This window comes from Dermacentor variabilis, chromosome 4 (assembly GCF_050947875.1).
Source record: "Dermacentor variabilis isolate Ectoservices chromosome 4, ASM5094787v1, whole genome shotgun sequence".
Taxonomy (NCBI): Eukaryota; Metazoa; Arthropoda; class Arachnida; order Ixodida; family Ixodidae; genus Dermacentor; species Dermacentor variabilis.
Genome location: NC_134571.1, coordinates 90035120 through 91029146, shown reverse-complemented (window position 1 = coordinate 91029146; position 994027 = coordinate 90035120). Strand labels below are relative to the sequence as shown.

The following is a 994027-nucleotide window of genomic DNA, read 5'->3' as shown; positions in this document are numbered from 1 at the left end:
TGAAAAAAAAAAACGGAAATTCGACATGAAAACATCTTGCACGCATAATGAATTGAAACGGTCTTACACTCGTGGTTGTCGTCACTGCTGCAAAGGTCGCTGCCTTCAATATCAGGAGGAATTGCTCGGCCATAAAAGCGTCTGGGAGCCATTTTACTGTTCCGAAGAAAATAAACCATGCACACGTTGTTGCATTTACGCAACGTAGCAACGTTCCATCGGCAGGAACGAACTATTCCGAGATAACAATGTTATTTTTTAGGCAGTGACTACAGTGACGGGGCCCGGTACTTTAACATCTGCACTACAGTGACGGGGCCCGGTACTTTAATATCTGCACTACAGTGACGGGGCCCGGTACTTTAACATCCGCACTACAGTGACGGAGCCCGGCACTTTAACGTCTACACTACAGTGACGGGGCCCGGCCCCTTAACCACAGTGACGCTGTAGCGACGTCAGTGGCCGCACTTCTTTCAAACATTTTGTGCAAACAACTTCGAGCACTTCACGGCAGGCACTGAACTTTATTAAGGTCCTGAGGAGCGACTCCGAAACCCCCTTATGAAGGAGGGGGCCGCCACGAGCCGCTCCCACGTTGGGACGGGCAGGCCGTGCCTGACCGCCTTCTCCCACTCTTCTTCCGTGGTGAGGTGATCGTAGTCCCGTAACGAGGGGCACCGCAAGAGCATGTGTTCTAAAGTGCAGAATGGATCTCCGCACTCCGGACAATCGGGCTTGAACGAGTCCTGGCGTGGTGCGGGGAATAGACCCTCCTGTCGATAGTGCTTTGTAATCTCGTTCAACGTGAGGAGCGACTTATTGTGGAGCCCTGCGTCCGCGCCTGCGAGCGGCGTTTCCCCGGCGCGGTGCGTGAGTTTGGGCGCGCGGGCGTGTGCCAGCTCGTTGGCGTTGGCAACGACAGGGTAGACCCGAGGCTGCCCATGTGGGCCGGGAACCAAGTGATGACGTGGGGGGCAACGTGCCTCCCTCGAGACCGAACCCGCGGCGAAGGCCCTGACCGCCGCCCGGGAATCCGTGTAGACCTGCAGTCTGCTTTCGTCCCGGAGGGCGAGGGCCACCGCAATCTGTTCCGCCAGTGCCGGGGACGAGCCCCGCACGGACGCTGTGATCCACCCGGCCGCCGCGAATCGGTCGGACTAACCGTATTGGGCGACGTCGACGAACGCGACTGATCATGCATCGCCGGCGACGGATCCGAGAAGCGCGGCCTACATTGTGTTGCGGGTGCATGTTGCGTGGGAACGGCGAGACCTTGCCGCCCTGCCGCGACCCCGCGTCGAGCGCGCAGCGCCTTTCCCTGACGGCAGTGGGTTAAAGTCCAGCGCCTCCAGGATCCGCCTCCCCGCAGGCGAGGAAGCGAGCCTGATAACCTGGACTGACTTGTGTGACTCGACAACCTCATCGAAGGTGTTGTGGACCCCCAGTTGCATGAGCTTCTCCGTGCTGGAGCCTATGGGGATGCCGATCACTTCACGGACCGCGAGATTTTAGTCCATGTGAATTTCACGATGTCAGCAACTTCCGTGCAGTAACGGAATGCATTGATTATTATTATGATGATTATTATGGCCCTGTAATACGGCCGTGGCAACTGCCACAAAGTGTGTGGAAAGGTGGAGGAACAAAGAAAGAACGAAAGAAAAAACGACTGACTAACGACACATGTGCAGTCACAGATTGCTCTTCTGACTGGCGAAACACGTGTAGGGATGAGGTGTCCGTTGTGACTGGCGAAGCACGTGCTCGGAAAAGGCCCCTCACTATATATTAGGGGCGAGCTCCACCCCTGGGAGAGCTGGCGCCGCCGTCGGCTCGTGACGTGGTATGAAGCATCACGTGGACACAGTGGCCGCGTCGACTGCTTTGGATGCGCCGAAGCGAGCTGAAAACGAAAGTTTAAAGTCTCCACTTGCGGCTGCGGTTCTGATTTAGTGGGGAGGTTTTCCCGCTTCAGGTGTGTTCTTGACAACACTTGAAAATACTATAATAGGTAGTGGCTGCCTTTCAAGGCGCCCAACATGGTAGGCTACTGCTCGGTGCCGCAGTGCTGGACGTACACAACGGAGCCCGGTGTCAGCCTTGTCAGACACACCCGCAGGACAAAAATTGGAGGACGCTTAAGCTTCGCCTTCAAGAGTGGAACGCGACAGCGTTCCCGTCGACCCGCCAAGGGGTGTAAGACAATGGGCTACGGCGCAGCGACTACGCGCCCCGCATCGGACGCGGTGAGCGTCGAGCAACGCAGCGTTCGGCGCGACAACGAAATGTGCGCCTGAGCAAGCGACGCACGCCTGAGCCTTAAACAGCTCGTTTCTAAGGCAACACCGCGTTCACTAGAGGCGCTTTTGTACCGCTTTGAAGCATCGAACTCGTGGCTCAGTGGTAACGTCTCCGTCTCACACTCCGGAGACCCTGGTTCGATTCCCACCCAGCCCATTTTGGAAGTTGCTTTTTATTTATGAAGTGCCTGCCGTGATTTATCGCTTTCGACCAACGCCGCGGACGCCGACGCCGACGCCGACGACACCGGCTTTTCTGCGACACGAGCTCCTTAACGCTATCGCGTTAAAAAGCTGCGTGAAGCTTGGATCGCGAAACTTAGAACCGGCAAGCAGCCATTGGCTACAACTCGTTTGTGCAGCAAGCACTTCCCCGAGGAAGATTTGTGATACGGCGTCGGGCTGCGATGTTCGATGAGTAGCAGAAAGTGCGCACTGAGACGCTCGCCCGCGCGCACTGCCCGACTGTCATGAAGCTTTGTTCTATGAACAGATTGATGGCAGATACTGTATGATAACGTCCACGCAACAATAGTTGCTTGTGTACTGTCAAATGCTCGTATGCTGCGGCATAAAGTTCAGGGCACGGTGCGAAAACGCGCTCGCAGCGAAAGCGGAACGCGGGCATGCATGCAGACGCGCAGTCGGTCACCGCGAACCCGTGCGATCGCTGCATTGAAGCTTCATTCTCTTATGCTCCATTTGGTTGCATACAAAAGTGGGCATTAAGAATAATGGCGCACTCAAGCACCGTTACACACAGCAGACCACTGTTCAATCAACTAAACCTATTGTCATTCGATTTTATGCGTGGACGTAAAATAGCTATCTATTATGTAAACAATATTGTGAAACGCAATCATCCTTTCCGTGCGTCCATATTTCTTTTCACGTTCTACCAGAAGTACTGCCGCTAGAAATGTCAACCTGCCTCCTGTACATAATGTATGCGGAAAAAGACTACTTGAATTTGTTTGAGTTAAGGCATTGAACAACTTACCCACCAAAATAAAAGAAACACAAAATTTCGGCAGAGCACTGAAATCGTATTTATTAGCTACAAACCACTGATTTGGTGCCTGTATTCATGCTTGGCGCTCTGTTCTTTGCGGTTTGATAATTTATGTAACTGGTGATAATTTTTATGTATGCTGTAATAAAAAAATCTTTTTTTTCTGTTAATGTGCTAATGTGTTGCTTTCATTCTGTGTATTGATCCTCCTATGCTTGTACCGCATGTCTATTACATTTCGCATCCGGACCCATCCACTAGCTAGCGGCTATTGGTTCCAACAATCTTTTGCGTATGCACTGTAATACCTATGATGATTATAATAAAGAAAGAGAAAGAAAGTTAACTGTAATGGAAGGAGAACGGTAAAAAACATTAAGAAAGGCATGGCATATCTTCATGCTTGTGTAGCACTAGACAATGAATATTGTACTGGATTAAGAAAGAGAAGCAGCGGGTAATTACTCGCTTAGACGACCGATAAACATGCAGTTCGATGAAATTTGAGAAATGATGATATTGAAGCTTCCAAGACTTAGAAGAAAAGAAAAAGACTGAATCATCGCGACGGCACATCACAAGTCGCCGTGATGCTCGTATGCTGCGGCATAAAGCTCACGGCACGATGCGAAAACGCGCTCGAAGCGAAAGCGAAACATTGTGCGAGGACATGCATGCAGACGGTCACCGCGAACCCGTGCGATCGCTGCATTGAAGGTTCATTCTGTTATGCTACATTTGGTTACACAGACAGCCAGCCCACTATAAGAACATATTTCACATAGTTTTCTCTCGGCGATTCCCTACGTTTCACGCAAAACGGTTCGGGGGAATCGATCGCGGCGACCACGCACAGTGTCCCAGCTTACCGTACGTAGTAGGTAAAGAGATAGCATCTGTAAACCATTGTGTGCTTTCTGTTTGTCCAACATTATTATTATTTCTTTTGCCACGTAAAACCTCATAATTTTTTTAACATTATTATTTTAAAGGTAAAATACTTGTGTCATTTCGAGAGTACTTGCAAAAATGATCAGGAGGGCTGCCGCGTAGTATCTTTATTTAGCGCCGATAGCCAAACCTATGCGGAGCGCACCGAGTTATCCCCCAGACTACGCGTACGCATGTAAGGCGCTTCCGACAGAGGGCGACTCGGTAAGTGTCCTCGCCCCCGATACCAACATCATAGTACAGTGGCTAGTGTAATCTAAAGCCCCTGCATCTACGCGCCACCGCGGAAACGTGTATGAAGGGGCTTTAGTGTAATCATAGTGACGGCCCCGTCGCTTCAGTGTTGCTGTTAAAGTGACGGGCCCCGTCACTGTAGTGCGGATGTTAAAGTACCGGGCCCCGTCACTGTAGTGCAGATGTTAAAGTACCGGGCCCCGTCACTTTAGTGCAGATGTTAAAGTACCGGGCCCCGTCACTGTAGTGCAGATGTTAAAGTACCGGGCCCCGTCACTGTAGTCACTGCCTATTTTTTAATCTACAGAGTCAGGAGGATGTGGAGCTTAGTGTAAGAATTTCTTTTGCGCTTTGTCTTACGGAGAAATACATTTACAATTGGCAAAACTTGCCTGTATCACTGCTTGCGGGAGCGTGCAGCACCCGCCACGTTTGTTTTGCAACGAGATGTGAAGGATGGCCACAGAGGGCAGCACAAGGCGGGGCGTTTTTTAAACGGATGTTGCGGAAATGCAACAACTTGTATAGGCAATTCTAAACGGACTTTGCTTCCGTTTTTAACGCCCTTCATCGGAACGTTGCGTAAACGCAACAAGGTGCAGTAAAGGGTTAAAAAAAAACGCAGAAAAATGTGGAACAGCGAACCACGCGGTGCAACAATGAGCCCCGGGAGATCTTGTCTTTCTTCAATGTCAACTGCTGTCGACTCACTTTTCTTTTTTTGCCGTGGCTACGATGCGCATATCGCTACTTCTGGCATCTCGCTAATTACCTGTTATAGTAGCAGCAAGGAGTCATCGTTACAGATAGCCACATGCTAAAAAGGCAACTTTTTGTGTCGAGCAAGTTTATGCAAATAATTTTAGGCGCTTTCGTATCCTCTAGTTTTTCTTTATTATATTACTGCTGAGCCCACAGCAAACGCACTCTTCAGCGCTATGTTGCCGTCCAAGGACATCTGAAATTTATTCAGGCAAAGTAAGGCCGTTATTATGTAGCGATTCGTTCCGCTTGATTCTAGGTCCTTTTTATCATCCGCTGTTCTGAGCTGGCGTCGCTCTCACCATGTGCTAACGAAGCTCGACGTGGAATTACCGTTGGCATAGAATCATCGCGGCCAAGGACTCCCAAGCAGAATTTTTCGGTAGAAACGCGGTTTACATTCCTGTGAGAAATCAGGATCCACGTAAAATTGCGCACAAAACCTCAAACTGCTGCTCTTCAAATATCTACGCAAGCATGCGCGATACGGAAACCACCTCACGCATCTATATCTCACCATCGAGGTGTTTCTGTGCGCATAAAAACCTCACTCTTTTTCGTTCAGTTGCCGACGCTTTAATCAGCAGTAGCCAATACAGAGTGGCACATCCGCATCGCACATAATCACTTGGAACTACACAATTTCCTTGGAAACACAGAGTTTCAGAAAACGTGCATGGTTTAGGGCCGGAATGCGGGTGCACTAAAAATTGTTTGTAAGTGAATATTTGCGTATCGAAAGCGCGTGTTTCTTTGTGTCTGCGAGAGCGGGCACGTGCCGTCTTGTCATTGTGTCTTCACGCGCGTGCATACGTGCGTTCTTGCTAGGCGCAACTTTTTCTTTCATCTACTTCGTCTGCAGTTGCCCGTCTCTTGAATCGCGAGTCAGAAGTTGCCAACGACGCGATGAAATGCTGCGCCTGCACGCGTTTCCCATACGAGCAGCCAGAATTACGCGTATTGTGCCGCTTCCTCGGGCACTGCACGGTCACTGATTGCTCTGGCTTCGCGTACAAGAAAACACAAATCTCCTTGCTTTTCTTGTTTTCTTTTTTGACGCCTCAAGAAAGACAGCTGTAAATGCAAATGGCAAGAAATTGTACTACATTTCGTGCTGCGCATCTACATGGCGGAGTAGGCTATAACTTTGCACCTCCTCTCATTTACATTTCTTCGACTCTTATTCTTACTGCACTCTGCGCGCAAAACAATTTCACCTAGGAACAACGAATGGAAAAGAAAGAAGAAAAGATAGAGCGGAATGAAGCAAAGCCGCCCTACTTCGCTTCGGTGCATTTGCAGACGGCCGCGTCGAGGTAGGATTCCAAGTAGACCTTGGCACAGCCGAGTGTGAACTCAATTTTCTCCCGGTGCAAATCTTCTTGCCGAGTTACCGCGCCAGTACTGTAGCACGGCCACTGCCAGCGCGCCTGGCAAGCTCGCGGCAGCCGAAGCCAGTGGAGGATGATAGCGGCTGCTATTTCTTCTCCCTTTAAGAAGAGCTCAGCACACAAGATCAACCGGAGCTTTGGCGGCTGAGACGTATCCCCCCCCCCTCCTTCTCCTCCTCCTCCTCGTCTTTCTAGCTGTCCTTACTGCTGCTGCTTCTTCTTCTACATGGTGTAGACTACTAGCTCGCAAAGAGGCCTCGCTGGTGGAGAACAAAGAAATCTCGCGCAACAGCCGAGCGAAAGAGACAACGGCAACGCCAATAAAGAACAAAGAAAGGCGATGCCGCGAGGAAAATAATGAGGGCGAGTGAACAACGGTTTGCCCGGGCCGACAGCGGCGGCGCCTGGTGCCGCGCAGCGTGAGACGCAAGGCGCCGGCATCGCGTCGCGTATAGCGCACTCGTCCTCGTCGTCATCGTCGCTTCGCCGCCGTCCGTCTCTCGTTCCGTATACACATCAGCCGTCAACTCTGCCTACAAGATCGCCCCGGTCCCGATCGGCGCGCGAACGAGTATACGAGCGAGCAGACCGTGCCGTCATTTTTTGTCTGTTTTTGTGTGTGTTTGTGTGTTTTTTTATCCCGCCTACGCCGCCGAGGCGCAGCCGCGTCAACGCCGTCCAAAATCATCATGATTGATGATAAGGCGGGCGCGCGTATTTGAAGTGGGGGCGGCTCGCGAGCTCGAGTGCGGGCGCTCGCACGCGCTCGCTTGAGTGTCGTAGAAAGGCATGGAAGAGAGCATGACGGCGGAGAGGGAGAGAGAGAGAGAGTAGGAAGAACACATCAGGAAAGAAGGAAGGACCGACAATGATGCTTCAGGCGCTATCGCTGATTTATTTACCTACTTTTTGTATCTTTCGCGCCTCCGGGGAGGGTGTAAGGTGCGAAGAAGATCACGGACTAAGAGCGGAGGGGAGTTACACGGGACGACGGCTGGGCTGGGACGTGGGGTGGGGGGGGGGGGGGGGTCGGAAGGGAAGGTGCGAATTTTGAATATTTCACACGGTCCAAAAACGAAGCGACGCGCGCGTCTGCGCGCGTGCTACGAGATGCCGCGCGCCTTTGCTGAGAAACGCTTACGGCCACGAAGCGCGCGCGTCGTGAATTTCCCACGCCTTTGAACGCAGCGTCTCTCTTCTTCGCCCGTCTCCTCTCTTACAGGAGGATAGACGCATCTTCGCGTAGAAGAGCCATCGCTCACTGAATTCAGACTAGCAGGTACAGGCCGAGGGTGAAGAATAAAAACGAGATGCGACGACGGTTCTCCGAGAGATCGGTTCGGGGGTGCCTAGATATAAGGTTACGCAAAAAGAAAAAAGAAATCCAGCAAGGCCTGAACATGTCGGCTTTTTCGCGAGGCGAAGTGTAGTTCCCCCGCGTTTTGTGATGTGCAGAGCGATATATCACGGCGCGCATATGAAAAAGATATGGGCATGAAATATAAGGCTGTTGGTAACATCGTATAATTTCAAAGAAGTAGTGCCCTGAGGAAAAAATAAAGCGAGGGTATCGTCATTCTGCGATATAAAGAGTAATGCGCTTTAACTCGATGCACTTGGCATGGCAAGAATGCGCCACAGCCGAGCGCTCCGACACTCCATGCCAAGCCTGTTCACTTGTCCCATGACCGGAGTTTCATTTACGCTATCTAGTCAGGCCTAATTCATCAGGCCTCAGAGAAAAAAGAGAAAGGTTTAGTGTATAGGGGACTGCCTGGGAGGGGGAAAACAAACACTTATGCAAATCACACCCACAGTGCAAATCAGTGTTATGCGAAGCATCTTGCAGACGTAACGCGTTATCTAGCATTGTTTTCTGTTCCACATAAGCGTTACCGGTTGAAAAAAAAAAAAACGAGCCTGTCACTGTGAGGTGAGCAACTATGGGTTCAACGGAAGCCTGTGTGTGACGACAACGGCAAGGTTAGGGCACGACGACGACTGCAGTACGGTGACGTTGACTGCAATAGTACGACTTCCTTGAAATTTGTGCAAATAAGTTGTGAACTCGATTTTAGTCTGCACTTAATATTCGAGCCTGAAAACGATAATTATTCAGGGTTTGCTTTCCAATCCTTCGCACCAGTATACAGGATGTCCCACCTAAGTTTAGCCAGAGTTTAAAGATATGCGACTGGCTCGTAGCTGGACAAAACCAAGGTAATGCTGTTTGCAGTCGCTTGGAGATACTCAGATTATTTTTTCATTTCGCCTAAGTAGATAATTAGTGCAAATTAATTCATAAGTTTCACAAATATTATAGTCAGATGAAAAGTGTGCATAAGAAAATTGTAGTGCGGCATGAAAAAAGTGCCGATACAGCTTTCTGTTGCTCAATACGTGCCACATAAAGCTGTTTTTCTGAATGTGAAAGAAGCGTGTGAATACACGCAAAGTGCCTTGAGCGGCCAGTCGTGCGGATATCTTGCGCACATTTGCGGTTATCTAGTTAGACGGAATGAAAAAAAAAATAATCTGAAATTCTCCAGTCGACGGTAAACAAGAATGCTTTGGTTCTGTCCACCTACGTAACATTCGCATATTTTTAAACTGTGGCTAAAGTTAGCTGTGACACCCTGCATATGCCCTTTCAGTTGCCCGATAAGATCAAGTGACGTCATAGTGATGCGTCTCACATTTTCATGAAGTGTGCTTCATAAACTTAGCCGTCATTTTCGTTCCTTGCGAGAGGTGGTCATGTTCCTGAGTCTCGTTATCTGCCCTGAGGTATACCTGTAAAATGAGAGGTATACTTAGGAGTAAAATGGTCTTTGATTTTTAACACGTCGTATAAATGCGTATGTGAATTTCCGACATATTAAATGTTCCACGCACTCACACAAGTTGAACTCTGTATTCAACCTGTTCGAATGCACATTCCTATAGACAAGGCCACCTTCTCCTCCCCCCCCTCCACCTTTTCCCCTCCAGGAAAAGTGATATTTCAAGCACAGTCTTAATAGGACGTTTGTTGAGGAGAAAATGCATCCGAGATTAAATGAGGACGTTTGAAGGCGCGCACAGACATGAATGTCCTTAAAAGAGTTGTGGTCGTGCAGTTGGATTTGTTCTTCGCAGCGCAGCAGCGTCCTTGTATATTTGTGATTTTGAAAAAAAAACACTGTCTGTGACATACGGCACAAATCTAACCATTTATCTAAATTACTCGATGAGTCGGCCATTATTTTTGTGAGAAATCAAAATGTTTAATTGAATAACTAAGATAATTAAGCTAATTAACTGTTTAATTAACACCCTTAAGGCACACATTTCAATATACGAATTGTAGCTAGTGAATTAGTAAGGCGTATCCACTTAGAACGAATGGTCAGGGCTACCCCAGTTTCTAGATATTAATTTTCAAGGAGTCCGAGGAAATGCATTGATGTTGCAGCTAATTTTGTGTTTCACTGCATAAAAAAGCGTTTTTCTATGAAAAAATAAAAGTAACGGGAGCCTTCTGAAAGTAAGTGAAATTCGTTCAAGTGGATAGGCTTTGTGAACTCACCGGCTATAATTAGTAGATTGAAATAAGTGCCGTAAAGTGCTTAATTACAAAGATAATCAGGTAAACTATAATTAGTATACTAATTATTCAATTAGCAATTATGCTTTTTTTTTTGTAGAAGGGCACCTCACCGAGCAATTTAGATCTAGGGTTAATATTTGCCTATATTCAACAGGCAACACTTAGAAATCTGATGCAGCTAAAGAAAAAAAAGCACCCTATATATATATCGCTCACTAAGCCAAGGTACCAGTAAATACGTTTTGTTTTGTGAACAGGCAGTTGCATAAAACGTTAGGCTAGCACGCAGGTACATGGGCTTAGTTCCGAAAGAATAGCGGACACGGAGAAAACTGTGTGTGTGCTTCTTGACTACACAAAAAAAAAACGAAAAAGTACGCGTGTTTTTTTGCTCTTATTTCTTTGCCGCTGTTTCCACTTCAAATAAGGTCCGTTTAATCAATGTCTAATCCACTAATAGAATTGACAAGCTCTCCCACTCTCTACTGGCACTAATTGACGGCACATCTCATTCACGCGCTCGTTATACAGAAATACGCCTACGGGAGTGGTACCTATATACTTAACGTGAAAATATGCCGCATTCTATCGTTCTTCTTGGCCTTCCATCAGTTGCGCATGTTTTAAGTTACAAAATCAGTAAAACGTTCTTGGAGCGTTAGTTTCATGAACCATATTCAGAGCATCATGGCAAGTGCCTACGCTAAATATAATCATATCATATAGAGAAGGGAGTTCAAATAATAATGTCTACTTGAAAAGGCGGGAAAAAGACGAAGTGTTTCTCTTTTGGAGCACATCTCGGCCGTCTCTTTGCTTTTCTGGACTTCTCACTGCACTTGTGGGGTCTACCGCCCCCTACATCGCGGTGATAGATGTACAGCACTCCGAGAACCCTCCCGGTTCCCGTTCACCCACGGACATCGCTTCGAGGAAGCGAGGAAAGAGATCGAGTGATAGCGAGGACACAGGGCTGTACTCCGCATCAGGTGACGAGTCCTCGGAAGAAAGCTTTCGACTTGTCCAGTACAGCAAAGCTAAACTAAGAATTCTGAACGCATCTTCGCGTGGCAAATTCGACCACCATGAAAACTGCGCCTCAACGATCGCCTCGATCCATACTGTCTGTGCCACAGAACTCGACTGACAACCTTCGCGTCCTCAACAGGCAAGCACTCTCCATGTATCTAGAAAACACCGTGCCGAACAAGGTCAAGGATGTCAGGATAAACACTAGGAGAAACAACCTGGCAATCGATGTGATGAACCATAGCGCGCGGAACATGCTACAACATGTAACGCAGCTGGCTAACATCAAGGTCCGATCCATCGTGCCAGCGAATGGTGCCACAATAACAGGAGTAATCTATGACATTGACAATGAAATACGTAACGCAGACCTCCGAGTTCTCATAAATCCAGCAAGTGAACACAACGTCATTGTGCACATTGGTCGTCTCGGTAAAACACGTTGTGTGAGGATAACGTTCAAAGGTGACTGTCTTCGCTCGTACATGAAGGTTGGCCACTTTCGCCACCAGGTTCGACCATTTATTCGAAGACCAATGCAATGTTTCAACTGTCAGAAGATTGGTCATGTGAAGGGTGTTTGAAGAAATTCCGCAGTGTACCCTCGATGCACCGAACCCCACTCAGAAGACAACAGCAGCGTAACCACGTTGAAGTGTCCTAACTGTCAAGGTGATCACTGCGCCTCTTCCAAAGACTGTCCCCAAACCAAGAAAGAGATCACCATTCTTAAACAAATGGTGAAAGACAGCTCTACCCACAAAGACGCCACTGTGAAAGTCCGGCGCGGACGACGTCACTGTCGAAGGTCCTCACGATGGAAAATATCAACTTTTCAAGAAAAGTTGACTCGTCAAGCAGCACCGTAAGCGAAAGTTTCCAGCACCCCAAACACTGATGTTGGAAGGGAGAAAACTGCCAGATCTCTTTCTACAAAGGAATGGCCGCCACTTACGTGTACACGACCGGCAGAAGAGCCAAAGCAGAAGCCACCTTCAGTACAGCAATGTGCTGCATCCGAGGAGTCGCGGAAAACAGATGAGCAAGTGATTACTCTTCTTACGCCTTTGATGAATGCTATTCGCGTGTTCCTAAACAATAGGCACACGCCGTCTGCCAGAAATACGCTTCAAGTACTGGACACTCTGAGTCCGGTGCTGGCAACCCTTGAGTAGATCATCGCTCCCCATCCACTGTCTTTCAGGCATGACGTCCGACAAGCAGCTATCTTGCAGTGGAATGCCCGCGGACTCAGAGTGCGCATTTCGGATTTCCCTCGCTTTGTGTATGCCCATATGTTTTCCATTCTCGTCATTTGCGAGCCGAACTTATCGAACACGATCAGGCCTTCTGGATACGAATGATTTATGTCTTCAACTGTTGGTGAAAACAGTAAAGTTTTGGCGTTTATTCACCGTGACCTCATTTACATTCGTCAGCCTGTGCCATCTTATGACGATAATTAATATATATGCCTTACAGTAAAGGAAAATCTACGTCAAGTCGATTTGGTCACAAAAGATTACGAAACATCCTTTCCTCAACTCCCCATTCCGGGGTCATTATTTGAGACTTCAACGCCCATCATACACTCTCTGGAAGTTGGAAGATCGACGCGAGAGGCAGAGCTCTGGTATCTATCTTTTCCAGTAATGAACTTTGGCTGTTGAATGATGGAAGCCCTAGATTTCTACGGGTATTCACATACAGCAGCTGTCTACGTGACTTCACATACAGCAGCTGCCATCACAAGTCCCTTGACAGGGACTTGTTATGGAGCCTTCAGGCATCATACGGGGAAAACAGTTGACAGGCATCTGCCACCTGTTCAAGTTACTCACTAGCAAGTCTTGGGGAATGTCGACAAGTGCTATGTTACAACTGCACAGGGTGCTCTTTCTAGGCTTTCTCCGATAAAGCTTGGAAGCAATAACCAACACAGGCAAAACGAATCTACGCACAATACAAAGTGTTCAGGCTCAAGCGCTACGGATCTGTCTAGGCCTGCCTCAGAGTGCATCAACAGTGGCTACTATTGAAATCGCTAGAGACCACCTTGCCAAGACCCACATTTAAATTGAAGTGCTGAGGACCCATATAAGGTATCTTGTCAGGACTCCTCACCACCACCTAGCCTCTCTACCAGCGGACGGACCACGCACATCTTTCAGCCAAACGATAACCGCACATGGTGAATAATTGCCAGCTTGTTTCACTCTGGCTGCGAGACCTTCGATTCCTCCATGGTGCTTCGCTCAGCCAAAAATCAAGCTCACAATACCTGGCATCACGAAAAAAGCTGATCTATCATCATCATCCCTTAAACATCTCACGAGAACTACCGTGACTCTACGTATATCTACACTGATGTATCTGTCCTGCCAAGCATCTCCGCTGCGGCAGTCGTTATACCAGCAAAAGTTACAATCATCAAATTTAAGACCACTCAAGCGACAACATTGACGGCAGCAGAGCCCGCAGCTCTCTTTACCGCCATCCATTACATTGGTGATAACCGCCCCACAAGTGGACGATATTCTGCGATTCAAAGGCGGCACTGCAGTCTCTACTGTCACCTTTACGACGCGGACCGCACGAATAGTTGGTATTTCTGATTACAGAGACGATGCACAATATAAGTAATGCAGGCCATGAAGTAACTTTCCAATGCACTGCGGGATTATCGGCAATGAACAGGCCAATCAAGCAGCCCGTTCAGCCCATACAGAGGACCAGCGCGTACCATTACCACTTTCTAGAACTCATGCAGCACGGAAGCTCCGCCTACTTGCTCGCCAGTGCACCACGTCGCAATGGAATGAGCCACATTTCGGAAATTCCCGACTATACTTCCTAGATCCCACATTAAGCCTTCGAGTATCATCAAAGCTTCGCCATGGAGACGCCACGCTTTTGTCTCGACTCTGGTTAGGCTTTGTTTTTACCAAAACCTATGCGTTCCTCACAGGGATGACCGACACCGCAACTTGTGACCACTGCGGCTATGAGGAAACGATTGGCCATATTTTGTGCGCCTGCCCACCGTACAGTCCGCAGAGGGAAGCCCTTCGCCATGAACTCGACCAGTTTGCCGATCAACCACTTTCGGAAGAAAGAATTCTAGACAATCGACAGGAGCTAACGTCATGGAAGGCCATGCAAGCGCTACTGCGCTTCTTGCGATCTACCGGCCTTTGTGTGCGTCTCTGTGTGTGTTTCTTTTTCTTTTTTTAAGACTTCCCTCTCTGTCCTCTTTCTAACCCCTATCTCCCAACCTTAGTGTAGGGTAGCAAACCGGAGCCTGATATCTGGTTAACCTTCCTGCCTTTCCCCCTCATCTCTCTCTCTCTCTCTCTCTCTGCTTGAAAATATTCAGGTCCTTAGCTAAGTCCTAGCGCATGCCAGAAGAAAATGGCACCTGAAAGCTAGCAGGATCATACCCTTCTTTACAGAACAAGAATAGAGGAAAAGCAAATGAATAGAAAGTAAACTCTGTTAATCACCTTGAACCAAAAGTACGCATTTGATGCTCCGTTCAGTATATTGACATATTGCTATTAGATTTATGTAGCAATGCCGCACACTTTAATCTCTTATTAGAGTAATGCGCGAAATGTGATAAAAGAGATCTAGAAGAAAATTCTGATGTTATTGCTAGTAAGTTAAAAGGCGAGCGTTGAAGGCGCATTATGGTTTTTTTTTTTTTTTTTTCAGTGTTGCAATTCTTCCACCCCAGATATTCCGTAATACAGCTGTCGAAACGCTGATTGGCTAAATCAATTAAAATATGTATCACTGAATGCTGTAAATTCATAAGACGGGCATCCAAGTATGGGACATATAAGTGTCATACGGATTGTGTTCACACGCTGTCTGCAACTCGAAGCAGAGGCAATTGTGTGTCGAACTTTTAAAGATTGCACTATGAACTGCCTTGCGCAAGGTGTACGTGCATGTCATCCGCGCATTATGTCAGGTCATCTACGAGCCAATTTGATGTAGCGTGCTTGTTCTTTTTCGCTCAGAAACATTCTAGCCTGTAAACTAGGCAAGCATCTCGATGGCTCAAAAAACTCTCCCGTTTCACTGATGATCTGGCTTCATTGGAGCAATTTCATAGAATTCAGAAATGCTAACCAAACAACATTACTGCGCTAAAAATATTTTTTAGTCATATTGGCTCGGGCAAGTCTCAAGATATCACCAAGAAAAAAAAAATGAAGCTGCGAGAAACTGGCTCCTATGACCTACACTGCTTTCGCGACAAAGAATCCACTATTAATAAACCATGGCAGCCGTCACAGCCACGAATAGAAAGGTAATCGGGAAAATGGGAACCCGAATCGTTTTCAGCGTCGTGCTGTTTTCCTTCTCCTACCCCGGCTACGCGCCCGACCCTATTGAGTGTCTCGTTCCTAAAGCAGCCCTTAGGCGAATGCTCAGAAAACGAAGCCGCAGATGTATATAAGAAACATTCTTTGCATTTACGTCAAGGCCTTTCATTCTGCTTTCCCGAAAACCAGCCACAAAGAAAGCTTTTATGTTGAGGCACAGTTTTGCAGTAATCAGCATCATAGGCTTACTTCAACTCCGAGCATATTCCTACCTGATGCGCCTAATGGAGCTCAATTTCCATTTTGAACGGTTTCCTTTCGTTCAAATAAGGAGCCGACGGCCCTGTTCACATACAGCTTACGTAAGGCGAGGTAGAGTTTTTCTTTTCGTAGTTAGCTTAATCGGAGAGCTGCAGAGTACCGTTACCTGGCAACGTACTATAACAATACAAAGAGAACATGGATGCAAGCGAAAGGGGGTGTCAGATAGAAGTAGAGGATATCGCAAGCTTAGGCACGTAATGATGTCAGGGAAACACTTTTCATAAAAAAATATCGAGATTTCCCGATAAAGTTGCAGGCAGCACGAATGTCAAGTTCGACTCAAGGTACGCATTTCTGCACTACGCATCCACCGAAGCATGGCTGCAGTCGCTTGCCTGTTCGGCTCTGTGATATATAAAGCTGCTGATTATAAAGACAAAATATTACTGATGGTTATTGATCGCTAATAAATATTTCAGTAAAAAACTTAACAAAAATACACAATTGCAAGAGTTCGAACTTTTCCATGTTATCACGCGTACATTGCCTTGCCTTTCTTTTTTTCTTGACGATGACGCTTACCATTTTTCTCTGTCACATTAACGTGACAATATTTTACTGAACAAGAAGTTAGAGAATTGCATTGTCTTCGTTACCCTTGGGTAAATCCACAAACTGTTTCATTCGTTGCAGCTAGCCATTAACTAGCTGTATAAGCTAATATTGTGTCCAACGTCGCAATTCACCAGTGATTATGGAGAGCAATTCTAAAGAAGGACTATTTTTTGTTATTACAGGCCCTCATGGTCAAAAAACGCACACGCCTCCTTCCGGACCATAATAAAATCGGAAGTCTGAATCAGCAGAAATGTAATGCAAGCATAATAGAAATATAAAGAATAACTCACGCTATTAGCAACAGTATGAGCACTAGAACCATTTCTTTGCATAGCATAGACATGCGAATGTACGCGTAAACTTGCATATTCTTTTAAAAACATGTGTGCTTACAGCGTCTCTTACTCAGTTGTTTTAGCCGAACTAAAACTTAAAAACATCACCATCACATTTTCTATACAGCCTAACACTCTCTTCTGCCAATGTGGAAACCGGACCTTCACATTGTACCTGCCATCTTGTTATCAAGAAAGAGAGAATATCCAGGACAGAAGTATTTATGGAGGAGACTTTAAAATATGCTGAAGCAATCAAGCAATCAATTACGGCAAGAAGATACAAACAGTGCACGAATTATCTTTTTTATTGTTTCTCATAACACAGCATGAAGCCAAAACGGGAAGTCCTCGATGCATAGAGTACCGCAAGAAATTTAGCTGAGAAACCTAAGGTCACAAAGTGTTTAGTTAGGAGAACTATGAAAGCCTTCGAAACTGACGCGCAAGTTTTTTCTGCCTACCATTGTCTATAGACTTTCAAGCGACTTTGTTAAAAAGTTCTGATTAACAATCAGTCAAAATAATAAAAAGAATAGCTTTCTTAATTTAGGAAAGGTAGCTTCTATACTTTATATAGACAAAAGAATAAGTCTAAAAAAATTAAGCCATGTGTTGGCGGACAAGCTGTCGTAATTTAGACTTTAATTTTTAGGAAAGTTTAATTAAAAGCTTGCGGATTTCTCCGTATTATGCATCCAGCTCTCTCCCTGCGATTGTGTCGAGTTTAACGTACTTCGGAGCGATGTCTGACTTGATACCACATCAATAAAAGTCTGAAAAAGAACTTGTAGATATTTTGCCATAACGAAACAAAAAGCAGGATAAATTACTTGAGGCGCTATAAGGTAAAGTTAGTCCAAACTTTTCTATTCCGATTCTGCAATCAGCCCTCGACGATTGAAGAAGAACAACTTTATTGAAGAATAAAACGCTCAATGGATGGAGCCCGTAGACAAGGGCTCCATTGGCTCCCGTGCGCCGTCTTGCTTGTCGGATGATGGCCCTTTGGACCTCTTCCTGTGAACTGGACAGCGCAGCCTCCCATTGTGTATGCTCCGTGATTTCTGTGTTTGTCTTTCGTGTATATGCCGTGAAAGCCCATGAGATGTGGCCTAAGGTTGGCGTCGACGATTGAGGAAAAAATTTTCGAGCCACCCCCACTTCGCCTGTCTGGCACCTGGCATTCTGAAAACCGCCATAACTCCTTATCTGATGTTATATGTACATAGTGCCCTAAGCATCATTAGATTGAACAATAACAAGAAATACCTATTTCTGATTCGATGGCTTTTCGCCATTAGCCCTCTGCTATTGGACAAGCGTTTTTGGGCTGTGCGCACTTTGCCTGTCCGTCACGCGACGTCTCTAGACCACGAAAACTCCGCGCGTAAAAGTGACGTGTACGCGTTAAAGATGCATTAATATGCCGAACAAAACTGAATTTTTTTAATGAATAGCCGGATGCTTTCTCGTTCCGAAAAAAAATAGAAGATGGCTGCCCACCGATTGTACAGGCACTGGCTACTCGCACCTGCCTGAAAGCATGGATTTATTTGCGTATACTAAAACATTTAGCGCGGCAGTATAACGCTATTGAGCCCTTTCGGCACGTATACGACATCGGTCTGCCAGCTCTTCTTTGCTGAGGATCCGCTTTAGCAGCATTCTTAACCTTCCGTCGCACGCCGCTGTGATATTTAACGAGCCACCACAAGCTAAGTAAGAGGAAGCGGACCAATCGCAGACGCCTGCACCACCCTCCTCATCCGGTTACCTACTTTCACTGCATTGGCTTGGCCCCATAAAATGGCTTTCCACTTGAGCATGCTCCTCGCCTCTTGTCAGCCAATTGGACAAGAGAAATTGCTCAATGTAGGCAATGTTATTAGTTTTTACAGCAAACGAAAGTGACCTCCTATGAACGAAGAGAACGTTTGATTGGGCTGTTCAGATAACACTGCGGTTCATCGCCCTATGCTTACGTCAGCGTATGTGTAAACTTGAGATGCGGAGATTGGAATAAAAAACAGAAGGGGATAGTGATATATAGCGCATATGTATTGTCAGTAACTGCTTTGGTGCTATTTTCTTTTTTGGCAGCGTGGAAGAAGCCGCATTGCCATGAATCTACTTCTCTTTTGCGAGCGTAAAGCGTGCGCAACCGAAAGCTCATTCTCCAAGGTCAACTGTTCGACGCGCTCAGAATATAAGATCGGAGAACAGAATAATATATATGGAATTCGTTTTCCTTTAGGAGACTTCCTTAGTTATTTTTACGAAAAATTGGTTTTGCAAACACTTCTTAACGAAAATAAAATTCACAAATAGGCCTTTGAAACATTCAACCAGCCGTTGAAGAAACTTGTTTTCAACATCCATGTGCGTTATGTCTCCGCCATTACGTGCGCGGAATACTGCCCATGAATGTCGCAACGACCAAGGGGAGTAACAGCCATACCAAGCGTGCGAAGATATAAAATAAGAAATCGCGAACAATTTTCCTCTGTTTCTTATACTTCCCATTCTGTCAGGGCGGCTGATCCAGCGAAGAGCTGCTGTATTGTTCATTCCGCTGCCAGGAAGTACGAACACAAAGAGCAAAGGGGCGACAATACCAAAAACTTGCGGCTCGATAAAAAAGAACTTGCGTGTGTAGAAGATAATTGTATTGAATCAACGCCATCGCTCTCCCACGAGAATAGACAATCTCGTGACGTCAAGAATACCATGGAAGAATATCCAGCAATTGTTTGCGTTATCAAAAGCAAGAAACAGAGACTCCGGGCTTACGTATAAAATTTCAGCTGAAAGGAATTGCGACAGCAAGTTCACGTGTCTTTCTTGCACAAGCTGCCGTTATCCTACGTTTTCTTGCTCATCAATCTCTGTGTCAGCTGCCCGTTGACTAGCTTTTGCCATAAAAGCGAAGACGCCACGTGCTTCATTAAAGATTACGTGTTCGATGCGGTGATGCACTGTGGCGCCATCTAGAATGCGCACTGCGAATGACATCTGTTGCCTCCGAGATGTTAGTGCCCACCTTTAAGCCTATTTTTTTCGCCTTTTATTGTGTGGCTATATCTATGACCCACGCGATGTTTCGGACAAGGCGAAACGAACAAGAACACTAATTAGAGAACGCAACCGCTTGTGATATTTTGCGTCACTATCATGTCGGAGGTGCATATGAAACGGAAAAGGCTTCAGACAAAACTTCACTTACCAGTGCAAGCACAAAGTGTACTTATATTTTAGGCATGTGCAGAGTGCAAGAAAGCACAAAGTTTTCGTACACCAACACAGTACACCAGAAGTACGCCTTCTTGAAGAGAAGGACTATAATTTATTTTATTTTTATTTCGGAAGTGTGCTCGTTAGTTTCGATATCGAAATAACAACAGTAAAGTATATTTTGCCAGCTGGTAAAGAACCTGAAAAGGGTAACGCAAGAGTGTAAGCTGGCGGTCAGTTAATTCCATCCGGGGTTTTGAAGATAAATCACTTCGCATTATTATAACGTCAAGGGCGAGGAGGTTACGCTGCAGTGCGCTCTTACGAAGCTTGTCGTACTTTTCCTCATTTGTTCTTCTTTTTTTATCACTATTTCCCTCCTGGCTTTCAGGGTAACCAAGTTTCTTCATGTGTTCGTTTCCTGCCCGTTGTTCTATTCCCGCTGCAATACTTACTGGTGCGGCTGGAGTACCCTCGTGGAAACAACAAACTAAGATTTTTACATATCCCTGTACGTTTTTCATTTTCTCTTGTTACGGTTACGCCTCACTTACCGACAGCTTTTCAGTGCGATGAGTATTCTTTCTGCTCAAAAAAAAAGCATTTTTTAAAATTGTTTTGCAATTGCCAGTAGAAACAAATGTGGGTATTTTGTTAAATTAAGTGGCTTATTGCGCGAGGATCTCATAGCTAGAAATAATGCTTTTTCCAACCTAGAGTACGCTTGAATATTTGACTCGCTGATAACTTTTTATTCGCAAGCTCGAAATTGTTTTTTTTTTAACAATAACTTCAGCCAGTCAATAGTGTCTCCTGAAATGCATCCTTGAATTCTAAAAGAAAAAGAAATAAGCTATGTCTGTATTAACATATGACACGGCCTCAAGTGCACAGGTGCACACGCCAGCCCTTTTTCACCTCACCCTTCAGCTTCCAAGCATGTCGTGCGGCTAAGCAAAACAGCCAGATCAAAACAGAAAACTCACGGTCAAGTTCCATCCGAGATCAAAAGGGGAGTCCTGGCGGTGCTAAAGACCATTTGCCCCTGGGGCCCTCCACGCTGTAACAACCTGAATGCCTTATCGAGTCCCTCGGGAAACAAGATGAAAGACAGGGAAGGAACGGCTGCATGAGTGATTGCGTGGCAAGCAATGCTAAAGCACAAAACAACGGGAAGAAAAAAAATCGACGAGCGCGAACGCTCCGAAGAAAACGAAAGCTTGGCGGAGGAGTCGAAAAAAAAAAAAAAAGAAAACGCGCGGTACGTACATAGAAGATGCTAAAATGAGCGAGAAACAGGCAGCAAGCACTATCTCTGGCAGACGGGCGGACTCAGCAAGCCGCTTATCTCCGGCAACTTTGATACCCCATAAAACGCGCGAGGCTGGAAAGGCGGCGAATGGCGGCGGCACGGCGGCAGCGCACTTGGCTCGCCGCTCGCAGACCCCGCGTGTACGCGCCCCGTCTCTGCTCCGACTTGCCCGGGTACGTTCTGGTCGCCCTACTCCCGTGCCTCCGGTTAAGCAAGAACGCGCGCGCGCGATCCGATAGCCAACCTCGAGAGCCGTAAAATGAAAAGGGCCGCGAGGGCAAGAGGCGGCGAGGGCAGCGACCTTACGCAGTATGTTCTCTCGGACCAGACGTCAGCGACGTCGGCCGACAGAGCCCCAGTGCCTGCGGAATCCTACACAACCCCTTCTACGGCCCCTCCTCTGCCTCTGTGTTCTTACACCATGCCAACTTTCGGCGGTGATGTTCGGTCGATCCACATCCAACTCTCTGCCTGCTCCATGGCAAGGTAGCGCGTTATCTCGTCCCTGGTGGCGTCTCCGGGGCCCGTCCAATGAGTCGTTGGCCGCAATCTGTGGCAACGGTGACTTCGAAAGCCGGGGCAACTGGGAGAGGGAGCGGAGGGCCGCGGGTAGCGTACTGTGTGTATCGTCGCGTATACACCGATGCCCCTGCGGTGCTGCTGCCGGAGGGGAACCGCTCGTTCAGGCGCAACGCCAGAAAACAAGAGCGAAGACTGTTGCCACGCGCTGTCGCTCTCCCTGTGGGACGCGTAGCAGGTCGTTGTAATGACACTGCCTGTTTTGTTCGCCGGTTCCCTCAAGGAGCGCCTGCAGCCAAGAACCCCGCAGCACAGCTGACGTGAAGACGCGGAGTGTTAGTTATCCGCTGATTAGAAGCGCTGGAGGACGACGCCTAAGTGTCAGTTTTGTTCTTCCTTGGATTTGACCGTGTGGTGCCTTTTGTCTCTGCAACCGAGGCTGTAAAAATTCAGCTAACGAGGTTTAAGGCAGTGCTGCGATGTTAAAGGGATGAACGCGCATTATGCGCGAATCTGATTGTCTTAAAATGTATATTGCTGGCAGTGCCCGCTTCAGTCGCTGCGTGCTGACGTATGTCAATGACAGGTTTATTTATAAGCCGAAGCTCTAGCGTGAGACAAAAAAGAAAAATAACGAAACCGCAAGTTCGCTCGTGGTGTGCGCCACGTGGAATCCATCTTGCTATAATAAATGAACAATAACAAGTGCCCCATATCTGATCACCTAAGATGTTGCCAAAACGAACGATCCAATTCGATCCGACGTGACATGTACAAAGGCAATCAAGATATTCGTTGTGTCCGCGTACGCAGTTTCAGCACGTGGCACTACGTCTAGTATAAAAACTTCATTAGAGCTGCTTAACAATAAAATGACAGTTATAAAGAAGTCATATCGCGAAGATGTCGCGGCGAATAATCAATAAGAGATCAGCAAAGCGTTCGCCGGCATGCTGTTCCACTCCACCGTTTCTCCACGAGCGTGACAGAGTGGTCAGCGCTTGCTGATGTATTGATGTTCGTGCAGAGTATTTTAGTCCCCGGGACTTACAGGGAGAAAAACATTTGACTGCACAACTTCCATAGCGAAATGATACAGGATATTAATGGGCAGAAGAGAAAAAAAATCTGATAAAATTTAAAAAAAAAACGGCGCTCACAATTCGAAGCTGACACTGTTGTGCACTTCTGCTGAATGTCAAACCCCGACGCGCCAGTGGCGGTGCCTGTTGATTCCTTTTTATTGGCCTCCGCCCGCGCGCTTCCAGGGGAATATTATTCCCCGAAACCGCAGAAGCGGGCGCGAGAGGGTGCGAGGGCCCGCAACACGTCAGTCGAAAAGCGGCTCGCTCCACCGCAGCTCGCACGCCGACTGGCAGAGTGACGGAAAGCGAAACCGTATACACCGGCACGAAGGGAAGCCACAGCGCCAGGGTCTGCCGGCAGTATCGGTGGGTGCGAAAGGCAAGGGCTTGGAGGGGGAAGAGAATAGGGGGAAGCCGATGCTTCTCTTGGTCGGCCGGAAGAGCGGGAAGGGGAAGTCGCGGTGCTTCACAGCAGAGTCGCCTCGGCGTGGCGCCAACCAGCAGACCGAGTGTATTTGTAAAGCGAACCGAGAGCTACAAAGAAAACAGCACGCCACGTCGATGGCGGAGCGCGCGTGTGCGCGGCGCGGGGGAATCTGAGCAGCCGCAGCAGAGCAAGAATGCTGGAGCCATCGGGCGCAGCTGTTTCCTGGTGACGATGGCGGCGAGACCACGGGCACCAGGCACAAACGCACGAGCGCGCGTATGGGCACTCGGGCTTGCTTGCGCACCGTTTGCTCTGCGGCGTGAAGGGAGGTCGGAGCGCGCCTGAGGGCTAGGGCACAAGAAATACTCCAGGGAGAGAAAGAGGTGGGGGGCGGGGGGACTTGAGAAATGGCGGGGAAAGAAGGAAGTTCGTCGAATCAACGCCACCCCTAGGTGCCGTTCTTTGGAATCATCTCCGGCGGCTGTTCTCTCCGTCAGTAACTACAGGTGGATGAGACAAGAGGGGCGCACAATCACTTAACGCGCAAAACACACACGCAGTCGTGCACGCTGACGCGGGCTCTCATTACGCGCGTGGCTTAAGTAGTGAGAGGGCATAACAGGAAAACAGTACGAACAAGGAGGAACAGAAACTAGACCCACAATAAAGGGGGGGGGGGGGAGGAGGGCGATTTTTAATGGTAAGCAGAGGCGTCCCCTACAATGGGTTTTAGCCCACTTAGGCGCCGGCAACTACTCGACAAGACACCTGTTTCATTTTTAATTTTGTTGTCGTTTTTAAACACCGTCGAGATTCCCCATTACATCAGATTAAATGCGTACTTTCGCGATGCGGCCGTTACGACACGAAGAGAGCACTCGCTTGCCGCAACCCGAAACCAATTTGTTGCGTCCTATAGAGGGAGCGCGCTAGGTGTCACGTGGTGCCCTCCGACAGCGGTTGGGTGAGGTGCTAATGAGAACTTGAATTAGGCAGATGTGTTTGTCAAAATATTGTTAGCTCGCATTCCACGTAAAATTTAAAGAGTGGTGAAAAATAAAAGCAACAACGAGACTGAACACGCTTACAGACGACACCCATCAGTAAGCTTGTTCTTCTGAGGCTTTGTCCCACCGACTTGTGGCGTATATGAGGAGCCAGCTCCGATCACACGCAGATCACAAAACAGATATCGGCGAGGTCTACATGCTGCTCGTATGCGACTACGACTAAAGATATTTAGCTCTGATGGATAATTGAGCGTAAACGGAGAGTAAGCTGTTCGCGTTCGGCTAAGAATATTGAAGTCACTGTCGCATTTATAACGTTTTGACACGAAATTCAGAAATGCTATTAGGGGTGCAACAAATGACCAAATGACTATTATTTGCAAGCCGGCTCTTTATGCACAGATAAATCACTGTTACGCTCGGAGTGTCTTTAAGAAGACAGCAAACGATGATACTGTCAGGCAGTAGTGACGGTGAAGAAAGCAGCAAAACTGGGAATGACGAAACTAGCGTCTTATTAGGCGAACTTGTGCCCTCAATGAGAGGCTACACTCAAAGAACGGCGACAGCGGCGAACACAGTCGGCGATCGTCAAAAATGTGATCTGCGGGTCAAGCGCGTCGGCTTTTATACACGAGTCATCGAAGGTTCCAGAGTAATCGGTGGTTGCCGCGTGTCTTCCCGAAAGTTCTACACCATTCGTGTCGCACATGCAATCAAATTAGACGAGCTTCGGTGACAACAGAATCATCGATAACATTCGAGAAACTTCCGATACATGCGGGTGCGTCCCGCGCTGAGAGATAACATTCGTTAGACGATGAAAAGCGCTCACCCGTAAAAGATGAGAGTCCACGTGTCAATGCCCCCGTCTCAAAAATCATCGTCACGATGCTACAAAAAGGAGAGCGAAACATAAAAAGATGCTTACTAAACAAAAGTAACAAAACAACAAAGAAACAATTTTCAATGTAACACAGTCCGAAAAAAGAATGTTTGAAGTTCCGCTGTGCAAAGTGCAAGTTCGTTAGCGCTGGAGAACGGCTTAAGTCGCACAACATGGATTATTTCAGGTCGTGAGCGGCGCCGCTGTGATAGCGAAATGCCGTCTGGCACGACCTCATAGTTGAGTGCGCCAATGCGTCGGATGATTTTGTAGGGTCCGAAATAGCAGCGTAAAAGCTTCTGGCTAAGTCCTCGTCGGCGTATTGGGGTCTAAACCCAAACATGGTCACCGGGCTGCTACTCTACGCAGCGTCGTCGAATGCTGTAGTGTGGGCTGTCGGTCCTCTGCTTGTTCTTCATCTGCAGGCGGACGAGCTGTCGGGCTTCTTCGGCGCGCTGGAGATAGGTGGCGACGTCAAGATTCTCTTCATCGGTGACGTGCGGCAGCATAGCGTGAGAGTCGTCGTCGGATTCCTAACATAAATCAGCTTGAACGGCTTTGTCTTTGTTGTTTCTTGCACCGCCGTGCTGTAAGCGAAGGTTACGTACGGCAGGATGCCATCCCAGGTCTTGTGTTCGACGTCGATACATTGCCAGCATGTTGGCAAGGGTCTTATCCAGGCGCTCCGTAAAACCACTCGTCTGCGGGTGGTAGGCAGTTGTCCTCCTGTGGTTTTCTGGCTGTATTGCAGAATGGTTTGGGTGAGCTCCAATTAAAGGCCGTTCACCTGTCGGTGATGAAGACTTCTGCGGCGCCATGTCACAGCAGGATCTTCTCCACGAAGAATTTCGCCACTTTAGCAGCACAACCTTTCGGCAGAGCTTTCGTTTCAGCGAAGCGGGTGAGGTAGTCCGTCGCCACGACGACCCACTTGTTTCCGGATGTTGACGTCGGGAAGGGTCCAAGAGAAATCCATCCCGATCTGCTGAAATTATCGGTAAGGAGGCTCCATCGGCTGTAGTAATCCTGCTGGCATTGACGGTGGTGTCTTGCGTCGCTGACAGTCTCATGGTTGCTGTTGGAGGGTAACGAAGGTGGTAGGGTAGGTCCGGTCATGAACGGTAATTCTTACCGTGCAGATTCCAGTCGGCGTTATTAGGTGTCCTCCAGCTGTCCGGATTTGAGGACCTTCCCATGCAGTCTTAACTTTCTTGAACTGGGTGGCAAGGGGTCCCCTCATCATGGAGCAGTGGGCTCCTGTGTCCACTAAGGTGGTGACTGCATGGCCATCGAGAAGCACGTCGAGGTCGGTGGTTCTTTGTCTTGCCTTGCAGGTCTCGGCGTCGGATCACGGCTGCGTCGTGTTGACGTGTGGCTGGAACGTCGTGTTGTCAGGTCTTCTTTTGCGCGCGTATTCTTTGCTTCTAGGCTTCGTCGGAATGGCAGCATCTCGTTGATATATCGTCGAGATAGTCTCTTCGGCATCTTTGTCGGCGGCGGAGTATCTTTGTCAGTTCGACGAACAGCAACCGCACCTCCATCGGTTGCAGCTTTTAGTTTTCTGGATATGGGCTCGCAGACCGGCCCCTGGCTGGGTCAGTGTATGGTCGTCGTTGCGGCGACATGCAGCGGCTTGGTGACGCTGAACGGGAAGGTCGTCGAGAACTCTACTGAGTGGCGGCGAGGTAGTCGGCGATGTCACGAGGGCGCTCTCAAAGCTGTGAACGCGGCACGTTGACGGCGAACTCTCGCAGTTCAAAACAGTGGTATGGGCATCGGTGATACACATGGCCGGCTTCCTCGCAATGGTAGCAGAGCGGGCGGTGGTCGGGAGCGCGCCATACGTCTGTCTCCCTCGAGGCGTTTCGCTGGGTTGGCGGCGGTAGCGGTGGCGGCGTCTGGCAATGGAATCGCGGTGTCATGGTGCCCTGGCACGGGCACGGTGGGGGAATCTGACGGCGTGCGACAATGTCATCGCTTCCGGTTGGGGTTGTGGCGATGGCGGTTGCACTTCAGTAACCCCAAGTGATCGCTGAACCTATTCGTTGAAGATATGGGCGATTGAGGCCACTTTAGGCGGCGACCCTGGGAAGAGCTGCTGCAGTTTCTCGCGAACGACCGCTCTGATGGTCTCTGATGGCATACCCTCACTGCCGAGTACTTGATCATGTATTTATTTATTTATTTATTTATTTATTTATTTTGTTTATTTACTTATTCACTTATTTAGCATACCCTCAGGGTAATTACGAGATTATAGAGGGGAGTGGTTACAAGCAAAACAGGTAAATTCAACAAACAGGAGGTAATAAAGCTGAAAGAATGTATATACAAACACAAATAATAAATGGCGCCTATATATACAAAGATAGCTACTGCGTTCGTGAGTACAGGTTGAACAACATGATGAAAAGGGTTCCTAGTTATACAGTTCTAGCTAGGACGTTCTTGAATAATTTGTTATCTGTGATGGTGGCCATCGAGGCGGGAAGGCGATTCCACTCATTGGAAGTTCGTTGTACAAATGACTGCAAGAAAGCGTCGGATCTGCATAATGGAATGCCGACCTTATGAATGTGATCTAGTCTAGGCGATACATACGGAGGCGGAGAAATAAGTTTGTTGCGCAACATTGGGTCATGAAATAACTTATGAAAGAGGCACAGGCGGAACATTTTGCGACGTAATGACAAGGACGGTAACTTATTGATCTAGATTTCATGGCACTGATACTCGCGGTTCTGTTATAGTTAAAGAACGAGACGAGTAGAGTCATTCTGAACCATTTCCAGTGAGTGCGTTAGGTTTATTTGATCTGGATCCCAGATTGAAGCAGTACACTCAAGTTTGCTCAACTACACCAACGCTGGCGTAGTTTCGGCGGTTATATTGCCCTGTCAGCATATCGAGAGTCTTCTTAGTGGTTGTTGCTTCGGAGACAAATTTAGCAAGTCCTGTGCGGGTTGCGTATGAATGCGGCGAAGAGCTCTTGTTTTAGCCCACGCATGGGGAACGGAATTTTCTTCTTTTCAGGCACATCCGGGTAGGTGTGGCGGAACAGACGCGTCATCTCCTCGGTGAAGATTGCTATGTCCTCGTTGGCTAGTTGTACTAGGGCTTCCAGCACAGCTTCGGCCTTGCGCACGACGTTCGTAAAGGTCCGCAGGAAGCCGCTACGGAACAGGGCCCACGTTGTCAGGGTTGACTCCCGGTTCTCAAAGCACGTTCTTGCGGCGTCTTCTAAGGCGAACTATACATGCCGCAGCTTGTCGTCGGAGTCCCAGTTGTTAAAAGTCGCGATTCGTTCATAGCTCTCCAGCCAGGTCTCTGGGCCTTCAGACGACGATCCGTGGAAGGTTGGTGGCTTCCGAGGTTATTGTAGCTGAATGGGGTACGCTGGGGAAGCCATTTGGGTTGCTGACTTGGGCTTGATCCCTCTGGCCTTCTCGAAAAGACGTCCATATTCCGGTAGTAGTCCTTGCTGCCTATGGCTAGCTCGCTGCTCCTTGGAGACGTTGGTGTTGTCCTCGGGTTTCGGGCTCAGGTAAAGGTCCTTCCAAATAGGTAGCGAAGCTTCGGGTGAAGAGCGGTTCAGAACAAGTTGTCACCGACACCAGACAGGGTGGTTATGGGATGTTGGAATCTCAGCGCTGACGCCCGTTGTTGCACCTGGGTCGCAAGCCCCAAGGGTAGCGTTGGCCTGGCGGCCTGGGGCACAACTGGAAGCATCCGAAGGTCCCGGCAAAGCATGAGTCGACTGGTAACAGAACAACTTGTTCATTCTAACATCGCAAAAGAGTGGGCGGTCAGGTCGACCGAAGTAGAGAGACGAGAGTGCACGTTACTCAACAGAAGAAATCGGAGCCTCTCTCTTGGCGTCCGGGCGCAGCTGCTTTTATACTCTCGCAGTTGAGGGCAAGAAGGAACGCCTCTATAGACGCGCACGTGACTGTGCCGCTCGGCACGTTGGGATGAGTACGTGGCGCATCCGCCCGGCCGGCGCCGCTCGGGCACGTTGGGAAGAGTAGGTGACGCATCCGCCGGGCCGGCGCCGCTCGGTGAGACCTCCTCGCCTCACAGTTGGGGAGCTCCTCTCCCCGGCTGCCGCGCTTTGACAAGCGTGGGCACCAACATGCACACACACACACACGCACACCGAAGACACGTGGCATTGGAACATGCCTGGACGCGCTTGGCGGGGAGGCGTAGCAGCGGCGCCGAACGGGCCAAAATGTCTGCCGCTTTGAACGAAGCCCCAGCGTCCGTTGCATCCGCGCCGGCTATACCGCGCGTCGTAGGCGAAGCGTAACAGACCGCCCCGCCGGGGGAAGGAGATCCCGATGGTCAGGGGACTGCATCCGCTGTCCGGAGGGATGTCGCTCGATGATGCTCATAACCGAAGTCGGGCGTCCCTCGACGTTTCTTGAGCGCAGCGCACAGAGAAAGCCTCGTTCTCTCGTTCAGGTTCACACAGGACACTGCAAAGTGACTTCTAGAGAGTTCACATTTTTGTTCTCGTTCCCGGCAAGCGTTAGAACTACGCCGAAACTCAACCGCTCAGTCAGCAAGCACGGCACAACCCTCACTAAGCCCTGCCAGGCTCTTTCCCCTTCTGTACCACTGCCTAGTTCCTTACAGTAGTCTAGCAGCACTCAGAACGCGTCCACAAATTGGAAAATTGCACTAGAAAGCACATCATCACTTTGAAACACTACACAAAAGCAATATGTTAAACATCCTGCCTCAGGAAGAAAAACATCAGTAACAAACAATTTTGAGGCTGATTCCTACGTTAGGGGCTTCGACTTAAGCCATCGGCGTTACCGTTGAGACTCCCCTTTTTGTAACGCACCTCAAAGGAATATTGTTGCAAAGCGAGGCTCCAGCGCAGGAGGCGGCCATTTTTGGGAGAGATGGTCTGCAGCCATTGGAGAGGGCAGTGATCCGTCTCAATGATAAACCTCGAGCCGGCTAGATAGCATGACAATTTCTGAACGGCCCACACGAGACACGCACACTCTTTCTCGGTGGCGCTGTACGCCTGCTCACGAATGGTCAGCTTACGACTAGCATACAGGACGGGGTGTTCCACTTCTCCATTTTCCCGTTGGCACAGTACAACGCCCATGCCTCGCTCACTAGCATCGCACAGAACAACGAACGCTTTCGTATAGTCTGGCGATCGTAGCACAGGCTGGCTTGTTAGGGCGCTCTTTAGGGCGCTAAAAGCTCTTTCCTTTGTCTCGTCCCAGACGACTGTTTGGGGCTCTGTTTTTCTTAGAGCATCCGTCAGGGGAGCCGCGATATCAGAGTACCTGGGGATGTACCTCTGATAGTAGCCGGCGACACCTAAGAACGACCGAATATCGGTCTTCGTGCGCGGTTGCGGGAAGTCTCGCACAGCGGCCACCTTTATTTCAGAGGGGCGGCGACGACCCTGACCAACCACGTGACCGAGGTAGACAACCTCGGCCTGTGCTAACTGGCACTTAGGAGCCTTGACTGTCAAGCCCGCTTCGCGCAGGCGGGTTAGCACTGCCCGCAAGTGTGCCACATGCTCAGACAGGATGCGGAGAATATCGCTACGTCGTCTAGATACGGTAAAGCGAATTCTTGCTGTCCCCGCAACACTTTATCCATGAGGCTTGAAAAGCAGTATGGCGCGTTCTTCAAACCAAAATTCAACACTTTAGGACGGAATGTTCCCATTGGTGAAATGAACGCCGCATACCTACTAGCCTCTTCTGTAAGTGGAACCTGCCAATAACCCCTGACAAGATCTAGGGTGGAAATAAACTGAGCGCTACTAACTTTCTCAAGGCGCTCCTCGATGTTAGGGATCGGATAAATTTGATCCTTAGTGATGGAATTAAGCCTGCGGTAGTCGACGCAAGGACGAGGTTCCTTGCCCGGTACCTCAACTAAAATCAAAGGGGAGGTATAATCACTCTCACCCGCCTCAATAACTCCGAGCTGTAGCATTTTCTTTACCTCAGCCTCCATAATATCGCTCTGGCGGGGTGACACCCGATACGCCTTGGATCGTACTGGCTCTGGGGAGGTAAGTTCTATGTCATGAGTAAGGCCAGAAGTCCTACCAGGCCTCTCAGAGAACAGACCTTGAAACTCTTGTAAGAGCTGGTGTAGTTCGGTTTTCTGCTCAGGCGACAGCGGTGCTTTACTGATAAGGTCACTAATGACTTGACCGGTGTCTTCCCTGTTCGTCACTGAGCCTAGTCCCGGAAGCTCGACCGGAAGCTCTTCAGGAACGTTTACCATCATGCACACCACTGCTTCCCTTTGTCTATAAGGTTTGAGCAGATTACAGTGGTAAACTTGCTGTGCTTTCCGCTTTCCTGGCAGACTTAGCACGTAGTTAACGTCCGACAGTTTCTGAACAATCCGTGCTGGGCCCTCCCACTGCACGTCGAGTTTGTTTTTTAGCGATGTGCGCAATATCATGACCTCATCTCCCACCTCAAAACGACGGGCCCTGGCTGTCCGATCATAATAAACCTTGGCCCTCTGCTGGGCCTTTGCCATTGCTTCACCTGACAACTCCTGTGCCCTTCTTAAGCGTTCGAGGAGCTTAAGCACGTACTCCACCACGACTGGGTCGTCGCCCCTGCCTTCCCACGATTCTCGAAGCATGCGAAGCGGAGACCGCAGCGAGCGACCGTACACCAGCTCAGCTGGCGAAAACCCCGTAGCCGCATGCGGCGCGGTCCGTAATGCAAACACCACCCCAGGCAAACACAGCTCCCAGTCAGTTTGATGTTCAAAGCACAATGCTCTCAACACGCGCTTCATGACGGAGTGGAGCTTCTCAACGGAATTCGATTGTGGGTGGTACACTGAGCTGTGTAACAGCTTTACCCCACACCTTTCGAGAAAAGTTGTCGTCAAAGCGCTAGTAAACACTGTGCCCTGATCTGATTGGATTTCCGCAGGAAAACCAACTCGCGCAAATATGGACAGTAGTGCATTGACTATTTCAACTAAGCTGAGTTCTTTAAGCGGCACTGCTTCAGGGAACTTTGTCGCTGGGCAGATCACAGTCAAAATGTGTCTGTACCCCGTGGCTGTTACCGGCAGAGGTCCCACTGTATCAATAACGAGCCGTCTAAAAGGCTCCGTAATGATAGGTACTAATCTCAACGGCGCCCTCGATTTGTCTCCTGGTTTGCCCACCCGCTGACAGGTGTCACATGTCTTCACAAAGTGGTCTGCGTCCCGAAAACACCCTGGCCAATAGTACTCTTGCAAGAGACAGTCCTTAGTTTTCTTAACTCCTAGGTGTCCGGACCACGAACCCCCATGCGACAAGCGCAACAGATCCTGACGATAGCATTGAGGCACGATCAGCTGATCGAACTCCACTCCCCTGCGGTCTAGATACTTCCGGTACAGGACCCCACCTCTTTCCACAAAGCGAGCATTTTTCCGGGCGATACCTTCCTTGACAATGCAGCGTATGTCTTCTAGGCTGCCATCCTTCTTTTGCTCGGCTATCAAAGCCGACCGGCTGACTTTTAGCAACCTATTAAGTCCGTCTGACGTAGGCGCGATGAGCAAATCTGCAGATAGCTCTTCTAATTTTCCCGTGTCGGGCATTTCCTCTCCAGTATCTGGTGCCTTTAACGCTACAGACTCAATTTTATTCAGTTCGGGCGTGCTCTGAATATCAGCTTGCTGCGCCTCTGACCCTTTTTCATTTTTCGACAACGTCGGCCCCGCAACTACCGCCTTTGCAGCGAGCTCCCGAACCTTCGATCTGGTTAAGGCCTGAACGCTAGCCTCACCAAACAAAAGCCCCTTCTCGCGCAGGAGGTGATCGGACCTGTTCGAAAATAGGTACGGGTACTGGGGGGGCAGCATAGATGACACTGCAGCCTCCGTCTCAAGCGCTCCGAAAGGTCCTTCAATAAGCACTTTTGCTACGGGCAGACACACGCTATGAGCTTCCACGGCTTGCTTGATCCTGGCGCACTCGCCCGTGAACATATCGGGTTCTACGTAGGAGGGGTGAACTACATCCATCGTAGCTGCGGAATCGCGAAGCACGCGGCACTCTTTCCCGTTCACGAGGAGGTCTCGCATGTAAGGCTCGAGAAGCTTCATGTTCTCGTCAGTGCTTCATATTGACAAAAACACAACTTTTGTTTTTGTTTCCGGACACTGCGCCGAAAAGTGACCCGGCTTCTGGCACGTATAACACACGCGCGCTTGCCTCGTCTCGAACCGCTTTCTGCGTTCGGCTTCGACTGCCGCCGTCTCCTTACGTTCGGTCGGACTGCTTTCACTCGCATCCGCACTACGTGTGTCGCCCCTTGCTCTCATGGGTGTGAACTTTGGCCTCTCAAACTTGGAGCCAAATTCACCCTGTTGACCGTCCTTAGCTCCGCGAGCCCGACGCGTCACAAACTCCTCGGCTAGCTCAGCGGCTTTAGCCACCGTACAAACGTCTGGCCTATCCAAGACCCAGTACCGCACGTTCTCAGGTAACCGACTATAAAACTGTTCCAGCCCGAAGCACTGCAGAACTTTATCGTGGTCACCAAACGCTTTCTCTTCTTTGAGCCACTCCTGCATGTTTGACATAAGCCTGTAGGCAAACTCTGTATATGACTCACTTTTGCCTTTCTCATTTTCCCTAAACTTCCGACGGAACGCCTCCGCTGACAGCCTGTACTTTTTTAGCAGACTCGATTTCACTTTGTCGAAATCCTCTGCCTCCTCTCTATTCAAGCGAGCGACTACGTCGGCCGCCTCGCCGGGTAACAAAGTGAGCAAGCGCTGTGGCCACGTTTCTCGAGAGAACCCCTGCTTGTCGCACGTTCGCTCAAAGTTAACCAGGAACAAACCAATGTCCTCTCCAAGCTTAAACGGCCGCATCAGGTCAGTCATTTTGAACAATACTCGTTCTCCTGCACCGTGTGCCTGACTTCCATTACGAGCGCGTTCGATCTCTATCTCGAGACGCTTCATTTCCAAAGCGTTTTTACGGTCGCGCTCTTGTTGCTCTCGCTCTTTCTTTTCTTTAAGTTCGCGCTCCTGTCTTTTTGCCGTCTCCCTCTCCTCAATGGTCTCAAGGCATTCCGACAGCTCGTCATCCTCAGCTTCTAACTCAAGAATAGCCCTTAACAGTTCTGGTTTTCTGAGTTTGTCTGAGAAATCCAGACCCAACTCTCTTGCAAGCTCCAGCAATTTAGGTTTGCGCAACGACTTCAAATCCATGGCTGCTCTGAATGCTGCTTTCTCTACTGCCTACTATTGTCTTGCCGCAAACTAACCCGGCAGCAACGACAACCACAATTACCAGCTCTGTTTCTGACACTAACAAAAGCCTGGCAAAACTCAGAAGAAGAAAGTCCCGCACTCACCAAACCTCGCAGCCAAGAATTCAGCGCAGTCGTTCCGCTGCAGGCAACCAGTCATCACACAGGGCTCGTTGCACTGCTCCCGGATGGTGGTTGAGCTGCTCAGCATACAGTCAACTGCATATCTTCGCTGCTGGCCTCCGTTGTCGCGATCCCACCGCTGGCAGACAGTTGTTGGAATCTCAGCGCTGACGCCCGTTGTTGCACCTGGGTCGCAAGCCCCAAGGGTAGCGTTGGCCTGGCGGCCTGGGGCACAACTGGAAGCATCCGAAGGTCCCGGCAAAGCATGAGTCGACTGGTAACAGAACAACTTGTTTATTCTAACATCGCAAAAGAGTGGGCGGTCAGGTCGACCGAAGTAGAGAGACGGGAGTGCACGTTACTCAACAGAAGAAATCGGAGCCTCTCTCTTGGCGTCCGGGGGCAGCTGCTTTTATACTCTCGCAGTTGAGGGCAAGAAGGAACGCCTCTATAGACGTGCACGTGACTGTGCCGCTCGGGCACGTTGGGATGAGTAGGTGGCGCATCCGCCGGGCCGGCGCCGCTCGGGAACGTTGGGAAGAGTAGGTGACGCATCCGCCGGGCCGGCGCCGCTCGTGCAGACCTCCTCGCCTCACAGTTGGGGGAGCTCCTCTCCCCGGCTGCCGCGCTTTGACAAGCGTGGGCACCAACATGCACACACACACACACGCACACCGAAGACACGTGGCATTGGAACATGCCTGGACGCGCTTGGCGGGGAGGCGTAGCAGCGGCGCCGAACGGGCCAAAATGTCTGCCGCTTTGAACGAAGCCCCAGCGTCCGTTGCATCCGCGCCGGCTATACCGCGCGTCGTAGGAGAAACGTAACAGGGAGCAGCGATTGAAGCGCGACTATGTTTGGAGAGAACAAACATTGGTGAAAGAAAAAAAAAGGTTTTTTTAATTAAAGCGGGACACAGAATAATTCAACGAAAATAAAATTCCTTATGAATTTTATAATTTTATGTATGCCTGACAAGTAAAGAAAAGACAACTCTCTTTTATTTTATCAGTATCAATAAATACCTTTTGTCAGCACCCATTGTTCATGCCGCTATCGGTTACAAAGCAATGCAGCTCTTGAAGTGTTAAGAAAGGCGCGCTCGTAAAGTTCACCTATTACAATACGCCCCCCTCACACGTTGTGATCTTTTGCTTGTCGACGTTTGTCTGAATTTGGTTGCGCGGGTTCCTCGTTTCTCAACCTGTTCGGTCAAAAGTAGTGAGTTGCGACCGCCAGATAATTGCTTGCTTTAGTTGTTTTCGTGCGACTGCAGAGGTCAACGGGCTTGGCGTCCGACGACAAAACCAGCACTCTACACCTAAAGCTTTCGCCGGCCTGCAAAGAAAGTATGTTCTGTCCAGGGGTGCAATTTCGACACCCGCACGGCTGACCTTTTCTTGCATTGCTTTCCGCGCTGTAAGCTCGAAACGCCCATCAAGTCGAAAGGCGGGGCATTTAAATATACAGCTCTGATGGAAGACCACCAAAACGAATTTCGCGCCTTTGACAACAAAATGCCATCAATTTTGCTTTTTAACGGATATAGCGTCACATGGAAATAAAGGTGATGGAAATAAATCATTATATATTATAGTCTTTTCTTGCGCCAGAAGTGTTCCCTCCTTGTACAGATGACGCTAAGACCCATGAACTACCGATGAACCGCCATGTGTTGAGCGTATGGGCTTCTATGAAAGCTTCGCTACCAGGTATATTTACCTTGCTTGGATCGCGGCTTTGTGGGGGCGTTCGGTACGTGAACGCACTAGCACCTTCACCAGATGTGACGTGGTAGTGAAGAAAGCAGCAAAACTGGGAATGACGAAACTAGCGTTTTATTGGGCGAACTTATGCCCTCAAAAACAGGCTACACTCAAAGAACGGCGACAGCGGCGGCGAACACAGTGGGCGAACGCCGAAAATCTGCCCCTTAAGCGCGTCGGCTTTTATACACGAGTCATCGAAAGTTCCAGAGTAATCGGTGGCGGCCGCGTGTCTTCTCTAAAGATCTGCACAGTTCGCGTCGCACATGCAATCAGATTGCAAACGCTTCGGTGGCAACCAGACAGCAGAAAGAACCATCGATAACATTCGACAAACTTCCGATACATGCGGGTGCGTCCCGCGCTGAGCGATAACATTTGTTCGACGGTGAAAAGCGCTCCCTCGCAAACGATAAACAAGTCAACGTGCCAATACCAGAGTTGTATTCTTTGTTTCCTTTCCTTTTACATGTCGCTAACTAACTATGTGAGGGTTAGATCGCATCCGTTCAATTTTGGAGCCAGAGTAAATGCAACTACAGCGAGAGATTGTTTCAAGATAATAAAGGCTACCATCGACTAGCAAATAAAAAAGTGCACATATGCAGTTCCTGCGCAAATCGACTGAACAAACTAATGAATTGCTTTGGCCCTCGACGACCAAATAGGCCCAACGCGACATACTTTTATGCCTCGGTCTTCGACGCAAACGCGCTTCGTTCGGAGCGTGTTCTCGCGATATCTCACATCTGTGCTCGGGCGTTCCACGCACATGCACCGCTACGAACGCAAATGTATCAGGCGCTTCATGCTTCTTTGGGAATCTGGATCGGGCCGGGAGAGCCATCAGGTGCTTACCGACTCACCAGTCTTGTAAACCAACAAGGGCTGCGCCGAAATCCAGCTTCATCGCTGAAGAGCCAAGAGCCACCATGTAGGCAGGGAGCAGCACGTGTGGGACTGCGTATTATTTTTTGTTTCTCTTTGCGTTTGCTCGCAATGGAGAAGCGGCCAAATACAGGTACTTACGTTACTAACGCTGCTAGTAGAGGCCCGCCGCCATGTTCCGTGGCAGCAATCATCATTTAGGCTTAGATCATTTGGAGCCGAAGAAGCAGCTTTTCTATGCTACGCGAATCGAAGGCGCTAATCGATGCTGGCGTATGTTGCCGTTCGCTCGCGTTGACAAATGAACCGAGTTTTCGAGACAGATTACCTAACGGATAGTGCCCGATCGCGCACGTGCTGGGACCGGCATAAAGGCGCCCCTATTCCTTGCTCTTTATGTCTGTATGTGCACATTGCAAGTAGAGAACGGCTCAACGTGAGTCGTTTTACTGCAATATGTATCACCTCGTTAGCCACCCGAAACCTCACTCGCCCGAGCGAAAGTCGCCGCCAACGCAGCTTTGAGCAATCTCAGGCAGAAAAGTATTCAAGGAGAACTGAATCAACCTTTCGTCCCAGTTGCATAGAACGCAGGCGTACTCTGCTACGGCAAAATAGTTGTACCTTGAACACATTCTAAACCAATGTAAATCATGAATATAAAGATAAGCCTTTCTTTTCAACCTGAGTTTTTGCTTATCTCATTGTATAGAGTTTATTCCTATTTCACTCATGACGTAGCCGCTTTTATGGCCTCTAGTCACGTCTCACCTGTCCGACACAAATTCTGAAACCATAGCGAGAGGAACTCCAGAAGTGCACTAAAGCGATCTTTCAAAGCTGTCCTCAAACGTAGTCACAAATCAAGTTTGCGAACGTTCTTGTCGGCCGATACTAGCATAAGATGCTGTAGAACGACACCGCGTCCCAACAGGCTACCGCAATGCGCTGCTGCGGTCGGCGCGTGCACATGACTCTTAAAAACGTTCGCCTTATCAGACATAATTTCGCTGCTGCATATCCCAGCAATGTATAGCGCGTCGCGAAGCGCTTTTTTTTTATCTCAGTCACATGATTCTTCTGCAGGGAGACGAGGGATTAGTGAGGGAACGTGGCTAAATACTAAACGCATTAAAGCATTCTCATATAATCATTCACAAAACGCCGTGCATGGCATGGCGCTCTCTCGCCGTGGCTTGGTTAGATCGTAATTTCTCAAGCGCACGCGCTACAAATTGCACATCTATTGAAGTTCAAGTGAGATTCACCCGTCAAACAGTACACGGAAACTAAGTTATCAATAAGTGCTTCGCTAGTTTATGTAAAGTGAACTACTCACCCGTAGCATTTCTTCATGCCTCTGATTGAACAGCTTATCTTCTTATCATGTGAGCATGATCCACCAAGATACCTACTCATATAGTCACGGCATACTATCAGAAGTTTCTACATCTAAATAGAAAATACACAAAACACGATCCCAGGACATAAGTAACAGAACAATTAGTTTTTCTTGGCAACCACTGCACCAAATTTGACTAGGTTTGTTGAATTTAAAAACAAAACTTAAGACCAAGTGACTGTTGGTTTCGAATTTTTGATTTAGGTTGTCAATTTTTATTAAAAGTGGCAAAAATAGAACATTTTCAGAAAACGCAACTATTAGGTTCACAACTCTGTAACTCAGCAATGAAAAATGATATCACAGCTATGTGAATTGTATTTAAGAGTACATCTAAAGCGGAAAGAAATGATATGTTACGCATGAATGTCAAAAAAAAAATCTTAATACGGAAATACACCTTTTGCAGAATCCTTGTACACAACATAACGAATTCACGTAAAATATAAAATAACATACTGTGTGTGTCCGCTTCGAATGGTCTAATGGACACCGTTTACAGAACCGCGATATGTGTTCTTGATGCAGAGCTATTAATTTGTAAACTTGGTGCTTCTATTTTTTTTTCAAACTTTCGAATTTTCGAGAAGTCATTTAAAAAAATTCAGACCCTAAATAGAAATTCCGCTCCCAGCAGGCACTAGAATTTACCTTTCTCTCTCAAATGCAACAAATTTCATAAAAATTGGTCTAGGGCATATCTCAGAAAAGCGTTTTTGCGTTTTACGTGTATTTGAATATAGGCCGCGTCGGAGTTGGGCCCGGGCTAATGCTTCCTCTTAAGCCGTCCCTTGCTTCCTCAAAGGGACCCTGAACCACTACTTATCGAAATTGAGAAATGTATTTGAAGTTAACTTAGACTATTTCGGGAATACCTTGCCACAAAAAGTACATCAGTGCGTTCAGCAGAAGCGGTGTTATTGACATTCAAGCAATCCTGCTAGCCCTGCTTCCGTTCCTTCTTCAATGGCTTGCACTGCAAAGGCTACGGCGGAGCGGGGCGGGCCCACGATGCTGCGCCTCTGCTGAATGTCACCATGGCACGCAGTTCACATTTGGTTTTTGATGTTCATGCAACGCCCCCATTTCCAATTCTGGCGCCTTCGTGGTTCCAAACGCGGTTGTCTTCAGCGAGCTACAGTGCGCTTAGCCATTGGTCTCGTCGTAGCAATCCGCGGCGGCCGCGGTGTCTACGCTACGTAGCAGACCGCAGCTACGTGCAACTGCCGTGCGTATGCGCATCGTTAGCTTTGCGCACGACCGGGCGTGAGTGGCCGCGCGTGTTCATATGAGCCAATATGGCCGTGCTACGAGGTGCGGATAGGCCGTGTGCTGCACCATCCGGAACGACGGGTAGAAGCGACATCCAACTTGCGCATTTGAATCGCTATGAATAGTTCAGTGCGAAGCAAACTCTACCAAGGCGGACAACCAGGAGCGGCCAGAAGTGAGCACGCGCTGTCAAGCGTGCGTTGGGCCTGGCCTTAAATTTTGCGCGGTACGAGGCTAGTTTAGTGTTCAAAACTAGTCAAAGATAGCGAAACCCGACGAATGTGACAACGATAAGCATGGTGGCCAGAGAGGGAAAAAGAGAGAGAGAGAGAGAAAGGCAAAGGAAAGACAGGGAGTTAACCAGAGATTATCTCCGGTTGACTACTCTGTACTGTAGGAGGAGCAAGGGGATGCGATAGGTGAGAGAGAGGGATTATAAAAAAAAAAAGAAAAGAGAAACCACACAGACCTGCACGTACACACAAACAGTTTCTGTGGGCACTGTCACGCAGCCCGCAAAGGCGTTCCTAGTGTTATGCAGTATCACCGTGCAATCCTGCGTCACACAGTGAAGCCACAATCTGTCAGAAAGTCCAGTGTCGTTTAAATACCGCAGCAGCGCCTTCATAACCGATCGCGCTGATGTTCACGTAGGCCAGTTTCCAAGGATCTTGTTTTCTGTCATTGGGCTCTTGTCCAGTTTGTCTAGGGTGGCCGAGAGGAATGCTCTTTGCGGGTTGAAACGAGAGCACTGACAAAGAAGGTGCGCGGTTGTTTCATTGCACCCGCAGAAGTCACAAAGTGGGCTGTTGGACATTCCGATAAGAAAAGAGTACGCATTTGAAAATGCTACTCCAAGCCATAGACGAACTAGAAGGGTGGAGTCGCGTCGCGGAAGCTTGGGCGGAACACGGAGCTGTAAATTAGGGTCCAGGGTATGAAGGCGTGCACTTGTTAAATCGGATGAATTCCACTGAGCTAATGTCAGGTCATGTGCAAGTACGGCAAGTTTTCTTTCGCTGCGTCCGCTCTCGCAAGAGGAATGGCAACGCAGTCGACGCCGTCATGGGCAGATCCGGCAGCTGCGTCTGCTCGATGATTGCCATGCATGCCACAGTGACTAGGCAACCACTGATATATGATATCGTGTCCTTCGTCAACTATGCGATGGTGTACTTCTCTTATCTCTGCGACGAGCTGTTCATGTGATCCGTGGCGCAGTGCTGAGAGTACACTCTGTAGGGCTGCCTTGGAATCACAGAAGACTAACTATGCATGGGGTGGTTCCTCCTGCATGAAATGAAGAGCCGCACGCAAGGCTACCAGTTCAGCAGCTGTCGTTGATGATACATATGATGTTTTCAGTTGTATTTTGACGGATCTTGTTGGTATCACCACAGCAGCAGCTGAACTTGCAGATGTGACTGAGCCATCGATGTAAACGTGTACGCGCCCACTGTGCACCTCATGTAAAAGTTCTAATGTGGCCTGCTTCAGGGCAAACGACGGCATGTTAGCCTTCTTCATGATTCCTGGGATGGTGAGGCGTATTTCAGGTCTGTGCAGGCACTATAAAGGTGAAAATGGTCTTGATGCGTGCATGTAGTTCGATGGCAATGAGGTACGATTGGCATCAATTATACGACTGAAAGTTGTGTGTGGCCTTTCTGCGGCTAGAGCGGCAAGATCGTGAGAAGGTAGTCGGGTAACGTGTCGAATATGCGCCCTGAGAGCGTCGGTTATCAAGTACGTTGATATTGGGTGATCTCAAACTATGACAATCGTTGCCGCTGTAGACGCACACCTCGGAAGACCGAGACACATCCTTAGCGCTTGAGCTTGTAGTCCCTGAAGTACACGCAGGTTTGTTTTGCAGGTACTACCAAGTACAGAGAGGCTGTATCTTTCGAAACCGAGGAACAAGGCGTTATAAAGCTGCAGCATTGATCGCACGGATGTGCCCCATGACTTTTCGCCGAGAAATTTGAGGGGATGTATTATTGTCATCAACCTCCTCTTTAGGTATGAAACGTGCGGGCTCCATGATAGGTCGCGGTCGATAATTACCCCTAAAAAGCGGTGCTTCTGTTCATTTGCCACTGCATGTCCGTTGACACTTACAGAGTAACGCTTCATTGCCTTCCGAGTGAAAGTAACAAGACAGCATTTCTCTGAAGACAGCAATAAGTTCTGTTTTCGCAAGTACAGTGATGTCAAGGTAGCTGCCTTTTGTAGCCGAGCTCATACCTGCAGTCGTGTTACAGTAGACTCCCAAATGCAGATGTCGTCGGCATAGATTAATACTTGAAATGTGTTGGGCAAGCATCTGACTAGGTCAACGAGAGGTAGGTTGAATGGCGTCGGGCTCAACACTTCATCTTGCGGTACTCCACGGAATGTTTGGTGTTGAGTCGTTGCGCCATCCTCGGTCATCACGAAGAAAAGCCTCTCGGTCAAATAACTACACAGCCACTAAAAAGTGCGGCCACCAATTCCGGCTTCAATCAGAGCCTCTATAATGGCATAATGTGCTATATTATTATAGGAGCCTTTTATGTCAAGGAATAATGCCGCAGTGAGTCGTTTCAGACGTGTTTGGTGTTGAACAAACGTGATCAAATCGATGGCATTACCTATGGATGAGCGCGCACGCCGGAAGCCAGCCATAGCATCTGAGTACACGTTGTAATTTTCCAGGTACCATTCCAGGCGAGTCAAAATCATTCTTTCCATTATTTTCCCTATGCAACTGGCCAGCAGGGTGGCCAAAGTTTAATTGCCACGCGGGCGGTAGCGGCCAAGCGTGAGCAAACGCTGCTCAGCTTCTTCCGGAATTACGCCATTATTATCGAATTTCAAATGAAGATTTTTGCTTTTTCAAGCGTGTTTATTAAACAGCGTGAATAACTATACACTGTAACAGTAGGAAGAAGCGCACTCATCCAAACACCCTTCTTTGATTGATGTCAGCTATTGGCCAATAGCAGCCGGGTATGGGAATCCGCTGTATTGCAATATTAAGCGTTCAGAAAAAAGTGAGGAAGAGACTTTTGTTGAAAAGACAGAATTTGGGAGAGAGAGAGAAAAAATAGAGAAAAGGTGACCTAACGTTCCGCTTGCGAGCTCCACGCATGCACGACAGAAATATTTGGCTGCGCTGTTCACAGCAGTGTTTGCAATCCGCGGACCATGTTTTTTCACCAATCCCAAGGCGTGGTTCAGGGCCCCTTTAAGCAAATAAACGTAGTTGTTTGCCCATAACGTAAGATTAATCAGCGAAGTTCAGCATTTTCGTTGTTCTTCCTTCGTTCTTGTCCGCACTAGTGTTTATGCTTAAGCATGCGTTCAGCAGTGCATTGTGCAGAAGGTGACATAATGGCTTTCGTACCGGCAAATAAATATTATTGTTGGAAGTTAGCCTCATGCTCGTCTGTTCACGCATTCTTCTAACGCCTAATCTTGTTCGTTCTACGGTAGCGTTCAAAGCAACAGCGACAGTGTATGCCAAGACTAGAAAGATTGTTTCAACGGGAAAATACGGCATGCTTGCATGCAGGTCAGACATGCAAGGGAAAATGGCACGACATTTTGTGCGCTGGCTTTTCGTACCGGCTGCGCATTTTTAATGGGCGCAGAATAGGAAAGGGAAAGCAAACAAAACATAAATCTTGTCCGCTTCCACGGCAAGGTTGAGGATCTTTTTGATTCCTTACGATAAACTACGAAAAGGGTACTTTGCTGCATGAGCTTTATGAATGTGGGAAAGCTAGCTTTTCAAGTTGGTGGCTAGCACAAGCACAGCAGTGTACGAACCAAGATTGCCAACATTTATTGCGACAGCAATTATATGGACACTCCAGGCGCATTCATGCCAACGCCGTCGGCGTCGCCGTGAGATTCCGTATTAAGTCCAAGGGCCGCCTAGCGCCGTATGCTGTGTGTGAGAGTGAAAGCGTGCGAACATGAGCCGGCGATCGCGGTTCAATCTTGCGCACGCAAGGGAGGGAAGTGGGGAGGAAGCGCGTCGTCTTCCATTGCGCGCATGGCTCCGGGGGAGGGTATGAGGGGGGGGGGGCGTTCTACTCCGGGTGACCCGGGCTGCGGTGCGCGCCCACCCGGGCCACTTTATCGTGAAAGCCATCGGCGACGGGGAAAGAGTCCGCCGCGCGATGTGTTTCCGCGGCTTAGTTCGCGTTGATGCTAAGCGCAGCACAAAGGTCAGTTTGCTCGCTGCTACTGCCGCGCTTCCTCACTCCAGCATTTTGACAGCGAGTTTCCGCGGCTATCAAGCGAGATGTCTTCATGTTTGCATATGCACGCCGGACACCATGCTTGTTAATTTAGTTAGTGTGGCTATGCTTGCAAGCTTATAGGGCCGGTAAAGTTACTATCTTTAGTTCGGATAGCTGTCCACTATTTATTTATTTATTTATTTATTTATTTATTTATTTAAGATACTTTAAAGGCCCGAAGGCATTACAGAAAGTAGTGGGTGAACATAGCAAAAAAATTGTGCGAGATACGAAGGCATATTGAACGTGGCGTTTCATGAATGCTGGTTTTGAAGCTGTCGGTATCCAGCATGGCTGCAACGGTGGCAAGAAGGTCGTTCCAATCTTTTCTTGTGTTAGGGATGGATGCAGTGCTACAAACTTTAGTACGTGAAGATGGCACACCAACTTTGAAAGTGCGGTCAGAGCGAGATTATATGTATGACGGTTGGGTGATAAGCTGTTCTTTCAACAAAGGGTTGTGGTGGTATATTTTATGGAAGAGCGAAAGGCGGAAGCATCTACGACGGAAAGAATGTCCTGGCAAGTTAAGTGCATTGAGGTAACGGGTCTGGCATTGAGGTCAACGGCATTGGCATTGGCAACGAGGTCTGGCATTGAGGTAACGCTAGCATATCAGGAGTAGTTTGATAGGATGAAACGAGCTGTACAATTTTGAATGGCTTTTATGCTGTTTACGAGTGTAGTGTTAGCCGGTTCCCAAATGGCGCATGCGTATTCTAGTTTGGAGCTAACTAACGTTTTGTAGAGAGTGAGTTTCAGTGACGATAGTGCAGATGAGAATTTTCGGCGCAAATAGCCCTACATGCGATTGGCATCTCTACATATAAAGTCTACATGCATGTGCCAGGAAAGGTTGCTCGTATGTTCAGTCCAATGTATTTGTACGATAAGACAACTGAGTGAGGGCTATTATTGAGGAAATATGTATGCAGTTTAGTAGACTATTTTGTTATTGCAATCAATCATTCGCCTTTTGGGCGAAACTGCGACTTTTTTTTGTGCGTGTCGCTAAACTGAGACCAAGAAGTCCCTAAACTATCGCTAAATATTGCTGCAAAATTACTAAAATTTCCACAAACTCCCTTGTTAGCGTCAAATAATGTTGGTTGTTTGAAACGTTATATTATCGGCTAATGAGAAGAGGTTAACGTGGCGGAAAGCATTTGTCGAAACTTTACACGTTCCACCAGTGTACGTGCAGGCGACGAATAAACAGGGATACTTAGGGTTTACAATTTCTTTAATTTACTAATATATTTGCAAATGAATGGGTGATTACAGCTGAAATATTTCATTTCCCTTCAGATTGTAAGGTCACAATTAAAAAAGAGTCGAGTAATTGTTTTTTCTCAGTACGGAAACCCACTTGGTCCAGGGCGCTCCTCCGAATTTTGCGATATTTGGTGCCCATGCAAGAAAAGGAGGGGGGGGGAGTGAATCTAAATTCTACATCACGTGCTCAGTCATGTTGTTAACACGGCGATGACAATTAGGTTCCGCACCGTACATCCGATAGTTTCCGCCTAAGGCTTGCTTTTGAATGATAATGCGCATTCTATAGGAAGCCGCTTTCTAAATAACTTAATAAACAAGAAAGTTTCTAAATGACCGACAAAATGTTCTATCATGATGCTAAAAAATGTCGTTCATTGCTAACTAGAAAACCTAGAAAGACCTCACGCTGCAGTCTCCTGGTCTCCTAGTCCCCTGGTTAGACGAAACGGTAGAGCGATCATCCAGAAAAGGCATAGTGCCCCGGGTTCCAATCCCCGGACCAGGACAAATTTTTCCTCAACTGCGAAGCCTTTCTTCTGAGGAATCCGTATGGGTTTCCTTTGTAGCATCGGGCTACTTTCAAGTGGATGAAAATTCCCCTTTCCATGGCACTTCCTCCACCTTGCGGGATTCCACAGAACTGTTTTGCCAATGAAAAAAGAAAAATCCGACTCCACTCAACCCTGTGAAAGTGAATGTACAGCGAAGCAGATGGGGACGTTACACAAGCACCACCATCACAAGCAACGTATGTCACGCGAACGCGCACGCGTTTGGAAGTACAGCATCCATCCTTATTGTTTTAGGCGGTCCGCCGAGCGCTAGTGCCTTACTGAACTAAATCAATGTTTCTAAGTAAATTGCATTCATAAAATGCATAAAATACGAGTTGCACACAAACTACAGACGTGATAGGTTCGGGTTCTTATTCGAATATACGAGAACACATAAATCTGTTACGTGGAAACTGAAAGACAAAGTCCTTTTCCAGGTCTGTCTGGGTGGCTGCGGCCGCTAGGCGTCGGTACCGTTAGCACCGCCCACATTTTCATTTTAGCTGGCCTTCCACCTAGTGCAAGTGCGTTGTGGAACTAATTGAATTTCTTGAAGTAAAATGTGCCGGGCAGTTCGTAAAGTATGGCTTAAAAACAACTTACAGACATTACAGCAACAGATAGTAATTCGAATACACGAGAAAACTTAATTCTCTCTCGCGGAAACTCAAACACAGAACCCTATTCCCGCTGCCGATTTTTGAGGGAGCCCACCAAGACGATCCCCGACCAACTGTAGGTTAAAATCTTCGCTGTTAAACTTTTACACACACTGATGAAAAAGGTCTCTAAGCCTACACAATATTGCTACCGTGCCAACATGGGCACCAGCGCAGGCAATAACTGAGCTGACGTTAGTTGAAGATTTAAAAAAAATTAATTGTGCACACCAAGCGCTGAAATCTAAGCAGTGAAATCAGGATCATTTTATCAGGAAACTTAATGTGCCAGGGTTGAGACGCGTTCGGCGACGGCCCATATGAGTGCGGGGCTTCATCGGTATACGCATATATCTGCTGTCTTTGATATAGCTTTGCGACAGCGTTATGAAGATTTCAACTTTGGAACAACTTCCTCAAATTTTCACTCCCGCTACTCCAGCGGGCTGAAAGTGATGTCTGTAAGATTAACAAGGTCATTGGAGTAATCCAATCGACAACCTAGTTTTATGCAGATTTTGTTTCACTACTCAGAAACGCCTATAAATTTAGACTGTTTTTATAGGCTCTCATACCTTGAAACGTCACGAGTAGAATCGGAACGGGTTTTTGGCCTTGAAAGACACTATCTCTCAAATGGAACGTTGGCTAAGTGAGAAAACTCTATCTCCTATGAATATTTAAAGATATATATACTTTGTGGCAAATCGTTCGCAAAACGCGACCCTTCCCACAAAAACAGATACTGTTTCCAGCTCGTGGCCACAGAGGGCACTGGCTGATGTCCTGACTCTCGGTCTTCCTACTGCAGAAAAAATTTTAAGTTGTTGATGATGATCGTGATGTTTGGCTTCACGCTTGTTATTCCTGTACTGTGCGTTCCTTGGCATGTTAGTTGATACTAATCCTGCAGGGCCTGTCGAGCGTCATATGACTCTCTGACTCCTTTTTCACCGTGTCATGTGCTAACAAGAGAGATATCCCATAATTCTTCACAAGCACCCTTAAACTACGCAGCGGCGTTATTAGAAAACGAAAAACAAATTTAAGCCCTATCAAGTGTACAGTGAAATATTAGTACAGTAAATACATAATATCAACAAGTTCGGTTTCTAGCCACGGCACCTGCATTCGTTCAAAGCCAAAGTTAAAATGCTTCTTTATTGACGTAGTGTAGCCACAGGCACTCAAAATTGTTTCGGAACCCGCCATCATGGTCTTTCTCGTATTCGTAGCCTTTGCGCTCATTTGTGACTAAATGAATAAATATATAAACAAACAAACAAATAAATAAATAAATAAGTTCACCAATAAACTTCATCAATAACTTAATCAATCGATTTCAAATCTACAGCTCAAAGCCATACAATTAGGATATGAGAAATGCGAGAAGTGGTTCTTGTGGGAAAGGAGGAAAGGCTGGCACTATCTTTTGTAACCCATGTGGGATCACGGCTCAGCGTCAGCAGGGTGGGGGAGATGGGATTAAAAGAAAGAGAGTGTAGGAGGGAGAAAGGTGGAGGGTCATCCCAGCAGCATCAGAGCAGCCCGGCCGGGAGGGCCCAGTGCGTTCGACCGGAGGAGCAAGCTGGAGGTAGACCATATAGCAGGTGGCCCAGTAGAAGTGAAGTAGTGGCCGTCACCAACGGGTGCGCATTTTTTAAACCTTCTCAGTCCTTTTCATAAAATTGTACCCGTATCTCACTGCATGGATTCTCCTGCATACAGGTTCTCCTGAAGTTTGACGACAGCTGCTACCAGTCGAATCCATTGGGTTTTTTTCATTTTTTAACAGCAAGACAACGCTTCCACCGCGAATTAACCGTGATGGGCTCATATTGAAGTGCCGCGATTGGGACATGCTATGCCCGAAATCTCGTGCTTTGATTGCGGTTTAACCTGAATGGCGCACATCGCTTTCGAACCACACTTTGTCAAGACATCGTTAGTTTCCGCAATACAGCTTCAACTCCTAATTATAGTTACCCCGACTAGCGGGGCTCTGTGCCCTCCTATATAACAATGTTGCTTCTTGTGGCAAATTTTTTCTATATCACTTTTTTTTCTATTGAGGTTAGAATTCCTTTTCGGTAATCGCTTTTCTAAATATACGTGTCATTATTTTAGCGCACGGTAGTTACCATGCGCATGATTTTCGAAGGACACTTTTTTACTGGGACAAAAAACAAACAAGCAAGGAAACTAATGTTATTCCACAGTCGAGTCATTTTCCACGCGCAAGTGGTTACAAACCGCAAAACTGAAAGGCAATTTTCCAGAGCAGGTAAATGCAACTTTATTTTTTCAATCTCTGTTCTCAACCAAAAGAACCTTTTCACGAACATCAAGGTTGTTCAAGCAATAACCCGTACTTGGCGTTCGTCTTAGCGAGGCGCTGTCTTGTTCTTAAGCCCTTTTAACAAGGAAGCTGCAATGGCATTTTGCGTATTTTAACTACGCAATATTTTGCATACGGCACGTTTCCATGAAGCTTTAGTTTAAAAAGTTCTTACGCGCATGCGTAATCAATGGTGAAGCACACTCTCAACTATATATAATAAATATATACTAAAAAAGAAGCAATGCGAGAAACCAGGCAAGCCTTCTCTTTTAAATGAACCTTGAGCTAGGAACGATGAGTGTTTTATTGAACGAAATTAAATGACAATTTTAATTATAGCTACTGATGAAACTGATAAAACGCACGACTACGCGTTCCACGCTCAGAAAATACTGGTCCGCATAAGTGGAATGTCTGCTTATGGTAAACGGACACCCCAAACTTTGCAAGCGCATTTAAAAGCATAAGTCATCAAAACGAGTAAACAAAATGAAGCGAAGCGAAAGAAAATCAGTGCAACAAGCAAATGTCCCAGTAGATTCAGTTTGCTTCAAGTTCTAAGAAGGTTATGTTTTCTTTTTAATCCACACTTGTGTACTTATTCTTGGTTTACTGGAAGTGCACTTTGAGATTTTTCACGATCCAATTGAAGAGGTAAGAAAGCAAGCAGGGACGTGTGAATGGGGCAGAAAGGGCCCAGGACAGATAAGTTTGCTGCTGTCTGCTTCAACGAATCAGTGGACCCGCGAATTTTCTTTATACATATCTCCTGGATAGAGTGGCTAAGAGGCAGCCGAAGCAGGTCATGGGTGGGATGTACGCTCTAGGTATAGCACCAGTACTACGAAGAGACTGTTATATATAGATGTGAAGATGCAAGATCAAAGCTTAGTGTCGAGAGAAACGGGAAAAATATATATACAGTATATATAAACGGCCGGCGATGCCTGAGTGCTCAGCGCCGAGCTCTCGTTTCGATCTCCCTAATTTCGTGTTCGAGGTGCAAGAAGGGCACGTTGCCTGCTGTACATACAATATCTCTGTAGTTGCTGACGCCTGCTAGCAGGCTGCAGGCGGCAGCCTGCAGTACAACCTGCGTGCTCGTCTTTGCCGCTCTACTTCGGAACGAAGGGAGCGGGTTGACTGCGCAGGGGGTTGGGAGGAGGGTGGACGTTCCCGCGTATGCCCAAATTAACGACACGCACGCACTGTCGATAGAGGATCTTGGCTCGCACCCAAGATATCTGCGTCGCCGAGCGGAAAATCGCGGCAGCAGTGTCTGCCTCCCCCCCATCCCCTCTCCCCGTATTCGCCGTGCTTGCGTAGCAAGCAAGCGCGCACTCTCCGGGACAACGGAAAAGAGAAGGGGAGCAACACGTTTTGCCGATCAGGCGTGTTGGTCCGCCAGCCGCCTGTCTAGTGTTCCCCCTTGCTATCCACCCCCATCTTTGCCCTTCTCCTCCTCTCACAACGCCTTTCCGCAACACCTTCTCTCACTCCACTCCACTCCTCGCTTTCTCGTTGCCGCCTTCCCGCCTTCCTTTTGTCTTTCGTCGGTCTTCCACTTGCCATCTCTGTCACGCTCCTCGTATCAACGGCTCTCTCTTGCCAACTTCCGCTCCCTACCTCACTCTCGGCAAGCCTGCGCCTCTAGCTCTCACCCTTCTCCATCTCTTGCCACCTTTGTCTAGCACGCTACGCCTGTCTCGATCTTCCTCATATCCTGTGCTCGAGCGCCGTTGTCCCCTTCCCGACGTCCCTATTTTTTTTTTTTCTCTGTCTCTTTTCTCGTTCTTGCCGTCATTTTCCTTCCTCTTTCCGTTTCTTCTTCTTTTTCGCCCTTCCGTTCGCTCGGTTGATCCTCTCCAGGAGAATTAATCAAGGGCCGCCATGTTCGTTTCGGACCGCGAGCGCGCTCACGGCAACAAGGCAAATGAAGCCCCCTCCCCCCCCCCCCCCCCCGCCCCGCGCTGCTTGCGAACGACAAAGCAATTGACGGTGACGGGCGCTCAACGCGCACTGCGCTTCATCGAAACCGACATCAGCGAGCATGACACGCTCACGGTGGACAGCTTGCTCACTTGGCAAGAGTGCCTCCCTTTGAGCTTTTCTTCTCGCTTATGTGTCAGGGTAGAAGAGCGGGCCGAAAGAGGACCACGAATCAGCTCTCGTGATTAGGTTGAGAAGGTTATAGGCCCCGTGCTTCGCCATTGTTATTTTGCGTATTTTCTTAGTAGAATAGAGTTTTTCCTTTCGTTTTTCTTATTCTTCTTCCAACACGTGGATCTGGCGATCATGTCGATTGTGTTTTCGGCGTCAATAAAAGGGTAAACTAATTTCTGTCAGCTTTGTGGTCTCTCTGTATCTGCTAACGCGTGCACGTGCGCGTGTGCCTGTGTGTGTGTCTGTCCATGATTCGAGAGCTCGTAGGTGCCGGGAAATGTTGTTGAGTCTTGCACCGCGTAAGAACAAATAGTCACAAGTAGATGAAAACACAAACAAAAACAGCAACAATAAAGTCATTGAACGCATGGTAGCTGCGGCAGGAAAAAAACAAAAAGAAAAGCTGATACCTCGGAATGCATACAGCTCTTCTTCGAAGTTGTACGTGGTCCTCATGACATTTTCTTGGGCAATGTATTCGAGAAATTTCTGTGGCAGTGTTTGTCATCCGCGCATATGCAATCAGGCTTGTCCTCCGTCAAACTAAACCCATACGTAATCACTCAATTCTAAATTCCTTAAGATATTAAATAATTTTGCTTTCCGTCAGACCTAATTTGCGCTGAACATCCGCAACATGTTTCTTTCTTTTTCGCGAGTTGCAGATCTCTTGTCGTCGCAGTAATTCGAGCTATTTTGTTTCTGTTCTTTTTCTCTAGTGGATCAGCACGAGGTGCGTTACTAGGTAGAGTAGAAAAAAATAGACACCAGAAACATAAGGTTCGCGCTAAAAAATGTTCGTGCTCTGGCTAAAGGGCTTCGCAGTCAGAAAAAAAAAATCGCACGTTGAAATACTCAAAGGAGTATAAGGAGGCCAAGTAGCATAAGGAATTTTATTTATTGCATTATAAATCTGACCATTCCAAAAACGGGTGTTTAAAGTAAAAGTAACCTACGCCTTAACTCTCAGAAAGGGCACATTATGTATTTTAATAGCCCAAAAGTACCCGCCGTGGTTGCTTAGTGGCTATGGTGTTGGGCTGCTGAGCACAAGGTCACGGGATCGAATCCCGGCCACGGCGGCCGCATTTCAATGGGGGCGAAATTCGAAAGCCCTCGTGTGCTTAGCTTTAGGTGCACGTTAAAGAACCCCAGGTGGTCGAAATTTCCGTAGCCCTCCACTACGGCGTGCCTCATAATCAGAAAGTGGCTTTGGCTCGTAAAACGCCCCCTATAAAAAAAAACAGCCCAAAAGTGAAATCCAAGTATGAAAACGCTTTAAAGTAATCGGCAATGCTGTAGCATTCTTCCCTTCTCTCAATAGACTTAAGCAATCAGTTGGCAATCAGCGTACGACGAAACGCACGCGGTGACAGATTCTGGACCCGTGTCAAAAAAAAAAAGGACGATGCGCTTCGCCGTCATCGTCGCTTAGTCAAGCGTGGCCGCGTTGCTGTTGCTTTCACTCGCGACATCTGGCCTGTACTGCTTCCTTCTTTCAATCTCGCATATTTCTACGCAGAGTGACACCACAGCCTCTTGCTGCACATCCTAAGGGTCTTTGAAGGCACGGTGAGCTCTTGTGCAGGCGTGGGCATCGCTTTCTACTCATTTGCCTTTTTCCTTCCTACACTTTTCCCTCTCCCCTTTATCCTCCCACGGTCTAGGTTAGCAAGCCATGTGCAACCTGGCTAAGTTCTCCACATTTGCTTTCTTTTTTTCTGGCTCTCCTTCTCCCTCGCATGCGTCGGTCGGATTCGACGCGATCATGTCACATATTGTACATGAAATACTAGGCGTAGATGGCTATAGCTTCAACACTCTGTTACTACTATCTGAGTGATTTTTCTCGCTTCATCCTCGTTCGAAAGGCATTTGAGCTCGGCCTTACACTTACGTATGTAAAAAGGCAATAAATCGCTTTAAGCGTGTGCTTTAAAAAAAACATTCCCATTCAAACTGTGAGCTGCAGGGACGTTCGCTTCTCTCTTGAGACCCCTTTCGCAAGAACACTCTAGGAGCTAACAGCCCAAAAAGTACCCCCGGTTAGAGCTAACATGGTAACAAACCGGTAAACTAATTACGACTGGGGAGGCCGAGGAATATAGTGTTATGCTCTGCAATCTGTTCGAAGAGGAATACCTTTTGTCCCAAAGTACGAGGCTATATAACACTTCCAACGGCAGCAAAAGCAAAAACAAAAGTGAATAATAAGAAAACAAACCTTGAAGTTATAGCGTTGTTCTAACGCGTGTTAGCTGAGACAACAACAATGGTCAGTTTTGGTTTATTGTGCCTTTGATGCAGAATTGCACAGCAAAACGAGGGACTGTTTCACAGTCCTCTACTGTTTGCTGTTATTAAAACAATACTATTTTAGTAAAACGGCTCTTTGTGGGTACGTCCACGGTGCATGGCGGTAGCATGAGCGTCGGAGGGCTCTGCTGCTAGCGTTACCACAGCCGCATCTGTGACGTTTCGGCACGTAGAAAGCCTTCGAGCTCGTTTGGCATGTGGTAATCTCGCTTTTTTAAATGATGCAAGAAACTTGGAAAAAATACTTTTTTATATGACCGCCGCAGCGATGACATAACTTTGTTGAGTACAACCTCGCAAGTACGAATGTTAGCTCCACAGGCGCATCAATAAAAATTAAATTCTTGGGTATTGCATGCCAGAGCCATGATCTGATTATGAGTCACGCCGTAGTGGGAGGTTCAGCACAAATTTTGATCACAAAAAGGGGGGGGGGGGGACATTTAGCTGGCATATTTCTCACTTCACGCCAATGCCACCTGCCGTCACTGTCACCAGTTCAAAGCACCCGGCTCAACGTAACGCGAACCAACTCTATCGTTCCCTTGAAGTCCCAAGTCATCCTTCGATAGCGGTGGTTTGATCCCAAAAAACTCTCGGTGTTCTTCAAAGCTCTATACATCCACTGAGCCAAAGCGAAACTCCCATTTTCTGAGTAATAACAGTTTTCTCTTCCCGCCAAGAAGGCTGAGCGCAGAAGATCTAGCTGTGGATAAAAATATAAGGTGAGGAAAAGGGGAAAAAAGACAAGAAAGGGGGCCGGCTACCTTCCGCATCAAGTAACACGCCCAACCTCCGCACACATTTTATTCCTCGCTTTCCCCAGTGTCGATACTCTCGATCCTCCAGAGATCCTGTATTGCTTCTGCTTTCCTCTCTTCCCTGTCGCCCCTCCGCCTCCACCGCTGCTCCTGCACCCCCCCCCCACCTCCCGCCTTTTCACCAGCTGAGACCTGATGCGCATGCGCTCGCCCGCGTCCTTAGCCTCGACGCCAGGATCGATTGGAGCACGCGGACCCGTTCGGGGTCTCCCCCCAAAACCCAGCCGCACCAGAAATGTGCAGCTTGTCGCAAGCCGGCCGCGCAGCTTTCCCCGAGGTTCTTCGCCCCTGCCTCACCGCGCTCCGTCCGCGCCGCGGGAAAGCGTGGTTTCGGCGAGCGTGCTCGCGTCGAGCGCCGGCGTCCGTGGAGCCACACCTCGGTGCACACCGGCGTGCGGAAAAGCCACGATGCTGACCTGCATGTTTTCCTGTGCGGTTTCCGCCGCCCTCGTTTGGGAGGTTAAACCGGGTGCTTGTTAAGGCGAACACGGCGTCGGAGTGGTTTCCCACTGGTACCACCGCGCGAGTATGCGTTTGCAGTGACTATAGCGAGGGAAACGATTGTTGTTACTTGCGACAGACTCCCAGCCGGTGGATGGCGGTGCGTGCGGGCGACGAAGTCCTCCTGCCGGACACTGTCAGTGATGACACCAATGCACTTGTGGGATAAGAGCTCGGTTTCTTGCTTCAGCGTATACGGAGACAGCCGCGGACACTACGGGACTAAAACGTGGTCGTTGGCATTTCAGTGAAACGGAAGGTCGCATGCTTGTTGCACAGTGCCGTCACCGCAGCGACCTGTCGTATGCTTGGGCGCCGCGAGCGCCGATGACGAAACGCGGGAACACAGACGACGTCTACGGTGAAATCGTCGATAAGGACATGGTGCTAGTTCCCATCGGGACACGCCTTCTCCCAACCATGTTCAGGATAACAATGCTTCAGCTGTCGCTGCGTTTCGTGTTCACGCTTGTACTGCTGTCTTCGACGATGGCATCGTGTTCTGCGAATGGTAAGGTGCCTCGGCTACATTTACGCACTTTAATAAATTACTTGTGACGGTTAGTTCGCGCACATCTCGACTAACTTAAACGCACAGTAAATAATGTATTATAATACCTTTTTAAGCGCTTATTAATGCTCGCAAACACTCTCGGTGCGCGTGACAATACATTTCAGGATGATACATTCAGGGACACGCTTCAAGAGGACTTTTTAATGCAACACGTAGTCTCATCGGTTGCATAAAAAGAAAGAAAACCATAAATCTTGTTGTTAAGGTTGTACGTTCTTGCCCAGCTGAGCACAGCTCAGAGAATGTAAAGGCTTTGTTAAAATGACTTCTCGTGCTGAGTATGAACACTTAAAAGAAAAAGTTGTGTGCTTTTCATGTATGATTCTTCCCTCATCTGAACTAGTTCAGATAAAAGTGCCCCGCGTTCAAAATTATGGTCAATGGATTCCTCGCCATTGGGTTCATTTCTAAACAAGCGTGATGCTCCAATAATGTGAAACAAATCATGTACAAATTCCCATTGCCCTGTGAATATAAAAGCACTGTTCAGGGCTGTCGCTCATGCTTCCGTTCAATTCTTTAGGAAGAGTCTTTGAATATGGCAGTGAAGTTTTATTAAGCGGTCGTTGTCGGCATAATATCAACACAATTTCTTTAAAAAATCCCGATTTCATAGAGCTTTTAGTACCTGCGACCAGCAAACGTGATCAGCACAGATAACATAACAAAACTAGTAACATACGGAAAATTGCAGATCCACCTATACCTATTCTAATAGTATCTTCTGTTGACGAAGTTACACTGTCTATCTTGGGCTCAAGAAGTTTAGTTTAGATGCCTAAAAAGTCAATATAGAACTCATCTGGCTGAAACGATTGAGATAAAAATTTTGGCCGCCGTTTGAACATGGGAACTAGGATTATATAAATTTAAAGCTAGCACTCGGCATGTGAAACACCACTTAAGAAACGAACGTTCAGGTGAGAACGTTCATTCCGATCTTAGGTTCCTAAACGAATTTTGTTTGATTTTTCACCCACTGTCGATGCATTCTTTTTGTTACGCTCAGAGGAGGAGTCAACGTTTCATATCATAACGAAATAATCATAACTAGGCCCTGCCATCTGCTGGCCGCCTGGTTAGCTCAGATGGTAGAGCGGCTGCCCCGGAAAGGCGGTGGTCCCGGGTTCAAGTCCGTAACCAGGACACATTTTCCTTCAACCGCGAACTTTTCTTTCGAGGAATCTGTATGGGTTTCCTTTGTAGCAATTGCTGCGATTAGGCAGACGTCTCATATATATAAATGTGCACTTTTGTCTTTCTTTTCGGGTTTTTGCCCACTTTCTTAATTTTTATGCGCAGGGTAGTCAGCCGGGCTCGGCCTGTTCAAGCTTCCAGTGCCTTCCCTTCTCACTTCTTCCTCTCCACTGTTATATATTTGTAGAAGTTTGGCCACTTGGCTAGCACACCTTAATATGCCGCACAGAAACCAGAGAACGACGAAAGATGAAATAGCGGGATGGCGCTGTCTATCAACTTACAGTTTTATTGCACTGAAGCCGCCATAGATGCATCAAGGACCAACACATGCTGAAAAGGCCGAACCACGTAATGGAAACATGTTAGCGACACCAGTCAAACTAATAACCTTGACTTGACAGCAGCATAAATGATAGTTGGGCGTGTTGGTTCGAATTCGCAGTAAAATATTTAGCGCGCACATCTGACAAGGACACAGTGAAGGGGGACATACACGCGCTTACTCACAACTATTTTATTTTCGGAAAGATACAGAACATATATACCCCAGCTATCAGCGCTGATCATGTGCAACAAGAGTCGTTTTAAATACTGGTTGAACCTTCTTAATCTGTCTTTAATCTGTTTCTGTTTTGCTGACGACTCTTGTTGTACATGCTCAGCGCTGATAGCTGCGGTATATATGTTCTGTATCTTTCCGAAAATAAAATAGTTGGGAGTAAGGGCTCGTGTGTCCCCCTTCACTGTGTCCTTGTAAATTGTGCGCGCTAAATACCTAACTATGAACTTGACATGATAAGTCAGGCCAACCATCAGTATATACGCTATAGAAGAAAAAAGTCTAATACATAAGCAAATTTCCAACTATACAGAGCAGGCGCACGATTTTCGATATTCAGCTTCAAGGCAAGACCATTGTCTTTGCCATTAATCAAACAAGGGCAACGTCACACAGGAGCCATTTTTTTTTGCAATGTGATGAACTTCAACCAGCTCCCTTTCTTTTAGGTTACGATGGGGAAAAGACATGAAGTCTTCCTAGGCATTGGACGACAATTGCACTCTTCACAATTATCCCCGAGATGCGTCATCGCTGATTTTTTTTTCAAACCACAGTCATACTTGCCTAACCGCTTGTTAACACAACTACTTTTCCCGGTGTAACATTTGCCACACACACAGAAAAAGGTACACGATATGCAGTGCCTATCTGATGACTCATAAACTTCTCTCTGTGAATGATTGAAGACATTGCTCCCTTGGCCATTCCCTTATTTTCAATTTAGGAAATCGTTTCTCCAACCTGATGGTACTCTAGAGCAGATAATACCTAATCATCTCCTCCCGCACTATGCGTACACGTACGATTACAAAGTTATTGAAAATAGAAGAATAAAATGATACAAACTATGAAAAAAGGGCCTTGCGCAGCGGGAGCGTGGGTTCGAACAAATTTTCCGGAGTAAGCAGTTCATTGTGTTTTAAAGTTTCTTTATCCCATTAGCTCGCTGAGTTATTCTGCTCTGTCGTGTCACCGAACGCATTACAGCAGATAAGAAATTGTTCGACCTTTTGATGGCAGCTACTCACGGAAAGTAAAAGTTAGTGGCGGAAGAGTGTGGCCCTAAATTTGTAACAACCTGGTTGTGGATGACAAACCACTTTATGAGTATGTTTTCTTTTTCTTCCTCGGCTTCTGTAATAAAGTGTCATCCACTTGCACCTGTAGACTTTCAGGGCGCTTGGTGCGCTCATGCTGAAAGCAGGCAAGCTGCAACATTAGTAGTAAATTCCTAACTCACTATTGCCCAGTAACGTAAACAAACGCATACGTCCGTGAGGATAATTCAGTGATCGTAATACTGTAAGTAATGTTTTTTTTTTCTTGTTCAAGGTCGTAAACCATTTTCCCTGGGCGTCGTCATTATCCGTTTCAACTCATTCACTGTTTAGCAACAACAGCGCTAACGACGTGCCTCCCATCCGTTGTAAACCTGCCTCGGAGGCAGCCTGGCCGCATGTCAGCACTGCGTGTGCAGAAATGATGAGTTCGCTGCATAAAACATTATTTCGCTAATAAACGCTAAAAGGTTTGCCGTGTACCCGTGTTCACGTGCAACAATTACGGGGCGCTGCATTCGTTTATGTCCTGGGTTACAGCGTCAACCGTATCTAAGGCGCGACGCAAGAACAAAGCACAGCGCCATCGTCGTAACTGTATACGACCATTGTGACCCATCTGCAAAATACTTTCACGAAGTGCTGGAACACCAGCTGTTGCCATATTATAAAAAGCTGTTTGCGGCGGGTGCCTTTTCTTGTTTCTAATTTCTTGGAAGTCTTGCTGCCGTACATGTTCAAACTTAGATGAACGTATGTAGAGAGACAGAGCTCATCTTTCTTGCACTCCTTGTCAGCCGACAAGTTGGCTGCCTGATAATGACATGCATAAAAAAATGAAGTTGTGCATGTGGCACAGCATGAACTTTGAGACGCGACGCAATTTCCATGATAATATGCACTGCGGTTTACCACCTTTGCGTAGGGCGTCGAGGTCACCGGGTCCCGGGAGAAATTCATGATCAATTTGCGTGCATGCGCATACATTAAAATACTTTACTTTTTTCAATAAGTCAATAAGGTATGCTTTCGTTGCATAAGTTTCCCTGCGTGCGCAAAAGCCTATATAGACTTGTCTACGCGGCTGTAGGATTGACTCTGTAGACGAGAAATGATCAGCATATAACTTTGAGAGCCAAGCTTGTTTTGAAGTCGTACTGCGGTGCTGTAAACGCACTGACAAGAGAATGTGGTTCCACCGGTTGCCATTATTGTCATAACGTCAAATAATTTGTTTGTAACCTTTTGCCACTCGAATGCTCATGTTCAGTTCCTTAAGCTTACCATGAAAAGAAACGAATGGAGGCTATTTCTTCTTAGGATGGCACTAACAATATTATAGGGCTAGTTTTAACTGCAACCCTTTGCACGCGCGCATCCAGCGGAAGGTGGGCCGACCTGAACCAGATATGATATTTAAAAAAAAATATTATATTAAAGACAGCCAACCGGCCAGATGTATGCAGAGGAAATGATTCCTGTTCTAGTGTTGTAACCTGGTCCCTCGTTTCTTTTTTTTTCATGTCTTTATGAAAAAGATTTTGTTTTGTTTTCGGAGCAAAAACCAGAAGTGGATATGGCGTGGTTGTGAAACAAATAAATTCACTTTTTTTTGTCTTTGTTAAATATATATATAAGGTTGCCTGCAAACAAAGAGTGTCGGCACTACTAAGAGAAGAAAGCCCGTTTGCGTGTCGCCATGGGCTGTGTTTTATGATCGGCGTAAAACTTTTATGGTACGTGCGATGACAAATAAACAGCGTCTCACATACTAGCTCAACAGCCTCCGCGTCGTCGACCCCGTAGCGGCACGAAGCCGTTTTGCAAATTTAGAGAACGTTAGAAAGAGAAAAAGAAAAAAAAAGAAGAAGGAAGAAGCCCCCCACCCCTCCCCCCTACATTCCCACTTCCATCCTCTCGCCTTTTCCTTCGAGCCTCTCCTTCCTTCTATACATCGCTACCGTTCCTCACTCCCCCATATGTCGGCTGATACTTCGCTCAGACACTGGAGACACGGAAGCACACAGAAAGGTTGTGTCATCGCACACGAAGAAAGAAAAAGGAGTTGAAACGGGGTACAAACAAGTAAAATGAAAACTGCGCGAACACTGACAGAGCGACTCGGGCAACGCATGTCCCGACGACTCGGCGATGTCACGGACGTAAAGAACACAGAGGAACGCCCGGAGGGTGCGCATGGCGTCGAGGCAGAAGCAACCGGCACCAACAACAGCAGCAGCAGCAGCAGCAGCAGCAGCAATACCGGCGTCAGCAGAAACGCTGCTTCGATCTGTTTGTTGTTGCCGACAGTGCGAAATAAGTAATGAGTCGGAAGCGTCTATAAATTACGCCTCCCTTCAGGGACGCCGGCCGGACCAAGCTCATGCTGTTTTCCAGGCTGGGAGCCCGCTTAACCCTCTCCGCTTTCCTAAGCGTGCCCACTTTACATTTCACTCGCGTCAGCCGCTCGTTTATGACGCGTTCGCCTTGCGCTCCCACCGTGTTAACTCGGCATTTACGATTCATTTTAACTGCGCCGCGGAATCAGCCGCGCCATATGAAATGGCTGTTAATCATAGCGGCCCATAAACTCTGCCTGCCACGTCTGCAGAAAGAGATGGGGAAGGGACAACCAGTGATTCTCAATTTTATTTCCTCTCTTCATTTATTATTATTATTATTATTATTATTATTATTATTATTATTATTATTATTATTATTATTATTATTATTATTATTATTATTATTATTATTATTATTATTATTATTATTTTAGCTCCAGTAGAGGCAGGCTTGGAGCGCGCGTTTGTCTGCTGTGTCGGAAGACATCCCTGTGCTGTAGCCCCGCCATCGTAATGCGATTTCCGAAGGTGCCGTCGTGTTTGCCCATACCACTCTCGCGAGAAATGGGTACGATGCCGCGGCCGTTCCGTGCGGAAAAGAAGCGTCTGTAAATGAAGGATGATCACAAGCACAGATGAGAGAACAAGCAGTACTGTTACGTCCTCCACAGACACCCGAAAGCAGCGTGCCAGCCTTAATTAACTGGTTCTTGTTTTTCGGCCCCGCTAGGGAGGTGGGGGTCTTTTTGAGTGCAGAGGAAATGAAATATGATGTTTTTTGCCGGTTGCGATAACCACAAGTAAACGTACAATCAGGTTCTACGTAGCTTTCTTCTTTTTTTTTTTTTGCGGCCTCAACATCTCCACACGTAGTTTCTTTGTCTGCTCTTCTGTTCTTGCTTTATTTTATGATGATTTCTTTCTTACCTATAACCATTAGTATGCTGCTCTTCACACCAATATTTCGTAGCGCATTACACGCCGCAATAAGCGAGCGCAAATTACTTGAGTTCTAAGTTTCCATGAATATGATCGAAATCTCCTTCTTTATGTCAACGAATATCTATTCCTTATATATACACACGCCTATATCTTGCTCCTAAGAAGCTGCATTAAGAGAACAATCTAAAGAGTCTAGGAGCACTGTAATACGCGTGGAATCACCAGAATTTGAGTTGTAGTCGCCCCCATACGATGACATTATAGCTTCGTGAGCATAAACTAGACGCAGGAGGGTGGAGTCAGTAGTCGAGCTGACGCAACAAAACTCGACCACGTTTATATGCACCTTTTCATGCCGGATTGGTGAGCCAACCCAGTCTTTGTACGAGGGTTGACAGAACCCCCCCCCCCCTCGACTCTCGTTCTGCCCCACCCGGTAAAGCCTTTATATGAACACGATGACCGGGTTTTAACCCGACAAGCCTATATGACTCTTGTTTAACGAATTAATGTAAACGTAGCTTAGCATATGCTTGTAACCAAGGATGAATGAAAATAGATTACAGAGCACTAGCACTACCCACCTTCTTTTTACCTTGTAATGTCCACGCATGACCTGTTTATTCAGTGATGGACGACGTTCTGGTGAGGAAAACGCTTTTCCAGAGATTAAAATATGCACCTTTCTAATGAACTACGTACACGAAAAGCGTCTGCAGTCGCTTCAATGTTCATATTTTGCTTCTGATATATGAAAAGAACTCAAGAAAAACACAGAAATATCAATGCATTCTTTTTGAAATTGAGCAGAAGTAAACTCCGCACGAGACACGACTAGTAGAGGAAAGCTGAGATGTAAGAAGACAGCAATGAAAAAGTGTGACTTTTTTTATTGCGATAGTGATTATTTGGACACTCCAGGCGCATTTATGCCGTCGTCGTCGTCGTCGCTGTGATGTTGCGCATGAAGTCTAAGGCCGATAACATCATTGCCGCATGACATGTATATGTTATGTGCAAGTAAAAGCATGCGAGAGCGAGTCGACGATCTCCATCTCAATCTTTCGCGCGCAAGGCAGGAAAGCGGGTAGAAAGCGCGCCGTCTTCCATCGTGCGCGAGACATCGAGGAGAGGGGAGGCAGGAGGGGCGCGTTCTACTCGGGCGGCTGCTACTTATGGCGCGTCCACGCGGGTCTTGAAAGTGATCTTCGGTCGCGCGGGAGACGCCAGCGGGGAGGCGTTCTACTACGGCGGCTGCTGCGTACGGCGTGGTCGCACGGGCCCTATCTTGAAAGCGAGCTGCTATGAGTACAGAGTCTAGGTGCGCGGATCGCTCAAAGCTCCGTGTGCACTGTGTTCTCGACGCTTAGACCGCGTTAAAAGCGAGACGAGCACGAAGGTCAATTTGCTTCCTGCTGCTGCCGCGCCTTCTCACTCTAGCGTTTTGGGAGCGAGTTTCCGCGGTCATCGAGTAAGATGTGTTCACGTTCGCGTGTGCGCGTGACACCATACTTCCTAATTAAGTTAGCAAGCGAATGGTTAGACGTTTATACGACCGATTAAGCTGCTATCCTTATTTCGTGTAGCTGCCTACTAATTTGCTATCAGGATTGATGCTTTGTCTTTCGGTCAAAACTGCAACATTTTTTTTTAGAATATGAAGAATTATCGTTGCAAGTGAGTTCATTAAGCGAGCTTAAACAGAACGCACTGCAAATCACCTCGTCGCTAATCAGAGTCAGGTGTAACTAGATTGTGCGTGGGAGAGTTGCAATGCGGTTACGGAAACGGTGGCAGCACGTTTTATTTATTATGCTTAGCGCCATGGAACGGCCATTCACACACTGTTGACGCATAATTTGTAATCCCATAATGTCCCAGCGATTATCGAAGTGCAATTCAGTAGTCCAGAGGATCACCAGTAGCCAAACGTATAGGAATGGGTTATGCTTCTCACACTGGTAGGCACGCTAATTGCAGTTTTTCAGTGGACTTAGTGGAAGGCTCGCCAAATATGCATCGAGATACCTTTAGCACTTGCATGCAAATTTTATTCTTACTCAGTCAGCTTCTAACTTGTCTAGTGCCGTATACCTTACTATAGCGTTTGACGCTTTCCAACACAAGCGCTACCCGCCGTGGTTGCTCAGTGGCTATGGTGTTGGGCTGCTGAGCACGAGGTCGCGGGATCGAATCCCGGCCACGGCGGCCGCATTTCGATGGGGGCGAAATGCGAAAACACCCGTGTGCTTAGATTTAGGTGCACGTTAAAGAACCCCAGGTGGTCAAAATTTCCGGAGTCCTCCACTACGGCGTGCCTCATAATCAGAAAGTGGTTTTGGCACGTAAAACCCCAAATATTATTATTATTATTAACACAAGCGCTTAAGTACAGCGTATGTCTGTCCATTCGCTAGAAACCACGACGCCTTACCGACCCGTTTGCTTTCATTTTTCGGCGTGCCAGCAGGCAAGCGAAGCCCTGAATGAGGCCTCGAGTGCATGTGCCGTGACACAAAAAGACAAACGGTGTCTGCAAGTAACTGAGGGAAGATCCCATGAGCAAGCCGAACGCGTTAAGCGGCGGCTTGGGACGAGTCTTTTGTAAGCGAACCGCCCACGTTTTACCTTTAATCTTTCAGCTATATGTACACAGATCGTTCCTGAAAATTTTAATTCCGGGCAGGTCCTTTCATCTCGATGACTCGAACACTTTGAGTCGCATCGAATTGCTACATCGAGGGTGGTCTCTTTCAGTGAGCTTTGCGAAGCTAATTATAGAGCAGCTTGATTAGGTCGCAACCTCTGGCGGCGCGAGCGGAACAGCGCGAGTTCTTTTGCAAGTAGGCATCAATTAACTGCAGGAGAGCTCAGTTTTCTTGATCAGCGCTGCATGAAATGAGAGAGACGCTGAGGTTAACGAAAGCTGGAGAACCTTTGACACTAAAACTGCGTAATACAGGGGCGCTATAACGTAAAGCCACTTCAAACTTTTCTGTTCCAGTTCTGCAATCAGCCCTCCGCGATTGGTCAAAAACTTTTTTGGACCGCCCCAACTTCGCCTGCCTTTCACGCGATGTCACGAAAACCGCGATAGCACCCCATCTCATATGATGTGTACACACTGATTATGCATGACATGACCGAACAAAAGAAAAAGGGTTATTTTTCATTCGACGCCTTTTCTCCATTAGCGCTCGGCTATTGGTCAAAAGTTTTCGGGCTGCACCCACTTCATATGCCTGTCACGCGACGTCTCAAAACCGCGAAAACTAACCGCGTCAAAGTGGCGTGTACGTGTTAAAGATGCATTAATATACCGAACAAACAGATGCTTTTTCACTAGGGTTGCAATGTGGGCTTGTTGTGCATGCATATTCAAGGGAAGTATGGTAGCGCGATTCAAAGACGGGACAAAAGAAGACACAAAGGGACACACACAGCACTGTGTGTGTGCCTTTGTGTCTTCTTTTGTCCCGTCTTTGAATCGCGCTACCAAACTCTCCTTGAAGTTTTTTTCTCTGAATAGCCGCAGGTTGCCTCGTTCAGAAAGTAATAAAAGATGACTGCCGCCGATCCCTCAGGCACTGGCTACTCGCACCTGCTGGAGAGCATGGGCTTATTTGTGTATAATAAGCTTTCTGCGTGGCCCTGTAACATTTTCTGGCACTTTCTGCACGTTTACGAACTCGCTCTGCCAACTCTTCCTTGCTGAGGATCCGTTTAGTGGCATTGTTAACCTTCCGTTGCACGCCGCCGCGAATTTACACAAGCCACCGGAAGCTAAGTAAGCGAAAGCGGACCAATCGCAGACGCCGGCACCACCCTCTTCATCCGGTTATCTATTTTCAGTGTCGCTGTTTCGGCCCCATCAAAACGCTCTCTATTTGAGCATGCTCCTCGCCTCCTGGCAGCTAATTACCAACGAGAAACCACTCAGTGTAGGCAATGTTATTCGTTCTGAAAGCAAAGAAAAGTGATCTCTTATAAACTAAGAGAGCGTTTGATTGGGCTGTTGAGGCAACGCTGCGGGTCATCGCCTGATGCTTGCGTCGGCGGTTACGCAAATCTGACATCAGGAGATTGAAGCATTAGGGCAATTCTTTTTTTGAAATGCCAGTAAGCCTCAAATTAGCAGTGCTCGGTAAGCATTCGACACGATCTGTCGGATGCTCCATTTGTCAGAGGGAGGAAACTTTTTTTTTATATGCAATTCTACGTAAACGGTTTTACGGGTTTGAATTTTTGTAGTCTTATTATCTGGAATCACGTTGTTCCCTTCGTTATACAGTAAAGTCTCACTGATTGCATTCATACAAGAGACAACGCGTATGACAGTGGGACACGAAAAATGTGGGGCATAGGCAAAGCGTTCATCGTTACAGAGAGTATCCTCGGACCACGCCTTGCATTATGCATTTATAAGTTTCATTAGTTTTGGTCAGAGTTTCATTTTCGCATGTGCAAGCAGCTGAGGGTGCAGACGTGAGAGTCGGGCGTTGATAAAAGAAAGAAACAACTTGAACTGCAATTTATGGTGACTGTAACCTGTGTTTAGCCTGCAGTTAGTGCCGCGTGTTTATCGTAGAGATGAAAGGCCGAAGTCGCAAGTGCGAACGAGAGAACAGCAGAAAGATCAAACGCTCTGGTCGATCTTGCTTATATTCGTTCCCTTTTTTCTTGCCTCCGTTCAACGGCTTCAGCTGGACCCCTGTGCTTTCTGGAGGACAAAGCAACTCGGCAAAGGCCTTGCGCGGCCAAAGTAACACGTTCGAGCGTTGCTGCAAATTTCCCACGGTGGCGCTCTTATTCGGGCTTGATGCGAGAACAGGAATGTGTTGCGCGTCGCATAAATCACCGATTCGGCGCGCGAAGAATAAGGACGCGAAGGAGAATAAGAAGGAGATAGAAAGTACGGTGGCCCGTTGCTTTTCCTTCCCTTCGATTGATATTTCAGGCTGAGGCCGACAACGCTCGAGCCTTGGAATCGATTGTCTGCCAGTGCTCACCGACCGCGTGCAACACAACAAACGTCCAGCCAGCGTCCACAGAAGGACAGCACAGGAACCATTGATTTGCTTCGTGTGGAGAAAACGCTTTCAAAGAGAGAACAGCAGAAGAAAAAAAATTCAACAGCAAAACTAAATAGAGAGAGAGGGGGGACAACGAGTGAAAAACAGAAGTGGGGCGACGCGAAATTTTGAAATTCCGCAGCTTATTCCGGCCAAGGAAACGAAAACCGCTGACGCGCGGTAAACACTCTGGACGCGCGGACCTCAGTGGCTATGCAAAGTGCTCTCTCCAAGGCAAGGGCACGCGGCTCAATGCAAGCTGGCGAGACCGCGTTTTATGTCGTACAGCACGCGCACTTTTGTGCGATAAAAGTGTGGAAGTCAGGAAGACAGCCCAACAACAGGCCTTCGGCTCAGAAAAGGACACAGTCCAAACTCCAGAATATTAACGTCGCTTGGTCCCTTACTCTTTCTTTCTGTGTGTGCGCATGAGAGAGAAAGAGAAAGAAAGAAACCACCACCAGGTTTTCTTTCCAATGTTTCAATGCAATGATGTGTTGTGCATAAGCGATGCATAGCCGTTGCCCCTGGTTTTGTTCACGAAGGTAGCATTAGTATTCCTGCGCGCGGAACGCTAGACAGTTGAGGTGGTTTGACTTCAATTTGTTTTTATGTGCACAAGAAATACCCCGCGTGGCGCGCAAGTCCACAGTTGGGACGCCTTTGACGGATAGTATACCAAATAGTACAAGGCCAGTAGTATAAGGTTAGAATAATGCAAGGTCACATAATAGGAGAATATCCACCTGACGCCGCACGCTGCGACGCCAGCACTGTTCACGCTTTTGATGCTTGGCATGAATCTTGGTTTAAATAGAAAACGCGTCAGATATCTCCGTGTGCTTTCAATATGACATTAGGATCACACTGACACTCTGCAATTAGTGCTCGTACACAAATCGTGATGACTACACCTTTAAAATTGCGCATAGCATTCGCTTAAGCAGCAAGTCAAAGTTATTAGTTTTAATACTGACGTATTTTTTACATAGATACCATGTAGAGAGAAAGAAAAGCTGGTCAGGTATTCTCTTTTTAAACGGGCACACCGTACATCCACTTGAAGTGGATGAAAAACAAAGATGAAGAGAAAACGAAGGCACATCACAACGCATGCACGTCGATCACAGAGCATGTAAGTCTCACGAAATGACCTATCTTGTAGAAAAGGTGTGTCCGCATCTGTATTCTCCCATATCCGAAGCCAGGAGAACGGCTAAAGTGTCGAAATAGAGGCTTCCAGTGAGAAAAATACGGTACGCCATAGATCGTTTAGAGCGGCGGTGAAAGGAGGTGGCTTTGCAATGCCAAAATCGCGCATTCACAAGAGCGGAGAGGCCGAAGACGGTGAACAAGGCGGCAAAGTGGAGTGTTGGAGCGGTGACAGAGATGGCCCAGAAAAAAAAAAAGAAAGCTTATGTAAAACAAAAAAAAAGGTACGGAGGCATGTTTGATAGAAGAAACGGGAGTGGTTTGCAAAACACGCGCCTCCATGTTCCGCTTTGAAAACTCGAGACTTCCGTGCTCGCGGTTGGCCTTCAGATCTCAAGAGGCGGGTAGCTGTGAGAGCCGAACCGGCTCTGCCAAGAAGGCTTCAGATTTTTTTTATTGTGATTATTGTTTTCAATACGCTTACGAAGGGGAACTCTTGTGGTCCTTTTCAGGAACGTACACAAAGCGACGGTGCCTTTCATCTGCAGTTTTATTTGTACGTCTGTTGAAGTTCCGTGCGCGAGAAGTCCTGGCACTGTTTAGAGCGGCAGGAAAGAAACACGAACATAAACATACTAAATGTGTGACTGCCCACTGAAATGTGAGCAGTATATTTATATGTGTATATGTTATTTAGTTTGAACGTGGACTGTGACAGGGTCAATTGAAGCTCAACGGAGTGGTACGCCAACGTTTCGACGGGTACGCACACCTCACTGAGGCAGAATGCACGTTCATCATTGGGAACGACGGCAAATGTATGAGCCTCCCTCATTTACTAGACATGCTTTTTTTTTTCTCAGACAAGCCCACATCTACTAGCCTCCGCTAACTCCCCTGTCTGATACGGAGCAATTATGTTGACGGGGGAGTACAAATGAAAAAAAAAAAACAATAAAAGACGCCATGATTGCAGAACTGCTAAATGAAAGGCCGGCTTCCACGAAGAACTTGACTTCCATTACCGATAATTGCTCTCCAATTCTCACCTAACGCGTGTTGGTGAGCCGACTATAGCGCCTCCTGACCAATATTGCTAACTTTTTTTTCGAGCGTGTCGCTAACGAAGACAAAGAAGTTGCGGCTGTTAACTTATCGCTTAATCTTGCGCCAAATTCGCTAAATTTGTTACTAAAACTGTGGTGTATATCTTTTACGATGTAGGTGTTTTTCTTTAACTAAATATTATAGACTGATATGGCATAACGCATCAACAAATAACGGTTCATGTTCGCCTAGGGTGCGTGCAGGCAATAAACAAACTCTGCACTTACCAGCATTGTGCACATGAAGTTTATTTCACTAATGTATTTGAAAGACCCGCATAGTGACAGCAAAAATTAGGCGTTTATCTTCAACTTTCAAGATTACAACTTCAAAAGAACACCGTTCACTTGATATTCTTACCACAAAGACGCACTTCGACCCCTGTATTCCTGCAGTTTTCTTAGTTTTCAGCGCTGGTAAAAGAACTACTAAATTATGTGACACAATCTTGGTCATGTTGATAACATGGCAATGGCAAACACGTAAACTTTATACAGTTACAACACTCTGTTGCCGCCCTTAACTAACCCGTGCAGTATTGACTTGACGTAAAGCCTTGAGAAACACAAGCGGTGCGCTCAGATTAAGGTGAACGAGCCATGACGCTACAATATACACCTTCCTAGAGTTGATTTGTCCTATTATTCACCTGTTGCGGTATACACCTGACCATAAAATTTATTACAAGATGTTTTGGCAACCGAATTTACTGTTACGCTTGCGAGCGTCAATCAATCCGATGTACTTTGTGAAACTGCTGCACACGGCAGCCTTAACCTAATGCGCTTTAAAAGGAATGAAAAAAAAAAAACATGCATTATGCGAGCACAATGTGAAGCCTGTTCCCCTGGGCGCAAATAACCGCAATGCGTGGCCTCCGTGAGTGCTGGTCACCGTTCATTCATTATGGCCACAAAGCCCACGTGCCTCATACAGCCAATCACGGCCGGCCTTCCTTCCCTTGTCTATTCCTTTTCCTGTCAAAAATGTAACTCTTGACCTTCGTAACGGTGCACTACAGAAGAACGGAAGAGTCGACCGTTCTTGCGGAACACTTCCGAGATGACTACGCAAAGTACTGCAGAGTGAACAAGATGGCGTAGTATAGCAGTAAGTGAAGTTGGTTTTTCTGGTGGAAGCTTCGCGGTGTGTACTAGACATCCACGATTAATACCTTAGAACTGACGTGTGTGTCAATGAGTCAGCGATCTCAGCTCTATCACTTCTGAAGTGGCACAATCTTATTGTGCAACTCGGATCGGGAAGTTCAGCCGCTTTCCAGAGAAGACGCTACCGTCAAATATTGCCGTGGCTTGAGCAAATACACAATGTCAATGTCTCTAACGCCGATCATATCTATACACAATCTCTCCCCTTTCACCTCTAATTCTCTTTTTGTGTCCCTGGACTCCCTCACATCGTGTAGTGTAAGCATCCGCAGCTGCCTCTGGTTAACCTCCCTGCCTTACTTTGCATCCTTTCTTTATACGTACATAATAAAGTTATAAAAGTAATGATAAACGTGTAAATATATCAAGTACCCTTAAAAATAACGGGGATATCACATCCATATCTAGGACTATTGATGTGCCGCATGCCAGTGTGAAATAAACAAAAAACTCATAGCACTTCCACTCTGTGAAGACGGTTGACCAGATAAGCTTTGCATGTGGGCCCATTAATGGCGGACTGCAGCTCCACCGCGGGTCGGCCCACGTATGGGGAGTGCTTAAAGGGGCTGACAAATGGCCAAAATGTGTTGCCATACGTTGATGGCAATGAAATTGCCATGATCTATACTGATAGAATCCAGCACACTGTTCGCGATTTAAGTGGGAATTCTAATTTTAAATTGGCAAAGAAAGTCTCAAAAACCAGTAAGTGGTGAGACCTGGCGGTGAAATCATGGTACGTCGGATGCATTCTATGAGAATAATGTACGTAGGTCGACTGTCATTAAGTACTGCATAATTATTGCTTAAACTTGCATTTGGTATATTATCAAACACTCGGGCATTATTCTATGCTTCGGAAACGAAAAACGCATGCGTGGCTACGGCAACACGCTGAACTCCATATCACGTGTAAAAGCGCCGTTTCGTTTTCCATCCGATTGGTTTCGTTTTGACTGGTTAAATACCAAAGCAGTTGGCCAGGCAACCACGAAAACACGTAGCTATTACCGAAGAAATTATTTAACAATTCGGAAAACATGAATCGCAGGAACACCGACTTGATAAATAAAAATCATACTTCGTTACAGCTACGGCCACACTTGTCATCTGCCTCCCACTAATGCCGGCGTATAATCGCTATCGCGCTCACCTGTCACCGTTTTCAGCATGCTTCCACGGAACAACTACATCCTCACTACAGATAAAAAAAATTCTCACAAAAAACTTTCCACGGCGTTTTGCGTATTAGCACTACGTGATTCGACACTCTAGCCGGTAATCTTTCCATTGCACTAAAAAAAGAGAAAAGGCACCATGAAAATTGGTTGTCAGTCCCTTTAATGCCTACTTAACCTCGCCGCGGGTCGGCCCGGCATTGCCCTATCTTTGGGATTTTGTTTCAACACACAGAAACAATCCTGGGGGAACTAGCCCTTAAGAGCTTCACTGTAAAACCTTAACTTTACATTTACTTCGGCCGGGATACGAACTGCGTAATTCTCAGTTCCGACACGTACGCTCAACAGGTTGACTCCTGAGTCATTTATTTCTTTTTCTTTTTTCTTGTACACTATTTATTGCAGTGAGTGGAATATTATGCGTGAGAACTCGGCTATACAATTGAATATTAACCAACTGCGCTGCACATGGATGACATTCTCTGCTCTATAAATTCATTGAGTGGATCATGATGCTATAATTATTTCCATGCGAGTGTGTTCGGTTTAGCTTTTCGCCGTGTCTCTCGTCATGTGCAATATGATTGTTGTATATAAGCAGCTAACAAAACTGATTCATAAAAGAAAATCGGCAGAAAGAGTATTGATGGTGGCCAATGTATGCGGTTTAGTACGCGCATTCTGGTTAGCACTGAAGATATCACTGCTGTCTCTCTCTCTTGAAGCGTAGTTCAGGTGCAGAGAGAAGCGACCAACCCTATTACGCGTGCTACAAGCGTTGCGCTAATGCACATTAAGATTATGCGCGTTGCCTAATCCTTACGCAAGCAAAGTACGGTTTTTGGGAAGTACAGAAAAGTCATAGGCAACCAGGCAAATACCTTCTTTCTGTCCAGTCAGAAATCTTGAGGTAGAAAAGCGCGAATACTTCTCTTGTGAAAGAGGCCCCAGTCGTCAAAGACTGCAAAGAAGGTAAACTCACACTGGTGCTGCCCACATTTTCGGCAAGAAAACATGGATGCAAGCAAACATGGATGCTAGTCAAATTGTAATTATGCTGAAAAGGGGTGGAACGCCGTAACAGTTAACATTGACATCGGCAGTCGCAAAGCGTAGCTGAGAAAGCTAGTCACTGGCAATGGAAGTAAAGAGCGTTAAACTGAATGTGTGTTTCTATATATCAAGTACACCGCCATGGGTTGTGATAGTGAGAGGAGGCGAGGATCCTAATATGAATAACGTCTAAAGCTGACCCACGCTCGGTGAAGAGGCGCAACGTACGTTGCAACAGAGGCACCTGGTGGAGAACTTGAGTGCACAAGAAACCATAGCATGTAGGCAAAGGCATTATGCAGAAAAGCCAAAAGTTACCGGTTTCACTTCAATCAGGGATGCAACGTCAGCTCATGCATAGATGAGCAACACACTGCGGCCGCAGCAGTTTCTGATACATCAAAGGCGATTCTAGGAAATCTACCAGTAATCTGGAAATGACGCAGAGTATGCGACTGGTCGTGAGCTTTTTTATCATTTTTTTTCAGCAGCAGGACAACGAAGGACAATCGAAGCTGCAGCTAAACCGCCCTGCTTGTAAATTCGAGAACAAAATAAAACAATGTGTGAGTAATAAAAATCTGAGCCAAACAAGCGACCTCAATCGGCTTTCTGTAAATCATTCTTTTTTACTCCCTTTTTTTTTACTGTCAAGCGCAGCAAGAGCCGTGCACGACTTAGAAAGACAAGGCAACAAAGCAATACAGTCGGCGATCACGTGGTTGCACTGCGTCTCACTCGTCACACAGCGATGCAGTCTGGCCGCGCTCTATCCCGGAGTGCTCAGGGAAAAGGTTTTATGTTGCACGCTGTTGATTCCGAATTCCGCTCGCGTCGTCCGCTGCCCTCCTTCGCCCCTTCTCTCTTACCGCGCCATTCCAGCGCGCCCTTCTCATTTTCTCCCGATACACGCTCACTTTCCTGCGTCTTTTCTTCTTTTGTTCTCCACTGCACTGGTAGCCTCGGCGGCCTTTGTGCTATTTCTCCGCCCCAGCTTCGTCTTCGCTACTGTTTAGAAATCGTCGGCGCGGCCCTTTACTTTTTACGCGTTGCACGCGCGCGCAAGCTCGAAGAGAGAATGTAGCACATCGGCAGCAAAGTCAGTGCGAAAGCGAAAGGAGTGAAAAGCAAAGAAAGAATGGATGACATGCGTGCTTTCTAGCAATGCACGCAAGCAGTGCGGAAGAGTGGCTCAGGTGAGCCGGATGGCATCGTATGGGGAACCGAGAGAAGACACCGGCATTCGGTGGGGCACAGAAAGGTTGTAGAGGAGGGAGCGACGGCACGCGGGAGTTTGGGCTGAGGAAGGGTTTACTGCCTCCCTGGAGGTTCCGATTGAAATGAAGGCCTCGAGTGTGTCGAGCTCTGCGTGAGCGTTGAAAAATAAGACGCACTAGCTCCCCGCCCCTCCCCGCCTCTATTCTTCGTGCTCCTCCTTTTTACTGTTTTATTCCAGCCCGCTCGAAAGCAGCTGGAGAGCCGTGCCATGCGTGCTATAGCGTCCGCAGGAGGCTGTTGTTACGCGCCGACAGAACGCATCGAGTGCGCCGGCTCGCGAGCGGCTGCGTGGGGTAACGAAATGAAGTTTCCGTGTCGCCGTGAGGGCCCGTGCTTCCGCCTCGTGGCGTTGCCGAAGATGGCGGGCGACTCTCGAAAGGAAAGTAGAAAGAAGCGCAGGATCGCGATTAAATTTTAAGGTCGATGGGATGACAAGCGAGGGAGATGGCAGAAGAATATATATATATATATATATATATATATTATATATATATATATAATATATATGTGTGTGTATATATATATATTCATAAATATCGCCACGCGCGCAAGTTTGCTTCTTAGGGCGGCCATTTCTCATTATCTTTCGATCAAAGTGCATGCGGAGATCCTAAAGGCATTTCCACGATATTTGCGTCGGCTCAGGTCTCAAAATTGAGCCAAGCCTACAACAAGCTCCCACGTAAGGTATCCTAATTTCAAGAAAGTTCCGGAAATTGACCGTTTCATAACGCCATAAAACATCAGATTGATGGCGACATCGAGTGCAAGGGCACCTCTGTGCGCCTCGAAACTCATCGCGGTATAAAATGACAGATCGGATTTTTTTTTCTTGGGGGGGGGGGGGGGGGGTGAGGGGAGGCTGGTCGCCGGTGATTGCTTCCCGAATCCATTTCGCCATCCACTTGGTGAATTCTCATCCCAAGCGGACGCCCACGCGAGGGTGGTAATTAGCGCGGTAGAAGTAACAATAAGAATTGAAATATTACGCATTCAAAATGGGATAATCAACCACGACCAGCGTGTACAAAGGGGTAGAAACTCGCATATACGCAGCCAGAGCCTATCATCTTATTCGGCCCACATAAATGTAGAAATCTACAGCACCGCGGTAATGCAGCGAATATACCGCACCGCGTGTAAAATGCACCAAATACACTATGCCGTACAAAATACAACGAAGCCAGTATATGGCATATGCAAAATAAGCATAGAAGGAAGAGGGACTTTCCTTACTATTGGAAAATATTCACATTCCTTTCTTGGAATGTTCGATATCGTATATTATGACATGTTATTGTTTTACGAACTTTACGATATATATATATATATATATATATATATATATATATATATATATATATATATATATATATATATATATATATATATATATATATATATATATATATATATACAGGGTGTTTCATCAGCGAACACATTCAAACATCTTTAAAGGTTGCCTGTGCCAGATATCACAATTCTAGTTCATGAGCTGTTGTACTACTCGAAGCGGCGGATAATATTTGCACAAAGAATTGAGATCCAAAGACGACTAAACAATGAACATTCAGTAATTAAGTTCTTAACTAATTACAGTATGGCCCATATTGCAATTTACAAGTTCTAGCCGCGGAGGTCGCTTGGAGGATCCACTTGGAACGAATTTTCAAGATGACCCCAGTTTCGAGATATAAATTCCCGAACTTTGAGGAAAAATGCATTGGCGTTCCAGTTAATTTGTTAACAAAAGGTCGTTTAATGCACTGAAGCACAGAAGTAACTGGACAGCCAATGCATTTCTCCTCAAAGTTCGGCAATTTATACCTTGAAACTGGTGTCCTCCTGGGAATTCGTTCCAAGTGTATCCGCCATGCCAAATCCAGCGCTAGAATTTGTAAATTCCAATATGGGTAATAAGATAATTATATAAAATTTAAGAAGTGAATTCTTGTTAATTAGTAAATTTTGCATTTCAATTTTTTGTGCAAGTAGTATCCACCGCTTCGAGTAGACCGGCTGCTAAACTAGAATTGAGCAATCTGCCACAGGCAACCTTTAAAAAATTTGGAAAGTGTTCGGTGAAACACCGTATATATATATATATATATATATATATATATATATATATATATATATATATATATATATATATATATATACAACATAGGGGAAATTACTTGTGCTTAATAAATGCAATAGGGAAACGATAAATTAATGGAAATTAAAGTCGATGGAAAAACAACTTGCCGCAGGCGGAAACGGAACCCATATATATATATATATATATATATATATATATGTATATATATATATATACTTATTTATCTATTTAGTTGCACTGCAGTGTAGCTGTATGGGTGAGTGTGAGTACACGAATCGCAGTGCCCTAAGGAGGTCTACAGCTCGCCATTTGCCTGCATTTAATAAAATAACAACAGCAAAAAACAGAAGGCAGTTGATAGAGTCTATGTCACATGCGTCTCCCTCTTTCTTTGAAGAGTACGGAGGATTACAGAAATACGAAACCTTGAAGTTACCAGCACGGGTCGAAAGCGGAATGTCCCTGGAACATTTGGTAAGCCACGTTATCGAAACGTTCGCTCTAGTGACACCTCTTGTGCGACCGCAGCCTGCGTGGCGGAATGCGCGAAAAATGTTTTCTGCTTGGACCGTGTTTTTTGCAACACCAATAAACTGAATGAAGGTATAGAGTGTGTATCCTGCAACAAATTTGCGCCTTTACAATAGAAAAACGCGATGATTTGTAATTGCGTGAAACATGGCAAATGCGCAGTAGCGTGGAGGTGCAGGAGTAAATAAAGATAGAGGGCAGGTATGCTAACCAGGAATGCACCTGGTTGGCTATCTTACTCTGGGGGACGAGAGAGAGGGAGTAGAAAGGTGAGATAGAGAGAGGGAGGGAGGAGAGAGAGAGGAAAGCCGCGGGAAGCCCGAGTGCGTGCGCGAGCACATCACGGCGTTCCTCCCCCTCCCCTCCCCCTCCATGTTGTGTTTAGCGTGGAGGTAAATGCAAAATAGTGGTAGTGGATTCCCCTTGATAAGTATTCCAGGTGAACTGTCGGTTGATTTGTGCACGAACGACAGATGAAATATATGGCAGGTAGTTTTGGTAACAAAAGATTAGGATGCGTGGTTTTATTAGAAAAAAAGCTTACTTTTTTTTTTTCAGCTCCCGCAGAGAAAGTGGAGGTTAATGGAACACTGTGCCAGTCGAGCTCGCTACTGCCGACTGAAACTTCAGTTCCAAACTAAATCAACACGCATTGTGGAAATCGAGCTGTCCGTTCAGGTTTAGCCCTTTCTTTACGCTGTTTGTGTATGTACACCTCATCGAAATTGTAGCCATTCATATTTGCCATTCCAGTTAGAAATCACAGGATTGCCTTGTTATGAACAAATTGCTATTGGTTGGTTTTTGAGCATTAACTAAGAGATGCTTCCAATTACACGCTTCGTCGATTCAGTGCCTACTCATGTAAGAAGACAGGACAGAAGGCTCAGGTGGGCTATAAAATAAAAGTCCCCCTCGTCCGATATTTTCTTCTTGGTGGCTGGTGTGTCGGCGCTAATAAAGGTTTAGGATTTCGATACTTATTTCACTTTCGAAGATTTCTGCGAACGCAGAGGCTGCCACAAGGCGCCAACTTAAACAAGGCCTATGAACGACAACAAAAATAGAAAGCAAACGAAAGTTAGCTGCCAAATTCGTCGTGTCGCAAAGGCCGGCAGCGCTGGCAATTAATTTTTAGCTCCAGGGCGCGCGCCTTCGTCAAACAACCGTGTCAGCAGCGTTCGTCGCCCACCGTCGTTTGCGCTCACTCAGCGGCGGTCGACTCGCAGTTCCCACCGTATCACCCATTAACCGAGAACCGTGACTACGAGTTAAAATTCCAAAGCGCGATAATAATTAAAAAGGAAAGCAAAGCTGCGGCAACAATACCAGGAAAACACACCCACACGAGCCACCATCACCGGCGGCGTTCGAGCTCCATGCATGAATCCTACGCGAAAGTCGGCTCGAGCTCGCGTCTGAAACTTCGGCCCGCCGCGTCCATCCGTCGTCCTCCGCTCGGTGGGTTCGCTCTTATCTGGCCGGGAGCCGCTTCCCGAGCAATTAGTTCCGCTCTTTTATCCCAGTCATACACGCCACGCACTCCGCGCCGGCTGGCCCGCGATTGCGCTTCTCGAAGCAAACACGGATTGGTGGGTGGGTGGGCGGCCGAGGCGGAAGGGACGCGGCGAAATACAAGCGCGTAACACTGGCGCCTGTCCGGACACGCGCTCGAGCACAAAACACGCACGCACGCAGGAAGGCTCGAACCAAAACAAAAGCAAATGATCCGGGCAAAGAAAGGGGTGGTGTCCCGGGAACAAGCCAAGCGGCAGTGGATCTAAATCTAGCGAGAAGAGGGGGGAGGAGGGGGGGGGGGAGCACAGTGGGAGGAAATTGAGCACGAGGGCCTTGGTGGCGAGGCTCGGAGGCGCGCAAGCAAAGCCATGCTCCGTGTTCGCTTCTTGTGTTTTCCACTACGCGCCGTGTCATAACCAGCTCCGGCGCATCCCGTCGAGAGGCCGGTGGCGGCGGCGGTGGCGGAGGACTGATTTATCAGGGGAGCTCGCGAAGCGGCCGGCGGCAGATTCGGCTCGCAGCCGCGTGCGGGAGGGCGGGCGCCTTCCGAGCGTCCCACGCAAACAACGGGCATCGGGGGAAAAGTCCGGCCGCGGCTGTACCATAGACGCAGAAACAACAGAAAGGACGAAACAAATAAAGGCAAGGCTAGCGGCTGTAGTTCCCCTGCTGCCCCTGTTTGGGATGGCGAGAGGCAAAAGAAAAAAGGTGGGCAGGGAGCTAGGGCAAGAGCTGGAGGAAAAGGACGAACGGACGGAGGGACTCTATCCCGAGGAGGAGACACAGACAGACATGGCGAAGCTTCTTTGGCACGTCTTTATTATTACAGGGAAAGGAGATAGCTTCCCTCGACTAGGGGTCCAACAGTCCCGGCGGCAGCCAATTGCTGTCGGCCTGTTTTTGTTTCCACATTTCCTTTTTCTTTCTTTTTTTCGCGCCCTTGGTTTCCTTCTGGTATACGAATGCCATGACTCGCTGTCACTGCTTCTGCTCTCTCCGTATATATCGTTTCCCTGTATAGCTCTGCGGAGGTTCCGCAGCAATTACCCTTGGCACGTAGCACTGCAGAATGATCACGTCTCTTACGCTTGTACGCGCGATTCCTTCCACATAATTTATGCCCGAAATGTTAACTTGGCTTTACCGTTTTCCTGCTTCAGAAGGATTAACTGTTGCGCCAGGTGGTCCGACATGCTGGCTGGAAAGCTAAGCGCGAATAATTTACACAGAGACACGCAGAACAGACGAAGCCAAGCGCTGTGGTTCCTTGGTGTAGCGAGGAAATAGTTCTTGATTACTGGTGTTCGCGCGTTCCCTGTGCTGTTTTGTCACTGGTTTATGTAACAAATATGCTAAACAAGATCCTGAAACGAAAGGATAGGAACGCGTGACTTGATAAGTGCAATAAGGAGCAGCTATGTTCCTGTTTTTGTCTCTATATTTAATTTATGTGTGCGTGTGCGTGCGTGTGTGCGTGTGCGTGCGTGCGTGCGTGCGTGTGTGTGTGTCTGTGTGTGTGTGTGTGTGTGTGTGTGTGTGTGTGTGTGTGTGTGTGTGTGTGTGTGTGTGTGTGTGTGTGTGTGTGTGTGTGTGTGTGTGTGTGTGTGTGTGTGTGTGTGTGTGTGTGTGTGTGTGTGTGTGTGTGTGTGTGTGTGTGTGTGTGTGTGTGTGTGTGTGTGTGTGTGTGTGTGTGTGTGTGCTTAAAAATAATTTAAGTTATGGGGTTTTACGTGCCAAAACCACATGCTGATTATGAGGCACGCCGTAGTGGAGGACTCCGGAAATTTCGACCTCCTGGGGTTCTTTAACGTGCACCTAAATCTAAGTACACGGGTGCTTTCGCATTTCGCCCCCATCGAAATGCGGCCGCCGTGGCCGGGATTCGATCCCGCGACCTCGTGCTCAGCAGCCCAACACCATAGCCACTGAGCAACCACGGCGGGTTGTGCGTGCGTGCGTGCGTGCGTGCGTGCGCGTGTGTGTGCGTGTGTGCGTGTACGTGCGTGCGTGTGTGTGTGTGTGTGCGTGCGTGTGCGTGTGTGCGTGTACGTGCGTGCGTGCGTGCGTGTGTGTGTGTGTGCGTGTGCGTGCGTGTGCGTGTGTGTGTGTGTGTGTGTGTGTGTGTGTGTGTGTGTGTGTGTGTGTGTGTGTGTGTGTGTGTGTGTGTGTGTGTGTGTGTGTGTGTGTGTGTGTGTGTGTGTGTGTAATTTAAGTCCACCTCTGCGACAAAAATGAAATACGCAGCCGTCTTTCTTGCTCAAGGTTCCCGTGTGCTGGTGACGACGCTGCTCGTCTCGATCACATTAACGACATGGCAGAAATTTAAACTGATCTGGTCGCCCATCTCCCGCTCACTGCAGATCTATATTGCTTTACGTTCGCATATTTTAAAACCTACGTGACTAGTTGAAAGGAAAGTGACAGACTTCGCACAAAAAAAGATCTCATCAACCAGTACGAGCATCAATTAAGGCGGAATTTTAGCATTCACCTGCCCTGGGGTGACAGCACGCCAGAACCTACTTGTGGTAATAACCGTAAGCTCTATAAAAGACCTCGGCATCGTTCTTTCGAATTCAATTTTCTGCAAAAGAACGCCTGCACAAAGCCGATATTCAGCTAAAGTAACCTGCGAGGCACTACGTTCTAGGTCTTATGTGTGCCACGCTAACCACGTGGCGACTCTCGGCCGTGGTGCGACCGTGACGGGTGATATTGTTGCGCGTATTCGACATGTATGGCGCGCGGTGTTCCGGCGACAACGTGTGCTCAGGGCCGCAAAGCTCCTCCTGGCGCCCGCCTCTGCCTTCTTCCTGGCGCCCGCCTCTGCCCGGTGTTACCCGGCTGGCCAGGGTGCACCGCTCTCGATCGAGTTTGCCTCGGCTGGTTTCCGCTTTGGTGGCGGCGACCGTACGGCTCGTTCCGCTGGCGCTTCGTTACACCCTCCCCTTCCTGCAACCCCCTCGCCCCACCCCAACTATCTGCACGCCTCCAATAGCTGCTGGAACCTACGCGCGTCGGCAGCGGCTCTATCGCGTTCGCGTCCCTGTCGGCAACCGGCGCAGCTTGATTAATTCTGTTCGGATTAGGGACCCGAGCAGGCCGGCCCTAATCTAAGTTACTGAGGCGCGAGGCTCAGCAACAATTAATGGAGGGCCGGACCAATCAATTCCGGATCCTCGGCGAAAGGGAAGGATGCAAGAGAGAGAGAGAGAGAAAGAGGAACGTGGGCCCTCAAGATCTTCTGGAGGGGACACAGTGCGAGGAATAAGAGAGAAAGACAAGGGCTAGCGTTTTTCGTTTGTTTCGTTCCCTTGTTAAGCTGTATACGTTCAACGCTGCCCTGTCAATACCACCTGCCCTCTTTGATGCATCTCTATATGCCAACTGGACTCCGCCGAAGCGAGGCGACTCTGCTTTATCGCTTATGGTTAGGGGTGGCTTTCACGAAATCTTACTCATTCCGCATTGGAATGGCCGACAACGCTCTCTGCAATGCCTGTCTTTGCGAGGAGACGCTGCAACACATTCTGTGCGACTGTCCTGAATATAATGTTCAGCGACAGTCCCTGGCATCCGTTCTCGCGCACCTTGACACTAGACCATTGTCCCTCGACACGATTTTCACATGCCGCCGACAGAAGACATCGCAGGTGAAGGCGACGAAGGGACTACTTCAGTTTTTGAAAGAGACGGGATTGGACAAGCGGCTCTGACAGTGTTATCACGTACAATGCCAGATTGATAGACTCTACTGGACGATGTTTGTGTGCTGTACTATGTGCTCTCTCTCTCTCTCCCCCTTCCCCATCTTTCATCGCACCCATCCCTCTCCCATGTGTAGGGTAGCAAACCGGTTACGCTAAACTGGTTAACCTCCCTGCCTTTCCTTCTCTACTTTTTCCTTCCTTCCTTCCTTCCTGTTTCGCAACTATGCAGCCGCGAATACTCGCTGTTCACGCTTACACTCCCATGAGTTTTTTCTGTTTTCTTTTTCTTTTTGACTTTTTTTTTAGTTTCACGTCTTGCAATTCCTCGCCTGTCTGCCGAAACCTTCCCTGCCGGATTACCGCCCGCACATTCACGGTTTGCAAGACCCCTGGCATAGGATGAACAAGTAATGCAAGCTAGGGGTTGCGTCTCAATAGGAACTATACATATATAATGAACGCAGAGGTCACAGGCGTGAATATGCATAAGGGTAAGCTCAGCGTTACGAACAAGAGTGCCGTAGGAGAGGACGCGCTCTTATTTATAGCACGACTCGGACACTAGTCAAGTGTGATAGTTCACTTATTAGGAGATAAGGCGGTAGGCCAATGGCTGTTACTTCTTAAGAAGGAAATACTTTCTGATTTCCGTCGAGATACTTTATTCCTGCTCACTGACGCTGGCCATTTAGTATCATCATTTGATGATACCTTCGAAAAGTGCGAACTGTATCTAAAGAAGTGAGGATACCTTTGTTTCTTGACCATAACCGGCGATAGCTTCTAGAACTAAAGAACATCAACCAGGCAACACTACGCCAATGTTTTTGCGAATTCTTTTCTTTTTTTCCTTTTTTTTTTTACATCGAAGCTGTATAAAGCTAGGGCGTTTACGTCGTCCGCGAACAACCTATGAACACTGCTCACGTGTTCGTCGTCGTCGTCTCCTTCCACAGCTGGCTTGTCGGCCGCTCATCATTCCAACGTAGGATTTCGTTTCTCTTCTGCCGTCGTAATGGGGAGGCCGCTTTAAAACTTGTTTTTTATTTACGGTGGTATGAAGTATTGCTTAAACGTGTATGATTCATTGATTGTATTACGTGATGGGCTCATCTAATAAGAGAGGTGGTACGAGAATGTGTGTGCGTACCTATCGTGACGACGACCACCGATCAGGACAATAAATGTGTTCGTACCTTTATTCAAAATTCTATGTCACCTCTGTGTCTGTGCTAAACAGCTTCGCTGGTAATCCACCTTCCCAGAGCGGAATGACTCATGCCATTCTTTAATTAAGCAATGATGGTGGTGGTGGCGGTGAAAACTTTCATTCGTCAACAGAAAAAGGATTTGTGAGATTACATGTGGGCTTCTTGATGTCTTCGTGAAGTGGCCGTGAGGCCGTGTCTTACGGCCCGCAGTTGAACCGCAGGTTGAGATCGGGTCACCGCAGCCTCCCACCACTGAAAAAATTACACTACTGTCCGAAAGGCGAATCGTTGATAGTGATACCAAAGCATTAGACAACAACGCAGAGTAACGTTCACAGTTATATCGGCCGCCTAAAATGCAGTAAACATTCGGTTACCAATCAAATTAACAAGCATGGTATCACGCACGTAGAAGCAAACATGAGAGGACCGTGTCCGATGACCATGAACACTCACTGTCGCAACGCAGTGTGATTAACAGAGCCCCAGCGTCAAGGGTTTGAGCAAACAAAGAATTGCCGTGGAAGAGGGGGAGAAAAACTACAGCCAAGAAACCCAGAAGGGTAAACGTTATCAAACCCGATATGCAATGTGACGCGGTGCGCGTACGAATGCGGTAACTATATGCACGCGCGCGCTCAGGAAAATTGATAAACAAATTCTAATTTGACACATTTTGCGAATATTGTGAAGATTACGTGACCTAGAACTATAGGCGCGCAGAAATACAGCTCACGAAGCTACCATTTATCTCGCCTGGATCAGTCTTTGCACCTGCCATAGAATACCGCCAAGGTAAGGTGCACAGTCATAGCCGGGCTCGAGGAGGAGATGCCTGCTTACCCCTCCCCCACCCCCCAACCTTCCTTTAGCTTGCTTGATCACGTGTCTTTCAGAATTAAACGCGCGGAGAGCGACCATATCGTGTTTGGACTATATACGGAACATTACCGCGACAGTAAGGTTTCGCTTGCAGCGACCATATAATTGCTATGGCAATAAATACTAATATACTGGGAACAGGGAATCAGTATTCCTGTGTAAACAGGCGAAGCGCGGCAAGTTGTTTTCCCATGTATTTTGCTTTCCCTATTGATATTTACGGTTGCGCTTCGTTTGTTACGCACACTGATCATGCTAAAGAAAGGGTATACCCTAAGCAACATAGTTAATGAGATCTGATACGGTTTATTTCGTGCAATAATTGCTTTCAGACTGTAACAACATCTAGCCGGTATGTTCGGTAAGCGATTAGAGACGCAGGAAAACATAAGTGGTCTGAAGTTAGCGTACGAATTTGGTTTATCGTTCTCCAAGCGCAAACTTATTCTTTCCAATTAGCTTTCAGAGAAAGCAAACGCATTGAGTTGAAAATTGTACATAGTGGCCGTAACAGGAAACATATCGCAAGCAATCAACTATTGGAACAGACATGCTTAAAATACGAAAGACAGCAAATCCCCAAAGAGGCCGTCATTTCTGCAGAAAAGAAAATAACTTGCACCGTGCCCCCCCCCTCCCCGCCCCCCTCCATCATTTAACTCTATTTGCACTCTGTTGCTCGTCATGCAAGCTTCATCGCCCTTCACTTGGAAGAAGAAACAAAATGCTCATTCTCGCATATGCACTTGCGTCTGTGTTTGTTCGCTTGCTTGCTACCCTTTGATCCTCGCACTAATATAATCTTATCACGCCCGGTACCTCTTTTGGGCCGCTTATCCGCCAACGGCGAGGGAGCATCCGAGCAAAACCCGCATCTCCCAGATCGGCCGTTCGAACAAAGCAGTCACGCCCGAACGCGCATTTGCGGGACCAGAGGCGCGGGCGATTGCAACCCGGGGGAGAACTGGGGGCACACAAAGGCGCGCGCACCCTAAATAACGTTGAGTGGAGGGAAAGGGAGTCTGAAGCACAGGAAGAGAGGGGACCCAGAGGAGAGAAGCCACAGAGATTGATGCACGCACTCACACGCACACGCGGACATACGAAAACAAAAATCGGATAACAAGAACGAACGGATACAAAGACAAAATAAAAATAAGAAAAAAAAAACACGACGACACACGGAAGCACTGGCTGTGAGCAGCGTGCTTTTACACGCAGCGTTTACCACGGAGGAAAATTCCTGACCCGTCTTTGTGCAGGCATGTGCTCCAGGCAGAAGCGTATCGGCCTGGCGAGCTCTTCATGCGACAGCGCACGCCATAGGCTCGTAGGCGTTTTATTGTGCGCTGCTGTCGTCGTTTTTTCGTTAATTCATTGTTTTAGTTTACGTTGCTTTTTCTATCTGCTCAGCGGCTGCTCTAAGCAGAAAGAAATACTTTTCCCACTTCGGAAGTTCTACGTACTGTACCACGGCCCGTCACTGAACTTGACGCTTGATAAAATAACCAAAAACTGAAACAAATAAATAGCGCGCGCGGAGCAGCCCATACGGCCTTGGACAGAAGCCGTGTTGAACAGTGCGTCGCGGGACTTTGCTTTTCCGATAGCTTTAAGGGAGCGAAGTAATTTAAACAAGAAGCGATAAAAAGCGCACCGTCTTGCGCTTCTGGAACAAGCCGCCTTCCGCACAGTTTCGGGGCAAGCTGTTGGGCGTTTTTCGTCGCGTCTGTTTTTTCTACTCGATTTTTGTGCGTCCGAACACACCAACGAGTGGCGAAAGTACAGCTTCGAGGCGGCAACGGGCGGACGACGGCAGCAGACTGAGCTCCGGTCCTCTCGGGCGGCGTAATTCGTTTAGAAGCTGTCAGTGGCAGTTTCCCTCCGATCGCGAGACTGACAGGAATGTAAGCACACCCCGATTCTTCCTCCGCCACCGGCTGTTGCCTGTCGCTTCTACATCCTTCCTTCACAACGCCCTCTCCTTCTCGCTTCCATGTGCTGTCTTCACGTGCTGGAAAGGCAAACGCTTGAATCAAAAGACCGCAGAAAAGTAAAAAAGAAAAACTGACACAATAACGCACAATGCCGTAGCCGATGCACCGGATCGCTACATTTCGGTATAGTGTCGGCGATGGCGAGATAGGAATCCCGACAAGCGTTTGCTACCGTGTTGTGTTGGCGCCGGCAGAGGGGTGTCTGTGTGTGTGTTGCGGCATGCACTGAAGAGCTGAAGATGCGCACCGAGATTATCCGTGCAAGGAAAGCGGAGTGGAACCGATGAAACAACGTGCTATAGAATAACCGGAAGAAAGGTGACTGCAACGCTGCAGCAAAAGAGGAATTATAAACAGAAAGAGCGCACGTAAAAAAAAAAGTGGACGATGAGAAAAACAAAACTAGAGAGGAAACAAAGCGGGATCAGAAAGGGAAAAAAGAAAGACAGAGAAAGGAGGGTTAAAGGTTGGAGGGGGGGGGGAAGAAGCCAGCTCAGAAACAAGCATCGGCGCATGCGAAACTGCTGCTGGGGCATATAGCATGTCACAGTCTCCTCTTTACGCTTTGTTTTTAATCTTTTGTACTCATCGTGCTCAGTGTTCCACTTAGTACGGCCCCAAAAGTACGTGACAGACAACTCTCCATTGTCAGCCACAACATCAGTGAAAAAACGACCCCCCCCCCCCCCCCGTCACGTGGGGATGAATGAACATAGATAAGTACCACGCGCGGTTCCATCCACCGATATATGTGGGGACGGACTGACTGCGACAGACATGTTTGCGTACGGTCGGCGAGCATTGTTTCATTGCGGGGTTGGAAAGAGCATGAGAACACGTCAAAGCTTTGAGCAAACACAGAATGCCACAGAAGAGGGGGAGATGAACAACAGCAAGGGAACCCGGAAGGGAGATCGTTATTAAACCCGATATGCGAAGCGGCGGGCGAACGAATGCGTTAACGATATGCACTCGCGCTCAGAAAAACTGATTATGCATATTCTCATTTGTTGTCTTTTGCGAAAGACAGTAGTGACCAAGCTGCCCTAAGCGGTAGCTTAGGGCATATGACGTTGAGCTGCTGAACTCAAGGTAGCGGGCCGGCGGAGGCGGCCTCACTTTGATGGGTTCGAAATGCAAAAAACACTTTGGCACCGTGTTTCGATGCGCATCAAAGAACCCCGGGTTGTCAAAATTAATCCGCAGTCAACCCCGTTAGGGCGTGCCTTCAAATCGTATTCTGATTTTGGGACGTAAAACTCCAGAATTTAAATTATGTAGTTATCATGTTACTTTCAGGACTATACAGCATTCCTAGCCACTTTCCGGCCGCGGTTATTGCGACATCGTCGCTGTAGTAGCTTCCTGGCAATCATCATGCCTTCATGCGAACGTTACAATAAAATATAAGTAAAAAAAACCAAATGAGCGAAGCTGCCTCATCTTTTAATCGAGTCTGCCGACCTTTCTATCTGAAGAGTATCGTTTAAGTGCGCCTCCATGAACGTAGGAGCTTTGGGAGCCACAATGCTTCACGAAGTGAATGTTTGAGCTCAGGCGTATCTTCACAATATATTAGAAACCAGCACTGCGGTTAAATATCAAATATGCTAAATGAAACCAGGAGCATGCGGCAAGGAGAGAGAGAAATAGATAACAAATAAAGGAGAGAGGGGAGGAGCTTAACGAGAATTGACAAACCAGGCTTCCTTACGCTGGCCTTACGGTGGCCACACGGGAGTGAGAGGCTGACAGAAAGGAAGTAGGTATAGACGGAGCATTTACAATAATCTGAGCCGGTGAACATCAGGTTTGCAACATAGACTTGTTGGTTCATCATTTCAGGGCAAACTTCTATTGCAAAAACAACAACAACAACAACAAAAATGAAGGGCACCAGGAAACACACACAGCGTGTGCGCTTCTTGTATTCGTCTCCTATATATTTGGCTCTTTCTAGCTCTAAAGCTAGCATTGGTCGCGACAAAGGGTCTCGACATTATATTTTAGTCTGCCTTACGTGACCAATATTGTGAATTTATTCAAGCATTTTTGTAAGCTGACACGTCTTCGGTTCGTTACGTGGGATCTTTGTCGCGAGCAGGTTCCTTGTACGATCACGTCAGCTAATCTTAAACATGACGAAATAAAACGACATACCAAGAAAATTCGTTCCCGCGGTAAGCAGGCGGAAAGGAAATATAGCGGCGGAATAGAGCACCGAAAGCGGAGTTCATCGTAGCCTCTTCGTTATTTTAGGACGTTAAACACAATCTAAGAATCAATCAATTCGGCATGCTCGCAAAAAGTCGTCGAGCAAATGGCCGTCATGGACATTTGATCGGCTGTATGTTAGGAACGAGTGAGATTGGACAGGGATTCGCACTTTTCCCGCACACCGACATATACTAATAGTTTCCTGTTGCGTCCGCTAAGCCATTAGACGCACTTTAGGGCGACCGCGTAAGCTCTAAAGCTAGCATTGATCTCAACAAAGGGTCTCGACATTATATTTTAGTCTGCCTTACGTGACCAATATTGTGAATTTATTCCAGCATATTTGTAAGCTGACACGTTTTCGGTGCGTTACGTGGGATTTTTGTCGCGAGGAGGTTCTTTGTACGATCACGTCCGCGAACAACTGTTCGCAGCCCGGTTGCTTCCGCGTTGTATCGCCTTACTGTATGAATTTTCTGGTTTCCATTTTTTTCCTCTACTTCTTCCTTCTCCTTTTATTCCCTTTACCCCTTTCCCCAGCACAAGGTAGCCAGCCGGTACTTACACTGACTAACCTCCCTGTCTTTCCTCCCGTTTATCTCCTCCTACCTATGGCGACACGCCGCGACAATGCACAGAGGCGCTGACGATGACTAACGTCGAAGTTGCCTTTGAAAATACGTTCCATGTCATAGCTGCTTAGAGCACAAACCCTGTTTGAGCTAAAAAAAAATACCAAGTAAAGTGTCAAGACGGCGCTTCCGAAGTTCGCTGTCGGCTTCAGCTTGTCAGTTGCCAGTGGAACCAAAATAAGGTGACAGTATCACCTTGATGAACGCCGGTATAACTTGGCTTCGACCGTTCTAAATGACGGCCTCTGTATGGTTGACTTAAATGCAAAGAATAGCGTATGGTGCCATGCCGCCGTGCTTGCACCTGGCCCTGGCTTCCTTTCGAGTGCTTCTCTTTCCATTACATGATGATAATCTGGAGAAGACGAAGCATATCCTCCTTAGCTTTTTGAGCTTTAGGAATTGACGCAATGTGCTTGGAGAAGTGGTGAGCGATAAGCAGCGGCATGAAGAGGTGAGGATTTGCATTCTTCTTTTGCAAGGTTTAAGTCAGCAGCTCTCGTTAATCAGAGTATCTACAAGATGACGACTACTAAATTTGGTTGCAAGCATGAGGAACATGTCGCTCTATCATGCCCGGTCGTGCAACATAGAAAAAAAAGCATGCAGTGAAGGTGAACCTCTAATGCGCGAAGAAGCCGAAATTGTGCGGGCAGTTTTTAGTTAGTTCGGACATAGCTCGTCCTCTGCAGATAGAAATTTCAACGAGGAACTTTGTTTGTTCTCAGTAGGGAAAGGCTTTAAAAAAAATTGAATTGCGCACCCGTTGGTGGAATGAAACCTCAGTCCCCCAGCACAGCAGCCCAGTGTTATAACTAGTAGGCCACAATCACATGCAAACTTCTACCGTCCCAACACCGACTGGCTCTTTGAGTTGATCACTGCATGGGCCGCATTCTGTAGCACGGGTGCTCAAGAGCACGCACATGCGCGCTCGTTTCCTTTACTTACGTCAAAGATGCAGGAGAGAAATGGGCAAACTTGTAGCATTTGATTAACCACTTCACGAAGTCCTTCCTCCGCATAAATTTCAAGATGTGCGCTAGATCTGTATATCTGTCTTTTTTTATATTAGTGCGCCTTGATATAGGTGAAAAGAACATTTTGTGATTTTGCACGGCATAACCACGATCTGGGGCCCTATAACGTAAAACTATTCCAATATGTTTCTATTCCAATTTCCTGACGTCAAATTTGCGTATACCACCGACGAAAGCACCGGGCGGTCACCCGCAGGGTTGTCTGAACATACCAATCAAACGCTCTCCTCGTTCATAGGAGGTCACTTTTGTTTGCTTGAAAAACGAATAACACTGCCTACACTGAGCGGCTTGTCTTATCTAATTGGCTGACAAGAGGCGAGGAGAACGCTCAAGTGGAGAGGGATTCACTGGGGCAGAGCCAGTGCACTGAAAATCGATAACCGGATGAAAAGGGTGGTGCCTGCGTCTGCGATTCGTCGGCTTTCCCTTACTTAGATTGTGGTGGCTGGTCGAAAATCGCGGCGGCATGCAACGGAAGCTTAAGAATGACGCTAAAACTGACCCTCAGCAAAAAAGAGTTGGCAGAATGATGTGGTAAACGTGCCGAAAGTGCTTGAAAGCGTTACACGGTCACGCAAGAAGTTTTATTATACGCAAATACACCCATGCTCTCTGGCAGGTGTGAGTAGCCAGGGTCTCAGCGATCGGCGGCAGCCACCTTTTATTCTTTTCGGAACGGGGCAGCCTGCGGCTATACCGAAAAAAAAAAATCAGTTTTGTTCGGCGTATTAATGCATGTTTATCGCGTACACGTCAGTTTGACGCGGTGAGCTCGTGCGGTTTTTTGCCGTCACGTGACAGGCAGGTGAAGTGGGTGCAGCCCAAAAACTTTTTACCAATAGCCGAGGGCTAATGGCGAAAAGGGGTCGAATCAAAAATAACTGTTTTTCTTTTTTCTGTCAAATCATGGATAATCAGTGTGTACACATCATATCAGATGGGGATCTATTGCGGTTTTCGTGACGTCGCGTGACAGACAGGTGAAGTGGGGGGCGGTCGAAAAAAGTTTTTGACCAATCGGGGAGGGCTGATAGCAGAATTGGAATAGAAAAGTTTGGAATAGTTTTACGTTATAGCGCCCCTGGTTAGGAGACACGCCGTTGTGGGGGATGTCAGAATAAGTTTGACCCCCTGAGAGTTTTTACTGTGCACCCAAAAGCCCGGTACTTGAGCGTTGTTGCATTCCGCAACCATAGAAACTCGGCCGAAGCGGAATGGATTTGAATCCGCGACCTCGTTTCTCAGCAGCGCTACGCCGTAAGCACCGATCCAGCGCGACGGGTTCGACGGAAGCGGCTGCAGCGCCGCAATGCACGTTGGAGGAAACGATGACGGACAGGGAGCTCACTCAGCGCCGAATGGCTATGAACAACGAACAGATATTTCACGTTATTTGTAGTTTTAGGGAATGACGAGCACTTACTGGGGACAAACCAGCCCAGTCGTTCGCAGTGTCGGGAAACGACACCGTAATGACAGACATTTATGTCGATGGGATTTCGCAAGCCGCGAAGCCATCAACGTACACCCAAGTAAGACGTATGTCCAAAATATTTGTGCCACATGTACAAAGAACCTCGAAGTAAAAAATAAAGATTTCCAGTATAGAGACGACGATGTCTACAAGTTTGTTCAGAACGTGACGCATGGACTAGCTAGTGAAAATTGTTATTTTTTTTCAACAAAGGTAACCGATAACAAATGACAAGTGCTATTCTCAGAAAACATAAGAAATGAAAAGAAAGAAAGAAATAGGGATAAAAGAAGAGCAAAGGGATGTTATAGAACTAAATGTTAAGAATATAGAAGCCAGTTGCTCGCAAGATCCAAAAAGAAACAACGCAGAGGTAGAACCGGCAGTGAGCGAGCACTCTGAATCCAAGAGTGAAAGCTTCAAAACAGCACCGAAAGCGAGCGAGTGAGCAGAAACTCGAGCAAAAACGCACAGGCGGCATTTCCAGAGGTGCGTGCGGCAACTGGGAATCTAGGGAAGGGGAGGGGGGGGGCGCAGTAGATTTATGGGTGCCGTCGGCGAAACAGAATACCGCGGCGACTAATCTCAGCGCCTTCGGTTGTAAGAATAGTAAGAAAAGGAAGAACAAGAACCATAAAGGACCCGCTCAAAGACCACACGAGGTAGGCAGAAGGAACGGGGAACAGGAAGGGATGGTTCTCAAAAAAGAAGTAAATAAAAGAGAACAAAAAAAGCACTTCGAGGAGCGTCCGAAAAGCGCGAAAAAAATAAGGAGATCTTAGAGTGAAACTAGGAGAGGTGAAGTTTTGTTCTGTGCGCCAGGCGTTTCTTCTTTCTTTTTTTAAAATTTTCTCAGCGAAATGGCATTGATAAATTAGACGGTAAGAAGTCGTCCCGCAAGAACAGCGAACAAAATTCCTCCTCCATTGCGGTTAACGGTGACGATCGTTTGTTAACATTTATTTATTACGCGTCTCCATTACGTGCTCTTATGCTGCGGCGGACGTGGCTTTGCCCAGTCACCATCTCGCCTAATGGAGCGTATAGAAGACGTGCAAGGTCTGCGCACTCAGCCTGTGACAGCGGGGGCGCAGCTTGAGATGGAGATCTTGGCGCAAGAAGTGACGCCGTCGCGCGACACCGGAGCGAGTGTGGTAGCTGTAAGGTCACACGCCGAGATTTATTGAATCCGTTCATCATTTTACCGTCTATGCAGAAATGGGCTTCTTCCGCGTCACACTTCTCGTTGATTTAGAGGGAATTCGCATTCGTAATACTCGTGGCTGCGCAAAACTTCCATTTCCTTACTCGCTGTACGCTGTGTCATTCTTTATTTTTTTTCCGGATTAATTTGCTACAGCAGGAAACTCTAGATTGCAAATCGTTCAGGTTTAACTAGTAAATTATCAAATTTATTTGAAGTCAATTGCCATTGTTTTTACAGGTGACTGGCTGGTCGTGCGAGCGCATGTTTTCTAATCGCAGGTTCCTATTTTACTATTCGATTACTGGTCTAAGGAGACATATGTACATTGCTGTTGTTGCCTGTTTGTCTAAATCGCTGATTCACTTGGCGCCCATAATGCGACATATTCTAATCGCTAAGCGACGATTCTAGGCGTGCAAGCCGAAAATACGCATACCTTTGATACCTGCCACAAAAAGCAAGCTTTGCGGTACCAGAGAGGGCACAGCGCAGAACATGCCAGTCGCATTATGAGTCCCATTATTTCTCTTACTAATTTTTCCACGATAAAATAAAGGACGTTTAACGCTGTCACACGACACAGTACACCATAAGAGACGCAATTGTAAGAGGGCTGCAGGATGATATCGAAATTCCCCAGTTTCTTTTTTTTTTCATTGCGCAGACAAATTGTACAAACATTAGAAGGAAAGTTACAGAAGCATAAAAATTGGTTGCAGTGCATACGGCAGACATTACCAAATCCTGAATAGGAGCGCAAGACAGGAGTAACTAGAGATCGCAGGGAGAGCTCATTCGTCCTGCAGTGGACATAAAAATAGGCTTATGATGATGATGGTGGAAAATTGCGCGCACTAAGAATTAATGCCCCTAACATTGAAAAGAAAGGTGTACAATCATGCTATCAGTGGTAACATATGGGGTAAAAATTTGTAGGCTAACAAAGAACTGGAGAACAAGTTAGGGACCGTGGAAGCAGTGATGCAACGAAAAATGTTAGGCGTAACATGAAGAGACAAAAAGAGAGCGGTGGTGTATCAGAAAGCAAACGGGGATAGCCGATATTCTTGTGGACATCAAGAGGAAAAATGGAGCTGGACAGATCATAATCGTTGTACCATTATATCTACAGAATGGGTGCCTAGGTAAGGGAAGCGCAGTCCAGCACGGCGGATATCTAGGTGGAGTGATGACCACCGTGGTGGCCTAGTGACTTTGGTGTTGCGCTGCTGAGCACGAGGTCGCGGGATCAAATCCCCGCCACGGCGGCCGCATTTCGATGGGGGCGAAATTCAAGAACACCCGTGTACGTAGATTTAGGCGCACGTTAAAGAACCCCAGGTGGTCAAAATTAATCCGGATAATCAGATCGTGGTTCTGGCACTTAAAACACCATAATTTCAATAATTTAAATTTTAATTAATCCAGGTGGCGGGATCAAATAAGGAAATTTGCGGCACAAGTTGAAATTAGCCAGCGCAAGACAGGAGTAACTGGAGACCGCAGGGAGAGGTCATGCGTCCTGCAGTGGGCGTAAATATAGGCTTATGATGATGTTGATGAAAAATTGCATGCACTAGGAATTAAGACCCCTAGCGGGCAACTGGTTATCAAGATTATCTGGCAACAAGATTATCTATGACGTTTGTATAGATACATCAGACAGTAAACTAGAATTTAGCAGACAAAGTGCATTCCACACGTTTAGCTGCAAATCCGGTATTTGAACATTACGTGTTGGTTTGAGAATGCTTTGGAAATGCCTTGATTTATATGCGTGAAATTTCTTGAATATAACTGCGAAGAGCAACGAGAAAAGTTGAGAGCCATCTTAGCATACGTTAGCAAAGAGGATGAAGGCGGAAGACTAGACATTGATTACATTACTTGACATTTTCATCCTAATGAGGTGTTATTCCCTGTTTTCTCCCACCAAAAGCCGTGGGTTCGGGTACCCACTTGAATGAGGACTGGGAGGGCGAACAAGGGCTGAGAAGACGGCCGACAAACACAATTTTTTTGTTTTTGTTTTTTGTACAGTGGGAGGGGGGGGGGGCATATGCCCGGTTTGCTACCCCCTGGCTGCACCACGGCGCCCAGCGCTATATGGTCAACACACAATGACAGTTGTAATTGAACAATTTATGGACCACACGTTGCTCCTTCAAGGACAACCCATCGAAATGTGTGGAAGTGTTGAGCTAACCAAGCAGTTCAACTCCACGTCGTCTGGAGCCAGGTTCAAAGAATTCTGCTTCGAACGGTTTTCAAACTAGTCGAGTTTGCAGCTGAATATTTTGCGCATTGAAACGACGAAAACTGCACCGAGGGAGCACTATTGTCCCTTTGCACCGGCAAACTTCACTTTCTGGACTTTTGGCCTTTCCGATGAGTACTCCAAGCCCTAAGTGGCCAATGAGAGTTACCTCCCGTCGTGGTAAGCCATGTGGAAGGAGGAGCTTCCTATGAGGATCCAGGGAACAGAGGCGCTGGATTTAAAAGCGCGAGTGTTCATTTTAAAAGAAACGGGACTCATAAAAAAACTATAGAGCGTTCGAACTGATGCGTTCCTTTTTTAAAATATCTTCTCTTGTTTTCTTATCTATTCTGCCCATACCTAACGCCCCCCTGTTCAGATAACCAACGGGCATTTAAATCGGTTTAACCTTCCCGCCTTTAACCTCTTGTTTCCCTCTCTCTTCAGCTAACCACACACGGTAAATCTTTAATGCCTGTTTGGGATGGTACCCCTGCTTTCGCAAAGGCCTTGCTGCATGCGGCTTTGAAATAACCATCAATCGCTCCAGCTATGGCGCAATTATAGCAGCAGCTCAAGGTTTTCTGAACGGGTTACGCCCCCGTTTAGATATCAGTGGTGTGCATGCAGAAAACTTGGAAGTCATGGTAACTTATTTTTCTATTAAGAAAAGAAGAAGATATCCTTACTCATTTTAAACGCGATGAACAATCTTGGTGTTGACCGCACTTCCAGACACGCCCCTTGTCGGTTTCGACAAGTCATAGTCGTCACTAAAGTCGGGTTGTATCCACATACAAAAGTGAAGACAAATGCGGGATAGAGAATGTCGCCGCTGGCATGAGTTGCCCTATCAAGAAAAGTTTAAGAAGCCGTACAAAACAGTGTCTTTACGTAGGCATCCTACAATACGGGAAGTCATCACAGTCCAATTCTTTGGTGAATGTGGGTAGTAGGTTCGCACGATGCAGAAACAACCAAATTAATAAAAAAAAGCCTCAGCCGGCATTTTCTTGCCTAAATTGTAACACCCAACTTCCGGGGCGAGGAATCGTCTGGCGAAGCACTCCCAACGGAAAACTCTGTTTTCCCTGAGTGGCCTGTGCTTCTCCCCACCGCACTCGCCCGTTGCAGCACGGGATTTCGCCGGTCGGCGTGCTCGACTATGCGTCAAATGCTTGCTGACGTAAGCCATTCTCTACTTTGTTGCGACGTGCTGTCTGCTTCACAATGCGCTTTCAGCCTCAACTACATGGTGGCATTGCTGCCACCATGCATGTGAGTGTGGCACCGCACATACTGGTGCCACACGTTATTCTGTAGGTGTTCTTGGTGCTGCTGCAATCAGTGACATATGGGGCGTTACCTTTGCTTGTTGAAGGTATAGACATGTTGTTTCCAGGAGTATAGTTTGATGTGTACCTTTAGCCGTCTGTGTCCTCATGTGGAGGTAAAATAATGCTTAGTAGGCGCCAGGTGCACTATGTATCTGCCCACCGTCAGCTGCTACAGGATGATGCGTTCTTTAAATAAAATATGACAAGTTGGAAGAAAGAAATGTGCGTCATCGTTCGTTGTCGTGGTCAGTTTATTTGAAAACCCTACATAAAGATGCAGTTTCCAGGTGTTCAGAACAAAGATTCACTGATGATACTCCCTAATGCCAAATTTGGGCGCACCTTTACACGTGCTTTCATTTCGCCATATATTGGCTGGCGCTGACAATCTGCCTCGTGCGGTAAGTTGCAAATGTAGCGAAGTGCAGCTCGATGCCTCGCTAATCGTGACGCGTGGGCACGATTCACAGCAGCCACCGCAGACAGACCTTCGCTCATCAAGCGCTTTGTTTCCATAGAGACAACGCGCGCTACTCTGTGGCCATCTCGTAGGCATCGTCACCGCAAAGCCTGTCGTGCGTGGCACTACGCCTTTCTTCTCCTGCTCTCGCCATACTCTCCTCCTCCGCTTTCCTCCTCGCGCTCTCTTCTCTCTCCCGGTCTTTCACCCGCACTCCGCGTTCGCTAGTTCATCCTTTTGTTGTGTTCGTTTACTCGGTTGCGAGGACGCCGAGGGACGACGCCGACACTCATCGCAGGAACGGGCACGTAAGAGTTGGGCTCTAAAAGCCCAAAATAGTCTCGATGGGGTCTGTACCACCTAAACGAAGAATTCACATATCCAACATGACGCTAGCATCATTTACAGAATGGCTACGTATCAGAAAGCTTGTACGTCATATCAGAAAAAAAAAGAGAGATAGAAAACGCAACAAAACAATACTAGCTATTTATTTAGATGTAATCGCGATTTCTGGCGGATGATTTGGCCAATGTTGTAAAAACATTCGTGTGTTTATGAGTACTTGAAGCCTGTGCCTGAGAAAAGGATGCATTGCGTTAATGTAAACAGCATTGTCTAGATGCTGTAAAGCAGTGATTTGGGCTTGTTGGTAAGACATCGTGAGGCTTATAGTGCGTGAAAAAGACAAGGACGAAAGGGAGACGTGACACACACAGGCCCTAACTTGCAACAATATTTATTTCGAGTAAGGGACCCATACATATATACAACTTTTTCGTGTACATCATACATGCGCAAACAGTGCATGTACTATGTACGCGAAAAAGATGTGCTCGAAATAAATATTGTTGCAAGTTAGCGCATGTGTGTGTCCCGTCTGCCATTCGTCCTTGTGTTTTTCACGCGCTATAAGCCTCACGATTGTCTAGATGTTGCTATCAGCCGCGGCTCATTGTAGCGTGTGTGTTGAACACGGAAGACTCACAACCGTCTGCGCGTTTTGCCACAACCAGCTTTCGTCTCATTCATTCCATTCTCTCGCGTCAAATGTAAGGAAGCTGAACACGTCGACGACGCTCACAAACATGACATAGCTCTCTCCTACAGGTAATATTTAATGACACGTGCCGTTCTGCTACTTCCTGATATATGAAAGTCTGATTTCTACCTTTAAACTACCAAATAAGAAATATTCCACGGGAAAATTCGTAGAACACTTAGTTTCTGCACCATATACCGGGGATGAATTACGTTCCACTCGAGCGCATGAGAAAGTGCACGCGCTTTGAGCGACGAGTACGACAAGAAGCCCACGTCGCATTGTGCCGCGGTCTTTCTGCGAATCCCTCTTCGGGAAACCTCGCGAACGAGAAACGCACACTCCCCCATATTCCTTTTGTTGCTTAAGAAGGCACAAATGGCAAAATCTGAATAAAAAGCCGCAACGCCCTCGTCAAGCAAAATTTTCCGGAAACACGCACACGCCGTAACGCACCCCCCCCCCACCTCCCCTCCTCTCAAAGTCACTTTCATAAGAAAGAAAGAAAGAAAGAAAGAAAGAAAGAAAGAAAGAAAGAAGGAAAGAAAACAAAAGGGCAGATTCAGCAGCAGTACAGTATACTGGAGTGTCTCGGTCCCATCCCTCTTTCGGAGCTTCAAAGTGCGTACGTAATAAAGACGGGCTACTCCGCCTGTTCTCGTTCTTATATCGGAAAGGGAGCAACTCATTAGGGAGCTTCCCTCTTCAATGAGGCGTGCTCTACTTTGTATTGTGTGTTGCGCGAGTGCGCTCTGAACAACTCGGGACTGCCGCTCTTGTTACTCATTCTTCTCGTCCTCTTTCTTCTTTCTTGTCTCGTTCACTGTACAAGTAACCGACCCAATAAGATAAATATTATAAGCAGCGTAGCCAAGGAAAAGAAGGCCAGAAGGTTGAATGCAGAGGAACAAGAAAGAAGTGCAAGGTGTGACAGAAGGTAAAAAATATGCGCTTCTCTCTCTTTCAATGTACGAAGAACATTGTCCTTCATGGTAAGAAAGAAAGAAAGCCATGCAAGGAGTACGACCCTACGAAGTGTTTTCGGAAATGCGAACAGGCCACCGAAGAGTAGAGCCGGGAACAAGAGCACCAGTGCAGGAAATAACTATACATTCATTAGAAACAGGAATGAAAAGAAAAGAAGCACTAAAATAAACTTCAACGACGAGATATGAAATTGGAGCAAGACGCAGATCTTTACTTTAGGCTTTCGATATAACTCGTAATTCGAAGGCAGGCTTAAAAAGAGAGACAGAATGCGCTGTGGCTGAGGAAACGAGCAACATTGGGACGCCGCGGAGAGGATCGGGAGAATGTACTCGTGATCAGAGCTGGATGCTTGAACAGGGGCTGGAGGTTGCGCTTGGGAGGACGGTTAGAAGAGATGGGTGGGCTTCGTCTAATGAGCAACCCAGGTGTGTCTACGTCATTAATCTACTTGGTGGTCCGTGGAGAGAGCACAGTGTGGAGAGAAGAGGAAGGAGGATGAGAAAAAAGAGATCCTACGGAGTCGCGTCTGTCTCCTGGCTCTCTCTCTCTCTCTCTTTCTCTCTCTAAATGCGGGCCGGATAACGAGATTGCCGAGGGAGCGGCTCGCAATCTCTCTATCATTCTTTGGTTGCTCGACATGCGAGAAGGTTTACTTTGTCTCTCCCTCTCTCTCTCTCTTTCTTTCTCAGCTCAGCGCATTGTTCCTCCTTCCTTCCCCTGCAAGGCCTTCTGCGCAACCTGATGTGTTTTCAAGTGATCTTTAACAATGGTTTCCCCTTTCTTTTAACTCGGCAAAACGGCGTCGGGTTTCTTTCGCGATGAAACTCGAGCAGGTTGAAGAGAGAAAATGAAAAAAAAAAGGATACGAGATGCGTGGATAGAGGATCTTCCGGCGCTAATGATGCGGCACCCAATCTTCTACATGCGCATCTTGGATTGCGGCTGTTGTTGCTCCTTTAAATCGCGCTATCATTAACTGCCGAGAAATCGGAACTGGCGCTGATTCAATATTAAGGAGCAGAGGCGAACGCACTATAGTTTGAGAGCAGACAGCGCAAGTACTTGGCCCACTTCAGCCACAAAGCGTAAAAGATAAGAAAGAGAGAGAGAGAGAGAGAGAGAGAGAGAGAGACGGGAAGCCGCATGCGAAGTCAGGCGAATAACACCAGCTACCTCCGCGTTTGCGTGTTCAAGCCTTAAAAAATAAAGAAAAAAGCTGGCATAAAAACAACAGGTGATGCACGGCTGCATCACCAATGGCATTAGGCCACGAGTCTGGTTGAGCCTCACCATTGATTACACATGATTACATTAGTGATCATGCTGAGCCAGACTCATGACATCAAGTAAAATTACATAAGCAAAATAAACAAGACTGAAGAGCGCTTGTGGAGTTCAGTCTTGTCCGTGTTATGTTTTCTTTGAGCTCTCTTATTTTACGTACGCTATACCACGAACGAACTAGCTCAGCAACAGGCCTTGTCCAGCCTCATGAATATTGATTACACATGTTGGTCTGAACCCTTTAATTTCTTGTGTGTGAACAGCACCTTCGACAAGTTAAAACATTGCTCTAAGCTACTCAATAGAGAAGACAAGCATGAAAGTTTACGCCGAATAAACTGCGTATACCCCACTCATTTAAACTCACCTCACACCTAACACGATCATAACTGTGGTAAGAAAGCTACAAATTACATTTTGCTTGACATACTCTTCCTCGCACAGAATGCCAAATAATGCTATAAAGCTGCGTCGGCTTACTGAAAGACTTTTTTTCCGTGTCTCGGACCACGTCTTCGTAGTACTACGACTCCCCTTTCCGAGAATCTGCGGCCAAGAACGTAATACTTAAAAGCAACGCTGCGCCAACAAAGTAAAAAAAAAAAAAAAAAAGATTCGCGCATACCAACTCTCATCATTCGGAAGAGTTCGCATCTGTCTCTAAACGCCACATTCCCGTGTCGTTCTATTTTTGTCTGCTCTCTTTAACGTCAAATTAATGAAATATACCATGAAAAGAATCCGCACGTCTCAGTATGGTCCTTCTAAATTTCTTCGAGCACGCTTGAAGTCTCACGGAAGCTTAGGATGCCAGCGAATTAAAAAAGAAGAAAAAAAAAAAAAAGGAAAACCAGCAGGGACCCTCTGTGGCAGTTCGCGCAGAAGAACGTTCCTCCTTCGGCCGAACAACAATACTCAGTGGCTGTGACCGCCGGGCAGGGATTCCAGCGCGGATAATACGTTGCGATGGCGCCGCACGTCGGCCGGACGCAGCGTTCCAAGATGCTTTCAACGAACGAAAGCGCTAGAAACTCTCAAGTTCCCCACTTTCACTTTGCTATACACTCCGAGTCCTTCCAGGGCAATGTAAAGAGAACAAAAGCCACACACAGAGAGAAAAAAAGCCCACTATCTTTCCTTATCCTCCTCTAGCTCTTTTTGTAACATTTACGAGCCCGTGCAAAAAAAAAAAAAAAAAAACCCTCCTCGTCAAGCTTTTGTAGCAAAGAACTTCCTTCTCGTTACTGACGCGAGACGCGTGCTATTTTGATCATAGTCAAACTCATGCTGAGGGCCGTGAGAACTTGAGCGGTGACCTTCTATATTAATGTGTGTCATTTGTCGCTGTAGATGGGGATGACGCAAAGAAAGCGCGTAGCTTCAAAACCCAGGAATGTCAACGGCTCTTATTCGGTGCTTCACTGGTCAGCGAAGAGAGCGAGGTGGTATAAAATTTTTTTCTTTATACGGAAAGCCTCGCGTTGGAGAATCTGACATCGATTTCCACCGCGCTTTTTGGGTGCTTGCATGCAGGTTGCAATTGAATAACGCTGAATGATAAAAAAGGAAGAATAGTTTTTGTATAGACAGCGTCGTGTTCTGACATGTCTTGTCAAGGCACGGGTTGGAGGAACTCGTTTACAGACGTAAGTAAAAATGTAATTTGCCGTTGAATTGATAAATTATTTTGATAAGTATTTCAAACAGGGACCTTCTTTAGACGCAGATGCGTGAACAAATAGCCCTGGCCTTTTTAGAAACGGTTCAATATCCGATTTGCTGCTCGGCTACTGGGGGCACTTTCTGGCCGAACTTGACTGAGTTTATCGTACGAAGCTCACACATGGGGGTGCTGCCAAATTACAAATCTGATCCTTTATCGTCTTCATTTCAAATGCCGTAAGAAACAGTTGGTTTCGTCTTTCGCTTGCTTTAATGCTGCACCGTCTGCACAAGTCTGCACCGACACGATGAAATGCTTGATACGGCAGTTACTTAGCCTCCTCCGCATATTACATTTTCAACTGTCATCATTACTACTTTTACACAACAAATATTCGAACAATCTTTGTACAGCGACTTCAGGCATGTTAGAATCCTGCAAATAATCTTACCTTCCTAATGGAGACGCCGCTCTGAAGATCGGCCTATATTCAGAAAACAGTCGGTGCGTTAGAGCTGATCTGAAAGCAGGAGCCTGCGAACCAAGGTAATGAATATATTATCAGCGAAAACAGCTTCCAAACGCGAAAGAGCTTTTAAGTACGAAATGTCTTGCCAATTCAGCCCCCAGCGGTTTATGCAGGACTGATCAACTGTCATCCAATGTCTACTGTATAGGAAAGCGCTCAGCAAACTTTTATGAGCGCAAATAAATGTGGTGGTTCTGTAATGATGAAGATCCTTCACCGACGCACTCATCAAATACAAATTAAGCACGGCAATAAAAGCGTAGTAGTTCCTCGGAGGTAAAGAACGAACATGGCTACTAATAAGCAGGGATCTGAGAGCCTGTTTTCATTATGACTACTTTCGCTGAAGTTTTGGTTAAAATATAGCGTTCTAATTAAGGAACTGCCTTATTCACGCCAGAAAACCGGGGCCAAGATCAAAGGAACGCATTAATGAACTGCATTCGTGCGATTGCAATGAGAAAAAGCACATTGCAAAAATAAGCAGATGAAAAAAGAATTCATAAACAGGCCACTCGTGCAAGCAGTTCGCATGCAACGACCAAGTCACTCTCGCATTTAGGCTATGAATATTTAGGCTCGGTTTTGTATGACCTATTGAATAAATAATACGGATGACTTTTATTTCGCGAGATGATGAAGCGCTGCGAGTGAGGCTTTTCAAGAACACACTTGTTCAAATCGAGACCGTAAGACAGTACAGGTCCTCTTCATCATTATATACATTTGTCGCAGATATCATAGCAATAATAATATCTTGCAACATGTTGGAGTTGCTCATGTGAACTCAGATATTTATATCACCAGTGCGCAGTGTAAACGTAAAATCCAACAAATTCTGTGCAGTTACGAGTACGAGTGATTGGTAAGCAGGCCCGGGATAATGCTGCGATTCTATTCCAATGATATTTCTTTTCCCGCTTTGTCACTGGCCTCAGTGGCGCTTCGCTTACATTATCAGATGGGTTGGAAATGAATAGAGCAGAAATGAATAGAAGTGGCTTATAAAGCGCACTTATAAAGAGGCTTTCCTTTGACGTGTTTACAGATGTCGACAGTGGGGTCTTTCTTGACCTAATATTAACACGACGCAGGTATCTAGCCCACAAAGAATTTCACTTATACATTCGTTATTCTAGTCGACTCAGACATATTATGCAGCAAAAATAATTAACAGACGGGAATACTCTTTCTAAATTCTTCAAGACACCCTTCAGCAAGCCCTTTCACCTTCATCGGCTCGAGCACATTTTAGACCTAGCTCAAAAGAAAAAAAAAATGAAGAAAAAATGAAGAAAACAAACTTGAAGCGCTTCGCCGAAGCTAACCTCATTATGATGCAGCAGCACCACCAGCAGCAGAAGGCTGCCATAGAACAAAGCCGTCTTATCCCGCATATTGCCCGTGGTAGCCTCGGAAATACATGCGCAAACACCACCACTCTAGGAATACCCGTGACGCACAAAACCGCGAACAAATTGTAAAACGTGAAAGTGGCGTTATAACTCCGCGATAAGCGGGCGCCACCCTGAATTGCACATCGCAGTATAGAGGCACGAGCGCAATCCGCACTAGCGGTGATGTGGAAAACTTTGTGTTCCTGCAGTTGTTCATCATGCGACTTAATTACAAAAATCACGCTGGAACACGGCAAATAAAGTTGCGAACAATCAACTGCTGTCACAGCAAAATTCACTAGATGAAAAAGAAGAGAAAAAAAAAACAAAGCGGGCACATTGTTCAGTACTTTCATGTATTTTGGAAGCGACAGCATAAAAGTTCGAATGGCCAACTAGCCCTTACGTCTGCGTTAGTTGTTCAGTAACCTGACGCGCTGACCATTGCCAGTGTTATACGTTAGAACTCCATCGCAACGACCACATCTCGTGCGATGTTAGTGACACACATTTGCCGCCGGCGCGAAGCGCTGGGCGACCGTTGAACTGGAACCTGCAGACCGATTCGAAAATCGGTGGAAGAGGGCGAAATACGAAAATATCGCAGGGAACGCAGGCGTGGCAGGAGCGCCACACCAACTTTTACTTCTTTTGTTCTTGTTTTATTACTAGGGCCTCCGGGTCGGCGCACCACGCGGTTCGAGCCACGGTCCCAAACGCCTTGAAGCGCCTCTGCACACGCCACGGGGCGGGAAACCTGCCACCGGGAGCACGGCAAATCAATTACAAGAGTCCAGAGAGTAGCACTGCTTCCCCCGTCGTTTTCAACCGGTCCAGAGAGAACACGCTGCCGGTGGAGCCACGCGCGGGCGTGGAGAATCGTAAAGTGCGTGGAGCGAGCGCGCCCCGCCAGAGGGGATGAAGTCGGGAGCTTGGAGAAGATAAGCTGCAAATCAGCAGCAATGAAAAGCAAGCGAAGCGCACGAACACCGAGTGGCACGCACTTGTTCGCTGCCTCTTTAAATCGGTGCACCTCTCTCCGAATGTTTGAGCGATAGCGTCGACAACTCGCGAAGGCCATCTCAAAGAGCTCCGTTTCGCGTACGTGTACAACAAACGGCTCGGCATTAGCCGACGTCCTGACAACTTCATCTTTGGCCTTCTCGATTGGCCTGAAGGATAAGCATTTCAAATGTTAGGCCGCAACTGCCGCGTGCCCTTCGCGACCTAAGACAGCTAAGCGCGCGCTTAGCTCACGCTACTTCCTTAACTCTCAACCACGCTGCAGCGATTTCGGTGAGGCGAGAGTGTAGCGGGCATTGCTATGCGCGTCGCGTCGTGCACGCTTCCGCTGCGATGCACTGTATACACGCGAGGAGTATAGGGAAGCGTTCGCGGCTGCCTCCCCGCGCCGCGCGAACGGCGGCGTCTTGTCAGCGGTCGCGTCGAGAGACAACTTTTGTTTGAATAATTAACTGTTTTTGCTTTGTTTTTGTTAGTCGACGCCACTTTCTCGCTGGACACAGACGGACGCATTTGTACACGCGCGTGAAGCGTTGGCATTTCAACATGCTCCGCCGAACTCCTTTTGGTGCTTCGGGCCGGCCAGTTCCTGTTCCCTCGTCCCACAGGCGGGCTAGGAGAATCTGCCACCGGGAATGCTCAAGAAAGAATTTTCGAGTCAGAGTTGGGCTCTACCCGCGAGGGAAGTGGGCCTTTTACAGTGTCCGGAAGCTGCCTGACTGCGCATCTTCCTTGTCATCTTTCTTCTTCTTCTTACTCCCCTCCTTGAGTGGACGCGAACCACCCTGTACGAGCGAGAGCTCGTCGCGAGACGTGCCAACACCCCGGGTCACGTCTCGCGGCGTAGGCCGAGCGAGAAACTGCCTGGCTTTGTGTCGACGGGGCGCCGCTGCTCTTGCTGTTCGTGACGGTGAGGATCTGCTGCGAAGCGTGTTCAATCGGGAACGTATTGAACAAGGCGGAAAGCGTGTTGCTGACGTGTCCTCGGGGTACAGTTGAAGAAAAAAATAAATATTGTAGAAAAAGGGGCGGCACGGCATGTAGCTTCTTGTCCAACTTATTGAGATTCATCGCGAGGGGAAGGCCGAGCAATCTGTTGATGTGGTGCGCATTGGCTTGGCTGTCTCCTCAGGGTGGTGTGATGGATGGTCATGTAGAAAAGGGAAGGCTATGCTTGAGGTTCACGCGGACATTAATCGCAACTAGAACGGAGACTTCAAGCTAGTCATGTTATCAATTCGTGTGTTTTATCGCACCCCACTTTTTTTCCCAGCTGTTCCGACTAGTTGGCATTCCGCTCGGATGGCAAATAAACCGAGCCGCAGAGTGTGAACTTTCTTTCTACGTTCCCCGTTGGAATGCGCGACGCTGCGAGAGTGGGATCGTACGAGCAAGCCACTCGGTGAAACATGCTTAGGAATGAATGGAGTCAAACAAATTATATACAGATATAGTATACTCACACCACACTTGTCATTTTGCTCGCCTACGCTGTGCCCATAGACACACATACCCACGCGCAGGCGCACGCAAGCAAGCACCTAAAACCTGTCTCATGGCTCCCCTCTATAAGATTAATTTAATTATCGGGTTTTACGTGCCAAAACCACTTTCTGATTATGAGGCATGCCGTAGTGGAGGACTCCGGAAATTTTGACCACCTGTGGTTCTTCAACGCGCACTTAAATCTAAGTACACGGGTGTTTTCGCAATCCGCTCCCATCGAAATGCGGCCGCCGCGGCCGGGATGCGATCCCGCGACCTCGTGCTCAGCAGCCCAACACCATAGCCACTGAGCAATCATGGCAGGTTCCCCTTTATACGAAAACAAAGGTATCTCAAGGGTAAAACCTACTGAACTGCTTTTATGAATAATATAATGCAATTATGTCACTTGTAGGCAATTTACTAAATACTGATGCGGGTCATCTCTCCCTCTATCTCTAACCAGCCTGTGAGCGCTGTCATAATATGCTCGTTATGAATAGATTTGTTGGAATATTTTCTTGAGTGTGCATTGCTTACAGCTCAAGTGTTCATTCGCTGATAAATTTCATAAGCCAGCAACTCTAAAGCGGTATAAAGAACGTTGAGCAGACAGCAGACTCAAAAGTACATTACAAAGTCATTATTACAATCTGCAAGTTTGGCTAGAAGAAGCCACGTGTCGTAAACCACATCTTACAGTGACTTGCTGTTGCAAGGCCCCGTCCTGCACCTCCTGCCAAAACCATGACTGTTTAGATGGAGCACATTATTCTAATCTTTGAGCAGCCTATGCGCTGGTATAATAGCGTAGTAAATCAGGCTAGAGCCATATTTATGCATGAAAGATCGCGGCTGTTGTTAGAGCATTGGTTTGATTTTCTTTGTTTTATAGTTAACTACGAAGGCCTTCAAGCACAAGCAGGGTGGAAAGCCGAAAGAGAGATAGAGAGAAAGAGCGAGAGATACGTAATGCGCTAAGATGAAGCATTTTTAAATACCATCGATACTTTTGAGACAGGACTCCGGGCGAGACCCCATGCATAATGAAGATATGGAGTGTTCTTCGGGCATATTTTCTCATCTCGTTCCAAGCGGCACTGCGCAAAGATGGAGCTGCGTTGCGGTGAAAGCAAAGTTTTAGAAAAGCGGAGAACGCACCGGGGATCAAGATCGGAGACATGGTCGTCTCCGAGGCGTAGCGAGGCCCGGGACGATCAACCGAAATGAGTCCATTATGCAAAGCCGAAAAGAAGCCTGCTCGGCGACTGCGTTGCTCCCGAAGGCTCCACTGCAAGTATAAAAGCGCATAGGGAAGAAACAGCGGGTAAGGAGCAAGAAAGAGTACCAAGGATGGGTGCGTTAGGAACTTAAGAGCCCTGAAACAAAAGAAGGAAAGTGGGCTATTATTTGGGGCCATTTGTTTCATTTACTTTTGCGTCGTTGCGAACAATATACATACCACGGCAAATACCACGTTAACGACGAAGTGCAATCGTTAAGAAAAGCGTACAAGAAGATTTCGAGGAAACAATAAGCGGGTGAGTTGCATCAGGACCCCCCAAAAAAAAGATAAGTGGGCAGATTAGGACTGAGGCGGGATGTTCAAACGTTTCCTGATTCTAGTGCTGCGTTCTACGAAGAAACAATGTCATGAAAGAGGCCGTTTGCGGGAATTAGCATCTTTTAGACTGCCCACAGGCTGCGCTCCTGATATCGCTCATATAAGAGACAGTCGCCTTTGGAATAGCTGTTCATAAAGCGCAGATACGGGCAGTCTAGTAAAGAGAGCAGTCTTAGAAATGATCTCCGAGAGATTAGGAGTGCCTGAGCAACTATCCTCTCTTGCTAATTAGCCTACAAAATAATGAGCTTAACGTTGTTATGGTGTTCTGCGCTGCCTGGAAACACGACAGAGCTGGTCCATTGTAAAGATGCTTTTTATTTTGTCCCTCTAACGTCGCCCGGCATTAAACTTAGCGTTTGATCCTTATTAGTTCAGCTAGGACTTCAACAGATGTTTTGTCCGTGAGATTTTGCCAAGTTTCAGTTTTTGAGCTGCTCATCAAGTTCGCTCAATGTGGAGTTTGATCTTCGCTTGACGAAGCGAACAACATGATCACATAAGCAGCAGCGCTCACGCCGTCTGGAACCAGGGTAAACTAAAACAAAATTAAAAGGCTTATAGGCTAATTTATTGCCGCACACTTGAGTCACGACGTTCACGTCTCACAGACATTAAATACATCGAGTGAATCTTCATTCAGAAATGTGGTTTCTTTCTGCAATACAGAAATGACTGCCCCGTGCTGAAATACCGGTGATTTACATGAGTTCATATGCCCGCACCATCAAGTACCGATGAGAATGAGTAGTCCTATTTCTTGAAAAACGGCATCGAAGGCATCAGTATTGAAAACTAGAAGTGTAAGGGACGCGTAGAGCTTGAAGGACCACAGGGAAATTTTGGCGTTCATTATTATTGTACTAATTTTTACGCCGACAATGTTTTATGCGGGGCCCCTACGAAAAAAACTGTCCGGTGTGCGTACGCCAGGCCGCCATAATCAAGCAAATACGCGAGATGGCGATTCCGTGCCTACCTAATGGTTAAGATAGCAGCTACACAAGGGTTACAAAGGTTTGTTTTATTAAATGAACTGTTCGCTTCAGGAGCCCTATAACGTAAAACTATTCCAACATGTTCTTATTCCAATCTGCTGACGTCAAATTTGCGTAACCGCCGACGCAAACATTGGGCGGGGACCCGCAGGGTTGTCTGAGCATACCGATCAAACGCTCTTCTCGATCATAGGAGGTCACTTTTGTTTGCTTGAAAAACGAATAAGATTGTTTGCACTGAGCGGCTTGTCTTATCTAATTGGCTGACAAGAGACGAGGAGCACACTCAAGAGGAGAGGGATTCGATGGGGCCGAGCCAGTGCACTGAAAATCATTAACCGGATGAAGAGGGTGGTCCCGGCGTCTGCAATTGGTCTGGTTCCCCTTACTTAGCTTGCGGTGGCTGGTCAAAAACCGCGGCGGCAGGCAACGGAAGGTTAAGAATGCTGCTAAAACGGATCCTCAGCAAAGAAGCGTTGGTAGAACGAGGCTGCAAACGTGCCTAAAGGGCTCGACAACGTTACATGGCCACGCAGAACGCTTCATTATACGCAAATAAATCCATGCTCTCCGGCAGGTGCGAGTAGCCAGTGCCTGAGCGATTGGTGGCAGCCATCTTTTATTCCTTTCGGAACGAGGCAGCCTGCGGTTATTCAGAAAAAAAAATTCAGTTTGTTCGGCATATTAATGCATCTTTAATGCGTACACGTCACTTTCATGCAGTGAGTTTTTGCGGTTTTGTGGCATCGCGTGACAGGCAGGTGAAGTGAGTGCAGCCCGAAAAATTTTGACCAATAGCCGTGGGCTAATGGCGAAAACGCGTCGAATCCGAAATAACTATTTTTCTTTTTTCACCAGCCGGTTGCTTCCCAGTCTCTGACTGTGGTCTGTTACGGCACCGTTCGGCAGTGCGACCCTCTTTTCTTCAGTGGAGCCGACGACCATTGCGTGGAGGATTGGCTTATATCATACGACTGGGTAAGCGAGCACAACCAATGGGACGACACGCATAAGCTCAACGATGTTATATTTTACTTGACTAACGTTGCCAATCAGTGGTTCCGCAACCGCGAGGCTGACCTTACCTCCTGGTTGGCCGTCAGAACGAAACTTGTGGAGCTTTTCAGTCGTCCCGCCGTTCTCGCTAATTGTGTACCGAGCAGCGCTTGCTCGGCCGCGCTCAACAACGTGGCTACACCTGCACAAGCTACACTGAAGATGTGGTCGGCCTTTGCAAGCGTGTCAACCCATTAATTACAGATGCCGACGTGATCAAACACATATTCAAAAGTGTCAATGACGATGCATTTCAGATGCTTGTCGCCAAGAACCCGCAAACGGTAGCCGTCGTTATACAACTGTTACAACCAAATAACTGTGGTTTTGCATCGACACCTCAGGATCCTCTGTATGGTCCTTGTGCTGACTCCTTCCCTTCGAATCGCCAAACCTTCAACGCACGCCGGTCGTTTTCATCACGTCGCGGTTCCCTTTCACCCGTGGTGCGGCGCCCTCAGCCTGTCCCTGAGGATAACTAGAAGCCGCAATTCCGGGTGCAAGAACTGCACAGCTTTCGAACTCTTCAAGACATCATTTATACCCTTCCAATGTTGTTGCCGCCTGCGTCGGAAGTATGCTTGTTGTAGCCCTTGTTGACACGGGAGCCGCAATGTCTGAAATGAGTGAAAAACTTTGCCGTAAAATCCGAAAAGTAATGACGCCACTTTCTGACTTTGCATTGAGCACTGCGAGCTCACAATGAATCCGACCTTTAGCGCCATGCACAGGACGCGTCGTCAGTCAAGATGTTTTGTACACCGTCGAGTTTGTTGTGCTTTCGCAATGCTCCCACGATGTAAGGCTGGGCTGGGACTTTCTTTCTGCTCACCATGCCGTCATAGACTGTGCTCGCGCCGAAGTCAAGTTTTCGCTGTTGTGTGAGCTCGCTTTCGTCGACTCGCCGCCTTTGCCTGCAAAAGTGTTTGTTGCTGCTGACACTGCGATAGCCCCTTTCTCATTCACTCTGGTATCTCTTTCTTGGGACGTCCCTTCTGGCTCAACTGCGCTTTCTACTCCTTCTGGAACCTCTGTCCGTCGGAAGTGCTTTCTGATTTCCTTCGCCGTACTGAGAAGTAACGATACTTCTTCCGCCATCTATGTTTCCCATCAGTTTCCCTCCTCCTCCGATTTACTGCGGGGCGAGTGGCTTGGCAGTGTTGACGAACTCAATCCCTTTTCTACATACGTCGTTCCTGACCCACCGTCTTCTCTTCAGGTTGGCGCCATTACTGCTTCTGTTCTACCCTCTCCACCATCCTTTACTGACACCCTTTTTCGATGCTCGACGCCCATCTTACGCAAGCAGCAACGTACAAAGCTCATCGCCTTACTTGAACGTTTTCGCGCCAGCTTCGATTACTTAAAACATTCTTTGGGCCGTATTACAACCACAGCTCACCACATCGGCACTGGTATCCAAGCTCCTTTACGTCAGCACCCATATTGTGTGTCAGCCTCGGAGCGCCCTATCATCGCAGAACAAGTTGCTGACATGCTTCAGCGCGGTGTCATACAGCCCTCAAATAGCCCATGGGTCTCACCGGTTGTTCTCGTAAAAAAAAAAAAGGACGGCTCAATAAGGTTCTGCCTTGGCTAACAGCAGTTGAACAACATAACGCGCAAGGACGTATATCCACTGCCTCGCATAGATGACGCTTTGGACTGCTTACAAGGAGCCGAATTCTTTTCTTCGTTAGACCTATGCTCCGGCTACAGGTAAGTCCCGATGGCTGAAGCTGACCACCCTAAAACAGTACTTGTTACTTGTTACTCCCGATGGCTTATATGAATTCAATGTGATGTCATTCGGGCTCTGCAACATGCCTGTCACTTTTGATCGCATGATCGATAGCATCCTCCGCGGCCTCAAGTGGCAGACGTGCCTATGTTACCTGGACGATACTGTGATCTTTTCGCATGATTTCAAGACGCACTTCGAACATCTAGAAGCTGCCGTTACTTGCCTCAGTTCCACTGTCCTACAACTAAATTTAAAGAAATGTTGCTTTGGTGCTCGGAGAGCTCTGCGCACTCCCGCAATCTTCAAGAACCCTGCTGCTGCATTGTGCATAGCAAATCGCCAGTCACCAAAAGGTCTATCGGAGGCATTTGCAGACCTTTTCGTCGCTCCTATCTCCAGTGAGACCAGAAATGGTGACCTTCCTTCTTTTACAAGTCAGAGTATAATAAAGGCTTCCTATGGTCTTGCCTGAAAGATGGACGAGTCAGGCTTTACTCTCGAGGAGCTTGGACTTCTCCAAACGCCGCACCGGCCCAGGTGAAGACGTTGTGACGCACCAACCATTATGGTACAGTGATAAGGGTTTTCATGGTCGTATATTGGATGACTTTATTGAACTATAGAGAACCTATGTAATCCCTGCTTAATGGAAATTGTCCTTAGCAATAGCGATACTAAATCCCGGGCGCCCTGCAACACACCTCAAGTCCTACCGCCCAATATTCCTAACTTCAAATGTCATCAAGTTAAGGCAGAGAATGGTCCTGTTTCGCCTAGATGTCAGGCTAGAGAAGCTGAATTTCCCCTCCGATGTTATGAGTGCTTTTCGTCGCCGCCGTTAAGCTCTGGACAGCATTTTAGACCTTGTCTCAGGGCTTGAATTTACTGAAGGAATCAACGACTCCGCCTACATGGTCATCCTAGGCATACAGAACGTTTTCGAATCAGTTCCGCATAATGATATTATTTTCGCTATTGAAACCGCGGGAATTTCGGTTCGAATGCTCTGCTTTATGCACAATCTTCTATCGAACCGGCGGATGTTAGTGCGTGCCAGAGAAACAGCAAATGAATCTTGCAATGTGACGTGTGCGGTGCCCCACAGGGCAGCAGTGTACCACCGCTTCTGTTGAACACCATACTCACCGCGCTTCCAAGTCACTTGACAGTGAAATTCCCTGTGGGCGTATCTATCTATCTAGATGATATTGCTCTCTGTATACGCGGGCTTTGGAACCTTGGTGCGCGGCTCCGCGCAAGCTTGCAAAGAGCTCTGAACGTGACTTCGGAGTACTTCGGTGAAGTTGGCCTGCAGATATCACCCGCTAAGTCGGCTGCACGAACAAATCATCCTAAACAACACGGTCGTCGAACAATGAGCCGACTGTACCTTAACGAGACGGCGATAAGCTGCGTGCGACAATACCGTTATTTGGGCCTAATTGCGGATGATCGCATTTCTTGGCGTATGACCCTTAGATATGTACGACGCAAACGCAATCCTTCCTTAAGTATGTGACCGGCTTGACTGCTAGAGGTACAGGTTACGACCAAGCAACAGCTCTGTATGTGCACGCGTTATCCGTACTTTCAGGCATCATGTATGTGTAACCAGTCCTAAATGTTCCACCTAGTTCGATGGCCCAACTGGAACGAGATTATCGCGTTACCCTCCGACTTATGTTTGGATTACTTTCTGAGGCACAGTCTGTTGCATTACTCACTGAAGCGCATCAGTCACCCTTGAGTCTGCAAGCAGACCTGACAGTTCTATATTATATTGAGCGTCTGCACCGAGCATCGAATGGTCAATGGTATGATAGATGTTCGTGGGCCCGGGGGCTCAGCACGCAGAGAGAAAGGCATGGAGAACACTGTTTATATCCCTTCTATACCAGGGTGCACAGAGCATTTACATACACACAAAACACAAGAATACATGCAACAGTTACACAAGTGTAGAACAGGCTTCGCGGTTCTGTTTTAGTCGTCCATGTCTGCGTGGTAATGTTCGGTGTCTTGAAGCGTCCGCTCTCACCAGACGGGTGACTAACTACGGCGGTGTCCCACGGTGGTGTCCCATGGCGGTACCACGGCGGTGTCCTTACCGTACTGCGAATGACCGCGCCCGTGTCATCTAGTGAAGCTGCCACGCGCCGGCACCGGGAAAGAGGGCGAAGAAGGCGGTCACCGCTCTGGGCTTGAGGAGCATGACAGGCCCGTTGGGGGCGAGCTCCGTTGGCTCCTGCCAGCCTAACAGGGCCGGAAACACTGCTGGTGACGACGTGAACTACAGCGCTGTTCGGTTTCAGCGGCGGCTTTCAGGTGGGGCCACAGGCACGGCATCCAGTGCGGACCGTTAGGCGGCGGAGTCGTTCCCTGGTCCCCGCGAGCCTCCGATGGTTGCCCGAGTGGACCGTTAGCCGCTCGTGCTTGGGCTGATCCGGCTGTGCAATCGAGACGGACCGGTAGCCGTCTTGATCGCTTCCGGAACACGTCCCACCAGGTCCTCGCCGTCCCGTGATCGTTCAGCCGAGCCGTCCAATTCCAAACCACAGCGCGCGCTCTCCTCGCATGCCGCGCCACTGCGCACGACCACGCACGATCACCCGTCCTTCATCTTCGTCCACTGTGTCCGTCTACTAGACTCGTCTCCACTCGTCACAATGGCGCCTTGATCGTTTGATTCACCGCCCGTCTTCTAGCAAGGCAAAAATGGCCGCAATATTTATAAACATAGCTGGCAGTTCTGAACATGCTACTTCAGTTATGCTTCCGCCTCCAAAAGGTATCAACAGATATGTATTCCCCATTTATTTCACAATTCCGGACATAAACAAAAAGTCTGATAAGCCTGTTTCGGCAATATTATGATTGGCTCAGTCACACAAGCTCGAAGATTTACAGATTGTCTTCAAGTATTCACAGATGCATCTGTACACAGCGGTGGTCAAGGCGCCTTTGCAGCTTTTTTTCGGCCGTTCGACTCAAGTACGACGCATACTTCAAATACCCCATCCAGCCTCGTGAACAACTGAGGACTTGGCAGCGATTAATGTTGCACTGAAATACGTGCAAGGGGAGTTAACCACATCAAAGAGTGTCATCTTCACGGAATCTCGCACTGCCCTTACTATATTACAACGCGGTCACATTGATTGTCCAGTTGCGCGCAGCATTTATGACTCGGCCAACAGCGATCGCCGGAAATGAACAGGCTGATCGGCTGGCCTCAGGTTGAGCTCATAACAACGGCGTCTGCCCTCAAATTATGTGCAAGCTTGACGACGCTTGTCCGCTGGTTGTGCGCCGCTTACTCCAGCAACATCCAGACCAGCGCATCGTAAATGGAACGTTCCGGCCTCGAGGTCGCGGTAGAGGCTTGCCTCGTCGCACTACAGCACAACTACTCAAACTACCTTGACTTTGGGAACATGTGTGAACGTTTACACCGGCAAGGACATGTGGCATGTACATCGTGTACGTCATGCGGTTGCTGCGGACACGCCAGCACCTGATATAGAAGTGTGCCGATTTCATTGCGCAGAGCACGTAGCTAGTGAGGGACTATCATCTCCATGGTCGGCGGTGTACGACACTTGACCAGTGTTTGTGCCCCAACTTATGGGTCTCGACGCGATCTGGCACATCGCACTTTCTTTACTTTTCTAGAAGTAACTAAGGTTCGCGAGACTTCAGGCCTCAGTACATCAGACCACAAGACCTAAGGCACTATGGCTTCTATTCGAACTATTCATGACCTGCAGTGACCGGCCCTATTGTGTGACCAATACTATGTGTGTTCTGCTTTATTCATCGAGATCTGTCATCATCCCCTTTCTTTCCTCTTTCCTCGGCTCCTTCCTATCTCCCACTTCTATGTTTCTGTCTACTCCTTCCTGAAGAGTAGGTAGGCGTTGTGCCCCTTCCGGCGCGAGTTGCGGGTCTGCTCCTCGCGTTCCCTTTCCTGTCAAGTGCATACATGTTTTCAAAACAAATAATAAGCACTGACATCAGTGATTAGACAGTCGCTCTTGATTTGCTATACATCACCGACCTTGAGCAGAGTGCTTGCTGTAGCGCAAAGGAAATGCGCCTTTGTTAATCCCGAAGGTTTATTAAACGACGACTTGGTAAGCTGCCGGATCCTCGGTACGCAGTAGCTGCTTGCGTTCAGCTGCACGAGCCTGTTCTTGTGGCCGGGATTATTCGCGATACTTCTTTACCTACTTTCCACTGTCGTGGAACGTATCCGCGAGGCCGCTCATTTAGGTCAGGCGGAAATTTAAATTCGCAAATTAATCTTCATATCATTCTTCTTTTTTCTTTGAAAATACATCAAATTTGTTTGTCAAATGTCGGTGGCCAGCAACAGCCGAAGCAAGTGGCTTTTCTTTCAACTTCGTATCGCGTTATTTCTTTTTTTCTCGCACAAGAAAAAAATTTTCACTGGCCCTATTTTTGTCGTTGTAAAAGAAGAGCTCTTCGCGACACCAAATTTTGAAGAAGGCAACAAACCAATAGTAAGTGTGACAACGCGGTTCTCGGGGCATATTAAATCCGAGCTTCGAAATATTGCACATAAACGTCTACCACTGCACTCAAAGTCTACCACTGCAGAATGGTCAAAGAAAACTACGTCAAGATCCCGAAGTATAGCTCGTTTCAAGCGGAAAGGAAAGAAAAAGTATGTACATAAAAAGATGAATTCAAGTTTGACGCTGGAGGCGTTACGGACGGAATGAAAGCACTCTGAAAGAGAATTATGGGAGAAAGCAATTTCGCGACAAAACGGCCGAAGGAGGCGCCACAAGCTTCAACCGCTCGCGTCCGTAAGAAAATGGGCGGATGGCAATTTAATTTGGAGCGCCGACACACATACCCGCACAGAAGCCGAATTGTCCGCGAGCAACAAGCGCAATAAAGACGAAAAACACCTTCCGTTTTTATTTTTGTTTCTTTATTTTATTTAACTTTCTCAAAACCCGAAGCGAAACGTAAGCGGTGAAAGCGAGCGCTCAAAACAATAGACGGGGAATTACGAAGAGAAAGGGACTCGCGCTCCTGGGAAACAAAAACTAACAATAATGGTAGTGGTAGAAGCAACAAGACGGAACAGACGCTCCGCGCTTTCAAGCTGGATAAATTATGGACAGTAGCGCAACAGAAGCCCCACCATCATTCGTTATTACATAAAAAAAAACTAACACACCCACACCGGGACACACACAAACAGAAAAAAACAACGAATAAGCAAGGAAACCATCCAAGCCAGAGCTGGGGTTACGGAGAAAGCGTGTGAGGAGCGGAACAATGGTTGAAGCCTGAATAAAACATATCTTGCCTCTGATTCCACTTGTTTATTATTATTTCTTTTTCCTCTCTCTAAAGCGCCCACTCCGGTACACGCGGTTCTTGCCTAGGGAAAAAGCTTTGTGTGCGCGCTCACAAAGAAATCGCAGGCTGCTTGCCCCTGCAGACGAGCTCCTAGAAAAGCAAGCAACAGAGCCGAGCGGGTTTTAAGAATTGCAGGCAGGGAGCAGAAGGCCTTCGCGGGCAGAAGGTTGCGGTGGAAGACTGCGACCGTGGACCGCCACCACCGCTTCAATATATTGCCATGGGAGTCACGCGGGGGGGATGTGTGGCTTTCCTGTTCCCCCCCCCTCCCACCGTCACCTCCCAAGCTCTCATGATTCCGCTTCCGCGAGCGAGGATTTCAGAGGCAAAGCCTTCAAAACGGAGCGGCGTACTTGTTTGCCCGGGCGGCTCGCGAGAGTTTTATTGCCGGCTGAGCCGCAATATTAATAGGCTTCGCTGTTTACACCGCTACCCGGTGCAGCTCGCTGGCGAAGCTCACGACCGGCGGTGTGCTGGGGGCGTCTCAGTAAAGCTTTGTGCTTCTTCCACAGCAGCAAAAGAACAAAGGCATGCCGGAAGCCGTCTCTGTTATGTTGCGTCAAATACAGTAGTACGAGTTTATTAACGTCCGCACCGATATCCTTCTAGAAGAAATAACAGAGCATGCTACTTTGTTATTTTTCTCATTGACCATAAAAGATGGGCTGGGGTCGGGGACTGCCCCGCTATCCCATAAGTCCCCGAAAATAGGGAATAATTGTTGAACGTCGTCGCCAAGTATGACCTGCGTGTTATACAAACGCCTTCAAGCAAGCTCCGCAACACGCTCGTCAACGTGAATCAACTCTTAGGCGAAAATTTTCCAGTGCTTCTCTACGAAACATCCTGCATGAAATGCAGCTACTGCTACCTCTCCAGACGACTCTCGAGACGACTGAAAAAGCTTACGCTTGACGTCCATAAGAACAATCATCTGTACAAAGCAGTGGCGGACCATGCTTGCAATTGCAACCACGTCGTTGGCTGGGACAATGCAGCAGCGTTGAACGGAGAAAAAAGCACGTCGAAGAGATTATGACTCGAATCTTTGCTGATGCAGTACCGAATGAACGGCACTCTGCCCTAAGTTCATTCCCAATCATCACGTCACGCGCTGCGTACTTAAACTAACGACAGCCTTATGTCTACTGCACGGTGAACAAGGGAGCCGCGTGAGTTTCGAAAAGGCGATTAATTTGACGACTTTGAAGTCGATTAAGCTAACGTGGTGACTCTTCGTTGGGAAATAGAACCGGAAAATTAGGAGGAGCATGCTTGATGATCAAAGAGACGGAGCACATGCCGACCTTCGCTCGGGTTATTGCAGACCGCCACCTCGATAGTCTGGCGTTATCTACGCTAGTTACTCGGGACCATCTGCACGGGCTGTGAACCTAGCTTTCAGGTCATGGCACCTTTACTTCCTCCGGAAAGTAGCGCGGTCTTAGACTGCAGGCTTTGTGCGGAGCCACTCGGCATATTGGCCCGTGCCCACAAAAATAAGCAATAAAAGATAATTTCCTATGGTGCAATTGTTCATAAAAGGAAATTCCAGATAATCTGGACTCTGGACGAGTGGATGCGTCCAACCAATCGCAAAGAGCGCTTGCGAAAGAAAAACCTTTACAAATAATGGTATCTGCTTCGCAAGTTCGTAGTCGGATACGCATTTTATGCCGCCTGAAGGATACGTGATATCGCACAATTAATTGTAGCGAGTCTTGCCGCGCTATGTACATACGTTGAGATTAACTTCGGTGAAAAGTCGAACGCTCGCCGCGAGTCGCTGTTAGCCTCCGCATAACGTCTAACAAGAGTAAAGGTGTTACATTGATCTCGTTTGCAGTCTTACCCAGCTCGTCATTTCTATGGGGAAAATTAAGCGCTATGGTGTGTGTTGGCAAAAGAATGAAAAGATAAACAAACTTATTTTAAGAATTGATTCAGTACTGATTCTATAAGAACGCTTTCTGTGGGAGAAATACGCTGCCTGTGTCGGAATCGCAGCCATTTGAACTATTTGCAGTAAATATGCTCCTTGATGGTGGTATTGCCAAACTAAGAGTGTATTTTTTCGGACAAGACACATAGCGTACGTTAAAACCCGCAACGACACACCCACATATGGGCAACGACGTGTTTCGCCATTTCTTGATGCTTTCTTTTATTTCACTCATGAGGAAGCTTTAGCACGGGTCCAACTCCGATGCCGCCTATTCAAATGTATGTGCAAAACGTGGAAACGCTTTTCTCAGATAACCACTCGGTCCATTTTAATGAAACTTGAAGTATTTGAAAGAGACAGTGAAATTCTAGTGACTGTTGCAAGCAGAATTCTGATTTGGGGTCTGTATATTTAAAGGGAATTTTCAAAAATTTGTGTGCTTTAATAAATAAGGAGCACGAAGTTTGCAAATTCCTAGCTATGCACAAAGAACAGATATCGCAGTTCTGTAAAATGCATTCGTTAGAACATCCAAAGTAGATGAACTTTATTTATCAATTTATATCTTACGCGAGTTTGTTACACTGTTTACAAATGTTTTGCAAAAGTTTTGATCACACATCAGTGGTCTACTTGCGAGTCAGGTATAATATTTCTTTTAACTTATTCCTTTTTTTTTTGCACCTTTCTCCTTCTCGCTTTGTTTCCCCAATTCCATTTGTCACGCAGGGAAGCATGTCAGCGATGTCTATACTCCGGCTGAAATCTCTGCCTGTCATTAAACGACTCTCTCTCTCTCTCTCTTCACGTATAATACAGCATTCCTGTGGCCAGACATTATTAGATGAAATATACATCATTGCGATATCGTTTTCTTATTGCTGAGTTAAAGAGTTCTAAGCTTGATAGTTTTGTTTTCTGGAAGTTTGCAATTTTCAGCAATCTTATTATAAAGTTGCTGACCTAAATAAAAGTTTCGCTACGAACAGCCACTACATTTTAAAGTATTCTTTTCAATGCAACACGCCTAATCAAATTTGGTGCAGTGGTGGCCGAGAAAAGGATTTATTCTTCACCATGTATTTAGTTAGGAGCCGCCGAGATAAAGCTCCCTCTTAACGCCGGTAGTTAAGCTTGCGCTCTGCATATTTTCTTTGACTGTGGAAACGCGGTGCAGTTAACAAGCTACGCCGCATGTATCCCGTTCATGCCGTGTGCTCGTGAGCTAAATGATGCAGAGAGAGAGAGACAAGGTTCCGTCGAATTAAATTTGGTTTTTGTTTAAATATACGCATATAATAAAATATATAGAAAAAGCAGACTATCTTGTAAGCGTTTACGCTTCGATACCAGTAGTAAACTTTCAAAATTGGTTTAACAAATTTATTATAGTGTAACAGACACCTATATCTTCAAGCGTTAAATAACTTCATGTGTTATTACAATTTTGCTTTTGTTAAGTGAATAATTTTCGCCGTATCCATACGATAAAAAGCCAGAATTACGATATACACTACCATGGTACAAACAATCCGGAAGTACGGCGACGAGCAATGCTGCTTGCAATGGGTTCATTTTGTGATCATTGCGACGAAATATAGCACATCCCGTGTTGGATGACAACGCGCAATATATCTGAACGAGCAACTGTCATACTCGACCGCACGTGTAGAATGATGTGGTCGGGCAGTTACGCGGTATCTTCAAACACGTGCATAGACAGAGTGCGCGCTCCAAATGCTCTGGACAGGTGCTATACATCATCAAGAAAGCATACGTTTCCTGTCACTAACATCCCGTTAAACTTCACTGCTGGAATAGCGTGAGTTATGATGGCGAAGAAGCGCAGGGATCATAAGGATTTACACCATGATGTGAGAACCCTCCCTCCCCCAAAGAACGGAAAGGGAAGAAGCCAAGGGGAGAATGAGGCGGCAGACGGCAACAGCTTTTTCGACGAAATCCCGTTCTTTATTTCTCGTTTTTTGGTCCTCTTTTCATCGCTCCTGAGGTCACCTCGCTATCATAAATCTCCGGGTGGCTAAACTCTAGCGCGCCCACGCGTAATCCCATTGCTCGGCGCGCCGCACATGCGACTCGCAATTCCGGCGCATTAGCATGGCCAACTATCGCATTTGCTTCCCCCCCCCCCCCCCGCGCGCCGCTCGCTGCAGACGCTTACTCGTTCGGCAGGGCGTTAGAGTGGGGCGTACAGAAAGAGGAGGGCGAAGTCGAAGGCGAACGCGCGGCTGCTGCAAACCGCGACGATCAGCGAGGAAGCGGCCTCCGCCCCTGCTTCCCTGGACGAGCGAGGCGGAAGCGGTTGCGAAACGACGACTAGTGCAACGGCGACGGCAACGGCGACGAGGCTCCACTTTGGCCGCCAGATGAAAACTAATGCAACCGTCGCAGCGGCGATGTTTGTCTAGATCAGCGCATCGCACTGCTTTCCTTCCTCTCTCTCTCTCTTCGCCGTGTTGTCCGTGCCGCCCTGAAGCCTCTCGCACCGCATCTCTCTTGTCACCCCTTTTCCTCTATTCCTGCGTATTTTCCCCCTCTGCCGTTCCCGGTTTCGCGCTGCAATCCTCTCCCCTTCCCTACGCACTTGAGTTGTGACGCTTCTTCTGTATTCTAATTTACTACGTGCGTCCATCCCTGCGCGAAATACTGATACCGTTTTTCACGTTCTCCCTAAGGGAACCACGCCCTCCTTCTCGCTTCAGTGTGCTCTTAAGTGGCAACGTCTTTCCCGTTTCACGTCGCCCCTTTTTGCTTGCCATTTTCCTTTCCCCACTACCGCGCCATCCTGCAGCGCTACTAAGTTCCTCGCGTGGCCGTCTTTCCAAGAACTTTGCGAGAATTCTTGGCTGCGACGATGCGCGCCCTCGATGTCGCACGCGGCTTGTTGGTCGTGAGCTACTCGCGCTTCCGTGTGAGCTCGCGCCTATAGTCAGGACTCGGTGAAGGTGCTGCATGCGCAAACGTGCCACTGTAGGAAAAGAAGCCTGATTTCGGGAGTTAATTCGTTGTTTCTCCGCATTATTTCGTCGGATAATGTTCTTGATTTAGGCGCACACTTCCGCATGCATAGTGGCTGATTTATTGTGAATTAAGGCTCTCGCCCATGAGACATGAACATTTCCAAACTGAACATGGGACTTTCGCGCAGCACCCGAAAGTCTTTTCCTTTGCGATTATCGTTCGCTCGTTCTTGCATGTTGTAATAGCGAAAGAGGAACGTGGCGTCATATACCCCCCCCCTCCTCTTTTTTTTTTTTCACTGTGCACGGGGAATGAAAGTATTGAGGCACAGTGTTTGCGCGGTTCACAAGGCAAGAGGCTTATATACTGAGTTTCTTTTTTTAGAAGTTCTGAATTCTAAGGAACCTGATCCTCTAAAACGCAACATTTTAAATGATCTTCTGAACTCTTGTGACGTAGGCGTGTAGCTATTACCTGCTTTTCTTCAGTGAAACGTCACACACGCGTCTCCAGTGTCCCATTATGCATTTCGTCAGTCGTTGGTTCCGAACGCGGTCGTGTGGGTCCGTTCTCGTTGGGCCCCCCACACACAAAAACAAGGTAACAAGAAAATCGCTTAGTTGGCCTCTTCTCAATCTTGAAAAATTCACGCTCGCCGTAGAAATGCTATTGAGGACGCGTAAGTGAACTACTTGGTGAACAGCCGAGCACATCGAGACTGAGAATTCGTCGCTCAAAGGAATGGCACCGTTTTGGCTGAGTGGCTTGCGCACAGTCGCTATGCTTCGCGATCTATAAAACCTAGACTGGCACTCTCGCCGCCAGGGTCGCCTCGAAAACATCATCAATACTGCACGCGGCAATTCGGTTTGTCTACTCGTCTAACTGCCGCGACAAAAAAGAATCCCGTAAGGACGTTAAAGGCGCTGTTGGCGTCGCCCGGGAAACTTTCTCCGAGCCATAAATATTTAGACATGAGGCGTCCCCAGGCGAGAGAGAGCGCCTTATTTCGAGGAGGAACAAAAGAGGCGCGACATTTACTATGCACATAAACAACTTCATTTCGGCGTATACCGAAAGCAATCGTCTTTGCTTCGACTTGGGGAACGGCGTCTTTTTCTTCGTTTCCGGCTTTTACGATCCTCGTGCACTCAGTGTGGTTCCAGTCGTCCACATACGTCACTTATCAAAATGTAATGAGCGACTAAAATTAAGGAGTTCCGAAGGGCTGAATATTGCACTGGTCATAACCACTCTATGCAACAAAAAAGGAACCCGGAGAAAGAATATAGGGGAAGGTTACAGTTATCTTTAATAGACAATGTGAATGTAATAAGGTGGAGGGAAATGAAAGTCGGCGAAAAGATAACTCGGCGCAAGTTTGGAGCCGAACACATATCTTCCGCATGACGCGCACGTTGTTTCACAAATAAAGCGCGGAATTGCTGGCGCAGCTAGTAAAGCAAAATTTGCGAAATCAAAAACTGTGATAATCGCAAATGGTCGGTGGTAACAACCGTCATAATGTGGACTGTAACGTAAATAAATATCTTCTTCCACAGATATTACCACGATGCTAAGTTTGGTAGAAAGGCCGCGGCAATGACGTTTTGTCGTTTTTTGCTCACTCAAACACAAGAACGAAAAAATAATAAAACAACAGTTTACCCCCCCCCCCCCCCAATGTTCATATTTTTTCTTTGAATAAATAAAAAAAAACATGCTGCGCTAAGCAAGTGCAACACCTACATGATAGCGCTGAATTGTAATTTCAATGTACGAGAAAACGTAATTCTGCTACGGTAAAACTCAAATACAAACCCCATTGCCGGCTGCCATTTGCGGTCTGTCTGAAAGTAGGAGCGGCGCGGCCCGCTCGGTTCCTTCAAACACCATCAATAGAGAACCACAAAGCTCGCCTTAGTGCTTAGCGCTTGCCGCGAGCGTTTCCAGGAATACATTACGGTTACATGGGCTGCAGTTGCCAGGAAGCGTCAGGAGCAGTCAGCTATCTTTGACTGCTATCGCTTTCGACATTTAAAGGTAAAGCTTAAGCGTCCTTTCAAATGTAAATGTGCGCGCGTACCTTTTGTCACGATGACCTCCGATCAAGACACTAAATGTGTTCGTACCTTTTTTGAAAATTCTGTGTCACATCTGTGTCGTGGGCTAAACAGCTTCGCTGGACGTCAGCCTTCACAGAGTAGAATGGCTCAACATATTTATAGAGCACAATCTTCGGGACCGGCCCACGAGAACGATGAGATAGTCGTCGCAGTAAACTTGGTTGAACTCGCCAAGCATGCCGCGCATTGAAAACAGGCCTGTCGAACTGCACGCAAGTAACCCACACACACGTGAATATCCGGCATGTAACCAGAACATGCCTCTCAGTCCAAAGCTAGCACTAAATCGTGGCTACCCTTATCCTTAATGCACAACGGACAATACTTCATATCTTTTCAGGGAGCGAAGGCTGCGTTCGACATGCACATATTTTTTCTATAGACCGTTATCGTGTATTCATACACATGTACCAAAATAGAGCGTTGCTACATGCTCCTCAGCTCGCCGTTAAAAATTGAATTAGGGGCTTTTACGTACTAAAACCACTATCTGATTATGAGACACGCCGTAGTACGGGACTCCGGAAATTTGGACCACCTTGAGTTCTTTAAAGGGGCGGAGACATCAAAATTTTCGTTCATGCGTTTGTTAATTCAAACGTTGCGTCATGCTTCAGGGAGCACGATACACACAGCGGGATTCATATATATCCGATAAATAATTTAATAATAGCATTATTCTACCGAGTGATTTCGGTTTCGGTTTATGGGCTCCGGGGGATGCTATGACGTCACAGAGGAGGAAATGCAACATGGCTTGCTCACGTGGGCCACAAAAAATAGTGACGTAGAACTATGCTGCGTCGTCTGCTCGCGCATATGCGTGCTCTGCCAGCAGAGGTCAACAACTGGCGATTCGAAGTGCATGCCGCGATTATTATAATTATTGCGAAGAGCGACAACAACGGTAAGAAAATATTGCGGCTTGTGAGAGTCGGTGATTCATTCCGAAGCGCCGTAAGCTTTAGCTTTGAAGTGAACCGGGAAAGGCCTAGCGACGATATCGGCGGCGTCGAACGATCAGAGGCGGTCAAGCTGCCGTCGGTGCCAGAGTGACCACTCCTCGGTCGCTGATTGGCCGCTTCGCCGTACGGCTGCCGCACAAATGGGTCCCGGGCCCGTCCTCTTAAGGAAATCTCGCTGTTCGCGAGCAAAACCGCCGTCGCACGGGGGCCGGCGAACGGCGTGCAGCGAGTTTCCGTGCCGGTAACGTGGGCGGGCCCTCACATTGAGAAAGGCCAAGCGAACGAGAGACCGCTCCGAGCTGCGGAACTGTGCGACTATGCGAGGAGAGAAGCAGACAACACGAACGCCGCATATCCTGGTCCCTTTCGGAGTCGGCCGGCTAGTGTTACACTCAAACGCGTCCGCACAGCAACTCGCCGCTCGCAGTTTGCCGTTCGCGGGCCGCCGTGCGGCGTTCGTGTTGTCTACTTCTCTCCTCTTGTGTCCATGTCTGCACGCCTTACCCCTTCTTTGCATTAAGAAAGGATTTATATGTACCTGTATCTCGGTCATAGTGGAGGCTATGCTCGGTCGCTCGGCTCAGCAGGCTCCTTAATCGGCATTTCATCGCTACTCATCATGCGTCACGTTTTTGTGCTAGTGTGCCATGACGTCAATATTTTCGTTCCTCCTCTGTGACGCAGTAACTGCCGCGCTAGCGATGAGTCTCGACTACGAGAAGGAGTTTTTAATGACTTTTTGGAGCTGAATTAAAATTATTTTGAAATGTTTGCAGCGTCCAATACCTCGTTCTGGGTGTCCTTGCATACGGAAGCAGCCTTGCTTCAACATGCTTTTTATAGCCTCGAAATTTGGTGTCCCAACCATTTAACGCGCACCTAAATCTAAGCACACGGGTGTTTTCGCATTTCACCCCCATTGAAATGCGGGTGCAGGAGCCGGGATTCAATCCCGCAATCTCGTGCTTAGCAGCCCAACACCATAGCCACTAAGCAACCACGGCGGGTATCCGCTCGCTGTTCTAGGATAACGCTAGGACTCTAATATATAAAACCACTTAAGTTTTCCCCTTGCAGCAAGCATCACAGTTCAGACGAATTTTATTTGGCTTGTTTCTAGTGGCTATCACTATTTTCAAAAATTAAATGAAACTCTGGGGTATTACGTGCCAAAAACACTATCTGATTATGAAGCGTACCGTGGTGGGGGACTACGAGCTAATTTTGGCTACCTGGGGTTCTTTAACGTACATACCACGCATGGCACATGAGCGTTTTCGCATGTCGCCCACGTCAAAATGAGTAGCGATGGCAGGGATATGATGCCGCGACACCGTGCTTAGCAGCACACCGCTACGCAACCATGGCGGTCTACACAATCTAATGAATTAAGATGATATATATATATATATATATATATATATATATATATATATATATATATATATATCGCTCACAACTGTGACCCTATGTAATGCTCGCAAGACGTTAAATTTTCGCGCTGCCAAGCAACTGACACAAAAGTGACGCCAGAAATTCCGTCGACCAAGTTGCTTTCCTTTGTCCTCAATTTGAAGATGGTAATTCAACAAGATGAAAACATAACGGTAGACCACACAAGCTTAGCATCACGTGGTTTTCATGATAGAACTTGGAAGACGCGTAACAAGCAGAAAAAGAAGAGTAGCGAAATAATAAAAGAGTCAAAAGACGTCGGCGCCAATCGCAAGATAGTTCATGAGATAAGCCGTAGAGGCTACAAATGATTACATGCGCGGTAATCCACCGCGCCTTAAAACTTAGCTGGTGATATGCGTTTTTCTTTTTTTTTTCCTTAGGTGAAGCGAGTAGCCGGACAAGCTTTCATCCACTTTTCAATAAAGTGCCGGTACATAAGTGATGGTAACTTCGCAGTTATTACAAGAGTATCATCGTTAATGCTTGTACGTATCCACACCTGAAGTCGTGTCTGCACAAAGTGCAGTGCTCCACAGAAAAGAAAAAAAAAGTCGGTGGAGGGGGATGGGGGATGGCTACAGACACAAATGCCTGCTATAAAATGAGGGACTGTTTATTCCTTAATAACTAGTTGGATAGTGTAGTTTTACTAAAGCATCACATTTCGTTTGCTTACTTACATTACTTCTCATTAGATAAAAATGTATCCACACTGCCTCGTACTTTCGGTGAAATGGTGCGATGCATTGCCTGAACGCCGGTTTTAAATGTGATATCCAGTAAGGGCCACGGCGGTGCTACTCCCTCACCGCTTGCTTGCTCTCAGCAGGCGCAAACGTCACTAAAGCGCCATTGTTGTCCCGTCGTAGAAACATACGAGACTATTTAGATGCTACAAAAGTTGCTCGCCCCTCTCGATCTCTGATTTCAGTAAATCACGCACGGCATCCCATTGTTAGTGCTTTACAGAGCGTGCTAACCCCCTACAGCGCTCCCGCTTGGCTTCGTGACAAGGGGGCTGCGAAGGCTTAGTAATTAGTAAGCCAGTAACCAACAGGGTTTGCGGAGCCTTGTATGCTGCTGGATAGCCGCATTCCGTGCGCGCCTTTCCGTGTGGCATCGCAAATAAATGCATTCGCTATGCAGTTAAACGTGCTGCCCTTGCAAGCTCGCATTAAGTTTATGCGCCGCGCTGCGTCGTTAACAGATGCCGATTTTTGTGGCAGCTACCCGAACAACTATACTTATCACAGGTTTTGGTGAATATATTGCAAATTAGTTGGAACATAGGCTAGCAGGGGGGAGATGGATGGTGTGAGGTAGTGGCAAAGAAAGGATGTGGGATTGCGTGGATCAACAGCCAAGGTGTGTTGATGGGTGAATACCCATAAACGTTCTCCGTGGAGGAGAGGAAACACAGATAATGTGATGCGTTTACTGCGTCTTGAAGCTACATCTTCGCCTAAGGTTTTCCAGCTAAAGAAAAACAACAACAAAGAAGAAAGGGTGCCGAATAGAAGCTAAGGCTGCTGTTTGTAGGAAACTATACAGTAATAGAAATCCAATGTCAAGAAGGGGACCGACAGACGGAGTAGCACATCGTGGAATAGAAGATACAAATAGGGATAAGGTGCCGCAGAAGGGCTGGCCGCTCACATTTTGACAGGTGGGCGCATTAATAGGTGGGCCTAGCAATAATAGAGTATGATGGGAGGCATTCGGAATATATGGTTTTAAACGCACCAATTTACGCATATAGAACAGCCGAAGCAATTTGGCCACCCAACAAAGAGTCAATACACGAATCTAATTCTCGTCGTATATAATGAGAAGCAAGAGGCTGCGATGCGCGCAAGCGTATTTAAGTTTTTTGTCATGTCTATTTATCGATCTGCTTTGGATGCGCGGTGTCATGGTTGTTCCTTAAATTCCCTTAAGTTTTTTTTTCCTTTTTTTGTATATATTGTAAACGGGCGTTTCCAGTGTTTGCCAGGTGTATTACAGGTGTAGCACATTGTATGTAGCGCATAAATGAGTCTCTACGATTCGGAACTATGGCAAGTTCTGCTCGCCATTGAACACGAACATTGACTTAAACTTTTGGCATGGCACTATGCAGACCATGTAGCCATGCTGCTCTGCCATTTGTCCAGTCATCATGTGAAAGTATAGTTGGGCGATCTTGAGTTGTAAACTGGCCTTTAAAGCGGGAATAAGTATATTCAAATAAGGAATATGAAAGAAGCATGAATGACAGACGAGGGCACTGCGTCTGTCTATTCTTTCTTCTTATTTCCAGTGTATTCCGTGGAGCCTTTAAAATATTTTTAACTTACTTGTGTCCACCCAACGGACAAACAGCTGGTCTTCTTAAGCTTGAGGCATAAACACACACACACACACACACAAACACACACACACACACACACACACACACACACACACACACACACACACACACACACACACACACACACACACACACACACACACACACACACACACACACACACACACACACACACACACACACACACACACACACACACACACACACACACACACACACACACACACACACACACACACACACACACACACACACACACACACACACACACACACACACACACACACACACACACACACACACACACACACACACACACACACACACACACACACACACACACACACACACACACACACACACACACACACACACACACACACACACACACACACACACACACACACACACACACACACACACACACACACACACACACACACACACACACACACACACACACACACACACACACACACACACACACACACACACACACACACACACACACACACACACACACACACACACACACACACACACACACACACACACACACACACACACACACACACACACACACACACACACACACACACACACACACACACACACACACACACACACACACACACACACACACACACACACACACACACACACACACACACACACACACACACACACACACACACACACACACACACACACACACACACACACACACACACACACACACACACACACACACACACACACACACACACACACACACACACACACACACACACACACACACACACACACACACACACACACACACACACACACACACACACACACACACACACACACACACACACACACACACACACACACACACACACACACACACACACACACACACACACACACACACACACACACACACACACACACACACACACACACACACACACACACACACACACACACACACACACACACACACACACACACACACACACACACACACACACACACACACACACACACACACACACACACACACACACACACACACACACACACACACACACACACACACACACACACACACACACACACACACACACACACACACACACACACACACACACACACACACACACACACACACACACACACACACACACACACACACACACACACACACACACACACACACACACACACACACACACGCCCGCATGCACGCATGCACGGGTCCGCAAAGTAGCCATTCCGTCTCGGCTCGCACTGAAGTACGGCGACGACGCCAAGGGCTACGGTGCGGGACGGACAGAAGAGAGAGGGCAGCGAGTGGGCGAGAGTGGTGAAAAGCACCCGCGGGCTTTCCCCTGGCTCGTAGAAGATCGATATTAATAACACCTCCTATCCTAACCGCCCTGGCCCCGCTCTTCCTGCGGCACGTGAGGGGTGGCAGGGGGAGTACACGAGGCGGGGGTGTTGGTGAGACGAGACCGGGGCCGAGGCAGGCTCGTTAGCGGCCAGACTGTCGGCCAGGCGCTCCGTCGCTGCCCTGCGTAGCTGTCCCCCTAACGCGGTCGCGGCGAAAGTGCCCTCACTCCGCAGGCAGCAACAACGGCCACGACGAGATCGGCCCTTCTCCCGCAGCGTGCTGCACCCGACCAGTAGCGTGCAGTAACGCAGCAGCTTCGCTGCATCGCAGCATTGCGTCTCGAAATGGGTATATGTCACATATGTACACTTTTGCGGTTCTGGTAATTCTTGTGCCAACTTGCCTGTGGCCAGATAATACCACACCCCTCAGTAGCACACGAACTATAAAATACAGTCTGTGGAATCCTTCGAGGTGGAGACGAACTTCTGAAAGGAAAACTCGTAAGCAATCGGATAGTGGCAAGAAACCACGAAGCAAACCCTTACGGGTTGCACAAAAACTAGTAAAATTTTTCCCTGCGGCATTTCGCTACATTCAGGTGATTGCGAACTTCCCCAATCATGAACTAGTCAACAAAGAAAACAAATAAATGTTTCAATAATTCACGTTAGAGTGCTCTATTATGCACAGACATGTGCTTCCATCTGTACTAGCGGAGAATTAGCTCCCTCTTGACGAGATTCGGGTTGCCTCCGCCTAATTCAGCTCAGTTTAAGTCTTTTCTTATTCCTTCTGACATTAGTAATTAACAAATTGTAAGATGAGTGCTTCCAATGAGTATGAGAGCCGCCGTTGCGGTTCAGACAGCATTCGCATGCGCCTTATCTCTAGAACACGTTTGATCTCTCATCCAGCTATATTCGATAGCCTTATGTATTGAACTACTACCCAATATTTGAATTTGTGATGATCTTTTGACTAATATAGAGAGTAGAGAACCGATACGTGTAACCAATGTACTGACAATTAAGCACCAGAACAAGGAGGCCTAGCTTTGCTACCAGTTGGTGCATTAGTTTTGTTTGTTTTTTGCTTATGTAGTACGTATCCTTGCGATGGTAACGAGTTCGGTCACACGCTTACGCTATACACTGCAATACAGGCTCTTGTCGATGAAAAGCTACAAGAACAGAGCGCCGCCTCTCCTCAGCAAGTCTACTGGCGTGGACAAGCCAGCCCCGACAATTCTTTTTTAACAAGCGATGTCGACACCTGCAGAGAAGACGCGTGCGCTTCGAGTTCGTGTAGCCATATGGAAACAGTCGTGCTACAGGTCGTCTGCATCCTGAAACGAAATGGCGGAGATGACCGTCGCGAATTACGTCACGGGTCTGAGGGAAAAGCCATTATGTATTCGAGGTGTTCACTACGAGTACGCTGATGAATCGCCAGCTTTTGACACACGCCACTAGTATCTGGGATTGACCTCTACAGATTACTATACCTCAAGAAAATCTAGGATGTGGTGCTGGTATCTGGACAATGTCGCGAAGCGCCTCCACAAACTACAGCAACGCGCAATGCACTGAACCGACAGTTATGCGTGCAAATCTGACTCCGTCTTGAGAAATACAGCGTCAACGGAGACACTTCTTTCGTTGTTATCTTTATCATTGTTGGTCTTTTTTCCATCACGATGGAGATACAGTTCACAAAGTACTCCATCTCGGCTTCCGTGTGCGGCTGAGATGGCGTACTTTTTGAAAGCACCCGCTTGTGGCTCTAAATGCTGACCTGATTATTTGGATATTTTCTCATTGTTAGGCCTACTGATGCTAAATAGATGCATCCATACAGAGCTTTACCACGAAGATGTTGACCGCGGATTATTTTACAGCTTGCAGATCACTCACAAAACATTCTTTTCTGAATGACAAGCTGGAAAATTAGCATCATAACGCCAATAAGGTGTTATGCGAAGTAACTACACTCTTACTAACCGCTCTTCCACTCTTAATACAGTTCCAGATAATTTCACTGAGTGGAACATTCCAGTCTCGTACAACATAGATTCTATCAACTCGGTGGGACATACTCGCGAAAATGTTCAACTTACTTACTTAGAACTTAAGTGGAACGAGATTATGTGTGAAGAATAGTCGTCGTTGTAGCGACGCTGCACGCAACTAGCACCTTCCGTGCCTGAATGCAGAAGCCGTGCGCCATACGAGCCGCGCGTCGTCCTCACCGTCTCTTACATCCTTCTCCTGAGCTCGTTTTCTTAGCGCCTCCCACTCTCTCCTCATTGCCGACAAGAGTCCGAGTGCTTCGCGCGACTGCTGTCGCCACGCGCTGAGGATCCGTGCTCGCCCGCTATTGCCTCTGCTGAGAAAACGACAAAAGAAAAACGGTGATACGAGCTGGCCATTTCGAGGATTGCGGAGAGCTCTTAAAAGATGGAGAAGATGTGCGCGAGAAAGCAGTAGTGGCCGCTCGTGGCCAATGGACGTGTCTGCGCATATGCTTTCGGCGAATGTCTTCGCTACGTGTTTCATCAAGGATAACTCTGTTGTACGATTCGAGGGACGCAATCGGCCTTTCTCTCTAATGTTTCTGACGAGAACACGTGTGCTATAAATACTAAACTGAACAACGTTGAATAGTACTTTATTCATGTCATTTAAGGCTCTGAAATAGTATAAAACAGCCTGATATTGCTCCTTTCGGCGTGGTTGCATATGCAGACGGACGCACGTAAGCAGCTGTAAGCAGTTACTTGTGTAAGCAGTCGACGCTGGTTGCTTTAATGGTAATTTCGATTTTACAGGTTGCGAATGCGGAACGATCATGAATGTGAAACATCACAAACGTGATCGATGTGGAACAATAAAGTATATCGGCCATGGGGCACTTCCGTGACGCTCAGCCCGTGAGCAATCGCGCATGCAATTTATCAGGGCACTTAGGCATGCCTGTCGACAAATTGCGTGACGAATGGCGCATCAGTGAGCGAGAGGCATCAAGAAAGATGGTTGGTTGATCAGTGGGCTTGTGTCGGTCGTCCGGGTTGGATGAGTCGGTTCAGGGGGCCTGTCAGTTGGTTAGTCGGTCTGTCGGATGGGGTATGATTGACCAGTCGGCCGGTCGGTCGGTCGGTCGGTCGGTCGGTCGGTCGGTCGGTCGGTCGGTCGGTCGGTCGGTCGGTCGGTCGGTCGGTCGGTCGGTCGGTCGGTCGGTCGGTCGGTCGGTCGGTCGGTCGGTCATGTCGGTCTTTGGGGCAAAGAACTGCACTTCAGTCATTTCTTACTATTAATGCGTGGATAAAATGTCGGATAGTTGGGTTCTGCTGAATCCTTTTGTTGGAGAAGGTGGCGTAGCATGCAAAAATGTTATGGGAGGGCCGAAAAGAGGCTCGAAGCGATGAGAAGATTCTGGAGCACTAAAGGCAGCGAGTTCAGCCATGGTGCGGAGGGAGGGCTGCGTGTGAGCTTGTTGGTGAGGTGGTACATAAGCGGCACGACAACAAGGTACTGCAGTAACAGCCCCCCTCCCCGCCCCCAAGGCTGGTTTTGTCGCGCCCACATTAGAAGACATTAGAAGACTTTGGAATGGTGTCCAAGGCACAGAAAATGAGATCACGCAACGCTTCGTTGGTGGTTCAAGTGGAGTATCACACAGCGCATTTATAGTTCATGTAAGATGTGGCAGATGCTAAGCAAAATGGACTTTTGCCCCCAACGTGTGTGCATTTGTTACAGAATATGTCAGCATCATTTGTTCTAATGCGCGCAGGACTTACACGATGTCTTTTTATCACTTGCAATATTCTACCTGTTCTGAGTGATTACGGCATTTTATATCCAATGAGTGGTGCCGCATAACTATCGATTTATCCTGTCCTATGCTGGGTTACACGCTCAGTCTCTTTGATGCATTTTGAAGAAATCTTTTTTTCTCAAGGGTCGCCAATTCAAGCTATAGAATTCACTAAAGTGATATAAGGAAGACCGACTGCTTTATGTGCGCTTTTTCTGATTGACAAGGTCTGCAGTAATACACTTCGCCTGGTATACAACCTTGAAGTAGCTGCCTTTAAAAGAGCGTAGCGTGTTCCTTGCCTTAGTGCACATTCAGACTAATATGATTATTCCCTTTAAAAGAAGGTGTCACATATTTGATGCTAACTATTTATGACATCTGCCCTGCTTTCAGAAGCCTTTAAACACGTGCGGCAATTTTCCTCCTTTTTTTTACCAATATCGAAAAAAGTGACCGGCTTCATTGTCTTTCTTAACATCTTTCAATGACATAAATTTCGAGAACTAACGCCAATATAAAGACCTGAGATGACAAAGAAAAAATGCGCATGAGTCAAACTCGATATATGTCTGGTTCAGTCCTCCTCCAAAGTAACCGGCCCTTCGCAGAGGGGGAGCCGACGACACGAAAACGAAGTCCACGCAGATCAATACCAAAATGCTAAAAAAAAAAAAATAAAGTGAAATAACACAGAAGATTTCCTAGCTACGCGAAGCTAGGGAAGTGTAGTATGGGTGTTTTGCTTCTTTCCTGCCATATTTATTGGAGTTCTCTCGTTGGGGCTAGCCCGTGGAGAAAAGCGGATTACTGCAGGCGCGCTTGCGAAGCAGAAGATCCGCCATCTCGAAACTACCTTTGAAGCGACACTTTATCGGATGGAATCGCAGCGGAAGAGTGCTCCCCTTCTTGCGTCTCGTCGAAGAAGTTGGAGGGCCCCGCTCGGGCTCTTCCTTCCGTCCTAGCAGCACTTCATGGCTTTTCTCTTCTCTTCAATTAAAGATCCCGGAGAGTGTAGGGGCAGACAACGTGCTTTTGAGCGTGCCTCGGAGCAAAACCCCTGCGCAGCCACACTGGTACGCCTCACTCGTTTCGTTGTCGAGATATAGAAAACAAAGAACAAAAACAAACAAAAATATGGAAGGACCAGTAAGGACTATTTCTGAAGTGCTCGGTCGACGGTCTTGCCTACTGGAGCGACAGGGAAGCTCTGCGACGCAACCTAGCTATCACTTCTTGCGATGTAGAGCTGAGCCCTTCTCGGCGGAGCGTTCGTATACTGCCTTTTTCTCCCGCGGAAAATTTTTCTTTTTGTATTGTAAGACATTGCTCCGTCTCCCTATAGTGGCGTAAAGGAAAATAAAAGGGGGCGGGACGAGGAGGGGGGGGAGGGTTGAGTATTTTTCCTAGGATGATGAGCAGCCTAGTTTTGCTGTCTGGATCTTCCACGATGTCAACCTGAGCTGTTTCAAATATATGAAGTCGAGAAAATCTTGCCGCTTAGACTGTTGACGAAGATATTTTCTGCGCCGAGAGAAAACAGGTTGAAGGAACTTTCTTACGGACGCAATTACTGTTCGTACTGGAGGACAACCTGGAAATAAGCCTGATCTGGGAGAGGGCCGCGTGTCGTTTGCTACTCACCAGAGTCAGATCTGTTTGAAGAAAGATTTCGCTGAGTGGTGGGCGACGTACGAGTATTTCCGCAATGAAATGTATTCACGTGGGTCGACAGGGTTAAACTGGTCGTTACGAACTCAAGTCAAAGAGTCGTAAGGGTACAGCGGTGAATTTTGAAGCACTCGTTAAGCTCTTGTTAGAAAACTGCTTTAGCGAACCACTTCAGCACGCGCATAATTACGGCATGCGCAGATGTGAACGCGCACCATGCCTGAAGTAAGCCGTGGCTTGCGTTATGGCGCTGCTCACTACGTTCATCACCAGGATTACAATTTCGTCTGGATGTTTTCTTAATATTGAGGGGGTGTAGCTCGATGCCGCAAAGGGAACCCTTTAGGAACCACGAAGTTTTTGTCTTCTTTTTTATTTAAAGAACGAGAGAGAAAAACGGCAGCTCAAACATATTTTTTTTCATTCATATGTGTGTTTCATAATTTGTCAAAATAAAGTGTTAGTGCACCGTTTCTTGTTTCTGTAGTCACGTCCACCAAATAAGTTTACAACTAATAGAATAATCACAATTTTTTTCTAGAGAACCAGAGTCATGCTAGTAGATAATTCATCCGGTGATTTAATGGCGTCCGCGCAATTTTTGTGACCAATATTCTTCGAATAATGTTCTAAGGCAGAATTCACACAGCTTTTCGTTCGTAAGAGGTACTTGCCATTGGCAGGCCACCTTCACTAATAAAATGCTCAGCATCAGGATTAGCTGTAGTTTTCTCTTACCAACGTTTCAAGTATGAGAGCTTTTTTTGTGTGAATGAGGACCACGATTTGTAATGCACATACCATCCGTCATATTATTCTTGCAGTTGAACGTGGCAAATTAAAGTTCCGAAGACCGCTACCAAATTCTATCTTAGCGCCTGCCTCAGATGTTTAAGCTCAGGACCACACGCTGAAACATATCTCCTCAAGTAGTTTTTTTGGCACTAGGATTATAGTAAAAAACAGTTGACAGAGCTACACAAAGCGCCGGCCAGGTGATCCGATGCGCGAGGAAATCGTGCCTCGCGATTCATTAGGACGCGACCTCCTCCACCGCGCGCGCGTGCAGCCGACGACACTTGTGAAGAGCGTCGAGATAAAACCTAAGCGGCGCTTATGCATATCAGGAGCCTCCAAATATCGGACTCAAGACGGATTACGAGCCCCGACTGCGACGATGGAGACGACACCGGCGAAGAGCGGAGGGAGGAGCCGTATACTGTATACATCTCGGGCGCTAGAGAAACCGGCCATGTTCTTATCGTCATCCCTCGGACCATGCACGAACACAAACACTCACAAACACACCCACGCACACGCAGATGCTGGACACCGAATGCGGCGGCGAAATAGATCGCCGCTCCCCCGTGCTCGCTAGCCCCACTCATAATGTGGGCCGCGCTCTTCTGCTCTGCGGGGGGAGGGGTTGGTGGGCGGAGGGGGGGAGTCGGCCAGCATCGCATATCGTCCATGACGCGAGCGCACTCTTGACGGCCTAGCCCGAAGAAGGCGCGCGCGCGGAGCGCCATCCATTTTCGCATGCACACCACCTGATAAGCCCGCTCATTGAAAACGGCAGGCCTCGCTCCTTCGAACTCGCCTCCTTTCCTCTCGGCCCCGCGCCTACATCACACCGTCGTCGGCGCGCTTATAGGGCCCGTATATGCAAGCGCCGGAGAGGCGCCATGCACTTCCCCTGGATCGCGCCACTGCCTCGCGCTCGCTTCCTGTTTCGCGCGGCGGATGGACGAGCGCCTACGCGTGAGTTCTGATTCCGTGCCGGTGTATATACAGTATAGTATGCAGGCCGGTGCAGTCAGTCAGCGCGGAAGGTTTGAACGGGACCCCGTCGGATGGGACTGAGGAGGAAATAAGGCGAGGGAGTGAATTAGATGAGCTCGTTCCGTTCGCGCGAATGCGAAAGCAGCCATGACCCTAATGGGAGAGTGCCGCCTCATCCTCCGCCCTACGGCTGCCTCTGAGATTGGATCGTGGATCATGCCGAAAAGGAGCTGGGGCGGGTGCGTGGATGCGGCGTTCTTTGCGCGGCTTCCTCGAGAACGGGTCGCACTGACCAGACGAAAAGTGGAGGAGTCGGATAGAGTGCGTGTGAGTATACCTGGAGGCTAGTTTGAGCTATTCTTTTTGGTACGGCTTTAAATGATCGTGGAAGACGGAGTAAGCATATCACGTCTCATGCACTATCGGTAACTCGGTCGCTTAGGTTTTATCAGAAAGTGAGCCCGTGTATCTGCCAGTCTTGCCCAAAGGCTGTTAAGAGATCGGCGGGATAATTCGACGTGACTATTATCGTGAGAGAGGTGGCTCAATATGTCTGCCTTCTAGGGCTATACTACTCGAGAATTATAAAAACGGAACTACTGCGCACTATTTGAGGTGTTTGACATTCTTTAAATAAACTAGGGACGTTGTGCCGGATGCCCCGAGTTTCTCGCTCGCCTGAGTTTGCTCGAAAGGCAGTCAGGGAAAAAGAAAAAAAAAAAGAAAGATAGCGCGGATCACGTGAAAGTAGCTAACAAGATAGTGTCAAGATAAAGTCACGTATGCCAACATGAGCGCAGCCTGCGTACGCCGCTTCCTCGTTTCATGCAGGGAAGACGGGGCAATATGTTAGCCGCCGGCGCCGCTTGTCTTTATCTGCACAGTATCGCAATATCGCAATGCCGTGACTGTCCCACTACGTCTCTACGCACTAGGCGCAAGCTGCTTCCCACGCATTTCTGGAGCACATCACCAGCGTGCGCGTTTTTCCGGACACTATCTGCCTATCCGCTGCTCCCTCGTTCTACAATGCAACGTGTAATATAGTTGCGAGGTATTCTAAGGCAAACACAGTGCATGTCTTGAGAGAGAGAGAGAGAAAGGCAAAGGAAAAACAGGGAGGTTAACCAGAGATTATCTCCAGTTGGCTACCCTGTACTGGAGGAGGGGCAAGGGGATGCGATAGGTATGGTATGGTATGAATAACTTTATTTAGGTCCTGAGGGATCAGTCTGGGACTGATGCGGGCCGCTCCCACGTCGGTACGGAGAGGCCGAGCCCCTCTGCCGTCACACGGGCCCTCTGGACAGCCCTGAGTTGGTCCGCCAGCACTTCACTGTGCAGCATCCGCTGCCACCACTGTTCACCTCGAGAACCATCACCGGCCAACGCCAAGCAGCGCCAAAGCATGTGTTCGACATCGAGCAAACCCCCACACTTACTACAATAGAGTGAAACCCCGCAGTCCGGATTAATTTTGTTCATGATGACCGGGTTAGGGTACGTACGTGTCTGCAGAAGCCTTGATGTAACCGCCTGTGGCCTATTTAATTTAGAATGTGGCAGGGGGAGTGCCCTGCGCCCCCTGAAAAAAAAAAACCTACACACATTTAGAAATGCTTATGAACTAACAGAAAGCGCGTAACAAGAATACATCAGGAAATGTATTTTTCTATAACTAACTTGCACAGGTAGAACGATATACAAATGAAAGGAGGTGCCGAGGGTTTGACCACGCGACTCCTCTTTCTTATCGGAGTGAGTCTAGATAAGCCAATGAAATAAAGGCATGCCGAGGGTTGAATTTTATCGCTTGAAATAATTAGCTGACTCGTTTGAGGACATCCATAATTCTCGCGGAGATCCCGAATTCTGCCAAACTTGGGCCTACTTGCGTCTCACCCCAGCACCGGTATAGTGAAACTAATCTAATTATTTTCCTTTTCGGTCTTCCTAAATAGATTCAGAATGGCGACCCGATTAAATCATCAGGACTGGCCAGATTTTAGTGCCGAATGATTACAGATAAATAAAATCCAGCAAAAGGAATCGCTACAGTTTACTATTTTTGTATTCTTATATGTTAAAAGTGGCACTAGCTCTTTTGAAAATCTTGTATACAGACTAACTACTGCACCACGGGAACGTACAAAGAAAGCTTTACATTTAGTGCAACGTGCAAACATCTACGGTAAGTAATCTGTAACGTTGCGTATAGTATTTAATTTCGCGATCAAAGGCATTCGACAACTTCATTAAATCAGCAATTCTTTAGACTATTTTCACTGTTTCAACTGAATAGGTATAGGAAATAACCTAGGCAACCTCCTTTGCTCATTTTTACGTCTTTTTGAAGATCTCATTTATTATGACTTCATACATCGTAAACATCTTAATAAGAATCCTATTTCGCAGAAGAGTGAATGAGCATATTAAGTTTCCCTTTCATCTCTACACGCACCTAGAAACACCCCTGATTTAGGTACAGGCGAATTAATGCGCAAGAAAAGATTCTTAGTTCGTTACAATGTTATATGTCGAGATATTGTGGTACATAGCTTGAAGTCCGCAGCCGTAATTCTAACCCTAATTAGGGAAGAAATAATAGTAAAGGTTTTTCCGAATCTGCGCATTTACCCTTGCGAGGACGAACAGCATGCTATCTGCCACTAAACACTCAAAATTTCAACCTTTCGTGTTGTTCATTTAAACGGTCAGGCGTCGATCGTTTTTCCTTCGATGTTAATTCTCTCATGCTTATAGGTCTGCGCTGACCTACTGTACCGCGTACAATGCAAGTCTGATTTTATATAAACAATGCGAGATCTTCATTATCTGCTCGTATACCATGCAGTTATTTCAAACCTTTATTTGTGTTATAAAATAATCACTTAGTGACAGCCACACTACTATTACAGTATAGTCCTTTATTCATTGTTGTGTCCTCAGGTTGTTTTCTTTGTATATCTGTGTCTCCAAGTAATTTTGAGAGAAGAAATTTATGTGACGTTGCCTATGTTTCTACGTTATAGCAATGATCACCACAAGCTCTTCCGCAATAAGTATAGAGAACAGAAATCGACATACATGATTTCATCGCAGCATCGTAGCCCATGAGGACCTTTATATAGTGCGCGACACAAATGAGCTAGCATCAGATGAGTGATTCTCCATGACCCTGCCGAGAAGTAAGCAACAAAAAGTACACCTCCGTTCGTGCAATAAAAAAAAAAGAAGATTGCCTATAATAAAGCCGATAGACCAATCGTACCGGCAATAAAGGAGGCACTATGAAGCCTACTCCTGGTTTCATCCTTTCCTTGTTTCCTCATACAGAAACTAATCACGTCACGTAATGGGGACTGTCGAAGGCCTTGCTTCGAACAACTTGCTTCGCTGCGTCGAACGAACAGCGTTGAATGAACGATACGGCTGATGGACCTGACTGCGCACATCTTTCTTATCTTCGCGATTAAGTGCATGGTCCACGGGATAGAAAGAAAAAAAAAGAAAACAATAACAACATTTCAAACTTTTGATGCGCCAACAGCATGAACCAGATTACTCACTGCAACATAAATATTGAAAGAAAGGGAAAAAAAGTGGTCGAACAGTTTTCACGCCTCCAGAGCATCGTCTTCGCTGTAAATTTTCTCCCTTCTGTTGCTTCCAAGCTCCGATATTTATTTATTTCACTATTTCCTTTTTCTGGAGAACGGAAGAGGGAGACAGAACTTCTCACAACACCTCCTCAGTCGTTGTGTCTGCTTCGTTGTTTAGTTTTGCTGTCTTGATTGTTCTTTTATTGTAGCGACTGTAACTGGAACACGACACGGGCATCTCACAGCGGCAGTTTACAAAGCTACACTCGGAAGCCAAAAGCACCAGTGAAGTAAAACAAACGTCGCCACATACTCGATTATAGGTAGTACAAAACCTCCCAATAATAATGTATTTCAAGCGAGCCGCGAAGTTTGCGCCAAGCCTTACCATTCCCTTCGTCCTACCTCGTCGTCGACGCGTTTCCTACTCTGTTCGCCCTCCTCGCCTTCACCTTTCGCCAGTGGCCTCTGCTAACTGGAAACTAGCTTCAATTGTACTTCAGCTTTTCTTTCCCGCTTCTTTCCTTTTCTCAAAGGCTGCGTTGCGTTCGTTTGTTGTTTACTAACAATTTCTTTTGTGATAATGTTTCGAACTTTCTCACTAAACGTTTATGTCATCCCTTGCTTTTCACGCGAGCCCGGTGTCTTTCCCTCTTTCTAGCTTCTGTCGCGCAATCTGCTCGCCTCTCAAAAAACCATCGTATGTGGCAGTAGAAGCTTTAATGTTCGATATTGCCTACCACCTCCCTTCTGCACTTTCCTTAACCCTGTCGCCTTCCGGGCACGTCTCTCCTTTTTTTTTATTTCCGTTTCGTTTCTCCACGCCCTGTTTCCTTCTTTATATCTTTCTTCTCGCCCGGTCTATCGTTTGATTCCCATTGCTTGCGCACGTCCTCCCCAAATTTGTTGCCGCTTCTCCACATCAAGGCCCTCCTTCTCCCTGGTCCTTTCACATATTGAGAACCAAGGTGCTTTCCAGCTATCTTGTCCGAGGATGCTGTCCTGTTCTTTGTCAGCGAACGAAGTGAAGGCAAAACGCCGCGCAGCCTTTTTTTTTCCATTTCATTGGATTCTCAATGAAATCGATTTAGTGCGAGACAGCCGAGTTTCTGCGTGCCTGTAGTAGTCTATCGCTTTCTACCCGCACATTTTGGACACCGAAAAAAAAAAAAGAACAAAAGAAGCCTTTCCGTGATGCTACTTTTAATCTTTCCTGTGTTGGAGAAGCAGAGCGTCTGGGACTGTTGCTTTCTTGTTTTCTTTCTCGTGCTTATATATATATTCGTATTAGCAGACGCGATACAGTACGAACGGTTTATTACGGGCTCTCGACTGCGGGACAAGCTTTTGCCGTTTGGTGAAAGAACTCGATTGGTCCGTTGTGATTACTGTCGCTTTTCGCAGAGCGAGAGTGACACGCCGAGCGGACAATGGCAAAAACGCGAAAGGTTGGAAGGGCGAAGAAGGAAAGAAAGAAAGAAACAAACAAACAATGGCAGCGAAAAGACAACTTGGCCATGTCGCGCAGCAACCTTAATTTGAGAGTTGCCTGACAGTTGCTGGCACCGACGTGTACGACAGGAACACGCAATACCCAAGCGTTTGAAAGTACCCGTGCCTTACTACCTTTTTTCTTTTCATTTTAGATTTTCTTTTCTCACTTTGACGCTGCAGTTAGCGTCGGGCTTCTTGCGTTAACGCTGACCCGACGACAACGCTTGTACGCTACGAGCCTACGTCAACCGATCTCTCCCCCCGCCCCCTCATTCATATTTCCCCATTAAAGAAAACAACAACAAACTTTAACTGAGCTGCCATGTTGTAGGAGGTTAAGGAAGTTGAAATGTACTGACTGCGTTATTTACTCGGTACATGCAGTGTAACTTGAGAACTTGAAAAGTTCGTGGTGCACGAGGAAAATAACTTCAGAGATGCTGTTATGGCGCTTTGTTTGGTACTGATTTTATAAGCGCTTGTGAATCAACAATCAAATGGTACTATTTTGTCAGGGGCAGGAGACAAATCCCCTAGCTATTGCGAACGATGACAAACTCGAGCAAGTTCTATGGTTGATAGCTCTGCGCTGTTGTTAATGAAACAAACAACTATCGTCAACGCACAAGAACGCGCGAAAGCGACTGAGCAATTTTCTTTTATTTTAATATTTTTTTGGAATATCACGTCGATCACAGTCCCACGATGACCGAAAGATACAACCCATAAAATGCTGTCTTCAATAGGGCTGACCTACTGCGTCAAAGTTCCCTAGCTCTGGCGAGCCATTAAAAAAGAAAGCTTTATTAAAGTTTCGTTTACCTGACAGTAAGTCAAGCGCGCACCCCCTTGCTGAGCATTATTAATGTCTACATGGTGTTTCAGTGGCGTTCGGTGGCATTTTTAGTCGCTTATTATTCGGCCTTTACACTTCCCATCAGGGGATGCATTTTGACTTTTGCCATAGCTGCGCTTTTTAGCATTTCACTTTAAATAAATTCTGTTGCAGAAGAACGTCTTTACATCTTTTTCCTCTTTGTCAACACGTTTCTTTAGTTCATGCGTTTCCTGTGCTATAGGTCACCGACGTACATTCCAAGCAGCCCGCATTCAAGTCCTGTTATGAGGAATTTACTGAACTTATATTATGGCAATAACTGGCAAAAGCAGATGAAGTAGCGCTTATGCGCAAACGTCTTTTAGCGGAAAGATAAATTTAGATCTACATAAATTCCTAGAGTGCGAATAATATTCTCAATACTGTACACCACCCTGAATAGGGGTCATTAAAGAAGAAAGTAAGAAAAAATGCCAAACATTGCTATAGTCTGGTACAACTTTATAAAAAAAAATGGGAGTTTACTCCTCCAAGGCGGATGCACGTGAGCCTCCACCAATGGGCGTGCTTTATAGACCACCAATGGGCGTCCGGCTATAGACTGACGTCATGAGCCGGACGGCCGGTTTGCCCGCCGATGGAGAATATGGCCGCCCGCGCTTCGAACTGGGCCGATTCGCATCAGTCGTGTGGGTCTGGCCCTCGTCAGAGTGGATTCTCAAACTATTTGTGGTGGTCTATCATGCTGGAAATATTATTGCGAGCCTACAACGCACCATTTGCGCCGTGTGCGTTTATTCTGAGCCGTGATCCGGTGACAAAGGACTGCAGCGAGCATCGCTGACACTACGCTATATATACGCTTCATGTGAAAACAGGATCCAGCGGCGACACACTGCTGCAAACAAACATCCTGCGTGTTTGTTCCATAGTGTTTCATTTTGCTCCAAAGTTACGACAAGAAAAATTTGCGAATGTCTGGTGCCTCATGTTAGCGGCGGGTGTGTTCGTGTGCAGTGTCACTGTACAAAAAAAAAAGAGAAAACACGTGAAAGGGAACGAAACAAAAAACATATCACATTCTTGAAAATGAGCGTGTGAAATGACAAAATCAAAAATACAAATTTTATGCTATTTGGAACCAAGAACGTTTATTTAAAACGATGAATAAAGCATTTTCGTACCTTTCCTCCCTCGATCGTCTTGTCGCCCCACGTTTGTAATGCTAGCGATAAATGCATTGGTTTTTTTTAAGTACTTGTTAAATAGCAACTGATTCATTTTAAGCTCGGAAATGTGCCGTGTACATGTACACCAGCGGAAAAGTCATGCAGAGCTGCCTTTTCTACTTTTAAGGCGTAAGCCTTTAGTGGCTCATGAGGGTCAGGGCGCACTCCGTGGTGGACGCAGGAAAGCGGCGATCACCGCCGAGGGAAGCAAGGAGAGGAGGCGCCATGCCAGTAGCGCAGTACGAGTCGGGGTGCGCGCACATGGGCGACAAACCTTGCAGCCATATGCCTGTGATTGCATCCCAGGCTCGCGGCCACGGCGGCGTCCGTTCGCATAACAGTTCAGACAACAGCAACAGAGGCAGTCATAGACAGGCTTTCGCCTATCGCAGTTTAGCTCAGCAAAGTGCCCATATATTTTGTCCCTTGCGACGAAGCCACAAAGCAGAGGACGCGCAGTGTTGTAAAAGGCACGGGGTTATTTTTCTCTCGCGATCCCGCATTTGCTGTAGCATTTAAATCACGAGAGCTTTACCAAATTAGTCATCAGCATACAAGAGTCTTTATTTATACCGAGAATTACGCGTTTTAGAAGCACGGTTTTTTGAGCGGGACTATTTTAGTCGCGAAGGCGATCGGGTGTCGCGCTTCGGTCATCTGGGCGGGGCCTCCCCTCTTTTCTAAATGTGTACCCGACCATAGGCACGCTTACACGTTTGCGCTTCGCATTGGACAATACGCGCGCTCACCTTTCGTGGAGCTAGAAGGCGAGAAAGTTGTGCCTGTATAGTGACAAAGAAAAGAACAGACCTTCCCTTCTTATAACATTTAACTGCACTAACGCTAACGAGTCCTTCACTAAGGCGTCATATCCTAAAACTGTCGCTTTATTATCCAACCACCTCAGCACAGAAACGCGAATGTTTTGCGAAACACCATTGAGCACAAAGCATGCATAATTCCCTCGGAGTCGATGTGCACGCATCTCGGGGAATCCTGACGCAAAGCACTTTCACAAAGCTTTTTCCAGCTTTCGCAGCACCGCAGAAATCTTCAGGAATTAGCACTCCGCGTGTACGAGTTCCTAGCGCGCGAAGATGTAATCGCGTGACTCGAACTGCACTTCCTCGTCCGGAAAACTACCCCGACTCTTTAGACTAACTGGGCGCAGCCAAGCTGCGTCTACACGTCGGGCAGTGCTTGCGCCACTCGAATCTCCAAAACCGCACTGCCCGCGGCGGGCCCGCATTTGCTTGCGCACCTCTTGTCTGCGACGCATTAACGCCGCCCCGGCACAAACGACAGCCCGTGCGGCGCAGACACCGCTTGCGTGGCGAAGCACCCGCACGATTCCGCCTTTCCGGCGGAAGCTCTGATGCGAGCGCAATCGCAAGACTGCAAACTGAGCTCTGTCTGTGTAAACGAGACCGCGCGAGGGAGGACGACCGTGTACAGGCCGTGTTAAATTCGCGCACAATAACTATCAGGCGCAAGAACAGTAAGAGAGGAAGAGACAACAAGGACTCTATAGGAGAGGGGAGGGGGGACGGAGACTATAACAGTCGCTGTTACAAGCGGGAGTGTGGGTATCGCTCGCGAGACTCCCCTGTCTCGCTCACAGTGCAGCGGCAGATCAAGAGCCCCGGGCACTTTGAAGACACGCGTGTTCCCTCTCGCCCCCCCCCCCTCCCACTCTCGCAGCCCACAGCACGCTCCTTTGCCGAGGATACTGTGCCTGCACCATTCCCCGGGGCCAAAGCACGCCCTCTGCAAACATGGGCAAGTACGACGATCGCGGCCTAAAGAACGCCAGCGCGGAGTGGAGGGCGGCCCGGAGACCTGTTCCCAGCAGCGTCTTGTTTGAAGAGAGCCGCCGTGGAATCGCGCAAGCGCTATGGGCGCATCCCGATCCGGGTCTCGGTCGCGCGGTGATGCCTTACTCGGGGGGGGGGGGGGGGGAGGGGGGGCTGGTTTGTGTGCGCGGGCGACTCAGCGAGGAAGTCTTTGCAGACGGCTTTCGGAGCGTGTTTATACTCTCTGTCTTTCTAGCTCTTTTCAGGTGCGTTTGAGCAACTCGTAGGAGTTGTCGTCCGAAAGCGGGCGTGGTGCGGTGTAGCTTTTGCGCTGACGGGCGTGGCGTGTTGCGAAACCTGGTGCGAGGTAGCTTTTAAAACTGCCGCCGCCGTAGTGGGAGAGCGCGGCTACCTAAAATGCTCAGGAATAAAATTTCATGAGTGGGTAATGGGAAGTGGTGGGGCTCTTTGAAAGCCTGTTGCGTTTTGGTGCGCCGAGGAACACTTTAGCTTCTCTATAAGATGAAGAAAACGTTCGAAAAAAATAACGCTACCAAGTAGTGCATGGAGTAAAGAACTGTCTTATCACTTGCCATTTGTGGCCACCGAGCGCATATATTTACAAGGTATGGGCATACAGGCACATATTTGTCATTCATTATATACACCTGAAGGAGAGCAAGACAAACGGTGAACAAGGCATGCTCAGGTGCGATTTATGTGATCAACCCGGGTCTTATTAGCATTTCCGTACGCCACACTGTGATCCGGCTAGAAGCCGGTTTACCGTTTCCACTCTCCAACGAGTCCGTTACTCCTGGGAAACGTTCGCACGCAGCGACACTGATGATACAGACAATGCTGCAGCATGAAAGCTAGGCTGGTAAGGAGAGCTGCAGCTTGCGACGTTCTCCAGAGGCGGCGTCCGCATCGACGTGATATGGGCGTCGGACTCGATTCCAATTGGTGGACATGGAGCACGCAAGGTGACATCAAGAGGCGGCAGGTGTTCCGTTGCGGTGACACCGACGACAACGCCAAATGGGGCGTCGTCGAACTCTTGCACTCCTGTCTGGTCAACAATAACAAAACAAACATGTATCCTCTGCTTTCGAGGCGGGAGTGAGATTGGACCTGGTGACGCCGAGAGGCACCCTTTGCGTTAACTTCGTGAGAAAGGCCTAGCGCTTCATGCTGCTGAGACTGGAGGGATGAAATGATTTCAAAAGCACCGCACATGACCTCTAGAACTAATAGAAGGAAGGTAAAAAAGAAAGGGGGGGGGGGCAAACATTTAAAAACTGCGTTTAATAAATCGGCTTACATTTTTAGAATAAAAAACAGGAACAGCGCAACACCGGACGAGCGAGTAAAGAGCACAGGACAGATCGCTGTCCAGTTTACATGTCTTACATGCACAGTTTCAACATGTCCAGCTTACATGTCCAGTTTCAAGGTCGTCGAGGATGTTCCGATGAGTGTGTCGAATGAATATGTTAAGTCGGTGAGCCGTTTAGAAGACGTGAAGAGGTAGTCGTTAGCCTGTGACTGAGAAGGAACTACGTGGTGCGCGGGTGTTACATGAAGGTGGCAGAAGACTCGTCTATCGAACGCACTTAAGTTGTGGCGACAAAACTTGGGCCACTTACCGCGGTATTCGACTGTTGGTTGCCACGAGTGAGTCGCTTTTATTTTCTATGCGCTCACCTTGACTTTTTGTACAAAGAAAAGATGTATTACATTACACCATGTCGGCCGTTTGTAATTTCATTAATTCGTCTACGTAGCTCTTTTACTAGGCACATATTTGTTCATCTGCGGCCACAAGAACTAATGTATTCCCGTTCATAGCTACAAACCGTTATTTTGACAAAGCTACTGCTGTGTTAGATACATGAAAATCACTACCTCTTTCTTGACAATAGTTTGTCCTGAAAATGCTTTACTTTAATACCTAGTGCTAATACATTTCGGCAGCTTACCTGTACGTTTATTTATATATATTGGCAACATGGGGGGGGGGGGGGGAACTGAGTTAAATGGAATTGTGGCGTGCCAAAGCCACTATTTGGTTATGAGACACGCCATAGTGTGGGACTCCCGATTAATTTTGACTGGCAGGGGACCTTTAAAGGGACACTAAAGGTTAACATTAAGTCAACGTGGACTGTTGAAATACCATCCCAGAAACCTCGAAACGCTTGTTTAGTGCGAAGAAGAGACTTATTTCAAGAGAAAATGCGTTCTGAAGCGTCCGCGTACCTCTAGCGCAGTTCAAATCACCCGCCCTCCGATCGAGGCGTATTGACGCCATGGTCTCATAGTGACGTTGCGCCGTCGGTGAGTAAATCGGCTCCCGCAGACGGCGCTACGGCTTTTCTGCGCAAAACGCAAACGCGCGGCCAGAAAGAGCCAAGACAGAGCCGACAGCAGTGCGAAAGCGGAACTATGGTGGCTAGCGGAAGGGTAAGCGCACGACGATAAGCTGGTTTTTATTTTATGACGCCAACTTCGACGCTCGTTGCAATGAATGACCCTGACAACGACGCATTAGCTCGTGATGCTGGGCTCGAGTTCAGCGATTTAAGTACTGATGAACGTGACTTGCTGTTGAGGGCTCGCACTGCTGAGTCATTGCGTACTACTACGACGGCGACCTGCTTTGAAAGGCACTCCACGCGACTTCAGTAAGTCGGCGTTGAACTCGTAATCCTCTGGACGAAAGTGCAGCGAGCACGCTACGTGATTTTTCGGCTCTTTGCCAGCGCGCTGTAGCAGAGGTACGGCAGTTAACCACTTCGAACGGAGAGGTTCACTCGTTGGCACACAGTGATAAGGAACGTTGGATTCGCCGCTGCAACTGCCCTTGGCCAAGTTCCGCGGACCGTTCGCGCATCACACGACATCACGTGGGCGTGGCACTCTCGCTGCTTGTTCCAAATGCAAGTTTCGCGAGCCAGCAGGACCACCGCAGCACGACGCGATAAAGAAACAACTGAAACTGCAAAGCGCTCGCGGAGCAAAGTCGAGCGAAAACGAAACCTTTCGATCACCCATACTACTCAAGGGTAACGTCAAAATGTTATTTTTTTTTCTTAGAATCGAATAGAAGTAGACAAGTAGCACTTTCCTCCGTCTTATAATCTAATGAAATGTTCTTTCTAATACGAGTAGTTGAGTACTAGTGACATAAATTATGATGAGGAGTGCTTTCGTCATCGGGCTAGTACCGGAACGTCGCTGGGGGGTCTCAAATCGTGTCGTGCATTTACCTCAATTTCTCGGTTACTAAAGCTCTGTTCGCGATTATATTGACGCCTTAGGCGTTCTAGAGCATTGCTTTATCGCTTCAACTTGACTTTCTGGTAACCTTTAGTGTCCCTTTAACATGACCGCCAATGTACGGGACGCGGCCGTTTTTCCATTTGGCACCCAACGAAATGCGGCCGCCGCGACAGGGATTTATGGCGCGATCTCGTGCTCAGCAGCGCAGCACCATAGCCCCAAATCCACCGCGGCGGGTGCAGCATATGACTAAGCTCTGTTCATAACTGATAAGCACATTTAAGATTGAAGAACTATCACAAAGAGCACTTATAAAATTATATCCTATGATAATTCAGCAATTTCTACCGATGCGTTTTCATTTTCCCTTTAATCCTTGCACGGCTTCTGAATAATTTGAAACAGATGTCAGAGTTTGCAGCATTCATCGCGCTGGAGATGTCAGCCACTTATGCAGGCATTATTTGAAATCATTTTTAAAAACAGTTGATTTTCTCTTCATAGCACGACTACCTGGCGCGCTTTATCTAGCAAATATCTACTTTATGAAAGAGATACATAAGAGCCATACGATATTCTACAATATCAGCTATATTAGTGAAGTTCTCTCAGTGAATTTTGAAAATGCACCGGAAGCAACTTGGCCCAACTTAGATTTAGCTTTATATAGGGTTTTTCCCACTTTTTATGCAGCTAGATGAAAAGGAGAGACCAATGCGAAATGCAATTTAGGCACAAACGAACAAAAAACAAAGCAAAATGTAGTGCATTGGAGAGTAACTTACAGCCTTCCTGAATTTTAGACGTCGATTACTTGAGCTGCCGTATTCCAAATTTCATATTCCAGTATTTCATATAAATTCCAAAAAAGCACGTTTTCTTCGCATCGAAGGCAGTACACTATCATTTCAACTGCATAACAGAAGAAATTAAAACTCAATTTACATTAAAAAAAATATGCGGCTGCTTTTTGAGGTACGATATCGCACGCCTAAATTATCATACCGCTACTGAAGAAGCTTTTGTTCGCTTATTGCTTGCGAAAAACATTACGTGTCGGCCTTTATTACGAACTTCCTATGGGCATGCCAACTAGTAAAATAGAAAGAGATGAAGGGACAGTCAAGAGAAAAAGTTCAGCAAATCTTCTGCGCCCACTTTTTCTAACATTGAAAAGGACAGAAACATGCTATGATGGAGCAAGGGCATAGTGGATAGTAACTAAACTAGAGTGAATAGAGAAAACATATTCAGTCGAATTGCACATACGATGCTGGGTATTTCATCATGACCTTTCTTTACTTTTTAAATGCAAATAATTTCCTTGCCTAGTCTGCGCGTGACCTTGCCGTGACCTTGCCGTGAGCCAAGGTCACGGCAAGGTCACGCGCAAGGATGCGCTAACTTTATCTCCGAAAAAATGTGTGGCCGATCCCAGGAATAGCGCAACTCGAAAAGCCGCCGAACATTGTGCAAAAAAAAAGCACGTGATATAGTCTAAATTAAGGCGGCCATATTTGCCAGTGCCAGACATACCACAAACAGACACCGGATATAATGCTAATTAAGGCGGCCCGCTGCATCCGGCGATGCACGTGAGCACATACGTGAGCGCCGATAGCAACGGACTGTTGTCGTCGTGCTCTCGTCGTCGTGCTTTCGTCGTCATGACATCGTCGTCGTTCCATTGTTTTCACACCTAAGGTGTCAATCTTTCGTTGCCATGTCATGGTCATTTCTCAGCCGTTTCTTACTCTTTTTTTTTTTGCCGTCAATGCATTGTCATATCGTCATCGTGCCGGCGTATTCGAGCCATCGTCGGCATACCGCTGTCATCATTTCGCCATCTTCTTGCCACCGTCGGCATCGCGTCGTCGTTCTATTGTAGGGATTGCGCTGTTGTCAACCCATTCTCGTTGTCTCGCCGTCGTTCTTATGCTCCACTTTCGTCATGCCTTTGTCGTTGTCCTCTGGCCGACCCGTCGTATTCGTCATACCACAGCCGGAATGCCGTCGTCGTGGTGCCATTATAATCATTTGAACATCGCCATCTTTTCGACATCACTCTATGGTCGGATACAACTTAAGTCTGCGGTGAAGCCCCACCCATGCCCTCATAAACGCTGGCCACGGTTCCTCCGTGGGGCTGGAAATAGATCGAACTTGAAACTTTCGCTGTTAGAGAAATAAGCCAGTAACCACGAAAATAAAATTATAAGCGCGTAATTGTATACGTTTTCGCTCGTCCATTATAGTGGAACGGTGAAAGTTTAACTTTTTACTGAACTGAAATAGAACGTTTGCTTTGCTGCAACTATTTACTGTCAAGTTTCACTTCAGTTGGCAGTGAAGTTTCACGAGTAAAACGGTGCCAGCAGTGAAATGAACTGTACCGTGGACTTCTGAAGAGTGAAATGCTCAGACTCCATACACTTTGTCCATGTCTACTGCACATCTCGTCGCTTCCGCCGATGAAAAGACCCTTCTCGAACAGCAGACGCTCCGGAGGTATCGAGTACGACGATATTTTGAAAACGTCGTATGACGGCGACTTCCTTTGCTTCTATGATTGGCTAGTGGAGTAACACAACCCCGCGCGGTCCGTGTGCCTTGGTTGCCAACTGCTGTTCTCTTTTAAGTTGTATCCTACTATAGCGTCGGCACCACGTCTTCGTCCCCCAGTTCTTGTCCTCACATGATCGTCATGCAGTAGTCGTGATAACATCGTCGTCATACCATCGATGCCACTCTTTGCACAAATTGTCGTCGTCTGTATTTTTTTATAAATACTTCGCATTGCATAGATAATCATCAATGATGCTTGCTACCTTCATTTTCTACAAGCGAAGCGTCTTTATCGAACCCTCCCGGGCTTTCCTGAACATGGCTGCGGCTGCTGCACTCCTGCCGGAAAGCAAAAAAAAAAAAAAAAATACCTACGTGCTCAATTTTGGGATCGAAGCTCGACACCCGGGCACAGAAGCCCGATGCTCTAACCATGAGTCCCTTTAGACGCCATAAGGCCAAATGCGCGCGTCTACTCTTATGACACACTCGCCAGCCAGCTCTTTGAGATAATCGTTGCGTGTTGATGATGATGCTAATTTTCGTACAATGGCACAAGGTCATAACGGCGGGATTAGCAAAAACGTCGGTGGTATACATGGTGCCAACGTCAACCAACACTCTGAAATGATAGCAGCCTACTGATGATGATGGTGATTATTATAATAATAATAATAATAATAATAATAATAATAATAATAATTATTATTATTATTATTATTATTATTATTATTATTATTATTATTATTATTATTATTATTATTATTATTATTATTATTATTATTATTATTATTATTATTATTATTATTATACGATGGCACAAAATTAATACCCACAACGGCGGATTAGCCAGTACGCGGGCGGTACATTTGAAATGGTCCAGAATAAATGCAAGCCAACAACAGTCGTACTGCGTATCACGGGTGCGCGAATGCACATCCGCGCGCGCTGGTTTCCTTTACGTCAATGACGCCGGAATGAAATGGGCTAATGTATAGCATTTATTTACCCGCTTCACACAGATTCAAAAGGCGCGTTGGATCTGCACACATATATACATATTGCGAGTAAGCTGGATTCACACGAGGGATCGGATATTCGCCGACGATCATGGCGCGTCTCAGTGCCGCCTGAGCAAGCCTCGCACAAGGACGCTGCAGATGAGCGGCTGGAGCTACGATTCGCGGCTTTGCGATCCGGCCATTTGTGCCAATCCAGCGTTACCACACACAACGTCCGTGAATTGCGTGCTAAATCAGTCTGTCGAATCTTATTCCATAAATAGGAGAACAATCGCCACAGACGATTGCACAAATACTACATCCTGTCACGAGCTTTTGCGTAAGTAAAGCCCGAGTCCCAGCGAAACTGATGACGTTCTTTTGAACTTATGGCGGTGGGGCGCTTGCGTAACAGAAGTGCTGATGTATGGAATTAGTTGTGTAAAGAATTATTCTGCCCAAGAATATACCGTGCGAAAGAGTCATTACGTGGCAAGCTGAGAAATATGCATCCGTTGTAAGAGCCAGAAAATATACTTCCAAAAGAAACCGCATTGCGGCGGAAAAAACTTTTCTCGGCCCATTTCTTTCGTAATACGTATGTTAGGAAAGCAATTATTGTAATTTATTACGGCACATAGGCAGGACATTATAGGGCGGTTGTAGCTGAAAAAAGAATATCTGAGGGTTATCTAAGCGTTGCGTTCTATGTATAGCGCTCCGGAAAGATGGGCCCCGAAACAAAGCTTTGGGCTCTACTGCATGAAGATTGCCTTAAGGCGTAAGGATTTGCGACACGTTTCAACTTCTAATCTTTCTTTAATGTCCGTCTGATCAAGCATTATATATGCATGAACTAGTTCTTTTTTATTTGCTTGTTTGCTCGTTTGTTTCTTTGTTTGTTTTCTTGTTTCTTGTTTTGCTGTCAACATGGGAGTGATGGCTTCTCCTGAAAAAGGATACTGCCAGAAAAGTCTGCAAGGTCATGGGAGGCGCCCTGGTTATTTCGCGCAACTGCGCAGATGTGGTGCGCAGATGTGGTGCGCAGACGTGGATTACGTACGAAGTAATAATGGTGCTTGTTCGTCGTCACGCCCATAGTCAGACTTCACTGACCATCCTCATTTTGTAGCGTTGAACCTTAATGTCCGTGGGTGTCCTCGTGTCGTCATACCATCCACGAAGTAATAAGAATTTCGCCACGCAGGCGTCATTCCTGTGCCAAGGTAGACGTACCGCATAGCCATAGTGTACGATGATTACATTAAAATAATTTTCTTTACCTGGAAGACAGGCGGTGGCTTAAGATCGGGGAAGGTATTCCTTTCTACGTGATAAGTGCGTGTTTGTTGATCCGGTTTGCTACCCTACACTGGGGTAATGAGACAGGGGTTAGAAAGAGGACAGAGAGGAAAGCGTAAAAAAAAAAACACGCACACACGGAGGCACACATGCGCAAAAGGCAGTGACGCTTTCACCATACTACATAGTTTTGTTTCCGATGCGATAACTCTTTGTGCATAGTGGGCAGTAAAGCGTGCTTCTTTTGGCATGAGATAGATGTTTCTTTAACATGTTTCTTTTTTTTATAAAGGCGGTAGGATATAATGTTTAGCAAGTGAAAAACACTTCAAGGCATTTAGGTTTTGAAAGAGAGAAAGGTGTACTGGCGATAACCAATAGGCAACTACGTTTTCTTTGCCAAAATTTTCGGTAGAAATCATCACAGGATGACTGTCGACGCCAATACGAATAACGTTTGAGGAATGTAATGACACACCTACGTAGCGTCACCCAGACGCTAGCGGTCTCGCGATTGGCGAGGCGGTGGCGCCACACGTCGCTCCGTTTGTAACGTGCCGCACGAGACAGATTGTCCGCGCCAGGCAATAAATCGCGAAATGAAAACACGTATACAGCCGCGCTGAAATTTTGCGTTAGGGAGTATCGTAATTGTCGGTGAGAGATAGATAGATAGATAGATAGATAGATAGATAGATAGATAGATAGATAGATAGATAGATAGATAGATAGATAGATAGATAGATAGATAGATAGATAGATAGATAGATAGATAGATAGATAGATAGATAGACAGACAGACAGACAGACAGACAGACAGACAGACAGACAGACAGACAGATAGATAGATAGATAGATAGATAGATAGATAGATAGATAGATAGATAGATAGATAGATAGATAGATAGATAGATAGATAGATAGATAGATAGATAGATAGATAGATAGAGAGGTAAGTCATAAGGTAAAGGCTGGCAGGTTATCCATGCTGAGCCCGGTAGGCTGCCCTGCATTGGGGAAGCGGGAGAGGGCATTGAAAGAGGAGAAGGAAGAAAAGAAGGTCACAGACTCCACTTTTACGCACGCAAGTGTACACCAGTGAGTCAGTCACAGGCGGTAATACGGGCTGCTGCATTTCAAGAAACACACCAGCGCCTTTGTGGCCTTGCACACAGAAGACGCACGACGCCACGGGCACAAGATCTACTTTGTGAACGGACGGTCATCTAAGTGCTCCAAAGCTGTACGAAGGGCACACCTCTCGTCTACGTATGTAGGGCAGTCACACATGATATGTTTGGTCGTTTCTTCGACAGCACATCTGCTGCAATTGGGACTGTCCGCCATTCCAATTAGGAATGAGTAGGCGTTCTTGAAAAAAAAAAAAAAAAACATCTACTCGCTAGCGGCACAGTAGCGTTCCCGTGATTGCCCGCTAAATTTTTCTTTATGTGTACAGCAGATGTAAAATAACTGCGTGATGACCGTTAAATCATGTTCAAGAAAGAATCCTCAGCAAAAATGATGCGAAGTCTGCTTAGCAACCGGAGCAGCTGCTAAATACTGACAATGTGCTTCCACAGCCGCTGTCATTTCAGCACCGTCTAACACGCCGTGCTAATGCGAGTTTTGGATATCTCACAGTGAAACTCATTTTTTTTAGGCCACCAACAAAACAGCCCCTCGAGGCACACAACCGCACACAAAGAGAGAGAGAGAGAGAGAGAGAGAGAGAGAGAGAGAGAGAGCGAATGGGAAGGGAAGTTGTACTCTCTACTACACCTCTCGTGATGTGCCTCGCACTATACGCTGTACACAATACGTCAAGACCCCAATAAAGAAGCCATTCTCTCAACGACGACAGCTTATTAGCATGTGACTAATTGCTACAAGAAGGCTATCATTGCTTCTGCAAGCAAGGAACCACAACACGTTCGGTAAGGACGCGGCGTTACATGAAGCGCTTAGAGGACAACGTCAAGAAAAATAAATGCAAGGAGACAGCATGAAACGACGGCGTATTATGCACGAAGACTAAAGTGTTGCGACTAATGACGGACCAGGATTAAAATTGCGAACGGTGAGTAGTTATTAAAGATGTCGCCGGCACGCCGGATCTTCCTCCTTCGGCGGCGGCTTTAGAGACGCGCCAGTGCTCGGACAAATCCGCTCCAATCCCGCTCCCCGGAGAGCTTTGACGCCTCGCTGAGCGCGGCGTGGCCACCCTAATCCCTAGCAAATTTATATCTCCAGCTTTCCGCCACGGCCTCTGTTGCTCGGTGACGAAGGATGGCTGCCATGGGAGCACACGAGGAAGTTCCTTGCGTTTGTTGTGTTTCTTTTACTTCTTTTGGACGGGCTCTAAATCGCCTGTCTTGTGGGCGTTGTAAAGAACGTTTAAAGGTGTGTCCCCAGCGGCGATCATAAACCAGACATTCCCAAGCTGAAGCAATGAAAGTACGGAGAAATGTGAAAGCGTGAACACTGTAAATTTACGTTTTTGCGAAACTGAAATTTAGGATAGGTGGGGTTACGTGGTGAAATGGCCTTTAAATATGTCCTTCGTTGTGCCAGCATTCTCGTTTACACGGGCTGTGGCAGTGAAGCCCCAGGGTTTGCGCTCTATATTTTTTCGTGTCTCAAAACGTGTAGTGGCATGGCATCTTTCAGAGGAGCGAAATGAAATGTGGCCGGTTCTCTGCGAACAACGAATATTTCTGAATAAAGTAGAAATAAATGACAGTTACGGCATTTATAGATACATTGCTGCCCCTGAAAAATAATATGCGTTCAAAGTGCCGTTCGAATGTAATATACGCGTCCCTAAATCTTGGGAGCGTCAGCGTTGGCTCCTGCGGACGGGAACATTGGCGCTTACTTTCTTGAAGTTCGCTCTCTGTCGGTGTGTTTCGCATGCTTCGAAAGTGCCATATTTGGCGCACGGAAAATCGCGGTAATGATATTTTATTAAAATGAGCATGTTTCCTAACACGTTGTTTTTCTGAGCCATGCACAAGCTTGTTGCGTATGCAGCGGTAGCATGGCAAAAACGCATTGTAAGAATTTGCAGCGCCTTCGTAAAACTTTTTTATGGTATGTTTAGTACTGCGAAAGAAGGGAGAACTGCAAGGAAGTGTTTTATATAGATGCTGTGAAGATCGACGCCCCAGCGACAGCTTCCTCCGAGTAGCAGAAACCAATCTAAGATGGCTATGCTTTTGAAGCCAGCAAACGCATAGCCTGATGCAATTGCAGAGGGAGGAAAGGCGTCATAGGTGCCATGTTTTGAACACCACCTGCTCGGCGATTTGTCTTGCCCTGCTTAGATTTATACTGTGAGGAAGTTGTGCTATTCAACGGAAATCATTCGTATTTTTTATCTTCCCTGCAAACAATGCTGTATTTGCCATACGACTGCCGTCTTTTTGAAGGTGAAGCGCCTGGTATCCTGGAGGCGCGGATTTCAAAGCCAGTCCGTTAGACAGCCACCGGCTTCGGAATGGAAAGGGCGTCCGCCAATCTGCTACTAGGCAGCTCATTATGGTTGGCCTCTAGAATGGGCACCCCATTTGGATACTGTCATGTGTTCTTTTTTTTTTTTTTTTGCACCTTTCTCTAACCACAAACGCAGAATTCGCGACAGCCTTTGTAGGCAGACTGCAGATGCAGTCAGAAGCCTACCAGTCAGTTTCCTGGCCATGACTGAACCAAACATTTTGGAAAGCCAAAGCTTAACCAAGGGGCTCGAAATTTTAAAACTCAGCAGGGCCCGCAAAGGCTCTGCGTTTTAGTATCGATTCTTTATTGTTGGAAGTATAAAAAAAATATTCTGTGGAATGTAGCTCGTGCTAGTGGGTCCATAGATCAACCAAGACAAACCCTTCACAAAATGCGAATGATTAACACAAAATTCAGACGCGATTTAGCAGTAATTGCGAAATGAAATAACAGTACGTGACACCTCTCTCAAGTTCCGGATCCAGGACTGAAACCGCATTCCCCACATTGTAAAATGTTGCTCTGGAGCTCACTACACACGTCCTGCCTCATATATATATATATATATATATATATATATATATATATATATATATAATGGTACAAATTGTGTTAAATTTGTACAAAAGACATGGCGAATGCTTCTGAACGTGAAAGGTCCGTGAAAAAGAGACTTTGCCAAAGTAAAATATAGCCAATAGAATAACAAAGCGAGCGGGATAATATTTCTCTATAACAAAACAGTATGTTAGGGGTAGCAGCACGATAACAAAAGGAAACTAAAAAAATAATACGTTAGGTTATGTAAAGCTCGAAAAATGCATTGTTAGAAGATGCTGGAATTTTTCTTGGTCACTCTCATAAGCGATTGTGTTAGGAAAGGTGTTTCAAAGGTGAATGGATCTTGGAAGAGCGTAGTAGGTAAATGAATTAGACTTTCCGTAAATGCGCATGAAAGTGAACTGATTGTACAGCCGGTGTGACCTGTAATGAGGTGTTTTAGGAGGCAGAACTGGTGGTGCTGTATTATGGACATATTTACGAAATAATGATAGCAGGGCTACATCACGACGATCATGCTAGGGCTGTAGTGAGAGGTGAAGTTTAATTTGTGTTATGCTTTTGTCATAGTCAGAACAGCGTGAAATAAAACGCGCCGCCATATTGTGAATAGATTCGTGTTTTTCTATCGAATATTTCTGATGGGGAGACCAGACGGATGCGGCGTATTCAAGCTGAGGTTGAACAAATGGTAGATAAGCTAGTTTAAAAATGCCTTTAGTAGAAATATGCGACTTGCGTCTTATGTGCCCTAATGATTTCGAAGCATTGGTGCACGTGTATGCAATGTGCGTGGACCACGAAAGAGTCGAAGTTAGGTTAACCCCAAGATATTTATATTGAGTATCATGTAAAATAGTCATGCAAATAGTGAATATATATATATATATATATATATATATATATATATATATATATATATATATATTACATGACCGGCTTCCCAGACTCACTTCAACTTTGATATGGCTAAGGCTAACGCACTAGAAAATGCGTTAGCAAAAGCAGAGCTTGTTAGCTAAGTCATAAATTTTCGTTTGCAAAGGCAGGACTCGCAACTAACCAGGGCACATTTTTAATTTTTTTTTGTGAAAACTAGCGACATATTGTGTACCACGTTGGGAATAAACAGCCGGAAGCGTACAAACCACCAAGTGGAGAGAAGTGAGAACAAAGCCGTAAGAACAGCTATCACTCTGATAATGTTCTTCTTTGGAACGTGCTGTATTTATCCTTCGAAGAGATTTATCCTTCTAATTCCGTGTGTGGGGTTGTACAGATGTGGAGTAAAAGGTTTAACGTGTAGAAAACTACGTTCTTTATACCACGCGACGTTAAAGATTGCGACATTTTTCGACTCGATAACGCGATTCTTGCACCTTGTCTCAGTTAAGATTTCTTGTCTCTGAAAAGCAATTGTAATAATAATAATAATATTTGGAGTTTTACGTGCCAAAACCACTTTCTGATTATGAGGCACGCCGTAGTGAAGGACTCCGGAAATTTTGACCACCTGGGGTTCTTTAACGTGCACCTAAATCAAAGCACACGGGTGTTTTCGCATTTCGCCCCCATCGAAATGCGGCCGCCGTGGAAAAGCAATTGTGTTGGAAAAGCAGTCGCAGTTCTGCAGTGTGGAATCATGTTTACGCGTAATATAGAGATATAAGTGAAAATTAAAAACTTTTGAGGACCCGTTTTGCGGCTGTCCTCATCTGAGCACACGCAGCTGGCTTATCTACTGCAGTGGAGTCGTCGCACTTTCCCACTAGCCTGGTGCACCGTTCATGTACACCGGGAGCATCTCAGATAGTAGATCTAATTAGGGATAAATGCCATAAATATGTTCCCCGGACTAGTCTTAGAGAACTTGGTGCACGCGCTGTCACGTGCTTGCCACCTCAAGGCATCCGTAGTAGGAATACGGATGCAGAAGCCCTGAAAGCTCAAGCTAAACCTATGTCATGGCTAAATAGAGGCAGAAAAGACAAAATATGAGTCACTGTTATTTAGTGCAACGAGAATGATGAGCTCAGAATTCAATATGAGTGTGATCTTTATTTTATTAATACAATAAGACACATCGTTGGAATTACCGTACATGGCTCTTAAAATAGGCTCAATGGTCTCACTTAAAATAAAACAATGCAACGTGTTTTTGCAGTACTAGATTTAGAAGTCATAGGTGGGTATTCTATGAAATTTTCGTAAGTATCGGCGGTGTTTATTGTTTTAAACACCTCAAAATGTCCTACGTGTCCCTATTGTTGCAATTTTGGTATTTTTGGATTTTATAACGAAAGAAATATGTGGAGTAGTTGCGTACTTGATTTCTTTAATTTACTAGAAACTTTTGAGTATTTGTCGGAAATGTATTTTGGCTTGATCGCCTTAGTTAAATAGCTCAAGAAGAAACCCTGATTTCGGAGTCAGTCAGAGGCAGTTGCTCAAAAACCAAAGTTTGGAAATTTTTCAAACATTCTTTGGGCGACATCACCTTAACTTTTAGTGGGCCTGGGCAGTAGTACTAGTGTTGTTAATTTACCAAAAAATATTTGGCAGGATACAATGGGTTAATTTTAGAGTGATAGGCCCTCGAATTTCAAATGTCTGCAAGTACTTAAGACTTTATATATGCGTACTCTCTTAAGCAAAATACACCCTTTTGCTACACAACGATAATCGTCATCTGTCTCGTCCGCATTTCCTTTCTTTAACGTAGCGAGCCCGGTACTTCTCAGCAACGAACGGCATGCACGTTATCAGCATGACATAGCATTCCCGGCAGGAAAGTAGCGGGTGTTGCTTTTTCATGAAAGGAAACACAAGCAAGGCAGATGACAATTATCGTTGTGTGACAGAGATACACCTCAAAGGGTGTAACTTTGCCTAAGAGTGTATGTGTACTGAACTCATGCACAAAACTTTGCGATTCAATTACTGTTGGACTGTATATTTTTTATTCATGCAGTGTTCTACTTAGCGTCATATTTTGTGTCACTATTCTCCCTTTTTACGCAAATTTGTTTCCTTGCCAAGTGACAAGGAGTAGCCGGTGCCACCATAAAGGCGCCAACCTCTCCTAATATTCATTTCGATAAAAAAAAACGCTATTTTCCACCTTTTGTAAAATAATTTTTTTTCAAAACATCCATACTTAGTTTCGCGAAACGAATGCGTGTCTACAGAGACACGCATCCCTCTCTACAGAGACGTTTTTCCACCTCATATATTTCGCTAAAACCTGAAAATAGTCGGGATCCCCCCCACCCCCCCTTAGTCTGCCCTTGACTGAACACATCCTAGTGTCGAATTCAAGCAAACGCTGCAACAAAATGTATAACGTCTAACTATATAGGCGTCAAAGTAAACCACTGACATATTTACATAGGTAGTAAAAGATGTTGGAAGTGATGCATTTATGCTCTGTGACTGTATTCATGCCTCAGGGCGAGAACAGCGAAACTGCCTTTTTTTCGTGTGCACAGTAAACAAAGCAAAAATGAATTAAGGCACTGGCCTGTATCGGGAACACCTTTGCTATGAAATCGAATTTGTGTGAGAGAGAGAAAGAGCAAGGACAGGAAATGCAGGGAGGTCAACCAGACTAGCACCCGACTTCCTACTCTACACTGGGGGTGGGGAAAAGGGGAAGAGAAAGAGAAAAAAGGGAGAAAGTAAGCACGGAGTGCGTGTGGAAGGATGCACAGTGACACTATAAATGGTCTCTTAAGCCGGTGCACTTCAAGTACTGTACTAGTGCCCGAATCGCTTTTCGTGCCGGTGACGGGTGTGGCCACGGTCCGAGTATCTTTGACTCGGAGAACGGCCTTGAGTCCAGTCGGTTTAAAGTTGCCTGCAGAGAGAGGCCTTGTACATCGTAGCAAGGGCAGGTACACAATAGGTACTCGATGGTTTTCTTGCACCCACAGGAGCCGCACACCGGGTTCTCGGCCATTCCCACACGAGAGGAGTAGGCGTTCATCAACGCAACTCCCAAACACAAGCTGCACAGCAAGGTTGTTTTGCCACGGGGAAGGCTAGATGGCAGTTGTAGCCGTAGCGTGAAAGCACCAAGTAAACAAGCGAAATTATATGCGCATGCCAAATACCCGCGCGAAGCATGCTCAATAACGTTCCGCGCGGAGGCACTAGACGCTCGCTTACATTTACGTTTCTCTACAATCATACTGAAAACGATGCAGTTCCCGTGCACTTTGGGGCTCGATGTTAAGCAAATAAATGTGCAGGTAGCTGGCTATCCTGCATCGGTTGTGCGTCTACAAAAAATTTAGCGTGTCTAACGCAAGCGTGTCTGGGACAATGAAAACGAAACGACGACGGCCGTATGTGGTAGCGGTGATATCATGACCTATTTACGTGAGTGACTGTGTGCTGTGTGTGAAATGTATATCTGTACGTGTGTGTGTGTGTGTGTGTGTGTGTGTGTGTGTGTGTGTGTGTGTGTGTGTGTGTGTGTGTGTGTGTGTGTGTGTGTGTGTGTGTGTGTGTGTGTGTGTGTGTGTGTGTGTGTGTGTGTGTGTGTGTGTGTGTGTGTGTGTGTGTGTGTGTGTGTGTGTGTGTGTGTGTGTGTGTGTGTGTGTGTAACAGTGATGAAGCACAGAAGAAGAAGTAGTGTATCTGTTTGGTAGCTGTCCTTGTGCGGTGCTCTGATTTTTCTGGGTTCTTTTTTGGACAATTACGGTCGTTGCTATGGATTTCTGAATTTTTATCAGGTCGCAAAATATTTGTTTAGACGGATGAAGGAAAGAGTGCTGAACATGTTGCCAAGCAGAGAGTGCCCCAGGGAAACGTACTCCGCCCTTTCCTTTTTAACTGTGCCATGGCTGATTTAACAAGACTGCCATCCCAGTTAAGGTTTTTCCTGTATGCAGATCATGTGTGTATTTGGACATCTGGATCTAATGCTCAATTACTTCAGATAGCACATCAAGAGGGCATAAATATCATTAACCAATTTTTGAGAGAGAGAGAGAGAGAGAGAGAGAGAGAGAGAGAGAGAGAGAGAGTGAGAGAGAGAGAGAGAGAGAGAGAGAGAGAGAGAGAGAGAGAGAGAGAGAGAGAGAGAGAGAGAGAGAGAGAGAGAGAGAGAGAGAGAGAGAGAGAGAGAGAGAGAGAGAGAGGTGGTTCTATCACACGCAAAGACAGCTGTATTGCCCTTCACTAGGCGGCAGTTAATGATTGTCACAGAGCATCGATTACTTGACATAATACTTGTTAGGCAGCTATCCTGGGCACTTCACATTAAAAAACTCGAAAACAAGGTCAATGCGATAGTGACTGTATTCCGCAGACTTGCAGGCACATCATGGGGCGGATAAGTATCGTCCATGCTGACTGTTTACAATTCATTAATGCGAGAAAAAATTGCGCATACGCGCCCATCTTGAACGGACTTTCCCACACGCCAGAAGAGTGACTTCAAAGACTTTTAGCTAGAGGACTACGCATATGTCTAGGAGTTCCACGAGCGACTTCTAGCTATATTGTAATAGCTGAGGCTCACAAATCACCGTTTCCAGTTATGAAAACTACAGAAACATGCCGACATTATTTCTGTCTTCAAACACAGTCTAAGAACCAACCATCGGCTGTAGGCATAATGAAACGAGATAGAATATCTTCATATATTGGCGAGAAATAAATTTTGGAACTCACACGTCGAATATCCCCCATGGCTGCTTACACTTCCAAAAATCAAATTGTCAGTAGATGGGGTATTCAGAACAAGAGACGTGTTCGTTCAAGCTGCTCAACTACTGGCACTTTGCTAGATATGTATGTGGTATTTCGGATACAGACACGTCTATACAGATTGCTCTAGTACAGCAACTACTTCAACTTCCGAATTCATTATACCACACCTCAACAAACAAGAATCATTTATGTTATCCCGTGCGACTTCGTCCACAACGGCTGAATTGTCCGCAATCCTATGTGCGATAAACTTTATATTGTCAGTAAAAGATGCCCAAAAATGAGTACTTTTCAGCGATTCACAAGCGGCTCTAACATCACTCTGCAGCACAAAAGGAAAAACAATCAGTGATAGTATAATATACGAAACACTTCAAGACCTCACAAAGGCAAGCCAACAAACGTGAAATAGCATTCCAGTTGATACCAGGGCATTGCAACATTCCTGGCAACACAGCAGCCGATGAAGCAGCACGACAAGCACACCTCAAAGATGGTGTGGTTCCGCTCCCAATGCCAAGGAACGAATTACGCTGCATTATAAGGACAACGTCTTTAAATATGTGTAGAAATACAACGAGACGGCCAACTCGGCCGCGCGAGGACTAACCAACCGCGCATCTGCAAGCATGGCTGACTCGGAGTGTTGGTCACGGTGCAGTGCCAAGGACAAGATGACCGCCTTCAACGAAATAGTGAAGTGGTACAGACTGAACAGACAGACTATGCCGCCACCTCACCCGGGGTTTACCCGGAAGGAGGCAGTGTTATACAGACAGTTACAGACGGGGTCACTGCTCACCCCGGTGCTAGCTAAGCACGTGTGTCCGAGTGCGTACGCGAGTGACGTGTGTAGACTGTGCGTGAAGGAGAGAGCCACCGCGGCTCACATCCTTTGGGACTGTAGCGTAAATCCGCGAGAAGCCAGCGAGAAGACGACGATCCCGCCGCAGCTGGAGGCTGCAACGAGGAGCTATGATCAAGAGACACAACTCAAGGCCGTCCAGCAGGTCTCGGCAGCTCTAGAGAGGCAGCGGCTGCGCGAAACCGAGGAGAATGGGGGCAGCACCCCCAGGAAGGGGGCGACGGCCCTATCGGACCCGCGGAAGTAGTGAGGGACCAAGACCTCGAGGAGCACAATGCACGAGACTGAAGTAGTGGCCGCGTCGCGGTAAAAGCTTGTCCTCCCTGCGTGGAGGGAGCCTAACCGATTCTGCAGGCATTTTCAATAAAGTTGTTCTCTCTCTCTCTCTCTCTTTAGAAATGCGTTGTCTGACCAGAATTCTAAAAGCTCGAATTTGTAGCGTACTGATCCGCTTAATAAATTCAAATTTTCATTGTCATTACACTGAAATAGGTAAGCTCTTATTCATAGATTAAAACTAGGAACTGCCTAGACAAAACATTTCTTACACATAAGTGACCATGCGGAAATCCCCAAATGTACTTGTGGATTTGTGGACGAAGATATACATCACCTCCTTATAAATTGCCCACATCACGGCACACTAAGACGCCGACTTAAATCAGCCCTAATTACATTAGACTGCATACCTTTCACTTGAAAGAAACCTTTGGGTCCTTGGCCAACAACGTCCTTGCAGAAGAGCGCTTTAAAAGCACTAAAGACTTTTCTTGAAGACAGTGGCATTAATGGCCATTATTAACGCTTTTATTGCGCCTTTCATTTCAATGTCGCTCTATATATGTGTGTGTTTGTGGATTATGTTATGTTGACTGTTCTGTTGTGACTATATGTGGTAATACATTGACACGATGTACCTATCACCCGCTGATTAGAGACCGTGTTATTAGGCGACAATATCATTTGTATTTGTGATACGTTTTTCTACAGAACTATTTAGTCATTTAACTTGTACATGGTATGTACCATGCGTTTCATACGTCATAGTGTTGCTGTGAAAACTTTGCTTGAAAAGTCCTGGTGCTTGTAGGGTAAGCTTATTTGATATGTAATATTGAACCCTGTATGTTGTAAGCTAAACCTATTCAAGAGCTGAGGAGTAGCCGGCGCCTTAAATTGTGCGTCAACATCTGCTTATATCATATCAATAAAGAAACAGCCGTGACATGTATCTACCTTGATTGATTCGGAAAGACTGTTGAACTAGCCACGCAGCGTGTCATTAAGGCTAGTATGTCCTTCGTAGAAGAATTACTAGGCATATCAACCATAAAAGAGGCCAGACACTCCCTATATATAAGGGAAACGCGCACATCCCCAAGGACTGAAGTGAAACAGCCTGTATTAAAGCCATACTACTTTTGCGTAAAAAGCTCAGGAAGAGATTCATAAAATCGTCTTTCATTTTAAAAGAACAATGGAAGGAGAATGCAGCTTCAAGGAACTAAATAGGTTTGTCTATGAAACGTCTCATTACTTTGGTGGTGGTCAAGCGACATTTCTTAGATACCTGAATATAGCGAACAGCATGCAGGTCGACAAATACATAAACGGAACAAAGACAGCGCTCGTTTCGACCCATGCACGTCTTCGTCCACCTATGCAGTGCGAATCATCGAGATGAATAACCAACTAGCCAAATCAGCCAAGCTCCTAGACAGCGGGACTCAGCATTCCAGGCTACGGCGTCACTCGGGAAGGCGAGAGTGGTTAGTTGCAGTGGGGAATGGGGACGACGCTTACAATGCTTATCCTTTTTTGCGGCCGACGTGGTAGCTCAAAGCATGTAGCCATATTGTTTTGAAGGCGTTTCTCATCATCAGTAACACTGACGGGGCTTGAATAGGCTGCTCTGCGAGCGTGACAACTGCGCTCGAAAGAACGCACGCAGCGGTGCACTTAGCAGTTTAATGCCGTCTGTGTAATTGGCATTTCTACAGCTCTGACTATAGTTTATTCGCTTTACGCCATTTCCCCAGCACAGGGTAGCCAGCCGGTCCGAGAACTGGCCAAGCTCGCTGTCCTTGCGTCTATCCCTGCTTCCTTCCTTCCCTTACAGCTTCAACAACTAGTAAGTTCGTTACGGTGACTGTAACTGTTACGTTGTAGAAACTGCGGAACGCTGCGTGACAAGCTTATTTGCTTAGGCGCCCCAGCATCATGTTGACACGTGTACTTCTGTATCTTCCCCCAGTGACCACTTTTCACCGGCTATCAAATATTAAACATTACCGCTCGCACACTCCAGATTTGTCGGTTCGCAACGACCCGGTTTGGCCTGGGGAGCATCAATCTCAAAGCTACAATTTTACTATGTATGTTTCTTTTGTTTATCGAGACACGTTTTTAATTGGCAGAGAACACCAAGTTAGCAATCCTGGAAGAATAGGACAATATCACTTCGGCAACCGCGTCAAGAGTCCCGATGCCCAGCGATCATTTGAATTACTCTAACGTGTTTTTTTTTTAAACGCAATGAATCAATTTACGAATTCAATGAGTTCCAGCATAGACATCTCTAAATATATTTATGCTCAGCAAAGTTCTTTTTTTTTCAGAGAATTTTGTGAATTAACTTTTATTCACACGTTCTTGCGTGGTATTCGATGGAGGGAGGCGGCCGACGCTTTCTGCCGCCAGCCATGTGATTTGAAACGACAGTCCCTGCACAAGTCTTAACAAATACAAGGGCGAACGCTGCTGTTCAGCAACGAAGCTCGTGTGCGAGTTGGACGAATATGTGCGAATATGCAATTTCGTTCTCTCTACCTGGCATGCTACGCCATATATGTACCGTACAAAAACAGATGCAGACATTTATCTTGCGTTTTCTTACCTTTATTTTTCTTGTTGTTGTAGTTTGCGAACGTTCTTTCATCTATGAATTTTGTTTGCCTGTCTGTTTCTTTATCGTATGCACGAGGCCTGAGACGTACTAGAGGCGAGAAAAGTAGGGTCGCTTCCTTTGTTCTTTCCACGAAGAACCTGCTGAATATTTCATGCGCTATCGTACGACCGCTCGTGCGATTCACCAGACAACCGAGAATCGTTATCGCTTTGTGCCCAGTGAGGTGAATTCATCACCCAAGATCGAGATGATGACGACACTTTCCTCGGTTAGAGGCGCAGTGCCCGGAATATACTGAAGTAAAAGAGAGAAAAAAAAATGCTGGTACCGATGCATTTTCACATTGCCCTTCTTACGGCTTACCACAACGCGAAAGAGAAATAAACGGGTATAGAAAAATGAAAAGTGTGACTCTTACGCAAGTAGCATGCGCTTTTTGGCTTCGGGCCAATAGAAGCAGGTAAAAACATCGAATGTATTCAGAAAGAAAGTAACTCACGTGCTCCATCGCGCTTGCCAAGCTACTTTAAGGCAAGCTGGTGCGCCCGTATGTCTTGCAGTTTTTCGTGCCACATACCTCTTTCTTTGTATTCTTTGCGATATAACACGGGTATATATCCGATTGACTTAGCCGTTTATATTCTTAACGGTCGCAGGTGTTCTCTCTTTATCCGGTGGTCGCTTCCAGCATTGTGCGTGTGGAATTCTCTTCCGTAGTGACACTGTGCATTTTAGAGTTTTGTAAAATGGCGTGCACGACTGCTACGCGGACGTAGTCATACGCGAGGCATCCACTGCCTGGAGCTGTGTGCATTATTGACAAATCAATATTCTAAGCAGTCACTATCAGCAAGCGAAGTTGCGTGAGAAGATGACAGTGTATTTTTCACTCACCAAATCGTGCAATACTAATATTCAAGGAGCTGCTCTTGTAACGATCACAGTTAACTTACTTTTCTTTCATTACTTCACGATTGGTTCAGACGCCGGCGCGCTGACGTTATGACTGGACAGAACACTCGGTTTTTCAGCATTTTTATTTTCAACGACTGGCATCTCAACAATTCGAATAAAGACACATTTAACTCCACCGTCGCTTTCCTTCACTTCTTTGTCCGTTTGCTTTTTTGCGGACGGAACATTTATCCCCTCTGATTCCCGATTCTCCTGGCTCCGTTCGGTTGTCAAGACATTGTAGATATGCAGTATAGCAAAATCTTCGCTTTATATGGTGAGTAGTCCCACGCCTTTGCGATAAAATAAAGAACAGTGTTTGCCTTACTCAAGCTACACAAAGCTAGCGCAGCTGGAAGGAGCTGAAGCAGGTTGCTTTTCACATGGCACGATGCGCTGCAGTTGGACGCATTCCATATGGAATATGTTCGTTATGTGGCGTGCACGTTGTAGTGACTATGTTCATAGAGTTTCGGTCGCTGAATAATGCCCACAATTTGTTTGGTTACGCCTCCTCAACGCCTCTTCTTGTAGTAGCTGATTCCGTTTGAAACAATATAGCTTTGAACAACGACACGCTATACCCCGTAGTCGATAGCTGTTCGTGCGCATTTCACGGTAGTACTATGCGCTGGAGTCTGCGTAGAAGGAAGAGCGTGGACATTTGAGTAGTGAGACCGAGATATTTTCACTACAAAAAGTATACATGAATTCAATATACACTTCTAAGCAGGAACTTGCGCCACTTAGATTAGAGCAGATTAGAGTTATAACTGAGTGGTACACTTTCTATTAGTTGTGTCGTAATTGAAATGCAGGCATATCTATAATGAATAGAGCTTTGTAGGGGTGGCGACATTCAAAAGAAAGAAACGCCGCACAGTGATAATTACTGGCTCGAATCTTTTTACCTTCATTGCTGATTACTCTCCTCCTCTACACAGCATAAATTTTTCTTTTCTTTTTTTTATTCGACAAATTACCCCATTGTTAACACGACTTAACCACCACACGTGCCTACCTACCACAAGACTCGCTTAGAATGCGCGGTGGTGTAATTTCTCAGCCTCGAACAATGTTGACTTGGCAGGACGTTGCTCGTGCATTGACGAAAATATGACGGGAAGAAAGGCATTAATCTTTTCCTCTCATAAATTTGCAATACTAAAGAAAAGAAATAACAAAGGAAACACCAACGAAACCGAGACGTACAACGGTGTCGCCAATAGAACGATGTTTCAGAGGACAATAAGGTTCGGAAGGCGATAACGCCTCCCCCCCCCCTCCTATTCTCTCCCAACGCTCCGCTTTGTGAGAAGAACCTTGCAGGATGTTTCACGAAAAATCCCGGCCATTCTTCCTTCTACTCCTCCTCCTCCTCACTCAGGCTCCTTATAAAAGCATGTAATGGCCCCGGCAGGCCAACCACCGCTTGGGCTGCAGGAAATTAAAGACAGGCGGGGCCGTACCCTCCGCTTCCTTAAGGGCAACGCTATGTAGTCTGCGAGACTGAAGGTGCACAGAGAAGAGAAGGAGGTAAGGCGGGGGGGAGAGAGTTACAGAGGGATAGATCAGCCCTGCGTTACGCAGCACTTACGTCGAGAGAAAGAGAGAAGTACGGCAATAGCGTCGCGAAAAAGCGCGGAAAGAAAACAGCGAACTAAGGTAAAAAAAAACAAAAAAAAACGGACGGCAGAAGAGCCGACACTGTTCTGAAAGCGGTGGGGCACGAGCAGCAAATATAAACGAGTCGTTTCTTAGGGTCCTCGCGTCGCCAAAGTCGCCATCAAAGCCTCGTAATTTGTCAAGGGTCGATCCTAGCCACGGCCGCGACGATCTTTCTTTATGGGCCGGGTCGAGGCCTTATAGGCACCCTGTGGAAAGGGTAGAAAAAGAAGGAGAGCTATATAGAGAGAGAAAGAGGGAGAGAGATGGTGCGGCGGTTGAGGCTGGCGAAGCCGGGTCTTGCGTCCGAAATGACTCCACATAAAAAAAAAATAAAGAGAGGGACAGACCTCGAACCGTACAGAAAGCACTGCTGAGGTCGAGGATAGTGGGTGGAGTAGAGCGGACAAAAATGAACAAGAGCAACAAACTAAAGCGTGCTGCAGCAACGGAATGAAGCTTATCGGGTGCAGGAGGCGGAGTCTTTATTCTTATTCCCCGTAACGAAGAGGGTATAATAAGTTCGAAATAAGAAAAAAAAAATGAAGAAGAAAGCAGGAGACAAACAGTGCTGGTAGTTGGCTGTAGGGACAGAGGGCGCGTCTATTTACGCAGGGTGGTTCGTTACGTCAAGCTATGAGCACCAATTGATGGAGAGAAAACTCAGGCACATGTCCACGCCCAATTGCAGAGGTGGAACGTCCTTGTTAAGCCTACGCGAGCCGGTTTAGGGTGCAGCGTAAAATACTGAGATACAGTTATATGTGGAGTGTAAGTATTCTAACAAATGCGTGCAACTTGTTTTCAAACTTACAAGAGGCTTAAATTTGCGAAATGTGTTTCGGTTTTACTGTGCTTACCCTTCTTGTCTCCTCTCCTTCTTTTTCAGAAAACGCAGCAATTCGTCAAATTTTTTGGCGACTGATTCACTGTGAACTGCTTTCATTTTTGCAATATCAGCCGTTCACTTGTTTTTTCTTTCTGTTATCTTCTACTTCCAATAACTTGTCCATGTATTTGAGTTGCACGTGGACAAGGCCAAAGAAACTGTGTACAGGAAGCGCGACATTTCTTGCAACTGAGGTAAGGGGCGTTTTGCTATCTTCGATGCTACGCGTTAGTGCTGGTGCGGGAGGGGGGGGGGGGGGGCGGACAGAAATCGCAGAGGCGCCGGCGGCGAAGCGTTTACGTCCAGCCGCGCCCACTCCGATAGAGCTCACCAGAAGTTCTGAATCTTTCTCCGAATTGTTAGCGCTAAGTTGAAGCTTGGAAGACAACTCGCTAGTGCTTTCCAGTTGTAATTGCTTGCATGAGGTAAAGAAATGTCCCGAAATACCGTGGGTTCCAGAACAAACGGTGCCCGCCGTCGCTGCAGGTCTCCTCCCTCCATGCCACCGTTCTTTAAGCCCATCGAAGCCAGACTACCGCTTCGTTCCCGGCAACTAGGCCTTGACAATATTAGTTTTCTTAGAAAGCTGATGCCACTTAACAGCGCCGCATTCACACCAAAATAATGAAACCACTGCCCCTTGTCCGTAGCACCCAGTAGACAAAAGCAAGTGCCTGGACGACTAAGACTCGTCACTGGCATATTTTAGAAGCAACGCCTGTACTAGTGAGACTTGTCCTTGGCACGAATAGAAGGTGAAATTCATAACACACACACATGCACACACACACACACACACACACACACACACACACACACACACACACACACACACACACACACACACACACACACACACATGTATGTATGCATGTATGTATGTATGTATGTATGTATGTATGTATGTATGTATGTATGTATGTATGTATGTATGTATGTATGTATGTATGTATGTATGTACGTACGTACGTACGTACGTATGTATGTATGTATGTATGTATGTATGTATGTATGTATGTATGTATGTATGTATGTATGTATGTATGTATGTATGTATGTATGTATGTATGTATGTATGTATGTATGTATGTATGTGCGCTTTAAACCACGGCTCTGCAAATTTTGCTTCAGAAACTTTCCTTTCCTCCTTCTGCTCCCTTAAACTGGCTCTCTTAACTACTACACACAGAGCTAAGCAACAGCGCTCGCATTCGATCCCATAGATGAGATGAACATATATATATATATATATATATATATATATATATATATATATATATATATATATATATATAAAATTATCAGTCATAGCACTCGTAGTACAGCCCTCTGGGCCGCTCTCTTTTTCGAAAGTACTTCTATTAGGGTTATTATAATTACACGAAGCTATTTCGCCCTCGTCAGCAGCAGTCCTTGAGATAGTTACTCTGGCTAGCTTCCCACGCTATGCGTGCCGCGCTCGCCTAGCACGTGATCAAGCTTTTCCTAGTCCCTGAAGCCGCTCGAGTTCGCCCTTCTCCACGGGCGGCCATTTTTCCAAGAAAGTATGCCTTCCAACCACTCGGGACAACATCAGTCCCTTTCCACGTAAGTATGAGGCTCGGAGCAGGAGCTATGGCGCTTCAATATAACCTGGAGCCTGACGAACCAACCAACTGAGCTATCTTTCCGGGCAACATCCAAGGGTCACGAGTTCAAATCACCTGTTCTCTTCCTTTTTTTCCCCTGTTTCCCCCATTTCCCCCCACTTTTTAATGTCTTATCTTCTAGTTTATCACTGTACGGGAACCCTCCTAAAAAATTATATATATCCTCATTTATGTATGGCCACACATGTGCAGGTCATAAATACCAGGTTCTCTAGCCGATTGCCATCCGTGCGGTATAACCGAGCTCAGATTGGTCCACCTTGACTGATCAAATAAGGCACCACTGTAGGTTAAATGAGGCGTACAACTCCTGCGAGAACCGCCGTGGTTGCTTAGTGGATATGGTGTTAGACTGCTGAGCACGAGGTCGCGGGATCGAATCCCTGCCACGGCGGCCGCATTTCGATGGGGGCGAAATGCGAAAACACCCGTGTACTTAGATTTAGGCGCACGCTAAAGAACCCCAGGTGGTCGAAATTTCCGAAGTCCTCCACTACGGCGTACCTCATAATCAGAAAGTGGTTTTGGCACGTAAAACCCCATTATGTAATTTTTAATTTAACTCCTGCGTTGGCGGTAGAGTATCCGCCTCCCGTGCAAGACGATCGTGGTTCAAATCCCGGTGCCGCGCAATTCTCCACCGGAAAACAAAAAAAAAACCGTGTGTTGAGAAAAATGCACAAACAGGCCTGCAGTGCGGCCTGATCCCGGTGACCAGAACCGGTAACGCACTCTCAGAGCAGGATTGGCCACCCTGGTGCAGCACTTGGCCACAACCTCCTATATGAATGCAAAAATCAAACCCCGGCCCTCAGTCTCCAGCAGCCGCGAAGCAACTGACTACGGCCGCGGTCAGATCTGTGACGCTGCAGAGGGTGCGAAGAATACCTGGCTCCGGACAGGCCGCCATTGGAATCTGAACCTGGCAACGTTTATCGTTAGAACGTTATCTAGTGAGGCGAGTCTAGCAGTGTTATTGGAGGAATTAGAGGGTAGTAAACGGGATATAATAGGGCTCAGTGAGGTTAGGAGGACAAAAGAAGCATATAGAGTACTAAAAAGCGGGCACGTACTGTGCTACCGGGGCTTAGCGGAGAGACGAGAACTAGGAGTCGGATTCCTGATTAATAAGTAAATAGCTGGTAACATACAGGAATTCTATAGCATTAACGAGAGGGTGGCAGGTCTTGTTGTGAAACTTAATAAGAGGTACAAATTGAAGGTGGTACAAGTCTACGCCCCTACATCCAGTCATGATGACCAGGAAGTCGAAAGCTTTTATGAATAAATCGTCACTTACAGCGCATACATAGACGGAGGAGAAAAAAGGACGACGTAGACAAGCGCTTGTCATCAGCGTTTTTTTACGCCGTCCTTTCTTGTCCTCCGTCTATGTATGCGCTGTAAGTGACGATTGAACCATGGAATACCAACTCGCCAGTACTCAAACCTTGCTTTTATGAAGACGTGGAATCGGCGATGGGTAAAGTCAAAACAAAATACACTATGCTGATGGGCGACTTCAATGCCAGGGTAGGCAAGAAGCAGGCTGGAGACAAGTCAGTGGGGGAATATGGCATAGGCTCTAGGAATAGCAGAGGAGAGTTATTAGTAGAGTTTGCAGAACAGAATAATATGCGGATAATGAATACCTTTTTCCGCAAGCGGGTTAGCCGAAATTGGACGTGGAGGAGCCCGAATAGCGAGACTAGAAATGAAATCGACTTCATACTCTGCGCGAACCCTGGCATCATACAAGATGTAGACGTGCTCGGCAAGGTGCGCTGCAGTGACCATAGGATGGTAAGAACTCGAATTAGCCTTGACTTGAGGAGGGAACGGAAGAAACTGGTACATAGGAAGCCAATCAATGAGTTAGCGGTAAGAGGGAAACTAGAGGAATTCCGTATCAAGCTACAGAACAGGTATTCGGCTTTACCTCAGGAACAGGACCTTAGTGTTGAAGCAATGAAGGACAATCTTATGGGCATCATTAAGGAGTGCACAATAGAAGTCGGTGGTAACGCCGTTAGACAGTAAACCAGTAAGCTATCGCAGGAGACGAAAGATCTGATCAAGAAACGCCAATGTATGAAAGCCTCTAACCCTACAGCTAGAATAGAACTGGTAGAACTTTCTAAGTTAATCAACAAGCGTAAGACAGCTGACATAAGGAACTGTAATATGGATAGAATTGAACAGGCTCTCAGGAACGGAGGAAGCATAAAAGCAGTGAAGAAGAAACTAGGAATAAGCAAGAATCAGATGCGTGCGTTAAGAGACAAAGCCGGCAATATCGTTACTAATATGGATGAGATAGTTCAAGTGGCTGAGGAGTTCTATAGAGATTTATACAGTACCAGTAACACCCACGACGATAAGGTGAGAGAGAATAGCCTAGAGGAACTTGAAATCCCAGAAGTAACGCCGGAAGAGGTAAAGAACGCCTTGGGAGCTATGCAAAGGGGGAAGGCAGCTGGGGAGGATCAGGTAATAGCAGATTTGTTGAAGGATGGTGGGAACACTGTCCTAGAAAGACTGGCCACCCTATATACACAATGCCTCATGACCTCAAACGTAAGGGAATCTTGGAAGAAGGCTAACATAATCCTCATCCATAAGAAAGGAGACGCCAAATACTTGAAAAATTATAGACCGATCAGCTTACTGTCCGTTGCCTACAATGTATTTACTAAGGTAATCGCAAATAGAATCAGGAATACCTTAGACTTCTGTCAACCAAAGGACCAGGCAGGATTCCGTAAAGGCTACTCAACAACAGACCATATTCACACTATCAATCAGGTGATAGAGAAATGTGCGGAATATAACCAACCCTTATATATAGCCTTCATTGATTACGAAAAAGCGTTTGATTCAGTCGAAACCTCAGCAGTCATGAAGGCATTACGAAATCAGGGTGTAGATGAGCCATATGTAAAAATACTGGAAGATATCTATAGCGGCTCCAGAGCCAACGTAGTCCTCCACAAAGAAAGCAACAAAATCCCAATAAAGAAAGGCGTCAGACAGGGAGATACGATCTCTCCAATGTTATTCACAACATGTTTACAGGAGGTATTCAGAGACCTGGAGGGGGAAGAATTGGGGATAAAAGTTGCTGGAGAATACCTTAGCAACTTGCGATTCCCTGATGATATTGCCTTGCTTAGTAACTGAGGAGACAAATTGCAATGCATGCTCACTGACCTGGAGATGCAGAGCAGAAGGGTGGGTCTAAAAATTAATTTGCAGAAAACTAAAGTAATGTTTAACAGTCTCGGAAGAGAACAGCAGTTTACGATAGGTAGTGAGGCACTAGAAGTGGTAAGGGAATACATCTACTTAGGACAGGTAGTGACTGCGGATCCGGATCATGAGACTGAAATAATCAGAAGAATTAGAATGGGCTGGGGCGCGTTTGGCAGGCATTCTTAGATCATGAACAGCAGGTTGCCACTATACCTCAAGAGGAAAGTGTATAACAGCTGTGTGACCAGAACTCACGTATGGGGCAGAAACCTGGAGGCTTACGAAAAGGGTTCTGATGAAATTGTGGACGACGCAAAGAGCTATGGAAATAAGAACGATGGGTGTAACGTTAAGGGATAAGAAAAGAGCAGATTGGGTGTGGGAACAAACGCAGGTAAATGACATGCTAGTTGAAATCAAGAAAAAGAAATGGGCATGGGCCTGACATGTAATGAGGAGGGAAAGAGAGAGAGAGAGAGAGAGGAGAGTTCAGGAAAGGCAGGGATGTTAACCAGTCAGTAGTCTGGTTGGCTACCCTACACTGGGGGATGAGAGAAGGGGAAGAGAAAGAAGGGAGAGAGAAGGTGTAGATACGTGTACGGACAGCACTTCAGTTAGAGTCGCTCGAGCAAACCAGAAGTTCTGAGAAAACACAAAAGTGCCTTCACTGCCTTCTGAGCCGATGATCGGTCGGGACGGTGCTCTAATATGGTCTGTTCACTAAGAGGACGACCATCTAGTTTCCTCAATGTGTTGGACAAAGACTGTCTTTGTGCTTGGAAGATAACCGGTGGTCATTAAGGGTTACGAACTGGATTCCAAGGGAAGGGAAGCGTAGCAGGGGGCAGCAGAAAGTTAGGTGGGCGGATGACATTAAGACGTTTGCAGGGACAACATGGCCACAATTAGTACATGACCGGGGTACTTGGAGAAGTATGGGAGAGGCCTTTGCCCTGCAGTGGGCGTAACTAGGCTGATGATGATGATGATGAAGTATGTATGTATGTATGTATGTATGTATGTATGTATGTATGTATGTATGTATGTATGTATGTATGTATGTATGTATGTATGTATGTATGTATGTATGTATGTATGTATGTATGTATGTATGTATGTATGTTATTACGTGGTCAATGAAAACAGTTCCTTAAGCGAGAGTTCTGTGCAATTTACTACGAGATATCCGTGTAGCTGTCCTTCCGGGCTATTTGATTTTGTTGATCGCCACAATTTTCTAGGTTTGAGAATCGTTTTATGACCTTTCATAGTTGTAATGGCATTTGTCTGATATTTTGAAGACACGGACATCATTTTGCTGTGTTCTTGACGAGACAATAAAATTATATTTCTTTTTTCCACTTTGGCAGTCATCTCTTAACACTCTAAATGGCAGTGGCCTTTTGTCTTAGTTTGAAGTATCATGCAACTGCGCACTGTCCCATTGACCTACCTCTACACGAAGCCAATTTTTGTAAGCATATATATATTAGCTCATTAGTGCGCTTCGGCCATAAAGAATATCGACCTGTTTTGTGCTTTGCTAGTTGTTTAGCCGAAATCGTCGTTTCGCAGCGCCATCGCCTAGACGACTAGGCATGGCCATCGACTAGGGATGGTACGAGTGTTTACAGAAACCTAAGGTTTCAGCTTATTATAGACACCAGATAACTAGACAATCTTGCCTGTTTCTTCACCGCTGGTCGCGTCTACTCTTATTGTCCTCGTCCTACTGATCGATCGTGTTGCATATTGGCGTGTGTTTTTCATTGATTCACGTCCACTGTTCATGTTCGTTGATGTACCTAATGCACGCAAACAAGTCGATACAACCCAATAGATGCAATATGCACTAAGGAGACAACTAATCAGGTTCACAAGAGACAAATTAGGCTGCCCGTGTTCAATTGATGTTCATCGAAGAACATAATGCACGCGATTAGATAAACAACATTTACATTCAATGTGCACTAGGGAAACAACTCGTCGCGTTTATAAGCCACCACTGGCCGTGTTCATTTGGGGTCAGAATTGAACGCGCCAAAATCACAGCGTCTGGATACCGACGCATATTCTGTGCTTCTCCATTACGCCCAGCTAGGCATATAAATGAAGGCTTCAATAACGGTAGCGGGTTTACGCCTCAAGATCCTAGAGCAATTTGCAGCGTCCAGTCGGTCGCATTTGCGCGGTCGCGGTGGTCGAGAAGCAGAGTCATCGAGAACTGCCACCTGCGTATAAATTGCTCGACTTAACCATTACTAAAGTTGCTCGTACATTTGACGTCGTTGAAGGACCCGCTCTGGGGAAAGCGAAATGCTAAGGAGTCTGAGGTCGAGCAAACTGCCCGGGAAGGCAAACGTATCGTTAGAGCAAACACTCGAGACCGCGCGCGTGGCGGCTGGGGTAGATGTAGTCGTGTCTAGTAGTCAGTGTAGAAGCGAGATTTCGACGGAACGAACTGTCGTGTTTAAGTTTGAAGATTTTAGGTATTCACCTTGCAAACCTTTATGCGGATATCTTGACCTTCTGTGTGCAATAATGTAATGGTAAAAGAAGATAAACAACTTGGAATGGTTTAATTTTAAGCACCTGCAAAGTTCTTTTCTCACGTCGTTTTGATTCGGCGTACAGGGAACCACCCCAGCTAGAAAGGGGGCTAACTGAACTAGACACAGCCGCGATGTGGTGGCGCGTAATATTGGGGAGTCTTTTGAACAGGTATTTTTTTCGTTTTGTCCCCACACGCTATGTATGTATGTATATCTCTAAGTTACGCCCCTTTAGCTTCCTAAAATATGGGGAACGAAAGCAGTATCGACATCTCACTACAACCAGTCACAAGCGCAAGAAAGCAAAAGTAGTATAGGATATATTTTCTTCTTCTAACGCTTCACTGAAGAGCTTTCAAGAGGACGTACCAGCTTGTTTTCAAAGTAAACTTTAAGTAACCTCAAGCACTTAATTACTCGAGGATGAAGCAAAGTTAGCTAAGAAAAAGGAAACCTGAGAAATTAACGATATTGGAGGCCTACATATCGCAAACATTCCTGCATACGCTTGCCTATTCACACTGGAACAAATACTCCCTCACATACACGTAGTAGTACAGTCATCGCACCGTTCAAGAAGATGAAATCTGCGCTAAGACTCGTAAGTACCCTCTCCGTACTGCTCAAACTTCTCGGATGCGTATTCGCACGTCGACATGGCGCGCACATATATATATATATATATATATATATATATATATATATATATATATATATATATATATATATATATATATATATATATATATATATACATGCACCTGTGCAAGAACAAGAAAGAAAGGGACAAATAAAAAAGAACCAACTCGAGAGTTTGCAGGAAAGCCAGACACTCGGCAAAATGTGGAGCCAGCCCGAGTAAGACCGATTGAAACGGGGCTTTAGTCCCGGCCGACGGGTCTTCAATCTTTGCGTCTCGGCTCGCGACGTCGTATATATACAGAGGGTGCCGTGTCTGACGGAGACCAAACAACTCCGAAGCTTCGACGACGGAGACGCCGCTTTGAGAGATGCCAAGAGCGCGAAGCCAGCTGCCGAGGAGGAGGCGACGTTCCTTCGGCACTGTGGCGAAAGCAGGCCCCGGAGCAGCGTGTTCGCTGATTTGTTTGCACCAGCGCCGGCTGTCGTTTGGGGGCGAACCACGCGCGGGCGACGGCCTGGACAGAAGCGTGTGAGGGCAGGGAGGAGGGGGAGGTTGCACGGGCTGGCGAAGAAGGGTAGGGGGATTCGCTTGATTGATGATGTGACGGCACGCCACGCAAAATGCCCGAAAGTTTACCTCAGTCACTGGCGCTGCGCCGAAGCGCCGTATTTAGTCGGAGGGATTCCGATAGATTCTGCGCGGCTTTGGCTCAATTCGGATGGATTTTGCGAAAGAACGTGTCAGGAGGGTCGGCATGAATGCCTCTTGGCAAGGTGGAGGTTAAAGTGCGAGGAAGTTTAGGTGCTTTGGAAGTGTTATGGTGATGTGCATGCGAAGGTTGAGGAAATGGCATGCCAAGTGCGAAAAGTGATCTTATGTGATTCGCCCTCTTGGGTAACAGCTGGTGATCGGGCAGCGTTTTCAACAGCTGAATAATGAATAGGCAGGCAGGTCGATACAATCATATTCAAAAATCTGAAAAGTAAATTCGTTGAACTCGAGTTGATGAAATTATGTAAAACTGCTGATTCACTCATATGCCTGTATAAAAAACCACCAAGGCATCATTTCTTATTTCAAGTCTTTCGTTACTACTAATAAAGTGAAAATCAAAGCGAACAACATTTGACCATCAATTACGCTTTCCTAATATTGAGTGTCATTCATACGACTTCATATATAAGCGGTTTACATATCTGTGTTACCTATTCAAAAGTTTGTCTTCAAAAACGAAATAGGTGAAAACATTCAACGCTCTTAAATGATGTCTTGAGTTTTGAATTTCAGGCCCCTTGTCTGTGCTGCACCACTACGTTCCACACATTTTAATTTAACATGGCTCCCTGTATTATGACATCAGGCAGTCGGTGGCTGATACAGCAAGCGCGTCTAAAAATTTAACCGTCGAGTAGGTGATCAATATCAGTCTTTGTTGTGACACAATATAGCTTTCACTGCACGGACGTTGACGTTGCGTAATTTTAGCAGCATACTTGCACTAGCGCAGCCGCAGCACCGGGCTAACCTACTGAACACACCCGAGAGTGCAGTCAGCTTTCAAACATCTTTCATCAATCGTATGTGCCTCCCTTTCCAGCCAACCTTCGTGCGCATTCAGCTGTCTCTTCCCCCCTTCCCTCTCCGCTGCACAGCACGCCACCCCAGGCACTCGGGCCTGCTCTAACGCCGGCAGCTCACAGCTAATCAGGCAGAGGGCCTATTTTCTTCCTCGTTCGTCCCTCTCCCAATCCACGAAGCTCGAAACGTCCCAACAGAAAGAAACTGCGAGCGTCTACACTTTATGGGAGCAACTTCATGGCCTGCACAATGGCCGAAACCAGTTCCGCCACTTTCTCATTCAGCACAAGCAGCCCGCAGAAGCGCATGCGGGGGAGTGAGGGTGTGCGGCGAGCGGCTGAAGCGCGGGGGGCAGGCAGTTCAGAGAACTCTACTCCCACTCGGCGCCGTTGTTTGCGCGTTTATTTCAGGGCGCATTCGGATGCGCCGCTCTGTTTTGTCGCCGCTGCTCTGCTATTGTTGTGGAGAGGGGCCGGGCAGGGACGCGGCGCCGGCTTGCCTTGTAATTAATTCCGATCGAAGTGAGAATAAACGGCTCGGCCGCCGCCGGGCACCGGTGTGAGGGACTCGCGCCTGGATGGCCCTCGGGGGAATAATTAAGCAGCGCTGTTGCGGCGGCCGCTTCCTGTGTCGCAGAGCGAGCGCCGCTGCCTCGTGGCGCGGAGCCCAGTCAGCCGCGTTTTGGTGAGCCATCGACTACTCGGCCGGCTCTCCAACATCCTTCTCTCCGCTCGCACGACTTCGCCCCCCCCCCACCCGCGCCTCCGTTTTGCTAATTCAACGTTAGGAGGAGGCAACTTTGGGATACCGCATCCTCTCGCCGCTTGTCAGGTTCGATGCTGCCGGACTTACTAACACAGTGCACGGCTAACAAAGCTGGCCCTCGCGAGAAGCGTTCGCAGCGATTCGCACTCCTAGTAGCTCTTGCCGTTTCAGTAGCTATAGTGGAAGCTGATTCAGCTTCGATGCCGACTTTCGAACATTCCGTGACACTAAAAAGGGAGAAAGAAATACGCTGACTTTCGGGATAAGTATCCGATGACACAATTTGCGAGGAGAGTGCACAATTTGGGATCTCGACTTTTTTTATTTGCCACACTCGTATACGTTTCGTCCGTCTTTCCCCACAGTTTTTTCTGCCCTCCAAGTGCGTGCTAGACCAGCAGCCCTTGCATGTTTTGAATTTATTGTGCACGCCACGATTGGTTTTCTTTTGCTACTGTGTTGTGTTAATTCTAATAACCACCAACGTCCCTACTGTAAATACTGTCACCCTGACTGCCGATGCGATCGTCAAAGCCTTTTGTTTCTTGAGCAAATACCAATACTATGGTGACTTGTCATCCATGCAAGAGCCGCCTGTACGCTTCCGCCGAAAAGAAGAGAAGGGAAAAAAAGCGTTCTGCACCACTCTCAATTGAAATGTGAGCGTAAAGCAAAGTTGTAATACCTATAGTCGAGTTACAGTTGCGTGCACGCCAACAAGCGTCGTATAGAGCATGTTTCAACGAATCTAAGTAATATTTAAAATAACTGTTTTGAAATAAAAGGACGGCTGCTTCGGAGAGATGCCGTGAGCGCAGGTGACCATGAAATAACGGTTTATACTTGGTAATCAGTCTCTAATTAACAAGAATCGAATAATTAACTTTCGGTATTTTAGTCTCAACGGGCTCATCGTCATTGGGAAATTGAAGCGTGCTCTCTGTACGTGCCATATCAACTTTGCTTCTGGAAAAGTGCGGTTAACCGAGGAACTGTTGCACGATGAATTTCGGCCATCAGTGTGCGCGAAACTGAAATTAGGAGCTTGACCACATATTGTATCGTGAAGACGCGATCACAAAAAGGCACACAGACACACGTCACAGGCGTGTGTCGGTGCGTCCGTGCCCGCTGCTGAGTGACGTAAGCAGAACGTCGCCCCAAAGGGCGCGACCTCTGCTATCCCGCAAGCCTCCCTGCTTCGCTTTCACGCGCTCTGAAAGCCGAAATTCGTGTTGTCCCAGTTCCCCGGATAATCACAGCTTTTTATTTTTCTTTTCAGATCCAAAAGTTCATGAAATTTCCGTTAACTTTCCCAATTACGATGAGTCAGGTGAAACTAAAAGTTTCCGCGGTAATGAATTTATTTTTATTAATTAGTGGCCAATTACTCCGTATCACCCGTCATGCCGTAGTCGCCACTACTGACGACAAGTCTCCGAAGGAACCATTCTTTTATTTCAAAACGGCTATATTTAAATATCGTTTAACGTCTTCGTAGAAATACCCTGTATAAACAAGCTTGCTGAAATATCCACCTGTAAATTAGTGACTGCAATGAAGTGCCCATTGTTGCGTTTCGCCTGCGACACGTGGTTTTGCCGGCGCGACTGCGGCGGGGCGGCAGACATTTTGGCCCGATCGTCGTCGCCGCAACACTCATCGCCAGGTGTTTCCAGGCGCGTCTGCGGCGATGCGACCGCCTAGGGATCTCGTTCCAGTCATTGTGCCCGAAACAGGCGATGCCAAAGCAGGGATCTCATTCCAGTTATTGGGCCCGAAACAGGCGATGCCAAAGCAGGGATCTCGTTCCAGTCATTGTGCCCGAAACAGGCGATGCCAAAGCAGGGACCATCTTCTCGTTACAGTCATTGTGTCCGACCGGCAGCGCCACGACAGGGTGCTACGAGATCGTGCGCAGCGCCACGACGGGGTGCTACGAGATCGTGCGCAGCGCCACGACAGGGTGCTACGAGATCGTGCGCAGCGCCACGACAGTGTGCGTCACCATTAGCCCATTGTACATTCACGTGCTCGTCTTTTGAGGGGTTCCTTCTTGCCCTCAACTGCGAGAGTATAAAAACAGCTGCCCCCGGACGCCAAAAGGAGGGCTCCGATTTCTTCAGTTGAGTGAAGTGCTCTCCCGTCTCTCTACTTCGGTCAAACCTGACCGCCAACTCTTTGCGATGTTAAAATAAACAAGTTGTTTCGTTGTTACCAGTCGACTCATGCTTTGCCGGGACCTTCGGATGCTTCGAGTTGTACCCCAGGCCGCCAGGCCAACGCTACCCTTGGGGCTTGCGACCCAGGTACAACCACGGGCGTCAGCGCCGAGTTCCCATCCGATCGCTCCTGTGTCGCGATTCGAAACATCTGGTTGGCAGCGGTGAGATCGCCTACGACTTCAAACAACGGTCTGCCAGCGGCGAGATCGCGACAACGGAGGCCAGCAGCAAAGAGATGCAGTTGACAGTATGCTGAGCAGCTCAACGACGATCCGGGAGCAGTGCAACGAGCCCTGTGTGACGACTGGTTGCCTGCAGCGGAACGACTGCGCGGAATTCCTGCCTGCGAGGTTTGGTGAGTGCGGGACTTTCTTCTTCTGAGCTTTGCCAGGTTTTTGTTAGTGTCAGAAACAGAGCTGGTAATTGTGGTTGTCGTTGCTGCCGGGTTAGTTTGCGGCAAGACAATAGTAAGCAGTAGAGAAAGCAGCATTCAGAGCAGCCATGGATTTGAAGTCGTTGCGCAAACCAAAATTGTTGGAGCTTGCAAGAGAGTTGGGTCTGGATGTCTCAGACAAACTAAGAAAACCTGAACTGCTAAAGGCTATTCTTGAGTTAGAGGCTGAGGATGACGAGCTGTCGGAATGCCTTGAGACTATTGAAGAGAGGGAGACAGAAAAAGAAGAGCGTGAACGTAAAGAACAGAAAAAGCGAGTGCAACAAGAGAAAAAAGAAGAGCGCGAACACGCTTTGGAAATGAAGCGTCTCGAGGTAGAGATGGAACGCGCTCGTAATGGAAGTCAGGCACACGGTGCAGGAGAACGCGTATTGTTCAAAATGACGGACCTGATGCGGCCGTTTAAGCTTGGAGAGGACATTGGTTTGTTCCTGGTTAACTTTGAGCGAACGTGCGAGAAGCAGGGGTTCTCTCGGGAAACGTGGCCACAGCGCTTGCTCACTTTGTTACCCGGCGAGGCGGCCGACGTAGTCGCTCGCTTGGATAGAGAGGAGGCAGAGGATTTCGACACAGTGAAATCGAGTCTTCTAAAAAAGTACCGGCTGTCTGCGGAGGCGTTCCGTCGGAAGTTTCGGGAAAATGAGAAAGGCAGAAGTGAGTCATATACAGAGTTTGCGTATAGGCTTATGTCGAACATGCAGGAGTGGCTCAAAGAAGAGAAAGCGTTTGGTGACCACGATAAAGTTCTGCAGTGTTTCGGGCTAGAACAGTTTTATAGTCGGTTACCGGAGAACGTGCGATACTGGGTCTTGGATAGGCCAGACGTGAGTACGGTGGCTAGAGCCGCTGAGCTAGCCGAGGAGTTTGTGACGCGTCGAGCTCGCGGAGCTAAGGACGGTCAAAAGGGTGAATTTGGCTCCAAGTCTGAGAGGCCAAGGTTCACGCCCATGAGATTTAAGGGGGACACGCGTAGTGAGGATGCGAGTGAAAGCAATCCGACCAAACGTAAAGAGACGGCAGCCGAAGCCGAACGCAGAAAGCGGTTCGAGATGAGGCGAGCGGGCGTTTGTTATACGTGCCAGAAGCCGGGTCACTTTTCGGCGCAGTGTCCGGAAACAACACCAAAAGTTGTGTTTTTTTCAATAGGCAGCACGGACGAGAACATGAAGCTTCTCGAGCCTTACATGCGAGACCTCCTCGTGAACGGGAAAGAGTGCCGAGTGCTTCGCGATTCCGCAGCAACGATGGATGTAGTTCACCCGTCTTACGTAGAACCCCATATGTTCACGGGCGAGTGCGCATGGATCAAGCAAGCCGTGGAAGCTCATAGCGTGTGTCTGCCGGTAGCAAAGGTGCTTATTGAAGGACCTTTCGGAGCGCTTGAGACAGAGGCGGCAGTGTCATCTATGCTGCCACCCCAGTACCCGTACCTATTTTCAAACAGGTCCGATCACCTCCTGCGCGAGAAGGGGCTTTTGTTTGGTGAAGCTAGTGTTCAGGCCTTAACCAGATCGAAGGTTCGGGAGCTCGCTGCAAAGGCGGTAGTTGCGGGGCCGACGTTATCAAACAACGAAAAAGGGTCAGAGGCGCAGCAAGCTGATATTCAGAGCACGCCCGAACTGAATAGACTTGAGTCTGTAACGTTAAAGGCGCCAGATACTGGAGAGGAAACGCCCGACGCGGGAAAGTTAGAAGAGCTATCTACTGATTTGCTCATCGCGCCTACGTCAGACGGACTTGATAGGTTGCTAAAAGTCAGCCGGTCGGCTTTGATAGCCGAGCAAAAAAAGGATGGCAGCCTGGAAAACGTGCGCTGCAATGTCAAAGAAGGTATCGCCAGGAAAACTGCGCGTTTTGTGGAAAGAGGTGGAGTCCTGTACCGGAAGTATCTAGACCGCCGAGGAGTGGAGTTCGATCAGCTGGTCGTGCCTCAATGCTATCGTCAGGATCTGTTGCGCTTGTCACATGGGGGTTCGTGGTCCGGACACCTAGGAGTTAAGAAAACTAAGGACCGTCTCTTGCAAGAGTACTATTGGCCAGGGTGTTTTCGGGACGCAGACCATTTCGTGAGGACATGTGACACTTGTCAGCGGGTGGGCAAACCAGGGGACAAATCGAGGGCGCCGTTGAAATTGGTACCTATCATAACGGAGCCTTTTAGACGGCTCGTTATTGATACAGTGGGACCTCTGCCGGTAACAGCCACGGGGTACAGACACATTTTGACTGTGATCTGCCCAGCGACAAAGTTCCCTGAAGCAGTGCCGCTTAAAGAACTCAGCTCAGTTGAGATAGTTAATGCACTACTGTCCATATTTGCGCGAGTTGGTTTCCCTGCGGAAATCCAATCAGATCAGGGCACAGTGTTTACTAGCGCTTTGACGACAACTTTTCTCGAAAGGTGTGGGGTAAAGCTGTTACACAGCTCAGTGTACCACCCACAGTCGAATTCCGTTGAGAAGCTCCACTCCGTCATGAAGCGCGTGTTGAGAGCGTTGTGTTTTGAACATCGAACTGACTGGGAGCTGTGTCTGCCTGGGGTGATGTTTGCTTTAAGGACCGCGCCGCATGCGGCTACGGGGTTTTCGCCAGCTGAACTGGTGTACGGTCGCTCGCTTCGATCTCCGCTTCGCATGCTTCGAGAATCATGGGAAGGTAGGGGCGACGACCCAGTCGTGGTGGAGTACGTACTTAAGCTCCTCGAACGCTTAAGAAGGGCACAGGAGTTGTCAGGTGAAGCAATGACAAAGGCCCAGCAGAGGGCCAAGGTTTATTATGATCGGACAGCCAGGGCCCGTCGTTTTGAGGTGGGCGATGAGGTCATGATATTGCGCACATCGCTAAACAACAAACTAGACGTGCAGTGGGAGGGCCCAGCACGAATTGTTCAGAAACTGTCGGACGTTAACTACGTGGTAAGTCTGCCAGGAAAGCGGAAAGCACAGCAAGTTTACCACTGTAATCTGCTCAAACCTTATAGACAAAGGGAAGCAGTGGTGTGCATGATGGTAAACGTTCCTGAAGAGCTTCCAGTCGAGCTTCCGGGACTAGGCTCAGTGACGAACAGGGAAGACACCGGTCAAGTCATTAGTGACCTTATCAGTAAAGCACCGCTGTCGCCTGAGCAGAAAACCGAACTACACCAGCTATTACGAGAGTTTCAAGGTCTGTTCTCTGAGAGGCCTGGTAGGACTTCTGTACTTACTCATGATATTGAACTTACCTCCCCAGAGCCAGTACGATCCAAGGCGTATCGGGTGTCACCCCGCCAGAGCGATATTATGGAGGCTGAGGTAAAGAAAATGCTACAGCTCGGTGTTATTGAGGCAGGTGAGAGTGATTATACCTCCCCTTTGATTTTAGTTGAGGTACCGGGCAAGGAACCTCGTCCTTGCGTCGACTACCGCAGGCTTAATTCCATCACTAAGGATCAAATTTATCCGATCCCTAACATCGAGGAGCGCCTTGAGAAAGTTAGTAGCGCTCAGTTTATTTCCACCCTAGATCTTGTCAGGGGTTATTGGCAGGTTCCACTTACAGAAGAGGCTAGTAGGTATGCGGCGTTCATTTCACCAATGGGAACATTCCGTCCTAAAGTGTTGAGTTTTGGTTTGAAGAACGCGCCATACTGTTTTTCAAGCCTCATGGATAAAGTGTTGCGGGGACAGCAAGAATTCGCTTTACCGTATCTAGACGACGTAGCGATATTCTCCGCATCCTGGTCTGAGCATATGACACACTTGCGGGCAGTGCTAACCCGCCTGCGCGAAGCGGGCTTGACAGTAAAGGCTCCTAAGTGCCAGTTAGCACAGGCCGAGGTTGTCTACCTCGGTCACGTGATTGGTCAGGGTCGTCGCCGCCCCTCTGAAATAAAAGTGGCCGCTGTGCGAGACTTTCCGCAACCGCGCACCAAGACCGATATTCGGTCGTTCTTGGGTGTCGCCGGCTACTATCAGAGGTACATCCCTAGGTACTCTGATATCGCGGCTCCCCTGACGGATGCTCTAAGAAAGACAGAGCCTCAAACAGTCGTCTGGGACGAGACAAAGGAAAGAGCTTTTAGCGCCCTAAAGAGTGCCCTAACAAGCCAGCCTGTGCTACGATCGCCAGACTATACAAAAGGGTTCATTGTTCAGTGCGATGCTAGTGAGCGAGGCATGGGCGTTGTACTGTGCCAACGGGAAAATGGAGAAGTAGAACACCCCGTCCTGTATGCTAGTCGTAAGCTGACCAGTCGTGAGCAGGCGTATAGCGCCACCGAGAAAGAGTGTGCATGTCTCGTGTGGGCCGTTCAGAAATTGTCATGCTATCTAGCCGGCTCGAGGTTTATCATTGAGACGGATCACTGCCCTCTCCAATGGCTGCAGACCATCTCTCCCAAAAATGGCCGCCTCCTGCGCTGGAGCCTCGCTTTACAACAATATTCCTTTGAGGTGCGTTACAAAAAGGGGAGTCTCAACGGTAACGCCGATGGTTTAAGTCGAAGCCCCTAACGTAGGAATCAGCCTCAAAATTGTTTGTTACTGATGTTTTCTTCCTGAGGCAGGATTTTTTTTTTAACATATTGCTTTTGTTTAGTGTTTCAAAGTGATGATATGCTTTCTAGTGCAATTTTTCAATTTGTGGACGCGTTCTGAGTGATGCTAGACTACTGTAAGGAACTAGGCAGTGGTATAAAAAGGGGAAAGAGCCTGGCAGGGCTTAGTGAGGGTTGTGCCGTGCTTGCTGACTGAGCGGTTGAGTTTTCAGCGTAGTTCTAACGCTTGCCGGGAACGAGAACAAAAATGTGAACTCTCCCGAAGTCACTTTGCAGTGCCCCGTGCGAACCTGAACAAGAGAACGAGGCTTTCTCTGTGCGCTGCGCTCAAGAAACGTCGAGGGACGCCCGACTTCGGTTATGAGCATCATCGAGCGACATCCCTCCGGACAGCGGATGCAGTCCCCTGTCCATCGGGATCTCCTTCCCCCGGCGGGGCGGTCTGTTGCGTTTCGCCTGCGACACGTGGTTTTGCCGGCGCGACTGCGGCGGGGCGGCAGACATTTTGGCCCGATCGTCGTCGCCGCAACACTCATCGCCAGGTGTTTCCAGGCGCGTCTGCGGCGATGCGACCGCCTAGGGATCTCGTTCCAGTCATTGTGCCCGAAACAGGCGATGCCAAAGCAGGGATCTCATTCCAGTTATTGGGCCCGAAACAGGCGATGCCAAAGCAGGGATCTCGTTCCAGTCATTGTGCCCGAAACAGGCGATGCCAAAGCAGGGACCATCTTCTCGTTACAGTCATTGTGTCCGACCGGCAGCGCCACGACAGGGTGCTACGAGATCGTGCGCAGCGCCACGACGGGGTGCTACGAGATCGTGCGCAGCGCCACGACAGGGTGCTACGAGATCGTGCGCAGCGCCACGACAGTGTGCGTCACCATTAGCCCATTGTACATTCACGTGCTCGTCTTTTGAGGGGTTCCTTCTTGCCCTCAACTGCGAGAGTATAAAAACAGCTGCCCCCGGACGCCAAAAGGAGGGCTCCGATTTCTTCAGTTGAGTGAAGTGCTCTCCCGTCTCTCTACTTCGGTCAAACCTGACCGCCAACTCTTTGCGATGTTAAAATAAACAAGTTGTTTCGTTGTTACCAGTCGACTCATGCTTTGCCGGGACCTTCGGATGCTTCGAGTTGTACCCCAGGCCGCCAGGCCAACGCTACCCTTGGGGCTTGCGACCCAGGTACAACCACGGGCGTCAGCGCCGAGTTCCCATCCGATCGCTCCTGTGTCGCGATCCGAAACACCATATGCGTTGCCGACCCAATGCTATGTCATAATATTACGCATAAGAAACCAGTGTAAGAAAGCGTGGATAGAGACCAAGAAGAGGGGAACAACACTAAGAAAACACTAAGTAGGCTTAGTATGAGGAGATGGAAAACTATTCCTCCCATCTTCGAAAAAATGTGACGAGCCGTTACCTGAGCGCTGAATTTGCATTTTGCATTTCTCGCATGTTCCAGTGATTTACAGTGCTCTTGCTTGTAGCGAGCTTTTCTTTCTCTGCCTAGTAATAACAGTTATCTTTTGCGTCTCATAAGCCCTGTCCCCCATTTCATATGCGTACCCCTCATTATTTTCTGCAAAGCATTCTCTAATTCAGCAGTGCACCGTTTCCGATGGGCCATAACCTATTAACTATGGAATCAGCGACATTGTATTCTGTGGTGCTCTGCAAATCATCAAGGTAAAGTGGTTTAGCACAGTGTTAGATTATGGCTAAGGATGTTTTATTTATTTATTTGTCTGTATGTTTGTTTATTTATTTCTGTCAGTTGGTAACGGCCACATACATACTTCTACCATGATGTTCTTCAAAAGTGCCCTGTAAAGCGTGCTCCGCCTCAATAAGATGCTACTTGCGGCAGAGCTGCAAACGATGAACTCCGTGTGTCGTGTCTTGGGAATGATGTCAGGCGTTATATAAAGCCTGCATTGAACCTGAAAATAAATTGTTCAAAAACCTTTCAATATCTTCAAAATGCACATATCTCACAAGTGTTTTCTTTTACTTTTTTTAATGTAGGCGAACTGCGAACCATGACGTAAGCATCGCGTAGCCTTGGATACGTATATAAGATATTTATCAACGATCCTTTTAAGACTTTTATCAGCTGGTACGGTCCTCGGCTTTGTTCCCTGCAAAGATCCGTGGGAGGTTACACGGAATGAGAAACACTTGTAACCGATTTGTAACCGACAAAAGTAATATGGACTCATGTACGGCTTTAGAAATTGCAGCTAAGCATTCTAACCACAAATTTTGACGGCATTTCAAGAAGCCGTAGGGATGTTAGATGCCGCGAGATGATTGCACATGCATTCTGAGAGTAAATGCATACGTACTGCAGCCACTATTCCTTTACAGCGGACTTGACACATTCACCCTAAATACTACAGTAATGGGACAATCCGCAATGAGACACGAGACATGATATTCGAAAGCCATACGTTATTTCTGTCAGCAACTATGTAGTCGAAATTCTTTAAGAATGTGGTATTCTTTAAGGATATTGAAGCGGAACAAAGGATTAAGTATAGTTACGTTTCTCACAGTGAGCTCTTGCTAAACATTAGAGAAAAAAAAAACCACGAAGCTTTGAATGTTGCAAAAATCGCAAGGTCGCGTTGCAGAGAAATCTTATTTTCCGCGTGTCCATGCAAGCAGAGCAATTAAAAACAATATAGCTTGCTGTGCCAGCTACCGGATAGACGTTCTACGGGTGATATCTTCTTAAACATAGGTCCCACGGGAAGTTCTGTTTTAGAATGGGACATATTACGACACTCTGTTGACTCAGCAATCGCCACTTTTTCGCAAGCATGGCAGTTAGAGAGAGCAGTAAGGGCGCTTTAACAAAAAATGGTAATTAGAGTCCCAGTTCAGAGTACTGCAAGAACTGGCATGCGAACAAAACTCCCAGCGCATAAAATAGCAGCACTGCGGATTTCTTTTGGTGTTCAATTTGATGATCGAGAATAACAGATCCAGAACTCAGGGAAGCAAGACCTTATAAAAAGAAGAGATTGTTTTGTTGTTGTGGCAGCAAGTGCACATATTCTCTTAATTCGAAACGTGGCTCTCTTTCAGCGCACGCGAAGTAACTTACCTTCTCTTACTAGGCAGCCACGTATTATATAGCTGGGAACTACTGTTTTACGCTACCGGGCTTCCCTGCATTTACTACCTACTTACTTGAGACATCACTATTATGGAACGTAATTTCGACTAGCACTTGTGGCGATTCCTATCGCACCGCCATCCAGCAGTGGCAGGCCGTTATAACTTCTTTGTTTTATACTAAGAGATGTAAGACGCCTAATTTCTACTATATCCGGTGCTTCTATTCGCTATTGCGATATGAATTATATGAACACTCCCCTCACGTTCACTCCATCGCCGTCACGGTACACTCCGGGAAGCGACGGTGTGCAGGAGCTCCCCGTGCGTCAAGTGTCGTAAGTCATATTCTCTGTTGCTAGTTTAAGGCGATAGCGGTTTCATGCCAGGGCTAACAGTTAGGGCTGATACGATCTCGACCGGTTGAGGTGGGTCTTGACCGCAAGAATAAGGAAACGATGACGAAGCCGGGCATCGAGATGATGAAAAAAGTAGAAAATGTTGTATTAGTTTCATTGTTACGTGCTTACGACTCTTATATGTGCCTCGAGCGATTCTGATTAACACGGGGGCCAGGACGCCCTAATTACCCGTGGCGGTCTTGAGGTCGTCGATGTCTTCTTGGGGAGCCGGTGGAAGTATTAGTGCATTCGCCAGGTTGTGCCATCGACAGCCTCCTGCCCATCGGTTTTTCTTCTCTTCATCCTTCCCTTTGTGTCAGCTCAGGGAATAAAAGGGATGACGCTGTTTTGGGGAAGAAGGCAGTAATGTCGACATGGGGACGCCTGCTTGAACGCTTCTCACCCTTCACAGTTGATCATAACAGAGCGAGAAGGCTGGTGAATTTGTTTCATGGGCGCGTTGAAATTCTTCAGAGACACGAGTTACACCTGCAGATAGTTCGTTTTGCTATAAAGCAATAATCCACGTGGACGCACGGTGAGGCTCCGCTCAATCAGCTCGGTAACAGAGTCATGGTGGTGTTTTTTGTCTCTTCCGCTGCTTGCATGAACATTGTCCGCACGCGCATTGACCTTCCTGCTGAGCAGCTACATGCACTCACTGGTTGGGGCTAAACAGGCGGCAACCATCCAGGTACAAAATAATCTAATGCTTTCTTTGGTTGCAATGAAAAGTGACGGTTTCAAATCCATTTCATTTACCGCACACTAGGGAGCATTCATACTGGCGCCTACGTTTCAACATGTGTATGTATGAAATCTCTCTATTCCCTATGCCGTGCACCATCGAGGCGTAACGCACGGAATACCACCGGCGGCACTTCTCATGACGCCAGAGTCACGAGACTCCTGATAGCCTAAGGGCGCAGCAGCAGTTGCCTCGCGTAACTTGTCAGCTCACTGTTAGAATACCGACCGAGGAGCTTGAGCCCTAAAGTTGAACCTTGCTATCATTGTCAATGCTTTGCCCTTCGGGCAAAACCAGTAATTTTTCATGTAAGTTCAAGATGTTGCTTTCGTGCGCAAGATTATTGAAAAATGCATCTACGAGCCGAACATTGTGTCACATAAACAACATGTCACCGCACTTATTGTTTACTAAAAGAAGTATCGAAAGAGCATACAAGCTGAAAGCAAGAATCATTGAACTTTCCAGCCGAATATCGGGCGTGATGTCACTCCGCAAATTTGATACTCAATCAGAGTGAAAGAAAATGTGGCGGCCATTTCGCTGCCCTCCGTTTTCGACGTTATTGGGTCCAGGTGTCTTCACTTATTTATCGATTTTTACATCCGTTAGAGCTGTTGTAGTTATGGATGTCAGCCAAGGCGCCTGAAATTCTTGATGTAGTGTTGTTAACGTCATACACCTGTGCGCGCATTTTCGATATTCTATCACCAACGTTATCCAAACAATCTTCCCGGCGCATTACCTCGCACGGAGTAAATGAGTATTTAAGCGCGCTGAATTATTTGGAGCAAACGCCACAAACTCACAGTCAAAAACGAAACGGCGTTTCTTTGTTGCGCCTCATTCCAACGAGCGTGCGCTTTGCTTTGCTCTAAGTTATAAGCGAGATGACGACAACGACACGTGCGCTTAGCGGACTGAAATCGAAACGATAACTCTCAGAGAACACCGGCCGCACCTTTGCTGAAGCACGAAAAGAAATAAGTCTCGGAACTCATTGCGGGTGTGCAACTGCAATAATAACAACGGAGTAATACACGAACACTTCGAGGGAGTCTCAGCGACGCGAGCCGTTTCAGTCAGAAGCTACCGTTGATGGAAATAAAGACAAATCTACCGGCGCCTCACAATGTGCCGTCAAACGACACGGTTTGAAATTGACAGTGGAATGAAGGGGCGTTGGGTAGAAGAGTGCGAGGGGGAATAGAATTTGAGATTGTGATAAGTAGGAACGAAAATAAAAATGGGATAAAAATGAAATGAAGCTGTGCTAGGTGGGACGAGATAGGTTAGTGCGTGAAAAGAAAGCCAAAGAGACATTTATCTTGCAGAACTGTAGCTGCCTTTCGCACTCATTTCGCGTTATTCTTTCATTCCTCGTGTCGCGGCTCGTGGCACTCCGTCTGCAGGTGCGCCGTGCCGGCCGCCGTCTTTAGAAAGACTAGTCGTCGCGTGCACGCCTTGCGCGGCAGAGAGAAAGCGACGTCGACGACGAAGGAGCTGGCGAGCGAGCGAGCGAGCGGTCATCAAACTGCACTTACCCGGCACTGCCAAGCTAATGTCTCCCGAGACGCGTATGAAAATATGTACGAGCGCGAGAACAGCGTCTCACACAAAACGATGAGCGAGAGATAGAGAGAGAAAGGATGAGAACAAATTGAACCACAGAAGAAAAGAAACCCGGTAAGCGATAACACGCGCTCCGCTTCACTCAGTCGAGCCCCTGAGTCGAGCAGCTCCGCGGGGCACCATCTATCGCTCGCGAGGGAGGAAAGAAAGGTAGCCGTGTGCGAGAGATAGGAGCGGAGAGGTGGTCGCACACTACTGCCGCCAGCCACCCCCTCCCCGCCATCAGCAGCGCTTCAAGTTCAGTAAGGCGGCGCGCATGCAGATGCACCGCCATTTGCGACGCCATCATTCTCGGATCAGCAGCCTCGACGTTACACGGCTTTCCTTCTTGCTTTTTCAACAAAACGACCTGCGGCGCGTGCTGTCGAGAGAGCGGAGGGGGTGATGTGGCCAGGCAGCGCAGTGCTGCCGGACGTACGGAACGCGTCCATCACCGCCATCTCCGCGCGCACCGAGTGCTGCTGAGGCTGGAGCGGCGGCGCGGTGCCCGCTGGTGCGCGTCGTTATCGGAATTTGCAGATGACGTTCTTGATCTGGTCGCGGCGCGATAATTAGCGCGAGAAGCCCCCGTGGCGACGACGACGACGACGACGACTGAACCCTTTCTCCCCAAGCACCGCGCATGCTGGAAATATATAGGGCTTTTGTGGCAACTACGTGGTTCGTTAGGGATGAGGGAAGGGGCGAGGGAGTAAGGGTGCGACGGCAAGGCGGCTACGCTGTTGGAGCTTCGACGTATGTGAACGCTGGCGGCGGGGCTCCGTCGCTTGAGTGGAACAGACTGCGACACTGATCGAGTGCTCGGCTCAAATCATTAGGCTGCTGCCCGTTCTCACCAGTACATTCTATTTGTTGTTATTTTATCGTCCTTGGGTATAGAAGGCGCTGCTCTCACTCGTGGGACGCAGTGTGATGGCGCTACCTGCATATTCCGAATTTAAACGTACTTATAAATTTTCTTTTCTTCGTAATTTACGGATGAGACGTACCAATGGCAGCTGTATGCAGTGTAATAGAAGCCGCTTTATTAACGCAGTTTTTCTATGCGTAAAATCTAAAATTTGAACAATGGTATTTTACGTCTGGATATGGAGGCACGCCGTACTAAGGGACTGCGGCATAATTTTTACCGCGTGGTGTTATTTAACCTTAACCTATAAGTACACGAGTGTTTATGCAATCGCCTACATGGAAATGCGGCCACTTCAATCGAGAGTGAACGTGCGACCTCGAGACCAGCAGTACAGCGCTATAGACACTGGTGAACCGTGGAGGGCGCAATAAATATGTAAATAAAAGTTTTTAGGAACACTTTTAACACTACAGTAGCCAATGAAGTAAAGATGACGACGAGGGAGAGTTTGTCGCAAGGTGCATGATGAAAAAAGAATAACGAGCAACAACGCTAAAAACCTTTACTGTCAAGCCCGCCTAGCGGACAAATTTCATTCAATATGTTGATATATCTATAGTAATGGGCAGCAAGTGCAAGCGATCACTTACGCAATTTTTTTTATCTATCTCTGACTGGTATACACACCACCTATTTTGCGTGCTGTACGAAGGCTTAATTAGTACCCACGGGGATAGAGAAAATTTTTTCGCACTCTGTATATAAATTGACTAAACTTACGATAGAACTCTGAAGGAGGTTTCAGACTACGTGATGTTATAATAAGATTGACGGAGCAGCAGCCACATGGCTTAGTAAACTCCTGTAGCAATTTCACGGTAAGTCAGTCGTATCGAAATAAATGGGTGTGTCTATTATATTGCTCCCCCATGATCGAACCATCCGTATATCTTTCTATCTTTAAAGAAAACGCGAGAGATATCTTCAAAAATGCGCTCTTGCTTAAAAAGTAATGGGTAGGAGAGAGAAAAAGAATGCTTTGTTGAATAATGAGAGTTTAGTAAGTGACTATCAAACATCACGATCCAGTACTCAATGGACGCTCGCATCATTGGCTATTCCGTGTAAGCGAGTGCAGCATGAGAAAGTCACTCGGTCATTAGAGTGGGTTTGGCTTTGGGCAGCAGTAACGTTCGCAGTAACGTTTTGGGGAGCAGTAACGGGGTTCACACTCTCGTCTACCGTCGGCTGAGTTTCGTGCTCATTATAGGAATCACATCAGGGTAAGATGACGTCTTTATTCAAGCCTAGACTTAAATAATGCGTGACGAAACAGGTCATGGAGATTAGATAGATAGATAGATAGATAGATAGATAGATAGATAGATAGATAGATAGATAGATAGATAGATAGATAGATAGATAGATAGATAGATAGATAGATAGATAGATAGATAGATAGATAGATAGATAGATAGATAGATAGATAGATAGATAGATAGATAGATAGATCTTTAAAGTAACCGGGAGAGGTATGCCTTGCGGCAACTCCAGATGAACGTAATGACATATAAAATGATGCACAGAGATGTAAGACACTTAGCGCACACATATACAGCGTCGAGAGCAGTGTCACTTAGAAAAGTTAAGAGCATCTCGCGTGAACCAAGAAGTACATTCAATGCCATCATTAGGATGGTACACTGGAGTGCAAAGATGTTGCAATTGGAGATTAAGCCTGTTGTGTCGCCAAGTACATCGCGCGCTAAGTGCTGTGGCGATACTAGCTGCTTAATCTTAAATAAGGTACGAGTTCGAATAAATGACAAGTATACTCGTGGGACTGCTGGAGCGAACAATAAATGTAAAGGAGAAGCGAGCTCTTACTTAAGTTTGCCGTACTTGTCCCGCAGGGAATGGTGGTGAACTGGCATGCGGCTGACGAAGAGGACCACGTAGACACTATATTCTGAAAGCATCGAGTCTTCTGACGCTTCTGACGAGAAAATGATCTTGCATTAAACACAATCGATATATATATATATATATATATATATATATATATATATATATGTATATATAATCTTCCCAGTGGCATTAGTATATTGCCTGCCGGCTAGCGCTCGATGCGCGCCGAGCGTCCGCAACTGGTCCGGAGCGGCGGCGCCATGTTGACACGACCCAGAACCACGCACGGATGACCTCGCGGCGCGCGAAAACACGGTCTCCATAACAAAGGCACGGCTAATTTGCAGCCATTGCAGCGGCAGCGCGGCAGCTTTGGCTCGTGCCGGCGCACGCAACAGTGCGCGACTCTCGACGGATATAGGGGAAAAGGGAGCACATGGCATTCTCACCAAAGGGCACAGCCTGTCACTGCGCGCGCGCTGGAGCGCAAAAATGCCGCTATACCGGCGTCAGCCCATGCCCGCTGCACGGTTCACCATTTCGACAAGACTGCCCCCGCGCCGCACGCGTGCACTGTACGAGAGAGGTGGTCTCCAAAACCGGTGCTCCCTGCGTTCTCTGTGTCGCGAGCAAGCTCACGTGCGCTCAGTAGACGGGAAAATTACAATGGAAAAGCAAGATGGGAAAGAAAGTACAATGCCAGAAATGCGTGAGCGAAGAGAGGTCCGTTGCTTGGAAACTGGCGACCCGGCACGGCAACCTTTCACAGCTAAACAAAATGCAGGCTTCGGCCTGCGCGTCCAGCTCGGACTTCGAACAAGCAAAGGAAGAAAAGCGAACACTGGAAAACTGTACGTATAAGTATACTAGGAAAAAAGAAAGCTGAACAGAAGTTGATCTTGCGAAGTCGTTCCCTGTTGATTTACAGTGGTCCTACGACACAAGCCTGCGAATAAGAAAAGAATACACTGCAAGGAGGGCGGCAACCAGATATGCGAAGAGGGTGTGAGCAAGGGAGTCGGAACCATCTGTTGGCCTGCACTGCTCGTTCCACAACTCCAAGTCCAAGGGGTGCTTTCCTGTGTACATATCGCGCTCCTAACAGGAGTAGCACCGCAGCAGCAGCAGCAATAGGGGCCGTCGTTTCGGCGACAAACGCCGCCTCGTTCTCGCGGTGGCCGCCGGTGCCGTCGGTCCGTGCATATTCCAGCCGCTCATACGCACGCAGTACAACTTGGCGCAGCAGTGCAGACCCACGCGGGTCGGCTGCGTTTCCTTTGCCTCCGCCTCTCGCTATCTGCCTCTCCCTGAGAGCGCCGTCGTTTCTGCAGCGTTAACGACCCGTCCGATTCACGGCGTGCTGCACACGGTTGGAAAAGCGCTGCTCCGGAGCCGCGAACGGATCTTACGAAGGTGAAAAAAATTGCGAGAAGGAAAACGAGCTTCGCGAACAGGACGACGATAGACAAACGACAACAACAAGAAAGAAAGCAAGAAGTGAAACGCAAGAATAATAAGCAGTAGGCACCACAACCAATACTGCAGCCGCGCGCTGCGGATGTCGACATCGTCGTCGTAGCCTCCGCTTCCGTCGCTGGCAGCGCATGCACGCACACGCGCGCTTACGCCAACCTTCGCAAGGCAGCGTGCTACCCGTCGCCCCTTCTCGCCACCTCGCGCGTTTCGCGAAAATATATCGCCGAATTACAATCTGCTAATGCGCCGGAATGAACTCCCCGCCGCAGCCAACGAGCCAGCCGACAGCCTCGTACTTACATCTCCCTGCATTTCTTTTTTTTTTTCTTTCCTTTCGTCTTACTTTATTTTGTTTTTCATTCGCTCTGCTAGCACACGCGTGTAGACAGACATCCGCCCTCGTGTACATCTGCGCAAGCACGAGCCACTCGGGTATTCCAGCTCTCTCTCGTGCCAGCGGCCGTGCCTCTTTACGCGTGCGTGCCATCCGAGCAGAACTGCCGCTTCCTTTCCCGGACCGCCCCTCGTATAAACACTCGGCTACTTCCTCCGCTCTCCTCATTTGCCGCTCGCTCATTTGCGCGTGCTGCCTATCCGCCGCAACAGTCATCGTGCCGCACTTTTTTTTTTTTTGCCTGTCCCTCCCTTACTGTTGCTCTTACATGCCTTTCCTTTTCCTGCCTAAATGCGAATGCGACTTCTGTCTGGCTTCTATTATTTTCCTTTTTCCTCTGCGGTCAAAGCGACGCACCCGTGTACGCTGGTCTATCGTGGTAAACGCGTACTGCCTCGTGCCTTTCAACGTCGCTTTCAGTATATCACATTACTTGCAATGACGTTCGTTTTTGTTTTGCTTTTCATGCTTCTTTCTAAACCTTCTCAAGACATATTTCCTTTCTGTTGATATTTTATGCGCTAACTAATTTTGTTGTCCTTATAATAAATTATTATTTACTTCTTTTTGATGTTCTAATTACTGCCCCTCCAGCTTACAGCCATTCCAGGGGCCCACAACACGTTGCAAATAAAAAAAAAAGAAAGACCATAATAACGCCTTATTCCGTAATCCTTTATTCTTTTACTTTTGTGGCTACACATTTCACTTGCATGCATTTATTTTTGGTCATTTCTATCCAGCTCTTTACGTCGTTTTTTGCACACGGATGGGCGCTACGAGACTCGGAGGCAACCATTCCAGTGCTTGCGCGATTCTTGCGCGCTCAGACGCGTTAGTAGGAAGAAATAACAAGGGGTGTTTCGGCTAATCTACTTTGACGTGCAGCGAGCGCCGCGTTCGCCGTTCTAGGCCACGTTCAAGATAAACAGAATACACGCAATGAAGAAAAGTCTTGGCGACAGAGACGAGTACGTGAGCGTTAAGAAGAAAACGTTAGAAAAGCATGTTAGGTGACGCGTATTTTTTAGGGAATACTCCGGGGAAAACGTCACAGGCCACATTCAGCGGTAGAAGCGGCAGTTATCCGCCTGCACTTGCAAAGCCGTAGAGGCGTGAGGACAGAACGACGTCTAAGGAAAAAATTAAAAAAAAAAGCGATTATCGTGGGGGAACGAAACAGTATAAGAAAGCTAAATACGAGGACGTGCGCGAGTATATGTATTTGTTCTTCTTCGAGGCATCGTTTATCCCGGTACGCTCCCTTTATTTCTTTTGTTACTTGCGGATTTTTCTGTAGCGAGCCTACCTGAGTGTTCTATCTGCCTTTTTCTGGACATTAGCTATAGGGCCTTCCGGAAGATCACGAGAATGTTCTCACTGGCGCTAATCGCGCGAGCTTTCGTTCCTTATCTCATTTTCTTTCTTCCTTTCTTACTTTCGTTCGTTCTTCCTTTCTTTCATTTTCTCTTTCTCTCTTTCCTTCCTTATTTCTGTCTTCTTTTTTTTCTTTTCATCATTTCGGCTTCGCTCGTTCTCCCACATGCTGCATGCACTCTCTTGTAGGTTTGTGAACACTCCCTCTGCGTTTTTCGCTGTAAGGACAAAATAAATAAAATAGAATACCTTTATTCGCACTATTTATTGTGTTTAGTATTCTTGTCACATTTGTTCACTTTTGAAGCTCTGAGCATCGCGTTTTTCTCCCCTGTACGTGCGCCCATTATGTTCCTCGTGAGTCAGCTTGCCATCCGTTGGCTTCCCTTTCAGTCTGTCTCCCCTAGACTGGAAACCGCAATTACTGCTACGTCGCCGAGGAAAACTCCTCGCTTGCTCACCCACTGGTGCGAAATTGTAGCCGGCCGACCAGCAACGTTAGAATTAAAACGAAAGAAAAACAGATAATGAAAGAAGAGAAATCCCATTGCGAGCAAGAGCAACGGAAAAGAAGAAAATGGAAGCAGCCACCTCAGAGAAGCCATGGTCTCATATGGCGATGAGAATTACGTCAAGAGAGAAGCGAGAAGAACGAGGAATAGCAAAAGATGGAATGGGGAATCATTTGCATCGCCGCCAGCGCCTAGCGCATCTAGTTTGCTGATTTTGTACCCGTCGTAATTCCTATTCTTCTAACCATTTCCCGTATTTGTGAAGCGTCTTTATTACTTCTCTGGCCTTGGCAGTGACCAGCACCTGGTGCTTTTGGTGTTGCGCTTTGGTTTTGAATGGGAAGGCTGTCTTAATGTAGTCATATCATGATGCTGTCTGGTGCATAAAACGGGATGTGGCGGAACGCAAGAAATCGGGAAAGCAAAAAGACATTCAGCGGTAGTGGAAGAATCATCATCAGCAGCATCCTTTTTTATGTCCACTGCAGGATTAAGGCCTCTCCCTGCGATATCCATTTATGCCTGTCCTGCGCCAACCGATTCCAACTTGCGCCTGGAAATTTCCTAATTTCATCACCCTACCTTGTTTTCTGCCGTCCTCGGCTGCGTTTCCCTACTTTGATCCCTTCTTTGGACATCGAAAGAAGGGATTCTGATCGACATCGCTCTCTGCCTATCTCTTAACGTTACGACTAACATTCTTCGTTCCATCACTCTCTGCGCGGTCCTTAACTTGTTTTTGAGCTTCTTTGTCAGTCTCCAAGTTCTTTCCCCATATGTTAGCCCCGGTAGAAAGAACTGATTGTACACCTTTCTTTTCATTGATAATGGTAAACTTCTAGTCAGGATCTGATGATGTCTGCCGTATGAGCTCCAACACATTTTTAGTCTTCTGTAAATTTCCTTTTCATGATCAGGGCCCCCTATGAGTTATTGACATAAGTACATGTAATCCTTCACAGACTCTAGTGGCTGACTGGTGATCCTGAACTCTCCTACCCATGCCAGGCTGGTGATAATTATCTTTGCCTTCTGTATATTTATCCTCAACCCCGCTCTTACACTTTCTTTTTAAGGTCCTCAATGCACAATCAGATGAATAGGAAAAAAACTAAATAATGAAAGTTGCACAAAGGCACGCTTGCTTCTAACACCTTTCATTCTCTTCTATACCAGCAAGCTCACCGGTACATATATATATATATATATATATATATATATATATATGTATATATATACATATATATATAGCTAGAAGTAAGTCATAGAGCATGTGTAGCAGCCAGATATACTAAGAGAACAAACAGGAAAACTTACAAAAATGCGCGAAAGCTTTCTTGCTTCGTTGAAAAAATAGACTTACTAATGAGTATGTCACCGTTCTTGTGGACGTATGCATAGGAGGAGCGGAAGCTTCTCAACTGCAGGTGAACCTCACTTCGCTACCGGCTACCAACTACTCCGTCCGACGGGTTGGTTTTCATGTGAATTCACTTAATGCAGAATGCCAATACTGAATGCAGTGAGCGGGTCGATATTTACTCATTTTTGCCAAAAATAACAGTATCTTAACAGTCATGTCAGAATTAAAATAATGTAAGTGATTATGCATGCACGCATAGCCATTTTACTCCTAGACGTCTCTGTCCTGTTAGTTTCACGCCTAGTTCCCTTTTGATGGTATATAAGTAAGTCAACATCGGAAAGCGCACAGACTGTGGCCGTACAAGTAAAGTTGTAGACTATATTACTCTTTCCATTTGAGAAGCTGTCATATTAGAAACTGAGTTCTCAGCAGAAGCACGATCTGAGTTCTATGCACCGTCGCCCTAAGTAACCATTGCACAGGGCCCTAAGGCACACATTTACGACTATTACACTGTTTGCTGGCTGGTATACACGTTCCACGTTTTATCACGCGTGGCAGTTCAAGCGAATAAAAGCAACTGGACGGAAAATATCCATGGGCGTTATAACGTAAAGCTACCCCAAACTTTCCTATTCAATTTCTGCAATCAGCTCTCCATGCTTGGTCAAAAAATTTTCGGGCCACCTCCACTTCGGCTGCCTCTCACACGATGTCACAAAAACCATGAAAATGCCTCATCTGATGTGATGTATGCAGACTGACAATGCATGATTAGATCGAACGCCTTTTTTGCCATATATAATAATCTGCCATTGATCGAACGTTTGCGGGCTACGCCCACTTCGCCTGTCTATCACGCGACGTCACAAAACCACGAAAACGCCGGCACCCTGGCCTCCAGCAAGATCTCGGTAACATAAGTATATCGCGCCGTCCTTACCACGTGAATTCGTGGTGAGTATCAGCTATGAGGCGCATGGGCTGGCAGAGGGCACGATCGCTGCTCTGAAGGTTCTATAGAGTATTACCAGCTACAGTGACGCCAACGTAAGGACTTGCCAGTCTTCTAAGCATGCACGAAGGCTCAGAGGTGGGCGCTGATGCATGTTTCGCTGATGCATACGTAGATGCGTATTATGTCTCTTGTGCCTCAATCTCGACAGAAATACACAATGCCGATCAACGAGTCGGGAATCTACGTACATAGAAAATGAAATCACTTTTTTAGTATGCATTCGTGAAGCGGGAACGCAGTAACAGCGCTTCATGCAGGCTCAAACAAGTGCATAGTGAGCTTACCTTGAGTAGATTCTTTTTGCAGGTTAGTGACTCATCATGAATAACATTTCAGCGCTCCTTAGCTCGTCCGTTCACGAAGTGACGCACTTGTCGCGAACCGAGTTGCACTAAGTTGCATTGAGGGCAGTTGCGCTCTCTCCGAAATGACACTTGCGAGATATGACTGTAGTGATGAACGCGCAAATAATTGCCGCGCTATGATGCGGCCGAAATCGCAGTAAGTGAAATGATAAAGTCGTTGATATTAAGAGACTATTGGTTGTCTCATTTAAGTAATTAAACGCACAAGCCTAAGTGCCCTACAAGAAATGCCTCTCAGAGACATAGTGGCCGTAGGAACTAATAGTTGAACGAACGAGCAAGCAAAAGAATAAACGAGCGTGCCAACGACTAACCGAACGAGCCAAAGTTGACTAAACTAACCAGTGAATGAGCGAGCGACCGCATGTTTTCTTTGCGATTGCTCCACGACCGCATCTTAAACTTCACGGACTTCAAAGCTCACGCGAATTAGCACATACGTCTCAGAGACCTATGATGCTGTCGTTCGGCGACAAAAACGCCCTGTCGCTCAATTTCGGTAGAAGTCGCACGTACTGCAAGTTCATCGGGCGACCGCCAACGACGAACACGAACAAAGGAGACAAACAAAGCTATTCGCTCTAAATAAGGTTCGTAAGCAACCACAAAAGGCAGAGATTTGCTTTAATGAGATGAGTTTTCACGCTCGAGCCTCAAAGTCTGTGAAAGGGACTGTGCTGAATCCTAATAAGTTTCGTAATCACGTTTTCACAGTCAGGTTCGCGTTCCCGCGAATTCAAGCCTGCTGCCGTACAAAACGATTATAAGCGCACCAAATGCTACCACGTACTACTTATATAAACAAAGTATAGGTCAGTTAGTCGCTTAAGAATCGTGTTAAAGCGTGCAGGCAACTGCCAACATGCTCAGTGAACTGTGCAATAAGTTCATCATCCGAATTCGATGAATCCATGCCTTTCTTGGCCCGTCGCGCTTACCGGACGGTATCGAAAAGAGCTTCTCGCCTTTGCTAAAACTATTTGGGCATACGAAGGTGCAGCAGGTCATGGTGATGGAAAATGCCGTGAAGCGGCGTCGCAATTGCCCTAAAACATAGTTGAAGGCGTTCGCAAACCAAAACCACACAGATCAGCAAAGCTCCTCGCCAGTGAGTAGATGCTTCCCAAGCGAAAAAAGCGGTGGAGCGCGACTGTAAACAAACGAAGCCGGCGCGAGGACCCACGTGATGTCATTAGGCCAATAGCGACGTGGCGTCGGCCTCGGCCAGGGCGCGCGAGGAGGAGGCGGCACTCTTTAAAGTGTGTCGCTACTTTACGAAGTTGGAGGGGCTTCGCGTGGAAGTGGTTGAATTCCACAAAACGATTGTACAATCGCATCTGATGGAGTGAGGTGTACCTGCTCCATCTGTTCATGCGAGTGGAATTAGCACATATGTGCCTCTGAAGAATTGGCAGATTGATAGGGCAACAAAATACACAATGAAGCGAAGTTCGAAAAAAGTAAACCGGCTGCTCTCTTGACTTGAGGTGATATTTCTCTGCTGAGCTTGTAAAATGAACATCGAGAAAAACGGAAGGTGCGCCCTAATTTATTGCTAATTATCAACCTTAAAATATTTATGACGATGAGCAAAACGAGAAGGTGAAAGCACGAGCCAAAGTTTTAACAAGTTGTCTTGTCTTCTTGAAGGCGAAGAAGAAGTTTGAAGTCTGAAGTTGAAGACGACAAGTGCACTTGCCGAAATGTTGGCTCCTGCTTTCGCCTTGTCGTTTTGCTCATCGTCCTGAATTTTCATTTTATCCCGCCTTCCCCATGTTTTCCCTTGAAATATTTATGCAACGTCCTAGATTGCCTGAACAAACAATTTAAGAAGAAAGTGGTTTGTATAGAAATGGGCGTTTTCCTGTTTATCTTTCAAGATATCAAGACATATCCAAAAGTACGTCCTCGAAATCGCGAGTTTCTTGCCAGGACTGGTCGTCCTAGAATCTCAAAGAGGGCATATTTCTTCCTCATATTCAAGCAGCACCTAGAAGATGGCCGAGTAGCAATAATATCCCGTTATTGCTTCGCAAACTGCGAGAAATTGCGCGACAATTTGGAACCATAGAACGAAAGACTTGAGTAAACAGTGATAAGGGCCCCGCCGCTTCGCTATATTGACGCGGGGCTTGTTTCATTCCAGTCTTGGCTTTGTCGCCTTTTGTCAGAAGTAAACTGGAGTGACTTATGTTTGCGTGTAGATGCATGGGATAAGTCTATGCAAACATGCTTTGTGGAGTAGAAAAGGATTTTGCCTTTGTAAATAGGTTTTATTTTATTTTTCCTACGCTTATTTTTTGTTTTTCTTTTTTTTTCACAGTATTGGCATTTGTTTTTGTTTTTTTTGCACTCTTGGTGAGTCTCATGTTCTTTGCCGTTCGCTGAGCATTGAACGAAATACGAAGCGGAATTTTTGTTTCAACCACGGAGTCCATTGGTAAGGAGAATGTACTTGCACGAGATACTAAGCAGCACTATATCGTTTGGCCAGCAAAATGCTTGCCTTTAAGCTGAGATATGTCTACCAGCTTTGCCGCAAATGACGAAAACCAAGGATGTTTAAAGTAGCGCTTTTCTAAATTTTGTATCTCCAGAAACTTAAATAAAATGACATTACTCGCAGGAGAGCGCGCGGTGTGTAACTATAGTCTATCAAAAATGTTCTGGGAAGGAAGAGTTAAGCGGACACCCTCTGCGAATACGGTTGCTATTTGAACGTGAATTCTTGAAGAATTCATTTTCCTATATCTTGCATTCGCAGCACAGAAAAATTGCGTTGTCTCGTCATTGTCATTTTTTGTATACCTTGATGCTCATAAATGATGAAAAATCGTGCGGGTGCATTTCAGTTACTATTATTATTAATATTATTATAATTAGAAGTAGTATCATTATTATTATTCATAGCCAGTAGTAACAGTAGTTGTTATGTTGTTGTAGTAGTTGTAGAAGTGGTAGAATAGCACATGGTACACAGACGCAGGAGGAGCACTGCAGATGTAGAGCCGAGCGTCATGGTTGAAAAGAATTCCGCAGCAGCTTCATTGGCGACCAACGAAATCGAAACGCGGCCTTTGAGAATAAGAGTTCAGTGAGCGAATATTGCGAAAGGCCACAGTGACTAAGCGGTACAGAGCGACGGTTTCTGAATGTTATGAATCGTAAAGTGTCGTAGAATTTCGATGCAGCTTCCACAAACGGCTCTCCTAGCTTAAGCGGTGGTTGTCTACCTTCGGAAGGTAGACCTTACGATTGGACCTCAATTGGACATAACGCAAACATTGATCAATGGGAAAGCTCTACATCACTTAGTTTTGTTAATAGCTTTTCTGTCCGACGCTAACCTTGTGATATTAGTGGACAGTAAAACAAAGTGAACGTTGCGTTGGTTTTGGCCTCCCATTTGAATTGATGACATAAACATGATTGACTTTTTGTCAAAGCAGGGCATTCCAATATATGTCAGCAAGCTTGAATAATGGAAGACAGAAAGTGAAAAACAACAAAGAAAAAAACAGAAAAGATCATACGCATCTCAGTATTTCGAGGTTTGCGCGAGATATTGCTAAAAAGTAAAATCCCCCAACTAATTGTCGCTTGCTTGAGGTTGTCCGGTCTGATGCCGACTCTACTGATGTCCTTCAAGTGCGAGGAAACAATGAAGTAAAAGTCAGCTGCAATACATTTGTAGGACTTACGTGTATACTCCCTTTTATTTATGATTCCGGCAAAAAAAAAAAGATATAGACTGCTATGAACGAAGAACTTACCCTTTTCTACCCGAGCGGCTATGAAGGTGTCAAATTTATCAGTTGTCTCCAAACGTCGAACACTGCTCCCTCTTCTCCCATGCCCCGTTTTTTTTATTATTTAACACTTGCTTCTGCTCGATTACGACACTTCGGAATTCGTTCACTAGTGTTTCTTAACCTCCACGGATGGGCTTAGGTGAAGACTTGGCAACAAAAAGCGATGGTGCTCGCAGATAAGGCAACGAACGGCGTGTTTTTGCGAGTGCACATTAGTTTCGCAACGCACTGAGGTCTCGACAACGAGCACTGCTGAATCCAGATCGTATGAAGATTGGACGCGTTACACTGCTTACAAGACGCAATAGATCGCGGCCCGTGCTTCTACTGGGAAGTTCAGCCGTCAGACCTGGTGAGAGAAACTGCAAAGTGAGAAAAAAATGAAAGAGAGAAAAAAACAGCGAACGCATGCACGACATAGACAGCCACTCCCTTTTCTTTCTCATGAAAGATCTCTTGTCAGATGGAGCGTGTGTTGCAAGGAAAGCAGCTATACGTCACCGGAGAAAGAATAAATCCTGTAGTGCTCTTGCACCAGGACAAATCAAAGAAAGAGGAAGCGAATGAGAATTACATCGTGTCATTCAGGATTGAGCTTGCTTTCGCAAACTACAAGTTCACTCAAGGTTGTCAGCAGCAGTACAGTCTTTGGCTTCGTTTCAAGAGGAGCCTGACTTGATGCACTCTTTTTAAAATTCATAAACTCGAGAGTTCCGCGACGATCAAGCTTCTTCTGCGTTTAGCGGAGCGTTAGCGCTGTGGGGCTCTTTTAAGAAACAATGATTTCTTTGTTTTCTTCATCAGTGTGAGCAACGCCGCCGAAACCTTATATTCATTTTTTTATTACTTGCGCTGACAGGTGAAAGTAGTCGTTAGAAATGAAAATAAAATATAACTGTGTGGCACCAGACATTAGTCGTTGCTAGCGACAAAGCTAAAAAAATGACCAGGTTAGTTTTCTCAATTAGTAAGTACGCTTCACCCGAAAAGCGAGCGTGGTTGGTCTATGTCTCAAGAAGTGTCTGCTATGGTTGGTAAAGTCGCCTGGAGTTTGCGCAAACCGTCTAGCCTGGTTTGCTTCTTTCGATTCACAGCTTTGTTTATACCTTCTTGTTTTGTAACTGATAAGAGCTAACTTGCTGTTGTTTTCCTCCGTCCACACTTTCTTCTCCATTCGTCTATAATGGTGTACTTTTAGGGGAGAGGAGATGCTCCCTCTGCAAACAAGAAACCGGCATTTTGTTATACTGCGCTCATCTTTCGCAATCTCAGTCGTCTGGCTACCACGAAGTTACTTTGTCTGCTGGTGCGTTGACCTTTACTCAACTTTGTGCTTGCTTTTATATTCCACAGAGGGAAACACGAGATCACTTTGTTCGGGAACATAGCTGTCGCGAGAAACATGACGACGCGGGTTTAAGGGGAAGTCATAAGCAGGCTAGACAAAATTTTACGCTTGTAATCATCAAAGTAGGTCCTTTATTGAGGCGTAGTGTCAGGTGATCTACCACAGAATGAACAACGTTTGAAATGTATACTTTAAGGATACCGTGTCCTCAGTACCACTGAAGAATAAAGAAGCGTGCAGGCTTGGCACAAGTTAAGAAAAACCCAGTGGTAATTTCTGCACGATGTTACATCCTCGACGGGTGCTTTATGAAACCCGAAGAGGTCTTGTTAAGCTAAAAGTTCACATTTAACAAACGGGCCAACGTTTCTAGAAGAAAAAAAATGCGGATCAAGTGCACATATTGCAATATATATGAAGTGAAGCTTTATTCAAGCGGTATGCATTATATGCTATAAAACTAACGGCGATATGTAGGTTTGTGTTTATTTTCATTTTATGGAGCGTGTACATAGCACACGCTATGCCAAAATTCAAACACCGGACCAGCCAGGTGCACTGTCTGAGATGTCTACGCATCACTCTCATGACGTCATAGATAGCGCTATGTATTAGGCTTTTCCAAGGACGAATGTTGATGATGGGTGTATTCAAGATGAAATACGACACATATCTACCTGCGTTCAAGGATTATGTACCTTTTCTCTTACACTGACACGTTCTGGATGGCTAAATAAAAAAAATGAGGTAAATGAACTAATCCGGTAACTATATACTACGCTATTCCACTAGAGGTTGGTGTACTTTAGAGCTGCTTATGAGCCGACCTTCTGTGCTAGGTTTCTTGTAGAACATTTTTGTTCTCATTGCGCGGCACGTAGGTGCGCTTACTGGCACTAAGTTATCGGTTAGCATAGAGGGTTTATATAATATCGTTTATCAGCACTTGCCACACAGCGCACTTGTAACCTTCATATATATGTGTACAAACATATCTGCCGAGATACCAACCGGTCCAGCAGGAACAACACCAGAAACAGCAGCAGCGGTCATGCCAAACATGGCAGGGTATAGGCAAAAGGTTAAATTTATGTCAATACGACACACTGCGGCGACCGGTGGACGCAAGAATTCTCGACGGCTTTCACCACACTGTCGATGCCGAGGCGCTGTTGGTCTCACGCTGCAGGCACAAATGCATGTACGGGTGTATATGCTGAGAAGTCTGAAAAGTGAAGCTCGACGTTTAACGCACATACAAACATCGAAACGACACGACCACTTGATCTTCCCAATCGAGACGTTGGTAAATGTCCTGGAAGGTCGCACTTAACTACACGAAAACCATTTGTGACGTCGGAGTTTTCCTTCGCCATTTGCTAAATATTTAATGTGGAAGGTAGGCCAGTTAAAACAAGCTATTTTTCCCAAAAATATGAAGCAATATGTGTCTCGCTCAATAGATACCTCGCAAACTTTTTACAGTATATCAAAAAGTGACAGTAAAGCTTAGTTACGTTGTTCTTATGTTTTAAGATAATGATCCTGCAAGATGGTTAAAATTGTTCTAATTGTAGAGCGCGAATCAAAGCGATATAACTAATAACCCTTAATGTATTTAGATCAGCCTTAGGCCATAGCCCTCTGCAAGAACTTAATTTTCTGTGAAGTGCAGTCATTCAAAGCCAGCTTGTCCCTATCTTATCACTGTAACAAAATTTTCGTAACAGGATAATGAACCAACACTTGTTACTTCAAGTGCCCTTTTAACTGCAATATCAAATACATTCCTTAATCATATTCTTAATATTATGTGATGGGCTGCTCATTATATTCGTCTAACCTTGAATAAAATATTATCTCCTTGCCTTTGACGTCTCACTCTTACTACTAACTTTTATCTCATTTGCACTAATAGGGAAATCTTACAGAAGAACCGCGTACACAACGACAAAGTAAGAGATAGAAAAAAGAAAAGGCAAGTATAGAAAGGAGGCGGAGGTCGACCAGAAGAGCGTCTGGTTTGCTACCCTTCACTGGGGACAAAGTAAAGGGGGCTCAAAGAAGAAAAGAGGAAGTAAGTGAAGTCTAAAAGTCACAACGGCACTAAAAGTGATATACATTAGGATTTACATAAATTTCACTGCCCGCGCAGAGACAAAAACATCAGCCTGATTACTTTCAACATAAGTGGTCCTATACCGTTGTCATGTAGTTTTCATATGAACATTATGTGTTCTTCCATAACGTAGTGTACATTTGTTTTCTGTTTTGATCGATGTTGAATATAAGTGTTCCTGACACATTCCACACAAATTACGGCTTCGCGCAGAGGTTAGATTGACTGACTGCCTCCAGTTTCGTGGCATAAATTGTAAATTTGAGTCAGACAAAAATTTGCGATTAGGAGGCACGAGCGGCTGAATAGCACTTGGGCTTAGAATTGTGGTGCTTCTCGAGAGACCAAATCGCTGCTAAAGAAGAAGGCGTTTGATTTTTACACCATAGTCACTTTGCTAGAACACGATACGGCCATAGAGGCACACAGAAGATCAGGAGCTCAGAGGACAACATCATCATCATCATCATCATCAGCCTAGTTACGCCCACTGCAGGGCAAAGGCCTCTCCCATACTTCTCCAACTACCTCGGTCATGTACTAATTGTGGCCATGTTGTCCCTGCAAACGTCTTAATGTCATCCGCCCACCTAACTTTCTGCCGCCCCCTGCTACGCTTCCCTTCCCTTGGAATCCAGTCCGTAACCCTTAATGACCATCGGTTATCTTGCCTCCTCATTACATGTCCGGCCCATGCCCATTTCTTTTTCTTGATTTCAACTAAGATGTCATTTACCCGCGTTTGTTGCCTCACCCAATCTGCTCTTTTCTTATCCCTTAACTTTACACCTATCATTCTTCTTTCCATAGCTCGTTGCGTCGTCCTCAATTTGAGTAGAACCCTTTTCGTAAGCCTCCAGGTTTCTGCCCCATATGTTAGTACTGGTAACACACAGCTGTTATACACTTTCCTTTTGAGGGATAGTGGCAACCTGTTGTTCATGATTTGAGAATGCCTGCCAAACGCACCCCAGCCCATTCTTATTCTTCTGGTTATTTCAGTCTCATGATCCGGATCCGTGGTCACTACCTGCCCTAAGTAGATGTATTCCCTTACCACTTCCAGTGCCTCGCTACCTATCGTAAACTGCTGTTCTCTTCCGAGACAGTTAAACATTACTTTAGTTTTCTGCAGATTAATTTTCAGACCCACCCTTCTGCTTTGCCTCTCCAGGTCAGTGAGCATGCATTGCAATTGGTCTCCTGAGTTACTAAGCAAGGCAATATCATCAGCGAATCGCAAGTTGCTAAGGTATTCACCATCAACTTTTATCCCCAATTCTTCCCACTCCAGGTCTCTGAGTAACTCCTGTAAACATGCTGTGAATAGCATTGGAGAGATCGTACCTCCCTGTCTGATGCCTTTCTTTATTGGGATTTTGTTGCTTTCTTTGTAGGGGACTACGGTGGCTGTGGAGCCGCTATAGATATCTTCCAGTATTTTTACATATGGCTTACCTACACCCTGATTCCTTATTGACTCCATGACTGCTGAGGTTTCGACTGAATCAAACGCTTTCTCGTAATCAATGAAAGCTATATATAAGGGTTGGTTATATTCTGCACATTTCTCTATCACTTGATTGATAGTGTGAATATGGTCTATTGTTGAGTAGCCTTTACGGAATCCTGCCTGCTCCTTTGGTTGACAGAAGTCTAAGGTGTTCCTGATTCTATTTGCGATTGTCTTAGTAAATACTTTGTAGGCAACGGACAGTCAGCTGATCGGTCTATAATTTTTCAAGTCTTTGGCGTCCCCTTTCTTATGGATTAGGATTATGTTAGCGTTCTTCCAAGATTCCGGTACGCTCGAGGTTATGAGGCTTTGCGTATACAGGGTGGCCAGTTTCTCTAGAACAATCTGACCACCATCCCTCAACAGATGTGCTGTTACCTGATCCTCCCCAGCTGCCTTCCCCCTTTGCATAGCTCCTAAGGCTTTCTTTACTTCTTCTGGTGTTAACTGTGGGATTTCGAATTCTTCTAGGCTATTCTCTCTTCCACTATCGTCGTGGGTGCCACTGGTACTGTATAAATTTCTAGAGAACTCCTCAGTCACTTGAACTATCTCATCCATATTAGTAACGATATTGCCGGCTTTGTCTCCTAACGCACACATCAGATTCTTGCCTATTCCTAGTTTCTTCTTCACTGTTTTTAGGCTTCCTCCGTTCTTGAGAGCCTGTTCAATTCTATCCATATTATAGTTCCTGATGTCCGCTGTCTTACGCTTGTTGATTAACTGAGAAAGTTCTGCCAGTTCTATTCTAGCTGTAGGGTTAGAGGCTTTCATACATTGGCGTTTCTTGATCAGATCTTTCGTCTCCTGCGATAGCTTACTGGTTTCCTGTCTAACGGCGTTACCACCGACTTCTATTGCGCACTCCTTAATGATGCCCATGAGATTGTCGTTCATTTCTTCAACACTAAGGTCCTCTTCCTGAGTTAAAGCCGAATACCTGTTCTGTAGCTTGATCCGGAATTCCTCTAGTTTCCCTCTTACCGCTAACTCATTGATTGACTTCTTGTGTACCAGTTTCTTCCATTCCCTCCTCAAGTCTAGGCTAATTGGAGTTCTTACCATCCTATGGTCACTGCAGCGTACCTTGCCGAGCACGTCTACATCTTGTATGATGCCAGGGTTCGCGCAGAGTATGAAGTCTATTTCATTTCTAGTCTCACCATTCGGGCTCCTCCACGTCCACTTTCGACTAACCCGCTTGCGGAAAAAGGTATTCATTATCCGCATATTATTCTGTTCTGCAAACTCTACTAATAATTCTCCTCTGCTATTCCTAGAGCCTATGCCATATTCCCCCACTGACTTGTCTCCAGCCTGCTTCTTGCCTACCCTGGCATTGAAGTCGCCCATCAGTATAGTGTATTTTGTTTTGACTTTACCCATCGCCGATTCCACGTCTTCATAAAAGCTTTCGACTTCCTGGTCATCATGACTGCATGTAGGGGCATAGACTTGTACCACCTTCAATTTGTACCTCTTATTAAGTTTCACAACAAGACCTGCCACCCTCTCGTTAATGCTGTAGAATTCCTGTATGTTACCAGCTGTTTCCTTATTAATCAGGAATCCGACTCCTAGTTCTCGTCTCTCCGCTGAGCCCCGGTAGCACAGTACGTGCCCGCTTTTTACCACGGCATATGCTTCTTTTGTCCTCCTAACCTCACTGAGCCGTATTATATCCCTTTTACTACCCTCTAATTCCTCCAATAACACTGCTAGACTCGCCTCACTAGATAACGTTCTAATGTTAAACGTTGCCAGGTTCAGATTCCAATGGCGGCCTGTCAATCCAAGCCAAAAGAAATGACCCATATGCACCCGCTAGGTGTGTCTGCTCTTCCTTTAGCTGAACGGGTTTCCTGCTTGCTCAAGTATGTCAACTTCACAGGAGATAGCACGCTGACACCACTTTTTGATGTTAAAGCTCTAGGAATGCTGGAGGCTTAGTTTGTGATATTACGCTGTAAATAATCTTTACCAGACATATGTTGCCCTAGCGAGAGTACTCACCACTCAGATAAGTTCTTCTTTTTCAATAGTGGTGAGTACGTGTTATGCGTATTAAACATGTATATGTTGTCCTCTCTCCGGACAGGCCACCAGAGGACAACATATACATGTTGTCCATATAGAAGGCAACGTATGTCTGGTAAAGATTATTTACAGCGTAATATCACAAACTAAGCCTCCAGCATTCCTAGAGCTTTATCATCAAAAAGTGGTGTCAGCGTGCTATCTCCTGTGAAGTTGACATACTTGAGCAAGCAGGAAACCCGATCAGCTAAAGGAAGAGCAGACACACCTAGCGGGTGCATATGGGTCATTTCATTTGGCTTGGATGGATTTTGTCGTGTTTATATTCACTTCCTTGAAGAAGTAGTACGTTTATGCGTTCGTGGTACGTGTGTGCACATCTATAGAAAACATAGGTTGTTATAATATCTCAACTGTTTATTAGGATAGCCGGCTACAATGTAGTCTTCGGTCCCATTTGTGGGCTGCTGTTAAATAATGACATAAAAGAAATGACGACCAAATTCAATAAACTGTGACTACGACAGCTAGCAGCACTCGATTTAATTACGTTGCATGACGCTGGTTAAAAAATACTGTCTTGTCCTGAAAGTGCCCATGAATTTGCTCGGTTATATCAACGGAAGTTGGCAGAAAGCCTCGTATGCTTTACACGGCAGATAAAGATATTTGGCTTGGTAAAGTGTTCCACAAAATATCTTATCGACAATAATTACGGTATTGTACCGTGACACAACGCACCGTATCCTCGGCTTGCGACGTTGGCAACCTACTTCCTTCCCATGTTATTGCAGTCATGAATGTCTCAAAACAAAACGTGGCATTTTATCTTGTTTGAAAATTTTGGTAACTGATGTGATACTTTAATGACGAAAATTACCAACACCAGTTACTTTGGGTTTTTGTTGTTGTTGTTATTTCAATGAGCGATTCAACCCTTTGCAGAAATTGGAGGCAGTACGATTCAAATTTATTCTTCTCGCTTTTTCTGCTCGAGTGAACAAACAAAAAGAAAAGCAATGGTGTTTACAGTATAAGCAAGATTCATCAACTAAACCTGATAAAAAAGAACACGCGCTACAAGTGTGCTGTTACAAAGACAAGAAAGGATATTCAAGAAATGCTGCCCTAATGAGAAGCTTATGATGGTGGCTTTGCTGATCGCCTAGTACATCACTCCTCGTGCTTGATGATAATTATGGTATACATAGTTATCCCACAAGCGTATAAACGGTACGTTCACCCACAAGCGCGATTGATTTTATAGGGGTCTGTATAGAAAGCATTCTTTGCACTAAGAGACCACTGGGAACGCCAAGCTACTGCGCATACCAGAATCACCATGATTTACTCGAGAGCGATATCCGGATCAATTCTGTCGAAGTGATGTGTGCAGCTGTAATAACAATCTAATTGGGCGTGTACTAATTGTTCGCGTGCTCCCAGTATGTGCAACTAGACTTGAGCAATGATGCATTTAAAGAAGCATGTTGCTTCACACATATATATAGCGAAACACAAGATATCGAGCGAAATGAACTTTCACTTCAAAATGTAATTTTTGTCACGATTTGCTGTGAGCAGTGTACTAGCTTAGGGATTGTTAAAATATGAATCTTAGGCTAACACATTCCCCGTTAAAGAAGCTAACTAAACAACCAGCCTCTCTCGGCAATCTCAGGTACATGTATTCAGCGGAGTCTGAGCTCTACCATGAGACAAGAATTTATTTACTCTCTAGTGAGCGTAAATGAAAATTTTATGTAATTCGTGCCTAGAGCATGTGTAAAAACTTCAGACACGTTCGTTAACAACGTGCCTACCCGACATGTTTCAAAATATGGCCACACTGTATATATAACCGCATCCTGCAGTGATTCAAGCTCACATCAATTGCTTACATAAGCAATTTTATATTTCGCTTCGTAAAATCTTTTGCCCGAAGTTTTGCCTTGTTTCAACGTGACCACCACAGTTCTGGACACTTCAATATACGTTCTTTTTTTTTTCATCTTGATTTCTTATAAGCACCAGAGTTTAAGAAACTCTGGCGCAGGTTGTGTGGAAGTATTCAGTCAATCAATCTATCGTTTACTTTCTCTTTGTAGAAAGGAAAAAAGCAGCCACATGGAAGCGAGAGAGAGAAAGGTAGGGAGGTTAACCAAGGACGTGCCGAAACTGCGCTGAGCAGTCTGACGGTGCGAATGCCCCACTGATTTGACACCAATGGACAAGAAAAACAGCGCGCTTCATATTGCTCTGTGCCGGCATTTAAACAATATAAGCGAATGCATACGATATCCCTAGATGAAAGATAAAACTGTAAAGAAGTCCTCTAAGGTCGGTAAATTGTCTGTTCTGGCAGGACAACTCAAACGTTCAGCAATCCAGCTGGAATTCTTGACAGCGCTAGTAAAATGTACGCGCACATCCATGCGCTTCTCCGCGAAGGCCCAACATCGCCCGGAAAGTGGCAAAGAAGCGACGGGGATATGGAGACGATGAGGTGCTCAACGCGCGCAGAAGGTTACAGGAGCCAGAGCGGTCTTCCTCTCCACCTTCTCGCAACATTCTTCCAAGGCAGCGACCCACTCTCCCCGGCATCGCCCTGAGCGGCGGCTGTGGTAGCGTGGCGCGAGAAAAAAGCGGACCGCCGGGAACCTATCGCGATCGACGGCGACAACTCTTTCATCGATCCGCTTCTACTAATCTAGGAGATGGTTCCCGAAAGCAGGACAGAAAAAGTGGAGAAGAAAAGAAGAAGAAGGAAATAAAGAAGGCGCCCTGCCATCCAACCACCCACGCCAGCGCAACCACCGACGGAGCGAGTGAGCGAGCGAGAATTCGGGCGACGGCTCGCCCACCCGTTTTCTGCCGCGCCACGATGAAAGAGGGCGAGAAAGGAAGGGGAAGACATCGAGGCCGCTTCAAAACACGGTGCTGGTGGTGGCGGCGGCAGCGACGACGGGCTTGCTCGCCGATCTCAGTCAGTCGATCATTCCGCTGGGCTAGATAAACACCCCTGGCACCTCTTCTCTCCCGCCTCTCCTCTCTTACCTCCAGTCATTCCCTACGGACCACCGAAACGCTGCATTCCCCAATCCCTTCTTGCTGCGTGCATGATGCCACTCGGCCAGCTGGCGGGGCGCCGGCTGTGAGCGAGTTACGGCTGCATTCTGGTCAGCTCTTTTGCTCCCCGACGCTAAATTGATTCTCGTCTCCCCCCCCCCTCCTTCCCTCCATCCACTGTGTAGGGGTGGTGCTGCTCCCTTCGCCTCTCGCTCCTTCTGATGGTGCTACTTCTTCTGGACGCCGGGTATCGTGATGCAAACGCCGTCCGTCGTGCCTGTATACTATACTATATAATATTCTATACTATAGAAGGACGTGGTGGCGCGGTCAGTGAGTTTTGCTTGTCGTGTTATTAACTTTCCTCCATTTTTCCCGCGTTCATCAGCAGGAATGGCTGGTTTTATTGGCCGTTCATTTTGTGGAGCTGACACATAAATTAATTATCAGCTGATGCAAGTGCCAACGTAAAGCTGGTGCTCGGACTTCTTTCAGTAACGCTGTTTAATGCGCTGACGTATGTTTCCGCAGTAATTTTTTATTCCCAAGCCACCTATCGAGAAAGTCGATTGATAATACTGCATCTGAATAGTGAGCTACGTGGCAACAGTTCGTTAGGTGCCTTTATTGCATGGCTTCATTACGCAAGGTTACGTACATGTAAGGTCCACGTACCAGGCGAAAATGTGATCTATTGCTTTGATGCCATTGAAACCACGTTTTTTTTTTCTAGTACACTTTAGCTTACACCCAACGAAGGTAACTTAACATACGGACACTTTCCATAAGTATGAAAACAATTTGATAGAGCCTGTTTGCGCACAACAAAAAATGTATTTCAAAAAACTGTCTCTTGTGCCCCTGTAACATATCTGCTGATGAAAGAATGGTTCTAGTTCACTCGAACAGCTCAAGTGTAAGAGGCGGAGGATTTAGCAATTACTTACAAAGTTTTCTGTTCGCATGTACGTAACGTCAATATAAGCTTGCAGTGAAAGAAAATTGTGAGTTCTATTGGCAACCCACTCATGGCGTCGATATGAAAAGTTAACCCCACCTGCACACTACACACAAACTTATTCAGCACCAAAAGGTTTCAGGCCAAATTTTCACTTGCCTCACAGTTTCTTTACGGTATATCGTCCGTTTCTGTAGAATCGCATTTTTACACTCATTGGACGATGCTTGGTATTATCAGCATGCTATTTATCTCCTTTGTTTCGTAAATCATACTTCCATTGAAAAATCCGTAAGATGCGTGATGCGTTCATGCATCACCTGGAATGAGGTCACAACAGCAAAGGCAACAAGTGTAGCACATCTGCAATGTATAATAAAATGAACGCCAATAACTCTAAAAATTATATTGTGAGGCTCAGTGCCACATGTTCAGGCTCATTGTCACATGTTTAAACACGAAAATGGACCCAAGAAGATGGCTCAATGACACAATATATGACAGGGCTAGGTGCAGAATTTGTCATCGTCACCCTGTCTTTACGTCAACTTCATATCTACTGTTGTGAAGTAGAGTAAAAAAAAAAAGCCGCGCATGTGACTTGACGGGAGCTATACATCACAGATTTGACTGTCGCAATTGAATTTTGAGCAAGCACAGTCTAGTAAGTCATAAGTCACAGTGTAGTAAGTAACACACAATCTACGCGTAGGTGCCTATATACACACTCGACAGTCTGCTCTGGAAAACATAATACTGTAACGCATAGGCAGTTTATAAGTACTGATGTTACTGGAGCTCAAAAATTAACTAAACAAGTAACCGATGCACATGAAACTTACGGGCACTACTTTAAAATGCAACCTTTTCAAACATAGGCACACATTAGAAACAAAAAAAAAACTAATACGCCACTTGACCACCTTCTTCAAAAGTAGTTCTAGACCTACAAATTTCTGACGTATAACACAGGTTCATCTAATTTTTCTCCGGGAAAAGGCAGGCAATCGGGAACATGCCCAGAGCTCGCACACTGCCTGCCCGTACTGGCTTTTCGTTCGCTGCCCTTGCGCACGTCTCGCTCAAGCCAACGGTTCTTCCGAAGCGGCATCGACTGCCGTTGACAGCACACCTCACACCGAGAAGGCGATTCTTGCATGCCTTCGACGAGAGGTTCACAGTTATTTGTTTTTCTCTTGGTTCCTTCACACATTTCATTCATCTTAGCTCGACTTCTCGTGGGGCACGCCACCCGCAGCCAATTCAACCTCGAACACGCACGAAGAAATAACTGCCCAACCGCGGAGAGCACCGGCCCCGTGCACAAGTGCAGAAGTGACTGATCAAAGCCGGGCACCGCCTCAGCCTTAAGCAAGTGCCGACACGCGAAATAATATTTAGCCAGGCGCGTTCGCAGCCCCAGAACTGCCGGCGGCACGCAACAAGAAGAGGCACGCAATCGAACAAGATCGGCGGCACGAAATGGCCTGCCAGAAATGGTAGGTTTCCACCAGATGAATATGCATCTCAAAGGGATATTCGCGGACGCGTTGTGCAACCAGAAGCCACCATTAATTAGACTTCGCGTTTTGCAATAGGCGTCAGACCTCCGCTGCAAAAGAAATAGCGCGTTGGTGATGCAAAGCGGGATCGTTGGTCTTTTTTTTTTTCCAGTTTTCCAGGAGCAGTTCATTTCGTGAAACAACGCACTTGTCGATTGTAACATGAGTAGGCAGCAGTCATATAATCGAAATTTATGTCAATATTTTTTTTATGTACAGTGATATTTCTAACAGCCCACCCTTGCGAATATAGTGAATAAACTGTACGCACATATTTAGGCTTGCTTCGGTTGTATACAATGGTAACTGTAACTGCTGAAATGTTAGTGCTGAGGCTAGTTGCAAACAAATTCTCTGCTCACTGCTTATCCTACACATTCATGAAAAAAAGTTGCTGCGATGATAATAAAATGGTGCTGACGAGCTCTGCGTTCAGTGGACATCTCTAGAGCATCCACAGCTTATAGACACGTTACTCTGTCGTGGTGATGTGGGCGTATAGTGGCACCTGTTAATGAAGAAATGGAGAATGTTGTAAAAAAACGGCTAACAATCATGGTAACATGAGTCCAAGTGACAATCGATTGGCCACGACTAGGATCACACAAAAATAAAGATGGAAGACTTAGAAATATGATTTTACATGACTCGCGAATCAGCAGAAACCAATGCTGCCATATATTCTTATGTGATTAGCATTCTTTGCTTACTTTAGGCATTTTAACCCCGTATTCTAGAACGTTTCTCCCTTCAACGCCCACCTCGGTTCAAGAAAATAGATAGCAATGCCATACCTCAACACAAGCAGTCACTGCGCTTCATGATAATCCAGGGCAACTCATGTGAAGTGTAGTGTCTTGTTTTTGGGGCCCTATGCTCAACTCGCTGGTGTAGAGAAAGTGCTTCGAGTCGAGCATCTACTGAGAATACGGCTGTAAGACTATTCATATATAGTCTCTTACGCCGACGCAGTGCCCTAAGTTGTTTACTAGCTCCGGTCACTATATATGTTTATTGTCGTGATGGCGTCGTTACGAGCACTTTGTCATCATGCAATTGTCGTCATGCTGCCGTCGTACCAAAAATTAAATTAATTTGTGTGGTTTTACGTGCCCAAAACCACGATTTGATTATGAGGCACGCTGTAATGGGGGACTCCGTAAATTTAGACCACCTGAGGTTCTTCAATGTGCACCTAAATCCCTGGTGTTTTTGCATTTCGACCCCATCAATATGCGGCCGCCGTGGCCGGGATCCGATCCCGCGACCGATCCCGTGGTTGCTTAGCAGCACTAAGCAACCACGGCGGGTGTCGTCGTACCATCTTCATCATTTCAGGAACGCTATCCCATTGTCGTCTTGCCGTCCCGTCATAGTTCCTCCTTGATCTTTCTGTTGACTTCATCTCTCCTTCATTACATCGTAATCACGCTGTCGTCATTCAGTCGTGATTATGACGTCATTGTCATGCCGTTGTCTTCACTGCGTCATTAAACAGTCGTTTTCGCGCATGTTTTGTCATACCGTCGTCGTGATGCTATCGTGGTCGTTCCATCATCGTCACTCCAGGTTCGTCATCCAATTATCATCATACCGTCGTCGTCACGCTAACGCTGTCATATAGATGTCATACAGTCGTAGTCACGCGATCGCTGTCATACCATTGTCCTCGTGCTGTAGTTAGGCTGTAGTCACTATATCATAGTCCTCATTTCAGAAACTTAATAACATTGTTGTCATGCCATCGTCGTTATACAGGCTTCGTCGTTTTATCGACGTCATTTCTTCTTCATCACAGTGATGCCACCCTGTCGACGTCATATAATCGTCGTCTTGCAGTCATGGTCATGGCCGACTGTGGTGAGCGAGTGTCATAGCAAAGTGGGGCGATCCCGGAGCCAGTGCATGTTCATATACCTGAAGGAATGGACTTTTCAGAATGTCGACTACAGATTATAAATAAAGACCTGTGCATTTCATCGATATGGTGTATCACGATATTGCTTGAGCACTAATCGCAGCAACGTCGACACTCATCGTGGGAATTGTCCTGTTGGAATGTTTCTTGTGTGTGTCTATTTTTCTGCATTCACCTAATTCAAGACTACGTGATATATGTTGCGTTTGATTCAGACTTCGGATTGTTCAGGGTTTTTGTGTAGTAGTGGGCAGCGAAGACAGGGCTTTTATGTTGAGACACCTTAAGGAAGGGCAATTGAGACCATTAGCGCTAATAATAGGACACACCTGAAAGCTAGTTTTGTACAGTTGCCCCAGCGTGCCAAGTATAGATGTTCAAGAGATAACACCGAATGTAGGATTGCGTGAGTCAAACGCCAGTGTTGTAGCGAGCTTTTCCCACGTGCCAACCAGAGAGAGAGAGAGAGAGGAATACAGGAAGGCAGGGATGTTAACCAGTCAATAGTCTAGACCCTACGCTGGGGGATGGGAGAAGGGGAAGAGAGAGAAGGGAGAGAGGTGTAGATACATGTACGGACAGCACTTGAGTTAAAGCCGCTCGCGCAAACCAGAAGTTCTGAGAAAACACAAAAGTGCCTTCACTACCTTCTGAGCCGATGATCGGTCGGGACGGTGCTCTAGTACTGTCTGTTCACACAGAGGACGATCATTTAGTCTCCTCAATGTGTTGGACAAAGATTGTTCTTGCGCTTGAAATTGAGGACAATGGCACAATAAGTGGTCAATGTTCTCCTCGCATGCGCAAACAGAGTTTCTGATTAGCAAAGCGAGCAACTCACTTCCACTGCGCCACTGTTACAGTAGAAGCGATAGTTCTGCATACCAACAAAACAAAACAAAAACAAAACAAGAGGAAGTAGAGGAGATCGCGTTATTACTTAATGAAATAGCTCCGAGTCGGATCAAAATTAGAAGTGTTAGCATCTGGCGTTCGTCGTCTTTACTGCCGCTGCCACTGCCGCTGCCACTACCACCCATGATTTTCATCTAAATTTTCAGTTTATCGCAGTAGCCGCACTCTCTAAAAGAATATGGCACCGAAGACACGAGGTTTTCTTTGAGACGCGAACGCTACTCGCAAATCTGTTAGGCGCAGTAGTTTAATTTTGAGCACGCTCCGCACTATCTCAGTGTGGCCGTGCTAGCGCGCCGTTTCACGACCCTCTCCGCACTCTGACACACTACGAACCTTGTTCGGCCAGGACAAGGCGAGGGAAAGGCAGCCACGGAGACGAAGCGCTGCAGCCATCCTCAGCGCCAGCGGGCTGGCAGGCAAGCTGGGAGGAAGAGATAAATGGGGTATAATTTGTTCCGCTGACCTGCACGGACAGGAAGCAGCGAGGGGGTGAGGTCGTATCGCAAACCCCGTACCCACCCTCACGGCTCCAACCCTTTTATTCTGTCGGCCTTGTAACCTCCTCTCCATTTCCTCCCCCCTCCTTGCGCCCATTCAACCCCCTTCCTGTTCTTCTACCCTGTGTCTGCATCTTTTCCGCTCGCCTTTTCTGCTATGTGGTGCAGCCTGCCTCCGGAGACACCCAACTAGAGAGAAGGGAAGAGGATGGTGCGCGATGTACGCTAGTTGGCTATTCACGGTGCTTCCTCGTTACCACCAGCGACGTCTTTTCTCCTTTCGATTACTTTTGTCTTTGCGTTTGTGTGAATTGCCTGTTACAACGTAGATATCCTTCTCTCTTTTTTTTTTGCTGCCTTCGTTCTACACCGTATTCTTTTTCTCACGCTTCATTTATTTTGAGAACCGTAATGGGAAGTATGCTAACGTGACTTACAGCTAAATAATTGTGTTTTCTATCTATTCTTAGTTTTTATTGCACTAAATTCTTTCTTTTCAGAATGGCCGGGTCCCACGTGGACAGCGATAATTTTGCAGTCCTGTCGAGGGTCCGTTTCCTTCGAGTGTAAACAAATTGCTGAGCTGCTGTGCGAAAAACAAAATAATAAATATAAGTTGAAAAGAAGGAATGAAAAAAGAGTCAAGTGAAGCAAGATAGAAAAACTGCAAGAAAGAAACGATGATGAAGCCGCGAAGGTTTGCAAGGAAGCCTCAAGATAAGATCAATATTTAAAACTTAATTCTTTTTATTTCTATTTATCGGCCGACTATCGCTAAATATCAGAAAGATAAGACAGGTCCCTTCTCATTGGAATGTAACTTTGAATATGTTATACTTAACACTGTGAATTATTCATTAAAATTGTTTATCCTTATTCGCAATGTATTAGTAAAACACAAGTCGTCGTAAACGAGTGACTGCCACAGATGTGCCTAGAAACTTGGCAACTATTTAGTAGTTGCCTTCTGCACAAGTTATTTTTGATGCGCAAAAACTATACAGGTCCAATGTACACGTTGCACACCGTGTGAGGCGCTTAAGTCAAGCGGTGTGAATTACATCGTATGCAATTGCGGCGATGCCTACAAATGTGAATTCTTCCATCCTATGAAACGTGCAACCTGGTCCAACGTGCATTTTTATCCAGCACAATAGTCAACTTTAGTCGCACGCAATTTCGTATGTTATTCACTACACCGCGGACAAGCTATGAAAAAATACAAATAGTAGATCGGGCGGATGCACAATGCGAAACGTGAAATCAGCGACATCACGCGGACGAAGGCTAGGTGGGATGCTTGTCCTGGGAATATATATATATATATATATATATATATATATATATATATATATATATATATATATATATATATATATATATATATATATATATATATATATATATATATATATATATATATATATATATATATTCTCTCTTTCTTCAAATAAGTGCAGGCGCATGTAGGAAACCCAACATTTGATCTCGACGTTTCGGTTGATGTCCGGCCGTCATCAAGAGTGAGATTGCAAGCACCCACAACTCAATCTATACATTTTCTTTCTAAGAATGGAGAAAAAGAAACGTACCAAAGCGCGCATCTTCGCTTAAAAAAAAAACCGTGGGTAGCCTATGAAAACAAACACGTATACATTCAGTGGTATCCAGAAGGCGTGGGAAATATAACATGGCAAAACGCAGCCAGCAGAATGTACTACGCAGGGGCCATATGTTAGCACAGAGCAGGTGAATGGTACGAGCTGCCAGAATAGTGTTTGTCTTGTTCTTTGTTTGGAGTTACTGCAACTTTTGGGAGACCACGAAGACGGTGAATACACCCTTACTATGACCTCCAATAACCTCGGAGTTCCACGAATCGCATCCTATTGCAGTGCTTGCACAGGTGGCGTCTTTTGTGTTGCGGGCAAAGTGTTCTTGATGCAAAGTCTATCGGTGCATAAAAAATAAAATAAGTGAAAAATAATACGACAAAGTGAAGTAACAGGCATCAACATACCAGAAGGGCGAGAAGACTATCCATGTGATGCGCAAATATACATTTAGATCGATAAGCTTGCTATACATTATATATCATATATATAACCTCTAGTAAATACATGAAACAGACAAAAAATATTCATTGGTGCATCAAACACGTCAGCGACCGCGGAAACATGTTTCTTCCTAGTTTGGAATGCATGTCAACCTACATATGCTTTCATTAATTCCTTTAGAAAGTATGCAGAATTCGCGTATTAGAAATGACTCGTAAGCTTCTCTGCCGTAATGCATGGAGTATCCTGATTTCAATATAGTGGCCTTAATTTTTCGAGATTAACGGTCGCCTAGTGTGTTCACATGTTTCATGAAGGAGAGCTGCTGTATAATTTTCACGTGCGATCTGTGATTATTAAAGCGTAGCCTAATAGCAGTTTCCGTTCGTCGGGTGTATTGTGTGCGGCAAATGGTACATTCGAGGAGATACACAACGTTACAAGTGTTGCAGTTGTAATCCCCTCGAATTTTGAATGAAAATGAAATTGCGGTGGCAACATTAGCGTTATTCATCATGGGGCAGAGTATGCATCGAACCTTTCCGCATAGTGAGCAGCCTATGACGTTACCTGAGTTAATTTTGAAAGACTTGACAACATCTCCGAGATTCGTGGCTCGCCTGTACACCAGCCGCGGAGGTTCAGGAACAATTTGGCGCATTTTGTCACTCTGTGAGAATATGGTATGATGTTTGTGGGGGATATGATTTGTGTTAAGGGCTGGTGCTGAATACCTGAGGATGAGGTTAGTCCGTGAATCTGCGAGAGATAGTTTGCTATTGATGAGCGCATGGCGATCAAGATCGTCTGCTTTTTGAATCGCGTCGCTGGTAACAGAGTGAGGATAAAGCTGGGGCAGTGTTGGGCAGTGTCAAAGATAGATGTATCTTACAGACTATCGTAGATACTCTTTGGATATCTTATATATGTATCATAGTACGCCTGGAAAGACGTGTATCAGTATCGGTTTTTCCGATACATGAAAGAATGTATCGTGTACCTTAGGATACAAGATACTAACAGTCGCGACATCAGCGTGCTAGACTATAAACGTTGGCTGAACTCCACTTCTCAAGCCGTTACTTCTTCCACTAAGCCGCCGGAATAAAATTCGCGTGCACAAGCCATATAGCGCATACGATACATATCGTAAACGCGTTGGTCCCGAGTTCGTTTTCCAGAGCAGGTAAAAAAAACATTTTTTTATGAAGTGTAGCTCTCCTTCTGAGATCCCCGTACGCATTTTGGGTAGTTCTTTTGTGCCACTATCGGGAGGAATGTTCTTTTCTTCTTCCATGTGCCCTTGCGGCTCTCCTAGACAACCGAGATCAGCAAAGTACGAAAACCTCATTTGCTACAGCTTTGTGAGTAGATCACGGGAAAACGTCACCAAGGAGCACATATCGCGATGGTAGCATGCTATCGAATAGTGATGTGCGGAAAACCACAGTGGCCTCTCCACTTCTCGGGACAAAAGTGAATACGCGGCTGATGCCTGCCAACTATACAGAACATACGTGTATGCATGCCTGAAATATGAGCGTTTGCTCTTGCTTTATATGTCAGCGTTAAAAGTAAGCGCCACCTCCCACCGCTTAACATATAATGTATAAAATTGAAAAGACTGGTACATAATTCCTTTATTTCTTCAACGCGGCGTGATGACTTAACTCATTTATTCAGAAATAGCGAAGCCGAATGACATTTTCCATACCAATACCTACCATGCTCTCAACATACTCAAAAAGATGAAAAAAAAAGAACTAGAGGAAAAAGTCGAAAACGGAAAACAAACTTGTCCTCCGGCAAGTATGACCTTCGCTGTAACGATAGAACTTTTTCATTGTCGGAAAAGCGTTAGAACCGATGCTCTGTTTGTGTGCGTCTCTTTTTGCTCCCTCGATTCCCGTTTAGTAACGCTCTGTGCACAGTCAAGTCACTGGCTGTGTTTTCGCAGAGTCGGGGGGGGTGTCCTCGACTGATAAAAAGCGGCCCGACAGTTGGCCCGACACAGATCATTAATCACGCCCGCACTACTAGCTTCAAGGCCCCTTCTTTAGTTTCAGCGCACAATTTCTTTTCTGCCATTCGTTCGCTACCTTTATGCTATCTTCCGCGCGAGCCCTTTATTTCCACGTCCTGAAATTCGCTTCGACCCTTTTGTGCTCCAATTTGCTTTAAAGCGCCCATGTAGGTTACGCGCCTTAAAGACGCTTTGTTGCGCTTTCCAATTTCAGTCATTCCAGCCTTTTTTTTTGTACTCATCTACTCATACTTTGGTGAAGGGGTTTTGAGAATGCTTTAGTTTACTACGATCGCGGCACATTTCGGCATTTTCTTTTTCTATGTAAAGGAAAGAGGGGTCTGGGAGTGGGGGTTCTATTTGGCTCGTCTTGTTGACCGAAAACGTAACGGAAGTTGCTGCCTTGGTTTTGTGTCTTCGGGCTCTGTGTGTTTTGGCTTTGTGTTGAGTCCTTTTTTTTTGTACTTGTATTATGCCTTCCTTATGAACAACCTTAAGCGCCGATCAAAATTTTGTAAGCTCGAGGGTAGGCGTGAAAGAGAAAAAGTTAGCAGTGGTGCCGTGGGCGTTAGTAATAAAGTTTTCATTTTACGGTGCCCACCACCGGTTCGCCGATGTTCCCTGGAGAGGAGGATAAACTCGCGTCGAACAAAAGAAGACACACTGCTTCCAAACAGACTGATGGCTCCCTTTGCTTATATATCAACTGCAGGTGGATTTTGCCTTGAACGCGATGGAGACCATTCTATGTCCAACCACTGCTTTTTATTTATATGTCTCATGCACTGTTCATGCGAATGAGACCTCTCCAGCTTCATTCTTCGTTGTGAAGGACTGTCGCGCACGATCCATAGCGCGTTTCTTTCATCTTTCTTTCGGCCTAACGTAAACTTCGATTCGATATCTGAAGCAGAAGCTCCGGACTGGTGGGGTAAACATATTATTTAATAGCGGGTGACGTCTCTTGAAATGTGGCCTTTCGCGGTGGTTTAGATCCTCCTTGAGCTCTGGCAAGCTCTCAATATGCAGCTAGTCATCCACATTGATTTGCCTAACAGACATGTTTCCCATTGTAATAATAATAATATTTGGGGTTTTACGTGCCAAAACCACTTTCTGATTATGAGGCACGCCGTAGTGGAGGACTCCGGAAATTTTGACCACCTGGGGTTCTTTAACGTGCACCTAAATCTAAGCACACGGGTGTTTTCGCAATTCGCCCCCATCGAAATGCGGCCGCCGTGGCCGGGATTCGATCCCGCGACCTCGTGCTCAGCAGCCCAACACCATAGCCACTGAGCAACCACGGCGGGTATGTTTCCCATTGTGTTCCATAATGACATTAAAACTGAAACTCGCTGACTGCTTAGTAATGCCCGATGTTGCTTGAGTTGGTACATAGGTAGAACGGTAGACATCGGCACATATATAACTGGGACGAGTAAGGACACAGGACAGGTGCCACGGACAGGTTAGCGCCTGTTCTGTGTCCTTACTCGCCCCTGTTAATTTTCAGTTTGTTCCGCTCACTGTGACTACATTGCCGAATCCTAATTTCACTGCATCCTGCGTCGTTTTTCTCAACAATTAGGCAGTACAAGAATGTCTCTGCCAGTAATATCTAGCTGACATCAAAGTGTGGCAAGAGCGTCTAATAAAAAAATTACTCATTACGTTCCTTCTGAACTTTCTGTAAAATTGAGGTGCCGCCTCATCGAATCCCGGCTACGGTGGCCGCATTTCGATGGAGGCGAAATGCGAAAACACCCGTGTACAAAGATTTGGGTGCACGTTAAAGAACCCTAGGTGGTCGAAATTTCCGGAGTCCTCCACGACGGCGTGTCTCATAATCAGAAAGTGGTTTTGGCACGTAAAACCCCATAATTAAAGAAAAGGTGTCGTCTCTAAAGGCATTAGGACTTTTGATATTGATAAAAACATTTATTCTGATTAATATCGTGGACGTGAGCAGGCCTCCCCGATATTTATGTAATTAATGAACAACATTCAAGGTACCTTCAAGGTATCCAAGGTAATTCAAGGTACAAGAACATCAAGGTACCTGCTCGGCCGAATGAAAGTTGACCATGCCTTCACATCCACATTTAAGGTGCAGGACCATGTATCCTATTTGAAACTGGCCTAGCGGTAGCTCCTCAAAATGAGTGCGTAGAAGCGTGCTAAGAATCGTTCGCCACTTTTTTTTTTGTCGGACGAACGCGAGATACGTTCTTTTGTGCTTTTTATGTCAAACGGATTTCGTACGTACGTTCAACGCACAATAAGCATTGTTCAGGAGTGAGCCCATTTACTCTTAGTGAAGGCCACAATACTTTTACGGATATTTTCGCAACCTTATCAACTCACATATATATATATATATGTATATATATATATATATATATATATATTGTTACATACTCATAATGTACTGACGCTCCTCAATCTTCCTTTATTGTGCACCGCCATGTACTGCTTCTTATCAAAAGTTTCCCAGTCGAAACACAAAGCTGACAAAAACAAGAAAGCATAAGCGCCTTCCACTTACTGGTATAACTTCTGTTCATATTACCCGAGGCGTAATATAAGCTTTTTTTTATTTCAGAAAACGAGGACACGCTTTCACTCAAAAAAGCTCCAACGTTTCATAATTTAGAAACAGTCAGTGTGTTGATCTCAAAATTGAAGGCGCGCTCTTCCACTTCAACGGCTGGCCCGGCCGTCGGCGTGGAGTTGTATGAGGAATCGCGTTTGCACAGCTGCCGCTCTGAGAGCATCGGAGGCGTCTCGAGTTCAGTAGTGGAACTGAGAATGAAGGTTTTTTACCACGCCGTGTGAGCCTGAAGGATGCTGGGGCTGGCAGCGCCGCTACGATAAATAATGAAACAACGAAGGATTCACAGAATTATTGGGTCATTGTGCAGGCGCTGTCGGATGTCCCCGCGCGCAATGAAGTTCTAATAGCTCCATAACAAAAGTAATTTCGAACAGTTCCGGAAACGTTATGATTCATTGCTTGTGTCCCGTCGAACGCTCATATGTTGTCAGCTAAAGCCCGGCGCAAATACGTGTATTACCGCACGTTCATGATCACGTAAAATCGGCGTAACGGTATGAGAAAATGGAAGAAGGAATTGCGCTTTGTCCGGCCAGGTCGTTACTTTGCCGCTTTTGTCGCTAATTTTCTGGCAATAAGTTGTGCCTGTGATAGCAAACTCTATCTCGTTTGAAATATGTGATTCGTTATGTACCCATCTTTAGATAATGTAGTTCTTTTACTGCCATTGAAAGCGCAATTCAGACTTGATCTCCATATTTATTATCTGAAAATTCAGACATAATTCTAACAATAGATTGCAATGTACAGGGAGCTAATTCATAGTGTTGGCTGACTTAGCCTCTTTAATTATTCAATGTTAACCGTAACAGGGAAGTCTTGTCCATCTAGTTGAAGTCCTGAGACTAGCCTAACTTGTATCACATCTATTACCGAAATGTGGTACGAAATACATTGGAGTTCCTGTTAACAGATTTTAGAAAAAAAATTGGGGAACAAAGACGTCGCAAATGATGCTAGTTTCAGGATTTCTGCTAAGCAGATATGATTGCAACAGCACTAGGTTGAAAGTCTAGAATTTTGATGAGCGAATATTATTAAAAATTTATTAGTGAAGCATTTTAGTTAACTACATAGAAATTCCAATTTGTCGTGGGAATAACGTACGGTTCTTCATTTACTGCACGTGAACAGGTCGATTTGCGGTGTCTTTCGCAGGTGATCTTCAAAAAAATTTGTTCGAAGCAACAAAAAACGAGAAAATAGAAAGAAGCATACAAACACATAGCCAATGCCGACAGCAGCGAAATCTAAACGTCGCGCCAAGCCTTGCATAAACGGAAACGTGCAGTTGCTCTCGGCGAGTTCATGGGATCGCGGCACTGAGTCGCCATTCGCTTCGGTTATAGAGTCAGCGCACAACACGAATTTATTTCCCGTGTCATCCTCTCAACAGTTGCTTTTGTCTCGCAAGAAGCCGGTTCGGTGGGCGACGTTGCGAGATACGCACAAGTGACCGTTTGTTGTATATTGCGGAGAGACAGCGCCTGAAAATCCTTCTGGGCCTTCATCTGGCCTCAAAAGCATTAATTTGATTGTGAATAGCGTCCCTTAGTTTGAAAATGCTGGCAGAAATGTGCAGAAGGGTGCCTTCGCGGTGCTTCAATCGAACGCCGGCAGCCAATCTATCCGTAGTGCACCGTATTATCCCTCATACCAGGTTAGCGAAGTGCTTCCGGTAGATGGCGCCATCGTATGTCTTCACCGCCAATATTCGGGCACGCTATCGTAGTCCGAACACACGACCAGTGTTTGCTGATGTGCTCGATTTGCCTTTAGCAAGGTATCTGCCCCCAGCGCACCTTCTTCTTACTACCGCAATTAGGCTCAATAAATCAAAATCAAGTTTTCTATTATCACCACCACGAGCCAACGCGAAACAGGTCCACTGAACTGTCGGAGGCTTAACGAACCGTTCCATCAAAACGAAAGCAAGACTATATATATATAGGAACGATGGCAGTTCCATTTAGGTCAAAGGCCTGCCATCCAACTTTACGCGTTAGGACAAAATATACAGTAAAAAAAGGGAGATCTCACATTCTATCTCGCCAACTTGCAATTTTCCGGAACTTTCATCGCCATGGTGCGATCTTGTGGAAGTGTCCCCGTGGGAATAATTCTCACGCATGAACGACGTCAGGGAGGTTATTCTCAAGGAATCCAACGGATAACTCCGGGGCTCGGCATCGTAGTGCGCAACTGTTTAAAATTTCATCTTAGCGACGCGTACGGAGCCCGACTCCCCTTTCATAACTTAAGGAGGAGGTACCAACGATACATTAATGTGGGCGCGAGTAAGCTGCAGGGCAGTTTGCGGAGACCGTTACTGAAAAAGTAAATAGTAGCTGCAGCCATAAGATATGTTGCACGAAAATACTGAAATCGTTCCTCCTTTCATGTTCAGCAACGCCATACCTCACCCAAATTTTTTCTGACGGCCTTCACTTCTTTGGTGCTTTCTTTATTAAACACAAAGAACCAAACGAGACCCTTTGAGAAGCAACGGATCCCTGATCAATAAGAAAGGGACAAGTGGCAGGAAAAGAGAAAATAGAGGTTAAGCTTCAACCTTCCCTCGTATTATTTCCCACATGCAAGGTCCACAGTGCTGTACGCGCTTATTTCGGCGGCGAAACTGGACAAAGTGAAAACAGGCGAAACCATCTGAGGGCGGACAAAATAATAGTAATAATAATAATAATGATAATAATAATAATAACGAGAAGAAGCAACTGCGTTGGCAAATTACGTCGACGTTTATTGCAGCATCTACGCCGGTTTGGGGCCACTTTCGCAACGCCTTAGTAGCAGAGACTGTGCGACTTATTTTGCCGCTAGCCGCTAATCCGCTGATTATGACAACACAGACAACATCGCCATTCTGACAGAACAATCCACTGAACCATCCAAAAACAATGCAAACCTGAACGTCGTAGGCCCCTTCAGGGAAATTGGGTACAGGATGATTGCAATGAATGCGTTGTCCTGGCAGTGATATTGCTATTTTACGCAATTAGGCTAATTTATAGATTTGCACATTGCCAAGCGGAACAAAGGGCACTGTTCATTTTTCTTCTTGGCATGCTTCACCACTGAAGGCTTATGTTAGATGCTACCGAGTAACACGAACATTACGTCTAGGTTAGCGTAAATCACTTAGACCGAAATGCCAGTAGTGGTCGAGGTTATGTTGTTTCTATTACAGTGCTCTCTAATTCCTTATCTGCTACTGAGTGCAAGGTTGCGGATTTGCTTGTCGTCCGTGGTAGCCGCGTACCGACAACCTCCCTTTGTAATAACGCTGATGTACCTCGCTCTAGTTGCATTTTATGGATGACTTGGTGGTCCCAGGTAATCTGTAGTCATTTACTACGGTGTCTTTCATTAACAGATGTTGCTTTCTAACGTTAAACCCTAACATTCATTATGAGATAAACCTACTTAGATTTGTAAAATTTTGCAATGCCTGGAAGAAAAAGAGGACATCATTTGATTGGAGAGAGAGATAGAGAGAGAAGAAAGACAGGGAGGTCAACCAGACTAGCGTCCGCTTTTCTACCTTACACTGGGGGAAGGGAAAGAGGGAACAGAAGGAGGAAATCATTTTATTAGCTTTAACAAAAAAGAGGTGTGGACAAATTGAAGAATGGCATTGCTCAATACTGTAGAATAACATGAAACCTTTGTGCGCTTACAAGGAAACTGTAAGTCTGATCGTTCGAACCAGACAACATCAATCACTATGCGACATTGGTCACGATCAACCAGTAGTTTTTTGTTCAGTACGGTGCAAGTACACCCCCATTGCTGAAATTAGAATATTGGCCAAGTTGATTTTTGGAGCTTTTATAGTACAACGCAAAACTTTGTAAATGCGCGGAAACCTCGCTAGAATTCAGGAATGTGATGAAATCATAACATGAAAGGTTAACACATATAAAGGTATTGATTAAAAGACTGCAGTACAATATATTATAGCGAAACCTATCAAAAACAGTCAACCCATTTTAGCCAATGGCTGTGCTCTGTCAATCTATCAATCACATTCAGTCATTTACTGAGCTATGAAGTTCCTCTACAATGCACCACTTCACAGGACCTAGCATCCTCAGCCATAGAACCGAACGAATGTTTATATGAGCAACGCTCAATATTGGTCTTAAGCGCCACTGTGCGCTCTTGTCGCTTTGTGCCCCTGCAAGTGGGTACATTCATCAAGTTTCCGTTTCCGAGGCTTCGAGCGCGTTGCTACAAGCCACCGCGTCGTTACAATGAACTGTGATGTTACAAGCAGTCGTCATGTTACAAGTAACCATGATGTTACAAGCAGCCGTCATACTACAAGAAACCGTGACTTTACTATTAACCATGGTGTCAAAAGAATATCCCAATGTTTCCGCTCATCAGTGTGTTTAACGCAGTAATGATGGTGACATGTATTGTTTGCTTTGCCTTAAACGCATATTCTCTACAGGTACAGCCCGCTTTACAGGAGCCTTAAGTTCATGTTTTGTGTCCACACGTTGGGGAGGAGGGCAAGAGAAATGTAATGTTAATTGCCGCGTAATATTGATTCTCTTTTCACGGAGCTGTAGTTGCGCTTACGTCGCGCTATTCAATGTGAGGACATACCATGGCGCTGTCTACAGTTATCGCCTGAGTCACATCCGCACATGATCCAACTTTACATATCAAAACGCAGGCACCGGCCTCTACGTTTGCCATCGTATCGGCGCAACAAGATTTTGGGCCGTTCTAGGAATTATTAATATGCGAGTCCGCTTTTTTCTGTTGATTCGACCATTTTGCGTGTTATACAAAAATCCAGAGTTTTACCATGCCCATTCATCATACTTTGCCGTCTATTACTGCTTGCATGGCACTTACTATGTGAAAATGGGCGGGCGGGCCAGTTTGTACGGTATCTCAGCGTTCGCTAAAAGCTTATTGCTTGATTTTAAAGCAAATATATATGGGTACAGGATCAAGGGACTCGTTCCACATTTAGCGGGTCATTTCGAAAAGGGGTTAGGGATCACGTAACTGTCAGGTGCAGCCAGTAGCGTGCGTGGTATCGCAACCTATATTTAGTTTAAGTGTTTAGCTGGCTTCAACACAAGAGAGATTCCTTCCGGCACTGTTCGAGAGCTATCTCTTGGCATAGTTTTTCGCTGACCACATGAGCACACTTTAACTGCTTACTCCGTATGTACGAACTGATCACCTTTGTATGCCCGTGTAATACCGTCGCATGCTGCTACTAGCTGCATAAATGTGCGATGTAAGCGCCTAGCGCCATTCCCACGCAACTCTTAGCCGCTGCATGGTTAGTGTAAAAGTATTTCAAAAAGATTTCGTCAGGTCACTATAGTGCAAAGTTGTGTTAGCCTATCAGATGAGTGTCTTAACTTTCTTTCGGATAAGCAGCGCACGGCAATAGGTGATAGTGAGTTGTCCCTGTTTCTCAGCACTGACACATATGACGAAACACAATGTAGTTCTGCCTTTTAGTACAGCGAGTGTAAAGAAAGGAAATAAAACATCGTGACACTCTCATACGTGCGTTGTCGTAATTATTTTCTTTTTTGCATTGCCCTAAATATCCCCTAATCACATGCGATGTTGGTTCCACAACGTCATAAGCGTCACCTATCTTATTTGAAAAAAAAAAGTAAAAGAAGACATCTAAAGGCTTGCCCCACCCCCCTTTTTTTGATAAAGGCAAACACAATTGAGAACATCCATCCAACTTTTTGCCTGCTAATGTGATGGAAAGCGATGGTTGACGAGAGATAACGTTCATGAATAAAAAGAATAGTGAAATATGTCTCCTAAATTACGTGATTAGTCGGCACTGCAAGCGTGAGAGCTACCGAGGTGAAGCGGAAACACACACACACACACACACACACACACACACACACACACACACACACACACACACACACACACACACACACACACACACACACACACACACACACACACACACACACACACACACACACACACACACACACACACACACACACACACACACACACGCCGCTTGCTTCGCCCCTTGCGTACGTGCTTTACAGAGAAAGCACGCTTTACAGGCGTTGTGCTCCCCTGTTGTGACAGGTTGCGCAAGCAAGATTATTTTGCATTGCAACATCTATTCTCCTATCATGGTGGTTTGCGCTGCGTCTATTTAATAGCATGTTTTTTTTTATGAAAAAAGGGACTGCATACAGTTTTTGTAATGCTAGTATAAAGGAGTAATGTTTTTACTTGTACTGTTTTTTATTTCTAGTTCTCACGCTAGAGCGCTGTAAATGTTACTTTGAAAATTCCATTGATATTCTTTATCTGTTTTGTTTGCATTAATAAACCGCAGTTCTGTGTACGATTTTCTTTGTTTCTTTTTCATTTAACAACGTCGCTTTTGCGCAACAATGTTTCCAAACGGACGCGTACCTACCGGCTCCGTTATCCGCTTTTCAGAAGAAAAAAACGGCGTGCCTCAAATTTCTGCGAACGCCACCACGGAACAGCCCGTTACCGCGGAGTTCATAGAGACGTTAATGCTTAAAGTTACGTAGTTGCCTTCCATCTAGCACGAATGGCCATTTCCGCCATAACCGTGTATGGAGGAAGCTGCAGGTGCTGTTTGCAGGTAGCGAAAAGATATGGCCGGTACATTACACAGCGATGGCGTTTCCTGCTTAGCTCTCATTTTTCAGATGGCTTAGAGTCAAGGAAGCCATCGTAGTACTCATATTATGCGTGCGATGTTATTACAGCTTTACAGTGGGATTTGTTCAGAAGTCGGAGTAAGTGCAACGGTGCAGTGATGTGGAGCGGCTGCTGTAGGCTGGGTCGAAATGGCTTGCATGATTTCGTGAGAATTTGCCTCATATAGCACAGATATCGCTGATCATCGGCGAAAGATATACGATATTGTCGCGTTGTCATGAAAGAACACACTAGCAAGACTATTAATGGCAAAACTAACTCTTTTTGGGCGAATTTGTGCCCAGAAAAACGGGCTACACTCAAAGCATAACGATAACGGCGAACACAATTTGCGGGTCGAGCGCGTCGGCTTTTATACGTTAGTCATCGAAGGCTGCAGAGTAATCGCTGATGCCTGCAGGTCTTCCAGAAAGTACTACAGTATTCCCGTCGCACATACAGTCAAATTACAGAAGGAACAGTGACAACAGACAACGTATATAGAAGCATCGCTAACATTCGAGAAACTTCCGACGCATGCAGGCTCGTCCTACGCTGAGTGACAGCGTTTAAAATCAGTTAGCCAGTAAAGAGTGACCACAGAACAGTAAACAAGCGCACGTGGCGATATTCATGGATCAAATATTATCTAGAGCGGTGCATGTGTGGTCAATGGCGTAGGGAACAAAGAAGGCGTAACGTCACCTGTTGCTGCCCGTCTGACTTGCACATGTAATGAATTACATGGGAGCAATTATATTTATTTGTATTCTTATGATTTAATACTGACTTTGTTAACTCGATAGTGCTTACTGCAATTCAATATTTCCTTCTGTTTATGTAACTAGTTACCTTATTGACGAGAAAGCTGTAACAGGTGAGAATCAGCCTTGAAAACTTAAATTTGGCGAGATATACAGTAGAACGCCCGAGATGGCACACGCAGAACTCTCGCGAATGCGCATTTTCACACAGGTAATCACGGGCGTTGAGTGTTAGTTTCTTAATTGAACCGGTGTTCGTACGCTTCGATAGTGAAGGCCACTTAGCATGTTAATGCCAGGAAAACACATATGGACGCTTTTTTCAGCTTTTCATTGACACACTAGGAAGCGTTTTTCTTCTTCAAGTCCCAGCAACAATGAAGCTCCGCGCTGCGTAGAAGACCCACACGCTGAGTAACCGCGAACTTGTACACAAGAACCGTATTCGGTTCAGCATCGCCCTACGCCCCAGCACGCACATTGACTGGCTAATCTCCCTGTCTTTCTCTCGCTTTTTCATCAACCAGCGAGCTTTCAGCGTAAATGAGGGGAGGCTATTCTGTAAGCGTCACTCTAGTGGACATGCCCATTTCGTCTGCTGCTGAAGGACTGATTGACTGAAGGCGCCTGTCGCCTTTTGACACGTACCCCAACTCAGCCAATCATAACTTCAGCAGCAGACGAAACGGGCATGTCCACTAGGTGGACACTTACAGAAGACCCCCTCAGATGGCATTACAACAAAAACAAGAGACGATGACCAACGAAATTTTGTTACTTCAGGTTGCTTATGCATTTCCAGTGCTCAGGAATAAACAGAAAGATTCTTAGAGTAAAAGAGAACAACACAAGGGAATGCTGATTTTCAATCTTTTTACTGTAATTACTCTCTGAATGTTTCATTTTTTTTAAGCAGTGGAAATGCGTCAGTTATCAGAAATGCAGCTAGGCCAGCTTTTTTCTATAAGCTCCTGACCAGCCGTGCTGCCGATAAGTAATATATAAAGGGCTACAGAGGATGCACTGAAAGTGCCAGGCCCGCGCGGTTCTGTTTCGTCATTATGTAAATAAAGGTTTGGAGCAAAATAGCCTATAAGTAATCAATTACTTTTGAGTTATTCCTCAACTAATATTGTGGTGAAGTAATGTGTAACTGTAATCAATTAAATTGTCGAATGAAGATTTGTAATTGAAATTAGTTGCTTTTTTGAGCAATACGTATAACTCTGCCGCCCGTGCACTGACTGCAACAACTTTTCACCGAAGTGATCGGCCTTACTCTTACTCGAAGTTTTGCAGACGTTAAGGCCAGGTGCCAGAAAGAGAATCATCGCTAATAACGAGCAGGGAACTTTGGGACAGTTATAGATAAATGTTTATAAAAAGTGCGAGGCATCACCGCATGCCTCTACGCACAAAAATTTGGATGGTGCGTATATCGGTCGGACTCGTCAATCTAACGGAGTACCACTTCACTGAGCTTGGTGGGCGTCCAACTACTAAGCTCAACGACTTAAAAGTGTCCTAATAACCTTAATAGTGTCCTAATAACCTTAACGTATTACCGCAGGCATGCAGCGTAGTGGTTGGTCGTGAAGCCATGGAATAATCTTCAGTGACAGAGAAAAATACATCCTGTTTGAAGAAATGAAACTAAATTCACAAAACAGAGCAAAATGGAACCTGTTACAACCGAAGCTGTAAGGATAACGTGTGGAACTGTGATCAAAAATTTATGTTTGTAGGCTCAACTCGCAACTTAGCATTGAAATCCGCCACCATCTTGAATACATGCTGTGTACTATTGTATGAAAAAGCTCAGAATGGGAACAAGAAAGATCATTATAGTGAACTCATTAATTTCAACAGTCTTGGTTCAGGATTTACCTAATAAAAGTGTTTATTCGCTCTCTCTGTATTAAGCTGATTTTCTGTATGAGCATTGTTATCAAATGCCTATCGAAAAGATACATTTGACAAAACTGCAACATATAATCAATGTAAAACCTTAATCGTAAACAAACATGTGTACAAAGTAAACAATAAAAATTTTTCGTTTACAGAAGTAGGCCCGTTATCAAGTAATAATCTGTTACATAGTTGTGTGCAGTTCCTGTTATTGCAATTGGAAATAGTTTCACCATATAAACACAAACAATAAAACAGAAGGCTGTTGAAGAAACACACTTGCTGCTATTAGAGACTATAGACGGCACGTAAAGAACTATTTCCCTCAACCATGAAGAATAATGCTCGAAATCGATGCACTATCGACAAAATATTTCGTCAGCTGTTGCTTTAAGCAACCTTTTCTCTTTGGCACTGATTGCCACATGGTGGGAGGTCTTTTCTCGCGTTTGGCAAGCTGCAACCACTAAGATTAGCTTGACCATAAAGGGGATTGTATAGCTAATCTGAACTCACAGAAGCTGGTTAGAATTACGCGACAGCGGCGTCTGCCTTTTAGTTTTGGCTCCCGGAATGGCTGTGCGCCCATGGGCTTCATCGACACAGAAGCACGGCATCTCATCGCTGCCGTTGCATGCGGAATGCGGCCATTAGTGGTGCCACCGCGTATGCGAGATAGGAAGGAGGAGAAAAGGCGGGAGTGGGCTGCTTGATGGGGACAGGAGCGACTGCACACCGAGCCTGTCAGCGCGGCTCATTTCTCATCCGCGCCTCCGAGCTCTCCTCCGGACATGACTAATTTCTCCGGGCAGACGAGTGCGGCAAGGCTTATCTCGCTCGCGAGCCAGAACGTCGTCCGAGAATTCATCTGCATGGTGTGATGTCTTCGGAGTAGAGAGTCATTACCGCTTGACTAAAGCGTGACGCCTTGCGTGCTGGCTTGGAAAAACGGGGCTCCGCTCTTTCTCCTTACTCGCGAGCCGGAGCTGATTGATTTGGAGTGACTCGCCATGACGACTTCGAGATGCCCGAAACGTCGACAAATATTTAGAAGCGCATAACTCATTGAAAACCGATTCAATAACGGTGTGGTAGCTCGTGCGAGTATGTGCTGCAGCATCTTTATTTTTATTTATTCTTTAATATTTGTAAAATACCTTACAAGGCCTCTACACGCGGCATTGAGTAAAGGGGGCATAGAATCAAGTAAGCAGGTACAGTCTGCTGTGCTGAAAGCTTCATACTGAACTGGGTATGTGAGACTTCGAGGGTTTACGTGAGTCCAGAGGAGCACTCAGACTGATGTATAAGCAGTAAGAAAGCAGATTTCCTTGTAATCGATACAGGAAATTTAGTAAATACCCTCCGGCGTAAGCAAGAGTGTGGCCAAACGGCTGCAACGAGAGGAAGACACGAATAGAAAGAAAGCTAAGTTGCATACCCCGATCTTACCACATGGACAAGCATAACATGCCGGGTTTATATTTAATGAAGGTTTATACATAACAAAATTGCACAGTTAGAAGGTTCCTCTGAACTAATTCAAACTAATGTCATACTCCCACCATGAGCACGGAGGCAAAAAAAAAAAAAAAAAAATTAGGCTAGAATTTCTCTGACAACTTTACTATGACAAACGAGCTCTAGATCCATCGCCATATTTATCACCTTTAAGTAGTAGGCTCGCCCGACAACACCAACAAAACGCACTAAAGATAAATTTTTCGTGCACCGACACGTTGAAGTTTACTTTCTTTTTTTCGGAGGATGATACACCAATGGAATTCGTACACTGAAATAGATGGTCAGACGGCAAGACAACATTATTGTAATACATCGCGGTCTCTTTTGTTGTGCATCGGTTACATTGTATATTGCCCGCCTTTGGACTTTGAGCCGGCAGTGTATAATAATAATAATAATAATAATAATAATAATAATAATAATAATAATAATAATAATAATAATAATACCCACCTATTGTATGTAACTTGGAGAGGATTCTAGATGAGGAGTGCGCACCAATAGGTGAATGCAAAAAAGAAAAAAAAATCTGGAGGGCGCTTAAGCTTCGCCTTTAAGAGTGGAACGCGATAGCAAAGATCCCTGACTGCTTCTCACGCTTCCAGGCAACTGCAGCTTATGAAACCGTAATGTTTACCTAGAAACGGTGGCGGCGAACGCTATGCACGAAGGCGAGCTTTCTGGAGGAAACGCGGCATCTAGCGTGGGCCGCGACGCGGCGGAGGCGAGCGCCATCTGTAGGTGTAGCAAGGAACCGGACATCACGCTTCGTGGCGTCCGAGATTTGCGCGCGCCGGCGCACGCAAATCTCGGACGCTACGTCTATGAATGCCAGAAACGCTGGAAAAGTTTTTTTTTTTAGTATCCGAGAACCAGAATTATGTTTTCACGTATGTTCAAATTACAATCCAATGCTACTATATATGTAGCTTAGGTGTAAGTCGTACTTTACGATTTTTCTGACGTATGTTAGTTTGAAATATTAAATTATTTCATTGACTTCTTTGCGCTACATGGAGGGTCTGCGTGGTTAGGTATCCGTGGTTGGATCTGCGTGGTCTGCCGAAACGATAGTCGACGCTGGACGCGGGACGCCAATACCGAATTTTTTTTTTTTTTTTTTGACATGGGGCCCTTAACGGTATGGCGCTAATATCTTAGAGGGTATGAGCAACAATAAAAAAATTATGGTCAAACTTCTTAAATTAAGCCTTCAAAACCCCAAATAAACGATTGAAGTATTCTGTGAGATCTCATTTGAATCGGCATTGGCATCGCTTTACCAGAAGGCTAACCTAATAATAATAAAATCCTTATGAAAACATGACAGAAGAAAGGGAGCACCAAGCGGTAGTCTCAGAAAAAAAAGAACAAATAATCAGTAGGGAAGAGAGAAGAAAAGGGAACAATGGGAGCCAAAAGGCAAGGCCATAACGGGTCTATTCTCTCCGTCACATCGGACGCATCTGTATGTTAACGAAGGACGTACATTCTGACATGGCAGGGTGTCTCATTAGAAGACTTCGATCTCAAGTTACATTATTAGTGTCGCATTTACATCACTTGATCAGAACCAGTAGAAGTACGGGAAACTTGGTGGATTCCTGCGGTCTCACAATTTACGAGCAAGAGCAGACTGTCGTGACATTTCTTAATGGAAGCAGCAACGAGGATGTTGCGTAAGCAATCCTTACAGTATCGTGTTACTTTGACGTTGACAGACTCGTGTCGCGCCTTATATTGAGACAACAGCCGATGAGGAGTTGACGATGTACATTTATAGATGTAGCACCTAGAGTAGCATTTTTTCACCTTAATTCGTTGAATGCTAATGACCTTATATACGATAGATCATATTATAAAGGTTTTCTACAGAGCAAGACTGAATAAATTGAGAGTGGGAAAGTATTCTTTTAAGATTACTTTCATTATTTTTGCGGAATACCCTTCCTCACTGGCCAGGAAAACAATTGCCAGCGCTACCGATCAAGAATTTGACGCCCAAACAATATCCCTCCCACATGAGTGTCACGTGGTGAATTTCAACATATTTTTGCGTGTTTGGGAGGTTCTGAGCTCAAAGAGCTTTCTGTGTTTGAGATTTTCAGTCATATCTATCTCGGCGAGCTACTGCTCTCTATAATATTGGTTTTTGCATACCCAAAATGTAATTCATCAATCGAATACAACTAATTCTTCATATTAAAATTTGTGTTTAAGCTATTTTCCTCACAACATACGCATGTAAAGGCACAGGCAACACGACATAGCGTTAAGTTCTCTGTAACCAATTGTCTTACAGTGTCGTTTTTAAGCCGCTATGAGGCCCGACACTGCGAATTGCCATTCACCGAATTCTAAATGTACGAAACGAGCTTTTATACGCCTTCAAGCGGGCATGAGTCGCTTGTCCAATCGGCCAATGCTTTTCCATATGCTACCTAACTAAGCGCACCGAATTGAATGGAATCGTTTATGCGTGCTGGGCCTAAAGTTGCGGCATAACTACAAGAAGACAACCAAAAATAATTTCTCGCCGTTGTTGCTGCAGAACGAAGTGTGTGCTTATAGCGCGGTACAGATCACTTGTCATTGTCCTTATCGTGCTGCACCTTGATTTCTCACACCGGAATCATTCTTGTTTTTTTTTTTTTTTTTTTACCGACAGAGCTGGCACGACCGGTGTTCCTCGTGGAGCCTCCAAACCGCGTGGTGTTCAGCAACGCCACCGGCGCCCACGTTCCTTGCTCAGTGTCCGGTTCGCCGCGACTCCAGGTCACGTGGCACACGCACCAAGGTCACGCTATTGACTCTCCGAGTGGTGCCGCGGTCGCGAAGGGCACCGCCGCCACCGCCTCGGGCACGGGCGGCCCGGAGGACGTCCTGGTCGCCTCGGCTACTCCGAACGGATTACGCCGCGTGCTGCAGGACGGCACACTCGTGTTCCGGGCGTTCGGAGAGCGCGAGTACGCGGCCGACGTGCACCATGCCACGTACCGTTGCTCGGCAACCAACGGGGTCGGCACCATCGTCAGCAGGGACGTCAAGGTCCGAGCAGGTGCGCCCCAATTTTTATCTGTCGTTTCCGAGTGGCGGAGCACGTGTGAACAGCATGATTTTGTTCACATGCTCACAGAATGTCGTTTGTTGTTGCTGTTTAGTAACTGCACGCAAATGGGAGGGTAGGCTACACTAAAACCGGCTGCCCGATTACACGGTCGAAAGGTATAACTAACACTGTATGTGTAATTATGCGCGCACGTACCCCAAACACACAAACATACTAAGTGTACAAAAAAAAATGTAAGCGCGAACATAACCAGAAAAAAAAAAAAACAGAAGCGACTTATGTGCACCCGTGTCAAGCGAAACAAAGTCACGTCTACTGTGCAACAAAAACACTATTATTTGCGTAACACAAGAATGTCGTTCTAGACGTAGCACTGACACCAAGCGCTCCACATGCATGTTCACTCTGTTTTCTACAAATATTACCTCTAGAGGGTACAGCCAGCATGGAAAAGCTTGGTGCACGGATTTACCGGATTTACTTAAACAATCTTGTGGCTTTGTGAATTTACCATTTTGAACACCAACCTTTTTTTTTTTGTTACGAACGACAATAATGCCCATTCATTGTGCACATGCACAGAGACGTATTACCGGGTTGAGTTTTAAAAAAGAAAGTGCGATTGCTAGGAAGTTTAGCGATATAAGGCGTAATATGTAACGCCGCAAGTTCGTCCTAAGTAACAAGCACGAAAGTTGTACAAATGAATGTGCCTCCCGCCATTCCCATGACAGCTCAACTACCACAGTGGCAGAGTTTCCTCTGGTAATTTTTGCATGAAACTGCACGCACATGCTAAACGATAACGTAACCACAGAATCATGCATGTGCAGAACGCGATCGCATCTAGAGGTAATAGGGGGATTCAATCGTTCCCTTCGCCGTCGAACTGCCATTCGAGGTGAGCGTCGCTACTGAACGCACTAGCGTAGCTACCGTTTCTGCGTGAAAATTTGCATCACGTGGCAACACTCGACCGTCACAGCGAGGTCAGCTGGCATTTATCGGTCATCTACTCGCCAATTGCATAACGAGCGCCGATTTGACAGCCTACCGCGTAGATGGCAGGCTGAAAAACTTATGCAGAAAAATAAAATCAACACTTGACAATGGCTTTGTCCAAATAGGAAAGAGAACCATCGCCAAATTTCTTTGCAACTGCTTCGCGCTGATGAGGTTGAGGCTTATCTACGAAGACAATTTCGGGGCCACGAGCTCCGCATATGCAAAGTACGTCTTCTTTTTATGTTATTAGAACTTGCATTTGTAACTGCTTGTGCTATGCAAGAGGGTTTTTAATTCGTGGCTGCCTTAGCGAGCCAGCTCGCGATGAGGTAACGCAGTCGTGAGAGGCAGTCGTGAAATGGGAAGCTTTCTGTTCTTTGCAAGCGCATTAAAAGACGTATTGATTGCTTTGTCATAATAAATTCCACAAGGAAGAGCACTCAACAGAAATAATTCTAAAGCACGATATCGCTCACATTCAGGACGACTAGCTGCACTGCGTATTAAAAAACAACATACATGTACACCGTAACCATATCATTGATACACCAAAACTACTTCTTTTTAATTCAGTTATACACTTCTTCATAATAAACTCGTACACTTTCGCAACTACAGATATATCATTTGGCCTCACTGTCCGTAATATGAGCAGTTGTAAGTCAGGTACTATAATTGAAAATAAAATGAAATGGCGTTTCTACTGCAATAACCTTTTGTTTCCCTTGCCACGCCATTTAACTCTTTCGTTACCGCAGGAAAACGGTCGTTTTTATTGGTCTCAGAGAAAACTCTTTGCCACTAGAAATAATATTCCGGCACACATTGCAGCACAGCAAATTGCACACTATGAAGTGCTCTTTACAAAAACATACGTTGCAAAGCAAAAATTATTTTGCAAGAATTCTAGAAAACTCAATTTTTATGGCCAGTTGATAAAAGCAAAAATATAAGAACATATCTACAAAAGTATAATTATGAAAGGAAATTCAGAATATATATTTCAAACATATATCACCCAGGAATAATGTCTGATAAAATAAATGCTCAGTACTGTGCCGTTCTTCAGATAAAAGAAAGAAATGAAGACTTTCTCCATTGCCTCTGCCATGCGGGGAAGCCGTTCCTGGTTTGTGAAGCGTAGATGCATTTCGCACTTTTCCATAATACGTTGTTGTGTTTTTTTTTTCAACTTGGCGATCCTCGTAAGACATTTTGCAGTCTTGCCTTTTCGGTTACTTCTGAGGATGGTCTGATGAGAAGTCCAATAAACCTCACCAGTGCTCCTGGAGTGGCCTTTTTCCAGGACCAATCTCTCACAGCGTTGCAGGGCAACCCCACCATATGCATCTAAGCATATGCGCTTGTATATGTACAGGTCGTTTTTATCATCTCGGAGGCGAAGAACAGCAGAAATCCCGCGCAGTTGTAAAATGTATTGCACTGCTCCGTAGTGCTAAGCCAAGTTGTGCTCCGGGCGGCCTCCTGGGCGAGAACTGATTTTTTTTTTTTTTTTTGCTGCCGCTGGCAGCACATCCTGACCAAGCAAAGCACGTACTATGCAGATAATCAGTATAGCACAAACGTCGGCAGATGAGCGCGCACTAGGAAGGAGACCGCTTAAGGTCGTAAACGAATCTCGCTGCTGAACAGGAAATCAATGCGTAGTTGACAGCACCACGTGTAATCCCAGCCGCGGCGATAAGCGCGCCGACACAGCACGGTGGTCACGGAGGTCGGTCCGTTCACCTTCTTGCGGACAGGAGCGGTGCGTGCTTGCGGGAGTGGTCAGAGCGTTATCGGCGAGCTTTCCCTCTAATCACCGCTTATATTCGGAGGGAGCTGCGATGCTTTCGTTCTCGCGAGTGGCCACCGTGTCCAGTGACCCAGTTCCGGCGCCGCCTCATGTGGGGGGGAACAGCTGCGGATGGTCCTCGGCTTACTTTAAACGTCGCCACAGTCAGAGCTTAAATCTGGTTTGCTGTCACCTCCGGACTCGTAGCTCGAGTCCTCATCACTAAGTTCCAATTCGGGTCTAGCACAGTTCTGAGCGGGACGCTTTTCTCGCGGTGCAATCGCACGGGGCGCCGCCACCATGTGAGCGACTGCGATAAATGCGTAGTAACAGTGGCAACGCCACTCGCCGGGATTTCGCATCAGAAACGAAAGCGAAACTCTTGTAAACTGTCTTAAAATGCCAGGTCGAGCTTTTGGACTGGCGGCGGAACTTCAGAAATGAGACTTCGTGGAATAACACTCCTTGGACTCCAAACCAAAGCTCACTGGTGAACAGATGGCGTCATTTTCGTGTATAATTATCGTCGCTCAGCACTGTCAGATGGCAAAGCCGACGATATGATATGATTCCTGTCTCACTGGGACTATTTTTCACAAAATCTTGATGTTATTGTGGCGTAATCACGAGCCGCGCGCTTTTTTTTTTTTCGAACCCGGCAAAGGATGACAGCCACGCCCGTTTTCGCTACAACACACGCACATTAGTTCTCAAGGAAGTGTGTCACAAATCACTACTTCGCCACAACGAGAAGATTTAAACTGGTTCTACAAGTGCAGTGCCTGTAATAATAACTGCGTGGCGCTAAGTACCTAAGAAATGACTCTAAGATGTCGAAATCGGCGATTTATAGCATCGATAAGCGATGATCGATATGAATAGGCGTGGTAACCAGAGTAGAACATCTGCAACGATAAATGCTTAACATAAGGGGAAATTAACGCTCATCTAAAGAAGACACGACTGGCAGCATGCATTCATAAAAACAAACATGTACACAGAACTGAAACGGTTCCTCTCAAGCGTATCTCTACGTTGGCTCTACAGTTCCTCTCAGGCACAAATAAATAGCCTATTGTGCGGAACTCACGGTGAGTCTACGGTCAAAATACCTTTAGTGAATGGTTAGCAGACATTTTAGAAACATATTTTTAATGTAAAATGAGGACACAGCAAGCAACATTTATCAGCGTCTAGACAATAAATCGAGGTGAGGTAGTCACGCACACCTGTAATGAATTTGTCGGAACATTATATATCTGCTTCCTCAGCTTGGAACAGTACTGACACAACGCACCAACTTCTGCCTAGCTGCTACACAAATTCGAGCTCTCGTTAGACTTGTAGCGATTGCAAGAACTACCCTGCTTACCTCACCTGTTGGAAAGCACAATGCGACGCGGCTGCTGTTGAGCGTGCTGGGAACCGCGAAACTTCTCTTGTAATGTCTTCGCACAATTTCTTTAGCTGCGGCCTCCCCTAGAAGCGACAACATTCTCGAAAACATTGCAAGTGATGCTGTTCAATGGACTAGTTGGCTGCTAGATTCTTGTCTCATATTACCAGCAGAATTGAATTGATACAGACAGAATTTTTAAGGCGCTTTCCGAATTACTGAAATGTATGCACCCGTCATTTTAAATCGCGTGAAGTGTTTGTAGCCGAGTCTGTAGAAACACCTGTAGAAGAAGACTTGTACTACAATTGAAAAGACTAAGCAATGTGGTAAACGTTGTTGAGACATATGCATTTTCGCCGCCAGAGTAAATGCTTTCTTCTATGACCTTCCTTTAAAAGAGTAAAAAGAGCGCGAATGACATGTAGCTATTCGCCTGGGCAAAGCCCGTAAGGTGAGACTAAACTCATCAGATCAAACTGTTTAAATATCCCGCTATTCCTGATGGCCGATTGTAGCGTGAGATGTAAACATGGTGTAGTTCTTATGATCTGAATCCTTGTTCATAGCTACTGAAGTCCTAATGCGGAAATGAGAAAGGGTTTGAACAATTAATTGCGTCCTTCCCATCGTCCCTTCTTTTCCTTGGAAACGCAAGGACGTTACACAACTTAAGCAACTCTGTTGAGATGCTGTGAGTTGCCCTCTGGACCTATAGTCCCCTATGGTGCGTCTTTTAAACCATAATCGCATGTAAGTGTGCAGGAATAGTACTCGCGACACAGACCGTGAGTCAGCAGTGTTATAAAGTTGTCGTTATTTGAAATCAGCATGCAGGTTTGGCTAGGTGCCAATGACACCTAACCCTGAAAAACGTGTACCCTTCTAGAAGAGTAGGGTCGCTATAACCTAAAGCTATTCCAAACTGTTTTTATTCCAATTCTACAGTCAGCCCTTCACAATTAGTCCAAGAATTTTTTTGCCCCCCCCCCCCACTTTGCCTGTCTGTCACATGACGACACGGGAACAGTGAACACTCCGTATGTGATATGACGTGTACACATTGATTATACATGATTAGACCGAACAAAATAAAAACACGTATTTCTGATTCAACGCCTTTTTCCCAATTAGCCGTCTGCTCTTGGTCAAAAGCTTCCCGCTGCGCGCATTCAGCCTATCTTGTCCCGCGACGGTACAAAACTGCAAGAACTCACCGCGTGAAAGTGACGTTTACGCGTTATAGATGCATTAATATGCCGGAGGAAACTGATTTTTTTTTCTGAATAGCAGCAGACTCCCCCGTTCTGAAAGGAATAGAAGATAGCTGGCACTGGCATCTCGGAACTGCTGGGGAGCATGGATTTATTTGCGTATAACAAAACGTTTTGCGCGGCAGTATAAGCTTGTCGAGCCCTATCGACACGTACACGACATCACTCTGCCAACTAGTCTTCGCTGAGGGTCCGTTTTAGTGGCATTTTTAACTTTCCATTGCACGCCGACGCGAGTTTGACCATCTACGGCGAGCTAACAGGAAGCGGACCAATTGCAAGCGCCGCCACCGCCCTCCTCATCCGGTTATCTATTTTCACTGCGCTGGCTAGGCCACAGTGAAGCTACACGTCAACGTGTTCCTCGCGTCTTCTCTTCCAATGGGATAAGAAAAATACTCAATATAGACAATTCTATTTGCGTTGAAAGGAAACAAGAGTGACCCCCTATAAAGAAGAAGAGCATTTTATTGGGGTACGCTAGCGGCTTACCACCCGACGCTTGCGTCGGTGGTTACGTCAATTTGACGTTCAGAGATAGGAATAAAATCAGATTGGTTTCTGGTATATGTTTTGTTTTTTTCTACAGTCTCTATGATCATCCGAATACAATACGTCAATAATTTATTAAGTTTGCAGTTGTTATCGAACCTTATGCTAAGCCTTTATGCTAAGTTCCTGTAATGAAAAATGCGTCAGGATCAGATGGAAGGCCGCGTCATCACCTTGTGTACGACACAATTTCGCACTACGACATTTAGGCAAGTGCAAGAAGCACAGATCAGTCGCTAAACAAAATTCGGCCGACGCATTTGATCATACGCATAAAACACGTCATTATATCAGTTGAGTGAACTTTCTTCCACGCCATCTACGCATCCTTGTCACAATCTACGACGCCATTAAGGCACCGTTGCATCAGTAACGGCCCTACTTATCCAGAGCACTGATGCTGCAAACGACTTGGTCGCATCGAAGCGACAATGTTGTAATCAACGCCAACGAGATGAGCGGTATCAGGGGGCGATATCCAAAGGTGAGGCCACGTGAGGAAATTCTTCTGCCGACAGAAATTATAACCAAAAATTTGAGAGTCGCGAACTGATCAACAAACTCGCTCACGCTACCGCTTAAGAAAGCTTGTTCCGCGGCAACGACCATTCCCCCCTCGAGCTTAGCGCGACACGCATTGGGTCCGCTATATTACAGGCGCAATGTTTAAGCACGGAGCAGCCTGCGAGCACGCTAGACGATTTCCTTCCTCCCGCCAGAGTAGAAAACCGACGAGATGAACAACGGTGGTGACAATGGAGAGGAGAGAGAGGTATCTGCATAACGACACCGGTCCCCCTAATCACCCAAGTTCAGGACTGCGCAGCTCGCCCGCTAGCTGCGCGCGCCTCGGGGAAAGAAATATTGGAGACCGGTTGGCTCTTGTCATTAAGAAAGCATTAAACAGCAGCCGGTCATTAGGAGCCGGTCGATTAAACTGGAACAACCGGGCGGGGATCTCTCTTGGCCGATTACTGGCACCGACGCGGTGTGATAGCAGTGCTGCGTGCGCGTTCGACTCGGCAGCAAAAAGGAAATATTTATGAAGTGAGCGCGGCGGGCCTGCCGTGTGCTTCATGAATGCCCACTCTCCTTTTTTTTTTTTTATCGAGAGTGCTTGAAGCGATAAGCGCGCTTCCTTGTTGAGCTACCGTCCGTGTTTATAATTAAAATGAACAGACAAATGGGAACACAGGTACTGTATTCAGCCTCCACTTCAGTCACCAATATAGCGCAGCTGGTTGTTCTCGTTTTAACTATACAGCGAGCGTGTTCCAGCCGTGTGCCGGCGCTTCAGTAACAACAGGGTGCCCGATGCTGCGCCAAGCGCGTGTTATGAATCGGTGCCGCCTTTATTTTGTACGGCTACGTCTGGTTGGGATTCCGGCCGTGTTTGTTTGGTCGCGTAAGGAAGGCCGCTGGGCCGAGCTCACTATTTGCGTATGAACGTTCACGGCATCGTTTGTTATGCGTAATGAGCCAACAAATGAAGATCAGGTACGGTAATGCGAGCTGACAACGGCACGCTGGACGCAAATGACATGGCTGTCCTTCTAAGGAAGTGCATTTGCTGGAAGGAGGCGTGGAGAAGCATTTATACGAGAGCTTCAACGTTTCAGATCTAAACAAATATTTCATTCCTATAGTGCAACGCCGCGGAGTTAACCAGTTTATTGTTGACTAATTTCAGTTAAAAGGCCTTATTTACGAGCTGAAGAAGAAGTGTGCTTTGAAACGCCCTTGTTATCGCGCGAGACAGAACTAACTTTGCAAACAATACGACTTACCGAAATTGCTTCGAAGACCGCGGAGAAAACGTTTGTACTTTTCGTTAGAAATATTTCTTCTGTATTTGAAACAGCTTTGTGCAGCAACGTGTAAAACTGTGACTCGAAAAAGTTCATACAGGATAGAAAGGACACAAGGACACACGATTTCAATCCAAGGTAAACAGGACGCGAACCCGTACAAAAGTAGGAACACAAGGAAAAAGGTGACCGAAAACAATCAGGTCCCTTTTGCTAGCACGCGAGTTGCCAAGCAAACAGACAAATACGAGAACCGCTGGACATGGCAAAATCTAATAAGCGCTTGGCAGCTGGTGATTACATGCTTTAGCTGTCGACTTTTCCTTACAAAGACTGTTACGCTGTGACAGCCGGGAGACATTCGTTGAGAAACGTGGCCAGCTACGGAGTTATCAGTGCAAAGCCAAAGAGCGTTCGCAGTGAGACCGGCAGCAAATGGAGGAAACAAGGCGGCAAGGAGGGCGGGTGGTGGGGGCAGTACAAAGGAAAGAAACAGGAAAATGTGGCAAGAGCTGTCAGGATTTAGTGTGCTTTAGACATGATTACGTCCCCGACGGCGGCGGACGGCGGACAGCGCAAACAGAGCGGCGACGACTGACCAACCGACCAGCCCACCGAGCGGCCGACGTAAACTGGCACCGCGTCCGACTCGTCGCGAAGCGAAGACCGCCAGAAGAGGTGGCTGGAAAAGGACGTACAGAAAACCGAATATAGAAAGCGAAGACAGACACGAAAGGAAAAGAGAAAGCTGAGCGGATGAAACGCGGACGCAGAGGGACAGCAACAGTCGCGAACAAAGCGTCGCGGATTACCGAACCCGCGCGCCCGTGGCGACACGCTGCACAAAGGCACTGCTGGTCGCCCTGACACTGCTTGTGCGCCGGCTGACCGGGGGCGTCGGATGAACGTGGCGAAATGCGGGCGTCGGATTTCTTTCTCCTCCTTCCCCTCCCGCCAGGCCCGAGTCGAGCGACGGCGCACTAACGCAAGCAGTAAGCTGGAGCATTCTAACATCGCCTGCCGCCTCCTCGCCTCCCTTTCTTCTTCGCAAGAGGGGATGCTAGATCGAGCGAAGCAGGCGGGAAAGTCAGCGCGGCATCAGCACAGCGGCAGCGGCGAAGCGCAGCCTCTTGCGCTGCCTCCGCCACTGCCAGGCAGCGGTCACTCATTCGGCAGAAAGACGGTAGTGGAGCCGGTGCTGAGGGATGGGGGAGGAAGGGTGCGGCTGCGAGGAGGAAGGCAAAGATGCTCTCTTCTTTTCTCCTGATGGATGCTGACAGCAGAGGTGCCGCCGCTGGCAACACCGTTAGTAAGAACCGGCGCGTGCGCGGACCACCTCGGGGGAATTGTGCAAGGCGCTACAGTTTGGAGAAAGAAGCGCGAGACGCAAGGCGCTGGCAAGAAAAAAAAAAAACGATGAGCCTGCTGGGAAGGGACAGTACGAGAGAGCGAAAAAAAGGAAAAAGAAAAACGAAATGATGGCAGACAAGGATAAAAAAAAAAGACAGCCTAAAAGAAACGCTCAGACATGTGTTTTGTTGCTTTCCGTACTTCTCCAGTCTCCTTTTTATTCATACTTTAATCTCTTTTTCCCCTCTGTATGTTCTAAGTTTACGTTTACTTAGAGGAAATGCCAAGGAAGCGAACTCTAATGAAACCTTCTTTGTTCTCGCGTACTCGCTACGCCGTTTTCTTCATAGCAGAAAAAGAAACGGTGATGAGATTCTCCTCTCCCTTTGCATTTATCGCTCACGCTCACTGTTTTGCCTTCTATTTTCGAGAAAGATTTTTTTATTAGTCTCTTCGCAGGGATTCTAGAACCATGAGAGCTGGGATAGTCCGCCCATACGCTCTGGAAATGTGTTTCATGCTTTTCAGGCGCTGAGATGAGTGGCTCGCCTCTAATTCACCGCGCTTTTATTTCTTTTTCTCTCTTTCTTTTTTCTTTCCTTTTTTGTGAAGGCTCTACGAAAGTTTCCTCCCTAACGTCGTGATGTAGAAGATGAGCCTAAAATTTAATAACCGCCTTATTCGCACTGCTGGATGCGAAGGGGAGACTCTCACCCAGCGGATAGAAGAAAATAAACGCGGATATCAAGAGTGGGCGTCCTTAAGGCCAGCCCTAACTAACACTGCTCAGCAACCGTGAACTCAAGCAGAATTCTGCCTACGGCATTCTTTTGCCGTTACGAAAGAACTAAAGGTAATGAACACCATATCCATAAGAGCCAGACCTTCACTGTGATGAGAAACTTCTTGAGCATCATTACGACAACGTGCACATGTTTACCAACATCTTCACGTGCAGGGCAATTTGTTTATTTTATCTTGTAACAGGTGCACTTGACGAAATGTTTGTAAGGGTCACGTTAAGACTCAACGAAAGGTCGGATCACATTCGCCGGCCTCTAGAGCTATAGATCAGCAAAATAAGGCACGGTATACTCGTGAAACTTGCATTATCCGTGTCTGGCGACGACTTGAGAACGCCACAATGAAACCCGCAGGAACCCGCAGTTCTTCGAAATCGAAAAGCTAAATCCCTTCTAACACGCATTCACCTTCGGTGAGTGTACTGAAAATCCTCAAGGGAGCACCGACGACAGACGAACCGGTCTGAAGAACTACCGCGAAAAAGGCAGAAACTTCGAGAAATAATAATAAACCGACCACGCCTTTCAGGTTGAAATTCCCTCGTGGGCTTCCTATGACTTGTCTCGGCTTTTTTTTTTTTTCTCACAAAATATTTCTTTAGTTTTTGCTCACCTAAGACACCCTTTGATGAAACAGATTCGTCTACAACGCCTCGAGACACACTGACGAAGTCACAAAAGGGGAGTGAGCGAGGATGAGTTGGAGGTGAAAAGGGGAGGAAACTAAATCGAAGACGAGGACCCCACATGCGCGAGCTGGAAAGGGGGCAGGGTGGTGGGAGAAAGAATCGTGGGGGAAGGGGGGACATTCCCACTTTTGAGTCGGACTTCTATTAGCGCGCCCAGGAAAGCGGAAAAGGGTGCCGCGGTGAGGACCGAGGAAGAAGCCGGAAAAACCGCCGCCGACGCCCGAAAGAAGTTACCCCGTTATAAATGGGCTGGATTTGATGAGGATTGAGAGCTGAGCCACGTGCGGGATAAAAGGCGCGCCGCGCACTTTATAGCCCGAAGGGGCGGTGAGTAGACGGCAGAGGGAGCAGCGCAACCGCGGCGCCATCTGCAGCGTGCCCTGGCTTCGCGTTCTTTTCGTCGCCGCCGCGTGCGCACGCAGTATTCATTACTTCCCTGATGAGGTGCCGGATGTTGTGCTGCCGCATTTCGTTTCATCCTGCTTGTTTTTTTTTCCTTGTTTATCTTTCTTTTTTCGCAGCCAGCGCTGTTACACCTTCCTGTGGCAGTATGTCGCATGCTGTCGCCGTAGCCGGGTGTCCTATAGTGGGCCTATTTGGTAAGAAGGATCGAATAAAGAGAAACTGCATCAGCCGATGTGAAACCTAAAATATTATAAGGATACTAAATTGGAGTAATACGCAAATCTTTTTTGCGCTTACGCAACTGTAGAATGGTGATTGTGACCGTGAAGAGAGACTTGGTTGGCAGAAACTGTAATAATGAAAGAGGGATTACTTCGAGCACGAACCACTTTAGTCGATTCGAAATTTCGTTTACAAATAAAAAAAGTAAAAAAATTGTGGACATTACTTTATCTCTGATTATACATAGGTTACCACAGAAGCTGCGGCCGCTGAATGCCTTATAGAAGCAGTGAACAAACACTACATGCCAGAAATAGGTTTACGAGTGTATTGCTTTGAAATGTGTATTAGCGCATGGCCACCGGTTTGCATAGTTTGAGTCACTAGCCCGTTCCCAGCGTTCCCTAGCCTGCTTGAAAGATCATACTGGATTGTCAGCCACGCACTTTCTCTGCCGTTGTAGTCTAGAGCGCTCCGTTGAATTCTTTGCAGGTGATGGAGCCAACGCTCCTGAAGGAGCTATGCAGGGCTGTAACACTCACACTGAAGCGCAAAGTTTAGCCACGAGAAGCTCACGCCTGTAGGATGCCCCAAAATTTCACGAAATATTTTACGTGTTCAAGCGTTTGTGCGCGACCGAGGGGAGCATATACTCTGGCGTGTGTTGCTTTAGGCATCGCAAGTTAATGACAAGTACGTGTCGACTCAACACATAGCAATTTATCACCAATGAAACAGTGGCGCCATCTGTCCCCGCGAAGCGCGTCCTACCATGTTCTTTAATGTGATTAGCGTTCTTTGTAAACTTGTCCCAGTTTGTGGTATGTATGTTCGTATCTAACGTCTTTCATGCCAATTTGGGTCGTTGGGTATGCGACATTGGGTACGCACCCCTTTTCAATGGCAAAAAGACTATTAAGAACATCTTCGCTGGGGAGCGAAATCGAACCTGTCTGATATAAAGGCTGTCCAAACGATCACGCACCGAGATTTTAAAAATATGCGAACCCCACGCACTTGAACGGAACCCAGGTAACGTTGTTTGCCATCACTTGAAGATACTCAGATTATTTTGTAGAATCCGCATAATTACATATTTACCCTTATTAATTAATCAACGTCTCAAATATTGTAATTAGATGAAAAATGACAATGAAAAATTGTAGAACAACATAAAATGCTCTCCCGATACAGCTTTCTGTTGCTCAATACATGCAACATAAAAGCGTTTTTCCGAGCGTGAAATAAGCCCGCGAATGCACGCAAAGTCCCTCGAGCGGCCAGTCGCACGGCAATTTTTTGTGTATTCGCAAAATGGCCCACCAACTTCTCCACCATACTAGGTGACCTTAGAATCCAAGACTGGTGATAATTACAGGCACAATGAAAGTACTCACAGGAGGTGTGGTTTTTAGATTATTTGTTTATTGATACAGCCTGCGTAACTAGCGCGCCTCCAGATAGCGCCCGTCTACGTAGGCAGTGCTCCTTTATGTCCTGTCCATTTGCGCTGAGCATACTCAGTCCGCTGCCTCTTTGCCCTTGATGCTGCGTTCTTTTTTACGGCGGATCCGCGGCAATTTGTAACGAAACACCGCTATACCTGGTGCCATCCTGCTGATTCGAAATCGGAATTCAAAACTGAAAAGGTGTGATTTAGCCCTTATTTTAGCTCCCCCCGCCCCCCCCCCTTTTCCCACAGTTGATAGATAACGAGAAAGACTTATAGAAGTGCACTGACACATTCGTGTCACAGACAGAATGTCCATGTCAGAATACTAATGAACATCTCAGCCACCGCGAGACGCGCTCCTACGCGCAAACAAACCTTGAAAGGGTTACGATTATGTGGTTGATGTCTGCTGCATTAGGCATTTTGAAACAGTACTGAGATCTCGGCATTACCTAGTAAATACCTACAACCCGTAAAATGACGCGAAGGACATAAAGACGCACAGAATGCATACACCACAAGTACCTTCAATGGTTGTTGTGCGCACGCGCTTTATTTTGAAGAAGGCGGGTTGAAGGAGGGCATGTGTCAACACGTGCTCATTTACTTCGCTACATTCATCGCGTTTATTAAAATGAGCGTTTTGACGGATTCGCACGTTCTGGTACGTCAATGAGCCTTTCTATACACTTCAATTATGAAGGTCTGGCAATCAAGAAGGCTAGCTGCTATTTGTGACCCCCCCCCCCCTCCAATTTCAAAGGGGATGCGATTGAATAACCGTCATCATAATCATCATATCCTATCATCAGGGGCTACCACGAACGAAGATGTGTGCCCGCTGCCTCAAGTCACGCTAATAAAAGTGAGTGGCAAAGCGAGCCACATGTCCGTTACCAGAGCTAAGCTTTCATGCCCAGATATCGAGAACTAATCTCAACAAGACTGGTGAGATAACGATGAAACTTTACTGCCGAGTTGTAGTACAGAGTAGCAAAAGTCAACGACATTCATTTCCCGCGAAGACAGAAAATAAGTGAGAACTAGCTACCCTTTTGGCTCGAAGTGGGAAGGTTTTGCTGTCTCATGAAAAACCATGACGTCGCTTTCATTCCATTCATTTGGCAGAACATTGCCGGAAGCCTCGCCATAAATTGTTTTTGCGGTGAAATACCGAACCGAGAAGCTCGGAGAAAACCTGCGCAGTGTAAGCATAGAAACTGTCGAAACTGTCGGCAACTTAAAGAACATGACGGTCAAGCATTCTACTAATCTACTTCAGCAGATTAGATGTCATAGTGCCCATGGTTCATAACATCCGCAATGCCTTGCTGTAGAAGCATCATAAATTTTGCCTTCCATCTATGTCAACACGGCTAAAGATTCCAAAACCTCCGGTATTTGTTTACTCGTATGCAACAATATAAGCCGTGAGATTGCACGCCTACATGGCGGGAGATGATGTTTTACAACGACAACAAAACACTGGCCTTTAAGAAGCTACTACTTTTACTGTGATTATGATAAAGCTACGTAATATGCTACTACGGCACGGAACAAAGCGAAATAATTCAGGCATCTTCAGGTCATCCTACAAACTTTGCTCTCTCATGATGAGATCTGCACGCATCGTCACCATACACACAACCCGAATGTAATTCTACTTCTGCAGAGTACGAGCTGCAAGCACACTGACGTCAAACGCAACGCGGAAGCATCCAGTGTTCTCCTGTTGTCTCCTTGGCAGCGGAGCGAGGCAAAACAAAACGCGAGCCTCTTGCTTCTATCGCATCCGTTTACTGAAACGCCTTCATGGCTTACGTAAGACCGACTTGTTCCATTGTTGAAAAACACTTCTGTAACTCACTGCTCAGTGTGCAAGAGCAAATATTACTGTTTATCCTGTAACCTGTCGCATTCGGGCTCAACAGGCAGCAGTAAGCTGCCTCTCACAGAATCTGTTACGGTGACTTCTCTGTAAGCAGCTTGTGCTTCAATGGCAAATATGAGGCTTTAAAAAAATCGCAGCCACCCACTTTGTAAATGTGGGCTTCCAATGGAGCGGTAAAAAAGAAATAGCACACCACTGAGTGTAAACATTTCCTTATTTTGGGGCTTTTCCCTTTCGCGTCTGCATAAACTTCACCTTTAAGACCATTACGACAAGTCCATTACTCTGAGGATAGCGAGGGCTAGACGTAATGTGCTTGGAGCCGTAGTCTTGAGCGAGAAGTGATAACTCAGTCAACGGAAACTGCTGACCATTGTCGTAAACCCCTTCCTCACGAATTTCGTGACGTGAAAAAATGACTTGCAGTTAGTGACTACAGCTGCGGACGTGAGCTTCTGCAGCCGACCCAGCTCAGGGTGTCCTTAGTAAAAATCTGTAGCTATTAACCCCCGCTAGCTCCTAAAGTAAGACAAGTCTATTTCAATGCGTTGCCATGGGTTTTCTAGAAATTCGGAGCTCAGTTGTGGCATTTTCATGTTAACTCTTGTTTCGACGCACTGCTGACATTGTTTCACCAGATTCGTGACGTCAGCTTCTATAGTGGGCCCCTAGAAACAACATCTGGCTCGAGCAAGCATCTGTGTTATGTCGAAGTGTGCTTCATGTGAGAGTCGTAGGACTTGCTTTTTAGTTAAAGAGAAGGAAAACTCCAATCAAAATATATTTTAGAACTCGATATTTAAGAGCCCGACCGGCTCCTTCTGCAGGGGGCGAGATGTCGTGAGGCGTAGCAGAGCTTATATTCGTTTTTGGCGCTTCGACAAGTGCTTTGACAGGCAAGCAGACACATTTCCTAGACCTTGAGAGTGCACGACGGGAAGTGTTGCTGACGAACGATTTATGTTACCAGGCGTCTTCTGGATGTGCCAGGATTCCAAAAGGAACCATGGCCGGTGGTTGTTTTCTCTCTCCAAGACGACAGCACCGTCAGGGATAATATTGTGATAAAAAAAAAAACTCGCAGTGTTTTGCCACAGCACAACGTTCTCTATTTAGGTGGCAATGGTCATTGTTGTGTTGAATTCTTTGCGGGAGGTACGTACTCTTGCCAACATACGACGCGGGGCATTCGGTGCAGGTAATCTTGTACACAGAATTTTACGGAATTTAAGTCATCTATCTTCGACGAAAGCCTAGGTCAGGATAATAGTTTCTGTCTATTTGGGAAGCAGATAAATAAGGTGGCTTCATTGTTATGCCGCAAGGCATGTTTGAAGATGAAGCCCGACCAGCTATTCTAAAGCACTTCAAACCTCTGAATTTTCGTGCCAAGTTTCAAAAAAAAAAAAAAAAAGAACAAGCCATCAAGACGCTGAGGAAAAGGAATCTTGACGCCGTCGCAACTTCTGTCTCTAAAGCAAACAGAGACTCTTTACAAATCTTCTTTACTGGCAAAACACAAAAGGTTGATTGTCCGCTCCTCGCGATTGTTTTAGAGAGGGACAGCTGGCAGCATGCTGTGGGTTCGTTTCTGAAGCAACACCTCGACCAGATTAAGACTCATGATCCGTATCTCATTCGCAGTTCTAAGGACCTTGTGCAAGCCCTAGAAAAAGGAATGCCCCTCGCTACTACGGCCCTATCTGTTGATGTAGAAAACCTTTTCTATTCTATTCCCCACGAGGGATTGTATAAGGCTATCAGGGAAAGTTTTGAAGAGCATGGCGAGGTAGCTTTTCAGCACGCAGCCGGCGTTAGTACACCGTATTTTATAAAGCTGCTAGTTTTATCTAAGCACCATAGCCACCTTTCATGACGGTCGCTTTTATGTACAAAAATCTGGTATATGTATTGGTTTCTCGGTTGCGCCTGTGCTGTGTGATACTTCTATGACCTTTTTTGATAGACGCCTGGAGAAAGAACTTTGTAATATTCCAGTGTTACATGTGTTTCGCTATGTCGACGACTTTTTAGTGATTGTAGATCCTTCTTACAATTAAGACCGGAGCAGTGTTGTCACTAATATTCTTAACTCCTTCTCCTCTGTGGCGCAAGGTTTAAATTACAGCCGTGAATTGACTAAGGACAAGCACATCCAGTTTCTTCACCTTAAATTGCAGTTCACTGGTGCCTATGTTCTTGGTCGTATAATCCAAAGTCTAACAAAAGTCTTTTTACCATACAAGAGCGCACATTCGAAACTTGTGAAACGGGGCATCATCATGTCTAGTTGCATCTCTGCCCTACAGAAATCTTGTGCACACGCGGTATCATCCAGTTTCAAATGTCAAGTTGAGTGTCTGCTGTCCGCTGCCTACACTCATCACTTAATTTGCAGCACATCCGAGAGCCTACTTCAAAAATGAAAATCTCCAGGAAGGAAAGAGCAACTCTTCAACCAAAAACCACCTTTTGTCATACCATCTTTGAATTGTCTATCACTTATCATTAAGAAGGTTGCATAAAGACATGGGATTTGCATAGTTTTTTCAGTGCCTTGCAAACTGCGCACTAATGAACAATGCAAAAAAGTAGTATAGCTCATGCAAGAAGAATCATCTGAACAAGTTCACTAAATACATCTCGAATGTTACCTGCGAGATACCTCTATCGTGCGGCCGATCCTATGTAGGTCAAACTGGCCTCTGTTTCAATGAGCGTGCACAGGAACACGAGTGATTCATGCGAACCGGCATGAGCAGTAATATTCCCTTGCAGTGCAAGAGATGCGACAGCAAAAGCTGTTTGCCGTATCTGGAACACACTGAATTCCTTTCAAAGGCAAAATCAAGAACAGAAAGAGACGTTATCGAGGCATTCCATATCGCTAAAAGGGGTGACAACTCCATTAGCTCAGCTTCTATATCACTATCAACGAAGGAAATTGAATTCTCAGATGGGCATATTAAGACTCTCCCATGCGCTTAGAGCACACGTGGCAGTGCTATTTCTCATCACTGCCTCGTGCATAATTTCATCACGATTGTTTGTACCTTGTTTATCTATTTTGTAGCACCTTATAAATTTTCTGCCTTCACGAAATAAAGTCAGTGCTGCGTTTTGTGCGTGCCTCTATGTTTCTGTTCATGTCCCGTTTTCTTCGCGCAGTTTAAAATTTTGCTATATTCAATAACCAGTTGGCTTTCATCGCAGCCACAAAGTACAAAAACTGAGCCGCCCTCATAAAGGTTTCAAATCAGCCTGATGCAGGCAAGCGCTGGCGTACAGACACTATGAAACACACACACACTCACACGCACGTGCACATACTTACGCACATACCCGCACAGACACGCACGCACACGCACACACGTACACACGTACACACGGATACGCACATACACGCACGCAAGCATGCACACGTACACAGACATGCGCTATACGAGCGCGAGCGCGCACACACACACACGCACATGGAACTTTCGGAGCGAACAGTATAAGCCATAGATCTCGAAATCAGGGCACGAGACCAGTGATTATTCTGGCTCATGGCGATACCAAGCTTATGCAGAACATTAAACAAGGAACTCTCCTTAAGGTTACTGTTTCGTGGCAGCTCTTGATACAGTACAAAACAATCAGGATTCTTGCTTGTTTTAGAGAACTGAAGGGCACTGCTTCGAGTAACGTCCTTGGGGCCAACAAGAACTTTAAAAACAACTTCATGACAAGGAAAAGCACTGTAGGCTATAAGCCGAGGATCCTCAGCTGACGCATGTTGCACTCAGCTGTTTGAGGATGGCAGTTTTTAATGAAATGATAAATATAAATGCCACAAAATAAGTTATTGTTTATATTATAATGCCATGTTGCATTTAATGTTGATGAGAATGTTTATCTTAGAACATACAAACCAAGGTAGGACATCAGACCGTGTTCATATAATGCTGAGCTTTTCTTGAGGTATCCATGGCGTTTTCTTCGTGAATGTTACTTTTTAAGTGATAGTATAAACGTAGTTATAAATGTAGCTAAAGTGCCATTCGCAACATACTACGCAGATATCTTGCTTAAAAGCAATAATTTTTATGCAGAACTACAGCGGCATCTTGTAGCAGAACTTATAGATTAATATTCTCAAAGTGTTGGCACGATTATCCGGTTACTATTAGAACAGAATAGAATTTATTGATAGGAAAGATAGAGAGGTCGACCTGAGCTAGTGCGCTCTAGTCTGCTACTCTACACTGGGGAAGAGGGAAGGGGAGTGAAAGTACTAGGATGGATGATGATGATAAGAGAAGTGGTGAGTGCTTATGTACATGAGACAGTTGTCTTGCTAGAGCCGCTCGTCGAGCTTGGTGTCCTGCAGAAACTTCAGCAATACTTTTGTTGCCCGCATTGAAATTGCAGTGTCAGGCCATGGGCCGAGGATAGCTTCCTCCGACATTGGTTGCCTGCCAACGCTGGCTAGGAAACTTTCTAACGTCCTTCGCTCCAGCATGTATGTTGGGCAGTCGCACAGTACGTGTTGCAGTGTTTCAGGCATCTGGCAATGTTCACAATCAGGGCTGTTCGATTGGCCGATGAGGTGTGCGTAGCGACGGGTGAAAGCGACGCCAAGCCGAATCCTGTGTAGCAATGACGTTTTGCTTCGTGTAAGCTTCGGGGGCAAGCAGAATTTACCGACTGCGTCGATCATATGTAGACGTCTGTGAATATTGTCATAGTGGGCTCTGTAAGCCTTTGTAAAGTCCTGCATGAGTGCTTTGATCATGGAGTTGGTGTCAGGTTGCGAGTAGGCAATCCGTATTTCATCAGAGGAAGGGGAGGCCGATCTTGCCTCACTGTCAGCGAGTTCATTGCCAAACACACCGCAGTGACTAGGCACCCATTGAAAGGTGATCACGTGGCCACTTAACTCAGCACTGTGATGAAGTTCGACAATTTCCAGCACGAGAAGGTAGTATGGTCCTTTCTTTAAAAAGAATTTTAGCGCATGTAGCGCTGATTTGGCATCGCATAATATCGTCCACTTATGAGGTGTCTGCGTTTTCATAAAACGGACAGCCTCCCGTATTCCCGCAAGTTCTGCAGCCGTAGATGTCGATTTGTGATCTAATCGAAATCGTCGAGTAATTCCAAGTTGTGGGATGACAAATGCGGCCGTTGTGGCAGATGGCGTGACCGAACCATCGGTGTTTACTTGTACAGTCCCACAGTATAATGTAAATATATGGGACAGGGTAAGCTGTTTCAAGCCAATGGAGGAAACGTGAGATTTCTTCATAATTCCGGGTATCTGAAGCCTCACTAGTGGTCTTGGCAATGTCCATGGAGGTGTCGTGGGGTTGTCGGTGGCCTGTTACTAAATTTATATATGAAGTTATAGCATTGGACTACAGTTAATATAATTAAAACGTTTATTTTGGTGCTCTGCATTGAAAGGCATTATCGGCGATGTTCGCGCGAATTTCTATGCATACTAGCGTTAATATCGTGCTCATGAAAATGATATCTTGATGTTTATTACACTCGTTTTAGGAATAAATCTACGTTTTTGTTGATACATCTGGTACATCCGCGCGCACAGCGATCTTGTTATTCTATCGTGTAAGAACTACGCCCCAAACCTCGAGTGCTTACCTATCTCACAACGAGTACACTCAAAGCAAGTGTTTGTTTAAAACTGGGGTCTCTGCAACGTTAGTGAGATCGGTGGGTATTGGTTCGATGGAATTTACAAAAAAGAGAAAGAAACGTTGTTGGCGACCCGCACTATAAGTGAAAACGTAAATGTCGAGATGCGGATATATGGGGATACGCATAAAATATTAGAAAGGAAAAAAAGAGCCATGCAACTCGTAACGTTTCTTTCCCTTTTTCTTTTTGCACTGGCAATTTCGTCGGTAAAAGAAAGTTGCGAACTGAAAGCCAAGCAGCTCGTTTGTTAAAGGGGGCGCGCTCTCCTCCAAGTGGGCCGAGCATAATCGAACTCCATCGTTTACAACGGCGACGACTTTCGCAAACGCTCCCGCTACGTGACTCTTTTCCCAATTACGGGAGAAACGGCAGCGGCAGGAATTGTCACGCCATCTGAATAACGGCTCCGCGTTTTCCCTTCCGCCCTCTCTCCACCTTTAAACGCCTCGCCCCTTCACTCCGCTTTCGATTCCCGTTCCGCGAGCTTGGCTCGTTCCCAAAGTCCTCTCCTTTTCCTCTCACTTCCAAATAAGTTCATTCATTAGCGCCGCTTCCAGTCGTACCACACTGACGACGACAGAGAACATGTTCCAACGAACGAACGAGCGAACACACACACACCGAGCAAATGTCGTCGTCTTCTCCGATTGGTTACACCGCCCTCCTCTCCTGCTTTCCCGCGCGCCGCAGAGGTGCCGGGTGACATGCGCGCGACCAGACTCGGAAAACACTGCGGTGGCAGTGGTGTACACTGACACCTTGGTTCAAGGGGCAATATGGAGAGACATCGGAACGCTGAGAAAGGGAGGAAAAAAAGAAAACAAAAAGTAACGAAAGCTAGCCGAAGGAAAGTGGGTGACTTGAGAGAATGTTTTTCGAAACCAAATTAACGGGGCGCGCTGAAACAAAAACGTCCACCTCTCGCCAGACAGACGGGCGGGGCGGGACAAAAATGGGCGCTACAATGAAACGCGGAGGTGGCGGCGAGCGCGTGCGCGCAATGGGCCAATTTGTGCGCTCTCTCGGAATCCAATTATGCGCATTTACGCCGCTGGCGCCGGCGGACCGTTGCGGGATATCCATTTTGTCTCACGTGCTGAGTGAGGGGCGTTCTGTCTTGCATCACGGAATGAGCTCGCTTGGAAGCCAACAACGGCAGTGACGTTGGAGGCGAGAACCCGGGTGTTATAAAATACGCACGCACGCACGCGAGCGCACACACACACAGATGCACACACGCGCGCGCACACACACACACACACACACACACACACACACACACACACACACACACACACACACACACACACACACACACACACACACACACACACACACACACACACACACACACACACACACACACACACACACACACACGCACGCACGCACGCACAAAGCAATGCGACGGGCAACTGAATCCTATATAGGTAAAGAGACACTCCTTAATGTACTTTCTCGGTCGTATGTGCACGACTTTCAAGTACTGTTGTCCTCGCGTTTCACTGCCTCGCGCGTAAGTGTACAGGAGAAACAAATTAGCGTTGTTTGTCACCAAATGGCACGAAGCGTCACCTCGTGGCGCCATATTGCGTTAGATGAGACGGCGGAAAAGCAGAAACACAAATCAGGAGTGTATAAATCGGGGCAGCTGGGCTGCTGCTAATGCTGTTCCGAGGTCGCCTTCGTAATGAATGAACCCTTCGAGAGAAAACAGCAGCGTACCCAAGAAGAGCACCGCGGGGATGAAAAGGCGAGAAAGAAGCAAACGCGACACAAAATGTTGTCGTGTCAGGGCCGACGCAAGCCCCCACCCCCCTTTTCCCGCCCCCTCCCCCTAAATCTCCGAATGAACGCAATTAGTAGGGCGACGCGCAGCACTCCCAATTTCCGAAGCCGTTTGTTTTCCGAGCTGAGCTGGCACGACCAGCAGAATCTGGTTTTCGCTCCCGCGAACAACAAAAGGCCTTATTTTGTGGCGCCGCAGGCAGAGGAATAAAAAAAGAGCGGCCAATACATAATACGCGGGAAAATGCGGAGTTGTTGAGCGAAACAACGATGGTAATTCTTACTATACCAACACACGTAACATATGGGGGGATAGGAAGAAAACTGAGAAATAGTGGAAACCTTTTACATAAGAAAGCTGAGAAAACGGGTGAATAAAGGGAAAATCACACATCCACCCGTTCGTAGAAATTTCTACAAAGGAAGCCCATAAGGTTCCTCGAAAGAAAAGCCTCACAGTTGAAGAAAAATTCGTCCTGGTTCGGGACTCGAACCCGGGACCACCGCCGTTGCCGGGCAGCCGCTCTACCAGCTGAGCTAACCAGGCGGCTAGCAGATGGCAGAGCGAAGTCGAATTTGTCGGCAACACGAAGCAAAGGCAAGTGTTTGACTTAGTAGTTCTGCGAAAACCCGCAAGGTGGAGAGAAGTAATGAATAAAGGGAAAATCAGACATCCACCTGTTCGTAGCAATGGCTACAAAGGAAACCTACGGGTGCGTTACTGAGCCGGCTATTTTGTTAAACGAATAAGTATTAAACATGAAATGCTTTTACTCCCGCTTTCGGCGACCTTGAGCCAAAAGCCAGAGCCGCGCACTCAAACGAGAACATTCAGCAGAATTGCGAGATGTTTCGAAAAATCTTAGTTAAACAAGAGGCGATACGAGCACTGAGTCGCAATCACGGCACAATTCCACCAAGACGATAACATATATACAAGAAACGAAGGATTGCATACACGGCACGTTCTCAACTTATTGTCCGAACAAAGCGAGATCATGCGGGCAACCAGTCAAAACTTCAGAACATGTGGTCTCTGTCCCCCAGCCCTTTGTACAGGACCACATTACATACGCTAGTTACTGGCCAAACAAGTTACAAAATATACTGCTTCAGAGTTCTCCCTAGTGTTTGTTCGCACTATCACTCAAGCTTTAACTACTAGTACGATGAAGTTTTCTTTCTCATTTCCAAATGGGGGGGGGGGGGGTGACATTCAAAAGGCAGATACAGGTACTATACACTGCATTGTCATGCTTCGGCGCTGAGACAGGGTTGCCTGTTCAACGCCAGCGGTCCATGAGTTCTCTAGCGCGGGTTTTGAGCTGCCTCGAGAGATGGCACCACGCTGCGTGGGGCCTTTTTCAAGCGCTTTTCTTCTAGCTAGGCAGTGCAGTCTCTCTGGCGTCTTTCGTTGCCTGTCGTGTCGCCTTCAGCCGGTTTTCTTTTTCTATCTGGACAGCGTTTATACGGACCAGTACACAGTATGGCGCAGCGCGGTATGGTGTGGTGGGGTGCGCTGTTGCGAACATGCAGTACGCCCATTTTAAGATTGTGACTAGTATCATCTCCAACCAATCTGCTTTGCCGGTTGCTTTTTCATGCTTACATTTACTATCAATTACGGGAAAGCCAGCAATTTTCTTTTTTTTCTGTGCAACATATGTCTCGGAATTGAGAGAAAAAGGCACATGATAATTTGGTTCACTTCAGTGGACGTTTAATTATGCTTTATTTCTTTCTTTAACAACTAGGTGGGGCTTGAATAGCTTGAACAGTGACCACTGGCCTGAAGACCTTATTTTACACATACTTGAATGCCTTACCTGTTGCGTCAAGCAATTCAAAATTTTTGAGGGCACTTGTAATACATGTTACAAGCTTCTCCACCATACGTATTCCCTAAGGTTTTGTATTATACGTGTATTATCAAAGTCGTGATTTTTTTTAGCATCTTAAACTATTTCGCGTCCTGTTGAGCGATCAAATACGGTGTGTTTCTTCTCGTCGAGATTTTCAGAAGTGCTCACTGAATCGAAAGAATAGTCATCAACATTTCACCATAGTCCCTTTCGGTCTAGTTGCGCTGGAAGGAGGCCGCAGCGAATGTCGTTAAGATGACAACGTCTGTATCGAGCACGGAATCTCTGTCGTCAGGTTGAATATTTCAGCCAAACGGCGTTTTTCTTGTTTTCCGATTTGCAGATTTTCGAGGTAAACTCAGCTGTCATTTCCCACGCATTTCATGCTACATTAAGTGCAAATTGTGTACTTTAAAAAAAAAGGGAAAAAAAAGACGAAAAATAAACCGCACCAGACATTCATTTCCTATTCGCCGTTTGCGGGGCGCCGCACTGTGCACCCAGTACTCCGCGCAGACTTCGAGTCGATCGAGAAACCATAACCATTACGTCGTCAGTCGTTGTGAGTCCAAGAGAAAAGGGGAAGAAGGGGGAGAGACAGGGACGCGGGCGCCACATTTTGTTCCTCAAAAGAAGCCGCTGAATAACTGGCCACCAAAAAGTTCAATAATTGCTCGCAGCGCCACGTGAAAAGGAATATGCTCGCGCGATAAAGATCGCGGACCGATGTCGAGCGTACATAACGGGACTACACGCAAAAACGATCCAGTACGCTCCGCATTCAACCCCATACCCCTCGATTCTTTCTTTGTTTTTCACCGGAAAGTGCCTCCTTGGAACGAGGGAGAGGGCAGTCTCTAAAGGATGCATGTAATAAGAAAATAAAATTAAAGCAAGTGCGAAGATCTAAGAACGTCGGCAGATTTGTTTCACAATCAAAGAAGAGCGGAGCCGATTGCCGCGGTGATAGCGCTTTCTGGCGGCAAAGAGTGCAGTGGGCGGCGCCTTTTCATTTGCCCCGTCATAAAACACGCAGATGGAGCGAGTAGGAAGATCGGGGGGCTGCGAAACTGGCTTTATTTTCCTGCTCATTTGGAAAACAAAAATTGCGAGCGCGACCAGAAACAAAAACTAAACAATGATAATAATATAGGCAAGAGCAGAATGCGGGCGAACGAGGGGAGTAGAACGATTTAAAATGAAGCAGACTCCGTCGCGACCCGTCTCCTAATGACCCCGCTTTGGAACGCATCAATGGCATGTCCGCTTCGCTTGATGGATTTTCTTAAAACAGCCATTCTGCACTGCGCCGCAACCGGGGGGGGGGGGGGGGGAGGGGGGCATTTCAATTCTACTCGTCGCTTATGCCTGCGCGCTGCCAAGAGCATGCAACTAAAAACTCCGATCGCTGATGCAGCTTATGAAGCTGCTGTTGCGGCGTGGAAGAGTTAGAGGCGGGCGACCCGAAGAGGGTAGGGAGGTGGTGAGCGCCAGGCATAGCAGTCGACGGCGTGGGTTGGTGGGTGTGGATGGGGGTGGGGGCTGTATGCTACTATAGAATGAACAAAATTGCTCGAAACAGTCAAGAACCACGAATGAAGCTTGAAGAATCGCGACGCGCCGCTGTTGGGGAGTGAGTGTACGAGGCTTGTCTCCGTTATCGTTCGCGCCGGTCTGTCTGCGTTTCCGTTTATGCCTCCGCTGACAATTCATTTTGCTGCATCCCTCCTTCACTGCCGCGACCCCGTATTGCATTTTTCTCGCTCGATTATTTTCGCCCTTTCATCCACTTGTGTACTCAACAGATTTCGCGAAAGTTGTTGTCCTTTCTGCTTTCCCCCTCCCCTTTCTTTTTCTCTTTAAGGCAGCGCGGGTGCTGCTGGCGTTGAAAGGAGAAAGCGAACCGTATTGCTGCACTTACGCGCGGCACAAACCAACAGCCTGAATAGCGCGGCCATTGTGAAGGAAGGAAAAAGGAAGTGAAGCCTCTTTGTAATACATACTGCTCCGTAGAAACCAAACAATATTTTCGCGCTCGGCTGCGTTGCCCTCGCCAAAAATAAACACAGAGTGAGGGCGGCGCTGGAAGCGGTTTCCACTCGCTTGCACCACGAACAGAGAAGATAGTGAAGAGGCAAATAAATAAATGAAAAAAAAAGAGCTGCAGCAAAAGAAGCGATAGCGATCATGCTGTCTTTTTCCTTGGCATTTCTATAGAAGTTATGGTGATTGTGGAGCGTTACAAGAAAACGACAATGGGCCATAGCAAGGCAGTCTCCTTACACTCCCATAAATATGCGCACTCCGCAATTACACATAGAAAGTGCGTACAGAAGTACGCCTTCACGTGCACGCTAGACGGAAGCCGATGTTGCGTTGTACGTTTTTCACCAGCGCTGCATGGTTAGCTTCTTGCATATTTCTAGCAGTGACACTTTTTTTCTAATAACTTATTTCTCACGCCATAGCATACTTTATTTCAAACTTTATTTATCTGCGTGTGTCGGAGGTGTTTCCGGGGAGACAATCAAAGCACCTTTTCGTGCACTTGGCAGCAAAAGTAAACACTCCAGTTACCTGCTCTTCCCTATAGTGCATTTTCGTTCACGCTAAGCTTTCTCTCTAAAGTTGCCTGTCCATGAAGCTTATCTCGCGCGGCCATCGGCAGTCGACGGAGTTCACATATAAATGGCAGATGGAGCTTGGCATGGAGGAGATGAAAAGCAGGGAACTGTCACTCCTTGTGCCTGACTTAAAAAAGCGATTGATCCTTTGGGGGTGTCGCGACGCAGGCGCCGGATTGAACGCCAGGTATAGATAGATACGCTGCTGGTTTTAATACCGGGCTCCCAGATGATGTTTGCCAGAAAAAAAAATCACTTCAATTCACAAATTAGCAGACTAGAAAGAGTTATTCTTCGGCTTGAGACCTAATCACTGCGTTAACAACAGGCTCTCGCAGCGGGACACTTGAGCCCCAATTTAAGACAAACTACTTCTTTTGATGCACACGTCGTCCGGAGACACGAAAAGGGACATTCTATCTATGTATTAACAATTTGTAGGTGCTTGTGCGTTATTATTATGTCGCAGCATTCTGTGTGAATTATATATTGATTTCGGTGCTGTTTTCTTTTCTGTACTGACTGTTGTTCTTTAGGCATGTTTACGAAACTTGCTTTATTGCCGGACCGTTTTTATTTTGTTTGCTCTACATATGATCTCATAATATCATCCTTTGCTCATTCGGTAATCTCTTGTAGGCGGCGACACAGCAGTTGTTGGCATCTCTAATGTAATGTCATCAGAAAAAGTTTTTAGTCGCACTCCGGTATACCACATATTGTGGCCTCGGAAATACATCCACATGCAGACGCCACCGCTCGGCGCGATAGCGAAGTGAATGGCGCAGCTTACTTCCATCTGTCGATTGCTGCACGCGCGTGCGGTTAATACTCGGTGGCAGTGGTGACACAAGTTTTGTTTGTCGTTCCCATATGGCGAGGGGGAAGTCGAGAAGGAGGAGCTAAGCCTAACGGTGTCGTCGACGGCTTAATCGAAAGGCCGGCGGGCAAGCACGCACAGGCACACACAAGCGCGCGCGCGCACACACAGGCACGCACAGGCTTGCTTGCTTGCTTGCTTGCTAGTAGGATACCAACTCACACACAACTGCACATGTGTAAACACACAAGCACATGACACAGGCGGATAGAAGGCCGGCACAGATTTTCCGCCACGCAAACATTCGCCTCGACAGGCCCGAACTTGCAGCGTAAACGAACCTCAGCACAAACCAAGCAGTAAGGTCTCGTTTCGTGTCGAGTAACGTATGGAAGGGGGCAAACACACGCCTGCCCAGGAGCAAAACATACGGGGTCGGAAACCGAAAAATGAAAGGCAACGACGGGAGCAAGTAAAAGCAAGAGGGACAGAGAGGGAGAGCAACTGGGAACACCGCCGTCAGCGAAGGAGCGCAAACCAGGAAAAGCAAAGCAGGACCAAGAAACAGAAGCGCAGTAAGAAATCCAAATGAGGATACGCAAGAAACAAGGAATTAGAGGAGGGGGGGGGGGGGGCATAAGGCAAACAAGGAGAGGGGAAAGCGTACGCCTGGCGCGCCGCGCGTCGGCTAAGGAACGGTGCAAGAGTGTTGCGCGCTCGGTAATAACCCCGAGACCTGTGTCGCTAGCGCTGCCGGTGACATGCCGCAATTACGCTCTCGAGCGCGCGTGCGCGCCTGGCTTTAGCATGTCACTCAGCGTTTTGAGTTGTGGTCGACCGGCCGCCGCGCGGGCGAAGGGGAGCATGTCTCTGCGGCCCATTTATATCCACCGCTATCGCTAGCCATAACGACGGCGAGCGGGGCCGTGTTTTTCCTTTTTTCTCTCTGCGGCCGCTGGGTCAACGATGGCGAAAAGAAGCCATAGAAAAAAGAAAGAATAAGAGCCGCATCGTAAGCTGCAACAATGGCCGAAACAGGAAGGTATATTTCCAATTCCCTTACAGTTTATCTCGTGCTGGCTCTAAAGTTTCATAGATCCTAGTAAAGATACGAGGAATGGGAGCCCGCTGTGAAACTGCCATTTACAGGTGCTGCTTTACTACATGCTTAAAGAAGTAGCATTCTAGATATACCTTGGCGCTTATTCTGCCTTTAGTATCATTTCTTTTTATTTTAGTACTCTCAACGCCACAAGGCGTTACAGAGAGGAGTGGGTTGACACAAAGAATGATCTAGTCTGCATAAGCATTTATTACATGGAATGATCAATTAAAGCAGATTAGAAGACTGGAAGATTGGCGATGCATATGAAGGTAGCAGAAACGTGGTTCCAGCCACGGCTTGTTCTAGGCACAGAGGAAGAGGAAAGGCTTTTATTCACCATCCTGTTCTTAGCTTATAGAGAATATAACCAGAAATACTGAGGCAATAACCGGAACGTCGTCTCAGATGTGATTAATTTGCTGCCGTGGGGTGCAACCCCGCTACGTACCAAAGCAGCCGATCCAAGACAGAAGTGCGCATGAAGGTGGACAAGCTGCAGTAGTTCCGGAGCTATGACACTGCGCTGCTGAACATCGCATTCTCTAGTCCAAAGCGCTTCTGAACCTAGGTGCACTTAAAGAACTCCACACGGTCATAAGGATGCCGGAACCATCTACTAGGACCCTCTCGTAGTGCCAAGGTTGCTCGGGGTGTTGAACCCCACGAATCAATCAATAAAACGTATTCAACCCAACCATTCGTTACATTTTTTTTACGCAATTACCCATGAATTCGTGGTAACAACTCTCGTGGCAGAGCTTCGATGCATTAGATAAACAACTCGTCAGCCATTCTCTGCATCACCTGTATCGTATAAGCCGCACACATTTCACAAACTACAAAAGCGTGGTGAGTTCCAAGTCACTTTCTTTTCTTTTTCATAAGTGAAGAATGCGGGGACCGAGCTGTGCGTTATTAGGCGCACAAGCAATGTGCGTAACCTTCATGCGTGTAATGGACACCAAAGCAAGGCCAGGCGAAACAAACAAGCACCCAGGACTGTGCGTTTACAGTAGCACACAGCAACGAGCACGCTATTTCACGCACGCGCGCGCTCGACTCACAACAAAATAACGGAGCGCGAACAGAAAAGCTCGTGGTCCCATACCAAATACCGTCGAGGACGCTGTCAAGATGTACGAACTGCAGCTTGTAATTACGGCGCATACCGTCCCGCTCTTTGCACTCCCCTCCTCGCATTTTATAGCAAGAGCGGGGGAAAAAGAAGATTTCGAAGAAACAAACTAACGTGAACCACACGTACTAACGAGATATAGGCTGGGCCTTCTTTACGCTCGAGTACCAGTCTTCGACAGTATCAGGTCAGGATCCTCTCAAGCATGCCGAGGTTTGTCTTTTTCTTTTTTTTGCTTTCAACTGCGCCCCATCTTTTGCATTTCCGCGAAGCGTGTCTTTTTTGTTTTTGTTTTTTTAAGATCGAAGAAGGGGAAATAGGGGACTGAGGGGAGATGGTGGTGGTGGGGAGTGCCTGAATGGGGAAAGGCGTAGGAGGCCTGCCTTTGCATTGGAGTCACTAAGTTTTATTACATAGAGATTCCCCCCCCACCCCCCACGTTCTTGCCGCATGCTGCACGCCTCTGTTTCTCATGGTCAGGCCTCGGCGTAAGTTCGGCGCTCGTCTGCTCAAATCCAATAAAATACGCCGTAGGGAAGAAAAAAAATAAAAAACGAAGGAAAGAACTAACAGGCAGCGTAGTGGTGGCAGTGGCTGCGTGGAAGGGCGCGAAAAAGAGCCCGGGTTTAAAGGGGGAGCGAAGGGAAGGAAAGGAGCCAGGGTTGTAGGAATACTTGGCGGGACGTGGGGAGGGGGGTTGGAAGTGAGGTCTTGCTTCGCTCGGGCTTTAAAGCCAGAAGCCCGCTTAGATGTTTCGTTGCTTGCCGCTATAGAGTTAATTTCGCACCCTCCACATTTCTTACGGGCGGCCCCATTCCTTCCTTGCTTTTTTTTTTCGATCGTGTACTGTCGTACAGCCTTGGCTCTTCCGCCTCGTCCATATTGGATCTCGATTTCCTGATGAGCTGATGGAACCCATCCCCCGCCGAGATAGCAGATGTCTGAGCCGCTGGCCTCGTCTTCGTCTTCTCATCGCTCTTGGTGCTGGTGTAGGACGTTGCGCTTAGTTATTTCGTTCTCTGGTTTCGGGCTCACTCACAGTTCGTTACTTTTTGCTCGGCTACGCATGCTTTCAGGGACAAGCTAATTTAGACGTATACGGCCGTGACTTCGCCTAGAGCCCTGCATTGTAAGTTCTGATGTCTCCGCGTTACAATTTGGCTACGCAGTTGACGTTTCATTTCTTCATTTTCATTGTCGACGGCGGCGGAAAAGAAGTGCTGGGTTTAATATCCAAGGGCGCACTAGACCCGGTCGCGTAACGGCGACATTGTTTCTTGCTCGTTTAGGCGTAGTTTGAGAAGCCTCGAATAGTTTCATACCTATTGGCGTTGGGTCGTTATGTGTGTAGATATAGTGGATGCACATTTTGAAGGATTGGCATCAGCGCCTACGTCAGGCACGCGTACCTTATGTACTTATGAACCCGCCAGCACGATCGTTTACACCGCAATACATCTTAATCAGATAACCAGGACGACCGTTGTATCATGGGCACCGAGAATAATGCCCCACGGCAATATATTAAACACATATAACACAGAATAAAGGAGTTGTAGTTTATTAACTCGAACGCCGCATGATCATTTCCTAAAGTCATGAGCGTAAGTGAGGATTGAGTAATATATTTTTACAATGTAACTGCATCCTGAGCACAATTCATTGAAAAGGATGCTTGATGAACGTTGTTTAAGTGCCCAAACAAATATTGCTTAATATTGTTGAGAAATGTATTCAATAGACTAGATAAAGCCGCAAAGATGCCCTAAGGACCTGTGTAATCGAGCAGTTTTAATGGATGTTCATTATACGCGCTTGATAACACAGAACTGCAGTAAAATAGCAAATCAATGCGCGATAACTACTTGGCAAGCTTTCGGCCATAGTTTGATGCATCTTCTAACGCTTGCTTCAAGTTTTTCATTTAACTTGATGGGAAAAATAAAAGCTTACAGTGACGTATACTTATTGATCGAAATTTTCTTTGAAGAACTGGCAACGCACACCTTTGTAGATTTAACAAATCTTGTCGCAAAGGAGGGCTCGGGGGACATTGTCGCTGAATAACACGCTTCTATTAAGTAGCCTTAGGAAAGATGACAACAATAATTATTCTTACATTTGCGAAGCGACGTTTGATGCAGTGCGCCTTATAGTGATATAAAAAGGGCAGTCCATTCAATGACCAATGCTTTCGCTTTTTTGTTCTTGTCGGGGAATCTGATGTTTCCTTTTCCTTCTTCTTCTTTCTTTCTTTCTTTCTTTCTTTCTTTCTTTCTTTCTTTCTTTCTTTCTTTCTTTTCTGTTTTGTCTAGAACAGTTTTTTTTTCACAGAGACATTTAAGGAGCAAATTCACCCATACGGCTCAGCGGTGGCTGCGTCCATCCATCGATAAAGACCCCGTCATTAAGCACGCTACACGCCGTCCCGATAGAAGCGTGCAACGATGCGAATGGTGCGAGGGGGTCAACCAGTTGTAGTGCGCAACCACCAAACTTTCGTGGCGTAAAAAAGCTTCGTGATTGCTCGACTTACACGCTTAAACATCGTTGGTTGAGTGTGACTGCTCAGAGCATGACACCAGCCTAACTTTCACCAGTTTTATACACCTTTTCACAATCAGAGCTTTGGAGAAACAACGCGGTAAAGGTGTATCGCGGATAAAATGGTTCAATACTTTCTGGGTAAAAAGAAAACTGTAGATATTTTTACGTGCTACTATTGCGAATATCTTGATGATCTCTTTTGATGTGCCCAAGTGGCATGCATATCAGCGTGGGGATACCTTTGTGAGTGATATGTTCGTTAAGTATGAATAAATTAGCTTCATATTCGAAAAAGTTATATTCCGCAAGGGAAATTCGTGATTGATTATTGCCACGGTAATTATTGCGTAGTCACGCTTATCGGTATCAAGAGCCGCAAGTGCCAGAGCACCAGCGAATGCGGGAACGCTGTTACGGTAGGGAAGTTTGATGCGCTCGCGAATATAAGTTTTTGGAATAGTTTCAGAACTAAGCAAGCACCATGGCAGCGCATGCGCATACCTTCGCTCCCTTCTCAGAATAGTTTTCTTGGCACCACTGGCGGTATTCTGTTTTCGCTGAAGATATTGGCCCTGGTCACATTGGCCGCTGGGTCTGGTTTTAACAATATTTTTGTTCTTGATAACTCTCATATGAGGGCCACCACGCATCTGTTATCACCCTTCCCGCAGGCTACCGGAATATGCTGACGTCAGTTTCCACACACCTTTGTCCCCACAGTTTCGCGGCGTTTGCTAACAGATGAATGTGCAAAAATTACTGGCCTAAGTACTACCACTGAGAAGCTGTATGAGCCAACGTCAAAATCTTAACGAAACATTAGCGAATAAAATAGAAAGCCCTTATTTAGAAATCGCGTCCTACGTTACGGCGGTTCATAAGAACAAGCTTCAGCCAATCATGACCATTTAATTGTTAACGCGGCCGGCTTAGTGACATTAAAGGTGTGTTCACTCGAGCTGGTTGGTAAAGTTTGTGAAACAGCAGGATCTTGAAAAAGTGTGGACAAAGGACAAACAAAAGAAGTACAGGACATGCCGCTGTCATGTGCATCTCTGTCGCGCTGTTCAAAATTTCGCGGTCTAATGGCTAGTGACGGTTATTCAAAGCACGAAGCTTTATGAATTCGGCCCGTAGTTATTGCCAATATAGAATCATTGTAAGTCCGGCCAGAGACCCTCGATTAACTGACGCCTACATAGCTTCCACTGCACTGCATGGACTTTGGAGGCGCAGGGCTTAGCTATTGAGGCACCATGAGGGAGAAAAAATGAAACACAAAGAAAAGGCATCGAAAAGACGCAAGGCAGAGCCTGGAATGGAAAAGCGAGCCAAGCAAGAAACCGATAGCGAAAGAAGAAAAAAAAAATAGAGAAAGAAAATAAATACGGCACAGACGCTGGTGGGTGTGGGTAGAAGTGCGGTGGATGGAAAAGTGTGAGGCGGGTCTGGGCATGAGATTGACGCGACCTATTGTCAACTTGGCGCTGGCCCAGCGTCGGCGGCGGTGGCAGCGAGCTACGCGGCCAAAAGCCGACCGACCCTTTTCGTCTGACAGGGACCACGCAGGCGCATCCCGCGGGACGGAGAAGCCAGGCCGGGCTTCTTCCGAGAGGCGGCGGAAGAAGCCCTCCCCCCTTCTTCCTTCCGCCCTCCAAGCGCGGGCGCTCCCGATAGCCGTATACGCACTTATGCCACGACTAAGCGCGTATGATGTGTGCTGCTGGTACGGTAACAGCCAGAAGCGGCAGTGTACATATTTGAAGCACGAAGCTAAGAGGGCGGAGAGAAACTTTCTCGAGATTGAGGTAGCAGCGAGCCTACGCGCTTGCGAACTTGTGGATCGGCTTCGTGGGAGTAGCGCGAGATTTGTTTCTTTTTTTCTTCTTTTGGCTTAGAAAAAAAAAAATGAAGCGAAAATGAAACACAAGATTATATGAAGATGAGGAGTGCAGAAATACGTAAAAGACGCGAGCACGTCATTCCGCATTGCCGGATGCATCATATATGACGTCTTGAAATATTACTCGTCTTAGCTCAAGAGTAAACATGCCGAGCCATAAGCGCACAACATAACGTGACTATTGAGCTAGCGCCTCCGTAATTTCAAGATTTCATACAATGTGTGCATGGCGTGCGTGATGGTGCGAGCCTGTCTCGGATTAAAACAAATTAAAAGTGATGTTACATAATTTTTTCGAAGTCGCGCATTAAATCGTATCCTAGAAAAGAACACTGACGATTCTCGTTATTGTATCACACGTTGGTGTCTCAGAAAATGGCACAGCTGCTAGCACTCTGGCGACTTTAGCACACAATGTTCATTTCACTGACAATACCATATGCAAATTCGACCACGCCTGACTCGTTATATACGCCTCTACCGACAACGCTAACACCAGGCAAGGGATCGTACACGCTGCATAAATGTCTGGTCTTGCTTTAAACCACCGCGCAAGGTCTCTTTTGTTCAAGTTACGCATCGGGTGCGTTAAAATAGCACATCTCCTTCACCGACAAGGAGCTTTACCGAGCCTTTTGCGCCCGGCTTGTGAAGACTACAGCAAAAGAGACTCTTAGCCCTTGCTAAGAGACTGTCACTCTGTAATGCCGAGCAAGTTCCAGCGGCTTGATCTGTCGCCAACTATGCTCAATGATTTCTTATTTCGGAAAGGTCGAGTTTCAACTCGGCCCGAGGCTCGCAGAAGAAAATCGAGGAAACAGTAGCTAGTCTGTTTTCTTTAATTGTCTCTTTGCGGTGTATATATATGCATGCGTATTTATTAATATTAACATAAAGAATAACTTATGCGCTGAAAGGGAACGATCGCACTGTGCCTATTTGGTCCTTCTTTATTTTTTTGTATTTTCTTTTGTTTTCGCAACATGAAGTATAAACATACCGCACGAACTACGCCGAATTTAGCTCGTGTTACAATGGCTCACTTGCTATTATGCGAGACAAGGCAGATGAGCTGACTTGGTCGAGAGAGTTGTTTGAGTTGTTTGGTGAATTAAATAAAGAGATGAAAAAGAAACAGGTATAGAAACATTATACATAAAGAGACAAAGAGAAGTTTCCCTGAACACATGCGCTCACAACGAAAGGATCGTGTGGTGAAAGCTGATCAGGCAGGTCCATCTATCTTAAAGAGCATTGTGCTCCCGTGAACGGCAAGGTTCGTGTTCCAGAATTTTTTCCTTTGACGAACACTGCTTGCCCAGCAATGTTAACGCGTATGAGAGCGATATTCTCGGCGCGTTAAACTAGCGACTGTCCCACAAACAGGTGACCGATAGTCTCGGCGCAGCTACTGCCAGCGCACGCATCAATGTCGGTCATTCGGATTCAGAAGAACAGCGACACTATAATTGTTGGCAGTATTGTATTCTTCTTAGCCTTGATTTTGATGCCTCCTTAGGCCAAACTTCACTTACTGCAACAAAGCATGTTTAATCTGCGTGGAAAATTCAAGTTGTCATCACATCATTAAGCCACGAACTTGAGAAGATCGTACAAAATGTGTTGTGTGGCACTAAGTTAGGGTAACTTCGTAACGACAGCAGTCAGCGAGGATAGCTGGCTGCCAATCTCTAGATGACCCACCATTTGGTGATTCATGGTTACAGGGGTAGTGCTACACGGACAAGGGACGGAAGAAATACACAGTACGGTGAACAAAGCGTACACATGACTAGCGCACTGTAAGCACGGTGCCTATAAAACGTTTTCTCGATAAAAAAATCCGTCACTTGAAAGAAACAGCGCTTTGTCCGTCGTTTTGTGTCTTTCTTTCGTCCCGTGTCACTATAGCGCTACCCCTACGACCCCGAACTGCTATCAGCTCGCCCAGTTTACTATTTCTATCAATTTGTGATTACTTATTCAGGAAGGCTAGCATACATTATCGGCGTTTCTGAAGAGCCAACGCTGCAATCGTCTATGTATAGCTCGTAATTCCAGTGAAACAGTGTAATCTGTGGGGGCTGGCGTAGAGAGTATCTGCGCCGTCATCAGCATTATCACCAACACCACCATCACGGCCACCAGCGTTTGCCGAATCAAAAAACGGGCAAACACAGCTGGATAGCACAGGGACTCCGTATTAATTTTGACATTCCCAAAGCACGGTACACAAACGTTTTCACACTTTTCCCCCACCGGCACGCAGCACCCGCTGCAGGATATTGCATTCACGATGTCGCTTCAAGCGGCGGAACGGCAGAACAGACATATGCGGAAAGTAGACGTTCTTGGCCGATTAACTCGACACGTTCAATGTCTTTCGTCACATATAGTGGCACCGACGGTATGATCACAGAACAGCCCCCCGCAAGTTACGCATAGTAACTTGCACATAGAGAGTAAGTACGTAAAGGGGCGGCAAAAGGAAAACTTTGTGATTTTGTAGCAAGAAGCACCTCTCAAAACAAATCCACTTTCCCTGCTTCCTACGAGCGGCCTATAGGCACAGCTGGCGGCATATATTGCCGGACAGCCAGCGCCCGCGTCAAGTTATGGCCGTCCGAGCGCGCTGCAGTGTCCACTTTCGCGCGATATGAAATTCCCTCTCGTCCACGCGGCGAGTTATTTTTGTTCTTCCTTGCCGGGTGGCTGCACGACGTCCCATATGATGCCTCGCGTCTCTGTCATATCGGGAGGCATAGATGCGGCCGCAGAGCTTCTCGCGTGGCTTCCGAGAAGAAATGCGTCACGGTTCGTATGGCCTGCCTCGCGCCGGGCAAATGTTTTCGCTCGAACAGCGCGTCGGGCCTCGCTGGACGCAATTGAGCTCCTCGCTTTCACTCAGTCTCTCGTGCGCTTCTTTGCCATGTGAGCTTAGGAAATAGGCAGCCCACGTCAGGATGTTGAAACTGAGAAGACATAACTGTAGAGAGTGATTCCAGCTTCGAGTCTTGTGACCGTATATAACTTGAGTTGGAAAAGACGGCACCGAGGAAGGCTACGCCCAGCTCGCTTCCCGAGGTGTTCTGACTGCAGCACCAAAGCGCGGCATAACGTGCAGTGTTTGAGCAAGACAAGTCTTGTTTTACGATATTGGCCATGTTTCATTAAAGGTAATAAAGGAAAATTAACGGTTTTGTTCGTTATTAACGGATAACACTCAACAGCATAGCGGCGTCGGATTTTTTGAGACTAATATTAGGGAGCGGCGGTACAACGCTAATTTTCAAAGACGCACTTAACAAAAGCAGTGACGTGGATAAAATGGCGGAGTTACTTGAGTACCCGATAATTGAGCACTCGCCCTCTCTTCGCAACGTGCTTCTCATGGCCTTTCTTACATTCGTTCGTTATGCTGTACTCCAAAAGAGAAACGACTGGCTCCTTTTGAATTGTGTGCATCGCTCTGGGTGCCAAAACTAAATCAAGAAAGAAACAGCCAGGCGTTGATATGTGTGACGCATTTTCGCTTTCGTGGCCGTAATTACTACTGCCGCCCACAGTTTCGTAATTTGAATTTCAATACGCCTCTCAGAAGCCAAGATCTTGCCTAGGGCAGCGTTCTTCAATGTCCCCCTTCCTTTCAAAATTTTTTGCGCAGTCATTGCGTCTCGCCTTTTCTCAGCATGGTCAACATGTGTGTTATTTGATAAGAATGAAACAAAATAGTTTATGCCCAATATATATAATTTATGGTTTTCTATGGCTATAGGTAAATATCAGTAAAGGAAATAAATAGGTTCAGCGAATCAAGAATACAGGAGCCTCGATCCTTTCACTTATTTATATAACAGTTGTATGCAATTATATTTTTAATCGTCCTGCTATACGCCGCTTTCGCACAACCTCTATATATTTCTTTTTTTTCTGAATTTAGGACAGATTTTTACTGATTGCTCATGCGTTTTCTAATTACCTTTTGCTGCTGCCTATTGTTGATTATAGAGAACAATAATTTTTTTTCATAGATCTTACTAACTTGAGCTCGCGTAGACACAAAAATAATTATTTGCGTATTGTAATAAGGCAGGTATGGGCGCTTTCTCAGTAATTTTTATTCCCTGCGAGCTAAATTTTCGTGAATTTTCCCTTCTGCCCGTGCCATTCTTTGTCACGCAGACAGCCTTGGTCACAGGCACCCAAACCAATGTCCCATCCGAAAATATTTATTTTATGCTCACCCAGAATTGCATCGCGCCTGCTCCACCTTAGAGCAATAACCTCCACCACGCGAGCGCAGATCGGAACGGCTACAGCCTATCCGGTAGCGCCAAAGAGAGAGAGACAGTCCAAAGCCAACACGCATCTTAGCCAAAGACAATCTGGGACACGCGCGCAGCCCAACGGGGTCTGGCGCCGATAGAGAGGCGCGCTGAGCTGCGGGCCAGGAACGCGCTGGGGTTGACGCCTTGCTGGGTGCACCCGGGGAACGATGGTTCCCGGAAATTAAGGAGGACACCTATGCCTTCGCTTCCCTTTTTCTTTTCTCTTCCGGCTGCAGCCTCTGCGATTTCATCACCCCCCCCCCCCCCCCTCCGATACCACGTGTGACGCATACAAATAATCTAGTTTTCCCGTACGCGCACACCAAGCTTCTTCCAGCGGGAAGCACGGAGACGCAGATGGCGGGTATGGGCACCGTGACGCCGATGCTGCTACATGCCTTCAGTCATATATTCCAGCGGCGTTCCCATATGGGAGGGAGTGGTACACGACGAAGGAAGGGCGCTCTGTGTACACTATATACGCACGTCGATGATGCCCAGACGCTATCAGAAAGTATATGCCGGGACGTTGCTGTTGGTAGAAAGTGTTCACTTTGTTAGTATGGTGCTGGAGCCAACGTACAGTCGCTCGTAGGTGCGCCTATGGCGATTGAAGCGCTATAAACTGTGAGCACGTCCTTGATCGTCTAATACGATTTAAACGCGTTACATTTTGAAATTGCAACGCGAGAAAACTAATAAAACGACTTGGTGGCTTCCACTACAATTAACTATGAATCAATTAACGCTACTAGAATCAAACTCGCTTGGTTCTAGTATAACGTTGGTTGTGGTTGCTGAGGTTTTGGCGTGCCGGGTGTTTGTATTTTCGTATTCTTGTATCTCTTGAACCGCACGTGCGCTCAAGGCGCCTTTCCTAGAGAAAGCAAAATGGACTCCTCGTCTGTCCGGAATGGAGGGTGGAGTCGGCATCACCTCGACGGAGGCAACCTTTGGCCTCGATGCTTGACAAGAGCAGGCCGTTGGTACGGTTGTGTTTACATCGTAGAGTTGGGAAGAAGTTCCGAAGACATTGCGTCTTACGCTGCGATGTTTTCCTTTGTTCTACTGTATTGCACAATCAGAATATAAGTTTCCTTTAATTATCCCCTTTAAACCTAGCTGTGTGTTATCAATCTTTCACACCGGGCTAACGAAATTTATCTACATGTCAGAAAAAAAAGACCTGTAATACCAATTCTAACACGGCGCTCTACACGAAAAGAGCAGATTGGGTGAGGGAACAAACGCGAGTTAATGACATCTTAGTTGAAATCAAGAAAAAGAAATGGGCATGGGCAGGACATGTAATGAGGAAGGAAGATAACCGATGGTCATTAAGGGTTACGGACTGGATCCCAAGGGAAGGGAAGCGTAGCAGGGGGCGGCAGAAAGTTAGGTGGGCGGATGAGATTAAGAAGTTTGCAGGGACGGCATGGCAACAAATAGTACATGACCGGGGTTGTTGGAGAAGCATGGGAGAGGCCTTTGCCCTGCAGTGGGCGCAACCAGGCTGCTGCTGATGATGATGACCTCGCCAAGTATAGAACCGCATTAGAACGAGTGAATAAGTGAATGTTGTACTATAAGCTGAATTAGATAAAGGATGGCGAAGATTGTGATGATAGACCTAGCACACAATGCAAACCCAGCGCACATCGAACACTTCCACTGTCTGTGTTTATAGATAATAACTGAAACTAGGCTTCTTTCTTTATGTGTTTGCAGCGGCAGTAAAATGAGTGAAGACGGATTTAAATACGTTTTGCGTGGAGCAACGCTACCCCCTGCAATCATTGCCACACACGGGAGGCAGATTGCGCTCGTGTAGTGTCATAAACATGCAACAAGCTGTCACCAGCGCTGCGCAGCAATAGGTGTATATGAGGCCGTCGGCGTTTCAGTTCACGCCGCAGCTATGCGAACGTCGCAATATTTTGTGTTCAGTGTCCACACGAGACAACAACAAATAGAAAACGTCTTCGCTGCGTGCCGCGGTAGTTGTCTCAAAGAAAACCAGCTGGCACGCATACACAGCAGCGTGCATATTATATCTATATATATATATATATATATATATATATACTACGTCCGTTCAATATTCTCGACAGCCTCGTCCGCGTCGTGTGCAGCATAGAATCCACCGAGGCGTGGCGAATGCAAAAATCAATCGAAACGATCGCGTGAAATGTCTGCTGGCGGACGTGAGAGTGGCCCGGCTTGAGAGCCAATCATTGCGTTGAGAAGCGTGAAGGGGAAAGGGGGGGAGGAATCAAAGGAAAGAATTTAAAAGAGAGGAATAAGTAAGGCAAATACCGGGATTCTCAACAGCTCGCGCGAGCATAGGCGGTGAAGGAATGTCGGAGGGTAAAAGAGGGGAGTCGAAAAGTGCTGAGAAGAAAGAACAGTTCGTATGCAAATCAACGTGACGGAACGGCGCACACCATGCCGCTTTTTCGAGCCGGTTGGGGTGCCCGCGTCTATACTGCTGCGCTTTACGTGCATACTTCTCAGCCACTTCTAATAATTCCGTGCAGCGGAGCCAGAGCGAGCAAATATATAACGAAATCGGCTTCTCCGACGCGCTACAGCCCGTAGACCTTTAAAACCGAGTTCTAGGAGGGTTCCGTCATCCCCAGTACCACGTTAGGCTTTCCCGTGCTTAAGAAAAATGCTTTGTCTAAGCATCCGTTATGTGAACATCTTTAGAAGCCCAAAACGCCTTTCGTTATTTATCACTTGCATAGGAATAATACGCGATATTGTGATCACACGCCGTTTGGGAGGACTGCCTATACGTTCATTGGACGGCCCCAGTCGCAGCTGTCTCCTCAAGGGAATGTACAGCAGCTGCATGGAATTTCTTAAGCGGAGCACAAGCCGGCTGTTTCTTGCGCTTGAACGGTGCAGACGCTTCGGTATAGGCGCAAGCCGCCGTGCTTGAGCATTCCTTCAGTGTAGCTAGCTGCCTTCACGAAGCATCCCGCACTACAACCATCGTCTCTCCTGCACCTTCCGTCCCAGGCGCCCTTTTCAAATGTCTACACGCGATCACGCTCGAAGACGTTCGTGTATACTTGGCTCGGCTTTCTTTTCGGTAAACCGCCGTCGCCTGGCGCACTTCGTTAACCGATGACAATAGCCTCTCCTCGTAGTCACAGCTGGCGGGCAAGCACCCCTTTCAAGATGCAGACGCCGCGCCGATGGTGCTAGCGTTTCTCTGCGCGTCTCATTTGGCGCAACGCCGCGCTTCGCCGACCGAAGGCGTTTTTAAAGCAAGCCGTCGCCGTTCGCGTAAGATCGCGCGCGCGCCCGCCTTCGCTGTGTCGTGGCTTGCGAATGCGACCGGCGAAGCCGTGAAAGAGGAGCTGAGCGCGAAACCACGTCTGGCGCAGGCGGCGGCGGTGGTAGCGGCCGCTGTTTATGCAAATAAGCCTCGGTGCGGCGGCGGCGGCGGCAAGCCCATGTATATCGCTTCTTTTCATATTGAAAGGCAAACACGAAGTCTCGTGTGCTTATTTTTTTTCCCCTTGGGGCTCTCATGAAGATCTTTTTTAAAGCCTTCCGCAGACATCTGCAGTAGGTGCACTTTCTAGGTTAAATATTTTCGAATTGATAATGCCCTGCTAAAATCAATTGTGCTCAAGAATTCATTTAGCAGCTTTCTTTTAGAGCGAAGCTTTCTTTGCCACTCCTCTCGACTTTCCGGCTGCGGCGGAAATGGTCCTGCCGCGCGTGTCGCTGGGTTTCTTGCAACGCCCCCAGATGGCGCTCGCCTCCGTGCATGCCGGCTTACATCAGGGTATAAATCAGGGGTACAATCAGGACTCGACGGGAACCAAAGGTCAGTGGGACGCCTCACATTGGGCGCTCACGGGAAGACTGCAAATGAAGCGGTGCAGGGTGATATGGGCTGGACTAGTTTTGAAGGGAGGGAGGCTCGCAGTAAAATTGAGTATGAAGAACGGCTGAGGAATATGGAAGAAAGTAAATGGGCTGGGAGGGTGTTCAGGTATCTGCACAGGAAAAACATTGATTCACAGTGGAGGAAAGGCACTACGAAGCTTACCAGCAAGTATGCGGCCTGTATGGTGGGCAACACAGCAACAAAGAAGGTCAAGCGGAAAGTCTGAGAGGCTGAAATAATATCATGGGTGGCGGCAATATGGAAAAGAAACCTGCCATGAGTAACTACTTAAGAGGAAGAAACGAAATCAGGAAATAAACCATTTATGATAACTCAAAGGGAAGCTCATCACTTTTCGAAGCGAGATCGGGATGCCTTAGAACACGCGATAGATAAGAAGAGCGATATATAAGAAGGAAGAAGAAGCATGTGCTTGCTGCGGTAAAGCTATGGAAACGACATAACATGTTTGATTAGAATGTGAAGGCATCTACCCAGCGGTCGATTTAGGCACCGCTGGCCTCCTTGAAGCCCTTGGGTTCAGCGGGAGCAGTGGTAAAGCAAACATGTCCGTAATAGGCATTAGTAAGAGGCGATTGGAGGATTGGTGGAAGAAAAGTAGGGAAACGACAAAAGACGGAGGCGTACAAAAGCACAGTTCGCAATAGGGGATCAGAAAATTTGGGCGTGGTAGTTCATAGTGCTTTTTTTTCTTTTTTCATTGTTTAACCTAGGTAGGACATTAGCACAGTATAATAGCAAGAGCTTGGTGGCACAACCCACCGCCCCGTTCCAAAGGGGACGCTCATAATATCCATCCATCCACCATCCATCTATCCACCATCCATCAGTTGATGTTCTCCTCGATGTCAGTGAGGAAAACTTGAAGATATTATGGATGTCGCGAAGTCACATTACAGTGGGCAAGCCAGTGACGCTGATTGGAATGGGGTTAACTGTTTATTAACATAAAATAGGCAAGCGATAGAAAGGAAAGTATTTACACGGACATCACTACGAGTAACATGTTAGAATTTTGGTCTTCTTTCTTAGCCGAATCTGCACCGAACTCTCTCCAACGGCCCCGCACGCACCTAAAAACATCCCCAGCAACCCCCTCGCCCCATAGTTCGTCCAATCACACTGCGGTGTGCACAGTGTGCTCACAACGGGGCTCCAAGGTGACACTATCGGGAGTTCCAATACGTCCAGGCCGTTGCCACAAATCCTCTGCAGTGCAACGAGTCCCCTTTTGTCTCACAACCTCGCAACAGACACACTTCCCCGAAGAAAGCACTTCCACGCTCTGTTGGGGCATCTGGACAGTTTGCGAATGTCTCGGCATAGTGCGGTTCAGCGACGAGGGGTTGACTTCAAGGCCAGGGCACTGCTTCCGCGAACCGACTGGCGGAAGCCCGACACACAGTCACCCCGCTTACGCGTTCTTCGTTGACCGCGGGTCCCCCACCCCCGATGGCTATAAATCGCCGCCGTCTTGGTGTCGAACCACGCGTCTCTTTTGACCGCCCCGCGCGACCCTTGCATGCAGCCGTCCGCACAAACAATGCCGAACTCCACTCCTCCCCACCAAGAATGTCACGGGGATACTTGTTGTCAGCGTGACATTTCACACCCACACCACCCGCACACACCACATAGCACATCACGAATGGTCCTTGCAATCCACAACGGAAGGGCACAAATCTGCTGTCAGGTCCACCATGCATCCGCGGTAAAAACAACAAAAATAGCTTCGCCGTCGACCTTGAGGTCTGTCGACAGCGGCACCCGGGAACACTAGAATTGGGCACGTGCGTCCTAACCGGCATTCACTCACACACAAGCCTATACACACAAGCACTTAGCCAAGCCACCGTGGCTGCGCACTTCCCGTATTAGTCTTTTACTCCCCCTCCCCGTCATCTAATCGCGACAGCGCATCTGCACATCGGTTTGCCGTGCCTTTTATGTGAACTATCTCTAATTCATACTTCTGTAGCGCAAGTGACCAGCGCATCAGCCTTGGGCTGGTGGATGCGGAGCCGGCCAGAAACGTTAGCGGATTATGGTCGGTGGCCACCTTTATTTTTGCTCCAAATAGCCAGGTGTCCAGCCTCCCCAGCGCCCACACGACCGCAAACGCCTCTCTCTCTATGGCTGACCACTTTGCCTGTGATGCTGTCAGCTTTTTACTCAAGAATGCGACTGGCTTTTGTTCTCCCTCCACAAGCTGCGATAGGCAAGCCCCTACCGCTATCTCGGAGGCATCGGTTGTCAACAGAAACTCATTATCATGATCAGGCGCCACTAACTGCGGCATTGATGCTAATATGTTCTTTACAGCGCAAAATGCATTTTCTGCCTCCTCATTCCACGGGATCACCTTAGGTATCCTACGGCCTGTCAAGTCAGTTAGCGGGCGCACCACTTTAGAATATTCGGGAACATATTCACGGTAATAGTTAAAAAGGCCCAGCACACTCCTAAGATCCCTCTTGGTTTTAGGGGCCTGCAGTTTGAAGATGGCACTCGCCCTCTCTGGATCGGGGGAATGCGCCCCGGATCCGACGACATGACCAAGGTATTTCACCTTTGTCTGTGCGAACTTGCACTTAGCAGGATTCGCCGTCAGACCCACCTGCCTGAGAGTGGCCAACACCTTTCGCAGATGCAGCATGTGGTCTGCCCAGGTTGTAGAAAATACAGCCACGTCGTCAATATATGCCATGGCATATTCTGAATGCTCACGTAAAACATCATTCATAATTCTCTGAAACGTTGCGGCCGAGTTTCTCAGCCCGTACGGCATGACTCTCCAAGCATACAAACCTTTAGGTGTAGCAAAAGCGGTGAGTCGCTGCGACTCCTCCTCTAGAGCGATCTGCCAATACCCCCTAGTCATATCTAGCACAGATATGTAGCTGGCACGCGCTACCTCGTACAACAACTCAGTCATGTTCGACATAGGAAAGCTGTCAGGCTCTGTCACTGCATTTAATTTCCTATAGTCAACACACATCCTTAATGAGCCGTCCTTCTTGGCTACACACACTACTGGATGTACGAAGGAGCTGTCTACCGGATACACAAAGCCCCAGTCTTGCAGTTCAGCAACCTGTCGCTCAATCTCCTTGCGGAATGCCACTGGCACCCTGTACAGGTGTGCTTTCTCCCGTGTTGCATTTGGAAGCAGTGTAATTCTATGTGAACCTATCAAGCATTTACCTGGTCGTTGAGAGAATACCTCCTGAGCTTCTCCTAAAACTCCAAGTAGCTCGTCACACTGTTGCGCCGTTAATGTCTCGTTCACCACTTGGAACTGTACGTTTTCTTCCTTCACTCTAGGACAGGGGGCATGCGTCACTGCACCGAATTCTTCGTCCGATTCAAACACTACGCCTACGTTATAGGATCTCGCCATGTATGGCCGCAGGCGATTCGCATGCACCCACTTCGTTCCCTCTTCAAACTGCACAATATAACTGTTGTCCCGCTTCTTCTCCTTTATTACCGCTGGCCCTTTCCATTTTGGCTGCAGTTTGCCTATCTGACCACCATCCAGCACTAGAACCTTATCACCTATTACAAATTGCTTTTCCCTCGCCCTCAAATTGTACTTCTCCGCGTACCTTCTTTGAATCGGCTCAGAATGTTCATTAACCTTAGCCGATGCTTCCGCCATCTTAGTCCTGAGATCCCTCAAGTACTGCGCTGCTGGCTTGTTCAACCCCATAGGTAGTGTCCACTCTCCAGTCCATGTTTGCCGAAGGATGTCAAGCGGCCCACGCGGTGCTCGGCCAAACATCAATTCGAATGGCGAAATTCCTGTTACATCATGAGGCACTTCTCTATACGCCCATAACACGCACGGAACGTAGCGGTCCCAGTCCCCTTTGTGATCATGGACCACGTGCCGGAGCATTGCCTTAAAGGTGCCATTCCACCTTTCAACAATTCCGTTGCTTTGCGGGTGCTCTGGCGTGGAAAACCGCATCTTCACCCCTAACCGCTCCATGAGTTCCTGTGTTAACCTTGACACAAAGTTGGTGCCTTGATCACAACAAATCAGTTCAGGCGTCCCGTATCGCGAGAACACTTCTATCAAAGCCTGACACGTCACTTTCGCAGTGAGACTCCTTAAGGGAATCACTTCCGCCCACCTTGTGCATAAGTCCACCACACTCAAGGCATAGCGGTGCCCGCGCCTCGATGCCGGGTCAAGTGGCCCTATGCAGTCAATGTATACAACCTCAAAGGGTCGCTCCGGTCTCGTCAATGGGGTGATGGGCACGTTGTCTTTAAATGACGGTCGTGCAAATGTCTGGCAAGTATGACAAGTTCGACAGTGGCGCTTTACATCCGCAACTATAGTAGGCCAAAAGAATGCGCTCCTAAGCCTTTGCTTCGTCTTTTTCTCAGAGAAGTGGCCGCCACTGGGTCTATCATGCGCAAGCTCTAAAACTTCTTTCCTTTTTGATTCGGGCAACACTAATTGCCTGTGCTGTTGGCCGTTAATTCTCTCGTCATGAAAAAGCATACCATCCTGTACTTTCATTCCATGCGTACCATCAACTGCTTGCTTCCATGCCTCACACAGCGAGTTGTCCTCTTTCTGCTCGACCCTGAAGCTGGCAGCAGGAGATGCATCACCAGAACCCATAGCTTCGTTTCCCGCCAGGCCTACGGACGCAATCATAACATCCTCCCCCGCCTCTTCGTCGTCATCGAGCTCTGGAGCCCCTTCCGGCCAGTCTGCGACTGCATTTTCTGTGGTGATAAACGCTTGCTCGAGAGTGGCTCTATCCTGCGCTTCTTCATCCAGCTCCATTTTCGCACTTTCCAGAAGTTCGTGTGCCTCTGGCGTTAACAATGCGCCTATGCCTTTTGACAACACATCAGTGACTGCACACAGAATCAGCACCTGTTGGTGTCTGCATCCATCCTCTCCAGCTAGGGATAGTGGTAGATAAAGCAGGTCAGCGTCAACAACCTGACCAAATGCGCCCTTTAACTTAATTTTACCTGAACTCTTGCCCTTACAAGCCTCGGGTACCGTCTCTGTCCTCAACACAGTTATCTCTGCACCTGAATCGAGACAAGCCCTGACGGAATTCCCCCCAACTTCCAAATCGACCCAGTTTAACACCTCCGACGCGGCTTGCTGGTTTGCCTTATCACACTGCTCCAACTGCGGCCGAAAACTGTCAGATACAATTATCTCCGCCCTCGCTACAATTTTGCTGCTCTCTTCCTCGGGCTGCACCTTCTCGAAACCGTGTCGCGTGTCTGGACAATTGCTGGCATAGTGTCCAAATTTCTTGCATTGGAAGCATCGGATAGCTCCCGTTCGAGTTTTCTTGCCTGCATTCCCTGTTTGACCACTCGTCTTCCCCACGCGTCTGTCTCCTTCACAGAGTGGCTTATCCGAACGCTCTCGGGTCCAGCCCACGCGTCTGCTTTCCTCATATGTCTCGGCTAGCTCAGCAATTTCGCTAGCAACAAGCCAGTGCTTGACTTCATTCTGCATTACGTATGTCCTAACTTCCTCTGATAATATTTGTTTAAACCTATCGGCGATAACCAAATCTTTTAGATCCGTCAAAGTTGTGACATCCCTACTCTTTAGGTAGTATGAGAACAAAGTTTCTAACCTGGTCGCCACCTGATGCCATGAATCATCCTGTTCTTTCTTTACAGAAAGGAATAAGCGCCGATACTCATTAGGAGTCATTTTAAGTTCCTTTAGAATTTTTTCTTTCAGTTCAGGGTATGGCATTACACTGCCGTCCGACTCACTTGCTACAAATGCTCTCATCTTCTCATTCAGGAACGGCAGCAGTATCACTCCACGAATATCCTCGGGGATTTGCAATGTTTGAAAGAGAGTGTCCACGCTTTTAAACCATGCGGGCACTGTGGGATCCGCCTCTGGCATTGGAGCAAGAACTGCCTTCAATTCTTTCGCATACTCCCCCAGCTTGATACCCGACAACTGCCTCTGCCCGCGCTGTGCATCCACCAGCGGCTGTAGCTGCATTTGAGTGAGTTTAATTTTTTCCATCTCTACCATGAGTCTGAGCTTCTCTAGCTCAAACACTTCTTTTGTGAGCAACTGCTCGCGCGGTCCAATGGGTACATTCTCCCTTTCCTCACCAGTCCCAGCGGCAGCCATGTCGCTCTCCGCCATCCTGAGACGTCCTACAAACTTATCTTTTTCTCGAACTATCACTCGAAAAATCGCCCGACAGAGTGGACCAAGAGACAACAGACAAGTGCCCTACCTTGACCACTCCTGTCTCCGCCGCCTGGACTGCCTCTCCGGGGTGTTGGCCCTCCTGGGTGCTCCTGACCGCTCTCTGTCGCAGCGACCGCTGATAGTTGTCCGGTGCGAAACTAATCCGCAAACTTCCAGTTCTTTTTTTTTTTTCCAGGCTGCTCACTGCTCTCGAATTCCACGTCGCCACCGTCGCTATGCCGCCCTCGACAACACCTGCGCTCCTGCGGTTCTCCCCGTCAGGCTTGCCGACTCGAACTCCGCGGCGCTGCGTCGCTGTGCCACCTGTGACGTCACCTGCGCTCCCGCGGTTCACCCCGTCAGCCTTGCCGACTCGAACTCCGCGGCGCTGCGTCGCTGTGCCACCCGTGACGTCACCTGCGCTCCTACGGTTCACCCTGTCAGTCTTCCTGACTCGAACTCCGCTGCGCTGCGTCGCTGTGCCACCTGTGACGTCACCTGCGCTCCTGCGGTTCACCCTGTCAGTCTTCCTGACTCGAACTCCGCTGCGCTGCGTCACTATCCCACCTGTGGCATCTCCGGCATTGCTGTGGTGCACGTCTCCGGGATTTCTGCAGCTCCGCTCAGCAACAATGAGCCTGCTGCTGACTGTTCAGCTTGCAGCCTTACTCGCAGCTTGCGGCGCCGTCCTTCCGACGCTGATGTCGTGTCCTTTCTTGGGGCCTCCAAATGCTCTCCCGCCTGCTTGCTCTCCGCTCACGCAACCAACACGTCACTTGCCCTCAGTAGAAAGACGTCGCGATCCTGTCGACTGCGCCAGTTGATGTTCTCCTCGATGTCAGTGAGGAAAACTTGAAGATATTATGGATGTCGCGAAGTCACATTACAGTGGGCAAGCCAGTGACGCTGATTGGAATGGGGTTAACTGTTTATTAACATAAAATAGGCAAGCGATAGAAAGGAAAGTATTTACACGGACATCACTACGAGTAACATGTTAGAATTTTGGTCTTCTTTCTTAGCCGAATCTGCACCGAACTCTCTCCAACGGCCCCGCACGCACCTAAAAACATCCCCAGCAACCCCCTCGCCCCATAGTTCGTCCAATCACACTGCGGTGTGCACAGTGTGCTCACAACGGGACTCCAAGGTGACACTATCGGGAGTTCCAATACGTCCAGGCCGTTGCCACAAATCCTCTGCAGTGCAACGAGTCCCCTTTTGTCTCACAACCTCGCAACAGACACACTTCCCCGAAGAAAGCACTTCCACGCTCTGTTGGGGCATCTGGACAGTTTGCGAATGTCTCGGCATAGTGCGGTTCAGCGACGAGGGGTTGACTTCAAGGCCAGGGCACTGCTTCCGCGAACCGACTGGCGGAAGCCCGACACACAGTCACCCCGCTTACGCGTTCTTCGTTGACCGCGGGTCCCCCACCCCCGATGGCTATAAATCGCCGCCGTCTTGGTGTCGAACCACGCGTCTCTTTTGACCGCCCCGCGCGACCCTTGCATGCAGCCGTCCGCACAAACAATGCCGAACTCCACTCCATCCATCCACCATCCATCCATCCATCCATCCATCCATCGATCCATCCATCCATCCACCATCCATCCATTCATCCATCCATCCATCCATCCATCCATCCATCCATACATCATACATCATCCATCCATCCATCCATCCATCCATCCATCCATCCATCCATCCGTCCGTCCGTCCGTCCGTCCGTCCGTCCGTCCGTCCGTCCGTCCGTCCGTCCATCCATCCATCCTTCCATCCCGGCCGGCACCGCCGAGCCACTGTGCTTCATAGTTTGTGCGTAGTGCACGTGCTGTGCTTACTTTCCTATGCGACAAAAATGCAGGTGCTGGGCTGCGGAGGTCACGTGCTGGTCTGTGATAGATTAAACAATACAATCCGTAGCCTGAAGAAAGCGCTTTGAGCTGGCTTCTCAAGAATGTTCTGGCCGCTATGGGCGGCGGGGTGCTGTAAAAATTACGATTACTCCCATTCCTACCATCAATCTAACAGAGCAGTACTACAATTGCTCTAAAGCTATGCATCATTGCATACCACCCTCAGAAGTTGTAGTGGTGGTTTTAACATCTTCGCTTGTCATCCCCCTTCACAGAGTGGAATGGCTCATTCTTTTTCTTTTTTTAATTATTCGCTTGTGGGCAGCTTAAGCTAAGACTTTCATTTGCTGCTTCACTAACACCAAAAGGAAATACGTGAGCAAAATAAAAAGAAAAGGTAGCAAATGAGTGGAAACTGTTAGTGCTGTTCCGCGGCACTCCGCATGTCGGGTTATTTGCTTCACGCTAAGAATATCACAAAAAAAAACATTCACCAACTAACCCACCTACCAATTCTACTAAAATCAAAATACTTATGAGTGAACAAACCATAGTGAAATGCCCCCTTGCACTGTTGTCTTTTGAGAAACAAGATAACTGCGAGTAATGAAACACAAGCGTAAAATTTTCTTTCTGGAAGGAATTCTCTTTTTTTCTGCCACGTGCCGACTAGTTGGACTTCGGGTATCTGCACAAACAGAGGAAGCAATGCTGTTCTGCACTCTCTGCGGCGATGCCGTGATCGAATCATTGGCTACCTTCGCAGAGCGATGTAGGCAAGCCTGGTTTCGCTCTTACTGACGTCCTGCCAGCGGCGTTCTTTCAGAACGAGTTGACCGCGCCTGGCGTGAATATTTTAGCAACTAGATCACCAACGTCGAGCTTTCGGTTTGTGCAGGCAGCGCGTGGTGTGACCGTGGGCTCGTTAGGTTGCTGGCAACCGTGGTGCCCCTCCTCCCCGACCCGAATGTCATTGTTGGCTGCAGCCGCCCCGGCAGCGCCGAGCCCCGTTGTACCTGCCTTAATCACGTTCCCCTAGATCTGTCTGGCGTTCGATCATAACGGATCGGCCTGCTTCAATAATGCAACCACATGGGCTCCTGTCCTTAAAGCACGTCCCGCACCACGTCCTGTGCGCAGGGTTCGACTCGTTGCATCTGTGCCTTGGAGTCGTCCATTTTATATGATCTCGGTCGAGTAAATCGAACTCTACGTAGGACGCGAAGGTTAGCGCGTTGCATACGATTTCTATTAGTTGCTGCTTACAATAATAAGAGATGCATATAAAACGATATCTTTATGCTAGCAACCATCTTCGGGCCAGGAGCAGAATGGCCAACTCTACTGTCACGCTTCATCGCTGTAGGCAATAGTGAGGTTAGGCTGTCAGCTCGTTATCGACGTGTGCTTTATAATCCAGATTTATTCGTCGCTGTGCGTCCTCCCGCTATTTTTTTTTTTTTTGATGACCGTGATGTGCCACCAGAGTCCCAGGCATAGTAAAGGAGGCAAACTTCGCCGGTTTTATTTTGCACCTCTCTGCAAGCAGTCAACTGTTTCAATGATACATAATTAAATATTGTATCTCTCTGTGTTTCAATCATAATCCCCCTCTCTCTCTCTCTGCTTTACGCATTCTTGGACACATTTCACAATAAAGGCTCGCTTAAGTTGCATCGAACTGTCTCTGTCCATGCGAGACAGCTAAAGTTCTTTGCATGTAAAGAGTACCATTCGGTGGTATGATTGCCTGTCTAAAGGTACATATCTCCCTACTGTGAGTATAGAGCGTGCCGCAGGCCTCCCACCTACTATGGTGCGACTGGCACTCCAGGTCATGCAATCCGAAGTATATATATTTATTCTGTTTACCGTACAACTCACTACAACTCGAGTGTGTTGTATTATCGATCAGCGTAATGACTCCCTGGCGTGATGACAATAAGTTTGCGGCAAATGTGCTTAGGCATCCGTCATCATAAAGAAGCACAGGTTCTGAAGATAATCATGCGGTCATTTTCATGGGGATTTTGCCACGGTCATCTTACAGAAAAATTGACTCTGTATTTCACTGCAGTTCTCATGCGTTATGTACATGACTCGTAGCGTGCATTTCCTTATATTGCTGTATGCATTAACACATGTACACCTAATTATTACCATGCCTTATTTTTACTTATTTATTTCGTGTTATTTTCTTGCGTAGTTTCCAGCACGGTCACGTTTCACCATGTAGAGTGTGTCGGCACCTTAGCCAAGCCACTACGGCTTTTAGTCCTGGCTCCCTTTGTCAAAGGAAAAATAAACCTTGTTTGATTGATTGATCGAATGACTAATTAATTTTTAACTGTTTGATTGATTGATTAATTAATTGATTGATTGATTGATTGATTGATTGTACAAAGAAGCAGAATATTATATATAATATGTGTAATGGCAGAATATGATCACTTTTGCCACATTCCTATAGTAGCGTAAAACTCTCCAAAGGTAAAAAAGAACAGTTGCTCATAATGCGCAACTTGAGAACGCATTAACTTTTTCTAGACAGTCATCCATGTTTCCGTGGCAGAAACTTAATCGCACACTTTCTTGAAGCCCTCGTTCCTGCTGTTTTCATGTTCGCGTACTGGCTTACATCAAATGTGTCGAACGAAAATGACAAAACACAGCTCGTCGAAAGCCTTTGACTGCTGCTACAGGGTCTACAGCAGCCTTGGTAGGTGGGCCAAATCACTGCGCCCCATAATAATTTCTCGCTCAATCCGAATTTGACGATATCTGTCGCAAGCTAGCGAACATTACCTGGGGCCTAGCTTTTGACCCGTACACCCTGTCTGCTGTCCGTTGATTAGTTTTGAGATAAATGTACGATCGCATTAGGCGTGTCTGCAGGAGACAGAGAGCCATTAGGGACGCTGCCCGTGTACTTCGACGAACCAGGTGCTCGACAAATGAGATGCTATCAGCCCTTAACGGTGGAGCGTTCCTGGATGAGCACGCCCTTCCCTATGCACAGCTATTCAATTAGGCAATATTCTTCACAGAATGGTGGGCAAAGAAGCTTGCACTTCGGAACGCCGCGTATGGCTTTGGTTTGGCACATGTTTCCTCGCATTATCACGTTAAGGCAGAATTAAGGATAAGCGTTGCCAGAGCTACATAGGTAGGCAAATGAATATCTAGAGGTAGAAACAAGCAACGCTTTTTTTTTCTCGTATCGTCATTAATCTTCATAAGAGGATCGAAGGGTAAAATTTTTTTTTCTTTACGGTGTTTGATCGCGGTGTTTGCCGCGCTGCACAAAGACCAGCAAGTTATAGTCTTCGCAATGCATCCGTTGTACCTGGTACGGTAGAAAGAGCCGTGTGCGTATATAACGTAAATGAATAATGTCCTTTGCTGTATTGGGGAGTTCTCCTTAGTTAACAGCCATCGAGCACACTATGCCTGATCTTAGACACCCACCGTCCTCACCGCCACTAATAAAGCCATCGTCCCGTTTCCGTTTCGAGGATTTCAGGCGGCAAGAATATAAGAAATCGTCTTTTGCAGAAGTCCCTTCCCCACTTCGCATAAAGAACAAAGAAAGAAGAAAAATAGAAAAAAAGAACAGGAAGAAGCACCAATGGAGCTAGCGCGTCGGATAACACAGATTTTCGATGGGAGCAGGACTTCAACGGTACACTGCTGCCGTTCCCGAAAGAAGGCAGCCTCCCGTGCCGGCTCTTTCCACCTCCATGTCGGCTCCTTCGTTGCTGGTGGGGAAATCGATGGCGCTTTCTACTTAGCAGCAACCGCCATGCTGTCTACTAATGACGTTACCTCATCCTCTCAGCGTAATCAGCAGATGAGCTCCCAATGAAAGGGCGCCTTGTTACCCTCATTCCTGCCGGTACTCTTCGAAATTTCTTTCACGTGAAACCTGGTGTTACCGTATCGATCGAGTTAGAAAGCAGAAAGAAAGAGACCAAAGGCCGTGCTTGGTTTACGTCGTCGGAGAGACGTGGCGACGCTGAGATAACAATGCGGTTTCTCCGCAAGAAGTTTCTGTCACGCGCGAATAAGAAACTACGCTCTAGAGGGACCCGGTCATCGTCGTTGCGCGGCTGCAGGCTAATGTTTATAAATGTAGCCGATGACTCCTAACGAGGCTAACTTTTGGCGGGAACTCACATCGCGAGAGCACTTAACGATCCGTCGAAGTCAATGCCGGCTTGTAAGGCGCGGACGAATCAATGGCTTTTACAGTGGCTAACAAGACTAACCATGCCGTTTCTGAATGCGAAAGACGAAACTTCTTGACGTTGGTCGCTATGGCGGATTGTGAAAACTTGCAGGGTACGTAATGACTGGAGAGAAGAGTGTTTTGGCATTGAGAATACCGTAGACACGGTTGAAGCAATCCTCCCATCCAACCTTGAGCGTTACGCTTCAAAAATAAACTTCAATGTTGGTTTCTTCTTCTACAGCGCCATTACCCACCGTGGCGGCTCAGCCTTCCGCTGCTTAGCGCTCGGTCTTGGATTCGATTCTCGGCTGCCATTCCTTCTGGAAGTTAAAGACCTCCAATTCATATTTCTCATTCAAAGCACGATTACCCAAAATAGTGCAATATCGGGCCGACCCGTGGCAAAGGTAAAGCAGGTGTTAAGCACTCCCCATACGTGGGCCGCTCCCGAAGATAATGTAACACCGGCCCGACCCCCGGCGGAGGTGAAGCAGGCGTTAAGCGCTTGCCATACGTGGGTCCATCCCGAAGGTAGTGAAATGCCAGGCCGACCCGCGGTGGAGGTGAAGCAGGCATTAACAACACCCCATACGTAGGCCGATGCCGAGAGAGAGAGAGATAGCACTTTATTTACACCCGTCAGAGAGTATGGGTGATCGGGTGAGACGCAGCTCTCCCTATCACCGTCTACCTCCCCCCTAGACGTCGGCCGGAATCAGTTGGCTTCCGGCGGCGGCCTGGGCTTGACGGATGGCCTGTTTTTGGGCTTGCTCTTCCTGGCTATGGAGGGAGGATTCCCATGACTCTCTGTTTCCATGTAGGCCGTTTAGTGCTGGGCAAGCCCAAAGCATGTGATTTAGCGTTGCTGTGCCTTCACAGTTTTTACATTTTGGAGAGTGCACCTCAGGATGCCATTTGTGCAGAATATACGGGTTTGGGAAGGTACCTGTCTGCAGTTTTCGCCATATTACCTCTTCCTGCTTTGTGAGAGATCTATGGGGGGGAGGCAGAGTTCTCCTCCCCATTCTGTAGTGTTCTAGAATTTCTCTGTATGTGGTTAACTCTCGCTTTTTGGACAGGAAGTAATCTGCCTGCGCTGGGGCCCGGTGTGTGAGTCCTCGGGCGACCTCATTGGCGATCTCGTTCCCTGTGAGTCCACTATGAGCGGGTGCCCATATTATCCTAATTAGGTCGTTAGGTACGTTCTCCTTGCCTGCTTGCAGGATTTTGCCGGCCTCTTTGGAAACCTTACCTTTGTCATAGGCTTTGATTGCAGTTTTAGAATCGGTGATGACTATTCTAGTTGATGGGTGTGTGATTGCCAGGGCAATCGCCGCCATCTCTGCCTCATCTGGTGAAGAGTGTCGTACGCTACAGCTAGAGACTAGCTCGCCTTTGTCGCTCACTACTACTGCAGCATAATGCCCTTCTGGGTATTCTGCCGCATCGGTGTACACTACCCCTTGTGTTTGGAGGAGGGAGCCTTGGAGTCTTTGGACCCTGCTTCTCCTGCGTTCCTTGTTGTGTATGGGGTGCATGTTTCTTGGGATAGGGGTTATTCTTAACTTGTTAGCAATTTCTTTGGGGATGACGGTTATCCTATCACGTGATTCTGGGTTTTGATAGCCCAGGTTTCTGAGGATGGATCGGCCCGTTTTGCTGCCAGTTAGTCTGATATATTGTGCCGTGAGTTTCGCCTCGCACATTTCCTCTAGGGTGTTCGACACTCCTAGGTTCAGAATCATCTCGGTTGATGTGCATGCTGGTAAACCTAGTGCTGTTTTGACACCTTTCCTGATGAGAATGTCTACCTTGTCTCTCTCTGCTTTAGTTGTTTTTAAGTACGGGATAGCGTAGGTGATTCTGCTAATGATGAAAGAATGAACGAGCCTAAGTAGGTTTGCCTCTTTCATCCCCGCGTTTTTGTTTGCTATCCTCCTGAGAAGCCTGCATGTTTGGTTGGTCGTGGCGTCTAGTCGGTTAATTGTTTCGGTGTTTCTCCCATTTTGTTGTATCCACATACCCAGTATCCTGATCTTGTCCACCCTTGGTACCGGGGTGTTGTTGACCAGGAGCTGGATATTGACCTGCTGCTTGCCCATGATGCCGAAGATATTGCATTACCGGGTACACCCGCGGCCGAGGTGAAGCAGGCGTTAACGTGGGCCCATCCCGAAGATTCCGAAGGGCGCGTTACAGGTTCCCGAGTCCACAGGGGTATGTGCCATTGATCTCGGACCCTTTTTGCACTATCACCAGGATCGGCCCACATGATGATTTTTTCTGTTAACAGACACCGAAAAAAAAACTATGGAAGTTAGTCATACACTGTTTTCGCTGTAAAAGGCAGCAAAATCTTGACCGCCGAGTAGATTGATTTGTCGGCGCTTTAGGAATGTGTGTGAGGGTGGTGGCGTGGGCGGATAGGGGGCGGGGGGGGGAGGGGGGGTATGCCGCTTAATTTCGGAGGGCGCCCGGGCACCCCCGCTCCCCCCCCCCCTAGGTACGTGCCTATATATATATTGAAAGGGGGTTTATTGCAGCTCGTACGCGGGATCGCAAGTAGCGCTTGATCGCGAGTCCTAGGCGTTCGCATCAGCAGCTCGAGCTCGGGTCTCGCGCCGCAGCGGTGGCAGTCCGCACAGCGCCACATGCATATTGCCCACTACAATTGCCCCCGAGGCGAAGAGGAGCCATCCTAGCGACCTAAGGGGATGGCACGATAAAGGGGGTCGTGGTACGGCTTCAGGCGGGTGACGTGAACCGTCTCGCGGCCACGGCGGCGTTTGTCCGAAGATGGCGTCACCGGTTCGACCACATAATTCACAGGCGATGTACACGCGACGACCCGGTACGGACCCTGATATTTGGGAGCAAGCTTTGGGCTAAGGCCTGGAGATTGGAAGGGCAGCTGAAGCCAGACGTGAGAGTCCACGGCGAAGGACTGTGTGGGCTGCCCATTATTGTGGCGATCTTTTTGAATTCATTGGGTAGTCGACGTGAACGAGCGAGCCAGTTGGCGGCACTCTTCAGCATGGCGAGCAACTTCGGAAAGAGGGGTGAATTCAGAGGCATCCGGATGATATGGTAGCACGGTGTCGAGGGTAGTGGATGGTTCACGTACATAAAGAAGGAAAAATGGTGAGAAGCCTGTGGTAGCCTGAACGGCGGTATTATACGCGTACGTAACAAAAGGGAGGACATCGTCCCAATTGGAATGATCAGACGCAACATACATAGTGAGCATGTCACCAAGAGTGCGGTTGAAGCGTTCCGTTAGACCGTTAGTCTGTGCGTGATACGCCGTAGTGGTGCGGTGAATAGCGCGGCAAGCGGCGAGCAGCTCATTAATAATTTCGGACAAGAAGACACGGCCTCTGTCGCTGAGCAGTTCTCGCGGTGCGCCATGCCGTAAGATGAAATGCCGTAACATGAATGCGGCGACGTCGCGAGCAGCAGCCGAAGCAAGCGCAGCAGTTTCGGCATATCTTGTAAGGTGGTCTACTGCGACAATTATCCAACGATTTCCTTTAGCAGTGCATGGAAGAGGATCCTTCGCTAACAACATTTGAAAAACGTCCTCATCAATGCCTTTCATAATGTGTTTTATCTTGTCCTGTTCTGACATTGAGGGATTCACGCGCTTACGCAGGTCAATGACATCTTCGATGTAACTTGTGAAAGTTTCACCGTGACGTTGCGCACGTCCCCGTAAGCGTTGTTCTGCGCGAAGCTTGCGCACAGCGGGGCGCCCGAACACTTCTGCGAAACTAGTTTTGAATGTGCTCCACGTTGCGAAATCGTGTTCGTGGTTTCGGAACCAGAGGTTCGCGACGCCGGTTAAGTAAAACAGCACGTTGTGCAACTTGGTGACGTCGTCCCACTTGTTATGCTGGCTCACCCGTTCGTCAGATGACAACGAATCCTCCACGTCATGATCATCGGTGCCGCTAAATATGGCAGGATCACGCTGGCGCAACACACCGGAAACGATGACCGCCGGAGGCTGTGGTGCATCTTCCTGGGTGGTTTCGTCAGGCATGGTCGCAGCAGTAGGTAGCGTCCGGCTTCGGAGTTCCAGTTCCGAGGTCTACCCCGCACCTCCACCAAATGAAAGGGGGTTTATTGCAGCTCGTACGCGGGATCGCAAGGAGCGCTTGATCGCGAGTCCTAGGCGTTCGCATCAGCAGCTCGAGCTCGGGTCTCGCGCCGCAGCGGTGGCAGTCCGCACAGCGCCACATGCATATTGCCCACTACAATACATATATATATATATATATATATATATATATATATATATATATATATATATATATATATATATATATATATATATATATATATATATATATATATATAAAGTAAGGGTACGGTTTTCAAGAACACATTAAACTGTGAGTACAGCGCATGTACTGTTAATTCTCTCCTTATGAGTTCGTGTACTGAGTTACAAGTTCTTTCCAAAACCATCTATATTCTCATCCAATCGCTCATTTGTCTGTTATTGTTGCTGTGTCGCCTTCAACAAATGGTACGTACTGACAAGTGGAGATTGGCGATGGCTACGGAAATGCACTATTAATTCCTCGCTTTCCGTTAACTTAGTGGTCGGTACCTATATCTAAATAATAATAAATATATATTCGTTTATTTTTTTTGAAAAGTGATCATGCCAGTTTTTCATGAAGCTACTTGATTACGGAAAAAAATATACGATCTAATGATAATGATGAGGAAAAGGAGTTCGACATGACAGTCTCTCTGTATCAACGACGTACTCATGTACAAATTTGATTGCTGTATTCGACATCGTGATAGGGTAATCGAAACCCTCGCATTGCCGAGTGAGACGTGACCAGACATTCCAGGGGAACGCTAAATGTCGGTAGTCCGGTGCAGCCAGGAAGGGCTCATTTTTTCGACCGAGGCATTGTTCTCGTTTTCTAAATCTTGTTATCGACAGCAGGTAAGGTTAAATATAAGGAAACTTACCGGTCCACAAAGCCATGCCTTTGACAAGCTGTCTGCAATCTCATTAGGTGCTAGTGCATATTGTTCAGGTATCTGCAAAAACCAAATTTCTTTAACATGATGTCGAATGAAAAAAATGTAGCTATTGGTGCAATAGTGAATTATTTGTGCTTTCTATCGACATAAGAAATTACAGGCAGTCTATGATGAATATTATGTACGACACATTGATCAGAATATTGTATATGGCCGAAAAAAATTGCTACGAATTCAGCTACAAAAATCGGAGTATAAACGTGAAGATGGATGGCAAAAATCCATGATAGTGTTCCAAATCAGATGCCTATCTCCGATTTCTCATCGTGCTGTCAGCGTCCGTGGACACTACCTTGTATGAGGGAACTCTTTCCAAATACTCAATCAAGAGTCTGACTAGTGATTGCCTAGATATGAGCTTAGCAGTCTTTGGAAAGACGTTATCAAACTTTCAAGCATTACATTGATTTATTGAAGTTACACACTGATGTGAGTGTAGGTTAACGTTTGTTTTGCGTGGAATACTCTGCGTACACACTACATGAGGAAGCTTGAAATTCGGCCACATGCAAGCAATCTATAATGCCATGTGTGCGACAAACAGCGCACAACTTGTGCTGGGGACATGTTCGTATGCTCTAAGAAAAGCTTTTACTGTTAGTAGTTGAAATCTCTACGCTTAGTCTCGTATCTTTCCTTCTAGATACTGGACAGAATTCGCAACACAATTAAGGGCACCAAGACCGTGACGTGGGCCGGTCTCTCTGGCATAAAGAATATTTGCAACTTATGATTTGGAGAACCATATATCAACAACCAACAAAAGTCAAGAATGTGTCATACATAAGCGCCATAAATCTAAAGTAGGGTCTCCTTACGCGTACCAAACTTCCTGTTGCACTTTCTCGTGAAGAGACCTAGAGAGATTTGACCTTTTCTAACGTTTTTATCTGTCTGTCCTTTTGGACCGCGCACACTTTTTTTTACCTTTACAATGACACGCACTTCATCCGCGTCTACCTAGTCCACGGCGGCTTTGAAACTCACCCGATTGACTCCAGCGCGCACCTTTGCAAAAACTCTCGAAAATTCCTCTAAAAGATCCCTTCATAAATCTATTGCACATTTATTCACATTAGTGTCTCGCTGTCTACTTTATCTTTCTCGATCTTTTTGCAAGTTTCTTCTTTTGTGCTATTACGCATTTTCCCCAAAATACCAGTTCTAATGAAGTGGCTTCGTATTCTGGAAACTAAATTTCACTGTCTAGAAATAAAGAATTCTTTCTTCAGGAAAGCAAAAGAGAACGTGGATAACACAGACAGAATACAAAATAAGAATAGGTAAATGGCAAACGGCTCTGGAAACCATGTGCCTGCTCCGGGAACGGCAAATGTGAAAGTTAGCTATCGGAAGCCTTCTTCCACCACATTGGATTCGGTAAGTGCTTATGACGAGCGCGCCCAAATCAAGATGTGGAAGCCTGCAATGCAGTGAAATAATATAAATAATACATGGAAGGCAAACGCTCGCGTTTCCTGAGAGTGCACTCTCATCTGTCAACAGGAAAACGAAATGCGTTCTACCACCCAATAGCTGCTTCAGTGGCTCTTGCCTGCTTGCGTTTCACAACGCACAGATGACGATGGAAGGGTTAGGTAAGTTTGGAGCAGGCACTGCAAACGCACACACCCGTGAGGCGTGGGGCATTATACTGGCTTTCAGCTTAAAACCTCTGAACAGAAGCATCATCAAAGGTGGCCCCGTCAATTGAATGAAGTGGTTCCATGACAGTCGAAATATATGCGTTCATTTCATTGACAGTTCGTTACAACAGAGCTGGAATACGAAAAGTTGGGTGGTGCCGAAATGGTGGTAAGTCTGCCCGTTGTGTGGCAACTTCAGAAACCTCACACACTTGAAATTAATAGAGCAAGATTACGTTTGTACCGCGTGAGAAGGCACGCGAGAATTCACTCGTAAAAAGAAGAAAAAAGGGGAAATGCTGCTTGTTCATAAGGCAGAAATCAAATTTTCTCATATTACAGGAGCGCGCGACGATAGTAATGGTAGAAAAAGGCGGAGAAAGAGTGGGGAGAAATTAAACCGTGCGTCGCCCGGCAGTCACACTAGCTACTGCATCGCCAGCGACGAACGCTTGCGCGTGTAGAAGCAACGATGGTGGATATCACAGCTTTCTGTATGGTAACGTGCATTACAGCACCCGAAGCGGTCGCAGCAGATTCATTATAATGCTCGTTGTTCTCATTTTACTGAAAGAAAAAAAAAAGCTCTTTTTATGTCACTCATTAAAATTCTCCATTGTGTGCAAGCGCGCAATTCAGAACGAGGGGTTTCGCGTTCCATCAAAGTTCAGCTATTAAAAAAAAGATTTAAGGATATAAGAAAGGAAGAGTCAGCTGTATGCATTTGCGCACAGAATAGTTCGTTCATGGAGAGGGAGAGCGGCCTCTCAGAACCAAGAAGCCACACCATGAGAGCCCTTCGGGCGTGAAGCTTTGATAAATAAGCCTCTCGTGGCAAGCGATTGCGGCTTTGGCCCCATTCGCGTGCCGAATACTAATTATACAGGCCGCCTCTGACGACGCTCGTATTTAATTAACTTGGCTACGGACGAGCGCACGCATTCGCTTCCGCGCCCGAGCGAAGGCAAAAGGAGTTCTGTTTATTCGTAGCGATATTTTTAAGCGCGCGCGTTTTAGCCTAAAAAGCGTTTTCGCCCACGACTGAGGCGTCATGCGCGAGCACGCGAGCGCACAATCGCGAACCCAAGCGTTTTCAGTGCGCATAAATTACGCTCGGTGATGAGTAGCAAGCGCGGATTCCGCTTGAGGGACAGCAGCGCGGCAGTTTGGTGCCTTAGTGGCAGCGCGCAGCTCGACGAAGACGCTGTCGCAGCTTGGTCCCAACTGAAAGCGCTATAAGGTTTGAAGCGCGACGCCGCGTGGACTAACGACAGCAGGGGCGCAGGATATGCGGCGATTCTCAACTAATGCTTTCATCGGGCAGAACGACTTCCATGGCAAGAGGAATCAGAAAAGCACGGACTGGATATAAAGCAGTAAAAACCAAAAAGAAACTTGCAAAGGTCTACTGCTTACTACTACTACTACTACTGCTACTACTACTACTACTACTACTACTACTACTACTACTACTACTACTACTACTACTACTATTACTACTACGTATACTATGTGAACTACTACTACAATTGCTAAACTATACTACTACTACCATCTTAATCTCGTTCCCTTCAAGTTTCACTAAGTAAGTTGAACAGTTTTGCTAATATATTCCATTTAGTTGATGTACTTTAAGTAGAACGATATCAGGAGTGATGTACAGGAAGAGATGCAAGAAGCTGGAACGAAGAAGGAGCCGGCACTCAAGGACATTTCTCCTACATAGGTACCGCTTAGTAAGTGGCACAAAATATGTTACACTTAATGAAGCCTATGTGCAATGAGATTAAGAGTGGACTGCAACAACCACAACTACAACAACAACAAGAACAACAAAAATGCATTAAGGCATGGTTGCTGTACTATACAGAAGAAAGAAAAAAATAAATACGTTTCCGCTTAGGATCCAGAGTAGGGCACAAGAAGGAGCCATGTCTTCTGCGTACGCTTCTGCTAGTGTCTGAACTCATGGACGCATGGTGACATTTTTTTAGCTATGGTTGTTGTTGATCTGGAAAGAAGCCCAGGCTTAGGCTTCCACAGCCAACCAGGACAACCAGCTTGCGACGAGTAGAGGAGAAGGTTAGAATGATGGTGGTTGCATGTCATTTCTGAGTACTGGGAACACACGGCATTCCTCGAGGGAGCCAGACGGGAGAAAGATGAACGAGCCCGTACAGGAAATGTTTAAGCTTGAAGGCTTCGACGCAGGCATTCAAAACACTGCATTTAGCCCAAAATTTAAAGGCACGTGGAGCACATAGAGCAGCACTTTTCAGCAAGTGCTCGCCGTAGCAGCAACCAGAAGAAAATCAAGGACGTCGATGCCACGTTACTAACGAAAAAGTAACGCTTGAAGAAAGCGCACATGAAAATGGCTAAGGCGTACGTATTAATTATATGACGTCATTTGGGGCGACCCTTATTCCAGCGCCACGTATCGACTCACGAGAAGCGTTGGCTACTTGTTGTGTAAATATGACAATGAAATTCAGAAATTCTTCCGTACCAATACCCCACACCGATACCTGTTCCAAAACCATACTTGCTTCCACCACTTTGACAGATGACCTTTTCATCCTCATCGTAATATTAGTAGATACCCCGTACGGCAGACGATTCCTTTAAGAATCATATTTCGAAATATCGATAAATAGACAACAATGCGCAAAAACATCAAGAATCCTCCCTCTCGCGCTCGTTTATAGCTTCGTGGAGCAATAACTTTCCATCAGAAAGAAAAATTAAAAGGGAGCAGGGTAAAACACCTTTACCTAAGCTCTTTTCCTTTGTCGCTTCCGGAACCCGAACCTATGAATTCGTCAAATGGCCTCGAAAAAAAAACTCGGCGGGACGTGTGTAACACGATCGATCGCTGGGACGCTTATATCCGAAACTGCGGGTGGTGGTCCTGCTCCTCACTGTCGAGTAGCATTCCGCGTTGGCAACGTCGCCGCCCGTTTCCTTTCGTTTGACAGATTCGAATGGCTATGCGTCCCGGCAACACGAGAATTCGTTTATGTGCATACTGGCGCCATTTCCAACTGTGAACGGCGAGGGCTTTCAATCTCTTGCTTTAGCCCCGAGAAAGGCCCTGCTGACAACGCAGGCGCCAGCGTACTCAAAAAGCGGTGGCAGCGGAGGTTGAAGGCGAGCCGCGGGAGGAGAAGGAGAAGAGAGAGGGGAGGGGGGCGGCATGGAAAGGAAAGCACCAATGTGACGTGTGTGTGTGAGCGTATGTGCGCGTCTGCGTGCTCGCGTGTTTGAGAGGGAGGCCGAGGATTGCGTTTGAGGTAGATTGCGAGCGAAGCAGCGGCAGCGGTGCTCGCTTATTCGGCGGCGCAGCGCCGCGATCAGAGAATGCTGAGCTCGCGGTCTCTTCAGCAAAGGCACGCTCAGCAATCCCCGCCTTACAATTGCCGCCGAGCGCTTAATTTCAACTCGAGCTGTCAGTCAGGTTCGCGCCGACTCGGTTTCAGCGGCGCCCATTGTCGGAGACGCGCCAAAGAATCGTTTTTGCAGCATTTCTCATTTTTATTATTTAGCCATTTCTTGCGCGTAATTGAAGCTCTGAACGATATAGCCTTAAGGTGCAAGGTAAAAAGAGCTCTTATATTTGGCCGCAAGATTCAACAGCGCTCATGGAATGAGAAAATGAAACAAACAAACATGCGCAGCAAAATTCAGCAAGATTCAGCAAGATTCAGTGGTCGTGCAGAACGACAAAAGGAACGCTGACCCGAGTATGTCATCGAACCAAACCGTGTCTATATTGCGGCCAGATTTGAAGACGACTGCACATTTTCTAATTTCATTTATTCGTCTCTTGTGAAACATTGTACGCAGAAAAAGAGATTCAATAACTAGATTTTTATCGTGGCAGCCACATCACAGGCATTTCAATGGTCACAATTTCCAAATGTAACGGGCGAAATTCTGTCAGCGAAATTTAATAAACAGAAGTAACCGCGATGCCTTACTAGCAGATATCTTTATTTCATGTGCTCTGTTGTGACGAGTAAATGATTTGCGGTGTATATATCAGGGTGAGATGGCTCCTGGCGGCACATCTTCGACCTCTGTTTTGAATAAGAAGCACGTGGTGCACTCGAAGGGCGACATCCGGCGAATTATGACGTAGAGCTATTCCAATTTGCGTCTATTCCATTTGCGCACTTTGCCCTTCACGATTTATCAAAATCTTTCGAGCCACGCCCACTTCGGTTTTTTCTTACGCGACGCTACGACACCGCGAGAACTCGATCTCTAAGTTACGTGTGCGCACTGAAAATAAATGATTATGCCAGACAAGAGAAAGAAAAATAATACAGATCCCACGCACTTTGGGAATCGATGCTAGCGAAGCTTTCTGTGCTCTTTGCTTTGGTTGACAATAATTAGCTGTGATGCTCACGGCGAACGTTTCATTTATTCAGCGTTCAGTCCAACGCGAGAGTGCTGAGTTGACGCTAAACGTTACCTTGCGTGCACCACTGCTGTTTGTCTGCGTAGTACACAGAACACATAGGGAGAGGTGCTTGCTTCAGGCATTGTTGTGCGCCATATTGTATAACCTCTGAGAGATTATAAAATATGTCGTCGCCTCACATGGCGCATCGCATCGTGGCAGAAGAAACATAATTAAATTATGGGGCTATACGTGACAGAACCACAATCGAATTATGGGGCACGCCGTAGTGGCGGACTCCGGATTAATTTTGACACTATAGTATCCTTTAGTGTGTCCCTAAATCTAAGTACATGACCGTTCTTTATTTCGTCCCCGTCGAAATGCGGCTGCCACGGTCGGGATCATATCAGCGACCTCCAGCAATAACAGCCGAAAGCTACCGTGGTGGGCACAGAAGTGTTGATTTGACGTGTGACCGCTTCCGTGGTGTCGCCTAGACACTGCGCTGTGCTTTAATTAAATCCGCTCTTTTTCTGCACGGCCTGCGTAAGTTGTCCACTTGACATATTTCCATGGTGTTTATTTTTCAGAAATAGCAGAAACATAGCGTACCGAACCTTGAACTTAAATTTATTCCGTTTCCCCGCAACCACTGTCGTGTTTATAGCAGTAGCATTTCGTTGCCTTCTCACGTCACCTTTTCCCTATCTTCCCTCCCTTCCTGTTGAATGGGAACGGCGAGAGAGTAGTGGCAAGGCACTCGTTTAGCGGCTGCGTCTGTTCTATCTTATCGATGTTTCCTCTCCCCCCTCCTTTCTACCATTCTATCCAGCTACCTTCTGGACTTGCACGTTAGTAGAAAGGTAAGCGCTACAGTTTCTGCAATGCTATTGTGGCGTGTCCCTGAAGGAAGGAAAGAAGGAAAGAGAAAAGCAGAGGGCAGGGAGGTTAACCAGAATAACGGCCGGTTGGCTACCCTACGCCGAGGGAGTGGGAAAGGGGAAAACAAAGAGGACAGGGAGAGAGAGGAGGGAAGGAAGTAAGGAAATTAGCGTTGAATTAGCGGTGAATTAACGGATGATTACAGCTGTCAAGGGGCTAGTGTCGCGACGCACAGGGAGCTCCCGAGGGCACCGTGGAAACTCGAAGTGGTGCAAAGGACGCGAATTTCCCGCGTCTGCTTTCTTCCCTGCCGCGCTCCTGTCATCTATACACACGCTCTGAACCACCCCCGACGCGGTGTGACAGACAACAGCAGCAGCAGCAGCCTCAGCAGCAGCAGTGGGAAAGTCGAAAGGAGAGGCAATAAAGGCCTCGCTTTAAAATAAACCATTTACCATTGTAACCCTTTCTCTTTATCAAGCCTGCGATATTAGTAAATATTCATGCGAGCATGAGCACTTCGCCTATCGGTCATGCGACGTCCACAAAACCGCGAAAATTAACTCACCATGGTAAAGTGACATAGGGGTAATAAAGACGAATTAACATGTCGGACAAAGCTGAAAGTTTTTTGGAATAGTAGAAAACTGCCCCGCACCGAAAGAAACAGAATACGGCTGCCCACCGTTCGCTATGGCAGATTGAAAGAACACCAGTTAATTGAAGCGATTTACAGCCGATCTACGTGCACGGCACGAGTAGGTACAACGTGCCCTCGTTCGGTTTTTTGTGGCACATTGCTAATCGTGTGGATGTTTTTTGTTTAGTCATAATATTATTTATTTCCTATAGCATTATTGGGTCATACTTAAATACTATGTAGATGTAATTTTGCATGACTGCGGACACCCTCCTGCTATTCTTGCTTGGATTGTCATTGCCCGTATATATTAGTTAATTTCTTGCTGTTATATTGTGGCACTTCACATATGACTTGCTGTAACCCCTTCCATTCAATAACCTCTCATGAAGTTGGCAGTAAAAAAAAAAAACAAACAAACAAACAAACAAACAAATAAATAAATAAAAAAGACAGTCTTTACATTATTCAAGACATCACTTTGTCCCACTATACTGCTTCAGTTCGCAGCCACACTTAGCACTTCATTAATTAGTATGCACTAATCAAATATTTACATTGCAGTTTTTGATACTGATTTGTGCCCAAATCTCAGTCGTTTCTTTACGACACCCACCTATGCACGAGTGCATAGACTCTAGCAGTCTCCTTTGAAGTATGACTTCTGCAACTACTGAGAACGGACCATTTTCGTCGCTGGCACAGAAATATATTCGCGCGCTACTGCACTTTTCGAAATGCACCAGCTCAGCGATAATTTATCATCCTCCTGCGCATCCTCATGCGAGATCGCACTGTTCACGCTCTTCCTCGTTTACCCTCGTTTTCCTTATCATCTGCATGTATAGGGTAGCAAGCGGGGCGCTCGTCTGGTATACCTCCACACGTTTGTCGTCCTTGATTTCTACGTAATAATTGCCCATAACGGCTCCGGACTTCTTGCGGTTATATGCAACGCACAAGAATACGTCTGCAAAACATGTACGCACAGAAGAAAATAACTTCGGTAATAAAGTGGGGCACAATAGCGCGAAATGTGCATTGAGAAATATGTCTAGTTCGCAAAGAAAGAGCTTTGATTGCTATTCAACCGCTACTAAAATGGCCCAGTGCTGCGTCGCACAGCTTACGATACTTTAGTCGAAATCTGAGCACACCGCTGTGCTTTCCGCTCGCGAAAAGAGTGGATGTCTATATCGAATTGCTTTGAGCACCCCCCCCCCCCCCCGATACAACGCACTACACAATCCTACACAATTTCTCATGAGCTCTGAAGCACCGGCTTCGCCGTACACTATCCCTTTCTAACCGCCGGGATTTGCGAGCGCCGAGGCAAAACATAAAGCAAAGACATTTCGTACAACCCTTGTGTGCGCAGTGACAGTAGAGGTTGAACTAACAGCGAGTGCGCCGAGCCTTTTGCCGCAAATCAAATAGTGGCTCCCCGGGAATGTATGCTCTTACGCGACCGTCGGAGGCATATATGTTCATAAAGCATTTCTTTTGTGATGCTATGGCCCGAGAAAGCACATGTTCGCAATCTCCTGAACGCCACAAACGCAAGGGGGGAAACACTGTGCGGATCAAAGAGCACGGCGACAGATCATAAATCGCCGCAGAATCAGAGGCGCACGCGTCGCAGCTCTCCATTTCTGCGGAGGATTTCCGTACCGAGGAATTTTTTCAATCTCGAACTGCTCACCCCAACGCAAAAAAAAAGAAAAAAAAAGACGGAGCGATGCTACGCTGAATTGCCATAAGGCCGATACGGAGCGCTCTTACGGAGCACGTCCTCTACAGAGACATCACAAAAGAATTCAAACGAATAAAGAGTACATTTGGAAAAAAAATATCTTACGGCTCATCCTGTTGCACGAAAAAGAACAAGTTCGAAGAGCGTAAACACGTTTGGTTATCGCGGCACTACGAACTGGGGCACCGTAATGACGAGGACGAGGGGGAAGCGAAACGGCCGTGAAAGCAAGGAGAAACACTAACTGATGGGGCAGGAAGAGAGGCGCGGGAACACGGAAGTCTGGGCTTAAGAGTATATGATTTATGATAGTTCTCTGAGACAGATTCCAGGCAAGACGGAAAGAAAGAAGGAGAGAAAGAAAGAAAGAAAGAAGAAAAAACTTCGAGGAGCGAGAACCCGGCCGAAACGGCCCTCTCCGCGCTGAAGAAAAGAAAAATACTCTGAGCGCCAGTTCACGTGCAATGGCGCAATGCAACGTGCTCGGATATAGTATACCACGGCGCAGAATGCCGCCGTACTGCGCCCGTATTTTCTTCGCGAAATCGACCGCCACAGCAATTGCGGGGGAACGCTCGACTAAGAACCACGGCCAAAAACTAAGCAAGCGGGGCATCGCAACGTATGAGAAGGAAACGAGCAAAACGCCATTGGTTCGCAATTTCCGCCGACGATAGCTGATGTACGATGATAGCCCTGTGTTCCTTTCCAGTTGTCGGCGTGGGCACAAGGGTACGCCGTATGGGCTCTGATGCGCCGGAAACTGAATTCCCTCACGCTTCGTGCTCGGAGCATGCCATAGCAATGCGGTGCGTCGGACGTTCTTTCAGCTTTTCAGATATACGGCAGCCACTTCAACGTCTGTTTGTCCTATGTGAAAAAAAAAAAGAGTTGAAGATATTTAGAAAGCTTTAGTGAGGCGTTCCCGGCCATTTACCGAAACACACGCAAAACGGCAATGAATGCGACACACGCATGTCGTCGAGGAGGCTCTTAGTATAGAGAGCTCCACATCACCAGCACCTGCTGTGGCGCCGTCTGTTCCGACAGAGACGAAGGTGCTTTCTCGGAAACGGTGTTTATTTAAGCCTACCGGCATCAAAACAGGCGACTGATCCGAATAATTTTCACAACGTACTAAACATTGTCAGTAGCTTTTTTTCTTCGGTATAAGAAAATATATTTTCCGATTTGCTTCTCCTTGTTACGATATAGTGCAAGTAGCAATTGAAGCAGGCGAATGCAAGCCGATCAATGCAGAAAGCTGGGCTAGTTGGTGTGTCATCATTATTCAAAAGACTAGCGCACAGTAGCAGGGACAAAGACAGAGAAGACGACAGGATTAGCGCTCGTCCTGTCGTCTTCTCTGTCTTTGTCCCTGCTACTTTGCGCTAGTCTTTTGAATAAAGAATGCAAGCCATGCTGCGCCAGCGATACTTCAGTCCAAGAGTTAGGAAACGTCCGTAAGTCGCAAAGCTCTTCATTGCGCTTTGTGCACGTGTGCTTCGGACCCCCTATATCATAACGCAAGCAAGCACTTTACGTGCGCTATAATAAAGCTTCCTATTGCCTCTGCGGCGAACACTGCGCCCGCACTGGCGCATGAAGTGCAATCTGCCAAGGATGCATGCGTGATAACTATCTTACAATATTTCAGCGTCCTACTGCGTAGACATGGTAAAATGAAGGAATGGAAACGTGTATAGGAGTGACTTGAACTGCCTACGCAACACATAATGGATTCGCTGACTTGGAACTCAGACGGATTTACTTGGGCGAAGTAGAAACGTGAAAATGAATAGCTGCAGGTTACGCGTGAATCGATTGCATGCAAATGTTTGCGTTCTTGATATTCCGCCCAGTAAACTGCCTGGTGCGAGTTTATAGAACCATTCCCAGTAGGTACACCGGAACTTCTGTGTGCTGACATACTCGTTCTGCCAGTCTTTCCTCCAGTGTGTTCGTAAAGGAGTCAGTCAAGAAGCAAAACAATATCTGTCACGGGAACTACTGAGTGAAAGAACTTTATTGGAGGTCCGGCGAGAACGCGAACTCGTCGCGCACCGGGCTAGTCCCACGTCGGGACCGGCAGGTCTAGTCCGCCGGTCCGGTCGTGGGCGCGCCGGACAGCCAGGATTTGCTTGTCTAGAGCGGGGCTACGCAGAAGCGAGTCCCACTCCTCCTTGATAAACTTGGGGTATCTCGACCCGCTTTCCCAGAGCATGTTTGCTTCAGTGGATGTCTGCCCGCGGTATAGGGAGGCATCGTCGCGATTTATGTTGAAGTAAACTTCGTGTAAAGCGGTCAGACACGGATATGTGCCGGCCTGTAGGAGTCTAGTAGAAACGGTTTGCGCCCTATCCAACTTGCGGTGCGGGGGTGAAAAGACCTTTCTAGACATGCGGAAGGATTTCGCAACCTCGTTGTGAGTAGCTGGAGCGTCCCTGTGGCCGTAAACTGGCCCCAAGAAAACCATAGCATTGCGTTTTACAAAGTAAAACAAACCTAAACAAGTAGTCTGCCTCTCTCCTAAGTCGAGGAGCCTGTTGCATTCCGGCAACTTCTGCTTTTCTCTCACGTTGGCGTCCGAGTCGGCCCATTGTCGTGAACTCAGATGTTTTCACTTCATCTACAGCCGCTTTCCTGATCTCCTTCACATAGTTGGATTGTAGGGCTTTGCTGAAGTTTTTAAGGACCTGCGAATTGTGCGACCGCCTTTGACTGTTGTTGCGCGTAGCATCGCGTTACTGTGTGAATTTTTCTCGTTTTTTTTTCTCTCTTCTTTCTCATCTTATTCCCTTTACCCCTTTCTCCAGCACAGGGTAGCCAGCCGGTATTTACACTGGCCAAACTCCCTGTCTTTCCTTGCCTTTTGTCTCTCTCTTTATTAGCTCTATAAGCGTCGCCTTATTATTGAGTTTTCTCCATAAATATTGCGCATTTTTTTTCTAGTTAATTTCGCATTGCCGATAAGAGATTGCTCCTTGTGCTAATGAAGTACCGTTTTCGGTGTTCTTCGTGCGATTGACCTTATTTGGAAACTCAATCCAGTTCGCGCTATGTCTCCTGTTTCTTCATGTGTACCTAACCTCTTCCACTCCAACTTGCAACTCGGGGAACTAGGTATAGCCTGTGATATATTCGGTAGAGCATCAGCTGCTGCGCTAAGGGAACCGCTTTCTAAACCAACAGTAGCGCCAGCATGGGTCACTGAGTACGTGACACCGGGTATATGGGACCCCGTGCCGGGACTAAGCCAAATAAGGACCACAGAATGAGCACGTGACGATGCCTGTTCCGCCCGTTTTAGATTTCAGATGTGCATTTAGCACCAAAATTCACCAGTGCTATTTCTTGTACTCATGTGTGTGTTTCTTGCAACCACCTCTTTCATCTGTAGATGAGCCTTGGCCACTGTGCCTACGAGATATAACCTTAAATTACAATATAGTAGGAAAGCTAGGCGGGTTGGTTATAGCTGCCATGACGCAATTATACGACTTTTGCGCAGGAACACAAAATAATAAAATATCGTCATTGATGTTAAACTAACTGAAATTTCAACAATTTATCATCCATGAAAATTAATGAAAAAGGAGACTCACCGTAGCTAGGCCAGCAAACAGTACTCTTTATTTGTTTGCGAAACTTTTTGGAGCAATCAACAACGACGTTTCCTGTGGAAGCTATGCTAACTGCATCCTCTCCACGAACTGGTGGTGTAATCTATGCTGTCATGTAGTAAACAGCTTACTGCTTTTCCATCGCATTACAGAGCGCAACTGGGATTTTTCCTCACGAAACTTTCTCATCTTTATTTCTTTTCAGATTGTTCACCCGGAGTGTCATGTGGTGCACCCGGCACATTAAGTCGTTTCCTACATGAGATACATTAAAAGATTCTAACGCTTCTCAGAGTTAGCTCAGCTAAATCTAAATTTCCCATGCTATACCACGTAATAAATTTCCCAAGTCATTGCGAAAGTTATGAAGCGTCGTGAAAGTCCCTACGGGGTGCATTAAATATCCTCAACTGCTGCCTTTGTTGCGCCAATCGAAGAGCAGGCGCCGTTAACTGAAGCATAGAACTCGCATCTGAGAGAGCAGCAGTTCGAATAGGAATCGAGTGCACACGAGTTTCGCGCTTTGTACTTTTATCAGGATCCCTTCGTGATGACGCTTGCGACAGAAGCCACGAAACACAGCAGATGTCTCTGTTGCCAGGTATGCCTGGCGAAGCGAGCACGGGACGAGTTACCCAACCACATCGACCTAACCCAATCGGCCCCACCCTCGCACTGCAGAGACAGAAAGCATTCTCGTTCAAACGTGCCAGTCTGCTTGCACGTGCGCGTGCCTCTGGAGATAGTGGAGAGGTTACTGTGACCGACTGGGAAGGGCTATCTATCTAAAGCGTCCGGACGTTGGCGAGCTCAATTCCGGTCGATTCCTCGCGTTCCCTCGATTTCTTTTTCCTCCCGCCTCGGCGCGACCAGAGCCCCGCTTCTCCGTGCGTCGGAGTCGAGCATCATTTATCAGAGCCGTCCTTTCTTTTTCTCCCCGCCTCCATCGTTGTTCCTTCTCCTCCACCGCTTTCCACCGTCCCAACTCCCAGCGTCAATTACCTTCGGCGGCGATCTCGGAATTCGTTGCAGCGGCAGCACCAGCAAGTCTCTTACGACTGCCATCTTGATGATCGTCAACGATTCTTCGCTCTATTACTTCTCGCCTCCTCTGTATACGTTCGCCCTGCGTACCCGCTGGCTCCGCCAGCCTTATATAACGCCATTTCCGTTTCATAAACACAATACAGGAATCGCACCACTCGACACGCCTTCCTTCCTTCCGTAGCCTGCTCTGCAGAAGGCACGCAGCAATACTGAAGCACTTACGAAACGAAGCGTTCATTTCGATGCTGTCCATCGAGCGCTGCCTCGTTTCGCGTTCACCGGCACCTCTGTTTTCTGGCAATTTTAGCGACTCGCCTTATTGCGAATTGCGTAACGCTCCATATCGTTCGCGCTGTCAACCTAAACTGTATATCGCTGAAACCTCTCACCGAGCGTCTGTCGGTCGATGCAAGTGATGCTTGTCCACGCTTTAACGTGAGGGCCGTCGCTGACGTAGTCTTACATTTTTCAGCTAAGAAATGCAGAAAGTCCAGAGGGTTGCAGCAAGAAAACGAAAAAATAAATAGAAGAAAGCAAGAACCAGCAAATTACTAATAAAGATTAAAAAATTGTTATTGTTTTACCCACAAAAATTATTGTTAATGTAACACCTATCCTGCGTGCCTGTGTGTTTCTGCTATTGTTCAGGTATGCTGTAAGAAAAAATCAAAAATAAATAAATAAATAAATAAAAAACCACATCTTGAAGGGGCAGCGCAGTATGACGAAGACAGAAGGCAGGAACACACAGGATCGATCCTTCTACAGTATAAAAAAACACCTTTATATCAGCGCTATTTTATGTGTAACCAGCCACCGTTCTTCCAGTTCTTCTGACGTGACAAACAAGAAATCGTGCCGATTTCAAGCAGAAACATTAACCTTATACACCTTTGTTCTTATGCAAATGATTGCCTAAACTCGGAAGAGAGTGCACCACGACCTCATGCCTTGCTGATAGATCACCCAACTGACCACGAAAATTGTGGCACTACTTAGTAACCATGCGAGGCGTTTCGTTACGTTTAATTTTGCACATCACTCGCGAGACCACACCGTTATTATGCAGATATGCTTCAAGCAAAGACGCGTTTACGCATAGCGAGCTTCGAAGTGGGTGAGGTGCGCCTATGATGCTGTTGCATTAAAAATGAGATAAAGGGGTACAACGTCAGAAGAGTGATACACCGGCCACGTGGGGCACTTTCTATAGCGATCTCGCCCGATTAGAAACGAATTCTTAGGTCACGATTGGCTTCCTTCGGCAACATGCTCAACTGAGCCAATTGGAACCTAGAAATTCAATCTCGATCGTGCTCGATTCCGACTAAATGTACCCGTGAGACACCGCTATTAGAGTGCTGACTTTCTGTTTTATTGTTTCTTTTTTTGCATTGTTATTTCGTTCGTGGGCCCAAAATTTCAGAAATTTTGGTCTTATATTGGTGAGTGATGTGTTCCCGTACATTCATTGCAGTAATCCACACTGTATTCCTGCAGATGTTCCGGGCTCCGTTCTCTACGGAATTGCACAATGAAACAAAATACGGTACTTATATATCGATCAGTAGTGTGATATATGTACATAAATTCACGCAAATATCTACATGCCTACTTTTCTAGGGTTTGACGCGTCCACTCAGGAGCTTTCTTGCCGAATAAAGTCGACCAGTCCTGGAGATAGAAATTGGCCCACCCCCGCAGATAGTGTAAACAAAAACTGTGTTGATCCCGGAGGCAGTGCAATTCGCGGTCGCGTGTGTCACGTTGGTCGAATGGCGAGAATAGCCACGTCTTGCTGTGCACGCACCTAATTGCTATTTTGCAGAGCGCGGTCAAGAATATAAACACCTTTATAGCATTTAATTACCTGCGTCCTAAAAGGTTCACTTCGAATAGATTCCGACATGTGCGTTTAATATGCATAGGTTTTTTTTCTATGAGAAAGTCTGTTTCGTGGAGCTCAGATCGATTTGGAGTTCGGGGGATGTGGGTATGTAACCACTCTCGTCTCCCAATTTACAGAATTCCAGACTTTTTGGTGCATGTGAAACACCGAGAAAGGCATTAAAATGAAGCTTGGAACGAATGAGGCGCACCAAGTTAGCCTAGAGCTATGGACAGAGCCATAATACTTCGTAATTAGCGAAAAAAAGGTTGTGATAAAACTGAAGTTGGCGGTGCCAGAACTGGAACTAGAATTGCGGCTTCACTCAACGAAAAATGTCGGCCAAGGTAGTGAAGTCTAAAAATGTTGGCAGATCACTAGTTTAGTGCAGTCTAAAAAACGAAGAAAGTGAGGTAAATAATACTAAAGGTCAAGTAAAGGGTTCTATTCAAGAGCAAGATGGTACTAAAGCAGGATAAGTTGGCCTAATTGAAGTTAAGACAATTCAGCAGAGGTTGGCATCGAAAAAAGAAGGACAAGGTCGTCTGGGAGAGCCTCTGTTCCCTTCTAGATAACATGAACAGTGAACGACATCACACAATAATGCGCCTAGGAATACGCTTTGTTTGTTCGATGTCAACTGCTGTTGACTGGCCTTTCTTGTTTTCAGACACAAATATAACGACTTTGAAACTGTCAGAATACAGAAAAATGCAATCAAACTGGCGCTGAAATTGTTTTAAACGAATTATTGCAGCTGTCAAAGTTACTGCTTCATTTATATGTAACGTCATCATATTCGCAAACGCCCACATTTTTGGTCGCATTCTTTCCCTCAGCAATTAGGTTAAATTATTGGAAATGCGCGCTCTTAACTCTTCGATGCCATCTGTTAGAATTCTGAACACCACATGTCAATTAGGGTGGGTAATAATAAATTCAACCTAGGGAACATTTCATTCATCATATCAGACGGCAATGAGCTTTATGCAGCGAGGAGAAAAAGACATCAGATCATAAATCTCTTCAAGCGATACTGACTCTAAGACAGTTTGTCGGTTCAAGACAAATGAACTTTTTATCGCCTTGGCAGGGCTAGTACCGCTTCTTTTGTGCCACGTTGGAAAGCACCAAACAGCTTGTTCTTAAATTTTATGAATTAAAAGAATAACACCCCTAACAGATTTAATATCGCGAATATACAGAACTACCAACAAATATATGACGTTAGCGTTGATTGTTTACTTCGAATCCGTTCCAGAAAGAAAGACACGAGCGACAGAAAACGAGAAAGGGATTGTTTAATGAAAACTAAACAAATTTCCCGATTGCACGCGCAGCATGCTGCTCCAAATGCTACCAATGAGCAATAAAACGATATACACAGTACATGTTAAAGGCGCATGACGTACATCACAGACAACATAGGGTATAACAAGCAAACTAATTACAGTACATCGTTATGACCAGTCATGTTACAGCGCTTTTTTTGTTATTATTACTATTGCATGAAAGGCAGTAGCCGTAACCATCGTATGTGACTAAGCCTCTTTCTTTAATTTTTTATTTCCTGAAGCATATGTTGCACAGAAAGGTCGAAAGCGCCTTTGTGACGCGTGAAGTGCAGGAGGCGCTGCTAATTAGACTAAGTACCGTTTGCAAAATATAAATAGCGAACAGGAATCAAGTGAATAGAACACCTGTAACACGTAATCACATAGTAGTGTCATGTGTAATCCTTATGTAGCGTATTTCAAAGCACGACGTAGTACCAAATTGTACGTTATGGAGTCTTAATTAAGGCAGCGTTACCAATGCAGGTGAACTGGAATATTGTCGTAGTTTTGGGACTGTTCGTATTTGAATATATGTTAATAGCAGGCGCCGTATTCTCAAGGCGCATTATTATCTGGCGCATTGTCAGTGCGGGTTCTCATTAGGACTGTCAACTCTCGCGTGAATAGGATCAAAGAGCAGATTAAAGGAGCTACGACTTCCTGCGCTAAGGCTGTGAGGTTAGCCGAAATACGGCTCGGTTGGCTACACTACATTTGTGGAAGGGGAAAGGAGCACACAAAAAATGGACGACAGATCAGAACAGTTCACAGATTCCACAGAAGATGAATTCGCTTACTGCTACAGCAGTTGTCTCTTGCAGCAGACAGCGCAATCTTCAGAAGAAAGAACAATCTACATTTTGTGGTAACAGCTTAACAGTTTTCTTTTTTAGTTTTCGCGCTGATCGTCCGTTACCTGACGTTTAAAAGTTTTTGGTAGAAGCTACAGCGTTATCTCATCAAACCTATGCACTTGTTTTAAAGTGACGTGCATCCTGCACGTCAGTTGAGGTGCGCAGTTGGCGTTGTTTTCAGATGTCAGCATCAATGCATTCTGTTAGCTGTTATGTTACCATCTCGTATTTATGAGTGAAAGGACAGTGCAGCAACTCGGATATGGAAACGATTGAGCATTGAGTGGGTATACGGCTCTTTTCACAATGAGGCACTATAAGAATATATGTATATTCCATATTTATAAAATTTGACAGCGTCGGAGATTCCTGAATCCTCGAATAAATGTCTAGTAGTGCTACGTTTTTCCGCTCAATAGCACAACGCCTATAGTGCCCCCCTGTGCAGCAATTTTTTTCCCGCTGTTTTAATGCTAGCCAAATGAAGTCCAAGGTGTTTCAAAATTTAACAAAACATAATTCGATGCCTTCGTTCACCCGACACCCATCATCATCATCATCATCATCATCATCATAATCATAATCATCATCATCATCATCATGCTATTATTACTATTATTATTATTATTATTATTATTATTATTATTATTATTATTATTATTATTATTATTATTATTATTATTATTATTATTATCTAGATCAGGGATCTCTGGACTATGGCCCACAAAGTCTCCTGACCAGCCCGCGGCCACGACGGTCCATCGGATCACAGCTCGCCCGCCGGCGACATTGCGCTATTGTGCTCCTTCCCGAGAGCCGGTTTTACTGCTGTTACATGATGACGCCACCTCATTCGAGGTAGCGCCGACGAATCAGGAGCCTAATGCGATGATTGCATGAGAAGCACGTGATGCTTCGATCGGCGGATCCCGGCCCCCACGTCAGAAGACGCGCCGAAGATTTTACAGTGGAGCTGTTAGAAGCTCGCTGCGTTTCTCTTGCCGTCCGCAGCTTCGCCGAGCTGGGGGAGAGTGAAAGCAGAGTATAAAAAAAGCATCGCGCACCATAACGACGCGGCGAGGGTGGGTGGAGCCTAGCGGGGGAGAAGAAGCGGCGCGGCAGAGACACAGGTGGTGTGACGTCCATTGCTCTCTGAAAAAAAAAAAAAAACCGCTCGCTCGCTTTGGCGTTCCTCTTTCTCGCAGTAAAAAAAAATAATTATTCGTGACTCTGCTATCAAGAACACCAGAGACCAGTGGAGCTGGGGAAGCCCGGCAAAAGTTAGACTAAGCGTGCGTTTTAACACTACTTTACTGGCCTTCCCCCAGCTCCGTTAATCTCTAGTGTTTGCGATAGCAGAGCCACGTACAATATTTTTTTTTACTTCGCCCAGGTGCGCTGGGCCCAGAGAGTTTTCGCCATATTTTCTCTCGCATAACTACTGCTGTAAGTAGCTGTATAACAAATATATGTACACTGTAGGCGCATTCTTGTTGTCGGCGACGTGGTGATGTTCCGTATCAAGTCTCAGGGCGCCAACAACGCCGCAAACGCCGTATGATGTATGTGCGAGTGAAAGCGTGCGAGGAGAGCCGACAATCACGGATCAATCTGTCGCGCGCAAGGGAAGAAAGCTGAGAGGAAACGCGCCGCATTCCGTCGCGTGAAAGGCTGTGGGGGCATGAGAGGTAGGGATGAAGGGACACGAAGGAGGGGGACAGCATTGTTCTCCAGCAGCAACGGCGTAATTCGCGACCGCACCAAGGGTAACTGAGGAACGCAGCTCAATCTCGCGTGCGCAAAGGAGGAAAGCAGGGAGGCAGCGTTCTACTCCGGCAACAACTGCCTACTTTGCACGGCCGTGTGCAGTCGCGCACGCCCAATTTTGAATGCAGTCGGCAGAAGGCTCATATCTTTGTGCTTGTTGCATTCTCGCCGCCCTGTTTGCTTTGAAGCGATAGAGAACAAGAAGGTCATTTCGCTCGCTGCTGCTAGCGTTTTGACAGCGAGTGTCCGCGGTCTCGAGTGTGATGTATTCACGTCTGCCTGTGCGCGCTGACACCATGCTGGTTAATTTAGTTAGTAAGCGAATCTTTCCAAGTTCATACGGCCGATAAAACTACTATCCTAAATTCGTATAGCTGCATGCTAATTTGCTATCTCAATTGATGCTTCGCCTTTCGGGTGAAACTGCGACTTTTTTCTTCAGTCTAATGCACGCGTGCTGTTGTAACAGGGGACGACATGTTTAAATAATAAGAAACGGATATCTGCATACAGGTTATAGTGAGGCAAAATCACATCTGTCACAATTGATGATGGGAAAAACACGTCTGGAGTTAGAAAGGGACACATGGGCAAATATGAAAAGCTAGTTAACAGATTCTGAAAGGCAATGTTTTGGCACGGCGTAATCCGGGAGCAGGCCCTGAGCATGTCCTGTATTGTGAAACCTGTTCGTTCAGCTGCTAATATTATGAGGTCACATCGGCTCAATCACACTCAGTACCGCAAATCTCCAAAGGCGACAGAACATGTGTTCGTAGACATGACATATTCCACAGCAGTTACATGACTGAGCTGCGGAAAATATTTGTCTCATTTGTTTAAAATTATGCAAGAAATAAAGAATTCCTTGCACAGAAGGATCGTCGCGAGTTACTGCAGTTCAAAGCATGCATGCTGTTGGCTTTTCGTATCAACTTAAACGGACCAGATCGATAAACACAATGTGAAGCTGCAGAGAGAGGCAGACCTCATTCATGACCTGCACATCGACATAAAAGGCTCCAGCACAAAACTGCAGTTCTTTGAAAAGCAGCTGCAAAATCGAAAGTAGGAGCACTTCTGTAGCTGTTCAGCGATTAACTTGTAGACTAAGCCGGCATATATTTTCTTCCCTATTTGCGACAAGAATCCTAGGCGATCTATAAACACAATGTTGTGAGCGATTCTTCGACCTTGACATCAGGAAGGGCCAACTACAAATGTTCCAAAATCTATGTAGCTTCGATGGAGATTCACTGCCATGTTCTTTCCAATTAGAAGTACCTAAACTGCAATCAAACAGTATGTTGAAGTACAAGTAAAAAGATGAAAATATATTTCTTTGGATTACAAGGCTCTGAACAGCGAAAACACGAGGAAGGCGGGAGAATAAAATTCAAGACGATGAGCAAAACGAGAACAAGGTAAAAGCGGGAGTGAGCGTTTCGACAAGTGGACTTGTCTTTTACTGTTTTTTTTTTAGTTTTATGTCATAAGAAAGCATATGTCGCCTTGCAGAAGACAAGTCCACTTGACGAAACGTTGACTCCTGCTCTTACATTGTTCTCGTTTTGCTCATCAAGGCCCTATTATGATCCACCTGTCGATCGTGTTCCCCAAGATTTCCAAGAAGCCATCGACTACCACATCTGGTGACGGGGGGAGGGGGGGCGGAGGAGAGCGAAGAGGGGATGCCCCCCCAGCAACACGCAGCTGCCACGGTTGATGTTCACGCCTCATCATTCACTTCGCTTCAAGACAGCAACGTCGCCCTTCTGACCGTCACGAAGTGGCCGCTTATCGATGACAGGGTCCTCGTCGAGAACTCCCGGGGAAAAGCATCGACGGCAGGTATTTGCGTCCTATTGTGACACGATGAAGACCGGTGCACAAGGTATCCGAGGAGCACGATGAAGACCGGTGCACAAAATATCCGAGAAGCACGATGAAGACAGGTTCACAACGTATCCGAGGAGCACGATGAAGGACGGCGCACAAAATATCCGAGGAGCACGATGAGGAGCGGTGCACAAAGTAACCGAGGAGCACGATGGAAACCGGTGCACAAAGTATCCGAGGAGCGCGATAAAGACAGGTGCACAACGTATCCGAGGAGCACGATGAAGACAAGTGAACACCCTACCAGAGGGGAGCACGATGAAGACAGGTGCACAACTTGCCCGAGCAGCACGGGGAAGACCAGTGAGGGGCGATAGAGATGGTGTACGATTCGGTGTTTGTGATTGGCCAGTGGATTCCCTTAAGGAGGGAAAGAGGGGCTATTTAAGGCCATCCAGGCCCACGTAATAATAAGAACCGCTCTGATTCGGATAGAGTCAGAACAATGTGCCAATGAAGTGAATACATTCTTTTCTACTTTTTTTCATTATCACAATGGCCGCCTTAGTCGTCGTTTCCTGATCTGTGCAGTGAAGACCCACCTCACCCGGTCGAGATCGTATCAGCTCTGAACCATTTCCAAACGTAAAGCAATTTGTACGCTGTGAATTTTCGACACTAATTACTTTTGAAAGCAAACGTTTTTCAGAATGAACAAGAAGTCGAGATGCAAGTCTTATTTCTCTGGCGAACACCTGAGTTCTCAGCATAGTATTGGGTTACGAGATTTTTCGTCACTGTTCACTGAAATAATAAAGTCGAAGCATCAGGTCCAGCACTCCCCATAGCCGCCGTTCCACGTCTTCGCCAACGGGACGAAATTCCTATGCATTCAAATATCGTAGGTTCCTACGAAAACTTTTAGTCGTATTCAAAAATCGCCGATTTAAAATAAAAGGCCAGTTTCTTCGTAGACATGCCGTGATCAATGGCGATCAAGGGGTGGTGGGTGATAGGAGGCAAAGAGTCACTAGTTAACAAAATCAAAAATTAACTTTCATGCTTGTGTACTTCAACGGGCTCATCGTAATCGGGAAATTGAAGCGAGCTCTCCGTAAAAGCCGTATTAACTTTCGCATATGAAAAAATTCGATAACCCACGGAACTGGGGCACGGCGAAATTAGGCTATCAGAGTATGCATGCGTTTTGGTTCCGTGCCCTCTGGTAGCCTCCCTTTCAAATTTCTACACTCATATCACTTCTAAGGTTTGTTTTATTATTATAATCGTCAACTTTAACATGCACTAGTCGTCTATTGTGTAGATTATTAAACGCAAACATTGTCAAAGATAAAATAATGCAAACGCAGGACAGAGACCAAGATGAAACAAAACCAGTGCTTTCTATCCTTAGTTAACACAATTTCGTAGAATTACCACAGTTGCGGTAACGACCTTTTGCGAAAAGCCCTTTGAAAGGGGCAGTGACGCTTCCCAGACCAACGCAAAGCAATGTAGATATCTACTTGATGCATGTAGAACACTAGAAGAATGTGAGGAGTGAAAAACTTGCGTGCTGCCAGGAAATGGGAACAAGCTTGTTTGCCACTATCAATGTTTCATGTTATATCAAATCTCTGTCCCCACCGGGACTCGGCAGGAAAAGCGAAATTCTAATTAAAATATCGTTATATCGCTCCCTTTCTGGATGATCTGGAGTTCAAAGCATGTATAAAAAGAGGAAAATACTTCAACAAAGCACATCCATTAAATCAAATGATGTGCTTGATGTTTCAAGCCTACGCCCAGTACCGTTACTTAGGTTTACAAATATAGTTTCACTAATATTTGTTTACTTACTTATTGTCTGGCCCTCAACTTCGCCACTGGTCGCCATTTCGGTCCTCTGGCGAAAGGGTTTGGAGATCCCTGATCTTTACGAAAGTGTAAACCAAAATCACAATTATATAAACAGAATTGTAGACGAATAATGCTTCTTCCTGCCATGGCAGTAGGTCGCGGAAACATCGTACAGACAGGTCACAATTTGTCGTGCTTCGTGCACCGGAAATTGAATTTTCCGCTCGAAAAGTGAAACCAGACGTTGACCTTATAGTAAGTGATTTAACTGTGCAAAATGATAGAAAGTTGGGCTAGTTGTTAGGTAACATCATCTTGGATTGTAGCGCGAAGTGAACACGGACACAGAAAGGAGCAAACCGGACGAGCGCTAACTCTCAGCTAAATTTTTATTAAAACGAAGAATATATATATATATATATATATATATATATATATATATATATATATATATATATATATATATATATATATATATATATATATATATATATATATATATATATATATATATATATATATATATATAGGTGATTGGAAAAACCGCAGCATAAGAACGTGACAAGGTAAAAAAACATCAGTTAAACATATCAGGAGGTATGGAAGTCAAAGAAGGAAACGTGTCTGCTCCTTTCTGTGTCCGTGTTCACTTCGCGCTACAATCGAAGATCATGATTTAACTCTACCGTTAGTATTTGTCGCACTGGCACATTTTATGTCATACTTTGTGTCGACCTAAGGCAGAGTTAAAGAAATGAAATAAATCTCAGTAGTAAAGAGTGTAATGTAAAGGAGGTCGAGTAGTACTCGACCTCCTTTACAACGAAGTGCTTCGGGCCTCCGAAATACTTTGTTATACAGGTCGCTTCGTTGTAAATGTTGCGCACCGTAAAACTCACAGTACAACGGGGACAGATTTATTAGTTCGTTATGCAGGTAATTTGCTTGTAGGAGCATTCGTTATAGCAGCGCTCTACTGCATAGTGTATCCTGTGTATTGTGCGAAGACCGATTGCTCTCATTCTTGTAGATCGGATACGCCTTCTCGTACTAACAGACGCATTATGACAGTCCTAACGGTCTGAATGGAGCGAAAGAAGCAAAATTCCTATCGAATCACCTAAATGAATCCGCAAAGCACTCTTTTAAGTGAATCAAGTGGAAACGTCTGAGCGTAGGGACATTAAGTCCCTGCATTGTTCATCATACGAATGTCGATATACCGAGCAACGTGCAAGAAAACGCATGTCTAGAAAGAAGCACAAACTGAAATGCACGGGTCGCGCATTGTTGGGGGCTCCGAAATTTGTCGCATTTTGGGCACGCAATACTGCAGCCGCCTAATTTAAACGTCCTCGCAGAGGGGCCACGTAAACGACGGTTCCTCTAAGAGAACAGCAGCTTTTTTGAAGTCTGCGGCCACAATATCAAAAACCCTTCTAATGGTTGTTCAAAGCCTCTTTATATACTTCAGCCTCAAACTAAACTTACTGCTTTCTGAAGGTTCTTCTAAATTGATCTTCAGTAAAGCGTGCGTCGCGATCAGGCCTGCTCGTTGCAACTGGCATATCTCCAAACGACAAGAGCTCGCAGGTCATTTATCATCGTAGCAGCGAGTAATCTGTCCTTTCCTCCAAAAATTGATGTATTTAGATGTGTAATTTACCGTGCTCCCTCGGTTTGCTACTTGCCTAACCCAAATTAGAAATCAATTCTTTCGGCGCCACCCTACTTTCAGAGAAAAGGAAATTAGTAGTACTACTAACATGAAATGAAACATTGCAAAAACTCCATCGATAGCTACAATATTCTACAATTCTGTAAATGTTGCAAAAACAAAGTACATCACCGAACACACGCGAGCTTTGTGCACACATCACCCTATGGCTGAATATTCCTAGCTAAGCTTGTCGATAGTGCTTTTGAAGAAACCTGAGAATTTGCGTTTGACCATAGATTGCTCCATCGACAAGATATCGATGTGCCTTCCACTTTGACGAAAGAAATAATTTACAGTGTGAATTTTCACACGGGTTGGTGAAGAAGTTTAGTCTGCGCTTAATCAATACGTGAAGAACATCTTGAGGGCATGTATAGCTCGCCCTGCCGTATAATCAGGGACATCTCGCAGAAAGCAGGTGAGCCATCACCACGAGCGCCAGATGCGAGTTGTTTTTCACGTCAATTGCGCAATGACCATTGTGTGACAGTTAGTGAACCTTACTTAATCGGATCAGTGATCCGCAACTTCAAAACCGATAATGTTCAACAGTTTTTGACAATGTTAACATAGCAACGGCGCATTTAGTCTTGAGAATTATGATTCGGGAGGGTAAAAATTCGCACAAGTACCGTCAGTTAGACGAGGAAATCTCGACCTTATTCACGGGACTGGGTGATGTGAAAGCTTAAGTGGAGCCTTACTATTAAACCATTCAATGTGCGTCCGAAGCAAGAGACTGACTGAAAACTGTTCATTGTGGTATTGGTGTGTGCGTGCTTAGGAAACCGGTCGACGTTACATTATAAGTCCGTCCATTCCTACCACTTATGACATAGCGTGCTTAAATTTCATTGGAGCGAGATCCCGACAGAAACTCAAACTATCTTTCTGCGGATATTTCGATAAGTTAGAGAACTTTTTTTACCAGGATTTGTTTGGAGAGCGTAGCATTTCAAGCCGATCAAATTACTTCTAAAAGCAATCTATGCTAAAAGCTCTACCATCATATAATACTTCAACTATGTTTTCTCTGGTTACATAGTCACCGCCTTAAATGATGATGATGATGATGATGATGATGATGGTGATGATGATGATAGCGATGATGATGATGACATTTAGAAACCGGGCACGTACCCTAAAGGGGGGATGCGTCAAGAATCGGGTGCTCTGAACATACTGAACACAAAGGAACAATTGTTTCGTGTACATTTTATTCCCTCCCTCGTTTCTCGCACCCATATGCACGCAGTGCTCACTCTCTCCCGTTCTTCCTCTTTCTATTCCCCTTACCCCCATCCCCAGTGTAGGGTAGCAAACCGGGGGCTGGTCTGGTTGACTTCCATGCCTTTCCTGTCCTTGCTCTCTCTCTCTCTCTCTCTTTCTTTCTTTTGTTCGGCAGCTTTAGTCTTACAGCAACCGAACAACACAGTGCTTCGGGACAACAAATATGCCATAACACAAACCAATAAGCGTGACAAACTCACGAAAAAAAAAAGCTAGCGTCTACCTCCCGCCAGCCGGGAGACTTTCTGAAACGAATTTCTCCCGGCACCCAGGTCCTATTGGCGCTCGGAAGTCACGCGACGAACTACCGCGAAAAATTGCCTGTAGGTGCGCCAGAGCAGGTGTATCATAACAAAACCTAACCTAGCCTGATGTAACCTAATCAAACTTTACCTAGCCTTCCAAAATCCTACGAAGAATACGAAAACACAAGTTTTCAGCTAATAATTGAGTGCTTAGCTAAAGGATACAAGATACAACCAATAAAAAGTGGCTGTGGTAAGTGTCGTGTGAAGAAAATTGCATCACTTTGAGAAAACGGCAGATCGTAATAGCGAGAGCCCGTTCTGAAACGAAGATTGAAAGGCGCGTAAAAGCAGGAGATAATTAAAGCGCTTCGTGAAATTGCATCCGGCTGTTTACTCGAAAGAAGAGAAGCACCGCGACCTTTCAGGCGGCCGCTTTTTTCGTGGCGTCTGTATCATTATCCCGATGCGCAGTTTTTTCCTTCGGATTGTTTCTTTTTTTAGAGCCTTGTTAAACCTTCCACATCTTTCTTTCTCGTTTGTGTGGGAGTTCACCTCTTTCTATCGTGTTCGGCGCACCGTAAGCTCCCGTGCTTCTGTTGTCACCGGACCTCGAGCTGATTGAGGCACGCTCATGTGTCGAGAGAAAAAAAAAAGCACCTTAGCGACAGCATTCTCTGGCGGCACTCGTCGTATGCGGCATTGTTATGGCAGCTTTTGCTCGCCTGTCAACAGCGAGGCGGTGACTCCCTTTCCTGTACTTCTCTCTCCCTCTCTCTTTAGTTCCCGGCTTCAACCATCTCATTTCGGCGTCTTTTGGGTTTCTTCGCTATTTTCTCATGCGTCGTTGAAACCCGAGTACATATGCTGGCATCAGGACGCTGCCGGCGTCAATTGCCAAGAGGCGCTCAGCGCCTGTTCCTTTAGCTGGTCGAGTACCGCGGCGAAGATCTTGTCAGAGCTCGCGTCGCGGGCTGCCAACGGGCGGGTTGTGTAAACGAAATGCCGTTCCAGCTTTTCAAGGAATCACAAAGGTCCCGAGCTGAGTCTAAGCCCTACAAAGTCGAGCCTGCGCTCCCTGATCACGTGGCCTCCCTCACTCCTCAACCGCCGTACAGAGCGCCCCATCGCAGAGCTCGACGCCGATGTCATCGGGTTGCAGTGCTGACTCCATCCAATCCTTCTTGCCTGCACCTTCACAACCCTCCTCCTTCTCACGTTCCTGTCTGCCTGGCCTGTGCGCCTGCTTGTCTGCTTCCTAACTTATTCGCCTGAATGAGCGCCTCGAGCGCTTTTGTCCCCGCGCATGCTAGGTGTTATTCGCGGCTCGTGTCCCGGAAATTGGAGCCGCATTGTGAAGCCTTTGTCAGTTGTTCAGCTCGATCGCGCGCGTGCGGGGGACAAGGGATTGCAGCAGTGCCAATGGGGCCGTCTCGGTTTGACTGGCTGGGAAAATGTGCTCTGCGTTGGAGCCGCATTTGTGCGGCCTCCCGTTCACGCTCACATGTTGGAGAACGTGGGCGCAGCAGGTGTTGAAAAGAAGGTATTGCGAGGCCCGAAATGCATTGTTTTTACTAGTACCACAAGTAAGAGCTGCTGCTCTTATGAGGCTCTGCGAACAAATTTGGTGTGCATACGTGCGCGTATACGTGGACATGTGTGCTGTTTGCGTGTTCATGGTATCACTGTGTATATCACGTTTCGCGCGGCTACACAGGATATTTCACTTAACTTGAGCAAAAACTTAAATATATGCAAATACTACGTAGCTGGACATAACCAAGGTACTAGAACACTGGTCCAGACGGGCTTCGCTACTCAAGGCCTTAAGGGTCTTGCTGGACTTTCAAAGGACATGCGTATTGTGCGACCATCTTTAAATGTTGTAGCGCGTAGCATCGCGTTACTGTGCGAATTTTTGTTTCCATTTTTTTTCTTCTGTCTCCTTTCATTCCCTTTTCCCCTTTCCCCAGCGCAGGGTAGCCAGCCGGTACTTACACTGGCTAACCTCCCTGTCTTTCATCCACTTTTGTCCCTCTCTCTTGCCGTCGCTTGTAGATATTCAAATTACTTTGTTTGCATTCTGCCTAATTAGATAATTACTCTTAAGTAATTAACCAACTTCTCAATTATTATAAATAGATAGAAAGTGTGAATGAGAAAAGTGTAGGGCTACATGAAAAACTCCCAATACAGTTTTCTGTTTCTCAATGCGTGCTACATAAAAATGTTTTTCCGGGCGTGAAAGGAGCCCGTAAATAAACACCAAGTGCCTCGAGCTACCAGCCGCGGGGAAATTTGCTGTGTATTCACGGGCTTCTTTCACGCTCGGAAAAAAACTTTTATGCAGCGCATAGTGAGCAGTCATGTCACCTCCCATCAGACTGTCCGGATATGAGTGCATTATGTCCTTTGCCCACGGACAATCCAGCAAGACTATTGTTTTCATACGCAGTAACTTGACATATGTAATCACCCAGGGTCAGCTAAAAATTTAAACCAACACGTGTGGTTTTAATTTTCTCATCGACATCATGCTACCTTCGTAAACAAGGACTCTAGAGGTGACGTGGGTAAAGTGCGCAGTGGTGGCATTTACCCGGCAGACAATGTCTGCATACGGCATATCAATCAACGGACAAGTGATATCGTCCAGAAGTCACAGCTTCTTTGGTGCTCGCGATTGACAGGGACCAGTCCTGAACTCCTCAAGAGAACCACGTGAAAATGCGACTGATTGATATTCGTCATCTGTTTAAGTTCCTTGCAGGAAAGAACTGGGGGGTGTCCACACAATCTACGTTACAGTGTACCGGGTGTTATTTGTTGAATCCCTCGTGTACAGCCTACCTGTCATATCCAACACCTGCAAAACTGTAATGTGCGTAACTGTAGTTTAGCACAACTGTCAGTTCATATCGTACTTCGCTTACATCGGGGTACCCAGCTGCGGCCAGGGCGGTGTCTCTTCCATGGCGTCTACTCTATGCCGTCTTGAAGTATACACCTCAGAATTCCAGGACTTCAGAAAAAGTCAGATCTACCACCGCCTGTACTAAAACAACTGGGTCTACTCCTGTAGCACGAGAAATACAGTAGCGACGTACACATTTATACTCACGGTTCGACTTCATCGGCCTGTTCTGGTGGTGATGTGTTTACACCGACAAGAGGAGTAACACTGCGATTCGAGAAGACGCACGTCGTGACTTCCACGGCTGCAAAACTCACGGCTCTGTGCGGTGCACTTCAATTTATTTACACAGAGAGTCCTGGTACGTGGGCCTTGTTTTCCAACTCGAGACCGGCTTTACGTTCTATGCAGTCAGTTTTCCGACGCAGAGCTCACGAATAGCTAACGTAAGGAATTCTCACACTTCACTATGGCGTCAAACAGAAAGGCCATGAAATTATTTTCTAGTGGCTACCTGGCCATTGCGGGCCATTGCGGGTAAGTGGAAATGATAATCTAGACAAAGTTGCCCGAGAGTCGCATCAAGATGAACAAAGCGTTCCCATTGCTCTTTTCAGGACAGACGCTGCAAGACAGCTTCGTCACCTGGCACGCAAGCTCTCTTTAACATAGTGGACCACCCAAAATATAAGGCGCACCACGTTGCATGAATTGAACACTTCGCTCCTAATCCGACCTCCACCCCGGCTTCACCGACGTGTGGTATCGCTTCTATTGTGTTTGTGGTTAGGCATGACTTTCACGAAGGCTTAAACTACATTGGAATGACCGACAGTGCTACGTGCGACGTCTGCGGTGGCTAAGAGAACATGGCAGATTTAATGTGCCACTGTCATTGATTTCAGTCGGAAAGACAAACACCACTTATCGCATTGCGACGACTGGACGATCGGCCGCTGTCCGTGCCGGCGATACTTGTAGACCATCCCCATCGCTCGTAGGCCCGCAAAGCTGTGAAGGTGCTTTTGTCTTTCTTGATGGCGCCTGGCCTGTGTGAACGCCTTCGACTTGGTGCGGCCTTCCGCGGGCGCCTGCGTACTCACCGCGCCTTTCCTTCCCCTCAGTCCTCTCTCTATCTCATCTTTATATTCCCCCTTTTCCGTCTCCACTCGTAGGATAGCAAACCAGACGCATTTCTGGTTAGCATCCCTACCTTGTATCTTTATTTCCTCCTCCTCATCATCGTTGTCCGCCTCCTACTCTTATGGCATTAGCTTCATTCGCCAAGGTTTGCAGAAAGGTCTTGCGGAAAGCACGCGCACAGCAGTATGAAAACGGGTGCAGTAAAGGGAGAGTTCACCGCAGTGCGCTTGCGCCAACGTCGCCAACAGCAGCAAGTTCTCGGAGCTGAGATCACTACCTACGGAAGGACAAATTCCTTCCGATGCACGCAACGTTGCCTTCCTCCGCTACAGAATCGCCTGTTCCGGCCTAAACGGAATACATGCGCAAACGCAGACTCTATGAGTCTTGCTGGCACAATAATCTAGCGCAAACTGCCGAAGGGCCAAAGCATAGTGACAGCGCAGGGGTTAGCACACCCGGTTCCAAGCTGCACATTTCGACGGGGCCATGAGATCTTTTCCCTGCGGCGATGGTGGGAATAGTTTATAGGCGCCATACGGCGATGGTGAACGTGAGAAGGCGCGCTGAGGGGGACGAAGACGGCATAATGTCGTCGACGTAGGTGTCCAGTAAACTCGGTTTTTGTGCCGTAACTGCTGCCGTAGTGAAACAAAAATCAATAATGGTGTAGTGGCTAAAATTCTTATTTTGGAAAGGTGCTGTTTTTCTGGTTCGATCCAACGTCAGATACGCCTTTTTGCGTCACACTACGCCACGCGTGAGACCAAGTCTGACGAGCGAACATGACTAGCCCCTTTTTCTTGCTTATAACCACTGAGAGCACAAAAAAAAATGTGTCACCTGTTCTTCCTGCACCCTGAACCGTATCTTTAAAGCTACATTGCGGGCGTGCTCGCGCCAAGCAACATTTCCTGATTTCTACTTTTGACAAACTATCAAACAACGGACTAACGTGACTAACCGGCCAGTCAATTGATCGTTTCATTGACCAATAATTTATAGAAGATAACTTTTGTTTTTTGCATATTCCAGAACCGGGAGCACAAGCTCAAAGGGAAAATAAGAAATCCCCTTCAAGGGATAAGACAACTCCACCTTAGCAACGAAAGCCACCCATGTTCAAACTCTCAATTTGACGCATTTCTAATCTTAACATACTTTTTCTTGCTGTGTGCGCAGTCTAGCATGTAAGGACGTCTCACCGCACTTCTCTTAGCCCCCGGCAGTTGAAGCATGAGCTCCTCTCTTTTTTGAAAAAATAAAGGACTAAAGAATGATCCAGTATTGGTCCCGTAATGACTTCGAAGTAGCGATTTGAAAAAAAAAAAAACTGCAGACACTGCACCCACGTTTCATTAAACGAGGCATGTTATACCGTAAGGCCCCAAAGTATTGAAATGCCGGAGGAAAGATTGTAATATTAAACGCCCGTGCAAGGTTACTTGCGCGTATTGTCACAAGTTTATTAGTTTATCTTGACATAGGATGGGGGCACTCGAAACCGCGTTTTTCTGACCGTTCAAGTACAAAAAACTAATAATTGGTAGAAATGGTGCTTTGAAAGCTCTTGCGTCAGCTACGACGACGTATTTTATATCTTATTACGGCCGTACACGCACGGGCATAATGAAATTATTAGCCTTGTCGGCGGTAGTAGCGGGGATCCTTTAATTAACTCGCCTTATTCAAGAGGTCTTGCACAAAGACTTCACGTCACACGTGTACCTCTACAATTTTAAATACATATGTAAAACGTCACTTACGCGCAAAAATTGCCGGTCGCTTTGATGCATATCGCCAGTATGCTTCAACGTTTTCTCAATGTTCCGCGTTCATAGAATTCTTTAAGCAGTCATTTACTTCTTCCAGTTCTTTGTCTTTTCTTTGATTAAAATTAAAATTACCTAGGAATTCTTAGTTTTTGCTTAGATGAACGTGAAACAACAGGATACTTTTAGTATGTAATGAATTTGTATAACTCATCGTAAGAACTTTGATGAAGCAATATTGTAATGGCATGAGCCGCTGGATCAACCAGTGATAGATGTGTTATGAAATGAATACCTTATTTTTAGTACGATGGAGACTTTATTGTGATATTGGCGATAATATAGGAATACAGAGACACGTATAAAATGCGATTATTATATAGGTATCCGTACGGATGTCTATGACAATTCTATGAAAAGATAAAAAAAAACGTTTGCAGTTCAGAATTCTATCAATAAACCGCTTCACTCACCGTGTTTACCCGAATTTCACGTTAGTATATTGACTCAGTGCGATGGACCAACGTTCATAGGATTCGGTGGCATCGGTTTCCCATTTCGCATGTTCACAACACAGGTGCCCGTAGATGCTTAAGCGTGAACGCACGAAGGGCGCAAAGGGATTAGATTTCTTGAAGACGGGAATGGTGACAACATTTAGACTCACAATTTTTATAGACTCGAAGCCGTTTATACGAGTCTGATTTATTCCGTAAATTTTTCAGCTAAGTACCACGACTCACCTGAGCGAATGTCTTCAAATACACTTCGGGTGTTCGTTGAGCACTGCGATTCCTAAAAAATGCAGGCCTCCAATAGACTCCAGTTTTCTTGCGCAAAAATGGCGTCCCGTCTTACCAGCGATAGCACTATAGTTCTTAAGTCCTTTCCGTCTTAAGCCTCTGTGTCAGATGTCACGATGTCAGCCTCTGTGATGTGTCACGTGTCAGACCGCGCAGCATATCATTCAAGACACTCGTACCATTCTCACAAGTTTTTGTCGCATTGTCGAAGCCTCTTGTGTTACAAATGTCTTAGGCGTGCACCTGCACCTCTATGACAATCTACATCATTCACCGAGTGCATGATATAAGGCGCTACAATGCCTTGCCGCAACTCTCACAAAGGTTTGAAGCGCTAATGAAAGCAATATATGCGTATTCATAGCGCAGTTTCATAATCGGATCCTCAAACGGCGTTTCATGGGCGTGTACATGAACAGTGCAGGTGCATAAACGTTTAGAGGACACGGGATTTTCGAGAAAGAGATACCAAGCCTTGGCACACATTTTCATATTCAATGCTTCACCGCGTAGTTGTTCTCGCGACCTACACGGTAATTCGTTAAATTAGAAACGGCATGCCTCAGCGAACGATATAAATTATCATTTCTCATAGCACGCATGTCCCGCAAACTTATGTGACTGACTATATACCAGCACCTCCGCGTGCAAGAGAATCCTGAACATGATATTCGACAGTCCTTTCATGTGTAGTATTTTACAATTGGTCTTTAGATTTTTTTTAGAATATCGCTATTATCGCTGGTTTTTCTTCAAGTTTATCGATGTCTTCATTCATTCTGTTCCCGGCGCCAACTTTCTGTGACTGTAAAGCCAAAGCTACGGATTCTAAGCACACAGAGACATGTGGAAGCTACGTAGCGTTAAAGAAACCGTACCAATTATTATATTTTTTGTTCTATTTATTTCTTAAGAAATAAAAAGCTTACTTTGGAAAAAGGGTTCCGTTTTTGCTGTTCCAAGTTTTCTGTCTTTTTGGTGTCCATTGTCTTGTTTTCCTGGTCCTGTAAACGGCCAGCAAAACGTCGGCACTACTTGGCGTAGTGACACTATATATAGCAGAAGCTCTGCACATGCGAGTGCGTGCGCGTGACTTTGTCTTGCTGCTACAGAAAGGTGTTGTCGGGTATAGAGGTTCTCGGATGTGATAAAATCCTTGACGTTGACAAATTGCTTCATGTCTTCTTAGCCTGTCTCCGCTGTCTAACAATGACAGTAGCATATAACTCGAGGCAGCGATAAGTCGAATATTCGTATGTGCAGCACGCAAAGCTGCGGTCTTAGTATTTCTACTTAACTGAACGACAAAAGCCTTATTAGAAAACCTTAGAGCGCTATAAACACACAGAACGTAGAAAAAGAACACACACCACACCCGCTCACTGATAACTGATGCTTACTGGACGTATGGAAAAACAAATATAGATATATAGAAAATGGACGCATCGCGCATGTCAAGATGCTGTACAAAACAAAGATACATCTAAGGCACGTTTTAACATGGATTAATAAAACTGAATTCTTTGCCATGCAATAATAAGGACGGTTGGCTAACACAGTGCGGCGTTCTTGGTGATGTGATAGGCTTCCGAGATTTCTCGTGTGGTTTGTTTAGGGTGACGGAAGAAATGACCGTGTTTTCGAAGATGGGCTTATATACGGACGCGATTTACAATGTGAGGCCAGGTCATTGGATAGCGCGCCGTTTAAAGAATTTATCTGCTCTCTGAGGCGTACGTTGACACATCGGCCTGTTTGGCCATTGTGAATATGACCACAGCTTAGGAAAATTTTTATACCGCTCTTGAGACACAATCGACAAAACGGCTACCATTTTTCTGGCTGCATTTTCCTATCACTCAATGACATGGCCTGTGTCCTTCTGTGCACAATGGAACAAACGCGACTAAGGCTTTGTGGTGCAGAACATTCCGCTCGAACGCCAAAATGCTTTGCCACATTTTTTCAGACCGTTTGAAGTTTTATGTACGCCGGGAATAACTTCCAATTTTTCGTTTCCTTCATTTTGAACAGAAGGACGACGCCCGCATTTTGCTTGCTTCGCAATGCGCACGAGCTATTCGCGAACTGATGTGATGAAGTGCATCGAGTAACCTGCGGCCTTAATAGTTTCCACTTGCAGTCGGAAAATCGTGCTTAGCTTGTGCACACAAGTTTTTTTTTTTACCAAGGCCATGCGTAAGTACGACAGAACAATTCCGCGTTTTATCATATTCTAGTGCCCCAACGCGAAATCTAAAGCCGGCTTTGCGGATCGTGGATTATACTGCCAGTAATCATGATCCGTACCAAAATTCATGCACGCGTCAAGAAACTGTAATCTAATATTATTACTCGGCAGCTCAAAAGTGAGTTTTAGACCTATGACTTCTTTTGTGCCGCAAGGAGGAGCCGAAGTTGTATTGTCGGTGTTGCGACCTCTTCGAAGCTCCATGGTGGGTATGGGGAACGTCCACCTCCGCCAAATAATGTTACGTTTCGCTGATGCACAAGGCTATTTACAATATATTTACACGTAAGCCAATGGTGGTCAAGATGGCGACCCTATAGCAATCGGGAACACGTCGTCTTCCTCCTCTTCAGTGCAGCCACACTGTGGCGGCTGTGCCACATCAATACTTTGCTCTGCAGCTGAGGCTGAGAAAAGCCAGATTTTGATCCAGTCCCATGCCTTAAGCGCATATATACATATATATATATATATATATATATATATATATATATATATATATATATATATATATATATATATATATATATAGGCATTGCATTTTCATTTTTTTTGCTTGCTTAGGGGGGTATGTGATGATGACAGTTTTTGTTGATGCAACCCAAAAATGCACGGAAGTCTAGCCTTACACTGCATCGCTGTAACATACATCATAAAGCTGCCCACTTCGAAGCCCATAACTGTTTGCCAGAGCAGTGCGACCAAATTTATTCTTAGGCAACTATATGTGCCCTAAGAAGACATTACTGCCAGATCATAGACCAATTTTAGAGACAAAGATTCATGGACCATGACCCACGCGCCATAGGCGTTCAAAGCAATGCGGACATCAGAAGTATGTGAAATGGACTGGCCTCAGTGAGTGGTTATAGGCGTGATGGGCAGCCAGACATACTGACACTGCGTGTTTTCATCCCTTCCGTCTCTTTGCATCCCTTAGTTCCCTTCTGCCCGCGTAGGGTAGAGGACCGGACGCAGGTGTGATTAATCTCAGTGCCTTTCTTCAAAATCATCATCATCATCATCATCATCATCATCATCATCACAGTAGTCATCATCAGAGCTGATAAATACTGTAATGACACTGTTGCGGCGTCCTAATTTCCTTCCAAGCACCCCCTGGCCATTTGACGTTTTTCCAGACCTAACAATCGGGTAGAGAAATAATATGGCTACTGCAGGATCGATGTAGAAACTCTTTTGACTTCGTTTTCTACGAAGTCCCAGTGACTTAGCCTGACACGTGGCTTCCTGGGCGACCACACGAAACCTGACGAATTAAGCGCATGGCGTGATCACGATCATTTCGGCCCCCTCAGGCAGTGAGCTCCGAATAAGATGAGCGCATGTCTCCCCGCAGGCCGCTTGCTTGAGGCCAGTTCGAGCAAATAGAGGGTGCGTGATTCCAGAGTCGTACGGGGGCCTGGTTGAGCATTTCTATCTTGAACTTCGGCCCATCCACTTTTGCCACCCCTCTCCTTCGAGACGTTCTCAGCACGAAGTTCTTACCGTTCAATGTTCGCGTGCCATGCCAGACACAAGAAGAAAAAAAAAAGCGAGTCATCTCGAGGGAAAAATAAAATACGAAGCAGCCAGTCCCTACGCTAAGTATAGTTCGCGATGAACAAAACCGAAGGCTTTATCGCAAGCATAAACGAACGCAAGCATGCCAGCCGGGGCGTACAACATTGAACGGCCTCGGGAGATACCTCATCAGCCCCGTTCCCCGGCGCAGGGGTAAGTAAGTCAAGATTTAGGCCAGGCGGGAGATCGCAAAGTCAATAAGCGCTTGGTGAAAGGGCAAGCACGGCACACGTCGTCGCGACCGTTGTCCGATCGGTTTCCGATGCGCTCGAGTGCGTTGTGCAGTTCGGGCCGCTCAGCTCAACCATTGTTGCGTCGAAGCTTTCGGCGTGCGTTCTCTGCCCGATCCATGGTATGTCACATGCCCCTTCGAATTGTGCATTCATCTATTCATGAAACTAGATTGCTGCTCGCGACCGAGCTGCACTTTGAGATTGCGTTTTATGTTTGTATATGCTTGTTGGACGGCGGGGGACGGGGGGAATGATTAATTATTTATGTAGGTTAAAAAAATGTATGTGTGCAAGCTTCATTTACAAAGTCCGCTTTGAGAGTGCGTGTAGTATCTATTGTTTACTGTGCCTGTTCAGCCACTCTTCCATCAGAGTTCCGAGAAAGTTTCGCAGAACTCCTTCGCATTATGCGACCTGGAGCGATCGCCAATCATGAAAAATGGACATCTATATTCTACACCAGGCTGCACGCGCTACCTGGCTTGTTCGAGAAGAACATTATCCCACACAGAACAGATATGAAGCCATACACTTCACTTACAAAGGAAACTAAAAAGAATGATTCCGGGGTATTACGGGCCGAAACCACTTCCTGATTAGGAGGTACTCTTGGGATAGATTAGGAGATAGGTGGGGACTCCGAAATAATTTTGACAGTCTAGTTTTCTTTTTTCAACGTGCTCTTAAATATAAGTACAGGAACATTTTTGCACTTCACCTCCACAGAAATTCATCCACCATGGTCGGGATCTATCACTCGGTTTCGAGATCAGCAGCGCAATGGCATAGCCACAGGGATATATATGACCGCGAGTCACTTGTAAAGTGCTGTTTATGTTTACCGGACGTTACATTACAACGCCCGCGGTATATTTTTTGAAACCTATTCTGACGATGCAGAAGTGACGTAGCCATGATGTCTTAGCTATATATTACATGCTTCCTCGTTTCACATGATGAAGCTTGAAATATCAGTTCGTAGCGGCAAAAAATAAGATAAATAAAATGAATAAAAAACCCTCGACAAGAGGACTAAAATGTTTAGTGTATGAAGGCGGAAGGAAAAGAAACACGGCTATTAAATACATTCAACTAACATGATGGGTGCTCCAAAGAAATATATGTAGAGGCAAGAAAATAACAAAGCAACAAAAGCTTCACCACATCGACTCGGCGAGAAGAATTTCGCCGTACATCGTACACATGCTTCGAACAAGACCCAGAGGTATTAAAATTGACGAACATGTTCGATCCCACGTTTTATGCCTTCTCTTGATAAAGCAAGCGGCGCAGCTTGCGACCCCCTATTGCTCACTTGCCCACATTAACCTCACCCTCAGGCGTACGCAGCGTGCTTAGCGCATGCTCACTATTAGCCCTTTTGCAGAATCAAGCGTCTTTCCTTTCTTGAGATCACTGTCGTCACTATTAGCCCTCCTCAAAACTATCTAGCGCATACGATCTGTAACATGCTGTTGTGTTTACCTGGATATTAAAACGCTAGCTTTATACGCATGCGTGGGTACTTCCTGCTTAACTGAACGCGCGTAAAGGCAGCGACACATCTGGCGTAAGCGGTTTATGTGAAGTGGAGCGCGTAGATCGAAGCCGGTAAGCTCACGCAGCGACGTCTTGAAAGACGCACGTCAAGCCACATCAGGCGACGTACATTTCACCATTCTCGCAACGCATGCCGGCGTTTGCTTTAGCCACGTACGCGGGAACGCCGAGAGAAAAAGTTTTCCCTTTCACGGCTCCATGCTTGGTGCGCCTTGATGGAGGCATGGCCCACAAGAATATATGAATTCCGCTCTGGCGGGGAAACGTGGGTTAGGATGTGAACATTCAATATTGGCAAAACGGTGCTAAAACAGACAAGGATCGAGAAAGGTACGCACAGGACAAAGTTTGTATTTGCCTTTTATGAGAGATATGTGACGCACTTTACGACAGACGGTAAAGTTATGGCACATTATACATTTTGTCGGCTAACGTTTGCGGCAGTTTTCCCTCCCACATTTTGCAAAAGTTCGATCGCTGTGGTTAAAAGTGTCGCACGTGGCCCCACGCATTCTCACTTTCCATTTTAAGTTTAGTCATATTCTAAATTTAGGCCCTGCTTGCAGCTAGAAGTGTAACTATGGCTCAATACATAACTAGCTGCATAAACGGCTTGAAAACATGAGAACGCGATGAACGATGTGTTTCAGGCAACAGTATTCAATTTTGTGCCAGCTGTCATGCCAATATTTATCAACGATGTCAACATTATTAAAAAAGAGGTTGACATTTTCCATGCACGCTCTAACTTCTCAAAGTGGGTATCCAAAAATGCTGCTCCTCATATGGACGACAATACGCAAGAATAACTATCGAAAGCTTCAACTGTCGTCTTTATTTTAAGCGAAGCTTGCCTGCAGCTAGCAAGCGTAGCGGGGGCTCGTTCACGAATCTGTAGCGCGGAAAGGAAAAACACAAAATAAAAATTGAGTCGGGAAGCACTCTACGAAATTACACATGCGCTTGCATAGTCCCAAGCAGCATATAACGTCAAGATCTGACAGTCCGGCAGACTTAATCTCATGCTTTGCGCACATTCATGGCTAAAATGTTACGCCACTGGCGAGTTCAATTGCCAGTAAGAACTATGCCAGTATACATTTAAAGGACATGTTCCGTGCCCAGGAGGAGACGATATTCAATTTCATCAGGCTGGTGTCTTTATAATTGTTCCAGCCACTGGGTTATTCACGGAGCAAGCCTTTTCGCAGTTAATTAGCAGACAGTGGTAGTTAAGCCAAAAGGCCGGAGATTTCGGAGGTAAGCCGGATCTTTTCATGAAGGGAGTGTAGGTATAAGTTCAGCCGTTCTCGAAGACGCTAGGATATCGCCTTGAGTTCAGGTAGCATTGATGTTATAAAAAATGGAAAAGAGTGGTATATTTAGAGGTTCTTGAACAATGAATGCGCCATGTCGTCTGGTCCAGGCTCTGCACGTAGTGACATACAGATACATACAGAAAAAATATGCAGCTCATACGCATACGTTGGAATCTGTGTGAAGCAAAGCGTTACTCAAGTGGCGTGCATTCAACTGACAGCGACGCGAACAATTGCGCATATTTGTATAACCACTGAGGCTGCAACTTAAATATCATGATTTTTTTTATTTTTATGCACTGCACCGTAATTCAAACGCCAAATCAGGCGGATGCACAGTGCGACACGTCTACGCAGCGGTGTCACAAGAACGGAAGCGATGTATGATGCATTTCGAAGGAAGAACGATGGTAACGGCAGGTGTATGCAGTATGTATGAGCCATATCTTAATACAATAAATGATTCTGTGCCTCTTGAGCCAAGTGAGAATTGGCCAAGAGCGTGCAGACACCCAGTGACACACATCATATGGATAAATCAAAGTAAAGCAAGTAAAGCAACTAAAACAAGTAAAACAAGTAAAACAAGCAATCCGTTGAATACAATGCCCTATTCCATTAAAATATTGGCGTGTTTTAGAGATGCTTATGAGCTGACAATATATCTTCAGGTTTCATGCAGGAATTTATTTTGTTATTACGTAGGACAGAGACGTGAGTTTACTGGCACTACTTCGTCCGTCCGCACACAGGGGTTGTACATGCCTATTTGCCGGTACTTGCATTCACTATCCACAAGTATATCCGCCGAGATACCGACTGACCCAGCCGCGGCCAAGCCAAACTCAAAGAAAGGCAGGAAAGGAAAGCCAAGGAAAGCTTGGCTTTCTTGACCTGCTAGATAAACTTGCCAAAGGTATTAATATCAAAACAGCCTTCTTTGTATATAGAAAGAATTTATATAGCCTAAAGAACAGGACAAAATTCTGTCGTGATGAAGTATTCGAAACATACATCTCCAAACTGTCAGTGTTTACTATTGTACCAACCAACGTCCGAAAGATCAGGTTCCATATCTCGAATGCGGTGGAGCCACCGTCATTCTCCTTTTACTGCTGTTCTTATGTTTATCTTCTTTTTGTTATTGTTGCGATTGTTCTTGTGATTGTGACTGTTGCTGTGATTGTGACTAATTTTGAAATTGTTGTAGTTGCTTAATCGTGTGCTCATACACCGATGCTGGAGCCGATACTTCAACAGTCGTCACAAATGATTTGGCACCTCTCTTTCTGTCTCTATCATCTTCGCGCAGTGATCCTGGAAGAGTTCGAGGCACACGTGCACGATGACTACGTGCCGAAAGGCAACACGGCGCTGTTCCGCTGTCACGTTCCCAGCACGCTGCGGCAATACCTCAGCGTCTCCTCGTGGACCACGGAGGACGGCCTGGTGATCGGAAGGCACGAGACGCAGTCGCGTGAGCATTGTTTCATTGATTTGGCTCGGTTGGTTTCATATATATTTGTTGCCGCTGCTGTTCTTGGCCTTAAAAAATTTGTCACGTGCCTACCGTGCGGGACTGGCCAAGACGTGCTTAGCGGTCACGAAACATGGACGGGATTATTATAAATCGATCAAGATAACACGAACAAACGAAGCTTTAAAGAAAAATGATTAGTGTTGCGTTTTTCTTTTTTATTTAGCCGACTGATCCCTTAACATTCTTCATCCCGTGAACGTAGAACAAAATCAAAAGCAGAAGACATACGAAGTAAGAAAAAAAAAAGTCGAAGTTTCGCCCGAAAGGCGTAGCATCGATTGCGATAGCAAATTAGTACACAGCTATACGAAGTAAGGATAGCAGTTTTATTGGCCGTGTGGTGTCAGCGCGCTAAATCAAACGTGAACACATCACACTCGATGACCGCGGAAACTCGCTGTCAAAACGCTGGTGCGAGCAAGCGCGGCAGCAGCAGCGAGCGAAGTGACCTTCGTGCGGTCTATCGCTTCAACGGAAAAGCGGCAAGAACACGGTGCGCACAAATGTAAGAGCTGTGCGCAGATCCCGTTTAAGATGCGGTGCGCGCGACCGCACGCGGCCGTGCAAACTACATGATGTTGCTCAAAAAGTCCGGTGACTTATCGACTTTTGTGAGGTTCTGGTTAAGGTGGTATGGGTGAAAGGCCGTCATTTAGTATCCTTGAAACTGATGGCTTTTAAACTGGTGCCTGGGCGGCCACGCCCCACAGGCTAGCATGATGGTTTGAGGCCATAAATGCTAGAACATCCGTCCGTAGGCTAGGACTCAAAGATGGAGTCCTCCGCTGCTGTTTCTTGAAGCTGCCGGTTTGTCTTAGGTTTCTATAATTTCTGACGATAGTCGATGCGTTTGGTCTACCGCCACACTTCCATGACTGATACACATTTGCGGCCTTGGTCTTGTTGCCATTTTCAGCTCCCAAGGCAAGGATCATGTTTACCTTCTGCCCATTAGAGACATAACGACTGGGACGACACAATACGCACCTTTAAACTTTTGTACTGACGTTGTCAATTCGCTTTTGTGGTGATAGGCTTTCTGGATAAAGAAAGAACCTCCGTGCACTTTATCGTGATCGCAAAGAGAACAGCGATCACGGCTTGTTTCCAACAAACACCAAACGTGACATGTTACTTCGGCCGGGGCGCGGCAGATAAGGCATTAGCTCGATCACGATGTTTTTCTTTATTACCTTTATTTCGTTCTGGCTAACTCAGATGGAGCTTGTTCGAGGGCGCTGATTTATGAGACGGGTGGGAACGCAGTCACGTGGTATTGTCCATATTTCAAGGGGGTTTATTTAGCAGTCGGAAAAACGTTGTACGCAATTAATACGTCGTTGAAAATACCGCAGTTAGTTGTCCCTTGGCTGTGCCTTCAAAAGCTTCATTGACATTTTGATAATTAGGATAGTACGTCTCGAGTTAACCAATAATTTAAAATACCTAATTAAATCTCAGTAACGAAAAAATTACTGGCAGCTACTCCACTGTATTGGAGATAATATGCACCAGGTTTTCTTTGAGTAACGCATTGCTCTTTTTTTTATCTTGGTGGATGGTATTTATTTGGGACACGCTATATATATTTATGACCTTTGCATGCAAGTGACGATGTCTCTATCCCTAATAAATGTTGCAAATTATTATAAATGCTTTTTTTTCATGAGCCGTTAGCTTAAGGGAAGGAACAGCAATACTGATGCACATCATTCACGTGCATTTCAAACGCGCTTGATAAAAGACTCTGCGGAAAGGGTCCCTGAAGTCTGTAGGTTTATTTTTTTCATGGTCAAAAAAAGCATGCACAGCAATATGAAGCGAGGTGAACATACAGCAACATATTCATTCTCTAGGCATAGGCTATACATATGTTTAGAAATAATTTTTTATTAATGGCTACCTCCATCTCTTTCAAAAATATAATAAATCTTGTCCTGTGTGTATATTTTTATATATATTGTGTATGTGCAGGGTGTTTACAGTGGAAATTTAAAACAATGTTGAAGTGAGAAAATACGGACGAAGCAGCGGCCGCTAGTGCTTGTAAATTGTAATGCGCGTGTCCTCCTATTGTCAGGATTTGCAGAAATAAAGCGAAAGTATAAATTAAATGCCGTGCAAGTCTGCGCCGATAGCAATGCAGTAAGCAATTAGCCCCAGTAAAATTTCAAGTGAACAGGTCGAGGCAAGTCAAAAGAAACCTGAAATAATGTGGGTGACAAAGCTCTGGTAATGGCACTTTAGGTGTGTGGGGGCCCCTCCGGAGTTTTCCGAGGAGGGGGGTGAGGGAACTCCGGGGGGGACTCGGGCTCGGGCTTGTCGTCAACACGGCAATTTGCCAACGCAATAACTTGATACGGGGCAGAACAAAAAAAAAAAAAGAAAAGGAAAGGAAAACGTTATCTCGTTACTAACGAAGGACGGAACATGATACGGCCCATTTGCCATACGAATGAGGAGCTCATCAGTGGCATGAATAGAACGCAATAGATCAACAGGATAATCATGCTCGGCGACGCTAAGGACTCGACTAATGCCACGAACAAGTGTGTGCTGCAGGCTGCTCTTCACTTTTATGCGCGAGGTGAAGAAGAAAACGCTTAGTTTTTCCATATAAGCGCAATTCGCAAGATACGATACCGGACACTGGCGTTACATAATTTTCTCAGTGTGTTTTCGGACTAAGTGTGCTCCCATACATCCTTGCCCTCTGGTCAATATTGTATACAGTGCTCCCACATGGTGAATGTTGCCTCAGTGACACACGCAATTACTAGATGGTCTGCAAAGGAGCTGCTCATGCTGCTGCTGCTGCAACGGAGAGTACTAACATCCGTGTACTTCGCTAGTGCTTCATGAAGCCGTGATATATAGCCTATAATACTCGTCGACTTCTAAAAACAAGAAACAATAAAACTAATACTTATTTCTTTTTCCCTTTAAGTTTGCTGTTTCCTTATATTTGTAGCTAATTCGCGCTGGGGATACTTACTGGCAACGTTTCTGACGCATTGCAGTGACAGGTTTTCGGTAAACCGTGAACATATTAAGGTGTATCAGAAACCCTATAGAAGATAATGTTTCAACGTTGAATTAGGTGTCTATCTTTAATTTATTTCTTTTCTTTGTTTTAATGACACAAATAAAGAGACGTTGGCACTAACATATGGTGCCGGCTACTCCTTTTCACATGGGCGACGTAGGATCATGTTATCATGCACTGTCACATATTATTCAAGATATCACGTAATATTAGATTGCACACGAAAAGTATGAAAAGTAAAAAGTAAGAAGAATGAAAAAAAGTTCTGAGGCAAGTGTGAAAAATGTTGAGTATGTTAACCGAAGGGAATTCACACCTATACTACCTATTTACTTACACAGAGCAACGGATCAGTCAGTTGAGTAACAATCGTTATGTTGACTAAGAGTATCGTTGCCTCAACACCCGCATCTACTTTACTCGCTTATCATGTTGATGGTGCAAGCACCTAAACCATGATATTTGAAACTTTACCATCAGAAACCTTGCCAAAAAGAGCAGTTGTTGAAGACGTACTTTTCGCGTGGATTGCCCACTTTGGTACGCGCAGCGTCACACTTCACGCGCTCTGGTTTCTTTACATTCCGCCTTTTCAACTTTTTTTTTTTGTCTGCCATTTCACGTCGCCCTGTCCCTACAAGCAACGTGTTCTTTTGTTATAATGATGGTGTAGATTTTAGCTGCGCACCAGACAACTAACTAAACAGTCAGTCTTCTAAGTGCATCCCACAGCTTTCATTTTCGGAGTCTCAGTAGAGAAAAGAAAGAGCAAGAAAATAAAACAGTCGTCCGAGCTCAACTGAGGACGACGAACTGAGCGTGTAATTATAGAATGAACGACTACCCGTATGCAGCGTTGAATATTGTCCTTTCAATCATCATGGGTGTTAGCAGCTTATAACTGAAAAGTAGAAAGTACACGTAGTTTCAGACAAAAAACAGTAATATTAATAGCGCGATTCACACCATGCCATGCCTGCGCACTTCTGAAGATTGAAAATGCGTCTGCGGGCGTGTGGAGAGAGGAGGAGGGAGGAGGCAAGATTTTTGCACTGGCAGAAAAAAAACGGTTAGATCACTGCAGCTCCGTACGTGAAGTAAGCACTTCTTAAGCCTTGGAGGGAAGGAATGCGTCCTCATTAAAAAGAAGGCTAATTGTAGCAACGGTAAGCGAAATGACCCGAACCCACGTGGCGAGTCCTGTTCGTAGCGAAAGTAGGCAGCCGCCACACAGTTGATTGCCAACAGCGTCGCAGCAGACGCTGCTGCATACGCGAACGGCATGACTCGCACCTAATCTCCCCTTGCCTCGGTGGACAAATGACGGCCAGCCCCATAATCATAAGGGGGAGCCTCCAGTGTGACTAACAATGCAACTATGATGGCCGTCATCACCGTGTCGTTAGGCGAACTGGCGAGCTTGTCTCTTCGTACTTCTTTTTTTTTTTGGCGGAGAGTATAAGTTTACGCCGTAATTATCTTCATCAGCTGCGCCGTTTTCGTGTTGCTGTTGGCTTTAGACATGACGGAACTAAGCTTACGAACCCGAGGAAAAAAAAGAAGTGCGGGTTGAAAGTTTGTACCAATTATCTATTTCTTTTACTAGCAGTCGCTTTCTTACCCGCTTTTTTTTTTTGCTCTTGATGAAAAACGTGATATGCCGAGAAAAGCAATCAACTCACGCGTCTGGGCAGAGCCTCTTGTCTGCCTGTCTTATGAATCTCATATTTTGCCTATTATTTGCCCATATTTCGTTTATTAAAGCTGCGTGTTTGTTGTTGTTGATTACTAAGTGACTATATGTTTGCCAGGATGGGTGTAGTAAAGGTCAGAAGATCAGGAATAAAGTCTCCTCGAAAGAGGAAAAAAAAATAATCTAAGGCTGAGAAAAAGAAAACACAAAGAAAAAACGAAAAAGCACATAAAACATAGCGAATTTAAAAAAAAAACGTAGGAGAATGAAGAATGAAATTTTCTTGACCTTGCTTTCTCCGACAGTGAGTAAAGTATAAAACATCCCAAATCATGTGACTATCTAAACAGCCACGAAAGATAATCAAAATTCTGACATTTTCACCAGAAATCAGCGAGCGCATTGCTTGCATGTTGCTTCCTCAGAAATCATTTCAACTGCGTATCACTTTAAACTACAGAAAAAGAATGACAAGGAAAAATCAATTACCTGTTTCACACGTGCCATTAAAGGTTCGAAAATATTACCTGCTCCAAAGCAGGTTGGAAGGAATTTCAGCTTCTGAAAAGCGAAAGAGAGAAAATGAAAGGCATGGAGGTTAAACAGGTTCCACCTTGTTCACGACCCTACACCAGGCGAGAAGGGGGCAGAAAAACCAAATAGATCTTCTACTTCCTCTTTCATGCTACAGAAAACAGTTCGGGTGATAGACAAATCTTATAGCATGAAGGCAGCCTGATAGTAAGGCCACCCATTTCTCGTAATCATGTTAATTATAGGTGCAATAAGCATAATACGAAGAAATAAAAACTGGTATGTGGTAATCGAAACAAGAACCAGGAAAGAAGATTTCCGTTGCTTGAAAATTGAAGAATAACATTTTTAACATTTATTCTGAAAATTCCAGGGTACTGTAAAGAAGGTTACACACATAAAAGTAGATAACCGAGCAAATCACTCAATAACACTCACCCTTAAAACCTTCTTGCTTAAGGGTGTGAAGCCTAGACCCACTTACACACTTATTCAATTTTAAACGTGAACATAACTTGCAGTGTGGAACGATCAAATAACGCTCAGTGAATGTCACATAATCACAGTGTCAACCACCAGCCCTAAAAAGAAATTCTATTTCCTTGATTGCATTGAACTAGTCTCTTGTTGTCCCATCTCGGAACAATAGGGCGACGTACACACATTTCTGGCAGTCCTGGGTATCCTACTCCAAATTTGCGTCTTAGGGTAAGCGCATAAGTTGTCTCGTTTAATGTAAGTTACAAGTATGTTGCGCGAATTTTGCTCCCCCTTTATTCCTCATGTTGTTGAACTCTTAAGCGATCAAACCGAGAAAGCTCGTCTTTTTTCGTTTTTTTTACTTTCTTTTATTTTTGTCAAACGCTCCAAATCCAATGGGTGCGGGCGCGAAGGAGAAATTGAAACCAAAGTATATGCGTAGGTGCAGAGCGCACAGACGCCTGACAACGCACACCTCAAGTAAGAAATTCATAGAACAAGAAAAGATGTAAATTCACGCTCCTTTCGTCGGATGAGCTTTGCTTCACGCGGCTTTGGAGAATAGAGAAGCTTAATCCTAGAGAACGGAAAGAAAACTTCCGAATTCACCATCTCGAAACACAGCTTTTGAGTGTCTGCGCTATGTTGATTTTTTTTCTCCCTTTTTTTCTTTCATTGCGAGCACACCACGTGACGTTTCCGACGAATTGCAGGATGGTGGTGCAAGGATATCCCTTCGCTTCGACACGCAAGTCGCTCGTGCCAGGGAAACTGCGAGCGACAGGCCCGTTTTTGTTCTCTCATGGCTGTCAAGAGTTGCCTCTTTCCAAGTGCCAAGTGGCAGCAAGCAAGGAAGCTTCAACCTTTAGTCTTAAGGGCAGTGTGAGGCGACTGTCGCATGCACCATTTGCGCGTTCTGAACTTGTTGTACAAAAAAAAAAAAACTTGAGAAAGATAACCGTGGGATAAAACAGCAAAATGGGACGCGCGCCATATATTGTATGGACCGTCGCTTCTGTTCTTGGCTGTGTATGCCTCAGATAATAATACAAATTTTCAGAGTACTGAGTACTGAAGGGGGGCACTTTCCCGCCCCCCCCCCCGCTTTCACAAGTGGAGGGGTGCAAAGTATATCATTTGCCCTCCCCCTCCAACCCCCCTCCCCCCCCAACACACACACGCTTTTGAAAGCGGGCACTTTCAGCTGCACGCTTGAAAGGCCAACAAAACTAGAGCTGAAGCTAAATTTTCTTTCGTAGCTGAGTGACCACATAAATCGCACTACGCGTCCCCTCCTTGGACAGCGAGGTTTGTCTTTTGTGCCTTCTCGGGACGCCTTGTTGCTGACGACGCGCGGGATTGACCACACACTCGCGTTGCAGAGAACGCCTGACGCTGACAGTTCCCACCCTAACAAATGTCAGCTTGCGTAACTTGCACCATACACAGTTTTTTTACACCGCTATATATCCGTCTCCGAAAACACAATCAGCTTGGTCCATTTAACCTGCAGGTGAGAGGGAGGTCCTGATAAAGCCTTATAATCAGCCGCGCCCAAAACGATTGGTGTGCCTTATGGCATGAAATCGTTGGATTATCAAAAGCTGGAACTGTTTAGTCTCCGTTTAGGGATAGCCTACGCAGCGCTGCAGTCTCAGAAACCTATTGCTATCAACAATCTAATCAAACCTCGTACATGTATGACTGTATGATTTCATCATGTATTCCCAAGTTAGCGTAGATATGCTCTTGAATATAAGATTGGTCCAACGTGCAGCGCCATATCGATATCAATAGAATACTGACAAATTTTTTTCTAAAAGCGTGTGCCCTTTCTGACTTTGACGATTTCATTTTCAGGCTGTTTCTAAATAATAAATGCACTATTACTTGTTTTCCGGGTGGGAACAAGAACAGCAGATATTTCGTGTTTGGAAAAATGAGGGCCACTTTTTGATGACCTAGACCCATATGTAATAAAGTTATCACATACACGCACACACATTTCGGTAACGTGTGCCGAAAATGTGCACTGCGTAGGTTGTTTACGTGCTCTGTAGACGGTAACGAATTGGTCGCTTTCTCACAATTGTTACACATTAACCACGGCATTTAGTTGTTTTCCCACGGTATCCTCGGTAAAATGTGTGGGGCACGGTGTTTGTTTTTATTCCAAGTAGGAAGCAATGTTCCGAATGACGAGAGATTACGTGTATTTTGCGTAGGTTCATTACAGCATTTGTAGCAACTTACACTTTGAGGCGCTGCAGCGTATCATACTGCCGCTAATCTAAATGTTTCCGACAGACTCCTAAAACAACAGAACAAGGGACGGTTGACATTACGTGAAAATAGAAACAGTTTTAACCGTAATGTGTTGCGAAACTTTCGCTTTCCTCTTTTAAATGCAAGTGTCGCAAATAATTACTAAATGCCCGTTTTTCGATGTGTTTTCGTGCATCATATAAGATTCGTAGCTTGTTTCTCAGGTCTCTACGGTGGGCTGAACAAGACATCTTGCTTATATCGGGAAAAAATTAGGGGCATGTTACGGCCAATGTGTAGGCAATGTTGCAGACGGGTGGGTTAAATGCGCGTTTTCCAGCAGAATATGCATGCAAGTGGTCCATTCCACTAATAGTCTGTTTTACGCGCGGTGAGAAACTTAGACAGCCGCACTGAAGTAATTAGAACTGCAATTGAGGTCAAATTTTGCGAACTGAAAGGGAACATTATGCCAAATTTATGTACCTTGGTAAATGCATGTTGATCAAAGACAGCGTTAAAAAGATTGTAAGCAAGTGTTTGAAAGCATCAGTATGCTGCTATTGGCTAAGTTTCTTAATGTCCCAAGAAAACTCTGGGTTATATTTTATACCTTGAAGAAATAGGCAGCATGTTAAGTGCCATGGATGTGTCGCGTAGATTTAACCTTTAATTCTGGCTTATTTAGAAGCGTTAATAATAATTTTTGAACCCCCATCTTCTTTTTACTTTTTCATGCGTGATATATTAGTTTCGCCTAGTGCCTTCACTGAAGTAAAGGAGGCAGATTCGTTATGATTGGCAACTGTAAGGACAAGTTAATAGGGGAAGAGTAAGTGAAGTTCACAATAGTTGGGTATTTGGGGATTTCGCAACGATATACATATGGAAGCATTCTGGAGTGTTATAAGCGTATCTAACGAACAAGAGAGAATTGAGGCCGCTGCCCTGAGAGAACTATAAAACCCACGAACACCAAATTTAGCGAGAATTGGTGATACGCTATGGAAACTCTGTGCGAAGTCAAGTATGGTTGAATCAAACACAGCCTTTCTAAAAAAACATTCTTTTGGCGTTAGAGCATGTGATATGGCTGCTATCAGCTATGATTCCCAGTGTTCCGACATAGCTGTAGGTTAAAACCGGTTTATCTTTTGTGGAAAATGGATGGGGACATGGTAGCTGCAATGTGCACCAATTTTTTTTTTACGTTCCTGGTCTAGTTAGAAGCGTTGCAAGTAATTACCGAGCCGTCGTTTTTCTTTCCCTATTTGCAGCCGTTATTAGTTCCGACTGTGTTTCAGCAATGCCCTCGGTGAACTAAACAAGAGAGTTTGCTTGTAATTGGCGATAATAAAGGGGTGTTATGGGCAATATGTACGAAAATTTCAAAGACAGGAGAATATTTATAGCATCTGCAGTAAATTACTGATCCAAGCGATCCGCAGCTTTATGAATGTGTTTTGCGAAGAGAGAATTTATTCCGTGCCCCCTGGGAGAAATGTGAACTCAGTCGATATATCTAGCGCAAATTGAGTTGGGCGGGTTGAGGAAGGGGAAGGGAGGGGCGACAGAGGACCCCATGGTACACATATCATGGAGAAGTAACATGCGTGCTGATAAATTGTTGGCTGTTTTAAAAATGCACGACACGTACTCCAAAGCATTACTTGCCGGCAAGGATATATATATATAAGGACAACAGCTTATAGTGCGCGATATAGTTAGAAGAAACCGAAACTTCAATTGTAATTTCGAAAGAAACAGCTTCGCTGGAAATAGGGTTGTAATTCTGGCAAGGTCGCACACATGTGTCTTTTTTGTTGTTGTTGTGAATATTGCAAGTAATTTATGTTTCCTGTACTTCGTTGCTTATAACCTCGGCAATAGTATCACGTAAACTAGCGATACATATATGCTGCAGCCTTACACATCAAGTGCAATTCTTTGTTTAATTATAAAAATTGCTTGTAGCAAATGCGCATTTCTTTATCTGCGCTGTACTGCTGCTACTGGGCGGGATCTGGAACCTCTGTGAGGCACTCATTGCCTTTTATCCCTGCATCATCTTGAGGTTTTATATAGTTGCGAGGAATAACTGCAAAGTCAAATCATTTTTAGGCCTTCATGGTTCACCATGTGTAATTGATAAGCCGGTCTATGTCGGTTAAAAATAAGTACAGTTGACAGACGCATTTCCAGGCTATTTCACTTATTGTAGTAAACAATCGCAATATATATATATATATATATATATATATATATATTAGAGAGAGGTAAGATCGCTTGCGGTTTGCCCTCCCACTCGGAAAACAGTTGGTACGCCACCGCTCAAATGTGGTGCATATGGCCATGTCGGCTAAGCGGATAACGCATGACAGGCGTTTTAGTCATGGAAAGGTAGCACCGTGTTCATTGCACAAATCTATACTATACTAAATGGACGCGCATGCTACAGAACACGGCCAAACGAAAAATGCGTCCGAAACAAATTCATGCAGCCTTGCTGCTTCAGCATGAGTGATGGTGCGCAAAGTTAGCGTGTTGATACAAATCGTCCGAGTGAATTATTCATTTGCTTTCCAGATTGAACCTAAATGGCGCAGTCTTATCAGTCAAATTAAGGACCTCTCGTATATATATCGACAGCCGAATGAAGCGCCGTCGTAGGTCCAAAGTATAATACTAACCATGTACATAAACGAGAAGAACGGGGGTTAACCGAGGGGCCCGATTTTTATTAGTCATATCATAAGAAGCCAACAGACACTGACATCGAGGACAACATAGGGGAAATTACTCGGGCTTAATAAAATGAAATAAAGGAACAATAAATTAATGGAAATGAAAGTGGATGAAAAAACTACTTGCCGCAGGGGGGGAACGATCCCACAACCTTCGCATTTCGCGTGCGATGCTCTACGAATTGAGCTACCGCGGCGCCAGTTGTGGGATCTTTCCCCACCTGCCGCAAGTTGTTTTGTCATCCACTTTCATTTCCATTAATTTATCGTTTCCTTATTTCATTTATTAAGCACGAGTAATTTCCCCTATGTTGTCCTCGGTGTCAGTGTTTGTGGGCTTCTGATGATATAACCACGTACATAGTAATTCTTCAGCGCTAGTCCTCCCTTGTTCCTAAGTATTATTCGTCTATTCCTCGCGCGCTGCTACAATCAATGTATAATACTGACTAAATTTTCTACTCGCTGACGCATTTAATTGGTTTCCCACACCTCGCCTGCTTTCTCTTCCTCCCTTTGCATGCTAGCGACTGAACTAGGGCCCAAGTACCGGGTGACTTCGGACGGCGACCTGTGCGTGTTCGGGGCGACGGACGCATCTGACGCAAGACATCGTTACCGCTGTCACGTCCGACACCGGTTGACTGGCGACATCCGGCCCAGCGTCAGTGCCGGCAGCCTATTTGTCACGGGTAAGAAACTCCTGGCCGCTGCCTTTTCTTTTTTTTATTGAAGTGAATATTAGAAGAGGTTGGCGCCTTTATGGTGGCACCGGCTACTCCTTGTCACTTGGCAAAGGAAACAAATTTGCGTAAAAAGGGAGAATAACGAAACGAAATATGGCACTCAGTAGAACACTTCATGAATAAAAAATATAGTCCAACAGTACATCAGTCACAAAGTTCTGTGCATTAGTTCAGTCCACGTACGCATATATAAAGTAAGACGTTTTGCACAGCCAAAACACACAACACATTTCATACACTGCAAGTACAGAACAGAATTATACATAATGCGTAAAAGTTGCGAGCACCACAAAAACCAATTATGAACCACGAACAACATTTATGTAAGTCATTTAGCGTATTCGAATCATCGGATACCTAATATTTTCCCAAAATGCTGGTGTCCTCTAAAAACTTTTTCAGATCAAGAAGCGCTCTTTTTTGAAGGCCCGCAGTTGGCCATGGGCCAAGTATCTTTTTTAGAGTGAATGGTGTTCAGTCTAACATCAACAAAGTTGTTTGCAGTACCCTTCTTTGTGGATCGTATTTCGTGCACTCGAGAAGAACATGATTCACATCTTCGTCTGGATGGCCACAAGAACACTGCGGACTAGAGACACGTTTTATCCTGTACAAGAAGTGTTTTGTAAATGCAGTACCAAGACGCAGACGGTGTACCAATGTTTCAAATTTTCTGTTGTCCCTTAGATTTTCCGGCATTGATAAGTTTATGCACGGGTCTGTAAAGTATAACTCCGAGTATTTAGTTTGCTGATCAAACCAGATAGTTTTGCTGAGTCGACAAGAAATCTGTCTCAGGAGCAGACGGACTTCACTACGCAATAGAGGAAGATTGGTTGTCTCCGAGTTATTGTGCACTCGATTCGCAGCTGCGTCCGCTGCAGTATTACCAGGAATATTGCAGTGCCCAGGTATCCACTGGAATGCAATTACGTTGTTCATTGCGCTTGCTTTTGTAAGTTCTTAGAGTGGCTCATACAATAGCGAAGTGTTCAAAGAATTTTTCTTATTGCTCTGTAGTAATGTGAGAGCGGTTCGCGAATCGCTAAATATAACCCATTTTTGTGAATGTTTTTCTGATGTTATGAAACGCAAAGCACACAGGATTGCAAACAGTTCTGCCACGGCGGAAGATGTCTCTCGGGATAATTTAAATGTTTCCTCTAGCGCTAAATGTGGAATGACGAATGCTGAAGTCGAGGAATTTTTATGACACGAACCATCTGTATAAACGTGGATGTACTAGGGGTATAAGAAGTAAATTTGGAAGAGTGCCAGTTGTTGTGCGGCTACTATGAACACGTCTCTCTTAGATATAATCCCTTCAACCGATAATTCTATTTGAGGACATGTTAACATCCAGGGAGGGTAGCAAACATCCACTTTGAATAATTCAAATCTTGGTAATAATGCTTTATGTTCTCGAACGACACCGTGAATTATGCTTCTGTTTCTTTCGTTAAGCACAAAGTTTAATGGATGCTTCTCGTGTTGGGTTAAGATACGATAAATATGTCGGCATGTTTCGTTTCAACCGTTCGTATGACTGGAAATAGTGGGTGACGAGCTTCAGCAATTACTAAAGAACTCGAGGTAGCCTGCGGAACCCCAAGACACACTTGCAGCCCTCTTGCCAGTAAACGTTGAAGACGTTCCTCAGAAATTTGCGATAAACCGTGGAGAATAGATGCCGAGTAAGCAATCTTTTGTTTTATGAGTGCGTTATGAACCTGTAATAGTGAAGAGACTGATCCCTCCCACGTTGTGCCAGCGAGTCGCCGAAGTACGTTTATTACTGCATTGGTCTGCTTTTCAATTGCCGGATGTATGAAGCCCATGTTAGCTGGCGGTCAAGAATAAGTCCAAGGAATTTATGCTGTTTCACAAAGATCAAAGTTTGCCCATTAAGCGTAAGTTGGAAATTATTCAGCTGTCGTCTAATGAAAGGAAGTACGGCTGTCTTTGCGTATGAAAAACTCATGCCTCTTTCTTTTAAAAAGGTGTCGATATTATCAAGACCCTCTTGCTGCGTTGTTTGAATGTCTTGTATATGAGACCCAGAGGCCCATATGCAGATGTCACTGCGTACAGCGAATACTGTAGACCAGACGGGAGTTTTAGTGGCAAGGCTGCCATGACACAGTTGAATAAAAACGGACTGAGAACCCTGCCCTGCGGAACGCCCTGCGTGATGCTGTGATAATTACTCTCTCCTTCGATTGTTTCCATAAATATTTTTCTGTATTTTAAGAAATTTGATACCCATCGCAGTGCTCGACCGTGTAGGCCAAGCTCTAACGTACCAGCAAGGATGTATATGTGACTTACAGTGTCGAATGCTCTTTCAATGTCTAAAAATACTGCTACTCTCACATTTCCGCAACTACGTTCATGTTCGACGCATGTGGCAATGTCTAATACTGAATCCATTGTACACCGATTTTGTCGAAAACCGGTCATGTAATTGGAAAACACATTTGTGTGTTCACACCACCATTGCAGTCGACGGTCTATCATCTTCTCCATTAGTTTGGAAAAACAGCTTGTGAGACTGACGGGTCGGTAGCAGTCAAGACAAAGGGGAGTCTTTCCTGGTTTTATAACTGGAATTACCCGGGCTAATTTCCATGAATCTGGAAGAGTCTCTCTTATGCAGATATCATTAAATATCTCCAAAAGAGCCATTCTTCCTATTGGACCTAGGTTCTTTAACATCATATACGTGACACCATCTGGGCCTGCGGTTGTCTTTGTACGGCATGACGAAAGAGCGTATTTCAATTCGTTTAGGCTAAACTCACATTCAAGTTGAGGATGTTGTGACATAAAGCACGCACGAACTTTCTGTTCTGCTAGTGTTGTCGAACTGTTAAATTGTAGGCAAGTAAACGGAGGAGGAGGAGGAGGAAAGAGAAAAGAAGAAGGCAGGGATGTTAACCAGAATAACGGAATTCCTGGTCTGGATATAGGTTGACAGAATTCGTCAGCAACAGATGTTTTCGGAGTGCTTCGAGCTACGGCAAGAGCTCGGAAGGGATGGCTCTGGGTAACAGGACCACTAAATGATCGGACAACTGACCATATTCTGGGAACTGGAGTAAACGGAGACAAGGACACGCAGTATTCTCGCCACCTTCTCGTACCTAATTTTTGTAAGCGTCAGCGCGAAGTTGACCGAACTTTCTGTGCCATCTTGTAGTCATCCAGCTTTCCACTGCGGCGGTAAGCCCGTTCTGCGCGTCTTCTAATCGCTCTTAGACATTCATATTCCCCGTCGACTGCAGCGTATTCATTTGGAACAGTGACTTGTTTTGTGCAGATCTCGTAAGACTCACACAATATATTTGCAAAACTTTGAAAGCTCGGATTTTCACCCAATGAGTTACTTAAATGGCGATGAAAACTTTGCCAATTAGTATATCTTGAATAGCGCCGAGTGCCCTCACACCGTATGCGGCGATGTTTTACCGGGATCGGAAAATGATCACTACCGTGCGTTGCTATGTCCGTTGACCATTCAACGCCATCAAGAAAGTCTTGTGAGCAGAGCGTAACATTTATACAGCTTGAGTAACGAAACCCCCGCAAGAACGTTGGAGAGCTGTCATTTAACACGATCAGATTACTTTTTTTTCTGCGGCAGACTCTATGATGCTTCCGCGGGAATCGTTATATTCACTGCCCCAGATGACGTTATGTGCGTTGAAATCCCCACAAATCAGCACATGTGAGTTTGCGATACCAAACACGTTCACCAAGCTGTCAACTGATATTTTGCTAGCACATTGTAGACAAAGACTGATCACTGTGACGCTTGTATTTCTAAAAGATATCTTGCATGCTACGAACTCCGGTATATTTAAATCGCTCGACTGTATTAAATAGGACGGCAGGTCCTTTCTCACGCATAACATCGCTCTGCTACTTCCAGCAATGCGCGATGATTTATATATAACATAGTTTGAAAGACGAAAGTCATCTCTTACACCTGCCTCCTGTATACATAAAAGAGGAAGGTTCTGTTGAGCTAGTAGTTTGCAAAAATCAGCTGACTTATTTCGAAGGCTATTAGCATTCCACTGAAATACGAAAACATTGTTGTAACGATTATTCATTGTACGCCTTCCGTGGAGCTGTTGGTGGTTGTGGAAGCACCAATGATTCCATAGAAAGCAGTGCTTTTACCTCTGGTAGGTTGTTTGCTTGTGGAATGGCACTTAGAATTGCACGCAGAGCTGTGAATAGCATGGGCAGGATCATCTATGCTACAGGTAAAGACGCGTAATCACCAAACGACGCTGAAGCTCCATGCGTGCTCGAAGCAGGTCGCTGAAGAGTTGACTGAGATGGTCGCTGAGGTGACTGGTGTGGTTGAGGCGAATGCTGAGGCAGTCGCTCAGACGTTAGATGAGGTTGCTGTGTCAATGGCTGAGGGCGTTGCTGAGAAGGTCGGCGAATTTCACTCGAAGCCTGGGCAAGATGAGTAGCATTCTCTGAAGGGGGATCATGCCGCTCGCTGTCTGAACGTTGTCGACCTGAGTGTTTTAGAGCTGCAGAATAGCTCATATGGACCCCTTGCTCTTTTTCTTTGCTAGGAGTTGGAGGCGCGTATCTTACAGCATCAAGGTTGGATGGGCGCGCATTACGAGGAGGCAGCCTTCCGTATTTTAACTCATGTCTGCGTAACCTTGAGGCAGCTCTGCTCTGAGGGCACCCGGAGTAGGAAGCTGTATGGTTTCCACCACAGTTGGCACACTTTGGCTGACACACAGACTTGCACTCTGAATGGTTATGGTCTTCAGAGCATATCTTGCAGCGACGCTGACTGCGGCAGTTCTTCGATAAATGTCCAAATCTCTGGCAGTTGTAGCATCTTAGAGCAGGGCCATGATATTCTTCTACGGGGTGACTCGTGAAACCTAAATGCACTCGTTGCGGCATTGGTTTCTCTTCTCTGAAATGGAGGATGACGGTTCTCAGAGGGCGTGATTCTACCGCTCCGTCTTCTTGGCGATTGTAGCGCGCCTGACGACGGGCTGATGTCACTCCAAAATCCTTCAGGAGGTCAACCAGTTGTTCTTCCGTATACTCAACTGGCACATGGCGTATCTTGCCAACATTCTTGGTATAAGACGCCGGAATGAATGGCTTGACTTCCAAACCAGCCACTTCGCTCATCGACAGTAGATGTCTTGCAGATGAGACTGAAGTAACGTTGACAGAGAAACTTCAATCTCTATTCACGCGGAAAGACTGCACTTTTTCTTTTGCCGCGGAGACAATTTCCGACGAAGCTCGGTTTGGGTTAACTTGCCAGAAGTTGCGTCCTTCCTGTGAGGGCCGAAAAACAACTGGAATTCCTCAGGCCGCCTTTTTTTACACGTTACCAAGGAGAAAGGCGTTTCATCGCGGTGTATGTCTTCATCTTCACTTAGCTCATAGGTAGATGTTTTGTCGTTGTCAACCCGTGGTTTCTTGGCTTCACTGTCGCTTGTCTCAGCCATATTCACTGAATGTGCGCTGGAAGGTAGGGCGGCGTTGAAAACTAGCGTCGCCGGCTTGATGACATTGGGTGCGTGTTGTGGCACTTCCGAATGCGGCGCCGATTCTGCGGCACTCATGTGCCTAGGAACGCGCTGTCGGACATACGGTTCGTGCCGGTGTTCTTTGCTGCCTACCGCCGTGGTAGGCGTAGATGCGCTGCGCAGCGCAGCCAAACCACGCAATATTGTGCGTGATCTTTAGCACACAGGAATACCGCGGGATGTGTGTTCTCCCTGGACAACAGTGAAGTCTCAACACAGCACCGATTCTTCGAAGAAAACAGAAAATATCTCACCAAAGAAGCAGCGGCCGCTCGGAGCGACTTCTTCTTTTCCCCTTCTTCCGCCCATATTTGTTCTCCTGCCGAATGTTAGCATCACGACTTGCTTTTAAAGATCTCCTACCCTGGCGTCCGGGGAACTTACCGCTGCCTATGCAAAAATTTATTTCACTAGTATGCCAGAAAATAAGTGACATGGGTGTGTGTCGATAAAAATGTGAAGTATATATGCATTGTATGGACGCTTCGGTATATGTCGCTGTATTATATTTATGTAATTTTTAGCAGTTTCCGTTTTGCTTGTGGACTAATTCGCTCCACTTTTATGAATTATTGTTTTAACAAGAGACGTAATTTATTTTACTTCTATGAAGCGCATAGGATTTGGACGGTTAGCGACAAATCCAAATACTATGCGCTTCATAGAAGTAAAATAAATTACGTATCTCGATTAATTTCTGACGCTAAAAAGAGTTGTATGGTGTGTTAAAGGGCAACTCCGGCGATTTTTTGGTATCCACTGATCTTAATAAAATTTTGAATTGATGTTCTGTTTTGTAGTCATTGTCTGTGCCAAACTATATGGCTGCAAGTCATTTTGCATTCCTGAAAATGAACTTTAAAGATTGGTTGCGTTCCCGACTCACGACTTTCTACTGGTCACCCTTTGTTTGTGACGTCAGAGACTACCCCGCCACTGCCGCTGAAATCCTCGCTTAAATCGCCACGGTCTAGTTCGGAAACTCTGTAAAAGCTCCCTGTTTCGACAGGAGACATCATCAGCTACACTTCTCTGGCGTTAGCGCCAAGTGTGCTGCGTGTTTGATTGATTGATTGATTGATTGATTGATTGATCGATTGATTGATTGATTGAAAACATTATTGTTCCGCCGAGCTGGGGTGCCCGCCTCTTAACCTACACGTAGGTAGGAGGGGGGGGGGGGGAGGACGAAGCAGTCCCCGCGCGTTGAGGACGGTGAGTCTTCACGGCCTATAGTGTGGCAGTGTAGGATCTGACGTCATCGACTCATCATGCCGTCACACGAATCAGCAACCCGTCTCGGCTTCGGAATCCAGTTTATTGGTTGTTTAAAATTATCGATGAATTTCTAAGTAAATTAAATCACCCTACCGGTGACAGGACTGTCCGTGGCATTTAAGCATGACGATATCCTAACATGGTTAAAAAAGAACGCCGAAGTCGCCCTTTAATGTACAAAAGTAAAAATTAAACACTGAATGTGTACTGCGAAACTTTAACGCGCCTGTGCTCGTGTCTCTTCACAGAATTTGGCGTCCCCGACTGTTTGTAGAGTCGACCGCTTTTAACACCTTAAAAAACACTTTTACACCTTAACACTTTTAAACACCTGAAAAGTGTTCAGAAGCTCGTGGCATTTATAATTCTTAAACGACCTATAAATACAAGACTTATTCCGTCCTTTTGCCAAATGTTATGCCACATCATCATCATCATCATCATGAGCGTCGTCGTCGTCGTCATCATCATCATTTTCATTATCAGCCGCCTATGTATGTCCACTGCTTAACGAAGGCCTCCCCATGCAATGTCCAATTACCCTGCCCTGTGCCAACCGATTTCAACTTGCGCCTGGAAATTTCCTTATTTCATCACCCCACCTAGTTTTCTGCCGTTCTCGACTGCACTTCCCTTCCCTTGCCACCCATTCCGTAAGTCTAATGGTCCACCGGTTATCCATCCTACGCATTACATGGCCTGCCCAGCTCCATTTCTTTTTCTCTTAATGTCAATTAGAATATATCCGCCATCCCCGTTTCGTTTCTGATCCACCACCGCTCTCTTCCTGTCTCTTAAATTACGCCTAACACCTGTGACAGTGTCAAATAAATAATTAATTAAGGTATATGATTTGAGAACTATTGAGGTATTATCAATACGCGTTCACTGCACGATTGTTGGACAGGGGGATTATACTGCGCTCCAAATCTCACACATATCAAGTAAATTTTCATGTGACATGCTGTTCGTTGTAAGCAGATTTGTATAGGCACTGGTCTTTTTGGTGATGTCGTGGCGGATGTCATGAGTCATGCGTGAGCGCCACAGTACAGTACACATGCCGCGAACAGTACCGCTGTTTTAGTCAACTAGTTGAATATTTCAAGATTAATGAAGCTTAATTCATTTAATGGCAAAAATAACATGTATAGACGTTATCGCAAGTGGTGGACGCAATGTCTTTGTTGACTTACCAAAATGCTAGGAAAGACAATATTTGAATTATAAATAGCAAATTATAGGCCACCTCTGAATTAGAAATATTTCTGCCAGCCAACATAATATTTCGCTTCAGGGTGGAGTCCTTAACGTGTGGTTGCAAATACTTACGACCAGGGTGGACTGATCGAGAATACTTGAGTTTCGAACGTAATAAATTCCTTGGTAGTTCTTTATTTTTCTGCGTTGTTTGTTTTTGATTCTTTCAAAAATTATGAAGCATTTACATCTTTAGGCTTCAGCACAATGCGCAGGCCGGACACACGCAGATAACATGTTTAAAGCGCGATAGTTCTTAACGTCACTGCTTATTTTAAATGCAGAGCGCCGGAAATCGTGGACTTGCTGCGAAAGAAAACGAGTAACAGCGCTGAACAACTGGACGTGACTGAGACAGACGCTGTTTTATGCAAACATGTACCAACAAGACATGTTAGCGCGTTATTACTGTGAAAGGGCATTGCGATATTTCAGCTTTAATGCATATTGTAACGTAAAACGTAGTGCTGTTCTGAAATGAAAAACAAATTAGGTCTTCTATGCAGCGGATCGTTTCGGTGCACGTACCAAATATTTACGCCGGTAGCTCCTATCTTAACGAGGGAAACTTTCGAGAAGCAGGCGCCTTTCATAACGGCAGCGACTTCTCTTGAGACTCGCCCATGTCTCCCCACGATCCTGAAACGTATCTCGCCCGAGGAGTTCGCACACCCGTCTCCGCACTCCTGGCGTTCGTTGCGACACACAGGCACAGAACAGGCATTAAGCAAGACTCCCCACGTGGACTTCCATCGCTTCTGCTGAACAAGGTTGGCTCAGCCCCCGCTCGCTTTCTCGCGTCCTGCCCCGTGTACGGCGCAGACCCTGTTCAAAGCCGTCATCCACAGAGTCGTCGAGGCTGCACGTCGCCAGAGGGTGTCATTCTGCAGCATAGAACAGGGCACCGGATGGGAAGGAGCAGAGGCAGCTGCCAAAAAGGAACGCGATAAACGGCCTCGCGTCGGCAGAGGAGAAGGGGCTCGAGATCTATCTCCCTGCCCCCGCATAGCAGCGGCTGTCCTTCCTGCGAGTCTTGTTGGCAGGTGACGGAGAGATGGTCGAGGATGAGGCGCGCTGAGGTGGAACGGCAGGAAACGCCAGGAACTCAACAAAAGTCCGCGCTGCTGCCACGCAGACGCCGCCTAACTCCCTCTCACTTTTTTTTCCGACTGCGCGAGGGAAGGCAGCGCTTCTGGCCGCGTCCCGAAAAGGGCGCCAGGGTAGCGGGCGCAATGGCGAGCGAGCCTCTCTGTGCAGCCGTCCAAGAGGCTGTCACCAGGAAACTAGCGGAGCGGAAAAACTCTTCCGTCCATTCGGAAATCACTGACTCCTTGGACGCGCCTAAAGGAAAGCCGACGGGGTTCAGCCACGCTTCTCTGTCGGACGCTGACGACGAGAGAGCGCACGAGGCTGCACTGGAACGGGCGCTACGCAGCGTCGGAAGTAAAAGCAGCAACGGCAAGAGATACGGCGTTGTAGTGCGTTGCTGCGTTCCTGGAGCGGGAACTTTTCGGATCGAAGCTGCGTGTTAGTGAAATTAAGGGCTGCTGTCCTAAATTACGGGGCCCAATGTGTTGCAACTGGCGAGTTTGGCGGAAGCACGCCTCGGCGAAAGATAAGGAGGAAACAAGGCATTGTCCTCCCCTCTTTGTTGACTGCTCTCGTAGTTGTTCTTATAGCTTAGTCGGGCTGTCCGTTTATTCCTTTTGTTTTTGTTTTCAGGCTGTAGGAAAACTCTGCTTTTTTATCATTGAAAACCTCGATCAGCTTGTGTTCTTCTTCAGGCCGTCGTCTTGTTTTATTGCCCCATCTAGCACAAGATCGTGGTCGATAATTTCCCCGCAAAAAGATGAAGCGTATTCAGAATATTTCACGTCACAATTTATACCCGCTTACGGCAGGACTTGTTTCTGACGCACCGTCGTTGTGCTACAAGAGTGCTTTCGAAAACACCCCAACATTGTCAAGTTGGACTGCTATATTCCGCACGATGCGGTCATACCTAACGTTATAATACTGCTGAAGACTAGAACGTGTGGTATTTCAATGACCGGCGTGCTTGACGCCCAAGTATTTTGAGCCCCTATAGACGACCAAGGCTTGCAGTATCATTCAGAATGGATAGAGATGGTGAAGGTAACCGTACGTGCCGGGTGGCCCCTATATATATATATATATATATATATATATATATATATATATATATATATATATATATATATATATATATATATATATATATATATATAATAGAGAGGGATCAAGGATCAAAAGAAAGAAGTTGAATGGTGTGAGAAAGCCCGGAATGCCCATCTTGCTACTCTTGAGGTACAAACAGGAGATAGAAACCAAACAAGTCATTTGACTGAAAAAGGTGGTATTGACTTCTTGGACCGTGTATTTGCCTATTTACGGCACCATTACCTCTGGAACAAAAGCTTAATGTTGTAAAAATATCAGAAATATGCTTGCGGCCTGATTTTTTATGAGAATAGAGAAAAAAAGAAAACGTTTGAAAGGAAGCAACTTTAACGAGCTGCTTCTTGAATATACTTATTGCCGGATGGAATGTTCTTGTCCGTTGTCGGTGCAATGAGTAGCCTATTGCGCAGGATGCCGGTATAAAATGCCAAGCATAATGCTTTCACGATGGGCAAGCTTGTCTACTTTAAGGCACATTATTTCACTCCGATTCAAAACAGCTTTCTTGTTAATAGAACCAGAAAAGCTGTTTACATCGCTAACGATGGGTCTAGAAACAGAAGACGTTTACGTTTTTAGATAGCAGGCAGGAAAAAGTCTGATATCGCTCTTTCGACCAACCAAGTTCGCTCTGCAATTGGCCAAAAGAAAAATAAAATGTAGGCATTAAGTATAACGTCTTACGGCAAGCATGAAGGGAAGTGGCGCGGAATTACAACGACATTATCAATTTGCCAAATCTAGGCGTCCATGTACTGAAAACGAGGATGACATTCTCGCCGAACGCCAAACAAAGATTATTCTAAGAACGGTTCGGTGTCTACAGTGGCTAAGCATGCAGCATACGCTGCGCCTAACGTGATTAAACATCAAACGGGAACATTCGCGAACATTGACGGGGCGGCAATCACTCACCCTTCGTCTTGCGAAACAAGTTTCTGCTCTAGGGTCCTCCGTACAACGACGGGTCTCGTCCCCTACTTGCCCAAACTCTTCTTGCGACAGTTTGTTAAAGCCTAAGTGGCCTTTAGGACATTTCATAGCTTGGTAATTGAACGCGCACTAAGTGCAGCTTTTAGCTGTGAAAACCAATCTCCTTCCATGTCCTTCTAAAAAAGAAACTTGAAGCTACTGTTTTCTTTCTTCAGAGCCGCGAAACGGGCGCATTGTGCACGCTAAAGGAGCGAAGCCTCTCCAGATTTCTTTAAAGAGGCTCCCTGTCAAACAGAAAAGAGAAAAAGTAGGGCCGCCTCAACATGCGCAACATGTTAACACTCTTTCGCGAGCCCATTACTTTTTTTCTGCGCTTAAGCTGCGCTAATGGATTTTCTAGACAATGGCAGTTTTTTTTTGTGCGTATTTGGTCATGATAAGTGCACTCTACTACCTGCTATAAAGCGTAAAAAAACAAGAGGAAGAAATATAATGCGAAATCAAGCTATATTCCGCTACGTCTCTAGATGGCGGCTGTGCTCAACGTGAAGGAGCCTAATTACCCAACACTTGCTTCAAATATAAAAGATTGTACTGCTGCGTATTCTGTCAGGGAACGCAACACCCGCAATTTGTCCTCAGAAACAAGGCCACCGGGATTATTCAGAAAAAAAAATTGTCGTGACATTGTTCATACTGCATCAAGGCAGACCAAGTAAAAACTTGACAAAACGAAACAGTAAAACAATTAAAGACGACATTTTAAACTTTTTTTTTTATTGTATCAATCCCAAAATTTGTATATTCATATTCGGGCATACTTGCTCTTTCGATGTACACAAACTAATCTTTACGGTGCCAAATGCGTATCATAGCCTAGAAAATTAAATTATCACTGATGTTGTTAAGAAGGATACGCGAGCTACACAAATTCTACTTGTGCAGGTGGTTTACTCGCTTTCAAGAACACAATTTTTCGGGGACAAGAATAGCGTCCAGACAGGTCGCCACTCGGAACTGAACCTGGCAACGTTTAACAGGTGTACCCACTCTCCTGAGGCTAGCTTAGAAGGACTCTTCGAGGAATTATCAGACATTGCTTACGATATCATTGGCCTTATTCGGGCTAGAAGAATTGGTAAGGCTCATACAGTGCTTACCATGTCCTCTGCTACATGGTCCTCTGCGCACGTCCTCTGTTACAGAGTTCTTCCTGGTAAGGGAGAAGACGGGGTCGGATTTTTGATTCATAAAGACATAGCGAGCAACACTGAATAATTCTGCACAGTTAATGAAAGGGTAGTAGTCGTCGTAATAAAACCAAATAGGTGGCATAGAATATACCTAGCAAGAGCCTACGCTAAAACATCCAGTCATAATCCCGAATAAATAGAAATGCTCTATGAGCAACTGGAATTAGCATGACAACAGCGCAAAGTCAGTAAATTGGGGCCACGCGAGACTTCAATGCGAAAATGGAGCAAAAGGAGACTGTAAAAGAGGCAATTTGAAATTACGACATTGTCTCTAGGAATTGACTCTAGATTTCGTAGGGAAAAAAATTGACTCCGGAAACGAATAACTTCTTCCAGACGCGCAATGACAGGGAGTGAATATTTAATATTTAAAATGAATTCTGCGGTTTCACGTGCAAAAACCACAATCTCATTATGAGGCACGCCGCAGTGGGGGCTTCTCATTAATTTTAACTACGTGACGTTCATTAACGTCACCGTTCATTAACGTCAACGTAACGTGCACCGAATGCACGGAACATGGGCTTTCTTCATTTTGCCCCAGTCCTAATGCAGCCACCCTTTCAGGGATTTGATCTTGCGATCTCGTGGTTAGCAGCGCAACGTCAAAGCCACTGAGCACAACCACCACCGAGGGTGGAAGCGAACCTGAAAAATCCCTATCGGGGAAACACGAAATGAAAAATATTTCATACTCTGTGCGGACCCGAGCATCGTGCAGCATGTTGAAGTGTTAGGTAATGTAGAAGGTAGGGATCATAGTCGGTAAGGTCTAGGATTGCTCTAAATTTGGAAGGAGGAGGAGCAAAATTAGTAAAGAACAACCAGGCCAATCAGGGCAAAAGCGAATGAATCCAGGCTGGTTCGCGCCAATAAATGTGTGGTTTTAGAACAGGAAGAAGAAAATAGCATAGAAGTAATGAATGAAACAGTAACTAGAATAATTTCAGTAGCAGCAATTGAAGTGGGAGGTAAATCACCAAAGCAACAGGTAGGCAATATATATATATATATATGTGCATCACCAACTAGCCCAGTACCAAGTTTTATATATATATATATATATATATATATATATATATATATATATATATATATATATATATAAGGAAGGTAGCGATGTTAACCCGTCAAGAGTCTGGTTGTTTAGTAACAAAGGACCTCATAAAGAAACGACAAATCATGAAAGTGTCCAACTCTATTCGAGATAACAACGTCGGAGAGATTGAGGAAGCAGTAAAAAATGGGGGCAGCCACAAATCTGTGAGAAAGTTGGCATAGGAAAGAGCAAGATGTATGCAGATAACAAAAAGTAGGGTAATGTAATCAGTAACTTCGTTGACTATGTTGACCTCTATAGTAGCCAGAGCAGCCATAAAAGCTTGATAGGAAGTAATGTCCTCCTCCCTCTTCTCCACGAATTTGGACATTCCACTTCGGCTGTCTGCCAAACTTCGCCACAGTGCTTGAACGTAATTCAAAAGGCATCATTTAAAAAAAATACAGTATTTCAGAAGCCCGCGCGAATTTCGACAACTTTCAGCTAGCTTTGTCGAGAGGGGACGCTCGTTTATTAACATGCTTATTTACGGCACTTAACCGTGACCTCTTTGCTGCGTTAGAGCAGAATTTCGGTAAAGGTTAATGCACTGCTATAACGCAGCAGGAAAGTTGCTAATAGGCGCCGTAAATATGCATGCGATTAGAAGGGCGTACTCTCTCGCCGTTGCTACCTGAAAGTTGTTGAGCTTCGGGGAGCCTTTTGGAAAAGATCATTTTAAGAAATGTAGCCCATTGAGTTATGCTGCTGCAATGCGCTGAAGTTTGCGACAAAATGTGTTAGCGCCACTGAACGACGACGTAGAGAGAAACGGACACACAGAGAAAGCGCTTTGTCTCTTTATTTATATGTCCTCATTCAGACGCGCTTACACATTTAATCATAGATTCTAACCAACTAGCCCACCAGAACGCTTTTAGGTGAAGTTCGAAAAATAGCCGCAGGGGCAATGTCAAAGATTCCTGGGTGTGGCAGACCAACAGGATACAGAAGCGCCATGTACAACCAGCGATTAATCAAACATGGAAGGATAATAATACCTGAAAAGCTCGCGACCCTTTATACGCAATGCCTCACGACTTCAAGTGTACGAGAGGGTTAGCAAAATGTAAACGTTATACTAATCCATAAGAAAGGACGTTGAAGAGTGAAAGAATTATAGGCTCATTGATTTGCTTCCAAAATGCCCCAAAATGTTAACCAAAATAATTTTCATAAGTATCAGAGCAACCTTGAAATTAACCACCGAATATATCAGGCTCTTTTTGGGAATGGGTATTCTACAAAAAATCACATCTATGTCATCAATCAGGCAATTGGGAAAGCTGTGGAGTATAATTAGTCTCTCTATATAGATTTAATAGATTACAAAAAAAGCATTTGATTCCGTATAAATACCAACAGTCATGGAGGCTTCCCTAAACACGACAGCATATTTACAGGTAGGCTCCACAGCTTCCTTATTTCTCCACAGCAAAAGTGGAAAAGTGCCTATACAGAAAGTATTCAGGCGATGAGACACAACGTTTTCAATGCTATTCACTGCGTGCTTAGAAAAAAAAAATTGGAGGACACTTAAGCTTCGCCTTCATGAGTGGAACGCGACAGCGTTCCCGTCGACCCGTCAGGGGTATTGGGCTACGGCGCAGCGACTACGCGCCCCGCATCGGACGCGGTGAGCGTCGAGCAACGCAGCGTTCGGCGCGACAACGAAATGTGCGCCTCAGCAAGCGACGCACGCCTGAGCCTTAGAAACAGCTCGTTTCTAAGGTAACACCGCGTTCACTAGAGGCGCTTTTTTACCGCTTTGAAGCCTCGAACTCGTGGCTCAGTGGTAACGTCTCCGTCTCACACTCCGGAGACCCTGGTTCGATTCCCACCCAGCCCATCTTGGAAGTTGCTTTTTATTTATGAAGTGTCTGCCGTGATTTATCGCTCACGGCCAACGCCGCGGACGCCGACGCCGACGCCGACGACACCGGCTTTTCTGCGACACGAGCTCCTTAACGCTATCGCGTTAATATTCAAGCTATTAGACTGCAAGGCATTTGGAGTGAGGATCAGTAGCGAATATCTCAATAACCTTCAGTGTGCAGGTGACATTGTGCTGTTCAGTGACGCTGGGGACAAACTGGAGCAAATGATTGATAACATTAGCCTAGAAAATGTAAGAGTAGTGTTGAAGATTAATTTGCAGAAGACAAAGGTAATATTCGATAGCGTGGCCAAACAACAAGAATTCAAGATACACTACCCTTGCACTTTCTAGGCTAAGGATATCCGCTGTTAAGAATGGAGCTGGGCAGGCCATGGAATACGTAGGGCAGATAACCGGTGGTCTGTTAGAGTAACAGAATGGGTGCCAAGGGAAGGGAAGCACAGTGAGGGACGGCAGAAAACTAGGCGGGGCGATGAAATTAGAAAATCTGCAGGTGAAATCAGCTAGCGCAAGCCAGAGGTAATTGGAGATTGCTGGGAGAGGCCTTCGTCCTGCAGTGAACATAAATATAGGCTGCTACTCGTGATGATAGGGTCAATCAAAACATAATTACGAAAGTTAATTTCATTTCTTTCTTAAAGATCGTGATTATGGTACAAAATTATCATAGGTACTTGACGTCAATCAAATTCGAAGACAGTTTCAGTTTGCTGGATACTTCTAGAGCTTATGTGTTCCAAAGCATTCATCATTAAAATAGGCACCTATATATAGTACGCTAAATCGAATTCAGAGGTTGGAGTAGCGACACAAAGAAAAACCCCCGATGTGACGCACCTGATTCCGCATTGCACGCCAATCTAAAGCCTGTGCAGAACTGATAAAAGCAGCCTTCTTGCTCTCGGCTGGCAAAAACAACATGAGCTTCCCAATTTCTTGCGCAATTAGCTGCGTTGCAAAAGGAGTCTCTCTTGATATTGGGACTCCCGCGTCCTAATTACAAATTAGCGTATTGAGCGCCAATTTACTTATTAACACCTCAACACTCAAGCACTTTAGAAGCGATGAATAAAGTGCAATTGTCTTCGCATAAGATTTTATTTAAGCACCTAATGCAAACCCATTCCATACTTACAAGATAAAAAAGAGTTAATTAAAAATATTTGTTAATTGTGGATCTAGGGACCCCATTGCTCGCAAATATTTTGTCCCCCAAGGTGTCTGTGCGAGCATTATAGGCGTAGTCCTTTTATTGAAGTTGTTTGCATTGGATGATCCCGAGCAATCGCAATAGTTGCCTCTGTTGACGTGCATCTGGGCAAACCAAGGCAAACTCTGAGTGCTTGAGCTTGTGCTCAACTCACATTACGGTGGAAGCCCTGAGAATGCACATCAGACATTTCGCACGTGCCCCCTATCACCACCTTGCAACACTACCTTCAAACAGGCATCAAGCATCATTCTCTAAAACTATCGTCAAGTACAACGACAAACTTCCCTCGGGCTTCACCGCTGCATCTAAACCATCCCCCTTGGTGTCTTGTCAGCCCCACAGTCCATCTCAGCGTACCAGGAATCGGGAAAAAGTCTGAGCTGTCGTCGCCTGTGCTGAAACAACTGCATCTGCTTCTTCTGCACGAGAAGTACGCGGACAGTGCACATATTTATGCTGATGGTTTATACTGATGGTCGACATCTGTGGAACTAGCTGCTCTTCGCGCTGCACTTTGTTTCGTCAATCGATAACCACCTCGTCAATGGTAAATTTTCAGTGACTCAAAGGCAGCCCTACGATCTGTGCTATCAGCTCTGCGTCGCGGGCCATTCGAACAGCTCGTGCTCGATATTAGATGCCTACTCCATACATCACATGAGAAAGGACATCACGTGACGTTACAGTGGCTGCCAAGGCACTGCGACGTCATAGGAAATGAAGACGCCGATAAAGCCGCTCGGGCAGCTCTTGAGGACACACAGGAAGAGGCCATACCACTTTCACGGTCCGACGCAGCCAGCAGACTTCGAGTGCTTGCACGGGAGATCACGCTCTCTCTATGGTGCACACCAAGCAGGGAGACCAACCGGAGCAATCATCAATACGACATGCCCTCTTTGATGCATCTCTGTATGCCAACTGGACTCCGCCGAAGTGAGGCCACCCTGCTTTATCGCTTATGGCTAGGGGTGGCCTTCACGAAATCTTACTCGTTTCACATTGGAATGGCCGACAACGCTCTCTGCAATGCCTGTCTTTGCGAGGAGACGTTGGAACACATTCTGTGCGACTGTCCTGAATATAATGTTCAGAGACAGTCCCTGGCTTCCGTTCTAGCGCACCTTGACAATAGACCATTGTCAGTTGCAACTATTTTCACATATCGCCGACGGAAGACATCGCAGCTGAAGGCGACGAAGGGACTACTTCGGTTTATGAAGGAGACGGGCTTGGACAAGCGGCTATGACAATGATGTCACGTACCGCGCAAGAGTGACGGACTGTAACTAACGATGTGTGTGCCGTGTTATGTGCTCTCTTTATCTCTTTTCCCCATCTTTCATCCCCCTATCCTGCTCCCATGTGTAGGGTAGCGAAACGGTTAAGCTAAACTGGTTAACTTCCCTGCCTTTCCTTCTCCACTATTTCCTTCCTTCCTTCCTTCCTTCCTTCCTTCCTTCCTTCCTTCCTTCCTTCCTTCCTTCCTTCCTTCGTTCCTTCATTCGTTCCTTCCTTCCTTGAAGTTGTTGATACTTTAACTTCGAAAACCCTATAATAAGTACACGGCAGGAGTGAGGTCATTTCTCAGTTCTTATAATACGCGTTTCGCAATAGCTTGCAAAACAGTTCCGCGACGTTGCATATATTCATATAATTCAGAAAACTACCATATTGTGATTGTTTGTACCGGAGAGGCTGCCTGCGATGCCAGTAGCGGCTGCGTACTCAAATTATAGTGACGCTGATGTGATTGCGCCATATTTGGAAAGACTCCCCCGACTGCGTCTCGCGCCTTCAGCTGCGGACTGTTCTTGCGCCGAGGAAAGCGCAGTAGGCTGAAGCTATCACGAAATCAAGTCTTTTGTGCGCTTTGTCAGAGTAACAGAAACCAACCGATATATTACAAAGAGCTTCGAATGTGGGTTGTGCGGCTTGTGTTTTGCAAAGTGTATGCAATGCATCGTTTTTCTTTCTTTTTTTCACAATAATGTACACCAGTTCAAGTGTCGTAAAGCTAAATACTAAAGTTTTTTGCAATGCCAGCATCGCTGTCATTTGTTCTTGAACTTCCAGGAAAAGAATCAAATCAGGCGCGCGGAAGCGTAACCCCCTCTTGCGCAGCAGTCTAGTTCCAAAGTTCATATAATGCGTCTAGCTGTGCTGTTCTACGAAGTTGCTTTTAATAACTTTGATATTCGACCGATCATAAGAGCACTAGTTACGAATAACGTAAAACAACAACACCATCAACAACAACAACAAAAGTGATCAGTTTAATACAAGAATTCCTTTCGCTCGATTCCATTCTATTCTTATCATCCGCCGCTCACGACTGGCCGATGTAGGTGTTAACATACAGATGGATCACAACTAGGACCACTGTCGAAGCGGAACAAAAAATAGCGTTGCAATAGAATGCTGCATTATACCAGTAAAGGTGTTGCATTGCACAAAAACAGCAAATATATTCGGCCGCGTGTCTAAATGTTCGCTCTTACGTTTTAAAAGGCGCTTTCTTTACTAGTTTCCCGGAACTATATGTGGTACGTTTATTCCGCGTGCACTGTTCGTTTCTTTTAAAATGATAACCATGGAGGCACCGAGGTACATGATTGCTTCACTTCCTATATCTATTGCAGAGCAATAAAATTCAAAAAACCTCAACGTAATTATTGCTGCATACAGACGCTGCATGCGCATTTGTCTAACATAAGCTGCTCTCAAGTGGCAACATTTTAAAGATGTGTTCGATTGTTTCATTAGGGTTCGCAAGCGATAGTTGAAGTCTCCGGCCACAAAGGAAAGCAAAGATGGCTCTCCGTTATCTATCGCCAGACCATGCCCTCAACACTCTAAAATAGGTATCAAGAGGTCGGTGCGATGATGCCGAACTTTTCATTGCTGCGTTGTGTTTGCTCCCATTGCGAAAATTTTGCATTTGCAGAAAACGATTGTTCACTGCACCTTTTTAAATTGTAAAGATTCACTTTATCGCTAACCATCCTTATGTGCGAGCGGCTTGCCACATACTTGCACAATGGCTGAAACCCCGTGATGAAAAACTTATGCCCATCAACAGAGATGCAAAATCATACGTTGCTATATTATACAAGTTTCTCCAGTTTCGTTTCTTCAAACCAATGTCTGAATTATATTCTCTCACCACAAATAGACAATAATTTCTTGGAAGCTCCTGGTCGTCTATAAATACAGTTCCTGTCTATAGAGCCTCCTGAGTAGTCCGAGTAGTCGATATGAAGCAGCTAACGTAGCTCCAAAGCGAGTGTATTCACGGTCTCTTTAATTTAATTTGAACAGCATATAAATTGTTGAGCAACTTCTCATAGACCATTTTGTTTTCTTGTAGACTAGCCACTTGTATTATTAAAATCTCTACGCGCTCTATAAACTAACATCGACAAGTATTTGTCCAGTGGCTCAGTTGTGGTAGATATAAGCGAAGTTTTCGTGAAACGGTTAATCAAATGTGATAAATTCACAAATATCATTTTTATTCCTTTGTCTTTGGCATAAAAGAAACTGGCGCGCCCATGCAAATGCATGCCCCCTCTTGCACATACATGCTTCTAAATGTGACATACGCGGCGATCATCTGGAAGCGCTAGTTAGAGTTGGCACGATAGAACGAAACGTGCGATTGTGGCCTAGTAGTCAGGGTATTTGGCTGTCGTGCTGCAGGGGTCTGAGGTTCGATCCCACCACCGGGCACGTACGCAATCCTTTTACAGCGAAGCTGTATAGCTCTGCCTCCCAACGGGTTTGTCGTCTCCGTGGGCGAACACTCCGTAAGCACGCCGCCGGCGCAGCTGGGTTCTTTTCAGCACCAGCAGATGGCGCTCGCCACCGTGCATTCCCGACAGCGGCGGCGCCTCCGTGCAGGGGAAGGAAAACACAAGAACCAGAAAGCTTGCCTCCACGCATAGCGTTCTCCGCAAGCGTTTCCTGGTTAACATTACGGTCGCATAAGCTGCGGTGGCCGGAAAGTTGCAACTGTAGCGTACGAAGCAGGGACTGAAATAAGTATACTTGCGCATGCGAAAGAAAACCCGCCTAGGAGCTGATTTGTGTGGTGACAATGCTATGGCAAGGTCGCGCATAGTGAGGACTCCTGAAGAGCAGCCTTCACACCAGGCACGGCGAAAGTGTGGTTAAGTGCATTTCTCTGGTCGACTCTTTGTAGGTGCACGAAGTAGCGGCGCAAGCCATTGAAACGTCTTAGGGTAATAACTGGGTAAAGTGCACGTGAGTGTCGCCATGTGAATAATTTGGTGCTGCGTCAAAATAGGTAATCGTTCTAGTTGTCGTTTACAGCTTCACTGTCCAACCACCTTCAAAACGTGGAGTGGAGACCTTTCTTTTTTAAGTGTTAGCTATTCGGCGAGAAAGTAGTAGCAGCCACGGTCAGGAAATGCCCGGAGGCTTCTCAACGAAAGCTTCACGTTGGAAAATGTGACCGCAAGTTACCAACAGCTGCTCTGAATTCGCTTGAGCGATGTGAATTCGAACAACTTCGGTAGTGTTTGGGGCACACAGTTGGCAGCGCTGAGTTACCATGGCTTCACCATGATAGCATGCCTGAGTGATAATGTATTGTATATCTAACGAGCTGTTTGGTATGGCCGCGCGTAAAGGCTTGTGCGCTTCTGGACAAGCGTGAACGAGTGTTATGTACAGGTTCTGCGACGTTGCGCATGTTAACGACGGCGGAACGATAACTTGCGTGTGCGCTAGACGTGCTTGACGCTCAAAAGAATGCATAATCTGCGCGATGGAAAGCCCGCATGCGTGGCCAGAACATGGAAAGATGTATGCGGTGCAGGCGAATTGTCTGAACTATCAGATATGTAAACCAGAAGGTTTCGGATTTGACAACCAGGTCACTGCCAGACAACTTTAGTAAAGGTTCGTGGAATGCGGCCATGGCTTCACCACTTTATTCAGAAACGAGCATAAGGGATGACTATTTCCTACCAATTATATCGCAGAGCAGCTGGAAGATCCCGTGATTGTCCTTTGTCTCCTTTTGCAGATTTCCCTTGCGCTGCGATAAAATTCGCTTTTTTCGCTGCCGTTGCAGGAATGTAAAGAACACATTTCACTCTTTGCGCACGCATTTCTCCATTGAAAAGGGAATTGCGCCGGCGCAAAGGATTTATAATGCATCTTAAACAGCCATAAGTTCGTGGAAAGAAAGGCCCTTATACCTCAAGATACACGCAGTTCTTTCCCGCAATCAACGCGGTAAAATTGGATAACACTGTGGCTCAGTAACGTTTAGAGAAACTACATAACTGGGTGCAATGCTGCTGCGGGGGCCATCCTTAACGAGCACGCTAATTCGTGCTCAGAGCAACATTTACATGTTCCTATAATAGCAGTCTATAACGGGCTTCCCTTGTTTTGAAGGGGAAGCAGGGAATTATGGGTAACGAAGCGAAAGTCGTTCATTTATTTGCACGCCATATATTACACTCTGCCTTAGAGGAGCGATGTCTGAATAATGATCGAGCTCTCAATGTAAAGAGCACCGTGTTAGGATTACCAGCGGAACGTCATAAATATTGCTCAGCGGTTAGGCCTTAAGGGTCTTCAGTGAACAGCGTGCCACGCTGCATGTTAAACATGGTAGACGCCTGTTAATTAGCAAAAGTTGCACGTCTCAGGAATATTGAACGCCTAGTGCGGAATAAGGAACTCATGCGCTAAATGAACGCGCTATCGTGGAAGCGCCGGTTTCTTTACGAGTGAAGTTTCCTGGCTTGACTTTCTTTGCGTGCTCGATGTTCTATATTTGCTTGCGCGATTGCTATATCTGTACTCATGGTTCCATATTTTTTTTGTCGGAGCTGCTCTTAATGTTCCGGCTACCTCAGTTCGGATTTTCAGTAGCTTTTTATCTTCGAGTGCTTTCGTTCGAAGGGAAGATTTGCAAATATAACCCTGTATCGGCCGTCATCTCCAGTCACGAATATGTGTCATAACATCAATCATGCAATTCTAGTCTGATTGTGCGCCGTACTTACTAACTTGATGGGATCAATCAGCGCTATATGAAAGATTATATCAAATTCATGCTCATTCTTGTTAATTCCCGAAACTAAAGAATTTTTATGAACTATGGGCTGGCTTCTTACTGTTTCAATGTTTATTTTTGGAAAATAATCCTGCTTGTTTTATATGCGTGCGCGAGCGTCTTTCACTCAAATAGAACCGGGATGATACATATCTTCGAAGGAAGATGGTATCCGTTGCCAGCAGCCCCTTTATGCAAATATTGATCATACTAAATGTAAGAAAACATTGAACAGAGAAGCGCTTGCTGTGTACCTGCAACGGGCCTCTCTAGAGATGCGACGCGATGAGCTTTATCACAGCAACAACAAAAAAAAAGGTACACTGAGACCTATAGGTTTCCAAACATATTGCGCAACTTTTCTGCTACCATTGCTGAAACGAAAATGTTTTGTGTTGGGTACGCCTGAAATCGGCGTGTTCTTACGCTTACTAGTAGTATCTTGTGCTTAGCTAAGCTTGTTTCAAGATTTTGAAAGAAACAGTGGTACTTGGAGCTGACAAGACTGCCAACAAAACTACTGTGGGTATGCTAGAACATGCCGCCGCATACTGAACCGTTCGTGGCACACGCAAGACGTGGAAACGACTTGCTGTATCTGTCTCATGCAGCCATGGACACCAGCTTGATACTGCGGTCTATGTGGACGGTGTTTTAATTCTGTTTGGTTTTATATTGTACTATGTTTAATGAACAAAACAAAACATCTGCAAGAACCTTTGTTGTGTGGGTTGCAATCTCGCTTATTAATAGAGTACCGAGAGATACTAACAAGGGAGATCGGACTATAGTACGAGAGAGGGAGAAATCCTAAAAAAGAAATGAGGTAAAGAGGCCAATTAATTAGATTATTTCGTTTGCTACTGAACGGCGGTGAAAGAAAATATGTGTGAAATTATAAGCAATGAAAGCAGGAAGTTAGGGGGGCGTGTACCTATAAATCATGTAAGCCCAAGGTTCCATGATAATAAATATAAAGGTTCGTGTATTCATGAGCTAAGATACATTTTAAAAGAGCAGAGCGGGTAATATACCCATGTACAAAAACAGTTCACGAGAACAAGAAAGCATGGCACTGAATGATGATGATGACATTATCATCATTAACAACAGCTTTTCTTCTTGCGATGGAGGAATGCACATACAAGCTTCACTCAATAGACAGAAAATAAAAAATAAGAAGAGCACGCTACAGTCAACAGACTGCTATATATAAGTGAGCGCCGAATATGCACACGGTGAAGGATTTACCGACAGAAACGCTATCTTTTTTCAGTCTCTTAAGCAAAACTTATGGCGGGCTAGCACAATGAAGATCTCGGCTTTGTTGTGCCGTGGGCTTCTATGATTTTCAGATGTAATCGGGTTGCTACTGCTCACTTAGGAAATTCTGAGCTGCAGCCTTAAATACCTGCAGAGAATAAACAAATCGATATGTTTCGCCGGTCACGATGCGTCTGGCTCTGATTATCATCGGTGCACTGTTTGGGCACCGTCTGTGTGCTCGCTTATCTGTGTGCTCGCTTATCAAACAGGACCCTGTGGACGACGAAGCGGCGAATTGCGCCAGATTCGGCTCGTCGCCCCACCACGCCTGACTCTTCGGGTCGATTGTCGAATACGGGGATGTAATCGCGAAAGACGTGCTCGCTAATCGCCTCTCGTGTTTGTCTCCCGTCTTCATTTGACATGGTCACCTCAACAACGCGCCATTGTCAATAGTCTTGCAAAGTATACCTTGCTAGATGGACAACACATAGACTTTATCTCAGGCTTATGTGGCATTGGGGCAGAGTAAGTAGTTAAATCGAGAACACATCGGCTCAAGCTGGGCATAATGGTGCATTGCCTATGGCCGTACAAAGGACCCTTTTAAATGGACAACACATCGACTTAAACTCCGTCATGTCTGTACACCCTCCGTGAAGTTTGCTTACCGTGAATTGCCGTCTTGTATCTGGAGCAGCCTCTCATATGCTCGAGCATCGCACTTGTATCTATATTATGCAAATTCACCACTTGTAAGAAACTCGTAGGGGGGAAGATTACCGGGGAAGTAATTTCTCACGCGCCTACGTTTTTATAGAGGTGCCCGACATTCGCAATGTGCCCGTTTTGCTTGAATTACATTACTAAAGTCGACATACCAGCATTTTGGGCACACGCTAAAGTTATACCTATACCCAAGCCAGTAAAAGACCCTGCTAATTTCCGACATGTTCGCCCTACGGCCTTAACTGCCACTGTCTGCAAATTAATGCGAGAAAATGCTTGATACGCGAATAACCTTGTGGCGTGAACAATTCAAATGGTACCATCATGCACAAATTGGATTTCGTCCGCACCTGGCCCCAGATGATGGACTTGGAGTGCTTACTAGCATGGTTTTGGCCGGCGATTAGACGCGCCGGGTGCGAACAATATCAGCCATGGATGCGCGCAAGGCGTACGATGAATTTACCCACATGGCGATACTTGACGTTATGCGTTGCGTTCGACTACCCGAGCGCGTCTGTCATTTCGAAAAGTGCTTCCTAGCTCAATGGACGTTTGCCATTCGTCTGGCGAGACATGCAACCGGCAGCTCCAACACAAAGCGGCGAGTGCCACAGGTGTCGATGCTCGCAGCGACCCCTTTTGTGCTTGCAACGGTGCAACGGTGCTTGCACCGTTGCTCTTTAACCTGTTAACGCTAGCCCTCGGGTGGGCCCTGTCAGCAGGTCTCAGACGTATAGTACAATATACACGCCGATGATATTACCGTATGCAGTGTTCACAACAATGTGGTGTTGCGGAGACTCCATGTGGGCGCGGCACTCAACTCATCGGCAACGTAAAGCCATTTCATTCTGATTTTATTCCAATCGCCCGACGTCAAATTTGTCTAAACACCAACGCAAGCACGGGTGCTGACTCATAACGTTTTTTGATGAGCCCAATCAGACGCTGTCCTCGTTTATGGGAGCTGACATTTGTTTCGTTTAAAAGCGAATAGCTATGCCTACCATGAAAGGTTTACCTTGCCTAATTGGCTGATGAGAGGCGAGAAGCGCGGAGAAGTGGAGAGGGTTTCGTTGGGACCGAACTAGCACAGTGAAAGTAGGTAACTGGGTGAGTAGAGTAGTGTCGGCGTCTCCGCTTGGTTCGCACCTCCTCACTTAGCTTGCAGTGGCTCGTCGGCAATCACGGCAGCGTGTGACGGGGCATGACAAATGCCGCCAAAACGAATCCTCAGTGAAAAAGTATTGGCAGAGCCATGTCGTACGCGTGCCGAAATTGCTCGACAACGCTATAGTGCAAAGAATTTTCTTATATAGAATAGGAAATCTATTTCCGCTGGCAGCTGCGTGTAAACAGCGCCAGAATTACCAGCAGGCTGCCATCTTCTCATTTTCAGATGTACAGTTTACGGTTTTCGTGACGAGGTGCGATAGACAGAAGGTCCGAAAATGTTTGACCAATCGCGGAAGGCTAACAACGGAAATGAAATGCTAGCAGATCTATATGGCTTCACGTTATACTGACCCAGGCTTCTGGATCTCAAGAAGCGTAGAAGCGCTTTTGTGGCTTTGCACATCGCAGACACATTTGGTCACGGTCCAAGGATCGTCTCTTCTGTAAGAAGCCTGTCGTGCGAGTGCCCTTAAGCTGTCCGAAGGGCAAACCTCTCATTTTCGTACAACATGCAGTCGTACAGACAGTTTTTCCGTTAGAGACATGCAATCGGCCGGCGTTGTGTGAATAGGTGGGCATTGTCAGGTTGGAGTCATGCACGCTTAATTGTTGCTTCCTAGATGGAGATGTTGTGGCGCCCCATAGGCGCAGAGAACTAAATTGCAGCCTTGCAGCATCAGAATGTTGATTTCATCAGAAAAATTTCTCCGCTTTGTTATGGTACAACCGCGATCGCTCAAAGAGCCTATCGATATTCTTGGGCAACTAATTTCCTATCTGCAGGTCTCTGCTTAAGACCGCAATGCTTCAGTTAAGATAATTCTGCTGTAATTATTTATAACTCTACCCGTTTCTTTCTTAGTTAACAGTGAGCATTATCTTCTTTAGTACATGTTGTACGACGTAAACGTGTCCGCTATGTTAATGATGTGTCTTTCATACGCCTGCAGGGTGCGCAGTTTGAATTTGCGAATGCACAGATAGTTCTTTGCAATATTACGAGGCTGTTTACTATCTTCGGTGTTTGTTTGTCTCAATCATCCTTACTGCGTGTCATGAAAGGTAAGGATTGACTGGATAAGATGGACAGGATTAGAACAGACACTGCTGCTTTAATCCGATATTGTTCTGCTTAAATGGTTGCCATTTGCGTGTACCGATTCGCTTAGATATAGCGGGTATGGACTACATTCACCATACATTATAGTGAATAGTGACACTGCACTTACGACAGCATGGAGTTAAGGGTCAAATAGAGGATTCTTGGTCCTTGAAGCATTCCTGAAACTTTAGGCGACTTATATAAGTGTTAACTTTTATGAACGCTCGCCTTCTGAAGGCTCAAAGTACAACGAACTAAAAACAGTCGCCGACGAGATCAATAACGGGACGGGAATTAAGAGTGTCTGGTCTACTGTGGCTTTGCGGTTTGAAATAAGCCAAACACGTCCCACCACGCAATAGCAAAACATAAGTCGTGGGATGAATAACCAACCAGTCGCTTTAATTCTTTCTCTCTTGCTCGTATAGAAAGACCGATGCCGTCGTGCGTGTCCGATATCGCACTTGAGCAGCAAATTAAGACTCTGGATTTCAAGCACTCGCAGTAATAACCAGGTTCTGCGGAACGTTTTCCGGAAATAGCCGCTGATCGCCTACAGCCGCAGAGGAAAGAATTTGATGATTGTCGTCTGCTCGCAATGTAATGCTTGCAGAGCCCAACGGCAAGCTGGCACCGCGGATCCTGAAGGGCCAGGCGTCCGTCGAGGCCGCGCTGGGCGAGGACGCCGAGATGCCGTGCCTCGCCCGCGGTCACCCGGCGCCCACGACCCGCTGGTTTCGGCGCTCACCACGTGGAACACTGATGCCCGTGCGGTCGGGCTCGCTGCACCTTCCGGGTGCCTTGCTCCTCCGCGCTGTCAGGGAGTCGGACCAGGGTCGCTACACTTGCTTGGCCAACAACAGCGTTGGTGAAGACCGCACTGACACCGAGCTGCTCGTCAGACGTAAGTGTCTCGATGCGTCTCACTTATGTCAGGAAAAAAAAAACAATGACGTAGACTTAAGTGATCCCTTGATGATTCCCTCAGCTCAATTACTACGAACAGCAGTGTTAAAGGGCCCCTGACCATGCCACACAGCAAACTTCGGTCATAAGTTCGAAGTTACTGACATGAACTAATTGACAGGACGTACCTATGCGCACCATTTTTTCGCATTCAAAAGCACTTTGGTATAACTCGCATTTACAACGACTTCGTAACAAAAAAAGAAAAGCGGCTCTATCGCTCGGCCAAACATTCTCCCTCCGAGCAGCGGTGGGGTGCATATGCGAAAGCGAATAATGCTTATGTCTCCGGGCTGAAATGTTCTCGTAATAATTTCCTACAATATACGTTGCCAACTATGCTCAGTAATGGTCCAAAAAAGTTTTGGCGAACCATTCATCCCGACCGTAACAGTGAAATCACGTTACTTGACTCTTCTATTGAAGCAATCCCAGTTTCCGACTGCTCTGTAGTGTTAAATGATGTATTTTGCTATAATTTTGGAACTACCTCGTCTACAACATTTCACAACGTGCAGTGTTTTGATTCTCTAAAGATGGATCCAGTAATTATTCGATCCCTTGGCATCGAAAAAAATATCAAATCATTTAAAGTGTCCTGAAGCTCAGGAATTGACCTTATCAATGCTAAATTCTTAAAAAGTACCAAAATATATTCTAGTATTATGTTATCCAAGATATTTCAACCATCAGTTGATGAATTCACACTGCCATCCGACTGGAAAGTAAGAAAGGTGGTTCCAGTTCATAAATCTGGAAGTAAAAATTCACCCTTAAACTACCGCCCGATTTCACTAACTAGTATTCCATGTAAGATCCTCGAATTCATGGGATATTATTCTCATGAATAATATTATTTTTTCACGATATTATTTTCTCACATGAATCGGTTAACCAGGGAGATAGTTGAGGCAAGAGAAATTCTTCGACACGATCAGAGTTGTGTTAGTGCCCCGTTTGTAGCATTAAGTGACAGGGAAGTAAGATTCTGGATGGTGAAAAGGAATGACAGTGACAAGGTTTGGTTTCGCCGGCACATGTGGCTATGCGGTTTTGCACGTGGTTTGTTTGTTTTCTTGCCATGCTGTTCTTTTTCTGATTGTGGACGCGAATATATATGTCGCTGTCACAGTAAAATACAGTTGAAGTTTGCGCATGTTGTGTGACCCTTCTTGGTTCGACGTCCTGTCTCTGTGCGCGCAAAAGTCTAATAAGAACCTTTTGAAAAGGTTTGCCACAGTTTACTTCTCTTTAAATTAAGCAAACTGAACATCGATAACAAACTTCTCTCGTGGATCGAATATTTTCTAACTGGACGCTCACAGTTGGTGTCTGCTAACACTTTTATTTCCCCGTTAAGGCCAGTTCATTCTGGCGTGCCCCAAGGTATAGTGCTCGGCCCTCTCCTGTTTCTCATTTATATTAATGACTTGCTGCAATGCATGACCTCTAACATTCACTTATTCGCCGATGATTGCGTAGTCTTCCGAGAAATTATTGACCAAAATGATGTTACGAACCTTCAAAACGATATCAACTGTATATCTAACTGGTGTAAAGTCTGGCTGATGGAACTCAACACAACGAAATGTAAGGTATTACGTATCCCCCGTACAACTTCTTGCCCCGCTTCCTACTTATTCGAGAATTCCGCTCTCGAATCCGTAACATTCTATTGCTATTTAGGTGTCCACATAACTTCCTCTCTTACTTGGTCTCTTCATATTAGCAAAATAATTAGCAATGCAAACTACTCGTTAGGTTACCTCCGGCGCAATTTTTCATCTACTCCTGTTTCTTTAAAACTCCTCCTTTACAAATCTTTAGTCCGAAGTAAGCTCGAATATGCCTGTTCCATCTGGGACCCCAGCACTGCTATATTAACCTCGGCCCTCGAGCTTGTTCAAAATAACTCTGCCCACTTTATTCCAAGAAACTACAGTCGTACTGCCAGTATCACTTTAATGAAAGAGTCTGTACAGCTTGCGTCACTCGCCTGTCGTCGAGAGTTTTCTCGCCTATATCTCTTCCACAAGTATACTACAGCTCCGCCCTCCACAATGACCTTATTCTTCATCCATCATACATTTCCCCTCGTTTCGATCATGCACTAAAGGTGGGAATAATGTCGTGCTTAACACAAGCATGTTATCAATCATTTCTACCCCGCACCTCACAGGACTGGAATCACCTTCCGGGATCGGTCACGCCCACTGCTCACTACTCCCAGTTTCATCTTTTAAACACAAGTGTACTGCAATGTAATCAACCAAGTATGTAATTATATTTGTTATCGGTCAATTGGTTGAATTTTTGTTGCTTCCCGCTTTTATCTCATCTTTTTAGCTAACATTGTATTAACAGAACAAAATCTGTATCGTGTCTTTCTTCCCGTATATTCCACTCCCCTCTTTAATGCCTCTGGCCCTAAGGGTAATACTAATTAATTAATAATTAATTAATGCCATCTAGGGATTGTTCTGCAGCAAAATTTTTTCGATCGGCTCACTAATTTTAATCTCGGCTCATTAAGAGCCAAGATATAAATATTTTGGTGCCGCGCACTCATGATTTCAGGAGGCGAGCTTCACCGCAAACGTCGACGCTCTGTCCACTTGCACCGCCTAGCCCCTGCAAGCGAATTTCCTTCCCTGCGTTCTACCATAACACAGCTGGATCGCGTGACGCATACGTCATGGGCCCCGCCTTCTCTTTTTCTTTTATTTCTCGTCGCTTTTTTGCTTTCCGGCACACTTGCGCTGACGGCGAGCTGATGTGATCGTCTAGTTTTGCACAGGCGGACACTTGCCAGGGTCCGTAGAACGTAAAAATATTCCAATACGTTCTTATTCCAGTCTCCTGACGTCAAATTTGCGTAACCGCCGACGCAAGCATCGCGCCATCACCCGCAGGGTTGTCTGAACAAACCAATCAAACGCTCTCCTCGTTCATAGGAGGTCAGTTTTGTTTGCTCGAAAAACTAATAACATTGCCTACACAGTGCGGCTTGTCTTATCTAATTAGCTCACAAGAGGCGAGGAGCACGCTCAAGTGGAGAGGGATTCAGTGGGGCTGAGCCAGTGCACTGAACATCGATAACCGGATGAAGCAGGTGGTGCCACCGTCTGCAATTGGTCCGCTTTCTCTTACTTAGCTTGCGGTGGCTCGTTGACAATCGCGGCGGCATGCAACGGAAGCTTAAGAATGACGCTAAAACGGATTCTCAGCAAAGAAGAGTTGGCAGAAGGAGGTCGTAAACGTACCGAAAGTTCTCCAAAACGTTACACGGCCACGCAAAAAGTTTCATTTAGGTGTGAGTAGCTAGTGCCTCAGCGATCGACGGCAGCCATCTTTTATTCCTTTCGTAACGGGACAGCCTGTGGCTATTCAGAAGAAATTTCAGTTTTGTTCGGCATATTAATGGATAACGTCACTTGGACGCTGTGAGTTTTTGCGGTTTTGTGACGTTGCGTGGCAGGCAGGGGAAGTGGGCGCAACCCGAAAGTTTTTGACCAATAGCCGAGGGCTAATGACGAAAAGGCGTCGAATGAGTAACTACTATTTTTCATTTCTCGGTCAAATTGCGCATAATCGGTGTGTACATGTCACATCAGATGGGGAGCTATCGTGGTTTTCGTGACGTCGCGTGACAGACAGGTGAAGTGGGGTGGGAGGGGTCCAAAAAAGTTTTTTACCAACCGCGGAGGGCTGATTGCAGGATTGCAATAGAAAAGTTTGGAATAGTTTTACGTTATAGCGCCCCTGACTACCGATCTAAGTCAGCGCTACACGAATACTCAGGCAGACACAAGTGGATCACAGAGCATGATTGCGCGTTGGAACACAACAAGAAGTGACATAGTTTCGGCGTCTGCGGGGGCGACTGCACGACGTGGGAACAAGCAGACGAAACGAAAGTACATCTCTCTTGCTGCGGGGCGAAGTAAAACACAAATAGGCAGACATTCAGCTTGTGTGTTTTATTATTTCTTTAAGCTTCAGTTCGTCTATTCAAATAACTTATTACACAAATAAAAGATGTTCCCTTGAATAATTCTCGAAGTGAAGTGTCACCACGAGTGACGTCACAGCACGAACATGTATACGTAAGGCGCACTAGCACGTGTACGTCACCCTCCTGCTTGGAACGCGGCGGTCGCAAGGAGAAGCGCAAACGGCGTTCGGTTTCAAATTTCAGATCTTTCCACAGCACGTAGCGATGTAATACTTTGTATACACGATCGTTATCGAGCATTGTATGCTCCGCGCTAGTCACCTCATCATGGCCAAACCTGGTGAGGGGCCCTTTAAAGTAGATTCTCGTGGCTGTTTTCCCTTCCCAATCCCCTTCTTTACGTGTTGATGAACCCTTTCCCACTTCACGTTTTCAGAGAGCATGTATTTACTCCTGAGTTGCTATCTTTCCGACTCCTGCCTTTTCGATCTCGGTTAGTCGATGCAAAGGCCTCAGCTACGGCTGTCGATCCTCCGTTTTTATATAAACCGCCTTCTTTTTTCCGTGGCAGTATACTTCAGTGATAGCAAGAGCCGTCGCGAAGTGTTTGTGTATAATAATTTCTCGCGACAGATCCACCGTGCAGATTCCATTTCCTTCCTACTACGCATTGTTCTGCGTAGTGCCATGGTGCCGGGATTACATGTTGTGCGCGACCCTGGGTTATATGCTTAGTCGAGGATGGACACATTCAGCTCATTTTCTAGCTTATAACGTCGTATCCAAGTAGGAGGAGGAAGTGAAATAGTGGTTTGGCGCTCAGCTTCAAGACACGTTAAGAACTGGTTCAATTTTCCACCGAACCCGGTGATTTTTATTGCGATAACATCTACATGGACACTCCAGGCGCATTTCTGCCGTCGCAGTCGCCGTGAGGTTCCGTATGAGTGAAAGCGTGTGAATGTGAGCCGGAGAACGCGGTTCAATCTCGCGTGCGCGAGTGACGAACGCGGTCCGGATGCGTGACTTCTCCTGCCGCGCGCGAGGCGGGGGGGGTCAGTCGAGGCAGGCGGGACGTTCTTCTCCGGTGGCTGCTAGGGTGCCTCGATGTCCTCCTCGCCCGCTGCTCCGTACAGAGGGGAGACAACGGCGGCATCTACTACGGCGTTGGTCAGGCGAATCGCGGACGCTGTAGTAGACACCCTTGGCGTACGCCGTAGGGACAAAGGCAGATCCATCTCCTCTCTCCTCCTCCTGCGTAAAGCCTCTTAAACTTCGTAAAGCAGCGGCACACATTGAATAATGCCACCTCCTCCTCGCGCGCTCTGGCTTTGGCTTTGGCCGAAACTGACGCCGCGTCGCTATTGGCCTAATACCATCATGTGGGCCCTCGCGCCGTGCTTCGGCGCCATTTTCGCTCGAGAAGCGTCTACGGAGTCGCTAGGAGCGCATGTTGGCGCCGTTGCTACCCTCGAGTGGTGTAGGCGGCGCCATGGTCGATGAAGGAGCGCGAAAGAGAGCAGGAACGAGGAGGAGTAAATGAGGAGGAGGAGGAGAGCTTCGCTACTTTATGAAGTTTAAGGGGTTTTATTCCTCAGCCGACGTTGGCTCCCCCTACGCGGAGCCTAACCAGGAGACACTCTGCGAATGAAACGCTGTCACTACGTCTCACTCGCGCTTTTGAGGCAGTATTTTGATCGGAATTATTTTGCGCTATGTCGTGACTGGCTACCGAAACATCAAGAAAGGCCATCTGAATGTCGCTGCGCTTGGTTAGCTCGGCTGGCTCTACTTATTCGTGCTGCCTCTCTAGTTTCAGCGCCAACGAAGCGGCGAGAACACAGCGTTTCAGCTGCGTCTCAGCAACGCCGCGCTCAGCCACTTTCGTAGATCCCTTTTCAAGACATGGCCCGCATGTCTCTGTGCAGCGCCAATGAGAACACAAAGCGCGAACCTCTCTATCAGCAGTCGGCACTCTTTTTGGGCATCGCAGATCCCTTTCACCTTATCGTCGCCGCACCGTCACCACTTCGTTACGTGCGGCGATACACTAAACAGGTACTGTTCGCATACACTGAGGCCAAACAACGCGATGGAATGTATGGCTGAGTCAACAAAAAGCACGTGCTGTTTGGGATCCGACTGCTGGTACGATCTGTTGGGAACTCGGCGCTGACGCCCGTGGTTGTACCTGGGTCGCAAGCCCCAAGGGTAGCGTTGGCCTGGCGGCCTGGGGTACAACTGCAAGCATCCGAAGGTCCCGGCAAAGCATGAGTCGACAGGTAACAACGAAACAACTTGTTTATTTTAACATCGCAAAGAGTTGGCGGTCAGGTTTGACCGAAGTAGAGAGACGGGAGAGCACTTCACTCAACGGAAGAAATCGGAGCCCTCCCTGGCGTCCGGGGGCAGCTGTTTTTATACTCTCGCAGTTGAGGGCAAGAAGGAACCCCTCAAAAGACGAGCACGTGAATGTACAATGGGCTAATGGTGACGCACACTGTCGTAGCGATGCCGTAGCACCATGTCGTGGCGCTGCGCACGATCTCGTAGCACCTGGTCGTGGCGCTGCGCAGCACACTGTCGTGGCGCTGCCGGTCGGACACAATGACTGTAACGAGAAGATGGTCCCTGCTTTGGCATCGCCTGTTTCGGGCACAATGACTGGAACGAGATCCCTGCTTTGGCATCGCCTGTTTCGGGCCCAATAACTGGAATGAGATCCCTGCTTTGGCATCGCCTGTTTCGGGCACAATGACTGGAACGAAATCCCTAGGCGGTCGCATCGCCGCAGACGCGCCTGGAAACACCTGGCGATGAGTGTTGCGGTGACGACGATCGGGCCAAAATGTCCGCCGCCCCGCCGCCGTCGCGCCGGCAAAACCACGTGTCGCAGGCGAAACGCAACAGACCGCCCCGCCGGGGAAAGGAGATCCCGATGGACAGGGGACTGCATCCGCTGTCCGGAGGGATGTCGCTCGATGATGCTCATAACCGAAGTCGGGCGTCCCTTGACGTTTCTTGAGCGCAGCGCACAGAGAAGGCCTCGTTCTCTCGTTCAGGTTCGCATGGGACACTGCAAAGTGACTTCGGGAGAGTTCACATTTTTGTTCTCGTTCCCGGCAAGCGTTAGAACTACGCTGAAAACTCAACCGCTCAGTCAGCAAGCACGGCACAACCCTCACTAAGCCCTGCCAGGCTCTTTCCCCTTTTTATACCACTGCCTAGTTCCTTACAGTAGTCTAGCATCACTCAGAACGCGTCCACAAATTGAAAAATTGCACTAGAAAGCATATCATCACTTTGAAACACTAAACAAAAGCAATATGTTAAAAAAAATCCTGCCTCAGGAAGAAAAACATCAGTAACAAACAATTTTGAGGCTGATTCCTACGTTAGGGGCTTCGACTTAAGCCATCGGCGTTACCGTTGAGACTCCCCTTTTTGTAACGCACCTCAAAGGAATATTGTTGTAAAGCGAGGCTCCAGCGCAGGAGGCGGCCATTTTTGGGAGAGATGGTCTGCAGCCATTGGAGAGGGCAGTGATCTGTCTCAATGATAAACCTCGAGCCGGCTAGATAGCATGACAATTTCTGAACGGCCCACACGAGACATGCACACTCTTTCTCGGTGGCGCTATATGCCTGCTCACGACTGGTCAGCTTACGACTAGCATACAGGACGGGGTGTTCTACTTCTCCATTTTCCCGTTGGCACAGTACAACGCCCATGCCTCGCTCACTAGCATCGCACTGAACAATGAACCCTTTTGTATAGTCTGGCGATCGTAGCACAGGCTGGCTTGTTAGGGCACTCTTTAGGGCGCTAAAAGCTCTTTCCTTTGTCTCGTCCCAGACGACTGTTTGAGGCTCTGTCTTTCTTAGAGCATCCGTCAGGGGAGCCGCGATATCAGAGTACCTAGGGATGTACCTCTGATAGTAGCCGGCGACACCTAAGAACGACCGAATATCGGTCTTTGTGCGCGGTTGCGGAAAGTCTCGCACAGCGGCCACTTTTATTTCAGAGGGGCGGCGACGACCCTGACCAATCACGTGACCGAGGTAGACAACCTCGGCCTGTGCTAACTGGCACTTAGGAGCCTTGACTGTCAAGCCCGCTTCGCGCAGGCGGGTTAGCACTGCCCGCAAGTGTGCCATATGCTCAGACCAGGATGCGGAGAATATCGCTACGTCGTCTAGATACGGTAAAGCGAATTCTTGCTGTCCCCGCAACACTTTATCCATGAGACTTGAAAAACAGTATGGCGCGTTCTTCAAACCAAAACTCAACACTTTAGGACGGAATGTTCCCATTGGTGAAATGAACGCCGCATACCTACTAGCCTCTTCTGTAAGTGGAACCTGCCAATAACCCCTGACAAGATCTAGGGTGGAAATAAACTGAGCGCTACTAACTTTCTCAAGGCGCTCCTCGATGTTAGGGATCGGATAAATTTGATCCTTAGTGATGGAATTAAGCCTGCGGTAGTCGACGCAAGGACGAGGTTCCTTGCCCGGTACCTCAACTAAAATCAAAGGGGAGGTATAATCACTCTCACCTGCCTCAATAACACCGAGCTGTAGCATTTTCTTTACCTCAGCCTCCATAATATCGCTCTGGCGGGGTGACACCCGATACGCCTTGGATCGTACTGGCTCTGTGGAGGTAAGTTCTATATCATGAGTAAGTACAGAAGTCCTACCAGGCCTCTCAGAGAACAGACCTTGAAACTCTTGTAATAGCTGGTGTAGTTCGGTTTTCTGCTCGGGCGACAGCGGTGCTTTACTGATAAGGTCACTAATGACTTGACCGGTGTCTTCCCTGTTCGTCACTGAGCCTAGTCCTGGAAGCTCGACCGGAAGCTCTTCAGGAACGTTTACCATCATGCACACCACTGCTTCCCTTGGTCTATAAGGTTTGAGCAGATTACAGTGGTAAACTTGCTGTGCTTTCCGCTTTCCTGGCAGACTTACCACGTAGTTAACGTCCGACAGTTTCTGAACAATTCGTGCTGGGCCCTCCCACTGCACGTCTAGTTTGTTGTTTAGCGATGTGCGCAATATCATGACCTCATCGCCAACCTCAAAACGACGGGCCCTGGCTGTCCGATCATAATAAACCTTGGCCCTCTGCTGGGCCTTTGCCATTGCTTCACCTGACAACTCCTGTGCCCTTCTTAAGCGTTCGAGGAGCTTAAGTACGTACTCCACCACGACTGGGTCGTCGCCCCTACCTTCCCATGATTCTCGAAGCATGCGAAGCGGAGATCGAAGCGAGCGACCGTACACCAGTTCAGCTGGCGAAAACCCCGTAGCCGCATGCGGCGCGGTCCTTAAAGCAAACATCACCCCAGGCAGACACAGCTCCCAGTCAGTTCGATGTTCAAAACACAACGCTCTCAACACGCGCTTCATGACGGAGTGGAGCTTCTCAACGGAATTCGACTGTGGGTGGTACACTGAGCTGTGTAGCAGCTTTACCCCACACCTTTCGAGAAAAGTTGTCGTCAAAGCGCTAGTAAACACTGTGCCCTGATCTGATTGAATTTCTGCAGGAAAACCAACTCGCGCAAATATGGACAGTAGTGCATTAACTATCTCAACTGAGCTGAGTTCTTTAAGCGGCACTGCTTCAGGGAACTTTGTCGCTGGGCAGATCACAGTCAAAATGTGTCTGTACCCCGTGGCTGTTACCGGCAGAGGTCCCACTGTATCAATAACGAGCCGTCTAAAAGGCTCCGTAATGATAGGTACCAATTTCAACGGCGCCCTCGATTTGTCCCCTGGTTTGCCCACCCGCTGACAAGTGTCACATGTCCTCACGAAATGGTCTGCGTCCCGAAAACACCCTGGCCAATAGTACTCTTGCAAGAGACGGTCCTTAGTTTTCTTAACTCCTAGGTGTCCGGACCACGAACCCCCATGTGACAAGCGCAACAGATCCTGACGATAGCATTGAGGCACGACCAGCTGATCGAACTCCACTCCTCGGCGGTCTAGATACTTCCGGTACAGGACTCCACCTCTTTCCACAAAACGCGCAGTTTTCCTGGCGATACCTTCTTTGACATTGCAGCGCACGTTTTCCAGGCTGCCATCCTTTTTTTGCTCGGCTATCAAAGCCGTCCGGCTGACTTTTAGCAACCTATCAAGTCCGTCTGACGTAGGCGCGATGAGCAAATCAGTAGATAGCTCTTCTAACTTTCCCGCGTCGGGATTTTCCTCTCCAGTATCTGGCGCCTTCAACGCTACAGACTCAATTTTATTCTGTTCGGGCGTGCTCTGAATATCAGCTTGCTGCGCCTCTGACCCTTTTTCGTTGTTTGATAACGTCGGCCCCGCAACTACCGCCTTTGCAGCGAGCTCCCGAACCTTCGATCTGGTTAAGGCCTGAACACTAGCTTCACCAAACAAAAGCCCCTTCTCGCGCAGGAGGTGATCGGACCTGTTTGAAAATAGGTACGGGTACTGGGGTGGCAGCATAGATGACACTGCGGCCTCTGTCTCAAGCGCTCCGAAAGGTCCCTCAATAAGCACTTTTGCTACCGGCAGACACACGCTATGAGCTTCCACGGCTTGCTTGATCCACGCGCACTCGCCCGTGAACATATGCGGTTCTACGTAAGATGGGTGAACTACATCCATCGTAGCTGCGGAATCGCGAAGCACTCGGCACTCTTTCTCGTTCACGAGGAGGTCTCGCATGTAAGGCTCGAGAAGCTTCATGTTCTCGTCAGTGCTGCCTAATGAAAAAAACACAACTTTTGGTGTTGTTTCCGGACACTGCGCCGAAAAGTGACCCGGCTTCTGGCACGTATAACACAAGCGCGCTCGCCTCATCTCGAACCGCTTTCTGCGTTTGGCTGCCGCCGTCTCTTTACGTTTGGTCGGACTGCTTTCGCTCGCATCCGCACTACGCGTGTCCCCCTTTACTCTCATGGGTGTGAACTTCGGCCTCTCAAACTTCGAGCCAAATTCACCCTTTTGACCGTCCTTAGCTCCGCGAGCTCGACGCGTCACAAACTCCTCGGCTAGCTCAGCGGCTCTAGCCACCGTACTCACGTCTGGCCTATCCAAGACCCAGTATCGCACGTTCTCCGGTAACCGACTATAAAACTGTTCTAGCCCGAAACACTGCAGAACTTTATCGTGGTCACCAAACGCTTTCTCTTCTTTGAGCCACTCCTGCATGTTCGACATAAGCCTATACGCAAACTCTGTATATGACTCACTTCTGCCTTTCTCATTTTCCCGAAACTTCCGACGGAACGCTTCCGCAGACAGCCGGTACTTTTTTAGCAGACTCGATTTTACTTTGTCGAAATCCTCTGCTTCCTCTCTATCCAAGCGAGCGACTACGTCGGCCGCCTCGCCGGGTAACAAAGTGAGCAAGCGCTGTGGCCACGTTTCCCGAGAGAACCCCTGCTTCTCGCACGTTCGCTCAAAGTTAACCAGGAACAAACCAATGTCTTCTCCAAGCTTAAACGGCCGCATCAGGTCCGTCATTTTGAACAATACGCGTTCTCCTGCACCGTGTGCCTGACTTCCATTACGAGCGCGTTCCATCTCTACCTCGAGACGCTTCATTTCCAAAGCGTGTTCGCGCTCTTCTTTTTTCTCTTGTTGCTCTCGCTTTTTCTGTTCTTTACGTTCACGCTCTTCTTTTTCTGTCTCCCTCTCTTCAATAGTCTCAAGGCATTCCGACAGCTCGTCATCCTCAGCCTCTAACTCAAGAATAGCCTTTAGCAGTTCAGGTTTTCTTAGTTTGTCTGAGACATCCAGACCCAACTCTCTTGCAAGCTCCAACAATTTCGGTTTGCGCAACGACTTCAAATCCATGGCTGCTCTGAATGCTGCTTTCTCTACTGCTTACTATTGTCTTGCCGCAAACTAACCCGGCAGCAACGACAACCACAATTACCAGCTCTGTTTCTAACACTAACGAAAAGCCTGGCAAAGCTCAGAAGAAGAAAGTCCCGCACTCACCAAACCTCGCAGTCAAGAGTTCCGCGCAGTCGTTCCGCTGCAGGCAACCAGTCGTCACACAGGGCTCGTTGCACTGCTCCCGGATCGTCGTTGAGCTGCTCAGCATACAGTCAACTGCATCTCTTTGCTGCTGGCCTCCGTTGTCGCGATCTCGCCGCTGGCAGACCGTTGTTTGAAGTCGTAGGCGATCCCACCGCTGCCACCAGATGTTTGGGATCCGACTGCTGGTACGATCTGTTGGGAACTCGGCGCTGACGCCCGTGGTTGTACCTGGGTCGCAAGCCCCAAGGGTAGCGTTGGCCTGGCGGCCTGGGGTACAACTGCAAGCATCCGAAGGTCCCGGCAAAGCATGAGTCGACAGGTAACAACGAAACAACTTGTTTATTTTAACATCGCAAAGAGTTGGCGGTCAGGTTTGACCGAAGTAGAGAGACGGGAGAGCACTTCACTCAACGGAAGAAATCGGAGCCCTCCCTGGCGTCCGGGGGCAGCTGTTTTTATACTCTCGCAGTTGAGGGCAAGAAGGAACCCCTCAAAAGACGAGCACGTGAATGTACAATGGGCTAATGGTGACGCACACTGTCGTAGCGATGCCGTAGCACCATGTCGTGGCGCTGCGCACGATCTCGTAGCACCTGGTCGTGGCGCTGCGCAGCACACTGTCGTGGCGCTGCCGGTCGGACACAATGACTGTAACGAGAAGATGGTCCCTGCTTTGGCATCGCCTGTTTCGGGCACAATGACTGGAACGAGATCCCTGCTTTGGCATCGCCTGTTTCGGGCCCAATAACTGGAATGAGATCCCTGCTTTGGCATCGCCTGTTTCGGGCACAATGACTGGAACGAAATCCCTAGGCGGTCGCATCGCCGCAGACGCGCCTGGAAACACCTGGCGATGAGTGTTGCGGTGACGACGATCGGGCCAAAATGTCCGCCGCCCCGCCGCCGTCGCGCCGGCAAAACCACGTGTCGCAGGCGAAACGCAACAGTGCGTTTGAAGACGACTTGATTGAAATCGAGCACGGAAGTTGCAGATGAATGCAGCGCGAACATGCGGCAATAAGAGAGCGAAAAACTAACGAATTCGCATACAAGTGGCAGCATATGATATTAGCGATGAGCGAAGAATCCTTCGCTTAGCTCACACAACCGGGGTCATTGCGTTGGCCTGAAATCAGCCCGGCTGATTCTTTGAAGCCAGACCTTCCTCCGTGCCGATGCATCGCAGATGGAATCCGGAAGAGTCGCTTGCCGTCGGTTTCACGTGTGCTGCCTCCTACGGCAGAACAAGACGGCATCGCGAACACCGAACTGCGATACTAAAGCACTAAGGAGGCGCAAAACGGGGCGTCTGCATGAAGTCCCTCATTGCGTGTGCATACGCCGCTCGCAATGTTTGCCACTGCTATGCCGGTGGAAGCAAAAACAAGCAGGGAAAAAAAAAGAACACGTGACGACGTTCGGCCAATGGGAGGGCCGATCGAGCGTCGACCGAAAGCGCAGGGGCGGAGGACGGCGGCAATCTTCAAAGCATGGCGATACCTTTATTTAGGGCCATTAATAGGGACGCGTTGCCGGCGCTCGTGCGTCTTGAAAGCAATCTGCGATGTGACCCAAGTGCGCGCCCGCGCGGGCCTCATCTTCAAAGCGATGTGCGATGTTTGCTGAGTGCGCGTAGTGCCGGTAGCTTCGTGTGCGCTGTGCTTTCGACGTTTCGTTCGCGTTGAAGCGATAAATGCATGAAGGTCAATTCGCGTGCTGCAGCCGCGATTCCTCACTCCAGAATTTTGACAGCGAGTTTTGGCGCTCATCGAGCGAGATGTGTTTACGTTTACCTGTGAGCGCGTGACACCGTGCTGGTTAATTTTGTTAAAACACGCTGGCGGGCTAGTTGGCTTGAATCCATGATATAATGTGCAAGCGCGACCGAACAAGGACGTAGAAAGAAGCAGGGATACAAAGACAGCACTGCCTCTCTGTGTGTCTCTGTTTCTTTCAACGCCCTCGTTGAGTCACGGTTGCATATTGTATCATTGTATAATTTAGTTAGTAATCGAATGTTTACAAGTTTACACGACCGATAAAGCTACTACCTTCACTACGTACAGCTATCCACTAATTTACTATCGCAATCGGTGCTTCGCCTTTCGAGCGGTACTGCGATTTTTTTTTTCATGTTGCATGAAAATCGCATGAATTTCCTTCGAATCGACGGATGTACACGTTCAGCCCATTTCTTAGCTGATAACTGCTATTTGTAATGAATAAAGGCTGAACCAGAGTGATCACCTGCACCTGCATACTTCTGCCACCCCAATGAGAAATATCATAAATAAATAAATATAATATCATAAATGAAATAAGTAAAGGAATATCTTCAGTTGGCGTTCATCGAAGACAAAAACTTTTTTCAAAGTTTACAACCATTTCTCGAGGCTTTGCTGGTGTGCTGTGAATACGAGCGACGAATTCGCGAAAAACTGAGAGCAACTTATTATGCAGGAAAGAAAGCTTTGCTCCCGTGCAGGGTAGCAAAACATATTTTCCGTTCCAGTTAATCTCCCTGCTTTTCCCCTCACTTCTGTCGCTCTTTCATTGCGGAAGGCACGATTGGTGACAAGCGCGTGATTTGGTCAGAGAATCCACGAATGTTGTCTGATACATAGTTGCTCGTTTACATTAGTTACTACAGAGCATAACACAGACCTTGTCGGGATCCGACATGTTGAAAGAAAGAAATTGAAGACAAAATACAACGTGAAGGCTAAAATAAGCGTATGTGGAACAAGATGTTTAAGGACTTGCCGTCACCGGTGTTAGCAGCCTGTATACGCTACCTTTGTTTGAGAAAATTTTTCTTCGTCACTACTGAAAATTATATATATATATATGTATATATATATATATATATATATATATATATATATATATATAGATATATATATATGCACTCAATGAAATGGCGCAAGCTCCGATATTAATCTTTTAGAGTTCTGTGCGTAAGCAACACATTATACACAGCAAAGACAAATCTACTGTTATTAACTTGACTTATGAGACCAGCATGCATATTCGATGGGAAACAGCCACCGCATCCTCGCAACTGATCACAATATACAAAGTCCCTTTGTTTCACCCAAACGGCATGCCAAACTCAGAAGGAAAAATATAATCATCATCGTCGTCGGCGGCATCATCATATGCCGCAGCAAGTTATTTTCATGTGCATTGCAGGACAGAGGCCTCTCCCAGTGATCTCCAATCACCGCTGTCTTGGCCTAGCTGATTTCAACTTGCGCCTGCAAATTTCCTAATTTAATCACCCCACCAAATTTTCTACAGTGTTCGACTCTGCTTCCTTTCTCTTGTCACCAATTCTGCAATTCTAATAGACCCCCGATTATCTGCCCTACACATTACATGGCCTGCCCAAATCCATCTTTTTTTTTATCTTAATGTCAACTAGAATATCGGCTATCAGAGTTTTCTCTCTAATCCACACCGCGATCTTCCTGTCTTCTAAAGTTAGGCTTAACATTTGAAAATGCAGCTCTTAAGCGACCGTTCCTGCGACGAGCGTCAGCGTTAGGACGGACTGAATGAACAAAGCGATGAAGATTTAATGAATGCAGTTCTGAATGACGGACTGAACGAGCGCAGCAAAAAATGAAGGCGAATGCGGGGCGCAGAGCGACGTGAAAGAAATGCGATAGCACCGGGCGAAGGTGCAGCGGAACCATGAGGCGGGTAGAGGAGGAGGAGAGGAGCGGAGACAGCCTGCGCTTGTGTGCCGGTATCCCAGGCATCCGCAGCGGCGTGGGCTATCTCATCTGCGATCCGTGACTTCGGGAGGTCTACACTCGTCCGCGGCGTCAGCTGCCGAGGTCAGTCCTTGGCATAGAGCTTCCTATAAAAATTACTAGAGGGAACTCTGGCGCTGCAGTCGTTGTCCTACCATGGGAATGATGGGAAGTGCATGGATTTGTCTGATCTTCATGCTTGTGGATTCAGACGTTCTTGTGGCTTTGTATATTACGCTATATAAATCTTATTGTCGTATATTTCAGAGCAATCTATATTCTTCGAAGTGCAGAAGACGCCGAGAACGCGTACAATTGCTATTAATTGCAACGATTGAGCTTGTCTGTGCGCCCAAATCGAAACGCGCCAAGCGTCTCAAAGCACTGGCATGTCCGCGGTAAATGCATAAGTGCGTTTCATTCGCTTGTCGATACATGCATCCGTGGCTTAATGGTTTCAATATCAGGCTTCTGTTCTAGAGTCCGTGTGTTCGAATCCTGCCGTCGGGCAATTTTAATGATGTTTATTTAATTATTTATTACGCAATACACTGTTGAAAATGACGAGTTTACAAAGCCACAAAGCCGTTTGAAGCCGAAAGGACGAAGTTTAGGCGAATCCATGTACTTCCCATAATTCCCATGCTGGGAAGACCGCTCCCATTGTAGCTCACGTAGACAATAGCGCCAGAGTTCCCTCTAGTAATTTTGTAGGAAACTCTATGGTCCTTGGTACCAGCGTGCGCAACGGGGAATCATTGCTCCTGCAAAGGGCAATGGCGAGCGGCTACGAGTAGGGCTCGATGTGACGCTTCCTTGGCTGTTGTCGCCGCTGATACTGGTGGCACGGCTTCCTCGCGATAAAGAGCCGCTCTCGTCGCTGGTGGAACGAAAACGTGAGAAGAAAAGCGTAGTGTCGCGCTAGACGGGCTGTGCGGTGACGATGCCTACGATATGGCACCGGAGTAGCGCGCGTCGTCCGCATGGAAACAAAGCGCTGCATGAGCGGAAGTCTGTCTGCGGCGGCTGCTGTGAATCACACCCACGAGTAATCCAGTCGCTGCCTCTCGCGATTTCCCGATTAACGAGGCAGACGCACCAGACTTCGCTCCGTTTGCAAAGTACTGCACGAGACAATTGTCCAGACCAGCCAATATATCACGAAATGAAAACACATAAAGAGCTGCGCTCAAATTTCGCGTTAGGAAGTATCGTAATGGACGGTGAATGTTTTTCGTTACGTCATTCCTTGCGTGGTCCTTAACTTGCTCTCGAGCTTCTTTGTTAGTCTCCTAGTTTCTGCGCCATATGTTAGCACCGTTAGAATGCAATGATTGTACACTTTCCTTTTGAACGACAATTGATATATACGAGGATAGATACACGTGATCGAAATGTCAACTTAAACAAAATAACAGTGTTAAAACAGTCAAACGCTCAAGAATCATCCTAACATACATACGTAAACGATAAAGAAGGGAGAGTAACACTGTTGCCGCGGTCTCGGGGAAGCATGTTATAACACAAGGAATATACCTCATTCATTATATTTATTGGATTCCTGCGCAGAACTAAGATAATTTCTGCTCCGACGATCCCAGCTGTTTCTCTTAATGTTAACAAAAGGCTCTGGCAAAAACGAAGACTTTGGCGCTTTGGGAAAACACGATACCTAACTTACTAATGGGCAAGATTGCTACCGCTTCCATCGTTTATCTCGAGGCAGCACTTTCTAATTATTCTCGCGGGAACCATTAATTTGAGAGAGCAGCCGCCGGCAGTGGGGAGGGCTTTAAAGCTGCGTTCCGCACCAACTCACGGGAATGTCACCACAGCAAGGTCGTTTATTACGGAAGCCATTCGTTGCGCTCCGATAGCCATTCCTATCGACAGTTCCGCATTGCCAAGCTGTTTCCCCCGAAGCTTGGAGCTTCCTGTTCTTCTTGTCTAGTTTTCTTGTATTTTTTCTTTCTGTTTTCTTTTCGTAGCGTGGAATTGTCGGAAAGGAAAAAATTATTGCGATTGCTGAGGTAGACGACGGGGTTTGCCTTGTCTACAGTCAGCAGCATGCGTTAAATGCGAATGAAAGCAGCGAAACGTTAAAATAGCGGAAATTAGGTGAGAAGAAAAGTCACATGATCTTATTTGCCGAAGCGTTGCCTCACTGCTGTCTCAGACGGAAGCAGGCACTTAATTTTCCTTCGTATGCACACGCAAAAAGAAAGTCGTTTTGACGTGTTCTATTCCAATGAACACGTGAACACGTGCCTAATAAACACAGAGCCAAATTCTTTGCATTCTATTCCTCTCGCACTGATGTTTTGCATGACTAGCAGCCGTGTACTATCCACGGCTGCTGCGCCATTGATAAATTTAAAATCAAATTTAATTCCGGGGTTCTATAAGGCTTTGACTGGGGCTAGCTGGTATGACATCGTTCCGTTTGCTGCATTATATTGTTAAGTAATGGACAAAAGAGAGAGAGAAAGAGAGAGAGAGAAATTGAGAGAGAGAGGGGCTGACAGAGTTGTGCACAATAGACAAAGTCACTTTGTTGCAAAGGGGTATGTGCATTAGCGATTAATAAACAGTTGAAAGTTTGTGCACGTATGTGTGCCAGTCACTTTCTCTCTGTCTTGTCCTTTGTATAACAGTATATCGCAGTAAACAGAACGATGTATGGTTCTACGTGCTAAAACCAGCATATTATTATGAGGCACGCCGAGTAGTGGGAGACTCTGGACTATTTTGATCACTTGGGATCCATTAACGTGCGCCTCTCAATGCACGGTACATTAGTGTTCTTTCACTTCGCTCCCATCAAAATTCATCCGCCGCGGCCCGTGCTCGGGATTAGCAGCACAACGCCCAAGCCACTACGCCACTACGGTGGGTAGCACCGTTGTTCCCCCCGTCTTTCGGAACCTATGCGAACTGACCGCGCAAACGGTCTCAGTCACCGCACTGCAGCTACAGGCGCTGAACTAGCTTCACTAAGGGCAGCTTTTATTTACGCCATAGACCGGCCAACTGAGTCATCAGCCATGTTCACCTACTCAAGAGCGGCCTTGCAGTCCCGTAAGTCGCCACGCACGCAGGAATAACTCGTAAAAGACATCAGATGCTTATTGAATGAAGCCTTCGAACTGGATCACAGCGCTGCGCTGTAGTGTTTACCAGCCCACTGCGGCATACAAGGCAAGGTCCAGGCTGACCATGCTGCCAAAGCTGGACACGACACTTCGAGAGAAATCGCCCAGATACCCTTCTCGAGGAAAGACGCGGCGACGCTGGTATCAGCACACGTACGGCGTCTCCAGCGATCCCTCTGGGCATTTACAAGCTACCAGTACTGACCCCTATACAAAAGTGATCCATTGCGTGACTTTTACATGCCGGGAGGCCTCAATAGACGAAACCAACCATGCCCACACCGCATCAAACTAAACGTCGCTTACACGAACGCCTTTGATGACCTGCAACACGCTCCGTGCGACTGCTAACGCAATATTTGAGAAAGACAGTCTGTAAAGGCGGCGCTACAACTTCAACGGGTCTCTAGCTTGAAACTGCGGCACATTCTCGGCCAATGGCAAAGCCACACCTGTGCGTTACGCATCCCTAAAATGTGTGTGTGTGTGTGTGTGTGTGTGTGCGTGCGTGCGTGCGTGCGTGTGTGTGTGTGTGTGTGTGTGTGTGTGTGTGTGTGTGTGTGTGTGTGCGCGTGCGTGTGTGTGTGTGTGCGTGCGTGCGTGCGCGCGCGCGCGTGTGTGTGTGTGTGTGTGTGTGTGTGTGTGTGTGTGTGTGTGTGTGTGTGTGTGTGTGTGTGTGTGTGTGTGTGTGTGTGTGTGTGTGTGTGTGTGTGTGTGTGTGTGTGTGTGTGTGTGTGTGTGTGTGTGTGCTGTTAAATGGTGTTTATCCCTGCATATCACTGTATATATCATAATCATCACTCAGCATCTGAAGTGGCATATCAGGCAAAACACGGGGCTAACATCTCCAGCAACTCATCAACCTTGTTTTTCTCTCTCTTGCAAGCGGCCACTGAAGGGTTGACGGTCAACGACAAACGTGATCGCTACATCACAAGACAAGCAACGAGCAATGAACCTGCTCCATCTTTGAAGCAAACGCTTACGGTGATCTTGATGACCTGCACACGCGTTGGGCTGTGATGGTACTACAGAGTGGAAACGTCGACGCGAAGAATGGCTGAGGCGCAAATTGTGCGCAACATATCAGAGATAATTTGGTTGCTGAAAAACAAGGATGCTGCTAAACGTTTGTTGTTGCCTTCTTCAGGAATCGTTAGGTTGTGTGAGAAATGAAAAGAGATAGAAAAATAAAAGCTTAACGATATCTGGAGAGCTTAACCAAGTGACATGTCTGGTAGGCTACTCCACGCGAGATGGTGAAAAGTTGAAAGAAAGGGAGTAAGGTGAAAGAAAGTCGCAGTACTACACACACAAAGCATACACTGACAAAAATGCACTAAACAAGAAATTATCTGCAAAACGCTGTCCGAATGGATCCGACAATATTTGTTTCCCATATATATATATATATATATATATATATATATATATATATATATATATATATATATATATATATATATATATATATATATATATACTTCCATTACGCTGCTGCTTATTATCTGTTGGACGTTGAATTTTCTTTCGCAAAATGAAGAATATATGAACCTGTATTACCTTGTACCATGATCAATTTTTGTTTTACTCTAACGCTCCTAAAGAACGACTCCGGCGCCTATTAACGACAGAATTAAAACGTATTTTATTTTTTTGCGAAATAAGACTGCTGGAAAACTCCGCTTGAAAAATTTATAGCTTCCAAGAAACGAGATTTGGTATCACACATTACTAACAGGTCCTTATAAAGTTGATTATCCCTTCAGCTGTTCGTGAAATCAGATGCTAGAATTATGCATTATTGCAGGGACTTCCTCTCCCTAGAGACCCACACAACTAACGTATTTCTGATGACTGTCGAAGTTATCTATCTACTCTAAGGCTTCTACGAAAGTCACGTCAAAGTCTGCCAATAACTCCCTTAAAAAACTGCGCGCTCTGTTTAAATTGAGGGAAGACCCTCATGCTGCATTAGAGCGACTAACGAGACTTCATTCGCCTAACTTCAAGGGTGTGCAAATTCTGAAGGCTGGATTTCGTTAACGTTGTCGATGAAGTTCGGCAGTTCCTTTCAAAATTTGAAGCCCGAAGTTCCACGCCGACATGAAGCGCCGACACGAAACCGGATGTTAATAGAGAGAAACGCGCAAACGGGCTCACATTCAACGCCCCGCCTTTCATATTCGCCTCTCGGTTTTACTCGTTGCCGATACTCTGGTCCTATTTTCTTTTCTGAATCTGTACTTTAGACATGAGCGAGCAATCGAGAAAAATAAAATCGTTCTCGCGTCACCACCACAAAGTAAAACTCGTGCGAAGCGCAGCTAGAAGGTGCTTGCGGGCTAATTAAAACCGGAACTGCAGCGTTCACGACGCCTCTGACCCCACCCGCTTCCGCATTCAAGCCTCATCTCCTCCCCAGACACCCGCTCACCCAAGCGACGTTCAGCGTCGTCTACACCTGCGAGCGCGCTTAATTTGCACCGGGTGCAGCTTTTCATCGGGCACAACTCAAACACTCCCTTGTGCTTCTCCCGGGCTCTGGTACGCTCGCAGCGGATGGGCAAAGCCGAGAGAGATCGGAGGGTTAGGCGCCGTGGGTAAGGCTTTTTTCGCTATGACCATGCAAGGATAAAGAGACGAGCGAAGCGGAGTGCGGAAAATTCTGTTTCATCAGGCTGCACCGCGCATTTCCGCGAAAGAGGAAGCTTGCACGCGCGCGTGCCCAGAAGCCTCGGCGCGTTTAGCCGAAACAACCTGGCGCTTCCGACCGTGGCACGAGCTGCGTGCGAGAGCGCGCGTTCTGAAATGGAAGCCGCGTCGGTATATAGCGGCGATGAAAGATTCAAGACCCCTCGCTCGACGGGCCCCCAACTACCCTTTCCACCTTCTGCTTCTTCTTCTCCATCTTCTCCACTCTCTCGCACACACTTTCCGCACTTTCTCTTATATAAATGTGCAAGTAGTTTCGACGAGGTTTCAAGAAGGTTTCATGACTGAGAATTGCACCCCCCCCCCAAAAAAAAAAAAGATAAAGCCGTCCGCTTGAGTGAAGAGACAAAGAGCATGACATCTAGAATTAACCTCAGTTCAAAGCAAACATTCAAAAAAATAAATGAGAGAAATGAAAATTCATGCATTTTTAGCCGAGCAGATGAAGGATTCAAAAAGGGATAACAGGAAGCTGAGGGCCACGACCTTTTGCCCCGCGCTTGGAGGGAGTTCCAATGAGCCCTTGCGATTGTTTAGCGTCGCTGTGAATATATAAGCGGTTTAAGTACGTGACATGCGCAAGCGGAGAGGCGCAGACACAGGTCTCAGAACACGGAATGGAGGAGGAGGAGGAGGAGGAGGAGGAGGAGGAGGAGGAAGAAACAGGGAGGAAGTTGCGGCGAACTAGGAGGGAAAGAAACTGCAGGGCCGGGGTTGGGCAGCGGTTTAATTTCGCAAGCCGTAATTACTGGCCCGGTCGCAACCTCGCCTGGCAACGCCGGAGGTCGGGCTCTCGCCGCTGCTTCGTGGTGCCGCACCGTCCAACCCCATTAATGCGGCCAATTTAGTTTGCAAAAAAGTGCCTCGTACAGAGTGCTAGCGGGTCGCAAGCACGTGAGGGAGCGCTGTGCTTGTTCAGACCTCCTAGCAGCTGCACCACGAAAGATAAAAGTTGCGCCGCTGACGTGCGTTTTCGTTCGGTTAATTGAGTTTTCAATTCTATTTCGATTCATTAAATCGATTATTCATTTGCTCAAAATATCATCACATGTATTTGGCATTTCTACCAAACGTTTTTTTTTTTTCTTGTTTAATGACTGGGAACGAAATATCTCAGTTGAAGGGTAAGCGATGCAATTGTCCGATATACTTGAATAACAAAGCACATTTAACATAACTACTTCCACATGGTATTACAAATCGTTCCAAAACAGTGGCGCGTATCGAAGAATGTTTAAACCGAGAGATCCGTGGAAGCAGAAAATCTGTCCGCAGTGTCAAGATACAAGCGATACAGCATGAGTTACAGAACAGTCGCGAGTGAATAAAACCAGTACATTACCTAGACTTTGTAGTAAGAAATGAAGCTTGGCAGGCCACGCAAACCTTAAATGTAAGCCGTCCTCACTTCTAGCAAACCAAAGGTAAACAGCAGTCACAGGAGGCAGGTAACTGGACAGTATCTGTGAGGTAATGCACTTTTCATCGTTTGGCATAATCATGATTGACGCAGAGCACGGGTAATTATGACAAATCTTTGGCTTGCTGCTGGGTATTGTTCTGCAGCTGAAAATTATAATTCGAGAGTTTTCCAAACAGGGCCTTCTTTTCTGACTTCATGCGCGTGTGGAGTATCGGGTATCTGGCTGTCTATCTTTAACCATTTAAGAAAAAGGCCACATGAAAGCGTTGGTACCAAGGACAGAAGAAGCAAGCATCAGTCAGAGAGCACGAAAATTCCCGCTCTGTGCGTGTTTAGCGATAATATAGTTGAAAATTCACGACATTGCACCATAGACTGCACTACCTTCAGAATCGGCCCCCCCCAGGCCTCTTCGTCAAGAGAGAGAAAGGCATGCCAATCAAAGTCTACACGAAAGAAGACGAAGTCAGTGTACGTGCCTGTAAAGAAGAGGAAAAAATAGAATGGGAAAATTCAACATGAATCGAAGAAATAGAGGGTCCGGTAAAATGTATTACTATACTAGCGACCGGCCTAGTGTGCGCCAATTCGTGCGCGTGCGCGGGGTATCCCGGATGCTCCGGCACGGCCTACGCTTTCGTCGTGCACGTCAAGTTCGGTGGGCTTTTGAAGACAAGACCTACTTTGCTGGTTTCACATGGGTTTCGCGTATGTGGGATCTGGCTGTCTAGTGTTATGGTTGGCCTGAAATTCATTGTCGCCAGTCGGGGCAACGTTCGCTCTCGTTTGTCGAGATAATTGCGCTTTTTTACGAGAACATGTCATCGCATTTTTCCCCTGTCACTCCCTGAGCTAACGCAGGCAACAAAGGTAAGCAACGAAGGCGAGCCAATCGAAGTCACAAATCGGAGAGAGGACCAAAGACGTGGGGCTAACACTCAGGCACTGGCAACGCCATGGGCGCGCCCGCAGGTTAAGCTTGAGATGACTCGGACAACAAGCGTAAACCGCCAGGGCAAAACGACCTTTTCCTTTGACATCCACCCGCTTTCCTAGACAACTCCTCTATCACAGCATTTCATCTTCACTTTCAAAGTTTTACAGCGAAGCTGGTCGCCTCTCGGTGGTCGGAATTTTTTGCGTCCCATTGTGAACAAATTTTATTATCATGAGCAATGGCTCATAACTCTTTAAGCAAGCAAAAATGCAATGGTTCATCCCCCTCGTAATGCAGAGGCTACAATTACTCAGGAAAGTGAAGTGAACGGTGCATACATTATTTGGAATCGCGCATTCAAATCACAAAACAGCGCACGTTTTAATAAAGAACAAGCTCAAAACAAGCACCTATCAGCATCAGCAATGACTCATACCCCCTAAGCAGTAAAAGAATGCAATGGCTCATACCCCCGTAAGGCAGAGGCTACAGACGTTTTCCAAAGTGAAGCAAACAGTGCGTATATTCATTTAAATCCCCCATGCAAAACACAGAACAGCATACGTTTCAATAAAAACAAGCTCAATAAAAGCAAGTGAACCGTCAATACCCTCCTCAGCAATTTTAGCGGTGCTTTTGCAACAGCTTCGCTGGACCTCCACTTTGACAGAGCCGGGATGGCGAGTAAACTTTATTATATTGCTTTTTCAAAAAGCGCAATCTCATATGCTTGAGCAATACTTCCGGGAGCTTGCTTGATACAATACATTGTTGTGCAATAAATATTCATTTGTTTTATTTATTTTATTTACAGGATACTGCCGGCCTTAGTCGTATACTTTATGAAGAGACTGCAGGGTTCAGCGATTCCTCGAGCTCTGAACTGATTTGTTTCGAAAGAAGTCAAACCTCTGGCACATGCCAATGCCTCTTTGTGCTAATTCCTGCAGTCCTGTGCAAATTCACCTTACTACATATGAACATGCTGCGACAACTACGGCATGAGGATGAAAATTTTTCACCGACACCCACAAAAACGAAGAGCCCTCGCTATTAGAAGAATGCTTGCGAATCCGCGCCGAAAATGGAAGCTGCATTGCGTGCCAGCGAGGATGCGTCAGTGTATTATAACTGAGCCGCATCGGGGCCATCACCCCATCATCGGGCTTTGACAAGATTAAATTCGATCTTCTCAACAACTTCGCAATGCGTATAAGTATAACGTCCCGTCTTGACCTGCTATGCATCACTGCCCACTTCTGGGTCTTAAGTAAGCGCACAGACGCAATCACTCTCAGCGTACGTCGTGCCCAGGAATTGTGGAAAGTGCCCTTCAGCCATCTGTCAAACTTCACCGCATCGCACCAGCGTAAGCCAACGGAAAAAATTTTCAAAAAATCATAATTCGAAAGGTTGGAAGAATAGCAGTGTTTTGGTCCCGACCAATGCGCTGCTATAGAACTCAACGAAGGTGCGACAAAGTACCGTAAATGACAGGCGGCCGAATGGGCAATGGAGAGAATTTTTGGATCTATGGTCACAGACAAAACCCGCACAAAATGTTAAGAGCAGCAATTGCGCGACATCACTGTGATTACCGCGTCAGCCTCCCACCTGCACAATCTAGAAGGAGTACTCTATCCTGCGTGGTGCTGACTAGGATGGACTTTATTTCTTCGCCGCACGAAGGGCATGAGCAACTGACCCCACGACACCAGTGGTAACAGAGCGCCTAAGGGAAATGACATACAAAGAAAGCCTAGATTCGAGCTTCCGACTATATGTCATTGGAAGCGCAAAGGTCGTCACGTCAGGCATTGGTGGATCCCTACTTGGAAATTCTGGGCTTCCCGGAGCCAGCTGGAGAGCGTTTTATTCCTGATTATATTGTTTTTAGCACGAAGTCATCGAAGGTGCCTCGCGCTCTCTTGCCTTAGTACGCTAACATAAGTTACCTACGAGCCGATCAAGGTAACGTAAAGCTGGCGCTGGACATATCTTTATCTCCCCATTTTATTTCTACACAAGATATTGCGTGTATGGTATATGAGGATTCTCAAGCATAAACTTAGATTGTCCCACTTCAGCACTCATCTGCTTCTCAGTGTTGTGTCTACAATTCCCTGAAATTTTTGCCTGACAAGCTTGATTCCACTCTTGATTTCTTCTACCTTGATCTTGTTCTAGCTCCAAATTCAAGTCGCGAAGGCCGCGTTTTTATCGGAGGTCGAATCCGGAAACATTTGCTATACCACATGTTCTTAGATGTAAATTAAACTTATGGGGTTTGGAATAATATTGAGCCCCTCCTTACAGGATTTTATATTGTCAAGGTGTAACTATGGAATGCCAGAAGCTAGCGATTCATTATGTCTTTTCAAGCTTCCAAAATGCTTGAGCTGTACAGATACACAGGAGCATATTTAGTAAGGGAACTACTTCTCGCACCGGTGATTTCGATACGAACACCTCGTAAAGAAGATCAGCCCGAGACGGCTGCCGTCAACTTGTCTTCTTCCAGCAGTACATTGGAATTAAGAAACGCATCGCCTGTGTCGAGCATCGCGTCACCGCGCTTGCGGGGCCCGCGTTTTTAATCCTTTCCAATTAGAAACGCATTCCACCGCACCTCCTGGAGCGCCGACGCCGTGCCTGCACTCCACACCACCGGCAGCAGGGAAAGTGCGAAGGAATGCACGATGCACGCGCTCTCCACCTTTCAAGGCACGAAAAAAATATATATAGAGAGAGAGAGACTTTGGGAACGCGCCGAGTTTTGAAAGATTGAAAAAGGCGCTTTCGACGAAGGGGTGTGGCTCGGCTTTATTTTGCGCGTCAGCACGCGGAGCAAATGGGGTCACGTGCGCTTGAATCAAGCGCGGATTCACGGCGGCTGCGCTATAGTCGTGAGCGAAAGGTGGCAGCTCGGGAGATGATGAAGCGACGCTTGCGCGGCCCCTTTGGATATTTCGACGCCCGATGATTTTGTCGAGGGGGAGGGGGGGGGGGGGGGGCTCGCGCGCGCTCTCCAAGTATAGAGTGCGCATTTCTTTCTTTTTTTTCTCTCCACTCTTCCATTCGTCGAGTACATCGCGCTTAATAAGCGGCGCGCCGTGTTTCCGCGCCTTTGAAGCGCACTTACGCGCTACGCGACGCCGCTTCTGCCGCCCAGATTATATTTTACGCGAGGCGCCTTTCTCTCCTGGTTCATTACCTAATGGTGCTAAGTTTCAAAGAGTTCTCAAAAAAAGTTTAGGAGTTTGCTTCAAGTTTACCGCTAATGCGTACGGGAAGAAAGACTGTCTGCAGTGGCCTGGAAGCATGTGTTCCGGGCTGCAGCTGTTTGTAATCTACAAAACCATAGTGGTACAGGGCGAATTACCCAGAAAAGAAGACTACTGATCCGTATGTGGAACTCTGCAGTGCACACGGGAAGGAGCAGGGATTGTAATTGAATGCAGCGACATGTTGCTCCTCTGGCGAAAGGAAGCTACTGGAGTTGGAAACCATGTGTTCAACATGCAAATTGTATATACGTTTGTAACACCTACAGTGAGTCTGTGTTACCACAGGTGCTACCTCTCGAAAAGTCCCAGACGAGAGAAGCATCGACGGCACACGTAGAGAGAGAGAACCAATGGCTATGGCGTCGGTCCGTTGTTTTAAGCCCAGCTCTTAGCCGCCCGTTCCTGCGTAAGGCCTCGGCATGCCTCGGCTTCCCTCGGCCTCCTTCGGCGAAACTGAGCGAACGAACACAGCGAAGGATGAAAGAGCGAACGCGGAGTGCAGCGGGGTATAAAAGACGGCGATAGCGAAGAGGGCGCGAGAAGGAAAGCCGAGGAGGAGGCTACAGTGACAGCATGAGGCGGAAAGCGAACGAGGAGAGCAGAATGCTAGTGAGGAGGAAAGCGTAGCGCCACGCTGCACGGGCTTTGCGTTAACGACTGCTACGAGACGGCGCCAGAGTAGCGCGATGTCGTCTGTTCCCCGAACTAATTTCAGGCACCGCCAGCCATTTGTGCGCAGGCACGAGTAAGAGCGAGCGTGAGAGAGTAAATCTGGGGGCTTTTGCTCCTTGAATACTTGGCTCTGCCCAGGCACCATGGAGGAGCTTTCTTAGCGCACGTTGTATGCGTTTGTCCCCTACACAAGACGGCATTGCGGAGTGCGATCGAGTGTGTTGACGTTCCGCTGCTGGCTGCCCACGCGGTGAGGCAGTGGGCACAGGCGCCCCATTTGGTGTTCGCCGTGTCTGAAGGGGCAAGGTTCTGACTGGTATTGTATAAATCGCGGGTCGATTTTTTCGTCGCGACGATAGATTACGCTCCGCCGCTGGCTGCTCGCGCGGTGAGGAAGTGGGCACGGACGCCCCATTTCGTGATCCCTGTGTCTGTAGGGGCAAGGTTCCGACTGGTGTTCTATAAATCGCGGATCGCTTTTTTCGTCACGACGATAGATTGGATTTTTTACAAGCACTGCTCCAGGAGGGCACATGTAACCGGCAAACGGAAGCCTCTGGAGAGCACCTGAGGTTATAATAAAGCAGGCGGCGCAGGATCTCCAGGGCACCCATCTGATGGCCTGGAGCGGGGGATCAAAGCAGGAAGCAGGGCGGCCCGTCGGTCGGGGCTGCGGAAGCCGAAGTGGGCCCAAAGCCTCCAGATTTTCTCTCTCGCGCCCGCTCTTACTCGCGCTTGCGCACAAACGGCTGGCGATCCCTCAAATGAACGTGTCGTGTTCACCGATGGCATGCGGCGAGTGCGTCGACCAGTACCATATATAGAAACAAAGCGCTGCATGAGTAGAGGTTTGTCTGCCGCAGCTGCTGTGAATCGCGCCCGCGCGTCACCCACGCGCTGCCTCACGCGATCTTCCGATTAGCGAGGCAGTCACGCCACACTTCACTCTCGAGACAGATTGTCCGCCCCAGCCAATATATTACGAAATGAAAACACATATAGAGCTGCGGCCAAATTTCGCATTATTAGAGAGTATCGTAATCGTCGGTGAATTTTTTTTTGTCTACACCTTTTGTCTGCACCTCTTTTCCACCACAGCTCGAAATTCTTCTTAAGCTTCATACACACTATTCGTGCATAAGAAGAGAATGTCATTTATGATAGAATTTGTAATCAAGCACGGGCATCTAACCCAAGAATATGATTAAACAGTGAAGTTGTAGAGCAAAGTGCTTGCTGCCTTAACAGTTTTCTTAGAAGAAAATAATAACATAGGTGGATATTAAATCGAGTTACCACTTATGCAAAGAGAAAGAGAGAGATATATAAATTTATTTACAGAAAGGCAATGAGGTTGGTTTGAGCTATAACTTGCTCAGGCCTGCTACTCTCATCATCATCATTATCATCATCAGCCTGTTTTATGTCCACTGCAGGACGACAGCCTCTCCCTGCGATCTCCAAGTACCCCTGTCCTGCGCCAACCGAATCCAACTTGGGCCCCCGAATTTCCTCATTTCATCGCTCCATCTAGTCTTCTGTCGTCCTCGATTGCGTTTCAATTCTCTTGGTACTCATTCTGTAACCCTAATGGTCCAACGGTTATCTAACCTGCGCATTACATGACCTACTCAGCTCCATTTTTTTCTCTTTATGCCAATTAGAATATCGTCCATAACCGTTTGCACTCGGATCCAAACCGCTCTCTTTCTGTCTCTTAACGTTATGCCTAGGATTTTTTGTTCCATCGCTCTTTGCGCGGTCCTTAACTTGGTTTCAAGCTTCTTTGTCAGTCCCCCTGATTGTACACCTTCCTTTTCAATGATAATCGTAAGCTTCCAGCCAGGAGCTGGCAATGTCTGCCGTATGCGATGCAACCCATTTTTATTCTTCTGTTAATTTCCTTGTCATGATCAGGGTTTTCTGTGACTAATTGACCTAGGTAAACGTACTTCTTCACAGGCTCTAGAGGCCGACTGGCGATCCTGAACTCGGGTTCCTTTGCCCGGCTATTTATCATTACCTTTGTCTTCTTCATGTTAATCTTCAATCTCACACTCTCTCTGTTAAGGTCCTCAATCATTTGTTGTAAACCATCTGCATTGTTGCTGAATAGAACAATGTCATCGGCAAACCGAAGGTTGCTGAGATATTCGCCGTCAATCTTTACTCCTAAGCCATCCCAGTTTAATAGCTTGAATACTTCTTCCAAGCACTCAGTGAATAGCATTGGAGAGATTACGTCTCCCTGTCTGTCCCCTTTATTTATAGGTATCGTCCTGCTTTTCTTGGGTAGAATTAATTTAGCTGTAGAACCTCTGTAGATATTTTCCAAGGTATTTCCGTAAGCGTTCTCTACTCCTTTATTACGTAATGCCGCTATGACTGTTGGTATCTCTACTGAATCAAATACCTTTTCATAATCTATGAAAGCCATATAGAGAGGCTTATTATAATCTGCGGATTTCTCGATAACCTGATTAATGACATGGATGTGATCCATTATAGAGTATCCCTTCCTGAAGCCAGCCTGTTCCCTTGGTTGACTGTTGTCCGCTGCTGTCCTTATTCTATTGAAGATTATTTTGGTAAATATTTTACATAATACTGGGAGTAAGCTAATGGGCCTATAATTGTTCAATTCTTAAACGTCTCCCTTTTTGTGGATTAGTATGATGTTCGCATTCTTCCAGTTTTCTGGGACCCTAGCAGTCGATGGACACTTCGTATAAAGAGCCGCCAGTTTTTCAAGCATTATGTCTCCTCCATCTTTGATTAAATCGACTGTTATTCCATCTTCTCCTGCCGCTCTTCCTCGTTTCATGTCTTGCATGGTCAGGCCGTTCTGACCGCACCGCTAGGTATAGGAGGAGTTTCTGTATCCTATTCATTACTGTTTCTAATTGAGGCATTCTGACTCCTCTGGGTACTGTACAGGTCAGTATAGAATCCTTCCGCTGCTTTTACTATATCTTCGAGATTGCTGATGATATTACCCTGCTTATCTTTTAGTGTACATATCTTTATTTGTCTTGTGCCAGGCTTCTTTCGCATTGTTTTAAGGCTGCGTCCATTTTTTACTGCTTCTTCAGTCTTCAGGGGAAAAGGCAAGGGGAGGAAAATAGCTGATGAATGATGACGACAATATGACGACGAGCTGTGTACATACAAGCTCACCACGTTGCGGCATCTCTAAAGCCGTGCGTCCAGCCCAGTGGCTTGTACAAAGGCTATAGCGGCACTTGTTATCAGGGCTGCGCTGTTTGCATTAAGCCAAGTACATAAAATAAGCTCGTCTGATAGCGGCCTCTTATTGACATTTGCAATGGAAGAGACCAGCATCTGTTGTTCTTGTACGTGTGCGGGACAAATGCGAAATACATGAATAAATGTTTCTGCTAGCTGACAGTGTTTACAATTTGGCCTATCGCTGCAACTTATCAGGTCACTGGACGAATGCGACACCAAGGCGAATCCGGTGCAACAAGCTTGTTTGGCGTCTATTGAGCTTGTGAGGCATACGGAAATTCATTTCTGGGTGCCATTTATGCACTCGCTTGTGTCGTCGATCTGTTTGGGTCCAGTGTTCCAAGATACGGTTCCGTAATACCCAGCGAAGTAGGGCATTTGTGTTTGTCCGTGAGAACGGAATTCGTGCCTCAGGAGTTTATTGAACACTTATGCAAAGGTCACAATGTTTCAGATTGTGTGTCATGTAGGTCTAACGTAGTTATATTATGTATATGTTATCAAAGTGTACTTGCGTTCTACTCGTATGCAAAGCCTAACTTCTGTATTTCTTCTCGCACCAACTGGGAATTCTCCCATTTATTTATGCAGTTCGTTTGCCATGCAGCGAGGCACCACGAAAGTGCCACTTAAAAGAGTCGAGAGAGCGAGAGAGAGAAACAAAGAGGGAAAGGTAGGGAGGTTAACCAAGAACGTGCCCTGTTGGCTACCCTACCGTTGAGAAGGGGAAAAGGGATGAACAGATAACGAGAGAAAAGAAAAATAATAGTGAGTCATTCACAGTCAGATGAATGACTGACTGTAAACGAGGTTTCCTTTAAACTCACGTGACTTAAAAATAAGGAAATGTTAGTGATGACGTGCGCTAAGTGGACGATTGTTTTAACGTTCACCAACGGGGGGGGTCTCTGCCTTCATCGCGTACACTTAAGGCGGATGCTGCTGCGAATAATGGTAATGACGCTTATGTATATTTTGCTCCGTGTCCTTATTGATAATGTTCCTCCTCTCTCTCCCCCCAAAAAAAAAGCGAACGCTAGCGTCGTGGTGCTGCCCGAGGAGGCCAGGGTTGACCTGGGCCGAGCGGTAACGTTCAACTGCTCAGCTCGCGGCTTCCGTGGAGCGGTCGCCTCCACCTGGTGGGTGCACGACGGCGCGCCGCTCAAGGCCAACCCTCCGCGCGTCGCGCTGCGCTCGGACGACCAGCGGCTGCACATAGCCAGCGTGCAGCGGGAGGACGCAGGCATCTACCAGTGCTTCGTGCGCTACGGTGATGCCACGGCCCAGGCTAGCGCCCAGCTCAGGCTTCGCGGTGAGTTGCTGTGAAGGCTGGATATCATGCCGATTGGCCAAGGGTCGAACTATAACGGGGATGTTACAAAGTAAGAGAGCTTTGTGGTTCTGCAGTGCTTATCAGTCAATACTTCTACGTGGTACAAGTATATCGGGTTGTTATTAAACTTTACACGTTAGGAATACCAGGTAGCCCTGACGTTGGGGAGAGACCGGTCACATATGGTACTGTACCTGTTGGTTACAGTTGAAAAAAAAAGTTTTTTTTAATTTAGTCAATAGATAAATAAATACGTATATAAATAATTACCTGATTGATCTAATGAAATAATTTTAGAGGTAAATGAATAAGTAAATGAATAAATGATCGGGGAGGGAGGCCTGATTTGTGAGAAAACGGAGTAAATGGGCTGAAGTAAAGTTGACAGTCAATTAGGTATCCTTACCTGATTTCCAGGAGAAAGCACGAGGACTTGTCTAAGTTATAAAGTTACATTAAAACTCCACATTAATCCGCCTTAATCTACCTTAATCTGTTTCAATCCACTTTAAACCACTTTATCACACCTCAATACATTTTAATCTGCTTTAATCTGTGATAATCCACTTTAATCCACCTTAATACAATTTTGGAGTGGGCGAGGTCGGCTTTTGGTAGCGGGCCACGGCTTCCGGCCAACGCCGTATCTGTTCACCGTGGGATTTCGCAATGCCAGCCGCAGCAGGTTCAGCGCAGGGAACGTTACATCCTCACTCGGTCACGTGGGTTTTGGTACCATCAGAGGGTGACAGCGGACGCCGGATTTTTCGCATCATGGGGCATATGACTTTGACCTTAAAAAGCACAAGTAGCAACGCCATTTAGATATTCCAGCACCTGCTCGCCTTTGACGTCATACATTGAGATAACGTGTCCGGCTAAGGCTAGTCAACTGTTCGCAACAATAACTGATTCGACTGAATTTCAAGTTCAGAGGCAAACTGGCAACACTTACAGAGCTACGCTAACTAAAACGAGCCAATTGTTCAGGAATGTAGGGAAATGCGTGACTTCACACTACTGGCATAAGCAACGAGGTGTCCGTTTTATTTCTTCTTCTGCGGGGGAGCGGGGTACAGAAGGGTAGATTGGACGTGATATTTAAAAACTGTAATTTTGTTCGGTGTTCTTTGACGCCAATATTGAAACACTTTACTGCTCAACAAATGCAGAAAGAGTTTTGAAACACGTATGGCTGTTTCCTTTCAACGCTGCCAGAATCGGAAACATTTCTGGATGTTATATCCCTAAGCGTTATTCATCCTCTGTATCACAATATATTTCGCAGAAAACATAATGGCAATAATAAACGTTATCTAAAATTCCAAGCAAAATATGGGCGTTGTTCGATTCAAGACAATTGAAATTTTGACTTTGGCGTATACCTTTACAAAACTATTTTTTAAATTTTATTTGCTGCTATTGGTTCCGTCACATATCCGACTGCGCACAAACCGGCAAAGCCCCTGTAATTTTGCCTTTCTGCGTAGCATCGAACTGCTGTAACGGAGCCTCGCCTTTCCCGCCGACCGTTTATTTTTGCCTCTTTTTTTCATGTAGAGGTCCACTCGAAGCGGAGCGTGCAAAACCGTGTCAGCCGGCGCTGGAATGGCCAGAACAGCTACCTCAAGTCGAGAAAAGGTAATCATTCTCCTACACCACCTCCCAATCCTTAAGAATTTACGCGTCGCCTATCACCACGGGATCCCTTCATCTCTGCTTTTCTTCCGCCATTTATCGCACGTGTAAACATTTCGGCGGTACATGGGAAGGCAAGTGGAGGGGCTTGCATTGCTTGCTCTTCGCTCGCAAGCGCAGCTTTTTTTCCATCCCGTATTAGACCATTCGTCACAACGAACGGTCCCTCCACATCGACCTGTTTACTCTTGTTCAAAAACGGGAAGCGGGGAAAAAGAAAAGAATGGCTCAGCAAACGAAAAACGTTGATGACGAAGAAGAAGCAGCACAATAGAACGGAACACTTAGGAGGAAAAAAAGCAAGAGACGAAAGAAAGAACGAAGAGCGTTCTCGACGCGTGACTCGTGTGAATGCAGAGCCAGAACAGGCGGGAAGCGCAGGGCGTTTGTCAAGGAAAATAAGGAAAGGCCGTATCCCGGCTGAGGAAGTAACGCGTGCCTTGGGAGTGGGCGCACGATTTTTTTTTTTATTCGGCAAAGTCAACGGCACCAAGGACGGCACAAGCGGCGCTTGTCAAAGGGTGAGACAGGAGGGGGGTTGGGCGCTTGCTCGGTGGCACGGGGGTGGGGAGGGGGGGTAGGCGGCGGCGAGACGCACAAGCGGTCCCGATTGAAAATCGAGTTTGTTCAACCTCATTACGGGCGCCTCTGAGGGGCGGCCGCGCCGACTCCCTTTTGAGAGACGAAGCACCGGGGGATCCCCGGCGTCGCCTTGCATTACCTTTGACATGTCGCGTCGCTGCCGAGCCGGGCATGCGCAGGCCGCTTGGCTTATAGCAGCCGCCATTTTGTCACCACCGTCCCCCCTATCTCCAACTTCTCTATACACGCGCGCACACTCTTATCGCCATATACAGAAGTACGGCCCTTCCGTCTTTAATCTTCGTTCTTTGATTCTTTCAGCGACTTGTTTTGCCATCCATTTCCCTCCCTCCTTAATTCTTCCTTGGCTTCCTGCCTCATTGCCTTTGCTTCTTTCTTTTTTTTGCTCCCTTCCTTCCCTCGTTTCTTCCATCGTTCATTTTTCATAGTAGTTTTCTTTCGGCAAGGCCTGTATTCCTGCATGATTTTTCAGCCCCTCTTCATTCACCCCTTTTTAAATCAACTTAACCTGTTTTGTCACCGTCTTCCTTTGTTTCAGCGTTTCGTACTTTCCCGATTACTTGCTTCCGTCTTTTCACCTTGCCATTCGTCGTGCGTTTACTTTATTTTCCACACCGTCTACGTTATTTTCGTGCAACCCATCTTGCTGCTCCTTCTTTTCCACGTTTTCCCTGTGTAGCTGTTGCCTTGTTTTCTCACTTCCCTATCAGCTTGTGCACCATTGCTTTCAGGGCTTTTGTTTGGCTCAGTCTTTTACTTTCCCTTTCGTCCTCAATGTCGTAACCGTTTTCGTCTCCCCTATCGTCTCCGGGATGATACAGTGAACTCACTCGGGCTCGTCGATTTCTCTGTCGGAATTGTTACCCGGTCGGCCCCAGACATCTACCATTATTACTTGTTTTCTGTATAATAATCCCGCTCCTTGCAAGCACAAACAATCGAGTGTTGGCGCTGCCTTCCACATATTACTATTTGTTTGTGCACGGAAGCCACCCGTGGCAACGGGGTCGCTGATCATATTGATTATGTTATATAGAAATAATGTATCCGCAGTGCGAAATTATATTTTTGTCGGTCGCTACAAAAAAAAAATTGCTTCCTGGAAAAGAATCAATCTCTAGGCTAAGTGCCAAAAAGAAAACGCTGACTGATCGCGCATTATTCGCATGTGCATAAATTATTAGAAAAGCGAGCACGACGAATAATCTGCTGTTTCAGGAACATCCCTGAGATAAGGTTGCTCGCGTTCGCATAATTTGTTAGGTAAAAGCGGCAAGTGTGCGCACCTAAGCCTTCGTCTTTCTTTCATTTTTCCGCACTGCGCTGCACAATATGGAGGCACCCATGACTAATGGTGCCTCAACGCAACAAATTGTGTAGCACGTATTCAGATCTCCATAGCCGCATACGAAATCAAACCAGAGTGCTTGTTAAGATAACTGCTGACAACGCAGACACAGAGCCGAGCGAGATCTTTTTTACAACCATAGTTACGCCGGTTGTTGGGCCAGTGTTTCTTTCGCATGATCTGAATTATGCAACAAAGTAGTACTATAGTAACATGTCTACGGGCAAAGTTCGCATTGTTGGAACAGATTGCTGTTTGTATTCTGTTTAGGGATGAAACAGCGTTCTTGTTACCGTCTGTACAATGCCATTATTCCTGTACTTATTGAGTCAGAGAGTTCTCATGTTGATGTTATGCACTATCATCGTATTGTTTGCCTCTGCGTTGCGAATGGTGATCGATGGGCATGCGCTGTGGGTGATCCAAAAAGAAAACCAGATCAAAACGTTTATGTATGTATATGTTGGCAGAAGAAATATTTCTGACTCGTAGGGGAACGGTTTATGACCGCGAATCATTGGGCTTCGGTGGCAAGCTGCGTGATGAGACTGCGTGACAGCGCCGCTACCCACGCGCATATATTCGCGTGGTCATTTCAGGGCGCTATATGGAAGCGCTACAAAGGTCATGTAAAAAATTAACTAGGCGTCATTGCTATATTCAGCGGGCTCCGCTTAACTTAATGAAGCCAGATTATCGCTGCTACCATCCCCGTTTACTCCATAATAGACCTTTAAATCAGTTTTTTTTTTCGAAACCTACGTATAGCTGCCTGAGCGCACTGAAACCACTACCAGAATATGCGAATAGTCTAATTTGTTCATCTTTTCCTCCCGTCCTCTTCATTTTTTTCCTCTCATCTATCGTACGTACCCCTTCTCGCTTTTCTCACTGGCAAGATAGCCGACCGAGGCGATCTTTTGGTTAACCTCCCTGCCTTTACTTATATATACGTCTATCATCCGCCATCGTATTCCACAGAATAATCATTTATAGACCGGCTTGTCCATGTCTGCGGACTAGGTGCTAGGCGTGTTTTAGAAGCAAAGGAACGTATATTTAATAATCCCGTGCAGAACACACAACTGGGACTTCCGATGTCCTCCGAATTCTCACCGAAACCCTATACAGCCGTCATCATCTACGCATAGTTAACAATAATAGAACCGACTAAGAGTTGTCCTGAACTTGCCGTATTTACTCTAATCTCTATTCATAACCTAGCGCAACCCGTTTGCTCCTTCAGCGACCTGCTCTACAATAATATTGATGTCTACCAACCTCTCCATTTTTTACCCTTTCAATGAAAAGAAAAAGTGCTTTCGCAAGGCGTAGATACGAGTTTAACTCACTTAACATAAGATTGCGTTCCCTCTTTCATTCTTTCTTTAAGCGCATTGTCCGATATTCCGGTCCGAAGTAGAAGTTTTCTCTCTTATACAAATATTGAACAAGTAATACGTACACTTGGTGCAAATTACTTTCTGTAGCTCGAAGTCCCAAATTCCACTACAGCCTCCGAGAGAAACCTTCTCAACAGCGCTTCTCAACTTTTAAAAAAGCACGCTTCCGCGGTGATTCGGCTCCTTGAACAATTCGTTAGCCCGAAAACATTACTGAGAGACTGACCATTATGAATGAACGCTAAACGACAGTTTAGGTTGGTCCCTGACAAACGGATATAACCGGTACTTTCGGTAAATTACTTTCGGTTCGGAGATTCCCGACTCGTTTCTTCTTTCTCCTGCATCCCACCGTGACTTCATCCAGGCTGGTTGATTCGACGCTTCGTCGGCGTTTCGTGCTTGCTTCGGACTAGTTCTGCCCGTTTTTCTCCTTACTTTTAATGGTCTTCTTATCTTAAAAGGAAACAAACAAACAAACACGTGGACTAAACGAAAACAAGCGTCGAAATTCAACCAAGTCACGCTTTGTTATTTTAACGCACCTTCCCTCGGACTCCTTTTTGTTTCCCTCAAGTGTCTTCCCCACTTCGTTCCCCTTTCGGTTCTACGGTGACCATGCGGTACGTCTGTTTGTCCGCGGCAGTGAAGAGAAGCGGCAAGCCTGGCGCGAGAGAAACCGAGGCAATATCAATCTTGGGGATAACCGGGCCTGTAGCAGCGCCGCGGACACACTCACTGTTCCCTGGCGCTGTTTCTCTTCTTCCCTGCTCGGGACCGCGCGCAAGAAAGCGGGAGGCGAACCTGAAAGGGCAACCAGCACGCAGACTTTACGGCTCCGCTTGGCTGGCCCATTAATCACGGCTCCGACGTAGGCCTTTGGCCTCCGCCGTGTTCATTTGGCGTCGCGCTGCGCGCTCTGCTTCCTCAAGATGCTCGGCGAGGGAGGAGCGAAGGGAAGGAAGGGAAAAGGGTCAGGCACGACTACAGGGAAGGCACACGGTAGTCTAACGGGAAGGGGTGCACCCGCTCTGGCAGAGCCCAGGGCCTGCGCAACGTTGCCGCGTGGCGAGGGAGAAGGGGAAAGTGAACGAGGAAGGGAGCGGAGAACGAGACCGAGTGGGAGAGCAACGCGTGCTTCGAAAGAGGAGCGAAGACGGTGCCTCGGAGACGGTGCCTGTGCAACATCGTTGGGTGGTGGTCTCGCGCGGGAAGCTCGAAAGAGATAGACACGTTCGCTCGCCTGCCCTCCCCGCCCGCTGCGTTTCCTGGCGAGAAAACGCCGCCCCCGTCGTGTTGTCGCGACCGTCTGTCTTGAGGCGCGGGAAAAGGAGGAGCTAGAGATCTGTTCCCTGCGCTGCGGGCTGCCGTGGCGCCTACGCTTTTGCCGGGCGTGTTGTACAACGTGCCGTCGCTTTGGGACAGGGCGAGCGGTTCTTATGTGCGTATATTTGTCAGTTTTGCCTACATAGAGTCGATACCTTAAGGTTTCTGGAAGTTGCGTTCGCAAGGCGCCCCCTTTTCAGACCTGTTGCCTCGGCGCTATAGCTTTCTCTTTCCTCTACCCGTCCGCCGTGCGCTTTAGGGATCGCTTTTTTTTCTAACTTTGTTCCTTCCTGCTCGTGACGTTGTTACGGGTGCGCACGTCAACGTAGCTCTAACGGAGTTATGAGTTTATTCGTGTAACGGAGCGCGGCTTTCACCTCACTGTTTATTTTTTTTTCCATACACTTCCCCCACGGAGGTAGTCTAAGTGATTGTGCTTGAAAACAGCAATAGACTCCCTGTATTTGTTTCTTCATCCCTATTTTTCTTTTTTCTTTCTGCGCCGGCAACAGAGATCAGCTCTGTTATGGCGTAGCCCAGTGTAGCACCATCACTTGCATGTATTTTTTTCCGATTTTCGTTTCATTCCAAGCGAGTAGGTAAACAGTGATCAATCATCCCTGAAAATAAAATGTTCGCGTTGTTGCTTCAAAAAGTTATCTTTTAATATTTCTGTGCTCCACACATGCATCCCTGGCTTGAACGGCCCATGGAATGTTCTCCAGGCAGTAAAGTGCGCTGCAGTAAGGGCTACAAACGTTCGTAGAAGTTTCAATAAATGTGCCTAAAGCTACAGAATGCTCCTGAATTAAACAGATAAAGTGAAGTCTTATTAAGGTTCACAGGATTAAAGAAAATCAAGGGATCAATTTTCAAATCTTGATATCTAAGTTTAAAAATTCAATGAATGAATGAATGAATGAATGAATGAATGAATGAATGAATGAATGAATTCTGGGGCTTTACGCGCTAAACCACGATTTCACTGTGAGGCACCTCGTAGTGGGGGACTCCGGATTAATTTTGACAACAAGGGAATCAATTACCTGCCCCCGATGCACAAGACACGGGCGTTTTTTGCATTTCGCCCCCATTGAAATGCGGCGGCCGCGGGCGGGATTTGATCCCACGACATCGTGCTTAGGCGCGACGGCACAGCCGCTAAGCCAATGCGGCGGGTAAGTTTAAAAATTCACAAATGAAGCACATCCTCTAAAGCTGCAACAAAAATTAAAAAATAAAGAAAGCATTGGTTGGTATTAGTGCAACACGTTTGTAAATAAAAATACACATATTTTATGATTGTCCGTTGAGAAAGGGTTCTATTATTATTTCGGCGTTTTTGAAAATCTGCATTAGTCGTGAATATTGGCCATAGTCGCGAGCTCAAAGTATCATATCTGCATTTTTATATAGTTCACTGCAATTTAGCAACACGAATACCACACAAAGGTTCCAGAGAATGAAAGAAGCCAGGTAACCTGTTTCCATTAGTTCATCGCGTGGCAAAGGCTCAGAATTAAAAAAGAACAGCATTGAATGATCTCATGCAAATGCTCCGGAAAACATCCATCTTTGCCCTGTTCGTATTCCATTCCCCATTGTTTACAAAAGTAAACAATATCTCCTCTGTTTCTTTCAGTCCCCTCATTTCTCACATTTAACCAAAGCTAGTGCCTACGCAAAATCTCTATGTTCGTAATTTGGTCTCTATAATGTAATTGAATTGAAGGAACAAAAGAAAGTCGCAGTTTCGCCCGAAGGCGAAGCATCGATTGCGATAGCAAATTATTAGAGAGCTATACGAAGCAAAGATAGTATTTTATCAGCCTTATATACTTGTAAACTTCTGGTACTAACTAAATTAACAAGCAGGGTGTTACGCGCGCACAGGCAAACATAAACACATCTCACCTGATGACCGCGGACCTTCGCTGTCAATTCGTTGGCGTGGGAAAAGGTGGCAACACCAGTGAGCGAATTGACCTTTGTGCTACCTCTCGTTTCAGCGCGAACTAACCCGCGAGAACACAGCGCACACGAAGCTATCAGCCCTCGATACGTCCCTCGGGGCCACCGCCGGAGTACCCCGCGCGCGATCTAAGACAGCGCGCTTCCTCAGCGCCCGCTTTCCTCGCGCTCGCGAGATCGATCCACCATCCTCGACTCACTATCGCGAGCTTTCACTCTCAACCACAGCATACGTCCCGCGGTCACGATGTTATCGCACTTTAACTTTATACGGAAAATTACGGCCACGGGGACGACGGCAATTGCTATCGCAGTAAAAGTGCTCTTCGGACAACTGCATTTGCATGCCCGAGTGGTGGTTGTCAACTTGGCAACATTTCATGGTCGTAGTGGTGCTTGATTGGTAAATGTATCAAGATTAAAATTACCTTATCTGCAAGATCTAATACTCAAGTATGACTATCCACATAATTTAAGACTCATTCAAGGTTAAAGTGTTTTTATCACTCTTTCTTTCTGAATTTGCGTGAGTGGACCCGCCATGAGAAATTTAAATTAACATTAATGCGTTTGTCCTCTTCGATTCCTATGAACACTCTAATATGCACGAAGTTAGAAAATGGTTGTTCAGGTACAGGGTTCCGCAATTAGTGCCAGCCGGTGTCAGCACAAGCGGTGCATACGTTATCCAGTAACGTGCAAACCACGAGCTTTTGGCCTTTCCAGAGACGCCTCCCGAGCTGAAGGCCGTGTTCACGCGCAAGCTGGTCGATCCGGGCGAGCGATTCTCACTCCGCTGCGTGGCATCGGGCAATCCGCTGCCGCGGGTCACGTGGGCGCTGGACGGCGGAATGGTAGGAGAGAGCCACCGAGTGCACTACGGCGACTTCGTGAGCTCGGCGGGCGACGTCATCAGCTATGTGAACGTGACGTCGGCGACGCGCGACGACGGGGGCCTCTACCGGTGCGAGGCCTCGAACGACCTGGGCACCGCGTGGCACGACGACCGCATCGACGTCCGGGGTCCGCCGCGAGTGCGGCCCATGGCCAACCTTACCGTGACCTCCGGCACCACGCTGGTGTACCACTGCCCTTACACGGGGCACCCGGCGCCCAAAGTCACGTGGAGTCGAGGTCGGTGGCGAACCACGAGCACTATGATTCGCACGCGTTGTTGTTGTTGTTGTTGTTACTGTCGCGTGCATGATAATTTTGAAAGAAGTACAGTCGCACTCACGACAACGCCACCTGGTATTTGTCCTCTGTGCGCCTTTCCTCTGTCGCCTCAGCAGCTTTTTTGATGGTCAAGCATGACTAATAGACCACCTGCGAGCAGTAGCTCGAGCAATTTGGGCATCATTGCAACTGCCTGTGCGCGGTTACCGGTTGCGTACGCTGGTATTTCGCATTTTATTCTGGTCATTTGGTCTAACTAGATATTTAGCAAACGAAACAGTTCAGAACATTACTCTTTAGCTTACGCGGGAGATGCCACACATACATGCAAAGTGGTAGCGAGCGTTGAAATGCGCGGCAACGAAGTAAAACACTCGAATATAAACTAAGAAACTGGGAGAGTGGGCAAACGGGACAGTTGATATAGTTCATGGTTTTGTGGAAGCGCAAACACACGCGAAGAAGAAGAACGAGACACAACGAGCTCAGACTGGAACTAAATCTTATTCACGTAAGAAATAAATACGTGAATTTAGTTCCAGTCTGCGCTCATTGTGTCTCGTTCTTCTTCGTTGCGTGTTTGCGATTACAAAAAACCATGAATAGCCTCTAAGAAAGGATGCGTACGCTTATTTCTGAAAATGGAAGGTCGTTATTGCGCCCTTGTGTTTATGTTAAGCCATATTCTCAGAAAAGCTAGCTTTCTCCAATTAGCTACAATTAGTCATAAATTATTGCTAGTAATGCGAACTCTCCTCGTGGGCATAAAGTCCCAGTTATATTTGAAACCATAAATATTTTTGCTAGGAGAGGGGGTGAGGTGAATATGGCATATAACTGCAATATTTTAGCCAACTAAATTATTAGCTTGTCGCTCTAGTGTTTGCATTAGTTGCAAAACCGTTTTCAGGTCGGGGCATGCATACATAATAGCAAAAAAAGAGCTCTCGTATTTTGAACTCACGCATCTAGTCCATGGTATAGCCTAGTGCGCTCTTCGTAAAGGAGCATGCGGCAGTTCTCTATTCTCTATTAAGTTCACTTGTCAGGCAACATCAGTGTGCTGCACCCTAAACGTACGGCAAACAACTCAGCGGTGCCTCTTTCACGTAGCTAACATTGCCTTGTGTGGAATTATTGCTCACATTTGGTAGGCACAATCAACAAGAAACTTTGCTAGGCAAGATCCACACGTACGCTTACTAACATGGCTCCAAAGATTTAAGTTTCCGAGGATTAAACTAAAGTGCATTATCTGAGTCATAAACAAAAATTTTCAGTATTCAGACATGTGCTTGTTTTTTCGTTTGCAAAGCGTGTTGAAACCTGAGTGGATTCTGATTACTCTAGAAGCTCCATATGATACCACGATACTTTCTCTCGCCTTCAAAGCGCTGAATAAGTTCAAGTGAGGGTAAATAAAAAGCAAAAATAAAAAAAAAATTCAAAGGAATCTTTTTAGGATCATAAACTTTTAATGCATGTAATTTACTCAATAATACGTCTTCGTGTGGTAGCTTTCTGCTACCATTGGAAGATTCTCTGATGTGCCTGTCAACGTCACGGCGACAACATTTACATTCACAGAACCATTTGATGCCAGTAAAGCAGCAGTCACAGGTTTTATTAATGGTTATGATCTGTGGCATGGCTATAGGTGGGCGGGATCTTCCACACAACGAGAGGCAGCGTGCCTTCGAAAACGGCACCATTGTCATCACTGACGTCACGCGTGAGGCTGACGAAGGCGTCTACACGTGCCGGGCTAAGACCTCTAAGCAGGAAGACAGCAAAGATCTTAATGTCAAGATTATCAGTGAGTACCGTCATGTTCGCCTGCACTACTTATGCCTGAGTGTTGAAAGGAGGGAAGGGTACGAATAGAACACAAACCACTCCTCTAAATAAATATACCTACAGTTTTCCAAGCTTCTTTCGTGCAATGAGCAGCCCCTAAAATTTCGGACCCCTTTCATTTCGCAGCTGTAAATAAAAAATAGAAAGCAAGATATTTTTTTTTGTACGCTCGTATTGCACCTCATCCCAGCATGACAGGCAACGCCACCTATGCACTATTAAGGTGCTTCTACCGTCTAACTCATGGCAACTCGTGACAACTGCGACAGTGTCGTGGCGCTGATCTCCATTCGTTGGCTGGGAGCCTTGCATGTAGGCTTTCGCTAGGAGTGTAGTTTAACGGAAACAATAAATACTTTGGTGACCGCCGCCACCATCGATTTTCGAAGAAGTTGTTCATAAAATATAATTCGTGTATAATTTTGGAGCCAAGGAAAGCAGTGCAGAGCAGAAACGTGTCAAAATATCCCGCTCAGGCCGCAACGCACTAGGCTTCGCTTTGCATGTTCCCGCCGAAGCGACGTATCCCTAACACTTCTGTTCGGACATCGCTTCGCAGAAAAGACGGTTCTCAACCCGTTCAACTTCCCCAAGACTCTGGCCGAAGGGATGCAGGTTGTGATCACCTGCTCGGTGCGCTCTGGCGACACGCCCATCAAGATCTGGTGGCTCAAGGACGGCGTGCCCTTCAGCAAGACGCAGTTGAACATCCAGGAGGCGTCGCTGGGGGACCTCGGCTCGAACCTGGTCTTCAATGAGGTGGGCCGCGCGCACAACGGACGCTACACCTGCGTCGCGGAGAACGACGGCGGAATCACGAACCACACGGCCGAGCTGGTCGTTTTCGGTGAGTGAAGGCCGGGTGCACCATCTCTCTCGTCTCTTCGGACAACGCGGAGGAGCACGAGTTCGAAATAGACTCTAACGGAAGAAACTGACCGCCCAAATTCTTACGCCTGCGTGATTAGCTGGAATATCCTGAAATGCCGAGCAAGTTGAAACACAAGTGCGAACAAAGGAACTGCAAGGAATAACTAAACGTGGCAATTCCACTGAATAAACAAACGAAAAGGAATAAAGTCGAATCTTATGGAAAAAAACAAAGGATATCGAATATAACACGTTGTCCTTCGTATACGCCAAAACAAGAGATGAACACTGACTCAAAAGTATTTGCCATTTCACCAGAAAAAAAGCATATCCTTATATCAGCAGTCATAGCGTTGTTTCAACAACACTAAAACCTATCTTTACGGAGGACACTGTATTTTGCACACGATATCTCCCTTTTTCCTTTCTTCTTTATTTTACCTTCCGGCACAACTCTGTGATCATCGTCTCACGCTGTAATTGCAATACGTTCCGCATTAACCATAAGTCACCCAGCTTTCTCTTCTACTGAACTTCCAAATGTATTTCCATAAAATGAGCTGTACGTTGTTGGCGGCAGCGATCGACGTACTCAGCCGCCACCGCCCCCATACGCACTTGCAGCAAAGTGGGCTCAAAAACACGAATATATTAACCCAGCCTAACGTTCTAGTTTCCTATTGTTTTATTTTTGGAGGGCCGGGGGTCGCTCTGGTCTCCCTCTTTTTCCCTCGCACGTACTTACACACAGATAGAAAGAGAATTAGTAAAGGCTTTTATTCTAAGAGTGATGTACCCTTCGAAATAGAGAAACACTATGTCGTCACAAATCATTCCCTCTCAAGCACTACCAAATTTCTGTAGTCAGCCATGTTCCTCCGGCGATGAGAACGCCTTAATATATGTTTCTGCCATGATCGCCACTTGAGCATTCACGTTAATTAAGTCTGCTTTGTACGCCTTGCGCCCTTAAGAAGCGCTGGTGCTCTTCTATTTTTATTTAGGCGACTCAGTACCTTCTACATTTGGTGAATCTTCAGTCGGGTTGGTTGCATTGTTCTGTTGCATCTATACTTCGATTTCGCTCTTACAGCATCTCTTGTTATTTTTTTAATCCTTACATATGTCTTGCATGTCAAAATATTTCCTAGCTATTTTCTTTGGTCTCTTGGCGAACGCCCGGCTATTCATAAAGGATACAAAATTATATATGCAGGACGACACCGCATTATCACAAAAGCCGGGCAACGGGCGAAGCTTAATTTGGTATTCTGCTTTAAACAGCCACTCTCCCCGTAGTAAACTTACCGGAGGGCAAGTTTGAAACTGTGCTCATTAAAATTGTGTTAGCGTAGTATGCGACGGTGAAGTAATGAGCCCGAAAGTAGGGCACGTGTTAGCTTTGCATCGTACAGGATAATGTCGTATGTCTCCTGCGATCTGATTACAGGGAATTCTGTCCAGCCGATCAGTTCCAGTAGAGTACTGTTCTGGCGATTAGTACCAGTGAGGTACTGCGTTCGAGAATAGCGCTTGTTAAAATATGTATGACCTCTAGGAGAGAGGCCAGTACTGCGCTTCGTCGTTATGCGTCAGATAGCTCTTTTAATAAGGGCGACGCAGTATCAACAAAAGCCCTGAGCCAGGAATGTCCTCTCGGGCGAACTCCCGTTCGGACGCAAGAACAGAGTTTCTCGCATAAGCTGGTTGATTAGTCGCCACAAGAGATACGGACGGCAGTATACTGCTGCAAGTGCGTATAATGCCATTCTTGAAAGACTACGTGGTCAGATCCTGCGATGTAATTTCGTTGTTTTTAAAACACGGGAAAAATCTCGATTTACCCTGAAATATGCTGACAGCGTTAGGAGAATCACATCTGATTTGAAAGCGGCACTCGCTCCACCTAAAGAATAGGAGTTAATTGTTTAGAAAGAGCCGTCTAAAAGAAGGATTTGTCGCGATGTCTTTCTCCTAAGCCCTCCTGCAGTTTTAAATAGTGATACTTGATTTTATTAGGCACGCAGAAACGCCACCTCCGATTTCAGTTTATTGTCGAGACTCGCGGACAATTTTTTGTGGCCATGTAACGAAAGCCGCGGAGGCGCAGCTTCTGCATATGCGCTACTCCGCCAATAAGTCAAACAGTTTAACAGCAATTTCGGTTTCTTGGAAGATATGCTGAATCACTGCAGCTTCCACTTGCGACGGTTTCACATTTGTCCAAACTTGGAAGAAAAGGAGCAGAAAAAACGAGCGAAATTGAACACTCAGTGATGTTGCTTGTCTAATTTTGATGTTGTAAGTGAAATGTCCGCGTTTTTCTATTTCTCAGCTTAAAATGACACGAATGAAAAATGCAAGACCTTTTTCAGGAACCCTATTGTTCATCCGTAGGTTTCCTTTCATTGTCGCAGAAAGTCGTTTGCGAATGTGACGTTTTTTTTTGGCGTCGCTGTTGACTTTATAATGCGCGTGTGTCTTATTCCAAGTTAACTCGGTGTCGCCACCACACATATGTGGTGTCAGCCTTTTGTGTGCCACCTATTCACCGAGTAGTCGGAAAAAAATCTGGCACTCAGGAAGCCCATTTACACTTTGCTATCCCCCGCATTCTAGAACGTTCTCCCACACAACACTCCAATTCAACTCGACGGATGGATGAATGAATGGTTGCTATGAGCGTCCCCTTTCGAACGGGGCGGTGGGTTGCACCAGCAAGCTCTTGCTGTTATACTGCCTAATGTCCTACCTAGGTTAAAAACGAAAAAAAAGAAAAAAAAAAACACGATGAGCTCCAATAACGAAATTTTCTGACCACCTATCGTGAAGTTTGTTTTTGTACGTCTCTGTTTCTTGCCGTTTCCGTACTTTTCTTCCACCAATCTTCCAATCGTCTCTTACTAATCTCTATTATGGACATGTTTACTTTCCCCCTGCTCTAGCTGAACCCAAGGGCTTCGAGGAGGCCAGTGGGGCCTAAATCGACCGCTGGGCAGACATCTTTACATTCTAATAAAACATGCTCCGTCGTTCCTTTAGCTTTACTGTGGCAAGCACATGCTTCTCCTTCCTTCTTATATCTCGCTTTATAGGTGCGTGTTCTAAGGCATCCCGATCTCGCTTCGAAAAGTAAGGAGCTTCCCTATGAGGTATCATAAATTATTTCTTTCCTGATTTCGTTTTTCCCTCTTAAGAAGTTACTCATGGCAGGTTTCTTTTATATTGCCGCCACTCATGAAATTATTTCGACCTCTCTGACTTTCCCCTTGATGCATTTTTATTGCTGTGTTGCTCACCCAGCAGGCCGCATACTTGCTGGTAAGGTTCCTAGTTCTTTTTCTCCACTGTGAATCAACGTTTTTCCTGTACGAATACCTCAACACTCTCCCAGCCCATTTACTCTCTTTCGCATACCTCAGTAATTCTTCATAATCAAAACAAGAAAGTAGATTGCAGCGCCACTCCTCGACAGAAATGACCACGGCGCTTCGTCATCATACACGACATATGTTGAGACGTGTAGCGTCTTCATTATTCGAAGGGTGCCGCTGTGCTCGCCTCGGTGGAGCAGAGGAAAAGTCGAGGATCGTTTGAAAACATGGGGGTACAATCTTTCGTACGTCACACAAAGTGTCGCATTCCAGTCAAAGCTTTTTTTTCTTTGAACTAGCTGCTCTAAGTGACAGTCGAGAAAAACATTGTGTGAGATGAATTTCGGTTGAGATATGGAATTTGATCTCGCTTGAACGCTGTTATTTTTTCATTTTTGTTGTGTGGGGCAGGTTAAAAAAGGCATCGCTCCTTTGTGCCCCGAACGTAAACGAGTCTGGTGAGTCCGCCTATTTGACCTGACGAGCTTGCTAGATGGCTCTCTTTTTCAACTTACAGTACCGCCGAAATGGAAGATTGAACCAAGCGACAAGTCCAGCATCGTCAGGTCGAGGGTTACTTTTGACTGCCAAGCGGACGGCCATCCACCACCACTCATCCGATGGAAGATAGCCCTCGGTGAGTTATCGGAGCAGGCCCAGCCCAATGGCCGGGCGAGCTGAGCGCAGTGCGAGTAGGCGTAATTAGACAACGCCCCTAGCAAGCGAACCCAACCTTAATTGTTCTCTCCTTTGTCCCTGACGCCAATAATTTGCCCAGTAATAATAACGCTTCACGCAACCGCCCTTATACGGGCATTTATGCAACGCGCTGGTCTTTCACAATATATCGTCTACTGATCCAGCCATAGATGAGTATATCGATACATACGGCCGTTCGAAAAGCTCCGACGCAATATTACAATGAACCCAGCTTGCACAAGTACACTCCCCAAATGGCACAGACTCCCTGCACAACGATCGGTGCACTGGAAGCTGCAGTTTATCTGAATGTAATCTTGGCGAACCGTCCTGACAGAAGGATGATCGGCGTAAGGGGAAGTAGAGCGAGGGGTGGGTGGGCGAAGGAGCGGATGACATTCGCGGACAGTACAGGTTTCTTGAGCACCGTCACGAACGTACAGGAGCCGGCGGTTTGTAGCACCGCCGTTCACGGAGTTTCCAAGATGGCATTGTTACAAGTATAGCGCGACTTGGCCACATCGTCTATACGTAATGGACATACTAGAGCAGCTGTACCTGAACAGAAAAAAAAAGAGGAACCAGGCAATCAGCCCTCTTTCACTGTCTTCGCTCGACACGCGTCCTTTTTTTTAAGGTTGCTCGCGTAGCATAATAGAGCGAGGCCGATCAATAGGTAAAGCCACGAATGAGCATAAATGGTACCAGGAAATATAAAAGCTGGAACGAAGCAATAAAAGAAAGCTAATGGCCTGTTCCCTTCATCTGCTTTCTTTATTTCTTCAAAACTGGTGCACTTTCCACCACCCCCCCCTACCTTTCTGCCTTCTTTATTGTCTTATTGTTTGATCTGAAGTTATAATCTGCGACGTAATATCCACTTTGTCGGCTCTTCCAATCTAACCTGTCACTTATTTTCTTTCTTCTCTCTTCTGCTAACCCAACCCGCCGTTCCCGTTTCCTCCATCCCCATTTCCTTTCCGTCTTGCGGCCACCTCAGGAGACGATGCGGGCAAGGCGTTTAAATCCATAATCAGCAATTACCATATGCAGATGTTCGAAAACGGTTCGCTCATAATCAACGACGTCGAGCCCAAGGACGCCGGGCAGTACCTCTGCGAGGCAACGAACGGAATAGGGGTCGGTCTCAGCACCGTCGTTCGCCTCTCGGTCCACGGTGAGTCGGTTGTGCCAATGGCTGCCAATATTCTCGCACTGGAATGAGCGCGCTCGGACGATAATAAACGAACTCACTTTTTCTCTTCTGTCTTTTACATTTAATTCAGCATGTTGCCTTTTTTTTCTCGTTATTAAAATGATTTGAGCTGCGACAGTCCGGCAACACCTCTCTTCACAACCTGATTACAGTTTCATCTTCGCAAATGACGCGACCGTTCTGTTTGACTGTCTCCACTCCTCGTTCATGCTTCTTTTCCTTCTCCTTGCTCTTCTTTTTTTGTCTATTCTAAAGAAAAAAAAGAGAGAGATGACGAGACGAGCAATATTTGCAAATAGCTCGATTTCGGAACGTATGTGATACGGATGTGTGGCATAATGTCGCTGGGGATTTTTTCTTCTTTTACTGTTTTTTTTTTCAGCATGTGTAGGTGCATTCAAATGCGCTCACTAATCGTAGGACATGTACGACTCTTTCTGATAGAAAATATTTGTTTTTCAATCAAGGTGAGCATTGAAAGATTATGAGAATAGCATGGATAGCTTTGTGTCTATTTCACTTAACAGGTGTGTATTTGCATTTGTGGGTCAATATTCTTCTCTTTCATGTGTGTATGAGTCCTGATTGGGAACTGCTTGTACTCCTCACGTTACATTTGAGAACGATGTCTGCGTCAACAAGAAGCGATCATCATATGTGATACGGAATCCTGCAGAAGCCCCACACTATGCACGTCAGATTTCCGTAGGACACATGTGAAGCAGTGTTTGTCCATGTTCACGCACTATGTTCTACGAAGCAGACTGCGTGTTCCCTCAGCACGCAAGTTAAGTTCGCGATTAGATTTCTTCAATACTTAAAACAGAAAAACTTGTTATACATGCAGATAGATAGATAGATAGATAGATAGATAGATAGATAGATAGATAGATAGATAGATAGATAGATAGATAGATAGATAGATAGATAGATAGATAGATAGATAGATAGATAGATAGATAGATAGATAGATAGATAGATAGATAGATAGATAGATAACGCGCGCCAGGCCTTGAGCGGCCTGTCGCGCGCAATTTTCTATGTATGCGCGTGCTTCTTTCATGCTTGGAAAAACACTTTTATGCCGCACGTATTGAGCAACAGAAAGGTGCATCGGGATTTTTTCATCCTGCTACACAGTTTTCTCAATGACACTTTTCATCTATTAATAATATAAGTCTATTAATTAATTAAAACAAATTAAGTAATTAGGCGGAATGAAGAAAATAAACTGAGAATCTTCAAGCGACGGCAAACAACATTATTTTGGTTCTGTCAAGCTACGTGGCATTTGCACATCTTTTAAGTAAGACTCAAGTTACGCCAGACCCTGTATTATATACAGGGTGTCCCTAGCCAAAGTTTAAAAATATGCGAATGCCACGTAGCTGGACAGAAGCAAGGTATATAATGTTGTTTGCCGTCGCTTGGAAGTATTAAATTCCTTTTTTTCATTCCGCTTAATTCGATAATTAGTCTTAAGTAATCGACTTCTCAAATACTATAATTAGATGAAATTTGTCAATGAAAATTTGTAGAGCGACATGAAAAACTCCCGATACAGCTTTCTGTTGCTCAATACGTGCTGCATAAAAGTGTTTATCCGAGCGTGAAAGAAGCCCGCGAATACACACAAAGTGCCTCGAGCGGCCAGTCGCGCGGCAACTTTCCGTGTATCCGCGGGCTCAAGCTCCTCCGACCAATCTCTCCGCGTTTCTTTCCATTAAATCTTCTACCCTATCTCTCTCGGCGTCGGGAAAGAAAGTGACGAAAAACAACTCGAATAAGCAAGTAATTTACAAAATTCAGCCTCGTCCACTGTGCTTATCACATAATAACGTAAAAGGCATGCTTTAAGTGTTGAACTTTCTTCTTCATCCACAGTGGCCGCCCATTTCAAAGTAAGCTACCAGGCCCTTCGTGTCAACAAGGGTGAACAAGCTAGGCTGATATGTGAAGCTTACGGAGAAAAACCGCTCACGATAACGTGGAAGAAAGACAACATGATCCTCGATCATCGCTACATATCAAGGCAAGTTCCTTGCATTCAATGCAATTACTTTTTCCCTCTTTCGGCTGCTAAGCAATGCCGTGTACACACTAAACATTTAGCACACTTAAGAGTATTAACAGAGCGTTTTCTCATGTTACACACTCCAGTGCCATTTAGCCATTTAGCCTTTAGCCATATAGCCATTTAGCACCCATTTTATTAAAAGCGCCCTTTAGTAAAGGTGTATGCGAAAAAAATATGAAAACACAGTAAAAAATTTGCAATCTATACGAAAGATCTCCGCACGTTCGCATACTGTTGAATATTGACCTTGCAGCTATAGGTAGTTACGTTTCAAGCATAACGAACACATTTTCTTGGTTGCAAGATATGACCTTCTGCAAGGTTTCTCATAAAATGAAGTAGTTGTAATTCCTGGATAATTTATACGTATAGCACCAATATTTGGAGAGCAGAAACATGGCTTCTGAGTGGCACATTGGTCAGGGTGTCTGGTTTTCATGTGACGTTCTTGGATTCGAATCCACCTTCATGCATTTATTTCGTAACCTATTTAGGAATGCAATGTTTGTCATTTGGTGCCAGTTGTATAGCGCTGCCAGTAACCAACCAACTCGTAAATAGTGGAAAACATAACGAGCTGAGGGCGACGTATTTCATTCATGTCACTTGTACTTCAGCCAAACACTTTTCGTTAAGGGTGTTAATAAAATAAGGGTGCTCGTATCAGCACCCTAATACTACATACCCGTCTGGCGAAGAATTGATTTACAGCCTTAAGAGCGTTAAAATGTTTACTGTGATATGTAATAGGGACGATATTTCTTTCGGAAATCTAGAGGGCTACAAAATGGAAGCTTTTCTAGAATTCTAGTGCTCCACAAAATGGTGGTAGCTAACCAGAAACTGTGTTCTCGTTATCCCTTGATGGACGTGCTTGACCCGAAAAATGGCGACTGTAAAAATCCTGTTCGCGTCTTCCTGCATCTCTGACTTTCATAAAAGATAATCCTTCTGACTGCGTCATGATACGCGCGATGCCGTCATTGATACGATGGTTGCCATTGTTGCGCTTACTTGAATGGTTCAGCTGAGCCGGTTCAACAGCTGAGCGACGAAAAAAAAAATAAGAAACGGCGAATAATGGCTGCTGCTGAATGATCGTTGTTGATTCTTGTGTTGTTCCGGACGGCGCTCATGAAGGCGCCACCGCCTGTCGAAAGTGGGGCTACATCGAAGCGGCCCACCGGACTACCATCTGCGGATCTGTGGATACATGGCCCGCACCATACGTTACCAGGCGTATGGTGCGGGCCACCATACCAAGAAGCTACGCATGCATACATGCAATTCTTCACCGCTTTTATGCGACAGGACCAACTTTCTAAAAAAGAAGTTAGCCGCACGTGCTACACGGGACCCGAATAAACAATTCAGCAGTGAAGGAGGCAAAGAAAGGCTACCGCAGATGCAAAATTCAGTGTTATTATAGTAAGCACAATATGCTCGCAAAACACTGTAGCGAATGGTAACCAAAAGGTGACATTCACTTTTTTTTAGAAGCTTCTAATCCATAGATATATTTGCAAAATATATCTCGTTCTTCTCACATACCTGCTGACCTTTACGATTTTACTTAATTGAATGCTAATATAGCCGCCGACTTATTTTTCACATCCTGACTTTGCGGACCTGCTTATCATTTTAAGATTAATACACAGCCGCGCGACCAACTCACTGTGTGAATGTCTAGCGCCAACCAAAATTACGTCAATACTTCATAAATAAGCTTCATAGCAAACATTTCCGTTTGTCTGCGGCGCAGGTCACTCGTGCTGCGACTAGTGAGCGTAGCGCCCGTCCTTGCAGAACTTCGATTTTTCTACAATTCGATGCTTTAAAGAAACACTCAATATTTCTAATAATAGAACTATCATTCGTATAATTGACCAAATGTTCAACCGCAGTGTTTTTTTTTCTACATCTCACGGTTGGCAGACTTTACACAGGTCGCACGTGGCGGACGTTTCGATCTCTGGAAGACTTTATTTCTGATAGTACCTAAAACGTCTCTTTTGACGACAACCTCACTGGTAAAACCGCTTGGCAATAACCGCGGCGTCAAAGGCAGCCGCAGAAAGTGACGCACTTGGTCAAACAAAGCTATATGTGACCAGCGTTTGACAAACCACGCAAAACGCGTTATCTAGTCAGTCCACTGCAATTTATACTTTCTGGGAGGGAGGAAGACGAAGTGCTTCTCTTGTGGAACAGATCTCGCCCGTCTCTGCTTTTCTGGACTTTTCACTGCACTTGTGGAGTCTATCGCCCCCTACATCACTGTGATGGATGTACAACACCCCGAGGACCCCCCTGGTTCCCGTTCAGCCGCGGACATCGCTTCAAGGAAGCGAGGATAGCGAGTGATAGCGATGACACACAGCTGTACTCTGCATCATGTGATGAGTCCTCGGAAGACAGCTTTCGACTTGTCCAGTACCGCAAGGCCAAACAAAGAATTATCTACAAATCTTTGGCGTCAAGTCCGACAACCATGAAAGCTGCGCCTCAACGATGGCCTCACTATATCCTGTTTGTGCCACAGAACTCTACTGACAACCTACGCATGCTCAACAGGCAAGCACTCTCCGTGCATCTAGAAAACATCGTGCGAGATCAAGGATGTCAGGAGAAACACCAGGAGAAACATCCTAGCAATCGATGTGATGAACACAAGGCGCTGAACACCTTGTGTAGCTGTGTAGCTGTGTAGTTGTGTAGAACGCAGCTGGATAACGTCAAGGTCCGATCCATCGTGCCAGCGAATGGTGCCACAATAACAGGAGTCATGTATGACACTGACAATGAGATAACTTAGGCAGACCACCCAGTCCTCATAAAACCAGCAAGTGAACATAACGTCATTGTGCACGTTCGTCACCTCGGTAACACACGCAGTGCGAGGTGACTGTCTACCACCCTAAGTGAAGGTTGGCCACTTTCGCCAGCAGGTTCGACCACTTATACCCGAGACCAATGCAATGCTGCAACTGCCAGAAGATTGGTCATGTGTAGGGTGTTTGCAGAAATTACGCAGCGTGCCCTCGATGCGACAAACCCTACTCAGAAGTCAACCACAGCGCAACCACGTTGAAAGGTCCTAAATGTCAAGGTGATCACTGCGTCTCTTCCAAAGACTGTCCTCAGATCAAGGAAGAGATGACCATCCTTAAACAAATGGTGAGAGACAGCTCTACGAACAAAGAGGTCGCTGAGAAAGTCGGGAGGAGACGACGTCACCATCGATGGTCCTCAGGACGGAAAATATAAACTTTTCAAGAAAAGTCGACTCGTCAAGCAGCACCATCAGCGGAAGTTTCCAGTACTCCAAACACCGATGTTGAAAGGGAGAAAACTGACAGATCGCTCTCTACAAAGGAATGGTTACCACTTACGCGTACGCGACCAGCAGAAGAGCCACAGCAGAAGCCACCCCCAGTACAGCAATGTGCTGCATCCGAGGAGTCGCGGAAAACAGACGAGCAAGTGATAGCCCTTCTTAGGCCTTTAATGAATGCCATTGGCGTGTTGCTAAACAACATGCACACGCCGTCTGCCAGAAGTGCGCTTCAAGTACTTGACGCGCCGAGTCCGGTGCTGACAACGCTTGAGTAAGTCATAGCTCCCCAGCCACTGTCTTTCAGGGATGAGGTCCGAAAAGCAGCTATTTTTCAGTGGAATGCCCGCTCACTCACAGCGTGTATTTCGGATTTCCATCGCTTCGTGTATGCCAATATGTTTCCCATTGTCGTCATTTGCGAGCAGAGCTTATCGAACACGATCAGGCTTTCTGCATATGAACCGTGTATGTCGTCAACTGTCGGTGAAAACAGTAAGGTTTTGGCGTTTATTCGCCATGGGTTCAGTTATGTTCATCAGCCTGTGCCATCTAATGACGATAGAGAGAGAGATATAATAATGCAGTGAAAGGCAGGGAGTTTAACCAGAGGTAGTTCCGGTTGGCTACCCTGCACAGAAAAAAGGGTTAAGGGGGATAAAAAGAGAAACAGAGTGGAGGGGGGAGATAGAAAGAAAGAGAGACAAGCACGAACAAAGCGCGTACACTACAGAGCGGTAGGGGGCGGCATTTTTAGAGTCTGTCGTAAAGCCCCGTAGAGCACGGGAACCTTAATAACGCGAGTAAGGCCTTCAACGCGGATGTTCTTTCGGAGCATTGTCCTAAAGCTTTTAGCTCTGATAGTGGACGATTGTCCAACTGGTCCAGTACTCTGCACATCACTTGTCTCTCAGCATTGTATCGTGGGCAGACACAGATAATATGTGCGAGCGTCTCGTCGATGTTACATGTGTCGCACGTGAGGCTCTTGGCCATTCCAATGAGGAAAGCATCATCATCAGCCTGGTTACGCCCACTGCAGGGCAAATGCCAATTCTGCTCTGGTGAGGGAGTGCGTTAACGGTTCTCCGGGACCAGGCCACACTCCAGGCCTGTTTATGCAATTTTAGCAACACGCGAATTTTTTTTAATCCGGTGGGAAATTGCCGGCACCGGGATTCGAACCACGGATCTCTTGCACGCGAGGCGGGTGTTCTACCTCTACGCCACCGCTGCACATATGGGAAAGCATATGAATTCGTAAAGGCAACGCCTAGGCGCAGACGGTCGAGCATGATCTGTTCACGTCGTGGTAACCCAGGCGGGAGGTGCATCCGTATGTCCGGAGACAGCGAACGCAACCGACACATGGTGAAAACATTTGAGTCCCACAGGGGCAAAGTACAATCACGAGACATCAATCGCAGCCCAGCCGCAGCGTCGGTTCGCGAAAGCGGAATGAAGACTCGTTGACCACTTTCATGTGCAGATCGGGCGGCTTCGTCGGCGTGGTCATTCCCGCTGATGTTACAATGTCCTGGAAGCCACTGAAAGATTATGTTGTGTCTCTTCTCATGGCTTTGATGATATATGTGCCGAATTTCTGAGGCCAGTTGTTCATTGGATCCATGACGCATTGGGCTTCGTATGCACTGAAGGGCTGCCTTGGAGTCACTAAAGACTGTCCATTGTTACGGTGGCTTCTGCTTAATAAAATCAAGTGCAGCACAAAGCGCCGCGAGTTCTGCACCCGTCGATGTGGTCACACATGAAGTTCTTAATTTGATTTCCGCATATTTTGCCTGGATGATGACTGCAGCAGCAGAGCTGTTGAGTTTTACTGAACCCTCTGTGTATACATGTTGCCGGAATCTGTGAACGTTATGAATGTGCTCCAATGTTGCTTGTTTCAAAGCTTGCAATGGCGCTCCAGCTTTCTTTCTGATTCACGGCATTGTCAGTTGCACTTGCGGCCGGTGCAGACACCCCAATGGATCTGATAACCATGTAGCGGGCGTAAATTCTGATGGCAAGTAGGACTGACATGTTGCAATAGTTTTGGCAAAAGTTGAAAGTGGCCTTTTTGCTGGCAAGCAAGCAAGATGGTGGGAGGGGATCTGAGTCAGGTGTCGGATGTGTGCTCTCAGGACATCTGTATCAATGTAGACTGTCAAAGGAGCGTCCCTGGATATGGCCACTATCGCAATCGATGACGTAGTTTTGGGGAGACCGAGACAAGTCCTGAGTGCTTGGGCTTGCACGCTCTGGAACTTGCGGTTATTCGTAGTGCAAGTATTTCCTAGTACAGGTAAGCTGTACCGCAGGAAGCCCAAGAACAGTGCTTTATATAGTTGCAACATTTACGGTACTATTGCGGCCCAGGACTTCCAGCCAACAAACGCCAGAAGGTCCACAATGGCGGACAAACCCTTTGTCATGTACGAGATGTGAGGGCTCCAAGACAAGCCTCTATCAATGATGACGCCAAGAAATCGGTGCGTTCCTCTATATCGTATAATTTGGTCATTAATCCGCTAATGACGGTAATCAATATACATGCCTACCAGTAACGAAAAAGAATTTTACCTTTACTGTTGACGGTGCCTACTTATCTCCGTCAAGTTAATTTGGCCACAAACGACTACGAGACATCCTTTCCTCAACTCGCAATCCGTGGTTTATTGTTGAAGACTTCAACGCCCATCATACACTCTGGCGAAGTTCGAAGATCAACGCGAGAGGCAGAGCTCTGGTACGTTTCGCCTCCAGTAATGAACTTTGGTTGTTGAAGGCTGGAAGTGCTGCATTTCTACGTGGCTCCACTTACAGCCAGCAGCTGCTTTGACTTGGCTTTTGTCCCACGAAGCCTTGTCAGCCGTCCTAGATAGTTTGCGGACATAGAGACGCACGGAAGCGACCATATCCCCACACACGCCAAGATTAGAAAATTGTCTCCTTTCAAAATACGGTATACGATCCAAAGAGTGGATTGGACTAAATTTCAGTCATGGAAGAACACTACAAAGCCAATCAATCTTTCGACTTGGAAGAGGCAATCAAGAGCGTGATGCAAGACATTACGCATACTCTCATGCTCTTCGAAACTGACGGAACTTTATGTAAAACTAGAACGATTTGGAGCAATTCGACGACGTGCTGAACGAAGGCACCGAAGCATGAAGGCAATGGACGATTTACGGAGCGCTAGACGCACACAAAGGAGATCCAGCATCGGTTAGACAAGCTCTAATCGCAACGTTGGATTGCCGTCCGTGAGTGGCTAGATCCTCGCAAGCATTTATCGCAACTATAGAGAACGGTGCGAGGTCTCCAGACACCCCCTGTACAGCGGTTCCCATTCAAGGCTCTAGCCCTCTCTGAAAAGAGACCGGACATTGATGTGGCAGAGGAGTTGTGCGCCAGATTATTCAGCCGACTTACAGCTCCCAACATCCCACCGCCTTAGAGTAGCTGTCCGCCACCACGTGATCACCGCATAGATCTGCCATTCTCAGTCCACAAACTTAAGGCAGCATTAGCTTTGCGTGGCCGTACATCAGTGCCAGGACCTAATGGAATTTCCTACCGAGCCCTGTGTCACCTGAATGAATCTTGAAGAGATGGCACGCTACCAATAAGCTGGAAGACAAGTCGCTTTGTGCCACTGCTGAAGCCTGGCAAGTCGCCGTTGAGACTCTCATCATATCGCCCGATCGCTTTCGCAAGCTGCGCGGGCAAAGTAATGGAGAGGATGGTCCTAGGACGCCTGGAATTGTACTTAGTGTACCACAACACCTACTCGGATGCCATGGCGGGCTTTCGACGTGGTCGGTCATCGATCGATAACGTCGTCGACATGGTCACCTACTTTCAGCATGAGAAATATGCCGTAAGCGTCTCTTCGCTTCTTTGTTCCTCGACGTCAAAGGAGCGTATGACAACGTTGCGCATGAAGCCATCCTCTCTGCTCGCGAAGAGGTAGGAATGTGTGGTCGGATGTTTCAATGGATACGTAGCTATCTCTGCATACAATCCTTTTCTGTGGGATCCGAGGAAGGCCATATTTCTTTACATTATAGCTAGCGCGGCGTTCCTCAGGTTGGTGTACTTAGCCCTCTGTTATTTAATATAAACCTAATTGCTCTCCTTGAGCACGTGCCGAGTCAGGCGATCAATGTACGCGAATGACAACTGCATATGGACGTCTGCAGTAACACACCTACAGTTGCGAACGGGAATTCAGAAAGCTGCCACCCAAACGGCTATCGACTTCCGTAATCGAGGCTTGGGAATTTCCTGCGAGAAATGCGCACTAGTGCCTTTCACGCGCAAACCCATGACAAACAACCGCGTAATGATAAATGCCCAGATAATACCATATGTCCGATGTTACAAGTTTCTAGGTGTCATAATCGACAGGGACTTGTCATGGAGCCCTCACGTATCATACGTGAAAAAACGGTTGACAGACATCTGCCACCTGTTCAAGTTTTTCACTGGAAAGACTTGGGGAATGTCGACAAGCGCTATGCTACACCTTTATAGAGTGTTTCTTCTCGGCTTTCTGCGGTACAGCTTGCCAGCGACAACCAACACAGCCAAAATAAACCTACGCAAAATACAAAGTGTTCCACCATAAGCGCTCCGGATCTGTCTAGGCTTGCCTCAGAGTGCATCAACAGTGGCGACTACAGCAATCGCTAGAGACCACCTTGTAAAGACCCACATTGAAATTGAAGTGCTGAGGACCCATATAAGTCATCTTGTCGTGACTGCTCGCCACCACCTAGCCTCTCTACCAGCGGACTGACCGCGCACTTCTTTTAGCAAAACGATAAGCCCACATCGTGAATCATTGCCAGCTTGTTTCACTCCGGCTGCGAGACCTTCGATTTCTCCATGGTGGCTCGCTCAGCCAAAAATCAACCTGACAATACTTGGCATGAGGAAAAAAGCTGATCTATCATCAGCAGCCCTTAAACAGCTCACGTTACTACTTTTCTACGAGAACTACCGTGACTCTACACATATCTACACTGATGGATTTGTCCTGCCAAACAGCTCTGCTGCGGCAATCGTGATACCAGCGAAAGTTACAACCATCAATTTAAGACGACTCACGCGACAACATCCACGGCAGGAGAGCTCGCAGCGCTCTTTACTGCCCTTTATTCCATTGGTGATGAACGACCACGCAAGTGGACGATCTTCTGCGATTGAAAGGCGGCAATGCAGTCTCTATTGTCATTTTTACGATGCGGACCGCAGGAACAACTATTATTTCAAATTACACAGACGACGCACCATGTAAGTCAAACAGGCCATAAAATAACTTTCAAATGGCTTCCTAGTCACTGCGGTATTATCGGCAATGAACAGGCCGATCAAGCTGCCCGTTCAGCCCATAATGAGGACCACATCCCACCAATACCACTTTCTAGAACAGACGCAGCACGGAAGCTCCTCCTGCTTGCTAGCCCGTGCGCCAGGTCGCAACAAAATCAGACACATTTCAGGAATTCCCGACTATACTCCCTTGATCCCACATTAAGCCTTCGAGTCCCATGAAAGCTTCGCAGTGGAGACGCCACGCTTTTGTATTGACTGTGGCTGGGCGTTGTTTTTACCAAAGCCTACGCGTTCCGCTGCGGGATGGCCAACACCGCAAACGGTAACCACTGCGGCCATGAAGAATCGATTGGCCATATTTTGTGCGACTGCCCGCAGTATACAGTCCACACAGGGAATCCCTTCGCCACGCACTCAACCATCTGGACGACCGAACACTATCGGAAGAAGGAATTCTACACCACCGACAAGAGCTACCGCCACAGCAGAAAGCCGTGCAAGCGCTACTGCACTTCTTGGGATCTGCCAGCCTTTGTGAACGTCTCTAAATGGAACGCCCTTTGTGTGTGTGTCTCGGTGTGTGCATCTTTTTTTTCTTTTTTTAACTCTTTCCTTTCTGTCCTCTTTCTAACCCCTATCTCTCAACCCCAGTATAGGGTAGCAAATCGGAAACTAATATCTCGTTAACCTCCGTACCTTTCCTCTTCATCTCTCTCTCTCTCTCTCTCTCTCTCTCTCTCTCTCATACTTTCTGACCCTCAGCCCGAACACTTTCTAGAGCGACGCGCTTACCTCCTATCTACTTACTCGCACAAAAGCGCGTTTGCCAAATTGCACCTCGTTTCGTGGCGATCGAATCAGCAGCCCGCCAACTAAACTAACTTGACCACAAAAAGAAACTGAAACCGACGCGAAGTCAGTTCTCACCTAAAAACAACGCCGAAGAACGTCCTCGAAAATAAGTCGACTGTATAACAGCAATAATGGAAGAAAAAAGAAAAGATAAACAAAGCTGGCCCACGTCGCGTTGATCGAAGGAGCGGCAGCGGCGGGGAGAAGGAAAACCGCGCTGAGAGGCCATTATTACCCGTTCGAATCGAAACCGCAGGCAGCGGAGGGCAGCACGACCAGTTTCCGAGAGCACGGCTCTAAGGTAGTAGTTGTACATGGAGTGCTGCTGCTGCTGCTGCTGCTGCTGGCGGTGGCAGCGCCGGCATAGGCCGAGACGTGAGGCGCGAGCGCCAATATTTCGCCGTATGCTGGATCCAGCAGTCTTTGCCGCTTGTACGGCGCGCCGCAGGGGGTCTTGGAGTTTAACGATGTGAACATAAATCCCCGGTGGCTTCCGCTCCTCTCCGCAGTGGTGCGCGCGACGCGGTCGGTGCGCTGAGCAGCTCGCAGTGCATAAGGGAGAAATCAAGAGCGAATGCGGCCCTCCCCTTTCTTTTCCCAACCAACCTGATTCCCTAGCCCCCTCTCTTCCTTTTTTTTCTCCTCAGACGAGACTCTCATGAGGAACGTGTGCTCACTTGTGTATGGTACGCTGTAGCTTGTTAGCGACAGCGAGTATTGATTTTCGTTCTCGAGTCTCTTGCTTGTGATTTGCTTTTTCCGCCGCGGTGCTTTTGTTGCGCGAAGGAAGCAGAGAAAAAAAAATAACGGGACGTTGGCGGGCAAAAGTTTGGAACAGAACATGGAAGAGTGCTTTGAAGGAAAATAACAAACAAAAAATTCCGTTAGCGTGATGTTGGTAATAGATGAGGAGATCGATAGCCCTGACGAGACTTCACCGAAGCGGAGAAAGGAGGCGGAATGCAGGAAACAACGTTGCTAAAGTTGGCCGCCTGAAAATTTGTTTCTTGCTTGTTAAAATGTTCTTTAGCCTAGCTGCCGGTCGAAACACTGTCTCTGTTGTTAGCCGCCGCAGCCTGTTGCGTAGTTACAAGTAGTTTATTTATTTATTTACTTACTTACTTACTTACATTTACTTACTTTATTTACTTTACTTACTTACTTACTTACTTGCATGCGCATGCATGCACGCATGCCTCGCCCTATACCGCACATTACCGCCATATCAAGAAGAAATACAAACATAAAGCAGACATCACAATCACAGACATAAAGCACGGTAATAATCAACATTGTTTTTAACACAACAATATCAGGCCAAGAAGCATTTCATTCCCTCTGGATGGCACAAAAAAAAAGAATATCGAAAGACGTCATCACCCATAAAAGTAAACTCGCGGGCTTTCAATGCATCCTCACGTCTTTTTGAGATAAATCATGGTGACTTAATGGACTTGTCTCTAACAATTCTCATTTTAAAATAAACATTTCTTAAAAAATTCAACCTGTAACTTTGTCGGCAGTATATAATTGTTTGTTATGATATATTAATTTTACTTTCTGTCACAATCGATTTCCGGCTTTATATCATAACTACAATCTTCACTCCTTATTTTGCAATTTTTCAAGCTTATCCGTGAGATCGGCAGTCTATGGATACCAAAAGATGTATCCGTATTCAAGTAAACTGCGAACATTAGTGTAATACAATTTTTGTTGTAATGTGTCGTGGTAACTGACTAAAACTGCGGCGTAAAACACCCCTCGAATCTATTGCCTTATTCCTCATGCGCGTAATGTGCCTATTCCACCTTAAGTCAGAGGTCATTAAAATTCGCAGATATTTATACTCGTCATCCTTCTTTAAGGTTATATTATTTAAACTATAACTAAACGACTGAAATGCCTGTTTCCTTGAGGAGTTGATTCGCACACGTTTTTTGAGGGTTCAGCCATATTTCTCACTTATGGCACCAAGCTGCTATTAAGTCTAAACCAGACTGCAATGATATAATATCAAATTCGTTATTTGTGACCCAATAAATTACACGATCGTCCACGAACCTTCTAAAAAGGAAAGATATTCGGTAATCCAATTGATGACCACTGTTATTAAATTTATAGATACAAACATTTCAGGTGAGATCTTGTGGAATTACAGCAGGTGCTTTCCTGAAATTTAGAGATATGCAGTCAATTATTTTGGTTTTGTCCATTGCACAGGCCAGATGGTGAAAAAAATTCAACTAAGTGGAACACGAAAAGACATTGACGAACACCGTGCTGGCTGGAACTTTATATACTGTGTTTAACTAAGTGCAACATGATTGAAATTCAAATGAGGTTTTTCATTATCTTGATTATGATACTTGTTTACGACAAAGGTCTGTAGTTCTCGACGTTGTTGCGCGTTGACGAATGGCTACCATCCATACCAATTCCCAATAACCGAATAAATGACTTTCAAATAAGCATTCCTGAAATAACCTTAAAAAATGAAAACATAGAATCCCGGACAAGTTTTAAAGAATTGCTGCCGGAACATCACTGGCGCAATAGGCTCCCGTCTGCTTTATTTTCTCTGGTACTCTACGCACATCGTCCATACCAAATATAACTTGAGGCATTTATGTCAGTGCACGCAGTGTTGGAATTGTACAGGGCTCTTTTCTGGGCTTCTTGAGATACAGTTTTCCCGTACTGACCAACACTTGCCAGACAAATATTCGTGCTCTACAGGATATTCAAGCTAGGGCTCTCAGGGCTTGTCTTGGTTTGCCAAAATGCACATCGACAGTAGCGACTATTGTGATCGCCCGGGACCAACCCATACAAACACACATTGCGGTGGAAGTGTTGAGAATGCACATTAGGCACTTTGCCCGTGCCCGTTCCCATCATCAGGCAACACTACCGTCGGAAAGGCCACAGGCACCATCGTGTACTACGATTTCGGATTATTACACCCGCCTTCCATTAGGCTTCACTCCCGCAACTAAGCCATCGATTCCTTCATGGTGTTTGGCTCGACCCGCAGTGCACCTCACCGTACCAGGAATCAGGGAAAAAAATCTGAGCTGTCATCACCTGCTCTTAAACAACTAACTCTACTCCTTTAGCACGAGAGGTACGCCGACCACGTACATATTTCTACTGATGAATCGGCAACTCTCCAATGTTTCTCCGGAGCCATGGTTTTTCCAGAGAAAGCCACCACCATCAGCTTCAGGACATGTCACCCAACGACACCGATGGCTGCGGAACTTGCAGCTCTTCGCGCTGCGCTTCGTCTCGTCAACCGAGAACAACCTCGACGGTGGCCAATATTCAGTGACTCGAAGGCAGCACTGCAGTCTTTGCTATCAGCCCTGCGGCGTGGACCACACGAACAACTGTTATTCGAGAATAGAGACCTAATCGCTACCTTGACTGAGAAAGGACACCACGTGACATTTCAGTGGCTTCGAAGTCATTGCGGCGTCATAGGAAAGAGCACGCCGATAACGCTGCTCGGTCGGCTCTTCAAGGCGACGAAGAGAAGCCGATACCATTAGCAAGGACAGATGCCGCTAGAAAACTTTGAATGCTTAGCCGTGATACCACGTTCTCCTTGTGGAACGCAGGAAGTTTTCAAGACAACCGGCTGCACAACCTAGACTCCTTTCTACGCATTTGCCCGACTCTGCTGTCGCGAAGCTACCCCGCTTTGTCGAATATCGCTAGGGGTGGCCTTCACCAAGTCTTTTGATTTCTGCATCGGAAGGGCCGACGACACCTCGTGTGATGACTGTGGTAACGAGGAGACTCAACACCTTCTCTGTTACTGCCCTCGCTACGATATACAGCGACGATCACTCGAAATCGCGATAGCGCGCTTTGACCGAACACCTCTAACAGAGGAACTTATTTTAATATGCCTCCATCACAAGCCATCGCAGCGGAGGGCGACAAGGGCACTGTTGCAGTTTTTAAAGGCAACAGAATTGGACAAGTGGCTGTAGCCGAACAGATGTTTATAGTGCTGCAAGTGCTACTGTGCTGTGCGGTGACAGTATGCAGCGACAGTGACCTACTGCGATTGTATGTCTATGCCCCTTTCTTTCTTTATCTCTAATTTGTTATCACTTTACTTCCCCCTCCCCTCTCTTTCCACCGTAGAGTAGCAAACCGGATTTTCCCCTATGGTTAACCTCCATGCCTTTCATCTTTGCTCTGTCTCTCTCTATGTCAGCTCAGAAAAACCTTGTCAACAGTACCAGAGCACTTTGAATTAAACCTGGACGAGAAAAAAAAAAAAGGTTACTAAAACGCTGAATTTTTCTATAGCCATGTATTATGCTTTTCGAGTGGGTTAGAGGGAGAACATAGTTATTTTCTTGGCCGTTACGCCTAACATATCAGCAAAACTCTTCAGCATCTCTGACTAGTTTTTCAGCGACATTTTTAGAGAGCGCTTAGCCATTTATACTTGACTGCAAAAACTACTGTTAAACTTTTAGCTCTAACCTAGTTTCTTGCGACTTTCTTGTTTTGAACTATAGATAAACTCCCCTGAGTTTTTGAACAAACGTGTGCAGCCTGTGACTTATGATAGGTCGCTAGGTTTATAAGCTGGCTATGCACATAAAATAGCCAAAGTACGATGATAATATATGACGATCAGGACGAGGATGGTACTGTCATTACAATGACATACTCGGTGCCGATACAAATGAAGAAATGGAAGCGGCATAGCTCAACTAACCCTTGATAAGCAAAGCTAAAGCTTGGTGTAGCCTGCTTAAGTATGGGTTTCACTTGCTTTACTTTGATTTAGCTGTAATTATTATACATAGGTATAGAATCGTCGTTGAGCCGGGTACGACGGCTGTGCCTAAGTCGGTGGCTAGACACTACTGTGATTAGGCTTGGGTAGACACGCATCGTTCGACGGTGCAATGCATGTTGTGCCAAAGGAAAAGCACAAGTGCTAGACATACAAAGAGACGCCGCCAACATGCGCAGCGTGGAAGCAAAAACGGACTGGGCGCGAACGCGGTCGCTAAATTGATCTCAACGGTGCGACGCCTGTTGCATTCCGGACCTTCTCCAGTGAAGCAGCTCGCCGGGCGATATCCGCGGGGTGGTCAGACGCCGCTTGGCGATGACGGCATAAAATAAAGAACCAAATGACGGCTCAAAGCCTTCCGCTTCCGCGCAACGCTCAGAGAAGACGGCCCGGCCTCGCTCTAATCCATGGCCAAGCTCGCACTGACTTGGTGAGCGCGGCGCTCCTCTTAGCCAGGCGCGCGGTGAGTCACGTGGTCAGGCGGGAACCCAGCCCACCCAGATGCGGAGAGCGCAAGCGTCAAGCCGGCGGCGGCGGCAGAGCTCGGCACGGCGGGTCACGTAATGTGCTGCGAAGGCTACAGTGTTTCTGTAGTCAAGTGACGGTCAAGTTGCTGGCGACGGCGAAACTCGGCTCGACGCGGCTAGTAAGCTTTAAATGTTTCATACCATAAAACTACGTACCACATATACAGCCAACGTATTTGTTCGCCAACATCTCCTTATATCATGCCAATAAGAACAAGCACTTATGTCAGAGATACTTGTATTGTTGCCTATCTATAGTGACTCCTGTCGACAACATTCAGATGCATAGTGCAAAATCACGACTCTGATTTTCTCACCTCTGTTGAGTGAAGCTGAGTTTTTAAAGAAGCGCATTGCGTTCAAGAACTTTTCTACATATATTATAAGCATCAGTCAGCAGCCCCCACTAGTGGTCAGTCGTCGGGAAAGTTCGGATAAACACTGATACAGATGTTGCGAACTTGTGAAGAAAGACAAGCAAGTTTTTCACTTAAGCGACGTTCGGAGCAAAAGGAAAGTTATGTTGAACGTTTTCTGTAGCTGTTGTTTTTATGTTAAACACTGGCTTATGTGTAGCGGAGAAGGGACAAGTACTTTTATGACAGCCTTAAGTGCTGAAGTAAAATAGGAATGTACAGCAGTAGCCTACGAAATTCAGAACATAAATACTTTTGTCGCCTGAAGAGACAAAAGTTAACTTGCGAATGAACATCGGTAGCCAGCCTCAGTGCTCTTGCAAAAGCGCAAAATAAAAGCCAACCAGAGCAGCAAGTCGGCGGCAGAATAGAGGGAAAGAAAAAGTCTCGACAGCACGACGCTCAGTTCGGGAGGCGATACGAGAGCTTGCGGCCGCTAACAACGGTAGTCTTGCTCCACGCATGCCAGAGAGTGGAAGGGGGTTGATAGTGGAATTGGGAGAGATGGGGGAAGGGGGAGGGAGGGTTCGCAGAAATGTAGTTTAGTGAAAGGCGGTGGCTATTGGAAGAAGCGCTCGATAGCGCCGTGGCGGTGCGTCGGTGTCGAAAGGACAGGCTATGGAGGCGAGAGATTTGACGCGTCACTGGCGGATGTTTTTCTCCCCATAGCGCGGGAGGACAACGGCAAAGCCGCCCGCAAAATAACACAGGCGGAATAATATTGATAACAATAATGAAATAGAGTTTGTTACTGCCCAAACACTCCCTACGCCCCTTATGAAAGGTACATACGAGCGCGAAAGAGAAAGAGAGGGAGAGAGTGAAGAAAAAGAAGCGAAGTAAACGAGGGAGATAACAAACTGGAGCAAAGCGTGTAGTACTCCATTCTTTTCAAGCGCAATAGACCGGCGCGATGAGGAGGCCTCCCTCGAGTACCGACATCGGCGGCTTCGAAGCGACGAGGCTCGCAGGCAGGCGCGCGAGGAGGGAGCGGAAGGGAAGGAGCCACGCACAGCGGTGCGCACGGTGGGCTGGGTATCGACCCATTAAGCGGAAAACCGGCCGGCTAATTAAACGCCCGGAGAAAAAGCGATGGCTCCTTTTACACGGGAAGCACAAACGCGCGCGCGCCTACTGCCAACGAAGGAACCCAACGAACGCCGTGCGGTGGCCTCACCCTCGCCGTCGTCCTCCATCAGGGCGAGTCAATACCGGCTCGGCTTTTTTATCTACCCGCGTGTGTACGAGTGTGTGTAGTTATTTGCGTAACACAAGGGAGCCCCGCCTCTGCGCGCTCGCTGCGCATTAGCGTGTTTTAAGAGGCCTCGCTTTGCTGCCACGGCCGTGCGTCGCTTACCGCACTGCGTAACGGGATACCGCAGCTTTGGAGGAGAAACTGTTAGCGCAGACGAGGATTTAGGACTTCGCCTTCTCTTTTACCTTTTCTTTTTAAATTTAGCTGCGATGGCGAGACCGCGAAAATCGAAGATAGTGTTGGGGGTAGTTGCGGTGAATCGCGCTCTGGGGCAAAACTGAGCAATTTGCAGAAATGCTTTACAAATGTTGAGAGGGGCGCTCACAGGAACGTGGAGGCTTAAAGTTATTAACAATGGTAGAACACGGATTGGAGAGCAAGGACAGCAACAACACGCTGTGACCCTGACGGAAGACAAATCCGCTTGTGGAAACGCTGACTTCAGCGGCACCTCTTGTTCTAGAGCCGATAATTGTCAACGTCGTCTCCGCTAAGAGTCTGTTCGAGGAAGCCTCAGGCCTAGGCCGACATCTTCGCAGCAGGCCGCCTTTACACAGCGCTTTCCACAGCCAAAGACGGAAGAGAGGCATCAGATGCGAAGCCGGGAAGAAGACAAGCCTTTCCCGTTGGCTGCTCCATATACACTTGTCGCAGTAAAAGAACGTATAGCGCAGTTTGTCGCCCGTTTTGTAGGCATTGCCGACTTGTTCCGGCTGGCGTCCATATCACTGCGAATCGGACCCCGTTTTGTGTTGATTGCTAGGTAGTTGTCCGGTCATCGAGGCCGTCCAGAGAGCCCACGATGCGGCGGCCAGGTTCGGCCTGCCCGTCCCAAGGTGGGAGCGGCCCGCTGCGCGATAAGCGCGTATCTCAGGACTGTCAATAAAGTTTTTCCATCCATCCATCGAGGCAGTTGCGGAATGGGAATCAAATTTTCACAGTTTCACAGCATGTTGTGCGACACCACAGCATGATGTGGTGGCCGTCGACTATACTTGCTTTGCTGTGCGCCCTAGAGTATTAGAGTGGCAGTGCTGCCCGAGTGTTCGGAAGTTGCCACTCGATCCTTGCAGACGATCGAAGCAGTCCTAGAGCAGCAGCTCACGTCAGTGTGGACACTAATAGCACCCGGTTAGGTACAGCAAAATTAAATTGTAATATTTATGACGCGATCAGGGCCTTTGGTTCCTTGCTTTGCTAGGCGAATGTTGCTCAATGGGGGCCTAGCGGATCGTAGTGCACTGGTTGGCGTGCTCAGTAGAAAACATCAATCTCAGTCACTGGAAAGGTGGACCTTCGCCGTTGCAGGCATCCGTCATCCCCGACTGATACGGAATCTCTGTTTCCTATTTCTTCCAATCCATTCCTACCGTCTCTACTTTTTGTGTCGCATCTTGCTGTCACTACACAATGTTCGTTTCCCACATGTTATTGCCTTCTTTATTCCTTTGTATTTTTATGCTATACGAGCCTTTTGCGAAGATATAGGTGGACTTAGCAGCAATATACTTAAAGCTTCCACGTCGATACATCTCCAACATGCTAATCCTCGTATATTTCGGCAACTTCACTGCAGTTTAGTATGCGGGTGAAGGTACCAATTAAAATCGAGAGCTTGACGAAAACTCGTCCAGTCTGGGATGATCATGTCAGTGCATAGCATACATAGACCACAGAAATAAAAGACAAAAACAAATGACGTTTCGACTCCCGTACGGAAGCCTTGTTCGCAACCTTTGTGAACAAGGTTCTGAACAAGGTTCCGAATAAGCTTCCCTTACGGGAACCAAAACGTCATTTGTTTTCTTCTGAAGTTTTATTTCAGTTGTCGGTGTCCACTGTTGTTCGCAGGTTACCAAATAGGCGCATCGGACCTGGTAATTGATATTAAGGAACGAAAAGCTAGACACTTTTCGCAATCATGAGATCACCATTTGAGTTCTCTATAGGACTAATATCTTCGTCGCTATTCTAGCTCAGTTAAAGAATTTCTGGTTTTGCACTTTCGAAACGTCTTAGCCAAATATCCCAGAAGTCCACACAGGCTCGTAAACTGCATTGTCACCTTACAGAAGCAGCGCCTTCCCAGATGAAATTCGCTTCTTCTATGGTAATACGGCGCAGCGTATACAAGAGGGCTTAAAGTGCTCAATGCCGTCAGATACACTTACGATTTCTTAGTTTTTTGTAAGAAAAACCCAATTACTGGTCCCAAAGTGTGGACGTTGGGCATGATATACAACACAAAAATGGTGTGCTTTAAGGAAGCGCTGCTAGAGTGTTTTTCTTGATAATTACGAGCTTTATTAGTACCGTAAAAATGTTTAGAACGTAAGGATTTCTTAATTCTAACTTTTATTTTTCAGCGTTTAGAGTACACAAATAATTTTTCTGTTGCCAATTTTGTTTTGTTTAGTTCTCTTAACTATACCTTTTTCTATCTTTGCCAATGTAGTTGTACGTTGTATTTATTTGGGCTTGTCGCGTCGACACATTTAAACGCGAACAATTCCCAAACTGCTGCAATGCACTGTTCCGTTTTCATATTCGCAGAATTTGTACGCACAGGCTAATTCAGACTCCACAGCGTACATTTGGGATTGCTCCATGCTTAGAAATCGGCTACATAGCTATTGCACGTCGCACTTCCATGCATTACCAGTGACAGGCGTACTGATGAGTTATTTCCTGTCCGCACATCAATTTAGTTTCGTGGCTCCTTCACACACTGTGCTGCATAATGCGCGCAATATCTGATAATGGCACACGCCACAGAGCTTCTGTATTCCGTTCACGTGCAAGCCATTTAAATGATCAGTGATTCAAGTTCAGCATGTATAATCGAACGGCAGGCAAAACTCTCCTTTTGGGCTGTCATCTATTAATGAACAAGCATTTCTTCTCATTTTTCAGTTTACAATGCGACAGCGTTCGGTCACAGCATAATAATGTTATGTCGATCAAACCTGGCTGTACCATTTGGTCGAGACCATTATAGTTACGAGACGCGTAAGGATATTAGGCACGCCTACAATATTACACCGAAGTATTACGCACGGAGATTGCGTATAACGTGGAAAATATTGTAACAACAACTTTCGTCTTGGCAATATACCTGTACGGCTACAAGCGACTGTGCTTAGCGCAACGAATGCGTTTTACCAACGCAACAATGGCTTCCTTTGTTATCGCCTTGCTTTATCACACTTAAGTTACCGTTACAAAGTTCTCCCTCTATTAAACATCTTTCTTCAGCTCTGCGTGTTAGACTGCTTTTTATCGCGTAAATATTACGGTGATACAGAAACAGCCATCGTAGCGCCCAATGAGAGTAAGGTCAGTCTGGACTCACCTCAGTTCATATGAAGGCAAGTCCGCCTACCAATTTTTGACGCCGCGGGTAGCACACAGACAAAAAAAAAAGCATCTTCAACTCAAAATGGAATCAATACCGTCTCAGGGCAGCGCACAATTTATCTTCGACGCCGTACGTTGGGATCCTAGCTGTTAATTTCGAGCACCTGGTATTTTTGAACGTGTAGCTATATCTAAACGCATGAGCGCTTTTGTTTTCTTTCTTTCTTCTTCTTTTTTTGCATTGTTCTTCGTTGGGAAATCGGCTACCACGGCCGGTTAGGTAGGTCGCATAGGGTTAAATGGAACCATCTGGAAAATTCGGAAGCAGTGGGCCTATACTGCTGCCCCATTTCACTTATGTGCCAATATGAAAAAAAGAATTAATTAAAATGTGCTACCACTCACACATGCAAGATGGCGAAAAAGACAAAAACAACAACGAACGTGAGGAAGCGCATCAAATTTTCTCGATAATATTGAACACATGTCCGTATTAATGAATTAGTGAATGAATGAAACCTCTATTTGAAGAAGTGATGGCTCCGGGCTAGCACAATAGTCTGCGACTGCAATCAAAGCTGTCCTTTCAACGCCACAAACTAGGCTGGGAATCGAACCCCCCATTTAGCGCTCAGCAAGAAATAAAAAATGTATAAATAAATATTTATTTGTTCGAGGCTAAATTATATATTTAGCCTCGTCACGAAAGGCTCTCTCTCGTGAGTGCTACACGTGCAGCCGGCCCTGTTTCGTTCTCTCTCTCTCTCTCTCTCTCTCTCTCTCTCTCTCTCACACACACACACACACACACGCACGCTCGACATTGAGTCTTCCCATTGCAGCCACGACTGAGGCCCGCTCCTTTCGCATCGCCCATTGCGCGCAGCTCACCGCCGTAATTAGGGCGCGTTGTCTCGCTCTCGAGATCGCCGAGCCTTCCGTGCCGAGCTCTGAAGATAATCGTTGCCGCCGGTCAGCACCTCGGCCAGCGGAGACGCTCCCAGAATGGCCGCCCACATCCCAAACTCCAGGCCCGCCACGTCCGCGGCGCCTGACGACGCCGAAGAGGCGGCGATGCTGGTGCCCGCAACGGGAAAGAGCGGTGATGCGCAGGCGTGGGGGAAGCGGTGGCGAGCGCCGACCGTTAATTACGGACGCCGGGGGCGTCCCGCGCGAGCAAGCGCGAGCTGGCCGCGTGTTTACGGGCTACTCTGCGTAATAGCGAAAGGCTGATTAAGGAGTGTCATTGCAACCATTCTCGCAGCCCCGGTTACAGAAGGGCGATTAGGAGTTATTAGCTCCCCGTGCGTCCGGCCTGCTGCCCGCTCTTGTGAGTCATAAAATTAGTGTAATTAATTTCTCCCCGGCAGGAGTCATATGGTTGCGCTTGTGCGACGCTCGATAAGTCGACGCCAAAAGAATTCATTTTTAAGTCTTGTTCGGACAGCGGTTGCCACACACAACATCACAGTGTGTGCCGATGTAATTATTTCCTCGAATAGAAAGTATTGGGGCCTGCGGTCCTCAAAACACTTCACAGGACCTCGCAACCACTGCGTTAAGAAGTGGGCTTACGATGCTTCTAGGAAGGTAGTCATTGCAACAAGCTTGCATGGGGTCGAGCAAGGTCCGGGCAGATGTTACAACACTGCTTGCACTTGCTGTAATGCAACACCTGCTACGCTACCGAGTTGTTGACAACCCAACCTCACGCCAGCAGGAAACTCGGAGCCAGTGACGCGCCTTGTCGAGCACATTCCATTGCTGTTCTCACTGTGGCCTTCTTGGCATCAGTCCGAAAAGCAGAAAATTTTTACGTCATTTGTGCTATTGCTATCTGAAATTTTACCAAGGGCAACTAGGGACAAAATGAGAAGTTATGTGCGTCTATCATTTGTGGACATCTCTTCCACACCTACTCTAGTGTGTTACGATTCTACCCCATAAAAAAAAATAAATATCGCCCTACCACGTGTCCTATTCGCCAGCTTCCCGGTACGCGAAGACAGCGTTTTAAATTGCTGCTAAATCTTAAGTGGACAGTCGGTGACATTTTCATGTTTCCTTTGCTGGAAAAGAGGGTAAAAGGTGATCTCCGTCCTTTATAAGTAAAATTCAGTTTCCATGCCTGTTACTGCGCACAAGAAAGGACGTATTGCCTTTTGTCTTACAGTTTCACCCAGGATGACACACCAACTCCGGATGGTCTGACTTCATCGCTTCTCTTTGCTGCCACCGAAAGAAGTGACTCTGGCCTGTATACCTGCCTTACCACAAACAAGTTCGGAAAGGATGAAACCAACATCAAATTACTCGTACAAGGTGAGCATTTTCATATGCGAACGAAAAAGGATTAAACGCTGAGAAAATCGAGACGTCCTTGGGGTGAAAAAAGCACAGTGTAACTGCTCAGAAGCTCCTGGGAAGTGCTAAATTTTGACGAGGACACGAAGAACAGCTTTGAATATACAATGTGTAATTGCATGGAAATCAGAAGTGGCATTATTGCCCCTACAGAAGCAGCACCATTGCACTAATAACTCTCAGCGCCATTTAGTGCTGTGATGTCCACCAGTAAAAGGAGGCTTGACCAAATTCTGTCTTTCTCACGGTAGCTGTCTCGTTCCATCAAAAGCTTTAGCTGAATTTTTTCTTTCACTTATCCAAAACATGCTCGACGTTCCTTCGTTTCTGCTCCGCGCTTTCACTGTACAATTTTTCAATAATTTCATCTCCCTCGCCATCCGAGGCGGTCCTCATTCGGCTATTCATGACTAGATCCTGCTCTCCAGGATCTAGTCTGTGTACTGCTAATGTCAAATGGTTAGAAAATAGCCCCTCGTAATGGAGAACCGGACCACCTCATTCCGGATGTTCCTCGCACAGAGAATAAAAATGGCAATCGTCAGCAATTTTTCTGGGGCTGAAATGAAAAAAAAAAAAATAACACCAAGGGAGCCCGGACCCACCTGGCAAATTTTCGTCGTCGACTCGACTGACAAACTTCAAGCGGTATTAGAGAGTTATCCGTCGTTCTGCCCATCATCGTGATTGGTTGACGCTTCGTTGTAAAATTGCGTCATTATGAATTCTCGCTGCACTTCGTCTGTTAAGCTTCTCGATCCCCGTTCAAAACTTTAGTCCTCGTGTAGTGTGTTCGCTTTCCATTCCATTGACGCACTTAGCTCAGTCGTAGCACCTTGATTTCGATCTGGTCTTGATTAACGATTTTTTCAAACTTAACTCACTCGAACACGCCGCCTTCCTGACCATCTCTTCCTCGTTCGCTGCAGTAAACTCGAGCCCGTGTTGAAGCGTTATCGGCCGTCTCAAGTTCGCAACATCACTCTCCGTGACTTTCTTTGTTTTTGTTTTTATTCTAATAAAAAAAAGAACGTTTCGCCGAAAGCGATGCATCAAAGCAGCCGCGCCTCTGATATTTCAGCGTGCCCACGCAAGATGCTTGCTTTCCGCCCGACACTCCAGGGCAAATATATCGAGCGAGCCAACGCAAGTCAGTAACGGAGAAAATAACGAACCGCTGCGCACGCCATTCGAAGGAACAAAACAACGTAACATCTTTCCTCAACATCGATCTTTCTCGCTGTCCTCCGCCCCAGTTACCGCGCGCTCTGTCCCCACGCTATCTCCAGCGACGAGTTATAAAGAGAGAGAGAGAGATAAGAAAACGAGAGCAAAATTGTTGCGGGCACCAAAGCAGATAAGAAAATGAGGAAACGAAGCACTGACACGGACAGAGCGTACAAAGAGAATCAACTAGCGGACGGCGCTCGTTGCGCGCGCGCGCTCACAGCGGCCGCTGCTATTTTCCAAGAAATTATTTCACGGCCCATTGCACGCCTTCTCTTCATGCCTGCACCATCGCTCAGACACAGCGCTGCCTCTGCGGCTCGTTGCTGCTTGCTTGCCTGCCAGAAATGCGATGCCGCCCTCTGCCTTCGGGAGGGGATTTGGACGGCGTCCCCGCAAATTTATGTCGCCTGGCGCGCTCCCGATCTCTCTTATATTTTTTTTTATTCTCGGTTTACAGTTACGCTCGCGTTCCAGCTTATTGAATTTTAATTCTTTTCGGGCTTTTTCCCTGCGTTTTGAAACGCCTGCGGCAAGAAGAGAAAAAAATTCCAATGGTGCTTGAAAACTGCCTTCGCATGGTTCTAAGAGAGCCTAGGAAGAACGAAAGTAAGAGACAATCTAAAACGAATGTGCGAAGCCAAAACAAACGAGAGAGGGTGAGTGGATGGATGCTTGACGCGACCTTCACGAACGAGCCGCATAAGGTCAAAAGTAAACAACGGCTGGTGGACATTTTGCACTGATCCGCCTCTTTCATTCGTTGCTTCTTTCTTTTTTTTTCTGCATGTTTTCCTTCTTTCTGTTTCTAAATTTCTTCTTATTATTTTTTTGCTTTGCTGGGCCTGACAATGTCTACTATTGGAAAATTTTTTTTCGTAGTCGCTTGCCATATCTTCCTGTGTTCAGTTCTTTAGCCACTAATTCCTCCTGTGTTCAGTTTTCTTTCCTTCTTCTACCACTGGCACAACTGTTATTTGTAGCTTTTTTTTCTTGAACCCCGGATTCAACAACATGAGAGCATATACCTTACACTTCAACGAATACGCGATTTTTGCTACATGACTTTATCAAGCCGCGTCTATACTCTTTTTCATGTTCTGTTGGCTACAAAGCTCGATGTTACGAGGAAACATAAACGTCAACCATTGTTATCATCATCGTTATTTTCGTCGACATTGACATTACCACCATAACCATCAGCCCATTCCAATGCGAATGGCTGTCCCAGTGAACTCTAATATGTGCTGTTATGCCGAAACGATCGTATATGCCTGCAAACTTTGTAATCTCGTCCATGTACATAATTCGCTGCCGTCGTCGACCGCATTTACCTCATATTAGAATAGAAGAGAATGCACCAACCATTATATCCCTATTGGAAAATCCTATATGCCCGGTACCATAACCCTGTTTGTCCCTAGATAATGACACGGGAACAAACATGTTACGGTACAAGGTAGATAGGATTTCTCAATAGGTATAGACCATGTTTATTTAGGCACGAGTACATATACACAAGTTAATCCCAGTCCACATAAGCTTTATGGATTCTGTGCGTGACGAGAGAGAATATTTGACCTATGAGGACCTTTCACAGAATGAGTTCTGTCCATTGATGCAGCTCAATGAAGCTGTAAGTGGAATCTTAAGGACTCGTGTATGTATATCTGCTGGTCCGAGAAAGAACGCCATTTAATAGTAAAAAGACTGCGCAGACGCAACATCTGCAGCATTTACCAAGTGCAAGAATACATAGTGGCCCTTAAAAATTAAATTCTGGGGTTTTACGCGTCAAAGTCAGGACTTGATTGTGAGTCATATCGTAGTGGGGGACTCCGGATTAATTTGGACCACTTGGAGATCTTTAACGTATCCCCAATAGACGGGACACGGCCGTTTTTGCACTTCAACCCCACCGAAATGCGGGCGCCGCAGCTGGAATGAGCACGAGGTCGCGTGATCGAATCCCGGCCACGGCGGCCGCATTTCGATGGGGGCGAAATGCGAAAACACCCGTGTACGTAGATTTAGGTGCACGTTAAAGAACCCCAGGTGGTCAAAATTTCCGGAGTCCTCCACTACGGCGTGCCTCATAATCAGAAAGTGGTTTTAGCACGTAAAACCCCATAATTAATTTTTAATTTTTTTTGATTCCGCGACGCCATGCTTAGCAGCGCTACGCCAAACCAACCCCGACGGCTACATAAATCGGACCCATTTCTTGCATGAAAATGTAGTTAGCCCATTACAAAATAAATAAGGAGGAACTCTAGACACCCTGCAAAAGCTTTAGTTAATGTATTATAACTAATGCAGTGGTAAAAACTCGGCTGCGAATACGATGATACTGGAAGGACGTAGAAAACGAGAAGAAAGGGGGTTAACCGAGGGGCCCGATTTTTATTAGTCATATCATAAGAAGCCAACTAACACTGACACCGAAGCATTCACGACGATGAGCGAATCAGACTCCCATCTTCCAAGCGATACAGACTTACGTTGCTAGTTGCTACTTTCGGCATCATCACTATCATATCTATGTCCACCGGAGGACGAAGGCCTCCCCAGCGATCTCCAATTACAAGTGTCTTGCGCCAGCTGAGCCCATCTTATGCAGCCAATTTTCGAATTTCTTCACATCACGTGATTCTCTGTAGTCCGCGACGGCCGCTTCCTTTTTCTTGGCTACCACTGTGCAAGTATAGTAGACTACCGTTTATACGCCCTACAGATTAAATAACCTTCCCGCCTCTATTTTTTGCTCTTAATGTCAAATAGAATATATTGCTACCCCCATTTCCTTTCTACTCTTCACTTCTGTCTTCCTGTCTCTTAACGTTACGCCTAGCAATTTTTTGTTCCAGCGGTTCAACCGCAGTTATTTCCGATCGTTTGCATGTTTTAAGCTTTATAGGTGTGGAGCTGCTGCAAGACAGCTTAGTGCTAAAAACACAGTTTCACGTGCAGGACAGCAAAGGCGTTTAGCGAGCGAGCAATTTGATGCTTTCACATTTTTTATTCAGTTCGTATGATATTTACTAAAAGTAGCTATACGCACTTTTGCAGCAAAATCAGCAGTGCTCACAGCATTCGTCACAGGGAGTGCAGCTTGCCACTTTCGTCAGCAATATCGGTGGACGATGATTTATCCCTAGTCTATTATGATACGTCGAACTTAAACCACTTATATTTCTGCCTCCTCAATCCGCGCTTCCACCGTGTGCGCGCACGCAAGTCGCATGCATCAATGCGCAGACTATTTTGACTGATGTCGTATCAGGCGAGCCCACAAATCCTGTATGCATCGCTTGCTCGACTCTTACGATTACCATATTATTTTTTCGGTGACTTTATCAGCCAAGCACCTCGCTGCCTAATCACTTTGGGGTACGCGTCAGAAACACACGGGGCCTGGTCGAATGCGCCCGGCACTGTGGCACCGAGCTGTAAACCATGCTATAAAAGGGTGCAAAAGCATAAATTGCTGCCTTAGCAATAAACATGCTTTCTACAACCTTACAATCAAGGCTTCAATTGCCCGGCCAGCGAGCTACGTTGGCTGCGGCAAAGGCGCAAACGCAAGTCACATGATGCCACGTTTAGATCATAACGATAGCAGCGCTGATTTCTCTAGTGGTGGCCCTGGTGACCAATATGTTAGTACCGGTAAGACGCAATGGGTTGTGCGCTTTTTTCTTTTTCACATATAGCAGTGAGCTGCCTTCGGCATAAGGAGGTATTTTTCTGGCCCACGGCGTTTCCGTGAAGTCGAAGACAATAAAACACCGTGCGCACTTAGTAACAGGCAGCAACTGTTAACGATGAGAAGTTGCGAGATATTGCGTCTTGCTATGACAGCACCAAATGGGCTGGTCCCTTGCAACATGTTTAGTTAATTGAGACTGTACACATTCACTCAAAACAGCCGAATTGAGGGGCGTCCATGAAATAAGCAACATTTGTACAGCACAAAAAACATCTAGCCTGCGAGGCGTAGCTGATCCAGCTGCGGTGAACTCGTTAAGCGAGCCAAGCCCCACAATTTTTGCATCTTCGAACGAGAAACGCATAGCGTGCGTATTTCGCCGAAAGGTGTTCTGGCACTGGGAGACTTCGATGCTTTATTTTTGGTAACGACGAGACTTATGAACTAACTATTGCCATTCCGTCAAAGCTCTCTTGTATACGTAACGCTGCATAACTATGTCCACGGTTGTGCGACTTCGGCTTTCACCGATGCCTTGCTCGAGCGTGGTCAGTTACGAAAGATTAACGCACTTGGTATTTATCGAAGAAAGAAAACGCACTAGATTTCCTTGCACTGAGCATTCGCCTTGCCAACTAAACACGCGTGGCGTTTTGCGGCCAGAGGCACAAATGAACACGGCTCACTCGAGTAACGACGAACGCTCGCGGTCACCGCGCTGACATCATAAGGAGCTCCGGCAGCAGCGACCGCGAGTGCTTGTCCCAAAGCGAACGTTCCGTGCTGGCGCTCCCTTTATACCATTTCATTGTGTTGCCCCTCCGAAACTTCGCAGATCACGTGATTTCCAGCACAGGGAGAGCACTAGCTTCCTAGCCTCGACTGCTCGCCCGCGCAACCGCTGCTGATCGCGTGACCTGCAACACCCGGCGGGTGGGTCACGCGTGTGCCGTGAAACCCGGGATAGCTCGACCACGGCTTCAGCGTGGCTTGGGTGTCCGTATGATTGATTAAACAAGAATTTGAACCAGCGTCTTTCGCGGACCAATCATTGTTTTGAGCCTCGATTTTGTCCGACACAGAGATTGAAGCTTGCGGAATTCAGTGTTATTCTCGTTTTCAATATGAATTTACGTTTGCAGAGACACCTGACCCACCCGATGACATTCGAGTCGCGGAAGCTACCAGTCGACGCATCTCACTGCGCTGGAACACGCCTTTCAATGGGAACAGTGACATACTCGGCTACTTCGTTCAGTGGAAGGAAGTTTCTGGTGAGCTGCTGTTCGTGCACGCAAATGTCACATATTGGTGCACCGTATACATCTTAGAACGAAACAAGGCGCCCGCTAAGAGCAACAAATCAATCAAGAACGTATGGGGGCGAATGTTTTCGGAGTGTTTGTGGAGGGAGCAATATCTTTCAGAAGTTTGCAGCGCGCCACAGTGGCTCTATAACCAAGAGTAAGAATCGAAGAAACACCAATATTCCTGCCGAAACAGCTCGAATATGTGGGTATTATTTCGCAAAACGAGCATGGCCCCCTTTCGAATAGACAGTACCAGACGCAGTAAGCTTTCGTTTCAATATAGCGTTCTTTGGTTCAGGTTAGTTCAAGATCCTAACGGTTCAGTTCAGTGGAATCCGGAAACGACTCATGGCACACGTAAGGAGACGGGACAGCCAGGGATGGTTGTTGTATCTGCCCTAGACCTCTGCACTCAAACTATAAAAAAAGTACGACCTTTTGCATTTCATTATTATTCGACAGATGAAAAATGTGCGATAAAACCATTATTGTTTCCTGAAATGACACTGTGGTGAGTGGATTTTTCCGAAAGTTCATACTGCCCGCATGCTGTTGTTCGATGAATTGGGTTGAGACGATCACGCTGCTTGTCCCAGTAAATGTAGGCCAGAATCCACGTAGGTTAAAAGGTTTGTTTTTTCCTGGATTTGCTGAGTCCGTAGCATTGGAGAAGTATGTGCAGAGAAGGTACAAAGAGCAACCACAGGAAACTACTTCCAAATTATTTTAGACGTGCCGTTTATGTACGTACATACTGCCGCGTGATGAGGGCACAAAATCAAAAACTGCTCTCTGCGGGGCTGCTAATCAAGGTTGCTGACATAGGGGTAACATTGAAACGGGCACTATCAATTTGGGGAATCTCTCAACGTAAGTTAGAAACGCTGACGTCACTTCATAAATACCTGTTGTGAATTTATAGAAGGTAAATACTATCACATCAAGCTACACTGAAAAAAAGCCAGGGTTAAATTAGTTTAACTGTGTAAAAGCCTACCATTTAGCTTTCCCCATAATTGGGCTCAAGTAAAATACTACTGGTGACAATGAATTCACCTTCCTGAAGCAACTCCTGCTGCCAGGGCAAAATTCGACAACTTCGAACGAAGGTTATTCTGTTATTTATTATGACAAACAAAATGCGTCGAGAAAGCAGAGAAAATTCGGTATAGTAACCCTCTAAAATTTTTCTGGCAGTAAAACGGGCCCGAATTCAGCCAACGAGCGCGAAACGACCATTCCGCGCCACGCTGTGGTAATCTCCTTATTTCTTCTGCCTATATATATATATATATATATATATATATATATATATATATATATGCACATGGTAAACCACAAAGAGCACTAGAGGAATGGTAGTCGTTATAATTGAAGCAATCCCCGTAAAGAAACTCCGAAATACTTTTACTCTTGAGCCCGCACTAACGTTTTTTTTTTTATTATTATATGGTACCTAGGAGATGCTGCCGCCTTTAATTGGCGCCTACTACTCATTTTCACCTAAATATTTTAATAAAGAATTAACCTACACGCATTAAAACTAAACGTCTACTTCAAATAATAAGTATACTAATGCCACATTAAAACTGAAAGTCAACTCAGAAACACAGCAACACAAAGTCCGGTCACATAAATATAACGTTACTTCGTTAGAGGAACATTTAACCATAGTAAGTGACGCTCTATTAGAAAGTGCCATGAGAACTGTTTTGCTGAAGTTAATATTTAACTGTCATTACTCGCATCACGCATAAAACTGTGAAAATGAATAATTGAGGCCGTGACGATTATTCCAGCACTCGGGGGTGTAATAATACACAATCACCGGCATACAGATGAACTTTAGGAGCAATGCAATTGGGCAAATCATTACCATCTAACAAAATCAATACTGGGCCTAGCACTTACTCCAGTGGTTCCCCTGATGGAACGTCAACAATGGTATAGTCATCTGAAATAAAGGCGGGTACATAGAAAGTGAGAAAGTTGGGGATCGACAAAACTGATAATTGTCAACAAAAAGTCAATTGAGAAAGGTCAAATTGCCATAAGTTGGGACCGCCGGCGTGAACCCAGGTTTTTTTTTTTTTTTTGATAACATGAATAAAAAAGATGTTGCTACCAACAGACAGTACCGGCTGCTGCTTTCTCCATTCCAGACGTGTAAATGCATCAGAAAATAGCAAGTTTATGCTTTCTTCTCCTAACAAATCCTTAAATCATGCAAGAATGCAACGTCATTTAGCACAACGCGTGTCTCATCCCTCCGCAGACATCAGGCAAGACGACCGCGATTTGCGTTTTGCTGTGTTTACTCTCAGGTTCCTGGCAGAAGGATTCTCGACACATAGAGGTACCTGGTTCTAACACGTCAGCTGTGTTGGATGACTTGGAGCCCATCACTGCCTACCACCTACGCGTTCTCTCTGTGAACAAGTTCGGAAGGAGTGAGCCCAGCCCCATGATTTCTGTTACTACGGATGAAGAAGGTAACTTTCGATTTCTTTAAGATGAGCACGTGTTACACCAGAGAACTGAAATAACTTGTTCTTCGTAATAGAGCACACCTCAATTACGAAGTTAAATGAACAGTTTGTATTTATTTCCTATATCTCCCAGAAAAACTGGTCGGAAAGAAGCCCAGCACTCCATAATTCAGTGGTCAATTCGCGGCTGCACAAAAAGAAATAACGTTTACCTGCGAGCACACAGAACAACGCTTGTCGGTAATATTTTATGTTACATGGATAGGTCTTTAACCATGATGTTTCACACGGAAGAAATTTAGTTGGTGTACAAAACGTGCGTGTTCTTTTATACAACATCATCATATAGAACACTCACCGAATTTTCTCTTAAGTGTCAAGGCCAGATTAAGCGGACTGACCCGGCGACATTTTTGTTAAAGGCGCAGATGCGTCGATAGTAATAATACCACCCCAATAGGGTCGTTCAGGTGAAGCTTTATAACGTGCTAACTATTGATTTAATGGTTGCCTGAGGTTGCGTGATTGCGACTTCTCAAAGATTTATTTACGACGTATACTGCTCACCAGTGCTTGGATATCGTTGTGGGCATGAAGATCAAAACACTCAACTGAGTGAACGATTTCCCCGCATCTAATCTGAATACCTAACGTACAGCATAATCAAATCAAATATGAACTAATGGAGTGGCGCTTCCGGTATCGCGGGCAGTAGTGTGATTGTGTTTGTGCTTCAACTTTGAATTCACCCCTCTGCATGGTTCTGCGCACGCGTTATAATTAACGTATGCCGCTAATCAGAACGGCCTGCTTAGCGCTGGACTTCAAGCACGCCAGTTCTCTGCCACTGTGGCTGTAGTGACAAATTATGGATGCGCGAGCTCACACGCGCACTCTCCTTAGGCACCTGAGTTAATGCAGTTCCACTTAACTGCAGCTTGGTTATCATTATAGAATCTTCAAGCGGAGTGTTACTTGCAGTGTGCACTTCATCTCCTTCCGCTTCTCCTCAATTAACCCTTCCCCCTTCCGGTTCGGTGATTTACATACCTACCGGCTCCTTGAAAGCTGGCAACAGAAAGAGACACTAAACAGAAACAGTCAATCAAGCCTCCTGTTATGCGCACATAGCTTACTCCTCATAAAATGAGCGAACGTGAAAGACATATATATCGCGACGCTAACCGAAGATAGCGAACCAGCTCGTCGTGATGTCATTCATTTTGATAACATCTTCGCAGGTCTAGGGGTTCGCTTATCGGTATAGAATAACTGAATTGCAGTATAAGACAACCAAGGACTCAGCTTAGCCATTATTTCAACAACTCGAGCCCTGGAACCGCGAGAAACAAAGATGATGATACATAGAAGCGATAAATCTCGTTTCGCTAACTCGTGTTTCCCCGCTCTAGTTTTTGTACGACTGAAATACAAACCAGCCCAGTTATAGACCCTTCAGCTTCGCCAAACGTGAAAACGGGCCGTATAACGTAAAACTATTCCAATATGTATTTATTCCAATCTCCTGACGTCAAATTCGCGTAAGCGCCGATGCAAGCATCAGGCGGTCACCCGCAGGGTTTTCTGAACAAACCAATCAAATGCTCCCCTTGTTCATAGGAGGTAACCTTTGTTTTCTTGAAAAACGAATAGCATTGCCTGCACTGTGCGGCTTGTCTTATCTAATTGGCTCACAAGAGGCGAGGAGCATGCTCAAGTGGAGAGGGATTCGATGGGGCCGAACCACTGCATTGAATATTAATAACCGGATGAAGAGGGTGGCGCCGGCGTCTGGGATTGGTCCGCTTTCTCTTACTTAGGTTGCGGTGGCTCACCGACAATCGCGACGGCATGCAACGGAAGCTTAAGAATGACGCTAAAACGGTTCTTCAGCAAAGAAGCGTTGGCAGAACGAGGCCTTAAACTTGCCGAAAGTTCTCTAAAACCTTACACGGCCACACAAAAAGTTTTATTACACGCAAATAAACTCATGCTCTCCAGCAGGGGCGAGTAGCCAGTGCCGAAGCGATCGGCGGCAGCCAGCTTTTATTCCGTTCTGAACGGGGCACCCTGCGGCTATTCAGAAGAAAATTCAGTTTTGTTCGGCATATTAATGCATAATTAAAGCGTAAGCGTCACTTTGACGCAGTAAGTTTTTGCGGTTTTGTGACGTCGCGTGAAGTGCGTGCAGCCCTTAATCTTTTGAACAATAGCCGAGGGCTAATGGCAAAGAGGCGTCGAATCAGAAATAACTATTTTTGTTTTGTTCGGTCAAGTTATGCATAATCGGTGTGTACACGTCATATCAGATGGGGTGCTATCGCGGTTTTCGTGACGTCGCGTGACAGACAGGTGAAGTGGGGGTGGTCCAAAAAAATTTTCGACTGATCGCGGTGGGCTGATTGCAGAATTGGAATAGAAAAGTTTGGAATAGTTTTACGTTATAGCGCCCAATGTTTAGCGCGCCTGAACGACTCAAGTACGAGAATAATTTTTGAAAACCGTAACGTCACAGTGAAGCACCGGCGCTAAGGTTTTCGAGCGTAATCGTAGCTTGAGTAAGTATCCATTCTTTCTCTGCCAAAAAATACAAAGGAGGTAGAATTTTGATAAAACAATGTAATGTTAAACTGTGTTTTCCTTCTGTTTAGCATCCCTTTAAGTTCATCTTTGGCATACTACACTCTGGGGAAAATAATCTGCATGCACTACAATAGAGCAAACTTCGATCGTTAATAAAGTCAATAGAGTATTACAAGCATCGTAGGAAATTCCGCATGGTATAATACTATAATTAGCAGCAAGTGCTTCTTTAGGTCGCTGCAGTAAGGTGGTGGACAATTAGCACTAGGTTTAAGATCTCCCTCCTAAAGCACATTGCCAGTTAGTTACTGCCGTTGCACCAACTCTTGTCCAGACGTTGAATACCTAATATGTGTGACCACTAATTGTACTTTCGACAAAACAACATGCAGGCATTTAAAGGCGTCACCGAGTGCTTGTTATTTGCGTGTGCGTGTGTGCGTGCGTGCGTGCGTGCGTGTGTGTGTGTGAGAGAGAGAGAGAGAGAGAGAGAGAGAGAGAGAGAGAGAGAGAGAGAGAGAGAGAGAGAACCCCGGGAACATATTCCAAAACAAATACGGTTTCTAATATTTTAGGTTTATATGTGGATGCAAAAAGTAATTTCGTTGCAGTGCCTTCAAAACCGCCTGAGGACTTGGTTGTTGTGCCAGTGACTTCACAAACCCTGAAGGCTTCGTGGAAGGTGAATATGATAAAAAAAAAAGATGCATGGCTGCATGCAGTGATGCGTGTAATGCATTACATAAATTTAAAAAGGAAGCACGTGCGACGCACCTACGTGAAAGGAGGTTGGAGGACAGAATTTTAGCCCCTGAGAAAAAACTTCTCTTTAGCCGCACAGCATGACGTTATTGATGAACCATGTAGGCCATGACGAGGCCTATGTTACTCTTCTGGAAAGCTATGGTCTTCTCGTGCATAAAAAATAACAGTGAAACGTCATTCGTAGATGCATGAAGACTCAGTGTTTACGGGGGATGTTTTTTCAATTGCTGTACCAGTCGCGAAATGAGCTGCGCGATACTTCGGAAGGCGGAGACGACGGAAGGAAGTAAATGCTGTCGCCTAGAGTGTAGTTTCAGGAATAAAATGAAGTTTTCTATTTCTTTCCAGTTTGTATCACGAGGAATAACTCCTCTTATTATAAAGAATATAACATTCTTCTCCAGCTAAAGCTAATATAGAGGTACATGGAGCTTCTGACTCAGGGCATCACAATGGGCCATTAATTTAGCTACATAAATTAAAAGTCTGTTCTCTTCACAAGCGCGATTTAGAGCATGCATACTGTTGCTATTCAAAACACACGTCAAAGAGATCAGCACTGTACGAAACTAAAGCAAGTTCAAGTGAATATCGCACGAGCTTTTCGGTGTTGATGGCTGACGATCCCATCGTGAAATGCTTCCGTATTGATTATTTCACGCATGGTCAAGCATTTCGCGCTCATGAATTTGTAGTTTCGACACGTGAAAACTTGGTTGACTACTTATGTTTGCATTCATGGACACCAATCTATGGGCATTCTATACGATCAGTACTTAAGTTACGTAGGGTAAAATTGCTACAAGAAAAAGAATGTTGACGAAAGAATTTGGTTGACAGAGACGGCCGTATCAAAAATCCCAAATGAAAACCCACCTGTTGGCACACCACGACTTCCGCGTTTCAGGGCGCTAGATGGCGAAACGGTAAGGCGAGATTGTCGGTGTTGAATTCATTATGAGCTGGCTACATTCCTTGGGCGTACGCACGGTTTTCCTTTTTTGGAGTTATGGCGGCAAGCGAAATATTTACAACCTCAAGAACTCTAAGCTGGGCGCTTTTCTACGCTTGCGATTCCCAAGGAAACGAAATATTTTGCGGCCTCTAACAAGAAGGCCACAATGAAACTGGTGTCCAAAGATGCGACAGTGCGCCCGCCTTGTATCTCCTTTACTACAGCCGACTTCTTTGCTCGGTCAGTGTTTTTAGTAGTAGTTACGGATTCTATATCACACATTTGCGAAAAGTCTCGTATTCTGACATTCAGAATATAGCATAGTAGTACTCGAGGTACTCGTTTTCCTAACCTAACAGAACTGACAAATGTGTGTTTTTTGGGCTACACGAAAGAATCAGACTTAATGGTATACAAGAAGTATGTACCTACGGTTCCTCTGCCGTGAGCAGTGCATTTGAGTGCATTTATTAGAGACGTGCGACCAAACACGCCAGAAAAATGATCATTCGGGAATTTTTTAATTTTTCCCACCGTGATAGCTCAGCTGGCAGCTTAGCGCAAGGTCTCGAGTTCACTCCCGGCTGCGCATTCTGACAGTGGCGAAATGCGAAAATTCTCGTGAGCCGTTGAGCATTGAGCATTGAGCATCGTGAGCATTGAGGGAACGTTAAAGAACTTTATGTGGTCAAAATTAATCCGACATGCCTCCTAATCAGATCGTGTTCTTGGCCCAAAAAAGTCTAAGTTTAATTTAATGAGGTAGAGAGAGAGAGAGAGAAAAACATTTATTGAACTATAAAATGGAATTCTCGCGGATCGAGGTCTTCTCTTCTGCACGCTGCCTTCTCGTCGAAGGGAAGTATAAATTTTGTGAACTGGAAGAGAATAAAAACATTTAGATAGTCGAGCTTACGCTGGGCCCTGTTTCGGATCGCGACGCTGGCGCGATCGGATGGGAACTCGGCGCTGACGCCCGTGGTTGTACCTGGGTCGCAAGCCCCAAGGGTAGCGTTGGCCTGGCGGCCTGGGGTACAACTGGAAGCATCCGAAGGTCCCGGCAAAGCATGAGTCGACTGGTAACAACGAAACAACTTGTTTATTTTAACATCGCAAAGAGTTGGCGGTCGGGTTTGACCGTAGTAGAGAGACGGGAGAGCACTTCACTCAACAGAAGAAATCGGAGCCCTCCTTTTGGCGTCCGGGGGCAGCTGTTTTTATACTCTCGCAGTTGAGGGCAAGAAGGAACCCCTCAAAAGACGAGCACGTGAATGTACAATGGGCTAATGGTGACGCACACTGTCGTGGCGCTGCGCACGATCTCGTAGCACCCTGTCGTGGCGCTGCGCACGATCTCGTAGCACCCTGTCGTGGCGCTGCGCACGATCTCGTAGCACTCTGTCGTGGCGCTGCGCACGATCTCGTAGCACTCTGTCGTGGCGCTGCGCACGATCTCGTAGCACCCTGTCGTGGCGCTGCCGGTCGGACACAATGACTGTAATGAGAGGCTGGTCCCTGCTTTGGCATCGCCTGTTTCGGGCACAATGACTGGAACGAGATCCCTGCTTTGGCATCGCCTGTTTCGGGCCCAATAACTGGAATGAGATCCCTGCTTTGGCATCGCCTGTTTCGGGCACAATGACTGGAACGAGATCCCTGCTTTGGCATCGCCTGTTTCGGGCCCAATAACTGGAATGAGATCCCTGCTTTGGCATCGCCTGTTTCGGGCACAATGACTGGAATGCGAGGATGATCCCTAGGCGGTCGCATCGCCGCAGACGCGCCTGGAAACACCTGGCGATGAGTGTTGCGGCGACGACGATCGGGCCAAAATGTCTGCCGCCCCGCCGCAGTTGGCGCCGGCAAAACCACGTGTCGCAGGCGAAACGCAACAGACCGCCCCGCCGGGGGAAGGAGATCCCGATGGACAGGGGACTGCATCCGCTGTCCGGAGGGATGTCGCTCGATGATGCTCATAACCGAAGTCGGGCGTCCCTCGACGTTTCTTGAGCGCAGCGCACAGAGAAAGCCTCGTTCTCTTGTTCAGGTTCGCACGGGACACTGCAAAGTGACTTCGGGAGAGTTCACATTTTTGTTCTCGTTCCCGGTAAGCGTTAGAACTACGCTGAAACTCAACCGATCAGTCAGCAAGCACGGCACAACCCTCACTAAGCCCTGCCAGGCTCTTTCCCCCTTTTATACCACTGCCTAGTTCCTTACAGTAGTCTAGCATCACTCAGAACGCGTCCACAAACTGAAAAATTGCACTAGAAAGCATATCATCACTTTGAAACACTAAACAAAAGCAATATGTTAAAAAAAAATCCTGCCTCAGGAAGAAAAACATCAGTAACAAACAATTTTGAGGCTGATTCCTACGTTAGGGGCTTCGACTTAAGCCATCGGCGTTACCGTTGAGACTCCCCTTTTTGTAACGTACCTCAAAGGAATATTGTTGTAAAGCGAGGCTCCAGCGCAGGAGGCGGCCATTTTTGGGAGAGATGGTCTGCAGCCATTGGAGAGGGCAGTGATCCGTCTCAATGATAAACCTCGAGCCGGCTAGATAGCATGACAATTTCTGAACGGCCCACACGAGACATGCACACTCTTTCTCGGTGGCGCTATACGCCTGCTCACGACTGGTCAGCTTACGACTAGCATACAGGACGGGGTGTTCTACTTCTCCATTTTCCCGTTGGCACAGTACAACGCCCATGCCTCGCTCACTAGCATCGCACTGAACAATGAACCCTTTTGTATTGTCTGGCGATCGCAGCACAGGCTGGCTTGTTAGGGCACTCTTTAGGGCGCTAAAAGCTCTTTCCTTGGTCTCGTCCCAGACGACTGTTTGAGGCTCTGTCTTTCTTAGAGCATCCGTCAGGGGAGCCGCGATATCAGAGTACCTAGGGATGTACCTCTGATAGTAGCCGGCGACACCTAAGAACGACCGAATATCGGTCTTTGTGCGCGGTTGCGGAAAGTCTCGCACAGCGGCCACTTTTATTTCAGAGGGGCGGCGACGACCCTGACCAATCACGTGACCGAGGTAGACAACCTCGGCCTGTGCTATCTGGCACTTAGGAGCCTTGACTGTCAAGCCCGCTTCGCGCAGGCGGGTTAGCACTGCCCGCAAGTGTGTCATATGCTCCGACCAGGATGCGGAGAATATCGCTACGTCGTCTAGATACGGTAAAGCGAATTCTTGCTGTCCCCGCAACACTTTATCCATGAGGCTTGAAAAACAGTATGGCGCGTTCTTCAAACCAAAACTCAACACTTTAGGACGGAATGTTCCCATTGGTGAAATGAACGCCGCATACCTACTAGCCTCTTCTGTAAGTGGAACCTGCCAATAACCCCTGACAAGATCTAGGGTGGAAATAAACTGAGCGCTACTAACTTTCTCAAGGCGCTCCTCGATGTTAGGGATCGGATAAATTTGATCCTTAGTGATGGAATTAAGCCTGCGGTAGTCGACGCAAGGACGAGGTTCCTTGCCCGGTACCTCAACTAAAATCAAAGGGGAGGTATAATCACTCTCACCTGCCTCAATAACACCGAGCTGTAGCATTTTCTTTACCTCAGCCTCCATAAGATCGCTCTGGCGGGGTGACACCCGATACGCCTTGGATCGTACTGGCTCTGTGGAGGTAAGTTCTATATCATGAGTAAGTACAGAAGTCCTACCAGGCCTCTCAGAGAACAGACCCTGAAACTCTTGTAATAGCTGGTGTAGTTCGGTTTTCTGCTCGGGCGACAGCGGTGCTTTACTGATAAGGTCACTAATGACTTGACCGGTGTCTTCCCTGTTCGTCACTGAGCCTAATCCTGGAAGCTCGACCGGAAGCTCTTCAGGAACGTTTACCATCATGCACACCACTGCTTCCCTTTGTCTATAAGGTTTGAGCAGATTACAGTGGTAAACTTGCTGTGCTTTCCGCTTTCCTGGCAGACTTACCACGTAGTTAACGTCCGACAGTTTCTGAACAATTCGCGCTGGGCCCTCCCACTGCACGTCTAGTTTGTTGTTTAGCGATGTGCGCAATATCATGACCTCATCGCCCACCTCAAAACGACGGGCCCTGGCTGTCCGATCATAATAAACCTTGGCCCTCTGCTGGGCCTTTGTCATTGCTTCACCTGACAACTCCTGTGCCCTTCTTAAGCGTTCGAGGAGCTTAAGCACGTACTCCACCACGACTGGGTCGTCGCCCCTACCTTCCCATGATTCTCGAAGCATGCGAAGCGGAGATCGAAGCGAGCGACCGTACACCAGTTCAGCTGGCGAAAACCCCGTAGCCGCATGCGGCGCGGTCCTTAAAGCAAACATCACCCCAGGCAGACACAGCTCCCAGTCAGTTTGATGTTCAAAACACAAGGCTCTCAACACGCGCTTCATGACGGAGTGGAGCTTCTCAACGGAATTCGACTGTGGGTGGTACACTGAGCTGTGTAACAGCTTTACCCCACACCTTTCGAGAAAAGTTGTCGTCAAAGCGCTAGTAAACACTGTGCCCTGATCTGATTGAATTTCTGCAGGAAAACCAACTCGCGCAAATATGGACAGTAGTGCATTAACTATCTCAACTGAGCTGAGTTCTTTAAGCGGCACTGCTTCAGGGATCTTTGTCGCTGGGCAGATCACAGTCAAAATGTGTCTGTACCCCGTGGCTGTTACCGGCAGAGGTCCCACAGTATCAATAACGAGCCGTCTAAAAGGCTCCGTTATGATAGGTACCAATTTCAACGGCGCCCTCGATTTGTCCCCTGGTTTGCCCACCCGCTGACAAGTGTCACATGTCCTCACGAAATGGTCTGCGTCCCGAAAACACCCTGGCCAATAGTACTCTTGCAAGAGACGGTCCTTAGTTTTCTTAACTCCTAGGTGTCCGGACCACGAACCCCCATGTGACAAGCGCAACAGATCCTGACGATAGCATTGAGGCACGACCAGCTGATCGAACTCCACTCCTCGGCGGTCTAGATACTTCCGGTACAGGACTCCACCCCTTTCCACAAAACGCGCAGTTTTCCTGGCGATACCTTCTTTGACATTGCAGCGCACGTTTTCCAGGCTGCCATCCTTTTTTTGCTCGGCTATCAAAGCCGACCGGCTGACTTTTAGCAACCTATCAAGTCCGTCTGACGTAGGCGCGATGAGCAAATCAGTAGATAGCTCTTCTAACTTTCCCGCGTCGGGCGTTTCCTCTCCAGTATCTGGCGCCTTTAACGTTACAGACTCAAGTCTATTCAGTTCGGGCGTGCTCTGAATATCAGCTTGCTGCGCCTCTGACCCTTTTTCGTTGTTTGATAACGTCGGCCCCGCAACTACCGCCTTTGCAGCGAGCTCCCGAACCTTCGATCTGGTTAAGGCCTGAACACTAGCTTCACCAAACAAAAGCCCCTTCTCGCGCAGGAGGTGATCGGACCTGTTTGAAAATAGGTACGGGTACTGGGGTGGCAGCATAGATGACACTGCGGCCTCCGTCTCAAGCGCTCCGAAAGGTCCTTCAATAAGCACTTTTGCTACCGGCAGACACACGCTATGAGCTTCCACGGCTTGCTTGATCCATGCGCACTCGCCCGTGAACATATGGGGTTCTACGTAAGATGGGTGAACTACATCCATCGTAGCTGCGGAATCGCGAAGCACTCGGCACTCTTTCCCGTTCACGAGGAGGTCTCGCATGTAAGGCTCGGGAAGCTTCATGTTCTCGTCCGTGCTGCCTATTGAAAAAAACACAACTTTTGGTGTTGTTTCCGGACACTGCGCCGAAAAGTGACCCGGCTTCTGGCACGTATAACAAACGCCCGCTCGCCTCATCTCGAACCGCTTTCTGCGTTCGGCTTCGGCTGCCGTCTCTTTACGTTTGGTCGGATTGCTTTCACTCGCATCCTCACTACGCGTGTCCCCCTTAAATCTCATGGGCGTGAACCTTGGCCTCTCAGACTTGGAGCCAAATTCACCCTTTTGACCGTCCTTAGCTCCGCGAGCTCGACGCGTCACAAACTCCTCGGCTAGCTCAGCGGCTCTAGCCACCGTACTCACGTCTGGCCTATCCAAGACCCAGTATCGCACGTTCTCCGGTAACCGATTATAAAACTGTTCTAGCCCGAAACACTGCAGAACTTTATCGTGGTCACCAAACGCTTTCTCTTCTTTGAGCCACTCCTGCATGTTCGACATAAGCCTATACGCAAACTCTGTATATGACTCACTTTTGCCTTTCTCATTTTCCCGAAACTTCCGACGGAACGCCTCCGCAGACAGCCGGTACTTTTTTAGAAGACTCGATTTCACTATGTCGAAATCCTCTGCCTCCTCTCTATCCAAGCGAGCGACTACGTCGGCCGCCTCGCCGGGTAACAAAGTGAGCAAGCGCTGTGGCCACGTTTCCCGAGAGAACCCCTGCTTCTCGCACGTTCGCTCAAAGTTAACCAGGAACAAACCAATGTCCTCTCCAAGCTTAAACGGCCGCATCAGGTCAGTCATTTTGAACAATACGCGTTCTCCTGCACCGTGTGCCTGACTTCCATTACGAGCGCGTTCCATCTCTACCTCAAGACGCTTCATTTCCAAAGCGTGTTGACGGTCACGCTCTTGTTGCTCTCGCTCTTTCTGTTCTTTAAGTTCGCGCTCCTGTTTCTCTTTTTGCTCTTTAAGTTCGCGCTCCTGTTTCTCTTTTTGCTCTTTAAGTTCGCGCTCCTGTCTTTTTGACCTCTCCTCAATAGTCTCAAGGCATTCCGACAGCTCGTCATCCTCAGCCTCTAACTCAAGAATAGCCTTTAGCAGTTCAGGTTTTCTTAGTTTGTCTGAGACATCCAGACCCAACTCTCTTGCAAGCTCCAACAATTTCGGTTTGCGCAACGACTTCAAATCCATGGCTGCTCTGAATGCTGCTTTCTCTACTGCTTACTATTGTCTTGCCGCAACTAACCCGGCAGCAACGACAACCACAATTACCAGCTCTGTTTCTGACACTAACAAAAGCCTGGCAAAGCTCAGAAGAAGAAAGTCCCGCACTCACCTAACCTCGCAGGCAGGAATTCCGCGCAGTCGTTCCGCTGCAGGCAACCAGTCGTCACACAGGGCTCGTTGCACTGCTCCCGGATCGTCGTTGAGCTGCTCAGCATACTGTCAACTGCATCTCTTTGCTGCTGGCCTCCGTTGTCGCGATCTCGCCGCTGGCAGACCGTTGTTTGAAGTCGTAGGCGATCCCACCGCTGCCACCAGATGTTTCGGATCGCGACGCTGGCGCGATCGGATGGGAACTCGGCGCTGACGCCCGTGGTTGTACCTGGGTCGCAAGCCCCAAGGGTAGCGTTGGCCTGGCGGCCTGGGGTACAACTGGAAGCATCCGAAGGTCCCGGCAAAGCATGAGTCGACTGGTAACAACGAAACAACTTGTTTATTTTAACATCGCAAAGAGTTGGCGGTCGGGTTTGACCGTAGTAGAGAGACGGGAGAGCACTTCACTCAACAGAAGAAATCGGAGCCCTCCTTTTGGCGTCCGGGGGCAGCTGTTTTTATACTCTCGCAGTTGAGGGCAAGAAGGAACCCCTCAAAAGACGAGCACGTGAATGTACAATGGGCTAATGGTGACGCACACTGTCGTGGCGCTGCGCACGATCTCGTAGCACCCTGTCGTGGCGCTGCGCACGATCTCGTAGCACCCTGTCGTGGCACTGCGCACGATCTCGTAGCACTCTGTCGTGGCGCTGCGCACGATCTCGTAGCACTCTGTCGTGGCGCTGCGCACGATCTCGTAGCACCCTGTCGTGGCGCTGCCGGTCGGACACAATGACTGTAATGAGAGGCTGGTCCCTGCTTTGGCATCGCCTGTTTCGGGCACAATGACTGGAACGAGATCCCTGCTTTGGCATCGCCTGTTTCGGGCCCAATAACTGGAATGAGATCCCTGCTTTGGCGTCGCCTGTTTCGGGCACAATGACTGGAACGAGATCCCTGCTTTGGCATCGCCTGTTTCGGGCCCAATAACTGGAATGAGATCCCTGCTTTGGCATCGCCTGTTTCGGGCACAATGACTGGAATGCGAGGATGATCCCTAGGCGGTCGCATCGCCGCAGACGCGCCTGGAAACACCTGGCGATGAGTGTTGCGGCGACGACGATCGGGCCAAAATGTCTGCCGCCCCGCCGCAGTTGGCGCCGGCAAAACCACGTGTCGCAGGCGAAACGCAACAGCCCCAAGATTCGACGAGAGAATCCTGAAAGAAAAAATAAATGTAGGAACCGTGCGAACAAACTAGACCCAACGTGTGCAAATAGGTTTTTCTCACTGCCTTCGACACTTATATCGTCAGATCAGGCAGTTTACCCAAATGTCTGTATTTATGCGTGCTACTTAACTGAATAAATGACTGAATAGTTGTTCTGCTGTATTTAGAAAAGTGAGGAAAATATAATTGTAATTGGCGTGAGCCTGTAATTTGTGCTTGGTATATGTCCGTTCTACAAATGAGTTATTCGCGTACGGTTAGCTTTGTTTTCGCCGTCGAACTAATAATAACGACAGAAATGTTCATTTTGTTTGGTTTTTTTCAGCCCCCTCCGAACTTTTCGGCCCATGGACGGATCCGCGGCTATTACGTCGGCTACAAGCCAGTCGGATCGGGCGAGTCCTTTGTCTACAAGACCATTGACGTTTTGGACGGCTTTGTGCCTGAAATCAGCATCAACAACCTGAAGCGCTCTACCAAATACAGCGTCATTGTGCAGGCGTTCAACGGGAAAGGCGCAGGGCCACCGTCTACAGAAATCACTGCTCAAACTTTCGAACATGGTGAACAGAAAGCTGACTCTATTGTAGTTTTTTTTATTTTATTTAGTGTGATTACGAAGGCAGAACGTTTTAAAGAAGTATTTTTATTTATTTTTTTATTTACAATACTGCCAGTCTCTACTGAGACCATAGCAGGAGGGCACTATATATATGCACATAAACAAAGAACACTGATAATGTTAAGTATGAATACATGTATAACGTCAGTTTTGCACCTTAAAACATGAACAATTTTTACTACAAAATGTATACACCAAACAAAAGTACATGCGAACTTTCAAAAAAAAAAAGTAAGAAATGGCAATTGAGGTATTCTACAGTGCATACCCGACTACATACACAGGACACAAGTACATGGTGGTTTGCACGATCAATAATAGCACTAGCAATTTTAACTTGCTAAACAATTTTTTCAATTTCTAATTTAAACTGAGACAGTGACTCTGTGTTAGTGGTGAGAGGCGATAACATATTCCATTCACGGATGGCAACCGGAAAAAAGGAATATTTAAACACATTATTAGTACATTTATATTCTACTAAGGTGTTTGTGTGTTTGTGCCTGGTAGGTCGTGTTTGTGAATAAGAAATGTAATTTGAAATGTCAATTACTTGTCAATTAATTAAATGTCAATTAAGTATATATACTTTCAAAACGTATATGCCGATGTCGTTACAGCACGTTTCTCACATCGCTTTGTTCGTGCGACTCGTTAGCAGAGGCATGATATATCATCGTGCGCCATCTAGTAAGCCATCTAGCACACCACCCAATGTCCAAAAAGTGGCTTTATGCAGAGACCGCATAGTAAGTAGTTCGCGTGAGGTGGTGGATAAAAGCGAGTTGGAACGGTATCCTATGGAAGAGGCAGTGGGGACGGCTGGTTAGCAAGTATCAAGAAGTACGCCCTGTAATCTCGTATTATTTGTTTATTGCTCAGTCGTAAAGACAAATGCGCATGCATCTGCAACAAATTGCTTCTTTCATGAAAAATTTATTTGCAGCGAAGAATTTGGCGAATCTGCTTTGAACGCAGTCTTATCTTTTTTTTTCTTTTTGGGGCGTTTACTGTTGCAAAATTGTCAAAGCAAAGATGCTAAAGGTAATTTGGAAATGTTCCTCTCGCAGGCGACTACATTCTCCCCCTTTTAATAGGGGGGAATATTGATAACAGTAATCTGCAATTTTCCATGAAATGTACATGTTTATTATGAAATCAATGCCTAGGCGAAAGACAAAGAAGTTATATACAGTAGAATCTTATTAACTTTCCTGGCAATTGGCTTGCATCGAACGGCGTCTTGATGCGTCTGTCCAAAAGTGAAGGCAATGTGGTTCTATTTTTAACCTTCACAAAGAATTCGCAAAACGCTTTGAAGGACCGTTTTTAAACATTATTATCTCCTCAAAAGGCTATCAACCTAACAGTTAAGGTGGACGTCAGAACTCCTGCTAAGTTTAGCCTAATTAGTGCAATGAATTGCCAGCGGATTTAAAATTTATGTACACCCGTGAGCAAAAGTATACGGACAAGGGATTGCGTGATAAAACTAACTTTCCTCTGCCTGTGAGTGTAACTCGAAACTAATGACTGCAGTTCAAACCAGGCGTTGCGAATTTTCTAGTCCACTCGTCTGTTTCCGGTTATGCCTGTTAATTACAAAGAAATTCAGTTTTTTTTTCGGCGACCCTGTGGTCCGTATACTTTTGCTCATGGGTGTACCACTTTCGCTCTAGGCACATGCACGAGCTCGCCGCATATTTCCTTCACCCTCCCTCTCTCTCTATCTGTCATCTTTCTATTTGCCTTTCAGTTCTCCCCGCGTGGGGTAGCCAACCAGACAAATTTCTGGTTAACCTCCGTGCCTTATATCTTTCTTCATTTCTTGCTATCATGCTATCAGCTCAGACGACTCCTCAAGGAAAAAAATAATGGCATGTCCCCTAATTAACGGCACTTACATGGAAACGTTTTTCCTTAATTTGCGAATCCATCACAACCATGCACAACATTTATATCAGTCCTCAGATCCAAAAGACTTACGCGCACAAGCATTGCGCTCAGCGCTACATAGCTTTGGAGGAGCCTGATGAGTGAGTCGTCAAATGTACTTGCTGTTTGGCATTATAGATTACCGTTGTGCTGAACTAACATTTCTCCTGTTCAATGGACGACGATGCAGATCCTCCCCTCCCGCCTGTGATCCATGTTGTGTCAACCTCGGCGAGCGCCGTCACCGTGTCGTGGGATCTGTCGGCGAAAGAAGCGAAGCCCATTACAGGTGTGCGCGCTTCCTTCTTTCGTGCGTGCGTTTTTCTTGATTCTTTTAACGTGTCGTGTGTCACAGTCCTCGTCACAGTGTACAGAGACGCTCACTAGCAAGTGCGCTAGATCACGTTGATCGTGACAGCATGCGATCGAGCGTCTATATGTTACCCGTCTCCCTCTCTCTCTCTCTCCACACACACACACACACACACACACACACACACACACACACACACACACACACACACACACACACACACACACACACACACACACACACACACACACACACACACACACATATATATATATATATATATATATATATATATATATATATATATATATATATATATTCTTCTTTTATCTCTCCCTGCCCCATCCCCCAGTGTAGAGTAGCAAACCAAATTTTCCGTTCTGGTTAACTTTCCCTGCCTTTCTCCTCTCTTTTGATCCCCTCTATAGTAATTGACAGTGTTTTTCGTATCAGAAGCGCCAGAAGGGACGAACAGTGAAGTCGCGAGAAAAGCCCATTTGGTATCCCTTTAGCTCCACGACGTGGGCCACAACCATTGCGCACGCAGAGCCCTAAGCAGGCTAGAGCACATGGGCGGCACCCTGTGGATCTAAGAAACCGTCGTTTTGCCGAAGGTGTTGTGCACAAGGCAAGGTACAGTATTATAGTTACCTTCCACCGTTCATATTAATCTCTGCAATCGTGCACAATTACTTATCGCCACGCGCGTAAGGCTATCCGCTAATGTACGGAATGGCCCTGCTCGCTCAGCCGCCCACTGCTTCCGCGTTATAGACAAGTGTGTCGGGTACTGTACCAGAGCTCGCTGCGCATTTCGCATTCTGTCTGGCAAAAATCACAAGCCCCTGAGCAACTGTAATATCGCACTCAACTTTCTGTATTGTTATGCAAGCCGAATGTTTGTATAGAAGGATAGTTCTCCACCATTCCTTCATACCACATATGCGGTAACGGCAATTTCATTTGGGCTAGTTGATGCATATTGTAGGCAGCAGCTTTACACAGCCTGACACAGGACACCGCAGGAGAACCGCAGAACAGATCACTTACTAGGAACCGAACGCTTTACTTCCAAAAGCGGTTTGTAACGGGATATACATAAACATTAAAGAAATTGACACGACAAATAAATTGGTCAATAAAGGAAGAGAGAGGAAGGACTAACGCATGCGTCACCGTGTGTAAAGATAACGAAGGGTTCAAAACTCTCGCGTGCACGCTGTTCGCGGTACTTAATTACTATTTTGCATTTTTTTTTTCGAATATAGAGGTGCACTTGTGCACTCGCACTTGTATCAGAGGGTGGCCGGAGGCCTTTAGGGAAGCCGCATGTGTTACGCAGGCGGTCATTAATGCATCTTCGCATTTGACCGATGTGACGGCAATAGCACTTGAGAAGAATGTCGTAGACAACCTGCCTGTGACATTCAACAAGGCAAAGAGCATGCTTTTCTCAGCAGGGTTGCGTTGCGTTTTGTTCTTGACTCACTCTTCTACACACTGCACCCGGCTGGTTATATGGCCGGGTGCTAGATACAAGCTTTCCTCCAGCCGTCAACGCGACCTTCATTACGTTGTGGGACACGGGGTGTAGATAGGGGGTAACTGCAGTCCTTGAAAGCCGTGATGGCTGTTTCTGCTTGTTTACCGTTTTTAATTTATTGACTAACGTTGCTCTAACGCTACACAGTAGGTTGTTCGGATAGCCAGCACGTCTTACCCGTCAACTTGTGCTGAAAAGCCGAGTTCTACAGAGTGCTCCCAGGAGTGCGCTAGAGCAGCTCTGAAAATAAAGCATTTGATTGGTATCCCCTGTCGTGCGATTCTTGGCTAAGTTCCGTGTCGCGCTGTTTAATGTTGCTGTTTATCTCTCCTGCATTTCGTAAACTCACCTTAAACTACGTCATTATAAGATTGCATACAAAGGAGTTCTCAGTGTTTAAGAGCTAAACGTTAACTCTGACGTAGAGACACAACCACACGCATGCTTCGAGAAACTAGGTGTGTTCTTTAAGCCCTTTCCAGTGAATGTTTGTGATGTTTCGCAAGGGAAACGTAAAGACTAGGGAATAGCACTGTACTTATCGTGTATCCACTCCACGGACAACAACATTTAAGAGTTTTTATTGCATTTAGAATTATTTTAGGAGCTAATCACGATGTTATGTGACTGTGACCATATTCGTGGGTCGATTCCAATGATGGCGCAGCCTAGCGCAGCGGTAAAAACTGCATGATGATAGTGCAACGGCTTACCACCTAATGCAGCGCTAGAAACCGCATGGTGGTACAATACTACTGTGTGGTGCTAACAGAATCGCACAAGTGGCTGTAGCCTGAACAGATGTTTCTAGTGCTGCAGGTGCTACTGTGGTGTGTGGGGACGGTATGCAGTGACAGTATTTGGCTGTTATTGTATGTCTATGCTCCTTTCCTTCTTTATCTCTACTTTGCTATCACTTTACCTCCCTCTCCCCTCTCTCCCCAGCGTAGGGTAACAAACCGGATCTACATATATCGTTAACCCCCCTGCCTTTCCCCGTTGTTCTGTCTCTCTCTCTCTCTATCGGTGGTAAGGAGAGCGTTCGCGCTTCCCTCGTAACCGCTAGCATTTTGAGACACCGCGCCTCATGTAGAAAACGCAGACGCTGTCGTACGAGATGCTGCGCCACCGGCCAGAGACCAGTGTGTGTAGTATACGTAGGCAGTCGCAGACGCTGCACAAATTTCCGAAGTGGTCCTTGATGAAGTGGTGCACGAAGTATGGGCTGGCTTCCGCTGCTAGCAAGGCGGGGTGGTAAGGGGGAAGCACCACCCACTATTGCCACGAATAACCACCTCTCAAAACATGCTGAACGTACTCTTGGATAGCAACCTCGGTTGGTTCTGTTATTACATTTTCCATAGGTGCATCCGTGAGAGCAGCCACATATTTATTACGATTCGTCGGTACTTGCAGTGATTAAATCAGGACGGACAGCCTACGCCTTTCCCCGCCGAACCCGACGCTGTCCGAAACCAAGTGAGGAAACGTCCGCACGCAATTTCGCTTGAGCGCGCTATTTGAGCGCACGTGGAGGCAAATTGTGCGAACACGCATATATACACACGGGCAGCGCCGGCGCTCCGGATCATTCATTATACATGGGCCTGCGCTAGTGCGCCAATACGCCGGTGTTGAGCGAATAAAGGAGAGCTCTGCGGGGGCCATCCAGGGCCTATATATGCCTACTGCACTGTTCACGGTTCCTCGCCTACATTATTCATGCTAATGCACACCTGCACTGCGCAACCTACCATGAGAAGTGAGAAACGTGCGGGCAAATACCGCGTACAGAGAGAGAAAGAGAGAAAAAAAAGTATACACCCACGCCCAGCTTAGGCGTTTATGTTTCCCTTGAGCCGTCCGTCTACGAAGTTGTACGTTCTTGAGGACCATAAGGCGGCGCCGGGTTCTGTATGCATATATATACCGCGAATATTATAGGCTTCGCGGCGAGGTTGGAAAGCTATGTATGAAAGATGCGGTTCCCGCACGCTACGTCACCTATCTATGGGCAGGCGCTTGTGCGCGCGTGCATGTTTTATTTATCTTTACAATGCAGGAAAGCGCTTTGCTATAGGGTGCGCCACTCAAGCCAGGATCGCGTATCGCCGACAAAGCGCGACGCTGATATGGCTTGGTAATGTGGGCGTACGCTATCCACTTGACTCTAGGCGTTTCGTTATTCTCGTTGCTGTTAGTTCATAGTATATTAAACTGCCAACTTTATAAATGTGAAAGCGCTCTCTGTGAGGAAAATTTATCAGGTGGAAGTCACAAAAAGTATTCACCACGTCTAAGCATTCTCCTATTTTTTTCAACTTCTCTCACCGGGTGTTTTGGGCAGTCTAGTAACGTAGCTGCTTTATCTTTCACGCTATAACCTTCATTTCTTTCCCTTTGAAAACACCTTTATAGATGTGTCTGCAGAATACTAGACCTTCAGCAGCTTTTTAAGCACGAAATGCATTTAGCCCCCGTTGACGGCGACCTTCAAGTGACTTTGAGCCAAAAGGCAGAGCCGTTACTCGGGTACTCAACCGAGAACACCCGGGCAAGTTGCTGACAAGGAAATTTATTCACCCGTAGGCACGCTTATAACTGTGGTATGAACGAAAAGTACAATATAAGGTACAGTACATGTAATACATCATACTTGATGTAAACAAAACAGATTAGCAAGCGAAATAATAAATGGTGTCCGCTTGACACTGGCTTTGCCACACACAACAACAACAACAACAACAACAACAACAAAACTCATTACAGTGTCCACGCAAAAGCATTATTGTCAGCCTCGAAATTATGAAAGGTACCCGGGGCACATACAGATACAGTCTGAACTCGGGCAACAGAATTGAGCATTATTCTCGCTGTAGAAAGACTTTGCCTCGGGAGACGGTTATGTACCGCGTAGACCAGCGGCGAAGAAACTCGGCTTCATCGAGCTTGAACAACTGTTCTTCAAGATGACCCCATACTATCACCCGTAGTTTTCGCATTCTGGGGTACATTGCTCTATTTTAATGCCGAGATCGTTCTGCGATGTTGCCGAAGCATCACAAAACGTAGCTAGCGCTGTAGTAGACGAGACTCGCAAACCGATCTCGGCGCTGTGGTGGCCGAACGATGGATATTCCGAACATTATTGCAACTAGGTTCCAGAAGGTGCGTGCTACAACGCAGTCCTTTACTACATGCGCGTTGGTCTCTGTTTGTGCGCAATATATGCATTTATCATTCGCTACCATATGCCAGCGTTCAAGCCTGTCTCTTGTAGGTAGAATGCCCCACTGATATTGCCAATGAAAATCCTTCACTTGAGAGGGCAAATCAGGTGAAAGCACGGCTGTCCATGTTTGTGTAGTAGCTGTCGGTGGAGGTACAGCTGTCTCACAACATCTCACAAAGCCTGGAAACTGGTGTCGCACGTCACTTTGTAATTCTTAGTTGTACAAGCTGGCTTTGCAAGCGCGCAGCGGCTGCATACTGCGGTGCTGGCGTCACCGCCGTCGGAAACAAGTTGCCTGTACACTGCGGCATAAGCGTTCGACGGTAATGGCCCAGCCAATAAAGGAGCAGTGGCCTACCAGGGTACTCATCATCATCAGGTAGATCACGTGTACCCTTAGTGCACAAAAGCCTACCGAATGTAACTATGCACGGCAAGCTCCATCCTCCGTTGTATTTCGGCAGACGCAAAAATTGCTGCGCTACGTATTGCGACTTGTTTAGGCAGAACCATGAGAAAATAAGTGAGTTTACTACTCGTACTGTTGGTGACGGCGGGAGAGCTACCCTTGCAGCAAACCACAGTTTACTGCACAATACGTTCTTAATCAAGAAAGCCCTTTCTGCCAGCGGCAGTGGCGACGCAGTCACTGCTTCCGACTGTTCTTTAATGCAGCTGACAATGTCTCGCCACGTGTGAGGTGAAACACCACTTGCACAAAATTTGATACCTAGTATTTGCATACGCTCGGTCTGTTTAATGTCCCCTGGTAGCGTTATTTCGGCGCGGCCTAAATTTAATGCTTCACATTTTCTCATATTTACTTTGCCCCCTGACATTGAACCATATTGATTATAAATACGAAATACCTCTACAAGACTGTCCCCATCCCGTAAAAACAAAGTGATGTCATCCGCATAAGCTGAAGCTTTTATGCACCCGGTTCCCGGCATAGGAAGACCTCTTACGAGCGGGCTCTCGCTAAACCGCCTTAATAAAGGGTCAATCGCAAGCACAAACAATATGGGTGACAAAGGACAACCCTGCCGCACTCCCCTTGTCACATCAAATCTAGGTGTTAAAATGCTGTGAAGCAGTAGCTCAGCTGTTGTTCGCCAATACAACATCCGCAGGATGTCTACAAACTATTCAGGGAAGTTATAGCATCGTAACACCTCAAACAAGTACTGGTGTTCTAAGCGGTCGAACGCTTTGGCTTGGTCCAAGCTAGCTAATACTCCTGAAGCTTCACGCGCTGTTGTGTATTGTATGATATCACGTGTCAAGTTGAGAGACGAAAATATACTCCGACCCGGCACGGAACATGTTTGATGTACACTGACTATTTTCGGCAATAATATCTTCATGCGATTTACAAGAAGGGTTGTCGATATTTTATAGTCTGTGTTGAGCAGCGTTATAGGCCTCCAGGATGAGGGTTCTACAAGGTTGGAGTCTGGCTTTGGCAAGAGCAATACGCGGCCCCCATTAAACGATTTAGGAATACCTTCCCGTGCAAGAATGCCGTTAAGGAGCGACACTAAGGCAGTGCCTACTTCCTCCCAGCAAGATCGGCAAAATTCGACTGGTAAGCCATCTGGACCGAAGGCGCTATTGTTAGTACGTCTCCGAATCGGAGACAACGTCCATGGTAGTGGTGTCGCGTGGAATTTTCTTGCAGTTCTTGGAGGGTGTCGCCATTGGTTCTGATGACGTATAGCTCTCTGAAGAGAGCATTCTCTTGGCTTCTTCTGACGCTGTTTGCGAGAGCGTGCGTCTCTCATTTACCGCTGTACTAGTGCAACTCGCAAGAGCGGTCGTTGTCTTGGCAACCGGCATGATCCTCGACGGACTGGCCGAGACTTCGGGGAGGCCGCGATGGCGTCCATTCGCGTCCTCGCTAGCGTTCGGTGTTGTAGCACATGCAAGGAGCCGTTCCCGCTGTGATAGAGTAGAATGGGCGTCTGACGTAAGCTCCTCGTCGTCTTCCGTGGCAGACGACGCCATTGTGGCAGGTGGCGTCTCGTTGCTCTCTTCGTCAGTAGAGGGAGAAGACGTAGCGTCACTGGCATCGGGGAACGCTGGCGTCGGCGCCTCTGGGGCACTTTCTTTTCCTGCTTGATCTGTGGCTTGCGTCTGTGCTGCGTCTTCAGATGTATTATCTCCCAGTCGTGGCTGGGCGGGCGTCACTGGTGTTACTGCAGCAGCATACGAACGTGGCAACACACAGTCAACAGTGGCGTGCTCGCCATTACAACGTCTGCATGGCGCGTTGCACGTTGCAGTCGCATGGCCAAAAATGGCACATCGGGCGCATCGAGCTGATGTGCAGGTGGCCCCAAAATGACCTTCTGCTCTGCACTTGGAGCACACTCTCTTCATTCCTTTGTATTCCAGCATTACCCGAAAGCCAGTCAACATGATGAAATTCGGTGGAGGTTTTACCATCTTGAGCTTGACCACTCGGCTGCCATTGCTGATGTCCGTCCTGTCTTTGAAAACAACGTCAGAAATGCCTCGACACTTCCCATACGGTGCAAGTACAACAATCAGGGCGTCATCACTGACATAGGGTTGAAGACGATAGACCGTCACATAAACGACTGGAGTGCCCATGCGTTCCAGCGGTACGACCTTGTTGGCGAGCAGCAGGGAGCCTCTTGCCGCCATCTTGGCTGCCTGAGGCGCGGAGCGGGCAGCTGCCAAGAACTTGTTGCCGCCGTGATGTTGCAGATACTGCAACCCTCCGGCACCTAGGACTTCTTCGATGGAGTCAATGACGGCGTCAACCGGCGTCGAAACCGGTACATTGAAGAGAAAGCACTGGGCTTTCGTTGGACGTTGAGCAGGCGCTGGTCTGTCCATGGCTGATTCACCTAAAGAACCACGACGCAATGCGTGGTTCCCAAGCTGATGATACGCACGAGAAAAGCACTTGCTAACAAGGAAATTTATTCACCCGTAGGCACGCTTACAACTGTGGTATGAACAAAAAGTACAATATAAAGTACATCGCATGTAATACATCATACTTGATGTAAGCAAAACATATTAACAAATGAAATAATAAATGGTGTCTACTTGACACTGGCTTTGCCACACACAACAACATCAACAACAAAACTCATTACCGCACTTGCGAGAACAAAATGAGATCATCCGTGATACTAGTCCAAATTAACTAAAACACGGTCTTTAACCCCCAACCCTTTGTACAGGACCGCATTCCATACGCTAGTTACTGCCCAAGCAAGTTACAAAAAATTTTGCTTCAAAGTTCTTCCTAATGTATGTTCACAATATCACTCAAACTGTAACTTCTAGTACACTAAAATTTTATTTGTCATTTCCAATAAAGGACGTCCAATAGGCAGATACAGGACACCATTGTCATCTTTTGGCGCTCAGACAGGGTTGCCTGTGCCCTTTTGAACGCCAGTGGTCCGTGAGTTCCGCGGCGTGGGTTTTGCTTCGTTTCGCGAGATGGCGACACGCTTCGTGGTGCCTCCTTCAGGCGCTTCTACCCGCCGCGGTGGCTTAGCGGTTATGGTGATGCGCTGCTAAGCACAAGGTTGCGGGATCAAATCCCGGCCGCGGCGGCCGCATCGCCATGGAGGCGAAATGAAAAATGCCCGTATCCTGTGCATTGGCGGCTCGTTAAAGATCCCCTGGTGGTCAAAATTAATCCGGAAACCTCAACTACGGCGTGCCTCGTAATCAAATCTTGTTTTTTAGCACGTAGAACACCAGAATTCAATTCATTCTTCTTCTAGATAGGCAGTGCGCTCTGTCTCCCTGGCGTATTTCGCCGCCTGTCTTGCGGCCTTCAGCCGATTTTCTTTATTTAGCTGGGCAGCGTCTATATGGACCAGTCCACCGTATGGTGGGGTGCGGTTTGGTGTGGCGGGGTGTGCTGTTGCGAACATGCACTACACTAATTTTAAGTTTGGCTAGTATCATCTCGAACCAATCTGCTTTGCCGTTTGCCATTTCATGCTTATGTCTACTCTCGATTACGGGAGAGCCAGCAATTGTTTTTCTGTTTACACAACTTGAGACCTTTTCTCGGCAAATATTTATTTGGCACTTTAGGAAAGCTTGTCTCTTTTATAGGCAATCTTGTTTTCAACCAGGCTCGATAGGCGCGATACGGTTATTCGTGCAGTTTATTTCTTATTTTCGATGACAACTAGTGGCCTTTTGTGCAATGTTACCCTTTTTTCAGAGAAGTTAGTAATCTTTCTTACAGTGGCCAGTACAGGCGTGGTACTTAATTATGCCGATATAAGTATTCCTAAATACTGTAGATATATGTGTCTGCGTACGGCTATTAGATATTCAGCTCGATTTTCGATGCTTACTCTTCGTAGTCGATTTGTATTCGAAAAAGCTTACATTCACTTTTCTTAGGTTAACAGCGCTTCTCCGCGGAACCAATTAATTGATAATAAACGCATTCGAGCTATTACAAATTTTTTCTCTTGCTGTCCTATCCCGCATACAGTTTCGCTGATATGGTATTCACGAACTTGGCCCATTTCGTCAATGTCTCCACTGCGAAAGCACACAACGCATCTCACTTGCACCACCGAATCACTTTGTACGATGAGACAACTAGCTCTGAGCGATCTGTATAAAATATTCAACCATACGTTGTTTGATATGCGCGAACAAAGTCTGGTGAGTGCAGTGCGTCGCACCCACTCAACGTCTCCTAAAGACAGCGTGTGATGTACGCATTGTCAAGCCATGACGTTAGCTCCTGTACAGCGGGATACCATCTCGTTCAAAAGAGGACGCCTGTAGCGTTTCCGGCGTCATCTCTCGTGAAACATGGTCAGCAGTGGCAAGGTCATCTTACTTTGAAGATGTCATGTTCTGTAACGCTTATTGCCTATTGTTACAAGCAAGAAGAAACTTGATTGGGAGGTGGCCGATCTCGTTATGCTCAATTTCGCCATTTTGTATCGTCGTTTCCATGCCTTGACCCTTGTTTTGTTCAAGCTGTACGCAATGTTCGAAATGAATTTATTTATTATGGGTGCTGCGTCAGTGGATTCTATCCAACTTAAGTATCTCGAAATCCATGCTGGAAAATTGAGCGGCCGAGCATTGATACTAAGAACGAATGGGCTGAAATATAAACAGCGTGTCTTTCCGCTCCACTGATTGAAGGAAATCCGAGGTTTTAGGTGCCAAGACCACGATTTGATCATGAGGAACGCTGTAGTGGGAGACTCCGGATTCGTTTTGACCACCAGGCGATCTTTAACATGCCCCTCATTCACGGGACACGGTCGTTTTTGCATTTCGCCCCTTGGAAATGCGGCCGCCGCGGCGGGGATTTGATCCCGCGACCTCGTGCTTAGCAGCGAAACACCATAGCCGCTAAAGCACCGTGGCGGGTCCACCTTCGCTGGAGTCACTGTGCACAGGATCACTGCTGCATTAAACAAAAAACAGAAAAACCTCTTAGTAGTTACTGACTTTTTATAGGGTATACGATGGTGTTTGATCTACTATTTGACCCACCGTGCTGGCTTGGCGGTTATGGCATTGCGCTGCTAAGCACGAGATCGCGTCGTCAAATCCCATTCACGGCAGCTGCACTTAAAGGGGAACCAAATGCAACAACACCCGTGTGCCGTGCGTTGCGCGCGCGGTAAAGAACCACGGCAGGTGGTCAGAATTAATCTGGAGGCCCCAATACGGCATGCCTCATAATCAGGTCGTCGCGTTGGCTCGTAAGATTCCCATAATTTAATTTAATCTGCTGATTGGTGGCCTTAAATAGACTAAACGAGCTCAAGTCTCCGCGCACGGCAACAGCGCCAATCGCTCACCTTGCAGACACATTCAAAACATACACGTTCGCGCGCTCTTCCGTCTTATCGGAGCGACTGCTTACCTCTAGCGTTTACACGCGCGCTGTCGTCATTGCGTTTTAACGATACGAAATGCGATCTCATCCGACAAACCTGGTGTACAGTATTTTATTTACGAGTCAGTCAGTGGCCATAACAGCCTTGAGAACGATCCGCCGAGGTTTCTTTGTGGCTATTGGGCTGGGCTGCTAAGCGCGAGGTGGCAGGATCGAATGCCAGCCACGGCGGCATCATTTCGATGGGGGTGAAATGCGAAAAACACCCGTGCACTTAGATTTAGGTGCACGTTAAGGAACTCCAGGCGGTACACATCCCCGGAGTCCCCCACTACGGCGTGCCTCGTAAACAGATAGTAATTTCGGCACATAAAACCAAATGATGTAAATTTTATTTTTTTCGCCTTGAGAACACAAGAAGCCATGACCCGCCCGCAAATTTCTACAAACTTCCAAAAACTTGTAAAGAATAAAATAGCATGGAACTGTTCTCTGGTGCAATCGGGAATCTTATTTTCGTATGTCCTTCCATTCGCGCCCCGATATAGATTAAGTGACCCTTACATGTGCCGTGCAGAAGCTTTGCAAGCTTTTTCTAACTTTTGTAAGGTCTGTAAGCGTCCGTGCAATGCTGCATTTCTTTGTCATTTTTTTTTCAGGATGATGCGCGCTGTAGGACGCGCCCATCAAAGCCATTCAGTCGTGTTAACGTACACAATGCGCTCTTTTCACTATATTTCACTTTCTTCGATTTTTCTCTCCCGCTATTGCACGCTATAGGTGCCAAAGCATGTGTTGGCGGCAACGAAAAGCAGAGGATCGTGACGGGTGTTTTCCAAGATGGTCATCCGCGATCTTGCGAGGCTATGTGGCTGCCGCGTCTCTTAAGAACGACTGCTGTCGAGTATTGTGAATACAAAATTTGCAACTGTGCTCAATGTGGTGCACGTTCATCTTATGGGCTAAGTTCCGTCTATTGCTGTACGCATTGGCAAGTATCTCCACTCATAGCACGTAGCTGTTGCCCAAGCAACTGCCATTTATCGTTATGATAAACAAACGCTTTTCAACTACGCAGCAAAGACAAGGTTGGGTGTACGAGCTACTTAATTCTTGCTTTTTCAGCACACTTTTAAGGTTATAGTCGCACAAGAGAAATGCACGCTACAAAAGAAAAAAAACGCTAGTGACCTCAGCGTGTAATCAGCAGTGGCCTCAGCAGTGTAGTCAGCGACTTCGTTTTAAACATGCAAATCCGCCACAGTCATAATTAATAAGAGATAGGCCCGTACTGAACACAAATGCAAATGCAGTTGTCGGCTTCTTTTTTACTTCTGCTTTTCTATTTCCTTTTCTTTTTTTGCGACAGGCGTGCGGAATTCGTTATTGCGATATACCGAATGAGAGCGCTGCCATCCAGACGCGAAAGAGTGCAGTGAGGTCATTATCGTCACACTACGCGAACATTCTTAAAAGCCTCAAAAACGCATCGCGTAAGATATAACGTGATGAAAACAACTTCCTGGGGTGTTTGTGAGCGTAGTCTGCAACTGTTTAACATCGACTTGTACCATAAAACAAATATTTAAGATTTCTTAATAATAAACTTAACTAATTAGCGAACTATAATGGGACTCCAGAAAATATTCTCGAAAACTCAAGATGACTGCATGCTAATGACATACTGTTGACCTCGTTCTTCTGAGGAGTACCAATGTATCATAAATGTTTGGTTATATTTACATGAAACAACTGGTACATAGTTGCAGCTCATGCGGATTCTGCAATAACTACGATGATTAAAGAAAGCACGAGACATTTCAGTAGCTTCCAAATCACTCCGGCGTCATAGATGACGAACAAGCCGATAACGCTGCCTGGTCGGCTCTTCCAGGCAACAAAAAGGAGTCCATACCATCATGAGGGACAGATGCCACGTCTATGTCCATGCTCCCGTTCTCTCACTCTCTTTTCCTACCATCACTTCTCTTTGCCTCCACATCCCCTTCGTCCCAAGCGTAGGGTAGCAAACCGGATTTTCCTTTCTGGTTAACTTCCCTACCTTTCCCCTTTCTTCTGTCTCTCTCTTTCTACAATGTTAAAGATGAATCCTTCTCTGGCCATTGTGTCATTATGTTTACTATAGGAACAACAGACAGCTATTTCACATTTAACTGGGATTTATGGAATCTAATATCGACCTTCTGAATGATGAACCCTTTCTAAGGGATGTTAAGGACTTGATAGATGAGTTGTGGGAACAGATAAAGTAACTTAAATTAAAAAAGGGTAGAATTCATGGCAATAGTTGAAATTGAGAGCAATCCAAAGAACAATCTACTAGCATCGAAAGCAGAAACAAAGAGAAAATGACTTGCGATAGAAATTCAATCTACTTCTATATGCATGGAAAACGTGAATCTCGGCATCCACGCGAAATATATAGAAAAGGTTAAAAAGAAACTTAAGATTTGCAAAATTGGGCAAAGAAGACTGCTGAGAGGCTGTGGATGGGTGAAACATAGAATAGGCCGCCACATAGTGATGAGAAAAGATATGCCAGGAAGAATTGAATCCAAGGAATTCTTCATAAAAATACTGTAACGTATGAGAGGGAACTAAGACTCAAAAGCTTTGTAGAATATGACACTGAATTACTCAGCCACGGTAAGCAAAATAAAGAAAAGACTTGAATAAGAATTCTTACCATTTATGAAGAAGATAACGCAAGTACGAAACCTAGCCTGGAGGCATCCAAAGCGTGCATGAAATAGAGAAAGCAATGGACGAATTCAATGTCGGCAAGGCTCCTGGGCCGCTATTTCGTAGCGATGCCTTATGCCTTATTTTATGCTATTCTTATCATCGACCACACAGGGCCGCCTGATCCCGTTGATAATGTGGGCAGACCGTCGCTCTGACCACTGGTCAAGCGCGAAAAGCCGGAAAAAGCATAGAATGGGAAAAATCGTCGCTACAAACTACCGGCCCTGGACTCGACAGCTAGGAGCTGCCGTTTATAAGTTATTCAAATGAGAATCAGCCGAATCTCTCAATCGTGTAGTAGATGAAGCATACACTACAAAACTCTCCACTTTCCTTGAAATGGCGCATAATGTGTTGATTCTTCATTTATGAGGATCCTGCGGAGATGTTATCGTTTGAGTCTTACAGGCCTATAATCTTCACCATTTGATAACAAAATATTTAGGCAATTTTAGAGTAGAGTTTGCAAACACTTATTCAGGACCTCGTTGAGTCACATCCATACATTCATCAATGGCCGTACAATTTTCACAAATATACACCCCGCTAGAGTTGTCCTAGAGTGCTGCGATGCATTCGGTGGTCGACTTCTAATGCTACAGCACCGCCTGGGCACAAACTGTTGGGCGTTGGGCATAAACTGTTACATAAACACATAAACTGTTAGAAAAGGTACCAGCATGACGAATGCACAAGTGTTGAGTGTTCGCGCGAGAAAGCTTCCAACGTATTCCGCCCTCTCTCTCTCTTTATATATAGATATATATATATAGTGCTTACGATTCGACAAATCAAAATCGGGACCCTCTGTTTCCCTTCTTCTTGTTCATTACATATGTACCCGAAGTAATATTGTATAAAATCTGTAATTGTATTCCGTTCTTGTCTTGCCCCCCCCCCCCTGCAATTACCCTCATTGGCAATGAATAAATAAATAAATACGCATAGCGATGGTTTCGAATCCGGTAGCTTTCATGCCTTCAGGTAGCATGTGTGGGTTTATTCAACACAAAAAATTGTGTTGAATAATTGCTCCATATATATATATATATATAAAGAGAGAGAGAGAGATCGAGAGAGAGAAAGAAGATAGGTGGAAAGTGAGAGAGGGAGCCTCAGTGCCATGTTATGTCTGTTCCTTCTCTGCACCTTAACAAAGATAGAAACTGTTGCTCTAGTCATGCACAATGCAGGAGCAGGTCAAGTGGGCCAACAGATTTGTTTATGCTTTTTTCCACTTGAATTGATCTCTGGTTTCATGTGTTCTTTAGCTACTATATTGAGATAGCACCTTCCTCAGTCACCAAAAGTTCCCATACTGAACTATTTAATAAATAGCAAAAACAACTGTCTTGTTTCTTCCAAAAGGTGATAGGAGAGAATAACGGGTTGTGAGTAAACTCATAGTGTAGGAGAGAGCTTGCCTGCAAATCAACTCGGTTGGTCAACCCCTACATCATGGTAATGTGCAATAATGAAGCCTTCGCTCTCGATGGACCTCGTAACGGCGGGCGTTATATATTTCTTCCCCACTACTTATTTTTTGGTTAGCATAATTTTCAGATATGATATATTCAGCCTAGAACACCTCACCTCCGGAGCTATGGGCTTTGGTTGTTCTGCTTTACAAATTTCTTTATATAGACCTTGCCATGTTTCTAATTATTTCTAAGTACGAACTTCTCATATATGTGAGGATTTTTTTAACCTGTTGGGGAAGTGCCTTGGAAAGGTGAGCACGTTGAACAGTTTAATTATGTCCTAATGAATCAGACTGGACCCTAACGTAATGCTCCCACACCATGCAGTCTTGTGTGCCTCCTTTGCTTTTATAGTGGCCAAGACTTTTATTCGTAAGAGCAGTTTGTCGTTGGCTTCGGCCTTCGCAAATAGTATGGTGGCTGTCATAATTGGCCACTACCTGTCCTTCCGAACCACTCTTTCGGAAGAACTGTTTTATTAGCATGAGCGCTATGCCATCATCTCCATTTCACGATGGAGCCATCTGTAGGACAAATAGTGAACTGCGCTCAGAATGGAACAGCCTCCAGTATCACCGACCACACAACTCAGCGCCGCATCCATAAGTCTCGGAGGCTGTGGAAAGAGAAGCTGAGTAACAGAAGGACCGTGCAGTGCCTTTCAGGAGGTCGATTATACTTATTAATCTTTGAAAGATGCTAATTTTTTCATAATTTAATGTTTGAAATAAACATAATGTTTATTGAATTAAATCGACATTTCCCAATACATTCGGCACTTCTGTTTTCCACTCTCCGAGGTGAAAATAAATCTTCATTTACTTTTGCAGATGTCAAGGCATAATTGGAGAAATTAACTTTCTAGAAGAAATGTGCCGAATATTTTGTATATGATTCTATGGTTCGTTTATATTTTATCGCATATATTCACGTTATGAATAGTTAGATTATTTCTGAAACTCACCCAGGATTGCGCAGTGCTGACGCGCCATCTATCGTAAACGGGCGCAGTTGAAAGAAATTTGGGTGGGTCAATAATCTGACGTCGTAGTCACTTATTGATTCAAGGCAGTCGTTCCTAAAGCGGTTGATAGAGGCCGCCAGCTCCTTAAAGTGGACAGATATTTCGCCCCCTGATAAAGATTTTGCGCCAACAATTCATTCAGAAGCTTTTAAACTTCGAAGGTACATTATCATAGAAGCTTCTTATTTAAAATGCAGTTATTTGAAATCCGATAACGCTTTGTTATTTCTATTGTTTATGCTTCGTTCTGTCTTCCGTCACGCAGCAGAAGCCCTTCATTGCAGAGGATGCGAAATAAAGGAGAAAACTAAAGCGTGTTTATTTGCCATCTAAAGTCTGTGTTTCTGTGTATACGATTATACTCGATAATCTGAGAGAATAATGAATGTGAATAATGAGACGGCAGCGTGTACTAATTCAACTTGACATTTTCCCAATGAAGCGTCCTAACTCCCTTGCTTTTTAACGTCGCCACGGCCAGCCTTGCAGACACATTGTAGGTAGGTTGGGCGGCAGTTAAAATGTCCCTCTACGCAGATGCCATCTGAATTTGGATCTCGGGTTACCAACACAAACGTGTGGCCCGAATAGCCCAGGGCGCAGTCTCTAGCATCGAACGCCACTTATCGATGCTTGACCTATCTTTATCAGAGGAAAAATATGACTTTATGCTTTTCCAGGGAGTGAGAAGGAAGTAAACACGCCTGACGCTCAATATTAGAGGCCATCCAATTCGTCGTGCTACTAGTGTTCGTTTCCTGGGCGTCACCATCGACCGCAAGCTACTATGGCGACGCGCAGTTGCAATTGTTGTGGCTGCATCACTGCAAAGAGTCAACGCAGCTTCACACCACAACTTGCCCCCTTAGGGTTGCGCAACCCTAAGGGGGCAATCCGCATTCGCTTTAGGGCGATTCACTATACTCCACACCAAGCCTTTGTAATTCATGGACTTACTCGCGAAGAAGCAACAATGAACCATGCACTTCCCCGCTTTGTGCCTTCTGTGGTGATATGGGCGACATAGAACATCTCATTTGGCTATGCCCGCACTTCGACTTAGAAAGAAAATCGATGTCCTACAGCCTGCAAAAGAATAATTTTTCGCACGAGGACCTTTGAAGACGTCCTTTTTCCTGGAGGGCCCGCGGATATCAGGAAGAGAGTGCAAGGACTGGTGACTGCGTTCAAAATCTTTCCTGGTGTCATGAGTGGTGTTGTAATCGCACCGCTGGCGCGAGTTGTTGCACCTGGGTCGCAAGCCCCAAGGGTAGCGTTGGCCTGGCGGCCTGGGGTACAACTGGAAGCATCCGAAGGTCCCGGCAAAGCATGAGTCGACTGGTAACAACAAAACAACTTGTTAATTCTAACATCGCAAAGAGTTGGCGGTCAGGTCGACCGAAGTAGAGAGACGGTAGAGCACGTTACTCAACAGAAGAAATCGGAGCCCTCCTTTGGCGTCCGGGGGCAGCTGCTTTTATACTCTCGCGGTTGAGGGCAAGAAGGAACCCCTCTATAGACGAGCACGTGACGGTGCCGCTCGCGCACAATGAGATAAGGTGGCGCAGCCGTCGTGCCGGCGCCGTTCGGGCACAATGGGGAGGAGAAGGTGGCTCACACGTCGTGTCGGCGCCTGTCGGGCACAATGGGGAGGAGAAGGTGGAGCAGCCGTCGTGTCGGCGCCTGTCAGACCCCCTCGCTTCACAGTTGTTGGGAGCTCCTCTCCCCGGCTGCCGCGCTTCGACAAGCGTGGGCACCAATATGCACATACACTCACACACGCACATGAAGACACGTGGCATTGGAACATGCCTGGACGCGCTTGGCAGGGAGGCGTAGCGGCGGCGCCGAACGGGCCAAAATGTCTGCCGCTTTGAACGAAGCCCCGGCGTCCGTTGCATCCGCGCCGGTTTTACCGCGCGTCGTAGGCGAAACGTAACAGACCGCCCCGCCGGGGGAAGGAGATCCCGATGGTCAGGGGACTGCATCCGCTGTCCGGAGGGATGTCGCTCGATGATGCTCATAACCGAAGTCGGGCGTCCCTCGACGTTTCTTGAGCGCAGCGCACAGAGAAGGCCTCGTTCTCTCGTTCAGGTTCGCACAGGACACTGCAAAGTGACTTCGGGAGAGTTCACATTTTTGTTCTTGTTCCCGGCAAGCGTTAGAACTACGCTGAAACTCAACCGCTCAGTCAGCAAGCACGGCACAACCCTCACTAAGCCCTGCCAGGCTCTTTCCCCTTCTATACCACTGCCTAGTTCCTTACAGTAGTCTAGCAGCACTCAGAACGCGTCCACAAATTGGAAAATTGCACTAGAAAGCATGTCATCACTTTGAAACACTAAACAAAAGCAATATATTAAAAATCCTGCCTCAGGAAGAAAAACATCAGTAACAAACAATTTTGAGGCTGATTCCTACGTTAGGGGCTTCGACTTAAGCCATCGGCGTTACCGTTGAGACTCCCCTTTTTGTAACGCACCTCAAAGGAATATTGTTGCAAAGCGAGGCTCCAGCGCAGGAGGCGGCCATTTTTGGGAGAGATGGTCTGCAGCCATTGGAGAGGGCAGTGATCCGTCTCGATGATAAACCTCGAGCCGGCTAGATAGCATGACAATTTCTGAATGGCCCACACGAGACATGCACACTCTTTCTCGGTGGCGCTATACGCCTGCTCACGACTGGTCAGCTTACGACTAGCATACAGGACGGGGTGTTCTACTTCTCCATTTTCCCGTTGGCACAGTACAACGCCCATGCCTCGCTCACTAGCATCGCACTGAACAACGAACCCTTTTGTATAGTCTGGTGATCGTAGCACAGGCTGGCTTGTTAGGGCACTCTTTAGGGCGCTAAAAGCTCTTTCCTTTGTCTCGTCCCATACGACTGTTTGGGGCTCTGTTTTTCTTAGAGCATCCGTCAGGGGAGCCGCGATATCAGAGTACCTGGGAATGTACCTCTGATAGTAGCCGGCGACACCTAAGAACGACCGAATATCGGTCTTCGTGCGCGGTTGCGGGAAGTCTCGCACAGCGGCCACCTTTATTTCAGAGGGGCGGCGACGACCCTGACCAATCACGTGACCGAGGTAGACAACCTCGGCCTGTGCTAACTGGCACTTGGGAGCCTTGACTGTCAAGCCCGCATCGCGCAGGCGGGTTAGCACTGCCCGCAAGTGTGCCATATGCTCAGACCAGGATGCGGAGAATATTGCTACGTCGTCTAAATACGGTAAAGCGAATTCTTGCTGTCCCCGCAACACTTTATCCATGAGGCTTGAAAAACAGTATGGCGCGTTCTTCAAACCAAAACTCAACACTTTAGGACGGAATGTTCCCATTGGTGAAATGAACGCCGCATACCTACTAGCCTCTTCTGTAAGTGGAACCTGCCAATAACCCCTGACAAGATCTAGGGTGGAAATAAACTGAGCGCTACTAACTTTCTCAAGGCGCTCCTCGATGTTAGGGATCGGATAAATTTGATCCTTAGTGATGGAATTAAGCCTGCGGTAGTCGACGCAAGGACGAGGTTCCTTGCCCGGTACCTCAACTAAAATCAAAGGGGAGGTATAATCACTCTCACCTGCCTCAATAACACCGAGCTGTAGCATTTTCTTTACCTCAGCCTCCATAATATCGCTCTGGCGGGGTGACACCCGATACGCCTTGGATCGTACTGGCTCTGGGGAGGTAAGTTCTATATCATGAGTAAGGACAGAAGTCCTACCAGGCCTCTCAGAGAACAGACCTTGAAACTCTTGTAAGAGTTGGTGTAGTTCGGTTTTCTGCTCAGGCGACAGCGATGCTTTACTGATTAAGTCACTAATGACTTGACCGGTGTCTTCCCTGTTCGTCACTGAGCCTAGTCCCGGAAGCTCGACCGGAAGCTCTTCAGGAACGTTTACCATCATGCACACTACTGCTTCCCTTTGTCTATAAGGTTTGAGCAGATTACAGTGGTAAACTTGCTGTGCTTTCCGCTTTCCTGGCAGACTCACCACGTAGTTAACGTCCGACAGTTTCTGAACAATTCATGCTGGGTCCTCCCACTGCACGTCTAGTTTGTTGTTTAGCGATGTGCGCAATATCATGACCTCATCGCCCACCTCAAAACGACGGGCCCTGGCGGTCCGATCATAATAAACCTTGGCCCTCTGCTGGGCCTTTGCCATTGCTTCACCTGACAACTCCTGTGCCCTTCTTAAGCGTTCGAGGAGCTTAAGCACGTACTCCACCACGACTGGGTCGTCGCCCCTGCCTTCCCACGATTCTCGAAGCATGCGAAGCGGAGACCGAAGCGAGCGACCGTACACCAGCTCAGCTGGCGAAAACCCCGTAGCCGCATGCGGCGCGGTCCGTAATGCAAACATCACCCCAGGCAGACACAGCTCCCAGTCAGTTTGATGTTCAAAACACAATGCTCTCAACACGCGCTTCATGACGGAGTGGAGCTTCTCAACTGAATTCGACTGTGGGTGGTACACTGAGCTGTGTAACAGCTTTACCCCACACCTTTCGAGAAAAGTTGTCGTCAAAGCGCTAGTAAACACTGTGCCCTGATCTGATTGGATTTCCGCAGGGAAACCAACTCGCGCAAATATGGACAGTAATGCATTGACTATCTCAACTGAGCTGAGTTCTTTAAGCGGCACTGCTTCAGGGAACTTTGTCGCTGGGCAGATCACAGTCAAAATGTGTCTGTACCCCGTGGCTGTTACCGGCAGAGGTCCCACTGTATCAATAACGAGCCGTCTAAAAGGCTCCGTAATGATAGGTACCAATCTCAACGGCGCCCTCGATTTGTCCCCTGGTTTGCCCTCCCGCTGACAGGTGTCACATGTCCTCACGAAATGGTCTGCGTCCCGAAAACACCCTGGCCAATAGTACTCTTGCAAGAGACGGTCCTTAGTTTTCTTAACTCCTAGGTGTCCGGACCACGAACCCCCGTGCGACAAGCGCAACAGATCCTGACGATAGCATTGAGGCACGATCAGCTGATCGAACTCCACTCCTCTGCGGTCTAGATACTTCCGGTACAGGACTCCACCTCTTTCCACAAAGCGAGCATTTTTCTTGGCGATACCTTCCTTGATAATGCAGCGTATGTTTTCTAGGCTGCCATCCTTCTTTTGCTCGGCTATCAAAGCCGACCGGCTGACTTTTAGCAACCTATCAAGTCCGTCTGACGTAGGCGCGATGAGCAAATCTGCAGATAGCTCTTCTAACTTTCCCTTATCGGGCATTTCCTCTCCAGTACCTGGCGCCTTCAACGCTACAGGCTCAATTTTATTCAGTTCGGGCGTGCTCTGAATATCAGCTTGCTGCGCCTCTGACCCTTTTTCATTGTTCGCCAACGTCGGCCCCGCAACTACCGCCTTTGCAGCGAGCTCCCGAACCTTCGATCTGGTTAAGGCCTGAACGCTAGCCTCACCAAACAAAAGCCCCTTCTCGCGCAGGAGGTGATCGGACCTGTTCGAAAATAGGTACGGGTACTGGGGGGGCAGCATAGATGACACTGCCGCCTCCGTCTCAAGCGCTCCGAAAGGTCCTTCAATAAGCACTTTTGCTACCGGCAGACACACGCTATGAGCTTCCACGGCTTGCTTGATCCATGCGCACTCGCCCGTGAACATATGGGGTTCTACGTAAGAGGGGTGAACTACATCCATCGTAGCTGCGGAATCGCGAAGCACTCGGCACTCTTTCCCGTTCACGAGGAGGTCTCGCATGTAAGGCTCGAGAAGCTTCATGTTCTCGTCAGTGCTGCATATTGACAAAAACACAACTTTTGTTTTTGTTTCTGGACACTGCACCGAAAAGTGACCCGGCTTCTGGCACGTATAACAAACGCGCGCTTGCCTCATCTCGAACCGCTTTCTGCGTTCGGCTTCGGCTGCCGCCGTCTCCTTAGGTTCGGTCGCACTGCTCTCACTCGCATCCGCACTACGTGTGTTCTCCTTTGCACTCATGGGTGTGAACTTCGGCCTCTCAAACTTCGAGCCAAATTCACCCTTTTGACCGTCCTTAGCTCCGCGAGCCCGACGCGTCACAAACTCCTCGGCTAGCTCAGCGGCTTTAGTCACCGTACAAACGTCTGGCCTATCCAAGACCCAGTACCGCACGTTCTCAGGTAACCGACTATAAAACTGTTCTAGCCCAAAACACTGCAGAACTTTATCGTGGTCACCGAACGCTTTCTCTTCTTTGAGCCACTCTTGCATGTTTGACATAAGCTTGTAGGCAAACTCTGTATATGACTCATTCTTGCCTTTCTCACTTTCCCGAAACTTCCGACGGAACGCCTCCGCTGACAGCCTGTACTTTTTTAGCAGACTCGATTTCACTTTGTCGAAATCCTCTGCCTCCTCTCTATCCAAGCGTGCGACTACGTCGGCCGCCTCGCCGGGTAACAAAGTGAGCAAGCGCTGTGGCCACGTTTCCCGAGAGAACCCCTGCTTCTCGCACGTTCGCTCAAAGTTAACCAGGAACAAACCAATGTCCTCTCCAAGCTTAAACGGCCGCATCAGGTCAGTCATTTTGAACAATACGCGTTCTCCTGCACCGTGTGCCTGACTTCCATTACGAGCGCGTTCCATCTCTACCTCGAGACGCTTCATTTCCAAAGCGTGTTCGCGCTCTTCTTTTTCTTTCTGCTCTTTAAGTTCGCGCTCCTATCTCTCTTTTTGCTCTTTAATTTCGCGCTCCTGTCTTTTTGACCTCTCCTCAATAGTCTCAAGGCATTCCGACAGCTCGTCATCCTCAGTCTCTAACTCAAGAATAGCCTTTAGCAGTTCTGGTTTTCTGAGTTTGTCCGAGACATCCAGACCCAACTCTCTTGCAAGCTCCAACAATTTCGGTTTGCGCAACGACTTCAAATCCATGGCTGCTCTGAATGCTGCTTTCTCTACTGCCTATTATTGTCTTGCCGCAATCTAACCCGGCAGCAACGACAACCACAATTACCAGCTCTGTTTCTGACACTAACAAAAGCCTGGCAAAGCTCAGAAGAAGAAAGTCCCGCACTCACCAAACCTCGCAGCCAAGAATTCAGCGCAGTCGTTCCGCTGCAGGCAACCAGTCATCACACAGGGCTCGTTGCACTGCTCCCGGATGGTCGTTGAGCTGCTCAGCATACAGTCAACCGCATCTCTTCGCTGCTGGCCTCCGTTGTCGCGATCTCACCGCTGGCAGACAGTTGTTGTAATCGCACCGCTGGCGCGAGTTGTTGCACCTGGGTCGCAAGCCCCAAGGGTAGCGTTGGCCTGGCGGCCTGGGGTACAACTGGAAGCATCCGAAGGTCCCGGCAAAGCATGAGTCGACTGGTAACAACAAAACAACTTGTTTATTCTAACATCGCAAAGAGTTGGCGGTCAGGTCGACCGAAGTAGAGAGACGGGAGAGCACGTTACTCAACAGAAGAAATCGGAGCCCTCCTTTGGCGTCCGGGGGCAGCTGCTTTTATACTCTCGCAGTTGAGGGCAAGAAGGAACCCCTCTATAGACGAGCACGTGACGGTGCCGCTCGCGCACAATGAGATAAGGTGGCGCAGCCGTCGTGCCGGCGCCGTTCGGGCACAATGGGGAGGAGAAGGTGGCTCACACGTCGTGTCGGCGCCTGTCGGGCACAATGGGGAGGAGAAGGTGGAGCAGCCGTCGTGTCGGCGCCTGTCAGACGCCCTCGCTTCACAGTTGTTGGGAGCTCCTCTCCCCGGCTGCCGCGCTTCGACAAGCGTGGGCACCAATATGCACATACACTCACACACGCACATGAAGACACGTGGCATTGGAACATGCCTGGACGCGCTTGGCAGGGAGGCGTAGCGGCGGCGCCGAACGGGCCAAAATGTCTGCCGCTTTGAACGAAGCCCCGGCGTCCGTTGCATCCGCGCCGGTTTTACCGCGCGTCGTAGGCGAAACGTAACAGTGGCTTTCGTCGCCGTTGTTTCGCCCAGGACAGCATTGCAGACTTTGTATAATCGCTTGAATTTGCTCGAGATAACAAGCAATCCACATATATGCTATTTTTGGACATACAGCAAGCTTTCGACTCTGTTCCACATAGAGATTATTTTCGCACTTGCAACCGTTGGAATATCGGGACATCTGCTTCTCTCTGTTCGCAATTTTCAAACAGAGTGCAGTGTGAAAGTCCGTGCTGGAGAAGCAATAAGTTAATCTCGCAATGTGCTGCGTGTGGTGTACCGCAAGGCAGTGTTTTATTGCCTCTTCTTTTTAACTGCGTTCTTGCGGGACTTCGAAGACGTTCGCCTCAGAAATGTGACATCAAATTAGGCATAGCTGTCTATGCTAATGACATTGCTCTGTGGATGAGTGGCGCTTCGCAAATTGGCCCACACCTTTGAGCAAACTTGCAGAGAGCTCTGAATGCGACTGCAGAGCACTTGGATGAAGTTGGGTTGCAGATTTCACCTGCCAAACCGGCTGCAGTCGCATACCATCCCGGGCAACGTGCTCGTCAAACCATGAACCGACTTAACCATGGCTAGACGCAAATACGATGGGTACGACAGCACTGTTACCCGGTTGTAACTATTGATAATCACCTCTCGTGGCGCTCTGCAGCTACATCTGTACGGCGCAAATCAGAGTTTCTCCCAAATTATGTGGCCGCCTTGACTGCTACGGGTATCAGCTGCGACAAAACGAGGTCGTTACAGGTGTATCGATCATCTATACTCTTTGGCGTGTTGTATGGGTTCCAGTCCTGAATGTGCCGCCTAGTTTGCTGGCTCAACTGGAACGTGACCTTCGGGTTGCCCTCCGAGTAATGCTTGGCTTAGCTAGCGATGCGCAAGCAGTTACATTGCTTACTGAAGCACATCAGTTGCCCCTGAGGCTGGGAGCAGACCACGGAGCTCTACGTCACACCGATAGTCTGCACCGCGCATCGGATGGCCAAGCACTTCATAATAGGCTGATTCAGCGCCTATTCTCTCGAATGGGGAAAATGGCGGCATCGTTTAAAACCATTGCTGGCCGCTGTGAAGCTGCTTCTTCAGTTGGAGCTCTGGAATGTTTCAGCAGATATCTATTCTCCGTTTATCTTGGAATTCCAGAAATACACAAAATTCTTCCGCTGCCTGTTCTGACGCTATTCAAATTGGCTCAGTCACATTTATTTGAAACATCTCGAGATTATGTTACAGCATTTACGGTTGCATCTGTAGACAGCGGTGGCCAAGGCGCCTCTGTATATAGCTTTCAACTGAGATGCGACGGTTGTTTCGCATACTTCATCCTACCTCATCAACATCTCTGAAGCTGGCAGCTGTTGGTGCCCCTCTGAAGTACGTGCAAGAAGAGTTAAGGGCATTGACGGTTGTCCTCCTTACAGACACCCTCGCTGCCCTCAGCAGACAACAGTGAAGTGACGCTGACCACCCAGTTGGGCTCGCTTCCTCTTGTGTTCAACCAATGTGACTGTCCGTAAATTTTGTGTAGGCGTGACGATGCACGTCTGTTGATTCGAAAGTATCTACTCAAGCAGCACCCAGACTACCGTGTTACTAAATGATCCTTTCCGCTCCATGTTCATGGTCAAGGCTTGTCTGGTGTACTCGTGAGCTATATTGCTAAAGTTAAGGTTTGGCGGTGTCCTGGCATCTCAGCGTTTATTCCAGCAAGGACTTGTAGACTGTCTGTCGTGTGATTCTTGCGGTTCCTGCGGGACACTTGAGCACCTTATATTAGAGTATCCTGCTTTCCCTTCACAGCGTACGCAGCTACTAAGGGACTGTAGCCTATTGGCCTGCAGTGTACGACCCTTGATCATTGCCGATATCCGAGTGGCTGTGCTTCTCGGTGCGACAAGGCTCATCGCACCCTGCTTACATTTCTACAAGAAACTGGTTTGACTTACTGTTTGTGAGAGTCTTAGCAAGGGACGAAATATTTTTTGCTGAATTTTACATGCTTTGTAGATAGTGCACTCTGCATGTTTCTTTTTTTTTGTTCTTGTTTTCTGTTCCTGCAGGTATGATCTGTTCGCACTTGCTCACTGTATGCCTTGCTTTACTTTCGTCTTTGTCGCCGGCCTGTCATCTTGCTGTTTCTTTCTTCTTAACTTCCCTTCTCTTCAACTTCAACTTCCTGTTATATCCTATAGTTCCTAAAGAGTAGGTAGGCTTTCTGCCCGTTTAAGTCGCAGTAGCTAGCCTGCTCGTTCCATATTTCCCTCTCTCTGTGTGTATGTTTTCTTATATAATAATAATAATAATAATAATAATAATAATAATAATAATAATAATAATAATAATAATAATAATAATAATAATAATAATAATAATAATAATAATAACGAAAAAACATTGTACAGCTTTAAGCTTGGTAAACTATAGAGAGGGGTACGTTGAGAGTGGTGGCTTCTGAGCACGTACTACTACTTGCTCAGAAGCAAGTAATAGTACTACTACTGCTCAATACTACAGCGGACGAGGAAAACGTTGTGTCCATCGCATAAAAGTTGTTCTTGACAAGATGGTGGTGTATGCTGTCAAAACCTGCTGAGATCTCCATAAAATGAGTTCGGAGTTGGCGGAATCACCCGAAACTTCCGATATTATTTTTTCTTACGTTTGGATAATCGCCTTGTATCTCCGTACGAAAATATTATTTGTCTAAGAAAGTGAAGCCTAGTCACAAGTTATATTTGTCGAGCCATCCTTTGAAGACGAGGCATACAAGTACCCGAAGTAAATGGTTATTTTTCATCTATATGTGTAGTGTGCACAGTGAATAAGCATATTCAACCAATACAAAGAAAATTTTACAGAAACTCTTTTCAGCAATAGGGGGACAACGCCAGCCAGAACACGGGAAGCGGGCTTCACGCCAAGCAACCGACGGCTTCGTTTAGAACTTGTACCGACAGTTCGTGTCGGATATTAAACATAGGTGTACATTGCATTTGCTTGATATTACCTGTCTGATACAAGTGCAGGCGGGGATATTCAATGGGCCTGTCTCCTCTGACCGCGCTTTTTGCTTTGTGCAAACACTGGCCTATACCCACTACGTGAATTGGCAATGAAACAGGCAGTTTCAAAAGTGTTTTTTTTTATTGTAACCATGCTTTCCAAAGAAAGCGAGTCGTATGCCCGAGTTCTTCTTCGTGCTGTGTTCCTGCTTTAGTACGACAAATGACGCTTGCTGCCTGTCATGCAGCGTTAGCTGAAGGTATTTAGCAAGAAACTCCATACTCAATACCGAAACTCAGCCAGAAAAATATTCACTGGCCAGTTAACGGCAAATGCGAAAGAAATACGTTAGGATTACGTCGCACCTCTCTGAGGCCCCGTGTCCATTCTATGAACCGCGTTCACCACATTGCAAAGTGTTTTCAGGAGCTCACTCGACACACATGCTGCCTCTTCGAGGAGCGAAGGGACATTTACGGTGGTCCGAGCACGCCATCGTTGTCGCACTATATATATATATATATATATATATATGTATATAGATATATCAGTGCAACAACGACGGTGGGCTCGGACAATCGGATATAAACTGTATATATCTCTGACCACTTCCCGCGCTTTCCAGCAACTGCAGCTTATGTAATGATAACGTTTTCCTGGAAACGCTGACGCTGAACGCTATGCACGAAGGCGAGCTTTCTGGTTCTTTTTTTTTTTTCTTGTAACGCCATTGCTGTGGCATATGTATGGCGTTCCATGGAACTGAGTGGGGCACGCCGCTCCTATTAAGACAGACCGTAAACGCCAGCTCGAAAAGAGGTTTGGGCTTGAGTTTCCGCGTCACAGAACTATATTTTCTCCTATATTGAAATTATAATGCGACACTATCATGTCGGTAGGTTGCGCGTAAGTCCTACTTTACGAATTTTGTGATGCATGTTAGTTTGAGAAATTCAATTAATGCAGTAACAACTATGCGCCACGCGGAGTGCCTGCGTGGATTGGGATAAGTGGTTCGGGATGATTTTTCTCACACGGACATCGCCACCGACACCGACTCCAGAATTTCTGTGACATTGAGCCCTTAACGGCGTTAAAATTTTCTGGTGTGTTGCTCGTAGGCAACACTCATACATAAATGGTAAACAGTTAAAGGCACCTTAAGAAAAATTATAGCGATCAAGGCGCTCGACGTATACGAACAGCGTATTGGAAACTGCACTTCGACCGCGAGGCGTCGTTCGCTTTCATTTTATGACATTCCGGCTTCCTTCCGGTGAACCGTGCAGGGTTCGTGCTCTACTGGAAGTCGGAGACGGGCGACTGGAGCGAACAGGGAGTGGACGGAGCGGCCACGTCGCACACGTTTCAAGACCTCAACTGTGGCACACGCTACCATTTCTACGCAGTGGCCTTCAACGACGTGGGACGCAGCGAGCCCAGCTCCAGCGTCAGTGCCACTACGTCTGGAGGAGGTGAGTCTTTCTCCTTCCGCTTAAAGGATACTTTACGGATGGAAAATGTGCCTGTGTAGCCGTCCGTCTGCCGAGCGTCATCGAAAATACTTTATTATAGGACAAAAGGCACTGGTCTGCAACCGGGTTTGTAGTGATGAATTTACGTATACGAGCCATTCGTTGTGGCCCCCCAGCACATCCGTTCTATTTTTCTTCTTTTATACTATTTATTGATTGCAATTAGGAAACTTGATGCACAAAAAAAGAAACTATATAATGTAGCTTGACTACTAGGTGACAGGAAAACAAGCATTATATAGGAAACTAACATCATGCAGGAAACAATCCGTCCATGCTTAAAGCTCTCAAGCAAGTAACAACCAATCATCAGACTAAAAACTAAGAAAGGGAAATCTGAAGGTCCGAGCAAAAGTGGATACGATCTGGCTGACAATATCATATGCCTTTCATATTTTTCAGGTGCCTTATCTGATTACAGAAATGTGCCTTTCAGAAAACAGTTGCTTCCATATTTTTGTCTTGAATACGAGTTTTTCGTAAGTTATGAAGCTCTAAGAACAAAACAATATAATCGTTCTTCATCACGGCAAGTTGAAGCAAGATAGTGGATACTGTAAGATAAGATAATTTCTCTTGCGTATTTCTAAAAATGATATACCATATTTAAGTTTACATACATACATACATACATACATACATACATACATACATACATACATACATACATACATACATACATACATACATACATACATACATACATACATACATACATACATACATACATACATACATACATACATACATACATACATACATACATACATACATAGCCCCCGAAAAGTGTGTGAAGTACCCTATGAACTCTAACGCATTAACAACATGGTATAATAAATTATTGTAAAACTTTCTAGGCGACACAATACAGTACTTCTTTTCGTTGCGACATCAGTCATACAGACGTCGTTCGAGACGCCATTGCGCCGTCGCCGTTGCCGTGCAGTCTTTGGAAGACTGCACGACAAAGCATCCAAAGACGACAAAGCATCCAAAGCATCCAAAGCATCCAAAGACGCGAAGTGAGTTTGATTCCAATAGCCGACGAAGCCCCACTGGACGCATCTTCTCGCTCCTCTCAGTCGTCTCTGCCGGAGCCAGGGCAGCGTTTTGGATTCCGTTGCTGGCATGAACACTACGCGCACACGCGTTACCGTTCCCACTGAGCAGCTGTAGGCATAGCACAACGTGGTGAACGTGAGGCTAAACTTACGCAATGCTTTCATGGGAGACTGATCAATGCCGTGGAACACAATAGAGGTGCGACGCCTGCAAAGCTATCTACACGCTCCCCATCACGGCTGTGCTCTGCGACACTTTCAGCGCAAAATTTGATCTTGCGATTGCTTTCGATGCTGAACCTTCGCGCGAAACTGACAATTTTCGAGTATGCCAGACAGTCGGGGAAAGCCTTGAAAGGTAAATTTTGCACGTGAATTCCCATGCACAAACAAGGCCAGGAAAGAAAATCGGAAGGAAATATTAAAACTCGGCAGAAGATCAACGACATTAACTCGCCGTAGAACCCGCAATATCCCTAGAGACATTCGGCCGCGGGCTAAAAGCGTTTGTACATATTTTATAGATGATTTCGAAGAGAGCATTGCCAGCTGTTTTTTTTTCAAATAAAATGAATGTATAATAAAAGAGACGACACTGCATAATAATGAGTAGGACAGCGCGGTATTGAAGAGAATAAAGACCCCATTTTCCGCATGAAAGTCGCGTATACTGCAAGTCTGGAAGCATAAAATACGTAGATCGGACATCTGCGACGTTGCAGAATTACAGCTCAATTTCCATCTAAGCCTTTCTGTCAAGCAGTTGCATTGGTAATTATCTGAAACCCGCAACGAAACCAAACTTTTTCCTACTTTGCCTGCATATGACCAGTAAGGTGACTTAAAGTTACCGCAAAATTGAATTAGGGCGTCGTATTTCGCTTTTCCAAAACACAGAGAAATCATGCCTATTGGCGGCGAGGAGTTACGGAGTCCCCATCTATCGGAAGCGCCTCGCTGGCGTAGTATGAGGGATCACGTGGCGCGCTCCTCATAGGTTTTGCTGTCAGCGCTCACTGAAAACACCACGCGCGAGCTCTCCCGGACATTTCTGTAAGTACTTTCGAAACGAGAGAAGTTGTTTACTGTCTAAATAATAATCTTGGGCAAACTGAAAGCACACAATCGTTTACAGACGCTATCTGTTTACCGAATACGTACAGTGAACGCCATTGCGCGCGGTCGCCGCGATGGAGTCTCCCGAACCGGCTTCTTGCGTGAAAGGTAGGTAAACGCTGAGAGCAAACTATGTGAAATATGTTCTTATAGTGTTTGTATAACTAAATGGAGCGTAATAGAAAGAAGCCTCAATGCAGCGATCGCGCAGATTCGCAGCGACCGACTGCGCGTCTGCATGCTTGTCCGCGTACTGTTTCGCTTTCTCCGCGCGCGCGTTCTCGCACCATGCCATGAGGTTTAGGCCGCAGAATATGAGCAATTGACAGTATACAAGCAACCATTGTTGCGTGGGAGCTATCAGAGCTGTTCAAAAATAAATTCATTGTAGAGACTTCGACGCCCACAGGGACTATGATGTGCCGTCACGACGATTCAATCTTTTTTTTTTCTTCTAAATTCTTTGACTTTTCAATATTATTTTTCGAGTTGCGTCGCACTGTATGTTTATCGGCGTTTTCAGCGTGCGATTTCCTGCTGCTCCTTTTTTGTAATCCAGTGCATTAATTGATAACCCAAACATGACCATATGCCATGCTTTTTTAAATCTGCTTCTTACCGCTGCCTTTCCACTCCACTGAACTTGCCAGTATCTATAGCATCGACAAGTTGATAAACCAAACCGTCATAACATTAGTCGTGCAGCAGACTCGGGCGAGCGTCTCAGTGCGCGTTTTCAGAACATCGCAGACCGGGCGCCGTAGCAGAAATCTTCCTCGCGTCTGTGCTTGCTGCATACCCGAGTTGTAGCCGATGCTGTTTGCCGGTTTTATGCTTCGCGAGCCAAGCTTCACGCAGCTTCTCTGTCCTGCGGCTACGTGTGAATAAGGCTGACACCGGCCTCCGTTACGTGCGTTCGGCCCTGCGGCACCGAGCAGTAGCCTACCATGTTGCGCGCCTTCAAAGGCAGCCACTACCTATTGTAGTGCTTTCAAGCGTTGTAAAGGAGACACTCGAAGCGGGAAAATTTCGCCACTAAATGAGGACCGCAGCGTACGAGGGAATTCAAACTCGTTTTCAGTTCGCTTCGGCGCTCCCGAAGCAGCCGACGCGGCCGCTATGTCCACGTGATCCCTCCTGGCACGTCACGCCGACGGTGGCGCCAGCTTTTCCAGTGGTGGAGCTCGAGGCCAATATAAAGCTTGTACATATAGCGCTTTCGATTTGCGCATTAATTTATTGCAACGCCATGATTAACTCACACACATTAAAGTTCCGATACATACGACCTTCTAACATGCCGCTCAATTAAACAAAGTATAAAATAGTCGTCCCTTTCAGTTCGCCTTCCAAGGTCAGAGCGAAAACTTTCTGTGTGCTTCTGTAACGCCTGAAAATAGGCAGAGAACGAGTATTCAGTAATTATCTACAAAGTCCATGATTGTTTAAAAAAATTAAACATAGTTCAAGCATCCACACCTCGCAAAGCGCCCACTTTTACCAAAAGTGAACTCGTTGTCGCATTCAATTCTGTCGGGGAATTGAGAAATATTGTGTGTAGAAGAGGCACAATATTCTCGAACACTTTTTTTTACAATAACTACAACTTTCTTACAAAGTTTAAACTTTCATTGTATGTCACGAATCTCACTACTCCGATCCCTATGCAATTTCAGTCCCGGCGCTACTTATAATTCTCCCACGACACTCGGCCAACAAATAAAATACTTCGTATAATGCCTTTATAGGGGAAGAAAACGAGTATTTAGTATAATTATTTGCTAAGCGATCAAATAACTTGATTGCTTTATAGTAACCGTGCAGATCGTACATCGCATGGCCCCATCCTATTCAAGCATAAAAATTTGCAGGACGCTTAAGCTTCGCCTTTGAGAGTGCAACCCCATAGTCTGCAAAGATCCCTGAGTGCTTCTCACGCACTCCAACACTCTATGAAGTCGTTGAATACTCATGCGCGACATGTGCAACGCTTGCAAAACATACCATACTCGAGCAATAATAAAAATGTTACACACTGTGGCACGGGAAAAAATTGATAGGTCTCGTCCTCCCCATTTTTGTGTTTTCTCTCGAGCCTTGTCTGTCTGTTCTTTCCAGTATTCTTGTGTATCCTTGTAATGTTGTAGTGGTACGCCTAGGTATTTACTTGGAGTAGTCGTCCACTGAATGTTGGCGTACGTGACTGGCACACTATCCCATTCACCATGCCAGTAACCCTGACATTTATTCCAGTTTATTCTGCTCCCTGTGTATTGACAGAAAGCTGTGGCATCTTTTATCGCATTTGTTACACTTTCTCTATCGGTACAGAAAACAGCTATGTCGTCGGCGTAAGATAATATTTTGACTTCACAAGCCATAATACGAAAGCCTCTTATTTCCTCATTTTGAATAATGAAGCTGTGGCTGCTCCACGGTTCAGGCTTACTAAAGTTGTGCCTGATGCGTGCCTGATTGCACACGTCACCTCGAAGTCATCTCGCTGTCTAGTGCGTGCGTCATTGGGCGGCGCAAGTTGACGGCGCCGAGGAGGTGACGCCAAATCATGAGTGTATAAAATGAGTGCCTTGATGACGTTCCGAGGTCTACAAACGGTATATAATGCTTTCGCATTCCCACACGTAAGCAGTCTTAAGTGCCTGCCAAACTTTAAGTTTATTAATTGCTGTCGCAATTGGTGTTGTTGCGCAGGTGTTGTTACGCAGAAAAGCAGGCAGGCGCGCGCGCTTTGCGCACCTACGTCACAGTCGGAGTGGCGGCGGCGGCCGATGTAAGAGCGTGCACACTCTTGCGGCTCGCGAGGACGGCCGCACAAGTACGTCACTGGGGAGGAAGCGCGTGCCGCTGCGCCTTAGTGAAGAGGTCGCCTTAGTGCCGCACGTGTACTTCCAATTGAGGCTCGTTATGTCTCGCGAGAAACCTAGCCCCGATCGCGTAACTTGATGCATTGCCAATATCTCTTACAAGGAAGTCTAACCCAGATTGTATAACTTCATGTATTACCAAATGTGCAGCAGGCGTTCGCCTTCTTGTGTTACAAGAGTGTAACACCTTATTTTTTATTTATTTATTTGATACCTGCTTCGCCTTTGGAGGCATTACAGCAGGGGGATACATAAAAATAAGCATCATATTTGACACCAATAAAGAAACTATTTACACAAAGCGCGGTAAAAAGCATCATTTGACACATTGGATACAATCATAGGCGGTAGATTATTCCACTCTCTTATACATCTAACAAAAAATGAATAGCGGAAGACGTCACCTTTAAAGGAAAATTTGTTTATTTTGAGACTGTGGTTCCTTCTTTGGGATATATAGGACGGCTCTTGAATGTACTTCTCCTTATTGATTCCAGATTTAGAATGGTACATATTATGGAAAAATTTCAACCTGAGGTTTCGTCTACGATCTTTCAATTCTTCCCATTTAAGTTTACGTTTGCTTTCTCTCATGCTAAGTTCACGATCCCAATTACCTAGAACGAATCGCACTGCCCTGTTCTGTATTTTTTCAAGTGTATCGGCCAGCTCTTTGGTATACGGATCCCAGCAAACGCATGCGTCTGTTTTTCTTTTGCGTTCCGTACATGAAGTAATGCATGAAGACATAACAAGCGAAGGAACAATTAATATCGACCAGTTTTCTAACATATAATGGTCATATGGTGTAAAACGTGTGCGAAAACTCATGAAAAGTATAGGGGGCAAACATAGCACTGGTTCAAATTTTGGTAAGGGCTGCCAAAGCTAAATGCCTCAGGTACGCACATGACGGAACGTATTGGGATTATGAGCGAGCTAAAACGACATAAGAAATGTGACTAAGTGTCAAGGCAACATCCCAATGTATATTGTATATGAAAGGATTAATTCGCATACGACGCAGAAGTACAAAACACGGAATAAGAAAAAAAAATGACACTTGCACTTTAACATTAAAGCTAAACCAGGTATGCTTTCAGACTTCTAGACATAGTAGCATTAACGTTGTGGCACACATTTTCGCCATATCGTTCCGGCAGGGGCTTATTCTAGTAGCGTGCGTAGGCGCATAGAGCAATGAAAGGACAGTAAACACTCTCACAAACTCAAATACAGGCAGCTTAGCGCGCCAGCTTTACGTCGTCACGAGAAAATGCACAGCAAGGGAGCACAGAACGTAACTTTTTGCATCAGCTCACGCCTATTCACCACTTATTGAGCCCACAACCTGCTAAGAGTGCATAATCAAAATAACAATAGTTTTGCACTTTGTGTCATAAAAGAATACGCCACTACTGTATTATCGTCACGAAAAAGGTGCTCTATTCAACTACTGTAAATTTATTTAGGTAGGTTCTTATTAAAGAAAAGCCTTTAAGTGCTAAGAAAAATATCAATAAACGGTGCTAATGTTTCGAAATGCTCCAATGATTGGTCTTTCTGTCAAGGCACTGTCGAAACACTGCGATCGACGACTCTATATTCAACGAAATGGGGCAGGTAACTTCATGCGGCTGAGTCGCGACGAAAAGCTAGAACGGAAAGTGAACGAAGTGTAATCGAGCGGCGTGGTAATAAGACACATCTGTCGTCAGACGTTCTCGCGTTAAATATCCTCAAGTCTAACGCAAGGAGCTTCGAAATGCTCACACGCGAAGACAGGGGTGTCTCAACTGCTCGGAACTGCGACACGCACAAATGTGCTACTGTTACTTTGCGCATGACTCAATCGTATACCGTGCTCCTAATAGTCGCGTTGGAACGACCGTCAGTTCATTCCCCTGATTGCAGTATAGATGGAGTTCACGTACTTACGACGTTAATTTGGAGCACACTTAAATAAATTACACTTGCTCGCTTTGTTCGGTGAAAGGCAGTGGAGGGACGTTTAGTAACCTTTGTTTTAACACTTGTAGAATTCAGCTACCTCAATTCTTTTATCTTGCTGCTTTTACATAAGGAGCAGTCGAGGCGTATATATTGACGCTCGGTGCCACATTTTTCATTGCAATAACGTTCTGAATGTTTTACGTGATGATGTCCGCATGCCTCAAGCTAACCAATTATAGGGTTTTACGTGCCGAAACCACGTTTTGATTGTGAGGCATGCCGTGGTAGGGGACTGCGGGATAATTTGGACCACCTGGGTTCTTTTTTTATAACGTGCACGTAAATATAAATACACGGATGTTTTCGACCCGATAGAAATGCAGCAGCCGTGGCTAGGATTCGACCCCGGGACCTCGTGCTTAGCAGCCCAACACCATAGCCACTAAGAAACCACCGCAGGTACACCCGCTAAGCTCACTGATTTATGCTGACGCTATGGTTTGGGGCCATGTGTAGAATTGGCAGTCTTTATTACACTTCTGCGCATTGATTAACTACAACTAAACGCTGGCATCAAGGTATCTGTAAAGAATACTACTTTATCACAGCCTGACATGACAGTGTGGCAATGTATCATATAGGAGTCTTTATTACACTTCTGCGCATTGATTAACTACAACTAAACGCTGGCATCAAGGTATCTGTAAAGAATACTGCTTTATCACAGCCTGACATGACAGTGTGGCAATGTATCTGCACGCCCCAAATGGGTAAAGTTGCCTTCCTTCTCCAGAAACCTTCTCAGATTACGGCTGCGCCGGTCATTTCATGCTCAACCAACGGCCATAGAAAGCCTAGGCGTGGCGCTGATAAGACGAGGCTGTAGCGCTTGAGTACCCCGCCACTGTATCTTCTTGCGTTGCTGATGTAAGACATAAATTATCTGAGCACGACGTGATCAGACAATCCGTCTTTTTTGGCTTTCAAATAGACTTGTGACATTGCATACATATAATTTCAAACAAGGCATTGCGTTATAGTTGTTTAATGCATTCTTAAGGTACTTCACGTACTTTTTGGGGCTATCTATATAGCTATGCATGTATGTTTCCATCTACCCGCTTTTTCACCTACCTGAGTCACTGGGTGGCTCACTGTCGAATGGTTAGTACATTGGGACGTACGGTGGTTGCTGTACAAGCAAAACTGGAGGGCAGTAAAACAGAGCAAGGCATAACATTTAATTATATTCTGTCATGCGTCAGGGCACGAAAACTATCATGCGTCTTCAGTAACCATATTATTCACAATCTATGTCCACAAAATCAGCCATTTGTACTCTTGTATGATAGCAAAAAGGCATAAGAAGAAGCAACTGACCACACTACTATCCGTAGAGTTTGTTAAAAATTACTAGAGGGCACAAATGTCTACGGGAACTGCAAGCGGGGCCATTCAGCCAGCATTGGGTACATGGACCTGCCTAAGCTTCGTCTTTTTTGGCTTTCAGATGGACTTGGTGGCATTGCATGCTGATCATTTCAAACAAAGCATTGCGTCATAGATGTTTAATGCATTCCTAAGGTACTTCACGTACTTTTGGGGGCTATCTATATAGCTACGCATCTATGTTTCAATCCGTGACCGCTTTTTCAGCTACCTGAGTCACTGGGTGGTTCATGGTCGAATGGTTAGCGCATTGTGATGCTATGCTGAGAACGGCGTTTGAACCCAATCGTCGGACCAACTTGGGTGGCTGAGCACGCGACAGAGTGTACATACGTGCTGCCCTTCAATGAACCGCTTTCGCGACGACATGGGTCACCACTGTAAGATGTGCGACTGCGTAGGTACCACTGTTCAAAGGAACTCTTTGACACCGGCTTGGACCATTGGGTATGTGCCATTCGGTTTGTGCTGTTCTTCAATGAACTGCTGTGATGCGAATTAGGGTGACTGGGTATGTTCCAGTGAACGTCTGACAGCAGCTTGGGGCACTACGTATGTGCCACTGGGAATACGCCGCTCTAGTGTGATGAGGAAGGTCTCTTATATTTATCCGATGCTGAACGGAATTGGAACCAACGTCACAAAGGTGCCTCAAGGACAGCAACCTGACGTATTATCAGGCTGCGGCACGAATGCACTTGGCCTGTGCCACTTTTCAATGAACACATTTTATGCCAGCACCTTATCGCGCAGCGCAACGAATGTACAGGGTACATGCCGTTCTTTTTTGAACCTTTCGCCAACCTGCGTGACTGAGTATGTGCCACTGAGTGTGTGGCAAGCGAGGGTAAAACCCTCAGCGTTCGCTGAAAACTGCTCACTATAGGGATTTTCTACGATCATTTTCAATAATTGTAGTAAACTTGCTAAATGTTGATCCGTTAGCAACAGTGGGATTCAGTGAGTTCTATTCTCTAATTGCGAGAGGAAAAAAAATGAATATTTGAAACAGATAGTGTTGAAACATGTTCGCAGTTAGTGTACGAGAATGCTTATGACGTGTTAGTCTTCCATGGGAGTAGGACAGAAATCTAGAAGTGTCGATTTTTATTGCTTTACGAAGTACCTGGGACATCAGTTTTGAATGTGCTTGTTTGCTATGGGTTTGTAGTGTTAAGATATCAGCGCAGTTGAGTAGATATAATGGTTAGTTTGTAAGTCTTTACTTACTCAAAATAAACCTTAGTGTTTTTTTTTTTGGCTTTCTAGTTTGCTCAGCTGTTGCTGGGTAAAATCAAATCAGATAGGACAAGCACATTTTAGTGTTGATAATGTAAGTGTTGTACAAGTTATTCGTTTGGTATCTCGCAGTATGATCTGAAGACGTCCTTTTCGTACAAACAGTCGTTTCAGGGCGGTGCAAGTAATGTTATTGATGTGAGTCTTCCAGCTCAGGGAAATTTGAAATCGTTACACCTAAATGACCGTGATTAGTTACTTTGGTGAAGACATTTATCAATATTGAGATACATTTGGCACTTTTAGCAGCCTTGGCTACCCACTCCGCATACCTCTTAAAAAGATACTTGGTAAGTGTCAGGACCAGTGCCATTTTTTGTACCGATGTTTAATAAGGGGATAAGCACGCCTTCATTGTTGACTGTTAGGGGTTATATTGTGTATGGTCTGACAGTTCCGTGAGTGGTACGATTCCATCATCTACGTTAAAAACTTATTGGAAGCATTCATAGCGAGAGTTTACAAGAACGCTGTTCTCCTCAGAGGAACGTGTGTGTTCGTCCCTTTTCTTTGGATACAGGTGCTTCCAAAACTATTTAGAGCGTTTTTCTAGAACTTGAGAAGAATCTTCGCAAAGGAATTGTTTTGCATTCGTTGCATAAGTTAGGTTTACACCTCATATGGTTAACGACCACTGTGAGTGAATCTCTAGTTAACCTTACCGGTGTCATCTTTAGCTTTTCTCTTCTTCGCTTCAGCTTTCGTTTCGCGTGTATTACGTCTTACGTTATGCATTGGTTTAGTCTTCTCGCTATTTCTTTAGTCGCTACGTTAGTTTTTGAGCAGGAGGCCACGATGTCTGTAAATCTACTCCATAGCGTTTCGATGTCAGCAGAAAAGTTATTTGAATGTGCTACGAAAGAACTTTATTAGAAAGAAAGGCAGTCGATGATGCTTGTATCGTCGTCATGGCTGTAATTATGATATGAGAGCAATATTTGCCGATGAAATGGCATGTCACGCACGGGTACGGTAAAAAAGATGAGCTGATAGTATGAGATGCCGGACATGATTTCGATTTTCGAACTCTCGTGGGGGAAATCGTCACTGAGAAAAATTAAGTCAAGAGTGTTGACCGTTGATCCCTGTACACGCTTGGGCTGAGTCACGATCTAATGCAAGTTGAAATTGAGCATTACATGACATAATAACTGAGCGTGAGCAAAGTTGAACTGCATAAAATTCCAATCTATTCCTGGCATGCTAAAACCACTAACGTTTAGTCTGGTATTCGACAAACGGCGTTGCATATAGTTACAAAGTGACGGAATTGCGTCACTTGTAGCCGAGGAGTTGCGCCAAACGCAGCCCGTATTGATGACACGTGGACATAGCAGCAACTTGCACAAAATTGTATACACGCTTTCCACTGCTGGAAGTGTTTTTAAAGGGACCCTGAAGCACCCCTCGGGCTTGGTGAAATAACATAGTCCGCAGGTAACATATGCTGCTGTGAACAACTTACCGAGGTTTTGCTGTCATACCTGGTGCGTGCAGCTCGCAAGCGGAGTGCAAAGTCACCTTTCTCTCAAACGCTCTATTAAAGAGAAGCCTGCTCTCCATTCTCTTCTGCACGCTTTATTTCGCAATAAAGCGGATTTCAATAGACGGCTGCTATTCGTAGCTGGGGCCTGCTACGTAGTGTACATACCGCAGCCGCCGCGAGGTGTCGCAATGAGTCTACTGACTAAGTGAACTGCGGCTCGCTAAGGACAACCGCGTTTTGCGTACGTTTATCGCGTCATAGGCACCAGAGGTGGAAATCGTGGCGTCTACGTTAACATTAAAAATGAAATTTGAACTGCGCGCCACGGTGACATTTAGAACGCGGAGCGTTGTGGGCTCGCGCCCAACTCCGCCGTAGCATTCGCAATGCAAGGCAGTGAAGAAGGAACGGTAGCATAGTGGAGGCCGTGTTTGATTATTAAAAAAAAAAGAAGAAAACTTCACTTCTGTTGAACGTAATAAATAACGTTTTGCGGCAAAGTATTTCGGAACGCGACTACCTTCATTTCAAATGTGTTTCTCCACTTCGATCAAAAGATCAGGGCCCCTTTAAAGACAATCCTCCGCTGATTAAGGTAACGATAACTTAAGGGTGCGGTTCATTGAATCAGACACAGCTTCTTCTAGGTTAAATAGTGTACTTGTACGGCATTCTCGTTAATACACTCGTGCTCGTGCGAGCACTATGCTTGTTCAGGTGCAGATGTTACTCAATAGGTTAGTTACATCATCTGGGAAGGTACGGGCTAAGCGGTGTTGCGTACGCCACTGCTAATTTGGGCAATTTGTTTATTCATCTTATATCACACCCGCTGACAAAGTGTTCCCTAACCAGAAACATGCTCTCTCTCTCTCTCTCTCAATTTCTTTTTTTAATCTTTCTACCTTCTTCTCCCCATTTCCCGGCATAAGGCACCAAACGGTCTTTTTTGTCCTAGTTGACCTCCCTGTCTTCATTCTTTCTTTCTTTGCTCTTGACGGCCGTGCTTCCTCACTGCCTGCAGCTCCCTTGGCACCGGAGAAAAGCGAGCTGCTCTCCAGCAACTCCAGCGCAGTGCAGCTGAACCTGCGCTCTTGGAAGGACGGCGGCTGCCCGATCCGCTTCTTCACGCTGCAGTACAAGCTGCGCGGAGAGCGGGAGTGGACTCCCGTGCCGGAGACCATCGATGCGGTTGCCTCTGATACCTACGCGCTCGGAGGCTTCCACCCGGGAGCGTGGTACCACCTGCTCATGTCCGCCTCAAATGACGCCGGCTCCACCGAGGCGCAGTTCGTCTTCGCCACGCTCACTGCCGGAGGAGGTTGGTTCGGGAATTCGGATTGGCCTTGTGCTTATTTTCATCTTGCGGGACTTTTTAACACAGGAACTCTGCCACAAAAGCTAGACACTTAAACCATTAGGCCACGGATGGCCGAATAGAACGCGGTCAAAGTTTTTTCCCCGAGCGAGAGATGTTTCGTACCTGTTAGGGCCATGTTTATACTTCCTATCTGGAGTTGCCTGCTACGTGGCGCCAACATGTCGCGCCCACGTGTAGTTTGAACACCGTTCGAGCAGTAGTTGCTGCTCTCGCTCATCGAACTCATGCCTCACACCCACTATGGGTGATTTGTCAAAAAATGGGTGGATTATTCCAAGCTGTAAACACGAATGAACTTCCAATACTGCTATGAAGTGCTGCTGAAAGCTGAAATTACGCGTTAAAGTTAAATAATAATACTACAATGAACCAATAAGGAATCAATCGAAAACCACACAAAACAAGAAACGGTACAAAATTACCAGCATGTTGAGATGGGCTCTCTAAGGAATTCCTAGACTGCAGAGCACATATCCCGGCGGCTAAATTCCAGAGTTGAGGTCCCAAACGGAAGAGCCTAAGGACAATGCTAAACTTTGCTATCGCTTTCAGTGCCTCACCCTTCGGACGAAACTGGCGCTGCTTTAGTTAAATTACTGGCAGTTTAACTCTGAAGGGGCCTGCACAAGGGTACATATTACAGAAATGCTTACTCACTGCCTGTAATGTGCCTGAGGCTAATCCTAGTTGTAGCGTCTTTCTTTGTTCGCACACTTTTGACAAGACAGCAAGTCAGCCTACAAAGGCGAAAAACTAAGAATGTTGTGCAAAGATCTGTAAGCGTTATTTAAAGGAAACAAAAATATAGGATATATTTTATGTAGACCTCAAGAAAAATCGGTTCAGCAGAACCCTATGACATGTTTTGTGATATGTCACATACTGGCGCTGCTTTTTGAAGCATGGCTTCCGGGACATGGAAAATGATTGAATGTCGTGAAGCTGTCAATGTAGTCTACAACAGTTGGCTAAGGAGTGTTCCTTTTTTTTGTGTGTGTGTGTGTGTGTGTATGCGTCTCATAATTCATTTCTGAAACCACAATGATCACAACTACATCAGACATGCTTTCAAAAAGAATGATCGCTTGCTATTTTTCATTAACATTGACGCCGAGATAGGAAGCAACAACCATAAAGAAAGTTATAGAAGCTAGCGATAAACAACGATACAAAACAGACAGGAAAAATATTTTAATGAAAGACTGTTATTAAGAACGCCGATGATGCATTGTTATTGGTGTAGCGTGCCTTCGTGCGTGAGTGCACGAATTCGGGCACACTACATTTTTTTGAACGCAGCTTGGCCATCATTTGGCCAAGCTGGGTTCTTGTGGAAAGCTTTGTAAGAAGCAACATGCGTGTCTTAAGTTATGTTCCCTTTTGGTAAACAATTTGATATGAATGAGCTCATTCACTTATAATTTTTACGCTAAGGTCAGACAATCAACCAGAATTTTCATGCTGTATTTGGCTAGTGGTTTCATGAAGCAATTCGCAGAAAATGTTCAGATCAGTGGAACTCAGGCGAGTCGTTTGTGAACAACGGCAGAGCTGGCTACTCTCTCTGCTTCTCATATTTTCAGAATCAGAGTTAGAATCAGTTTTATTCTAGGCAAAAGTGGGGATAATTACATGATAAGTATATGCAGAAGTAGGTCCCGTAGTTAGAAACTGAAATGGGACTTCCTGTGCATGATAACTAGAATTTATTAAACAACAATGGCAACATGTAAAATTTACGATAATAAAGATTTTAGCAGACCAGGCATAAATGAACAGAAAAGCAGCAGATGAATGTATTAAGCAATAACAAGGCTTTGGATAAGTCAACAAAAGGTGAAACTACAGAAATAGCTCAAAAAGAAAAAAAAGAAAAAAAAAAGCGAGAGACATATAGAGAAGCAAAGTGAAAGTTAAAATTACAACACATGGTACACTCAAATGAGAAAGTCGGAGGAAGCTAAAAGAAAATACTTAGCTAAGTTCAGTACGAAACCTGTGAGCTTTGAACAATTCTAAAGGGAATGGTAATGTGTTCCACTGAGATAAAGCTGAAGAGTGCAATGACTGCTTACCATAGTTGGTGCGAACGATGGGTAAAATGAAGTTCATATTTCCCCCAAATCTAGTATTATTTACATTAGTAAGGGATGTCTTTGGTGTGATGGTTACTGGAACATCATAGTTTAATACCCTAAAGATAAATAAGGCCAGGTTATATTTAACAAGATCAGTCACATTCATAATATTTTGTGCATGTAACAGCTGATTTGCGCTATTGCTACGACGTGAAAATGTTATTAGTAGAATAGCTCGAGTCTGAATGGCTTGCACCGAAGTTGAGTGACTAATATAAGTGTTTTCCCATGATTCAATGTTATAGTTAATATGAGAATGAACAAAAGAATAACAAAGCGACGCGAGAGTTGAAAGTGATCAATATGGCCATGCATTGAATAAAACGCGTATTCTGTACGCCATTTTCTTTTTCACATTAGCTATGTGAAGGCGAAACTTCAGATGACGGTCAAATTCCCTCACCTAAATAGGTGCAATGATCAACTGCAGCGATTAGGTGATTGTTGATGACAATAGATTGAAGGAGTTCAGGCGATCCCTGATGTGAGGCAAAGACGACAAAATTGGTCTTATTATGGTTAATCTGCAGCTTGTTAAGTTGACGCCATGTGCAAAATTTCACGAGATCTTCGTTTAGCTTAGGTGTTAGCGTTGATAAACAATTGTTAGAACGAAATATAGTAGTATCATGAGCTTAAAGAATACACTTCGATGAGGAGAGGCAGCTGCAGATGATTAATATAAATTAAGAAAAGTAGAGGACCTAATATGGACCCTTGTGGTACACCAATGTTATAGAAGCTTCTTTAAAGTAGTACACAGGAATGTTAACGACTTATTTTCTATCTTGTAAGTAACTGCGGATTAGAAGTAGAGGCAGACCAGTTATTCCGTCGGCTTCAAGTTTAGCACAAGGAATTGTCTGATTAATTGTGTCGAAGGCCTTGGATAGATCAACGAATATCGAGGCTGCAAATTTACCTTCATTAATCACTTTTTGAGATAATCAGTAAGAGAAATAAGTGCTAGATTAGTTGAAAAGCCAGAATGAAAGCCAAACTGATAAGGGGAAGAATACTAAATTGATCTAAATATTTTGTTAGACGCTTATCGATAAGTTTTTCAATAACTTTATTAAAAAATGGAAGAACGTAAATGGGTCTATAATTCTGTGTAAGCGCACGGTCACCTTTTATTGAAAGCGCGAATGACTCGACCGTGTTTAAGTTCACGTGGAAAAACACCGGTTTTAAAAATCAGGTTAATGATAGTGAGGGGACGTTAGCGACATGTTCCGAGGTCATTTTAATGTGGTAAGCGTTAATATTATCTAGGCCAGCACTATTGGCTTTAAGGGTTTTAATGGTTTTAAGGTTTAATGGTTTTGATAGTTTAATGGCAAGGGTTTTAAGGGTTTTTATGCACAAGCGTCAAATGGTCTACTGAGCGAAAAAGCTGGGGTCTGTCATATGGAGTGCCGAAATGGCACCCCCGTATATAAGGCCATGATTCGTATTAAAAGAAGTGATGTTCTGTAAATTTTAATCTGATGCGATCAGGTTGACCCTGAACTAAGAGTGCAGCTCAAGTCATCATCATCATCATCATCAGCCTAGTTACGCCCACTGCAGGGCAAAGGCCTCTCCCATACTTCTCCAACTACCCCGGTCATGTACTAATTGTGGCCATGTTGTCCCTGCAAACGTCTTAATGTCATCCGCCAACCTAACTTTCTGCCGCCCCCTGCTACGCATCCCTTCCCTTGGAATCCAGTCCGTAACCCTTAGTGACCATCGGTTATCTTCCCTCCTCATTACATGTCCGGCCCATGCCCATTTCTTTTTCTTGATTTCAACTAAGATGTCGTTTACCCGCGTTTGTTGCCTCACCCAATCTGCTCTTTTCTTATCCCTTAATGTCACACCCATCATTCTTCTTTCCATAGCTCGTTGCGTCGTCCTCAATTTCAGCAGAACCCTTTTCGTAAGTCTCCAGGTTTCTGCCCCATATGTGAGTACTGGTAACACACAGCTGTTATACACTTTCCTTTTGAGGGATAGTGGCATCCTGCTGTTCATGATTTGAGAATGCCTGCCAAACGCACCCCAGCCTATTCTTATTCTTCTGGTTATTTCAGTCTCATGATCCGGATCCGTGGTCACTACCTGCCCTAAGTAGATGTAGTCCCTTACCCCTTCCAGTGCTTCGCTACCTATCGTAAACTGCTGTTCTCTTCCGAGCCTGTTAAACATTACTTTAGTTTTCTGCAGATTAATTTTCAGACCCACCCTTCTGCTTTGCCTCTCCAGGTCAGTGAGCATGCATTGCAATTGGTCTCCTGAGTTACTAAGCAAGGCAATATCATCAGCGAATCGCAAGTTGCTAAGGTATTCTCCATCAACTTTTATCCCCAATTCTTCCCACTCCAGGCCTCTGAATACCTCCTGTAAACATGCTGTGAATAGCATTGGAGATATCGTATCTCCCTGTCTGACGCCTTTCTTTATAGGGATTTTGTTGCTTTCTTTGTGGAGGACTACGGTGGCTGTGGAGCCGCTATAGATATCTTCCAGTATCTTTACATATGGCTGATCTACACCCTGATTCCGTAATGCCTCCATGACTGCTGAGGTTTCGACTGAATCAAACGCTTTCTCGTAATCAATGAAAGCTATATATAAGGGTTGGTTATATTCTGCACATTTCTCTATCACTTGATTGATAGTGTGAATATGGTCTATTGTTGAGTAGCCTTTACGGAATCCTGCCTGGTCCTTTGGTTGACAGAAGTCTAAGGTGTTCCTGATTCTATTTGCGATTACCTTAGTAAATACTTTGTTGGCAACGGACAGTAAGCTGATCGGTCTATAATTTTTCAACTCTTTGGCGTCCCCTTTCTTATGGATTAGGATTATGTTAGCGTTCTTCCAAGATTCCGGTACGCTCGAGGTTATGAGGCATTGCGTATACAGAGTGGCCAGTTTCTCTAGAACAATCTGACCACCATCCTTCAACAAATCTGCTGTTACCTGATCCTCCCCAGCTGCCTTCCCCCTTTGCATAGCTCCTAAGGCTTTCTTTACTTCTTCTGGCGTTACCTGTGGGATTTCGAATTCCTCTAGGCTATTCTCTCTTCCACTATCGTCGTGGGTGCCACTGGTACTGTATAAATCTCTATAGAACTCCTCAGCCACTTGAACTATCTCATCCATATTAGTAACCATATTGCCGGCTTTGTCTCTTAACGCACACATCTGATTCTTGCCTATTCCTAGTTTCTTCTTCACTGTTTTTAGGCTTCCTCCGTTCCTGAGAGCCTGTTCAATTCTATCCATATTATAGTTCCTGATGTCCGCTGTCTTACGCTTGTTGATTAACTTAGAAAGTTCTGCCAGTTCTATTCTAGCTGTAGGGTTAGAGGCTTTCATACATTGGCGTTTCTTGATCAGATCTTTCGTCTCCTGCGATAGCTTAATGGTTTCCTGTCTAACGGAGTTACCACCGACTTCTATTGCGCACTCCTTAATGGTTCCCATGAGATAGTCGTTCATTGCTTCAACACTAAGGTCCTCTTCCTGAGCTAAAGCCGAATACCTGTTCTGTAGCTTGATCCGGAATTCCTCTAGTTTCCCTCTTACCGCTAACTCATTGATTGGCTTCTTGTGTACCAGTTTCTTCCGTTCCCTCCTCAAGTCTAGGCTAATTCGAGTTCTTACCATCCTATGGTCACTGCAGCGTACCTTGCCGAGTACGTCTACATCTTGTATGATGCCCGGGTTCGCGCAGAGTATGAAGTCGATTTCATTTCTAGTCTTACCATTCGGGCTCCTCCACGTCCACTTTCGACTGACCCGCTTGCGGAAAAAGGTGTTCATTATCCGCATATTATTCTGTTCTGCAAACTCTACTAATAATTCTCCTCTGCTATTCCTAGAGCCTATGCCATATTCCCCCACTGACTTGTCTCCAGCCTGCTTCTTGCCTACCCTGGCATTGAAGTCGCCCATCAGTATAGTGTATTTTGTTTTGACTTTACCCATCGCCGATACCACGTCTTCATAAAAGCTTTCGACTTCCTGGTCATCATGACTGCATGTAGGGGCATAGACTTGTACCACCTTCAATTTGTACCTCTTATTAAGTTTCACAACAAGACCTGCCACCCTCTCGTTAATGCTATAGAATTCCTGTATGTTACCAGCTATTTCCTTATTAATCAGGAATCCGACTCCTAGTTCTCGTCTCTCCGCTAAGCCCCGGTAACACAGTACATGCCCGCTTTTTAGCACTGTATATGCTTCTTTTGTCCTCCTAACCTCACTGAGCCCTATTATAACCCATTTACTACCCTCTAATTCCTCCAATAACACTGCTAGACTCGCCTCACTAGATAGCGTTCTAACGTTAAACGTTGCCAGGTTCAGATTCCAATGGCGGCCTGTCCGGAGCCAGGTATTCTTAGCACCCTCTGCAGCGTTACAGATCTGACCGCCGCCGTGGTCAGTTGCTTCGCGGCTGCTGGGGACTGAGGGCCGGGGTTTGATTGTTGTATTCATATAGGAGGTTGTGGCCAAGTACTGCACCAGGGTGGCCAATCCTGCTCTGGTGAGAGAGTGCGTTACCGGTTCTGGTCACCGGGATCAGGCCGCACTCCAGGCGTGTTTGTGCAATTTTCTGAACACACGTTTTTTTTTTTGTATTTCCCGGAGGAGAATTGCGCCGCACCGGGATTTGAATCACGGTCCTCTTGCACTGGAGACGGATACTCTACCGTCCCCGCAGGAGTTAAATTAAAAATTGAATTATGGTGTTTTGCGTGACAAAACCACTTTCTGATTATGCACGCCGTAGTGGAGGACTCCGAAAATTTCGACCACCTGGGGTTCTTTAACGTGCACCTAATTCTAAGTACACGGGTGTTTTCGCATTTCGCCCCCATCGAAATGCGGCCGCTGTGGCCGGGGTCCGATCCCGCGACCTCGTGCTCAGCAGTCTAACACCATGACCACTGAGCAACCACGGCGGGTCCCGCAGGAGTTGTACGCCTCATTTAACCTACAGTGGTGCCCTATTTGATCAGTCAAGGTGGACCAATCTGAGCTCGGTTATACCGCATGGATGGCACTCGGCTAGAGAACCTGGTATTTATGACCTGCACATGTGTGGCCACACATAATTGAGGATATATAATTTTTTTTTTTAGGAGGGTTTCCGTACAGTGATAAAAGGAAGGAAAATACATTAAAAGAAAAAAAAAGGAACATAACATGTGATTTGAACTCGTGATCCTTCAATGTTGCCCGGAAAGGTAGCTCAGTCGGCTGGTTCGTCAAGCCAACGGTTACTTTCAAGCGCCAAAGGGAAACGGCTCAGAAGGCTATACTACGAGAGCTATGACTGATACTTTTCAATATATATGTATTCATCTCATCTATGGGATCGCATGCGCGCGCTGTTGATTTTAAAGCGCAACCGTGGCAGGGAAACGGAAGGCGATATAAGCATGCGTGTCGATGATACGCACACGACAAACTGCCTTACAATATTTAGAATTGATATATATATGCACACACAAAAGCCAATATAGGCTGCTCGACACTATCTCGCGCGTTTTTATAGCGAAGTACATCAGAACCGACTCGTCGTTCCACAACAACCATTTCCTGAGTGATCGCCAGATATATGCCGAATAACTTCCTGTCATTCAATAAGAATGTCTCTCTTTCATGCAGCCTACCAATTTGCGCTGTTTCGGTTTAGACAAAACAATTTATCATTCGAGGCGCACTTGCCAAGTTTGCCTCCAATTAAAACTGCCTGCGATGCCTATAGTGCAGCTCTTATCTCACTCAACATACACAGTTCTATATACGTGCATCCGGTGCAATGCTTTCCGTTGTATCAGCAATTTCAATGTCATGGCCGATCATGTAAGCAAAAGTAGCTGTTTACTATTTACAATATCCAGAATTGATCAAACGTGAAGTTGTCACCGGCATTCTGAGTGGTTGGAAGGCATAATTTCTTTGAAAAATGGCCGCCAGAGGAGCAGCGTGAACTCGAGCGGCTTTATAGACTAGGAAAACTGCCTTAAAATATTTAGACTTGAGGGGAAGCTTCGTTAACAAACTATAACACGGCAATCAGCACTCGTATACGACGAGAGAAATTATTGAGACGTGGGAAATTCCCTTGAAATAAATCTGGTTTGCGAGACAAATGCTTGTATGTATTGAATCTCTTAAAAGATGAGGGGGGAAATATGCGCTCACCGAGAGGGCATCTTCAGCACGAGACCACCGCGAGGCACCTTACTGAGATGTAGAGAGCTTCGCGGCCGGAACGAAATCTCCCCTCTCCGCCGGCCCAGGTTGGAAAACGCGCTTTCCGATCGCTCAAGGTTGCGCGGATATTGTATAGCTCTAGCGTCTAGGAAAAAGCTTAAACAGGTGCGGGGGCGGCACGCATAGCGTGGGAAGCTAGCCGCCGGAATAGCTATCTCAAGTACTGCTGCTGGCGAGGGCGAAATACCTTCGTGTAATTATAATAACCCTAATAGGACTTCTTTCAAAGAAAAAAAAGAGAAGAAAAAGAAAAGGGAAACGGCTCAGAAGGCTATACTACGAGAGCTATGACTGAAACTTTTCTATATATATGTATTCATCTCATCTATGGGATCGCATGCGCGCGCTGTTGGTTTTAAAGCGCAACCGTGGTAGGGAAACGGAAGGCGATATAAGCATGCGTGTCCATGATACGCACACGACAAACTGCCTTACAATATTTAGAATTGATATATATATACACACACAAAAGCCAATATAGGCTGCTCAACAATATAGCCATGACATTGAAATTGCTGATACAACGGAAAGCATTGCACCGCATGCACGTATATAGAACTGTGTATGTTGAGTGAGATAAGAGGTGCACTATAGGCATCGCAGGCAGTTTTAATTGGAGGCAAACTTGGCAAGTGCGCCTCGAATGATAAATTGTTTTGTCTAAACCGAAACAGCGCAAATTGGTAGGCTGCATGAAAGAGAGACATTCTTATTGAATGACAGGAAGTTATTCGGCATATATCTGGCGATCACTCAGGAAATGGTTGTTGTGGAACGACGAGTCGGTTCTGATTTACTTCGCTATAAAAACGCGCGAGATAGTGTCGAGCAGCCTATATTGGCTTTTGTGTGTGTATATATATATCAATTCTAAATATTGTAAGGCAGTTTGTCGTGTGCGTATCATGGACACGCATGCTTATATCGCCTTCCGTTTCCCTACCACGGTTGCGCTTTAAAACCAACAGCGCGCGCATGCGATCCCATAGATGAGATGAATACATATATATAGAAAAGTATCAGTCATAGCTCTCGTAGTATAGCCTTCTGAGCCGTTTCCCTTTTCTTTTTCTTCTCTTTTTTTTTTCTTTGAAAGAAGTCCTATTAGGGTTATTATAATTACACGAAGGTATTTCGCCCTCGCCAGCAGCAGTACTTGAGATAGCTATTCCGGCGGCTAGCTTCCCACGCTATGCGTGCCGCCCCCGCACCTGTTTAAGCTTTTTCCTAGACGCTAGAGCTATACAATATCCGCGCAACCTTGAGCGATCGGAAAGCGCGTTTTCCACCCTGGGCCGGCGGAGAGGGGAGATTTCGTTCCGGCCGCGAAGCTCTCTACATCTCAGTAAGGTGCCTCGCGGTGGTCTCGTGCTGAAGATGCCCTCTCGGTGAGCGCATATTTCCCCCCTCATCTTTTAAGAGATTCAATACATACAAGCATTTGTCTCGCAAACCAGATTTATTTCAAGGGAATTTCCCACGTCTCAATAATTTCTCTCGTCGTATACGAGTGCTGATTGCCGTGTTATAGTTTGTTAACGAAGCTTCCCCTCAAGTCTAAATATTTTAAGGCAGTTTTCCTAGTCTATAAAGCCGCTCGAGTTCACGCTGCTCCTCTGGCGGCCATTTTTCAAAGAAATTATGCCTTCCAACCACTCAGAATGCCGGTGACAACTTCACGTTTGATTAATACAACTGTGTATGTTGAGTGAGATAAGAGCTGCGCTATAGGCATCAAAGGCAGTTTTAATTGGAGGCAAACTTGGCAAGAGCGCCTCGAATGATAAATTGTTTTGTCTAGACCGAAACAGCGCAAATTGGTAGGCTGCATGAAAGAGAGACATTCTTATTGAATGACAGGAAGTTATTCGGCATATATCTGGCGATCACTCAGGAAATGGTTGTTGTGGAACGACGAGTCGGTTCTGATGTACTTCGCTATAAAAACGCGCGAGATAGTGTCGAGCAGCCTATATTGGCTTTTGTGTGTGTATATATATATCAATTCTAAATATTGTAAGGCAGTTTGTCGTGTGCGTATCATGGACACGCGTGCTTATATCGCCTTCCGTTTCCCTACCACGGTTGCGCTTTAAAACCAACAGCGCGCGCATGCGATCCCATAGATGAGATGAATACATATATATAGAAAAGTATCAGTCATAGCTCTCGTAGTATAGCCTTCTGAGCCGTTTCCCTTTTCTTTTTCTTCTCTTTTTTTTTCTTTGAAAGAAGTCCTATTAGGGTTATTATAATTGCACCAAGGTATTTCGCCCTCGCCAGCAGCAGTACTTGAGATAGCTATTCCGGCGGCTAGCTTCCCACGCTGTGCGTGCCGCCCCCGCACCTGTTTAAGCTTTTTCCTAGACGCTAGAGCTATACAATATCCGCGCAACCTTGAGCGATCGGAAAGCGCGTTTTCCACCCTGGGCTGGCGGAGAGGGGAGATTTCGTTCCGGCCGCGAAGCTCTCTACATGTCAGTAAGGTGCCTCGCGGTGGTCTCGTGCTGAAGATGCCCTCTCGGTGAGCGCATATTTCCCCCCTCATCTTTTAAGAGATTCAATACATACAAGCATTTGTCTCGCAAACCAGATTTTTTTCAAGGGAATTTCCCACGTCTCAATAATTTCTCTCGTCGTATACGAGTGCTGATTGCCGTGTTATAGTTTGTTAACGAAGCTTCCCCTCAAGTCTAAATATTTTAAGGCAGTTTTCCTAGTCTATAAAGCCGCTCGAGTTCACGCTGCTCCTCTGGCGGCCATTTTTCAAAGAAATTATGCCTTCCAACCACTCAGAATGCCGGTGACAACTTCACGTTTGATCAATTCTGGGTATTGTAAATAGTAAACAGCTACTTTTGCTTACATGATCGGCCATGACATTGAAATTGCTGATACAACGGAAAGCATTGCACCGGATGCACGTATATAGAACTGTGTATGTTGAGTGAGATAAGAGCTGCACTATAGGCATCGCAGGCAGTTTTAATTGGAGGCAAACTTGGCAAGTGCGCCTCGAATGATAAATTGTTTTGTCTAAACCGAAACAGCGCCAATTGGTAGGCTGCTTGAAAGAGAGACATTCTTATTGAATGACAGGAAGTTATTCGGCATATATCTGGCGATCACTCAGGAAATGGTTGTTGTGGAACGACGAGTCGGTTCTGATGTACTTCGCTATAAAAACGCGCGAGATAGTGTCGAGCAGCCTATATTGGCTTTTGTGTGTGTATATATATATCAATTCTAAATATTGTAAGGCAGTTTGTCGTGTGCGTATCATGGACACGCATGCTTATATCGCCTTCCGTTTCCCTACCACGGTTGCGCTTTAAAACCAACAGCGCGCGCATGCGGTCCCATAGATGAGATGAATACATATATATAGAAAAGTATCAGTCATAGCTCTCGTAGTATAGCCTTCTGAGCCGTTTCCCTTTTCTTTTTCTTCTCTTTTTTTTTTCTTTGAAAGAAGTCCTATTAGGGTTATTATAATTACACGAAGGTATTTCGCCCTCGCCAGCAGCAGTACTTGAGATAGCTATTCCGGCGGCTAGCTTCCCACGCTATGCGTGCCGCCCCCGCACCTGTTTAAGCTTTTTCCTAGACGCTAGAGCTATACAATATCCGCGCAACCTTGAGCGATCGGAAAGCGCGTTTTCCACCCTGGGCCGGTGGAGAGGGGAGATTTCGTTCCGGCCGCGAAGCTCTCTACATCTCAGTAAGGTGCCTCGCGGTGGTCTCGTGCTGAAGATGCCCTCTCGGTGAGCGCATATTTCCCCCCCTCATCTTTTAAGAGATTCAATACATACAAGCATTTGTCTCGCAAACCAGATTTATTTCAAGGGAATTTCCCACGTCTCAATAATTTCTCTCGTCGTATACGAGTGCTGATTGCCGTGTTATAGTTTGTTAACGAAGCTTCCCCTCAAGTCTAAATATTTTAAGGCAGTTTTCCTAGTCTATAAAGCCGCTCGAGTTCACGCTGCTCCTCTGGCGGCCATTTTTCAAAGAAATTATGCCTTCCAACCACTCAGAATGCCGTTGACAACTTCTTCATCATCATCATCATCAGCTTAGTTACGCCCACTGCAGGGCAAAGGCCTCTCCCATACTTCTCCAACTACCCCGGTCATGTACTAATTGTGGCCATGTTGTCCCTGCAAACGTCTTAATGTCATCCGCCCACCTAACTTTCTGCCGCCCCCTGCTACGCATCCCATCCCTTGGAATCCAGTCCGTAACCCTTAGTGACCATCGGTTATCTTCCCTCCTCATTACATGTCCGGCTCATGCCCATTTCTTTTTCTTGATTTCAACTAAGATGTCGTTTACCCGCGTTTGTTGCCTCACCCAATCTGCTCTTTTCTCATCCCTTAATGTCACACCCATCATTCTTCTTTCCATAGCTCGTTGCGTCGTCCTCAATTTCAGCAGAACCCTTTTCGTAAGTCTCCAGGTTTCTGCCCCATATGTGAGTACTGGTAACACACAGCTGTTATACACTTTCCATTTGAAGGATAGTGGCATCCTGCTGTTCATGATTTGAGAATGCCTGCCAAACGCACCCCAGCCCATTCTTATTCTTCTGGTTATTTCAGTCTCATGATCCGGATCCGTGGTCACTACCTGCCCTAAGTAGATGTAGTCCCTTACCCCTTCCAGTGCTTCGCTACCTATCGTAAACTGCTGTTCTCTTCCGAGCCTGTTAAACATTACTTTAGTTTCCTGCAGATTAATTTTCACACCCACCCTTCTGCTTTGCCTCTCCAGGTCAGTGAGCATGCATTGCAATTGGTCTCCTGAGTTACTAAGCAAGGCAATATCATCAGCGAATCGCAAGTTGCTAAGGTATTCTCCATCAACTTTTATCCCCAATTCTTCCCACTCCAGGCCTCTGAATAATACCTCCTGTAAACATGCTGTGAATAGCATTGGAGATATCGTATCTCCCTGTCTGACGCCTTTCTTTATAGGGATTTTGTTACTTTCTTTGTGGAGGACTACAGTGGCTGTGGAGCCGCTATAGATATCTTCCAGTATCTTTACATATGGCTCATCTACACCCTGATTCCGTAATGCCTCCATGACTGCTGAGGTTTCGACTGAATCAAACGCTTTCTCGTAATCAATGAAAGCTATATATAACGGTTGGTTATATTCTGCACATTTCTCTATCACTTGATTGATAGTGTGAATATGGTCTATTGTTGAGTAGCCTTTACGGAATCCTGCCTGGTCCTTTGGTTGACAGAAGTCTAAGGTGTTCCTGATTCTATTTGCGATTACCTTAGTAAATACTTTGTAGGCAACGGACAGTAAGCTGATCGGTTTATAATTTTTCAAGTCTTTGGCGTCCCCTTTCTTATGGATTAGGATTATGTTAGCGTTCTTTCAAGATTCCGGTACGCTCGAGGTTATGAGGCATTGCGTATACAGGGTGGCCAGTTTCTCTAGAACAATCTGACCACCATCCTTCAACAAATCTGCTGTTACCTGATCCTCCCCAGCTGCCTTCCCCCTTTGCATAGCTCCTAAGGCTTTCTTTACTTCTTCTGGCGTTACCTGTGGGATTTCGAATTCCTCTAGGCTATTCTCTCTTCCACTATCGTCGTGGGTGCCACTGGTACTGTATAAATCTCTATAGAACTCCTCAGCCACTTGAACTATCTCATCCATATTAGTAACGATATTGCCGGCTTTGTCTCTTAACGCACACATCTGATTCTTGCCTATTCCTAGTTTCTTCTTCACTGTTTTTAGGCTTCCTCCGTTCCTGAGAGCCTGTTCAATTCTATCCATATTATAGTTCCTGATGTCCGCTGTCTTACGCTTGTTGATTAACTTCGAAAGTTCTGCCAGTTCTATTCTAGCTGTAGGGTTAGAGGCTTTCATACATTGGCGTTTCTTGATCAGATCTTTCGTCTCCTGCGATAGCTTAATGGTTTCCTGTCTAACGGAGTTACCACCGACTTCTATTGCGCACTCCTTAATGATGCCCATGAGATAGTCGTTCCTTGCTTCAACACCAAGGTCCTCTTCCTGAGTTAAAGCCGAATACCTGTTCTGTAGCTTGATCCGGAATTCCTCTAGTTTCCCTCTTACCGCTAACTCATTGATTGGCTTCTTGTGTACCAGTTTCTTCCGTTCCCTCCTCAAGTCTAGGCTAATTCGAGTTCTTACCATCCTATGGTCACTGCAGCGTACCTTGCTGAGTATGTCTACATCTTGTATGATGCCAGGGTTCGCGCAGAGTATGAAGTCGATTTCATTTCTAGTCTCACCATTCGGGCTCCTCCACGTCCACTCTCGACTATCCCGCTAGTGGAAAAAGGTGTTCATTATCCGCATATTATTCTGTTCTGCAAACTCTACTAATAATTCTCCTCTGCTATTCCTAGAGCCTATGCCATATTCCCCCACTGACTTGTCTCCAGCCTGCTTCTTGCCTACCCTGGCATTGAAGTCGCCCATCAGTATAGTGTATTTTGTTTTGACTTTACCCATCGCCGATTCCACGTCTTCATAAAAGCTTTCGACTTCCTGGTCATCATGACTGCATGTAGGGGCATAGACTTGTACTACCTTCAATTTGTACCTCTTATTAAGTTTCACAACAAGACCTGCCACCCTCTCGTTAATGCTATAGAATTCCTGTATGTTACCAGCTATTTCCTTATTAATCAGGAATCCGACTCCTAGTTCTCGTCTCTCCGCTAAGCCCCGGTAACACAGTACATGCCCGCTTTTTAGCACTGTATATGCTTCTTTTGTCCTCCTAACCTCACTGAGCCCTATTATATCCCATTTACTACCCTCTAATTCCTCCAATAACACTGCTAGACTCGCCTCACTAGATAGCGTTCTAACGTTAAACGTTGCCAGGTTCAGATTCCAATGGATATTGTAAATCCAATGGATATTGTAAATAGTAAACAGCTACTTTTGCTTACATGATCGGCCATGACATTGAAATTGCTGATACAACGGAAAGCATTGCACCGGATGCACGTATATAGAACTGTGAATGTTGAGTGAGATAAGAGCTGCACTATAGGCATCGCAGGCAGTTTTAATTGGAGGCAAACTTGGCAAGTGCGCCTCGAATGATAAATTGGTTTGTCTAAACCGAAACAGCGCAAATTGGTAGGCTGCATGAAAGAGAGACATTCTTATTGAATGACAGGAAGTTATTCGGCATATATCTGGCGATCACTCAGGAAATGGTTGTTGTGGAACGACGAGTCGGTTCTGATGTACTTCGCTATAAAAACGCGCGAGATAGTGTCGAGCAGCCTATATTGGCTTTTGTGTGTGTATATATATATATCAATTCTAAATATTGTAAGGCAGTTTGTCGTGTGCGTATCATGGACACGCATGCTTATATCGCCTTCCGTTTCCCTACCACGGTTGCGCTTTAAAACCAACAGCGCGCGCATGCGATCCCATAGATGAGATGAATACATATATATAGAAAAGTATCAGTCATAGCTCTCGTAGTATAGCCTTCTGAGCCGTTTCCCTTTTCTTTTTCTTCTGTTTTTTTTTTCTTTGAAAGAAGTCCTATTAGGGTTATTATAATTACACGAAGGTATTTCGCCCTCGCCAGCAGCAGTACTTGAGATAGCTATTCCGGCGGCTCGCTTCCCACGCTATGCGTGCCGCCCCCGCACCTGTTTAAGCTTTTTCCTAGACGCTAGAGCTATACAATATCCGCGGAACCTTGAGCGATCGGAAAGCGCGTTTTCCACCCTGGGCCGGCGGAGAGGGGAGATTTCGTTCCGGCGCGAAGCTCTCTACATCTCAGTAAGGTGCCTCGCGGTGGTCTCGTGCTGAAGATGCCCTCTCGGTGAGCGCATATTTCCCCCCTCATCTTTTAAGAGATTCAATACATACAAGCATTTGTCTCGCAAACCAGATTTATTTCAAGGGAATTTCCCATGTCTCAATAATTTCTCTCGTCGTATACGAGTGCTGATTGCCGTGTTATAGTTTGTTAACGAAGCTTCCCCTCAAGTCTAAATATTTTAAGGCAGTTTTCCTAGTCTATAAAGCCGCTCGAGTTCACGCTGCTCCTCTGGCGGCCATTTTTCAAAGAAATTATGCCTTCCAACCACTCAGAATGCTGGTGACAACTTCACGTTTGATCAATTCTGGATATTGTAAATAGTAAACAGCTACTTTTGCTTTCATGATCGGCCATGACATTGAAATTGCTGATACAACGGAAAGCATTGCACCGGATGCACGTATATAGAACTGTGTATGTTGAGAGAGATAAGAGCTGCACTATAGGCATCGCAGGCAGTTTTAATTGGAGGCAAACTTGGCAAGTGCGCCTCGAATGATAAATTGTTTTGTCTAAACCGAAACAGCGCAAATTGGTAGGCTGCATGAAAGAGAGACATTCTTATTGAATGACAGGAAGTTATTCGGCATATATCTGGCGATCACTCAGGAAATGGTTGTTGTGGAACGACGAGTCGGTTCTGATGTACTTCGCTATAAAAACGCGCGAGATAGCTCAAGTAGTCCGATTCAAATAGTTACAGCACCGCGCTTTCTGACAAAATTATACGCTCCAATTCATAAACAAACTGATTTTTATTGCGGCGAGTTAACTTGACCTCCAGTATCATTCCGGACTTTTGTAACTTAATTAGATTTCGAAAAACAATGCCTTCGCCTAGTTTGAAGTCACAGTATAAAGATCAGAGCAGAAGTCTCACTGCATGGCCATAATTATGGATATGACGAGCATAGAAGGCTGGGCATATTCCTAAAAAATGTTGTGTGGGATTAGTGCAAATTTTATTCAGCACCAATTTTTTCATCGTAAATATTTATACACAAGTGGATGCCACAAGGACAAGAAGCCTGTGGTGTCCCACAATGACTTACAAATTATAATGCTCAGCTTAAGAAGCGTAGCACAATTAACTAAGAAATAGGTAATACAAGGCAACTAAATCCAGTAGCTCCAACGCACTCGAATGAGTGAAACAAGCAAAAACTGATTTGCAAGAGTTTATATGACACTGTACACATTAAACAGTGTAATAAGAAAACGAGACATTAAAAAGAAAGCGGCATATTTACGGCGATGTGTCCGTTAGTGGTTACGCAATATTTTTAACCTTTTATTTTTTGGATAACAATGATGATGAACTCCAAAGTCAATGTGCGAGCCTGCAAATGGAAATACACAGTGGGATAAAGCTTAATGCACCGGGGTAAAGCGCCTTAGGCAGGCTGGCCGACGTTTCGAGCGACTGCCTATTGTAATAGTCTGGCTGGAAAACAGAGTTCTAGCATGGTGTTTTTATATTCAAGGACAATGCCTTTCTTTGCGAGTTACCTCCCCCACTTTTCCTTAGCGAATGTGTGTGTTTCTAGCCTCTTTCATGGGGTTATTCCGGAGATAGCGCAGTTAAAAAATGTGGGCAAATCCTAAAGGTAGTGCAGTTTAAAAATGTTGGCCGTTCTCGTGGGTACGTGTAGGTCTAGAAATGGGCTCCGATGCCGAAGGTAGTGCAGCTTAACATCCGGTGTGTTTGTGCAGACCAAAGATCTGAGCACATTCCGAAGATAAGACAGCAAAACAGCGTAAGCATTCCGACGCTGCCAGCACGCGAGTAGTGAGGCGTTACAGTGCCGTGCGCAGTGGCGCAGTGACTCCACCCCATTCCCCCCCCCCCCTCTTCCCCCAGCAACTCACTCAGGAAGACCTTGTCTTTGAGAGGCTTCAACTGGAGGTTCAATCCCCTTCAAACATTTCTTTTTTTTTTTTGTCTCTCTGCAGCCACTATACCCCCGATGACTCTGCACCCCGAAGAGAGCACGGCGTTTCCTCGGAGCGTGACCCTCGTAGTGCCCATCATTTGTGCCTTCATTGTAGCGCTGGTCATTGGTGCCGTGGTCTACATGATATGCAAGCGCCGAACCAGAACCCACGATTACAGTGCCACGGCTCAAGTTTCTGGTAAGCCTATGAACAAGTTACAAACACCCGTGTATTACAAACACCGACATGACATGTGTGTAAGTAAACCGTTTCATTTAGGTACAGTCGCCCACAAAATTTTACGGACTATGGGATCTGAGAAAAAGCTGAATATATGCGCAGGCTCATGACGGAGACTGGTGTTGGCATTTCCAGCCGCTGCTATTATACGCGAACAACATAGTGATGTGCGGTTTTACAGGCTGCCTTTACCGGCTGCTCGGAAAGTCAACGTTTCACGAGATCACGCGGTCCGTAAACTTTTGTGGTTGACGGTGCTCTGCGCTAACTCAGGCGTCCATTAGCTGACGTCCGCGGCTCGTGCGCTCATGCAGCAGCACTAAACAGTTGATGCCGTGTTTGATGCTTACATTTGACCCTTCAGAGTGTTTACGTTTCTGCAATAGGAATTTTATGGACTCTATTGTAGTTATGACATCCTCTTATGTTATCTTGCCGAATCAACAGCCTGTTGAGGTAGTAAGCGTGGGGATTGTAGGCGAATTTATGTCTACAACTGAATGTGTGGATTTATGATATCGGATATAAGGAAGATAATCGCTGTCTGACTTTGCCTTTCTGCTCTGTTGTTGCGCCAGCGTCTCATATGACTTGACTACTAAGTACGCATTACACTAATTCACGCTGTTTCTTCGCTGCACTCAAGTATGGCTACGTGTGTTTCAGTGTTGATTCTGTAACGATTTTCCCTTTCTTTGATATAAAGTTGGTAGCAATCGAACTGGTCTCTTTTATTTATTTTTTTCGTGCACCAGTGCAACACCTGCCTAGGTCCCTGCGCGTCCGGCAGGCGGTTTCTACATTAAAACAAGTAAATAATCATACAGCTGCGCTTCATGCCATTTAAAAAAAAATGTCCCTATAACAAGCACACATTCTTCTCTGCGCCCTATATTATCCAGAACAGATACTTGTTAAGTATAACATGTGGGGAAAATGTGATATGTAACGCTTCTTAGTTGCTTTTAGAGGCTTTCCTACCTGGCGAAGGCTTGCGCTGGAAAAGAGGAAATGGGGGGGGGGGGGGGGGCGGCAGGTTGGCGATCTCTATCACTCGTTTGTCGCGCATTGGTTGAGGCGTGAATGCGCAAATAGTGACAACGCAAACAGTAAATAAAAGTCGCAGTTTCGCCCAAAAGGCGAAGCACCGATTGCAATAACAAATAAGTGTATCGCTATACGAAATGAGCATAACAGTCTTATCAGCCTTATTCAAACATGTAAACATTCGCTCACTAACTAAATTAACAAGCCCGATGTCACGGGCGCACAGGTAAACATGAACACATCTCGCTCGATGACCGCGGAAACACGTCAGAATGCTGGAGTGAGGAATCACGGCGGCAGCAGCGAGCGAATTGACGTTTGTGCATCTCTCGCTTCAACGCGAGCGAAACGTTGAAAGCACAGCGGATACGAAGCTACCGGCACTACGCGCACTCTGCAAACATCGCAGATCTCTTCGAAGATGAGGCCCGCGCGGGCGCGCACTTTGGCCATGGCCACGTCAGAGATCGCTTTCAAGATATGGCGCCCGCACGGCCGCTCCGTAAGCTGCAACCGCTGTTTCCAGGGTGCGCAGGCCGCGCTTAGTGGCACATTATGTATGGGGCGAGAAGCTGAGCTTGGAATCAGATATGACTGCAAGGTCAAGAACTTCGCACTCCCGAAAAAGTGGATTTGCCCAGGTGGTAAGAGAAACGGCACTCATCTGTACTGCGAGTATATGACAACACCTCCCTCTTTCGGCCGTTTAGCAGAAGTTCGTTTTGTGCGCACTACTCTGCAAAGGCGGTCACGTCTTCTTTAGGTATAGTGTAGTCAGAAAAGCTGCGAATTTCTTTTAATATTTTTATGCTATCCGCACAAAGCAGAAAGATGAGTTCGTTATCACTTTGGATGCACCATTTATCTGAAGCGACAGAAGCGGTCCAAGGACAAAGCTCTGTGGCACACCAGTGGTAGTTATGTACGTGCTTGAGTACTGTCCGTGGGAGATTACATAGGCTTGTGGGTATGACCTGTAGTCCCGCAGCAAAGGCATTAAAGGTGTAGAAACACCGGTTTTGTAGAGTTTTGGGAGCCACAGGGCATGACTGACGACATCAAGCACCTTGCTTAGGTAAGTAGCGAGTAAGTAGGTAAACGAGTAAGTAGCGCTGTGTCGATCCAATCACGAAAGCTAAGAGCATCTCCGACCACGAACTATACTTGCCAACCCCTTTGTTATTCCTGTAGTGCTTCAGCTCCTGTGTGCACATAATACGGCTCCGAAATATAATAGCACCCAAAGTGTCTTTTACAGCCACTTAAAACGCACTAATCTTTACGTTGAATGAATGATTCATGCGTCATCATACGTTGCTTCGACCGAAGATGCAGTTCCTGTTTATATTGAGGACATCAAAAAAATGAACGTGGAGACCACAGTGTGAACACGTAGAAAACTTGCAGTGATTGAACGCGGTTAAACCAAGTTTGTCGAGCGATAGCACAGTTTTGCTTGGTTTTTGAAAGGACACCGACGCTGATCGGCGCCGTCAGCTACTACCTCAGCTACATTTGCACCACAAGGCAACAGGTGCTGCTCGACGTGGCAGCAGCCGCGAGCGAATTGACCTTCATGCTGCGGCTCGCTTCAACGCAAGCTAAGCGTAGAAAGCACAGCGCATACGAAGCTGCAAGCACTCAGTGCACCTTGTACGCCTCGCAGATCGCTTTGAACATGAGGCGAGCGCGACCGCGCTGTTCGTCCACATCACAGATCACTTTCAAGATTTGGGCGCCCACGCAGCGTGCGCAGCAGCCACCGGTAGTGGTAGGTTAAGTTCCAGTTTGACCTTGGCTGAGCTTGAAGGTCACATCTACGGAACCAGGCGATTTCTGGGTTTGTACTCGGAGTAGTAGATCGCTCTAAATTGAACGCTCTCAATATCGTTACTGATATAGTCTTCTAGGACACAAACATGAAATAGTGCTTCAGCAGTTAATCTTCGCCACGCAAAGATCCGCTGCTGAAGCATTATTGCTCATTGGGGGGAAATGTGCGCATATTTAGCTTCAATCCTCCAGCTTTCTAGTTTTACTATTTTGCGTGAATGTAGCAGGAACGAGCTATGAAGGACCTCCGCAATTGAAAATTTTTTTTAACGTGGAAGTCTTCCTTTAGTGCAACCCCTATGGGGTTTGGTTCGTATCTTGTTTCTTCTTCCTTAGTTGAAAACAACTTTTGCTTACACTGATTGCAGATGAAGAAGCTACAACACTTTAGTTTGGCCAGCCTCTCTGCTTTTCTCCTTTAAAGGCTACTTTCCTGTTCTACTCCTGCCTTGCAGAGCGTGCGTGTGGCGGCGACATGAAGGGTGACTCCATCTCAATGACGTCCGTTGGCAAGAAAGTGTACGAGGCACCCCGCGGTGATCCTCTCTACTTTCCCTCGCCCTACGCCACCACGCACATTTCTGTGTACTCCGGGGACGCGGACTCACCATCGGGTGGTGCGCACAGGGGCCACCCGAACGCGGCGATGGGTAGCGGCGGTGGTGGCGGAGGCGTTGCTGGCGACTGCGGTCCACTCACAGGTCGACCTGAACACACCTATGACGTGCCATTCCCACCAAAACAGGTATACTTCTTTCGTGTTCTCCTTCGAAACTACTCATTCTAATTGCAATAAGGAAGCAGTAGGATTTGGTCACCCACTGAAAAAATACATTAAGCAAACAGAAGAAAAAAAAAAGAAGTCAGGGTGAAATCAATGCAAGTCTAACAACCGTGCAACTCAGGTGTGTGTGCTTCTACAAAAGCTTGAAATAAGTGAATGCATGAGCAAGTTTATCAGAAAGTGAGAGAGACAGAGAGGCACAGTAGTCTGAAATAACAACGAAAGAAACAGTGCTGAGGTCGATAGAAATGAGGTCGGTTAAGCGACACCTTTACATACGCACGGGCAACAGTTGCATATTTGTTGCAACAGTTGCAACAGTTGCATATTTGAACGTGATTTTGAACCCTACTGCATGTTTAAGTTGGTCTTTACAGGACGATCTATAAGTGCTCCCAGAAGTGTAAGAGAACAAAGAAGCAATTAAAGCGTGCACAAATATATGGTTCATGACAAAGACAATCCGCGCAGTAAACAAAAAAAAAACCTTCTACTTTTTTTCTAAGTGATCCGGAAGCAATCTCACGGAACCCTCGCGAACTCAATCGAGCCCCGTTTGATTACGCTCGTATAGTCCGTGGGTGTCCGAGTGCCTGGCAGTGCTGGGCGCAATAAGAATTGTACTCTGGCGGTATTTTACCGTTGATGCCCACCTCATCAATGACTCCTGTGTCTCTCCAGTAGGCTGCTAAGCTCTAGACGGAAATTTTTCTACGCTAATGATTAGACACCAGAATTTCATTAGTAGTGTAGATGAGCCCGTCGCTTGAGCTCTTTGTTTCTTTTCAGCCTAGCACGGGTAATCACACCCTCCCGCTAGGCGCTCAAATGAACTGCCTCATTGACCACGAATGAGCCAGTCGATACATTCAGGAGCGCAGGCCGTACACGAAGTTTAACCGGTTTTGTCGAATTTCAGAACTGTATGGCTATTGTCTTGATCCACTCAGACCGAATACAGCACGCAGGGCCGTTATTGCTCTTAAAAGGTACATAGCCGAACCATTTGTACAGGCTAAGTACGTTCTCGCAGTCGTCTCCTACAGACGTCAACGCATAAGCACGTTCGCAGCACTACACAAACCGAACCCGGCAAGACGCATCGTTAGCGGGAGTGATATTAAAGCGAAGAGCTTTCTTCGGCTCCTTCGCCCATTGTCATGTTGGCCGGCGGCGTGACTTTGTTCGCCGATGTAAAGGCGCGCGCTTTCGCGCAACCAAGTAGCGGATCGCATTCATCGCTGAAGACCAACTAGCTAGTTGAAGTGCATGTGATGTCATGTAAAAACTCTGTGACATCTGAAAGGTTTAGCTGCTGTAGCCAGTGGTGGTACTGCATCGCGCATCTCCGTGGCTTGGGCTCGCGGTTGCGCTCCGCCGAATTTCGCTGCATATCTTTTGTCGAGAAGTGTCGTGTCAGTTCATCTTGCCGGTTTCCAACAGAGCTTCGCCTACCTACAGCGGATCAGATAATCTCCCCCCCCCCTTCCGTCGTTCAGGCCCCTTCCACGAAAAACGGAACTATAGTGACACGTCAACCGGCTCACACGGCCTTCATCCGATTCCTCCACCAACGCTGAATAGCACAGCTTTTTTTTTTTCAATTTTAAACTCTCACCGTTAATACACTCTCGGTCATTGCCTCGCCCATCAACCTCACACCCTCTCCCCTTTAGAAGAACGCTAGCTATATATGCTGTGCCCAGAAAAGCATATGTCGCCTTGAAAAACACAATTCACGTGTCGAAACGTTGGCTCCTGCTTTTACCTTGTTCTCGTTTTGCTCATCGTCTTGATTCTACTTCCCCCGCCCCCCGCCTTGCCCATTTTTCCCTTGTTTGTGGGTTGTAATTCTCAAACTTCCGAGGAATTAATATGCCAAGAGCGTAAGACAAGGTACGAGAAACTTGTCTGAATGACCGAATGATATGGCATCGTAACACGAAAATACCGCATGTCCTATAGCAAGGCGTGGTATATGCATATACCTAAATATATACGACAGTTTTGGTTGAAGACAACGCCGCGGACACCGACACTGGGTTTTCTGCGACACGGGGCCCTTAACACTGCGGCTCAATAAGTTATCATACTGCCCTCTTATTGTGAATCATGGGCCTAGTTGCGATTGCTAGCTGTGTTTATGCTTCATCTACTAAATCATTTTTCAATCTTCTCTCCGCTTTTTCATGCAGTTTCCTGCGCAGTTGCCACGAGAGTTTGATGATGGAGATCCGCATTACACATCCATCTTCAGGACCAACCAAAACGGTAGTACGTACATTCTCCCATCCTTTAAAGATGTTTTTCTTTTCTTTTTTTTTTCTACGCAGAACTGTGATGCCCTTATGATGGTTAATAACTATGTGTTCAAAGTAGTGTGATAAGTATAAAGTGTAAGTGTGCGATAAGTGTTAAGTGTAAAGGAGAGCGTGTCAGCATTGTGGCTGATCAGTAACTCGCGCGTCGTTGTACCCTTCACATGTCTGAAAAACTTATCGAGTGCTACATGTCACAGAAAATGTAATTTTATCGAGAAAAAGAACGTGTCTGTTGTCTCCTAATATATAGTTATCCTATATGCTAGGGTTTTGGCTTATGCGACTTGGTTCGAGATTCGAAAGTAGGGGGGCAGCGTAAAATTGAGGGAACACAAGACGAAGAAAGGACAAACAGAGCCCCGTGTTTGTCCTTTCTTCGTCTTATGTTCCGTCGGTTTTGTGCTGCCTCTCTACCTCATCCTATATGCTCACACGTGCTTTTCATGCAATCCTGTATACCTGTAATTATATGGTAAAGACGCATCGTTGCTGCTTACAGGGATATATGCTATCAAAACATAACGGACTTCCTATGTGTATATTGACGCATGCTCTATGTAGACATGTGGACGACGATGACGATACGTGCTTCAACGGATTCCGTGTAGTGGGACTGGGGGAAAGGGAAGACGAAGAATACGTCCTTGTTCTGGTGGTTTTTCAACAGGCTGTTCCACCGCCTTGCTCAACGTGTCTCTTGTTCGCATTGAACCGCGACACTGGTGAAGGAGCGGAGTAGACAACCCTGCCTGATGCTCCGGACTCATCCTGGGAGCCGTTCATCTAGCCCCTCTCGAATTACAACTCCAGTGCATCTACCGCCACCTTCTACAGGAACGTTCGTCCGGGGGCTGTCTACCTCTTCCAATGGCGACCGCCAGCCTACCACAGGTTCCACCGAGTTCCTCAAGACAGCTCTATATTCACAGTCCATCCCAGGCAACCCTCCTTCACGCCCTGGTTCCCGATCACTTTCATGATGGCGCACATGAAGACCTTGAAGACTGGGTTGACCAGTACGAACGTGTCGCCAACGTCAATAGGTGGACTGCTCAACAAGATCTCTCCTACGTGTATTTCGCCCTTGACGGTAGTGCTCGCACGTGGCTTGAAAACCTTGAGAGCATCGCTACATGGAATGATTTCCAGCGTCAACTCATTGAAATATTTGCGAGTGTCGATCGACGGGACCGTGCCCAGCAACTAATTGACTTGCGCATCCAGACACTGAACAAAAGCGTAGCAATGTTTGCCGAGGACATGATCCGCCTGTGTGGTAGAGCTGACCCTCACATGGCTGACTAAAAGAAGTTGCAGCACCTTATTTCTGGTGTCAAAGAATAACTATTCGTCGGACTTGTGTGCAATGCCCCGAGTAGGGTGGTCTATTTTATAAAGAAAGCCACTGAGATTGATCGCGCACTTCATCTAAGTTCGGTGGCATGTGCCGTACTGTTTGATTGTGAAGAAGTTGCGGACCAATTAACCCTGTTTTTATTTGCCCACAGTATCTCCGTTGCACGAGCCACCGTAAATGTCACCAATTGCACGAACATATTGTTACATAATTTTAGCACAGAGCGATGGCTCCAACAAGGGGCACAGCTGTGGCCTATTGCGACGATGTCACTGATGTTTGTAGCTGTTTTCAGTACTCGAGGAAGCGTCTGCACAAGACCCAGCACCTGTACTTGACGGAAACGCTACCGTAACACGAGCGAGCGTGGCTTCTTACGCTCCTGACAAAGTTCCCCGACTACTTTGTGTCAATGTCAAGGGTGGGCCGAACGCCTCTAACAAAGCACTGAATAATCACAGAGCGCGCAATGAGATGGATTCACCTAAACCCTTATAGTGTGGCCCTAAAAGAACGCGAGGCGATACAACGGCATGCAAACCAACTGCTTCAAGACGATGTGATTCAGTCTTCCAAGAGCCCCTGGGCATCACCTGTAGTTTTGGTCAAGAAGAAGGACAGCAACCTGCGTTTCTCTGTGGATTATCTAAAGCTGAGTCAGTTGACAAGGAAGACGCGCATCCGCTTCCCCGAATACACGAATCACTTGATAGGCTTCGAAACGCTCGTTATTTCTCTTCCATGGACTTAAAAAGCGGGTAATGGCAAATTGAAGTAGACCCGACTGACCGCGAGGAAGCCGCTCTTGTCATGCCAGAAGGACTATACGAATTTAAGGTCTTGCCTTTCGGCTTGTGCTCTGTATCTGCTACTTTCCAACTGCTTAGGGATACCGTGCTTTCGAGGCTGAAGTGGAAAAAATACTTAGTCTATCCCGACGATGTCATAGTGTTTTCCGCAACGTTTGAAGAGCACCTTACCGGCTTAAAGTGGTTCTGGAGTCAATACGGTCCACTGGCCTTGCCCTAAAGCCGGAGAAATGTCATTTTTGCATTGAGGAGCTATATTTTCTAGGCCATGTCGTCAGTCACGCGTGTATCCGCCTGGGTTTTCAGAAAATCGCCGCTGTCGCACAGAGCTCTGTACACTGTTTGCAGTCGGAGGCGATCTCACCGCTGCCAACCAGATGTTTGGATCCGACCACTGGTACGATCTGTTGGGAACTCGGCGCTGACGCCCGTGGTTGTACCTGGGTCGCAAGCCCCAAGGGTAGCGTTGGCCTGGCGGCCTGGGGTACAACTGGAAGCATCCGAAGGTCCCGGCAAAGCATGAGTCGACTGGTAACAACGAAACAACTTGTTTATTTTAACATCGCAAAGAGTTGGTGGTCAGGTTTGACCGAAGTAGAGAGACGGGAGAGCACTTCACTCAACAGAAGAAATCGGAGCCCTCCTTTTTGGCGTCCGGGGGCAGCTGTTTTTATACTCTCGCAGTTGAGGGCAAGAAGGAACCCCTCAAAAGACGAGCACGTGAATGTACAATGGGCTAATGGTGACGCACACTGTCGTAGCGACGCCGTAGCACCATGTCGAGCACGATCTCGTAGCACCCTGTCGTGGCGCTGCCGGTCGGACACAATGACTGTAATGAGAGGATGGTCCCTGCTTTGGCATCGCCTGTTTCGGGCATAATGACTGGAACGAGATCCCTGCTTTGGCATCGCCTGTTTCGGGCACAATGACTGGAATGAGATCCCTGCTTTGGCATCGCCTGTTTCGGGCACAATGACTGGAATGCGAGGATGATCCCTAGGCGGTCGCATCGCCGCAGTCGCGCCTGGAAACACCTGGCGATGAGTGTTGTGGCGACGACGATCGGGCCAAAATGTCTGCCGCCCCGCCGCAGTCGCGCCGGCAAAACCACGTGTCGCAGGCGAAACGCAACAGACCGCCCCGCCGGGGGAAGGAGATCCCGATGGACAGGGGACTGCATCCGCTGTCCGGAGGGATGTCGCTCGATGATGCTCATAACCGAAGTCGGGCGTCCCTCGACGTTTCTTGAGCGCAGCGCACAGAGAAGGCCTCGTTCTCTTGTTCAGGTTCGCACGGGACACTGCAAAGTGACTTCGGGAGAGTTCACATTTTTGTTCTCGTTCCCGGCAAGCGTTAGAACTACGCTGAAACTCAACCGCTCAGTCAGCAAGCACGGCACAACCCTCACTAAGCCCTGCCAGGCTCTTTCCCCTTTTTATACCACTGCCTAGTTCCTTACAGTAGTCTAGCATCACTCAGAACGCGTCCACAAATTGAAAAATTGCACTAGAAAGCATATCATCACTTTGAAACACTAAACAAAAGCAATATGTTAAAAAAAATCCTGCCTCAGGAAGAAAAACATCAGTAACAAACAATTTTGAGGCTGATTCCTACGTTAGGGGCTTCGACTTAAGCCATCGGCGTTACCGTTGAGACTCCCCTTTTTGTAACGCACCTCAAAGGAATATTGTTGTAAAGCGAGGCTCCAGCGCAGGAGGCGGCCATTTTTGGGAGAGATGGTCTGCAGCCATTGGAGAGGGCAGTGATCCGTCTCAATGATAAACCTCGAGCCGGCTAGATAGCATGACAATTTCTGAACGGCCCACACGAGACATGCACACTCTTTCTCGGTGGCGCTATACGCCTGCTCACGACTGGTCAGCTTACGACTAGCATACAGGACGGGGTGTTCTACTTCTCCATTTTCCCGTTGGCACAGTACAACGCCCATGCCTCGCTCACTAGCATCGCACTGAACAATGAACCCTGTTGTATAGTCTGGCGATCGTAGCACAGGCTGGCTTGTTAGGGCACTCTTTAGGGCGCTAAAAGCTCTTTCCTTTGTCTCGTCCCAGACGACTGTTTGAGGCTCTGTCTTTCTTAGAGCATCCGTCAGGGGAGCCGCGATATCAGAGTACCTAGGGATGTACCTCTGATAGTAGCCGGCGACACCCAAGAACGACCGAATATCGGTCTTTGTGCGCGGTTGCGGAAAGTCTCGCACAGCGGCCACTTTTATTTCAGAGGGGCGGCGACGACCCCGACCAATCACGTGACCGAGGTAGACAACCTCGGCCTGTGCTAACTGGCACTTAGGAGCCTTGACTGTCAAGCCTGCTTCGCGCAGGCGGGTTAGCACTGCCCGCAAGTGTGTCATATGCTCAGACCAGGATGCGGAGAATATCGCTACGTCGTCTAGATACGGTAAAGCGAATTCTTGCTGTCCCCGCAACACTTTATCCATGAGACTTGAAAAACAGTATGGCGCGTTCTTCAAACCAAAACTCAACACTTTAGGACGGAATGTTCCCATTGGTGAAATGAACGCCGCATACCTACTAGCCTCTTCTGTAAGTGGAACCTGCCAATAACCCCTGACAAGATCTAGGGTGGAAATAAACTGAGCGCTACTAACTTTCTCAAGGCGCTCCTCGATGTTAGGGATCGGATAAATTTGATCCTTAGTGATGGAATTAAGCCTGCGGTAGTCGACGCAAGGACGAGGTTCCTTGCCCGGTACCTCAACTAAAATCAAAGGGGAGGTATAATCACTCTCACCTGCCTCAATAACACCGAGCTGTAGCATTTTCTTTACCTCAGCCTCCATAATATCGCTCTGGCGGGGTGACACCCGATACGCCTTGGATCGTACTGGCTCTGGGGAGGTAAGTTCTATATCATGAGTAAGTACCGAAGTCCTACCAGGCCTCTCAGAGAACAGACCTTGAAACTCTTGTAATAGCTGGTGTAGTTCGGTTTTCTGCTCAGGCGACAGCGGCGCTTTACTGATAAGGTCACTAATGACTTGACCGGTGTCTTCCCTGTTCGTCACTGAGCCTAGTCCCGGAAGCTCGACCGGAAGCTCTTCAGGAACGTTTATCATCATGCACACCACTGCTTCCCTTTGTCTATAAGGTTTGAGCAGATTACAGTGGTAAACTTGCTGTGCTTTCCGCTTTCCTGGCAGACTTACCACGTAGTTAACGTCCGACAGTTTCTGAACAATTCGTGCTGGGCCCTCCCACTGCACGTCTAGTTTGTGGTTTAGCGATGTGCGCAATATCATGACCTCATCGCCAACCTCAAAACGACGGGCCCTGGCTGTCCGATCATAATAAACCTTGGCCCTCTGCTGGGCCTTTGCCATTGCTTCACCTGACAACTCCTGTGCCCTTCTTAAGCGTTCGAGGAGCTTAAGTACGTACTCCACCACGACTGGGTCGTCGCCCCTACCTTCCCATGATTCTCGAAGCATGCGAAGCGGAGATCGAAGCGAGCGACCGTACACCAGTTCAGCTGGCGAAAACCCCGTAGCCGCATGCGGCGCGGTCCTTAAAGCAAACATCACCCCAGGCAGACACAGCTCCCAGTCAGTTCGATGTTCAAAACACAACGCTCTCAACACGCGCTTCATGACGGAGTGGAGCTTCTCAACGGAATTCGACTGTGGGTGGTACACTGAGCTGTGTAACAGCTTTACCCCACACCTTTCGAGAAAAGTTGTCGTCAAAGCGCTAGTAAACACTGTGCCCTGATCTGATTGGTTTTCCGCAGGAAAACCAACTCGCGCAAATATGGACAGTAGTGCATTAACTATCTCAACTGAGCTGAGTTCTTTAAGCGGCACTGCTTCAGGGAACTTTGTCGCTGGGCAGATCACAGTCAAAATGTGTCTGTACCCCGTGGCTGTTACCGGCAGAGGTCCCACAGTATCAATAACGAGCCGTCTAAAAGGCTCCGTAATGATAGGTACCAATTTCAACGGCGCCCTCGATTTGTCCCCTGGTTTGCCCACCCGCTGACAAGTGTCACATGTCCTCACGAAATGGTCTGCGTCCCGAAAACACCCTGGCCAATAGTACTCTTGCAAGAGACGGTCCTTAGTTTTCTTAACTCCTAGGTGTCCGGACCACGAACCCCCATGTGACAAGCGCAACAGATCCTGACGATAGCATTGAGGCACGACCAGCTGATCGAACTCCACTCCTCGGCGGTCTAGATACTTCCGGTACAGGACTCCACCTCTTTCCACAAAACGCGCAGTTTTCCTGGCGATACCTTCTTTGACATTGCAGCGCACGTTTTCCAGGCTGCCATCCTTTTTTTGCTCGGCTATCAAAGCCGTCCGGCTGACTTTTAGCAACCTATCAAGTCCGTCTGACGTAGGCGCGATGAGCAAATCAGTAGATAGCTCTTCTAACTTTCCCGAATCGGGATTTTCCTCTCCAGTATCTGGCGCCTTCAACGCTACAGACTCAATTTTATTCAGTTCGGGCGTGCTCTGAATATCAGCTTGCTGCGCCTCTGACCCTTTTTCGTTGTTTGATAACGTCGGCCCCGCAACTACCGCCTTTGCAGCGAGCTCCCGAACCTTCGATCTGGTTAAGGCCTGAACACTAGCTTCACCAAACAAAAGCCCCTTCTCGCGTAGGAGGTGATCGGACCTGTTTGAAAATAGGTACGGGTACTGGGGGGGCAGCATAGATGACACTGCCGCCTCCGTCTCAAGCGCTCCGAAAGGTCCTTCAATAAGCACCTTTGCTACTGGCAGACACACGCTATGAGCTTCCACGGCTTGCTTGATCCATGCGCACTCGCCCGTGAACATATGGGGTTCTACGTAAGACGGGTGAACTACATCCATCGTAGCTGCGGAATCGCGAAGCACTCGGCACTCTTTCCCGTTCACGAGGAGGTCTCGCATGTAAGGCTCGAGAAGCTTCATGTTCTCGTCAGTGCTGCCTATTGAAAAAAACACAACTTTTGGTGTTGTTTCCGGACACTGCGCCGAAAAGTGACCCGGCTTCTGGCACGTATAACACAAGCGCGCTCGCCTCATCTCGAACCGCTTTCTGCGTTTGGCTGCCGCCGTCTCTTTACGTTTGGTCGGACTGCTTTCGCTCGCATCCGCACTACGCGTGTCCCCCTTTAATCTCATGGGCGTGAACTTCGGCCTCTCAAACTTCGAGCCAAATTCACCCTTTTGACCGTCCTTAGCTCCGCGAGCTCGACGCGTCACAAACTCCTCGGCTAGCTCAGCGGCTCTAGCCACCGTACTCACGTCTGGCCTATCCAAGACCCAGTATCGCACGTTCTCCGGTAACCGACTATAAAACTGTTCTAGCCCGAAACACTGCAGAACTTTATCGTGGTCACCAAACGCTTTCTCTTCTTTGAGCCACTCCTGCATGTTCGACATAAGCCTATACGCAAACTCTGTATATGACTCACTTCTGCCTTTCTCATTTTCCCGAAACTTCCGACGGAACGCCTCCGCAGACAGCCGGTACTTTTTTAGAAGACTCGATTTCACTGTGTCGAAATCCTCTGCCTCCTCTCTATCCAAGCGAGCGACTACGTCGGCCGCCTCGCCGGGTAACAAAGTGAGCAAGCGCTGTGGCCACGTTTCCCGAGAGAACCCCTGCTTCTCGCACGTTCGCTCAAAGTTAACCAGGAACAAACCAATGTCCTCTCCAAGCTTAAACGGCCGCATCAGGTCAGTCATTTTGAACAATACTCGTTCTCCTGCACCGTGTGCCTGACTTCCATTACGAGCGCGTTCCATCTCTACCTCGAGACGCTTCATTTCCAAAGCGTGTTCGCGCTCTTCTTTTTTCTCTTGTTGCTCTCGCTCTTTCTGTTCTTTACGTTCACGCTCTTCTTTTTCTTTCTGTTCTTTAAGTTCGCGCTCCTGTTTCTCTTTTTGCTCTTTAAGTTCGCGCTCCTGTCTTTTTGACCTCTCCTCAATAGTCTCAAGGCATTCCGACAGCTCGTCATCCTCAGCCTCTAACTCAAGAATAGCCTTTAGCAGTTCAGGTTTTCTTAGTTTGTCTGAGACATCCAGACCCAACTCTCTTGCAAGCTCCAACAATTTCGGTTTGCGCAACGACTTCAAATCCATGGCTGCTCTGAATGCTGCTTTCTCTACTGCTTACTATTGTCTTGCCGCAAACTAACCCGGCAGCAACGACAACCACAATTACCAGCTCTGTTTCTAACACTAACAAAAGCCTGGCAAAGCTCAGAAGAAGAAAGTCCCGCACTCACCAAACCTCGCAGGCAGGAATTCCGCGCAGTCGTTCCGCTGCAGGCAACCAGTCGTCACACAGGGCTCGTTGCACTGCTCCCGGATCGTCGTTGAGCTGCTCAGCATACAGTCAACTGCATCTCTTCGCTGCTGGCCTCCGTTGTCGCGATCTCACCGCTGGCAGACAGTTGTTTGCAGTCGGAGGCGATCTCACCGCTGCCAACCAGATGTTTGGATCCGACCGCTGGTACGATCTGTTGGGAACTCGGCGCTGACGCCCGTGGTTGTACCTGGGTCGCAAGCCCCAAGGGTAGCGTTGGCCTGGCGGCCTGGGGTACAACTGGAAGCATCCGAAGGTCCCGGCAAAGCATGAGTCGACTGGTAACAACGAAACAACTTGTTTATTTTAACATCGCAAAGAGTTGGTGGTCAGGTTTGACCGAAGTAGAGAGACGGGAGAGCACTTCACTCAACAGAAGAAATCGGAGCCCTCCTTTTTGGCGTCCGGGGGCAGCTGTTTTTATACTCTCGCAGTTGAGGGCAAGAAGGAACCCCTCAAAAGACGAGCACGTGAATGTACAATGGGCTAATGGTGACGCACACTGTCGTAGCGACGCCGTAGCACCATGTCGAGCACGATCTCGTAGCACCCTGTCGTGGCGCTGCCGGTCGGACACAATGACTGTAATGAGAGGATGGTCCCTGCTTTGGCATCGCCTGTTTCGGGCATAATGACTGGAACGAGATCCCTGCTTTGGCATCGCCTGTTTCGGGCACAATGACTGGAATGAGATCCCTGCTTTGGCATCGCCTGTTTCGGGCACAATGACTGGAATGCGAGGATGATCCCTAGGCGGTCGCATCGCCGCAGTCGCGCCTGGAAACACCTGGCGATGAGTGTTGTGGCGACGACGATCGGGCCAAAATGTCTGCCGCCCCGCCGCAGTCGCGCCGGCAAAACCACGTGTCGCAGGCGAAACGCAACAACACTCAGATAAAAAGCTGATGGCGCTTTCTGGGCCCCTGCGCATATTCTCAGCGCCTTATTGCAGACTTTTCCCGCTTTCCGTCGCCGTTAACTCGACTCACAAGGGACGACATTGCTTTCGTATGGGGCGACGAACAACAAGCTGCATTCACCGATCTGCAGAACCGTTTACAAACACCCCCTGTGCTTGCCGGCTTTGACGAGACAGCTCCTACAATGCTTCACACTGATTCGATCGCCTTGAACATAACTACATATTTAATGTACTGACATCGTTCGGCTTTTTGTCAAATTTTGTTGAACTTATTAGGAATACCTATTCAAATATTCGAAGTACATTGTTCCTTGATGGTCGAGAAAGTGCACCGTTTCCTGTTACTCGTGGTGTTCGTCAAGGGTGCCCTCTATCCCCATTACTCTTCTTGCTCAGCCTTAAACCATTTCTGCGCTCAGTAGTGAGAGACCCTTACGTATGCAGTCTCCCACTGCCTGGTAGCGGTGTTGTGAAGGTGACAGCCTTCGCCAATGACATCACATTGTATCTCAGGAATGAAGAAAGCTTAACCCGTAGCCTTCGAATTTTCACTGAGTACGGAAATATTTCAAGTGCTGCGCTAAATTTTTCAATATGTCGTTATTTGTTCATTGGTTGACTACAGATACGCCGAAAGTGCCCTTTTCCGTCTTAAAAGAGCAATTCTCTTCGCATTTTAGGCCTTGACTACACCTCTAATGGCATATCAGACTCTATGTGGCTGTCAATTCTTGAAAATGTAAGGCGAAATATTGAAGATGTTCAAGGGTATGATTTACCCCTATAAGAAAGAAGGTACTTAGCGCAGTCTGTATTTTGCGGCCGAGTGTGGTACGTTGTCACGTCGTACAGCCACCATTGCGGGTTACTAGGTCCTTGCAGTCCCTTCTTGGTGCCTTCTTCTGGTCGGGCCGTACAGAACTGGTCTGTGGCTCGGCGCTTGGGCAACGACGCTCTCGCGGTGGGTTCGCCTTCCCAACCGTGTCTGTCCGCTGCCGGCTGCTTGCTCTGCGATTTCTGCTCCGTCTGTCACAGCATGATCAGTTTCCAGCGCGTCAACTCGCTTGCTATTTCCTTGGCACAAAAATTCGCTAAATGTTACCGGGCGTGCACTTAAATCGCGGACCACAAGTTTTAAACGCACCTACATTTTACAGTACGGCTGTGGCATTTTATCGCCACATACAACAGGTATGTCCTGATGTAGACGTTCTCCAAAACCGTGTAGTAGATACTACGTCAGCCTTACTGCTTCCTCTAGTTCCCCAGCGCGCCTCGCACATTCCAATAATGTGTCGTGGGATGCTATAACGGCGTCATTTTTGCTGGCCACCTACGCGACTTCACGTGGTGTCTAGGGTGACAAGTGCTTCCAACTCGGGACAGGCTTGAGCGGTGGGCCGTTGTCCCATCTTCACTGTGTCCCATTTGCCCCCTTCAAGAATCCAATAAACATGTACTGCTGCAATTCGTCGCTGCCAGGATATTTTCGAGGGCCGTGCATACTGGTTTTCGTGGCCTTGGAGTTAACCGCTTTATTACATCTGGTCGCTGTTCACGTGGCTGCTTCGCGCCACTTTTAATTGCTGCGGTGGCCTTCTGTCTATGGTGTAACCGGTGCGAGGCAGTTGCCACGGGACGTCGTCACCGCGCTCTGCTTCCACTTATGGGGAGGCTCTACTCTGAGCTACTGTCATTTCTGTTGGAGAAGTTGTTCTTCCTTGAAAAAGAAAAGTTCTTTCGACAGTGGTCATGCCGTTTCCTGTCGGTGGCTGACGGACGCGTATGGCTGAATTTTCGACCAGCCTGGTTCTTGTAGCCAGAGCATCAGAAGTATTCACTTAATGCACATATAATGCAGGTGCCCGTGATTCCTGTGTATGTGTCCTCTCGTATACATGGTCATTTTTGTATATACACATCTCGTGCACATCACTTCAAAATTGTGTAAAGTGTTCTATCACATCATAATTGTACATAACCATTGTGTACACGGTATATATTGAAAATCATTTTGTACATGTGGCATTCAGTTTATGTGTAAATGTGCCTTTCCGTGGGTATATGTGTTTATACGTTGGTGCGTGAGGACTCGGACAATACTTACTTTGAAAACGTGCTGTTTTGTTTCTTATATGTTATCGTCCCGGTGGAATTGTGCCGTGATTATGACTCAGTGTTCGTATCGTCTCTTGTCAGAATAAACTTTTTCTGAACACACCCGCTGTAAGGTCATCAGAGGTGTTCACTGAATGTGCTCACAATGGTAGGTGCCTGTTACTTCTGCGTGTGCGTGATCTCGTATACCTGATCATTTTTGTATATACGCATCTCATAGCAACACTACAAAATTAGGTTAAATGTTTCTGTCGCATCATCATTGTACATAACTATTTTGTACACTGTATATATCAACATCATTTTACACAACGTGACAATTAGTTTAGGTGTAACTGTGTGCTGCGTGGGTCTATGTGGTTATGTGTTAGTGAGTGAGGACTCGGACACTTCTTTGAAAACGTGCCGTGTATACAGTGCTTCGCACTTTGTACATGTGATCGTCCTGGTATATAGATGTGCCGTGATTGTGACTCATTCTTCGTATTGTCCCTTGTTGAATAAACTTTTTCTAAAAACAAGGAACGTACGGGAGTGTTCGCAGAGAACGTCAAGCTTTAAAACTGAACATCTTCGGACAACCGAGTGAACCTCTTCACAGACGCCCAGCTGCTGCTGCATAGGCAACCAGGAGCCGCACGGTTTTCTCCCGCCGCTCGCAAAGTTTTCTGTAACAATAATAAGTGGGACGCCACCGCATTTTTGCCGCAAGTTGCCGGATGGGTGCGTGCAAAGATTGGATGATAACTTATGCTATATCGACAAGCCTTGAGTCCTGACTGTAGCCCTGACCCAAGTCTGCATCGTTTAGACGAAAAGCACTTTGTTGAGGCAGCACTGCATAGAGCTTCTAAATTAGTGTGCTAGTTCGTACTGTGTTCACGTCAGTTCACTGTGCATGAAATTACCTACACAAAAAGACACTGGTAAAACCTCTAATCCTGTTTTATTTCTTTCTTTCTTTTTTCACCGTTGGTCTTTATGCTGTGGTTAGACTTTGTCTCCTGTTAATTCAGTATGCTGAAGCCACGGCGTAGGTATTCAAACAAGATCATTTGAACTCTCTCAAAGGCACCTGAGCGCGTATTCACAAAATGCCCTTCTGCTAGAATTGTTCGTAAGAGCGAATTACAGCAAGCCCTAATGCTCGGCATATCATTAGCGAAGGCGGCTAGCCAACGGCAAAGGAGCAGTTACGAAATAGAAGCTTTGTAAATTGGTACCCTGGATTTCTCGATTACACTTGCCCCGCATTTTATAAACGTTCTCCTATTATGAGGTTAACCTAAGTGGTAATTATGCTTTTTTTTCAGCGACGGATGGTGAAGGGCACTGGGACGAGCTCCTCCTGGAACGAGCATCGTACAACGCAACCGAAGCAAGGTATGATCGACTACCCAGGCAGCATTTCAGCCTGTATGGACAAAAGGCCGAGCAGAAACCTACAGAGAGGTAACGTATACCGTCGAAACTGTATTCCCCGTGATACTAAATTTCACAAAAGAACCACCAAGACGCGTGGCACATAGTGAAGTTGCAAAACTCGTTCTTTCATTGACTCGTTGAACCACTATACCTTAACCTCACTGCCGCTACAGTACCTGAGGTTTCGCGAATGGCTCAAATGTCTTGCATCGGCCTGCGCTAAGCCGGTACGTTGTTGTACTTTATGTGATGATGCGAAGCCATTTCCTCTTGACCATACAAATTAATTTTAATGTAAAATAAATATAAGCCTCATCAGACCGTTTATCAGGCACACCGAAGGTGGTAGAATCAACCGGGGCAACTATTCGCCTTTATAGCTTCGTTGATGGACGGCGAAATATTATCATTTTTTGTACAACGCTTCGTATTCATGATTGAAGTAAAATTATTCACTTGCAGCTATTTATTTGCTTTACGTGCAATAAAAGATAATGCTGTTTGAAATTCTGTTCCCCTCAATAACGACAACATTAGTTCATTCCGTGCAAAGTTCGTATCCAAAATTTTAATCATTTGTACTCCTCGCTAGTCGAAAATGCTTAGATATTTTTTATATGGCGCTTAGTTTTTCATTTACGATAGTGATTACATTTCACTTTCTTTGAAGTGCACCAATGAATACACGAGACTACGGAAGAAGATAACTAAGGAGAGGAATCATCCCATCCGCGCTAGTGCCGGCGAGCGGCTATTAAACGTCACACATATGGCGAGGAGGAAACCCGTTTGGAGCAACGTGCTGTAGATGGCACGGAGGTAAATGTCGGTCTGCATACGTGCTGCTGCGCGACCGGTGGCCCTCGTCCACATCACAAAGCAAGATCTCGTCTGCTGTATGCGCCAACTATATGAACCAGCTAGCCCAACAACAAGCCTTATTCATCCAATCACTTGCTCATGCACAGTTGTGCATCGAAGCCACGCCCACACAGCTGGTTATCTGTGCCATGTTCGTGACCGCAACGCTTTGCACGTGCTTTTGACGTGCTTCGGCACACGGCTGACGAAACTGACGCGAGAGCGCGAAGCCCCGGCCTCCGAGATTTTGCTGGCCCACCATGAAATCTCGCGCCCCTGACTGGAGCGGGCAACGTTTTCAACTGCCTGTGACAGATGGAGCATCGGACACGCCAGTTCGCAGAGCGCGGGACGTGGCCTAATCATGACATTATCTGAACGCGGCGGGAGGGGGAAGTTTTACCTCCTCAGTTATCTTGCTCCGTGCGTGGTAGCAAAGAGCCTTGTACTTATTGGCTGGTGAGCGCGCATTGTCCGCATTCATGCAAAGTTCGATATTTGCCGCAAAACAAGATCCCTAGATCATCAAGAAATAGCCGAGCGGGGCCTAAACACTTCAACGAAATGTGTCACAAGAAATGATCCCCGGTGCGTAATGGTCCTGTGCTTATCACCTGATGTGCGAGGTATAGACTACGGGTGGATAACCTTTCGTTCTTCGCATGCAAAAAAAAAAACAAGCAAGGTGCTTAAATCAAAGCGAAATCAGTAAACAATAAGATACTGGATGAGGCATGGGTAACCTATTTATTTTAGTCAAGACGCTGAATTGAGAAGCTGAATTTGATTATTTTAGTTAAGAAGCGGAAGCAGCGTCCAGGCAATGGTTCCCCAAGCGGTGAATATTTTCATCTTGCGCTATCTCTCTGGGTGTTTGAATGGAATACTTGTTATGTCGCAAAGCCCCCTCCCCAAAACAAACCGATGATCATTTAAGTATCCGAAAGCATAATTACTTGTCCAGTTAATTGGTTACGTCCTTGATACGTGACGCCGTACACTGTCACGTGTTCTTCACAACTCCACGTTAATCCACCTTAATTGTAGCGCTTCACTGTAATTCTAGCGTTTATTTGTAATCCCCCTTGTATCACCGTCTTTCTTCCTCTTCTGTCTGTCAATTGGAATCTTTCTTTTTCTGGGTTTTTTTGCGCTACAATATCGTACCGTTCAGCAAACACCAACTCGCCCAAGAAAAAGTTACTGTACCTTAATCCGCATTACTCAAATTAGTACCCATCTACCTTAATTCACCTTGCTCTAATTTGTACCAACCTTAGTCCACCTTAATCCACATTGTTCTAATTTGTACCGCCCTTAATACACCTTAATCCACCTTGCTCTAATTTGTACCACGCTTGATGCACCTTAATCCACCTTGCTGTAATTTGTACCAACCTTAATTCGCCTTAATCCACCTTAATCAATTTAATCCGCTTTAATTCTCCTTAATAGACTAATTTATCTTCGCACACTTTACTTCACCTTAATTCACTTTACTGCAACTTAACTCGCCTTACTCTAACTTGTTCTAACTTCAATTCTATATTGCTAGTGACTTCATACAAGACGCTGACGACGTCACTGATCAAGATGGTTATCTTTGTTACCACTCGTTGCGGACAGTGCCGGTTTTTCTGCGTCATGGGACATATACTGCCTTTGCATTATTACAGAGAATATTTTTCTGCAAATTGAAAATAGTTCTTTTTTGCCTCTGTTCTTTACCGTTCTTTACAGAAAGTTTCTAGTATTTTACACACAAGTTTCTAGTAGTTTATTTACACATAGCATTCGACTGTTTGACCGCTCATCCCTTGGGGCCAAATTCGCAAAGCTTAAACTTCGTAAGCGTTATTGGCGATTGGCCAATTGCCTTCACAAATATGTTCAAAGTTATGATTAGCCGGAATATTACAAAGAATTTTAGCGTAAGAGCTTTTTGTGAATACTGGCCTTGTTTAGAAATTTAGAAGCGGTTGAGTACATTGGACGGCAGCGGACACGCAACTTTTAGTCCTTCTCTCTCTTTTTTTCATTTCATTATAAATTTCGCACTGCGTCACCTATAAATGCAAATAGAATATGAGGATATAGGTCACGTTGAATTCAGCAACAAACAAGCAGAGATTACACAGACCGCATGGCTCAATACCGATCGATTCTTCTGAAGCACGCCCTTCCACAAATACACTGCAAACGCGCTAGCTACTGCAGCATTGTTCTTACGTCTGTGTGATTGTGTTGCCTAGAAACGACGCTGTCTTGCAACGCAAATGCAGAAACAGCACGTCATTCTCTGCTGCTTTGTTGTGCAAAACCTCGAACCACATCTTGGGTTACTTTTCTTGCCTATTATGCTACACACGGAAGTGTGAAGCGATAAGAGTTGGTTGACACTGCCATGCTTACATAAGGCAACACCGGCAATGACATTCCCCAAAAGCAAATAGCCTAGTTTTCTTTTGTGCAAAACACTCTAGCTCAACAATGCATCACCGCTTACGTTTCCATTTTTTGTTATAACATTAAGCATGATGGGTGACAAAATAATTCGACAAGGTTAGGAGTCAGGGGGCGTATGCACAAAGATTTTCGTTCATATGTGGTCTCCGCCATGAGAAGGCCACCTTCGGCAATGTTATGTCCAGCATCAAAATTGGCTAGGATTTGCTCCTACAGAAGTGTAAGAGCTTTTTGGGAATGTGAGCGCAGATTTCGTTCTTAAGTCGAAAATCAGTGTTTCTTCTCCAACTTTTTAATGCGATAGCATTATAGTGAACAGCCACCGACCTTCACAATTGGTGCCTGCTCCAAATAAAGGTAACAGATTGTGGAGGCTGTCCAACCAAAGGCATGGGTTGGCTGATACTGGTAATGTTATCGCTTCAGAATATATCAGGTGTAGTACGAGGGCCTGTGAAATTTTAGCAAAGCTATAACTGTATTTAGCTTAGATGCTGAAAAGGCGGTGTTACGGGATTATAGGAAGTATAAGCATCGCCGGTACACAGAAGTACGAGGTGGACGCGCACATGCACCCGCTCTCTTGGCCTGCTTTCTCTTGATTTAACGGCTTCTAGTTTTCTTAATGTAATTGTGAATATTGACCCGTGTACTTGTTTGTCTTTTTCGGGTGACCGCTTCTCACCGTTTTACCAATTTTGCCGCTCAGCGCGGAACGCGCCCGTGCGTGTCGGGGGTTTCTCGAGTGTTATCGATGGTTCGTTTTGCTGTCTGTTGTCACCGAACCTTGTGTATTCTGATTTCATGTATGTGCGACGTGAATGTGCGCGAATGGTGCGACGCGAATGGACTCTGGAACCTTCGACGACTGATGTGTAAAAGCCGACACGCTTGACGCGCTGGTCAGATTTTCGAAGATCACCGACTGTCGCCGTTCCTTGAGCGTAGCCTGTTCTTGAGGGCACAAGTTCGCCGAACAAAACGCTAGTTTCGTCATTCCCAGTTTTTGTGCATTCTTCACCGTCACTATTACGTGACATCTGGTGGATTTGCTAGTGCTTTCATGTACCGAACGACCCCGCAAAGCCGCGATCCCAGCCCGAAGCCCGAGGGCAACACCAACCTCGCCCAAGACCAGCGAGCTAGCCGCAGGCTGCAAGGTCTGCCCCTGGTGCACGGAATTCTGCCTGATACGACCAGGAAGACCATGGCCAGCTCAACAACCACACTGGCAGTCCCAGCGCCACCCATCATGCTTCAACAAGCCAGATGAGTCCCCTACCTTCCGTGAAGCTATGTCGGAGGATCTGGAAACCTGCCTCCAAACCTTCGAAAGGATCTCGACCTTCCATAACTGGACGTCTCAGGATAAGCTACGCCATGTGTACTTTTCCTTGGAAGATGCCGCGAGTACTTGGTTCAAGAACCGGAAGTCCACCCTTAGAACGTAGGACCCGTTCCGCAGTAACTTCCTGGGGACCTTCACGAGTGTTATCCGAAAAGAAAGAGCCGATGTGCTGAAAACCCAAGGGAAACTACCCAATGAGACCATCGCCAGCTTCACGGAAGATATGGCCCGCCTTTTCCGGCACGCCAACCTGGAAATGTGCGAAGAGAAAAAAGTCCGCTACTTGATGCGAGGCGTAAAGCAAGAACATTTCACCAGACTGATCATCAACCAACCGAAGACTGTAGCTGAGTTCTTGACAGGGGCAGCAACAATTGAAAGAAAACTCTGGAAATGCGCACTAGACAATGTAACTGCCAAGCGCTCACACCGCAGTGCGCCATCCCAGCACTGGACTCCGGTGAACTCCAAGAGACCATCAGGGCCATTGTGCGCGAAGAGCTGCGCAAAATGTTACCTTCGTCGCAACCTCAGCTGTCCTCGGTCACTGACATGGTCAAGGATGAACATCGACGGTCACAGGGCGTTTCCAAAGTGCAGCCAGTTTTGCCGCCTCCCGTACTGGAAGCGATGACCTACGCCGCCGTCGCCCGCCGTTAAGGTCGCCCTCTGTGCCGGGGCCAGAGCCCTGTAACACCGCAATTCCGTCGTCCACCGCCGCTGCCGCCAGCCCGTCCACCCGTCGCCCAGCGCAGGTACACCAGGGAGACGGACACCTGGCGAGCCCCTGAGCACCGCCCGCGCTGCTATCACTGCGGAAAAGCCGGCCATGTATACCGCCGTTGCTCACACCGCGATTTCGCACTGAGAGGGTTCGCCGCCTACGCGCCGCGTTGACAGCTTGGAGAGCGCCCTCGTGACATCGCCGATTAACTCGCCGCCACTCAGTGGAGTTCTCGACGACCGTCCCGTTCGCCTTCACAAGGCCGCTATATGTCGCCGCAACGCCAACCATACACTGGGCCAGGCCGGGGCCGGTATGCGAGCCCATATTTCTAAAACTAAACACAGCAACCGATGGAGGTGCGGTTGCTGTTCGTCGAACTGACGAAGATACTCCGCCGACGACAAAGACGCCGAAGAGACTATCTCGACAACATCACAACGACACGCCGCCATCCCGCGGAAGCCTGGAAGCAAAGAATACGCTGACGAAAGGTGACCTGACGACGCCACGTACCAGCCACAAGTCAACGCTATGCAGCCGTGATCCTACGCCAAGGATTAACAGCAATGCAAGGCAAAGAACCACCGACCTCGACGTGCTTCTCGACGACCCCGCAGTCACCGCCTTGGTGGACACAGGAGCCGACTACTCCATCATGAGTGGACCCATCGCCGCCCAGTTGACAAAAGTTAAGACTGCATGGAAAGGCCCTCAAATTCGGACCCCTGGATGACACCTCATAATGCCGGCTGGAATATGCACGGCAATAATTACCATGCATGACCGGACATACCCTGCCACCTTCCTTATCCTCCAACAGTGTTCACGAGACGTAATTCTCGGCATGGACTTCTTCAACCAATACGGTGCAATCATCGACCTGAAGTCAACGTCGATAACGCTGTCGGGAGATCAAGCGATACTGATGCAGAGCTCTCGTAGTCACCACGGCTTGAGTGTGCTCGAAGATTAAGTGAGCATCTCGCCTCGCTCCAGCAGTGTTATTTCCGTTGCCACCAAAACTCGCGCATATGTAAAAGGCGTCATCGAGAGTGACCAACGTCTGTTGCTGAACCGTGAACTTTGCGTCGCGAGAGGGATCCTTCGACGGCACGGAGGGACAGCGAAAGTGATGCTGACAAACTTCAGCCAGGAGTTCAAACACATCAACAAGGGCACGACGATCGCGTACATTGAGGAAATTGTGGAAACCAGCAGCGTGTTTGTTCTCTCGGATTTTGCCGCATCAACCCCCGCGACCATAGTTCCTGAACCAGACTTCGACATAAATCCAAGCCTCCCGAAGATTAAGCAGCAACAGCTCAGAAGTCTGCTCCGACGATACAAAGACTGCTTTTCGACGCCATCGATGATTCGACAACCACCAGTCGCAAAGCATCGCATAATAACCGAAGAGTGCGCTCGACCACTCCACCAGAGCCTTTATCGAGTTTCGACGCGAGAACGTGAAGCTATTAGGCAACAAGTCGACGAAATGCTGTACGACGACATCATCCAGCCGTCGAAGGGCCCGTGGGCATCTGCTCTAGCCTTGGTTGAAAAAAAAAAGACGGAACCCTACATTTCCGCATCGTTTATCTTCGACTAAATAAGATCACGAAGAAGGACGTATACCCTCTCCCAAGGATAGACGGTGCATTGGATCGGCTCTGCAACACTGAATACTTCTCGTCAATGGAGTTCAAGTCTGGCTACTGGCGAATAGTAGACGACACTAAAGGTCGCGAAAAGACCGCTTTCATCACGCCAAAGGGCTTCTATGAGTTCAAGGTTATTCCATTTGAACAGTAATCGGCCCCTGTAAAATTCCAGCGCATGATGGACACGGTTTTAAAAGGATTGAAGTGGCAGACCTTTCTTGCTTACTTGGATGACGTTGTCGTCCTCGCCGGAAATTTCGAAGATCCCCTAAGGCGGCTTGAGACAGTTCTAGAGGCCATCAAGTCATCAGGGCTCACTCTGAAGCCAAAAAAGTGCAGCTTCGCTTACGATGAGCTTCTGTTCCTAGGCCACGTCATCAGCCAGTCTGGCGTCCGCACCGACCCGCAGAAGACTGCTGCCATCGCAAAGTTCCCAAATCCCATCGACAACAACGCAGTGCGTAGATTCCTTGGCATGTGTCCCTACTAAAGGTGCCTTGTCAAGGACCTTTCACGCATCGCTAAGCCGCTGACACATCTAACCAAATGTGATGAGTTCAATAGGGAGACGCCGCAGGCCAACGTATTTCAAGAACTCAAAAGACGCATGCAGTAGTCTCTGGTACTTGCTCACTTCGGCGAGGACGCCGATACCGAAATCCACACTGACGCCAGTAGGCTAAGCCTCGGTGCCGTACTACTAGAGGAAAGACGGACTTGGACGGGTCATAGCTTACGCTAGCCGGTCGCTATCGAAAGCGCAAGGCGCAAGGCAATTATTCTACGACCGAAAAGGAATGCCGCGCCGTCATTTGGCCTACAGCGAAATTACGCCCTTACCTATATGGCAGTCCATTCAAAGTAGTCGGCGACCAAAACGCTATGTGTTGGCTAGCGAACTTAAAGGACCCTTCAGCACGGCTGGCGTGGTGGAGCCTCTGACTGCAAGAATATGACATCACTGCAACCTACAAGTTCGGACGAAAACACTCTGATGCCGACTGCATATCACGCGCGCCCCTTGACCCGCCGCGGCAAGACGACGATGATGACGACGGCTTCCTTGGAGTAACAGGTGCGGAAGACTTCGCTAAACAGCAACGAGCAGACCCGGAGCTAAAAGGCCGTGTTGAGTATGTGGAAGGGAACACCGCTGCTATTCTCTGGGCGTTTAGGCGAGGATCGCCTTCGTTTTCGCTTCCAAACAACCTACTAGTAAAAAAAGACATTATTCCCAGTCCGTGCCAACTACCTTCTTCTTGTTCCCTCAACGCTCCGTCCAGAAGTACTGCATGCCATAAATGACGATCCGAGCGCTGGGCACCTCGGATTCTCCCGGACGCTATCGAGGATACAGGAAAAATATTACTGGCCGCGCCTGACCGCCGACGTCGCCTGTTACGTCAATACATGCCGTGACTGTCAGCGACGTAAGACACCACCGACAAGGCCAGCGGGATTACTACAGTCGATCGAGCCTCCTTGCCAACCATTTCAACCACTGATCGGGATGGACTTGTTGGGACCCTTTCCGACGCCAACAGCCGGAAATAATTAGATCGTCGTGGCGACGGACTATCTCACCCGCTTCGCTGAAACGAAAGCTCTACCGAAAGCAGATTGTGAGAGACCATTCGTCTCGTCGGGAAGCTGTTGTGGCCGTTAGAAAGCGACGCTCCCGACGCCACCGGACTTCAAAGAACACTGATGCCTCTATGAAGAGTACGCCCCATCCGACAACACCTCCTCCTCTGCCACCTAGGCCTGGGGCAATTCAATGTAAATCTGACAACGTCATGGAGGAGAACAATACAACTTGCGCCTCACTACTAAAGCAACAACTAAAGCCATAACAACAGCGGAAGTCACAACCGAAGCCACAGCTGATGCCACAGCCGGAGCCAGAGCCACGTCAAGTGATACAGCTGCGCACGGCTGTAGAGTGAACAGCGCGGGTTCCTGACAAATTGCCCGAAGAAGACCGGCAAGTGGTTATGATACTCCGGTCTCTGATGAGTACCATTCGAATGCTCTTAAATAACCTGCACACTCCGTCAGTGCGAAATGCAATGCAAGTGCTGAAGGATCTCCATTCAGTACTTGCAACTCTTGAGTAAGCATCATGGCTCACCCGGATCATTATATTCGCACCGAAGCCAGAACGGCTGGGCTTTAGCTTAAAGATACACTGACACGCACTGCAACGTACTGCTGACACCTACCGGCTCCTTGGTCTTCACTGATGACTTCAACGTGCATCACCAGCTATGAAGCACCAAGCTCAGCTTCGGACAGCAAAATGACGGCAGCCTAACGTATTTACGGAGCACTTCGTTTGACTTGACTGATTTCCAGGCGCTTTGCTGCATGCACAGGCAGTGTTCCCTCTATCCCGCTTTCCTCTTTCTGTTCCCCCTTTCCCTTCCCCCAGTGTAGGGTAGCAAACTGGAGGCTCGTCTGGTTGACTTCCCTGTCTTTCCTCTCTTTGCTATCTCTCTCTCTCTCTGCCGAAAGGTAGCGCAGCCGAAGTGGCGAAATTCTTCGTCGAGAACAGCCTGCTGCGAGGTGGCGCCCCAGAAGTCCACATCACTGACAAAGAACGGCCTTTACAGCGGAGCTCACCCAAGCCATTCTACAGTACAGCCAAACAAGCCACAGAAGGACAACTGCCTACCACCGCAGACGAACGGTCTTACGGAGCGCCTGATTACACGCTCACCGACATGCTAGCAATGTACGTGGACGTCGATCACAAGACCTGGTATGCCGTCCTGCCGTACTTAACCTTCGCTTACAACACGGCGGTGCAAAAAAGAACGCAGATCACGCCGTTAAAGCTGGTTTACGGCAGGAACCTGATGGCGACTCTCGACGCGCTGCTGCTACACGTCACCGACGAAGAAAATCTTGACGTCGCTACCCATCTCGAGCGCGCCGAAGAAGCCCGACAGCTCGCCCGCCTGCGGCTCAAGAACCAGCAGAGCATTGAAAGCCGACACTACTACCTTCGACGCCGCTACGTCGAGTACAAGCCCGGCCACCGCGTTTGGGTTCGGACCCCAATACGCCGACGAAGACTCAGTGAGAAACTATTGCGACGCTATTTTGGACCCTATAAGATCATCCGGCGCATTAGCACACTCGACTATGAGGTCGTGCCAGACGGCATTTTGCTATCACAGCAGCGCCGCTCACGACCTGAAATAGTCCATGTTGTGCGGCTTCAGCCGTCCTACCAGCGCTAAGCAACTTTGGGACGTTACATAGCTGAACTTTGGACTTTTTTTGGACTGTATTACTTTGGACTTTGCTTCTTTGTTGTTTTGATGGTTTTGGTTAGCAGGTGTCCTTTTTGTTTTTAGCTCTCCTGTTTGGTTTGCAGCATCGCGTCGATGCTTTTTGAGAGGGGGGCATCGACACCTCTACTTGTCTTTTTCGGGTGATCGCTATAAACCGTCTAAAAAATTTCGTCGCTCAGCGCGGGTCGCGTCCGAACGTGTCGGGGGTTTCTCGAGTATTATCGATGGTTCTTTTTGCTGTCTGTTGTCACTGAACCTTATGTAATCTAATTCCATGTATGCGAGACGCGAATGATGTAGAACTTTATGGAAGACACGCGGGCACCAGCGATTACTTTGAAACCTCCGACGATTGATGTATAAAAACCGACGCGCTTGACCAGCTGATCATATTTGCGACGATCACCGACTGTGTTCGCCGCTGTCGCCATTCTTTGAGTGTAGCCTGTTTTTGAGGGCACAAGTTTATCCAATAAAACGCTAGTTTTGTCATTCCCAGTTTTGCTGCTTTCTTCCCCCTCACTACTACGTGACAATATTACGTTGGGTGTTATTTTGAGTGAGCGAAATTTCCCTCATTTTTAGTGACTCCCATACTTTACCAGTGCTTATTCTTTCGTTTTCATGTCATGAAAGATTTCCCTCACATTCCTTCAAAATTAAAGAATTTAACCCTGATACAACTTTTAGTTATATTGCAATAGCTGTAGCCTCTTCCTTCGTTCTTGCTCGTGATCTCTTTAAGCACACCTTTCCTGGTGTGTGCTAGTTCGTGCAAAGTGATGCTTGTAGCATTAGAAGGTTCGGTTTAAAAGATAATCAAAATTTAAATATTGCAGGATCTCTGACGAGGACAGCAACCTGGACGAAGGGGAGAACCGGCCGTTTGAGGGCAACACTGCCACGTCGGAGAACTTAGAAATGTCTGAAGCCGAATGCGACCGAGACTTTCAGATATATTCTAAAAAGGGTATGTCACTCTGCTTAGAAAGCCGTATTCTTTGGTTTTGTTCTTTCCCTTTTCGTGCATTGCGTGACCACAGAGTTTCCTACAACAATTAGTAGAGGGTAATCAGGCGCTTGTGTCTACGGGAGCAATAGTCATTGTGGCCCGTAGTATGGGAATGATGGCTAGTTAATAGGTTTCCCTCAACTTCGCCCCTCTTGTTTCAAATATCTTCGTAACTTCGCAACGTTATCATTAGAAACAAGATATTGCGTTATTTATGAAACAATTAGCAGTGATTATGCATGTGCACAATGTTCTATTGTCTGTTGCGTTTTGATGCGAAAAAAAGGGAAAGACTATGCAAATGCCACGTACTCTAGGAAACGAAGTTATGCGAACCATTGTGTAGGTAGCTGGTTATAGCGCCGACCCTGCGTCGGAGCACCTCAACATTCTCTTTGACTTTCTCGATTACTTCGAGCAGATGCTCATTGTGGAGTTCACACATACCGAGGGTAAGAAACAGCGCGGGCTTTCCATAGCTGTTCGATCATTGTGCCCTTCCTGTGCGCCAAGTAGTACCCAAGTCGCATGCCATGCTCTAATTGCTCAAGTAAACCTCTGGGGAACGCAATGTCCGAGTTGACGCATTTCTAGACGAAGCTGCGGTCTTCCAAGTGCTTCTTTGTGAGCTTCAGGAGTGGTTGGCATGCATAGGTTGGAAAACTTGCTTTTGAATAGCTGTTCGTAAGGGGGGAAAGCACCATCCGTTGTTCCGCAGCCGACATACCCTGATCTTCTTACGCGCACCTTCTGACTAGGCGCAGGTAGTACGCGAGAATCACAGGCGAGAGCCGGATGACAGCACGGATGTACGGAGGGACGGGCAGATTTGAAGTGGCTGAAGTTCGCAAAGAATGCTTTGCATTGAAAAATATTGCTCGAGAAATGGCCCGTAAAGGCAGAGAGAGCCTATCAAATAACGCTGCCAGAACGTATGAAGCCAGAAGTATGAATATCCCACGCATCCATATGTCAAGTGTCATTCCTGAGGTAGCAAAACAATCTCAGTTTAACCGTTACTTCTGGCAATTTCTAGTGTGAAGCTTTATGTTTGTTATTATTCACAATACGCCACGTATGTTGAACTGCACAGCCAGGAAAGTGACGGGTCTAATATTTGATGTCACGTGCGCTTTATTGTGCAGCGACTATGCCTACTATGTAAAACCACTAAAACCATGAGTAAACGAGTAACTCCTCTGAATTCAATATATCTCATTGTCCCTGTTCCGCGTTGTACTGCTTATTATTCGTTTCTCATAAATAAATTGTAAAGGAGAGTTTCAGGTGTTGAATATAGGAAGGCACAATGAAAATTAATCTCGCGCAAAACAATAAATAAACAAAACTAGAAAAGTTTATCACCCTACAATGTCTATTGCCCTAGCGATGGCAACAACATAAGAAAGAGGCATAAAATAAATTAATTCACTATGTAGTGTTGTCTTTCTAGTTCGCGCTATACAATTTGTCAAATATGAACGAATGGGCCCAGCAGTTGGCGTTCTTAAATAATGGCTATTTTATTCCACAGCCAGAGTGGTCTAATACGAAAACCACACAGTTGAGAATAATCAAGAGGTCTACAGTGTCAATATTGAGAACCCCGACAAAAACATTATGGCTTCACCATAAGGGCGAAGCAATGAATGCGACAGCAACATGTTAGAATTTTGCAGAAACTGTAAGACTCAAAACTGTAGTGGCAGTACGATTATTTAAATTGTGGGGTTTTACGACGACGACGACGACGACGACGCGTCAACGCTTCGCTGTGCAGCGGACGAAGCCTTCCGGACACTGAGATTAGAGTGCGCGTACACAAGCTTTTTTACGCGATCCCCTGTGAGCCTGTTGTGTAGCTTGGTATGCACATTTCTAAACACGGACCAATTTCTTTCACATGCCGCGGAAGGGGGAATGTGCAGTGTGTGATAGGCTCAGGGGCTCAGGGGTTGGTTGAAGGAAAATCCTTGCCACCACGTGGATGAATTCAGGTGCTTTTAGAGACGTCAAAGTAGTCGCATCGCAGCAGACGAATTCTACGGGGAAGGTCAGTTTCTTTATTTTATCCTCGTTTAAAAAAAAAGAATAAGAACGTGTTTTTTTTCTGAAAGTTTCAATGTCTTCTTCAACCGCTTACATCTCTGACCAGCAGCACGGAGAAAACATGTCACAGCTCACTCTATAACTGCGGAGGTGTCTAAAATTCGCAATATTCAGTCCTCAGTTTAATTGCATGACTTAATGGCTGCAAGTACATTTCTCAGTTCATACAAGTGCCACTCGCATAATATCATTTCGTGGCAACATTTGATGCTATATTTTTAGGATATTTAACATTTTGTCGAGTAAATCAATAATGCGGAATCAGGAGCCGCGCTTGTTTTTAGGAGCAAGCTTTGCCTCCAGCTTACCCTTCAATTTCTTCAATAAATGTCGCGGCACAAGCAGAAACTGCCACATCAGGCGTACGGCACGAGATTTCGTAGGGATTGGAAAGTCTCTTACTAACTCAGCTGATTGCGCTAAACAAAAAACGCGCTCAAACAAATAACAGTGCGCTTAAATTATTTTTCGCGTGTTGCGCTGCCTTGTTTTTTTTTTTCACTGTCGCTTTGCTTTTTACTGCACATATATGTCGTTCTTTTCTATATTTATCCCCAGATGTCATAATTACCATGTTAATGCCCCAACCCCTTACACTATGCTCCGATAAGGAGCCTGTAACGTACTGTGAGTAAGATGACTCATTGATAGCCCTATGTTCCCATGTGCCTCATGTTCCAGAGCAATAAAAGAATGGTACACTTTGTTAAAGAAAGCGTAGCCCAACACTGCTATGACAAGAATTGACACAATGACTCCTCTGGAGCAGCAGCTGGTTAAACCGGCATGCGCTGAGAGTATGCACAGAAACTTCAACGCCCTCAAAACTTCAGATAGTGTAAGAAAATACCAGCAACTTCTAAAACAGCTCCACCACGACGTCTCGAGCTCAATGCGGTGGTGGTATGAGTGAGCTAGACGTTCTATAGTAGAATCTATACATTGCTGTCGTGCAGTCACGAAAATGTCACCAAACCTTCAAGGCGCATCGCGTTCAAAGTTCGTTGCCCCGAAGTTCTGAAAGTGCGCTCCTGTTTTATCTCATTTACAGGCCGAAACCTCTCGCTCGTGCAGTACGGAAAAACGAGACCAGCGCACGCCGTGTCCTATGTGACGTACCACTGAGACCTCGAGCTGAAGTGACCGCGCATATGGATGAGAGATCATCGGTCGTTGCCCGAGTGTCACCCGGATTCCAGAGTCTTAAAACGGCGCCCAGGAGAAATCCCCGAGACAGATGCTTCAGCTCAAGCATATGGACGTGCACGCGACTTGAACGTCGTATTGCATACAATGTGCTCACTCGCGAACAACCACTGTGATAAGTGAGTGCAAGTGGTCGAGCTGTTCACACCAGAGCCGTCGACGGGTCCTGTGTCCGTGGCCAGTGAAAAAAAAAACAATGAAGAAGAGAATCAAAAAAGTACTTCTGTGAAGTTTGTGAACGTTGTTGAGACACCGCGTTAACCGATTCCACTGAGCGGACGTGTGTTTTTATCGTATTTCACTGTTCGAAACGACCCTTACGGAGTGAGCGAGGAACACTACAGCGCCGCCTTGAGCTTTGCGCTTGCTTGCCAGCGTTGGGTCATCTGTTGTGCTTCCAAAAAGACGACGTGACAGCGCGCCCACTTGTAAAAACAAGACACAAGAAAAAAAAACGGTAACTCAAGCACAAGGTGCTGAGCTTGTTCACAGTTTGTTGTTGGACGTTTCAACGTTTGTAAAACTTACCAGAAGCACATGAACGATTATATAGAAAAAGATCGTGTGTCTCACGTAAAGTGATGTGTTGGACTGCAAGTTAGAGATGCATTTCCGTACATTTTATGTGCAGAACATATAGAAGAAGCGAGAGGAATTTCCCTCCCCGCACATTTTCCGCGTTAAAATACATCATGTGTTAGGGCTATCGAAACTGGAAAGATCTCTGTGAAATTTCTTTCACCAACTGTTCTGCTCAAATAGCACGTTCTTTTTGTGCTATCATTATTTGTAGTCTTGTGTCACCCAGAAGGAAGCCTGTTGTCTTCTTTATTACGAAATGTTGATGCCACACTTGCTGGTTAGCGCTGTTATCAAGCTGTTTCTATCCTTGAAAACTGCCAATCATTATAGAGTCATCGCAACCGTCAGTGTCAACAGCCCCAAAAATTGTACCCTGCCGTTATGCACACGCAATGTACCAGTGCAAAGAGATTGGAGATTGAAACCCTAAGGACGCGCTTACGATGACTGGTGCCAGCACACATTAACAGCCTAAAAGATTGTGCGCCTTGTTCACGAGTGTTAACGTCTTTACGATGTTGTTTTGCCATTTTTTACGTTTGTTGACATCGCACGCAGAGGCAGCATTTACAGTAAATTGATTTGGAATATTCCTTTTGCAGAAGAGTGTTGTCCTTGCAATTTCAGCATCCCGGCATCGTGAACGCCAAACGTTATAGCATTGTGCACCACTGTAACTTTGTCTCTACTTCGCATATAAAAAAAGAGGTCATGGTTCTTGCTTGAGCTTTCTAACACAGCCAGGTGCCCTATTACCGCGAAAATAAGCCGACGCAGGCCTAAACGATGTCTGATTTCTCTTTATTTTAACTTTGTCTATCACTTAAAGTTTCAGGGAAGCGAGTTAAAAAGAGAAGTAATTCAAAGCTGGAGCATAATTGAAAATGTATATGCCTATGACGAAAAATATGCCGCCTAGAAACATTAAATCAGTATGTGATCGGGTTCTTACGTGTATGTCATAAAATTTTACATACTACACAAAAGCATTGCTTGGAATCGATTTATCGAGAGTGAATGAGGCATCTAGCAATTAAATTGAGCCCTTTTCTGATAAAAATGGGGGGGGGGGGTTCACCGCTATTTTTATAGCTTAATTAAAGAAAGCAAATGTGGCAATCTCTATTGCATCACATGAAGATAGAACCCATGCGCGCTTATGCCGGCTTTCGTTATGTAATGCCTTCAAAATCACGCACTTCATATATTGTCACCATGCTTTCTCCTGTTTTCATTTCTTCGTTTTTCTAGTCGCAAAGCGGGGATAGACAACATTGTAGACACACCTTTAGAGAACATTTTTCACTAAATATTACAACTAATTTATAGTTTTTTGTGTTTTAATGGTGCAACATCCTGTTAAGCATCTATGGCCGAAGTGAAAGCTTCGCCAGAGGGATTTATGGTCATAATCGTCTTGGCGAAGGCAAGTAAAAAAAAGTAACATTGCAGAAAACTGTAGAAACAAAAGAAAGAGATGAAACAATGGTGATAAAAGAAAAATTTTGTTCGGTTTAGAGACAATAAGTTTCATGTTTCTTTTCACAAAACTCGCTGTTCCCTTTTTGGCGGCACAATTAGAAGGCAATTTCGGTTCCTTCCTCATTCAACACATTTCCTTACGGAAATTCTTTATGGCCAAAGTAAAGCCGCTTCTTTATTTCTTTTTTTTTGTTCGGTGGAAAGTGAACGAACATGTGCTGCGTCATTTTTAGTGCTAAAAACTGCCCTGCGAAAACGTTCCGCATCGCAAGGCAAGTCTAGTCATGGAAACATTGCAACGAGGCATACCATCCATTGTCGTTGACCGTCTAGTCATCGAAACGTCACCATGTTGCACTGCCCACTTGGTCATCGTAGTGAATTTTAGGCGTTCGAAATCTTTCGGCTGACTTTCTGCGTTTTTCCAGAATGACCCACGTTCTTTTGAACACGACCATAAATGCAGTCGCCACAATTCCCGATCAGAGAGATCCCGCGTTTATTAATTTTCTTTCCGAACGCAATCTGTCTACAAAATTCAGGAACGCGCAATGGTGCCTTTCCATTTGTGTCACAGAAAACATGTATAACGTTGATATGCTGTAATATGTACATTGTTTATAAAAGATGGTTCATTAAAACATGTGACGTTGGTTCTGTGAGTTCTTGGTGAAATTGATCTTTAATTATTGTTTTGGGCTTCACTCAAGGGGAGTGTATATTTTGCTATCAAAAGCGTTAAAAGACCCCAATTTAGGCCGCTGCGTCTGGCCGTCAGACCGGACACGATGATGGCGGTTGCATTCTACCTCGAATCGTCGTCCCTATCACGTCGTCGTCAGGCCCCCTAACTTTGGCCACCAGCACCACTGCAGTTGTGGCGCAGCAGACACTCTGCGCCCCAAAATGCTGGCTTACGATAGCACAAAGTTTCAGCCCACAAAGTATTGCCAGTGAGCGCATCTGCGTTCACTTTAATAAAGCGACAAACCACATCCAGTCTGTGGCTGTGTCATGTGAAGGCCTGGCGAAGTGTGGCAATTTCGCCTACTTGCGCATCGTAGAACTTTACAAAATTCGAACTCATTAACCGGAATGTGCGAACACATGACCACATTCTCTTGACCCTTCATTGCAGCTTCAACTACCGCCTCATCTGTCTCGATGCGACAAACTTTACTGTGTCGCTTGTGAATGGGCCTCGTCTTTATGAAGGCATACTCTTTTCGTTTATATAGAAACGATGGACAGTTCCTCGTGCAGCGCTTGTGATTCCGAAGAGAGGCTACAACATATCGGATTTTATGGCCCTCTTTCGACAATGAAAAATAGACATTGCGTGCTTCTTTAAGCCGACGGGACGACAGAGCACTCATGAAAGAAAAAATGCTGGGATGATGGCCTCGACTGTCATCCGGGTCACAAGAGCATTGGTGCACTTTTTGAAGTCAACTGAACTCTGCCGCAGCCCCTGATAGCACGGCAAACACTACTGTGAGTGTGCGCGCATCCCTTGTTCTTCATTTACTTCTTCCTTTCTTTCGTTTCTTCTTCTTCTTTCCCCCACTTCCCTCAGCCCAAGTGCGGGGTAGCAAACCATGTGCAACCTGGAGGGCCGCTTGCACGAACATCTAATAAGGAATATAGTAGCAATTCTAATAACGTGTTATTAAACCTTTCCTAGAGAGCTCAAGAGAAAGAAAGAGAGAATTTATTTGAAAGAAGGCAGATAGGCCGGCCTGAGCTAACGCGCTCTGCCTGCTACTCTTCACAGGGGGAGGGGGAACGGGAACATAAAGCTGTGATGAGGGAGGATGATGACATAGAAAGACGATGTACCTAGGCTACAGGGACCAGAAGCCCCCAACTTCACTAAACTTTCCCTAGGTCTGCGGCCACTTCATAGACCAGTGGTGTGACATCTCGATCAAAATACGGGCGGCACGAGTGGTATGCATGCCTATTTTGGCTAAAACGCTGCCTCGTTCACACTACCATTTCGTAGCGAACACGATTTAATACCGCAGTCCAGTGTATTACTTGCCCGTAGGCGCCCACCTGCTACAGCACCTGGCAAACGTGTAGAATTTCCTGTAAAGAAAAAATGGCGCCGGCTAACACCGTGAAGGTGAAATCTTCGACTGTGCGTGAAACATGGCATGCGCCATGCTTTTCCGCTGTTACGGTAGACGGCATGAGCTGTTGTTCTGCTCCCACAATTTCTACCGTTTCTACTTGGCAAAGAACTAGGAGACGTGTATTGCGATTTCATCTGATTCGGACAAGGAATAGAGCATCCAAAAGGAGCATTAACATGCATGCACCACGAAATGCTTTCTTTGTTTGAAACTTGACCGACAATTAACGAGGAGTTCATAAAAGTGTGATGCATACCAGACAATTATTCAAGCAACATAGCGTGTCATCTTCGCTATTCCGCCTTCATTTTGCCGCAAAAGACACTAACAGGAATCCGGGGAATAAACGTTCTTATTTAGACCAGTATGTGGGGTATAATTACACGTAGACAATTTCCTTACAGCAACATTACACAGGTAAACGTAAAATGAGCAGATCGTAAGAATGTCGTCTACGTTTCCGACATGCAGCACTTATGCAACAGACTACACGGGTATACTAAAGTGCACCCTGCTCACGTGAAACTGATAGTTTCAGCAAGACCAGTTTCCGAGAGGTAGCGACAGCGCGCCAACACTCAGCATTGCGATAGTCAAAAATTGCAAGGTGCAACAACAAGGCGCATCGCTCTTGCTTGTACGGGCAGAGCGCGTAGAACGCACGCTGCAAGGTAAGCATGAGTGCTATATACCTTAAAGTACGACGAGTTCAAACACATTGAACAACTCTGTCGCAATCTACACAGCCGACACAGTGGCTTTGGAGCAGTCGACTGCTTTAAGCACAAGTCTAGGCCTACAGCTACCACCGTAACACAGGGGCGTTTCGTCGGTGCTTTTCAGCTCATTCACATCGCCGTCAGAGCAGTGCGACAAACGTATGGAAACACCACTGCAATTTCCGTACTCACAGGCAACACATCGGTTCAATTACCACGTAACAAGGCTGGAACCGCACACACAAACGCCTCGTCTAGATCGCGTTCACTCTGTTCACGTTCGGTGGCTCGACGACTGCACTGCATGGAAGAGCTCTTTCTTTCCTAAAAATCTCTCGTGGGGGAGAAGATCGCATTCTAAATCATCTTTGGTAATCGACAGAAAGCCTTTCCGTTAGCATCAGTGTTGCAAAGCAACACTTAGGCACATACTGCGGCGCTTGACCGCCATGTTGAGAGGGCCAGCAATTCCTCTGTGCCACTATAACCTCGCAAAGAACCCCACTGTTAGACTAATCGAAACATGTCGTGCAGATGCATGACATCCTCAAGAACAACGTTTCTTTCTTGACACAATTAAAACGAGTTCACCATGCGTCCCGACACCTGTCGCTAAAAATGTTGCTGAAACTTTATGTTAGGACAGAACGTACTGTGCTGTTTAATTCCTAATAGTGATACCGCCGGTTTGTTCCAAGAAGTTTGTCGCCCAAGTTCCATAATATTCTGCATTAAGAGGCGACGTTTTCGAGTGAACTTTCCAGACTAGTATTACAGTGAAACTGTATACCTTTACCTTCCAACACATTTGCCGTGATCTTGGGCAAAAATTTACCCATCACAGCGCGAGGTACACGCCTTGTGCCCCGCTGTGTTCCTTGCCGCACCACCGGATGGCACTCACGTCTGCGCATCCACAGACGCAATGGTATTAAATCAAAGCAGTGAACAGACAGTGACAATACAGGGCCCGGCCATAACTTGGGTAAAAAAAATACCTTGCTATATGGATAAACGAAGGCAATAGACATATGGAAACACAGGAAAAAGCAATAACACTAAAGGGGACGAGAAATGCAGCCGTAATGAAGCGCAGAGCGCTATGGGGATACGACAGGTACGAGGTGCTCCAGGGTATGTGGAAAGTTGTAATGGTTCCAGGACTTACTTTGGGAAATGCGGTTGTTTGCTTGAAATCAGGAGTACAACCAGGACTCGATGGGAACCAAAGGTCAGTGGGACGCCTTGCATTGGGCGCTCACGGGAAGACTACAAATGAAGCTGTGCAGGGTGATATGGGCTGGACTAGTTTTAAAGTGAGGGAAGCTCACAGTAAAATTGATTATGAAGAACGACTAAGGCATATGGAAGAAAGTAAATGGGCTGGGAGAGTGTTGAGGTATCTGTCCAGGAAAAACATTGATTCACACTGGAGGAAAAGAACTAGGAAGCTTACCAGCAAGTACGCGGCCTGTAGGGTGAGCAACGCAGCAACAAAGAATGTCAAACGGAAAGTCAGACAGGCTGAAATAATCTCATGGGTGGCGGCAATCGAAAAGAAATGTGCCATGAGTAACTACTTAAGAGGAAAAAACGAAATCAGCAAAGAAGCAATTTAAGATAACTCAAAGGGAAGCCCATTATTTTCGAAGCGAGATCAGGATGCCTTGGAACGCGCACCCATAAAGCGAGATATAAGAAGGGAGAAGAAGGATACGCTTGCTGCGGTAAAGCTAGGGAAACAATGGAGCATGTTTTATTGGAATGTGAAGACCAGCGGTCAATTTAGGCACCACTGGCCTCCTTGAAGCCCTTAGGTTCAGCCAGAGCAAGGGAAAAGTAAGCACGTTCGCAATAGCGTTTAGTAAGAGGCGATTGGAAGATTGATGGAAGTAGGGAAACGGCAAAAACGGAGACGTACAAAGGCAAAGTTAACAATAGGGGGTCAGAAAATTTGGTAGTGGGAGTTCATCGTGTTGTTCTTTCATTTTTCTTTCTTTTTTAAAATAGGTAGGATATAAGGCAGCTTAATAGCAAGAGCTTGATGGCGCAATAACCCATGCGCCAACCGATTCCAAAGGGGACGCTCATAACATCCATCCATCCATCCGCGGCAGCGGCGGCGCCGGCCGTGCGAGGGAAAGTAGAAAAAGAACCAGAAAGATAGCCTTCGCGCATAGTGTTCGTCGCAAGCGTTTATGGGTAAAGATTACGGATGCATAAGTTGCAGTTACCAGGAAGCGGTTACTGTAGCATACGAAGCATCGAGTGACGTAACTACAAAGGACACGGCTAGCAGCTGATTTCCTTTGTGTTCTGATAGCACTATGGAAAGAACACTTATAGCCATGACTTTGGAAGTGCAGCGTGAACAAGGTGAGCGACGATCGGAACAGCAACGCCAATATCCACAACGACGTCGTGCTTGAGACTAGGTAGGATGGAGCGGTTTCACCCAAAAGAAGCCATGCACAGTTAGCACACCTGAAGAGCAGCGCGAATACGATGAGCGATGAAAGGAACACTAACGTCAACACGAACAACGATGTCGTGCTCTGGTTCGGCAGGACCCATTTCAAGGCTACGTCACATTGTCAATCCAATCAGACCAGGCGATACCACAGCTTCACTGGCCAACCACCTTCACGGTGTGGATTGCAGAACATTTTTTAAAATTAAATTGTGTGCTAGGTACACAGCGGCGGGTAAAATGTATCAATAAAATTGTAATTATTTTGATTATTAAATAGTCCTGCAAGCCGCTCCTGGTTAAGCTCGTTGCCGTTCCTTTACTTTCTCCCTCTCTCTTCATTATCTCAATGCACCTATATATATATATATATATATATATATATATATATATATATATATATATATATATATATACATATATATATACGTGTGTGCGAGTGTGTGTGTGTGACGTAAACCTGCTGACAGAATAGAGCATTATATTCAGCGATTTCATTACTTCAATATATCGGCCTTACATGCGAGTGTCGCTATAGTGCGCGGTTGGAAGCCTGATAATTGCTGCCGCACTTACAACAAAGCTTTGCCTGCCACAGCTACTGGTATTTTAACCCATGTTTCTGCAGCCACGTGGCCTTCATAGCAAAACGCTCTCACTACAGAACTATCGCGCAACGGTTCGCGCTTGCTGTGTAGCGCTCTACGGTGACTCTGAGAACTGTGAGATCTGTGCACGTGTTTCGGAGGTCGCAACAGGTGGCAATGCAGTGGATGAGGTCGGCGTCCTGTAACAAGGCCATGCAGTACTCGTTCTGCGGAACATGGGGGTGTTCGCTGTGAAATCATGATGCTGTCGAATAAAATGAGGTGAATCGCAGAAAATGGCTGATTATTATCTTTTTTTTTACTTTTCATGCTGTTTCTAATAAAAGACGAATTTACACAAAGCAATAAAAAAACATTCATATTATATCAATGAATAGTCAGCTGGTTAGTTAGTTTCTTCTGCAGTGTACACACCCAAGCAAACCAGCGTCCTTGTCACATTCTTTAACTCCCATTCCACATGCTTATTCTTTGTCTAAAAAGCGATATTCATGTCAAGTATAGTTCTGGAAACTCCGAAGCCAAAATGCCACTCGCTGCAGGCTTGTATCATTGATTGAAAGTCGTTATCTGCTCGTGTAGATCTTCATTAGGGCTTTGAGAGGCAGAGAGAGAAAGGTTATTTTGTCTTATGGTACATCATTCCAACCATCCATAACTATGATCCGCAGAGCACTTTCAGGCGAGAATTTTCTTTTTGTAGGAGCGCAACAAAAACCGGTAATGGTCTTTGTCCTCTAAACCAGTATCTTCTTTTGTTTCTTTTGTTTTATTGCAAAGCCAAATTATGAGATCAATCGTAAATTGGATGACCACGTTCGTACATTCGTTCGTTCTCGGACTTTGGTTACCGCAAGACCACTGATCGCTGGCCAACTTCAATTTGAATCGAGGCACAACTTTAGTAAAATGGCTAATACACTGTGTGCAATAAGCAGTCGAAATTGTAAGGATGTGGGTTATCAACACAATGTCAAGAAACATTCAACCGGCGTTGAGAAAATTGCTGCCAGTGAACTGGATCGATATCCAGTTCGAAATAACACATTTCGCAGTTCGAAATAACAGTCGCGGTTCGAAATAACAAAATGGTTGTTAACTGGATTATACTAAAGGCTTTTAAATAGGGCGTGCGATATGGGAAGTTGGGGAGAGTGGGTGAAGAGTCATAATAAGTTGTCATAGAAGCACAAATCAGAGCGTTACAAACAGAATACGGAAAGGTGAGAGGCAGGAAATAAATAAAAGTTTTATCAAAACCAACTTTTCAAGAACAACTAGGAAGTGCCAAGGCATGTATATATACGAAAGCTTCAAACGGCAAGGTATATTAGGGGAGACGCTATACAATAGCGCAGCATTGCGATACCCACTGGAAACACTTTACAAAGATGTGGGGCTAATTTATAAACACTGCTAATTCACTGGACTATGAAGATAGAGCGCCATAACATTGCTCCGAAAAGGTGAGCCCTCCTACGTGTTCATACAGGTTTCGAATGTTGCCTAACAAAGTTGACTTGCTTTTGCATTGTGGGGCAGGTGACAAAGCGGGGCAGGTGACAGAGGAGAGATCACTTGAGCAGCGCACCCATGCGGCGTGGTGCATCGGTGGGACATGATACGTCTTACTGGAAAATTAAAGCGACTTCGGTGGTTTTTCCCCAACGACATTGTCTATAGCCGCATCGGTAGGCTAAGATGGTCCAGAAATTCTGTTCGAAACAGTTGAAGTGTCTCCGTAGTCGAGTCTTTCTTTTTCTGATCTTTGGGAGCGGGTACCATCTCGCAAGCGTTTATGTATTCGTTTTATTTAAGATCGATGTTTGCGCCAACCGTTGGTTTCATTTCAACGCTGGTTCTCCCGCTATTAATTTCTCTCTTCTAATTTATACCCTGACGATCCTTGACAAAGCCAGCCAAACGTATGTTCCTCGCTCAGGCGGCGCGAAAAGGTGTCCTGCCGATGACACCGTGTTATACGCACGTCACTGTCGCGCGCGATTGCGCGCCTTCGCTGCGGCTCCCACCCCGACCCGCTTCGCTGCAGCCGCACAGCTCAGAAGAGGGGCACTTCACGATTAGGTGCAGGCGTGAATCAATAGCGCTGATGGCGTCGCTGGCAAAATCTCGCGCTTGCTACCTCTCGCCCCCTCCCTCTCTCTGCCCTCCTGTCGCCCACTCTCTCTCTCATCGCCCTAGCGCAGGCAGCGATAAACAATTACCCGCATTCAGCTCCGATGTCGACGCCGAAGCCATTTCAAAAGGGTAAAACGGACACGGACATGGGACTCAGCCGCGTCGACGGGCATCGGCTAAATCCACTGCACGTCCTCGTTTCCAGGCAACCTCGTCGATTGTGTTCCATTTGCATGATTGCGGTCGTACACGGTTGAGCCGCGGGCTCGCGCCACGATGAGATCGCCTCTCACAAAGCGCTGTTACTCTTCTTCGTTTAGTATGCGAACAAAAGGACACTGTCGCCCAGTGACCAAAGTTTTCGCGCCGCTCTCGGCTGGTCTTGCATTGTACCGGGATTTCGACACCTCGTTTCGAGTTGCTGGAATGTGTCACTCCGATTACGCAGCATTGACAGCACTAGAGCTGATGCGGATGCTTCGACGAGACTTCCTTGTTCGTGCAGGGAGTAAGAGACGCAATGAGATTTACTTGCAGTGCCGTTCATGGAAGTTTGAGAAAAATAGAACAATTTAGCTATGTGGTTTGTAGCTCGCGTGTTAGTTCCAATCTACTTACAGACAATATGGAGCGCAAAGTTGCTTCAGACATACGCCAGAGGCTTCTTAGATATATAGTGGAATACAAAATTTGATGCATTGAATGTTGCTTCTTTCATGCGTCTGTAGGCTACTCGCTGTTCGAGGTGCTAGGTATTGCATCGTCAAAAACGAAATGCCTTTTTTTTCGTTTGATGTGTGTATAATGTGTGTGTCGAATATACAAGAACCTATATTTTTGTTACGCGTAAACCCAAAGATAAAGCGCTTTGTCAGCTTCCGTTTGAGGGCTGTATGAGTGGTCGCGACCGCTAGGTGGCGGTACTATTTTTGGACAGCGTTTGCCAGAATGTCGATTACGGCCGCAGCACACATTGTTCGAGAGACGCAACGGGCAGAGCGCCCACGCATCAAGGAAAGATACATTGTGTGCACACGTACGTCACGCGCGCACACACGTGTGCGGAAGTGCAGCACACATCCTCATTCTTCCAGGCCCTCCGCCAAGCGCAAGTGTTTATTGAAATAGTGCAATTTCTCAAAGTAAGATGCGTCAGAAAATTTCTAAAGTACAACTTACACGCAAGCTGCAAAGATGACAACTACAGCTTGTAATTCGAATATACAACAAATGTAATGCTGTTACGTGGAAACACAATCACAAAGCCCTTTTCCAGCTACCCTTAAGGTCTGTCTGAGCGGCCGCGGTCGCTAGGTGGCGGTACTGTTTTGGGGTAAGCAGCAAACGAGCTAACGAAAAATTCCGACCAACTAGAGGCTGACAGCTTCGCTTTAAAATTCAACAAGCACTCGAAAGCTTCACATGGCAACTTTACGCTATATTTACCAATGTCCCGACAGAACTCTATGTCACATCGAGCTTACATTTGTTAGAGACGGGGGTATCTTAACAGTAATACGTGGCCGAACTCTAACCTTTCTGGCTTAATGAGAAGCTCTCCAAATAATTACTGAATGCTCGGTTTTTTTTTTTTTCATGCGCTACAGGAAGTTTGTTGTAGGTGTACCCGGCGTCCTCCGTTAACCAAACAAGGCACCTTTTTTATATTTAGTGAATATAAAGGGAACGTTATGAATTATTCGTAGGCAAGCTTGAAAGTGAATGGGCTGACTGGGGCTTTAGCAATAAATTACATATTAAGGCGCTCAGGAGCGTTCCAAGTCTGCTTTATGAACGGCGCTAAATTTAGTCCTTTGACCAGAAAGAACCATAAATGCCATATAGATGAAATTTACGGAAAATGGGGGAACATTAGGGCTGATGAAACCGCAAAATAATGTGCATGGGCATAAATTACAACCTTCATTTAAGTTTCTTAAGAAAGAGCTCAAAAGTGTAGAATGCCGGAAAGGTTTCAAACTAGTGAGTCTTACGCGAGCAACGGTTTAGAGTATGCGGTTTAACTACAAGAAACTGAGAGAAAGAGAGAGAGAGGCAGAAGAAAGGGGAAAGCTACATGCAACTGAACTTCATATTGCAAATGGTCGACCGAAGCAGCTTCATTGGAAATTGGTGTATGCTCCAGCATGGTCACGCAAGTATGCGGTGTTTGTTGTTGTTGTTGTTGTTGTTGTTGCTGTTGCTGTTGTTGTTTAAGCGCCATGAAAGAGAATGCGAAGTGTCGGTAGATGGTCCGACACATGCGAAAGTGACGTTGTGTGCCCGCGAGGCAATTCGATATTTAGAAATTACGTTGGCTCCACCTCTGTTTCCTTCACCATTAAGAGGAAGCTTTAGCTCGGGCCCAACTCTGACGCGGCCTCTTCAAATACATGTAAAAGGCAAAAACATTAATCTGAAATAACCCCTGGACCGATTTTAATTAAGTTTGTTGCATTCGAGAGAGAAAGTTAAATTCTAGTGACTGCTGGTAGCGAAATTTCGATTTAGGTCCTGAATTTTGATAGAGAAGTTTTCAAAAACTTGAAAGTTTGAAAAAAATAGAAGCACGAAGTTTACAGACTTATAGCTTGGCACACAAAAATATATCGCAATTCTGTAAACAGATTCCATTAGATCATTGAAAGCGAACAAATTCAATCGGTCATCTTATATCTTACGTGCATTTGTTGCGTTGTTTAGTAGGGTTCTGCAAAAGCTGTATTTCCATATTAATAAATGCTTTGAGATTCATGTGTAACATATCGATTTTGTACGCTTTAGATGTACTATTAGATGCAATTCACGCAATTGTATTACCAGTTTTCGTTGCTGAGTTACAGAATTGTAAACTTGATAGTTTCGTTTCCGTGAATGTTCGATTTTTGCCAATGTTTAATAAAAAAGTGACGACATAAATCAAAAATCCGGAACCAACAGTCTCTATATTTTAAGTTTGTCTTTCAAATGCAACAAACTTCGTAAAATTTCGTGCAGTGGTTGTGGAGAATAACGAATTCTCCTTTTACATGTATTTAGATAAGAGCACACGAGATAAAGCTTCCTTTAAGAACTGGAATGTGAACTGCGAGCTGTGTCAGAGGCCTAGGGCGGCGAGGTGAGATGATGATGATGATGATTATGACGACGACGACGACGACTACGATGATGATGATCATGATGATGATGATGATGATGGTAGTGTTGGTGGTGGTGGTGGTTGTGGTGGTTCTGATGATGATGATGGTGGTGGCCTTCAAGTCTGGCACATGCCCCTTCACGGGGATTGGCCATGAGCCGGGCAGATTTCACATATGTGTTAAGTGAAATTTAGAAATCCCTGACATTGATAAATAACCTAAAACGAGTAAAATCCCAGACGAATCCGTAAACAGTTATTGTAATAGAACAGAGAAAAGGATATATATATATATATATATAAATGAGACAAGGGAAAAACGAAATGAATGATAGGATTAACAATGAAATCGGATTGATTCAGCAATAAATTTCCCTACGGCAATGCATACATCGCTGTGTGAGTGTCCAAGTACAGAAACTCCGAAAAATAGAAGCATCAGAGAGCTCACTGGCAAGCCGAGCTGTCGTATTGTAATTGCAATGTCCTTTTTCTCAGGGAGGAGAAACGGGAACAGTCCAGTAAGCGATGATTATTTGTTTATAATGTGTTACAGAAATGGAACAAAGGAGAAAATGCTAGACCAGATCTGTGCTTGTATAAATTTAGAGGTGGGGCTCGACATCGCAGCGTCATTATTGTCACTTCTGACTGCCTTGTTTTGCAAAATGTCCTGCTCCAAGGGAATGGTAAGTGATGTAGTTGGGTGGATTACGTAAGATTTGATTTTGATGACAAAAGTGTTTATCTTCGAAATCTGACCGACGTGATGGTGAAATGGAGGACGCGCAGCCTGTGGCGCGCACCCACTTCAATCTCGCCCTCGGTGATAGTCTTGTCTGTGAGTTTGCAACAAACAACAACAATATGTTGAAATAAGCTTTTTCTAAACAGACTGTTTCTCAGAAAGCAACAATTGACACGAAGCACCTCGTTATAAGCTATTTGTCTTCGTAGTGGTCTCCACTGCGCCACCTTTGGTTGATTAGAGACTTAACACATCTGAATCGCTTACCCTTTATCGCATCCCCACAGGCTCAGCGCAAACTCCAGCGTGGTGATGCAGTACAAGACGTAGCACGTCATCTTCGTGTTTGCATTGTCAGGCTCTCGGTGAGATTGACTGTTGCTTACTAGAGCGTCCTGAATTTCACGCAGAACGGGAAGTATTAATAGATAGCGGGATGGTCCCTCACACAGATGGCGACAACGGCATCGTAACGGCGGCAGAATCACCACTGAATGACGACAGCACGATTAGTATAGACTGACGAAGGAACAATCATATGGATAGAACTACGGAGGTCGTATGTGGACGAAGGTATGACAACAAAGATATGATGTTTCTGAAGGAATGACTATGAAGGAATGAACGGTAAAACGAGAGTGCCACATCGACGGCACGTCAACAACTATATGATGACTACAGCATGACCAGAAACGGGTGTCGAAGTTAGAATGACGGGGAGACGATGGGGCGACTGCGACGGCATCACGAATCTATGAAGACGGCGCAATGACGACGATGTCCTGACAACACTATGAGGACAACGAATGACAACGAGTTTGAGATGATAATGGCGCCACGACGACGGAATAAGGAGAGTCGGATGTCGAAGCTGGAGGGACGATGATGGAACAACCACGACGGCATCGCGGCCACGGTATGACAATGAATACGTGGCGACTCTATGACCACAAAGTCATTACGAGAGTCTGATGATGACAAACCCGGAATGACGACGATGCAATAAGGACGACATCACAACCACCTATCTAATGGCCCAAGCTGATAGACAACTTCGGACTCTCGGTCTGCGTAGGAAGTGTGACGGTGATGGCGTGACAAGGGCTAGATGACGAAGCTCGAACGATATTGATGGAATAACCATGACGGCATTAAGCTCTCGAGCACATACAGGCCGGCCTCTCTGCAACGAACGAACGAACGAACGAACGAACGAACGAACGAACGAACGAACGAACGAACGAACGAACGAACGAACGAACGAACGAACGAACGAACGAACGAACGAACGAACGAACGAACGAACGAACGAACGAACGAACGAACGAACGAACGAACGAACGAACGAACGAACGAACGAACGAACGAACGAACGAACGAACGAACGAACGAACGAACGAACGAACGAACGAACGAACGAACGAACGAACGAACGAACGAACGAACGAACGAACGAACGAACGAACGAACGAACGAACGAACGAACGAACGAACGAACGAACGAACGAACGAACGAACGAACGAACGAACGAACGAACGAACGAACGAACGAACGAACGAACGAACGAACGAACGAACGAACGAACGAACGAACGAACGAACGAACGAACGAACGAACGAACGAACGAACGAACGAACGAACGAACGAACGAACGAACGAACGAACGAACGAACGAACGAACGAACGAACGAACGAACGAACGAACGAACGAACGAACGAACGAACGAACGAACGAACGAACGAACGAACGAACGAACGAACGAACGAACGAACGAACGAACGAACGAACGAACGAACGAACGAACGAACGAACGAACGAACGAACGAACGAACGAACGAACGAACGAACGAACGAACGAACGAACGAACGAACGAACGAACGAACGAACGAACGAACGAACGAACGAACGAACGAACGAACGAACGAACGAACGAACGAACGAACGAACGAACGAACGAACGAACGAACGAACGAACGAACGAACGAACGAACGAACGAACGAACGAACGAACGAACGAACGAACGAACGAACGAACGAACGAACGAACGAACGAACGAACGAACGAACGAACGAACGAACGAACGAACGAACGAACGAACGAACGAACGAACGAACGAACGAACGAACGAACGAACGAACGAACGAACGAACGAACGAACGAACGAACGAACGAACGAACGAACGAACGAACGAACGAACGAACGAACGAACGAACGAACGAACGAACGAACGAACGAACGAACGAACGAACGAACGAACGAACGAACGAACGAACGAACGAACGAACGAACGAACGAACGAACGAACGAACGAACGAACGAACGAACGAACGAACGAACGAACGAACGAACGAACGAACGAACGAACGAACGAACGAACGAACGAACGAACGAACGAACGAACGAACGAACGAACGAACGAACGAACGAACGAACGAACGAACGAACGAACGAACGAACGAACGAACGAACGAACGAACGAACGAACGAACGAACGAACGAACGAACGAACGAACGAACGAACGAACGAACGAACGAACGAACGAACGAACGAACGAACGAACGAACGAACGAACGAACGAACGAACGAACGAACGAACGAACGAACGAACGAACGAACGAACGAACGAACGAACGAACGAACGAACGAACGAACGAACGAACGAACGAACGAACGAACGAACGAACGAACGAACGAACGAACGAACGAACGAACGAACGAACGAACGAACGAACGAACGAACGAACGAACGAACGAACGAACGAACGAACGAACGAACGAACGAACGAACGAACGAACGAACGAACGAACGAACGAACGAACGAACGAACGAACGAACGAACGAACGAACGAACGAACGAACGAACGAACGAACGAACGAACGAACGAACGAACGAACGAACGAACGAACGAACGAACGAACGAACGAACGAACGAACGAACGAACGAACGAACGAACGAACGAACGAACGAACGAACGAACGAACGAACGAACGAACGAACGAACGAACGAACGAACGAACGAACGAACGAACGAACGAACGAACGAACGAACGAACGAACGAACGAACGAACGAACGAACGAACGAACGAACGAACGAACGAACGAACGAACGAACGAACGAACGAACGAACGAACGAACGAACGAACGAACGAACGAACGAACGAACGAACGAACGAACGAACGAACGAACGAACGAACGAACGAACGAACGAACGAACGAACGAACGAACGAACGAACGAACGAACGAACGAACGAACGAACGAACGAACGAACGAACGAACGAACGAACGAACGAACGAACGAACGAACGAACGAACGAACGAACGAACGAACGAACGAACGAACGAACGAACGAACGAACGAACGAACGAACGAACGAACGAACGAACGAACGAACGAACGAACGAACGAACGAACGAACGAACGAACGAACGAACGAACGAACGAACGAACGAACGAACGAACGAACGAACGAACGAACGAACGAACGAACGAACGAACGAACGAACGAACGAACGAACGAACGAACGAACGAACGAACGAACGAACGAACGAACGAACGAACGAACGAACGAACGAACGAACGAACGAACGAACGAACGAACGAACGAACGAACGAACGAACGAACGAACGAACGAACGAACGAACGAACGAACGAACGAACGAACGAACGAACGAACGAACGAACGAACGAACGAACGAACGAACGAACGAACGAACGAACGAACGAACGAACGAACGAACGAACGAACGAACGAACGAACGAACGAACGAACGAACGAACGAACGAACGAACGAACGAACGAACGAACGAACGAACGAACGAACGAACGAACGAACGAACGAACGAACGAACGAACGAACGAACGAACGAACGAACGAACGAACGAACGAACGAACGAACGAACGAACGAACGAACGAACGAACGAACGAACGAACGAACGAACGAACGAACGAACGAACGAACGAACGAACGAACGAACGAACGAACGAACGAACGAACGAACGAACGAACGAACGAACGAACGAACGAACGAACGAACGAACGAACGAACGAACGAACGAACGAACGAACGAACGAACGAACGAACGAACGAACGAACGAACGAACGAACGAACGAACGAACGAACGAACGAACGAACGAACGAACGAACGAGCGAGCGAGCGAGCGAGCGAGCGAGCGAGCGAACGAACGAACGAACGAACGAACGAACGAACGAACGAACGAACGAACGAACGAACGAACGAACGAACGAACGAGCGAGCGAGCGAGCGAGCGAGCGAGCGAGCGAACGAAGGAAGGAAGGAAGGAAGGAAGGAAGGAAGGAAGGAAGGAAGGAAGGAAGGAAGGAAGGAAGGGACGAATGGAGGGGCGGACGGACAGTATGAAAATACCTGCAATATGTAAAGCAAGCTAATTGGATTAATACAGGTGCCTTCGGCAGGCAGCTGTTAGGAACACATAATTCGTTTGATCTAAGCAAAATTCTCTCCTTTTATCTCGGTACATGTCGACTAGAACGTTCAGCATGCACCTCGGATTTTAAGTACAGTATATCTGTGCTCGTGCGACTCTTAGCAAAATGCGGAGTACGGATGGTTTGTGGCGTAGTCATAGTTGAAACTGCTCTAGTAGTGGGCAATGTGCGCTAAAGCAGAACACAACTATACGGTCGCTGACAACCTAGGAATCTACTGGTCAGTTCGTCACTTCCCTATTCACCAAAGCTTTGTATAAATGGGCTAGCCAATTACATTATTTAGTTTCGGTGGTGTCATGGTGAGGTCAGACTGCTTCATTACTGGCATCTCTCGATAACGGCTTCGTAACGCTGAGGCATTTAGAACAAGTTAAGTGCAGACGCAAACTTCTGACGATGGAAATGTCGATCAGAAAGAACGCGAACGATGAGATTGTTGTGTAAATCCTCTCCAGCTCATCTAATGTGTGCAAGGTTCTGAAACCTGTGTTGTCTCGTCCTCCGCTAACATAAATATACCTAGCACAAAAATAAAGAAAGAAAGAAAGAAAGAAAGAAAGAAAGAACCCGAGACAGAACATATCGCAGGGTACTGAAACGAAGCGTGCACAAAGGAAGCGCAGTTCGTCTTCCGTTCGAACTCAAATAACCAGCGAAAACTTCTCGTTTCGGAGGGACAGGCCGAAATATTGCCGCTGTATTTGCAATCCATTCCGAGCCGCATAAACTGATAAGTCCGCACAAGCGCACAAGAAGAATGATCACCAGTGCGAACGCGGAAAAACGCCGCGCCGAGCTCTTTCGAGGAAGGCGCGCAGCGAGTGAATGTCGCCGCAGTTTTCTGGGCTCCACGCCAGGCGTTTTCCGTCCATAGGCTCGCTTCGCTTAGTCCCGCTGCTGCACGATATCTTCTTTCTCTTCTTCGTCGTCTTTTTTTTTTTCTTCAACGTGCACCATCCTGCAGCTGTCGCAGCACTTCCGTCGCCGAATCAGCGCAAATAAACCCGTGCATGCGCACCAAGTGCGGCAGAACGCACTCACAAATTCGCACAAGCGTAACAAATGCCACGAAGTTCGCAAAGCGATGACGAGCCAAGCAAAAGCTGGAAGTCTGCAACTGGACGAGGAAATCACAAACACATATAGTAGAACAACGTATACTCTTTCCGTAATTGTGTGCAGCATATTCAAAGCCACATGCATCGTCAAACCATAGTGTGCAACACATTCGAGCACACTGTTCTTCGCCAGGCGTTTTGTTACAACCCTGGAGCACATGACGAACAGTATTTCAAGTCGTTCTGAAAGTAGACAGTACCCGTGTCAATTCTAAAGCAAAACTGACTTTTTTTTTCTCTCTCATCGTAAAACAATAGAAACGGCTGTGTAATGATGTAGCCTATGCCATACGCCACCTAACATACGCCAGGACGTATGTCATGTAGAAGCCAGGTCGTATACCTAACAATGGACGTACTATTGCTACGGTGACTGTCGGTACATCAGCGAAGGCTTAGCTGTAATGAAACTATTTAAGCTCAGAAAACAGAATGTACTGTCCTACAGCAAGAATGTCCGAGCTCACCATTGTAGTTCATCGCAAAATTTCGCGCGAATATCGTGTTTTCGTACTTATTAGTGGGTGTCACCTTTTACTCTCCGCATCAGTTTTAAAGGCCCAGATTTGCCCGAAGAGCTCAGCCTCTCAGGGGTTGTCAGGTGGAAGACTACATAGCTGTGGGCATAACTGAACTGACGGGCGGTTTTTTCGTGTCTTCATCGCCCGCGTGGCACTGCACTAAACTTGGCGGGCGCTCAAGAATGCGCGCCCAAAAGTGTCGTAAACGCGTGCGGGCTTCTAAAATGGCGAGCTCTGGCGCGCCGCAGCGCCGCTTTTGGCACCATCAGACGAAGCAAATCCAGAAGCGGCGACCGAATGCGCGCGAATAAACGACGGCATCGCTCTGCCAACGCGCGAATAACCCGTCTATATTGCAGGCGTACCATACGCGAGTGCTAAGCGCCTGGAGTGATTGCACCACCGGCAATTATTTATTCTTCATGCCTCTTTTGCCAGCAGCCCTGTTTGCACGAACGGCTCCAGTTGGCCAGTTTAGGTCGGCACACGCGACTTGCGGCAAAACAAAACATGCGCGCGAGCCTTCCTTAACTGTAAAGGCAAAAAGAGCAGAAAAACAGAAGATTGTTTAAGGGATATCCTGCTTGTCGTGTGGTGTTTGGGTAATTCCGCGCGTTAGAGAGTTTATCTCCCTTGGTCGATTGGCGCTTCAGGAGTGAGAAGCTGGCGAGAAATGTACAACACAGCTTCCCGACGTTCGGTGTGCTCAGAACGAAACATCTGGGAGCACCAAGAAGGAGCGACGCTTGCTAAATATGACTAAACATGCGAGTCTCCTGAAGACACTTAAAAAGCAACTCCGTCGACAGAAGGATTTTCAACGGGAGCATATCGCCAACACCTACTCTTTCAAAGAGGTTTGTGCGCTCTTTGTAGGCTATATATTTTTAATAATGGGCATATGCACCGCGTAACTAGGAAGAGATAATCGAACCTCTCTTGTGGTTTCGTCGTCGTAATGGCCAGTTTGAAATGTGCGGAACAGGTCGCCTTTTATAGCGTTCTCGGAGACAAACGCACATGATAAGGTCGTGACCTAATAGAGAGGCAGGGAAAGAGAAAAGACCTGAAAGTTAACCAGACGGTTTGCTACCCTGCACGTGAGTTGGGGAAGACGGGTGTTAGAAAGACAGGAGCAGAAGAGAGAGAGAGAGAGAGGAAAAAACAGTAACCGCTACTAAAGAACAAAAAAGACAGTGTGGTTGGTGGAGAAAAAGAAGCGCGGGAAGAAAGAATGGCGTGCGCTGCAGGGAATTGCGTTCACAGCCCCGAGTCGTAATACACACATCATACATACATCTCTCATATCACATACATATATCACATATCATACATACATATCATCTCGCTCTGACCACAGTTTCAAAGTTGGTGTGCCGTCTTCACATACTAAACTTTGTAGCAATGCATTCATCCCTAGCGCAAGCAAACATTGGAACCACCTTCGCGTCACCGTTGCAGCCATCCTGGATACCGACACCTTCAAAACCAGCATTCATGAAACGCCACGTTGAATGTGTCTTTGTATCTTGCACAATTTATTTCTTTGTTATGTTCACCGACTCCTTTCTGTAATGCCTTCGGGCCTTGAAAGTATTTTAAATAAATAAATAAACAAATAAATAAACGAATAAACAGCCAGGGCACTGATCCGACAGCTGTGCGCACGCACGCGGACTCGAACGCGCGAACACACGCGTGCTTACGCACGAAGCCGGCCGACCTCATCGGCGCATCCGTCCTGGACATCTTCCACTCGGACGAGGGTGGTACGGGAGCATCTCGTTCGTCGCTCTCCCGCTAAATCGGAGCTTCTCAAGCGCGACGGGGGCCCCCACCACCCCATGCCCGCTGTCAGAGATTTTGTTTGAGTCTTGCGGCGTGCGAGCGGTGCCAATCGCGAGGAGAATAATGCGAAGTAGAAATCGAGAACCGCGCGCCAAGGCGAAGTGGAGGAGCACGCGCTAAGCGCGCCGGCAAAGAGATGCGCGCTCGACAAGGCGTAGCCGCTCGCTCTTCTCGTGAGACGAAGTGCTCGGCTCAGAGAAGCGAGGTCCTTGCACGGCTGCGCGAATTTTTGCTCGAGAGCATCGCCCGCTGCGTTTGTAGATGTTATGATTGCGCTCGAACATCTGCCTTTTTCTCTCCTCACGCGGGATAATCAAACCCCCACGTCATATACAGCACGCGAATGTCGAAGCAAAAGAGTATCAAAGTATTTATCTTTCTCGGCTAGCGGGTTAAGAGTGAATAAATACTAGAGATGAACAGATTATGAGAGGGACCGGAGATAAAATATCCCGTCATCAGAGAGCGCACCGCTTTTAATTATTCCGTCAGGGCCGCACGGAATCCGCGACAGGAGCATATTCTAAGGCATCGCTTAGATACGGTGAAATATCTTGCGCGAGACCGGTCGCGGGCTGCGAAAATTAGATTTCGCAACATGTATCGAGTGCGCATTTGCATACGTGAGGCTTGAACAAGAAAGAAAAACGCGTGCCTAGCAGGCGGCACCAATTTCGCGTCTCTTGAGCTCAGACATTTCAGTAAATCCGTTCAAGAACAAAACACGAACAACAAAGATAAAAATAAATGTACATTGCAGGTAACAAGAGAAATCCTTTTGCATTGATTCCTTTTCATTTCTTTTTTGCAAATAGGAGTGGCCTTATGGTTGCGACATCTTACACACGCATGCACGAAAATAAATTTTATTGCGATTGAAACAAAATTATCCTTTTTTTTAAAGGTTAACAGTTTACTTGTATTAAGAGTTCACGTTTAAAAAGAATATATTCATGTGGTCAGTATAAATAAGAAGAGAATGTTACTTTGAAACCTATTTTTCTGGCACACCACGCAAGGAAGGAAGGAAGGAAAAAGTGGAGAAGGAAAGGCAGGGAGTTTGACCAGTTTAGTTCAACCGATTTGCTACCCTACACATGGGAGCAGAATGGGGGGGATGAAAGATTGTGAGGAGAGAGAGCACATAGCACAGCACACACATCGCCAGTTACAGTCCATCACTCTTGCGTGGTACGAGCCATCACTGTCACAGCCGCTTGTCCAAGCGCGTCTTTCAAAAGCCGTAGTAGTTCCTTCGTTGCCTTGAGCTGCGATGTCTTCTGTCGGTGACATGTGAAAATCGTTTCAACCTACAATGGTCTATTGTCAAGGTGCGCTAGAACGGACGCCAGGGACTGTCGCTGAACATTATATTCAGGACAGTCGCGGCATACCACGCAGATACACCTCAAACTCGGCGACCTCATGTCTTGTTGTAAAGGCATATTCGTCATCATAGTTAGACTGGTTGCACAGTACGTGAATAACACTGTACTTGAAATAAATTTTTTTTTTGGTATCTCAGTATCATACTGTTTTCAGTGGCCCGGGGTAAAAAATTGTTCCTCCAGGCAATCCGTAAAACAGTCATTTTCAATACAATGCTACAAAATTTTCGTGGCTATTAGAAAAATTGATTCCCTTTAGTCAGACTCTATAGGAGGTGAGAGGGTAACGATTATTGGCTGCTCCTGTTTCTCATGTTGTAAACGTTTGCAAAGTCATTCGAGGTAAGATCCTAACACTTATCATTTGCGAGTCATCAATCCCACCGCTTTACGGCAAGGCAGCGCTGGCTTCAAGTGAATCAATATTGTTTGCTGATCATATGACATAAGGTACAGGAACATTTTACCGCTTTGTCGAAAATAGATATACTTATCTAGCCCCGGTCTTATCTAACATTTACGCACAAGAAGACCAGACAGAAGCTGTCCTGATGGCCCAGGCCCCTAACTGTCATTACGATAGCGAGTGAAAAATACTCCAAAGCTGCTTTGGAAACACTGCACCAGTTCTCTCGTAATGTGAAAAGCATGTGCAGAACAGTGGCCAGAACTAGTAGGTACAAAGAATAAAAATCAGTGTTAGGCCGCTTACGCCACTTGTCAGTTTGCTAGGAGTACAAGACTGCCCGTTAATGGAGAGTGTCTAACTTGGCGCATAGCTAAGCGGTTTTCCATTTAATAAATGGTTTTTCAGTAGGACTTTCATGATAGGCATAACTGAGGCTCTGTCTAGGAGGCCCTGCTACAGAACCATGCATAACGACGCGCTATGCTGCGTCGTTACTGAACCTGGTCCGCGACATTTTATCAACATCGTTTCATCGATGGATCGCATGTCTTATTTTATGCATGGAATACTTTTAGCTCTCGTTGTCGGCGACCTTCCAGTCACCTGGAGCCATAAGCCAGAGCCGTTATCCGGACAAGTTGACAAGGAAATGTATTCACCTGTAGCCAGGCTTGCAACTGTCATATGAACGTAAAGTACAATATAAGGTATAGCACATGTAATACATCATACTTGATATAAACAAAACAGATCAGCAAAGAAATAATAGATGGTGTCTGGTTGACACTGGCTTTGCCACACACAAAATTAACAAGAAAACATCATTACAGCGTCCACGCAAAACCATTATTGTCAGCATCGAATTTATGAAAGCCATCCGGGGCACATACAAATACAAAATTTCAACTCAGGTAAACAGAATTTGAGCATTATTCTGGCTGTAGAAAGACTTTGCCTCTGGAGACGGTTAGGTACCGCGTAGACCAGCGGCGAAGAAGCCGAGTTTCAACAGCGGTTCTTCATGATGACCCCATACTATCACCCGCAGTTTTCGCATTCTGGGGTACATTGCTGTATTTGACTCTTGAGATCGTTCTGCAATTTTGCGGAAGCACCACAAAACGTAGCTATCCCTGTAGTAGACGAGACTCGCAAACCGATCTCGGAGCTGTTGTGGCCGTACGATGGATATTCCAAACATTCTTGAACTAGTTTCCAGAAGGTGCGTGCTACAATGCGCGTTGGTCTCTATTTGTGCGCAAAGCATACATTTATCATTCGCTACCATATGCCAGCGTTCAAGCCTGTCTCTTGTAGGCAGAATTCCCCATGATATTTCCAATGAAAATCCTTCACTTGAGAGGGCAAATCAAGTGAAAGCAGGGCTGTCCATGTTTGTGTAGTAGCTGTCCACGGAGGTAGAGCTGTCTCACACAACATTTCACACAGCCTAGAAAGTGGTGTCGCACGCCACTTTGTGATTCTTAGTTGTACAAGCTAGCTGGCTTTGCAAGCGCACAGCCATCGCATACTGCGGTGCTGGCGTTACCGCTGTCACAAGCAATTCGCCTGTACTCTGCGGCATAAGCGTTCGACGGTAATGGCCCAGCCCATGAAAGAGTAGTGGCCTACCTGGGTACTCATCATCATCAAGTAGCTCACATCTACTCCTAGAAAAAAAAAACAAGATCATCCGGACAACTAATCACAACTTATGAAAATGCGGTCTCTAGCGCCCCACCCTTTGAACAGGACCGCTTTACATACGCTAGTTACTGCCCAAACAAGTTACCAAAAGTGTTGCTTCGAAGTTCTTCCCAATGTTTGCTCACATTATCACTCAAGCTGTAACTTCTAGTGCCTGAAGTTTTATTTGTCATTTCCAATAGCGACGTTCAAACGGCAGATGCAGGGCACCGCACACTTAATTGTAATTTTTTGGTGCTGAGACAGGGTAGCCCGTTCAACGCCAGTGGTCCGTGAGTTCCGCAGCTCGAGAGATGGCGCCACGCTGCATGACCAAGCTGGGAGCGTCCGGTGTTCTGCGGATGGCTGTTTGGCCGAGACGACACTTGCAATAAGCTTCAGTTCAAAACAGGTTCGTGTGCTGCGGTGTGGTGCGGCGGGGTGGGCTGTGCGGTTGCGAACATGCAGTATACGCATTTTAAGATTGTGGCTAGCATCATATCAAACCATTCTGCTTTGCCGGTAGCCATTTCATGCTTACATATGCTCTCGATTACGGAATAGCCATAATTTTTATTGACACTGTTTTATTATATCGGATTCTGCTTCAACAAACAGTCCATGCCCATTTCATCGAAAATGCTGCGGACATGGTCGTGTTTCATCGGGCTTGCTTTAGCGACTGCGAACGCTCACACTAAACTGAGGTGCTCTAAGGGAAGCCAAAGCAGCCATTTCCTGCCCCGAAAGGCGTAAGGAGGCTGTCACTGTAGCTTAAAAACGTGTAAAAAAAAAACGCGAGGCACGAGAGGCATTTAAGTAGCACAAGACGTCCCTCAGTTCAATTCATATTTGAACGAACAAGAGATACTTGAGCGTGGAATTGGCATTACGGCAATAAAACTTGTCCTTGCCAGTGACGAAGACAAGGCCCTGTGTTCACAACGTTGGTTCCAGCCTGAGGCATCTCTTACGCCACTAATGTTCAGTCCTTCAAGTCCCCATCATTCTGTGACGCTTGTGTCGTGTTTGAATTAAACACTCGTTTCTTCACTAAGGTGGTCACACATATACAGTGACATGGAACAGGGAAATTAACAAGCAGTAGACTGGGCCAAAAATGAGGCAAGCACTTCTTGATATATTAATTTATGCTGAGAGGACGGCGCCTTTTGTTTCATATACGAAATGTGTATGGCGGAAAGTTGTGGGAATGATGTCATCTTTTCAGTTGGCGATGAATAGTCCTAACGAAACTGCTAACAGCCGGTTTTTCACGGTTTCTACAAATCCAGCCGCCGCTCCTTCACAATGAAACTTTTCTTGCCGTATTGGCTGGACTTTCAATACAGGGCGACTAGATTGTCCCTGGTTGCTTGTAGCTCTTGTTTTAAGTGCTTGAAAAACCGCCAGAAGCCAAGGTGCGCATAGTCAACGACTTTCAAGAGAGCGGCTCTGCCAGCTTTCTGCTGTGTTGTTGCCTCGTAGTTGTCAGTGAGCCATCAATTGCTCCAGTTGGAGCACTTGTTTGGTAGGAATCGAGCCTACGTGCGGATAAGAACCTTGCAGGAAAGCTGTGCGGTGACATGAGTGTTATGTGGAACGAACGATGTGTCAGCGCCGTTTCATTGAAGAATATATCTGGCTACAAAGAAAGCAAAAAAAAATTGCTTTCTTACAATTTTATAGTTACAGCCAATATTAATTTGTAGACATATCAAGTAAGAAATGGCGAATAAAGAATTTTTATGGAACAACAAGTAATTATTTTTCTAATTCTAAACGACGTAAAGAAGCAGCAGTAATGATTCGATGAAGCATCGTCGGTAAAACGTCCTTCGATGGGACCCTGTTTCATGAAACGGCGTTCTATGAAATGGGCGAAACTATGCTAAACCCTCTTTTAATACTGAAGAAGTGGTACTCCAGCACCGGCCCACATTAACAAAAAAAAAAAGAACTACTTCTGTTTTATTCCTTATACTTCTGTGATGATTCACGTTGTTTATTTCAGTAGATTTCTTTGTAAGTTGTATAGCTGTTATTATTTTGTATAGCGTTACATAGCGTTATGACAGGATAACGAAATTTGAACTTGTTAGTATAGTGTCACATGTGTTCGTTTTTATCCTTGTATTTGTGCCCCCCCCCCCCACCTCTATGTAATACCCTCGGCTGTGAGGGCCTTTTGGGGTATTTTGTATAAATAAACCGTCGCTTGGAACTATCGGCAGTATCATCATGATTAGAACTTTTCTTTACAAAAGGTAAACGAAACGAGACTTCTACGATCGTACAGGTGTACACATTTGATATGCACTTCCTCCAGGTTGGATCCCCATCACATCATATTGATGCCACCACCGGAACTACAAAGTCATCATCTCTCGACCTATCGCTTCTTTAAATATTTCGTTAGTGGACAGAGACGATGGCCGCAATGGAAGTGCTGTCAGGGTGTTTTGCATTATACATTACATGCGCCAGCAATCTCTATCCTCGATGTAGTTTGCGGCGTAAATGGTTATATGCATTACTTAAAAGCACCTAAGTAAGCAACCGAAAAGTTAGCATACTAGCAGTAAGCTTAATATAACACGCCCACCTTGGGCCTTACACCACTCCGTAGTTTTCATAGAGATGAATAAATGTACTTTGTATAGATCTGGCGGCATAATACGGATTTGATACCCAGGGGCAATTTATGCTGGGGAAACACTGCGTGATCTCATAATGATGCTCTTATGCCTGAACCTTTGTCCATAAGCGAATAGAGCCGTTATTGACGTATAGGCGGGTCAATTTTTCGACGGCGGTCATAATAAACGTGTAACTCAATTACCACACTGGAAATTCGTATGTGCCACGTTCTTAGCAAAGCGCTCATTTCGTAAATACTTGCGTAGCGTTTTAATTCTCTTCAGACACTATTAATTTCTCGCCACGGTAAACTGACACTCACTCAGACGGCTGTCTTCGTTCATTCATCCACTCCTCTCTCAGGATTTCCCCTTAACGTTACTAAACTTCCTCGTGCTGTGAGCCGTGGGCCTCGTCACTGTCAGCGCTCGCAATGGACCGGCTGCATCGTCGTAGTCTTAGGCAGGAAGGCTACGAATTTCCGGTCCAGTAGCTTTGCCTGCCCAAGCGAAGATCGATAATGTTAATTAAGTGGCAAGCGTGGCGTTGTGCCGGAGTTCGGTGCGCGCCCGTGGATATCAAGTTGCGCTGAGCCGTCGTGTTTGTTCGACGAGTCAACCCGATCCGCCCGTAGAGGTGCCACGAAATTCTACACCCACCCGCTTTCCGGCAGGCCACGCAAATCGACCGCCCCAGATTGCGGCCGCTGCAAAACGAGCATCCGGCCTCCGGCTTCAGAGAACACCTTATAGCACCAAGCAATCATTAGCATGCAGGCTGCACTTGGCTTGCCCCAGTGAATATTAAGTGCGGCCTGGAAACACCACGTTGTCATGTCAGCCGGTTCAATTAAAACTTTTGAAAAAGTGTATCGAGTTGCTTTGCCAATGCGATCGTACGACAATGGCAAGGGCTGGTTTAATCGTGGAATTTTCTCTTGTCGATTTTAAAAACGAAAGCAAACACGGGTTGATCCGCATCTATTTCGCGAAGTTGCTTTAGCAGCTTTCAAAGATAAAATTGGAAGCGTGGTTATATGTGCGGAGTGTGTGGCTCAATCAACAAAAATCATTTAACACGTTTTTTTTTTCATTTTGCACTTTTTTCAATTCACATACGCAAACATTGATTAGTCTTTCCTGCATGGTAGCGGCACTTTGTGAACATGATCGTTACTTAGTAAAGGGAAAATGACACATCCACCCAAACGTAGCTAAGTGCTACAGAGGAAACCCACACGGGTTCCTCGGAAGAAAAGCTTCGCAGTTGAAGAAAAATTTGTCCTGGTCCGGGACTCAAACCCGGGACCACTGCCTTTCCGGGCAGCCGCTCCGGAAAGGCGGCGAAATTTGTCTTCAACTGCGAAGCTTTTCTTTCGAGTAACCCGTATGGGTTTCCTTTATAGCGCTTAGCTACGTTTGGGTGGATGTCTCATTTTCATTTTATTAATTATTTCGCTCCATCTTGCGGGTTTCCGCAGAACTATTACGTCATGAACATTAATTATTTAGTGGCAGGGTCTACTTCCGTCAACACATGTTACTTCTGTGGGAGTATTCGGCTTGTGGCGTAATGCGGGAGACTACGTTCATAGTTTTAAGTGCAAATGCATGGTATTATATTTTTTTCCTCTTCGTTCGCGCATGTCACGCCGGTTCACATCCTCCTTTTCCCCTATGTGGTGTTTTACTAATGCTCGGTTAACGGGTCTCTGTAGAACTATCGGACAAAGCGATACCCATGAACCCCTGTGTTACAGATATGGAAAACGGTACGCAGTCTTCGCACATCACCGCAACAACGTCACATCTTCAAATGCCCGCTCTCTACCAATGTCGCTCAGAGAGCGTACCATGAGCCATTCGCATAGTCGAATGCGCCATGTTTTCAATATGTGATACAAAGAGAGAATAATAATTAATGAAGAGTACTGGAGGCCACATAACAGGAAGTGTACTTAGGGCCACAGAACCGAAAGCCTTCGGCTGTCTAAAAAGCGAGTTTCTTGCATAGGGCAGAACTTCATGGCGTGCACACGGATGACGTCTGCATCGCCAAGCAGCAGCTGACAAAGACGCCGCTACAATGAGTAGTTGGAACCGCCTCCTTAACTCACGCTGCCATGACCGCATTAGCGGAGTCAGTTGACTGCCCCGAATGGCAATACAGAGCTTCGTGTCAGTATCCACCAGTTCTTCTGACATGCGTCGTCTGAGTGCACGACCTCCCACTGAACAGTCGAGATGCCACTGCACCTTGAGCGAGTCCCATGACTGTGGGTCAGATCTAGAAAAAGAGGCGCGCAAGACGTTTGACAAAGAACAACGCGAGTACGCGTCATGCAGAAGGCGAATGTCGAGGCGCCAAGGTTTTGCTGATGAAGAAGCAGGGAAGCAAACATCAAGCATAACTGGTCTGTGATTGGAAATATGAACAGGAGATGAAGGTAAAGTTATCACATTGGACTGGGAGACATGCTGCGATAAATTACTTGGCACATATATAGGCACGGGCTAACCTACTTCACGACTCCCCAAGTCCAGACAAATGAAGAACCATGAAAAATTCGATATCTATCCAGCAAAGAAAAATGCTGGACGAGATGACGCAACTACCATGCATTCCAATCAGGGCGACCCCAGCCCGAACCTTGCTCGTCTGCTCGCGTGTATAAAACAAAATTAAAATTCCCAACAAGCACCACCTTACAACCGCCGAGGAAATACATGTCCAGTTCATGAAAAGAATCATTGGACTTAGTGGCCTGTGCGCGTCCATAGAGGCACACCATATGTAACGTAAATGAATATAGAACGCAATGAAATGCCAATATCCGCCCTGTCCCATCATAAAAAACACGATGATCTCGCAGTAAAACACCACTGAATACTGACTCCACTTGAGCGTGATGTCGCGAAAGAGAAAATGAATCTAGGTTTAAAGTGCATTTGAAAGTAAGAACATGTCCAATCGTGAAAAATATTGATTCTTGCGAACACACAATGCCACAATTTTTTAGGGCTGGTCACGCTCATAATTTCGGCTTATTTTGTAGGACTTCGGAACCCCTGTGCGTTTAATACGATAAGCAAAACTAGAACAAGGTGAAAGCAGGAGACAACGTTTCGACAAGTGGACTTGTCTTCTTCAAGGCGACGTATGCTTTACTCGCCACAGTATAGACCTTTTCATCAGGCGAGGAGGATAGGGCGCGCGGAGAGCCTTTTCTCCTCTCTGGCTTGGGCGATCCGGCGCGGCGCTGCTTGAAAGTATTGCTGCCGCGTGCTGCGGAACGATTTCGAGATGTTTTAAATCGTACTTTGAGAAATTTACGCCATGTCCATTCATATAAGGTCGGCAGGGAAGCCTTTCGGTCTGTCAGTAACTACAGTAGGCGGAAATATGCCTTCGGGGCGCAAAAATGTGACGCGCTTTATCAGCCGCGGTGCACGCACATTATGAGTCGCGGTGTGTGTACCTGTTGTAAACCATTTTGCTTATATCGGTTTTAATTCAACAAAGAAAACCGGTATCTCTGTATTACCAGCATTAGATGATAAATCAGCTCACTGTATGGTCGCTTGGCGTAGGGAGTAAAACAAAGCATAAGAATGCATGCTCGTGCATGGCCAACCTAAGGCAACCACGAAACATCTAAGCGGCAGGCGCTATCAAATATTTGTGTTGCACCAGCATTGTTCTCGCGCATTTCAAGTCTAGTAGGCTTGAAATTACTACATGCCTACGCTAGCCTGCCTGCATGAGGCCGATGGCGCTGCTCGACACAGTGATCACTGCGGTTGGTGAATCAGCACGATACAAATGTAAGCTGTGCGCTTCGGCATTGCCTTTTTGGCCTATATACAGCCAAAATATATGAGCGGGATCGCATAAAAAGAATGCGATGGCTATTTTTGAGGACAAAATTTCCGTAATACGTGTGAGTGGGTCGTAGAAAAGGCAACGAACACAACCGAAAAAGAAAATCGGTTGTGTTCGTTCAACCGTTCGTTCAAAATGAGGCCTTAAACTATTTCAGGACGTCTCGCAGAACCGTTTACCGTAGAAGAAGCACGTCATACTAAAAAGGCCGCACGACCGCGAGAACAAAAGCCAGAACCTACCGCCGAGCGTATACCTGCCATGCAAAACATCGCATTCACCCAAGTCAGTATGGCGCTGCTCATAGACGGCGCCACTGCGTTCACAATATGGCGGCGCCTACGAAAAAACGGTGTATATATAGGTGGGGTTCTTCTAAAGAGTAGAGGACGTAAGGCGGGTGGGTGCAGCAACGAGCAAAGGTGTGTTAGCGGCGAGGGTGTCGAATTAATAAAGGAGTGCTGTGCACAAGGCGCGGGACACTGCCGTCTGTCAATCACGTGTCAACGCCCGTGTATCAGCTGTAGGTACAAAACTTAGTTTGGTTTCTTAGCATTTTTGTCTTTCCTTCCTGTTTTCTTCTTTCTTCTTTTCCTTCTTCTTTCCGTTTTTCTCCCCCTCTATATGTTTATATGTCGAAGAAGACAAGTCCACTTGTCGAAACGTTGGCTCCTGCTTCCACCTTGTTCTGGTTGTCCCATCGTCCTGAATTTCCATCTCCCGCCTTCTCGGTGTTTTCCCTGTGCGTTTAATGCAATAATATTAAGGATGTCAGCCGCTTTTCATTCAAAGTGTCACCAAACTGACCTGGTCGTGGTGTTCAAGTTGGCGTCCCGGGAACAAGTCCCGGGGACTGCAGTACACACGTCACTTCTTCGACGCTCTCGGAGGAGGCCGAGGTTTCCTTAGCCGCTGTAACTCGGCGCGGCGATCAGAGGCGTCTTCCGATCCAGAGCTCCGTCCGATCCGACCCGTGGGCACGCTTTATGTCTCGTGCGACCGCCATTTCTACGACGAGCCCATCCAGCCTGGGTGAGAGTCAACCGCTACCATCAACTTCGAGGCTGAAGCTATGTTCAAATGATGATGATGCAGGTAGCGGTTCTGCTGCGGGATCGATGTCATCGCCGCTGACAACGTCGCCAGTCGGAGGCTCATAAACATGCAATGGCGCAGTGGCTTTTCCATAAAAGCCAAAAAACGGATGCGGCGTTGTAGGCGACGCAACTGAGGCGGATGAAGCCACCACAGATTTCGTGGGTGTATTAAGCGTACAAATCGCATGGCCAGGTGATTTATTCCTGTTTAAAACCTCGGTGCGATAAGTACTGATGGTAGCAGCCGAAGTGGTGGCGGTATCGGCCACAGCATGCGAGTCCTTCGCTACTCGGAAGACCAGCGAACATGGCGTGTTGTTGTTGTTGATTATGATGATGACGATGATGATGATGATGATCCTCTTCCATGGCTCGCACCCACTAAGGGGGATAGGCCAAGGACCGGGCGGCAGGAGGTAGCTAATGAAAATTCTAAGTTGAAGACGATAAACGCAAAGTACAAGCAATGCAAAAAAAAAGAGAAGATGCGATAACTAGACTAGTGTGCGAGCGAGCAGTCAGACTAACTTAAAGGTGAATGTTAAAAGAAGGTACAATCAAGCAGAAATTATTGTTAATAAAGAACCTAGAGAAACCAATTTAGGTTAAACGAATGCAGATTTGATATCTAGAATAAGGAAACAATAATTAGCAGGGCAATTATTTTGTTTCATTTAAATAATCAAATACTGCGGAACAAACGTTTTTGTGACCATAGCCTCGTTTCGAGGCCCCTAATGATAATAATACTGGTTCACTTACCCCAACCCAATTTCGCAGAGTAGAGCTTCGAGTTACATCTTTCTCTGGTGTGAATATCCTCTACATAATAAAAGGTAGTGGTATATTGATTCAATTTCATTACAATTGTGGCCTAGAGGGGACATCTTCAGACCAGCTCTATGAAAAAGGAAATTCAATTCCGGGATGCGACAGCGTAGTCTGGTGTATGTAACTTCCAAATGCCGAGACGAACACCACTGTTTGTTCTAGCAAAAACCGAGATGGTGAAAGTCGGGAGATGGTACCAGCGATAATTTCTTTACATCATTTTTCAAGCAAAATTTTCTCTATCTGGATGCACTCATGTAAGCTGCAGCAAGTAAAACAGGAACCAAAGGTTCATTTAAGGACGTTCTCGCTAATGCATCTGCCATTTCGTTTAAGTAGAAACCGCCGTGGCCAGGAACCCACAGCAAATTAAATTTTTTGTAAAATTGACAGGGCTAAATTTTGAAACATACTTAAGATAGCTGTATTCGTCGCCGTGGAAAGCGACACATATACCGGCAGAGAATTAAGTAGACGGCTGACGATTGATTAGCGGGAAGTTTGCGCAGCACTAGAATAATGGCCAATCATTGTGCTATGAAAATATGCGTGTAATCTGGAAGGCGTATAGAAAAGGACCAATAGAGAGAAGGAGAAAAAATGCCTATGCCAGCCTTATCTACAAACAGTGAAGAATCAGTGGCTATTATACTTCTTGTTTCCAGGCGAGAAAGGTAATCTAGTAATTGACCATTTAAATATTGGTACGGCATTAGTTTAGCATCTGAGGGTAAAATATCGTCAAATTCTACGAGGAGACTTATCTTGGATCGACCTATTGGTTGAATAAGTTTAATTTGTACATTCAATGGTTTTAGCTGTGCCTGTACAAATACAATCTGAGGTGTGCGTAGTCACGGCCAATTAATAATAAACAATAAACTAGGTTAATCATTGAAAACACACGTTGATTTTCTTTGAGGTGACTCACAAATTTTTAGGTACGTTTGGACTGTGAGGATCCTGAATCTACTTTTTAAACATTGTATTCGCGCTTCTATATACAGAAGGGTGTTTGCAATAAACTTGGGTAGTCCAATGCACAATCGAAGAGAGCTTCCCTTTCTAATAAAACCAGAGGGTACATTGTATAAGCTGGGCTGCCGGACAACCAGACCCACCCGAATTCCATGATGGGTCGGACATACATTTTATATATTACAATTAATATGTGCCTTCGCAAACCATATCGTCGGTTACTGATCTTACGCAACCATCCCACGGCACGAATTGCCTTAGACGCGACTTTTTCAATGTGGCTTTTCCAGTTTAATGTCCAGTTTTCCAGTTTTACGTGATTCCCACGCATTTAAGAGAATCCACCTGGGGAATGAACGCTTGGCGATACAAGAGTGAAATGTGAACGGGAACATCCATAGGAAAGAGAAGTGCCCTTTTAGTGATGTTCAGACACACATGTATGTTCTCTATCCAAGTTTCAAGAGTGCATGAGTAATTTTGTAGCGATTGCTAAAGTAAATGTAGATCATCATTCGATGCAAAAATAAAAGCGATGTCATCGGCATAAAGGTATACCTGAATGTCTTGGGGCAAAGCGATGCAGCTTAAAAATATGTTAAATAAAACAGGAGATAACACTGACCCTTGTGGTACTCCGCGTTTCTGCTTATACCTAGACGATGAACATCCGCATTGAACACAGTAGAATTCTCTTTCCCTTAAAAAATTTGAAACCCATGTCATGATCTATTTCGCAAACCTGTAATTCTCTAATTGCTTTATCAGTATGCCATGCTCCACATAAGCATAAGCTTCAGATAGATCTAGGGTCACTAATGTTCAATATCCTCTTTGCCGACGAGCTAGTTGTATGCGACTCTCTAAGTCTACGTGCGCACACCATATCGAGCACCCAGATCTAAAGCCGATTTGACTGGGGCTAAGTATTGAGTTTTCAGAAATGTAGGTTGTAATTCAGCCATTCAAAATTTTTTCTATTGTTAGTTTAACCAAACTGGAAGTGAGAGAAATGGGTGTAATAATATCTAAATTATATCCACCTCCCTCCTTTTGAAGTATCGGAATTACCCTAGCAATTTCCCATTCTGAAGGCGTCCAGGCATTTTTTAGAGAGTAACTTAACGTATTCAAAATGTCTTGCCGAGATAATTCATGCAGAATTTTTATCGCGGCTGTGGTAACTTCATCTGGACCTGACGCTGAAAAAGGCAGAGAGCGAGCAACATCCGCAACTTCTTGTAATATGATTTCCCTAAATTCCTCTAGCGGTAATGGTTTCAATAGTTACGGTGGATCTGTTGAAGTGAATCTGTTTTCTAGTCCCCTTCCAATATTTTCCAACAATTCGGACAATTCATGTGCCGAAATGGCAAAAGAGTTAATATTTGCTGGTATAGGCATCACCTTTCGAGAGCGTGAGAATCTAAATACGGCTTTTTGTTTTTAGATTTAGACAGGCAAGTGAATTTATTCATAGCATACTCATCTTTGATTTTAGCTATCGTATGCTTGAAAGATACACCAATAAATTGGAAATGCTTCCAATTGTGTGGACATTGATTACAAAGAAGTTTCTTCCAGGCATAGTTTCGTTTTTGGTGAACGCACGTGCATTCTGAATTCCACCACGGACTGAAAGATTTACCTGTGTCGGAGGTGAACTTCAAAGCTGCATCCTTCAAGCAACGTTTTAAAACTGCACAGAGGCTCATAACCCTAATATTCTCTTGCATATCCGCACGGGAAAGCGTCATAGAGCTCAAGTCCTTTTGAAATGTGGAGTTGTTTACAAATGTGGCACTTTTCTTCTGAAATAAATCACAGGAAAATCAATCTCAAAAATAATAGGAAGGTGATCGCTGTTTGTAGCGCAGTCTATAGTACTACACGAGGATACAGTTACAGACGATCTGCAAAAAGTGATATCTATGGCCGATTGAGACTGGCCGGAAACAAAGGCAGCAACTTTTGAATTTATATACGATAGATTATTATCAAGAGTCCAGTCCTACAGGCCGTTTCAACCTAAATCAGCTTTAAAACCCCAAGACATATGGTGATAATTAGCCACCAGCGAGTAATATGGCTTTTCTGAAGAAAGCTAATGTGCTGTCTAGAAATAGGCAGTCCTGTATACCTATTGGAAAATATAAATTAACTAAGGAAAAGAGGAACAGTCTGGGAGTGTTATGTCTAATGCTAAAATTTCGAGTTCAGCAGACATACACTGATACGAAATTGTGGCCTTGTGACTAAATTTAGTTGAAATCAAGCAAGCAACGCCACCACCTCTGGCAGGTCCATCCAAACAAAATAATCGGTAATGTTTTAGGGAATTTTTTCCCCATTAGAAAGCCAGGTTTCTTGTAATACAATTATGTCTGGGGAAAACTAAGAAGAAATGTATGAAAAATCTGTAGTAGCAGAAACAATGGAACGGCAATGACAATGTGATATCTTTAGAGAACCTATGTTGACGATAAAACGACAGCGGAAACCGCATGATCCAAAATACTCTCTTTCGGAAAGTCCTTCTTGGAGAGGTTCTCTTTTGCGTATTTTTTTAGCTTTTGACTTAGGCAAAATTTTGAGCGGAGGAGATCTGGTGCCTTTCCGGCTCTTAAGTTCCATTTCTACATACTGTAATTATTCGTAATAATTCGTTAGTGGTTCTGGTTACATCTACTCTACATGAGTAGAAGGTCCTGCACAAGAAAAATCAGCTAACGGATTGGGTGGCGATGTTTGCTTTTGAGCTAGATTTAAAACATCAAGAACTTGAAATACATGACCCTGATTAGAGGCAGCACTAATGAACTGTGCCAGCTGACTAGACAACATCTGTGCCAAGGACTGAAAAATAGTTGTCGCAAGACATTCACAGACTTTTCCGTAACTTTCTCTGCAGCTCTCCAGTGTCTGCTGTCCCCTTTCAACCACGGACCAAATGTGCAATTAGTCGCAGACATCCGACTACTCCACCATTACGCAATCGACAAGGGACAAAACATCATCTACCAGTGGATACCGGGTCACTGCGGAATTTCGGGAAATCACAGTGCGGATGACGCTGCCTGGTCGACCCATGATGGTGCCCAGATTATACCCATACCGCTGGCAAGAACAGATGCAGCCACAAGTTTTCGCTCCCTCGCACGCGAAATTACAGTAACTCTGTGGAACACCAGTGAATTCACGAACGCACGTCTTCACAAATTGGATCCAAGTTTGCGACTCCGTCTTCCACGAGGGTTGCCACGAGCGGAAGCAACACTTCTCTGCCGCCTATGGCTCTGCGGGGCATTCACGAACTCCTATTCTTTCCGCATTGGAATGGCTGACAGCCCTGCTTGCGAAACCTGCGGCTGCGAAGAGACGATCGCGCACCTCCTCTGTGACTGTCCACGTTACAATGTGCAAAGTGCTCGTGACCGCGCTCGAAAACTGGACAATCGCCCTTCACAGAAGAGAAAGTTCTAGGACACTGGTCCAGACGGGTTTCGGCACTCAAGGCCTTAAGGGGTTTGCCCAAGTTTTGAAGGACATGTGAATTGTGCGACCGCCTTTGACTATTGTTGCGCGGAACATCGCGTTACTCTGCGAATTTTTCTTTTTTTTCTCTTCCTTCTCCTTTTATTCCCTTTACCCCTTTCCCAAGCACAAGGTAGTCAGCCGGTATTTACACTGGCTAACCTCCCTGTCTTTCCTTCCCTTTTGTCTCTCTCTCTCTTTCTCTCTCTCTACTACGTCCGCTATAGCCTTGAATACAGAAATATCTACGTCAGCATTGTGACGAGCGGTTACGCCTGCATAGCCCTGGGCTCCTGCTTAAACCTCCGTCACTGCTTCCCTACGTGAGCATCGCCAGCGTTCCACCACGTCGAGTTTCCTTAATTCTCGTTCTTTCGCAGAACAATTCGAATGGTCTGCAGCCGTGAGCTTCATTACACAGACAAGATTTCTCTTCCTGAGATTTAGTCTGTCCTGTCATGATTTTCTCCGCAAAGTTGGCATTTGCCTTTGATGCTGTGCCCGTAACGCCAATATTTCAAGCACTGTAGTGGTCGTGGAGAAAGCGGCTTTACTCTATATATCAGGGGCCACGCCTTGATTTCAGTTGGACGGACTGTTTCCGCAAATGTAACAATCATCGATTCCGTAGGTAACTTGTCCTCAATAATTCGGCTACATCAATAGACAAAAACGGCACCCGCGACTGAAAACAATTCTTATACTTCTGGGGCGGCCAGGCTCACGTCTATCCCGCGAACTAAGCCTTTTGAGCAAGCAATGGGTGCTGGAACAAACTGGCTCACCTGAGTCGATGATAAACACGGAACAGTTGAGGACGCCTCAGACGCAGTCCTGGTCTGACGAACAGCACAGAATACCACCGCGACCAAATTAATGGACCTCGGTGATCTTCGGGAATGAGGAAGTGGCCTTCCGAAGCTCCACCTGAATAAGTTTCGGGTTCTTCATCTGTATGCCTCCCCCATTAGTATGGCTCCCAACATTATCGATGCCACCGTATAAAGATATGTCCATCGGCCACTCACGGGTAGCGACAGAAGCTAGCCAAGGGGAATGCCCTTGACCAGGAAAAGAAACATACGTGATGTTAGTCTGATTTCCTTAAACTCCCAACACACTAAATAGAAAGGTAAAAATGATATACAAGTCAAAATAACAGCCAACATGCGAAACGAACAGCATATTACCGCCGCCCAATATTCGACCAGGCCGACCAGGGGCCAGGTCATTTTCTGCTTAAATAATCGAGGAGCTCCCCGAATGAACCACTCTGGCGATGGAACGATGGAACGAACGATAGACAGAGCACGATCGTCTCTTCTTTTTAACGCGATAGCGTTAAGGAGCTCGTGTCGCAGAAAAGCCGGTGTCGTCGGCGTCGGTGTCGGTGTCGGCGTCCGCGGCGTTGGCCGTGAGCGATAAATCACGGCAGGCACTTCATAAATAAAAAGCAACTTCCAAGATGGGCTGGGTGGGAATCGAACCAGGGTCTCCGGAGTGTGAGACGGAGACGTTACCACTGAGCCACGAGTTTTTTTCTTTATTGCTTGACTTTGACAAAGAAAGAACAGCAATAGCAATACACGAAACAAAACATAAAAGATACAATGAACACGTCGTATTGACATAAACAGCCTGGTAGGGGGCTGGCTTCGCCACATTAAAATTCATTTAGAGCCATCAATGGCTCCACCCTTGACAGCCACTCGGGGGTATCGCCGCCGGCCTTCAAAATTTCAACAAACCGATGCACAGTTTCACGGAAATAAATTCGCGTAGGTCGTGCGTCGGGATCGCAGTAGTATCCTGCCATTCGAGAGCACCAAATACTGTGGAGATCAATTAACATTATTAAATCAAACGGAAAACCATCCTCGTTAGTAAAGGGTAGGTACCGTATTCCATGAGGGTCGAGGGGAAATTGTTTCTTTAACGTTCTTTGTAGTACGTCCCAAAAAAATACCCTTCCCCAACAATGAAGAAAAACGTGATCTATCGTTTCTGGTTGTTTGCAGATAAGGCAGTGAGATCCCCATGGAAGAAATAAGCCCTTTTCCTGTAAAAACATTTTTACTGGCAACGTTCCAGTGTGTAATTTTAAAAAAAAGGTTTTAACCCCTGGCGCAACTTGCATTCTTTTTACTCTCTCTAACACGTCCCTACCAGGGCCTCCACTGTACAAGGCTCTGTACATTGGCTCCGGCAGAACGACATCACACAAATCCTTGTACAATTTTTTCTTTTTGACAGTAGATAAATATTCATTTGAAAACCTCGTTGCAAGGAATCGTACACTTGCGACAACAACTCTAAAATATCCAAAAATGCCTCCCGTGAGTGTTTCGGTTGAAACAACAAAGTCTGGCAACGCGCGCCCGAGCCTTACTTGGCATGCGGTGCGCAAAAAAGGATCGCTGACGTCACGAAGGAAAAGAAACCTGTTAACAATCCGCCGCAAAAAAAGGTGTCCCAGGCCCAATCCACCATTCTTGACTCCTCTGAACAGATTTGTCCGGCTGCACCTTTCCCATTGCGCATCCCACACGAAAATGGCGAAAATTCGATGCAGCTTCTGTACATTGAGCCTTGCACAATGTAACACCTGCATTACATACCACAGCCTACTAATAAAGAACAGATTGCACACGGTGGCTCTAGCAAAAATCGATAAGTTCGTTCCTTTCCACCTTTCCGCTTTTCCACGTGTATCATGCGTCTGCGCTGTCCAATATGTCGCGCTATCACGGTAGCATTCTAGAGGTACTCCCAAGTACTTCGTTGGGGTCGTAACCCAGGACACGTTTGCAAAGCGGTCGGGCGTCGATTGTCATTCTCCGTGCCAGAGCCCTAGTGATTTTGCTAAGTTCACTCTGCTGCCTGTGACTTGGCAGAAGTTCTCTACACATTTAATAGCCTCAGTTACACCTTCCCTACTCGTTGAAAAAACCGCCACATCATCCGCATATGCCAGCAGCTTGACTTCCGCTGCTTGCAACCGAAAGCCAGGAATTGTCTGCTTTTTCACGACGTTTAAGCACATCGCCTCTATGTAGATGCAAAACAAAAGAGGGCTAAGGGGACAACCCTGGCGTACCGACCGCTGCACGCTAATGGGGGCACCCAGACTCTGGTTAACGATCAATCGCGTCGTGCAGTTCCGATACGCCAGGGCGACACCCTCGCGAATAACAGAACCAACGTTAACATGATCTAGTATGCAAAGCAAAATTTCATGCGCGAAACAGTCGAAAGCTTTTTCAAGGTCTAGTTGCAAGATGGCCACGCGGCTACTTGTAATATCGCAGCACTCCAGCACGCATCTTGCTGTGTGAATATTAGTCGTAATAGATCGTCCCTTAATCCCGCACGTTTGATGCGGTCCAACGATTTCCTGGATTACTGACTGTAATGTTCGCGCTAAAACTTTCATATAAATTTTGTAATCCACATTTGTAAGTGCGATTGGCCGGTACGCTATTACTTGTCGTAACTTCTCTGCATCGTCAGTTTTGGATATTAAGACAGTGTGTGATCTTGCATAAGACGGAGGCAATTCGTTAATTTCGTAAGCTTCATTAAACACTACCGTCAATATTGGCGCGATTCCACGCTTAAAAGCTTTGTAAAACGCCGCGCTTAACCCGTCCGGTCCTGGCGATTTACCAGGATTTAAATTGTCTATCGCCATTTCTACCTCTGATTCGGTTATTGCCAGCTCTAACCTAACCTTCTGCTCATCGTTGAGTCGCGGCAGTGCCCCAAGGAACTTATCCTTAAACATGTTCGTGTCGGCAACATGTAAAGCGAACAACGCCTGATAGTACTGAAAAAATGCACGCTTAATATGTTCGTTATCATCCGATAAGACGCCTCCCCATTCTATGTTGTCTATGTGATTTCGACGAGCGTGGGCTTTTTCAATTCCGAGCGCTCGTTTAGACGGAGTCTCCCCAGCAGCTACATGTTCCGCTCTCGCCCGGACCAGTGCACCACGATAGCGCTCCTCTTCTATCACTTCAACTTTTTGTTTCGTTTTTCTAATGTCATCGATCCATTTACCAGGCGCTTCGCATTCTTTCTCGAGCAGTTTTGCAAGCATAGACCTTAGATTACGTTCAGTTAGTTTCTCCTCGTACGCCATAGAACAAGACCGCTCTATTACTTTTATTTTAAGTTGTTCCTTACAAAGCTCCCACTGTTGCCATGTTTTCAGTTCATTATTCGGCTTTATTTTGCCGATTTCTTCAACTACCGCAAGGTTGAAAGCATCGTCTTTAATCAGCTTGTTATTTATCTTCCACAGTTCCCAGCTAAAAGCACTGCCACGTTTTCTTGCCCCAATCCCGCACTCTACTAAACAGTGGTCTGAGAAAGACACCGGCACTACTTGATAACTGTAGCATTTTGGAATCACGTCCAACGTTACATAAATGCGGTCCAGACGGGCATGACTTGCACGCTGGAAATGTGTGTACTTCATACCACCCGCGCCTTGCATACACTCCGCCACATCCTCAAGGTTCCATTTGTCTATGATTTGCGACAGTACCTCAGTACTTGCGTCCCTGAACCCCCGATCACTAGTCTTATCACAAGCACTCAGCACACAGTTGAAGTCGCCCATGATAATCAGCTGTTTATCGAAGCTGAGACGCTGCTCAACACTTCTAAAGAAATCGACCCTTTCATCCACAACTTTTGGTGCGTACAAACATAAAACACGCCATTCTGTATCGCTGAGTGTGAAATCGACAGCAACACACCGACCTGACAAGCACGAGAAATCAGCATGCACGACCAGAGCCGGCAACTTCTTAATAAAAAGGACACAACCAGCAGATGTGCCGATGGCATGGCTTACAATAGCATAGAATCTAGACGTGAAACGTCGCACCATGCTCCCGGTCTCTTCCTCACCGTCAACTTTTGTTTCCTGCACGGCCAATATATCAATGTCGTGCTCCGTTAAAAGCCGATACACCTGACTTTGCTTTTTCATTCCTGCCAAGCCCCTGACATTAAGTGTAGCTACCTTCAACGGAGATGCAGGAGCCATTTTCGCAAGGAAGTGAAAAGGCCGAGAGCATGGTGCTTACCCTCCGCGTCTAGCGCGTGGCTAGACGCCATCGTTGATGCCGGAGCCACCCTGTGCAGGCTCCAAACCTTGCAGCGTAGGTGCTGTATCGCTGGTTCGCCTCTCAGACGAAATGTTAGGTCGCTGCCGAAGACTGGCCCGCCTGGCTTGGGTTGTTTTCGCAGGCGGCTCCTCGACGCTGGTGGCTGCCACCTTATCCCCTTCGTTGCCGGTGTGGCCATAAGGGCGCTTGGCTGGCGCGGAGACGCTGACTGCGCAGCCGCCGCTCGGGTCCGCGTTCGGCGAGCTGTTCGCTGGTTCGACGACTTTGGGTGCCGGAACGCTCTTCCCATTCTCCGACGCCCTCGCCCGAGACGCAGGCAATTTCTTCTCCTCGGAGTGCGTCTCTCCGTTGCTTGACTTGGTTGTGTCACCGCCGGCAGGCGATTCCTTCTCATCGGGGTGCGTCTCTCCGTTGCTTGACGTGCTTGTGTCACCACTGGCAAGCCCCGACGGGTCGGTCATTCCTGCTGGCTTGCCCACTTCCTCGGCTCCTTTCGCTGCCTCCTCCGCCTCGTCGACGTCCATCAGCAGCTCCATCGACTTGTCTTGCGATGCCGGCTCCGTAGCCACCGCATATGTGCGGACGCAATCGCTGTCGACGTGGCCATAGCGTCTGCATTTTGAGCACCGTGGCACCTTGCATTCACGTCGAACGTGGCCCGTACCACGGCAGCGTAGGCATTGCATAGGCCGCCCAGGCGCTACCACAAGGGCCAACTCTCCTGCAACGCGTAGCTGGTGAGGTAGGTCATCGACCTTCAAACCGAGTTTCAGCTTCAGGAGCACGGTCCTCGTTGTGGACCCTTTCTCCTTGACGCCTGAGACACGCCATCGCTCCCGGGTCACTTCGGATACGCTGCCGTAAGCAGCGAGAGCCGTCCGAATGTCGTCGTCCGCCACGCCGTGCAACATCCAGTGCAGCCGTAGTTTCACCTGCTGGTTATCTGGATCGAAGATAATGCAGCGGCGTCCTTTTACTTCCAGTTCCTTGAGAGCGGCCAGCTTCTTAGTTGCTTCGGTGCTGTTGAGAGTCACCGCCCAAACATGGTTGATTTGGTACGCCCCCAACGCCACCACGTCGGGAAGCGCACCAGCGTTGGCTAGGGCGTCGCGGAAGTCCTCAACCCTGTAGGGCCTAACTCGTACGTCGCCGTGCAAAAAAACAGTATTAACCACAACACGTCCGGTGGGCAATGTAGGCAAAATGATCTCGTAGTCCTGACCGTCATTGTCTTCAATCCTGTTTCCGCGGCTTGCAGAGGCCGCTATCGCCGCTCCGCTGGAGCACATGATTCCGCGTCCGCACCGAACGGTAGCCGGAAGAAGAATGACTGAGCCACGAGTTCGATGCTTCAAAGCGGTACAAAAGCGCCTCTAGTGAACGCGTTGTTGCCTTAGAAACGAGCTGTTTCTAAGGCTCAGGCGTGCGTCGCTTGCTCAGGCGCACATTTCGTTGTCGCGCCGAACGCTGCGTTGCTCGACGCTCACCGCGTCCGATGTGGGGCGCGTAGTCGCTGCGCCGTAGCCCATTGTGTTCCACCCCTTGGCGGGTCGACGGGACTGTCGCGTTCCACTCTTGAAGACGAAGCTTAAGCGTCCTCCAATTTTTCAGTCGAGGCGGTCGGAAGACATGGCGCCTTCTGATTGCCCGAGATGCATGCTGCTTCTGTCATTTGCCGACGCTGTATTGATGGGGTGTCAAGGCAATTCATTTGGTTACGGCGTCACGCGCAGCCGCGACCGCTGCTCACACCAGCGGTAACAGGGAAAGGCTCCAGCAGCAGCGTCTGAGTATGAACGCCGCACAGGACACATGAACCTAGGGTGAACATCCCCGCAGCGCCGACATGGACGGTCACATCCGTCGCTTTCGTGGTAATGGACACCACAACCGCCACAGAACGCTGCGGTGAACTGTGCACGGATGTAGACGCTAGAGCCGAACCAACGACCCACGCGTTACAAGCCACGTTGACACGATGACCAGAGACTAGCAGGTAATTCGGGACAGGGGTTCTGATTCTCATTTCTACCAGAACGAAGCGGGTGCCCGTGAGCATGCCACGTCGTCTGCTCATAAGACCAGTGTTGACAGACAGAAACTTGCCGTATGGTGATAGTGCCTGGACGAGGACTTCGTTCGGAACGAAGAGCAGCAAGAAGAGGCAGGTTACGTTGGTGACCAGCCGGCCGACGGGAAAGACAGGACAACGCTCGCCGCCGATGACAAGGCAGCCAGCATCGATGGTTAGAGCCATGGAAGCCATGCTCTTGACGGTTACTTGCAAGTTGAAACCTCCGAAGTGCTGAACGCAGTAGATCTCAGAGAGGTCAACTATTGAGGCCGTCGCGTCAACGATGGTAACAGGACCATTCCCCTCAGGGACAGCGACACCGAAGACCTGGGCCTTCGAAGCAGTCCACGGCACTAAATGTGTCATGGCGTGAGAGGTGGACGCCCCTGACCTGAAACACGCGGAGACGTCAGCAGAAACTCTTCCTCTCCGTCTGTGGAAGCTGTGCGTTCAGCGTCAAACGCCGGTCGTCGCTTCCGTGCTGCGCAAGAAATCTGGTGTCCGCGTCGGACGGCGCTTGACGAAAAATAATTCCGAACCAGAACTACGCAGGCACTCCGGGTGGCGCATATGCATTAATGAAATAATAGAATTACTCAAAGTAAAATGTTCCAGAAAAATCGTAGAGTACACTTAAACACAACCTACAGACATAATAGGGTCGGAGTTTGATTTGAATTTACTAGAAAACACAGTTTTGTACGCGGAAACCCAGACATAAACCCCTTTTCCGAGCGACCCGGCCCGCTCGATTCCTTGCAACACCAGCCCTCGGCTGCGCGAATCCCCAAGAAAGCTCCGGTTGCCGGGAAGCGTGACAAGCAGTCAGGGATCTTTTAAATCTGTCGCATTTCCCTCTTAAAGGCGAAGCTTAAGCGTCCTCTAATTTTTACACTCATTTTCTTAGACCTATAGACATAAGTTTTAGCCACATATATATGATTGTAGCTGGCCAGACTGGATTTAGGTGGTATTAGGCGCGGCAGAAATCAACAATGAAGTTCATTTAATATCATTGAAAAGAACACACCAACATACCAAGAAATGTACCATATGCAAAAGCTTTCTAGTTATTGGACGAAAAATATCCTTGATTTATAGCTTCCACGTCGCAAATTTTATGCCAATGTGTGGTGTTGTGAAGTGTGCCTGTATCATCTTTCAAAATATGCATTGTCAAGCAGGTCCCGATGTTAAAGAAAAGTCAGGAAAAATTGGGCGCATAAGAACAGACGAATATGTTTTCAATTGCATCACATCCTACGCCTTATGTTGCCTCCTTCATTCGTTTTGCAATAATCAGCTATTGCGTAACACGTTATTATATACTCTCGCACACGAAGCGATAAGACAACGTGCACGGCGTAGTAGAGGACTGCGTTCAATGTGCGTGTGCAGCACCTTCGGCTTATCAAGATTTAAAAAATAAAAACCAGGAAGGGATGGGAATTATCATGCGTTACTCTCGTGAGCAAATAGTGACACATTTTCCACTGGCGGCCTACAGAGGCCGCCTAGAAACTATACAATAGCAAAGTTAGTTTTCGCGCAGCGATATGCGATATCGGAAGACCCCAAAGCATCGTATACAGCCAATAAGCTCTTGCACAACCGAAGTTCAGGTGTATTACATAATTTACGACTACGGCAGCCCCCGTCACATTGTAGCCTACTTTTTGCTATCTTACTGCTGGAAAAAGTAAGCTTAATGGCATTTCTCCAGCGCCTTCGAAAAGGAAATTATACGCCCACATGTACGTTGCGAGTGTAAATAAGAGCGTTTCGTAAATTGTGCCCGACCGAATCTAAAATTAATTAGTGTGAACGACATCCAATTCCAAGCGTGGGCGACCGTATGACTTCTAAGCGCGGAAATGAGCAATGTCGAAAAAAAAGTCTGCCTGTTTTATTAATCGACGCGTAATATTTCTGAAACCAACGGAAATCGTTGCGGCCTTTAATTTTTATTTTATTTGCTCGCCCAAAAGATGGCCTTCGCTGGATAATGCATCATTTTACGAAAGGGTCTACTGCGTGCGATTAGGAAATAAACGTCAGAATTCTTGCTACAAGGCGCATTTCTTGCAATCTCGAAAAAATCCTGCAGGCTTCTGTACGCCAAGTTAGGCTAATGCCGCATTTGTGAGCAGTTTCTGTACTCTGAACGCTACTACTTAACGTTAAAACGAAAAAGAATTTGAAAGATATAAACAGGTATAGTTTCATCCTTAACTATAACATCGCTAAAACACATATATGAATGCCAGACAGAGTTCTCAGAGTTCTGAACACATAAGAGGGCTTGTGACACATTTCTCGGTCATTGTAAAAGAGATACGAAGAATGAAAGGCATAGAGCTTAACCAAAGGCTTGTCTGGTTGGCTACCCTAAACTTCAGGCAGAGGAAAGTAAAAAAAAGAATAGAGAAATGCTAAGAAAGAAAAAAAATCTCGCAATTAGCCGCACTTACTAACCTGTTAACATTGCTCTGAAATCGCTACTTGTTGCTAGGCTAGTTGGTTCAACTTATTAGGGTGTAGGACAGGAATGAAAGTAAAGTAGTACGAGGACAAGAAAAAGCGTCACTCGCATCAAAGTTTATTCATTGCCGAAAACTTAACCATTGTACAAAAGTTACCAACGTGCGCAAACACAAATGCCCACCGCAATCAGATTGCACAGATGAAATAGCAAACATTCATGCTTATTGTAACATATAATCCCAAAATTGATATTCATTTCTAAGCAGAGCCACTGACGCATCGCTGATACAAATAACGTCGTTCTTTTAGTTGTAATCAAAAAGAATCACAGCATCTTTTTTTTCACTGCATCAAAAAGAAACACGGTATTTCTGCCATTTTCTACTTGCCGTGCGCAAATCTATTTAAGCACGCTGGCACTTCCTTTATAAAAGTGGACTTGTCCGCTATAACTAATTTTAGCACCATGTGACGCTCTCGCCTATCCTGGTCTTCACTTTATCTTGCGCCCCATCACACCGACATGAATATACAATTACGAGTGTGTTCATAATAAGAATTGACGCTGAGAGCGAAATAATGTGAAAAAAAAAACATTCTGTAACACCGAGTAAGAGGAGACGCCAAGCAGACGAGGCCTTTCCCTACAATGTCTATCTCGCATCACTGCTTTTCACAGCAAAGCAGAGCCCACAAAGCGCCTAATTATTTGTAGACCTCATCGCAAACTACGTTATCGACACAGAAAATCAAGTCTTCCAATTAACCCTTTCTCTCTCTCTCTCTCTCTCTCTCTGTTCTTTATTTTTTTCTTTGTTCAGTTTCAGTGTATCGCATGGCGGCCCTTTACCAAAGAATGAGCTGCCACTCTGGAATCCAGCAAAGTTAAACCCAAACATCACGTATTCGCAAGATAAAACCCCGGGCCGTGGAAGTTAAGCGATGAGCACGAACTCCACAGAACCGTGAGCAGGAGTGACGCAAGCGCTTCACGATGCGACCTCGTCGGCGACGAAGCGGGCCGTGATTAACAAATGACCGCTAGATATTCACGCGCACTTGGGCGAGAAACATGGTGTCCTCTTCTAGAGCGGTGCTTACTGTAGAAGAAAAACGAACATAAGTATAAGAGAAGTAAAACGCATCGCTTGCACCGCTTAGGCGCGCAGAATGCGGCGCTGCTCACAGCCCTCTGCAACGCGGGAGGCGTGGCGGCGCTAACAAAAACAAGTTTAGAGGCACGACAGAGCTTCGCATGCACAGCACACACGAAGCACGAGAATACCCAGAAACTGTTGCGGCCGAAGAAAAACTCGACTGTGAAATGATCTGCTCGGCATGGCGTGCAAGTGTTGCGTTCGTTCCACCATTCGCCATCTTCTTTCTTTTTCTGATGCGTCGATATTGCAAACACAAACATCTCGTTGAAGTTTGTGTCGTGTAATCTGCCCCCGCGAATCCCTTACGCTTGAGTAGTGGCTCAGCACGGTAATGGCTGGGCTTCATGCTCCGTACAAAAATTTAACCATAGTAAACTGTACAAAAAAATTAAAGTGACGTTTCAATTTGTGAACGCAAGTTACGTGCAAGGGTATGCGTACTATTCCGGACTTTCTAAGTGATGCCGTCTCGCCCGCCATCGGGAGTCTCCTGGGCACCGCCTAGCCCTCGCCTTCTACCGGTATTGTTCGGCTCATGTCCGGCTCCTGGCGACGACTTCGGGGTTGGCCGGCTCGCGTTCGGCCTGCCGTCGCTTGCGTTGCTGCTCAGTCTTTCTCGCTCGGTGCTCGGCCTCGCGATCGCCAGACGAAGCCGGTACATTCATAGCGCACAAAAGCCCGTAAAAAGCCAAACAACAATGAATACATAGAAGTTTGGCAGTGGAACTGCAGAGGTTTCAAATGAAAATAAGGACTCCTTAACCAGTGCCTTTGTCGCATGCCCATCACACCTGACATTATTTGCCTGCAAGAGATAGGAGCCGACAGAACTCCAACGCTAGCCGGCTACGGGGTTGGTTGCAATCCTCGTCGCAAAAGACATCCCTGTCATCGAGCACTCATTATCAGAACTGGACATTGAGCACTTAGCCATAGAGATAGTGTCCAACAAATGGGGCCGAAAGAGCACGTTCGTGGTTGACACATACAAGCCACAAAAACCAGCAAAGACCGATTTCCCCGACCTCCTTTCCGAAGCAAATCGACTGCCCCGCAGGGGCGTCTGCGTCAGTAGGCGTTTGGTGTGTTGCGACACCACGTACCCGAGTACACGAGGGTTGGACCCTCCCGCGTGTAGCCGTACGCGGCTTAGCCGTGTCCCGGGAAAGAGGGATTCTGGAGTTTGAGCCGATGCCGGGTGTTTGGACCTTTAAGGCCCCGCGGCGGAGGCAACACACCTCTTTGGCCTCTGCTTCACGTAGACAGCACCCCCGGACTGACCCACCTGGGGGAAATCGGCAGTCGCCTCTTCCTGCCTCTCTCTCCTCAAACCTTTGTCTTTATCTCTCACCTTTTGATCTTTCCTGTTTTCTCTCTTCCATTTACTTCCTTTCTCCACGGCGGAAAGGGTTAACCTTGTGTGGCTATACTACCTTGGGTACACCATATTTAGTTATAGTGACGGCGTACGGCTGGCGTCGTGCAGGCTTGAACACAAGCTCTGCCGCGTCCCCTTGTTGGGCTCCGTGGTGGGCGGTCGGCGCTGTTGCCGAACATACAAATTTTCCTATGGCAGCACAAGCCTCTGTTGTTTATGATCGGCGTCTGACGAGATGCCGCACCGAAGTACCATTCCCATTCTATTTTCGAAGCAATGCTCCATCTTTCCCCTAGTTCTATGTAATCCACAGCGAAACCAACATGCCAGTAAGAAAGTTATCTCCATTCCTTGTAGCGAAATGCCTGAAAGATAAAATGGGACCGACATACAAAGCCTCCAAAATGTCTAGCGGGGACTTCCTCCTAGAACTGAATGATAAAGATCAAGCAGAGAAGCTCTATGAACTTACCAGTATTGGTGACGCGACACTGACAGTTTCAGCTCACAGAACACTCAATACAAGCAGGGGAGTAATATCTGAAGAAGACTTTATTGGCTTAAACGATGAGGAACTGCTGGAAGGTTTCCAGGAACAAAATGTTACTAAGGTACAAAGAATAGTAATACGCAGAAACGACCAAGAAATCCCCACCAAACATGTTATACTCACCTTTGGAACAAGCGTAATGCCTACTTCACTCGATGCAGATTATGTTAAAGTCAATGTGAGACCATATATCCCGAACCCCAGACGATGTTTAAAGTGCCAAAGGTTTGGACATGCTTCACATGCATGCCGAGGACAAACAACTTGTGCTAAATGCAGCTCCAACGATCACCAATCTGAGCATTGCACCTCTTCACCATTTTCTGTTAACTGCAAAGGAGACCATCCAGCCTACTCGCGGTCGTGCCCATGCTGGAAAAAGGAAAAAGAGATCATTGCACTAATTGTAAAAGAAAAAAATTCGTTCTTTGAAGCCACAAAGCGGCTATCGTATCTTCCGCGACGAAGTTATGCCGATGTGACGCAGGCGGGGGCAGCGTCACAGAGGCCTCCGGAGTGCTCTGAGCCCACGCGCAGTGGTGCCGCAGTGACTCCTCCCGCCCCCGTGGTGGAAGCAGTCAGTACTGCTCCGCCCTCTTCAACGGCCCTGCGGACACTAGTCCCGCAGGGCCCTAAGATCAAGCGAACTCCAAGGCCCGAGACACGTGTCTCGAAGCCAAACTCTCGGTCCTCCAGCGCCTCAGAGAGAGCAATGGAAGTAGAAACAAAAACCCCGGTGTCCTCGACACTGAAGGACAAGCGCTCTCTCGAGCGCGGTAAGAGGGACAAAATCCCAACAACAACTCAAAATAAGAAGGCGATAACCTAAGGGTTATCGCTCCGTTGTATATGCCTTCTTCAGATCAATGTCACCTAACAACTTTCTTATCTCCCATTCAGTCGTTAATATCATTTTTACCTTTCAATTTTATAATGGCTTTTATGATCCATTGGAATTGTAGAGGTCTCCCACATAACTTAGGTGACATAAAAGACATGTTAATAAACTTCTCTACTGTGGCCCAGTGCTTACAGGAAACCAACCTAGGCGAAAAACACAAAAACATTTTAAAAGGTTTCACTGTTGTACGGCGCGACCGTACTCCGGCGAACCGGCTGTCAGGTGGTGTTGCCATTGTTCTTCCATGTGGTATAGCAGCCAGAGAAGTTGCAATTCACACTCACATAGAAGCCGTTGCTGTCACCGTTTTAGCTCACAAAACCATCACCATTTGTTCAGTATACATTCCGTCGCATTCACATTTTACCGTAAGAGACCTAGAGTTAATTTTAAACCAGCTACCTGAACCATTTTTAATAGGCGGTGATTTTAATTCACATAACACGTTATGGGGTAGTAAAACTACTGACAACAGGGGTCAAACGCTTGAAGATTTTATCCTAACAAGTGACATATGCCTTTTAAACACCGGTGCGGCAACTTACTACTCCCCAAGCACAGGAGCTACGAGTTGCTTAAATCTGGCACTGTGCTCTCCATCTCTTTCTTTTGCGATTTTCAGTGGAATGTTATTGAGAACCCCTATGGTAGTGACCATATGCCTGCTATCATTAAAAGAACATCTCCTTTTCTTACCATCCCACTGAGGCCACCCCGTTGGAATCTCCATCTAGCAGACTGGCCTCTCTTTACTGAAAAGACCACTCTGGGTAACATATCAGATGAGCTAACCATAGATGAAATGAATGATAAGATCACCGCCTGTATACTTGCTGCAGCAGCAGAAACAATCCAACAATCATCTGGCTTCCATAGAAAAAACCTAGAACTCTGGTGGACGAAAGAATGTACGCAAACAAAAAAACTACAAAACAAAGCGTGGGGTATCTTTCGGCGATACCCCCAACCCAAGATAATCTACTCTCTTTCAAAAAAGCAAAAGCGAAAGCCAGGTACACACGCAGACAAGCCGAAAGACAGTCCTGGAAAAATTATGTCTCGTCTATAAATAGCTCAATAACATCCAAACGAATGTGGGATCAGCTTCGCAAGTTTAGAGGCGATTACGCTTCTTACACTATCCCCATACTGTCACCTCCAGGCACACAAACAAATATAGAAGAACAAGAAGACATATTAGGGCAACATTTCCATGATATATCAAGCTCGAAAAACTACTCTGCTGCATTTCTGAAACATAAGCAATTAGCAGAAAAACTAAAGCTTCCGACCACAGGAAGTTCAGAAAGACTTATGATGGCGCTTTAACACTTCCAGAAATCAACAGAGTACTTACTAGTGGCAAAAAAACAGCACCCTGTCCGGACAGGGTACACTATTCAATGCTAGCTCACCTATCCCCTAAAGCAGTTGAGACCTTCCTTCGTTTCTTCAACATAATCTGGGAAACGGGAAAAATGCCCAAAGAGTGGAAGAAAGCCATCATAATCCCTTCCTGAAAGGTGGAAAACCTCCCACAACAGTGACCAGTTATAGACCCATAGCACTGACAAGTTGTCTTGCAAAGTCCTATGAAGCCATCATCAACATAAGATTGACATACGTCCTTGAAACGGAGAACCTGCTAGATAACCATCAGTGTGGATACAAGAAAGGTTGCTCCACAATAGACCACCTAGTCCTGCTAGAAGACGAGATACGTGCGGCCTTTGTACACAAGCAATATTGTCTCACAGTTTTCTTTGATCATGAAAAGGTGTACGACACAACATGGAGGTTTGGTATCCTAAGGGACTTAGCAGATTTAGGAATCCGAGGTAGAATGCTGAAATGTCTAGCCGATTTCATGTCGGACCGAACATTCCAGGTGCGTTTAAGAATGGCGCTGTCACGTGTATTCATTCAGGAAAATGGTGTGCCACAAGGATGCGTAGTACGCACAACACTCTCTATAGTAAAAATGAACTCCGTTATCAAAGTCATTCCCCCCTCTGTTATGCACTCCATATACGTCGATGATCTGCAAATAGCGTGCCGCGCCTCAAACTTACAAACATGTGAAAGGCAGCTCCAAATAACCATTAATAAACTAATGGAGTGGGCTGACAAAAATGGTTTTCGCTTCTCTACTCAAAAAACTGTTACAGTGCTATTCTCGCAAAAACGAGGATTGTACTTAGACCCGGTTCTAAAATTGAATGACGTCGCACTGCCGGTAAAACAAGAATATAAATTCTTGGGAGTAATCTTTGATAAAAAACTAAACTTCCTAGCCCACATTAAAACACTAAAGATTAAGGCAAATAAAGCATTGAATATCTTAAATGTTTTATCTCATAAGCACTGGGGTTCCCACCGTACCTGTCTTTTACGTATTTACCGGTCTCTTGTGCGTAGTCTTTGGACTACGGCTCCGTGGTTTACCGCTCAGCCAGGCAGTCCTACATCCAACTACTTGATCCAGTACATAACCTTGGATTGCGACTGGCAAGTGGGGCCTACAGAACGTCACCCATTGAAAGTTCATATGTTTAGTGTAATGAACCCTCATTACAGCAGCGCAGAGCATTACTCGATTCTCTTACCTACTCAGAATCCAGTCATCACTGCAATACATATGCTACAACATCCTAACACAGTGCAACTCACGCTTACACTACACAAATAAACCGAACATGATTAGGCCATTTGTCCTGCGGTATGAGCAATACTGTCGGGATTATGACATCCCCCACGAAGTCCTCCAGGTTGCCAAGAAGCCACAACGGTTGGCCCCATGGTACAATTTCACACAGTTGTGCGACTGGACATTAACACATTTAAAGAAAAGAGACACTCCACACGAACACATTATACAAGAATTCCGTGCTCTTCAGGACAAGTATCAAAATCACATGGAATTCTACACGGATGGCTCCAAAACAAAAGAACACGTTGGTGTAGGGGCCGTAACAGAAAACTGGGAAACAAGTATTCGTCTACCAAAACATGCTTCTGTTTTCACTGCTGAAGTTTATGCTGTATGGGTTGTAGTTAAATAGATTATCACTGGCAAGCACAAAAACACAGTCATATACACTGATTCCTTAAGTACACTGAAGGCTCTAAATCTGAAATCTGAGTGTGAACATCTGTCAGGGGACATACTAAACATGGTCGCCCTTAACAAATATGGGAGATCAATCCGCTTCTGCTGCGTACCAAGTCATGTTGGGATACCGGACAACGAAGCAGCCGATAGATGTGCATCGATGGCAGCATTCAAAGACATAATAAACACAACACTTCCATATAAAGATAGTATCCGTGCCATTAGGAAGGCCTTAACGTCAAAGTGGCAACACGAATGGGACCATTGTAGAGAAAACAAGCTATATCTCACTAAACCCGTACTTGGTGAGTGGAAGTCGTGCAACCATCAGGAGCACTTTATTGAAGTAGTTCTATGCCGACTACGCATTGGGCACACACACTCCACACACAATTATCTACTTACAAAAGAAGACGTGCCAACATGTGAAAAATGCCAAGAACAACTAACAGTCATGCATATACTACTCACATGCACACACATTGAAGTACAAGGACGAAATTTTTTGCACAACCTATATCAAATGCACATATCTTTACATCGTGCTTTAATTTTAGGAGATGATTCGATAATTCCGTTACCTGACCAGCGTAAATTCCTAGACGACACTGGCTTTTTAAACAAAATATAGATTAACACGGCCTTTCTCCTCTTAAATAGTATTATAAAACACCTCGTGTTTGGCGCAGCATAGCCTCAGCCACTTTTGCGCCACTAAACCACATTTAACCAACCAACGAAATCGACTGGCGCAAGCGAACCAGCTTACGGTAGTTGGGGACTTAAACATACCTCCTCCCCCCCCCCCTGGACTGGAGATATCAGTCAAAGTCAGCTAGAGGTGCGGCAGTCGCACGAGCAACAGAAACCCCCGGACTTCAACTCCTCACTAACCCTTTCTGTCGGACCACGGAAGGCAAAACTGTCACCCGTGACTCCTGACGAAGAACGTCGCCGATGCAACGGGGACGAACCCAGGAGAAACCCTAGGTAGCGACCACTACATACTCAGCACGTCTATACTGTCTACCAAAATGAGAAGGGATCTGGGCGCCGTCCATATTACCGACTGGCCCAAATTCCACAATGCACGCGTCCCGCCAGGTCCAATCCAGTCCATACATGTCTGGAGCGTAGGCATGCGACAAGCATTCAAGACAGCCACAGAAACAATACACCGCACCCGGAACCCCAGAAGTAGACCGCCGCCTACTCAAGTTATGGCAGAAGCGCGGCCGGCTCGTGGGAAGATGGAAAAGACAACGCCTAAACAGACCCCTCCGCCTGCGGATTGCACAGCTCACGGAGGAAACTCAAACATTCGCCACCAACCTAGCACAGCAAAATTGGCAACAGTTCTGCGAATCTCTGTGGGAAAAGCTGGGAACCTGCCGTACCTGGGCAATTCTGCGGAACCTCATCGATCCCTCTAAATCAAAATCCCAATCTAAACGTTCCCTGAAGCGCATTGCTCACCTCTTCCCGGGAGACAACGCAGCACTGCTTCAGGCTCTAAGGAACAAAAAACATCGGCACCATGCACCACCCCACCCTGCTCTGAGACCTACCAGGGCGAGGAAAAGCCGGCACTCGACGCTCCCATTTCTGAGGCCGAGGTGTACGCCACAGTCCGATCGTGCCCCCGAAGCACGGTGACGGGAGCAGACAGGATTAACAACGTCATGATCCCCGACCTGAGCAAGGCACAGATCAGGGACCTCACCAAGTACCTCAATGACTCGCTTTGGGAGAGGAATGAAATTCTCTCCCACGTTATGAGGTTCTTTTAAATAATTAATCGTTGCTGAGGCCCAGCCTCAGCGCATGAAGTGGCGAAGCCGTTCGTTATCACACTGCAAGCCTTTCATTAAAGAAGATCCCGCACAAAGAAAAACAGAAACTCTACAAACTAATCACACACACACACACACAAAAGGAAGCCTCCAAATAAAATGTCAAACTCAGAAAGCGCCTACAGTTTCATGGTCTGCAGTGGAGCTGCGAAGCGAACTCGAGGTGGCGATAGAGGCAGCCCTCATAGCATAGAAGCCGCGTGGAAGACAGTCACTGTTGAAGAAAATCCTGGTAATCTTCATGGGAACACTCCGGATCCAGTGATGTAGGAGTAAGTCCGGTTGCGGCGTTGAGAACGAAGGCAGGTGGCCTTGGCCCGGTAGAGTTCTCGACGCCGGGCACCAAGCCAAATGGCTTCACCTCTGCTTCCGCTCCATGGACTTAATTTTGCAGACGTCGCTCGACATCTTCCTACATGCGATCATGAGAACGCGGTTCGTGAGATCGCGGTTAGGCGCCCCTGGAAGGGCGCCCTGGTCCATTAGAAGGCGCGAAGAACAAGCCTGACGCCCAATGACTTCACTGCTGCGCCTGGAGCACTGACGAAGTCCTACCTCCAAGCAGTCTTGTTGTTCCACGTCTCCCCAACTCCTTCTTTTTCTCTCTCTTCGCTTGTTTTTGTTGCTGTTCGAATTATTTCTTCGGCACGTTCGTGCCACCTCTGCAGCGTCTCATCGTAGCCGTCACATGGCTGACCCACTCCGATCACGGCACTCGCGCACTTGACACATCACACTACTGAAGGACGAGGTACTTTCTAACATTCCTAGGGTTTGCGAAAACTTCATTATGGCGCTGGACCTCAAAAGCGCGTTTGATAACGTGTCTCACGAGGCCATTCTCTCCGAGCTCAGCAATCTCAACTGCGGCGAGCGCACCTTCCGATATATCAAGACATTTCTGTCCAACCGAACGGCAACAATAGGAACGGCAACAAGTTGACGCTGCCCTATATCAGGGTACATCGAATATAGCAGAACCCATTGGTGGCGGACTCTTCTTACGCAGAAGTCTCCAGCATCTCCATTCCGCACTGTACAGTCACAGAAGTGGAAGCTGCGGCGATCGTACTGGCTGTTCAATACGGGGACGCTACCAACCGGGAACTATACGTAGTCACCGACACGCAAGCGGCGTGTCGACTTCTTCTAGCGGGCAGAATACTTCGAAAATTAGCTAGATTTACGACTAATCCATTGGCTACAAATTAATCATTCAAGCATCAGATCACATGGGCCCCGGGGCACTCAGGCAACGAGGTCGCGGACAGGCAAGCTCGAGGTCACACAAACCGAGCGCCCACAATCCTCGATTTCACAACCCCTTTCCCCGTCCCCGCGGCTTACCGCGCGCGACTTCAACACTTGCGCAACCAACGACCGCTTTTCCCCACCACACAAGGGGCTAAACGCACAGGAAGCGCGGGACTGGAGACAGCTCCAGATCAACACCTTACACAACCTACACAAATACAGCATCTTCTCAGAACACTACAAAGACGCATACCCCTAGTGCAATGAACAACCAACTGCCTACCACGTCACGTGGGAGTGAACGGGCCCCATACCACCAGACGTACGAACACACCAATCGGAGGAGCTGTGGAAGGCCACTCTGCCCAGCCCAGACCTAGCGACCCAGCGCGGACTAGTAATCCAGGCGACAGCAGCAGCTATGGCAACTGGGATCTTGAAATGAAGACTCCATTCGCTATACATTCTTCTGCGTATTTATTTTCTTTTTTGTGAATAAAAGTTTTCTACTACTACTACGGCCAGAGGAGATGAACCCATTGCGCCTCCGCTTACCTTACCCCCCTCCCATGCAACGCTCCGCCTCTTGCCTCATTCCCCTTCCGCTCCGTTATCCTCCGTACCTTGCCTGGCACGCCTTCCTCCTCCCCTCCTCCAGGAACACTCTTCCTCCGGCTCTCACTTCCCTCTCCTCGTTCCGCGGCCTCTTACCTTTAATCTCGCCGATTTCACAGACCAGGCAGATACGCTTGCGCGTAATAACCTTGCGCCGAAGGAGGACAAACGCAGTAACCCCATTTACTAATGCGCTCCAAGCAAAACCTTAACAGGAAGTTTGTTGTTGTTGCTCTTGTGGTCGTCGTTGTTATTCTGTCCTTCTCCATCCGCTCTCGATTAGCCAACTGCATCCTCGTGCGTGAGAACACTAAACACTCATGTGCGAAAAGCCCACACGTTGCTTTTTACAGTGAAGTCCTGTCTCATCGCGAAACGAAAAAAACTTCGTTTGGTATTCGAAACTGGAAAAGGCTGCTTTCAGTTTTCTGGCTTTATGAAAACGCTCATTTGTTATGAATTTAAGCCGGATATGGCCAATAGGCCAAAACAAATCTGAGCACTATTTCAATTTCTGTAACTAGCTTCGCCACCGCAGAAGCGGAGGCCGCGGAATTATTATTATTATTATTATTATTATTATTATTATTATTATTATTATTATTATTATTATTATTATTATTATTATTATTATTATTATTATTATTATTATTTGTTTTGAAGACATATCACACATGGCAGGAAAATGAAAGCGAGGAGGAGGCTGGTAACTGCCACCGGAAGGGGCAAAACGACTGCCAACTCTTCGGGAAGGAGGCAACAGAAACACAGAAATTGAAGATAGGAAGAAGGAGAGGAAAGAGGAAAGACAGAGCAAGACGACAAATTGCAAAGAATGAAGCAGAACGCACATAGCACAGGTCACGCGCAGTAGGGCCGGTGAATGCAGGTCACGCTACTAAAGAATGTTAAAATAGAAGATATAGCATCTGAAGCCTTGTCACTTGAAAACAGAAATATGCTACAAACGGTAACCTAAGTTAGTTACTTCTACATATGTAAGGAGAGCGCGATGAGCCGGATCGCGTCGAGACGCACAAACCACTGGGGTACAAACATTCGACGAGCGTCGTCCAGCGCAGGCCATGGAAATGACAGTCCCTCACTAGAGACGTGCGCTGCGCAATGAAAGCAAAACACTCCAATACGAGGCGCTGAAGGGCCTCGCGAAAACCGCAAGACATACACGATGCTGCAAAGGCCACACATCGTTATCGGTATAAACGTTTGCACACGTTCACACAGCCAAGCCTTAGCTTGAGTAGTAGTGCTCTAGCGCTACGAGGCAAGCCTCGACTGCGAATACGGGGCGGGAATGTTCCATTTGCGACATACTGTTCAGGATGCTGCTTGAGTAGGTGGTGAGGAATCAGCGGACGAGCGTCATCAAGCTTGCAGAAAATTACTGGGCAGCCGCCGTCGTTATAAGAGCAAGTTCCTGCCAGCCAATCAGCCCCTTCATTTCCGGTGATCCCTACTTGTGAAGGTCCACTAGGCAACGAGAAATGCCCCACGTGATGCAATTTTGTTAGAAGAGTCGGTAATTAGGCGCACAACTGGACAATTAACCTGACAGCGTTGTAATCTGCTAAGAGAAGAACGGGAATCTCTAAAGACCGCGACCTTCAATGCGATTAACTCCTCTCCACGTATTTCAGTGCAACGTTAATCGCCGCTACGTCCGCAGTTGTTGACGAGACTGGATGGATTATATGACATATACTTTGTACTTGAGTCGAAGGACAGAAAAAAACTGCAGGGGCACTTTCACCGTCGCTGTGTACCGATGTATCTGAGAATACCAGAAGATAATCTGGAAATCTTTCGAACATGTGTGACTGAGCCAACTGGAGTATTGCCGAAACAGGCATATCAGACTTTTTATCTATGTCAGGGATTGTAGCTGGCCATAGAAACAGAGAAAGTAGTCGCAAATCTGTTTTCATGCATTTGGTACTAAAATGTGTTTTACTCATGGAAGAAGAGTAGAGTTGAACAGCTTAGACCAGAAGGCAAAAAATATTTCCTTAGGACGAAAAGCGCATGGCAATGCGTTACTTATAGAACAAGGCTCAAGAACGTAGCTACACTGCATAGACGACAAGCTACGCGTTAACTACTCACGAAATATTTATACAAGCAATGTGACGCATCCTAGAGAGAAGGAAAGATACAAGATTAGGTAATAGAGTGTAATAAACCTCTTTCGATACGCGGACATGACGAATTATTAACTAAACCTTACCATTCTCCAAGAGAAAACTATGTACTTGTGGGTACGGTTCATGGGTACCAAGAGAGAGAGAGAGAGAAAACATTTATTCGGACCATCGAGGTGGTTGCTCTTGAGGTCGAGTGGGTGGTGTCCTCATTCCAGGACTCCACTGGCCATGGCTGCTCGACGTACTTGCTGGACGAGAGCTTCTTGTCCCGCCAGGGTATCGCCGGTCAGCTGTACCTCCCACCGCTCAAATGACGTGCTAGGAGTCTTTAAGTGTTGAGGTTTGCCCTCGCACCCCCACGAGATGTGAAAGAGTGTAGGGCGTGTGTCGCCGCACCAGGGGCAGATGCCGCGATATGTATGTGGGAACATTTTACTGTATCTGTGTAGGTTTGGAAATGTGTTAGTCTGTATAAGTCGGAGATCTACGGCATCTTCAGTGCTGAGCTTTTTGTGAGGCGGAGGATAAATCCTGCGGTTGAGTCGCTGGATCTCGAGTCGGTCGCAGTAATTGGATGGCAGGGGCATGAAGGTAAAGGGTGGGGATTGATGAGACGATTGGTCTTGCCCCGCTCGGTTGATTAGCGCTCGAGCTAGGGCGTTCGCCCTTTCGTTCCCCTCCAGACCCGCGTGACCCGGCGTCCACGTGATTTGATGGTATTCTTGCAGCCTCGGGCCTAGAATCTGAGCCGCCAGCAGCGGTGTTCGTCCGTTCGTAAAGTTACGGCAGGCCTGTTGCGAGTCGGTAACGACATGGACTTCCCTGCCTACCCTGTCTTCTTGCTTTATTACCAGCGCCGCGGCTATGGTCTCAGCCGCAGCTGGGGTCTCTGCCCTTACGGAGGCCGCGAGGGTCAAGGAGTTGTCTCTCCCGTGCACGGCGGCTACTGCGAAGAGGCCCCCTACAGGGTACGCCGCCACGTCCACGTACGTTACGTACGGGTCACCCTTGAATTGACGGCGCTGTCTGTCGACGCGAGCCTTGCGTCGTCCTTCATGGAGTTCATGACTCATGTGCTTCGGTATCGGGTTCGCCTTGATCTTGCCTCTGACCTCTGGCGGGAGTGATCGTTGCCCATCGAGGGCACGGAGCTCCGTTGCCGTTCCGGTCCGGTGGAGGATGGCTCTGCCCGCCGCCGTGTTCTGTAGTCTGGCCTTTTGCGAAGCCATAACCGCGTCCGACAGCTCAGCGAAGGTGTTGTGGATCCCGAGGGCCGCTAACTTCTCGTTTGAGGTGGTGACAGGGAGACCCAGGGCCGTTTTGTACGCGCCTCTGATGATGGCATCGACTTGTTCTTGGTCGCGTTTGTTTAGCGAGTGATAGTGATACGGCATGCTATACGTTATTCTGCTGATCACCAGAGCCTGGACGAGGCGAATTGTGTCCTCTTCTCGCATGCCCTTGCGGCTTCTTGTAATGCGTTTTATAATCCGCGAGATCTGGTTGGTGGCAGACCTTAGGGTTTGGATGGTGTGGGAGGCTTTCAGGTTGCTCTGGATCCAAAAACCCAGAATCCTAGTCTTATTGTCTTCCGTTATTTTCTGGCCCTCAAGATAGAGGTCGATAGGGCCGGGGGACTTGTAGATTCCTCCTCCGTGCACCCGGATCACTTCGGACTTTTCGGGCGCACAACGCATCCCGCTCGCTGCCGCAAATCTCTCCACGGCCGTCGCGGCCTCTTGAAGAGTCGCCTCCTTTCGCGCTAGGGAGCCCTTGGTGGCCCAGAGCGTGATGTCGTCTGCGTACAGGACGTAACCTAGGTCGGGGATCTTCCGCAGCTCTTTGGTCAGCGCTAGCATCGCGACATTGAATAGAATCGGGGAGATTATCGCCCCTTGCGGTGTTCCTTTGTTCGGCACGTCGATCGTATCCGATCGAGTCTTGCCTATTCCGATGGTTGCCGTCCGGCCCGTCAGGAACGATTTAACGTAATTAAAGATGCGCTCCCCGCAGCTGATGTCGTTCAGTCCCTTGAGAATGGCCTCGTGGGAGATGTTGTCGAAGGCCCCTTTTAGGTCGAGTGCGAGCAGGAGGTGTTCTCCTCCCTTCGGGATGCCCTTGAGAACTTCTTCCCTTAGGATTAGGAACGCATCTTGAGCAGAAAGTCCCGGCCTGAAGCCAAGCATGGTGTGCGGGAAGCGGTCACCGTCCTCTATGTAATGTTGGAGGCGGGTTTCGATGACCCTCTCGTACAGCTTGCCAAGGCACGAAGTCAGCGAGATGGGACGCAGGGCGTCGATCGCAGGCTTCTTGCCGGGTTTGGGAATGGTCACGATTTCCGCGTGTTTCCACTCGTTCGGTACGTGGCCCTTGCTCCAGAGTTCCCCGTTTAGGTATTCGGTCAAGTCCTGGATGTGCATCGCGCTCAGGTTTCTAATCATGGCATTGGTGATTTTGTCAACTCCGGGAGCAGTGTTGCACTGTGAGGCTCGTGCCGCGGCATACACCTCTTCCTCCGTGATGGGAGCGTCCAGTTCTGGTCTTGGTTCTCCTTCATATTTTAGGAGGCAGGGTTGTATGGGGTCGCTACCCAGGTATCTGGTTTTTAGGGTGTCAATCAGATCCTGGTCGTTTCCGGGGAACTTGTGGGCGATTTCTAGAAGCGTCCGACTGGTTGTCGATTTCGCCTTGTCGGGCTCGATCAGGCAACGTAGGATGGCCCACGTCTGCGCCGTACTCAGGGTACCCTTGAGCGAGGTGCAAAACTGTACCCAATTTTGCTGCGTCAACTCGTTTGCGTAATTTCTGGCTTCGTCTGTTATTTTCTCGATTCGTAGACATAGTTTCCGGTTTAACCGCTGTCGCTTCCACCGTTTGAGGAGGCCCTTACGGGCTTCCCACAGATGTAAGAGCCGGCGGTCGACTTCGGGCGTCTCGACCGTGCGCTGGATGGTTTTAGTGGATTGAATGTGGGCGTCCCGGAGGTGCTGCATCCATTCCGCTATGTCCGTTATACCATTTTCGGGCGGGGGGTACTGCCTGAATGCCTCCCAGTCCGTAAGCCTAATTTCGCCAATTGTTCTCTTGAGTTTCGGCGTGGATACCGAGATGCTGAGGATGTAGTGATCGCTGCCCAATGTTTCGCCCAGGTGCGCCCATGAGTATTCCCTTACGTTTTTGACAAATGACAGGTCCGGAAACGTGTCTCGACTTACACTGTTGCCTACTCGGGTTGGTTGGAGGAGGTTGGTTATCAATTCGAGGCCCATTTGGTCAACCGCATCGAGGAGCGACCTTCCCTTTTGCGTGTCTTGTTGGTAGCCCCAAGTCGTGTGTCTAGCGTTCATGTCTCCAACCACAACCAGCTGGTTGCAGCCAGCGGCTCTCACGCTGTCGTAAATAATGTTGCGGAAGTCGTCTTTCTGAGCCCTCGGCGGACTGTACAAATTCAGGATGAAAGTGCTACGTCTACCCCTCTTCTGCGGGAGGACTTCCACTAGCACGTGATTAATGTCATGATGTTGATAATGTTGTCCCACGGCCGTCACCGTTTTGTGAACTAAAACCGCGACCTTCGGTGATCCCGCGTGCTTAATTACGTAGTAACCCCGTAGCCTGATCGGCTGGTTCCCGACCTCCTGAAGGCAGATGACGTCGGGGGGGGGGTATAGGTGATTTTGGATGAAGAGTTGGAGTGAACTTGCCTTCTTGTTGAAAGAGCGACAATTCCACTGCCAGATCTCGAGGTGTTCGGGCGCGCTGCGTGTGGTGTTAGCCATTGCTGACGTTCATGCCACCGCCGTCGCAGTTGTCGGCGTCCCTGACGTCACCCGTGTTGTTTATGCGCCTGTACGCCTTGACGCGTGGGTTGATGATCTCATCGTCGACCCGCTTGCGCGAGCCAAACTCAACCTTGCGTATTCTTCTTTCAAGGTCTTCATGGCTTAGTGTGTTCTCCTTGACTTTACTGTTTAATTCGCCCATCTGGTAAAGCATCTGTTGTATCGTAGCATAAATACCTTCGAGGGTGACTACACTTGACTGGACTGCCGCTGGCGAGGCCGCACCGGGGAGCGATGAGGGCGTGGTGGTTCTTGAGGGGGGAGGAATGGAGATGGCGGCCTCGTGGCCTATCGTTCCGCTTTGCGACCCTGCCTGTGTGTTGTTGCTGGTTTTGCTTAGCAACGCTTCTAAGCGTTGCATGCGTTGGTTTAGGTCGTTAACCTGAGCCTTGAGTTTTTTATTTTCTTCCCTGATGCGCGTACATTCTGGGGAGCATTTACTATTTTCACTGGTATTTTGAGCGGAGGAGGTACTAGACTGATTCCGGCTCACCTTGTTGTTGTTGGCTTGGTTCTTCTTGCCCGATTGGTTCTTCTGTTTAGACGTGGATGTCGAGGTAGAAGGCTGCCGCTGCCCTTGCTTCTCTCCTAGCTTTGGCCACTCCGAGCGGAACCGGGACCTGGACCTGGACTGGGACCGGGATCGGTATGGGGATCGGGACCGGGACCGGGACCGGGAAATTGACCTGGACTGGGCCCGGGACCTTGAGCGGCTCGCCGAGGATTCCGAGCTGAACCACCGTAGGCGGCTTCGCCTTGGCCTTCCTCCATCATTGTCGTCGTCTTCCTTCCTCCTTCCGGGTGGAGGATGCTTCTTGGTGGTAGTGCTGTTGTTCTTTAGCTTTTGCTTGCACTCGCGAGACCCCGTGGCGTGGGCTTCGCCGCAGACGGCGCACTTGAGCGAGCACTCGTGGTCGTCCGTCGGGTCGTGCGTCCCGCAAGCGAGACAGATTTTGATGTTCGGGGTAGGACAAACGTCCGATCGGTGTCCCATGCGCTGGCAAACATAGTAGATTTATTTTGTGGGCTTGTAGGGGTGGCACTCGGTCTCCCCTCCGTAGTAGTAGACGTATCGTGGAACTACGTGAGAGCTGAACGTGATCAAGGCCGTCTTGGTCTTTCCCAGCATGCGGGCCTGCACGATTTCCACGCCTTGGGTCCTAACCCTTAGGTGAGTCATAAGCTCCTCGGGCGGGGTATCCGGGTCGATTCCATGAATGACGCCCCGGGCCACTCCGTCTGGTGCCGCAACGTAAGAGTTGACTTCGTAAAGGTTCCCGCCCAGCACAATCCGCGTGATCTTGCGCGCAATATCCGCGACCTCCTGATCTGGGGTACTAACAATAATTATGTTGGAACCGGGTCTCAAGCGCACGATGAAATGCGAATCGTCAACTTTCCCTCCGCAGGCGGCCGAGACGGCTTTCGATATTTGGTGGTTGCTGAAACTCTTCACCTGAAGGCCTTTCTTGGGTCGAATGATGATTTTGAAGTCGCTACGTGGCAGTGGGGGGAGTCGTCGCCTCTTCTTAAAGGAAGGCTTCTTTGATGCCCCAGCGCCTGCAGCTGCGTAGGATGATGATGATAACGCGGTGGCAGAGGAGGGTGATTGCGGAGAGATCACCCTGCCTGCCACGCACACTTGCTCGCCTCTGGCGAGCTTCTTCTTCGTTCTTCGCTTGAGGTGTAATGACCAATTGGAATAAGGACATTCCGATGGCGTCCCTTGCGAAAGGTCCTCTTCCATAGTGGCAGGGTCGTCGTGGCGATCTTCCGAAATGTCTTGGAAGTCCATGGCTGTAGTTTCTTGCGACGAAGGCCCCGCGGCAGCTCGAACAATAGCACCGGGGGCGGGTGGGGCTGTAGCAACAGCTCCACCTCCACTCCCTCCGGTAGAAGTAGAAGCGGCCGGCTGGGATCCAGCAATGTTCGCCATAGTGAGTGTCGAGTAATCGTAGCAAGCGAGCGGCGGCAAAGGCGGCGGCAAAGGCGGCGGAGCGCCTCGCCTACCTCCGCGCTGCTACGTACGGCGGCGTGAGGCTTAACACGGCAGCGCCACCCCGGAGAACTTCAAAGTCCAAAAGCGCAAAATAATATGCACTCACGGTCTTCAAACTTCCCAAGGGGGTTCTGGATGACTTCACGAAGGTCGTCCGACAAAGACTGAGCGAAGCAATGAGCGAAGGATGTGCAAAGGGATAGGATAAGTACAATATTGAGAAGTGAAGAGCTAGCGCAAAGATATTGTCCTGCATTGAACTTAGGTCGATGGCGGACACCCAAATAACGTCACCACGAATGTGAAAATCAGCTTTAACAACGACGAAACCCTAAAAGGCTGCGAATGTCTCAATTCAAGTCTGGAATTTTGCGGGGAAAAACCATGATATGATTATGAGAGATGCCGTAGTGGGAAAATCCGGATTAACTCCTCTCCACGTATTTCAGTGCAACGTTAATCGCTGCTACGTCCGCAGTTGTTGACGAGACTGGGAGAAGGAGGAGGAAAGAGAAGAGTAGAAGGCAGGGAGGTTAACCACAATAACGTCCGGTTGGCTACCCTCCACCGGGGGAATGGGAAAGGGGAAAGCAAAGATCACAGGGAGAGCGAGGAGGGAAGGAAAGAAGGAAATTGCGGCAAGTTTGGATGGATTATATGACATATACGTTGTACTTGACCATTATTGTCACCTTTCAATTTTGACCATCTGGTGTCCTTTAACGTGCACCGCATGCGCGACAAACAGGCATTTTTGCATTTCGCCCTCATCGAAATGTGACTGCCCCTGCCGATATTTGATCTTGGGCCCCCAGGATTAGTAGCGCAACACCATAGGCAGAATGACACCGTGAAGTGCGTGACTGGTTTACTGGCATCAAGAGAGGATGAGCGTAAGGCTAGCTACAGGAGGATATAACCTTGCAGAGTCACGCAGGCAGTCGTTACGTCTGAGCGTCTCACTTAATCGCTGAGTTGATTGTAGTATAAGCGTGTCTAGCGTTATCAAGACTGATCAAGGCTCTTATAAGGAGCAGAATAAGAATGATACCGCTCAATCATGTAGACCGTGTACCCATTGAGAATATCTACAACATCAAGCAGTTGCTGAGCTTAGTGCCCTTTGCTAAACTTCCCTAACCGCTGAATAGATCGGTATCTTTAAGAAACTTTAGGAAAAGGCGAAACACCTATATCACCTAAAACCTGAGTACCCTTGCGGGTAGACTAAGCATTGCGTGGTAGCGCACGGGGTCATCCAGTGTTTCGGTCTGTCAAGAAGAGTAGTATGCTCTTTCAGAAATTATCGGCATTCTAAAAAGTAATCCTTAATTTCACCATATGGAGTGCCATATTGGTGAAGTCGATAGTCCCATCTAGTGCCCTACCTTCCCGTGAAACAATAAATCTTGGACTGGCAACGAATGTTTATGGGACAGTGAACCATATCAAAGCTTTGCTTTTTCTTGTTTTTTTTTTTGGGGGGGGGGGAGCTTGTGCGCCTATCCTTGAAATCATGGGCGCACGCGCACTATGCATGCGACAAGCGCTGTGCACTGCTAGATTTCATGATTAACGGAGAAACACTGAGAAAACACTGGAACGTATGTTCCCCGCAACATTTTAATGGTAATTGTGCAGGTATATGTCTGCGGAGCCTGCTAGTGCTTTCCTCTTATTGTCACCATTCGATCACATCTTTCCATTCGTCCCGTGCATCAATATTGAATTAAAACTGCCTATTTTTTTTTATGTACGTATAATTATTTATGGAAAAACATAAAGGTTATCACGCGACCCTGATGAAACGTTAACGTCGAGCGAGCTGTTGATGCCCGGAAACTTTACCAGAGAACATGGTTTATTGCGTGCAGATATGGGTGGCCGCTAAACAAGAGTACATTTGGCAGTAGCTATAACAATAACTCAACCACCTCTATCATGACGTAGCGTCTCAGCAGCTCGAAAGCTTTATTATCCATAAAACTATTCGCAGACCACTGCGTTACCTTCCCTAACGTTACTCTTCAAGGGATCAAATTACGTCAAGCAGAAATCTTCAGATTTTGGCAAACTGGTGTCAATCCTCGTACATGATGATAAACTTCGACAGAACTGTTTACAAATACATCATTAACAAAATTAGTAGTTCTGAGTTTGCGTCTGACTACGCTGGAAGGGTCTGGGTGCAACGATAACTTTCTGTTTGGAATGGTCGGAACATATAGCTAACGTTTGTTCTAACGCTATGATGCAGGTCAGTGTTCTTAAAACACAAATTAGGCACCTCCCCCTGTTAGTTACACTTAAAGACACGTAAATCAACTTTAAGAACATCTCTTCAATACTATGGCATCATCTGAGACCTCTACACAGTAGCCGATGAAAACCAGCTGGAAAAGAATTCAATGTCTAGCCACCCGGTTGCTCTCCTCAGATGCTCTCCTCAGACAAATTAGACTCATTTATCGATAGATGTAAGTCTGCAAGACTTAACTTCTTCCATTCACTATATTTTTCAGAGTATGACCCAGAAGAGCTTAAAAAACGATACGGCTAGAGCATCTCTTCATAGGCACAAGTGTGAAACCTGTTTTATTGGAATGGCGGATTCACCAATGTGCGCTAAGTGCAAGTGTGAAGAGACCATACGTCATGTTCTGTGCCACTGTTCTCGCTTCGATAATCAACGTGAGACTCTCCAGTGTGCCTTGAATAAACTGCATGACAGGCCATTTACGGAAGCGAAGATCTTGGGAGCCTGGCCTCACAGTTCATTAGCCCAGAAAGCAGTTCGAGCGCTTTTTCCTTACCTGAAGGCAACAGACTTGAGTGCCCGACTATAGACATCCTACACCTAAGTACTCTCTCTCTCTCTCATTCACTCCCCGTTCCCCTCCTCACGTGCAGGGTAGCAAACTGAACTCAGTCTGTTTAACCTGCCTGCCTTACCTTTTCCCCTTCTATCTCTATCTGTTTTTCCACGCACAGACTGTTGAGGATATTCATTCTTCCCAAGAAGAATAGATGACTGGAATTTTAAACCTCATAATTCAACGTTGCTTGATTCAGTAGAGTAGCTTTTGCGTTACTTTTAAATTTTCTTTGTGTTGTGTTCCCGTAGTTGCTTTTATTCTTTTTGATGATCTCGATCTTTGTGCTTTTTTAATATTTCAAATGTTCTATTTACAAATTTTGTTAACATCTTGTAGCATGTCTATGTTTGCCCTCTCCTGCTTGGACCCACTGTGGTTCCCAGTGTTGAACAATAAAGGAACAATGTTATTGACACTATTCAGCTACAACAATCTGAAATGGCAAAAACAAATAATAAGGCTATGTGCAGCCTCCAATATAAGATACCATTTGCATGTTCCGGCTGTTTCGCGTGTTATCATGACAGTTCGGGAAAAAAGCGATGAAAAGAAAAGGTCACAAGCATTGCAGCGTGAACAAACAATTACATGTGCATTCTGACACGGCGGAGACGGGGAAAAAGGAGGCGGGGGGAGAGGGGGAGGGAGCCTTGTATAGCAGCGCCATTAACAACAGCCTCCTATACGCAGGTAAAAAGATAAAGAAAGAAAATCATAATGAACATTGTTTCGGACTAAATTAAGGCTACATTTATCTGAGTCTTTGTGAGCGACTCAAATAAATAAATGTCCTTTACTACGGTGCGGAGTGCGGACAGTAAACGACCTTCGACTTTCGTTTCGCGGATTCAGAGATGACGGTGTAATTTAAATGTTAAGAAGAAATTGCCAAGAACGCTTCTATAATGAGCGAAATATTTCATGCGAAGTAATTCCAGTGGCTTCACCGAGAGCTGCTTGTAACAAAATACCCGACCATTTCGCATGAATCGGGCGGACGTTTTCCCTCTTTCTCTCCGTCTCCTGACACAATGGCTTTCCGCTCCGTCGTGCGAGATTCAACTTATATCGCACTTTATCTCAAGAGCGCACGGTTTGGTGGAATGCAAGGTAGTTTGTATCGATCACGTTCGAGTGCGCCTTCCACTGGAGTGCCGACTCATTGCTTCGACAAGAATGAATTCGATAAATTAAGCGCGGCGCCAATTAATCTTCCTTAGCAACGACTCATTTCCCTTACAAAGTTGCCCGGCAGTCTTTCCTTACTGTGTGCCTCCGCGTGCTCCCGAGGTACTCTCAGATCGAGTGGTCTCGAAGTACCTGCGGGCAGCATCACACCGAGAAACTTGATTTATAAAGAGAGCTGACTTAATCATTCTTCTCTAAATTCAAGCAGCCCCTGCGTTTTGAAATAGTTGCTTGCGTAAAAAGGCAGTGTAATTATGCGCAATATTTTAGTAATAACTTAAGAAACAGTTCGGTACATTACAATAACGCGTGCTGTAACGCAAAGCGCGCGCTTGAATCGCGTTCCACACTCTAAAGCGGAAAGCTGAACATCTTTTAGTCATGTGCGTTGTATTTAGCTGCAGAACATATCGTTCTTTTTTGCGATTGCAGTGTCGGCTGTTAGAGAACAATTTGCAGTCCCTGCAGCCATTCAATGCGGAACAAAGCCGCGCGGCGACGCTATAAATATTCCACCACTCACTTTGCTATTAGCAAACAACTGCTCCATGTTCGATTAGTATTGTTCGGTCTCCTGCCAACACACAGCTAATGGAACTTCACTTGACGAACGAAGGTTCCAGGGCGCCTCCGAGCGCTGTCGCCTACATGGTCAACTCGTCGAAGAACGCGAAGGGAGACTGCCCGCCACGTGAGGGTTTGTGGGGATTCAGCGCGACTTTAGGGCGAGACTAAGTGTCCATTAGTGTCCCCGCGCTTCGCGGCGGTGACAGCTTGCAAGCGAAAGGGTGCGCGTTCGTGATGGTCAATGAAACGGCGAAATGCGCAACCAACTGAAGAGTGGGCACTAAAGCGCTACGAGGAGAGGTCCTACTGCCGCTTCTGTGTTTCGAAAGTTGCCTTCTTAAGAAGCAATAGGTTTACTCAGAATGCTGCGGTGAAGCTGGCGCCACTTTTTCTCTGACGGACGAAAAAAAAGAAAGAAACGCAACGCTTTTGAACAGCAGAAACGTCTCTTTCTTCTATAAGCTACAGATTAAGCAGATTTCGCCCCAAAAATGGCGCAACGTCTACTTTCAATTAAGGCGCTTATTTTTAACAGTGTCGCTTTTAGTCGTAGTTCATGTGCCATGCTAAGAAAGAAGGAAAGAAAGAGAAAGAAAGAAAGAAAGAAAGAAAGAAAGAAAGAAAGAAAGAAAGAAAGAAAGAAAGAAAGAAAGAAAGAAAGAAAGAGAAATAAATGGTATCAAGTTAACAATTCGTGACCGGTTACATACGCTACACTTCGGGTAGGGGAAAAGAAAGATCAAACAGAGGAGCAGCGACTTTAGCATTCCCACAGCCGGCAGAGCAATGTTCATTCCCGTAGTCACAAGCAGTTGTGCAACTGATAAACACATGCTCAATTAAATCGGGTCGCTAAAATGACGTCCGCTAAGTACAAGGTCATTCAAGCATCTGGCATGCCAACTGCAGCTGTGTGAAGGATTTTTTTTTTTTTGTCGTCGCAGAAGAAAGAAAAGACTAGAACTCCTCAGGCCCCAGGCCTTTGCGTTACGGAACTGTGTAGGTCCATCGTTCTATCTTTAAACAAACGCATGCAACCCCTTCACAGCTCTCTGATGCCCTACGGGTGTTTACAACATGATGTTTGCTGTGGCAGCTCGCGAGCAGAAATCTACAGTTCAAACGACGCCAGCGGCATGAGGGCTCCTGTGTGTAAGACATGTCGGTGAGAGTTTGAAAAAAGAAGCATCAACTGGTAAGGAAAAAAAAAACAGTAGGATAACCAGTCACTGGAGAAAGCTGCAGAATGCGCGACGAAAATTGGATGAGGCGCCGAGCATTGTAGCGTGAGGAAATGTGCGTTCCTGTTGCAACGGCTTGGTCGCCGAGCCACTGGGAACACGCTAATAGAAAATTTGGTTCAACCAAAATAACTTGCGTTCGTTCTGACACAGGAGGGAATGATTAGGCGTTCCAAAGTAGCCCTTGTAGATAAGGAGTGGTAAATCTCGTCAGATCAGACAAAATAATAACCTACCCTAATCTCTGCTGACAGGCTCAGGGATCGGCATAACGAAAACACCAAGGCAGCAAATAACGCAGTGATAACCGCATTTCTCTGTAAGTAACTGAATATTGCTGCTTTCTCTTCTATTGATACCATATGTTTTACACTGCCCACTGGCGAATGCCTCTGATAACGCGGAATGGGCCCCTGGAGAGCTTACGGGCTGAGTGACGCTTAGCGTTTGTGGCGTTTCAGAACTGAAGGCTAAGTCGCGTACTCCACTTTCAGTAGCGACATTCATTTCTGGACAAAATCGAAAAGCAAAACATGTCCGTGTGTTGAGGTTTTGGGGCAATTCATTGAAACCATTCCTAGCTGGCCAACGATAACCCAACTTAGGCCAAAAAAAAAAAGAAAACAAAGAGAGAGAGAGAGAGAGAGAGAGAGAGAGAGAGAGAGAGAGAGAGAGAGAGAGAGAGAGAGAGAGAGAGAGAGAGAGGGGCAAATATCCCGACATATCCAATTGAAACAAATAGCTAAACGAATCCCCGGTGGCCGCAATATCGCCATTTTGAGCTCTGTCTCGCCCATTGTCTGGTTGCACAGTATTGTTGAACTCGACATCGAAAGCCACCCAATAAATTAGGTTATGTAAGATTAGACTATAGATAATATTGTAGAGGCTTTAACGTCCCAACTAAACACTGGGCAATGCTGGACGCTGTAGTCGACGACTCAGGACTAATAGCGAACACCTGGCGTTCGTTAACGTGCACCTAAATCCGCGCACACGAGCATTGTTGCATTTCGCCACAATCAGAATGCGGCAGCCTCAGCCGGAAAACAAGCATACAATCCAGCGCTCAGCAGCAGAACACGTGCCAATGAGCCGTCAAGGCTGGTGAAGGCTTTAGATTATTGTCCATTACTCTCTGACCAAGAGCGAAGGATGAAAAAAGAAGTCGACTTGGAAGGGAAAAAGAAATGAATTTCTGTAATTCTATAAGGTGCGCGGTGTTACAGCGAAATAGAACCTGTAGCTCGTTACTTCCATCAATATAACGAAATTGTGCTTTGGAAGCGAAAAGCAATGCGGTATTAGAACGTACGTCATCATTTCAATGGGCAATGCAGCAGCAGCAGCAGCTTCAGCAAGTTGCCTAAACGCTTCTTCTTGCTTGCACAGCTCCTGGATTTCTTCGCTGGTCATGCCGTTCGTTTTCGCGGGCATGGCTGACCAAAGGTCGATCCAAATAGGTCACGAAGCTTCGGGCGAAAAGCGGTTCAGTACAAATTGTCACCGACATCAGCAAGCGTGGTTATGGGAGCAGCGATTGAAGCGCGACTGTGTTTGGAGGAAACAAAGATTGGGAAAGAAAAAGCGTTTTTTTAATTCGAGCGAGACACAGTTAGATCCATTCAACGCAAATAAAATTCCTGGTCAACTTTATATATTCGTGACGAATTAAGAAAATACAAGTTTATCCAATTTTATTATTATAACGAATACATTTCTTTTCAGCGCCCATCGTTACAGGGGGCGTTGACGCCGCTATCACTCGCAATGCAACGCACCTCTTGAAATGTGCAGAAAGGCGCGCTCTCAATGTTCACCCGTGGAAATACGCCCACCTCACACGTTGTGCTTTTTTGCTTGTCGAAGTGTGTGTGAATTTGGTGACGCGGGTTAAAGATTAAATGCTAAAGATTTCTATTTTCCCGTGCAGCTACCTCTACTACTTAAATCAGATCCTCGCAGGTTCTGGACATCAATTTTACCTAGTGCAACGTGCTGTACCTCTTTCAAGATTAACGACGCTATTACTAAAGACACTACCGTAGTTTCGAATGCTTTTAACTCGTAGTTCCGATCTGTTTTCACCATCGATAACCATGTAGTTTCGAAGTTTAGTTATAATGCACAACCTAATAAATTGGGCGATATCGTAATATGTTCTGATGGGGCCTTAAACCTAATCTTGAATATCGACACTAAAACGTATACCGGTTCAGACTGTATCCTGAATTCTTTCCTTGTAACATACTCCCTATGCACAACTCAGTACCTTACGGTAAGCTTCCAGAAGTCCGTATGCTCTTGTGAAGTACCAAATAAACGAAATAAGGCCAAAGTCATTTCTTGTATAAATCAGGTGACAAACAACTTTTCTCTAACTACAGGCTGATATCTCTCACGCCTAGTCATGCAAGATGTTAGATCACGTTATTCACAAACATATAATCGAATTCCGTAACTCTAATGATGTTCCAACACCTGCCCAGCATGGTTTCCGTCGTGGTTATCACAGTAACGTAATTAGTCGATTTTGTTCATATCGCTTCTAACCTAGACATAGGAAATCAAGTAAATGCCATATTTATTGACTTCTCTAAGGCTTTTTACTCTGTGATTCATTTTAAACTACTGGTAAAATTAAACACTATATTAAATAATCCCTGTCTTGTTTCTTGGATAGCAACTTTCTTTCGTTATCGCTCACAATTTGTTTCTTTTAACTCAGTGGACTCAAATCCTGTCGTCGTTACGTCAGGCATTCCTCAGGGATGCGTTTTAGGCTCTTTATTATTTCTAATATACATAAATAATTTACGTCGTAGCAACTCAACTAAAATCAGACTTTATGCAGACGACTGCGTATTATACCAATCTATTAACTTCATTGATGACCTCCACCTTCTTGCCCTATCCCTTATGTATTTCTGCGCTTGGTGCGAAACGTGGCAAATGTACATCAACTGTAGTAAAACAGTCATGATGTCATTTTCAAATAAACAGAGCCCACTCTCGTTCGATTATTCTCTGGATGGCATCCAACTTAAAAGAGTGTCTTAATATAAGTACTCAGGTGTCATTCTAACCTATCATCTTTCATAGTCTAAACATATTGCATATGTAAACGGGAAAGCCCTAAAAAAGCTAGGTTATTTGCACCTCATTTTACCTAAGACACCCCGCGATACTAAAATGTTGTTATATAAAACGTTAATTCGCCTTGTTCTAGAATATGCATATGTCGTTTGGGTCCCCTACAAGCAATGTGACATAAGCTTGCTCAATAACGTTCAACGAAAATCTATCCGTTTCATTTGGCAAAATTACAGCCGCACTTTCTCAACAACACAGGCTCAACAATCTTTGAACATTGAGCCATTACTTTCACGTTATCACATTGAAGCCTTAAAAATTTTATGTGCAGTTAATAACTACATCTCTGATTTTTATGATCGTAATTATATCACATTTGCTAACGCATATTGCACCCGTAGCTCCCACGCCTTGAACATAACACATATTTATGCCCGTAATGACACATTCAAGTACAGTTTTTTTGCACGCACAGCAGAACTTTGGAATTCTTTACCCGGTAACATTCGTTCACTATCACTAAAAGATTTCATAGCTACTACTGGTAAGCACTTCGCTAACGTGTAAAGCGCTTCTTTTTGATCATTCACCTTATTGTGTTTAGGTTTGGTTTTAATGTGTAACGCATAGTAATGTATAACGTTCCCACTCCTGCTATAGCCCTATATTGGGCTGCAGTTTATGTTAATAAATAAATAAATAAATAAATAGCTTACTGAAGCAGGACTAACGTCTCACCGAACAATCCCTATTCACCCCAATTTCCCGCCAGTGGATCCGATCATATATGCTTATAATTTTCGTTATCTCATCTCTGGGCATAACTGCCTGCAATCCTCGAATGCGTTGCCGCGGTAACGGCAACGAAATCAACGGCGGCAGGGACCTGTGGTAATTCGGCCTGCGTATCGCATAGCTTTCCAAATTCCACCTCTTCAGCTTGACCTCAACAAAAGTACTAGCTGCAGGCGTTTGTTCCGACGGTACTCGTATAGTGATTCTTGAAGTGACCATTTTCAGCAGTGGGGTACATTAGGCGATGCACATGACAGCTCCTGCTGCGCTTATCGCGCATACACAGCAGCGGCACCCGCTAAACAAGAGGAAGAAAACGAAAGAATGCTCCAACTGCGCCGGTCAATACTTTTGCTCTCACTGTTCGGGTGTTGATTTCATTCAGGCTGCAAGCCTCGTAGCCTGTTGCACATCGTTGCGAATCTCCGCACGTTTCCTCGTTGCACTGCGTGCGCCGTTTTCCCGTTCCTTTCGATTGCGCGCCCATTTTTCTGGTTTGCTCTTTCTAGCTCCGTGGCTGGTTCAGCACACTACTGATCAATCATTGTCACATTCCGCGCTCCACGCGAATGATGTATCGCCTTGTTCAGGCAATTCCACGTCCAATTCCCGCTTCGCGAAATTCTGCAACACCTGCAGCCTACTCGACACGGCCACCTTGTTCCAAGCGATGACTATCTTCGGGAACTATTGACGAACATCGCTTTTCTCCCACGAAAGGCTCACAACGCTACGAGCCGGGTCCTGAACTCGTTCTATGCGGAGCTGCTTGTGTTTATCCTGTCTACATTAAAAATTAAATGGCTGCGCACTGCGATGACAACTTTCAGACGCTGATGCAGTTCTCGTTTTTATTATGCGTAGCCACTAAACGTTAACCCCCGAGCGATAGACCATTATTCGGGCCTTTACGGTACTTTGAATAACTAAATATAGTCTGCAATGCATATAATGCCATGAAGCATGTGTGGACCCGGCCAATGTTATAATGGACATGATATATATATATATATATATATATATATATATATATATATATATATATATATATATATATTCTTTTTTTATCTGTGTGTATAATGTAAGTATTATGCTGTAGAATGTCTTACTTTAATTAGAAAAACGAAAACTTCTGACTTTTTGCGTTTCTCCATCATTGCTGACTGCATTTCTTGACTGACTCCTCTGTTGACTGCAAGGCCACAACTGATGTCGAAGAGTAGCGCTGCCTTCCAATTTGTCGCCATCGAATTTCTCTGCCATCCATATTCTATGCAAAAATGCTAAAATGTAAAACATGTAAAGCATAGCTGATTAAACCATGCAGGCTAGGTGATTGTTTGTGACCACCCCGTTTCAATACGGATGCCAATAAATCATCATCGTCATCATCACCGAGTCGAGGTGGAGTGCTGTGTGTAGGGTCGTTGTGCTACACGTAATCAAGCCCAAAGAGGAGAATTGTGCCGCAGGCGACTTATAAGTTAATACTTTTTCGACTTACTATGGAAACCACATTAAAAAAATACATTATGGGGTTTTATGGGCCAAAATCACGATTTGATTATGAGACACGTCGTCGTGGAGGGCTTCGGAATAATTTGGACCACCTGGGGTCCTTTAACGTGCACCGAAATCTAAGTACACGGGTGCTTTCGCATTGAACCCCCATGGGAATGCGGCCGCCGTGGCCGGGCTTCCATCCGGCGACTTAACTATAAACCATCTGAGCACGAGGTCGCGGGATCGAATCCCGGCCACGGCGGCCGCATTTCAATGGAGACGAAATGGGAAAGCACCCGTGTACTTAGATTTAGGTGCACGTCAAAGAACCCCAAGTGGTCGAAATTTCCGGAGTCCTCCACTACGGCGTGCCTCATAATCAGAAAGTGATTTTGGCAGTAAAACTCCGTAATCTAACTATAAACCATATTCGTCTCAATAAGGTTCTATACAACAGTCATGCAAAAATTATTCCGCTAGTGACAAGACGTGGAGGAGAGCACCAGAGCGAGGCTCTCATAGCTACAGCTGGAGCTGTGTGTGTGCATGTGACAAACTCCGGATAGAGCCAAGCTGGAGCTTTTTTTTTTGTTGTTTTTGTTTTTTCAGCCTGTGAGCTTTGGCGCAACTGTACATAGCATGCAACCCACACCACGCATTTTTTGACCTGAGCAAGATCAAGGATTATTTTCACGTACAATTAGAGGCACTCTCCTGAACAAAGTGAGTGTTTCTGTGTCGCGCCAGCATCGCTATGTGTTACTGTTGCTGCCTGCTGTTCAGCAATACGCAAATCAATCTGCATGCACTTCGAAGTAAAGTTCACAGATTCCAATCAAAGGGCCGGCGATTCAAAGCAGTGATACCTGCGAGGTAGAACTCCTCACATACCGAAACCCGACACTTGAAGTGTCACATAGGACAAGAGAACCCCGGAATGCCGTTACTGTCATTCGTAAACAAAATCGCCAGGAGAAACTTAATACGTCGGGGAAAAAAAGTAAACGAAAAACGCCAACGTTGACCTAGTAGAGAGGAGTCGTTTGAGAAGTGAACGACTGCACGATCTTCCAAAGCTGAAACGTCCGGCGCGGAAGAAGATATGGCGAGCGGAAACAAAAAGTAGCTTATATCAGCCGTCCCAAATCCGGTCAGAAGCAAGAAAGACGGCATAGACACTCAGGATCTAGAGCTCGGTTTCTCTTCGCGCTTGCTCAGAGATGGTGAACTCTGCTTCTCGTGGTAGCGCAATAGTTAGTGCGCACCGCAGTATAGCAGCGCGCACCAAAAACGAAATAGGGGCGCCGGCAGTTCTTTTTTTACGACAGCCCAGTCGACAGCGCGCGCAAACAGCCGAGCCCAACGCCTCTCCTGCGAGGGAGTCATGCGTGCCGCCTCCCGGTTAAGCAGAACTCCATCGAAGCACAACACCCCCCCCCCCCTCCCCCCCGCACACACTTTCCCCATAACACAGGCCCTTACCATCCCTTCCCGAGAGCAACAATAACAACTGCAAAACATGAAGGAGAAGAAATAAAAGAGAAACAAGCAACAGACCGACGACTTGCTAGCTTTCGAGCGTTGCGGCATCGAAAAGTGCTCGTAACACGATGGACAAAAAGGCTCCGTCACGTTTTCAGAAGCACCGGCCAGAAAATAGGTTTTGCCTTGTCCTCTACCCTCTTCGCACCACAAGCTTCCCTCTCTCAGCAGTCGGCGGGTACTTCCAGTACTGCTTACTCGGACAGGACTCCTTGTTTCTCCGGGCCCCTATGTGCCCTGTCTTGCTTTCTTTTTTTTTTCGCGTCTATGGGTCGGCGTAAAACTAAACCCGGCCCGGCATAGCGGCCTGCAGGCGATAAGGGGTGACGATCGCGCGCGTTTTTACGGGCGTTTTCACATTTTGTTTATTTGAGCGCATTATTTTCTTTTCTTATGTTTCATGTGCTTTGGTTGTCTAATTGTATCTATAGCATGCCAGCAACATCCCAAAGCACGAAATATAGTGAACCACATAAAATACGCTACGATGTCAAAATGTTAAACGCACGCACGCACGCACGCACGCAAACACACACGCGCGCACGCGCAGAGAGTGCAGACTTGCTTCGTACTCTACTAAAAGAACTGACTAGCCAGACAATACCTTACGGTACAATCGAGATGCTTCTGGCACCGCAAGTACTGCAGAGCTTTGTATTATTTAATTTTGTTCCACCTTGTTTGAAAGGATTACGCCATCCCGCTCACAACATGCGGACGCGCCGAAGCGGTACAAGGACCCCCTACAGCCAAACGCACGGGAAGAAATTTGCGACCGAAACACAACACCCAACCATTGTGCTGCACTACCAAAATGTGGACCTCGTTGAGTTTGCACTATATACAGGGAAGAATGTGCGTGATTTATTTAGAAAGCGACCGGCTACTCTAATGGTATCCAAATTGCTTCCATACTTGGAAGCCAATACAATGGCCGAAACCACTCCGCAACACGATATCGCAGCTGAGAATCCCGGTATCACAACACGTGCGCCGTCTGCATGCCCAGGCCTTTTAGATGCTGCCTGCAGATACTCATGACTTTTACCCTTATACACTGTTCATGCGGACCTATGATTCGTTTCCACATTTATGGCGCATGTTTTCCTCTTTGTGCTCACAATGCTGCGTTCCATTCTGACAGCGTAATACAGAAACAGGGAGTGTTTATATCGAAGTCTTCAGGTGTTGTTATTCCTGCGGCAACGTAATAGGCTTTAGCTGGGCCACGCAGGCACGTGTTCACGGTGGGGCCCAAGGGGGCCAGCAAACAGTGCCGTGTCTGGTGAATGCGCGTCTCGCGCTGTTCACGTCATTCCACTCAGCTGCGATAACGAATACATCGGCAAAACATTAATGCTTTAATGAGAGGTCGTGCGATCACAGAACTTACGTAGAGATTGGAGACGCCAGCCACGTTGCTGCATCCTTTAATAGCTGTGAATGTTTCTCAAAATTCCGGCACACGGAGTTCATCGTCGAAATCCGTCACAGCACTGAAAGAGAGGTGATTGAGGCCTTTCACATCAGAAAATTGGGCTTCAGTAAACTATCGCTGCCTTTACTAAACAAAGAAGTGTCGTTTTCGATAGGGAATTTGTCCGCGTTGTCAAGATATACATCCTTGTTCAGTCGGTGTTAGTACGCATGCTACACCGTTTCTGTAGTGCCACTGTGCGCATGCGCACTGTGTGCATCAGTGCACATATGCTACTTTTGATGGCATTTGTGGCATAAGACGCTCGTCTTCCTGAAGGATTTTAGACTGGTGCATTGCTGAGCCAGTTGGTTCATGTTCAAAGCAAAAAAAAAAAAAATATAGAAGCCAGTAAAGATCAAGACGCAGGACCAGAAGAACGCACGCACACAAACACAGTGGCCGGCGTGCCTTCTCCGTGGTCCTTCATCTTGGTTTTCGCAGTTTTCGTTTTTTGTTTTCGCTTTAAACCTGAAGGAATCCGTTTGCGCTCGGCCTGTTTATATGTGTCGCTTCGTCTGCGTTTTTTTTTTTTCGTGATTTAATACCAGCACGGTAAGCAAACGGAAGTATTGGGCCAGTTATTCTTTAGTTCTCTAGAGGAGCGCTGTAGGGAAGCATTATACATTTTCTATATCGACGATCTGTGAACCTTTCTGGAGCGCCACCACCGGACACCTGACATCAATACAATAGATAGTTTGCATTTTCTCCAGCCAAGGCACGTTCACATAGGTAACGTCAAGCCTGTGCAGCCCACCTCTGTATTTCACGTCGAATATACGAGAACGGCACATGTTCTATGCTAAAAAGGGAGGGGAAGACCTGGAAGGCAACATAGCAGGCCATGCAAGGAGAGGAGCTCCCACACTACACGCCGTACGTTCTATCTGAATCTGACAAAGACTGGCTGCCGCGGGTTTACGTGCTCCTCAAACATTTGACAGTGGTCGACACTAAAGAGAGTATAAATATTTACAGAACGTGACCGCTGAAGAGCCGCTTAATTGGCTGTATCCTATGTCCGTGCATTGGGTGCCAACCAGAGTATGCAAAGTTATGTCCGTGTTTGTGGAAAGGTCCTGGTGTATTAAAATCGCGGTCTGAAGCAAATATTCGAAGTGGGAACAAAACGAGATCATTTAAGAGAAAAAATAAACTAATAAAGACAGTGCGCTATTACGACCATACACTTAAAATCACGTAGGTAGAAAACGGCTTGGTGTAGTAGAATTATCCTGCCGTCTTCTCATTGAATTATCTTATGCCGCCTAAATCTGCAAGCGTATACGCTGTCGCATCGCTGAATAAAATGCTATATGTATAGTTGAGCTTGAATCCTCATCAATCTATGGCTGTCGTTGCGTCACATTGCAGTACGTTTCACAAATCTGTTGGACATTTCACGCTTGTCTGGTGCATTAAAACGACGCTATTAACAAAAAGACGGACAAAAATTTCACAATAAGAAAATTCAATTCATGTTTGATGCTGACTTCACAAGTTCACTTGTCTATATATAATCAGCCAGACGCCATTAAATACACAGAGTGTCCCAACTATCATGCGCCAAGATGTAAAAGTATGCAAATGCCACGTAACTGGACTGAACTAAAGTAATGCTATTTGCCGTCACTTGCAGATGCTCAGATAATTTTTTTGCTTCCGCCTAATTACATAATTAGTCTTAAATAACTTATCACCTTGTCAAATATTATAATCAGATGAAAAGTGTCAATGAGAAAATTGTAGAGAAACATGAAAGTTTCCGATACAGTTCTCTACTGCTCTATACGTGCTACGCAATAGTGTGTTTTTCTCTTTTTCGAGCGCGAAAGAAGCGGCGAATACGCGCAAAGTACCTCGAGCCGCCAGTCGCGCGGCCATTTCGCGTGTATTCGCGGACTTCTTTCACGCTTGGAAAAACACTTTTACGTAGCACGTATCAGCGATTGCTCACACTCAAGCAGAATATATCTTCTCGGACTCAAAATCGACAATTCGTAACTTGTCTATGCATGTAATTTACATTCCCGCCTATCGTATCCCACAATCCAGCCCTCCTCCCAAACACATAATAGGCATGCTATGGGTTCCAGCGCACTGTGGACATCCCAGGAGTACAGCCGCCCACGAGCAAGCCCGAGCATTCGTCAACCGGGCACTGGACGGTCTACCTTCCTCTCGCAGCCCGTGGGAATATCTGCTCAGCTATCATCAAATTACTTTACACGACCGCAATTCCCGTATGGGCTACCGTCCACCTCGCAAATCTCTGTCCCAGGCTGAGCAAGTCGTTTGGCAGACAATATTCAAATCTACTAGATTTTATACAATTGTCGCTGAATATTATACAAGAATCCTTCATGACATAGGTAGAGTGTTTCTACATTGCGCCGCGGTCTTCAGTGATCATGTAAGGTAGAAATTGGTTTCTTTTTTGCTTCTGGTTACATTGCAGGACGCTAAGACCAGAAGCTTGCTATCTTTGTCAGAATTCTTGTAATTAAATCAGCGAACGAAATCAAACGAGCACTTTGATTTATCATTTCATCCGTACTCTCGCTCATCAAAGTGACGCCTTACGCCACTGTCATCTCGGCTCAAATCCGCGAACCGACTTTATTTATACAAATCCTTATTTCCCAAACAAACTTACTCCCCCCTCGAGGGGGCTGAGCGACAGGAGCGTTAGCAGGCTGCTCTGTGCAGTGTAATTTTTGTGCCCTGGTGTTTGCTTGACCGGAGGCCAGAGCTATGGTGCGGCGAACGTGAAGGCGGCATTCATGCCCGCGTCGTGCCTGCTTCGGGCACACGACTGCGTGCACGGCTCGGATTTCCTCGTGGTAGCACGGCGTCCACGTCAGAAGCGGCCACCGGCTCACGAACTGCTTATTCGGCCTCTCCTCGTGCCGGCAGCAATGCACTCTCGCCTGCGTCCGGCGGCGCCCGCACCATGGACGACTCCACCACGGACAATTTCCAATGGAGGCCTGTATTTCGACCCCGTGCCTTGCAGTTGGTTCCTTTTGGCCTATGCCGGGCCATAAAACTTGCCCGGCGCACCACTCTGACCGACCTGCAGATCGGCCGGACGCGGCAGCGCGGTTTCAGGAAGCGCCGGCCACCAAAGCTGGCGTTATGACAACGGAGGCTGTCGGAACCCTCTCTCCCTCGACCTAGTTTCGCCCTTAGGGAATGTCTGGGGAATCTGGGGACTGAGCGGTGTTATTTAGGCAGCTTGCATCTGCTCTGTTTCTCTCTCCTTATAACCACCACAACATGTAAACATTGTATAAAGAATTATTCGCCGAGAAAGCTCTCCTCGTCTCTGACTCCGTGTGAATTGGGATCCAGACCTCCTGCTGACCCCGCATACCTCGACACGCGCAACACCAGATGACGGTCGGAAGACCAACACCGGATTGTATGCTGGGCCTTAGGAGTCGCCGGAGCGCAAGGACTTTCAACCACCTTCTAGCGGCCAGAGGGCCCATCACCTTCTTCTTCCCCTGCCCCCCATCCCCCGCCCCCCTCTCACCTGACTCAGTCATTGGTGTCGATAAAATTGTTTCCTCCTCTTCCTTGAGCAACAGAAAGCTGCATCGAGAGTTTTTCATATTGCTCTACAATTTTCACATTTAGATTTTATTATCTAAATATAATAGTTCAGAAGTAAATTCATTAAGTCTAATTATGCAATTAGGTGGAAAGCAAGAAGTAATTTAATTGTCTCCAAGCTACGGCAAACGGCATTACCTTGATTGTGCCCAGCTAAGTGGCATTTGCATATTTTTTAAAACTTGGTGCATAATTGTTGGGACAACCTGTACAAAAGCATATTAAACATGCAAGAGGAAAGCATGAAGCGTTTCTTAATTACCATATTTAATAATATATCAGCGAAAACAATTTTTTTCGACGACTTGATGCTTGAGCCCCTCCAAAAAATTATCCTTGCTACGCACCCGTGCTTACAAGATTGCTTTAAAAACATCGCGCTATTTCTGTATCTTAAGTCACATGGAGTTGCCGTACAAAAAGCAAAAGCTTACTACTCCGAAAAAAAAAAGACGGAACATCAAGAATTGATGCGCCACAAGAGTTACATACAATTTGTGGATGCAGTGTGTTGTGTGTCTATTAGGCCAATCTCCTTCGCTGATTTAATTACAAGAATTCTGACAAAGATAGCAAGCTTCTGGTCTTAGCGTCCTGCAATGTAACCAGAAGCAAAAAAGAAACAAATTTCTACCTTACATGATCACTGAAGACCGCGGCGCAATGTAGAAACACTCTACCTATGTCATGAAGGATTCTTGTATAATATTCAGCGACAATTGTATAAAATCTAGTAGATTTGAATATTGTCTGCTAAACTGCAAGAAAATCAATATAGTATAGTAGATAAGCTTTATTTGTGCGAAAGCTGCGCTACACATCAAATTCGTCACGTATAAAAATGAACTGGAGGCCGTCCTCTGAGTAGTGCTAACAAATCACAATAGCAAAGGCTATACATTTAAACGTGCAGCTCGAGAAGACAAATTTTCCGTTTTTTCCTTACTTTTTATGCTAAAGCATAAAACTGTAGGCATTTAATCTCGTTATAACATATAGGTCTACAACTGCGCTGCACAATTAGAAAACTGCATTGTATTGCTCCATCTAATTTATTGTAAAATAAAGGCATGCGCTAACAATACGGTAACGTAAGAAAGAAACAGGGTCACAGTTGCCGAACAAATGCAGAACCAGATGAAGTAAACTTTCAAAATTGCTGTAACGTCAATAGTATAGAGGATAATGGTAACCGAGACGACAAGATGAGACCAAAACAAAAACAAAATATCCCGTTAATGACTGCAAGCGCAGCAAAAGCAATCATTAACATGCGAAGAACTTGGCAGGCATATCATTGACGCTAGTCATTGCCGCAAGACTCAAAGGAGGTTCTTAACAGTTCCGTGCAAACATGTTCTCATGCCTACATTAATTCGGTAATGAGGTCCCGTTTCATTTTGTTCCTTTTTAGTCCTACTAACGATCGGAACTCCATGGCTGCTTGTAAAGCGCGCTGCTAAGTGTCGATTTATGCACAGAAATACGCGCACGTGCGCTTTTATGTAAGTGGTGTTTGTCATATTACGGTAGAGAGGATATGAACGCTCTTGAAGCCCGAGCTTCGGTGATCCACCAATCGTGGGTCAATTATTGTCGTCAAGAATATTACCACAAAACGTCCGCTCCGGGAGAGCACGTAAATGTATAGGAGCAAGGTGTCCTGCGGTGAACGGAAAGTGGCATGGCGGCCTAAATTCTGCTGATGTCCGAAGTCGCGTCGCTATCACAGCAACGGTAAGCATACATCTTTCACTCTGCGGCCATGCACCCCCTGCCAGCATTCGTATACACATGCGCACATGGCACATGCACCTTCAGGCGCCGTCAACTGTGCAAGATCGTGTAACTTCCTCACAGTTGTGAATACATGCTAGTTTGTAGCGTTCAAGTAGGGAATTTTTTTTAATTGTTGGCTCATCGCAACAATTGTTCAGTTGAGATGCAGTGACTTTAATGCTCTTTTTTAATAGCAAAACGGTACCTACGCTAATTACAGTGGCTGATGATAGCACTCTGGTGCGGCATGTGTAATACTGTGGTTGCTCCGAGGCACTTAAGTAGCAAATATTGGAGCGTCCAGTTTTCTTTAGCTCAGCGCCACATCGCTACTAATGCACAATCATCTTTTTTTTTTTTTTTTTTGGCCTGCGGTGTACGGCGACTCTCGATTAATGCCTGTATTCCAATGGCTGTGCGCCACGATGTGACGAGACGTTTGGCGGCCTCCTTACTTTTCTCGAAGATAGCGACTTGCCTTCCCGTTCGTAGTTTATGTTATTTTCTACGTTTGCGAGTTGTAAGACCTCGAAAATGTTTATTGTAATATTTTCACAGTTTCTTTTTCTTTTTTTTTAATATTCTGATCTGCAGGAATTTCTTTCTGTTCCTACTACCCTACTCTATGCTTTGCCATTGTCTTACTTTAATCTTTCAGATCTGTCATCTGGTTATTTGCTTCCTCTTCCTTTCCCTTCATCCCATCTTCCGTGTCTTTTGTTTCTGCCCCTCCTTCCTGAAGTTCTGGTAGGCATTGTGCTCCTTCCGGTGAAAGGGGCTGGCCTGATTCCTTTTTTTCTTCTTCTTCGTTCTTTTATTCCTTGAAATCGAAATAAGCAGAGGAGTTGTCGCCGGTTGCTGACGACGCCTACTCCTTGTCACTTGGTTAATAACGTACAAAAGAAGGGCACAATAATAATAATAATAATAATAATAATAATAATAATAATAATAATAATAATAATAATAATAATAATAATAATAAAGGTTATCCCTGAAAAAAAGAAGAAAAAGGGCATGAGCTCAGTTTGCGGCCGCTTGCTTCCAAATACCCATACAAATGGTCCCCACACCATAACTTTCCAATATTTCTATTAGTATTCGTCCGGAGAAAAACAAAACTGAAAAGAGGAATCGCGCTACATTGAGCATCTGCTGGAAGTTTGGTAAACTAGAAGTGCATGACCTGTAATCGAGGCCTCGGTTCTCTTGTAAGTGCACACGGCTCGAATATGCAACAGGTACGAAGTAAAGTACGAATCTATATTTTAATCGCCGCCATATGCGCCTCAAGAACATCATATCATGAGAAGCCAACAAACAAATACACTGTAAATAAATCATAAATTATATGAAATGAAAGCGGATGAAAAAAAAAACAACTTGCCGTAGGTGGGGCACAAACACACGTCTTCGAATTGCTTGTGCAATGCTCTTAACAACTGAGCTACGGCAGCGCCATTTTCCCATCCGCTTTCTGGCGCATTTATGTTTATCTACTAGAACTGAACCTGAGAGTGTTAGCGAGAGCCACACAGATGTGGCGGTGGCTAACACTCCCAGATTTAGTTTATCATTTCTTTAATTCCATAATTAAGGACATGTGACTTGTTCTATGCTGCCCTTGGTGTCTTTGTTTGTCGGCTTCGTTTGATATGACTAATAAAAATCGGGCCCTCGGTTTCATTTTGTCTAGTTAAACACGTCAAAACTTTCATACGATGTTTTCATCGCCGCCCTCACACAAACTGTCGTGTACCCAAGCTGTATGACGATCGGAGGCCAGAAAATTGGTGAAGACCATACACCTAAAATTCGACAGGGCGAAAAGAAAAAAGAAATACAGCAACAAGAGCGTTGATTCTTGAAACACACGCTTAATTGCTTCTTGGTTGCTCGAAAATTGTCTCTTGTACAGAGGGCGCCGTCGTCAATAGGGTGGAAGAACAGTGCACTGGCTAAGAGGAACGAGACTCGAGAGGCCGAGAACACATTAGTTTCCTGTCCTCGTTATGAGGGAAATCTTCAAGAACCACGAAATTAAAGATGAAGTGTACCCCTTTTGACAGCAAAAACAGTGCGCCGAGGGACGTTAAATGAATCCCGGGAACGAAGATGGTGGAAGTAGCACAGGGCCAAGACGCAGGATGGAGTGCTTCTCGCGGGGCTGAACACGAACGCAGTTATGAAGAAAGGACACGCTCCTTTCAGTCAAAGATGGCGCACAGAGAAGTGCTTCCAACAGTGCAAGGCAAAAAAAGAAAAAAAAAGGTCCTTCGGGTGCTTCTATTGTCTCCCTCCTTCGCAGCCGAGTGATTCGAACGAAATAAAATAAATAATCTCGTTATGGCGACAAAAGGAATTTTTCTTCTAATTTAATTACGCTCCCCGTTTCTACTTTTGCCCCCCCCCCCCTTCTCTGCGCTACGCACTCTCGCGATCGCTTCTACAACATCGCTGTTTTTCTGTCTCATTGCGTTTCGGCTTCATAATTTCTTAGGGTACGCCGCCTGCTCCCCATACTGCCCGCGGGCAAAGCGAAATTCGTAAGAAAGGATTCCCTTCGTACTCGTCCTGCCGATCTCAGTGGGCACAAAGAATGTGTAGTCGCGCTCTAGTTACGAAAGGAGTGGTCGGGAGAAGCGGTTACTGAAGTGGCAGGGGGTCATTCGATAACGAAGCCAAAACCATTGTGAAGCCTCGGCACACGACGGCGTTATCAGCATTTTAATCGTCATGCGGAACAATAACACACGCCGACGCATAACGGCTGCATGGGTGGCTTCTTGCGCTGGGCTGAATCCATCCTTATGCGTAAGACTAAACAAATAGTCACTCACAGATCCACAATGTATGTTTCCCTAACAAAGTCTGATACTGATCGACATGGTTATCCGTTCCATGTTTGCGTCACCGTGTTTAGGATTCTGAAAATCACCGAGTGAGCGACACCACTTTTTACTCTCGTTTTGTCTGGCAGAGTACCAGAGACCGTGACAAAAGTACCTATTGTGTGGTTGTTCCAGCTAGGCTGTGTCGAAAAAAAATTAGTGATACCGATGTTCTCCTTTTGTTTCATTCCTTTACTTTTTTTCGAGCTTATCATGGAATACCATCTATTTAGTGATACAAACCTGAAATGTTTGTCCGGTTTTCTTATGTCAATGCGTTTATGTGCTTGAGCGTTACAAAGTCAGAGACTCGAATACCTCTCTGTTTCTCTCAGACAAGGTTAAAGCCTCATCAACAGAAATATTGGCTATGCCTTTGTTATTTAGTGTTTGTTTGTGCAAGTCACTCCACCGCGAATGTTGTGTGCGCATCTACGTTTATGCCAACTTTCTGCAAGTATTGGATTCACCTACGGATTAAGAGAAGCATTCATTGCCAACAAATTCCACGTGAAATAACCTTATGATGCCAGCAGTACTTTTCTTAGCAAGCTATTATTCCGCACGTTGACTGATTAAAGCTGAAAATTATTACTGTTTCCTACTAGGGCCACGACGCTGCTACAAGAATGCCACGCTCATCATTTCGCTTTTTCCAGGTTAGTTACCTGAGTCGCGCTTCCTGCGTAAGGAGCAACAACCACTGTTTATTTGCAGTGTCGTGCCCCTTAGAAATGCACGTTAAGGACAAGCGGTTTTTGTTGCAGTCACCATGTGTGTGTGTTCGGTTATTCAGACTGCTGTTGTTACTTTCCGGTGATGTGGAAGAGAATCCGGGCCCTCAGGAGGAAATCATGACTTCACTTCTTGAATCCATGCGTAGACTTGAGACCGGGCAGGCGACGATATTGAGCGAATCGAAAGGAGTGAAGGAAAAGCAGGAAGCAGCTGACCGCGAAATTAAAGGCCTAACTACGAGGGTTGTAAAGTTAGAAACAACCATTGCGTCGCTCAGTGGCGCCGAACCTTCTGGAACTTCTACGTGAGTGAATGCTGTTCGAGATGTGGAGGGTCAATTGCGGAATATATCGTCCAGATGCGAAGATACAGAAAACATGCTTAGGCGGTCAAATCTTTTATTCTTTGGCTTAGAGGACGATGAAAGGGAAGATTGGGCTGCGTCCGAGCAAAAGGTGATTGGCTTCTGCTCTGAGCACCTCGAAGTATCACTAACTAGTGATAGGTTTGAGCGTGTGCATCGTCTCGGTAGGCTCTCGGATAACAAAGCCAGACCGATAATAGCTAAACTGGCAGCATTCAAAGACAAACAGTTAATATTGCTTTCCGCACATGAGCTCAAAGATACTAGATACTCAATCGGGGAAGATTTTTCGCTGCGTATGCGGCAAGCACGGAAGAAGCTGTTAGACTTCGCGTGACCGCTCAAAAAGCCATTCAAACTTTCCGTCGATAAGCTGCACATAGGAAAAACAACCTATATTTATGACCATGTTACGGATTCTGTCGTAGAGTACGAAAGATAGCCACAAAAGAAGTATCTGCAAGATCACGCTCAACCCTCCCCCACTACATCAGTTTCACGCCTCTCAATAACGCTATCTAACATCCGCAGTTTGATGCCAAAACGGGAATACCTTTGTCCTTTTCTTGAAGACAATGACTCAGATGCTGTCATTATGACAGAAACCTGGCTACACCCCGACACGCTCGATAGGGGAAATTTTTACAGACTAAAACAAATTCAACGTCTATCGGCAAGATCGTGTGGCACGACGAGGAGGCGGTGTGCTGATAGGCATTAAGAAATCTCTTACTTCGTTTTCCATCCCTACAAACTCGTCTCTTGAGATAGTCTGGGCAGCATGCTTGACCCCAGCAAAGAAAATATTGATTGGTGCTTGCTACCGCCCTCCGGTGACCGATCAAAATTTTTCAGACAACCTTCGTGACAGTATTCAAAAAGCTATGCACATCTTCACTTCAGATCACGTATACCTTCTCGGTGATTTTAACTTTCCGCAAATAGGCTGGCTTTCCTTGTCTTCATCATGCCGCCACTCAACAGATTTTCTCAACCTTACTTTAGATTTCACTTTGTTCTAGGTTGTAAGCGAGCCCACTCGAGAATCAAATATACTTGATATTGTATTAACCAGTACCCCCCAAACCGTAGAATCAATATCCTACCTAGATGGCTTCAGTGATCACAAATTGCTTCAGATAACACTTAACGTCCCACTAGCCCATACAGGATCTATCACCAAAAAAATTCGTGACTTCAGCAGGGCTAATTACGTTGACATGAATTCTGATCTAGAACACATTTTTAATGAGACGCTTTTACCTAACTTTACTGATCGCACAACCGAAGAAAACTGGGCACTGTATAGGAACCAAATGTCAGCTATGATTGATCTCTACATTTCATTAATAACGATTACTAATGACAGGACAAATCCTTGGTTCAATCGATCACTACGTAGACTTCGAAACACAAAAAAAAGCGCTTGTACCGCGCCACAAAACATGGGTGTGATCCTTCGGCGTTCAAAAAATACAAAGAATTCCTTAAAACATATACTAAAGCAATATGCGATTCTAAAAAAGAAAGTATTACGGCAACGACCTGCCCTCTCTCCTTCAACACAATCTTAAAAAGTTCTGGTGAACTGTGTCTCCCACCACGACTCTGATCACATTTCATTGCACGATGCTAACCAAACACCAGTATCGGACAGCGAATGCCCATTCATATTTAACAATTTTTTTTCTTCAGTGTTTACACGGGAAGATCATTCCAACATATCATTTGTACCTGAATATGACTGGCGCTTTATGGAACCTATTACCATTACTGCTGAAGGCATTTCACGCCTCATCGCTAACCTAAAGGTATCTACATCGGCCGGTATAGATAATATCAATTCTAAAACATTACGAAATACCTCGTCAATTTCTAATCAGATATTATCCTATTTATTCAACCAATCCTTAGCGTCAGGAAAGCTACCAGCTGACTGGAAGGTTTCGAAAATCGTCCCTGTGTTCAAAAGCAGTAACAGCCATTCACCCGATAATTATCGTCCGATCGCGCTCACATGCATTTGTTGCAAGCTACTGGAACGTATTATCGCCTCTCATGTTTTCAGTCAGCTAGAATCAAACAACTTTTTCTTCTCTCATCAACACGGATTCAGAAAATATTGTTCTTGCGACACGCAATTATTGGAATTTACCACCGACTTACACTTCAGCATGGATGCCAATAAACAAACTGATTGCATGATCCTTGATTTTTCTAAAGCTTTTGATCGCGTAGCTCATGGTCGACTAATATCCACATTACCAGCCCTTAAACTAGACTCACTTACATTAACATGGATCCGGAATTTCCTTTATCACTTCAACAGTTCACAGTGGTTAATAACTTCTCCTCTCCCCGTTGCCATGTATCTTCCGGTGTTCCTCAGGGAAGTGTTCTAGGGCCCTTTTCATTTTTTATCTATATTAATCACCTACCGCTTAACATATCATCATGCATGCGCTTATTTGCGGATGATTGTATCATATATCGTACAATTACGGATGTCGCAGACATCGTCGCTTTACAAAATGACCTTAACATTATTTCCCATTGGTGCAGAATCTGGCTTATGTCCCTTAACCTATCCAAATGCAGGCTCATAACCTTCAGTCGCAAACGTAATAATTCTAACTTTGCATATGTCTTGGATACTATACCTGTATCCCAAGTTCCATCATATAAGTACCTAGGCGTGCATCTAACACATGATCTTTCCTGGGTCTTGCACATCACCACCATTTGCGCCAAGGCTTCCAGAACTTTGGGTTACTTACGTCGTAATTTGCGAAACTGCCCAACCAATGTCCGTAAACTTGCCTACCTAACATACGTCCGTCCTCAGCTAGAATTTGCATCATCAATCTGGTCTCCTCATCAAAAATATCTAATTTCCATGACAGAAGCGATACAAAACCGTGCTGCTGGTTTCATCTCTCAAAAATACAGCTGTCATCTAACCCTCCCCCCCCCCAGTATAACTCAAATAAAAACTGATAATACTCTCGAATCCTTAGACACCCGTCGTTCTGTCGCTATCGTTTGTTTGCTACACAAGTATATAAACTGCGCTTATCTTTCACCTTTACCCCTAGAATCCCCCATGCGCATATCCAATCGATTAAACAACCATCGCTCTTTCAAAAGCATCTACGGCCACACGCAAGCATTCAACTCATCGGCACGGCCCAGAGCAATAACATTATGGAATGATCTACCCAACGAAATGGTTTCAGTAACCGATCACGCATCGTTCCGCAACCAAGTGTATCAACATTATACATCTTTAAAACTGTAACTATGTTTCGTTGTGATTACGTGGGGGTGTATTGTCGCCATTCTTTCTTCTTTTTTTTTTTGCGTACCAGTTGTTGCCGAGCGCTTATTGCCTTCCCATTGAACAGGCTGTATCTCCCTTGTGTATCTTACATTCTTGCGTTATCGCGCCTTTGCAAACAATAACCTTTTTGTAACTATAGTGTACTTGTGTCATGTTAACCTTTTTTTTATTTATTTGTACTATGTAACCACATTGTATTGTTTGATCTGCGTTGCTTCTGTTGAACTTGTGTTTGATTCAATAGCCCCCCCTCACTCAATGTTCCTGACGGAACCTGTAAGGTAATCTGAATAAATAAATAAGTGAATAAATAAATACTGTAATTGCGCAGCTTGTTCGAACGCAGTTCATTACGCACGACGGTGATCACTACCAGTGCCTCTTTTCGATGTTGACGACTGGGCATGTTGGTATAGCATATTGGAGGTCGGATTGCGCAACATTTTGACGAGACACACAGAAGAGAAACACACACCACAGAGCGCTTGTGGTGGTGTGTGTTTCTCTTCTGTGCGTCTCGTCAAAATGTTGCGCAATCCAGTCTCTTTCCGACACTGGTAGTGTCGGCATCGGCATATCAGCCGGCATATCAGCGTCGGCATCGACACTGCTAGTGTCGGCAAATTATTTGTCTCTGCATACCGTGACCTTCCTTCAAGGAAAGACAAACTATTTGTTGGCGTCGACAAATAGTTTGTCTTTCTTTGAAGGAAGGTCACAGTACGCATTGTACAAGACGCCGCTTGCAAGATAAGAAATGTCAGTGTTGCCGAATCCCGCTTTTCTATATTTTCTTGTGTGTGTTGTTGATAGGTGTAACAGCGTTTCAGTTCATAGGAAAGTGGTTCTGCAGAAAGCATCAAACCTGCAAATAACTTCATTTTTCATTTCCATGGCCATGTGGCACAAACCTTAAGGTGCGATCATTGCGTGGCACGCCAGTGGGAGAGTCGTGCTTATCTTAGAGGTATTCGTAAAGCACAGTAGTTACTCATTGAAATAACAGTTACGGGCAAATAAGGAAGATTGAGGCCTCAGAAACAAGCGACTGTCCTCCTTCAGGTTTCGGTGTGGTAGGTCATCCGCTTACCCAGAGTTGTCTCAAAACAGGCAGTTTCTTGTTTGTGTGCTCGTTATTTTCTTTCCTAGGGGGGTGGAGGAAGAGGGAGCGACCATGTTCCGAAAAGTTGGTGCAATTAGACGTCAGCTGATGCGACTTACCAGTTACGCGTGTACGTGAGCAGTGAACTGCTTTTACGGGGCTTCAGAAATTAATGTGTAAGCAAATATTTTCACCTATTGTCTGCTTGACGGCCGTGCGCGTAATCTTGCGGCGTTTAAAGATTTGTGGAGTTGTGGAGTTGTCACTCAATGGGGGTCCCCATAGGAAGTTCCCCTAAGCATGAAAGTTTATACTTATTCGCCATCTACCTTCTTCAGATATACTTCATTACCTGTAACATTCCCAAATCAGTAGAAATGCAGGCGCTCGTTGTGATAGGTTCTTGGCTGATAGGGTATTGCGCCCCAAATGTGTGAGCGGTCTATTAGCAGCGTTGCAGTGAAATGCGATGTATTAACTTTCACGACTTAGTTCGCCATTCCCTTCACTAGAACATCAACACACAGGCATTCTTACATTCCACCGCCAACAGAATTCGGCCGCCCTAGTACACAAGTAAACACAATACCACGATTGATCTCGGCAGCAGAACGGCGTGAACATTGACCAATCTCGGCGGTTAGATTAACTTTTAAGAATAAGATTTTGAAGTATTCCATGCCGCACCGCGAGGTCGAGAAAAACTTTAGGCTTCCGTGTTCGGATATATTGAGGCCGTCTACCGGATTCTTCTCACGTAAACTGCAACGAGTCCCACGTCTTCCGGCAACAAAAAGGACAGCCATTCTCGGCAGATTGTGTTTCTCGACTTTTGCCTTTGGAACTTTGGCAGACGACAAGGCTTGCCGACATTTCCAATTTTCTTCAAATGAAGCGAAGGTACCAGAAAGGAGCATTCCATGATTGAACAAATAAAAATGTCCCGTGTCGTATAACCTTAGTGTGCCTCGAAAACAGGCGAGCGTCTCACGTTGCCATTTCGACGCAGCCACAGCTTACATGAAGCGCGCGCCAGATAGCTCTTGCTTTTTTTTAAATAAAGAAACAAGAGTCGCGCCGCAGATATTGAAATCTTCACACTACAGATATGGTTCTGTGTTTTTGTTTACTCTTTGTAAACAGACAAGATGGCTGTCCAACGACTGTGAGCAGAAGGAGAAACGCAATTCTTCAAAGTGTGGTATCGCGTCCTCGTCTTGCTGGTCAAACCAAACCCCCACCACATCGCCTTTCGTTTTCCTTTCCTTCTCTTTCACGTTGAACGCTTTTCCAGTTTTTACATTCATCCGCAACGTCGTCATAAAAGAGAGCGCACGCGGATTGCAGCCAGCACGCCCGTACACTCAGACGCGCAGGCAAGCAGGCACGCACACGCACGCACGAAGACACGCTCTCACGCGCACACGCACACACACACACACACACACACACACACACACACACACACACACACACACACACACACACACACACACACACACACACACACACACACACACACACAAACGCCAGGGAAAAGGCTGACAGCGCCGTCTCGCGGACAGTCACCGCCAAGCGAGCGACGGGAGACAAAATAGCTACAGCGGCTTGCTTTCGCGTCCTATACTCTGTGACACTCTCCCTCATCGCACCAGCACCAATATCATCAAGCCACTTGGCGTTCCTTTAACGGGGCGCCTGGAAGAAAATAAATGGTGGGCCAGAAAGAAATATCATGTGCGTCGTCGAAGGCGAGCGAACAAATAGGAACAGGCACCGGCACCTCTAGCGAGAAAAGCAAACGAGGGGCAGGCGGGCGACATTGAAGGGAAGAATTACGCCCAGAGAGCGGCAGTGGGGTTAGCGGCGATCGGGAAGAAAGGGTGAACGAGGAATCCTGCGGGAAACAGGAGAGAAGGAGGCAGCTGGCCGCGGAAGAGTGCCGCTACGAGTTGAGGAGAGGTGCGACGGTAGCAGAGCGTCGTTTTGGAGCACAAGACGTATATTTTACGTTCACTCTAAACTTGGCCCTTTTCATTTTCGCGGGGCCTCCACGCACGCTGTCTGTCTCTCTCTCTCACTCTCTCTTCGCGTTTGTGCCGCGCGGCGCTGTAAGCGTAGGAAGCCGTTGGGCCCAATCAAGTGAGCCTCCTTTCTCCTCGCACTCCTCCCCTATACTGCTCGCTTGCTCGGCTAGATTGATGCGACACCTTGCGGCGCGCTCGCGAAAGACGTTTCTCTAAATCGAACAGGCCACTGGTCGCCCCAAGGCTTCCACAAGGCTGCCAGGCCGGATGGCTGGGTTGTGCGTCGGCCGATGATCAAAATAAAGAAAAGAAGTATAAAGAAACAGAAAATAAAACGAAAATTGGGGAAGGTAAGAGTAAAGGGATAGGTTAGACGCGCTGGAGCCGCTGCGCTTGGGATAGAGGAGCGAGCTCCGGCCCTTTTGCCTGCCTGCGTTGCTGCCTGCAGCAAAAGTGAAGAATTCTATTACGGCACAAACGAAGTACGACGCGTGGAAGGCCGAAAGTGGCGAAAGTGTAATACGCGGTGGGGTCGCTTGCTCGCCTGGCTGCTTGCTCCGCTAAAAGTAAATAGCGAGTTAACACGCAAAAAAAAAAGGCCCGAAGAGACAAGAAAAGTTAAAAGTGGCGCCGACACACATCTGTTTCGTTGTTAGAGTTTCAAACTTTTCAGTGAGCCTCGAAAACAGCGCCTTGAGCGAAGAGCTCGTCTCAAACTGGGCGCGCCACTGATATAATACCGGAACCGGTAATACTGCGAGTTGTTGATGTCAGCCGATATCTCCGGCGAGTGAAGAGAAAAAGAAAACTTTAGTTGCTTGGCAGAGGTAAATGAACCGCGGATCAAAGAAGTGAAGCCTCTTTCTGCAAATGGTGCATATACGCGATAAGGTTATATCATCGGCTTGCCACAATGGTCGGTGATAAATATTGCGAAAGCAAACGCAAAGAAAGAATGTGCATAAACAAAAATTTATGTCCGTGACTTTCACAACACACGGACGTTCGACGGATGGCAGGTGCTCCAATCCTTGCCTATGCGCTGGAAAGTCTTGCAACAAAGTGATCTGAGAGTTATGAATCTGAGGGCAGCGTGGACAACTATATGCCTAGTGAATAGTTCCAACGTTTGTCAAGTTGTGACGGGGTGCTTCTTGTCACTGCTATTATTCTAGCATGTTTATTTCTAAGAAAGCTCGCGAGTCCCATTACAGGATTGCGTGACGGCTCAGTAATGAAAACAATTAACTGTTATCGGTTGCATGATAACGTAAGTTCTCGATGGCATTTTTCAACTGGCGATTATCTGTTATCAGCTGTGACATGGAGGACGGGAAGGTTGTCCCAGTAGTGCGTTATAGGTAAGAAAAGAAAAAGATTGCGTCTTCAAGGTGGTGGCTTAAGCGGCAAGTTGGTAAATAGCATGATGGTAAATGGCAAGTTGGTAAATGGCATGATCTAAGAAATTCATTGCCAGGTGGCAAGAAGTGGAAGAATCTATGACAAGTGCAAGGATGTAGCCTATTTCTTTCATCTTTTCGTCAGTCTCAATTTTAATTCACTCAGAAAAAACAACACACAATTATATTTTTACTGGTGCATCATCATTTCGATATTTGCGCAACGTTCCTCGCCCTACAACTGCAATAATTTGAATGGCCCTTTCGCACCTTTAGGGACCGCCGCTCGTGCACTATCTTGTTTGCAGTGGTATTACAATCGTGCGCTTTCTGCCATCTAATTCCGACAGTCAAATTGCATTTTACAGCCTAGCTCTTAGGAACCCGTTCCTGCGTCGAGCGTCGGCGTCAAACCTCGGCGGCGTAACCGAGCGAACAAGCACAGAAAAAACATGAAAGCGAACGCGAAGCGCAGCGGGAAAGAAGAGCGCGCGAGAAGAAAAGTGGAGGAGGACGCTACAGTGAAAGAATGAGGAGGAGAAGGAGCAAAGGCCATCGCAGCCGCGTGGGTTATATCATCTGCGCGCGAGGTAGGAGGGAGGGGGACAGGGTAGCGTGGGGTAGAGTGTGCTACGCTCGTCTGCAGCGCCGCCAGTCCGCGGTACCAGCGTGTGCGACAGGGATCGCTGCTCCTTCAGTTCAGTTTTCAGTTCGGTTTTATTCCTTAAAGGCCCCCATTTCGGGGGTGTTACATAAGGGGTGGGATTACATTTGTAGTGAGGAGGTGATAGCGAGCGGCTACGAGTAAAAGGCTCGATGTGACGCTCCCTTGGGGGTTGTCGCCGCTGACACTGGTGGCGCGACTTCCCCACGACGAAGGGTCGCTCCCGTCGTAGGTGGAACGAAAGCGTGAGAAGAGCGTAGTGTCGTGCAAGACGGGCGACGATTGCTACGATATGGTACCAGAGTAGCGGGCGTCGTCTGTATATATAGAAACAACGCGTGCTACTCACACAGTTCTCTTCGTAATCTAAACTGTGTACTTATATAATCACAATACAATATATTGACACGGGAAAAGAAAACACGTATAACGCCGCATTCAAATCTCGCATTAGGGAGTATCGTAATCGTCGGAGAATTTTTTTATTATTATACATTTTCCACGCGGGGGAGTTTCAGAGTTGATGCGGTAAAGCGTAATTGTCGTGCCATCATAGTCATTCGTCTTGTCATGAGGGGAAAAAAAGCAAGGCCCTCTAATGACTTAGTCATTAGGTAAAACGTCGGAAATGAGGTAGCAATAAGCCTCTTCGTAACATCATTAGTGTACTTGCTGTCGCGGAAGCACGACTCTGTCCCAGAAAAAGAAAACAGCCCTGTAGACAAAGACCCAAGATGAAAGACGACACACATGAGCTTCGCCTCGGCGAGCAAGAAAACGAAAGGCGAACAAGTGGCAAAAAGAAGCCAACCACTTTAGTCAACAATTAAGTGTATCCCTTTCTTGTTCGCAGATGGCACTACTTGTGTGGTAGCTTCACTTCTTTACGAACGACTTCCCTTTGCTGCAAATTGTTCGGGCTCGATTTGCTTTGTCCCGTACCCTTTCTTTCCTGCGGTTACCCTTCTCGGCGTTTGCCTCGTTAATTTGGCTGTCTGCCGGTAGCTTTTGTCTCGGCCAGCGTAAACAGCCCTTCCGGAGGAACTAAACCTTTCAGGGAACGCATTGCTGGCGAACGCAGTCGCGACTAGGGCCTTCAGTAAACAGACAGGCCCAGGTAATGTGCCGCACAAACACTATAATTTGAGGCAGGCATCCACTTCCATTGCACAGTTCCGCCTAACCTCACTGTCTGGATGTGGATGGTTTACAGTGTGATCAGACGAGTTTTTCAATCACTGAGCTTTCCTGTACTTGAGCTCTACTCAGCTCAAGAGAGGGCAGGCACTGTAGTGATAAGTACACACGCGGGGAAGAAAATGACGAAGCAAGACAGTGCACCATGGGGTGTTGCGGCGCCCACGAGGGCTGACGCGGCAACACCAAGCTGGGTGCTCACAAACACAATCACTTGTCGAGAAGCAGGCCACACAGAGGCGTCGGTTCGTTGGCCGTGGCGCAGAGACAACTGAGCTTTACGCGGGCACACGCCAACACCCGCTGTCCTCGGGACCGTCAGTACTACCGTGGTTCTCCACTTCTTCAATGACGTCCGCTACAAGACTGCTGCAGCCACCTAAGGAAACGTTGGCTGCACGTTAGCTTTTCAATTCTCGCACTTCCGCCGCGTGAAACGTTCTGTGGGTAACTGTCGCATGCTGTTTTCACTATGACCACGGATGTATAGTCAGTGTTCGTTGTTATAGCAGTGTACGATGTGTGTGTTTCTTATTTTATAGTTTAGGATCACTTGCTGCACTGAATGTACTGCAGCCTATAGTTTCTTTCTGGAGTGGTCAGGAAACCGACCAAACAATATTCCATCACCTACACTTACGCCACTACCATTTGTGCACCACGACTCTGCGATAATCCATTAAGAAATGGCCGTTCGTTTCGTCTTCAAAATTAGCCCAGTATGATACCTGTCAGACAGGCACTTCGTAATTATTTTGCAGTGGCTACCTGGCCATTGCGCTATCAGTGGAAATGATGACGCATACAAAGCTGCCCGAGAGTCACATCAAGAACAACACAGCGTTCCCATTACTCTTTCCAGGACAGACACTGCAAGGTAGCTTCGTCACCTGGCATGCAAGCTCTCTTTACCAGAGCGGAGCACCTCAAGTATAAGGTGCATCAGGTTGCACGAACTGAACCCTTCGCTCCAATTCTGCCCTTCACCCGGGCTTCACCGGCGTGAGGCATCGCTTCTATACCGATTGCGGTCGGGAGTAGCTTTCACGAAGGCGTACATTACTTTGATTGGAATGACAGACAGTGCTGCGTGCGACGTCTGTGGCAGCGAAAAAGAAAACGAACATTTATGGTGCCACTGCGATTGATTTCAGTCGGAAAGACAAATATTATCTATCGCATTGTGACGACTGGGCAATCGGCCGTTGTCCGTGCAGGTGCTACTTGAAGACCGTCCCCATCACTCGTCGGAAAACAAAGCTGTCAAGGCACTTTTGTCTTTCTTTAGGGTGACTGGCCTATGCGAATGCCTTTGACTTCCTAAGGCCCTCCATGTGCGTACGCGAGCTTACCGTGTCTTTCGTCCCCCCCCCCCCTCTATCTATCAAATCTTTCCATTCCCACTTTCCCGTCCCCCAACCAGACGCATTTCAGGTTGACATCCCTACCTTCTCTTCTTTCTTTCCTCCTCCTCTTCGGCCGACAGCTGCTGAACGCAGTCGCATGCTTCTTGCATATGACCGAGACAAAATCACATGATTAAAATGTGATCGATTTGATTTTACACTGCTGCTCAAGCGCCTTTTCACTCGTCCCGACGGAACGTACGAAGCCGGATACTCCCATATCGTTTACCTCCTTTACTTAGGCCAACCGCGTTTGTTAAAAATCCCAGGTCAGCTAAGCACTTCTTGTGAGTTTTGAGTGCAAAGGCATTAACGTCCAATCGAACGCCGCTGACTGATCCTTCGAGTTTTGCGCTGCGAGTAATGTACTGTAGTGGTACGTGCTGCCCGAGACAGGAGCAGCAGCCTACGGTGCCAAAGCCGCATGCCACCGACGTCCTGCTAATCGAGAGACCGAAGAAGCAGGAACGGCAACGAAGGCCGGCAGGCGTGCGCAGCAGCTAAGCCCAGTGGGGGTGTGAGAGAGAGATGTGGGTGGAGCGCCGGTTTCCGAGAGCGAGATGGCGACACCCGCACGTGCGCGACACGGGACTGCCTCGCCGACGACAACCCTCCTCGCCCAGAAGCATCGCACCGCCGTATCTACTCCGTCGAGGCGAGCTAGTGACGTGGCGTCACGGCGACACCCTCTCCGCTCACGCAACCCTGTTTCGCCCGCCATCGTGACGTCACGTCGCAGCCAATGGGAATTCAGGTGCCGTTACGCTGCTACAGACGCTGACTTTTTCGCTCAACGAGCCATTTGATGTTTTGGCATCAATAATGCGTTCGCTATCACGATTCACTGAAAACCGTTCCTACGAACCACAGTAACGTACGTTCTGATTAGTGACTACGGGCCCCAATTTGCAAAATCTGTGCCATAATTTACGGCAACAGATTCGCACTACATCCAAGCCCGCACTTCTCTGTACAGGCATAAATCTGAAATAATCCTATCTTGCGCAATTACCTGCCCAGAATGGAATACTCCAAAAAGTTTTGCAATGTAATCTTCGAGAAAAACATTTGAAATTCAGCGAACTGGCGCATAACAAGCACCGGAGACACCTTGGTGGGGCATTACAATGTAAGGAGTAAAGCGAAGTATTTGCTAAAGGCTCACTGCATCCAACACGCATTTATATATGTTTGAGTGATGCAGTTACTAAAGCCCTAGCCTGAGTGAGAAAAAGGACGGTCTTGTAATGACCTGGAGTGCAATTTTTCGCCAGCAATTTGGCTCAATATCTTTGTGATAGCCTGTAACTACACTATTTGAATAAATATTGAGTGCCTATAAGCCCCGTTATAGATTGAAGGAAGCGCCGGCTACCACGGCTAACAAAGAACCTCGGCAGTAGACGTTGCCTTCAGTGCTTGGAACATAAATAAGGACGTGGTCTCTGCATCAGCGCAACAACAGTCGTCTTTGTACACCCGTCAGGATCCAAGCGCTTTCTATGGCCCTGGCAACGTCGATGTCAATGACTGGTTCCCTATATTCTAGTGCATAAGTAACCAGAACATGTGGGACCCGTTAAAAAAAAAGAAGGAAAAAGCACCACGATGGAACCGATTAGCACGAAGAAGAATTAAGCAACTGAGACCTTTACGAACTGCGCCTGCAAGGGCTATCCGGAATTCCTTTTGGGCGGACAATGTGCGCAAGGAAATGTACGCAAAGAAATAAGTGGCATATTGCTTTAAAACGCCGACAGAGTTCTACAACGCATATACAGTGTATGGTGGCTTTGTGATTTCAGAGAAAGCTTTATTTCGGCAACAGTTCCAGCTTGAAGACTTGAAATGCTTTGCGGGAATAAAACTCAGTTCGATTTTCCTATTCACATACATGCAAAAAGCAGAAATTTTCTCATTAAAGAACTATTGAAGCGATATGAATGAACGTCGTTGTACTTAAACGAAATAATTCAATTCTACAAAAAATAGGGAGGAGAATATTGATTTAGGTGTCTTTTTTTCAGTAAGGTAGACGAAATTCAGTAAGGTAACAAAATTGAAGTACAAGCTTTCAATATCTGCGATTCTGCACCAAAAACACATACTCCAGTTCTGCAAACAGCATATTTAACGCATTTGAAAAATACAAATATGGTAGCTCAGTTTACTGTCTAAGTGAAATTTTTTCGACCCTTACGAATTTTCTGCAAACGTCCTAGTCACAAATAGGTAAAGTAGATGTAAGAACGCTGTGTAATGCATCATTAGGTACTACGCTTCAGATGTCTCAACAGGTGCTAATTATAGAATTGTCCTCCTGTTCATCTTTTTCTCAGTTCCAAATTCATAAACTTGACACTTCAGTTCCCGCATATTTTGTTCTTTTTAAATACTTTAAGAAAGATAATTCCCTAAATTAGTAATCTACTATTTAAAGTCGGTAAGACTAAGTTTTTACCCTTAAACGCAACAAACTTTACCAAAATAGGTGCAGTATAACTGAGGAAAAAGATTTTTGCGTTCCTATGAACTTAAAGAGCAGCTCCTGAGATAAAGCTTTCTCTTAACGCTGACTGAGTCACATCAAGGGCCGAACAGATTCAGCATGTTTTGAAAGCGATCCCTGACGACCATTTCAGTCGCCTAATGTGTAAAACAACGCACTCGTGCAGTAGCAGCACTAAAAAATGCAGGTCAAACGCACAATTTGAGATCCATGGGAAGCGAAGTTTGCGTGAAACGGTCAGCGAAATGCTGTAAATGTGCCCATTGTAATCTTGCGTCTGTGGCGCAAAGGAAGCTGGCGCGTACGCATGAGCTCTCGTGCACCCATGCTACGCACTGTGACAACTCTTACGGTAGCTTGTATTTTAATGCGAGGACATTACTTGGCTCATCGTGAGACACCGCCGTCATCAGAAAAACGGCACACAAATCCCACCATCTTCATCTACAACAACAACAACAATCTACAACAAATTGACTGTCACTTAGGTATCCTTACGTGACCTGAATGCAGAAGCATAATGTTCTCTAACTGATTGGTTACTTAAACGTGACGTCCTTCATTGCCACGTGTACTTCACAGCTCTACCTTAACTCACCTTAAACCAACTTGCACTAATTTCTACCAAACTTATTTCACCTAAATCCACTTTAACCTTCATTCATTTCACCTTAATACCCTTTACCCCACCTTAAGTCACCTTACTGTAGCTTCTTCGTAACTTTAATGCTGTATTACTACTGGCGTCATACAAGACTCTGATGATGTCATTGATGATGATGATCTTTGTTACTACTCATTGCGGTCAACGCCGGCTTTTCTGTTCTATGGGACATACAATGCTTTTGCTATAAAAGTGGCCACGGTGAGGATTTGATCCTCTGTCCCAGCACCACTGCTACTGTTCCGAAGCCGAGCTCGCTAACCACTGCACCATCGTTGCAACAGGTGGAAGTGATGCATATCTTCGAGCGTGTGCACTTGGTTGGGCTTCTGCCTGGCAAGCGATTCACTAGGTGGCAGAGCTAGCGGCTGCGGAGATGGCACTGTGAGCTGCAGCCGCTCGCTCTGGCTCTCGCGTTGTCGGGGGCTCGCAGACGCCGTCGCTGGAGCCCATGGTCGATGAGGACGAATAAGATGCAACGTGCTTCAGGTACCCGTCCGACTACAACTACGACATACACACAGAGTATGAGGTGGAGTTCGCCTACGAAGCCAATGAAGAAAAGTGTCAACATCATGATGTCTCTCAGAAAAGTACGGTCAGCGCACGGCGATGTGCTGTCGCCGTGCCGTAAAGTAGTCTGATTGAGAAACAACACTCAACGCAATGTCCGCGAAACACTACTTTAATGTGAAGTCCACCATTAAAACTCGACTGAGAATCGCAATATGGGCGGTTTGTCGTCTTGCGTTGGTGCGACCTCATAAGCAGCAACATTACACTCGGAAACATAATGCAGCAGCACTTAACTCTACAACATTTCGCTGCAACACTAAACTCAGCCACGTGACTCAGTGACACAGCGACAAATAATGCTCTCGCATTTATACATCATAAGAATTGCTTAGGTGCCATCACAGTTTTCTTCACTACTGTGCCGCTTTCGAGTAGAAGTTTTTTCTCAAACGCCTACTCATTCCTAACTGGAATGGCGGACAGTCCCAATTGCAGCACATGTGGTGTCAAAGAAACGACTAAACAGCTCCTGTGTCACTGCCCCACATACGAAGATGAGAGGAGTGCCCTTCGAACACCTTCGGGGAACTTAGACGACTGGCCCTTCAAAGAGATGATCTTGGGCCCTGTTAGGGTTGGCGTCTGACACCACGGGGCGAAAGGAATTTCATCCGACAATCTTCGTCGAAATGAGGCGTCCATTCTCCTGCGATGGTTGGCGTCCCGCACTTCGTGCACAAAGAACTTTCTCTCACCCGACTTTCTTCCACCAGGCCTTGTCGAAATGAAGCGTCACTTCCTAATTCGCCATGACCATTTCGAGTGTCTACCTGTCTGCCGGAAGCCCCGCAGTGTACAGCCTCTTGTGTGTGTGTGTGTGTGTGTGTGCGTGTGCGTGCGCGTGCGCGTGTGCGTGCGCGCGCGTGTGTGTGTGTGTGTGTGTGTGTGCGTGTGTGTGTGTGTGTGCGAGTTTAGAGAGCCCTTTTCCTCGAATCGGACCAAGAAGAGAACTTCCACGAACCCGCAAAGCGCAGAAGAGGCGGACAGGCGTCTACAATTCCGGGAGGCGGGACGACTTCTTCCTTTCAGCAGGCTCGGTATAACCAGAGGAGGAGGGGCCCTCTTTCTGTGCCGGTCACGTGACATCGACGGAAGCAAGATACCGCCCACTATTGTAGAGAGCCTATTTAAGGGGCTTCGAAATGTAATTTTGTCACTTCGTGCTCTTCTCATTTTCCTTCATCTACCTTTGAATAAATCGTGCAAGTTTCGCACTAGAAAATCGTCTCGCCCTTGCTTGGTCGCCATGGTCTACCGGATGCCTGCAGCCCGCCGACAACGCCACGCTACCCAATAAGTAACGTCGGTCGAGCTTCGATAGGCAGGCGCCGCTACTTCTCGGCAGCAGTACGATACGCTACCCTGGGGTACGCAACAGCCCATGGCCTCGTGCGCCTGTTACGTGCAAAGCCACAAAGGCGCTCGTGCGTTTCTTGAAATGCACCAGCCTGTATGACCGCCTGTGACTGACTCAGCGACGAATGCTTGTGTGTGTAATAGTGCAAACTGTGAACTTAGTTCTTCCATCTCCTCTTTCAATTCCCTTTACAGCTTCCCCAATGCAGCGTAGCCTACCGGGCTCAGCCTGGTTAACCTCCCTACCTTCCCATTATGACTTCTCTCTCACTCTGACTTCTTATTGATTTTAAACATACCGGCCACTTCTTAGCTGATCCCCGGTTGTGTGTATGTGTCCTAGAGCAGAAATCATAATCATCTTCAAGATGCAGCGATGATCTCAAAGAGCGAGTTGGTGTTTGCACCAGATGTGTAGCCATGAGGTCTGCTTGGAATTCAAAGTAGACATCCTACACTGTCGCGAAAACTTAGAAATGACTATAGTCATTAGGTGCGTTCATAAAATGGACACGTGAGCAGCCCGATGGTCAGCTTCTAGCAGTGTATTTGTTTGTGTTACGTTAACTGAGCGCCTAACAATCATTTATTTTTTTCTTTCACGCCCTCTGGAGCTCGCTGGTTCGATCACTGCAGCGACGGCCGTATATGATGGGTACAGAACACAAAAACGCTCGTGTAGCACGCATTGAGTGCAAACTAAGGAACCCAAGGTAATCAGAATTAATACGGAATATCCCACTACGGCGTGCCTCATAATCATATCGTGGTTCTGGTACGTAAAACTCCAGAGTTTTGGTTTATGCTCTTTTATATATTTCTCTTTTACAAATATTCTTAATGGAAACACATGTGCATGTCACAGCATAGGTGACCTGTGATTACAGTAGTAAATACTTAGGTCAACTTTAGTAGCTACAAAAGCCATTATGTCAGCAGTCAAAATCCGACCTCCCCACTAGGAAATGGATGGTGTTTGTTGGCTGTACGCTTCTCTGTTCTTCAGCTCGACACAACCGTAACATTTATTTTTCATGTATGCATTCATTTTTACACCACGGTGATTCGTTCCTGAATTTTGAGTTCTTAATAGACTCTCCTGTTACGTCATTATGTCTGTGTCAACAAAGTAGAAAACGTGAGTTGGTGAGAAACGATTTAATTGCCCAATAAAGTATTTGCACGGGCCTAAGCTTTTCTTCTAAAGCAAGGAAAGTTGGTTCCCAGAGATAGGAAAAGGGCGACATGACCACTGAATTAGAGTGCGATTTTTTTTGCCTAATTCAGCTTTTTTTTTGTAACGTCCAAAGATGGCGTACGAGGCAGCAACAAGGAATCGTACTCAATATATTTTTCAATGTATAGCGCCCCCCCCCCCCCTCCCTTTCTCTATGTCCACTCCGAAACAGTTGGGTGCAATGTATTCTTACAGGCCGCGAGCAGCTGACAGATTCAGCTGGTGTGTCACTGCGAAAACATTATCCGACTAAGGAACATAATTTTTCGTACAATATTTAACTACGATATAACTTGCTTGATTGCATACTGCGAAAAGGGAAAAGAAATTTCTTAGGAAAAGGAAACATGGGTTTGACTCTGAAACCTGTGAGGTTGGCCCTCTCCATTAAAGGGAAAAGGTCTGGTCCTGCTGGACCAAAGCCAACTACAGGTTAGCTGTATGATGGGCAACACGAGCAAACAAACCGACGTGTTTCACTTTCTCTTGGAGTGCAGAGCCTTGACTCAACAACGATTCTAGACGACAACAATCTAACCACAGCCGTCTGTCTCGCAGGAGTTTAGCTATCCACGAAGACAAGAGGAGAGCGATAACATAAAAGAAAATCATGGGTTACATCCTGTAGAAGTTATGCGTCAGCTCCACTTTAACTAGACTTCTCCTACCCTCTTATTTTCCTTTCGAGATGGTAACCACTAAGCGGCTCCACCAAGGTCGTACCTGCTTTTACCTAAGAAAGCTTTTTCATCATCATCATTTCAGCGTGTATTGATGCTCTGTGTTTGTAAAACCTTACTGCTCGCTTTTCCCTGTGGCCTTCAACAAAAAAAGATTATCCCGCCGTAGAGAGACAGCTGTTCTGCTTGGCGAACACGAAAACTGCCCTCGTAATCATAATTTTAGCACTTCTCGTCAATGTTTTCAGAACTGTAGGCCTGCCTTCAGTTCTGGCTCGCAGCCCAAATTAAATGTTTTGAGAGGATTCCCTCAAGGCTTTTCATTTGGGTTGCGAGCCAGAGTTGAAGGCAATGCATCGAGACAGTTCCATTAAAAGTTTGTGTGTGTGTTCGAAACCAACGGCTTTGTCCTCAATGAGGTTGTCGGAGGCTCCGCCTAAGAGAACCGTTAAAACCTTTGAGTGCACGAACCTTTGCCCCTATATTAGGGTCATCACGGTGTAACAGTGAAAACTGTGAATTTTCTTCTTCCTTCTCCTCTTTCGATCGCCTTTCCCCCCTCCCCACTCCAGAAGAGCCTACTGGGCTCAGCCTTGTTCACCTGCCTGCCTTTCCCCTTGTTACTTCTCTATCACTTTCTCTTCGTGAAGGCAACTCCCAACCACGGCCGACACAGAAACGATTCTTCCCATTGATTATATCCGGGTGGAGGTCTGGGCTGCAGCGAAGGATTGAGTTCGTGCAATCTGGTACGCCTATATTTCTGGTGTTGCACTCTACTAACGAGTATGTGTGTGTCAGGTGGCGAAGCTGCCATGCAGCGTCAGTCCTGACAAGTGGAATGGGAACACTGCGGTCATTTTGGTGCAATGCTCAAGCAGCTTTGTTTGCGTAAAGATTTTGACTGATTCCGTAATGGCCAGATAATTCATCACTGTAAAGAAAATACATGGCCTTTTTGCTTAACGTAGAGGTTAAATGTGACAATTTCGTGGATGGACAGTTCGTAATATAGTATAGAAGTAAGAGCACTAACTTTATGCACTGTAAAGCCGGTTTGGAGTCCGAAAACATGGCCTATATATCAGTACTCTCTTTGTCTATGAATTGAAGCGCACTTCGCAGAGCAATTATTTCCGTCGCCGAAGACGGAGTAATAGGTGACGTCTTTTATCACAGTGTTATCTTTCTTTTAAGTATAACAACAGCGCCACCTGAACTAGTCGATGTCGTCTAGCGAGAAGTATAGATGTACATAGGCTTACTGTAGTTCTCGTACAAAAGGAGTAAGCTAAGTTGTTTCAGCGCAGATGATGGTAGATATGACTTTTTCTGAAGTCATGAAATCGTGAGGATGACTTCAGGACGACTCAAACCTAATGAAGGAAGCACCGGCCTAGCCGCAGGTGCGCACCCTGATGTAACAGCGGCCAAATGTGCACAGAGTGTTGAGCTAAATATCGTGCGAAATTTAGGAATAGGCATAGCCTCCCCTTGGTCGTACGAAATTAAGAACTGCCAATTCTCTAAGGGAGCTATAGCGCCGATTGTGAACTGCACAGGCAACAAAATAAAAACGCGTACCGGGCATTTGGGTATCTGATTAGTATTTGTGGAGCAAAACAATACAAAAAAATCAGTTCCCTTACACTCTGTGAAAAAGGATGATCAGCGAAGGTGTGAATTTGGGCCCGTTAATGGTGAACTCCAGCTCCGCCGCGAATCGGCCCGGCATTGCACAATCTTCGGTATCGGTCCACGTACGAGGAATGCTCAACACTTGCTTCAACTCAACCGCGGATCGGCCCTGTATTGCACTATTTTCGCGATCACCCCACGAATGGGGCGTGCTTAAGGCCTGCTTCACCTCCGCAGCTGGTGGGCCCAGCATTGCACTATCTTCGTGATCGGCCCACGTATGAAAAATTGTCGGTCTCACGGAGATCAGGTCCACCAGAACTTAGCCATCAACAGCTGCGCTTTAAAAACGGTAGACTTGTGTGACGTTGGAGCATGACAACCCAAATTCTTGCGAAGCTATTCCTTTCGAGCAGTTGGAATGAAGCTTTGAGTTGGCTGTAATTAACTCATATACTTAAGAACGGTGCTGGTATCTGACTGGCCCATTTTAAAGTTTGCCCTCCTATAGCGTTTTCGAGCGCTTGTCAAGAAAATGTTACAAAGACAGTAATTCATCCATTCACATTTTACTTCCCCTAAACACTGGCCATACTTTTTCCCCCGTTCGCACTTGTTTCGCTAAATTTAATCTCGGTTGCGTTCAAACTTCTTCCAGGGCAGCGGAATAAATTCTGGGCTGTTAGTAAAATCCGCTGTTAACGCTTCGGATTAATTTCATGCGTAAAGTACTGCTGAGGCTACAATAAGTCCACACGCTTTCAGCTTCGCAAGCTTACAATATTACCGAAAACATGCCCCTAATACTAAACAAAAAGAAACAAGGTGCCTTGTTTAGTTCATCGAGGAAACCAGGGAAGCCTTATACATGTATATCTTGATAGCGGTTTTTTGACTGATTGCGTACTTCTTTACGTTTCGAAAACTTTTGACAAGGTTAAACACGTATTGCTACTACACAAGCTAAGCGCACTAAACATTGACCCGGGAGTATTTAGCTGGATTCAGTCTTCCTTTCATCTCGTTCCCAGTTTGTTATAGCTAATGACTCCACAGCTAACGCGGTTTCAGTTGAATCCGGTGTTCCACAATGATCTGTTCTTGGTCCTCTTTCATTTTAATATATAATAACGATTTACCTGATAACATTTCCTGACAAGTTTGTTTATTCGCTGACGCCTGTGTTATATAACGAAAAATAACTAATGTCTCTGATGTAACTACCCTTCAATATGATTTAAATAACATATCTAATTGGTGACATACTTGGTGCATGGAGCTTAACATTAATAAATGCAAATCTATGCAGATTTCTCCTTCGGTAGTTACATCAGAGGCATTCGTTATTTTTCGATATATAACAGTCGTCAGTGAACACACAAAGTAGTGAGTAAGTGTTATCAGGTAAATCGTTAATATATGTTAAAAATAATAGAGGGCCAAGGACAGACCCTCATGGAACACCGGATTCAACTGGAGCCGCGTTAGATGTGGAGTCATTAATTACAACAAGTTGGGAACGAGACGAAAGGACGATTGGATCCAGCTAAATACTCCCGGGTCAATGTTTTGTGCGCTTAGTTTGGGTAGTAGCAATACATGTTTAATCTTGTCAAAAGCTTTCGAAAAAAAAAATATGTAACCAGTCAGAGAACTGCTATCGAGGTATACCTGTAAATTTTCCTCGATTTCCTCCAACTCCGGGCCACGGATCGGCCCGGCATTGCACAATCTTCGCGAACGGCCCACGTACAACTTGCCCTACCTACGCCCTCAATGACTGCGCCCTTCAATCCTTTCCATGCTACGATTATCTTGGCATTCATATAACTAGCGATCTTTTTCGGAAGCAGCATGTACAATATCTAATATATAAAGCTAACCGCTCCTTAGTATACTTGAAGGGAAATATTTCGCTTGCACCTGCTTCATTAAAACGGCTGTTGTACACAACTTACGTCCGGCCTCAATTAGAATATGCCTAATCCGTTTGGCATCCTCATAAGATCGCATTAATTAACCAAATCGAATCAGTACGAAATCACTCTGCACGTTTCATCCTAGCTAACTACCATCGCAAAGGAATCACGCATTTGCTTCTTTCATAAAATCTACTCCCACAACGCATCTCTTCGCCGCCTCTGGATCCACCCTGCGCCTTATTATTCGGCTCGTCGTGATCACGTACATAAAGTTACCCCGTCATAACAACGTCGCGTGCTCACAATCATTCCTTCCTAGGACTTCAATCGACAGAAATAATCTACCTACATCATTAGCAAGCATCAGTGACCCCACTCTTTTTAATAATGCACTAATCAACGTGAGAGAATGTATGGTAGCAAATGGCATAATTACGCACTTATTCGTGAACTTTGTCTGCTTGGTAAAGTGTGCTCTTTCTGTATTTTCATATTATCTGTCTTTTTCTTTTCGTTCTTATGAATACATTACTAGTTTTTTCATATCACTTCTGTTCCCGGCACTGTGAATTCCTAGAACTAATTGTTTATTTTACTCTTGTAATGTATTCTCACCCCCTCCCCTCTGCAATGTACAACTATGTACCTTGAGGGTCTCTCAAACAAATATCGTAAGTAAACCTACTAAGAATGTCTAACAATGCCTAGCAGAAAAAAAAAAGGAACGAGGATTAAGTTATTGTTTGTGACTCCTTTAAATAGCCTAAGAACCTGACGGTTTCGTCACAGATAAAACTTAACATGACTGCTTAATTTCCATAATATATAAAATTGGAATAACGTAGAACTATCTCGGGGAATTGAGAAACATTGATGACAACCGCCACATGACTTGAAACCCTTGCCTAAAATATCTTTTTTTTTTTTGAGATACTGGTATTTGGTCCACGAACATAGAATTTCTCACACTAATTTTCCATAGCATTGGCCCCGTTTCCGATAAATGTGATCTTCGTGCAATTTGTAGTTATGCCAAAGCAATTCTGCACCACTCGCAAAACTGGCTCATAACGTTCAGCGGTGTTTTTATACGTAATTTATCGGTGTAGCTGCAATTAACCTACCCACTTTAAACTTTGACTGCAGACCACCCATTACGTCTCCCACGCTTTCAGCAAACAAAAAATAGGTGCCTCGTTTAGCTCACTGAGGACAGCTGGCGAATCTCGTATAATTCATGGAGATGCCAAAAAGAAAAAAGGAAACGAGGATTCAACAATTATTTGTATCGTTCCTAATTAGGCTGAAGACGTTAAACCTTGCGAGACATAGCGCCTGAGATGCTGCATTTTTAATAAATATAACCTCGCCGCAATGCAAACTTCGCGCATGACATTTGTAAATGTAGCTGATAACGACCGCGTGACACTTTCGAACATAACATTGAAATCATTTTTGCAAAAGGTGTATTTTCTCCGCAGGTATTGAACGTCGCACACGGATTTGTCATAGTGGTCAAGCCACTTTTACAAAGTTTGATCTCGGTGGAATTTGTAGTTGTGCCAATGTAGCGGGTTGTATTTTGTGCCGCTCACAAATTTTTTAATTTATTGCAGAGGCCGCAGTTAAGCCAGAACGTTTCTAAATTTGCGTGCATATAACTCACAGTATGCCCCTTATTTTCGCCAAATATGAACTTGGTGTAACATAAAGTTCCCTCAGAATACGGGAAAAATAACTTGTAAAATTGCCATATAACGATTTAGGGCACTTGATAAAGCAGTTTTTTCTTTACAAAGGGTGCATTCAAAGGACAATTGCAAGAAATTCTGGTTCACGTATCATGCTTACCTTAAAAGGACACAGATGTAGAGGAACCTCCGTGCAAAATTTTACGTTTGAAATACGAGCGCAAGCATCACGAAGAGCTTCCAAGAATAGTTTTTGATACTGAAAGTGAAATAAAAAATAAATAATAAAAAAAACAACGCCAGTGCCACTCGCCAGAAGTCACAATGACCTAGTTCGCGGCTCCACGGAATTATTGTTGAGAATCTCAGAGGCCATGCTGTTACGTAGGAGTAGATACCGCGGATGCCGCGACGAGCCCTCTCACAGGCGAGACATTCAAATTCACGGCGCGCTCGAATTGGTCTCCTTGGATGCTCAGTCATATAGTTTCTTATTATAGCACCTAGAGGGAAATCTGCACCTAGAGCACCTTATTATAGCGCCGAACCGTCATGGGAATGACGGTATATGTGGCTGCGAGGCTTGTGTTGTCTGGTGTTGTAAGAGGCTTCGTCCAAAACATGAATGGCTACACAAATAACAGGTTCCTAAACGGGAATCTTCATAAAAGGCTTCCATTCACCCATTTAAGACCTACTTCCATTCTGTCTTTACGACTGATAACTCTGTAACCCCTGTTTTTGATTCCGAACCGTACCCTCCAATAGACGATATATCGCTTTCTACTGAGGGTATGCTTAACTTAGTCCTAAACTTAGATGCCAAGAAGCCGTATGGTCGCGACGGTATCCCGACTGTTTTTCTCGCTCGATACTCTATTTGGTGCTGCAGATATTTTACAATTATCATTAGAAAATCTCTCTCAACCGCCACCGTTCCTCCCTCGTGGAAACTTGTTTCAATTTTGCCCTTATTTAAGTAGGGTAAAGTACGATTGTTTTCGAGCTATAGGCCAATCTCCTACCAGAACCCTCATGTAAGTTACTTGAACACATTATCTTTAAAGATATTATGGAATTTCTTGAAACTAAAAAAATTTTATGCACTTTCCAGCATGGTTTCTGACTTGGCCTTAACACTATAACACAACTGACAGACTTCATTCATGACATAAGCAGCTCTTTAGACATAGGTAACGAGAGTAATGCTGTTTTTAGAGACTTTGCAAAGGCCTTTGACACTGTCTCCCACCCTAAACTTATGCACAAGCTGTTCGCTATACTAAAGAAATGCATCTTTGGTTGACGTGATATCGGAGTTTCTTTCCCAGCGTTCGCAATATATGTGTTTCAACTCTACTAACTCACCCTTGATGCCTGTTTCATCATGGGTTCCCCAAGGCTCAGTACTGTGTCCTCTTTTATTCCTGCTTTATATTAATGATCTCCCCCTGCACACCTCAGTTAAAATATGCCTTTTTGGAGATGATTGCGTTTTATATCATACAATTAAATATCCTACTGATCATGTTGTCCTTAACAATTATTTTGCTGACTTCTGTAACTGGTCCAAAGCATGGCAAACGAATATCAACTTTTCTAAAGCTGTCTCCATGTCCTTTACGTGACACTCACCCCTTCCTTCTTTGCCTATGCCTTTGATAATATTAGTTTAAATAGGGTCTTCGAATTCAAATATTTATGTGTGCTACTAACGCACGATTGGTTATGGTCGAAACACATTGATTTCACCTGTAACAAGGCCCTTAAAAGACAAGATTACTTAAATCGTACGCTGCCGCCTTGCTCTTCAAGAAACTAAACTTCTTACATATAAAACCCTCATTCGCCCCGTCCTCGAGTATGGCTGCGTTGCATGGAATCCATACAAACACTGTGACGAAAAAAAAAACTAGAATCAGTGCAAAAAAATAAATGAAGTGCGTTTTTTTTTGTAGGTGATATGACAAGGAATTTTCGCCGTCTAACTCTCTTCCCTACTTGGTCTCACTCCTCTTGCAGAGCGTCGCAAAGTTGAATGCCTAAAATTCCTTCGCACGTTAATCAATTCTCCTCGCCTCTCCTCTATAGGTAACTATTTGTCTTTTTGGAACCCCTCGTGTACGAGAAGTCACCATGCTCTAAATATCTCAACCCTTTTTGCCCGCACTGATTCCTGTAAACACAGTTTTTTTCCATCACCAATTAAAGTCTGGAATTCATTACCGGGTAACATCCGTTCACTACCACTGAAACAATGCACGCAAGCTTATTTATAAATGCTGTATGTTTGTTGTTCACCCCACTCCTGCAATAGCCTCATTGACGCTGAAGTATGTATAAATAAATAAAAAAAATAAATATTACATCTTCCAAGGAAGTTTACTCACTTACAATGCATAACCAAGCGAAGAAAAGCAAGAACAAACGACAAACTGCTCCAAAGCGAGGCCCAATCTTGTCGTCTGTCTCCCCAACTTTAGCGGCTTTAGCGATAGCGATATAGTTGTACACCCGCGATAACAAGTTCTCATAAATAAACAAAACATGTTTTTGTGTAACAATAAAGCCAGAACAGCTTTTTAAGTGCTGTTTTAGTAAAAGATGAAACATTGTGACAGACGGAACTGTGCTTGCCAGGCTAGTCTTCAACGTGTCTTGGCTCTCCGAGAACGATGCCAATTTGAAGTCACTCTATACTAGAACTCCCGAGCATACCACACCGTAGCTCTCTAGGTAATATAGTGAGAAACTCTATGTATTCAGGCGTGGTGACAGAAGCCAACCTGCGGCTGCCCACGGCACGCTGAAAATCGCTGAGATAATCTCGGACGCGGCCTGCTGACATTTACGCCATATTATTATTATTATTATTATTATTATTATTATTATTATTATTATTATTATTATTATTATTATTATTATTATTATTACTATTATTATTATTATTAGTTTTGAAAACCTTTACACGAAAGGGAAAGTGGAGAGGAGGCTGGCAACTGTCACCAAAAAGGGCACAACGCCTGCCCATTCTTCAGAAAAGAGGAGACAGAAGCATAGAAATGGAAGATGGGAAGGAGGGGAGGAAAAAATAAAGTAGGATCAAGGCAACAAATTTCAAAGAAAGAAAGAAATAAAACACAAAGTATAAGTCACACACTGGAGGGCCGGTCACTGCCGGTCACGCTACTAAAGAATGTTAAAATAGAAGAAATAGTGTGTGAGCTACGAACATGAAACTAAGTTGGTGCATTATAGAAAAGCAAGGAGAGTGCGATGAGCGGGATACGCCATAGCAACACCACAAGATGGTGTTGCTATGGTGTTGATGGTGTTGCTAAACTTTCCAGAGGAACTGGAAAGTTTAGGTACACATTGCATTTCAGCGAATTACAGCCGGGTGTCTCGTACAGTTGTCATTGTCATCATTGGCCTATTTTTATGTCCACTGCCAGACGAAGGCCTCTCTCTGCCAGCGACCGCCAATTAGCCCTGTCCTACGCCAACTGATTCCAACTAGCGCGTGGGAATTGCGGCCGCGAAATACATTTGCAGCTTTCGTGTAACGCAAGAATACTGGAGAAGCCAAGTGTTTAGGAACTACTCGCAAAGCATGTAATTAACCTACGCCCTTCAAGCTTTCGGTACATGTCACGCATAAAATTGCCCCTATTTTCACTCAATATTAAACCTCTGCCTTTCTTGGAGCCTCTGAGACAAGCCGAGAAACTTTGTAAGCGTTTCATGTTAAGCCTTTAAACGAACCGACGAGGGTTCATAATTTTAATTAACCGCTAATTAACACACATAGGCTTAAAATTTTGCCTGCGTATTGCTCCCAACAATCCCTGAATTTGCTCAAAACACAACGTTCCTGAGTGATCTAGTATTTTTTTTTTCGGTGAACTGCGAAAAAATGCTTGCCTATAACGTTTTCCATCGTTTATATTCCCATTAAAAGTTTTATCGTAGAAAGGTAGTATCATCCCTTTCTGCATGGTGACAAGGTGATGGTCGCCAGTGATCAACATTAGAGGTGGCTAAGAATAATATTTTATGCCCCCTTCTTCCATGCATTCTCTTTCTGTTTCATAGTGATTCCATCCCACGAGTCCCCACGTATTACAAGCAGTTCCAGCACCTTCAGTCAGCACATGTGACGTTGATAAACTTTTGGAACAACGGACTTGGAGAACGGTTGTAAGAGTACTGCGACACCATATCTCCCTGGTGCCCCTCCTAGCGATGTAGTGACTGTTTGTTTCAGTATCGACGCATATATCGACGCCGTCTTGCATGAAAATGCTGGTTGTGAGACATAGAAGCACACTAGCCTTAGTACAATATATGACTAGCTTTAACACGAGAGGTTAAGGGACACACTATGCCCTGTTGCTCGAGCCTTGGGAAAAGACATTGCGCCATACTGTTTAAAAGGCGACGTACACTGGTACCAACAAATATAAAACAAAGCGTTCGCTGTAAGGCACCATTCAGTGATCGAGCACGACACAAATCGAAGTTGCTACAAAGGAAGACGCATGTTTGTGTGATCCGAGTGATGGGCGAAGTCACGCAATTTGTCGTCTACTTGAAACGAGATAAATATGACCTGATTCGCTTTCTTTAAATGCTTGTACTATGCATGTCGGAGCCTCTTATTACGCAAACATGCTTGCCAGTCATGAAATGGGCATCTTTGCACATCTCCGCGGACATGCTTGTCCAGAAGTCCGGAAGCTTTCTTCAACCGCGGGGCGCCCTTTCGGTACATCTATGGACATTCCCTTCTCTCGTACGCATTCAATTTAGCGGCATCGTTAAGGGGCCTCTGCAGTGCAAAGGAGAGACGCGCTGAGCTTTCGCTTGCACGTCCGTCGCCAAGGCCTCGCATTTAAATCAATGCTTCGCGTGATCGCCCAGTCTCGACAAGACTTGGAAGTCTCTCGACTTACCGAAGCCCGCCAGCGGCGGCGACGCACGCAACGCCAAACCGAAATCACGCGCTTCTTTCTTTCTGTCGCTTCTATTTTATATTTCCTGGGGAGAGGGAGAGTAAAAAGCGCGCGCGAAAAATCTCACCCAAACACTCGATCTCGTGACGTCGAGGCATCGAGCGACGGCGGCCAATCGGAGAGCACGAAGCGCGCTCCAGTGCTGACACCGGAAGAGACGGAAAAGGGTGGGGGGGGGGGAGATCCCTCTTGCCCGAAACGGTTGAGGAGGCGGCGCGAGAGAGAACACCAGCTGCAAACGAGAAGCGGGAGAAAAGGAAGCAAAATATAAGGGAAATGGGGTGCGAAAGGACGGCATCGAAGGGAAATACGGCTGCTCCCTTCCTCCCTTTCTCTCTGTCTCTTCACTTCTCTCGCCTTCTCTCGTTTCCACTGTCGTCGCGAGGTCCACTCCACGGTCCGACAACGTGCTTCGCGTCAGTCGGGAGCAGACGTGCTTTCTTCCGATGCGGCCAGTGGCGCAGGTTCGCCGCTATCTCGAAGAGGCGCGGAGCGTTTGAGCTGCACGCGGTCTTCCGAGGCTCGGCGTGCTCGTTGAAGTCAGTATACTCTCTCCGTGTTCTCTCCATACTGCGTGTCATTTCGTGGTGTTCCTCAAAGACGCGACGAGAGTTTCACATACTTCATTAGACTTCACGTACTTCGTCACTGCAGCGCGCAGAGACAAAACGAACGGAACTTTGGACCCAGGCTCACGTCCCGGTTGCACTGTGCACCTTTGCTTTTCCCTGCTTTCTTTTTTTTCCTTCCTCGCCGACATGCGTGCGGCGGAACGACGGAATCTCCCGCTGTGGATAACGCTGGTCGTCGCCTCCTGCGGCGGTCTCGTCGTCGACAGCGGTGAGCCCCGTGTCTCTCCTCTGCCTTCCAGTTTCGGTGGTTTGAACCACGCGTCGCGGACGTTACTTGGTGACAATCGACTGCAGCCTTCGATGAAATAGCGGGCTCCTAAGCCGGAAGCTCGGCCGTTAGGACCCTTAGAGCACATGCACGTTCGTGTGACATAATTGAAGCTTGCGACAGTAGCCCGCTGTCATCTTTTAAACGGAGTTCGAATTAAACGAAAAGATAGCTATTAGAGAAAGGGCGCAAATTGAGGCACCTGTACAGAGAGTACGAGTGTTCTCTGCGTCTATGTGTCAGTTTGCGACTGGCTTCTAATAGCTATGCTTCGTTAAATAGCAGAACAATAAATACCATGAACACATACGTCGGTTCCGAAAGTCAACACTTGTGCAATGACGCTGACAAAAATATTGGCATAAAAATCACGAAATGGCGATATTGTCCTCTAACGAAGATGGCAGCCAAGAATCAAATGGCCTGAGCATTGATCTTTTTATTACATTACTAATGTTGGGTATGTTACAATATCTGGCCGCATGTGTGCGCAGGCCGTGAGTAACGCTGACATTTATCGCTTTATTTTCTAATTCCGGAAGATTCCCTGACTAAAGATACGACATCTAGTGCATGTCATTTTTGAATGTGCGATGAAACATTGATTTGGAAGTCGCTGCAAAGTGGACTGTCCCGGTAAATACTTCGCGTCCGTAACTCCAATGACAACGGCGGATGTGAACGGAAGGACGCGTTATATTTAATCTTGTTTGCTTAATTTTCAATTTAAGTAAAGCAGCTTCCTGTGCACTCACCTTCAATTGGGAGATATTTATGTACTTAATGTTCCAAAAATTGCTTTGCAATGCTGTAAGGGTCACCTTTCGTGTTGAGAGTGAAAACTCTCTAGCATGTCCCTTCGATGGTACAGTCTCGTACAGCGTCATTGAGAAGCTGTCACTTATTTGGTCATGCTGCCAAAGGATGGTAGCACCTCCTGGCGAATACCGTAGAAGCGAAATAAAATGCCTAGCAGTTTCGTTGAAAGTGCAAAATAAGAGGAGGGCTTTATTCGATTATATTTCACTGCGCGATCAGGTGTAGAGGTCGCTAGCACCAACTAAGAGAAGGATGTTGCTGCTTGTAGGAGGATCTAGTATCTGGACAAGTTGGACAGGAAGCAATATCGGGCTTTCTGTTCAGAACTCGATTCCAGAAAACCGCTGTCTAGAGTATGGATCATTGGGCGCGGCCTGGAAACCCCACCGACTCGAGTACTTTCAGTTTTATTGCACTATCGCGCAACAGCAACAAGTTGGACGTGGCTGATACTTTCTGCTTTAAGATCAGTGCTGCAGCGGCGCTCAAAACTTTGCCCCAACCAGCACAGAAGGTTTGAGCGACAGTGAGCACTATTACAGCAGATGAACCTTTTTCTATCATGGAATTGCTTGGCGCGTTGGCAATGGTGAAAAAGACGACATGTCCTGGCCCTGACCACGTCAGTTACGATGAGTTATCACATTTAGGCGGAAGCACAAAGATGTGCTTTCTTACCACCTTGAATGCCACCTCGCAGAGTTTCCGCTTTTAACCTTGCTGGAAACGAGCTCGTTTTATCCCTGCACTCAAGTCTGACAAAACACTAACAGCCATAAGCGCCTTTCGTCCGATGGCTCTTCTCAGTTGCGTCGGAAAGCTTAGGGAGAAGATGGAATTGGCACGACTGGACTGCTTGCTGATAAGCATGAATGTCTACCCTCCGGAACTGTCATGGTTCAGAAATGGTCGCAGCAACACAGACAATGTGATTACCCTTGTAAACTGCGCAACTCTTCAACAAACCCGTACGCAACATCACTGTGGGCGTATTCCTCAATGTCAAGGGAGCATTCGATAACATGACTCACGAGGCTGTCTTATACGCTCAGAAGTCTGTTGGAGTTGGTGGTCCTACGCGCCACTGGGTCTCGGACCAATTGACATACCACGTATCCAGAAAAGCGCTTGACAAAGCTTAGAACACAGTACATCGAAGGGTTCCCCCTGGGCGGCGCTGTAAGTCCAACCTTATTTAACATCTCTTTTATTGGATTGGAGAGGTGCATTACTGCATCGGCAGGAATATCTTCATATGCAGATTGCATGTATATATGGAGCTGCTTCGGGAATGCTCTGCTACGCATGTATACGGATCCCTGCGATGTCGCCTACGGTACAGCCTTCCTATTCTACAGATCATTTCCCAAACCAACATGAAAGCACTCACTGGTACACAAGTAAAAACGTCAAGTGTGTGTCTCGGCGTACCGAAAAACACATCAAGTGTAGGAACCCTTGGAGAAAGCAGATGCCTCTCGGTTCCAGTGCTTCTGCAGCAGAAATTTCTTCGAGTCCATATGCGCTTTGCTGCCAGAGTATCAGGTCATCCGCTTGCTTCAGACAGCGGTACTGTGCTGCGGAACTTGCTCCTGGCAAATTATGAAAGCGCTTTTATGCCGACGGAGCCACCGCAAAATTTCCTTCGTGGCCATTTGTCGCTTACGTGCATGGGTTCAAGAGCCAGAGAAACAAACACTCCTGATCCAGCGCTGACGTATTGTACTATAGAGTTGAAATTTTTCTCTAGAGTCCAGGGAGACATTGACATGCATCACTATAAACTCCAGCTACAGGGCTCATCGTGATATTTACACTGAGGGCTTCGTTACACCTACATTATTTGCCACTGGTGTGAGGATTCTGCCTGTAAGTGTTACCATCTCTGCCACTCTCAGTCACCACACTTCAGCTAGTCACTGCCCCGTGGGCAGCTTTTATTTACGTCGTAGACCAGACAGCTGAGCTTTGGGTCGTCTTCACCGACTCAAAGAGTGATCCTGCAGTCCCTGAAGTCGCCACGCACGCAGAAACAACTCGTCACGGACATCAGGCGCCTATGCAATAAAGCTTGCGAACTGCATCACAGCGTAGCGCTGCAGTGGTTGTGCTCAAGCCCCCTGCGGAATACAAAGCAACGTCCAGGCCGACCGTGCTGCCAAAGCTGGACACGACACTTCGAGAGAAATGGTCCAGATACTTTTCTCGAGAAAATACGCGGCGACACTGGTATTAGCACGTGCACGCTTAGCGCTTCCAGAGACCCCTCTGGCACGCAATCAGTATGGACCCCTATAGGAAATTTGTCCATCGTGTGACTTTTACATGCCACGAGGCCTCAGTAGACAGGACCAAACATGCCTACACCCCAACAGACTCACCGTGGCCCACACAAATTGGTTCAGGTGCAAGATTCGACTGACAGACTCCCCGATGCTATCTAAATTCAACGTCCCTGAAGACATGCAGCCGCCCAGAACACGCACGGACGTGCGTGTGTGCGTGTGTGCGTGCATGCGGCCGTGCTTGCGTGTGTGCGCCCGTGCGTCCATTCGTGTGTGTGCATGTGCGTGTGTGTGTTGGTAAGTGTTTGTCATTGTATATATCATAATCATCACCTGACACCTCAAGCAGCATGTCAGGCAAACAGCCAGGCTAACATCTCTAGCATACATAATAAAATATGTAGCTCTCTCTCTCTCTCTCTCTCTCTCTCTCTCTCTCTCTCTCTCTCTCTCTCGCTTTCTTTCTCTCTCTCTCTCTTTCGCTCTAGCTTTCCGAGACTTGACAATTGCTCTCTGCCCAAGCACCGTCTTTCACCAGAGTTTCAATGCAACCAGAAATTTATAGGCACGTCTTTCACTGTGTCCTCATGCAGAAGCGCAGCAGTGTGACGTTGGCGAACAAAATGGCGCTCACAGTGAGGCAAAACAGGGTACAAGCCGGCTGCTTGTGATCTCCATACAGGCACGATGCCATGTCGGCACGTACAATGGACCGACGCGGAGCCCTGAAATGAATTCGCTGAGCATTACCCTTCACTATCGAATTCAACCTCACTAAGCAAGTTCGGCCAGGAGCCGGAACCCTTCCTTGCCGAATGTCCAGCGTGAGTAAGTGAGCGAAATAGCTTTATTTCGGTCCAGAGAAGATGCAGAGGAGACCCCGCACCACCCGGCTAGTCCCACGTAGAGACCGCCAAGCCAAGCTTCCCAGCCGCACGCGGGCACTCTGGACGGGCCAGGGTTTGACCAGCGTCGACGAGCTCCGCAAGCTGGTGCTGACGACATCACGTTTCTGCGAAGGATCGCGAGCGAGCGACATCGGTAGCTTCCGCAACTCAAGCACACTAACATGGCGCAATAACCTTAGGCATGCCAACTGATGACCCTATAAGTGACTAGCAGGTTGTGCGACGGAAATTGGTGGTTTATGAGGGTATACATCCTTGTCGATACTTACAGGCAATTTTCGTGCGTTTCATAAATCTCGTGCGTTGTCTATGGGGGAAATGTAGCAGAAAACACTTAAGCACTCACCCTAAACAGTTTCAGGCGATCGAATAGTTCATAAGGTGTAAGACGCAGATCTACATAATCTACTGCCAAACAGTGGTTGGTGTCCACAAGGCGCAAACGTACCAGCGGCAATATACATGTATTAAAACTAAATACGCCAGAGCAAATACATATCTATTGAACGTGTAACTACAAAGGGCGAATCAGTACACACACATGTGATTCATAAGTCTAAGAGCCTGCAAGGCTCCTGGTGTTTGTGCATCGCAGCTTTTTTATGTTTCCCTCCTGAACTGTCTTTTCCGTCTTCCTTCAAGCAGTTGGACATTGGGCTTCTTCCGAAAGTAGTCGCGAGCACCTCTTTAAATATTTTGTATATGTTTGCACACGGTAATACTAATAATAAAAACGAATGCATGTAAATACATAATGTCCAGAAGAACATTGTCGTAGAGGACGCACAGCCAGACGCGCGTACCGTCAAAATTTGCACCAGACAGGCAGGGGATTTAATATGCGCAGATATTCATTATTGCACATAGAGTCCTCGTGATGTGCCTACAGTAGTTTCGATGCTAAATACTCTAGAAAACAGACGAGTGCACTTTGTGAAGAAACATCTAAATTACGCGGTTGTATGTATGAAAAGGCCAGAACTGGATGATTAGCAGTGAATAATACAATCTATTAAAGTATGCCATGGAGTCCGTTGTCTCAACAGACAATTAGGATCACGTCTCTGAGAAAGTGTTTTCCTTATAGATCAGTAATCCACCTATATTAGACTAAAGAGACCGATCACGCAATTTTATGGTACCCATTTTTTACAGATTTTTTTTACTTCAAGACAAAGCTTACAAGTCGCAGTGTCTAATCTTACAGTGGTAACACGGAATACATCGTGCAAAATTTTTTATCAAGACTTTTCAATCTGAAGTCGTGATCGTCTTTATGAAGTCGTACGCTGGAAATAGTGACAGGTAAGCTCCCATAGCGATCCTACGCCGGCATTGCTGGGAATAGGTAGGATGTGCCGGTAGTGCTAGATCGTGTAATGGTGGAGCCCATTTACGACGGGATTAGTCGATGGCAGTGTGCATCTCACAGAGAGATCAAGGAACTCGGGATACTCAGTCGGCAAACTCGGACGCGTACAAAAGCACTCATGTGTGCCGCCACGCAAGAGAGACACCCGGCTCACCACGGTTCTGCTGTTCTACTCGTTGCCGCGAAGGCTGCGCCACTTGTTAGCATGTCCTTTATCTTTAGATCGAAATAACCACAAAATGAAGCGCGAAATGCGTATATAACATAACAAGTTAGATATTAAAGAGGTATGATGCGCTTAATAAGAGCCTACTTGCGTACAAAAATATACGATTACGTGGTCAGCAATCGTTTCTAGCACCAAGGTTTCGCCGCAAAGTGTCTAGATATACTGCATTATTTTTTTTTTTACTTTCTGCGCCAATATAAAATTGCGATTCCTGTTTAAACCGCGAACACTATTCTCGTATCTATCACTATGATTTCTTTTTATTTCTATCAGAATCTCAAGATGCGTTCTTGCCAGTTGTCGGTCCTTTTAGGCGAGAACAATTCTATATCATCAACTAAATTAATATATACGTAATTATAGTAACTATGGACCGTTATACACAACACTACGAGAAGGAAGGTTGTACGCACTGGAGCAGGATACGTACTCAAGGGCTCAGAGCTTGTTTATCAGAAACACGAGAATCCGCGTTTCTGACGGAATTTTAATTTATCCACGTTTATATTTACGTAGTGTGCAGACTTACTACAAAAATTTGTCTTTGCCCAATAAACACAATCTGTTGGATTGAAAGCGTCTACGTTTATTGTGCCTGCAGCAGGCTTAGGCCTACCACGACAGCCTCAGTGGATGCCGGAGCTTTGCACCAGCACAGGTGTATTCCGAGAAGACAAGAAGCTCACCTTGCTGTTTCGTCCTTCCTCCCCTTCTTCCTGTCTTCAATTTCTATGTTTCTGTATGCTCCCTTCGGAAGAGTAGGCCTGCGTTGTGACTCTTCCGGTCGTATATTCCAGCCTGTTCCTGGCTTTCCCTTTCGTGTCATGTGTATATAAGTCTTCAAAACAAATAGTAGTAATAATAACAATAATAATAATAAGCAGACGATGTCAGGCTAACACATTTCATCTGTTATCTTAATACAGCGAAAAAATAAATCACCGACGATTACAATAATCCGCAATGCGTAATTTGAGAGCAGCTATATACGTGTTTTCATGTCGTAATACATTGGCTGGCGCGAAGAATCTGTCTCATGCGACATGTTGCAAAGGGAGCAACGTTTGCAACGACAGATCGCGAGAGGTGACGTGTAGGTGACGCGTCAGCGCGATTCGCAGACCTCACAGACGACGCCCACTACTCCGGCGCCATCTCGTAGCTATCCTCGCCGCGCTACGCTTTTCTCTCGCTTTCGACATGCCCTCCTCCTCCGCTTCCCTCCTGGCGTCTTTCATTAAATGCTGCGCTCCACGTTCGCTCTTTCGTCCTTAGCTGTGTTCGTTCGCTCGGTTACGCCGACACTCACCGCAGGAACGGGTGCCTAAGAGCTGTGCTCTAAAAGAAAAGAACTCAGTGGAAAGAAAGGCCTGAAGGCACTTCAATAAAAGTACGCAAAGCAGAAGCGATGGCTGGCAAGGTTTTATATAACTCTGAAGGTCAATTCAAGCACCTCCACTGACAAAGACCGCAGCCTCTTTGCGACAGCGAAACAAAGCGAATATTGAACATGACGCAAGGTCAGTAGTCAACGTGATGCACTATATCATCCTCAGGCCATGCTTTCATTAGTGGGTGTGCCCATTTAACAAACTAATTACTCGATTAAAGTCAGGATAGTCAAAGCTTACGTATGTTTCCCAGCGCTACCCTCGCAGTTCTCACAATGACTGGATCATTGCGCCTGCGGAGCGTAGTTCTGGACACTTTCAAAATCCCAAAGGGCATATCGAATCGGACGCGCGTGAATGTGATAAGCCTCGTCTACTACCTACTTCATGGCATTCAAATATCCACGTTAAGGTCACGGAGACAATCTACAACGTTTCGTGATGCAACACTCAATTGGCACGCTAAGCGTTGCGTAAGTGCGCATATTAGCTGCAAACACTGCAGTATACTCCGTTCGAGTCAGTTTTCATAATGCAGAATTACTTTACTTAATTACCCGAGCCCTCGTACTTCGTTTTATACTTTTGCTTTGTTTCTGCAGGTCCTGACAATATGAGGACAAGCGCATTAGACGCACCAGCGGCGGCTACCTCATTCGTATTTTCTCCCTTCAACATTGTTTTAAATTTCCACTGTAAACACCATGCACATACACAATATATTTGAATATACACTCAAGACATTTTTTTTATATTTTTGAAAAAGAAAGAGGTAGTCAATTCACAATTATTTCTGAAGGTGTTGACAGCCTATGCTTATAGAATTGAATATGTGTGCTCACCTCACTTCAAGTTCCTTTTCGGGCTTTTTTGACCCTGAAAAAGAACATGTAGACTCCAGTGACCCTTTCTACCGTCTTTTATCAACGGCGTGGGAAATGCACGTGAATGATATGAGTCTCATTATTGCTTCATTCCAGTAGGCAAAGCTAACGACTCATAAAAAAAAACCGTTCAAATAATTTACAACATTTATTAGGGATCGAAACATTGTCACTTGCATTCAGAGGTAATAGATATATACAGGGTGTCCCAATTAACTACCATGCACCAAGATTTAAAAAAAAAGCATACAATGCAATCGCTTTTTTTTTTTGCCACGAACCAGTTTTTGAAGCATGTATAAACTCTAATGAAAAATAAAACCGTCACATTAATTTGGCTTCGGTCCGAAGCAAGTTTCTGGCGCAAAATATAGCTGGGCGCACACACTTCGGATGCGGTTCGAGCACAGCCGGGATTTTGAAACATTCTATGCCTATTAGATTGCTTTTCGTGTTTCGTGCGTGGCCAGAGTGGCGCTTCGGCCGCGTTATCAAGAGGCTTTCGTTATTAATGTGATCAGTCGGCCTAAAAAGTCCAGTAATAAATGTGACGTAGAAACGAGAGGAAGGAACAGCTGCGAAGCCGCGAAACTTTCTGTTGGTGCTCCTTCGGTAACATTATCGAGGTGATGCACTGTCTCTTCGGGTTTGCTACAGGTGATGCAGTTGCTTCCAATCAGCTTATTTCAGAGCGCTGCTTTATGATACGGGTGGGAGTGCAGTGATGTGATATCTTTTTATTTCGTGAGGTTTCCTTAGCAGTCGGAAAACATTACTACGTCGCTGAAGACACCGCAGTTAGATGTCATTTGGGGGTGCCTAGAAATTGCTCATTGAAAATTTGATAATTGTGACCGTACTTCTCAAGGTAAATAATTAATTGCAATTACCGAAATAAATCTCGGTAACGAAAGAGTTACTGGCGGATACTCCACTGCGCTGCAAATAATATGCACTACGTTTTCTTCGAGTAACGCAATTGCTATTCTTTAGTCTTGGTGCATGATAGTTGAGGCATCCTGTATAATTCACTCAGTGACTGAAATGAGGCCAAGCTGAATTCACTCGAAATAAAAATCAACAGCAGTCATGCGCAGCAGCGCTTGTACTCGGACTCAAAGCAAAAGAAAAAAGAGAGAGGAAGACAGGTTGCAGCCTCGTCGGAAAGGCGAAGCAGTATTAGTGATAGCGACGTATACGACTATTACAGGAAGAAAGATTACACCACCGAGAGACGCCGGTTTCTTGTTGGATACTCAGGCTGTGAAATTGAACTGTCTTCTACTATGAGGCTTGTAAATTCGCACACAAGGCCGTCACTTCAGTGAACAATTTTTCGAGGTCACACGAATATATATATATATATATATATATATGTGTGTGTGTTTGTAAATGAGGGGGGTTCTGGCTAAGCCCAAGGCCCTCACCACCTCACCTCCCCCCCCCCCGCCAAGAAAGATAAAAACTTTCCGGCTATGGCCGACACTGTGTTGATAAAAAGCATTCCATGGCCCCATTAGCCTAACCAGCTGCCTAATAGTCATCTTTCAAACGAGTATCAATCGACGGATGGAAGCACCTTAATATGCTTAAAACGTGGCTCACGCCAAGCGTCAATTCAGCCTCTTGAGTGTTCAATTAATTTAGGATACAAAGTATTATGCAAGTTTCGCGTGAGAATTTTCCCATCACCTAAACGTGCCACTGTTTGCCAAAAGAAATCTGACCCTAGTTACGTCGCAAACGCACCTGCAGTTTTATCTGCTCCACTCCTGCTGAAGAAGGCTGCTTTAGAAACACATTGCGGATGATTCTACAAGCGATTTTTTCAACAGGGTACGTCGCTTCGACGCAAACAAGATGGTGATGTGCTCTAAGAGAACTACTTATGCATTCCAGCTTTTTATTACAATAATTTATTCAGTATTATCATAACCTTAAAGCTTTAGCGTTTCTTCTTGAAACTCGGCCATCAGTTTCTGCAGCACTTAGAGTGGGTCTTCGGCTTTCTTTAATGTAAACGTTGCGATCCGTTGGTAAATACGGCCGAGAAATTTCGCAAAGATGGCACATTCTTTGGCAGCTAAGGAGCTGGCAATCGCAATGTAATCGCAAAACTTGCGACAGAAGAAGCAAGAGAGAATGCACAAAGGACGGAAGCTTTACGATTTTGAGGGTAAAACGTCACAGTGAAGCGCTTGCGATATTCGCCATTGCATTTCTGACAACATATCATATTCTTAACCGGAAACTACAGTTGTAAGCGAAGGGGTGTGCGTAACGTTTGCCGGCTTCCCGATTTCCGTCTATTGTAACGAAGGGCACACTAGCGTGAAGAGTACCCACAGGTTTTTCTTTTTTTTTTTTTTGCTCAGTCAACCACTGTATCTCGCTTGACATTATTGGCAGTTGCTGTCTGTTATCAGAAAAGTGGGAACTAGAACACGAAGGAGCTAAATATACTGTCACGCAATCAGCGTTATGTTAATGTAGACTTTGATACTTCAAATGCCTTTAGAAAAAAGTTACAACTTTTCAGAAAGAAACATTTCGCACGCGTACGTTGTGTTTAAAATTTAACGTGACTGTCCATTTTTCTTCATTATAAGCTATCCAGAAGAAAAGCCACCAAGGTTTGACACTGAATGTGCACAGTTCGACTGTCCGTTTTCTAATTTTATTATCATTTCTGTACGTTGCATAAAGTGATCTAGTTGTTGATCAGATAAGTTCGTGTCTTCAGAGACTTCAGAACGAAATAGGCTATACGGAATTCAGCTCTTTCGTTCTTCTTTGCTGGTACTTCTGTTAAAAAATGAAAAGTGGCACGCTGTTCAGTAAAGCAAAAAAAGAAACAAAATATAATATTAAAAAAATATTTCACAGCAGTTCAACTATGAAGACCAGACAGGAGAAGCAATGATAAGTGCAGTGGACATCAGCGTGTTATTACGACAGCCTAGACATCCTTCCCGAATGACAGCTACGACCGCACCTGCATTTCCGAGAGTCAGGACGCTGGCGATTACGTTAAGCTCGTTATATGTGCCTTTTACTCTTCTTTGAGTTTGCGTGTGCCTTGAAAATTCCTCCGCGTCCAGGCTTTTCGTCGAGTAAAGCGCGCCTCGCTAGACTGATCAATTCACCGTTTTGCTCGCCACTATGACAGGTTGTCGGCGTAAAGGGAATCGTGGGCGTCCTTAACGAGCACCTTTCGCAACCCACTTCGTCCTCGCGAGGACGATGTCTCTTGTGCAGCTTGTTAAAATAATGAAGGGGTCGAACATGTTGTAGGAAATCGGTCACACGAAAAGACATTCCAGTACCTGAAACGCGAAAAAGAAACACCGTAAACAAAACTTGCACCTTCAGTAGTTCACCAGCAACTCCGCAGCTTCGCTGCGTAATAAATAAAGAAGGAAAATGTACCCAAATAACATATGGCAGAATCTTTTTAAGCTACTACAAAAAAAAGTGTTTCCGCAATTATCTAAATACTAAAATAGAAAAAGAAAGAGAGACAGCATGGTCGACATTGTTAAATGGTTTGCTCCTACAAAGGTCTGGTGTCAAAGCAAGCTAGCGCAGTAGCGGGCGACTGTCTTCTGCACACTGAGAGACAGCCCATCAATTGTCTCCGATAGGAGCATATGAACATGTCATATATGAACATGTCTTTAGACCTTGTCATGTTCATATGCTGTGGTATTTGCAATCACACACACACACACACACACACACACACACGCACGCACGCACGCACGCACGCACGCACGCACGCACGCACGCACGCACAGACACACACACGCACACACACGCACGCACGCACGCACGCACGCACGCACACACACACACACGCACGCACACACACGCACGCACACACACGCACGCACACACACGCACGCACGCACGCACGCACACACACGCACACACACGCACACACACGCACGCACACGCACACACGCACACACGCACATATTGTCACCCAGATTGGCAAAAAAACGTCTGCCTTTAGCGATGGCTGCTCCTCGGAGAGCCCGCGCGCAACCACGAACTTCGTCGTCCTCGCCTTAAGGGTACCGTGTCATCGCGTGCAAACTTATTTCGCGTCATTGCGCCCCCTGACCTGCGTGTCGGGGGGTGGGTACATCACCTTATCCGTTGGACAATAAAGTTCATTCTATCTATCTATCCCCTCTCAAAAGCGACCGGCCCGGTCGCTTTAACGGCAGCGGGCGCGCACTATGGGCAAGAGTGCCAACATGAAAAGACAAAAAATAAAAAACATACAGGAATGTACACAATGCTAAAGCGGTTTGTGAGGGTTGCTTATCCCTCGCGTGCGTAGTACGGCTTCATCCGTACTACGTGGACGACTTCAGCACGGCGACGGCGTCGGTTCGAACTAGGATAAGAGCTTTGAGGCACCACCTCGTAGTTAACATCACTGAGGCAGCGTACAACTTCATAGGGGCCGAAATAGCGGCGCAACAATTTCTCTGAGAGCCCACGGTGTCGGATAGGTGTCCACACCCACACGCGGTCGCCTGGTAAGTACTGGACGTTCCGTCGGGTCCGGTTGTAACGGTAGGCGTCGGTATTCTGCTGGGTGCTGATGCGATTCTGAGCAAGCTGGCGAGCTTCCTCGGCTTTCTCGACGAAATCTTCAGTGGTGTCATTCCTTGTGGTCTACCGGGAGCATGGCGTCTAAGGGGGTTGTAACGCGACGTCCGTAAAGAAGCTCGAATGGTGCAAACTCGGTGGTCTCCTGCACAGCGGTATTGTAAGCAAACGTGACGTATGGCAAAATTTCATCCCATGTTTGGTGTTCCACATCAATGTACATGGAGAGCATGTCTGCTAATGTTCTGTTTAGGCGCTCTGTTAAGCCGTTAGTTTGGGGATGATAGGCTGTGGTCTTTCGGTGGTCGGTGTGCTTCAGTGTGACGACTTGTTGCAATAACTCCGCTGTAAACGCTGCACCGCGGTTAGTAATGAGTACAGCGGGTGCATCGTGGCGAAACACGATGTTGTGGACGAAGAAGCTGGCGACTTCAACAGCAGTTCCCCGCGGCATAGCTTTCATCTTCGCACAGCGAGTTAAATAGTCAGTTGCCACGATTATCCACTTATTTTGCAAGGATGACGTGGGGAACGGCCCAAGAAGGCCCATTCCCACTTGCTGGAACGGCGCCGGAGGCGGATCCAAAGGCTGAAGGAGGCCGGCAGGCTTGACGGGTGGAACTTTACGCCTCTGACAGTCATGGCACGTTCGCACATAGCGCTGAACGGAGGAAAATAGGTGTGGCCAATAGTATTTTTGCCGTGTGCGCGCTAATGTCCTCGCGAAGCCTAAGTGGCCGGCACAGGGATCGTCGTGACACGCCTGTAAAACTTCCTCGCGCAGTGCCGTCGGACCGCCGAGAAGGAACGTTTCCTGTCTGTTCTCGAAATTTTTCTTGTACAGGACATCGTTTCGCAGGGAGTACGACGTCAATCCTCGTGAAAGTGGGCGTAGGACAACAACCTCAGCTCCGTCGAGATATCGGATGACTGGAAGCAGCTCAAAGTCTGCACGTTGATAGTCAGACATGCGCACCACGTCGACGACACCAAGAAACGGCAAATCTAGCTCCAATTCGGAGGATGTCAAGGGAATAGGAGAACGTGACAAGCAGTCAGCGTCGCTATGCTTATGGCCGGATCTGTAGACAACAGTTATGTCGTATTCCTGGAGGCGGAGGCTCCAACGAGCGAGGCGACCTGACGGGTCTCGTAGATTGGCAAGCCAGCAGAGCCAGTGGTTATCGCTGATCGTTTGAAATGGCCGGCCGTATAAGTAGGGTCGGAACTTGCTGATGGCCCACACGACTGCTAAGCATCCTTTGTTGGTCGTTGAATAACTAGCTTCTGCTTTTGTCAGACTACGACTCACGTACGCAATTACACGTTCTGCGCCACCTTGCCATTGAACCAGAATGGCCCCGAGTCCTACGTTGCTGGCGTCGGTGTGTATTTCAGTTGCCGCGGTGTCATCAAAATGCGCCAGCACTGGAGCGGATTGAAGGCGTTCACGCAATTCGGTGAAGGCCTGCTCTTGGTCTTCCGTCCACGCATAGGGCACATCTTGTCGCGTCAGTCTCGTGAGTGGTCCAGCAATCCTTGAGAAGCCTTCAACGAAACGACGGTAGTAAGCGCAGAGGCCCAGGAACCGCTGAACAGCCTTTTTGTCTTTAGGACGAGGAAACTCTGCAACGGCAGCGAGTTTTTCTGGGTCTGGTCGTACTCCTTGGGAGCTGACAACGTGGCCTAGAAACTTGAGTTCCTGGAAGCCAAAGTAACATTTTTCAGGTTTGATGGTGAGGTTGGCCTTGCGTATTGCGGTAAGGACACTTCGTAGCCGGGCGAGATGTTCATCGAACGTGCTGGAAAATACAACAACGTTGTCTGGGTCCACTAGACACGTCTGCCACTTTAGTAGCGTTCGGTCCTTTTTGCAGGGGTCTTTTCTTTCTTCAACGAGTACTTTCAGCCAATCAGTGTATAATCGCATTGTATAATAAGCATTAAGGCAGCACTTAGTAAGTCATGTGAGCATGAGTGCGATCACAGTTTTTTAAATCGGATATCGCGACTACAGAACGCAGGCTTTCCCAGTTCTGTGATCACTTCAGTACGCGAAGCCATTTTGCAGAAAGAGAAAAGAAGTTCCGATGCTTCCCAAGAAGAAAACAAAGACAAAAGACAAGCGCACGTGGTGCCATACTTACACAAGTTGTCTCACAATCTGAAGAAATAATAATAATAATATTTGGGGTTTTACGTGCCAGAACCACTTTCTGATTATGAGGCACGCCGTAGTGGAGGACTCCGGAAATTTTGACCACCTGGGGTTCTTTAACGTGCACCTAAATCTAAGCACACGGGTGTTTTCGCATTTCGCCCCCATCGAAATGCGGCCGCCGTGGCCGGGATTCGATCCCGCGATCTCATGCTCAGCAGCCCAACACCATAGCCACTGAGCCACCACGGCGGGTAATCTGAAGAAAGTTTCCAATAGACATAATATTAATTTGGTTTTCAGTGCCCCGTGTAAGTTGTCCTCAATATGCAATCGCATGAACAAGCGCGAAAGGCACCTGCGCACCAGTAATCATAAAACTCGTTTCACTGAGTGCAGGCGCAATGTCATCTATCAAATACCGCTCAGCTGTGGGAAATCTTATATAGGTCAAACGGGACAGTGCTTCAATGAAAGAGCTCGTCAGCACAGCACTAACCTAAAGAATGGCTATGGGAGTCATTTAGCTGGACACTGTAACAAGTGTCAATACACCCCCATATTTGAAAAGACAAAATTAATAGGGAAAGGAAATAGTAAGAAGGAAAGGGAAATAGTAGAGACCTTTCATATAAGAAAGGAAGGCGATAGATGTGTAAGCACGCCCTCTCTTGCCTTGTCGGGAAAGGAAATCACATTTTTGGAAGAAAGATTAAAATGTTGATTTGCAGATGTTTTTGCGACTGATATGCGCATGCCTATGCTGAAGAAGGTATAAATGTCCGGTGAATTTCAAATAAACTTCCAGTTGGCAGTCAGCGCTTGTCTGTGGTATTTGTTTCCTTGTGTCCTCGTCTTTTTCGCGCTGTTTCACCTCAGTTCTAAGTATGAACCAACTAGCCCTCATCAAGATCTTACTAAGGCATATCTAGCCTCTTGACCAAGGTTCGCAAGCGCAGAGTATGTGATGCCATCGTGTCCTGGTGACGAAGATCCCCTGCGCCAAAGCACACCCCAGTGTCACCGACCTCTCAGCTCCGCAAAAGGCGGATATTTAGTGCACTCATTATTTCCTCAAGAGCTGCACGAGCGAAGTAATTATGCGATTTTGTCGTGGGTGTGCCCATTGTAACATTCCTTCCTCCCTGTGTGTTTATTTTATTTATTTATTTTATTTTTAGAATACTGTCAATCCCCCATGGGGGTTTTTACAGGGTGAGCAACAAGTCACATCAGTGAAGACTACTAAAACATTCTATAGAAGAGCACATAATGATTGGAGACTATTCAAGAATAGCAGTAGTACATTCATACATAATAATGCGCACAACGAAACCAATGTACATCAACCAGCAGGAAAGCCAGAAAAAAGAATGCAGGGTAGAAGGCATTCAAATACAAAATGCACAGAACAAAAAGTATAGGCAAGTGCTTTCCTATCACAAACTGAATCGGGATGGATAGCATGGCGAAAGCAATTTGTTCACCTATATTGACAACATTTAGGCTCATGCAGCATGCTCAATTAAATCCATAAACTTTGCTAGTGTTGACTGCTGATTTGCGACTACATCCAGTGCATTCCATTCACGAATTGAGCGTGGGAAGCAAGAATAACGAAACGTATTATTAATAAACGAATATTCTACAAGTTCCCATGCATGCCGTCCTCTGGTCGGTCTGGTATCACGAAATTTAAAGTAAGAGTCGGGGTTTACATAGAATGATCTATGCAATAGTTGGTCTACAAATTTGAGCCGAAAAAGCTTTGCGCGACTTTCAAGGGTAGCTAGACCAGCACGCTGTAACAGAGCAGTAGGCTAGTCAAGGCGCCCGTATCTGCTAAAGATAAAACGCACCGCTTTCCACTGCACCCTTTCCAAAATGGCGATATCGTTCGCAGTGTGAGGGAACCACACAGTACTGGCGTATTCTAAGACTGGGCGGACAAAAGTGACGTATGCAAGAAGCTTTGTTTCATGTGCAGAATATGCCAAGGCACGTTTAATGAAGAACAGCTTGTTTAATGCTTTATTTGACACTTGACGCACGTGCTCTGTCGAGCTCAGATTAGACGATATGGTGAGACCCAGATATTTATACTGGTTTACACTTCGAAGTGGCACATCGTTAAAGTGGTATGGAAAATCAAGCTTAGACGCTTTATTTGTAATGGACATGAATAGGGCTTTATCAATGTTTATTGTCATTTTCCAATCTACGCACTATTGAGCTATTTTGTTCAAGGCATTATTTAATTTCACCTGGTCATCGCGGTGTCGTACTTCGTTATAGAGCATGCAGTCGTCAGCAAAGAGCCTGAGTTTCACGTCAGCATAGTTAGTTATGTCATTTATAAACGTTAAAAACAAAACTGGACCTAATACAGATCCCTGGGGAACGCCTGATAACACTGGAGAAAGTTCGCAGGAGTGAGAGCTCCTCCGACCTATATGATTGTGGAATGGCGATTGCTATTCAACTAGAATGCTTTCGCTCAATTCGATTTGATCCCGTCGACGCACTAAAATACACATAGTTGAAGGATGGGTTCTCTCTTTTTAAGTAGTTGAAGTACCGAGTAATCGAATCCAATGAACTTCTTTAAACGCAAGCAGTAACAATGCATTTAAAGAAACCGCTGTTTAAAGAAACCGCCATTCGTCACGCGCTGTCACAGACAAAAGCAGGACCATGCATCCTTACTGTATCGATTCAATGCATCGCTAAAAACAGATGCCGCCCGAATTTTGTCAACACGCCGACAGACGTTCTTGTTTCATGCTGCCAAGCAATTACCGTAGGAAGCGAACGCCGCCCCATGGTCTCGTCTTACTGAACTCCACGCTCCGTGTTCTAGGACAACAGAACTAACATGTTTGGAACAAATAATTCTGCTACTATAGACCACTTTCTCCGATTCTTTTCAAAGCGACTGGGCTGGCATTGTAAAAAGGAAAGGAAAAGGAGAGAGGGAGGCTACAGGCCAACGACCCAACCCAGTCCTGTGCTTAAGCTCCTTGTCTGTCAGCAATGGGTATACAGGCCGAAGCTGCAGTATTTATCAGGCAATTTGTTCTGAGGGCTCTTGTCGTGATCCTGGTGTCACAAACATGCCTTCGCATGAAACACAAACATGAGCGGCTCTGAAGAGTGAAATTTTGATATATCCGCTTACGCATTCGATTCGTGAATCCGCGGGGGTTGGTTCGTGACTGCTTTCCTCGCGTGTGGATTGCAGTTGTCCGAAAGTGCGCGCTGATAAATGATTCTGTGATGGCTTGTCCCGCGAGCGTAGGGTAAAATTTTCTCCCGCAACGAGAATCTCGCTGAGCTGATCACCCGTCGCATCGCGTCTTTCTCTTCTCTGGCTTTTGACACGGACTTCGACAACATTGCCGCAGTGACAGGGAGCCGTTTTGGCCCGCGAGCGAAACGAATAAGCACTATCACAGTGAAACGGGATGGACATAGTTTCCCAGACGGGCTCTCGAAAAGAAAGACAGCAATGTGCAAGTAGTTGTACAAGCCGTTGTGCGGTCGTTTTACGAGCAGTTGCACCTTGGCAGCCCTGCTTTCGCAAGCATCCAGCAACCGGCCTCACCGGTAACGCGCTCGTTCGTCGTCGCCCAAAAAAATCCAAGCTCTAAAATAAAAGAATGCTTCGCGAACCAAATTCAATTGTCAGTGGCCTTGCGAAACATCAGAAAAAAAAATCGTCTGTCTGCCGAAAAAAACATATGCCTCCATATATTCGGTTCTGTGAATTGCCGTCGTTCACTATTTGAGTGACCCATACTTACAGGCTAAAGTGAATGTGCATATGGATAAGCATGTGGTGGCTGTTCAACCGGCATGAATGGTCCCTTTGGTCATTCTTCAGCTTTAAACAGTTGCTTAAATATTACGAAAGCCAGAGCTTTTTGCTACTGCAGGCCCACTCGGTGTAAAAAAAAAGCAAGCACCCTAAAACTTCGCGGTCGAACACGGGTGCCATGTGATCAGTTGGCGTCAGGAACATTGGTATTATTATTCTCTCCCTTGCCTCCTCTTTCCTTTTTATTTCTCTCACTTTCTTTGAAATCCTTTGCTTCAGCATCCAACGATATTTTTTTTTAAAGAAACTCGCCTTTCCTCCCGCACCACTCTATTATATGGATTTGCTTATGCTCTTAGCCCAAAGAAAGCTTTTGCTTTAGTAAGTGATAATGCTAAAACAAATAAATGAATAAAATTGACAATTAGTCTAATAAATATGACAACACCGTGACGGAGAGTTCACTTGATGTCTGTCCATTGCGATAACTGATTAATAGATATAATTTGTACTGTCTATACAAAGGCGCACGTACAAGTACGGTAGGCCAAAACACACACCTCCGTTCAAGTTCCGTAAAAAGCATAAGTCAGTGACTTCATATATAACTGCCAAACTAGTTCTTGCGAAAGTCTGCAAGGTGGAGGAAATTTCATGAAAGAAAAAATTGCTATTCAAGCGACTGTAGCACGAAGCTACAAATGAAACTCATACAGGTTCTTGAGAACGAAAACTTCGCGCTTGTCCGGGATTCGAACCCGGGAAAGCTTGGCAGTATTCTTTGTTTTATATAATTCTGTGCGCATGACTTCCCATTTCTTGAATGAAGTGGCTAAAATAAAGCTGCAAATAGAATTTCTATGAATTTCTATGACATGGCACATGATTTTTACCCGTACTTTTTCACCAGTCATCATTTTAGTGAAACGCGCAATGTCCCTGCTACGCTATCGAATGGACGCGACATTAGATGCAAGTTGGCTAGCCTTGTTAATGATGGTCACGCTTCTTTGTGAAATTACACAAGAAAAAAAAGAAATAAAGGTCGATAGCTATGTGTTTGTCCCGAATAGATTCGCAAGCCAATTGAAGCAAGTGGTTCAGTGAAGCTATACGAAATTCCACAACAGTTACGAAAGGGAACTATACGTAACAGAAAGAGCCGCAAAATCACGTTAGTAAGCTGTCGCAATACACTGTCGTTTAAAATTTACAACCCAATCTAAAGTACGAAGTCGCATCACCATTCTACCAAAGTGACGCAACCAGCGAGGGCGCAGGAAATATCGTGCGGCACGTCTGCTAAACTCGCAGCATATGTTACTCGAGGCTCTTACCCATGCTTTCTAGCAGCGTGTTTACTCTTGCATGAAAACGTGCAAAATGCATGAGTGTCTCGGATTATTTTTTTCTCTTTCTGCCCTTCATTTGATTTCGTTTTCTTTTTCGCTGAAACAGTAGCGCCCGTGATCGCATTTATATCTTCAGTTCTAGAGCAGTAGCGTCCTACACGCTCATGAAAATGCATTGTTTGACGCATCCGTACAGGAGGTGTTTCGCAGTCCCTAGCGCGACGCGAAAATGAACCAGTAGCAGGCTTGAAGTACAACTAATATTTGATACTCGTAAAAGCTACTTTAAAAACACTATGGAGTTTTACGTGCAAAACCGCGATCTGGTTATGAGGCACGCCGCAGTGGGGGACTTCGGAAATTTGTACCGCCTGATGTTCTTTAACGTGCACCCAAATCTATCATAAAAGCTACTTAGTTTAGACCTATATTGCTGCTCAGACTTACCATAGCTCTAATAATTATAACAGAAGCACAGACTAGAAGAGACGCGCTATATTATTGCGATATCAATTATATGGACACTCCAGGCGCATTGTTGCTGTCGGCGTCGGCGTCGCCGTGATGTTCCGCGTAAAATCCAAGCGAGATAACACCCGTGCCGCGCGCCGTATGCTTTATGTACGAGTCAAAGCTCGCGAGGGGAGCCGGAGATCGAGGCTCAATCTGACGCGCACAAGGGAGGGAAAACTTGGAGGAAGCGCGGAAGGAGGCGGCAGCGTTCTGTTCCGCCAGCGACTGCGTACTTTGCGCCGCCGCGCTTCCTTTCGTGGGCCCTATCTTGAAAGAGATCTGCAAGATGGATCATAACCTTTGTGCGTGCTACGTCCTCGCCGCTCAGTTTGCGTTGAAGCAATAGACTGCACGAAGGTGACTTCGCTCGCTGCTACTTCCAACGCGCTTCCTCACGCCGGAGTTTTGACAGCGAGCGTCCGTGATTGTTGAGTGTGATATGTTCATGTTAACCTGTGCGCGCTGACATTATGCTTGGTAATTTAGTTAGTAAGCGATTGTTTCCAAGTTTATATGGCTGATAAAGCTACTATACTTCGCGTAGGTGTCTACTAATTTGCTATCGCAATTGATGCTTCGCCTTTCGGGCAAGTCTGCGACTTCTTTCAACACTACCTCACGTGCAAATGAAGATACCGTTCTTTTATCTTCTTCCATGCTGAGTAAGGGCCCAGAGGATACCCATGTCAGTTATTGTAGGGAAAACAGGTACTCTGAGCCACATGTGCAACAAGGACCACCTAAATGAAGTCTACTAAAAGACCTCCTATTCTTTTCAAGCAGTCACGTGATACTGTCAGAGACTTCTTCCACGAAACGATGGACACGTGATGCGCAAATACCTAGCTTGAACAAATGATAGCTAGCACTGCGTTTAGCATCTTTGACAGCTCTCTATTCTCTATTTCATTTGGGGCAAATCTGTTTCCATCTATTCGAAGCACCATGCGATTCTTTTTTTTTTCATTCGAACCACACGTCCATGCGTTTCCAACTTTCTGCAACACAGTATCACGTAATAAGCAGCGACTTGTTTTGAACACTCTTCCTGCCAACATCTTCCACAGAGAAATACATGCGTGCGCATGCGCGGCTGCGCACTGGCTGCAAATGACCCACACTGTGTTTCACAAGCGGCACCTTCAGCCATGGTGAGTTCGTTGAATGCACCCACATGCGTTGAATTCACTGCGTGCGTTGAATGCACTGCGTGCGTAAGGACGCTTTTGGCTCGTTTGCCCGCAACTAATCTAAAAACGTTGGTGCGCCACGTTACTAAAACACCTCATCACCTTTAGCTTCTGTGTTGTTACTTTTTCCCTTCTTTGGTGCTGTGCGAGCCGTAAAAATTACTTCTAGAGGCATGGTTGCTTTCTCCGCTGCAATGCATCACATTTCCGCTAAAACAGATGGTATGGTCCATTCCCTGACCTGTTTTGGGCGCCTCAATAAAGAACAGTTATTCCGCACGCGCTGCGCGAACAAGAAGCCCGTAGTAGTATGTTTCATTGCGAGTGTCCTTAACAATGTCGTCAAATGTTTCGGTCAAAGAGCAGGGTACCCAAATATTTCCGACTTGGTACGCGACATCGTCGGGAGGAAGTTACAGACCTATTGTGTGACTATCGCAAGTACATGCACGGCTCTACGACAATGACACGTCGTGTCAGCTCTGGCGGTAACTGCTCTTCAAACGAGAGATTCCCGCTGATGTTTTATCACGAAGCAATCTTTGACCAGCGCGAAGAAAACGAGACAAAAGATGAGGAACATGTCTCGCTTTCTTCGCGCTGGTCAAAGTTTGCTTCAAGATCATGAACCAACTAATTCGCACGGCGCCACGCTTCTGATAGAGCCACTCAACCTCAGCTAGTCTTCATTGCTATCGGTACTTGGTGACAGCGGCGTCACAGATGGCAAATTTCTCGTCGTACCGACATCTCAGGAGCCACGGCAGGGAAACGACACGATCATTACGCCTTTCTTGTCTCGTTTGCTCGACGACAAAGTTCACACTCTCATCCTTTCGCTGTCACTGCCTGTGCTGCTGCTTTAACGACGCCATGTTAAACACTGCTGCTACGCGCTTCGGAGGCCGCCAAGCGCGCCGTCGAGACCTTTTTCCCAAGCGTGGCTTAAGTTCCGACCAGTGCGTGTCATGGCTACGTCTATGGAAAAAGCCCGACATCGAGCAAGCCCATCTCATTCTTATCATCGCCAGCAGCTTAGGGCAACCCCCTTTTCTCTGGGTTTAATGCACCGGTCTGTATTGCCCGATCGCATACTGGAAATCTGCAACAGATGCACACATCGCGACCGTTATCATTCTCGTGCCGTCTGCTACGTCAGTCCCCGCGACCCCATTGGATATTTAGCCACCTCTAATGCCTCACCCACTATTGCATTCCCAAGCTAGACGATCAAGAAATCATCGCGTACAGCACTAAGCCTCTATTCACTTGACCTGGACCGCCTACTGCTTCACGTCTGGACTGTGTATTTTTCTGTACATCTTCTGGGTGATCAAGTACATCTTCTGGCTAATTTCTGGGTGATCGCTCAGGAGGCCGAATGCAGTTACGATGCATCAAAAAGATTCTCGCTTTCATGTGACACAAAAATGCATCTCAGTGTCGCCAGCGCGTACCGGTAGTGCAAGAAAGTACCGGCGGCCATGTTGTCCGAGTATCGCATTTCGATCGCTGAGCGCAGTACATAATTTCGGAACGTAATTCTCTGTTGTACATTACTTCCACTTAAAATTGTACACATTCTTTTTCGGGTTTTTACTTTCGCTCGAACTTGACGTTCACGCTCCTAAAGGCGAACTGGAAGTTCGTCTGTAGGCCGTTGTCGAGCCAGCATTAATGTGGCAGCGACGAGGGCGAAGTTCGTCCGGTAGAGAACGCGCCCGGCCGCCCGGCTAGACGGTCGCCATCAGCACTGATTCGTTAGCCGTCGTCAACACGCTGGCGTCTATGGCTGCGCTGGCTTATCGCCACTGAGCCATGGTCGAAGAAATCGGTGGGCTGGAGATAGGGACGTGAATGCGTTGGGAGTTTGATATCAAACAACGACAAATGTTGTCAGAAGTGATTTGATGCCCTGCAGCAAATGAATTCAGTGCAGTATATGTTCATTTCAAAACTAACAAACAGGAATTGTTCATAAACCAAGACGGAAACTTAACCGCTTGCATGCGATACGTATTGCGAGTTTGTGAGTCAGCTATCTTGTATATCTTGCTCAATGGCACGTTTTGTCAAAATGTTCGTGTTTTAGTTACTCTTGTTTAAATTTTCACATGTTCTGAATGCACAGAAAATATTTCTTTCACAATGAAAGAAGTTTTACAATGCCACAAAAGAATAACACATATTGTCACATTGCAGTGACGCTGAAAAAACCAGACAGTACCGAAACTGCGAGTTACCACTTTAGTGCTTTACTTCGCGAACTATAGTGCCCAGAAAAAGAACAATTACAGTAGAACCCATCTAGTGATCACTATTGACGTTAATACGATTAGCATTCAAGTAATGTAGTGACCCACCATATTGCCAAGTGGAGACACCTTCATCTAGTATATGTAGCTGTCATACAGAGATTTCAATTGCTTCGGCTATATGCGACATACTCGGTCTCTCGGATCGGCTCATTTTGCTATCAGTATGTTCAACTTTGCCTGCCAGAGTGGGCCATAACCATACTAGCATAACGACGACTCCATGATGGACGACGCAGCGACGACAAAGGTGATATGACGAAGAAGGAATAACGTCGATGTAGCAACGAAGGTGGTATAACGAAAAAGTCGTGATGACAATGGGATGGCGATTTTAATTTGATGTCGATGGTATAATGATGCGCGCATGACGACAAGGGCATAATGAGCAGATGACTGAGCCATGACTGAGTTAATCAGGCAGGTCAACTTGGCCGACAACTATCGAACAAAGTGGCCGAACATGGGCTGGGGTTCTCGAAATAAAGTTTATTCTTTCTCTCTCTCCATGCATGATAAAGGCGATGGCGGGAATAGAACAGGAGGCTCACTAGTTGTACCGCAGCCTGTTGCGGCCGCGCACGGAGTGACTGCATTTCTTCTCACAGATTAGAATTTTTTTCTATAGGTTAACGCACCACATGTCACAAAGACACCTCTTGCCTGAACTCACGAGGCGCTAAAAATGAAATTTTGGCCTGGTGGGTGTACAAGAGAGAGGACGATATGCTGATTTTAAAGAGATGCTGGCTCCTGGACTGATGCCACTACAACTGCTGGGTGATAAGTATGGCATACATAGTGTACACACGAACAGGAAAAGAGCACATACACACGCTAGTACGGACATATGCACTAAAACTACTTACAAATGTCCGTGATGGCCTGTGGGCTTCAGAAAAACCAGCAGCCCTTTCGTGTCGCATAACGCGTGGATGAGGCTTCCCTGCGGGTCTAAAATGTCCCGAAGCTCCAAGCTCTACCAGCGCTACAAGCGCAGCGCGGCCTTCAGAGATGATCTATCCGACAAGTAACGGCAGCAGCCACGTTTACAATATAGGACGTCTTCAAGTACAAGGAGAAGACGAAGAAGTGGCTCTTTTGCGGAACCCGTTTTGAACTGCTCTCGTTTTACGAGTACTTTTACGTTTTTTCGGGAGGCGCCGCTCCTGAGACCTTCGGCGATAGAAGCGGAGTCAGCAAGACGTCCGGAGGAGATAGACGTCACAGGGTCAAACGCTCCGAGGAAGCGCAATCACCTCATGGGCGACACAGGCAGCGAGGACACCTTGCAGTACTACTCCGCTTCAGATCATCTGTCGGATGACGGCGATTACTTGAAAGTGTAAGGCAAAAACGAAAGAGGGGAATTGTCACTGCTTCCTCGTCTTCAACAAAGACGACGGGCATGGCAAAGAACAATGACACGGCTCATACCACCCTCTTCTTGCCCCAGACGCCGACCGATGACCTGAATTGGCTAACAAGGCAAGTCATATCTGTCACACTGGAGGCTCTTCTTCCGGATGATATTATGAATGTGAGAATAAACACCCGTAAGAGCATTCTTGCGGTCGATGTCAGGAACAGCGCAGCGCTAGATATCTTGAGTAGAGTAAAAATGCTGGGCAAGGTAAATGTTCGCACCATAATACTACAGGACAGCAATACTTCATCAGGTGTGATTTATGATGTCGATGAGTCAATCAACGACAGCGATCTACCTCTTTTGGTTAAAAACGCCACAGCAAATGTAACTACTATTGAAATCCGTTGCCTAGGAGAATCACGTTGTGTGAAGATAACATTAAAGGGAGGAAGCTTCCCGTCACACGTGAAAGTTGGACTTTCTTGTCATCCAGTGCGACCGCTCGTTTCAAGGCCACTTCAGTGTCATAGTTGTTTGAAGATCGGGCATGTCAGCAGCATATGCATAAATTCAACCGTGTGCCCAAAATTCTCTGAGTAACGCAGCGCTAATGCTTCCTATGTGACTAATTTAAAGTGTGCCAATTGCTCTGGTCCCCAAGAAGCATCGTCAAAAGACGGCCCGAGACACAAGACAGGGCTGAAAGTCCTAAAACAAATGGTGAGAGACAACGCACAGAGAAGCCTTTGCCAAAGTGCGACGGTGCCCGCCGCAGACGATCTTCCTCTACTCGAAATACTGAGGCTGTCGTAAGAACGACGCTACTTCCTGCAGTTGGTGCTCCCAAGGCGCTCACCCGCACTAACAACACGGTGTCTGGACACACAGTGAATACGCCTGCTGTAAACGCCCGGCCCTGCACTTCCGACATTAAGTCCTCAAGCAGAACAAAGATCAAGAGTGGACTACCAACGCACCAATGACGGCACATATCGCGTGCGAGGTCCAAGACAAGCAAGTAATCGTTATAATCAAGTCTCTAATGAAAGTCATTCACGTGTTGCTAAAAGACAGGCCGACGCCATATGCTGCTCGGGGTGCACTGCAAGTGCTGAACGGTCTGGATCCGTTTCTTGCCAGCCTCGAGTAGCAAGTACAATGGTTCTACCGCGTCAACCGTTATTCAGACGAGTCAAGAAAGCGTCTATTATGCAATGGAATGTCCGTAGACTGAAACACCGTATTTCTTATTTTCGCCATTATGTATTCACCAATCGATTCCCCATTATTGTCTTCTGTGAACCGAACCTACAGAAACCCATACGGATCTCAGGCTATGAGCCTTATGTGTCATCGACTTGTAATGAAATTAGCAAGGTGATCATCTACATACGGTGTGAACTTGCACGTTGTTCATCCTGTGCGGTGATATGACAGTAATCATTATGTTTTTCTGACATTGAAAAAACCCAAACTTTCGTTTTCTCTAGTGTGCACTTACCTTTCTCCGTCAAGTCACTTCGACAGACAGGCACTGAGTGACATTATAGATGCGACTCCTGGTCCATGGATTGCTGTTGGGGACATTAACGCAGATCATCCACTTTGGGGAGACATCAAGCTAAATTCCAAAGGCAGAAACATCGTTTCCTTGGCCTGCGACCATGAACATTGCTGTCTGAACGATTGCAGTTCCACGTTTCTACGTGGCCGGGCGTACAGTAGTTGTTTATACTTAGCTTTTGACTCGCGATTGGTTCGCAGATATAAAAACCCACGGAAGCGACCATATCCCTGCCTACCTGAAGATAAAAAGCCTAACCAAATCCCTTCCATCAAATTTTAAACAAACAATACATTGGCCCATGTTTAAATCACTAATGGAAGACGCATGCCACGAAGGCTTTTCGTCCACAAAATTCACATCGCCAAGGCTATGCGTTCATTTCGGTCATTGGTAAAATACACAGATTTTGATGCGGAAATACAGAACCTCCGTGCGATCCGCCGGCAAGCGGAGCGACGGTACAGACGGACTAAACCAGTTTACGACTTTAGAGAGGCCAGACGCATTCAAAAGAAAATTCAGCGTCGCCTTGATGTACTGCAAAGTCAACGCTGGAAATCAGTTTGTGTCTCGATCCGCGTAAACCGCTGTCGGTTGTTTGGAGAACAGTGCGCGGACTTCGAATAGCTCCTCAACAGCGCCGCCCATTTAAATCTCTAGCCCTACATCAAGGACGCCGAGAAGTCGACGTAGCCGAAGATTACTGCTCAAGGATTACTGCCCCTCAACCCTTCGCCCTTGCAGGGTAGACAATCGGAACTACCTCTCGTTAAACTACCTGCCTTTCTAGGCATCCTTTTCTCTCTCTCTTCAGGTATTAGATTACACACAAAGTACATTGCCGAATCTGGCCACTTATTTTGCATATGAAGTAGCGCTACAGAGCCAAATAGCGTAACATATCACAGCAAAAAAAAAAAAACAGAATTGAGCAGACTCAACTCCAGTTGACATCTACATGATATGAAAAATAAATGGTTTGGCAGAGAATGATCCTTATGGATCACATAACTATTCTGCAGCAAACGGTGAATGCTTTTGCGACTTGTTGCGAAATGATGCGGAGTGCTTTGTTGTTATGAAATCCAATGACCCAAGTTGACGTCACATGAGATTAATTGAGGAGCGGCTCATATCCAGTTACATATAGACAGCGGCAGATACCAACGGGACCGGACCACATTGACATCAATAGGTGCATACCCAGTGCCATTTCCGCAGTGGCCTCTGGGGCACATAACCTGTGGAACTTAAGCACGGGAACGGGCCCACATTACCTAGTTACCGGATAGGGTGTCAAGTAGGCTGATTGAAGAGCGGCACATACCCAGTAGTGCCAGGGGCCCATACCCAGTGCCCTCCGGTATCGTTCCACATTTTCAGACTGCTCTATCCTTGGAATCGGCCGTCTAAAATGGCCAGATTGTCGCCAGACAGCCGCTAAATAAAACAGGATTGAATTCGCCAAGAATGCTTCGCATCAAAGAAAAGGAAGAAAGGGGGAAGACAGGGGAGTTAACCAGAAGGGAAAATTAGGTTTGCTGTCCTACACTAAGGAGAGAGGGGAGGGGAGCTAAACAGACAGAAGGATAGAGAGAGAAAGAAAAATGTACACGATACACAGAGGAAAAATTTGTGCTTTCGAGAGTGAATTCCAAGTAGGAGGTACCGCAGTTGTCTAATGCAGTGCACGAATAGAATTCTATGTATAAAGCAATTACTAGCAAGAACTCTTATGCCAAGCGTAACGGAGCATGCGGCAACGAAACATTACCGTAATGAACGGTGGTGCATGTATGATAAGCGAAGACGCCGCATGGAAGTCCAAACAACACAGTGACTTCGCAACCGTTCGGGTCACTCGAGAATCTGTGTTCATCGCACCGGTTGACTGCAATCCTTGCAGGCAGGTGCCCGGTCGACCGCAGAAAACGGGGAGATAGGGCAAATGGACCGCAATATGTATCGGTGAGTTTTCGCAACGTTGTTACAAAATGTTTTAAGGTATCTCATCATAAGGACCCAAGGGCCGCCATACAAACTTATCGTGGCCTGCTCTACCCACACGCTCCAGGTGTTTGGATGTTCGGACCCCAGGGGAGCTACTGATAATGACTTGTCTTTTCAACGATTTTTCGCTAATGCGCTTGCTTGAGGCAATCGCCAGAGGCCAGCGGTCAAGCATGGTACACTTATCGTCTCGTTTTTTTTAAGCAAGCACGCACGCACAAGTGGGCACAGACACTTAGGTACGTTAACGTACTTGCGCAATCACAAGTTCGCGAAAGCATTGCCTCGTATGCTTTCAACTCATAACCAGCCAGCCCCTTTACAAGCGTTATCACTGCTAAAACCGGACTTCAGTGTTTTAGCCCCTTCGCTGCACAGATTAACTGGCAGAGTGTTCCTTCTCACACACTACGCCAGGTTCTCGCAAATGCAAGCAGTGGTAATAATAGCGCAGGATTCAAGTCGTACAGTCCTGGCGTTAGGTATGCATATACGAACACAGCAACTTATCAGATGCTGCCTCCCATTAGCCTTGAAATTCGGTAATTGTTCGCCAGTGGACGATGCACAAAATTCTATACCTTCACCACTTCGACTAAACAAGAAGCGATAAACAGTGATGAGAAATAGCACAGGTTCAAGCACAGGCGCAGGAAAACTTAAATGAGCGGCCCCTGGCCCATCTTGATTGCAGTTTTGACCACGTGGCATAAAGGGAGACGAAGTATTTGCGATTTAGTATGCTTGAATTGTAATTTTTATATCGCTCCTTTTACAAGACTACACGAATGTTAAGTGATCGAGATAAGTGAATGGGATGCCTACGTTGCTACCCTTGTTTGACACTACGCCTGCTCGCGACTGCCTGCATTCTCTGAGGGACCACTTCGTTGAAGATACTGTAACAGCCTCGTGAATTTTTCAAGCAGCGTTGATGCGTCAGCTCGCACACTTCCCGCCATAGTGCAGCGCATCAGTAAAAAACAGTGCCTGATATAGTTGGACTACCGTTGTCTTGCATAATGTGTTCGACATCTCTGTGCGGAGCTTTGCGCTGAGCGTTAGCGCTGCAGTGGCGTAGAGCATGAAACGCGCCCTCTCATATACAGGGTGAATCAGCTAAATTTAACCAGTGTTTAAAACTATGCCGATGCACTCGAAGATGTTGCTTACTTTTGTATGTTGTGTGCCACGCTACTTTTTGTATTTTGCTTAATTAGATAAGTAGTCAAGATTAATTCTCCAGCTTCTGAAGCAACGAAGCTAGGAAACAAATTCCAATTAGGAGGTTACAGAGCTGTTTGCAAAACATCCAAATAAACAGTTTCTGTCTTTCTATCCATTAAGTGTCAATGTTTTTCAGCTTACTGTGGATACCTGCGAAATACAAAAAAGAAAGACAGCACGTGACATGCCCGCTTGCGCGTCATGATTGCAGTGCTCCCAAGCGTTCCGCGCACAAATGAAGAAATCCGCCGCGAGGAAAGCACATCGCTACGTAAATCGCACAACCAACGCCTTCGTCATTGCCCTGTCACCTTTTAACCGGCCCTGCTAGATTCTATGTTCGTTTGTACACGGACAGCTTAGAATCACGGAGTGTAGGTGGGTATGTCACGTGGTATTTCTTTTTTTCGGTGTTTCGCGGGCATGCGCAGTAAGCTGAAACACCCTGATACTTCACAGATAGAAAGTTAGTAACTGCCTAATCGGACGTATTGCAAAGCGCTCTACAACTTTAATAATAATAATAATATTTGGGGTTTTACGTGCCAAAACCACTTTCTGATTATGAGGCACGCCGGAGTGGAGGACTCCGGCAATTTTTGACCACCTGGGGTTCTTTAACGTGCACCTAAATCTAAGCACACGGGTGTTTTCGCATTTCGCCCCCATCGAAATGCGGCCGCCGTGGCCGGGATTCGATCCCGCGACCTCGTGCTCAGCAGCCCAACACGTCTCTCTACAACTTTATAATTGGAATGGAATTTTTTTGCCTAATTTTTTTGCTTCATAAGTTGGTGAATTAATCTTGACTTATTATCTAATTAAGCAAAATACAAAGAATTGCGTGACACACTACATACAAAAGTGAGCAACATGCGTTTTGTCGCGTTGTCTTAGAGTGCAGCCGCATATTTTTAAACTCTGTCTACATTTATCTGAAACACCCTGTATATAGAGCACAAATAAATGTAATCTGAGAAAAACAAAACATAAAAAACAAAATGAACATTCAGTAACAGATCACTTTCCTTCGTGCTGCATATATATTCCTGCAGTTTTCTTCGTGCTGTATATACGTATGACAATTCTCCAAAAGCTTTTTTTTTCTGTACCGCCTCTCGTACCGCCTCAATGAAAGCATTGTCTCATTACAGTCAATTTTTTTAGACAAGTGATGCGAAATTAAGTGCCAGTGGTTTGCTTCATAAATCGAAAAGGTTCGGCATTAAACACGCGAACTTTGCGGTCGAATGTCATATACGATACGATTATTCTTTTTTTCCTACCGCAAATACTGTCTCTGCCATTTCCGTTACCGTCTGCGAAACGCGAAAGAGCCAGATGGAAAATTCAAAGACATAAAAAGGCAACGCCACCGGTGCAAGGCAGCTGGCGGTTGGAGCTACTTTGTTCTGGTTCCGCGCTATCGACGCCTTTCTGTTTAGCGGCAGCGGCGATAGAAGAGCGCAATTTGTTAAATTGTCTCGGCCGAGTGCTGGTATTACAAGCACTTCCAGTCATTAATGGAGAGCCAGTTCGGCTTGCCTCGTCAGGTTTTGTTTGTGATGGCATTAATCTTGTTTGTTACTTCCTCTGTTCCTTCTTCTTGCATGTTTCCGCAAATTTCCCAAGACAAGGTGTAATGGACAATGCTTCGATTACCGCTAGCAATCTGTGTTTGCGTCAGTTTGTCTTTTGATGTCCAGGCTGCAATAAAAAAAAAAAAGACGGCGCGCTTGCGTTGCGTGGTTATCGGCAAACATTGTGGATATTGCTATCGTGGGTTTCTTTCACAGCGCAAAGGGTCGTTAACGAAAGTTCAAGCTAATAACAACGGTTAACTCGCTCTCTCGGTATCAAACAATCAATTGTGAAAGCGCCTTGCTATGCTTGTGTTTCATTGCCGAGACATGACTGCTCAGTTGCACTTCTCATACGAATTCTTTCTCTGCAACTGCAGCGCTTTTTATTTTAGTATTTCCACGCTTCCACATCTGATTATGATGGCAGTGAATTCATGGCACACATGCAAAGTTGCAAATGTCCTAAAGAACAGTTAAATAAATGGGCCTAAGGATGAGATTCATTCATGTTTCATTCAGAGAATGTGAAAAAAAAAAAACTACATTTGCCTCTCTGGGAAGCTGATCAAAATACGCGATTGTCAGAAAGAGTGCCAGACGCCATATAGAAACGCAGACATTAAAAAATAATTCGTAAAGATATATATATATATATATATATATATATATATATATATATATATATATATATATATATATATATATACGCACTATATTTTAATGTCTGCGTTTTTATATGGCGTCTGGCACTCTTTCTGCCATTCGCGTATTTTGATCAGCCACCTAGAGAGGCAAATGTAGTTTTATATATATATATATATATATATATATTATATCTAGCCGTGCAAGCCAGGTAAAATATGCTGTTCGCCATCATCAGAGTCGGGTCCCAATTGGTCCTAGTGCTAACTCGTTCACGCAATTGGAGACAATCTTCGACGTCGGTGTTGTCAGAGCCGGAAGAGGTACCTGGGTCACGCGGTTGTGCGAAGACGACAATGCGGTTGGCGGCTGTTGGTTGAGGCAGGGTTGGTGCACTTGCTCGAAGCATTCTCGTGCCCGCCTTGCGCTGACAACGCAGATGCCGCCAAGGAGCGTTCGTTGCGTAAATCCGTCTTGAAAATTGAAAAACCCGCACTCTCCACCAAAATGTTAGGGGGAGATATGACGCTTGACAATATATTTACAAGACATATACAACGGCAAAAAGAGAGGCTTCTCGAGATGGAGCCAGTGTGCACGACTATCGGCGATCGTCGTCTTCGTCAGTCCTTTCATCATCGTTCGCTCCTGCAGTGCCTATATATATATATATATATATATATATATATATATATATATATATATATATATATATATATATATATATAATATAAGGATAACCCATTGTGTTACCGCCTTTGCCTGTGTCTTTCTTCATATTTTTTTTCTTCTTCCTTTTCACTCTCCCTGATTTCAAACTAGCAGACCGGAATTCTAACAAATTTCCTGCCTTTGCCTCCTTGGTATTACCTGTCTTTTTTATTGTTCTGTAAGCCTTCTATTCTTGTTTGCTGACAAACTTCATTCTCTTTATAAACTTCGTGTGATGAACCTAAATATCAGTTTCAAATCAAGTGAAATACGGACGTAAATATTCATCATATTTGTGGCGTTATTTGAAGCTGCCTACGAACGTGTACATTATTCTGTATGAATACTTTTATTATTTTTATTGTGACGCAAAATGTTGATCTCCAAATGTATAGTGCAAAGAATGATGGCACATAAATTTCTCGCTGTTTGGTATCATCAGAAACAAAGCAGCAACAGCCTTCTGTCGTGTAAAGAGCTTGATTTGGAGCAGAATTTACAAAATTTAAAGAAAGCTTTTTTCTATTTTTAATAAATAAAAGTAGGATCATTTGATGTAGGGCTTCTTCGGCAAGGAGTCACCCGAAATTATTCTGAACCTCAATAAAACGTCACACGAAACCAAAACGTAAGTTTTACAGTGAAAAAGATATCTTTCATAAAATTTTATCAACCAACAACGAATGTGACTTGACAGTTATGAAAGAAATAAAGGTTTCCTGAGCTTATTACTTAAGCATTGCTATAATTAGTTATAATTAGTATATTAAATGCGCATTGCGTACTATACGGAACGCTGCATTAGCCTGTACGAGCGCGTATACTCACGTACCTATTGACCCACCCACAGAATCGCGAAGTGACTTATTTTCTACGCGCACCATTCACAGTATGACAAGCCCGACGAGCCAGCGTACTGGAACCTATCCAAGTAACCAGCAAGCGCGTAAACCATGAAGAACGAAGACCAAATGTGACTCGCCAAATAATTTTTGCTGGTATTATGAAGACACAGTGCTACAACGCAGAAATACTCCGACCAACCACGATATTCGTTCGACCAGACGTAAACACGGAAATGTACTTAGCTTTACTAAAGCGAAAAAAGCTCCTCGAATCGGCAATGGAACTCGGCCGAAAAATAACAAGGAACACATTATCTGCTGCGATCTCCGAGAAAAAAAATTCTCTGTGATGTACGAAATAAAATTTAAAAAGATGATCAAGAGAAAAAAAGGATCCGTGAATGCAAGCTGCAGTCTAAATACCCCTTTTCGCTATTTTATGCGTCCGTGAATCTTAAGCGCAGAAGAACGAACGGAATAAAATAGCGTTTACTCTTTTATTTAGCTTTGAGTATTGCTTTTAATGAAGTTTGCGTGGTACATATATATATATATATATATATATATATATATATATATATATATATATATATATATATATATATATATATATATATACATATATATATATACTTTTTTTTTGCCTAGACTTAGTCCGGTTCTCTCGATACACCCGTTCACCCGTGTACTAATACCCGGACGTAGCATTTCTACGACGCTCCTATCTTGACAATTCTTTGTTTGTTTGTTTTTTCTACAGTCCTGGTCCTGTATGTTTTATGTCTCGTGTGCCGCTGGTTATTACATTCATTCTGGGATTGCTTTCCTATCTCTTTCTTCCCCTGCCTTTCTTTCTACCGGAGGCATTCTTGTGTGTTTACTTTCCTCGACACAAGGTTACCAACTTCAGTTCTTTGCATATCACGGCCCTTCGCTTACACTCTGAAAGTATTTCTAGCTTTCGTCGCGCCCACTGATAATTTCGGCTAGTAGTCAAGGCCGCATGCCCTAGCGAAGATGGCGCCGAGCGAGACAGAGCGTGCGAGAGAGAGAGACTACAAGGAGAGGATAAATAGAGAAAACTGTACAGCTTCATATCTTGTATAAGGTCGACAGAACTGCCTCGGAAAACTGGTATGAGCAGAAGCCCCCGGCGGACAAAAGAGCCCGCTTCGCTGCGGAAGCAATTTTCCCCGCTCGACATAAACTGTGGAATGCCCTGGAACAAAGCATGGAGGAGACATCCTCGCGTGCATGGCAGAAAAAGAGGGGCGGGGAATAGCTAGTGATGTGGTGGAGAAAGAAAGAAAGAAAGAGAGAAAGAAAGGAAGAAAGAAAGAAAGAAAGAAAGAGATGAAAGTGAGTACAGCCAGCATGGTGTGCATCAGAGGAAGGAGGCATCCAGCAGGAATGCGCCCTGGGGCGGTGTGTCCCGGTGGTGCTTCCGGAACTTTGGGCCAAAGACAAGAAAGCAGGGAAAAGAGAAGCAAAAGAAGTCATCCCGGTCGGCGTCCTCGAAGCCAGCGAGCAAGGGAGGTATGCGAGGCGTCTGCGAGCCGCAGAGCCTTTGGAGAGGCATCTTCCGGAGCTCGGAAAGCTCTCGCGAGTGGCCTTGGCTGGATCCTGCGAAGGCTCCACGCCGCCCCTCTTGCGTCGTCCTTCTCGTATGGCGAGAATAAGGTGTTACTTCTATCTTTCTTTCATCCGTTCTCGAGAGTCTCACTCTTTCTCCCGCTTTTCTTTTTTTTTTGCTTTTTTTTTGTACTTCTGCATCGCGAAATCCCGCTGATGTTATTACCGGGCTGCGGCTTCGGAAACCTCAATCACACACTCTTGGCACAGTTTACCCGTGACGACTTTGATCGTCTAAACCATCAGTTTGTGAATTCAGGAAAAAAGAATACACGAAGTATAGAACCAACCATTAAAACGATGAGAACTGCTTATAAAGACGAACGCAGTAATCGATTTAATTGGGTTCTTGGCCTCGGTATTTCTTAGCTTCTTCTGTTCGTCATGGTATGTCACCTAGCGGGATCAGTGCTTCAAAACAAAGCAGCTCATTTGTGCAGCTGGCTCTGAAAAGTTATCGTCGACCGCGGCGAAAGGAATCCGTATTGAAGAGATGAAAGCTTTTTACTTACAATGCCGCGACAGACGGACCTATGCTCCAGGCTGAGTGTCTATACTGAGGGAGCTGAGGTACACATTAATATTAAAAATTCCAGAGCCAGATATCAGGGGCCACGGTTGCATGAAGGGTTCCATTGCACGAGGTCGCGGTATCAAATCTCGGCCACAGCGGCTGCATTTCGAAGCAGGCGAAATGCGCAAAACCCGTGTACTTAGATTTAGGTGCACGTTAAAAAACCCAAGGTGGTCAAAATTTCCGGAGCCCTCACGACGCCGTGCCTCATAATCAGAAAGGGGTTTTGGCATGTAAAACCCCATAATTTAAAGAGTTCCATTAATTAAGGTGTGTAATACATGCACACCCCCTAATGAATGCAGAATATACCAATGTGAAAACTATTACTTTAACTAAACATGACAGCTTTACTAAACATGAACCTCCCAAGTACACCGGCGCTTTTTCTACAGCAGTATTCGGAGAAAAAAAATGCGAAGGGATAGATTGTGTGTTGGTTCTCATACGATGGTGAAATTTCTTGAAGAGGTCTTACCGTGAACAATTTTCTTTTGCCCAACAGGAATGCATTTCCATTGCTTGTACTTAAAGCTTTTAACGCTTTGCTTTTAACTTAAAGGAAAATAACGGCATTAGCATTAGGCCATTAGTGTACAGGCCACTACCAGTTTGAATTCGTCTTTGCGCTATCCGAAACAAGTCCTCGTCGTAATATTTTAAGTTACCCCATTTAAAAAGAAAGAAAGAAAGAAAGAAAGAAAGAAAGAAAGAAAGAAAGAAAGAAGGAAAGAACCGACTTCAATTGCACGTGTAACGAAGAAGAGTAGCCGCCTGCGCCACAGCACCATCGCCACCGGCATGAGCTCGTGGTTGCTGTCTTTCGCCGGACGCTTGTGACAGCTACCCGTTCGCGCCCGTTGCTAATAAATCTCTTAGCAAGTGGTGGAGGTGCGGGGTTTCGACCACCCTGGAACTTCGGAGTCGTACTCTACCCCCCATCATGCCCGACGACGCCCGCACTCCTCCTGCTCCTCCAACGGCGCCGGCCACCTTGGTTTGTGCCGGTGCCTTGCGTCAGCGAGATCCCCCTATCTTCTCCGGCACAGATGACAAAGACGTTGAAGATTGGATCTCGTCTTATGAGCGAGTGAGTGCCCATAACCAGTGGGACGACGTTACCAAGTTGAGAAACGTCGCATTTTATCTTACGGACGTTGCGAAACTATGGTTTCTAAACCATGAAGCCGACCTCACTTCGTGGTTGGTCTTCAAGACCAACTTTACCCAAGTTTTCGGTCGGCCTGCAGTAAGAAAGCTTCGTGCAGAACAACGTTTGCGCACACGAGCCCAAGAGGCCGGAGAAAACTTCACAAGCTACATTGAGGACATTGTCGACCTTTGCAAACGGGTGAATGCGTCGATGTCAGAGGAGGAGAAGATAAAACATATAATGAAGGGTATTCAGGACGACGCATTTCAAATGTTATTATCGAAGAGTCCTCACACTGTCGCTGAAGTGATAGAATTGTGCCAGAGTTACGACGAGTTGCGCAGGCAACGGCTTCACACCCGACGTCCCACCCCACCCGCCGACTCTCTATCAAGCCTTGGAGTCGACGACAACCATGCTGCTCTCTTCGTAAAAATCCAGGAATTCGTTCGCGCAGAGGTCGCCCGCCAGCTATCTTTGATATCTTCTGTCCAGGAACCACCCCCTGCTTTGCATCCTACGATCCGGGACTTCATTCAAGAACAAGTCTCTCAAGCCGTTCCTCCAGCCGTTGAGCAGACACCAGTCACGGCTCCTCTCACTTACGCTGAAGCAGTTTCCCGATCTCGTCCACAAACGCCCCTGCCGCCCTCTATGCATCGACCACCGACATTTTTGCCGCCATCTATGCCGCTTCACGACCGCCGGCATTTTCCTCCTATGCCGCTTCCCGACCGACAGCATTTTCCGAATCCTCAACCGCGACTCGGACCTTACCCCCACCAGTGGCGCACCTTCGATGACCGCCCAATATGTTTTGCTTGCGGTGGTGCTGGTCACGTGGCGCGCCATTGTCGTCGTGGCATGCTTCCTCGTCAGAACATCCGGCGAGCGCCACCTTTCCCCGCTCCGTTTTCCTCTTCGCCTTCCAGCCTTCCTACCTCTTCCTTTTCCCCTGACCGCCCAACCGCCTCTACTCGCCGCTCACCATCTCCCCGTCGTCGCTCGCTTTCTCCGATGCGGCGTCGTCCCGTGTCCACCGAGCAGGAAAACTGATGGCCGCAGTTCCCGAGGCACGAACTGCGTCCACGTCGCAATGCCCAAGTCCTTGTCTCTCTCCAGCCAACGTCATTGAAGTCTCTGTCGACGGAATCGCCGTCCTGGCACTTGTAGATACAGGAGCCGCCGTATCCGTAATTTCCGCCGAACCCTGCCGCACACTACGAAAGGTTTTGACGCCTCTCTCCGACTTCTCCCTTCGAACCGCGAACGCTCAAAATATAACGCCTCTCGCTGCCTGTACTGCTCGCGTCTTCATTCAAGGTCTACTGTATACCGTCGAATTCGTCGTGCTGCCCACTTGTTCCCATGACATCATATTAGGCTGGGACTTCCTTGCAAATAATAACGCCGTTATTGACTGTTGCCACGCCGAACTCGAACTTTCTGCACTTCCCGACGTCGAGCCTATCGAAAACGACCCTTCCAGTGTTAAACTGTTTGTGTCCGAAGACAATTCCGTCCCTCCACGCTCTTCCCTGCTTGTGCCTGTGTCGTGCGCCGCTATTTCTGATGCCACTGTTCTCTTTACGCCCTCTGAGCTGTTCATTCACCGCCGATGTTCTCCGCTGCCCTTTGCTCTCCTTACTCTTCGCGATGGCGTCACGAAAATGGTCGTCGACAATCCCACAGCCTGCCCTTTAGCTTTATCCCATGGTGAATGCCTAGGCCTTGTTCAACCGGTCGACACCTTTTGCATCTTTGACACTCCTGCCGTTTCTACTTCTGCGGGACTTGGCGCACTTACTTGTGACTCTGCGATTGATCAGTCACTCCTCGACGCTTTCCACTGCTCCATCGACGATGGCACGTCATCTTCAGAACGAAGCCAGCTTATTGCTCTCCTGCAGAGGTTCAGCGCTTCTTTCGACAGCCATGCTTCCGGTTTGGGCCGCACATCGACCGTTTTTCACCAGATAGATACCGGCAGTCATGCACCTTTCCGGCAGCGCCCTTACCGAGTTTCCGCCTCTGAGCGCCGTGTCATTGACTACCAGGTTGCTGACATGCTCAAGCGTGGCGTTGTGCAGCCTTCCAACAGTCCCTGGGCATCACCGGTCGTCCTCGTTAAGAAAAAGGATGGCTCTATTCGATTCTGCGTCGACTACCGACGTCTGAACAAGATAACGCGCAAGGACGTTTACCCGTTACCGCGCATCGACGACGCCCTCGACTGTTTGCAGGGAGCTGAGTTCTTTTCTTCGCTGGATTTACGTTCCGGATACTGGCAAGTCCCCTTGGCACCATCTGATCGACCTAAAACAGCATTTGTAACACCTGATGGATTGTACGAATTCATCGTAATGCCTTTCGGCCTGTGCAACGCCCCAGCCACTTTTGAGAGAATGATGGATAATATTTTACGCGGCCTCAAATGGAACACATGTTTATGCTACCTGGATGACGTAGTTGTCTTTTCTGCTGATTTCCGAACCCATCTCAGCCGTCTCGAGCAAGTTCTCAAATGCCTCACTGACGCGGGACTTCAACTTAACTTAAAAAAATGTCGTTTCGGCGCCCGAAAGCTCACTATTCTTGGCCATGTTGTATCACGAGACGGCGTCCTTCCGGATCCAGCCAAGCTCCGCGCTGTCACCGACTTTCCGCAACCAAAGAAGTTAAAAGAGCTTCAAAGTTTCCTTGGTTTATGCTCATACTTCCGACGTTTCATTCGAAATTTCGCTTCCATAAGTGCACCCCTGACAGCCCTTCTAAGTGGCGACAAAGAACTTTCCGCTTGGTCACCCGCCTGTGATGACGCCTTCACGAAATTACGCCACCTGCTAACCTCGCCACCTATCCTCCGCCACTTCGATCCTGCAGCGCCCACAGAGGTCCACACCGATGCCAGCGGCGTCGGACTTGGCGCCGTACTCGCACAACGAAAAGCGGGCTTTCATGAATATGTCGTTGCCTACGCGAGCCGAACTCTGACAAAGGCCGAGGCTAATTACTCTGTTACAGAGAAAGAGTGTTTAGCCATTATTTGGGCCCTTGGAAAATTCCGTCCTTATTTGTATGGCCATGCTTTCGATGTCGTCACTGACCATCACGCCCTTTGTTGGCTGTCTACCCTTAAAGACCCATCTGGCCGACTTGCTCGCTGGGCCCTTAAGCTACAGGAGTACGACATCCGCGTTCTCTACCGTTCCGGCCGCAAACACACGGACGCTGACGCCCTTTCTCGCTCACCGGTCTCCACTGACTGCGCTTGCCTATCCGCCCTTGAGCCCACAGTTCCATCTCATGCACTGCGCAACATGCCGTCGGAGCAGCGCAAGGATCCCTGGATCAGTGCTCTCATCAGCATCCTTTCTGATCCATCCACCTCTTCACCATCTCGCGCTCTTCGCCGCCAGGCTACCCACTTCTGCATTCGCGACGGCCTTCTTTATCGTCGTAATTACCTCTCTGACGGTCGCAAGTGGCTTCTCGTGATACCCCGCCATCTCCGTGATCTTATCTGCGACGCTTTCCACACAGACCCTCAGTGCGCACATGCCGGCCTCTTCAAGACCTATGCTCGGCTACGCATCCGATTTTATTGGCGCGGCATGTATAACTACGTCAGAAAGTTCATTCGCTCCTGTGCTCAGTGCCAACGCCGAAAATTACCTCCCGGACAAGTCTACCCATCACAACCCCTTCCCTGCCCTCGTCGGCCCTTTGATCGTGTTGGTATAGACATCTACGGACCGCTACCCTCCACTCCAACAGGCAACCGCTGGATTATTGTTGCAGTGGATCACTTGACCCGCTATGCTGAAACAGCTGCTCTGCCGACTGCCACCGCCCGCGACGTTGCATCGTTTCTGTTACGACATTTCGTTCTTCGCCACGGTGCCCCTCGCGAACTTCTGAGCGATAGAGGCCGCGCCTTTCTTTCCGAGGCTTTGAAGGCACTACTCGACGAATGCCGAATCGTTCACCGCACCAGTACAGCGTACCATCCGCAAACTAACGGCATGACCGAGCGCTTCAACCGTACTCTTGGCGATATGCTCTCCATGTACGTCGCCTCTGATCATTCAAATTGGGACCAAGTTCTCCCTTTCGTGACGTATGCGTACAATACTGCGACCCAAGCAACTACTGGTTTTTCCCCTTACTTTCTCCTATACGGACGAGAACCTTCTACTACTCTCGATACCATTCTGTCATATACACCTGACGCCTCCGAAAGTACTCCGCTATCTGAAGCTGCTCGTCATGCCGAGGAATGCCGCCAGCTTGCCCGCTCTTTTTCCACCGAGGACCAGTGGCAGCAGCAATCCCGTCAACCTGCCGGCCGTTCTGCACCAACTTTTTTGCCTGGCTCTCTCGTATGGCTTCGGGTACCCGCTACTACACCCCGCCTCTCCTCAAAACTTGTCGCAAAGTACCTAGGACCCTACCGCGTTCTCGAGCAAACGTCCTCCGTCAATTACATCGTAGAGCCCCTCACGCCATCGACGGACCTACGCTATCGTGGCCGCGAACCTGTCCACGTCTCTCGCATTAAGCCGCACTATGGCCCAATAGTAGTCTCTTCGCCTTAAGCCGCCAGGATGGCGCCTTTTTCTGCGGAGGGCGATTGTAACGAAGAAGAGTAGCCGCCTGCGCCACAGCACCATCGCCACCGGCATGAGCTCGTGGTTGCTGTCTTTCGCCGGACGCTTGTGACAGCTACCCGTTCGCGCCCGTTGCTAATAAATCTCTTAGCACACGCTCCTTAATGATGCTGATAACATTGTCGTTCATTGATTGAACACTAAGGCCCTTTTTCTGTGTTAAAGCAGAGTATGTGTTCTGTAGCTTGATCCGGAATTCCTCTAGTTTCCCTCTGACCGCTAACTCATTGATTGGCTTCTTATGTACCAGTTTCTTCCGTTCCCTGCTGAAGTCTAGGCTAATACGAGTTCTTACCATCCTATGGTCACGGCAGCGCGCCTTGTCGAGCACGTCCACATCTTGTATGATGCCAGGGTTAGCGCAGAGTACGAAGTCTGTTTCATTTCTAGTCAGGCCATTCGGGCTCCTCCACGTCCACTTACTTTCGGCTAACCCGCTTGCGGAAGAAGGTAATCATTATCCGCATATTATTGTGCTCTGCAAACTCTACTAATAACTCTCCCCTGATATTCCTAGAACCTATGCCATATTCCCCCACTATCTTGTCTCCAGCCTTCTTTTTGCTTACCCTGACATTGAAGTTGCCCATAAGTATAGTGTATTTTGTTTTGACTTTTCCCATCGCCGATTCCACGTCTTCATAAAAGCTTTCGACTTCCTGGTCATCATGACTGGATGTAGGGGCGTAGACCTGTACCACCTTTATTTTTTACCTCTTATTAAGTTTCACGACAAGACCTGCCACCCTCCCGTTAATGCTATAGAATTCCTGTATGTTACCAGCTATATCCTCATTAATCAGGAATCCGACTCCTAGTTCTCGTCTCTCCGCTAAGCCCCGGTAGCATCGGACGTGCCCGCTTTTTAGCACTGTATATGCTTCTTTTATCCTCCTAACCTCACTGAGCCCTATTATATCCCATTTACTACCCTATCATTCCTCCAATAACACTGCTAGACTCGCTTCACTAGATAACGTTCTAACGTTAAACGTTGCCAGGTTCAGGTTCCAATGGCGGCCTGTACCGCTTTGAAGCTCTACTGGTAGATCGACGTCAGTGCGGTGCCGAAAACGTGCGTAACGTAAGACTGCAACTCCACTTTAAAAGAGAAAGCTGTTAGGGCATCATCCGAGTTGCCCGGACTGCACCGTGAGGCAGGTAATTGATGGCTATCAAATTTAACGAAAGACCCCTGCGTTACACTTGGGTGACACTTAAATACATCACGTTGCTGACGAAGTCTTTTTGCAGCGTTGGTACTCGCTTGCTGGTGATGGCAGCGCGTGCCTGACTGCACGTACTCGTAAGGCGCGGCCACACTGAGTCGATACGAGACCAACAAGACGCTCACTCCAATGATTGACCGACTATTGTGCGTCACTGAAACCGTTTTATCATACCAGGTCAACAACGACGCAACCAACGAGCGCGAGTTTTACTGCGACGGGCTTTCTTGTCGACGGCACTGGCAAAATCTGCGTGCCGACCATCGTTAATTCGACAGAACCCCGCGCGATATGCATGCCGTCGAACCGACAACACAGTAGCGACAGCGTCTTCGCTTGTATACATAATTAATCGTCCTCAATATGAGTCAAACACGTCTGCCAAGTTGAAATGCACAAGCTTTAAACCTCTCAAGCCGTACCCATGAAGTTTGAGCCAATGTCGATCCTGTTCAGGAGCGAAGGTTAACCTGGCGCCTTCGAGTTCGTGCACCCGCTATCGATGGACCTGAACTGAAATGTAAGCAGTTAGGTCGAACGAAACAGCTTATATAGCCCAGTTCTGGCTTTAGCGATCAACTACACAAAATTAACTACACTTCACTTCGCACGACGCGTACACAGCAAGTGGTAAGTGGCAAGACAGCGCAGTGCCACTTGCGTCACTGAACCTGTAGAGTGCCGGCCGCATTCGCCGCGTATATGGGTACCCTGTAAGTATTGCTTTGCCGACACATTTCTCAATTTCAGAGATGCACTGCTTGCCTCTGCGTCTATCGGCAGACAAGAAACTGTATATTAGGTATACAGCAACATAAACAACCACAAGGCTCGGTTAAACCAACGCCGTGTGAGCGATGGCATCCGCTCATTTTCGTGAGAGAACAATAGGGCCTAAAAATGAGCACTTATGCGAGCACAGTTTTCTCTAATAACGCTCTATGGCACGCTAAAATTGTAAGTATGATGGAGTTAAAGAAAAGCGAGAATGACTTACCAGCCTGTAATGAAAGTATCTCGATCACAGTTGCCGTTGTTTAAGTTGCTCATCTGAGGGTGTAACAACACGGTACATATGCGCAGATATGCATGTTTTGCTACGTTTTGACACCATTTCGTATCAGTGATGCGCCTTTTCCACAATATTTGAAGATATTTGAACGATCTGCGACTACAGATATCGATGTAAACAATCGCACCGTTTTGATAAATCCGACGCAGAAGACCGCGCTCTAAGAGTTCTTGAATGAGCGAAATGTCTAAATAATGTGTAAAAAGAATACAAAAAGCGATGGCCAAGTGCAGAAATCAGTGACAAATTCCAAGGCAGCCGTGTCACCAAACAGAACTCATCGTGTCTTTATCGGCCGCACTGTTTGCAGAACAGCGCCCTCAGGCCTGCTCACCCAGTGGTCAGTGAGTGCTACATGGCTTCCAGGAACGACATGCTGTCCCGAAGAAGCCATTAGTAATGATTCGCGATCCACAAAACGCACAACCGACGCGCCATCAACGTGGGCCCGGGTATAGAAATCAACCGGGGAAAGCCCTGGGATCCTTCCAAAACGTTTTCACCGGCGTGCGGCCGAGGGCTGCACAGGAAAGTGAAAAAGGCGGATTGGAGCATGCTCTCAGGAATGGAGTAAGCCTAAAAGCAGTGGAGAAGAAGCTAGGAATAGGCAAGAATCATATGTATGGGTTAAGAGACAAAGCCGGCAATATCATTACTAATATGGCTAAGATAGTTCAAGTGGCTGAGGAGTTCTATAAAGATTTATACAGTAACGGTGGCACCCACGACGATAATGGAAGAGGGAATAGTCTAGAGAAATTTGGCATCCCCCAAGTAACGCCGCAACAAGTAAAAAAAGCCTTGGGAGCTAAGCAAAGGGGGAAGGCAGCTGGGGAGGATCAGGTAACAGCATATTTGTTGAAGGATGGTGGGCAGATTGTTCTAGAAAAGCTGGCCACCCTGTATACACAATGCCTCATGACCTCGAGCGTAACAGAAGCTTGGAAGAACGCCACCATAATATTAATCCAAAAGAAAGGGGACGCCAAAGACTTGAAAAATTATAGACGCATCAGCTTGCTGTCCGCAGCGTACAAAGTATTTACTAGGGTAATCGCAAATGGAATCAGGGACACTTTACACTTCTGTAAACCAAAGGACCAGGCGGGATTTCGTAAAGGCTACTCAACAATAGACCATATTCACACTATCAATCAGGTAATAGACCAATGTGCGGAATATAACCAACCCTTATATAGAGCTTTCATTGATTACGAGAAGGCGTTTGATTCAGTCGAAACATCAGCAGTCATGCAGGCATTACGGAATTAGGGTGTAGATGAGCAGTATGTAAAAATACTGAAAGATATCTATAGCGGCTCCACAGCCACCGTAGTCCTCCATAAAGAAAGCAACAACATATCAATAAAGAAAGGCGTCTGGCAGGGAGATACGACCTCTCCAATGCTATTCACAGCATGTTTACAGGAGGTATTCAGAGAACTGGATTGGGAAGAATTGGGGATAAGAATTAATGGAGAATACATTAGTAACTTACGATTCGCTGATGATATTGCCTGGCTTAGTAACTCAGGGGACCAATTGCAATGCATGCACACTGACCTGGACAGGCAAAGCAGAAGGGTGGGCCTAAAGATTAATCTGCAGAGAACTAAAGTAATGTTTACGAGTCTCGGGAAGAGAACAGCAGTTTACAATAGGTAGCGAGGCACTGAATGTGGTAAGGGAATACATCTACTTTGGGAGGTAGTGACCGCGGATCCGGATCATGAGACTGAAATAATCAGGAGAATAAAAATATACCGGGGTGCGTTTGGCAGGTATTCTCAGATCATGAAGAGAAGGTTGTCATTATGTCTCAAAAGAAAAGTGTATAACAGCTGCGTCTTGCCAATACTCACCTGCGGGGCAGAAACCTGGAGGCTTACGAAAAGGGTTCTACTTCAATTGAGGACGACGCAACGAGCTATGGAAAGCAGAATGATGGGTGTAACGTTAAGAGGGATATGAAGAGAGCAGATTGTGTAAGGGAAGAAACGCGAGTTAATGACATCTTAATTGAAATCAAGAAAAAGAAATGGGGGGCATGGGCAGGGCATGTAATGAGGAGGGAAGATAACCGATGGTCAATAAGGGTTACGGAGTGGATTCCAAGAGAAGGGAGCCGTAGCAGGGGGCTGTCGAAAGTTAGGTGGGCGGATAAGATAAGAAGTTTGCAGGGACAACATGGCCGCAATTAGCAAAGTATGGGTGAGGCCTTTGCCCTGCAGTGGGCGTAGCCAGGCTGATGATGACGATCTGTGTATATATATATATATATATATATATATATATATATATATTCATTCATACAGGGGACAAATTATTTTTTTAGTCTTTGTATTGTTACTTCCGCTGGTATACGTGTACGTATATTTTGCTAGACTTGAAGAAATCGAACATAATTTGTGGCAGGCTGGGGAGGTATTGGGAAATTACACGTTGCGTAAGATCATCCCAAGTCTCAGCAGTTTCTTCGCCGTTCCGGCTCAGCGGTTCGCCGCGGAATCTGAAAATTGAACGTACCCTTGCATTGCAGAGATAGCAGCAGAAACTCTGGGGAGACTCACATTTATAGGGTAGGATCTTTAGCTTTTCATCTTCTTTCTTTTTTGGTGCCTTTACGCGTGTGAAAGACCTCGTATTTCTTTGAAATCGACGCGTTATTTGCGTCGTAGCCGATCGGGGATGGCTTTCGCCAGTATTTCACGCGCCCTCTTTATACAGAAACCCGTCTTTGCCACGACCCGACACATGCAATGTTTGCCCGCTTTGCTTACTCCCACTTGCACTATCAAGGTATATTTTTTTTTCTTTACTGAAAACATATGGATAGCGGGAGCGTGAATCTTGTTGCTTTACGTTATCTTGTTCGTGGGCATGACGCCCCCCCCCCCCCCTTTGTTGTTGTTTGCGTTGTTCACTTTGTTGTGTTTGTTTTTGTCTTCCTGGCGGCTTCCTGACATGAGTAGCTCTCGTGTTCACGAAAGCCTTTCGGTGTTTAGTTTGTCAGCACCTTACGGTGAGGTTGCCACGACAGCAGGCTTTGTGAATTATGTAGTGCATAAACGTAAACGACCCACCGCACATGCTTAGCGGCTAGAGCGTTGCAGTGCGACGCCCTAGGTCGCAGGATCAAATACCGACCACAGCGGCTGCATTTCGATGGGGGGATATTGCAAAAACGCCCCTCTACTTCGAATTTAGTGCGCGTCAAAGAACCCCCAGATGGTCAAAATAATCCGGAATCGCCCACTATGGCATGACTCACAATCAGATCGCCATTTTGGCACGTAAAAGCCAAGAATTTATTTATTAGATGTGTAAATATTCCATGACACTAAATATGGCACCTGTTCGGTGCATAAGCGTAAATTTTTCGTTGCATTACACGTTGCATCGATATCAATACAGATAATTGTAGGCATAAAAGTTAGTTATGCAGTATTTAATTATCCACTTCACAAAATCTTAGCTTTATGTGTATTCTAGGATTTCCGTCGAATGTTATTTATTTATTTATTTATTTATTTAGAAGAAGACTGCCAGCCTGAGTGCCAGGCTTTAGGCCGGGGTAGGCGTACTAAGCAAGCGTGACATTACAGCATTTCATAGATGGGATCGTAACAAACATATCACTGCAATCAATTCACCATGAATACAAACCAGCACAATCTACCAAGTTTTGTAAGAAAACATAGAACAGATAAAAAAGGAAAAACAAACATTACAAGACAAGAGAATAAAGGCATTGCAGCTTGATGCCATGGTCTAAACTCCACTGAAAAAAAAAACAAGTAACAATACGGAGAGAAAATTTCAAGACAGCGCGCGAGAGAACAACGAAACATTTGTGTACCGTATGGTGTTAGTAGATAAGGCATTCCACTGCCGAGCTGTTCTTGGGAAGAACGACTCTTAAAAAATGTTAGTCTAGCAGGAATATGCCTTAACCTTTTTAGGGTCAAAAGAAGCTGTGTTTTGTGTGGGTTAGCAGTGTCTATTTTATGTGCTCTATTAATACCTAGGTGGTCATGAAAAAGCAAGTAAAAAAGCTTCATGCGTTCGTGGTAACACCTTGAGGCCAGGCTTTCCAAATGTGCATCAAGTAGGAGCTGCGTTGGGGACGCGGACCGATTATATGTGTTGTAGATTAATCTTACCGATTTGCACTGCAGCTCTTCATGTTTGATGGTGTTCGTCTGCTTCTAGGCGTCCTGAACAGCGGCGGCATATTCCGGTATCGGCCTAATATACGTTTTATTTGCTAACAGTTTTATGTCACGAGTTGATTTTGCCAGTGTTTTTCTCAGGTACCCAAGTTTTTTCAATGCCTTTTTTTTTCAATGTATGCTATGTACTCGTTCCATCTCAAGTCGCTTGTAATTACTACTCCGATATATTTATAACATGATACTATATCTAAGGCATGGGTGTTAAGGCAATATCTGAAATGTAACGGTTTCGTTTTGCGAGTGACCGTCATCGCTGCAGTCTTCTTGTGGTTTATGGTCATTTGCCATTTGGTGCACCATTCCTGTATTTTGGACAAAGAAGTGTTTAAGCCAACCTGATCTTCTTAACTAGAGATTTCATTGTAAACTACGCAGTCGTCTGCGAAGAGCCTGATTTTGGCAGGGATTTCACCGGCAGTGTTATTGATGAAGATTAAAAATGAAAGATTGGTCCAAGAAGCGATCCCTGAGGAATTCCGGACTCAACTGAAACAGATTTAGAGGACACATTATTAATCTTAACATTCTGACAACGGCACGAGAAATAAGCTTCTATCCACGCTAGCAGGGTATCATTGTTGAGTATAGTGATTCTAGCTTTAATAACAGTTTGGGATGAGACACGCGATCGAAGGCTCTTTCGAAGTTTTACAAAATAATGTCGACTTGGCTATCGTTATGTAATGCTGCAGCGAGATCATGAACTATTTCAAGCAGTTGGGTTACTGTCGACAGCCCTTTTCGAAACCCGTGCTGCCACATGTGAATTACTTGGTTGCTATCAAGAAAAACGGAGATGCGTTTGGAAACGATATGCTCCAGTAAGTTGGCGCATGAGCACAGTATCGAAATAGGTCTACATGATACGGGTTGCTACAAGTCGTTAGTTTTCAGGATACGTGTTGTTGGGGCGTATCTCCAATCGCTTGGAAATTCGGCGCATGCAATCGAATTGTTAAATATGGTGGTCAGATATTTTGTGCACCATTCGGCATACCTTATTGAAAATCAGTTTGGTATACTATCTACACCGGGTGACTTCTTGGCATCTAGGTTTAGTAACAGTGAAAGTACACCTTCTTCTCGAACCAAAACGCTATCTATAGCCGCAAGGTCACCATAGTGGTTAAAATGTGGGTTTAAGCCATCATCGCGTGTAAACACGGAATGGAAATAATCATTAAGGGCGTTTTCAATGTCAGATTTGTCAGTTGTGACTACTTCGTTCAGGCACATGCTATGCACGGTTTGTTTTTTTGGGAGCAATGTGCGGCCAAAATTTTCCTAGGGATGAACTTAAAAAAGTTTTTCAAGGACACATTTTGGTAATGAGTTTTTCCCTCCTTGAGGCTGTCTTTCAGTAGAGCACGCAAGCTGTTCATATTGTTTGCGTTGGCCACGGACGGGAGTCCCTTATGCTGTTTTCGTGCTATTTTCTACTTTCGTCGAAGTTGGATGATTTGTTTGTTTTCCCAGAAATTAGAATTGGGCAATATATTTCGCCTATGGTGTAGGAAGTCATTACCACATTTTAAAACTAAATTCTTCAAAAAGCACCATAGCTGGTCGACAGAACGCTGGTTAGAATCACAAAGAAAAGACAAGGCAAATACATTCACGCACTTCTTGTTGTTGAACACTACTCACTTGCATTGAGAGACATACCATCATATGATCTGATCGACAGAAAATAAGCGTACAGGAAGACACACACGAACAGCCGAGAAAGACACAGGACAGGCGCTAGTCCTATGTCTGTCCTGTGTCTTTCTCGGCTGTTCGTATGTGCCCCTTCCTGTAAGCTTATTTTCCGTCGATCTACAATGCACCATCTAGCCCGTCTGCAAGTGTTAAACTTATGATCTGAAATGCCGTCAAAAATGTGGATTTCAGGACTTCGTCGAAGAATCGCTGTGCTGACAAGAAACAAGTCTAATATAGATGACACGTTGTTCTGAATTCGGGTGGGCTGTTTCACTAAATGGATAAAGATACGAAGTAAGATTAGACCTACAAGTGGTTCTGCTGTTCGAGAAAGAGCGTGTGGAATATCGTCCGCCCAATTGATGGACGGCATGCTGAAATCGCCAGCAAGCAGTATGCTACACGAATGGTTCCTATAGCAACGCAAAAATTAATTCAGTTGTTTAAAAAACGTGTGATTGGTGCCTGGTACTCGGTAAGAAAAACTCCTATCACAAACTTCATTTCTTCCAGGAATACTTTCATGATAACACATTCTGTTTCGGCAATATAGGGCAATCTTGACACCTGTAGTGTCTCCTTAAACAAGATTGCGATGCCACCACCACGATTGTCTCTGTCATTACGATATATACGGTAACAGGTGGGCTTATTTCATAGTCGCTAATACAACAGTTTAACCAAGTTTCTGTTATTACTACTATGTGTGGGTCATGGGCAATCACAATGATATATATATCAGCTGTTTTGTTTGACACTACGGGCGTTAACATTATTGCACCGAAATAGGTTTTGTGCTTTTCTCTTATTTCATTCTGACCACTTCTGACTACCTATAGGAATCCTTTTGTTTTGCATGCTCTTCCGTTCAATCTTTATTTTATCGTAAAGGAGCTTTACTTTACTGCCGGCCAATGTATGCTGTGCAGTACTCTCCCAGAGATGCTTTCTAATTTGTCTAGTGGCTAGTGAAGAGTCCTCTGAGATACAGATTTTTTTTTTCCTTTTAATTTAGAAAAGTTTTGCAGGACATTGAGTCTCTCGCAGTGGTCAATGAACGTGAGTATTACAGGGCGGGGTTCACTTCAATGTCTCCGTCTTATTCTATGAATTCATTCCACTGACGATACAAGAACGCCAAAGGTTCCCTGGAAAGTTTTTTGAACTATGGTTTCTGTGAGTGATTATGTGCTTTAATTCATTTGCTATGTGACACCAAATATAACAAGATTATTGCGTCTTCTCCTGTTCTCTAAGTCCGTAAGTTTATTTTGCATGCCCATGATGCGTTTTTCCATACTATTGACCTAGGTTTAGAAATCCAGAATTTTTGCTGTTGATTCCTCAAACTTTATCACTTTTGTTTCGATAGTGTCAAGCCTCTCCTGGAACACTTTTTGGCCATCGGGAAGTTCAGTTGGTAATTCCTCAGTTGTGGGTCCGGGTCCGGGGTTAGGTTCCGCGTCTCCGCAAACCAACATATCGACAGGGGCGCCAAGAACACATTTAATGAGCATTCTCATAAATCGTGGGCAAGGCAGCAGTAAAAACCGGTTGTCATCGCGGACGCAGTAGGCTGGATAAAGCACACTAACCTGTATCATGAAGCAGAACGGGTTGTTACTGCTCGGTATGGTCTCGTGGGGTGAAGTCGCTCTAGGCTGACCCGAGGCAGATTTTTTGATGATTGTGATGCACGGTTTTTCGACAGTGCAGCGATAGCCAGTAACAGTAACAGCCAGTATCGGACAACGGGGTCACGGCTCGGCTGGAGTAAACGATACTCCTTGCCCCTGGAGAGCAGCTACAGGTTGATGGCTTGATTCCAAAAAATAGCGCCGTGACCTGGGTCATGAATCAGAATGGGGGGAGGAGGAAAGAGAAAAGTAGAAGACAGGGAGGTTAACCAGAGTAACGTCCGGTTGGCTACCCTACACCGGGGAATGGGAAAAGGGGGAAACAGATAACAGAGAGAGAGAGAGAGAGAGGGGGGAGAGAGAGAGGGGAGAGAGAGAGAGAGAGAGAGAGAAGGAAAGAAGAAAATCGCGGTGAGCTCGCTGACGCGTGTGGTCTTACAGAAATTGCATTAATAGTCACAGATGGTCGCACAAGCCCGTCGTCCTTAAGAAGCACAAAAGCGCCTTTGCCGCTTTATGGGCTGACGGGCGATGGGGGCGGTGTTCCAGCAGCACCTGCAGAGAAAGCGGCCGATTTTCCAGTTTTTGGAAAGCTTTGGCAAGTTCTTGTCTTTCTGTCTGGGGCATATCGTGGACAGTGGCACAGCAGGTGGTCGATGTTTTCTTCGGTGCCACAGACCTCGCATGCTGCGCTGTCAGTCACGCCAATTAATGTAGAGTATGCCTTTGTGAAGGCAACTCCTAACCAAAGGCGACAGAGAAGCGTAGCTTCGTGTCGAGGAAGTCCGAGTGGAGGTAGGCGTTGCAGGGAGGTGTTTAGTCGACGCAGTCGTGTAAGTCGTAAGTTTGGCGAGTTCCACTAGGTCAGTGTGAAACTGCGTGCCAGGTGTCAAAGCTGCCTTGCGGCGTCTGTCCTCGAAAGCGGAATTGGAACGCTGTGCTCTTGTTGATGTGCTGTGCGAGCAGCGTTATCGGTGGAATCATTGCCACTGATTCCACAATGGCCAGGTACCCATTGAAAAACGACCTCGTGTCCTTTTTGTTGGACACGATGGTAAAGTTTCACGATTTCGTATGTCAACTGGTCATGACATCCATGTCGGAGAACTGACTGCGTGCACTGTAATGCCGGTTTTGAATCACAGAACACAGCCCATCTTCTAGGGCTTTCAGAATCAATGAATTCCAGTGCTCGACGCAGTGCTGTTAGTGAGTTGGTAAACATGCTTCCAGCTGTGCTGCGGCCTAGCCCACTGTGTTTGTTATGTTTTTTCTTTCGTTTCTGTAACGCTTCCGACCATGAACATAACGTGTTGACTAAAAAAATTCCGACATAGACCATCTCAGGATTATTGCCGACGTTAATGCGATTAGCATTGTAACAAAGTAGAGGCAAACAACATTGACGTCATTGAAAGGCGCCGCGCAGTGGCGCCTTTCATATTTTCTTGTTTTTTAACTTCGGCTAAAGTTAGCTCGGACACCCTGCATACTGCTTGACGATGGGCATGACTTGCTGTTGAATGGACAGCAAGTAATTACTCATTTCATCATTACAGATCATAATTCCTGATTTCTCTGTACTAAACTTAAGGCGTAGATTTGTCGCTGCGTTGCTACAGATCTTCAAAAGTGTCTGTAAGTCCCGTGTATTGTCCGCTAGTAGCACTATGTCATCTGCATACATCATTCCCTAATTCAATGTTTTCCAGTCGTCTTTTTACGTCCTTAACATAAAGAGTGACCAACAGTGGAGATGGAGGACATCCTTGCGTCAGTCCTTGGTGAATTTCCACCACTCCATTGCGATTTCGGCCTTCCCATACAATTTGTAGTCAGTTGTCTTTGTATATCTCCCTCAGCCACTCCAGGACATCGTCATGTACGCCTTCCTGCTTGGGAATATCCCATAATAATTCACTGTCTACCTTAGAATAGCAGCTTGGGCTTGTTGGTTTTCCATCTTGGCGTTAACAGCTCAAAACGCAGACTGGACACGAGACGAGAAAACGACCGTCAGCGCATGTGGTGTCGTCTTCTCGTCTCGTGTCCAGTCTACGTTTTGCGCTGTTAACACCAAGGCTGTCTGCCTTGTCATAGGCACCATTAATATCTAAAAATGCTGTACATAAAAATCTATTATAAGCTACTGAAATCTCTATGCACTGAGTTAGTAGAAACATATCATCTAAGCGTCTGCCTGGTCTGAACCCATTCTGTAGTTGTCCGAGCACATCATCTTTCTCCGTCCGCTTCGGCTGCTCTAATTCTATGGCTTGCATTGTCATTCTAGATATCACCGATGCTTCTGTAATGTAACTGGCCAGTGTGAGCTCGTCTTATCCTTATCACCTTTGCCTATGTAAATGAGGTTCATATTGCTTTCAGGCCATCCAACCGGAATTTTCTTCGTCCTAATGACTTGGTCTATGGCATAGTCAGGAGCGCCTTGCTCTTTGGACCGATGTTGTTGATTAGCTGTATTGGGATTTCATTAAGTTCTGCGACCATGTTGTTAGGGACATTTTCTTCTGCCCTTTCCAGTAAAGGATTTCTATGCTAAATTTTGATACATCAGTCTTCTCCGTTATTGCTAGATCTGTATGCGTCTGAACTACTTTTTCTTTCGTGCCGAATTTTTCCCTAATAACGCCTATAATGTACCACCGCCCATCCTCTCCTTCGAAGATGTTACCGTCTTCATCCCTTGTAGCCATTTGCGAATATTAGTTTGAGTTCCGAGTACTTTTACATGGTCCCAGAATCTTTTTTGTGCGCCTTTGTCTCTTCGGCGAATGTTATGCACCCAACGGAAGCTTGCGCATTTAATTTTCTCTTGCACGAGCTCGCTCGCTAGCCTTTTCTTTTTTCGGTGTTTGTTCCATCTAAGGTGCACCTCTTCTTCGTGTAATCCCAACATTTTGGCTTCTCGATGATCTCTAGACGCATGCTTACGCTTTTCTATAGCTTGCTTTATTTTCTTGCTGTACCACTTACGTGGTTTCCTCTTTCCAATACAACATTTTTTTTTTTTTGCCGTGTCTGTCTTATCTACTGCTGCATAACGTCTGCGAGTGCCTTATATTTTAGACTAATTTTCTTCTCTATGTTTCTTCCGATCTCTGTTATATGCCTCTCATTCAATAAAACTTTGTGCTGGGCTACTTGGTGATGCATTCTTTAAAACTGAAGGTAGCGCTAAAAAGGACAAACACACGATGAAAAGACGACACAACGACTCATTCATTTCTAAAAGTACTGCTGCTATTAATTCGTGTTCTGCGTTAATATATCACCCAAATGCTAAGGTTAAACGTTTCTGATCACTACCCAGGCTATTTTTTCCACGTTCGTCTATCGCCATTTGGTCTAGTCGTTCGTAGACCGTTTCTGAGACTAAGGCGTAGTCGATACATTACTGCCTGTTTCCGCATTTACACGTTGCCTGTCCACGACACTTATTCTCCCTGTTAACTACTGTAATGCACTGTTCATCGCACATACTCAGCACTAACTAACCATTCTAATCAATATCCACCTAAATCCTACTTGTGCGTATTCATATCTCCTACTAATTCCACCTGGCCTGATTCTCGAACTAATTATTATCGCTTCTAATGCAATCACTACGTTCTTGATTTTATCTCTACCATCACAACCTTTCCATTGCTAAGCCACTCCGAGCCTTTATTTTTTCCTTCCAATGCGCCGCTAATCCATAAATGCTCCCTGCAAGTCTTTTTCACTCTTTTCCACTTCATATCTCGCCTAATAAGCATGCCTACGCCTCCGCCTTTCCTTGACCGAGTCACTCTGTCGCACCAGTCCCAGACAAAATTTTCTATTACAGATGGCTTCGACAAATCTCGTAGATGCGTTTCGGTCAAGGCGTACACGCTGATAGCTTCGTCATTCATCTACGTTTGAATTTCCAGCCATTTTTTTTCTGCTTGCGACCACCCTGCATGTTTATGTAACGAATTTTATCGTATTTGTACTTACCCTTTGTGCGTCTCTTCCTTGCTGGTGGGCCGCTAGATTCAATATTTTATATTAATTCCTGATTGCCTGGGGCCCGCCTAAAAAAGATACTGCCCGTGCCGTGAATCGGTGTCCAACCGGTGTTGCTACACTATAGCTAAAATGTATCCCGTCGCTCACAAAGGCGCCTCCGCAGCCTGCTCGGTGCATTTCTCGGTTGATTTCGACGACCGTAAAATTCATCGCCCCCAGCTAAGCTCCAAATTTCCCGGCTCAGGACAAGTACAGTCCTTTCAGTTGCATACTCCTGCCTTTCAACCTCTGGAACCGTGCACAGCTGCCATTTTCCCTTCCTGTGAAGCATTCCGTTTGTCGGTAAACCCTTTGGCTATTTTCTTCGCGATCCCTCTCCCCCGTCCTCGCAGTACTTCAATCACTCTGTCTATCACCTTATCACCACTGATGCCTCTTCTACACTGTGTCCCAAATGTGTTCCTTGGCTTTCGTCACCACTTTCCTAATCGGTTTCTCCGAAAGCGCGCTAATCTGCAACACCTCGCCTGTACCTACCCTCCCTATTATCATCAGTTCTACTTCATGTACGTTGGAATCCTCAACAAAGACAACTCGACGCAATTCCTCTTCCTCGTCGCTCAAAAGTGCACCTGAGGCCGCGATGCCCTCCTTCACCCATTTGCTTTGTTGTCTTCGTCCGTTTCCGGCACGTCAGTGGTAAGCCCATTCGTGACCATCACTCACGTGTGCGCCACTGCTTACCAGTGTCGCGGTTTCGCTTTCGTCAGCTGATCTCACTTTGGAGCCAGCCCACCGGGGTCCTCGCTACGTAGCTCTCGCCATTGCTTGGCGGAATGGTGACCCTCAGCTTCATTTCTACATGGGCTAGCTTATCCCCTACCACTTTCCTTTGCTTCAGCTCGCTCTTGAGTTCCTCGTTCTAATTTCACACCCTACTTAGCTACCTTATCCTTCTCCTGCTCTAGACGCTCTAGTCACTACCCTAGCACACACATGCAACAGATACCCCATTTGCTTCGTTGCTTCGTGTACCGACTTCCTAAGCGTAGGAAGGCTTTCTTCCTAAGCGTAGGAAGGCTCGCACTCAGAACAACGCACGCGTGGATTCCTCATAGTACCGACCATCATCTTGCACAAACAAAGCGTCGCACAGAAAAACAAAAAAAAACAATTATTCTTTGCTTACTCATAGCTAACCAAAAAGACCAAGAAATTGAAAAACATGAGACATTATTTATACAAACTGCTCGCTTACCCTAACACTTATAACAACCAAATGAGCGAAACAAAAATAAAAGTCAGCCCGCCCTTTGAACGCTGTTCCTACTGCGTTGAGAAGGCACTTCCACTCGGAACTTCTGTTGCCTTCGGTGAGTGACGCCGAAGGGCATGCTGGACACGCTCTATCCTCTGGACACGCGGGGCCATCTAGCGGCGGGGCCGCGGATTCTGTGCGTGAAGCGTGTCTGAATATATATGACACGGGCTGGATTCCGCCCAGCACCAGATAAATTTTTCAGGTTTAGTAGGTTTAATACCTACTACGGGCACATACTGAGGGACCCAAAGTGACATCGAACACGTTAGATAAAGACAAACAGACATACCACAAACTAGGTAAAGCTCTCAAAGAATGCTAAGCACTATAAAACATGCCCGACGATTGATTTCAAACCCGCTACCCTCATCACAACAGCCCCGACGCCCTACCCATAAGACCATCAGAACTAGAGACTAAATTTGGTGTGAAATAGATTGAAAACGGATATACAGACATGCCTACCGTAAATCCGTTGAAGTTCCCAAGGAATGGCAATCATATTAAACTAATAAAAAGTATAATTGTGTTTTAATGTTATAATGCGAATAGTATCCTTTGTGAACTTCATGCAATTTTCTCGGAACGTCTGTTTATACCATACCATTGGCCTTTATACCATTTTCCCCTCAAACTTGGGCCACTGCATAGTCCATAGTCTAATGCATACAGAAATGAGAGAACCGGGTTCAAAACCAACCATCCGACCAACTTAGCTCGCTAGATATGGGCCATTGGAATGTGCTATTCTGCAATGATCCCATTTTAGCCAACTTAGGTACCAGTGTTCGCAAATGTAGGTGCATGCCTGATATAAGCGCTTCCTTGAAAAAGTGCCGCATACACTTTCTGAACATTTAGGTACAGAGGGGTTCACCGTTAAAGGGGACACTCGAATGCAGAGCATGTCCGGATTTTCCTCCCCTGGCAAGAGTACAATCGCCTAGATTTGCAGCAGATAATTTGGAGGCGGCAGCTCTGACTTTTTTCCCTCCACCTGTGCAGTGTGCTGACACCGCTTCCGCCGCCACTTGCAGCTAGGGCGCAAGCATAGTGGGAATCGCACGTTTGCATGTTTCCTTTAATGTGGACCACACTATCAAAGTGCTCCCTCAATAGAACATTACTTTATAAAGTCCAATTTTTTTAATATTTCGACATTGAATTAATTCCTTTCCGATTCTTTGAATTAAATAGCTTTATCATGGCAGAAAATGTCCGAAACAAAGCGAATAAACTACTGGCCAGGAACGAGCATCCGGTCCGGTCACTTCTTATTTTATTTCTGCGTCTTTTCTACTAAAATAAGTATGAACCAGCCAGCCCAGAAACATCTAGCGATAAACTGCACAGCCAAAGGATGAGGAACCAGCACGAAGGCACACATACGCTCTAACCACGCATGTCAGGCCGCAATAACATCGTTCTGTGCTGTAAATGTTAGAGGCTAAGAAAAAAATTGTACGTAGAATCTCCTCAGGGAATCATCTGAATGAAGCCTAAGCATTTCATAGTAACAACGTGGTGTTGTGCGGCCGTGCACTGGTGTGTTTGGTATAATTTCGAGAATGACCGCGAAAGAATCGTGAAATAGCTAGAGAAGCGCGATTTCAACGCTAAACTGTTAAGTGAGACATGCGCTAAACTTTGGTTTACTTGTTTCTCTCGTAATCTGTATTCACGCTCGTATAGCTGCATTCCTGCGTTTCCCTTCTTCTTCACTAAGCGGATGCGGTCGTCTGGGCGCCATTACGGTAAATGTGACAGCGATGCGGCGACACGAACTGCTGCGGAAGGCGGCGCAACGTGAACTGATAAGCCAAGCAAAATACTGCAGGTGGTGGCGCTAGCTGCGCTGATGACGTTCCGATCGGAAGCCACGGCTGCTTCACAGTTCCGGTGAGTGCCTGATCGTACACATCGCATATTCACAGAGACGCGCTCGTGTCACTTCATCGTCGTCGTGTTCTTGTACAGCTGGCTGGCTGGCTCTATCTTGAATTGAATTATGGGGTTTTACGTGCCAAAACCACGATTTGGTTATGAGACACGCCGTAGTGGGAGACTCCGGAAATTTGGACGACCTGGGGTTCTTTAACGTGCACCATCTAAGTACATGATTCTATATTGAAAGCAATCATCTTACGGGAAGGAGGCACGGACGGACAGTTTTCTCGTTAGGTAACCATACAAATTCTTATGCATTTGAAAGTGATTGTTTAGCCAACTGGGTAAGACACGCAGCTTCTGAGCGTGCGGTCGCAGGTTCGAAACTCACCGTCGCCAACGTTTTGCGCTTCGAATTTATTATTGCCATAGCAACTATTAGACACTCCTGGCGTATTTCGGCTATCGGAGTCGCACGTCATGTTCCGTATAAAGCCCGAGTGCGATAACATCGTCGCTACCCCCCGTATGTGCGAGTGAAAGCGTGCGAAGGTGAGCCAGCAATAGTGGCTCAATCTCCCGCGCGCAGAGGAGGAAAGTGGGGAGGCAGCGCGCCGTCTTCCATCGCACGTGTGCGCTGTATTACCGCACCTTAGACCGCATTGGAGCGAAAGGCATCACGAGAGAGCGATAAAACTTTGTTATGTCCTTGATGGGGTTCAGGGATGGCGGGGTTCGGGAGACTAACCCTCAATACCCACCCCCCCTTCCTCAGACGGCGGCCAGTCCTTGCTTTGTGGCGGCGTCTTCGGCCATCCGGACGGCCCAGAGCTGCTCCTCTGGGTCTAAGCTCACGAAGATCAGTTCGCTCACTGATGCTGCCGCAATTCCTCATTCCAGCGCTTTGACACTGAGTGTGCGCGGTCATCGAGTGAGATGCGTTCTTGTTTGCCTTTGCGCGCGTGAAACCATGCTTGTTAATTTAGTTAGTAAGCGAATGTCTTCAAGTTTATACGGCCGATAAAACTGGTATCCTTACTTCTCATAGTTGTCTACTAATTTTCTATCGCAATCGAAGCTTCGCCTTTCCAGCGAGACTGCGACATTCCTTATATGTATGTATGTATGTATGTATGTATGTATGTATGTATGTATGTATGTATGTATGTATGTATGTATGTACGTATGCATGCACATATATATATATATATATATATATATATATATATATATATATATATATATATATATATATAATCGTTATAGCGATTCGCCTTACTTAACACACGTACAGACGGACGAGCGGGTTTCCTCCAAGGTCGATCCAAATAGGTCGCCAAGCTTTAGGCGAAAGGCTGCTTAGAACCATTTGTCACTGACGGCAGCAAGGGTGGTTACGGGAGCAGCGATTACAGCCCGACTATGTGAGAAGGGAACAAGCATTGAGAAAGAAAATAGCGTTATTTAATTATATGGAGACAGTTTGATTAATTCAATGAAAATCACATTCCTAATCAATTTTGTATATGCGTGGTGAGGAAAGACAAGACAAGTATATTTTATTGTAACATTATCATTAAATACCTCTTTATGAGCGCCCACTTTAAAAATGACGCTGCTATCAGTTGCATGCAATGCACCTCTTTTAGCGTGCAGAAAGGCGCGCTCGCAAAAGTTGACGTGTTGCAATTACAATGCGCCCCGCTCACACGCTGCGTTGTTTTGCTCGTGAACGTTTGTGCGAATTGGGCAGCGCGGGTAGTTTCCTCCTTTCTTAACACCTTCAGCCAAAAGTAGTGAATTACGGTTAGCGGGTAATTCTTTATTTAGCTCATTTCATGCGGCTGCGCTGCTCGATGGGCTTGGCGTCCGACCGATGCGACCAGCACTTTACACCCAAAGCTTTCGTCGGCCTCCAAAGAAAGTATCTTCTGTGCAGGGGTGCGATTTCGACACCTGTACGGCTGACCTTTTGCTGCATTGCCTTCCGAGCTGAAAGCTCTAAACGCTTACCGAGTCAAATTGCAGGGCATTCGAAAACACACCCTCTAATGTGAGGCCGCCAAGACAAATTTCGCCCCTTATAGAACAAAAGGACAACACTTCTGTTTTTAACGGATATGGCGTCACATAATTTTTCCTCCCACCCGAAGTGCTCCCTCGTCACACAGATGGCACTAAGCCTCATTAATAGCAGAGAGAAACCGCCATGTTTCGAACTTATGGACTTCTGTGGAACCTTCGCTACCAGGTATGTTTACCTCATTTCCTCGTTGGGTAGACATGAAAATGTTCACGCATTTAAAAGCAGGATGCAAAATAGAATGCCGTTTGAAGCAACTGGCCCATCTTGGAACAGGCGGACAGGAGGGGAAGCAAATTAAGGGGTACCCATCACGCACCTGCACCCGGATTATCAGCGCGGTTTCGAGGCCTCGCCGTCTATACGCCGTAATGTAGCGAAGCCGCCCTCGCACTGGACATATAAGCAACGGTGACTCGTCTTTCCACCACGGAACGCTCGTCCACGAATCGATACCACGCACTCCCATGCGGCCGCGAAAGAAGAGACGGACAGAAGGAACATGACCCGATGTAATCTTTCTGGCAGCCAGGCTGGTGGCACCCGAATGGCTGGTACGGCCGTGTCACCGCGGGGTTGCTGGAACGGGAAACGACATATCCGCCTTTTGTGTTTGTTCAACGAACAAAGCGGTGCCCCTTTTCCGTCGTCCCTGTCGTCGTATTCCCCCGAACGCGTCTCCCACTTTTCTCCCCATCCGCGTTCGCTCGCCTTTCCATGGCCGCTATATGAGATCATCTTTTCTCTATTTGTTTTTCTTCCTTTCTTCCTTTATTTCTTTCTTTCTTTCGCCGCTTCACTGTCTGATTACGTGTTGCCTGCTCGTTTCTTTCCTTCGTGGCAAATCGTGGCATCTCGCCGACGGGAGTTGCTAGAGTCGTGCCGAAGTGTCGCTATGTGGGCCGCCGGACGCTATTTCCGCCTGGCCGACGCGCTAGTAGTGCTCCCGGTGTATTTTTCCGAGAGAAGCGCACGTACGTAAGATGTCCCGTGTGATTTCGGGATGTGGACGCGAAACAAGGACGCTCGCCACTCGGTGTAGTTTGGCTCGGCGAAAAACAAACTCCCTCCCGAGGGTCGCAGTGACATGGCTGTTTGGGCCGAAGTGGCGAAGGAAATGAAAAGATTTTTACCTCCGTTGGTTTAATGCGATCGACGTATCTGTGGTCGGCGTCGATTTGTAAGCGAGTGCTCGGGCGCTTCACACTATAGATTTAATTTCGTCCTCCAACTTCTTCGAACGGCTTGACTGACTGTGAAAACGTCGTGACGATGAACGTGTAGCTCTGGAGATGACAGTCGGAAAGCGTATTCGACAAATAAATTTGAAGCAAGGGAATACTTTTAGGGAACTGAAGCGCACCAATTCTGTGGAACACAGAATTGGTGCACTTCACTTCTGTGAGGTATGTGCGTCGGCGCTCGTTGAATGTCTTACTTCAAGGTATAATTTGAAAAGGAGCCATAATGAATGAATGGAAGTCATTGATCATTAAATGGGGAGGTACAAGTCGTCTGTGGGGGAGAAACAGGCGAGTTGACGGACTGCACTTAGTACACGAAATCCCATATGTCGCCTTGGTCAGCGGCTTAAATCAGTTGGCAAGTGGTCAGTTCTGCTCAGGCTGTACTCGGTCAGAAAAACGGTTTTATCAGCACCCCTCAACTGCCCTGAGCAGGTCACTCTGGCTTCGATGTTTGGCAAATAAAAGCAGTGTGTTAGAATCCGAAAACAATACTTCATGGTAGTTCATGCATTGTGATGTCTGTATGACCATTCTATAGGTTTCAAAAGCAGAACTTTTCCATGCGAAATTAATAAGGTCTGCGCGGCAGCGCAAGGGAATCCGAATTATACACATTTCCATGCCATCGCTGTTTGGCGTAGCTCTTAGCTCTTGGGGAATGTTCCTAAATTATTATTGACCGTGAAAGGAGACAAAGTGGCAACATATTTCTAGCCCTCCCGTGCGCATTGTGTTGAGACAAGCTTTTCAATCCTGCCCAGTTTTCAGCAAAAGCCTACTTGCTATAAGGAAGGCAGGGATGCTAACCAGTCAAGGAACTAGTTGGCTACCCTACGCTCGGGGAAAGGGGAACGGGAAGAAAGAGAAGGGAGAGAGATAGTATAGCGACGTGCCTAGACAGTACTTGAGTCAAAGCCGCTCATACAAACCAGACGCTATGAGAAAGCACAAAAGTGCCTTCACTGCCTTCTGAGCTGATGATCGGTGGAGGTGGTGCTCTAGTACTGCCTGTTCACTCAGAGGGCAATCATCTAATTTCCTCGTTGTGTTGGACAAAGATTGTCTTTGTGCTTGAAATGGAGGACAGCAGCACAATAAGTGGCCAATGTTCTCCTCGCATCCGCAAACATCACATGCAGGAATATCAGCCATTCCAATCAGTGCTGAATGGCCTTTCGTGAACGCAACTCCCAGCCACAATCGATACAGAAAAGAGCTTCGCGTCGGTGCAGTCCGGCCGGAGGTCTGAGTTGCAGTGAAGAGTTTAGTCTGTGCAGTCCGGGGCGCCTTGTATGTGCGGTATTCCACTTTGCTAAGGAGAGTGTGAGTGCTATAATGCGAGGTTGTCTCCCAGCGTTGGTCCTTGAAAGAGGAACGGGGATCCAGCGGTCTTCTTTGTTTGACTTACGAGCTGCCTTATCTGCGTCATCATTTCCAATGAAACCGCCCTGACCTGGTATCTATTGAAAAGAGATATCATGGCCTTTTTCTCTCACGTGATGGATAAGTTCCGCGATTTCGGACGTGAGCTGATCGCGATTTCCATGTCGGAGAAACGACTGCACACATTGCAAGGCCGGCCTTGAATCGTCTGTACGGCCTTGAGAGTAAATAAATTAAACGAAAAGACTGCCCATTTTTGAAAACGTTCATAATTTATCACATGAAAAGCCTCGCGGAGACTCGCAAGCTCTGCAGCTGTAGACGTAGTGATATGGGAAGTCTTAAACCGTTGGGTTATTCCCATTGTTGGTATAACTACAGCGTCACTGGAACTGGTTGATGTAGCTGAGCCATCAGTTCAGATGTGTGTGTAGTCACTGTATTTCTCGTACAGGAGGAGTAAACTAAGTTGCTCGTGTGCAGATGGCGGTAAGTCCGACTTTTTCTGAAGTCCTGTGATTGTTAGGTTTACTTGAGTACGGCTCACAAACCATGAAAGAATCGAAGGTCTTGCCGCAGGTGCGATACCTGACCTGAGAGAGGCATGGTGCGCGAAGACCTTTGCACTGAATGTCGTGTGAGGCCTTTCTACTGGAAGACGTGCCGGGCGGTGGGTAGGGGTCCGAGCGAAGTGTCTTATGTGCACAAGCATTGTTTCAATAGTAATGTGGGTTCTATTAGTGCAATCTTGAACGACTGCAATAACTTCAGTCGTTAATGCACTCAGCGGTAGACCAAGGCATATATGGAGGACTTGGGCTTGGATGTCTTGGTTTGTATTCAGGTTAGTTCTGCAGGTGTTGGGGATGACCGGCTGGCTGTACCGCAGCAACCCTTAAAAAGAACCCTGTAATGTTGCAGCATAGATAGCATAGGTCTTTCCTGCTAGGAACATAAACATATGGCAAATTTGTGTCGGGCGTTTTCTCACATAATTCACGCGAGCAGTCTAGGAGAGATTTCTGTTAATGACCAACCCCGAAAATCTGTGACTTGTGCTGTACGATATCAGCTGTCCGTCGACGGATATCACGTAAGGAGAAATTGGTTTATCGACGCGTTCTGGACCTTGTCACGAAACGATGGCTTCCGGGGAACCATCATTTCAACCAAGAGCTGCAAGTACGGGACTCGGAGAGTCTAGCACCTGTAGCGCGCTTTGCGCACACGGAGATTTCATGTTGCTAAGTATAACGTGAACGGCATTCATGAGCGACCGCAGAATGTTGCTGACCTGAAGAGCGTCAGCCAGCATCGCAGCTGCCGAGGCCGTCGAGGTCGATGGCTTTGAGGTAACTTAGCAGGGCGTCGTGCTCTCGCTAGCTCAGTCCGTTCTTCAGGACGGGCGAGCCTTTCCACTTTCTTTGCTTTCCTTGTATCTGTCTCCGTGGTGCTATGCGTTGATGCAGCAATCCTTCTGACGTAAGGTGGTGTGTCACTATCTGCAGCATGCGGTATTTCGTGAACGTTTTAGGTGTCGATGCCGACTTCACCGAAGAGCAGCAGCAGCGTCTCCATGCGTGGAATTGTCCCACACCATTCGTTTGAGGATCGCGAATTCCTTCCACACCCGTAGCTTCGGAACGCCATAGGAAGCCGTTGCCATTACAGAAGCAATGTTCTTTGGCAAGTATATCATCAAAATTTTCTCTTATCAGTACAAGCGTGCGTGCGTGTGCGTGTGTGTGTGTATGTATGTATGTGTGCGTATGTGCGTGTGTGTATGCGTACGTGCGTACGTGCGTGTGTTCATCTCGCTTAACCGCGTTTCTTGACATTACGTGACCTCCAACACTAGACGCGTGGGTTAGCGCACATGAAACCACCAGCCATCTCGACTCGTCCTTAGCCATCGCAAGCACCGAAAATTGCCTTCGAAATACAGCGGCGTGGGCCGCGTATCCGCTCAGCAAAGCGCAGCCAAGGCAAGGCTAGAATAGGAGACGCACCCTCTCCTCCCCTAGCGCCTGCTTGATAACGTGATCTCAAAACTGCACGCATCAAGGCACCATCCTTTTCGGCTCACCGTCGCATGCTTCCTCTCGCGCGCACTGCATACAGCACACGGGGATAGGGGCGACCTTGAACTTTCTACAGAATACCATAACGGCGGCGACGCCAACGCCGGCGGCGAATATTCACATGGAGTGTCAATGTAATTTCTATCGCAATCAAATTCAGAAGCTTAAAAATAAAGTAAACATCTCGGTATGTTGGTCGTCTTTGTACATTAACCATTATCGATGTAGAGCATTATCTGCCGTTTTACGAGTGCTTCTCACGCCGGGTACTCGTTTCTCATAGCTCGCCGTGTGGTTTTAATTAAATGGCTCTGAATGGCGAGTCATAACGAAGTATATAGTAGGAGAAGCCACAAAAATGTTAGGAGTTTGGTGGGTGGGACGCCCGAAATTATATTTTAAGTATTACAATACTAACCCCAGAGTTTCGGTTTGTGTAATTTTCCTACATCACGTAGTCTATGCCAGACTCGACGACACGAACACAAAATTAGTTGTAATGGTGATGTTGCCTTTGCGCGGTGTTGTATGCATATCACCCGCCTCATCACAGTACGTGTCATGCGCCTTTTCCACGCACTTTCCCCTGATAACACTTGCCCTCTACGATACGGTAGCTTTAAATAAAAATCGTCGCTAAAGTCACGACAATTCGTTTTGTTCACTGAATATGGAATGAACCATTCCTTTTAAGTTGTTCGTCACCCAAGTGTCGCCAGCGTAGTTGTCTCGCCACACACAACACATATGGAGGGCATCAGAACCTTCCACGAGGGTGAGATGAAGTACCAAAGAATGTGCCTTCTTCGAATGTCTTTTCCGGGCATTTTGCGACGAAGGTGTGCCGTGGCGGCTGCTTGCTGTCATACTCTTGCACTATGAGTAAGGGGTGGAAGGTTTCCCTCGCCCAGAGTTGCTGTCGCCGTCGCCATCGTTCCGCATGCTCAGTGCGAGCATAACCCCGAATCGAAGGCTCCGCAGAATCCCTTCCTCCTATCATTCTAAACGAGATGAAATAGTAACAAATAAGAAGGGCATTAGGAGAGTGCGTGTTCCTCGCTATTATTGCTCACCCGCTGCTATAAGCTTCGTCTGGCTGCCATGTTCCGAAAAGTAAACGAGGCACCAATTTCTGGCAAATCAAATCATCGATGTCGACAGCGGTTAACCCGTCAATGTTCGTGTCCTGCAGCTAGAGTTGTTTTGTCCCATGTGCTCTTTCTATCTGCGTGCTCGCGACACTGTCGCGACACAAGTGGTATTTCGTTCGCCCCTCGGCTGGGTGAATCTTTTTTTGTTTTTTTTAATCTGGCCTGTTCGTTCCTCGAAACACTGCTGTGAAGGCACGTAGGTTTGTGCGGTTTGTTTATTTCCCCCTCCATTTGGGCACTTGTCGGCGTCGCTCTTCATGTATGCCGAAGACTGGCCTCACGAGACACATAGCATTCGAAATGAAGCGTCAAAAGTGACATGTTCCATAACTTTGGAAACAGGGTTCTTCCAGAGCTCGTTACACGTTGTTACGACCGTGCATAGGAAAGTGGCTCATTTTGTTACAGGAGCAATCACTGCCAGCTATTCATTCTTTCAGACAAATTGCGACCATTTTGGTGTTGTGGCAGAGAGGGTCCTATACTTTCGTCACCAAATAATTGTGTTCATGTGTGGGGCAGAAAACATAACCTTATATCCCAATTTTCTTCTCATTGATTTCTTAATGTGTCAGAACACATTTAAGGTAAACCACAAGGGGCACGAAGGACGAACCAGTAAATCAAAGTGATGAGCATCATTTTCTGTCACATACATATCTCGCTACTGATCACTGTCCTGTACTTCGCGCCTTTGTTCCGTAGTCTTAACGGGTCCCCAGAAGGACATCGAAGGACAAATTGCAAACTATTCCGCACAAAAAAGCGCACCGAGAGCAGAAAGACTGATCAAATAAATAAATTGCACGACGCCTGATATACAAATGTCATAATATTTTAAAGATATTCTCAGATACTCATTGCAGATATGCTCTGTTATAAAGTACATAAACTCGATTTATCACGGCAGGGACTACGTCACTGCAGCCCACATTTCGCAGCGTTCGTTCGATATTACGGCACGTGAACCTCACAACAACAGTTGCATAATCCTTAAATATAGAATCAAAACGTGTAAAAGCTACGAAGCTCTCTGTACCGTCCTTAGAACTCTTGACACGTTCGTTCGCTATAATAGGCTTTCAGTGAGGAAACCAACAACCCGTTTACGCAACCTGCTCCACCAGCTCCAGCATAGTGTACACCTATTGCATGAACAGCAGTGATAACACAGGAAATTATTCACATAAAAGGAAAGGACATACTAAGTATAGACTCTGTTATGAGCGGCTGTCTCACAGAACATGCGAAGCTCTTCGTCAGCAGCACCTGAAAGGGATCAGTTGAAGAGTTAGCGGGGACAGGCTTAGGCTTCGTTTCACAGCCAGAACGACGTTTCGAGTGTCTCAGGTGTGAAGCTACGGCCACTTTTTTTTTTGTAAGTACTTTGATGTTCCCTTTGTCGAATCGGCTGGAGAAACGTTTAGTGCACTGCGTAAGTGTTTCGTTTATTTATGTTACCTTATGCATACGCGCTCTAGCTCTCGCTGAAAGATTGGCGGAGAAAAAAGAAATGCAACATGGTGAAAAAAAAAAAACACACTAGAGTCTACAAAGTTTGTTACGTCGATCCCGCCGCATTCGGCGCCAACGGGAGGTTGTCAGAAGACTGACGTTCCAAAATTCCGCTGTCAGTTCGCGGTGGGCGCATGGCAGAAACGTGTTCGGTGCGTGAAGTTACTCGGATACGTGTCTTTACTCTGCACTTCGTGTTATTTGTTCCTTTTTGTTTTTTGAACGGCGGCGAGTCTCTTGGCGACCTGTCAAACCATCTGGGGGCCAAGAGGGTAGATGAGGACCATCCCCCCCCCGTCACCCCCCCCCCGCTTTTAAAATAAAAAAGAAAAAGCCTTCACTTCGGCACGACTCATATATGCGTGGCGAATACAGCGCCCTTCCACCAAGCACGATATTTACGATAATCATACTTGCTACTGCTCCTCCTTATAAAGTGGCAGCAAGCCCCTTCCACATTTTATCTCTTCACGTTTTTCTTCTAACTTTTTCCTGCTTCAGCTGTAACGAGTTACTTAAACATAAATGCAAAACAAGCAGCAATCCTTGCTCTCGGGCAACGACAAGTTTACGATGACATAAAGCTGAAAGTCGGCTGCTACCCAAGCTTCTTGTGAGTTGGGTGGCCGTAAAAATTGTGCTCACTTCGAGCCGCAAACTAGATGCGCAGTAAATTTTCCCTGGTTTGTTCTTGCGGTTCAAGCGCTCGACACCGTGCGTGAGCTAGCTTCGGGTACAGGAGGCGGTTTTTATGGAAGCGTTAGCGTTTCCTTAGCTGCAAGAGCAGATAACAAGTTACCGCTCTACTGTTTCCAATGAATCGACAGGCGGACGACATCTTCCGAGCTATAAACTAGGCAAATGTTCGCCATTAGCTAGGGAACTGACAATGCACGAGGACTGTCTTTCTTGGCCGTAGGGCTTTTTCGAATGATGATACTGTCATAAAGCTTTCCTGAAACCATTCAATCTGCAGGTAGCTCAATAATACATAACGCAGCACCTCCTCCTTTTGTTTGTTCTTTTTTTTTACATCTCATGGTTTACAGTGAACTCTCGTGAGCTGCGTAAGTGTCTCAAGGAGCGAGTATCGATTGTTTCCCCGAAGTAAAAGTGGCATCACACCCTTCACGACGGAGTACAGAACCACAAATGTCACCGTGTCACTGTTGCCTAAATGGTGCTTTGGGAGTTAAACCCAATCTATTAATCGATCAATCAATAACTTCTGTAGGAAATAAACACATCACGACATCTTATCAAGAGGAAGGAACCAGAACAAAGCCTGAAGGTTAACCACAAAATTGTGACTATTCATATTGAACAGGAAAATTGCGTAAATATGAAGTTATTTTTTTTTAATGAAGAAAGGCAGAAAACGAAGAAGTATGCGTGCTATCTGTACTTGCGGCCGAAACAATCGTACACTACGAATCCATTTATGTGGTTTGCTACTAAACGATTTCATATTTGCATGTCGTCCGTGGCCCGGAATCACGCAGTTCTTTAGCACATTCGCCCTTTGCTGTGACGGTGTTGAAACTTCTGCTTGGGGACAAGAATCTGTAATAACTAGATTGCGGCCCCCTATTTTAGTGACCGGAGCGTTCCAGTCATCGCTCTCTGAAAGTAAGCCGCTATTAAATGTAGTAGCAGAGAATTTCTTTATGATAGATTTAGGTACATGCAAGTGTAGGCTACGTTAGATCCGGCTTTTACGGAAATTTACATTGCAAGTTTCAAAACAACATGCTGCCTTTTTTCAACCCCAAGGAGCTAAAATTCAGTGCCGCTTATCTGCATACGGACCGTGGCAAATAGCGCACCTCCAACATAACGATGAATCAGAACGGTACATCATTCTTGGCGGCTTGACCAGAGTTAATTACGGCAATAGGCAGCAGAACCAAATGAGGCTGCTATAACAAACTTACTAAGAACACACTACCTAATTTTCCTTTTCTGTTTCCTTATTTGTTTCATTGCATTTTTTTTTACTCGTGCACTTTTTTAGAGGACATTGAAGCAGAAAAGTCTGGTAATCCAGCGCCGCGTTTGCTTAGGTTTAGGTGAGCCGGAGTCCGGGACCTGATGAGCACAGCAACTGCGGTAAGCCGCGAGGACAACAGAACTTCCCCTCGTCCTCTTCATCTGAACCGACTCGCCGATTGGCAAATAAGAGGAAAGCCATTAGCATAAAAAAAAGACATTCTTTGTTTGCTACACCAAGGTGACGAGGAACGAAGGCGATGCCAACTTCATTAAGAAACGGGCCCTTTCTCTCTCTCCTTTTCTCTGCCTCTCGTTCCTACGTATTTCGCTAAGTGAATGCAAACAGTCAATACAGCTGCGCGGAGAAAAGGAGGGCTAGAAAAAAAAAGAAAAAAAGGGGGGACACATTCGCGGGCGCACGCACGCACACACGCACGCAAGGACGCACGCACACACACACACACACGCACACACAGACACACACACACACACACACACACACACGCACACATATTCACCAATCTGCTTGAGTTTCGTTCTTCTATTCTTCTTTATTTTTGTTTCGTGCCATCGTAGTTTTTCATCTTCTGAATTATCGACCGTATAGCTACCGCAGGCAAAGTATGTAAAGTGACAAACGAGGCTTGCAGAAAACCCGAGAGGATTCTGGGCTTACGTCCGTCGCAACTCCTCCATCTAAGTTTCGCAAGCCTAATGTGAAAAAGAGCCCGTCGCCGACTGAAAAAGTAGGAGCGGTGCCCACAGAAGGTGTAAGGCAGAATGCACGAGACTTCTAAACATATGCACGCGCGCACACGAACCGCCAACACATGCATACATACGCGAAACCACGTGACAGCGCACGTACGTACAAAGAGCAGCGCGTCTCAAATGCCAGCCAAGTTATCTTTCAGGTCGGCCGGGCTTCGGTGCGAGCGCTGCGATGCGCGAACGCCTCCAGTGCATTCAAGGCAGCAGCAGCAGCAGCAGCAGCAGCAGCACCGGAGACGGCTGGTGCGACTCTCAGGGGCATATTGGTTTCCCGGCTTGGAGCAATGACACGACGACCTAGCTGCGGAATCTCGGCAGAAAGGCGTTAAAGGGATGCGAAAGCAGGGGAACGCGGAGTAAGGAGTTGAGGGAGTTGCGGCAATGAGGGAATTGACTTGCTCGCTAAAGAAAGCAAGATAGCGGGGTAACCTCTTCAATATTGAAGAGACGGAGCCTAGTCACTGTGGTTGCTAAGAGCAGTACACAATTTTTTTGTGATAGTTGATTGCTTTTTCTGCTATATACGCCTGCTGTGCGCCTAGGGCGAGTTCTTCTTTTTTGCAGGAAAATCTATCTATCTATCTATCTATCTATCTATCTATCTATCTATCTATCTATCTATCTATCTATCTATCTATCTAGCTATCTATCTATCTATCTATCTATCTATCTATCTATCTATCTATCTATCTATCTATCTATCAACTGAACAACTTTTTCTTGCCGGCCAAAAGGCTTCCAGATGTTTCATCTTTCTTTGGGCGTCTGCGCGTGCGTGCGTGCATGTTTGTGTGCGCGCGTGTGTGTGTGTGTGTGAGGGGGGGGTGATATCGTCAATACGAGTTTAACCATTATGGGCTCAAAGATTAGCGTGAGCGATTCTAAAATTTATAGTACGGCGCCATTGCACAATAAACGCCACTTGTGGCCCGCTGATGAAACAGGAAGTTAGATTTGCTTACGCGACATTTTATTTAAAAAAAAAGCGAAGTCAGCATTTAGGCCGATACGCAAATTAGACCGCCATTTAATGTCCGCCGTACTTGATTTGCAATACCTTTTTTTTTTCTCTTTCACAGAGACCATGAACTTGTTTCGAGCAGAGCCGATTTCAGCGGGCGTGCTTTCTCTATTGAAAATTATCTTGTACTGATCTACTCTCAACACCGCTTCATTATTCTTCTGCTCATGCTGTACATATTGCAAATCGTTTGTTCACGTGCAGTATCGTGCATTACAATTATCATTGTGTACCGCTTTATTATTACAGACCCAACGTCATGCAACAATTATTTTATCTTAGAAACCGTCGACATATGGCAGAGAATTTAAGTAAGTTTGATCTTCACCACTGCGATTAATGAAACCCTATGACAACCAGCACAAGTAACGTTTGTTTCGTTCGCACTGCAGTACTTATATGTAAAATCGCTGGCGGAGCAGCATTAACCGTACACAATGAACCGCATTAAACGTACGTCGCTGCAGATCATTATCAATCGTTGCCGTGTAGAAAGCGTGCACTTAACCTTGCAACTGACGTAACGTTGACTAGCTAAAAACTGCAGTAATGGCAAGTAAAGGTTTGTTTATTCAACCCATTTCTTTTCTTTGCACCCGGCAAATTAATCTTTTTTTGTTTCTTTATCACGTGCGATTACCGTGAAGAGTCCGTGTTGTAAGGTTTTTTTCGCGGCAGAGAGGCATCAAAGCAACTTCTTTTTTAGTAGGTTCATTCCATGCCAGCACAAATATTCGGTGTCAAGTTCTATGGCTCAATACTGGCATCTCATATAAGCGTTTTCTTTCGTCCTGTATGAAGTCCCACCTTTTACACAACGTTGTGAATATTTGTTCACGTTCACACCAAATGTTTCCGTACTGAGTACTGCACACTACGCCTAACCATCGCACCGATTCCACGTGCTCTGAGTGTAAAATTAAACAAATATATAGGGCCCAATGCTTGTTCAAATATGCGTACCGAGCTCCAGTAAAGTCACAAAAAGAACCCACGCTTGCTCTCCAGCAGACGTTTGCAATAAAGGTGCTGCATAAAAGAAAAAGAAGAGACTAACTGCGGTTTTCTTCCCGGGCTCTAAATTGCGTGACGTAAAAATATTGCACAAGAATGAGAAATGCAACCGACCACCACATCTGGAAACATCATTCTGTCCAGAAGCTCATGTTCAGGTGCATCTACTCAACCTCAACCGGCGTTTTCCTCAAGTCTGGCAGTCTAAGAAGTAAAAAAAAAGAGGGGTCGTAGATTCAGAGCGAGAGGCGTCATAAAGAACGTGTCTTGCTCTGTTCCCGTCTTCGTGGGCTATGTAAGGAGATACGCCATCTCGCTGTTCACCCGTGCAGACCATAAGCGTATTCTCGTGCTCGGACCGACGCGTTCAGCTAGGTTACCCGAGTTCGAAAACGCGAGCGCCTCTTAGACAACGAGAGCCTTGCGCAAAACAGGAGTGTAGGCAGCAGCAGGGGGTTGCAGGGGAGGGAAACACGGCGAGAGGTGGAGCGATACGCGGCTGGCTGGCTGCATACTCGAAATAAAAGTGCCCGAGTGGCGCGTGGCTCGGGCGCGCAGATGCGAGAATGGAATAATAAAAGCCAAAGAGCCACGCGACATGGGGACTGGCGGCGAGAGAAGGAGTGCGTGGCAGCGAGCCCACTCGCCTTTCGGCTGCCTCTGTAAGCGCGCGTGTATGTGTACCCACTCGCTCAGCTGTAGGGTCCCGATGCATACACACAAACGCGGCGGCTCACTCGTCGGTCTGGCGTCGCGCGATGCGATACAGTCGAAGGCCAGAAGAGTATAGGGCAGAAGCGTAGGCACCGAAAAGGGGGCATAAAGCTCCCCATATATTCCCAGAACGCTATTTTGTTTTTGTTTGTTTTTTACTTTTGCCTTATATGCTATTTCCTCGTACTCTATTTTTTTTCTCGTTTTGCACCGACCGACGTCGTCGTCTCTCAATGCGGGCAGAGCGATGCCCTGTTTCCTTTCAGAAAGCGTTCTTCACTCCTTATACCCTCGTTCTTCTTTCCCCTTTATTTCTCTTCTTTCGGGGAACGCCGCGCTTGTTTTACCCCTAAGGAGCTTTGCGAGCAAGGCATATATGCTTCCTTTTACAGGCACATTCCTTTTTCTTTTCTATTTACTGTTTCAGCGGTTAGGTGAGCGATGCGGAGTGAAGGAGGGTACGAGCACCGCTCTGAGTTTGTCGGCGACGGCACGTGGTGAGTAGGCGCCTTCCCTCTCGCTGAAGGCTATGTACGTTGAGGTGCCGGCGAATGCATCACGGGGGCGGCGGCGGCGGCAGTGGTGCAGAAAGGAGTGATATCCTGACGTTGAGAGCATCGATATGACAAGGGCTCCCCCTGTCGAGCGCATGATACAGACAGGCGCGCTCCTTTGCAGTGCGAAAGAAAAAAAGAAAAAGAAAGAAAGAACGAAATATGGACTGAGACGGAATGTGCTCTCGTCGAATGGGTCGCATCGGTCCTTCTTTTACGGCCCGTCGGAATACGAGATGAAAAGGTGGCGACGACAATGAAGAAGAAGAAGAGGGAGACAGCGTTCGTAGATATATTTTTTCACTTCTTTATTTCTTTTCTTTTTCATTGTACCCGTTTATTTTCTCCTACATATGCACGTGCGTCCGGAGCTCTCAGCTCGCGGGCTTTGATACCCGGACGCCGCGCCTAAATGTTGACACTCGGAGACACGTCAACTGTCGCGACGTGAAAGCAAGCGGTGGAATAGAAAACGGCAATGTCGGTGACCTTATCCGTGTTTGGCCCGAATGCGTCGCCGTGGAGCAGCGGAGTCGTTGGCGACATTTCTTTTCTTTTCGCTTGTCGGCTCTGCGCAAACGCACTAATAATTCGAGCATAAAGCGAAAGAAACGTTTACGCAGCAGCGCAAGTGAAGCTTTCTTCCTGTCTGCCTCTTCCAATAAGCTCCCGGGTAAAATACTATAGAAGGAAACTGTAGGCAAATATTATCGTTGGATTATTAAAATGTCCCCCGCTTGAACGTTACGTTTATGAATCGTCGAAAAGATTGCTAAAGCCTGTATGAATGCCTGTCGCACGCGACTACGTCATGTGCAAACAAATCCTTTGACTGAACAATCTTATGTTATTCTTCTGTTTAAGAAAATAATTGCACTCTTCTCTCTGAAATTTATCAGATGAGTGGAGGAACCCATCCTTTGTAGAATTGAAATTCCAAGATTGTACGTTCCTTTCATCTGTACGGCCTCACTGTCACTCGCACCGTGTTCATGCGCTCGGAAAAAAAAAATGAGACTGTGAATTGCTGTAATACCTTAAACAGAGTCGTAAAATTATTGCTTCCAAAGCCTGACCATGACCAAAGAAGAAAGCGCGAATGAATACGCAAACTGGGCTACGCAAGCTGGGTTGCATGCTCAAGCCTCTCCATAGCCAGAGTTTATCTGGCCCCGCGTTACGTTCTGTGGGACTAACACAACAAACTCTACACTAATGGTCTGCGACTGCGCGGTTACAAGCACAATAGGCGCCTGTTGTGATTTTAAAGCTTTTCCAATAGCAGCGAGGCATCACCATCTCCTAAATTATACTACTCTGAGCAAGGCTTCACACTGAATTCCCGAAGTTCATTCAATAAAAAAATCCACAGTTTGCACATTTTATTCACTTAAATATATCGTGCTAGTTAACATCGTGTTTTAGATTTCCACTCAAGCGTCCTTCACACCAAAGAAGTAAGAAAAAGCTTAACACCACATCATTTAGGACAGCAAACCTATTATTTATAGATTATCAGGTTCTTCTTTTTACGAAACTCTACATTAATTGTAATAATCGGAATAAAATAAAAAATTGTCTTGGATTACACTTTTCTCATTTATGTTACTCCATGCAAAGTACTACACTGATCCATCTATTGTATAAAGTGATGATAAAAGGGGCCCTGAACAACTTTTTCTCAAAGTCGAGAAAGGAAAGGCATATAAAGTTAAAAAGGCTATTTCATAAATACTTTCCCATCAAAAGTGCTTCAGTGCGTTCAATAGAAGCGAAGTTGTTAGCAATCAAATACGGCCTCCGTTGGCCTCCCGTTCCTTCTTCAATGTCAACGCTCGGCCTTCTAAATGTCACCGTGGCGCGAAGTTCAAATTTCATTTTGGATAGGAGAGGATAGTATAGGATAAGATTGGATAGGATAGGATAGGATAGACAAACTTTATTAAAGAAATAATAAGAATAATCGCTAATGGTTGGGGCCCCTAGTCCAGGGCTCCGCTGTCTCTTGCCATCTTCACAGCTCTCTGGATCAGCTTGAGCTGGTCGTCGAGGGCTAAGCTGGACTGCAGTGTTTTTTTTATTGAGATAAAGACTTGCTCTTAAGGCATAATTCTTGGTGCGTATATGTGTATTATATGTGTGCTGTGAGGCCTGTGTTGTGTATGAATTGAAGCAGTGTTTTGTGGAATCTGTTGTCATGTATCCAGCGGTCATAGCTGGTTGTCACTCTGTAGTGGAGGCCGGCTTGTAGTAGGAGACGTGAGCGTTCCGATTTTAAACCAGTACATATCCATATTAGGTGGTATGCATCTGCTTCCATCACAGGAACGGAGCAATATGGACACGTAGCACCCAGTGGTAAATGCGACCAATTCCACCTTGAGATAACAGCCGGTGTAAGGGCCACCCCAGCCCGAAGCCTCCTAAGCACAACTTCCTCCGCCCTAGTGATGTGAAGGGGGAGGGAGCAGGCACACGGTGGGATAAGAGCGCATGTGTCCTGCCGGAGAAAATTTTTACAGGCTCGGAGCTAGTTAAGGGGTTGAGGTGGGAGGGGAATAGGTGGAAGATCAGGATTAGGAGGGCAGTGTGCCTGCTGGTCAGCAGCAATGTTGTGAGGGTTCGCTGAATGGCCTTGAATTCAGTGTACCTTCACGCAAGTAGCCGTTTTACTATTCATAGTGTGTATTGTCTCGCAGATTTCCATCGCCTTATCAACCTTCTTGAGCTCCTGAATAGCCGCTAAAGAATCAATGAAGATATCTAGTTGCTTGATGGTAGGCAGCTTAGATCTCGCATCTTGTACAGCGTCGTGGATGGCTTGAAGTTCCATTACTAGAGCGCTGGCTTCCGTAGATAAATAGCGCTCGTGGCCGCTGATGAAATTCTGCGTAGTACTGAGGAATGATGTCCTTCCGCCGTCTGGGGGAATGGCAGCATCCGTATAGACTTTGCAGGTGTTAGCGCATGATGCATCGACGATATTATGTTCGTCAATAATACCTGTTGTATCGCTGCGTCGTAACTTCGTTGGCTTATTAGTTGTGATGCTGGTGAAGTCCCAGGGAGGCATTGGATAGGGCTGATTGTCAATCCGAGAGCCGCGTTGAAAATGAGCATGCAACGCAGCGACAGCCGGAATAAGTTGCTTTTTATTGCACGTGCTTGTTCACGTTGCCACATTAGCTCTGCAATTGTGTTGAGCTGGGCACCTTCCTGTAAGGTTGGTATCGGAGGGATGCGGGGCAGTGCTGTGATTGTGCGCATAGCATCGCGATTAATCGTCTCCAACTGTGCCAGCTGTGCCAAAGTCAGCCGTTGAAATTGTGCCTGATATAAAATTCGTGGCTGCAAGACTGCACGCACCACCCGTCGAGCTACGTCAGTACGAGCTCCAGCTGCTTTTGCTGCAATGAGACGAATAAGGTGAAGTGTTTTTGTCGAACTCTATCTGGTTTTACTAAGCCAGTGTGCACCACTGCCGGAGTGGTGAATATAGAGACCCAGTGTGCGGACCTCAGAAGCCTCAGGGATTGTCACTGCGCCGAGTCTAAATGTAAAGGGGTGCTGCATGATTCTTGTGCGTCCTTTCTTGTTGGCCACCACAACAGAACTTGATTTTTGGGCGGAAATGTCCAACCCTGCTTTCGGAGCATAGTTATTCAGAACATCAAGGGCTTCTTGAAGCTGTTGAGTTTGTCTAGATATATCTTCATGCACGGACCACAAAGTGACGTCATCTGCATAGATTAAAAACCTCACGTCTGGAATCCGACGTAGTTGCCAGGCTAGAGGTATTAGAGCAACGTTGAAGAGAAGAGGAGCCAAAACCGAACCTTGTGGGACTGCTCTGTTCGATGTGAAGTATCTTTCTTGCCTTCCATCTACTCTAATCGCAAATGTGCAATTCTGAACGAATGAGTTGATGAATCTTATCACCCGCGGTGGAAGTCCCAGGTCGCTGAGGTTGTCTATCATGATTGCATGGTCTACGTTGTCATAAGCTTTCGTTATATCTGTTGCTACTACCGTGCGCACAGCGTGACTGTGTGGTGAAACATGTAAAACATCGTCTGATAAGATAGAAAGTCCGTCTTCAGTTCCCAAGTAAGAACGGAATCCAATTTGAGCAGGATGATATTTATAGTGGCGTTCAAGCCCCCAGGAAACACGTGCGGCCTTCATCTTTTCAGCGAGCTTGCAGACAGTTGAGGTTAGTGAAATTGGACGTAAAGACTGCAGGCTATTTGGAGACTTCCCTAGTTTCGGAATCGCGACAACAATTGAATGCTTCCAATCAGGTGGAACGTTTCCAGTCTCCCATACTTTATTAATAGCCTGAAGAAGTGCGTCGAGAGCTGCTCCTTCCATGTTCTTGAAAACCTCATAAGTAATACCATCGGGACCAGGTGTTGTTCGTTGCTTCGAAGTTTCAATCGCCTCTATTAGTTCGGCCATACTGAAAGGGCTGGATATTTCGGATTTGGAAGTTGTGTCAGACTCATCAATTTTGGGGCAGCTTATAGTTGACGCTTGATCGTATTTCGGGAAAAACGCTTTCGCAGCGTGTTCTGCAAATTGAAGTGGCGAACTCTGCATCGCTAACCTAACGCTCGCTGCAGGGTCAGGTTGCTTATGACCGCGTTCCATTGACCGCAACGTACGCCAAAGTGCTCTGTTTCCAATGTCCGATCCAAGATTCTCGCACCACTCATACCATCGTCGTCGAGAAAGTTGCTTTACGTGCCGACGCACCTTCCCCGCTATATGGTTAGCACGTGCACGGCTACCTGGTGTATCGGGATTCCTCGACGCATAAATTTCTGCCTGACGTCACTTTGCCCAAAGTTGCAAAAGGGCGAGGTCCGGTTGAGGTTGTCCCTCGTCAACTGTGGTTACACCGGTGTTCCTCCGTAGGAGTTCTTGCAAAGCGGGAAGAACTTCTGAGGGCTCTGAGGGTACTTTATCAATCGATGATTCTCGAAACTTATCCCAATGCGTGACTGTTACTCGCCATCGAATTTCCTTTATGCACGTTCTGTGCAAACCAATCATTATTGGCATATGATCACTGCCCCATATATCTGGTTCCATCCGCCACTGCGGCATTCCAGGACCCAACCACCAAGTGAGGTCTGGAGCGTTTGTTCTAGATACTGCGGGTACAGCACAGGTAGCCACAGCGTGATGGTTCAACAGTGTAAAAGTGGCATCGCTCATAATGTTTTTAACTTGGTATCCTCTTCGGGAATTGTACTTGTACCCCCATTCTGTATGTGGGGCATTGAAGTATCCACCCACGAGAATAGGAATTCCCGGGTACCTAGAACGGAGTGTGCGCTGTGGTCTGGCGTAGAATGACACTAGAATGACAGGAGTCTTCACTGGTCGTGTCAGGACCCCGACAACTTCTTGATTACCACTACACCATGGCTCCAGATCAATCACTGTGTGAGCAATATGCGATCATATATAAACTGCAGCTTTTCCCGGAGCTGAAGCCATTGTAGTAGCACGTCTATCTCTGATAGATGGGTTATGATGCCCATTAAAATTGGACAGGGAGCACAGCTTATTATGCTCTTGAATAAGCAGTGCCCATACATGTAGCTTATTGTATTGAAGCTTGGTTTTAATTTCTCCTAACTTGGAGCTTAGGCCCCGACAATTCCATTTAGAATTACATCCTGTAACAGCTGCTGCAGAGAATTAGCCATGATGCAGGCAATTCTGAATGAGCAACGTTAGTCGAGCAAGTTGATCTAAAACTGCTGTCCAAACAGCTTGGTTGACCTGTTGTGCCGGACGGGATCTAGGCGTAACGGTGGCATTCGCAGTGGTTGATGCGTCACGTGTTGGTCCTGTTTTCTGACGACGCAGAATTACCAATTCTTTATGTTTGCGTAGTCGCTCAATCTCTCTGGCCAGTGCGTCTATCCGAGCGTCAATGTCATCATGGTCATCATCCGACTGATACAGAGGTTCCGGTAATTTGTTTCTTTGTCTGCGACTGCTTTCCACGTTTAAGAACAGAAGAATACAGTTGTGTTTCTGGGGCTTTTTCTTCTTCTGCCAAGAGCATCTCTGACACTTCTGCAAGAACCTCATAACGATTGTGTGTTGTTACTATAGTCGTTTTTGGTATAGCCTTTCGTATCCGTACTGTGGCCTTCTGTTTAGTCGGACAATTTGTGCTTGTCATATCGTGCTCATCAGATTTACATGAGCCACATCGATATCGTGGTTGGCCTTCTAGTGTGAGCTTTTCTGGATCAATAGTACGCTGTGGGCAAAATGCCTGCATGTGTCAACGTTGAAAGCAGCGGTAGCAGAATATCGCCCGAGGTAGGTAGGGTTTAGCTAGCAATATGCAACCATAGTAATAAAACCGTTCTGGGATACATCGAGGGCCCTGTACCATCACTAAACATGTACGGCTTTTGCCCATGAATCTTGCTGCGAGCACCCTGTGTGTCGTGGAGGTCAATTCACGACATATTATCTCAGGGGTGTCTTCCGGGTCAATGCCATAGACAACACACCTCTGTATATTAGGGCCCGATGCAAATTAGCACTGTGCAGGTAGGTGTTGATGTTCTGACAGCGGGATAGATGTTAAAGTGCACATTTTCTGCACATCACTGAGAGATGTCAAGTGCACAGTGATCGAGTTGGTGGATTTATATGCTGCGAACACTTTGTATCCAGTGGTTTCAAGAGATTGGTCGATGACCCTTTGCACATGTTTTGTGGCTACTGAAGTTATGTCGTAGCATGAAAGGGGGCGTATATGAACTCGATAGGACTGAGAAGGGGTGGGCGTTGGGTAAGACTGAGAGGGAGCGGGTGTAGGGGAGGCCGTGGAGGAATTGTCTGGGGTGGCCCTTACCTTTTTTACCGGTTGCTCTGATGCGATGGCGTCTTGTTGAAGCACGTTGATAGGGGGACCTCGCTTGGCTGCATTCGTCGAACCGCCAGAGGGCTTCACGTCCATAGGGTCACCAGATAGGTTCACATTCACATCACGAAGTGGACTGTCCTTCGGTGTTGCATCTTGGGCATTCGAGCTATCGGTTGCACACTTCGGCTGGATAGTTGGCATGGATGTTGTCAGGCGCAGCACACCAGTGGAAGGTACAGATGAGGAGCTCACATCTGGCACAAACACTTCATCGTAGGGCAAGCGCCGCGGCGCAGCCGCACTAGGCCTAAGCGCCAGCCGTGCTTGTTTTGAGTCTATCAGACGAGCAGGATCAGTAGGACAAGGCAAAGAAGGTCCCGATAGGCTTCCGAGGAGCTTCGTATCCGGGTAAGGGCGAGATTTTCTTTGCTGTCGAGCAATTTCCAAGGAACCCAAGGAAACCACGTCTGCGTGGAAACGTCGTCGTCGTCGTTTCTTTTTCGTCTCCCATTGCTCCCTCGTGTTGTTCATGTCGTGGTGTTTTATGTTGCGTAGCGTGCACTCCCACGTGATGTGGTCTATGGGTGGTGTGGCCCCACATTACGGGCAGTCATCCTTGTGGGCTGTAGGGTCTATGCGATCTAATATGTGTAGGCTCGTGTAAGTGCCTGTCTGGAGCCTACGCCAGGCAGCGGCATCCTCTATCTTTAGATTTCGATGGGGTGGTGAATATCGCAAGCGACTCCCTTTGTGGTAGTTTACGACGGCTGAATACTCGAAGTCGACAGGGTTCGGGTCTTCTGCAGCCGGCGGGATGATTGCTCGGTTATGCACGAATCCTCGAGCTGATCTGTCGTCCTGCAGGTTACCCCTGATGCCAGTGTGGCCCGGTATCTAGATGATGGTTCGGGTGGTGATGTCCTCAGTGTCCTCCTTGAGTATTTGGGCTAGTACTTGTGCAGCATGTCTTCCGAGTCTTCCCTGTAGGAAGTTGCGGCAGTCCTGCTAGGAATCCGTGAGAATCATCAGTGGTTTGTTTGCGTGTTGGCCTTCGCGGATGGCTAACGCTATAGGCAGCTGCTCGGCTTCTGTGATTGTGCAGGGGCGGGTCGATGCAGCGGAGGTAACGTGACCTCGGCGAGCGCATACCACTGCCACTGCGCCCTTGTTCTTCGTCCCATACATGGCGGCGTCCGTAAAACGGGCCGTGCTGTGAAACCTGAATGTTTTCTCCGTGTACTGGGCCCTTGCTCTCCTTCTGCTGGAGTGTAGGCTCGGGTCCATGTTGTGTGGTATCGAGGAAACGTGACGCCTGTCCTGGACGTGACGAGGTATCGAGCAGGTTTCTTGAGTTCGTGTTGTTACGTAGACGCCACGTCGTCCGATTTTGTTGCCTACGACGCACTAAACGTAAGCCAAACGCGGTTGTCCGCAGCGAGCGGCAGTGCGCTCAGCTTGTGGACTCGTGGCGGCACCCCGCGGCGGTTGCGGCATCTAGGTTACGTAACAGACCGCAGCTACCAATAACAGCCGCGCATGGGAATCCGCTTTATTACGAAATGAAGCGTCAGAATAGAATGAGGAGCAGGCTTCTGTTGACGTTCGAGAGAAAGGTGACTTCGCACTCCGCTTGCGAGCTCGACGCACCTCTGATGAGAGCAACGCTTGCCTGAGATGTTCACAGCAGCGTATGCTACCAGCGGACTATGTTATTTCATCAATCCCGAGGGGTGGTTCAGGGGCCTTTTAAAATATTTTTGTGACGTACATCTTTGTGCTGTAGTGCTGCATAGAAAGTGCACAGCAAGGTAGCGAGAAAAGCCAAATAGTTTTAATACCCTGGCATATTTTCGTCGCGTACTTTTTTCAAGTTGTATCTAGTGTACAAGGGCAAACCACGGGAGAGCCACAGTAGAGGAGAGAGTAATGGATACTTTCAATCTGCGTCAGTCCTTATTTTCTTTTTTCAGCGGCATCGATTTCTTCAGGCTAGATTTCCTAACGCAGTCCGCGTTTAGTTAAAGATCAGTGTTGTGAAAACACGATCTTTGTACGCGGGAAGAAATCTGGACTGTTCGGATTTTTACACATATGCGGACGGTGGTCTGACTGGCTTTAATAGAACAAGCAAAAGAGTATTCGACTGGAATAAATTTCGAAACGGAAGCCCCTTCAAGCAAGCCACCTGAAACTGAACGGTCTTCGCAGTTGCTTAAGATTGAGCTTGCCACCACGTCGGCCCAACTATAGGAAGTTAAATGTACAAAATCAAAAGAAAAGAATGGGGCAGTTGTTACGCAAACACGGAGGAAGGATTCCTTGCTGCGCCAGCCGGGGGAGGCACCAATTATGGGAGTGAAGAGACAATGCGAGGCCAAATAATGGTCATCTCACCGCACTGCAATCTCGCTCTCTCGTCTTTCAGCTGCTGTCAATCTTAAGATTTTTGTTGTCTATGGTCTCTTCGACCGGGTTACTTGTTTCTATGAACCACTGAAAGTATGGCACGTCCTATGGTAGATCATTAGGGCTGTAGCCGAGGCGAGGGGTCTACTAGAGTCGGTCATTCTGTCTTGTTTTATTTGTATACACTTTCTTCTCGGGAAGAAAATAGAAGGAACCGTATACTGACATTTAACTTTGTTTGCAAGCACCATATCCTTTTGAAGTCCTTCTTTGTTTTTTTTTCTCTTTTCAATCTTTAAAATTAGTTCATATAGTTCTAGGCTCAGTCTGTAAAGAAAGGTCTTCACGCATTATCTCAGATTGTCCCTTGCTGCAACCGCATGGCCTCTGAGATCATTTGCTCACCCTCTCGAATACAGCGAAAATAGATCATTATGAGACACTTAGCCCTTCACTGAAGCGCAGCAGCCATGGCCTTATCAGCGAAATTACGCGCGTGATCAGATTTCAACACGGTCCTTACTTTACTCCTTCTTTTGCGTACTTTCGCATTTGCGGAGACAAGATATTCATCAACGATTACAATACTCCCTAACGCGAAATGCGTGTTTTTATTTCGCGATATATTGGCTGGCACGGGTAACTTGTCTCGTGCAATACATTGTAAACCGAGCGATGTGCGCCTCGCTAATCAGGCGATCGCGAGAGGCAGCGCGTGGGTGACATGTGGGCGCGATTCACAGCAGCCGCCACGCTACTCATGCAGCGCTTTGTTTCCATACAGACGACGCGCGCTACTCTGGCGCCATATCGTAGCCATCCTCACCGCCCAGCCTGTCTTGCGCGGCGCTACGCTTTTATTCGCACGCTTTGGTTCCACCAACGACGAGAGCGGCCCTTCGTCGCAGCAAAATCGTGCCACCAGTGTCAGCTGCGACAACAGCCAAAGGAGCGTCACATCGAGCCTTACTGGTAGCCGCTCGCCATCGCCCCACACTGGAGCAGTGATTACCGTCACACGCTCTGGTACCGTGGACTGACTTCAACAGCTGGCGCCGCGGGCAAGCGTAGCCCTTTCCATCTCATGCCACCCTCGGAAGTGCAGATGAGATCGCCCATGTTGGTACAGATGCCGTGGTCAGCGGCTACTCAGCGCATGTGCAGGCCGTCTCCCCTCCGCTCCTCATCTGCTTTCCGCTTTATCACTATAGCCTCCTCCTCCCCTTTCCTCGTCATGCGCGCTGCTTTCATCTACCGCTGCGCTCAGCGTTCGCTTTCAGCTTTCTCTGCGCTCGTTCGCTCGGTTACGAGGTATAACAACGCCGAGGCACACCGACGCTCAACGCAGGAAAGGGTGCCGAATAGCTGCGCTCTAAAACAAAATTGAAACTTTGGAATCGAGTAGCGGCTCACAGAAGGCGAACCGCACCAAAAAAAAAAATGAACAATGCGGGCGCTGTCCTTCGTCTCGTGTGCGCTGCTACTAGAATACCAAAATGTACGAACGCGCACAGCTCCAAATTTTTCGGTTCTACGTTAAAAATTAGTCTTGGTGTTCTGTCGAATTTAAGATTTTTTTTTTACATGCATTTCTGCCTAAGCCTTAGCACCAACCAACGCCCCCTCTATTTTTTTCAATGCCAGGGTAATCGCTCGCTCCGTGATGGTGCGCCTTAGATCACTGAGTTGCCGCGATACGACGCTACCCAGAAGGTACGACTAATTTAGGCACGCCTGCTTGCGTCACACGTGCGTCTGAGCTCGCGGCGCCGCCGTTACACTCGAGTTGCGGTAGACGCTCCGTCTCTGCGCCTGTCAGGTTATCGCGCGTCTGTCTGCCTTCCTCCGACTTTCTCTGCGTGGCGCCACCAAATGGTACTCTCTGTCCCACGACCGTAAAGCAGGCGCGAACGCTAGCCGATGGGGGGTAGCAGGAAAGGACGATAGGAGAGGATGGTGAACGGTTGGATCGTCCGCATCGGGGTGGAACTGAAAAAAAAATATATAGAAGGTGCTGCACTGACAAAAACGTTTAAGCGCACAAGAACATGAGGGCGTATAGAGTCGTGCTCTCTAAAGGGTTGCAGAAAATAGCGCCTCTTCCTCTTCACAATCACACACAACGAGATGAGGACGGTGAAAGAAGACACACGAGTGCTAACTTGCAACACTTATGTTGTCAGCAATTAGATTGTGCTCTCGTGTGCGTGCGTGCGTGCGTGCGTGTGTGTGTGTGTGTGTGTGTGTGTGTGTGTGTGTGTGTGTGTGTGTGTGTGTGTGTGTGTGTGTGTGTGTGTGTGTGTGTGTGTGTGTGTGTGTGTGTGTGTGTGTGTGAGAGAGAGAGAGAGAGAGAGAGAGAGAGAGAGAGAGAGAGAGAGAGAGAGAGAGAGAGAGAGAGAGAGGAGGCGGGTGGCGGCGGGGGAAGGGTCAGATAACTTGTAGCTTTAAGTTGTAACCTCGTGTACTCCTGAAGGGCAACACTTTATTCCCAATCTCTCACTTCTTTGGTCTACAACCACACTTGCCGATAGGTCGTCATCGCTTCGTCTAGCACTGTACCGAGTTCTTTTCTGTTTTAAACATCGTCCTAAGAACACCCAATGTTAAAAAACGGGACGCAGACATATACAGAAACAGAGAGGTAACATAAATAAAGGTGGCTCTGAAAAGTGACTCAGTATTAGCGTGTCTCGACCCAAGGGACCTTCCCGGTTTGAGAACCTCAGGGTCTGTACCTCACTTTCTTGTCTTCTTCACTCCGCCACTGCTGCAGCCTGCATCAGAGGAGTCGTTGTTGGGGCTTCAAATTTCCCGCAGAAGTAAGAATATAGACCCATAGCCGTTTCTTGGAACACAACCTCCTCGTTTTCTTTTTCTTTTATTTTCCACTTGATTTCTTTCGAACTTCGGCTATTCAGACTCGGATCGAACTGCAAGAGGTCTGCTTCGCGTCGTATTTCATGAGTCTTTTCCTTGTTTTTCTTTCTTTTTCTGTTTCTGTCTGTTCTTCACGCGATTGGCGAAGATATACGGGTCTCTCCTGGGTCGGACACTTGGTCGTGCGGGGACTCCGCAAAGGGCCTAAAAATTGCCGCCTTCAAAATTGCTCTTGTTTCCCGCTCACACAGGGTCACACTTCACGACTCCCTGCCCTGGCCGTACGTCGGTTTTCTTTCTTGCTCTTTTCCTATCTTTCTCTCTTCCTTTGTTTCTTTCTGTTATCGCCCGTTGTCGTTCTTCGTTTTCGTGGTTCTACTTATTCGCGACAGAAAGTCACTGGCCTCCAACGCCCTTCGTTTATAACTTACTATGTCTCTATATCTGTATTTTAGTTCTATGATTGGGTCTTGGATTTCGGCAAATGGCGGCTTCCAATATGGTTCTGGCCGACATTTAGACATCGTCTTCAGACGAAGTGATGGTGCCAGCAGCTGTAGAAGGGGTCCCTGCCCATTCTCCTGCACAGATTACAGAGACTCTCTCCCTCGGAACTAGCGGCTCGAACTGAGGCGATGTTTTATCACGGCATCGAGCGAGACAGCGCGTCCTCACTCCGAGCTATAATTCTTTACGGCCGTTTTTTGTTGCCCCCTAGTCGGCTCTTCACCCGTACTTTCGTTGTACATTACGTATTGTGTATAGCCTGGAAATGGCGTTTGTGAGCGTTAAATAAAAGCGCGAGTATATCGAGGTGGCTTTCCTATATAGCTCGTCCCCAGACGGTGAAAAGGGATACGACTCCGAAGAGTGCCTTAAGCGCAGATTCCACAACGAAGAAATCGAGATATATTCGATATGTTGTCGACATTGTCCTGGTCTACTAAGGCGAAGACGACTAGATCTCTGCGGTAGCTCGCTGGCTAGGCATTCTGTGCCAAATCAGTTCTGTTATGCCGGCGCAGCGTTTGATGACTTCCGCGGGTCATGAAAGTGTGTCGACGTACAGTAGACGAATGTCGCCTGTAGGAAGCGCATTTATGCTGGAGGTACAAAATAAGCTGTTCTATAAAGCAAAAAAAAAAAAGAATTATCTGATTGTCAGCAATCACTGCAACAATAAGCTGCCGGCTACTTATGTGTTCAAACTTCGTCTTATTTTCTTTATCTGTCTCTTTCTCTTTCTCCTTGCTACCCAGCTACTCAAAAGATCAATAAGTCTAATAGTATTCTTTTATATATATAGAACGCATTTTTGACTACCGTATGCTCAAATCGAGGCAGACATAATATATCAGAATTATATTTTAATGGGTTTGGAGCTTCTTCTATTGCAATAGTACTCACGATGGTACTTTCATTTATATAGTGAACGATATTACCAAACATTAAGACACAGCTCAAACAGTGATAATGACCAGAGATCTCAATTAAAAAAAAAATTAACGCCTGTGCCAGCGGCTAGCAGACTCCCGCCGGTGTAAGTGCAGATCTCGCCAAGTTCTTAACGAATGAGAGCATATACAGTAGTCTCCACGGAATCGACTTCATCCAGACAACCCTTGAGGCTTTCGTACCACGCACGTCCTGACTGGCGTGCCTTCGAGAAAGGCGAACCTTCCGTGAAATGACCGCTGGCGGTCAATACTGCGCCCACAACAATGTCCTTCTCATATTCGATCCAAGCCATCTATGTTTATCGCGCTGTACAGATACGCCTTGCGGCGCGTTCATATTTGCGCACGTGTGCGTGTGCTCGGCAATGTTTCATGTTTCCCTAATTGCGCGCGAAATAACGGCCAACCGGGTCACCTTAGCATAAGCTTGTTCGCTTTCCACTGAATGTATTTTCTTTTTCTCCCGGCGCAAAATCAAACACGATCGTATCGGCCCGGTTGTTTCGCTTTTGCTTTCACCTTATCTGAGAACACTATTTTCGCGTTCCTCCGAGCAACCAACGAGGAGCTCACTTTCGGCCGATAGGCCAACGTAGCTAAATGGAAATATCGATCTGTGAGCGCGAGCTAGGTCAGTGACGAAGCGGGGCCCAAGTGAAATATGGTCGCCGATTCACGGATGACCCGGCATCCCTTTTCTACTTTTTACTTTCGTCATTCCCGTTCCTGTCGCGGGATCATGCGGCATAGCCACTCGCAAATATGACCACGAGGTCACCCATATGCACATTTGTCACCAGCTGCTGCGCGGCGGCCGCGATCACAGAGCGCGCAAAAAAAAAAAAAAATTGCGACCCTTCTGTGGCCTGGCACAGATATAGCTATAGGTAACAAGAACGAATAGCGCGAGCGGAAAGCCCGCATTTCCTGATCAATGTCGCCGTCGTTGTCGTCGGAGGCGGCTGCCCTGTTTCCCATGGGAGGACCGGCCTAATCCCCATTTCCTCGAAACGACGTATATGCGACCGGCAAAAAAAAAAAAAAAAAAGGACCAGAGCCTGCTTGCGCAGGGAAGGGACACGGATGCGGGGAAGGAAAACACGCCGATCGCAAGCACTGCGCTCGCCGGCCTAACACGACATCGTTGCGGCGATTGCCCCGTTTCCTCCACAGTGCGGTGCATATGTACACAGGCATAAAGTAAGCCCCACGGCCCGGCACCAACCGAACAGGTCTCTGTTGGTCGCCGCGTCCTCGGCGGCATTCTACTCCACGAGAATGTCTCTTTATGCGAGGCCCTCTTGAGGATCACCGCTCCCAGACCATACGCAAACACTGGGGCCCTCGTATACGCAGCTGAGATATACGTGTACCTTGCGTTTTACGACGATACTGATGACGTCATGAAACAGTAACGACTGCAAAATCACTATGAGATGTTAACGACCAGCGTTTCGTCAGTTTGCTTTATTTCTTTTTTTTTTTTAGCGCTACATATATATAGGGACGGAAATCTCTGAATAAACGTTACCTTAGTGCAAACCGAATTTTTCAGAAGAATATGTCTGAGTTTACTGATAAAGAAATGTTGTCTGGTATCTTGCCGCACCCGGCGTTATAAGTAAAAAAATGCGCTTGGTCTTATTTTTCTTCTTTACCTTGTTGCATGCTGGCCAAGCAACACCAGGCTTTGCTCCTGGCTAGTAACCATAGCAACTGATGCTTCCAAGCTTTTTTTCCGACGACGTTTTTCTCAACAACGTCATAATAGCGCTGCTTTCCTTTCTTTTTCTTTTCTTCTTCGTTTCTTTTTACTTCGCTTATCAATAAATACAGCAAAATTTCCGCTGTACAAGAAGATAATTGTCACATCCTCGAGCTCGCGGCATCAATTAAAAGGTAAAGTTAGAAAACAGAGAAAAACAATTCTTGACCTTCATTGACCATGGTTAAGAGTGATCAGTCGTTAGCGCGCCTCCGGGGAGGAAAGACTCGTTAACTGCATGCGATAGTGAAGCAACGTTAACCGCGTTTGCGCAAACGAGCGCACGCGTCCCGGCGACCTCAATCAACTGGCTATGACACACTGCTGGGTTTGCGCAAGCGTATACGAGGCCATCTTTCCTCCGGACGACAAATACTCGAGGGATAAGGCTCGAAAAGACGGACCCGCCGTAATAAAGTTTTCTGGCCAGTTTTGGCCGCAGTAATTCCATTCGCTCAGTTAGCATGTAATCTTACGGCTACCTTCTTACTCGAATAACGGAGTGAACCACATAAAACCGTCCCAGGAAATAGCAAACGTGAGCGAAGAAAACAAACTGTTCATCTCAAAGCGCGGTGTTCTTTGCCCGTAATATTACCACGTAGGCAAAGAGAAAGCGCGGGAGATTTAGGGCGGTCGTGGAAACGAAGTTAAAGAGAATAAAATGAATGAAGCATCAGTAAAACAGACAGAACAAAGGGAACGTCCAGTCGCTCGAGGCGCCAATTTCTCTGCGAAAACGCGCGGCTCACTTTTCTTTTTCTTCATTCCGAGGGCGAAAGATCCCTAATCGCTTTACTGGACATGTTCGCTTGCCTGCAAATTACCCTCGTCGTTCTCGACCGCGCGGGCTTGCTGTAAAACAAAAGGCTCCGTCACGGATGATTGACGAATGCTCGTACGTCTTAACAGGTCATTTCTTCCGGCCGCTCTTGCTGCCCTCTTAAGAGTTTCTCCGCGTGCAGAGGGAGGTACTGCGAAATGAAAAAAAAGAAAGAAAAGATCAGCGAGAAGCAACCAAATTTCGGGGCGAAGCAAGGAACCATGTACGTATAAGGTCGCCACAGCGGCGGAGAATGGACCATCGTGCCCGAGAAAAAAAGAAACACAAAACAGAAAGAAAACGTTTGGGCGGAGGTCATTCATACACGCCGAAATAATTGGAATGGCTTAAGGCTAATTTTGCTTTTTTTTTTCAGTTTGAGTTGTCCCCCCCCCCCCCCTTTTTTTTCCACCACTCGTTTCTGAAGCGACGATCTTGCGGGTAAATGAAAAGCGAGCAGACACGGAGGAAAAGAATGGCCGCTCTTGGCGTATATATAAGGGCGCCTCCGGCGTAGCCGCATAATGATGAGTCTTACAATGAAATGAAGAAAAGGAGACACGTGAGACCGAAACTGGGAAAGAGCGAGAACGGAAGATGCTGTGAGTGGTTCCTGTGAGTGATACAAGATATATATGTGTGTATTTTATTGTTGTTTTTTGTTTCACTTTCACTTCCTCGCGGTCTTTACTATGAGTGCGCATACGTTCTCACCAACGGCTCTTAACATTTCCATCGTCTGCTCGAGCAGTTTCTATCCGCTTTCCAGCTCATGATACTGACAGCCGCGAGCGCCGAACGACGTCTGGAGAGACGGGTGGGATGGGAAAAAAAAACCGAAACGAGCTGAAATTAGAAAGAGATCGAAGCTACTGGAGAGAGAATGAGAACGGCACGGAGAAATGAAAGACACGACGTTCGATCCGACGTCGGTTCGTCCACTGGCATTCCTCCTGCATACAGCTTCCATTCCGACAGTAACAATATCACAGGCCTCTGGGATATCGCGGTGCGGGGAAAGCCCGTAGCGCGTGCGCCTATGTTTCATGAGTTCTTCACCACTCAGGTCCGTGCAAGGACGATGATCCCACCCTGTGGTAGTCTGCATTCGCTATTTCTTGTTTGAATTGGGTTTTACTTTCTCGGGCCACGGTTATTTGATTCAATCGTGGCATTTTGTGCGAACTTAATAATTCTCTGAAGAAACCACTCGCTCAGCAGTTTTTCTTGTCCTTGCGCAAGGGATTTCGTATCTATTGCGAAATAAATATGTCGTGGTTCTTCATCGTGCTATTTTACTTTGAGAAGGAGGTGGAGGTGGAAATAAAGAGAGAAGGTAGCGTACGATAAGTATAGCACCTGCATTTCTCAGATGTGTAAAACAACATCAAGGAAACGAAACGCTTTGTCACGGTCATCTGAGAAACCCCTGTTCATATACTGTGAAATAGGCCGTAATAAGAAAACACGACGCATCAGGCACTAACGAACAACTGCGAAGACCCGAAAGCGTGACGGTTTTAACTACGACATAAATGGGGGCGCCGCTATTGTTACTATTGTAGTTTACGAAGCACACACTAACTATTCATGAGGTAAAGAGCAGGCGGCACCGAAATTGTGCGCTCTCTTTTATTTATTATGTGAATAAAAAAAGGCGTACTCGCTTCTGTGTACCTCGGCACCACTTCATTGTAATGGATGCAATGAGTAATAATGAGCACCAATAAACTCGTACAATTTCAAGGAAGATACTCATAGGCTACGCGTGTAAAACGTGTCTTATCTCACTTGACTAACACACACTCTGCAACCACGTCTAGTAAATATATAATCTCCCCCGACTAGGGCAATGTTGAGAAAGACTACTCAATATGGGTGCGTCAAATTGTTTTGGCAGAAAACTGCATAGCTTGCACAGTCGTCACGCCATCACAACATACCCAGATGCAGAACACAGGAGTGTCGAAAAACTAATCAGAGGATAGAAACGGTTAGAAGCAAATATGGAAAGTTGTGGGCGGGAATTACATAAGAGCGCATCCATAACACTGTCACCGTAGAAATTGAGTTCTAAGCACAGGAACAACGAAAGGACACTTGAAGGTGACCGTCAGTGGGGCAACGACTGCCGCACGCTTCCACAAGGAAAAGAAATTGATGTTCATTTTCTTTTCGCTCTTTCTTTTCATCATGTTATTGCGGTAAATCTAAATAAAGCCCCACCCCCTCTCTCTGATGCATAATTTCACACAAAATCTTTAACTACTTCATTCGCAAAAGGTTCACAGCGCAGTACGGGCCGACATAGATTCTACTAGGCACCTTTCCGTCCGTTAACATCATTCTCACTCTTAACATTCAGCACCTGCAAGACGTGCAGCCGTTATAGTTGGTGGCATGCAAATTAGATCACTTCGCAAAACTCGCGCGCCCGCAGGAGCCAGACGTTGAGTCCAATAGGCGTAAATGTCAGCGCACTCGACGCCCAAAAGCCCGACGCTGCCATCCTTCCAGCACCCTCCTCGCGCGGTAAAACCTCGCCGCTTTCCTCTCGAATCAAGCCGAGCCAACCGCTGTCCGAAAGGGAAGAGAAACGCCACGCGCGAAGAAGCAGGGGCAAAAACTTCAGAACCCATTACGCCTTCACCATCTCCAGCGTGTCCCCAAACTAACATCGACGTAGGGGGCGAAGCCCAGAAGGGGCCCGACGTCCCAAAAGGACTTGTTTTCCATCTTTTGTCATCAACGACATCGCAGTGGTCCACTCCTTCCCTCTCTCTTTATCTGGCTCGCTCTTTCTCGGCTACTCTCCCTTCCATCGCTCTCCGCTTCTTCGCACACGAAGTGAAGAGAGGGGGAAACAAGTCGCGAAGGGATCAGAGAACATGGAAGCGTGCCTGCATTTAGGCCGCGAGACTTTCGCAAAACAAGACAAATTAATGCTTTGCCCTAAACGAGAACGGCCGCACTCTGTTCTCCTCTCCTTTTATTTTTACTTTTTACACCCTCTGTGGCACAAGCGCCAAAGAAGTGTGGCTGTCGGCGGGTCAGCCATCCAGCCAACCAAGCATCCAGCCATCCAGGCACGGGGGCCACAGCGAGCCAGTCAGCAAGCCAAGGAAGCCACCATCGCCTGGCCGACGGTCTCCGCAGGGCGGTATCCGCTATACGTTCGGGCGCCGTTAACAATGGAGCCCCCGTGGACGACAACGCGTTGCGGCCGAAAGAGTTTTCGGCCTGCGGTGTGCAGAAGCCCCAGAGTGAGAGCGCGCTCGCTCGCGACGTTATTTATGGTCGTCGCTGACGCCTGCCCCCCTCCCCCCCACCCACTCCTTTTCCGGCAGCATTGCAGTCGGCCGAAGCTTGCTTCGCTGCCTGCGAGTGTTGTAATTTTCTAAATGGTCGGCCTAATATTTTATTTAGCGCACGTGGAAACTGTTTGCTTTTTTTTTTTCTTCGGAAACACACGGCCTTTCCCCGACGGGCTCGCCACGATCAACGGCGCGTTCAACCAACGCTCCTCGTCTCGTATTTGCTTCGCGCCCTGGCGTTCTCGACGAGTATAGCGTTATTCCTCGCTTCCCGCTGTATAGTCACAGGACCCTTTATAGGCGATCCTGAAAAGTGCGGGAATAATAGGCCGCGCCCATCACCTCCCCACCTCCCTTCTCCTTTTCGACCACTCTTTGTTGGCCTATGCTGTTTAAAAGTGTATCATTCTGTGGCGCTTTCAGTTTACCCGTCACCATAGCGAAAATAAAAGCCCGCGCACAATAACAGCGGCGTCTAAGGGACCACAATGTTGCACTGTTGCCTGTTTAGTAATCTGCTAGGCGGTGCGCTGCGGCAATAGCGCGCTGGGAGACTCTGACAAACAGAATGGAGCAACACATGGCATTCTGCACATAACTTAGAGCGCTAAGGCTGCATGATACCATCTATACGAGGGTGCTGAGAGTCTCGCGAATTCCACGGCGGCAGTGCTGGTGAGTGCACAGACGATGCACAGTCCGGACCCATGATGTGCCATCCATACGTATTATGGTTAACTGAACTAGCTACATGTGTTTAGTTTGATACGCAATGAATATGAAGTTCAATGACCGATAGTGTTTCCCACTTTGCAGCCTAAAGACTGCTCCGCAAAGCTTGCACAGTTTATACGGTACAAGACCACGCGTGGTTAGTTATTTTCTGAAGAACAAACAATCGTTAGAGCATTATCGAAAGTTGTATAAGTTGGCTGCTAAACGACTTGATATCATCAGGAATAAGTATACATTCTTTTATCAATAGAAAACATTTATAATTGTGCAGTAACTATCTTTAAGCAATGTGTTTCAATTTCTGTTATTGTGCGTTGCAAGATTTATTCTGCTCTATGAAACGCTTCCGACGTATTCTTGCGATCGTGATCACTCATATGATTGCATTAGGGCGTTACTTATATATTCATATATATATATATATATATATATATATATATATATATATATATATATATATATATATATATATATATATATATATACACGCAAAATTGCTCATGTACTTAGATATAGGTATACGCGTTGACTAACCTCAAGTGGTCAAAATTGTCTGAAAGGGCCCCGCTACGGCGTGCCGCATAATCCTATAGCGCGGTTTCAGCAAGTAAAACCCTAACATCAATCTTTTTTCTAACGAATGCAAACTTGTTTATTTAGTGTCAAATAAAAATCTGCATGGTCGCATGAACCCCTTTCTTGTCATGTCGCTCATTCATATCGGTAGCGTCTTTTTCGGCATCACAAGTATGGACAAACCAGCCCAACAAGTACATATACATTCACCGTTCAAGCTGCCGTACGAAAAGCTTTTAAAGCAAATGGCTTTCTTCAGTTTTCTTTTTTCGTCTGTTTCCACGGTCGGTGACCGTATTTTGCATTCCGTTCACACTGCGACGTTTACTGTCCTTCTACGGTCGGAAAACGTCAAGTTAGCGTTATTTAATATTTCTAGGCAACAGCGACGGTTTCCCCTTGGTCTCATCCCGTGAACCAACGAGACGCAGCGCCTGCAGGGCCATGTACTGACGGCGTTCCTCGTCACCCCAGCGTTGTGAGACGCCTGGTACTGTTGCCGGGCCGCTGTTTCTTTTTTCCCAGGAGAAGTTGCTTTGTGTACTACGTCGCGCACCGGCATGTCGCACCCACGTATTGTTAGACCATCGTCCCAGAAGCTTAAGCGCAAAGCTAAACCTCCTTATCGCACGGTCAGTTCCTCCTTCGGGCGAAACTGGCCGTTTATATGGTCGCCTAATTATGAAGTTCTGAACTTGAACATCAGTCATATATTATTATTATTATTATTATTATTATTATTATTATTATTATTATTATTATTATTATTATTTCTGCTGCTGTTGTTGTTGTTGGGTGGTTTGAGTCAATTTTAGGGCTATTAAAGTCTTAAAGCAGCGAGCAGCGCGATTGATAATAACGACATGATGATGCCGTCCGCATGACGACAAAGACGATGTCAAAGCGCCTGGAGTGTCTTAGTACAAAATATTACTAGAAGGAACTCCCGCAGGAGCTGCAAGCATGGCGATTCATCCAGTAATGAATGATGGACAGTACATACATATTTGCTGACACTTCGTCCTCGTGGCTTCAAACGGCTTTGTGACCTTGTATAGTGATCGCATTCAACAAAATAATTATAGATTGCGTTATAAATGCGATAATTCACCAATTATTACGCATGTCTGCAGAGGTTAATTGCCTCGACGCGTTCAGAAAATTGCCAGTGCTTGAAACTTTAGAAACATAAAACGTAATGCATAATAAGGCAGGTAAAGCTCAAACAAAGCGCCTTAGGACGTCGCCTTAACAACTTATTTGGATGCAGAGAGTTCCGTAATACATACCATCACAAAAACGCCGCAAACACGAACATCAGGCGAATTCGTGTACTAACGTTCATTCATGTGATAGCGGAAAGATCTCAGCGCCATGCAGAGTTCCGTCTATAGTAGCTTTTGCAGAAGACCACTCAATGGTTTCGGTATTTCGCACGATATAGTGAATCAGCGCAGCTTACTGCTGGCGATGGTTTCGCATTTGACACACACTGAATGGAAATAAGATGGAAATAAGATTGTATTCAAATTTACCGCTGATTGGTGTATTTTATGGATTATTTGGAGCCTTATTTGAAGTCTTATGTTACGCGGCTTTTGCGATATCCAAACAGTATCTCTGTACTCAACCTTGTCTTACACAAACCTACTAAGTACGTACATTCGCACGGCGCTTCTTTATTATTAGCGTTCAGCTTGCATTGGTTCTGTGAGCTCTGTATCATCTCTCGTATGTTGGCTCTTTATATGAACGTAGCGTCGTTGGAAATGTGACAATCGCTCCATGGACATGACTGTGATGGTTTCTGCGTTATACTTATGAGTACGTTTCCATTGCTTAAGATCTTCACTGTTTTAGTGCAGAATAACCATCGTTCAGCTCGCTCAGGAGCTACGTTTTCTGTTTCCAAATCCAGTGTCTTTTCAGCTGCTTGCTTGTTTGTTTTTTGTTTGTTTGTTTTTGCTCTCTTTCACTGCTCGCAATCTTCCCGCGTGGAACTGAGAGAACTTTACGTTCCCTTGCGGAAAAAACTCATACAGCTCTGTTTTCTTTGGCACATCTTTTTTTCGCTTGCCGTTTACGAAGCGCGACATCAAATTGGCTTCAGAAGCGTCGAGTTCGCGCCGCAAAATGACGCTCTCAGAGGCAAGAACCACAGCATTTCAATGGAACGCGGATACGAAACAGCGCATACAAATATATACACATATACACGCTTCAGCATTAACAGCCGTGCCCACCAATCCCGAAGAAGAGGTGCGAACGCCCTCGTTTATACGTGCGGAGTATATATGAGCACGGGGGAGAACGCCGCGTCGACAAGGCCTTTTCATAGCGCGGCGCCCCGTCGTCGTCTTCGTCGTCATCTTCCCCAGAGCGGAGCCTCGTCGAGCGCAACCGAAGCGGTGTTAACGCGCGCGCGCGCTGCGGACACATAAAAGCAAGCCGCCTGCGCCCGTATCAGAGTGGCGCAGACGCGCACTCCGCCGTCGGTCCTAGTCGCTGTCGGTTTCCGATGGTACAGCGCAGCAGAGTTCTGCAGTATACGCGGGAAATAGGACGCGAACGTCGCCACTTCCAGTACGGAATGAACTCGGACGAGGCGCTTCGCGTTATGTAGGCGCTGTGCGTAGCCGAGAGGGGGAGCGATCGCTTCTTCTATACACGGAGAGGTTACAAATCGGGTGGTGGGCGGTTCACTTGCGGTTTGGCGGGCGCGGTATATGTATACACTTTGCGCGACACCCCAACGACGCTTGAGAGAGCGTGGGCAGCATTGCGTGTAGCAGCTCTATTCGCGATTCGTGGCGCTTTCGATGAGGCGAAGCTCGGAAGTGACGCCTGTCGCGTGGAGCGCTGTTCACGGGCGTCTACGCATGATTATCGCGAAAAAGGGTTTCCGGAGCGTCTGCCGTTTGGCGCCGTCAAGGAAAGGAGCGAAAACTCCGCGGCAAAATTTCTGTACAAGACGACGTCCCGACGGAACCACTCGAAGATTGCGGTCCTTTAGTTTGTCCAATGTTCGGTTTATCCATCCCGTCTGAAAGGTTTCTTCCCAGATAAGCATCAGGACGACACGCGAAAATTGTGCCAGGTAGGACCAGCAACACTCAAACACATGCTGTGGGAGTGCAGTGTAGTTATAGGAAGGATGGCAGTTACTCCGGAGACCCTGTCGTCGAGGTGGGCCGCCGCTCTGAGCAGCTCAGACCTCGGAATCCAGACGTGGGCAGTCCAGCAAGCCCGTGAGGCGGCGTTGAGGCAGGGCCTTGACGTTCCCCCGTGGGAGACCTGAGCCCGGGTCGCGTTAAAGCTTGCCGGACGTACAGGAAAGTTGTATCCAACCAAGCACCCATGTGCGGTTCACTGCGAGTCATCCGGTTTAGGTTTTCTTTGTTTTGCTTTGTTTGATTGCTTCTTTACCAAATGTTCAATCACATAAAGTTCGGTCTGCGTCGGCGCATGCGAAGTTTCCTTTCCTGCTCTATAGCGGTCAATTCACCTTTCTTTTTTGCTTACCCGCAGAGACAGAGCACTCTATCAACGTACCAGTCTTTTACGTGGAGGTCCTTGCTATCTAAAATAAGCTTGTTGTAGATTAACAACGCAGGAACCACAGCAACGTTGTCGTCACGAAACCGCGACCAATGCTATGGTCTGCGATAGAAATGAGTCAACAGCTTGCGCAAATTTCAAGCTCCAGGCAAAAACGTAACGACAGCGACACATACAAAAGTTTAACCTAACAAATTCTTTCTGGTGCATTCTGTTTAACTTGCCTCACCTACATTTTAAACGGCCGCGCGCAAGTGGAGCGCAAGATTCTCACCAGCGTGACTGCTTCCTCTGTATAACAGATGCCCTGAGGTGACCGTCACTTATCATCATTACCCCCGCCGCGACTCGACTTTCCTAAAGGCAAGAGAGAGAAAGAATGGGCAAGGCTAGAGGGCGGGCATGGCCCCGAGTCAGCGACGCTAATTTGCCACTTTAAACTTTCGCCAAATGGGCGGTTCTGCCGTCGCAAGCGACTTTGTTTGGAGGAGAAAAAAAAGAAACAAAGATAAATTTAGGGAACAATAAAGAAAGAGGACAGCGAAAAGTTCTCTCACGATTTAATACAGCGCGCTTGTATTTTCTCTTTTGCCACTGGGCACAACCTCGCGTCCTCCTTTCCCCCTTTCTCTCTCGGTTTCCCCCTAATTCCTTTTATATGCCTCCGGCGTTTTCGGCCTTGGTTCGTGTAAGAAAAAGGAAGAGCAGAAGGTATAGCACGAGAGACGAGCGAAGTGCGGCAAGAACGTAAAGGCCAGGCGAATGCGACGGCGAGGGCTAGGCGACGAGACAGCGCTGGGCTCTGCGCGCGATGTCGCTGCAGAGAGACAGCAGCGATGCAAGCAGCGGGATCCCCTTAATGGTTGCACCGGAGAATGGGGAAAAAACAGAGGAGGGGGGGTGATGGGCAGGAAAGGGGAAGGAGGGTTGTAGCAGCAGTGTGCACGCGTCTCGAAACTCTGGCAACATTGCGCGTTCCTGCGTTAGCGGAAGTGCTTTTCCCGTTCGCCTGGAATGCAACGAAGTGGATGGTTAGCTAGCGTGCGCGTGCGAGCAGCGGTCGGACTATGAGCAGGCAGGACAGAGTAGTACCTACACGGCAATCCGGCTGGAAAGTTGTCTTAGGCAATATATATATATATATATATATATATATATATATATATATATATATATATATATATATATATATATATATATATATATATATATATATAGAATGAAAAGACCGACAAAATCTACCGCGCGATGAGAGCACGTGCGCTTGGGGAAAGTTACACGCTAACGGAGACGGACCTACTCATTAGCACGGAGCTTCAGCCGCTTCTGTATACAGAGTGCGCTGCGACTTAAGTGTATCCCCGGCTCCCCTTTCTCGACCACCGCCGTATATGGACCGTCGCGAGCTGGCCTGGAGCCATCTTTCTTGCCAACCCTAGCGGGCACCGGAAAGAGATACTCACCAGCTTGACACCGAAGCTGCATGGTCTCAGTGGAAAGAATGGATGAGCTAGGTAGAGGGAAAAAAGAAGGCACATGATACACAAACATCTTAGGAGACTTGCCGGACTGCGGTGCGTATCGGAGAACCAGCGTAACGAGGGTGAGAAAGAGGGAGGGGGAGCATTTGTCTTGGTTTGCGCGTAGGCGCACGCGCCACTACGCGCGGGAAATGTCGGAACCGCCGACACGCGGACGAGGTTTCTTGGCAGTGTGTAAGTGGATGCAGTTTGCGCCTTCTCCCTTGTCTTGTGCTTATGCTGTTCAGTTGGAGTTCCGTTAATACATTCCAGCGAGTGCTTACGTATGTTACGGTATTTAGCAAATGAAGAAGTGCTTGTACTTTCTAGCGCATATGCGTTGGTAAGAACTAGCCCGTTGCATTGTCAACACGGCATATATATGTAATCAAGTAAATATGGGACAACAAGAGCAGAAGGGAAGCCTCGCTAAGGCAGCATTGTTTCCACAAGAGCGTATTTCTTTGTCGAGACACTTTGACGAAAGAGACGCAGGCATTGACAAAAATGAGTCCATTTATTGAATTGTTAGTGCCGGCCTAAGCTGGGGTTCCTTCTCGTTTTTTCATGTTACTTGCGCAAGCTTAGCTTCAAAATGTCATTTCATATGTCGTCAAGTTGGACCTGTGCGAAGAATGATTGGTCGCGATAGCGATATCTTAAAGGGACACTAAAGTGAAAGATGATTTCTTCTGCATCAGTAAATTACCTTTCTACAACAACAAGAACACCGCTCTTACAACGATAAGACGTTTGGTAAGCCAGAAAAAGCGCAAGAACAAAATACGGGTGGCGACGCCTACTTAAGTTCCCGCAACTGGTGGCTGTGACGTCATGCATTTTTATGGCATCTTCTAGGGCCTACTAATTATATATAGCGGTACAGATTGACTACATTGTGTTCTAAGGGAACCAAATATTAAACATGGCAAGTTTCGGGAAAATTTACTCAGCCAACGCTGCCCAAATGCGAAAACATACTTTGGAATTCCTGACGTCAAGCTGACGTACAGGCCCTGGGGTTTCGGCGCGAAATTCAAATACTGATGCTTGGACCTTCATTTTCTCATCTAATAATCAAACCATCTTTTTGAAATGACTGCATGCAGGGTTCTGAAACAATGCTTCATTAGACTAAACTGATTTATTGTTTCGCTTTAGTGTTCCTTTATAGAACACAGCCTCGAAAATCAGCCGTTATCGCTTACGAACATGTCGCTCGATGATTATAAGTGGCACAAACTGATAACTATGCGCATTGACTAGTTTCTTATTATACAAAGATCTCTTAAGCTAAACAATGTTTTCATTCATTCATTCATTCATTCCGGGAAGAAGACGGTCTACGCATGGATGGAGACTTTGGGGTCCTGATCGCGGAGATATTTTGTCGTCTGAGTTACAACTTTCTGGAGCCTTGCACCCGCCTGCAGGCGTATTACGCCGGACGGCCAAGTGAAGATAGATCACCCGCATAAAATAATAATTCAACTGTGCCTTGAAGACGATCAAGTAGACCAGCTAGCGTTTGATTAAACAGTGTAGGGATATATAAGTACGTCACCTTGAGTGACCCCGCGGCAGCCGACACGCTTTGTATTAGAGCCATCCTTAGTGCTAACCAAGAAAGACCTGAGAGAGAGAAAGACAGAGAAAAATACAAGTGAATCAAGCGAAACATCCCACCACCCACACCTACCACTTGCAGAGCATCGGTGATGGATTCGGGCGGGAGGATGTCGTACGCCGCTTTCACGTCGAGGAATAAAGCAGTAGAGAGACGCTTACAGCCTTTTTGGTGCTCTACGAACGTTACCGGGTCGATGACCTTAGACAGTTTTAGTACTACGTGCGTTGCGCACGTAAGAGCGCTGCGTTCTGTATAGTACGCATTTGTAGAATGCAACACGAACGGTGCGCGATGTGTACGTGGCCGCCGCATACGCAGGCATCCTGTTCTTGCGCGCGTAGAGGTGGTTCGAGGGTTGGGGGCTACTCGCACTGCCGCGCTCGTACACCCGACAACTTTCTGTGGCAGCACAGCCAAAGCTACGCGCACGCGCTCACACTTTCAGAGCTCCTGCTCCTGAATTACTACGTCAAGTAGTGCGGACCTGTTGTTGGCGGTTTACAGGACCAGGAAAACCAGACATGAATACTTGAAAGGCAGAAAACTAGGAACAGCAGGAAACGGAAATCCTTTTCTTAACCAAGCTTTTTATTTGTTGTGCAATAAATATCGAACACAATATAAAAAAATTACCGACGATTACGTTACTTCCTAATGCGAAATTTGAGCGCAGCAAATAAGCTGTTTCACCTTTTGGATAGATTGAGGCAAAGAAATCGAGCAACACATGTATGCGCTATCACATAATTTTTTTTTATTTTTCACACGTTTTCCTTTAACAAAGACTCCACTAACAGTTCTTGACAGTCATGAAGGAAGCTTTGTGGTCGGAGAAATAGACTGATATATGTTCGACTTGGTACACCAATGCTTGATTCTCAAAGACGAGATCTATACAAGTGCCTCGCGAGGTTGTCACAGCCGTGGGGGAAGCAGAGGCTAAGCGCCGCCGCCGAGAAGACCCTGCCGTTCGCGCCGCCGAAGCGGAGGCTCATCGCCGCCGTCGAGAGCAACCAGCAGTAAGCGGAAGCGGAGGGGGGCGGCGTGTACACCCAGCGGCAAACGATGGGGGCAGAAGCGCGCGCAGCAAGCGGACAACACGATAAAGGGAGGAGAAAAGAGATAGCAGCGACTGACTGATGCCGCTGACGGCGATAGTGAGTCAACCCCAGCTATCCGCCACACAAGAACAGGGGGGGGGGACCCTTTCCTCCTCTTTCTGCATGGCGGCGACGGTGTTCTTGCAGTCACGTTATCTTGACTCTCTAGCGGCGTCAGCGGCATCCAGCGGTATCAGTCGGTCGCTGCTAGCGCTGGGGGGATGAAAGGGGGGCGGAGCTGGTTACGAGGCCGACGACGACGCCGACGACGACGACGACGCGAAACCCAGGAACGGACGCCAAAGAGCTGCGCTCTAAAAATGACCAACCCTCCCAGGCACGTTCTCAGGTTTTTTGTTTTTTTTCGGGAGGGGGGCCCAACTCAAGGCAACCTTTCTATACAAATGAGTGGGGGGGGGGGTACCTTTACAACTGCGAATGTGAATAACGCCCACCATTCGCCATAAAGACGCGTAAACCCGCAAAAGAGAATTAAAATAAGGTGTATCTCAGAGGTACGCCTGTGAGGTACGCCTTTCCTTTACATGGCCAACAAGAAACGACGTCAAATGGACTCGCGCAGAAAGAACACTGCCAACAACAAGTAAATAAGCGAAACTGTAAAATAAAGATTACTATAGTAGAATACAGCTTAAAAAAGACAGCAGTTGGCAGCCAAGGCATACGGACCGCGCGGAGTTGTGTTACTCCGCCAGCCAATCACATAAGCAAACAATATCGTTGTCATGCGGTGTTTTCAAAATGGCGTCGTACTAAATACCTTCGGGGCGTCTGCTGTTCCTGAAGAGTCTTTTGATCGGCGGAAGCAATGAGGTGTGCAACAGATACGGACAAAGTGTACGGAATCTGAGCATATCACTCCTCAAAAGTTTGTGGTGCAGTTCATTTCACTGCTGAACCCGTTTTGCTCATGAAACTTCACTGCCCAGTGAAGTGAAACTTGACAATAAATAGTTGCAGTGAAGCAAGCATTTTATTTCAGTTCAATGAAGAATTAGGCTTTCGCTATTCCGCTATAATAGGCGAGGGAAAACGCATAAAATTACGCGCTAATATAATTTTATTTTCGTGGTTACCACCTTATTTGGGCAAGATAAAAAGTTTGAATTAGGAATTATTTGCAGCCTCGCGGAGGAACAGTGGCTGGTGGTTATGAGGGCGTGGGCGGCGCTTCACTGCAGACTTAAGGTGTGTCCGGCTATTGTAGCGGTTCTTGAATTAGCTCTGGACGAATTATAGAGAAATATATATTTGCGGAACAATCGCAGTTCTTTTGGATCCCTCGTTTACTGCTCTAGCAAGTGTCCAAACCGACGGCTGTTGTTTTTTGGGGAAGTTGCGTAACGATGTGTGGTCACCCGCCCCGTACTACCACGTAGAGCGCAGGACGCTGCGGTTCTAGACGTACTTCGCACATCGCGGAAGATTATAAAAACACCTACATTAGCACAGCAAAGAAGTGGCTACGTCAGGCGGCTCGACCGGTAACTATAGAAGCGTAATTAAAAACACATAAAATTGTTCTCCACTTCCGGCGGCATTTTCTCAACTTCCTTTCTAAATAAAAGATGTTGATCCATAAATATTTTAATAAACAGCTAAATTTGTTAATTTTCGCTTTTCCTTCCTGTTTGGCTGTTGCCTTGGCTCTCTCCCTTAGTAGATTGCTTAATTTCTTAACTCCTTGCGACTCTTGTTTCCAGTTGCCGATTTTGCACGAGAAGTGCGGTACAATTAGAAAAAAGAACCAGACAAGGTGACGGCTGACAGTCATATTGCTTATGAGCTTAAGGGTTATTGCAGGTTTTGATGATGGACGCAGTTTTGCACTATTATATTTTCCACCTTATCTATCGCATATCGCGGGTATATGGTCTCGAGGATGTGCCAGCGTCGCGGCGAGCCGTCACTCGAGGAAATAATGAAGCAAAAGGAAAAGTTAAGCGCGACTGGCATTTTCTCCGGCCGCAACTCGTTGCACGAGCATACGGACCAGCTGACCACGAACCGAATTCCTTTCCTAGTCCCTGGATCAGTCCTGGAACAGTGAAAGTTGAACTGACGAAGCAACAGCAATGTGCGGGACTATTGCAATATATGGTGACAACTGAACGCGTCTCGAGTTAATCGCGCGGACACCGAATCGACGAGAAAACTGGCCCTCAGATGGCGATAACTATACCGCCATCCAAAAGGAGTGAAAAAGAGAGCAAAATGTTGACTGCTAGATAGCTGTCAAATCTCAACATCGGTTTGGCGGTGCTTTAGGAATGTGTGTTAGGGCTTGTGGCGTGGGCGAAGAGGGGTGGGGTATGCCGCTTAATTACGGGGGGGGGGGAGGCCCCGGTCCCCCCGAATGCCCCCCTGGGTACGTGCGTGAACCCGTCCCCTACCGAGAAATGAAGGTAAGCGAAGCTTGTCCTGCGTGCGCCTGACTTTCGTCACGGTTAAGTAACCCACAGGTAACAGTGCCGGCTTGCTTCTGCCTCGCGCTCTTTCAGCTCGGGATCTTGTTGCTGTTCACTGTCTCGGCTCAGCCGGCTCTAACGGCTGGATCGGCGCGCCGACGGCAAGCCTTTTCACGGGCGAGTTTCCGCCGCTGTTCGTCGAACGCTGCCCGTTCCTCGGGGGAACGCACAACGCGTGGCCGTGCCGTCCTTTTTCCGATACTGAAGGGAACGGAAACGAAGCCGGCACAGAGCGCGCGATACCCTTCCCAGCCCTTTCCCTCCCCAGCGGAAGCGAAACGGCTCTGATTGGTATAGCGCGCGTAGCATAAGCGCGCGCCTATCAGCAGGAATTCGTGCTACTGACTCACCACAAAGCGGAATGCCCGTAAGGGAGCCTACAGGTCAGATGGGGCGTGCGCGGATGGTGCTTCGGCTTCGTAGCCTCCGCTGCGCTGCCGCACAAAGTCGTCACGGGGCACAGTTCTAGTTTGATCGGGACAGCGTGAGACTCTTCGTCTTCGCCACATGTCGGATACTGTGCCGTAATCTTGTTAGGGATACGGCTAACGCGTTTGGACTGGCTCGGCTTGGCTGTATCCAACAAGTGCTTTCTTTTTTATCTTCAAGGTGGCGCTGCAGATTTGCGAACGTTCACGTACGTGGGAACTCCCATGTACTAAAAGCCCTGTATTGACAGCAGCTGCCACCTTCCGCAAATCACTTGCGTACTGCGCCCGTATGCCATGGCGCAGTACTAAAATTCTTATGAGAAATCGACGAATGGAAACACCAGAAACCTCCAAGGGCATCTGCACAGTATTAAAGGTACCGATCTATCGTCCTCTCTATCACCTTGCTCAGAGAACTGGCCTGTGCAATCGGGCGATATGATGAAATTTCCAAAGGGTACTTGCCAGGCTTCAGAAGTGGAATAGGCGACTACTCTTCCAACCAAGGGGCAATTGTTGTTGTGGATGGTGGCCCTAAGCGTTTAATAGCAATATCAAGTGAAGTCTAATGCTAGACGCCCTATAGGCGCGTTCATGTGACATTGAGACCCTCATAAAAAGAGAGGCTCGCTAATTCTGGCTGCAATGTGCCCTAAGAACTGCATAGAATCTTCAATGCATATTATTTCAATGTAATGAAGCACTTCATCTTCAACAACCAGTGTGTCATTCCCGCTGTGCACCCGCCGCAGTCGCCTAGTGGCTATGGTGTTGGGCTTCTAAGCACGAGGTCGTGGGATCGAATCCCGGCCACAGCGGCCGCATTTCTATGGAGGCGAAATGCGAAAACACACGTGTGCTTAGATTTAGGTGCACGTGAAAGAACCCCAGTTGATCTTAATTTTACGGAGTCCCCAACTGCGGTGTGGGGACTCGTAATCAGAAAATGGTTTTGGCACGTAAAACACCACAATTTCAGCTGTACGCACCACAGGTTAGCACGCACATCACAAACGTTACAACCGCGATAGCCATTTCTCTCCAGAAGATTGTCCCGATTCGTGAGAACCCTTTTCCTAACCAAGCAATGATTCACATTGCGTCGCATCAACCAGCGTTGTGGTTACCAGAATCTTTAACTTCGTACAAAGTACATATTACAGACGTTGAATGCACTTTTTTATCTCACTTTTCTAAAAATTGTCATCTTCGCTGAAGTTCGTTAACACAAAGAATCTTTTCGGAGCTTCACCTTATTTTTCTTGATGTTCTTTCGTTTTGTTTCCCCTCTTCTTTGCAACGTTAGAGCGGCTTCAAAAAAGAGCTAGAAATTGCTCGAGCCTCTTGAAATGCTTCGATTCCCTAGACACAGCGTTCAAATTTTAAATAATGCAACGCAGTGCAAACTCAAGTGTTTCTATAGCGGTGCCTGCCGAACCCTTTATTTTCCTTCCCACTTGAGAGTTCTCCGCACTTTCCTTTCGCTTTTGAACGAAAGAGTTACGTTGTCCGCGACAAAAGTCGACCCACCCCACTCCTCAACCCCCAACCTTTCACCAAGTGCATTATTTGCTACATGCATCTTCTGAACCATTTATTTTATTTTATTTTACCCTACTAGCCTGTAAGCCTTCGTTTTCTTAGCTGTCAGCTTCACCAGCAGCGGCTGAACCAGCGAATGCAGCGGTTCCTTTTTGTGCTCTTTGCTAAGCAAAACTGCCGCTCGTCTCGCTTAAGACCGCCCGCGCGAGGGGATCACTGTTCGGTTTGTGTGGCCTCCTCTGTGAAGCTTGTGTTCTCAGTAACGATGTAGAAGGAGATGCACTTTTCTATATATTGTGCGAAAAAAAAAGATAAGAAAATAAATAAAGAAACAAAGAAGCTAAGAAAAGGGTGCGCTTGTTTCGGGAGATTATCATCCTTAAAAAGGATGGCAAATCCTCTCTCTATGCACCTACTCCCTTTGAATAATTTTTTTTGTACCAAATCCTTGGTCCTTTTTTATTCCCGCTCGCATGACGGACTCTTCTCTTGAGGTAATTGGTAGACTCAAACGCCGCGTGGGGGCTCTGCCTTACCATATCACGGACGACGACATCGGGTGAACGCATTCACTGAGCACTGCAGATATTTCTTCCTGCTGTCTGTTGTGTGGCAACTGCTCGGGAAATTTAACCCGTAATGAGGATATCCGTTGGTCCTGTGCTCATGCGTTAAAGGTAAGACATTCGCAGGCACTGACTCGGCTGGCGCGACTGTTGTATGTAACCACTGAGCGCTTAGAATAAATGGAAACTATTGACATCGTAACCTGGGTCCAAAATAAAAAAAAAGCCTCAAGTGCCTATCAGTGGTACGTTTTCTAGATATAAAAGGAGCATACGACAACGTCGCCCATGAGGCCATACTGAACTCACTTGAGGCTGTTGGAGTTGGTGGCCGGATGTATCAATGATACGGGACTATTTGTCTGAGAGGTGCTTTTTCTTACAGACTGAAGATGGCCCAACTTCGGAACATTACACCTGCCGTGGTGTGCCGCAGGGTGGGGTGTTGAGCCCCATTCGGTTCAACCTCGTCTTGGTAGGACTAGCGGAGTACCTACCGCAGTCAGTTCACGTCTCAATATACGCCGATGACATTTGCATCTGGGCTTCTGCGGTGACTCGCCCTCAGGTACGAACCAGGCTTCAGCGGGCGGCAACCATGACGGCGTCTTATGTCCGAGAACAAGGCCTCAGCGTGTCTACTGAAAAGAGCGCATTGGTTGGCTTTACGCGCAAACAAATGGCATCGTATCCTGTTTCAATCAATGGTCAAGCTGCATCCTATGCTAAGACACATCGCTTTCTGGGTGTAATCATTGACCGCAACCTCTCGTGGAGCCCCCACTGCGTCTATCTAAAGAAGAAATTAGTTGCCATTGCTCAGGTCTTTAAATTTCTCTGCGGGAAAAACTGGGGTACACCAGTCAGTTCTATGATGCAGCTCTACAGGTACTGTTTCTCGGACTCCTACGTTGCAGTCTACCAGTGTTGTCAAATGCATGCAAGCCGAACTTTCGCGCTTTGGAGAGCATACAAGGTCAAGCCCTACGCACGTGTTTAGGGCTGCCTCGGTGCACGTCAACAGCCGCAACAATTGCCGTCGCTGGGGACCATATGATCCAGACACACGTAGCTGTCGACTCTCTCAGAGCGCACATTCGCCATCTGTCAAGGATCCCCGACCATCATTTGGCCTCCCTACCAGCCGAGAGACCTCAAGCGACCTTTTCAAGAGTGATTAACGCTCATAAAGAGTGCATACCGTCATATTTTACACCGGCGACGAAGCCGTCATCTCCCCTGTGGTGCCTACGACAGCCTCAAGTGAATTTTGCTATTCCTGGAATTACAAAAAAGTCCGATCATCCATCGCCGGCTCTGAAGCAACTTACGCTCCTATTACTGCACCAGACGTATCAGGACCACATATATACCGATGGTTAGACCTCCCGTACCAGCTCAACTGCCGCATTCGTCGTTCCAGCCAAGAAGGTTACAGTTAAATTCAAATTGTTGCATACGACTACATCTACATCGGCAGAGCTTGCAGCTCTCCATGCCGCTATGATGTACGTCAGCTAAGAGCAAGCAGAGAAATGGGTCGTATTTTGTGACTCTAAGGCAGCCCTTCACAGCATCAAGTCTGCATTACGTCACAGAACTTACGAGCAGATGACATCTGACATCAGCGAAGTGCACCACCATGCTCTGGAAAGAGGGCACACCATCATATTTCAATGGATTCCTGCTCACTGTGGCATCGTCGACAACAACCTAGCTGACAAGGCTGCCCGGTCTGCCCACAAAGATACCCAGACGCGTTAAATACCTTTGGCGAGGTCGGACGCTGCCAAGGAACTTCGCCTACATGCACGCAAAAAGTCGCAAGATCTCTTGAGTTCAAGTGCCTACAATTGCCGATTATATAAACTGGACCCCACACTACGGCTACAACTGCCATCTAGCCTTTCCCGCGGTGAAGCAACCTTGCTGTACCGCTTGTGGCTGGGAGTAGCGTTCACGAAATCATACTCTTATCGTTTGGGAATGGCCTAGAGCCCGATGTGCTATTCCTGTGGGTGCGAGGAGACCATCAAGCACTTATTGTGTACTTGCCCCCGCTACGATGTACAAGGCCTCTCTCTGCGGGAAACCTTACACCGACTGGACTAAAGACCGTTCAACGAGTCAAAGATACTCGGACCGTGGCCACACCCGTCACTGGCACGAAAAGCGAATCGTGTATTAGTGCAATACTTGAAGTGCACCGGTTTACGAGACCGTTTATAGTGTCCCTGTGCATAGTGTCCCGCCCACACGCACTCAGTGCTAACTTTCTACCCTTTTCCTCTTTCTATTCCCTTTTCCCTCACCCCCAGTGTGGTGTAGCAAACCGGATGCTCTTCTGGTTGACCTCCCTGCCTTTCCTATCCTTGCTTTTTTTTCTCTCTCTCTATCCTCCCGAATATATGTTGTAAATCGCTGCATCACTTGGTTATTCCTTTACAGGCGCCCTATAACAAAAAAAGCTATTCCAATTTGTTTTTATTCCAATCTCCTGACGTCAAATTTACGTAACCACTGACGCAAGCATCGAGCCGTAAACCACAGCGTTGTTTGAAAAGCCCAATCAAACGCGCTCCTCGTTTATATGACGTCACTTTCTTTTGCTTGCAAAGCGAGTAGCGCTGCCTACATTTAGAATTTTTCTTATCTAATTAGTTGAGAAGAGGCGAGGAGGATGCTCAAATGGAGAAAGGTTCGATGGGGCTGAGCCAGCGCAGTGAAAGAAGATAGCTGAAGGAGGAGGTTGTGCCGGCGTCAGCGATTGGTCCACTTCCCCTCACTTAGCTTACATTAGCTGGTTGAAAATCGCGGTGGCATGCAACGGAAGGTTAAAAATGCCGTTAAAACGGATCATCAGCACAGCAGAGTTGGCAGCGATGTCGTATACGCGCCGAAAGGTCTCTATAAACTTATACTACCACGCAAAATCTTTTATTATACGCAAATAAATTCCCGCTCCCCGGCAGCACTGAGGAGCCAGTGCCACAATGATAGGCGGGTAGCCATCTTTAATTCCTTTTGGAACGGAGCAGTCTCCGGCTATTCAGAAAAACTTTCACTTTTGTTCAGCACCTTAATGCTGCTTTAACGCGTACACTTCACTTTGACGTGGTGAGTTCTTGTGGTTTTGTGATGTGGCATGACAGACAGGTAAAGTGGGCGCAGCCCGAAAACGTTTGACCAATAGCAATTGGCCAAACGACGCCTTTTCCGCGAATGGCGAGAAAGTTGTTGAATCAGAAATTTTTATTTTTCTTTCGTTTGGTCTAACCATGCATAATCACTGCGCACATATTATAGCAGATGGGGTGTTTCCGCGGTTTTCGTGACGCCGCTTGACACACAGGCGCAGTGGAGTGTGGATCGAAAATTTTTTACCGATCGTGGAGGGCTAATTGCAGGACTCAAGTAAATAATGTTTGAAATAGGGGCCCTATAACGTAAAAATATTCCAATATGTTTTTATTTCAATCTCCTGACGTCAAATTTGCGTAACCGCCGACGCAAGCATCGGGCGGTTACCTGCAGTGTTGTCTGAACAGACCAATCAAATGCTCTCCTCATCCATAGGAGGTCACTTTTGTTTGCTTGAAAAACGAATGAGATTGCCTACACTGAGCGGCTTGTCGTATCTAATTGGCTGACAAGATGCGATGAGCACACTCAAGTGGAGAGGGATTCGATGGGGTCGAGCCACTGCACTGAAAATCGATAACTGGCTGAAGATGGTGGTGCCGGCGTTTGCAATTGGTCCGTTTTCCCTTAACTGGCTTGACGTGGCTAGTCGAAAATCGCGGCGGCATGCAACGGAAGATTAAGAATGACGCTAAAACGGATCCTCAGCAACGAATAGTTGGCAGAATGAGGTGGTAAACGTGCCGAAAGTGCTCGAAAACGTTACACGGCCACGGAATAAGTTTTAATGCACGCAAATAAACCCATGCTCTCCGGTAGGTGCGAGTAGCCAGTGCCTGAGCGATCGGCAGCAGCCATTTTTTATTCCTTTCGGAACGCGGCACGCTGCGGCTATTCAGAAAAAAAATCAGTTTTGTTCGGCATATTAATGCATCTTTGACGCGTACACGTCACCTTGACGCGGAGAGTTCTTGCGGTTTTGTGACGTCGCATGACAGGCAAGTGAAATGGCTGTAGCCCGAGAACGTTTGACCAATAGCCGAGGGCTAACGGTGAAAAGGCGTCGAATCAGAAATGACTATTTTTCTTTTGTTCGGTCAAATCATGACGAATCCGTGTGTACACCTCCTATCAGATGGGGAAGTATCGCGGATTTCGTGACGTCGCGTGACAGACAGGTGAAGTAGGGGTGGTCCAAAAAAGTTTTTGACCGATCGCGGAGGGCTCATTGCAGAATTGGAATAGAAAAGTTTGCAATAGTTTTACGTTATAGCGCCCAGGGTTACGTTATGGCGCCCCAGGTGATGCAGATAATCGACGGGTGCCTATCGTGGCGCCAAATGGTTGCTATAGAATCTAATTTCTTCCTTCTCTATTAGTTTACTTCGTGTTCTTGTGCTTTCTGGCAAACTAAGCTGGCAAATAATTAAAAGCAAAGCGGATTGAGGGGCCACTTGAGATATCTTTATTTGTAACCCACACAAGCATTTGCTACTGCACATTGAATTATAGCTCTTAGTCGGCCATCTGGACACCTACTTCACATATAGACGGGAAAATTTAGAGAGGCAGCTGGGGATGCCGTGCGTCGCGTTATAAATTGCAAACAGCTGCCCTTGTGTTTCGATATGACGCTGCAGCGATGCTTTCAACGTGCCCGACCAATTCTTGTTTGTTTGCTTTCCGCATTTGTTTGCCATCAGCCTTACAACGTTTCCACTTCGCATCGTCCCCTCGTCATAAGCGTTGTCTTTCAACCCAAAAGTGATGTGACGCTGTTGTGAGATTTCAAGCAATATCTGTGGTCTCCATATAATGTTTCGGATTTCGACATTTCCTGCCAGAAAACAACGGCTCGAACCACACGCGTCGGTTTGAATACTGCTTGGGTGCGTGGAATGAAAAACCTCCACAGAAGAGTCAAAATCTGGTGAAAACTTTTTTTTTACTTTATGTTGATATGCGTTCCCGGAGGAACCGATCGAGCACGATATGGAAACGCGTGCACCAGCGCCCCCTCGCGACGGATTCCTCCTGACATTCCTTCACTGTCGTCATTTTCTGGAGCCAGCATATTTCTCTCACGGCTCCTGGCTCTTTCTCCGACCCGACACTCGCACCGCACGTGCAGTCAACTCGACGTAAACACCAGGCGCGGAAAAGCCGCGACCTTGTTCTCGCGATCGCCCTGCGTGCCACCGCACCACCCCAGCCCAACCACCGATGCGAGAACAAAAAAAAGAAAAAGACAAATGAAGAGGAAGAAAGCGTGAATCCTGCCTCGCACGGTTCCGACCGCGAGGGAGGATCTGCTGTACTGGCTCGGGCCGTGGTAGCAATTCTTTCGAGCGCAGTGCAGAACAGCATGCCCAACGGGTGCACACGCGCGAGTGCTGGCGCGTTACACACTCACGAATGCGCGAATTCGTTCGAGCGGTCGCTACAGCCGGGCCCGAGTTCCGTGGATGTCTCGTTCCCAACCCGAGAGCGCGGGCTGGTGACAGGCGGATGCCTCGCTATCTTTCGCCGAGGAAAAGCCACTTCCGCGCGCAACATCCGTGCCGTGAAGGCAGGACAGACGCGCCGGGCGATTCAGCGAAGGAAAAATGCTGAATGCGTCGCGGATGGAGAGCAGGAATGGTTATTTGCGGGAAGGGCGAGTCGGTGGCGCTTTGCGCGCAGGGGGGGGGGGGGGGGGGAAGGAGGCGGGGGGAGGTGCGTAAAAAACCCCGAGGAGAAAATACGACGTGCCACGGGTGAATTGCGAGGGGCGCAAAGGCGAGGGTAGCATGCTTCGCGTGCTCAGGGGTGCGCGGCAGCGCGTCGAGCAGATAGCGGAAATTCCAGGACCATTTCGGCGATCCCCTAATGAATGTTCATTAACGCGCCTCTCGCACCGTTGGCGGCTGCGAGAGCGGCCCGTTTGCGAGCGAGCGAGCGCGCGCCTGCGTGCGTGTGTGAGTGAGGCCCTTTGATGCTCGAGGCGGCCGCCGGGAAACGGCCCCTCGTCGGTCCTGGCTTGGCCGGCGGGGGCTAAAGCTGTTAGCAGGCTTCGCCTCGCTGCGTGCCCTACCTACGCAATGAGGTGACAGGCGCCGCGCGCCCGCCGTGGTGGCGAAATGGAGAGGGCGCGAGACCAGCCAGGCACGTTGTAGGAGCGGTTGGTGTTTAGTACTTGCGACCTTTAGTATAATTAATGGAACGGTTGGTCATTTCTTGGTGATTAATGAAGGACGAAGGCGCAGATGCGGGCACTCTGGTTTTCTCTCTTTGCTTCTTTTAAATGTGTGGAGTCGGGAAGGTGCCCTCGGTGCCCACGCTGTCTAAGGTTTTGATGCACTGACGCATGTACGTCTTGCGGCGTTCGACCACAGTGCTGTACGCTTTCGTTTGGTCACAAGATCAGTTCACCCGAACCCTCATTAATGAATTCTATATTGTTACTATGGTACTACTGTGGTTCTACTTGTCATTTAGCTTCATCTTTTCCGTCTGGGGAACATTCTTACACTCGTCCGCTTAACTATGCTCGCGTTTTGCGTACTCATACAAGCACGCAGTTCGTTAGATTTAGTACCACGAAATAGAAATAACCAAGGTGTACTGCAAGGAATGATACGCTGCATTGTCATATTTTGTTTCTTGTTTTGCTAGCTAAGAGCGAGCGCCAAAGCAAGAGCAACGTGCGCCTCACTTGAAGGAGGGCTCCGTAAAACCCAGCAGGCATTAAGTAAAGCCGGTCGCTTACGCCTCAAACGGTGCGTATGCTAATGCGAAACAATCCATAAAATGAGATCAGCGCAAGTCTGCAAGCGCATTCCGCAGACGATACTGAAGTACGTGGGCGCAGTCGGGAACGACGACCGACGCGTTCCGTCTCCGAGTCGAAGCCGCGGAGCGCGCACCCATCGCACATCAAGACGGCCCAACTCCGAGCCTCACAGCCGGGACGCGAGCCGGCACAAGGCAGGGCGAGGCGAGCAGGCCGTAACCGGATCTCGATTACCGTCCGCTGGACAGAAGCGGGACGCCATCCATCAAGACCGCAATCGGATTATCCGCTAGATTTGTGGCTACCCACTGGCGACCGGCGAGAATTTTCCCCCGGCAACACACGGGCGACTGCCAACCACTCCGTCGCCCTGGGAACGAACAGTCGGTCTTGAAGGCTCGTGATAGCTCCGCTGGCTAGACGGAGCAGCGGCCGGCCGAAAAGGGTTTGCGGATAGCACGCACGCAGAAAACGAAAAAAAAGAAAGACAGAAGTAACAGCAAAAGTAAAATAAAAAAACGGGGAGGGGGGGGGGGGGGGGTGAAGGAACGCACGAAGACTGCAAATGTCGGGAGCTTGGAAGCTAAAGAAGGAGATGGAATGGGGGAGAAAGGAGAAAATGAAAGGGAGAGGATATCCCTGCAGGCCAACATTCGGTCCCCTTCTCATCCTCCTGCTCCTTTCCCGGTCTCTCTCCTGTCCTATATCGGCAATGCCAAGACAAACGCAAGCAAAGGCGATTGCCAGGCTGAGGCTAGGGTTTTTCACGCTCGGACTGCGAAGCACCGCATCGTCGCCAAATCCCCTTTTCTCCACGTATATACCGCTCCGTCCGTCCCCCGCGCCGAGTTAGCCGGCCTCCCCCCTCCAACCGTGCCCAGATTGTGCCCGAGCGTTTTCGGGCCGGCACGCCGCCAGTGGCTGTCGCCCTCAGGGAAGAACTTTCTCTTTACTTACGCCCGCTTCTTGGTTTTCTTCTGGCTCTCATCCACTCTTTCCCTCTCTCCAGCTTTTGTTTGTCGCGTCCGAAGTACTGCCTACGGAGTAGAAACCCACATTTCTGCAACGGTATACTGGGCGGTTTGCTTCGTTTCGTTTTCTTTCCCCCTTCTCATGGCGAACGCGTATACTGCTCCGGGGAAGAAGAGCCGAAGCAACAGCGTACAGCGAGCCCAGGCGCTGCAACCAAAGCGCGAGGCGAGCTATGCTATGGCGCCTAAGCTCGGCAATTTGTAACGATTCGTATCGAGTCAGCGAGGTGGGATCGCCAGAATCGGTCCAAAGCCCAGCCGAGCGGAGAACGGCTGGTCGTCTTCGTCGTCCCTGCTCTTTCTTCTTTATTCTTGCAGAGCTTTTCCTTACACTTTCTCTCGCTGCGGTCTCGTTTCTGCCTCCCTTGTGCAGTGGCGTCCTCCCTTCGGTGTCATCGTTTATTGCTATACTGCGAATTGTGTGTAATGCTTCGTCGCTACCGAGCGAAGTGGCCGTGGGTCCGCCTCAAAAAAAAAAAATCATTGCGAAACTCCGACGCGGCGTATTTCAACACCGGACAATTTCAACGCGCGCGGCCTTCCTCGGATCTGCCTTGTTAGTCCCTGTCGCGTGAAATCGACTCTGGCCGCGAAAAGCGGATACACCCGCAGTCGCCGCTAAAAGCGTTCGCGATGGAAAAAAGAAATGACATTGGCGAAAATAACGAAGAAAAAGAACCAGAAGAGCGCTTAAGAAAACGCGAGGAGAGTATTCCGAAACGTCTGTGTGCTTCTTGGAGATCAGAATGCCAAGGACGTTGTTACTCTTATCTTAACTGAAACGAGGGATATTCCGAAACTATATGGGGTGCTTGCGGTCTTTGCACTGCAGTTCTTGTACTGTTCTTTCAAGCAAGCGCACGGTGTCAATTTGCTTCCGGTGAACTAGTGTTGTCGCTCTCCTTTATATTATTTGTGTTTAGGAAGATATTTAAGAACAGCGCCGGCGCTCCTTTCTGATTTGATCGATGTGCACAAAATGATGCGAGGGTTACGCAGGTACTTTATTGTGTGTAATGCGACGACGCCAGTTCTAATTTTGCGACCATGTGGCTGCATCAGTCTTATAATGAACATATGTCTTGGTGCATCCGTCAAGGCAAACGTTGCAGGGTTATTCACGAAGTAAAGATGTTTCTTTAGAGGTACCAATTAAATTTCTTACGAGTGCCACTTCCCAAGCAAAACACTCGACAACACGACCGCGAGAGCCACCTAAACATACAAACAATAGCATGAAAATTAAGTCTTGCCCAAATACAACGTAAACGCACGGAGATGAGAGGCATGATAGAGAAATTTAGTAACTTGCATGCAGTCGTAATTCGCCAACAAATTGTACTAATGGTGATGCAGCACTGGGCTGCAACTTTCCTAATGACCATTTATCGAAACTTTGTTTCCTTTTATTCATATTGGCTTCCTATCCTTAACACCTCTCGCAATTGTGTAAGCGTTTTTCTTTTCTCTCTTTTTTTTTTTTTTTTGAATGGTACTTCGTATGGCGTGAATGATAAGAAAGTAACGCGCCATGCGTGGCAGCCTGGTATATTTCACGCTCGTGACGTACACAAATTGTGCAGCACAAAGCGAACTTGTGACTCAGATTCACGTGTTTACAACATACGATTTTAGCTATAGCTCACTTCGAGCTTCAACCACCGCTCCCTCGTTTCAAGAAAACTTTCTGTATCTATTTGTGGCAACCCAAGGTAACCTACCATGCGATGCCGAAAACAAGTTTAGCCATTACATTTTCATCTTCCAGTGCACACTTAAATTGACGCATGTCCGCTAAGGTAATTGCAAGATGTTAATTTTCCGCAACGCAGCATTAGGTTCCCGTCTGGGGTATACAGTTCACCTTTCAGGAAATGCTCGCACAAAGGCTCTCCCGGCGTGACAGAGTATTATTAGCGAACTTTGAGCGAGCGGTTCCTTATTGCCAAAGGTCGTATCTCGAACAGATTTTTTTTGTCATATTCATTCTTTTTCTTTTTTCGTCGTACATTTTGCTGTGAGGCCGATTCCAGCGGTATAGTGGGGGAGCAGCTTCGTGCAAGCTAATGATGAAGAAGTAAAGCAACTGAAAATTACAAGATTTATTATAAAATAAGGACCCATACGTGCTTCGTATTTTGGATGCGCCAAACTAGCTGTACAGAAACGCCCCGTTGTTAGTTGATGCGTCTCACGCGAGAAATTGGTTGTTTTACTCCGGGCAGCTGCTCAAACGACTCATTTTCCCACGACGTAGCCAAAGTTTCGTCGTGCGTAAAACAATTTGTTTATCTTTTAACAGCGGTAGAGTGAACACAAAGAGTCCGTCAGTTTTGTTACGTCGTATGCAATAACGTCAACAATCTAACTCTGTGAGAACCAAGTAAAATGGGGTCTTTTCTTTCTATTCGAGTAAAAATAAACTATTGGGGTTCAGATCAATTTTCGAGAGCGCCACTTTGAAGCCTTTGTTCTGGCCTTCTCCATTTTGTGCTCCTAGCTTTCTAAAGGATTGTTCTACAATGAAGCAGCAATTCTTTTTTTATTTCAGCTTTCATAAAATCATCGGAAAACTCATCTCGAGCAAGTCATTAAAAGGAACAACTGCGCTAACGTAAACTGCCAGCACTACTGTGAAGAACACACACTTTAGCTCCAGAGTCTAAAAAAATAAGAAATAAATCAAGGCACGCCTAAATCAAGTAGTGAGAGCAAAAGCATGTAAAAATTGCGGAAGAACAGCAGTCACTGTTTTTGTAGAATATCAATATGCGCATAACACCGCGGATTTTTATTTTTCTAATATGCTGTGAAAAATATGTTTTTTTAAAGCTGCCAGCAGACTCGCCGAACCATATTTTGCGATTGTGCGTAAACTTGGTCTTGTTATTTCTTTTTAACCGTGCTTTATGCGTTTCACTAGTCGTTACGGCGATAAAAGATGCGCGGGAACTTGCGTACGGTCGTAAATAGACTAGCCGAATAAGGAGAGAAGCAAACAAAGGCATGAATCACAGTTTTACGATAGCGACAGGGCACCGTCGAGTTGCCATGCAAGGCTACCTTAGTGCCACAAACATTCCCGAGAATTTTCGGATGGTTTATTTTCGCCTGTGGCCGTATTTCGTAAGGGCCCTTCTCATGCAATTTTGTATTCATTTATTGAAACATGTGCTGCCGAATGCCTGATCACGGTGAAGCAGATGTGCTGTCTCGCACGAGCCTGCAGCGATGGTCAAAGATAATTGGAAAATCAAAAGGATCGTTACTAAGCCACGACCCCCGCTGAGGGATTCCCTGCGTTTTACAGCGATGGATCTTATGGGTTCACTCCGCTATTCGTTTTGATGTCCACCACTGGCCTTGCGGTGTCCGTCGCAAGAATCACAAAGTGCTCCACGAGAAGTTCAACAAAAGTAAAGGAAATAATTGTTGAAGATACCATCGAACATGGCTGTGCGACAGAGAGAGAGCGAGAGAGAGAGAGAGAGAGAGAGAGAGAGAGAGAGAGAGAGAGAAACGGGGTGGGAAAGGTAGAGAGGTTAACCGGAGGAGATTCTGTTTTACTACCCTGCACTAGGGCAAGTGGAAGGGGAAATGAAAGATGAATAGAAGAGGCGGAGAAAAATGCAAAGGCAAGAAAAATAAATAGAGGAGGTCGGGAACGTCCGTGAGAACTAGAGTATCTCTAATAGGCCACGCGAAACGCGAAAATTTCAAGCGTGCCTCGACCGTCTTGTCGTGTGACGGCTCCATAGTTCGGCGTTCCAGGAATGTCCGCTCCGAAAGCGGCCGGTGCCTCTCACGCGCGTCTCAGAGGAGCAGCTTGTGGTCGGCAACGAAGCCGAACCACGTCTCGATTGCGGCGACAGTGCGTGCCTTGGCAACGGGCGAAGTCTCCGGCCGGCGACCGCCACAAAAAACAGGCGAAGGAGCGGAAGGAAGCGATTCGCTTTTAAAAGTAGCTTGTACCCCGAGTGGAATCGAACTTCGGTTCCGCAAAGTGGCAGTGGGAGGTTTTGTCTCTCGGCCCACCCCCATGTGCCCGTCGATGCTACAACACAGAAAAACACTGCGCATGAGATGGTGGTCCCGCTGCTAGCTGCGCTAACTGCTACAGCACACGACGTCACAGCCCGCTCCCGTAACCGCACTCGTCTGCAAAGGCGTGCGCGAACGGTAGGTAAGAAATATAGCCCTATATATAAAAGAGTTCTTCGTGTAAGTTTGTAAGTTTACAGAGCCGTTTGAAGCCAGAAGGACGAGGTTTACGCAAATATACGTGCAATCCCCCCCCCCCCCCCCCCAGTTTGACAATATATATCATCGGAGGCCCGTGTACCCACAAGTAGGTGGCTGTACGCGCACAGAAGTTTGTATTCACAGAAACTCACCTGTTGAAACCTAGTTTACGCTATGGGTATTTTGGGGACACGAAACTGAAAGAACAGTGGAACGGAGCAGAAAATGACCCCGGGCACCTAACCAAAGAATGCTACTCATTGAAAAAAATAATGCACCTGGAGAGTTATGACTGATTGACGCCGTGCTGCTTAGAACAACTACAATTTGAACACCTTCCACTTTGCAGAGTACTTCACAGCTTGTACGTCCTCCCGAAATCTCATTTGTTCGCAGCAAATTAGTAGTACTTCGTCCGCCATTGCATCCTAATAAATTTCATTCCGTGCGCTCTTGCTCGGTTCGCTGACACTCTGCACACCATCATTCGATCAGCCTGCGCGGCGCATTTAACTTACCCCGGTTTGAATACGGCCTTTTTTACGCCCAAGTAATTTGATAAACGCTGTGCAGTTTGTTATTCTCTCGTGCCAAAGAGGTATAATGTTATATTTTTTACCGTGTTTTCCCCGAGCCTCACGGGCTGCTTTTATGTCCCCGGAAATTTAAGCTGTCGTCGTGTACAAGAAGCTACTTAGAGAGGAAACTGCAAAATCGAGTTCGCTGTTTAATCCTCTGCTCTGCACGTAAGACAACACCGTATGAATCTGTGCATAAGAAAGATAATAAGGTAAAGGTACTTTTGGGTAAGGCAGATTTTACTCCCTAACCAAACTATTCTCCGTATCTCCTACTAGCAACCTAAGCTTAACTTTATCAGTAATCAATACCAAGCTTATTGTCTTTTAGTGTTCGTTTGTTGGGAAACAGCCACAAGTCCATAATGGCAGACTTAAACTAGGAAAGAACAGCGCCAACTAAGACAACGACAAGCGGGAGAACGACACAGGACAAGCACCAATTAAAAAAATAGTGCGCATGTCTCATTTTTCTTATATTTGCTGATTTTTCCGTGAATAAAGATAGTTCAAGTATGCACCATCTAGCCCAAGTGAAAGTTGTTCTGAACCATAATGGCAGCTTTGCATAAGTTCGTTAAAGCATTGGGAAGGTTACACTGCTATGGGTGGCGATTGGGGTGATTTCAGGTTTAAATGCGTAAGCATTTCTATGCCTACCCAACGAGAAATTTGTCGGTCACGTAAGACGATGAATGGCTCATACCCCTTTAAGCATTGGCTCTCATCCCCGTAAGCAAGCAAGAAATGCAATGGCTCATATCCACGTAAGGCAGAGGCTACAATAGTTAAGGAAAGTGAAGCGAACAGTGCATACATTCATTGAAATCGCCCGTACAACACAGAGAACAGCATACGTTTCAACAAAGAACAAGCTCAAAACCAGCATCCGAACCATCAATAAGCGTGGCATACCCCCCTTAGCAAATGTAGGAATAGTTTTTCAACAGCTTCGCTAAATTAACCTTAATCCATCTTAATTAACACCAAACGTCGTGGCTTCGACTCCCACTAAAGATCGAGAGTTCGAGTGCCCTAATTAACTATATCTTAACTGTGCCTAATTAGCTTCACCGTAATTAACACCGATGCTCGTGGGTTCGAGTACCGTAATGAACTATATCGCAATTAAAACTGTATTATCATGTTGGCTATCGAACAAGATAGGCGAATGAGTAATGACGCTTCGTAAGGGTTTATACTGGTCGGATCAAGATTCATAACATTGATAATGACACCGGGCTGCGTAGAGATGACAAAGTGACACAATGCTCACGTGTACTTAGACAACTAATAAAGGAGTTCCTGCGTGAATTTTTACTTTGTAAAGCACGCGCTATCAACTTCGTTATCCTTGTCGCATCTAATTTCTTCTTTTTGGTTGGTTGTTCTTTTTTCATATGTTTCTTTCATTTGTGTGTCGTGTTCCTCATCGCCTTCGGAGTGGCGAATCGCGCACACCTGAAGCCGCGTCTTGAGCTACGACAAAGGCTTTGCCAAAAGTGCATCAAACGAGTATGCATGTCCATAGAACAGCTATTTATGTCCGCATGGAGGCACGGGCACACTCAAATGCAACAGCGCGCGCGCACGTGTTCGAGGCAAGTTGTGGAAGAAGAAGCACAACACAGACAGGGGCAAAGCAGTACAGATGACACCACGGTTTCGTGCAAGTTTTGAGCCAGTGGCAACAACGAAAGCTTTCGTTGCCAATGTGGCAACGAAAGCCAAGGGCTGTTTTCGCCCGCTCCTAAGAAGTCCACTCACGGTTGCGTATAGACCGCGGGGCAGTTTGCCCTGTAGAAACGCGATGGCACTTTCGGAGGCGTGCCGCACGCTTCCTAGGCGGAAGCGCGTGAATAGGAAACCATTACCGCTTTTACCGTTACCGAAACCAACCAAACCAATACCGAACCAACCGTGAGGGGCATGCCTTGCTTCTGTGCGATCAGCCGTCGGAAATGCAACTGGGCGTTCGCTAACACACTGTGCTCCATTGGCGCTACAAAATGTGGTGCGGTAGAGGGAAGGCGTCTGCAGTAGCTGGCTGAAAAAAAAATTGTGTCTGGAATACTAAGGAATAGAATAGTGCCGTGAAAAGGGTCTATAGGCGTTCTTGTAGACAACCAGGCCTTGAACAACGAGGATGGATGCTGTCGCGGTCTGGGCACAGAGCGAGAAAGCGCAATAGCGCCGTCGTCTCGTGCTCATTCCGCAGACAGTTTTATACCGGCTGCAAAGATGGAAGCCACAGTTTGAGGTATTGTTAAAATAGACGTCGATAATATGAATTATTGCTTCAAAGCAATCTCGCTGAAGCAGCCGTAGAGACCTTGAGGAGTTGTAGATAAGGGTACGGACGATGTTGCTCAAATTGTTGCTATATTGCTATTGTGTAACGTTCATTTTTTATTTCCGATTTGTTTCACCCTTCGTCGTTGGCTCGGACATGATCAGTACGCCATCGCACTTTCGTTATGGCAGAGATCAGGCACTCGCTGCGTCGCGATTGAAAAACAAAGGAAGGATGGAAATTTACAAACGTTAACGCTCCCCAACGTTACAAAATACGGACCACGGTGTGTCAGCGCCCCTAACTGGACACGGCGTTGTAGCCTCGTTGAGCTTCAGAGTGCGTTTATTCATCATAGTCGCCTCCTTTGATCGAGAAACGAGTAATTGGTTGGTCGAAAAGCTCAACTCTCTTCTTCTCCCCTCTCTTCCCCCCTCCACCTATCGGCTGCGCAGTGCGGCCGCCGTCCGACGAGCGGCCCACGGGTCCCAGCTTCGTCATGGAGCCCCCGAGCCGGGTCACCTTCTACAACAGCACGGGTGCCCTGGTGCCGTGCACGGTTCAGGGAGACCCGCGGCCCGACGTGCACTGGGTGCGCGCCAGCACGGGGCTGCCCGTCCGCGACGTGCCGGGCGTGGTGACGGCCCGCGCCGACGGCACGCTCTCGTTCGCGCCCTTCAGGGCGCAGGACTACCGGCAGGACGTGCACGCGGCCACATACCGCTGCGTGGCGTCCAACGGCGCCGGATCCGTGGGAAGCCGCGACGTCCAAGTCAGAGCGAGTAAGTCGATTTTGTCCCCCATTTATCTTGTTTGAAAACACACGCACAAAAAAAAAGACCAAAAGGAAAAGAAGTCGGAGAATATAGTTCACTGACAATGGGGCCTCCCAGAAAAGCAGCGCTGGACGAGAGGCGTCAGAAAAGTGAACGAAGCAGTCAGAGAGGGCATTGCTCAGTGCAGATTATAGTGAATGCTGTGAAATTTCGGCTACGGCTTGTCGGTATAGCTTTACCTTGGAAAAAATAGCAGGCAAAAGGTATATACAGTACCCTTAAGCGTGTGAATTCACGAATGAGATGTACTCGTAATGGCGGCCATATTATGCAGTAAATGACATCCTCGTTTGCGACCGCGTTGAGTATCATTTAAATATCTATTAGGCAACTTTATCCATACTTTTGCGCTCCATAGAGGAACATTCTTTATTGGAGGTTGGAGATATCTGCTGCCTGGCCATACGCTCAGCATGCAACTCCGGATGACGTGGGTGAAGTATGAAACGGCGCATACTTAGCACACACGCACACAAGATGCGGAAGTATACCGCAGTGACAACTTGCCGGGGTGTCTCATTCGTGCCGGCGTCTCCGAGGAAGTCGTTTCAGAATTCTAATGATAAGTAAGTGAACGCGCTTAGAGTGGTCGGGCCGGTCCTCGCAACACGGTGTGATATATACTGCCGCGGCTAGCCTGTCCTCACTGCACTGCAAATGCATCCTGAGCGGCGCTGGCACCTATAGGTGTGTAGCCGTGATATCATCGGCTCGCTCGGAACGTGGCCGGTCGCACTCTTTTGGCTCTTTTTTTTCTTTCGTGAAAAAAGCGTTGAGGACAACTGCCACACCATGTAGCAGGTGCACGCTGTGTGAGCGTGGGTGTGTGTCAGGAATGCATGAGCGAGAGAAACAACTGTATTTGCCACTGCAGGATAGCAAGTTAGGGCAGGTAGGCCTAGTGTGGCTCCCAGGTGGGGGCGACGTCTTGGGCCCACGAGATGAGTGCCAGTTGTGTTTTCTTGTCGGCTCTTGTCAGCAGCTAGTTCCAACCCTCCTCGGAGGGAGCTCGCGGTCCGTTGCCACGCACAAACTACCCGGCGAAGGAGTTACGCGACGGTGAAATGGTTGATATCGCGTCCGAGGCATTCGTGCAGCTAAGTCAAAAATATTTCAGGATGTTTGAAAAAATGTCTAATATTTGAGAAAGCGATGGTCTAGAGACTGATTATGTGATCTGTTAACAGACTATCGCCAGTGAAAGGGGACTCCATCAAAACACAGGCTGAAAACAGTGCGCCCTATAGCGCTATTCTGGCGATCCTGTTCCGCTGTATTTCTTTATAACAAAAGTCACGCAAGGAACCTAAGTTCAGTCGCTATCACAAATGCCGTAAGCGAGGGTAAGCCACATGCCTGCTTGCGAGCGGAAAGGGCCGAAAAGTTCAAGGAGATAAAAAAATAGGGCAGTAAGAGAGGAAATGACATATTTATTGAAGAAAAAAATACATTTACTATTACACACTGAATGAAAGTGTTGGTATCACACGAGTGAGCAGTAGCAAAAAAAAAAAATAAACTGTTTCGCTTTGGTTCTGAATGCAATACCACTTATTGACATCACCGCACAATACGCGTACCTGCCGACTTCATCAAAAATATTCGGCAAATATTCCCCAGGTTACTGCACGAACACTGCTCGATTTGCTCTGAAAATTATTGACAAAATCCTCATTATTTTACTCAATGGAAGCATCCATGGCTTCCAAGCAGTTGCCTGATTCTAGCACACTGACTGCTCCTGGGGCAATGGCCAGAAAGTTCTGTAGCTTTTTCTTTTCTTTCTAGAAAACACTTGCGATAATGTTTTGTCGATGTATATTTGCAGATTACGCTTGCTTCATGTTAGTATATTCACAACATGTCCTCATTTTATTGTATTATATTGGGAATTTTTTTTCCATTACCAAGGCCTTCTTAGTCTACAAAACAGCGTGAGAACGAAAAGCCAGGTGGTGACGGCAACATTAACTTCCCACGCCGGGTCGCCGTGAGTTCATTGATTGCGACAACCTGCGGTAAAGGCTTGGGTAACCATATAACGCTAAACTATTCCATTCCAATTTTTTTCCAACCTTCTTACAGCAAAGTTAAATAACCGCTTACGCAAGCATCGGGTAGTGACCCGCCGCGTTGTTTGCCAGCCCCACCAAACGCTGTCATCGTTTATAGGAGGTCACTTTTGTTTGCTTTCAAAGCGAATAACATTGCCTACCTTGACAGGTATTTTCTATTTTATTGGTTAATGATAGGCGCGGAGCTAGCGCAAGTGCAGAGGGTTCCTTGACAACCGCGATAGCGCAGTTACGGTAGATAACCGGGTGAGGAGAGTGGTGCCAGCCTTTGCGATTGGTCCGTTTCCCCTCGCTCAGCTTGCGGTGGTTGCTCGAAATTCACGGCGGCGTGCAAATGTGAGTTGGAAATACCTCAAAATTGGGTCTTCAGAGAAGAAGAGTTGGCAGAGCGATGTCGTTTGCATTGCTAGAATGCTCGACGATCGTATACTGTCTCGCAAGATTAGTTCTTATGCGCAAATAAACCTATTCTCTACAGCAGCTGCAAGAGCCAGTGACAGAGTGATTGGCGGGTAGCGATCTTCTGTTTCTTTCGGAACGATGCTCGATTTGCTTTGAAAATTGTTGACGAAATCCTCATTATTTTACTCAATGGTAGCATCCATGGCTTCCAAGCAGTTGCCTGATTTTAACACACTGACTGCTCCTGGGGCGATAGCCAGAAAGTTCTGTAGCTTTTTTTTTTCTTTCGAGAAAACACTTGCGATAACGTTTTGTCGATGTATATTTGCAGATTACGCTTGCTTCATGTTAGTATATTCACAACATGTCCTCATTTTATTGTATTATATTGGGAATTTTTTTCCATTACCAAGGTCTTCTTAGTCTACAAAACAGCGCTATTCCGAAACAAAAGTTCAGTGTTGTTCGGCGTATTAATGTATCTTTAGCGCCTACACGTCGCTTTTACGTACTGACTTTCCGCGGATTTGGTGACGTCGTGTGACAGACAGGTGAGGGGGGGGGGGGCGCAGCCTGAAAACATTTTGACCCGCATAGCGGTGGGCTAACGGCAAAAAAGGTGTAGAATTGGAAATATTTTTTTTTGTTCTTTTGTGCGGCCTAATATTGCATAACTTGCGTATACACGTCATATCAGAAGGGGGGGTGGGCGTTGCAGTTTTTCCGACGTCGAGTGACAGACAGACAAAGTGGGCTTGACCAGAAATTTCGTGACAAAGCCTGGAGGTATATTAGCTGAAATAGAATATAAATAATGTGGAATAGCCTTACGTATAGCGCCCTTGTTCACTACTTTCGCGCTGGCATACATATATAGTTAAAAAGCTCCCAAAAATTTAATAATAACGGAGCTAACAATTATTTACGCTCAAAAACGTTTCCCGCCCTGTCAAATTGTTCTTAAATTGTGCGCGTTCACATTTTGTATGTATGCCATAGTATACAGTTTTGAGTGAAACTTATTTCTTTAATATGTATAATTGAAAAACAGAATCCGTCATGCGGTGAGGTCACTAAAGCTTGTCTGTGAGGTGTTTTAAGAGCACAAACACTTTTCCGTAGATGTGATCAGTTGAGCTCTTGTACCTCGGTGCTAAATACCACGCAAGCTCTTGAAGAAGCTACATCGTAAATAACGATGCCACCGCCACGGTATTTCAGCGGTCATGCTGCCCACAGTTCAAGTAAATGATCTAAATATTAGGGGTATTCTCATTTCCCTAACTCTGCCTTAGGGTAGCCAGCTTTTCTGTAGCCAACATTCCCGTTTATCTGCAGTTAATAAATCACCAATACAACAACGACGAGCAAGTCCACAGTTTATAAACCGCCGCTTCTACACGAGCTCTGCTTTAAGTAAGCTGGACTAGAATAAATCTCGATCGCCGCCGACCCATAGCAGTGGCCACCCATTTTGTAACTTTGCAACCACCGGTGTCGCAGTTGTCGCAAAGATGCTTGTCATCTAGGTTGTTCTGCCTACACAGTACTTCATCATTGAGAGCGTCGTCTCTCCTTATCGTCTCCAGTACGCTGAAGCCTTTTACGCTTCTGACGCGTTGTCCCTACCTTTGGCGCAGATACGACCTGAATAGCCCCCGTAATTCAGCGACGAAACGTGACACAATTTTTGCTTGTGCGCATGTCGCGGTAACGGATAACCGAGCAGAGCGCAAACCAAGGACACTGCTTTAGCAAGTGACAGTGTAGAGACAGCTACGACACGCTTCGCCGTGTCGTACTCATAGAAGAACCCTGTCAAAGAGCGCTGAGAGCGAAAAGATAAAATAAATATCGCTCCATACACGCTCTTGACTCGAGTCACCGAAGTGGCTTCTCCTGTTATATTAGGTGAAAGCAGCTGTCTCTACACTGCTCTGGGTTTCCGTCTTTTTCTTGTTTTCAGCTAGCCACGGTCCAAACGCATCAAAGACGTTTTCGAGCACAAAGCGCCATCCTTTCTACATAGTGATGGTTCATTCAGAACGTCCTTAGGCGATGGCAGAAGGCAAGGAAGAGTATAATGATGTATATCAGCTGGGAGACGCAATTAGCAATCTATCACACTGTGCCAATCTGCCTAATCGGTTAGCTTATTTAACTGTAATTAGAAAGGTTGGTAACCAGTTCGTCGCCGGCATTTCCACACTCATTAAATTATTAAATGAATAAGACAGGATAACGGTTTTTTACCTTATTATCGGGCTTTGTTCTTTCTTTCTTTGCCACTTTTCAAAAGTTGTTCAAGGCTTCTCTCTCTTAAGCTTCTGGAAATAATTCATAAAACATGAGCCACACGGGTACATACGCCAATGTTCTGGTTTACAACAATGAAATCGCGTGATATATTCTTGTGTCATGAGAAGACAGATAATTAAAGGCATATTTGTTATTCTTTATTATTATTATTTTTAATGGTCGCGTGCTCTAATGCGCACAGCAATAACTTCCTAGATTACGTTAAATGTCTTTTAACTGGCGTTGCCTCTCCGTTTAGCGCGATGAACTCAGTGCAGATCAACGAATGTTGGCGAAAAGCGTGAACTGAAACACAAACCGTGCGAATATCTTAGCGGGTGCCCGAGGGGGAATTTTATATTTAAGCAATGTGCATGGCTGATGAGAATCAAACAGAGAAAAGGAGAAGGAGGAAAAGCAAAGACCGATAATAATCACGATATCGCCAGGTTTGCTACCCCACGATGAAGGAGCGAACAATACTAAGCATAGAGACGAGGACAAGGGAAAACAACACGTTCTCATGACGCCGGCAGGCACACATGAGCGTTCACGATGCGTTTAAAGGAAGCCGTATACCCCTGTTGCTGTTTTTTACGGGCATGTAACGGGTGTATTTGATAGCGTTGTCCATATAGATTCCTGAAATTAGGGCCCCAGTAACTTTCACTCCCTGAAAGACGAATTGTCTGTCTGGCTTAGCTATAGGCTTTTATATAGTCTCGAAAAATAGCACTCACACAGAACGAAAAAGAAAACACGCACGCTCACACACACGCACGCGGACGCTTACGCACACAAATGCACACCGCGCCACCAGCAAGACCGTGCCGGAACCTCGGATATGCTCCCCCGTTCGTGCTGTTATCACAAGCAGCGTCACTGTGAGGCAACAAAATCATCTGGAGAAGCGCCGGACAACCGAGATACCGGTCTAACACGCATTACCATTCGTTTCTCTAACTAGATGCTTCGTGAACCTGGGACTTAGCTAAGAGCGTCCTGCAGGACCATTATAATAATAAGCCCTCGGGTTTAGTTATATGCCTCGCATACAGGCCGCTTAACTCACTCACCATACGGCGGTGCTTATCTCAGTCCACGGTATACACTCGTAAGCGAAATTACACCCTTTGGGTCGTATCTTGCCACACAACGATAATCGTCATCAGTCTTGTCTGCGTTTCCTTTATTTAACGCTGTGAGCCCGGTACTTCCAACTCACGAACGGCATGCGCGTTATCAGCATGGCAGAGCATCCTCGACAGGAAAGTAGCGGGCGCAGCGTTTTCAAGAAAGGAAACGCAAGCGAGGCAGACGACGATTATCGTTGTGTAGCAAGATACTGTCCAAAGGAGCATAATTTTGCTTAAGAGCGTACAGGCATTGTTGAGCCTTCCATGGGCGGAAGCCGGCTTGAATTCCATTCCAAAGTGAGAAGTGCTCTTGGTTACGGTTTGCTATTCGCAACGGCGGCTACGCGGTACACACGCGCGTTTCCACACGCTTTGCGCGGAGCGCGTTCACGCGGCTATCGTGAATGCGAGAGCGCGGAAACTTGACGAGAGCCCGCCTCACGGCGCTGGCAGCCGTGCCTCTCCGGAGCTCCTTTTGTGCTCCGAAACAATGGCGATGTTTTGGACCGGCGCGCCAGCCACGCACGTGGCCTCACTCGAGACGCGGCGGCGTTTGCAAATTAATGAGAAGACTTAGAAAAAGAAAATACCAAGAAGTAACGACAAAGAGAGACAGAGTTTCTCGTCCGAGTGCATGCGCGAGTGGAAGATGGCAAGGGTGGATACCGCGGCTGACCATGCATAGACTAAAGCGCTGGCGTGCTTCACCCGCATCCACCGGCGTTTTCTTTATTTTTCCTTTCACTTTTGTTTCACAGCAATTTCACCATTTTCCTTTCTTTCTTTTCTATCTTTGCCCCTAGCCTTTCGAGTTCTCCTCATTCTTATACGCTTCAACGGTAACGCACCTTCTGTCCTTCTCTCTTTGTTGCTTTTTACCCTGAAGGCATTATATCCCGCGTTTCCACACTGTGCTCGAGAGGCCTCGTCGAGGAGCCAGCTGGCCACCTCAGTTTAATGCGCCGTTTTGCCCTGCCCCTTAGGAAAATAGCTGCCGGGCCTGCTCTCAAAGCTGAAGCGGCTCGGCTCGGATTCATTCGCGTCTTCGAGAATGGCTCGGCAGGACCTAAGCACACGAGGTCACTCTGTTTTCTTTATTTCTTTTTTTTTTCTTGCTTTTTGTTGTTTTTTTGCTTCTTCTCTGTCGTGCGGGAAGAAAACGAAAACTTAATCGCCGCATTTCTTAACAGTGAGGGATATTTTTGCGCTTTATATCAGTGCAGATACAAAATTTAAACGGACCCGCCTGCTCAGGGCCATATTAAAAGAAATACGGTGCAACACAGATAAGGGTTTCGAGGCTGGTGGCTCTACAGTGACTAACGGTCACTGAAGCTGTGCAGCATAAGATCGCGAGGCCACCTGCGTTTCAATATAAAACCAGGGACAATATACGTATATTGCGAAGGTGCGTTACTTTGTAGCTTTTATGCTGTTTACAAATTTTATGCCGTTCAAAAGAATTCAACAGAGCCTCACCGCACTGGTTTAGAGAACATGCGATTGCGCGCTTCTGTTACTGCGTTGATCAGAAAATTGTTTTCAATGAGTGTTTTTTTTTTCTTCAAAGGCGTCCGACAGGCTCGGCTGAGATATGTAAAAAAGAAAAGTTAGTGGTTGCCACATTTAAAATGAATACATGTGACTCATACCCTCCTATTGAAGACATCGTAGTCTCTAGTTCAGGTGTTCTGAACATGATCCTCCATTTAGATACTAAAAAGAACTGCGGCCCAGATGACATACCCAATTCCTTCCTCGTTCGCTACTCCCTTTGGACAAGCAGATAACCCTCCGTTATCTTCCGTAAATCATTATCGACCTCCACTGTCCCCCAATCCTGGAAGCTCGCTACGGTCGTTCCGATATACAAACACGGTAACGCTCAACTTCTGCAGAACTACAGACCCATTTCATTAACTGCCCATTCATGCAAGTTACTCGAACATTTAATTCTTAAACACATCACGGAATTTCTTGAAAGTCACAATATCCTATGCAATTGCCAACACGGTTTGCGTCGCGGATATAGCACCACTACCCAACTAATCGAATTCACGCACGATATTTGTCAGTCATTAGATTTAGGCGGACAGATTGACGGCATTTTTGCTGACTTATCCAAAGCTTTCGACACCGTCCCACACCGAAAACTCCTATACAAGCTTAACTCCATTCTAAATAACCCCTCTCTGGTTGGTTGGATACATAGCTTCCTAACCCAGCGTTCTCAGTCTGTGAACTTTAACGGCTCTCTTTCCTCTCCTGTCAGTGTTTCATCCGGCGTCCCACAAGGTTCCGTTTTAGGCCCGCTTCTTTTCATATTATATATTAAGGACTTGCCGCATTGCGTGTACGTTAATATTTGTCTTTACGCTGATGATTGCGTCCTCTATCATAGTATTAACACACCAATGGATCATGATTTACTTAACGACTCCATTGCAAAATTTTGTAGGTGGTGCAAGGAATGGCAAATGAACATTAATTTCTCTAAAACTGTTTCCATGTCCTTCTCCCGACGCCCATCTCCATCACTTTTCACGTACACTTTCCATAGTCAAGATTTAAAAAGAGTAACCGAATTTAAGTACCTTGGTCTTCATTTCTCTCATGACATGTCATGGTCGAAACACATTGACATCATATATAACAAAAGCTTTTAGACGTCTCGGTTATCTCCATCGTTCATTGCGTGAGGCTCCAAAGGATACCAAACTAATGACGTATAAAACACTTATCCGCCCCATTCTTGATTATGGCTGTATCATATGGAATCCTCATAAGAAATCCGATATTAAAAAATTAAAATCAGTCCAAAAGAAATCAGTGCGCTTCATTTTTCGCAGCTATAGCCGAGATTTTCCCCTTCTTCCCATTATACAGCTACAGGTTTTACAGTTCTTTCATCTCGCCGCCGCTTAGAATGCATGAAATTTTTACACACGCTGATTCATTCTGAGCGCCTTGTTATATTAAATAATTATTTGAACTTTAGCCCACCTTCTATCACTAGGAGTTCTCATAATCTCAACCTTACCCCTTTCTTTTGCCGAACGGAGATGTTCAAGCACAGCTTCTTTCCATTGGCCATTGAACTCTGGAATTCACTGCCTGGAAGCACCCGCTCTTTATCTACGCAAGAATTTTTGAAAACAATTACATATACTTGATATTCGTACTTTTTGTCCCTGTATTTTGTTTTCTCACTTTCCTTTTTTTTTTCTTCACTCCCTCACTGCCCACTCCTGCAATAGCCTCACCGAGGCTGCAGTATGTATAAATAAATAAAAAAATGCACGAAGTGCAAAAGAAAAGAAGAGAAAAGAAAGAAAAGTAATGCAGGACCTGTATTATTGCAGCATTTCCTGCAAGAACCGCTTTACACCAGCCAACCAAGAGAGCAATTGTATCATTATCGAAAGCAACACAGCATTGAAAAGCAGTTTTCAACCGCATGCATAAAATAAAAGCGCTTCCGAATCGGTTCGCACTTCCCACCTTTGCACTTTTGGTTGTAAGGATGTGAGTTATGGATCGATTCACGTGCTCATTCACTTCCAAGGGTGTAATTTATTTCACACTGCAGTCAGCCCTCGTGAGTGCGCTTGCGTGTCGCTTATCACGTGCTGCCCGCTGTGATGCGCAACAGCAGTATTTATTTCAGTTATTTATTTATTTAGCATACGTCCAAGGCCCGAGGGAATTAAAGGAAGGAAGGGTAAATAACAAATGTTTGCACAGTAAAAGAGAGAGAAACAATACAGTCATAACAAGTAAAGAAAAACATGTTAGCAAAAGGCTTCACGAATGGAAGTCTTGACGCTGTCGATGTTGGTGATGGCGGTGATGGAAGCGGGAAGGTGGTTCCATTCTTTGCTAGTCTTCCGAATGAAAGATTCGCTGTAGGTATTAGTCCGACAAGATGGCACACCAACTTTGTAGTTATCGTCTGAACGCGATGACGCGTAGACGGGAGCGGTAAAAATTAAAGAACGTCTTTTAGAATTGGATTATAATGATATATTTTGTGGATCAATGAAAACCGAAAGCCTCTACGGCGGAAAATAGTTCTTGTAAGGCAAGTTTTGCTTTCATTGATGATATGCTGGCAAGCCGAGAGTAATTTGATAGAATGAAACGAGCTTCGCGATTCGGGACGGATTCAATATTTACTGAAAGTGTAGCGTTTTTGGGGTCCCAGATAACGCATGCGTAATCTAATTTAAGGTGAACAAGAGTTTTGTATAGATGTGTTTTTATTGACGAAAGTTCTCGGGAAAAATTGCGCCGTAAGTATCCCAGCATGCGGTTTGCGTTGTTAGTAGCATAGTTAACATGCATGCGGCAAGAAAGAACACAACTGATGTGGATGCCGAGGTAGTTGTATGATGTCGCATGTTATAGTAGGATGCCGCAAAGAAAACACGCGCTGCTAAGAGTGTGGCCCCGTTAAAATATTCGCATGCTTTTACACGTCTTGATGTTGAGTCACATCATCCGTTTAATGCCCCATGGGGGCAAGTGGTTAAGATCGTCTTGAACTTCACGCTGATCAGAGGGTTGGGCAATTTCTTTTCTTTTTTTGCAGAGGACGCAATCATCGTCAAAAAGTTTTATGGATGAAAACGTGATACAGTCAGCGAGGTCGTTAATGTAAATGAGAAAGAGTAAGGGTCCCAGCACAGACCCTTGTGGGACACCGGATGAGACAGGCGAAAGAGTAGACGAACAGTTGTTAGCAGTCCCAAATTGGGTGAGGCCAGAAAGAAAATCTTTAATTCAGTGGGATACCCTGGTGTCTAAGTTAAGCTTGCCTAATTTAAGAAGAAGCCATTCGCCACGCCGTCGAAAGCTTTATCGAAATCCAATAATACGCAATCAGAGTCGGAGCTGATGTCGTTATTTATAAAGTGATCATTAGTAAAAGGTGATAGCTGCGTTTCCCAGGACAACATTTTCCTGAAGCTATGCTAGGATTTAGCCAAAAAAAAATGTTTTTCTAAAAATTTTAATAAATGAATATTAGTAACGTGTTCAAGAAGCCTTACATGGGATGCTTGTAAGTGATACGGGTCTGTAATTATCGGCAAGATGCATATTACCTGACTTATGAAGAGGAACCGCGTTTCCCACCTACCTATCACCGGGAATTGTGGACCACTCTAAAGATTGAGCAATAATGTTGCACAAGATAACAGAGGAGTGCACTTCAGTCATTTTCAATATTTTTCAGGTAATTGAATCACAGCCAGACGAAGATTAAATTTTAAGATTACTAATGTGTTTACCAATGCCTACAGAATCAATGATTATGGGATGCATAGGAGGGAAATTACCATCGTGAAATCATGGAAAAGAAACTGGTGTGGCTCTACAGAAGAAAGAAGCAAGTGCATCGTTAAACACCGAGCAGCACTGTGGAGGAGGGACTGAAGTGCTTATCGGGTGGATAAGGCGATTCTCCGAGCCAGTGACAATATGCCAGAACTCGTGCGGGCTAGTTTGCAACATTTCCAGTAAAGTAGTGTTGAAAAACATATCCTTGGCAATTCTCGATGCTGTTATTGTACTGCGTGTTTACTTGGAAATAGGTAGCCCAATTATCGGGGTTATTGGTTCTCTTAGCACGACGAATAATACGTTTCTTTTTGTTCAAAAGCCGTTTTAGAGCAGTAGTAAACCAGGGCGATCATTGGTTAGAAATTATCTTTAGCTGTGGTATCAAGCACTGGACTAAAGCACTCCGTTTATTTTTCTAGAGGCGCCAGTTTTCCTCAACTGTGCGCTTAGAGAAATTGCACACAAGAGAGAGAGAGAGAGAAAAGGGGAAAGGCAGGGAGGTTAACCAGAGAAAAAGATCCGGTTTGCTACCCTAGACTAGGGAGAGAGGGGAGGGGGAGGTAAAGTGGTAACAAAGTAGAGATAAGGGAAGAAAGGAGCATAAACACACACTCACAATTGGTCACTGTCACCGAATAATGTCATCGCACATCACAGTGACACTTGCAGCACTATCAACATCTGTTCAGGCTACAGCCGCTTGTCCAATTCAAATCAAGGAGGAACTATTGCACTTCGGCTATTATCGATGTTACATCTGCCTGACCGTGACCGCGAGCCATATTATGCTTTTTTCAGATAAGGTCCTTGATTTGATTGTAAAGTGTATCAAAGAATGATCACTTATGCAAGGGAGGTAAGTGGGCTAACTACGTCATGCGTGTTCGTCAACACAAGATCAAGAATGTTGGAGACTGACGCAGTGGTTCGAGTTGGTTGAAGAACAAGTTGGGTTAGATTAAAATCGTTTCAGAGGCTCAGAAAATTAACGCACTCAAAAGAATTATGTTTAAGCGTAGTAGCCTCATCGCTCCACATAATGGCAAGGTAATTGGAATCGCCCAGGATGAACAATGGCATGCTCGGGAATCGAATAGTTAAGCTGTTAAGTGCGTCGTGCAATTCATTACCAAACAACATGGATGCAGTGGGAGGCCGATAGCATGCGCAGAACAGAAATTCTAGATAGCGAGCTTGAACACGTTCCAGAGGGGATGCAATAGCAAAATGGTGAAAAAACAAGCGAGTCACTGACACCAACCAATATAACTCTGGAACAAATGTCATGGTCATGCCTATAAATAATGTAGGCTTTTTCGCAGTGCAAGATATCGCTTTCGGTTATTTTAGCCGATAGCCACGTTTCAGTGAGGATGATGATGTCTGCTGAACATTAATCGGCGACGGACGATAAATTGGTTCAGTTATTAAGGATATGCCTGATATTCGTGAATGCAAATGATAGGCTGTCGGTATTAGTGTGTGATATCTGCTAGGATGAACTGGCGGTGGGCAAGATTACTGATGTTTTAGCTGGGATATGTGATGTAAAAGCAGGCCAGTATTCACAGACCCTGTTTGTAGTTGTTCCGTACACATTGGTTTTTTCCTTTCATAACGAGCCTCTTATGACGAAGTGTATGAGAAAAACCGCTTGCTTTGCCAAATTCAATTAAGTGCTTCCGCGAATGTCGCGTGGTCATGCAGAAATTTTCACCTAATGATACACCGGTACCCTTAAACTTTTTTCTTTGGGAAAGAATGCTCTTTTAATTTCGAAGATGCAAATTTCACAATGATTGGCCGCGACTTGTTTGCAACGAAATTGCCCAATCGATGTGTTCCTCCTGAATATTCAACTACAGCTGGCGGGAGAGAAAACTGCGTAACTGCGTTTTCGACTGTGCCCAATTTTCCGAACTAGTGTCGGCGATTCCATAAAATATTAGATTTTCGCACCTCGAACGGTCCTTAAGATCATCAAGGCGGGACTGCAATGCGGCCTGCTCTTTCCTCACTGCTTCAGCAACGATGCGTAGCATGTCAGTTCTCGACTGCCCATCTTCTTCAACAGACGCTTCGACGGCGGCTACTCGAACTGTTAAATCGATTCAAGTTTCTTGATTATTTCTAAGTTGATCAAGAGCATCCATTATTTCCTCATGCCGCGAATCAAACTTCTAGGAAAGAGCAGAAGTAGCAGAAAGCACGTCGTGATTAGGCTGACAACTTGGATCCAACTTAGGGGGCCCAGGATTGGACTCCACGTCGCCACACATTAATAAGCTTCTCGCGACAAAGACACATTCAGACAAAGATGCTCGCAAAGCTTATCGACACGGGAGGAACAGCAAACAAACATTGCTCACTCGCCTAGAGTACAAGGGCGTAGTACTACTTACCTTCACAAGAAGGGAGAAATGATTCCTGAGCGACGAGCACATGGTGCCGCTCCCTCGTGTCCACTAAAGGCGGTCATACAGGCGATGCCATTCGTTTATGAGGTCCTGTGGCGCTGCTGTCGGCAGTGATTCGGTTGTGCGATAGAGGAAAGGAAGAACGATCGTGGCCCGCTGATATTGATCCAGAAGTTCGCGTGCGTTGATATCAGAGACAGGTACCAACCGCAGCAACGAGTGTGCAGAAGCGGCCTCGGCTTCCAACGGTACAGCTGGACAATCAACTGCACAAGAAGGTAGAAAGGGTTCCTGAGTGACGTGTCACATGGCTGCCGCTCTCCTGTGTCCACTCAAGTTCCCTCCCGTGTCCACTGACCATTATTGACTCAGAAAGCGATTTACACATGTCCAGTGGCAATTCGAGCTGTGACCTTATACCTGACGACATCGCCTACGTTTAAACAGCATCTACGCAAACTACTTCATTTTTTTTTTTTTTTAGCACAAATCGCAAATTATGCGACCTCCACCACTGTGTAGTGTGCGCAAAGACTTACATAACGTTCTGTGCGATTGCACGTGCTTTGCAGTCGCAGGGAAATTCCTGAAAATTACTTTAAATTTATGTGACAGATCCTTCGAACTGCAATATATCCTTGGACCTTGGAGCAACGCTGCTACTGCTCTGCGCGCAACGTATAGGGATTTTTTTTTCCGGGACACCTTGTTGAATGGCACACTGTAGTTTCTCAACGTTCATGCTCGGACCTGTTACTTGTGCATGTGTCATGCGTGCACACTGTGTTTGAGAGGGCCTTTTGATGTATCGCCTTTGTTACCCCAAGTAGCATGGCCAGACAGACATCTCAAGCATCCATTAAAATTGTGTTTCTGTCTCTTAATTACATTATCTTAACAAAACTGCAAGTATACATTCAAACGACTACATATTCTGCCCTCATACCCTTTTTCTTCATCGTACGAGTGAGATTTTTGAATGCTTTCTTGAAAATGCCGGCACCTCTGGAAGTTAGCTGATCACGCGATAAGGTGTCATTCGCTAAACTTTCACGTTACAGTACACGACACGTTATTGTCAGGCGCACCTTAACTTGACCAAGTTATCCTTCATTTCTCCCCCCCCCCCCCCCCCGCTTCTTACCAGTTCTCTCGCGGCGTCCTGCAAAGTTGACGCACGGACACTGAAAGCTGAAGATATTATCTTATGCGCCTAAGCCGCGGTGACCCACGCGGGTTATGCTTTAGTGTTGCTGTGAAGCTCTATGCTTGTTTCGCCTTTCATAAATGAAGTAAAGAAACGAAATGAAAAAGAAGAAACACGTTAACTGCGTTCCGCGGTATTACACCCCGAACTACTGATTCATCAAATTTGCATTTGACCGGAAAGATAAGCGCCACTGCGCTCCTGAACAAATTAATAATCAAAAGAAACCTGGACGCCGCGAGGGGGAAAGTACGCTATAGCCTCGCCGTTGTCCCGATTGCCTGCGCACACACGCTCGTAGGCACACAGGCCCCTAATGAAGCGTAACTGCGCAACTCTTCTCCTCTCCTGCCGCACCCCCACCCCTCTCCCTCTTTAGTACGTGTCCCATTTCTTTAATATTTGTCAGTACGTGTCTGGCTTTAAACGTCTCGCCACACTGCGCCTGGCATGCCCAATTTTGATGTACTCCCTTTCCTACTCTGGTATACAGCAAAAATCAAGAAAGAAAGAAAAATGAGATAGAGATCATGAAACTTCGCACTGCCGTTAGTGAATCGCACCCTACGGAGAGCTTATAAGCGTGTCGAAAAATGCCGCACTGCTTGCGCGGTCGTCTCTTTGATGAATATTCTCCAGCCGACTCAGCGGCCGACTTCAGCGCCGTTTAAATATCCGCAGTTGCGGCAATGCGCTTGTTGAAGTGGGAAAAAAATTGAAGGAAAGGAAATAAATTAAAGGAAGCCAACCAAACGGCACTCATTAGCGGGTCGGTCTGTGAACGTTTCGCGCAGCTTTAAGAGTCGGCGTGACGCGCGCGCATGCGTAGAGCGAACACAAACGCACAAAACATGCGGGAAAGCCGTATCAGCAGCGTGTGTCAGAAAACGGTCTGCGGGAGAAAGTTTTTGCGACGGCGAAACAAGTTGTGGAAATGAGAGGGCGTGGAGAGAGAGAGAGACAGGGAGAGAGAGAGTTGGATAGAAACGGTGGGGTTGCAGGCGACGAGAGCGGCCGAGCCGAAAACGACACTTTAATGACGTTACTTGTTTCGAGATCAGTGATTAGTGCTAAAGCCAGTTTCTAGCTGTTGCGCCGCGCAGTGAGACGAGGAGCGAGAAGGGGGTGCCGATGCCGACGGTTGCGTCTCATCTCACCGAGGGGCGGTGTTGAGAGGGAGTGAGCGGCGGGACACCCCCCGCGTGAGCTGGAAAATATTTCGGTCTCCCAGCCAGCTAAAGCGCCGGCAAGTGTAAAGCGACATATCTTCTTTTTTTCTCTAGCACCCGCCAAGGTCGCAGACAGTTTAGTTATATGTTGGTTGCGAGGGAATTGCCATGCGATTCTCTTTGTCGTGTTTTCTGGAGCTCAGCTCGTTAGTGGATGACGAGTATGCTAAAGCTTGCGCTATTTAAATATAAACTCTTTCGGTTGCCTAGGCCATAGACGGTCACGGCTTTTACACCAGACTTGGCAGCTGATGCATACGCAAAGCTTAATAATTGTTTCTAACCCCTATCGATGTTGATTACTTTCACAAAATGGCCAACAATGCTGCAAATAACCTCGCCCACAACTTGCAAAATTTTTTTATATACCTCGTATGGAGCGCTTGCCTTCACCGCGTTTGCCATTTAGGTATGCGGCTGCATGGATACCAAATGTATGCTTTGTGTGCCAACAAAGCCCATTATGTTTGCATTCGCGTAATGTGTGCAGTGTGTCTAATTTACGCATACAGTGGGCGTGGCGCTCACGTGCGGCTCTGTGCGCGCGTGGGCATGCCTGCGTGAAGGTGTTCGTTGGCTTTCTCGTTTTTTGCTTTATCGTTACGTTTACTTACGAGAGTGTCTGTAAAAATGAGGTGGAAGAGGTCACATTTATTGCTGTGCCGACGAGGCTATTGCCCGCAGAGTGGCTGACGAAGACGACGGTTGTCGGGTAGGGTTTCAACGCGAATAGAACATGCAAAACGCGAATAGTCTTAAAGCCATCATCACCATCACGTCCGATCTGTGAGGCCACAAAAACTTAGAGCTCCTAGGCACCATGGGCATTGTGGCTGAGTGGCTGAATAAGCCATGGATGCGGCGGACAGCACTTTTGGCCGCTTCTATAGTATCCGAGATAACACGAGATAACTCTCGTCGTCAGATACTGAAATGATGAAGGCTGGGCATTAAAAAGGTCAACGACGAGAATTCTCATTGTATATCGAAAGCAGCTTTGCGGATATGTTGGGATATCTTGGCCTGTCTTTCATGGAACTGCTGCACATGATCTGTTTTTCTTCTTCGGTTGTATGAATCTACACGAACCTGCAAATACTAGCACTTACGTGCGCGCTAAAGCCAAGCCCTTAACTTTTCTACTAGACATGTTGTTTTAATTTGGTGCTAGTATTTCAATACGTCAAACATGAGCGGTAGCATTTTACATTCTCGGTTGCATTCTTGTCTTCAGTCTTTCACCCAGCTATTCACAGAGAGAGAGAGAGAGAGAGAGAAAATAGCGGGAACCTCTGTGAACAGCCTCATGAACCCATGGTCTATTCGGCATGTCCCAGTAGCTTTCTGTGTCGCGTGCCACTTACGCTTTTGCCCGAGCGATTTCTTATGCACGGAGGAGACATAAATCTAGGATACTCTTACACCCCTTTTGTTAGCGTCTCGCTGCTTCTTCGACGCTGACGCCAACGAAGGCAAATGGTTCTCTTCGTCCGAAGCGGATGGAAATTAATGCAGTCTTTCCGAGCATTGCGCCCGAACGGCTACTTCTTATTGATTCCGGGGCCTCAGAAAAGCCGGCCACTGGGGACGCGGCCGAAGAGACTCCTCCCGTTTCAAGTGCCCTCATTGTGCTCTCTCTCTCTCTCTTCGATTGCCTAATGTGCTATCTTCTGTTTTATGCAAGAACGCTGTCTTCGTCGAGCGAATCGATGTGTCTTGAAGTCAGCGGGCGTTCCAAAGCACTCCCTGTCATTTGTTTGTACTTCTTTTACTTTATTGGATTGTCCTCGTGCTTACTGTCTTACAGACTACTGTTCTACAACATAGATAAACAAGCTATCCTTTCGCCATACGTGAAGCGCAGCAAGCGTCTCCTTTTTGGTGGAAAAATGGTGCGCATGATAGTCTGTGGGCGTGTGTGCGCGTGTGTGCGCGTGTGTGCGTGTACGTGCGCGTGTGTGCGTGTGTGAGAATTTCGCAGGGAGAGATATGAAACTCTCCTGTAGGATATTTCTGTGCGCTCAAGGCTGTCAGAATAAATTTTGTAGGCCCTAACGGCAAGGGTGTTACCAGTGCGACAAGAAAACACTCTCAAGAGCGTAAATGTGTAAACATTTTTAGTGTCTGAGAGCGTTGAGCATTGTCATTGACTCACATGGCACACTGCATGTTGCAGAAGTGTCTGTAGAATTGTGGGGCTGTACGGGTCAAAACCGCAATAGGCTTATGAGGCACGCCATAGAGGCGGACTCCGGAATAATTTTGGCACCCTGGTGTTCTTTTACGTGCACATAAATCTAAATGCACGAGCGCTTTTGTATTTCGCTCCAGTCGATATGCGGCTGCCGCGGTCGGGATCAAATCCGCGATCTCGAGCAATGTCGTAGCTGTAAAGCTACCGCGGTGGGCACACAAGTGCTGACTTGACGTGCGACCGCTTCCGTAGTGTCGTCCAGACCCTACGGTGATTTAATGTGGCTTTGCATCTGCACACTCTGCTTCAGTTGTCCGCTTGACAAATTTGCGTGGTTTTTATTTTTCAGAGATAGCAGAAACGTACAGTAGCGTAACTACAGCTTGCCCCCAACCGCTGTTTCCTTGCCTTCTCATGTCGCCTTTTCCTTGTAACGCACTTCCCCATATATGGGAATGCGAGTGAGGAGTGGCAACGCCGTTATTCGCTAGTTTCGCTAGTACGCACATTCTACACATTCCATTCCTCTCCTTCCTGCCCCCTCTCTGCCATTATATGTACCTGTCCTCAGGACTTGCAAGTTAGTCGCTGCAGTTCCTGCAATGATTGTGCGGGTGGTGGGGGGGGGGAGGGGGGGTCACGGATATTTAACGTTGTCAACAGGCTAATGTGATGACGCCCAGGGTGCTGCAGAGGGCATCGTGCCCATGCGACGCGATGACAAGGACCAAACGAATTTCTCACGTCGGCTTTCCTCTCTGCCACGCTCCGTCCGTGTATATACACGCTGAGAACCACATCCTGACGCGGCGTGAAAGACACCAGTAGCAGCAGTAGAAATGTGTAATAAAGAGGCAAAGAAAGCTTCGATTTAATATTCCCCGGTAGTCTTTCTGCGAACACGTATACCCTTAAAGCCGCAGTGGTCGGGTTGCATGCACCGTTGAATCGGCACGTTTTGTCGTGAATATGCAGTTGCATTATGTTACAGTATACAGCGCAACGGTTAGGTTAGGGAGCTGCCAACGGTATTGGTCAACTACTGCTATCTTAAATTGCCAAGAATAAATTAAGGTTAAACAAATCATTATTTCTTTTTCCTTCCAGGACATTGAAAAACAGCCCGCGAGAAGGTACTAACGTAGGTCCCAATTTACAGACCAGAGATTTGAGGCATCTAGATACAGTGAATTTTAGATATCACGCAATTTCTCTTCACAGCAATGCAGATAATTGTTGTCGAACTTACTCACTCTAAGACAGATGTCCCTTGATTTAAGCATATTGCGCACTATATCAAAAGGAAACACTGCAAACACAGACTTCATTCATTCTCAAAAAAAATATTATTTTTTTTTACTTATGTGAGCGGATAATTTTAGGCGCCTGCGATCGACACATTGTTTTATCACGTTGGCAAGCGGTTCCGCCAGAATAGTATTAGTTAACCATGATTACGCAGCCGACTCTATTATATCGCACAGACGTATTATTGTCATTGTTATGCTCGCCGGTGTCTTCCATTGTAGATTAAACCCAGCCTCAGCGCACATGTTTCGGATGTTAAGCAGAAAGGCAAAGTGCACGGCTTTTCAAGCCGCCTACTTCCAGCTGAGTCACGGGGGCGCAGGCTTTGGCGTTGTATAACTACTCTTACGTTGACGCCAGACGAAATATTTGTTTTTAAATTTTCACACGATAAAACATTGTGCAGTGTCTTTACAGCAAAAGCGGTTCGCAACGCGGAGATTACTGATCGAGAGAGGCTTTGCTCACTTTAATAAGCAAACTGACGTTTCATGTTCAGTCGATGGTACAGTAGAGGATTATCGAAGAACGCCAGAGACCCCCCTCCCCCTCCCATTTCAAGAAAAGCATAAGTCGTAACGTTTCGCGTTTTCCTCGAGCCTGGCCCGATACTAGCGGAGCAGCACGAAAGTCTGCAGCAACACCATTTCTCGCGATTTGTTCGGCATACCGTAATGCCATCGTGTCTTACCAACCGCGCATTTTGTTGACTAAGCTCCTTAAAGTATGTTCACGAAAAAAAAAAAGGAGGACATGACAAGCGTTGCCCTCAAGACGATTTTCATCTCGTTAGCTTAGAATCCCGTCGACAGTTTCCCGTTTCTTATCCTGCGGCACAAAAGATGCTTACGCGTCTATCCGATTTCCCCGTTAGGCGGTTTTCTTCATATTACTCAACTGCAGCGACCTATTTTTGTTCTCGCCATATTAAAGGAGTGCATAACAACTCGAGACGAACGCGCTCTGTGTCTCTGAACTTATCGTTGTCCACTGATCACTACAAGGTACGAAATACGGCGCATTTTCTTCGCCTTATTGTTTTATTGAATCATTTTTTTTTTCACTTCCACATGTTTCCGTCCTTTCCTTCTTCGCTATATCTACGAAAGGCCAGTATCTGTCAAATTACATGGGAAAGCAAAGGAAAGCTGTCTGCGCGACTTCTGAATCAACAACACACTTCCACGATTTTTACGAAGGATAGTCTTGTTTATCATCCTGCAACTTTAGCACAAATCAGGTCATTGAAGGCTATCCGCGGGAACGGCAGGTGGCTTCTTCCTGTGTTTATCTTTGTTCGTACCAACGATCAAGACATTAAGAAAAGAAGATCCCATCAACCGACTACGTGCAAAGCTGCCTGACAGTCTGGCAGATTTTTATTTATTCGTATGTGATCATCGTGCATTATTTCTGCGAAAAGTATTAGTAGTCTTCGGCGTTTGCTCGTATATGCTCGATTATTTTCGTCCACCTTTCGATGCATTCCCCTCTTTCTTTATATGTGTTTTTTAGGCCACTATAGTACTGCGTAAGATCAGAAGAGGTGCACTTTACATATGCACTGCCCCGCTTATTGTAGGGCTTGCCTCATGATATCCGTTTAACATATTGTACCCTCCAGGCCTTTACGCAACGTAAGATTGGAACAGATACAGAACAAGAATTGTAAAAAATATTAAAAGTAAAACAACCCATACGTACATCACAGCAAAGCCAGTTGGAGAACGCAAACGGAGAATGAAAAATGGCAAATACCGGCATGGCTTTATTGCATTTGATTTGATTATATGACCTAACTCCTGTAAAGAAGCAGCTGTTGCCGCAGAATGGGGTGTGTACTACGGCTGTAGAAAGAAAAAGTATATATGTGCGCTTGACCCTGACGCTGTGTGTAAAGTAGCGAATTACAGCATTTCGACACGTGACATTTTTAAAATGTCAGGAAAGAATTCGCACGCTCTTCACGTGGTCTGGAAGTGCACGGGGTCTGACAGTTGAAAATCTATGCGGCAAACCTCATCAGAGACTCTTCAGTTGTGCCTCTTGGCGCTAAGACAAGTTCACCACTCTCATCTTAGCCTTTAGTTTGATAGCAAGAAAGCTGACTTGAATAACTATAGAAAATGCTGCCAGTAGCCGTTCCCTCTAAAGGAACAGCTTGGTTTCTCTACCAGGACTTGTTCTATCACGTAAATACACGATATAAGCTACTTTCTCTTCATGACTCTAAATTTATCCGCAAGGTTTTATGCAGTAGATTTCCGGTGGCATTATGCATCGCTGCACAAATCGAAGTGGCATACGCCTAGAAAAGATGATATTCAAGACGACGCTTTTGATCGATTAGACTCGATGTTAAGTAGAAGATTTGCACACCTTGAAATTTTCAGCATAACCCAGGTGGCTGAACGGAATCTTCTTATGGCTGTTCATTTCCCTATCCTTCCCTGTGTCTAAAGGCATGTAGTCACTTGACCTTGCTTCCACCATGACGAGCTGGCAATATGTAATTGACTACGTAGCAAACACTCCACAAATTGACAAATAATTTCGAGAAATTAAAATGCCGCAAGCGTGCAGGAAGCCAGTGTATTTTTCTTTTATTGTAATAGCAACTATATGGACACGCCAGGCGCATTTTTCCCATCGTCGTTGCCGTGACGCTCCGCACAAAGTCCAAGGGCGATAACAGCGCCGCCGCGCGTCGTATGCTGTAGGCGAGAGTGAAAGTTTAAGGTGAGCAGACGATCGCGGCTCAATCTCGTGCGCGCAGGGGAGGCAAGCGGAGCGGAAGCACACCGTCTTCCGTCGCGCGCACGGATCCTGCGAGTGAGTGGGGCGGCAGGAGGGGGTTTTACTTCGGGAGCAACTGCGTACGATGCAGCCGCGCGCGGTCGCACGGGCCTTATTTTGACAGCGATCTGCTTTGGCGGCAGAGTCTAGGTGGGCTGACGGCTCGCAGCTTTTCGTCTGCTGCGTTCTCGCCGCTCAGTTTGCGTTGAAGCGATAGACAGCACGAAGGTCACTTCGCTCGCTGCTGCTGCCGCGACTCCCCACGCCAGCGTTTTAACAGCGAGTGTCCGCGGTCATCGCATGTGATGTGCGCATGTTGCACTGTGCGCGCTGACACCGCGCTTCTTAATTTGGTTAGTAAGCGAGTGCTTACAGCTTTATACGGCCAATAAAACTGCTAGCCTTACTTATCATGGCTGTCTACCAATCTGCTATCGCAATCGACATATTTCGCCTTTCGGGTGAAACTGCGACTTCTTTAACGTGTAGGCGTGGCTTTATCATGGGTGATGCCGGGGCTACTCCTTTTGGCTTTGCCAAAGAGTACAAACCAAGGTTAGGCCCGCTCAAACAAACATGCAAGCGCGACAGAGCAATAAAATAAATGTAAGAAAAGAAAGGCTAGTGTACGCTAGCTGCAGCAGCCTTGTATATTTAAGAGGAGCGAAAGAGTTGCTTTTGAAGTCGCTAAAACGGCCACCGATCATGTCACAGCAAAGGAAAAACTGGACTAATTATTATGGAGTGTCAAAACATCATCTTAGATAGCAGAAACGTCTTTCTTTCTTTCTTTTTTTTTTGCATGAAATCTCGTCGGCTGCTCTTTGCCCTTTCTTATTTTACTGTGCTAAAAGAGTATCTACATATTTCTTTCCAATATTTTAAGAGTGTCTTAAGAAAACGTTTCTTTTTTTAGTGCGTTTTCAAAATCTAAGATTTTAATTTCTATCGGCAGCTTCACGAGCACTTGGCTCTAATACTGAGGAAGTAATTATTCCTTGTTTGTTTATTTACCCATTACGTTACACTGATAGCTGTGATGGGCTCACTCTTCTTTCGTCGTTTTGATGTCTGCTGGTGTCCTCTCGTGTCGTCGCAAGGGTACCGAAATGCTTTACTACTAAGAAGAGATAATTATCATACTGTCTCGAGAATTCGAACTTACGATTACCAGCTGCTTAGCAATCTAGTGTCCTGCATGTAGACGCGTCAGCAGCGGAGAGTACTGTTCCCGGAGAGTGCGATCGCGTCAGCAGCTGCCATGAGTGGCTAACGACCGCTCAACACCTGTGTGCTGTACAGAGCTGGCGTCCGCGCCTTCTTCATGCTCTAGCATATCGCCTTCCCAGTTGCGGAGGCGATCGTCAATCAACTTTCCTTATTCTGTATGTAATGACAATGATTCACTCTTCTTCTAGCACTCAGCTGCTTCCTAGGTTTACTATAGTTGGCGCTGCCGTCGTCTTCTTTTCTTCAAGGACAGCGGGAAGTCTAATAACGGGGTAGCCAAAATAAATATTTTAGAGAAGCCGAAAAAACCAGCATTAAGAAGCTGAAGGGTTGCTTCAGTCGAGACAAGTGTCGAAGTTCAGATATGTGAGAGAGGAAGAAAAGCCGAGCCTTCTCACTTCACCACCGGGAGGTGCGACTTCCTCAAACGAATAACACTCCCCACCTCTCTTACGTCTCGAAAGATGATCAAAGCTGTCTGCAATTCCCTGTGCTAGACAGTTGCTCCTTTTCTTTCTTATTCGCTTATACATTTTACTGCAACATTTATATATTCTGACCTTCATACCTGCAACATCTGACATTTGACAACTACAAGTTACTATGTTCATTTCACTTTACTTTCCTCAAAAAATCCGCCAACGATTACGATACTTCATAGTGCGAAATTTGAGGGCAGCTGTATACGTGTTTTCATTTCATGGTGTACTTGCTGGCACGTACAATCTGTCTCGTTCAGCAAGTTGCAAACGGAGCGTAATGTGGCGCGACTAGCTCGCTAATCAGGAGATCGCAAGAGGCAGCGCGTGCGTGCCGCGTGGCGTGATTCAGAGCAGCCGTCGCAGACATACCTCCGCTCATACAGCGCTTTGTTTCCATACATGGTGTCGGTGGCGACCTCGATGAAAAAAACGACGCGCGCTACTCTGGCGCCATCTCGTAGCCATTATCGCCGCAAATCCCATCTTGCGTGACACCACGATTTTCTTCTCACGCTTTGGCCATGCTCTCCTCGTCCGCTTCCTCCTCGCAATCTGTTTGCTATCGCAGTCTTTGATCCACGTTCCGCGATCGCTCTTTCATACTTCGCTGTGCCCGTTCGTTCGATTACGAGGAGGCTGAGGGACGACGCCTATGCTCGCCGCAGGAACGGGCGCCTAAGAGCTCCGCTCTAAAATAAAAGAAGACTGATAAAACTAACGATATTTTCACCGCCCGATTCATGGTCGATCCCCTAGTGTGGGTTGCGCCATTTCACCAAGGAACAAGAACAAGATTGCTCAGCCGCACCTACGAATGCCCCTCCAACAAACACCGCACGAAACAGTGTATGGCTTACTGCTCATTACGCCGTCGCCTATCACGTGATTGCTTCGCGTTACAGGTGTAACTTTAGTTTATCTTTCTCCTTTTTTGTTTTCTTTTTATGCGCACAAGTGCGCCAATGCGAAGCAAGAAGAATAAATTATTTCATCTGAAAAAAAAACATAGTTTCCTTTATCTTTACTTGCCTTTTATTTATTATATTATATATAATATTTCAATTATAAAAAGAACAAGGACCCTTGTTATTTAATATTTACGTCAATTATATGACCTGTCTTCCATTGAACTCACAACGGTTTTTATACGCGGATGATACTGCCCTGGCGATACCAAGTGAAACGTATGAAGACTCCGACAGGGTGCAACAGGATGTGCATCTTTTGATGGAATGGTTAAACACTAATCAGATTTTTACTAATACTACGAAAACCTGCCTACTTTGTTTTCATAGCCCATATAAAGTGTTTAGAAAATTATCAAATATATACCTTCATGGGAAGAACTGTACGTGCTGTTCATGCCCACCTTTGGATCTTAAATCCAATTTTAAATATCTTGGTATCACATTTGACGAAACACTGTCGTGGAATTTACATATTGCAGAGTTAGCCAAACGCTTACGCCTAGTGTGTGTCTATATATATGCTCTACGATCTATTTGTGATGTATCGGTTAGAAAAATGGTATGTAAGGGATAGGGAGAGTCCATATTACGATACGGGATAGCAATTTACGGAACCGCATCTTTATATAAACACACTAAGCCGCATAGTGCGCAGGATTGCAACCAATCTCTCCTACGGAACCAACTATCATGATAAGTCAGCCAGAGACGGTATGGAATATTTTGACATGCTACCTGTACACAAGCAATTTATCTTTGACATACTATACAAGCATTTCTTTAGCAGCTCCTTTAAACTCTGCAACATTAAAGTACGGCCTCTCCGTCAATCGGAAAAGTATGTCATACCCCGCATCTTCACCACTTATGGCAAAAGAACCCGCACCTACTATGTTCCTTATTGCTTCAATAAAATACGAACCCTCCCGAGCATCACCGGATTAAAAGACCTTAAGAAGTTCCTTCGACCTTAGTTGAACGATAATATAGAATGAGGTAATTTACTGTTTGCCATGTTCTTAATGTTTTCATTTCGTGTACGAAAGTGTGCACTGTGGATTTGCTATCATTTGTTCTGTCGGTTCTTGTTTGTTTGTTTGTTTGTTTGTTTGTTTGTTCTTATGTCACACATGCAGTTGCTGAGTATTTGGTTGATTTTATTTTCTCCTTTTTAACTATGATTTACTCGCTGTTGTTTCATGCGCTTAACCTGGCTGCCCAGCTCAGCCCACAAGCGGCAACGCTTATGCAGGCTGGAACACGTTGTATCAATTAAAATGAATAAAAATATATTATTATTACTATTATTATTGTTATTATCGTGACCTTATTTTGGTCAGACTGCGCGCGCTAGCTTCACGCTTCTTCCTTCCAATGCCATTCGATGCTTGCTCCTTACAGCCCGCGTCTGTTAACGTTGAAGCCACTATGTAGTGCGTCTCCATTATTCGGGTTAAATATGACGGTGGCTTAAATGTGCACGTGTGCCCAAGATTCGCCATTTTCGCTTTTAAGAAAACCGTGGCAGCAGCCAAGGCAGCAACGGCAAAAGTAGTCATACCGCCCTTCCAAGGCCTAACTGACACCGCGATCAGCCGGATATTCCGCACGCGATGTTCAACGAGCCGTGAACTAATTACCTCTTGAATGGAGCGCCCGACCATGCATGAAGCCGCCTATAGGTAAACCCGGATGTACTTTATCTATACTCAGCCCTCATGAGCCATCGTTCGGTTGCGCAAACACAGGCGAGACCCGTGGTGGCCTCATCCCTCGCTAGCTGGAAAGAGAGAACCGGGGAAGGCTGAATGGGAGGCTAACCATGGGTCGCGGGAGATTAACCGCGTGTCCCGAAATCCTACCTGGCGCACCGCACCACTAATCCTACCAGCCTTGATGCGACCGCACGACTCGTTGACTTCATCGCTACCACGTGTATATTAAAGGGGCCTACGCGAGAAGCTCATGAGCTACGTGGCAGCCATGAGCTACGTACTCGCGACGTATTATTATTATTATTATTAATATTATTATTATTATTAGTAGTAGTAGTAGTAGTAGTAGTAGTAGTAGTAGTAGTAGTAGTAGTAGTAGTAGTAGTAGTGTAGCTACGCGTGTTATTATACTCATTCGGTTTCTTCACTCCTGAGCTACGAACTCACGAGCTCGACGCACTGTCAATTCCATGAAATAGCCATCGTACTTTTTTTTTATCTCCGCTCTGAGGTTGCTGTCTTTTCTTGCTTGGTTTCGAATAAAATTACCTTTTCATGCATTAGGCACCGCAACAAAATATCAGAAACAACTTCCTTCAATGACTGGCAGTTCGTGTAATCGTGCGTGCCATTGCCAGTAGAGTTTGCGACAGTGACGAAAAGGTTATTCGCTTCGCTGTGTGAACGAACCATAAAGGCGAATGTTTTTGCTTCTTGCAAAGAGGCGAGCTTGTTGAGGCGCGTTTCGAAGTAGATTTCAATGCTTTTGCATGTGTGTTATTATAGTCGTTCGGTGTCCTCATTCCTGAGATAAGTCAAGAGCTTTGTGCAATAGCAATACCACGAAATAGTCATCGTACTTTATTTCTCCACTCTGAGGTTGCTGCCTTTCCTTCCTTGGTTTAGACGATATCTGAGAAAGCGCACATAATTACTATTTACATCAAAACGAATCTAGCCCGCTCATCTATAAGCAGCGTTATCGATAACGGTTTCCGTCTGTCAGACTTCATTGTTACACAGTTTTAGAATAGCGTTTGTAACGAGACGTAAATGTATTACGTATGCAAAGAAATAGCGCCGTCGTCACTGCGTATGCTCCGAACGGTATTGGTCTTCTGTGGTTTACGTGCGCTATGATAACGTGCGTTATTTTGCGATATAAAGTTCGTAATGTTTACGTACGTTAAGAAGTATAGCGTTGTGGAACATGGCGGCACCCATGGCTCCCGCTTCAGCGTCAATTCTCGTGATGGCTACACTCCCACGCGGGTTGACCGCCAATAACTATTGAAGTGAGCTTTCGCTTTCTCTAAACTCACCTGAAACATTAGTTATGAGCGCATAGCGCGTCCAATTTCTGAGATCGTTCGGCGATTCCAGCGCCCGTTGGCCTGACGAGACGCGTCCGCATATCAACAACAGCGGCCGTGTTCTCAAATATTCCACTTCGGTGATACAATTCACTTCGGTGAACAAATCGGATGACGTAGCTCATCCAATGTTGCCAGAGCAACCAATCAGTGCCCGCCTAACGGCGAACTATCGCCGAGGCGATAGTATTGCCTAAGTGGATCATTCCGGAATCAGGCCCCTGGATGGTCGCTAATGGATTGTCTTGGCATGGATACGTTTGGCACAATGCACCAGATGGACCCTGTTTTATGACGTCTTCGTTACGTTTGCGTTCCCGTACGGTAAAATAAATGTATGGATGGGGCGCGCACCTTAACGTCTCGCAAAGGTGCTTATGTTTAGAATAGCGACAAACGCTATTCTATAGCTGTCTATTGAGAAAGACATCATTAGGCTCGTTGGTTACATCTCTAACCGTCATTGGTCTTATGGTTGTTAGGACACTAGTCGAATGCAAAGGTTTTTAAATGACGGTAAAGCTAATAACGGTTAGAGTGACGGAGTCGATAAAACCTAGTTGATGTTCACGTTGATTCATTTTTTAACGTTCTTAGCGCAAGTATATTAAGCACGTGCAGGGCTGGTAGCCACACTGCTTGACGCAAATTATTATAGTATTTAGAGCACATTTTTATTCGTTTTTGAGAAGTCTGTTATAGCTCTTTCTTTGTGGCGGCCGCGGCACCGGGAATTTCGAGTATATAAGACTTGTACGTGTGCTGATATGAACAATACCAACTGGCATCCAGCGTTATTGAAACCGCGACTGGACATCACTTGACGGAAGAGTTAACGTTTAAGGGGTATACATAATTCATATGTCTGATAACATCCTCAACTACAGAAACAACGACCATATCATTGCTAGCTGGTTCGCAAATGGAGGTCGAAAGTGGAGGAGGTGTCCCTAAATTTTGCACAGGGGTTCATACTAAGCAAACACAAGATTTCTCAGATTTCTGTGGTTTTTGCTAAACGTAGACCAAAGTTACGGGCTTTGGCGTCACAACGCAACTAACAGCTGGTTATGAAAGACACCGTATAAAAGAACCATCGATGTGTAATCGCTGTGCCCGAGACCGTATTCTCAGAAACGGAGCGTCACAGAACTAAACTACCCGGGAGGGTCGCAAAATACTGCATTTCTTCTAGCGCTTAGCTTGAAGCTCACTAAATCCGCATAAATCAGGTCAATCAAAATACGAAATTTTTCCCGGATATGGGGGTAAGGCGAGTGCCGAGCACAATGCACGCCGCAATTTTTCCGGAAAGCAGGCTATCGCCCTGAGCCGCTAAATGTACAGCACCCTAGAACTTTGCAATATATGCTTCGAATGAAGAAAGAGCAACGCGGAACGGAAAGGCCAGGAGGTGACCCCCCAAGTAGAACCCGCATACAGGGATTTGCAGCAGCAGCTTCAGAAATGCCGTATCATTTGCTTTTACGAGCTCTCGCGGCGGCGTTCCCGTAGACGTCGGCGCGGGAAGACTGCGAAATTGGTGTTCGTGGAAATGGCTCCGCCGCTCGGCGTCCAATGCCCTGCGCAGCTCGACAGACGAGCGACGCGATAAATCTCCTCGAGGATTAGACAGATCCAGCGAGAAGAGGCCCACGAGCACGGGACCTGCGCTGTCGCGATCGTCCCGGATTACACCGAGTCAGTCGGTGGGGGGCGGCAGTTCATCCCGCACGCGTCTTCGGGGGGGGGGGGGGGGGAGGAGAGAGAAAGCCACCGTATAACGCATCTGATTGACGCGTTGGAGACGGCGGGGGCGACAGGCGCGTCTCCGGTTGTCGTGTGAGCGCACTTGTTCGCTTCCGCTTCTCTGTCCTTCGTGTTCCTCCTTGCGACGAGAAAAAGATTATCCTGACAGCGCGTGGGATATCGTCTAAAGTGTTCGGGTTGGCGTCGCTGAAATACGAGAGCTGTGACTTTCTTTTACTTTCCCAATTTTTTTTTTCGGAATTTTCCTCGCTTTCTGTGTCTGTCTATCCATTATTTTCATTATTGATGCTTCGCTTCGAGATTTCACGTGCAAGTTGTCCATTCGTGCTGCATTGGCATCAAAAATCTACTCTGTGCCCGTTTCTTGAGAATCCTCAACTTTCGTGAATTTTAGACAGGCGTGTTGAAATTTTTATCCGTAGTGCACAGGGGCAAGTCCAACAGGCTTATCCAGGTTCTCTACTGCAGATTACACGCCAAATTGTCCTCGCAATATCCACTACCCGCGAAATTCTGGAGGCACTTATTCATATATGCACGTATCATTGCGCGCATTAGCTTGTAGCCCACACGAGCAACAAAAGCTTTTGTCTACAGCTACAGTCATACAACCTTAAATTTTTGCCTTCACTACATGCTCATGCATTCAGGCGCTCTGTATTAATTCTGTAATAACGAACGTATCGTACAATCACATATGGCGCGCTGCGTTTGATACCTTAAAATTTCAATTGGCACACGGAAAAGTTGACGCACTGCCAATATAGCAGCGTTATCATACGCTAGGGGGCAGCGTTCAGTTGTGGATCGCACATCAAATCAATTACTAATAGTTAATGAAATAATTAATTTACTAACAACGTCTCATTCAAATATTATTCTGTTGTTCTTTGTTGTTTTTCTATTTTTTAAACAAATGTACTCTCCATGGCCAGAGATAAAGGTGACTAAGTTGTTTTAGCTTTCATTGATGAGGAACTGTGTTTTACCATTACAGTGATGAACTATGCGTCTAAGGCTGCGAGGGACACGTGTTTCGCGCCGCATTTGTGGTCTCCAAATTCTGGCTCGTGATTGTATATGCAAGGCTAGGGAGAAGTGAATCATCATCCTCACCGTCGTCGTCGTCATCAGCCTATCTTTACGTTCACTGCAGGGCGAAGGCCCCTCCCAGCGATCTCCAATTACCCATGTCTTGCGCTAGCTGATTCCAACTTGCGCCTACAAATTTCTGAATTTCATCACCCCACCTAATTTTCCACCGTACACGACTGCGATTACCTTCCCTTGGCAACCATCTTGTAACTCTAAAGGTCCACCGGTTATCCATGCTACGTATTACATGGCTTTCATAGCTCCATCTTTTTCTCTTGATGTCAACTGGAATATCGGATATCCCACGTCGATCTCTGGTTCATACCGCTCTCTTCCTGTCATTTAACGTTATGCCTAACATTTTGTCACTCCATCGCTCTTTGCATGCTATTTAACTTTTTTCTCGAGCTTCTTAGTTAACCTCTAAACTTCTGTCCCATATGTTAACAGCGGTAGAAAGCAGTGATTTTACGACTTTTCTTTCAATAACATGGCTTAGCTCCCAGTCAGGATTTTGGAAGGCCTGCCGTATGCACTCCAACCCACCTTTATTGTTATCTCATTTTACTTCTCGTGATCAGACTCCCCTGTGAATAAGTTGTCCTAGATAAACGAGCTCCTTCACAGAGTCGAGAGGCTGACTGGTGATCATGAATTCTTGTTTCCTCGCGAGGCTTTTGAACGGTACCTTCTGGGTCCAAGCTGAGCAGCAATGTCTCCCACTGCTCGGCCGTAGTTATGCGTAGTTATGCTTGGACCCAGAGGAGCAGCTCTGGGCCGTCCGGATGGCCGAAGACGCCGCCAGAAAGCAAGGACTGGCCGCCGTCTGAGGAAGGGGGGATTGGGGGTTAGTCTCCCGACCCCCGCCACCCCTGAACCCCATCAAGGACATAACAAAGTTTTATCTCTCTCTCTGAATGGTACCTTTATTGTCTGCAGAATAATCTTCAAACCCACTTTAACGATATTGAATAAGATATCCACGAAGATTATTGCCAATTTAATTAGGGCAACACTTGATTTCCATCAAACAAGTGAACACGCTGGCTTCAGGAAATCATATTCTACAAAAGATCACGTCCAGCATCGTCAGTGAGATAATTGAGATATCTTCGGAGTAAAATCAATCTCTCTATATGGCTGTGTTATACTATAAAAATAAGTTTGATTCGGTAGAGAAAATAATAGTGAAGGAGGCATTGCGTAATCGAGGAGTATATAGGAGACATACGTGAATATCTTGGGAAATGTCTGCAAAGACTCCACAGTCACCTTAATTCTCCAGAGGAAAAGTGGAAAAAAATACCTGTCAGGAACAAGGTCAGGCAAGGCGACACAGACTCTCCCCAATGCGTTGTTTACAATGCAATGCAATGTTTAGAAGACGTATTCACGCTATTAGATTTGGAATGCTTAGGAGTGAGGATCAACGGCGAATATCTCAACAACCTTCGGTTTCCAGATGACATTGTCCTGTTCGGAAACACTGGGGACGAATCGCAATAACTAATTGAGGACCTTAACCGAGAAATAAAGACCCGTGCGCTGCGAAAAATGTCGGACAACTTCTCTCTCCTCGGAAAGGCGGATATTCTGAAAATTTCGATATCAGCCGGTGCACGTGCAATCGGCACGCCACATGTGGAACAAATTTCCGCGAACGCTTGTCATTTAGCCTCAAGCAAGAAGCTACGATCTCAACAAATCGAAAGTTCGTGGCACTTTTAAGCACGTCGGGCAATAAACCTGAAGGAAGGTGATCCAAACGTTGACACGTCAAAACTATTCTGCGCGTTGCTTCGTGAGAAACGTCTTGAATTCACGTCAGAGCTACACTTCTGTAGATCTAACCAAGTAGGTCAATATCTGATGAAGAATTATGAATTTTCTAGAACTCTCGTGTTTCTCGCTTCCTTCTATTTTTTAAAGAGAACCTAGAGATTTCATTATCGGCAACCAGCGCTGAAGCTTCGCGTGCCAACAGCAGCGCGGTAACACGCAGCCTAGCGAGCGCTGGACACAGTTTACAGCAACACATGCTACGATTTTGCGTCTGCAAATTCGCCGTTCATATTTGAAGCACATGTGTCCAGCTTCTAAGCTGTCTAGGCACTGACGTGTTAGAAGGCAGCAGCGCATGCGCTCCTCGCAACCCGTGTGGCCATGGACAGAGCCCCACTGGGCTCATCGGCCTAAGCAAACGTCAGTACAGGCGCGTCATACTCTCCAATGCGCCTTGAATAGACTGGATGACATGCCATTTACAGAAGCAAAGATCTTGGGAGCTTCGCCTTACAGTTCATCAGTCCATAAAGCAGTTCGAGTGGCTTCTTCACTACCTGAAGGCAACAGACTTGAGCGCCCGACTATAGACATCCTATAGACCTAACTTAGTGCATGTGAAAGTGCGGCATAGACTCACGTTATCTATCTATCTATCTATCTATCTATCTATCTATCTATCTATCTATCTATCTATCTATCTATCTATCTATCTATCTATCTATCTATCTATCTATCTATCTATCCCCATTCCCCTCCCCACGTGTAGGGTAGCAAACTGGATTCTGTCCGGTTAACCTCCCTGCCTCTCCTTCCCTTCTCTTCCCTTCTCTCTCTCTCTAGTACAGGCACGCGTCGGTTATGGTCAAATATGCCACGCAATCTTCGTGGCCTCCCTTCCGGACGGTGATAACATCTTTCGGTTACACACTCAAGCCACCGTAGCACCACCTTGCCAGTGCTGGCTCCCCATAGCTTTAATTACGCAGCAACATTGCCTTGGGCGATTCATCATGTTGGTTACCTAAATATAGCTAGCATTTTTGGCAAAGGAACAGCGCTTGAGAACGGGACTAGGTGTAGACGGAAGGCGCGAGTGCTGACTAGCAGCCATACTATTTGTTTGTGTAGTGAGCAGCTACATATATGCGGCCATCACCAAGAGCGCGGCAGCACGACACCTTTACATTTCGCGATCGAGATATGACAACTCCTTCCCAAACACAATTGGTTCACGGACGGATTTGTAACCATACCTGTGGATAGCCGACGGTTCAAAAATATCACGTGTTCTCTGTTCTTGATATCTTTTAAAGATGACGAACTTGTCGTAGTTTGTAAAGCATTGGCCCTCACCCACGTGACTAGACAAGTGGCTACAAGACCACTTGTCAAGTGACCACTTTATCGCGAATTGTAAACGTGTCATGCTCCCGCGCACTTGGTGATGACCGCGTATATGTAGCCGTTGACTACACGAATAAACAGTATGGTGTCTAACATAAACAGTGAGCTAGTGTCTGTCGTCTATCTTGTCCTTTCTTCAAGCACTGTTCACTTGCAAAAGCATGTACTAACCGGCCCCAATTGTCCCATTTTGTGGCAAGTTTTGTGTATGTGCTCCGTGATGCGTAACATTTTGCTCCTGTGCGTAACATTTCACTTTTCGTCATTCACATCTGGAATTAATTGGCAATTATCTTTAATTTTATTGGCAACATCTGGAATAGCAAGTTAGACGTGCCTCTCCAGGATGCGTTAAAAAGCCCTTCCCTCTATTTCTCTCTCTCTCTTCTCCGGCTAAATAGCTTTCGCATCTGCAAACAATGTCCAGAAACTGCGCGTACCGATCAGTAAACACTGTCCGATAGTAATGGTTATCACATTCACATGTTTTTTTTTTACGGAATGCTGTTGTTAACAGTAATATTTACTTAGCACACATGCACTGTGAATTTATATATTAATTTATTTTAGCGCGCAGCGCTTAGATGCCCGTTCCTCAGGCGAGCGTCTGCACCGTCCCTCGGCGTCCTTGTAAGCAAGACAACGAGCACAGCAAACGGATTAAAGAGCAGAACGAATGTAGAGCGCGGATGAAAGAAGGCGATATGCGAACAGAGCGCGAGGAGGAAAGCGGAAGGGGAGGGTACGGCGAAAGCGTGAGACGAAAAGCGCAGTGCCGCGCTCGACGAGCTTTTCGGCGACGAGGGCTACGAGATGGCGCCAGTGTAGTGCGCGTGGTCTGTATGGAAACAAAGCGCTGCATCAGCGGAGGTCCGTCTGCGGCGGCTGCTGTGAATCGCGCTGACGCGTCACGACTAGCGGGGCAGTCGCGCCACACTTCGCACCGTCTGCAACGTGCCGTACGAGGCAGATTGCTTGCGCCACCCAATATATCGCGAAATTAAAACACGTATACAGCTGCGCTCAAATCTTGCATTAGGGAGTATCGTAATCGTAGGTGAACGTTTTAATCAAAATGTTGTAATAATTAATGCCCCCATCTAGTAACGGTACTCGGGGAAGCTTGAAACGACATTTCAACCCGTAATCTCTAGGCATGACACCTCAAACGACGTTTCCGACAATACTCGTTAAATTAAAACGAGCCTTCTCTTAATAAAACAATAAGCGTTTGGTAACGTGAGAATGAAATAGGAGAGGAACGCACGACCAATTGGCCACTGCAGCGTTCATCCTGGAACGGGCAAGCATAAACACAATGTTTGATGCAGGAACATTGAAACAGAAAGTGTCGACAAATACGCCTGTCCTGAAAATTCGGGTATCAAATATACTGAAAACACAAAAGTTGCGAGTAGAAAATTCCTCATAAGGAAACTAAACGCCTTATTTTTAAGTGCCTCTGCTTAAGATTAGACGCTTCGTGTCTTGCTTGCTGCTTTTTTTGTTTCTTCGTTTGACGTCATTCTCCTTTCAATACCGCAGGCTGCAGTAGTAAACAGGTAAAGCGTCCTGTTTTTCTCACTTCATTCAAACGACACTACGCTTTTTTTCTCCCTCCTCTTCCTTTTTCTTCAGAATCTACTTTCCTCTCCTTCCAGCCTCAAATCCGCTATTCTCGGCTGCGCTTCTTACCGTTTCGGTCTCCAAATTAAACGCAACTCGTCCGCGTCAGCAACTTCCGCAAGAAGATATACCTGAGGCTGTTTTCTTTTTTGCTAACGTCTCACCTACCCATTTCTATGCTCCCTCCTTAATCCTCCACAGCAGGCGTATAACTTCAGACAAAAATAAAGAAAGAAACGAAAGAGAGCAATGCACAACCTGCGCAAGAAGACACGCAATTCTCTGCGCCTTTTGCTCAGTCGCACACCTTCTCTGTGCTGTATATACTTTGTTACACGCTCTTCTTCTTTCTTTTTTCTTTGTCTCTCGTTTAAAGGCGTGTGAGCTCGAAGAGCCGTGGCAGTGGCGTGAAAAACCGAGCGGTCGTATTTGCAAATGAGAATTCTCTCGCTCTTCAAGCGGCCGTCCGAGGGCGGCAGCATGGGACACCCCTGCCTCTTCGCACTGTGCCGCTGTGTGCGCGCGCGCGCGCAACTCCGGATAAACTCGGCGGCGAGCCCATTACCGTTTCCCTTGCCGTTACCCTTTTTCGCTTGTTCGTGCTTCCTTTTTTTTTCCTTCTCCCTGCCTGTCCTATTGGTTCCCTTTGCTCGCCTCGTTCCGTTTTCGGCAATGTTGTTAGGTTTCGCGTTAAGCCACTGCTTTTATTTCCTTTGTTTTCTTTTTCTAATTTTTGCACCGACTGCGGGATGCAGCGCGACCGCCGTTGCCACGCGCGTCGAGCGCCTTTGTGCGCAAAGTGGCCAGGCGGGTAGTGCAGGAGTGGGGAGGCTGCGTGGCCGATTGAAAATTACGGCGCGCGTTCCTCGCCAATTGTTCGCGACGCGGTGTGGTCCAAAACCGTTGTGTCGGTCCTGGTTATATTTGCACGACGAGGGTGAAAAAGAAAAGCGAGATGAAAATAATTTCGTTGCAGGAAGCAACGAGAGTCTGTGTCGCGCGCTGCTTTGTGAATACGTGATTGCTTTCCTCTACCTTTCTATCTCTTCTTTCTTTCTTTTTTTTTTCAACATTTGGTGCGTGCCGCGATTCGAGAGTGTCCACTACATGCTACGATTTCCGATAAGGCGCTATTTGCTAGCATAATACGGCCTCGTGTTGGCTAAGGTGGCCCTCTCGGTACTGGAATCCTCTCGAGATCCTCGTTGCTTGAATCGCGATAAGTACGTCTTGCATGAAAGTATCGATTTCCGCTGTGGCAGCATTTTTTTTTTTTTACTAATTCCCCATAGACCGTTCAAAAATATAATCTGGAGATAAAGTTCATTTTTTTCGTTCACAGCTACATTTCGGCCGAGAATCAATATGACAAGACGAAGATACGAAGGAAATAAGTACGGGATATGGAAAAGATAAAACAAAATACGAAAGAAAGAATACGCAAGAACAACGAGTCATAACATAATACGCAGGAAACAGAGCTCGACGACGATGAGAAAGAGGGAACGAGTATATGAACAACCTCGCCAAGAAGGAAACGCACCGATGCGCAGCCGTACATAATGGTTTCGAAGCTTTCCTTCAACAATGCTTCGCCATTCCGACCCCCCCCCCCCCTTCCCGGCACGCGGACAAATTACCTGAGATTAATTCAGCTCAGCCCTACTCGTCGGTGTGGTCGCGTAGGTAACGCGGCGCGACATAATGGGCACGTTCATAACACCCGCCTTCTGACTGCCCGTCTAGTCTCGGTGCCCGGAGAACACACGCACGAACGTACGAACGAGAAATTGTCAGCCCCTGGCGCGTCTCATGAAGGAAATGTCCTTCCCTTTGTGCCACTCCGCCAATTTAGCCCAGCCGGGGCGCCCCGTTTCTGACTGGCTATTTGGACGGCCCGGAGAACGCGCACCGACTACGAAGCGAGACACAGAGTCAAATATGAACAAAAAAGACAGATATAGAAAGAGAGAGAAAGCGGCGCGCGGAGGTACACTACAGAGACGAAAGAACATCACGCAACAAGCAGAATGACACGTTAGTCTAGTAGCAGTCGCAGCAGCAGTCCTCGTCTTTGCGTAGCAGATGAGTGAGTCCCCCCTCCCTCCCCTCCTCGCTGGGGCTAGAGAAAGAAAAAGAAGTCAGCCCTCTTGTCCATTTCCCGGTCCGCCGCTTCCCGACCGCGTTGGCCGGTGGCCACTCTCTAAGGCGCGGTCCCCGATTGCTGCCGGCCGGCCCTGATAGGTCTCTTTCCATGCGCGCTGTGCAGGCATCGGCAGATGCTGGCGACGCGCGGGTGCCGTGCGACCTGCAGTGCTTTGTCCCCGCCACCACTACTTGCTCAATACCTCTCCTAATGGAACCTCCTCGCGTTGGCCGCTGGGCGTCGCTGTGCTCTGCTGCTGCTCCTCTTTCTTCGAGCCGGCCGACCGACTTGCCGCCAGCGCGACTCGCACCGATGCCGCGCGCTATCGCCGCTGCCTTGATCGAAGGGCGCGCAGAATATTTCCTGATTCAATTAAATGCAAATGTAGTGGGGTGGATTCATTGTGGCCTGAGCTGACGGCCGCTATGCATCCTATTACCTTCAGTTAATAGAAGCGCCTGGTGCAAAGAAAGCAAGAAAAGTGCGGACGTTCGCGTAGCAGTGAAAGGTATTGGAGAAATGAAAGGATTCGGTACAATAGGGAGGCAATATGAAGCCGCGGAGAGAATATATTAAAGCAGGGCTCTTCGGAGGTTAGGAAACTGCTAGCAAAGGTTTGAAAAAAAAAAAGATGATAAGAACGAAGAACGGGTGCCGCGAATTAAGGCTGAAGTGCCATAGGAGCTTCCAAATTAGTGAAATCGCTAAAAATGCTAAAAGAATGTTCCTCAATACTCACATCAGCTAAGAAAATTGTAGACGCATACGGGGGTTTCCTAGTTGCGCAACAAAGCTGAGTCGTGTCTTTGTGTAATTGGAGAAAGAAAACAAGTGCGTGTTATCCAGCAGCTTCCCCCAAAATATTTCATTATTCCACCCCCCCCTTCCCTTCTCACGGCTTATTCACATCCTCTCCTCACTCCGGTTAGGTAGTACAAAATGTCGGAACATTTTTATCACTTCGTCCGGCAACCGACTATAGCCGAAGTCTTCTGCTACAGCTGCATTTAAACCAGGTCATTTCTTCGCGTGTACCTATGCTCAAATGTGCACGTAAGAACGCGGACAGCAACGATGCAACCAGGCATCGGCATTCCATTCTACATTAGAATATAACCAATTCCATCTTCGGCTTCGGAAGTGAGTGCCCATAATTGGGTCCGATGGCTCGGTTTGCAAAGACCAATGCGATGTTGGCAGGTAAGGCAATCAGCGATATGAGCGCTTATCTACAAGGACGTATGTATACTATTCAATCTAGAAAATTGGGCGGATAGAAACAGTGAGATGACAAGCAACTGTGCACATAACCAGTACTTTGGTGGCGAGATTACACTGAAACCCTTCTCATTTCCGTAACGAAAACAAGCATAAATAACTGGAAGCTTTTCTAAGCGTTGGTTGCTCAATCCTTCGCAAATGGATGTTACGGCGCTCAGTTAGAAACAGAAAGGTCCACGAGCTGTACCACTTGTATACAGCACGTTGGCGAACATTTGAGATACCTGCCTGCGTTTGTTTATTTCCATGTAGAAGTCGTGCTGACCGGCTTTATGTCTTTCAAAGGAATGACGGAAATATCTTCGGTAAACTGCAAAACAATTTTGTGGTAATGTGAGCAAAGACGTTGATTTATCGTATGCACCGCCTATTGTCATATGGTGTCATCCTGTGAAATAGAAAAGCAGTTTAGTTCAAACGAAACAGCAAGCGCAGAAGGATAACGTTCGTAGTCAGCTGGGAAACAGCTGAACTTCGCCAGATCTGCCGAAAGCAGCAACAAAATTATAAAGAACCGTAGCTGTAGTTTTGGAAATTGATTTGTAAAATGATATCTCAAGAGCAACAACAGAAAAAAAATTAACTTGCACCCAAATCAGCAAACTGTAAAGCACTCATCACACCAGTATTCCAGAAAGGAATGTCTGGACCTATATAAAGTTAGGTTACCGAGAACATTATCCAACGCACAGCTTCCACAGCAGATCTTTTAACGAAAAACGTGGGAACGGTATTTGCAATATCGTCCTTACGCTAGCGCGTCCTTATAAATTGCGCCGGCCAATCATGATACCTAACCTATGAGCGAAGATGGTCGGCCAAAAGACCATAAGCGCGTTTATCAACTAAAAGCTTTGGGAATTCGGCGTTCGATGACCACAACAATTCTTTAGCACAAAATTCGTTTTTGTTTTCGTTTCATTTACGTATTGACAACTCCGAAATGCAAAGAACATCCATTGAGACTCTCGGGACAGCCATCTGCAGTTGTCGTTGCTCAAGATTCTTGGTCGCGCACTGCCTTATTGCTGTTTACGCCATATTGTCAAACTCGCAAACGAGTCGTGTCTAGACGAGTTTGCTGTTTCTCTGATGCGCTGATTACACGCTAGCGCGTTCGCATGGAAGAATATGTTTTAACCAATACAGTGACTAATCGGGGACGCACGAGGAGTCTAAGGCTCCGGGTTTATGTAGAACGGGTGCGGTGTCTATACGCGTTCTAGTGTTCAGCTGGCGTCGAAATGTTACCGACCACCGAAAATCCCAAATTAAACGAGCCCCCTCGTGCTCAGCAAAGGGCCGCAATTGGCACTGACCAGTCGCAGCAGGAATATTCCCCAACGCGTCCAATATGAGGACTTTTACGGACCTAAGCCGAAACAATGCAATAATTCGGGAAACTTCTCCAACTGATGCACTTCGCAGTGATTAGCGTAAGCATTTTTATTACCTGTCTGTAGTGGAAGTCTTTGAAATTTACCATTCAGAACACTACCTAGACTTTTTGAGCAACCAGATGGCGAATTCACAAAGCTTTTTTTTTTAAATTTCGTAGGTGTTGTTTTGCCATTGGCATTCATTTGTCTTCGCCAGGGATGGAATTTTCTCTTACAAAAAACTTTAGCTTGCGAGTCTTTGTGAACACGGGTGCAGAATGCCAGCGAGTGTCGGGCGGGAGGATTGAGTTTTAGGAGTAAAACGCTGAGAAAGGAAGCATCAATATGCACAGCAGTGTGCACATACACGATACGGGCCGGTCTTACTGAAGCAGCAAGTTGGGTGAAGCGGTAAGTCGGTGTCAAGGAGGAGGGCGAAAGTAATGGAGAAGTGTTGAAGTGTGCCTCGGCATCAGGGCGTCAGATGAAGGCGTTCCAAAACCTACGCGGGGTTTGAAAGGTGACATCAAACGAGCGCCCAAACTACTCCCGTTCGCTTGAGCGGACCGGAAGTCGGCGTTAATTTGCCTTCGAGTGCCGTGCAGCTTAGCGGCGAGTGTTTGTGTAAGTTTGTTCTTTTTTTCAGTAACGTGGCCATATTACGGCGGTGATGCAGTATTCACCCAAAATTAAGTTTCTTGCCGGAAGCCGATGCAATTAGACCCCGATTTTCTTTCTTCGGAACGCAGTACAGCTTTCGCCAACACTTTGGAATATATACTTTGAGCAAAGCGCTGAGTGCGGCTTAAGAACGCTTCATTAAAAAAATATATATACTGCTTCAGAAGTTGTACAGGCTTCAAATGTAGCCTCATTCTGTTCCAAGTGCATACCATCGGTACTGTCGCATTCTACGAGTTAAGTCAGGGTTCTGTATTTTTTCTTATTTACAGAAAAATAAATGGGCTTCTCTGGATAGACTACTGTGTAACATAACCCGCTGCTCTATTTTTCCTTGTTCTGGATTCCGCGCCATGACACAAATGCACAATGCAATTTATCGCCTCTAACCATTGGTGACTGATTGAACCTTCTGATCGCTTCCAGCATTCTAAGGTCCAAACACATAGCTTAGTTCGAGAACAATTCACAATGCACTTAATACAAGATATTAGTGTACGCAGTGTTACAAAACATTGCCCATAACAAGGATCTATCGAAACCTGTGTGCCATAAGAAACAATGAAAGCAGGTCTCAGACCCCTACCGTGTTTAACTCGTAGACAACGCTCCGAGTTTTGTGCAGTTGAAAGGTGCCCACCCAAACTTCCTCTCGTACGTATAGCCTTGATTACAAGAATGCGAATTATGCACCCAGCTGTCTCTGAACGTTTCCCGTCTTGCTGTGCGCTTGTGAGAGGCACCGTTTGACCATGGGCCTTCTTACTTCCGAGAGAGATGTATTACGAGAAAATTAAGGCTCTTAGTAGGCTAACTGATCATAGTAGCATCCGGTTAGCTACGCTATACTGGAGGGCGGAAGAAATGTATAGATCAACGCAAGAGAGAGAGGAGAGAGAGAGAGAGACCCGGTAGAGAAGAAGAAGTGCGGTTCAGAGTAGCGCTCAGCAGGAATATAGTGCGGCACGGGCAGAGACTCTCGCACGAACCAGTTGATCACAGTGGTGCTTTCAATGCTTCGTGAGCTGATAAGCACCAAGTTAGATGGCCACCTATACTGTAGTTGCACTCGTAAGTCCGTCGTCTAATAGTTCGAGTGCAGCGACAAATGATTTTCTCTGTCCATTCAGTTTGGATCAGTGGCATTACACCTCCCACTACATGTCCATTGTCACACTACGTGTCCCGTTACATATCCCGTTGGACCACTACATTGCAGCCATTGCAACGAGCGTGCGAAAACCCTCGTGAAGGTAAACGAGGAGACTTAGTTCGTGTCGGACAATTATGATTTAAAATCGAAGCTGCAGTCGATGGTTCAGATACTGAAGTAATGTAACCCCTAACGTGGGGTTTATACCTAAGGGTTCATTCCTCGGGCAAGTCCATGCACAAGGCAGCTACACTTTACAGTGACCATCCGTAAAAGATCTATGGACAGAGGAAAGTTTTCTTCAAGAGAAGACCGAGGAGCTTTGAGAGCTCGCTCATTGCCTATTATGGCACAACCCGGCAACATACGTGCATGAAATGTGTTAAACAATTGCAAATGCACAGCAACTGAGAATATGCAGGACAATGGACATTGCCGCATGAGGCAATGGCCATGTTTCCTTCGAGTTCTCGCAAAATAAATATGTAGGAGCGAAACGAGCAATTTCGGCAAAACAGCAATGATCCTACCCCCTTAGCCGCACGCTTGGGTATATGACATTATCCATTCTAATTCGGACGGATGTACATGTACCCTGCTGGATAGGCTTTCTCCGTGAGTAAGATTTGACGTTTCATGGATGTGCTGCCCAGTATCAAGTATTGAGCAGTACACCATCTTCTGTTCCTGAATGCGGAATGAGATAAATAAACATATTTTGGCTAGGCCCTCGCTTTCACCACAATTCTTGGTGATGACACGATATGTTTGACGCGGTAGGGGCAAACTTGGCCAAAGAGCTGCACGTACATAGCAACCTATCGCAAGCAGTGGAATGAAGTAAAATGAAGTAAATCTTCGTGAAAATATATGACCGACTAGTGGCTGCTTCCCTTTCTCGAGAACATTATATAACTTTTTTTTATTTTATTGTACCCTCTAGACCAAAATATTACAATTACAATGACGAATTATTGATCTGTTCCAATTGTATATCAGGAAAAGTGGACCTACGAGAGATCATTCAGTTCACAAAGAGGCAAACATTATACACTGCAAGATGTAAGTTAGGTCTTCATACGGAATTAGACTACCATGACACATGCACTGCTATAAGAACTGATTACCATGCGCATGCAAATGAAATGTCTGCTCTATTTGTTGATAAGCTGCCGTCAGCAACTCGAAAGACGTATATGTATATACGTAGCAGCGCCGACATGTGTGTCTGTGTGAGCCGCCGAGATTGAAATCACGCGAATGGAGGAAAATGAACACCGTCGGTATCGCTTTCCTTCCATAATGAACGGTGTTGTGAGGTTCGTGATGGAAACCGCAATTCGCGACTGTGACTTCTGTTTATTTCAAAAACCGGCATTATAGGCTGCGCTTTCAGTTAGTAAGAAACAGAACTTTGTCACGTGCGATATTGTTGAATAAGAAGCCATAATGCCCTATCGAAAATGAAGCTATGCTTAGACAGCGCGCACGCACGCACGCACGCACGCACGCACGCACGCACGCACGCACGCACGCACGCACGCACGCACACACACACACACACACACACACACACACACACACACACACACACACACACACACACACACGCGAAAGAATAAGTAAGCGATATTTTCGTGCACATACTATTTGGTCGTGCAGTACAAGCTCAAAACACTTGCTTACCCCTGGTTTTGCTGAGATAATGCATGCATTTTAAATAGATATGCGTAACTTTATGTGCAGAGATGTCTTGTTTTATATAGTTCTAGAGTGTTTTATGTTGTTTTACGGGAGTTTTGACTTGTACGGTAGCCTACCGCCGTAGCTCAAAGTCTTAGGCAGTGGGCTGCTGAGCACGCGGTGGCAGGCTCGGTTCCAGCGTAGGCAGTCACATTCTGAAGGCGAGGGGTGTGGGTGGCATACAAGAACGCTTGTGTGCGGTGCTTTGGGTGAACCTTAAAACAGTTCCAAATAATCAAAATTATCCGTAGTACTCCCCCCCCCCCTTTACATTGTGCCTCGTAATCATATCCTGCTTTTGGCACGCAAGACCTCGGTATATCTTGTAATTTCATTTGTTCAGTTCAATGCCGCAGTGGAAAAAAAGACTAATTGAATAAATAAAGGCCAATCGCGCCTTTAAATTTTCTGAGTTCTTGCCGACTAAAAGAAGCAATAATTTTAGTATAGAGGGCCGCTAGAATGTCTTTTTTAAGTGACGCGTTACCTAAGAACAAGTTGTACATAAAGATGTAGGAAATGTGAACGGCCATGAGACTTGAAGATCGAGTTTGGTATAATTCGCTTAATTGCAATTTATTGACTGCAGTGTCCAACCAAGCTCATACCTTCTTCAGAACTCGCCTTTTCTTGCGGGTGGCCTTCGCGTGTAAGGAATGGAATGCCATTTTGTCGTAATTATTTAACAAAGATAATTCGTTTTTCAGAGAGGCACACTGCATAATTAATCCATCATGCATGAATGAGTTAGTGCATAATGAATTTGTTTTCAGCAAGGACTGTAATGCGATGCCGGGAGATTTTAAATATTTTACCAGATATACGGATGTCTCTGCAAAAGGTGCCTTTCCGTAGCAGTGAAAATTTGATCTCATGCGTATACCTTTTTTAGTTATTTTTTAGTTATTCTCCTTTTTTTAGTTATTCAGGGGTCCGCCTACTGCACATAATATAAACATAAAGTTTAGGCTCAGTATTTTCCTTAGCTAACCATACTTTCAAGCTACATGTGGAATACTTGATCTTATTACAACTCGTAGTGTGCTTATCTCCTTCTTTTATGTTTTGGAAAGGTGGGGGCTATATCACACGTTTCACTTCATTTCATTTATTTGCCTTCAAGACAGCTCGAGGGGGTATTGAATAAGCGGTGGGTGTACACAAAAAACATTAAAACAGTCGAAATTGCATCAACATCTAGGTACTCAGTCACATTGGCAGAAAAAGATCTTTGGGGAAAAAAATGTATTTGGCAGGACGAGCAAAAAAAAAAACAAAAGATGCTAGAAAATTAACAGTTCTTACACATGTACGAGAAACTTGCAGTCGCTGACAGTGCGAAGAGATATGTGCGATGGTGGAGTGATGTACGGGGCGCTAGTAAGTGATGAATAGAAAAGTTTGTGCGACAAAGTGTTGCTAACTGCCGGCGGAAAGAGGTGTTCGCAACTCAGATCTCGCTTTGGGGGTGGTCACACTGACTTCGTGACCCGCCGTGGTTGCTCAGTGGCTATGGTGTTGGCGGCTGAGCATGAGGCCGCGGGATCGAATGCCGGCCATGGCGGCCGCATTTCGATGGAGGTGAAATGCGAAAACACCCGTGCACTTAGATTTAGCTGCACGTTAAAGAACCGCAGGAGGTCGAAATTTCCGGAGTCCTCCACTGCGGCGTGCCTCAAAACAAGAAAATGGTTTTGGCAGGTAAAACCCCATAATTATTATTACATTGACTTCGTAAGAATAAGATGAGGGAATGAATCTGGCGGGAAAATTTTATACCGCTTCAGTGTCATCTGCGAGGCACACTTGATGCGGGGACCATATGACTGAGGCACACTACAGTTTCGAACAAATAAGCGATTTATAGGGTAGTAATTTAACGTGTTTGGGCGCGTGACGAAGGCGACGTTTCATCCAACAGAGCTCTATTTGCCGATGATATGGTGTTTGTAACATGCGCATGCCATGACGGATTACTGGGAAAAGTAACGACTAAGTATTTGAATGATGTTACTGGTTCTGTAGGTTCGTTAGCAATTGCGTACGGGAATGTAACAGGACACTTTTGGCGGGTAATGGAAAGCAATTGGGTAATTGAAAGAAGTGGAATGGAGAATACCTTAGTAACTTGCGATTCGCTGATGATATTGCCTTGCTTAGTAACTCAGGGGCCAACTGCAATGCATGCTCACTGACCTGGAGAGGCAAAGCCGAAGGGTGGGTCTAAAAATTAATCTGCAGAAAACTAAAGTATTGTTTATCAGTCTCCGAAGAGAACAGCAGTGTACGATAGGTAGCGAGACACTGGAAGTTGTAAGGGAATACATCAACTCAGGACAGGTAGTGACTGCGGATCCGGATCATGAGACTGAAATAAACAGAAGAATAAGAATGGGCTGGGGTACGTTTGGCAAGCATTCTCAGATCATGAACAGCAGGTTGCCATTATCCCTCAAGAGAAAAGTACATAACAGCTGTGTCTTACCAGTACTCACGTACGGGGCAGAAACCTGGAGGCTTACGAAAAGAGTTCTGCTTAAATTGAGGACGACGCAACGAGCTATGCAAAGAAGAATGATAGGTGTAACGTTAAGGGATAAGAAAAGAGCAGATTGGGTGAGGGAACAAACGCGAGTCAATGACATCATAGTGGAAATCAAGAAAAAGAAATGGGCATGGGCAGGACCGTAATGAGGAGGGAAGATAACCGATGGTCATTAAGGGTTACGGACTGGATTCCTAGGGAAGGGAAGCGTAGCAAGGGGCGGCAGAAAGTTAGGTGAGTGGTTGAGATTAAGAAGTATGCAAGGACAACATGGCCACAATTATTACATGACCGGGGTAGTTGAAGAAATATGGGAGAGGCCTTTGCCCTGCAGTGGGCGTAACTAGGCTGGTGATGATGATGATGGAAAGCAGTTTACATTTGGTTGGTTCAAGGGTCATTAGAACATGCTTAGATCGCGCTTAAGCTGTACTAAGTCACTATGGTTAGAAATTGATCGATAAATTACACAATGCTCAGCGAACATTAGGATTTTGTAAGATAAACGTTGAGGCAAATAGGTATATATATATATATATATATATATAAATATATATATATATATATATATATATATATATATATATATATATATATATATATATATATATATATATATATATATATATATATATATATATATATATATTACAAATAGGCGGGTACTGAGATGAGAACTATAAAGTACACAAGATGTTACAGCGTCACAGTCAGATGCATAGTTATTCACAAGAACACGTTGTGATCGGTTAAACAAGAATTTCTCCATCGAAACCAGTACGATGTGGACCAAGTTTAACAGCGCTTGTTTTAATAGCAATCGTTGATGTGGTGCTTTATCAAACGCTGTAATCTAAGAAAATGACGTCAGTTTGTATGTTGGCGTCGAGGCTAACATGCAGGTCATCAATGAAAAAGGCCAATTCTATCCCGCACGAGAATCTCTCGAAAACTACACTTGGTTAGATGAATAAAGCTACTTTTATCGAGAAATGCCATGATGAGAAAATAAATGAGAAGCTCAATGATTTTGCCCGGAACACCGGTTAATGATATGGGGCGGTAATTTATTGGGGGATCCTTAATGGCAGGTTTGTTGACAGGAACAACCCTCCCCACTTTCCAATCATTTGGCAAGTTACCTACAGGCAGTGGATTAGAAAAGGAAATGCGCAGATATGCAGAAATGGTATGTCTGGTGTCCTTTACCAGCTTCGAATTTATTTTATCCACGCCGGTCCATGAAGAAAGGTTGATGTTATTTAATAAAAATAAAATTCTATCGTGAGATATTGTTAGAGCAGACATAGTCGATAGAATTCTAGCCGGTGGGTGTAGGTATATGTATAAGAAACGTTCCTGTATATATAAGTTGTCGTCTTTAATTACCGCTGTACGATAGCATAAAGCTAGCACGCTAAATGCTCGGCGTTATTGGGCGGTGTTGCGTTTCGCCTGCGACACGTGGTTTTGCCGGCGCGACTGCGGCGGGGCGGCAGACATTTTGGCCCGATCGTCGTCGCCGCAACACTCATCGGCAGGTGTTTCCAGGCGCGACTGCGGCGATGCGACCGCAAAGGATCACCCTCTCATTCCAGTCATTGTGCCCGAAACAGGCGATGCCAAAGCAGGGATCATCCTCTCATTCCAGTCATTGTGCCCGAAACAGGCGATGCCAAAGCAGGGATCATCCTCTCATTCCAGTCATTGTGCCCGAAACAGGCGATGCCAAAGCAGGGATCATCCTCTCATTCCAGTCATTGTGCCCGAAACAGGCGATGCCAAAGCAGGGATCATCCTCTCATTACAGTCATTGTGCCCGACCGGCAGCGCTACAATAGGGTGCTACGAGATCGTGCTCGACATGGTGCTACGGCAGCGCTACAACAGGGTGCTACGAGATCGTGCTCGACATGGTGCTACGGCATCGCTACGACAGTGTGCGTCACCATTAGCCCATTGTACATTCACGTGCTCGTCTTTTGAGGGGTTCCTTCTTGCCCTCAACGGCGAGAGTATAAAAACAGCTGCCCCCGGACGCCAAAAGGAGGGCTCCGATTTCTTCTGTTGAGTGAAGTGCTCTCCCGTCTCTCTACTTCGGTCAAACTGACCGCCAACTCTTTGCGATGTTAAAATAAACAAGTTGTTTCGTTGTTACCAGTCGACTCATGCTTTGCCGGGACCTTCGGATGCTTCCAGTTGTACCCCAGGCCGCCAGGCCAACGCTACCCTTGGGGCTTGCGACCCAGGTACAACCACGGGCGTCAGCGCCGAGTTCCCAACAGATCGTACCAGCGGTCCGATCCCAAACATCTGGTTGGCAGCGGTGAGATCGCCTCCGACTTCAAACAACTGTCTGCCAGCGGTGAGATCGCGACAACGGAGGCCAGCAGCAAAGAGATGCACTTGACTGTATGCTGAGCAGCTCAACGACGATCCGGGAGCAGTGCAACGAGCCCTGTGTGACGACTGGTTGCCTGCAGCGGAACGACTGCGCGGAATTCCTGCCTGCGAGGTTTGGTGAGTGCGGGACTTTCTTCTTCTGAGCTTTGCCAGGCTTTTGTTAGTGTCAGAAACAGAGCTGGTAATTGTGGTTGTCGTTGCTGCCGGGTTAGTTGCGGCAAGACAATAGTAAGCAGTAGAGAAAGCAGCATTCAGAGCAGCCATGGATTTGAAGTCGTTGCGCAAACCGAAATTGTTGGAGCTTGCAAGAGAGTTGGGTCTGGATGTCTCAGACAAACTCAGAAAACCAGAACTGCTAAAGGCTATTCTTGAGTTAGAGGCTGAGGATGACGAGCTGTCGGAATGCCTTGAGACTATTGAGGAGAGGTCAAAAAGACAGGAGCGCGAACTTAAAGAGCAAAAAGAGAAACAGGAGCGCGAACTTAAAGAGCAAAAAGAGAAACAGGAGCGCGAACTTAAAGAACAGAAAGAGCGAGAGCAACAAGAGCGTGACCGTCAACACGCTTTGGAAATGAAGCGTCTTGAGGTAGAGATGGAACGCGCTCGTAATGGAAGTCAGGCACACGGTGCAGGAGAACGCGTATTGTTCAAAATGACTGACCTGATGCGGCCGTTTAAGCTTGGAGAGGACATTGGTTTGTTCCTGGTTAACTTTGAGCGAACGTGCGAGAAGCAGGGGTTCTCTCGGGAAACGTGGCCACAGCGCTTGCTCACTTTGTTACCCGGCGAGGCGGCCGACGTAGTCGCTCGCTTGGATAGAGAGGAGGCAGAGGATTTCGACACAGTGAAATCGAGTCTTCTAAAAAAGTACCGGCTGTCTGCGGAGGCGTTCCGTCGGAAGTTTCGGGAAAATGAGAAAGGCAGAAGTGAGTCATATACAGAGTTTGCGTATAGGCTTATGTCGAACATGCAGGAGTGGCTCAAAGAAGAGAAAGCGTTTGGTGACCACGATAAAGTTCTGCAGTGCTTCGGGCTAGAACAGTTTTATAGTCGGTTACCGGAGAACGTGCGGTACTGGGTCTTGGATAGGCCAGACGTTTGTACGGTGGCTAAAGCCGCTGAGCTAGCCGAGGAGTTTGTGACGCGTCGGGCTCGCGGAGCTAAGGACGGTCAAAAGGGTGAATTTGGCTCGAAGTTTGAGAGGCCGAAGTTCACACCCATGAGATTAAAGGGGGACACGCGTAGTGAGGATGCGAGTGAAAGCAGTCCGACCAAACGTAAAGAGACGGCGGCAGCCAAACGCAGAAAGCGGTTCGAGATGAGGCGAGCGCGCTTGTGTTATACGTGCCAGAAGCCGGGTCACTTTTCGGCGCAGTGTCCGGAAACAACACCAAAAGTTGTGTTTTTTTCAATAGGCAGCACTGACGAGAACATGAAGCTTCTCGAGCCTTACATGCGAGACCTCCTCGTGAACGGGAAAGAGTGCCGAGTGCTTCGCGATTCCGCAGCTACGATGGATGTAGTTCACCCATCTTACGTAGAACCCCATATGTTCACGGGCGAGTGCGCGTGGATCAAGCAAGCCGTGGAAGCTCATAGCGTGTGTCTGCCAGTAGCAAAGGTGCTTATTGAAGGACCTTTCGGAGCGCTTGAGACAGAGGCGGCAGTGTCATCTATGCTGCCACCCCAGTACCCGTACCTATTTTCAAACAGGTCCGATCACCTCCTGCGCGAGAAGGGGCTTTTGTTTGGTGAAGCTAGTGTTCAGGCCTTAACCAGGTCGAAGGTTCGGGAGCTCGCTGCAAAGGCGGTAGTTGCGGGGCCGACGTTATCAAACAACGAAAAAGGGTCAGAGGCGCAGCAAGCTGATATTCAGAGCACGCCCGAACTGAATAAACTTGAGTCCGTAACGTTAAAGGCACCAGATACCGGAGAGGAAAATCCCGATGCGGGAAAGTTAGAAGAGCTATCTACTGATTTGCTCATCGCGCCTACGTCAGACGGACTTGATAGGTTGCTAAAAGTCAGCCGGTCGGCTTTGATAGCCGAGCAAAAAAAGGATGGCAGCCTGGAAAACGTGCGCTGCAATGTCAAAGAAGGTATCGCCAGGAAAACTGCGCGTTTTGTGGAAAGAGGTGGAGTCCTGTACCGGAAGTATCTAGACCGCAGAGGAGTGGAGTTCGATCAGCTGATCGTGCCTCAATGCTATCGTCAGGATCTGTTGCGCTTGTCACACGGGGGTTCGTGGTCCGGACACCTTGGAGTTAAGAAAACCAAGGACCGTCTCTTGCAAGAGTACTATTGGCCAGGGTGTTTTCGGGACGCAGACCATTTCGTGAGGACATGTGACACTTGTCAGCGGGTGGGCAAACCAGGGGACAAATCGAGGGCGCCGTTGAAATTGGTACCTATAATTACGGAGCCTTTTAGACGGCTCGTTATTGATACTGTGGGACCTCTGCCGGTAACAGCCACGGGGTACAGACACATTTTGACTGTGATCTGCCCAGCGACAAAGTTCCCTGAAGCAGTGCCGCTTAAAGAACTCAGCTCAGTTGAGATAGTTAATGCACTACTGTCCATATTTGCGCGAGTTGGTTTCCCTGCGGAAATCCAATCAGATCAGGGCACAGTGTTTACAAGCGCTTTGACGACAACTTTTCTCGAAAGGTGTGGGGTAAAGCTGTTACACAGCTCAGTGTACCACCCACAGTCGAATTCCGTTGAGAAGCTCCACTCCGTCATGAAGCGCGTGTTGAGAGCGTTGTGTTTTGAACATCGAACTGACTGGGAGCTGTGTCTGCCTGGGGTGATGTTTGCTTTAAGGACCGCGCCGCATGCAGCTACGGGGTTTTCGCCAGCTGAACTGGTGTACGGTCGCTCGCTTCGATCTCCGCTTCGCATGCTTCGAGAATCGTGGGAAGGTAGGGGCGACGACCCAGTCGTGGTGGAGTACGTGCTTAAGCTCCTCGAACGCTTAAGAAGGGCACAGGAGTTGTCAGGTGAAGCAATGACAAAGGCCCAGCAGAGGGCCAAGGTTTATTATGATCGGACAGCCAGGGCCCGTCGTTTTGAGGTTGGCGATGAGGTCATGACATTGCGCACATCGCTAAACAACAAACTAGACGTGCAGTGGGAGGGCCCAGCACGAATTGTTCAGAAACTGTCGGACGTTAACTACGTGGTAAGTCTGCCAGGAAAGCGGAAAGCACAGCAAGTTTACCACTGTAATCTGCTCAAACCTTATAGACAAAGGGAAGCAGTGGTGTGCATGATGGTAAACGTTCCTGAAGAGCTTCCGGTCGAGCTTCCAGGACTAGGCTCAGTGACGAACAGGGAAGACACCGGTCAAGTCATTAGTGACCTTATCAGTAAAGCACCGCTGTCGCCTGAGCAGAAAACCGAACTACACCAGCTATTACAAGAGTTTCAAGGTCTGTTCTCTGAGAGGCCTGGTAGGACTTCTGTACTTACTCATGATATAGAACTTACCTCCCCAGAGCCAGTACGATCCAAGGCGTATCGGGTGTCACCCCGCCAGAGCGATATTATGGAGGCTGAGGTAAAGAAAATGCTACAGCTCGGTGTTATTGAGGCAGGTGAGAGTGATTATACCTCCCCTTTGATTTTAGTTGAGGTACCGGGCAAGGAACCTCGTCCTTGCGTCGACAACCGCAGGCTTAATTCCATCACTAAGGATCAAATTTATCCGATCCCTAACATCGAGGAGCGCCTTGAGAAAGTTAGTAGCGCTCAGTTTATTTCCACCCTAGATCTTGTCAGGGGTTATTGGCAGGTTCCACTTACAGAAGAGGCTAGTAGGTATGCGGCGTTCATTTCACCAATGGGAACATTCCGTCCTAAAGTGTTGAGTTTTGGTTTGAAGAACGCGCCATACTGTTTTTCAAGTCTCATGGATAAAGTGTTGCGGGGACAGCAAGAATTCGCTTTACCGTATCTAGACGACGTAGCGATATTCTCCGCATCCTGGTCTGAGCATATGGCACACTTGCGGGCAGTGCTAACCCGCCTGCGCGAAGCGGGCTTGACAGTCAAGGCTCCTAAGTGCCAGTTAGCACAGGCCGAGGTTGTCTACCTCGGTCACGTGATTGGTCAGGGTCGTCGCCGCCCCTCTGAAATAAAAGTGGCCGCTGTGCGAGACTTTCCGCAACCGCGCACAAAGACCGATATTCGGTCGTTCTTGGGTGTCGCCGGCTACTATCAGAGGTACATCCCTAGGTACTCTGATATCGCGGCTCCCCTGACGGATGCTCTAAGAAAGACAGAGCCTCAAACAGTCGTCTGGGACGAGACAAAGGAAAGAGCTTTTAGCGCCCTAAAGAGTGCCCTAACAAGCCAGCCTGTGCTACGATCGCCAGACTATACAAAAGGGTTCATTGTTCAGTGCGATGCTAGTGAGCGAGGCATGGGCGTTGTACTGTGCCAACGGGAAAATGGAGAAGTAGAACACCCCGTCCTGTATGCTAGTCGTAAGCTGTCCAGTCGTGAGCAGGCGTATAGCGCCACCGAGAAAGAGTGTGCGTGTCTCGTGTGGGCCGTTCAGAAATTGTCATGCTATCTAGCCGGCTCGAGGTTTATCATTGAGACGGATCACTGCCCTCTCCAATGGCTGCAGACCATCTCTCCCAAAAATGGCCGCCTCCTGCGCTGGAGCCTCGCTTTACAACAATATTCCTTTGAGGTGCGTTACAAAAAGGGGAGTCTCAACGGTAACGCCGATGGCTTAAGTCGAAGCCCCTAACGTAGGAATCAGCCTCAAAATTGTTTGTTACTGATGTTTTTCTTCCTGAGGCAGGATTTTTTTTTTAACATATTGCTTTTGTTTAGTGTTTCAAAGTGATGATATGCTTTCTAGTGCAATTTTTCAATTTGTGGACGCGTTCTGAGTGATGCTAGACTACTGTAAGGAACTAGGCAGTGGTATAAAAAGGGGGAAGAGCCTGGCAGGGCTTAGTGAGGGTTGTGCCGTGCTTGCTGACTGAGCGGTTGAGTTTCAGCGTAGTTCTAACGCTTAACGGGAACGAGAACAAAAATGTGAACTCTCCCGAAGTCACTTTGCAGTGTCCCGTGCGAACCTGAACTAGAGAACGAGGCCTTCTCTGTGCGCTGCGCTCAAGAAACGTCGAGGGACGCCCGACTTCGGTTATGAGCATCATCGAGCGACATCCCTCCGGACAGCGGATGCAGTCCCCTGTCCATCGGGATCTCCTTCCCCCGGCGGGGCGGTCTGTTGCGTTTCGCCTGCGACACGTGGTTTTGCCGGCGCGACTGCGGCGGGGCGGCAGACATTTTGGCCCGATCGTCGTCGCCGCAACACTCATCGGCAGGTGTTTCCAGGCGCGACTGCGGCGATGCGACCGCAAAGGATCACCCTCTCATTCCAGTCATTGTGCCCGAAACAGGCGATGCCAAAGCAGGGATCATCCTCTCATTCCAGTCATTGTGCCCGAAACAGGCGATGCCAAAGCAGGGATCATCCTCTCATTCCAGTCATTGTGCCCGAAACAGGCGATGCCAAAGCAGGGATCATCCTCTCATTCCAGTCATTGTGCCCGAAACAGGCGATGCCAAAGCAGGGATCATCCTCTCATTACAGTCATTGTGCCCGACCGGCAGCGCTACAATAGGGTGCTACGAGATCGTGCTCGACATGGTGCTACGGCAGCGCTACAACAGGGTGCTACGAGATCGTGCTCGACATGGTGCTACGGCATCGCTACGACAGTGTGCGTCACCATTAGCCCATTGTACATTCACGTGCTCGTCTTTTGAGGGGTTCCTTCTTGCCCTCAACGGCGAGAGTATAAAAACAGCTGCCCCCGGACGCCAAAAGGAGGGCTCCGATTTCTTCTGTTGAGTGAAGTGCTCTCCCGTCTCTCTACTTCGGTCAAACTGACCGCCAACTCTTTGCGATGTTAAAATAAACAAGTTGTTTCGTTGTTACCAGTCGACTCATGCTTTGCCGGGACCTTCGGATGCTTCCAGTTGTACCCCAGGCCGCCAGGCCAACGCTACCCTTGGGGCTTGCGACCCAGGTACAACCACGGGCGTCAGCGCCGAGTTCCCAACAGATCGTACCAGCGGTGCGATCCAAACAGCGGGGAGAAACGGGAAGGAAGAACAAGATTGTTTAACACGGTTTTTGATCGTTCGTTTGAAATCCCGCTCATAACAGTAAGTATATATTTAAAGTTTAAAAAAGTATACTCTTGCGTCCAAAGCTTACAATGTCGTCTGTGCGGATCGCCGTAAGGAAGGGCTAAGGAATAGTTGTGACCGTGTTTGATCCTTTAACGAGCATCATAAATCATTGTCGAAGCCGCCGTCGTCGTGCTACAGGGTTAGAGGGTTAGACACTGAGCAATGTGACAGGTGATCATCGTGAAAATTAACAGCCTAGCCTTACCACATTTAAAACTTAAGATCGAGACATCTAGCCGGAATGAGGACGCATCGCCCTTTTTTCTTTCTTTTGGGTGGGGGGTAGAGGGTGGCTCTAGAGCACGCATCTGCTCTAGAGCTTCTAGAGCAGATGCGTGCTCTTCATAGTCGAGATAATGTGATTACAACGGAGAGTAATTTGCATCACGGTTCATTCATTATCAATACTCTTTTATACTGGCTCAGGCAATTGCAACTATGCACTAAAGTATCACGCAGCTATCTTCAAAGGCTTAAGAGTAACAAAAGAAATAGCTGCCTTATTTGGTTTGTACGATGCTATGGGAATATTACAACTAGCTTTCTCAGTTCTGCACCGGTACTCGCCAAGCATAAACCGAGCTTCCCTTTCGTTCTTCCATTCGTCGACTGCCACAACAAGTATCCCGCGCGTTCTTTAATGTAATTCCGAATCGACCCACCTGGGCGAGCGCGAATTGATTTCGTTGTTTGTAGCAAGCTTACCGCTGTTTCGCAGCTTTTCAGGAGTGGCGAAAAGCTCTTTTACGTTAACGACCGCCACGGACTTCCGAGTCTGCGTTTATGACTACTGCGGCGCGCACCTGTATCGCTTATTAGCTAACGGTATCGAGCGCAGGCGCGCGCTCGGACAGCGTAGCCTCGACGACGACCCGCGCATGTCATCAGCAAAACGTGCGCTCTAACGGGCCGGCGTTAGAGGGCAAATCGCGAACCCGAACGACGAACGCCATCAGCCTGTAGGTGGCGCGAGCCTGATGCATACGCTCGGAGCAATAACGCCGTTCGCCTTTGAACAATTTGCCGATCGCCGGTATAGGCTCACTCACCCTCGCCGCTTCTCGTTCTCTCGCTTAACCTAACCATTCTTCAAGCCTAGGCTCGCGGCCTCCCCGCGCACCTCATACCGCAGCACCACCACAAACAGCAGCCGCTTGTCTGGCGGCGGCAAAGCGGTTGGTGTCATCAATAACGGCCGGCCTGGAAAACTCGCCTGCTTGCTGTGGGGGAGCGCCATATTTCATAAACAAGCCGTCGAGTTCGCGCGCTATCTCTGTATTTCTCGAAATGAGGGCGGCTCCCCCTTCTTTCTGTATTCCCCCCACCCACCCCGTTTGGCCCTATACCTCAACCATCCGGCCGTTTCAGGTTCGCGCCGAACTGAACGAGCGAACGGCGCCAAATGAGCCGAAGATGCGCGCACCACGTCGTCAACTCCCCCCTCCCCTCGTTCCCCTCCCCCCTCCCGGCCGCTCTCTATGCCGGCAAATCCTTACGCACGCGTGCCGACGGTGGGAGATGGCCGTCTGCCTTTTCCCCGGAGAAATATTGCATATAGGGCCGCTGTGTTTCGTCATTGTTTTATCTGTTATCTCGCTCATAACGGCCGCGAATGTTCACCTGCAGTGGAGGTTCCCATAAAATCGAGAAAGTGCATCAACTCGTTGGGAGATCGCGACGCTTCGCCGTCCCTGTAGAGTCAGCGCAAATTCACATGCGAACTAGCCCAAAATGCTTTTATACCTCGATTCATGCACCTTCATTTGAATGTAATCCTTGCTTTCCTGTGTACCCTGATTTTAGTGTAGTTATGGGACCGGACTTTCTGTTTACTTCAGTGCACCTGTGACCGGACTTTGTGTAGCGTTTCTGGGTTGACTTTAAGTTTTAGTGTGACATTAGTGTGCTTACGTGACTGGGCTTTCAGTTATCGCGATTTGGAGTTGACTTTTAGTTTTAATGTGTTGAAGTTGTTTGTTTTTTGTATCTCTATGTGAAATGGGTAGCCGGCGCCAATTAAAGGCGATCTCTCCTAAGTACCATATAAGAATTATAATAAGAAAATTCTAAAGTACCCTAATATGTCGATCCATTTTTAAGCTCGTCTGATTAACTTGCAAAAGTGGCTTAATGGAGACTCCAGAACGCACGTTTGGAGCTACATCACGTTCAGATTCCAGCCACATGGCGATTTACTCGTCGCTCTTGCATGCAGTTGCGTGGAGTGGGCATTCTGATCAGTTGTTTCTTGTTCTTGTTTCAAAGTATGCCGACAGCACGTATTACTGCTCCGTTGCTTCTTATATTAGCCTGCGCTATTGCATTAATTAATATTATTCATCGATAAAAGTTACGCCTCTCAAAAATAAGTCATATGTGAACCAAAGCTGCCTAAATTATGCGTCATTAAAGCTGTCCCGATGAAAATTCCCATGTCAGTGTTAATTTTCTAATTGGAAAACACAGCCGCAAGGCGGTTAGAAAACAAGCCACACCCATTCGCCATGTAATCTTTTGCGATGCTGCGGCGAATTATTCCAATAGAGCGCACTGAGGAAAAATAAAACCTAGTAATAAACAACGACGTATACAGTGTACTCATGCCCTCCCTCTTAAAGGGAAAGCGTACATCAAGGAACTCTAAGGAAAAGTGAGTAGTGAATAAACAGAAAAAAATTAACCGCGTCTGTTTTGTGAACGGGAACGGGCGCCTGTGCATGTAAATGCGAGATTTAGGAGTAGAGCAACAAAATAACAAACTTGGTTATCATATTATTTAACACAAGAGGGTGTCTCTATGCACATATTACATACAGGTGGGAAATGTTGGAGAGAAAGTTCCAAGGGCATGCGTGAATTAAAAACGTGGAAAAGCGGCACGGAAAGTTCGGAGCGACATTGCAGGTGCCCGGCTTTGATAACGTCGAAAAGTCGTGGAGAGCGTAAAATAATAATAGCAATACTAAATCAGAAACGGGACACGAAGGTGCTCTAAATGATTACTTACCAGGCGCGTGCTCCCACTGACCGTTTTTGTTTATTTATTATTCGGTTCTTGCGTTTCTGCATCTTTTTTCACTCTCTCTCTCTCTCTCTCTTTCGCGTCTCATGATGATTTCACAACTGCGTTCAATTTTCAAACTGCCCTTAGTGTGTGTTTCTTTTTATTCATTTTCTTTTTCTTGCTGTGTTCACTTATTGTCGCTACTATGAGTAACTAAAGTAGCGCTTTTTAATATATTTATGTTCTCTTTATATTTTCTACAGTCCGCGTTTAAGCTTTCGCGGTCGCGCTATAGTATCAGCTAGGCGTTTCGAGCCATGTCTTATATTGTTGTAGCGCAAGGTGAACAAGGACGATAGGAAGGCTCATATGACACACACAGCGCTAACTTTCAACAGATTTATTTCCCGTTCTCGTCGCTATATATACACCCTCGAGACGTCATACAGCGCGTGTAAAATTTCGGTAAAAATTAACAAAAAATATAAACCGGGAACCACACGCGAGCAGTTTTTTTTACTCGCATATTGACAGACATGTACACGCTCAGCACGAACAAAGATAATTGAGCTCTTTTGAGGATAATGAAATGGAACGTTTACTGACGCATGCGTCGCCAAATGTTGATATGTGTCCAGCTCCTATTATCAAGCGCGTCACCTCACGCCTGCTTCTACTCATGACGACTGTTTCTTTAAATCTAGGTTCCCGGTTTATTTTTTTGTTCATTTTTACCGAAATTTTAGACGTGCTGTATGAAGCTTCGAAGGTGTACATATAGCGACGAGAACGGGAAATAAATATGTTGTTGAAAGTTAGCGCTGTGTGTGTCAGATGTGCATTTCTATTGTCCTTGTTCAATTTGCGCTAGAACAATATAAGATATGCCGTACCAACAAGGCCATCTAGCTATCCTCATCGGTTTCAAGCCAGGACGTCGCTTTCTCTTATTCTAAGGCTTCTTATTAGCGGTGGCTTTGGCACGCAGAGTCCGCGTAGAAAGAGAGGACCAACGGGATACAGCGAATGCAATAGTTCTGGATCACGAGGAATTACCTCAAAGTCTAAAATTACGTGGCCCCCAAATCAGCGCCCGAAAGTCATGAAAAAAGAAAGAAAGAAAGAACCCACATCGGAAAATACGTGCAGTGCAGTGAGAGTGCTTCTGTGCAGATTTTATTGAGTGACAGATTGTTACACGTGATACGTGAGGTATATGGACTCACAGGGCCACAAAAGTGAAAGTATTCGGCATAAGCTAGGATGGTTTAAGACACACTAAGGCTGAGTGCGTGAACTTTTCTGCTCTCCGGTCTTCATCTACGTGCCCACGACATTAGGCTCGCATTGAGATCGTCCCCTTCACCACTGCAAGCGAGAAACCTCAACCACTACGCCGCATTGACTCGCCTAAATGTGACACCAAGAGTAACACAAAGAAAACTGCCACGAATTATTGTAATACTCGCTTTCAATAGCTGCCCCTCACACCTCCCCTTCAAAAAAAAAAAAAAAAAAAGATTACGCGAAAAAGTTTCGCGTTCCCGAAAAAAGTATGAAAGCAAGCGCTCGAATTTCTATTCGCTGAATTTGTTTAAAGTAAAAGCGGTACAAAAGGGCTTTTCGGTGCGCGTGAGAAACTGCGTTTTCTTTTTCCTTCTTTTCATCACTTCAGGCACAATTATTTCGTCGACTCGACCTAAAGCATTCCTTTCCCGCATAATGATCTGTACAATATGCGAAGCCATTGTACTGCACCCGCAATAGAAGACGCTGCGGCATAGCTCAATCACTTGTAAAAACAGGTTACGACCTGCTTTCAGGTAAAGATGGCGACCATAAAAATCAAAAGAACTTTTTATGTTTCTTCAACTAAGGATTTCAAAGCCTTCTTTGTTTACGTAGGCGGTGTGTTCCCTGTTGGCCGCTAGCCCTACTTTCTTTTTCATTTTTCCCTCGTGTCCCACTTTCTTTTTATTTCTCTCTATATCACCCTCCGTCTCCGGCCACCCCAAGGAACGTCCCAGGATCTGGCGCTTCTCCTATGCACTCTCCCACGTCGTCGCGGCCTCGCGCGCACACATTTTTTCGCGCGCGTTCGCAGCCGTTCCTCCTAACGACTCCACGTGCGACGCCCCGAAGCCAGGCGTGTTCCCGTTCCGTGTCCGTGCACTTCCACGCGCTAGCGCGCCGACCCTTATCGCCGCCTCATATCGGGACAGAGCCGGGGAGCACTGGGGAAAGCAGGAGAGCGAGCAGGTGCGGATGGGAAGAAGGTGCGTTCGCAGCGCCAAGCGACGACGACGCTCGCAGTGCAGACGACTTTCCAGGCGAGCGCGTCTGCTTCCACCTCCTCTTCGTCGTCGTCTGCACGCTGCTCGCGCACCGCAGGGGAGCCAGGGCACCGAAAACTTGGCGATAACGGCAGGAAGCGGCTCTCCCCTACAATACACTGAAAACAAACTTCCTCCACAGGCGCACTTGTAAAGCTGGGTGGCGTGCGTTCACTGAAGCCTTTCTTCCGAGCGCTCGAGCAAGAAAACGCTGGTTCACAAAGCGCCGAAGCAGGCCGCAAGTAAGCGAAAAGTGGACGTCAGCAGAGGCGAGCGAACGTGATACCTGGTGCTCAAGCGTATTTGGACACGCGCATGCAGGTTAGCAATGCCCGATAAGAAAATTAACTTGCCGAGAGCTGAACCCTCTGCGCTTCTATCTGGCCGAAAGTAGCATGAACCTTGGTAGGCTATGATTGAGGCCGTCAGCTCACATTAATGTATTCGTAGAAATGCCTGTAACACAGGAATAGCCGGTGTTTAACAGAAACCAAAGTTCACTCCTCAGTGCATAGCCTCTTTTGACGCGTTGCATTAACTTCCAGTCGAATAGCGCAAATCACCACTGGTGCTCGCAGCGTGTCAATAGAGAGAGATGGAGTATGTGACGAGAGGAAGGCAAGTAGATTAGCCGAGAAAGCGCCCGGTTGACTACACTACACAAGGGAAAGGGTCAAGAAGGAATATAAAAAATGAGCGAGCAAAATAAAGAGAACATTCCTCGAGCACGTCTGTGAACAATGAAAATGTCATGTTGACGAAGGCGATCACAAAGGCTCGTTGATCTTCTTGGCCTTGTTCACCGAAGTACGGCGAGGTCGTGTTACAAGATCTCGTGTGTAGGTAAAGGCTGTCTAATTGTCCCATTGTGTAGGAGAACTATTGTCTCTCTCTATCAGATTGAAAACGGTCATACAAAAAATGACAACCATTCCACTCTGTGAAGATGGAATGGCAGCGAAAGCTGACGACAGTTAAAGCTCTCAAATGAAAAGAAAAGTACTTTCGCTTCCATTCCATCGTCACAGAGTGGAATGGTTGTCATTTGTTCGTTCAGCATCGCGGGGACGTTCTTCGTCGATGGTCGTTTCACGCCAGCGCGGTTTACATTCTAGTTGCTATTCCCGCCGGCGCTCCTCGTACGCATGTTGTTCTTCGGGTGTACAAAATATACGTGTCCGCACCATCGATAACGCAGCTGCCTTTAGCGCCGATGCCTCTCCGGCTTATATACTGCTATAACCTTGACGTCACGCTGTTGTTCACGGTAAGCGCTTTAATCTGTTCCGCATTTTGACACCTGCGCCGCCGCACTGCACCCGTACGGGTTTGTTAGAAATCGCTAAGTCAGTTTCTGTTGCCAGACGCCGAAAAAAACTACGAAAGAACTACGTCACATGTGGGACCTCTTTGGGTCCCACGTGTGACAAGGGTAGTTCAAGGGCGCGTTACAGGTCCCCGAGCCCACAGGGGTATGTGCCACTGAGCTTGGACCCTTTCTGCACTATCACCAGGATCGGCCCACATGATGATTTATATCTGTTGACGGACGCCGAAAAAACTCTGGACGGTTAGCTATATACAGCTTTCGCTGTAGAAGGCGATCGACAGTATAGCCGCAATCGCGGCCATTTTGATGACAGTGGGGCAGGCTTTCGTAAACCAACTCAGAGCCGAAGCCTGCGCAGGACTGCCGCATTACTTTGAGGTAATCCGGCTGGAAGTCATAGTTGTTGCGATGAGTTCAGAATGGGCAGTCCGGTGCGTGTCGAACTTGGAAGGAGGAGGAGAAAGAGAGAGAGAGGGAAAGTGGGGAGGTAAACCAGACGCGCGTCCGGTTTGTTACCGTGCGCATGGGGAAATGGGGTGAAGGGATGAAAATAAAGGAAGGAGAGGGAGATACGAAAGTACATGCAGTGGGAGCACTTGAGGCTGTCCATCACTCCTACAAAGGGCCACTGAAGCCAGTCGATTTCATGCACTGAATTAAAGCACACATTTCTCTGTGAGAGGGCTACACATGGGGCCCTGGTGGAAGAACCTTTCTCTCGGAAAATGATCTGTGGTCAAGCCCGCTTAACACCTATTGTGTTTTCGTCATGTCTATAACGTAGAACACAACATTCTTCGCTGAAACTTAGGTTATTTCCCTCCTCTAATAATAACGGACATGCCGACAAGCGCACACTGCGGATTAGATAGTCGTTGACAATCATTAAAGTATTTTTCTTCTTCCTGTGATACACCTAGGTAATCTCAGTCGACGCTAGGTAATGGTGACATATAGGTCACACTATGTTTTGTCCTTAGGTCCTTAAGATGTGTAGTAGTGCCTTCGTCACCCTCTATAAACGGGACTTATAAAGTCGGCATTCTAATATGGTTTGTTCTGACGGTGTTCTGTAATCAACCGATAATAGCGCGATCACGAACGACCGTTTTAGTACACTGTAGTGAACACAGTCACATTGAACATGTTCAAAAGTCTCCTTGTGACCACAGTTGTCACACGTAGCACTGTCGGCCGTTCCTATACCCAGTAAGCAATATGCTTTGCAAGGGCATTCTAGCCTTCAGCTATTGCCGACAAAGCCATAGCATAGCCATAGCTACAGCCATAGACTATATTTCTTGTTATAGCCGACAAAGCAGGGTGTCCTCGCAGCACAGAATCCAGATAGGATGCGACGGCATAGCCTGGTCTATGCTGTGCTGTCGGTTGTTTTGAAAACTTAAAGGTGTTCCGTATAAAGAACGTGACTTCTTATACAAGCACGCAAAGTTTTCTAGGTGCACCTGACCTTGACAATGGTATTAATTCTTGTTTGACGTCTTCAAAAGCTCACACAGTAGCCTCATCGGCGCGCTCGTTACCCAGGACGCTGCAATAATTTTTGGAGCTATTCAGTGGCAACGTGGCATCCTTTTCGAGCCAAGGTATATATGATCTCTCTACCCTGGAAAGCCAGTTGTTTGTGTGAGGCAAACAAGAAAGTGAGGAGAAAAAAAATGTAAAATAGGGTAAGGATATGTGAGTGCAAACACGAGGAAGGTTGCAGAATTCGTACCAAGGACATAAGGAGCCGCATTAATCTCTTTTCTTTTCTCTTTTTTTTTGTATGTAACTGTAATCGATGAATGGCGAATAAGAATCTTTGACCACATTCTGAGAGACCGACGGGGTTATTCAGGCTACGCCGTAACTACTAGGCTCCGCAAGGTTCCATACGAGAGCTTGGCAGGAGGCCTGCACAACGCCTCCAACAATCCTTTCGCTTTCAAAGACTGGCGGTACCAACACGATGGCTCAACGACGCAGTACATTTGAAGCTACTAGTGCGGGGCCCAACGGAATGATGCAAATAGCTGCCCGAGTATAGCGCTAACTTCCAGACTCCTCGGGGAATCTTAGCGTGTATTCGCGCTGAAAAAAAAAAAAACAGAGCTCCGGCTGCCTTTCTCGTAAGACCGGAGTCGTTGACGCCATCTTACGCACCCTTGCACCAGGCACGCTCGCCAGCTAGCGCCATCCCGCTGTTCTGTCGTGAGCCCCGTTCGCGCTCGCGCACCAAGACAGGCAGAGAGAGAGAGAGAGAGAGCCGCAGTGAGTGCTTGCCAAACTGGCGCGGTAGCGCCTGTGAAGCCGGCGGATCGACTTTTGAAGTCCTCAGCCTGCTGCGACATTGCTGGCTTCCTTTTTTCCTTCCCCCCACCGCTTCGCCACTCCGCTTCACTGCATATGCATGGATGCGCCCGCGATGCCGGCATTTCCGAGACTCGTCTCGCACCCGGCCTCTCCTCATACTGTACTGCGAAGGCGCTTTCAATTTTTCTTGGAATATCGGCCCTTTATGATCTAGTGACAGTGTCGTTCGATTCTTAGTGTGCTTTTTCTTTGTTTTTTTTTTATCTCGGCTAAAAAAAAAAAAACCTTAACGCTGTCCTCTCTCTTACTGCTCAAATTTGTCGGAAAAATTCGGTTTTGTATCGATTGAACTTTTCATATCTTCATTCCTAAAATCCATATCTGAGTTTATGGCCAAAATTCCGCTAGTACTATATTGCTACTGCTGCCGCCGACGCTTCTCTGCCTCGTAGGGAAGGGAAGAACGCTGTAGGAAAACGATAGATTTCGTCGCGGCCTACATTGGCTCTGCTTCTGTTCTCGGTTATTTATTCTTGCTTGCGCTCAGGCATCTTTATTTGCGTAACTTCGTCGGCTTGTCGGCCTGTCACATTCCCCATCGGTGTTTTTTTTTTCCTTTAGTTTTGTTTTGTTTAATTTTTACTTGTTTGTTTGTTTGTTTGTTTGTTTGTTTGTTTGTTTGTTTGTTTGTTTGTTTGTTTGTTTACTTGTTTGCTTGCTTGTTTGGTTGGTTGGTCGGTTTTGCTATGTTTCGCACAGCCCTGGGCCTTTCTTTTCAGCAACCATGAACTACACCAGCAACAGTATACTTGCCGGCGTTGATACGTTTGCCTCGCGTGCGTCTCAGAGTCTGCTTGATCGAAGCGTGCGTGCATGCGTGTGCGCTTTTCCTTTTCTTTTTTGAGCGAAAAGAAAGAAAAGAGACCGTAAACCGGAAGCACATGCAGAAAAGCGGAGTGTCAGCAGTACATGTTCGAAGTTCAAGGAGCTCCCAGATAAAAAAGAAAGGAGGGAAGAAAAGGAAGGAAAGAAAAGAGAGAGAGAGAGAAAGAAAAGAAAGTTGAACTTCTTTTTGTATTTTTCTTGTTGCTCGTCACGCGAAGTTTTTTTTTTTCTTCAAGCTCATTGTTTCTTGTTTCTTTCTTTTATTTTGTATGTCTACGGTTATTCGTATCGATTCTTCGTCGTATCGTTGTTTCGTTTTGTTTTCAGTCAGTCCAGCCTTGAGAGCATGAGTGTGCGCTCTGCTTGTTTCGTCGAGCCAGCGCTACCAACTCGCTCACAACATCTCGCACGCTTCTGCGCCTCTGTGAACAAAGATGACGTGCAAAACAGAAACGCGCACAGAGCGCCGGCTTGCGTGTCTTCCGAGCGGGCACGCTGCCGGAAACAGTTATTTTATAAGCTGCGCGAGTTCCCGATTTGCCTTTTCTCTCTCTCTCTCTCTCTCCCTTGTCCTCTTTCAGTCTGATTGATCCCTCTCTTCCTTCTTTCATCTTTGCTCTCATATCCAAATCAGGGCTTAGCTTCTCTATCTCTTTTGTGTAAAAGAGAGACACATTCTAGTCTTTCTGCTGCCGCTGTGGCCGGGCCAAAAATTTTATAACTTGATATAGCGCTGAAATCGGTGGCTTCGGCCTCCTTTCTCCGAGCGATCACGAATGGAACCGCTGAATCATAAGTAAGAGACCGCGGCGTTCGCTGGAGCGTGAGCGCAATAGGCGATTGGTTTCTCATCGGCGTCCAGGCCTGTCGGTTCCCGTTGTGTAGCGATTACTCACGCCGAGACGCGCGACGAGCGTGGTCCTCGTGTTGTTCTCTGAGCTCCGGTTTCCCTCTTCGGCGCGTCAACCGACTTCGCGGGGGCCCCTGTGTGTCGACAGCTCCGTTGGGAAACAATGCGCCGTTCTTATTCGAACTGTTTTACATGATCAGTAATTTCATTTCTTCTTTTTCTCCCTTCTGTTTTGTTTTCGTATGCCGTCGCTGAACTCGAGACAAAGGCTGGGCGTACGCTTAGCGACTCGGAGACGCACTCGGATGGGTGTGCAAGCACCGATTTTTTTTTTTTTTCAAATAGGGATGCGAACTGTGGTCAAGTGCATAAGCAACGCTACCGATCGAAATTTCGCTATACCAAGAGCAATAGAAGATATAAAGGCGCCTCTCAGGCTGTTTGCACCAACTCCAGTAGATGATCGATGTGGATGAGCTCGAGAAGGCATTGCTCGAACGCTTTCTGGCCATGAGTGACATGATTTATAGGGGCTGGTTGTTTGCGAACTATCGTTACGTCCAAATTCATTAATGCAATATGAGCCTTGTTTAAGTGACGTTAGCTGTGCTGTGCGGAACATTGCATCTATAGTCGTTGTGAGACAGTCGTCGTCGTATGACAGCTGTCTCGTGGACATTACGTATAGTTCATTCTACTTTCGGAGCACCAATATGCTGGGCCAGGTGGTTATCATGGCCTGCATCACTTCCACACAGGCAGAAAAAAAATATAAGCAACAAGAAATATATATATATATATATATATATATATATATATATATATATATATATATATATATATATATATATTATTTAAGATTGGTCTTTGTTAAGGATATCTTTCGGATAGATTTCAATGCATCTGTCGCAACTATCATCCTCTTCTTGGCAGGAACAACAACTAGAAAAGGAGACCCTCTTTGTGTCAATCCAATATTCCGCCCTCCTAGCTTAGTGACGTGTGGTTTTTTGCCGTGCTCTTGTCGGCGTAGTAGGCGTCGTTAAGTCGTTAATGTTGTCTTTAAATCACCACCATAGACAGTCTCGTTTTTCCACCGACGTCGCCTCCCTCAAGTTCAATATCATCTACGCCGGACTTACTTGATTTTCTTAGTTTTCTGTACGTCCCCAAACTTTCACTCAACTAAATTATCTCGTAGATGGATAGGCGCTCTTTATCGACGCGAATAACAGTGCATTGCCTCAGAGTAACATCCTTGGTAACCAAAACAGAGCACCGAGATGAACAGTCGCCGAGGGGCCTATGAAAGAACGATAAGCAAGTAATATTAGTTCGTCCTCGCTTGCTAGTGAGAATGGAAATTTTATACTCATACACCATTTCCTGGACATTATAACAAAGTGCACCAGAGAACACTTTGTACACTTTGATCGAAAACAACCGATCAAAACAGAGGCAGAACAAGGGAGGAATGAAAAAGTTTCGCAGTTATAGTGAAGTAGAAAACAGCAATTCCTGGAGCTAAGAGATTGCGGTGGTAGAATTTCTTCCTGAATTCCAAGGAAGGATGCAACTAAAAACAAAAACAAAAGACCTATGGGAGGCCTGCTGCGGGCAGGGAGCTTTACTTTCGCATTTAATAACGCTAGGTCGACGTCAATACCACTATATGAAAAGCCAAAAACTGATTCAAGGGCTTAAGGAAAGCGCATCGCACTTTTAGAACACCCTCAAAACAAAGAAATGACAAACACAAAAAAAAATAGCATGTCGAAGTGTAGTGCCCGTGGCCTTTACTTAGCCCCTCAAGAGGAATAAGGATAAGAAAAAAAATCAATAAAGCAATTTGCCCCAGAGAAAAAAATTAAGGCGCACAGAGAGGAGCGTGGACGAATCATCAGTGAAGGTGCTTCCGGAATTCCTTCGGTTCTGGACGTCATAGGCGTGCTGGGAAACCCGAGGGGCCGCCACCCAGGCCGAGCGTCGTCGTCTCTATGATGATAATCTTTCGGGGAGCATTCCAAAGCCGGAAGCGGCAGGCCCCGTTGCCATGACGGCAGGGGTGGTGCAGCACCGACGTCGAGGAACAGCCTGCGGCATTCCTCGATGCATGCATGTACGAAAGGGACCCCATCGAAAGGAGAAAAGCAAGAAGATAAAGAAACATTGGGGAGCACTTTCAAGTGAGGAAGTTGATTGCGGAAAAAAGAAAAAGAAGGCAGGAACTCAAATGTTCACCCATTGCTCGAGTAGGCTGCCAGACGTTTACGGGCGCTTTAGTTCCCTCATTTTACATTGCCTGATCCAATCTTTATCGCTTCTTATTTCATATCCAGCACCCTTTGCTCTACTCTCTCTGGCTCTACACCAGGTCTGGCGCTGATGAGCCCGATATTAGACTCTCGAGGCCTTGCTCGCTCGCTGGTCGGAACTAGAGCCCAACTCCCGAGGCCGCCTGGCGAACATTCTTTAGGGCCTGGAGTTCCTTTTGTTCTCCTGGGGAGGAAGGGGAGGGTGCTGCTCGCTCACCCTCAACGTACTACCACTCTGTCCTATTTTAACTCCTCCCTCCCCCCCCTTTTCCCCAGCGTCGTTCTTACTGCGTCTCTTGTTTCTCGACCGGGTGTGTGAACTCGTGATCTCTGCTTTCCGCTCGCCGTATTGATTCTTTATATTAAAGTCATTTTTTCTCATTCTCTGCACGGCAAGAACAAAGACAGGGCGTTCATCTTCCAGCGCGCTTTGTTTTATAACTCCCTCGAAAGCGCAAACAGTTTTAATCTCAGGAGGAGTCGAAGTTTCGGAATACTACACCGTGTTCGAATTCTAAATTTACGTTGGATACGTTCTCGAAAAAGCAATTTCGCGGGCTAAATGTGGGCAAAAGGTGTTACATTGTTTTACAATAGACGTTTATTGATGACCGCCATGCAGTCTTGCAAGGAATGAACTGTGGGTTACCGGAACGAAAAGTCGGGTAGTCAAACTGATTCACATATATTTCGTACCCATGCTTATGCTCTGCAACAGACCGAGCGCAAAATTAGAAAAGGTGCATTTCGATATTTGAGTGCTTGACGTCACGATGCTTTGGCGATCTCCCTTACCTTAGCATGAAGTCTTACTAATGTGCAGGAATGAAAGCACGGTTTGTTTGAGGGCTAAAGTTGACATCTCCGTTTTCTTTTTGATACCGGGAATAACAAGAAGAGCCTAGAATGGATGGAGGCACCACAGCGGTAGAGATGGTCGTGCTGCAGGCGTGAAGTTTGACGGTAAAGTGCCATGGTTAGCGGACGGTTCCGTCTCCTCTAAAAGTTCAGCTGGAGCCGTGGTGATTCCCGCAGAGTCTGTCACCCTCAAGTTCAAGACATCTCTCCATTACATCATCGACGGCTGCAGAACACGCAGCTATTCGTGCTGCTATGGAGTTTATTGTTCACAAATCATCACATTCATGGTCCATCTTATGTGACTCAGAGGCAGCTCTCCAGTGTCTGATGTCCCCTTTCAACCACGGACCAAATGTGAAACTAGTCGCAGACATCCGACTACTCCACCATCACGCAATCAACAAGCGGCACATCATCTACCAGTGGATGCCGGCTCACTGAGGAAGTTCGGGAAATCACAGTGCGGATGACGCCGCCCGATCGGCCCATGATGGTGCCCATGTTATACCAATACCACTGTCACGAACAGATGCAGTCACAAGTCTTCGCTCCCTCACCCGCGAGGTTACGCAGGATCTGTTGAACACCAATGAATTCACGAACGCACGTCTCCACAGATTGGAACCACGTCTGCAACTGCGTCTACCACCAGGGTTACCACGAGCGGAAGCAACACTTCTGTGCAGCCTGTGGCTCGGCGTGGCATTCAAGAACTCCTATTCATTCCGCAATGGAATGGCCGACAGCCCTACTTGTGATACCTGCGGCTGCGAGGAGACGATTGAGCACCTCTTTTGTGACTGTCCCCGTTACAAGGCGCCAAGAAAAGTGCTCGTGACCGCACTCGAAAAACTGGACAACTGCCCCTTTACAGAGGAAAAAGCTCTAGGACACTGGTCCTGACGGGCTTCGGCACTCAAGGCCTTAAGTGCTTTGCTGGAGTTTTTAAGGACACGCGAATTGTGCGACCGCCTTTGAATGTTGTAGCGCGTAGTATCGCGTTACTGTGTCAATTTTCTGGTTTCCATTTTTTTCCCTCTTCTTCTTTCCCCTTTTATTCCCTTTACGCCTTTCCCCAGCACAGCGCAGCCAGCCGGTACTTACACTGGCTAACCTCCCCTTTGTTTCCTCCTCCTCCTCCTTACTAATGTGCACTTATAGTGCTTAGCGGTGGAAACGCGAGCGTCGGAGCGTGGGGGCTGCCTGACACTTCTTGGGCCACCTGTGGGTGCTGGGGACGCCAAGCTGACGCATTTTTCCATCGCATGAAAGCGATACTGTTTGTAATGCGTCGTGACTGCATTCGACCCTCGGCGATCGCCCTGCGATCACCGGAAAGCACCGGCCGCCATGCGGTCCGAGTATCGCGTTTTAGTCGCTGAGCACTGTACACGCATTGCACGTACACTTATTGTATCCGAGGGATTGTATCCGAGGCGACCGAGGGATTGTAGCGAAACGCCAGGAAAGCAGCGCATAGCAGCACCGACTACTTGCGCTGGTTTCTGCTGGCCGGGAGCATGAAACGTGAGCTTTGTGGACTGGTCGTTAAGCATCTTCGTTTTATACGTTAACCTAGACTCAGAGGTCTAGGGACTCGTGATATATGTCAGCGTCATCATCAGTTACGCCCACTGCAGGGCAAAGGCCTCTCCCATACTTCTCCAACTACCCCGGTCATGTACTAATTGTGGCCATGTTGTCCCTGCAAACGTCTTAATGTCCTCCGCCCACCTAACTTACTGCCGCCCCCTGCTACGCTTCCCTTCTCTTGGAATCCAGTCCGTAACGCTTCATGACCATCGGTTATCTTCCCTCCTCATTACATGTCCTGTCCATGCCCATTTCTTTTTCTTGATTTCAACTAAGAGGTCATTAACTCGCCTTTGTTCCCTCACCCAATCTGCTCTTTTATAATCCCTTACTATATCTAATCTAATATCTAATCCATATATATATATATATATATATATATATATATATATATATATATATATATATATATATATATACATATGCGTTAGTTCACCTTTCACAGCGCCGAAATAAGCATAGCTGTGCGTGTGTGTGTGTGGGGGGGGGAAGAACGAGGGAAAGGGAATACATGAGTCTTGAACGCACTTTCTCATGCACTAGGCTAGGTGCAGCATGTCTACAGTCGGGCACTCAATTCTATCGCCTTCAGGTACTGAAGAAGCACTCGAATGGCTTTCTGGGCTAATGAACTGTGAGGCCAGGCACCCAAGACCTTTGCTTCTGTAAATGGCATAGCGTCCTGTCAATTCAAGGCGCACTGGAGAGCCTGGCTTTGTCAACGCAGGCTAACTTCAAAGCTAAGCTGACAGTAAGTGACATGCTTTCAACTATGTCTACTTCAAAGCACGAATGCCTTCCACGAATGGAGACGGCCTAATGCACTGATGCTCAAATGTTCAGCAGGCAAATAATCCTGTAAATGTTGTGGGCGGACGCCTACGTGGTAACGCCGGTGCATAAAAAAAAAGAAATTGTGCGGCTTTATAGCTCAAAGACACCACGCCACCAAACTCATTCGTTAGCTTACAACATTAGTAATTTTCTTTTTTTTATCTTGAACCAAACTGGTTGCCAGAAAATGCACTTAGCCTCTGATAACACTGCCGAACGTCTAAAACAATACTCTAAACCGAAGCACATTTTCTTTTCTGCCTTCAACACACGCGATTAACTTAGTTGAGCTTTAGCGCTGTATTTTTTTTCCCTGCATTTGATTCCTAGTGCCCTTTGTCGTCTTTTAAACTATAAAGGTTCTACATCGGTTGTGAGGCTAAAGCCGCGATATGATTTATTAACCACTCTACCATATATTCTGCTGCTTGTGTTTGCGGGAAAAAAAGGAAGCTTTCTTAGCATAGCCGGATATTTCCGCGCATACGACAGTCACATGTCAAAACTTTATTACAAAGTACTTTATGGACTGCACTAAGTACTTCTGCGCAAGCAAGAAAAAAGTACCATTTTCCAAGGAATCTGAATTTTCGCGCATGAAAGAACACGCCGGGCTCCCAACGACAAACGTGTGAATATACCCACCATATATTATGCGCCGTAACGGCGATCACCAGCCAAGAACGCTGGAACTCAGTAAAATAAGCAAAGGACAGTGGAGTTGGCGGATCAATAAGAAAATAAAAATAGAATGCTTCATGCATCTTCAAGGCAGGACTGAAGGACGAAATTGCTGAGAAAAAAAATAAAAGAAAGCAGGCATCGCATAGCGTCTTTGACTAAGTTTAATATTAGACATTGATATACGATGCCGAGAAATGAGCTCCAAGAAACAGCAGCTTTGCGGAACCCCTTACCGGAAAGCAATAGTAAAGCGCTCTTGGAGTGAGAAATAAAGAAGAACAAGGAAAAGAAATAGCGAAGCTGAATGTTCGAGAGAAAGCGAGGGTTCGAGCCTCAGGCTCCCGAAGGAGAAGTCATGGCTGTTTCGAGAGCTTTGTCGAATCAAATTACACGTGGCATCAAAGTCCTTGCAGAGTCCGGCAGAATGTGCCTTTCTCTGTCCGCCTATATATATATATTATATATATATATATATATATATATATATATATATATATATATATATATATATATATATATATACGTGTGTGTGCGTGTGTGTACTCCTGTCTCGCCAGCAAATGCATGTGCCGAGGCGAGAATAGGCCGCGCGATTCGCGCCAGAATGAGGTGCTGCCGCAGGCCCGCTGTGGAGGCCCGCATATAGGCGACGCCACTTGCAGCGGCTGTGTCCCGCGCTATCAGTCTGATCCCAATATGTCAGGCGTGGAATGCCAATTTGCGAGCTGATTGCACCGCCCGCCCTGCTGCTTTCCCGGCCAGCGACTCGTTCGCGCCTGAATGAACGGCGAGGCGAAGACGAGAGTGAGGCGCCTTGCTGCATTCGAGCGCCGGAAAGGGTTGGCTGCCATGGAGCGGCGACGGCGGCGTCTGCCTCACGCGCCGAAGGACGGAGCGGATTGCTCGACGAACCCCGTAGCGTTCCTTGTTCGCGCCGTAATAGGCGCGAACGGGATGCGTGGTGAACAGGCCAGGCGGCTCGTACTGAGCAGGCCTTTGTTCCTCTTGAACGGGGTCGGTTTTCAGTCAGCCGATCCGTCTGAAACGAAGGCTTCGTGAAAGAGAGTCGGAACAAATTATGGGCGCGACCGCACACAAAGAATCCATGATTGCGACAAGGTGGGTGTCGCGTGACGAAATTTTCCGTCTGGAAAGCCCGGCACAGGATTGCAGTAATTGTTCCGATTAGATTTGAGTCGGGAAAGAGAAGTTGAGCATTCTGTGTTCGGGTGCCAGAAGTCCAAGTAGCAGAGTGCCCCGAAAAACAAGAAACTTATTCTTGGTTTTGATTGCGGCTGGTGCGACAAGGCCATGCCCGCACTATCACGACAAAAAAAAAAAAGAAAGAAAACAGCGCAAGAAAAAGAAGAAACAAGCCACCATGCACACTTCCCTCTGCGCATTAAGAAATGCGCGTAGCACTGATATGACTAGGTCGCAGATGCGTAGTTTCAGGCCTGTAGCACAGGTATATCCTGCGCATTGCTTCATTCACATTGTAATTAGTCATAAATAAGCATAACAACTGTGCGAATTTGTATAGTTCCCCGTTTGTGGCTCATTTCGGTGTAATAGTGCATTGTAGTAGCACTCACTGCGAATGTATTAACTGTGCATTGTTAAAAATCTTTAATTATGGGGTTTTACGTGCCAAAACCACTATCTGATTATGACGCACGCCGTAGTGGGGGACTCAGGAAATTTAGACCATCTGGGGGTCTTTAACGTGCACCTAAATCTATGTACACGGATGTTTTCGTATATCGACCCCATCAAATTGCGGCCGCCGGGGCCGGGATTCGATCCCGCGACCTCGTGCTCAGCAGCCCAACACCATAGCCACCAAGCAAACGCGGCGGGTTGTCCAATGTCGGAGATCACACTGTGCAAGTAGAAGCGTGTCTGACTACATCTTAGTTAAATAAAAAATAATTTCGACTTATGTCTACCTCATTTTGTCTAACTTGAATAAATTGCTCGCAAGTTCTGCAAGCCATGACATCCATGGGAAAGGAAAGAGGGAATGAAAGAGAGCTGACACTATTTAATGAATATTGGATGTGTTTTTCTTACAATACGCCTATATCATTCTGCTCCACGGGACGAGGGTGGCATATTATATGACGCATTGATACATCGCACCCACGCACAAAACGTAGGCAATCGTGCACAGTAACGGTTAACTAAATCGTCTGGCGGCTGTCTCTTTAGTGCTTTCGTTGCGTGCAAAGCATGACCAGCGCTGTTGCAAGGTCCAAGTACATAATGCGACTCCAACTCCATGATGCAACTACAAGTATATAATCCAGCTGCTACGTATAAGTTCAAGGCAAATCTTACGGTCAGGCACGAGTCTGTATCGCACTGGAAGAGCGACAAAACATCAACTCTGGAGACAAACACTGATGCCAAGCTCCCAATCCTACTTTCCTCCATTCCCAACGTAAGAGACGCAGCGAAACTGAGCTCCCGAAATAGCGGCACATAGGAATCAACTTGTACGCTATGTAATTATATTATAAACCCTGCTTTGGTATAGTCGACATAAAATGTCAACGAGCAGCGGAATCGGTTAAACATTTCAATATTTACGCAACCTGGGGCATACACTCTAGCATTCGGATTTCAGTTCTGTACTAGCACACGCGACAAGCATTTTGTTTTCCACGGCGGCCGCATTTCGATGGGGGCGAAATGCGAAAACACCCGTGTGCTTAGATTTAGGTGCACGTTAAAGAACCCCAGGTGGTCAAAATTTCCGGAGTCCTCCACTACGGCGTGCCTCATAATCAGAAAGTGGTTTTGGCACTTAAAACCCCAAATATTATTATTAAGCATATTGTTTTGCGGTTTCATTGACTACGGCGAAAACTGCTCTAAAATTCCGTATTTTTTCGGATTCCAGTGGTCCTTACACTTTCGGTACCCACCTTAACTGGTTTCTCCTCCTCCTCCTCATCCTGTTTACAGCGATCTCCCTCTTCCCTCTTTGAAGCCGTGGAAGTATAGCCACTATCGCTAGCTAAAATATTAACTTCCCGTACTTTGCGCTGGAACAGGCTGGAACATCACGTCTGAACGTGCTCGAATATAATGGGACATGCTTAACGTCGGTGAACCGGTGAGCCCTTCTCTCACAGCGCAATGAGGAGCCTGTTTTGCGCGAAGCCTGTTATGTTTGGCGTCGTGAACGAGCGCAAGAAATGAGATAGGGAGAACAACACAGCACGCAATAAAACCACGTGACAGAAAACACGACACGAGCATGGTTCCCGCGCTCTTTCGGCACGTGACTTCACGGTTAGATACACCGAAGCGTTTCGTGTCGTCCCGCTGGTCACGAATAAAACGGCGGCCATAAGGCTTTGGACAAAACGGTGACCGTGCCCCCACTATATATATTTGTTTGTGTACCTGTATATGCGTTTCCTCTTTTGTCTTTCTTTCTCACTCTCTCCCTATGTGTTAGGCGCTGATTTACAGTTGGGACGACTGGAAGTCACGCCTTACGCACACCGCGGCGTCAAAATGGCATAAATTCGCCCAGTTCTGTGAATTTGTTTATATTGGTTTTTGCTGGTTGGGTGCATCATAACAGTAACTAACAATGACCTCAATAGAGTGCTGGTGCCTTCCTGCGTCTCTCTAATTTTCCATTCGCAAGCGTTTATTATTCATGATGCGAAACCTGAAGAGGATTTTTTTTTTTCGCAGGAGACAATGAATATTTGAAAGTACATTAAGGGCGTTTTTTGACCCTGTTTCTAGATCGAAGCAATTTTTTAAAGAACATTTCCCAGCAAAGCCATAGTTTCTAGACTTATCAACTCGGGCTTGAATTTTACGGGAAAATATGTCTGAAAACTCCCAACAGAAAGAACATTGCCCAGTAATGCTATGTTATGCCGCAGCTCTTAGGTGCCCGTTCCTGCGGCAAGTGTCGGCGTCGGCCTCGGCGTAACCGAACGAATGAGCGCAGCGAAAGATGAAAGTGCAGCGGGGGGGGGGGGGCGGAGGGGGGAAGTTGAAAGAGGCGAGAAGGAAAGCGGGGACGAAGGTGTGGCGTAACCAGGAGGCCGAAATCGGAGGAGGATAAGGCGAAAAGGGTGAGAAAGAAAGCGGTGTGCCGGCACGACCAGGGATGAGGCCAGCGCTAGTGGGGTATCTGGATCCACTGCGCATGCGCTACCTCGCGTGCGAGCCACGCCTTTCCGTGTTCACGTTTTCTTTATGAACAATGAGCGACGCAATCGTTGGAAATGCTTCGCCTGCCGCTGCTGGTAAACGAGCTGCCCGAGCAGCTGCCCGAGCAGCTGCCCGCCGCCGAGAGAACCTTGCCCTTCAAAACTAAATTCTTTGCCACAATATATCGCGCGTCCAAAACACTTAAGCAGCTGCGCTCGAAATTGGCATTAGGGAGTATCGTAATCGTCGATAAAATTTGTTTCCTAGATTTCTCACCTCTGGATTGCATCTCAAAGAAAAATATGCGTGAAAATTCGCAACTAGGATGCACTTTTATTCGAATCCTAGCCGAGTTCGAAGAAAACGTTCTTTTTTTTTTGTTAGTATTAATATACAACAGAGAAAATTCAACCGATTGCTTTCGTTCGGGGCTCGCGAACTCGAAAAAGGAATGGTCTTATCTGTCTTTAAGGCATTACTAAACCAAGTCTACACCGAGCATCTTGACCAACAAGGACCCCTGTTGCGTTTCGCCTGCGACACGCGGTTTTGCCGGCGCGACTGCGGCGGGGCGGCAGACATTTTGGCCCGTGCGGCGTCGCCGCAACGCTCCCCGCCAGGCGTTTCCAGGCATGTTCCGATGCCACGTGTCTTCATGTGCGTGTGTGAGTGTAGGTGCCATTGTGCCCGAACCAGGCGATGCGACAGCAGGGGTCATCCTCCCCTTACAGTCATTGTGCCTGAACCAGGCGATGCGACAGCAGGGGTCATCCTCCCCTTCCAGTCATTGTGCCTGAACCAGGCGATGCGAAAGCAGGGATCACCCTCTCATTCCAGTCATTGTGCCTGAACCAGGCGATGCGACAGCAGGGATCACCCTCTCATTTCAGTCATTGTGCCCGACCGGCAGCGCTACGACAGTGTGCGTCACCATTAGCCCATTGTACATTCACGTGCTCGTCTATTGAGGGGTTCCTTCTTGCCCTCAACTGCGAGAGTATAAAAACAGCTGCCCCCGGACGCCAAAAGGAGGGCTCCGATTTCTTCTGTTGAGTAAAGGGCTCTCCCGTCTCTCTACTTCGGTCAACCTGACCGCCAACTCTTTGCGTTGTTAAAATAAACAAGTTGTTTTGTTGTTACCAGTCGACTCATGCTTTGCCGGGACCTTCGGATGCTTCCAGTTGTACCCCAGGCCGCCAGGCCAACGCTACCCTTGGGGCTTGCGACCCAGGTACAACCACGGGCGTCAGCGCCGAGTTCCCAACAACCGATGCCATCGGTGGGATCCAAACATCTGGTTGGCAGCGGTGAGATCGCCTCCGACTTCAAATAACTGTCTGCCAGCGGTGAGATCGCGACAACGGAGGCCAGCAGCGAAGAGATGCAGTTGACTGTATGCTGAGCAGCTCAACGACGATCCGGGAGCAGTGCAACGAGCCCTGTGTGATGACTGGTTGCCTGCAGCGGAACGACTGCGCTGGACTCTTGGCTGCGAGGTTTGGTGAGTGCGGGACTTTCTTCTTCTGAGCTTTGCCAGGCTTTTGTTAGTGTCAGAAACAGAGCTGGTAATTGTGGTTGTCGTTGCTGCCGGGTTAGTTTGCGGCAAGACAATAGTAAGCAGTAGAGAAAGCAGCATTCAGAGCAGCCATGGATTTGAAGTCGTTGCGCAAACCGAAATTGTTGGAGCTTGCAAGAGAGTTGGGTCTGGATGTCTCAGACAAACTAAGAAAACCTGAACTGCTAAGGACTATTCTTGAGTTAGAGGCTGAGGATGACGAGCTGTCGGAATGCCTTGAGACCATTGAGGAGAGGGAGACTGCAAAAAGACAGGAGCGCGAACTTAAAGAGCAAAAAGAAAAAGAAGAGCGCGAACTTAAAGAACAGAAAGAAAAAGAAGAGCGTGAACGTAAAGAACAGAAAGAAAAAGAAGAGCGCGAACACGCTTTGGAAATGAAGCGTCTCGAGGTAGAGATGGAACGCGCTCGTAATGGAAGTCAGGCACACGGTGCAGGAGAACGCGTATTGTTCAAAATGACTGACCTGATGCGGCCGTTTAAGCTTGGAGAGGACATTGGTTTGTTCCTGGTTAACTTTGAGCGAACGTGCGAGAAGCAGGGGTTCTCTCGGGAAACGTGGCCACAGCGCTTGCTCACTTTGTTACCCGGCGAGGCGGCCGACGTAGTCGCTCGCTTGGATAGAGAGGAGGCAGAGGATTTCGACAAAGTAAAATCGAGTCTGCTAAAAAAGTACCGGCTGTCTGCGGAGGCGTTCCGTCGGAAGTTTCGGGAAAATGAGAAAGGCAGAAGTGAGTCATATACAGAGTTTGCGTATAGGCTTATGTCGAACATGCAGGAGTGGCTCAAAGAAGAGAAAGCGTTTGGTGACCACGATAAAGTTCTGCAGTGCTTCGGGCTAGAACAGTTTTATAGTCGGTTACCGGAGAACGTGCGATACTGGGTCTTGGATAGGCCAGACGTTTGTACGGTGGCTAAAGCCGCTGAGCTAGCCGAGGAGTTTGTGACGCGTCGAGCTCGCGGAGCTAAGGACGGTCAAAAGGGTGAATTTGGCTCGAAGTTTGAGAGGCCGAAATTCACGCCCATGAGATTAAAGGGGGACACGCGTAGTGAGGATGCGAGTGAAAGCAGTCCGACCAAACGTAAAGAGACGGCGGCAGCCAAACGCAGAAAGCGGTTCGAGATGAGGCGAGCGCGCGTTTGTTATACGTGCCAGAAGCCGGGTCACTTTTCGGCGCAGTGTCCGGAAACAACACCAAAAGTTGTGTTTTTTTCAATAGGCAGCACTGACGAGAACATGAAGCTTCTCGAGCCTTACATGCGAGACCTCCTCGTGAACGGGAAAGAGTGCCGAGTGCTTCGCGATTCCGCAGCTACGATGGATGTAGTTCACCCGTCTTACGTAGAACCCCATATGTTCACGGGCGAGTGCGCATGGATCAAGCAAGCCGTGGAAGCTCATAGCGTGTGTCTGCCAGTAGCAAGGGTGCTTATTGAAGGACCTTTCGGAGCGCTTGAGACGGAGGCGGCAGTGTCATCTATGCTGCCACCCCAGTACCCGTACCTATTTTCAAACAGGTCCGATCACCTCCTGCGCGAGAAGGGGCTTTTGTTTGGTGAAGCTAGTGTTCAGGCCTTAACCAGATCGAAGGTTCGGGAGCTCGCTGCAAAGGCGGTAGTTGCGGGGCCGACGTTATCAAACAACGAAAAAGGGTCAGAGGCGCAGCAAGCTGATACTCAGAGCACGCCCGAACTGAATAAACTTGAGTCTGTAACGTTAAAGGCGCCAGATACTGGAGAGGAAACGCCCGACACGGGAAAGTTAGAAGAGCTATCTACTGATTTGCTCATCGCGCCTACGTCAGACGGACTTAATAGGTTGCTAAAAGTCAGCCGGTCGGCTTTGATAGCCGAGCAAAAAAAGGATGGCAGCCTGGAAAACGTGCGCTGCAATGTCAAAGAAGGTATCGCCAGGAAAACTGCGCGTTTTGTGGAAAGAGGTGGAGTCCTGTACCGGAAGTATCTAGACCGCCGAGGAGTGGAGTTCGATCAGCTGATCGTGCCTCAATGCTATCGTCAGGATCTGTTGCGCTTGTCACACGGGGGTTCGTGGTCCGGACACCTTGGAGTTAAGAAAACTAAGGACCGTCTCTTGCAAGAGTACTATTGGCCAGGGTGTTTTCGGGACGCAGACCATTTCGTAAGGTCATGTGACACCTGTCAGCGGGTGGGCAAACCAGGGGACAAATCAAGGGCGCCGTTGAAATTGGTACCTATCATAACGGAGCCTTTTAGACGGCTCGTTATTGATACAGTGGGACCTCTGCCGGTAACAGCCACGGGGTACAGACACATTTTGACTGTGATCTGCCCAGCGACAAAGTTCCCTGAAGCAGTGCCGCTTAAAGAACTCAGCTCAGTTGAGATAGTTAATGCACTACTGTCCATATTTGCGCGAGTTGGTTTCCCTGCGGAAATCCAATCAGATCAGGGCACAGTGTTTACTAGCGCTTTGACGACAACTTTTCTCGAAAGGTGTGGGGTAAAGCTGCTACACAGCTCAGTGTACCACCCACAGTCGAATTCCATTGAGAAGCTCCACTCCGTCATGAAGCGCGTGTTGAGAGCGTTGTGTTTTGAACATCGAACTGACTGGGAGCTGTGTCTGCCTGGGGTGATGTTTGCTTTAAGGACCGCGCCGCATGCGGCCACGGGGTTTTCGCCAGCTGAGCTGGTGTACGGTCGCTCGCTTCGGTCTCCGCTTCGCATGCTTCGAGAATCATGGGAAGGCAGGGGCGACGACCCAGTCGTGGTGGAGTACGTGCTTAAGCTCCTCCAACGCTTAAGAAGGGCACAGGAGTTGTCAGGTGAAGCAATGACAAAGGCCCAGCAGAGGGCCAAGGTTTATTATGATCGGACAGCCAGGGCCCGTCGTTTTGAGGTGGGCGATGAGGTCATGATATTGCGCACATCGCTAAACAACAAACTAGACGTGCAGTGGGAGGGCCCAGCACGAATTGTTCAGAAACTGTCGGACGTTAACTACGTGGTAAGTCTGCCAGGAAAGCGGAAAGCACAGCAAGTTTACCACTGTAATCTGCTCAAACCTTATAGACAAAGGGAAGCAGTGGTGTGCATGATGGTAAACGTTCCTGAAGAGCTTCCGGTCGAGCTTCCGGGACTAGGCTCAGTGACGAACAGGGAAGACACCGGTCAAGTCATTAGTGACCTTATCAGTAAAGCACCGCTGTCGCCCGAGCAGAAAACCGAACTACACCAGCTATTACAAGAGTTTCAAGGTCTGTTCTCTGAGAGGCCTGGTAGGACTTCTGTACTTACTCATGATATAGAACTTACCTCCCCAGAGCCAGTACGATCCAAGGCGTATCGGGTGTCACCCCGCCAGAGCGATATTATGGAGGCTGAGGTAAAGAAAATGCTACAGCTCGGTGTTATTGAGGCAGGTGAGAGTGATTATACCTCCCCTTTGATTTTAGTTGAGGTACCGGGCAAGGAACCTCGTCCTTGCGTCGACTACCGCAGGCTTAATTCCATCACTAAGGATCAAATTTATCCGATCCCTAACATCGAGGAGCGCCTTGAGAAAGTTAGTAGCGCTCAGTTTATTTCCACCCTAGATCTTGTCAGGGGTTATTGGCAGGTTCCACTTACAGAAGAGGCTAGTAGGTATGCGGCGTTCATTTCACCAATGGGAACATTCCGTCCTAAAGTGTTGAGTTTTGGTTTGAAGAACGCGCCATACTGTTTTTCAAGCCTCATGGATAAAGTGTTGCGGGGACAGCAAGAATTCGCTTTACCGTATCTAGACGACGTAGCGATATTCTCCGCATCCTGGTCTGAGCATATGGCACACTTGCGGGCAGTGCTAACCCGCCTGCGCGAAGCGGGCTTGACAGTAAACGCTCCTAAGTGCCAGTTAGCACAGGCCGAGGTTGTCTACCTCGGTCACGTGATTGGTCAGGGTCGTCGCCGCCCCTCTGAAATAAAAGTGGCCGCTGTGCGAGACTTTCCGCAACCGCGCACAAAGACCGATATTCGGTCGTTCTTAGGTGTCGCCGGCTACTATCAGAGGTACATTCCCAGGTACTCTGATATCGCGGCTCCCCTGACGGATGCTCTAAGAAAGACAGAGCCTCAAACAGTCGTCTGGGACGAGACAAAGGAAAGAGCTTTTAGCGCCCTAAAGAGTGCCCTAACAAACCAGCCTGTGCTACGATCGCCAGACTATACAAAAGGGTTCGTTGTTCAATGCGATGCTAGTGAGCGAGGCATGGGCGTTGTACTGTGCCAACGGGAAAATGGAGAAGTAGAACACCCCGTCCTGTATGCTAGTCGTAAGCTGACCAGTCGTGAGCACGCGTATAGCGCCACCGAGAAAGAGTGTGCATGTCTCGTGTGGGCCGTTCAGAAATTGTCATGCTATCTAGCCGGCTCGAGGTTTATCATTGAGACGGATCACTGCCCTCTCCAATGGCTGCAGACCATCTCTCCCAAAAATGGCCGCCTCCTGCGCTGGAGCCTCGCTTTACAACAATATTCCTTTGAGGTGCGTTACAAAAAGGGGAGTCTCAACGGTAACGCCGATGGCTTAAGTCGAAGCCCCTAACGTAGGAATCAGCCTAAAAATTGTTTGTTACTGATGTTTTTCTTCCTGAGGCAGGATTTTTTTTAACATATTGCTTTTGTTTAGTGTTTCAAAGTGATGATATGCTTTCTAGTGCAATTTTTCAATTTGTGGACGCGTTCTGAGTGATGCTAGACTACTGTAAGGAACTAGACAGTGGTATAAAAAGGGGAAAGAGCCTGGCAGGGCTTAGTGAGGGTTGTGCCGTGCTTGCTGACTGAGCGGTTGAGTTTCAGCGTAGTTCTAACGCTTGCCGGGAACGAGAGCAAAAATGTGAACTCTCCCGAAGTCACTTTGCAGTGTCCCGTGCGAACCTGAACGAGAGAACGAGGCCTTCTCTGTGCGCTGCGCTCAAGAAACGTCGAGGGACGCCCGACTTCGGTTATGAGCATCATCGAGCGACATCCCTCCGGACAGCGGATGCAGTCCCCTGTCCATCGGGATCTCCTTCCCCCGGCGGGGCGGTCTGTTGCGTTTCGCCTGCGACACGCGGTTTTGCCGGCGCGACTGCGGCGGGGCGGCAGACATTTTGGCCCGTGCGGCGTCGCCGCAACGCTCCCCGCCAGGCGTTTCCAGGCATGTTCCGATGCCACGTGTCTTCATGTGCGTGTGTGAGTGTAGGTGCCATTGTGCCCGAACCAGGCGATGCGACAGCAGGGGTCATCCTCCCCTTACAGTCATTGTGCCTGAACCAGGCGATGCGACAGCAGGGGTCATCCTCCCCTTCCAGTCATTGTGCCTGAACCAGGCGATGCGAAAGCAGGGATCACCCTCTCATTCCAGTCATTGTGCCTGAACCAGGCGATGCGACAGCAGGGATCACCCTCTCATTCCAGTCATTGTGCCCGACCGGCAGCGCTACGACAGTGTGCGTCACCATTAGCCCATTGTACATTCACGTGCTCGTCTATTGAGGGGTTCCTTCTTGCCCTCAACTGCGAGAGTATAAAAACAGCTGCCCCCGGACGCCAAAAGGAGGGCTCCGATTTCTTCTGTTGAGTAAAGGGCTCTCCCGTCTCTCTACTTCGGTCAACCTGACCGCCAACTCTTTGCGTTGTTAAAATAAACAAGTTGTTTTGTTGTTACCAGTCGACTCATGCTTTGCCGGGACCTTCGGATGCTTCCAGTTGTACCCCAGGCCGCCAGGCCAACGCTACCCTTGGGGCTTGCGACCCAGGTACAACCACGGGCGTCAGCGCCGAGTTCCCAACAACCGATGCCATCGGTGGGACCCAAACACCCCCTAAAACTTGAGCAAGCAAGTATACTTCGGCACTTTTAGGCAATGAAGATGCATAGAAGATCAATTCGAAACGCACAGAAGAATCCATGTATAGACCACGTGGACGTCATTGTGCAGGCTAGGGACAAGCGTCAAATAAATTATTCACTGCTAATGTCCGCGATGGTCAGCGCTCTCGCCTTGCTGGTGCATTCGTCAAAATTTGATCGTACGCGCGAGAGGTAGGTCACGCCAAGCACCAGCGTTCACGTTATGAATATTCACTCGATTGCGAAAAGACGTCACGACACCGTCGTACATTCGTCGTACCATCGTTGTACCTCGAAAAATATCTAACGATATGATTGTCGGGCGCATCGTACATGGCGTACACGTGCTAGCACAGATCGAACGACCTAAATCATGCCGAATATCTGAGCCCAGCGTCTACCATTAAGTAAAAAAAAAAGAAATATTGCACGAAACAATATCCGGCAGACAAAAAAAAAAAGAAACACGGTTAAATTTACTCTGAATCGCGCCTATTTCTTTCGTCGGCTAGCATTAAAGATGACCACGCGCTTATTTCTTTTCGTCCTTTCTCTCTTTCTTTTCTGCTTTTTATCATTCTTGCTTCCTGCCGTTTCTTTATCGCGAGGTGGCGATTGCGGCTTGGAATATTTAAAGCGGAAAATTTGTAATTTGGTGTCAGCTTTCACGTTCACCGGCCGCACGGTAAGTCTTCCAGGCGTTATCTATTGGATGAGTCAATCCGACTCGTGACGGTCGCCAAAAGCGAGAAGCTGTAAAATATTTTTCTTAAATATTGCTTAGTCCAAGTTGTCGTTTAATAAATTACAGAGATCAACTCTGGCAACTTTTTTAAAGGTTTTTTTAGCAAATTCAGCCGTCCACCACAGAGAGAGAGAGAGAAACAAAAAGGGAAAGATAGGGAGGTTAACCAAGGACGTGCCCAGTTGGCCCCCTACACTTGGGGAAAGAGAAAGGGGAAGAATAGATAAGAAGGAGAGAGAAGAAAAATAATAAAGAGTTAGTCATTCGCAGAGTCAGTCGCAGAGGAATGTCCACTGTCACAAGCGCTCGTACAGTTCAGTAACCTCCATTAAGTGCAAAAGAGCTTTTGTGGCCTTTCGTATGCAAGAATGACCAAAGTGGTTTAAGATGTGATGCCAAGGTTAGATACTTAATTCAATTCTGCCTGATTTTATACGATTTACTTGGTAAAACCCACGGCATATTTTGGCTGTATTCCTTCCTCTTCAAGATATACACTATAGTGCGTGAACCGCTTTTTGCGCCAGCGATGGATGTGGCTAGAATTGGAGTATCTTTGGCGGGAGGAAATAGTCTCGTTGATATGGGTACAGCTCTAGATCCAGTGTGTGCTGGTTGTGGGAGCGTCACACATTGAATTAATTTTCTTCAAAGTGCATGCTGTTTTGTGGAAATTAGTACAATGAAAGATATGCTTGCTTTCACGATACTTCCTAAGCTTTATTGTCGTATTCGGTAGACGCTGTGCAACTATAGAACGGCGCTTTACTAAATACAGCGCTATATATAACAATTCATGGTGTGATATGTTGAAGTTGTGGAGCAAGCGTCCGGCTTTTAATATCTACCGCAGTCTCTACCGCTTTCCCTGCACGTGCGACAGCAGAGCGTGGCGCATACAGGTAACGTCCCTGAACATAAAGGCGGGAAACCACCACCAACAGCTGCAAGTGTGAAGGACATCGTCCCAATGTGCGCGGGTCAATCCCGGAGGTAGCGTAATACAAATTCGCGCCGCGCTGATTTCTATTACTTAAATACGATGTTTAGTAGCATTTCGGGGTGCCCTCGAAAAGCATAAACCTTGTTGTGGTGCTTTAGAGCGTGTTCTTACGGTTTACGGCTTGCTCCTAAGTGGCGCTGAAGCGGCCTATAATTTGCGCGCATTTTTTCGTGTTTCACGTACACTTTAACAACACTTCTCACATTAACATCGACTATACTGGCTTCGTCGCTAAAGGGAAAGAAAAGAAAGCTTCGGCAGTCTTATCGCCACAAAAATTTTCCAACCACCCCCTCCCTTTTTTTTTTTTTTTTGCTCTACAAGGTGTGCGCGTGATGGTTCTGCAGTAATGTGCACTGTAGGGGCGCGTAGAAAGTGGTGATGTAGTATCAGTTAAAAGATTCGGCAAGGGCTCCAGTGGCCGGATTTTACAGCAAGTCATTTCAGTTTTAATCCATTTTTTTTTTTTTTTTGTCGTTCAACGGGCGAACTAAACCATCCGTGCAGAACATCACGCCTGTGGTGTTCGAGTAAGTGACAAAGGGTTAAAAAATGGAAAACAACAACACGCTTGCAAAATACGACTTCTGCAGTACCTTATACAGGGTTAGGCAAAGTGCTCCAAAAATTTCCCTATGTCAAACGAGCGCGGAAGAGAACACCGTCTTCAGGGTGAGAGACAACACTGAGCTGCAGTGATGTTGCAGATGAGTGTCAACAAAGTCGAAATATGTGCACGCTGCTTCACGGAACTACATTTTTCTTTAATGTGGGCAATGACGCGAAGTACCGAATGAGCCTGTAGAATGTGGTAAAGAACAAAGGTGTAATAAAGCCACACATTGGGACAGGAAGGCCGATGTTTAGCAGTTTCCGAGATGTCGAGCCTCTTGACAGGCTTGGTCACGAAGTGCAAGATTGGCGTGAAATTCATATCTGTACTCACACGTTGTCATTATATGTACGGCTCATTGGAGCCTTTTAAGCAAGGCCTCCATCACTCCTTTGGGAACTTGTACCGTATGGTTTAAACGTAACAGCACTGAACCGACCAGATGCAAAGCATTCGAATTAAAGGAATGAGTTCACTTAAATTACAGCAAAAGAAAAAAAAAAGAATCGGCACGACTGTTTGAAAGCAGCGACTACTTCAGTCGAAAATCATCATGAATGCATGTGCAAATAGAAGCAAATATCTGTGTCACAACTGCAAAATATATATGCAAGTGAAGTCAGAAACGATCCTTCATTGCCGGAAGAGATCGCGAGGTGAAAAGTATAAAGAATACATGTTTTTTGTTTCTTCAGAACAAAACTGTCCACAAAACTACAACTCGACACAAAGCTTTACGCTTAGCTACGCCAGCAAGTGAATATCAACCACCTCCTCCAACTGTCAGACCCCCCCACGCATTTCCCATTAGGTAACAACCTATCTCATAGTGCAGGCTTCAAAGATAGCCCATGGATTGCGAAAATATCCTTAATGGCGAGCCTTACATGTGCACAATCATGCTTGGTTATTAAGTGATAATAATAAGTGATACTCGGTTCCGTTGGCCTGAAAGAAAGTGGTCCGCGTCCACGCAATCCTCCCTTTGAATATATAAGTCGGACCACATAAAGGCTCGCACGTGTAATATAACTGCTTTCGTCAGAAAGCGAGGCGATATAAACTAGCCATACATACCTCACTTATCCCCGCGCATAGATCTAACCACGTAGTTTGAGTGACTACGACATACATGGCTGCAGTACTAGACGTTCGCCTTGAGCCCTGGCAGCTGCTTACTACACGGAGCATGCGCAGTGCTTCAATCACGGGTGCTCGGACGTGTCGCATTAAGGGCGGGCTCCAGACGCTTCTTTCGCAGCGCCGCGGCGCCTGTGCCTGAGTGTCTGCCAGCCGCATTCAACGTCTCGGCAGGTGTGCGTTTTCGTGATCCCTAGGGCCTAAAATTATTGCCGCCGCTTTAGTAATAAAGAAAAATTACGTGCGAGGTTTTGGACGGCTCCCCGATGACAGCGTGATTTCGAAGCGCGCTTCCAGCGCATCGCTTGTTCCCCGCGTTGGCGCGTCTCGCCTGCCCAACGTCTCGCAAACCGCGCGAGCACGCCACCTAATACAAGCCTCGAACGCCGCTGGGAAGCGTAAACTGCTTTAGACTTCGGCACCCTGGCGAAAAGACATGACGGATGCCGTTAGCGTAAATGGCTCGATTCGTCGCTCCTGGCCAGGCATTGGTAATCATCGTAGCGGTTCCCCCGGGGTATGCGTTGAGCAATTAGTTAGCACAGCTGGTTCGTGGAAATCTCGTTGGCGTTGATAAGCTCCTTCTTGTAGGGCACTATTATTCATGTTGCCGGTTGTTCGCAATTCTCTGTTCGTCTCCGCCGTCGCAGACAGAGTGTGTACGCTAATAAAGTTTCGCGAGAGATGGGTCTTTTCTATGTGTTCCCGCTTTGTAACTAAGCATGTAAGAAATCACGAATCAACCTACTGATGGGAGTAGAAACCCTAGTCTCCAAAAACATTGCTGTGAGGTTGCAGATTATTGAAGGCGTTTCCTTTTTCAGCTGGCACTTTTGGAGCAATACAGATATATCGCTGTTCTTTTTTTTTTTCAACCAGAGTGATTTACTTTCACAGAAAATCTGAGTGGTTGACCTGAACCACTCAGATTATATCCAGCTTTTGCGCTCGGGGTAAGAGCAGGAGGAAACAACAGTAAACAAATTACAACAATGATGATGAATAGGAGAGAAGAGCGGATCGGTGCGAATACATAGAAGAAAGCACGGGAAGCAGTCCGTTCGCTGTAGCTCAGAAAATCAAGATTGGCTTTCGTGGCCTGGTCATCGACCACAGTATTTCGGCTACTAATAAAAAATAACACTTTTACTAAGTCAGCCATTGTATATATGCGCCAGAGAAGCAGTCACAGACTGTCTTTTTCGCAAGTACACCAGGAATACACAAAATACGGGATCAAATGTTTGCGGCACGGCTCAGAGCTCGAAGTCCGGCCTTTGCGCACGGCCAATAAAATTAAGATAGTATCGAGTAAAAGACACGATAGATTTAACTTTTCTCTGAGCTTCCAAGCCCACCGCACCAAGCTTGTGTCTCCGCAGTTACAACGTAGATATTTGCTACTTGCAACAGATTCGGTCTAATATCAAAAACAAAACTTTGCCAAGAACATTTCATTATATCTCACAGCCACACAGTAAAACTTTCATCAAACGTTTGTATTTTATTTTTTTGGTTTTTTAAGAAACACTCTTATCTCCCATGCCGATTGGTTATGTAGAAAAGTATGAGGCTGTATAGGCTAGCTGTATAGCTACCGATAGCCTACAGATGACAACTGTGCGTGCCTGCTGAGTGAAGTGCTATAAATGGCCCAAATCACCACCACCACCACCGCCATCGCCATCATTATGATTGTTTTTATTTTTAGTAGTCTATTATTATTATTATTATTATTACTATTATTATTAGCAGTAGTAGTAGTAGTAGTAGTAGTACTAGTAGTAGTAGTAGTAGTAGTAGTAGTAGTGTTAGTAGTAGTAGTACTATTATCATAATCATCATCACCACGACCACCCCGACCGAAAGCTTGTTTTTATGTCGACTGCAGGACAAAGGCATCTCCCAGCGATCATCAATTACCCCTATCTTGCGTCCAACTTGTGCCTGCAGGTTTTCTAATTTTATCCCCCCCCCCCAATCTTCTGCATCATTGCGGAAAACAATCATTGCATTCTACCGGTCATAAGATATGGGGCAGAAACTTGGATGCTGACAAGGAATCTCGAGAACAAGCTAAAGACCGCGCAGATTACAATGCAACAAGTAATGTTAGGTGTAACGTTAAGAGACAGGAAGAAATCGGTGTTGATAAAAAAGCGAACGGGGACATTTGATATTTTAGTTGACATTAGGAGAAACACAAAATGGAGGTGGGCAGGCCATCTAATGTGTATGGTAGATAGGAGGAGGACAGCCAGGCCTTGAGGGATATGATCTGAAGATCTGATCTGAAGATCTGGTCATTCCTAAAAACCGATTCCGGGAAATGCCTGGGCCGAGCGACCCACACTCCCAGAGCAGATATTCAAGCGTGCATATCTCCTTTTCACATGCTTTGCATATAATACTCATGTCTGCAATGTCATACCATTCCTTTATTTGTGCAGATGAATAATAAGACTGTGTTCTAAATGCCTAAGTGTAACTGCTTGTGCTCTGTTTAGCCTGTAGTGAGGGGTGGAAACTCCCTCCTTTCCATGTAGTAATGTTTTGTAATTTCATTGTATGTAATGAGCGTCTCTCTCTGTAGGTTCTCCAATCCAGCAGAATCAAAACCATATGTAAAAGCGGCCCGGTCTGTAAGGTCGCGGGCGACGCTGTTGGCCGATTCATTTGTATTGACAGGAATGTCATCAAGTGAACTAAGGTGTGCCGGGAACCAATAAATGTAACGTGCAACATTTGTTTGCATTTGGTTAATTATTTTAGCAGCCTGTGGGGCGGTGGAACATTAAAGTTACAAAATGGGTGCCAAGGGAAGGGAAGTTCAGTCGAGCACAACAGAAAAATATATGGCACAAATAGTTGACGTGTCTCTCCGCAAGGTTATAATAACAATGCGAATAATGCAGATAGAATGCTTACCAGCGATTGACCACGCTGCTATTGTAAGGCACTAAAGGCTCATGAATTCATTAGCATAAACTTTCCGACAAGTCTGCATGGGAAAAATTTTACCTGCAGTTGTTAGGCTGAAAACTGCTTATACTCCGTTTCATACTTAGCAGGCAACGCTGTGGAAGCTAAGCAAGTAGTCCGGTCACAGAAGCGTCACTCCGCGGATTTCGCAGTACATCTGTTTCTGACCTGCGGCGATGGCTACGGAACAACTACTTCAGATATTACTAATACCACTTACGCACGTACGCTTACGCCAAATTACATACTATTTTGCGCTCGTTTTTAATTGCGCTGTGCGAAATACCGTTTTCATCGCGAGCGAAAGTAGTGCGGTGTAGCTGATGGTTGCAGAAGCATTTCACTCCACTTGTTCATTTGGTGAATAAGTTCGCATCTGCGACACCGTCATCACATGTTGTGACATATAGGTACAGAAGACAACGTTACACCGAGTCAGATGGCATATTTCTATATATTTTGTTCTTATGTGACGCACTAGTTTTTTGGTCGTGAATCCGAGCAGTGAGGGAGAAGTCTGTGAAGCCAGTGAGAGAAGCCGGCGTCCGAAAAGAATACGACGCCAATCAACATTTGTAACTGCCTGCAAAGCGTGCTTTGCCACTGCAAGAGTAATAGTGTAAAGAAGCCAAACGTTTTATGACCCACACTCGAGCGGCATCACACATACTGAAGCTTTGAGCCTTCAAAACATGGTCCGTTTATTTACCTGCCGAGTTTGACTTACTGAGGGCGAAACTGAAACTGTGTTCTGTAAACCGAAGAGGAACCGTTTATCTAGATTCCCAGAGGTACAGCGTGCGGCTGCAAAAGCGGTTCGAGAACAATGTTCAGGTGCACTGGCGAGCATACAGGAAGCAAACCAGGAAGTTTAAGTGCAAGAGACCACTCGCACACATAGCAATAAACTAAAACAATAAGCAATAATACTCTGAAAAAGGAATACCTTGCACAATTTTCGGAATAGGTAAACGTATAATATGATTCTTGAGCAAAACGTTGTATGGTTTTAAAGACTTAGTTTACTGCGAACACGCACAGAAGCAATTTCTTATCTTGCTCTGTGCAGGCTCAGAAAGAAATACAATGTGGAAACAAGGCGATGGAACTAAAGTATGCGTGATCCTAGAAAACGAGTCAACGCAGTAAAATACTAATGCAAGGTAATTGTAACAGTGCGAACGAGAGCGGATAATTTTGGTGATTAGCTCTCCTTTCTTATAGAAATGTAAAGGGCAGAGGGTAAAATTTCTGACAGCAGAAATTAGATAATGTTAGTGTTTGCCGCAGACAGCGCATACATTTTGTAATCCACCCCTTTCAGCTTTCAGCTTCATGATGGTAATGTCATGAACGACTATATTGAAATGTCTGCCTTCGTGTATAAATGCGTCTCCACCTCATACAATCATGCGATCCCAGCTAGGGACTCCACAACAGCGTAAGACACACGAGGACAACAAAAGTCGCAACTTTATAATATAGGCAACGCCAAACTGCAAGCATGCTGAACTCAACATGCGCAGGGTAACGGCAGTACGTAATTCTACCGCCAAATGTTCCCGCTTATATTACCGTTCAACTCGTCAAATTGCTTTGGACGTAGTCAGTGGACCAGTCACAACACTAGAGCGTTATTTTATAAGTGCTGACAATATGAATATAATGTTCCTCCACGCATCTGCTTTTCTTGTGTGTGTGCGCTAGTGTGTGTGTTCACGACAGCAGACCAAAAAGTGTGGAAGCACATTGTTCAGGGGGTCTCCTTGCGAAGCACATATTCTAAGTAAAAAAAAATATTACGGAGAGCCAAGGCACATTTGCCAATCTACGTGAAGCGAAGGATTTTCGTAGCGGGTAAAAAATGCTGTAGAACTCTTCATTTTCTCTCATGCGTATTGCAGAAAAGCGATTTCGTACTAGCCGGCAAATTGGCAAGAAGCCGGCAAATTGGCAAGAAGCCGGAAACCCCACCACATTACTTCACGTGGCCCACGAGAAGTCATGATTAAACTAACTCCGGTATCGGCGCAATATTCGTCACGCTATCTCCAATATCAGCCAAGTTTACTATTGCGCTGTCGCCAGGAGCAGCGCATCTTATTCAAGAAGTCGATTGACCAGGCACGCCAAAACCAGAAAAATGAACGTGTAGAAAGTTTCACTTTAATATAGAAATTGTTTCCTTCAAGGCGTATATTCGTTGAAGCAGGGATATGACAAGTACAATTTGTTTCACTGCGCAACATACCCATTTTGAAACGGCGAAAACCCGTTCTGAAAGATTAGCTAAGAATAGGCACCTAAAGGATGATTAATCCTAAAAAAAATTAAGTAAATCAAAAACGCCGCCGAATATAATCTGCTGTTCTATAAAGAAGGCGGTGTACGCTATAGATGCCTAAGAGTCGACATTATGTGTTGAATATTTATGTAGAAATTTTTTTTATTACGCAGAACAGATGTGCGCTTACTCGTACTACTTCGGCTGCCGGAATGCAGGGTTTACATACGTGCGTTTGCTGGTGGTTGCATTCAGAGAACTAAAACTTCGTTTGTATATCCACAAATAGATTCGGCGAGCAATTATCAACGCAAAACTATAGTAACAGGCAAATAAAGCTTCACATTATTGTAAAAGCATTGTAGAAGTAGCCAAAAAATCTATCTACGAGTAGCAACGCAGGGGTCATTAAACGAGTTTAGTTATCGAGGTTTAGGAAAACATAGACATTCGATCACCGTCTAAGGAAAGCAAACAATAGCTATTTGCGGCCTCGTGCAGACAATCGATCTCGTTACTACCGCTAAACCAAAAGAACGATCGCCTACCAAAACAATCGGCGCTCCCATTGAACTTACCCGCGTGACACAAACAAAGAAAGGCAGAAAAAATAACTGCGGCGTGCTACAGTGCAAAGTGACCTGCTCACTGTATGACACTCCTTTACGCAACATCCCCGGCGGTTTCTGACGCGCTGGCCATAGACAAGCGCGAACAGAGTGCCTCACACACAGCCACCGATCCCACCGGACTGACCCTCTACCATGCGTCAGCTTTCCGCAGGCGTAGTCTGTTTACCTCGTCGCGAACGCACGGTGTGACGCGTGAATCTGCTTTGCAAATTTAACTTCGAGAGCAGCGTCAACTGACGGTGCCGCAAAACGCTCTTCCAGACGGGGGAAGGCAGAGCTCCACTCCCCTCCACCGCAGATGCTGGAATACGCCGCCGAACACTAGAGGCGAGGGGGGGAGAGGGAGAATTTATTTTTAAAGTCACGGGAACGGGCCACGCGGCGACACCAGATTTTTATGGCCACTTTACGGCAACTGCTTTATTTCTTTTTCTCCGGTTTCTCTTCGCTTTTCTACGCGCGCTATCGGGACTTCGATTTCGCCAGCAACGTCGACCCGAATGCGCTCGGTAGGCTCTCGAGCAGCGCGACGCGCCCGCTAAATTTTTTATACGCGCGCTTTCGATATATAGTCCGGCGCACCAACTGGCGCGGCTGTGACAGCGCAAACTGTGCGCGTCAGGGCAAGCAGCAGCTGGAGGAGAAGAAGACGAATACGAAGAATAAAAGTGGCGCCGAGGAGGACCGAGATTTACGTTCCTCGGGCGTTGAACAAGTTTGCTCTGCTCGGACTTGGAGCACGTTCGCTGCCCGCGTGGCCATCCAAGCGCTGCGCCGAACCGCACGCTTCGCCGACTTCCTCAAACAGGAGGGATGAGCTGGCCGGACTCGTGTGTACACTGTGCTCAAAAATGCACGCGCTACACGAGAGAGGAAGTGTACCTTCCTGACGTTGGTCCGTATACTTCCTGCATCGGTCGTCGCTTTTCCCTCGTGCCAAACACTGCCGCAGCCTTCGCCGTCACCTCTTGCTCGTCTAAGCGTTTTCTTTGACACTAGGCGCTCAAGTAGGTATGCAACTTTGTTTCGTTTTTCTTTCGCCGTCTGTCTGTCTCTGTCATACATTCGTTTTTTTTTCTTTTGGACCGGTTGTGGGTCTTGGTTAAGCCTTCGTTTTAATTTATTGCTATGCACTGGACGCAAAGCCTTTCTTCGGTTCCTACGATGGAAGTTTGTGTTACGCTCATTCTACATGTTCATGTTCGCGCGGCTTTCAGATTTCGTCCCCATAAGAACTGGCGCTCGGAGGCTTTATTCACGTTGTGAGATGAGCACCGCTACGTTATCGTTTAGACGAGGCTAGCTCACAAAAATCTCGCGTGACAGTGTTGTATATAAGTTCTTCGTCGACTGCAGGCTCCGTAAATGCTAGTGCTATTTTTTCTCGTTCTATAACTGGCTTTCACAACGCTTGCTCACTCTGGCCCGCATTTAGGCATCCTGTATATAGTCTTGCAAGGGAGTAAGCTTAAACAACCTTAAATTATAATTTGATCTTTTCTTTTTAAGAAATTATGTTTAATGTTCTCGTTCTGTTTTTTTTTTTTACATTTACTGCACAGCCCTCATTTTTTCTTTATTCTAACATTTCTTTAATGTTTATTTTTATCTTTTAACCTAAGCGATGAAATGAAATGAGCTGGCTATACTCTGGAGTCCCTGACTCCTGCGGTGCAGCAGCCATAACTCACGGGTCATTAAGCGTAGCCCTAATTTATACCCGCAGCCTTCTTCCTCGCGCATTGCAGATGCTCCTGCAGTTTATTTCATTTGTTCTTTTTATTGGCACTGCTATGGGATATAGAGGCGAAAAAAATTAAGAAGATTGTGTGGAAACTTCTGACAATGAATGACAATGAATGAATTGACAATGTCAATGTAAGCGAATAGCCGAAAGCTTTCCAAAATTTGTTCATTTTATTGAAAAAACGGTGCACTTGACGCCGTATGTTTTAATGATGACGTTTAGGTAGTGGTCGTTGTTTCATTGCGTAATTCCGCAGAAAACAGAGCTGTTAGACAGAACATCTGTAGCGGTAGTACAGGTACATAGCACTTGTGCCTAAAAAAAAAAGCTAGAGGACGGAGGCACCCCGCAACTCGGTAGCGCAAGAGCACGCGCCATTGCATCAGTGCCCCTGCACTGGTCGTTAAGGCTCCCCTTCTGACCATGACAACGGGCGGAACAGCTGAAGAAAGCTATTCGCTTTAGAAGAAAAGCAGAGTCAAAGAGGGAGAATCAGACGCGCGTTCGGCTTGCGACCATGCACCCGACAACGGCGATAAATAGGCGAAGCGAGAGAAGGTGTAGGAGGAGCATGCAGTGGCTTCGCACACATGTAGGCGTTCACGTCAGGTCAATCAGAGGCTACCAAGCCTGCTCGCTCTCAGAGCAAAGTGATGCAGGTTGCGTTGCTGCAAGATCAAAATGAAGCACTTTCTTGGGCTGGCCATGCGAAAAAAAAAATAAAAGAAAGACGTAGATCACGGATATGATTGATTTTCTGTCGCACTTGCGCTAGGTGAAGTTTGCAATAAAAGACAACGGCTGCAAGCTTCAAGAAATACAGAGAAAGTTGACGATACTTTCGCTACATTTTTCAATGACGAGGTCGTCTATTATAAAGCAGGACACCTTTTTTAATTACATTTTTGTTGTATCTTTAAAAGGCGCTGCCTTGCAACGCCGTTTCGTACCTCTTAAACGTATAAACAAAATTAAGAGGCCTGTTAAAAATTCATCGCAGCCTATCTGAGTTTCTTCCTCCATGGAACGTTCGCGCAGATATACAAGTCTTCCATAAAAAGGATCTCGATATGTTCTTACTGTGTTATACAGAAACGTGATTACGCTGATCCGTCACCATCAATCATCGACGCAAGTTCTAAAGGGCGAGTGAAAGAAGCAAAGATCTTCACTTCTCCTTGCACTGGTAGTCCTAGTACAAGAAACACAACAGTAAGAAAGCGGAAGATGAAAAAAAAAAGTAAGAAAGCGACACAAGTGAATTAGTGCTCGGGCTTTTGAAAAGAGCGTTACGATCACTCAACACCAAGTAATAAAACCTGTCGGCATGTTACACTAGTAATTTACGCGATCGGGAAACGGCCTTTTTCTTTCCTTTTTTTGAAGAGAAAAACAATATCAAACAAAATCGAATAATCGGATCCGATTTTTCCTTTGTTTATCCAGGTAACTTTTCATCGTTGCGTGAGAAAATCTTACGGTTATGTGGCCATCTATACTTGAATGCCTAAGCAGGATTCATAGGACTCACGGAGTTCAACTGGCTAATTTGTGGCCTCTTTGGCTACGAAAATGTTGACTCGTGTATTGCCCGGTTACCTATCGGGTGCTTTTCACATCTGAATCAGTTGCCGCTCTAGTTTAGTGCACTGCACGAGGCGATACTTTCTTTTTTTTTTTGGGGGGGGGGGGGGGCGGGTTCAGCCATAGCCCGAAGGTGTAATCGCTGACCAGCCCGATCCCGGCCCGGTGATTTCAAACCTGAGCCGAACTCGGCCTGGTTCGGTTCGACTCATTAGCCATTGAGCCTAAAAGAAGCAAGGTCGAGTTCTCTGTTTCTATGAACATGCTAGCCGCACACAGACTATATTCAAGAGGCCGATTTCACTGCGTCAGTTATTCTGGTGGTTGTCGACATTGATGAAAATTGATGACACGCAAAGGTAACCCTCATCAATGTGGCTGATTAGGCACGTTGGCAATCCATAAGAAAATTTTTAAGAAATGAGGCCGGACCCATCTCAATATAACTGCTGATGGTAATGCATTAGAGGCGAATCAATATAGCGACACAGCGCATTGACACCATCCAATCGAGGTATGCGCGAGGAACTTACTCTAGCGGGACTCCTCTTTCACGCTTCCCTGAGAACACTTGGTGTCATGTAGCGTCAACGCCGCGAAGCCTACGCGTGGCCTCCAAAATGCATGGCACGCCGGTGCGTGCGAATGCTGAGAAACGCGCGAAGCGGCAACCGGGACACGCTCCCGCGCTTCCTTCTGTACAGTCTGCGCCATCTAGTGGCACTGCAGCGAAGTGCCCGCGTGGCCTCCGAGACAAGAAGCGTGGCTCGCAGGTGGATTCGAATGCTGATCATTGTTGTCTCGCTTGCCGTACACTCAGTGACACATACTCAGTAACCCATGCTGGTGAGAGGTTCCTTGAAGATCGGCATATTCTAAGGGCCTTTTAGCGCAGATTGCTAAAGCGTTGACGTGAAAGGTGTTCATCTAAAAGCGTCACATGCCCAGTGCATTTGTGCCGCAGCCTGTTAATGCGTCTGGGTGCCGCCCTTTAGGAAACCTTGTGGGGTTGACTCGACTCCGTTCAGCATCGCATCAATTTAAGGGATCTTCTTCGCAATTGTAGAGCGGCACATTACCAGCGGCACATACCTAGCTACCCAAATTGGCATCACACAAGTTCGTTGAAGAGCGGCGCACATCGACTGGTACTGGTGCCTGTTAACCCAACATGGCATCGAAAACGTTAATCGGACACTAGTACAGCCCATGTGGCACACACCCAGTGCACCAAGTCGACATCGATGAGGTTCTTCGAGTAGCAGCGCCTAGCCAGTGCCGCGTGTACAGCGACCTGTGTCGGCGTGAAAGAGCTTCGTTGAAAAGTAGTGTGTGTGTACGCATTGCCACGTGCTCAGTGACTCAAGTTGGTCCGGTGGTTCGTTTCGAACCCTGCTACCTCAGCACAGTAGCCCTATGTGCTCCTCATTCTCCCACTGAGTACCCATTGTTACAGGTAGGTGGGAAAAGGTTACATACATACATACATACATACATACGTACGTACGTACGTACGTACGTACGTACGTACATACATACATACATACATACATACATACATACATACATACATACATACATACATACATACATACATACATACATACATACATACATACATACATACATACATACATACATACATACATACATACATACATACATACATACATACATACGTACGTACGTACGTACGTACGTACGTACGTACGTACGCCCCCGGAAAGTGCGGGAAGTACCCTAAGAATTCTAGCGCATTAAAAGCGCGAACTGGACAAGGACGAAAGAGGCACATACAAACACCCACACATATACAGGTGGTCATGTGAAACCACACTGTCACATGGAACATGCAATTTTTATTGCATTATTCGGCTTCTTTTTGATGGCGTCAATGTTTCAGTCAACATTTCAGGTGTGCGTATTTCGTAGTATGGGTAAATTTGGACATTCTCTACTTTTGTTTCAGCATGTGCGGTGTTACGCACAGTGCATGTACACATCATAAACAGCGTACTATTTTTTCATCAATTCGGGATCACGTAGTGCCAGCAAAACAATTACATGACAGTGAACACGAAGGTTGAGCCACTGAAAGTGTGAAAAAAATTATTTAAAAAAATTATTTGAGAGAAAATATTTTCTCCGTTCGGCTTTGTTTTCCATTTTTTTTCCGAACGTTGCAAAATATTGCAGCATCCACGTTGGCTTACAGTATTTATCTAAGAAGCACAGACACTTGCAAATCTGTGTTGAACAAGTTGGACTAACTATACAATAAACTACAGCAGATTATTCAATTGGGTTAAGCAGATAATGAAGAAATTAATCGGAAACTAGTAGTCGATCGCGCTATGCCCTAGCACACAACGCAGTTTGTGGATGAATATTTCGAAATTTATTTGCTGCCCCTCTATTTGCTTACTCAAATAATGAATTTAAAAGTTGTTTATTCTTGTTTTTACCATAAAATGATTAGACACAAGGCTGTGCAAAGTGGCCCATTAAACAACTGCTGCCAAAAATCTACATAATTTCCTCCAGCAACGAAAGGTTGTTAAGAAATCCGCCTTTAGGCATGTCATGCCCTTGCATATGTAACCAGTTGTAGTGAAATTTCTTTTACAGATTCCTCTTGCGGCTGCCATGCGAACTATACTATAAGCAACTGAATACGGTCTAGTAATTTTTTTTTTTTGCAGCGAGCCTTCTACAACTGAAATTCTTCATTGCCATTGCAATGCAACTATCTTTCTAAATCGCGGTCACTTTGTTCCCGCTCTTTGACGTCTTGAGACTCTTGAAATTCGTCCTCTGCTGCCCCTCCCACTTGACTAATGTGCTTCCCCTTGTTGACAGGTGGGACTGCTGTGAAACTCGCTGCTCTGCCTGCATTCAAAAGTTGTGTCGTCCGTTTCGCGCCGGAGCACGATTGCCTGTATGAACTCGAGGTCTTAATGACCTGGGAATAATGTTTGCCAGAATTTTGAAATGTCGCTAAGATAAAAAAAGGCATGGTGTATAGTGGGCAGCAGGTGATTACCAGTACCATCCCAGTGACCGAACAGCGCCGCTGATTTACGCTGAACTGTGCAGTGTACCATTACTACATCGTGGCCTGCCTGCGCCATCTTTCTTACAAGCCGACAGGCGCTACTAGCCTAAAAATTTCAGAGGGCTGCAGTTTATAGTCTCGTAATGCAGAATATTAAATAGCATGTCGGGGCTTAATACGGGCTCAACTGAGGCACGCGCCCGAGCCGAGCCCGAAGAGCCTAGGCCCGAGGAGAGTCCGGGCCCGAATCAACAGTTGCTTATCCGGCCCGAGCTTTCTTGTGAGCCTGAGCTTGTGCAGTCCTCTAACTCAGATAATCCTGCAGATAACTAATCGGTCTGCAGACAATGCAGTTAGTCTTCGCATTACAACCACAGTGTAAACCTGCTTCTCCAGTGTAAAATCACCCATAGATGTTGTTTCTCATGCTAGCATTTATCACGCTGGGCACTGGGCGTGGGTTCCCACTATAATGTTTTCTTTCTACGACAAGAATACCTAGTGACTCGTCTACGCAACGCGTGCCATGCTGCGCGTACCGCTCAGTGAGTGTTGATAACTTCTGCGCCCAGCGACCTAAGGATGTAAGCGCGTAGTATGTCACAGTGACGACGATTTGGCGAGGGGAGTGTATGGCAGATTATGCGCCGAGAGAAGGGTGACAGAGAGTACACGTGGATGTACGCGTAATTACTCTTTATGAGGCGTCTGTTGCAGAATAGAGCGACGGAGCTTTTGAATGACTTTTATTGCGATATCAATTATATGGACACTCCAGGGGAATTTCTGTCGTCGGCGTCACCATCGCCGTCGCCGTGAGGTTCCGTATAAAGTCCAAGGGCGATAAAATCGTCGCCGCCTGCCGCGTGCTGTATGTGCGAGTGAAAGCGTGCGAGGGTGAGCCGGCGATCGCGGCTCAACCTCGCGCAAGCAACGGAGGAAAGTGGGAAGGAAGCGCGCCGTTTTCCGTCGCGCGCAAGGCTTCGGGGAATGAGGGAGGGAGGGGAGGGATGACGGGAGCCGCGTTTTACTCCGCGCGGCCCGAGTGCCCGCGCGCGTCCGCCCGGGCCACGGTATCTTGAAAGCTATCTGCGATGCGTACAGAGTCCGCGCTGCGCTGTGCTATCGCGGCTTAGTTCTCATGGATGCGAGAGGCAGCACGAAGGTCGATTCGCCCGCTGATGCTGCCGCGCTTCCTCACTCTAGCGTTTTGACTGCTACTTTCCGGGGTCACCGAGTGATATGTGTTCATGTTTACCAGGGCACGCGTGACACCATTCTTGTTAATTTAGTTAGTATGCCTATGTCTACCAGTTTATACGGCCGATAAAACTACTATCTTTACTTCATATAGCTGTCCACTAATTTGCTATCGCAATCGATGCTTCGCCTTTCGGGCGAAACTGCGACTTTCGTTATTACTGTTCCTCCCATCTAACGAACAACATGAACGTCAGCTCAAGATGAAACTAATTCATTAAAGTTGCGCTCGCAGGAGTACACGTTTCTCACGCAGTCACCTAGTGAAAAAAAAAAAAAACACTGCGCATTAGTAGTGTACTTGCACTAATGTGAGCCGTAGGGGGTCGAGGAAGGAAGGAAAGAGTGGAGAAGGAAAGGCAGGGAGGTTAACCAGTTTAGCTTAACCGGTTTGCTACCCTACACCTGGGAGAGGGATGGGGGCGATGAAAGATGGGGAAGGGGAAGAGAGAGAGAGCACATAGCACAGCACACACACATCGTCCGTTTGAGTCCGGCAATCTGGCATGGTACGTGATATTACTGTCACAGCCGCTTGTCCAATTCCGTCTCTTTGAAAAACCGAAGTAGTCCCTTCGTCGCCTTCACCTGCGATGTCTTCTGTCGGGGCCGAGAAATGCTTCTGAACTATACGAGCTAAACCTTCTGACTTCAGCACGTCGATTGCTTTAAAAGAGTCATTTGAATTGCCCCCGTAGATACTATCTCTCTCCCGCAAGTGAACGCAAAGTAGAGCGCAGATCTTCCATGTCGCTTACAAAATCATTATACGTGAATTTATTATTCATTTATTTTTATCGATCCGCTCCACCTTCTCTGTGTTTATCTGGAACACATATCGGAGCAAGAGCAAGCACAGTAAGCAAGTCCCGTAAAGCTGTGGGCCTGTATGTTTTTGAAACAGCAATTAATTTCGATCCTCTATTCGATCAATGCCGTAATGCACGCTCACAGAAGCACAGCCCGACTACGGAAACGCTAAAGAAACAACTTTACCACTAGGAACGAATCGTTTCGTCGCTAATGTACATGCTGCTGGCCATGACGCTAGGCGAGCAGGATTAATGTGCGGTGCGCCGCTAACGAACGATCGCATCGAACAACAGCTGCTCAGAGAAACGATGAGATTCCAACTGTCGCCTACGTGGATCCGAGCGGGGACTATTCGCAAGGCGAGGTATTTTCTTCCTTTTGTTCGTGTGAGTGTGCGCTTTTTTTTTCTTCTTTATTATTATTTTGGCATGGGAAAAAACTATCCGTCAGGCAAGGGCGGAGTCATCTAGTCAAAGACGGAAGTGTATATGCCCCTGAGCAGAAGGCCTAAAGAAAGTCGCACTGTGCGCGAGGTGCCCGTTCGTATTCCTTTATTTTTTCTGTTGCCCCGTTAATACACCCCAATGACAGCCCACCGGGGCCGATCGGGAAATAGACGGCTTCGAGTCCATAACTCGCAGTGATCGTCACTACTTTCAAACGTGCCGCCGAAGCAGAGAAACGCGAATGCCAAGGAGTGATGTGCCCGCAGCGTACTGCAAAAAATAATAACCATAATGATGAAAAAAAAAAAGTAGCATCGCGACGCGCTCGCAAAAGAAATAAAGAGTAGTGAATGGTGAGTAATGCAAAAAAGGAACGCTGGCTCTTTGGGGACGCTATTGGGGCGCGGTTCCTTTGGCCGATTGCGTTTGATGTCGGCGCCCGTAGCCCTCTCTCATTGGCTGTGTTTCGCGCGCGCTCCATTCGCGACAGAGGCTTCCATTCTCCTCAGCGCAAAGTGACACTGATGGATCACCGGGCGAAGTGCTTACGACCCAAATCACAAACGCCCAAGCGCCTGCCAGTCGCTCACGCAGCACAGTGCGGAATGGGGCGTCGGGCCCGCAGGAAAAGGAAAAAAAGTCCCGAATGGGTGATAGAGGAGCGCAGGCAAAGAAAAGGGGGCGGCGGTACGAGAGATTCACCCTGACGTCGCACACCAGAAGGCAAAGAGAAGGATAAATAGATAGGGAGAGAGAGATAGCGGATACAGATGAGGAGCAAGATAAGGAAGACGGACGGACGCGGCGGGCATTGTGTTAATGACGGGATAAAAGGAGGCTTTCACGAGGATGGGAAGCTTAGAGTGTGGAAAACGAGGCAATGTTGAGGCCGGGATGGTGGGGAAGGGGGCTTCGAGGGGGAGGACACAGCATGATCTCATACCTGGAAAATCAGAGGGCGAATCTTGACACCTTCTATTATTGGCAGCAGCTTAGAGTACGCGTCAATTGCGAGAGAGCAAAAAATAAAACGCGAACGCGGCATCTCTGTTTCTTTTTTTTTTTCTAGCCACTAATTCTAGTTTACCTTAAGGGCGATGTTGCTAAACTGCACAAGCCATTACGCCCTGTGTTCCCGTTGACGAAAATATAGCGAGCGCTATAAACAGCATTTTTGCTTCTTTTTGCCAAGAGTTTCCTATTACCCCGCGTAATATGAAACTCCTCCATCGGTCTTGTTTAAAATATTGTTGTCTATTTTGCTCCTATTAATAAACAGAGCAGACATGCGCCTATGTCCGTGCTATTTCATGCTGCCTGAAAATAATTCAACTCATTAACAAATTATTTAGAGAAATTGCTTTAAGAGACGAAGGAAACCAGTAAATTTTATTAAAGTAAATTACAAGATGTAAATAAATTTACAGTTTTCAAGATTAGCCAAAGAGGAGGAGGAGGAGATAAACATTATTATAGAAGAGGTCTTAGGCGGGGGTTGGGGTGACGTTCCCCGCCCCGCAGTGGGCTCCTCTTCTAGGCCGGACGCCAGGTGGCCGACCGACGATGTCGTTCGGCGACCTCTTCGGCCCGCTCCGTGACTCGGAGTTGAACCTCCGGGTCCGAGCTGAGCAGCGCGGCCTCCCACTGCAATTGGGTAGAGAGCTGCAGACTGTTCGACGGCTTGTCTTGATTACATGAGTATAGGATGTGTGGTGTGTCTGCCTTATGGTGCCCACAGAGAGAACAGACGGGGCTGAACTGCTCTGGGAACCATATGGAGTATATGTACGGATTAAAGAAAGTGTCTGTTTGGAGCTGTCGCCAACTGACTTGTTGTGTTTTACTTAGAGATCTATGTGGTTCTGGGAAGATTTGTCTTTCTTTCTTAAAGTGGGCAGTAATTTCTTTGTAGGTCGTCATTCGCTCCTTGGCCGACCTGAGCTCGGGGTAACGCACCTCCCGGTTAACTACGAATGCTCGGGCAAATTGGTGCGCCGCCTCATTTCCAGGATGGCCTGAATGGGCGGGGACCCAGATCAATGTGATCTGGCGGGTATTGGAGATTTTTCGTAATATTCTGATGGCTGCTGAGTGGGCCCTTCCTTTGCAAAAATTTCGAATTGCGGTTTTAGAGTCGCTGATGATGTATTTGGCAGTGGTGGAGGTAATAGCTAAAGCTATGGCAGCTTCTTCGGCCTCCTCTGGAAATTTTGTTTTATCGATTGTCGCTGATGCGAGGGGAGAACCTCGATGATCGACAACTGCCAGGGAAAAGGCGTCTCTGTCCGCATGTTCTGCCACGTCCACATGCGCCGTATCTTTCTGAACTGAAAATCTTTCGTGAAGTTTTTGTGCCCTAGCCTTTCTTCTGTTTGTATCGTACTGTGGATGCATGTTTTTGGGCAGAGGATGGACTATTAAGTGTTCGTGCACGTGTCTTGGAATCGGCAAGGTGTGTGCACGGATTCCTTCATATTGTATGCCTGCCTTCTTTAGAATGAAACGTCCCGTTTCAGTTCCTGATAGTCTTTCGTATTGTGCGGTGAGGTGTGCTTCCATCATTTCCGCTAAGGTGTTATGAATTCCTAACTGTAGTAGTTTTTCATTTGGGGTATGACGAGGGAGGTTGAGCGCAATTTTGTAGGATTGTCGAATTAGAGAATCCACGTCGTTCCTTTCTCTGACTGTGAGGGTGACGTATGGTGTAGAGTAGATGACTCTGCTAAGAACGAAAGCCTGAATTAGTTTCCTGGTCTCGGCTTCTTTAACTCCTCCTTGCCTATTCGCGATGCGTCTGATGAGGAAGGAGATTTGGTTGACGGTGTTTCTCAGCTTCTTAATTAGTGTGTCGTTTTTTTGGTTTGACTGTATCAGCATTCCCAAGATTCTTAGGGTTTCCACTTCTGGGATGGCTGCCCCTTCCGCGTAAATTTTGATCTCAGGCGCTTTATTTTTTCTTTGACGCTTTGGGTGTAAGATGAGGAGTTCAGATTTTTGGGGGGAACACGCAAGTCCCGCGGCTTGTGCCTCCTCTACTACTACATCTGCCGCTTGTTGTAGCGTATCTTGTATCGTGCCGATACTCCCCTTGGTTGTCCAAAGGGTGATATCGTCCGCGTACAAGGAGTGTTCTAGGTCAGGGATTTTGGCGAGTTCGTGTGCCATTTTGATGAGGGTTATATTGAATAAGAAGGGGGAGAGGACCGATCCTTGCGGCGTTCCTCTGTCTCCTAAAGTGAAGGTGTCGGATTTGATTGTGCCAATTTGAATTTTAGCCGTTCTATCGGAGAGGAAGTCTTTGATGTAGTCAAACACAAAGCAATCCTAGATTCTCTTTCACCGTTGAATGTAGGCGAAAGCCAAAGAAAATCTGCATATCAAGCAGCATTCAAATTACTTTCATCCAATAAGAGTTAGCGCGATGACCATTCTTCGTCGCAGCAATGTGAAGTTTTTCAGTGCAAATATAGTTGGTCTCCCTGTGTGTGATTACGCACAAAGGGATGTCAGTTTTCAGAAGTAACGTCGTTTCAGTCCTTGTAAAATCGCGAGTGAATGCAATGCAATAAAATAAGGCAATATTACTCGAACCGGCGACGAACACGAAAGAAGGAAAGTAGCTGGGAAACGTTTGTATACGTGGAGGAAGAAAACGACACCGCGGGTGCCAGTTCCATGATTTTCTTTTTTTCCTACTACCTACCGATTCATGGCCGATCCCCCGTAGTAGGTCGAGCCATATCATCAGGCACCAACCAACCGCCTGACCGACCGAAGTAACAGACAAGACGACACCAGGCGCTATAAGTCCTGCTGTGCACAGGGGCGCCTCTGCATCCATGGATGTACTTCTGAGAACCAGACTAGCTGCTCCGCTGTTGAGCATGATGCCACGGATTCATTTCATCGTGGCGGCAGCGGTCGCATTTGGGAAGGGGAACGTAAACCGGGTTAGCGCTCACATATGTGTGTACGCTTAAGAATCCTAGGTCACCAATTTTTTTGGGGGGGAACCATCTGTTACGGTATACTAATAGCCCGTGGCTAACTTTGGAACGTAAGATCCCAGGTGGTAGTTAAATCTGTGACGTCACCGGGGCCAAACGTAGGGCACAAAAGACGTTCTAAAACGGGAGTTCACTGTCCTCGTTTCGCTGCTAATAGCTCCTATTATTATACGTTGAACAGACGCCGGTACAGAACTAATTTCGCTGCTATCAAGCGCCTTACACACTTGGAATTCGCATTCACCAATGCATATACGTTTTTGATTGGAATGACTGATAGCGCCGACTGTTGTGCCTGCGGTGCCGAGGAAACTATAGAACATCTACTGTGCTACTGCCCATCTTTTCAAAACTAAAGACATGACCTCTGCACAGCTCTCAATCAGCTAGAAAGAACACCGTTCACCTTGAAGAAGATCTTGGGACCATGGCCTCGCATATCGCAGCTACAAAAGGCCACAAAAGCTCTGCTGCGATATTTGAAGGCTACTGGATTGAATCAGCGTCTGTGATCTGGACTGAATGACCGAACGATAAACCCAGTAGACTTTCTTTTCTTCTTTTAATCTTTCCGTCCCCTTTTCCCTTTCCCCAGTGTAGGGTAGCCAACCGGGCTCAGTCCTGGTTAACCTCCCTATCTTTCCTTTATCATTTGCTCTCTCTCTATTATTGTAAAGCTAATGAAAGATAGCGCGACAACAAGCGCTAATAGTTTAGACAATGTGTTTAGTTTACTCGTAAATCCACTTCAACCGTGCTAACGCGCCGCTCAACGCAGGAACGAAAAGCACCGGCACAGCGCTGCATCCGCACGCCACCATATAGCCACGTCAATGCTCTTCTTTCTTTTTTCTTCACTCTCCTGCTACCTCATGACTGCTTGCCATGCCTTGTCCTTTCTTTCTTTAGCAACATAGTATTGACCGCAGTGCAGGCGCTCTCGAAGCACGCTGAGAGCTCCTTCCAGGGGTGCGTGCGCTCCATGACAGATTCCCCTGTCAGAAATCAAATTAGCGTGACGTCGGCTTTGATACAGACTGTATCATTGTTTCTTCCTCTTGTGGGAAAACACATGCCAGGTGGTCTGATTTAGTTTTCTGTTGTTGTTTTTTAACGGGACAGCGTTACGGTCCCCGTGTCGCAGAAAATCTGGTGTCGGTGTTGGCGTCCGGCGCCGGAGTTCGCGGCCGAGAAGGCCATCTCGAACGACGCATCCCTAACGCCTTCCGTGTGACGCATAGGCGTTGCTGAAATAATTGAACTTCCGAAAGCAAAACGCGTCAGAAAATTCGTCAAATACGACTTACACACAGCCTGCAGTCACGATAGCGTCGGACTAATTTCAATATACAAGACAACATAATTCTGTTACGTGGAAACTCAAACACAAATCCCTTTTCACAAGGTATTCCAGCCGCCGTTCGAGGGCTGTCTAAACGCGGGAGCGGCGCGGTCCCCCCGGTTCCTCGCAACACCATCGAACAAAGAAATACAAAGCTCGCCTTCGTGCACAGCTCTCGCCGCAAGCGTTTCCAGCAAAACATTACGGTTACATAAGCTGCAGTTGCCGGGAAACGTAAGAAGCATTCAGAGATCCTTGAATACTATCGCGTTCCACTCTTAAAGCTGAAGCTTAAGCGTCCTCACATTTTTCTTGTTTCTTTTCGCTAACGCTCTCTAGAAGCGGATATCTGAAGCAAAAGAAATTGATTACTGGCAACACCGGTTCTCATTGGCTGACTCCTACAGATCTACGAATCCACATGTCAGCGACAGATGTACAGGCGCCGCGGGTACGAATAATGAATTCTATCGATTCCCATTCCGCAAGGGCTATCAGAATGTTGCTCCGTTCGCTTTAATTAGTCAGAAGCGAAAGATGGGAAAGACGTATGCCTTGGCGCTTCTGCAAACCCAAGTCGTTAATTACGCAGTCGCTGTTTCGAAATGCTTATCCTGCAAAATCAGTTGTCTACGTCATGATCTGTTGCTGCTACCCGGAACGGGTTAGAGCGAGCGCTGTACTTACAACTCGAAGCTTAAGCGTTGCAGCTTTTGTGTTCATGTATGATTTATTGCATTAGTCGACAGAGCGTGCTTTTTTTTCTCACGTCATTTCTTTGTGTTTCACAGCCTCACTTCCTGCTTTCTGATCGAACACATGGTTAAAAAAAAATAAAAGGAATGGCTACAATTCAGAGCGACCAAACCAAATATGTATCTTTTTAAAGTAGGGTCAGCAGTTTCTTTATACTTATTACTGGTTCTTATGTAGTGTAAAGTTAGTGTTAGTTTCTTTACAGCAACATTAATAACGTGAACTGAGGCGGTTCTCCTTCCTTCAGGTCATGCAAGATTCGGCGGACGTTCCGAGCAAGCTTGCACTTCTCTATCTGCCTTACAACCCTCAAAAACCTAACGATGTTGGAAACACACAAACACACGAGGCTTCAGGCTTTTTCAATACAGTTCACGCAAGAGAACACAAATAAATGTTAATGCTTACAGATTGCCCCCTCACACGGTAATCTATTGAGGGCCATTTTGACAGCTGGTCATCACTTATTCATGGCTTGTTTAAGTGCACATTTTCTATCGGCACGGCGACTGAAGCTGGCTCGAGAACTGAAAGATTATATATATACACACACACACAAAACAGGGAATGCTCACACTGGTGTAGCGTGGGGCATCATGCATTTATTACGGGGCGTGTCCCGAGATGAAGACGTCAGAGAATATTCCTTTAGCTCGTAGGCTTAAGGGAAAGCAAAGCGACATTGTGCTAAGAAATAACGACCGCGGCCCCGCCTGGGGACTCAGACTATAGGCAAAGATGAGGTCTTAAAGTTAAACTGTGGACGAACCGTCTAAGCTCGTATTTTTATTAAAGTTTGAGCAGGACCTAACACTACAGCTTTGTTTTATTAGTGAGTGCAATCGTGAATGAAGATCAACAAAAAGAGGCGTTGCCAATATGCCTGAGATGACATGTCGAGCCTTCCTATCTATTAAAGGCAACATTAACGAATTTCTCAATATTACTTTGTTCCTTATTATTGTTTAACATTGGCCCCTGGCTAAATAGGTGGGCGGTAGGGGTGGAGTGTGGCAATGATTCCTGAATAGATGCAAGGGCAGTACGTGATCAGAAGGCACAGCAGATGGTTTCTTTGTGGGTTGTATATTAAGTAAGTTGAAGACGAGTTAGATTAATGTATTGAAGAAGTATTTCGTAAGCAAGTCACCCAAGTGGTGAAATATGGCTAAATTTGTTATTGGTGCACAATGCGTATCTACAATGTTATTCATTTATTTATTTACATATACTGCAGCCTAATATAGGGCTATAGCAGGAATCGTGGAAAAGGGCACTGCTTCGTCTACGTGAATACCAATGAAGATCGTTGATGAGGAAGGCGTGTATTATGCTACGATAGAAACGACGGAAGTGCAATTTTATTGATATCGTAACACTGTTTTGTCTCCTAAATGTTGAAGAAGACATAATAATGCGATTAGTGTTCCTTGCCTATTTCAGGCGTTCTTTAGTCCGTCCGTCCGTCCGTCCGTCCGTCCGTCCGTCCATCCGTCCATCCATCCGTCCATCCATCCATCCATCCATCCATCCATCCATCCATCCGTCCGTCCGTCCGTCCGTCCGTCCGTCCGTCCATCCATCCATCCATCCATCCATCCATCCATCCATCCATCCATCTATCTATCTATCTATCTATCTATCTATCTATCTATCTATCTATCTATCTATCTATCTATCTATCTATCTATCTATCTATCTATCTATCTATCTACACCAACCCAGCGGTCCAAGTTATCTAATGTCTTGGGCCACTAGGTCGGGATGTCATTGTGATCGTTCCATAACGTCATTGCAGCTTTGTCCTCCAACTGTCGTGATGACGTCATGGTCGTTTTATCCTCGTCACTAAAGCTTCGTCATCCGACTCGCGCCATGTCGTCGTCATCACACCGTCGCCATCCCACACGCTTCGTAATACAATCTTCTTAACGACATTCTCGTCATACACTCATTGTCATCCAATTGTACTCATACCGTTGTTACGCCATGGACGCCATTGCATCATCACGATACAATTGTCGTCAAGCATTCCTTGTGGTTCCATCGTTGCGATGTCGTCGAGGTCGTCTCAGCGTCGTCATTCCATCTTCGACACCCAACTTTCGCCATGCTTTCGTCGTCACACAGTCATGGTCATCCCAACGCTGTTGTCGTCACGCTATTCTTTTTCTATTGTCATCACTTCAGCATCATCGCATTAAATTTATGTCGTCGTCTTCATGCCGCCTTCGTCGATTCATCGACATTGTTCCTTCTTCGGCATTTTATCCTAATGATGCTGTCGTCGTTGTGATGCCATCGTCATCAATGCGTCGTTGTCAGATAGTTGCTATCATGTGTCCATTGTCATCCCGTAGTTGTCATGCCATCGTGGTCATGCCTTCATCGTCATTCCAGCTTCGTCATCCTTGTATACTGTCGTATTCACTCCATTGCACTCACGTAGTCGTTGTCACGTTGTCGTCGTTACACCATCGTCTTTATTTACCAATCGTTATCTCACTGTCGTCATGCCGTCGCCGTCAAACCGCCTTCGCCAGTACATCAACGTCATTGCTTTTCCGTCATACCGTATTCGTCATTGCGTCAGCTTCATCAGTCGTCGTCGTCGTCCGGCTAAGCTCATGGGCGACATTGACAAGCGAGTGTCATAGGCAAACTGGGATGATAACGGGGCTTGTCGCATATATCCGGTGCAATATCAGTATCGAAATGATCATCACAGACGTTACATACACGTGACTTCAGAAATATGGTGAGTCGCTGCATAGCTCGCATGCTGATCACATTACCATCGACAGTCAGCGTGAGATTAGTTTTGCCGTTATTTTTTTATGTAAATGCGTATCCGCATATGTGATCTGTAGATAGATAGATCGTTAGATAGATAGATAGATAGATAGATAGATAGATAGATAGATAGATAGATAGATAGATAGATAGATAGATAGATAGATAGATCCACATACATACATACATACATACATACATACATACATACATACATACATACATACATACATACATACATACATACATACATACATACATACATACATACATACATACATACATACATACATACATACATACATACATACATTGGACTAGCACGAGATATTGTCACTGGATTGGCGATGACGTCAAAGATACACACCAATAAATTGTCGCATTCTATACGTCAGCTGTTGCAGCATAAGAAAACGAAAAATAAAGACCAAGGAAATAAAACAGCGTTGCCTTGACGTCAGACTTAAATACAGGCTTCCCGAAAAACGAGGAAGAGGCTGTTAACACATCAATTTGAGTGAATGCCGAGTTTAAGAAATGGGATACTTCAAGGCTTTAGTGAAAGAAGCAGAAAAAGATAGTTTTTTTTTCGAAACTACTAACTCCATAAAGAATTTGGTTGGTGCCTTCGAATCGCAGTATCTGTGCAGTGATGTATAATGAGGATGTGTTAAGGGTCTTTAAAGCAAATTTTAGTGAATATATTGTTTATAAGTATAGCAAAACGCTTATTTCGAGGAGCACCCTGCTTTGTCATTTCTGTGTTTATTTTCTTGCACTAAAAAACTAAAAAGAGTTAAGATAGAGCATATGGCTGCATGGCGGTTGGTTAAGACGGTTCCCTAAATTATGCATATCTTTTTCCCAAACACATTCTTTTTAATCAAGGTTCGAAAGCGTCTATATTACTGTTCAGCCTGCCAGTTCACCACCAGATCATGGAACAAAAATAAATAATAGTTTGAGCGTAAAAAGAGGTAACGAAAATGATACTTTCCTATCTGGCAGACATTTTAAGAATGGGCAATAAATCATTAAAATAAGCTACGGCATGTCTCAAAGGCATCCTTTTCTTTCCAGATAGGCAAAATAATAATAATAAAGTAAATAGCAGACAACACTTGATTTAGGCAATAGCATGCCTCCAGGGAGCAATTCACCCTCAACGATTCGCGAAGAATACATGAAGATTTCGAGTAGCTGCGTTTTCGAGCTATACGGCGTCAGCTGCTTAGCATATTATTGCCCGGAGGGGCCGATCATCAAAGCATAAATAAAGTGCACCGACCAAGAATAATTCTTTTTTTTCCCCTTGGTAACGCATGTGCTTGTGGCAGGATTTTTCATATTACGTCGAACTACTGGCGACATGTTCTGCCTTATTCCGCTTGTCTCGCGGCTTATTTCTTTTGTCCAGGCCATCATGAGCGCGACACATGGCTTCAAACTATTCCAGCAATTCATCATGACAACACATTTTACGAGGCGTGGTCGAGCTCAGCAAAGATGCACCTTGCTTATATATATAAACATAATCTAAAAGAGAAGAAAGGGGGTTGGGGCCCGATTATTATCACTCATATCACTCATATGATCAGACGCCAACAAATAATGACGCCAAGGAATATATATTGGCACAACTATATTGCCGCGGCTATGTTCCACTGGGGACGAGCTTGAAATAGCGCGGGTGTTTGGAGTTAAGCGTGGAGACGAAGAAGACGTTAGTTTTCACTGACGACTGAAACAGTGTATTTGTTGGCGGTTCTTGTCCGCGTCCTCGTCGATCCAACGTCGTTATACCGGCGGAGGTGCAGGGTATTCTTCATGCTTGGCACCGGAGCCGACGATCGAGCCCGGAATCACCGTCGCGCATCGAAACACCGGTCCACCGGTTCACTCTTCGCCTGCTAGGGCTGGCGCCCGAGTCCAGCCCCCTGCAAGAAACCTCGAGAAATCATTTGCCTCCTACAACTATCATGGCCACCGCAGCTGCATCGCAAGTAACACTGCAGAATCTTATGCTTCCGGAGAGCTTTCATGGTGACGCCTTTGAAGGCGTCCAAAATTGGCTGGACCAGTTCGAACGCGTCGCCAAGTAGAACCATAAGACCAGCTTGGAGGAAAAACTCTCGAGTTTCTATTTCTATCTGAAGGGCAATGTTCGTGCGTGGTATGTAGAGCGGGAGAGGAGCTTTGCCACATGGGACGACTTCCGCACACAGATGCTGGATACCTTTACAAGCATCGACAGGACGGAAAATGCGCAGCGCCTCCTTGAAAAACGCATTCAAGCACCCAAAGAGAGCGTGCTATGTTATTCAAGGACATGGTTCGTCTTTTCCGTAGCGCATACCCCGACATGCCAGAGGAAATAAAGCTGTCGTATCTCTTGCGGAGACTGAGAGAGCAACCGTTTGCCGGCCTTGTGAGAAATCCACCGACATCAGTGGCGGAGTTCACAAAAAAAGCTACAGCCATTCTCAACGGGCCTTACAGCAACGATACCGCCAGCATGACACGTCTACCACGGCGGCGAACACTACCGTACTGGAGGAGAGTGTGTTGGGAGGGTAGTTGATGAGATATGATTTCGTGAATTTCAACTGCGCTAGGGACGAGACACCGAGGTAGAGGAAGGCAGGACGAACGCTGCGAGTAACAACAGGCCTCTGCGTGAAGTTATCCGAGAGGTTGTGCGAGAAGAGCTTCGGCAGCTCAGATTTGTCGTTGCGGCGACGGAAGCGCCGCCAGCGTTATCTTTTGTAGCTGATGTGGTCCGGGAATAAGTCCGGCAAGGTCTTTTAGCGCCAGACTGTGATAACGTGCCGCGGCGCATTACTTATGCAGAGGCGTTTGCTGTCCAATCAACGCAACTTCGACACCGCTGACACCCGCAACTAGGACATCACTTACGCAAGAAACACAGTCGATATCGTCATCCCCGGCGACTCTACCGACCCCGTCAATAACGCCAGCACAAACAATGCCGTATCTTCAGCATGCGCACGCCACTCCTAGGCTCCATGGAGAGTTGCCGCCGAACTATCAGCGTCGGAAAAACGATTTGTGGCGCACCGTCGACCAGTATACTACTATTGTGGCGAAGTTGGACACGTCTATCGAGCTTTCCACAAATGGAACAACTATCGAGCCGCTCAGTACCCAAGCTTTCCTGCCTACCACGCCTATTCTCCGTATGAGGATGAACGCGCCTACAACGACGCTCCAGTGGACAGTGTTAGGGTTGGCGTCTGGCACCACGTGGAGAAAGGTATTTCAACCGACCATGTCTCACCCTGCCTCGTCGAAATGAGGCGAGACTTCGCCTGCTATGTTTCGTGTCCCGCAACCCGTGCAGAAAGAACATTATCTCACCCGACCTTCTTCCACCAGGCTTCGTCGAAATGAAGCGTGACTTCCTAATTCGCCATGACCATTTCTAGTTTCTGCCGGTCTGGCGGAAGCCCCGCAGCGTACAGGCCTCTTTTGTTTGTGTGTGTGTGCGACTTTAGAGGGACCCGTTCCTCGAACGGCCAAAAGGAGAACATCCACGAACCAGCAACGCGCAAGGGAGACGAACAAGCGTCTGCAATTCCAGGAGGCGGGACGGCCTCCTCCTTTCAGCAGGCTTTCAGTGCCGGTCACGTGACGTCGACGGAAGCAAGATTCCACCCACGATTGTAGAGAGCCTATTTAAGGGGCTCCGAAAGCACACTTCGATGAGGAAGCCCCGACGATATTGCATACAGACGCTAGTAATGTCGGTCTAGGGGCGGTGCTAGTACAATGGCAGGGCAACAGCGAAAAAGTGATTGCTTACGCCAGTAGGACACTATCCCGAGCCGAAGCTAACTACTCCACCACTGAAAAAGAATGCCTCGCAATGGTATGGGCAGTTTTGAAATTTTGTCAGTATTTGTATGGTCGGTATTTCACCATCGTTATCGATCCCCATTCGCTCTGCTGGCTCATAAATTTAAAAGACCTTTGCGGCCGGCACGCACGCTAGAGTATTCGACTCCAAGTGTTCGACTTTATTGTCGCATACAAGTCGGGAAAACGGCATGCAGACGCCGACTGCCTTTCTCTGTCTCCTGTTGAGTCGGCAGCACAAGACGATGACTACATGGTCTTTCTGGGACTCGTGGACACTGCCGATCTTTCAAGCCAGCAACGGGATGACATTGAATTGCTGCCGCTTATCAATTACCTGGAAGGACGAACCAACAGCGTGTCGCTGCTATTTGCAAGAGGGCTGGCGTCGTACTGCTTGCGCCGACACGTCCTCTACAAGAAGAATTTCTCACCTAGCGGCAGCAACTATTTACTCGTTGTTCCCTCATTGCTTCGACGTGAAATCTTACACGCCTGCCACAACGAGCCGACCACTGGGAACTTGTATTACACTGGCACATTGGCATGGTTTCGGCAGAATTACTACTAGCCGAGATTTACTGCGGTCGTTAAACGTTACGTTCAGACATGTCTGGATTGCCAGCGTCGCAAACAGCAATCCGTCAAGCCAGCCGGCCCACCACCCCCTGTTCAAGTACCGGCCACGCCATTTGCACAAGCAGGCATGGATCTTCTGGGCCCCTTCCCAACGTCTACTACCAGCAATAGATGGATAATCGTCGCCGCGGATTATCACACTAGATATGCCGAGACAGGTGCTCTTCAAGGGGCAACAGCAGATGAAGCGGCACTATTTTTTTTTTCAAATACATCGTTTTAAGGCATGGCGCTCCCGCAGTAGTCATCACAGACAGAGGTATTGTGTTCATGGCCAAGCTTTTGGATATCGTTCTACTTCTAAGTGGTACCGCCCACCGGAAGACAACGGCCTATCACCCCCAAACAAACGGACTGACAGAACGACTGAATAGGACACTAGCTGATACGATGAGCATGTATGTACGTAGATGTAGAGCACAAGAACTGGGACGAAGTTTCAGCTTAAGTCACCTTCCCGTACAACACGGCTCGTTAAGAGACACTGTTCAGTCTCGTATACGCCCGTGAGGCTACGACAACATTAGACGCAATGCTCCCTCATGAATTTGATGACAACGAGACGGACGCTGAAGAGATCACACAACAAGCAGAAACAGCTAGGCAGCTTGCGCATCTCCGAATCCACGAAGAACAGGACTGTGACGCCAGACGCGACAATCTTCGCCACAGACCCGTAACACACAACATCGGCGACAAAGTGTGGGTCTGGACACCTATTCGTCAGCGTGGGCTCTCTGAAAAGCTGCTGCGCAAATAATTCGGGCCCTACATAGTTCTCCGATGCATCAGTGAAGTCAACTACGAAGTCCTTCCAGACGGCTCTCCCTGTTCAAAGTGCCGACGGCATTTACCCGAGGTCATCCACGTGCTTCGTATGAAGCCGTACTGTGAATGCTGACAAGACTGCGCAGTTTCTTTATCGCTATTTTCCAAGCTTCCATCATTGGGACGGTGATTTTTCTTCTAAAAGGGGGAGCAAAAGGAACGACTATGTTTGGCGCAACTATATTGCCGCAGGTGTGTGCCAGTCGGGGCGAGGTGGGAGTAACGCGGGTTTTTATGTTAAGCGTGGAGACGAAGAAGACGTTGGTTTTCTTTGACGACTGATAAAGTGTATTTGTTGGTTGTGCTGCTCCGCGTCTTCGTCGATCCCACGTTGTTACCACACACACACACACACACACATATATATCTATATATATATATATATATATATATATATATATATATATATATATATATATATATATATATATATATATATATATATATATTTATATATATATACTGACTTATTTCCAAGACGGTATTATTTCGAAGCTCATGAACCTCCCAAATCACAAATATATATATATATATATATATATATATATATATATATATATATATATATTTGTGATTTGGGAGGTTCATGAGCTTCGAAATAATACCGTCTTGAAAATAAGTCAGTTCATTCATTATTGAAGTAGTAACTTAGCGCGAATAGAAACACGGAAACAAGAAAGACGGACAAGCGCTAAGTTACTACTTCAAAGATGGACGACCAACTAGCCCAACAATCAACACTTCTAGAATTCATTATTGGGCCTCCAAACGTGTTTTTTTTTTTATGTTACGTAGTAGGCCAAGTTTCACACTACGTGGCCCTTCTGGTTCTTCCGAAAATACATTTAGTAAAGGTAATTAAGGCTTGGAAATTTCAAAGAAAAGTTATGTAGCGGATTCTTCTACGAGATAAAATAATTATTTGTTCTTCACGGCTAATGTAGCAAATTTATTGGAAAATGTTGCATGCTCCACAATCTTTCTCAGTTACACGACTGCAGATCGCCGATCTAGTTTGTACACTCCCTCATTCCGAAACCGGCCAAGCCCCGTATCAGCAGCAACTTTCGACCCATCTCTCTAACGTCGGGCGCAGGGAAACTATTTGAAAAGGTTGTGCAGGTCCGGCTCTCGAACCACATAGAACTTGACATGTTCCCCTCCAACATGTTCGCTTTCCGACGTCACCTGTCGGCGCAAGACGTTTTTCGTTTACTAAAGTACGAGGTCCTGCGCCCCAACAGAGGGTCGGACGATAAATTTGTATTGGCATTCGATATCAAAAAGGCCTTCGACACCACCTCCCACCACACAATCCTGGAGGGACTTGAAGCGGTAAACTGCGGAACACGAACTTATAACTACGTGCCCTGGTTCCTCATTGATCGCACGACCACAATTGCATTAGGCTCGGGCGACTCTCTTCCCGGACACAGGACACAGAGACAAAGAGATAACGCACAATAAACTTACTAAATTCTTTTACTTAGAGAGAAGGGTTTTCCCGCCGCTTCACTCGAAGCTAAGCAGGCCGCAGGCGGTCACACTCAGACTCCTGCAAACGAACTCCTACCCAAATCCGGCATCCCTAACAGCATACAACCCGAGATTTATCCGAATTGTTCTTGCGTGGCCTGTGGTGAGGTTGCTACTTTGCCTCATATGCTCTGGGAGTGCGGGTCGCTGGGCCCGAAGTTCATCAAGGAAGAGTGGGACGCGCTCCTGCGAAGTCCCGTCTTTGAGGACCAAATCCTGGCCGTCCAGCGCGCCCGCGATCGGGCCGGCAGACTAGATCTGTCAGTCCCATCGAGGGATTAGCCGGGTGCGCGTTTTATCGCGTTTTGCTGGACCAAATAAAAGTTTATTCACTCACTCACTCACTCACTCCACGAAGTCCGACACCTTCAACTCGACCGACACAGGCACCCTTCAGGGAGCCATACTCTTTCCACTGCTATTTAATGTGGGGATGAGAAAGCTAGCCCTGGAGCTAGATAACCACCCAAATCTCGGCTGTGCGATATATGTCGATGACATCGCGCTCAGGGCTTACCAGGGGTCCTATCGGGACAAGCAAGAAACTCTTCAAAAGGCTATAGACACAGTCGTGGAATACGCAAGGGCAGCGGACATGGCGTGCGCACCCGAAAATCTGAATTCATTCGGGTGCGTGCGAAATAAGCACGAAAGAAGGACTGGATGCCAATCACTCTGACTCTCGACGGGGCGCAGATTCGAGAAGTCGAGGCACTCAGAATAACGGGGATGTGGATACAGCAGAACGCTGGAACATCTCACACCCTTCAAAAACTAAAGGGAGTCACAGGAAACGTGGCCAGAATGATACGGAGAGTGGCAAGAAGCAGAGACGGCCTAACTGAGGGAGAGACCATCAGCCTGGTCCACGCATTCGTAATTAGCAGCATCACATACGCCCTTCCGTATCAGGTTTTTACAAACCAAGAGGTGACACAGGCAAACACAATAATAATAAAAGCCTTCAAAGCCGCCCATGGTCTTCCCGAATGCACTAGCACAGAGATATTCGAGGGACTGGGTCTGCACAATACTTTTGACGAGTCCGCCGTCGCGGCGTTATATGCTCAGAAGGAACAACAGAAGGTTAGGCTTTCCCCTGAGATCCCAGTATTGCGGAGAGGGAACGGCACAGATAGACCACAACGTTCGGTCGCACATCGTGGTGGCCCCAGTTTCTTAAAATATTCACCCCAAGTACCATCCCGGATGACGCAGAGCAAGAGTAAAGACTATTCACAAACGTTTTGCCACGGGAGCAGGAGTGTATTATACGGATGCTAGTCGAACCAGCTCAGACACCTTCATCATAGTCTCTACGTGTCAGAACAACATATTAACGGCATTCTTTCAAAACCACCTCGGCATGCGTGTCAGAGGCTGCGGCCATTGCCTTCGCCATTCAGGACGCCGAGCACCTACTAATTCGGCTGTCCTATTATTCGACTCACAAGCAGCTTGACACCTTTTTTCCAAATGCAACGGCACCCCAATCAATAATCAAAATGTTAGGCGATTAACTAGAAGGGCACCACACTATCATATGGTGTCCGGCACACGAGGGACTGGGAGGAAATGCGAGGGCAGACCGTATTGCTCGAGGATTAAACGTCCGAGCAACGGCATGGCCCAGCGACGACCTTCCACCAAATTCTCGTTACATCCTCTTACAGAAAAGACAGGTGCGTACACGTTTTGGACATACTCACTCGAATTTAGACAGCCAACAGAAGAGGAACTGGCATCCTACTCAGACGAATACATACCCCAACCTGCACCACCTACACCGAATACACCCCACGAGGTTCACTGACGAGTACCCGTGGTGCACGCCCACATCTACACAAAAACACACCACATGGGAGGGCCCCAGGGCGCGTCCGCACATAGGCCGCCCTATAATACATCAACATCTACTAATGACGAATAGGCAATAGGAGGCATGGCTTGCGGACGAGGGCAGGGACAGCCAATTGGCTCTTCTTAACCAAGCCCAGCGTGCCGCTAGTGCCAGTGAGGCTCTGGAATAGGGGCCGCAACCATCGTCCCGTATTTTATTTATTTTCAACAGTTTTTACTAACTCACTCACTTCGGGTGAATTCATCCTTTATCTCGTAGTAGTGACACTGGCAATTATATGTACCCCCGCAGCAGCAATATTGCTTTTTATAGGCTGCGCCTCAACTTTACTGCGCAATGAGTTATATCACGAAAACTGCAGCGATGGCCGAAAGCAATACCACCGAATTGACTCATCCACTTCTCTGTAACTCTGGCTTCCGAACACAGGGATTGCGTCTTTGTTGGCGCAGCGACATGGCCGTTTCAAAAACGTCAAGAGCAACACCTAAAGCGACACAAGTGGCTAAATACCCTCATCACTTTATTTATCCTTCTTCATACAGGCGCTGTAGCGCCTCCGTGCGGAGAAGCACGGATTTTACTAGCCATGCCATGTGACCAAAGGCTTTAAGAAAGAGAAGTGGGGTTCACGTGTATGGTGACTAGGGGAGGGCGCAAGCGAGAGGCACTTCAATTTCCGTCGTGTCTTTCAGTGTGAATAATGACAGAACCACTGTGCCGAATCATGCCGCAGTATACACTACACGTCTTCCTCTTCGCGATAAAATTGTAGGTCTCGTTCGTGGCATAAACCGCTTTGAAGTAACAGTCAAGCCAATGTGACGCTAACCCGATGAGAACAGTTTACGGGAGAGGACAGTCGTCGTGCTCTTGAATTTTTTTTTCCTCGCATCTTCGCGATTGGCGGAAGCATCAGCAGTGTCATTCCATGGCGTATCGTCTGGTCCACTCCTTGGCGATGGCATTGTAGGCGTCTTTGTCCGTCTTGTACACGTTGGCCACCTCGGGCACAAGAGGGTCGTCAGGATTTGGGTCGCACATGAGCACCATGATGGACATCAGCACCGTGGCGATGGTCAGAGACGGGCACCAGTGGGACTTGAGAATGTCCAGGCAGATGTAGCCGTTGTTGTTGATGTTCGGGTGGTAGATACGCGTGTTGAACTTCACCTCGGGCGGCTTGAAAGGGTAGTCCTCCGGGAAGCGAATTTTAAGCTTGAAAACTCCTGCGATTAAAAATGGGGCAAGTCCAGGATAAAAAATATTCAGAAATTGAACGAGCTTTCGGGACCACCTGAATGCTTATTTCAGCTTTGATTGCACGTAATATGCAACTATATCCTTTATTCATTCTTTTCGAAGACTGTAATGCAAGACATGCTTTGGGCCGCAACCGCGACCTGCAGCATAAATAAATAAATAAATAAATAAATACATAAATAAATTTATTCTACACGTTCAAGTACACAGCCGAAAAAGTATACGTTTACAGAGCTCTGTGAGCTCCCGCATAATGTGTGTCCATATCGCCGGCCAATGAAATGCTGCCATGGTCTGTATCCCTAAGGCATGAGTCCATAGGTGAGTGTTGGATGACTGTGGGATTATTTCAGTGATTTTGTTTTACCTCTGCAAAGGCATGACTCATATCAAACTTCTCTGGCAGATGGGAAAGAATGTTCAAAAATTTTACGAATAAGTAAGGTGAAAAAAATCTCAAAATTTTCATGCCCACCAGCGAACATGCGAAACAATCCGAAGCCTTAAGCTTTAACCTGCAAATATTTCCGTGACCTCTCGGATCTACTAGTTACGGCCATGCATCCGCAAGCATGCAAACTTGTTAATTTTTGAAAACACGTTTGCTTCTGTATTTTAAGACTTATACAGTGACGACAGCGTCGCGGACTCATTTCATCAAACGAAAACAACGAGTTGGAATGACCAGACTTCCTTAAGACACAAACACCAAAAAGCAGTTTGACGGCGAAGCTTCGGTAGTGTGTACATTTAAACCATACCGCCACATAACATACGCTCTTGAACCGTATGACCAACACGGACAAGCGACACTGGACAGAGCCCTGATACTAGCGTACCAGCATTCTATCGTCGTTCCCGGCTAAGAGCACAAAAAGTTGCACTTAGTGATAGAACCGCGTGGTATGAGGCGCCTAATATGAAGAAAATAGATAAAACAGCACTCACATGCAGTGCCCCCTTCCTCTTGTATATCTCTTTTTTAGCTCGCGTCGCTTTTACAGCCCACCATTAGGGCGCTACCCAAGGTCCGTTCTCTAGACGTGCTACGCCGACCCCTGGCTTCCCACTCGGCCTACCTTTTTCGAACGGCGAGTCGTCCGGCCCTACGATGGTGGCCTGCCAGAGGAACAAGTCGCCCGGGTCCACGGGCCCGGCCGAGCAGTTGGTCGGCGGGTCTCGGCTGATCTCGCGCAGCTCCCGCTGGATCTTGGCCAAGGCCGGCTTAGACGCCGTCTTGGACATGGACGCGCCGCAGAGGCCACGCGCACACCTGACGGCGGCGCCACAGGTCTACCCGTCAGCCGACGTGGCCATGACACCGCTTCGCCCAACGCCTCCCCGCACCGGCTGCGCAACGTCTCAACCGTCCGTCTTCGTCGTCGTCTTTCACGTTGGCTCCTAACAATGGCAATGGAGAGGCCTTTGCCCACTGCAGGGCAAAGGCCTCTCCCATACTTCTCCAACTATCCCGGTCATGTGCTAATTGTGGCCATGTTGAAGTGTGCAGGGACAATATGGCCACAATTAGCACATGACCGGGGTAGTTGGAGAAGAATGGGAGAAGCCTTTACCCTGCAGTGGGCGTAGCCAGGCTGATGATGATGAATGGCAAGGTCGTCGACAGTTGCCCCCATGCGTGGCGTGCGTACGAAACGGCACTGAAGCTCTGGTAGATGGCCGTTCCGGCGTTTCAACCGTTCATGTGCTCTTCCATCGAGCCTATTGCACCCAGATTTTCTTTCTCTTTCGCCTTCTAAGTTGAAAGACGTTCAATAGTAGTTTCCTCGCAACGGAAGCAGAAAGAATGTTTGCGAAGTGGCATCGAGAAAGAAGGTAAAGAAAACGCAGCAAGGTCACCCGCCATCAGAAACAATGACAACTACAGAATGCCAAAGTGGGGGACTCCGGAAATTTGGTCCACCTGGGGTTCTTTAACGTGCCACCCAAATCTAAGTACACGGGTGCTTTCGCATTTAACCAGTTAATGGCCAAATGCTTTGTTTTGAACGTTCGCTTTTACCACCTTTGCTAAGTTTCTGGCGCACGGTTCAATCCATTCAGTGTGGCCAATCCCCCTCATGGGTAAGAGCCATGTTTTGAGGCAACAACAACAACAATAAAAAGGCAAAACCAAATCAAAGTAAACCCGTATCCTAAACAAAAGGGTTATCTGGATATTTTCCTTGTTTTCACTGTTGATTACATTTCAATTTCATTATGCTCCGAAACCTTACATGTGGCAACAGTTCACTCAAATTCTTAAATCAACTTCATGTACGTTAGATGCAATTTTCCTTACTTCACAATTACGCCATAAGTGTTTCTTTTTACTAGTATCTTTATTATTATTATTATTGATTGTCTTGTAGTTTGTCTTGAAGTACTTACTGCTTCCTTGCTCATCCCTGCAACTGTAACTCTGGCTTATTTCCTCGAGAGACTGCATGCAATATAGTTAAGGCCCATCATTCTTATATGACCAATTCACAATTTTGCTGTACACCACGACAAAAGAAAATTGTGGATACCCAACGATGACTGAGCTTTTGTCACCATGAAATACACTAGGCTTACTTACCCGGCACTTCATATACTTTGTGTCAGTTCTTCATCCCTTATTGTTTGGTGTAGCTCTGCGCTCTTTTATCCAAAGGGACGGGGCTAAGTTCCTGAATGATATCTTTCGTAAGTGGTATTACCATAAGCCGGTAGCCTTCCCGATTTGCTGGCACTACTAACTGGCATCTGCTCTTAGGAACAGTCATACCAACTTATCGTGAATTCCGGCCCACTTGTGCACCGCGGCGCCTTTAGGTGTGTCGACTCTACTGCAGTGCGATTTCTAGTGGCGTTTATTCAAGGAATGAAGCGTAACTATTCAAATTTATATTTTAACTTTTTTCTGGTAGGGTATCATTTGTTGTCATCTCTCTTAATTTTTCTCATTACATATACGACTAACATGGATATTTGAAAATGTTGCCCTGCATGGTCAGTAATGCACATACATATGTGCTAGTTCATCAGGGACGCATGAGCATCTACAAGAAACAGCGTGGGCGCTGCATTTGCTTCATCAGGTTCGAGCCGATGTCATCCTATTGTTTTATGATGATGAGGGGATACTTTATTACGAAGAGCTAGACAAACAGCACTTCCAATGACATGTGCAAGGAAAGGGCTTAAGGCATAATTAGGAAATTAGACATTTTCTTTCGCAGATGTTTTTGTTGAGAAATGCACTTAGTCTTCACCTGAGCGCATTTTGCTCCAGCGTGCCATATCTACCGTATTTTACCTTTTAGTTTCTAGTTTAAAAATCTCGAAAAAGAAACAAAGGCTTTTATTCAATGTATTTCTTTTTTTTTGTGCATTGCATACCAGATCAGAAAATATGTAATAGGTGTAAAGTAAACATGGCAAGTATTGAGTTAAGCACTTTTGTCGAAAAACAGGAACAACGTACATGTACCGTGTACCGTTCGTACCTAAGTACGACATATCAGAGGCTGTGATTTTCCATGCGCTTATCCGCGACAGAACCATTCCCAGACTTCGACCTGACTAAAATCGTGGCTCGTACAAAAAAAAAAAAGGAAAATTCGCCTCACATTTCTGACAGGTAGAACCATTGGCGCAATATACGGTCAACTCAATGTCGCGCTTGGGGTTAGTGCGAAATATTTTATGAATAACTAGAACTCGTCATCGATCTTTACAGCGTTAAAAGCAAGTTTGATTTCTAAGGTACTATGTCGCTTTCTAAAGCTACCAGACGATCTCAAACTTACTGCGACACGACGTAACGCACTGACGGCAAAAACGCACGCCACGTAAGCTGGTACCTCCACCGCTGCCTGGGAAACAAGAATCTGCAAAAAGTGAGGCGTGACACTTTCTATTCACTTCCTTCTTTTAGAATATCTTTTCAGCTTGCGTGATGTCGCGTAGAGTGCAGGGTTTAGAAACAAATGAGACATAGAATACTGGTTTCGTAATAAGAATAATATTCAGTGCGTATATCAGACATCACATACTCCTTGCTTTATAAAGTCAGTCGCGCAACTTTCGAGATTCTTTGGAAGAAAAAATTTTCTGAATAAACAAATTATTGCCAGTTCTCGGTTAACTGAGTCCGCACTAAATATGGTTAAAGACACGGCGAAAGGAAAAATATCGTCTAATAAGCCTTCAGGCTTCTTCCTGTCTCGTTAGAAAAAAACTCTCGATGCAGGTCAGTCAATAAAGGAAACATGGGCAAAAGAGAACGCTCTCCACCATCCTGCAGAGCCAAAGTGGCACCTAGCCATTGAGGATGACGAACAGAAGCCGCGGAACAGGACACGTTGTTATTGGTGAGAAAATATGGGATGTTAGGAAGGAAAGTGATGGGAGATGTAAGGGCGAGGCAAACTAAACGGCAGAATGTATCCGCGAACAGGATTATAAACGCTTCATGGCCAACTCCCTCCTCCTAAGCGCCCTTCATGGTTTACCTCCCCTGTTTTGAAGCCCTCTATATGGCTGTTTTCACGATTATAAGCTAAACAGAAGAAACAGAAGATAAGCGCCACTAGTGCCGAAAGGCAATAAAAAAAAGATGCATCACAGACGCCGTGACACGGTATAGTCTCATTACAATATACAGTTCTTTTGCTTTGTTTTTCTGCGGGAGACTGAGACGACGTGCTCCAAGTCGTATCAGAATACGTGCATCATCCAGACACGCCAACAGGGGCATTCATATTTATCCGAGCATGCGTCTAAGTTGCTCATTAAACAAAATTGCGCACTAACAAAGAATCCCATGCTCGTTAAATGAAAAGGCTTTTCTTAAGACCTGTTCTCGCAGACGCGACAACAAGGTAATTTTGATGAAAATTTGCTGCTGGGGGCCAACACCAACGGCTGGTGCATACTTATGCGGCCAAAAACGGCGTGCTCTTTAGTGATATTAAGGAAAAGAAACGCTGCCCATACCATTATTAGGGATTACGAAACCTTATCATAACGAGTAGTCTGAATCCTGAATTAAGGCATACCTTCTCTTTATTATTTATCTATGCGCAGCCGTTCCTTCACTGTTCTTCGTTGGGGTTCTGTATGAAGAAAAAGATTATCCATAAAGGGCAATCATGCTTTAGTGAATTGGTGTCTATATGAAGTCTTTGAAGAAGGGAGGCGAATGAACAAGAACAAATAAGAAAGCAGTAATCCTGAATATTGTTGCGCAGAAGCTTGTTCACTTCAGCGAAGATTAGATGTAAAAATATCTCTGAAAATTATCGTGAAACATAGGTTACACTGCAACAAACTCCTATGCCGCTGAAACTGCGCCATCAGCCAAACACTACCTGCGTAAAGACGCAATCATTCTTTTCCCCAGCCTAAAGCAGACATAATCCACATAGGACATGTGAATTGTGCGAACGCTTTTGACTATTTTTGCGCGTAACATCGCGTTACTGTGTGCATTTTTTTGTTTTTTTTTCTTCTCTCTCCCTTCTCCTTTTATTCCCTTTACCCCTTTCCCCAGCACAGGGTAGCCAGCCGGTATTTACACTGGCTAACCTCCCTGTCTTTCCTTTCCTTTTGTCTCTCTCTCTCTCTCTCTCTCTCTCTCTCTTTACAGTAGCTATTCTTGACAAGATTGCTCCTGTTGCTTTCACAAATACACTCACCTTTCTCGGCTGTTTCAGAACACTTATCACTGCAATTTTTTTCTTGGTACCTTACCACGTTTTTTTTTATATTTTCTTTCGTCTTGCCACTATACTCTTCACACAGTAAGCATAATATGTCCTAACACACGTCTCTCAAACTTTATATTTTGTTACAAGTGGAGATTTCTTTATAGCTTCCATTCCATACCTCATGCAACGCCTTTCTAACGTCATTTACTTGCCACTAGCAGTAACCCTCGTTTTCTTTAGCTGTAGAGCAAAGAACGGTGGCAAGACTATACCTGGTATATGTTAAACAATCACCATCCTAACTGGCCCTTTGCCACATCTGTTGATCCTGAGACGAGGGCGCGTGAGATAGCTACGCGTTTTCATCGACAATTGTCTTCGCGTAGGCAGGTCCAGTCTCAGGATTTGGAAAGGTAGAGATAGCAATTCCTGGCAAGATAACTTACAGCTATAGATTTCTGTATTAAACTCAATGACCGCAGAAGCTGGAGCTGGTGAGCGCTTTAGGAACAATGAAAGTAAATACAAAGTAGGACGTGGCTGTCAACAGACTCCGTCTGCGCGAGAAGTGCGGTCACAACATTTCGAAAGCCTCTCGCTTTCCTAGACGGTGCAACCTAACTTGTTCTGGCCAGCTCCTTGGCGTTGACACAGCGCTTTGTCCCGACGGATCCGTGTTGGACTGCTGCGAAACATCGCTGAACCGTCTGCTGCCCTGCCGCTTAGAAATCAGGGGCCCGTATTGAAAAAGCTTTTCGCTCGTAAGTGCTCATTGCCATTGACCAGCCGCGACTTCCAGCATCAGTATTGACTAGAATTATCTCTTACGAACAATTAAAGCGTAAGAGATATTTAGGAATACGGGCCCTGAACTAGAAACAGAAACTATATATATATATATATATATATATATATATATATATATATATATATATATATATATATATGTGTGTGTGTGTGTGTGTGTGTGTGTGTGTGTGTGTGTGTGTGTGTGTGTGTGTGTGTGTGTGTGTGTGTGTGTGTGTGTGTGTGCGTGTGTGCGTGTGTGTTTTATTATATTTATATTTTTTCTCATTACGTTAAAATGCGGTAAGCGTGTCGACAACTTTAGACCATACGTATAACTGGAAAAGGTGGATTACGAGCTTCAGCAATGACCACAGGACTCGAGGTTGAGTGGGGGACGCCGAGACACACTATAAGTCCTCTCGCCAGTAAACGTTGAAGCCGCTCCTTGGAAGCTTGCGACAAGCCATGAAGAATAGGTGCGGAATAAGCATCTTTCCCCCTTTAAGAGTGCATTATGCATAATTGTACTATTGAATAGACTGTTCCCCTCCATGTCGTGCCGGCTAGCCGGAAAAGTGAGTTTATAACCCTTAACTTGTTTTACCATTGCGCAAATGTGCGACATGTGCCTTGCTTCCCTCTGCATGCACCACATCTCAACATTCTTCCCTCGTTAAGCGTCAAATATCGCCTTGGTCCTCGTAAGACCGGTGCGTCCACATCTCACGTAGCGTGCATTCGGATGAACTCTCTTCGCTTTGGCATAGCTTGTGGGCGGTGTATTGCACAAACATAAACATTGCACGACACTTCACTTGCAACCTGAACAGGGCATAAACGTGAATATTTTTCCACATTACACGTTGCATAGGATGAAAACAAAAAAAGATTGGACGCATAAGATTTAGTTGTAAAGCGTTTAAGCTACCACTTCACGAAAGTTTTTCATTCACAAGGAATCCAACATGCGCCTTCAATTTAAACAAAAATCGGGAGAAGTGGGAGTAAAAGCTGCCCTTAGACCCACGGATAAAAGGTTCGCACACCAAGGACTAACTGCGTGCAGTGGGGCGTCGTGTGCAAGCATCTGATTTCAAAGGGACCAACTGGCGGAGTAACGGCATAAATCGATCACCTCCTGCCGCAGAACTGTACCTGCAAATCTTCCTCTCTCTCTCTCTCATCTTTTGCGCTTCTAAATTCGCCACAGAATTACAGAAGTGGCGGGACGCTCTGATAATCGCTAGCACGTGGATATAAAATCTACAAACACTTCTAAAAACAGAATTCACGCGCTGTTCACTGCGGCCTTGTGGGTGCGCCTATTATAGGGCGTGCATTACATTTTACCGAGACTTCAACATTCATCGAGGAAACGCGCTGAATGTTTTGTGCACTTACGGTTTTGACGTTTCAAATCCATTTACAAAGTTTTGCGGTAGGAGGTCGCACATGTTATTATAGCAGTGTTGTAGACATGTTAGCTACAATCAAGCGTTGCGGTTCGTCGATGGCCAGGATTTCATTTTCGGTAGGGATGCCTGAATTTCGCAGGGCTTTTGATCTACAGGTAGAGCTACAAATACAGACACAGATATGAGCTACAGATATCAATTCGTACGCTAGACAATTCTATGCTCAGCACTTTATTCAACTTCATTTTTGAAGGTGTGTTTCAGGGCTCGAAGCTCTTGTATTTCGGCTTTCACTTTAGGGTGGTCTATAGAAAAGCCCGTGGCATTCACCATGCAGTGCCGAGAGCTCTTGCCAAATAGCTATGAGTCCGCCTATTACTAATGCATTTCTCCCTCGACCACGTGTTCCTTGCAGTCATCCGGTCTGCGTACGAGGTGACCACGTCGGACGTGTTCGTGATCCGGGGCAACACCGCGGCGCTCCGCTGCGAAGTGCCGGCTTCGGTACGCGACTTCATCCACGTCGTCTACTGGGAGACAGATGACGGCCTGACGTTGCACAGTGGCACGCTTGAAGGTCAGTGAACTCGCTGCTTTTTTTTTCCGACACTTTACGCGCACCTTTGCAAGCCTGCGCACTGAGCAATGAGCCAACACATTCATATGCAATGAGCCACTGCTAGATCATCTCTAACTGAAATATTCATGGAGATCATCGCTTAGTCCCCGGATATCACCTCCAAGCAAACGGTATAAGCGAGCTTGTTGTCCTTGTTTCTCGGTAGGCTGCACGCACTTGCCTCCTCTCCTCCTGTTTTCCGCGAGGAGGAAGAGGAGTATTGCTTATTCGGGCTGAATTAGCCTCGCAAAAGTTTCCGGCAATTGCTCCGCGCGAGCGCCACCTGTCGAACGCGGCGGGTCTGAAGCTATCTGGTAACGTTTAATCTGGTAACGTTCCATCTGGTAACGTTCCGTCTGGTAACTTTCCGTCTGGTAACTTTCCGTCTGGTAACTTTCCGTCTGGTAACGTTTGCACCACCTGGTAACACAAGGAACTTGACACGGAGCACTACAGGCTGCGCGTCGTCCATTCGACGCGTACCCACACGCCTCGCCATTCACACTTTCGCGAGAAAGATTGCTCGAAAAAGTGGAATAAAGTGGTGCAGATGTTCTGAAGAGACACTAGGCGACGATGTGCTGTGCAATAACATCAGCAATGAAGATGTACGGAATCCTCTGGAGGTTATGCAACCTGCTGAATTATTTTTTGCCGTTATAAAACTGGCTACGCGCAATCATTAAACTACGCTCTCAGTAACTTTAATACATTGCTGGTTCTTCCAGATTACATTGCGAAAGCATGTACAAAGGCAGTAATCTTGAAGTAGATATTGAGAAATGTACAACAGACCAGAGCAACATTCCTTTTGCTTCTTTTTGTCAGCGTTGATCAAACAGTAGTACGGATGGAAGGCGTCGAGAACACCATGTGCTCGACGCAGTGAATGTTTCATAGCAGCTGACACTTGCCTACATCTCGTGATTCGACAGCAGACGATAATTCGGGCGCCCGCACCACAGGTGCGGACACTTGTACTGGAGTGACCAACGGGGCAACCCGTTCGCGCTCCGCGGTGCATGACCGATGAGGTCGTCTTCGTTCTTGTGTGTTTGGTAAGCTGACAAAAACCCACATGTTCTTGTCGGGACCTTGAAGGTACGTAATTATGCTGCAAAAATTTAATATATTTTGTTTTTCGCCTCAATGCACTTTTATTGGTATTCCACGCAGCCGTGGACGTAATTCTGCCAGTGCTGCCGTTGTCATCTGCGACAAAATACAAAGTGTACACCGTACCTAGCAACCGCAAGGAAACATTGCGGTCGTACAAGCCTGCGTAGGAGAAACAAGGGCATCTGTGCCCATCATGCATTAAGAGGTCTCCGCAAGACACGTTCGTGCTCTACCCTCCGTTCTGCTTCTCAAGCTTCGGTCCACGTTCTATCGTCAGCATATGCATAAGAAAAAGAACCAGACGGAGGATAGTCCTTACACCTAAAATTGCATTCATCAATTATTAGCCATTTCTGCATTTCTTATAGGCCGTCAAGGATGAGAAAATTGGTTCACATGTGGCTGCCTTCTTGTCAACGAAAAAAATGTCATCTTACCGAAACACGAATTCTCTACGCGCTAAATGCTCACGAGGTGTATTTTGAAGAGTGCTTTTTGGGCAGATTCATTGCACAAGAGTGCACACAGGTGCCAATACGTGCAAGAAAGAAAGTCATTTTTAGCCTATGTTTGGCAGCTAATAATACACGAGCTCTGCGACATACACCCGCGTCGCCTAGAGATATTACAAGTAATTATCAAAATGAAAAAATACCACAACAACACCTAATTTCGTCTCATTTATTTCCTGACACAATGGTAGAATAAGAAAAGGGGATTTCTTTCTTCTGGAGTCTCTTTTCTTTTTTACGTCACCGTCCTAGATTAAGAACACTTAAACATGACGGGACCTGACGCCACCAAAGCCTAACGTCCCTCAGCAGGAAACTTAAAACAATATTGTTTACTAAATAAAATTGTTAGTTTAGCGTGCTCTATATTTCTGGTAATGATTGCATCTATCACAACTTTAACTCTTTCGTGCAGGTAGTGATATCGCAAATTCACAGGTGCCGCTGCGCTTCCTAGTGTCATTGGAGGACGCCCAGCAGATTGACAACAGATGACGACATGGAGTTGTACTTCTGCTTCACTGACGCTGCTCGTAGCGGCGAACAACTTTTTTTTTAGCGCGTAGCTCTTAAGCAGTCGTTTCTGCGTTGAGCGTCGGCCTCGGCGTCGGCGTAACCCGCACGACGAACAAGAGGAGTGCGACGGAGGATGAAAGACGGCGACGGTGAAGAGAACACGAGGAGGAAAGCGGAGTGCCGCACGAGACGTGTTCCACGGCAGTGACGCGGCGCTATAGAGATAGCGCCGCAGTGGCATACGCCCGCACACAGTCTCTGGTGACGTCATTAATAAGGCACGCGGCGTGCGCATCCACCGATACCATATATGGAAACAAAGCGCTGGCGTGGGCTTCGCAGCCATTGCGCAAGCGCTACTTCGTCTGCGCCGCCGCCGCTGCAGAATGCGCTCCGCCCAAGCCACGCGCTCCCGTGTTCACGTTGCTCTTTCTGAACAATGAACGACGGAACCGGTAGAATTCAAAAGACCTGAAAAACTGCGCTCTAGTTTTGCGGAGGTAGTATCGTAATCGCCGGCGATCTTTTTTTTTTTTTTTTACCCTGCCATGAAGAAATTAACTTGGAAGCAGTTCGAGCTCTTTATATATACTCTCGTATACCGGCACGTGGGCGCTCGCGTTCACATAATTTATATGCGTCGCCAACAGATCCTTGCGCCGAAAACAAACCAGGTGCTAATTTCAAGAGCAGTGGAAGACAACTCAAATTTGTTTTTAGCATAAAGCAAGAGACCAATTCGATATAGCTTACTCAGTTTGGAAAAGATACAGTGCGTCCCCAGAAGCACAATTTACCATATTTTTACTAGGACCACCTCCCTGCTTAATTGCTGGCTAAACGCAGGCCAACAATGACTTTTTTTTTTCATATTTATCAGTCCCTGTGCGCACTTCTGCGCTGTATCGGCGCAAAAACAGTTTTCGTGCTAAGTACACCTCCTGGACACTCACCTTCTACAAAATTTGTGCTTAAGTATGAAGGCTTCTTTCTTGTAAAATAATCTAAATATGGACGTTTTCTTTCTTTTTTTCATTTTAGCAGTTTATAAAAGATGGAGAATAGCTGATAATTCTAGGTGTAAGGTCTATGTCCCGTCTCCTGAGAAAAATAAGTGCTCATTTTTTATTATAGAAACATTTTCTTGGCAACGCCTTTTATGGTGCAAACTTTGGTGCTTTATCAGAATGTTTAGGTGGTGCCTAAGCCCGTAAAATTTAGGGGAGGGGGGGAATGCTTTGTGCAATGACGTTTCGCGTTCCACGCAAGCGCTAAAATTTTTAGAAACAAATTGCTGATGGTCGAGCGCCAAGGTTGGTACAGTTGGCACGGAATGACTATTTCATTGCTGCGTAGGTCAGATCATTTATTAGTATTAATATTATCAATCGGGATGGCAGGGAACGTCCACATGCAATTTCGCGAAAGAAATGGAAACGCAAAATTTATGTGTCATTGTTTCATAGTACTGCGCCCTCTCAAAAGTACAACGCCGCGGTGTTATCACGGTAAGGAAATGGAGAGCAAATTAAATGCCACACCAACAATATATTTTAGAAGGCCCCTATTCATACTGTGTGCGCAGTATTTGTCAAACGTTTGGACGACCCTCCGCGAGGGATAACAATTAAGGCCGGGCCCAGCTGTCACGGCTCCCGAAACCCGTTTTGCTCTGAAATGCCCAGAAGACTGAGGAAAGATGTATTTTTCGGTCTTTAAAGATTTGGGAAAGTTAGCTTCTGTAGGTCCCCTGACAAGCTGCCCCACCGTAGGTTCATTCCCACGCAAAGTTCTTCTAAAACTTTGGTAAACACTGTATACGTCATGATTAGAGAGCGGTTCTCTCTAAGCTGGTGTATGAAGCAAACAAAGAATTAGAGAAAGAAGAAGAGCAATCTGATCCTTAAGGCGCACGTTCCCAGCTAGAAGAGGGCGACAGTCTAGGGTCACTGGCTGCTCCAGCAGGAGGAGCGGCTCGTATTAACCGACCCACGCTAGCTCCATAAGGCATTATCATCTCGGCATATGTGGGCGTCTGGCACGTGTCCGATGCTTGGAGGGCCTAGCGTTTTGCGCAGCGCTGATTCGTCCAAGAAGTAGTAGTAGTTTAATGACTGGAAAAAGTAGAGAGGTCGGCCGGAAAATGAAGCATCTGCGCTGCTACTCTACGTCAGGGATGGGGAAGAAGGGAAGAAAAAGGGTCACAATGGGGGATGCTAATGGGAGGAACGAGGTGAAGGACACATTGCATAACTGGTATCACAAGCGTGAGTCCAGGTACGTGTCGCCTAAGAAACGTGAAAGTCCAATGTGTTTCATCATACTCAAGGGCTGCCTCTCTTATTAAACATGATGCAGAAGGTAGTTAGCTCCTTGATCGAGCGTACTGCCCCATCGAGAAAGCCAACAGGTTCGCCTTGAGAGGGAGAATAAAGGAAAACAGGGGGATGGCAGACTTTGCGGAACAGTAGTCCTTTAAGGTATACGTACGCGTGGGGAAATATATGAGGTATCTGAGCATCAACGACCTCTCATTAATCAAAGAAATCGGTCGAGCACTAACGATCGAAGTGCGAAGCACTCTCACAAAAAACTCGGGTGTGTGCGCGAGTACCTCACTACAGTAAAACCGTCCTTTCACTCCAACGCCGCCCGCTCTCCCCTTAATATAGATTCGGAAATGCTTAGAGCGCTTAAATATAGGCTCATCATTATCACTAACCACTCAGTAAACCAACCACTATTTATACAAGTAATAGGCGGTCGTTAAGGCGAAAGCCGATTTGCAATTTCCCAGTGAAAGGTTTCAGGTTAACCGACACTTCCACTAAAGTTAGCCTGATTAGACGTAACGATGATATACGTGACCTCGATGCGCCTCGAGAGAGCCGGTATATTGTGTTCACCTTACAATCGAACGCGGTAGCAACGGAAGTAAAACGAAGGGCCTGCTCTCCGAAACCGAAACTTCTGTACGAATCCCTAAGTAAGCAAATAACGTGAAAATAAAATGCAGAGACCACTGTTCGCTAGTTATAGTCTGGGGGTCGTTCTCATGGCTGAGCTGGTTCGGAACACAAGCGCTTCGTTTGCAACAAAAAAAGAAACAGAGCAAAAAAAAAATAAGGCCACTCAAAGGGGATGCAGCGGCGATCGAAGAAGAAACTGGCCCGGCCTCTTAGAGTTTGTTCCGCCAAGAGGAAACCGTTTTGCCAAGTTCCAGTTCATGAAAGGACCCCGAGAAAGCAAGTGGACAAAATGGCGCACACATAAACCGGAGCTGACGCTGACCCCTCCCCCCTTTCCCCTCTCTCCCTTTTTCCTTCCCCACTCCTTATAGCATGAAGCCCGTACGACGTCTGGTGATTTGTCTTCATATATCATCAGCGACTCTTTTGATACAATCACGCCAGTGGGGAGGGCCATAGGGCTCTCATTTCACTGTGGCTGCGCTGAGCTGTTTGCTTCATTTCTGTTGACATTGCAAAGTGTGTCCGGACTTCTTCTGCCTCTTTTCGTAATGTTTCTTTTTTTTTCTTTTTTGTGGGTCCCGCGCTAATTTTGTTTCTGTTTCTCCTCTAAGACTAATATCGCTCGCCACCAGTCTCTTCGGGCCCGCGGTAATGACGAGGGTCCTGTGACCGGCATAGGGAGTGGTATACGAAATAACTCGCTCTGTGTAACGCAACTCCTACACGCCTGCGGTTTCTTTTCGCTAGCGCGATTCTTTCTGCATTCATAAAGACAAAAACCTTAATGCCACGCCGTAGATCCCTTCCTATTCTCTCTTTCTCGATGCGCAACCACGAGTACTGGGAGGCCCCCGTCGTAGCATTGCTCCGTAAGATTAATCGATACGCGAATTGCCAGCGAGACCCTTTTCGTACTTCTTCTTCCGACCACATCGCGTCCCGAAATTAATATGGGCAGAACAACGCAATGACATTTCCCCCCTTGCGCGAGTCTTTGCATTTCCTTCAAAACTTTGCGCCGGCATTAATATTGAGCACTTTTGTTTCCGTGGGCCTTACTCGCAGTTATCTTTTACGCTCGCTGTAGCATCGGTTGGTGTAGGGTTCGTTTCTTGCAGGGCGTTTGTTTATGGCATATCAAAAAAGGTGTAAGCACGAAATCTCCTTAATCTTCCCAAGACGCGTCCGTATAACGTCGTTTTGTATCGCACTTTTTTACATATAAGTCGAAATTATTAATACTTTGTAACCCGGTTAGTGCTCTTCTACGAGGCCGAATGCCTCATTAGGTCAAAGAAACGTTAAGAGTATCTCGAAAGACGAATGTAGGTGCAAGTCTGTTATTCCTGTTCTGTAGCTCTCGCATTCGCACACTTATTGTACTTAAGCTGCGCTCCCTTCAGAAAATTTTTTGTTACAGTCCTATAGAATAAGAAAAGCAAAATCACAGAAATTACAGCCGTAATTTGTATGGTTCACTACGAACACGTTTTAAATGCAGCATTTTCATCTCAAGAACTTCGACGTTCAACGTTACTCTAGAAACATTAACAAGTTCTGATTTTTAAAAAGTTTGTTATTTTGTTGTTTATTTATTTATTTACATATACTGCAGCCCAATATAGGGCTCTAGCAGGAGTGGGAACATTATACATTACTACACATTACACACTAAGAACGCACACAAACATAAAAAAGTTAACGTTAAAAAAGAAGCGTTTTACATGTCAGCGAAGTGCTTACCAATGGTAGCTATGGAACCTTTTAGTGATAGTCAATGAATGTTACCGAGTAGAGAATTCCAAAGCTCTATTGTGCATGGAAAAAAATTGTACTTGAATGTGTTAGTGCGGGCATAATTAGGTGTTATGTTCAAGGCGTGGCAGCCACGGCTACAACTTGCGTTATTAAATGTGATATAGTTACAATCAGAAAGACCAGAGGTGGAGTTCTTAATTGCATATAAATGTTTTAAGGCTTCAATGTGATAATGTGAAAGTAATGGGTCAACGTTCAAAGATTGTTGAGCCTGATTTGGTGGGAAAGTGCGACTGTAATTTTCGCAAATGAAACGGATAGATTTTCGTTGAACGTCACTGAGCAAGCTTATTTGACATTGTTTTTTTTTCTTTTTTTGTAGGGGAACGAAACGACAGATGCATATTCTAGAAGAGGGCGAATCAGCGTTTTATATAGTAGCAGTTTAGTATCGCGGGGGCTCTTAGCTAAAGTGCGGCGCAAATAACCTAATTTATTTATGGCTTTCCCGTTTACATATGCAGTGCGTTTAGACCATGAAAGATGTTCGATTAGAGTGACACTGGAGCATTTATATTGAGACACTCCCTTAAGTTGGATGCTATCCAGCGAATAATCGAACGAGAGGGGGCTCTGTTTTTTGGAAAATGACATCACGACTGTTTTACTACAGTTGATGTATATTTGCCACGTTTTACACCAAGCGCAGAAAGACGTGAGGGATCGGGCAAGACGGTGGTGGTCATCAACGGAGTTCATGGATTCGTAGAATACTCAGTCATTTGCTTAAAGTCTGAGTTTAGTTGAGGTGCTACGAGGTAAGTGATTGATGTATATTAGAAATAATAAAGGGCCTAAAACGGATTCCTTAGGAACGCCTGATGTAACGTCGGCAGGAGTTGAGTCAACTGAGTTAAAGGAAACAAATTGTGAGCGACAACGAAAAAAACTGCCTATCCAAGAGACAAGACACAGGTTATTGAATATGATATCTTCCACCTGTGGATGTTAATGAAGTTATAATCAAGGTGTGTGTAAATACTGTCGCAGCATCACTTCGATAACGTTTCATGTGATTAAGGGGATAAAATTTACTTCCATAGTGTCTCTCAATCTTAGTTATCAGCGCACTTAAGTCGCTAATACATTCACTTCTTATGAACATATGTTCAACCACTAACGCGCTATGCAAACACTTGTTTCTTTCTTCAGCTTATTGTTCATCGCAGCTTACTCGAAGAAAGAACTCCGACTTTGCACTTTCTTAAGAAGCGTATAGACAACCAAAATAGAGAAAGCTCTTCATCGTGACGGAACACGAAAGGCGGCCTACAAATTCACAAAAGGAGAGCTACAGGTATAAGATCTTTTGCGAAACAACCGAACTTATGGTTCGAATGTACGGTAGATAAGATTGTAGCATTTGAGGGAAGTAGCTCATTTTTTCGTTTTGGAACTCCGGATTTCTCTTTGTTCTAAATAGTCTGTTACCGTTCTTCTTTGAGGCTATGTCCTCCATTCGCTATTTCACCTATATCCGCGTGACATCTGGCGCAACGCTTTTTCGTCATTGGCGTAACGTGAATTTCGGGATCACTGCCAAAATAAAATCAATCCCCGATTCAAATAACACCATAGGTTGCCTTCACATAGTAGATAATAGCGTTCTTCTAGGACCCCTTCATTTCTAGACGGGATCGTCCGGTCACGAATCTTCGGACACGAAACCTAGCATAATTCAATTCATTCGCTCTTAAGCAAAACATCTGTACTTAAGGAGTTTGCTCATCTTTTTTTTTTTTTCCTTTTCCTCCCGCAACTATTTCGCTGTTTGCTGGCGGAATAGCTAATATAGCCAGCGGTAAATCTAGAAGGAGAAAGAAAGCTCCTTGAGATGAAATCGATGGCGTCGCGTTGTTGTTGTTGATTTTTTTTTCCTGACATTAAATACACGAAACACACGACGCACGTATAAACAAAAATGCAGCTCGCAGGGAGCCCAGAAGCAGGACAAAACCTCAAGAGGCGCAACGTCGGAATCAAGGAGCCAACGAAGGGAGTAAAGCGGTACTGGGGGGTGAAGGGGGTAGAGGACCGGGGGCGGAAATCGTTTTTATGCGCCGCCTAATTAACCCGGGCTTGTTTACTTCATCACCTTTCCGGCTCCGAAAGCAGTCCAGGGTTCGCGTACACCGCGAGTGCAGGAGCTCGGACCGCTTACTCAGCACGAGCCGCGTGTGCGGGACCGAACGCTGCTTCGCGCTGGGCGGCGGCGTCGGGGGTCATTTATAGGGCGAGCAACAAGATTGCTACAGGCCACCGAAAATACTCCAGCCGGGGCAACGGAGCAGTAGCTCTTTCCTCGTCGCAGGCGTGTAGCGCCTGATAAGCCATTAGGCCCCGGTCACATAAAAGGCTTCGCCATTAGGCAGCGGCTATGGCCGCCCGCCATCATGGCTGGAGCAGATGCTGCTGCGAGTGCAGAGGCCGTCGCCGCGCTGCGACGCCCCCTATAGCTGCCTCTTCGTCTTAAAGTGCCTCCTTCCTGCGAGCCCGCTAAGCCAGGAGTAATTACCCCGGGCACCCTGAAATACATAGGTAGACTCAGCTCAAGTCCGCGGTTTTACGCATGTCTCGAGCTTTTTCATTTTTTTTTTTGTAGGCTCTATTTAGAGCTTTGTTTGCTTTATTCGTTCGATGCAGCATTCATGACGCATCACTCTTAAGGACGAATCTGAAGGAACGAAGCAATGCTAATGAGCAAAAATGAGAACGCAATGGCTCTTGGTGCGCTATTTCTTTATATTTCCATCGTTGTTTCTTTCTTCCTTTTCTTTCCTTCTTTAGATTTTGCAGTTGTGCAGTTTATGTGAACAGGTAAACCTACCACGTTGGCTCAGTGCCTACGGTATTCTATTGCGAAACGCGAAGAATATGACGCCACGATACATTAGTAAACAACAGACTTCCCGCCAACTTCTCATGCCTGAAGCCTATTTTGTTTCTCTTTCTTTTCTTTATTGTGGGAGAGGGGAGAGGGCATAAATTCCACAAACCATTACAAAAATTACTAATGCGAGGCCGATAACGGACTTTTTTTCTTTTTTTTTTCTTTTTTTACGCTAGAAGCATTGCCCAATCGGGACCTAGCATAATGACAAGCGATACTGCTCAGTAGGCACCAGAAAATTTTTACTCGCAACATCAGACAACCCTCACTAAAGACAAGAAGTTACAAAACGCGTAATTTTTTTTTTCAGAAGCAAGTAAAAAACGACAAGGAAACACAATAGTACGTCTTGCGACGCAAGTTCTGTCGGAGGCGGTTTGCTTCGGGCGAAGCGTTGTTTTACGCCAACGATATGCGCAGGGTACGAGCCGACTCAACGAAGAGAATGGGAACCGGCCCGCTCCCGAGAGAAATTTTGCGCTGGCAAGCAATGTTTACGTATTGGCGAGGCCCATAGATTGATTCCCATCACGGAAGCGGTGACCCCGCGCCGTATCTGGCGTCGGTAATTAGCGAAGGCAATTTCCGGACTCACACGTTCGATCATTATGGTGAAATCAGTTCTCCTAAACTATGCCAGAAATACAGATTTGTTGAACGACGTGGTCTCCCGGGGGCGTTGTAGTGATGCGAAAAAGAAAAGGTTGAAGGAGCAGAAACAAATTCAGCGTTTTTGCACTTCACAAGGTCCCCGTTGTGTACAGAAGTTCGCGAGCTATCTCCAACGCCGCGAGAGAGAGGGGGAGAGAAATGAATCCGTGGTACGACATGCCCAGTTTGCTGTATGCGTTCGAGCACAGGTGAGAATCGCGTCTCGCTAGCCCATGAAATATAGTTCCGAGCAAAGTTGGCCTGCTCTAAAATTGGTCAGTGCAGGTTGATGTCCTGTGCGCATGCGCTGCTCATTTTCTATCGGTAGCACTCTCACAATAAGTCTTCGAGAAGAACGAGAGGTGCTCAGGGTGGTAATAATGGGGCCACATTGAAATCCGTCACGTACGTCGGATGAAGACCACATTTGATGTCGAGGCATTTCGCGGCCAAAGTTGGGGACCGTCGGCTTATATGGTGTGCTGCTGGTCTAGGAATTATAATAATAGAACTATATTAAGAACTGTCCTAAGTATTGTTTATGTGTTGGTATAAAGCTTCCCTGTTAGTGGGTGCGCATCATCACCTGCTGGCTTCATTTGCACAGCCGTACTATGTGCACGGAAGAAATACTGTACAATGTGAATTAACAAATATTGTTAGATATATAATTGCTCATTATAGTTTCTCCTGCAAATAATTATCTCTGACGTGCAAGTAACGCGTTGCTCAGGTCTCATTTATCAACGCTCAATTTCTATAAAATAGCTAATACTGGCGTATATGATTAAAAAAAAGCATCTTCGCTAAGGTCACGCGGTACGTGGGGCACTGTGTTAGGAGAAGGCTTGTCCGTCACCGCTCACGTGGGCACTTTGTACCGAGCCGCCCCGGTTTCTTAGTCGCTATGGCGTCGCATGGCTGACCTCTTGGTCATGGGTTCGACCTCTGCCGCGTCGGCTGCGGTTTCTTGCGGGGCAAAATGCAAACGTTTTCGTGTACTTAAATTTAGGTGCACGTTAAAGAACCTCAGGTCGCCAAAGTTAATCCAGAGTCTTCAACTACGGCGTGCCTCATAATCATGTAGTGGTTTTGGAACGCAATACCCTAAAAAGACAATAGAAAGAAAAGGGCAATGAAACCAAGCCATACCGAAGATTACGCAATATTTTCGGCTATATTGCCTTAGTTTCGCCATCTCAAGCGGCCAAAAATCAAACATGCCTATTTTAACGATAAGCTCAATTTCGCCTCAAACAAAGCTCCTTCTAAATTACGCTCCCACATATTTATTAACTGAGGAAGCTTAGTTAGGTACGTAAAATTGTTCATCTAGGCTGTTCGATAACACTAACCTGGCATAATTGATACTACAATAAATCTTGCAGTTTGTTCAATGAGAAGGGTCAGAATTGTTTAGGTGGTCGTGCCGAAACTTCGGAACCATTAATAATTAAAAAAAAACAATTTTTGTTACGTTAGAATAGCTCGCAAGATGACACAACAGCTAATCATGATGCTGGTCATAATAGCAAGGACGGCCGGCTAATTAACATCACTTACTAACGATAAGCCTTGCGAATTCAGTCCCCGTTTTCTTTCTTCACCATCCATGTGTCAGGCTGTTGACCAAAGAGAAGTCAGTATACCTTTTTCTATATTCTACAACCGCATAATAATCCAGATATTCAATGTCTTCGGTACTGCTCGCCGAAGGATTCGTTTCCTTTCTTCTTCGTCATATACGTAGTTTACGTTAAGCAATAACCAGCCACTAATAAAGGCAATCCGCTATACAAAGCCATTCCCCAGTGCATGGGACCTATTCATTCACCGCGGACGGTAGATAATTGAAGAATGCTTGGAATTTTCGTTTATAAAGAAGATTGCTATTGTGTTTCAGTGAAATGAAAAATAAAAGGGGGTAAGGCAACGAAAAGGAGGCCGTCCCTAATTAGTCATCATCTATTAGAGCAGAAAAAGAATGCAAGAACAGTGGGGCTGCTCAGTGTTCGTCTCGTCATTGTACAGGAGTTGCCAAAACATAGCGCGAATATAGAAGTAACCCGGGCTCCCGCCAACCTTATTTATCCTTACAGTCCTTTAAAGAACGTACTTCTTTATTAAGCGAAAGCTATAGAGGCTTGTACGACGGCACGATTACTGAGCGCGCGTAGTGAAATAAAAATGAAATACACACGAAAACGATGAAAAATAAAACACAGGGCACACCCCCATGACAGACAAACTTACAAAGCAAAACAAGTTGCACAACACCGCACGTTCTGCGTCGCGTGGAGTGACAGTGCGGACATCTAAACCACTAAGATAGGTATGCCAGAAAGATTTAAATAACTTACAGCTGCGAAAGGTTCATCAACGCGAGGAGGGGAGCATATGTAGTCTCCTAGATAATGATCCACAGGTGTGCTAAATATTAATATTTTCACCACCCGCCAACATAGAACATAGCAAAGAACGCCTTGCCTCCCGTTGTCGGCTGCCCACGCTCTGGAACGCAACGATATCCCGAATTTCCGAGTGCCGCGCCTTACCGCGAACATTCTAGCTCCTATATACGGATGACGATGAAACGAAAATGCGATGGATTGACGTTCGCTCGTCGCGTTGAGCTCGCACACGTCCGCAGGCTCGTAACAAATACATGTTCCCGATACAGGAGAAACGAAGTAAGTGAACATAAACAGTATACACTCTGGCGGTGTGCGAGCACAGCCTCGCTGCGGGAATTGGGCCTTGCGGAACGCTCAGCATTCGCTGCCACATCTTTTGTTGTTGTTGTCGTTGTTGTCCCTGTTCTCCCTCGAGGCCTTGTATACGTGGACGCATGCATACATTCAACCACCACGCGGCTCTATGCCGCGAAAAAGAGAGAAGTGGAGGAAGAGGCAGAGAGTGCGGTGGCGACGGTAGCGCGGGTGCAGCATTCCCAGCCATGTGTCCGAAATGCTGCGGCCTCTTACGCGCCTTATGTAAGACGAAGGAAGAGGCCCCGAGGCGGGCTCTCGTAGCAGCGGATCGCCTTCCGCACGCGGTCCACTGGTAGGCGCGCTTATATGCCTATATGCATGCGACTCGGCGTGAAACAAGAGCGGCATGGCCCGAAGCGAGCACAAAAGGGCCGTGGGGGGAGAAGCAACCCGAGAGGGAAAGAAAAGCGAGCTGCCGCTCCACTGACGGATGGCATTGTTTGTGCTCTATCCCTGCTCGGCGCGTTCCTTTGTCGACGCGTTCTCTTCTGAGCGGCCAAGAAAGGAACTCCCAGCAGCAGCAGCAGCAGCAGCAGTAACGGACAGCGAACAGTGACTGAGAAAGAAAAGCAGGAGGGCAGGGGAGGTTGCTGCTGGCGGCGAACCTTGGAGACATGTCCACTGTGCCTGCGGAATTGGCCGGCCGTGCGGAACGGGAATCCGAGCGTGCACCATGGATATAAGGAAGAGGAAGGCAGGGAGAGGAACTAGGGAAACAGGGAGGCAAGCAGGGAATAGCGAAGGGAGCTGGGCCGAAAGTTTGGGGGAAGAGAGAGAGCGTGTACGAGAGGGCCGGGAGGGCTGACTCCTTTGCTGTTTGCTCATATGGCAGCCTCCGATTTCTCAGCCGGACGCCGCGCGGCGTGGCGGCGTCGTCTTGCGCTGGATATCCCGTCAGGCCTCGCCTCCTATACTTCTTCCACGTCTTGCCGCTGTTGTTTCTTTGTTTTTTTCCCCCATCTGTGCTTCTGCTCCGTCCAGATTCTTACACGCTACCCCCCTCCCCCCTCCCCCCTTCCAACCAGACTTCTCGGTCTCGTAGCGCTATTCGGCTCTGTTTTTGCCGAACCTCAAAAGCAACCCCCCCCCCCCTTTCTGAACCTCTTTCGCCCGCTGTCTTTTCTTGCGTTTGCTTGCCCGCTGTCTAGGCTACTGTCTCGTAGCGCCAGGCTAACCGTGATTGCGAGCGAAACTCTCGGTGCCGAGCACGTCGACGGCGACATTCTCGGCTATATACGTCGCAAGAAGTTTTCTTTCTTCATAAAGGGCTATGTTGTTGTAGCCTGAAAGGGCAATACGAAAGGCGACTCCACCTCGACAAAATACGAAGGATTTCGCTGCTGCTATTAACAGAGTCTCGCTTCTCGGAGAGGATAAATGTCATCGCGGAGTCCTTTGCGCAATTGCCCAGAAGGAAGTGAAACAAACGCGGTACCAGCGTGGCCGCGCGCGCTTCATATGTCAACCCCATTCGTCTGGGAATTAAGGGAAGAGATTGTCGCACAGGTCGACAGCTTGCTGCTGCACCTTTCTTCAATTCTTTTTCTTTTCTTTCTTTTTTAATCTTACTATAACTCGTTGCTGAGTCGCATGCCCTCGAAGAATTCTTGATGCTGTTCGCGCTGTGGTGAAACTCTGGCAGCGCAGCGTTTGATCAAATCCAGATTAGTTTCCGTGAAACCTGGCGCAATAAGGTTCCCTGTGAGTCAGCTTGCAGCATAACGTTCCTCGGAGCTGAGCTCAATTTTGCTCGCGCTGACTTGTGTTGGTAGACGTCAAATCAGGCGGAAATTGTTAGCGTTTGCAACATCCAACCAGGGGAGAAGCAGGGGCTTCATTAGTACCCTCATAGAAAGAGCAATGGTGGGATCCGCGTAACTGGGAACATTGCTTCATCATCTAGGAAAGTGGACGTGGCTTCATTACAGCCACGACAGATGTCTCCACTTATGGAGTACTTCTTTGCAGTGGCGCAGGAGGCTCGGCTCTGTAAGGGAAGAGCCATATACGTCTGGAAAACAACCGGCGATCATGTGCATCGCGATTCACGTCACCATTTGCCGCAAGGAAGGAATTTGCCTTAAACACAATGCCCACTCAAATGTTTCGGCAGTCACTTCGTAATTTTGTGGCCAACATGATTCCTCTCTGTTGAGGCCACCGTCTTCCAGTAAAGAAAGACTTCATCACAGGCTTTGATAACTCTCAATGACATTCTGCGTTTTATTAGAGCAAAAGCTATTCACAGCAAAATTTTTGCTTGTGCTGGTGTACAGCTCCATCTAGGTATATTTTTTATCTCTTTCTTGCTACAGCAGTTAGGGCTGAAAGGCTTGTGCTGCGCACTTGGGCAAATGTTGCAAGCAGAAAGGGAAAGTTCAAGTGAGGTACACGTAACTATTGTATAATAGAAATGTTTGCACTCCATAGACAAATAAATTTTATAAGAAAAAAAAAAGCCTTATAAATCTGCGGAGCCTTTCAGAAAACGCACGCACCTTTTACTGTGTCGGCAGTTAACGGTCCCCTCACACAAATCGGCTGCTGACGCGCTGATGCTTATCGTGTTGCGAATGTTGAACAGGTTCTGTACCTGTAGTGGCCGCAGGTTATGAATCAGGAGACGAATTCACAAAGCCTCACCTTGGCAGATAATAAGACCCGTATCAAGTCTGGCCTAGATTTTCTCTTACGAAAAAGCCTGGCGTTAGAGATTTTTGTAAGTGCGGTACGCGTTTTCCAAAACCCAATTTACGTAAGAGCATTTCGTTTCAAGAAAGAACAGTTTCGAAGAGGGGCCCAGTTGTCTAAATTCATCGTCAGAATTTTCAGCCGTACTCTCGCATCTCTAGTGTCTAGAAGTCAACCCGTTTATGAAAAATCATACTATTAAATGCCTCTTTGCGTTCTCCAGGCTCTTGTAGAAAAAACTAGCGCCTATTTACGCTTCCCCGAGCTTTCCGCCTCTGCTTGGCTTCATTTGGCTCGGCCACGCTGCCTTGTTTTTCATATTCCACTTTCACGCGATGTTGCAATCAGGCGAATACTTCGTATGTGCAGGCGTGTAGCGGGCGGAGACTGAACACTCAAATACACGCGAAAACATTGATGTGCCTAGCCATAGGAAAAGACTCTTGTTATACATTTTGAACACGCATGTAAAGAGCTCCGAACATTATAGTGAATAACTCACAGAAAGAAACTTGGGTATTTTAAGAAGAGACATTGAACAAAATAAGATAAAAGAAAAACCAAATTGTGCTATTTAATACCTGGTGGTGAGGGCTCCACGAAAAAAAATTACTTTAACATCTCGCCGCACGATACGGGAATCGGTTACCACTAATCCTCTTGGGCTTCAGAGCGCAATTAAGTTTCTCGATGATTTTTTATGGAAGTTCTTACTTCCCGAGCAGAGAGGTCTTGCGAATATGAAAGAATAAAGGTATCTTCAAAAAGAAGATGAACGATTAGATTTCCCTCTGACCCGTGCGCAATTTTCGTGCTCTATGATATTTTCTTTTTTCTTTTCTAGTTTCACCGCGACTAAATATTATCATTATAGATATTGTCAAATGGTGCCCTTAATCACGAAGCAGTATACTCAAATATTAAAGTAAAGTAAAACCAGATGCCACTCCACTAGGTAATTCTGGATCGATTCAGACAAGATGACAGGTTGCAGCTTTCATTCTTTAAAAGAGAAAAAGAAATTGAAGAACGCGAGCTGATGAGATTAAAGGAGGAGCTGCGGCCATAAATATCTTATTACGCGGCGAAACATTTATCCGCGAGCCAAATGAAATTATTCCATAATCTGCCTTTTTGCGAAACTTCAATCAATATTTTAATCCATTACTCAATACTACAACAATGGTAGAGCAAGCGTTAATTATGAGTTTGCTCTTGCATAGACGCAGCCGAAGTTTTCTATACACGTGAAGCAAAAAATATACTAATAAATAAAACGAGATGATATGCGGCGTTGGAATTTTCTTTTTACCACAAATTTCACCAATAAGAGGTGCCTATGCGAGCATCTATCTATCTATCTATCTATCTATCTATCTATCTATCTATCTATCTATCTATCTATCTATCTATCTATCTATCTATCTATCTATCTATCTATCTATCTATCTATCTATCTATCTATCTATCTATCTGTCTATCTATCTATCTATCTATCTATCTATCTGACTAATGTCATCAGAGAGTAGATTTCGGGCTTTTTATTATACGCTTGACGTTGCCTGACGTTGCAGAGTTTACATTCCGTTTCGACATAACTTCGCTGAAACTCCGGCCGAAATAAATATTCGGCACTTATTTAACCGATAATAAAGCTGTGGTGCACCTGTGCGCCATGAAACTGACGCGCATAGGTCGACTGCGTACTGTAAATGTGCCTGGAACTTACGTTTCTTGTGGTAGCCAGTTTAGGCTTCTCAGCATCGTTCTTGACATTAGGAAACTTTAGAAATGGGGGACTCGAGGCTAGGGACCGGGCGTAGAAAATATTGGGATACGACTACATCCACGCAGAGCTTGAGTTCCACGCACGCGTGGTACCGTTGGCACACTTCTCGCTACCCGAAGTTGCTTGCGCGCGCAATTTCTGAAACTCCATTTTACGCAATGTCGGCTGCCTTCTTTTTCGCAAAAGAATGGAAACAAATGCAAAATGCAAACAATCACGTTGGAACTCTGATTCAAAGTGAAAATTCTCCCTGGCTCACGCGGCTACTCTCTGCTGCTTTCGCACATTCTCTGTCCCCCCCCCCCCCACCCTCCGCCTTCTTTTGTTTCGTTAGTCAAAACGATTATTTGTGGTTTACCCTCAGGTGTTTGCATGCGACAGACTCCTCTTTTTTTTCTTTTTAGAACGAGAAACGTTCGGACCCCGGTTGAGGTTGAGAACCGTATGTACGCACAATGCCATACTAAAGCGTCAGTATACGCTTTTTTAAAGAAAACATTACCTTTCTGGCCTTCTTTTCAGTGTTGTAGTGAGTGTTCTCTTATATTGCGTAGGTGCATCAACGTTCTGTCTTTTTCTTATCTTACGTGTGCGGTCAGGCTCAAACAATCGTGAAGGGCAACCAACCACACGTGACCTAGGTTAACATGCACACATTTCCTATTTTTTCTCTCGCTTTGCTAAAAATTAAAATTAAAGTCTGAGGTTTTAGTGCCCAAACCGCTTTCTGATTATGAGGCACGCCGTAGTGGAGCACTACGGAAATTTTGACCACCTTGGGTTCCTTAAGGCACACCTAAATCTAAATACACGAGTGTTTTCGCATTTCGCCCCCATCGAAAATGCGGCCGCCGTGGCCGGAATTCGATCCCGCGACCTCGTGCTCAGCAGCCCAACACCATAGCCACTGTTGCATCTGGGTCGCAAGCCCCAAGGGTAGCGTTGGCCTGGCGGCCTGGGGCACAACTGGAAGCATCCGAAGGTTCTGGCAAAGCATGAGTCGACTGCTAACAGAACAACTTGTTAATCGCAAAAGAGCCGCCGGTCAAGTCGACCGAAGTGGAGAGACGGGAGAGCACGTTACTCGACGGAAGAAATCGGAGCCTCTCTCTTGGCGTCCGGGGGCAGCTGCTTTTATACTCTCGGAGTCGAGGGCCAGAAGGAACGGCTCTGGATAGGGCGCACGTGACGGCGCCGCTCGGGCACGTTGAGACTAGAAGGTGACGCATCCGCCGGGCCGGCGCCGATCAGACCGCCTCGCTTCACAGTTGGGGAGCTCGTCTCCCCGGCTGCCGCACTTTGGCAAGCGTGGGTACCAACGTGCACAAACACTCACACACACACACGAAGACACGTGGCATTGAAACATGCCTGGACGCGCTTGGCAGGAAGCGTTACGGCAGCGCTGAACGGGCCAAAATGTCCGCCGCTTTGAATGAAGCCCCGGCGTCTGTTGCATCCGCGCCGGCTATACCGCGCGTCGTAGGCGAAACGTAACACCACTGAGCAACCACGGCGGGTGATCTCACTTTGCTATGAAGAGATCATTATTCAGTAGAACATTGCGTTACTTATTGTATGAATTTAAATTGTTGGTTGTTGCCTGCTACTCCTTGTCACGAAGCCCACCAAAAAGAAAAAGCTAAAGCTCAGAAAACAGTGAGAGCTGTTAAAAGAGTCTATGGTTGCGAACGGGCATGCAAATTTCCGCTAACGGGTGAAAGTCAGCGCATAGCATTTGTACCCTCGGGTACTATCAAAGCGCATCGTTTCAATATACCCGTGACACAGGCGGTATATTACAAGTCTGCTCCAGCGAAGTTATCTCAACGACTAGTTCATTTCGTCAAAGAAGGCAAGAGAATCGTGCAACGTTCTCACCTGTACCTCTGCCAGACAGGGAACAGTGTCATCGAAAGTGTGGCCTGCCTATCTGCGTTTCATGGAGATGATGCCGGTACTGCTGCTTTGATGCCACTACTGCAGCTTAAACAGCTTCAATTGCTTTGAAGAAAAGAAAAGTCGTTCGTTGACTCTCATTCATTTATTGTGCTCATTAGCGGTTTTTTTTTTCACGCGTTTCAATTATCATTAACGTCAACTGTGAATTGTAAACTCATCATGTGATTACTAAACACTCCCAGCTATTAGTCACTTATGTTTTGTGCGAAATATTTAATCGATATGAAGGGCCTTAACGAGAAAAAGAAATGTTTACCTTGAGCAATGCCAAGTATCAAGGGGTTAAAATAAAGTGTGCGGAATCTCCGCAGTGGTCTTGAAGCTGCAAATTGCACACTAAACACGCTGGTTTGTTGTTTGAATTGAAAGCACCTCGGTTCCTCGCCGTACTTGGAAGTAAGCCAAGTTGCCAAAGTTTTCTGCTCACTCGTACACAAAGTAATGAACTTGATTCGAAAACAAAATCTCTTATACGCTTTTTATACTGACCAAAGAAGCTTGTCATTTGTAGCTTGAGAACGATTTCTACATTTTTCCTGTGTGTTTTAGGTGCTTTTAAACGCTAGTTTCTTCGTCTGCGTAAAACGCCCCGAAAGTTTCTTACAAGTGTTTTTCTGTGCTCTGTACACATATAAAACAGTAGCGAGGATTTCTTTTCAGCGCTCTATACGATAACCGGTGACCCACGTCATGAACGCACTGGTAATTCACAAACATTTACAGAATGAAGTGCCTCTGTTATCGATGAGACTTTATTTTGCAGTGTCATTCAAAAAGTTGTTAGGCCCCTTGTATGCAGTAAATGCTATATTTGGGTGTGTTTCACTTTTATAGGAAACACCGCCATGACTCAGTGGCTATGATATTTTGCCACCGATCAACGATGGCTAACCGATCAGCCCTTCTTTACAGCATGCCTCATACCAGAGGTGTTGCTTTATCGATGTAGAAACCCGCCCCGTAATTTTTATGCACTGTTTTGTCTAGATAATGTAAACTACCTCGCCCCATTAAGCACGATGAAATATAATCTAAAGTGGAAATTACATGAAGCACACATTTTTGACACATTATTCGGCGTGGCGCTGCTCGGTATCATTGCGCTTAATTCCCATTGCGCGATTACCGCATTGAGATCCGCTGATGAATTGTGCTTCGCGAGGTTGCTGATTGAATGTGAATCCTTATTTTTAGTAATCTAGCATTGACAACAGCGTGCCCTACGACAGCTAGACAAGTCAGTAATGGGCGACACGGTGGCAAAAATATGCGAAAGAACGTCGTGTAGACGTCACGAATTGGCCACATATATGTTTAATAAGGTTTTTGCTGAAGAGCTGCTTGCTTCTAGCACACCGTGGTTTCTAGAGCTTCTGTATCCTAAGAAATAGAGCAAACTCCAACGTGTTGGTGCTCCTTTCTGTGAGTTTCTCGTCCCCACACTCCAACAGACACTGATTTCGTCGTCGTCTTAGTGGCCTCTTTGAACTAATCCAACGCGTAGACAAGTGCGCGGCTTGCATGGACGCAATTACGATTGCGTAACTCGTGCAAATCAACGCCTATGCGAACTGAAAGCCTTTCACGTTTTCTGCCATATACTACAGGGCAGCTGCGGTTTATGGGAGCTAGTTTTTCGAACGGTGTCACGGTGGCTGTGCTTGGTGGGGGCTCAGTCGACGACCGCCGACTACGTGGGTCAGACGGGGCCGTCGTAAACGTGGACGGAAAACATGTTCTATTGCTGGAAGCTGCCCAATGTGGTTAGCGACATTGCAGAGTACGTTAACAAGGTTAAAGAAGAAGAAACGCGACAGACTAAGCACCGACCAAGTTGATATTATTATTTTTCGCGAATTTGCCAGCGGGATTTTATTTCTGTAATCATTAACTTTATCGATCGGAATGTTGGCCGGCTGTGTCCTCATAGTGGGTATGAGCCACGAGTTCAGACTACGGTGACCACGGCGACGACGCTCACCCTGCGCACCTGGTGTTTGGGTCTCGTCTTCCTTACCGATTAGTCATCTTATTTCCTTACCTTTCTTTTTTTGTTTTTCCTTGACTACGAAATTCGCGATTTTGTTACAGCTGGCTCTGACGTAGCCTAACTTCCCATGCTTCTACATCCAAATATGAAAATAATAATAAAATGGAAAAAATAAAAAGACATGGGCAGAAGTTTCTCACTGTGTAATTGTCATATGGTGCATAGCGTTCTTTGTAATCGTTATTTGTGAAGCCTGTACTGTACCCTGTAAACCAAGCCTGCCGCATTTTAAGAGATACGCAACTACAAAGAATACCATGCATGCTATGACGATCTGCCCAGTGGACTCATTGTTGCACCAATTTTTTGTTTGGTGAATGAAAGAAATGTTGCTGCAGGGCTTTGTTTCCCGCATAATTTACTCGCCGACACAGTCGCCTTCTTTCCAACCCGTCCTCTTCAGATTATTTTTTTCATTTTCTTGCAGACTCTATTCTCTCGCTTCATGCGCTATTCCCGCATTCCTTGTCCGCGAAATTAGCGCTTGCCAGCGTTCTAACTGTGCTTCGGTAAGGCCAAGTCGAAACGCGTCAAGCGTAGCAACGCGCTCACTTTCCCGCGAGATAATTCATAAAGGTGTTCTATGCCGCTTGTCGATCCATGCGCCCTCGGCGCAATCCCTAAAGAAGAATATGATCGCGCAGAAACTCCTCTGAAAGTTGTCGAAGTAAGCGTCAGCATTTGGCCGCTTGCTCATCTCCACGCAGCCCGGTGTCAATATCAAACTTGATTCGGCCAGTACAAACGACAGGGCTGCGGCGACACGAACTGGCGCGGACGGCGGCGCAAGGTGAATTGATAACGCTAACAAAGTACTGCAGGTGGCGGCACCAAGTGCGCTGATGACGTTCGCATCACGATAAGCCGTTATCGCTCTTTAGCGCCTAGTCTATTCATTTCTAATTATTATGAACCGCGATCAAATCCGATCAAACGTCCTCGGGCAGCGGCACTGGCCGATCAACCGTACTCTGGCACGGCCGCGCGGACCGTATACATTGAAAGCGATCTGCGAAAGGCGCAGGGTGCGGCGTGTGCTGAGGCCTTCGTGAGCGCTGTGTTCTCGCCGTTTCGTTCGCGTTGAAGCGACAGGCAGCACGAAGGTAAAGTCGCTTGCTGCTGCGAGATCTTGAGAGCGGCCGTCTTACGAGACGGACGGACTGATGGACGGACGGACGGTTTTCTCGTTGGGTAAGCATAGAAACGCTTGCGCATTTAAAAAGGAAATGCGCCCGGTGCGTAATGGCTTCAATACGGGGCTTCTGTACTGGACGCCGTGGGTTCAAAAGCTTAATCGTGTTAATTTAACTGTTTAAAAAGATTAATTTGTTTAAAATGATGAGCTCACGAAGCCATTTGAAACCAGAAGGCAAACATAACTAACCATCACTCCCACGCTGACTGAACCATATAGTTTCATAGAATAATTATTGCAGGAAACTCTACGGCCTAAACCACCCCGCTTGCAGCTCCTGTAGACACCAGCGCCCGAGATGCCTTCTAGTAATTATTGTATGAAACTCTATGGCTTAAAATTTGGGCGAATGTGTGTCAGCACCTGGCGGCTTTGCGACAAATTGTCGCGTCGGAGGCTCGTGAGCCCAGAAGTAGGTGGCGGTAAGCCTACAGAAGTTTGCGTATTCGCATATTCAATCCTAGATGGCGCTAGAAGGTTTTCGGGACACGACACCGGAAGGAGCGAACGGAATGGAGCAGAAGGATTACCCCTGGCACCTAGCCAAAGGATTCCACGCATTAAAAAAAATGTATGCAGCAGCCATTGATGATGATTACCAATGTAAGTATCTGAGTGAATATCTAAACGCCTCAACAAACACCTCTCACTTCATCAAAGGAATGCTGTGCTTGACGGTGTATATTTGACGCAATGAGAATATTTCGGCATCGTTCGTTGTTCCACCTCACAATTCCGTAGAGCGCCTAACCAGCACATCTTTAATATTAGTGTAAATGGACAGGATATGTGTCTCAAGTACCTCTCATTATTTGTGTTTGGTAATGAACACGACCCGGCACTTGGAGCGCTCTGCCTTGCGTCAGAGCCTTCGTATTGAGGGCGAAAGTCTAAGGAAAGCTATTTGCTTTAAAACAGTCCTAGTAAACGGCACAAAACGAGAAGTCGCGCACGGGTAGGAGCGTTGTCCCATCTGGCAGTGATGTTCTTTTATCTAATCGTGAGCCAACTAGCTCGATAGTCAATTCACGTTAGCTGAGAGCTTGTTCTGCATATCGGGAACAATACAGCGCTCAAATACGGAATCGCTTGCACTTGACGAATATTCAGGTGGTCACGCCATTCCTTTTCGTTCCTCATCACCTGTCCAAAGCCTGTGCTACCGAAATTAAGTGGACCCCGCTACCCACTCTGTCAGTGTTCAGGAACCACCGGTGTCATGCGTAACCGCCAAGTGGTCCGCGACGCACGGTCGTGGTGCACTGTGACATTCGTTTCTACGCACCCAACCGCGCATCATGCATGGTATTGCCTTTGCACCGTTGGCCTTTTAGATTCTAAATTAATATACAAAATGGTGCATCCAAAAAAATCGCCAAGAATTTAGGACCGAAGTACTCCGTGAAAAGCTCTACTCTTAAGACCTTCAAATGTTTCTCGGGAGCAAGTGAAGAGCTATAAGGAAGTGAACGCGCTTGAAGGCAAGAAAAAAAGCAAAGTTGGGTGCAAGGAATGAGCAAAACGTAACGTGAACACCCTCTTGTCATACTTATAAAAATGCAAGCTAATATTTCTTCATTTCAATAAATCACATTTATTTGTTTATTATTGCCATCGTTGCGTTAAATATTATTATTATTATTTTATATGAAAATACACATATACACAGACAGAGGAAAAAAGGGAAGAAGCAAGCTGGAAACAGCCACAGAGAGGGGGCACAAAGCCTGCCTACTCTTTAGGAAGGAGGGTATAGAAAAGGAAGTTGAGGATAAGGAGAAAGTGAAGTAAAGATAGAAACCGCAAGATGAGAGGTCACAGGCAATTGAGACCAATCCCCCTCGTGGGTATCAGTCATGTTTTGAGGCAACAACAACAACGCCATTTCAGTCAACCCCCGTGGCTCCCCCCACTAGCGGATTTCACTTCAGCCGCCTGCTAGTTTTCTGAAATCCCACAAGTACTGGTGAGCGCTTACACACCACAGCGTGTTCAGCCAGATGTTAGCAACAGAGGCAAGAATAATGCCATGCGACAGGCTGCCTTCAATATCCCTGACCCATGCTTCCTATATTGATACCCACCTAACTTCCGATTTGCTGTCATCTCCTCGGGCAACGATCGGCGTGTCCCCGGCGAACCTTATCTTGACTCCCTGTATGGCTGTGGCTTAGCCGGCCAAGCGAGGGCGCCTCGCCGATAAGGAAGATGCGGATTTGCTTACGCTGTATGTAGACTGATGACACTTCTATTCGTCTTTCTCAGAAGTGCACGTTGTTTATTGTCCACCCTACGGTGTGCCTTTTTTGCTCTTGAGGACCTGCAGTCGTGTTCACGAACTTTTACGTTCGTAAGAACCTATGTCTTTTTTTTTTTTGTCATTCGCTGACCACCTTGACTAATACTGTGTTCGTTTTCATGATTGGTCACGTCAGTGCTCATACGGCGAGATAAATTCATATCAAGTCAAGATTATTATTTTCTTAGAATACAAGCAGGCAGCAGATTTTTTAAAAATGAATTCAACAATTCCCTTCCAATTTCTTTCAATTTCGCGCTTCGATAGTCGTCTGAGCGACCTCCTTGCTATGCTGCTACCAGGATCATCATGTCGTGAGTAGCATAGGTGAAGAAATTTATACAATTAAGCTAAAGAAATGATTACGTTATCCAGCCCTAATTTGCGAACACTACCCCAGGGTCCTTACTGAGAAAAGTTCGCACACTTTAACCCGTTAGGTCACTTGTATTCAATTAGATTATCCGCTACAAAAGGCGCCCATGACAATGGGATGGCCGCACGCATCGCCATCCAAGAAAGGGATATGTGTGTTACTAGCGTTTCTGAAGTCGTTAGGCCGTAGTGCCTCTATGTGCACCAGCGGATGAACACACCCTCCATTCTTCTTTCCTTGCGTTCTTGTGATCCCTTAAGAGCCTCCTCGCTCCGTGGGTAGCAAAGCGAACGTGTGTTTGGTTTACCTTCTTGCCTTTCTATCTCTCTCTCTATCCCCCCAATACGCTGTAGTGGTTCGAATTGAGGAGGTCTTTTTGTCTTACGAACGAAAAGCTGTGTAAATTAGGCCCTAGTAGTATGTCGTTTTCAGAATTCCGTGTGGTGAGACAAGTAGCACGTATTATTTCCGGCTTGCATCTCGATTTTCCCTTTTCTCCCTGTATTCGTAGAACTATTGTACTAAAATTGGTCTGTTGTTAGTCCATGGTCTTCGTTGTCTGTCTTTACTTTGTTTTAGCCATTTTATGCACTTACTCTTTCGAGCGCGTCGGTAATCAATCTCCTTTTTTCTAACCTCTTTCCACCCTCCTCTGAGCAGGGTAACAAACAGGAAACTCCCATGTGGTTAACCTCGCTGCCTTTTATTTCCCTCTAACTTTCAATCGCACACGTATAAAAATGCAATGAGTTGCACCGGTTCCTCCCAGTTTAGCACTTTGGAGTTCCCATTGACGCGTTTCACGACGGAACACTTCTACTAATTGCGTGGGTAAAAAGAAAAAAAAAGAAGAGGGTGGAGAGAGAGAAAAGAAAAGAACAGGCAAGAACGCCCTCATGTAAGTTCACATCAGCTTAAAATAGAATGGCACAACAAAAAATAATGCGAGAGAGAAAGAGAGAGAAACCTCGAGCAGGAAATTTTTGAAAGAAGACGCTCCGCATCTCAGCGGCCATTCGCGAAGCTACGCTAGCGAATGTTCACCGTTTTGTTCGCGCGTTTTTCGCAATTTGCGCGTAACAATGGGAAAACCCATCTCGGAAAGTGACCGCAGGCGCTCGAGAAAACGCGCCAACCGGGAAAGAACTTTTTTTTTCTGACAACTCAAAACGATGAAGAAGTTGGGAATAAGGATATAACTACGAGAAAGGCGCTGGAGGTACGCAGGTCTAACATAAAAGCTGGAACAAAGCGTAAAAAAAAAGAAGAAAGAAATGAAGAGTGAAGAAGAAGTGGTTATAATCCGGAACTGCAGACTACAGGTCAAAAGGAACGACGAAGCCGAGAAGCAGACGAAAATAACGCGCAAGTGACAAGGCAGCGCGCGCCTTTGTCAAGCAAAACAGCGTCTACGGGAGAAGGCGGACTCGGGGGAAGCGCGGACCGTCCAGACGGTTTGAGTGCGGAGAACAACAACGGGCGCGAAGTCGCGTCACGTTCGCCGGGGCCTTTTTCCTCGCTCGCCGGTTCCTCAATCGGATGGATTTGGCCCGGGGCGGCCTCGTTAAGGACACACGACCGAGATGGCGGCAACGCTTCGGCCAGACGAAGAAGCCTCCTGCGGATCTCCGCGATCCCACTCCTCGCCCACTCTGTGCCCAGTCTATCACAGCAGAGCGCGCTCAGCCCGGAGCTTGCCTCGCTTCAAGACGACACCGAAGAAGAGGCGTATGTAGGAGGGGCGAAAGACGCGGGAAAGAACCTGTGCGAAGAGTGGAGTGGAGACGGGAGACAATCTTCTACTGGGTCCGCCGTATTAGGGGAGAACCAATTAGCTGCGGTTCGTTAGTGAAAAGGGAGCAGCTCCTGTCGGAAGCCCGACGCGCCGCCCTTCGATCAAGCGGAGGCGCAGCCGCTGCAAGTGACGTTCAAGTGTCACGGACGCGACGTCTAAACAGGCACGTGCAGGGACTAGCACGCCTAGGTTTTCGTGTCACCAAGCATCACAGTGCCGGGCTGAACGGGCACCGCAGATTAAAGCAGCGTGCGTTGCCTGCCTCTACAGGACTCGTTCCGGTAGTTTCACATGCGAACTGCTTGGGAAGCGCGTGACACCTCGTTTGCCACCAGTCGCGCCAATTCAGCGGCGGGTTAATAAACGGGACTTCATTGCTTCCGTGTCCGTGCCTTGAATATGGCAAACTTGTCTTGCGCAAATACTGATGAATGACAGCAGTATGCGACTGAAGCTCGGACGGCTCGTACAAAGTGCAACCAATATGCATAAAATAGCTTAGTATCCGCAAGTTGATATAGAATTTACATGAGCTTTATCTTTACGTTATTTTTGTTTACGTTACGACAGATTTAAGGTGGCCCAAGTGCCTTTTCGCTGAAGCGGTGTTGCGAACAGGTGGGCCCTATAGTAGGATATTTCGACATTTTTGCGCGTGGTAGGGTCACATGGGCTATTTGACAATTTTTTATGAAATGTAGGGTAGTTGGCCCTGTCACAGAATTTTTTAAGTGACCTCGGAAGTAAAGTAGCAAACCACCCGGAATCTGATGAATCGTACTCGCTGACAATAAGGCCAAGCCAAAACCAACGTGCACGTGCAGTGCGTTGGCAGCCACGCGTTGCACGGGTGATCACAGGGGTGTGTGTGTGTGTGTGTGTGTGTGTGTGTGTGTGTGTGTGTGTGTGTGTGTGTGTGTGTGTGTGTGTGTGTGTGTGTGTGTGTGCGTGCGTGTGCGTGTGCGCGTATGCGTGTGCGTGTGCGTGCGTGCGTGCGTGCGTGCGTGCGTGCGTGCGTGCGTGCGTGCGTGCGTGCGTCAGCTTATACTAAAAATGAAGAAAGTGAAGCACAAAGAAAAGGCTAAACACCTCCGATTCAATGAGTGCGCTAAGCAGCTCAACTGCACAGTACCGCTTCACTTCACCTAGCATTCTCAGTCATAGAACCGAACGAATGTTTACGTAAGCCGCGATCAAGATCAACTTTCACTGGCACGCCCCTGTGTGCTGTTGTCACGTTGTGGGCAAGCAAGCGAGAGAATTCATTCTAAGCAACACTTTCAGTTCCGAGGCTTGGAGCGTGATGTTACAAGGAAGAGCGATGTGATTAACAGCGGTAGAATTAGATATATCACTGCAGTCAACGTTTCGACATGGAATGTCTTCCTCAGGAACGCCTTCGTCAGGAAGGGTCGCTGCCCTGAGGAAGACGAGTTCTGTTGTCGAAACCATGGCTTCAATGAAATTTCTTGTTCAACCACTGTTAATCACTTTAAACCTCCATGTTTATATTTATGGAACCATGATGTTACATGAATATTTCGACATCTAGCTGACAGGTGTTAAGCACAGTAGTGGCTCCAATATGGACTAGCGTAGGGATCGTATAACCACAACACGGGCACTTCGCTCGCGGTGCATGCACCAGCAGTTGACTTGCGCATCACAGCGGCCGTCCCCGCCTCCATACTAATGCAGTATAAGGGGCACATCATACATGGGCACTTATGCATTCATTGCACTTACCGATACATCGGAACCAAGTCAATCAATGTCAGATGTCACGTGTCACTTCATACGTGCGTGTGTGTGCACTAAGCCTGCGAAAAACAAAAAGGAACATTGTCCAAAGCAAGCACTAAGCAGGAAAACACGTAAGGTATAACTGAGCATGTTCTCACGCGAAGGTACAGTAAAGTCTTAGGAAGGTAATGCATTTCTTAGCTATAGAACATGGCTAGCTTACGCAGATATTAGTAATTTCGATGAGATAGGCTTCTATTACGTGCCTCGTGAGCTAATCCCGATTTGTACAAAGCACATATATATCATGAAAAAGGGCTTCACGACATCACTCGTTGCAATGAGCAGACAGTCAAGGCTTCAATTATTTATGCACTCCCTGAGGCGATTATACATGCTACGCCCAATGTAGCGGACACATACATTCTTGTAGGATGGTCGGATGCACTCAACAACATGTCTACGAAATGAACACGGCCACCTGACATCCCAGATTCCCCAGGAAGAGTCGTTAAATTAGACTTGTAAAAGCGACAAGAAGAAGGAAAATCCACCTCCTAAATCAACTGACAAGGTAAAAATTGCAGATTGGACTAAGTTGGTGGTGTGTCTGTTCATGACTTCAGGTCATTTAAAGGACTTATTTTCTTTCTTTCTTGTGACCTATATTTCTTTCTGTATGTCGTTGTCCTTGCTTCCTATGTTCTTTATGCGCCTTTACGATAAGCGAACTCAAATATGTCAACTCTACTCAAGTATCATGCACATTCATCGAAATGCAAGGAAGGTAGCCATAACCGCTTACATAGGCGCCTGCAGCCATGCATTAGAAGAAAGAAACCTCTGTTTATGTGTCAGCTAGAAGACAACATAATTTCATTTGCAAGTGATTGTTGTATATATTACCAGAGAAAATTCTCCGACAAACCGAGAACCGACTTTCGTCCACCACGACTGCAGCCAGAATGATCGTCGGTGGACACCGAACCGCTGCTCACAGGAACGGCAGAGTCAGTAGCCGATGGAAGACAAGATCAAAACAAAGCAACGAAATAAGCAAGCACGTCATAACATCCTGGCGACAACAAATGGCAGGGCGAAACAGTGAAGGCTGAAAAGAGGCCGCAGATATGGGTGTGCCAAGGCAAGTTGTAGATGAAATCGCCGAAACATCATTAAGTTTAAGCCGCAGTGTAGTTTTCGATGACGTATGAAAACAGTTGCCGGAGCAGAGAAAGGTGGCGTGCATGTGTACGCGTGTCTGTGGGCGAAGATAGGTCGGAGCAAAAATACTGAGTGATGGCAGGAGGCGGTCGGTTAATGGTGCCTGTAGAGGACGACCCTCGGCGCGATGCAAAACACGAATGTGGCACAACGAGCGGAAAGAGCAATAGATATTCTCGCTGCGGAACCCTTATCGCTGACGCGACACGAGGCACATTGATTTTTAGAGCGGTCCGAAAAATAAGTGCAAGGCTGTTATGCTACCCCACGTGCACGCCTTGCGTTCCGCATGGGCGCTCACTGAATTTTGAGTTTTGAGGGCACTTGCTGCAGCGCTCATTTTATTCTTTCTTTCCTTCTTTTTCCTTTCCCTTTTTTTTGTTTCTCTTTTTTTTTTCGCAATCGGTCGCGTACGTGGCCGTCGACGCTGTATTGTCGTCAGCAACCACCGACGCTGGGAAGCGTTCGCCGAAGGCTTGGCAAAACAAAAACGGATTACCGAAATTCTGGCAACCGTAATACTAAAACAATTGTCCTTGAACCACGCAAGAACAAATTGCGACTCTGCTTTTCACTTTCCCGTTTTGGTTTCTCTTCGTCTTTCTTTTTCCGCAATAATAGGAAGGGGTGCCTCCAAGGTGAGCGGAAATTGCGACGCGCGGTCTCTTTCCAATAAGCAACGCGGAGAAAATCAACTTCAGCCCCTTCTCTCATGAACAGTAATCGTATTAGAGCGCCCGCTGCTATATCCCGAGTGCGTTGTATTTCATCTCCCCGACGTTTCTTTCTTCTTTCTTTTTCCTTTTCTTTCTTCTTTACTTTCTCTTTTTGTCGTTCTTCGAGCGCACTTCCAAAACTCGCTGAGACGGGAACGAAAGCTATATTATAGCTTCCTAAAACCCCAGCTGCCGTGTTTAACGAGCTTCACGATAGATTAAAGAACGGTTCGGTCGCTATAATGGGTGTGTTTTTGTTTTGGCCGATGTAGGAACCACTGTTTGGTCAATATTCCCTCTTTTCACTTTTTTTTTTCCCAGGCGAAGCGCAAGCGGTAATGCTCTCGCATTTGTAGCTGATATTGGAAAAGATAACGAGCGTTGGTTTACCTCTACCCGACGTCTCGCGCACCGTTCAGCAAATATGCTCGGCTCAAATTGCAGACTCGTCATCATCGTGTTCAACACAATCACCGTTACCCGTACGCTCACGACCGCAATGTATCGACGACGGAACCATTTTCTTAAGTATAGGGAGTACAGTAAGTACGAATAATGTGCGCACTGTAAGGAAAGAGAGTAATAGTACACGGTCGGCGGCGTAAGGCTCGCAGAGAACCTGAAAGCAATGCGAAAGACAGGCTTTGCGTAGATAAAACAAGATGATCGTGAGGGACGGCATGCAGGAATACAGCCCTTTGTTGTAGACTTGAAATATATAACACTGCGTGCATTGCGATTTCTTTGTTCTGCACTGCGAAATGTGCTACTCCAAGATCAAGTTCGTACAAGTATAATAAAGAAAGAGGCGCCTTATGGAAAGATCGGAAGCAGCTTGTTTCGAGGACGCACAGTCCGTCTCAGACCTTTACGTACATTTACGCACCTACCTAAAGGTAGGTGCAAATGCGCACCGATAATTTAAGCCGTAGTTCCTAACTTTACTCAAATTCTAGCTTCACTGTTCATCCTCCATGAAAAAGAAGATCGAAGTAACGAAACCGATGTCCCCTCAGACATAACAAAACAAGTTTTGTTGGCGCGTACAGACCAACAATCAAAGGTGACTTCGATCACTTTCGTGATGGTGAAGAGACAGCACCTCACATAGAATTTGCTGAAAAGAAAAGCATCGTATGCATAGAATTTCGCTTTATTCCGGAGACCAGGAAAGGCAAACATTGGAGTATGCGGCCAACATTACAGAAATGCGGTGGACACGCACTTTGGAGATCTTCAAGCGCTCTCGCTGAGAAAGCAAAGAAAACGAAGAAGAAAACAAAGGGAAAAGACTCGCGCAACTGCTGCAGACAGGAAAGTAAGTCGGTCATCCGTCCCTTTCTTGCCCCAAAGTCTTTACCGCTTTTCCGACCCGGATGGTCGCGTTTGCGTGACCAAACTTCGCAATGCCCCTTCCTTTCATCTGGCTCCGCGAGAGGAGAGGCTCATATTAGCGTGACAGAAATAGGTGCGGACAGTTGGAGAAACTCACGGGCCTAGAAAAATAAAAGAAGGGAAGAACTCAAGCCAACGCACTAAAAAGTGGGCGAGTTGTACGTCTCAAGAGAGAGGGAGCTCCTACGAAAGCCTTCACATCGTCCAGACGTGAAACACGCGCACGCGCGAATATGATTGCCTCAAGACTCGTCTAAGAAAGAAGGATGAATGTCAGAGTGAGAGAGGGGGAGGCTTCACGGGATAACCGGTCCTCCACTTTCCTGCCCCTCCCCACCGACTGCTTCCCCTCCCTTCCTTTCCACTGACTCTCCTCGTCGCGCGTGGACCGCGGTCGTCGCCGTCTCCCTAAAGCTCGTTTCCGTGCTTCCCAGCGCGTGGCGCAAAAAAAAAAAAGTGCGGGACTGGGCGAAGGGTGCGAGCCGTTTCCCTAATCTGCAAATGAAGGTCCATCTGGTCGAATCTCTTCCATGCTCCGCGAGAGGATTGCCTCTGTCTCCCTTCCTCCCGCCAGCCTCTATCCTTCATTCCCTTTCTGGCCAGCTCGCGGCCGCGCCGCTAGGCGACAGAGGGCGGCCGAGTGGATTGAAGTGGATCCGAATGAGATTGGCCCTTGGCACGCACGGCGAGATGCGCGCTCCGCGCACGTTCGCCGCTGGCTGCCGTCTCCTTTGACCCCCCTCCCCCCTCCCGCCCCACACATTGCGCCAGCTCGTTTTCCTTCTCTTGTGCCTGCAGCTTATATCTGGCTGCGTATGCCTCTTTCAGTCCCTTTGTAGATGCGACCCTCTCCGTGTGGAATACGAATGTGCACGAGCTTTTGTGGCTGGTTCGCTACAAAAGAAAGCAATTTCACGCAAATTTAGCGCGCGCAACTGCAGCTCCTTTCGTTTGCTCTGTCGGGACTGAGTTGTTTTTAATACTTTCACTTGTGAGTGCGTGTGTGCGTGCGCGTGTGTGTGTATGTGTGTGCGTGCGTGCGCGTATGTATTTGCGTGCATGCGTGTGTGCGTGCGCATAGACAGACAGATGGATAGATAGATAGATATTCGTTTATTCGCGTACGATTTAGTTTACAGGGACTGTGTAATGAGAACTTAAAGTTTAATAATATATAAGCAGATGCCATGCGCTGAGGGTATCTATTTTATGCGAATAATTTTGTACAGGCATCTGGCTTAATTTGAGATTTCCTAAAGCATTACCAAATGGTCCAACGTGTTTGTTTAAAACGAGCCATATTGTATGTGATGGTAGAAGCAAGACAAGGTTGACCATAACATTACAGTGGCGACGGCGATAGCCTGAAGGCTGATTTTTTTCATGCGTAAGCATTCTTAGGTGACTTACCCAGGAAATTTATCCAACTGTCTATCTGTCTGTCCGCAAGGCGTAACATGATGTACTCCATAAAGTAAAACAGGATAAATTCGAAAGGAAATGAGTTGGCGGTGGTGAGCTTCGAACTCACGACCCCACGCTCAGAAGCCGAATGTCTTACCCACTAGGCTAAACTTCCACTTTCTTTTTTCTTTATACCGTGCTGAATACGCCTGTTCTCGCCCTGGGCTAAGCACCCACGCTTGCAGAAGGTCAAAGTCCCTTTTATGTTTACAGAGTTTCCGAAAGACTTCCGGTTAAGACCTCTGGAACTCCGCAATATACAATAGCCTATAAATATGTCACCACATGTCACGTGGTGGTGACGTTGAAGAACACAGTAGCAAATACTGTGAAAGACAAAACTAACTTTTATTGGGCGAACCTGTGCCCACAAAAACAGGCTGCGCTCATAGCACAACGATAGCGGCGAACACGGTCGGCGATCGTCGAAAATCTGATCAGCGGGTCAAGCGCGTCCGCTTTTATACAGCAGTCGTCGAATGTTCCAGACTAATCGTTCGGACCCGCGTGCCTTCCACAAAGTTCTACACCATTCGCGTCACGCGATGAAATCAGATATCACAACGTTCGGCGACAACAGACAGCCGGATAGAAGCACCGATAACTTTCCAGAAACTTCGGATACATGCAGGCGCGTCCCGCGCTGTGCGATTACATTTGTTAGGCGGCGAAACGTGGTCGCCCGATAAAGATAAGTACACGTGTCAATATAGAGAACTCTACAGCTGGCACCAGTTTTCCTGTGCAGTTAGAACGTTCGAAGAGTGAATTTCACTGCTAAGTAGAACACGAAAACTGCATAGATTATATGGCATAATAATCTTCATAATCAACACGCGGTGATTATCTGGAAAGCTAGTTGGAATTGGCACAATGGAAGCCTGCGTGCCCAATATCTATATCCTTTTTCAGGGAATCTGCAGCCCATGTAAGAAGTGTGTATGCTGCTCATGAGCAGCCGCAAAATTTAATGGAAACGCTCAATACACGTGTATGCTTGCCTGATTTTTAGATATTTTACATAACATGTACAGATTTCAAATTTATTTGTGCTGTTGGTGTGCGTGGCATCCCACGTAGTAAAGAAAAGCCATTTCGGCCTAGCGAGAACAGCATCGCACTACTGTGTTGTAGGTTTGGTTTGGTACCCACGGATATGGCACAACCCACTACGGAGAATCGGCCATGGATCGGGCGGCAGTAGGCTAAAAGGAAAGAATACTTAAATAGAATCTTGTAATTTGAGAATTAATAAATTAATAGTAATCGTTAATATTTTTGTGTTCATAGTGAGGAAAGTAAAGCAATCATATTAACATGGCAGTCTCCTTGTTTCCCCTAGAAAATTACATATGGCATCACATACGTTCTTATTGCAGTGTCCTAGTGCCGACGCCCCAAGAGACAGTATTACAGGAAAGGTAATGGCCAATCCAAGCTGGTGAAAGGGAGTTTCTAGAAGTCGTTTTCTATGCACGTCGAACCTACGAGACTGTATAAAGAGATGTTCCATACTTTCAGGTTCGTTGCAATAAATACATGGAGAGGAAGATGCCAAACCGAACCGGTGAGAGTAAAAATTAGGCATCGGTATTCCGCAACACATTCTCGTGAATGAAACTTCGAACTTTCTTGTTGAACGCCATCTGCTGTGCCAAGGAAACGTAAGGTGCTGGAAATCGGTGTTATTTAATACACACAAACTGGCATATTCTTCTTGGACAGGGCCGAGGTGCAATCATAGTATCGGAGTATCGGGAACGTAATGTTATCTCTCTCTCTCTCTCTCTCTCTCTCCATATATATATATATATATATATATATATATATATATATATATATATATATATATATATATATATATATACTGCGTGCTGTCCATCCCGCAAGACAGTAGCAACAACACGCTGCCAGCCAGCACCAGCAGCCACGATCATTCAGCTCTCATTTGCACGCGGAAGCTCTCGTCGCGAAACGATTGAAACGCTCCTTCACGTTAGCAAACGCAAGAATGCGTCAGAACGCTTCTATACATCTTCCTCAACTCCGATATGCGCACCCTAGGCGATTCGCCGAGATCATGTGGGGGCTAGAGAAACAGTTTCAATTTCTCATTTCAGGTCTTCATCGATTTCTACGATCATCATCATTCTGATGATGATCGTAGCGGTTTCAGTTTGGATGCACATTCCTTGACATGAACAGCTTCTGGAACCCAACAATATTGTTTAAGGGTTCCAAACCAAAATGACTGGATAAGCGTACAAAGAACTGAGGAGCGTTGACAGCAATTAAGAAGACAAACGCCTGACGAAGGAACAGGCGCAAGGATCAGATATGTCGAAACAGCGCCAGGAAGCGTAACTGGCTCCGCGGTGTTTCACAGCAGGCCATAGATCCATCGTTAAAGAGTGCTGCGTCAACAGCAGAGAGCTCAATGGACCAAGTAAGGTTAAATCGCCAGAGGAAGCGTCAGGTTTTCGCATGGAGCAAGGAAAAAACTGAGGGAAGGCCCAACCCCCTCCACGCGCTGCGAGAAAAGTGCAGAGGCAGTCACGGGCCATTTTTCGCTGTAGCGACCCCGTTGGAGTTTTGTTATGGTGGTGTGTGCTCATGCGTGTTCAGCCCCGTAGGTCTGCCCCGCAGACTAAAGCAAGATTGCATTAGTCTCCGTGTTTTTTCCTTCCGCTGTATTACCTTGACCGTGCTCTCCCGGCTATAATAGTGGCCAGGTGGGACTGGAAGCAAAAGGCGTGACGCGAGCGCGCATGAAACGGCGTACACCACGTGCCAGGCCACGGAAGATCTGGGAATCTATTTGCCGTATTCGGTGGATTCATGCTAACGTGTGATCACAGACTGAAACTGCTGCGCTTCGGAATATGCACGATAAACGCCTTGCAAGTCAGTGACAGCTGTGCAGCGTTCCAGCTTTCGACAGCCATGTGGAAGGATCGGAAAGACGCGGTTGCTGTCAGTAATTAAGCGATGAACCCTCTTTACTGCAGATATATGTGTGCTCGAGGGGCGCATGGAACTGAAGGTTGGAAGAAGCGGTGCAAGAATGAACAAGGCTCGACAGAAGAACATACGCATGTGCGCACATCAAACGGCTGCCGTATGCATGCTCGCCGCAAGCATTCGCGCTTACAGTTCGGCACCGCGCGGAGTACACCACCGAACTCTGTTTCCGTGAAGCTTCACTTGCAGCAAGAACGATATACTTCCGGCCCCAGCCAGTGTATTTAAACGCATAAAGATGTTCTCCTGTGCTGGCCTCTTCGTCGGCACGCTGTGGCTCGTCACATCTCCGCTGTGCAGGGCCGCCCGAAACTTGTTCAATAAAGCAAAATGACTCCTATGAAGCCACGACCAGCGTACGTTTGTTCTCATAAACTGCAGCTGTGCTGCTCACAAGTCGTGATGCACGTAATGTGTGCTACCTGTCATCACATGTACATTCTTGCTGTGCAATGAAAACGTACACATTTATTTTCAGAAAAGCTGGCACAAGTAGCGGGGGGCTGGCCTCATAGTCCAACTTGCGAAGTTCATCATTAACTCCTTCAAACGCTTGAGCACAATACTCAGGCGAAATTACTTAGGCAATGGAATCGCGATTGTATACACCGCTATATTGGATCCGTTGCAGTCCGTTGGGCGGATCGCTTCGGTGCGCGCACATCGGCGCGCAGGTCCACGCAGCCCAGCGTGGTTGCGCGTCGAAAGCGAGAAATGTAAACAAGCGAGGAGAATGTGACCCGACAAGTTGGCGGAGTAACGCCAACTTGAGGCGTCACTGAGCTTCACGAAGAGTGATGTCTGGGCCTTGCCGTAGTTTTTACTCGCTCCGTGGGTCTCAGAAAGAAGCAAGAAACTCTGAACGCGCGAATTCACGAGGTCGTGGGATTGAATCTTGCCGGGATTCCATCCCGTGACTCACCCAATCCTGCTCAATCCTGCGACTCGATCCTGCTCACCCAAATATGCTAGGGCAAAGCCAGTAAACTTGAGAAAGAAAGGAAAAAATCGAGAAGCAGATATAAACAAAGCGGCAGGCTCTTATGGAACCTTATGTGCTCACCCAAAAGACGGCAGCTGGAAATGGGAGCTTGCGCTTGAGTTTTCATGCAACAGAATTATGTTTTCGAATTATAATCCGATGCTATCTTGTCTGTATAGGTCATGTATAAGTCGTACGTTACGAATTTTTCGACACATTTTACTTTGAGAGATTCAGTTCAATAACGTATTTGCGCCAGGCGGAGGGCCCAATAACAAACGGCAGCTGGAAAGTGTTATCTTTCTGCGTAACAGAATCGTTTTCTCATACATGCGAATATGTTATCATGTCTGCAGCTCATGTGTAAGTCGTATTTTAAAAATTTTGTGCCACATCTTGCTCTGAGAAATTCAATTACTTCAATAACTTACTTGCGCTAGACGGAAGGCCGAAAAAAATGAGGATGTATGCGGTGCTAACGGTACCGCCATCCAGTGGCCGCGGTGACTCAGACCGATCTCAAACGGCAGTTGGAAAAGGGCTTTGTCTTTTAGTTTCCGCGTAACAGATAGCATTCCGTATATTCAAATAACAATACAAAGCTATCATGTACAGTTTGTGTGTGAGTCGTACTTTATGCACTTTCTTATGAAAGTAACTTTTAAACATTTAGTTCAATAAGGCACTTGCCCTGGACGGACGCCCTAGAAGAATGAGCGCGTGATGTACATCGGTGGGGCTGGTGGTGGCACGGCTAGGTCAGCTGGTACACCCCCCGGCTAAACGGGAATTGCGTCACGAGCGCCAATTTCTCCCCTGGTGTTTGGTAGGCCAAACTCCGAGACGATAAAAAAAATGAAAAAATGAAGCCTGCCTTCATGACAACGGTTTTCTTCATGCGCGAGGGGGAAACACCATCCTGTTTGTCTGCTACGAACACACGACTTTCTCTGCAGGCGCCAAGGGAAACCAACATCTCTGGAATTATTTATTTTCAGATTGTTTTCCTGTTTCAGATATTGTTTTTAACACCCTTCTGCTTATAATTTTCTTACTCACAACATATGTGCAACGCATGTGGGCGAGAACTTTTCTTTTTCTGTTCAAGATGCGCCAGCCAGCATTCCATGTCACGCGGCTACTTCTTTCGGCAGAACATAAGTAGGCAGAAAAATGTGGTTTATTCGCTGTGACTATTAGCAACCTATCGCACAGCAAGGCATTCAATACACAATACAATAATGTAAAGCTTAGTATCTCATTAGTGAGTACAAATTGGCGCATGTTGTACTAGGATAGTAATGCGTAAGACAGCTTCCTGCAATTTTTCAGACAGGAAATTGCTAGTGAGGGCATGGTTGTTTGCTGTGCTCAACACAACTCTACCAAAGCAATTTTTGTCGAACGGTAATTTGTGAATAATAAAAAGATTTATGAACAGTAGCAGGTCCCATTTTTGGCATACCAGTAACAAAAACTTCTTTTTTTTTTATTCCATACAACGGCTATACTTGCTAGTCCAAACAACATGCTATACTAAGTCAATTTTTCCTCATGTACAGCTCTCGTTGCGCTAATGCGCCGATAAATATCCAGCAAACTGTACTGAAAATGTCTAAAGCACTTTTTTCATATGTGGTTTTGTTTCGCAATACAACATTTAACACCACTAGAGCTTCATTCAGATCTGTAACATTGCGAACAAGGTATCAATGCGTAATTCCTCGCGAGCATATTGCAGATGTTTAAAATTTGTAATGCACTTTGTTTGTTCTGTCGTCACCTGGGCATAAATGGCGCAGTTGCAAGACAATGACAACAAATAGAGATAACACTCAAACACTCAAGCGGTGCAGAGGCTCACGACCAAGACGGAGACCGCCATTTGACTCCTACGCAGAGTGGCTGAATGTCACCACGGCCTCGAATAAGACAACCTGCTACGTCTCGTACACGCGTTTGCTCTCTGCCACTTTACCTACGTCGTTGCCATGCGCAAATGGCTACGCGCTGAGCGCAACAAACTCAACGCCCTCATTCGAAAGGTACTGAAACGGGCCCTCGGCCTTCCGATCACCACTTCCCCACAGAAACTCCTAGAGCTCGTCGTGCACAACACGCGATAAGAGATCGCCGAGGCTCATGGAGCGAACGCACGTGATCCGTCTCACTACCACCAAGGCGGCGCCGCCACATTCTGCGCGAGCTCGGCTTCTTCTGCTCGGCGACCAGTGATTCACCGAAGTTGACGGCGGCTCCCCGCGAGGTCCGAGACCTCACCACGATCGCTCCTATTCCGCGAAACGTGCATCCCGACCGCAACAGGGGCAGGCGCCTTGCGCGGGCGACCGCCCTTCTCCAGCGCATAGACATGAAGGCGGACGCCGTTACGTTCGTGGACGGCGCCGCCGCCGCCTACCGCAAAAACCGAGCCTTCGCCGCGGTCTCGTCCACGCAGCGGACCCTCGACTCCCCGACGATTCTCACCAGAGACCCACGACGCAGCGTGCTCGCTTAGCGACCGCGCCATCCCCGGTCAACCCCATCTAGTCGAGCTAGAGGTCAACCGGAACGCGCTAATTACGTAGAGCGAAATCACAAGACACTTCTACCTGGGGCGCCGCATCTTGCCGCCAACACACCCCAAACTTAACAGGCTGCAGGCGCTAACACTACGCTTACTACAGACCTAGATGTACCCAAACCTTGCTAAATTACATGTTTTCTATCCCGACGTGTACCCCAGCGACACGTGCCCCCCGTGCGGAGACACGGCGACACTCGCACACATGCTCTGGGAGTGTAGAAACGCTCTTCCCGACTCTATATACCTCGGACAAGTGGGAGGAGTTCCTCAGAAGCTCCCTACTCGCCGACGAGCAATGTACCGTCCAGCTGGCCTGCAAAGCAGCCGCCGTATATACTCCCTGTCGGTCCCTGCGTGGCAGACGCCCGCTACGCGCTCAGCGCGTCTTACAGGGCCGCAACAAAGTTTTCCAGTCCCGTCCAGCGCTAAGCCATTTTGTTGAGAAACAGTAAGTGCAGGAGATGCATGTGTCAATCGGCGTTTGATCGTCAGTAGAGATTGGGCAAGGACAGAGTGATGCACAAAGGTATTATTGAACGCCGAGCTTCGGCACATCTTTCCGCCAACACATTTCTATTTTTTTTTTATATTTTCTAAAAGCAACGCACGCCGACTGCATTCAATGCATCAGGGCAACCTCCTCAGAACAGTTCTCTTTGGATGGTTTTCAAGACCTTCATCTAATGCGCTGAATGTACATTACGCATTCTTTAACAGAGAATATAGGCTCAGTTACGTGCGACTTGTTTGAAGCATAGGACAAGTATTAGAGCTATCTTACCAGTTTCATCATTGGCTGTAGGTCATCCTTCATGAGAATTTCGGGTACGACACAATAAGGAGGCGAAAGCATTTCAACTTTTCTAGAAGACTCATTTCCGACACAGCATGCTTTCTTTGCTTAGTAAGATTATTCATGACTTTGCCGAAAGGAGACCGCGCGCCTCTCCCACTTTTGCCATATTAATGAAGCCACTGAAGAGTGCCGAGCAATATCAGTACTTGCACAAGTTAAGTAAGTTTAAGAAGATTCCGACATCCAAAGATCCCTTTATGGTAGCTATATGTGGGCAAATGTGGGAGCAATGACTGCCTGCACGTTGCACGATGTTTATGCAAATTTTAAATGTGCCGAAATATTTTCTAACAATAGGCTCATCAGGAGACCGCCCTAAGAGCTATCGCAATTACAAAAATAATAATATTTCAGTAAGAAAGCTTTTCTTAATATTGAGGCTTGTGGAGCTTTCTTATTGTAGCGGGTTCTCTCTCACGCTGTTTCTTTCTTTAGATACAGATTCATGTCATTTATGTGCAGCATAAACCACGCATAGCTGAAAACTACTGCAGCAGGTTTATCCGACACTTATCGTATAGCAAAAGATTTCTAATAGTACACTGCTGTTTAGGTTGTCTTTCATTTCAGTGGACACATGGCTTCACAGTTTCAGAAGCTGGCGTATTGCGACGCTGAGTAGCACACTACCAGGTCCTGCGCGTGCAAGTCAGCAATCCCCTTCTGAACTTTCGCGTCCGGCCAACTATTGCCGTATCGTGTTCGCGCGCTTCTCTGCGTAAGCGCAACCTCGCACGCGGCGTACGCGGATGGCTGCGAACGCCCAACTAAAGCTGTCTAGTGTCTCGAAAAAGACACGCACCGTAACGTCCTGCAAAGGTGATTGCGTGTAACGTACGTAAGGCGACAAACGCTACTCTAAAGCTGTCTATTGTCAGCGAAAACTGTTCGGCCTTTTTGCTAAGCCTATAATGGGAAACATCGCGCACGGCAGACGAGCAAGCGATAACGAGAAACTGACGAACACGCGGTTTCTTGTCGCACGCGGAGCAAATTTTGCTGCATAACGTCACATGGCACCCGGCGCCGTATCAGACGACGTGGCAAAGCCAGCGTTCGCCGTGCTCATAGCAATTGCGCCGTGCCCTGTCAAGTATTTTCTGTACGAAAATAATGCATAACTGAAGCACAGATTGGCAACCACTTATAACTTGTCCGTATACCTTCATGGACCCCCTCCCCCCTCCCCCCCCCCCCCAGCGACCGTTCTTCCACTCAAACAGTGGGCATAGCCGACCGCAACAGGGTCGGCGTAGTCTCTTCCTCTGAAGTGATCTGAGCAGAGGCCGTAGCCGTTATACATCTGCTCCCATGTCAGCTCCGCCAAGACTCCCCATTTAGCGCCATTTCGCCACATGCAACATCTGAAAAATGGGCAATATACCACGTGGCCATGATTAAAGAACACTTAAAAAGCGAAACCAAAGTTGAGAGTACGAAGAAGCGATTAAAATATTCTGCCCTTCTAGGCACAGGTTCAAAAGTGAAGCCAACTTATGCCGTAACATAGTTAAATCGAACTACTTCTTGTAATTCAAAACTCAAAC

The 994027-nt window shown here is 46.6% G+C and overlaps 3 protein-coding genes across 3 annotated transcripts; 2 read left to right on the top strand and 1 right to left on the bottom strand.

Moving 5' to 3' along the window:
* The first annotated feature begins 54698 nt into the window (after nucleotides 1–54698).
* LOC142578273 (cell adhesion molecule Dscam1-like) lies at nucleotides 54699–580014 on the top strand. Its single transcript, XM_075687674.1, has 27 exons — nucleotides 54699–55461; nucleotides 243968–244357; nucleotides 345820–345984; nucleotides 357337–357501; nucleotides 385268–385558; nucleotides 417826–418107; nucleotides 419689–419769; nucleotides 427204–427611; nucleotides 429311–429469; nucleotides 430070–430357; nucleotides 434272–434391; nucleotides 435454–435630; nucleotides 437554–437701; nucleotides 459838–459986; nucleotides 466107–466238; nucleotides 468599–468766; nucleotides 471958–472028; nucleotides 481632–481869; nucleotides 484054–484152; nucleotides 512331–512516; nucleotides 524850–525146; nucleotides 543435–543614; nucleotides 546992–547281; nucleotides 549516–549594; nucleotides 562514–562652; nucleotides 573827–573957; nucleotides 577160–580014. The coding sequence occupies exons 1-27, from the start codon at nucleotides 55215–55217 to the stop codon at nucleotides 577231–577233; spliced, it is 5154 nt and encodes a 1717-aa protein (XP_075543789.1). The 5' UTR covers nucleotides 54699–55214; the 3' UTR covers nucleotides 577234–580014.
* A 240960-nt stretch (nucleotides 580015–820974) lies between these two features.
* LOC142578272 (cell adhesion molecule Dscam1-like) lies at nucleotides 820975–953212 on the top strand. Its single transcript, XM_075687673.1, has 3 exons — nucleotides 820975–821281; nucleotides 950883–951044; nucleotides 953133–953212. Exons 1-3 carry the CDS (start codon nucleotides 820999–821001, stop codon nucleotides 953210–953212), a joined length of 525 nt encoding a protein of 174 aa, XP_075543788.1. The 5' UTR covers nucleotides 820975–820998.
* On the bottom strand, nucleotides 941556–943943 carry LOC142579493 (ubiquitin-conjugating enzyme E2-17 kDa-like). Its single transcript, XM_075689736.1, has 2 exons — nucleotides 943647–943943; nucleotides 941556–942533 (listed from the first exon to the last, which is right to left on the bottom strand). Exons 1-2 carry the CDS (start codon nucleotides 943810–943812, stop codon nucleotides 942229–942231), a joined length of 471 nt encoding a protein of 156 aa, XP_075545851.1. The 5' UTR covers nucleotides 943813–943943; the 3' UTR covers nucleotides 941556–942228.
* Nucleotides 953213–994027: the final 40815 nt, after the last annotated feature.

Excerpts from the sequence above, each read along its gene's own strand:
- LOC142578273 (XM_075687674.1), top strand. The coding sequence starts at position 55,215 with ATGCTTGTTGCACAGTGCCGTCACCGCAGCGACCTGTCGTATGCTTGG. Across the intron at positions 244,358-345,819 it reads GGACGTCAAGGTCCGAGCAG|TGATCCTGGAAGAGTTCGAG; the intron begins GTGCGCCCCAAT and ends ATCTTCGCGCAG. Across the intron at positions 435,631-437,553 it reads CGTTCGCCTCTCGGTCCACG|TGGCCGCCCATTTCAAAGTA; the intron begins GTGAGTCGGTTG and ends CTTCATCCACAG.
- LOC142578272 (XM_075687673.1), top strand. The coding sequence starts at position 820,999 with ATGGAGCCCCCGAGCCGGGTCACCTTCTACAACAGCACGGGTGCCCTG. Across the intron at positions 821,282-950,882 it reads CGACGTCCAAGTCAGAGCGA|TCATCCGGTCTGCGTACGAG; the intron begins GTAAGTCGATTT and ends TGTTCCTTGCAG. Across the intron at positions 951,045-953,132 it reads GCACAGTGGCACGCTTGAAG|GTAGTGATATCGCAAATTCA; the intron begins GTCAGTGAACTC and ends TCTTTCGTGCAG.
- LOC142579493 (XM_075689736.1), bottom strand. The coding sequence starts at position 943,812 with ATGTCCAAGACGGCGTCTAAGCCGGCCTTGGCCAAGATCCAGCGGGAG. Across the intron at positions 942,534-943,646 it reads CGACTCGCCGTTCGAAAAAG|GAGTTTTCAAGCTTAAAATT; the intron begins GTAGGCCGAGTG and ends TTTTAATCGCAG.